This window comes from Rhea pennata, chromosome 17, assembly GCF_028389875.1.
Source record: "Rhea pennata isolate bPtePen1 chromosome 17, bPtePen1.pri, whole genome shotgun sequence".
NCBI lineage: Eukaryota > Metazoa > Chordata > Aves > Rheiformes > Rheidae > Rhea > Rhea pennata.
In genome coordinates, this window is record NC_084679.1 from 7,718,343 (window position 1) to 8,693,517 (window position 975,175).

Below are 975,175 nucleotides of genomic sequence, written 5' to 3' on the forward strand. Positions count from 1 at the left end.
CTATAACTAAGGAACATTTAGTCATTAATTCATCTTCATATCATTTTTTTTGACTGCACTATACAGTCAGATGGATTCTCTCAATTACCATCTGTGAAGTACTTAATGTATTACCAGGCATGCATCACCTTTAGAACTCTACACATGTTACAGACCAGGTGAGCATACGTTCTCTTGTCTTGCAAGTGAGGAACTTGAAGCACACACATTGCTTGCTGTCAAAGTAATCTCCAAGCCCCACTTTGCCTTGCAGAGGAATGGAACCAGGTCATCCTGACACAGCGGATGAAGATGCTTGTGCTGAACTACAGGCAAATCCTATGAAGTCAAGCTGCACAGCATGAAGTTAAACACACTTAGTCTTTCTGCATAGCAAACTCATACCTGATATACACACCAACATAGGGTAAAGAAACATACGCTGCAATGCAATGCTGCCGCATCAGCAAACAGGTATTTTCAGCTCTAGGTATTTGTGCACTTCTGCCTGTCCTAGGTAAGAGAAGATGGATAAAAACAGGAGACACTTGAATTGCCTTGCATTAAGTACGATAGTTCTAGTAGAGCCCTGACTCTAAAATGTGGATATAAACCTCCCAAATCTGATCTGAATTTCAGAAATAACTGCTCTGAGGAATCAGCTAAAGCATGATACAATTACAAGGGTAGTGACAGCTTTAACCACAGCAGTTCTTCACATCGCTTGATGGAAGCAGTGCTTTAATCCTAGCTGTGTCAGTACTGATGAGATGATTCTATTTCCACCTCCATAAAGTACATGGCTAAAGCTCCAGCGCGTGCTCAAGCATCGGGGGGATGGAATTGCAGCAGGAGGAACTGTCGTTTGCAAGTTCACTTGCAACTTAACCTGGCTCAGGGCAGGCAGAGCTCTCTCTCTCTCTCTTTTTTTTTTTTTTTTTTTTTTTTTTTTTTTTTAATTTAGCCACCCTAAACATTGATATGCCCAAGTAGCTGCTCATGGCAGCACACATCAGTAGACCTGATTATTTTGACCTACTTGGACATATGAAAGTCTGACAAGGAACTGTGCCTTCAGAGAAATAACCCATGATGCAGCTTCTTCTCTATGCTCTGGGTAAGATGACAGTTTGAACAGGAGAAGCTTTGTTGAGAAAAAAAATATTTCCAAGTGACCTATAATGAAAACATGATCACTTCTCAGATCAAGGCACTGTCAGAGCATACAGGGCACTTTGCAGCATAGCTGCAGCCTTCCAGCTAGATAGATCTAAAGCTCCTGGGGTGGTAAGCTTTACATATCCTAACTAAAAGGTCTGCCTAGCAGAATTTGATTGGAAATGTGCTCAGACATGGCTCTTCTTCTGAATCAAAAATGCATATAACACTGATAAATTTTATCCTATTAGGAAAGGATTATGGAGAACCAGAAGCAAGGTTTCTGTTTATATATGTATACACAGACATACAAGCACACACTGTGTATGCTCACATACACACTACTGTAGAACAGTCTCTCCCAGAGCCCAAATTGGAAGATTAGTGCAGGCTTTCTTTGATATAGCACTGACTCCTGACACCTCCTTTGTAAGCGATTACCATACACTCAGGATTTGGGGCTAGCAGGAGCCGCCAAAACCTTTATTTACAAACCGACTGCATTATCCCTTTTGCAGTTGCTGACAATCCCTCTTTCACACTAGGGCATCCCCCTAGACCTACCCACCGAACCTCTTCAGCCAATTACTCAACCATCAAGCAAAGAGCCAAGAGGAAAGGGTCTTGCAGGAAAGGTAATGGATCTAACAGAGCGGATGAACAAACTCCACATATAAGTTACCTTCATAGGGAATATTCTGCTACCAGCCAGCTCCCACTTCTATTAAGAAACATCATCTTGCTTGTATCAGCTTGGAAAGAGATGATCAGCCTAGACTATATGCTGTGCTGAACTTTCTGGATGCCTAGCTTTCTAAAAGTCTCTGTTTCAGAGCAGACTTGATTTATGGCTTCACTGATATTGCATTACAGCATTACAACAGCATGTGACATCAAGGCAGAACACTGCTCCGTCCCTGCCGGCAGGATAAATCACGTGCAGAGTGCAACAGCAAGAAAGCGCTCCCACGTACAATCGTGCGTGAGCATGCAGGGCGCAGGAAGATGCTGCAAACTAGCATCAGCATTGCCAGTGGCACCTGCATTCTCGTGTTCAAGGAAGTGTCCAGCTGCACCTCAGTGGTGCAGGAACTGACATCAGTGTGATACTCCTTTCTGAGATTTCACGGTAATTTTGTCAATGAACCAGCGACACTCTGCAGAGATATCAGTGGCCTGAGTGGAAAACCAAGGACAACAAACAAAAAGATCAAATTACATAGCTATCAGATATATGAAGGCAAACGCCCAATCTATGGAAACATTTTGTATAAATAACCAGGGTAACTCCCACTCAACTCGTCCCACTAACGTTCCTAAGGTTACACAAATATTCCAAAGTTCAGTACCTGCCTAAGTTGTTTGCTGAAGTGGTACCAGAACTAACAGCTACTCACATATAAATGATAATTCCAACTATAACTATCAAACTACATCCTGCCTCACTAGATTTGATGTGTACCAGCAATAACATATATTTGAAATCAGCTTGACTTAACCTTTAGCATAATTTGGAGCCCTCAAAAAATTGTATAGCAAAACTTCTGCTCTTTTGGCCTAAAGTCTGCAAACTTATAACTTTCTCGCTCCAACAGACATATCAGCATTATTTCCCCTAACACTCTTTCTTCCTATCAAGTGTAGTTGGCCAACAAGAACTATGAATTGATCTGTATTTATCTTCTTCTGGTTATTGCAAATACCAGGTCCTTCTGAAACAATGTCATCTTCACTCTGCAATATGAAATTAAACTTAAATCACTAAGCCTAATCATATTAGTTTGAATGGATTATTGATTGCAGTTAATTTTATCATATGTTTCGAGAGGCTGGCTTGCTTGCTGGCTGGCTGTCATTTTGATAAATGGGAGCCTGTGGATATCTGAAGGGGCACCGATAATTCTATTTAAGAAAGTACCACCAGTAAATTCACACAGAGAAACAGTCCATCCTCTTTGCTAAATAAGCACAGGTGTCATTAGGATGGTCACAATCATGTCACACCCTAAAGCAGACAATCAGTTCAGAGACTCTAGCTACTGCAGATTGAATTTGCCAACAACTGCTGAAGCTCATGAAGGCTTGGCTTTTACGCAAGTAGCAGCTGCCATTCTGAGTTTGAGACATACTTCACTGCAAAATCCCTAGGGACAGTCATGCTGGGAGCATCAGGATGGTGATCATCCAAGTACTCAGATATGGACACTGGGTAAAGACAGTCCTGAGAAGCAACCAACAAGCTGGATTTCAATATCAGGGGGATGCTGAGGCCACCTGCCTCCCTCACTATAACGTTGGCAGCAACCTGCCGCAGCTGGACCATGCTTAATTTCAGATTTTGCCACACTGGCAGCACAGTCGTCCTGCTTCTATATCTGGTTCCTATCAAATCACCTGAGGTCAGCTCGTCATGATGGTTTTATTTTAATGGCAGAAGATAAGCACTCAATAAGACTCAATACTGTTTATCTTGAATTTAATGCAAATTAACACTTGACAATATTTAAGGTCAGAATTGCAAGGACTTTGCTTACTCAAACTTGCCCTGTTACGAATTCATTGTCCAAACAGTTCTCTCTATTCCGTTTGCTATTATTTAAGAATAGATATTAAAGGATTGAACAGCAAATATTTTAGGCAGCTGCCTAAAATCAAGATATCTTAAAACAAAGTTAAGGACAAAAGCTTATTATGGATTTTTAAACAAAGTCCAGTCTCATCCAGAATCTGTCACTCCGGGTTGTAGAAATAGTCCATTGTCTACTTGTTTAGTGTTTCAGAGTCAGTTACCCAATTCAGATTCTTCTTCAGATGGAAATGAGAGCCAGAAAATCTACATGTATAGATATAAAACTGCTATCTGTATTTTGGAATATGCAGCAGATTACAGTATACCTAGATGCAAAAATCTGTTTGCAAAATATATGACCTTGATTATTCCTTGGATACTTCTCAGATGTGCTGTCCCTGATAATACTATCTGGTATTATAGTATATTTTTCAATCCCAGTTACAGGGCTGTGTTTTCTTTCTGAAATATGTATCTCATTTCTCATTAAAGCATGTTCTTACCTTCAAAAGTTCAAAGGAACAAATCCTTTACTTTTTTTTTTCTTCTCTCACTCTGTTCTTCCTACCTCCTAATGCACAGCAGAAATTCTAAGATCTTACTTAGCTTTTGAAAACAAAATCGAAAGAATATAATCCTTTTTGGTTGAATGACATCAGCCCACAGACAATAGTTCACTCTGTGAGGCTGTTAAGCTTAGAGCTATTTCACATGCATTCTTTCACTTGATGTCCATTACCAGGGTTGCTTATATGTCCACACTCGTAATTCCTGTATAAGGCAAATATAGAAGATCAAATATGCCTGGTGCCTGGGACAGATTTGCATTGTCCTGACTTCTGTATTTACTATCATGAAAAAATACCAGTATGAAAAGCAGATGAGTCTTCATTATTAACCAGAATTCATCTGTCTTACAGTTCAAGTCACTGAGCAGCTTATCATAGTGTACAACTAATTACATTTCATCCACAGTAATAACTGGGCTTTTGCTATACTTCTCTTTCTTTAGAGAAGAGAAGGCACTGACAAAGTCCATTATTTTATCTGTATAAAATTTTCTTATCTTTACAACAATCAGCTTGATTCATCAGAATCCTGACTTCACTAAGCAGGACTTTAAAAATGAGGCAATGAGCTTTTATTTTCTCTATTTCAGAGACAAGCAAAAAGATTCACTGAGGCCTAATTCAGGAGGAATCTGAAGCACAAATTTAGAAGATAAGATGTCCTTAAGCCTCATGAAAGAAATCTAAAAACACTTAAACGACCACTACAGCCAGAAGGTCCACTCCAATCTTGCACTCTGCAAAAATCCCAAAGTTTGGGTCTTAACCCTGTTCTCCCTTATCTGGCTCTACTTTTTCTTGCCTTCATCCTAAATGATACTCTTGATGGTCAAAATTCATCTTGAGCAATACAATATTGATATATTGCAATGAGGGTAACAAATAGCACCAGTTTTAAAGGCAGAAAGAATGACAGATGTAACTTACTATATAATATAGGCCAAATAACACTACCTCTCATTCTGCCACAGAAATAAAAGTATTATTGGAAAGAAACAAATGCCACTTCCTCACTTCCTGAGTTTTATATGAGATGAAAATAAGATAGTACATAAGAATGGATTTTGTCTACCATCATAGTAACAAATGCCTTCTTTCGTTTATTGCCTGACTCTGCAGTGTCACAGCTTATCCAATGTTGTGAATTATTGCTATTTTTTACATTTTTACACCTGGAAGTGATGTTTCTATGACTATGAAAGATCACTACCATGAAAAGCATTTGCTAAGGCATTTTACTCCATTATACAAAGCCAGTAAAAGCATTCCAATCATAAGAAACATTTTCAGGCACTACATTCATTTAGGGTCACAAAATCCTCACTGACACAAAACTGTCCTAAATTTGTTCCAATTCTGTTATTTCTACTCCAGTAGACTCAGTTCATTTCTACTCATGAAGTCCACTTAATAGCAGCTGACAGCTGATTCTGTCAACAGTGAAAATGTTCTCCCTCTCTGGTTGATAAAATACTCAGACTTCACTGCTTCAAGTTTCTTACCTGGCTTTTATACAGGCCACCAGCATCATCTTGGGAAATGCCTTTCAGTCTCTCAGTCTGGTTCAACATTCACAAAAAACCATGAAAAGATTTGCACTGGCCTTGACTGGTGTTAGATCAAATCAACCATCTGCCTTGTCTACTTTAACTACCATGACAGGCACTATCCCAAAGTGCTTGTATATGTACTATAGGTAGCTCAGCACACAGGCAGTGGCATAATTATCTTAGAAAAAAAGTAAACAACCAAAAAAAAAAAGTAAACAACAAAAGTAACAACATGATTAGTAGCAAAAACCTAGCTTTGAAAAGTTTACTGATATGTGCCATTGCACATATCACAAGAATGACACCTCTGTTCTAGAGTTTCTTTTAGTTTGGAGAGAGAAGGTTGAAGATACATAGCATCAAAGGAACCCGATTTTGACAGCCTTCTCTGATGTTCTTGATTCCAATGAGCAGGCTGAGTAACCTCTTTTTCTACAACTGCCATTACAGCAGCTTTTTAACTCATAAGCAACATCAATAATAAACTGTAACTGCAAACAGTTACTTCCAAACTAAAAGGAGAGCTCTGCAACTAGTTAAAAGAGCAAAAATACTAGCCAGCTATGTACATATGCATTCCCAAATTACTTAGTAACTGGAACATTTCTTGACTGCACAGCTGTCTGGGAGTGAGGTGGGTGGCCAGCGTGTTGGATAATCCCAGGCAGCTGCAGCGGTCCCCCCTTCTTGGCAGGCAGCCCTCAGACAAAGGGAAGCAGCAGCTCCACAACCCCACCACAGATTTCCCTCCACAGCCACCATGGTCAGAGATGGAGATGATGGCAAAAGGCGCCGAGACTTAAAAGAATAAGGGAGAAGTGAGGAAAAAGTTCACTAAATGCAGAGAGTTGAAGTGCAAGAAAGAAAAGATGAAAATAGAGGAAAACAGAATAGGGAAATGGATACGAAAGCAAAAGAAAAATAGAGGAGAAGAAATAAGTAAAAGAAAGACTTAAGGGGCTTAGTGTGACAGCTTTATTATGCTCTGAGAGCCCCTTCAGCACTAGTAACAGCAGAGATTAAAGAGATTTCTTTCAGCCATCAAATTTTTAGAGATATATTTCCTCCTACTGTATCTCATTCAGAATGCAATTTCTGCTAACATTAAATCAGAACCAGGGGAGACTTTCACATGGGACTAAAACTGGGATAAGGTCTGGAATAGGCATCAAACAGCCACACGCTGAACAAGGCATCGTGGTATGTCAGAAAGTTTGGTTCTCTTACTTGCTTTTTAATATCGAACAGACTTTGAGTCAAGAAAAGTGTGGTATATCCCACCTCTATAGCATTTCTCTGCTTTCCAAAAATACTGCCTAAATGCTGGCTTCTATGACGTGCAAAACTCTGACATGGAAATATTTTTTTAAAAAAAATGTAAAACGGATTTTCAGAATAACAATGGAAAAAAAGATTACTATGCATCAAAATACAGTTACTGCTTAAACATTTGTGAAGGAAACAGAGCCTCAAGAGCCCTGGACATGAACTGCTGAAAGTTCCTCGGACTTTAGGGTACTTTGCGAGCTTGAAAAGGATCTTGAGAAGTAAAACTGAAAATCCCAATACAAGTCTTGGAGATGATTGTCAGGTTTTCTAGTACCTCACAGTGCCTCCAAGAGCCAGGGCATGGCCAAGACACCAGAATCCTTCCAAGTTTTGGCCAGCGCGCTGTAACAGAACCAAAATCTAGATCTGCAGCTTGTGCCTTTCAAAACAGCATTTTTCATTATAGCCTCCTCATTCACATCCTTACCTCTCTGGGTCACTGCCCAAGTCAAACAGAGTTCATTATGTAATGTTAAAAAGTGATTACAGCTCTGCCAGAAAAAAAAAACACTCACACAAAAAAAGTGTTCAGTGCCCCATTTCCACTCAACGTACAGGCTGGCCCGCTGTCAGTTCATACGGGCTTTGCACCCATTTCTCTCCTCTGTCAGCCACTTTAATCTTGCTTGCCTTAAACAAAAACCTAGGAGTTGAAAGGGTCACCAGTCCAGGTATTTGTTTTAAAACTTCTCTCTTGCCTGTACAGTAAGTTAGTAAACCTCTTGGCTATGTTACAAGCCTCTGATCTGCAACTGCTGTGTCTCAGGCAGCCTCCCAAAAAGTAGCAGTAACATAGTAACAGGAAGGAGGATTTGGGTGGTGGAGAGGAGGCTGAACTGGAAGATCACAGAGGAAAATTATAACTCTTTGTTACCACAAGGGGAACCCAAGTTAAGCTATAAAGCACGGCAGGCAGTGAAGTTCCTCCCAGGCGGGTTCTTGGTGGTTATGGGGCTGAGCAGCCTCAGTCATTCATCAAGCAAAGCACTCCGCAGGAAGCAGTCAACCGTTTGCCAAAGGGACCAGAACTGGTGACTCGGAAGGGATGGAGGGAGGTGAGATAGCCATGATAAAACTCCACTGAAAGCCCCAGAGGTAACCGCAAAAGCTATTAAAGACACACATACAAACTGCCCCTTTCTCTAATGTACATTGTACACTTGTAAAAGGAGAACAAAGCTGTCACTGTGGACTAAGTCCTCCTAAGACTTGCTTTCTTTATCTTTCTGAAGTTTTCAAGAACATCATTTATGGTGTTTATTAAAAAAAAATTTTTGTTCTGAACTGCCAATAGTGTGTCTTAATCCTTATTAGAAGATGAACCACTCTTCCAGGCTCTAGGGCAACAACACGGATCACTAACTGGCCAATACCGGCAACACCGTTTGCAGAAGACTTCCACGTCAAAATGGTCATTGCATACCATGCAATACTGTGCTTACACACAGCCTGAAGACTTCAGAGGGTAAAAGCCACGAGCGCTAGTTACGTACCACTGAAACGCACAGTAATTTGACTCTTGCTCATTTTCTAAGATTGCTACACTAGAGAGAATCATTTTAGAACACAAATTCCTTTGAAGCAATATAAAGCATTTCTACAGCTGAAGAAGGCTGCTCAGTAAAACCATTTGTTTATTAAAACAAACACCAGACTCTCACGTGCTTATTATGTGACCACGCTCTAATTCATGAATAGAAACTAGTCGATTCCCTAAAATACACGCTGAGGTAGCAGAACAAATGCGCTTGCACTCACGGTCATTAGTAAATGGGTAATCAATAATGCCTCAGTGCTCCTTAGTTAGCGGCTACAGGAGACCCTTTTAATTGGCATCTGATATTTGATCTGAACAGACAAATAAACTGGCATTCAGTCTTTGATTAGCAATCAACCTTTTTTCCTATTAACTCCACTGTGGCTCCTGAAGAACTTTCCTGGAGACTGGACTAAATTACCAGCTCCCTGCCAAAGCCTAGCTTGACACCCTGAAGTATTTTATCATGATTTCAGTGCTGACGTTGCATTGAAACACTGCATATGCTCTACTGATTGCTCAATATGGTTTATATTAATACAAGTTGTAGGCTGTCACTGTTCAGAGAGTAGGTAGCTACAAGGAATGCTCTGGTTACTTTATAACTGGAATAATTTATTATTGAACAAGCAAGTTCAACAAGCACTATAAAATCAATTTATAATTTTTATGCACTTCATCTGGGCTGAAAAATGGTTTTGTTCTCCACTATTTTCTGACTAGACCTCTGACAGAAAAAGGAGGAATAAAGCTTTTAAATTTGCATTTTGGTCAGCAAGGCACTCTGGAAATCAAGATTAAAGATGACAGTTTTTAGATGCATAAGTTATGCTTACTTTGCTTTATGGACCTAAGGCCACCATGGTGTCAGGCATTCTATTGTGGAAAAAAACCATCCAAAGGTTAAAGAAAGAAATATACTTTGACAAAGTGTGCCAAAAACTTAGCTTATTTGCATTAGCTGAAAAGCTAGTCCAGTTTTGTTTACTCCTTCAGATCACTGATTCACAAAGGCATGTAGCTGCTAGTTATTAAAAGTTTTAAGAGGAATGGCAGTTACAGAGGAAGCAAAGTAAAACAAGCAGTGCTAAAATTTTCAGTGGTTGTGCCTGTAATTACTATGCAAGACAAAATGCACACCTTCCCAGTAGCATGCAATTCAATTAGTACAGTTCTGGGAAGACTCAGTGCTCTAATGAAGATTTAAAGGTGCAATGACAGATCATGCGAGTTAGGTTGGTCTAACACCCCTAAAAGCCTTGTTAATACCAGCAAGATTTACCTAACATGTGTCCTACAAGACACAGTTCGTCATCCCTACTGGCAGCAGCGTCTGGGCTTTGCATCATATTACCAGATCAATAGGAAGAAGGCAGGCCCCCAGGGATCGGGCAAGATAGCCCATTCCAGGAAGGTTTAACATGCTAGTGCTGTATCCTGAATCATCTCAGAAAGCACCCCACCATCACACCTTGGTGAGTCATTAGGGCATTAGCAGTGTCACCAGCCGGCCTTTTACTAACGGGAATCAAGAGAACTGCAGGGTATTGAACGGCGTTTACAAAGTTGGGGCTTAAAGACAGAGCTGTGCTAGAAAAAGGGCAGCAACACAAGTTTTTAGAGAAAAACCCACACAAGTTACTGCATCTCAAGTTTCAAGTGAAAATTTCTGCTTCCTATAAAAAAGTTTGGAAGCTGAAGCAGTGTAGCTGGAAGCAGACAAGTTATCTTTTGGAAGTGCTGCTGTCATGCCCAGGGAGCCTGTGGTTTGGGTGCTGTATGTTTTCACTTCCTTTTGCCAACTAGAACCCAGGTGGACACCACCATCTATCACACCTTACACTTCTCTACGGGCACAGTTGGGAGGTACGATCAGAAACAGCACTTCTTCCAAATTCAAGTACAAAAGTAATATCCTCTGCCTGGCTTTCCCCAGCATCATGCTGATGAAACTTCCCAGCTCCTGAGGGAGAGGCTCCACTGCTACTGGGAGGTGCCACTGGATGACGTAGCACACATGCCTGGTAGTTTTCACCTACCTGAGAGTGGTGAAGCTTCAGTAGAGCACACGGCAAAGCAAAACATTGGAGCCCACTTTCAACCATGGATACACGTTCAGCACCTGGAGACTCGAGAGCCAAGCTATTTCTAATAGAGCCAGCGGCAGGGATACTGCACATCTTCAGTCTCACCAGAAGAGTGACAGCAGGCCAGCATCACTCAGACACCAAGACATTCCCACTTTCCAATATGCTACTTTTTCCTGGCAGTTTTATCCTGGAAAGTGTGCAGAAAGGGGAAATATAGGACTTGGGAGAGTAATACTGCATAAGAAAGCGGGGTTGTCTGTCATGGAATTAGGGTATGTATAATTTAAACTCATGCATACTTAGTGTCTAGCATTTGTTGTTATGTTTTCAAAAAGGGCTTTTTAAATTACTCAGAGGAACATTTATAGGGTGAAAAATGGCCCAAGACCTGAACTTCAAGGTATTTCAGAATTAATGGATAGCAGAATTACCAAGGGAGAGCTAGAAAACATTCTTTAAGTAGTGTCAAAAGTAACTAAAATAAAACCCATTGAAAGACAAACAGGAATACCAAGGCCTAAATATTGCTATTTTCTACTTTAATCAGGTTCCAGAGAGACCTACAGCCATTAATGCTAATTAACAATAAATAATAATAGCACTTACATGGATCTATGCAGTTCTGCAGTGTTACAGGCACTAATTTACGAGTGCATCGGAAACCAAATGAGATAGGCGCTATTCTTCAGCATCACCAATGCTGGCAAAAACTGTAATTTGTGTTCCATAAGAATGCTCATGAATGGAGTTTCTGTTACAAATTATAATCATTCTTTTACAGAAATTTCATTTCAAAAGTCGTTTTTAAAAACAAATTTGCTTCATTTTAACTGACAGATCAAGAAAACAATTGATTTCAATATCAGGTCTGTTCCTTGGCTTTGCTAGCTTTAAAAGTTATTTTTTCAAATATCTCAGCTCCGTTGCTCTTCAAAACCTCGTTTAATTTTACTAACATGCACTGCAAAGTTATATCAAAATTTAACTACTTTTCTAGAGGAAAAAATTTGTTCGTCTGAAAACAGCCTCTACAACAGCAAGGACTAGAACCACGGAAAGCTATGCCTGTAGCTCCTGCTAATTAAATAAATTGCTCTTCATGTTCTTAATGTTAAAATACTTCAAAGTAAAGTACATTGAAATATTATTCAGCTGCATTCATACCAAAACTAGAAAATTCAGACAGGCTGCAGTAATTCACAAGCATGGAAAAAAGCCTTAGCAACGTAGGAACACAGGCAGTAGAGTGACATGGTAATTATCAATAAACACAGCTGCCACAGGAATAAGTTTAATTTCAGCCATCCAGCTAAGCTAAAGGGCACTTCCATGCAATCCATATCATGGGGAATTCCTTTTCTCCAAGCACCTCTCTGAGGTAGGATTGTTTTGCAGTGATTAGCAATAGGAACTATTCAGTTCTCAGATGCAGAATTAAAAGTTACCGGACACACATACAAGCCTGTCTTAATTACGTCTTCCTCAAAGTCAGTCACAAAGGCTCAGCCACCTTGTGCATCGAAGTAAATGTAACCTTTCAGGCAAAATGTTTACCAAGTCGAATAAGCCTGATCAGTAGGAAACCAGCGTCACATGAAAAATTAAGAGCCTTGATGCTTCTACAACATTCCAAACAGTGGGGGAAAAGCAATCAAAATGCATTAGCAGAGACGGGTACTCTCACCTCCCCTCTCCCATTTTTTGCACTATAAAAGCAAACGCCACATGAGCAAAGTAGATAAAGCTGGAATGGACAGGATTAATTAAAAAACAAAATAATAATGGGAATAGCTGCTGTGCCTTCTCCCCCCACCCCTGCAATTTCCAGTTCAGTAAGAGCCCAGTTATAAAACCCAAACAAAATACACACAAAATCCCAGCACGGGATGACACCTTCTTGTCTCTCTTTGAGTAATGAACCTATTTTCTTGTTCCTTGAAGATAAGGCAACTTCTGACTATGAGAAATATAGGAGAAATTTTCTATTATAGGTATAGGTCAGCTAGAGAACAGAGGCAGAAAATTGCTGTACAGCAGTGGTACAAAGTTGTGAAAGATAAGAAGAAGAAAGAAAAAAGAGGAGATAACATCTGGAAAGCTTCCCCCTCCCCCCTTTTTCTCCAATTTCTTGGATTTCAAGGACAGGTACTGCGAGATAGAGTAGTCTCTGATGGTAGTTCATTCATTTCACAGATACAGGGAATGGACTCCTGAAAAGAAAAAACATGGTACTGAATCTTTTTTGTTGCAGCCCAGGGAAGGTGAAGATGGATGGGAGCAGTCTGGCTGGGAGCTGTATGTCCAGCTTGGTTAGTGTTAGGGCCTGAAACTTCCTCTCATGAAACTTCCTCGTTCTTATGAAATCAATGTATCCAGAGCAAATTTCTAGGCTTTTTCTGAATGGCTGTGATCCCAAAGCCAAAGAGGAACTCTTCGGTTAACAGGAATTAACCCAACGCATCGCCATTTTTCCCAGGAAGAAACAAGGCAACATAGATCCTCAGTCTTTGGAAGGCTACTGGCTTCACTCTCAGCTTCCTACTTCACCTCTTTTCTTTGATGTAATTAGCTGGTTGCAGGAGATGCTTGGATTTAGGAGACTAGTTTAAGGGCATCTCCCACCTTGAGTAGGTTACAACATGCCCTGACATAAAAATCTGCTTACACAGAGCTGCATCTCCTGTGGCACATTTAAAGTAAACCAGACCTCCCTCTCCAGTTCGTATCCATCTGCACGGGTACAGAATGTTTACAGTAAAGCACAGTAAACTTCAAAATATACATGTTTGTATAGATTTTGTTCCTACTGACATACAGCCCTTTACATATGTAGATAAACTAAATTACTTGAATGAACTACACACTGGTAAAAGGCTACTCCTCATGTAATAAAGCTGTCAATTGGAAAAGCTCTTACAGACAAATCCCTCCTGCATTCTTACAGTTGCTCTGAAAAAATCAGAATGTTCAAAGAGTGATATTAAAAAAAAAACAATTCTTGACATCTGAAATGTTAAATAAAAACTCACAAAAATTTTTAAGACATTTTATGTGCTTAAAAAAACCTTTAGAACCATGTGCCTGAGACAACAATACGCAAAAAGAAAATAAAACCTTTGAAATATTTGCAGCTTCCTCCTGTTTCAGATGGTTCAGATCACAGGTTGGGTTTTTGTTTGCTTTTTAAAACAGATGGTTGAGATGCTATTTAGACACATTCTGCTGTCAATAATCCTCCTCAAACACATGCTATTGACACAAGGACAGATAAACTTTCTGAAGTCAAACAACTTTAATAATGACAGTTGGTGTTTTGCTTCTTCCTATTCAGTTACTCTTACATTTGATAACGATATTACAACATCAGATAACTGACTTCTTGTCATCTAAAGCATCATACTAAGAAAATTCACCCAGTTCAAGTTAGGCAGTACTTCCAGATATGATGCATGCTTAAACTGCTCCCTCCTCTCTTTTCTTCTGATGCAAATTAAACACTATTAGTTCTTAAGAAACCATTTGTAAATCAAAAAGTTGATTTTCAGTACTGTTACTAGTACTTTGGGTGCTGATGTTTTCATAAGGCCTGTAAGGTTAAATCCTTTTTTCCTCCTCTGAAACAAGGGAGTAATCTCTGTTAGGGTCAGTGCTGCCACCTTACTCATGCTTAGTATGTTACTTCATGAGTTGCTCCACTCAAGTCAATATTACGCACTGAGAAATGAGACCCTACTAACTAAACAGTTGGGTTAGGAGAGGCAGAATCTCACCCTTCCATAGATACGGCCTCTATTTCCTCCAGTCTTGTGCCTGCGTTCTTGACTTTGCTAGGAGGATTAAAACATGTATCAAATCACTAAGCTGTTCAAGCAACAAATAAATCAAGGATTTTATAGCACAGAAAGTAAGATTGTGTGACACCAAACCAGAATGATAATAAGAGAAGGCTTATTAGAGGAGTTGTGCTATAGTGTCTCCACGGCACAAACATCATTCCAACGTGATGGGGTGACAGAAGAGATGAGAAAAGATTCTTCAAAGGTGGCAAGGAGAGGAAGAAAATTCAATTCTCTGTCACTCAGCTGTAAGTGGTCTAACGAAGTGACAAGCGGATTTCCCAAAAATGAAGGAAGAAATGCATGCCTCTGTCTAAATAAAGGCCATTAGACTGAAACCTGGAAAAAGATCGTGAGCACAAACACCAAACTGGAATAATCTAACAAAAGAGCATTGCCTGCTCAGCAGCAGGACTCCTCTAGCCAGAGGGCAAGCGCAGGCAACATGGGTTTAGCAAAGGCACATCTCGCAGCCCGTGGTGCGCTGGGTGGCTCAGCTCTGCTGGAGCACCTCTGGGTAAAGAGCAAAGCCTCCTGAAGGGCAATGTCAAACTGCAGCTATAAGCTCTCTCTCATCTTGGAATGAGCTCCTCTTTTTCCCAATAGAGAGCTTTTTCCTGGTGGAGAAACTTCAGTAGAGGTCTTCTGAATTAATTCCTGAGTAAGAGCAGTCAGCACACAAGTCCAGGACTTTGACAGCATTGGCTCACTTCCAGCATTCTCCAGTCAAGCAAATCCAGCCCTCTAAACTTAAGTTACAAGTAAAAAGCTAATAGAGTGTTTCATCACCAAAGTCCCTAGCAGCCCATAGTTTTGCTTCAAAGGGACCTAGCCAAAATTCACAGGCATTCAAGTGATCTCCTCTTATTAGAAGTATTTATCACTAGCCAGATCTTAAAGGCACTGAGTCACAGAACTCCGTAGGATGGGACAATGAAAAGTAAAGCAATCTGCCAGAGGTTTGAGAGCTCTTCAAAGTCATCTCCTGGCACAGGCTGGGCAAAGAACACTGGCACCAAGAGGTTACCCCGGCCCCAGAGCATCCCATAGGACCACTGTGCTTCCATATTCTGCCCCAGAAGATACTTCTGGAGATGAAAGCAGGCAGAAAACAAAGGAAAATGAAGAAACACTGCCAGTAGCAGGCTGTGAGAACCCACCAGGCTGTGAGCAGCAAAGTCATCATGCAACTAGGCTGTTTTTCCATTACCTAGAAGAACTGACCACTCAATGCAGTGTTTTGGGGGTAGACAGTTCTTTGCCATCCTGTCCTAGCTATGGCAACAGATGTGTCTGCAGGCAGCACCAAAGCTCTCCTCTCTTTCCCAACACTGCTCGCCCATCTACACATGCAGCAGTGATGGAAAGGACACTCTCCACGAAGCTATGCTTCATGGCTCACTTACTCCTTTCTCTCCCAGATGATGTCATATATGCCTTACTTTTAGCTCCCCATGATTACCAGAAAAAGCACTTATAGTCTCCTTGATATGTAATTTATCCCTCCCTCCTCCCCTGATCAAAATTGAGGATCACATACAAAGATGTAATTAGCACGTCTCTTTAGTTCTTATATCCTAGAGCATGTAGCTAAGTAGAAACCGCATTACCTGACATGTCTGCAATGTTCTTTTCCCTCAAGAGTGAATGATCTATATAAACAATGCTTATGAGTATGTTCACTGACCACATTCATAGAGAGGGTCCTGAGCTCAGAGATCGCATACGGACATTTTAATTCCTCTAGTTTATCTTGCTCCCTTTCACTCAGGTACACACTTGAATTTGCTCAAGAAGTGATGCGTGATTCTGGGAAGAGGCATGAAACAAAAGGGGTTGGGGGAATTAACTTTAACATCAAGTAAGAATGTCTTTTTATTACTTACCTGCATGAAACTCTGGTCATACATCAGAAGTTCATGCTCTGCACAAATGAAAACGAGCTGACAGTTCCCACCCTGAACACTTCAGTTTCATTTTACTTAAGCAATGAACACCAGGAGTTTATTTACAATGGCAGATATTTCAAATGTTTATGTTTTCCCAGGTACTTTGAATGGCAATTGCCCTTTTATTAAAAAGCACAATAAATAAATAAATAAATAAATAAAGCTAACAAATAAGTATCACTCTGGGCCACTTCTAATGTAGTGAATCACTGAAGTCTGAATTAAGCTAGAACATACCCCATAAGAATGCATTAATCCTTTGCTCTCCAAAACCAGCAGCACTCAATAAATTTATCAGGAATAGATAAATTCAGTCTGGTGCACTATCCTAAATCACCTTGCATTACAAAGGGGCACAGATGCTGAGCCTCTCCTTAGTTGGCCTTTCCCTCCATCCCAATCTAAGCTGTCATTTACTTTGCCATATTTCTTTATTGTGGAAACCCTGCTTGAAAACATAGTGTCAAAGGAGAATGTCCTTTCCTGTGTTTCTGCCAAAAAGAAAGAAAAAAAAAGAAAAAAAACACTTTTAGAGTTTTCCTTACAGCACAAGCTAATTTCAAGTACTACTTTTTAAGTAGGTCCCATCCCCCCTACCTTGATACTCACAGAAAGGAAGAAACATGTTCTTTGAAGTTCAAGGTTAGTAAGAGGCAAGAGGCACCTTCAAGAACTCAGGGACCATTTCCCTAAGAGTTAACAATCATCTTGATCTTTCAGTGCTTAGGTAACACCCAAAAGGCCTGGCCTCCAACAAATCCAGAAGCTTTTAGAAAAATCTGTTTCTGGATGTCATCTATGTAGATAGCTCCACAGCAACATTGTCAGCAAGGCTAACTGACTCTCAGTCATCTTCACCACAAGCCCTTATATATGGACAGTTTTATCACACCTATCATCAGGCTATTGTTTACATTTAACCTTAGTATTTGCCCTTTCTTGTAACTGAGAAAGGTTGCAAAGGAGAGATTTTACCTACTGTTCACAGCATTTATCAGTCTGAAGAGGTTATTATAATAGCTTGCAGGTCTGCAGAGGTCACTTGCACTCTGGCTCTAATTTCTATAAAGCTATGAATTTTGTGATTACAGATGTTCTGGGTAGCTGCATCTAGCCATCAGCTTCAACAAGCTATGCAGCTCAGTCCAGCTGAAAAAGCAGTCCTAGTAAGAAATCTCAGTGCATTGTCCACTCTGAACTATTACACAGCATTTTGCCTTTGTGCAAACATGGAGCTTTTGACTATATGTAGAGAGATGAGTTGATTTCATGTCAAAGAGCTACTCAGGTAGAGTCTCAGCTGAATGAAATGTCTACACAGCATCATCCAGCACCAATGCTGTGTCTAGACTTTGACGTACAAACGTAGCCCAAGTGTTATACCTTTCATTTCCGGCTCGTGGAGCTCCCAAGAGGTCCTAGAGAGCCTCTCTTTGCAGCTGATGCTGCTGTTCCTCCTCCAATCTAGACCAGATTGGCAACTTCTTGCAAAACGAGCTTGTGCTATTCTCACACATTGCTGCTATCATCTGGGGAGAACCCAGCCCTGCTGATGCATACCACTCCTATAATCAGAGCAAAGAGAAAGCCTCTTTTTCCTGCTTCCCATGAAGAAAGCTAGATATGCAAGCCCAGGCATAAAAACCAGGCCTTATGACTAAAATCCAATTTATTTCCACCCACGGAGCTCTATCTGCAGAACACCAAAGCACACCTGGCATTCAAATGCCCAGCACAGTATCCACCAGGCCTGCCTCTGGGACCAGCCAGCCTTCCTTTTGCCACACTTCCTTCAGCCTGGTTAGTAAGAAAAGATCCTTGGCACCAGGCAGGAAGGCAACTCTGACATTCAGTTTTTCCTGAATGCCTGCAGTGCTTAGTGGTGTTCAAGCCATTTTCATTAGTGCAACTTCAAAGCAAGAAAACGTTAATCCAGACAATGCTGCAGCAAAGAAAGTGCTGAAAAGTTTCTTGGTGTGTCATGCTTATGGTCATCTTCCTTTAAACAGGGGTATCTACCAGTACTGTAACAGCCTGAGCTAACAAAGAAAGAAGGTTATGACCCAATTCTCACTCCAGATAAGGCTGTAGCTATGTCAGTGACTGAAACTGCCCACTTTTAACATCTTTACCTCTATTAACCAGTTAAAAATATAGCCTTGTACTCATGAGAGCGTTCACTGTCCCATTTCTATTCATGTGATAACTCTTTGCTCCAGAAGTGGCTTACATTTCAGAACCAAGGAAGGGCTTGCATATCCAAAAACATAATTTTCCTTCTCTATTTTAATGATAGCTGTGGATCTAGTAGGAGATATTATCCCCACTTAACAACATTGCCCAGATTTTCTTACATATAGTTACTTGGATAAATCTCCATCCCAAAAGACTGAAGCTCTCACAGGCTGAAATACTAATCTATACCATGAGTGCTCTTCGCAGTATTATAACTTGCACCTTACATGGTATTTTTATTAGCTTGTACAGAATACTGTAAAACTAGACCGAGTTTTCCTGAAAACCATGCAGACCAGAGTTTTGCTGTGGAGTACTTTTCCTGTAATGATCAACCTGTACTGAAGATTTTAAGGTTTCTAGTCACAATACTTTTTAAAAACCATGAACTAGCCTCAGAGGAAAGACACTAATCTTCACTTTTATTTGCTAACTTGATTGGTGTTTTATTTTTCTTCCAAGATCCTGCTGACTCTGCTTGGCTCACAGCCGAGGGATGCATTTTGCCTCTCTGTATCAAGTAAGAATGACCATATTCAAGTTGATGGGGAATACATTGGTGCAGAAACTGACTATCAAATTAGCCCATTTCTTTAGCAACAATCCCTTTTCCTCCAGCACTTTTAAAACTGATTTGCGGTATCACTCCATGCTGACACAAACATTCTGTCTCTTGACCTTAAGCAGACCACAGCTGTGTCAACAGTAAGTCTCAAATTCAAATGGCTTAAATTGCTCTGAACTTCACAGTTCTTATTGGCTGCCTCTAAGTTGCTAATGTTCTGTATTGCAGGAAAGATCACTGCACACAGGGACCTGTGGCATTTAATGCGCATGAACCTTGCCGCAAAGGGCATCTGGTCATCCTATCACCCTAGTATCGTATCTGTTATTCAATTAAAAACATCCATAATAAAGGCCAAGTGAAAGCTTAGTCCTGAAGAGGTCTGCTTTTCAGAAAAAGACAATTATCTCCAAGCAGATAAGCACAGAAGCTTTTCTGTCCTAATACAAAAATCTTCGGTAGAAATTAAGACAGTATCTCCTCCTTCCTTGGGCAACTATTTAGTGCTGAGAGTTGTATTCAAGTATCTTTGCCTAGTGCCACGAAATTGAGCTATTGCTTCATACTGAACTTCCGATAAACCTATAATCTGCAATTGCTGTTCTGTAATTTAACGGGGCAAAAGCTAAATCCTTTCTTGGAGAGGAAATAAAATGGCCACAGCACAATGGGATTTAATTAAGAAACAACTCCTCATTTACCAGTATTGCCAGGAACACACTAACCCCACAAGGATTCCGAGTGGACAAGTATCTTAGGGACAAGAGGACCTAGCTCCTGTAGGTTCATTGCGGCTGTTCTGCTCTAAACAAACAGCGTGCAGTCACATCTGTGAAGACAGAAAGAAATCCGTGTGATCATTAGCGATTAGACGTGGCATTAAAGGGAATAACTCATATGCATGTCTCTTGATTTAATGCTATTTGGGATCAGATTCAGTTTGTGACCTGAAGCATACAAGCATTTATCTTGAGAACCAGAGCTGCAGTTAGCCAATTTACACAAGTGTGAGCAACTGCCTTAATGACTCCAGTCCAAAGAATCGAGACTAACACCTTCCAAACCCACAGTCAGAATCTCCACAGCTGCGAGGCTAATACCAGCATCGTCATCCTAGCAGGAGCTCATACTTGCACACACATACATACAAATGGTTGCAGGACTAGGCAGACTTACGCAACATAAGTAGAAAAATAAACAGCACTGCCAGCAAACAGCAACTCTCTCATTTGCATCCAGAATCCACCTTAAAACAGGAGTTCTGCTGGGCTTCCCTACTGGATATGCACCTCACTAATTACCAGATTTGTCTCAGGACTGCTGGCACTAATTAACACTGCAGTCTAATTAATCAGAAATTCAAATTCCACTGAACAGCTTTTGTTCAGCTATTTCCACTATGCACAATGGAGGGATTTCTGTTGTTGGGTTTAGCTTTCCTGTTAGTTTGTTTTGCTTCAAATTAGCAACAAGATTAATAGTTTTGATTCAGGTAGAATTGATGGCTTTCTATTAAGCAGCCGTTTGTCCTTTTGTATTTATTTTTTAAACAAACATTGCTCTTAAACTCAAACCCATACCTTTCCCCTTGCCATCTATTAATTCTCAAAACATACTGGGATTTTTTATTATTTTTTATTTATTTATTTATTTTACACATGACAGCAACCAATTTCTTAACTGTTGCTTTCTGCAGATCTTGCCATTATCCTGTAAGGGCCTTGGACTTAGCCAAAGGGTCACGCTGACACAAACCTTAAAACCTGAGATATCTACAATTTCCCCAGTGCTAGGACTAAATCCAGCCTGCCCACTAATTCACATTAAACACAGATCACAACCACGTTCTCCAGTTTAGCTCAGCAGTCATTTCTTCAGGGATATGTATGCTTCTTTCATTATGTCGATGGTGTTTCAAGAAGGAATCATGAAGTTTGATTGGGCCTTTCCAGAGGCCCAGGGCAAGCGTAGCAGATTGTTAAGGTCTGGGATACCGACACCAAAGTGCAGATTCTCAGCTACTTGGACACCAGCTGTGTACTACTGTTACTAAACTCCTGCTAACACTTCACTTAAAATCCAAGCCTTGAAACTCTGGTCACCCTGACAGGGATCAAGAGGAAGTCGGGGATAGTACATAGCCACTTGCCTCTCCCAGAAGCTCCATGAAAATAATTAAGCAGAAGAGAAACTTTCTGCCCCCCCCCCCCCCCCCCACCAAATGTTCTCAAATCCATCTCTGGACAATATTAATTTCAGCCATGTGCAAAAACAACAAGCAATTTTATTTTTACTAACACAAAGATTTTTTGGTAGATATGAACAAACATGACTACTGGCTGCTTTAACCAAAAACAAAAAAAGAAAAAAAAAACAACGAAAGAAAAGGCTCTGAAATGCCTGGCAGACCATAAACACTACCTACCTTTAAATAATCTTCCTTCCAGACTGATACTCCCCTACATGTCTATGCAGTTTTGCCATAATCCATAGCCCTGCAATCTATTATTAAGGTGCTTTTGTTAGCTATTTGTGCTCTGCACTGCTTAAATTATTCAAATCCAAGCAAGTAGGGCGTTATACAACCCTACACAACAGAGGTTTGCAGCAAACATCTCTTTAAACAGTTTCAGCATAATTCAATCAGACAATACTTCACCACCTCAAGGCATCTCTTCAAGTCCTATCCAGTAGGACTTCAAGCCACTGGAACGTAGTACCCTACCTGATTTTATGAAATAGCAGTAGTAGGAGATCATACCTGCAGTGGCTGGTGTTGGAAAAGCACATTACATCAGATCAGCTAAAATCTGAGTAAATTCCAAGGTGAAAAAGCAGTGAAAGAAACCTTCCCATTCTGTGCATGTGCTACTCTGGAAGATCTGGTCCCCCTGAATGATTTAGCAGCTGAAGGCAATGGAGGCTACAGGTGCTCAGCATGTCTGAAAAATCAGACCTAACGAGGCAGCCCTGGAAGGGAGAGCAGAACTGCAAACTAGCAGGAGCAGGGTTTAATCCTGCTGCTGTTACTGATTCAACTACCCTCTAGATAAGCTAAAGTTAACTCTTGCCTTTCTGGCAGCACAACAAGATAAACCATTGATACACTCAACAAAACTTTCTCTAACCTAACAGATTATAATCTAAATGCATCTAAATAGGTAAAACCGCAAGGAAGGAAACTCTTCACACCTCAATTATCACCTGGAAAGGCCAGTTTGCTTGCGATGGGGTAGCATTAAAGCCATGGCAGATAGGGATAAAGCCCAGCTCTCTCTTGGCCGTGTAGCAGGGTCCCCGGCGAAGCACAGTAAAGCTCCGTGCCTGAACTGTCTCTCACTGGCAGGTAGAGCAAATGGTCAGATATTAATCAGACTACAAGTCCTCCAGGCTACAAGTCCTCCATTAAGATCCCAACAGCCCTTAAAGACAACCTATCTCTGATTTTAACTGTTATCAGTAAAAATAATCCCTTTCTGCCTTCTACCATACCCGCCCGTAAAACACGCTTGCCATGACGAGAGCCAGCCGCCAAGAGGCGAGGTGCGGGAGGGGGCTGCAGGCAGGCACTGCCCGCCACGGCCACAGGCCGAGCGCCTCCGCCCGCGCGCATCCCCGCCGCTTCCCCTGCACGACCGCCCCAAGAAACGCCACCTCCAGCCACGCTGCAGCGGTCGAACCTCAGCCGTTTGCTCACCATGTGCACATTAACCCAGGTGCTTTTAAATCTGTACCAGACTAATCTAATGTAGGTCTGGTATCTCTTTGAAAGCCATGGCATGTTTGCAATCTCCCCTTACACATCCATGCCTCACTGCATTTGTTTTCCAAAGTCCTTAAATGGAAGGAAGAGGAACTTTGCAATCATCCTGCTGATTACACCTACATCTGGTGAAAATTAGGAAACACCAGATGGTGCCTCACCAAGGCCGCAGGGGGAGGCAAACACTCCCACCACACACATTGTGCAGACTCACAGAAAAAGTACACTTCTTCCCAGTAAAACTCTAATTTATTTAGAAAAGAGTAACTAGTAAAATTGTTTCATACAACTGCCAGAAAAAACAAACAAAAGTACCCTGGAAGTTCAGTTGCATCATAAGTGCAACAAAACCTAGACTAACGAGGGAAGTCCAAAAACATGAGCCTGGCATGTCTTTTGAATGCACATGTGGTAGCCACATGTGCTTACGGGGGAGCGCTTCTTTGTGGTATTTACACCTGCAAGCTTGATTTCCTATCATTCTCTGAAACGCTAAGATTTTCACCCTCTCCAGGCAACACTCAGATGCAGCTCTAAGGCTCAGAAGCTAAACTCTTTATCTTTTTAAGCAAGCACACGATGTCTGGCAAAGGAAGTCATTAACACAAAACAGGAGATGATATCATAGGCTAAAATGGAGCATTGCTCTACTAAAATGCTCATATGAAGGGCTGGCCTTCGATTTCTTTTTACCTGAAACATGCGTATTTGCCTTTGAATGTTGTGGACATCATGAGGTTCAGCCAGCCATTTGCCTGCCTGAATTAACCAGAAGAGGAATTTGTATCTGAAGCCTTCCGTAATTCTTAAGTGCCAGCAGAATACAAGGTGGGAACTGTCATTTTGATTATTTCACAGATGATCTGGAAAAGCAATTCCTTACAGGGTCACTGACTTGTTTATTTAGGGCTGTGGGACAGCATCTCTAGGCTTTGAATCTATTTTTCCAGAGCTATGATGGTGGTAAGCACTCTAAAAATGTCTACCGGGGTTGTGTAGACGTTTTTCACCATTCATTTTCTTTTCTTTTCTTCTTCTTTTTTTTTTTTCCTCACATCTCTTAAAGTAAGAGATTCTCTTAAACTTCTCATAAACACTCAAGAGCATTTACTGGACTTTCTCTGTGCTCACTGTCTCAAAACATTGGGTGGGATACATCACAGAAAAGAGGAAAAAAATGCTAATTTCAGTCTGCAGCAGGCTAAAAGCTACTAATATTCTTTCAGCATGACAATACAATGCTGAACAACACCCCTTGTCTTTGTCAGAAACGAAGACTGCAAATGAAGCCGAAATGCTCATTTTCTTGAAAAGGAAAAAGAGAAAAAGATCTGCAGAGATGTGGTGACAAACTGTGACAGTTTGCCCATCACTCTACAAGATCAGGCTTTTGTTCTCCTCAGATGCTCCATCTTTTCAATGTGCTGATTTTTGCAGCCAAGTACCATGCAGTGCTGCTCCGGAGCATTAATACAGCTTGTGCATTTCATTCCAGAGGTTTCACCAGTTAAATGAGAAGGAGAGGGATTCTCACGCATGTAGATTAGCCTGCTTTACCCTGCACCACTAGCCAGCATGAGATCTAGGATATCGTGACGACCAGTGACACACTGACTTCCTGAGCTGGGGCAATCCCATTGCTTGTACATCTGACCCAAGAAAGAAACAACATACACTATTTATTCAGGAAAGGCCAGTGTGTTCTTTGACACTTAGCTACACAAGAAGCTTTTTAATCCATAGCTTTTACAATACTACTTCCCATGTTAGCCTTGCTAGATGGTAAAAACATATGTCCTGGACAGGTAGGTAGGTACCTAATAAAAATAGTACTTTGCCACCAAATAGTATATAAGGAGAAGGATTGTATTCCAACAACAGAGAAATAATTAGTTCCCCTTGTGCCTGTGCACTATTAGATGCATCTGCTTTGAAGACAGCAAGATTCCTTCTGTATTTTAGCACAATAAAAACCCATACGTTAGTCTCTGTTTAATGAGTTCAAACTAGTAATTTGCTGAGTGTTTTCCCTGAATGAGCATCAAGTTTATACTGTTGTGGACTGAGCTGGACAAAAAGGATGAGAAATAAGTCAAATATTTTTGTGCTTTCAGAACATTGTGTTATAGGTTTGCTTTTTTAATTAATATTGCCAAACTATAGACCTCTGTAACAAATCAGCTAGAAGGAAAATATTGACCCACAAACTCTTCTCTCTGAGCTTACCAGTTCCTGAATGTTAGTATCAGCTACAGCAAGACAGAAAAATTGAGAGATCTAAATAAAGAGATTTCATGCAGGAAACCTAAAACATTGTTAACCCGTGTCTTTTGGATAAATACTTCTGTAGACTCAGATGACCATTCATTCATCCAATTCAGAAACATTTTCAGACACTGAAAGTGGAGTAATGTATCTGTGCAGACATGGGGTAACTTGAGGACAAAAGTGATTAAGAAGTTGAAATGTTAAGATACTGTATTAAAAATGTGTACATCAATGACCAGAGCTGAAAAGAGCTCCAAAGTTTCAAAAAAAATTGATTGGTATGTTTTGGCTGTATATTTTCTTATGAAGGCAATGTTTATTAGGCAGAAAGGGGAATAAACCTATTTCCTAACCAGCTCTCTTTAGGACCTACGTACAGGGCAGATCCCACACTCACTCCCTCCAAGGCGATCACCCTGAGGCAGGCAGCACATCTGTGGGCAACTGATAGTTTAAGCACATTCTCCTGGTTCTTGCAGGCTTTAGCTAATTCTTTTTATAAACTGGAAATGCACATACATATAACAAGAGACTACACCTTTCTGTGTAGAAAAATACAGTACAGAAAAGAACATCCAAGTCACACCGTTACTGGCTCTGCATCACTGCTGCTTTGAGCTCTGCTTTCAGCACACAGCAACCCCATTCCCAGGGCACTCTCCCAGTCCACGTGGCAGTAGGCCATGTCAACCAACTCCACACAGGCCAGCTCCTCACCTGCTGCAAATTGGCACTTTTCCATCAACTTAATCAGAATTTTGCTAATTAGTAGCAGCAAAGAACTGATGGCTTTCTGCCTGAGATGTGAACATTCTTCCTGCATGCTGGCCTGTGAAAATCTTTTGTTAGCATGGGATGGTCTTTTCTGATGTGGTAGGAAAATAGTTCTGTGGTGTTTGCATTTTTGGAAAAGAACTTTTCAGTGATGGCTTGCTGCACCACCGAGATAAACTGTGTGTGGCCTTGTAAGATGTAGCAACATCAAATGGGACATGGTGACCCCTCAAGTCAACTGGAAAAGCGTGCCTCTGACATGCTGCCAGATGAGATGAGCTCTCCCAATCCATGGTGCAGAGCTGTGCTGAGCCAAGCAGTTTCCCCATTGCAGAGAAAACCCAGTACATGTGCAAAGTAATTAACAGCTACCGTTTAATTCTGGAAATTAAGTGAACAAGGACAGAGCTGGAGCACACAAGTGCCAAGAAACAACGAACCTGTTCTAATGGGCAACAAAGCGCAGCACTTCCCCCTTCGGTCTGCACTCAGACCTCCATAGACCCAGATCCCTGAGGAAGAGAATACAATTCCCCCCTACCATCCTAACAATATTTGTTATTGATTTTCGTGATAAATAGAATCTTTATGGTCCAGAGATGGACTCACATAGTGCTACAGCATCACCCTCAAAAGGCAGAACACAAAAACTTTATAATGATAGAAGAAATATTTCTTTATATAGCCATATTAAGTGATGTGACCAGGGTTACACAGACAGCCAAAGGCTAGAAAGGACACTGAAAATCTCTGCTGTAGTCATCTTTTTCTCCTACAAGGGTACATTGCAAATGCACTCCCAACTGTAGACAGAGAAAAAAAATCAAAGTGGTATGGCGGCCATATAAAATAACAGACTGTTTTGTCTCTACTGAAAGATGACATTCAGAGAATGGTAAAGGCATTTCCACCGATTCCAGGTGTTTCATCCCATCTCCCCTTGCAGACAGACTTAAATTTGTACTTGTGACAATACTGACATTAAGAATTGAGACAGTGGAAAACACACACCGCAACTCTTTTGGCTGACCTGAAAGTGCAGTGTTCCTATTCTCATCCTCAGTTGCAGCTGCTTTCAGTGCTATTGAATGTTAAAGAGAGACCCTAGAAGCAAAGACCTCAGCAGTTAGTATGGTATAATTTATAGTAGGAGCTTCACCTCTTTCTTACAGAAGATGCAGAGGCTCTGCTGGCTTCCAGTGTTGGAGTCAAAACTCAGTGGGAGAGCTGGAGCAACAAGCATATTTTATTATTAGAGACTGCAGACTTATTTATTTATCCAGTTAGACTGTACATTGGACTGGGAATCAGGCACAAGTTAGAAAGAATATGCAACCTTTCCCCCAGGCAATTATGTGTCTGAACACTTCCTTCCCAGAAAGAGCATGGAGGTTGGCTCTGAAGAATGGCAATTCAACACTGTAGGCAGCCAGCACAAGCCAAGTAAGGATGCTGCCTGGATATACGATGGTACCACAATTCTCAACCTTTTCCATATTCCATTCTTTATCTCATTCAGCTAAGACCCAGTAGTATTCCAGAATCACATTCAATAATGTGATAAGGCTGGCAGCAAGAAGCACTGAGCTAACAGGAAATTAGTCTTTCTTCATCCAAAGAGCAAGGACAAAGTGAGAGAGCAAATGTGACCCAAAGGGACATATAAAGGACATTGATTTTTTTGTATTTGCTTTATGTGAAATTCCCTCAGGGTTTTTGATCCAGACAGAAATCATTAGAGTCAGCAGGGGATGCCAAGGTATCTGTTAGTTACTATTGCACGCATACCTGTCTTAAATTGTTCAGGCAGTGGGGGTGGTCCCTGGCACAAATCACAGCATCCACTTGAATGCACACTGATTGCTGTTATCGTTAAGGGACCATTCTCAAATCCAGGAGTGACTTAGTGTTCAAGGACGTCAGGATGGACAAGTATCAGGAGCTGCTAGTAGCTGAAGGCCAACCTAGCATTCCCTTGTAGAGAACAAAAGCTCCTACCATCATGCAAGTTGGTTTTATGGCAGCTCTGCAGAACAACTGCCTTTATGGAAGACAACTTAGGTGCTTCCTTTTTGGAGCAGTTGGTGGAGCTGCAGCAGGACTGTACAGAAATAATGAAAGAGATGGGCTGGAGCAGGTTGCCTTTCAAAATTCAAGCCATGCTCTGGTCACCTCTTCAACACTAATTGAAGTATTGCCTGCAGTATGCTCTTCCTTGTTGCATGGCCATTTCCAAACTCATTAGCATGCATCATGACAACATGACTTTGGCAGGGAAAAGGGCTGCTGATTAATGTGTCTTTACAGCAGCCCTCTCACCTCGCTAGGACATTTTGCTTGCAGAGTTAACTGCCTGCTTCTAGTTTCCCAACAAAAGTTGTCAGTTGTATAAACGCTGCTGGCACCATGGGGATGGTGTCTCCAGCTCTTGTGCTAAATGGCACCGAGGTTGGGAAATCAGACAAACTGAATTCTTTGCAGGATTCTTCTGAAGTGTTTCTGCAGCTTAGAGTCCACAGCATCTTTCCAGGCTTTAGATTTTCCTTTCCTCCTGCATTTGCACCCAGCACATGCTCAGCAGCTGTGCGCCTATCTTTCTTCTAGTGCCAGCTGCTGGCATTAGTAAATGACAGCCCCCCAAAATACAGATCTTTGGAATCTATTAAATTTACCATGGCATCCAAAAACCTGACTGCTCAGTTCTTAGTCTGGCATGTGAGCTGCTAGATCACCCGAGGGGTTCTTAAAACTCGTCAGGTACAGGTGGGAAAAAGGTTTGTTTAGTTTCTGGCAGTTTCTCATGGATAGCCGGGTAACATCTGTGAAAGGCAGCCGTTTGGTTTTGATTAATGCAAAAGGTTTGCTGAGCACAGATGGAATAAAACCAAAAACATTGTGAACACAACTGCTCATATCCACATCCACCTATCCAACACACAGGATACAAGGACAGGCAACTGGCCTCAAAGCCAGACACGGACACGTTTAGGTACTGACTCGTGCTCAGTTTTCTGTCTGGCAGCCATAACCATTTTGAGTCCATAAGGCTGACAAGCCTAACTTCTAGAAGAACACAGTCACCATTCATACAGGCAGTCTCTGTCTAAAGCCCTTTTTAACCAGGCTGGCGATCTGCCTGATTGGGCATTTGACCATACTAAGCACTTTCTTTCTTCCACCTATGACAGAGGTCTTACACAGGCAATAGCTAGACATATGTTGACACCAGAGTGTTCCTGAGGCTCTAACGGGCATCGTGTCAATGCTGCTTCCTTGCTCTCCCCACTTCCCCAGTTCTCCCACTTTTTTGTTCTTTTGTCTGTTTGAATATTGTCAGACAAAGAAATAGCCGTTTGCCCTTCCTTTTAGAAGCTCACTTGATGCATCCATTTTTCCATTTGCCTCCATCTCTGGTTTCTCCATCCTTTCTCAGTCTCAGTACATTCTGGTTTCTAACCTGCTCCTACGCAGCTCCCGTTCCCCCACCTTCCCTCTACTGTTCAGAATTTTACATCTCAATCATGTCCTCAATCTCCTATCTCCTAATGAATTCAAGTCTAATTTTCTTAACCTCTCCACACAGCTCTAAACCTCCGAGACCTTTTATCCTACTAGTTACTCTCTTCTGCCCCTTTCCTAATTCATCAATATGCTTTCAGTAATAAGAACAAACCGCTAGAGGCAAAAGCCTCTTTTCTGGCAAGTGGAAAGAGATTTATTAGAAAGAACAGAAGAATGCTAATACTGGCCCCATTTTCTCTCTCTCTCTGTGACAGATACACAGACATCCATTTGCACCCCGGAAAGCTCCCGGAGAATCAGTTCTGTACTGGTGGCACTGCTCACTGCAAAATGGGAACAGGTGATCTGCCGGGGATTCGGCCTATTTCCTGATCTACTCACAGTGCACGCAAGGTCTGTGCCTGCTTCCTTACACATACAGTAATAGCAGAAATTTGATGCCTATTTCAATAAGCATTTAATTTAAAGGAATCTCAGTGCTTCTGCACAGTACAAGTACCTTACAGGCTGGGGCAGAACAAGTTTCCTTAAACTTTATCAGTCTGTTTCCATCTTGACATAGGGGGTCAAGCATTTGATTCCAAGAGTGGATTTTTCAGACTCCACATCCATTTCTCAGCAGCACAATACCACTGCAAATTCACAAGAGAGCTTGATTGCAAGACAGAAAGGATAAGCATCTTTTCATTTGGGATGCTACCTGTAGAAGAGTGTAGAGGTTTACTCATCCATAAAATAACTTCCCCCAAGTAAAACCCCAGCAGACTCTGCTAATGTAGTTACTGCATCGTTAGCAATGATGGGTCAAAACAGTTTGCAAAATATTTTACACTCATCCAGACATCTTTGATCCACCAAGCTAAACGGATAGGAAGGTGATCTGGTTCATTTTCCTCCTAATCTTCACTAACTCATGGGTAACATACTGCTGAAGTAACACACTGCCAAATCCCATCATACTGTCTGCTAATCAGTAAGACAAGTAGCTTCTCAGGAGTGTCAGCAACTTTGAAGGCAGCATGTTACTCACAAGCCACAGGCTGGCGACCACTGCTCTAGTGGGTAGAGCACTGACTAGAAACTTAGAAGACCCTGGCTGAATTGTTTCCTCTGTCACAGATTATTTGTGTGACATTGGATGACCACGTCACACCTTATAGCAAATCTGGGCCTCGCTTCAGCATCTGCAGAATGGGAGGGTGCATCCTGTACCAATGAGGCTCACCTACAAAACAATCTCTGTTTCTCAGCAAAGCAGAAGAAACTTTAGAATTTCTCAGCTTGTTCACTAGAGCACAAACCAGTCTCTCTTTAGCTTTAATAAATTTCATAAACAAAGCATACTATAAAACTGCTGTTTTCACATCCTCCAATAAAATCCTATATCATCTCTAATCTGGGTTCTTTATTTTTTATCACCAGAATTCTGTTTACGATTGCACAACATTCTTCCAATAGTACCTTCATGCATCCATTAGACCACTGCAGGTAGCCACAAGGAGATGCAAAACCTTCACTCCCTTCCCTCCAAGCCATCTGCACCCCCAATAGTACCGCTAAATGCCTTCAGAAAGATAACTACCTCTAACATCCAGAAATAAGTCCAAAACAAAGCCCTGGATGACAGACTCTTCTGAATTACTAGAGCGCTTAGGTTCAGCTCCTATTTCCCCATCTGTATATACCCATCTGCATTCCCCATCTATAACTTGCAAAGGTCTAAAGTATATCCAACAATACTCAACTGTGATCAAACTTAGTATCTGGATCTGAGCTTTGCCACTTCCATCCATCTCTTTGTGAAAAGGTTTGGGGCAGTCTGAACTCAACGCAAAAACAGAAATGCTGCTTTCAGTATCTTCCCCATTTCTGCTCAGGAAAGGAATGGCCTCAAAGGCAGAGAAAGCAAAATGATGAGGCCAAGAAGTCCTGTGCACATCCTAGAGGAGAATTAACTTCAAAAATACAACTCAGCAGGAGTTTGTTTCATTTCATCCATCCTGTTAAAAATCTTGGCCTTTTTTCTACCAAGCAATGAGCAGTCCCAACTGTGTTTTCAGCAGCATCATTTGCTGAAGTTCGTTCCCTGGTAGAACACAAGGAGATGAAATGCAGCATTAAGGAATCCTCCCAAAGTAATCGATCCCGTTACAATTCATGAGATTTCTACATTTCATTTCATCTGAAATAAAACAAAGATTCTCTCTCTTTCCTGAGTCTACGAAGTGAAAAAACAAATGTGCCTTTAACAAAGCTGCAAAAATTTGTCTCTTCTTATTAAATCATACTTAACAAATTATAGCAGCGACACAAGTTAATTGCAGAGGTATCTGGAGGACGGTAGAGTTATCATGAGTCACACTGTAATTAGGAACAGAGCACAATTTCTAGCAGTTACCAAAGCTATCAAATTGGAAGAGATTCTCACTGTGAACAGATGAACAGCCCTCTGCTCGTAACACTCTATCCAAGAGTTACGTCCAGGTTATACTGTCATTAATACCAGGTACAACAACGCTGAGAAGCACCAGTCGCAGAAAAGCTTCACTGTGCTACAAAGACGAGCCCTGTTCAAAAACTTTATGGTATCCTGCTTGTATTCAGGCTGAATTGTTAACCAGAGATTACATCACTAAGTGACCAAATCCCATTGCCAGCTATGTCCTTCATGCACATCCTGATAGGACAGGAAACGCGGCATGCCACATCTCTGCTGTCGAGATGCCCATAGTCAAATATAGGAGGAAAATGAGAGGGAAAAAAAAAAAGCAGAGATTTAAGAGAAAGAGACCATCAGCAGCAATTCACTAGCTATAGGTTAGCAGAGACCTGGCAAAGCTTCATTCAGAAAGAATGGGAAAACTGTGGGTGGAAGATGACAAATGCAAAACAAAAACCTCTGATATCTTGAAAGTAAGAGCTGAAACACAGAGTAAGCAGGAGGCAGACGCTGTGAAGTGTTTAGAGACTGGACAGGGAAAGAAAACAGAAATAAAAGCTGAAATTTTCTTATAGTTAAAGGATTCAGACTCTCTGGAGGCTTCTCCGAACTTTCTTCCAGAGGAGGATCAGAAATGCACTGAAGCACCCACACACTGAGAAGGGTTTGGATGATCATGGTTACTTCATAAGAGGAGGAATACATATTGCCCAAGAACATCAAGGAATTTACATTTCCTTCTCAGGGACCTCAAGTGCAGGGCTGCAACCATTAGTGTACTAACATGAAGAAAAAAGAAAATATTTAATTACGTTTAACTAGGTAAAGTTCTACTCTCATCAGAAATACCAGGGTAGGGTATATAAAATCTGCTCAGCAAAGCATTACAATTTCTTTAGAACCTCACAGTGCTTTCTGTTCGCAGTTTCTCTTGGTTAAGAGAGTTTTACTGCTGACAAGGAGCCTGCATCAATGTGGGGGTGCTAACAGTACCTAAAAGATTTAAGGCTGCTTTTCGGTAGCAGCCCACAAAGCATTCTGTGCAACTTCCTCGTTAAGATGCTTTACGGTAAATCACTGCTAAACTGTAATTGCAATTTGCTTTTCAAAAACATCCATTTCTCAGAAGTCCATATAAGTTCAGGATGAACACAAGCTAAGCCAAATTTTGTACTTCAGCCTCTTTGTTTTTTTGGATTTGAACTATCCCCAATTACCTTCTCATATACCTTTGACATTTATGAGATCTATAGCCAATGTGTTCTGTGCCTGTCGGCAGGAGCACACCATTATTCACAGCACCAGATACCGCTTTCTGTAATAACTCATAGTGAGGGGAAGGTGCAGCAAGGCAGCCCGACCTACCTGCAAAGAAAAATAATGCATTCTCCTTTTCTGTACTACAAAATACATTTTTTTTTCCATGAACATCTAAAAGGGAGCTATTACCTGCTTTGGGGGACAAAGGTCTCATTCTAAGATTTACACTCAAAGGTACGCAGAGCAGTCTCAAAGACATGAACAGGAGGTTGAAAAAAAGAGAAAGAAAAAAAGGAGAGAGAGAGAGAGAGAGAATAATGATAATTGGCTCTTTCTGCTTGATCTTACCATTTGCTATTTCAGCCAGGCATGCTTTCCCCCATCCGCTCCCGCTGCCTTTTTGGGATCACGTCTCATTAACCTGGGTTTGTGCATGTCTGAGGTGATCAGTGTGTTGCTGAGTGCCCACAGAGTGCCCAACACAGTCTTTTTTCTGAGAAGGAAGGAGGCATCTGGAAGCTTATTTCTAGAATAGAACGAAGGCTCATGGTGGGAAGACATACTCGCTTCTTTTCCATCAGGCAGATACCCCCATGAACAGTCTCCCAGTGGAACTGACCACACAGCAGACCTGGCCAGAAGCATCACTGATTTCAGCCACGGCCAACAGGGTCATGCAGATTTCCTGGTAGAAATTAGGAATCCTTGGCCCTTGGGACTACTTTCAGCACTGTCTATTAATGACCAAATCTTGATATAGCTGCACCAGTGCAAATCCCTAGTACAGACATCTGGGCCACTTACCCAGCATGAAAACAGGGAATGCTACCCTGGTGGAAAATTGCAGCTCACAAAAGATAAATGCAGCTACACGAGTGGTTGAAAAATGAGAGCTGGATGGTAGATTCCCATTTTAGAAAGGACTCTCTTGGGAACACTTCAGTGGAAAAAAACATCTGCCTTTCTTTTCTATCAAATTCTTGCCATTCTCGAGTGTCAGAGAAGGAAGCTGCACAGGTTAGTACAACATATAACTCTTGTACCAGCAATACAGTATTTTAGAGATCTGAATACAGCTGCAGTGCATGCAAGGACAACAGGTTTGAAAAAGTGACACTGAAAAAGGGACAGTTAATTGGATCTGGATGGCATTTGTAGAGAACAGCTAGATAATCAACACAAGGTGAATTTCAGCACTCTCATTACAACATTCATTAATGGTGGCAATTTTCTCACTTTGCTCAATTTGGACAAGAAAACCTACTTTTGCCACTGTCACTTTCCAATTTTCTTCCACTTAGAAACCAGTGCTGTGATCTTTTTGTTTCCAAAATACTACAACATGGTATGCTTCACACTTTTTTATCTATTTTTTCCCTTCGCAATTATTTGTAAATTTGTATCTTAAAAAAAAATTTCCTTTAGGAAAAGGGTCTACTGATACTTTAAGCTTATTCTCAGTATACATCCACTCAGTCTTTTCTGCAGATATTTGTTATTTTAAAATGCATTTCTCATTTTCAAAATTTAATTGTAAACACTTTGCAGCGGTAACAATTTTCAGGAGCCTAGGTCTTCAAAGAAAACAGACTGCTGCTACACTGCAAATAAATTATTTGCAGACTTGATTTCTCTCTTTAACTCCACTGCTTTGTGCTTATAAAGGAACAAACCAATGAATTCTACTTAGAAAAACCACCGACTTTCTCTTTTGGCACCGACTTTCTGATTGCTATAGAAATAAGTGCTGTAGAAATGATCCATGCCTTACTGAGTATTTTAATGTAATGAGCATCCTCTAATTTGTAGTGCGGACAATTTCATGTCTCTAAAATGTTAAAAGCTAAATTGCCTAGTAAAATAGCAGAAGCTAGGAGATCACAGAGGAGTTTAAGATCTGTTTAGGTTTTGCCTCCCACAATGGAGCAGCATTTCTCACTCCTGTTCGATGTTTGTTAACTATTTTATCTGCTTAGGAGGCCAGTCCAGCAGTTCACACACACTCTACCTGGTTTTGTGGTATGCCACATCCCTTGGTGATCGGTAAAGCCAAGGAAATCGAAGCAAATGAACTGCATTGACTCAAACACCACAAAAATACAAGCAACGGTAAGTAACAGCTATTTAAGTTTGCCCTCTGCACTGCAATCTAAAATAGGAGCGAGTGGCTCATGATGCAAGAATTGAAAAGACACGGTTGATGTTCTCCTGTAAGAGCTCACGGACTCTTTTACCTTTCAAGAGGAATTACAATGCCCTGCTCACAGAGAATTCCCCTCGGCGCTCGGCCCCGCATTCAGCAGGATCACGTAAGCCAGGCAGCGGGGAACGGGCTGCCAAAGGCGGGGAATGAGCGAGCCACCCTGTATTCTGATTATGGAGAGGAGGAGAAGAGGTTCTGACAGAGGATGGCAGGCTGCGCTGATGGCTCCTTTGATGGAAGCCTATCTTGGTGAATGAAGTGTCTTTCTGCACAGCAAAAATAATGAGGTCCCTAGTGTAGGCATAGCTATTTTTAAGAAACCATTTTCTTTCTACTCTATAGTTATCAACCAAACCACACCAACGCTTTCAAATACGGCTCAGAGTAAAAAAGGAATAGCTAGAAATGCATGGCAGTCCAGCCTATCATTACGGATAACAAAACAAGTTGTGCCAAGGAGCATTTAATTCTGATTTACAAATAGCACAATTTGATCAACAAGGCCCTTTACTGCCAGGGCCCAGTGCTTGGTCCCAGGCTGCGCAGATATTGAACACAAACAGGATTCACCTCCCTCCCTGGCCTCACCTTCATCAGCAGCCAGATTCACCCAATGCTCCCCCACGAACATCGCCGCAGGATCTAGCTTCCTTGGGGTGTCTTCAGCCGAGCCTTCACGTTTTAGATCTTTCTCCAGGACTGCCAAATCCTGTGGCCGCAGCCGTCCTCCCCAGCTCCGGTCTCCGCTGCACCAAGTATTTACGTGACACCCAGCCTCAGGTAACACAGCCCCACTTCCCACAGACTCCAGGGTTAAGGAGACATCACATCTGGTCACCGTTACGCAGCAGAGTTGAGCGTTAAGGGGAGATTTCACCACTACCAGCCCCAGCACAACGGGCAGTGAAGGCAATGCCGCCAGCGTGGGGGGAACAAAGCCGATGGCAGGGCACGTGCTCCTAAACCAGCGTGAATTCAGGAGCAGACAAGGAGGAGAAATAATTTAACATTCAAATGAATGTTGACCATAATAAAACAGGCTTAATAAGAGAAGCATCAATTCTAATTATGAGAAGGAAATAACTCTGAGTAATAGCACATTCTTAATTAACCACCACAAAAAAAGGGGGGGGGGGGAGAAAGAAAAAGAAAGAAAGAAAAAGAAAAACGCAGTAAATTAAAATGCAAACAAAAACTAGACACTGAAAGTTAAGTAGTATTTTCCTGGAGAATTATAGAGAGGCTTTGTCCCATATTCCACACCGTTAAATATCATACGCTCCCCTAATATTATTCTGGGCCTAATTCTCTTCTGAAGTGAATCCACATTGCTACAGGGACTTCAAGGAAGAGAAGTATGAACTGAAGACCTGATACTGAAATTTAAGGGAGGAAAAAATAGGCCATCTTTTCCATCATTAATCTTTCATGAGCCATTCTTTATTCCTGTAAATGTATTCATTATTTGAAAAGATTTGCCAAATAGTCTGCATGACTCATTTCTAGACTTTGGGCAGTTCATTTAAACGTCTGTTTCGGCTGCCTGCTATTCAGGACATACAGTTCTGCAACACATTTCTATTGCTGTTCCACACTAGAAACATTTCAGCAGGGGCAGGATGACAAGAAAACAGGCAGTGCACACCCAGCACAAACTGCTGTATTTCAGAAACTGGAGAATGTTCTTCAAGGAAATTGGACACAAAGATAAGTTTCTAATATCCTGCAAGCATTTCAAATATCACGAGCAAATTATTCACGAACATAATTGAGGAGGATGTGGTGAATTCAGTTGCGTCTTCCAGTCAAAGCTAGAACCCATTTTAAAAGCTCTGTTCTTCTACAGCCAGAAGTCATGGACTTACTAAATGAATGACTGAGTAAAGCATGTTAGTCTGAATTGTAAAAAAGGTAAGATTATATTATCCAAATACTTCTTGTTTTATTGACTATTACTTAGTTGTTTTATTAACCAATTTTTTCTCTTTCTCTCCACAATCTGACTCTTCCTTTAGGCCCCCAAAAAAGGTCCCAAGAGACTCTTGCCTTCTGTTGTTTTTAGGGGGCAACCCTCATTTCCTACCACACTTGAAGTTCGTGCACAGATTAGCTATTTACATTTGATGCCTCAAACCTGTGCAAAATGCTCCTGACGCCAATCACTACATTTTTGTTGGTCTTTCTCTTGCTAATAATCCCAAAATCAAGCAAAACCAAATAGGCAGAAATCAAATATTCATGTCTTCCCCGATACCATTTTCACTTTCTGTTAGACTGTAGCACATTTCACAGATTGTGCTGGAGGTCATTGTGTGATGTCAGGGTATTTTAAGCACAATTCTCTACTTAAACACGCACATTAGTCGTAAAAGAGATGGTCAAATAGTAGAGTAATTGCCTAAAAATAACAGTTATTCTTGGACTACCAGGGTCCAGATACAAGATAGGAATTCTGCATCCCTCTGGCAAAGTAACTTGTGTGCCTGAATCTTTCCAGCAAAGTCAGCATGGGGCATACTACAGTGAAAGTAACTAAAATTTGGAGAAAGCAATAAATAGCTCTAATACAGATCTAAGAAATTATCAGGCAACCTCTCATCCATGTACTAGCATTGATAATTACTAAAACTTCAAGAGGAACATTATTTCTTAAACCATTGCTAGTACACCTTAGGAATCAAAAGTTCAAACACCACTTTGATGCAAGATGTTTCCCAAACACTAGAGAGGTCATTAGGATTTCTTTGCTGGTCAACAACTGGTCCAATCTTAATTTGGATGGAAAGAAATAGGCATTTTACTGGGCAAATCTCTGAGAATAGACTGGTTTACATTTACTGGGAGATCACTCACAGGGTCTTGTATTTCTTTTAAATACACCTTGCAAACGAACTTTCCACACCTTCTCACTCATTTTGCACAAGAGAAGGATTTCATAGTATAAAACAGAGACCCAAGGCCACGTGCAACCTTAGCATTCACCCATTTTTTTTTTTAATTTGGTTAAGAATGTTCACCTTCCAGACTATCCAATTTACCAGAATTTGATGGATCACAATCCAGGGGGCAGAATGGGATTTACCAAAAGTACAACAGTAACTCAAGCATGTCAAAGAATAGCCATAGGACGCTAAACAGCACTGACAGTTGAAGGTCTTTGTGCCTGTCATTTCAGACACTTTGCACAGATATTGCTTGGAATTTGAGAACTTGACAGATAGAGAATAACAACTGGCTGCAAATGTCCCAGTGCTGCAGATGAGAGGTTTTGACAAATCAGTCTGAACTGTCTTGAATTAGACTGGACTGCCTCTTTTCTATGATCTTAAGGACAACATAAGTTTGGGCTGTACATCTGAAACAGAATCAGAAATATGTATGAAATGGGTTCCCAGGAGACTGACTAGTTTAGGCATTGGGACTTATCACTTTTCTCCAACTGACTGGAATGTCCAAACAATGCCTAGGGCTGAGCGTAGATAAAAATTGCTTCTTCAGTACCCAAAGAACTCGATTGCTATTCAAGAGACTGATCAAAAACCCACTCCCAGAAAAAGTCAGCAACTGCCATCCATTTCAGCTCTTCACATCACTTTCACAGTAGCTGGCTGCAGGAGATTACAGGCTTGTTTCAGGATTTGTGGAAATGACTTAATAGAAAAGGACCTGCTTTTGTGGGCACCCATGTCAGCTGGCACTAGTAAATAAACTCCCTTATAAGTATTCACAAGGCAGATCCTCCCATCTCAGTGTGAACTACTTGTTCGCCTTGATGCTGAGCTGTCAGACCCACACTGAATTGTACTGTGGACAATTCTGGAAGAATGCCATCCCCTTTCCAATTCTCTGCTTTTTCTATTCACTGTCTGCAAGGATTCACTAGTTTCACTAGCATCACATTCACAGAGAAGCTCATCTTCTTTAAAAAGAACTGCAATGATTAGTACGCTCAAAGGAAAAAACTCACACACTAATTAATCAGATCAATGCAAAATAAGCCTATAGAATATAGCAAAAATGCACTGCTGATTGTTATTTATTGCAAAGGGGACTTCAGAAGATGAGGCTTTCTAAAATTGGAAATAATAAAAGAGACAATAGTAAAGTGCATTTGAGTGTTTTCCATCTTGAGATCTCAGTATGTTTTACAAATACCAAGGACTGTACCATACCTAGCTTTGTGTGGGTCCTCAAGGCAAAGAGGATAGCAAAATAACAGCATCCAGTCACATTCACAAAGTATGTAGTTCTACCACTGCTAATGGCAGGACCTGAGGATTGTGAAAAATAAAATTTAACGCGCCTAGTTTCTCTTTTACAGACTTTCAGTGGCAGAATATGGTCCTATCTTCCAATTTAGGACCAGGCTTCCCTAGTATCTGGCTGTCAGGAAGTACAGTTAAAAACACCTGTGTGGAGCCAAGGCACTCTCAGTTTCAGTCTTCAGAAGTGTTTCCAAATTTCCACTTTGTTAGAGCAAACTAGTTCTGCATGCCACTGGAAAGCTTCAGTGTTATAAAATGTAAGATAAAGAGAACAAAAATAAAAGCCACGCCATAAACCATATTAAACACAGAAAGCTGTGCTTTGTGAATAGGAAGTGGTTTTGATGATAATATTTTAGAGGTGAAGAGCTACATTAATCTTACATAGGATGCATGATTAATGGCAGAGATGATGCTACAGCTGGCCAACTGGAAGAGCAGAAGGACAACAGTGTCGTTAGGCAACAATGTTATCTCCTGATATATGTACATTTTAGGTCCTGGCCAATGAATCTTAATGTTCCATAGGGCTGGAGTGCATGGATATAGAAAGTGCACGGGCTGGAGGTGTGCGAAGAGCAGGGAATTACACTAGCTACACCAAGCCAAGTGACAACGGAGGCATGAAAGAAGCACAGATGTCACTGGGCTAGAGGAAACAGCCTTGTAAAGGCAAACTGAAGTTTGGAGTAAACTTCTGGCTGCTGAAAATAAACTGTGGCTAGCACAGCTGTTGCTCAGTGCACACATTGGCACAACTGCCACCCAATACAGTATCATTTATAATGCAACAGTGTCAATTTAAATGGAGAATCTGCCGAAATCAAATTAAGAGGCTAAACCCTGAAGAGCTCCACAGTGCAAGACTGAACCAGATAAGGAAAAAACAGCTGCCAAGTGACCCTCCCTACATCATGCTGAGAGTGAGGGGCATTGCTGCTGACTGTGAATGGGGGAAGGCGGGGAGAATCACTCCAATCACTACCCCAGGCTCTGCCTGGGGACGTTCCGGTTTGTTGTGCAGGATCCCATCCTTACTTTGATTTCATCAGCCCTTGGCTGGACTGAGAGATCTGCAACGTGCAAGGCAGACAGGAGCACAAGGCCTTCAGAGTGCAGCTTCCACCTGGCTCTGCAAGAATGAGGTGTATCTGTTCAGGGTGACCAGGGCTTCTCAGAAATATTTTTCTTTCATTTATAAAAAGAAAATTTTGCTTTTTAACTAACATGTTTTCAGTTTCCTCTGTGGAGGAGAGAAGCAGCCATGCACAGACCTCTACCTGTCATTAGCCACGGACTCCTATGACCCAGAGCTGCACAATCAAGGAAGCTCTCAGAAAGCTTAAGGTAATGCTGTACTTCTTCAGCCTTGCAACATGCTGAGGAAGGAGCAGGCCTCCTTCCATACGTCCATCACCAGTGACTATGTTCCCTCTAAGGGAGGCAATCCCACTGTGGCAACTGGACTCCTACATCCAAGAATCTATTGCTAAGGCAGCTACAATGCAGATGGCAAAATGATATCTGTTTGGAGCAGTTATCTTAATACAAGATTTTCTTTCTTTGATAGAAAAGCAATTCTCAACCCGGTTGCAGTTGATTTAACTTAAAGACTTTCCCCATGTCATTGCTGGCACCTGCATGCTGTTTGTCACCCCTCACATGATGGAGACTGCTGACAGTGCTCACTTCTACTGCCGTACAAGTCTCAAGGCAGAAGAGACCTGAGCCAATTGACTTGATTTTTTCTAACTTTACTTTCACCAACCCAATCCTTGCTTCCACCGTATCTACGGCACCCCTCCCTTCAAGTTCAGATCCTCAGGTATAATTTCTATGGTGCTTTATCAATAGCTGTTAACTTGCTTTATAAATTTCCAAGCCTCCAACTGGCTTTTGAGCAACAAGATTCATCTGTTTCTTGCCCTAATACAAAAACACTGCCTTTGCCACTTTGCAAACGCTACACCAGGCCCCAGCTCCGCTCCCTCACTCTTCCTGAGCTGAGCCCTTTAAGAACTGTTGATTGTGCCTATAGATCTCCTGGCACATGACCAAATTTCTTCTCTACAGTGTTAAAGTCTGTCCAGCTGCCAACTCTCCTTTCCACATACACATAAATAAATGAGTTGCTGAGAGCATTTTCAGCCTGTTACCACTGTATTGGGTGTTCCACATAGAGAAAACTAGAGCAGCTACGACTCACACTCCCTTATTTAACGTGTCTCAGTGCCAACCAGTATCTAATGGACATAATGATTGAATACTGACATGCATATTTTTCCAACACAGTTCTCCTTTGGCAATAATGCCTGATCAAGATTGATGAGTCTAATATCAAAGCAGGCGGTTTGTTTGTTTCTTCCATAGGATTCATTTTTCAAAATAGCCTCAGATTCTCCCATCCTCCCCCTAAGGAAAACGGAATGGAAAATTGTGATGACTGTAGAGATACCTATATGAGTTCAGTTGCTATTTCCCCAGGCCACCAAACACAAAGATCACATTCAATAGCTAATGCACCAGCTTGGTTTACTCTAGCATAATGCAAATGGTTTTACATCGGCATAGGACTGGTCCATCACAGCGACATGTGCAGCTCCCCTAGCGAGGGATTCAGTTACTCGTGCGGAACAAGACCAGGGCAGATCTAGTCCAATCCCAACAGCCAGATTTCACACTTACTTGTAAAGAGCCCACCAAGATCCAAGGCAGTTCTCAAGAAAAAGAGAGAGTCAGCATGATGAAACAAAAACACCAAAGCAGACTCCATGTGCAACACATGGTTTCGCTTTTTACATTGTCTGTAGGAGTCGGCAGCAGATCTCAAGGACATCTGAGAACAGCAAGGAAACGATGACACGCAAAGCAGAGCGAGGAACCATTCTACAGCAGGGAGCAAGACCACAGTGTACGCGAGTCAAAAATAAGACACAATCTCTCTTGCCTACGGAGAATCCACCGGGAGGCAAAGTACACCGCTGTATGCTACACATAGCAATTACCTAGAAAAAGCACAGAGGAAGCAGGAGTAAGCTCTAAAATAGGAACTTGATGACACATTTTGCTCTCTAAGGAGAAACCTAGCGATGCTGTATTTGTAGATCTACTCTCCTATATTTTATCAAGAATAGGCTGAAGTTGGTCTACTGCTTAGTCTTTTATCCCTTACATTTTTATACGCTTTTTACAAGAGAGTCATTTATGTCTTGGAGTTCATTTCAAAAATGAAAAAACAGGTCTTGTTTCCTTATTGGCATAATAAGTGAGATGCTCAAGGGTTCAGCGCAGGCATGGTTCTGCTTTTCCTGAACTCTAGCTGTGGCAGAAGCTGCTTTCATGTCCCACTGATGTGACAATTGGCTTGCTGTGGTCAGCAAACTGAAAGGACACAAAGCAGGGATCCATCTCCATGAGCCTCTGAATGCTGTGCCGTAAAAGCACATCGGCTCAGAAACCAGATGCCTCTTTTTCAGCTCCAGTCATGAGCACCAATGGTGCCAACAGCACATGTGGAGGCAATTTCTTTTGAGCTATAAGCAGAAATAGCTTCTCTTTAAAACTGCCTGAGTCCCATTTATATGAGATCTTATGATGCTGTAACACTTGTACTTCAGAGCCAAAGACAAAAAGCAATTGTAGAGATGAGTCCCCAGAGGGATCTTTGTTCTTCCTTAGGCTAGAGGACTTCTTGCTAGTCTATTATATTGTTCCTAATTTGAAATGACGTTTGATGTATAGGAAAGGTTAAGCAGGACTGATCAGCAGTGCATTTTACACTGAATTAGGTAGGGGTAAACAGAAGCCAGTAACTGCATTATTTGGTAGATTTCTATTACACAGATCACATATCCTTCTTGCAAATTCTCACCTGAATGAATTATCTCTACACTTGCACACCCGACAAAGCTCACAAAATACCACTATGGAACACATCTCCAAATTAAGATGAATTTTAGAAACAAGCAAGAAATCTCAGACATTTCTGATCACCTTGAGCCATGATTCTCAGCCAAGCGCCCTGATGACATTCAGATACCTTCCATTCAATCCACTGACTCTCTTTCCCTTTCTTTGCTTCAGTTTCCCCTGGAGCGCCCCCCTCCCCCCCCCCCCCCAGTACTTGCTGGAAAGTCTTTGAACAGATCCTAATCCTGTAATCAAAGATTGCATATTAGACAAAGGCAAATTATAAAGTCTAGATCGAGTAACAAGGACTTTTGGTGAATGTCATGTAGAAGAATTGAGGGCCACAAAAGAAACTCCAGGCATTTATAGTTATGACATAACCTTTGCTCTCAGTAATATCTAAATCTAACTCATCTGCTTCTTACTCACTTCCTACTTTATTGGAAGGTTTCTCTCAGAGCAAGGTGTCTGACTGAAGGTGAGTCAACCAAGAACAAATGGTCTGAGTTGAGCAGAAGCTGAGAGAAGTTAAATGCTTGGGAAAGGGGACAGCACAGTAAGATGCACCTTTAAATTTTAAACAGAGCTCTTCACACAAACTCCAGCTGGAGCATTTCTTTTGCATTGTGATAAAAGACACAGCCACAAAACACCACAGTTTGAGAGCTTCATATACCATCAACTTCAGCTAGTTCTTAATTAGTCACTTTAATAGCTCTAATTTTTAATTTGTAACCTGAATCAGACAGAAATTTGCCTGGAAATGCTCCTTCTTCTAGTCCTGAGTGGGACTAGAAATTTTTTGCTATCAAAGCATTACTGCCCACCCTGTAAATGGCCCGGTCCCGTAAGAATACAGATAATTAGTATCCATGCTATTTGATAAAAATGTAATTGTGGTACATGGACAGACAGGGACTCCTAAGTCACTGGAGAGAGTGACTTGGGTACAGCTCTGTAGTGCTCCAGCCAAGAGTAAATGCACAAAAAGAGACTGGAGAAAGAATTTATTCTTGTCATGTTAGGTAGAAGTAGGGAAGCGAAACAACTAGACAGGAGCACAATGTTTTGAGGGAGTAAACTGAAAACATATATTTCTTATTTAAGTTCCTGGAGCGTTTTGTTGCCTCTCCAGCTTAATCTCTCCTTTCCATAAACTTATTTTATGAGCCTCCCCATCTGTTTCTGTGAGGTACATGTGCACGTTCTATATATGTATCTCTCTATATAGCTATTACAGAGACAAGGTGAATGTTTGTCTACTGCACAGCCTTGCATATGTCAGGAGCTGCTGTGACAATGGTGTAAAATACGATTCCAAACCTGCTTCACTGCTGAACCTGCTCCATATTTAACATTTGTGACCATGATAAACAATATTGGACATCCTGGCTTCTTTTTACTGAACCATCGCCTACAACATACATCTCTCCCTGGTGTTGCACATACTGCTTTGGGATTACGAGCTCTTTGTGTACATTAATATTCCATCTCTGGCCAACTACTATTCCGGAATTTTATGCTGATAGTAAAGCAGACAATTAGCATCACATTCCTCTTTGTCTGTGTGCCAACAACACATAACATCAAAATGTGTCTGAATAAGGAGTCCTATTGCACTGCTCAACCCTCTTGGTTCAATTTTAGTACCTCGAGGAGATGCATATTGCACAATTAAATAAAGGTCAGTCCAAATTGACTTTGTACAGCACAAAACAGATCCTCCTACCCCTTCAAGATATCATTAATGTCTGTAACCCTAAGAGAGCTTCATGCTGACATGCCCTTCCACTTGGCTATGCCCTAGTCATCAGACTCCAAAATTAGCCCTACCATATCCTGCTGTGAAAACCATGACACAAATGGGCAAGGGAGAGAAGACCAAGGAACTGAAAGGGCTGCTTTGTTGTTTTATTTTAACAAATTAAATAGAAAGTCTAAAGACTACAGATTGCATAATTTAACATGTGTGTAAACATGGAACATGCATAATTAATGTTAAACAACATGCTAATCACCTCATAATGTGAACAGAGGGGCAACCTACCCTCAGTTTATGTATAAGTAACAAGATGGAAACCCACTGAGCTCCGTATAATAGCTTTTTTTCCTCTTACATTTGTGTCTCAGCATGATGGTAAGCCACAGCTCAAGCAGGAAACCTAATGTATTATTTATGCTACACTTTGAACAAAAATGCTTTTCTCTATTTTATATAAATATATATATTACTCCTTCAAATATCTTGACTGATTCTGTCAGGTCACTTTTAAACTAAGTTCTTTACTACCAGTTAAAAAAAGGGACAGAGTACCTGTAGTGAAGGTTAGTACTGGAGTGAGGTGCTTGTTTGCCTGAGCAGGGTGACTAAGACACTAGTCCCAATCCTCTCCGCACTCACATAGCTGCTCTGCAGACTTCAAAGGTCTGAAGGGTTATACAAACCTCTCAGCCAGGGAACATGGCAAGAGATGCCTGCACTGATGACCTGTAATCTTTTACTTCTGCCAACTTTAAGACATCATTGCATCCACTAGGGAGTAAATACTGCCAAGACAATAAATGTCCAGTGCTATCACTGCTCCTAACACCAAAATCCTCCTTTCCAGTAACTAAAATTGGAACCTGCATGAGGTGTGCCAAAGCAAGCTGTTTGTAGCTCAAATTATCCTTTGGTGGTGCCCTAGATGTTGATATGATAGCCAAAAACCTGACCCAGAGTCAATTTTGTTATAAATATAAATGCCATCACCAGTGGCATTTACAGAGCTGGAGAAAAACAGAAAAGGCTCCAGGTATTTTATATGGAAGAAACGAGGGAGCAGACGACCCTTTTCTGACATACAACAGAAACTCTTCTCTCATGGTGTCAGTGTCATGTCACCAAAGTAATATAGAGACACACTGATAGGGAAATAAGGGAAAGCATCAAGGAAAGCAAACAAAAATAGAGGGAGCAGGGATGGCAAAGGCAGAGCAACAGGCAAGCCCTGTTCCTGCCAGCAAACACAAAAGCAGACATTACAGGGGAAGCCAGAAAGCCATGAGCACACGGTGTTGAAATCAGGGGCACAACTCCTGTCAACTTCAGAAAGAATGTGACTGAGCTTAGAAGAAAATTTAACTTGAATTTTATCGTGTTGCCTCCTCCCAAGACAATGCAGATGGGCTGAGTTGGACTAACAGGTATGACAGAAAACCACAACATTGTATCTGTAAGTAGCTTCCATATAGCTAACATACTAGGTCTGACTTCTGTCTCAGAGATCTAGCTTTAATTAAAATCAATTTTAAATAATTTACTTGGTATTTCATCAAATGCATGCTGAGTTAGACCAGGGCATTACCAGTTAATGTATCCAGGACGTGTGCTGAGAAGCTAAGGTCATAACAGCACATTTGTGTTTCTTTCCCCTTTTTTGGAATCTGCCATTTAAAGATAAAGCACCAAATATTTTTTAACCTTGCTGCAGGCAGGCCAGCTCTCTCCCATGGAATACGTTAACCAGAACACTAAGAGACTACAAATAGCCACAAACAGATGCGAGTCATTCTATTTTAATGCTAGAGCTGCTTCACCAACAGCACTTTAAAAGTTTGACATGAGCTTCTGCATGCTCACATTCACATTCTGAGCTGAATGAGGGGGTAAATATGTAACGATGGAGGGAAAGGGGAAGAAAAAGAGAAAGAGAGAGAGAAAGGCTGAATGAGAAACAAAGAACTGTATGATATCAGAGAACTGATTAAAATCCCTAAAGGGGGCAGGCACCAAAGCTAGACCATCTGTACTGAAGAAAAGGGAGCTTTTCTGTCTCTGAAGGTATAACCGCTCCCCTGGGGTGATGGCTGTACTAGCTAGAAAAGTTAATCCTACAAAATCTACCTCCAGCCTCATTCTCACTGCCCACCCCATCCATACCCGCTCTTGCAAATCTTCTTTAATTCTTATATAACTGTGTATAAAATGTCTCTTCAAGAGACACGGGATAGAGGCAGCAGCTTTAAATCAGCTAGGGAAAGAGACTTGTCACCGAATGCCGCGAGTTTCCGGCTTCATGAATCGGCCCTTTCTAGAAGCAGAGACACACCGAGAGAGTCCCAGCTGCAAAGCTACCTTCACATTCCCTTCCTATCTCCTACTGAGGGCAGCCTTGGAAGATCAGCAGCATCTCCAGCATGGATAGCCTAAGAAGAGGTTTTGCTTAGTTCAAGTTAATCCCTCTGTGGCCAAACATTAAATGGTACAGGAGAAAATAAATGAGATGTGCAAAGTCCAGCTATCATTAGAGAAATCAACAAAAGGCTTTGAACGGCTGAGAATTCGGCTTGGCCTCTCCTTTATCCCTCCGAGTCTGCGCTGTAAAGTAGGAAATGCTCCATTTGAGCACAAAAAACTCTGCCTCTGCTTGCAGCCCACAGGCAAGCAGTGACGCAGTGATCAAGAAGAGCAAGAAAAGCCTGATGTAATCAAGCTACATAGCAAGCCTTCTCCGTTTACAAGTCAATGAAAGAAACGAGAGTGTGTGCGCACATATGAGGGAAACATGGATTATGTAGATGGAAATTGGTGAGAGAATTACATTGCTGGGAATGAAATTCATCTCTAAGCCAGATGGAGTCGAGTTTGTTTATGAGTCTGAACTGCGATATCCACTCAGTCCATCTGGCCGATGCTAAAGGGAAGTCCTCTCAGCAGCTACTCTGGAAATACCGTTCTGCTTGAGCTTGTGCTTCATCATTCCACTTTAATCAACATTTTATCTAGACTAGTAGTGAGAAGACCATGTAGAGAAAACATCAAGCTGTGAAACTCTGCACTCTCTTCCTAATCAGTATTAAAATCTCAAAAAAAAATCTCTTGAGCAAAGCCTGCCAAATTTCTGTGCAGGGATCTTTGCAAAGTAAAGCCCTGAATCCAGTATTTTCCAGCCTGCTTACAACTTACTGGTGCCTTACAGTGGCTGGAAATTGCATTAACATTTGCACCAAAAAGCCCTTTACCACTGGGGTTTTAAGAGATCTTAAAAATCAACAGGAATGTTTTTCCCTGCACAGTTGAGGCATCCTGATTATAACTACAGTTATGTTCAAGAGGGAACACATGAAGCTGGACATTATGTCACAAAATATCAATAGTCTTTTTAGCCTGCTGATAGCCAGGACACCATCCTCCTGGACACGGTCAACAAGCGGGCAAATAGAAAACACCTCTTCGTTGCTGTTGCAATTAGTTGCTGACATACGATAATGACCAGGAGCGATGGTAATACCTTGGCTTACATGCGCCAGTCAGAATGGGATGATGGAGGGCTCACAACCACCATAAAAGAGCTATGTACTAAAATCCACCCATCCTAGTATTTGGTAAAAACCTGCTGCGATACAAAGCATAGAGCTGAGCAAAGACTTGCAAGTTCTTTGCAACTGACATTCAACTCAGTTTGGCCACAATGATTTTTAAGTGGATTTAGTAATTGGAAGGAAACACATTAAAGCATGGTCAAACTCCTCAGACTGCTTACAGAGTTTTGCCACTGGAACAGGATTTTACCTCATGTAAGCACACACACTACAGAAGCTTGCTGAGACTCTACAAATGCTTCTGGGATAGCCAAATCTTTGCTGATAAATGGGGAATTGAACCAAGATTTAACAGAGCTAAAGAAGACCACCACCGACCTTGTCAGGGTGTACACCATCTCATGCCCTCTGCAGATTAGCTGTTGAGGGGCTGGCTATGTTTTATCACACACAACAGATAGGCTACACTTCTGCTTGTTTTCCATCAGGAAATAACATATTCACAACTCTGCACTACTGAATAGGACTCTTGCCAGAGGATCTAAAAATCACAGTAGAATTCCACAGAGATGCTTTAGAAATTCAAAAGACTTTGATGGAATTCAGCAGGGAGTGATAAGGAAACTCAAAGACGACAGCGTTATGGTTGGTAGGCCCAACATCTTGGGCTTCTGGGAAGTTCTGTTCACTTGCAAGCTTTCAGAAGAGCACAGTCCTTTGAATGCAAATCTCCCTCCCACAAAAAGTAACAAAGCTCTGCTGCTATCCTGGACAACCATGTAAAGAATTAAGCTTTTTATCTAAAAGGAACCTAGAAGATTACAAAAATTAGATTTCAAGCTAATGGCCTCCACAAACAGAAAAAAATAAGGCCTTCCACAGTCACCTTTCTGAAAATGAAGACTAAAACATGTGTAAAGCAGTCTCTCCACTGACTTCAAACAAGCAGCACAGAGGGAGGAGATGGCCCTTTGAATGTCTGCAAAAGAGCATCTTGGGGTTTTTCTTCAGAATAGGAGGGAAAAAACCATCACAAGCACATCCAGATTCCTCCTTCAGTCACCACCAGAACTAGCAGATTTTGACCTCACATACCCTGACTTACATCAGAGACTTTAAAAAAGGTACAGTAGCTTCAAACCCACAAATCCACAGCTTATACCTGTAATTACCTGTAATAATAAAGTGAACGCACCCAAAATATAACCTCAACACTAGTACTACAATTTCATTACCCTCGAGTCACTTCAGAAATTACGAAGGGTTGAGGTACCAAATTAAACATAGAATGAATAAACTGAAAACAAGTATCCTACAGTCTGATACTTGCTGTGAAAATTGCCTCCCATTTCAGACAGAAAATAGTAATAAAAAAAAAAAAGATAAGACTCTGAAGTGGGGTAAAAGCAATGATTGTTACTTTTTAAATTAAAAGTGCTTGCTCTTTCCCACTGTGAGTACAGCCAAATTACTCCAGAAAATACCTAGCTTCAAGCACACTAGAGTCAATCTGTGTTTGCAGGACAGCACCGTCATCTAGTGGGCATTTGTAACTGTAACACATTTCTCTCCACCACCACCCTTCACAAGCTCCTTGTTTTGGTCTGCAACAACAGAGTACTCTTCTGCTTTCATTTCACCCCATTCTACTGGGAAAGCTAGCTCAGATACCTTTACTGAGCAGATGCAAAGGTATGCCCCACTAATGAGGGTCACTTGAAAGCACTTCTAGCTCATATCGATTACTGTGCCATGACATGAACACCTTCTTTCTCCTGGTAGAAACCATCACATAAAGCTTGTTGAGGAGCAGCCATCCAGTGGAGCTGGTTTAGCTCCACAGGAGAGAAATGCTTTTCTGGAACTCCCTCAGCCCCTCCACCATTACAAAGCATGTTTTGCCCTGGGCTTCCAGATACCACCACTCAGCCAGTCAGGGACAGAACTGCTGCCATCATACCTTCCCTCCACTAAGTCTCACATATTTCTTTTTGACAACCACTACAGGGACTGCTGTTCAGTAAAAAGTGAAGAGTTCAAGCTGGGAAATCACAGACACTCATACCTGGAGATACTCGTCCAATTACAGCTTGTCCAATACAGAAACATTATAGATCTCAAGTTAGTACCACTGTCCTACTCAAAAGAAAGCTTCTTAATAAAGACAAAGGAGGACATTTTTCTTAATGGTGACATTAATCCATCATTAAATTCTCTCCGAGGAGAAAAGAGTAAAATCCCCAAGCCTAGAAGGGGCGCAATCAAGTCAACTATTACTGAATAGAGGTCTGAGTCTGTATCTTATTCCACATGCTCAACACTAAGTCCATTAGCTGTTCACCAACTTTAACTCCTCTCACTGAATCCTCCTGTTCCTCTCCAAATCCCTCTGCTCCTAAGAGAATATGTACATAGCTATAGTGCAGTATACACTGCAGTAAACAGTTGCTGGTATAAGTACTCTGGTTCCCTTAATTAAGAGAGCTCTCCAAGTTAAAAGCTAAAATAAAGTAAGCTAAAATCCATTTTTGCAGGAGCAAACAGCCAACATTAACTGCTTCCATTAGTCACATTAGGATCATCAAATTTGGTAGGACAAGATAGATCATATCACTCTCATCAGATCTTACTGGCTTTCAAGAGACCGAAAGGTAAAACATTGTGTCATCGTCCTCTAAGATCAGAGTACTCACAAACATTGTCCTGAATTGCTTTTACGAACATCTCCTTTAGAAGACTCCAACCACTTTTAAATTTTTAAAATACCTTCAGGTCTGAATCAGCCAGATTCATTAGCTGATTCTGTCACGTGCACTTTCAGAAGACCCTGCATGTCAAATAGAGAGAAACTGTCCCATCCTTCATCATGAATATCAATTCTCATTTTAACTAGCCGTTCATCTGAGTTCCACCTTTTGCCAAACAACTAACTCTCCTTAACCAGAAGAGGCATAGATTTCTGATGTCCTGCAACCTAGCTGCAACCTACAATTTTGCATAGTTGTAAAAAAAAAAAAAAAAAAAAAAAAAAAAAAAAAAAAAAAAGTCACCTTTTTGAGCTTCAAGTGACCACACACGGCCAGAAGATCTTCACGTTATAGACAGTATTCCTTAATCCACAGTCCAGAAATTGTTTCTAAACTTATATGAGAGCTACGGAAACAAAAACAAAGTTATCACTGAAACTAATAAATAGCACTTTATTATCGGTAGCTTGGAAAGATCCAAATTTAGGAGGTGGATCCCTGGTATAATGCATCACAACAAAGGCAAACAAAAACCCTGATACTTCGTTTTAAAACATTCTCACACAGAATTATCCCAAAAGTCTCACATAAGGCCACTAGATGTCACACTTGGACTTTCTGTTGAATCAATTCTGGGGTTCTTTCGTTGTTTTTTGCCCCCAGCTGTTATGTCCACTGCCACGGAGAATGAAAGCCTTCATTTTACATCTTAATACGATGGTTCCACATGACTGTTTTGGGCATGTTTACAGGAGAACATGTCTGCCAAATTCCCCCTATATTAAATGGAAACTGGTCTGCTCGCAATTTAAATCACTACATGATCTTCTTAAAAGGAACATCAGCTTCAAGAACTTCAGATTAACTACTTATCCTCTGTATTGTTTAATTCTTCTAGAAGTATGAGAAAATGGTAATACCTTATTGCGTGATTTATTTATTTATTTATTGTCTTCTTCTGTTTGCGAAAGCTAAAGGAGTAAAATGAGACAGTGGTTCTGGAGGTTTTGTTACCTAAGGAAATTCACTGATGAGGGTAGAGTATGCCACTAACATTCATCACAAAATCCTTCGCAGAAAGGTTTTTCCAAATCTCTCAGTACAATGCAGACACAGCCTAAAATCTCGATGTACAGAGCTTGACATAAGTTTGTCACCAGAACCTCTGCCCCAAAGTATCAGCAAATCTGGATCAAACATTGGTAGGCAGTTGCCAAGGTCAAATGCAAAGCTGCTATCTAGCCAGCATCAGGACTCAAAAATTGAGCTCTCAAACAGTAGCATCATGAAAGAAACATTCTTTTATATTAAAAGTATCTCTAACAGCAAGAAGGCAGCCTGGGTTTGGTTCCCCAGCTCTGCTGCAGTATAACTTGGGGCAAATCCTTTGATCTCTCCTATAGGATTGGCTAAAGGACCAATGTTAGACATCATTTGCTGCAGTAGAGGAAGTCTTACAGAAAGACAGGTACAAGCTTCAGAGCAAAAGTCCCTGGTCTGCTTTTCCTGGAGTTACGTCAGTCTCAAGCCAGAGGGCCAAGCCTTGGCTGAAAGGCAAGTATTTTGTAGTTCCCATGCTCCTCAGTGGTGTTTTCAAGTAAATAAATTATTTTCATACCCTGGGACTGATGTACATCTTCTGTGCTCCTACCTAAAAAATCATCAGGTTCAGTTTCCACAAGGATGGACTGCGGCAGAAAAGACTTCTGAGATCTCTTGAATGCTAATACACAGTAAGCTTTTAAGAGAGGAAAATCAGGCTTTGTCAGTTATTCTCTATGTTCATACTAAGCAGATAGACAGCAGGAAGCCTTCTTTGGTGAGCAAAGGCACAAAAGATTCAAGCTGGGTATTGGATGCACTGGGGACATAAGGGAAAGAGTAGAAGGACAATAACAAAAAAAAGAAAAAAAGACAAAAAGAAGAGAAGAGTTTTTCCCTTGGAAGGAGGGAGAAGCAAGCTGGGTGGGATCATGAGGCATAAAGCAGCAGGGTATAAGAGAAGCAGCAACAAAGTTGGTAACACAGCAGACAGATCAGGGTAGGAGAGCAGAATCAAAGGGAATTTGAGAGAAAATCTTTCAGAGGGCCAGCTCCAGGATATGATTCCTCGAGGAACACATCTTTATATGGCCATGATAAACAAGATAACAGAACTAAGGTGTCTACAGAAAAAAAATCTGTCAAATCCTGACCAATTCCAGGACCATAAACAGCACTTAAAAAAAAACAAAACAAAAAAACACCCAACACACATATACGTATGCATACACACATATACACACACACACACAGGTTTATCTATTTTGCCAAGAAGGTTGCTTAAATGCCTAAGTAGATCCAGCTGACTCCTTTTCAAGGTTGATTAATCCAAGCACTAGATAAACATTCCCTTGCCAAGGCATTTGGAGGGTGCAGCGATGCATCGCCTAAGCTGACTTAAAGCAGGAAGGGTCACTGCTTCACAAGGCAAAGCTCATCTTGGTCCAAGCAGCAGCTTTGACAAGACTAGGTCTCCAAATACAGATTTCAATCCTGACAGGATGAACACAGCCTCTCATCTCACAGTTTACTTGTACTTGGTTCTGTCAGGCAGGGAGCCGCGTAGGAGGGCCCTTAAAACAGCACAGGTATCTGCCAGCTCTTCAAGTTAGAGTAAGTTTCTCTGGACTTCTGTCTCCTGATCTAAACAGCCCTCAGGGTTTCTCCTTGCATAACTCTGGAGGAGCAAGGACAGTCAACATGGTTAAGGCACGCTGCCTTCCTCTCACAGCGGCATGGAAGGACCAGGAGTCACTGCCGAGAGCGCTCAACCAAGTGTGCTGTCAGGAAGGCAGTGGACATTCCCCAGTCACCTGACACTCCTTTCCTGTCCCACCTCCCATGAGGTCACTAATGTCTGAAAGAGTCAAAGTGATGATTTTACAGACCAATGTCCATACCAAAAAAAAAAAAAAAAAGAAAGAAAGAAAGAAAGAAAAACACAAAAATCTAATCTAATCAGGAAACAGAAAAATACCACCTCACACAACTGATCAAAACAACTCGGTCACAACTGACTCACAGGAGAATACTGGACAGACTCATTACACAAGCGAACAACAGAAAGAAAGAGATGTACATCACTGAATTGGAAATAATTCATTCAGCAACGGTGAAAGTTCCCATTCTAGAAGCACCTTTTTTTCCAAAGCAGCCTTAAAAGCATGAAAAGTTTCCTCATGAAGGAGCTGCCTCATTTGCTGCAAGCTTCATCCCTCAGCTATGGAGGGCCTGGTGACCCCTAACCAGCAGCACTGCACAGGAATTCAGTAGGCAACTGAAGGTATTTTTCCTGGACAGGAAAGCAATGACTTCAAAACAGAACATCCTTTAGCTGAAAAAGCTTCACTGGTCCTTAAAATGAACATAGAGCTATAATTATAGCTAAGCAGTTGCTCCCAACCTTGACTCAGTCTTTTTTTATTACATGAAGCAGCTTTCCATATAAGCATTCAACTTGACAAACAGTTCAGAAGACATTTCTCCATCTTCCATCATAGCAGCTACACAAACCAGGAAGTCCTTTAGCTTCAGCACCCTTTCTTTCCATAACCAGAGCACAGTGTTTTAAAAAAAGCATTTAAATACTTAGCATCTTAACCAAAACAGGCCAGAAATCTTGGCCCCTGACTTTGTTCATACTTCCCTGAAGACATCCTGTTTTGAGCATTGTCCAGAGGAGAGAAGTGCCATCCATCATGGCATTGCCAGCTTGCATGCTCTGCAGTGTGCCCTGACTGAGGCAGGCCACAGGGTCACTCAAGGTTTCCCACACTGGGCCTTTCAAGGTTACTGCTACAACTCCAGTGCTACAGCTGCACAGAAACAAACAGCAGTGACCTGCTGAGCTCAAATTCATTAGTACCAAAAATCTTAAATGAAGTCTGACCACTTTATTCTGTCCAAGAAATAGGACTTCCGCAGCTGGTATTGGAGACACTGTGCTACATAGGTTTCAGAGAGGTGGTTAATGCATCCCAATTTCCTGTCCTTGCTTTGGTGCTGTGGATGCAAGGGGCACAGCAGCCTCCCCAGCTGATTAAAGCCACCTCCTTTGATGTGGGCAGTAAACTGTAGCTACAGTAACAGGAGTTGTAACACACAACAGCACCATGTCACAAGAGGTAGCTGGGGATGAATTTTGGGCAGGCGTTCTGCAGGATTTATAATCCACAGTTGTATCGCGAAGCACCAGGCAGCTCATTTAAGAGGAGAGTAAGGCTATGAACAGTCTGAATAGTGAATCTATTCTCTCTTTTCTTTTTTTTTTTTTTTTCAATGAGGAAAAAAAAAATCCAGACAGCATTTGCATCAAGCCAGTGGTCCCACTGTACTTCTAACATGCTTAACATAGGGGAAAAACATCTTAAGGGAGTTTGAAGTGGTAATGGGCCATGAAGCATATGGTAGTGTTGTGGCATCTCAAGAGCCATATGTACAGGCCTACAGACTGTCGGGATGTGATACACTACAGATAATATCCATGATAAATTATTCACTTAACCAAAAATTGTACATCAACCCTCAACAGCTGGTAAAAGCTGGATCCTTGCCCAGTACATTAAGGAAGTTTGCTTCCTCAAAGCTCTACTGTTCTTTGGGGGATTTGAATTATGCATGTTACCATGAAAGCTAATGCTGTACATATGCATTCAAAGTTATTATTAACCTCATCAGGCAGAGGAGGAGTAAAGGCAGCTGTTTTTCTAGCTCATATACTTAGGATGTGGTGATGTTTTAAAGGACTTGTTGAGAGCAAGGGTATAGGGGATTTTATTTTTCCTCAGAGTAGTTCACCCTGAAGACTCTCCCTTGGAGTGGTCACTGACAGTGTTGTCTCATCTTCATTATTGTCATGCTAGAAAAAAAATTTTTAAAAAGATTATTTTGTGATCTGTTAAAGCTGCACTGTGTATTCCATTTAAGGACTTCAAAATGCTTCCCAAATATTTGCAAGTCAAGCCTGGCCCAGCTCCCTCAGGAACAAAGTTGCTACAGTTAGTGACAACATCTAACTCCGCTCCAACTATTGGAGACTTTCTTGGAGGATGCATTACTGCAGAATTTGGTCTTGTATAAATTCACCACAATGTCTTTGCTGACAATCATGTCAGCAAGCAGGGAACTGAACTACTTATCTTCAGTATGCAAAAACTGAGATGAACTGTTATAAAATTTCTGGTGCATCTAAAAACAGGAATGACTTTTGGGCAGATTTCTCACACGACTGGAGGGCTCAGTAAGTCTAAGAAATGATCAGAAGGTTATCCCACACGGTTCTAAATCATTTCTAAATTAACTCCAGCAAAAAACCCAACTGCTTGCCTCCTAGTCACGATACTGCCAATATGGTCAGTGTTACAGCTCCTATATCAGAAGATGAGTACTGCATTAATGGCAGGAGCCAGGAAAAAAAGAGCAGAAATTACAGCCCCTTAGCCCCTTCCTCCATCCCAACATCCCAGCAGAGCTGGCCCTACTTTTCTTTCTTTTTTCCTCCTCTAAAACAGAATGAAAGTCAAAGCAGAGCTGTTTTCTCTTCAGCTTCATCTACAACCACCATTCAATCCTCCATGCCAGGTGGGGTCCAGAATACAGAGAAATACAGAGCAGCTTTTTCTCCCCACTGCAATATCCAGAATTTTTCCCAGCCACCAGTTCGCCAAGTCTTCCCGTTCTCAACTCTTATTATCTTCCAGTCTTTGTGAATGTTTTCCCCCATGTGCTTTAGGGTATTGTCACATCACGATAATAACCAAAGAATTGCTCTCAAAATTTCAGATCTATCAGGCTCCTACTTCTGGTGTTCACACCTGATTATACCAACTCTGAGCTGTATTTACTATTACAGACACAAAAACAATTTAAGCAACTTCAAAATCACTCCTTGTCTACACCCTGAGGTTTTTGTTTTTTTTTTTTTTTTTTGGAGGGGGAGAGGTTTGTTTTGTTTTTTTAACATGAGTACATACTAAGAAGTGTAATTTCCCATTAAAAGGGGAAAATTCGATTTTCTCTAGGCAACTTTAAGACTGTATCTTCAAATACTGCCTGTGGGATTGACATTATTCTCTTGATCCTGAACAGCAGCAGTGTTGCTGCAGAACAAACTGCAGATGGAGTGCCAGGGACAGCAAAGGTAGTATTGTTATCTCCTGCTTGGCATACGTGTTCTTGGCATTTATTTTCTGTAGCACCCTGAGTTCCCCTTTTCTCTCCCCTTAAAATGTTTTGCTCTGCCAACAGATTCAGAGCTAGGCTATCTCGATAAATGATCAGCTGGTGGTATAGCTCGGGGTTAATGCAGAGAATCACTAGCTAGAAATGGGCTTGAAGAACAGTTTGGGGGCAGTTTAGATCCCTTGGCCAAATTAGACAGGGAGGCAGACCAGGCATCCTGTTGGGGCCTGAAATACAATTTTACAGCATTAACTGGTCTATTACAACAGCTGCTAGATAGAACAACAATCTTCAAACATGACTTCTTGGTCTCTTCTTCCAGAAAAACAAGCTAATTAAAAAGGGGTTAAGGAGAGATCACGCAGACTAAGGGGAGATTTCCGAAAGGCAGAAAGAGCAACTCAGCAGCCAGATCTCCCTAAAAGTCAATGGCAACTGGGTTACCAACTCCTGCTTATCCTCTGAAAAGCTCTGCTTGCAGCTATTAAAGCTTCTCATCTAGTTAAAAAATGAAAGAAGCATCTAAGGAGAAGTGTGGGGATCCATACTGCAGACCCGCTCCCAATTTCTTCCAGCAAAGCTATGTCTCTCCTTATACAAATTCCCGATCCTTTAAAAGATCAGCCTGCAATCCTCACACAGCACCTTCTAGTAATGCGTTTCCTTACCCCATCCCCCAAGTGATCAGCTTTAAACACTACCAGCCAACCCTCACCCCAACTTCAGTGGAAGATACGTACTAAGCAAGGCCAGCACGTGCTTCGTCCTTTGCTGCACACCCAAGCAGCATTCACTGTCACCAACTGCAGAAACTCTAGTATTAAATCAATGCTGCAGGTGTCCACAAGCTTTCCTGCAGACACGAAGGAAGCAGAAAGTGCTGAAGTGAGACCAAGGCTCCAGTTCTTTGCCCTCCTGCCTGACCGGTAGAGTGGCTGGGGAGGGCAAAGCTGCACCTGTTGCAAAAGCAGCAGCTATTTGCCAGGGGCTCTTCTCTGGGGAGACTCTAGAAAGAATCAGTAAGCCAATGCAAAAGCCAACATCTCAGCTTGAATGTCAGTGTCATTTACACAGTAAATGTCGCTTAAAGCTAACACCAGAAGGAGCTTGTTGGTACAATTCAGCAAGAAGCGGCAACAGCAGCTTAGATGCTATTTTCCCCATGTATGTGTGTGTATATATGTGTGTATATATATATATATATATATAAAATTAGACTTAGTCTCTGAAAGGTTTTTCTAGTGAAGGCATCAGAGTGCCAAGCTCAAGCTTGCAGCAGTAAAATTTCCTACATTGTACAATCATATACTATAACCCAGACTTTTTTTGACACTACTTCTAAAGATGCAGGCGGTTTACAGTTACATCAGCTAAATCCGTGGCAGCTCTGCTTGGATAAGGGGACCAGCACTGCCTGTGGTTTTCAGACGAGATAAACCTGTCCATCCATAACTGGACTGTGAATGGTCTGTTCATTCTACACTAATCACTGAATGAATCATTTAACTCAAATGACTACTAGTCACTGCTAGTCTGGATTTCAGCTGGGACCTGGAAACAAGAGAACAGCTTCTTCCTAACAGCCCTTTTTGTGGTCCAGGCCAAGCGTCAGAGCTGCACCTCAGTATCTTAAATCAGCCAATAGATTGATCTCAACACAACAAATGTAGCTGATCTTCTTGCTGGCAGACACTTGTACTAGTCTTTCCGATAAAGGAGAGAAGCAGAAGGAAATCTTCCAGAATTAGGATGTGCTACAAGATGCCAGTCTCCTCCAAAAATCTCTCATGCAAGCTACCCAGGTCTGTGGAGGGCAAGCAAAAGGGCAGGCATGGGTAGCAAATTTACAAAGGGCCTTTCATAACACAGTATGTTTTTGTCACCGCATGTACCTTTCACTGCTCAACCAGAGCACTGACATATGCAAACAAAATGTCCACCTGTTGAACAGCATTAGCTACAGTGACGTGCAGGATATTGTAATAACGTAAAACACAGACTGGAGTCTTCAGCTTTTCCTTTCCCGAGATAATGCAGCTGCACAGAATTGAGTCATAATGCGAGAGCCTCATGAATCCAGAGCTAAGCTGTGGGAGACCAGAAGCAAATAAATATTTCACAAAGTGTTAGCACAAGACACGACAGCATAAATAAAACAGAAGTGTGAGGATAACGGCTCCAAACGCAATTTGGCTCATGTCATCTGTGCCTTCAGAAATAGAAAGATGAGATTTATTTTAAACCTGAACAATCTGAGAGGAAGGCAGTGGTGGGCTTTTTTCTTTCTTTCTTTTTTCCTTTAATCACTATCTTTGACCTTCATGCAGGCAGGAAAGGGAGCAGAAGTGTGGGTCACTGCAACCAACACATAGGTTAGCACTGGAAGCATTTCTCCATAGTCTGGAAGATGCCTTCTGATGGTTAGCTGAGATGATCCCAGATGTCACAGAAAGCCCCACTGCTTCAGTTCGGTGGCTCCCTGGAGGAACGGGCCCACGTGCAGCCAGTGCTGATCAAAGTGCTTGTTCTGTTGGGCTGCATAGCCACTGCTCAGCCTCCCTCAACCACCCACCCAATTAACTCAACACATCTAATTTTGCCAGGGGAGTCCATCGGAGTCCCCAATCTCTTGAAACAAGAGCAATAAAAGAACTGGAAATTCATTTTCCTAGTATTACATAAGGCAGGTGTTTAAAATTGATTTTAGATTTTTAGATCAGATAATTCTTACTCATGGGCCTATAAGGAAGAAAAAAAAAAATCATAACATAGCAGCAGATGACGAAATGATACACCAGTCAGTACAGCAGCATAGAAGTAGAGTAAGAAAAGGGACGCAGGCCAGGACAGGCGGATAAGAACTGATGTGCTGGCCAGACTGAAGAACTCCCATCGGCCAGCACCACTCCTCCTCTCAACAGCCAGCACTGCCTCACCACACTCCCTGTTGCCAATGACTTCTTTCTCCCAAGCCAACAGCTTTTGCATTTAATAGCCCTCAACGGACACTTCTTCCCTGCATTCACCCAAGTGCTTTTTGAGCAATTTGTAAGAATTCAGTATCTGCAACCTTGCGTGGCAAGGTGGGCCACAGCTCGGTGGTGCACTGTGTGGGGAAGGACAGCCTATTCGACTCAGAACTGCCATCTGCCCTTGGATCACATCCTGGGAGAGACAACGGACTGTTGTTCCCTGTTCGCTTTCCCCGTTTCACTCAAGATTTTACAGACCGCAGTCACTTCCTCTTTAGTTACCTCTTTCCAAGGAAGAGAGCCCTGATCCTAGCCGGGTCTGGCAGGAGCCATTCTGCTGCTTTCACTGCTCTCATAGCCTCTATCTGCTCCTTTCTAAAATGACTACTCCCTCTTTGAGGCAGGGGAGCACCCAAAGCGTACACCCTTCTCCCATAGCAGCAATCCCATGGATTCAGAACAAGGCAGCATGTATCGTGGACTTAAAATAACTGAACTGCTGCTGCAAGGAATGTGCTGCTTCGTGCAAAAGCTTGCTAAAACAGTCCTAGACTTGACTTGCTCCAAAATCCAACCCCAGGCCAGAAGGGAGGCTGGCAGTAATGGAATAAACGTCTTTACTGTGTCTCTTACCTCAGGGCTTAATCTGTCTCCTGATATTGCACCAGTTCATCCTCCTCTCTCGCCTCTGAACGTAATCACAGCTGTTAGCCAAGCACACTCACGCTGCTCAGCTTGCAGAGAAACATGTGGCTGCCCAGAACATCGCTCTGTTTATCTACATTAACCTTCCACCTTTGTTAACTTTTCTTTTCCACTGTCTTAATTACTAAGACCTTTCAAAAAAATCACTCAGTTGAATCAACACCCCTTCCCTTCACCTTGCTTTAAAAGTTATACTAAATTAAACAGTTTTAAAACAAGGGTAAATCTTGTGCAATTATAAAGCCTTCATCAACTATTCATCCTTAATCTGAAGCACTGGAAAATAATAGCCAAACAGACAATATGAAACTCTGGAGTTAGCAAAATTAAATTAGTATGAATGTAGACCTGCAAAGCACTACAGAGTCAGTTCATGAAGCAGAGCAGCTAAGGGTTTATTCACAGATGAATGTGCTGGGATTCCCAGTTATATACAAATCCCCATGTATCAGAAGAGTGAGTGTGTACTATATATAGCCTCCTGCTAAATTTTCCACTAATTATTTGCAGCTTGATTCTACTTCCAGGCACCAGCAGCCCTCCCCTGGCTGCAGAGGTACCACTCCCATTTTCTCCTGAAGTAATTGGAATTTACCCATTCTGATTTCACATCCCAAGAGGCGTGACAGAGGCTGGCAACTTGCCACCCACTTTTAAATACAAATCTCATGGCACTGAGCCAAAAGCAAAGCTGCATTGGCACCTCCAGCTCTCCAAACAACAGAAGATAAGAGCATTATGGGGGAAAGGTAAAAGTCACGTAATATTTTAGCTGCAGTGGTGGAGGAAAACAAGGGTCACATACAGACTGGCAAGTGAGTCATTTCCATTTTGCCAGCTAGAATAGTGGCAAGCCAGTCAACAAAAGCATCTTACCCCTGGCCTAGGTTCGTATCATCAGCTCAAGCCGCTCTAGGAGGAAGACCCCTCTGGGGAATGAGGTCTAGCTCTAAGTTGGAAGTATAGCTGCTCTGCCAATTACTTTTAGATGCTCTCTAATGTTAGACTAGAAGACAGATTTGAGGAAGAAGTGCACACAGTGCTTTCCCTGCTATGAAATCCCTGCTTGAATTGGCAATCCTGCAGCAAACGCCCCAGTGCGAGCCAACTAGAAGGGCTTCCCTTCTTCTTCCAGCTTCCTGCCTTGACTGAGTGACTGTAACGTGTCCAAATCCTAAATATCTCTGCAGAGGGGAAAAAAAAAGAAAAAGAAAAGATGAACCAGTAACTGCAGTCACAAAAGAGCAGTGTTTGGATTTAGAGAGGGGCTTATCACACATTGAACACATCCTCTCTCAGCTACTGAGGCAGTCTGTACAGTTTTCTCTTGTACAAACACAAAAAAAAACAGTGGGCAGTTGACTATCTGCAGTAAGGCTGAAATACTACTTAAAGGCAAACAAAAGGCCAAATGGCTGCTGTGCAGCACAGATCAGTTCGTGCATACCCAGTAGCTCCAACGACAACTGGCAAGGACGGGCTAAAACCTGCCAGGTCATGGGAAATCAGCCAGGTGGCAACACTTTACTCTGTCAGCACCGCACTGCTTTTCAAGAACCATCCTAACAGCAACCCAACCGGGACCCCATCATTTCCAGCTAGGGGAGGAAATGCGCTGTTGTGGTAAAGAAGGTTTTTTTCCTTTCGTTTTGCAACCTTCTTTTGTTATCACAACACGCAGACTCAAGGCCTGAACCTCAGGTAGCTGTACACCAGCCCAGCCCTGCTGACTCCAGTGGCAGAAAGTGATTTACTTCCGCAGAGGAATAGATCCTCAGGATGACTGCAGCAACCTAATTGAATCCAACTCCCTTGACTCTGGGGCTGGATGCAGTAACACTGTAAGCATCTCTTGACTGCACAGAGAACAGTTAGACCACGGCTGGCTGCTTCTGAAAATCCTACCCTGGAGCTATAGCAATCACTGGCTTCAGCTCAGGAATCTAAAAGTGCAGCAACGGTTAGAAATGTAACTCACTAAAAATGATGGTCACATTCTCAGCTGGTAAAATCTGGCCTAAGTCCACTGACTTCAAGAGGAGCAACAGAAATTTAGACCAGCTGAGGATCTAATCCAATTACCCTGATCTGGACTGAGAAAAGATACATAGTTCTTAGACACAGATCACAGCCACATATACATCTATGCCTGTAGGAAAAACTTTGTTTTGAAACACTATCTAAAAGAAATAATAATTTTACAATCATATCATCTTACTTAATTATAGGAAAAAAGGTACAATACTCATGGTAAAAGGGATTCATACCTGGCAAGGATCGCACTTCAAACACTTCATTTTCTATCTCTGCTCTTGTCCAAGTAGCAGACTTTAACTGCCCTCTCGAGGCACAGGACAAATCTGCATAATGAACTTTGTCTTCCCTTGTTTTCTTCCAAACTACCAGTTATCTAGCAGCAGCAGCATTTTGTTGGCCATACACTACTTCCATCTCTGAAGCTAAGCAATAAACATACATCAAAGGCAGAATTACATCATTAAAAGCTGATCCTATAATTTTACTCATGCTCGTCATCTTGGCTGCTTCTTTGGGCCCACGATCTAAAGAGATGAGAAAGTTTCTTGGGGAAAGGACCGTGTTTTGTTCAGTATCTGTAAGTGCCTGTGATTGAAACCATCACAACACAAGAGAATACTTCATTGCCATTGAAAGCTGGTTCTGCTGCAAGCACGGCTTGAACCAGGTACCCTCCAAGGACCCCTTCCAAACTAAATTACTCTATGATTTATTTAAACCAGGCCAAACTCAATTCACTGTAGTAAGAGCACATGACTGCATATATGTAAAACTTAAGTGGTAAAGCCTACCAATCTGGTTAACACGACAATTAAAAAAAAAAAAAAAAAAAAAAAAAAAAAAAAAAAAAACCAAGACCAAGCAATGTTCAATACCTAAGATTAGCTGTATTACAAATATTGTTTTATTCAGTGTCATGATTTATTGGTCTCCTCTCTCTGGAGAGCTTCTATCGACCTCAGATTCACCTCAATGAATCTTGATTTTTGAATGAAAACAGCAGTCAATAATATTTACTTCCTATTGGCTTCATCCTTAACAGCACAAGAAAAAGACTGAACTATTCTTGACCTCCCTGTCTCAGTTCTAATCACAGCAGCAAGAGAGCTGGAGTACCATATCTGTAGGTCAGCAACGGAAGTAACACCCAACAGTGACCCCGATACAAGGTGATGAACAAGCCACATGTCCAGCAAGTTTATTTATGGATGGAAGCAATGATTATCCTGAAATCTTACAGCCAATTCAGTGAGAACTTCACTTTAAAAGTTACTGCTAGTCATCTCTTTGCTAAATCTATCAATAGGCGGTAGTGAGTCCAAATCATGATCCGAATACTTGCTATGAGTACCTGGGCAGTCTAGTTAAATTGTTTGAGTGATTCAATTACATTCCAAGGGTACAACTGTTCATTTACACTCTTCCTAGTGATCCAGTGATTTTAAACAGAAAAGTCTCTAATTGCTACTCCTGATCCACTGATCCTTCCATTATCAGTTTGACAGTAAGATATCTTTCAATTTAGCTATGAAGGACAGTGGAGAACTCTTGCCTGGAGATACTGATGACCCAGAGTACCTAATAGAAGGACAAAAAGAGCTTTTCAGGAGATGAGTTTATTTTCCATCAGCAGGATCATTTGTAAACAGATTTGTTAGCGCTAATTTAGACTTGACAACTACCAAGGAGTGTCTTTCAAACTTACTCTTGCATTTACTAGCAATTCTTTTACTGTAGTGTTAGGATTGAAGCTACTCTTCCCTACCACTATTGGTACAGCTACCAGTCATGTTTTGATTCTTAAGTTCACTAGACTCTCTCCTTCAAATTTACATTCTTTCCCTGACAAAGATTTTTGAAGCAATCATTGCTTTAGGCTAGCAATACTGTGTTCAATACGCTCCTATGTTTCCAAAACATCCATACTTACCCTCCAAAGGTGTTTCAAGAGAAGCTCTAGTCCAGGTGCATCCATACCCAATCCCAAAATCACAGCCTCCTCTCTCACCAAGAATTTACCTCTCCAATTCAGTAGCCCTTTTGTAGGCCACAGCTCCCAGACCACAGATCTTTGCTCAGCTTGCCTCTAACCACTGCTTGGGTTTCCTCTTTTGTCTTATCTTCCTTTACAGAGCTTATTGTCTAGATAAATTCTTGTATTTTCTTACAACCACTTGCTAAACTACACTTGTTTCTCTCATTCTCAGCTGAAATCCCTACACTGCCCAGTCATGGCTTCCAATGTGCCACAGGCAAAGTAGACTGCCACCCTATTAGCGAACTTGGAAGAAGTCCCGCTGAGTCCAGTAAGGCGTATTTGTGACAACAAAAAAAAAAAGAAGAGCTCACATCCAGCAGACACTAGCTAAAATAGTCTCAAGTTTTCTCCCTGGTATACTCAGGCTTAGAGAAGCAGTTCCAGGCTACCCCTCATTAGGCAGATGTTCTTTAAATGATTTATGCTTCTATCAAGCTTGATATCCCCACAGAAGATTGTTAGTGAAAAGCCCTGTGTAATCATTTATAGAGGGATTTATTATGTTTAACTTAGTAACTCTCTGCAGGCACTCTAACAGGATGGAGGTGGGCTGTGGGCAGTAAAAGGTCAGTCCCAAAGGAAGCCAAATACTATGCTAAGAGGAAACTAGAATAGGGCTCTAAAGGCTTTGTTCACATTAGAGGGGAAGCAGCAAAGACTTTAATCATCCCTGTCAAAGCCATGCACATGCAAGAGAAAAAGAAACCAAGCAAGATTTTGCCTGAGACTGTCAAGGGCTTCTGTCAGTGAATGTCCTTTTAGATTGGTTTTGGCTTAGTCTCGTCCTCATTTCTTTCTCTATCCATCTTACTTACATTGCCTCATTAGAGTCCTGTATTAAGCAAGTAACCAGTCACGCAAATAGTTTAAAATAAAAATTACTCTGTTAATTTATTTTCAGGCCAAAAACCAAAGATGGAAGAACACCAAATAGCAGAGTAAATGTTCAGTAAACAGTTGCACCAGACTTTGCATCTGTCAGGACCAGAATACTCAGATGTAATAGTTGCTATAGTCATTTCTGGACACCTGCAAACCACAAAGACACACTGGAAATTTCAAATTTTAAGTCATCTTTGTGCTTTCCTGTTTCATCCAGGATTGGGAAGTAAAATGCTAAAATACACCCAAAAGGCCAGAAAGACCATAAGAAAAGCTCAGTAACTCAAGAAGCAGGAATTACTGATGGGCTCCAGAGAATCACCTCTCTTATGAGTTTTCCTGCTTAACTGTGCAGGCCCACCAGCACTCACATAATCCAGAGGTTTGGATTTTACCTAAGCCAAGCTAAACAGAAGTGCCTGGAACTGCCTGCTCTTGCTAATCAAGCAATCTCACATCTGTTACTCTAAGGTGTTTAAATTGACTCTTCTCTAATTTATTTTACCAGATGACTATCTTGTGCTGGCCTCACCATGCATTGGACCAGAAGCTTACCTTCACATAAAGCATCATTGGATGGGCTTAGAATATGTTCAAATAAAACAGAATTATAACTCACTTAAGGAAACAACATTATCCAGGAGTATCACAGGGAGAAACAAGCAGTCCGGTACTATTCCCTCTCCAACGCAGCTCTTTAAACTCACCAGAGCACTGCAGAGTGTTAACTACCTGCTTTTTGTCTCAGTTTCTTCACCTGTAAGATAAGGCTTTGTTTAAAAACTGTTTTCAAAGCATGCAGCAAATGTTACGTGTGCAGTTGTTCTCACAAGGATAAGCAGGTTATAAATTCCCCCCCTTTTTCTTTTTACACAAAGGATCCAAGAGATGTGGAGCTTGGTGCTCATCATGCAGTCACTGATGGTTTCAGCCCTAAAGAGCTTGCTAACCTCACGGCCCAGACAGTCCTGTGATGGCAGGAAGAAGCAGTGCAAGAGCGATGGCTTTCGATGACGCGCACACTGCTCGGGGCATTCTGCAGCAGCACGCAGCATCAGTGAGGGCCATCTGCCCACATCACTAACGCTCCTGCAATCCAGAAAGCCAGCTCTTGCACGGAGTGTGGCAAATATCCTAAAAAAAGCCTTGCTATTTCCTCCTCAGCCTCCTCCCCCACGCCAGTTCCTCTGGAAAATCCCACCCTCTCTCCTACGCAGCACAGACCAGGGTTTTGACAGCTCCTGGAAGAAAATGTTTTAACCACACGCTTGCACCTGCAGCACCCAAGCCCTGTGTGTCACCAAATTCAGAATTAAGTAGCACAGCTACTGTAGAAATGATCTATAGCAAAAGCTCCTTCATCTCAAGGACTATATTCTGCTGCTGTTTTGGTACCAGATGGCTTAAGGTCTATTTTTCAACAAGTGCTGTCCTGTACTTGCTGACACAAAGCCCTTTGAGTTACAAGCCAAATCTCTTCCCTTAATACCTTTTTCATCCTTCCCCCCCCCCCGCCTTTTTGAGCTCACAAGTGTGTCTTTTCTTAAAAAAGAAAAAAAAATCTATTATTCTTCAAAAGCCCAGTTGTATCCTTCATTTACTGAAGTAGTCAAAGAATATTATGGGTCATTTTGTCACCATGGAAACCACAAATAGACCTTCAGGGTTTTGGAGAGGTGATATTATTTTGGAGAGGCCATGTAGGGTTCTCTGACAGAAAATAATAGGGATGGCAAATCAAGGAGACCTTTTATACGGACTGTGTGAAATGCAAAGGGTATCAAACATCATTTCTCTGCCATCAAAGACTACTCCAGGCAGCAGTTTAATATGGTATCCTCTGACAGCTGAGCCCAAATGGAAAATTAATGAGGCAGCATGATATATGGGTCTTTTTAAATCTCATAACCAGCCTCCTTTATAGAATAAAAACAGCCAAATCAGTTTAATAATAGTGGAGAGGTTCTTTGTGTATCTTTCTTCACAATCCTGGCAGTGCAGTGGTGAAAAGACAGCTTTGCCTTACTGACCGTGCAAGTCTAGCTGTTTTGAAGTTTTGCATTACCTAAATCAAAATAATTCCGAGTTTTATTTGTTCATTGGAATTCAGTACCGATACGAAGGTCTAACGAACACCTGGGCTCTGAAGGCAGCGTCGTGCCACTCAGGATTAGCAGCTAGAGAATCAACTGCAGAGAAGTCCTGACTGCAGCATGCTGGTGGTCTGCAGCAACAGCTACTTCTTCCTTCCAGTACAGCCTGCCAAATCCCAGCTGCCAGCATACCAATCTTTGTCATTTCTGGCATTTTAAGGCATGCAAGGAAAAAGCAACTTCTCCACAGTGCCCTTCTTTCATAGCAGCTAGCATATTACCAGTGTGGTCCAGGGAAAAGTGCAGGGCTGAACAGAAGGGAGGCAGATCCTCCACTTGGTTGAGTCACTGCCTGTGTATCTCTCCTCTCCGAGATCCCAGAGCAGAAAAGAGCCGACCTCAGCCATGCAGGATGCAAACTCTCTCGTTTCCTGCACACAGTGTCTAGCCCCACAGCTCCATCCGAAATGGACTTCTCCACCATACAGAAATCAAATAACTCTCTTTCTCCCACTCTTCCACTTCACACAGTTCTGCCAGTTTCCACCTGCACTGAATCTGCACTGCAGGTCCAAAGTCTCTGTAAACTTATTTGTTAAGAAACAAAACAAAGAGTCGTTCAGAAGATCCATTTTAGAAGCCTGGCACAGCACTAGCCTATCAAATTTACTGAGTATTGCACTTGATAAGAGCTCTGCTTAAAAAGAACAAGTCTCAATTGCGCAAAATAAATAAAATGCAATTCTCAAATCAGAAGTCCTTTTCTACAGGCACTCTGGCAAATACATTCTTACAAAACAAAGACTGAGCTAGAGACCTAAAGAGGTGAAAGTAGAAGTAACTTCAAATTTATCTTACAAAATAGATCATGTGCTACCTGAAGTTGGACAGGAAAAGAAATTCTGAACTTACAGGGAATTCTGATTATTTCACAGATTGCTGCTACCTCAACTAGAACAAAAAGTCAAAACCTCAAGGTATTCTGCAGAACAGAAATTTCAAAACGCTTCTGTGTACAAACAAGCAATCACTTTACTGAAGCACTGAGTGGAGGGGGGAAGCTTACACGAAACAAGGACATCAAGACAGACATTCAGTTGCAAATCTTTCTGCCAAAATATCTTAGAAATGGACTCCTTCCTGCAAGACATTTCAGCTTCTGCAGAAAAGTAGCTTCCAGGGAAAAACTACTTTACCAAAGCAGCTAACATCACTGTCTTCCTCTGTGGAATGGTTATAGGTAAGTCTGTAATACACAGTCACCCGCAGTGGTTCAAAGGTGCTGCTTCACCATCATCCTTTAGCTGAAGCAGTATAAATTACCTGGGTACTTTCAGTATCCCAAGCCTCCAACAAAGCACAGTGCCTTAAAGACTGTAACTTCATGCCATTCAAGTAGATGGAAAGACAGAAATTTGACAGCCAACACTTTGCTAAAATTAAACTCACAGTAATAAAAAATAAGAATTGGATATGCAACAACAGAAGGAAATTGCTGTAGACTGTTTAAGCACTCCATCTTGTTATTTACCCAGCCCCCCCCTTTAATAATAAAGTAATTAAATAATTAAAGTTATGCAGTTCAAAAGGGGCCAACAGCACATTGCTTATTATGTTCCAACTTACCCACCCTCTGGTTGCGTTGCGAGTCTCTCACGAGGAACCACATGCCAAACGGACTTAGAAAAACGAGGGATTTGGGCTCTTGCAACCTATACCTGCATCCCTTCACCTCATTCCACCATCAGCTCAGACTTCTCGCTGTTTTTCTGATTTCTACCACACCGAGCTCCATAGTCAGAAGGGCCCAGGTAACTGTGTGTTGAATCAGCAATGCAAAGCAACAGAACTGAGCTGGAGAGAAAAGCAAAAGTCTCCTAACTAGCCATCAGGCCACTGCCAGAGGAATTTGATGAAGCTGTATGAAAAGGGGTGGGGAACAGAAGATCAGTCAAGCCTGAGTGATTTCAAAGATGCCTCAGTTGATACGCTTAAGAGGGCAGAGGAGGGGGGAAACAAGAATCAGGAATTAAAAAGAAAACACTCATCAGGGTTTCCCTCATTCCTCAGTCCTGTTTGGATGCTGAATATTTTTCTCTCTCTCAATTACGCAAAAAGCTTATACCAAAATTAGTGTTTGATACAAAGCAGACTGAATCTTGCTCTGAGAGTGCTTTGTGGAGCCTCATGCATCTATGCAAAACAGAGGTGATTTCTACCCTTGCATATGCAGTTTTCTTTCTGTGTTAAGGATGTGGTTATGTGGCTTGGTGCTGTATGGTTGCCAAAGTAGAGTATAGAAACAGAAACACCCAGCAATGCAGCAATGGAAAAATGCTTGTGAAAAGGTAGAAATGCTGCTGCAACAACACACCAGGTACCATAAACATCAGGGTGCTGGGGCTTGAATTCCTGCATTTTATCTGTGAGTTTAAATGAAGACTCTGATTGGTTTCATTTTTCTAAATAGCAGCATGATGCTACTCATAAATGTATTTATTGGCTTAATAACATCTCCATCTACATTCCTATTTCATTAAGCAGACTTCACTTAGTGGGTGGGAAAGAAGACAGGAGGTCATTTAATGTTTCAGGTGAAAATGAAGTTCATTGCCCAAAGCAAACAGTAAAGGTGGAATGACGTATGCTTGTTGATCACTTGCTTCCTGTAGCATTCAGTTGTGTGCTGGTTTTACTAAAGCTGTAAATTTCAAGTACTAGTTTGAGTCCTTCAGCTCCCTGCAATGTTGGCTGCTCTATCTGTATATGAACTGCACGGAGTTTTAGAGTTGCAGAACCCCCTAAGCTTCACAGGAGCCACTTTCAGCATGACCGCATGGTCAGATGCTTCATAGCTTGGTTCTCTAGTTCAACTTCACTGCTTCTTAGCAATACTTTTAAACAAACCTGGATCATTTTAAAAGGATTGAAGATATTACACCAGCAGATCTGAGGAACAACCATGACCACCAGGGGAACAGAAGTTCTGTGCTGAAACACCTGAACCCTGAAAGTGTCTTGCATTGAGTTCAGTGACATGAGACGAGCACACCAAGATAGGGCACTACAATCTTGCCTGCTCTAACCATCCCCACTCAAGGAGAACCATCCTCCTGGGGCAGGGCTTTGTATTGCATAAAATGCTACCCAGTGTCAACAAGAATAGAGCTGTCTGGTATTAAAGATTTTCCTGCACGAAGTACTTAGAGACCTTTTTTTTCCCCCTCCCTCTAGGCTCCCTAAATGCTTTATAAACATTTATAAACAGGCAGAGTGAAAAATCAATGCCGAGATACTGTGTGGAGGAAAAGAGAGCAAGGAAAGAAAAGACAAATCTAATGAAAAATGAAATAGTGGTCATACATTAGCTAGAATCAGCCTTGTTATTCCAGAGCTTTTTCCTTTCTCTTCTCTATTCCAAGCTTTCTGTGGAGGAAGAAACAAACAGATTTGTCTTGCACTCAATTGTAAGCAGCAATGTGATTTTCATAATGTGACCACCACCACCCCTGCTGCAACCTAAAGTTAGATTAGGTTTGGAAATTCAAAGAGAGTTTGAGTTCTGCAAAAAACTTCATTCTGGAGTCCTGATCATTCTTAATTGCAGTAATTAGTGCCTATGACCTGGCTGGAACCCCAAGTCTATCACTTGGGACCACCACGACACTTCAGTACATCCTTGGAGATTAATTTGAAGGTACATTTGTAAGAAACTGTGCATGAACATTGGCCACACAAAGAAAATCTCAGCAGCTCTCTGGGCAATGGTGCACAGAGCGAGAGCTCAGCTCTGCCTGGCCTGCGGGCAGGCTCCGTTTTGGCGCTTTTGCCACACAGCGACGGAGGGGGGCACTGCGCCCCTGCACATCACCTCCGGCCAGGCTCTCTAGCTGGCAAAATGAAAGCACAAATAAATGGAAAAAGAATCGTTTGGTACAATTTGGCACAAACTGTTTGCCCTCTCTGTGACCACACCTGTATTTGTGAATCAGTATGTGTGTCCTTCATAGGGCTTCAATTAAGGGGAGGAAATCCGCCACCACGTTACTGAAGACTTTGGTTTCCTTGGTCGATCTCAAGTAGCAACAATTAGAGATCAAGCAGAGAAACTTCATTCTGTTGCTCTAGAAAGCCTTCCATATCTTTAGGGTGTTGGGGTACTTTCCCTGACCTCCAGCACGGTGCTCTGCTTAGCAGTATTTGTGACTCTCGATCACACATTCGCTTTATCTGTTCTGTTTCCTAGGAAAGGGAACCTGCACTGGGCAACCTTTTGGCTAAGCAGCAAGTTTCTGGGAAGACAATTCTTTATTCAGCACAGTATTCTCCAGTGTAAGTTCAGATTGCTGTTCTGATCCTGCAGGCTGAAAGCAGAAAGAGGCAAAACGACCTCTCAAGCTCACGCTGTGGGTCAGCGATAGCCTGTGAATAGGCTCTAAAAGGGTCATATCCTTATAAGGCACTGGAAGTCAGGAGCAAGCTTCAGTGAAATCAGGAGGATTATACAGTCATACAACTGAGGTGAGACCAGTTAGATCCCACTGTAGCTCCAATCTGCTGGCTGCGTTTTTCAGGTAAAGCTATAGTCTTTAAAAATACCTTTATTATCTCAGCTGCATTAAGATCAACACCTTGGCACAAACTGGACAAGACACATGCTTGCCCTGATTTAAGCCAATGGGAGTTTTGCTTTTGGCTTCAACGGGACCAGAAGCAGGCCCTGAAACAACAACAACATATGCTAGTAACATGCTCCATGCACCTTGCCCAGGTGATGTATTTTGTGAAGCCTAGTGCAAACACTGTTATCTCCCTTACTCTAGCAGACTACTAATAACAAGTTTATACAGTTCATCTTAAACAAATATTGGGAAAGCCAGTCCATACAAGGCCTGCTAAATTACAAAGACGTCTGTGCAATTGCAATTAATGACACAGCATTGAATTACATAAAGGAAGAGGTCAATGCCAGTGAGGCTATTTCTCAGAGCAGATTGCATGGAGGTCTCATTTAACACTGCCAACTCTGAACATGTGCACTGTATAAAGCAGAGCTTTTATTGTTCTATCACAGGTCCCTAATTTGGTTCTAGGAGCCATCTGCTGATTTAATAGGGGATCTGGGTTGTAAGGGATTTGATTTTCTTTCTTATAAACACCTAGAGCTTAGGCATTTAATAGAGAAAAATATTACAGTAGGATAATCCTCTGTGCAGTAAAAAGCAGGAGAAATTAATGCAATGGGTTTTGTTTAATTTTGTCTCCTAAGCAACCAATATATTGGATATTGTTGGAACCAAATCTTAGGTGTGTGAAAATCATTAAAGCAGCCCTTCCAAGAGTGCTCTAACTGTATTATTAGGAAATTTCAGATAAATTACACTGACAAGACTGTTAAATATCAACTGCGCTTGTATCAGTCACTAATTAAAGACTGAAAAAGAATGTTAACACCCATCTTACTCCCACTAAACAATATACATTATTACAACATATGCAACACTACCTATACACACATTCTACCCGTATTTTTTTTTCAATTATCTATATGATCACTAAAACACAAGTGTTTCCAGAAGCAGGAACCTTGAAAGGGCTTTTTCCCCCTCTGTTAAGTACCACAACTAAGACCAGTGACATTCTCCTTCAACTTCCAAGCCAACTATTTTAAGATTTTATTTCCAAATCAGCAGTATGGGAGGACAGTTCAGTCATTCACCAGACTATCACTGCTGAATCTCTCCATGTAGATGATCCAACAGCATGAGATTTATTTAAAAACCTTAGCTGACCCAAAGAGACACTGGAACCAATTTAAATAGGAAAGGCACAGCAAAAAAAGGACTGCACACAACCAAAAGCTCAAGCTTTGCAAATGCCAGTGATAAGCCCCCTTAATCCTATAGGAAACGTTCTCCCAAAATCTGTCCTCCCTTACTTGCTCAGGTGTAGGGGCACACACATGGACAACATGGTCTAGAGCTCCAGCAGTTCTTCTCTGCATTATTAAATGCAAGTGCTTCTGAAATGACGAACGTCTATGGTGCACACAGCATAGCAACTGTTCTCCTTGTGAACAGAGGCAGTAATTCGGGAGACAGAAGGTCTGCTCCTGCAGCTAGTTTCGTGGAGTCGAGCTGGGCCCACAAGAGAAGTCAGCCAAGCAGCCCTTACCAAGAGGTCTGAAGCAAAAGGCTTTCTTACTCCTTGTGAACATCTACACGTTATCACAGTGTAATCATATGAGAGTAGGACACCCCTACTCCACTAAATAATACTGGTTACCCCACGCTCAGATGGGTTGTCTTTGTTGGCAACAGTTTGCTTCTTTCACAGTAGCCATCTGCTTTTACTTAAAAAATTGGGTTGTGCTTGTGTGCTGTCAGTCTAGACGACATGCCCAGCCCTTCACAGCCAGACTTGCATTATTAATGCTTCAGCATGCAGTCAGTACTCTGCAGGTCTTCATCACTGTCATACCAACTCACTAGGAAACAGGAGTAAAACCTATGTGAGCAATGCAGGAGTCAAGCCTACCTTATCTGTGCCTCCCATGCAGAAATAATGTCTTCAGTTACCACTGTCCCTCCTCCTTTCCCACATATCATCTTTACAGAAATGGCTAAGAGCCACAAGTCAGTTCCTAACAGCTGAAGCCGCAACTGAGTCACTCAATGCGTATCTATACTGTAGGTAGACGCGAGATTTCCAGAAGCAGTGCACAGTGAGTACTTCAGCTGATGCAAAATTAACACAGGCCCCCTGAAATCATTCCATCACCAACAGGGCATCAATTCCGTCACATTAGTCTTAAACATTTTATGAAAAAAAAACTCAGATTTCTCATTTCAACAGCTGTGAATCCCACAAGTAGTTCAGAAAGTACTGAAAAGCATGAGAGGTAGCTAACTACCTCTAACTGGGTGGCCTCTAATTTGCTTCTGAATTCAGGACAAGAAAGGAGCTGACACCTGATCGCTTCCCTAAGACATGTGCCTAAACAAAGGGCAGTTTCAGTAGTCACACATGTTGATGTGTTGAAGCAAGACAGCATGAATGACCACCAGACCTGACAGTTCACCTGGCTACCAGAATCACTCCGAGATCTAACTCGGTAAACAAGATTTACCCTTTATTCATGCAGAAACCTGCAGGTCAAAACATGTTTCTCTGAGTTATTTCCTCGATTCAAGCTAATGGGTAGGATGCAAATAAGCAAAGACAAAAAAAAATAGAGACCTAAAGTAAACATGTTTCTGTTAGAGCAATAAAGATGAGAAAGAAAAACAGTTTACCAACCAATTTACTGAAAAGCTATGGTACATCTCCTGCTACTTGCGTAACAGAAAGTGCTCTGAAAATGACTTTCCAGATTTCTCGTTTAAGGTGTGTTATGAGCACGCATGAGTTTAATATTATGGGTAAAATTGTTAGTTAGACAAGAAGTGTGCCTTGAGTGTGTAGTATCTTGTGAGCCAGTGTATTTCCTTCACATTCTCACTCCATGGGTTCAGAGTCCTGAAACATTTCTGCAATCTAGGGGGGAGAGGATCTATTTTATCCAGCATCTGAGAACATCCCCGTTCAAAGAAAAGGGGTTAAATTAGTGAGGAATTAAACACCAAACAATATATGTGGCCCATATAACTGCCTCAGCAGCTGTTTCACAAACACTGGAGCTACCCCAGCAGCAAAGGAGGGAAGCTTGGGGAGATGGGTGAAACAGAGCAGACATCTAAAACAAACCGTCTCACTTTTCAGCATCCGCATTAGTGTCGTCTCTGCTCTTTAGCTGGGTCAGATTTTCAGGGGAGTGCAGCCCTTCAGACGATGGATTCAAAAGACAGTCAGGAGGCCTACTGCCTTTGCACCCGGCCAGGAACTCTGAGAACGCAGGCCCTCTGTTGCAGTAATCTTGGGCCAGCCACGGGCTTGATAATCCGCAGTTATCTTATATGCTATCATTCAATGGGACCAACGTACCTGCCCTGTCAGAAAACCACTGAAATTTTGAGGCCACAGACTCACTGCTGATTCATTGTACGAAAGGAAAACTCACTTCCTTTGCTCTCAGATAGACACAATGTTGAGACGATCTGTGCAGAAAATCCCAGAGTGTTTGATGTGAATTGCAAAGAGCACGATCTGGACCCCAAAATAAAAAAGGTGGGAGCCAGAGGAAAACACTTTATAGTGGTTTCACTGCTGCAATGAGCAGACTCCTTAAAAAAGTAGAAGTGAGAAACTAGAAGATTATCAAACCCTAGCCTGGGACTTGGCTCTGTAGGTATAGAAGGATAGACCAGAGAAAGACTGATGCAAAACCTGCCGCTGCATTCCAGCACTCTGATTGACCTTATACAGGAGATAACTTAAGAGTCTCTGTGTTTTTGTACTTTTAAATACATGTACAGTCTGCTCCAGCTGCTTGGCTCCAGTGCTAGTTTGTGGTGCCAAGTGAGACATATTTGGCTTTGAAATAAAGCTGGCTCAGCCTTCAAACAAACCACTGCTGTATTGTCATTACAAAACAGGAGCTCTTGAGTGATTTCACTAGAGATGTCCCAGAGCCACAATACCCGGCAGTGCTGGGACGCAGCCATGCTCTCAAACCGAACACTGTTGAGGAACAGCAGACCACCAGTTGGAGGCAACAGATTGTTGAAGAAAAATCCTTTGTTTTCAACATCTGTCCTTTATTCCTCAGTCTTGCATGATTTGCAGCACACTGAAAGCAAGCAGTGTTTGGACAATCTGTAGATCAAATGTGACAACCCACTCAAGTTTGGGTTCATTTTAATTTATTTTAAGATTTTCAGGATAAAACTGCCCAAATTTAAGACTAGTAACACTAAAACTGACGTCTTCATAGTGTAAGCAGACACTATATGGGTTTTATTCAAATTCACGTCATCCTTCAAGGCCAGGACTAGCAGTCAGGCACAGTAGATTGATGGTACAGAGGTCTGTCCCATTGCTACAGTTGAAGTGTAGCACAATAGGATGGCCTAAGACCTGGACTTGCACATTTAAACTGTATTCCCATTCTCCCCCACTCTTGGTAGGATCATACCTTACACATCTGTAGCAGAGCATATTGCTCCTGCTTGGCACACACAGAATGTGAAGCACACTGTAGTCAGCTGAAGAAACAATTGGGGTTGGGCTCAGGAGAAAGTAAAGTCCCTACCAGCATCCTACTGCAGTAGTCACTACCCTCTGCTGCACAGTTCGGCTCAGCGGATCGATGTGTTGGGGGACAGGACCCGTGAGCGCTGGGTGCAGGAGTGCTGCCAGGGCAGCGTATCAGCAAAGGAGAAACAGAACAGGATCAGCATATAAACATTTGCCAGGAGCCAACAGAGTGGTCTTGCTTTCTTCTGCAGGCAGGAACTCTGACAACCGCATATAATCTCCCTTATTTTCTGCGGTCCAAATAGTATTAAAAATAGAAGCAGTTTAGCTTTTACAGAAGCTGGCCCCAGAAAACAGAAAGCTTGCTAGACAAAACAGTGACCATGTAGGACAAATCCCCATTTCCATTCTTCCCGTCTCTTTAGCATAACAGATCCAGAAAAACAAGTACATCCATCAGGCTGCTCCCCTAAAGACAGGAAATGCAGGGAGGGAGGGAAGGAGACATAGTTCTATTTTTAAACAGTTGAGAATAGCTCCAGAACTACTGAGACAGGCACAGAAAGCCTGACAAAAATACCCAAATACACATCCAAATGCCAGCGGACTCCACCACGGGCTTTGCACTCCACCAGAACAGGTAAGGACGTTTTCCTTCCTTCTCCTTGGGCCTGGCTCACATGTCCTGCTAGCGACACAACTGAAAACTGAACTTAGACCAGAGCAGACCCCACTGCAAAACTGACCCTTTGCTCCTGGCCTGCCACTTCACTGCTCTGTGGACTCCAAACCACAATGTGCCTCCATTTGCCTCATGCACTTTCCCCTTCTCCTTCATTTGGGCTCCAAGCTCTACAAAAGCAGGCAGACAAACTAGAGCAGGTTCCTAGCAAACTGCAGGCTCAGAGCAGAAGACGACAAGGTAAGGGAAAAGAGGTATGCGACTAACAGAAGCCTAAAAAGGATGGAGTCACCTTGTTCTTCTGAATAGAAAAGGACTTGGTTGCTAGAAGTCAAAGGTAAAATCCTGGCTTCACTGATGTCAGAGGTCTCAGGATTTTTACTTGCTTCCCTATACTCCCACCATTAACAGTCTGGCAAAATTCAGGACAGACTTACTTAGAATCTCAAAGTAGACTCTTTGAATCATATTTTGGGATTTATGCAGGGTTAGAAGCTAAAAATTACAATTGAGTTACAGATTTCATCAAAGAATATTCTATTAAAATTAAAAATGACATAGCTATCCTGATGATAATACAAAACAGGTGTTAAGCTTTAAGCATGATAGCATTTACTGTTTTAACCACATTAATAGTATGGTTAAGACATACTGTACTGATTACAGCTTTAACTTAATAAATGTCAATGGGGCAGAGCATCATATCCATTATTTACATACAGCATCCTCCTTCTTCTGCAGAAGGAAAACTAGAACAAAAGGACTTTTACCAAGTGAAATTCATGTCAGATTAAAGAAAGTTCTGCAAGACTTAAGGTTTTTAACAAACAACACAATATACTACTGAACTAATGGCAACACAGTATTGTTTTTGATCATTTATAGAAACACCAACCCTAGTAACAGGTGCATCTGCCAAATTACCAGATTAAATATGTCTTGTTTATTTTGCCTGACAAGAAAACTAGGAGTATGGTGCAACATCAGATATCAAAGGAAGCATTAACGTGAGTGTTTTAGCTTGGATCAGGACTTGGATTTGCTTTTGCAGCAGATCTCCCAGCCATCCTCACTTACTGTTCTTTGGCCTGCATTAGGGGATAGATAGTCTTGGAGAACACAAACTGGCTTCATTTTGGATGAAACTGAACCAGAAGGTGAGCCCCAGGAAACATCTAGAGCGTCCTAGCCACAGGTAAGCATTCAGTACACGACTTAGGCAGGAGGCAATCTGGAAATAAATTCCCCAAAACATGTGCAGAGTGGATGCTGGGCCTTCAGTACCAGCTGTTTTGCTGCATAGATAGATTCCTGTTCCTGGTGCAAGGACAACCCATAAGATCCAGCAAGAAACCCCAGCTACGAAAAATCTGACCATCTCCACAACCACACTTCAGTTAACACTTTAAGCCAAAACAGGATAGCCCGGTCTCTGAAATGAATATTGCTGCCTTGCCCCTTCTACACTGTAGCTACTTATTTATTTTCTACTTTTCCTCCCAGAATTATGATATAGTTTAGGTTGGAAGGAACTCTGGACTTTTTAGTGCTGCTCAAATCAAGGCTGACTTCCAAGTAGCTCAGCTATGCAGGACAAGGTTTCTTTGCTTTGGAAAAGTGACTTAGCTTATGGGTTTACAGTTCTGCAGAAGTGCAATGGGACGGGGGTCTGCAATGACTGCCAGAAGCTGGCTTGCTGCATTCCCCTTCTCCATTAAAGAAAAAAATGCTTAAATTGAGTAGATGAAAATAATATTCTTTTGCAAAATGGTGGTGGTGTGGGGAAATGTCATGAAACCCTGATGTAATAGATAAGAAAGCTTCAAGAATCCTCAGAGGCTCTGGCAAACCTTAGAAGAGAAAAATTAAAAAACAAAGGGAAAAATAGAACACACAAATACTGAGAAAAGAAAAGAAGCCAAATATTGTCAATATACAAGTTTAATCTTTTTTCTTACTGAGCTTCTCTGTACACATGAACCCCTCAAATAAAAGCATTACTTGCTAGCAGGTAGCAGATCCCAACAACAGACCACAACAGTGAAATCAAGCATGTTCACTCTGAAGCTGCTCTGCAGGGTCAGCCAGCCAGCTACATTAGGAAGAAAGGAAAGGTTGATAGCCGTTCCTAACAGCATTTTGAAAGTAATGTTTGCACAAACCATAACAACAATAGCAATAACGTGCCATTGTCTCTAGGCTTTAGAGCCACTAAGACTAATGAGTTCATTTATAGCCCTGATGGAAGTAATTAAATCTGAAAATCAAAGCACAACATTCTTGTTTAGTGCTCTTTGAAACCAATATTCTAATGGAATGCTATCAACAGCTAATTGAAGCACTAATCTTGCCCAGGGTTGGGCCCATTGCCCAGATGGCTAATACATCATTTTTCTAGTCTGGCAAGTAACGTATTGTACTGACTGGATAGAACATTAGATGCATCTATATGATACAGTGGAAGCATAAGACCTTTTTCAATCAATATTTTGATAAAACTGGCATTTAATGTCAATCACTCAACAAACTTCTTGCTGACGTACAAGGACATGCATATCCTTAGTTTTATAAATGAAAAACCTGCTGCCTTATGCAAATAAATGCTCCTACCAACTGGATAGGAACACTGATAAGGCATCATTAGCAAGATAAACATCCGCTGACTGCAACATGGGACAACTAGGAGACTGAACAGCTTAACTTTCCTTTTATATATGAATCACTTAATGAATAAACGTTACAATTTTCTGTAGTAGAATTATCCTTTCTGTAAGACTGTGTATTACACACAGTCACTGAGAAGGGTGCAGGAGAGAGCAGCCATATGGAAGACACATCTGACAGGGATTTATGATCACTTGCACAGGTAGGAGGTTTCCATCCTCTTGTGTCTATTATAAGGCAGCTTACCTCTCTGCACTTGGAATGCAATATTCTGCAATTCTCAGAACCAGAGGTTAAAAGTATCAGGGACCTAAAGTACTAAATTCTACATGGAAGCAACATGATTAATTAGATTCCAAATTGATGTACTGAACTGTAATGTTTTTCCCCCAGTAGGTTAGTTTTCTTAGCTTAATAACATGAGAGATGTTGGCATCTGTCGTAGATGCTTAGAAACTTTGGTCTCCATTATTCCTTTTCCCATTTCTTATACTTTTGGATATTTTCACTCAATTATACTTTTTATTCAGCCAATCCCTCAGCTGGTAGAAATCAGTACAATTTTGTTAACACCAGTGGAGCAGTGCCAACTTGAAATAGGTCTCTGAGCATTTGCTGCACTTGACAACCCCACGGAAGCAGGAAGTCAATGAAGCAAGACAACTAGAAGAACATCCTTAAAGTGTCCAGTGATCTGTGGCTGCACTCTCTGAAAATGTGGGTTGAACTTCACCCTTGAACCATGAATTAAGAACTACTTGCAGCACGTAGTTTCCTTGTCAAACACTGCATAAATCACAGAGTTTGGGGACAGCACAGAAGCCGTTATGTTCCTGTATTTGAGTATGTGCTGTTCACAGTAGCTTTCAAGAACTGAACAAGTACCTGTGCGAGGACTAGTCCTCTTTAGAAGGCACAAATAACCTCAAAAATATCCCGTTTTATTGATTTTTTCCAGAAGGCTACTTAGACTGAGTACATTCACAAATATTTTGATATACAGATGGGATGTGGCTTAATGTCAGTAAGAGTCCAAATGCAGTATTATTTAGAGCTTTAGCAGGAGACAGCAAACGCTGCCTATTATGATACAATGCTATCTTACCTGAGAAGCCAAGAATCTGTCTTGAGGAGCAGTACCAGTGAAAGAACTAAGTATCTATGTTCACCTATAGCTTATATGTGTGTATGCGCACGTATGGGAAAATATATATGTATATACATACACTCTCCCCAAATCTTTGTTATTTCTTGCCCTCTACCTTTAATGAACATTTTATACCTTTGCTTTCTACAATTTTAGCTTACCACTTTACACATTAAGCATTATTAAGCATTTCCTGAGGTGTACAAATTAAAATTATAACTATACAAGATCCCCTCCAAGACAGGGGAGGAGAGAGGCAGCTTTCAAAGACTGTGCAGCCTAATTAAGACCTGAATTGCCTCTCCCTTTCTCCACTGAGTAACGGGAACCTAGGACTAGAGCTTCCCAACTTATGCACCACTGTGTAATTGTCCAAATTCCCAGTGAATTAGAAAAAGGTTGAATGAGATTCCTGACCCTTAAAAAAACTCAAGAGTGCAGAGGTAAAAAGCAAAAGACTACTCGGTGTGCCAAAAGGAAGCATTTTGCTTCAGCACATAAGTAGTAACACGAAATCAAGCTAACATACAGAAGCAGCAGCATATTGCAACTTTGGCATTTTGCAATACCTCAGGCCAGAAGTCCTCTAAATCTGGCATAACTGATCCAAAACAGCATGGTCTGATGACCCAAAGCAGTATTTACTCTGCTTGTTCAGTTTGCACCAAGGGACTATCTACCAAACGAGAGATCACCCAAATCAGAACTGCCAAAGACCAGTCTGAAAGTTGGTGTTTAATCTCTGTCATGAACTCCACTTCTTAAATGGAAATGAAATCACATGCCCACACTTGACCTGTACAAGACGATCTAGTAGTTTACAGATCAGGTATTAAAGACTGTGGAACCACGTTTTCAGCATAAAGGAAACATGAGAACCATGGTACAGGTTTAGTAATCACAGATGTGAGCCCTACTAAAAAGCAATAGCGAGATTAACATCTGACAGAGTCGAGCTGCTCTGTAACATTCTTCAGCAGGCATAAAACCAGCTTAAAAAACGACCCTGTAAAGGCAGGTTTAAATGCTTGGTTTACAGTCCATTTCATTCCATAGATTTAAGAGAGTGGATACAGATACCACAGCTAACCAGCACTGGCAATTTTTCCCCCAGAAACCTTTGGAAGATGTCACAGATTCTCTGGCTTATAAGGGCAAAGAATATAACAGTTTCCACTATATTCTGAAAGGCCACACTACCAGGATACATTTTCTATTACTTTCTTGTTGTCATCTCCATTTTAGTTCTTAATTAGGCAGCAGCATTTCTTTCAACCGCAGAAAAGGAAACCCCAGACACACATCAGTTTTTTAAACCAAGAATTAACAGGTATGGTAAGCAAATCTTCACCACAAGCCCAAGTAATAAGAAATAAAATAAAATTAAAAACAACCTTCAAGTATGTCTGGAAATCTACCCAACAGATCCAGTTGCCAACTGTGGTGGCAGCAGCTCCCATGTTCTGGCCCTGCTCACATGCACAAGTGAACGGGGAGGTTCAGCTCTACGGGGAAAGCTCCACAGTGGAGGGGGAGATGGGATAAGGGCCTTCGCGCTGCCTGTTAAGAATAATGAAGCTGACCTTGTCAAAGGCTGTCGTTATTGATAATAACAAAGTTCAACAGCATTATTATAGCATTTCACAACTGTTAACCTTTATTGCTGGAGGGCTAATTGTGACCTTCCTTGCGTCTCCTTCACACTTAATTAGGTTTCCCTTGTAAAGAGATAAAAGAGTGTTTGTATCAGTGGGGCATCTTTTTCTGCAGCTGAATGAATTCATGAAAGAGTGAGATTGTTAAGAGAGACACACAGAGAGAGGGGGAAAAATACAAAAAAAGGCAGGAGGCATTAATAGACTTTAGAATAAAATCTTGACAGATTCAAATTGATTCTGCTGCCTGAGAAAATTGAGTGCAGAGGGAATTAGATTTATGCACTGTTAAATGTAAGTGTCTGGCGGTATCCATACAGAAAGTTGTTAAAATGGTAATCTTTAGAGATGTATGAAAATTGCGTGCGAATAGACCAATGAACCATCACTCGGAGCATGCCTCTTCTAGCCGAATAATACAAGACAGTATTATTATTATTAATAATGTATTATGAACACTATGCATTATGTATGTAATTTAATCACAGTATCTAAATGTATAAACAACAGCATAGGCACACAGTAACTTTTTTGCACTTGCAGTTATACATCAACTTTCTCTCTTTTTCAGACCGTCTAAGGAAATGGAGAATGTTGCCACCTCCAACCCAACACTGCACACAGGCACGAAGTAGTACAGTGTAAACACACCAAAGCAGAGCGTTTGAAACATCGGTGTGGACCAGCTAGGGGCATTATACCTGCCCTGAGTTCCCAGGGTGTGCACCACCAACTGCACAGTGAAGCCATACAGACACCACCTCCTACTTTTGAAAAGCAGTCACGCGGACAAAGTTTCCGTTAAAATCATATCGTTTTCCCTCTCTCTCTCTCTCTCTCTCTCTCTGTTGATTTCATTTTCCCCAGTTTTTATCTAGGTTCAAGGCAGTATTGAAAATAACTTGCTCAACTTGTAACCAAGACACTTAAAGCAGTTTTCTCCTGTGTCTTTGAAAAATAGGCGTAGCTCTGTGCATTTAGCCGGCAACAGGACTCACGGATATCTTTCCAGCTGAGCTAGAATATGATTAATCTGTATCCGAGTTCACACAAACTAGTAAAGGATTTAACCTCCAGCAAACAGGTTTTCATTCTATTGTATTTTAGGACACTCCTCTCGAGTTACAGAGCAGTTGTGATATTGGGAATTCCATTTGCAAGAGCTTTTGGAAGCTCTGAAAATAAAAAGAAAAAAAAAATCCCTAGAGCTATTGGATGTGAACTGAAACATATTAATTGCAAAAGGAGATTCCGTATTTTAAACTAAATAAAGAGCTAGAATGTTATGTCCTGATTATCAGGGAAAGCAGAGCATAGAAATGCAATAACTTTCTTTTCTTAGAGTGTTCAGAGTGTTCTTAGTTCTTAAACTGGCCCATCTCCTCACGGGGGAATTTAAAACAGAGGAAAAGCCCTTGATCTGCCCGTATTTGACTCCCATACGTAACAGAAGATTAAGGAAATCTGATCACATTGGCACATTCACCTGTGCTTCTGAATTCTTTGAACAGATACTTAAGTCCCCATAAAGTTAGCAGGATTAATATGTATGATCGCTGTAAGAAAGATCAGATTTTAAATGCTTTTAAATCTCAGCCACGAGAGGAACCACTGAATAACAATTCTGGAATATCAGCATTGCCAAAAATTGATAAGAGGGGCCCTGTGTAAATTCACATCTCATCTCTGGAGAACAGTGGCACAAGGAACTTGAGACAGAAGCAAAAAGCAATCTAAAACAAGCAACCTGTAGAGAAAAGACATTCCTTCCCAGCTCTCCCCCCAAGTCAGTGGTTGGAGCATGCCCTGAAGTAAGACTGTTTATGTCCTCCTCCAGGAGATAAGATAGGTTATCTAATGTATCTGGTTCCATTCCAGTAACTAAACAGTCAACATATTCTATCACGCTTCCTGAAGCTGGTAAGCAAGAGAAATAAGAGAAGACCATCCACACTTCGTGAGATAAGGAAAGAGCTTAATAAGCAAATAAAGAGCTTTGTTTTCAAACAACCTGGAGAGCACTACAAATGCATACTGTAAACATGGAAAAAATATCAAAATCTCTTTTGGTTTCTTACTTCAAAAGTATCTTGCTATAAAAAGCTGTATGAGCTGATAAAAGACTGCCTTTTATGGGCTATAGGCTTGAAGTAAAGATGTACTTGCATGAATAGATGCAGAAAAACTTTCAGAAGAGTACAGAAAATTGGAGTCACAAGTAATCACAATTACTGGTGCAGAGAGATCATTCTACTCTCGATGCAGACAGCTATGAGACATTCCCCATAATCACCTAGCTACTCCTAGTGGGAATGCTAACCAGCTGTAGTGCATGTTTGCTAGGCCTCTCCCTCACAGACAAAAAGGAGAGTCCCAAAACTGCATTAACACGAAGGTATGCTGACACCAGCTTTCACACCATCAACAGCAGTAATATTTTATATGCATTTTAGACCATCTAGCAGAAGCAATAGAGTAAGCCACTCCACCCAGGCTAACAGAGAAGCAGGACTTTCAAAGGTAAACATACAGTTTAAAGTTGATAAAGATCACACCAAACACAGCATAATTCAGTTCCGAAACCTAAATGCTCACAGGCTGAAAAAAAATGGAAGAAACTCAGACACAGAAAAGGTAAAGTGAGAGCAAAGTGGCAGCACAACAAAAAGAGAGGTTAAGTCTACTGCATCCACAAAGAAAAACTACCTCTGCAAGCAAGGGTGCAAAGGCACGCAGGAGGAGATTCACCTCTCTCAGAGCAGCGTGTCTCATTTTCTGGTTAAAATTCCCTTTTTTAGAATGGCCTGGAAGAGGGAAAAGGGATCAAAAAATCAAGCTCAAAACACATGTCTATGAGGTCAGACTGCAATCAAACCTACCTCATCACTGCCTTAGGCCCTGCTACTCAGGGCTAGGCACATGCTAGCTCCAGATACCAGCTTCAGACTGGGAATGGGCAGCTACAGAGGGCCCCTCCTGCAGGCAGGTGCAGCAGGGGGCAAACAAGCTGCAGAGGGGGAGGCATTTTGTTCCATGTTTTACTTTTGCTGAGTAGATGTCTTCTAGGCACCACAGACTCTTGCTTTAATTTCTCTTGTTAATAATATGGAGATATAAACGTTAATAAAATAATTAAGGAGCATCTGAAGACTTCTCTTTTTGGTAGCACATTTCATTGTAGCAGATACTGTAGGTCAAATCTCTGAATTGGAGGAAAAACTAGTGTATGGCTGAAGCAATAACCTTTCTTGCTCAGCAAAGCTGGTGAAGGATAGAACTAACCTTAAACCAGGAGGAAACTCCAAATCATACTTTGAGTTATGTCTGCATGACCCACACACCCAGAAGGACCACCAAGGACCTTCTCACCCCGCTGTCCCCAGCAAAGCTCACAGCAGAGCTACCTGCTGCCACCATCCCCACCCAAACCCAACAGCAAAGGCAAGTGCTCCAGGAATATGTTCATATTGGTTTACTGCTTAAACAGGCATATGCAATAATGTGTTGACACAAATGTATGGCAAAAATATTATTCAGTATATTGCTCTGTGGAGATAAGTATGCTAACAAAAGCAAGCATGTTTTATTTACCTGGTCTGTTCATTTTCAGACTAGCTTTCTATAACAAAAGAGTTTAATATCATTGAAAGCAAGAAAGATACCTATAAATAGGAGCAAGAGGCTGTCTCTAGAACTTTTACATGAAACTTTAATGGCAAGAGAAATAGCCTTTATCTATTATAGTTGACAAATTCTTTATTGCGTTCCTACCTACACAAATTTTGCGTGGAAGTAGGTTTATAGGATCAAAGGAAGAATCAAGGAAAGATTTGTTGCGACACTTAAGATTTCTTAAAGCTTCTCTACCCCAGAGTCTAGATACTAGCTCCTGCATTATCTCTTTTGCTGCACTCCTGAAAGCAGGAACTGGAGAGTAAAAGCACTGCTCACCAATAGTAGCAGTTACCTGTTGCCTCAGTTCCTATCTTCATCTCAGCACCTCCTCCTACCCCTAGATCAGGGAGAGTTGGGTCTTCTAACCAAGCATGAGGCATTTGATTTTTAAGGGGAGAAAAAAAAAAACAAAAAAAAACCAAAAAATCCCACAGCTCACAGCTTGCTCTACAAACCTTCACTCACACTGCAGTAATCCACTCTAGGGTTCACCAAAGGTCCACTTAGGGGTCTATGTGCCTTTGCAACATCTCCTCCAAGTAGCATGGCCTGAGGGCTCAGTACTGGGTGCTGCTTTCCCTTCCCATGCAATGTGTTGCTTTAGTTTGATTTCATTATGTTTTTTATTTACTAGATCTCCCAAGTTAGAGAAACTCTGAAAGAGATTCCCAGTAAACAGGTGCTGGAGGGACCCCAGTAGTCCCTCTAGGCACAGAATACAAAAGTTTCATGCTAGAGCCAGCCAATATTTCTATATTTAGCCAAACCTTGGCCGCACACAGTGTCTCTTAAAATGGATGACCCATTCATTTCCCTTCATCTGTTCAGATGGCCTTTTCTGTATCTAATAACTACCAAGTCTCCAGTCTATCGAAAATGCAATCCATCTTCCTAGACTACTTTAAAGATTTTATCTACCTGCCCTCTACATATATATTGCTACATGAAAAAACAAAGGAATTGCTTGTGTGCAGTTCCATTATTACATAGAGCCCATTAAGAATTTCAGATGAAAAATTATTTTTTAATAAGCAATGGTAATTTATACTGCTGATTTCCATTCTAATAATTTTATTTATGAGCATTGCATATCAATTTCCAAAAATTTTTAACTGCTACAGCAAACCTCTCTAAATCCCCTCTTTAATCATTTTCTGCCCATTGTTTTAATTACTTTTAATTAATAATTATTTTAAATATGATACTGTAGATTGCAAAACCCATTGTCTCTCCTTCTCCCCATTCTTGAACCCCTCTCCCTTTAAATCTATGCAGAGCATATAATAAAAAACCAGCATGCCTAGCCTGAGATTGCTTAGAGAGAATTCAGAACTGCATTTCTATTACCGGCTACTGCGCATGTTTACATGGAGGCCTGAGAATGATTATAAATATATCTACCTTCTAGTCATTTGACTTCCTAGAACTATACATGAGTATTTCTGGTTGGTGTCACAGCACATCTGTCAAGCACCTAGGTGTCTTCATGGTGTGCCTGTCTGTAGTCCCACATTTCTCCTCAGAGGTTTTATTTTTCTTAAGATTCTCACCTAGAGAAGGCAGTAAGAAATGTCACATATCCCAAACTGCTTTCACTACTTCACAATCCTGTAAGAGACTGGAATTTGCAGAGGAGGCCTAAGGTAATTTGGTACCTCAATCCTATTGATTTCAAAGGGGTTTAGCACACCAAAACTCTCAGCCTAAAGGAATGGAGTGTAGAACTGCTGAATTCTCAAATATTTCAGAGTACAGTTATTAACTGACACTATAATTTTAGTGGGTAATGAGGGGAAGGGCAGGTAAAGCCACATGTTTTCTGCTGGAATTTAAGATACACTGGTAAGCCATTTGCAGAGCGGACATTTAAGACTGTTCCAGAGTAGCAGCAAAGCGGGTTATGCTACCAGAGATTTGCATATGAACAGAGGAATGGGAAAAGGACAGAGTCTGAGTATATCCATAGAGAACTACAGAGAGCAGAGAAGTAACAGCAAATGTAAATCTTGATGAGAATTTCACCTACCTTTCCCTCATTCACGATCTTTTTTCAAGATCAGAATTATAGACTGTCACTACACCCACAGTGTTTAAAAAACAGCTCATGCTTCAAGGAAAGTCATTTCCACAGCAAGTACACAAACAGATGCTTCTAATTTCATGTAGCCAGAGATCAGGCAGCCAATGCTAATGACTGACTTGGTTCAATAGGTGTTTGAACCTTTGGGCCAGAGGGACAAAGCCTCCAGGAACCTGCCAGTGGCACCTTCCGTTCACTAAACCCCATCCTGCTCTCAAAGATAACTTCACTTTGCAAGAGGTGTACGAACACTCAACAGAGCGGCCCGCTGGGCAGGGAGGAGGCCTCCTCTAGGGCACATTTCACCAGGGGTCTCGGCCAGAGTTTGAAGCCTGATCTGCAATGCTGCACCAGTCTTTCCAAAGACAGGCTGCAAAATCACCTTGTAGTTTAATAGCATGTTTCGACATCCTCTGTGGGAGGGTGTCTAGGAGATGAGGGACTCTGACTGAGGAAGGTGACTACAGTTACAAACACCTGTTCCCTTCTACAAGAAAAGTCAGCCCGCCCTCTAGCTTAGCAAAACAGACGATGTTAGCATCCGTCCAAATTTGTTTTCCGACCCTTACTGTGTAGCTAGGGCCAAGACCTCATTTGCAACTCTGCCACTCAAACACTATCATTTTCTGAGCTGCCAGCTCTGTCGCTTCTTGTTGTCCTAGTCAGGGGGTGTCTTCTAAACAAGGGCTTGTAGCTGAAACAGCCCTAAACCTGAAAGCATCTGCAGCCAGCCACAGTAATCCCGCTGGCTGCCTGTCTCTTACCCTGACACCCTCCTGCTTTTGCAGCTTCACAGAAATGTCTGGCTGGAGATCATCAGCCACCTCTATACACCCGGGCTAGGCAGTGTTTACCTAATCTGCAGACCAGGCACATCCACTCGAGAGAGAAAAGAAGAAAATCACAGGCAATTTGTCAGAGCATTAGCAGATAATTCAGACAGAAACGTTAGATCTTGAGGCCCAGCTCTGGGCTGCAGGAGAAACGTTATTGACTCTGACAGATCCCTGATGACATATCCACTCCCTCTCCCAGGGGCAAGGCTACATTTAGATACACTTAAGTTTTCATTCAAATTCAAGATTAACACAGCAAGTGGACAGCAGCAAAAGAATGCGAGAGCAGGTTAATGGAGGAAGAGGGAGCTTTCATTGTTGGACTTTGGCTTTTCTTCCCACCTCTGTAATTCTGGCCTAATTATTTCCTTTAACACTCACTGAATTCACCATGGTAATTATTAGTCAAGTTTAGAAATAAATATTCCTTTTGCTTAGAGACTGTCATTCCTGCCTACTTATGCTACTTATCCTCTGTAATAGCTCAGAGTCCAGATTTAGACAACACTGAATTCTTTTGAGACTTGATGTGTTTCACAGCTATCTTCCCATCTCCTTTTGCTTCCCAGTCAGTTGCATTTATTCATCATCTCTGAGGCAAGAATTTTACGCTCCTTCAAGGTTATTTTTTTCTTGTTATGTCTGTTTGCAGCATCCAGCACAAAGCTGTCCTGAGCCCTCAATTGCAGCTGTTAAGTAGCAAATACTAATAATAACTGGAGCATATCTAATTAGGCTGCATTTTTCAAATTTGGGTGTCTAAAGAGGTACATTATCAGTCAGCATCACTCTGCTCCTAATTCACTTCAGTTGTCTTGAAAATGCCACACTTGCAGTCGCATTTAAGTGGCTAAGGATACGTCTTCATTTTTTTCAGACACTGAATATAGACTTCAGTAAAGCTTGAGTTTGACACTTCTGAGCATCAGGATAACTTCTACCTATCTTAAAACATGTATCCTCAACTAGATGGCTTTCTTGAGAGATCTGCATACAAAAAATTTGACCATTTCTACCTAGAAACAATGTATAAAAGTGTTTCATTTCCCTTTCTTTGTGTTTCCACACCATTCACAGAATGGCAGAGGTTGAAAGGAACCTCTGGAGATCGTCTAGTCCAACCCCCCTGCTCAAGTAGGGTCACCTAGAGCAGCACAGGATCATCTCCAGGCAGGTTTTGAGTATCTCCAGAGAAGGAGACTCCACAACCTCTCTGGGCAACCTGTTCCAGTGCTCTGTCACTCTCGCAGTAAAAAAGTTTTTCCTCATATTCAGGTGGAACTGCCTGTGTTTCAGTCTGCGCCCCTTGCTTCTTGTCCTGTCACCGGGCACCACTGAAGAGTCCGGCCGCGTTCTCTTGACACCCTCCCTTACGGTATTTGCAGACATTGATAAGTTCCCCTCTCAGTCTTCTCTTCCCCAGGCTGAACAGGCCTCGCTCTTGCAGCCTTTCCTCATGAGAGAGATGCTCCAGCCCTCTGATCATCTTTGTAGCCCTATGCTGGGCTCTCTCTAGTTGTCCATGTCTCTCTTGTACCGGAAAGCCCAGAACTGGACAGAGTACTCCAGATGCGGCCTCAGCAGGGCTGAGCAGAGGGGGAGGATCACCTCCCTTGACCTGCTGGCAACACCCTTCCTAATGCACCCCAGCATCCCATTAGCCTTCTTGGTTGCAAGGGCACATTGCTGGCTCATGGTCAACTTGTTGTCCACCAGAACTCTCTATCCTTGTTCACAGAGTTGTTTCTCAACAGGTCAATTCAATAATTGACTTCCATTTTTCCAATTTCCAACAATTCAATAATACATCACAAGTTCTGCAGATGCATTTCCTGTTTTCCACATCTTTTACTTAATGATTTACTTCAGCCAACAATTCTGCTGCAAGTTGCAACATGTTATCCAAGATTCAGTTGCTCATGTGTCCAGAAATACTCATCTAGGAGAGTGAAACGGTCCATTCAGGAATGGTATGGGACATGCAATCAGTGACTCATCTTTAAGGTGCTGGCAGCAGCAGCTACACTCTAGAGATTCGTCTAAGGGTTGAGTTCAACAGCACATCTCTAGGGAAGGCTTCTTCTCCTTGCTTTCTCTCAAAATACTCAAGAGACTGTATGGTTTCTCTCCTTTACTTCTCAACTTTTCCAGATTGCACTGAGACTGTTAGCTACTAAGTTACTACGTTAACAGAGAATATGGTTGGATTCCTCATTCTAAAAATGGCTATTGTGGCGTCTTACTCACAACTTCAAAACACAGGTAAGTTTTTATTCTACCCTAGTAGAAAGCTCCTTAGCCTTTTTTTCCCCAGAGTTTTCCTCTCCTGACTTATCATGGGTTTTGGGCTCGCAAAAAAATCCAAAATCTTAGCTGAAACAAGGCAAGTTTCATTTGATTCTTCATTAAAACTGAGCAAAAATTTTCATAAGGTTTGTTTTTTTCACATGGTTTGCCTCAATTTATCAAAATTGAACCCAGATAATTGGTAATACTTTGCAAACTATAGCATAACCTTAACTAGATCCATCTCACATCGGTTCTGGTCTCACCAAAAATACCTTATCATATCAAACATTTCATCTCATTAATTAGACTCTACTGTCTAAGATTGCTTACTCCTTTCACTTCTGCCAGCTACTTCCACTGACTTGGGAACACAGGGGACTGAATCAGTCAAGAGTTGCTTGACTTTTTGGCACGTGAACAGACTCAGTTGCTCCAATGGCTTTAAGTGGGCTTAAAATGGCATAAAGACTTTGCTGAAGCAAGCACCAGTGCTCCCAAAGCATCATGTACCAGATGAATCAGGGCCACAATGCACAAGAAAAACAGGATCCCATTTAATCCTGGACACGTGTGATAATTTAAAGAGGACCCTCTCACATCTGAACTAGCAAGCAGGCTGCAGCTGTTAACTTTCAACACACTAAAGGCCAAAGACAATCAAAGACCCAGACACCAAAGAGGTTAAATCAGTGCATCATTTGACAGGGAACGGTGAGCCATTAACCTTTCCACTGGCACTCCGAACGATGAGCTGAAAGATAAACACATTGGGTAGGAAACAAATTGGATCATTCGAACGCTATTAACGTGTGTGCCCTTGGAGGCCACATTTGTGCTTTCGGAAAATTACACATTCATGCATAATGAAGTGAGATATAGCTCACCGATTACCAACAGGGTGCTGAGCCCACGATAAGGATTTATAGCAGGTGCCTAATTCTCTAAACATTTGCAAATTAAGTATTTACAAGTGTAATGCTAGCTATTTTATTGCCAGTTTAGGTTACTGTCATTTAAGCTTTTTATTTTGCACTGAAACTGAGCTGAGCATGTATTATCCACAATGCATGATTTATTGAAGCATAATTTGCTGATGTTATAATGGGAATTAAAGCAATACCCAGAGACCCTAATTACAACACAACTACACACCAACACAGGAAGAAAGCCTCTCTCCTAACAAACTTACCTCAACTGACAAAAGCAGATAAAGACTGTAGTACATATCACAGAGGGGGAACAGGCCATAAAGAGAAATTAAATTACTTGTCCAATACCACATGAAATGTTTGTGTTATAACTAAAAAAAAAAAAAAAAAAAAAAAATCCAAGCCTACTACCCTACACATCTGCCAAATCCAGGACCTAGAACTAGATCGTTTTACCTGCTTGCTAATAACGAATGACACACTTATCCAAAGGAATCTGGTCCTCAGTACCACTGAATGACTACGAAGTGCAGCTGTGCAACTGAAAACCTGTTTGCTTGGGAACCTGCCACAGCTCAAAAGTGAGCAACTACAAAAATTTCCAAGAATGACAGACAGAAGTAGTACGTATAAGAGGTAAAAACAGAGCTAAAAAGGTATCTGCCAAGTAAATATTCCTATTGTAGGTATTTCCCATTGCACAGTGAAGGAAAATACAGGGATTCACTCCAGGGTGAGTTTGCAAAAGAGATTATATAATGAGATCGTGCACAGCAGCAAGGCACCAGGCTTGATGATTCAAGAGATCCCTCTTAGGCATCTATCACCGTGGAAATGGATTTCACAGTCCACATAAACAAATATATGAATTTAAACATGTAGAAATGCCTAAGCAATTTACACAAAACTTTCTCCACAGAAAAAGGCTTTTTCAAGCAGCACCATTCTGCTAAGCTATCTCAACGAGGAAAAGTTCCTATGACTTTTACTGAAGAACCACCTTTATATGTTAGGTGAAGGATCAACCCCAGACAAATCTGAGCCCTGGCAGATAGTACCAGGAGACAGTCAGGAGTAGCCCAAATGCCACAGAGCTGTTGGGGCCACCCAGTGACCCAGTCTCAATGATGTTCAGTGATACTTGTACTCAGCATGCTCATTCACACCTCACTAATGAGTGGGGTTTATATTGACAATTTCCTATGTGTGTCGCCACACACAAATCACTGCTTCTACCTGGAAAAATAGCAGCTTGTTCCCAACAAGGAGCAGCCAGCACACAACCAGACCCTGGGCCTTTCACGTTCCCCCTCTCCCGCCTGCAGCTGCTGCAGCCTGGCAGGCTGACAGGCAGGGGCTGTTGGTTTTGGAAAGCACTCAATACTCTCAGCACCTAAGACTACAACCAGAGGACAACAGATAGGAGCAATGGAGTTTCATTCACAAAATGGCTTTAAAACTCAACATAAATGGCTCCCCAGAGAAGAAATGAATGAAATGATTTACAGTACTATTCTCCCCTCAGTTGGGGAGCGTGTGTCTGCTTTCCTTGGAGAGGGGCAAGCTCTTCCTCTCCTTGCCCAAGCAGCCAGCCTGGGACACACTCAACCTGTCAAACTCATGCTCTGGATCTACTGGTTGCCCCTCAGACCCAGAAGCGAATCATTTCCCTTTCCTTCCCTCTGCATTTTGAGGAGCTAACAATTCACAATGGAAAAAAGGAAGATTACTCATTCATTAAAAATGTGCCTTTGAACCAGACCTAAAATGTTATTCCAAGACTCTCATAATGAAACACATAAAGGTCACCTTTTTTTAAGCTCAGATGAGCAGCCCCTGCGCAAGGGAGCTATTACTCTACAGGAGATGTCTGTCACGTGTGACAGACGTTACAGTACCGCCAGAAAAATCTCCCCTGTGGAATCCAATTCAACCCTCTGTGTATGGGTCCTAGTAGCAACTATGGACTATTAGGTACTTAGAGAATGATACTGCAGTTATTTATTGGATATGGGTCAAATTTTGGAGCACGAATTGTTTTGTATTGCTTCTCTGCTTTTTGCCACCAGAATCTCACACCAATTTCTCTTCACTAATACAGCAAAAAGATTTTTCTGGCCAAAGCTTCTCTAGGTAGCTAGCCCTACTGGGACATACAGCAAGGGCAGAAAGCTCTTACAGCCAAGAAACTTAATTCCCTAGTTAGGTTTCTCTCTTTAGTCAAGTCCCCACATGCCCACAGGAGTTTTCCTGAAAATGAATAAGGGTAGTGGGCTGAAGCAGGCTGTGCAAACCTATCTCCTCAGGCCACATTCAGAGTACTTTACCTGATGTTAGCACCCCACACATGGGATGAGCAGGGATTAGCCTAAAACAGTGGGCAAAGATGAGAGAGACTGGCAGGCCATGAGCAAAGAGCTAAGTTCATCTCCCAGCCTGTGGAAGGGAAAGCAGCATTTGTGGGGAGAAAGAAACAGGTCTCGTTCTTCCCCTTCTTCCTACCACCAACTCCCATGCTAGAACGTACTGCTGCTGGATGACAGAAATACCCGAAGCAAAATGATTTAAGGATCATCTAACTTGAAGCAGCTGATCCTCAGACATAAAACTTCTCTTGACCAAGTCACCTGCTCAACCAAAACTGATAAGCCTCTTTCAATGTTGCTCCGACCTGTACAAAAGGAGCCAGCTGGTCTTTGCTAAACAAATACAGTTCCCATGGAAGAAAACAAAAATCCGACACTGTACCTACTATTAGATTTTGAAGATAAAACTCAACTAATCCAGGTGACTAATCTCAGAGTCACTAAACATACTAAGTAGTTTTGGTCTGCTGGAAAGCAGATAAAATGATATCATTATGGAGAAAACTGTTAAAGCACACCAGTTCAAGAAAAAGGAGGGGAGGGGAAAAACACAGATAGGACTGGGACAACTACCAAGTACTTGAGCTGTTTTCCAGCCAACACTTACTGAGAACACATTTTCAAGTGTAGCAAGGGATGCTGTAGTAACTGGTGAATAAACCTTGATGCTAATTGCTGCAGGTTTAAAACAATTGACATTTGTAAAGGTTAAAACGGAGATTCTTCATCCATAAGATCCTACTTCTGGAGATGCTGAATGAAACTCACATTATTACAATAACAGATTTAGAAGAGCTGTTAACACCAGAACAGCATTTGAAAGCACGTATTTCCTTGCAGCAAGCTAAGTGGGGGAAGTATGCACAGGTCTCTAATTGTTTTTCTTAAACCAGTAGTGCTGTCATTACTTTCATTCTCGTGAATTTCCCTCTCCTAGGAAAGATGGAAATAAAGAGAAGCAGACTTTTCAAAAGCTGAGGTGAGTTTGTGACAAATTGAACAGGTCGAGGTTGTAAGAGTCTGAAAATCCCATTCTTTAGTGGGGGCTAAAGCAGGGACAGGCAAAAAAAAAAGTGGAGAGATGAAAGACAAAGTGCTGTTCCACTTCTCTAAGACCAAAACATCTCTGTCCCTTCGCAGAAAGCTAGTGGACTGTTAGGGTGACTCACCCACCTCCCCTGTTGCCTCAGTATAGAGCATTTCACTCCCTCTCTTTAAATCATTCTGAGTTCAAAATTGTTCTTGCCTTACTACTACTGACAACTCATTTTTCTTCCAAGCGCGTTACTCTTACGTTCCTGTTGCTTTACATATGTATTAATTGGGGCGGTAAAGAGCTTGAGTTTTTAACTGCAAAGGTGCTATAAGAGACACAGAAAACACTTCCCCTCAGCAAGGAGCTGTTTAAAGGCACCACTCACTAATTGTGGTAGAGTGTGGAGGCTGCTTGCTACTTTTCTGCTTGGGCAATAACAAGGTAGGGTAAGAGTGAGCAGTAGAATGAAGCCACCTTGTTTTACCTCCCTCACTCATCCAGGTAACGTGTCAGTCCACAAATGTGTGAGCAGAACATAATGCCAGGCGAAGTAGGCCTTTTTTGGTAAGCAGCAAAACTGACTGCTGAGCATTACCAGACGCGAGCACAACATTTTCCCCACAACTGACATAAAGCCCCACCATGAGCACCTCCAGAGCTATTCACAGGAGCAGATGCTTTTTTTAGGGTAAGAATCCCCAAATCCAAGACTTCAAGTTCATCCTATGTGCCATTCTGGGCCATTCAAAGGAAGATCCATACTTAACGCCATTCTCCTGTACCCTGCATCTCTCCGCTCTGGGACACAGGGGGTTGCTTGCTTCAACTCTCCAGAGCTGGTGTTTCATTTAACAAGCAACGGGCACCCTGAACAGCAACCTGATGTTAACACTCAAAACAGAAGAGGTTTAAGCAATAATTTTTATTTGAAGCTAGCTCCATTACTTTTGTGGCAACAAATACAAATTGAGATTTAGAGCTTGGCTCAACCTTGCTTGTAAAGGAATTACTATTCGTAGTACTTTTATAACGTGAAAAGGAATAAGCCTGTTCTCAATTCCATGGGCAGCAAGTGAACATTTAGTACACTCAAGCAATCCATTCCCCCGCCCCCACGAAGGGATACAAGGTTTCTGCCTAAACAGTCACGTGAAATAATGCTCAGCAAAGCTGTATGTGGGAGAAGCAGAACAGAGAGGCCAAAACTGCCTTGAAAATGAACCTCCATTAAGAATGAGATGGAAACAACAAATTCAATTTCTAGAACCATGAGAAGTAACATACACATTTCAGAATCATTCAACTTTTCCAGCCTTCCTATATCCTTTTCATTGAAAGGGATCAATGGATCATCTATGCCCCAGAAACCAAAAAATACATGCCAGCAAAGCAGAAAGATAGTGAGTTTAAGTAGTCTGTCACATTATATCTCAGCTTCTACATGTTTTTTCTTCTCACAAAGCATTGAAACCTCCCTACGGAAAGGGGGGATGGTTCCCACTAGGAATTCAGTAATCTTATGGAGCTTCTATAGGAATTCCTGAAATCATCCCATTACACAACAAAACATTGGTCTTGTTTTGTCTTTGCCCCAAAGGCAAAGCGTTAAAGTGAAGTATGGCCCATACATCAATAGAGTCATTCTCACTAGCCTGTCCAGGTCAAATCTGACTAAAATGAAGGATTATGATGCCTATCAGAAGTGCTAGTAACCTTGTCACCTCAAGTTTCAAGTTCTCTCTTTCATTCTTGTGAGTCAGGCTTGGTGTCTGAGGACGTTCACAGCTGAGAACACACGGAATTTAAAGACTTAGCTTTGGCAGTATTTCAAGTCACTTATATTTGTTTCAGCAAATCAACCCATCTTGCTCTCAGGATAAATCCAAGCCAAAATATCCAGGAGCAGCTAACAATTTTGGCTATTTTCAGTTCTAGAAAGGATTGTCAGAGAGAGTGCTCAGCAATGTGACATCCAACCCAGAGGATATGATCGAGCTGGGCAACTGAAATCATTGCTCACTAGTCATTTCTGAAAAGGGAAAGCAGATCTTACAATCAAGCAGCATGGCAGTAAGTGGAGGAGGAAACTTCCATCACATACAGAGCAAATATTTGAAACTGTGCAGCATATTGATGGTCACAATTAGACTTTTTATTAAATCCCTCCTTCCTTCAAGTACATGAGTGTGAAGTCATGGCTTATCACTTGTACAAATATTATTTCTAAATTTAGTTATGTCTGTGCTGAACCTCTCGAGAAATAAACCTTTGGTTAGAGTAGCCATTGATTTGTCACACAGGTACTGGATGTGTTTATAGTGAGTCTAAATGTTAAGTCACGAAAGAGCCTATGATTTTAGATGCAGGCATGACAGGATGTGGCCAGATATCCATATGAATTACACAAGAGAGGAAAAGACAAGCCCTATAAAACTTCTGAACAATTAAAAAAAAAAAAAAAAAAAACACACACACACACAAGGAGATGTGATCTAGGAAAGACTGAACACAACGTGTGTTGTGTTAAGAACCCTTTCTCCTAATATATTTGAGACTTGAGACTTCCAGATTAAAAAAAAAAAAGTGCTTGGTGGCTAGCAAAAAAAAATTGTCTAACCTGTACTGTATTTTTGTTCTTTGCAATACAAACTTTTGACCAATCAGAACTTTTCAGTACCAGAATAGACTCATTTATTTCCCATCCTCATGTATACTTTGACCTTTTGTGTTAATTTGTCAAAGAAACCTGCTCATATTTGAAATTTTAAAAGCAGCCTGAACACAGGAGGGACATTTCCAATCCAAGTGGCTGAGAATTTGACTAATCAGATTGAAAACACTCCAAGCTGAAGATAAAACAAAGAGCATCTACTGATCCACCCCTATGCAGGACAAAGATGACTTACAACAACCAGCCTGTGGGCAATCACCATGCAGACAGGAAAGCCTACTCCTGTCACAGTCTCATAGGATCTCTGTTAGGGAATGATGCTGCTCAGGTTCAGACTTGCTTATGGGATCACGTTGCTAAATCAAACACAGATCTGTCCATGCGACCAGAAAGCACCAGGACTCAATGGAGCACAAGTGCCTCCTGCCCATCAGCATATCCGAGATGATGGACTCACTCTAGCTCAAAAGATGCTGTCACCCACCAGGGATCCCCATCAGGACCTACTCCTGAGGTCCTCTTAGCCTAATTATAATCAGAGAAAATCATTTGCTGAGATTTGTGGTCAAACTGTCTAAATTTGAAATTTTAAAGGATTGGTTTACCTATCATTTACTATCATTTGGCACTCCCTCTTTGGCTGCTTTGTGTTTGCCTGCAGATTGCAGCTCAGGATAGGGGTGTTGTTGTTTCTATTGCTTTTTTTTTTCTGAAGTTTAAAAGCAGCTGAAACAGGAAATAAAGTGCTGATGCGTGCTTCCTTCCGCATTTGCAGGTAAATGAGCTAACCCTGCCTGAGCATACCCATGGCAACTCATTTGAAATGCTTCCACTGTACTGTCTGAAGCAACATGCAGCATTCAAACACATACCAGGCAGGAAACAAAACAGCACTTAGGAATGGCAGAAGGCACTCCTGAGGAGCGGGTCCCCTCCCTTCGCTTCCCCCCCTCCGCCTTCCACACTCCCTTCCCTTCAGCTGAAAAACAATGGAGGGAACCTGTACAAGCCCACGCACAAAACCACCCCGCAGCTCCGAAACAACGCCGGATGTGTTTGTGTGAAACAGACAGCTGTCAGCCCAAGCAGGGCTCAGGATGGCAGAATTACATCTCTTAATTATTACCAGCCTGGCTCCCTGAATGTTCACATTTTTTCCACAGTTACTAAATAAGTTAATCACTTCATGAACAAGGAAATCTGCAGATGCCTTTGAGGCTTTGTTAACATAGTGCCTAAGCCAGCTTTACACTCTCTTCTAATCCTCTTTAAGACAGTATGAGGCAGTGAAGTAGCCTGTAATCAGTTTTTAAGGTTATAGACAATATCCCCACTCAAGCTGGTTGCCTAGAGCAACAGTGCAGGAACTGAACACTAGCAACGAGATTGGATTACTTGCCTTGTTTATTCATCCATATATATTTATCCTCTGCTCTGCCTACAGCAGAAGCAGGGATTTTGTAGACTGTGCCATACCCATCCAGATGCAGAGTAGAATTTATGTAAAAAAATGCAGACAGGCTTCAAGAATTAATCTCTTTCAATTTCTGAGTCTTTTTCTTCATTCACTTCTCTCTCCACTTCAATACCTGAAAGTTCAAAATGCCACCAGAACTGAGATTGCTCATGCTATCTCAGCAGCACCTTAAGCTGAGGTAAGGACCTTCCATGTTCTGTGCCTGTGCAAAGGCAAAAAACACCAGAGTTACCAGCAACAGCTACATGCACTGAACCACATCCTCAGGTGGCATATGATTGCCAGTAGCCAGAAGGATGTTATTTCACCTTCATTAAGGATCCATCCCATGTTAACCTAGAGAAAACCCCAGTCACTATCTGCATAAGGCAAATTGTTCTACATTTCAAACGTAGAACAAAGAACTCAATCACTTTCCCCGTTTCTCTCAGTTACAGGTGTGGTAACTTCACCTTCTTTACTTGAAAAGCTGAATTTTATCTACAGCCAAAAACACTTCCCTTTTGTATTGTAAGCCTAGGTATAGTTACAGAGAGTCAGAACTTTCCTATCCTTGCTTGCTCAAAACAGCTTCTCATTTTGCCCTGCCATAACCAGTCTGATCCAGGCACAAGCTCATACAGGAAACCTACTAACAGACGGAAAAGCTACTCCTGGTGGTGACTCACATAGGGCAGTCAGTGTTTGCCATAATGTCACTGAAACTTCAGATTTAGCAAACGGCCAAAGAGCAATTTTAAAAGCATCTTAACCACAAATAGGTCTGCATACTTCCTTAAATCCTCAAAAGGTGCAATGCAGAGAGGTACAAATCAATCTGCAAGATAGTCAGTTCAGGCTGCTATGCAGCCTCTTCCAGGAAGACCTACTCTACAGCAAGAATGAACTACAGGGTTTCGGTATCCCTATCCCATGAGTTCCTTCGAAAATCCCAAAAAGCAAAGAAAAAGCATATCCTGAGGCTGGAATTCTGCTTCAAAGTGCATGAGTCTGCCTGGAGTTCACAATTTCCGTATCAAATTTCAGAAGCCCATCCCATGCAGAGGATATAACACATATTCTTCAAGCTTTCTCTAATATCAGCCACCATTGAAACATCAAAATCAGTCACTAACAACAAATCCATAAATCTGAAAAGAATTTCTTGATCTTTTATATCCTCAAAACTTACCCAGAGCTGAGATGTGTTCAGTGACCAAACTCATCCACAGAGCTTCTCTCTACTGTCTAGTGGACATCATTTATCAGAGTAGACTTTAAATGAAAATATTTTTGTCTAAATCTTTTACAGCCAGACTATCACTTCCTTGTACAGTACCTTTACATTATAGCTATGGGTTTTTTTTAGGTATCAGTCTGCTGAAGTACTGGAGCTCGGAACTATTAAGGAAAGAAGGGTTGTGGCTAAGGTTCAAGTCTCAGGGGTCAGCCGCACATTCTTAATGTCTTCTGGGATATGTCACTTTAACTCAGTTCTTTACTGGTAAAGCGGTACATTCACTCACACTAAGAGATTAGGGGTTTGACAGATAATAAATTTGTGAAGAAACTGAGATTTAAAAGAGATCTAACTGAATAGTAGATGAACTTGGTGAATAGTTGTCACTGATAAATAGCATGAGGAAGAGGAAGGCTGTTGTTCATAGTTTAAGATGAATCTTCAAGAAAAGTTCAAGATACTGTATTTCACAGCATTGTCAAAATGAAAAGCCTCATTTTGGGAATGCTGACTTATTTCCCTTCGCTATTTTCAAGCTGTAGCTTTTCAGCTTGATGTGGTTTTTCTCAGATTAAAAGCCACCTAAATTAAGAGAAAAGAGGAAAAGAGGAGTAAAATAACCCCAAATCAAAACAGAATGTTTCACTTGGGTCTAACAGGACATTTCAAGTTGACCCAGAACGAAAGTTTTGTGGTTTCATTTCACTGAAAAAAAAAGAAACTGAAAAACAACAACAAAAAAAAAATCTGTTTCAAACCAACATAACCGTTGCCTTCCCTCCACCTTGAAACCTGCCTGTAGTTTCTCCACTAACAGAAAAGACCACTAATTCTCACATACTGCTACTTTACTTCCTACACTGCTTATCCAGCTAGTCTGCTTACAGAGCGAGCCGTGTGTCCATCGAGTACGTCCCGTGGGGAGGGCTGTGCCAGCGGGGCCTCCAGGCTTTGCCCGCATCCTCGGAGGCTGACTACCGCAGGACCCCCCCGCGGAGCCCCGCGGCGTGCCGGCCGCGGGCTGCCCTGCAGATGGCACTGCGGTAACGCGCTCCGCGGCTCGCACGCTCCCGGGCGCAGCACCAAGACGCAGCGCCGGAGTCCTGCGCCTCCTGCGTTATCCCCGGCGCTACAATCAGTTCCTTGGCCTACTTTCTCTCCACCCCCCGCCTCTCTCAGAGAAATTATTTATCATAGGGATTGCCAGCACTTAATAAACATCCCTCCAAGAATAAATTTGTTTATCTAAGGTATTTTATTATGCTGCCTCAGATAAAAGGAAAAAAAAAAATCCTCCCCAGAATATTTTTGCCTGAGCAAACAGTGAAAGAGCAGTGTCCTTGAGCACAATTTTCAAAGGGGAGGCTTGTCGGAAGCCATTTCAGCTGTTAAGGAACGAGTTATCTTCCAAAGGAGCAGGAAGAGGTAGAACACAGGCCCTGGCAATTGATCCATTGCGACAGAGACAGATTTAGGCACCTCAAAGCGTTTTGTTCCAGGGACTGAGCCGGTTGTCCTACTGTTTCACCTTCTGTTGTCATCCATACTGGGTGTGGGGGGAGGAAGACAGGAGCATTTCAGGTTGCACAGGTTCAAGTGGCAACACAAGACAGCAGGTCATGGAAAATCAAGACTTCTGTCATTCAATCCCATGGCGGTTTTCCCCTATGGCTTATCCTGCTCCTTTCACCAGTGGAGGAGCCTGCCCCTGTGCTGATAAGCAACGCACGAGCTAGCAGATTCACTGTACCAGTCGGGCTCCCCATGCCACAGTCATCAAGTAACACCAGCTGGGTCCCTGGCAAGAGCAGCCCTGGGCTGCATAAGGACATAATTTAGTGAAAGGAATGCTTATTAGAAGCAGGAAGCTTGGCAGTAGAATTTCTCATTCCAAATACAAGGTTTGCAGCAGCATAAATAATGTATATCAATTGCCAGCATCCTGAAAATTAGTTAAAGTAGGTTAGAGGAGTAAAACAAACAAATAAATAAATCACGCTCCAATCCTTCCCCATTTAGAAGGGGTTAGCTGCTCGTAACAGGACAATACAGAAAGAGGGGAGACAGTAATTAAAACCTGGTCTCTTGTTGCATGAGTCAGTCAGTGCTAATGAGACACAAATTTTCCAAGTTATGGACTCAACCCTTCACCTTCTGCAAGCCACACAGGGTTGCCATCCCTGTCACATGTACAGCAAACCTCGTGCCTTGAGTCAATGCAGGTCACCCGAACATGCTGCTGGCTCTAACTCTAACCACTAATCTGGTATTTCACTCCAAAAAGTGGCTGAGACACACAGAGCAGTACACATGGTAGCATGACCATTTCCACCTGTGCACCACACTTGCAGAGGGCTACCAGCTCCACTGCAGAGGGGAACCATTCATTGCAAAGCACAGTGTCGACTTTTGCCTTGAACACTGAGATTGACCTTTTCAGAAGCCTCCTGACAACCGACTGTTCCGCAACTCAGCCTGCCTAAGGATGCGACTGGTGACAGTCTGTGGTAAGCTTAGCTTTTATAAGGTCAAAGATATGTTGCCTCACGCCACTCCTTCCTCTCCACCAGAAGCTTCAGCTCCTGCAACCACTGGCATGGAGGTGAAGCCCAGGTCTGAATGGTGTCAGAACAAGGCGTGCACATTTCTTAAACTCTAGACATAGATGCTACACAAAGATTTGTGATGGCCTTTGTACAGAGACAGATACCAGGCATTACACAGATCACAGCCAAATTAACAAAAAGAGCAAGCCTAGCAGCTTCTTTCAGGATCCTTTGGAGACATGGACCATTCAACTACATGGCTAAAGAAAGCCTCTGCTGGCCGATAATGCAACCACCTGAGCTGCGTACTGAAAAACAGGTAGTTGAGTGCTACAAGACACTTGGTTTCACCCTTCTTCTGCTCTGAGAAGGATGTGCCCCAGGACTGTTTCAGAGGTGAAAGAAAGCTGCCGGCCACAGCTCCCAATCCGTCCAGCAACGCGGCAGCACTGGTTGGCAGGCCCATCTCCTCACACACCTGCAGATTTACCCTACTTAGTAAATCCCAGCAGGTGAAGTCCTGCTTCTGATGCTCAAACCACTCAAAAGTCACAGGGCTACGGACATCTCAAGGAGAAGAATAGTCTTCGAAAGTTCTGGAGAGTCTTAAGTAAATTTGCACTTCCAGCTCCCAGAGCTTTGAAGTTTTGCCAGAACTGGCCAGTCTCCGCTCTCTGTGGCTGCAAGGGTGGAAGATCGCCCTAGGTCACCCCTGCTCTCGCCTGCAGGAGCCCATCTAGGGCTACCAAGCCCAATCCAGCATTGCACACTGAAGCTATACAAAGCAAAATCCAAGGTGTCAGCAGGCACACAGGGACACTGCCCTTCCTCAGCTGGGGGGCCCAGCTGAAGCAAGCCCTAGGAGGAGCAGCTGGGCCGAGGAATCATGCCTGGCATAATGCCCCCACCATGGAAGCACAACAGACAGGCATGAAACGCACCAGATTCACCAGCTTCAGTGTTTTCAGTTTCATCTTTGTTTCACTAGCAAATCCTCTCATTCAGAGTGTTAAATGCCCTGAATAAACTTTGCTTTCTGGATGTTGCTGCTTGGATATAACCAACCTCTATAGCCTGAGCAAAAACAATTAAGATGTAGCCTTTTGAAATCCCTGTCTTCATTCAACAGAAACTTGAGCACTGCAGGTCAGTGGCTCTGACTAGTCAAAAACAATTTCATTACCAGCAGCAACTGAAGCAATGAGTCGTCCCCTTCAAATCTTTCCAAATTCCAGCTCCTATTGAACCTGCCCCTCCCTCCACTGCAATCTTCTCTCTAATCTGATAACAATTCCACCAGCAATCAACCACAGCCACACCAGTAGAACGCTGCTTTGCTAAAATGCCTTTGTGCACATCAGCAACAACCTCTGTAAAACTGTTACAATAAGAATCTCAAAAAAAAAAATTTTTTTAAAGCCTTCTGTCTTTTTCTATTTAATTTTGATCACTATGGCTGACTTCTAACTCCTCTAAGCACGTAGGCCTTTACAAAACACCAGATATCATGAAAAATGGCCCCCAAGGAAAACTAAGCACTAAGCCAGCAATTGTCTCAAATGATCACTGTATGCCTGAAAGCATATGTCTTTCTGCATATGGCACCAAACCTTTCACTCCTGCTGGACCACGCGTATGTCTTAGCATAACTTTTCAAGGAATGAACGCCCATCCAAACATGCAGAATTCCACTCTGTCTGCTCCACCAGACAAGAACGTTTCTTCAGCATAGCGGCTGGTACATCTGTCAGCATTAAAGGAATTAAAAGTTCTGAGTTCCATCACAGCTGGGTTCTCCAGAGAATAAAAATCCTCATAGTATGTGAGGCAATGTGACTCAAAATACTGAAACATCCCTGTCTGGCTTCCTGTCTATCCTGACCCAAATTTTGGATGCCATTCAAAAACACATCAGGGATCCAAAAAAACTGTTGGAGCTGCCTCTTTCACACAGAAACAAAGCATCCATTTAGAACATGGCATTTCCAGTGCAGATCTTAGAAAGAAAAACATTTCCCATATTATTTCTAAAGGATAAAATTGCACAAAAAACAAATGGGACCCAGGGAACATTTTATTTAAATGAGAACCCTATCATTTTCCTCTTCAAAAAATAAATGATTCTGCATCAGAAGAGAGAGAAGATATGCCATGTCTTGTAGTAAAGGCAGAGTATTTTTCCTCCCAAACTAAGAATTACAGCCACTTTGGGTTTTTCTCTGGGATGGGCTGAAGAAGTCACAGGTGAGAACACAGTTCTCTCTTGCAGATATATCTGAAATATTTTGGTTAGAAAGGTCTTTTCACTAGGTCAGATTCTCCATGGAGCTAACCCATTCAGGCTGTACTCTGCCTACACACTAAGGAACTCTTAATGACGACTACATTAAAAAAAATAAAAGGGGGGCAAGGGGAGAAAAAAGCCCCTTTAGGTTTTGTTCTACAGTTCCTGCCAAAACAGAGCAAATAATTCATGGAGTCAGAAGGTGCACTCAATGCCACAATCAGGCAAGGATGTACAAACCATCTCTTACACACTTCTGACAGCTAGCCAGACCCTGGCAATTAATGCATATCTGAATATGATCAACAGCATCACCCCGCACATCCTTACCAGAACAGAAGACATCACATGGATTGGTATAAACCAGCAGCAAAAAAAACTAGCTAAAATACCAAGAAAACTAAGCATGTGACTGAAGACAAGCACTGGCTTTTGCTTTTAGAGTGGATCATGCCCTATAAGGCTAGCAAGCTGAAGGCATGTTACAGGATGTATTTACTAACTTCCCTAGATAGTTAGTCTAACACACTGCACTTCATAGCCTTCCAGAGAGGCCACACTAGATCTCATGTGGCTTGCATTCCAAGGCAGAGCTCTGAATTAACAGAGCAAATCCACAGAGCACTTTGCAATCTTCTGTCCCACAGGCCTTAATGACGACTACCTAAAAAATAAAATTAAATTAAAAAAAAAAAAAAAAAAAAAAAAAGCCCCTTCAGGTCTTGCTCCATATTTCCCGCCAGAACAAACTGAATAATTCTTGGCGTCAGAAGGTACACTCAATGCCACAGCCAGGCGAAGGCTTACAAACCACCTCCTACACGCTTCTGACAGCTAGCCAGACCCTGGCATTAATACACACCTGAACACGGTCAGTAGCATCACCTAGAATGTCTTTGCCTGTGTCGGATTTTTGGATGCACTCAACACATAATGGAGCCTTCATCCAAACTGGAGCTTTTCATGGGGAGCAAAGCACCTGGGACTGCATCTCAGTAGAGTGCATTTAGTTCTTGATTATGTCAAACCTCTCAGGTGGCTGTGGGTAACTGTATATCTATGTTACTTCTCTGTAAAATAGCCACAGTAATTCCTGCCTTATCCTTTGCACGTTTCATCTGTTGCAACTGAGCTGTACATGGCAAAAACTCTCCCATTTGAAATAATTCACCTTGTACCTCATTTCTCTGTTGAGATGCTTTTAAGATCAAACTGAATCACAATAGCATTACTGGGATCATTTTCCATTTAAGAGAAATCTCTCAACACAATATAGTAAAGTTTTTTAACCAATCTGCTTCCTATGCCATTTTATAAAAACAACATTCAGGAAAATCTGTATCATAATACGTGTGTTACAGTGTCATTTATACACTACTTTGTGACAACTTCACAAGTAGAGATCCTATCACCAGAATAAGATACATTTCACAGCATAGACTATATTTAATGGTGTGGTAATCAGAAGATGAGTTCACACAATTTTGTGGGATTTGGAACAGAAAGAGGCTTATCTTCCACAGGTAAAGAAGAAATAAAACTGTTTTAAGCTGCTGTGTTCACCAGTCATTGCAAGTATGTTTTTCCTCCTATTTACTTAGGGAGGCTGGTTTGAATTTTTAATTTACAGTGGTCAACAATTTTTTTTGCTTAAGCAGAACAAATAAAACACTAATACGAAAATTGGTCAGGTAGTAGAGTCTCACACTCGGTGGAGGTGTAGAATTGCTCCTCGTTCATTACCGACTGGTTGCCTTACATGCCCCTACAGTGCTCTGTATTGAGTACAGTAATTACACCACTTCCTTCCCATCTGGGATCCAGTCCAAAGACATTTTACAAAGTAACAATGCATTCTCTATTCTCTCTCTTCAGAACAGAATAGTATTGTTTAGTTTCAGCAGGCTTCTAGCCAGAAGAAGGTCAGTCACAACAAAGCACTGACATTAAGATACAGGCTAAAACTATGGTTTATGAAAAGTATCCAACTCCTGACAGTTGGCACTTGAGTGACAAGTTTGTACTGGGGGAATTTCATGTACTTAACTTTTGTAATTTGGATAGTGTTTGATTTCACATTTGTGTTTATTTATTGTAACCACAGAATCACCCTCCAGGTTTTCTCAATTTTCTGTTAAGGAAAATACAATGTTCTGTTGCAATTAAGTAAACAAAGTTGGTTTTAACATACACTTTTATAAAAACATTGGTTTTTAAGACTGCCAGTGGCTCAGCTTGTTTACAGTTTGCGGTCTCAAACATTTTCCCTGTGGTTCTCTATATGGTAATTTTGCTGTAGAAAATAGTTGGCATTGTTTAGTCTCCTTTTTTGGTGATGTTTGCAAAGAAAGCTATCTTTACTAAAGCTGTAAGTGTGAGAATCTTTCCAGCTATCAGACGCATGGATTAACACCGCTGCTTTTATTTCTACCTTCCTCCCTAAAACAGCCCCCTTCAGGCGTCCCCTCCATGCTTCGATACGCACTCCCTCTCCTATCAGTTCTCCAACAACTCGCTGATATCTAAGCCTATTTGAAGCTCTGGTGTCTCATCTTTCAATACAACCCTCTCTCCATAACTCTGAGCATTTTATACTCTTTCACTGTAGGATTAGATAACTCTTTTTGTCTAATTTCCCATCCACTTTAATATAATGGGTTTCAAATTGAGATCCAAGGGAGGAAGAGAGTTATGTGCTTAAGACCCTAGACTAGAGCTGGGGAGATTCACACTGTCTACTTTCCTATTTAACCTTTGGGTGTGCCACACTTGATGGCGTAACACTTCCATTCCCATCTATAAAGAGGACAATCCTTTGTTTTTTTTTCCCCACATATGTTATTTCTTTCCCTTGGCTATTTAGAAAATAGGGAGTTACACACAGCCCAGCACAACAGAGCCCCACGGTGATCCAGGGTTTCTAGCTGCTGGTGTAATAAAATTAACACACACTACTTGCAGAGCATCCTTCCACTGATGTTATGTAGCAGTTACGCTTTTCGATAAATATTCTTGCAGACAGACGGAGCCTATGTCAAGTTAGAATGTTCACAAAGAACGCCTTCGCTGGCTACCACACTGCCGCTACCCGCCTTTTGCCAAGAGCCTATATGAAAAATGAGAATGTATTTTTGAAAAGTGAGACTGAGAGTTTAGGATACACAACGCATCAGCCAAATATTTAGCATTTGCTTCAGTCAAAAATTCCACCATTGCCTCCACATTTAAATGCTCTCTAAGCACTACATTGCCTAACATTTTTCCCCTCGACAGTCAGTAAACTTAACATCACGGCCAAACACACACTAAGACCTAGATTGTTAAAAAGTTCAGGGGACAAACTCCCATGGACATCAAGTTTCTAGCCCAAGAGCTACAGCTAAGCAAGAAATTTTTAACAACTCCCCCACATCCCCTGGACGTAGTAGTAGCATCTGTCACTTCTGAACCGTCTCTCCTGTCTCTCAGTAGATCTCCCCTAAAATACTTCAGGTCTAGTACTGGTACCAAGGGTATTAAAGAGAGAAGGTACTACTTCTCATTATGACAAGATAGGGGAAAATGAACTGACTTTCAGCTTCAGAATCTACTCAGACCTGTCAGATGAAGAGATTTTTGTGAGGATGTCAGAGTTTTGTACCTGCTGTCAGTTGATTTAATGCAGGATAGCATGTTTCCCCAATCTTGCTCCTTTTACATCCCTAGACCACTGTACAAGTAATTCATTTTTAGTAATTTAATTCTCTCCTCCTCTGGAAATCTAGAAATACACTAAAATATTTAAAGCGTGCATGTTGAGGGTAAAAAGAAGAGAGCACCATGAGCATGTATGCACTTGGGATATCAGACAACTCCAGGAAATATAGAAAAACTGCACTTCTCTGTCTTACATCCAACTCTTATCAGCCACATCATTATCATCAATAGCCATTACACAGCCTGCTGTGCTATCACTGTTCAGTAGTCTCTGCTCACTTTGAAGCAAACACTCGTCACAGAAGTCACCTCTGTACTAACCGAAAGCCCTACCGACAGGGCGTGGAATGCGTGTGCTGGAGAAATTAAATCATTCCTCATCTATGTATATGGATCCTTCCAGACTCTACCTGGGAGCGCATTAACAACATTGTACGTGGTGCCTTGGAAAACTGCAGTTTGTGGCGCGCAGCGTTTGTCTGCTGCCTTTAGTATCTAAGGTAGTTAAAGAGGTTTCATTTGTCAGAACTAAAATTAACTCTCATACAGTCTCAACATTATCTTAATTTGCTAAATTCTACAGTTCAGCCTAGATTATCCAAACTTCAATTAACCAAATACTCCCTAGTATTCAAAACAGGGTCAAGTCTCTTGACATCCATTAAGTACATTGAAAATTCCCTCAGTTATCAAAGACCTCATTTATTTGAGCATATTCCAAATCCCCAATGGCTTTTAAATAATTGGGGCTGAATGTCAGTAAGGTTTTGATTTCAGGATATTGTGACTGATAATTGAAATTTCCAGAGATAGTTTTTTGTTTTGTTTTTTGTCATTCTTTTTGTCCTAAGGAACTTGACTTTTTAGCCAGCATTCGAACGCTTGAAAAATAGACCTTTTATCACTGCACCACGCACTTCCAGCCCTTTGACACCACCTGAATGCAGCACCCTACAGGAGCTCCTAGAGGCCTTAAGTGATCTTAGAGTCACATATGGAGGAAGATGGTGCTTGGGCAAGGGGGGAGGGTGCTGAAGCACATCTGAACTGAGGAGATGAGACAACGCATAGAAAAGGCAGGACTGTTGCAAAGGAATTGAGCCACAGAGGTACTAAAGAGGCCAAATCTGAAACTCTGCAACCTACCACATATCTCAGTTGCATCAAGCTGATTCAGGGCAGTGATATTAGCATTAGAGGCAGACTCAGACAAATCACAATATTTATAGTCATACTCAAGCTTACTCTGGCTCCTTGATTGCAAAGTCCTTGAAGTATAGGTAGCAACTAAGTAACAGGGATGTACTTAAGGTCTCACTCCGTACTGAAGATCAAGCTGCTGCTGATGCAGTGTTATGGTATCCAAGTAAGCCTTCTGAAAGCTTTTCAAGAGGGTCTTCATTTAATGCAGTCACACCCTCAAGCCTTCCTCTTTCACAAAGCTATACAAGAAGCCTGTGGCATGCTGAACAGCTGAACCTCAACCTCCTGAATATTAATCTAATGCCTTGTCAAAGACCATCCTTCTTGATGCTTAACTGAGATGCGCCCCAGTGTAAGCAGAGGAACATCCAACTCCTATGTCACCCATTCTGCAAGAAGAGATTCCACGAGCACCAAAATGAATTTGGTGCCACTGTGAAAAAGTCCACCTCTGACAGGTGAGATTAATTTGCACTGGATATTTATCAAAATTAATCACAACTGAAAACCAATAGGAAAATAGGAAAAAACAAAAAACAAAAACATTGAATGAATATGAAATTGAAGTACTTTCATGAAATACAAGGCTTACATAAATATTGCAAGTAAACTACTTTGGATTACAACTATTAAAATTTACATCTCATACTTGATTAAAATATGTTACAATCAGAACAAACAATACAAACCATATATTTTGCTCAAAATTCTATTTTCACCTGTTTAAGCATTTTACTATTGCAAGCATTTTGAATAGTGTAAGAACTGGAGATTTTGATGCGGAGAACATGTTGATGGCAGGGCATAGCCATGAATTGAAGTTTCAGAGATGTCTGCAGAAAGCAGAGCATACATGATTCATTGAACTACCCATGTTCCTCACATGCGATACTGTCAGGCCTGAATCAGATCTGCAAAGCAAATGAATGGACATGAAGACAATGCTGCGGGTAGGGTTATTTGCAGGTTTGAGGAACATTAGTGAAGAGCTCTTCACCAGTTCCTCACCTACTCCTTTAGGAAGAGATAGGTGCTATTATGGACCTATCAGAATTAGAACTAGTGCTTTCTCTCAAACTAATTACACATGAAGATGGAAAACTGTCTTTCTTCATATCATGAAATCTTTTTATGTTTCTGAAGCTCTAAACATGCTAGAAGTACATCTCTGAGCAAAAAGAGAGGCAATTTGACTTATATAACACACAATTTCAAAACCTCATATATGGTAATACACTGTCCTGTAGCCACGCAAAGGACGAGGTGATATCTACTGTCATCATGCATAGAGTTTGAGCAAGCCTTCCAGGTACACAGCACATGTGAAGAGGACAAGAACCACAACATTGTGCAGAGACCAGAATGAAACACTTTATAAACTATTTATACAAGGAAGCATAATCCAAAGTGCTAATAGATAATTAGTAGCTACTCTAATATGTTCTTTGTCCAAGCTCCTAGATAGGTTACAAGTAGAAGGTTTGAGAGATTGTTCAAATATTACTTTTCTTCCTCCGCTTGTAATACTTCTTCCTGATGCTTTACCTGTAAATGTCAGTCTTGTTTGTTAAATGGTTATTATTCCTTCCTCACTGGAACCTAGGAGTGACTTTGAGTTCACTCTGGAAGAGTAAGCCTTTAAGCTGACCCAATAACATTTGGTGAGTGAAAGACTGCCATAATTATCAGGATGGAATTGTGCTCTGGAAACAGGATACATTCTTATTGCATGCTGTGTGCATGAAAAAAATTCCACAGAAAAATGAACTATGTCTCAAAATACTAAGTCATATGCTTAAGTGTACAGATCTGTGCAGATATAACTAACTGCTACCTTCAGCAGAACCAATACAGTATTAAGATACAAGAGCTTGTAGCAGAGGTAATGGGATCTGCGTGAAACAATTTGATCTGCATAGCACAAACTGAAAGTCGGTGCACCACATAACATGTCATCATCCCTCTCATTTTGATGTTTGTTATTTGTCCTGTCTCTGTCCAGATCAAGAACAGATGCAAAGGGCAGAAAAGGAATGCTGTGCTATCCACAGTCTGAAGCATCTTTCAGCTCAGTATAGCAATTCCAGTTGACATGAAGTTAGTATGCAATGGCCACATCAGAAATGTCTTCAGTATCAGTGTCCCTAACAATTTATGTTGCCTTACAAAAATCTTTGGATAAAAATAGCTGCCTCTCCAAAGCAAAGAGCCTTAAGATAATAAGCTTGCTTGCACCATGAGAAGACAGCTCAGCATCCAGTATGAAGAAAGGAGTAGAGGAACAAAAAGCATATTACCAGCAACAACAAAAAACAGGTAGAAGTCAAAAAGGAAAGCTGAAAAAGGTCTCATGAGGCAGAGACCCAGGAAGTTTTTGGGGAGGAGAAAAAGGCAGAATGAGTTCTTGAGCCAGTCAGACTCCATTTGTACATAGAACTAGTCAGCATCAGAATAGACTAATTAATGTGTCCTCTTGCTTCCTGAGCTTAAGGTAGAGAGCTGCTTCTAGGAGTCTTCTGTAGATTTATCTAATTTATATTTCTTACAGTTTAAATAAAAACAATATATACAGAAATTCTGGGAAGGTCCGTTACAAGTCTTTCAGACTTAGATTTCCAAATTCATTTCTTCAGAAGTATTTCAGGAAAAGGAATGTATTATGGTGGGATTTTGAGGGAGGTCAAACTTCATAGGAAGAAACACCAAAAATCAAGTTTTAATGAAGTTCTAGCAGCTGAGTATCTAGACATCTGCCTTTACCAAGTATCCAAAGACACACACTTCTAAAAAGCTAACGATACGTACAATAGAGTTTTCCTAAATATCCAGTTACACATTTTAGACAACACAGGATGCTCATTATTCACAGGGAAAAAGTGACTTCTGGAAAATGGCAAGATACGGTGTCAGTAGAGGGATCCCAATCTGTCCATTTGAACTGGAAAACGTCTTTACTTTTAATAATACTTGACTGAAGAAAGAGAAGCTGGAAGACACCACATCTAGTTTGGACACAAATTATAGAGCAGGTGACCAGAAGAGGAAAGGATACTTTCCACTACCTCAGGTCAATGTTCAAAATGTTACCCTGATAAAGCAAAAAGACATCTCGAATTGCCTGTTTTCATAGGGTTTATCAGGCAAAGTTATTTTCCACCGATCCACAGCTGCACCAGCAGGAAGTGAGCAGCTCTACTCTGGCCCCATGTGCATGCCTACAGTAACCACATTAACCGCAAAGCATGTTTTTATCTTGTTAAGCTGCTAAGCTCTGAAGTGTTCCGTTTAGTATGGTAATAACAAGGCTGAGTGATAAAGCTTTTAGTGGGTAGAGAAATAGCAGCCAAGATCTCCTGTGAAGGGGACATGCAGTTTGTTTTCTTTACACAGATTCTTCTGGACATGCCAACGCAGAAACAAATCAAATTCCATAAGCTAGATAATATCCAGGCTATGAGGCAGACCAACAAAGGCAGAGAATTCAGTGTTAAGGAGACTCTAAAGTGATTTAGGCCAAGCAGCTGACCTGTCAAACTTGATAAGGAATATATTCTAGATATTAAGCAACCAATAAAATAAACCATTAAAATAAACCACACTATGTAGCCACTCAGATGTTTTTAAATGAAGTTAATATATTATCATCAGTATCTGCAGAAAGAACAAAAGGGTTTTTTTCCTGTTTTGGTTCTGCATGAGTAGCCCCCTAATGAAAATAGGGGCAGTAAAGGCACCCAACCAGCCTCCTATCCCCACCCTGTGGTCTCCCACATACACACAAAAACAGCTCTGATTCAAAGTCATTCTGTCTACCCAAAATACTCTCATTCAAATTAAGAAACTAGTCAAGACCTTCTCATTAACACTTTAGAGCTAAAATGAAGATCATGTGAAAGAGGTCAGGGCTTGACTAACCTTAGTGGTATCACAGGTTTTCCCTGCCCTTGGGCAGACCACTTCGGTTTTCAGAATATCCACTTTTCTTCCTTCTCCAGCAAAGCTAGAGCACCTTGCATGCTTCAGGATTCAGACCTTTGCTGTAGTTCAAAGGCAAAGTTCATTTGCAACACAGTTTAAACTATGGAAAAGTTACCCAGATATCCACAGAATACATTGCTATTGCATCCTCCTTCTTCAACTAGTCTGCTTCATTCCAAGGTAACTATTCTCAAGATGGTCAGTGCTTCTTCCCCCGACCCCATCACCACACACATGCGCTGTCTCCCAAAAAGCAGTTTCAAGTCTAACAGTCCGTCTACGTTCATGACCTGTGCTCACAGTGCAGTTTCAAACAAAGCAAAAAGGGACAATCTTCACAGCATTACCATTAACATCACTTTCTATTAAAAGTGATCAAAAAGTGGAAAAAAACCTCACAGAAAAAAATAGAGCTGAGGTTGCCATCTCCCAATTCTTTGTGCAATCAGTTTTTTTTCCAGCACGTAGAACAACAGGATCCAAATCAGCTACGTGCATGAAAAGACTGAGCCTGCTGTTACCCTGCTATCAATGATGGAGTAGTGAGCATAGTGCCCCTGCTATGCAGTAAAGCTCTTAATCTGTCCTCCTTTGAATATCCCACTAGGTAAAGCAGCCTTTTACTTTGCATAATGGAGAGCTGAGAACCATGACGTTCCCAAGAGGTGCACAAGCTTCCTTCACATCTCTGCTGCTGATTGTATAAGAAATAAGATCTGTAAGACTGGGGTTCAACACTTACGATCACCTCTAGATAGGCTTCATTTTGGTTCATTATTTTTACATCTTGTTATCTTGTCACAAACAGCAGCATCAGTAGCTAATCTGCAGGTAACAGCTCTAGTCAGAGTCCAATGCCTTCCATCTCCAGTATCATTGGCCTCTTTAAAGGCAGAGAAGAGAAACTTTTTTTTAATCACTGTGAAACAGTCTCTTGAATGCATAAATCATACCATTTCTGACTTGCCAACTTTGTTTAATGTGCAGTCTTGCAGCAATACATATTTCTTCTATATCCCTACTGCTGCAGAACAGCTGAAATCACAAAATGGTGGAAACATCTTCAGATATAAATTAACAGAGGTCTGCAGACAGAAGAGCCCTCATTAGGTATACAGCCTATGGCTTACACGAACTTGTTTCGTAAAAACTGAAGCTCTAAAATACCAGAGATTGGAGCTAATGAAGTTCAGCATTTTGCGTTCTTAGAGGCAAAAAACTGACTGAGATCTGAAGTGAATAACTGCACTTACCCCTATGGATAGCACAGACATAACTGTAGAATACTATTCATGCAAACTGTGAAGTACGTGGCAGGAAACTGGAGGTCAGGCTGTAGGAGATTTAAGTGAAGACAGTCAGCTTTGGCTTAATTATATAACTGTTTCTACCTAATTCTTCTTCAGATCTCTACAAAAAAAAATATTGCAGCAAACTGATTTGATACATTTGATTCATGCTGATGCACAATTTCACAAGTCATACACTACACACTGGTTTAGTTCTTAAACTATTTCCTTTGATTCATGAAATCCTAATTTTCAAATATTTTAGACTTTTTAGACCTCTTTTGGAAACCCGGGTGTCCTATGCAGGCAACTGCTTTTCTTTCCCTCTTTAAATTTCAAAAGAAAAAGACAGTGTTTAACAAACAAACATTGGTTAGATTACAAAACATACCATTAGAATCAAACACTGGATTCTCTGAAGTCTTTCCTAATTCCTATTTCTGTTCCATTATGCTGTTTCAAATCTTCTCCATTTGAAGGTGAGGCTAAAACTGTCACAAAGATTCAAAGTCAATCACGCTGGAAGTTTTCATTTGCTCCCCAAACCTAGTGAAGATACACATTTCCAAAGAATCCACTATGTCAAAGTACACATCCATCAGCCATGTTTGGTTGAAGTTCTGAGAAATCTGATTGAACAGTCACGATTTACAGTGGTCATTAATACTGAGTAGAAAGATTGATCAAAGCATCTAAGCCAGGGCAGGGTGACCCCAGCACCCTGTACAGATAACACAGAAGGAGAGGCATTGCTCCCACCTGTGAAAAGAGCTGGACCATGAAAGAGAGGTAATTTGGATTCCCACAGGAGGGACTAACCCACAAATCTAATAGTCACATTGCCTACCCAACCCCAGCACTGTCTTCAGCCAGAGCAGTGAGATTTGTCAGCCTGGCTTTCCTGGGCTGAGCAAAGACAAAGCAAGCAGCAGAACCAAAAACATGGCTGGAGGTTTTGCAGCCTCTAGCAATCTGCCTACTTAGGCAACTGCCTATTCTGCCTGTGCCTGCAACTGCCTCTGAATGACAGAGGCAGTCCACAAGGAACAAAAAGGGACAAGAGAAAAACATCAGAGATAACCAAGCCCAGTTTCCTACTGCAGGCATGCCTTGAAATTGTCATGGCCCTATACAGGCTGTTCTGGGCAACAGATCTAGGGCGCACTCCAAATAACAATAGAGCAAGAGCTCAGAGACGTTGTCATGCTCCACCGTGCCAGAACAAGGATTTGGCTACTTCACAAATCAACAGGATAAAAACACTCAGCAGGGTCAAGTACCTTCCCCTTGTTTGTCAAGTGTCGTAAGATCTTTGGCTGAAAGCAAAGGGCAAGACACAAAGAACAGATACCAGAGAATACTCCAATATTTTTGCTGAGGGAGTTGGGGACCATGGTTCCCTTCAGAAACCCATCTATACCTGGAAGCGCCACACATTTGTCTAGGAGAGCAGCAGCTGGTGTCAAACTTTTTAAGCTTGAATTATCAAGGTCTGATCAGCAGATTAGGCTGGATAACAGCTCAAAGCCATATTTGACTATTAGTGCTCACAAGGGGATGCATCCCTCTGAACAGCTCCGTATGGCATGGCTGGTACCTTAGCTACAGGCAGCCACAGATTAAATCTTGCAGAGTCCACTCAGCTACCTAGGAGACACTTTAATTTTTAAGAAAACTGACTAAGCACTTGGAGTGACCACAAGAGAAGCCTGCAAGCTTGAGGGACGTACAGGGAACTTTCAAGCCATTATCCAGACACATATATGGGTTTCCAAAAAGAGAAGCAGGCAGGCTCCAGCCTGTTGCAAGCCAGCTGGGTGCAGAAATGATTCTCCTACACACATACACAAAGTTAAAGTGATTTCCACATCCCCTTCCAAAATTGGAACAAGACAAATAATGAAAACCTCAGACCAAAACACCAGCAATCCCCTGCTGCAGCAGCACTATGTCACTTTTGTACTCCGGGGATTAACTATGAACAAGACAGCCCAGCCCACCAACCCACTGCAAAACACACCAGACCAACTTGTTCCACTGCACCAAAAAGTGAGTTTGCAAGTCTCTTCCCCTTCTTCACACTCACTAGTGCTGTTCAGACATCATTTAGCAAACTTTTCCAGTCTCCATCTGCTCATTCAGACTTTCCAGCACCATCTGACTCCACAGTTGTTACTGAGGTTGGTGCAAAGGTAAACAAGTGGTCACCAAGTTACGGACCACAGTTTGCTGCCCAATGCCTAACATTTCTTGTACCTTTGTCATCCGGATCTCCCATGCTCTCCTCATATTCTTTCTTCTTGGCATTTTTCAAAGCGTATGCTGCTCTTCCCAAAGCCATATGTCTTCATGTCAGCCAAATCTCTATCCTTACTCACCCTATCACTTTCTTTGTTCAGTACAGCAGCTACATCCTCTACATCTCTGCTGTCCCTTCTCTCAGTCACTGTAGTCTGTTTCTCACTTTCCACAGTAATTCCCTTCTTACTACTGGAAAGCCAACAAGTAGTCTTTGAAGGGCTCCAGTACCATTCCACTGCAACCCAAGACTACTACCTTCACGGGGCTTAGATAAGGACTGCCTTGAAATAATAACCAAAGAGTAGCAGTAAAATCCCTAGATATAAGTTCTCATGCTTAGACTAGTAATGAAGCTGCTGTTCACCTATTTCACTGCCCAGACTTTACGAGGTAGATATTCCAATATTATCTTTTCTGTAACATTCTAACTCTCATATAAGCTTACTAGGCTGCCTATCCCACCAGCACAAAGTACAGGAACCAAGGAAATAAGCAGTTAAGTCAGTCAAGTCCAAATCCCATACAGTCCCCAGTTCCCTGTCCTAACCTCAATTACCTTCCTTTCACCACTACAGCGCACATCTCTCCACCCACACCCCGAGGAGCTGGAACAGGCACTTCATTCCCCCTCACAATCACTGTTATTAAGCGGCATAGGTGGCTAGGGGGCTGCAGAAATTTGGGGTTACTTAATGCAACAGGTGCAACACTGAACCACACCACTCCTCAGCTTTCCAGGGCAAAGGTGTCACGAAGATTAAGACACAGATCACTCGAAGAACCCAAGCATAACCTCCAGGTTAATTATTTGAATAGTCCCTACAGAACATTAGCCTGAAAACAATTTTCAGCACATGATTTTGGCCTGGTCTTGTCAAAATGGCTGGGCTGGTGCAATCCAGTGAAATTCTACAGGAGTTCAGCTGCTAACTCTTAAAAATACAAGCCTCTGGTAGGCACTGCTCTCATGGTTAAAGCTTTGCACAAATCAAGCACTCTGCTCAACCTCAAGGGAACTGCACACTGCAGGGGACTATGAATTCAAGAGTGAAGACAACACAGGGGAGAGAAGGAAAGAGAAGGGGAAATGAAGATCTTAGGCATTAAGGTTTGACTAACTGAATGAGACAGTGTTATTAAAAAAGAGGGGGGGGGGGGAGAGAGAATGAGAATATTCTTTAACCCACTCCATCCTGCCATTAACATTTAAATTAAAATGATGAATTACTGAAATAGCCATGGTCAAGGCCTCCATATCCTCCCCCGTTTTAAGTACCATGATGCATTGTCATGTGCAAACAGCTCCTTCATGAGACACCAAAGGACTCTTAATAATGGATATTGCACTTCTGCAATGATCGCAGTGGAAAGCACCCAAAATTACCAGCTTTCTTTGCAGAGTAATTTGTTATTTTAATGCTGTCAACCTGCAGAAATAGATTTATTGTTATTAATAATAGTGATTTGCCACATTTTGCTAGTTAAATTACAGTGCTGTATAGTTAGTTCCACAATAAAGGACTGGAAGTGTGCCAGGAGATGGCTCATAGCTCAGTGTAACAGCAGTTGGCACCATTCCCATTAAGGCATTAAAATTTGAGTCAGAAACATAACAGATGCAAAACAAAACATGAGGTCGCTCGCGGGGATTATATAAAAACAATTAAAACAAATTAATTACCAGTTATGTTAGTGTTACTCCGTGTACATGTAGAATGATTACAAATCCATGCAGAGGTCTTTTAAAGACCATAAAAATCAATAAGGATCCCTGAGGGACTACAAGGCAACTTTTTGTTTCCAGTATACCAGTGTGTTTACGGAGACGAAAGATGGGGAAGCACATATCGTGGGGCAAGCTGAACTTCCCACAAACAGCAGCAGTGTCTAGAGGCTCCCAAGAAAACCCAGGTACCAGGCAATGAGTATAGAGAGGTGGGAAACCAGTTCACAGTCCCTGGCTAGGAAGGCATTACAAACAGGCCTATAACACACTGAACTCACTGGTGTAGCCCTGCTGAAACACCTTGTTCCCCAGCTCAGAAAAGCTGAGCTGAAGCCAGTGATCTAAACTGAAGTCAAGGATACACTCAAGAGCTTGCAAAAGGATAGGCTTCCTATAAGGACACAGTTTGTTGGAAGAGGCTGTGTGGATTTTCTCTATGTCTTCCTCTAAGCAAATCTGAGTATTTCAGTCCTTCCAGAAAACTCACTAGAAAGCCTCTGGTGGCAGATTCCTACTAGGAACCCACCACTATACCACTACACTTAGTTTTCTATCCATGCAGGTCTCTCTTTGCAAAAAAGAGATTATACGTAAAGTATTATTTCTAATACAGTAAAAGCCCTTTTCACTACCCTGCACTCAGAAGCAGAAGTTGTGGTTTTCAACAGAAGCTGGGATCAGACGCTATCAAATACTGAAGGCCTTCTCCAAAGCTTTCCCAGTCCACCTGCTGCTTCAGAAATAAGACAATAAGGGAAGTCTCTGAGGGCCTGAGTCTCTTTTTAAACCTGTGTAGCCCCACTGACTTCAGTATTATTGCTCCTAGAAGTCACTGTTGTGGATTTACTCCCCCAGTACTGTCTCTTGAAATACCATCTTACGAACAGAACCTTGCAGCCCAACAGAGAACAAGTATCACAGCTGGTTAGCTGTCCTTTATATCCTAAACCTGTAACTGTTATTATAGTTTTTTTTCCCTTGAAATCAATGGTAAAACACTGCCTTTCAAGTTTTCCACTAATACTTATATCCCTGGACAACATGATCCAAATTGTGCTAGCACTCCCCTAGATCAGTGGCACAGGAAGAAGTACACTTTGAGAAGTTTGCACTTCCTCAAAATGAACAATTCATCTGGCATAATAGATTTATTTGATGCACTCTCACCAGCACTGCGATAATCATTTTGCCAAATTCTAGTAGTTGGATTTGAATAGACTGTCTCTTAAAACGAAGAGAAGTATTAAACATAGTGTATACTTCTTATTTCTCAATGGGATTCACAAACCATTTATCCATCCGTATGGATGCATATCGTGGTTTACAGCTATGGGGTATTTTCTGCTCCTCTTCGTTTCAATACATACAGACTTAAACTTTTTCTTGAGAATATTTATTGGTATATTGTAGAGACATAAAACACAGTAGCACATGAGAAATTTTAAACACAGGAGCCAGAAAAAAAGTATTACAGAGATAGAGATTTCTCTAAAAAACCCACTTTTTGGAAGCAAATATACCTCAGCTGCATCTTTTCAATTATACAGAGGTTTCAAGAATCAAAAGAAAATTCCTTGAGCAGCATATAAAAGTGTTACCATCTGATTGTTGTTTCTAGCTTCATATCGCCAAGGAAAAGAAAGTGTGTATTGGCATCTGACTAATGGTGTGAAAACATTATCCTACTATTGTTCTCCAAGGGGTGATTTACTTCATATTTTATCCTTTGGAAAGAAGTATGGAATAATCACACTGACTCTGCTTATTGGGCACGTATAATACCTAATATAAAAGAAATTGAGTTCAGCTTCACTACAGGCCTCTCCTCCTCCATCCCTCACATAAGCACACTCAAACCATCATTTTTCCTATTAGTTCTTTGTTAAGCATCATTTCTATGCTTGATGCAGTGTAAGACAGAACCCAGCCCCTGCCCTCAGGAGCACAGCTATCTTTTCTGAAGAGACATAACAGCAGGTATCAAGTGTTCATCTAAGCATTGATCCTGGAAGGTGGTCTAGATGTACTGCCAAGATTTAGGCCTAAAGCAATGCATAGTCCCTTGAAGGGGGAGGAATTACCCAATTTCTTTCAGAACACTGCATGTATTTGAATTAACCCATGGAAACCTTTTTCTGAATTGCTTAAATTTGCTTATTTGCTTGAGTACTGAGAAGGGGTGGGGGGAGGGGGAGGGACAAAAAAGCAGCCCTCATACAGCTCTACCACACACACGCAGATCTCCCAGAGACAGGTCAGGAAACACCCAGGAGGATTGTTTGGTAGGTGACGTGTCCTTTTCCTCCCAAGATCGCACAGGCACCGGTGCGAACCAGGCAAAGTAGAGACAAACACTAAGGGTAAAGAGAAAGGAAAGGTGCACTGTCACCTTCTGCAGGACATTCAGCACAGGAGAATGGACAACAGAACTGGTTCACCCTTACGCGTGATATCCTCTTCCCGTGGACAGGGAAGTTTCATTTTCAGTAGGGAACTTGGATTGCGTCTCCATCAGCAGACATGATTAGCTTACCCTCAAAAAAGCAAATAACCTACCTGTACCAGCTCCACTGATAACGGAAGGACCCACACATAACAAACTGTAGCTTTAAACATAGGCCTTCTGCTAACATTTGGTTATTTGACTTGGGAGCACTGACAAGAGCACATTTCACAACTTTGCCCTAATTATTAAAGGCACTGAAACACTTTGGATAAAAGTAACATCTAACCAAGTGAGTTAAGGTCTACAGCGAGGATAATGCCCTTCACACAGGGACTGCAGTCCCTATAGCTCAGACTACATTAACAGAAGACATGAGAGGGGGCTTAAGAGGCACCACAGAGATTTAGGTCCCTTATTCTCATGCGAGTAGCACAGAGCAGCATGTCTCCATCCCGCACGTGGCACAGCACCCTCTCCCTACAAGGGAGATCAGGTCTGATCAGGTACCCACGTACCCAAACCAAACGCACCCAAACCAAATGCAGCAGGAAACATCCTGGAAAGTCTGTCTTGGATCTAGTCCAAGTGCTTGCTCTAACTTACTTCAAGTAATAAGTAATCTGCACATTTTAACTCCCCCCTCTTAAAAAAAGCAGATGGAGACAGTAAATATTGATGGGTATCACCAGATGTCACTGTTGTACAAAGTCTTCCAAGTTGCTTTTCCTGGAGTACACAGTGTAGACTTAAAAAGACACCTTACAGTTCTCCCTCTCCTGCCCACATGGCCCCTTGGTGCCCTTAGCAGTCAAACTGAAGATTCTACAAGAGGAGCAGCAGCAAAACCTGCTCTCTGACATGGTCTGATTTTAAAGCCCCCCCCCCCACGCTAAAAAAAAAAAAAAAAAAAAAAAGCAGAGGCATGCTAGGCTGTGGGATTGGAGAAAAGAACCACAATGCACCATGACAGCTTTTGTTTTGGGTCTGATATATTTATAACAAGCTTCATTTTCTAATTTTGTTCCAGTACTTTTCTTTCTACTGGAAAGCTAAATTGCAGTGCTACAACAATCGCTATCAGCTGACAAAGAGATAACAATAATTAATACTTGGTAATATTGAGCCTAGAATATCTTTTGCATGATGTTGCTTTATTAGCTTCAGCAGGGACTGAGGTAATCAGAAACAGGGTTTTAGAGTTCATTTGCTTAAAGTCTGTTTCATACAGATTTTGATGTACTTCTAAAATGGCTTCGATATGAGTGTTTGCTTTCCAGTAATAAAGCATCGTTCCCTGTTTGAATGGGTGCCTATCAGAAGAGCAAAGCAGTAGCTGGTTGAGCTTCGGTTTGAACCAGATACGTACAGAGCAGCGTCCTTTTGAAAGGAAATCTGTTGGGGAAATAATTTCAGCTAAGAAAATAAACATAACTGGCAGAAGAGTCGCAAAATAATGTTGATCTGCTAGAGGAACACACTTAGTGTTTTAAAACAAAACAGATACGCAGAAGGAAGTGCTTTGCTTGAAACGCGTGTATTTTTGTCCTTCAGGAGCCATTTAAAAAAAGACAAAACATACATGCACACACAAAGCCCGTCAGCCTAAGCATTCTGACACTGGTTTGTTATATGTTGTTAGCTATTCCCAAGGTGACAAGCGTTATCAGAATGTGGTTTGTGCAGTAATCCAGAACCAATTATATGTAATAGTTCTCCAGCAAAGTACACTGGAAAATAAAGAAGACATGCTGATCGACAAATACAGTCCTCCCCGTTCAAGTCTTGTGGTCACATACGCTCCATGGTTTCCTGCTCTCCCCTCTGGTCATGAACAAATCCAGTCTCAGTCAGCTATCAGGTTGCACTAACAGCAGCAAGGAGAAGCTCCCAGCCGGCCATTCACACAAACGCGAGCAAGCCTCCAAGGAGCAGCAACAGCAAAGAGCCACCTGGCACCACGGTGGCAATTCACCCTGAGCACACAGAGGAATCCATGGGCTAACAAGAAGGGAAAACTGAGAGAGAAGGGGCCAAAGTCAAAGACTAGTCAAGTTGCTTCTAGGGCAAGAACTAATGGCTATTATCCAGACCTCTGCTTTTCACCAGGTATTTAAGGAGGTTTTCTCCTACAAGTCCTGCAGGGAAACAGTCTGCGAAGTCAGACCTTGACACTGTTTATACCGTAAGAACATTTGTGGCTAGAGGCAACTAATAACAAACTTCCAAATATTGTCAGCTCCCAGTCCAATACTTAGGCACTTAGGCATATATATATGCTCCACTCTTTTCTCAATGACAACAATATTCATCTGTTTAAGACTTGTCCTCCTTCCTGTAGCTAGGTGATAAGAGACAAACACGCAAAGTGCAAGTTTGCAGAGAAGAGCCTACTTTCTGCTCTCACCCACAGTAGTGAGGTATTTCCAGCATTGCTCAGAAGCCATCTGGGAAGGCAGACACAGAGCAGCAGCCACCCCAGCCGTGAGAGTGAGCACGCCATCCCTGTATGATGGGTTGGCACCCCCGCGGTGCAAGGGCAGACATTGAGAAAGTAATTTGCTGAGGCCATATGGCAAATACCACAGCCAAGCGGGCCGCAACCAGCAGCGAGCACCACGGCAGCAGCCTTGCTTTGGCATGGGTACAGCATCTGGTATACGACTGCTTTCTGCTGCAGACTCTGCAAGGCTATACTGACATTTAGTCTATGATCAAGAGGCAGGATTCATTTAATCAAAGGATCACAGCATCTGAGCTGTCTTGGACCAAACTGAGTATCTTCAGCAGTCCATCAGCAATATCACAAGCCACACCCTTTCCTCATAGCTGTGTTTTCACATTAGGGCATTTTATTCCACTCCTCAATTAACAAATATAGAACAATATTTTTAATTACTTATCAGTTTCCAGTTTGCCTTGGCTACACACATCTTATTTAATGCAGGCTTAAGCATAATGAACAAAGGAACAATTAACGACCAGAAATGCATCAACTCGAAAGGGGGCATTCATAGGACACTACAAGGACTGCCTGTAGCATGATATAACTGAAGGGGAAAAAAACAGTAAGAAAAACAACTTTTAATGTGCTGGAAGGAGAGCACAGAACAAACAGTATGTGAATTAAGTTCGGATCATTCCAAGATGAAAGGCAGGACAAAGAGAAATTAAAGCATAACAACAAACATAAGGAAGTCTGTAAAATATGGACATGAAGTAGCAAAACAATATTCCAGCCAGAAAAATGCAAAGCTAATGTATACTGTGGATGCTGGAGAAATAAATCTCAAATGCAACAATCTGGGGAGAAAGAAAATACTCATAAGATCAAGAGGAACACTCTGGATTGACTGCAAGTCAATTTTCTCTAAGGGTCCAGTACAATACAGTGGCTAAACTCTATTTCCACTATCCTCCATTTTCCAAGGGTTATATTGAGAGACATGAAGGCAATTTGGGCTTCCACTTAAAAAGATGGGACATAAGAGTTTTGGGAGAGAGATTCCTCCTTGTTTCAGGATATAATCCAAAGAAAACCTAACAGAGTTCAGGTGGTAAACAGCCTGCTATTGGACCATAATTGCCTACTACAGGATTTCTGACATTTTCTTCTTATACAGCTGGTAGCACAGTCGGGAACAAAATACTGTACTCTGATCCAAGCCATGAGTAGACGTAATCTCTCTTGCTCTCTCTGCCTGTCATCCCTTCAGTAGTATTTTCAAATAAAACTGAAGCACTTTTCTGTCATATAAAAGAAGCTTAGTTTTGAAAGTCTCAAGCCAAAGTTCAGTAACGCAAGTAGCCAAGCTCACTATTGCAAGGTCACCCAGGTAAGCCTGGGGTCAAGCCAGTAGATTAACTCAGATGCAAGTCCCAGCCCCATCCATCCAAAGCTTTCAAAATCTTGCCTCAGTCTGACTTTTTAACGCTCACCAAGAGCTTGAGATGCAGGGCAAGCTTTGCTGGTTGAAAGTGCTTCAGGAATCTGTCCTTTCCTAGCCACTGGTACCCAAAGACACCTGAAATGTGGAACCTCCAGGGCTCACACTCTGGCTGGCTGCTCTCTTTCTCCAGATCCGTCTGTCATGCTCTCCCTCTGATTCCTTCCACCTGATTCCTCTTTGCACATCCTACCTCAGGAAACCCATACAGAACCTTTTCAGCTCTTGTCCAGAGGAATTATGATTAGTGCCATTACTCACCACAGCAGTGGCACTGGCAGATTCAGTCTTCAGGAAGAATCTACCAAGCCTGTCTCAACCCAGCTGCCTCCCACTCCTACTGACTCACTGCTGTCTCAGCTGCCAGCTCTCAGCAGGAATGACACCAATGAGGCAGGAATGGGGAAGAAAAAAAAAAGAAAAAAAAAATCACAGCAGAGGAAGAGTCCAAGCCTGAAGAGGAACAGGCTTTTGCATTTGGTTTTGTGCATGTTGCAGTCCACCACACTGCAAAGGACCAGGCTCACAAAAGCCTCTGGACAATGGGGAAAGACTGATGAGGTATCACACCAATTAACAGGCACATTCTGGCTGCTCTTCTGACTAGAGAAGCATGACAGTGTCTTAATCTTTGAGGTCCCCAAATGCAGTAAATATAGCCAGGGCTCTTTAAAAGAGGAGTAAAGTTAACTGCAGAGCTCTGAAGAGAGAGGACAGCGTTTACTCCCTCATATCTACATGTTCTGCTCCAGAACTGTTCTATAACACTGAGCATACATGGAGGATATCATATGTGAGCCTCAGATATAACATGAAAACTATAGAAATCTACAGGTTCTACAGCACTTAAGAGAAAATCCCACTGGTTTTGAAAGGATGAGAATCTACTCTAGATTTCAAAAGAACTACCACTGTCAGCCACTACCAGTTTACAAGCAGGGACAGGACTGACAGGATGAAGACACACCATCTAAAAAGCATGACACATTTTGCAAAGACTTTGAATCATTTCACAGAATCGGTAAGGTTGGAAGAGACCTCTGGAGATCACCAACCTCCCTGCTCAGGCAGGGTCACCCAGAGCATGTCAGACAGGGTTGCATGGATAATTAACCTAGAGCGTGTTAGACAGGATTCCATGCATAATCATGGAGAAGATACAGAGGCATCTCTCCTGCCAAAATGTCGGCTAAAGTATACCATTTCAATTCTCAATGGGTTACAGTAGAAGCCTGAAAAAAAACTAGACTCAGCTCAAGTTCCTCTTCAGGGTAACCAGTCACACATAGGTGCCTGGCAGTGCTGCCCCCCTCCCACCACAGGCTCCGCAGCACTGCATCTGGGCACATACAGCATTCAGGACAGGTCTGGCTCTGCAAGAATACAGGCCACTTCTAGTCTGCAGGGTTCAGGCAGACAACTATGTGCCTGTTAGTCTCAGAGATACAGCAGCATAAATGAGAATTTAGGACAGATAGGAAGGAGAAGAGAGGAGAAAGAAATGTCTTTCTTAAATGCTTCCATGCACAAGAACGCTGCTCATCTGAAGCTTTGGAGGATGGGTCACCTCTAGTAAAGCACAATTTCACACAACAGTAGGTTAAAAGTACTGCAGCACCACTATCTGCTGAGAACTTCGATTTTACACTCAGGCCCATATTTTGTCCAGTTCTCCTTTTCCAAATCCCTGCTGCCCTTATACACAAAGCTGGTTGCATGCTTGCTCACATACCTTCCCCCTCCCTCCCTCCCTCTTATAGCTCTAATTCTAAGGGGTCACAAGCCTGGGCTTCATGTTTGTGTTAAAGCTAGTCTTTTAGGCAACTCCCCCACCCACAACCTGCAACTGTGTAGATTTTTTCTTCCTCACAAAAGCTGCCAAAGCCAGGACAGATAGGTAGCAGAAGTTAGAAAAGCACTAAACCAAGAAGCACAACAGCAACACTGCAGACACCAACTCACAGAAGGTCTCTAGTAACTAAGGAGTATTGGAGAGCTGGAACAGCTGCTTGGTTTTGGTCCTCTAACCTTAACCCCTGCATAAGGTCAGGAGAGTAATTACAGCCTTCTAGAGCTGGTATGCTGGGCATCGCTAGCTTCCTGCTCCTCATATCCCCTGCCCAATTCTGCCCCACAACGTTGTGCCTGAAACAGCCCCTCCAAAAGAAACCCTAACTTCCATATTCCAACAAGGCACCTTGGGAGAGTTTGGCCTCAGAAAGAATAGATAAGTGCTGTTGAACTGCTTGAACACCAACACTGGATAAACACTGTCACCAAGCCAAAAGCAGAGTCATCAGGGGCTAAAGAAAAGAGCAAACGTTTGTAATCAGAGCTACCGCAAACTTAGTGGTTCCTTGCTAAGCCCTAACAAAAACAAGGAGATGAAAAGTTGGCTTCTGCTCTTTTTAGTAGGCACTGGAAATGCCTTGGCTCCTTGCAAAACCAATCATGTTTACATAGCCTCCCCATTGCCTCCTGTCTGCATTCATTCTGTAAGCGGCTTCTGTTTACAAGCAGCAGGGAATGTGATCTCTGTCCATGAAAATGTATGATGTCAGGGTTAATTAATCCGACCTGAGGTGACACGGCCAGGAGCAGCTGCTACATCTCCCTGTAGGGAAAAGCTATGTATAGTACCACGACATAATGAAACATATCAATCATGGAGCAAAGCAAATAAAAAGGCACTTCGATTTAACAGCAAAATCTACTTTGAGATCCTAAAGAAGGCTGGTCAGCTGAAATGGTGCATGAAAGTTGACTACTGTGCAAAATGTATTTTCAGATGTGGCATTTACTGGTAGCAATTTCAACCTTGAAAGAAAGGACTGTTAGAAGATCTGTGCATCTTTAACAGGGAAACTTCCTTATTAGTCTGGAGGTCACAGCTGTGCAAGAAGCCCAGCAGCCTTGCTTCCCAGGGGCATGTGAACACCATGCTCAGTTCAAGCTACAGATTTTGCCTCCCCCTAATTTCTCTTGCAAAGCTGTCTGAGCCCAGAATGCAAAGCAAAATTTAGTCAAATACCCAAACAAAGCCCCACAAAGCTGTGAATTTCACATGGTTCTTGATGGAAACCTATAAATCCACTGAGGGTCGCCCCCAAATGTATCACAAACCTTCAGGAGACTTTTCAGTTATTCATTTGTGGCATTTCAAAGAGTTCACAGCTGAACTAAGATACCCCTCTCAGGGTTCTTGGCGTGCTCTTGAGCAATGCTCAGAGATCTTTCCTGTTAGAAAATAGTAGAAATCCTTCCCACTCTTCCTTCCTTCTCCCTAGTTACCTGACCATAAGCCTAACCCTCTGATCAGTGCCTTCTGGGAGAAATTCCAGGAGCCAGTTAATGTTGTGGGACAGAACAGCAACTAGAACAGGTTGAAGCTTTCCTTTAACACTATACAATTATGTATGTTGTGGAGATACCTAGCAGACCCAGTATGCACTGTCAGCAAAGGAGATGCCTTGAAAGGCTACAGTCCAGCATAAAAGTATCACATACAAAAAAACAAACAAAACAAAACAAAAAAAAAAACAACAACAAAAAAAAAAAAACGAGGAAGGACCAGTGGCAACAGCAAGATGAGGACTGAAACAGCAGTGACCACAATGTAACCCATGCTAAGTAAGTGTTAGCTTACCTTGCATCCAGATTCACTACCGCATCAGTTGGACTGTGTTGGCAGTTTGCTTGGTTCAGGTCTTGCTGCACTAGACAAGCAGGGGCTCAAACACATCCTTCAGAGAGCATCTAGATATGCAGTTGAAACCTCTTAAAAATGGAAGTGGAAAGGGTGAAGCCCAGTATCACCAGGGACGACAAGAACCCTAAAGTAGAGCAGAAAACTAATGCATCTCCTGAGAACAGATCAGGGAAAGAACTAGAAGTCAAAACTGAGGGAGTCCTTACACAGAAGCAACCTTGCTTTGGCTGGAGGTTGTCCTGAGCCTCTGGAGAGGCACAGAGTAGCTCAGAGCAGCATTTTTATGGTAAACTAGTTGTTTTAGTGTGGGATGCTCCTGTAAAGAAGTAGCTCACCAGCATTGTTTTCAAGGGCTAGTGGTCATTTTAAAAACACAGACAAATCCCACCAACGAAACACCTGCACTCACTGCTGATTTCTGCCCCAATTAAGACACCCTGCTCCACACCCCTGAATTACAGCCAGAATTAACACCACACTATTGTGTGTAACCTGCCTCAAGGCACTGGCCCCAATCAGCCCCCAGCTACTGGGCCTGCTGTGGTAGGGTCAATGTAATTCTGTGGCCTAGGGAGGCCAGAGTAGATAACCATAAATGCTCTCCCGAGGTCTTCAAACAGATTAACCTACAAATATTGATAGCCTTGAAGATTTAAGTGCTCTGTTTGTCCAGAAGACAGGTGAAATCTTGGCAACAGCCAAGCCTCCTCTCCTGCCCAAGCTGGGGGAGGCACACAACCCAGCCATTTCCAGGAAATCTGAAGCACAGAGCATTACAGGCCTATCCAGAAATTGCCATCTAATGCTAACACTGCTGCTGATTATTACCAGGAAAATCAAAATGAACAGTCAATTCATGTTAGTGCAGCAGAGGCAAAAAGCAGAGCTGTGGAATCTGGGATTTTCCTGCCTCCGCTGAGGGACAAGAAAGAAAATTATTTTTAAAGAAACCCTCTCTGAAGTAAGGCTGAAGTGACTGTACGCAGTAATGACACACTGCAGGTGCAGCAGGTATTTGCCAGTAATAAAAACATGTGAAAAGATTGTATGTTTATCCTACACATACCCTGTGAAAAATATAGACCCCCATTGGTACCATGCTTGGCTGCAGTCATGCTCAACACAACCCATGTATCAGTACAGTTTGGCAGCTGCATATTATTTATGGCAGCTTTTCCAACTAGGTAGGCATTTACAAATCAAAATAACTGTCATCTGTGTTGTCTGAATGCAATTTTCAGTGTGTTTTATCCTGTGCTTTCCCCCACCTACTGTATTATTAACAGCCCTCGGCCTCTCCCTGTCAATCTCACTTTTCTCCAAGGATGTTTTTCCAGCACATTGCAGTCTACCGAGCAAAGACCATTGCCCAGCAGATGGCACTTTTACCAAGCTGTTAGTGGTTCACAGGAAACCCACACGTTTCCATAAATCCCAGACATCAAAGCAAACAATGGGGTAACTGGGATTTTGTTCCGGCTATCACCATCTTGAGGACACAAAATCCAAGCGTTCCCAAGCGCCAGCTGTAAGGAGGGCTCTTTGGGGAGATCCTGTGGCTGCAGTCTGCTGCTGAAAGCTGATGAAGTGCCTGTGGAAGTGGGCAGTGCCTGCAGGTTCCAACCACAGGCCTGCTCAGAGAAGGCAAGTGGGACTGGGGATTTCTTGCATTTTATTTGCATGCTAGCCAAGCCTCATCCAGCCCATGGCCTCCTCGTTGTCTCACTGCAGCTTAGAGGCAACTATGTTTTGTTGCTCTAATCTGTAAAGAGCCTAGCCACCTCCACTGAAGCACTCCCCCGTGCTGTTTGAGGGCCATCACTGCTCTGCACCAGCTATAACCGCAGATCCTCCCAGAGAGCTATTCGGAGGAGACCAAGCTCAGCGCCTGCCAAACAGAAGGGCTGGTGAGTCCATGGGCCAAGGATGTGCAGCCCTGCTCCAAGCCCCACTCCTGGGGCTACAGCATGGCCACAAAATGCACTTTCCAGAGCCAGAGAGGAAGCAGGGGGAGAGTCCTGTATTGCCCTCCAAAAGCTTCTACCAGCACAGCCAAGGAGGCGTTACTGCTGCTAAGCTGCAAGGAAGGTTCCCGTCCCCTCAAAAACGCTGCCTGAGAAAGAGCATCAGACCCAGAGGGACTGCGCACTGCCTAAGAGCTGGCAGGGCACCAAGACACACCATGCTATTGTCTGTTCCCGTAACAGGATGAAAACCAGCAGTGCTAAACTAGACAACCACTAGTTCTCCCATCTGTGATTTTCCTTGCAAAACTCTGCACGAGGCAGTTTGTGTTGCAAATGGAAAGTGGGTGCAGGGAACTTGGGCCTGAGAGCAGAATCTGGCTCAAAGTTTTAAAAGGGAAGATTGCTTTCAGCCTGCTACAGCCAAGAGTAGGAATTTGCTCATGTTCTCCTCCAGATTTTTCTGGGCAGCTAAAAAAGAAGTAAAATCCAGTGATAACAAAGCAAACTGCCTGGAGTTCTATTTCCCCCCATGGCAATTTCATTAGAGAAATAATAATAGTAATAATAATAAATAATAAAGTAGCACTCCACTCTCACCTTCACTTTCTAGAATAAAAATTACCAAAAGACTAGACAAAAATTTATTTTTCCCCTTCACTGCAACTGGAAGATGCATTTGTTTCCTAAAAGCTGCATCTCTTGCAGTAAATACTACTGTAGGTAGAGACGCATCCTAGACCGTGACCTGCCTGTAAGTGGTATCTATATCAAACCACACACGGTGCATCAGTACATACCAGCTGAGGAGTTGGTGGGGGGTTGGATTAACGAGGGTTTAAGGAGGCTGCAGCCCTCCCCATTAGCTCTATATCATGTGCAATAAGAGCAGCCATCCCACTGTGCAGCCCTTCCCATTCCCATGGAAACCACTGGCACATCCAGCCAGGAGTATAAATAAACCTCTCATGTGAGCTTCATCCTGTGTATTATTTTACAACCACAATGTCTACCATTCTTATTTGGGAACAAGGACTCCTCTGTGTTTGTGGTACTCTTGTATCTAAATATAAGACAACGGAGAAGACATGGACAGAGGCAGGGGAGCCCCCAAAATTAAGGGACCAGGTCAGCAAATAAACAAGACATGGTCAAACACTACATCTCACAACCTAGCAGAAAACCTAATCCTACCACCAATTTCATTTTTTCTAAAGGTTACAACAGAACAGCCCTAAAGAGACACCCAAAATGCATATAATGTAATCTTAATGAGCTGTGCAAAAAGACAGCTATGTATCTTAATTACTACTACACTTTCTGAATTTTTGATAGGGAAGTAGACTCACCTCTAACTTCAGGACACCCATTTGGTGCTCCAGATGACTGGGGGTATCTGTTCTGAACCCATCCAGAATGTAAGCTAAAAACCTCTGGACAGTGAGTCCAGTATTATTCCACAAAGTCCTAGAGTTCAACTAACAGGCTTTACTTTAAGGATAACTGCAAGTTATTCTAAATGATTTAAAACTATCAAGCTCTGTAAGGCATGGTCCATCTTTCATGAACACACGTTATCTGTCATCTACATGCATCTTTTCCTGTCTTTCCACATTTTTTTTTTCAGGGAAAGGGGATCCATCCAAACAATGTCCATGTTTGCTTTACAGAAAGCATTAGATACTGCGCAGTGTAAGATCAACTGCTGCTGCATCTCTCAGGTAAAAATTATAAGTACTATAAGTTGCCATACAGTATTTCTCTGGACCCTATTCCTTATACATAGGCAGAATTAAACATCAGAAGAAATAGCAAGAATAGCAAGAAAGAAAACATCAAACCTTTCCAGCGTTGCAGTCAGTTCCCCAAAGCCTGCTCCCACTTCCACTTTGTCAGTTATTATTATTACTGTTAATAATTATCAGATTAAGCTCCATGCAGAGGAACTTCTCAAATTAACTATGGCCAGAAATAGTAACAATAAAAACATTGCTAGATCTCCATCAAACTGTTCAGCGACTCTGAACCTGTGTTACAGTGGTGTGCCTGACAGAAAGGCAAAAACCTTACTCGACTTTGTTGGAGCAATTTTATTAACTCTGGCTGGTTCTGTTAGTTGATGAAGTGACAGGATCCTGGAGAAAATTCCTGTGTGTGTTTAGTACATCTTTGGCAGGTGCCAAGGTATATTCTCTGGCTTGTCACTCATCGTGCTGCCCTTTAGATAGTTATTATTTCATGTAATTATGATTATTACATGCTGAGACGCTGCTCTTATGAATAGCCTCTGGTTGCTGTCACTCACTGGAACGTGATGTGCGAGGATGAGTTGTCAAGAAGGAACTGGAGGGTATAAAATTGCCATATTTCTCTATTTTAAAATAAATAACCCCTGCCCTTCTGCCGGTCATCCTTATCTGCTCACTGAGACAGAAACACTCAGGCAGCACAGACCAAAAATCACTTGCTATGAAACATCCATGCTGGAGCTGCACAGTAACAGCAGCTATAGCCCGCCTAAAATAAATAGCGACACAAAGTCACCAAGAGAAGGAGAAAGGATACTAACCATGCCTGTCCTGTATACAAATTCTCTCGTATGACTCTGACATTTCTTTTCCAGAGATACCATCTCCTTGGCTGCTCAATTCAAAATAACTTCTACAACTGCCCTGGGATCAATGTTCAGCATAGCTGTTGATGGTGATATGCATTAGCACCCAAGTTCATCCACCCCAACTTCCAGTACTTAACTAAAAACTGAACAGCCCTCTGGAGGTGCCTGACTCTCCTTGTGCTATAGGAAGCTGAAGGCAGCTGTGCTCTTTACCTATAGCATGTTTTCACAAGACCCACTGAGCTGACATTCAGTACACACTGGTGAAAGGCAGAACCTCCCATTTCCACCCCTCATCGCCCAAGCTCAGTTTCCATCTACATGTCTCCTCTCCTCACACTGTGAAAGTTCTGTCACTTAAACCTCTCCACGAGCCGGTTTAACTCGCTAAACAGCAGAAAATTACCACAGAGCAAAGACAAATAGGCAATAGGGTCTGTCAAGTGCCAGACAGACCCTATCAGAAAGTAGCAGGTAGAAGAGCACAGTGGAGTGTGAGGTAGTGGGGAGGGAAAACAGGAGAGTATTCCTCTTCCTGCCAGTCAAGAGTGACCTAGAGTACCTCCAAAAAGCACTTAGTGGCACAAATCCAGGCCTAAGTGACCAGAAGGTGGCACAAGGGAAATAAGAAATTTCAAGTACAAACACTCCTTCAACATTCTGCAGTGCAAATTACACAGGATTTTGCCACTTCCTCAAAACTGGAGTGTTCAGATAAAACCTTCAGTTTTGCAAAGATGAGGTTTCTATAGCACACAAATAGAATGTTTGCATTAACTGCCAATAATTCCTGTTCTGGGACTATGTCACACAAACTAAAGCATTTGACTCGGACTAAGTTGACTTTGTTTCCTTTCCAAAATCCGCTCTCTTTGCTCTTTTCCAAAAATCAGACTCTCTTTGACCATGGGCAAGGCATTTAATACTTCTACAGCCTGGCTGCAAAATGGAGATCGAGATATTTTCTGCTCTTTGGCTCAAGTGTTCTTCATATTGTGTGTGTGAAACATGAGGCAAGCTTATTCATTTGATTTCAGATACCTAACACTTCATATGGCACCCAATTTCCACAGGGAGATATTCACAATTACAAATAGATCAATATTGATAAATCATCTCCCTACAACAGCTGAACAAATCATTTGTAATGATTTATTTCCTTGATGAATTTCACCTCTTCTTCTGTTTGCAAATTATGAGTGAACAAACTGGGATCTTCCAAATTGATTTTTCAAGCATTTTTCCACCCCACGTAATTTCTGAGAGCAGCTTTCAAGCTGTGAGCCTCAGAAGAGCACAGAGCCTGGTGTCCTTGACTGCCTCTAGCTCACAGCAGATCACAGCCATCAGCAGCAGCACCCCACTCATTGTAGTCACAATTACCATACCTGCAAAATTTCACTAGTTTTGATGGGGTCCATGGCTCATTCAACTGTTTGTGTTTCTTGACAGGATAAGTACAGCAGTCAGCATCAAGGTTCTAGTGTAAATACTCATATTCTAAGTCTGCAGTCCTCCAGGAGATTAATTTTCAACAAATGTTTTCCTTCCCCATGAACACTGCTGCCTGTAATGTCCTTGCTAAAATATTCACAAAATGCTAACACAAAAAGGACAAAGCAAAGTTAATATTGAAGCAAGGCCTGCTGAAGTGTTTGCTCAACTTAACACCTGGCCCAAATCAGACAAAATTCTCTCTCTTCAGCTTTTTTCTTCTCTGTTGCAAAGACTGGGCCACTGAACAGGAAAACACATTGTTTACAGCCATATACCAAGGTGTTTTTTTGTGACCTGAGTGTCATAAGGCCTGTAAAAGCATCAAAGAAAACATACTGCTGCTCTTGAGGTAGCCAATGCACTCAGAGGAGCATGCCTCTCATGCTGTTGTGCACTGCTGCTGGACAGCTGGGTTATTTCAATAATATAATGCAGAGACAGGGGAAACGAGGAGGCATGAAGCTACCAGCTTGGAAAAGTTTGAAGAAATATCATCTAAACTGCAATACAGCCAACAGATAGGACATAAGGGAGGACCCACAGACTTTGGAGTTAGAGGCTCCATTTTACAGAAGAGCATTAGCTCGCTCCCCACGGCCCAGGCTCTTTTGCAGGGCAGCCTGTACCTACCAGCAGCCAAGTGATAAAGACCAGGAATAAGAGGAAGAAGGCAACTAAAAAGTGCTGTGATGGGGGCTTCACCAGCAATGCATCAATATTGCTAACAAGTACAACAACTTCTTTAGAGTGATGAGAGTTGGCTAGCAAAATACTGATACATTTGTGATAAACTGCGTAAACCTGACTTTGCACATAAAAAAAAGGACGCAGCTGAGATTCCAGAGGGCTGTTTTCTGAGCTGACAACCACAAGACCAACAAGTCCGAGACAGTCTGCAGTTAAGTACACATCTACAGCTGCTCTTTAGCAAGCACAGCAGATAAACACAGGAAAAAAAAAACAAAAAAAAAAAACAAAAACAAAAAAAAAAACAAAAAAAAACCAGGATCTTAGTCTTGTCCATAGGCTAGAAATCCACCTTAGGAGGTATCCATTCACCTCCATTACACACACAAGAGCACTTCATCCCTCCCTCTTACCAGGGGTCAGAGCTACCGCTAGCCATAGCGAGCTCTGAAGGGACAAAAAGGAATCTGCTGATGCTGCAGTTAAAAACTGGCATTCAGTCTAGATTTGTTGCTTAAGCAAAGCCTGCAACCTAAGAGTAAAGGAAAAACTGACTAAAAATAACAGGAAAATGACATCAGCTAAAATACCAGACCAAAAGTAGCACAACCCTATCTGTAAATGCGGGGAAGGGCGAGCAGTATATTTTGCCCTAAGCCCATGCTGCTTGCATGAATACTTAGCAGAGCCTTTTTGACACTGTCTGCACAGGTGCAACTGCAACACAAGGCATATCTCCTAAACTACCTTCATCCAGCCAACATGAGGTCAGATCCCTGCAACAAGGCACCAGCAGGGACAAACGTGCCTCTGCTGCTGCTAGGGGGCAGATGCGTGCTGTCCTCCGAGTGCCTCTGCTACCTCTACCACTGCTAGCTCGCTAGAAGCCATTTGCGCACGCTGACATCACACATCTACCTCGTCTGTCCCCATTTTATTCAGATCACAGGCTGTGAGCCTATGTAATCCCCAGTCGTACCTCTCTGACTGCAGCCCCTCTGAATCCTGCCTAGGTGATAAAAACACTCCTATCTTCTCTCTACTGCTAAGCTTCATTTCCCTTCCTCTGCTCAGTAAGCCTGTCTCCTTCCCTCCTGAGCATCTTCAAGTTTAAGTCTTTCCCACTCCAGCTGGGCTGCTGGGGTTACCTAGTTTCCTCCAAGACACAGCCCCTGCCAGCTCCCCAGCCTCCTCTAAGGCCGGCTTCATACCTCCGCGTTCATCTCCCGCAGCCACCGGAGGATTGCGGTTCCACTTCGCTGGCAGTAAAATCAGCTCTACTCCATGGGGGCAAGACAGATTGATAATTAAATCTACTATTGAGATATTCACATTCTGTTCCCTTGCCATTTAAGCAGACATAAAACATTTTATTATTCTGCTGATTTAGGAACCTGAATTTAAATATTAGAGTATTAAAGCGATACTTAATTAGTTGACTGAATGTTCTCCCTTTTATCAGTGTTGACAGATCTTAATTATAGCATGGGCTGTGAAAGCTGATAGAACAGCTGATGGCAGCAGTACCGCCAGGAATACTAAAGTGTGTCAGAATTACTTGTCTGTTCTCCCTCTTCTCTCTTGCTCTGTTCCTTAGGCATATTCTGAAGTCCTTGGCAAGTAAAGACAATGCCTCAGCCAAGCCTGAACAGTTTGGCATTTACTCTCAAGGACATGAGAAACTGATAACCCTCGAGAAAGCCAGGATAATCCATAGGCCTAGACTTTCAAAAACACTGAATGACAGGAAATTATGTGCCAGTTAATTATTTTCCTATCTATTAATCAAACAGACATGGATTACAATGGAACAAGAGTACTGAAGCTCTTTATTCACTTAACTCCCATTTTCAAATGTTATTTAAGCACATAGGAATGGACATCCTAATAAAACTTTATCAAGGACTTATCCAAAGGTTTTCAGCTGCCAACATCCATGACAACTCCCCACTCCGGGGACAGCAGGGGTGGCTCTTAGGATCAGCTATTCCAGTTAGGTAGGATATGCTCCTGGCTCATACCACCTGAACCAAGACCAAAGTTTCCCATTTGCCAACACAGAGCCAATGCGTTAGCACTAAGCCAATATCACCCAGAAGAGGTTAACAGTTCCTTCTACTTATTCCCAGCCAGAGCTGTGTTCCTTCCTCCACAGTGATGCAGAGATGGATGACTCTGGCTGGAGGCCTCTACCAAGGTGAATTATATCTCACAGTTGCATACCCCTCACCTTCCCGTGATAATAATAGATGTTCCACCTTCAGGAGAACAAGACTGGCAGCAAGTGTGCATTGAAGAATATATTTTACCTACCCCCTGTAGAGGCTGAGCCATTCCCTCTCTAGTAGTAGTACTTAACACTGCTCTGAAGCAGCAGCAGTGAGAAAACAGACCACAAGCAAGAGGTATGAAGAAGCAATACTTTGATTTGGGGCTGTGAGCCCATGGGCCAGTCACTTGTCCTTGTATTCCTGACTTACTAGTCTGCTTGCTCTAAATGCACAATGAAGTCTGGCCTAGAAGAACATGAGAAAGTAACTTTGATTTTTCTCTTCCTTTCTTCTCTTTTTAACATGAGTTCGGAAAGTTATGGCTTTGTCTAGACCCTGATGCTCCACAAGGCACCAGCAGGGAAAAACCACATCAGCCAGGGTGCTTTCAAGTGAAGGGTGAAGGCCAGCATTTTCCTTAGGAGAGCACTTTTTCTATTCTCTACTTAGGACAGTACATGGTTGTCTTGAAAGATCCTCTCCATTTCACGTGCTGTGCTGTCAGCCTCCTCACGCAACTTCCACTTACCCATCGCACACCAGGCTGACTCCTCTCCTTCCCTCAACATGAACAATTGTCACCACTAAGATGCACGCTCCATTAACCCTTCTGATGCATGCAGGAGGAGATCCTGCAAGGGATCCAGTAACCATCTATGCTATAGCTTTTCATGGAAGAAATGACTGTCTGTAATAGCTACAGACTTTAGGAGCATAGAGGTCCTTTTGCAAAGCCCAAACATAAGAATCAAAGAGGATCTAATGGATTCATATACTACCAGGGTTCCCCCTCAGCCTAGGGTGCTGAAGAAAAGCATTGTACAGGAAGAAACATTTTTTGCACTTGCCAGGAGAAGAGGGAAACTAGATCAGCGCCATCTAGTCCTAACACAGTGCGAGTACAGCAAATACTGTCTCTTGACCGCACAGAGACAGGAAAGCAGCAGCTTACTTTAATGTTTCATTTCTGTTCACATCTGCTCATTAGTAACTAGCATAATAGAGTCTGCTTATGTTGCCTTGTTTGCAGAAAAAAATTGTCATAAAAATGTGAAGTAAACAATGTAGGAGCAAAGTGTTGGAGCCTTTTTTTTTTTTTTTTTTTTTTTAATCAACTGCAGTTGCAATCCTAAAACAGTCCCTAGACACCAGAAATACAGCATGGCTCTCAAAAGTGCTGAATATTGACTCCATTGCCTCTTGTTTCAAGAGAATATTGAAAATGGATGCCTACATTTCAGCTTGTGCATCCTTGCCCAAGATACTTACAGATTATTAAGTTATCTATATCCAATTAAAATATGGTAAAAATAGTGAATGTTAAAAAAACTGCAGTTTTCATCAGTTTGTGTACCCTGCCTGCAGCTCCTTCCTTTTAAGGTTGCAGAAGAAGACGAGTTTAAATCCCTATGGCAAAATGATGCTTTATAAGTTATTCCAGCATGAATGATCTCAACCTCAGGAATGATATGTGCAAACGCTGCCAAAGAGAAGACAGGCATGGATGAAGAAACCTTTTGTTGTCACAATTCAGGCATGTTATGGGTTGCGACACCTTTTCTGAGTACCATCCATCACTAGCAGATGTTCAAAGAGCCATGCTAACTCCTTGCCAAAGCAGCATTTGATTTCCAGTAGAAATCACAGCTGGAAATAAGCCTTTTCTTTCCTGTTACTGAATGAGGTAAGAAATCACTTTGCACTCAGTATGCACACCACATTGGAAAGGCAGAGGCTCTCCATATTTACTAATTTCTCCTTTCTGCTGTCCTGTGGTCACACTGACTGCTCCCATAAGTGCTCTGGCAACAGTGTCCCCACTGGGAAAGTGATAGCAGTGGTTGCCCCTCTCTGACAATAGACAACGTTCTCCACGTACCAGAAGCTCAGAGGAAAGTGCTGTTTGTACTCTGGGCTCCAGCAGATGCACCACTCAGTGGGTTCCCATGAACACCCATGTCCTTTACCAAGTGACAGGGTATTATTTCACTTAAGCTGGCAAAGAGCCTAGGCAATTATTTTAAACAGTTACAACAATCTAGCCATTCCTAACCCAACCACTCAGACAATCCAGGAAAGCAGAGACTAGGAAATCTGGAAGTTATCATTAGAAGGAAAAAATGGGTGTACAGTTCTTTGGGGGGGGGGGGGGACGACAAATTATATTTAGTGACCTGTTCTAATAGAAACACCAGGTCCTTCCATCAATCATGCCAGAAGTCCCAAAAGGCAAAAGTATTGCTCTTTAATAATGGTTTTACAACAGCCTGATCAGGCTGTTGGTTTTTACAACAGCAGATTTTATTTAAATAAAGTTTCTTAATGCCTTTTTGCCTCTCACAGTGCTGGATATTCAACCTTTTAACCTGTAGTATTTTCAGTATTTCTACTGCTGGCTGCTATCTGATAAGCTAGAAAATAATGGATTAGAGTGAAAGGAGACATTTACTCAGCTTCTACTAATAGATCCTGAAAGTTCAAGTGGTAGGCTTGACTTGAAGCCAAATGATTTTTCCAGACTGGAGAAAGTGACTTCCTCTGTCAAGCAGCCAAAGCTGGCATTTAGTGTTTTTCTCCCATGTGCCCACAGCTAATTCAAACCTAAGATGGAGTTGACTTTGATAACACCATATAGTAAAATATCATGTACAGTGACTACTGAGGGCATAGGTTTTTTGCATTTAAAGGTCCCTTCCCACCCTCCCCCAAATCCTTGCCACTAGGTTCCTTTATAAGGAACCGGGTGGAAGGATGCTGAGAAAAGGTCTTGTTCTTGCTGAGGTTGTCTTTTTTTTTCCAGTATTGTTGCATCTAATGGCTCTGGCCTTGGTCTGGGCTCCAGGAATACTGAAACTGAAGCAAGTTCATGAACTTCTGAAAGCAGGTGTTGGCTCCCTTTAGAGCTTTTCCACCCAGATGAACTTCACTGAGAGTCTATTGTGAAGCAGGCAGCATTACTGCTCAGCACATCGTTAGCATCAGCAATAGCAGATGTCAATAGCAGCATGACAACAGCCGGCAAACTGACTGCTGTGCCTGTTTCCAGCTTCACAGAGCACTTGGGCAGAACACAGGCACATTCAGCTCCTCCCAGAGTACTGCCTGCCACTGCCGACTGTCCATGAAAGGGCCCAGATCCACACCCCAATGGAGCCACCTCAGTCTCTAGCATCTTGCAGCAAAGAGATAAGAGGCCCTTATGCTGAGATTTGTAAAAGTCCACTTTCATAAAAATTCAGAGGCTGCACCATCCTGCAGCTAGAGGAAGGATTAGTCTGCAACAGCTGCTTGTGTCAAAAACTCCCTCCTTCCCTTCACGCTGCCCGCTGGGGCAGTCAGTTCCAAATGCACGCAGCAGTGGCACCAGCACAGCCCCATTCTTATCCCCAGTCAGCCAGAGGGCAGGTGGGCAGCCCTTGGGGTGAAGCCCCAGGTACTAGGCAGCAGGGAAAGCCTGCAAGAGATGGGGAATCTCCCACACGCCCACTCACCGAATACAGTGCTCAGATCATCCCCACCATGTACTTGGCAAGGCAAAAAGCCGAGCCTTAGACCTGACTTGCATCGGGGTTTTTTAGTTTAGAAGTTAATCTAGCTGGGAGCAGAATTACTGACACTGCCCCCTGCCCCCACCACCACTGGCTCAGCTACAACAGCAGGACTGGATCAGTGGGGCCTTCCTGGCTCCAAGCCTTGCCTTTATAAACACAGTTAATGATCAGCAATGATGTCTTGGCGGCCTCATCCGCTTACACTAATGCCCATGTGTTAGGAGGGCATTTTGCCTGCTCGCAAACAAGCCAATCCTGTTTAACAGGGCAGAGATTTAAGAGAGGCAGCCTGCCCTGGCTCTGCTACACACCAGGAAATCCTCTCCCCAGCAGCAGCCCCATTGCCCCTGTGCCAGGAAGCTGCTTTGCTTAATGAACCTGCCTCCCACACAGGAGGAAAAGGCATCAAAAGAAGTGAGCATTTCTGGGTTCCTCAGTTCACAGGAGTGTAGTATGGTCATGGGGACCTGAGGTACCATTTCTCAGACTAATATGCTGTCAGCAGGGATGCTCTTCAAAGCCTCGTTTTGGAAAAGGAGTCCCACACTCTCGTCTCTGCTCCTGAATATGACATTAAATAGTTACTTAGTAAATCAGCTGACCTGCAAAGTAGGGAGGGAAGCAAGAACCTGCTCTCAGATCAGCACCTATCGTTTGGCTATAGACTTGCATTCAGCCTTGCTCCACCACTTTGTTCCAGCTCCTCTAGCAAAGCCCTTTTCAACAGGAGTGGAGATGTCCTCTGCACCTCCTGCCCCCAGTGCAGTCCCACGCAGCAAGTGGACAACAACCAGGAGCAACAGGGAACTAGTTAATTTATCCAGCTGGACTTTGCAGGGCTAAAGGCAATGAGGTCTCAATTTCTTCCCACCCAGCCTGTAAATCCACCCACACATGGGCACAATGCACTGCACAGAGCATCCAAGGAAAGAGGTAACAGGCAGGCTGCAAAGAAAGAGCTCTACCTGCCCACTAACTCCTCTCTTGACTGAGGCCTTGTCAGTATTTAAGCACTGTTCTCCATCAGTTCCTCCATGACTCCCAGCATGGGACCATTAAGAAGGCAGAAGACTGCAGTTGCACCTGGGCTGAGTTTGTCAAGACTGAGCTGCCAGCAGTCTGTACTGCCTGTGCCGAATGAGCAATTCCTCTGCTCAGCCTCAAGGTTTCATTCACATCAGAACAGCCTCTCCCCACCTGCCTGCAGTTTCCAGGATGAACAGCTAACACAGCTGTTACTCAAGGACTTCCCTTGAGCAATAAAGTCTTGTGCAGTTCAAAGATTAATGTCATTTTTCTCTGAGGTATCCCATTATATAATCATCCAAAGCAAATCATGCATCCAAAGCATTTTACATGAGAACATGTTGCAAAGGCTCACATACCTGGAGAGCTTCCCACAGAGGGAGGGACAGAAGGAATTGTTTCAAAATTGGAATAACTGTGTTTGACAAGCCATCTCTCATCACTGACCTCCAAAAGCTTTTCTCACACCATCAACATTTTTTCTGCTGCTATGGATTGTATTGAATGAGTTGTAGCTTCTTCCTGGTGTATACTGCCTTTCTTTGGCCACCATCCAGCATTTGCCCCACGAGTTCCCTTTCCATCTCCAAGAAGCTGTCATAAATGGAGCCACAATAAATGTAATACACAGACCACAGCTTTCCAAAGAGTTGGCAGGAGCAGCTAGCAATGATAAAAGATCATCAAGAATTTCAAGCGTTGTTTTAAATGCCTGTTAAACTCTGAGCTCCCTACCTCTGATCACCAGCCACACAAAGAAATTCTTTTTTCCTTATTTACATGCCCGCGGTGGCCAAAAGGTTTACGTTACCACAGCATTTGAGGCACTAGGAACAAAAAACGGCCTGTACATCCATTGGGGAAGGGCTCTGAGGGCAGCAAACAGAAAATACAGAGTAGGCAGGTCAGACAGAGAGTCTGTCATCAGGAAAGGCCCAAAGATGAGCATATAGTACTGGGAGCCAGAGAGTGAACAGATCCCCTCCATGAACCCTAACAGAATCTAGGCTGAACAAAACCCTCCATACTACTGCACAAAATAAATGGGAACACCTCTTTCTCCACACCTTTTTGCATCCAGGACAACATTTTTCTTCAGTCAACAAAAAAGAGCTGTACCCAATTTTCTAAGCATACAGCCTGCAAGAATATTGAGTTAGTGAAGAGGACTTCTCATCACATACCTGGCAGGCCAGATCCCTCCACAAGAGCAGATGAGGACCTAACCAAACACTGACTTGTGCGGAGCTACCCTGGCTGACACCAGCTGAGGCTGTGACCCATTATTTTCAATTGCAGCTGGCATTTTGCAGACTACTGCTGGCATTGCTCTGAGTGAGCAGTGGTATCTTCTGTGACACTGACGTTATGGGAGCTTAGTATCAGAGAATGTAAACCAGTTTATAGCCTACTGTAATATCATTCGCGCAAACAGCACAATAAATCAATGGCTGCAAATTAAGCATTTTGCTTGCGCTCTACACAGCAAGGCTCTTGACTGGACGCAAAGCCAGCTCAGAACATTGCTCTCGGATTTTATCATATCCGGCCTCAACTGCACCTGTTGGAGCAGCCCAGAGCACCGAGCCAGTAAGCTGTGCCACCGTGCAAGGTACGATGGCATGGAGACACCTGTCCAACGGACTGCTCCCGTCCTGCCTTGCGGCCACTCCAGGCAATCAGCAGTTTGCTGATGACTTACATGAGCAGCTGTTTCCAGCACTGTCTGCGCTGGCTGGAGCGCTCCTAGGGACAGAAAGAGGTCCTGCCATTTCCCGCCCCCTCTCCAGCTGTTCTTGGGAGGTGGTAGGAATGCACACAGCATTCCTGTGCCTGCAGAAGGGCAGGTAGAAAGAGAGCAGAGGAAGAGTATGTCATTGAGTCAAAACCTTATTTGCTGTCACTGCTAGGGCTGCATCAGAAGAGATTTTCTCATCACAATTCCTAATCCAGTCAGAAGCAGCAATTATCCTCCAAGGATGAAAAGAAGGGAAAAAACAGGAAACAGAGCCCCTGTCTCACACAGAATGGGCACCCCCCACATTTAACAAATATGAAAACCTAGCTTACTTTTATCAAGTAGATATCCTTGCCAGATAAAAGGCACCAGATAAAAGGAAAAGACTAAGAACTATTCAGTATTGTTGCAGCCACAGCAACTTGGCCAGTGTGGGGACAGGTTTTTCCTGAATGAGATTTTTCAATCCAAATTCAGCTTCTTTTTCAGTGCCAACTAGCATAAGGAGCTTCTAGCTGTCCAACATCTAGCAGCACCCCTACCACTAACACTGATGAGCCTAAACCTTCAGCTGTCTGAGCTTTGTATGCAGAGCTCCCAGGGCCTGGCTGACCAGGGCTTCCCAAGGCCGATCTCTACCCAAGGAGGAGGATCACACACTGCTCCTGCTATTCTAGTACAGTTGCTGCGACTGAACGCCCCTCTGCCTTTGTTCAATCCCTGCAGAAACAGGTTTAGCCCAGGTTCACCCCACAGTGTAATGGTGAACTCTTTACCCTTCTCCTCCCAACATGTGAATAACAAGCACTTTAACAGCACTTTTTACAATTTCCTGCTGATGTGTGTATATCCCCCTTTAGCACTTCACTGCTGAGGTGGGACTTCAAGTCCTATAAACCACAAACACCAAAACACTGAACAAGTGCCTCTCCCTATGTAATCCGTGCAGGATAAACATGGCATGTCAGCAATTCATCCACACTTTCAGGCATTTTTTTTCTTTTCTTTGGTTTGAGCTGTCACTTTCCTAGCCCTGTGCTCCCACCCATGTCTCCTCTCCCTTGCCAGTGCCACTTGTGAAATCTGTGGCCTTCACAGACAGATGTTGGATTAAGGAAAAGCACGTCAGGAGCTTTGTTAACACTGTCCGTCTTGACGTGAGTTCAGCCATTAAAATCTCCACTCCCGAGGCTTCCAATTCAGATGTGGATCCAAATGCACAGTAGATATTTGCAAGGTCTTACGTAACTGCTTTAAACTGTGCCCAGAGTTTTAACAGCACTTTGATATCTAGCTCTGCAATCCAGTACCAAAGATCTCTTGTACAAGATGCTGCATTGATACAGTCATAACCCCAAAGACCAGCTGCACAGGCACATGCAGAGCAAGCCTAGGAGAAGAAACTCAGGCACAAAAAAGGAGAAGCAATTCACACAGGAAGACAGCAGAGAATAAAATCCCATATACAAGCCTTGCTGCCTAGCAAAAATCTGTGGGCCTCAGTCCCAGCGAGGCAACACAACATGCTGCTCTTTCAACACCTCTAGAGGGACCAGCCGGACATCAGCTGCCCATCCCCAGAGAACACACGCTGCAGAGTCTGCCCAAGTACAGCAGCCAGGAGCACGGATTCGGCCCCAAGACTGCATGCCCTTAACTGGAAGCCAGCAGCAGGGTTTGGTAGGAAGGTTCACAGGTCTTATTTGATTAAGGAAAAAAACATGCCAAGCCAAAAAGCATCAGAGCTCCCTGCAGTCAGCACTACAAACAGCAGATAAAACAGATGCGCATGCATTCAAGGTTGTACCTTATCACCAGAACAGGTTCTTGCCTGGGGCAAGAAATCACTCGTGCAAGTGATGGAAGGACTACTGGAAGCAGACACTTCCCATCTTGCCAGAGGCAACAAAGGCTTATATCACACACAAGTGCACCTAGTGAGACCCAGCAGCAGTGAAGACAAGCTCCAAGTAGGTCCATTTAGGCAGATCTTGTGCTTGGTAAACAGGGAGCCGTGCTCCAACCCTGACCTCGATTCAGCCACCGACAACAGTGAAGTCGGTTGGAATTTGAGAAGTCCAAAGGGATTGTGGCTTTCTTTGGCAGCAGCAGGACAATAGAAAGGGTTGAGTGCATTGCAGGATGCAAAAGAAAAAAAAAACTCATTATTCCAGCTCTATGGCATTTTCTTCCCTTAGAGAGGGGCTACAGTCATGCAAGGAGCTGCTGGTGAGAAGTTCAGTAAGCTACATCCGAAAGTAAATCCAGATTTCTTCAGTCATCAGGTAACTTTGCTCTGGTCCCATGAATATACCTCTCCTACCTCCGGCAACTTTGATTCACTAAAAAAATCCTTAGCAGTTAAATGTAAGAACTTTAAGGAGAACTAGAAACTCCCCAAGGAGTTATCCACAAAGACTAATTTTAGCCAAGGGCAGCTAGAGTCAGGCTGGAGAGAGCCAGGCACCTCCAACCTGAAGTTCAGAGCCCCTCAAAGGCAGCCCCTGCTCCAAATCACTCCCAGGAAAGACCTCTCTCCCCTCTTACCCTGGCTGCAGAGAGCCCAGGGAGCCCAACTGTTGCCAGCTTACATTATGACATTTTGTGAGTCCTTAAGTAGATAGCGGCCCTTGGGCTCAGATCTTCAAGTTAAGCCACATAATTACTTTTTAAAGGGCTTCAATCCTGTTGAGTTTAATGAGAATTAAGCGCATAACTAAATACTTCTATCTAGATGGGTGTTAAAACCTGGTCTACAAGGTCTAATTCCACAAGTGTCTTGAGTAGTTTTGAAGAGTGTTAAGGCAAATAAACATCCAGTAAGATTTTCAAAATCATTTGCCTCTGTTCCTTCTATTGTGCAGTAGGGACTCAACTCACCCATGCCTTAACAGCTTCACAAATCTAGCCCCCTACATCAGTGCATCCTAAGCTCCTAAACTACCCAGACACTCTCAAAAACATTCACTCCACGGAGTTTCTGTCCAAAGGGAGAGGCTTTCAGATACTCACAGCTTGAGTGCTCTTCAAAATGCAATGCATGCCTGACAGAAGTTTGAAAACAAAATATTTTAGGTAAACTAAAAGCTCAAAGGTATTCTCTCTGCCACGCAAAACAGCAGCACTCTCTGCTCCAAGCTATTGGCTTCTATTCCTCGGCTCTGTCAAGGCTTCATAGTTTCCTAACAGGATGTTGCAGACAGTTGAAGCTAGCACAGTAAGGGACTAAGTAGTAATACTGGAAGCAGTAATACTGGAAGCTTTCTCCTCCCTCCCACCTTATCACTCGTCCTACTACCTCCTTCTCCTCCTTCCTACCTTGTCACTTGTCCTACTGCCTCTTTTTCCTTCCGCAAAAGGCCAAGTCTTTTGGAACTAGGTCTTACAGGCAGAAGCCTTTCTGTTTCACAATTAACATGAAAACCAGCCCACTGGAGTTCTCTCACTGAACTGTGGGCTTCAGGCACTTATCTCTGGATAACCAACTCCAAAAATATTGAGGTATACAGTTTGCTTTTCTTTGCACAATGATCTAATGTACACTACTTATAGCCTCCCCCAGATGTAGCTTGAAGATCACTCAGGCTGAGATAAATATTATACCCTAAACCCCAGGTTGTGAGATCATGAGACTACACATAATGCACAACCACACTAGGTTGAGCCAGTCATTTAGAGGATCTATGTCTTACACTACATTGCCCCAGGGACAAACCCCTTGCTACTAAACACCAAACAATGCACAAAAGACACTGCTGTCTCTACTGCCTACTCTGCGGATATGTTCCATCAACATGTGCTCCATCGGCTACCTAGATTATACAAGTTTTCTCAATTTGAGACATAGACTCTCATACTCTTGCTTCATCTAGCTATTCCCTCATCTGCTTCACAAACAATTGGTTTCTTTAGCATATTCTGACTTTCATTTACTTGTCTTTAGTGTTCTTGAGTGGAATATTTATCAGACTTTTCTTTCTAATCATAGGTAATGGCTCCACGTCCATCAGATCTCAAAAGGAATTGGTGGCTGGTCAGCCATAAATTGAACAATTTTTTCCAGTTAGCAGGAAATTGTTTGCCTTATTTAGTCAAAAAACAACAGATCAGTTACAAATGATGGTTCTTCCCACACAAGCCAATGAAATAAACATGCCACATCTGGAGGCACCTGAACCTCACCTTCAGCAGCAAATGACCCAGCGCAGAGCCACTGCTCCAAAACCCTCAGAAGCCCTCCTTCAGCAAGGCCACTCAGGGACACATTGATGGACCCTGGTGACATTCTCCCCAGGAAAGTGAAAGGTGATCTCTCCATTGCTAGGACAGGACAGAGAACTAAGAATGAGAAAAAGGTTTAGCTCAGCTGGTTAGAGCGTGATGCTAATAACACCAAGGTCACGGGTTCAATCCCTGACTGAGGGTTGGACTAGATGATCTGCAGAGGTCCTTTCCAACTTTACCAATTCTATGATTTAAGTCTATGAAAAGGAAAAGGATGCTTAAGAGAGTCTACACATAACCTTTTATTTCTTCTAAATATCCCTGCACAAAAAGCACTTTAGAAAGGAAAGTCCGTTAAAAAAAGAAAGAGTTTCTCTCTCTGTCTTCGACCAAAAGCTTGTCATCTCTCACAATAAACAGACAAAACACTGTTGCTGATAACTTGGCCATGCAACTACTTTTCTTTACTTAGGAGACAGCTGCAGTTTAGCAGCAAAGCAATCGCTTTGTTTATTTATAGTTAGCACACTGGTTGTAGATCCTTTGGGAACTGAGGACATTACATATGTGAATGACAGCAATATTTCAGAGAATGACAGCAACAGCCAATACAGACTGAGCTCCCTGTGAGGAAGTATTATGAAGCCCATAAAAGCTGCAGAGGACTCCGCAATTGCCATCAACTTAACGGATAAGATACTGTGGTAATGGGCAACAGGCAAAAAAACCTGAAAAGAGATTAGCCAGCTGAGACGGAGAAATGGTGCATCTCAACTGAAGACCACAAGAAGGAGGAAACTGAGCTCAGATTTGAACAGATACCTGCATATGAAATCACGATCATAAGTAATAATATGACAAGATTTCTAAGGGAATTCATTCTGAGTTTTGCTTCCCCCCCCCCCCAAGACTGATGAAAATTGACTACTGTATAATTATTTATGAACATATCTTTTCCCCACTTTATGCCAGCTTCAGCTCTGAGGAAGTGAGAAACCTATATTTACTCTGCTTCAAGAGCTTTGACTTTCACCAAAATGAGTGTGGAACACGTCCCTAAGCCTCCCAAAGGGAGTGCGTGGACCACACTGAACTCTTCAACCCCTCTGCAGTATTAGCTGTCGACTGCTACTCACATCCCAGCGACAGGGATACAGCTCTGACACTTCATGCTAGCTGAGAATAGGGCTGGGAGCCTCTAAGCCTTTCCTGATATCCTGGATAATGCTTTCATTTCAGAGTGAGGTGAGTACAGGCACCTTGGGATGAATTCAACTGTAAATATTCAGAGTGATTCATTGTTTGGCTTTTCTCTCCAATCTAAATAGTTGGAGCTGTCAGAATTGATCTGAGTTTTTATGGTACAATACTTTAGAGAGAACAAACCATGGATTAAATTTGCTGTTGTGGCCCAAAATAGCTTTCAAATATCAACACAGGCAAGATACACATAAAAGAGACCATTTCCTCTGTGAAGCAAGGCAAGTCCTCATATCTCCATTTAACTCTCCTTTTCCCTAGAGGGGCACAATGGAAAACTAAACCTCTGAGCTGCCTCCCTTTCCTTATCCTATTTGCTGGATGAACTGGGAGCCACAGAAAAATCTTTTGCTCATGGAAAGCCTCTGCTTGGGCCAAACAAACTGTCCAAGATGGGAGCAGAGCGGTAAATAATAGAGAATGTCCCCTGCTTTATTAATACACTGTTTATCAGAATAAAAGGTTATTTTTATTCAGTGTGCATAAAGACTTTGACTATTTCTGTAAGCTACACCTGCCCTGCCCCCTCCCATAAAAATGAGTATGGCCCACCCAGCTGTAGCACCCAGGACTGGCGGAGGCAGTGGTCTCCTTTCTGCCCTTCTAATAGGAAAGCCCAACCCTCCTTCCCTCTCCATTGCAGGAAAGCTGCAGACACAAGAAACTGAGCACAGATCTGAGCTGAGCATCTGTAACAAGGAAAAAAAAAATGCAGTTCATGAAAATAAAGCATAGGTAAGATCTCATTGGGTAACTCCCAGGCCCCCTAGGGATTTGAAGCAACAAGCAGTCTCCAGATGATCTTTTCTTGAGGTTGCCACAGTTCCAATAGGTATATGAGGATACATGTACATTGGGTTATACATGTCATTCTCTGATGGCAATGACATGTTACTCGTCCTGGGGTTTAATCTGGAGATACTACACACGACAAAATGCTACCCCGATGAGCATCTCCAGACAGCAAAACTACACTTCTGTCATCTTTCTTCACAGTAACCCCCTCCTCCAATAGCCACTTCCAACAGATTCCCCTCCACAGCTGCAATTTCACTACAGGTGGCAGGTAGACAGCCTATGTTTTGCCATTCTGGGACAAAAAAAAAAAAAAAAAAAAAAAAAAAAAAAAAGGATAACAACACTGCAAGAAAAGTCAGATTCAGCAGCAAAATGCTCTCAAGTTAAGAGAAAAGAACAAAATATTTTTTCCCAGCTGAAAAAAATCCACAAATGTTTGTCACTACAGCTTCCTAAACCTGAGCTACCACCTAGATGAGAGGCAGTGAAAAACACAGGTAGGTAATTATTGTAATTCAAGGCTTTCCACATCCCCCTACGAGCACAGAAGTGTTATGAATTACACTAAGTGTTAGTGGAAAAGACAACATTCTCCTTTGTTGGTTTCACTTTAGAAAACAAAACAAGGCAGGTTTCTTGAAAAAAGGCCAGCTTGCCCAGAAGGTACATTCCAGTGCTCAGAGCAAGAGTTACCAAGCAAGCCACTGTGAGGCAATACTGCGTGAAAACAGCAGTTACAGGTGGAATTCTGTGGAAGGGAAATTAAGAATTCTTCACGCAAGTATACCAGCATCATTAGCTTAGACATTACGGGAAAGCAAAAAAAAAAAAAAAAATCTCCACTGTGTGGCTTGCATATTTGGTCAAACCAGCTGAGGCTTTAAACAGGCTGTCCTTAGTGTTCTTGCAAAGGTGACACACAGAGGACACTTCATACTCCTGTAGGTCAGGCTATGATCAGAAGAAAGCAATTTTTCTTTCAAGATAGACACAAAGCAATTAAGACTGGAAATTTGAAATACTGGCCTTCACCCAAGGCTCAACCATACTGCTTGTTGGACCATAAATTATCTGTGTAGCCTAAGGAGGGCTCCTTTGTGATCTAATAAGCATTGGGCATAGGAACTAGAGATAGAGCAAATAAATCCAGGAGACGACCAGAAAGCAGAAGCCAAAAAAAAAAAAAGAAAAAAAAAAGAAAAAGAAAAAAAGAGCTCTTTGGGCCAACTGTTGGCTGCAAAAGGCCTGGAACCATGAGCAGGAAAATACTTTCCTGTTTGAAACTGCCTGTGGTTAAAGAAATGAGAGACTGAACATTCTTTGGTAAAGAACAAGCTTTGAAAACCACCTATCTCCATCTCCAGACTCCATCCCAGTGATCAGAAGTTCTGAGCAAAAGAAATGTTGCAGGAAGATGCCTGTTACACTTCTGTGGTCTTCATATCTGTATGACAGTAATTCTGTGCCTCAATTTCCCCTGCACAGGATAAAGCTACAGCATCTATCCCGTCTCACAGCTCTCTGAAGTACTGTGGGTTTGCAGAGCAAAAGGCATGACAGGTGCTACAGTGACACAATAAATCCAGAACCACGACCAAACTCTCAACCTTAACGCTACACTGCTTCCGTCTGATACCCATGTGGGTATCATGCAACAAAAAGGAATAGCCAAGGGAAAGAGATGCATTTATAAAGGAGAAACATCAAGGCAGAGGGAAAGGGCTGCTTCCCAAAGCACCAGGCTACTTGCCGGAAGCCATGTTCTGTCCTACTGACTCTACAGTCACTCTCCAGTAGCAGACAATTAATAATTTAGCGACTGTCTGCTCATATGAGAGACCCAGGGGAGGCAGGCCAACAGCTGCTTACTGTTCCATTATTGAACAGATTTGAGAGCAAATGTAATCTGTTTTTCCATTTAGTTTCCAGGGATTTGTGCATGCTGTCTTTGTTTAAAAATTGCTTCCCCTTTGCAAGCCCTCTTCCATTCACTTGCCCATTCCTGCTCAACCTCTGCCTTTGGATTTCATGATACACCTCTAGTGCTCAGACCTTTCAACCAAACTGTGCTGAAAGATTAAACCATGAATGCCCATGAACTGACAGAAGAGGACCCAGTTCCACTGGGTTCCTCTGGAGAGTGAAAGGGAAGACTTGTAGGTGTAATGACCATACGCTATCAGGAAAAGCTTGAAGATATAGTCTTGCATTCTCTAAATTAAAACAAAACAAACAGACGAAAAACATACCACACAACAACACAGAAGAACCACACGTGGATTTATTATGGAACTTCAGACACCTCTTCTCACTATCAGTGCTGACTGCTGGGACATCCACTCCCACTCTACAGGACAGAGGCCCGGCTCCAGTCAGACAGCAGGTCTGCTCCTCTGCTTGCTGCCACATGCAACCGTGATGCTTTTTGTAGAGCACAGTGAGAGGCAAAGACAGAGAGGAAAAAAGCTCTTAAAAATAAATAAATAAGCAAGCCACTTTATCCCCTACTGCTTTGCTACTGGCCTATCTGCGAATTTGTCTCTGCACAATAGCTTTGAGTCACCAAGAAAAACATTTATCTTTCCATTTATCCAAGATAACATGCTATAACATAGATCATCTACTGACCCTCAGATAATAATTGTAAAGTAAGCCCCATCTTGGCATGTATCCAAGGTAGGTGGGTGGAAGTCAGAATCCAAAAGGATTCCTCTGAAGTAGCTCAGAATTTCTTGCACCAAGAACAAACATCATTCAGGCAGATCATCTTCAGCTGGATTCCGATGGCTGTCCCACCAGCAGATCTGCTGAGTAGTGCCACGCCTACAGTTTAGAAACAAGGTTGGTTAGAGCAGGACTGAGCTCCTCTTAGATTTGTTATTGCACTAGAGAGAGATGGATGATAAAGATGACTGATTCCTGATCCCCCTCCAAGAGGCTTTTCTGCAAGAGCTGGAGCAGAAACAACAAATTATCATTTCTCAGGCTACAGTAGTTCCCATTTGCATCTATCAGCAAGGCAACCCAGGAAAGAGAAACTCATCTCCGCTTGGTGAGCAGAAAATGGGCAACTCACACAGATACAAGATTTACTGAAAACAACTTGTAATTTTTAGGATTAAGGGTTTTTGCACCTCAGCCTCCCCCATATGCTTCTCAGTATACTGTTTCTACATGAAGAAACCATGAAGGGGTTTGCCACCACTGCTTAACATGCAGGGATTGACCCCCTGCATCAGAGCAGGGCTATCTGAGGAACAGACTGCATTAGAGTATCAGCTGGCACTTCCAGCACCAAATAACACCCTCCCTGCCAGATAACCAGATCACAATTTCACCAGATAATAGTTTCCTTAAGAGGAAAGCTTCAGAGGAAAGGAAGACAGAAAACAAGACTAGCAGAAAGAAAAAGAAATTGAACTAGATGGAGTCTGCCAGTATTACAAGATGTGCTAACAAGTACTTTACAATAAGTGGGAAGTAATATCTCTCTGATCAAGAATGTGCTTACACAGGTTCTGGTCTCAAGAACTTGTCTGTAAGTATTTGCAGTAGGCCAGTAAGTGCAGATTCACTTTCAAAAGCTAACCTCTAATTTACTGCTGTCTGCCGGTCTCTCATTGTGGAGTTCAGTCATCTCCTCAGAACGGGCTGCCCACTAAGAGGACCCCAGGGTTAAGCCAAGGTGTTGTTATTCAGGCCTAACCTCAGGAGCCAGAAGGAAGCTTGTTTGTCAATGACACACCAGAGACCAGCTTTAAGAGTTGCTCAAAAAAAAGCCGTGTAAAGGTCAGGGCCAAGAACAAAAGCCTTTTTGGTACAAATCTGTGACAACACTAATGTATTTTAACCCACAGCACGCACACTTAAACTGCATGAAGAAGCTATTAAGCAGAAACAATCAAAAAACACATTAAAACCCTACTAGCAGAGGAGGAAAGGAAGGAATAGGGGGAGAAACGAACACTGCTTTGTGACTGTCTGGGTGAGGAAGAAATGCTTAAGTGAAGAAACAAAACTCCCAAGGAAATCATTAAACTCAACATTACCTCAACACACTGCTAGGGCAGAAGGCCTAATCACACTCTAATCATAGTCTATAACCCAAAACGCAGACTTGCTTCACTGAGGTTGATGCCTAGAGAGGACATACAGTTCTTTTCAGATAAATTTTGCCTGCTACAATCTCTTGCTGAAACAGGGTATTTGATGCCCATCTGCAGAGAACTCAACCAGAATGCATTCAGATCTCAGCATCTTGAAGTAATTGAGAGTCCTGGGAACCAACATAGAGGTGCCTTAGCAGCTGTAAGGCAGTAGAGCCTTGCTCCCATGCTACATGATCATCTGAAGATCTCAAAACACTTTTAAAAAAAAAAAAACACACACACAAAGAGTCACAAGGACCTCACTGAAGGCATTATTAAACTCATTTACCTGGTGGGTAGATTGAGCCCCAGACAAAATAAGCAATCCTGTTCAAGATTGATCATCTCTGTAATAGCAGATGTGAAGAAGGAACTCAAAACTATCAACTCTTACTTTTCTTCCCTATTCCAGAAGGTCTTCCCTTCAATTGGTAAGGCAAAGGGGCATTATTGCAAACTTTTCCCTCCTTATGCTAATTCCCTCTTCATCCACTTGTCTGCTTTGAGGCAGCAGTAACAGGACCGTTACCACAGCCATTTTATACCTCTGTACTACTCAGACAAATCCAGACACAACTGGAAAACTCAACAGTTAATCTATAATTATCACAGGCAGAGGACCAGCTTACAACATAACACATTTTGGTAAGAAAGCAAGCTTGTCACACAGCAAGGTGCTTGGGTAGTAAGGCCAGATATGTAGAAGTAATGAAAAATTTGAGTCAACTTTCTGCCAGATTAAGGACATTGATCAATAAAAATGATATACTGAGTAGTGTAATAGTTGTTAAATATCACTGCTGCTTCTGTAAGAACAGTTTTACATAGAATCTAAGATACATAAACATTGGTCTAGATCACCAGCAGGTATGAATTGATGTAGCTCCATGTAACCAGCTTAGCAAAGTTGCTGACTTAGCTTAGGATCTGAACATGTAGTATTATGCAGAGGTAAACAACAACTATAAAAATTAGGCATCGGTAGGGGAGGAGCTATTTTCTGTCTTTATTCAATATTGCCAAGATACTCTGGGTCACTTTCCAGATCCTACTGGTACTGATCTGAGATCGTATCTCATATGAATCAGGCTGTTTTCTTCAGATTGAAAAATAGCAAAGACAATGCACTTATCAGCTCAGAAAGGATCACCCACTCCTGCCCTGCTGAGCCAACCCTTCTCACCTGTCACTGATACCATACATTCACTCCAACCCATCACACCATGCAGCTACAGAAGAGATGGACAAAGATGGATGTGCTCTGGAGTACTTTATGACTTATACCAATAGACAAGATTTTGGTGGGGGGGAGTGCAAGTAGGGTTAAAAAAAAAAGAAAAAGAAAAAAGACACACTAAAAAGAAATCTCCAGGTATCCAAAGCAAGCTAAGGTCTCAACCCAGTAAAACATGCATAGAAGGAAAGGGCCTGAAAAAGCTCTTTCACTTGCTTATGTTTTCATTATGAAAAGTACTGGTAGCCTACACACAGTTTCAGCTTTTACTCAGAGCAGCTCAGCCCCAAGGTTTAGAAGAATATCAGCTTGTGGGCCATGATGCAAGGTTGACCATTTATGTCAGCATTTCTAGTTTCTGCTTGCTCTACTGGCAGCTAGCATGTGATAAGAGGATCTCATCTGATCTCAAAAGCTAAGCAGAGTCAGATGCAGACAATACATCCACAGGAGGCTGCTTGGGAACACCGGGAGCTGCAGGAGACTCAGTCCTTGCAGATACTCAAAATGCAACTGGAGAAGACCCTGAGCAACCTGCTCTAGTTGACTGTTCTAAGCAGAGGGGTTGGATTAGATGATCTCCAAAGGTGCCTTCCTACCTCAGCAATTCTGTGATCTAGTACATCAGAGGAAGCAGGGGAGAAAGCCTGAGGAATAGGATTCACGTGACATGACACAACAGGCTTGGTCCAGATCCCTGCCAGAAGTATCAGCAGAACTAAGAGCCCTTTAAACATCCCAGTGCATATTCATTTCTCATATTTTCTCTCCCTGTGACAGCCTCCCAGAAACAATGGGAAGAAAAGGAGGAAGAGGCAGGCTTCCTGGTCTTGCCAGAACTACAGGTATAATCTAAAACTGATATGGATCGGAAGTCCTGCTCTAAAGAGTACTCTATTTAAACAGAAATGACCTCTGGTAGGAGAGAGAAATAGGGTCTGGTTTCACGACTCTTGGCTTCCAAAGCTCTCCACAGTGATCCCATGAAGAGTCCCTGAAGGAAGAAGATTGTAGACCCTTCACGGACTAAGTACAGTGGTGTGCATGGGCACACATTCAAAAAGCAGAGGTAGTTGGAGGATGAAAAAAAACAAACAAAAAAAACCCAAACATCTGCTACACATACAGCATCTGAGAAATCTGCCCTAATCTGATCAACTCAGATCACTCCCAATAAGATCATTTAAATTAGCAGGATCCCAATATCAAGCTGACTTCCATGGGAATTAGATAACTCAGCCCGAGACTAAAGAGAAGATAGAAAGACAATGTTTCAGCCTCTGCAAGCAAATAAAGCCAGAGAATAAAATCAACAGAACAATTTGGAAAATGGAATGATTTCCTGCAGAAGTTCCCCACATACTTTCCCTAGAAATGGATTCCGAGGACACAAGTAACACAAATCCCAAAAGAAAAAAGGAATAGGAAACAAAAGTTTCTCTGGCCACAGCAGGTATCTCCGGACTCCTCTGGCTGCTGCCACTGAGTGCAGCAGAGCAGACAAGATGCATGCAGCCCTCTACTGGCATCATCTGCACTGCTGCCTTCCAGATGCTTGACCATCGGTGAACTTTCACAGCCCATAAATTGCACAGGACTCAAAACGATGCCCCCTGCCTCCACTCCTGTTTAAAAGCCTCATGAGGCCCTAAGGATCTTTTAGGACCAGAATGACAAATAAAGGGAAAACTAATAAAAGCAGAAGTTCCTTGTAAGCAAATAAGCTTCACTCCCCAGCTCCTTGCACAAAGGTACTTCTGGTCGTATCTTTGAAACGTTTATCCCAGCTACCACTCTTGCTGCCTGTATGCTTCACATCTTCACCAGGTCTGCAGGAGAAATGTACTGTTACCAGCAGCTGATAATATTCTAGGGACTACAGCATAGCTGTAAGGAAGCAGTAGGAACACACCACGTTGTCTTCAACAAGACACAAGCATTTGTGCCTTGCCAAGAAGATTTGGCTCAGGTCTCTCTTTAAACCAACGCCTTTGAACACCTCACTAGGTGGTGTTGGGCTGTCGGAAAACACCCTCTCCCTATGCTTAGCAAAAAAATTTCTAACAACTTCAAAGGTGGCAACATTCCCGCATTATGCGAGCAACTGCTGCCTAGGTGCAAAACAAAGATGCTAGTATCAGCTAGGTCACTCAGCTAGGGATAGCACACAGGAGAAACTACTGTCATTTATGTCCCCTTCCTGCTACAGTCCCCAAGCACCACAACCCCGAGGGCCAATCCACCTCCTTACCCTCCTAGGCTAGTTGGCATGACAATAACAAGGAATGTTACAGTGATCTGTACTGATAGTAAGCTGCAAGGTCTCTGCATTTTCTCACCTACCTGTCCCCATCTAGTGAGCAGCATTGCACTGATCTGCTTATTTCACCCAGTCTCTACCTGAAGTTTCCTGCCAATAACAACAAAACAAGTTTTGTGTAGCAGGCACGCCCCGATCACAATCACCGAAACCTGTGTTACATCCTGCTCCCTGGAGACCATGCCTGCATTCAGAGAAGACAGACTGCTGTGGCTTCCAATTCCATGCCCCAATCTCTTTAGACAGATTTCACAGTAGTTGTAAAGCTGAGCGGCCTGGATTGTGCTCAGTGCCTTCATTTCAATGTTTATCCAAGGTGATGCATATGTCCAGCTGTGATCTGTCAGCGATTATTTCCATACCCTTCACTTCATCCTTGTACACATGCATGTACCAAGGAGCGAGCAGTAATTAAAAGAATTGGGGTCTATTTAATTACCTTCTGACATGATAGCACAACAGCTGCCTTCAAAACAGTGTGACTCCCCAGCAAATCGAATCTAATAGCAGTCAAACAGCAGCTTGGGACCTGCATCATATTAGCACAGGTTGTCTCTATTTGTGGGGGAGGTGGGGAGGGCAGGGAGCAGCAAGTTTCTCATTTCCAATTAGGAAGGGAACATGCCAGTTTCAGCTCAAAAGCCCTAGAAAAGGGGCTTCTTTAGAAGCCAAAGAAATTTGAAAAGGAAAGCTTTTAGTGTGGCCTTTAAGGCTGTGGAAGCTTTTAGTCCTGAAAGATTCAGCTATGAACATGCTTTAGTTACTACAAAAAGGAGGTGTAGGGCGCCTAAAACCCACTGGAATAAACTAGAAGGATTGGGTTTCATGAAGATTCACTGGTAACTCATTCCTCAAGCAGAGGAAATTTATGATCTCTCTAGTTGTCCCTTCAGTCCTTTGCAATAGGGCTGCTAAGAAGTTAGCAAAGTCTACGCAGGCAATGGAAATAGGAGCCTGCACCTGCTGCAGCCCAGTACTTCCAAAACCCCCACTACCAAGAGCTTGCTCTTCTAGGGGCAGGGATCCAGGCTGTTCACCCAGAGCCCTTGCAGTATTAAGGTAAGAAAGCTGAACTGTGAATGCTTGCCATCATACAACATTAGATGTCAGGACATCTCAGCCAAGGTCCCCCACTGCATCACAGTGCATGAGTAGTCCATAAAAGATACTCCAGGACCAAGTTTATACACTGGGGATACTGGGACTAAACAATTCCCTCTCTGCCTGCTCTGTACTTGCCTTGGTGTTAGGATTTAATCGCTTCTAATTGCCACTCTCTCACACTGGATCCCTTGGGTTGGTTCTATTTTTGATGTGTGTTTGTACTTGTGAAGGTCATGGTCCTTCCAGTGCCAAACCCAAAAGGCATTTTATTTTTATCTCTAGTTCAGGTAGAGAGCACAGAGCCACAGCAGAGACTGCCCCTGTCTCCTCTCTGCCTAACAGCAGACAACCTCCATCCCCTTCCTGAAGGAACTGTCTTCTGGCAACCCATCTTCAGCAACAGGTCTTCCCCCGTAATCCTTTCACACACCATCTGCCTCAGAGGAAAGGCATAATTGTATTCAGAGACGTTTGGAAATCATTATGGCTCAAACACTTGCATCAGGAGAACGATGGTAGTTTCAGGCTCTTTCCTTCTTACCTTTGGGGGTGCTGGCTCCCCACACAAATCTGTTACAAATTTGCGGTAAAAAGACAGGATGCAGAACCCACAAACTGTTCCTTTGTAGAAAGGAAATGAAAACCAAGTAGAAAAATCTAACCACACGTCAACTCATCAGGAGGGAAAAACCTCTGAGACTACAGTATTACAGTTAGCATAGTCAGCCTGATTCTCACCTAATCCAGAAGAACCTGCACATGCATAGCACCTCTGAAGATAACATCCTTTTAGTTTTGTAAGTCACTTAGAAACTCACAAATATAGCCAGATGTTCCTCAGAAAAGATGTGCTCCTTTTTCTCTCTAAAAGTGGGAAGAACTTCAGAAATTGCTCATATGTTAAGAGATTTTTAATGAGGAAAATTGTGTTCAAATTGTCTTCAAAATAACTCTCATGCTCAAGTGTTGACAGGTTTATTAAACAATCAATTATTAGATAAAATACTACAACCTTAACTCATTTTCCAGGTCTCTCTATGCATAGGCAGTTGAGAGATTTTGCCCCCTTTTCAGCAACTTTTAAGTCTTTTTCCTTCTCCTTATCTCTTTCTCACTTTTTGCTCTAGAAAATGTCCAAAAAAAATTAGCAGACGAGAGAACAGATACAATTAAAAACCTGTATACGTGACACCTGACCTCTTCCAAAAACCATTAAATAAAAAAAAATCCTGTTCCTGAAGCTTCAGTGAATTGGACTTTATTTATTTATTTATTTACTTCAATGGAAGTGACAGCTTTAATCCTTTCTTCCCACTTTTTTTACTTCAATGGAAGTGACAGCTTTAATCCTTTCTTCCCACTTTTCAGCCCACCTTTCTAGCATCACCACTCCTTCATCCACTGAAGTTTGAGGGAGACATGCAGGATTCCCTGCAGCCTGACTGCAGCATCAGCCATCATCTTAACCAGGAGCACCAAGCAGAATCTGAGTCACTTCAGCTGTCGGCACTCAACTGCTCAGAGTTTCCAAAGGACTCGGACAGTCAGAACCGTGTTTGCATGGACAAAAGGAAAGGACACCTAAGTAGTTTCATTATTTTCTACAAATCTTCAGTTCCCTGCTAAGGCAGCAGCCCTTTTTGTCTTGTTTTTAAACAGGCTGCCATACAGTTTTTGTTTCTGCTTGGCATACTACTCCCAACAGCTAACCTCAAGCCCAGGAGGGAAAAAAAAATACAAAACAAAAACAAAACAAGCAAACAGAAAAAAGCAGTGCCAGAAGGTTCAGCTAAGAGAGCATAAAAGGAATGAGCTGGCAAAAAAAATAAAAATAAAATCACCCCAAATACGTGCATAGTGGCAGCTGAGCAAAGGCAGGTTGCACAGCAGTCAACACCATGGAGCGCACACACTGCAAGCCTAACAGATCTCACTTTCACAAATTAGGCCAACTGCATCCCACAGATAAGCTTACATTGTCCTCTCCATACAGAGCTGGGCTCCAAGTCGTTTAACTTGAAAGCTTAGCTTCAATTTGAACTGCACGCACAAACGTGAAAGCTTTATGGGTTATGCCTTGCTCCCCTTTCCTCTATACTTTCAAAGCATCACTTCCCCAATACACTTGTGCCTTGTGCTGGGTTAGGTGAAAACGTGTAGCCTCCCAACTATTCAATGAATTCTGCGTCTTCTTTTTTCTTTTAAATGAGTGCAAAACAGCAGCAAGATTATGTCCATCTCCTTAGCCAGGATGTTCTAGTCGATTTTGACTGCATGTGGAGAACAGTGTCATGTGTCTGTTCTGCGAACAGCAGTCTCACTCTCAGAATATTCACATTTATGACTTGAAATTCATTCTCTGAAAAAAGACGTTCACACGTTGTTTAAAATTCATTGTTTCTTGTAAGCTCATTCGCTAGAATATTAATATGAGGAAAACATATACGAGGAAGAAATACAGCTGACACAATTTGGTTAAAAATTCAAACCAACGTTCACAGGACTTTTCAATTTCCCAGCTCTGGATTGCTTAATTTTCAATGCACAAACCCTGAAACAGGTCTGAATTCTAATGTTATTTTGAAAAGAAAAGGCATGATAAATGTTTTGGCAGATTCTGGATTTTCATTTTAGCTCACTGACGTAATAATTGAAAATTCAAGAGACTTTAAGAAAAAAAGAAATGAGTTAAAGGACAGAACATTGTGCAGGAAAGAAGTTTTAGTCCACCTATGCAGAGAGGCCAAGATTATATTTCTTTTAATATAAATGTGTATCCAAAAGCAACCACAGTCAAGACCTAACGATACTCAAAGAAGCATTTGATTTGGTAGCACTCCATAGGAGTTGAGACTGCAAAAAAAAAAAAAAAAAAAAAAAAAAGAGAGAGAGAGAGAGAGAGAGACACTTGATAAATCACAGAATAATAAGGTTGGAAGAGACATCTAGTCCAACCGTCAGCACAGCCCATTCAGGGACTGAACCCACAACCTTGGCATTAGCAGCACCATGCTCTAACCACCTGAGCTAAACCTGCCCCAAATAAAGTTAATTTCTTGAAGAGAAAAGGTCTGAAATGTCTCCTCCCCTCCAACTGCAATTATCATTTGACTCCATACTTCGGAGGTGAATAATTGTTCGGTGACCAACCCATTAAAGCATTCAAATCATGTAAATAAATTTGCATACTACTGTGTATAAATTCCCTTAGACAGTATCAGTATTTATCATCAGTGGGAAGCTGGAGGAAGAAATGGCTAAACAGTTACTGACATGCTGTCAAAAGCAGCAAAGATGCACTGAATTAGCACCCAAACAACTCCAATAAGCACTGACAGTATTTTATAGCTAGATCTCTCTCCTTAGCCCAAACTATGCACACAGGGACTCTGTAAGTAGCAGAAAACTTGGACTCACAGATGGCATCTGCACTCTATCCACCCCGTTTCTCTCCAGCCATAACTGAGAAAATCACCAGCAATCAGAGGAAGTCAGCTGTTCTGAGCCTGTAATGAAACAGGGCTGGAACAGCTGTGCCACATCTTTTTACAATTATCCTTCCTCCACCTCTCTAATATCAGTTCCAAGAAAAATAAACCTTTCTACACCTGAAATATCTTAAAAAAAAGGGGGGGGAGGGGGATGCTCTGCTTCTGTTTTATTTGTAGAAATGAGAGAATAGCACTGAACTGCCTTACTTGATCCATTCAGTCACTGCTACGGGTGTCAAAATACCATCATCTGCAAGAGGAGCCAAGAGGTGAGCTTACAGCACTTAGTGCAGAGGAAAATCTGACACACCTAGAGAAGGCTGTCCCCACTGGGAAAACGCCAGAAAGAAGAAACTATCGAGCACTGATTTGAAGGGGGAAGAATGGGGCCAAATCCCACATCGTCCTCCGCGGAGGACACACCTGAACCAGAGAAGCAGCTCAGGTGCACTCACTTCTCAATTTCAGAGCCTTTTGCTGAGCCAGTCCAGCAGCACTGAACCCCACTGCAGAACTTAGAGCCAAACTGAGAGCCACTGCAGCCCTATTCCTCTGCACCTACAGCCCCTCCTCGTACACAGAGGAAGGCACTTCAGTCTGTACATGCAGTAAGTGTCCTGGGATACCGCTCCTGCTTTAAAACGTCCAGTAAAGCACAGATGAAAAGCAAGAAGGGGCTAGCCCAGAGAGCTCCCAGCCACTAATACCTGGTCACAGCCCCTAGCAACTGGGGCATGAGCCCCAGTTACTCACAGGGCAGATGCAGCTGGCACAGCAGTGCCTAATCCCAGATGTCTACAAGCAGTAACTCAAAATGAGGCCCAGCATCACACCACACTAGCAACATACTGGTCACAGCTCCAAAATGCAGTCACAGCAGTGTCAAATACCACCCAGGGCAATGTTCAGTGTTGTTGCTAAATTAGCCTTTCAGCACCATCACCATAGCACATGCCTGCTGTACCCAGAAGTCCTCCCTGCTGGGTTAACAGCATCATTGCACGGATGCCAGTGAAATCCTGCCACTAGAAATGGAACATGAATCAGATCCAACTCACACACTCCCCCACCCCCAGCCACACACACACACTCCTTTCTGCAGAAGGCAAAATCTTTAAGGAAAACCCTCAAATTGTTGTTTTGTTATGTGCATAGAGAGAATCCTTCTCTAGTGAGAAACACTTGCAGAGGATCTACCCAGGATTAAAAAATAAATAAATAAATAAATAAAAATTACCAGCAGAAATTGCACAATTCCTTACAGCAAAAAAATCCCAAGTTGCCAAGTGTGGTGCACCTCTGAGCAGAGCACAGACAGGAGGAAGGCCCCTTAGGTACGTGTCTGCATCAGCACAGTGAAGCCTGTATAAATCACAGAGCCATTATCAGGGGTAAAATTAGCTCTTGTTACTGACAGCATCTATCACTCATTCCTACTCTAATCTCTACCAGGGGAAGGATTTACAACCAACAATGATGAAAGAGAAGAGAGGGGAGAGAGAGAAAAAAAAAAGAAATCAAAGCAATACAGAGGGGAGGGGAAAAAAAAATCAAAGTAAAGATAACAAAAGCATTTGTGAGGCTAGAAGAAACAAACTACATTATATTACAGGGACCAAGGGATCCTTATCATGCCTAGATAAGATTTTCATTCAACGTGTTGAGAATTTTTAACTGCTTAAGAAGATTCAAATACATTGCCAGGTATTTCTAAGCTCTACACAGGTTTTCTTTTAGCCACTCATCATCGCAGCAGCTTGTCTCAATAAAAATCTTATGGAATACATACATGGAAAATACAAAGACACACAGATGCAAGAATCTTAATGAACAGGGACAAAAACTAACAGCAGAAAATAGAAAGAGCTCAGATTTTATGTTGAGGTTACTCCTTTAAAGCTTTCCTTGCCCTTTAAGAAGGAAAAAAAAAAAACCTATTAATTACAGAATAATTACTCAGGATGACCCTAACCCATAGGTAAGTGGATAGTACACTACTATATAGCACATATTAGTAATTTCTACATCATATAGTCATTTACTGAGCCATTACAGAAAGTATGCTTAATATGAAATATGACCAGGAGAGGAAATCAAAGTACCAACAATGCTGTTTGTTAGCTCTAGGAATCATTGCTTTGTTTGCCCTTAAAAAACCTTTTCAACTTCTTGGCAGAACTAATTACCTCAAATGAATGGAACTTCTGGATGCACCATTCACTAAGCAGCCTAGGAGAGAGACTCCTTCCCTTTCTGAAGGTATACAGTTAAGGCTGAGCTCCACTGCAGTCACACAGAGGTGCCTCAGTCACCTGTATTAACATCATCCAGAATAACAGTATGATTAAAAAGTACCTTCTATTCAAAAGTCAGAGCTGCTGATCAATAATTAATGAAGCCGTACAGCAATCCATTCACACAGCCACTGCTGAAATTATGCTACTCATTTTACAATCACTGAGCTGGGGTGGCAGTGGCAGAGGGAGTTAGTCCCAAACTTCCAACCTGACTTCATTTCACATATGCAGCTAGAGATATTAGGGACCTAGTTGGAATTAAATTATAAAGGAAAATAAAAAATAGACTGAGGAGCCTTCCTTATCTTCACAGCTTTACCACAGGCAAATCTCACACAAAGGTTTCTCCTCTCCATTATTACAATGGGTAGCACCTTCTGCTCCTAAGCACCCATTTTGATGGGAATGCCTGTAGGATACAGGCTAATGGGAAGTGGAAGGTAGAAAGCCAAATGCTCACAAAACATACCACTGGAGAGGCTGCCGTGCAATTTCTCCAGCTAGGAGAAAACAGAAAACACCAGGCTGTCTAGTCAGAGTTTCACATACCACTGACCACTAACTAATTAAATACTCAATTTATCTCAGCCTTCCAGTCAGTACCATTCCCTACACTCCTCTCCCTCCCACAGGCAAAGGGAGGGCATCAACATCTCTTGGAACATTAAAATGAATGTCAGGAAATTATCCATTCGTTGAGAGGCTATATGCATGCATGTGTGTTTTGGGGAGCCTAATTTGCATTTCTGGCTCTCAGAATGCCACTAATACAATTTAGGGTGGGTTGTGAAGATTGTCATCCCAGTTTATCAAATATAACAAATAGCTCTGACTGAGCAGATGACTCTCCTACAGAACTGCAGTTATCAGAGGGATCAGTCTTAATTTGAGACTCCATTCATCAGCCCTGCTAACAGGATTGTGCAGAGTGATATTTGACAGAAGTGTTTTGGAAATTCCCAAATGGAGCATGTGCATTGAGGGAGACAAGATGGATGTTTCCAGATAATAAGTGACTGATGGACAAATGCCATTATTGTGAGTATCATGGTCACAGGTGAAAATTCCTTCTTGTGTAAAGGGAAAAAAAAAAAAGGAGAGAATTTAATGAGCAAGGGATGAAGTGTATAAGGGATCTGATAGCAGCTTCTGCAGTTCACCTCAGTCAGTGCTGGAGGAAGGACACAGGCTGTATTCATGCCTGTACATCACATTGATGCACAACACTGGAAGTTCTACCTGGAGAGGGTAGCGAGGGTTCAGCTGCTGAAGTATGTGTATACACCTCTGCAGGCAGGCAGTCACAAACTGCTACAGCATGTTCTCACAGCCCCAGGCAAAGGAGTTGAGGACTGAAGGCCAGAAAGGCTTTCCCAGTTCACTGATCCACGTACTCTGCCAGCAGAATCATCATATAACCCTTTTCACCAGCTTGTCAAATACCACCTTAAAATCTGTTTGGTTTTTTGACACCACCACTCTTGCACCCCAAGCAAGATGGAAAAAACAGAGGGAGGAAGCAACAAGAACAAATAGGTGCTGTTAAAGCCATCCATCCAGTCAGAAGCCAGCATCATTTTGAACCGTATTTTGTAAAAGTAACACAGTAGAAAGTGGTAAGTCATAAAAGCAAGAACCCAAAGTAAAGTAATGCCCTGTATCCTTCCCAACTCCCTCATTCATCTTTTCCTCTGGAGCAGGCTCTCCTTCAGCAGAAACAGAAGGAACAGCCACATAACTGGAAAAGGGCTCTCAGCTGATGCCTGGATGTTCCAGAGACTTTGAAAACCATAGGACCGAGTTGCTGTCCCAGTGTGGAAAATAAATATTACTGAAAGCAGCCTCTATGCTCATGGGACAGAGGGGAGCGGAAGCAAGTCAGCAAGGAATAGGGACAGGAAGAGAAAGAAAAGAGAAAGCTTATTCTGCAAGTCAACAACAGTTTGGCATTTAAGTTAAATACAAGTAAAGCCTCTCCCCCATGCTTCATTGTAACATTGTTGCTCTAAATCCCCTTTTATCCCTTTAATTATGCATGAAAAAAAAAAGCGACCTCCCTGCTCCTATACTCAGCCAAGCAGTGGCTCACAGTGCAGAAGGCTCATTATACAGCTTTAGCAGGGCTGAGTGCTCTGAATTATTTAAATCTCCATTAAGCCTCCACTATGGCATATCTATGTGATAAATGGATCAGGTGCTGCTGGATTTCTCCCCTGACCAACCAGCTCTCCTTTCTTCCCCCTCTCTCTCCCTCCTCCTGCAAAACTCAGTAGGTAGGGAGATAATTGCCAAGAGAGGAGTTTGCACTCATGCTATCAAGTGTTTCGTTGTCATTTAAAAAAAGCCAACTGAGCCAAGTAATAAAAGACACTTAATCAAGATTAGCGCTAGAGGGCATGGTAAGGTGGTCAATGCATAACTTGGTTAATGGCCATTTTATTGTTTAAATTAAATAAAACTTAAATCATTATGTTTTACTTAAGCAGTGCGAATGCCCCTGAATGTTCATCAGTACAGTGTATTCAGTAAAGAGTGTGGATACAAACAGTCCAATGAGAATTTTGCTCACTTTTTTGGGGGGGGGGGCACATTCCTGGAAAATATGTCCAGGGGTAACAGCCCTTCCTTACTTACTGCTTAACACACATTCCCACTTAGTTCAGCCATACCTTGTTCTCCTTCTTCATGATAGCATCTGGTTTTGCTGAACAGAACAGTTACGTAGGCTGGTCCTCTCTTAGCCTGTCCAGCTTAAGTGGACAAAGCCAGCAGACACTGCTGCATCAAGATGAAGTCACTCAGGGAGATACAGTGGTAGACTTCCCAGCCAGCTGCAAGTTCTGAACCACCCTGTAACCACAGGGCCCCTTACCCAAACACATTATACAGTGTCCCAAGACCTCACTTCAGCAGTTACAGCATCAGGCAAATCATAAATTGCTCCCGAGGATTTGGAGGAAGGTCCCAGCTTCACTCTCCTCTTCTATGCTTGGTTTCACCTCAGGAAGCCTGAGAACACAGTGCCCAGCAGCTGCAGCCAGCTGGGACCACAAAAACCATTCCTTGCCACCCAGGAACACTGCACTGCTGCTGAGTGGCATGGATGTTAGATGGGGCCACGAGAGCCTCACTGCTGAGAATGAGCCAAAAATGCTTTCAGATGCATTCTACAGAGGCAGCTCAGGACATGACCAGAGAAACAGGCATGTCAGCATCTGTCTTCAGCTGCCATAATGCTCATCTCAAAGGGCTAAGCAGTGCTCTCTCACCTTCACAAGCAACAGGTCACCTGAAGTACAAACAGGCACATAAAACCACATCAGTAAAACAGCCCTTCAGACCCAAGCCAATCCACAACGGTGAGGCTGGAAGGGGGAAGCAACAACCCAAAAAATACAACTGTTACCTCACACTCACAAAACTCAGAGCAAACAGGATCTATCTCCTGTCTAATAGTAAGTTTCCTGAGTGAACATGTCCCAGGTCTCCACTGGCTTTGGATCCTTGCCTGCAAAATGGCGATAGGCGTACCTCTGTAACCGCTCGTGGCTGTGGGGAGGCATGCGTATCACAAGCAGCTTAGGGAGATCAATAGCGCTCTCTCCCAGTGCCATCTTGGGAAGTGCTTGCTGAACAGGACAGGAAACAGGTTGAGATGAGTAAAAGCACTAATTTATTTGTGAAAGCTATTGGAAAATACGCTGAGGAGAAAAAAAAAGCCTCTGGTGTTAAAAACCACCTCTGCCAGAAAAAAAAAATAAAAAGGCCTCTTATTTTAAAGTTTATCTCAAGTAAATTTGGAGAGAAATGGAGACAGCTCAGTGGCAGCATTTTCTTAAGACTTGAGAAATAGATGGGAGGACTCTAGAGACGGGTTTCTCCCATACATCATTCCCTTCTCCTCCCAGTCTCTGGAGCACACGTGTTGCAGCGACATCTTTTACTAAGATTTACAGAGCAGTCATACTGTCAGGGATGTGAAGGCAGTCTTGCCACCAAAAAGCTGCTGTCAAGTCTGCAGCACGCTCAGGAGGCAGCTGTTAACCTTGTTTTTTAAACCACAGGTTCTAGCTAGAGAAAAAATACACACACACACACACAAAAAAATAGCAAGATCTGTCCCACTCACCAAGCTGCTACTGTAGTGAGGGGACTATTAACTAATACCACTACCAACTTTAAGCTCTGCATCAATTTTGCTGCTCCAATAATGCTTATTTCTTCAAGATGCAGGAAAGCAATTAGACCTCAGCATCCTGCTCCCAACTTTGCCCCAGCTCCCTCCACATTACCTAGGGAGCAACACTGGGGAGGGAGGGCAGCAGAAAGGACAAGCCCGCCCTCACCTGCATCCAGCTCCAGCAGCACTGGGATTGCCTTCACGCTCCCTCTGTGCCTCAGTTTCTCACTTGTGCCAATTCGTATTTGTATTTTTAAAAACAGCATGAATCAGGCATAAGCCAAATTCCTGAAGTGTTAAAGACTTTAAATTCAGGCTTCATTTTAAAGAGGAAGGTACCAGTTTTTCCGAATGTGAGAACTCCAGCAATTACTCAACTCCAGAGTGCTGAGATTCTTTAAAAAGTATCAGACTGATAGTAAAGTTGGGAGGAGGAGTGGAGGAGGGGACACATTAGTTTTTACTTTAGTTTCCACATGAAGCTTCACGATCTCTTGAGCTGCTCCCAGCTTAAGTGACCAAATCACTGCAACCTGGGACATTCCGAACCAAAGTGACCTAGGATGCCTGTGAGATAGCAAACAAAGTCCTGAGGCCTGAGCTTTGCTCCTGGCTATCTCCCAGCTCCAGCAGCTGCCCTGACCCAAGCTCGGGTGCTCTTTAGAGAAGAGAAGCTGCCTCCACAGCCTCCCACCAGCCTGTTATCATCCTGCCTGTTGGGAAGCCAGCATTGCAGATTTGTTGCTCTAGAAGTTCTAGTGGCTGATCGAATGCAAGTGCCTTGAGAAGAAAAACCAGAGAAACTTCAGTATTAAGAGAAAACCACTATCAGTTTCTAATGCAATTAACAAACCCCTGCCAAGCGAGCCAGTAAGAGCACTTCATCAGACCATTACAACCCTGGAGGGTACAGAGAGGCTGCCACGGTAACGCCTCTAATTGCTCTTAATGTTTCATTAAACACAATTACGTTTAAACCTAAACTGTGCCATTTGTTGTGGGTTTAATTAGACAAAGGGCAAGATGAAAGGATTGTATTAACCCTTCTTTCCCCTCCCTCCCATCTACTGAGGGCTGGCCGCAATTTGAAACTGGATCTGCTCGAAATTGCAAGAAAACAGAAGAGTAGCAAAGCATGTCCACAGACCCACACACACATGGAAGACTGCCCTCTGACAGACGGCTCCAATGAGAAGAGGAGAGATGGGAATGGAAGTCTTCAGCCTCTCCCTGGCTGGAAAAAAGAAAGCAGTACGTTTACCTCCCCTCCCGCATGCTACACCGGGAGCTTCTCAGCCCGTTTCAATCCACTATAGCCATCACAATGAAGCTGAAAAACCAGCGTCACTATCAACCTAGCTTTAATGGTGCAAACTCCTTCTGGAACCTGAGATCCTTTCCAGCTCTGCCAAGTTTGTGCTGGGATTATAAATTAACAGTTAACTCATTTATTTCAGTTAATGCATTTCAGGCCAGGGAGCTTATTCTTACACCTAAACCTATATGTTATTTGTATATTAGACTGGAGGCAAAGCTCAGCCCCAGAATAGGGGGGGAGCTCCAGATGGGCATTAGCTGGGGGGAGTCAGGGAGACGGAGGTTGGGAGGAGACATTCCCCTATTTCTATAATCACTTCATTGATTTTAGTCCTTCCATGGTAGCCTTTGGGGAAGGCGGGGCAGGTCAATAGCAGTCCTCTGTTCTGAACCTTTCCTTCCCATTTCCATGTTCTTTGCTTCATAGGAGCTTGTTTATGACAGTTGCAGTTTCTTCCACACAACCAGAAGTTTCCATGGCCATGATCTTATAGCCACTTTTTGTATTGGTATTATCCCTCTTTTAGATAGGTGTCAGCCCACCACTTCCAAAGAGAGGATACTATGCTAGAAGGACCCTTAACCTTGTACAGCCATTCTTGAAACATATACAAAAAAAGCATGTTCACACACTTATTTCAGACTAATAAGAATTCAAGTTTCCTTTTAAAGAATCAATTCCATACTTTAAATAGTGCTTCTAAATTAGTTCCAAGGCTTAACTGCTGAAACCGTATGCCTGTTCGATATTACCTTCAGCTATGGCAAACAATCCCTGACTTGAGAGAACAGCAAATTTAGCTGCAGTGTTGATCAGAATCAAAAATGCTGTTTTGTTTGGAGATTTATGATACAGTTAACATTTTGTTGGTTTCTAATGACTTCTTTCTTCCCTTTGGAAGCTGACAGGGGTAGAAATAGCCATGGGTTATAATCAGACTGTCTGCGAGGTGGAAAGGAAACAAAGCAGAGCAGAAAGGGATCCTCTGAAGTAGGTAGGTATCACTGTCATCTCTTTCCGGGAATATTAGCACCATTGGAGGGCACTCAGGCACCAGCGGAACAGGAGCAGCACAAGAACTTGAATAGAACAGAGAAGCGATAAAAAGAATGAAACACTCAGTGACAGGTCTGAACAGCCTCCTTTACACCACAAGGCTTACTGAGTTTGCTATCACTTGAAAAGTGCCAAAACTCTACCAGTCTGATCCAAAGATTACATGGGCAACAGGAAGTCTCACATTAACTTAGCTTAAGTGAAACTTAGGCTAAGTCAAGGTATAACAGACCTTGTATTGCCATTACAGGAAAATGAGCAAAATCCATCCTCAAGTTCTCATTAATTTGCAAGGATTTTTCACAATATATCTTCACAGTGTCTACTCACACAATAAATCAATTATTCTGCGAAGCTGAAAGTAAAGTAAAGAGATGGGGCAGATGAGAAACATGACATGAATGTGCCCCACTGCTGAAAAAGACACAGAATGCAGCAAAAACAAGCTCCTCTTTGGTCCTTTAGCACGACTGACTACATTGCTACACTGTGTGGTGGCATCCCCAAAGGTAGTGAGAAAGCACTACCACCTCTACCTGACAGGTAACTGAGGCACAGACTAGGAGGTTCATCAAGGTTACAGTACAGCAAGAGATGTGTACACAAACTAAGTCAACCCATAGACCAAGTGGTAGAGAAGAGGTCAGAGGATTTGGGAGAAGGCAAGCAGAGAGAGAAAGAGAAACATGTAATTCTGGATGAATTATTCTTATCCTTCCACTTCAGGTGAGCAACCTGAAACAGAGCTGTCCTTATTTCACACACAGTCAGCAGAATAAAGCAATGGAAGTGGAACGAAGAATTACTGACAAACAACAGGGGAAGCAGGATAGTAACAGAAAGGTGGTTTTCATCTATGGGGAGAGAAGACAAATGTTCAAGTCTTCCTCTTACCTCAGAGGATTTGATCCAACGTTTCTCAAGAGGAAAAAAAAAAAAAAAAAAAAAAAGCAGCTACAGGTCAGAGACTGAAATAGTTTCTAGAGTTACTATTCTGACATGTATAAACATGATGGCACAAGACTGAATCTGCAATCTCTCAACAACCCTAACCACTGCACTAGCATCATTCTTGGCATCTCCCATTCCCCAACTCAATACATCAAACAGCATGAACAGGAGAAACAGAATGACACGTCAGAACATGGGCACCCCAGTGGGAAATACATATTCGCATCTTCTCACACAGAGCTGTTGAAGTAGGAACTGCCCCTTCATAAAAACATTAAGGCAAACTGGTTTCAGCCCCTTTCCTACCATTTCTTTTTCCTTGTATGGTATGTCTGGAACAAAAGTGGAAGTTAAACCCATTTTTCCCCCTAAGGGTCCACCACAGAGTTTTAGCCATCAATGCTGTGATGGAGTACATTTGATAAGTACATCATCTGCGTATCATCTATCCTTTGGAGGATGATCTCTTCTCTCCATTTACCCTAAGCAGAAATATTTATCATTGGATTTATCATTGGTAATTGTAACAGACAACTTTGGTAACAAGAAAAGTACAGTTAAACAATTCCACAAAGTAAGGAGAATAGAGTAGGAAACAAGAATGTGGAAGGGTTAAGCGTCTGGTTATTACCACTAGGCCCACCTCTGGTAAGTGTAAACAGCAGAGGAAGGCTTACAGGGAGAGGCTGGAAAGTGGATTTGATACTGTTATTCTGACCCACTTCTATGCTCCTTCCCCAACCAAGCTGCAAGCTTTTGAATACTTTAGAGAACTACGGATAGCACCAACACAAGGAACTCCAGCACACACTAACTGAAAGGATGGAAAGAGAGGAATCTGTTTTAAGAGAAACAGCCAGTGCAGGTAGCCCTAAATCAGGGCAACTGCATTGAACTCTAAGGGATTGTGGTGACATATTGTAGGTGAAGATTAACACCATGTGTTTACTTTCTAAGTGCTCTACACCAATTGCTAGGACTGATACAATTGTACATAGTGTAGAGGTTTTGGAGTATTTTATCTAAAGAAACATCTCAACTTCACATGAGTTTTGCTGCTGCATTCTCAGAGCTGTTATGCCCATAGATTTCTTGCCTCTTTTCCCTTGGGGAACCTTTCACTGCAACAGGCCAGCACAGACCACGCAAGACACCTCAGTACAATGCCTCCTACAGGAGATACCCCACTGCAGCTTCTAATCCCATTTTCAGGGTGTGATTCCAGTCTTATGCAGCTGCCTTTGCAGAAAAAGCTACCAGCCTAGCTACATGCTAGCAGAGGAGAGTATCATACCTCAGCATGAGGGAAAAATACACCATTAGAAGGAAAAGAGATGAGATTAGCCCAGGGAGGGGAAAAAAAAATTGTACTTCCACTCTAAGGTTGCAGACCCTGTAGCACATGGCCAAGGGACCAGGGAGTCCAGGCGCTACAGTTCCCTTTGCCATTTTTGACTGCTTTGAAGTCCTGAGTTTGTGCTGTACCAAAGTGGCTTACAGGCTGGTAACTATTACTAGATGTGCACTTCAGCTGTTCACAAGGGAAAGGTATCTTAATTTGTCTCTTTCCTAATTATTCTGCCATTCTTTTAATTTTCTATTTGCCCGGAGATAAAGCTGCAAACAATCTAACTGAAGCAATCCAGCCTCCCCACCCCTTCTCCTCTCTATAACCCCCATGGCAGCTTCTTTCCTCCTCTCTGCTGAGGTAAAGGAACATTTCTTCCAACCATGGCCGGGACAGCAAGACACTGGCAGGATACTGCTGTTTAATAGGCAAACCAGTAGGAGCAGGAGACTCCACTTTTGGAGGCTGCCTACAGATGGTAAAAGCTCCACCCATCAACAGGCAAGCATGCGCATAGCATTTCTTCTACCTCCAGGATTAAAAGGTCAGCCTTCGGTCTGAGCTTTGGGGAGAGGGAGGGAGCAAGGGGCATGGGTACAAGGGAACGGGGAGAACAGCTGTTAAGCTCTTAGAGATAATAAATTGAATAACTCTGAAATTGGACCCACAAGGATAAAAGTGTTTTTAGTGCCTATAAGGCTGACTATAAACTCAATCTGTCAGACAGCAGCAGCTGTTAAAGATAATGGTCCTGGTAAATTTAACTTCTGAACTGCCACAGAGGGACCAGTACGATGTTAAAGTTTCCTCTTCTGTGAAGGCGGGGGGGGGGGGGGGGATCAAAAAACCCAAGATCTTAAACGTGCATCTCCAGTCAGCTAATCAAAAACCTGCTTTGAAGAGCAAGGATGGGCCATGCACCAGGGGGGAGAAGAGATCCTCCACAGGCTTTTAGGCAGATGAATGCCTCTGGGCTGCTTTGATAGAATTCCATAAACGGTACCAAACATTTGCTGATCAGCCAAGGTCAGCAGGGAAAGAAGTGACTCGCCACTCTGAAGCCAGGCATCTCCTAATTATTTAGATCCATGTTGTGACTTTGTCATAAGCTCTAGGCAGAGAAAAGCATATAGCTGACTACCTCTGAGCAGATGTGACTCAGAAGCAGTCCATTTCCCTTGTTCATCCCTCGCTCTGGAAGGGAATAATCCTTCAGCTGAATCAGGGGCATTTGGGACTCATAATCCTTACACTGCCTGCGACACAAGTAGGTACCGCACACTGGTTAATCTGTGCCACAGACACACTTACCAGCTCAGGGAGCAGCCTAGTCAGTGATAAGTGGTATCCATGGCAAAACACTGCTTCTACCAACTGTTCCACCAAAAGCCTGGGGAATTTTGCCATTGAATCCTGCAGAGTCAGTGTCTAGCCCAGAGAGATCAGACAAATCTCTAGATTGAGAATATAATTAGCTGTAATCGTTCAAAACCTCTCTCTCTGTGAATCACGTAACACTGCTGTGATTTTTGAGATCAAGCCTTATACAGATCACTCTTCACAGAAAGTATTTTTAATATGATAATCAAGACTAATTATGTAATTTTGCAAAGGCTGCAGGATTTGGCTACAAGAACGAAGGCAATCTAGTAACTTCACCTACAAGCAACTGCTGCAACCCCATAACCATCATTGTCTTTTTTACAGGATAAAGCCAAAAAACAAAAGCCCATGAACACACACACGATATGAACGGTCCTGGCTTGAAGCAAGAAGGAAGGCTAGGCTAGTCTCCCTTCACTTCCTCCTCACTCTACCTCCTACACTCAGCTCAAGAGAAGAAAAAAAGAAAAGAAAAAATAGGAAAGAAAACCCCCTCTCCATTGTGATTGGCAGGATCACTGCTTTTCCACCTCAGTCCTCCCCAGGGTACATTGCAGGGACATGAATCTTTCCTTACCCAGTATTCCCAATATCTTGCTTGTTTCAGGAGCAAAACGAGGGTTTCATCCCTAGATGATTTCTCCACAGCTCATTTTTCAGTAGCCCATGCAGTATTCTTGAATTGTAGGTTTCCCTCAGGGTAGCAACAGATAACCTTTACTGAAGGGAAAGGGAAAGTTTAGTTCATTTGGAAACACTTTTACTCCAATGAGGATGAGATTTCTCTGATGCTTAGTATAAATGTGCCTTGATAAATTAGTTTTCACTGGAGTGAAGGATATGGTGTTAAACACCAGTAAAGCTTCCAGTCAAGTCTTTGGGAGAGGATCATGCAACTACTCTGGAACAACATCCTAGAATTGCTTCAAGACAGGGATGTTTTTTCAGGGCTGGGAGAGCTTTCTCCTTTTGGATGCATTTCAGCAGTACTTGCCTATTTTAACCAGCAGGTAAAGAGTGGCGAAGGCCTCAAGCCAGAAGGAAAGCAAACTAGCTTTAAGCTACTTCGGGATCAAAACTCCTAGCTTTATTCAGTACTGTAGATAACTTCTCACTGTCACTCTTACCAAGGAAGCAGGAGTCCCAAACTTAAGTATATAGGGTTATTTGGGAGAAGATTACAGATACACCAGTGAAAGACAGCAGCCTGGAACCCCTTTGTTCATACATCCCTCACTGCTCCTGGAAAGTCCAGATTCAAAAGCAGCTCCTCCAGCCTCTCTGATCTGTGGTATACAACAACAGCATAGAAAGGATGCAGGATTACCCCCTGTGACTTATCACTGTAATAGTGTCTTGCAAGACTGTCTATTGCTTTCCAAGAAATGAATCCATGTACTTTATTGCCAGGAAAAAATCCAAGTTTGCAACCAGAGATCCCCTAAAGCAATTCCTCGGAAAGCAGCCCCGTGTATATGGCACACAGGGGCAGCCTCCTCCCTCCCTCCTCATTCCTTTGTGCTCTCAGTACAGGGTGAGGGGGCAAGGGGAGGAAAGAACAACTTCTCCAAGCCTCCAGGTTAAACTGTGACCTACTTCAATACAACCTGTCTGCAATAATTGGTAATAATGGACAGAAGTATAACTCAGCTCTAAATTTATGTCAATCCAGTTACTTTTTAAAAAAAAAAAAAAAAAAAAAAAAAAGGAGTAAAAAAGATGATTTCATGTTTTGAATCATTTAACCAATGCTGGGTCAGTATCCTAGAGAAAGAACTTGGAAAGCTCAAGGTCAAGACTGACCTCTTACAGGAAATCCCTTCCACAGTATGTGGAGGGAGCTTTACACACCTCTTTTCCTCTCCTCCACTCCTTTTAATTTTTCCTTTGCATTTTAATTGGATCTGTTGCACAAGGGTCTATGGCCTCCAGGACTTTGCAGTGAAAGCAAATGGCATTCTGACTGCAAGTCTATTTCAGCAGAAGTAAGGAATACTCACACAGATCTCCTCGTCTGCTGCAGCAGAACAGGAGAGCCGAGCACAGGCAATCCAAGCTGGAGATTTTCGAAGACCCAAAGGGGAGTTAGGTATCTAATTCCCACAGACTTGCACTTAACTCTTTTGTCAGCCTTCTCCAGAAATAAATAGCGTGGATGTTTTAAATGCAAGCTCAGTTTCTACCTCCAGCCCTTCAGCACTATCTTCTGTCACTTGCAAGGTTCTGGCAAGCTTCCACAAGCAATCAACTGGTTTCTATTAGGATGTTGTTAGGAGGAGCCAAACACACTTGCAGCTCTTTCAGATGGGTGCAAAGCCCATGGCCTGACTCAGTGTCTCTGCCTGCCCTCGATGACCGTCAGTGCCAGGACTGAGTTCTAAGGCTGGGCCATCCAACTCATGACACAATCTGCTTTCACACACCCTTCCGAGCCAGAAACATTCCAGCTTCCTCTGAACAAGGACTCCAGACAACTTATTTCAGCTCCCACTTCTGCCGCTAACCTACTCCACAACTTCGACAAAGTCATTTCAACTTACGCACTCTGGTGTCTTCTGCCACGAAACCACCCATCCCCTTGGCTTCCTGCCAACACGCATCTCTGGTCAGCCACTACAGCCCCCTGACAGTGGGCAAATGAATCTGAGACCAAACCACCTTTCCAATCAGTATCTCCCTCAGTTAGAAGTCTTGAAAGTGCATAATTCAACTATTTTCCCCCAGTGTTTCTAATTAGCACCAAAGTTTAGGCTTCATGTTTTTCAATCCAGTTAAACCTTCCAGTCAATCTCAGCTGCCATACTGGCAGTCGGCTCTGCAGAGAACTTGGAACAGTTGAAGTCAGTATGGTACAGCTTCCCAGAGCCCAGTGCCAGCAGACAGGAAGGCACGCTGTGTGTGGGAGCACTTTCAAGCGAATCCTTGGGCAGAGCCCTGTGGAGGAAGGTCAAAGGCACGCTAAGTCAGACAGAAAAGGATGTAAAACCTAACCACATGCAGATGGGAAAAGAAAGGGAAGAGAGATTTCAGAGATCAACACTCAAGTCGCTTAAAAAAAATAAGACGCATCGACACACCACACACACAAAACAAAAATCCCTGTCAGAAGGCAGCAAGAGACAAACCTCTTATATCAAGAACAAAATTTTACAGTCTCCTCAAAATGCTTCCTTATCCCCCTTAGCAATACAGTCAAATAAACCAGGGATTACCTGTGCCTCTATCTTTGCCAGACAGTTGGAAAACAGGGCTATCAAAAGCTATCTCTGTCAAGGACAATGCAATAAATCCTCTGCTTGAAACAGTGTCCAGACATCTAAGTACTGAGTCATTTCAGTACCCAAGCCAATATATCCTTAAGGCAGAGAGGCCAGGCATTCAGCTAGGATACCTTGCAATGCCAGTCACCATCCTCAGAGCAGTCACTTCAGCACACTATACTATTCTGAGTCAGCATAGGGTGACACAAGGTGAGCCGCTGCCTCACCTTTCTGCAGACTTTCACTCGTGTCTTCATCCTCACACTACCCACTAGCTCCAAAAGACTTGTGACATCTCTTCCTCATCCACCCTGTATTATCTTGGGAATCATAGAATGGTAAGGTTGAAAGGGACCTCTGGAGATCATCTAGTCCAACCATCAGTGTAGCCCATACAGGGATTGAACATGCAACCTTGGCATTACCAGCACCACGCTCTAACCAACTGAGCTAAACCTGCCCCCCATAGTCCTTCTTTTCCTCTTCCCCACAAAACAGCATTTTATCTGATGTCCTACAAATAATTATCAAGTGTGTACATGTGGTACTTACCACTGCCTATACATACACACACACACATATACACACATATATATTATATACACATATAGCCATCCAACCTGAATTTTAGGTGGGGATACAAGAACAGGTCACCAGGCTACTAACACAGATTTACAGATCTAGAATCCTGACACTAACCAGTCTCAGCCAGATATCTTACACTTTGCAATATACCACATGCTGAAGTTCAGCCCAGCACCATCTGCAACTGTAGACATGAACATCCTTTAGCCACCTGCTTCAGCTCAGTCTTTCATTGTATTTGCCAGCAATGCTCAACGGCACTACATTAGAACTTCCTTAATACAGTTTTTTAATACTTAAAGTTGAGAGTGACTTAAATACTGGATAGGGAAAGCACCAACATGCACAAGCCAATTAGACTGAGGATTAAGAAATGCTCATGTATGTCTTTAAGCACCTGAGAAATCAGAACAACCATTTGCTGTAGGACTAGAAGAGGTGTCCTTAAGCATTTCTGAGGGCTTTTTGGATGCTGCTCTGTGGAATGCACAGCCCAGATTCATTATTCAGAGGCAGTTGAGTTGTCTGAAAACAGACAAATAAAAACACCAACCAAAAATAGCAGCTTTCTGAGAAGGATTTTAAGATTCAGGAATTGCATTATTAAAACCATGGAATTTAAAGGTTTTCCTTTTACATGCCAAAGGGATGAGGATTAGCTCCCTTCAAAATAACTAAACACACCAAGCAGCTTTGAAATTCCCATCCCGAACACCAAGACCACCCCTCGGGCCAGGACAGCATTGTTTCCATTTCTGCTGCACTGCCCAGCCCACTTTATAAGGGATAAAATCAGCCAATACTCCCAAAGGGCCACCAGGCTCTTCTCCCTGTTGTTTTAGGCTCAACACACAGAGAGCAAACAAAGTGACAAACACAAGAGAAGCAGCTGCTTTCACTTTCCCTACAGCTATTTCTGCCAAGTCTTTAAATAATACTGAGATCCTTCACCCCCTCCTTCCCCTGTACTTAAAATCACAGATACCAGGTTTTTCTTAAGTTGTTTGTGACCTGGCACAGTATCTCCTAAATGGGACCTCTCCTATCAAAAGGATAAGGTCTGATAAGCACAGAAGAGGAGAAAAAAAAAAAAAAAAAAAAAAAAATAGCTCCTGCTGTGACAAAGCTGTCTAAGTGAATACTGGGGAGGGTTTGCTCTCTGCAAACAAAGACTGGAAATACTTTCAGTGCCAGTTCAAATATGTGCTGAGGGGAAGAGTCCTTCAGTATCTGTTCTCTGCCCTTGATTTGGAGATCAGCCACTGATCAGCCTCCAACTCAGCATGTATTTTTATTCCACTCGCGACATATGCCACTTGGTTTTTTTCCCCCATGCAAAGCAAAAGAAGGGACAGGGGAGGGGTAAAGGAGGAAAGAGGCACAGCAAAAAAATGACAGCACTGAAGAAATGGCACTTTAGGCAGTCTCCACTACATTAGTGATGACAGTCAATAGGGCCTCCAAGGACTTGCTTTCTTCAAGTCAATACTGCATTCTGACAGTCAGTTTATTCCTGGGATGCATGAGCCTCTCTTGCAGATTCAATCTAGCTCAGACAATCATTCCTCTGAGGCTTCTATCCAGCTTACAGATAGTATGATGATGTAAGGAAGTCTTACAGCTGCTCTGCAAAAATGCACTTTTCTAAGTGGCTTTTCTTACCTGTTAGAGTTACCTGCAGAACAAAGGAAGTCAGAAGTTATTAGAAATAAAGTAGAGACGCTTAAACAAGTACTTCATCCTAGATCCTGCGCAATTCAGTAGAAAAGGCTTCAGGTGATCCTCTAAGAAACCTACCTTGCTACGGTGACATGTGTATGCATGTAAGGGAAAAGCAAGGCAGAGACCTACGTTCCGAGACGAACCCCTGATTACAGAAACCACACCCCACATAACTGCAAAGCTAGTTGCATTGACTTGGCTGCCTGAAGCAGTGCTGGCCTGGTGCACATTGTCTCCTGTCAGTTTTAGCATCTAGGGAAAGAAAGCTCCATCTTGGTGAGATATTTGCCCACTTGCATCCTTAAAACTTCTTTAGTGGCCATTCTTTTTCCTCTGGCACCAAGAAATAAAACCACTATCAGTTCCATAGACCTAGTGAAAACAAAGCGTATACTAAAAGAAAAAAAGAGTTAGGTGCAGAGCAGCAAGCTGCTAGGCTTCACCTGCAAAGACACTAGCATAATTACAGCATTAAACAAACAAGCACAAGGCCTCTAGGACAAAAACTAGTTTTGCCGAGTTCTACAGCCAGGTGTTTACACTGATGACAGCAGTCTTATCAGCTTCCACATCAACAGGCAGATGTTCTGTATTCATCCCCATTGCTCTCCCAGTTTTACTGATATCCTTGTATTTCAAGGAAACCCACCTCCACTGTATACCTGGAATGGAACCTAGATATTCTGAGAGAATTTGTTCCTGCTAATGCAAAAATATGCTCTGAATATGCCTTTCCCACTTGCAAGGTGGGGCAGAGGGATTCCTTGCCAGCTGGTGAGCAGCATTGGCAAAGAAAGGGAGTCACAGTAAGTTACCCAGCTAATTCTAGTTTTGGAAGACTGCAGTATGGATGTCAGGCCACAGAGCTGCAGCGAAGTCCTTCAGGTACTCTTTTCTTCCTTCCGTGCTAAGTCTTTGACGTAACAAAAAGCTATCTATTTAAGTGCATCTCTGTCCTCAGATGAACTTCACTCTATGAGCCACCACAGCCTCTGTCCTCCTCCCGCACATCCAACAATTGGAATGAAAGAGTTAACATGCAGCCCACTCACACAACAGCCAAGCTAAACAGTAGTGCTGTTGTTCAGTGACCAGGTGAGGGCAAGCCTGGAAACTAAAAACCATTTCCCCACTCCATCTCCCAAACAAACTAGGCTTCACACCATAACACCAGTAATGGTGCACTGCCACACTACATGCCTGAGGGCAAAACTTTTCTTTGGAAATAGAAGTGTCACAGAAAGTTCACCATTTCAACTTGACAATTTTAGACATAGTTGGTGACTAATGAGGTCCAGGGAGCTATGGATTACTTTTGTTTATGCAGCTTTATAGAGGAAGCTGTAGAAGTACTTTGTAGATGAAGTCAGTACATATTTGCACATTAGTGTAATTTAATTATTTTATCATTTAATCCTCTGGAGGGGCACAGAAGACCCAAGAGCAAACAAGAAAAGAACATCTTTATTTTAGAAAGACTAAGGTGACACTTCACAACGTGTCAGGCACCTGAAGTCAGCAGGAGGCTGTAGACACAAATGAGAACAAGGAGGACTCTGGCAGAGAAATGCCTTGAAGAGGTTCTCTACTATAGAAATAGAAACGGAGAATTCTGCCTGACCTCACTTAACCGGTTCCTAAGACCTGCCTGTTTCTTTGGAGAGTGTTTTTCAATATAAAAGCCTTTGGGCAGGTGATAGAAAGAATGCTAACTTCCATGTGTCATACCCAGCTTTCAAGCCTCTCTAGCAGACTTTCATCCCCACTTGGTGCTCCCTCACCCCCCTTGTCCATGTCTTGAATCAGACTACAGGGTACTGGTCCATACTCCCACAAGAGAGGGGTTGGTGCTTCTTTCCACTACAAAACATTCTCAAAGGCCATTATAACTTGTAGCTTCCTGACCAGAGATAACTATGTGAACACAACTGCAAGGTGAGCGAGGGCACAGGATTACAGCACGTTTAGTTTCCTCGCGCTAACTAACCATGTACATTGACACCAGCTGCAGACAGGCTAGTTGTCACCGCAATGCAGTAAAAGCACTGTAAACCTAGCACTTCCAAATAACTTATTCACATGGCTTTACTCCTAGAAGAAGCTGCTTTACCAAAAGCAGATGTTTGTACAAAGTCCTCAGAGGCTTCTGAAAATCCCCTGCAGTTAAAAGCTATTATGATCAGTATTTTGTATAAAAATAGTGTCAAGGACCGCTCCATTCCCCACCAGGCAAAATAATTCTGTTAGATTTTATTACCACACTTCCTCTTCTGCTTGCTCTGCTGATCCAGTACAAACTCACCTTGCCGGCTCAAAACAATGACAAGTAAACTGTACTGCTTGACTCTATACCACATCAAGTACCGCCTGTCCTTCTGCAGCTGGTACAGAAGTGGAAAAAGTCACATTCAGTGCTCCAGCCAATTCAACAAGTATATACAAGGTGAGCCTGTAGCACACAGAGCTTCAAATGCCAATTATGGACCATGACTTCTCCCTCAGAGCCTCCAAGGAGCTGGCTATTAGTGTGGTACCTCTCTAGGTAGGTCTATACCTCCTGCCCTGCCAGGACCACAGTATGGCATAGATGCATCCTGAACTGGCTCACAACAGCCACACAGCTACAGTAACATAGAGTTCAGTAAGTGCCATCCATGCAACCTAATCAGATGTATTTAAGCTTCTTGCTGACCCTTGGCCCAGCACAGGTAGGTCTCCACCCCTTTGTAGTCATAGCCATGACAGCACGACTTCAAGCCTGAAGCTCCCAACTTTGCTTTGCTCATTTGAAGTTAAGGAAGCCTCCTCAATAGTAATAATAAATATAGTAGTCCCAGCAAGTAACTGAATCAGAACTCAGTAGTGAGTAGACCTGAGCAGCATTGAACAAATTCATAGTATAATTCACTTAAAAGCAAGTTGCCTCCTAAGCACATCTTCCTCAGCAAGAGGAAAGGAAAACAGCATCCTGGAAAGCAATAAAGGACATTGCTAAGCACAGTGTGAAAACTGAACCTACAACACCAACCTGTCACAAGTTGCAGAATTTCCCTTCACACCTCCAGGGATAAACTGCAATAAGCAGGATGCAGGACTCTCTCCTACACAACCCTTTTATTATGCACTGCACTCTGAATGCAAGGGAAGTACTCCTCCAGCTCTCACAAGCACTGGGACTTCTACTACTGGAAATCAGGGAGTTCAGAAACTGTCTGGATTGCAAGTGCATTTTGCCTGGACCTCAGACTCCCAGATGTACAGTACATCCTGTACTATTGTGATCCTGTATCACAGGATCACCTTGTATCACCTTGTCTCAGCCACAGTTCCCACCAACTGAAGTATAAGACAGTGGCGAGCTGATCCAAAGTGAGAAAAGCACACTGCTTCCTGCTGAGTCAACTGCAATAAAGTTACGCAAGGAGCTTCAGTGAAAATAGGCAGCCTCTGATAAATATCACACAGGTTTGTTTAGCCTGTAGCTCTTTACTTGCACCCACCATGTTCTTTATATATCCCAATACACTGTTTCTTGTTGAGCATACCATTATGCAAGGCTGAGCAATGAAAGCAGAGATTGTTACCAGCTTTAACAGGCTTCACATCATGCCAAGAACAAGTCCCACTCCATTTTAGTTGCCACAGTATAATATCCCCACATCTTTCCTATAATAATCAAATGCTCCTACACTACAATCAGCAGCAGAAGACAAATAACTGGTAAATAGACAGACAGTACTCTCTTTAAAGAGCCAAGTGTTGCCAAGAATATCTGCAACCTGATTTCACTGCCACCTCTTGGCCTTCCCTAAAACGTCACTAGACCTCACCTTTATCTACTTAGGGGTTTTTAACCTGCAGTATACAGGTAACTTCTGGAGTGGACCAAGAAACAAACTGTTAGATTGAGATTCATTAAAGAAGGATTCATAAAGCTGAAAATCACTGTCCTACACAATCAAGCCAACTCACTAGCTCATTTAGGGAACAGTTTCATTTTGCTGCAGGTCACTGCATTAGTCTAGCCAGGTGATATGCTTATTTTAGGAAACAAATCCACTTAGTGGACTACAACCCGAACATAAGTTCCCCACCACCTACAAGGCCAAAGATTTACTTGAGAAAAAATAAATAAATAAATCCCTTCTTACCATGCCTTCATATTGATGAGATTTTTGCTGAGCAGCGTATTGGTGGCATGTTTCCTCTTGGGCAAAAGCTGTTTATTTACCATTTGTTGTCTGCCACAGCAGACATTAATAGATCAGAACAGAGTGCATAGTGCTCTGTGTGGGTGCATGAAGAACTGCAGCACTTGTCCACTAAGCAAATGTCTCCTCTTCCCCCGCTAGGTGCTGTTCCAAATGCAGCATATTTTTTTAGACAGGTAATATAACACAAGTCCTCTTACAAAAGAAAAAGCAAGCAGTTTAAACAGTACCTCTGTTAGGCAAGAGGGAAACCACGGGATATTAACCTTGGGGAACCATAACTGCTAGCCACTAAGACTGACATATACAATCCAAGAGATTTCATGCTGTTGTCCTACACATCTGTGAATGACCATCCAGGAACCCAGCTGTTATCTTCACTCCTCCACTACATCTAGTTTCATGGGTTACCATCTGGACTTAAAGGTGTCCAACTCTAGGGGATGTACGCTTCCAGAAGCATTTCTGCTACTCTTACAGAAATCATTCAGGTTCTACAGCTAAATAAAGATGCTCTCCCATCCCCAGCTTAGTGTTCCAGGCTGCTGCTTTTGGCAAGGTCTGCAGCTCAACTCCTGCAAATTCTGCCTGTGATTCTGAACTTCCTCTGTTACCTTTAAGATAAGTGTTAGATCAGCTGGTAGAAAATGTAAAGGAGACAAATACGTTGCCCTTGGCCTAGAAGGGCCAATTTATGAAGCCACACTTTTACAGTGAATAAGACTTAGTTTGCTTGGCCACATAGCGTTTAAAGCATAAAGGGACAGGAAAAGATTCACTCAGGCAGATTGCCATGACAACACAAAACATAGATAGTTTCAGTGAGACTCAGCACTAAGCCAGCTACATATACTTCCCAGATGACTGAACAGGTAAATACCAAAATAGCAAAAAGCCCCAAACTTTGGGTTCTCCCACTTTTCTGTCAGAGACAAAACATTAACAGCTATCATACCTTAGTTATTTAGCCATTATTCAATATTCTCTAAAGTTTTCCTGTTATTTCTTGAAGGTCACGCTTTCCAGTGTATTACATAGCAGAAATCCTAGCTGGGCAGTTCAGCCAGTTGGCAGGCCTCACATCTGCAACTAGTTCAGTTTCTCTACCTGATCCTCAAGTAGCTGGAGTAAACATATCCACAGGCCTGGAGAGACACTGCTCTTTTATTTAAGAATCTCCTCTTTGAATATGGCAGTGAGCAGGGAACTTTCTAGTTCCCAGTGAGGTAAACCCAAAAAACATTAAGTTAAATTTAAAAAAAAAATATACCACAATGTGCTCAGTTTTGGTCCTGCAAAGGTTCTACCTACAGTTTCTGGAGGGATAAAACCCACAAAAGATGTTTAAAATTAAAAATAGAGCTTGCATCTGACTTATCCCTGAGAAATAAACATTTGTGTTCCTATGAAACACTTGATGTTTTTGTCCCTTCTCTTTGCAGAAATAGGCAATCATCCCATCCCTTCGGCACACATATATCACTTAAGAGGAGACAGAAAAGGGTATAATCTCCAGAGATGCAAGGGAGTTGCCATGTTCAAAGGGATACAACCATCCCAAGATAAACAGAGAACCTTCACAACAGGAGAGGGCTGGATATCCTGCAGCCCACGCATTTCATAGGAAATCCCAGTCTTCAAAGCCTCATGGAGCCCTGTGACTAAGCACAGCCCTATGAGCACATTCCAGCAATTGCCCCTCCAGGATGCTTCAAATACAGAGCAAACACAAGAGATCAACACCACTAGTTGTTTCTCAAACTTCCAACCTGGAACTCTCAAAGCCCTATTTCTTTGAGTTTCTGTTCCTCTGCTCTCTTCTGGGAGTTGGCAGCAGCCCCCTGGGAGACGGGCATTCACGGCAGAGTGCCCTCAAATGCCATCCCATGCAGTGCAGCTCTCCTTCACATATAGGAGGCAAATGGACAAAACCTAAACACTACCAGAGGGAACGTCCCTCCTCCCCAAACCCAGTAAAACTCCCTGATCTTTTGTGGTAGTTTCTTCAATTTTGCACAAACTCTGTCCAACACTTTGAAGAGGGTTTTTTTTTAAAAAATAAAAAAAATAAAAAAAGCAGTCACACTGCATCATTCTGTTCTTTGCCTAGATTTATGACTGTAAGCCTAACCTATATCGGATGTTGGTATTTGCTGTTTACTTTAATCTACTGGTAAGGAAGCAAGAGGCTAAACAAGGCTGAACAGCTTTGAAGTATTAGGAAACAGTAAGCAAAATACATAATGCACTCATATGGCAATGCATGGTTCCAAGCTAGCTATCACAGCATTTTACATTTAAATTGATATTTGGCAAAGAAATTCTCTCTTAGTCAACGCAGTCTAATTCAATCAGGCACAAAATGCTCCATAAAAATTAGCAGTTTGCCTTCCCAGGAGCACAAAGAAAGAAAAAAAAAAAAGAAAAAAAAAAATCACAACACACAAAAGCAGACATTTCAAAAAGATCAGTTCTATCAGTAAAACATGTCTCCCAGAAACGCACAAAGCCACATGCACATTTGCAACTGATTCCTCATTAAAATCAACATGCATGACTTGGATACAAGGGCACATGGCATCCCTGACTTCCCTTTCCACCTGTGAACAGGCCCATTTCACTGACAGGAACACTCGGCAGCTCTGCCGAAGAGTCCCTCCAGTGTCCAGAGTCTACTCCAGAACAAAATATTGCTTCTAGCTCCACAACCCTCATGCGGGGCACCCAGCAGGCCAGCCATACACACACGCCATATACAGTATTTGCATCTAAATACATGTGAAAGATGGGCCATCCAGCCTTCAGCTTTCCACATGCCTCCACTACACAACCACTCTCTGTGTAATCGAGTATTTCAGGTCAGCCAGCCACAGCTTTACACAGGAAGAAAGGAACAGCTAGGATCACTTCCAAGTACCCAGCCTCTCTCTCCTACTAGCCCTTCTCTCTCTCTCTCTCTCTAAACCAAAGTGCACATTCCCAGTTCAGTACTGTAGCTTTTCTCAGGCTCCTGAAACAAGAAGCTGCTGCACTGAGAACAGGAGGGGGAACATACCACTCCAGGAGAACGCAGTCTAACAGCAAAGAGCCCATTTCCAGCTGTTCACTTCTGCATGAAATCAGATGGTACAGAATGGGAGCCTTTCTCACCCTTTTCCCCTTTACACTGAAGTAGTGCCTGCCCCACATGCTGGACCATGCTTTTGATTAACACTTCCTACACCTAAGATGCATGAAAATATTTCCTGCCTTACTCCTAGTTATATTCCTGAGGAAAAGGACTGCATATCAACCTCAGACCTTTTCAGAACCTTGCTATCATTCCAGTGTTTTTCAGACTAGAGTCCATGATCTTGTCACTATGACCTACTACGTTCTGGAGACTCAGGAAGTCATTTTGGAGCCAGGAATGTCTAGGGAAAAGCAACTGCCTTCCTAAAGGATCCACCTCTTTAGGATTTGGGACAACACTTCATTGTATTATCTAGGACTAGAATAAGAAAGGCCACGTAAGTTTTAGGGGAAAGACGCTCTAATGAAATACAGAGAATAGACTTTGTTCTTTGGTCAACAGCATTGACGCCGGAGTAAGTGCATACAACTTAGAGAAGGCTTTCAATGACTTTACCAATCTGACCAACATACCAAGCTTCAGTGGACGTTAAGGCTTACGTAGGCCTATAGGTCTTCTTGGTCCTGTAAGCATAGATTTCGTCTACTGAAAACACACCATGAAATCAGTCGAAATATTGCAACTCTTCTCTGAACAGGATTCCTCTTGCTCAACCAAGGACCTTCTCCACAGGTTGCTCAGTAAAACAGCTGCAACTAGGGCCTTGATACCTTCTGAGGAAGAATATTCCGGACAGTAAGAAATATGAAACCAGCACAGTAATGCATCCTGATTTACAAACAAGACACTACACTAACTTATGCTCATCTACATACAATAATTATAAAGCATTTACTGTACACTGCTGTTGATCAGAACAGCTCTGGAGCTGCTGCTCAGTGGCCATGACACAATACATTCAAACACACTTCATTATTCACTTCAGCAAGAGCACCCACAGTCGCAAGGCAAAGGCTGAAACAAATGACAGGAGTATTACGTAAGTGTTATTGATTTTGTTTCTCCAAACATTCATGAAGTAAGCCAGACAAACACACCAACAGTTTTGCTCAATAATATAATGCATCATTCAACCTTTCAGCAGAACCTATCAAACACCCAGTGTGCATAGTGTGCAGACTTGATGCTGCCACAGAGGGCTAAGGAGGAAGCGAGGATCAGATAAAGGGCAGACATCCACTCCCCCAGCAACGTAGCTGCAGCTACACTTTTTGAGACAGCAAGAACATGAGGGTATTTTTCCATATAGATTTTAAAATATCCTTAAAAAAAATAATCTATTTCATAGCAACATCAAGAATGACAAAGGTCCTGCAGAGCTAGACCAAGTTCATCAACAAAGCAAATCTTTGGGCAGAGATGTTTTTAATCAAAAGTAGATATTACAAATGGTGAAGGAACAGATATCTTGTCCCTCCTGCTTTGTGGATGGAGAACTAAAGATCCAAATGATTAAGTCTATGGTCTCATACACACGCGCTACACACTATACCCTTTGCCTATAACAAAACTGCCTCTAACAAATGCTAACAATAGTGGGGAGGAAACATCAGAGAGCAAGAGATGCTTATGGGCAGATCACATGCAAGAGAGGGTACTCAAAAAGTAAAATAACCCATGTGGCCAAGAACAGGAATAATGTTCTCCTTTCACATACACCTTCTTTCCCAATATGTCTTTCTTCATCAGTAAGATATGATTTATTTTAAATAAAGTGTTGCGACTCAGTGCCCATCACCCTACAAATTGGAAAAAAAAAAAAAAAAAAAAAAAAAAAAAAGTTTTACAGGCATATTGAGGGGTGGAAGGACATGGGGGAAAAAAAGCAACCACAAAGCCTAGTTTTGTGCACAGACTCTTTGAGACGAATTCTGTTCCTCAGGCATGTAACCAGCTTTTAAAGTTTACTGTGTACTTTTCTTTGGAGGAGCAGGAAGAGACAGGGGGTAAGAGGAGACAGGAGGAGAGGAGAGGAAGAAAGTGCAGGAAGAAATGAAACACTAGTCACTTTAATCTTTTAAGGGGTTGGAAACAGTTTGCTCTTTGATGCATCTAATTCCATAAATCTCAAAACACAAGAACAGAAAAAAAATAAATAAATAAAAGAAAACCAGTGGTTAAGAGATGGATCACTCACCAGAACCAAGAAAAGATATGTTGACTTTTATCATCAGATTTGCCAATGAGGCCTAAGCAATCTGTCAAACTTTTTTGGGGTGGGGGGGATAATCTTTTTAATGAGGGAGGAGGAGAGAGGGAGAGCCACAAGCCATACAGGAATGTAAGAATTCTTTCAGACATTGTAGAGAGAAAAATCACCTACTTCTAAAGCAATTTTATCTCAATTCTTTCACACCATTCAAAAAGGAAAGGGCAGCACAGAAATGTTCCAACCTCACTGCTGAGTTAACATAGACCAAACAAACCCCTTATGACTAGATACACGCACAGAACAAAAAGCCTACATTCTAGTTGTTACAAAACACAAGCCTCCATAAATTGCTTCCTAAAATTAAAGGGGCAGAATCAGCACCAAGGTTTCAGATCTTAAGCACCAGAGCTTCCCATCCAAGCCTTACCGTGGGGGCATTCACAGGCATTTTGTCCAGTCCCCTGCGAGTCAGATGCAGTTCCATTCCATTCATGTATTCAGTGTTAAACAGCAAGGTTGAAGCCTTATCCTGCTCTGTGCACGTTCATCAGTTTTCAAAACACCACACGTAAAGACCCACCAGTTTCCTTGGCTCAAACTAAGTGAGCCAGCAAGGGGCAGGGGGAAGCCCCCCCACACACCCCAATACACACGCTGCCCAGCTCTCCTCAATACCCATCTCTGCAGGCAAGGTCAGGATAGCAAATCTTACGGCACCACCAGCCAACTAAACAATCATAGCTGTTACCAGCCTGTAGAGAAATGGAACACCAAAAGCAAATCTGACTCAAATCATTTAGATTTCAGTCTCTTTCATGGACCACTTGCAGCTTAATTTTCCCCTTCAGGGACTCAACCTCACTCTCGTAGGTTAGGACGTTCAGCTAAAATGTTTCTGCTAGTATTTCCCTATACCAGAACCTCACCTGTTGCACCTTGTAAATGAATCTGTATTTTTGGTCAACGCATTTTTGGGCAAGTAGTTCCATGTCAGACAAGGGGCCACGTGGAAGGGGGAAAAGCAGGTGGTAAAGAACATTGGAGATTCCCCCCCACACACTATTTCTTCTGCATTGGTGACAGTTCCTGGGTTCACCAAAGCCACCCTCTTAAAACTCAGCAGGTACTAATGCAACAGCCCATCTGCTTAGCAGCACACAGTACCAGCAAAAGTGATTTCCAGGGCTCAGAGGTTTGCAGATACGGTGAAGTCACATTTAGTTCCTAACAGCAAGGACAGGCATCTCAATGGGGGACAGGGCAAGAGCGGCCTTCCCAGAACAGGCAAGCACAGTCAGCAAGACACACCTATCTTTCTCCTTTTGGCAGAGGGCAGTGTTACATATCCATACAATCTGCTTCAAGATCTTTTACAGTAATGTTAGTATGCATCATCTTCCTCTGTTCCTTCAGTACAAGGATCCTCTGTGCAGTATGCCCTTCCTGGAGCACAGAAGGAAGATCTCTAATCAGACACTAGCTTCTCCCTCTTCCTTCCTCTTCTCCTCATTGGTCATCCAGAACAACATGGCCTATTGCTTAAGGCTCTACTAACCATGATTTTACACCCAATCTGCTACACACACCCCTCTTCCCCCCCCCCCCCCCCCCGAAAAAAAAAAAAAAAAAAAAAAAAAGCACTAGCATAAGCAGCAGTTCCTTGAAGTGACCTGTTACTGGAGCCCTATCCGATCTTCTTCCCGTATCCCAGTGAGCCTCATGACCTTCTTAGTGTCAGGCTTTCCACAAGTGTTCATCTCACAGCTGCCTTGTGATGAGCAAGCTAAAAAGCTTACTTGCTTGGGCCCACACCAATACCTTGATCTTACACTCAGAAGGGAGTCCTGATTGATCACATAAAAGATGATCACAGGTTTATCATGTCAGACAGCAGGGTGCAATCATGGAGTCTGAGCAAGGGAGATGCATCACAGGCTAATGGCACTGTAGAGCAGGAGGTGCCCAGGGGCTTTGTGGGACCTGACTGTATGATTTCTGGTAAGTGTCACTGGTGCCAAGAAGCTGTGAAAATTCACACTAACAAAACAATGAAAGCTGCTCTATGGGTCACCCTGTAGCTCTGGGTATCACAGCTGTCTTGTACAGCACTAGTCAAAACACACCAAAAAAAACTGAGTAAGGTTAGCTTTGTGTGAAGACATGCCTTATCTAAAAATCCCACTCTAGGAACACTGTCTGACGACCACTCAAAAATCCTCCCTATGATACATTTCCTAGGCATAGCCAAAAAACCCACCACCACACACCCCCCAAAACCCTATTTTGACCTGGAACACCAGAAGCTCTTGCTCAAGAAAATCCTACCTTGATACTTTTGAACTGAAACAATTGAATTTAAACAATTCACAATATTCCAATGATCAGGTGCATTTGAAGTCAAAGGTGCTACGGTTGTTCATGCCAGTCCCAGATACGGTTTGAATGGTGGCAGTCTCGACACTTGAAATTCTTCACGGGTCAAGCGGAACTTAGAGACTAAGAAAGAAAAGGGAGATATTTGGTAAAAAGTCAACTGAAAACCTATGCCAGTGATTAGAAATTAGTATGAAAGGCAAAAGAAAGTCAAGAACCGAAAAAAAAAAAAAAAAAGACAAAAGAGGCAGTTAGAAATGCTAGAGTGATCATAAGAAAATGATGTTTTGTTGTATGATCCAAAGCCCTCTGCCATGGGTGCCATATAAATAATTATTAATTATGTTGTTGATTAGCTGTGTGAGCAGAGTTAATGAGCTGGTTCTTACAGGAAATACAGCTTCTAAAGAGCAGGGTAGCCATTCTGCCAAAGGCAAGTAATTAGGAGAATTTCTTCTCTGCTGAAAGTTTGCTTTTTTTCTTTTTTTTTCTTTTAACCAATATACACTGTAGATATTTGCTATTAAAAACTCACTCCCTTTGCAGTCCCAGTGGACAAACTGAATTTCCCCTAATGATAAAGCCCAATTAACTGCAACCTGGAGCTCCACTTTGTAAGCAGCAGGGTTCCTCTTTGGAGACTTGGCCCAATGTGCAGGAGAAATCCAAAGGTTGAGGATTAAAACTGCTTTGTTTCACTGAGCATGTACACCATATTGCAGGATGGTTGGCATGGGAACACAGCTATGGAAAAGCCTGTAGTGCACAATAAACAGTCTCCATAAAACATGGAAGCAAATAACTAGGGAGATGAAGGGCAAACCCTTCACCTGTCATCTGGGAGAGCTCAGCAGATGGAAGAAGGAGCAGCCCTTCAAATGCACTGTTCTTCCTTGCCTGAGAAACAGCTGCTTCCAGCTGCTTTGCTTCAGCATTACTGCTTTACATCCTCAGTGCCAATTTATGCTCAGTCCATTTTATTATCTGGTGGCTGAAGCATGGACATCCTAAAAGATGATCCACTTTATCTGCTGTTGTGGTTTACAGCCCTGAATTTCAATGTCTCTCAAGGTGCTGGTTAATCCCAGGACAGAAACTAAGACAGCTGAACTGAAGGGACAGAATTAGACAGCCAATGTTACATGGGTTTCTTCGCAAGAGCTGTCAGCAAACTCCTAAAGCTACTTTCTGGCACAGGAAAGCAGAGCAGTAGTCAGGCCCCAATCCAGCAAGCTAATTAATCACAAGTAGTCCTATTCTAGTCAACAGCAGTGCTGGTGCACTTCAAGCTAAGGAGGGATATAAATACCTGTTTGGCTCAAGTTTTGAGCAAGCAAAGCAAGAAACAGTAAAGCTGCCTGATCAGTGAATGCCACCTGTCTGGTACATTACCACAGGCTCAAGTGTGTTGTCACATCTACTATAGTGTTTTATCCAGCTGTGCAAACACCACCAAGTATAGCACCTCACGCATCACTCCCTAGGCATATGTTCACAAGGCAATGTGAGACAGTCCATCCAGAGATGACTAGCAGGACAATCACCATCACCAAATCTGCACTGGATCTACAAGCAGAGAAAGCAGAGTGCACTAACCCACTGATCCCACCCCAGAAGCCCCCTAAGCAGCTGAGATGCTTCAGACAACAAATATTCACTGCAGTTATCTTTGGGCAGCCAGAGAGGTATCAATCACTTCCCCAAGGACTGCCTCTTAGTCATCCCTTGATACTTCATACCAAGCAGCACTGGTGTGAACACAAAACACATTACCAAGAAAGCCAGTGGCTTAGCCCAAGTTGCAACCTCACTGGAGGCAACTACCAAAAAATAGGAATATGTCTATGTTAAGAGATGGAATTTAGCTCTGGAAACACAGAGCTCTGGGAATGATCTACAAACACGTCTGGCTGCACAGACAGCTGCCACCTCCTCCCACAGGCCGCACAGAGCCTCCTGGAACACAGTTCTGTTTGTGCAGCAGGAGAGAAAGCAGAGCTCTTGGGAGTCAGCATACCACAGATCTGTAGCACCAGACTCACACTGGTTTAAATTTCCAGCTGAATTTCTGTCCAAGCCTGCACATAATCCTAAAAGAGAATTTGCCTTAGAGTTAAGGATTAGCACCTTAGCACTTAGGGCTAAGGAACAAAGATTTAGTGCCTCTCCCCAAATGCAAGCCTCACTGAAAAGCAGCATTAACTTCCTTCAGTTCAAACCAGGCCACGACTCTTTCTCCTACACACTCAAAAACCTGATGTTCATCTAGCCACTCCCTATTACATCTTTAATATAGTTGCATAATGATTTAACATAACTCATTTCACTTGGCAACGGATTCAACTCTTAGTGCTCAATGATCATTTAAAATATGTAAAGTATTTAAAATTGCATTGTTCAAGTAATTAGGAAAATCATCCAGGTATTGTTTTGTTGGTGCAGCACCAATTCTCCACACCATCAAGGTACCCAGCACAAAGCTAGAGGTTTCCTTTACTTCCCATACATTTCTGAACATCTACTAAAGGAGAGCAACACCTACCAATGTAAGAGCAATTGTAAGAGCCCTTTGGAACCATCTCCTCTTTTCTTAAGGTCTTAGAAAGAAATTAAGAGCAGCTGACCACCAACTGAACCCACCAAAATGATCACTGCCAGTAAGTGGCAGCATTTTATGGAATTAAACTTATAACTCTGCTTCTGAATAACTGGGGGGGGGGGGGGAGGGAAGAGAAGGAAGTTAAACTTTGGAAATACATAGACTCTGCTAATCCTTTACTTTGCCTCTTCTTTTACAGCAAGAAAAACTGCAAATGAACACAAGCGCTCTCTGGAAGCTTTGGGGATTTTTCTGATCTCATCCAGGGCTGCTGTTCCAATATGCCAATCTTCAACCTGTTCAAGTTTCCTGATCCCACCTGAATTTACAAAACACAAGCCCTGGGGATTTGCTCAGGAGACAGGAATGTAAAGATTCAAATAGGCAAAGACAGAGTTTATGAACTTGCTGGCAGTCTGGCTAAAGGATGGTATTCTGCGAAGGTTGGAAATAGTCGTTCTTCATTACAAGCAAGGTAGACTAGAATTGACAGAACTACCTGTAGACCCAGAACTATGAAGTCTACATACCATTAGCTTCCTTTCCTAGCAAAAGGCAGGGACACCTTACACTAATGCAGCCTAAAGGCCTTCTGATGTAGCTTTTGCTCATGATATTGAGGTGTACAGTGGGAAACTGGTATATTTTTAGGCCCTGAGGGAACATTCTTTTTTAAAGAAAAACTTGTAATGCATTAACATAGAAACTCTGCAGCTTAAGAAGTTATCACTGGCTAGTTTAAAAATGGGCAGTGATCTCCTCAAGCTGCTTTACTCAACCAGGCAGCCATTTGTTTTATTAAACAGGACTCAGCATTTCCCTATGTTGTAAAGGGGTCAAACAAGCTTCCAAAGAGGTTTAGAGCTGTCAAGAGATTTGCCTTCCCCCTCCCCTTTATTGTTCTTCAGTAGTCATGTGTAGAGAGCAAGGCTCTGCATCTTGATATTTTCACATAGATCTCTAAAGGATCCCAATACATGATAAATTTGCTTATTCATAAACTGATTTGAAGAACGAATTCACCAAACGGGCCAGGAACCCAAAGACACTTCTGTGACTGAACAAATAAGTTACTTCTGTAATAATCTCTGTCCTGTTGTTGAAGGTCCCATTAAGATTACCTTCCACTTTCGTTGCTTGCTCTCTATCCTGACCATTACTAAAGATATGTGAAAGACACTTTTCCCTCAACAGCTTGCTTATTTATAGAAGCCTGGTCTTGTGCCTTATAGACCTGGGCCATTTGAGACTGTTGCATTTATTGATCATGTTAAGGGAGTTCAGCATTCCAACTCTGATTTTTGCACTATTTGAATTATTTGCACTACAATTTGTTTGAAACACAGCTAGAAATTGCAAGTCCACCTCAAGTGTTGTTACCAGTCTGTATAACCTCAGAACTATGGTATTTGCTTGTTAGTGTTGTCCACAAAGAGAAGGGACTCTAATCTGGAAATGGCCACACAGAGCTACTAACTGAATAGTTCCAGATAAACTCAGAAACTTATACCCATGTTCCAGCACCAAGCACTACCTTGTAAACAGAATTCCTTATATAGGTCTGTGTGGGCAAAGTTAATTATCTCCAAATAGCTTCCAGAAGCCTCAAATCAATTTATGAAAACAAAAATTAACTTTGCATATAAACATAATTACAGTGAGACAAGGGTAGATCCAGTCTGGTGCTAGTCTTGTTTTTCAAAGCCGGGCAGAAAGCCAAATGAGTTCATTAGGCAGTGTAATTAATAATAGTTTTCCCTTGCTTTCAGAAAGCATTTATGGTCCTAAGAGGAAAAGGTCCTGGGGGGAAAATCCCACAGCTGACAAGTTTTAAAAGGTGCTTCAGCAAGCGATTTATTTTAGTACCTCCATGTGAACAGATAGCATTTAACGAAAATAAAAAGCAGACAGCAACAACACTGGGCAAGATGAGCTCTCTCCTTTCAGAGAGATGCCCAAGAGAGCTTTTCCTGAGAAGGAAGCATCAAGCTTCTCCTCAAGTGAAGAAGATCACTTACTTCACAACTCAGAACAAACACTGGGAAAGATCAAGTTAGTACTGTGTAACCAACAAGGAAATCAATTCCACCTCAAAGGTCCCCCACCTCCATTGTGCCATGAATCTAGAACAGCTTTAGACCCACTGGATGAGAGGGGAACGCATGAGCAAACACTATCTCATAGTTCCTTTCCTAGCAACAGCAGTGAGAAGTAGGGTTTTTTCTTAAAAAAGATTATTGCCTATCAACTCTGAACCTCATTTTTTTTCCCTCTCTTCAGCTGCAGAGGGACTTTCACTTTGCAGTTAGAGTTCATTTCAGCCCCTCAAAGTGCAGCATGCTACCTGAAGTGGTCTTCAGTACACAAGAAGCTACATCTATCATTCTCTGTCCCACAAAGAGAAACTTGTGCTGATGTTACCAAGAAAGTGCCAGTCAATGCTGATAAATAGTGCACTAGATGGCAAAGATACTAAGAGTACCATAGCTTGGCTATGTTGCGCTATGCAGTCACCTGTGTAGAAGCAGAAGGTCAGTACAGTACAAGTCACTAAAGTTTTAGTCAGCAGCATAAATATAAAGCAGAGAAAGACAGCACCCATCCCATGGTCAGTGTCTAGCGCCTTCTAACAACACAGCCTAAATGCAGTTACTTTTTGAAGGAACATTTTAGACTCCTCATGACATGAGCTACACTGGAGCCTTGCATGGCTTGCAAATAAATGTTATGCAGACCAAAAGAAAAAAAAAGAAAAGATGCTGGCTCAGGCCTGTCAGGTCATCCAGTCATCCTGCTGTCACTGGCTCATCAGCAGCAAGGCACACTTACCTAGTCATAGAGCAGTGGGATCTCTGAGCAACCATTATCATTTCCCACTTGTAAAGTATTCTTGGCACTCTCTCCTCCCAACTTTTGACTGGTGTAAGATGTGTTATGTGGCTCTTAGCCCACAGAAATATTTGGGTATGCATCTCCTGAAGCCAAGAAGGCTGGCAGACCCAACCATCCTGCACCCTGACTTATCTTCTTGCTTGGTCTCTCCAGTTTCCCATAAAAGAGAAGAAAAAAGAAAACTTATTTTTATTGCCTGGTGGAATTGGAATACACAAACCCACCATTCAATCAAGCAGCATGCCTAGCAGTACACCACAATAGAGCAATGTAATCTATTTATGAATGGCAACGGAACCCCTAGATTGAATTACAAGGCAGGTATTCAACCAGGCAGGATGTGTAGCTGCTTTCTAACAGACTAGAGGATTAAGAGAGCAATAGGATACATGCTTTCCTTCCACATGACAGCATCTCCCTCCTCCCCCACTCCAACCAAGAAAGAGCAGAGTATGAACTTAAACAGGAGAGGATTTACAGTGCTCAGAACCCACAAGAAGGATTAGAGAAAGGTTACAGAGAACATGCAAAGACATCTCCCCTGTATCATCCCCAGCAAAAGGATTATAAGATAGCAGTCTGTGCAAAACAGGGCAAACACCTGAGCTAGCAGGAGGAGAACAGGGTGCAGTTGGAAGAGCTGGCAGCTGCTTAACACTACATAGCCAACAATTTGCAGTGTCTCATGTAAGAAAACTGCAGCACCTGTTTTCAGCACTGCTCAGTGATATATAAGATACACATCAGAGATATCTGTAAGAGTAGTGCAGTGTACAGAAGCTAGGCACTGTGCAGAATTACAAGCAAGAGACCCTGTAGTCAGCTTTTTTTTTTCCACTAAGTACTCCAACAACAATTTTCTTATCTCTAAACCATACCAAGTCCTGCACAAGCAGAAGACTGAAAAAAGCCCCCCACTCCAAAGAGCATACATAAGATGGGGAGATACTTGCTATACCTATTGCTAACATTTCTAGGGATGTAAGTTGCAGCAGAGCATGACAAAGAAACAAGTGAGTTCATTGCCTTAAGCCTAGGGAAGAACCACATTGCACGGACTTGAAAGTTGCCTGAAAGACAGACTGCCAGGTACTACTTGTCAGAGGACAGTTTCATACAATGTACGGAAGAAATTCTCTGATACTGCAGGATTACATCATGTCTGATGGCACAGGCTCATTGTGCTCACACTTGTAAAGGAGGATTACTGTATATCTGATCTGCAAGAAGGATTATTGTACTTGAAGTGGGAAGAGTAGAGTCAGGATGAACTGAAAGGCTGTAATACACTGGTAGAAGGTTTCACTGGATTTGTGACAGGGTAGATTGAGAGCAGTATATCACAGGCATTAGCAAAGATCCATCCATACACTGGGAGAGTGCTCCAGATCTTCTAGATATTATTTCAGCATGTGACACAGATCCAATCCACTGCCAGCCTGCAACTCACTTGACAAAGTTATCACTGAACAAGCACATTTTTGAATTTATTACATAGGCCCACACAATTCCTGCAATAAAACCCTAAACTCCCTGAACTCTCTCCACTCTGGCCCTTCCAACCTCCTTTCTACCTCAGCTCCAAGTTTCAGCTCTTCCCTTACATACTTTCCTGTGCTTGAATGCCCACTTCCTGTGCTCAAATGCCTACTTTATTTATAATTAAAATCTTAATTGAATATGACAGTGATAAACATGCAATGTATGCTCTAATGTCTTCCAATATATTAGCTCTGGGACGCGTATCTATTACATTCTCCATTATCAATATTACAATAGACTTCCCATTAAACCTTTCACAAGAAAATTGAGTTTTCATTGAAATCTACAGGACTGGTATATTAGTTTAGAAGTCTTATTGGAGAAGACATCAAAGCCATCCTAACACAAGCCAGACAGTAGCTAACACATCAGACAGCATTTATCAAGATATCAACTACACTGCAGTTTGAACTGCAAGAGAAAGGGAAGCATAACTATTTCTATCATGCAGGCCTTATTTCACTTTATGCTGGGTGATCTCTAGATTTGTCTTCCCAAGATCTTTTAAATTCTTCCAATACCCCACAGCAAATTGAGGCAGCTAACAGACATAGCAGTTGTCAGTAATTCTTCTTCAGAAAACTTCAGAAGCTTCTGGATGCTTTCACTTCTAGCAGTTTTTGCTGGCTGTTTCAGTTTCCAGCAGGAAGTACCTATTCATTTCCTTATCAGTTGACTGCTGATCAGGAAAGTGAATCAGCTTGGGGAACAGCAACATTCACAGCAGCTATGTACTAGACACTGCTGGTTGCTGCAGCAGTTTCCAGGCTTCTTCTTGGCAAATGCAAATTCAAAGGACAAGAAGATGGAAACCAATTCAATCAAGTCAGGCTCAGAACATTATTGTACTAGGCAACATATAGAAACACATCAACATCAGAGTTCTTCCCTACCAGGCTCTAAGTCTGAGGAATCTCAGCACCCAATCTAGAGGTTTTGCATTAGACACCACCTTCATTTGAGGAGTGCAGATTGTGGGGACTCAGTGAGACTCATGCCATTTACTGAGTATCCAGCCTGTAGACTGCAGACAACCCTCTCAGCTCTCCCTTTGAGCTACCATAAGGTTCACACTCAGGCTTAGCACACAAAGGCATCTCTCGAGTATTTCCCTCCCCTCCTCTTTCCCATCAAAATCTCCTGCTAAAATCTACCCTTTGGAAAAAGGAAAATTTTCTGCAGCAAAGGAAGCAGATTTGCTGTACTTTGAATATCTGACAGAAGGGAAAACAGATTGGGACTCCACAAAGAGTGACTCATTATCAGCAAATAGTTTTAAGTGATGACTGTTTCATCACCACTCACCCAGCTCTTCCCTGTCTGTAGGCTAGCACAAAAACTCACTGTAAGATAATGGCAAAAGAAAAATAAGGCAGCCAGCCTTACCCATCTTGCTTCCTCTTCCAGAACAGAGGAGGACAGAAGTGTAAGAAAGGGAACAAGCAGGCTCTGAAAAACTTGGGTTACTGACTGAGTAGTTATCTTGGGGGGGGGGGGGGGGGAAACAAGAGTGTTTTCTCTTCCAAAAGCAGCATGTAACATCTTCCCAAGTTAAAAGAAGTGTTGAAAAATGCTCTCAGATACATGCCTCAGCACTATGCAAACATATGCTGAGCCCACATCCAGGGACACTAGCTCCCTTGCAGTCATTCAGTTCATAAACCCTTGCTGTAGGACCAAAGCACAGTTGCAGTGTGCCAGCTGACTTCCTGTAAATGATCATTAATGCATTTGGGATCTAGAAGGACTGGTGCCTCAAGGTGAAGGACCCCATAGCTCTAATCAAACACAAGTCTATCTTCTTTATCATGCTATTGATAGACAGCAGAAGCAAAACCTTTGCCATATCACACTGCTCTCAGCAACTGCTTCCTGCTATGAGCTATGTTTAGGGGAGCAGTTGCAGATCAAGTCAAGAGATAGAAAAAATGAGAATACCCACTACTACAGAGTACCTAGGGAGTATTTCTGAATGGAACTGGCTCAAGCGCAATCACAAGAGAAGGGAGAAAAGGCACAGGACTAGGCATCTCATGGCACCATCAATCCACCCACATAGCTGCTTCTTTGATCAGAAAGAGCAGATTCACAGGCCATGCTTTCCAGGGCTGAGACACCCTCCCCTTCCATTTTGCCACCCAGTGATCTGCTACTGGAAGCAGCTGCTTGCTTTCGCTATGCTTAAAGGCAGCCCTATTCTAGGGCCACAGAGCAGGCTTAATCCACCTAGCAGGCAATATCTGGTCCCCTTTAGTAAACCAGCACACGCCTCAGGATTCCTAAAGAACTGTTATGATAATGTCATTGTTTGCCAAATCTCCCGGGCACCATCTGATTCACTATACAGCAAAAAGCTGCTTCAAGTTCCCAAATACTCAAAAGGTTCCTCTTCAGGGGAATTCACTCACTGAAGAGCTATTTCCACTGCATTCAACATTTGTTGGGCAATGAGGCACATGAGGAGTTCTGTTATCAAGAGACAATCACATCCCTGGGGCATTACCAAGCACAAAATGCAGCTCTGCTTCTTATCCTCCAGGTGTAATCATCTCCTCACAGACCATGCGCCCACCCTTCCTAAAGCTAGCTCTCCTGCTCTTAGGAAATTGCCTGTACTTTTACACTGCCACAAATGACTGAGCATTAAACAGAGCCCTGAAAGCTATTACTTTGCACATCCAAAATAATAAATACACTTTCCATCAGAACATCCTTTTGGACCTGAACATTCCAAGCCTACTTAAAAAAAAAAAAACAAAAAAAAAAAAAAAACCTTAATTTCTTTGCAACATTAAACAAATCCACACCAAGGAAAACAGCTCACAACTCATATCATTTGAGCATCCAGATGAGCCTGCAGGGATTTTGTATCTCAGGCTCCTCAGCCACCAGTGAAAGCTGTATTCCGTTTTAGACTTTGTTTTTACAAATGGTTTAGATTATTCACTGATTCCTCTTTTCATCATTACCCTAAGGGAAACCCAAAAGCCTCACTAGCCATTTGAGATAACTCTCACAGCAAGGGATTTTGTAGCAACATCTACAGACACTCACTAGGTCCCTTAACTGCACAGCTACCACAGCCTGAGGCATCCATCATTGACTAGTTTGCTAAGCAATGATACAAAGTACTTTTCTGCTTTCCTGTTTTGCAGGTTACCTGTCTCATTTGGTTTCTGATAAGTGAGACATGTCTTTTCCTCAGTTTAGACTATCAAGAGAGATAAAGCCAGGTACAGTAAGAAGGATTTTTCCATACAGTTTCTCCTTCCAAATTTACTGCTAGGAAGCATTTAAAGCCAGACTGGTTTTTGTAATCTCTAGTCTTTTTCCAGAGGGTCCCTATTCCCTGCTGTTAGATCAGGTGCCAACTTGGGGGGGGGGGGAGATGGGAAAGCCCTTACCCAACTGGCTTCTTCAGAATTTGGCGGGGGGGAGGGGGGAGGGGGGAGGGAAACAACCCACAAAAAACAAAACCACCCGCACAGTGCCATGTTGGCACTTGCCACCACTTTGTTCAAAGAGACTGAGATACAGAGAAAAACTGAAGATTTAATGACTTTGTTATTAGTGCTCTGCTGCTGTGCCTTAAAAACATCACTTTATCAATGTGGAAGTGGAAAGTAAGGTGAGAAATCTGCAGTCAAAGTGAAGCAGTTGACCTCTGTCAGACAGAGCTAGAGTTTGAAAGTCTTCATTATCAAGCTGTACAAGGTCATGCAAATCACCATACAGGCTAAGGTCACCTTTAATATCCATTACCATTAGTCCTTGTTTATTTTTCAACTCCTACTCCCAGGAAGCAGAAAGCCCAAAGTAGAGCAGAAGATACAATTTCTCTTCTTGGAGAATTGCTGCTTTATTACACACAGATTTAAACAAGGTTTTCTATTTGTATGCTAAAATGCTTTCTTCCCCTCCTCCCTCCATTTTTTTTTTTTTTTTTTGAGACAGCTTTGCCCAAGGGAAACCACTCTTTGTTTTAGCTGAACTGAACACCCATTAATTTTATAAGAATGGAGAAGAGAGAAGGGCTTGCATCTCCACAGATTTATAGCCTTTTCATGCCAACTGGGAAGGAAACTCACATGCTCGTGTAGCATCAGACTTCTCCCACAAAGCTCATATTTACAGAAAAATGCAAAGTTCCCCAAGGGAGTCTACAAGTTGATGAGACTATGAGGATCTGTTATTTCTATTACAACAGTGCCTAAGACTTTTGGACATTGCACACATTCAGGGGAAGACATAGCCCCTCCCTGACAGGGTTCATGCTCATAGCAAACTATTCACTTCCACAGAAATGAGCATGAGTTTCACATGTTTTTCTGGAACAGAACTATTAGTTCACACACCCCAGAGACAAACCAATGCCTATGTCTGACTACTCCTGCAAACAAAGAGCCTACTCATTCAGATGATATTTGCTGTGCCCAAGCTTGCCAAACAGGATTGCTGTTAAGCAACAGAAAAGCCATACTGTGCCAGATACAGTGCTATACACTGGAAGTAACTCCACTGAAGCAGATTTTGAAAGAAGTTTGTGTGTAATTTGATTGATTAAAAAAAAAAAAAGGAAAAAAAAAGAAAGAAAAAAAAAACACACTAGTTGAGTATCTCCAGAGCACAACAACAAATCAACCAGCTGCCAGAGCTGGTGTCATCACTTCGTTAAGATGTCTCAATGACATCTCAATGACTCAAAGTAGTTAATGATGTGAGCAGTTTTTCACCTACACATGATGAGGGGGCACAGAGCAAAGGAAAGACTGTAGATGGCTCACACAGGAGCAAGAAAACACCTTGTTTCACTTCAGTAAGATGTTTCCTGTGAAAAAGGTATTCACAAAGAGAAATACTCTGGGGAGTTCAAAAGAAGCATATAAAAGGATGTGCTATCAGAACCTGAATCAAGTGAAACGAGTATCATGTGGGAGTCAGGGGAGACTGTGGCAAGAACCTCCCAAACCAAGAAACCAGGTGGGATCCGAGACCCCTGAAGGCACCCATATATCCTACTGAGCCTTCTAGAATGAAGGTGGCTTATACAAACATTGTTTCCTTTAATTCACTTTTGACTTACCCAAAAGCATCTGGTGCATAGCAGATACCGTGGAGACAGTTCTAAAATAGCCACCTACAAAACAGAAGAAAAAAATAGGAGGACAAGCACGCAGACTATTCAGTCTCAGGAAAGGGCTGGGATGGGTAGAGGAAGGTCCAGTAAGTGTAAAGTGCAAAGGGGCCTACCGTAGGCTGGAAAAGAGCCTTTATTCTATCTGCAGTGCCTGTGTAGAACAAAAAACAAAAAACAAACAAAAAAAAAAATCAACCTGCTTAAAATTGCAGAAAGGGAAATTTGAAAAAAAAAAAAAAAAAAAAACTTCCTTTCTAACTGAAAGTTTACAAATATGAGAGGCTGCAGCATCTCAGGTTTGGAGATCTGTAAGAACAGACTTGACAAGCTAATTCAAGTGGACATGATCCTAATGCAGGCTGGGAGGCAGGACCAGACTGCAGGCCTGGCAGAGACCTGGAGAAGCTATAAACAGGGAACTCCTGAAAGAAGCTAAGAAACTTCTCCTGACAATAGAGCCTTGAGCTAATCTCGCTTGGGTGTGTCACTACTACATCTAAATCCTTCAAGCTGATATCAGACAAGCCACATTGAAATGCCAGAGCTTGAGGCTGCAGTGGGCAGCCTGCTCAGGGGAGCAGCAGAGCCCTCCCATCCTCTCACTGGATTCAGACACATCTGTGTCATGAACACAGACCACAGAGAGCACAAGAAGAAACAACTATTTCTGAGGGCCCAGATCTTGCCCAGGTCATCTCTATGCACAAAATTTAGCCAGAAGCACTCTTCTAGCACACAGCTCAGTTCTTCCTACAGGTGATATGAGCATCCCTGCTCAGAGGGCAGCAGATGAGTGCCTAACCAGCTTCCCTCCTATATTAGTCTCAACTTTTTCTTATTACTTTCAACTTTTGATAGGAAATAAAGCCTGTTATACAGAGGTTTAAGTGATGAACATTTGTCTTTGTGTACAGAAAGCTGTCAAATCTTAAAGCTCCATCCTGCTTGCAAAGCAAGCCCTGGGGTATTATTTTGCCTGAAGTCAGTGATGTCAGAAATACAACTTGAAAAGAGAATCTAAAATTACACTCTGGAGTGCAACACATTCTGGAGTTTTTGTTGGCCCTGCTAAAATTGTTCTGGTGTGGTTTTTTGGCACAGGCCATAGTTGGATAATTGCTCGGAGCTAATCTTGAAAAGGCAAAAATATATGCCACTAGCACAATTCCACTTCTGCTTCATGTTCTATTAAGAAACAAATATTCTCCACAGCATGAAGTGAGTATCTTTGCCAATACTCTTCTAAATGGAACCAAGTGAATTTGGGGAATGAGGGCGGAGAGCCCAACTTCAGTAGTTCCAAAAGCTTTTTTAATTACTGTTTGTGTAGACAAATGGTTGCTCACAAAAAAAAAAAAAAAAAAAAAAAAAAAAAAAAAAAAAAAAAGTAGTAGTGGGAGGAGAGATGGGTGCTAAATCAAGAAGTTTTGTTTAGTCTGAAAGAATTCTAACTTTTCACCCCAGAGATACAAGTAAAGGAGCAGAGGGGACACCTAAGCTGTTTACCTTGCTCTAGCTCCAAGCAGAGTTTCATAACTGTTCTAGTCAAGTTCAATCAGCTATTTAAAGGCTTTATCTCCTAAATTTATTAGGTTGTAAAAGATCTGCAGGCCAACATCATTCCACCTTATTTGCAATAGTAGAAACTCAGTGCCAAGAGCGAGAGCACATGAAGCCAGTGTGGTGCAGGGGTAGAAAGCAGGGCCAAATTCTGCTTTCAGAAACATGCTTCCAACACCACTAGTGTAGCTGGGCCAGATATTCACATAGTTCAACCAGATACATCACCACATCTCATAAAATAACCATCCTGCCAAGACAACCAGTAGTCTCTCCCAGACTCGACTGCTGAGTGAGCTATAGCAACTTACTGTACCTCCTGTGTCCAGATATAAGATGCTTCACATAAGCATCTTATGATACAAAAGTGAACAGCCCTGCTTGAGCTAAGCAGTGCATGCAATTTGTTAAATGTGTTGTCTTCAAAGGGCTTATACATTTTAATAAAATTCCTTAATTAGTCTATGTCTACAAAGGGATATTGTATGTACAACATCCCTTGGTACTGAGTACCAAACCAACATATTGCAAGGCTTAGATTTGAAAACCAGAGCCCCTAACTTAAGCCACAAGAAATCATAGTATTAATCCAGCAAAATGACGGAAGCTGAGACTGCTATAGAAAGGCCAAGGTCCCGTACCTGGAGTGAGAAAAGTGAAGAACTTGGCAAAACCTGTCTGCTTACTATTGAATCTGTATTTCTAGTTCTGCGTGACAAAGTTCACATTCCTTACTAAATAGAAAATAAGAAGTCTGCTAAAGAGGGGAGTTTAGAAGAAATACAGTGGTTCCTACATCCCATTGTGCTCAATGTCACGTTTCTAAATCAGTGTATTTAGTATCAATAGTAATATCAAACCTAAGATACTTACTTGCCTCAAGTCTGAACAGCCTGTTTTACAGACAGGGGGAAAAAGTTCTTTAGCATAAACCCCACTTCCTACCTCTAAAACTGCAGCAAGACACTATTCTTCTGTTCCCTATATACCAACACAATGGCTAACACAAACTTCTGTAGGGAAAAAATAGCAGGATATAAAGTCTGCAAATTTAGTTTCACTGCAAGGGACTTGCAGTGAAATTATCTCATCTTCCACTTAGCTAGTTCATTAAATTAAACCACAAGGAATATCAGCTTCAGCTCATGACAGAGTTTGAGGTACCCACAAGACACAATGATTTTTGATTCTGATTGTCTTCTCTGGCAAAGCTGACGCTATAGAATGTAATTTTTGCAAAGGAGAAAGAGTTAAGTTCATTCAAGATAAGCCTTGACAGCTTGCTTGCAAGTTTCATGCACTCTTTAGGTAGCTCTAGAAGATATCAGAACACAATTCTATGATGGACTTCAATGATTCAGTGCAAAGAATCTACACACAAACCCACCTTCTCAAAACACTCTGGATAACACTGCTAAAGGCACTGCCAGTGGAAATTCAGTCTGCTTACAACCCAGGAGAAAGCCAATGAAAAAGCTGAAAAGTTCTTTTTATTCTTAAATCATGGGCTTTTTATATATATATATATATATATAAAAATATGCGCTTTCTATCTAATAAGGGAATACTATTATGATTTAGAGAAATGGTACTTCTCTTTTGAGGTTTTTAAGGTATTCTGTTTCCTTAAAAAGCCATGACAAATTTTTCAGCAGTGCAGAAATACATATTTCTCAAACCACAATAATTAGTAATTAGGTTTCTCCTGAGCAACATCTCCAAGAACAAGAACCTTTCTTTGGGAGCCAAAGGGTAACCTCTTGCAAAAGCAGATCTAGTCATCAGGCTACTTCAGTTTCTCATCAGGAGGAAAAAAATAAATAAATAAAAATAATAAAAAAAACCCAACCACTTAATGGGTGCCTTCTTCAGCAATTTATCCAAAGGGCCCAATGCCTCCAAGACAGAGATAAGTATTTCAAATAAAGCCCACTGATTATCCTCACAAAGCTTCCCAAAAGGGCTGGAAAGAAAAAGATTCTTAGTACTGATCTTGACCGCTGTACTCTTTCAAGGCAGATTGCTGCACCATGAGGTAAGAAAACATTCAAGTTAGCAACAGGCTCTCTTCCTTTCTCATTCTCTTTCCATCAGGCTTGGAAAAGCCCCAAAACAGCCACTCCAGCTTTATTCTGGCACCTTCACTATTGATCCCAGCTGCAACTAGCTAGCAGAGAGCTGCAGAAACTTCAAAGAGAACTGAACCGCACTTCAAATCTCAGAATCGAAGAACTTGAGTTTGGGCAAGCATTCGTCAGTTCTGTTTCGGCTGAACACTGATTCTCATTAGGATGAGCAGATGCGTAAGAATATATACGCATATATCTTCTGATACTGAGAGAACCCAAAGGTCAGGCTTTAATCAACATACTCTCAGTCACTTTTATTTTTACCCATCTTTGCTTCTGATCTCAGGCTCAAATAGGAACACAGTACTAAAACAAAAGCAAATAACCCTGAGATCAAACTAAGCATAGAAGTAGAAGTTTCAGAAGCCTCCCAGGAAAGCCAGTGCTCACATGTTTTTGATTTCCATTCCCCAGGTTCAGATAAGCCTCTGAATTTGTTGCCAATCTAAACTGAACCAAAATTCCAGGCCTCTGGGTCTTAAAGAGCTATATTATAGTAGGAATATAGCAGCTAAGTCTAACATAAGTGTTGTGATCTAAGAGTTGTTCTGGTGAAATGTGGTCAATAGCACTCAACAGAAAGTTGAAATTTTACGTATGCATGGATATTTACTTATATTATCTGAGTAGTAAATGGCATCCAGCCAAAGGAAAAAAGTGCATCTATGAGTGCGGAGTGCACGCCTCCTTATCCCAGCCTGTTTAACAGCAAGACTTGTCTTTGTCTAGTGTATGTTACTGTCACTCCCTTAAAATTAGCGATGAAGTACTTCATTCACTGCTTAGAACATAGTTCTATAACAGCATAAACTGATAAAATCTGGAATGTTACAGTTCTCACTGGACCTCACTTCCCAGTCACGTGCTCCCACACACTGTTAACAAATGGTTTTCAAGCAGTGGGCTGCAAATCCCTAAAGCCCCCGCACTCCTTCTAGCGGGTCTTGCAGGACACACACACAATCAAAGCACACAGCAATTTCACACGTGAAACACCTGAAGGGCTCCCTGTCCTACCTGGGAGGGCGGCAGATGTCTAAGACAGACAAAAGGGAGAAGGGAAGGCTGTAGTGTGGAATACCCACCTAATCCCCAAATACAGAAAATCTAAGAATATGAGTAGAAAGTCCCTACATCAGCAGCTTCCTAGTACCTAGAAAGGACAAGATCATTGAAAGTCCTCAATTTCCTTAGGCCAAAACTCATTATACAAAAAACACAGAACAGTTTTTCCATCATCTCAGATGGAGGAAGGAAAACAGCAAAACATTCTTCCTCCATGAGTTACACTGGTAAGAGAGCTGTGTCTTGCAAGGTAAAGAACCTGCCTGGAGGTCCACACTTGCTAGAGACAGGTACTACAGGTTTACCCTGAGGGAACTGGAAAGACTCCATACCCCAGCCTGGGAGTAACCTGAGCGCTGGGTGACACCATCTCCAACTGCATTTACTGCCAAAAAAATCACCTACACTACTCACCAGGGTAAAACACACAGTTTTGAAGCAGTACTGAGAGCCCTTCATCTTCCTTCTCTTCACCTTCTCCCCTCCCAACATGTGTCGCCAGTGTGGGTGTCATTTCCAGTTGCACTGTGCCTGTTTTAGAGAAGAGGGGGGGAGTGCAAAGAACCTACGAGGGCCCTCTTAAGAGTAGGAAATCAGAATTAGGTTGGCCTAATAGCAAGGCTGGCATGTAAAATCCTAACTTCAAAGCCAGGAAAACTGGAGGCAGAAATTCTCAGTGTTTCAGCCTTTCACAGGGGAGCTCCCATTATCCGCATACCATCGTGTTGCAGTCTTTTCCTCCACTGTTCATAGGAATTTCACTGCAGACGAGTGATGTTTTCAGAAAGACAGATGTGCGGGAAGGCTGCACAAACAACAGCACAGCTCTATTGGCAAAGTCACTTCTGTTCCAGGGGCACAAACTGAAGTGGCTCATAGTCTTTATTCATCTCTCACTCCCACAGGTAGCCAGAAGACAGACAACTGAAGTTTAGCATTTTGTCTTGCAGTTTGGGGCACCGGCCTGTCTGTAAGAAGCAAGTCATCTTATCCTATAAGGCAAGTAAAAGCAAAAACCTACATGCCTGGCTACAACAGGTCAGGTAGTCTGGCAACATGCATTTGTTGTTGTTGTTGTTGTTGCAAACTGTCATTTTATGGCAGTCAATTTCTTGCAGAAAAATCTGGTCAGGTTCTAGAACTGTTAAAACCAGAAATGTCCCGTTACCTTCACATAAAAGAGCCTACATGTCACAGTTCTGCCAAAATAAGGACCTGAATCCAGTTCCCCTAAATTATTGAGAAGTGCTGTACATACTGTGCTCAGGGTAATTTAAAGTTCAGTCCAATTTAACATTGAAGTGGCTTACTCCACTATCCTTATTTTGCAGACGAGAAAACAGTAAGAAAACAAATGAATTGTGAAGACATGACAGGAAATGAAAACAGGAGAACCTCAGCTCTTTGGTAAGAAGCACCCTATCCCCTTGACTCCATTGAGTCTTAGACAGTTTCTTCAACTCAAATGCTGCATTACAGCTACTGAAACCTACCTGAAAAAGTAAGGTAGGAATCAGCGGCCTCCAGAGCCACAGCTTGCTCCACAACTGGAGCAAGAGTGCTAGAAATCATCATGCATTTGACAGCATAGCTGCAACAGCAGCCACCATCCCCTACTGATTAACGAGGGTTACAGTCACTTAGCACAGTTCTCACCTCTCTCCCAAGGGAGTTTGGTCACAGTCAAGTGACAGCCCTATTTACATTGCAAGCTTGTAGTCCACAGTGAAGGCGAGGCAAACATGAGTATTTGAATCCAACAGCTGCGCTAGCACTGCCCTGAGGCCCCATGCATAGATAACACTCCTGTTAAGCCTTAGGCTGTACAAACATGAGACAGACAGGTGGCTCCAGGCCCAGGACAGGTTACTTCAGTTAAAGATGAGACAACAGGAAAAAGTAAGAAAAAAAATGACAGAAACAGTCCTAGGATACCAGCCACTTACTTACAGATTGCATCAGCTTGAAGATAGACTTAAATCTAAACTTTCACTGCTGTCAGAGGTGCTGGCCTTGCTACATATCTATTGAAACAAGCAGCTCTAGGGCTTGTGTAGCCATTCACCAAGCAAAAATAAACTCAGCCAAAACACTCACTCCCTGTTCTAGCACCAAAGTAGCTGCCAGAAGGAGACCAGGAGTTTTATTTCCAGCTTTTGGAAACAGAAACAGAGCCAGACAGGAGGGTGGGAGATCTTCTCTTCTGGTTTTGGCATTAAATTATACTATGGACAAGAGACATGATCCTGAAGGGACTTACTGGACAACTTCTCTCAGTGTCTGAAGGCAAACTGTGAAGGTGTTCCACTGAAATGCAGCAAAGAGGCAGTGAAAGCTGCAACTCTGACCAACAGATAACAACAGCAAGTAGAAAAGAGCAAGAAGGCAAGCAGTTTATGACAAAGGGCTGGAAAAAGGTAAGGCAACCAAAGTGACTAACAACTTTTTGCAACTGCATCTGAACACACATTTGCTGAATGCACTACTGTGTGAATTCCCAGGGAGATGAATACAGCTGAAACAATGATGAAGCCATTACATCTAGATTGAGGTGGTATCTGCTTTTGGCTAGATTGTAAGATTCTTTTTGTCGCTGGTGGAAAGAAGGTTGCTGTAGTCCAGAACAGAGTTGCTCAGGGTGAGGGGTGGGGGTAATAGCATGAAGAGAAAGTAGTCAGGAAACTCAGCATTGAGACAAAACTAGACATGGCCTGAAGAAACAGTAAAGAAAATGCTAAGCTATGATCCTGGTGGGTTATACACAGTGACTAAGAAAGGAGGGGACAAAGTTTGCAGAGAAAGGCCAAACACCTGTTTACCATACTGATCTTCAGGTGGTGGTAAGAACCATTTGAAACAGACATGCCTGTAGTGGGAAGATGCAGCAACAAGACCACCACTTCCAGTATCACAACCAGCAAGGTGCTAGATCAAGAGTGAAGGAGAATAGAAAGCACAGAAAAAGCCAGAGGAAAAAGTCAGACAGATCAGTTATGCCTTAAAAGAAGAGACAACCTAAGCAAGTCAAAATGAAACATTTCTGTTTATTGGTATAGCTGAGACTGAGCAAAATTTAATATCAAAAACACTTGAAAATGAAACATTCTTTAGCCACGTGGTTATCTGTACAGCTTTGGTTAACACCCTTCCTGGCAGTGAAAGGTGTTTTAATGTGGTCAAGGCACTGCTAGAATATTGCTGTGTTCTTCTCAACATGCCTTGACCAGGTTCATCTCTGGATTTCTGCCCTGTGCCTCTTCACACACACATTCCATAATCTGAGAAGCCTACACGAGTGCTGGACAATCTGGACAGCCGCACTACACTACACCCAACTGCCACTTGTGAGCAATCAATACAGCCTGCAAAGTACATACACAATCTCCCAACTCCCTTAGCATCAGCTAAGTCTGAAAAAAGGGGATGCCACTTGCCAATAAATCCCAAGTCTGTCACTGCAGAGGGTCAAGACAGACTCCTGAGGGAAACACAGGCTTCATGTTGTCACTCATATTAATGATGCAATGCTTTATTAATTGGAGTTTTCCTGAACAGCATGTGTAGTATCAGTGACACTCATAATTGAATAGGCAGGCAGCACTTTTCTAAATGAGTAGAGAGTTAATTGAATTCTGGAGTCCCTGTGATCAGCTGTGAAATTTATACCTGCAATTTGTGCAGGCAGCAAGAACTAGAGCCTTTGGGGCCTTGTTATTCATCAAAAATAGGCTGATTTATTTGTGCCAAGTACCTCTGTAGGAGGCTCTTGGGCCCAATGTACAGTCACTTTCCTCCAATTAACCTCCCTGGCCTAGAGGGAAAAAGAGAATTAGACATCTATTAAAAGCACAAACCTATTCTCAAGAAAGTAGGTACATTTCAATGGAAGCTAGCTCTCATCCAGGTTAACCTCTGGCCACCAGGAGTTGAGGAGTATGAAATATGTCAAAAACAGCAGACAAACTATGAAACTGAAGTTTAACAATCACAGATGATAGGTGGTGGAAAGGAACCTGGCATAAGCCAGCTAGACCCGTGTGCTTCAAAAAAAGCAGGTTTCACACCGATCTTTTTCTGCAGAAATCTCTAACGTCCATTTTACGGCTTCTACTGCTGTTGCTGTTAGCACCTTAACCACTGCTACCCTTCCAAGTATTTGATTTTCCTTTCTTTTGGCTATTTCAGCCCCATATACAGCCTCTACAGCCATGGCTGTAGAGCCATGCTTTTCAACTGGTTTGCAAAACTGAGTTAGTTCTTCTTTACCATCCAGTTTATGTTGCTTCTCATTTTATTCTTAGCACAAGCAGCAGTTTTGTTTACTGCTCTCCCCTGTGACACAGAGCTTTTACAGCCCATAGACCTGTGTGCTGCTATCTGGAAAGTTCATTTTATTTCCCAAGTTCCAAATTCCTGATTGAACTGATGGGTCATATTTGGATCCCAATGGACTCAAAAAAATATATATAATAAAATAAAAATGCTCTGTGAAAATAGAATCAAAGGCCCTAAACTGACTGAAGTAATTCTGCTTCTTAGTCCCACCTCCTTGTACCACTGAGACCTCTCTTCTCAACAAGCTGCATCACCAACCTCACACCAGAAGGATGGGAGAAACAGATTCAGAGTCAAGAGTCTCTGGGAAGCACAGCTCCAAGACAGCTGAGCTCAGGCTGCTAGAGGAAAACATTATCCTGACTGCACCAAGGAATACCAAGGGATCATGAGCTGGCAAAAAGGTCTAGTACCCTAAATCTGACAGGGGCTGTAGGGGGATTCCTGGCTTACAGACTGGATTCTGAAAGCTCTCCTCTGGTTAAGGAGCATTCACTGCAAAAAGTGAATACTCTCCTTCCATTTCCCCTTTCACTCTCTGCAAAATTCAATTCCCATAGGACAGTGCTTTGGTCAGCTACTTTTCATGCCACATTTCTTTCAATTATTGATAGGTTTGGACAAGTCTTTGTTTATACAGGCACTGGGTTTCACTTTTTTTTTTTCCCCCCCCACAAGCTTTCTTAGGTTTGGGCTGAGCACAGAGCTTGTGAAAGCTGGACATTTCTGGCCAGCTGTAAAGAACTTGCACATACATTTACAGCCACATATAGCTTGAAGTCAGCATCTCCACAACCAGACAGAAGTCAAGCAGGACCCTTGAGAACTAGAACTGCAGTGCTCTATACTGCCCAAGGCCCTTTTGACCCTCACTATGCATTGCCCAAGAAACCAGTGAAACCTTTTGGTAAAGCCAGGAACTAAAAACTATCCTTGCTCTATTTATTTTCCATGTCTAAAGCTAATTCTGCCAACAGTATGACAACATTGTTCTTCATAACTAAAGCATTGCACCAACACACATTAACTAATCCCTTTTAAGCGTGTGGAAAACAGTTTGGAGTTCTATAGTTGGCATTTACAAAACTTTTAATCAGAAAGGGTTCCAAAGCCCTTGACAAGGCAGATCTGCCATGAGGACACTCTGGAAACACACAACATTACAAAACAAATCATGGCCTTAACTAGTTTTTTTGCATGGCAGAAGTAATGTTCCCTCTTACAGCAAAAGAGAAGGACAAAACAGCACATGCTAGCCATAAAAATAAACTGAAGAGATGCAGCCAAATTTTCAGTTAGGCTCCTGTCTAGAGCAATTGTGGCTTCCCCACCCCACCGACCTTTTTTTTCTTTTTTTTTTTTTCAGAGAAGTCTTTCAGAAAAAAAAGAAGAAAGAAAGAAAAAAGAGTAATATACACACACACCCCATATTGACAGCCCAATTAGCTGTTAAAAATCCATCTTTCCTCATGGCTAAATACAGCCATTTAGAATGAGCAGTCAAGACTCATTAATGATTCTTGTAAAGATCTTTAGTGATGCCCTATGACATCTACATGACAAGAATCAACAACAACAACAAAAAAAGCTGTTTGCATAGAAACTGGTTTTTACAAGCAAACTTTTATAAACAGTTAGAGATTCCTTTATTTCAACTGGTATTTCTTGATAAACAAGTTCAAAGTCAAATACAACTCTGGCACCAAGCAACTTTCGTGGTTACTTACAAAAGCAAGCAATATTAACCATTACTGGCTTGGTAACTTGTCAGTAAGGACATTTGTTTCCCCTAAGAAACTAATCCGTTTGCAGAGATACAGTTTCAAACCCAAGCATTCTAGCCTGCCTTCATTAGACATGACCTCCAGTAGATAAAGAATTGCTTCAGCGATTCTGGAGGTCTGCAACAATTTCATGACAGGAGTTTCTCACAGGAGCACTCCAGAAAAGATAAAACATGTTTCAAGTTAAGCTGCTTTTAGGAGCGATCTGAACAGGTACCTTGCTCAAATAAGGCAGCAGAGCAGGTCATTTTTGCTGACCCAGAAAGCTTCCTGCTTGGTCTAGTGCTAGATACTGCATAACCTTAGGATGAACTGCTGCCCACAACACATAACATCACCAGATAGTAGAAGAGCCACAGCGTATTCTCAGAGAAGGGTAAAACACAAATATAACAGCATATAAATGCATGACAAGAACCAGCTGCCTACAGGTCTAAGATTAACAAGTCTGCAGTTAAGTAAGAGGCAACCTAGGAAACAACCTGCTACTGCCTAGACAGCGTTGCTAATTGTGGAAGCTGCAACTACTGCTTCTGTATGTGCAGCACACAGAGCTGCACCTTCAAATTTACATATTTAAACACAATGTTTGTATGTACTTGCCTCAGGCAAGCTTCACTAGCACAACATAAAATAACAAAAATATATGTTGTAAATAACAAAACTTATTTACACCAGTAAGATGAATACTAGTTATCAGCCTTTGCCAACCAAGGTAAGAAACAGGCCATAGCTGGCACCCTCCAACCCAGCCAGCCAGGACAGCAGGCACTGCCACTCTGCACAGGTGCTCAGAGCCAGCTTTCAGGAAGCTTCAGACTGCTCACAGACCAGAGGAGTTAGGCTAAATTCATACATTAATTATTTACAGCATTACAAAGAAGAAGACAAAGTGATATAGATGTAAAAAGGAGAAGGATTTTCAAAGCAGCATGTAGCACAGGATCCTCAGGAAGATTTTTACAACAATCAAAAAAAAAAAAAGAAAAGTGCATGTGTCCACTTACATATATATAAGCTTGCTATAGAACTAGAACATTTACTATAAAGTTATATAGGCAACCCCAGTAAGTTTGGTCATAGACAGTAACACTGCATCCATCTGTCATGCTAGATTACACACACAATCAGATCGAATAACTGATCCATCAAACCTAATAGCTACTTCTGGAAAACAGAAGGAAAAATCTCACTTGCTTAATTGCAACCTTTAAAGATACAGCCTTGCTTTTCCACTAAGGCAGAGAAGAAAGATGTAGGGAGAAGGAAAAAAAAAAAAAAAAAAAAAAAGAAAAGAAAAAAGAAGAAGAAGAAGAAGCCTGTAAGACATTAAAGATTCCTTTCATACCTCTGAAAGTTGTCAAGCAGCAAAAACTACAGAAGGATGAAACTCCAAGAGAGCCTCCTGAGGGGCTGCCCAAAAGCCATTGGAGAAGCTCTCGGCACCACTCCCCCAGGCCACAGCTGCCCACAGAGCTCCTGCTCCCTTCCCAGGTAGCCTCCCCCCTCTTAAACGGCCGTTGGGGCCGTTGGGGCGGGGCCGTTGGGGCCGTTGGGGCGGGGGCGCAGGCCCAGGTGCCGGGAGGGGCTGGCTGCGCACCCCAGACGGCCACAGCGGCAGCTCCCCGCCTCGTGCTCCCGCGAGGCCCCCCGGCACCTCGCCCTCCCCGAGCGCCTCTCTGGCAGCCCTGCGGAGCAAGCGAAGCAAAACCTTAACTCTGATTTCTTCAGTGTTTCCCACGCGTGGGCGGGTGGACACGGGCAGGCCAGAAACGCAAACGTTCACGCGTTCGCAGGCCTTAAACCTGCAGCCTGGGCAGGCATTGAGACTACCAAAACTGGTTCCTAGAGGCAAAGGTGTTTCAAATTTTCTCCTTTGCTTGTTAACTCATACTAACAAATAACAGGAGGCCAGCAATAGGCTGATTGGGGGTTAATTACCAGGGCCTGCAGTTTGGAGGTGGGGAGCAGGAGTGTTTTAGAGAGGCCTCAGCGTCCAGTCATTTCACGTGTACGACAGGGCTGCTTGGCACGAGCAGCCCCGGGGCTGCTCTCGTGTGGGGTGCCGTGCTGAGGAACATGCCGCGTGTGCTGCCCAGGGCAGGGAGGGCAAGAACCTGGGCAAAGACACCAAATCCTGCCTGCAGGGAAGCCCCTGGGGAAGAGGAGGACTGCGGCTGCAAGGGCCCCGCAGCTCCGGAGAGGCACCGCCAGCATGCTGGCCAGCACGTAACACCTCGGCGCTGGAGCCCGGAGTCCGGCCCCGCCCGGTGCCGGCAGCAAACCCTGCCCTGCTTGATACCTATAGCAGCGCCCAGCCCCTCTTGGTACCTTGGTAGCTCTTGGTACCCCACTTGCTCGCTGTCGCTTCAGCCCTCCGTCTCTGGCTTGCTTACCACAAGAGGGGGACAGAGCACTGCACTGAGAGAATTAAACTTGTGCACATCAGCAAGCCCACCCCAGCGCGAGCATCGCCTCTGCCCCTCACTCACTGGGGTTACCAACGCTAGTTGTGATGCTCCCAGGCTCCCACGTTAATTCACTAACTCCCCTTCCCGCCTTGGCTAGTCCCTCCATTATACAACACAAAGCCCGGGCGAAGATGGCATGAAATGTGCCGAACTGTGGAGAGGAGGTTCCCCTTGCTCCAAGCCATTCCCCAGATGCTAGAGGTTGTGGGGTGCAGGACTGCTCCCTTTTGCTGTTGACAAGTTGATGAGTCTGACTCCTAGCTGCGTGGGCTGTAACAAGGTGGAAAACCATAGCACAATCCCAGATACCACCCATAGCTGCCCTGAATACCAGATTCTGGCTGCTACACCATGGCACGCTGCTGTGCTGCATCACCATTTGATCAAATACCACAAACAAAGTTGTTTATTTAAAAGATACTTGAGCAGCTTTTTACCAAAAGTGACAAATCATTATTTAATTCCTTTGGTACTCATGGAAATAACATCAATCAAAATGAATGCATCTGTTAGCTAAATATGAATGTAATCATCCATTAAAATGTTAACATTTATGAAAACTGTTTATTAAAATAAAGTGATAGGAATATCATTGTGATTTAACAATCAGCTAATGTCCCCTTAAGGCAGAAATGGAACATTTGATGTTTGGAACTAGATAACATTTTAAATGCCCCATCAGTTTATAATTCCAGTTATTCTAAAACATGATTAAGCTTTTGCATCACAGCCTGGGAAATGGATATCTTTTTCTTATCCTTGTGCACATACACTGCAACACAAGCCTTCCCCTTGAGCCACAAGAGCAGAACCCAAATTCAGAGAAACTGCCAGAAGTGAGCACATAAAGATAAACTGAAATCAAAACTAAGTAGTGAGCAGGGAGGTTGGACTAGATGATCTCCAGAGGTCCCTTCCAACCTTATTGATTCTACGATTCTATCCTGCCTGAGCTTGTAGGGCTTACATGGCTGCCAGAAAGACTAGAGCTAAGACAGCAACTTTCTTTCAGATGTGGTGATGCTAAAAGAGGCTGACAAACAAGCATCCTTGTGACTCAGTGAGCTGCGCCTAAGGAGACAATGATGGAACCAGCAAGCCATCCATCTGCTCAAGTGTGTGTACAGTATACGGGCACATACAATATACAAGCCCTACAGACCACACTCTTTCTTGTACATTGCAGCTGGTACACCCATTTGGACATGCATGTTGGAGTCCTCTACCTCAAACCCAACCACTTCTTCATTTTCTAAGAAGGGAGAACTTATATGTGTCATTAGATCACATTTTGCTGCAAGACAGACTGACCACTCTAGACAAGTTTCTTCTTGAGTCACACTTTCGCTTAAATACGTATCAGGTCTTCTTCCTTGTGCATGAGCCTTAGATCCTCAAGAAGCTTGCTCTGTGCTGCGACTGTCATGTAGGAACCAAACAATTCATTCACGTGCACAAAAACTTTTGGCTGTCCCTATTCCACTAACTCTTCAATTTAGATTCAAATATGACTGTGACAAATCTAGTTGGCACCCGTTTGCTGCATCTAGTATTTCACCAGACAGCTCTGAGGGGATCCAGTCACTGAGTTCCGACTATGCTTTTATCTCCAGACTCAAGCTAGTTCAGGCACATCTCTGTAGAAATCTCACATGCAATTGTACTTTGACAGGTGCAGTTTTATCCCAAAGGGCTGTTTCCACTGCAATTAATAATTAACCATAATGCATATATCTTGCAACAATTTATAAAGAAACTAGACTTTTTCAGATACCCACAAAATTGATAGGCTTAGTCATAAAGTCCTATGGTGAAATACTAAACTCTTCCAATACTGAGCAGGAAGAAAGGAATTTTGTATTCTAATTCATTTTTAGTATTTACTCTTCAAAAATCTTAAGGATTCTTAACACACAAATATATAAGGACCTTCTCTATAGATTTCTACATTTCAGTTATTTGAGTTGAATTAGTAAACAATTGCCTCCTACTTCTCAATCAAGCAAGCTATAAAACCTCAGTCACCAGCATTCATTACATTTAACAGGATAGATCCAAATTCTTTTGATAATCACAAGGAAATTGTGAGAGCTGTCTTTTTCCTGTAGAATTTCCACTATCACTTAGCATTCATCAAGCGCTAATGGACATTAAAAAATAAAGAATTGCTGCAGACTGTAAAAAATACGTCATTTCAAGTTTCCGATGTGACTGAGGCCTTGAGAAATTGACTGGTATAGCTGTAACAAAATAATTACGCTGTTATAGCTATGCCTGCATAACTTTTCCACATGTACACTATATTCTAAAATTTAAGTGACTTTATTACAGAATAATTACGCAGGGACTTCAGTCCTGAATGAGGTTCTGCACAAGAGAGTTTTACCGGTGTTGCTCTAGTGATTTAAATGAAATAACTGTGCAGGTGATTTTTCCCACGCAGACTCTCAGGAGAGTCTGCCAGCAGTATTAGATAAGATATCCCAATTCTGTATTATGTGAAAACTGAACTTCCCTGCCGCACAGAGAGCGGCATGCTATTCTGCACGCACTCTCAGGCAGGCAGGACATTTGCCTCCCACAGGAAAGTCTTCTTGTAGATTGTAAGGAAGGAAAAAGAGATATCATGCAGTTGTAGGAAAATAATTGGAATTTGGTAAACACAGGGTCATATTTTTCAAGTGCACTTAACTTCCATTTTCAAATGTGAACACTGGACTTACAACCTCCCCACCCACTTGGCTAGACTTTAGGCTACAACATTATACCTCTAATGCCAAATTAATTTTCTTCACTGGTGTTCCACTAATGGTCTTTCAGAAGTATGCAGACCTTACATCAGTTAGGTCTGGCCTTTTAAAAATGCTACGCTCTTAACACATGATATCTATACAGCAGCCAAAGCCTATTTCTTTCAGCAGGCTTCCTTTGACCAGCTGCTGGATATGAGCCTGATTTGGCTGAGTCATCAAGGCCACAAATGATTCATTAAAGCCACTGAAGATCTTCACAAGCTACATTCTTTTAACAAGACTTCACACACCTCCATTAACAAATATTGTTGTGATTTGGGACATGGAGACAAGGAGAACCTCAAACCTCCTGAAATGCCCGAAGGAATCATAGCTCCCTCTTCCTCACATTGATTATCTCTGTGATGATACAGCAGGCTGTAACCGTGCCAGAATGTGCAAGCCCCATCTCGCCTGATCTCAGAAGTAAAGCACTCTTGGTCTGTGCTCCGGGACCACCCGGGAATCTTGGGTGCTTCAGGCACAGAGTCATTTACCATGTGTTTGAAATTGAACTAGTGGAAAGATCTTGTTCAGTCCCAAAACACAGCTGAGCTAACACTAGGAATCAAAGGAAACAAGCAATCCTATTAACAGCAGAATCAGTGAAGCCTGGTTTGTCGTGTGCATTTGTCTTTCAAAGTTGAGCTCCTCTGTGGACTCTCTGATGCCTAAAAGACTGAGTTCATGCCTTTTGTTTAAGGGACAAGAGTTTAATAGGATTTCTTTTGCCTACACAATGTCATATATTTTCTTAATCTGCAAAACTTCATCCCCCGCCCCCCCCCCCCCATCAAATTTGCCTGAAAATAAACAACACACTGTATCTCCCTTGGAAACATGAAACATTGCCTGTTGATGAAGGCAACCTACCAAACCTGGAGGACAAGGAGAATACAAGAATGGGCTTATTTATAGAAGTCCAGGAACTTTAGTATCGTAGTATCATAGAATGGTAAGGTGGAAGGAACCTCTAGACAGTTCGTTCAATTCCCAGATCAAAGACTTTTGGGGTACAAGTGAATTATTATAAACTGTTCCAGCACTTCCCCACCAGTAAAATGAGGATAGCATCTCCCTATTCCACACTGCTATTTTGAAAATTTTAATACAATAAAAGACATTTGCAGACCACAATAGATAATTTTTGTTCAAATCAATTTCAATGGCAGTAAATCTTCTCATTTTTGCTCTAACTGAGAGTGAAAAAAATGCTCAGGGAAATGTCTGTCTCTCTAATAAATGAAAGTAAATAATTCCACCTGTTTAGTGAGTGTGAATTAGCAAACACCCAATTGCCCCAGTTTGGAGCACATGACCACTGTTTCTTTGCTTGCCTTTTAGTAACACACTAACAGCTGTATTGTTCTACAAAACAATTTCAGGTGCAAATGTTCTTCTTGAAGCTTTCTGGGCCAAATCATTGCCACATTCTCTTTCTCCTCTAAAAGCAGCACTCCTGGTACTCCAGATCAAGTCCAATTGGTAGGAAAAGCATAGCAGTATGCTTTCCTAGACATCTCTTACGAGAGGGAAGGCCTTTCAGTAAGCTATGAATCAATCTGCAGAATAGTTGGGGAGAGGGGGAAGGAACCTATTATTTTTCTGTGCAATTTCTTTCTTAGGCCCAAAATCAGGGGGAGAAGCTATACCCGGAGATTCCTGTTTCTAATGAGCTTTCTTGAAATTATTCCTATTTTCAGCAGAAGTTTCAACAATTCCCAAACTGAATTTCTATTCAGACTATAGCTAGGTCTTATTGTCATGGAAAAAGAGTTTTGCAGCATTAGAAAGAAAAGAAATATTGAACTGCGCATGCCTTGCTGCTAATTTCATGTGATCCAGGTTCCATTACAGTCAAAGCCAAGAGTCCCACTGACGTCAGTGGGGCTGAGATTTCAATCCTGAATTTGTTGATTGCTTTTTTGTGTTAAAGCATCTGGGAATCCATTGCTTGATAAGGTTAAGCAGATCTAGAGGGGGTGAACCAGTGCTCTTCTCCCCTTTCAAATCTAGGGTACAGGCCAGAACACTATGCATCTGTGTGAATTATTTAACTGCCCAGCTGGTTAAAAATAGCACACCAGCACACCCTTAGTCTTTGCAGCCTCTGCCTGTTAAACTGGCCATCGTAGCCCAGCCAAGTGCTGAGGTCATGGCCTGGGCTACACATGTGGGCAGGGCCAGCTGGATGCCAAAGGGAAAGAGAACCATGTCACCACAAAATCTAGTTCCAGCATGATGATATCAGCCTGTGAAAGAAAAGCGAGGCAAACTCAGAACATTATAAAGCTGCCAAAGAAAACACTGTCTTCACAATGAACAAAAGTCTGATTAATTATTAATTGCCTGCCAGCTAATTAGCATTCCCTTGGGCAGCTGACTACAGAATGCCTTATATTTCCAACCCACCCCAGGCCAACATCATCTATGCAAATGGCTTTGGATCAGAGTTAGCAACTGATTTGTTGCCTGAAACAAGTTGTTCCCCTCCCCTCCCCTCATCTGCTCCTGTCACCCCTTTTTTCTCCACCCAGGGGCTTGAGCTCATTACAATGTCAGCTGAGCAGAAAACATCCTTTGCCAATGAATCTCTTCCCTGTTCTTGTGCAGCCCATGCATTTCTGAGGAAGCCTCACCACAGCTGTCCCCACGCACAGCCCTCAGCCTGCATAATCTGAGGATGACTGTAGTGACCCAGTACTGACAAAAGCCTTGTTAGGCTGCTGGCTGCCTGGAGAGGAGGAGGAACCATTGCAGGCTGTGAGAAGCTGATTAGCTGCAGAGGCAGGGACCAAATCTTGGCTTTGGAGCTGAAGGCAGCATTTAGGGAATTCTTCGTCAGCTAATGCATGTGTTCAGCTCGTATTAACGTTAATGGGACTTACGCACATGCATCAAGGGCACGCAGACCCCTTACAAGAGCATAAATAACAGCTAAGTACAGGCAGAGCAAGCAAGCCTTCAGCTTACTGTTTTACCATGCAAAGAAAAATGCACTTTCCATTTTAAGAACTTAGCAGCTTTTATGGAAAGAGCCAATGCAGTTGGTGAAATACTATAACAGAACATAAAAGTATCTCCATTTACCACCACGCTGCCAAAGGCTACCTGCAAGCCTATCCAAATTAGACTGGCATTACGTCTCCAAGATGCATATCTCCACACATAAGTATGTGGCATGCTGTCCTTGCATCCTTGCAGTGCAGACTGAAGTGGAGGCCCATTTTCCCTGAACCCTTTACCCAGCAACTATGCATCTATTTTAACACCTGACACCTGGCTATATATGTCATTCACATTCATTAAATGAAAATGTGCTTGAGAGCTTCACAGGACAGCAAAAAAAGTTCATAAGGAAAGATGACAAAGGAAACAACGATCAACTACAGAGCTGTCTCGGGTGTCAAGGCTGACCAACAAAAACAACCAAGTATAGCAGAGAAGATGAGCTGACCTGAAATGTACTGGAAGTAACAGACATCTCTTCAACATCTCTACCAGAGCTGAGATTAACCCTCCCACTCCAGAGGGTCATTTCCCTTGCAGAGAGGCCAGCTGACAAAAGGCTGCCACAGCAGTCAGAGAAGCCCTTATTAACTGGAGGACAGGATCTTTGGAGCAGACAGCAGCTTCCTGCTGTTTGTACATTCTCTAGCACAAGTAGTCCTGTATCTAAGACTGTGTTTCCTGGGTGTTACTGCAATATAAATATCAAAAGGATTGCTTTCCTACCCCAAAACTAGAAGATACATGCTGATGCAGCAAACCAATTGAAATAAGAAGCAGTTGTGTTCAGAAGAAAGGGTCATAAAAATCTGTGTGAAGCTCATATGTTTTAGACAAGGAGCTTAATCTGCTGTAATTACTGCAGCCAAATCCTTATTCTTATCCTATGTTTGATATACCTACTGCCTAGCTCCAACACTCCATCATGCCAAAAGGGCAGCACACTGACTAGGAGACCATTAAGTTACATCTTTATACACATGGGATACAACCCCCTAGAATATATAGGCACTGCAAAGGAGTAGAGTGTGTTTTTGTATCCTCTTTTTAGAATTTCTTAACAGTTCTACAAAGAACTTGCAGCAATGATGCAGAGAGATTTTATTAGCTTACATTTCCTCACGTACTTGAGTCATATAAAGTACAAAAACTCATGAAGTCTAACTAAGATAACTGTAAATCATGGGTAACACCACTGAAGCCAATAGAGTTGCGCTAGAATAAAAGTGGCATAAATCAGAGGCTGACCAGGTACATATTTTCTTTAAGGCAGACAGACTATTAAGTGGCTTACATAGAATCCTTATCACATTATCATTCTGTAAGGTAAATAACAGTCACTATGCACTGTATGTAATGAATTGCAGTCTGTAACACACAGCAAATGGCCATTTTTCTCAAGGAATCTCTCAGCTCGGAGCTCTGGGACCAAAAATAATGGGCAATATTCTCCAGCATTCATGTGTGACATTCCCATTAGTATTAACAGGAGGTACGCGCCCAAAGTCAGGATGTATTCATCAACAACCTGAACTGGATATTACTGAGGCTCCGATGAATATTCCAGTTTCATCTCCAGCAATGATCCTCCTTGTGGAACAACCACAGTTCTTTACTCAGCTTTGCATAGCACTTGCACAAGAAAATATTTATTCCATGGCAGGTAGTACTGGAACTAGAAAAAAGTAGGGCAGTCTTGCATCAGTTACCTCTGAATGTAAACCCCCTAAATCAGCCTCACACTGATGGCACAGCTCAAGCCCAGGACTTTGCTGCTGCATGCACTGAACACACACCACAGGAGACAGCACCAGAACTTGGAAACTGGATGAGCAGCTGGTAAGTGAAGGCTGAAGAAGGTGAGAGGAAGAAAGTTAAGTGACAGACTCGCAGGGAAGATGAGCAATGGAGTTGGAATAGCCTAGTCTCTCACATCTTCTAATCAAATATTCTTTCTGTCACATGCTACTACCTTCATAAATTTACTGTGAAAGGCTGGAAAATCCAATCTCCAAAGTACAAGAGAACCAACCAGTGAAATAATATAATTTAGTTAATTTACCAATGAACTTCAGAACATAAATAGCCAGCCTCTGTTTTCCTCCCAAGAAAGTCTGCTTTCTGCCTATACACGCACATTTTACTATTCTCTGCCTGGTTTTTGAATTATGCAAAAAGACAACTTGAACACAGAGCTAAAGCAGGTTCAACAGGCAGCCAGACTGTAGGTAACAAGGGCAGAGTGTGCATGTGTACACAGCTTCATTAATAAGAATGAATTGCTTCCTGCCATAAGCTCACTGAAAACAAAATCCATGCTACAGCATATATGCCTGCTAAGAAGATCATACAACCTGGGAAGAGTGAAGAGGCATGAGAAAATACAAAAATAACATGCAGGGAAATCTCTGCAAAAGTAAAGGAGTGAAAGACATGGGAAACCAGAGAGCACAGGAACTTATTAGAAATAATTCTTTAGAAAATAATTGGTACATTTGCATGCCTTATCCTAAGCCCCTGCCTCTGAAAGGTATGAACCTTGCCAATACTATTCCCGGCACTGTAGAGCACACTAGAGAGAGACAAAGGTAAGCCTGACAAAGGACTGCACACTCTCTCCATCAGACCAATAACTGCACCAAAGCAAGCCAGCGCTCTGCCCAGCACAGGCTGCTAGACCATTTTCCTGTTGGGCTTCTGGCTGAGTAGGGTTTTTTTAATTTATTTATTTTTATTTAAAATTTTTTTTTTTTTTTTTTTTTTTTTTTACAAAGGGGATCAGCTCATGTATGGTTTCCATCTTTTGCAGCTGTTTTGGAAGTTGTTAATCCCAGCACTGGGCAGCCCAAGCCATCAGTTCTCAAGTTTTTAGGGGTTCTAGCTGTGCAACCTAAAAAGCTACTTTTAGCCAAGACTTTCTTCACTACAGTAATGCAGAGTATGTACAGCTCTAAATGCAAAGGCTTAATCCCAGTTATTGCTGTGGTAGATAAAAATGTCCTAGTATTCTGTCCATACCTTTGACAAGCTGTAATTAGTTTAGAAGAACAATGTAAATATGACTCTAAATAAAAGATGACTGACAGTGATACAACAGAGGGGTCGAGGGAGGCTAATCCAGAAATTCAGCGTACACCCCCTTTAGCAAGGAATTTGAGTGTAACTAAAAATAGAAGGGTGAGACTATCTGACAGCTAAATTGCCAGTGGTAGCTTAGCACGGATTCAGTTACATTGCTCAGCGACCCTCAGTGAATTAAACAGATTGAAATGCTAATGATAGAGTGAATTCCCAATGCAGACGTAGAATAAAGTAGTCAGATTAGGTTTCAAACAAGGTGAGTTCAACGGCATCAGAGAGATCAGGGTTTGTTTAGATCAAGGTACAAAGGTAATTTTTCTAGAGCAGAGAGATGATTCTTTGAAGTTTATGAGCTCCCTCCTGTAAAGTAATGTTCTGAAAACAATGTAGACCCAACAAGCTACTTTAATGACTGTTACTTTATGTGATTTCAGTCAACACCAGAACATTTTTCACTGGTCTCAGTATACTCTTAATAGCATTGTGGGTTATCTCCTAATTACTTAAATGCTATTAAATGCTACTCTGATGACAGATATCTGTCAGTTCACCTGGGCTGTCATTCAGACTATACCTATTTCTTCTAATCTGCAGTGAGGTTTGTTGCAAAATGGTGCAAAATGAGACAATCAATCAGGCTTTCTAATGGCACATTAAGCAATGCATAGCTTAGATGAAAACATAAATGTGGTTTTTATTCCCTTTGGTATTTATAGGATCACTTATATCATAGTATCACAGCTCCAGAAGCATGCAGGGGTTCATCCTTACTGCTCTTCCTAAAGATCAGGAAGCAATATTGCTATTCTGCCAAAGCAGAAAGGAGACACAAGTCAGATCAAATGTCTTACCTACCATTATTGGCATAGACTGAGCCTAAGCCACAAACTTGGGCCAGGGATAATACAAGGTGATAGCCACAAAGTACATGCAATAAGAAAAAGAACCAAGCCTGAAACATCATCCAGGGTTGGCCCATTTAAGACAACCCTGGAGGATCTCCAGTGTAGGTGTATTACTACATAAATTTCAAGATCAATTTAGCCTTGACTGATTCATTCCTTTAGATCCAAGGTCACACAAGTCAAAGCCATTAGATTAAATAAAATAAAAAAAATAATAAAAAAGCACAATCCTAGCAGTAAGGGCAACTAAAGATCTTACTTTACAAGTTAGGGCCTCGCCATCACTTGGAGCTTTAAAAATCAGATTAGGCATCTTTCTAAAGGATGTGTTTCAATTCACTACTCTTGTAATATGGGATAGTTATTCTCATAAGGAAGTGACATTGTAACATGTCATTCTACTATCAATCAGTACTGTCATAATACTTCTGAATTGGTTTTCTTTTTTGATTACAATCAATAAGAATTAGGTATTCTAGAGTAGAGAAAGCAGCGTAAACCTAAAAAATATTGGGAGAGATGTAACATATCATGCCAAAGGGAGTTACTTTATTTGTAGAGCTTATGAATCTGTGAACAGGAAACAGTAGCTCTTCTATCACTCATGCTTTTGATCTAAGCAACAGATCTCACTACCTGGTTTTTGGATTGATTGCTATAAAACAAAAATGGGAAAAACATGAAAACAAAAAATTCCAGAGTGATTATTTGATTTAGGTTTCTCTGTTTCAGTGTGCAAATTCAAAAAGGATCGGTTTTCAGATGACAGCTGAATCTGCAGGAATCAATCCCCCAAGCTAGACACCCCAAAATGGCTGTATTTTGAATAGCCACTTCTCAGACACGATGTATAGGCTGCCTTGCTTCTGCCTTCCTCTTCAGTGAGTTTGGTTCTTGGTTCATCTCAGTATTACTGCAGGTAAAGGACCTTGTGGCCACTATTTGAGAACCACATGAGACAGCTTTGATAACTGCTCACAAACCATCATCTTCAGTGTTGAAGGCTAATAAGAGTCTGAGACCAGTTCTCCCTGTTATGCAAATGAAAAATCCAAGTAACTTTAATCCCTCAGGCACACTAAAGTTAACAGCACAGTCTAACCCCTTGTGGTTCCAGGCCTAAACGAGATCCAGCTAGTGGAAATAATTCTTGAGTAGCAGAGCACTGATACGCTCTCTCCATTCATAATAACCATCCACTTTATGCCAAGTGACTCATTACTATGAGTGGAAGGAACATGATTCAACGAGAAGAGTACATGTAATTTACATAGATTGTTTTCCCTGTTGGTTTTCATGCTGTAGAGTAGTAAGGACTGTCTTCAATACAAAAAATGTAGTCCCTGTAAGTGATTCTTTGCTTACAAATAATGAGAGATAACAGATTGAAAAGACAGGAGAATATGGCAGCCTAGAGAAAAACAAATGCTGCTAAGAAAGAAGCCTAGTGTTCCCATTATTTCTAGTGTTGTAGAAATAAAGTGAAATTAGTGTTTGCAGGATGTTTCAAACTTTCAAGAAAAGAAGAAATGCTTCTTTGCATCCCATGTAAGTCAGTGCTAGAAGTGAAGAAAATGTCTCAGATATGACTTGGTTAGATTTCAAGATTTAGCTCCAGCTGGGTATGATTTGTGTTTCTGTTCAGTAGCAACACCACCCTCATCATCTATTTTGGGAAGAGGTACCACTGCAGCATCAGTGGCTCACTTCTTAAAAGGATGTGATCTGCTTCATGCTTGCTCCTTGCTCTGGATACTGCAACGTTTCACAAGATGAAATTTAAAGAGAGCTTTCAGCATTCACATATCAGACCATTAACCTAAGATGAGGATATGATTTCCCTTATAACTCTTATAACTCTGCAGTGATGTATAGTAACTGCAGTGGGTAGCTTATCTTTTTTTTTTTTTTTTTTTTTTTTTTTTTTTGCTAAAGAACTTGCTGGCAGAATCAAGGAATAAGCAACTGGTTTCAGTAATGTCATAAGGACAAACCCAGTCTGCTTACTGCATGCATAAATGGTATAATGCAATAAGGCACAGAGGGAGCAGAAGATCTGCCAGTAAAAATAAACAGGAAAGAAAATATTACTTTAGAATACTCATTGCAAGTAAGTTGAGCTTTGTGAAGAAGCAGCATGCAAACTATTGGGTTTCAGGACCTTCATCCTGGCTCCAGGCAATGCATGATGCTTCACTTGACAAACAAGCCAAGCTCAAGAAAAACAACCTCACTAGATTAGCAGAACAAGGAGCAATCAAGGAGAACTAAACTGACACACAGAGCCCACCAGATACAGGGTTTATTTTACTGCAAGAGAATGGTCAGATTTTGGACAAAGTAGATAAACACATAGACTGAAACTTTTTCCCACTCTTTGAACCAACTGCAAATTCAAAAATACTTTACTTCAAGAGGCATAGTGGTCGCTATGCACATAGCTGGTTGACATCTCTCAAAGAAGTGAATGATGACACCTATTCTTTCCTGAGACAAGCAGGGGAGCAGAGCTGCACCACAAGGCAATATACTCCAGGCATGACTTAGAAATGCACAAGTAGAAATTTCACCTCAAGAAGAAAAGAAACAGGACATCTGGAACAGAATACACTCAAAAGCAGGAATGACGGTACTGTTAGTTCTTTAGCCAAGACAGAACCCTACTCCTCTAATCTGGGGACTGATAGAGATACTTCTGTGTTGCTTCCCCTATTCCCCCACTCCTATAAGAAAGTATATAGCCTACTTATCCAGGACTTTAAAAGCTGAACAAAAGGCTATTTTATTTACTTTGATTTTTTTTTCTGAGTAACTCAGAAATCAAATCAGATAGTTCAAGGGGACATTTTCAACAAAAACAGAAATTCATTACAAGGAGTTCCAAAAAATGTGCATAAGTATAGTTACACCTCTTCACAGCAGCATAGAATAGACACACAATTCAGCATTGCACTACAGACTCATGGCTTTAGAGAAGAATCATAGAATCGATAAGGTTGGAAGGGACCTCTGGAGATCATCTAGTCCAAATTCTCTGCTCAGCAGGGTCACCTAGAACATGGTAGACAGGGTTGCATCCAGGCAGGCCTTGAAGATCTCCAGAGAAGGAGACTCCACAACCTCTCTGGGCAACTTGTGCCAGTGCTCTGTCACTCTCACAGTAAAGAAATTCCTCCTCATATTCAGGCAGAACTTCCTGTGCTTCAATTTCTGCCCATTGCCTCTAGTCCTTTTGCACGAGACAACTGAACAGAGTTTGTCCCCATTGCTGGCCAACTTGTCAACAGCCAGCATCCCTAGGTCCTTCTCTGCAGAGCTGCTCTCCAGAAGGTCAGCCCCCAGCCTGTACTGGTGCCTAGGGTTATTTTCCCTAGGTGCAGGACTCTACACTTGCTCTTATTGAACCTCACGAGGTTCCTCTCCAACTAGCTCTCCAGGTCTCTCTAGTGAGCTTTCTGGCCAGCAAGAGGCTTGTGTCTCATGAAGTCTGTTCTTTTCCTTGTGTTTCTCATCCTGTTGACGCAGTGCCTCAGAAGTGGTTTCATGAGTGTCTGCAGCCTACCTAAAATCACGGTGCTACTGCTGCTTGAAAGAGGAGTTCACTTCAGCTCTCCTAAAGGAATGGGACATGTAATCAAAAGTAAAGAGCTACCATTTTACTGAAGACAAAATGACACCCTCTCCCTTAATCAAGTCATTCTTCCTGAACTGTCTGTAAGAAACCAGGTGGAAAGTACTGAGAGAACAGGCAATAGGAGAGCACTGCAAAAATAAACAGGATTCAGCATTCACAGAGAGGAAAGGAAATCTCAGTAAGGTGCCTTCAAATCAGCTTTGCATTTTGAACTGGTTCAATATAGGAAGCACTAATGAAGCTCCATTGTAGAAGAATGAGGCTCATCTTGCCTTTTTTCTATGTCTGCTGCTTCAAAAAAGCACTCCTTCAGCTAACTCGCACTTCTTAACCTAGGAAATGGCACCACTTTGCCCCAAGACTGCAGCAGGGAGCAAAGCAGCTGGGCAGGAGAAAACACTATTAGTGCCAGGCAGTAGTGGAAAAGGACTCAGCACATGGTGTTGCAAGCTTGCATAGTTAGAGGTGAAATAGGCAGGAAAGTTTGTGGAAATCTGCTACACAGCCACCATTTTGAACAGCAGCGAGATGTAAAGCCTTGAAAATGGAGAAGCTACAGCAGGCCTAACAGTGTGGTCATTCCCTGTGCTCAGCACCCACAGTACACCCTGCACTGCATTCCATTGCATGCATGAATCAGCCAATACAACCCTCCCTTTGCAAGGAGGCTGCATGTCTGAGTGTCTGTCTTGGCATTAAATGAGATAATGAAACTAAGAGGAGCAGGATTAACCAGACAGCATGACCAGTAGCAGATATATAGACATTTAATTGTGCCTTACAACATTGTTTTTCAGCAGCAAAGTTGTGACATACCTTATAAACCTATGCACACAGTCCACACTGAAGAATTCAACTGGAGTGAGCTATGGCTTCCTTCCAGGTGGCTGCATCTTTTCCATATATAAACAAGGCTCAGGAAAGGAATGGCAAATACCAAAGCCTTCTCTTAGCACAGGAGTACTACTGCTTCCCAAACAGCCCCAGAAATCCCATTATTACCCTTCACATTCTTACCAGGCTGTCCAAATGCCTTTCCTTCCCCACAGCACTCTGGCTGTGCTCCCAGCTACACTGGCTGTATTTGTTTGCACACAAGGCCCCATGAGTCTTCATTCAGCAAGAAACATCATCCAGGACCCAAGCACAAAACAAGGTTGCAGAAAGGGCCACAGCTGTTTGAGAACTACTTTTTATATGGAAAAGGAATGCCAATTCTGGGAGACCTTGCAGCAGGAGATACCACACAGGTGAAGAGATCAGTGGTTCCAGCTGACAAGTAGAAAGGTATGGGCAGTCCAAAGAAGCTGGCAGAGGTTCTACAGTTGTTTTGAGATCTACTTCACTTTTGCTGCCAGTAGATTTCAGCAAACCCCTTCTAGCATGAGTTTAGTATAAACGTCAAATAATCCACATGAAACAAAATAAACTGATGGACATGTATTATTTTAATATGCATGTTATTTTCATGTGCTAACCTGAAAGTATAGATAATTGAAAGTATAGATAATCCCTACCACAATGACCTCTAGACTTTCAGAGCCAGGATGTTCATTCCTAGTATACTCTCTTCATGTCTTGACCTCCTTCAGCTCATTCCCCGCTCCCATCCCAGCAAGATGCCTCATGCTCAGGGCCCACATGGATGTTTCCTACCCTTGGGGGTCCTTTGGCAGGAGGGAGAGGAGTTAGTTCTGTCCCCATCTCTCTACTGCAGAGGAGCACTACAGGGCATTATCAAACAGGGACATGGTATTTCTCACACTGTCAGCTGCCTGGCTTTCCCTAAGGAGAAGGTTTGCTAGCTAATTTTTTGTCCTTTTCAGAAAGGGGGCGGGGGGAACCAGCAACAAGCCCTGGTAAGAAATGATACGGCCCTAAGAGCTTCTCCACATTAAAACTGATACAATAGTGTAACTCCTACAGGCTGCTATTGTGGTTTGTGTTTGCACTCTCTACTCTTTAATTACAACTGTTGTCGACAACTGTTTACAAGACCACTTGCAGCTCTGCCTTGGAAATCAATTCAGATGTCAACAGTTATGCTGTGAATGGGCTTAAAGCAAATGGGTAAAGGCCATAAACTTGACACCAGAAAGCATAAATCTCCTAAAAAGGAAGAGTCAGACTTTTCAAGAAGTGTGACATGACCAGGGAGGACACCAGCCTCTGGTCCTCCAAGGGATGCGTGCACAGTAGCGCATTTGCACCCAGCTGGTTAGCCAAGTCAGAGAGAAGGGGGACTGCATGCTCACCCTCATGAGACACCCACTGTCTCAGGGCAGTGTCACCACCTCGCTCCTGCTGAGTCCTAGCAGTGAAGGCCTCGGATGAGCACAGAGCTCCCTCTCCTAGTGGCACCGGCATCAGGTCACCCCAAGCTGTGGGAAAGCTTGCCATGAAGGAGGGCAGGGCAGACAGCCGTGGGCAGCAGACGGTGAGCATCGTGACACCACTTCTGCTTTGCCCTCTCTGCACATGAGCGATAGCTTTGTTTTCTTCCGCAATGGCAACATTAGCACAGAACATTAATAATATTCTTAAATCCACTTCACAAATAGGATTAAAACCTCCCAAACAGCAAAACCTTGGATTCTCAGCATTTCCCAGGGTCGCTTTCCCAAGCAGTTTCACCTTACAAGCAGCAGCGGTGGGAAGAGCAGGCACATCTGTGGCCAAGGCCTCCTTGGGCAGGGCTCTGTGCGGAAACAGGAGCCTCTTCTGCTCTTGAGTCAGTGTGTACTAGGTGGGAGTTTAGAAATGGGGAACCAAGGCACAGGAAGATTAATAATAATGATACTTTTTTAATGCTTTAAATGGCCTATACCCTCTAAAGACATTGACTGATCGACCCTCACAATACCCTGGGGAGAGGTGAGTGACTATTATTATCCTGTTTTTCACAGATGGGGAAAAGGAGGCTGAAAAGTGGCACTCGCGAGGCCAAATACTTGACAACTAGTCAGCGTAATTTTTTGCCTCAAGTGCTCCTCATTCTTCCCCCCAAGAAATATCTTTTATTAATCCCCCTTCTTACCAGCTTTGTCCTACTGCTCCTTATACTCACTGCAGAGATATAGGGCACCCTCAGCCCTCTTGCCAGAAAGGTTGGCTAGGGGGCTAAGCATGAGGTAGCTTCACCTGGCAGGGGCAGCTGGAGTCCCCGGAGAGCTGACCCCTTTCCTTTGGACAGCCCTCTCACCCAGCACAGCCCGCCACAACCATTCCAAGCATTTGTCCTTGCTGGGCTTGCTCCTCACGTCCTTCTTACCACACTGCCAATTTTATTGCCCATAATAATCCTCTCCCCTTTCCCTGCTTTTCCACCTGAAGGAGGACCACACAGGGCTGGAATGAGGCTGAGGGATGGTTTTTACGAGGATAAACAAAAAGGAGGGAAAGGGCTACCACACAATGTTGACATAAGAATGAATAAAGTCAGAATGGAAATTAAACAGTTTCTCACCAGCAGAGTTAGCTTCTGGAACAGACGTGAAATAGCAATGGTGGCGGGCTAAAAAAAAAAGCAAGGAGGAAAAAACCCTCAGCCAACCTACATCGTTTTAAGATGGAGCGTGATAAATGGGATGCATGGGATCAGACCTGCTGACCAAGGAGGTCTCTCCAGACTGGTTCTCCCTCTGGCTTTCTGGAAAGCAATGAGCTGTTCAACTTACAGCTACCAAGGTTCCTTTCTTTAAAACCTTGGCTGCCAAGCAAACAAAGCCGGACTCCAAAGTGGCAATCAAGAAAACTGCATTGCAACTGTCAGCTCCAGCTGTGTTCCATGGCATCTCAGGAAATTATGTCTTTATTTCCCCCCCCCCTTCTACCTGAAGGAATACTCCTGTCCTTCCCTTGGCAGGGGCTGCATTAGGACAGTCCCACCTTAACGAGGCACTGGGATACTTTGCCATAGCATGTTGGCAGTCTCTCGCTCCAGTGGCACTCAGCCTGTCTCCCTCTGTCACACCCAACTGCTCCAATTCATTTGGCTCTGCTACTGAAATAAATTAATAGCAAGGATTTCCTGTGGCCAGCATGCTCTGCAGACACAGATCGTAGGTTTTGTCAAGTTTGGGAAGAAGGTTGTGATGACAGCAATGGGGGATGGTGTGATTAAGTAAAATGCAGTGACCTTACGTTCAAGAAGGCAGACTCTCTGCTACCCTCCCCGCTTTCCCTGAGTGCAACTACCCCTGGTTTCCCCCCAGACTGGTGAGGAGGTGGGCACACTTCCAGCTGGAGGGAATGAAAGGGACGGGTCGAAGGCCATGTCCTCCCTTCCAACCCATGGGGTGTGAAAGGCAGCTAGAACCCATCCATCAAATGTAAGTGCTTGGCTAGCACAGAGAGAGTGCTTGGGGCTTTGTCTCCATGGGAAAATTGCATTGATATCGTTCAGAGTATGAACAGAAATTGCTGCAATCCCTTGAGGCCCTTCTTCACTAGAAAAATGTGAGTCTTTAATGCCCATTAATTAACTCAAAGTAGACTATACGGGAAATGTGTAGTTTTCACATGAATCAGCAAGTTATATTAAAGACTAGCTCTGCATATTTTATTTACTGTATGATTCAGCAAATCTCAAAAATGTGCTTAGCTTTAAGCATACTTTTAAAATGCAGCGAAGCCAATGGAAGAGACTGCTAAAATGCTTCAATGACTTGGAGCTTATTTACGTTGTGAGCAACTTAGGGCTAGGCATTTTTGCAAATCTTCCAATACTTTACCTCTTACTGTAGTATGTGAACATCTCTTCCTTTCTCTTCAGCCTGGAAAATTGCTAGCACTATGTGAATAAGTAAGACTCAAGACTGTATAAGGTTCAGGTTCGGCTTGCTTAAAGTTCAACAGAGCTTTGTGGTCACCATGTGGAGATGTGTGTTGTTTTCTGCAGGACTAATACAGCCACCCTGCAGTAAGGAGCAATACCACAGTTTTCTGCTTTCCTAAAAGCTGTTGCACTAGCAGATTGCACTGCTTTGTGCCAAGAGGCTACAAGGCATTGCCCAGATATGTTGGAGAGCTTGTGAAATTGCTGTGTGCATTTGGAAAGTACTTGCAGCCTTGGAATGACAAGTTACTGCTATAAAGTTGAGAAGAGCATCTCACAATCATCTGTGCTTTTCTGCCTAGATGTAGCAGGCATAAAGCAGAACAACAAAAAGGCAATTTCCCATATCTCTTTTCTCCTGCCATAAGGAGATGATATAAGAGGGTCCCAGAAGCAGTAAACATACTGTCCTTCAAGCTGGGCCCACATTGTGGATGGTGGGCTGGAGGAGTAAATGCAAAACACAAGCTGTTCCGCATTTTCTCCTGCCCCACAGCCCATGTAGCCTTTGAAAGGCCGCCCCTTACCCACTGTATAAGGCAATCAATGCCTAATGATTGCCGTTTAACCTTAAAATATGACAGCACAGTGCTGCACTTATATGATCCTGTAATCATATCTTCCTACGGATGCCCTTTTCATGCAGCTTAAATATTTTACAAATACATGTCTAAGTACAAATCTACTGCATTAACTCCTGTATAGAAGGTACTTATGTTCAGCCAGGTGGCTGGGATTCCTGTAAGTATAATTTAGCATGCAGTATGACAGAACTGGGCTAGAATGTGCAGCTTTTACTACCTAAAATACAATAAAATATGCTACACTGTGTTTCACAGATTAATCACTTCTAAACTGTACCTTTAAGTATTGTCTGTCACTGTAGTTCTTTATAGTAACATTTTGTGAGAGCTGGAGAGAGAGATAAATTGCCCTTTAAATCTCCACAAAGCCTACCGTCCAGGAGAAATTAGGGATGTTTGCTCTTGGATTCTGAGGGGTTATCTAAGAGAAAGCTATACACAACAGGTTTTATTGGGGTGGAGGGGGGAGGAATGTGTTTTGCACTTATTTATTTGTATCCTATTCTATTATAATAATATCCAAGCACAAGCTCATTTAAAAATAAAAAAAAAGCACTCAAACTCTGCAAAGAGCAGTTGTGGCCCAAAAGGTACAGGCAATCTTTTCATCTCACCCCACACAGCCAGGCTGCCTGGGTAGAGAACCCAATAGAGCAGAGCTTCTTGAAACCCGCTTTGAATTAGCTCCCATGAGGAGAGCCAACAGCATGTGGAGGAGTGGCCCAGACAAATCATGAACAGGTAAGTTTTTCCCATAATCAGTAGGTGCACAGTGCTCTATGCCATTGTCACTCCGAAGAATAGGACTGGGAAGAACCACCTAGAGGACAAGTACACAGCAGTCATTGACAACCTGAGGAGCAGACAGTTATTTTGGAAATGCCCATACAAGATCCATTCAAAAGCCTTTGAAACTCCCCAGTATCTAAAAATCAAGCTTAGGTATGAAAGACCCAAAGTTACAAAAAGAGAACGTAAATGATCTCCAAAGAGAAGTTTAGAATCTGGGTAGAGATTTTGTATAACTTACGTGACTACAAGACACACACGCTTCACGTTTACTATTAAATGTACCTTCATTTGCCAGATCCCCAGATTTTACAGCATTCCCTGGCTGACCTGTGAAGGTCTGAGTGCCAAGTGTCAAGTTATCCCCTTGGGTGCTAAGCTGTTAAATCAGGCCTGCTGAAGTCCTTCACAGACCCGATAGTTTTTATGTACGTTGCAACAGGTTGTTTCTAAGCCACACTCCCTATGGGCTCTTCCGTCTGTCTTCGTTAAAGCTATCACTGCAACAGTGTAGTAAGGGCAAAGTTGGAATGATGGGGATGTCACAGCTGGTATCTACAGCTGTGGATTTGGGCCAGAACACATTGTTCCTTCTTTCTGCAGATATTTTCCGTTAATAAGACACTTACTACTGAGATATTTCCTTTCTTTTCTCAGTCTTTGGGGACCTTCAAAACAAACCAAAACCAAGACTGAAAAAAAAGTCTGTTTTTTTCAGTTTACTGTTTTGGCAGGATAAACAGAAAACTAGGAATGTTTCAGTCCTACCTGACATGAATAAATAATGCCCCTGTTATTCGTTGCCTGTCAAAAGTTTCCTCGAAATACAAAGTTGAGTTTAGAAAGGTATCCAAAGGCCAATTAAAATGTGGCATAATAGAGTGAAAGTTGATCTTCTGGGCACTAGTGCAGGAGTTATGCCCACAAGGTGTAAGGGTGTATATACATGAACAGCCTGAAGCAGGCCTGATCCCTGCAAGTACCATCACTAGCAATGCAAGAAGCGGTTTGCATTTAGTCCTGCACATTCCTTTCTCCCTTAAAAATATGATCCAACCTTAATGCGACTCCAATAAGTTTCTCCCCCCCCCAAAAAAAACACTGCAGAAAAACTTCCTCTCCTAATTATCTGAAAGCAAGCATTGTAACTATTTTGTCCTGAACCATAGCATTCAGCTGAGCTGAAAAAGAATGGGATTGTATCTCATTGCCTTCTGTTCACATATACCTGAAAATAACGTAATCAGAGGAGAAAACCTAGTAACAGCTCAGTGCCAGTTTTTTCTGCCACCTTCAAGGAAAAGCTTGATCCAGGAATCACTGGAGATCTTTCTTAAGACCAGCACCGGTCTCAGGTTTGCATACAGTTCTGCATCACTTTATGCAGCTTCCCAGTCAGCTCCACCCACAGAGTTTTGGTTTTGTGTCTTTGGCTGCACAGCTGAGTGTGTCTCAGTATCAAAAAACATTATTAGCTTAATTGGACTAATGCCTTCCTGCATATTTTGTAAACAGCTTGAAACCACGGAGTTTCACTATGTCTCATGACTTCTCCAGAGAGAGGATGAGTCAGAAATGGGCAATGAAGAAAGCAGTTGCATCTAGGACCCCCCACTTCATTTGTTTCAGAAGCTGGAATGCATAACTACACTTTGCACTTCACATGTATTTTTACTTTACTTTTTTTGTTAGAGCTTCCCTTGGCAATTGGGAAGGGGAGACTTGAGGAGGTGAAAATTTTTTTCTCTTTTTGATAAATCCAGCAAAAAACCCCTCAAATGTACCAAGTATCAATTTTATGCAAAAACCTTCACAAAGCTCCCCTGAGCACTCGCATCCAAAATAAGTCTGTCTTCAGGAGGCTCTAACACCCACTCACACCAGTTCCCATTAAGCATCACCCAGTACATTTCAGTACTTCAGCGTGCTCCCTGCAGTCACCCATCACCTCCTAACACCTGGTGCTCACGCACCAGGCAGGACCAGCCAACTCATTCCCTTACTGGCTCTGTGTCTGCTGTAAGAAAGCATAGGAAAGCTGCGTGCATTTGGAGGTATGCAAATCTCAGAAGCATAAACCTGCCTCTGCCTGGCCTCTCTTTTAGCCCTAGAGATTTATGTATCCCCTCAGTTTTAAGTAAACTCTTATCCAAGAGCATGACTGTAAAGGTAAGTTCAGGCATAAGCCTGTGTAAATTATATAGTTTGAGTTCCCTGGGGTTTATCATGGTTTCTGCAGTCTCTCTGCCACTCAAGCTCCCCCATAAGCTCTGTAATTATTTCCAGCTTCCTTCATGCTCCCTGACTTGCAGATATAACTCAGATGATTGTCACCTCGTGTGCTTGAGAGGCCTTTAGTGGCTCCTCAGCTTGTCCTCTCCCAGGGCCTGTGGCAGCGGAAGCGCAGTCTCTCCCCGATGGCAGCACGGGACCAGCCTTTGTCAAGAGCTGGGTCTCTGGAGGGACGGGAGGGACACAGTGCCAGTGCCCCGCAGGGTGGCTCTGCACAGCCAGCTGGAGCTGCTTGTGGCAACTGCAGCAGCCTCTGCTACCAGCTGGACAGGAGAGCGCTGCAGCTGGCAAACAGCTGGGCCTCCTGCGCCCCGCGAAGGCTCTGCTGGCCAAACCACAGTGGGCGTGTATCAGCATGCCAGGGCGAGTGCTCTGCACGCAAGACCCTGGAGATCAGAAAGCAGGAGATGGGGATGTCATTAAATCACCCTACAGCCTCCTTATTTCTGAACAGCTCCAAGGGCTGGTGCCTTTCACAGTTCAGCAGCTAGAGATGGCCTGCCAAGACCTGCCTGAGCTCTGCTTTGGAGCTGGGCATTGCAAAAAATTTTCCCAGGCCTCTGAGCACTCTAGGGATCCCTACGATAGCCCTAATGAGTTCCTGCTTGCAGCAGGACCAGTGTAGCACTCTACAAAAAACTTCCCCTGCCTGTGGATGGCATAATGGGTATAATGGGGGGGGGGGAAGAGATAACCCTGGGCTTTCGTATACCTTGTACTAGAAAAAAAATGCATTGGTTTATTTGGGGGCAATAGGCTTTGGGCTCAGGAGACTTGCTTTTTAACACCATCTATTTTGCATCTACTTTGTGAAACTGAATAAAATTTGCACTTGCAGCAAAGGACTTCTTCTAAAAACATCAGAAATGGACATTACTTATTGTCTATTGATTTCATGAATGAAGTATGCGCACATGGCGTGAGAACTGAGCGTTTGCACTACAAACACCAGTATAATTATAGGAGAAGCACACATTAATGCGGGACCAACTATATTTTTCTTAAGTGAAAAGCGTATTTAAAAGTAGAAGAAGGCTTCTAGAGCTTTTGAAGTTAGAAGTTGTTAAACAGCCAGCGGCCGCAGATTTAAAATTCCTTCACATCAGGGCTCTTGGATCCATGATCAATAGGGATTAAGTCAGACAGGACTTTTCAAAGCCTCTAGCTTTATTAACAAATAGGAAACTGAGCTACTGGGGTACTACTGGAGACACCTGTGAGATCTTAGTACCAGGACAGAGGAGAGGTAAGAGCATTTTCCAGTGTTCAGGCAACAACAGAAAGCATTATACTAGGCTGACTCAACTGCAGCAAAAAGAAACATGGATGCCAGTATCCCTTTCCTTGGTGCTTGCCTATCTTCTAATTGCCAGATTCCTAGATACCTTCCTCCTCCACATGCAACTGTGGTACATGCTTCCCATTAGGAAGACTCCATTGCAACAGTGTGGCATTCAGTGTATAGGGCTTTTCTTCCTTGTTCATAAAAGTATCTTGCTCCAGTAAGAGGAAAGCATTCAGGTAGATACCTGGGAGAAAGATGAGATCTGTGCTTCCCTGAAAAAAAGGTTACTGTGAGACACCAAGGTGCACCAAGCAAGGGAGGCAGAGATTGCCAAGCACAGGCAGCCAGGCCATGCTGGTGATGGAGGGAAGTCCTGGGGCAAAGGGAATGAGGCAGGGTTTGCTGCAACTCAGGTAGTCACTGAGCTAAAAACAAAGACACATCTGCAGAGGGGAGAGATAGCCCCTTTGCATTTTCTCTGTTTGCAAAGTTAATTGTCCTCATTTTTCTTTTCACAATCTGATCCTATCTGATCCACTGGCACTGTGTTTTTCCTCTTAAGATTAAAGCCTTTCAATCTTCTCAACTGAAGATGCAGATCCTTTTCAAAGCTGTCACAGAAGAATTCTTCAGGCCCTTCCATAGCCTTTTGCAGAGCTTGTTCCCACTACTTAAAACTCCAAGGTCCTTATGTTATAAATGAAGCTGTATTCCCTCTGCTACATACTTAAACAAAGTGAGCAGGTTGACATTAGATATGTAAAGAGCTCTGCATGTTCCGTGAAGGTCAGCTGCTTGGTTTTCTGAACATCCAGACACACCTGAGTGATTGCAGATTTTTTTAAAAAAATACGTTGTCTTTAAACCACAATGCAAAATGGTTCATGAGATTGCACAAGTCATGGGCTTGCTTACACACATCAGCTCAGTGTGGGGGCACACCATCTGCACTCAGTATGCTGCATCATCCGTAGCTGCACTGCTTAACTTCATTGCTATTGGTGAGGCTCTGCAGAGTGGCCTTGAGATTAAATTTGCGGTTCATATGGTGAACCTCATACATCTGACACATATACATGCTTGTAATATCTAGGCAAGCTGTCAAACTAGCAATCGTTTTTCCAAGTGAGCTTGAAAAGTTAGGTGTATCACAAAGCAGGCCAAGGACTGAAACCACTGGGATAGCATTGTAGGATGGAGAAGCGTGTATATCACCAAGAGCTTCTAGGACTAGTTTTAACCATTTCTACATCCTTTGGTGTATCTTGTTCGAATCTGCTCATTCTGGCTAGAATTCACCTGATGACAGTCTGCCTAAAAAGCCCAGGCACATACAAGAGCGATCAGAGTTCTGCTATTTGTGTCCACTAGCAATAATCTCTTAAAAGATTAGCTAACATCTGGAGCCTGTTCAGTATCAATGCACCTCTTCTCCATCTGTGTAATCTCATACTGCATCTTTCCTTGCTCTGCAGCGGGGACATGATTGGAGATCCCATCTCTGTGCTCTGTAAGGAATGCTGTTATGAAATTCCCAGTTAAGAGGTTACTTATTGCCAGTTAAGAGATCACTTGATGAGCACAAAAAAACCAAACAGGTGTAATTGACCCATTTTTTTTTCTTTTTTAAAATCAAGAGGAGAGAGGAAAAAAAACAAATTTGAAGATACTTTTCCTTTCCTAGCAGTTTTCCTTTGGAGTATGGATGGAATAAAGTGATAGGTCCTGGGTCCAGAGACCCAGACTGCAAACAGCAATTCTGTAAAAGAGGAGCAAAGATTAAGAGCTTTGCTCTAATCAGATCCAGAAATCAATTTCTTCTTCTTGTAAGATTCTTTATATTTTCAGGTTTTTTGCACTTTTACTAGAGTTATAAATATGTTGCCTTTGGAGAAAAAAAAAAAAAAAAGACTCCTGCAAAATTAAGAAATCCAGTCCCTTTTATTTCTGTTTATATCTAGCAGGTGCAAGCTACCAAAAGAGTTCCTCCTCAGCAGACACCGAATCTAAACACTGTGGTTTCATTTACAATATTTTCTGCATGAACAAGCTAAACCCTGTTGTTGCCACGTCTTTGGATTTACGATGTGGTCAACAGTTTGTTATTTTCTTCTCTGCCTTCCAGTTGCCTTTGTCTCACTCGGGCGACGAGAGAGGCTGAGGTGAGTCATCTGGCCAGTGGAAACTGCTATGCATCTTAACCAAGTGGCAGCTTGAACCTCTGGGAACCTCAGTTGCACGTCTCAGCAAGAGATGCATTTTAATGACAAATCACTGAGACGAACACAGCTCAGAGCCCGAGTCTGTTGTCCTCAGCACAACATCATCGCATTGACTAGCGGAGCAAAATGTTTTATGTTGCTGTGAAAGGAACCGACACGGCTGGAGATTTAATCATTTCGAATTCATCTTGGCATGATACCACTAGTGCGTATAAATGGAGCGTTTAATGTTTAATGTGCTGTTCTGACTGAGCTGTGACCTTCCCAAGCAATTGCATGTTGGGGATTTCTGATGCCATGTCACTACAAGCAGCATTGCCAGTTACACTATTTAGAGTGGGTGAAAACCATGCAGCATGACATAGCAACCTGCTGATCGGCAGGCCTGGCATTTAGTGAGGGCCTGGGACAAGCTGTGGACTGGCAGGTTAGAGAGAGTGCTCCGCTGGTGGTTTCTTGACTCAGCAGTACATAGTTGTGGTGCACAACATGATGTTATTACACTTACCATGGATGTTATTACACCCTTACCAGGATGTTATTTCACTTACATGTTGGTCTTAAATAGTTTCTTAAATAACTGCAGATGCTCAGAAAGGACATCCCAGTGATAACATGCCACTTAGTTTGGGGAAATACAACTTTGAAAATAAGGTAGCATCAATTGTAGGACTCTTCTCTGACCTGTAGTGACAGGTCAACTTTCTGTGGCTGGAGAACATCAGGACTAGGGAGCTCCTACTTCCTTCTGAATTGGTCCAGGTTAGCGTGACTTTGTGGTGGCCCAAAGCACACACAGTTTTAGGTACAATTACTTCTGGTCCTTCTTCGTATAAACCAGAGATGCCTGTATTCCAAACTGAAAAAAAGAATCAATAAATGAGGACACTAAATAAAATAGACAAAGGCAGAGGCATAGTTTGAAAGGTTGAGCAGACACAAAGTAGGACAGTTATCGTTTACAAGCAGGTCAGCATTGATAAAGGTGCCAGTAAATTTGGGGATATAGTGTCTCCAGTTCCTTGCCCACAGTAGCTGTTAATCAGTCATTGCCACATATTCCAGAGTTTGTATTTCTAGGGGAAGTGAATACAGGCATAATAAGACTTTTTTACCTCACTTATATGTGAAAACAGAATAGGTGCTAAATACTGTGGAAAACAAGCTGAAGGTAGAAATGCTCTATCTTATGCATAGATTTCTCTTCCATTCCTCTTGCCAGCCCAGGAAAATGGCAGACTCCTACAACATGCAAGCTTCCTGAGAATGCCTTTATCAGCCAAAACAGTGATCGTTTGTAACGTTCTTCTCTTTCCCTCTGTCATATCATTTTTATTGGTTTGCTTGGTTTCTGTTGCACGTGCTTCTCACTTCTCCACCAGAGGAAGCGAGCAACTTACAGGCTAGGCATGAAAATGGTAAGGAGAGAGAATTGAAATGCACTTAATTAACCTAGGACCAGATTGCACCTAGTGACTGCTTCCTATATAAAATTGTTTATTTAGAAGTCTCTAAATGCTAAGGAGAAAATTCCAACCGTTGTTCATTGTGTATTTCACCAATATGGGTCAAACAGAAAACAAAGCAAAACCCCACATATTCTGCCCCAGAGGCAGAGGCTATGCTGATTTATGGTTATACTGACAACGAGACATAATTGCAGAGATAATTGATTGGCTGAGCATTTCAGATGCCTAACCCAATAGGATTTGCTCTAGTCAAACTCTGCACTCTGCACTACTGAAAAAGCAGTTCTGAACTTGAAATATATTCTTTTCCTTAAACAGTTTCTGCCCCAATGATAAAACCTGCACCCCTTTCAGTATCTGTTGACTTTCTCAACCAGGTTTCCTAGGGCTGGCATGAACCCCAAGAGACCACATAATTTATCTTCCATTCATAAGAAGGTCATTGGGTAATTAGATCATCCCTGACAAATGGCCACCAATCTTTTCTTAAAGATGTTCTTAAAGTGAAGGTCTCATAACCTTCTCAGACGAGCTATTACAGTTCTTCATAGCTATGGAAAATACAAGCCTTCCTCTGCACTTTGGGAAAGTCTCCATATTATTGTTTGAATCCCACTTCTTCAGTGTTATTAAGGACATTTCTTAGTATCAGTGAAGATCTCTCAGTATTTGCAGGACGATAGAGCACACACAAGTATCATTGCAGTGAGAATGCTTCCAGGAACAGGGAGATTTCAAGAGGTTTGCTGAGCTTTAGTTGTAAGGTTAACTATGGATATAAGAAAAGAAAGAGGGTCAGGAACTTATCAGAAGAAGAGCTGGATTAGACAAGGAGGAGTGGAATGGTGTAAGAGCAGAGAAGATAAGTCCTGACAAGCACCCTTATGCACTGGGAAGCGTCATCCCCTATGCTGGGCAGCTAATTCAGTCAACATCAGCCTATCTGATCAGTGTTGTAACTGGTCTTTCTACAAAGTAGAAAGCCTGCTAAGAACTGGACAGGAATTGCCAACTCATTTCATATGAAGAGTGCACTAAACACTACCAGATGGATGGTGTTCACTCATTAGTAACATGGGCTGATTTTGACCATACAGAAGGGAAGCGTATAGAACAGAAGGAAAAACACCTCTGAGTCATCCCATCTCTCTGTTGACTGCTAGTAAAGAGCACTGAGAAGGGAGCAGTCTCCTGCAGTGTCTCCTGCTACAGAGTTGCTCTTGCACCCCCACATACCAATGGATGGTGCTTTGCAGAGCAAACAGAAAGGCAGGCTGCTGTGGCAAGGAGTTTCCTATTGGGAAATGATTCAGAGCAGAGCAAAGCTCGCTGTGGTTTCAGTTTGCATGTTCCATCAGCTTTCATCTCAAGCAAGTGCTGGTACACGCCCAGTTCTCAGGAATATATGTATTATAATACATAATTTAACTTCTCTGCTGGGGAGTTCTGCTGGGATTCTCACTCAAGCACTCTGCTGAACTGCTCCGAAAGATTGTTGCACCAAATTCAACAGCTTCCAGTCCCAGATGTTTCCCACGCTGAGAAAAGCGGTTGCTGCCCAGCAACCTTTCTTGTTGTTCAAGTCTCCAGGGGGAAAGGACCGTTTCTCTCTTTCTCAAGCTGCTCACACAGCCCTTGTTTTGGTCACACATCTCTCAACCCCAGTAAGCTCTTGGTGCAAGGACCTGAGTCTCACAAAGGTCAGCCTGAACAGGCTGGTCCAAGGGTTAATCTAACCAACTAAAATCTCGGTGCCACTGAGGGAGAGATTCAAACTGAAAGACTGTAGGCACATCCATGGCCTATCTGCACTCACACCAGGAAGCAGCTTACCAGCATTTGAAAGTATTCCCCAGTTCTAATAAGGCAATGAAAAAAAAATGATTTTTTTTTAATTAAATACTATTTAAGAAAAGAATAAATCTGAATTTTTTCTGGGGCCAGTGGGTCTAAATAAGACTACTGAGAAATAAAACAGTGTTCAACTAACCTGACTAATGGGCTTATCTGGATGTTCTGCAGGTTTTCCTTTATCTCCTAGCCAAAACTTGAAAAAACACCTGCAGCAAAAATCTTATCTGCACTCTTCAGTTTTCTTTTCTTCTTTCCTTCATCTCCTGCACCGTGTTATGAACAGTTTCTTTCCCTTCTCCCACCACCCCATTTACCAGCATAGTGCTGGTTTTGTTGAAATAATGCTGCATTTCTAGGACTAGGCTTCAAGCCTACATGGAAGGATCTGGGTCAGTTGAAAGTCAAATACATTTTTTCATTCAATCAGCAAGAAGGTTCAGGAGAATATACCTACTTAACCTCCCAGCTGACACAGTCTTATATATTGGTTATGACAGTTCATCAGAGTAGCAGTAACACTAAGCTACTGTGCATCCATCTCAGCCAGCTGGGTGCCACTGTCCACCCTAGTAGACACAAAGAGATGGGAAAAGGCAGTAACCAAAGCCCTAGTGGAGACTGTTTGCTTACCAGTGGCTTAAAGATATTCTGAGCAATTTGGAGGAGTATGTGTTGGCCTAGGGAACAGAAGTACCCTTGAAACATTTGTGGACATCTCATATGAAAGGAGAAAGCAATCCATGCAACCAGCTGCAGGAAAAGCAGGTCTCTTGCAGTGTTTCACAAAAGAGGGAAAGGCAGAGATGCAAAACAGCACTAAGAAAAGGCCCAGGCCCAGGGGTAGATTTGGAATAAGTTAAGAAGTTGAGTCCAGTCTGATGGTACTAAGAGAGAAGAGACAGGTAACATGGGACTCATCCTTTATAGAACTGCAATGAAAGCTAAAGGGACAAAATGGCATCTCAGCCCCAGATTAATTTACAATGGGAAAAGCAAGAGCATAGGGACAACGAATGTCAGAACAATATGCAAACATAACAGCAGCTAACTTCACCTATTCAGAAACAAGCTATCTGACTTGGGATTCATCTTACCATATTTTACAGGTATCTGTTTCCTCCCAGCCTAGTGACTTTGGACTCCCTTTATAGTCACAGAAGAGAGAGAGGCACATTTAGAGAATGATTCATCTGACCTATTTTAGACATTTACTCTAGCATACGATGACTCATGTCCTAGGGGTGCCCATTTCTTTCCTACAAACAAGAGTCTAGACAACTAACTCAAATGTAGACATCCACAATTAGGTGTCCACATTTGGACAGATGAATTTTGCCTCTAATGCTCAGCCAGAAATCAACCTACTAGCTATGCCAGGAACAGGTCTGGTTGATAGCCATGATAGGGAAGAGAAATAGGGCCATTTGTTGTTCTTGGTGGTGCTTACTTCCCTGCACAAAACATTGGCTAAAAGATTAACCATTCTTTGAATGGATGCTATAGTACTGAAACAGCAGCAGGCACTGGTAAAAGGAAATTCATTATTGTAACTATTTTTCTAATCTGCACCTGTGTCTAATTAACTAGTGTCAGATCCCTTTCCATTCAAAGGCATCTGGCAAAAAGAAACACAAATCAAATGAGTTTCTCATGCGTGCTCCTCTCAGGGGGTGGGTTGGTTGGTAATGGCATGGATGTGCTTCCACCCATGGATGGGCTTCCAGCCACAGACATCCACTTTCAGACTTGAGGGGCCAGAAGAAAAGCCAGTGCCAAATCTTTTGCTAATCTCAAGTGTCCCTTGTGTTGTCAACACAGCTGGTGCTATGCTTTGCAATGTGGGGCTCTTGAGAGCCCCACGAGGCTGGGGCAGCCAGCAGAATCTCAGGAGCGACTAGGAACCAATAATTGGACAAAAAGTCGGGGCAGGTCACTGGGAAGCTTTCTGTTTTGACAATTTTAAAGTGTTTCTCATTTCGACCTGGCAGTCTGGTTTCCTATGGCTCATGCATTCACACCAGCTATGTCTGTCTGCATCTCCCTCAACAACGTTGAACTCATTGAGCAACTTCAGCCAAATTTGACAGAGAGATAACAGCCTCAGAGACAATTCAGTTCCTCAAAGGTTCATAAAAATAGACATCCACATAAAGAGACACTATGAGTAACCTCAACTGAACAAAAGGCTGCAGTGCATACTCAATCTTGATTAGACACTAGAGAATCTATGGGAGAAAGAGCTGTTACAGATCACTTAAACCTCAGCCCTGGGGACAGTTTTACTGAACTCACCATCACCAAGACACGCACAGCCAGAGTAAACTAGGCTCAATTCATTCCAGACATTGTGGAACTGGGTTATTTTCTACGTGTTTTTGGTATCAATTAACTGAAATTTCAATACGGAAAGTCATTTCAAATATAACGAAACATAGCAAGTTCAGTAGTATTTTTTAAATGTTTAAATTCACAATATTTATCCCACTGATTTGGATTTTGAAGGGAAAGGTAAGCATTTTCTTATTAAAGTCTTTGATAGAAAAATACCCAAGCAGCTCCCACTACTGCACTCCTTGGGGCAGCAGCTGCTTCTGCTGCGTTTGCTGAGGAATGCATTCCCAGGCTTGGGCAGGGAGGGCACCACGTCCCTCGGTGGTTGGCACTGGTGAGAGAATGCCCTGTCCCAGCCAGGGATCCAGGAGCTGCTGGATCTCCCTCCTGCATCCCATGTAGCAAAGGAATCCAGTAGGCTGCAGTTGTGGTTGCAAAAAGCACAGGCAACCCCAAGGCAAGGGTTGAAGGTAACAAAAAGCACAGTTCTGTTTCTTCATCTCCCTGCTCAAGTGCAGGGTCTGCACTGAGTCTCTCAGGCTAGTGGCAGAATTTATTTATGGGGAAATATGATTTTATCAGCCCATAAAAAAAAAAGAAAAAAAAAGAAAAAAAAAAAGAAAGAAAGAAAGAAAGAAAAAAGCTTCTTGGCCTAGGACTGGCAAGAGTTGTGAGAACGTGGGCTGAAAGAGGTAGGAAGGCTGCAGCATCATCTGATTTATGTTGTCACCTCTCACCCTTTGCCTTCTATTCCTGCACAGTCATAGCATCCGCAGGAATCCCTCCAACGCAGCAGTTCTGCTGTCTTGGAGGAAGCAGTTGCTCTCCAACGGCAATCACAGGGCTCCAGCTTCCTACAGAGCTGCCCTTGCCTGAGCATGGCCAGCCAGCCCTGCACGACTGCTGCCTGTGAAATCCCTTCAGCCTGCCCCTCTGCTGACCAAGTGACACGCTTTTATTTCCTATTTGATCTTATCACTCATAGAGGTGGCAAAAGCCGGAAAAGGCCAGAAACACACGTTTGTGGTGGGCTGCTACAGTAGTAGCAAAAAACAAAACGACATCAGAAGTGGGGGGCTGGCTCTGACGGAAGCAGCACATAAAAAGCACCAGACATCCTGAAGAGCTGAGACTGTGTAAAGGGAGGCTGAAAAAACAGATAAGCCAGAAACCCACATCTTTCCCTTGCCAGAGCTTTGTGAGCTGGAGAAGAGCTTAATAGCTCTGCAGCCAAAGCTGCCTGGTGACCAGATACTTAACCAGTGGCCTGGGGAACAGTAGGCCAAGGGGAGATGTTCTTTCTGGGCACCACTTATGTCCTTTAAACACATTCCAACCACATGAGCACACAGACATCAACTTATTTCCGGTGCCTGCATTGTCCCCACAGCACCACTTCAACTTGAACAACTACTTGTTGTTCAAGTAGCTTGAACAACACATCTAAATGATGTGAGCACATCATTTTAAATAAGACCAGTCTTGGAATTATAAAAAGCAGTCTTCCCCTCACATTCCCCTCAAAGTTCAAAGAATACCAAGATCTCACATCCTCCATCCAAACAGGGCTACCAAAGCTCAAACCTCATTCAGCCCAGGCCACAGACAACCAGCTAGCTGTGCAAAGTGATTATACATTTTAATGTTACACTGCAGTCCAGCTAGCTCCTGATGAAGAGAGGTTCAGATTATTACAGAGTACAGATCAGAAAAAAAAAATCCATATATATATACATATATATATACACACTAACTGAGAACCTGAGCCTGTTACCAATCTGTACTGATTGCAATGCAAAGAACTGGCAGGGGTCTTGAATTTCATCCAGTGATGAACTATTCATTTGTAACATCTGTCATTCCTTGTTTGTTCAGTAATTTTTAATGCAGAAAGATCACCATGCCAGTTTAGCCTACTAGTTCCCAAACCATTTTCTGTATCTGGTCCATCAAAAGTTCAAAACTGGAATATGAAAGTCAGAGAACATGGAGGATCAGCAACAATCCATTGGCCAAAAACTTTGAATTATTTGGAGAGAATCAGTAATTCAATTGCATTTGTACACAACTGAGGATACTGCTAAACTCAAATGGCAGAATACTTATTTTTGGTGACGGCTACACCCCAGAGTAGAGAGGAGTGGAGAGCCTCAACTAGTGTAAGTCTGCGTCACACCACTGCCTTCAGGGGAACGAAGCACAGACTAGCTAGGAGCCTGCAAACCTGTGGAAACCTGACCAAAATCCAAAAACCTCTAGGTCCAAATATCCTTTGTATTGTTTCCCTCATATTCCCAGACGTACTTCACACAGCCCTCTGAAAACCATACAGAAGCGTGCTTTTCCTCAACATGGCTATGGGAGCAATGATGAAAGGCTGCGGTTTGCTGCACTGTCAGGATGGGTGCAGAGCTCGCAGTGTCTGAGTGAGTGGGTGCATGCGTGTGCGTGACTGCCTTTACAACAGTGACTTTTAATGCTTTCTTACATACTGCTCTGCTGATTGATAGCTTACCATGGAGTTGTTAACACAGCAATATCCCAGTCCTATTTACAGACTTCTCTGCACATTTACTTTGTCACAAGTAAACTCTGCACACAGTAATAAAGCTTAAGGTAATGACTTCTTCAGCACGAAGCCAGCAATTTCCTGTCAGCTTGGTTTACAAATGGCTAACTCCTGGGTTAATTTTCAACTGTGGCTCCAAAGAAGCTATGCAAAGTGGGGGTGAGGGGAGAGGAACTCCATGCTCTGTCACCCTGAGCTGCTGCATTCCTGCTCCAAGGGATGAACATGATGGGACACAATCCACCTCATATTCCTGTACTCTCGTCCACAGGCACACAATTTTGTATTCTTGCCACCAGCAGGAAAGTAAGCAAATGAATGTCAGCCCTCAGATTAACTCCCTTGTGTTAGTATTTTTGTGCATCCTTCTCAAAAACCATCTTTGCTACTACATGGTCTGATGCTGAGGATGGTGCCTTGACACAAGTGTGGCTATCTCCTTCAGAATACTTTCAGTGCAAAAGGCATGGAGCCAGGAATCTCGACTAACTTCCTCTGGCATTTCACAGAAATATCAATGTGCTATGGGAAGGCATTTTAACTTGCATTCCTAAAACACTTAGTATGTCCACACTACAACTGGAGGTACTCCAGATAGCAGTAACTCGGCCAGCCCCAACAGCCATGCGTTGGAGATGCAGCTGTGCAAGCTTCAGAACAAACTGACAACCTGAACAAGCCTGCAAGTAACTGTGTGGCCTTAAATTCCCTTTCTTGAAGCTTGTGATAACAGTGCAGTGAAGATGCAAGCCAAATGACTTGTGTTATAGACAGCTTGTCATCATCCAGTCATCTCACTTCTAGTTTGAGGGAAAACAAAGAGGGTATTAATGTTCTCTACTGCAGGCAACCATCGTGCTGAAACTAGGATCTTAATATCTCCAGCCTTCTATAATTAGTGTAGAGAGAGGATGTCTGAGAATAGGAGTCTATTTTAGGTGTTGTGAGTCACCTTCCAGAGATGTGCATCCTTTTCACACTGACCACACAGAAAGATCTGAAAGTAGATACCTAGAATAAGTGGTATAAACATGCATTGAAGTCTTGAAGTACACTGCCCTTGAACTGGGTTAAGATGTTCTTGCTTAAGAAGGGTGTGAAAACACTCTGTCACACTGAAATCTTAACTACAGCATCTAGGAGGTCCATTAGCAGCCAATGCAGGCACTGGAGGGACAGGACTATGGTACTGGAATTCTTGAAAACCATTTTAAGACCATTTGTGGTCTAATATCCTAATGCCACTGGAAAATAGCAAACTACTTTGTCCTTGCATTCGTACAGGCATACATTATTTCCTGCAATGACATTGAACTGTTAAAAAAAACTACTTTGGAGTATTTGAAAAGGGAAGAGTAAATATAATCCTATCTGTGAAAAGGGCCAAAAGATCAAGAATACATCTTGGCTCAGCCTCCAAAAGTATCTATAACGTTTTCATTTTGGGCCTTCTTGCATATTTATGGAAGATACACCATTAGAAAAGGGAGAAGGGCTACAGTGAAGCTTTGGTGTTTTCCCACACTACAGACCAAGGTTTTGTTTCTTGTCCTTTTCTCCTATTTTTTTTTCTCTTTTTTCTTACTTGCTTCCACCATTTTTTCCATCTACTCTTTCACAGCCTCAGAACCAAAAGTTGCTTCTTTCAGGGGAGCACTTTTTTTTTTTGTTTTGTTTTTTTGTAAGAGCCCAATCCTTAACCCTTTATGGTTATTCTTATTTAGATCTTGCTTCTTGTTGTTACTACTCTGTCTAGAAAATACTCAGTCTCATGTTTTCATTATGAGCTGTTGTATGTGTTCTCTTTTTCCCCCCTTCCTCTTTTATCCTACAATAAGAATGCCCATTATTCTCCCCAGCTTCAGAGAAGCTTTCTTCAATCTCTTGTGCAAACACTTCAAAGCTTTGGAGAATGAACTGTACTTCGGCTCTGTGTCCCCTTAAACAGCTTGCTGAATATGCTTCTTGTTATTTTTAAGAATCTGTTAGAATAAAACCTCTGTAAGGAATCTGCCACCATCGGGAGGGATAGCACATTAATCAAAGACACAAGACTCTCCCCAGCCGCCTGGGTAGGGCCAAGCCTGGAATTGATAAATTGCACCTTGAGGTAACTAATAAATCTGAGAAGTCATTTGCTTTTTATGAACAGGAGCAGTGGGGGATCCAGCTGTTGAAGGAATTTGATTTGAAGGAAAGCAGTGCCTGGAGCTCTTGACACATTTCCCTTCCTATTCCCTTACTCCCTGTTGCACCTGATGTTCGCTTGCAGATACACTGCCTCATAGAGCAGGTCCCAGGATGCTCTGATGGGAAATACTTAAATTAGCCGCTGGGGCTTTCTCCTAAGCGCATGGCAGGAGTGCAGCCAGAGCCTCCTCCCAGCAAGTACAGGGCCTCATATGGCAGCTGCCAGCTACAGGTTTCACCCTCTAGCAATGTTGGGGGCCAGCAATGTGGGTGGTGCACGCATGGAGGACACGCAGGGATAGGAGTCCTTGGGACACAGCAATGCTGGAGTCCTGCCAGAGGCTTTCTGAGCTGGAGCCACTTTCTCTGTCTACATCTGCCTGTGCTGGGGGAAGACTTGCTGTATCAGGGACTCCCTCACTCCTCTCACCCAGCTGTCCCTGCCTTCTCTATCTGGGGCCCTGAGCAACCATCCTGGCTGACCCTGCCAAGCACTCACTCTGAAAGACAGGGTGTCTCTTGTACTACAGGTTCAATGCCCAGCACAGGCGATTCTGGTTTCTGTCACCATTACTGTGATACATGTGTCCAATAATCATCCCATGGAAAGCTTTTTCTAACTGCTATCAAACAAAGCACCTGGTTATTACTTCAGAAGTTTGGGAGGCATAATCCTTATTCTCTTTGGCTGGAAACATTTTTACTATGCCCATGTCATAAAAATCTGCAAAAAAAAGAATAAATTATTAACTCTACATCTGGTGCTAGATGATACTACAACCTATTCCGTTCAAAAGCATGAGGTCAAGAAAAAACATCTGCTGTAGTACTGATACCCAAAATATCATTTCCTGTTTTCTCCAGATCATAAGCTCCTCACAGTAAGCACTCTTTTATACCTATGCTTTTTACCAAGCTGAACACATGGTTGCTAGCAAAAAGACACTAACAGTCTAAATTTCAGCATTAAAGATATTCAGGATAGGATAAGAGATAGTATCTGATCACAGGAGAGGAGAGATCAGGCAAGACACAGGCTCAAGCATTTCCTCTCTCCTCCTTCCTTGTCTTTTCAGAGGCATGTGACCATCCTTAGGGTAGCCTGAAGAAGCTTTCTGGTACAAGTAGTGGTTTCTCAGGACAACCAGGAACTTGCATGGGCAGCACTATTTAGCTCTTCGGCACAAAAGCAGCAGTCAGCTGGCTTGACCCATCATGAAATGGAAATGTTTTTTTCCCAATATAGAGGCATTGGGACACAATTTAGATGCATAATCTCAGATCACAAGGCTTCATTAGCATCTCTATTTCTCCACTACCCCTTCTGCAACAGCAGGTAGGAAATTCACTTGGAAATTCAGAAATATTTGGGGCTAAGTGCTCCATGCTGCAAAAGATGCAACCATTATTTTGCTCTCAGCTTTACTGGTTTCTCCCAAGGCTCTTTTTCATTGGATACCAAAAGGATCCGATATATAAATGTCCCCTTTTCAAAGCCAATCTCTCTCTGGGCAAGGAGTATGAGAGAAGAATTCGCTCTGAGCCTCAGTGCCACACCTGGAGGATAATTCTGTCCCTTCCCTTGGGGCACAGTGTACAGCTCAGTTCAGATGACGTGACTGAGCAGTGCCTACCGCTAGGTGCAGAGCTTCCGGGCTAAAACACCCACAAGGGACAAAATCTTACCGTAATGATTACACTAATAGACAAGCAGACAAGGCATTTTGATTCCACTATGACACAGCTAAGGCAGCATTAGCAAAAAGAGTCCCAGGAGAGCTGTCAAAGCAGGGCTCCTCGCTCTTACTGATGCGAGAATCCACTCCTCACCCCGAGGGAAGAAGCACAAAACCCTCCCTCTACCCTCCATGAAATGGCTGAAGAAATGCAGTGCTGCAGACCCCATGGCCTTGACGGCTAGAGACACCGAGGCATGGAGTGACACGCACCTCACCAGCACCAAGTTATCTCCGAGTCACAGAGACGCAACAAGTCCAGATGCTGCGTTCAGTGAGCAATCTGACAACGAACGCTCACCTCATCTGACGTCCACAGCAAGTTCAGCATGGTGGAACGTCAGCCCAAGTGCCATCCTGTTGGCCAGAAACAGCAGCTTTGACATTTTTGTCTTTCATAAACAAGGCTGCTCTGATATTTGTTCACAACACAGGCTGTGGATAGAATCAGAGTGGGATTACTTACTGCAAATTACTACATTAAAGTTCAAGTGGAATGATGTTCTAATTGCCTTGTTATAGCTATTAAAGCTATGTTATGCAAGCAAGGCATTTTTAACAGTATCTCTATGCCGTATGATGATACATGAGGTATAAAGCAAGTTGCTAAGAAATGATTGCTGATACAGTCATAGCCTCTTTAATAACATATAAATTATATAGAGAGAAAAAGAATAAAATCTTACAAGCTCAAGGTTCGCTTGCAGTGGAACCTGCAAGCTACTGCAAGCAACAAGTCACTCACTACCTGTCCTCCAAAGCAAAAGCCCTTACACTTTTTCACCTAACCTCACGTTATGGTTGACTGGAAATACCTGACAGCAGGGGCTTGTGGTAAGAAAGCACCAAAGCTGGAATAAATGGTCACCAGCTGTTCAGATGCCCCAGAAAGATTTCTCCATGTCCACTAGGGAAACAGGAGTGGAAATCTCTCTCTCAGACATGTTTTTTTTTTTCAGATATTTGTGATTCACACAAATTGACTGTAACTGGTAACTGTTGAGAAGATGATTCTTCTAAAACAGTATTTTGGATAACAAAAGTTAGGAAAAAAAATCTGTATCTATGTTCATGAAATAATACCTAGAAGAAAGATTAACCTGGAGAGGAAAAAAAAAAATCTAATACTAAGTAAATCTGGAATTTTAAAAAGCATCAAATATAGCAAGAAATATAATTGCTGCAAAAAAATGAAAGAGGAGACATCTCATTCTCTTTCTGACAACATTACAACTAAGGGTCTTCTCACTGGCTGGCAAGAGGCCAGACTAGGCATTTCAGTGATTCCTGCCTTCCAAGCCATTTATTCAACATCTAAAGTAGAAGAATCCCTAACCAAAGTCTTTCAAACATACATGTGTAAGGGAAGCCCACAGCAGAGCTTCTGAGGAATTTCATGCAGCTCTAAGCTGTTGCTTGCATCTTTGCAAAGAGCAAATTCATTGCCCTCTTAGCAGACTTACAGTCAAACTTGTGCTGGCGGAATTTCCAGCCGTGGAGAGTGATGTGATGTAAACGGCATCATAGCTTTTTGCAGCTGGGGAAGGGAAACAGCCATGTCTCTCCCCAGGGCTTGTCAGAAGTTCCTTCTCACCATCATGACCAAAGCAGCCTCCCGGATCGTGTTCAAATATTGAGTTGAACTCATCTCTGCCAGTCAGACGTTGCACAAAGATGTCAAAATGTTAATGCTTCACTTGCAAGCTCTCTTATAACTACTTATAATGTTTTTCTGCAGCACCAGCTACACTCCTTGCACGATTCTTGTAGAACATCTCTGCAATAAGGCTACTCCCTGGCTGAAGTATTTTACAGCAGAAACACAAATGTAGCTTCCAAAACTCCAGTTCAAATCAGAACTGGGGCTAAGTTTAGAAATTGCCTCACTAAGCTGGAAGCCATTTTGACACAGAAGCCTAAAAACTCAGAGAAAGATGGTGACAAGAGGGGGGGAGGGAAAACATGAAATTCCCAACTGAAAGGAGCAGCTACCTCAGGCTCCTGCACACTACTTCTGTGTCCCACACACATCCCAGCTGACACTAAGCAGCTCTGGCTCTCCTAGTCTTTCTGTGGGGTGCAGATAAGCTAAAAATCACAACTTCAGTGCACCGCTGCCCCGATTTTCTCCCAGTGACACCATATGGCAGGGCCATAGATGCCCCCCTCAACATTGGAGGCATTCCCCAAACACTTGACTGAGATTTCAGCCCTCACCACCATACCAGCAGGCGTTTCACTCGCTGTTACAGGACCAGAGCACGGATAAAGTCTCGGTCTCTCCGCACTGTTTTGTGAGAGGCTCCTTTCCTGGTTCAGGTTGAGGACACCAGCAGAGCAAATGCTGCAGCCAGCGCTTTTCATTATGCTTGGCTGAGACATTTTACAGATTAAGGGGAATAACGCAGAGAAAGAATCCCCTTTCAGTGCCAAAACAGCACACGGCCTAAAGCTTTTACTGCACAGGAGAGGATGTAAAGTCAGGTGAAATGTTTATGGTTATTTCAGTGGGCCTAACTGAGCAAAGACTAATACTTAAAGACTAATTTAACTGTCTAATTTAACTGTAAACTCAGAGCTGATATGGTCAGGTTTCTAATTCTGCTCCCCCCTCCCTGCCCCAGGGGGGTTGTTTGGGAAGGTGAGAGCAGGAAATTGAGAGAACTCTCTTTCTCCCCAATTATTTGCTTTCTGACTATTTGAAATTGTAACTTAAGTCCATCAGTAACTCAGCCCTGTACAACAGTGGTTCCAGCTAGTGCCACGCAGGCTGGGTGGTCTCATCACTGTCTGCGGAAGTTAGTGCAACCTATTAATTCTAGTTTTTATAACAGTACACCAAAAGAGCAGAGCAACAAACTCACTTTGGCATAAGGTTTGTTTGATTGTTTGTTTTTTTTTAATGGGACATCTGAGAAAAGAAGAGTGAGAAGAAAGCAGCATTTTACTGAGATAGTAATGAGATTCAATGGTATTTAGGTTTAAATACAAGTTCCCCGTAGCTATTCAGATTAGGTTCAACTCTGTACATTTTACAGACAGTGTATCATGCTTGATACAAATCACAACCATAAATAGGCAACTTTTAATAAGGAAGTATCAGTGCACACTAAATAAACCAATGGCTTCCCCACAGCTCAGCTCCAGCTTTGCCTTTCTTGTTAGCCAGGGCCCAACCTTTGCCTGGACCTTCCTGTAGCACACAGGGACCTCTAAAGGCAGCACAACATAGCACACGAAAGCCCATCACTGGGGGGCCTTTCTTGTGGTCTGAACCCAACACCCTCCACACACACATCCCCACTAAAGCGGAGCTGATCTGGAACAGGTGTCTCGGGGAGCTATCAAAACGAGAAGCAGCCGTGCCCAGATTCTGAAGGATTCATCCCGATAGCTCTGCAGAGGTACCGAGAGATTAAAGCAATACGCCAGCAGGCCTTTTGCAATGCATCAGCGTGCACTTTAGAGCCCCGCGGGGGCACGCTAACTCAATTACCACACGATGCGGACTCCTCACCAACCCATCCCGAATAATAAACAAACTTGCAGGGTCCAAATCTTTAAGGGGAAGGAAAACCTCACCAAATAGATTAGCTCCGCAGCTGTGCTGTTAATTATGGGTCATTTAGTTCAGTTAATCAATAGGCAGACTTCTTTAACTGGCTAATTATGCCAAACAGCTTCCACAATGAGCAGGTTCACTGCTAGTTGTTAACCATGAAGGGATAATATTTCACAGTGAAAAGATAAGCATGGTCACAGTGCTCAAACAAATGCTTTGCAGCACCATGAGTTTGCATCATCCCTGGCTGCCAGCTAAATTCGGGTAGTAGCCCTGGAAAAACCGACCAGCCCTAGTTGCCTTTCAAGTCAGGGATATAGTTCTCCCCTTTTGCTTGGTCAGGCAGTTACATGAGACATGTCCTCACCAAGCAGGGAGTCTGGCAAGCCAAGCCACAGCCTACCTTCAGACCTTCAAACAGCAGATCAGCAGGCAGAGCAGGGGGGCCAGGCCCTCAGTTTGTAAAAACTCACAAAAGGTCAAGACAACCTCTTGCTACGCAAAGTTGTTTGTTTAGGGAAAAAAACCTAAGTTTTGTTGCGCACTTGAAGAATTAAATACTGGATTCAAGGATCCTATTGAGGTCATCAAATAGCTATTGCAATGGAGCAAGATAAGAGCTAAGTGATAGGAAAAATTCATAGCTGAAATTCCTGAGTATTTGCTTTAACAGAACAAAACAATTGGTGCTTGGGCTGTAGCTAGCAAATTGCTCTAGCTGAATAGCTGAAAAGTAACTGCTTGCTGAGTGAGCATGCTCAGAGATACTTCCTCCAGCAAGTGCAGGTCTCTGCTTGCTCTGGTGGGGATTTCTCATGCCTGAAGCACTTCTCTCCATCTCACAGGGTGCCAACCATGGTGGCACAAGGACGGGGTTGCATGTGCCACTGACAGTCCATCATGCTTCCACCAATTTCTGAATGCCTGTAACATAGGTCTTACCTTCCTTGTATCCCTGATGTTTCTTTCCCTATTTTATTTCCCCTTTTTCACCCTCAACTACTGACAAGCCAGACTTTGGCTTTTGCTGCTAGAGAAAGTCTGTTATTGGAACATTATTGTAATAAAAAAAAAGCAAATGCAAACCCAGGTGGTAAACATCTGCTAAAAGTTTTTCTCCATAGAAAAGGTTGTACTGATACAACTATATCAGTGTGACTAAAACAGTTTGATGCTATTGTAAAAATATTTTTTTCCAGTGTAGTAGTATTTTGGTGCTACAAATGACAAAATCTACACCAGTAACACGAGGCATCTTTAACCAGTACAAAGTTCACATCAGCAATGTGTTGAAGTGACCATAAAGAACAAATTAAACCACTGCATATCTAATTGAGCCCACACACCAGCACAAAACCTGCGTGTTGCCCAAATCTTAGCAACAGAGGAAGCTTGTAACACACTGCCCCAGGTGGCCTGCCAGAAGATGGCCCACTAGCTGCCTCTGCCATTTTGCCTCAGAAGAGGCAAGAAACGGCTGTTAAGGCAGACCTCAGCCCCACAGCAGAACTCTTCCTCCATCCCTAAGGTGCTTCATCCACAGCCACTGCCCCATGTGCCAGCCCAGTGGCAGATATTTGGTCTATCTGAAGGAAAAGATGAGGCTGCAGCTCAACAGCTTGCCAGGTGGCAGCTGAGACATGGGAACTGATCCTGTCAGCCCGTCACAGTCATTGGGCAAGATAGGTTAGCTTCAGATAACGTGCTGTACGTCACATTTGCTGTGGGTAAAACCAGCTATGGTGAATACAACTGTGAGACACTACCATGGATCAAACTCTGGTAATGATCACGTCTCTGCTCATCTCTGATATGCATTTTTGTTACCAATTTACTGTGTTCTCCAACCACAGTGGCTTTCAATAGCTACAAGCAAGAAGTTTGTTGCAAGTAAAAGTTTAATCTCTGCTCCCTATTGCCTTCTTTTTGGCACAAGGGAGATGTATTTTTTTTTAAATAAACAAACTAAATTTCAATAACATTTTTCTGCAATCAGCTCTTTCTAAAATATACTGTGGAGCAAAAGCTTTATGTAAGCCTTTCAGTTTTAGATGCTCTTTTCTAATCTCCTCACATGTTTACCAAAACATTAAAAAGATTGCAATGTTGATTGGTAAAATGGAGCACAGGCTGACAGGAAAAAGCTTTACTGAATCACAAAGCCTCAAAGAAGTGATGAGGTTTGTATTCTGAGGTGACTTGTTAACCAGCTGCAGCAATTTCGTGGTGGAAAACAAGGCGTTATTAAAAAGGGCTGCAGTCAGATTTCGGGGGCCTTTGGGCAAAACTGCAGGATCAAATTCCAGGTTAATACCAGGTTGACTCTAGAAAGAGCGCTATTGAGATTTAAAACCACTCCTTGATAGTACTATAAAACATAGTACATTCCCACATGCAACCGATTTACTAAACTTCAATGTATCTGCCAGGAGCTGAAATTTCTGCCTAGAAATTGAGAAACAGAAGCTTAATAGTTCATGATAGAAAGGATTGTTTTTTACTCAGATCACTAGAAAACAATGGGATAAAGAGTATTCCTCTGGGACACATGGAGCTAGATTGCAAATGTGATTCATGGAGACATTCAATCTGACGGTACATCAAAAGCAATGGCAAATTACATGTCTTCAATAAAAAGCACATTAAGCCATAGATACTTGGCCATAGAGTAAGGCAATTAGACTACAGCATTATTTGTTAAACAACAGGCCTAAGATCATACACAGTGATTTTTTTGCAATAATAGCCATTCCTGGTCATTCATTCTGAAGAAAATAAATCTGTCACTTGAGTGAAAACAATTGACAGCACCATTTATTACCTGGCATGCTTCAGAAAAACAGCACAATTTACATGCCGCCCTTTGGCACCAAGACTTTCAGCTCACTTAGAAACAAAGCAAAAATATCTACAGACCTGGTAGTAAGGATTTAAGCAGCAGCTGACCTTATGTGGTTTATTTAAACTTCTGTAACAGCGCACTCTCATTCAGCCTCTGGTTATAGAAGAAATAGGTTCTTCTGGCAAATCCACAGCCAGGCTGGCTAGACTCTAAGATGCAAAGGGTCACGTAGAGGTCTCTGTATCTGATGATTCGCAGAGTAACATTTTAGTTCTGATCCTCTGAGATGCCTCCTGGGAATTAAAGATATTTGGTTTCCTTTCAGAGGCTTTAAAGGGCTGGGCCCATCACAAAGAAGGAAAATTACCCCTAGCTCATGAAGATAAATCTTTCCTCTAAATCTTAGCTTTCCATTTTGTATGAAGGCAGCCAAATACTTAGCACATCTAAGCCATTTAGGCCACTGAAAGATAGAGCCATGAAAAGCTGGGGAAATACTATAAGTAGAAAATACGCATCCAAAAAATTAGTCTATACGTCCTAACATGCTGTCATTTTTAGTAACATCTTTGCAGTCCCTAGTATTTCTCTGGTATGTCTTTTTTAAGAAGGTTTAGAGTTTCCTAAAGTACATGTTACAATTGCGTGAGACTATCAAATCTGAGGCCAGTTATAATTGGAGGATAAATCTGCAGAAGATTTTGGAAAGTCATTTTAAAGAGATATTTGCTTCTCAATTCCCATAGAAATATTTAGGTTGAGCTCTACTGTAAGCATCTACCAAGTACTTCTGCATACTTCAGAGGAAAAGAGTAGTCCAGAAAGAACCAGTCAGAAAAAATCCTACTCTCACCTCTACTGCTTCTGAAACAGAATAGACTTTTAGCACCAAAGAAACATACAGCTCCCTGCCAGGATACCTGTATGCTACTGAGTGCCAGGGCTACCAAGTACAGCAGAAGCTTCTCTAACTCGCATCAGGAGAAAAAGCAACAGACATCCATTCATTCATCCCAAACTCAGTAAAGCATCTGAAATAATCATTTCAAGCAGGGCAGGCTAGTCAAAGTTTGGAAGGTAGAAATTTGTGAAGGCACTGTAATAGGGGTTAAGAGCCTGTTAAAAGGCTCTCACCAAACTGGAAGGAAATGAATAGATTTCCTGAAGGATTATTCATGGGACTAATCAAGTTAAGTATCTTCATTAAGAACTTGACCACAAACAGTGATAGTGATATGATGGAGATACGAAGTTGGAAGACATGTTCGGTCCAGAAGGAGATGAGAGTAGTAAGCAGAAAGCAGCAAGGCATACCTAACTGCTTTAAACTGAAAATTCATGTTTATAAATATCCATTTATAAAGACTGAGATATGGTCCATTTATATGATCCAGATGCTAGACGAATTTTCTCCCTGTTCTGGGTGGTCTCCATAGCTCCAGCACACTGGTACCAGAGTCAAAACTCGCACCTTTATCACAAAACTGCTCTATTTAGCAATGTTCATTACAGTGTCCAGACATTTACGCTGCTCTTCCTTTTGGCAATTGCACCCTAAGCCTGCTGAAAGGGCAGGCCAACCCCTTGCAATTCTCTTTCATTATGCTTAAGATTTAGAATGGGCTGTTATGTTTATTTTAATTTTCCCCACTGTTTGATAGCATACAGCAAGGTCAAGAGACTGGCCATTTATTAAGAAGCTCTGTTATTCCTGAGTGCTATTCTGCACATTGTAAAACCCTAGAGAGATTAATACAGTTGGTAGTAGCACTTACATTCTTCTTTAACACACACCCTGTGCCTTTGTGCCTCTTCCCATAGCCTCAGTCTTTATAGAGCCATGAAGAAACTGTCACTCTGAAATGTCCTATTCTCAGCACTGGGATAGTTATAAAAAAGAAAATGAGAGCCTGACTTTCAGGTATATTAACAGAAGATTTTAGTCCTTTGCTGCTACAGAACATTTGCAAAAATCTAGGCTATATCTGCTTTCTTAGCCTTTCTCTGCCCCTCCCAATACCTGTAGATGCTAACATATAATCAAAATGTCTTTTTTCCTTTTTTCATTCTTTTTTTTCCATAGTTGTCACCAATCTGCAGTTATGTTGTCAAATAAACTGCTAATACAGGTATATCATTTACTGTAATTTCTAGCAGTGCTGAAAGTAGAATTTCACCTTTTTTTTTCTTTAATCATTGTAGTATAAAATTCCACCTCATTCACATGTCAGTTCAGAGCTCCAAAAATAGCCTGGTTCTAAAGTCTTCATTGAAATGAATTGAATAACAAAGAAACACATCAGATGAACCTGGACAGCCCAGAACCATGAACCTCCCTGTCTGCAGCAGCACTCCAGAAACCTCTGATGAACCTCAACTACTTATTAAAAACAACAAGCATCTAGAGGTCGAAACTACTCCTTTCTAGTGAAGAGGAGAAAGACAAAATCGAGGTACTCCTAATCCTTGCTCCAATATTCATGGGGTGCAGCTTACCCCAAAAAAAGCTGGTGCAAGATACTGTTGATGGTTCTTATTTTTGCCATTGTTTTTCTCTGAATTAGTTTTGGAGATCCAGGTAGCATATTTTATATACGTATATATGGATATGTTTTTATATATATTCTGTCTGTGCATATATATAAATAAATTATAATCTGCCTCTTTTTGCATTTTGGCAGACTGTTGACTCTTGGTCACAGCATACACTGTCCTACTATGTTTACCTCCATGTCATGCATCTGTCAAATGTAACTACTGTCCTGCTCCATGGCCCCGGTGCCAGATGCAACCGATGAGGAGCTCTTTGGTAGGCAGCAGGATCTGCGCTTGGCACCCTGCTGCTGGAGAGATACAGCAACACTGCACTACCCTACAGGCACAAAATGGGCAAACGCAGCCAGTCCGCGTTGTCCCAGGACTCCCCATGACTACGCTGCTTCCACATGACCCAGTACGCCAACAGATATCACATGGATGGATGTCCTGACCATGACACATGAATCAAATGAAATAAAATTCTAGCTACTTTTAAAAATGTGGAAGTTCACCACTTTCTGGCATCCCTTCTCTTGCTTTCAAAATGCAACTATTCTAGTAATCTCAAGACTCCTTTAACACTTTCAGCAACCAAACATTTCAGTGTTTGGAAATTCTGTGTGAGAGGATTTTTGTTTCACTTTGTCTTCCTTGGACCAAACGTGTTGTTTTCTCTCATGTCTGAGCGCAGGAATCCTAAAGAGGGAGCCCTAGCCTGGGCATAACTTTATGAGGTGGATTATCAAGCTGGAGGCTAGATTTTCTCACCTTTGGAATTCTCTCAATCAGGCCTTAAATTCTCTATCCTCTTCCTTTCCTTGTCTCTTGTTCTCCACACATCTACCACCGTCTTAAGAGAAAAAAAAAAAATAAAGTATGGCAAAGGATGAAGCAGTGCAGTACAAAGCCTTTACCAGGCTTCTAGGTCAATCAGAGGTCACCTGCCATATCTTTGTCTGTGCCTATAGAGTCTAAAAGCAAAGTACTTAGTGTTATTAGCTTTTCTGCATGAGTGACCAATCCCAAATTGGGCATATGGGTACTATGGACACACTGATAAAAGTAGCATTTATTTTTTCTGAATGGGCTATTTACTTCTTGTTTGTGACTGCATTAGCAGTCTGCAAGCTATACTTCAATGATATGCTGCTATCACACTTTGTGATAAAGCTGAAACCATTAGGCAGGCAATAAATTAAAAAAAAAGTCCTCATATAAATGCTAGAGGAAATATATTAAGGCAGGCTGGACATCTACTTAGAGAGATGATACCTCTGAATTATGTCCTTGTTTCCTGAGCTACTCCTGCTACCTCTCTGCAGAGATATCCAAAGAGACAAAATAGGGTCCTATCTGTTTTAGATAGGTATGGTAAGATCCAGCTCTACTCACAAAGATTCAGTCAAAGGACTTTACAATATTGCTTTTCTTAAACACATGCTGAAATAACAGAACACTCAGTTTTATGCAGTTTTCCTTCACAGACCCTAGCATCACAGTGAAGACAGTGCCCTTCTCACTGTTATTTTATAAATGAGAAAGCCAAGTCACAGACACGATCTGCCCAACAGCACAACCTGAGTTTCCCTACATCCACTGTGAGTCTTTGGTTCACTAGCAAAGAAAGAGAAGGGGAAAAGAAAAAGAAAAAAAAAAGACAAACCACAAAACACAGATGAATCATTATAGTTCAGATGACCTTCACAAACTCTAAGAGACTAATCTAACAGTAACACCCACACAACCTGCAAGACTATGGGAAATTATAGCCTGGCTTTGACATACACTCTTCTCAGTCTTTTGCTAATTAGATTACCTTTCTTTGAATTTGAAATGTTTCTACTTCCTGTCTTCCTGTAGAGCAATGAAGGTACATACAATAGGATAACTAGTTTCTGGTTTAGGGCCTAACTATTGCTCTTGAAGGTGAATGAGGCTTGGTGCAGCCGTTGTTCTGGCTTCCCTATTCTTGAATGTCTAGCAGGAACTGAAAGAAGTCATGTCCTGGAATCAGGGAAATCAGAGCAGGCCACTGGCTGAGTGGCCCGCTCATAGTCTCTTGCAGCATGAGGGAAACACCCATTTCTTTAAAATACTCCCTCAGCTTCTTTTTTCTTGTTTCACTTCCTGTCTCTGCTCTACTTTTTGTCACTACAGACCTCATGTCAAAGCCTTAAGAATCACTTCCCACACTATGTCCTAACAAGACAAACTTTGTAGACTGGATGCCACCTACTGCTGCTGGATTTCTCCTGCTTCCTGCCAACCCTGTGTATTTCATACCTGGGATTCAGCTTTCAGCTACTGCCTGCCTAGACTAGGCTACTCAAGCCCTCTTCAGAGGGCAAGAGAAGTAAAAGCTTAATTCTCACTGCCAGCGGCCCATGCAGAAGGTCATCAGCCAGCTCAGGAGCTAGTTGCAAGACAAGTTTGGGTCACTTCTCTTCCTCTTAACAGATCCAGCTGCACCAGCACACTCAGTCAACAGCCTGGCTCAAAGCACTTCTGTTGAGCATGTGTGGTAGTACAGCACCTGCTTCACAACAGCAGGTAAAGCAGAGAATGCGTTAAGTGGTTCGAAATTCACTGTTTTGTTTTGCTACTGCTTAGAAAATTTCCTTTGAATGCAGTAGTATTTTCATGTGGCAACTACGCCAAGATACATACTCTAACATGCCCACATTATTTTGCTTCAGAAAGGTCTTTTCTCCTCCCTCATTAGGAAACCTGGAGCCTGAGAATCAATGTCTCATCTGAGTAGAGCATTCAGAGAGGCAGCACAAGTGCTAGACCCTGTACAAAACGGAGGACACAGAGTTTCCTTTCACAAGGAGCATCCACTTGAATCATCTTAAGCCCACTGTGAAATCACAACCCAAGCCAAATATATTCCCTTTTAACACTAGGAGATTTTTTCATTTACTGATGAACTTGAAAAATCACAGTTTAAAATGAGAAAAATATTTCTATTTCAAGTCTGCTAGTTGCTCTGAGTAGTTTGCAGTCCAGCAATTTGAAATGTCTGCTCTTGCAAAGCTGTCTACATTTTTTGGCACAGATTAGTTTTCCACTGCAAATCCCATGTGATTAATCTGTTCCTCAGGCAGTGAAAGGCAAACTAAGAAGTCCAGTTACAACAGAAATCTATAGGAATCGTTTCACAAGTTTTAATAGGAACTGAATGAAACTTCAGATTAACTCGAGAGGTTGGAACAATCCCCAGTTTGAGACAGAAGTGGCAGGTGCTTGGGAAGTCAAATATCAGGAATGGACCATAATGATCCACACCCTTCACATCCCCAGAAACCCACATTCCTGGCTCTGGGTGACGAGAACAGTCACTTGTAGCCAGCCTTGGCTGAGGGCACATAAAAACAAGAACTGTATCTGATGGACCTGAGTCTCCTACAGATTTGTTATGGTTAATTATTGTGGTTGCCCCTCAAAGCTGATCAATAAATGAATACAAATAGGGTAAGCATGCACTGACCATATGTGCAACGCATCTTTTATAGGAGCCACAACTAACAGTATGCCGGTATCTGTCAGTTTGCTTAAAACGCACACACATGCAGACCACCCACGCTCTGCAGCCTATTAAACTCATGCATTCCAATGAGTAAAAGGCTCTGCATCAGGAGAGATTAGGAAATCTCCTCATAGCTTCATCCCTCGCTGCAGAGACATTATAAACTATGGGAGACAATGTCAAGGGAGAAAGTCTACCTGGATCTCAGCATAAATCACAGGAACCAGACATCTCAGAGGTCACCTTGCTCAGCTCCCTTGACAGCTGCAGCCTACACTTCTGCAAGGCTTTTGCCTCTCCAGTGGGAATGCACGCAAGCCAGTGGGTGTCTTCAGCAGACATGCTACATAAGCTTTTTAACCAAATAAGCACAAGAGCACTCCCATTCTCCAAGCCAGACATTTGAGTCATGAGATCGTAAACGGGGCTGACAGAATCATAACTAATGTGCATGAGAGCTACTTCACTACTCTCTCCCCTCCTTTGTCTCACATGGAGGGGAGAGAAAGAGACTCCGAGCTGTAACAGGCAGCCCCTGACACTTTACAGCATCCTCAGAAGCATTACTGGGTTTTACTGGGCAGCAAATATGCTTTTTTTAGTGCAATGTAAAACAAGCTGAAAAGCTTTGGCTCTCCATTTTCTTCAATCATGCATTAGATGGCGGCATCGCTTACTGCCTTCCTAGGTGCTGCAGTGAGAGCAGACACGGTGCAAGCAACCTGCTGATGCTATGGGCACGGGACCATCACCAGAGTGCCATGGGTGAAGCAATGGAGCAGGGAGAAGAGCACGATGCAGTGCAGCCTGGGCTGAGCTGGTCAACTGGGATTCCCAAAACTCACAGTGAATACGCTTTTTGGCCGTAACCAGAAATTGAGAACCATAATAATTCATAAAAGTGAAGGTAAACTCTAAAATCACCTAAAAGCAGGGATATATGCTTCCTTCCTCCATGAATAAAACAAATAAACAAAAAAACCCCCAACCAAACAGTATTTCCTTACCTTACAAATAAGCCCCAACGCATTTCTGTGGGTCTTCAGTTATCAGGGTCACAAGCATCATTATCTTCTGAGACTTAAGCATTAAGTCAAAAGTCAGAGAAATAAAGGTCGTGGCACTGAGGAAGGACATCTGATGTTGGATTCTGCATCTCTGAGGTGCAACCTTGCAAAATAATAGGGCTCCATAGCCTTGCCTTCCTGAACATCTTGCTTTCTCACACATCAGAGGAGCTCTAGAGAGGCATTTTTCCTACCCCAAGGCTCATCATCAGTCTGGGAGCCAGCCCAGTTAGCCTCCAGCACTGAGGTTTTAATGTGGAGTCATTCACCCACAGCAAACAAGTCTTTCCTCAGATCATCCTCTCAGTTTTCATGCTCCTGCATATCTCACCTTCTCCACACTCACTACATCCCTGACTGTCATATGTTTACATGCCCTGACTATCAGGGCACTGTGTGGTCCAGGGGTTCCCCATAGCAGCAGGGCAAAGCCCCACAGGGGAGCAGGGCAGCTCCAACCATAGGTTAGGGAGCCCATGGCTGGGCAAGACGCAGGCTCTAGTAGAGCTAGAGATCAGGACTGCTACAACAGAGCTCAGGAAGGGACCAACTCCCTGAGGCTGGGTTGAAGTGGGCTCTGGGCCTGAGCAGAGTTGGGGTCCCAGGTGAGGCTGGTCAGGGCATTAAGACCTATTAACATTCTCAAGTCCCTGACACAGAACATCCTTCTACTCAGCCTTGCTGTCACATATACACTAAGTTATTTCTACAGTTACCCGAAAGTAATTACAAAGAAGCCAACTCAGTCTCAGAAGGCTCCACCCAGCCCTCAGCAGTTACCGCATGCAAGACCTAAGTGAGTGTGCAGGTGCAGCCACTTCTCACAGCTACCATGTTCCTGAAGCACCTGGACAGGTGCTTCAGAGTTTAGAGGCACCTGGACTTCTGGTTGAAGGTGCAATTTTAAGGCACTACTGGACTTGTAATCACATAGGCTCAAGACTGCCATTGAGGTTATTTTTTATGAATAGCAAATTAATGATAGGTTTGGGGAACAAAAGTTGGTATGGGAAAAAATGAATTATCTAAAATGTCAGAACACTTAATTTCAACATTTTTCAAAATGAAAATGTTGACATTTTGCAAGCAAAATTGAGTTCAGAATGTAGGTTAATGTTAAATGTGGATTTATCAACAGGAAAACTCATCAAAATAATCCGTTTTATGTCAAGAAGAAGGCTTCTTTTTGACTCAAAATTAATTTGAATTTGGTATTTATTTAATTAATTGAACCCTCCTGGAAAACACTGTTTTCAGTTGGTCTGAAATAATATATTCCAATTCACACATTCAGCTATTCAGATTCAGAAATTCTACACTCAAATTCAAAGGAAGGTGGGAGCAAGTAAGTTAGCTTAAAAGGGTGAATCTTGCTGAGACAGAAGGAAGAGGATGGGGGGAACTGTACAGCACAGGTCACAGGAGAGAATATTCTAAGCAAAGAAAATAGTATAGGAGAAGCACATAGACCACACCAGAAGGGGGTAGGGGATTTGGCATGAAAGTATAAGGAAAAAAGTGGGGTGCAGAAGACAAGGGGTTTTGCAAAAATATCTTAAGACCCATGTATCCACAGGTTTAGCCCAGTCTCAGAAGATATAAATGCTTAAATAAACATGAGTCAATTTATTATTCCTCTGTGTTTCAGATCTTCCTCACCTTCTGCCTGGCTCATTTACTGCAATTAAATGCTTGTAAACAGATTACACCCTGAAAGCTACATTTTCCTGCTAAGTGGTCACCTCAACCTCCTCTGCTTTGGCTATGGCTAATATTCCCCAGATCACACTATACTCACTGAGTAATTGGACCAAAGTGAATTGCTAGGTCACTTAGTTCAAAAAACTATCTCCGGCATCCAAAGCACACGTGTGACTGTGCTTTGCTGATGACTGTGACAACCACTGCTTACATAGTCGGAAAAAGAGCTAATATTGTCATCGTTCTTAAAAATCTTAGCCAAACTTGCCCTGAATACAGGACATATATATGCTACCGTGTTAAATTAGTAAGTGTAATAATGAACTCTAAACTCATCAGGTTTTGCTTTCTTGCTGGTTATGTCTTAAAAATCTTAGCCAAAATTGCCCTGAATACAGGACATATATATGCTACCATGTTAAATTAGTAAGTGTAATAATGAACTCTAAACTCATCAGGTTTTGCTTTCTTGCTGGTTATGCCACGTATACATTGTGAAACTAGCAAAGAGAAGTCTACTGTGAAACCATCTAATTTTCTGGAAAGGAAGATAAGTTTCTCCAAGCCATTCTAAGAACTGAGGTTCCATTGCCTTGTTTTTAACTCAGTCCAAAATGAGCTTCAGCATAACCTATACGGCGAGGAGAGGATTCCAAGAGCAGCCAGAGAAACCATTAACAAGACTGACTTTTTTAATGCTTTGTTTGTTTTTAATGGCAAGATCTGAGCTGAAATACTACTGACACGGCAAAGTTTATTGTGGCTTCTCAAATGGGAAATAGGGTTTTGAGATGGTATAGATTGGTGTAACTCCACTGAATCAAGCAGGGTTACCAATTTGCAGTCTTAGCCTGTATTTTCTGTCGTCTTTGGCACTGACTGTGTCAAGCTGCATTGATTGTCTATGTACTAGCAAAAAATAATAGACGAGAATAAACTTTACTTCCACCTTTAGATTAAAAGACCTTGTTCTCTCCTGAACTGGATTAAGCAGTTCATTTCTTTCCTATTTTTGAATGCCCCTCTTCCCTCCCCCCAAAAACCAACCCTGAACAAACCAAATTCTGGAAAAACAAGATGCTAAGTTGGCGTGTAAAAGAAATATGTTGCCTAAACTGAGATTGTAGTGCAAGTGTCACTGCTGGTGTGCCCTCACAGGTTCATCTCTCTACACCTCTTTGGAGAAGCAATCAGAAAATGAGGAAGTGTAATCTTCTAGGCCAACACACCACATTTTCCTTCAGTGTCTAAGCTCTAGCAGCAGAGAGGAGAGAGGCATGCAAGTTGCTACATGAAGCCAACTCTTTATTTTTACGTGACAATCTATTCTGAGCTTTATGAAAAGTGCATGAGAGGGAAGGAAGATAATGTTTGGTTGCAGTGACAATGCACCTAGAAATCAAAGATGCAATGCAGTACTTAGCAGTGTTTACCTGCTCCAATAATTCTGATCCCAGGGTAGAGTGCTGAAGATTAGCTCCAGACCTCATTAGGCAGGATGGAATTATGTGGGTTAACAAAGTAATACACTTGGTTTTCTTTTGCATTTTAAAAGTGGCTTGAGACCTATAAAATCCCTTTGAATTTTATTAAAAGTCCTCTGCAATCATTTTTCATCCTGCAGCCCAGTTGAGCCGAACTAATAAATTAATATGTTATCTGTGTGGATATCCATTAGAGCTTCAAATGAACATTATTAGAGCCAAAAAACTAACAATGCTAGTTCCAAATGGGGAAAAAGCAAGCTGTTTCTTAGAGCAGTGGGTACCAAGGATAATGAATGAGGGACATGTCTACCCTATGAGCCTACAAGAGAGGCAACGTGAAGAAGAGTCACTCCAGCTGCCAAAAGCATAGGTTTAGGACAACAAAATAGACAGAGACAAGCAGGGAAAGCCAGGCAGTAACCAGCTAGAATTGAGTATACATCAAAACTTCAGGGAAAGCTCATCAGGCTTATCCTTACTGCACAGTCCATGCAAGTTTTTGCTCATATCCATTGCCCACATAGAAGTCTTGGCCACAGGCAAACTGGGCTGTTCAGATGAGTTGTCTGCTTCAGCTCAAACTCTGTTAAATGTGAGAATGCCACAACATGAACACCAGTCTCACAACTTTCAAGCTGCTACAGCTCCAGGCAGCTTAGTGGCAGATATAGTCTGAAGCTGGAATGATATATTAGTATTTGTGATCAGCTCCCCACAGATCTTTTCCTATTCTTCTTTACACTAATACTGAAACTGCAGAATGAGATTTGTGACCAAAATATGACTGAAGTAGTCAAAGACTTACTGTGCTCATTGGAGATGGACACCACTATGGATGCCTGGAAAACTGTATCAGTGTTAAAAATGTTACACCCCTCTTCATGCTCCTAACTTAGTAAGCAGGTGTCCAGTGGAAATGACAACCACCAGGGCACAAGCAATGCAAATAGATAAAGGGTTTGGGGAAGTTTCACCCAGGAAACAAAAATCTCATATCCAGAGGCAAATCCAAATTTTTTTTCCTGTCTTGTGAAACTCAAACAGATAGGCAAACTTAAAAAACAAAGCCAGAGTGCAAAAAATAGGTGTTACATGGAAAGTAAATACTGGTAGATTGTCTTTTCAATAAGCTTCATCAGCAGTGCTCGGAGCGAGCCTTATTTGCTCAGTGAAAGGTGGCAGGATGCCAGCTACACCTCTTGCTGTCTTGAGCAGTGAGCGGAGGAGGGCAGCCAGTGACTGGATCTGTAGTCCTGAGCTCCTCATGCTGATCCCGAACAGTGAAAGAGCCAGAAACTGCAAATCCAGCTAGAAGGGTCTTGCAGCTGGGGAAATGCATGCTGGTTCCCATTCCCCCAGAGGTTTCTGCAACAAAACAAAGGAACTGTAGATCCTCAATGAAAAGAGAGTTTAAAAGGTCTTGGCACAAACACATACCAAGGCTTCAACTGCCCTAGCCACACTGAAAAGATGGAACATGTCCTTCAAAGGGAGAGTCACCATGCAAACATACGCTTCTCTCTTCGTACCCATGCTCCTCTAATCTATCCTGTCACTACGGGACACATCTGCCTTCTACCTCCTCTTCAAGGAGACTTTGAGCAGCTGCTTGCCCACACCAGCAAGAGCTTCACAGCTAAGCACAATAACTCTCCCTCAAAGCAGAATTTTTCCTCCCTGAGTAGCTGCAGGAGCAGGAATGGAGAGGTAAGTTCATTTACTCTCCCTAGAAGGTATTTTTCTGCTATTGTTTTTCACATCTCAATTGCTCTGATTCCCATGACCCTGTCTCCAAAAGGGCAGACATCTGGGCTCTCCAGGTGCATCCCAGGAGGGATGTTGTGCAGCCAGCCAGTGCTTCGGTGTGAGCCACTGACGTTTAGGCTTCCCTCAGAGCAAACTAATCACCAGGTAGGGATTTAAGGAAAATGTCATCATGCATGGCCTGGTTCACTGAACCATGGCAGCTTGTTCGTGCTTCCCTGGACTCTTTCTCTCTCTGCGCTGAATCCTAGCTCCCTCTTCCAGGACTCCAGCCAAGCACTTGCTCCTACAGCCCCTGCCTGCATAAACACCACCCTTATGTGTTCTTATTTGCCCACAGAAACAGATTCTTTTTCCCTCAAATAAAAAAACTTCTGTCTGAGCTGAGCCTCAAGATGTGCTACCCAAAGTGAATTTCAAGACACATCTCCTAGCTGCTGCTCTTCCCCTGGGGTCATACAGACACCATTTTAGTATGTCTTTATTTCCAGCCTCCCTCCTCTTCATCTAATTCCCTTTCACCTCCCACTCCTATCCTTTATTACTCTTCCTCTATTCTGTTCTGAGAGGAAAATGTTTCTTTTTACTCTCAATCTCTGTTCCTTTCCTCCTGTCATTCCCTTCATGTCTCATCCACGATGATTTTTCTGTTCACGCAATAACCAGTTTGCTCTTTCTCCTCTTCCTGCTGAGCTACTTTGATCTACTGCTCCTATGTCTGTTTTACACATTCCTTTTCCTCCCTCCAAAGATACATCAATCTATTTCCCATCCCCTCCTCCTTACTCATTTCTCTTTTCCTACTCTGATCTATTCTTGCTACACCAAATTTGTTTCATGTGTAGATGGTTTAAAAATCTGTTCTGCTACCCCAATAAGTATTGCAGTAAGTATGAGAGGATATAGTCTGTCAATCCAGTAGCCTTAAACTAACTCAGGATGCCATTTTAACACTCTTCCTTATCCATGCTTTATTAAGAAGAACACCTGACTCCTGAAGGAAAAACTACCCCGGGGAATACTTAGAACGATAATCCCTAGGTCACTTCAAGTTCAGCAGCAGATCACATTGCAGCACAGACGTGGAAAAGCCCCTGGGGACTCATCCCAGTCACTGCCTGGACAACATCAGGAAGAGTGCCAGCTGAAAGGTATGGTCTTTTCATTCTCCATGATCAAGAAAATCCCCTGAAAATGAATAAACTCTCTTGCAGCCTTATAGGACTATAAGAGGAGGAACTCTCAGAGCTGCATATTCTTTGCTGCAATAAATCACAGCAAGATTCAGTGTCAAGCAGTAGGGAGCCTGCTGGCCTCACGCAGCAGGAAATCTGAGGGTGAAGATTACTCTTCCCCTCCACATGATAGCCATTTACAAACCTGCCCATTGCCCTGAGAATATCTAAGCAAACAGAAACATGAAAAGGAGTCTAAAAATCATCCCTTTAAACGTTGTGCCAAATAAGACAACAGTGCTTTCTGCACTGTCTGCTCTAGATGAAAACTTACTTCTACTTCACTTGACTACTTTTAGGGAGAAGCAGAAAAACAGCTGGAACAAATGACAGAGGAACTGCTGCAATGTCCCCTCCAGTGATGGAAAAATAATTCCTCAGGGCAGATAGAGTAGGCAGGAGCATGCCTTGAGAAACAGGGACTTCTTCAGCTGGAGAGTTTGGACTCAGAGCACAACTGCTGTCTGGTGCCCAGTAAATGCCCACAGTGAATTTGAGCTGGCTTACAGACTATGCCCAGCTGTCTTACCTTGGACATTTTATGAGCAGCACTTAATCCAAAGGTTGCAACAGAGAGTTTTGGCCACTTCAATTCATAGAGCATCATAGATGTTTTCCATTAATGTAGCAGAACCACAGGACTAATAGAACTGATGGCATTGTGGCCTGGAAAGGAGAAGACAAAAAAAAAAAAAAAAAAAAAACTTACTTTATATTTGATTATTACAAAGTAGAGAATATAGTATGAAGTGATGTGCATACTGTGAAAGGACTGGTTTAACTGCAAAGTATTCGGAGTTAAAAGACTCAGTAGATAATAAATTTACCAGAGCATTTCTGATATCAGTCCTGGAAATCCATCATTTCTTTCTTTTACTTTGCCCAGCCATGGGAATCAGTCATTCCCAAGATGCTAACGTCATTGAGGGCCAAACTAAGGCCAAATTTTCCATCCTGATCTCCAGCTCTGAATCCTCCAGGCCTGCAACCGACAGCAACATGCAAGTGAGCTCTGTGTGCACTCAAGCACCCATGAAATAAGTGAAGTGGCCACAGCTGTCTTTCTGTCATTTCAAAGGTTGTGTTAACACTGCCCTCTGCATGCCCCAAGTCCAAACTTAATTTGTGTCTGAGTGAGAAAAATTGAGATGAAGCAAGTCTCACCAATTCCATTGCACCTGCACACAAATACTGTGCATTGTTCAACAGTAATGGTCTGAAACATCATATTTCTACAGTGCTGTAACAGCATCACTTAGAGTCATTACACAGGGATAATGCAGTTCAGTTTGGCAGTATGAAGTTCGATTTTTTTTTTTTTAATACAGAAAGGCAGAACTAGAAGCCTTGTGAGCTTTTGTAAGTCCTCCTAAATAATTGCACTGAAAGATAAATTACCATACCTAAAGTCATCTTAATCTCCCAGAAATTAAATTAGCCCGTTTATTGAATAAGTAGAGTTATTACTATATACAAGGGAACAGTTAGAGTACCCGACAAGCATCTATTGCCATTTTGACATCTTAGCGCACCCACTGCAAGAGGGCATTGGTCTCCTGTGTCCTAGATGCCAACCCAATCAACATGTCTCAAATACTCTAGGGCATCTAAAATGTCACCAGACACCTACGTTTGGGCACCTGATTCACTCCCACACAGCCTTGCAATAGCAAGTGATGTAACATGATAAATATCAGTGTGGAAACTCTCCTCTACATGTTTCTCTGGCCGCCTCTGACTGTGAACTCGTCAAGACCTCAAAACATTTCTTCTTAGTATCATACCAGATGATATAAGTAGAAAGGCATAATAAATATTAAACTAGTGTGTGTGTATGTATATATATGTATATGGCATAGATATAGTATATACTTCTGTCTCCCCTTTGAGGTTCTACATAATGATAGGGACCAAATTCTGTCCTCAGAAATATAGTGACAACCTGTTGACTCAAATCAGACTTCAGTCAAGGGTAGCATTTTTCTATAAATTGAAATAACACAGATTGATTGAGAAGAAAGATAATTTCATTTTCTGAATCTGGAAGGATCTCTTCATACAAGAAGCAACGTTAGTGCGGTGCTGATGGCAAATATAAGTAGATATCTTAATAGATATCATTGAGGAATGAACCATAGGAATAACCAACACATTTACAACGCTAAAAACAGCTTTTGACCTATTTGTAGCAATTCATTTTGAACTCAGCAACGGGCACAAAACCTAAGTTTTTTGAACTTGGAAAGATATATACACTGCATACAAAGTGAACTCCTAGCCTTGAGGCTGAATGTTGCCTTATTTGGTGAAAATTGATTGGATCTGTCAGGTGAATAAAACTCTTCATTAAATTTGCCTGGTTGAAAGTATGCCCATTTATTTTAGTTTTTCATTAGAGAGCTGCTGAATTTGTCTGAAGTAGTTAAGAATATCATAAGTGATACATCAGTAAAAACTGGACCAAGCCGCAGAAGAACCCCCAGAGGGGAATATGCTTTGCCTATGAAACTGAAGTCTAAATGCTACTGGTTTCAATTTCTCCCCACCAGAGGGGAGCAGAAGAGAAATTAGACTAGAAAAATGCATTAAAAAAAAGGGGGGGGGGGGAGGAAGGAAAGGAAAACGAAGAAAAAAACTCCAGACCACCTCTTCCCAGTCACACACACATATGTGAACACTGCCAAGAGGGGCAGCACAAATATTTCAGAATTTGCTGCAAAGTTCAGAAACAAATGTTGTATCCTCGTATTTTAATCAGTACATTTAGCAGAGCTGCCTGTTTTTCCTCCCCTCTCCCCGTCTCCTCCCCCTGCTCTCCACCACCCTCTCATCACAGAATGCATCTGACGTCCTACGCCTAGGGAATTCATTTCAGTTGCCCGGGTCTGATTTCTAATTATGATGCAGGATGCACGGTTATAAATTTCCTATGGGATACTCATTATATAGAGCATATGAATGTGCTGTAATCAGGCGTATTTGTTGCTATGGAAAAACACAGCAAGCATGCAGAGCCTTCTGTGTGGCATCTTTAGTGTCCCTGCACTCCGAGTACTTAGATTCCTTGGCAGCGTGTGGCATAGCAACATGTTATCTGGCACAAAACCCAAGGACGTTACAAGTTTCAGCTGAAAAACATGTGGGGCTCTTTAGTTCATTGCATTTTCAAGGGGTGGGTAAAACTTAATGATTTTGCATTATTCCCTTTTAAAGCAAAGCAAAGTATCACAGGCAGCATGAGGTTGGAAGTGTGACCTTACCCTGCTCCTTCCTAAAGCCTGTTGTCTTACTTATCTATACTGATGACCACATCCATTTTAGGGGGCAAACAGAATTGTTTGACCATTTACTCAAACTTTTATATGCTGTGGTTAAATAAGGCTCAGCTTGGCTTTCCATGGGCCCAGGCGAGGAGGTCTAAGCCTGAATGCCGCACAGGACAATGCCCAGGTAGCACGTGCTGTGCTGAAAAATAAACAAAACAAACAAAAAATGCTTGTTAATTAAATCTCCTGCTAACCCTTTCTGCGAGCGGCTAGCAGAGGTGGGAGGATGCTGAAGCGCAGTTCCCTCTACGCTACCAAATTAATGGCCCTCAGTGGCACACTGAAACACTCAGACCATTTGTTTTATGCCTCCCTTATTTTAAAACACTTAACCCAAGGCCCAGGCCTGCAGAGCCGAGGCGCGTTCCTGACGGCTCGTGCACAGTTTCCATAGAGAGGGGGAGACAGCGGCGAAGCCATCTTGCTCCATAACGCGCTCTGCCTGCTAATCCAAAGGGTTGTGTTGACACTGGGTTCAGGCACAGACACAGCTTTCCCCACACGATTGCCTGGGGAGTGGCACAGGTAATAAAATTGGAAGAAAGAAAAAAAACACATATATAACAGCTTCTTAATGTCACAAGCCTAGATTCAAAGTCCACTAAAAAAATGGAGAGATAACACTCACTTCCATGATCTTTAGGTAGCATTTATTTCTGCAGGCTTTGACCCAGGGACAGTTTTTATCCTATACTGTGTTTGAAGTGAAAAATGAGACAGTATAGTTGCAAAGAACTGCCAGTCGTATATTGATGACTGCTCTATCTGCTATTCAAAAAATTTTCGGAACTAACTCAGCTTCACAGCTGCATGAGTCTCGGTGGTGAACCAAGGATTGTCAGTGTGCTCCTTATTCCTATGAGAAATTAGCTGCAACTCTTAGACATTCCTATGCCTCCATTTGTGGCAGGCAAATTAGAATATATTGTTTGGAAATAAAGAGGGCCAAGCAGGCTTAAGCTGCTGTAATAACCCTCTTTGCTTAAACACTTAAATACTAAATGCAAACATAATGAAGAGTACAGTGTTTTTTCTCCAAAACATGGGTTAATATAATATATTATAAAGCAGCACTCAGACTTCTGTTCACCTCAGACTGGAGAAGAGATCTAATTTATGCATGTTGGCTTAACTCTACTATCCCTATGTAATGAATAAAGACAGAACAAATTAATCTTTATTTTCTTTTTTAAAGTGGACGCAAGTCCATTGGATAAAGTGGCACTAAACAGGGCTGACACTATTTTTGTGATTTCTATAGAGACTAACAACTCCTACTTCTGTAGAAGGATTTTGGAAAAACAGAAGCGTATGTGTGCACGAGAGGAGAGGTGTTGAAGTTGTCAAGCTCGGAGATATGTTCTGCCTTCCCTGTCTTCCTCTGTCCCCATTTCCTTGCCTGAACTCTCTGATGGTAACATCATGCTATGGGAACTGAGGACATGGCACCTGGAGCCAGCAATAGCCGCTTTTGCAGGACCTCACTGGCTGAAGCAAGACCCCACTGGCCTGTCACTAATTTCCAATCCCTCCACCTTGAAAAGAATCAGTTTTTACACAGTTCCTATGGGGCTGTCAGAAGCTTGTATCTTTTCAGCTGAATTAGACATGTAAAATCGGCCTTCCACTCCACAGTTCGCACAATGAGCTAAAGCAATCCAGAAGACAAATGCAATCTATTTCTACACCCACGTTAGAGACATGCTAGCCACCAAATCTGGCAGACAGAGCTGAGAAATCCTGCAAAGTAGGAAATACGAGCAAGTGAAGTATTAACAAATGGAGACCTCCACATCTGCACGGCTCACACACCAATTAACCAAAAGGGACAGTCTTAGCAATCCCCTGCCAGGACAGCCAACAGGCCACAAGAGGGTTACTAATCCTCTCAGATCCAGCCAGCTTTGGTCCAACTACCGCTTCTGGGTGGCTTTTGCTAGCCTGTGTGCAGCAAGACAAGAGAATGCCAGTTCTTATGGCTAATGCCATAGAAACAAGCTTCCTCTCAGTGCAAACCTCTTGTAATGGCCTCGGAGAGCGGCTTAGCTTTGCAGCAAGAACGGCTGCCCAGAGAAGAACACACATGCCGATGAGAGGGACGGCAGTCCGGGGAGGCTGGTAGGATCGCAGCCTTTGTAGCATTGTTTATTTATTATCTTTTAACTCCAAGGATCTCAGGGTACTTCATAAAATCAGATTAGTACCACAAATCCTATTGCTTTTGAAGACTGGCAGCTGAGGATGCCTTTCAAGGCACAGGATGAGGTAGTGAAAAAGACAGGTAGTGCAAAAGACTCAGCAGTCAGGCTTGTGCCCTGGTGGGAGAGGTAGCACCTCCTCTGGCCCATGCAGTCCCAGTTACATCCTTCAAATCGAAATCCATTTTTTCCAAAACACTTGCAGAAATGCTACAATACAGTACACGAAGAGAGCTAGCTAAAGGTAAACAGTAACTTGTGCTTAATTGTCTGGGAAAGCACGTTCCATTAATTCTCAAGAAATTTTCACTCACACAGACAAATTTTATCTCATTTAGCTGCTAGATCCTCTAGACTACAACGTATTCGGGGCAGGCACTGTTGCTACCCATATATTTGTACAGCACCTCGCACAGTGGCATCCCAACCTCCTAGATGGTATTAAAAAGCAAACCTAATAGCTTCATAAAAAATTGCCAGTATCTCAAGTTCATAACTCTCTTCAGAACAGCTACATCGCTGAAAACTAATGTCTCTGCAAGAAGCTTATGATATAAAACAACAGACTAGCGACTGCCACACTACCAAGCCCCTAACGTGCAGCCAGGTTAATGGTGAAGGGTGTTATTCACCTAGTTTGAAGGAAAACAGTTCGAAACATTCCTGGTTTTGTTATTATAGCTTTTCACAATGCTTATAAATGAGAAACTTGACAAGAAATGCTAATATACAATTTCTCAAACAAAACACACACAAAAGAGTGAAATTCCCCCTCCTACTTCAAGGGAAAAGTGTCTCATTCGCTGATGCCAGATACTGATTTAAAACACTGACAGATACAGACCACTAAAACTTCCCGTAATGAACTGTGGTTTTCAGTGTTGGTAAGAAACCTCAAAACACAACAGGAAATGAGGCAAAGGTTTTGTTTTGGTTTTTTTCTCCCTACTGTTGCTTATACAAAGGGGAAATTGCTATCATTTATTGCTATAGCTATAACTCAGAAAAAAGATCTGATCTTCCCGTTCCTGCCCGAGTGCAAGTTCCTCATCTCCCCTTCACATTCCTGGAGTGACAGTCCTGAGAGTACTGCAGGTCTACATTCACCCAGGTGTCAACGAAAGCAGACACTCAACTGCTGATTGTAGGTTTTCAACTGCTGCTTTTTTGGAAAAATGCAAAAACATTTTTCCGCTGTGTCAATTGCATCTTTCCAGCATTGCTGCCATGGTTACCATTTGGGGTCTTTGTTTTAACATCTTTTTCTTTTTGGTTTTTAACTCTACGCTGAATTTTTTTAACTCTTTTCCAAAATAAGGCTATCAGGCTTCTATCTCCTCAGAGAAAGCTCTTGCCTAAAAAGTTTTTGAGGAGTGATTTTTGTCTTGCAGCCTGCTCATGTTTCTCATCACCCTCCTTCCCGTTCCAACACCTTGATAATAAAAATTGCAGCATAAAACAAATGCTATAAAACATGAAGAGGTAAGAGCTTCTTCGAACCATGCAGTCCTGGGAGGAAGCGCTGGATAGTGCGTCAGGCTGTTGTACTAATGCACTAATTTCACATGCTGCATAACTGAGAGCCAAATCATAGAAGAAGTGAAAAGAGCTATTGTGAGTTCTGTTACTTGTTGTCTAACCATGTCCATGGTGCAAAAATGATGAGAGGCAGCTATTGGGATAGTACCAGTAAATAAATACTGAAAAATTACCCCAGAAGATGACCTTCATTTCTATTTTTAAGCTCTTGAACATGCACCAAAAATTCCCTGACCTCAGTGCTTCAAATCAGTGGCAATTTCATGATTCTTACAGATTTTTTCTTCTTGGAACCAGTGGTGAATACAAATATTTGAGGTTGCACTCTCCATCTCAAGGAGTGATCAGACTTCCTGGCTAGCTAATTTCAAAGAACTTCAGATGAAGTTTAAAATCTACTTTCCACAACTATTAATGCCTAGAAACTGCAGGCAAATCCATTTTAAAATCTATGGAAATACTTACTGACAATGTTTTCCCAGCTGCATTCAAATTAGCTATGAACATGATCTATTAACTAAAGCAATATTAGCATACATGTAGCAGAGCATCTATTGGCATTATTAATCTCTGTCTCTGTCACATTGCATATAGTCTCTAAGGACTGTAAATACACAGGACCAGCTCTTTGAAGAGAGTGGGAGTGATGCTATCCCATGAACAGGATTAACCATATGCTGATGTAGACAGGAAAAAAATTGACCATGTTTTTTAGGACAGAGTCCAAAGAAAGAGCTCTGTCAGTTTGGTAAATCAGCCAGAAGGTGCCATGAACAAGGTCCACAGGCTAGGATACATTAAGAAGGCATGAAGACAGTTTTCCCAGGGATAGAGATGGTAATCTCTGCTCAGCTGTAAAGGGCTGTGGTTGCTGAATAATTGCTTCAATATCAGTGGTTTCAGAGAGCGCTTATCATCCTGCCCTGTTCGGCCTTTGCAGTGGGAGGTTATGGTCCAGGAACTAGGAGAATTTTAGAGGGTCAAAGAGATGATGACTAGAAGGAAGAGGAAGGCCCATTTACTTCCCGTTATACTTCTAGTCTAGAGAGATAAGGATTCTTTTCTTCTTCTCAGTGTTAAAAGGGAAGTAGATTAGCCACATCGGCCAGAATTTTCGTCATGGACCCTGAGGCAAGAGGAAACAATGAACTCAGGTCGTCTGACTCTCTCCTTAAGTCTGGCCCTCATTTTGCTACCAGTGTCTGGCTACCACTGTAGCACTAACAACACCAACTTTACTAGAGGCGAGTAAATCCCCTTTCCAAAATTGTGATCCCCCCTAATGCAGCTACCCCTAATTCCAGGTGAAAAATCATTGGTTTATATCTTTTTTGCCTAACTAGAAGGGAATTTTGGCAGCAAGAAATAACCAAGATTTTCTAGCTGGGGCATTGAACTGATGCCACTCTGCAACATCCGGATAGTAAAAAAGTAATGCCCACCAACTGAGGACACATGAGTTCAAGTTTGTCTGCTCAGGCCTGAAAGAAGACATCTTGAGAGCATTAAAAATGAAAAATAAAAATACAGCTTTTGAACTTGCACCTAGCAGCTGCTGTTCAAAGGGCAGGTAAGTGGAGGGATGGAACCCAGTAGCTCTAATGAAGAAGCTGAACCTCTTTTTGCCTTCAAGAGTAAAAAAATATATAGCAGTATAATGTGCTAATACAGCGGTATACTGTGCTTAGAAAATACCTTCCCAGTTAATTCTCCTCTCTTGGCAGCAGGTCTGTATTCTGCTCCTGGGCTAACAAGTTTAGGAGTGACTTGGAGCCTCTTGTCTGCAGGGCATGAGAATGCTGCCAGTAATTCAGGAAGCAGGAATCCCCTATGGTCTTTGCCCAGGGACCTTCTGCCCAACTTCACCCTCAAGAAAAGCCCCACGGTAGGGCACGGGTAGTGGATGCAGCAGATGTCCTAGAACAACATGTTATAGTGGTTATCCACAGTTGCACTTCACTTTGTCAGACAGCACAGCATGGTGATGATGTCACTTCTTAAACCACAATTTAGCATAATTCTGAGGTGCCTTGATAAGTCTCATTGAACTCACAGGAAATTAAGCAGATGATTGTCTAATCAAGAGCACAAACAGCAATTATTTTCCCTTATCGCCCCATCAGCCTACGATCTCAAAGCAATTTACAGAATAAGTAAGTCAAGACTTGTAGCTGCTCTGCAAGAGGTGGTGTCATACCCATTTTACAGGTGGGTAAACTGAGGCACGTAGCTTTGAGACAAAGGCCTCTGTGTCTTCCCTTTACACTGCAAATGGTCTCATCAAAAACAATGGAATGAGTCCTGAAATGTGAGGATTTGTCTCATGAATGAAGGGAATACAGCCAGCCCCAAAGGTCTGCATGAAGTTATACATAAAAGCAGGGACAAGACAGGAACAGATCGAAAGAGCGCCAGCACCGTGGTGTAGTGGCAGATCTACCTCTCCATGCACGCACAATATCTCTTGCACCCCCTTTGTGAATAGGTACATATATACTTTTCTCTGTAGGATTCACTCTTACAATGCACTGTTGACTTACTGGCCCTCTGCGGCAAGGGAGGGGTGATGGATTCGCATTAATGTGCATCCCGGGAAGCAAGCACATCCCCAGGGGAGCAGCATGATTCATTTTTAATGATACTTCCCTGAGTCTGTGGGCCCCATAAGCCAAGAATTACAAGCCTTGAAAGTCATCATAACTGCCTGAGCTGTTGTTGGTGAAGGAGGGTTTCCAGCCAAGTGGGAGTCGTTACAGCAGAGGGATCATTTTAAACTAAGTGACAAGAATATATTAGAGGAAGGAAAATTACACTTTTCAACAACTGAAGAAAAGAAGAAAAAAACACTTCCTGCCAGAAATTCTGATTCAGAAACACGACATGAAGGCAAATTGCTTCCCCCTGTCTACGCTGCATGGAGCAAACCTACACACATAGGTCAGAGGCCTAGTAAAAGCCTGAGGCTAAACTAATTATTGTGATTTGCTCGTCTTTTGTAATTAATCTAGGAAAGGCTTAAGGCTGTTAGCAGCTTTAAAGAAGTAAATCTGAAGGACCAATTAATTAAAAACAGCAGTGCTTAATGAGGACCTTTTGGTTCTCTCATGTTGATTGTTATATTTGTTGAAAGTTAAGTTTCCACTGTCTGTCAGATCTTGTCTGGTCTTGCAAAATAGATCTTCTTACTTGGTGCTTAACCACTTGACACTGGAACAAAAGCTTTCCATTACAAAGCAATTTGTGTGGATTATAATGGAATGAGCTACACCCATGCTCTCTGATTTAACAATCAATTTGAGGCAATGTTCAATTCAACCAAGAAACCTTTAGGATCATATGAAACTACTATTTGGATCTTCTGGTTCTTCGCCTGCAGTCTGGACCCTAGAGAGGTTTCATGGAAGTAGACTGAAGCATACATCTCAAATTTTCTTCCAAAAATAAAAATATCATAACAGCTTTCCTTTACTCTTGGCATTGTCTTAATCTGACAGTTAAGCACCCACCTGTCTCCGTACTTTCTGTGAAAGCATAATCTAGGTGCAGATCAGAAGAACCATGAATTCTCCAAGCCAGAGGTGAAATTCAGCTGAACAGTCCAGAGACATAGTCATGGTTTTCCTTTCTTACACTCAATGCTGTGTAGAAAACAGTCAAACTGTGTCCTGGGCAAGAGTTTGTACCTCTGGGTCTACTGCTACTAAGGGAATCCTTCTTGCCTTGGAAATACAGGCAGGTGCCAGAGAAACAGGGGAGATGTGATGGAGGCAACTGTCAGCAGCTTATATCTGAGAGAGAAACAGTCAGTTATGTTTAGGACCTGTTATACCCTTGTGTTATACATGTAAAAAAAAAAAAAAAAAAAAATCCGTTGATGATTGAGTTTACTTCGCTGGAGGAACTAGTAAATCATCCAGAGAATATCAGGTTTTTGTTTCTTTTAAGCTGGACCTACATAACTAAGTCCTAATACCATAGCTCTGCCACAAGGGGAGAAACTTGGACCAACATGTTACCTAAAGATCTTGAACATCCTACAGAGAACAACAAAATTATCTGCCCAGAAATTGAGGCACCCATCATTGGCAAAGACTAGGTCCCTCCATCTATTTGCTACCCTTATAGAAGAAGTGTTTTGTGCTGGAAGAGAGCAACTGAGAAAGGAGAAAACAACTATGAAAGGAATGAAGAGTAGACTACCAACTTAGTAGAAACAGCCCTTTGTGAACAAAAATGGACCATTTTGCCTAGGAAGACAGAGGAAACATATCCATGCTATTCTCTTTCTAATACCTTCTCTATCATCTGTCCTAACAGCTAGCATTTTCACATGCAGTAAATTAATTTTATGTTCTCAGCAGGCATCCCTTTTAAAGACCAGCCAACTTCCCGATATTTTGTGTTCAGTTTTTATATCAGCAGATCTATTTTAAATAAAAAGCTATGTGTTTAACAAAACACAAGTGCCAGTAACACAGAGGAAGAATGTGACATTTTTCTCCCCAGGATATTTTGACTGACACATGAAAAAGTCTATAATCTTACATAGGCTCAAGCTGCTCATGTTGACATCCAAATGTTTGGTGAAAAAGAATTTGACTGCTTTCCATGGAAGGTGTAGGCTTCCGATTTAGTCTCTTCATCCAGAAAAGATTGACCTCAAGCTCTTTCTCAAGGTGTTTTATTTTGTTCACCCATCAAAAATACAGCAGGTGAATTGTGGGTAAATCACCTTCCCACTGCTTAACCAGGTCTCCAAACAACATCCTATTTATTTTTGTCACATTCTCACTCTACCATCTGAGCCAGCTGAGCCTGTCCCAAAAGCCATCTCAACTCATTGCTCAGCCTGCTGGAAACACTCACTAGCTTTTAGAATCAGTCAATCCTTAGCTCAATAGTCTCTGTAAAAGCCTCCACAACTGTGATCCCTTACCATCCGCAAAGAGCTATCATCCTCCTGAAGAATCAGTCACCCTCTGAAGAAAGAAAACATCTGACCCATCTGTGGAAATGAGAAAACTTTCCCCATCCCACACAACCACTGTGCTGCCTCATCTGAACATTATTTAATTTCAAAATGCTCCCAGACAGAAGCATGCAGATGCAATTTCTTTGGAGCTTTGCTGTAAAAATTGTAAAAATAGTCAAGCTATACGGCTCCGAACTAAACCCAGAGCAAAGATTTATTCATTTCTGGTATCATTATGGTTCTATACTTAAGTGAAAGCACTCAAACGCTAGGACAAAAAATATCCCCTTTCTAGGGGTTTTTCCCAAGCAACACAGCGGAAACTCCATAAGCTTTGACTCATTGTTTCGTACTGGTTGTTTCAGTGGTGGCTAGGAGAAATGGAGGCTGAACAGGAATTTACCCCCAGCACCTGCAAGGCTTAGATGGCCTGCTGGAACCGGGTCTAACAGGGCAGAGACCCCAGAATTGATTCAACCTCCCAACAATATTTGAGTCACAACGTCACCAGTGTGAACGAGTAGCTGACGTCTTCAGTACTATGAATGAACACAGCCAGATTTCACACTGACCTTTGTGTATGTGCGGATAGCATTTATGAGTTAAGTTTACGGCCAAGTCGTATGGTCACAATGTAAGGCAGGACTTCGTATACGAAAGCAAAAGGGTTTATTTTTCAGTGCAGAGAAAGGTCATCTGTCTACAGTTTAGACAAGTTTAATGTGAATCTAAGTTTAAGGGGTGGGAAGACCACTAGTTCACTGCTGCAATCACAGCCCGGAAATGTAGGATGCCTGCTGGTGTCATCAGATGTTAACAGTCTTATACTTCACTTTGGAGTAGGATAGAAAGTTGGGAAGAAAAGGTGGAAAGGGGAGATTTACTTCTGATTCTTCCAGATCCTTAGAAGTCTACAGTGCGAGCTGACATGGGGAAAAGACATCTCTTTGGATTCATTTTGACATGAGTACCAGTCACGAGACAGAACTTAGACCTAGGGTTTGGATAAGGGTACAGCAACTTTGGAAAAGGAAAACTGAAGAGCTAGAAGATAGAGAGCTACAGAACTAAAGAGTTATAACAGGGGATAGTACCTGAAAGGATCAGAGCCTGTCATGGTCACTTAGCTGTGGTTAGCTCTGGATTTTGACTTAATATGTTGTATGAAAAAAAAGGAGAGTTCACTGCCAAGCTGTCCAGGAATGGACAGCTAGCTTGAAGGATGAGGTTGGTAGAAATATACTGTTTATGTTTAAAGTTGATACAAGTACGGATGAGGGAGTTTAGTGTATTGCTTGAACTGAACAGCCTCAGAGCTCCAAAGGCTGGTGTTTGGAAGGGCTGGTTATTTATTTAGGGACAGAACGTTTCTCCTGGCTGTGGCGTGGAGTTGGGTTTGGGAGAGGAGGGTCGATGACAGCTCCTGGCTCCCCCAGCGCCACAGGGCTCTGTGGGATTGGTGCCCGCACAGTCCCGTGCATTGCCTCTGGGTAGCACGCTGGTCACCCAGTCTTGCTAAGTTCCTGGTTAGGGAAAGGACATTTATGCACGCATTTTCCCCTCCCTGGATCAACTTCATGGCTGTACCCACTTCGACACAGCCCTAACCTCCTCTAGCTGCACTCTCACCATCACTGCTGGGGCTCAGCTCTGACCTGCTTGCAAAGGATTCTGGCGCCCTGAGAGCCCTTTCCCCGTACTGTGGCCCATCATCATCCTTGGCTCCATCAGGGCTCATCGGCCCCCTAGCACACCAGCTCCCCAATCCTGGTTCTCTCATCCTGCCTGGCTCCAAATGGAGAACAAATACCAATGCTGTTTTCCCAGCCCTTCCAGACAAGAAGAACAAACACAAACTGCCACAGAGCAGATAAACACACAGAGGTGGAGCCAACAATTTTCATCTGTTATTATTAAATAATAAAGCAAACTGAATGCCTCTGCCACAAAACAAATAGGAGACTTGCCCTTAATTTTAGCTTTACTTTCCACGGGAGACCTGGATTTTTTCAGCTCAGAGGGGTGAGAGGGAGTATAATCTATTTAACTCAACACTAAAAATTAAAGTCACTTTAAGATATTTTTGCCCTCAGCATAAGGTTTCCCAGATTCCTGTTTCCAGCAGATCTCAGCTTGATGCTGTCAGCAAGCTTTGCGCGCTCGCGCACACACACACACCCCAGCCTTAAAAGCCCAGGGAGAAGCATTTTAGTGCTTCATGCCTGCCAAAGCCTTTGAGGCTACAGCGGGCTGTTGGTTGCATGGAGTGCCAGTCTTGCATTATATCCCTCGCCACTGCCATCCATTACCCACTTGTGTCAGCCACCCGCCGGTCCAGACGCTGCTGCGGCCCTTCTTGAGGAGTGTTTGAAGGGGAATTAGCTGAAACACAAATGGAGCAGCCTCCCCTCTTCTCTCTGGCTTCTCCTCATTGGGAAAACAAGACCAGTAAAATCTCCAAAGCCATCCAATGATTAACCCATTTTGCCTCTTTCAGTTGGTCAAGCTGAAAGTCCCCAAACAGGGAGATTCAACCACAGCAGCATTACAGTGATTCCCCCACTGCTTCCATTTCCTTATAGCCTTGGGCAAAAGGACATTTCCAGGCACTCCCAGGCCTACAAAGCTGTTTAAATACCTTGACCCCATTCATTTCACCTCCCCAGCCTTCTGACAGCCTGACAGATCTGACAGCCTTCACCAAAGGCATTTAGGACTAAAGTCCCATCAAGTTTGGATGATGCCTGTAAGTGGCCCAGTCATGTCCTGAGTTGGTCCTACACGGAAAGCCCAGGAAACCTCCTGGCCAGCTGGCTTGGGCCTATATTTGCTGTTCCAGATTCTGCCTTAATTACTTCTCTGTAATCCCACTGGACATTACCAAGTAAAGGAATAAGATGAGGTTTTTCCTTAAGATATCAGAAGCCTGTTGCTCAGGTCATTAATTAATAACAACCAAGGGAGGAGAGGCCTCTTGAGAAATCCTCTCCTCTCCTCAAAACCCAGCCTGGCCAACCCATTTCCTGCCCCGACAGCTGTATGCCAGTGTTTTGTGGGACTGATGGATCCATACGGTGAACTGAGTTAGGAGACTGACCTGCCTCCAAATGTGCAAGCAGGGAGCAGACTACCATATCAAGATCAGGAGGGGAACCTCAGTGCTGCTGAGGCAGTTGCTGAGCAATTTCTGGGGCAGAAATTGCTTGAGCTGACTTCACTATAAAGTCAATGTATCATTAAGTCAAGCGTGGGCTGCAGCATGTGGGAAATCAGTCAGTCAGCCCCTCATACCTGTCCCTGCACTCAACCACACACCGAAACGCTGCGGCTGGCCTGGACACGCAGCACTGTGGCTCTCACAACCCCTGCACTGATCACAGGCTGCAGTCAGAAAGGTGACAGTGGATTTTGTCTGCTTCAGCAATAATTCAAAAAAATCATTATAAACAGTGTGCAGACAAATTTTCAACTTCCCAGATAAGAATCCAAGAAAGGTAGAGCTGTCACTCTGGCTGGATGGCTTAACAGCATCTGGCTACAGGGACTGGGAAGGGGGTGACAGGTCCTGGTCTACCAACATTAATTTCTTGTTTGTTTAGTTCAGCTTGATAAGGGCCATGGTAGCATCTGACTGCTTCTAAACAGAGGGGTTAGAAATGCATGACTATCTGATCAGCTGGGCATTATGTCCTTGGATTTGGACCTCAGCATCTCTCTAGGCCTGGGATTTTTGCATGTTCACTTTACAAGAGGACCCTGCTAGAAGTGAGGGAATCCAGTGGTCAGTGGTAACGTTGATCTCACACTCTGCAAGGCACAAAGCAAAGAAAACTTTGTGTTTAATGTTTACTCTCCCCATAATTCAAAGCAAATGAAAATACAGTAAAATATTCAGGAAGAGGAACATCTAAATATTGTCTGTCTCACACAGGAAAAGAACACTTGCCTGAAAGCATTCATGTCACTAGTGACCTATCAGTCTGCATACATATAAAGATAGATAGATGTCAAGGCTGAGCCATTGTGCATTCTTGAGCTACAAAGGAGACTAGTTTGAAAAGTTGTCCCAGAGCACTCTAGTCATTACCAGGAGACGAGGCACAATAAGACATCTGAAAAGCTGTGGCAGTTATTTTATGTCTCATGTGTTTTTGTGAATCAGAGCATCAGTAAATTATGTTTCTGGTTGAAAAGCTTTTTGTAACCTTAATACGTGTGGCGGTCAACCCTTCTACTCGTCAGCTCAAAAATCTGTACAAGTCACTGGAGACAAATGGTGCTATCCTTGGCTCCAGCTCTAGCACCCTTTTCATTTCTATGCACTCATTTTCCATGCATCTAGACCAAATGCATCCCTGAAGCACAGAAGATATCCCAAAAGAAGCATCAGAAAGCATCAACAGCTGTCTTTCTCTACCCTTCTATTGCTCCTCCCTCAGCATCGCCCATTTTGTTCATTCAGGTTTCTCCCCCCTGTCTCCTGCCTGATCAATCTACCCTTTACTAACACTGTACTAACACTTCCTGTACTAACACTGTCATCCAACCCTGCCTGCAAACTTTTACAAGGGATCAGTTTTATAAACATTAATTCAACATAATTGTCAATCTCTCTTGGAAAAATATAGTTTTTGAAGAAGGATCCCAATGAATCATTCCCAAGTATGAAGAAATCTAAGTTGGACTAAGGCTTTTTAGCTGTTGGGGATCTCTACCAAAAACCTGTAGTAGTTTTATGTGCGCACATGCATATGTGTGCCCGCACATGCAAACATAAAATGCAAGAGACAATGAAGAGAACAATATCGTACAAATGAAGAACAGAGTGGATAAATCATTATCAGGATGAGCATATTTAATGTTATATGCTGAAAACCAGGAAAAAAAGCCCTTGCCTTGCAAGAGAATCCTGTTGCTTTTGCCTACACGCCCTTCTTCACATTCAGCTATTAAGACAGAGTGGCAAAGAATGACAGAAATATTAGGGAGGGCTATAAAACTGGTGGGAATGCCCCACTAACCCCAAGTAAGAGCTGCACCCTGTTTACCTTAGTCAGCCGGGTTCTGCTAACACAAGCACAGGGTTAAAGATCTTGTTGTTTGAGGCCCCATTATCATTTGGGCTAAGCTGAAAGCAACAACAGAATAAAGCCAGGTGTCTGGAAGAGAAAAAAGGTAGAAAAATAGATATAAGAAGAAGGAGAAGACTAAAAGATGCCAGAGGGAAGGGCAAATAGCCATGGTTAAAGAAGATCACTTGCAAGCAGAGTTAAGACTAATTCACTATCTTTGCCAGTCTCTACCAGCAACAAGAATCTTCTGAATTTCATAACAATAGAATAAAATTTATTTCACTATGAACAAGAAACTTGATCTACTCAAAAGTAACAGGAGTTATGCAGGGGCCAGTACTTGTTACACCTTAGTGGTGTGTCCACGAACTGTCAGAAAAATACCTCTGTCAACAATATTGCACTAGCACAACCTAAAAAAAGACCATCAGACTCAAGCCTTGCTACTCCCTCCCCTCCGCAGCCACAGGAGACCCTTTGCACAAGAACAGGTCCTAGACCATTGTATGGTTGGCCTTTTGTGTTGTTCTCATTTCTAGTTCATGGGATCTGGGAGACTCATTTGCGATTAAACAAAGGGCTAAAGATTAGGTGTTCTGTAATTTAGTACTTCCTTTGCCTGCTTTACATTTAGCAGTGTTTGGCAGTGAAAAGGAACAGCATCAGCCAAGATGGGCTCTTTCAGCGACTCCACGCAGCCTAAGCAGAAACAAGAGCGTGTCACTTGACTCGAGTTAGGAAGCCGAACTCTTATCCAGGGTCCCCTTCCAGACACTACATTTGCATTCATTTTGCCATCAAACCATGCGGCTGTTTAAATAGACTCATGGAAAACACATTAAAAAATAAACTGTAGAGCAGATCCAGATGTTTTGAAATGCTAAACTTAGTGCTTTACACTTTTCCATCCACATCCAGCCTTTAAAAAAATCCTGGGGAAAAAAAAAAAAAAAAAAAAAAAAACTCAAAAGCATTCCTGAGCTGGTTTGTAATGAGCCATTACTTCATCCTAAAATCTGTACTCTAACACAGACTCTAATAATCAATCTTTTATTAATAAACACAATTACCAAAACACTTTGAAGGTTTGGATCAACTTCATGAAAGGATAAAAATTCATTGCTCTTTTTTCTTTTAAGTAGGGACTCCTGCATCCAATAAAAATTAGTTTTCACGTAGAAAATACACACAAAAAGGCAAGATGATATCCCTGAGTACCAGTCTAGAGGTGATGTAGTACACAAGACTTTTGCAAAGGCTTGCAAAAAAAATGAGGCAAAGGCACCTTGCACCTGATTCTCAAAGTATCAGGCACAAGCCAGATATAACCAAGGTTTTAGGACAGATCTGCAACCAGCAAAGCATTGACCAGCACTATATCATCATCTGGAACACTGAAAGCACAGGCAAACCCTTCCTCCTCTGCCAGCTCTGGGAGTAGTGGTCCAGCATACAAAAAAGAAGGCATCATAGCATAGGCACGTCAGGAGCAACAGCCTTGTTGCGTTCAGCTGGTATCGTGGAAAGGCTGGTCAGCACTGCCTGCACTCAGCCCGTGCAGTAGCGAGCACACTTGTCTCTCATCACCAGTTTAGCACTTAGCATTGTCACTCTCACTTAAAAACACAGTTTGGACCTGGAGTGCCAGAGGGTGTTGGTACCACTGCCCTTTTCTCTTATCTGATCTCTTAAAGACCTTTTCCTCACAAGTAAAGCTGCATCTTTTACCCGTGTTTTTGAGAAACCTCATAGTTTCAAAAAGTTGGTACTCTATTGCTAGACAAGTATCCACTACATCAGCAAGCCCTTGCTCACCTTAAGTCAGACAAAAAAGTCCATGCCCAAAAAAGGAGAACCAAGAAGTTGCTGATACAGCAGACTGCCCAGTCAAGCTGCCCGGGAACTCACACTCACCATCGATGTGCACAGCTTCCTCGTGACTTTTGCAGAACTGTTTACATGCTTCAGTTTCCTGAGGACTCAACAGCCTGTTGGATCAAACTCTACTGTAATATCATGAAAATGGGCAGAAAGGAAGAGAACTTCTGTGAGTTCTGCTTAATTCTGGAATCACCTGTTATTTGCACATTATTCCTTACCTCCACCTCTATGTTTTATTCCCAGTGCAAAGCTTTTTTACCCGGTCTTGTTCCTTGGGCTAGCCAGGAACCTTCTCAGCAACCTCTCCACAACTCAAATCAGACTCCTTGTTAAATAACCACCAGCCCAGAATCAGTTGCATCATTTTTACCTCCTTCTTTTCCAGGTGCTCTATAATAGCTGCCAGACCATTCCCCTATAGTTTCCTATAGCTTTCAGGCTGCGTAAGAAACACTGAGATCGTGGATTTTTTTATAATCCTAGACAGAGTCATTGAAGCCTCACATCCCTGAAATGTAGTTGAAGGTTATTCAGTGGGTGAATATGGCAAGTTTATGAATATATCCAACAATGTGGTCAGCAATGAAATGCTATACTGAGAGAAACATTAGTTCTGAGACCAGGTCAGTAGGATGAACTACCTGGAATGAGAGCCATTCTGTGCGTGTCCTCCTGGGCCCATTTTTAGGTGCATTTAGGCACAGATGCCTTAGGCCACAAATGCCAAGGATGAGCTAATGAGACGGCCTGCTTAGGTGCTTTTGAGACTCCAGTCAAGGTACTCATCTCCATTTTTAAGCACTTCACTACTTTTGAAAATCTGACCCACAATCTCTCTTTTACATGTGGAGAGCAGAAGCATCATAAGCCATCTAAATTTCCTGAGGAGGAAGATGTTTCTAATTAGTGAAATGGTCTCTCTTCAAAAATCATCTGAGGTACATTAAGATCTACTAGAGCTACTGGTAGTTATTATGCTTTAAAAAAAGGAAGAAAACTTTGGAATTTTTCTATTAAAACCTGTATCAAAGCAGTCATAAAAATGTTTCTAGTGACAACAGTTTGGTAATGGTTGTCTATCATTTATACCTTTTTGTGCTCTGCTTTGTTTGGAGGTGCCATTTTATCCAGATCAGTATGCTTCCCTGATCTGTCAGGGAAGGTTTCCCTGGCAGGCTTTACCCTCACAGGAGCACAAGTTTCCCAGCCTACCTGCAAAAGTACTTTTCTCAGGATCTAGGCCTTTGAGACTTACCAGAATTAAATGTTGTAGATCAGCTTAAATATATCAGTCCCAAAATATTTGAAAGTTATTACAGTCCACTATCTCTGTAATTATAAAAATTTGAAATTGCAGTCTAATGCTGCAATTACTCTACTTGCAATCTGGTTATCGACAAGTGTCAAGTGTTTATATTTGCGCATAAATGTGAACCATTGAAGGGCAGCACACTACTAACTGTATACCTCCAGGCATCTCTTGTTAATATGCTGCCCAATAAAACAATCTCCCATAAACTAAGAAAATAGTACATTACATGCTGGTTTAATTGTTAGTTATGGTTTTCTTGTAAAATAGCATATATAAGAGGGCACTGTGAAAAGGTAGTATGTTTTACAGAGGAGGCCAGAAAATTATGGCTCAAGAGTATGGAAATGATTAGCACCTGCGTATCAGTAGAAAAGCAACAAAGTTTAGAAACCATGATCTCAGCTTTTGGCAAAATGAAGAGCCCGAAAGGTCTTAGTTTTCTTGGGCAATAAATCCAGTGATTACTAAGATTATATTAATTTAAATTAATTTTCATCATTTCTCAGCAGCAGCATAAATAATATTACTCAGATCTTGCCTAGTCAGGCAAGACTCAAGATATTGCTTCTCTGGGTTAGGAAAATGAGTCACGTAGTAAGACCTGCTTTTGTGACCCGTACTCACACGAGTGGTCTTTAAGTCTGCAATGCATACTGAGTAATCAAAAACTATCAAATTATAGAAGTGTGTGTGATGAAAAGAGGTAAAAATCTACTGGTAAAATCTTTAATAAAAATCTATTTTCATTAAAAATTGGAAACTTCTTCTCTCCAAGTGTATATGTAACAAAAATAAGTGCACCCTGCCAGTAGAGAAAAAAGAATTAGCAATTTACTGAAAAGCAAGTATTTTCTGTGGGATATTCTAGCAAAAATTAAAGTGTAGTTCAAAATAACTCCTATGAAAAAGCAGCAGTTTTTGACTATGTTGGACTCATTTTGATTATTACTGTTGCACGATCAAATGTAAAAATCTAACCATCAAAGCAAAGATTGCAGAATCAAAATATTTGGGTGATTCAGCCTCAATCAATGGGGTGTTTTTTCCCCGAGAGAAAGGAAAGGTGCCAGGGCCCACGGAGAGCCCTGGTCCCCAGGACCGGCGTGCTGCCCTCGGCCTCGCGCCCAGCTGGGACATCCACCTGGCCCACGGGACTGCAGCAGAGCCATTCACCAGGAAATCTGCTAGATCACAGTGTTCATTTATCTTCCACCATAATCTGGAAAATCAGCGGTCACTGTGGTAAAAAAAATGTTGGTAAGGAGCAGGCGAAACCACGAGCTATAAAAATAAGCAGAACTAAGGGCCTTCTCCCACAGCGAGGAAGAGGAAGGTGACTTCCCTGCTGGCAGGCACTTCCCTGCTCGCCGCCGCACCGGTCGGCGCGGTTCCAGTTCTTCTTACGGACGTGCAGCCCCTTCCCGTCAGCGCGGCTGCACATCCAGGCAGCGAAGTCCTAAACTCTCGTGCGCTGCTGGTTCTGCTCAGCCGGCAAGGAGGATGGTTGGGGCCGGGAGAAGGCTGCTCCTCTGCCTACCAGGGCCGGGGGCCGACAGGCCGAACAGCGAAGCGGAGGCGAGAACGCCAGCGGAGCAGAGCTCTTCGGCCGCGTCCCGCGCGGCGCCGGGCCGGGAGCTGGCCCTGACCCCTCCGCCCGGCGGGGCTGCCGGAGCGAGGCCGGCCGCCCCCACCCGGGGCGCCTCGGGCTCAGCATTCAGCCAGCAGCCCCCAGCACCTCAGTTCCCGCTGCAGCATTAGGCCACGCAGCACAGCGCCAGGCTGCCGCGAGCATCCCTCGGCTACCGGCACCTAGAAATCCCTTCGGCGCAGAGGAAAGGGCATCCAGGCGGGGCGTTGCTGCGTGCCTTTGACTAGACACCACTTAAGGAAGAATAAAAGACAGCGCTTTCTCTCTGGATAATACTGCCGCTTTGACTTAATTAAAATCTTTTAATAGGCGTCTCCCTCCCTCACGCCTCCCTGCTAGCAGACGGCTTATTCAGAGTAGAAAGATTAACAGCATTTTAGTTACTTTGATGTTACCCAGAACAAATTAAAAATTAAATGAATCTAGTTAGTCACTTCTAGAGTACAATGCCTTTTGTGTCACATTACTAGTCATTATTTTTTCTTGTAGCTTGTCATCCAAGCTGGAAAGCAACCACATATTTGTATGTTTTAAGGCAGTCTGATCTCCTGAGTTAGTTTTTTCCTGTCTTAAAGCTTTGATTCAAAAATCATAATGTTACAGGTATTTGAGGAGGGGGAATAACGTCTCTCCAGTCTACATTGTTATGCAAAATTGTTGAGATTACTGGTTTACAGCTCTGTTTATCCCAGAGGCTTATTTCAAAGCCGTGTCCTGTTGTTTGATAGCTCGACTTTGAACCAAAATTGATACGGCATCACAGCAAACACAAACTAAGCCTGTCAGCATTAGGCAAACCACTCAGATATGTCACTAAAACAGAATGTCAGATTAATAGATGCTTGAAAAATTAACATTTTGTAGAAGGTCTTGGGGGTGGAAAGTACAGAAAAGCATGGGAGGGAGAGAGGCTAGGAAAATAAGCCAAAAACAAACACACAAACCAACCCTGTTTGCCTTGGCTTACTTGCTGTTTTTTTTTTTTTTTTTTTCCTCTCTCTTTTCATAGTTTTTTTTTTCCTCCAGTCTTTGGAAATGTTCCTGATTTTACCCCACCTTTCTACATTGTCTGAGCACTTCTCTGTCACAGTTACAAAGCAAATGCACACTAAAACAGTTCTTTTCACCTCATTTTGTGCTTAGAAAAAACAACTTCATGGGCCTGATCCATTTCAAGACTCTTCATCAAAAGATTAGTGCCTGTAGCTAGACCTTACTGACTTGCCCTGGGTAAGAGGAACATATTTACTGTCAGATTAAATCAGATCCCTGTGTCCATCTAATCTCAGATCTTGTTTCCAACCCTGGCTTGGAGCACGTGCCTTGCAGGAAGGGCCAACAGTTCCAGCAGGGCTGAGAGATGCAATCTGCCCTTGCTCAAACTCATCCTCTGACAGCAAGATTGCAGGGCTAAAGTCATCCTGTCTGCTCTGAATCTCAGCAATTTCCTGCAGCAGTAAATTGTCCCTGTGCAGAGTCAGATCGTGACACAGGTTGGAAGGAAGCATTGGAGGTCTCTGGTGTGAACCCCACTCAGAGCAGGACCAATTAGATCAGGCTGCTTAGGACCGTGTCCAGGTGAGTTCTGGATAACTCAAAGAGTGGAGATGTCATAACATCTCTGAACCCCCTGCTTCCAACATTTGACCATCCTCATGGGGAAAGCTTAATAACATAGTAGCAACTCTAATACCAGGCTAGGAAAGAAATTCATTGTTATTTTTTATCAAATGTGCAATATGGAGAAGTGATGGTGTAACTTACATTACTGTTCAAACTCCATGACCTTTGCTCAGCAGGGTCTCCAAGAGCATGTGTATGAGAGAGGAAGAGAAACTATTTGGAGAACATCTTTACTTGTTGTCCATTTGGTTGCTGAGGGGTAGGTTGTTCCTCTCCCTTCTTCTAGAGGCAAGCTGTTGTTTCACTCCTTCAATAAAGCTGTTGGTATCGTAAATCCAGTATCAAGATACAGAGAGTTCAACAGTGCAACAGTTCACAGAGTGAGCTGTGAAGTGCACCCGTCAGCGGAGACAACTCCACTGCAGAAGTGACTGCTCAACCTGTTTCTATTAAAAATACTCACAAGAGTTGCTCCCTCTCCACGCATTTATTTAGATACTGCTTTTCTCATGAGGTGGAAGTGTTTTCTTCCCTGTAGCTCAGAGCAAAGGACAAAACTTCTTAGAACTGAAATGTAGCTATTCCTGCTAAAGGCTTCTTACTGTAAATTGAACCACTCAGTTCCTCTCAAAATGTTTCATCTTGTCCTAGTGGTGGTTGAAGTTGGCTCCTTCCTTTTGTCCTCGCATTCTGAATAGAAAAATGAAGTAATTTCCCTCAAAAACACCAAAGAAACCCTGTTCTAATGTTAAGCTGTATAAACAACATTAAGGTCATCTCTACCCTTGCAGATAGTAAATGTGCGCTTTCAGGCTGGCTTAGGCCAAGACCCACATGTTGCCTCTGGCTCCAGGCCATGTTTCCCCATGGATCGCACTGTGTTAGCAATAGTTCTTTGCAGCTCTGTGGTGAAATCTAACAATCATCTTTGATAGTTCAAATCTCAGCTCACCGATCTCAGGAGCGCCAGGGATAAGCAAGGGGAAGGCTGGAAACATGCAGAAGCAGGAGGTCGGCAGTGCCTTTCAGCAGCTGCGTGGTCAGACGGGCTTAAAACAAGCCCCAGATCCTCCAGGTTTAAGCCTGGCTTCTGAAGAAATTAGATTTATGGGCTCAAACTGTGTGTGCATGCACGTCTGCATCTCTGCCCATCCTAGCATCCTTCCTGACCTTATTTGAACTCCAGAGCAATCCAAAATTTCTCCTTTTAATGAATAGATGCTTAGAGATGCATTAGATGCCAGTGGTGGTGACAAACATCTTTCCTTTTTCCAATCGTTGTCAGTCCCAACAAAATATGCTGTGAGAATGCCCTGAGAGCTCAGCCTAGCCCACCATGCTAGGCACCATCAGACACACAGCAGAATAATAATAATAAAAAAAAGAGTTTCTTGCTCTGCAGTGCTTGCAGCCAGCACAGAGAGGGAGGGGGTTTCCTGCTTGTTTGCCTCCCAGTGTACAACAGAGGTCCAGAGACATGGAGGTTATGTTTTCATTGTGTAACTCAGACTTAGAAAGGCTCAAGAACTGAGCTCTCAGACTCCTTCCTCAAAACTTGATTTAAAATAAAGAGGGGACCCAACAAACAGAGTTCAACATTTCTATAAGGCATAAAATAACTGTTAGCAGCAGTCCTTCTGCTGACTCCTCCACCTGTGAGTAAACCCTACATTAAGTTAGTATGAGTTACTTCTCATCTATCTTGACCAAGAACTACAAGCATCTGCACTCTTGCCCAGACTTCCCCAGCTCCTTCCTCCATTCCTGTGCTTCAAGGGGAATAAGAATTTTGCCTGAATTTGAATAAGTTTGTAATCATCATTTTGAGAGAAAGATGCTGCTTCACTGTAGTGTCCCTTTGATTGACAGCTGTAATGAAGGAGTCTTTTAAAGAGGTTTGTGGTGCAAAGAAGGGCTTGCTCAATCTGGCCACCTTCTCAGGAGGCACATCCCAGTGCATTTATTACTTTGCTTTCTTAAGAGAGGAAAAAAAAAAAAAAACCAAAGAAAAAAAGAAATGGTTCACCAAAATTAAAATGCCTAGAAAAAGAATAAAGCTTGGTACTGTATCAGTTATACAAATAACCTTGAAACCTTTATGCAACTACTATAAAAAATTTTCTATACCTGACTGGGCCAGCTTAACCTGGGCAACGATACCACAGTCTTGACTCTGTGTCTGCAGGAGAGGGAAAGACTCTGCAAAGAAGAGAGGGAAAAAGAGAGCATGGCTTTAGGACACAGGAACAAGCTGATGAGGAAGGAAACAAAAAGCTTTCTTCAAACTCCTTATTTCCCAGTGCTGCTAGGAAAGGCACCAACACTGCGCAGACATGGGAATTCAGGGCAGCAGGACAGGGTGATTGAACAACAGCCACCAGCAAGCACCAACTTCCATCAGACACATGCACCCATGAGGCCTCAGCAATTTTGACAGGGTCATAGAAGACATTCAAAGCACAGCAGAAGCAGGGGCCCATCTCCAGCAGGTTGCAGGTCATCTTCCATCCTTCCTTGAGTCCTTGGGTCTTCCTTGCAGAGAGGCTGCACAGGGGACCTGGAGCTGCCACCTCTCACCCAGCTCCACATAGCTGTGGCCATTGAGGTGTGGAGCTGCATACCAGTACAAAGCCTTCCGTCTGTATAAATGCATGATGGTTTTTATTCCTCCCAAGGTAATGGTGAGACCACAATAATGCTTGAAAATGGAAAACCCTGTGAAAGGTACCATAGCTAAAATTCCATCTTAATTCTTCTGCACTGGTGAGCAAAGGTCTCCAGCACATGTTTTCCCACTACCACAACAGTTTGTGCATTGTGTTATAAAATTTTTCAGTGCCATTTATTTTTATTTGGCCTGTGAAAAACTTTGAGGAAGGCCTCCTTGTAAATGGCCCATAAAGTTTGACAGGAACTAAACCTCCCACTGTTTTTGTGATGGATATAAAAAAAGAACCAACTTATTTGGCACCCTTAATGCATGTTTTATGAGAAAAGGAAGACTGTCCCTCTGTAGAAGAGGCTGATTCCTGAATAGACCGAGTTTAGTCCTGTAAGCATCTTTTGTGGCCTTTTATGAGATAAAGCTTTCCTTATAAAGTTCTGGCCTCACCACAAATCCACTTCCCTCTAGGCTCATCCATTAATAAGCACTTTCATTAAAATTCCACCTTTCATAGAGAAACAGCCAAGCTAATTTAACAGGAAATTGACTTTCGCCATCACCTTCATGTCTTTGACTGTAGTGGCACAGGCCAGGATCGGGAAGAGATATCCTGTCAACAGGTTAGCATTTCTCCTTCACGTATCTGTCTGTAAAAGCCGTGTGCTTCCTTGAGCTGGCTGGAGAACAAGCGAAGGGAAAGGTCTCTGCACAGTCATGCCAAAGATGGAGCTGCTTTAAGAAACAACTGCCATCATGCACAATTTCTGTGCTGAAAAAATCTCTCTGCAAAGGGGTGCACTAACAAATTCCTGTGCAGAGCAGGGCGGTCAGGCCCGTGTGCTCTTCCATTATGCATCTCCTCCGAGAGGAGTGTGAGCACCTGAAAGGCCTGAGAGCCAAATCGTAAGAGCCAAGGACCCCCAAAAAGGATTCCCCAAGCAGGAAAACCTGTTATGACTTTTTTAAATCACAGGCTTAAAGAGAGAATGACGTGGGCAGCCGAAAGCATAGGAATGATAACAGTGGTGAGGCAACTCATGGCCCGGAACCCACCTCGGGGGCCACTGGTCCGCTCCACCTTGCAGTGAGTTTGCAGTCAAAGCAGACACAACAGAGATGGCAAGAAGGGATCAGCTTCAGAGGGACTGAGTGAGTGACAAAGTCACACAGAGAGCTGTGGCAAAGATCTCCTGGCTCTCAGTCCTTCACGTTCAATCAGGGCATCATCCTCCTGGAGCTGCTAATCTATCACTAGCAAAAGATCGATCCCATAGAAATAAAATAAAAAAAAATAAATAAAAAAGCCAACCTCATGACACAGAATATATTCTAGAAAATAAATTTCATCAGCATGCCAATATTTTATGAGCAGAGAAAGGAGCTGAGTTCATCAAATACATTATCTGCATCCTGAATATTGGCAAACTTGTAAGAATTAAGAACTTTTTTGGCCTTATTGTAAAAATCCTTCCCCTCCCACTTTTGGCTTCCAAAACAAGCTTTCAGGTGGAAGGCTGTACATAACACCACTGCATTTAAAAATTAGAAACCAGAAATGACAGTGACTCCATCTGTCCATAAAAAAAGAAGGGAAAAAAACATCAAAAAATCCATATGAATTTATTTTGCATTCTAGTGACGTACCTCTCCGCATTTCACAAGAAAACGTCCAGGGAAAAGTGACAGGTTTATTTTTAGCCTTTCTTTAATCTTTGCAAAGTATGGCAGCAGATTGCAACCCATCATGAGTGTCCCAAACTAGGCTGAGATAAGCTACTGAAAAAAAATGGGTTTGGATTGACTGTCATACTGCAAAGATATGGAGATGTTCTTAACAACCAGCCCCACTCCAGCTATAAGAAATTTGATCATATGCATTTCATTCTCAGTGTCACATATAAGTGGGAGATACATTTGTCACTGGATAATACATTCAGAATTAACAAGAAGAACTTGTCAGGTTTTGGCTGCAACCACTGAAGCTAAAGCCTAGAGCGAAATAAACTGTCAGATCAGAGCTTTGTTAAAAGGATTAAACCCATTCTTAAGGGTGGAGCTGTGGAAAAGCTTTTAAGCTTTATACTTACACCTGAAAGGTTTTAAACTGGGATTCTAACAGAAGTTGACATGAAATAAATATTTTAAAAAACAACAGCTAATCTGACCTCATAATTGGGACCCTCTCCAGAAACAAATGCCACTGCAAAACCCTAGATCTGTAAGGCAGTCACAACTGGCCACATTTTTTTGGCATCCACTCAAGTTGCTGTAGAATCAGTAACTGTTTTGCAAGTTACTTGTCATTACAGACCTACTACAGTAATTGGTTTGCACAGTGGCCATGTGTTAACTCATAAAACTTTGCAAAGGGGTCTCAATTCTGCAAGTTTTTCTTCCTGCACTTATAGGGAACAAAGCACCCTCTGCAAGCCAAGGAGTGAGTCACATTCCCAGACTATAAGCAAGCATTAGGAGGAGCAGACCATTGCATTGCACTCTTTACACCATAGAAAATATTTTCCTACATTCAATTAATTACAAAATTGCACTACATAATACCCTTGTGAATGAAGTAGGTGTTACTGCAACACTCATTTCCTAGTTAGGGAAGCAGAGCTATGACTCAGAGGTGAAGTGAGTTGGTCAAGGTCACACAGTAGCACAGTCATAAATAGCACCCAGATGCCCCACTCTAGCCAAAGCCTGAGCTTTCTCACACTGCTTTAGTGGTGTATTGGAAGCTTGACTTCATCTTCAAAGAGGTTTTGAACCCACTCAGTGTCTGGTCTGCCCTGCCCTGCATCTGTTTCACCCACTTCTTCGCCCAGCTTGCTCTGGGCATCCCCGCACCGAGTTAAGAAGTGCACCATGGTTCACCTCCGTCTTTCCATCTGTCTGTCAGTCTGTCAGTCCTCAGCTGGCCGAGCCAGCCAGCAGACATCTCCTAACTAACAATGGGGTAATGAGTCACATAGTAATGGGTACTGTATGAGATTCATCAAGCAGCATAGATATGAAAATAAGGAAATGCACAGTAAACCCCACAAACATTGCAACAGTAAGGCTGACAGACACCAAAGAAGAACACGCTCATTGGTGGCTGCTGCTCTCTGAGAAGAGGCAACCACAATACCCACTAGATCTCAGCTGGATGGGTCCGAGAAAGGTCCAAAGAGGGGCTTCCATACACAAAGGACATGAGGAGGCACCTAGAATCCAAAGCATCCTGCTACAGCTCTGGCAAAAAGCTCCTACCAAAGGCCACTTACCACTTCATTGTCATGCCTAACCTGGAGGCAAAAGCTTCAGAGCACATTACCAAGCTGAAAGCCTTTTACATCTCTACTGCTCCTCAATAAATATGAACTTGAGTCATTCAAGTGTCTTGTGAAACTCAGGCACTCAGATAAAGGGTTTCAGCTAGCTGAGGGTCAGTGTTTCCTCATTTATTTGGGCCCAAGGCAATATTTCTGAACTCTCTGCGATCTTTGGAGCACATGGGAGTTGAGCTTTACAGGATTGGAGCCTAGGGAAGAAGAGAGAACCAGCTGCAGACCCCTGGCTTTGCAGACGTTACAAATAGTCCCTTGCCAAAAGGCAAGGTAGACTACAACTTTGCATCACTCAAGTCAGACTTCTTGTTTGTTTTTTAAGTGCCATAAAATGAATCCTGATAAGATTAAATTTTTGTGAGTCAGATAGTACCACATCAGTGGCCTGGGAACATGAGACCTGAAGTTTCATCTCATTATGCTGTTACTATATTCCTAGATGATTATGAGCAAGCCTCTTAAGTTCTCCTTGTATCTCAGCCGCACAATAGAATACATCCCTATCTGCTTTAGCTGTCCAGGCTATCAAGTCTTTAGAGAGCAGCCTGTTCCTCAGCAGTACAACACCTAGCATACAGTAGATTACATAGCAAAGAGCCCAGAACAAGAATCTCATATTAGATGCCTGTCTAATACAGTGTACATACACTAAGACATCACTAAATCTTAAGAAGTAAGTCTTTTAAAGGAAGGAACCCATGTTTCATATTTGAAGCCAGTCTTGGCCCAAAGAGGCCCATTTGTTCCACATGGGAGGAAAGAGGGTGTCTCACAGCATCCTTTCTAATCATGAGAACAGGTTATAAAGAATCAGCGTTAACGTCTTTAATGGTGATGTGCAAACTATTTTGTAGTATCACTCCTTAGGTAAAGCTGTGCTGTTATCCCTCCTGCATTTTCCACCAAGCTATTTCAGGGTGCCTTTTTTTTTTTTTTTTAATGCTCTTTTAAATTTTTCAACTCAATTGTGAGAAGAACTGTACATTCACTAAAATATCAATATACCCCTGGTGACCACTCCTGCCAGGTAATTAGGTTAGTTGCTTTCACAAAAAAAAATGAAATAAAATAAAATAACATAACATATAATTATGGTTTGGAGAGCACTGGTCTCAATTTTTTCATTCTCAAAAGTCCTCTAGGGAAACAAAGAATGAGAGCTACTTATTGATTTCATCCTTCTGATGATCAGACACAAGACTTGCTGGAAAACAGGCCCACTTGCTAGAACTCACCACTGTCCTCAGCTCCCCCAGGGAAACAGGGAGGGGGAGCAGAAGCAAAGCCACTTGTCCTTAAAAAGGAAAAAAAAAAAAAAGAAAAAAAAGAAAAGAAAAAAAAAGAAAGAAAAAGGGCAACAGTTTCAGCTTTCATTATAAGCACTGTTATATCAACAATGGCTGGGGAACAAAGGAAGCCATTTCCACTAGTTCCTGCTTCAATTAGTTATTTGAACTAGTGAAGATTGTGCCACTTTATCTCCCCCTTGTAACATAATCATTGTATTTTACATCTCATGAGAAAAAAGGCCTGCCAGAGGACATTATCTGACTCTGGGTCATACATCACAGGAGATAACATCGTTATTCATGTCAAAAGGGATGATCAAGGTCTTCCTGTTTTATCAGCGATTAGCCAGGAAAGAAAAGCTGCTGCTGCTGCTGCTCTTGGCAGGTAGCCAGGCGCTGTCTGAGTATTACCATATCAGTGCAGTTAGGGGGAGAGCAGCAAGCATTACTCACGGTGCAACTGTGCTGCGCTTTAGAGGCACACATAAATGGCTCTTTCAAAACCATTAACATCCTGGCTGATAGGGAGGGCGCTGAGCTTTCATTAGCCACCAGCAGCAGGAGATGGCCTCGTGGAAGAGAGGATCTGGTCCTGCTCCCACTCGCAGTGCTCGTGCTCTGGCACGCACCACCTTCTCCTGTACTGGAGTTGAGGCCAATGCAAGCTGGCAGCAAAGTCAGGCTTTTAGCAAATTAGCATGGCCTGGGAGGCACCTCAGTCCCTTGGGCTCAAGCCAGGCTGCTCTCTTCATCCCCAAATGCCCTCTTTTTGGCTGACATTGCCTAACATTACTTCCACTTGCTTTTTGTACCATTCTTTGCCATTCCTCCCCAGATAGTGTTACGTTAAAGCTGGGGCAGAGTTCAGGCTCTGGCTTTACCACTTACTGAATTATTCAATTTCCCAAGCACCTTCCCTTGAGCTCAGAGCAATTCACTCCTGAATGTTTAGCATATTCCCAATTTACACATCTCGAGTGGTTTACCTACTACCTGAGAGTAACAGTAAAACTTACCCATCTTATCTCAGCTAAAAGCCTAATGGGAGTTAGACCTCTCTACCTTATGCCTGAAATGCTAGCAAAAAGAAAAAAAAAAGAAAAAGAAAAGAAAAAAATCTGTGATTTGAAAAATATACCATGTTCAACTACAGAGGTGCATTCCACAGTGTCTTCCAGAAGTGACTTAACTTTATGTCCCCGATACAAAGTTCACTGAACCAAGAAAGTCTTTCTACTCACTTCACTGAGCTCTGGCACCATATCCTCTGGCAGTAACACGACGACATGGAAAGTCAGTGTCCCAAATAACCGTGCAAGGCTCATCTGAGTAGGCTTTTACTGCCTTCTCCCACTCAGTTATTAACCGAAAAGTGTATTCACCATTAGTATTGTAAATCAAAGCACATAGAAGAGCATGTGTGTGAGCTGGGTAATGCACTTAAGATCAGACTTTTATAAGGTTTGAATGTTGCTAATATCCAAAAATCAGCAGAGTGAGTAATGAGCACGAGAGTGTATAAAGGATATAACCTCCTACTTTGGGAATAAACTTCCTTAGAGTGCACATTTTAGATGACTCCATTGTGTGGGTTTTATACCTCCCCACAGATCACATATCATTGGCCAGAGCTGGAGAAAGAAAGACAGGAACTGCTGTATCAAATCACTCCCATAGTTACTCTAACTCAGAGTCAAACGTGCAATTAGGCTATTGCAGCAGCCAGCCTGCAACTGTAAGTGTGTTAATAGCAAAAATAAAAAGTGTGAACCAAAACTTATTAAACGTTGTGATATGTTAAAAATAATAACAAAAGAAAACCAAGCCTAAGTGCCATTTCCCTTCAAAAGAGGACAAAATTAAAAATGACTCAGCAACTATGAGTCAGGACAGGAAACTTCTGTCACGGAGCCAGTAATTGTAACTTCACCGGAAACGGGCACGAGGCTCTGAACTGCTATCGCGGGCATTTCATCACCACCAGCACTGCCAAACCTGAGGCATGTGACCTGTCTGCAGGGCTGCGCCAGACAAATTCGCCATGAAGAACTTGGGAAAGTCAGATGTTCCTCCAGCTGAGTTACGAAAAAGAAACATAAGTGCTCAAACAGACCACAGAAACAAGCCACATTAAGCAAGCAATTCTGGGTTTCTTAAAGGTTACGCAGCTAAACGCAAAAGCAGCATGAAGAATGCATGTTGCCCAGAGGAGAGAGCTTGGGGGCAGCATTTTTTAGACATGGTTTCACTGACAGGCTGGGCAGCAGGATGACCTGGTCCTGCCTCAGTCACTAATCTCAGCCCACCACTTCCTGATGCACAGCTGCTCTCATTGCAGCCACCCATAAAGCTAAGGCGGGGATATAAAGCAGCAGTCCCCAAATGGTATGCGGAACGTACCTTGAACCTGCCAGTCCTCTTGAGACTAGGTACAAAAGGCCTTTTTGACTGCAGGACTTCTCGTCAGAACCAGACGGCTGAGTTAATGGGCTCTCTTTCAGCAGAGCCATTGCCTGAGACCTCCACATAAAGCACGTGGAAGCAGGGCCAGGAGCAGCCCCCCTGCAGCCATCAGAGCGTGGGCTACCCAGGCACAGCTCAGGCCCAGATGCCTCTCCACTGCCTCTCTTGAGCCCCTCATTGCCTGGCCCAGAGTCCTTACCAGGTCTGCACTCCAGGGGCGCTCTGTGGCTGGGATAAATCTCCACTTGAATTTTGTTATACAGTCCTCAGCCTAATGTCCAAGCTGCTCGTTAACTAAAAATGTGCAAAGCTGAGCTGCACAGTACAAAGCTCCCTCCAAAGTCTATCATCAAGACTAAGTCAAGCTGACGATTGGGTTTCTACCCACAGACATCCTAGGCAAAATATACAGTCCTCATCTTTTCCATTTACTAGAAATCATGGAATCCAAGCTGGGAAAGGCTGGCAAATAAACATGCACGAGCGGTGAGCAAACCCTGCACTGCTCTTTTGGAGAAAGAGCCAGGAGATCACTGTCTAGATAGACGAATTCGTAAGAGATCATGTAAGCCCTGCAACCTTTAACGAGGCAATTGTAATTGCAGGGGATTTTTTTTTAAGAAAATGTTTCAAGTGCCATACAAAAACACAGTTGCACAAGCTGCCAGAAAGGAATCAAGCAAAATATGTAACTCTCTCAGTAATTATCATTCATTAGGCGTTATTTGCATGTGATCCATCATCATATCTAGGATTGCCAACCCTGAAGAATTGCCCAGTTTGTCCTTTGGGCATACTAGCCTTGCTCATATCCTGTCAAACCTTATAACCAAAGACCTCAAAATACCAGTAGAAAGGCAAGAATCCTCATGTGGTGGCAAGTACCTTATCAAACACGTAGCAAACACCTTACATGACACAATGGCAGGAGCTACAAAGCAAAATCCATATCTGAGCTCCATACGTTAAAATATGAAGAGTTTATTCTAATATTTCTTTGCTCTTCAAAGGGGCCAGATCCTCCCCCTGGTAGAGTCCTCCCAGAAACCCAAGCCTTTTCTGCATGATCCCCGCCAACCCTGAGCTGTTTCCCACAGCCTTCAGCCCACACCTCCCATCAGGAGCGCCAGCACTTACAGAGCTCTGATCCTACAGATGAGGCCGCAGACTCGAGGTCATTGGTTTAATGTGACTGCTGGGGTCTCTGCCTGAACCAGGCAAGAGGCACAAAGCCAGATCCAACCTGCCAGGGCCAACCCAAACAAGGGCCAGCCCATGATCCAAGCTGGAAAGGTCCATCACAGATAACTTTTCTAGGGCTCTTGTAGCAATAGTTATCTGGGGTGGTGTAATGGAGAGCCAATACCAAGGAGATGAAATCCATCTGCAAGGCTTTCTTGTGGACTGGTCATGCACTACAGGAACCGTACATATTTTTCCTAGCCAAATGTGTTATTTTGCACGGGCCACACCACATGGATTTTTATTGCAACACTTCATAAAGTATTTCTGAAGTTTCCTGAAAGATATTGTTTCACATGCCACCAACAAACCCAAACATAAAGCCTGCGCCAAGCAGCTCCTGAAACACATACAGAAGAGCAGGGAGGGGGAAGTCACCTAGAGGCTTTTTAAATGCAGAATCTTCTATACGTTCCAAAGATAAGAGCCATGATTCCCTACGGACAGGCTGTCACTGGAGTCCCTCTCACTCAGAGCTTTCCCAAACAACTGCACACTCACTCCATCAAGGGCTTTTCTTGGATCTCACAAACTGCATAAGGCAGTTTCCCATATAAGCTTCCAGATATACTCTGCCAACAGCATGGTCCCCTCTGCTGTCCTCTAGGTCCCACTTATATCCAGTCTATATGAATATTGCTTACAACACGGTTTCATGTCCCAGATCTGCTCCGACTGCCAGACTCCGACCAACGGCATTTGCTGCCAGTCCGTCCCAGCTCACACCTGCAGCACTGCCTTTCTGCACTGCGCCAGCGCTGCGCAGGTCAGCAGCAATACAGTTAGACCATCAACCTCCCTGGGCAGCTGAGGAAATACACTTCAGATAGCCACGTCTTAAATAAAGGCAGAGGGGTGGCAAGGCTCAGAAGTGCTGCTATTAGGCAGCAGCTTGAAGAAAAGCAGTGTCTGCTGAAAAAGCATTTTAAGTGGTGACTGTTTATTTACTGATTTCTTAGTTGGTTATCAGCTTGGCATTGGTTAGCAAAGCATACTGGAGTTCTGAAAAATGACTTTTAAGTCCCATATTACAATAAAATAATAGCTGCTAATAAGTCAACGACATTTAAAGCCACACTGAACTGGGGATACTAATGAAGATATTCCCCAACTTCTAAATTACTGTTATTGATTATATCTACGTAATGAGGATGGATAGGATTTCAATTTGCAAGTTAACCTGACTGCTGAAATAATTGAATGCAGATGAAAACATTTCCCCAAGTCAGTTAAATTCTGGTTCTTTAGAAATGTTGCCTTTGAAATACTTTTCCAGTATATAAAAAACAAACAAACAAACCCCCATAAATATTGACATGTAAAGTCAATTCTTTAGTGTGTTATTAAATGATTATTTCACTTGAATCTGTATAATGCCATAGAACAAACTACTGCGAGGGGAGGTTCACTGTCCCGCTGCGGCTGGCTGGTGTTACCAGTTCAGCTGATAACTCCTCCATGGGTCTGAACGCAGATGCCAGAAGAGACTTACCTTTGCAGGTGTGCAGGTCGGGCGAACAGTGCTTATCCACGTCTCTGGAACAGAAGCACAGATTTATCAAGCTCTAAGAATGCATTTGCCAGGGAGCCATAATGCCTTGAGATCGGTTATTCCCGTTAAAAATTACGGAGGCTGACAACGAGGAGCATGGGTTCTCCCGGGCTTGCGGCGGCCTTCCCAGCCGTGGCTGCTGTTTGTGCCTCAGACGCCCTCACCTTTCCCCATCTCCTCCTTGCACCTGGAGGACAGAGAGGGTGAAGATTCATTCAGGGTTTTGTTGTCGTTGCTGAAAACTTTGCATACGTGATCAGTAGCCACCGGGATAATTTATTGACAGAAATTTGTGGCAGATCAGACAAGGTATTTATGAGATATGGGACTTTGAAAAATGAGGCACAATTCAGGCTTTGAAATATTCCTCTAACAATTTATTGTAGAGCCGTATCTCAAAAACCTACTTGGCCTAGAAACTTCAAGTTTGTTTTATTCAAGAGTCCTTGGCTAGATTCAGCACATCGGAATATTTCAGATAAGGTCAGAGTCTTATTTACTATGAGCTTTTCCCCCCCACCTGCCTCTCTTTAAACCATTAAGCATTCCTCCAGCTGGGAAGAGGACTGCAAGAAAGCCTTTGCCCAGAGTCTGGCAGGGGTTAGTCACTGCACGGGGACATGGACACGCCAGCAACATTTTTAAACTCAATTAACCGCAAGAGCGCCGCTTCCCAAAGATTAGCCCCACCTCCGCGAGCAGCGCTGGACTTTGCGGACCCGGTGGCCTGGTTCACCTTCGCTGACGGGTCGCAGGCGCCAGGCAGGCTGCATGGTGCGTCTCGGGCTTCGCTACTCCTCCTCAGCGGCGCTTGGAAGCGGGAGACGCTTCCGTTTAACGGGGCTGTTACCAAACTTCGACAGAGATTGGCTGTCCCTGGTGGCTTGCATGAAATACCGTGCGATTGCTAAACAAATCTCGTGACATTGTAAGGCTTATATGCTTATGCTCTTCCTTAAGGGCAACATTTGTTGTCATTGTTTTCTACGTGTATCATGGCATCAATATGTGGTTTTTTTTTTTTTTTTTTTTTTTTTTTTTTTTTAAGAGATTCCCCCCCCCCCCCCCCATAATTTGGGTCCCCTTTTTTGGAAGAATGAAAATACAGAACGAAAATACAGAGTGTGCAACTGTTGAGAGCATAATTTCACCCCAGATTTACGGAAGTTAAATGCATTCTTTTGGCAAACAGAACTTGGAGAAGCTCTGCACATTTTCCCCGTGAGGCGACATCTCCATTCAGCCTTTAAGCGTTTGGACAGGCGCGCTTTCTCAGCTCACCTTCCTGACAGCAGTTGTGACTTCTCCTGGCAGCAGGCGCCCAGGCTCTGGGAAGCGCAGGTGGCACAAGGCAGGGAACGACGCCAGCCCCTCGTCACCACGTCAGAGGACATCGTCCATCTTCCCCTCTGGGTCACCCATCCCTACGTGTGCTGCGGAGCGAGCGGTGCCACATGGCCCTGGAGGATCACAGCGACGTTTAAATGAGATTACTCCCACTCCCGGCCTCCTCGAGCAAAGGCGGCTCAGCCGCGCCAGGCGCTGGCCTCGCTCCAGCGCTGTGTCTTGCCCGGGCCCTGACCTGTTGTCCATCCCCTACCCCTGCCCGGAGCCATGGAGGGGCTGCACCGCAGCTGCTGCGCTTCCAAGGAAAACAGGAGGAATTCTCTTCATTAACCCATCGCTCACACATCATCAGCCCGATGACAGATGTGTAGCGCTGTCTCCTTGAGGACTAAATAAAAGCTCTCCCAGTGAAGCCTGTGAGTGAGAGCCAGACGCCGAGGTCCATGCACCTCACCCCAGCTCTATCACTCATGCAGGGGTGAGCGCGGGAGGCCCCTGACTCCAGCACTCTTGCCCATGACACTGCCTTTTTTACCACCCTCCACTTTATCATGCCTATGAAAGACTGACTTACCCATAAACAGTAGTTTACCAGCTTCACCTTCCCCTGATCTGTGTTTGCCCTGGAACAGCATTCACTGCAAATTGCTACCATGGCAGACGGATTAAATTTCTTTTGACCTTACAATTACAATAATCAGGTAGGCTTTTCACCTGTCATCCACCTTGAGAAGTAAATTGATGTTGCAAGCAGGCAAGGAGGGATGAAGAAAGTGGGGGGAGGAGGGGTGAGGAATGACAAGCCTTTTCCTATCTCGCCCCAGGTGAGCGTTGCAAATTGGCAGCAGCAGCAAGGGAGTCACCCAGGGTTACCATGTGATAATTTCAGTATTAACAAACATCCTAGCATTGTTTTCAGCCATAATGTATGATTAACCCCTTGGAGCCAACGAGTCTGGCACTGTTGCTAGGTCTGATGTAAAAGGCAGCGTGGCATATTGCACTGGGAATTCCTAACAGCCCACCATCAAAGGTTTAATCACATGCAGTTTATGCCTTCACAGTTTATTCTATATTGGAGCTTGCTGGAATCTCTCCTGTTATCATGCACCAACATGCAACAAATCTGTGTAATCTCCAGTTGAGCACATTGTCTCACAAGTGCCCTTTCCCCATAGAAAAAGGCAGTAACAAGATATTTTTAAACAGTCTAGACTGTAAATTGAATAGGAGGAGGTGGAGACTGAGAATGAAAGATATGAATGTAGCTCCTTTAATATAGGACAGCACATAAACATAACTTACTTTAACTCTTGCAGCTGTTTCAGAGCACCCAGAGGGAAACCTAAAAGCAGAGACTTAACTTCTGCAGGCTCTAGACTGCCCTTGTTAAATATGTGTATTGCTTTTCCCAGATGCCATTTGTTAGCACCCAGTATATGCATTGTGCCAACAAGTAAACAAATTAGGTAGCAAAAGAGAAACATTTATTAAGATATATACTCCAGAGAAGTAGGCTGTCTGAAGAAAACTGCTGGGACTCAGGTTTTTTTAGTAATAGTATTAGCTCCGAGGAAATCTGAGCCCTGGGTCACTTGGTGCTGAATCATAGAGTCAGTAAGGTTGGCAGGGACCTCTGGAGATCATCTAGTCCAACCTCCCTGCTCAGCAGGGTCACCTAGAGCATGTTAGACAGGGTTGCATCCAGGCAGGCCTTGAAGATCTCCAGAGGAGGAGATGCCACATCCTCTCTGGGCAACCTGTGCCAGTGCTTCATCACTCACAGTGAAGAAATTCCCCCTCACATTCAGGCAGAACTTCCTGTGCTTCAGTTTCTGCCCATTGCCTCTTGTCCTGTCACATGGGACAACTGGAAAGAGTTTGTCCCCGTCCCCCTGACACCCTCCCTTCAGGTACTTGTACACATTGATCAGATCCCCCCTCAGGCTTCTCTTCCCCAGGCTGAAGAGGCCCAGCTCTCGCAGCCGTTCCTCACAGGGCAGGTGCTCCAGCCCTCTGATCATCTTCGTAGCCCTGTGCTGGACTCCCTCCAGTAGCTCCATGTCTCTCTCGTACTGGGGAGCCCAGAACTGGACGCAGTGCTCGAGATGAGGCCTCACTAGGGCTGAGCAGAGGGGCAGGATCACCTCCCTCCACCTGCTGGCAACAGTCTTCCTAATGCTGAACATCTGCCCTGTGTACCTTCCTCCTAGACTTGAGGCACTTGGTGGGCCTTAGCTTTTGTTGGCTGATTTTTTATTTATTTTCTTTTCCTCTGTGCTGTGTCAAATGGGTACACACAAATTTCAGCTGGTTTCCAGCTGTCTGGGGACAAGGAGTCACCTTCTGGCTCTAAACACTTTCAGGGTCCTTTTGCATTGATGCTGGTGATATACCTTTAAAAAACAAAACAAAAACCCAAGCAAAATCCAGGAGACAGGATTCTTACATAATCAGTTATATCAAGAAGCTGGATTTCAATGTGGTAGATAAACTAATGAAAGTTTATCTTGGTTAGCAGAGAAACGGAGAAAACAAATACCACCAGTTCCAAATCCAAAAATTAACCACCCAAAGTATTCCATTGGCTTAAAATAATCTACTGAGACACCTGCATCAAAAGATAGCCTTTGCCTTGACAAGCACATGGTCTACAGAAAGCAGGTAGACAATGAGGAAAAATGCAGTATTATTACAGATGAGGAACAAGTCAATTAAGTGACTTGCTTTAAATCAAGAATTGCCTTAAATAAAGAATATAGAACAGAAAAAGGAACTTAATTTAGATCTCCTAAACATTCGTTCAGGACTACTGGCATAAAGCTACCTTCCTTCTACTCACAGTGCCAGAGGAAAGCAAAAGAAAGTCACCTAGATTAAAAAAAAAAAAAGAAAAAAAAAAAAGAAAAACCTGCAGAGGATGAAATTTCAGATTAGACCTTTAAAGGGTAATATGTGGAGAAACCACCTACACGTCATGGCCTACCTCTTATCAAGTGCTTGTCCTGGAGCTTCAGAGAAAGAAAAAAAGGGTATAAATTAGCCTGTGCTGGGCTTTAGGGTGTCACCAGAGTGTGAGCTAGTTAGGTTAAAGCGTGTCTCTGAAGTAGTTTTCAGTCAGTATCTGCAGTATTGATAGATGTGGGCAAGGTACCCTGGGCAGGTGAAGAATTCTCCATTCGGATGCTCTTCAGTGTAGGTTATACAAATGTCCATCAGGAAAGGTCTGAGTATAAAACTAATCCTGTCTCAGGATAGGGGGATAAGCTAAATCACCTTGTAAGGTTTTCTCCAACCTCGTTGTTCTACAAACAGATTAATATGGACTTTAATATAGAGATGACAGAAATAAATCTGTCACAACGCTTATAACAGAGCATGCCAAAAAAGGGAGAGATTGGCTAACAGGAAGAGACTGCCCTGAGCACTCACGGCTTTGAGAAGAATTTAGCCCAGAGAGACTGACCAACACAGGCCCACTTGGGATGGTTCATTTAGGGTTGACGCTTTTTTCTTTATGTCTGTTCTTACTTAAAAATAGGAAAAAAAAAAAACAAAAACAAAAAAAAAACAGCTGGGCTAAACATGAGCATCCCAAAGGGAAAGATTTGCAAGTATCTCTCCAACTTCTGTCCCATCCGCAGGTCTGAACAAGTCTATGACACGCCAGAAAGATGTCACCTCATTTAAATCCTAAAGAAAGATAGCTAGTGTGATAGATTTTTTTGACAACTAGAGTAGAGGTATTTTGAAATTACCAAAAACTATCAATGGTGTTGAATGTTTGTGGTTAAAAAAAATAGAATCCAACCAAACAGGCATATTTCTTAGCTCCCACTTGAATCCCTCCTATAGGACTGGGTATAATGTCTTTGAATCTTGTATAACCAGCTCCTTTTCTGCTGCGTTGCTGTGCTGTGGATGTATGCTCGGTGCTACCACAGCATTCTCCCTGGTGGGTGGGAATGAATTTTGTATTCATTAATATACAATCCAGACTCACACAGAGGAGGAAACAGAGGTCACAGAGAAATCATTTGCTGCTGCTAACCCTCAACGGCGCTTTCACTTTGCGCCCTCACTGCTGGAGTTACATCAAAAAGCAAATGCAAGGGGCTAAACCACTTGGTGTAATTAGACAACAGCTGTAAAAGGAGAAGTAGTGGTGGGCTGCTGGTTAAAGCTGGAATGCCATTCATCTCAGCTGGGGCTATAAATGAAGCCAGCTGTTGCTTAGAGGTGGTCTGGAGGGTTTTGTGGGGACCAGCCCACCTCTCCAGGATTTTATCCACCACAAGTTGGATTCCAACCTCAGCTCTCATCTTCTGCTCAACAGCAGAGTGTAAAGCCTTCAATCTCCTCCCAGCCTGGTTGGAAAACAGGGGAAGCTGCTGAGAGACTGTGATCACTACACTGCTGGATGCTTAGCTCCTCAGACATCCCCACTCACTGGGCATCATTACCCCACTTTCAGCAGAAAGTCTTCCACTGGCCCCACCAAGACCACAGCAGGCTTTGTTCCCAGTAGGGCTGGTCAAAAGCAGCTGGAGCAGTGGGGCTATTCCACAGGGAACTGCCTGGCCAGACCTTTCTGACACTACCCAAGATGGGCCAAGAACTCAGGAGCTGGAGCTGACCTGTGAAACTAGGAAACGCTGGTTTAGTACAGAAAGGATCATACGACATGGAATTTTTCCAATTATAGATGAGTTTTCACCACAGCATTGTTAGTATGAATAAAGACAATTAGTGGAAAATGGCAACTGCTTTATGCAATAAGTAGTTATTTTTCAGGGAGGTATTTTCTTGCCTTTTTTCACCCAAGGATGGTTCAAACACAGCATTCAAGGCTTATCCTTTGTATTTCAAATCTCTTTCTAAACCTTGCAATTTAGGTTATTCCAGCAAGAGATCCAAAAAAGAGAGCTCAGCTCTTCCCCATCCTAGGTCTAGTTAATTGTCTTGGGGAAGAGACCTCTCCGCCAACAAGAGAAAGACAGACTATGAGCTGAAAGCCCTTATTCTGACTGCTCAGACTTTTCAAGCTTTTACATATACTTTTCTTCCCCTCCTTTGAACAGTTACTGTCACACCAAAGTTCATAACATCAAAGTTCATAACAGAGCTACCCACCCAGGAGCTAATAATTCACATATCTCACAACCAGGAAGTAATTGGGGTTTAAACCTCTCAGTTCTGGGATCTATGTTAACAAATCACTTATCCCAGATTATTCCTTGCATTTCCAAGCTGTCTCCCTTCACTGCGAGAGAGGCCATAGTTGCTCAAAGTTGTGCCAAGAGGAAATAAGTCATTAAACTTGTAACATTCCAAAAAAACATATTCAGCTTAGAAAAAAGCAAAGTTGTTCTAATCTTGATTGCTTTGGTTTCTGTTGCCAACCTTGAAGATACACACACCCAGAAATCAAACATTCCTCTGCACTTCAGAAAAGTGATTGTGACAGAGCAGAAGTGGGTTTTGTGGGTGTATTTCACTTTCTCCCCCTAAAGACTATTTTATTAGCATCTCTTAAGAAATCACTGAACATTATTAAGATATCTTTTGATTAGTATAAGCTACATCATACTCTATTTTTTTTATAAGCAAAACAGATTTCTTTACAGTTGCACAATGCCAATAAACACTGTATGAGATGAACCTCAACCTCACATATGTTCATTTTAGAAAGCAGTGTAGCTTCAATTTGAAGTATCTATCATGCAGAAGAAGATCTGATACAGAGATTGTACTTTTCCATCATATTCTAGCTGCTTCCTAAATGTGAGTGCAATGTACAGAGCTTCAGCTGAAATGGTATGGAAGTGATTAAAGTTTAAAATGCAATCATAGGTATGAGAGAGAGGTTATTCCTTTATACAGCTTTGAGCTCAAGCAAAAGAAGAAAAAGAGAAAGTAACTTGATAAATTAGAACAGGTCAATGGACAAAGAAAACAAAAAATGAAAAAAATGGAGGTAAGATCACTTGGAGACAGTGCCTAGGGTACGGAGCCAGGGGAATCTGCCAACTCCATGAGCCCGTACATGGTGACCACTGGCACGTCTCCCATCCACTTTGGGCTTCAGCTCACCCAGGAAAACTGGATAAGGATAGGGCAGGGTTACAAACCAACTCTGCACAGCAGTAAGATATTTTTCATTTCTGTTAGCCTTCCAAGGTTAAAAATGCAAGACAGAGTAGCCCACGTATAAATACGCACCATTCGGGAGCTCATCTCTATCCTGCCATCAGTGCCAAACTCCTTGCATGGGGCAGGGGTGCAAAGGGAATGAGACCCTCCTCCTAGAAAGAGATCTGCCCTACTTGCATATGTCCACCTCTACACTGCCTTGTCCTCCTATGCACTGAAGTTACAGGTTACTCCTCCCTTCTCCCTTGCAACCACTTCTCACTGCAGAGGGAAGCCAGGAGCATTTCCAATGGGAGAGGTTACATAGGAAATGCCTCTCCCTACCTCACGCATGAGCAAGGCAAGATTAAAGACCAGGAGGTGGAAGGGACAGGGGTGATGTCTGGGGGATTTTTTTTTTTTTTAATTCTGCCATGGACTCAGTTGCATTTTGCATGTCCCCCACTAAAGCTGATGAAAGACAGGGAGAACAAATGAAAGCAAACAGCTGGTTATTGCACATTTGCAAATCACATGAAGCAGGCAAGTATAAGCAACTTGGTACTGAAGTATGCTAAAATAATATACTAATATAAGCAAGACAAATAGTGATAGAATTGTGGCATAGCTTACCCTTACCCGGCATCCCAACTCACAGCCTGTAACAACGACCACCCTCCCAAATGCAACAGTGGTTTATTGATGATCAGACTCCAAGAAATTAATTGCCTGCCCTGTTCCCTGCCCTGCTTCCAGCACTACAACCTCCCAAAAGGCTCCAGGGAGTTCCATGGCAATGGTGTTTATATTTCTTAAATTCCTGGCTGGTGAAGTACATAAATCTCAGCCAGCATTATCAGCAATACATCTCTAGCCCTCCATGGCTATGCCAAACTCCTTGACAAGGAAACTAGGCCAGAAGCTAGAATCTAGATTCTCTCTACATACTTTACTCTCATGACATTTAAATCTAGCTCTGGTTGTGGGAGGACAGAGATGTGCATACCTGATACCAGCAGAACAGGAGTTCTGGTCCCCTTAGTCCAGTCCACGTGGAAAGGAGACATGGTCCAGACAGAGATTGCCATTTGGAGTATATCCTCCTGAAAATGATTTCTCAGCCAGTGTGAACCTAGTAGCCCAGACTGCTTCATTGGCATCTCTCACCATGACATCTCTCCCTCTCCACCACCAGGGCTTCAAACAGTGCTGCAGAGAATTACTAAATGGTTTCCAGGCCAGTAAACAAACCTTAAGAGCCTGCAGCCCTGTCATGAAACACTACAGCAGCTTCAAGTGAAAGATGATCTCTGCAGGGAGGTGCCCACTCTGCCAAGCACTGCACTCGTGGCTCTGCTTGCACCCTGTGCCTCCACCACTCTTGTCCCTTGATGATGATCTTCCACCTTGATGGTGGTTACAGCAGCAACGCCTGACCCATCCTGTGCTGGGGTGAGCACAGGAAGAAGAGTTCAACTGTCTGACAGCATTTGCTGTTCAAACAGTACTCCCCTAAGAAAGTGGCAGTGCACAGATCAAAATGGAAGTCCCGTCCATGCAGCCTTCCTCCTTGCATTTGTGTATGTTTTCCAGACTTGCTCTGACTTGGTCTGATCAGTTTCCTGAACAGCTCTCCTTAAATCTCTCCTGCACAGGGTATCTCTAGGATAGATCGTGGCAGCCTATATCACACAAGGTCATCACACAATCAGTAAGGTTGGAAAGGACCTCTGGAGATCATCTAGTCCAGTCTCCCAAATATTTCCCAGTGTTGGTTCTACTGGGGCTTGAACCCAGGACCTTCTGTGTGTAAAGCAGATGTGATAACCCCTACAAATACATCCATCCTTTTAACTGGTGTAAGACACGGCAATGCCAAATGAGTTGGTGTCAGCAGCCTCATAAAGCTCTGAAGTGTTTGCTAGTATGCCTGCTGTTAAATTAAAAACTCACACAAAATCCTGAGTCAGGACACCTAGTATCCTTATGCCATCAGTAAAACCGGAGGACCCAGACTTTCCACAGAGTTTGACATTTCATTCTTAAATGACAAAATTCCAGAGAAACAGGGGAGAAATAGTGAGTTGTGATTCTCTAGCAGCATAAAGATCTAGAAGTCTTTTTCACAAAATATGTCATTTGTAACCTGGGTCTATGTCAAGCTCCAATGTTGGTTGAAACTTGTAGAAGCAATAATTTATAAGTTATGAATAGCACTGGACCAATCAAGTTTTCAGAATTTGCCATTGCTTTTAAATGAAATATATGCAAAGCCCCAGGAACCCAGAGGTGTCAACCAAATAAACTTGCTAGTATGAGTTTCCCCATCAATCTGAGTGACCAGCTTGTCTAACCACAGCTCAGCACAGCTCAGAGTATCAGAAAACAAACGATTCTAACAAGCTGCTCTGTGTGTGCTCTTGTGACTAACAGCTCGGGGGGGGGGGGAAGTTTGCAAGCAATTTATGAGTGGAAAGAGAAGTTAACACTCGAATATTATTCATTGCAAATTATTCATACTCTTTTTCATGCAATTGGTCTGCCCATTCATCAAAATTTTTGCTCCATCCAAGGCTAGGAAACAAGCTGTTACTCATTTTTTATTTTCTTGTATTGCACCCGGAGTATGATATATAACAAAAGTCATACTCTGCTGCTGCACGAGTAAAGGACAGAATTAGAGAAACAATACACCAGCCAACAGAGCCATGGGGCTGCAAATAGTTATTGTGAGGAGAAAGATTATGCTTATTGTGGGGTTTAATTCAGTAAGTAACAAATGCTGTGAAGAGGAACATAATGGAGAAGAGCGCAGCATCAGATTTCAGCCCTGGTTCAAACGCCGCCTCTGCTGAAATTTGGTCAGCGGAAAGCAGGGTGCAGCAGCGGCTAGTGAGAAAAATCACAGTGCCTGCATCACGCGACACAGTGTCTCCCTCCCGCATTTAAACACACCTGTTCTTTCTGGCACCCCTCTCTCAGGATACACGTGTAGCAGGCTGTCTGGAGAGCTTCCTCCAGGCACGAGGAAGAAAGGCAGTGGGGAGCTGGTGGTGGGCAGGAGGAAAGCCCATGTTGGAGACCACTTGGGACAGCATTGCCTCACCAGTGTCAGGGTGCCAGCAGTCCTGGCTCTGGGCACTCTAGGTCTGCTGTCATCCCATGCACGACGCTGAGGGCAACCAACAAACTGGAGGTTACGGCCATGAAGCAAACCCTCTGCAACAGCCTCATGGTGCAATAGGTCTTGCAGCTTGCTAGAGAGAGCCAAATTTTTCAATTGCTGGTCAAAGGAATCTTGGACTCACTTTCTAAGAAGAGTTCACTGTGGGGTACCTAGAATGTAAATATATGCACCTGCACACAAATTGAGTCATCGCGTGTGGCAGGTACCAGACTGGTCTTCACATGTATAATTACTCAATTTGCATTTGTGATAATTGCCTGTGTGAATCCAGCACAAAGCTGGGTTGTTATCACAGGCTTGTTATAGACTGATAATAAAATTAAAAAAAAAAAAAAAAAGTCAGACTTGCTTATGCATTCCTGTTTTGTTTTTCCATTTCATTGATTAAAACGTGAGAATGAATTTAGCCTTAATGAATGTCAAGGACTCTCTCGCTGGAAGTAAAACTAGTTCAGGCAGTGCTCTGCAAACTTTCCACAGTTGGTTCTGCCAAGGCAGGTTGCCCCGACTTGCCGAACTCCCAGCTCCTGCAGCCCTGCCTCAGCGGGCGCTGCTGATGGCCTGGAGCCGCTGCGGCAGGCCAGTCGCCTGCTGCGCACGCCACGGGAAGGACTTCTGCAGCCCCCGGGGCCGCCTTCAGCCGTATGCCCTTGGGCTGGTCTCCTGGCAGCTAGAAGATGATCACCCAGTTGCAAAACGTTAACTCGGGTTTGCGTTCGAATGCCGCGCACCAGTCTGCTCACTACCGCTCTCCGAGCGCCGGCCTCGCGCTGCCCCTGCCCGGCAAAAGCCAGCCAGCTCCTGCTCTGCTCTCGCAGAGCAAAACATTTACCTATAGCCCTGCCTCTTTGCAGCAGCTGGAAAGGCTGAAATACAGGAAACATGACATCATTTGCCTTCTCCTAGAAACAGATAGATTAGGTCCTTTGTAAGGGGAAGCAGTGGTGAGAAACACACCCCTAGCAGTAAATTCCACTATTATGGAGACACATTTATAGGGAGATAACAGAAGAAAGCTGCTTCTGCAGTGACTTTTTGGGTAAAAAAACAGGAGATGTCTATTTTATTCTTTTGAAATAGATACTGTGTAGGAAATGGCTAGCTTTTTACAGCTAGCTGTGTTTTCAGCCATACTTTTCCCCAAACCTGCTCCTGAAGCTATGTGCTATATGAGTCACTCCATCAAATAAAGAGCAATAATAAGGTATTGTGAACACCAGGCTTTTAGATTTCTCAGTCTCCTCATCAGAGGAATAAAAATTACCCCCCTCCTGACTTCTTAACTTTGTTGGCTAAACTTTAAAGCTGTGACTGAAAACTAAGCAAAAGTACTGAGCATACTACTGTAGTGCAACTGGTTTCATGTAGTTCAAAGTCAACATTCCTGGGTTCATTTCCTAACTCTACCATGGACTTTATTTTCCTTTTTTATATATGTATTATTAAACCCTAAACAAGCCATTAGATGAGTTTCCCCTCTGCAAAACAATCCTATCTTTCAGGATGCCAAAAAGTGCAGAAATTCATATACGCAAAACACTTTAAATCTTTTTTGTTTGCATATAAAGAGAAATAAATGAATAATGAAATGAGTTACTTCTTCCTAAAGTGATTATTATCTCAAGGTAAGCTGCGCCATTTAGAAAATCTTCTCACAATAGTTAACTTAGGTCATCAACAAATGAATTACTCACCGCTAGCTCAGCTTGAGCAAGAGCAGCCAAATTGCAGAACAATATTCAAAATCACAGTGTCCTCTTGCCAGAAGACTCACTTCTGTGCAGTCCCAAGGCATCTGGCAGCACAACCCATGGCATTTAGCTGAGTGCTAACATATCCATGCCTGCCTTCTCCAGGCAGATGGCAGCTCCTGGAAGCCTTTGGAGGACTTCTGACCTTGGAGAAGCACAAGCCTTCATCCAGAAGACAGCAGAATGGTTGTGCTGGTGCTCCACCCTTGCAGCAGCCTGCACCCACCACCCCTCCCTGCACCAGCCAGTCTGACCAACAGAGGAAGAAAACAGCTCCTTCCACCAGCCACTCAGCCTGGCCAGGCTTTAGTTGACAGCCAGAAGGGAGGTGATGCTCCCTTCCCCCAGGCAAGGCAGGCATAGGCTATTCAGGGGCCTCAGGTGGAGACATCAGTGGAAGAGATGAATGACTGCAGCTGCAGAGGTGAGGAGAGAAGGGATGTGGCTGCAGATTACAGCTCCCCTCATTAGCCAAACTATGACCTCCCCAGCCAGTGGGGAGCACTCCTGGGGTCAGAAGGGAGCTACAGCTGCTGTCAGACATCTCTGGAAAGGAAAGGTCAGTCCAGCATCAAGCTGGTACACATACTGGTTTGACTATACGCTATTGGTCCTTGCCACCCAACTTGTCCTCTCAGGCACTGGAGCCAAGTCTTAAGAGTTCATCCTCATCCCTTTTGGCCTGGACACGTTTTGTCACTCAGCCCTGCAGCCCAGAGACCATGACAAAGCAATCAGTGAGCAAACAGCACAGCCAAGCTCTGGCATCTCTGAAAGACTCATTCACTCCTCGCATCACATATTTTAAGACTACTGTTCCCTTATTCCTGACCCAAGGTCAGGACAACCTTTCCAATCCACCTCTCTTTTCTCCGCTTTGGATGCATGTATTTCCTCACATCTCACACCTCCTTCTCTTACATATTGTATTGTACACAGCAGTAAAGTGCCATATGGCCCTCACATGCATAGGTAGCTTGGGACACTGGTCAGCCTTCTGAAGGTCAGACTAGCTGTGAGAGGAGGTGTTCCTAGTCAGCCTAGATTAGTTGGGTTAAATGCACCAGAAGAAGAGTTATCAGACTTCCTTTGTACAGGCTCTCACTGCTTTGTTTCTATAATGTGTTCCAGTTTCTCATACCAAAAATCTCCTTTGCATCATCCAGCTCCATTTCTGTGCATCAGCTCCTTACTGGCTTGGATAGTTGGGGACAGGACAAAACATCCACTCAGTGTCTTCACGGAAAGGATGGGCAATTCTGATGCTACTTTTGGGCAGTGACAGCAAGGTTTTTTTTTCTTTTTTCTTTACAGCAGCAGCTGATCTAGCTTCAAGCCTTCTGCTTCACACCCACAAAGAGGAAGGAAACCACATTTCTTGGTGCCTCTGCACACACCACAAATTCACACAGACCCAGGAGGCTGCCAGGAAGAAGCTTTTTCAAGAGAGAAGATCCTAGCAAGGTCTGATTTCTAGCTGGGAAATGCATTATGCATCCAATACCTTAGGGAATCTGTTGAGAAGGCTGAGAGAGGCTGGCAGTGGGTAGCGATTAAATATATTGCAGCTATTATTATTATTACTGTTGAGAAGGCAAGCACTAGGATATCATTGAGGGAGGTTGAGGAGAAGAAATATAAGCAAAATACAAGCAGATCATAGGAAATAAAACCATCTTCAGAACTAACCCAGGGAAATACAAAATCAAAGTATAGGTGGCTGGAATTTTTTCTTCAAGTATTTCCACATTCCTCCCATCACCCTCTCCTCAGCCAGTCAGAGTCACATTTTGTTTAGAATAAATAAAACCTAGCAGAAATCCAGCAAAAGCAAAGGTTACATATTCAGTGTGCAATTTTGCAGCCAGAAGAGCTCACTGGGTCAGCGATATCCTTGTACAGATTAGGACAAAGTTACCCCAGAAAGGATCTCAGTTTGCTCTCGATGGCTGCGACTGTGCAGCCGTGTGTGTTTGGGGATATGCTGGACCACGATATCCTGAACCGTGACTGTTAGTTCACAGAGGTCAAAGTTGTCAAATCCCTATGGGGCTGCAGTTTGGCAGAGGGAGGAGGTGAGCAGGGACAAGCAGGTTGCCGAAAAGGCATTGGTTCTGAGTTTTTGGCAGCTGTACTTCCTTAAACACAAGTCAGTCTTGATCTGTAGAAATAAGAATTATGGCTATTCTAATAATACCCGTTTTCGAGTCAAAGGCTCCATCCAAAGCCCACTGAGGAGAACAGAGAGATTCCCAGAGTGCCTGAGACACAGCCCAAAATGCACATTGCTTTCCTGATTTATTGGAGACTGACTTTCATAATCCCAGAACATCCCCAACAAAGAACAAACCAAATTAAGCTGCTATCTTTTGAAATTGGAATTCAAGACAATTAACTACTGCAAAAAGATTGTTGTTTGTATCACAGCCCCTAGTGCTGCAAAATTCTGCCTGTTACTATTTTTTAGAGATACTGCAATAGTGCACATTTTTGTAAATACAAATAACAGGATCCTTTCCACCCATAAATACTCTTCCAGTTTTTAGATACCTCCAGATATCTGTCTGTTAGTGTCCTAGATCTGCTACTGATCTAAGTAAAACACATGCCAGAAAAGCATCCTTATTATTCCCACCTGTAAAGATTGTCACAGGAAAGTAGACACTTGACACATGACCTAAAAGCTGTACTTGATGGAAGTAAATCACTATGCGTTCACTTGAAACATGACGGCGTTCAGGGGCTCGCGGCAGAAGCTGGCTCTCTCTGCGCACAGTGCTGGGTAGACTTCCAGCAGATAACCCCTCTACAAAAGGTGTAAGGCAACGGAATAAAGGTGTGTTGAAAGAGAAGAAGAACGTTAGTCATGTTTCCACTCCTTTCTTCTAAAGAAATCAATGGGACTATTGTCATCGTTTTCAAAGGAAGCAAGATCAGGCCTTTCACTGAACACAGCAAAACAGAAAGGGATATGCTTTCCCTTTCCTGGAATACTGCACGCAGCAATTCCTGCCTAACACTCTGCAAAAGGCAAGCAAAATATTTCCCATCTGCGTTACATTAGGACCCCACCACAAAGACCAATTACACTAAGAAAATTCAGTGGTCACAAAATAGCACGCCTGGCTTTCCACCAGCCAGGTCCCAGCGCAGGCGGGCAGCACGTTCCGGGTTTGTTGACAGAGCCCTTCCCCATCCTGCCGCTGCTTGTGTTCCTCCCCTCCGCAGAAGCAGAGCTCAGGACAGATGTTTCCGATTTGCCTCTCTCCTGCATTCCTAGGGATAAGCAGGTATGCGGAGGCAACAGCCCTTTCCAGGCTCCCCCCCCCCCTTTTTTTAACTCCATTTCCCAGGGAGTTCCAAAACAAAACTGCTTTTATTCCAAGTGAGAAGGGAAGTGCAGCCTCCAAATGGAAATGGCATTTATCCGGAAGCAGAAATGGCAGTCTCCAGCGCAGCCCAGCCCTCGACAGCTCGAAACACGGCCCTGCCGTTACGGCAGAGCGCAGGGGCGTCTTTTCTTTCACAAAGGACATCACATTGGTAATCCTATACCTGCCACCTGCTATTATTTTTATGTGCTTTTGAGGACTGAATCATGGTCTACTTTATCAGGCACTTGCTTCCACAGGACGTGTAATACACACTTCTGCTGAAACCACCCAAGGAGGTTAACGTGCAACATCCTCGCTGCGGAGAGAGCAAAATCCCGACGCACCCCAGGCGCAGCGCGTGGGAGGCCCAGGAGGTCTCCCATAAGCTGCAAATACTCCCCGGCAAGGAAGTATGCAGTTAAAAGGTGGCTTTAGTTTCTCCCCCAAAGGTGGCACTGCTGAGTAGGTGTCCACAGCTGGAGGGTCCCCGTGGGAGCCCCAGCACCACACTGTCTCACGCCACCCCACACAATACCCAACATACAGCTAATACCTACATGACCTAACCGGGGGCAGACTATCTGGTGCTACTGTGCGGCTTTTTGAACTGGGCTGGGGTTTCATTTTCCTCCAGGTTCCTTTGAAAAGCCTGTCCCTCAGGTTTCTCTTTCCTCACTTCGCATAAGGGTGAATTTGAGAGAGGATCTGAGGCAGACAGATTTGCCTGCATGGGGTTTTATAGATCTACTAATCTGCACAGCATCCTTCTCTCTATGGCATGAGGTGGAGTGATGTTCCACATGGTCAACTGCTATCTCCCTTTTATATTTTAATTTCTAGCCCTGCAAACAAGTACATTTGCCAGACTGTATGTAAATAGAATAATGGGTTCTCTGGCCAGAAGGAAGGTATGACTCATTAATTGCTTTACACCACAGTATAGAAAGCCATCAGTGTCAGCTATAGCCAATCTCCTTGTAGAAACCTTGTATTTGGATTGCATTTTTCAATAGAAGCTTCTGTGTGCTCTGCCACTGTTTGCTATGCAAATTTTGGTGTTAATTGCACCAAAATGAGAAGCATATTACTTAAATCAGTGCAATCTTCAGATGGGCATCAGTGCATGTGTGTGATATTCTGCCAGATGTTATTTTATTACTGCAGTTTAATACCTAACCATCTGCTTCCTTCTTATTTTGTCATGGTTTTTATTCTCCCTGGGACCTCTTTACTGTTACACTGGCTTTTATCATCTGCATTATGTATTAGTATGGTCAAGGCTAAAGGTTGACAGCATCCCAAGCACAATACTTGACCAGGGAAGCAAACGAGCAGCAGAACATTAAAGTAAGAGCATGGAATTGATAATCCAATTGGAGCAAAGAATAAAGTTAGTAAAAAAAAGGGGAAAAAAAAAACAGAGTTGATCATTTGGGGATTAGCTATAAAGATCCAGCTGAGACAGAGTATGCTATGCTCTTGATGGATACAGAGGCAGAAACCAAACACCTTGCAGCGCGCAGTACCATGCAGCTTACAAAAGCCTAAGAGATCTTTAAAAACCTGTGGGGGGTAGGTTGGACAAAATGAATTTTATTCATTTATCTGAAATTAATTCTCTCCCCTCCCCAGACTGCTGAGTGTTGCAAATGCCTGAACGCAGAAAACAAGAAGAGACAAGAGCAGAGATTCCAGCTCGACTTCCCCATTGCTCAGCAACGTGTTAAAGATCCGAGCCCAGGCAACTCGAGGGCTCTGCGGACGTATCGCACCAGCAGCAGGGCCGCTAACACTGCTGTTGCATAAGCGCGAATGAGAATACAAGGCAGGGAGTGGAAAATGGAAGAGAATCTATGGTGATTAAAGAGGCCACATTTCAGCAGGAGTAATTCTGCTGACAACAGCTAGGAAAACACAAAATCCCTTCAGACTTAAATTTCCATGTCTTTGCCCAAACCACAATGGACTTCAATTAGAATTAAAGGATATTTGCCTTGGAGCTACTCACTAATATCCCACTATTTTGATTCCACCACCTTCCACCTTACAATCTAAATTCACCGTAGATTGAAAATGATGCAGAGACTGTCACTTAAGCACTCTGCAGAGAACTTTATCAAATCTCATTTTACACTATATAGCCATATTCCACTGTTTATGATCTCAGTTCTGAGTATCTTCTTGAGATATTTTAGAAAGAGCCTTCAGTGATTCTCCCACATTATAGCCAGGGAAGGAAAAACATTGAGCTTCGAAGTCATAGGGATGTAAAAGTGAAAGCAGCAGTCAGGAGGAAGGAAGGAGAATCTCTCTTATATTTCTTTTTTTTTTTTTTTCCTTCCTTTTTATTTTAAGACAACTAGAGAATATTTTTAAGTTTTTCAGATCGATTTCATGGGGCCATTTGCAAGGTCTTAATGGCCTACCAAAAGCCAGGTGCCCTAATTAGCACTGTGTAGGCTGGCCGTCCCTAGCGAGCCTCAGATTAGGTCTCGGAGGCATTTTAACTTTCTTGCTCTCACGAGGCAGTGAGATCGTTCAGATAATTCATTTTACCAACACATGAAGCAATATTTTCAATAATTCTGTCTAGTCTGTTGCAATTTTATCGTCTAGTAGGAAATAATGGATAAAAATGACCTGACCTTTTGTTAGTAAACTTCCACTAGGCTACACATAATATTACTTAGCACTTCACATCCTCGAAGCATTGTACAAATACTAAGTAACAGGTCCACATGGTAACTGTCAGGTATAATAAAGAGCAAAGAGCATGGCATTTGCAGCAAGCATAGGGAGTCTCGGGCCCAACCACAGCATAAATCTCACTGGTTTGGGAGATCTTGTTACAACAGATTTGTGTCCCTGCCATGCTATGCCGGTTTGCCCCACCGGTGTTATAACTTTGCTATGAACACAGCCCTAAAGTAAAGGCCATAAAACAGAAACAGTTGCATAACAGTAACCGGTTTCTGGCTCCCTTTTGGTTAAGAATGAAATTAACTTTCAATTGATTAGGAATTAAAAGCATGACAGGGAATATAACCCAAATGTACTGCAGAACGGACAACGGCTCTGAACAGCAGAAGCTCTTGCCTTCAACCTTTAAAGCTATTAACCCTGGCATGAATTTTTATTTAGTGTTAATTAGGGTACTGGCAGCAAAAATCAATTAATTAATTACATCTCAGATTCACTGGAAAGCATAATGGAAATCAAAGAGAGCTAGATCGTTCTGCATCCGTGGAGGAGAAGCTGTTACAACTCTGGAGGATGGCAAGCCATTTCTTTTTAAGTCTGAAGAAATCAGTGTTGAGAGAAAAAAAAAAAAGACAAAAAGACTCATCTGAGCAGAAATGCTGACTTTTTCCCTGACTTGGCCCAGCCTACAGGGCAATATTTACCTTTAGTTCCCACTTTCATTTTTGCTCCTGGAACTCTCCAGCCGTGGGGATTTCTTGCACCAGCTCTTCCGCAAAGTCCACTCTCCTCCTGCTTGCAGCAAAGCGACGCCTAGCCTCACTCACAAACCATTCCACCAGCCCAGCTTCTGCGACCTCCAGAACAGGTCGAGCAGGTCCCCCGGGGCGGTGTTCCCGCACCGCTCGGAAGAGGAGGACAGCACACTTGGACATCTCCCTGGTCAGAGCTCTCTGGAGAACACGCACATTTTGCTATTGCATCTATTTGGATAAAACCCATCTATTTGGGTTTGGGTTTGCTTTATTTTTGCATGCCTAAGGTACAATTAGCTAAATAACATTACAGACAGTGATTAGCGGGTGCTAATTACAGTGGAATTCCTGTCAAATTGCAGGTGGCACAAATACAGCCTGACAAACTCGTTCAATTTTTAAAAAAGCGGGGGCACGCGCGAGGCCCGGTCGGTACGTGTGCCGACGGCTCGCGCCCGCAGCAGCGCGGCGCTCCATGGCGCATCTCCTAGCAGCACCGGAGCACACGAGAAAGGGGCTGCTCTGCACCGGCCTCTGCAAAGAGCCCTGCCCCGCACCGCTTGCAAGTCTGCTGCTCTTCCAGCGCTTGTGCCGTAGAAAACATCGACTCGCATTGCTCAGGAAGAGCTGCAAGAGTCGGTTAACAAGGTCTTGCGTGTCCTAAATTGAAGTATTTCAATAGAGTTAATCAACAGATACTGCCGCCCTAATTTTGTTTCCAGCCGCCCAGGAGCTGGCCAGTATCAGGCGCGTGCTGGGGAGGACGGGGCGAACGGGAGCATCGCGCCTGCCTCCACCAGCCGCCCTATATGCTCCGCCAATTTATCAGTGCCACCAAGGAGAATAAATATTTATAAATGGTCTGTCAGCTCTAATGTGATAAATTATCTCCAGTCATCGCATAGATTGTTCAGGATGTGTTAAGCGAGTTCTAAACATTCGGTTAGGAAAACGTCTGAGACGGGCCAAAGGGGGAGAGAGACAAAAAAAAAAAAAAAATGTGCGTGCCAAAAAGCCCTCCCAGGAAAGGACAAAATATTTACCACTCTGACTTTGCACCACACTCCTTGCCCCTGGTTTGTGAAGTGTAAGTAACCTGCTGAAGTACATTAAAACTCTCTTGACTAACCCCAGTTTATTGTAAATATTACAGCAAATCCATTGTAAACAGCAGCAAGAGGCTTTTGGGAACCCATTAATCAAAATAAACTGCTCTGGAAAATGCCTCTGCTCAGCTTGTTTAACTAGTGCTGCAGCTCCATACTGCATAGCTGATTTCAAAATATACAATTTATTGCCTTGGATGTCTTTGCTCAGAGCAAGATCTAAATTCCTCTGGGTACTTTAACATACAGTTAATCAAAGCACAATGCCACCCCTATCATATTTACAATCTGGCAGGCAATTAGTCAATAATAAATAAAATGCATTGGAAAGACAAATGATATTACTGTGTATGTATCAATGGGCTTATAGGCTCAAAAGATTTATCAGTACCACTGGAGAGAATAAATATTTATAAATGGATGTGTCACTCATAAAGTGATAAACTATCTCCAGTCGTCACATGAAGAATGCTTATTTTCAAGTTGACATACTTTATTATCTACCTAATCATTTTTCAAAAGGTGTTTTTCAACTTTATTAGCCATACTTAGCAACTGGAGGAACTTATTATCATCATCATCTCTGAATTGAGGTGGCACAGTAAAGGCCCAATTAGGATTTGGACTATAGGCTGTACAAAGAGAATAAATGATTTTCTTTCTTCTTTTTTCCCCCCTTTGGCCTCACATGAGTACTTTAGCAGTCCTGCAAACTCTATTTCAGTGACCTCTCAAAGAAAAAAAATTATATAACCTTCCCCTCCAATAAAAATTGCAGCATCAGAATGTTTAAATTTCAAATGTCATTCACATGCAGATGTTCGAAACCCATCGGGATCTAAACCATTTTGGTCAGTTCTGCCGCAGTTGGACACCGGGAGGGAGCAGGACAGCTTTTGAAACAGTTGTGCAGAAACTTTTGCAATGATTCTTTTCTTATCTGTTTCACAAATAGGAACCTAGTCCTGCTGATTTAAACGAGTGACTTACAGTATCAAAATTAAGCATGTGTTTTAAGACCTACCATGTTTTATTATGAATATTTAAATAGGAGTGCTTTTTAGCAAAGTAGTTTGTATTAGCAAAAGTGTAAGTGAAATTACTTCTGTGTAAAATGTTTACACTACAGCGAAGAAGCTTTAAAGCAGCATAACTGCACACACACTTAGAAATGTTCACAGCAATAGGACAGAAGAGAGTAATTCTTTTCCACTCACATCCTCGCAAACAGATCATTAGCTACTAATTCAACCATATATATTTCCAGAACTTTGATTTTACTTTTATTCTATTTTATTTTATTGACTGAAAAGCTGAAACTGTCTACTCTACAATATATGTGACTGTTTTAAGATCATTAATAACCCAATAACTAAGCCTAAACTTAAAAGAAAAAAACCCTAGGAGCCCCGTAAGGCCCCCAGTGCTGCGAGGGCAGATGTTTCTGCGCCTGCACATGGGTTTTTCCTGCCTCGAGGGACGAAGCTGCACTAGACTTGCATATTGAAGCTTGTGAGTATGTAATGGAAACTGGATATTCTCCACATCTGCAAAGCTACCATGCCAGTTAGACCTGATAAAATTTTAAATGCTCCCTTGAACGAAGTTTTTTAAATGCTGCTGTCTTTATCCCACTCATTTTACATTTGCGTTTGGCAGCGGATGCCATTAGTGAACACTGAGTGTCAACAGTGTCATGATGTTGCTCTTAGAGATGTGTCAAGTACCGTGGCATGATCTTGTTGCATTTAAAATTAACCACAGTAGCAAGACTCTGCCAATTTCTTGCATTAGATACAGAATCGAGCCAGCAAATGTGTCAGGTGCATAGAGAGTGTTTCAAGAATAAACAAGCAACAAATGAAACCTTCTTTTTTGGTGCTTTTTTCTTTGTGCCACATCTTGTCATGCAAATTAATTGTTACAGAAAAAGTCTTTCTTTTCTCCTGTTGTACAGAAAATTTTGCCTTAGCAAGGAGAAACCAGAAAGGGTAGCTAACTAAACGGCCCTAGCCTACTGGGAATCCTGCAAGACAGGCACTTACAACCTGATTTTTAACTTGGTTCTTAGTCATTATCCTTGAAAGAAATTAACTTTGGAGGAAGGACGGGAATTTAGATTAAAACCCAGATTTGTTTCCCTAGGAAAAAAAAAAAAATGTGCATTTTTAAGGTGTGCTGCCCAGGCTATGAGAATTAACAAATCTAAGTTTAAATGCATCTTTTTTTTCCTGATGCAGTCACAGAGTTTTTCTCTGCAAATCATTTCTCGGTGTAAATCTTCAGTTTCTTGGAAACCACATGACTGATGGTCCTCAGCGTTCTCGCTCGAGATAATCTATTGCACTTTAGCTGCAGAGTTGCCCACTCAGCATTATGCATGGCTCTAGTTTGCACCACTTGTTTTACGAGGTGTAATACCAGCTTTACATCCTTCTTAGCGGAAGCTCTGACGGTTTTTTTCCTCCGAGATTCAGACCAGGGGAAAGAAATGCATTTTTTGAATTGAGAAACGCTCATGTTAAACTATTTTCATCTTGGTTATTCACATAAAGACTGAGAAGATTCAGGAGAGAAACCCTGAGATGTGTGTGCAGAACCAGAGCTGCGACGGGGACCTGATACATCTGAAAGCACAAGCAGTTTACCCGGGGCCGGGCAGCTGGCCAGCAGCAAGACCGCTACAGCAGCTGGTGCCACACAGGCGCTTGCTCGCAGTGCCACCCTGGCTGCTGATGGAGCACTAATTAGCTATAATTTGCTATCGTACTAATTAAAAGGTCCCAAGCAAGCGCAAAGTTTATCGCGTACTTTTTTTTCAGCTTGCCCTGCATATTTCTGTGCAAATCTCTTTATCTAAATTTGGGCCATGTGAATATTCCCGCCTGCAGCCCGCTCCGCAGCGAGCACGTTACCTCCACGAGCGCCGCGCGGCCGCTGTGCCCTCCCCGCGTCGCTCACCTCTCGCACGGGGCGAAGCGCCCGGCCCCGCGGCGGCTCTCGAGCAGCGCGCTCGCCGGACACCACCACCTCTGGCTTGGGTTTCCCTCCTGGAGCGCAGGGAGCAAAGCTGGACGCAAAGCCGACAGCAGAGAGCTCGGAGGGGTCGGACACCCAGCCCCGGCGTCACCCTAAAGCCTCCCCGGGCCCAAGCGCGTCCCCGCTGTCCCGCCGAGCAGACGGGGCTGTTTGGGATCAGACTTGCGCTCTTAACGCGCGTCGCTTCGAAAAGACGGGAGCCGGGTGCCGGCCGGGCGCGCGCAGGGAGCGCCCGCGAGCAGCGCCGTGTTCGGAGCGGCTCGGCCGGAGGCCGGCTGCCGCCTAACCCGACCTACGTGTCTCCTACTCGGGAGATTATTTTTTCGGAGAGGGTTTGAACGGTGCAATAAAACAAACTGCTAGAGGCAGAACAACGAGGCCAGGAGCCTGGGATCTTCCCGGGGGTTACCTGGAGCTAATTCTTGGGAAATGGCAACCTTTCATCCAACTTCGTCTCACCAAAAGGCTTTCAAGACAGATACCAAGTGATCTGCAACAAATCACCCAAGAATTTATATTAGAGCTGAAGTACCGGGAAATTCTGAGTGTCAGAAGTAGCGCCGGACTCGCACTTGGGAAAGGAGACTACTTACATTGCAAAAAGTTATTAAGGTGCTTAGTAACAGACGGGGGCCCAGATGTAGGACTGATAGTTCAGTCAAAGACGTCTCAGCAGAAGATGGCTGTTGAATAAACCAATGTCAAGATTTAGAAGGACATTTGAAGGACCTAATTCCTTATGGCAGCATACCATACAACTATCATTTTATTTCTAGTAGTTGAACAAAATTGCAAACAGCTGGTGGGTTGTTGGAAGATTTTAGAACATTTCATTCAAAAGTACTTTATTGCTTTCTTAAAAATAAATACACATGCCGCACATTCCACCTCTTGCATACGGAGTGAACTTTCATCCCAAGCACCGATTTTTGTTTGGTAAATTTCTTCTTCACTGAAGCAAAATCTCAGCTGATTTCCCAGCAGCAATGGCTCTCGGATCTATTTCTTTTTTCCTGCAGCCTGGTATTCCCTCTTCACCAGGTGAGTAAGTGCCCTTCTGTATCCATAAAGACTAAGAGGGTGATCACAGAGCAGCTAGGTTATCTCGGTGTTCACACTCCCACCCGGGTCACAGCCCCTCGGCAGAGCGTCCTGGCTCAGTGGGGAATTGGCAGAGATTTTCTGAAAGGTGAGTGGAGAGTAAAAACGATTACTTTACATATATGGGTTTTGTTTCAAATACTGCTGTGAGGACTCCCCAGAGATCCTAAAAGCTAAGGGCAGATCTTGAAACAGTGTTCGTACCTGCGTAGGGATGGAGTGATGACTGCACAGTTCAGCTCCCTATAGCAAAGGTCAGGAACAGAAAGGCAGAATTAAATTCTCAGCTTACGAGTTATCTCTGTAACTGCAAGTGAATATCTTGCCATCAGTTAACTCTTAATATAGCCAGAATTTCTGTCTGCCCCCAAATCCTTACTGTCCCCCTCCTTGCTTGTCATTACACAGAGTATAACCATCCTGCCCGTCACACGAGGCCACGTCCGTCCTCCCAGCGGATCCACGCTCCCCTCGTCCTCCCGCTAGCTCTGCATCGGTGCTAGGTGGCAACTTTTACCTGCCAATCTGCAACCCCTTAGCAGAAGTAAACCAGCAGAGATAGAGAAAAGCAAAGACGAGGCGAAGTGATGCTCCAAGGCCGAGGTCACGCAGTCAAAGGCAGGCGGCTGCAGGGAACACTGCACATCATGCATTTTAACACACAATTTAATTGAATTCGTTATGGGAACCGCATCCCCACGTTATGAATACCAGGCGGTATTTTGCGGTAGAGTCGTAACTCAGCTTCATCAAAGCTCTGTAGCGGCTGAGAATGAGCAATAGCAATGGAAGATAACTTTTTCAAAGAACAGAGCACAGTATATAGCTACAGGCAAGTACATGCAAAGTCAAGAATAAAATAGGGTGCTTCCGTTTTCTTAATTTTAATGGCACTTTTTACCTACCTGTCAGAAACAATGACTCTTTCATTCTAGGGCTAAAATAGCATATATATGTATGTATGTACATATACATATATATGTGTACGTGTGTGTGTGTATATATATATAAATTAGCAAACACAACCACTGAAAGTACAAGGTCAATCCTACTAATGCATCTATGAGTGTGTGTTGAATGAGTGACAGGTCCCAAATGAAGAGTTCAGGGATTTATGTCGCTGTACAAGCATACCCCACTCAGTTCCCCTTCTCTTCTCACTTCTCCACCCTTTCCTACTGTTCTCAGAAAACAACTGTAATGCGAGATCAGGGACCAGCTGCAAACAAAGAGTGAATCCATCCTCCCATCCAAGGCTTTAGCACCAGCTCGGTCGATCCTTTACAAAGCAAACCTTAGAAACCGCTCTAAAATCTCTCCTTGTCGTTTCTTCTGAAGTGACATGAGCAGGCATCACGATAAACTTCATGCACACTTGTTACAGCACGTAACATATTTCCACAGACGTGTTTTTTTTTTTTTTTTTTTTTGTTAGCGAACGCTGAAATGCCTCACCAAGTCGTCACGCGTTCGTGCGCCCGGGCAGCAGCCGTCCGGCCGTGCCGCAGCTCGCGGAGACGCGCACACGGGGCTCCGCTGAGCGCGGGAAGGGGCAGGCGGGACTGCGTGACTCCTCCTTTACAAGGTGATGGCAACGTTGCTCTTTGCCAACATAGAGCAACTAAATATTCTTGTCTTATTTATATTACCCAGGTAATTAATATTGTATATTAGCCCTGTTTTGTATGACGTGAGCCTCTTAAAACTTTGTTGTTATTATGCACATGCGCACACAGATACATAAACCTACAAAAAAATTTGTTTGATCCCCACTAGTTAAAACGCACTAGAGAACCAGAAGCGATTTCTCTCACTTTGCCCTACAATAAAACTTTGTTCAGCCAATCAAAGGAAAAAATCATGAAACTTCAATTCTCCCTCTTTCTCTACATCTTTTTTCTTTCCCCTGTTTCAGACGTGCAATTGCTTCAAGCAGCTAATTGTGCTGCCTCCCATTAGCTGACAGTCTCTTTAGGATGGAATTGCAGTTCCTTCAAATTGAGATGGGCCAGAGCTGAAAAAAATCAGAGATTTAGAAGTGCTTAGATCTGAGGCTTTAGTCTGACACTCTCTGAAGACTGAAAAAAAGGAAATTTCACAGAATGTATGCTCAAAAAAAAAAAATCTGTAATCAGTCTAATTTGATAACCAATTTGCTTCAGCCATGCTCTTGCCCTTGGTTTTGAAATGAATGTTCATTGGAGACAAATGTCAGAGCGCTAGGCTGGAGTGTGAAATCCATCACAGGCACAACCGCCAGATGTGTTTGCTTTATAAACTTCGGATTTCCTGAGCCTCCTGGTTAAAAACACATGTCTCTATTACTTGAGATCAGGAGCAGCTAATTCAATAGCTATCTACTCACAGCTATTTCTTGAGAAGTTTCATCAAACAAAGTTATTTGTAGTGGATTATATGCTCAATTCAAGCAGCTTGAAGTCTTCCAACAGTTACTTGTTTCACAAACTCACTCCCTGAATGTAAAATAATCTAATATAGTTACCTCTCTTTAGGAATAAATGTTCAACAATGAACTAAGACTATCATCTATTAAGGTCTCGCAGATGAGCCTATGAAACACATTAAGCTCTAGAAACACAGATTTCTAGCATAGAAGAACTATCAAATTATCTGTTTGAGGCAAATCCTCAATGCCTAGAACACATATGTCCACTGAAAAAGCTTGATTTGTATGATTGTAAAAATCTTGCAAAAAAGCAGAAATTCTTTGACTCATAAAGAAAGCTTTGAAGAGGAAGCCTGCTTTGTTTGCAACTCAGCATGCAAGAGAGCAAGTCACTCCTGTCTTCTGACTTCCTTGTGGAATCATTTTTAACATTATCACACCAAGCAATGTTCTATATATGCCCTTATTTATAGAACTTGACAGTATTTCTGCTACAGCAAGGATAAAGCTAGTATTTTAACTCATGCCAACTCTTCGTTGGCACCACGCACATGTTGGAGATGCACCCTGTCCTGAGAGCTCACAGTCCCAATTACCACATCTAGCACAGGCGAGAAGACGACTTGGAGACATTTTATGGGCTAACAAAAAAAATCTAGGAATGGAATTGGCCATGCAAAGAACCATGCAAAACATGACAAAGTTGAGGTTACAAAGTTAGAAGCCCCCAAACCAAGTCCAGTTATTTGCAAACTTTATCTTTCCACTTACTTGTTACAAGCACCCATTTTTACTTCCAGTACTTCCTATAATCTGGTATTTTCCTCACCACCCAAAAGCTAATTGGATCCTTACAGGATAGGAATCTATCGCTAACATTTAGAGATTTCACATTTTAAAATATTTCTGATGGCGTCCAGACAAATGAGCTGAACCACTCGTCTGTGGCTACCTCATTTAGCTCCTTACGCCTGGAAGCCAGGCTCATCCAGTGCATTCCGTTCACGTCGCTGCCTCTCGCGCTAGGTGCATTTCTCGCGGCGGAGCGGAGGCGGCAGGGCAGGGGAGGAGAGCGACCTGTGCAGCAGCACAAATACAGCTGCACCCTGCCAGCCACGACCTGGGCTGGGCACTGCGAGTGCAGCCAGGGTCCCCCCAGCTTGCTCCCCCCCAGTAAAACCCTCACTTCCTCCCCATATCTCTTATCTTCTTTACCCTTTTTGATAACCATTCGCTCTCCAAAAAGCAAGAAAAGCCCTGGTGATGCTGCCACTTTTACTGCTTATCTGAGCACACAGCGCAAAGGCAGGCCACAAATTTCTGAAGCAACCTCAGTTTAAATTGATGACCAGGCAATAAACCTGTCTTTAGATAAGTGGAACAGTTTGCATATGCTTTTGTGCATGCACCTGCCTGTTCAGCGAGTCATCACTCATTTCACAGCTCATTTCGCTGACTGTGGTCTTCAGGTTTTATCTTTTTAATTGGGCAAACAATACGCACCTTGTCTTTGCACATAAAGTCCAGTGCTAACGTGCATGACTCCTACAGGATTTTTTTTTTAATGTCAGCTCTTAGCAATGAGTTACACACTGCACATTTAAAGTGGACGTGTTTTCTTTTTTGCAAGTTCCTGATCTGCAATGCAAATGCAGAAATCTCTGTGAAGACTTTGATTCTGTCTGAAGCTAATCTCCAAGCACCCACTTCAGCGTCCCTTACAACCAAGGCGAAGATTCCCATTGATTTCAAACGGCTTTGGAACAGACCCAAAACTACTAAAAATACTAAAAGACATGTAAGTCTACCCTTCCTCACAAAGACGGAGTCTAAAAACCAGTTAGGAGCAATTTAGCTGTTACCCTAGCTCATGTGGTTTCCCTGGAATTTTTGTTTTGGTTTGGTTTGTTTTTTTACATTTCCAAACAGCACCTTGCGTGGAGACACAGTGTTACCTCCCCTAGGGACCAGTAGATTTAATCTAGTTTACACCCACCTCAGTATTGACCCTCATACAAAGAAGAGAAGAAACAGGGCAAGCAGAGCGTGGGCCTTCACAGTTATATTCTCCCATCTTCTCCTCTTGGCATTGCTCACTGCTCCCCACATTTTGAATCCCACAGCTGGTGGCTGCTGCAGCCAAGGCTGCCCTGGACTTCACAGCTCGACCCTGCACCTTGCGCGAAGGGACCGGTACCACCGTGGTACGACCTCAGGGACTCTAGCATCAGAGCGGGAGCAACCCACCGGAGCCGTTCGCCCTCGGAGGGGAAACGCGGCCAAAGCTGTGCCGGGTCCTCGCAGCCGGAGGCCGTGGCGAGGAGCGCGGGCACCAGCCTCCCTTGCACCCACACCCGAGGCAGCATCTCAATAAAACAAACATCCACGTGCGCACACACACGCACACACTTTGCAGCATGTTCAGTTTTTGGCTAAGACACGCTGAATTAAGGGGAGGAAAGTGTCGTCTTTGTTCTAGGATGCAAATGAGCATCTTTTTTAGAAGCTGCGAAAGAGCCCCGGCTCACAAAAATTGTGCTCTGACTGAAATAAGGCAGGCTGCCTTTCAGATGTAGACTTCAGACAGAAAATGAAACATATCAAAGTGTCTGATTTGACGTGGCTTGCAGCTGCAAGGCAAAGTGACTGTCCCATTTTTTTCCCCCGAGGCGAACACTCAAGATTTTCTTGATCTTATCTTTGTCTTTCTATAAGTCTTTGAAAACCATCTGTAGAGATTCATAAAGGGTATTTGTGTTTTAAGTAAACTGCAGAAGTGATCTATACCGAACAGATGGAAACAAATCAAAAAGCTTAACGGGATGCAGAAAAACAGCAACACTTGGAAAAATCCTAGGATCGAATGAGTAGGCAGGTTGCCTACCATTTTTATCACACAGAACGCGTCATCTATCTCCCCTGCTTCGCTCCACGGCGGGCCGGGCCGCTCTCACCGCCGCCCCTGTCCCCCCCCGGGCTGCAGAGCGCCAGCCTCCCTGCGGCGCGCCGCTTCGGCGGGAGTCCCTCGGCTCGGCCGCAGAGCCTGGGCACCCCTCCCGAGCAGGCAGCGAGCGCAGCTCCTCCTCAAGTACACCGCCTTTGGCAGCGGAGGCCTCCGACGTTTCGTGGCTTGCCAAAACATTTCTGAACAGATAAGGTGGGGGAGAAAAGTGCTACAAATCAATCTCACCCGCGCTCCCGGCTTGTGGGCTTGTTTGTTTGTTTGGGGTGATGTTTTCTGACAGGCGATTTCAGAGAAGCGCAGAGCGTTTCTTCAGTAACGGCTTTTCATAGAAGGCGCAATAAGGTGCGCGGTGGTGTGCGTTCCTGGAGCGCGTGGGCGTTAATGGGACTTCCTGAGTGTGCTAACAAAACCAAAGAGAAAAGAGAAAAAACTTCACAAATTTTCCCTGGTGTTTCAGCTGTTTACCCTGTTGTCTGGGGCTGGCCTGCCTGTTCTCTGCTAGTCAGGGTGCTACGGGCACATTTTAAGGAGGCTCCTGCAGGACTGCCAGACCGCTTCTGCCCCATTTTTGGTCAGACCTCGTAACCCTGAGAAAAAGATTGCTCTGCTGCATCTTCCCCGCGAAGACCGCTCGCGCTGTAGCTCGCTCGTTGTAAAATCCTAAGGGGACGCAACAGCAGATGGGGCCTCCAGGCCCACACGCAGATCCAGTCACGTAATCCCCTCCGCGAATGCATCAGCCTCCACCGCTCAAGCGCCTCGGCTCCACACGCACGCACGGGCACACCCTGCTACTGGTCAGCTTTTTCAAAACCTCACCCCTCCCACGGCTAGCATCGCCTTCCTTAGTCCCAACTCACATCTATTAACAGACCGTCTGTACTCCTTCCCCCCCCGCCCCCACCAGTCCCTACCAGGCACAAGGCAAAGGTGAAGGTGAATCCCTGACAGAAGACCCAGGGATGGAGAAGATGGCCAGAGCTATGTCAGAGTGCTCTTCCTGCTTAGCTTCTCTAGGATGTTACATGACAGAAGAACTTCAAAGGTAAATCTGTGTTTCTATTGAGCTACTTTTTTTATTATGAACTGAATGCCTTCAGCATTTTAGGAGGAAGTAGATTTCATTCTGCAATTCCATCTCTCTTCCCCCTCCATCTGTTTTGCCCAGAAAGGACAGTCTTGTCTGTTTAGACACTGGAACCACACTTTGGTTGGGGTCCCCAAACACTCTCGCAGCACCAAGGACACAATAAAGGACCTCTCAGCTGAAGAACAGGGTATGCCCAGACCCCACATTGCTCTTCCCCCACAGACAAGAAGCTCCATCATTTATAAACTAAACACCCCTATGGATTTTTCTTCTCCCTCCTGGTGGGTCCACTGCCTACCACTCCTCAGCACTGTCCTTTTGTAGAAGAGGATAAACAAGGACAGACTTCCATTACTGCCATCTGGCCACAGACACTCATGAGACTGTGTGTGAATGATGCTTTTGGCTGGTATTAGGCTAAATATCTTCTTTTCCCCTGACCTGGGACTTAGCTACCTCCAACCTCTACCTTCTGAGCAAAGCACAACCCTTATATACTATGCCGTGCCCCTCTGAGGCTCTAATGGCATAGCATTCAGGCATCCAGATAACTGAAGCTTCCCAGTTCTAGACACCTAGTAGACTAGAGAGCCTTTTACTCAAAAATAGAGGCAATACTGTGGTGGATATTTTTAGAAAGGGAATGCATATGTAAATTATTCCCCTGAAAATGTTTCTGTGCGTCAGTCTCTCCACGGACTCAGAGAACATCCCTTGTATCTTTTCTTCAAGTACACACTGCATACAGTGAAACTTAACATCTTGGGAATCTGCTCGAAGAAAAGGTTGCTGCAAAAGTGATTCATCTACCACATCTTTCACAGCTTTGGTAAACTGGAATGGTGCAAATTTCTCTGCCCCCCCACCTTGGCTGCTCCAAAGCTCACCGGTTTTTCCCTCTCATTCATATCTTCATGCACACGCAGTGAAATGTAAAGAGCGTTGCTGGTTTCCTCACCTACGTCGTCCCAAGCCTCCACCGTATGCTTCCTGCCGAGGAAACAGGCAGAATCCAGACAGGCCCATCTGGTGGAAACACTTCACCGTTCAGACACTCATCTGACGGGAGTCTGTAAAATGATTTTGTTATTCATTTGTGTCATGGCACGGAAGTAACGAGTGCTAACTCGTCTCCTGCACAACGCGAGCCAGAGTGGTTTGCTGGGCGATTCCTGCATCGAGACCATCCAACTTACATGAACTGAGCTTGCAGCAGGTCTGCTGAGCTCCAGGCAGACCAGAAATCCCTTCTGTGCTCTGCATAGCGTGAAAGTGCTGTGAAATCGGAGCCTCCTAAGAGGAGGAGGCAGTCACAGCCGCAGCAACATGCAGCCTTGTTCCTCCACCCCCTCACATTCACACCCTCTAATGATATAACCTGCTTAAAACTCCTCCGGTCCTGGAGGCCACTCAACAGATAAAACAAGGCAGTAATACACACACCAGCAGGCATCTCACTAATGCCCTCCGCTTTTGGAAATAAACAGTACAGTCCCCGACATAATGTTCGATCACTGTCCAGAAGCTATTAGGAAGCTAATTAAAATGAATAGATCACTTAAGTATTCAGAGTTCATATCACAGTAATTCAACAGCATAAGATATGGAGAGGAAGACAAAGGCTGAAGAAAAGGCCAAGGACAGTACAGTAATGTTCCTTTGGTGTGGAATTTTTTTTCCTCTTTTCGTGTAATACAAAAGATAAGTCTGTCTCCTGGCTTATCTAGATACATTTGTAAAGATTAAAAACACACTTCTTTTTCTTTGCATTCCACTGTAAATGATTAGCCCATGGTATCATTAAACATGACACTCTACCAGCCTTAAGGGTCTAATTTAAGCCATAAAGACAAGGAAACAGAGAGCAAGCACTGCTGCTGTCTGTTGCTGGACCATCCAGGCAGATGAGACTTTGCAGTTCCTCTCCCCTCCTAGGTGCCGTCAGAGATGATATCGCACACAAGCAGGAGGCACAGTCTCAATTCTGCCAAAAATTCCTGTATCAATGGGTTAGGAAGGGGAAAAGCATTTCCAGCTTGCGACACTATCAGGGAATAAGGACAACAGCAGCCATGCAAGGAGTTAACTCCAAGCTAGAGCCAGTTCAATGATGTCACCTCTGCAAGAAGCTCCCAGCACCAGAACTCATCAGGACTTGGGGACGGGGAGTGCTAACTCCACTTGCAGGGTCTCCATCCTTTCCAGCAGACATTAGACAGTGAAGCCCCTCAGGATCCAAAGTGAGGGCAGCTATGGGGACAGAGGGTTCCCCTCAGCCTGCATGTAATATGGCCCACGAGCCTCTGGAGTTCCACTGAGATCCGCTAGTGCAAGGTCAGCTGCAAGACAGGAATCAAGGAGGTGCCTTTACCCAGCAACATCCCGTCCCAACACACCTTCTGAAAAACCCCATTCAGCAGAAACAAACAGGCTACAAATGAGAAAGCTCAAGGATAGGAAATGGGATCACAACACTTAAAACAAACAAACAAACAAACAAACAAAAAAAAACCCACACTGCAAAATACCAGTTAGGCATCTTCAGTCTACTCTGGTCATCCACCTAAGGCTCAGATGCTTCTCCACTGCAAAGATCTGTTTGCAATGGTACAACATCAGGCTGGAAAGAGAAAAATTCAAATGCAGCTATGTACCAGATTCCTACCTGTCGCTGAAGGGTTTGTGTTACTGTATCACACTAAAATCTACGCATCATCCACTTAAAACCATTCTTAAATCTCTTGTGAAAGCCTCATGCTTCTTCTCTCTTTTTAAAAATGACATTGCAGGAACTTCTAAATTCTCTGTCTCTCCCTAAAAATATTCCTGGGTCATAGAGCTCAGCCACAGCTACTCTGCTGAAAAAACACGTACTTGTACCCTGAAAGCCTGTAGTCACTGTCTTATATTTTGAGGTTCTTTATCTTAAGAAAGCCTAGACTAAGGATCTGTGTTTCTTTGTCATATTCTGGTCCAATGCAAATTAAAGTATTGGCATTAAAAGACCATGAGAAATGGGGTTAATTATGAAAACGATGACCCTTATATGCAATAGCTCAACCATGTGCTGCTATCATACATCATAACATTAAGGAGACCCACTTACTGACATAAAACAGTAAATAATAAATAATAAATAATAAATCTATCAACCTAAATTGAACCTTGTGTAATGTACTCCTGACATAATGTAGATTAATTTGCCTAATCCGTCATTTGCTAATCCTTCATCCCCAAGAAATGTATTTATGTGCTGCAACTATGATATCAGAGTCTGCTCATAGATTAACAGGGACTCAGGTATATTTATCCCCAAGATCACTGACCCAGTTTCCTACTTTATACAAATACTGCCAAGATACAATCAGCATTGCACGACTCCAGTGTCGAAGGATAGACTAAATAGAGAGAGGATAAGCATTCTTCAGCTCCCAAATTAACCAGGTGTAATGGTCACCTGAGGGAATCTGATGTATTGTATAGGACTGACATAGTCACGATAGAGTCAAACTCTGATAATTGGAACATAAGTAGTTCTGGATTTATGAAGCCACAAAAATAACGACTGGGATTTATCTCATCACAAACTAAGGCAATTATACTAAGCATACTGTTTGCACTATATAAATGATAAATACTAATATCCGGAGTTAAAGGAAACTGGACCAGTAATCAATGCTGCTAGATTTGCACAAAGAAGCTCATGGTACACAGGTTTGCACAATATAGTGAAGTCTTTTGTAACAGGAGTAAATTAAAAGGATTTTTAGGTTTTAAATATATTTTTCTCTAGGCCTGTTTGGAGTTTTACAGCTATACTCCCATCCACTCAGGATAGGGGGGAAATTTTGCAAAGGATTTTCAAATATTAAAGAAACCTGATAAGTCTGCCCCAGTTCATACTGAGTGACAAGTTCTACAGCACCGTGCCTAAAATACTCGCTTATTAAAACCATTATAAGACACAAGAAGTATGTCTACTCCCACACACGAGCTGGAAATCTATGTCTAATTTTAAAGAGAAAGCAGAAAAGCAAACAATGGGAATAATATTTTCCCTCTCAAAACAGATTACTCTCAAGTTAGGTTGTTTCAATGCTATTGTCAAATCTAATTACTGTTTTCTTCGTAACACTGCTTGCATTTGCTTTGTCAAGTGGCACCACAAAGCCGCAGCTCCAAAGCTGTCCGAACGCCGCAGCCTATCCCCATAGCCCTTTTCCATTCAAGATCACCCCTCTCCCATCTAAAGCCACCCAACCCAGTGCATCGCTGCTAGTCGGCCACTCTGCCAGCACGTCGCCCTGCAGATACACGCAGGTTTGCACAGCTGCAGCAGCTTGTGCATCTTTTCCAGACACACTGACAAGGTTTTTTTCATTGCAGGGAAGCGTTCTGGCATCAGGCCAACAAAAACTTGAAAAATGGTGCAGAGACAGTAGGAGCAGCAAAGATAGCAGGAGGGTGGTGTTTTGCTGGGGTACTTGACAGCCAAGAACAGCAGACATCCATCGTTCCTGCCCTGTTGCAGAAGTGTCCATTCCTAAGCACTAAACATACTTTGAATGAAAAAGCTTTCAAATAAGCAGGGCAGGAGAACTGCCTTTAACTTGTTTTCCTGAGTGGAAAATTGACACCATAGATGATGTAAATCCAGCCAAGACAGGACCTTTGCTACATCTCAGAGAGAAGGCGGTGCGTTCCTAACAAAGCCTCTAGTGTAAAATAAACAACATTAAAAAGCATTAACGTGTTTGTGCATAATACTGGTAGTAATGGATAAAAGCTGGAAACCATGGGTTAATGTAACAAAACCATCAGAGTCACCTGAGTTAAATGCATATTTAATGCTCTCGGAGGACAACTACGCCAACTACTCAGCAGCCAGGAACTACCTCTTAAGAGCTACTGTCATAAGCTTGTGATCTAGTTCATAAATAATCATTGAATGAAATGATTTATGGATTTGCTGAATTAAACCTTTACTATCTCTATTCTTTCTCCAACTCCTCCCAAATGACTCAGAGAGGAGGGCAGCGGGGAAGGAAACACATGGGTGCCGGGAAGGCTGTCTGAAGGTGCCGTGTGTCCTTTCAAACACACATTTTGCTTTCCAAAGGTGAAGGACCCAAAGAGGCTTGCACACGACCAGACACATTACATGCTGGGGACATGCTGCTGCAAGCTGCTGCTGGTCTACACACCGTCAGCCCCAGAGGTCACCACTGAGGCCACCAGGAGCCCCATCGTTGCTGCCCCCAGCCATACCCTATATCCAACCCCAGGAGAGGGACTGGGCTGATCCCTTCCACAGCTTTCTCCAGGTCAAGGTTTGGGCCAGTCCAGGAAAACACAGCTCAAGGCAGTGATGCTTAAGTTATTATCTAGATACTTATCTCAAAAATTCCTGTCCATTTTCTCCCGTTATCTCTTCACTCAAAGAGCCAAACTGAATAATATACTGACACCCTCAAGTGTTATATGATTATCACTATATAAAAAAAAAGTCATCACATTTAAATCATAATCTCATCTAACTTTGAGGTCAGCCCTGCTTTGAGCAGGAGGTTGGACTTCATGACCTCCAGAGGTTCCTTGCAACCTAAATTATTCTGTGATTTGATGGTTTTGCTTGACAGAAATTTTCAACCAGCAGCCACACTCCTTTAACAGAAGTAGCCTCACACTGCAAATCACAAGAAAAGTAGTTTAATAGCAGGTACCTCCTGCTTTGAAGCTGCTTTGGGTTTAAAGCTTTAGGGGAGGTAAATACATTTAAAAGGGATTGCAGCCTTTTAAAGGAAAGTAGATGATACAATACGATAGCATTCTACAGAACTGCAGCCACGCAGGTCCAATGCGGGAGATGATGGCTGTCATAGGCATTGCTATTTGATTTTATAATGGCATCCAATTACCTTTCAAAGTGTGGAAGACACAGACTTAAAAAGTGTACCATTATGTATTTATCTTTTGCCACTAACACCTGAATTTGCCTGCAATTATTTGTGCATTGCCCTCCTCTCCCTGATAGCACCCAATCAACTTCCAGTGTCACTCCAAGAGGCAGAAGAGAGCTCATATTGCACAATTTTATTTGTCACATTATTATTTCATATTTATAAATACAGAGCCAGAAAAACTGCCTCGTGAAGTGACAATTCAGGCTCACGAGTGAGGTTCAGGGGGCCGGAGGGACACGGTCGTGGGGCCAGCAAGGCCTGGGCGGCGCAGGGCAGTACTGCAGGAGGGGCAGGGCTGCAGCCGTCCGCGGATGAGCAGCGCGGATGTGCAGCAGCTCTCACACCCCGTCTCACCTTTCGTAAGCATTAGTCAGGCAATCAGTGCTGACTCACGCCACTTTTTGACTATGGGGCGCTGGGAAGAACTTGGGGATGCCAGGGAGTAACGGGCCCCACGCCCCCAACGCCCGCAGCGGACGACGCGCGCCCGCGCAGGACGGCTCTCTGCAAGTACAACGCGGTCCGGAAACCAAGGACTGCAAAGGGAACCGCGCGGAGCTGGCGGCAGTCGCGGTGCACGAGTGCCTCGCCAGGACAGCCCGCGACCCGCTCTCCCTCGCCAAAGCCAGCAGGAGCGAGCAGCGCTGCTCGCTCCCAGCCCGGCCCCGAATCGGACCCGCGCGGCCCGTCAGCGCCGCGGCGCAGAGCCACCCCGACTGCTCGGGAGATCAAGCTCTGCTTGTGCTGCACTTTGATGTTCCCAGGTGGAAGGAGCTCGAGCGGTGCGGCGGAGTGTTGTTTTTACGCAAGATTTATCAGTACGGTTAACATGCCGCCACCGAGCTGCCATCTGAGCATGCCCTGAATGCTAATGCGCACGCACAAAAAAGCTGCTGCTGCAGGTACACGCTGACGTTCACCTTCAGAGCGCTTCATAAACATTAGCTCCGAGGCTCTCACCGCCGTCTCCCGAAGGAGAGGTCGGCTCCGTTTCGCAAGCGAGGGACGGAGGCACGCAGGTCGCGGACGGGTTTGCTTGCCAGAGCGAGGGCTCCGGAGAGATGCGAGTGTCTCGTTTTCACACGCACATTTGTACGGGACGCACACGCTGTGCTGCCTGGGAGGAGCTCGTGCTCAAGCATTTGAGACTTCTGGTGGAGCCGGATATATTTTACCTAGCACTGTGTAATTTCTTAATAGTTGACTACAACTACTCAATTTTCTCCAACAGAAGCTTTGCCAAATTTTAGCAGTGACACCTCCATAACTCCACACAGACACCCTTGGAAGACCAAACAGGAGGCTAGGAAAAACACAGGAGAAAGCAGCTGGGACCCTTTGGGGGAAATCTACTGAGGTATCACAGGAAAAACCAAAGCTTGACGGGGTATCAAGAGGTCATCCAGTCCAGAGTTTCTCAACCTTTAAAAATCTAAAAATCTTCTAAACTCTTTTTTCTTTTTAAATCCCTTTTTTTTCTTTTTAAATCTTTAAAAATATTTTTAAAGACTATCTTAGGCATTGCTGGCATAACTATCTTACTTGCAAATCTAACCAGTACTTAGATCAATGCTGAAATGTTTTTTTCTTCTCCCATTTTCTTTGTTTACTTCCCTTCAAAGTGATTTATTTTTTCCCAGTCACCTCATGAGCTACTCTGGGTTGTCCTGTGGACACTTGTGGACCAGAAGCAGTGAAACATTGGACTAATTCACGTCCCTGGCTCCACAGCAGGGCCTCACATTCCAAAATCATGGGTTATCTCAAACGTTTCCATAGCAGTCCAGAGACCAAATGCTGTTCCCTTTAGCACTCTGTATTGCCTTCCTCTCCTCTATCTGATAGCTCACCAGGCCAGCTGATTACAACGCTCCTGTGGTTTGCCAACCTCACCTGTGGTTGTCGCACACAGACATCCTCTAATGTTGTCTAGTTACATGCTTTTAAAATAGGGCAACTCTTAACACATCCCTTGTCAACCTATTCCCCATTTCTTCCATGCATAGCTAGGATGAATATGTTTAACAAAAGTAAATAAGTCTTACTAGATCTGCACAGAAAGATTGTTCTGAGACACCAGAATCCTTCACAAACCTCTGGATACAGCATGTTTTACAGATTCAACCACACTGTCAAGCAGAAGAGTCCGACAATTCAAATAAATACTATACCCCTAATCCTTGCAGTTTGCTAGCCTTCCCCAGTACGACTGTCTCCTGAGCTACCCTTTGCGCTAGGAAAGCATTATCGCTAGCAGACACAGAGATAAGAGAATTTGCTCAGCCTCAGAGCAAGACCGTTCTGGCCTTGCCCAGAAGCAACCCCACCTGTCCTTAGTCCTAATCCAGGCCTACCAGCACCAAGTTGTCCACCCGTCAGGATGCAAGTCCCTTGGGATTACTCGGGAGGGGGGGGGGATTTTTTGTGTTCAGGCACATGTAAGAGAACATTTCCTACACCTCTTCCACACCTTCTCCCCAGAGCAAACCCAGCCCATCAAACGTCTTTCTTAACCACAGGAACAGCGATTCTGTGTGGCTTGTGTATGTAACTAATGCACTGAGGTCTGTTTTTTGTTTAAATAGCTGTGAAAAGCACTGTGTGTGTTTTACCCAGAGATATATTACACTTGATTAGGCGGTGCGCTGGAGCGCGAATGGTACAACAGGAGACGGACGTGCTTAACTAGCGGTTTCAGCCTGCACTCCAGTATCAGGAGGTCAAGGGAAAGATTAACTATATCTGACTGCCGTGTCAAAACACTCAATTGGAGCATTTATAAACCCACAGAACTAGTTGCCTCCGTCGACAGAGCAGATTTATTTCCCTCTGTGTAGCTCCCTCAAAACAAAATAGGGCAGTTGCCAGGGCCGTGTTTGCTTTAGGCTCCTTCCAAAGGGCAGAAAGATCTGAAACATTCAGATGGATTCGTGCAGGTTTCAAAGTCTAGCTGTTATCTTCAGCCAAAAACTCAATCTGAGGGGAAAACAAGCAGTTCTCAATTGCATGCACTTATAGGCAATGCACAGCTAGGTAGTTTTCAGATCTAAAAGTAGCTTGTCTGAATGCTATTTTAATAGAAAAAAAACAATTTCTATTTCCTCCTGCTTGACATGTGTGATATATGCTTAGTAACTTTGGCTTTACTCAAAACTCTTGCGAAAAAAAAAAGTCTCTAAGTTCGGGGGATCTTTGATTTTTATTATTCTATAGAATCTTAGAAACATCCTTCTAGCACTCTGTATGAAAGAGCTTCAAGGAAATTGCTTCTAAAAGATCCCTCCCATTACCAAAACCAGTCATTCTTCAGGGTACAATGTCTTAAATTTACTATTGGACTTTTAGTTGTATACAGAGCTCTTGAGGTACCAGAATAGTCCTTTTCCCCTCAGAATAAAGGTCCACTGAAATAAATCGAGCGATGCTTGGTGTGAGTGTACACGACTGCAGTATGTGCCACTGAGAACCAGAACTGGGACCACCTTTATTTGTCACCATAGCCTCAGCATAAAGAGGTACACATAAGTACCTTTTCTTACATAAGTAAGAAAAGGGTTTCCCTTCCCTTTTGTTCTCAAATTCAAGAACATGTTTCAGAACTCAGACTAGACCTTACCCAGTTTTAGTCACTTTGAAGTGCACCCTAGTTTCCTGCAAACTCTGTTGCCACCACATGATGTGCAACAGCAGCTTATCCCTCACAATTTTCTTTATGGCTTCAGCATTGGGTACAAGCCCTGAGATGTTACTAACACATTGCAAGTATTTTAAGTAACTGCTTCCCATACTTTGCAACAGCAGCAGCTTCAGAATATTTTGAGCCTGCACAGGGCAGCTTTGGGTCCAGAGGTAGAACAGTCACATCCAAGCGACACCACACCCAAACAAGCACACTCTGCAAACATTCCTATGTGTTTCTGGACCCACTCTGGGCCACATGGACTACTCAGCTCGGCCTGGTGATACCTGCATTATATCCTGGTACACAGTACAGACATGCCCATGTTACACCAGCATAAGACAGCAGACAGGACTTCCCCACTCAAGTCACAGGAATGTTTCTTGGTTGAGACTGTCTGGATAAACCAGCTGCTTCATCACCCTGAGCTGTGCTGCAGGGGTGCAATTTTGTTTTTAAACTGCACTTAGCAGCGTTCTGACTTGCAGGTTTCACTTTTTAATAGTAAACACATTTTGTAGATGCCAGAGCACATTTCAAAGCATTTCAGTGGAGTCCTTTTACCTTCACTGCCTGGGGGCACATACGCTGAAACAACAGCTGAAATCCAATTACTGAGGAATATTCTCAAGTGCATTTCCATAGGTAATTTGTTAGTCTGTTGGAACATGCAAAGTGATTTTTCTCTACTTCTTGATGCTGTACCTCCGGCTCCTTGGTCGAAGATTTCTATCCAAATTGCATAGTAACTACCATTGGAAAGGAATCCACATGAGCCCCCTCCTCTCTAGGAGAGGACTTGCCATTCAAAGCCCAGCCAGGGTCTCCCAGGATTCAGCTCTTCTCTGTATTCACAACTTGACAAAAATCAGCAGCTAGCCACACTGCGATGCTGGTTACCATTCAAGCTTCTTTTTGTCCAATCAGCTTGATGCGTAAAGACATAAGAAGCCTAAAAGTATTTTTTCCTTCAACATCCTGTTTATTGATTTAGCAAAGAGCTGACACAGACATAGAGTTCTAGAGACAAGCAGTAATGCAATTCTCTGATCTGCTGTCACTCAAACTCACACAAGCTGACTGCTGCCATAAGGGGAGGAGTGGCAGCCTTGCTCATCTGGGGACTGCCAAACAACCCAGCGACTCAGTTTGCCCTCATTCGGGAGGACACCCCAGTTTCCCCCAATCCACATCCATGCCGTCCATATATGCTGTCAGGGCACGTCTAACGTTGTGACCGGGAACCCCTCGACCCGCACAGTATGCGCACAGAGAGCTGGTGTCAAACCTTCCCCTCCTCCTTCCAGGCAGCAAGGAGGCAGGGCAGCAGAAAGCGCCCTGCAAGCCATCGCCACGTCCGGCCGGCACTGCAGCTGGACTTTGCACACTGCTCTGCTCAGGTTTGCCACTGGTGTGGATGGATGCCTCTTTTAACCTAAAGGGACTTAAGAAAAGGAAAAAGAAGAATTCCTGGTAACTTTTCTTTTCACTGTGCTTTGGAATTCAGAATAGTGGGAATTCGTAATTAAAGAAAAAATTCCCATTTTTAATTCCAAATAAAAAAGAAATCTAGCTCCCAGCCAGCTCTAAAAATGCAGAGAGAGAAGTGAGATAGTTAAATGTTGCCATCAGGTAAACATCTGTGTGTCTCCCACCTGTATATGCAAGTATCTATTTCACATCATTCTTCCCAAGATTAGAAACACAAACACAAAAGCTCCCAAGACTTAAGACAATAAAATAGTACAGATTTAAAGCACAGGCCAACCTCTAAACAAAATAGCTTGAAAGCATGTCATCTACTATATTCACAAGCCAGAATCATTGCCATTGTGGAGGTATCACTGAAAATGAATGTATTTTCAGGAAAAAAAAAAAAGAAAATAAAAGAAATAGAAAAGAAACTAAACAGACAAAGTTTGGGTCAGAGTGGCAGGGAGTATAATCAAAAAGAGCATACATGAAACTATCTGTGAGTTCTGCAGATAATTCCGGGCAAATTAAAGCATGTGAAATCCTACTGAGAGCCACTGATTTGGAATTATGAAGTTAACTTACAGCAATCATTTTCTATATGAAAGCAATTATGGATGGGTTAAAAGCTTCTGTTATTATGGAATGTGTATGGCTGCCACAGAGGGTTCAGTCTCTCAGGATGAAATTCTAGCCTTCATGAAAAGCTACTACATCCTGTATGCCAAATCTTGCTCACCCATCAGAAAGTCATTGAACATTACCCATTTTATTAACCAACGCAAATGCACACAGCCAGGGAGAGGTAGATACAGAACATCCTGCTCGCCAATAAAACACATACACACAAATCACCATGGTTCACTTCCCAAAATAATCACACAGGCTTAAATGCGCAGCTGTGATGAATGGCAAATTTCCAAGTCTTAATGCATCAGAAAGCAGAACTGTTGTTTGAAGTGGTCATTTCTTGAAAGGAAGGGAGAAGTCGAGGGAAAGCATGCAAGAAACCTGCAACCGCTCCCAGGGCTAGCCTGGCGGTACCTGCAGAAAGGCCACCAGCCAGCACGACGCGGCCACAGGGCACGATAGAGCTCAGCTCACTGCTCATCCACAGCTAAACAAGGGGAAGCACAAGGCTGGTCGCAGACTGTGTCTGGGAGGTGACAACTTATCTTTTGCATGATGCTCTGGGAACAGGCATCCAGGAGGCCTGGTTCCATTTGTGGTCTTGCTCCTGATCCCCTGCACTCCCGGCACCTTTCCAGCTCAACAGCTGTGCAGTGCACACAGCTACCTCCCCTGTCTCTGGTCCTGCTGCTACCGTGGGGCAGAGCCAGGAGCAAGAACTTCCGAAAGTAAATCTCGCAGCTCGCAACGCGGCTATGGGTAAGGCAGCTTGAAGGGGTGGTGGCTGCTGCAAGGCAAGGCTGCCCTGCGAGCGATAGCCTCTCGTGTAGACTGCTCTTGCCCGCAGCAGCGGGAGGAAAAAGGTTGCTGGGGGCAGAGCCTTCCTGGACAGACAATTCACATCTTCTCCATCTCCTCCAAAGCTGGGAGTCGCCACCCTCAGCAACCTGCCATCCTTGCTGCCCTCCTGCCTGCGCTGGCAATGGGCTGGTTCTGCGGCAGGTTTACACAGCAACAGCTTGCAAATGGAGCCGACGAAACCACTTACCAAAACAATCTATTAGACTGAGCTTCTTCCCCCTCTTTGTTCTTAATTGGGCTTTATTTCTTGCTTGATGTTTTCTGTGCAGTTAAACGAGTTGACAGACCTTTTGTTTCCTGAATGAAAATGAGATTTTGACTGAGACATGCATGGCAATGACTAGAGTGTGTGAGAATATGGCTGTTGTTCATCTTTCGGAGAGTGAGCATCAAAAAACAGAAGAGGCAAAAATCTACCAGAGACCTGGAAGAAATCAAACACTACACACTGATAATCTCTTGGTGAGTGTTATAATGAGGATACTCAGTTTCTCAAGGTGCAAAAGGCTGTAAAAGCAGGATGGGTATAAAGTGACATCTTGCCTTGCCTTTTTGCGCTGGCCCATTAGGAAGCACTGGTCAGCTGCTGGGCACCAAACCCCAGGGGCCATGAGACCCACTAAGGCATTGCCAGGCCCAAGGAGGCACTTGCTCCACGCTGGCCAGGAGGCCAGATTGCAAGGAAATCAATACAAAGCTCTAATGGCTAGTAGGGATCCATAATTAATGCTAGCTGTTATAATAAATAAAATTTAACAGCTAAACTCAGATGGTTATAACAGGGCACTGAACTAAGTAAGCAGCGTTGGAATGGCAACGAGAAAGTAAGACGCACTGCATAATGCATGAGAAGGAAACCCAGTGTATTGACAGTAAGCGCTAAATCCTGGTTACAGAGACATTGAAGGCAAAAATCTTCATTGGATTCAACAGCGCCTGGACTGAGTCCTAATGAGGAATAGGGCAGCTCATTCTCATTATGGCAATTCTCCTTCTCCTCTTTCCTGACAGAAACCCCGAAGCCTGCTCCTCTCACTCACATATTAAGTGCAAGTATAAAGATCTGACAAGAAGGCTAGAAGCCTACACAGATGGATCTGTCAAAGGTATTTCTATGCCCCAATCATAATTCTGTTACTGCAACAAAAATCTCTAAACGTGCCACACAGAGCAAGAAGTACTGCTGGATAAACGAGGATGAGAGCCCTTGTAATTTCCCCGAGGCCATACAGAAAGTCTGTCACAAAGCACAGCTCCAGTTTCCCAAGTCAGCGGCAAGTGTCCAAACGGTCTTACCATCTTCTGAAGCCTTCAGATGACTCTGAGTTCTGGTTCCATGCAGGGGTTCTCAGCTCAAATAAAAAGAGTAAATAAGTAAAACAGAAAAATTCACAATCCTAAAAATCCTAAGTTAAGAAAGATTTGGATTCAAGATTTCTTTATTCCCATCTCTTCTAATAATTACACTAGGTGGGCTAAAAAGCTTGATTCAAAGAGATGACATTTGGGAAAAATCCCAAAGGCTGGCACAAGAATGATAGAGGAACACAAGGAAGCAACAGGAGAACAAGTTAAATCCTTTTCCATTTGTGCACATCTCTTTTCTATGAAAGTTTTCCATGGCATAGTCAACACAAGAAATTGCACCTATTTAGCACTATTGATTCAGCTTACTTCAGTAACAAACCACATTAAGTTAAAATCAATACCAGCCACTCTTAAACTGATTTAGGAGTGTTCACACAAAGGGGCTTGCACCAATTTACACAGATCTGTTTTGTAACCAGTTCAGTTAAAATATGCAGTTTAGGGGCTGAGCTGGGCTCTGAATGGCCCACAGACCTTGTTCAAGGCATTAATTCTTGGGTTTCATCAATAGCTCACAAGGGAAGGGACGTGAAAGGTTATTGTCACTGACCAACATCCGTCTCTCCTGGCCAAACAAACAGGTCTCTGACTCCAAATGCCAAAGAGCTGGGGAGACATCCAAAGCCCTTGGTGCTAGTTTATTCTGTAGCTCAAACTTTGCATCCAAAATGATCAAACTGAAGATGTTTGAGACAAACTGCTCAGAAAACTACATTTTATTTCTCCCCCTGGAATATTTACACTGCAAGATATGTACATTGCAGATCACTTTTCCCACCATAAATCTGCCGGTGCTTTGCTTCGCAGTTCATTTTGTCACAGCATCCAAGTGACCAAGGTTAAGAAACATAACACAAGAAAGAATTTCCAAGCCCTGTATATCACTGTTGTTCAAATGTGTTTTGACACCTTTTGTGGGTTTAATATATAAGGGTCTGCATGTGTGCAGAGGAGGCTTGAGGTGAGCATGGAGGAATGAAGCACAAATTTCATCACATAGCATGACATCGTGGTGTCACAGACTGTCCTTTGAGCCAGGCTATCAATCTCCTCAGCAAGAAGAGGGGAAAAGGGGATTCTTACTGCAAACAAGATGAAGTTTTAATGTTTAATCAAGTGAAAGCTCTCAGGTCTCTGTAAGATGCAAGCAGTGGCTGCCAAGACACAGAGGAAAGGCCACCAGTAACTCAGGGGGTTGGTACTACCCCCTCCAGACAAGCAGCTGGAGCTCAGGCCCTGCAGCCCACGAGGTCCTCCCTCTTGTGGAGAGGTGTTCAGCTGGCCTCATGAAAGGTAACATGCCAAGATAGAAATAAATAAACTTTACAGTTGGGCTTTGGAGAACCTTTTTTAAACATGTGCTGAACAGATCATAACTTCTGGATTTTTGGAGCAAACAATCCTGGGCTGAAGCATGATGGCTTATCTGTAGCAAAGGAGAGATGAGGAAAACAGATTTCTCCCCTCTATTCTTATTTGCCTGGACATGAGGGGAGAAGGGGGGAAAAAAAGGCCATTTGGAAGGATCCAATGCTGATTAGAAAGTTAATGATTTTAAAAGATTGGGAGGGAAAACACATTTGAAAAGAGACTTCCCTAAAGTTTTACTGAAGATGGCACAGTCTGCATAGTCCAAGAAGTAGCAGGTAAAATTAAGAACTAGGCTCCATTAAAGCCTTGGAGAGGAGCTAGTCTTAATGCAGGTGCTGTGACAAGGGCTTTAGCTATCAAAACACCTCAGCAGCCAGGCCAGCTTGTGCATCTTCTTCTACAGCTCCTGTTTCTGCAGCTCCACAGCCACTAGCTTCTGAAAGGGCTGGATGAACAAGCCTGTGCTCCCTGCAATTACGCTCCCCATTTCAGCACAGACAGGGCCTGAAGTGAGCAATTGTTTAAAAATGTGCTTCTCTTCCCACTCCAGCTAATAGCTTAACGCCTTTATATCTCCAAAGAGAGGAGACGGATCAGCAGAGAGTGAGAGCTCCCAGTATGCAGGGACTTCAAGAAATCCTTCAGGAAAGAGATCAAGTCACAACTTTATCCTCTTGCAATAAAGATGAGAGAGAGAAAAAAAAAATCTAGTATAAAAGCATGAAACCCAAATATATTCCCTTCGGGGCTCATTTTATGCCTCAGAGAAAATGTTGAATGGTACAGGGCCAATTTTGTTCATTCTTTTTTTAAAAACAGACCTTTAAATTCCTCTTGTCAGTGGGTTCACGGCAGTAACAGGACATGGGACAGTCTCCAGGACCCCTGCCCAGCGCTGTAAAGCCAACAGAGCTAATGTCCTGCCCAGTCCTTCGGCCCAGGGAGCCGCAAGGCTCTCGTCCCCAGTCCCCACAAAAGCTAGCTGTTAATTTATTTCTGCTCTTGCTTCCTTTTTCCCAACTCCTTCCTTGGAGCTGAGGGCATCATTTCCCCATCCTTAGTCATTACTTTGGGAGATCAGAATCAGCCAACTCACTAAAAACTCTCTGAAAGGCAGCTAATGTTACACTTCTTCGAGTGAACCTTGCTGCTCATCTATCTACAAAATATACATGTTCAGGCATCTTTTCTCCTAAACCATTTTTAAAACCTGCCGGTTCGAGGTTTAAGTTTCAAGCTGTAATTCTGCAGGCCTTTGTGATATTCCAGATACCTGGAAAAGGTTTTGAAATCATTTTCACTGCTGTTATCAGGTGACAATTTGTTTCAAAGAAGACAGAGATAGAAGAGTCCTACTTTGGTTGTTGAATTAAACACAACACTGTTTTGGAAACAGAATTAACCCTTACCATTTTAAAATGCCTCAGGCACTTAGATTTAGCCTCTACTGTTTTTTAAAAATAGAAGAAAGGGGTCTTTCCCCAGAGTAAATAAATAAAGCAAAAGAACTTTACTGCTGGGGAGGGAGGTGCAGAAGGATGAATCCTGTTTCGATATCCCTCCCCAAGACCTCAAGGGCAAAAGGCACTCAAGTCCCCGGGAAGGGTAGGGTAGGATTTGGGTACTTTCTTGGCAAACTCCATGACAAATGAGTTTCCACACACACCCACTATGGCACCACTGCTAACTCACTATTTTTATCATTAAATTTCCACATTAACTGCTTCCACCACCAAGTGCCTAACTTCTGTTTCATACTGGAAGCAAATTCAAGAGGACTTTCCCTAACACTCTGCCAAAAGGTTTTATTAGTAGGCAAAATGCTCACATTCCCACTCACTCCCGAGACCACGAGAGCGCTGAAAGAGCTGGCATCTGTCATCAGCTTTAATGCTCCAGCTGAAAGACAGAGCCATCGTTTCGCGAACTGTAACGCGCTATGACAAATTTCAGATCAAGGACACTGACCACATGACTGCAATCACCATCAGCCTCTGATTTTATGGGCAAGGAGAGCCAGCGCGCTTTCCCCATGGCCTTCTGAGGCCCCCGCTGCACCAGAGGGGGAGGAAAGGAAATCCCACACGGTAGGTGCTCCGAGGCAGGAAAACACGGATTCAGAGCCTTCCTCTGGTAAGTGCTCGCAAGGCAAATGTTTCTGCAAAGCAATAGCCCCCGAGGTAGTCCCTGGGCAGGAGTCCTCCCCGCAGGAGGGCAGCACGGACCCTCCTGCTGTCTCTCTCTCTGCCCCTTTGCTTTTCTTGGCCAGGTGAAGACAAAGACGGTTGGTACTTTGCTTTCTACTTACCCCCTCCCCCCCCTTTTTTTTTAATACTAAGTCTGCATAAAGCCCATATTTGTGGGCTTCTACAGCTGTGGAAATCTTCACTGCCAAATGCTAAAGCCATGCCATCATCAGTGCAGGAAATTAACTGATAGCGAGAGGGTGACACATAGTCTTGTCTGTGCCATTTGAGTACATTTTTGCAGTGCTAAACGCACTCTGCGGTGAGAAGAGTGCAAACCCCAATTGCGAAATATGCCATGTGCAGTGATAAGAAATTCATCTCTTTTCACTACCTAATCTAACATATCCAGCAAGGCTCCCGCTGTCCCACTGAACTCACTCTGGGCTAATCTAGAGCAACCCACCACGTGCCGCGCGAGTCGCTCCGCGCGTCGCGCAGCCGCAGCACCCGGCGCCCGCGGGAGGAGAGCGGCAGAGAGACCTGCAGCGCTCTGGAAGGGCTCCTCCGAGTCAGGAGCCTGCCAGCACCCTCTGGACTTCACGGCATTTACAGTCAGCTCTTAATTCAGCTCGATTCTTGGAAAATGCTGCAAACCAAGTCACTTTTGCATTATCCAAGCAGAAGTAAAGACCAAAAAAAAAAAAAAAAAAAAAAGACGAGATTGGGGTTTGTGGTTTCAAAAGAAGAGCTCAACTGCATACCGACCACATCCTCGCAATCCTGTCTGCCCTCCGTTTCTGACAGAGCCCAAATACGTTTAAACCTTCCCGCAGTGCCCTTACGCCCAGCTCTTACCCAGCCAGAGGCACTCCAGGCTCCCCGTCGGCAGGAAACTCCCACGCTTAGAGCCAGGGGCTGCGTTTCGGCGCAGCGGGAGAGGAGCGGCCGGGCCGCGCGCGGGCTCGGGTCCGGCGGAGGAGGGGGAAGTCCGGAGCCCAACGCCGGGTCCGAGCGGCGCCGTCGGAAGAAGGGCGGAACAGTCCCCGCCACGGCGCAGGGCGACGGGGCCGAAAGGCCTCCGGAAGGGAGAGGCCGAGGCCGCGTCCCGGGGCGCGCACCCCCGCGGGCGGACGGGACGGGACAGGAGGGCCCGGGGCAGCACCGTGGTTTCAGGGCCCCGAAAGGGCCCTTGAAGGCCACGAACCGGCTGCGTCTCCGCCACGAGGAGCAGCTGGGCGAGGAGCCGCCGTGGAGCGGAGCCGCGGCACGGAGGAGCTGCGCAGGGGAGCGACGAGGCGGAGGGCGCCCGGCTCTGCCGTCGATTTGGTAGGAGAGATTGAGAAAGTAGCTTTACCGCATCCTGGCACTACAGGAATTATAAAAAAGAAAAGAAAAAAAAAAGAGAAGAAAAAGACAAAAGGAAAAAAAAAGAAAAAAATAACCAACATTTGTTTAATCAGGATTTGCAAAGCACTGAGAGATCCGCAGGTGCCGTTAAGAGCTGACTAATACCATCTTACGCTAATCACCGGGTGTCAAGATGCGCGAAGCTGCCTATAGGCGTAAGAGGCACTTAGCCCTCGAACGCCCCCGGCCAGGCAGGGCCCTCCTTCCCACCCCCGAGGCGCTTCCTTGCTCCTGGACGTCCCTCCGAGGGGAGGATTTGCAACATCCGCTGCACTGAGACGGAAACCTCCACCGGACCGAACGGACCCCGGGCCAGGGCTCAGCTCCGGGGACGGCAGGCGGGACCCCGCGGGCCGGGGGCACCCTCAGCGCCCTCCGGGATCGAGCGCCTTCCTGCAGCCTTCCTTCCTCCGGACTGGATCGTGTCGTGTTTTTTTCCCCTTACCTTCCAAGCAGTGAGAGCGAGAGGCAGATTTATTACTTTTTAACAAGTGCCACAGAACATCCATTTAATTAATTTACAGGGGCGGCATGGGGAGGGGGGTTGTCAGTTCAATAAATTCTCCCAGACTATTTCTTTGAAACAAACAACTTTGTGTATTTGGGCTCTGGATGTCACAGCAGAGGCTTTTATCCAAATGAGCTATGCATTTTCACTGGAATGACTAAAATGCTTCAAAAAAAAAAAAAAAAAAAAAAAGAGAGAGAGAGAGAAAGAAAAAAGAAGGAAGGAGGGTGGAGAAAAAGAAGCCACTCTCTGCAAAAGACAACATATCTCTGACACATTGTTTGAACTCCCAGTGGCGTATTAAAAAAATAAAAATAAAACCCTCTGAACCACAGCTGCATCTTTAGCTTGCACTGCTGCGTTATTTTAGTTCTGAGGGGAAAATGACATTTTCTAATGTCTTCTTCTTCTCTCTACCCCCCTCTCCAAGAGGGAAAGTGTTTGTTTTTCTTACGCCGAGCATTTACCACGCAGATGATGCGACTCCACTCCTCTGGGACTGCGGAGAAAGGGGAGCTTGCGTGGTGAGGGGTGCCTTCGGAGCAGGATTATTAGCATCTGATTTATTGGCTAGGCTGGAACAAATAAAAGAAATAGTTTTTTCTGCCCTCCACCCCAAGCACAGCAGGGCCGCGCTTGTGAATAGCGAATACGAAATTCTGTCCTAGACCACAGCATTTCTATGACAATAGAAAATAAATAGCTCCATATTTGTTTATTTAGTTATTTAACTTTTGAGGGATTCATTTTGCGCTACCGAAAGAGGAAACAGGGAGGAGAGGAGGACAGCAGGGCAGCCCCAGAGCCCCGGTTCCTGCGCGACCCAAGGGTGCCGCCGTGCCCTGGGGTGGCCAGCTGGGATGCGGTGCCGACCGACCGGAGAGCGAGCCTCGAGGCGACCAAACGCGTCCCAGCTGCAGGATTTCACGGAGCCATGTGCCGCAAGCCTGCGCACAGGCGCGATCAAGGCACCCGGCGGGGGAACGGAGATCTGGGATCTGCTCGTGACTTTGGCCCAGCTCGTGGCCACAGGCGAGCGGCACGGCGGTGTTTGCGCTCGCTCCCCGCGCAGTCTGGCACATCTAGTAGTGTTGGTAAAGGAGTGTCCTCGCCCCAGGAATGAGCACGCTGGGGAGGAGACGGGGCTGGGGACACAGGATGTTGCCACGGCGGCTGGGAGAGCAGGGAGAAGGCAGCTGATGCCCATGGGTACCGGGAAGGGAAACCCTCTTCCTCTGCAAACAGCTGCACAGGGTCATGGGGAGAAACTGTGCCACAAACACACAGAAGAACCAGAGATAGAAGCATGGAGTGGGGAAATACCAATCAAGATCACTCAGTCAATCAGTAGCAAAACCAGGGCGAGAAGTTTTATCTACTGGCACCTACTGTAATGCTGCTTCCCAATAGATTATGGCATAGTGACTTGCACTTATAATTATGCAAGATTTTAGCTTCCCAGTATTCATTTTACCTTTCCATTTCACACCGAAAGCAAACCAGAGGCAGACAAACACTGAGATGTGCAAATACATCCTTAACCTTGCATCCAGAAGGATATATCAAATAAATCTAACATCAGTAGCTAAAACACATACTGTTCTCCCACCACACTATTCTCGCTGTATATTATCAGAAACAAACCTTTCATTTGCACATGCATCTCCAAGATCCAAATCAAAGACTGCATCTTTCCTTCCCCTAAAAACACTGATAGATGGTGACAGTAAATTAAGAAACCCCAGAAACCCACAAAGAGGGGACCTGTCCCTAAGATGAAGGCAAACAGATAGAGTCACCTGTGCTCCAGGCACATCTGGAGCTAGTTTCAGGATTAGGGCTCAAGCTGCAGAAAATCAGTGTCAGATTTACTGAAGGTATGAGAACAAGTTGGGTCCTGGTGGACTGTCTTGAATAACTTCTAGCAGGGAGATGCCTACCTGCTGGTGAGGAACATCTCTGCAAAAATTCACAAAGCAGCTATCTGCATTCTTAAACAGACTACAGAAACATGCCCTTCTCTCACTAAGTCTCTTGGAAATTATTTCTGTTTCCTTCAGCCCAATATACCCCATCTCATGATTTGGTATATCATTAAGAGAAAATGAACTACAATCTAGACCCATACACAAGGGCTTTTTCATTCTAGCTTAGGCCTTGTGCATCTGCCCGCGATGACTTGGCACGGGCAGCTCACTGTCCTCTGCAGCCTCTGAAGGCAAATATTGAAGGTAGAGCTAGCAGACATTTGTTTAAACATCTGCCAAATACCTGACTCTTTTATCAGAAAGTGTTCATTTTGATCTGTTTTGCTGACAGATAAGAGTAAAAGCAAAGTTCTTTGTTTAAAAAGTGTACAAAAATATCATTTTTTTCAATAACTACTTTTTAAATGTTCTAGTGTTAGCATTATTTGCCAAAAATCTAAACACAGAGAGAGAGAGAGAGAGAGAGAGAAATTCTTTTTATTTTTGAAGAAATATTTGCTGATGGTTTCCCAGGACATTTTTAAAACCTTCCCATGAATACTGACATTTTTGCTGCTTCTGATTTCTACTGTGCTCATCACTGCAGTATCTAAGCACCTCACAAATCTTAATTAACCTCAGTCATCCTGGGAGGTAAAGACATATTAATAATCCTGTCTTGGATATGAATAGACCAAAGTAGTGAGAGAAAAAAGCCAACATTTCATACTGAGCGCCTAGACGCAGACCCTTACTGCACATCCTGATTTCCAGAGCACAGAGGTAAGCGGGAGTTTCAGGTGTCCGCACCTCTTGCAACAGCGTGCCAGGAATTAAGATGCAGAAGTGACTCCAGGAGCTTGTGGCAAAGCTATTTGCACTGGGATACAGCTGGATTACAACTCATAATTCTCATTTAAATATTTCTACTCAACAACATGCAACACCCAAGCAACATCAGATCATTTTTTTTTCAAAAGTATTACAACCCAGAATAGCGGTATTTGAACCCAAAATAGTGGTCTTTAAAATTCCGAACTCTTACTGATTTCTCCTCCTCACCCTGACTGTTCCTAGGTTTGGATGAGGAACCCATTACCACTCCGTCATGGCATTTACTGGGCTGATTTACATGGGATATATAAGATAAAGAACTGCCATTATTCTAATTTCACAAGTGAGGACTGGAGAACAGACAAATCAATTTGGTTAACTGCTATCACACGCATCTATAGCACGGCAAGGAAAGGGACACCCCGAGTCAGTCTTGGCTTAACATCCGTTCAGTTGTTTTACAATTTCTGTGAGATATCAGCTAGGATTTGACCTTGTAGCTACTTGAGCAAAGATAGGGAGCTATAATACTGCCTTCAAAGAGAGAATATTACACAGCTGCTTACTGTATCATGCAAAGATAATACTAACATGTGTTTTAAATTATGCATTATAAAAGAAGGCAGTTAGAGATTAAGACTACTCCTATTTGCCCATACAAAAATTTTCACTCGTTTACAGCAGTTTTGTCACAGAGTTGAAGACACTCAGAATAACAGTTACTCTCTTCTATTTGCCCTCTGGCCATCTCAAAAGGCAACGTCCTCATGTACAAAGCCACCTCAAACGTAATGTATGTTACCGTGCTCCTTTCTTCTGAGGAACGTTAGCCAACGAAACGCACCACCAGGCTACCTCCAAAGCCTCGTCCACAGGCAGTAGGACCTGATCTGGGACTTCCTACAGAGAGGCAGGTGGCTAAGACATTACTACGCAGTAACACAGAAAATCCAGCTACTTCACTTCTACAGACTGGGCTGACGTCCACCTGTAAATAGGAGATCACCTGCTTCTTTTCCATTTCCTTCCCTTGTTCATTAGGAAAGAAATACATTTCAGCTAATTAGCTAATAATTAAGCCTCACTTCAAGGGCCTCTGAAACTTTTAGGGCACCCACTCCTAAGCTAAGACTAGATCTCCTTCCAACCAAGCAGCCGTACATTTAACCAGAGCAGCTACACTGATCTCAAAGAGCTACTGAGCCACTCAATAGCCAGCACACTTTTTCATAGTTCTTGCTGTCAGACTGATGTGTGAATAAATATAACATAAATGATATATTTCCCCAGCTCTGGTGCCTGCCTCAGTCACTGTTCTCCCTTTATCTCTCCTTGCTGCAACAGAAAAACATTAACGCTAGGAAACCAGGGTTCTTGGTCCTCTGCCAAAGTCCCTTCCTTTCTGCAAATTGCACCACATAAGAAAGTTTATGACACCAGCCTTTGCACTGTTTTTTTTTAATCCTGTCCTGACTCCCGGAGTCCTTCTCCCCTCCTCATCCCAGGCTATTTGCAGCACCCCAAGCCATACCCCCCTGCATCTGCTGCCTTCCTTTGCAGGCTCTCCTCTTGCAGGGTATGCGGTTTCCCTCACCTGCTCATTTGACACGCTACAAGCCTCTCTGTTTGCTAAGCTTAGAGATTATTCTGCCAGCCAGGAAACCATGTGAGACCAGTGGCGAGACCTGAACCGAAAACAAAACTCAAGACAATAGCATTCAAAGAGGCTGCAAAACTGCTCTGATTAGTAGCAGACTATAAAGAGTCTTTTACAGACAGGCCAGCAGCAAACACTGTGCCCTCCATCAGCCGTCAGCGCAAAAACGAATTTGCTAAAGTCGGGCACCAAGGGGAGAAGATCTTCACCCAAGGAAAAATCCCAACTGAAAGCAGCCCTCAGCGGGGAGGCAGGATGAGGCTGCCTGGGGAGCCCAGAGCTGGTCTTCCCGAAGCTGAGCCTCTGCCCGACGTGCTCCGGTTGAACTGCAGATGCCCATTTTTATTTCTGCCTCTAGAGCAACACACAGACACGCTGTGACTTAGATTAATTGCCTACGGAAGAAAATAAGTACTTCCCAGTTCCTCCTCCAGTACTCAGGTCTAACGGCAGCGAAGCCCGCAGGGCTGCTAACCCCTTCACGTCTCCACCCCAGCAGGTGTCTGGGGAGGAGGTGGGACCACAGCCCACCAAGCGCTGAGCTGGGAAAGCAAGGCAGGACTGGTAATGTGCTGGAGATGTTGGTCAGCAAGACGTGACTGCCTCCAGTTAAAAGCAGAAACATTTTAATAAGAAACGTGCCTCTGAGTCACAGTGCTCCAGGGACCAGTGGTGTGTTGTTGGGGCTTATCCACCAGCCTTGCTCAGGGACTTTCTTAAGGTCAGGATCAAGGCTTAAAATTGCTCAGCTGTGAATAGAATAAACACTTGGTCATGTTGGCTTGCTTGAGCTAAAGGTGATTCATTCATAATAACTTTCAGAGGGAAAATTATGTGAGTAATACTTTGAGAAAATAGGTATGAAAAATACTGAGAAAATTCATGATACATTTAATAATCATGATTTCTCACAGAAACTATGAGGCTTCCTCACAGAATCATGATCCTCTTATAAAATCCTTTCCAAGTAACATTCAGAATTATTTGACTGCGCTGCTCTGGAGCGTGCTAACCCTAAAATGTTCTGCAAATAAATTTATGTCACTCAGTCCTATCTATGTTTAGAGAGCGTCTTGGAGAACATGTTAAATACTTCTGCTACTAAAGCTACTGTCAGCATGGTCCCAGGAGTCTCTGGAGTTAATGATGTAGTTAACCACATCATGGGAATGCTCATATTAATCTCCCTGTTCTCAGCAAATCTTGTTCATGACTCCAGAGCCACAGGGTGTCCAAGTCGGTGTATTGGCACATTTTCAGTGGTTCACAACAGTCAGTGCTGGCAGCGCAGCGAGATCTGCACCTCTGCTCACGCGTGCTCCCAGCTCCTGCTGGGCTGCGAATGGAGAAGCAGCTGGGAGCCCCTGCCCAGGGCTTTCACCAGCAGCCACTTGCCTCCCCGACGGCCAGTGTCCCCTGTCCCTGCTGGGCTCCAACCGGCCACCACGCTCCCTGTCCGAGAGAGAAAATAACTCAAACTTAGGCAATACAAGACACAGAAATACATGTTATACGAGACACAGAAATACATGTTACTGGGTTATTTCCCTGAGGTTGTTGGGGGGGGGGAGCACATGGAAAATCTGGGGTTTTTTTTAAGGAGTCCCATGATCTCTCATCCCCCAAAATAGATTCCTTCTTCTGCAGCGAAAGCAATGTGTTCTCTGCTGGGGAAGGAAAGAGTGAAACATTTAGCACAGAGGTCAGAAGACCCGCGGGGGCAAGGGAGCTGACTCCACTGGCCGGCACTGGTATTTCCTGAGAGAGGTATACCTGAACGGGAGCGTTCAGGAACGACAGGGAAACGATGACACCCAGCATCAGCTAGGCCAGTACACCAGCAAAACGCGAGTGGGCCAGAGCGCTGACTGGGACACTGCACTTCTACACCGTGCAGCACAGTCCCTGGCCTCACTAACATCTAACTAAATTACAAAAATAAAGAGGATGGCTGGTGTCTGGAGCAGACTGCAAAGAATCCCGAGACAGCTGCAAACACCGCGTTAAGCAGCAAGCCGGAGCCTTGGCTGCTCACGCAGATCTCAAGCCAACTTAAATCGTGTCTCCATGTGAGCAAGCTTCCTTCCGGAGGCATCCTTTTCTGCCCATCGCCGCGGTATACCTGCTTGTGCGCAGCTCCCCCGCAGAATGATTGGCAAGTCTGACAAAGAAAGTAAGAGCACCCGAGGACGCAGGAGATGTGCTTCTGAGGTGGTGAAAACAGGGCTCCCTAATGCGCCCTCCCAGCCGGTTTCCCTTTGAATGGTTCCCACCTGAACACTTAGGGTGTTTATTGCAAACTAGAATTTGCCTTGTCCTTTATGACCAGTGTTTGCTGCTGTTCATCTGTATGAGGATCCAGGCAGAACACTTCACCCCAGAACATTACAGGCCGACACCTACCACCAGTGAGAAATGCCCTTCAGCCTGTATGCCCTGGGTACCACAGACCGACGCAGAAAACGGAGGTCCACCCTGTGGCGGTGCAGTGCCGGCCCCGCGGGCTGAGCCAGGCTGGCTCTCCATCAGCGGCAGCTGCACAGTTTGGCACAGGCTAAGTGGCTACATCCCCGCAACTATGCCTGGCAGCTTAGGTTCGTGTCCACACCATACAGCTCGCTGTGTTAAGCTTATCCATGTGGGAGGCAATGTTCCAGTGCTAACACAGCACTATACTAAGCCCAGTGAGGCAACACCGTCTCTGCCAAGCAGCAAAAAAAGCTTTCCATGGCTATTATATTCCATCAGCTCTCCTAACCTCTTCAAATATAATTACTTCTTAGGAGGTTTATTGTTATTATTAATGTATATAAAATGCATCCTTCTCTCCTGCTCCTTGTTTCATGTATCAGCCTGCTTTTTGTGTTCTTTTGTGCATAGATGCTGTGGCATGTGCTGTGTTTCCTGCAGGGAAACTCGACAAGGGCAGTAAGCTCTCTGGTTTCTCTGGCCACCATCATCAGATCAATGTGCTTGCAGGACAAAGTGTTGTCAGAAACCTTAGGGGCAGTCCCTACAAAGAGTGCTTTGGAAGTAAATACATTTACATATTCAGATTCTATTTTCCCTAGATGGGTGAAAAGGAAAGTTGAGCTATAGCTAATCAGACTCAAGAGAGTGAGTAGAGATCTGCAAAATCTCTAGGAGCAAAATTGGGAGATGGAGCCTACTGGGTGTAGGTGGAGTCCTTTGTCTACACAAACTGTGTACGTTAGGCCTCTGAGACCGACTCCGACCATAACACAGCGTCACTGGGAGTCCTGGTTACTTCCTCTGTTCATACTGCACTCTGCACAGTATGATGCCAAGATTTTGGTCTAGAGGACAGGCCAAATGCCTGGAGAGGCTCGGGGCTTGAGCTCTACAGATCAAGTTTTAAGCTAGATGGCACCTTCTAAGTGTGGATTTTTAGTACATTAAAGCATTTTGGGGGTCTGAGAGAAGTTAGAGTTGCTCCTGTATGCGTAACACGGTACCTTCCCAGTTCCTTAGACAGAGCTGCTCTGTGCTACCAGTTGCAGTGAAGACAGTTCTCCGCAAACAGCTCTGCTAGTGCACACGGTATACCCCACGGATATACATGCCGCTTGTAAACAGTCAGCCAGTGAGATGCTCTGCTCTGAGCCATTACTTTTTCCGTGCTGCCCCTTGTTATTTTGCACCAGGAGGCCTTGCTAACACTGCTTAGGAGTAGGACTCCTGACACAGCCGTAATATAATTTTGCATGTGTTAATTTCATTTCTTGGCTTTGCTTAATATCAGTTATTACTCTGCTGAGATCATAATTAGGAAGGGTGAAGCTGGTTCAGAGAAAATAGTCGAGCCCATGCCTTTCATTTCCCCTCTCCTCCCAGCTGCCGTGACCTTTGCCCATTATTAGAACCACAATCGAAATGAGCCTTTTCTTTCTGATGTTCTGAAATACTCAGCTCTGAGTCAAATTTATGAAACGAGGGAACTGATTCAGACAGCCACAAGCTATTGTTTCAGTTCCACCTTAAAGCAGCTCCAGCTCGCGTCAGCTCTTTTCTTCCCTCCTTTTAAAACGTAGCTGGTTATAGGCCAGGCTGACACAGGCCGGAGGCTGTGGAGAAGGCTCCATCTGATGCTGGATGCTGCACGGAGGCCCTGAGATCTCCCTGCCTGCTCCAAAAGCTGCCCTGGGGTGGCGGGCTCCTGAGGCATGAGATGGTTCTTAGGCACAGAGGGAGATCACGTCATGCACGGTTTTACTGGCTCACAGAAAAGTCATTGGCTGGTGATTTCTCCCCTAGAGAAGTAAAAATGTCCTGTCCTAGAAAGTGCACTGTACAGGCTTGCATCTCTGTAGCAGGCCTAATGTTAGCCACCACTGTGACAAACTCCACGTGGATATCGATGCAAGCTGCACTGTTTCTGGATGAGGACTACTTGCATCTGTGTAAGCATTTTTTCCAATCTGACCATGTTTCTGCCCCACAGGTTTGTACTGGTACAGCAACCTCGCTGTAGCTACACCCATGCAAAGTTCTCGGGAGTAGGCAAGGCAAGCCCCGCGGAAAAAGGCTATTATGAGTTCTCCGAGTCACTGTGTGCCTTCTCCAGTTATTCTTAAACCTGATACAGATCCATACTTTTGTTGAAAACAAAAATAGAACAGCTGAACAAGTAGCTGAGAAGGCATTTCAAAGGCTTCATCAAAGGTGATTCAAAACATTTTCTAACCCTACGTTCTTTACCATAAATACACCACCCAGGTTTCCAGAAGTCTTTGGGAGAGAAAGATCGGTGTTATAAGGAAGCACCTTCTCTGCCAAAGTTTGACATTTGAGGAGCTCCTACTTGCAAAATAACACAGGCACCTGTTGTTTGTTTTGGCAATTCTGAAATCACAGTGTTCCCATAGACTACACACACATGCACTGTTTCTGGGAGAGCTCTCACTCACACTACTACAAAAGATCATGTTATTTAAATAAAAAATCCTCAAGGTTTCTGAGTGGTTTAGCACAGATTGCATGAAAAAAATACTGTCAAATAGCTGAGATTCAGGCCTAAAGGCCAAGAAAGTTGTCTGCTCTTGTCTTTGTTGGAAAAAGAACATGCTAGCCATGACCATGGCCAAACACAGCTGCTAGGAACAGAAGTATTTCTTGACAGGGAAAAGTGGGATTTGTTTTCAGAGTACTCCTTGCTAGCCAGTTCCATGGAAAGCTCCCAAGTAACATGGGACCTACCCATCCCTTAGGTGTTTTTCAGTCACCTATGAATAGGATTTGACTCATCTCCAGGCAATGACAGGCTCAAATCAGAATGATGATCCAGATTTGGATAATCAAAACATTGAAGGGTGAGTTCAGAAAGCTGAACAGTCCTTCCTAGCCTTAACATGTCCATCTGCCTACTGGTAGTTACGCTTGCTGTCTCAGAAAAGATGGGCAGCCAAGGCTGCTGGGGCAGCAAGGCTCAACAGCTAGCTACGCAGAACAGAACAGCCTAAAGCAGACTAAGCTTACAGTGACTCTGGAGCAGAAGTGTGAATTTCCTCCAAGGCCACAAGCTGAAGTAAATAAGAGTTGCACCCACACAACCTGCGGGCAAAACAGATAAAATCCAGATAACACAGGCTAAGCTTCAAAACAGCCAACAGTTAGTGCTGCTTTGAGGCAGGCTCAAAGATGTATTGGTGTAGTAGCCCAGGTTAACACTGGGCAAAGGGACTCTCAGCACCACGCCAGGAAGAACAGAACAATCACTGAAACAAAATTTTCTTACACTCTTCTGGAAAAACAGAAGAGCCATGGATTTTAACTATAGCATTGTGTGTGAAATAACAACCTGTTACCTTAACACCAGTTTCTTGCCTGAAACATGTTTGTTTTGCATGGCTTTTACTTCAAAATTTCTTTCAGGCATCCAAGACACTTGTGATTACTCACCATAATGTTCAGCATTTATCCATATCTATCTCACAGTAGTTAACATACGTAAGTCAGCCAGGCTTAGCAAATCTTTGCCCTTTTCTACATTATTGATCTGACATTTCCTCTGGAGTATTTCAACTGAGAATTAAATTAACACTGTATCTATGGACATTACCTAGTTAAAACAGAACAGCTGTCTAGACTGGCATACCCTTTGTTTCATCAATCACAATCTTCCATTTATTAATTCATGAAATTTTGTTGTTATTTCTTAAAAGTGGAAGATGCTATTAGTAATCCTAATGAAAACTAGCAGATTCATTATGGCCAGCAATCTCCCGCTAACCCAGAAGGGAGCTCCTTCCATTCTACAGGGTCATCGCTTTGCAATTCACAGGCAATAATAACGTGTTGTTTGCTTTTTTCCAGACATTTTCTCAGGATAAGATATGCCTAGACATTAACTGTGTTGTGACCAGACATACTGGCCCAAAGCTAATTTGGGGACATCTCTGCAGGTCCCCAAGAATCACTCCATGTTAGCTGTGGTATCAGTGAGAAGGAAGCACAGGTGTAAAAGGCATTTTGTTAGCAATTTTCTTTACTTTCTGAGTTTGCTTTTGCAAGCTTAAACTATTAGGTTATCTCCACTGTTAAATATTTATTTTCCCTTTTGCTTTTATGTCACAGAAACACTATGGAAGGATCAGTAGGAAAAACAAATGACTTTGAAGAGAAAAGACTGTCTGGCCTGAGGAAGAGGTGTTCTTAGCATTGATTCAACTGCCTTCCTGGATTTATAGGGCTTTCTTTGGTATTTAATAAAGATCGCTGTTCTGACAATAAAGAGAAACATCTGCTGCTCTGTAAGTGTCTGGCCTGCTTTAATAGTCTTTATTTTTGTTTCTTAGAAGAACAGTTTGATTTGATTAAGACTCTAGCAAGTATTGCATACTACACACATCCACAGCTTGTTGAAATCTTACCTGTAATCTTTAAAAAAAAAGTCCCCAAAACAGAAAACAACCCCCTCTCCACTGCATTAAATGGAAGTCTGGAGGACATGTGAAGGCCTAAAGACTTCAAAGAAGCATATCCACTGACTAAGACTGTATCTAAAGACCTTTATATTGTTCCAGCCAGAAAAGAGGCCTTCAGATGGGGTCTGTGTGATCTGCTGTACACACACGCCTAGGCTGGGGGCTTGACTCAAAGCTTTTCTGCTGCTTCTGAGCGAGAGCGTCCTGTCTGGTACGAACACAAGCCCCACATGCGTGAAAGTGGGGGTAAAGATGTCCAGATTTTGACTCTGATCTTTCACCTAGCTGAAGAGCAAAAGCTGCATGCTGTCAGACAACTTTGAGAAGTCATGGGAAACTGAGGATGCTCTAACCCTCACAGAACTAGGCCTTCAGACTGGTCCAAGAGGAGTTCTCAGTTTATTTAGCAAATCCTGAGGAACAATAACAACTATAGAAGAAAGGAAACAAATCTAAGGTGATGCTTTTCAGTGTCTACAAGCTCTGTAAAGGAATCAGTGCCAATCTACTGGCTTCTGGCCCCAATTATGCATAAAATATCCATAGGTACTTAAAAATTCTTGTGACACATGTATTGCTGCAGGTTATCCCTCTACAGAATATCTACAAAGAGATTTTCAGTGTAAGGTTTCACTTGTTTCTTTTAAACTTTTCTACTTTCCATCTGCAAAAGGAAAGCTGCAATAGAAGAACCTGATAAATGTTAATGTTGGTAAAAGCCCTGTACTCAGTAAAGTCATATAGAGTTCAGGTAGGATTACTTTATGTAAAAATTGTTTTGGTAGTGCACACAAACCCCAGTAGGAGCATGCCTAGGGATCATTCAATGCTGGCATGTGCTCAGCTTTGCTGCTTGGGACTCAACTGGAATCAGGAAAACTAATCATGGCACACAGATTAAGCAAGTGTTTGTGGGTTCAGAGCCATGGCAGGAGACAGTCCCACCACAAAAAAACTCACCATCTAATTAGCCATGCTCAGGAAGAAAACAGGAGGTATCTTTTCCTCCATTTTAGAGATAGGGAAATAATGTGCTCTACTCCCTCACACAGCTTACTTTGCTGATCCAGTTCAGAAATACTCTGTCCTGCTTCTGCTATCAAATAATAATAATAATAAAGATCCGTGCCTTTACTCACCCAACGCTTCCAGTCGTGTCAAACCATATGGTACAATTTGTAATGTGGACAAAGTATGCGCTAGGGATTAGGCTGGGACCACTAAACTCTTTTCACTTGTAAGATAAGAGGTACTTAAACCTCAGGTCTCCAGAGGTATGATGCTAATGCATTTCCCCCTGTGCTGCCTAGCAACAGCCCTCCTCCTTCCCCCGGTGCAGCAGAAACTCCCAACCAGACCCACCGCCTGGCAAATCACCTTCCCAGCCACCAAGGTCGCTGATCAAGGTAACACCCTTTCCCAGGCCCTCTGTGTATTATTTCACTTGATGACCACCCTGTATTAACACAGACATTTAATTCATTCCCATCCTGTAGTTTATTTGCTGCAGTTGTGTCATAGGACCAGAGCAGAACACACAACATACAAACTGAGCCTGCAGAAGTGTCATGAAATCCAACCATGATCCACTTCTGTTTGCAAAGAGAAAATCAATCCAGGTCAGCTTCTGCAGAGCCAGTTTATTAAGCCAAGACAGGAGAGCTGTTGGAGCAAATAATTGAGGAATAATATGATAAAACACAATATAAGGGATAACTGCCTTTACAGATTGGCCTTTGAATGAGATTTGCTCAGTGTGCTGCATGTGTCAGTGTGCTGTCATTTTCCTGCTATGAACAGATTTGCTGAAGATTTGAGCCTTAGTCTGTGCAATATAACATTATCTACAACAGTTGTATTTGTATTCTGATCTTCTGTGGTTAGATGTAGACATTGGCTCCCTGCAGAGATTCCTTAACACACTTTGATTGTGCCCATTTCATATACGTGCAAACTATTTTTTTTTACATACAGAGGGGGCTTTGTTTTTCTTTTTAAATCAATAAAAGGCAACTGATACTTGGTGCCTGACCCAGATGCCTCACTCAGTATTTCAAAGTGCAACACAGCAAAGGCATTGACCGACTTTGCTAAAGCATCTCATGCTAAGTGCCTAAAGGCTGAAGTGCACAAGATCTCTGGTCATTCTTGCAAAAGCTGGTGAAGATGTCCTCCTGCAGCCTTCCCCTGTACACAGCCATATTCAAGGCTAGCGGAAGCTGGCATAGCTCCACGTGAACTCTGCAGAGCTGTGCCCTGTGACCTGGCATGCAATTTACTCACACAAGCTGACTTCATGATCAGGCCATCATTCACACATGATTATAGAGAAAGACAGTCAAATTATGCCGAGCATAGAGCAGACTCTCAGCCTATGTAAATTGGTGAGACTCCACACAGCTGATTCATAGACCAGCCAGGAATAAGGCCTGTCACAAGGCACCTCCAAATCACTTTGTACAGAAAACACAAAAAGCCAAATGCAGATCCTAAATAGCTATTTTTTTTAATATGCTCAAGGTGAAATAGTCAATGTCAGAACTGTGATCCTTAAAGGGAAGAGCACCTGCTACTCTTATGGTCACAATCCCTTTTTATCTTGGGCTTCTGACTCTTTAATCTGTTGTGGAATGTCATTTAATTAAGCATTTTCAGGGTTCACTCTAGGCCGTGGGATTATGCTGAAAAGCAGGCAAAATTGGCCTGAAGTTGTGATAATTAAGGCCGCGAAGGACAGCTTGGCACATTGTCTAATCAGGGAGCCAATATAAATATGCCAGAGCTGGTACTAAATATTTCCATGGTAGAAGCATTCAGCAGATGTACTGGATTGGGTTTCCCCTAATCACACAAGGAACAGAGGAATCCAAAAAGTACGTTTTTCATTAAAAAAAAAAGTCTTAAAAAGGAAATGAAAGAAAGATGTTAGAAACACTCTAGACATTACAGCACCTGCCTGGGTTTATAACCTTTTAATACACAATTACTGAACACCAGAAATAGGAAGCACTGGCCAGCATGCTGCACCACAGTGTTCTGCCCAGCTCCAGACCACACCTCAGCTCTAAGACCTGCGAGCAGCTCCACAAGGCCAAACCTTTCAGTGGGAATTAATGCAGTTGTGCTGACTTGAGTGAGCTGCTGTGATTCCCAGCAGTGGAGCAGCTGGCCTGTGGCCCGCCACCAGGGACAGCTGTGCCTGTCCCCACACACTCGGCAGTAGCTGACCTTGAAGTTCGCCCAGCTGAAGCCAACCATGGGCCAGGTCTCCAGCTGGTTGAGTGCTGGCATATTTCCATTGACTTCACAAAGCAGTCGCTTTCTTTCAGCACAAGGCAGAATGGTGAGAATGGCAGCAGGCAGCTGGGTCTTTAGCTATAAGATTTGGCACTGGGCAATTTGGGGAAAGTAAAAGAAGAAATGGCCTCCCAGGGTCCATATGTATTCACTCATGTATCTCTGTGCAATCCCTTACTGCCCATGTCTCTAGCAGTTAAAAGTGCACTCACAGTTCATACAAAGGAAAAGGATCTCCACCTCCTATGCTGCAGACTCAGAGACATTCCTGTATTCCTGTCTCCAGTTCTTAGCTTCAGCTTTGGTTAGATTTCCCATGCTGCTCCCTGAATATCACATCTTCTAATTGTTCTTCATTCTTTTTCCCGCCATGGCTCTATACTCCACATCATTCAACTGTGCAAATTCAGACAAACGCCTGCAGAAAAGGACAAAAAAAAAACAGCACATGAGATCACTGCCCAGCTGGCAGATTTCCACATTGGTGATATCCAGTGCCAAGCACACCAGCTGTATCCTCAAGTAGACTCCACAGCATACACTCAGGTAGTAGGAGTCAAGGACAACTCACATTCTTTGAGAATATCTTCCATTCAGATCAAGCAACCAACTTGAAGGGGTCAGTTTATTTGAGATTATGATACAAATTCTAACCATGATCTGGAGTTTCATCTGACTCTTGTTTTACAACTGACCCCATTTTGAAAGAAGCTAAACAGAGGGGAATAAAGGCAGTCAGTGATTTGGAAAGCCACAGCTCAGGCCACTGCAATCATGACCATCAAAATACATATGAGGCTTTTAGAGTGGACCTTCATGGCTGTACTACCATTCACTCCAAGCCTAGAGTTTAAATACAGGCAACAGTTTCAAGCATTTTCCTACACTGTCTGCTCTTCCATACAGTGGGAGTTCACACAACACGATGCTTCTCTTTTCAGTAAGATCATCCACTTTTCCAGTTTGCTTGGGCTTCTTACATATTGACAAAGCTTTGCTTTATCCTTTTACCATATTTTTAAAAGAGCGCATGGGTAGACTCAGCTCAGCTACCTGTCTGAGGTTCATATTAACAGTTATATTATGAATACTTACAGAATTTTTTTAAAAAAATTAACACCTGTGTGACATCACAGTTTTGGTTTCAAGGACATTGTTGTTACACAAACTTTTTATAGCTGGCAATGCTCCAAACAACAGGATTCAGGGCAGTAGAAAAGAAAAAAGGACAAGTGACGCAGTCCATTCAACCAATGTGAATAAAAAAGGACAATTTGCTGACAAAAAGAAGAGGTACAAATAGGAAAGAGCTGTATTTTCTCGGTAATATTCTCTCCTGCCTTTTAAACTGCAAGTTTTATGGGACAGGCAAAAACTTGTGTTCCCTGGTTGTACAGCACCTTGCAGAAATGGGGTTTTGGTCTCTTACACAGCTGCAATTCAAACGAATACTTGCAAGATCCAAGGTCACACTCCTCCTTTTATGTGCATCGGAGCAAAATGCAAAACAGACTTGAAATAAGGAATATTCCTCCTTTTTTTCTACTGAACAGGCCATGGAGCCGATAGCTGTGGTACTGAACAAGCAGTACTACTTCCCCCGGCACCTTCTCATTAGAAACATCTCATGAAACATGCTTAGTGTCATATCCATTTAGTGTCAGGTGACAGACATTTTCTTCCGTAACATTCACTTTAACAGTAGTATTATTACTTTTACTTAAGCACTTTGATTTAAGCCACAGGAGATGCCACAAATTAGTGTTTACAAAACTTAACACGAGGGGGCTGTCAGTACTTGCTTCAAGACAAGGATTTAGATGGTTGAGACCCCACTGTGGAGGTAGCAGACTAATCACACGAATGAGGGTACAGAAAGATTCCAGACTTAAGCGTCACCTCGAGCAGAGGTGAAATTAATGATACCCAGGCTACAGCTCAGAGAGACAGTGAATTCTTTTTTTCTCCCCTTTTTACACATAATGCAAAAAGAAATTAAAAGATTGAATGAAAGAGACTCCAGCTCAGCTTGCTAATTGTTAAACTTTGCACAGAGCTGCTTGAACTCTCACATCACCTGTTAGATTCATTAATACACTTAAATAGTAAGCATTTCAGAACTAACCTTACTCATAAAATGGTACTAGAGTTACTGAGTTAAATGCTACAAGAAAATTGATTCCAAGAGGACTTTAATAAACACATTTCCTGGTGATTCTAGGAGAAGATGCAAATGTTCAGCTTCTCCTATGATTCAATATTTCACCAATATCACCTGTCAGTTGGAGACTGTTTCCTACTGGTTACCAGTACAGGTGGAAGAAATTTATTTTGCATTTGGGAAAGCTTAAAAATATTGAATTGTTATAGCTAATAAACAGCCAAGAGAAATGCAATATTTGATAAAGATCTGGTATTCAAAATCCTTCAATCAAGGTAGAAATACAGAAAACATTAATATACAAGAGTACATAATGTATCCTCTAGAAATAAGACTGTCAGTGGATTTCCAGCAAGATATTCCTATATTCATCACTAATGATCAAAAACATGCCACTCTAGTTCTAAGGCCAGCTGGCATCAGTGATGAGAAGTTTCATACAAATGCAAACTTTTTGATATGAAAACACCAACTCAGAGTCACTGGCGTAGTTTACAGTCCCCATCAGAAATCTCCTCTTCAGCCTTTCATCATGATTCATTGTGCCATTCAGTGCAAATCATAAGCTACAAAATTGCATTATCAGTACAGCTCTTTTTAATCAATTCAAGGTACTGATGTTTAAATATCTCCTGCACTAGAAAGCAATTGCTGTTTAGACCCTTTTTTTAAAGAAATCATTATAACATTCTTATAATTACTTATCTTTCAGAGAAGATAAAATAGACACAGCTGCTATTTCAAAGGACATTTTGTACACATAGTTCGAACAGTCACATCTGAAGTGCAGCAGAGATTTTGTCTAATTCAGGAACCTATTTATTTCTGACTGCGTTATGTGACAGCACTGCAGCCTTAGCTACACTCACAGCAGAGGTATTTATACATTGTGATTTGCCTAAGGACTTCTTCCTCTGCTGGGCCCCAGTTCATCAAAACACTGGAATAGATCAAGATCATTCTTTAGTGATTTCCTGAAGAGGACTGAATGTCTCTATCCAGGCTTTGAGGATCTGTTTTCCCCCAAATGTTTTTCTCTTTATTCCTCCCAGCCAGCTACATGGGACGCCTCATATCTGCCCTATCAGCCACCTCTGCTCAGCGTAGGTGGGTTCAAACATCAGCATCACCTCCACACTCACTGTTCAAGTAGAAGGCTGGCTCTCTAATAGAAAATCTGAGGGAAGTATCTCTATGGTAGATAAGGTCACATAATGCTTCTGGGGTCAACTGCAATCTCTATCTATCTAGATTTTAAAGAGGAAGTATGACCTCGCCTTGCAGGGCATGAAATTGAGTATCTCTCTTCAATGTCCTTAGGTAAGTTGGTGCTTCCTTCTCCCTTCCTTAAAAACAAACAAACAAAAAAAAAAAAAACCACCAACAACAAAAAAAAAGGAGAATACAGCTTCCTCATCTGACAAAGCAGCACATTTGCATCTCATTATTTTCTGAGTTCCGTGTCCCCATTCTGCCTCACAAGCCCAGTGGGAGGGTATTCTTCTTCCAGGGTCTACAGGCCCATCACAGAGCAACATGCCAGAGAGGGTCCCCAGTGGATACTCTTTCCCACTTCCAGGGGAGCTGGATAACTCATCAGTCCCATCTGATGTAGCGTCTGATCTGGTGAATATATTCAAAGGCTATAGCTGCAATTCACATTTCAGTTGATTAAAGACCCCAGGCGCCCTCCAGGAGACAAGGTTACCCACCACTTTGTAAGAAATTTATTGCCCCTTAGTCAGGTATGACTTAAGATACAGATCTCCCACTCCGTGAATCACACTCCTCAAAGCAAGGCATGGACTTTGCCTTTGAGACCAGGTATTTCTACACATCCTTTTCTGCAAGCAGGAACAGAGCTAAGCATAATACCAAACCACCAGGTCTGAGAACTCCCAAGACAGGATGGACTACTGAGATCATCTAGTTTCATTGTCCACTGAATTGTGCATTATCCTGAATCAATGACTGAAAAAACAGAGACATCTCATAGGAAAATGAGGCTCTTGATATTACAATTGCTAGCAATGGAGAATCCACCAGTGCTCATGTTGTTACAATGGCTAATTATCTTCACTTTTAAAAATGCTTACTCTTTTTCCACGACTGAAATTTATGCCAACAAATTAGTCAAGCTAATCAGTGCACCGACTCACTAGCTAACATCTAAGAACAAGAGAAAGAGACGAGATAAAATGCATGGGTAATACTGGTTCTAGAAAGCTAGAGATAAAAAAAACCCTGAAAACTAGGTTAAATTACAAGAAAGATAAAGCATGTTTGAAACCAGGAGGATATGAATCAATAATTTACATTTCTACAACTGTTACTCAGACATTTACAAGAGCTTTCAAAACCTTGTCTCCCCTGCCCCTCTCCAAAATGCAGCCCTGATGGTGATACCCAGCACTTTCCTCCAAACTGAAGCCACTGCTGCAACAGTTTGGAATTTTGTCATATAAAAATAGAGTAAACAAATAGAAAGAAAGAGAAAAAGGCAGGGGGGAATGGGTGGTTCAAGAGCTCACCTGATTGCAATTTTTTCCCCCAAACACAGTGTACTGATCTCCTACCACCCATAATTTGAGTAAACTCCTAATGCAATTCCACTGCTAAACATCGCACTTAACACAAAGGCTCCCTGATGCCGTTAACACAGCTGGACTGCCAACTCAAACGTTAGCTTTTCTCCCCACATTGCAAAAGCTCTACTGTTAATTTTGACATCTGGTTTTCAGTGAGATGTATTTCTTACAGAGCAAATGCACACTGACAAATCTGGGGCCCTCTGTGTATTTTGGTAAATTGCAATCCATTATGAATATATATCTTCCTATAATGAAACATTAGCTTTGCAATTGTAATGCAAACCATCCAAGTATCTGGTGGGAACATTCAATAACAGTAATATTTTGCTGAGGTAACACAGCTACCTCATATGGGTATTCCTAATACAATCTCCTGGACGAATTTTTCCCCCGATATATCAACAGTTTAATTGTACACAGGTGAATGCAAAACTAGGTGATATTAAGATAAAGAACTGTCCTGGCAGCTTGGAGCCTCCTTGCAAAGGAAATAAAATACTGTTTGTGCAGCAGCTCCCACTGGGATCTTGCTGACAGCAAACATCACAGATCAAGACCATCCTAAGAGGACATACAGCTCAGTTGCGTCACATTGCTCACCTCCGAATGTGTACTGAGGACCTGGTCACGTCCCCTGAGGATCCAGGGGCTGTGACGGGTGCACTAAGCATATCCCTCCTGAGGGGAAGTGAGTAGGGCTGCTGCAAAGCATTCCCTGCACCTCCTCTCAAGCACAGCAAGGAAAAAGAAAAAGCCTCACTCTTAAATGATAAACTACTTCATATTTCATTTAGCCTAACATATTCTGAACAAATTTAGCTGCTCCCAGTGCAAAGGATCTGATCCATCCCAGAGGGAATTGGTCAGATGCAGGGATGCCACAGAATCACTGCACACACGATGCAGCATTAGCAAGCCTGGGAACTCAGGGTGTCTTAGGATCATGCCTTCAAATGATGTTTTCAGACAATTCTGCAGCAGTAGCTGGAGCAGTGCTTGCAGTAAAGGCAGGCAAAATACTCTGGGCCACATTCAGACCTGGCCTAAACTGAGAACCATTCGTAGCAGTGGCTCAGTTTGACTTGCAGCCAGCTAACACCGCATATGTATTTCAGTAAATCATCTCCTGTCAGCGGGACAATCTTCCAAAGGACTTAGTGGCAGTCTGGTGGCACATTCACTCCCTCCTGTTCTTTCAGTGGGGCCAGCTGTTTTGCTGACCTAGATGAATATCTAGTGACAGGAATGATTAGCAATGCTTTGTCTTACAAGATCACATTGCTAAAGCATGAGTCTCCAGAAAATGGCAAGTCAGCACAGAACAGCTCTCCCCTGCTGGAAATACTGCTCAGGCCCTTGCCTGAAAGCAGCACGCAAACGAAGCACCTCTGGGCAGCAAGGTCTGAAAGCACCGAGGTCAGAAAGTTGAAGGGAGCATATGACCTCCGACTACAGCCAACACACATGTAGGAGTTAATCAAGAACATTAGGCTGAAGTGGTGCCCAGAGAAAAGATGATTTAAAATAAAGGCCTGTATTGCGCACAGACCCAGGTATGCTGGATATTTAAAATACCACGCTCAGGAAAAGATGGTCTCAAACTCAAACACTCTCTCCAGCACAGCCCCACAGAAAGGTGACCACTCATGAGAGGACCCTGAAAAGTCTAGCTGACTAAGTTTATGAGCAAAGCTAGTCCCAAGTTTTCTAAACAAAAGCACATTTCAGCAAGAAATATTAGTTCTTTCAGTTCAAGGGGCTACACTTGAAGCATATCAGGTTCATACGCTTTTTGCTAAGCTCACAGCAGAACGTCAGGGACACGGGTGCTGGAGACAGCTGACATGCCTAGTGCAGGCCAGTCGGGTAGGGCTAATCCCAGGTGCTGGCATCAGCTCTCAGCAGCAGGCTGCAAACCTGACCACCCTCTTGTTTTGGCGTTGCATTTTTGGGCTGTATTGAACAGTCCTATTTAAATTTGCCCCAAAGCTTCAGGACTGCCTGACCCTAGCTGACATCAAGGGTTCTGCCAGAAACAAATGAGACCGAAAACCTGAGTGAATTGTAATAAATTGTGAAACACACAAAAGCACATACAAAAACCAAAAACACTCCCACACCAAATAAGCAGACCCAGGAGATACTTAGACGAGTGTGTAACTTGTAATCCCATTCATTTCTTAAGAATGGCTCCCTCTTTTAAAGTCAAACCTACAACATCTTGAGGGTTTCTTTTCTAGATGCTATTAAAATTTCAATGTTGTTTGAAAACAAGAAAAATAAATACATGTAGCAGCAAGTACACAACTCGGTAATACTGGCACTACAGTTACCTGGCATTTTCTAACTAGCTTGGTGTGGGTACAGAGAAGGATTTGCTCCATCTCTGTGCATATCATATATGGCAGTCACGCAAAGGAGTTTTACATAACCATCTCGAGACAAATAGCATTGCAGGTTCTCATTTCTTCCGAAATGCTTGCTGCATTTTGCTCTAGCTCAGAAAATCTGGAGTGCTATCCACAGCCTGTATCAAGGCTCCAGATATTTAAATCTAGAGGAGATTGTGGCCTAGCTTTATCATCCCAATATAAGTACTTTATCCAGCCACTGGCATAGTTTTGATCCTAGGTAGAAACCAGTTTATTAGTCTCAAATTCATTATTATACTACTTGGTTGTACACTGCTTAACCTAAAGGATACATCATTGGAGAGATCCAAAGCCCTCTGTGGAAAGATTTAACCAGCCCAGGGCTCCGGATCAGACCCCTCATGAGTGTAAGAGATTTAATATTAAAATTCTTAACTTGACTCTTTGAGCATGATATGCCCCAGGGTTTACTGCTTCTCTTAGCAGAAGCACTAGCTCCTCTTTAGCCATGACAATATTTGTCAAGCATAATGCTCATTCGTTCACTATGTGGTCAGACTACCGGTATATATACTCTGAAAGATCAGGTAGGGACTAAAGGTCTGCTCTTTGTGGTCAATTATAGCCATTAACATTAATGCCACCACCATGGAGAGCTATGTAGGGAGAAGAGAGAAGTGCTTTTCCAAGGTTAATCTTGATGATGTACCTGAGCTATACAGGGATGGCAATGAGAAATGTAGTGTGCACCTCCAGCCTTCATCTAACCCTCTCAGTGATTTATTTCAAGAAGAGTCTAGTGGGTTTTTTTTTTTCTAAATACCTGAATTGAAGACAAGCTTTTCTAACCTCAAGTGCATTCTCACGTATACTTCAGAATTCACATTGTTGATGATACTTAAACCTGATGTTTAATCAAAAAGAGAGAAAAGGCAGCACAGGAGCTGATGAAACTTTCCCACTTCTGCCTTCTCTTTCCTCCTTTGTACATTTTTTCCCAACCTTAGGATTTCCCAGGAAAGCTACAATTGTTGCTGTTTGCTTTGAGAGAATTCTTGTCCCAGTTCCCACATGAACTGGCAAAAAAAAAAAAAATCCCTGAAAATGGGGTTTTGCTTTTATTTAATAATTAACTGCTTTAAGTTTGCAAATATCACTTTAAAAAAGAGAAGTGAAAAAAACAGTGAAGAGTTTACCTCTTACAAAAGCATAACAGCTTGGCACTATTTAAAATATTTGAAATCAAAAAAAAAAAGTTACCATCACAAAATGAATTATATGGATGATCAGCTTTCACTGGCAGCATCCTACTTACCAGCCAGGAAAAAGGACCCTTCTTCAGCCTTCCACTGCCACCCTGTTGAAGGATAGAGCTTCAGTGAAAGCATCATTAATGAAAGCAGAACTAATATGAGCTTTTGAAACTCCAAGCCTTCTGAAGCACTATAAACAAGAGCATGAGATAGCAACAGCATGTCCCAAAATCCAATCAAAATCTGGCATATGCATAACCATCATGGTGAAGCCCATCCACACAAGTAGGTAAGCATGGATATTCCCAATTAAAGAAAACAATCTGAAAAAAAAAAAAAAAAAAAAAGTTTCTGCCCTTCCCTACACAGGAAATTATGTAAGAAAGTGCTCAGTTTTAGGTAGAACTGTTACAAACATGTATCTAAAGTTTAGGAAAGGTTTAATGCTTTACTAAAGTAGGATTGCTTTGATCAGTCATCTTTTGTTTAACCAATGACCACCAATTTCAGTTTAATTGACATACATCATCTTTGACAGTGCAGTGTAACAGGGCACTAATATCAGAGTCCTGGCCACATTCCATTCATTTAATTGCATTTTCCTGCAAAACAGAACCCTATATGTAATGTTATTTATGTAGTTGTCCAGGGAATAGATTGCACAGCAAACAGTAGCATTCAATATTTGATGCATTCTCTTACACAAAATTTGCTTTTCTTTTCTAAGTGAGGTGTAGCTCAGTCAGTAATTTAGCCTCTCAGCATCCATGAAATCCTGCAATCCATTTATGCCTGCTTTGTAGAACTGACGTTTGCCTGATAGTCTAAAGCCTTTTATTTTTCTCTCTTTCTTTCCAGCATGTGCTCTTGTACTTACCAGGGCACTTACAGTATTATTTAGGTTGCTGCCTGTGATATTTTCAAGCTACTAGAAGACAGTTTCTTAGACATTTTCATAATGTTTTGAAATGCTGATTAGGATTTAGCATTAAAATTAATGGCAGCTAGCTGTGGTCTTTCAGTTGTGAAAGACTGTGCAATACTTTCTGGGGGGAAAAAGTGTGTGTTGGGGGGGACACAGAGAATGGAGATATAAATAGTCTGCCTTGCTTTTCTCCAGGCAGGATCCTTTTAATCATGTAAAATAGATTTTAAAGATTAAAGACTCTAGGCTCTGTTCTGCGTTTGCTCATGTCTCGTATCACCAATTTTTTGTATGTAATTTGAATGAAAAAGGACACACAGGGCATTTTCCTTCACTTTACCCCCAGACTAGAATTTCCCCCTGAAGAAAATAGCCCCTAACTCCTCTGTGGAGTAGAGGAAACCACACACCTAGATGGAATAATATAGGGAAGAAGGGAGGGGGAGAAAAAAAAAAAAACACTCCAAAGCATTCCTCTGCTTCTCAGACCTAGAACCTCGTTTTCTGAGATCAGGAGCATTAACACTTCTCTAGAGAAAAAACTCAGGGGGATGAGATCTCTAGGACCTGGTTTGGAAGTTTAGTGATGTTCATGGGAGCTTTGCGAGAACTGTAGAAGGTAGAGAGCAGAGATGAAAGTCCCTGCTTCACCGAAAAAGGACAAATCAAAGTTCTCCTCTAGGACCAATGTGGTCTGAGAAAAGTCGGTGGAAACGGTAGGAAGACAGTAGGCCAAAGAATTTAAAAAGCTTGGGCAAAATAGTTTGTACATACCATCTGCAATCAGTCCTCTGCTTGAGAACTGGAAGTAAGCATGATAAACCCCATTTTGCCAACTCTTTTTGCCCTCTCAGAGAGGCAGATGACACTATGACTCACATCTTAGTACTGGTCTTTCTTCATTCTTAAGCTTTTTTCTAATGCATCAAACCACAAGGAGACTCCTCTTATGCACTGACAAAATGGTCCGTTCTCCACCTTATGCTCTTCAAGCTTGCAGCCGTAGTACCAGCTACTTTCTAGTTGTGATTCTCCTTTCAGAACAGAAAGTCCCTAATCCTGCACCATAAGTTCTTTGTGGAAAGAGAACCTCCTCCATAATTCTGAAGAAAAAAAATGCTGAGTGCACTGATATTATTTATACCTCTCATTTATTTGTACATCTCAAACAAGGTACAGGAAATCTGGATAAATCTTGTTATAAATAGCCAGAATACACAACCTGGTTCTATGTGCTAACACTGCAATGACCTCAAAGAACACTGAGGTCTTCCTTAAGAAAGGGACTACCAAAATTTGCCAGCTGTGAATGAGCATTCTTTCTACTATTCTATTCTTTCAAATTCTTCAGCCAAAGAACAGCTAGGAAACATAAAGGACATTGTTCAACTCCACATTCCAGCAAACAAACTGATAAAATCTTTCTAAAGACATTTGGAATTCACCTTGAAGTCATCCTGGTCAAACCTGAGATGGAGTTTTCTGGTAGGCTGCAGTTTCAAGGGTTGTCTGAATCCTGTATCCCACACATTTACTCCACAGTGCAAGCGACCTAAAGACACAAAGAAATAAGAAAGTGAAACAGCAGCATTTGGATGCAAGAAACCGTTCTGGTTTTAGCGATGACCTCTTGTCAGGGACAGTATGGACAGAATGAAAATAAATGCACACAAGTATTACAAGTAAATAAAACATGCCTGTAATCACAATGAAAGCCTTTGCCTTGACAGCCCTGGAAATGAAAGTTCACAAAACACACAGTGCAGGAAGTATCAGCACAAACCTCCCACACGTGCTTCCACCAGTGTAACAAGGGGATAAGGGCAGTTCATTCCCAGTGTTTCTGCCTGTTTTTGCCTCTCAGCTGAAAATGGCCACCAGTGTTTTCAATTAATTCCAGGTGGTTTTGTACTGCAGGCACTGATCCACTTGGAGCTGAACCAAAACCCCTCCCCTTGCTGCACAGAGAGCACACATACTCTGCTCCCTCACAGACTGCAGATCTGTTTCAAGGTCCCGACCCTAGTTTTTAAAGCCCTTAATAGGCTAGGGCCTAATGAACCTTGGAGACTGCTTCTTACTCCACAGTCCAAAGCAACAGCTGTGATTGCTCTGGGTGAACAGTGCTGACTGAGCTCAGGGTGAAATCCTCCTCACTTTCTGCATCCCAGGCTCTTGTTACCAAAGTCTCAGTCCGGTCTTTTAGCAACATTAACACATCCTCAGACTCTTGTCTACAGTCCTTTAGCAGCTTCCTTCACTGCTGCTGCAGAAGGTTCATTAAAAACCACGTCCCCCAGAGTGAGGAACACTTTCTTAAGTTGTAGAAAAGTAGGGTTGGGAGAGAATGTAAGAGCTGAGTTAGCTGATCCCTGTTTGCCAATAGCAAGCGGAGAGCAGGCATCAGAGCACTGACAGAGCAGCCCTGCAGTTAAAAGGAGCTGGTCCACTTGGAGTCCATGAGCAACAGAGCCCAAGTCCTCACAACAGCATCCTTTCCAGTAAATTTTGAGTGAGGTCCTGGCAGATGCAAGCATGAGAGCAAAGGCAGCACCATTTGCAGGGCATCTTTGTGCTTGGTTAGGACCAGCACAACATACAGCTGAAAGAAGAAATTCCCCATTACTGATGTAATAATTATCTCTTATTTCCTAATCAACCTCTTCTCACTTTTCTCAGCACACAGCCCATGTCTTTCTACCAAAGAACTATGAATCAAAATATAAAATTAGCCTGCATCTTAATACTTGTTTGAAGACTTAGCTCAATCTCTCCTTCCTCAATGTTACACACTATTTCATACTTTAATATCAGGTTTAAAATGGATTCAAAAGAACTCATTACTTTTCTACTGCACTAACATCACTCTTTCAATAGCCTTCCTTCTTCTTTGCATCTATCCACTCTCTTGACTCCCAGTCACTTGAACTGTCCCTTTGACATCAGTGTTAAGCACCTGTCCAGTTACTTTGCTGAGCGGGGACTTACGTCTTCCAGCAACCCACCAGGCACAACATGTGCTGAAGTATTTGCCTTGCCAAACAACTCTTCCCACTGTTCATACCCTCTGGACCTCTGCTGGTCACATTGGGTCCTTTTAGACAGTATGCTCATCTCCTTTTATATCTTGCTATGTTTTGTAAGTAGAGATTACTTCCAAAGAATAAGCAGTATTTACTGTAGCCACACCTATACTGGAAATGCCTGTGCAGTGATCTGTAGTTTATGTTCACAAAGAAAACAGACACTGTAAAGAAATAAGCATCCATTAACTTTGAACTTTGGTATCAGGTCCTTTTCTGCAGTAGGGACCTGATTCTTTGAAGTTGTAAGATGCCATAGCCCCTGAGGGACTTGAGTTTCTTCTCACACATGCAAATTTAAATCAGGAGTCACTCTACTGAAGCCAAGTGAATTACACAGGTGTAACCTCAATGTGACAAAGAAGGCTCATGGATGTCAGAAGCTGGAACAGGTGCCCTTTCATTTTTCACATGGTGATTTTTCATTTTCAGCCACTTGGTTTTGCACAGCTACAATAACATATATATAGCTGTGATACAAGAGGAAAGGATGGCTGATATTTAGGAGAAATCATACACTTGGATCAATGGACACTGCAGGTATTCAGCTGGAACTAAATGTGTTGGAAGCAATGTAAACCCCGGGGTGGGGGGGGCTTGTTCACTAATCAATAAACACAAGAAATGTATGCCACTGAGTTATTGCTGGAGTGTTAATTGTAGCTGTGTTGGTTTTTTTTTTTTTTTTTTTTTTTTTGCATGCACACATTGCTGGAAAAGCACACATCAAAAACTATAGCTTTCACAAAATAGACATGATATGAAAAACACATGTATACTCCCTATTCTGATACGGAAATGTATAACTTATTAGAGGCTCTCCATGCTGTCCCATGAAGGAAAAAAATTCTAGTGGTTCCACTCCCTTGGTTTACCGTAAGTGACATTTAAGCACTTACCTGGTGAAAAATCCCAATGGGAACACTGACAAAGCTTACTATTTGAAAAAGGTCAGACCATCTATTCTTGCTTTGAATAGATGGCACTGACCTTAAACCTTGCAGTCTCAATCCCTCTCCTCAAACATGTGATGAGGCAATCAGCTATGCCAATTCTATCCAACAAGAGATGCAGGGGATCATTGCTCTGCAGAATTTTCTTATTCCTTGTTTCTCTTGACAAATTACAGATAACTCAACTAAGCTGAGAGCAGGGGCACAACAGTACAGGCACCAGTGTAGGAGTACCAGACAGGGCACAGCCTGCAACAGAGAAGAGTTGCCTCTCTCCAAAATGACTGTCTTGAAAACAGATGGCAAAAATGTAATAGCATTCAAAGCCCTAGTGTGCAGAGCTCTCCATGTAAATAAAGATAGAGAGGGGGAAATCACAAGACTAACTTTAGCCAAGACAGTTCATAATAGGAATTGTCATTTAGCAGCTCTGACTTGAAGAGTCTGTTAATTACAGAGAGAAGCTACAAAGACTGGTTGTCTTCAGCTAAAGGTAGGTTTTTTGAGACTCCTGTTTCACTGAAGACCTCTCCTCACTCATTTACACTGATAAAGGGCAGGTATATGTAGAAATACCCACTCAGCTGATGGAAATCAAAGCTCTCGCATGACCTTGACCACAAGGTCAAGCAAAGATCTCATAGCAGATGTCAAACCCCAATCTGCTAGATTCTAGCTAATGACCTTAATCATGAGTTCACCCTTCTTCCTGACAACCTTACTCAGTCTTAATCTTGTAAGTGTTCAATTTTATGTGCACTAACTCTACCATCTGATTTAGGATTGTAATCCTGGCACTAGATTGTCAAAGCCAAACTAGCACTACATCAGGTAGCTGGAATGTTAATACAGCACACGCCCCCTCATCAGCACAACTATCAAAGAGCCTGATCCTCCACAGAGGCTTCAGAAGAGTAGCACTTCTGCCTGAGTCATCCTGTGGGATGAAATAGGACAGCCCACAACGGTAATCCCAAATACTGCAGTATGCTAGAAAAATCAGTGCCTAACTGCTGCAGTCACGGAAATACAATAAATATGCCCTATGATTCCATTTTTAGTTGCTTTTTAACGCAGCACTGCAGTTTGTCAGTCTTTCTTGTCCCAGCTGGAATAGATGAATTGCTGATGCTTTTTAGGACCATTGGCAGATGAGCACAATAGAAACATCACTCAGATATTGATGACTAATGCACACAGAACGTTTCCAAAAACTGTGTTGCCATCGCAGCTAAACAAAATGTACTAAATTAACATTCATATGGAAGGAAAGGAGCTCACTGCCACATATTCTGCATTTAAATGAACCTATGGCACCACTGCAAAACTCAGCTGAAACCAAAAACTAGTCATGCTTCTCTTGAAAGTTTCATGGACCTCCATAAACTTAATTCAGGTTTCAGGTTGGCAGCAAAGCCTGGAATAGTTCACAAAGTTTAGGATTTCATTATAGAAATTTCACACAGCTCTAGCAGCAAGGAGGAGAGTTTCTCTTGGGTCACAGTCCTAGAGAACTACAGTCCACCAGATACCATCCTCATTTTAAATTATTATTACCTAATATAAAAATGACAGATCATGTATTACTTGTAAGGTATAGTCCAGCACTTATTAAAGTTCACAGAAATCTTTTAGCAGCTAAAATGGATTAGATGAGCTTCTTCATGGGAAACCTCAGACAGTTTTCCTCTCAGAACTTGAAGTAATTTGCTTGAGCGAGGCACAAACCAGGGGTAACCTGCAGAGAGAGAGAAAATCCTTGCAATGGCTGAAAATGTCACTGCCACAAGAACTGAAAGTGCAGAAAAGGAAGAGAACCTTATTTAGATGGGGGGGGGGGGGGGGCTGGGAATAACAACAACCAGCACTTTATCAGCTAAACAACGGAGCTAAGAGACTGCTTAACAAAACAGAAGGAAGGACCCTCTGTCTGGAGCAGGATTAAGTGGACGACTCCTGAAGTCAATTCTTTCGCTGTCATCTCTACATGTTATACTGAAGTCCATACATAAAATGATCTGACTCAAGAGAGTGAAATAGCTATGAGGGAGTTAAAGCAATTTAAGGGAGCCAGCACTCCCAACTTCTGTTCCTGGCTTTCACAGTGATTTAAACACTCCTGCATAAACAACTGGAGATCTTTCCATCCACTTGTAAAATTATAAGCAAAAAAAAGTAATGTTTCCTGCCTTGGGTACTCTTAAACATCCTATATACTTATCTATATCCAGATTATGACATTATACAAAGCTTATAAATCCAGAAGCAGAATAGAGACCTTTTAGTCTTCTATTATTCTGAGATACAAAACTGCTCATTTTGTGGTGGAAATAACTGTCTAAATGTATTCTTACTAAATGTAATTGTTTCTTAGACACGTTATGAGGATTAATGTTTTAATGCACTTTGAAATTGTCTCAAATAGTTTTTCCAAATCAGGTTACAGTTTATTCTTCAGACACAAATAGAGTAGATTCCAGTATCTCTGGCTGCATATTTAACAGTATTAACATCAGCACTTTTTTTGTAAGGATTTCAATCATCTTTACTTAGGTAAAACTTAACAACTTGCTTTTTGCAATACCATCAAACAATATACCACTCCAGACACAGATTCTTTCTTCATAGATAAAGACCTATCATTCTTTTTCAAACGGGAAGATCACCTTCATGCTCCTGGTTACTGCAACTGCTGAAATCCAAGCAGAGCAGATATATTTTAACAACCTAGCCTGACACACACTTTTTGAGAGCTCCTTTACTAAAGGCTGACCACATTCAGGAAATGAGTGAAGGGGAGAAGGCAAGAAATTTCCTTGAAAATAGGGGAATCCGAGGATACTTTTTATACATCTCATGGATTTCTGTTTCTTTAGATTAGGAAGCAGTGCCTTTAATATAACTAACATGTGGCAACCACAGAGTAACCACAGTGAGTAAATCTGTCCTACAGAAGGAAGCTAAAACACAGAGTTTGCTTCAACTGCTAGGAAAGAATCAAGAAACCTTTGTAGCACTAGCTACAGCTGAGCATGGGGGAGAAGGAGAACTGAGAGTACACTGAGACTGACAGCTGAAAACAGAAATATCTCAGCATTGGGGGGTGGGGGAAACCAAACAGGTCCCAGCACCTTGTCACTGCTCTTGTTCCTGCTCCAAATCTTGTTCTTTTTTCAAAAAAGCAAGGCAGTAGTTCTGATGGGTTTGCTTTCTTCAGGAAAAGGCTTAAGGTGTTCTTAAGCTATATACAATTAACTGCTGCTTTTGTGTTGTAAATACACACATAGGCACACATTTATATTTATGTGCAAAAAAATGAAAGCTAGAGGAATTCCAGTAAAGCTGTGTGGTGCTCAGATTACCCTATTGTTGGGAGATCAGTCGGTTTCACTATTTTCCTTCAATATTCCCATCAAAAACCAGCTCCCTTGCTTTTTGTTCCCCGGGCAGCCCAGCACTTAACAGATGTCCAAAGCAAATCACAACCACTCTGTTGGTTTGGGAATAAAAGTTAGATGAAAAAATTCATGATCTAATGAAACATTGCAATCAAAAAAGTACCAACAAACTACTAGCCATTTCAAAATAAATTAGGATATCTTTTAAATCTCTCCACAACAGCTTTTATTTCAAATCAAAAGATTATGTCATTGACTTCCCCGAGTGATCTAAGCAACAGGGATCTCTGAGGTGCAGTAATAGGATGTAAGTGAAGAAGTGGGTATTATTTTACTCGTACTGTGATAATCTGAATGCACCACTGCCCAGCATCATAAACATTGAAGTGAGAAGTATTAATAGCACTTTCAAAACCCCCATGCATTCGGGGATTGTCTAAGTAGGGGGTGAGACCAGATCTCCAGTAGGAGGGAATATGAACATGTAAAGCCAGAGCAGAGACAAATGGAACAACGTATAAAACCCAAAGAGAAAAGAGCGAAACCACAAAAGCTTGCTTTTTATTTCTCCAAGGCGGCAAATGGCTAGGCAGAAGTAATGTCAGGAAATAACTTTGCAAGCAGAGAGTGCAATTCTCCTTAATATTCAGCAGTATTTTAAAGATCTTCTTGGAGTTTTGCCCTGAGATGTTTTAATTAAAGAAAGAAATCAAGGCTTACCAGTTATCATCTGGAGTAGGGAGGGAGGCTAAACTATCTGATCTCTTCCCTGGAGTAATACACATTGCAGAACAGTATCAGGAAGAAAGAAAGAAAGAAAAAGCTTGGACACACAGTAACAACGGGCTGTGAAATCACACAGAGCTGTCCTTCTCCGTTCCAGCCGACAGGACTGCCTTGGTCACCCTCTCCCCGGCTCTGAGCGAGTCCTGGGCGTAGCCTCTCGCCTGCGAGGTGCCCCAGAGGAACGCGCCCCACGCAATGGGGCCCCACCGGCTCTGCCCTGTGCCCCGCCACCCTGGGCCACCTGGATGCGGGAGAGAACTGCTGGCAAGACCAACTGCCAGAGGCTTCGTGTTTAAATTATATCAGGAAGGGGAGACCAAGCCTTTGAACTGCCACTCGCACACAGATTTAGGTGAACAATGTAACCAGCTGAAAGCAGGGTTATTTGAAAGACGACTCAGTTCAGTGTTGCATTGTGCCTGAACGAACAAGGACAAACAAATTATTATTAATGCAGGAAAAGAGAGAAAATGAATATTATATGTAATTATTTTTAAATACTGTTTTAATATCCTTTCCAATATGAACTGCACAGGGTAATGCTACACAAAGTCAGGAACTCAGAGGTTTCTCTTTCAGCATAACAGATTCTCACATAAAGATTTGTTTCCCAGGAGATAATTATATCTGCTCACCTATCTGAATCGTCCACAGCCCACCTAGAATTGTGGGATTACTTCTCTAGAAGGGCACAATGTTCTTCCTCTAGTTTGCAATGGCCATTGCGAGGGATTTCACAGGAAAAGACCCCTGTACCCGTTCACGGCCCCCTGGGATCGGTAGGGTGCTGCTCACAGGCATCACGCAGAGGTCAGTTAAGGGCACTCTGTGTTTGACACTACCTGACCTTTCTGGGCACCCTTGAGAATGGTACAAGATTTCTGCAACTCAGCCTGAGCCTTCCCCAGAAGAGTGAGCAGGTAATAAGGGGAGACACTCCCCCACACCACCAATTCTCCTTACAATTATTTGGTGTCACCCCATGCAGAGGTAAATCAGCAACTTTCATCCATATCATTTTTAGAGGGGAAAAAGTTTTTTTGTTAAAAAAATAGTAAAGTAACTTCTTGGTTTGCAAGAATACTGTATGTTGGCCAACAGCCCACTGGGATCACCTACCAGGAGAGTTACACAGGGAAGATAAAGCCGTTCTTCTGCACCAAATCCAGAAAACAAAAGGTGACAGTTGCCAATCACATGCAGCACAATTTTTGCATTTACAAGTTACCCACTATGACAATCGGAAGTTCTTTCACAAAAACTGCACTGGTACGTTCCTCTGCTCTAACCTCCTGCTTTTCTCCAGAAATCCTCTTCTCCTCTCCTCATTTTAATCACAGAACAATGACCCAGCACTGTAGGCTTACACTTACTTGAAGGTCTTTCACATTTATTTATTTTTTCTTATGCCTTCCCAGGAGAAGGTGGATAACAACATAAAGTCTATGTGCCAGTAGGATCCAAATACAAATCTAGGTGCAACTCCAGTGGGATTTATACCTACACTGGTCAGAGGGAACCCAGTAGACTGATCTGAGTTGCTCTCAAATTACTAAGGTTGATTGGATCTGAGAAACATAATAGCTTTGTACGCCAAGCCAGTCCTCCTTTGACTCCAGATGCAAAATTACCATTTTTCTGCTGAAAGGGTGATTTCATGCCATAACTTGCATGACTAAGGTTTTCAGAGAAGACTTTTGTTTAGATAAGGAGAAGAGATGCCCTGAGGCTTGTATTGTAATGTTATATGGTATGGATATATAGATAGAGAAAGCTTTTTTTTTTTTTTTTTTTTTTTAGTTGAGTTGAGTTGAGGGAGTGGCGTGATTTTTATCTGCATGATTACTTACTGACAGACGCTGAGAACAGCAAGGTTCTTTGTGACCTTTCTTCATCCCTGTCTGGTTAGAAACTTAACAGACAGCTTGCCTCTGCAGCACTTGGGTACCATAGGGAGTCTGGGCTGCAGCTAGCTTCTCTGGGTGCCCACTTTCATCGAAGCAGACACTCCACTGACTTTGAAATAGAGCTGGTTTACACTCAATATCTGATCTACAGCTCAACGGATTCCGGGGCCAACAATTCCAAAGGAAAACGATCAAAAACACTTTCTTCTGTGCTGGTATTTTTTTTAACAGCTCCTGGGATTTTCCATCCACTTACACTATTAAATAAACTTGCACTTCGGTCACTTTTGCTGTACTTTGAACCTCCAATTAGAGGAATCTGCATTACAAAGCAACGTGCACATCTCTGCCTCCAACAACGGCTGTGTGCTCACTGGGAAAGCACTGTGCATGCTGATGCTCTCCTCTGTTTACCTCTTCTACAGTGGGTGTAGTCCCTTCATTAACACATGACAAATAGTGGTTTGATGGCAAGCTGTCCCACAGGATACAGTTAACTCTCCCAAGGCTCTTCAGGACATTGCTCGAAACTTCACTGAGCATCTGAGGCTTTTCATTACTTTTCTTCTAGTCTTCTACTTGAGACGGAAGATAATCTTAGTTCAGGGTATTAGATAGGCTAAGATATGTAGAGTACCGTTTTTTAAAAAAAAAAAAAACTCAGCAATTTCTGAACTCAGGAGCAAGTAAGAGATAGTTTTGATTCAGTAATATCTAAAACAGATTCACTAAAAGGAAAGCTAAAACTATACAGCCTTTTCATCCACAAGTCTCAAAACAATTTAGAAAATGAAAAGTTATCCCTACTTTGCATGTAAGGAAGAACAGTTGAAGCAATTTGCTTTCCAAGGAGGAGGTATAACCTTCAGCTCAAGAAGCATTTCAACTTCTGGTTGAGGAAAGCGAGAATAATGCAACAGGGAAGGATACTGTTCAAAGGCTCTGATCTTCTCTTTACTCTACAAAAACCTAATCCTGTCACTGCTGGAGACTCCATACTGACCCAGTATAGCAATGATTCATTCATACAGCAATCAGCAACAGGTCTCCAAGTTTACAGGTCCACATGTTATTCTGCTTCTAACTGACACACCAAATCAGAAGCCTTTAAGCATGTGGTTATATCTACATGCTATCTTGAGTTCAGCTAACTATTTCTCTAGTAGGAGTATAAATAAAGACAACTGTCAGCTACTTCAGTGATTCTGAACCTAGAAAAAGTAATGACTTCAATGGTATATTTCATAATGTTGACTCTGACATATTTTATGATACATAATTTCATAGAATGCTTTCTATTTTTTCCATCCATCCAAGCTTCAGAAGACAATTTTAAGCCTTCTACTTGCTAGATAAACATCAATGAATGTATACCAGTTCAATGACTGTACTTTAAGTGGTGTAATTCACCAATATCACTAAAACACAAACACCTTAGAGCTGAAAAACGATACTCATTTGATCTAAAGTAGAAAAATAAATATTAAAATAAATACACACCTATAATGTACTCTAACTCTGGAAATTTCAAACAGCTAAAGAAATATTTTCCATCACTTTCATTGCTGACAACATCTAAAGAATCCTCTTTTCAGCAGAAGTTGACAGTTTGAAACATCTTTAAATGTTTTCCCCCTACTTTCGCTTTTAAGCTGTCCATGATAAAGTCATTGTAAATGTCTCCACATTAAAGGGACAGAATCCCCTGTTACTTCAGGATTAAAGATTCTTCCCAGTTTCAGCCTTATTGTTATTCAACTATAGAAAAGGAAATATTATCCATCCTGGATTTTATTTCATATTTCAAAACACCAAAACCATCCAAACATGAACTGTTTGCATACAGTGCAAAGTCTTTGTTTTGATTGGCACCCAGAAGAAATTATGACATACTGTCAAAGTGAACTTTGCAAATTATGGGGTAAGCAAAACAAGTTCTCAGTTTTCCAAGTTCTTATCATATAAATCCTTTTGTAATTAAATGGTAAATCACAGGTGTTTTAAACTTGGAAACAATGTAGTAAATTGGCTGAAAAAATTTAACTGTTATCCCCTATCCCCACAGATGTTTACTGGGAATGTGAAAAGCATACCCTTTTTGTGAATATGTATTTTAGTTTTAAATAAACTTTTATCTTTTGGGGGGCGGCATGTAGACAGATAATAGAAGTCCCTACAGTTACATCTATGTCACATCCACATGTATATGCACAAGTGCATTGCTCCATAGTGGGACAACGCATTTCTATTCCACAGATCTGTATAAGAAATATGAATCTCTTCTTAAGAAACAAGATGTTGTGGCTGCCTACTTATTAAGCACGGATATTAGAAGAATACCAATCTGAAATTGTCTTGTAAATTTCCTTAAAAAATACTAAAATTTGGAAGATGCAGTGATCCAATATGATCCAGATCCTGCAACATGAATAAATAGCTTACTATGAATGCATACTGGAACTGAGGTCTTCCTTGAAATTATCTTTTTGCTCTCTTTGCACAGCACATCAACTTGATGACATTACAAGGGCACTGTATCTACTGTCACTGCACCTCCAAATGAGTAACATAACAGGTAAGGACAAAGAATTAAGATTACTAGCCAAAAAGCAAACAGAAAATTCCATATTTTCAGAAGTCTGGTTTTCATCGACTTTGACCTCAGTTGGTTTCTTGCCTCTCAAACATTTGCTTTTCATAACCCCATTGTTCTAACCAAGCTCTTTTAAAGTCCTCTAATTGGTGTGTATTTGTAAAACCATACATCTCCTTTGTTGAAGCTTCTAATCTGGGAACTTTAATTCTCAGAGAAGCTGATTTCTTAGTGGGGCAGAAGCGTCGAGATGAAGGTTCAGTGAACTTGAGGTCAATAAGTCACGCATTTCTTTTGACTAGTATTTGTTCTTGACAAGCAAGCTGCTCACAAATCCCTTTTGCAAGTTTAAGGCTCCGTGTAGCCCGCAGAGACAAAATTAGAATATAAACATCTACTCGCTAGAGAAAACAAGGGAGTTATTGTCACTGTAAAGAAGGAGACATCTAAACCATATCCCATCTGCATTAATTCCATTACTGTGCATAGGCAAGCTGACAGTTATACCACTGAGTAAACTGCAGTTATCTAGTCAAATGATCATTTAATGTTCTTTATTTTACTTTTTCTAAAGAAAATTGATTTCTTGCTATTTATGCTCAGGGTATTTCATTGTGCTGTGATTATAAACTAGGCTGAATGCATTTCTACTGACTCCCTGCAAAGTGTGTTTTACCATCCTTCCTGTTTGTACAATGCAAAATGTCTTTTTTAATTGCCAGTCATTTTTCTTTCTTTTTTTTTTTTTTTTTTTAATAGGATGAATGCTTATTTGTTTACTCAGAAGCTCTGGAAGAGCTAGGATGGACTTCATTCTTTAGACAAGCCACTATGAGATATGGAAGGAAATATCTCCAGTAATGACGTCTGCTGTGTAAATGATAAGACTGTCTGCAGCCCATTAAACTTCATCAAGTATTTGCAGATATTTAAAGTTTAACTTGTAAGAACAACTCCTCAGGCAGGTCCTTGGTCGTAATTGTAACTCATGTCACATCAGGTATCTTTTCCACTATGCTATATTATACAGCACCTGGAGCCCAACAACCAAACAAGAACTAAAAAACCAGCCTGAAGAGCTTCCACATTAAGTGGACAGTGAAATGACGACATCACTGGAATCCACCAAGGTTGATCAGCAGGAGAGCTAGAACTAAAATTTGCATTTCCAGACCCTTTCTCCCACACATGAGATTATCCCATTAGCTTTTAGGAGCTAGTAACAAGATGTGAGAGGGAGAGCTACAGAAAACAGAATTTGAGTCAATGGGGAAAAAAATATTTTTTAAAAAAATCAAGGCATGGCAAAATTCAGCAACCATATAGCCATGACAGCCAGTGCGTGAGCAGATACACTGCACTAAGTGAAGCTCCTGGCCACTGCAGCCCTCAAGAGGAGTGCATGCCAATGTAAGGATGTGCAGGTCCTACTGCCATTAAATGGAGTCAAGAAATTTCCCTATTGTGGAAGGCTTGCAGTTTGGTAGGGGATTTTCATAGTCTCTGTACAAATTAATTCATGTTTTAGGGGCCTTAGAAAAAAAGGATCCTTTATTTTAAAAAGTGCAAGCTTTCCAGCTGTCCTAAAGTACTACAACTGTAATTAATTTAACCACCCCCAATATCACAGCCATTTAAAGACAGGCTTAAGCACAGGTTTTGAAACACATTCAACATCCTGTGATTTTTTTCCTTCCATCCCACCTCTCAGTACGCAAAATCTTATTGCTGTGGAAATAAATGTGTGAAAAAACAATCAGGAACCTCTGCAAGCTACTAAAAAAACCTAACATAACACTACAGGTCTACCACCAGCAGTTAAATAGCAGCTCTCTGAAACCGTGTGGGAAAAAGTTCTACATGACATGAGGATTTTTGACAGACATAAGGTGTTTTGAATAATCCAGCAACCATTTACATAGAAAACCACAATCACTTTCACAAATACATAATCGTATAAATATTATTTTACTCCTGATGTTTTACACTATCTTTCCTTGGTAAAACCATCTTATGTAGAAATACTTGGTTTAGGGGGAGGGGTTGGACCTTACTGTAAATATCAATTGTTAAAACAAAGAAAAATGTACGATTTCTGTTCCCACCCACTCTTAACAGCTTGTTTTCCTTGTCTGCGATACCATTCTTTGCTCCCCAGGCATGAATAAATACCTTTCTCCTCTTAGCTGTTTTACTCCACGCACGCACCCAGTGTGGGAGTGCTGCAGGGTTCCTCTCCCAGCATAGGAGCCCCGTGCTGCATCACACAGGCAGGAGAAGCCCTTGTCCTGACACCTTCGCCAGCCAACTGCTCATCAGAAGATTCAGTGAATGTGTCACACAGAAGGTAAGAACAAGGTGATCAAGCCTTCAGTAGTTCAGATTTCTACCTTCTCCTTAGGCACCTAAATACCTTGCATGGATGCAGTACCTGCTCTCTAAACACAGTCCTGAGAGCTCTACCTTGCTGCTCTCTCTTTTCCATGTTTTTTGCAAGATAGGTAGCTTGAGAATGCAGCAAAGCTTGAGCTTTCATGTTACTCTCCACCCTCGCGTGTGTGTTCACTGTCTCCTTCCTGAGATACGTATTTCAGGTTATGCTATTAAATGCTCAGGATCAACAGCACATTTCCTTCTGGTATCAAACCTCCCATTTGTATGGCTTGCCAGGCTGACATAACCCTTTTCTACTTGATGCTGTGGTACACATTTGGCTTGCTTATCCACATACAGTTTAAGACCATGGTGCTAGGCTTAAAAACTGATCTCTGGTTAGAATTCTTTTCTGAGGAGCTGTAAAACTAAGTATTCTGGTGATCATACTCCAGGATGGATTGCAGTATTCCCTTTGTAGCACTGTGAGGACAAACAGGCCCTTCCTTCTCGACTCTGCTGTGAAGAACTACAGTGGGCATCCTTTTCTCCATCTGGGAGCTGGATGTACAGGGGGTCCTGCATCTACGATGCTACTATCCTGATCACCTCTAGCATCCCCTACACAACACTAGGAGAAAAATCAGGAAAAGAGAGACCTTTGCAGCTGTAAACCTGACAGAGCTCCCTTGGGCACAAGTAGTTATTTTTTGGCTGCCCATACAACAAGTTATGAAATCTCTAGAAAACAGCACGGAAAGATAAGCAGAGGTCAGCAAAAATGAGAGACTTCCTTCAGTAGGAATATCAGGCCTTTGCCTACACTAAAAGGTAAATGTATCACAGCTTCATTCACAGGGATAAATCTACTTTTGAAAGAATGAAAGGAAACAAACTCGCATTAATTCAGTCTTGCAAAATCCTGCTCTCATGCATACCAGCTGCCCAGGCTGGAAAGTGTTGACACCTTTGCAGGACACATTTAATCAGCAGCATAACCTGACCTGTTCTACAGGGAAAACCCTTTATGTATACACTTTCCAGCTCTGACCTGTGCTGCAGCATTACAGGAGTCTATTATAGTTATGGCACACTTTTCCATCACAGGAGAGCTGCATCCTTTCTGGCATGGGCCATTTAACTGTTTTTGTGCTCACAACAGTACTAGCTAACTCCAACCACTTAAGCTATGTTCCTCTCTTGGATAGAAAGCATTGCTCCAGAGCTCTAACACCTTCTAAATTCCCAGGTAAGCTTTTTTAATGCTTCCTAGAACAATAGCTTCTTGGAACATGTTCTTTGCTGGTTGCATGTACTTCCCAAAATCCACAAAGGCAAATATCAGAAGAGGAGGTTGGCCAGATAAGCACATTAAGCTCTGCATATATCTCTACATGCACTTTATTTTGCAGATAAACCATCAGCACAGCTATTTTCCAGTTGGATTAAGAGGAAAAGCCTAGAGTTGTAAAGAAGAACTTGCAGGGGCCAGTTTCAGTGCTGCAGCTGCAACAGAACAGATCTCACCAAAACCAGTGGAATCTTTTCCACCAACTTCAAAAGGCCCGAAAGACATACCATAGCATCTCATTTATTGAGCGTGACATTAGAACTTTTCTCAGGAGAGGCTGAGTGTTTCACAACTATCAGGAGTTGTGGAAAAGTGATTCTCTTGACCTCTGGTTTGTTTTAAAGAGAAACTCGCATCTTTCTTGGCCATAGCTCCACTTTTCAGGCTTGCAAGGAAGCTCACACTGCTGATGGCACTGAGCTCATGTAAGTGTCAGTTATTCTGGAGTGCCCCCAGAAGGAAATATTTTGACACTCATGTTCTGTTCATTATTCTTTCAAGAGAGGAAAGATGTAGGTCTTTATCTAAAGGAACAGAGTCAGCCCACCATGCACTTGCCTGACGGGCTTATTCATCTTGATAAATGCCAGCTAAGATCAGGACTTACTGCCATTAGATGTGTCTAAAACATGAAGTTGTCATTACTGTGTCAGCACCAACGATTGTTTCCAACTGTGATAATGGTGGGGCCACATTTTGAACACACACAGATTTCAGTTTGAAATGAACTACCACACCAGCTGCTTCCCATTACAGCAGAGACCTTTCACTCGCACTTATGAGCTTCACCACCATTTTTTAATTGGAAAACAGAAATATCCCTCCCAGTCTGTGACTCATATGGGACCTAGCAAACACTTACCTCATGGCTGGGGGTTGGAGGAGCTAAGAGAAAGTCTGGGACAGTTCAAAGATCCTATTTGAACCAAAGCCTTGGTTGAGTAAGGAGACTGCAACCAGCTCTGTGGCATATACCCTGGTATCCTGATCCTCCTGCTCTGCCAAAGCTCCATCTACAGTAACACGTGAGCTAACGAAATACGATGCTGATGCAAGAACAGCAGAGGACTCTGCCTTATTTTCCACACTTGTCTTCAAAGCACAGATTAGCGCTAAGATAAAGTAATCTCATATTAATAGTGATAGAAGAACTCAAATTCATCTGACCTAACTCAGTACAACATTTTTGTTAAACCAACACTTAAGTGTGTGGTTTAATCTATAAAAGGTAAGCAGATGGATATGTGCTTTGGGCTATTGAACTGCGGACTGTTATACCAATTACTACATATATATGTATATATAGTTATATATAGGCAACTGTTAAAAATATATATAGCTGCTTTTAATCTCAGGTTTTGAGAATTCTCAATAGGTTTGCAGAAGTTATAGCTCTGCAAACAAGCCACATTGAGTAAAATATGATTCAAGCATATACGATTCAAGCATACTTACATGCATCATTCAAATTGCCTTCCATTTCTCCTAGCAGAGATCTATTCCTGCAAGGCAGCAACCTCTGCTTTACTCCCCTAAACCAGCACCTGACATTGTGCAGTATTTCTGTTCCCATCACAGTGCAAAAGATTTTGTATGAATATAGATTTATGACTTACTGCTTCAAAATAGACAATGTCAAGTGTCCCACTGAGTTTTATTGAGTTGACTGTGGTAGTATCCACTACTCAGTGCAGTATGATTATTTCAGACTTTAATCCTACCTAATCCTGTTCTACAGAAGGGTTTCATATTTTTCCCTTCCTCTCTGCCTGACTATTTTGGCATATAAGCCACATATTATGGTACTTATACTGAAAATTAAGGTTAAGTGTGTATTTTAAAGTTCGGACTTCTCATCACAGGATTTGTCCAAGACTCAACACAATCTGTGCAACTTTACCTGAGTTTTGTCCAGCCTTTTTTCCTTGCCTAAACCATTTTGCTTCAGTTGCACTGAAAGCTCCCCACATTTTGTTCAGTTTACACTTCAGCTGGCAGCATCACTTCTTTATGTTTCATTGTAATGCAAATTGTTTGCAGCTATTCAGCATAATACAAGAATTCCAGAAGTAGAAATCATATGCATTTTAATTTGATTTTTCTCCTTTAGTAAAGTGGCATGAGTTAGTCTAACTCACTCTAAAATAAATCCAGTTTTAAAAGAGCCTTGAAAAATCTAATAAATTACTTAGTAAACACATGCAGCAGTAGATCCAATTTGTTAAACTGTCTCACTGGCTCTACAGGGTTAACATCAGGTGGAAGCTGGCTTTCTGCTCAAATAGGAACTGCCAGCTTTGGAGCAGGAGCTGGGTGTTCTCCTCCCCCCGTGGAAGGGAAGTGCTTTCTGGGTGCCCAGCCACCACAAAGGCCACAGGTTGTTGCAATTCTCTAATTGCAGAATTTAATATTTGAAAGTGTTTCTCTTCCACAAAGGCAGCAATTATGCCTTTACTACTCTACAGATGGGGAGACAGAGGTGAACCCACAAAGAACACAGCAGTTAAAGGGGAGAAAGTGATACATTGTTATAATATATGTTATAATATATTATACATATATATTATACGTTGTTATAATATATGTTATAATATATTATACATATATATTATACGTTGTTATAATATATGTTATAAATAACTTCCAATGGAGACAAGTGTATTAACACTACTGTATACTCTGATTCCTGGAGAAGATGGGATTCCTAAAAAGAGTTATGGACAATGCAAGGTGATCATGAACTTCAGAGACTGTAAGCACATCTTTTGAAAGATTAGATACATGTCTTATTAAAGCTACCTTGAGAGCAAGTATAATTAAACAAACCAATACAAAAAAAAAAAAACAAATAAAAACCCAAGCTGCTCCAGAGCACTGTTCAAAATATGGCAGCCATACATTTTCAAGTGGACAGTAGTAAAAACAAAATAAGTTACTATTACCACAGTGCCTTACGGCCTTATGTTTAGGAAAAAAAGTTAGTTATCTTAAGGGCTAACCAGGAAGCTTCAAGTGGAAAGTACCTTTGTCTGCATTTGGTAAGAGCTTGCTAAGCCACAGCAGCAGCAGTCCAAGATTTTAGGCTAAATCCTTCAGGGAACCTAAGGACAGTTTGAAGCCAACCTCCTCAGTGAAGGTCAGTAAGATTTAAGTACTTATCTCTCTTTGGCTGTGAAAATTGTAATGTTTTAGAGTCTTCCCATTATGTTCAAAGGATTTGAGAGATTCATCCATGGTGGCTTGAAGCACCTAGATAAAAATCTATTCCCTTGGTAATGTAAAGCGGTTCTCACACCCTCCAAGACATATGTGGAGCGAACCACAGGGAGAAAGGAAGGATGGCCCAGTGCCTCCGCTGCTAGCTGGGACTAGGGAAGTCAGAGTTCATTTCCCCAGTGTGCTACTGGCTACTAGTCACACTTCCTCCTTCTGCTTTGATATCTCACCTGTGTGGTTAGAGCGAATGTGCTAACAGTAATCCTTTACCTTCCAGACCACTCATAATTAGTTACTACAAGCTTTCTAGTCCCATAGAGCCCTTAAACTAAAGTGATAAACTGAAGTGATATATGATGGATCAGAACAGAATGGACCGTTTTAGCAACGAAAGCATCTGTGAACAACCTAGGAGAGGGAGTTAGCATGGTTAACACATTGCAGAATCATTCTACTATCATGTGCTGTCACTGTTCAACAATCTCAAGATAGAACCACGTATTTATATGCCTTGAACTTTCTTCTTATGACAAAGCACTTTTCCCAGGAATCCGTGAAGGTTGCTGCACAACTCTTACTTTGTTCAAGTGTCCCTTGTGACAACCATATCCTGGAGTGTATTAGAGCTTAAAAAATATAGTAGCAAGATAAACAGTGGCAGCAGGATAGAGGAATTCAGAACCTTGAGACTTAGAAGAAAAGATATTTCTAATCTCTGCTGAAAATATAAGACAATGTGGATAAGGCAGACAAGCGTGAGGAGGTTGTTACAGGCAGGCTGGAAAGAAGGGAAAAAGGGGGGGGGGTCAGCAACTCACACCAGCAAATGAGCTTGATAGCAAGATGAGAAAGAGGTCAGAGCAAGACAAGTATAGCAAGCAGAGCACCAGAGAGATACGGTCTAGAAGACAGGTCAGGGCAAGTCTATGTCTATGCTTTGTTCTTATTTTTGGCTTTTCACATACCTTCAAAAGGAGAGATCATCAGATAAGAATTGATGGGACACCATTGAGACAGAAGGTTTTTCCAGTTCTATTGTGTGCATGACATTCCTTCCCCTCTGGTCTCCAGAGATCTCTCGTACATCTGGGGAAGTAATTTGCAAAGCACGCACACAGCAGAACTATGCAGCACTGCTGCCTTTGGTTAGGAATTTGATCAAAAGTACAATTTAAAGTGGGTGTTTAATAGCCTTGTAGTTTTTCTTTACCATGGCAGCATTATAGCCCAGCCTATAACATGCACTTCTGTGCTATCAACAGGTGCTGGGAAGCATGCCAATGTCCCTCATCTCACAAAAAGCTTCTGCATTTCCTGTTGGTGTCCATACATCCTGGGATAAAGGAATTTTAGACCAATACTATAAGGTAGGAGCCACCTCAGCTAAAGAACAGTAATTGATACCAGATGCTGGTTTACTAAGGGCTAATTCTACAAGATGGTAATATATTGGAAGCAAAAAGCCTATACCATAGCAATGCCCTGGGAATTGAGGAGAGATTGATTGGAAAGGCTGATTTTCACTGCAGCAGTCAGAAGAGCTATTCTTTTAAGGTCTGTAGCACCTGCATAACCAACATGGGAAAAGTATGTTTGTGTGTAATAGTTGGAAAAAGAATCAGCAACTGCAGAGCTGCATAAAATAGTATCGCAACTAGTGCTGCCAAGGTGAAAGACAACCTGGTGTAGTTAACTTGCTGTGTACATATTAAAAGACACTAACAGAAGAGATGAGGGTTGAAATGGAAGAGAGCTTATTGTTCTAAGACTTCAAGAGATAAAAAAAAAAAAAAAAAAACAGGAAAGTACTATTTTCTCCCTTTTCTTTCCTTCACCTCCTCACTGACTTAATCTAACAGTTGCATTCCCAAAGCATGTTCCAAGTTGTCCACCACATTCACTAAATTCTAGCCTTAAAGTTACTATAGACAGCACAGTTATTAAAAAAACCACACACACTCAAACCCTTATATTGCCATGCGTATCCCAGCAGACAAAAACTGCAGCATACCCACTTTTTTGCAGGGATCCTCTGACACATATATGACAGCCATTCAGCACACTGCTCTCAACAACCCACAACGTTGCTGCTTCTCTCCCAGACACAGGCCAAAAAAAGGTGAACCTAGGACAAGGAGAAAGCAGAAGCTATTACCTAGCTAAACCTAGGGGACACAGGAAGGAGCCAGGAATGTTGCAGAGGCTTAAAGGGGTTGGAGGTACCAGGGAAGGTCACAGCAGGGACATAAGGAAGACGGGAGAGCTCAGTATACTGCAGTGGATAATCATAGGGCACATGGAGGCTGCAGAGATTATTGCAGTGGAGGAATTCAGGAGAGATTGGACAAAACTCCATTGCTTGTGCAATAGCTCCTCTCTTATCCTTTAATATTCAGTACTATTTTACAGCAGCAGGATATCCCTGACTCTTCCTCTGCTTTGGAATGTAAATAGCAGCTGTCTCTATTTTGATGGTGCAAAAGCATGCTGTAGACATGCTCTGTCTGTGCTATTAGCAGAGCCTCTCTGGAGGCAGTCAGAAGAAAGCCTAGTTTGTTAATCTTGACAGGACTTAGCAGAAAGATCAGATTTGAAGAGTTCAGCATCAACAAGACTTCAATAATTCTAGACATACAGTGAAGGGGAGCTTTAAGTATCTAAGGAATCTTCTTGGTAGTGATACCCAGCCACCTATGGAAGTGGGCAGGAGCAATGAGGATTATCCTTTTTAATTTAGGTGCCCAAGTTCTTCCTCAAGTTCCTCCTTAGGCATCTATTCCCTTTTGTAAAACCAGCTTTGCTAAACTCACTACACCCCTTCTTTTACCAATCTGTGGAGCAATAGTTTACAATACCTGTCAGAACAAAAACAAGCATCCTGGAGCCTCATTTTCTCTGCATAATCTTGCAGCTGACTTACATATAGGAAGACCATATCCTATAGAAATGGATGGCAGGACAAGGAGTAGCCATCTGCAGCCTTGAGGAGAACAAGAAAACCAAGGGACTTAGTCCACTTCTGACCCACCGAAATAAATTATAGCTGCTGACCCCTGGACTACCTCTCTTTCCATCAAATGCGAGCTTGACCATGAGTATGCATTTTAAGTTTAGAGGGCTACTCACCATTTTTCCCCCTTGTGCTCTCATTCTGCCCAATAATTCCCCACAGACATTTTCTTAAAAAAAAAAAAAAAAAAAAAAACACTTTTCTCCTCAACTACATAAATGGATAGATATATCAAGATCCTCTTGCTAGAAGCCTGAGGATTCCTGCAGAATCTGTTTCAAAGCAAGTCTCCTTAGTAACAAAGAAAATGGAGAGAGAGAGAAGAGTCTCTGCACAGAATAGATAGTCTGCCTTTCTGGGGTGTTTGCTGCCATGCTGCTACTCCAAAGACTATACAACCTCTCCTGTGTCAGCACCTTCTCACAGCTCCTAACTTCTGGCAAGGATTATTTCCAAGAGGAATGTTTTTTTAAAGTCCTCAATGAGGTATCAGCTGTACTTTAAAGAGATTATGATGAGAGCATTCCTAGCACATTGACTCCGCTGTGCAGTAAGCCTTGCGATTAAATGGCTCAGCTAAGGCAGTTTCCAGGGATAAAGTGTGCCAGGGATGACATGTTTCCTCACCATAGACTGGGAGAATCTAATAAAAAATAAGGATGGAGGAAAACTGCTCCAGTTCTACAGCTATTACTTGTGTCTCAGAGCATTGTTGCTGCTTTGCTTGTGCTGTCAGATGTCACTTTGCATCAGTTCTGGACAGTGCTCAGAAAAAAAAAAAAAAAAAAAAGTGGAACTCATTTAATTCTGCAATGCATGACTGGGCACTGAAGCAGGGCCATGCAGAGGGTTAGATGACCTCTTAATGCTGGTACCGCTCAAAAAGTTCAAGTGGGCTCTCCAAAAATTCATGCAAACACCTTTGTGCATACACTAGTAATTTATACCTCCTATCCAGCTGTTCAAGTAAAGCATTAAAAAGTACTTATAAACAAATTCCAGCATTCTCTCCCTATCATCCCCCCTGGAGCAGCTCCCTACCTGAACTGGCCATCCAAAGAGAAAGAAAACTGAAGCAAGTAAATGGCTAGCATAGAATGGGTGCTCCAGTTTTGGGGCACAGACTGTAGTGGCTGGAATCCAAGTACGGGCTTGTGAGAACCCAGCAGCAGAGTGAAATAGCAGCAGTAAACCCAGCAAAAGCACAGCAAAATCCTTACATACACTTTTACCAATATTCTTTTCTATACTCTGTTTATTGTAGGATCTTTTTATAGGAGGTTCTTTTTCCAGCATGTCTTTCAAGGACAACTTCTTAGAAGGAGAGAGCTGAGCAAATTTGCCTCTTAATAAAGGATAGAGCACTCGGCAGTTGCCAATTATATCTTCCTGCCTTGAGTAAACATGGTAGAAATACCTTTTGCACATTCTCATAAGGAATCCAGATCACTACATGTTCTTTATTACCACTCAGTGACTGAATGGTAACATTGATTTTGCTGACCATGTGGCAGTTTACTTTGAACTATACATAAAAGCAGAGTTAATCAGTTGATGTGAGACCTACATTCATCCTATAAGCATTCTCACTACACACTTTTAGAGGCCAGTATTGGCTCTGAACTGAAAGCCACATGCACTCAAAAAAAGTAACTGTTTTTAATTCCCACTTCAGTTACCTGCCAGCACACTTTACATCTGCTACAGAAAACAGTATTTTTTTAATGATTAGCTAAATGCAAGTTAAAATGGCAGCTTCAGAGCAAAATCAAGTGTTAGTGTTTTATCACAGCGTTCTGAAATTACACCTTCACATCCAAGCTGTAGAGAGATTCTGTATTTTTAAGGTGAATTTGGGGAAGCCCATTTAATCCCCCCTCCCTTCTAAAACATCTGTTAGCTATTCAATACACTTGATGCAACTGGGAATAATGTCATGTTGACAGTTGCAAAACTTCAGCCAGATCTTTAGACTAGAATACCTGACAGATTGTACTTTTAAGCACCTCTATAACCATTTAGCTCCAAAGCCAAAAATCCACTTCATTCTTTGTCTTGCTAGATTGAAAACTTGGCTTTACTTAAAGCCTTTCATTGTTTTGACAACAGTGCAAGGATCTCAAAATAGAGAGTCCTTCATTAAGGGGACTTTTGCTATGATGACATATACAAATATACATACTACAAGCAAAGATATAACATCAGGGGAAACAGAAATAAACAAGTCATCTTTCATAGACACATCTGATTCACTGGGAGAAATTAATGCACTAGCAGGATTTTTTTTTTCCATCTTAGAGGGGGAAGCCAGCTGTGACAGAGCTGTGGGATCTCTCCCATGAGGCTACTCATTTCATCAAGGGCCCATCCTCTCCACCTGCTGGGCACTGCTCCATTGTAAACTACTTGCTGGCCTCCTCCTGCTATATTGAGGGTCAAAGGCACCACAAAGCATCCTTTCCCCCAGAGCAAGCCATGAATAACTCCAGAGCTACAGGAGGAAGAAGGAAAAGAAGTTCTCCAACGCAAATCTGAGCCGATAAGTACTACTGCGAAACTCTCAGCTATAAAAGCACAACTTTGTGACTGTCCAAAAACGTAAATGTGTAGAAGCCTCTGAGGTTCAGCATCAGGATGAAGTTCTTTGAAATTCAGGCTCTTTTGTATCATGATCTGAGGGGTTTGGCTTTTTTTTTTTTTTTTTTTTTTTTAAAGAGGCTGTGCCATTGGTAATGGTTTTGCCTTTCCTCCTGAAAAATAAAGTAGTAACCTCTTCTACTTGTTTTCTCTTAGCTATTTGCTTGCAGTTCTGTGTCTCTCTGAAAAGCTCAAAGTTTCACTGACTTAAGGTCCTCTTCCTTAAGTTTCATAATAGCCAAGAAAGCTTCAGCAATGAGCACCCAAAAGCTACCTCAATCCTAAGTGTAAAAAAAAAAAAAAAAAAAAAAAAAAAAAAAAAAAAAAAAAAAAGGAGGAAAGGAAAAGTGAGGAAGTACATCCAGTACCTCAGACTTCTGCCAGGCAGGAAGCAAATAGCTAAATTCATAGAGGTAGTTCCTAGTTACAGACTGGCTGCTGAGTCCCAGCTATCACATTAGTGCCATTCTAAAGAGTCCTAGGGACTTTCTTTTTGAGGAGTAGGCAATTCGGAGAGCTGAAAAATCGCTGTAATTTGGCCTGTGAAAATTGAGTAGGTGTTCACAGTTCATTTCCCAATAGAGAAAGTCATGCTCATCATGGAAACCATCGTCATCCACAGAACTAATAGCTGCCCTGCTCGCAGGCACACCCATGTACATTAAGGAAGCGCTTGCTGTGCACTGGCTTTTACCATGTAAAAACAGGAGACTTTGGTTAGCAGAGCTGTCAGTAAGGCACTTATTCCCAAAACTACATTCAGGTGAAAAATGTACTAGCAAGTAAACAAGCAACCCAAACTAGAAACCTGGAACCACAAAACAAGTGGAAGACAGTAAAATGTTCCTAAAGAAGCCTTCTGCTCCCAAACCCCAACCAGATGAAACAGAATAAAGCAAACTGGAAGGGTCATAAACACACCAAAAGAAAACTCAAGGAGATGGGAAGAGGAGACAAGCAGCTAACAAAATGTTGACTAAACAGAATAAAACATGCTCCTGCTTATCTGAATGAGTAAAATCAGCCACAATCAAAAGGCAATGGCTGGAAAGGACTCAGTATTTTCCCATTCCTGCTGGAAGCAAAGGAGAATACGAGACTTGGAACAGCAGACAGTACTAGCTCTTGGTATTTCAATTGTCATTTATGAGCCTATGTGGAAACTCTGCCTTAAACTTGTGCAGAGTCTTAGAAAACCTCAGGGCCCCTCTTGAATACCGTTTAGCATGACCTCTGCTTGGATATTGCCAAAATAAACTCAAGTCAAAATTAGACACAACTGAGTCCAGTTTCACCTTGATTAGTATTTACATAACACACAGAAACGTGAGAAGAGCACATAAATAATGTACTGTTTGCTGCAGACCTCTTCGGAGGAAAGCTCTGATATATTATTGATCCTCAAGCACCTACCAGCTTATTGTGCAGAAGGCCAAATCTTGTTCTCTTTATTTGTGCAAGTAATCTTCCATAAACCAAGCCATGTAGATTTGGCTATAGATTGTTACCTTATCACACCAATGGGTTCAGTAGTCAGCCACATTTTGGATATGAACCTCACAGAAGAAACTGTTTCCAGATCTAGCTAACTTAGAAGACATCCTCTGTTCCTTTTGTTTCTTTCCTTCTATTGGACCTGGCATTCCTACTACGCACTCCCAGGAAATGTAACCTTAGAAGAAGCCAGTTGTTGGATTTTTTTCCTCCTCTTCCTGTATCATATATCCTCCAGTCCTAACACAAGTGGTTGGGTGGAACCACAAAACAAAACTGTTGCCTAGGGACAACTCGGTATCATTCCCTTACTGATGAACAATCGCAACAATCACAACTCAATAGCCACAAGGAGTTTGGACCACCTGTGATAATAAAGTGAGAACAGTTTATCCTCATGATCCTCATTCTTTTCCTTTTTCCAAGAAAAGTTTAGTTTCATGTCAGTCTCTATGGGTAAAGGTGGAGGACATGGAAAATAATCCCAAGAGTGCCACTGATTTGGAAAGACATTTCCACTTCTACTTTGCTTACTCCAGCATTACTGGATTTAAGTACACTGCTCCTAAGACCACCTCAGTGGAGCAATGGCTTTATCTGATCCTAGTTTGCAACACATTAAACCCTGGTAAGCCACCTGCAAAACTTCAACCTACTTCATGGAAATAGGTTCAGTGGTAAAACTAACAGCTGTTTGCAACATACAGTTGTACCTCTCCACTGCTTTAAAGCCACAAAGCAAAGTAGCTGAGATTATTACAATTGGTAAAAGGCAAACTAAGCTTCAGATCTAAAGTGCCCAACACATCAAATATCCTCTGATAAAGGATTAGCACTGAGCCAGCAGGACAGTCAGCTCAAAGATGCAGCAATACTGTTTTCCTGACATTTCAACATCTAAGTTCACAGCAAATTAATGTCATTTTTAGAATACTGTTAGGAAAGACTGCTTAAAATTAATTATCTTAGTAACAATGGCCTGTCATTATGCTACTAAGTCACCAGCATGAGCACATAAGTTTCAGTGACAGCTCAGGGTATAAAATAAGTGCCATTGTATTGAAATTTGCAAAGTGCCTAGCAGTCAAATGCCAATCTATTCACTTCTGGTAATATTGCATAGTTTCTTCTTGATAGACTGTTCCAAACTCCCACACAGAGATATGACTTACTTTACTACAGAGAAGTCTTTCTACTTCATACACTGACCATGCCCAATTTTAGAAGCTCTTAAAAATGTGTTTATTTGTACAATGTTGATGCATTCAACTTGAAGTATAATGCAAGATTTGGAACATAAAATTAGAAAAAACACAGTTAGGTAATGGGAAAAAAAAGAAAGAATTCTCTCAGGTGCCTTAGCCAGAGATGCATGGTAACCCAAAGGGAAGGACCAAATTCTGAGGGGTAAGAACATCATCAGTTCCCACATTCAGCTCTTCACAGGATTTCCCCAGTAGAAAAGAAAATAACTATTGCTATAATTATTTCATAGTTCCAGTCAACTGCATTCAGTTGTACTGTTATATTCCAATGGCAGGGAAATGGAATACAGTAAACTATAAATATCTGTCAAAATTCCTTTGAAAGGACAACAGTTAATTGCATAGCTTGATCTCCTGCTGTGCAGAGCTTGCATTTCAGGTTAGAAAGGTACAGATTGTTATTGATTTAATTCTCTTGAAACATGTGTGGTATAAAACTGCTCAAAAGACTTATGGAAGAGGAATATATGCTTCCAAAGGAACTCCTATGGTATAGAACTGTGGCAGGTTTCTGTCTTGTAAAATGCTTTCTGAAATTCAATATAATTCATATATATAATATAATTTTTATATATATATATATATATATATATATATATATAATTCAAATAACCCTTCCAAATGCCCTTGGTCCCCTCAAATTGAGTCACATCCCTTGCAAAAATGAAATGAAATCAGTGAATGAGATGAGGAACACAGAAAATTAGGAATAATGTGTGGCATACGCAAAAAATAGTCCTCTGTGTTAAGAATAATTCAGTACTTATTACACACTTACTCTCAACTGTGAGTGATCCATCTGAATCTTTCCTGTTTACCCTTTATTTAGCTTCCAAATCTACCTCTGCCTTCGCAAAACGATTCCAGGCAAATGAGGCAACACTTCAGCTATTACATTCTCCTACATACCTTTAAGCTTCCCTTTGAAGCAGGTTTTGAAAGATTAATTTGGCCACCCAAAGACAGACTATACAACTACAGAGTAATTTGTTAGGCCTTGTCTCTCCTGGGAGTAAATTCCCTGTTGTAGCTGTCGAAAATAGGGCGAAGCCCTGGATTAACACTTGTCCAGCTCACCTACTTTCCATGAAGGGTAACTTGATCTTGTATAAATTATGCATCATTGTGATTTTGCCCATCTACATTTGGGGTTCAGTTTGCTGCTGTTACAGAGCACTCAAATCCCTAGTGCAGAGAAGCCTTTAGTGGCAAGTTACCTAGCTACTAGTAAATTCCTTGGTCCCAGATACCGTAATTAAGATGATATCCTCCTGACAGTTGCTTTAAAGAGACAAAACATTAGTGGAAAGAACACTACAGAAATGCTTTAGCACCTGTTTATCCTAAGCAGCTGATCACATGTCAATTTATGTTTGCACTCCTTGCCAACCTCTATTAGGAGAGCTCTGGAAGTTGTGGATATAACCTCTCCAAATTAATTTTTACTAGTTTTCTCCCATTTCTGGATGTACAGCAGGAAAACATACTTACAACCTACACTTTCAGATTTTCCAAGGCAGGCATTTAGGATTTTTAAGTAGCTTTTTCCTTAGACTAGTAACTGAGTGATAACATACACTGCGAAATTAAAAACTAAAATGCATTAACTTAACAAACTTAAGCAAAGAGCAAAATAAGCACAAAGTACAATGCCCTTGTAAACAGAGACAACTTCTATTAAAGGCAAGTTACCACGAATTGTAACAGCTGCACCTACTAATGCTAACTGGGAAGTTTATTGTTCTCTTTCACCCAGAAAAATCATGCATCACATTAAAATTTAAGTGCTGAAGAAGGTGGCTACACAGCAGCACTGTTTTAAAAGCAAGTAAAAGAATCATTAAATAGATTACTGAGCCCAACAGGATTCAGGCATATCAAGTCAAGCAAAACACACTGTTAACTACTGATCGTTGTGTTGCAGGCTTGACAATGTACCTGCCACTTTTTAGACTTTACGCATACGAAGCAAGATGCAGTGCATAGCCTGCAGAGTACAGTCTCCTGAAATCCAACCCCTATATATGCAAATCCCTAGGTAAAGAACAGTGAACTTCATAAGGCTCCAGGCAGGAGCTGGAGCCTGCCCACATGGAACAAGTTCTGCAGCTAAAACCTGAGGGAGATCAGGTAGGCAAAAATACAGGCAGTAACTCAGGTAGGAGAAGGGTGGGGAAAGCTTTACCGAGATGAAGTAGGCAAGAAAGAATCTTTGGAGGAGAAAAAAAGATTTATAAAGAGATTTAAGATAACAGAAGGTAACAGAAGACAGGATGCAAATGGAGAATTCTTCCAACAGATTTTTACCACACAGGATCTCAGGAAGAGTTTGCACTCACTATTGTATAGGTGAGAGAGAGCGCCTAATGAAAAAATTACTGTTTCTGTCTCTATGCCCTCCTTTTCCCAGTTTAAAGTAAGGACAAAGATACTAGCTTCCCCACCGCCTTGAAACAGCTCAGACCTGGAGCTAAACAGAGTATACATACTCAAACAAACTTGAGCTTCTGTTATTATCTATCATCCATCATAGATAAAAAAGATACTTTCTTAAAAAAAAAACAAAAAAAAACAAAACAAAACAAAAAAACACTCACTACTCACTATTTTTACCTGCAAGCAGGTAAGAAATAAATATCCAAGTTTGTATCACAGAAAGACTTGGAAGTTCTCATTTCTCATTAGAAGGCTTTCCTTACCATCTCCTCTCAGAGGCAGGACTCCTTTCTTATGCAGTAGCTGTATTGTAGTCCAGGCTGTTAGCTGAGACTGGCTAAAATCCTGAATGTGCTGTTCTCTAGACACCTGAGTGGCAGGAAAGATTAATTCATTAAAACTGCTACAGCTAGGCTAGGGTGGTCTTGCCACACACCTCCTTTCTGCTTTCTCAGGCCAACAAAACAAAATCACCCTAACGTCAGCATATGGAAGTGTTTAGTAAATTAGGGGAAAGGCTGATCTAGCTGTCTGTGCATTGACTGCAAGTGCATGCTTTCCCCCTAAGGCAAAAAAAAAAAAGCATATTTGAACCTGTAAAGTAGATAGGCTGAAGCTGATTTATTGGGGTGATTTAGATCTGTTAAAACAATTTTAATTTTGAATACAGTTTTGTATCAATTAACAGAGTCTCACAAGTACAGGCATCAAGGATTCCCTTTCCAAAAGGGAGGCCAAATATTTAAGATTTATGAGACTGATTTGCCATATTGGAAGTAACTAATTATTCAAAATGATTCTTTGTACTCTGACAGCGATTATGCATTTTCGGTGCAAATGACCATGATGGAGCAAGTGATAGAGGCAGTTCATGTTTGTGGAAGGGATAACAAACAGTTAAGGCCAGCTCATTTTGGCAAAATATTGAGGATGAGAAGTAGCAGCAACTTAAAACAGCTAAGCCTAGTGACACCAAACAGCTTAATCTTGAAGTGTGTTCTGGTGCATGTCAGAACTGCAATGAAAGTCTGTGGTCTTTCTTTATTGCCTTAAGCAATTTTGTATTCAGTTTGTTTATTCTGACCTTTCAGTCATCCTTCCACCTCGGGCATACTTTTTAAAACAGCAGTGCTACACAGACCCAGTTTGCAGTAGACTGTAATGTGTGTTTGAGGTGAGAAGGACAATACAGATTTGGGGCCTGACTCTCATTTGCACTGAAGTATATTCGCCTAACTCTGAAGGGAGGGAAAGTGTAATAGCAGTCCTGCTCCAAGCTCCACAGAGTGAAGGAAAAGACTCTGGATTACACTGCTCCGATTACAGTCCCTAAGAATCGGAAAATGATAGTTAACAGAGGCTGGACAGATCTTCACATAGCCTCAGGCTATAGTAAATACAAAAGCACCACCTTTCTTCACTCTTTTCACAAGTTCAAGTCCTGCCGTATACACAGGAACAGAGTAATTGAGAACAAAGTCCCTGTTCTAGTGAGGTGTTCCAGTGCAAGCAAGGTTAAAGTTCAGGGGCAGGCGCATGGCTCGAGCAACGCCATGTTTGCTGCTATAGTAGCTGCTGTTCTGATGTGGTACTCAATCTACAAGCAAGGTCTAACTTCTGGTTCTCAAAAAAAGAAAGGCATAGCAAGGTGGTCATTAAAAGTTGCAGCAGTGTGCATGTGATTAAAATGTTAATGTCAATATTGTAATCAAGGTCTGACTCACAGGACAGCTGGTAAGAGACTTGATCTGTATTGCTTAGCCCCTGTCACCTGACACAGACCAGGGTTACAAAAAGGTTGTGGCCCATCACATGGCAGGAATTGTCATCCACTTGCTCATGTGGCTAGCTGTAGAGTGATTACTGAAAATAGAAAATCAGACCAAATACAGGAGTGATATCAATAAGTTCAGCTACATCTGCACTCTACAAAGATAAAGAGCTTTCCTGTAGATCTCCCCAGCGTTACCTAAGCCACAGCTCTTTTTGCTGCAAAAGTACTTGGATGTCTGTGTCAGGGAGCAACACCAGACCTGCTCACTAAAGGACAACAAACTGGAAGCAACCAGGAAGGCCAGACAGGGACCTCACCAAAAAAAGCACAGTCCCACAACACCAGAGGCAGGCAGGCAAGCAGAGCAGGGTGGTAATAACAACACAGCCTACCAATGGTCCAGGGAGAATCAGGTAAGACAAGGTAACAGACCCGGTCCAAGATCCATCCAGGATTTCTAAGCAGCACTTTAGGAACAGGCCTAGGCCAGTCATACCTGAGAAAGTTCAAATAGAGAGTGAAACCCCAAGGTCGAGCTTAAATGGAGACCCTGGTCAGAGGGAGTGGGTGGAGGCCCCAGGTGAGGATGGTCAGGTGATTAATGCCTGTTAGTGCACTCAGGGCCTTGACAGCCTACTGCCCAACGGTGCCACTGCTAGGGCTGTCCTCCTCCCTGGTCTCCCTGAACCATCTTTCTTTGCTTAGAATCTTCTATGCCAGCTTCTATTTAGCTGAGTTTTATCCATTTAAAGCCTGTAGTAAGTTTTGCCTGGTGTTACCTGAGCACCAAAAGAACTATAGCCTGCAAAGCTTCTTTTCAGTAAATTTAGGATTAATGAAGAGGGCCTCTCTATTGTTGGAATGTCTAATACAATTATGAACTGAATGAACGGACTAGGCAGCAGCGGAGGGCTCCCAGGTTCATGGTAGGGAATTGTCTGTTTTAACATCCATCTGTTTTCATTCCCTCTGATCCATTATCATTCACCTAGAGTTATAACATGATGAATATCATTGTGCAGAAAGCCATTTGATGCTGGGAAAAAAAATCACTGTGGGGCTGCCTTCTATTGAAAAAGTGAAATTGACTCTGTGGAAGGAAAGGCACGATTGATTCAGAGACGCTATTTCAAATAGAGGCATCCTTTCACGTTTTGGCTGTTCAATTTTGTTAATTCCTTTGGACGATCCTGCTGTTGTGTCTTTAAACAAAAAACCTACATACGCACAAATTTGGGGGTTCCCATAGACAAATATTGATAACTATAGTGCTATCGATGATACGTATACTTATTTTTTCCCTCACACCATTGAATTTGTGTAGTTAATTTAAAAAATTGTTCTCACAGTTTTCCCAGGAAGGCACCTTCAGTTTTGATTCACAGTGACATTAAACGCCTGTACATAAACATGTAAGCAGGATGAGAATCTTGATGACCCTGCTGACAGGAAATAAAGAAAGGAACTTTACAGGCAATTTCCACTGTCCTTGTTGGTCAGCAAATTTGGAAGTGAACAAAAAAAAAAAAAAAAAGAGAGAGAGAGAACTAGAAATGCATATTAATGATAGAGGACCTAAAGCACAAAGTGATTGAAATGAGGGGTACCAAGAGAAATTGTTATAAATTTCCCAGTTTATCTCTTGTAAGGGTTTACCCTTATAAATTACTTATAAATGATATATAAATTTCTTTGTAAAATAAGGGACAGACTTGCACATATAAAAACAGCTTATTTAACCCAATTTAAATGCTCCTTTCTAGAATGTGAGTCTTAAAATATCTGCAAAGCAAATACAGTTGTTAAACTCAGCCCATTGTTTAACTGGGTGTATCTAAACTCCAGATCTTTCATTAACAGCTATCCCCCAAATCTTGTGTATGGCTGTAAAATATCATGTGTCTAAAATATTTTAGTACTGTCCCTTAAAGAAACAGGAGGAGAGAAAATAATTAGAAATCCACTGTCCAGCAAACCCAAATCAGGTAACTGTCTAACTTGTAGTAGCTTGTAATTACCAAGGGAAGTGGTTAGACTGAGCTATCTTCCTTATTTAATTGGCACGCTAAAGATTATAGGATTTTATTAGGACACAAATGACACCAACACAAGTGTGATTGAGGCATACAATGCATGAATGACTATTTGCATTAAGAAGCTTTGTACTACACATGGGATTCCTACCTTTGGTTTTACACTGCTTAAATTTAAATGACATTTCTATGCTACCTTTTAAAAGTGTGGTATTTATTTTAACCCTTGCTAAAGTAGGGTAGGGCAAAGCTGTGGCCAGACACCAGAAACCCTTCTAAAGGAGCCTATCATAGCAAGGTGAAAGGAAGTTTATTTTCTACTGTTCTGTTATTACAATTAGATCAGAAATTTGAGAAAACTAAGAAAAGGCGAGCATTACAGTCCCCAGATAAAGCCTTTAATGGATGTGCTAGAAACCCAATCAGCCAACCTCTCTTGGGTAGGCATTGGGGTACCTGTCTGGGTAAACTTGGCATCCCTTGAGATGACTAAATGGGAATGCAAGTAGGAGCAGATGGCAGGAGACTTTTGACTTCCATCGCTTGCACAGCTCCCATTAACACTGAATCTCCTTCATGGATTTTCCTTGCTTATATATGAAGCTCAGTGTACTTCTTTAGGTTTTATTTCACGACATCCTTCTGTTTCTCTTACAGACAGAAGTAGAAGCTACACCCCAGGGAAGGCAAAAGCAGCAGAACACGTAAGGAATGAAGCCAAGTCAGTCAAATGGAGCAAAGCCAGCCAAACACAGGGGAGGGAGTACCCAGGAGTGATGGTAACATGTGGTAATATCTAAATGCATGCAATAAAAAATGATAACAAAAGGATTAGGCCCTGCTACTACTGTGATAGGTGGGACAGTCAGTGTTTTGCGTCAGGGCCCTAATCAGTGCCCACCTCCTTCAACTCTGCCCCTGGGGTTGGGCCACACACAGCTTCTCTGTCAGCCCCCAAGGGGCAGGTCTCTTTTCTGGGCAAGTGCCCCAATGATCAAGCCTTGACTGAGGCTCCGAGGAAATCTGGAGGGAGGAGAGGGCCTGACACACCAGTGAAATGAGAGAAAATTACACCCTGCTTTTGTGCTGCAGAGGGTGGATGAAACCTTGACAAGCTGGGTGGCTGGGGAGTAGGCTGTAAACAGCATGGCCAGGTCTCCAGCCTCCACATCCCCATGAACTTGGCCTTCATCCCCAACTCCCTTTCATTGTTCCAGATCCCACCTACACCTCCATGCTGCCAAAGTCCCCTTTCCGTGCACCTTCAGCCTCTGGTTCATCCCTCACCCCTCCCTGCTTGTCCCTTGACTTGCAGCTCGTTCTTCAACCCTTGTCCCATGTCCTTCATCTCATTCTTTTATCAACATCTCATTCCTCAATATATCTTTCACCCTCAGCTTGTCCTGTGACCTCCAACTTGTCCCACTGCTCATCCCTGATCCACAGCTTGTTCCCATTGCTCAGCTCGGCCCTCGACCCCATCCTGTCCCTCAGCTCGGCCCTCGACCCCATCCTGTCCTTCAGCTCATCCTTGGATCCCATACAGTCCCTCAGCTTGGCCCCTGACCCCATCTTGTTGCTCAGTTTGGCCCTCGAAGCCATCTTGTCCCTTAGTTTGGCCCTCGACCGCATCTTGTCCCTCAGCTCGGCCCCTGACCCCATCTTGTCCCTCAGCTCAGCCCCTGACCCCATCTTGTTGCTCAGTTTGGCGCTTGACCTCATCTCGTCCCTCAGCTTGGCCCTGGATCCCATCTTGTCCCTCAGCTTGGCCCTGAATCCCATCTTGTTACTCAGCTTGGCCTGTGACCCCATCCTGTCCCTGAGCTCAGCCCTGAACCCCATCCTGTCCCTCAGCTCGGTCCTCGACCCCATCGTGTCCCTCAGCTTGGCCCCTGACCCCATCTTGTTGCTCAGTTTGGTGCTTGATCCCATCCTGTCCCTCAGCTCGGCCCTGGATCCCATCTTGTCACTCAGCTCGGCCCTCGACCCGATCTAGTCCCTCAGCTTGGCCCTGGATCCCATTTTGTCACTCAGCTTGGCCTGTGACCCCATCCTGTCCCTGAGCTCGGCCCTGGACCCCATCCTGTCCCTCAGCTCGGTCCTCGACCCCATCTTGTCCCCCAACTCGTCCCTGACGCCCCCAGCTCATCGCCGCCCGCGGCCGGTGCCTCCCGCGGGCTTCCCCTCCACTACGCGGGGGCTCGGCCGCCGCGGGGCGCGGGGTCCCCGGGCGAAGGCCGCGGGGCGGGCGGCGCAGGCCCCCCCCGGAGCCGGGCGGCGGGAGCGGCGCCGAGGGGAAACTTTTCCCGCGGGCGGCCGGGCCGGGCCGCCGCACCCCCTCCCCCGCTGCCGCCGAGCGCGGCGAGGCGGGGGGCGGCGCGCGCCGGCGGCGGGGCGGGAAGGAGGAGGAGGAGGAGTAGGAGGAGGAGGAGGAGGAAGGGGGGGGGCCGGGGGCACGGCCGGGCCTGCGCCGGGGAATGACGCGCAGCTGGCAGCCCTGCTCATGCGCGGCCGGCCGGGCGGTGCTAGCGCCGCGTCCCAGCTCGGGGAGAATGGGGCGGCATCCGGGCAGCGCCGACTGAGCCGCTTCTGGGGGCCGGGGCTGCGCCGCGCCGCGGGCGGCCGGGCTGGGGCGGGCGGGCGAGCGCCATCCGGCAGCGGGCGGCGGCGGGGGACGCCGCGCCGCGCCGGCGGGGGGCTGCGAGCCGCCGGCGGCGGCGCCCGGCGAGGAGGGGTCGGCGGCGGGCGGCGGCGGCGGCGGGCGGCGGCGGGGGCTGCCCAGGGATTGTCTGGCTCGCTCCGCGGCAAGAAAGTTGGGCGGCGAGCGCGGCGGCGGCGGCGGCCCCCCGCCGCGGTGCGCGGCGGCCGGAGCGCGGCCCCGGAGCGGCGCGCTGCCCCCGGGGAGGGGGCGCCGCGCCTGGATTATCCCGAGCTGGGTCGAGCCTCCTGGATCTGCCTCTCTCTTCCGCGCCGAGTGAATCCGAGGTGTCCTCGTCTCGATCCAGATAGATCTTCTCCCCCCCCCTCCTCTCTTTCTCCCCTCCTCTTCCCGTCTCGGCTTTTTTTTTTGGGGGGGGGGTGGGGGGGCGGGGGGTGGAAATTTGTCAAGGTCATTCCGTGGATTTAATATTTTTGTGTGTGTGTGCCGCTCGCCCCACCGCCACCGCCACCCAGCCTTGCTCTGTGGATTACCATCGCCCTGGATCCGAGGGTCTGAACAGCAGGATTTTTGTTGTTGTTGTTGCTGATTTTTTTAATTATTATTATTATATCATTTTTTAAGGGCTTCCGGGCTTGGAGAGGGGCAGCGGTGAGTTGGAGGGGGGCGACTATTCTCCCCCTCCCGCGCCCCCCCCTCTACCCCCCCCCGCCCGGCCTTCTCCTTTTTTTTTTCTTTTTTTTTTCTTTTTTTTTTTTCCTTCCTCCTCCTCCTCCTCCTCGATTTTTGACCCTTCTTCGGAAATGGATGGGAAAATCAGGCAGAGCCGGAGGTCGAGGTCGCAGCGGGACCGCGTGCGGCGGCGGGAGGCGGCGGCCCGCGACCCGCGCAACCAGAGCCCCTCGTCGGGCTCCGAGAAGGAGCCGAGCCCCGCGCAGGAGAACGGCGGCGCGAACTGCCCGGCGGCGCGCGGCCCCGCGCCCGCCGCCCGCGCCGCGCGGCCCCCGCGCCGCCGCCGCCGCGAGTCCAGCTCCCAGGAGGAGGACCTCATCGACGGCTTCGCCATCGCCAGCTTCAACACCCTGGAAGCGCTGGAGGTAAGAGCGGAGCGCGGCCGGGCGGCGCTCGCCGCGGCCGGGGCGGCTGGCTTGGGTGGGTGTTTTTTTTTTTTTTTTGGGGGGGGGGGGCGGAAAATTATTATCAAAAAATATATGTGTTTTAAAAGGCGCTCTGAGGCCGCTGGATCTTGCAAACACCAGTTAACGTGCATCGATGTTAGCCCGCAGGAATCGCGGGGCTGCGGTCGAGGGGGTGGCGGGGTGCTTGCAGCCCCGCTGGCAACTTAACTCCTTCCCCCTCCCCGCCTCGCCTTCCCCTCGCTCCCCCTAATGTTAACTATCACTTAGGGCATGTCAGATGTTTGTTTGGGGTTTTAATTGGCTGCGAAATATCCCCGGCGCTGCGGCGTGTTGGGATGGTCTGATACTGTTGTGAATGGTGGAGCTTCCCCTTCCTCCCCGCTTCATCCTTCTCCTCCTCCTCCTCCTCCCCCCGCGGCTCGTGGAGTTTGTGTTTGCATTGCCAAAATGTTACTTTATCTGTCTCCGGAGATTGTTAGCAAATGGCTAGTGTTTGACATTTTGTGGAAAAGAGATGTTTAAATGGATAATAATCCCTTGGTTGTAATTCCCATTTTTGAAGTAATTGAACAAATTCTTCATCTCGTGTTGACTGTACATATTTTTTTCTGGTGTTAATAGGCTGGCAAAAAATATTGCTTGTCTAACTTATTACAAACAATATTTGCTGAACAAATACTGCCTGCCTTGTCTGAGCTAAGTTAAGCAGAGCAGGAAATTTAATATTTTCAGAGGGGCATTGACAAACTAAGACTTTGGCTTTTGATTTTTGTTTTGTTTGTGTGTGAAGGGAAGAACTGAGTTGTCGAAAGCATGTTGCAAGTCACTTAGTAGGCATAATCGCTTGGATTCTGAGTAAATATGAGCAATCATGAGCAATCCTGGTACCCTCGCTCAACTTTCTTCAACGTGCTGCACTAGAAACGTGGCAAAGTTTTTGGGCTCTCCCACTGCTTCTAGACTTCCTGTCACTTGAGCGTATATTAACTGTGTTACAGTAATTAGGAATGAATAATCCCAAATTTGTCCTGGGATCTCCAACATCTTTCACTCTGACTTTGAGAATCCATTTTGTTTGTCTCACTTGTCTCGTTCTGTTTTTCCCCAGCCCAAACCTCTTGCCACACAGGCCTCTCCTTTCTGGTAGCCTCATGGCCACCATGAGTCTGCCACTCAGTTGTGTCCTCCTCGAGGTGACGTGTGCGGGGGATTTTTCTGAACCAACTTCTGCGAGTCCAGGCAATAGTCCGCGGAAGCCCGCAGTGGATCTGAGGTGGCCCCAAATAGCCCTGACTGCCCAGCTTCTCGCTGGGGAAATCACTGATGACTTGGCGATCCGCTGTAATATTTGGGTGATGAAATCCTGGCTTAGGGAGCCTGGAACTGGACACGTTCGAAAAGGGAAACTTAGTTGAGTATTCACTGAGCAGCACTAGATGTGTGATACTGGAACGGAAACGGGATTTATGTTAAGAGTGGAGACTGGTGTTCTTTGGCCTTTAGCAGAGTCATTTCTGGGGTGCGACCCTATTGGGAAAGCCAACTGCTTTGTCAACGCAGGACTGATAATGAGCAAGCTATCCACTTCTGTTTTCCTTTAAACAGGTGCCGCAGACTTGTCTGTATTTTTTTTTTTCATGGGCACATTCTTAGTCAAGTATGCATCAGCAGATAGGTCCAATTAAAGCACCAAGTCTCCACTCAGCTGTCAGTGAAGAAAGTAAAATTCATCTTCTAGCAGAAATTTTCTACCATGATGAGCACATTATCAGGAAATAGGATTCAAATGATAGTGCAGTCCCTCCAGGGCTGACGGGGAAAACTACACGCTTTTCAAAGAGTGTGTAGTATGTGCCTTGTTATCAAATCAACCAAACGTTAACCTTGGTAAGAGGGCACGTGGGGAGAGAAGGTGACCTTAAACTTCTGCCATCCCAAAGTATGTCTATGGAAGCTCTTGTGCTTCTCCTTAAACAAAAGACAGAGGAAAAAATGGATTGGGGGAGAGAAGAACCAACCCTCAATACTGAACCAGGAGGCATGTCGTATTTGAGGTGCTCTGAAAGCCCTGATAACCACGTGTGTTTCATAAATTCCAGTAACACTGAAAAGGCAGAACGCTCTGCATTGTGAGGATTTTTTTCAGAAGTGTAGCACTGCATTTGACAGTGGGTAATGCCTGGGAGATTTAATGTAGCTGCAAGCGGAGGGGATTATCAGGACAAAACTACTTTTAAAGTAACATATGCCCATGTAAATTAGTGAAACTGCAAGGTCATTTTGCATAGTATGGAGCTGTGTGCTGTATTGTACTTGACTGCAACAGGTGGCTTTCCTCTGGTTTGGAGGAGATTTGCCTTTCAGTGCTTTTCTTTTCTTTTTTTTTTTTTAGTGCTTAAAATCATCTGTGATGATATTTTGAAAATAAATAATAATTAAAGACTTCCATCTCCACGAGGGAGGAGAAAGTAAAAGTGGGTTCACAGCCTAGGAGCAGTACTGACTTAAGAAAGTCAGTTTTGTTTGATTTATGGTCCTAAAAAGGGCTTTTGTTGCATATGTGGCAGTTCATTATGATCTGTTCTTGTTCTAGCGTTGTTTTTCCCTTGATTTTTACAGCAATCTGTGATAATGTTTAAAAGGCTAGCCAAGCTTTGGGCTTCCCCTTGAAAATTAAATTTCTTTATGATTAGAGGGAATTTTATGGTAGAGACGTTTTGGAAGTTTTTTTCTTTTTATCTGAAAACACTGTGAATTCTTCCCCACTTCAGAAAATTCTTACCGCTAGTGTTCTTGTAAGTAAAGGGTGCTATATACATATTCTTCCTGCATGTTGAACTGTTGATAAGAGCAGTTAAGGTTAATGCTGGCGGACAGCTTTATGAAACTCCGTTTAGGTCTTTTGTGTATAATTTAAGAAACAGCATTCTGAATTTTGGTTTAACTAATGTGGCAATGCTTGCTTTGGAATTTGGTATCAGAAAATACTGCATCTTATTTCTGTGACATTTATGAGTTACAGATTTCCCAATCCTAACATCTTTCACATGAAGACATACTTGTTTTTTTTCTCATTGAAAGCAAAAAGCCCGTCCACTAGCAAATCAGCAGTCTTTCTCTGTGTATAAAACGTTAAGGCTTCTCCTTTCCCTTTCTTCCTCCAAATTCTGTCATATAAATTGGGCTCAAACTCAGGTTACATGTAGCTGAGTTGTGTGTATTTTCTTTTTTTCTTACCTGACCACTGAATACGATTTGGGAGTTAACAGCCTGGCAAGCGAGTTTGCCCTGGGCTGCCCGTGTGCGTGAGAGGCGGTCGGCGAGATGGGCAGCCCCTGGAAAATCATTAGATTATCGTGCTGCAGCGGAGGACCAGTTCCTGTCCTGCTGGTCAGAAAAGTTAGCAGGCCGAGGAATGGTGGGCTGAAAAATGGGGGATTTTTAGCTGTGTTCTGAAATGAGTGGTATGGATGTGAACATGTGTGTGTATTCATTACATTCAGATGAAGCTGCTAATTATTCTTGAAGGTGATTGGTGAATCAGAGTGAGAGCATCTAAATGAATGAGTTGGTATTTGAGGGCTCTCTCTGATCATAGATGTTTCTTTCAAGTATAAAAAACAGCCCTAAAAGGAAACTTCATCAGAATGTTAATGAATGCGATCTTTGAGAGCAATTGTTCTCTCAAAGTAGTTAAGACAAGGGGTTGTGTTTTCTTTTTGGCTTTTGTTTATCAATTTTACAGATTCCAGCAAAGCTCTGGAACACTGTATGGAAATTTTAACTTTCTTGGGGTGTGTGTGTGTGTGTTTTTTTGAATATTTAACCTATTTATAGACTCCCTTGGAGAATCCACTTGCAAATGTGCTTTGAGCGATGCAGAAGTAGATCCCAGAGCTGAAAAGGCAGACCTTGGCTTGGTGCATGTCTTGTTGAAGTTGGATGCTGCCCTTGCACGTGAGCAGGACTGGGGCCTGGCTGCAACTAGTCGCAGACCTGAAGGAGATCAGTTAACACTTCCCCCCCTGCCTCCTTACTTTTGTTCTTGTGAAACCTAGCAGTCCTAACCTGCAGTTACTCTTTTGCTGTGTACACTTCAGTGTAGCAAAATTCAGAAAGCATAATGGTGATGGTAAACTTCTGGACAGAATCCATGAGTTCTTCAGCTGTTATCTTGATAAGGCTGTTTTCACATGTGTGTTGTACACTGTGCTGTTACTGTTGCTCTGATCGCTCATTGATAAGAAAACCAGTGTATTTAACTGCAACTTCCTGTTCCAAAGGTTTTATGCTAGTTCCACTGACCTAGCTGTGTAACTTTTAAGTTATGATTATGTCACTCTATATGTTGTGCTGGCCTTTATTTTTTCCATGCTTATGTTTTAAAACAACTTCAAGATTTTAAATATTTTCCCCCTTTACTTAATTATCAAGTGATAGTGCCTTTGAAGGAGAGTTATTCCTTTTTTTTTTTTTTTTTTTTTAAGCTCAGGAAAGCTAATGATTTTTTTTGATAATGCTTTAAATGCTTTTTTTCCTTTTGATTTTCTTGAAGGCCTTTTAGTCTCAATTGATTTATTCTCCTAGCTGTTGATTTTGCATCTTGTCTGACTCGGGTACTCAAAGCATTTGTTGTTGAAGAAGAAGTAAGAGGGGGTTAATACAGAGCTAAAAGAGAAGGATTCTAAGGGGTGAGTTCTGGAAAGTCTGAAGTGTGTGACCAGTCTTGTATGCTGAACATGGCCAGGAGTAAGTGGAAACTGGATTCCCTGCAAACCACAGTTGGGTGGCACAGCTGTGAGTAAGGATCTGCCTCTTGTGTTGGAGCTGGGGCTATTCACCTCGTCAGTAAAACCTGCTGGGGCAGCGAAGGGCGAGTTGCACGGCCGGGGTGACTGCGTGCGTGATGCAGTACTGCCACCAGCACGGGCATTGCCTGCTTGCATTGGTGTTACTAGTGCTATTTAACATAGCTGTGGTTTCCGCAGAGAGAGGAAATGGCTTGCTCACCTGAGGCTGAGCTTTGAAATACCTGAGCTTTCTGAACTGTGGGTGAAAATCCCAGCTGAGCACAGCTGAAGGTCCCCCTCATGCTTACCGAAGAGACATACTGAGTTCTACTTAGTTTGGCCCATCTGAGCTCTTATATTTTTAGCCCAGATTACATTTGACCTATCTCTTTGGTTTTCTGAAGGAGCTCTTAAAATCTTACAGAAATTTTCTGAAAGAGTCTCCTTCAGCATAGATGCTCAGCCTTGCTTCTGTGGTTTACCTGGGGTAAAACATGAACTGAAGCTTGCTGACATGTGTCTCTACATAGAAATGGACCTGACCTGCATGAAAAAATTCAGATGTGAGATTATAATTTTTTTTAGAAAAAGAGAATAGAATACTTCATAATTAAAAATACAGGGTACTGTATATTGTGCAGGTAAGAATTTCTGATAAAAGGGATATAATAAAATTAATGTTTCACTTAATCCAAGTAATAATGTTGGATGCAATTAGTGTTTCTTTGTAGTAATGCATTTGACTTAAGGTATAGTAACAACTGAAAAGTTTTTTGTCTTCCCAATGTGTTAGAGAGACACTTTTTATTGTAAATCTCAGTTATTTCACAGAATGAGATTGCATATTACAACGATACTTTATAGGAAAATAACAGTGAAAAACTGAGCTCAGTGGGATAAGATAAGTCTGGCATACTTCACTTTGCTTCTTTGATAGATTCCTGCTTGCTCTGCAAAAGGTTGATGTATCACGCAACTGTACCTCTTTAAAAATTCATATAGTTAAGGAGATACAATACCCAGAACATAGACAGTGACATTGATGTAAAGGTACCTAGATTGATCTTGCTTCTTCTTGTAACTTTTTAAGTGTTTGTTGTGTTTTTTATTCTTTTTTTTCTTCATTTCCCCCCCCCCTTGGTATCCTTCTGTTCTCTTCCTTTCTATTTCTTGGTGTGAGCTGTTGAATTGTTTAGGCACAGCCACTGCAGGCTGCTTCCCTCCTCATCAGGCTTAGCTGCACTTGGTGGGTTTTCTGTGTATGTAGATCCTAAACTGCATGCGAACCTTGAGTGGAGAAAGTGCTATAGAGTGATGCTTATTGCTTCAGCTTCTGTAATGACCGATCTTTGTCATGGTGATATAAGTTGTGGGGGAGCCATCGTGTAGTTTGTCTTCAGTGCTGCAGCAGGTACTTCAGAGTAAATGGTATCAGCAAAGCTGAAACACTGTGTCCTGCTCAGTGCAATGCAATATTTTTTAAAAAATAAAGTTTTGAAATGCAGTATGGTGGACGAGCATTGTGGTATCTGTTGCATGAGAACATCCTGCTGTAAGTGAGAACAATTTCCAATTCACTGCACTTTAATGCTTTCAGTTTATCACAGTAAAGGTATAAAAGAGCTTTATGTAGGTGAAGTGGCTCTTGCTGTTCAGATATCTTTTGGCTTTGCTGTGTTCCAGCACAACAGGGGCTTTGACTGCTCCAGCAGTGCTCCTTGCATAGAGAAGAGAGCTTGAACACTACTTTACTGGTTCTGGTCCGTCTCTTTGAAAAATATTTTTTTTCCCAAAACTAATGAACTATTAATAATACTGTTCAAATGCTAAAAGGAGAATCAACCTTCCCGTTATTAATTCAAAATGTTTAAAATGAAGGAGGAGGTAAAATAATGTCCGAGGCTGCCTAGGACGAAACGAGACCTGTGTTTGGTTGCCAGTCGAGTTCCTCTTGTGCTAGCTGTTGTGAAAGCGGGGCCGGTACGACTTGAACAGGCTCCAGGGCTCTTCCGTCCCGCTCTGAGCGAGACTGGCGGCTGTTTCGGGACCTAGTGACAAGAGATGAGGAACACTTCAATTTTTATAGCTTAGTTATTTTGAACTGACTGACTGGATCCAGAATTCCAAAATACCTGGTAAAAATGAGCCGAGGCAGCTACGTGTGTAGCGCTGGCGTGATCCAAGATGAATGTAGAATGTTTCCTTTGTAGCTCTGCCTTGCATCAAGCCAAGAAGAGACTAACTTGAACAAAAGTTTCGTCTGCAAGGTCAGTGGTTGGCATGGATAAGGGGATTGAAGGGATCAAAATGATTTCCCAGTGCTACTGGCTGCAAAACATGGGCTTATGGCACCATTCCTGTCTCTCCCTTTGTGCTCGAAGCAAAGCTTTTTTAATCTTTTGCTAGCTATATATAGTTACAGCACACAAACGTGGCAATTTTGAAGTCAAACATTCTATTTTAGGGAACTGTTGGTCACTGTCAACAGGCTGAGGGAGCTGTATTTCGTCTTGTTCTCTTCTACCCAAAGCATGCTGTGCAGGGAAGACACGGTGGCTGTCTTCTCTGAATGCATTCTGATAGAGATACACTCAAAATATATATGGTGCCTTTGTGCCTGTAGTCTAAATGTGGAATTTATCATGTTTGTGACAGGATATTGTCACTTTATCTTCCTGTTTGGCAGAAGTTCTTCATAGATTTCTAAAATGATGACTGTAGTTGTGTGGTGGATTTTTTTCACTTTTAAATTTACAGTGATTTACTCTGATGCTAACATATCCCTGATCTAGCTCCTACTTAGTGAGGAGATGCTTAGGTTAGGAGTTGGAAAACAAATATTAATTTAGGGCCTCTGGCTATTCAATAGACTGTGCCACAATGAAGGACACCAAGGTCATTTCTTTAAGCATTCTTGATGGTTAATAAGATTGTAGGTTCTCCAATGATGGCTCTTATTTCTACCACAAAGATAATTAAAAAAAAAAAAAAAGTTGGAGCACAGAAGAGCTGATTTAGCCTTATGCATTAGCTAATAAATATACTATTGTTGTTGATTTCTTTGGACCCGTAAACATCTCTTGCAGTGCTGCGTAAGAGGATGTGCATCTTCTTTAATCTGTGTAGCCCGAGCACATACTTGCACACAGAGGGAGCAAGGCTCAAGATAGCATGTAGCTAAGAGATGTTTATGGAATCAGTCAAACTTGATATAAAATAATTATGGTGTTTTGACAGCTTGTTAATAACTTAAAGCCATTGGAAGAAATAGAATTACAGGATTCTTGGTCTTTGATGGAACCTTGGCATTTCTTTGAGATTGTAAAATTAAGGAAAGAATGTGAAAACTATTAAAATAGTTGCGTGGTGCCTGGGAAAACTGATGGGCCACTTAAATTAAAAAAAAAAATGTTTATTCTAATTGAAGTTCATTGCAGTTCACTTCTGTGTAGTTCACTGTGTTTGTAATGGCCAAGGAAGAGGAGGACATCCCCAATATCTATCTTGATGGAGGGTTTGGGTGTCACTCAATTTTTTTTTTTGTCCTCTCTGTGAATGAAGTGTAAAGAAATCCTTGTGAACGTTAGATGTGAGGAAAAAAGTTGTCACCTGTAGTGACTAAAATCCCCTGAAGTGTTGCCAGCATGTACTTTAGGAATCATATAATTATATGATTATTGAAAGAGGCATAAAAGACCTCATAGCAAAAACCTTAGAAAGAGGAGGGAGGGAATCTGTATGCAAATAAAGATGCACAGAATTTGCTGTCCTTTTTTTCTAGTTATTTTTCAGTCCGAAGCCCAATAATTGCTTTTATGGGGATTACTTAATAAAGCTGGGGCATGAAAAGGAGGGATAAATTGTTTACGCTGTGTCACAGGACTGACGTGCAATCTTACGGAGTTGGAGTATAAATAACTTTTAAAAGTAAAACTATAAAGTGGGTTTTCTACTAACAGAAAATAGCTATTTGTTGTAATGTTATCCTACAATAAAAGTGTTCTGTGGTCTGGTGGTTAGCAGAGGGGACCGGAAGTCGAGATAATGGGTTTTTTTTTCTGACTCTGCCACAGACTTCCTGTCTGAGCTTTGGGCAAGTTCTTTAATTGCTGCATGCTCCACCTTACCCATGCATCAACCGCGCACAGCGTTTCTTGGCTACCTTGCGGGAGGTGGCGAGCTCAGCCTGGGGAGCCTGGGGTAACCCTCTGACTTCAGTGCACCAAGGCTCACGTTTTGGCTCTGGCATGTTTTGAAGCTCGGGTTGTGTTTGAGTGAGGTGAAGAGAGATCCTTGGACAAAAGACCAGCTGGTGCTGTTGGTGCTTATGAGCCTGGGCAGTATTTCCCATCGTGTGGGGCAGGGGTGTGCTCTTCCTTGGTCATGCGCTTGCACAGGTAGGATTTGCTGCAACGCCAGGAGAGCATGCTGGAAGGCTGCTGCTGGCACCAGGGAACAAAAGGTGGGATGGAAGTTATAACCAGGAGCAAGTATGTGCTCTGGTGTCTTCTGGCCTCATTTGTCATTTCAGTAGGTTGTAGTTAAAGTCGAATATTCCTGTGTGAACCAGTAGAGGATTCCCCCCCCCCCTTCCCACTAATTGATGTTTTAATGTTGTCTTTTGTGCAGGATGTATTATCAGCGAAATAGTTCTAGTGTGTGCACCGCACTGTATACCAGTACGAGCGCAAGTTTAGCGTAAGATTTTGCTGAGCTTTGGTTCTCTGGTGTCATCTCCTACTCTTAAAATACAGATCTGTGTTTAGCTTGACTTAGGGATTTTTAAGTTCTCTTAAACTGCTTTCCTGTATTGATGCCCTTGATTTATAATCTTGCATCTCATTGAAGCACTCATTCATGCATTTACTGGGGAGCTCTCCTGATGTAGCATGGACCCATGTCTCAAGAGGGGTTTTGTTGCAAGATAGGCAAAAACCTCCCTCCTCCTTTCTCAGGCTTACTAAAGCATACAATGTATTAAAAGAGAGAAAAAAAAGTCATATTGTTATTCGCTGTAGTTACTGAATATTTTGTAAGATTCTCTCCAGAAAAAGAGAATACCACTTACTCTGATATTCTAGTTTGAAGCTAAATAGCACCAAGTTGTGATGTAAATTTGCTAATGTGATTTTTAGCTGAAAATGACAATAGTTTTCCAACCAGGTGGATTCTGTAACACATTCACTATCAGCTCATCCATCAAACCCTGCAGATATTGGTACATTCGTTTTAATGTGTGCATGGTAATCTTGTTGGTTACATCAAACAAATGATAAACCTATTCAAATGCTACTGACACTTTCCCAGCAGCCCCTGACACGTATTTGGTGGTGAGGAGAGTGGGTGGGGGGTTTCTGTTCTCGGGCTGGCCCTGCAGGTACTGGATGGGAATTTTGAGTTGAGCTGCTACTTCTTAGGTTTGTTTCATTGCCATGGAGATGGTTGCATCTGAAGGACTGATGTAACTCTTATAGAGAGCGCTGTTTTGAGGCTTTCTGATAGATACTGATGTTTCCTATGTTACTTGTATCAGGAAGACAGTTAATGAAACAGAAATGAGAGCCTCTGGGCTTATGTGGTCTGTAACTTCATGTCATACAGCTCATAACTTTTCTTTTACATCATTGGATAAAATTTCTTATTTACATCTGGCCAAAAGTGCTCAAAGGCCTTGGCTGGGAAAAGCTTCATATTTCTGTTATGAAGTTACCTTTCTGAGTTTAAGCCTCTTTGTAAGAAAGGATGATGTTTGTGGCAGCTGTTAGATAAGGCATTATCTAGAGCCTTGTGTTAACATCAAACCCTATTGCCTCAGTTACAAAATGAACTAGTATTTTGGCAGATGTATAACATGCCTTCTCCAAAAAGTAGGTTATGAATGAGTGTAAAGAGAGGCTGTGTCTAATTTAAAATTCTACATGATGACCTCAGATAAACAACTATAGGTAGTGTGCTTTCCTGATAGGATCCCTAGGATTTGTGAACTTGGTCTTTTTTTAAAAAGTAAATTGCTTACATGATATATTTCCAGATGGAAGGTTTTTGGCTTCTTAGCTTCACCCTTGTTCTGTGCTGAGAAATACATCAATGGGTTTTGAAGCTGTGGAGCATATTGGCTAGGTGGCCTTTATCCAGGAGGAGCTCAGTGTTGTTGTCTCTGTGCTTGTGAAGCTCCGGTTTTGTAGGCAGCTATTGCTTGTGATGCAGCTTGGAGGCAAGCTGTGCCTGCTCTCAAGTGGCTTCTGCCTTTGGGGACGGGGTGAGGAAAAGCAACAATTAAGTCCGCACTCGTCCCAAATGAGGAAGTTGGCACCAGTGCCAAATTCTCTCCGAGTGCTCTGCAGTTCCCATACTGGAGCAGTAACTGGAGCCTTGTCTTTAAGACGTGTGAAACATTAGGTATGTTACTCTATGGAGAAAGTGTCTCTGGGGAGCTTTCTCCACTATCCATTTGGTTAGTTGGTTGTTTTTCCCTAGATTCTGGGTGAAGAGAAATGTAGGGATTTTCTTTCTTGAGATTTTATTATTCCTCTTTCACAAAATGATTTGGCTGCTCCTGTTAAGTTCACCAGCTCCTAAGGTGTGCACCTGCATTTTAAAATTTTCCTCAAAATTATTTGTCTTCAGCAGTTGAAAGGTGCTGCGTTGCTCTGTATAAGCAGATATTTATGGATTTCCAGGGGAGGATGTTCTAGGCTCCCTGGTAAAAATGATTAAGCTCTTTGCTGGCTTCCTGGTCAAAATGTGCCAGTTGATTTTCTTTAGCTCTGCCAGAACGAATCCTGCAGGCAGTCCTGGGCCAGAAACATCATCCTCTGTAGGGTTAATGTTTGGTTTTTATAATTAGTTACTAGTTATTTGAGTGTAATGTGGGATTTGGGTGGTGTTCTTGTCTGTTTGATTTAAAGCTTCAGGGGGAACTTTGCAGGTTGGATCCCTGTTACGTCACCGAGCTTCTGCATGAAGGGCAGCTGGTTGTGACCACTGCAGTTTGTTACTGAGCAGAGGTTTTGCTGATATATTTGTGGCCTGTGCTTTAGTCAGTGCTTAGGTGCATCTCTTGTGGTACTATGATATGTGGCCCAAACAGTGTCATGTTTTACAATATTTCTCTGTATTTTGTTTGTGTAGTTGGTACAACCTGTAAGGGTTTTAATTAGGCCTCAGAATGGCCCTAATCTAAACTGCTGGTGTCTTTAAGTCTGTGTTAAGTATGATATGACTGGTCATCTAAAATCAGATTATTGGGTTTACTTAATAGTTCACACGAACTGCTGTATGAGAGCTATCCTTTCTAACGCTTACATAGCAGTCGGCAGATTTCACTGCCGTTGCTTACTGCAGTCCCTGGGAGAGAGAGGTTTGTAGACGGTACCAGCTGAGACCGAACGTGAACTGCTCGCGCACGGTGGTGCTTAGGGACAAACACGTGATGACAAATGCGGAGTGAAATACAAAGGGTAAGCCCACATGTCAACCCAGCTGAGTCCGGATTCTGGGAAGCGTTGGACTTCGGTTTAGTGAAAACAAGAAGGAAAAATATCAGGAGGTTGTTAGTGCCCTGCTTCCACCCAGGCAACCGCGGGAAACGCGGAGCTGAGCTTGGGAAGAGGTTGCCGCTGTCGCAGAGCGCGTCCCGAAACCGCCGGCGCTTGGTTGTCCTGGTGCGGCTGGCCCCAGCAGCCTGTCTTGTCCTGCAGAGCCGAGGACGTTCCGTAGCGTGGGACGTGTCCCGGTGCTAGCCCTGGTAAGCGAGCAACTACTCATGCTTTCTTCTGAGTAAACATAGCTTTTCCCTGTTCTGGATTTTTCTCAATTTGATTTTTCTTTAATTCTGATTTTCTGTTAGTTGCCAGAAAGGAATATTCATTGTTGCAGTGCATTTAACTGGGGGCGAAAACGGAGCGAGTACTGAGAGGAAAGAATAGATTTTTGTCTCAAATGATACACATATACGTTTGCTTTGTTCTTTTACATCTCTTCTTTTGTGTATGTGTGTATAAAAATTCCCATCCCATTTACAAGTGTTTAGCGGATGAAGTCGCTGGTGTTTTCCATACTATTACCTCTGCAAGGTTCAAAACACAAGCACAATGTAATTCTTCATTCAGTCTCTGCTGAGTATTATAGGAATAATGATCCTGTGCCTAAAGCATAAACCAAGACACAAAAAGCATGCCAATAAGAATACAGACCTGCGGGGGCGGGGGGAAGTGAAATGTAGCATGTCTTGCCAATTCTGCTGGAGCATACTTGTCTGTATTTTGGGGCCGGGAAGGGGTTAATCATTGTGCAAGACTGTCCTCTCTGATGGCAACAAGCAAAATGTCGCAGGAGTGTGGGCTTCTCCCCTCCCCGTTAGACAAACAGATTGACACGTCTTCGGAGAATGACAGCTCGCAGCAGTGCGATTTAACCAGTGTGAGTCTGGAAGCAGGAGCGTAAGCGGGAAGGCATGGAAAAAAACAACTGACTTTGTGTCTTCATGGCAGCCGAGCCTTTCCGAAAAGCGTAAATGCTTCTCTCTCGAAACACATTCCTGATCAGGAGGAAAGAACAGAAGTTGGGCTGAGATTTTCCAGTCTGGTGAATTGACATCTCGTAACTTCTGCTCCCAGTTAGCCCCCAAACTATGTGTGTTCAAAGGTCTCTTTTTGGTGGCTGCAGATACCTTTCAAGAAGGTCAAAATCGGGGTTGCAGCTGGATGATGAGGTAAAAGCTTTGCAGTGACATACGGAATTTTTCTAGAATTTTTAGTTCCTCTAATATCTTGTCAATCTTTAATGCTGAGTGAACTTTAAATATCATCTCTGTTTAACAGCATTTAAACTTTCTGTTTTCTATTTTGTTCAGCCTGAACAAAGAAATACTGTTTTGTTCTCTTCTAGATTATGGACATTCAAATGTTTTTTTGTCTCTCTTTATAAATAAAGAATGAGAGCTTGGGTGCCCAGTTACTTAATGCTATTCCCTTTCTAACGCTGAAAGTTCATCCTGTCCCCTGACTCTTATGTAGTTTTTTTAAAAAGTCTCTAAAAATGTGAATCTAAAGGACTTAATTAGTGTTGATATTTCAGTGATGTAGGGTTTTTTTTTTTTTTTTTTTAGCTTTTTTTAATGAGGCATCAGTGTATGAGCACTAAATAGGAAGAAAATTGAACCAATATCCACAGGGATACTTTTTTTTTTTTGTTTGAATCAAACTTGAAAAAAGGAAAAATATCTGACTAAAGTATTTGGTGCATCACTTACCCTGTGTCCAGTGTGTCCTATGGAGTGAAGAGAAAAAATGATGATGCCTAGATACTGCTTTAGTACTAACTTGCTCCCTTTGCTGTATACTCCTAGGAAAATCTGCATAGACAGACACATTTTGACCAGTGGGTGGTTATCTGTTTGACTGATATTATTTTAAGTCTGATAAAGCATTGTTCACACCTTCTTGGAACGGAGTATGGAATAAATGGGGAGCTCAGTCTCCTTAGTACCATATGTCATACAGACAGGCTGTGCTCTGCCGTGCTCTAATACAGGGGTTTATTTCATGCATGGTAGCCTAGACATGAAACAAATGTGTAGAGAAGGGAATTATGTAAAATTGAAAGTGACAATTATGCAAACATTCCAATTGAGGAAGAAGCAAATTCTTCTCTTTTTTTCCCCATGTGCTTGAGTTCAGAGTTAAGCAGCCTGCTGAGGTTTTTTGAATGTGTATTTTATCTGTTGTATCTCTCATATCTTGGCTGCTTCTTATTTCTTTTCTTGTTCTGTTCTGTTCTTTTTTCTTTTTTTTTTTGGTTGACCTTATTTTCCCTTTTGTTCCATGGAGTCATTCAGTCTTTGTACTGCGAGGTTTGTTTACCTTGCCAGAGAAAATGTTAGCACCCTTCCATTTAGGAACTGAAGCCTGCAGTCCTCGCTCCCTTGCAGCACGGTGGCCTGTCCTCCTTTGCTTTGCTTGGCAACTCTGCATCCAGTTATGGGAACGCTCTGACTGACGTGTTCCAAATCTTTTCGCTTGAATCATTTTTTTTTTTTTTAAGGGAGGGGAAGCTGGTGAGAGAAGAGGCAAGCTGTGAAAATAGCTCTCTATTTAGATAGATACCCTTTTGCAGAGCTGAACAACTTGATCTTCCATGCTGCTTGGTAATTCCCACGCTTGCCATAATCAAGACACTGAGGAGGGAGCTGGGGCTGGAGCTGCGTGGCTACTTCAGTCTGACTTAAGTATGGCCTTTTGCTGAAAGGAATGGTCCTTTCCTGCGCTGACTGCTTGTCCCTATTACTTCCTTTGTGCTAGCATGAGGATTTACACTGCCAGGAAAATCAATTCCCTGGTCTGGTTGGCTGTACAGCCATGCAAATGCCTGCTCTGGCCCAACAGAGGCAAGGATTGCCGAGAGAGGGACCTGCCGAGCAGATGCATATTGAGTAAAGAACCCCTGCAAATGTGGTGTGAGCTTTTGCAGCAGGATTATGACTAAATGTTCTCCAGATGTTTCAGGTCATCTTCTAAGTCGGGAACCCACTGAAGTGGATGGTGCTCTTCCTACACTGGTTTCAATTAAGGCTTCTGAAGTTAGGATGCTGTGGTTGATTATGGGGCAGTGGGAGTGACCGGGAGTAGAAGGCATTACTTGGGAGGATAAGATCTCGCTTGTGATTTAATTGCTCTGAAAACCAGTTTCTACCCTGTTTTCATTGATTAATTTCAAAGTGACAGGGAGAAAGACAAGACAACCTTTTGTTCGTATTTGGTTGGATTTCCAAGTGAGTGAGATATCTAACCCTATTGATGCAGAAAGTTAAAAGTAGCTCAGTTTGTGAATGGTCTTTACATAAAAACTTTTTTTGGTTACTCTTTTATTTTTTCTTCTCTTCCTTTCTGCCTTTCTAAAAGGTTTCCTGTGCCGGTGTATAAAGGAGAAGCAGTATTGGACTCCAATGTTGAATCCAAAGAGGAGGGGAAGAAGCAGTTTTCCACATCAGTGTAGTTTTTCCCTTGCTATAATCCCAAGGAAGAATTGAAGAAAGTGGTGGGGGAGGATAAAATCAGTGCTTGAGACCAGCTGAATGATGACTCTACCGCAGAGAATGGTTTTCATGGAGGCTGGTTGTGTGTGGGGAGACAGAAAAATGCATATAAATTGTGCAAATTTCTAAATAAAAAGCATTTAATTGCATTAAAGGAGGGGGAGGGAACCCTCATGTGTGCACATTGAAGACGTCAGTGAGCGTGAGTAACCTCTGTGGCATGGTAGTCATTGACCTTGTCAGTTCATGCCATTGGAGGTCATGTGTGGTGAAGTGGGTTGCCACAGGGGATTAGCACATCTGGGCAGAGGGTTTTTTTTAAGTGGGAACATGCATGGCATCTCCAGCAGCACATGTGGATTCATCAGAAACACAAGGAGAGATGAGATGAGAAAGTGTGTGCCAGAAATGCATGGGAGGTGTGTGTGGTTCTAGGTGCTTTCTTGACCGCAGTTGCAGGCATTGACACAGGTGGTTACCCTCTGGACTCCTAGCTCACTAAAAATGAGATGATGTGCTTGAAATTTAACTACAAGAAACTCCCAAGCTTACCTCAGTGATCTCATAGTTAGGCTATCTTTTTTGCTTTAGTTTCTCCTACAGTTTCATGTCTACAAATGTTCTTTCATATCCTGTCTACAGCTGTTACTGTTATTAATGCAAACAGATGTAACTTTAACCTTGTCCACATGGGAGGCCTATTTATTTATGAATTAAGGTCAAGAATTTGTATTTTGGACTGAAGTTGTAAATATAAAATGATATTTTCTTATAGATCTTTGAAGTTAAGAAATGAAATGACAATGATATATCTGACTCTTATGTAGCACTTAACATTTACTGTCTAGATTTATGGAGGTATTAGTCCCATTTTACAGATGGGAATGCCTGAAGCATAAAGAAAGCAAATGATTACTAACAAATGATCCATTTGGTCTGTGCCTAGAAAGGAAAATATTCAAGATTTTAAGTTTACAGCTTTTGTTAAAGCATTTAATAGAAAGTTTGTTGGCGTGGTGTCCTTGAAGTCCAAGAGGCTGAGCATGAGGTTTTACGTAAACCTGTTCTTCTTTGCTTTGCTATGGTAGGCAAGCCCATAATGTTGTGTTCTGTGTTTTTCAGCTGACGGGCAATAACTTGCAGCTCAGTCAGGAATGCAGGTGCTGTCTGTGTGCTACAGAGACCTTAAAAGAGTTTCTTTGCAAGATGGAAAATCATGTGCTCTATTATAGCTGTACTCGTAACTGTGCATAATCACAACTGTCTGAAGAGTGCTTCAGTCAATGTAAACCTCCGAAACAGGGTTACCTCTGCTCTGGAGCATTGATGTGTTGCAGCTTGTTTCTGTCCATGTAGGTAAGCGTTGTTGCCACAAGCTAGCCGATTTACTGGAGCTTGTTTCTGAGCCACTGACAAATATGGTAGGAAATGTGAAAACATGTCTTGTCCCAATCAATAGAGTTGCCTAGGGTGTTTTTTCTTTTATTTTTTAAAATGGAAATGTCTTAACTGCTTTCCCTCATCTTACTCCTACATTCTTCTAAATTTTTCCTTTAATTGATATAATCTCACATCCCATGAAGAAGGCACTAAAAGGAAATTATCAATACTTCCTGCAGAAAAGCACTTGGTATCTCAGTAGGTTAAAATGGCTTTAAAGTTGAAGCTAGCTAGTCTTTCTGTTTGCCAGTTGGGCAAACTACTTGTCAGTAATTTTCATTCCCTCCTGGAGGGGGAAAAAAATAAAAAATGACTGATGCTTTGCTTCTGCATTAGTTGTAACGACCTGGAATTAAACTGGTTGTAGCAACTAAAAGGCTAAATCAGAACGTCTGAAGAGTCCTTTTTTCTCTCTCTTTGTTTTGAGAACCGCAATTTGTAGCTCTTCTACTAGATTTTTGCTAGGCAGCAGAACCTGAGGCTCTGCAAAGCTATTACTTTTAGAAAAGACTGTGTATGTTAGAGTAACATCAATGAAAGCATGCAGAAGGCCAATTGTAGAAGGTACTCTCTAGTTATTCAAGAGAAAAATACTTATCCTGAAATACAGCCAGGCTTAGAAGTGAAAATAGTGGCACAGGCAAGAGAAATGAAACCTAAGCTGGGGTTTTCAGCCTTTGTAAGTTGGTGGCCTCTAAAGGTTCTTTAGAGGATGCATACTTCTCTATAAAGACGTGTTTAAGACTACTAGCAATGAGATTTTTTTTTTCTTAGTTAGTTTTGGAGGTTGTCCTTTGACTTCCCACTGAGGACTGCAGGCCACAAGCTGAAAACCTGATGTTGCAGCGGAGCTTTGAACAGGACCTGGGTTCTTCCAGTTCTCAGTTCACTGCAGTATTTATTGTACCATGTTGCATCTTTAATGTCAGGTTGGACTTGGAGAATTAAGTAGTGCAATTATGAAGCAGAGGAAAAAAACAGTGATGTAGCGTCTGCGATAAATTAGTCATTTTGTACCTTCAAATAGCAATTATTCCTCTGACTGGTTTTTATCTGACCGATTTGCATGTGCAGTCATGGTAACTGGGTTTGCAGATTAGGCATAGAATTTTATGAGGATCTGATGTTGAGTTTTGGTCTTCCATGGTTGGTGCTTACTGGAAACAGTAAGCAAGATATACAAATGAGGGATTTTGTGTAGCTGATTATGATTAGCTGCTTCATATTTTTATCTCCCAAAGCTTTTCTGCTTTTCTACACTCAAGGAAACAAGATGGCTTGCTTTTATTGTAGTGCGGTGGTTTCCTTGTTTCGTGTTTTTTTTTTTGTTTGTTTTTTTGTTTTTTTGTTGTTTTTTGTTAATCTGACAGGTCTGTGTAAAGTGGTCCCATCTCTGTAGAAGCCGTAACACAGATTTCATTTGTATTGGCATTCTCTGCTGCATAGTTTGAGAACACATTGTTCAAGGACTGGGAACTCACTGGAGCTTTAGTGTATTTCACAAGAGATATAAAAGAAGAGAGAGCTGGGGCAAAGAAGGGAAAATAAACTGAAGCAGTATGGAGTGACCGGGGTGAAATCCTGCCTCACTGAAGTCTGTGTCAAAGCTCTGTCTTCATTGATACCACATTTCCAGGTCCTCTTTCTGATTTTGATCTTAACTGCCCTGGCATGCTGAAAATTAACAAATGATAATGGATTTAATGTTGTACACCTAAAGAGCTAAGTGAAATCTTAATTTGAAGAATATTAATTATTCAGATAGCTGAATTTTGCTGGTGGGTCAAATGTAAGCTCTGTTTCTATCTGGGATTTGTGTCAATTTAGCGTGCTGTGGACTTTGTAGAATCTCTGATATGAACAGTCTTTGAAGTGGAGAAATGGTCTAAAATATCTGCCAACAGCCAGCTAGCTTTTTAAAGCTTCATTTGCTTCAAATAAGCAAGCTTTTTAAAAACAAACAAACAAACAAACAAAAAAAGTCTGCAAGTGCAAGAATAACAAGGTAGTTTTTCAAAACCATTTTCTTGTGTATATCAGCTCCAGCAACTCAGCTGTAGTTACCTTGGTCTCCAGTGCTGCTAAAGACAAATTAAGCTAATAAAACAGTATCTTGCAACATCATAGCAAATAAATTAGCTAATCTGTATGCAAGACTCTTGCTATGCTGAATTTAAACTGCTTAAGTATTTTCCCTTTTGATGAGGGGTAGAGGTTTTTAAAAATGTAACCTTAGGGGTCTGTGAAACAGTGCCTTGTCAAGCTTTTAGCAGTCTCCCGGTGTATTCATAGTTGAAAAGAGATTGTACTCTGAGAAGTATTTTAAGAAAATTATGTATTTATTTTCTCATAAGCGACTATGTAGTCTTAGACTGATAATAAATTTATACGTTAGAAGGCAGGTTCCAAGGAGGCAGTTGTATCCACCTGCCTCTGCCTGGCATTACCCGGCTTTCTTGGTAGCTGAAGGAGTTTCTTGTTTTGCATCACATGCTTGCTATACCAAAGTGCATGCATGAGCGTGTTCTCCTTCCTTCTTGTACTTAAAGTAATCAAAGTTGTTTGAGATTTCTGGTAACTCCTGTTTATTCCTTTGTTCTTTTGGGAACAACTTCTGATTGCACTGTAGTAGCATCTGTGAAGTCTCCTGGATTTGTGTAAAGCATACTGTTTTAAAATAATTACAGGTAAGTGAGCAGCTGATGTTAAGTTCTCTGAGCTGTTCAAGGCTTGTGAGGCTTTTCTGGGTCCTGATTATTGGACATTAGTGGGTAGGCTTTATTAACACTGAGTAGCAAGTTTCATTTTGCGAATACTCTTTCAAGCTCTGCAGTAGCTGCTCAAGAGACCCCCCAGAGCCGATACAGCATGGCTTGGGGGGCTGAAGAAATCAGAGTTAAACAGGGACCCCCCCCCCAATAAGTTATTTAATCTGTCTCTCCATTTCTTCTGTAAAACAAGGATAACTTATCTCCCAGTCCTTTCTACTGCTTAGCGGTTGTAAACTCTGCATGCAGGATCTTTTTGATAGGAAGTACATAAGATTAAAGTACATGGTGTTTTGTTCTGAAGAGTTTGAGGATGAAATTTATAGGCAACCGTAAGCTGTGTGTTTGTTTATGATAAAGTTGGGAGATGAAGTATAAAGGAACAGACACTGGTACTGGCCGTGTAACTTGCAGCTTTACATTACAAATAGGCTCTTGTTTGCAGTGATAAAGGCAAGAAATCCAGTGTATTCTGCTAGCTACAAATAGCTACATGGGGTAGAGCTTTTCACTCCTTAAAAATGTGCTCTTTCTCACTCTCGAATCAGTCTCTCAGCTGTTACTGTTAAAAGGGTCTTCTCTCCACCTGTTCGGTAGCTGTGATTTTCTTTGTTTTGCTTTGTTTTCTTACGATAAGAGAAAGAAGCATCTTTCCCTGCTGAACATAATTCAGCTGTCCCTGTTATCTCCTTCCCCACCTTATTTCCCACTCTCAGGATTTTGTTTACAAAACCCGCTCCCCATCCTTTGGTTTAATCAGTTGGAGGGTGCAGGCAACAGTATAACCAGGAGAAAGGTTGCTTGTGATTATTGCATTTTCCCCACTAACTGTCCCTTTCCCCTTCTGGGTCCTGTGAAGTGCTCCCAAACTTGTCCATCCCGCCTCTGCATGCACGGCTCTCGCCTTGCCCGCTGGCGTGTTCGGGGTGCCTGGGCACGCGAGGAGCTCTGCGGAGCTGCCCCATGGATTCCTTTGGTCCACACTGCCCTGGGATTTCTGTCTCGTCCCTGGGATCTGCCAAGTGCGGTGCAAATGCCGCAGTGCAGGTGCGGGAGTTCATTCCCTCCCCCGTCTTGTCTGGATAGTGTGTGAGATGAGGTCTGCATGGATGCTGAAGATTTTTAGAGGAGAAAATTACCTTGATGGTTAGTGTTTGGCGTTGTAGGATGATTTCATTACCATACTGGATATCATTACTGATAGCTGGAGATGTCTCTTCACTTCTCTCAAATGGATCCACTGTCTTAAAGCTTTTGGTAGTGGACTCAGGTTTGATTTTTATTCTTCTGTAAAAGGAAAGATTGAAAAAACTGACACCCACTTGGTCCTATGGACTGCTTGCTTGGATGTTTCTGTATGTTTGTCTATGGGTTGTTTTTCTTTTCTGGCCCCTTCTTCAAACAGTTTGTCATCTTTCTTGGGTCACGGCTTGTTTCCTCATGTTTGGAGTCAGTAAATCTCAAAGGCTTTTCAAACCTGCTACAAGAACTTCTTAACAAGACTGGGCTGCTGGGGGTTGGCGTCTTGTACCCCAGAGAAGTGGGAAGGGTGCTCTTAACCTCTGGGCACTCTCCTTCCTTGTGGGTCATCTCATCACTGGTGCTCATTCATCTCCATAGATTTTTAGGAGGTAATTAAGGAAGAGAGAGTCCTGAAACACTTTTTTAATAGTGTATAAAAATCAAAAAAGTCAAATTGTATAAGGCAAATATGGTTAAGATTTGCTTCCTGAGAGTTCAGACTGGTGGACCGTATTATCCATGATGTATACGTCTGTGCATAAGGGTGATGGTGCTAATACAACTTCTAGATCTTGTGACGCGAGCAACTTCCAATTTAAGTAGCCATGTGAGTGGCTGCTTTGAAAAGACCAGTGTGCCGTGCTACTGGGGTGTAGGTGAAATAGCCGGGAGAGTTATGAATGGAGATATGGAGTGGTTGCTGTTGGGGCGGGTTAAATGTTGCTCTGCATCCTTCAAAGGTCCTTGGTGTTTTTTCTGTTTTTTTTCTTTGTGGGGGGGTTATTTATTTTTAAATTACATGTATAGTGTAGTATTAACCTGATTAGATCAAACATCAAACTGGCATCTGGCTAGCACTTTCTCTGTAGACACTGCTAGAGCACTAGATCACTGCTTAAAGAGTGAATCTTGCCATGGCAGAGGAGCAGCAGGGGAAAATATTCCTTTTGTGACTTTATTGCTATTGTTTTGCTGACACCTTTTTAATAAAGCCCAACAACAGGCAACTGAATGCGTGGCTATAGAGACACCAGCAGTGATTCTTGGTACATGGGTCAGAGCCTGTGTCGTGTATGTGTGCGGTGTATTGTTACTGGTTGTTTTCTTCCTCTGTATTTTGTCAAATTCTTCATAGCTCTCTGCTTTCCCTGTACAGCATAGATGGGGGAAATTGCAGGCAGGGTTGCACAAAGCTGCCTTTCTTGTCATTTCTACTTAAAATCTCACGTGATGGTTGGACAGAAGCTGTTTTCACTGCTTGAAGTGAGGGGGAGGTGGAATGGGTGATGAATTTTTAAAGAAAATTATATATACTTTTCCCCCTCCCCTGAACGCAGGCAGCTTGTGTTTGTGGTAGTGTGGGCAAGGAAGCACCTCATTATGCAGTCTGTATCGGATCTGTCGCGGAGAGAAGTTGATTTCCTACCGCATACAGAGTTGTCCCCCTTGCCAAGAGAGTTTGGATGGCCCCATGAGTTATAAGCCTCTTCGGACAAAAGAGGTCGATTCCTGCCTTTCCTTCCTGATCCGGCTGCTGCTGAGGGAGCTGGCTGCAGAGGGAACTCTGGGTGTATTTTGCCATTTTCTTTCTGTCTGTTTTTCTCTTTTTCTCTTCCTGCTTTGGGTGGGGGTGTTGGGTGCTGGGTGGAGGGCCTTCCAGATTGTGTTACTGCTTGTGACACTGCTCCAGGTCCTCTCTGGAGCCAGCTGGCAGAGGCCCGCCATCACCTAGTAGCACGGCCTGATGGTCTGTGCTTGCTTTCCACCCCAATACATTCGCTCTATCGAGAACTGGAAAATCATGATTCAACTGTGATTGCTATTTCCTGGCTTAAAAGCCAGCACCGAACCCCTCGCCACGTGTGTGCCAGGATCTCCCGTGTGAACTGTGCTCTGCCTGCTCCCTTCTGGCCCCTCTCCTACAAGGAGGCCAGAGCCCAGCTGTTTCGATGGTCATTAACTCCATCAAGTTGCGGGTGCTGCTGAGTACTTGCAGCTGGTGAGACATTCGGGTGCTTGCTAGTGACGGGGCTGCCATGCAGGTGGGCTGAGTGTACTGGGATGTGTGCACGGCTGCCACAGCTGAAACTGAAGGGGAAAAGCTGATGTATGGTCAACATTGAAAGAATAGTGAGCTAGTTGTGGTTGTCCACCCACCACCTCCATGCTCCTGCAGCCTGAGCTTCCTTGCTCGTAACATGAGAGTTGGCTTGTGTCTGGTTTGCATTTTGTATTCCTCCTGCTGCCAGGGGTTGGGGAGTGGGCCGAAGGAGCCTGAGTAAATTGTTCAGGCTGTAGGCCAAAAAAGCAGAAGTGAAGCCAATCCACATGTGCCTGAACTTGGAGGAAGTTCCTCGCCAGCCCTCAGCACTTCTCAGCAGCAGTGAGACTCCTGCAGCACATTTCTGACATTGGGCGTTGCTGCCGTTGGGCATTGCAGAAGAAAGCTGGGCCAGAATCATGTGGGAGGAGGTCTGATGAAGCAAGGGCCTGAGCAGTCTCCTTGTGGTCCTTTGTCACTGGTCCTCAAGACAGCTGTAGTCTGCAACCTGTTTTCGGAGTGTTTTTTACTGCTGTGTTCAGGTTGGCCCTCTGGCCATATATGTGACCTGCTTGCTTTTGTTGTGACCACAGAGAAATTTGAATGGGAGAGATCTGGGACAGGCGGTTGCAGTGAAGATGAGCAAGAAGTAGGATTGTGCTGCTGCGCTTTGGGAATTGGGAGATGTTGAGGTTTGGCATTCATAGTTCTATTGCACCAGCTGTAAAGGAATCGGAGCTCAGGTTTGAGGTTCCATTTTTAAAATCACACAGATAGTGTCACTCTTTGGAACATGCAGTGAAGACCTGGATGTTATACCCATGTGGAGAAGTTGACATAGGTGTGTATCACATTGAGTTGTCTTCAGTGTAAGAGCCCTAGAGGTACATGGTCTCTATTAAAAAACCAAAAAAACAAACAAACAAACAAAAAAAAACTTCCTTCTTGAGGTTTGATGTAGATCACCATGTCACTGGACTATGGGCAAGCCAAATCTACAACTGAGGTTTTAGTATCAGTTCCTGTTTTTTTTTTTTTTTTTTCCTTAGTGGCATTTTGTGAAGGAGCTTCCTGCTTTTTTTTTTCCCCTATCTCTGCCTCTTGCCTTTTCCCCTTAGCAGTGCTTATAAAAGACAAGTAGGATAGTTGAGAACCCGCACATGCATGTAGTACTCTCTGCTAAACTTGTTTCACCACTTTGCTTCCCCCAAAGGGTGTGTGTATAGATCACGCAGTTGGCCAGATCGGGCTGAAGCTAGTTAATGGGCTTTAACTGAGCAGTGAGCCTGGCATTGTTTGAGGGCTGTGAGTGGGTAACGTTACACCAGGCTGGCATTTGTGTCAGCTTAGTTCAATAGGACACACAGTGTACTAATAGCTGTTTGGAACAGGCTGAGAGAATGAATGCCATTGTTTGAGAGGGCATAATGTGTATATAGTGTGAAAGTCAGCTGGAGACTCGACACAACAGAATTGCAGTGTGCACATGCACACAGTATGTAAACAGAAATATTCGCTGTTCCAATAGTTTTATGTGTAAGTGAAGAGTGTATACCTGTCTTCTAATGTAATGCTTTTCCTTCAGTTTTAGCAAATCTGGCTTTGTTCGGATGAATCAGCAAGCCTGACTATGTATGCAGGATCTAATGTGGTATTTAATGGGAAGGACGGAAGATCTAGTTTGGTTTGTATTTTAAGTTGCTCCTATGCATGCACAGGAGAAAAACTTGCAGGAGGAGAAGGAATAAGGGGATGAACAAAGGTCATGTTGCGAACGCACCTAAAGAAAGGTAAAGATGCATTGATACTGCACTGATTTTCTTTACTCTGGCTTTACCAAGTAGGAAACAGGAAACTGAGGGATGTACATTGGAGAGATGACCTTGTGGAGTTCAGAGGAAGAATAATTTGTCAAAAAGCTCAGAGTTGCTCATTAAAAGTTGTCACCTTCCTTTCCCTCTTTATTTCTTTCTCCTGGTGTTTTTGCATCAATCTCTTGGGGTTTTTTTTTTTCTGGATTATTTTTTGGCTAGAGGTGTGTAGCACTTTCTTGTCTATTCTCTCTCAGTCCCATTCTCTCCATTGGTCATCTAAAATCTGTTGCAGAAGCACTGAATAATACAGACATACGCAGGTGAACAGCAAAATGTAATTTATAAGTTGCATCTTTTGAGAAGTGGTGATTATTTATTGCCCAGAGAACTGAGCTCTCAAGCATGAAGCTGGCAATGCCCCTAAATTGGTCTTGGCTTTCTAGGAGAACTATAGAACTAGCAGATTTTCAAAATCTTTTGCTAATGCATTGCCAAGTGAAGATCAATAAAGGTGCAGAGAGGAGCCAAACCTGGAGAAAGAACATACAATGCAAGCTGCCTGATTCATTTGTTATAGAGAATAAAAGTCTTCAGAGAAGAGAATAGGGTATAAAAACAAGTAGTTATATAGACTTCCTATCTACTGAGTAGAAAATGGTAACTTACTGCATCTGGTGAAGTTTCCAGTATTAATTCTCTAATGAAATAGTACTTAGTGTAAGAGGGCATATCCCGAATTAGGACAAGACCCCTGCCTATCCATTTGCAAAGCAAAGCCACCTTTTAGATCTTTGCTGTGTCTTGGGCAAGTGCTGGAAAGGGGAAGTGTTGCCTTCAAAACTGAAGTATCTATCTGCTTTTAATATGCATTGGTATTACAGATAGTTGACCAAATACTGGATCACAAAGTGGCTGAAGATCTGGTCTCTTTTGTTTGTATACTAATAAATTGGACTAGGTGTCTAGAAAGTTTAATTTCTCCCAGACAGGTTGTTTTGTAAATCAGACTTATCAGAGTTTTCAATGTGATACTCATCTGTGATCAGTCTGTGGCTTGCCAGAGGGGGAAGAGATCAGTATTTTGCAATTAGTGGTTTGTTCATGTGAATTTGGGACTAGTACTTCTAATAGGCAGTTAACTGTCTTTGTACTTTATTCATAGTATTTCTGGTTTTGAGGATTTTCCTAGGAAAGATGTTTCCAGAGAGCCATCATCTATATCACGTTTAGGTTCACTGCAAGCCCCAGATTTGGGTTGAGTTCACTGAACTTTGTAATTTACAAAGTCAGTGTAGAATTGCAGTTTTGACTGTAAACAAAAATAGTAAGCTATCTTCTTCCCACTTTACTGGTTTCAGTCTGTCTCTAATATTATTTATTAGGAGAACTGAAGAAACAGTTCTGCTCCCTACACACATTTAACTATCCGTGTAGGGCAAGCATATCTAGGATGTAGCATGGCATGGGCTAATGGCTTGGTCCTGAAGTTGAAGGTGGGTGGTGAACAAAGTCAGAAACAGTTAAAGTGTATGATGTACTTTTCAAATGCTCTTAATTTAGAGTATTGTTCACTTCCAAAGCCAAGTGACTTGTGAAATCACTTCAATTTTGCTGCAAGTTTTACCTGATGGTTCAGGTTAGAGAAAAACAGCATCCCAGAAGAAAGGGGCTTTACAGAGTCTTGTTTTCTTACACGTTGTTCTTTAGTCATAGTGCCTGTGCTTGGACCACTGCAGGCAAAGAGAACTCTGGAATTTTCCCAAATGGAAATTGGCCAAGACACTGGTGTTAATGTCGTCTTCTACCTAAAAAGAAATGGAGTAAGTGAAAAGAAGCATTTTCTTAGTCCCAAGTGTCCAGAACTTCTGATTTGTCTTGGTTGTACTTCTTTAGCAGCAGAGGCTTGTATGGTAGGTCAGCAGATCTAGGAGTGATCACCTGCACTGCCTGCAGGCCCCGTGTTTCCACGGAGAAGAAAAATGTTATCCTAAAATCTTGTTTTCGTGTTTGTTCTCAAGCTATTTAACATGCATGGTTTATTTTTAGAGAAAACAATGTCAGCCAGATTTGTGCTAATTGTTGGCAACAGTATGTTAGCCCCTCAAATGCTGACAGGGAGACAATGTTTGGTGATTGCAGTCATGCAAAGCTAAAAATGACTTTAATTAAACAATCATGAACTATACTTTTCAATGTGGAAGTTGAACAGTGGGTTTTTCAGTGTGGAGTTTTATTTGTGGGGTTTTTCACTTTACTGATTGCAGGTGTTGTGCAACAAATTGGATCTAGTTGTGTTCTGCCTTTAATTATTATTGCTGAATATGTGAAAAAAAGAAAATGAAAACTGTCGTCTCATCCTCATGGAAATGAGTCTGTGACAAGGTCCTCTCCTTACTCTCCCCTTTGCTGGCATTGTAGCTACCCTGTGCTTTGTCATCACTGATTTGTATGTGTTTTCTTTGTTTTTTAATTTGCTCTAGTTCTTCTGTACTGTTTCCTTGGTCAGATTTTTCTTTCTTTCTTTTTTTTTCCTTCCTTTGAGAAATCCTTGAATACCCCTGTTCATTTCATAACGCTGAGAGTCAGCTGAATGACAGCTATAAAGTGGCTATTCTGCTTTTTGGTTTGTTTTTATTTATTTGGGGTTTTTTTTGTTTGTTTTGTTTCTTTCTTTGTATGTGAAAGCAAAATAGGTTGGTTTGCAGCTTTGCTGTTGGGTTGCTTGCAGGGTGCATCTCAAGGCACAGGCTACCTGGTGACATGGATGGAGATCCTTGCATTCAGCATGAGCTGCCTTGACTTCCCAGATGGTGGGAACGGGTCTGGGAGAGCTCTGCAGGTGTACGTGGTCTCCAGCTGCAGGTGTTTAAAGGAGTCCTGAGAGTGCACTTAGTTTTTCTGTTTCGTGTGTCGGAAGGAGGAAGCAAAATCCGTTGTTCAGAATTGCCATCTGCTTATGACGGAAACCTGAGGGATGAAGATGTAGTTGATGCCCATTGCTTTTTAAGTATGTGCAGCTAGTACCCTTTTGGAGCGCATGGATCACTTTTCAAGCTGTCAGTAACAGTTTCCTCAAAAAATCTCTGAATGAGGTGACAAGCCGACTGCCCAAAAGCCATGAGGCCGTTTCGAAGCTGTAACGGCTGAGTGGTAGCAGTATGAGTGGTAACTGCGCTGCGAACCAGGAAACCCATGAAATGAGGCTCTCTTCAGGCTGTGCTTGTAATGGCCCCAGGCTCCGGCTCCTTTCAAGATAGAAATCAGCCTCTTGTATCTTTTGCTACGGCTGCATAGATGTTAGTAGTATGTCAGACACGCTATGAAGAGGAAAAGATTTCTGGCTGCTGCCGGCTGTTCGTGGCTCTGCAGTGCCACCAGCTATTTGTTTTTTCGGTCCAGAATTGAGCAGCACTATTTCTTGGCAAAAGTATATATTTTTCTGACCAAGCTGCTTTAGAGGGGAAATGGAGGTACCGAGAGCAGAAGCGATTGATGGAGCAGGCTGGGAGCGGGTGCTGTTCCTGGCCGCTGCTCCCGTTTGCTGTGTTTGCTTGCTTTTGAACAAGTTGCATGTAATCCACTGCACCCTCACCAAACTTTGAATTCACTGTAGTGGTTTGTGGTCGTGGCTTTTCGGCTGCTGTGCTACTTCGTGTGTAGCCTGGGTCTGTTGCATTGCTGGTTCCTCCGCTCCTTTTCCAAGTGAGATGGCTGCTCAAGTGATAAGGACAGTATATAATTTGAGTAGCAGCAGGTAAAGAGCACAAACGAGGTTTTGGCCAAGAGAGGAGGTTAAAAATGCTGTTGGGTGCCTGGCTTCAGCAAAAGGACGGGGGTCTGTGGCCTTTCGACAGAGCCCGTGGCAGCAATCTGTCCTTTTTGGGCTGCAAAGCCAGGAGCAGGGCAGCTTTGCTCAGCCTCCCTTCAGGGATTTAGGGTTACGTTGTCACTCTGAGCTGCAAATCAGCCTTAATAAGTGATCGGATGTTCTGAAAGGGAAACTCGCATCAACAGATGGACTCTGTGGCCATGAAAACATGGTCGAAATGTGAGGGCTGACTTTGTTCTACAAAACTTGAAGGAGAATAAGCTGTTATTATTAGAGGCCAGCAAAGTGGAGGTCGATCATGATATTGCTAGTCACGTCCAGCTAGTCTTGTGCAATGCGCAGTGAAGTTACTCAGTTGTCTTCTTGGAATATATCTTTTGGGGTCCTCACTTCTTATTTTTTTCCTCTAATCAAAATACTTTCAGTGCTTCCCCCTTCAGGGTGAGCAGATGAGTATGTTTAATTTTGTTTCTCTATGTTACAAGGAATGTAGGAAACATCCCACTGAGTCTTGGGATACTGCAGCTGAGCTCTCTAGTGCCCTCAAATAGATTCAGTATTGGAGGTGGTGTGTAACTCCAGAGAACTTGAATTGGCCTGTCAAAGAAGGGGAATACTTGTTATCTCAGCACAGATGAATATTTGCTGTACAACTTGTAGAATTAAGAATGTACAAATTTGGAAGGGTACTTAGACACCATGTGGTGTATTGTCAAGTTTCATTATAATTTGGAAAATCTTAATAAGGAAGTTTGGAAAAGAGGAAAAAAAAACCTTCAAAAATTATAGATGTTCTCCAAAACAATATTAAATTTATTTTGATTTGATTTTTCTTTAAAACTGTATGTTCTTGTAGAAGTTCATGCTTCTGACTCCAGGGAAGATCTTGTTAATAGCCCTGCAGTCCTGTTGATGGCAATTGTAGTAAATAAATTATAGTAAATATGAAATTATGGTTCTGTTGCACTTCCTCTACCCTACTGAAATACAACTGTGATTTGCCCTGGAACACCTTTCTACCTCTGTTCTGTAGAATAACGAGGCTTGTGGGGCTGCTCTTTCTTTTCTATTTTTTTTCTCCCGAGAAATCAAACATATATTTTATATGATGCCAGGGTAAACTACACATTCCAAAACAATATAAAGAGCATAGCAGCTTGACTCAGATTCCAGCGTAATATCTTGTCTACCTTAAATCTCTAGCCATTTTAGAACCACTTAAAATTAATTAAGAGGGGCTTTAAATCTCCCCTTCTCTGGCTCTTGCCTGCAGTAGCCAGCCATAGAAAAGAGGACTTAGATATAAATAAATGGTGTTGCATTATGTTCTCTGTTTTGAAGGCTTTTTTTTTTCTTTCTCTTCCCCATTTGTAGTCTTTCCAGTGGAATTGCCTATTGAAATGTGACTGTTGGTGTTGAGTCAAGTGGCAGGAGTCCACAAGGCTTCAGAATACTGTGCAGTAACGGGACAGAGGAAATTAGGTGTTTCACAAAACTGAATGAATTAGAAAGCAAAGAGAACTTCTTATGACATATTAACATAGCCCAGTTTTAAAGAGCCTTTGAACTTATTTTTCAGTGGCTGGGTCAGAAATGTGCTGTTTTAGCTAGACAAAACTTCTCTTTTCCCCTTTTGCTTGCTTGCATTGCTGGATTGAGGGGAAGGAAGAAAGGAGATTTTGGGCCAGACAGCTTATATAAAACCTTAAATCATTTGAGTTTGTTTTTTCTTAAATACACTTTCAGCACCATTTGCATTAGTCATATAGTTCACAATTTGTGTTTTGCTGTGATGATTATTAAATCCTTTTGCCTGCTGTACCTCCAGACATTACTGTTCCCCTGTGTGCTGTGGCCACTGAAGTTTCTTCAAGAACTTAAATGTGTTTGTGTAATGTCTTTAGAATGTTTTTGTCACATTTGGCAGGTTGCAGCACAGTTCATCACTGATTAAAAAGTTGTTTTTCATATGAATGATGGCTTAGTTACCCAGCTCTGCACTCTTGCAGTGGTATCTATTCTTAATTTAAAGAAAAAAGTATAGAACAAGCTTTTCGTAATAATGTGGAATTAGTGCCCTGTTAGGCTTGTGTGTGAAAACGTGCTTGGAAGAAAGCAAGAGAATGGCTTGTCTGTAGTCAGAGAAGTAAAACGTCTTGGCTCCTCGCATCGTGCTGTGGTCCAGAGGATTACACAAGTCTCCTGGGGCCTGCCCAAAGGGAGAAGTAACCATCAAATGAACTGTAGCAAGGAGCAAGACGAGCCTCCCCACACCGTAGATGCTAGCTTGTGAGATGTTATGAGATGTTGTACCTAAAGCCACAAGATACAAGTTGCTGGCACAGGGAGCATGGCAGGAGGTGGTTTCTGCGGAGCATCCAGGCAATGAAAGGAGAGGAGGGTTAGGGTAATATCAGTGGAAATGTTGCCTGGGAGTCTGCAAAGGAAAGAGGGGGATATTCCTTAATTTGCAAGACCTGAGTCTCTTAAAACTAGGTGGTATAGTGCTTGTAGGCAAATCTCAAATCACCTCCAGCCCTTGCCTTGGGAGAGTTGTGTAAAAAGCAAGAGAGCAGAGGAAACAAAGTGCCTGATTAAAATAAGGGCAGCACAGATGATATTGCCCAAATTAAAAACGGCTGACACTAATATTGCTTGTAAATAGGTGAGTCTCTCTGAATTTGCCAGTAAAAGGGGAAGAGCACCAGTGGGAAAGTCACACCACCTGTGGTAGTGGGAACAGGTACAACATAAACGGGTGCACAGCAGCAGTGTTTATCCCTTTCCCTATGTTCCATACACAGGCCATTTTTGTTCAAATAGCTTTTATTTTGATTCTTCACTGTGAGAAGCTGCTCCAATTTTAATAAGGTAATGGACAGAAGCAAACCAACAAACTACTTGGTTGCAGGAAATGACATATTCCAAATAGCCAGGAGAGGCAAGAAGAAAAACACTGAGAGAGACCCGAAGCAAGCAGCCAGGAAAGGCGGCACTGTTTACTTTTGGCAGGAGCTGCTGAATGGAAGCTGCTTGTAGTTACTGTTGTCGGTGGCAAGATGCAGCCAGGGTCAGGTTACAGCTCTGATTCAGTGCAGTGACCAGTAAATGGCTTTCCTTTTCCTCCTCGTTTCCTCCCCTTTCCTCCTCTCTCAGCTGGGTGCTGTGTTCCCAAAAACCCACTTTGGAGGCTCGGAGGGAGAAGCTATGGTTGTGAAGTAGTTTTTTGCCAACCCAGCAGCTTATTAGCTGTCTCGTGTTGGAGAGGGGTTTTGGTGTGCTGGCTGTAGGGATCCTGACACTGGTGCCCCTCTCATAGAAATGGGATCTGGGTGGTGGGAGCAGAAGCCCGCTGAAATGGCCTGGATCTGCAGCTGGTGTGGTGGTGGGTGGCTTTTGAAATTCAGCTTCTGTATGTAGATCCCAGTGAGGCAGGTAGGAAATTAGCGTATCTGTAGCATGCTAAGTAGATCGTAATGCCAGAGGTCAATCATAACAGTGCATAGAAGAGAACACTTCTGATATGAATCAAATATTGTGTTGACAGATAAATAGAGGAATTTCTTAGGAAACAATTGGAAGACCTGCTTGGAGGTTGCAGATGCACTTGCAGGTGGGTGAAGAGCCCTTGCCCTTCCCTGTCCGTGTCTCCTGCTGTTGATAACCCCACACCCGCTGTTACCCGTGCAGGCAGCTTGGCGCTCCGGGTTTGCCGCTTTCCGTGCGGCAAAAGTAAAAAGGGAAAGATGGAGCTTTCATCTCGTGCAGACCTAGTGAGAGGCATCTGGGAAGCTCAAAGTTCCACCTTCACAACAAAAATCAAGGATTGGGAGACCTTTTCTACACTAGGGTATGATTTTTCCCCCACCTTGTGTAGCCAGCCTGAATGTACCATTTTCTGGCTACAGTATGAAGTTGTTTCCATCCGGGTTTACATTCATCTCCGTTTCTTAAGAGTGGCAGTGCAGAAAGAAGGGCAGCCTGGGGTGGCTGGGATAGCTAGACTAGGAAAGGATCCCGTTTTACTGCCTTGGCCACGTTTGGCCTCGTGTTGGATAGGCTTTTCAGAAAGGTGACCAGCTGTGAGTGCAAGTGTCAGTAATGCCTGAACATGTTTTGTTTTGTGACTTCATGGTGCTCGCAGTATTTCAGGGAGTTTTGATTGTTTGATACCTGTCTGACAGCGGTTCAGAAATTAATAGGTGTTCTTGGGGGATCCAGTGAAAGTTAGATACAGTATAATTGTATCTGTAGTGGTGGATCTCAAAGCACTTAATGAATAAAATACCACAACTGTAATATGGGGAAAAATGCTTTAGTTCTTCAGGAAACGTAGTCACAGAAGCAAGAGAAATGAGCAGAGCCAGGAATAGAAATCCGGTGTCCAGCACTTCACATCTCGGGGGAGGGTTGTGCTTGACAGGATAAAGTTGTTAATAGAAAACATTTATTTACTTTGTAGCGGTGCCAGAAAGCTCGCTTTCAAATAGATGGGGATACCTTTGCAGTACTTAAAATGTCAAGCAGTACAGAAGGAAAACGGAGTATTTTCCTGATAAAGGGACTGTATACCTAAAGTTCCAAATGATCCCTAATTTGCAGAACAGAGGAACTGAATTTTGATCCTTTTAGGCCTAAATCCTAAAATAAATGGTGAAGCTGTTGCACCTCTGCAGGAGGGGGAGAACAGCTTTTTCCCTGTGTAGCTGACTCCTGTACAGCCAAAGGGAGATGGCTTTACTCTCAGTGGAAAAACGTCACTTTCCAGGATGCCGAATCGGGGTTTGCGCGGGGGTCCAATAACCCTTAGTGCCACAGGGGCACGTACAGCTGGATACACGTGCGCGCATAAACCAGATGGAGGAACTTGTAATTCAGACCGAGGTGAGACTGGGTACTGTGCTGGCCTGACCAGACAAGGGCTTGACCATGCAGAATGTTGCTGTCACAGCAGCAGGACCTTTACTCCAGGAACGTTCTTTAAAATTGCTACAAGATGCAACAATTTTTAAGCTGCTTTCTCTTGTTTGCTTCTGTCTAGAATCTAAAAATTTAGATTCAACTTCTGGGATTCTTTCCCATATTTAGAGAGCTCAAAACCTTTGTTTGTTTTTAGATATTTCTTTTGTTATATTCAGCTCTCTGCTGGTGGAGCAAGGCAGATGCTTGTTGCTCTGTATTTCTTCTTTTTCCCAGTCTTAGAATAATTGCTACATAAGCTGACTTGAAAACATTGAAAGGGTTGCAGATTTAATCATACATTGCGTCTTGTTTTTGTTTAGAGACCAATGTAGGGACAAATCAACAAGACCTATGATGATGGCCCATTAATTATAGACAGCCTTTTTCTTTTTTTTTTTCATACACTGTATCTATAAAAGGGGAAAGAAGGAAGAGCTTCTCCTCCCCACCAACCTGAACCTCAGCCAACCAGCCAAAAAACCCCGCACCAACACTTGCCAGCATTGTAACTGGAGCTGTGCAATTTCTTGTTCTGCAGCCAGATACTGCTATGGTGACTGGTATAACCGTTTTTAAAGGCGTGATGAGCTACAGGTCATAGTTGGAAGCATATGGAATAGGAACAAAACCAATTTTAAAACCAAGTTTGTGTTCTCTCCCGGTTGCTCCATCACTAGTTTTTGTGCGAGGTGTGTGTGTGGGGGGGAACAAAACATACTTTGATTACATTTGTAGACTGCAAGAACCTTTTTCCTCTCAAAAGAGAATATGGAATTAAAATAAAACGTTGCAAGGTGCATAGTTTGTCTTTAGTCCTTCAGTGCAACCACTTTAAATACTTTAACCATCGGTCTGCTGTTTTTATTAATACCTTTTGCTGCTGTAATGTTACAGTTCATTAACACTAAGCTGGGAAGTTTTAAATCCAGGCAATAAATACTTGCTAATTAGAGTTAATGGATAGCTTGTTGCAGCTGTAATCTTCTGACTTGCTTTATGTCTTTAAAAGAAATTTCAAATCTTAAGAAGTTGCTTTTTGTGTAGCAGAACCATTGCAAAATTGGTCGTCATCTGGCAGGGAATTTCCCAAGTTGTGTGTGGGGTTTTTTTTAATTATTATTATTATTTTTTTGTTCTATTCCCTGCAAATCAATGACTATTACAGTTTTTTTTGCTAATAGTTCCCTTCTTGGAAACTACACAAGAGCTTAGATATGAAGGACAACATTTACATTTCTGTATGAAAGTGTAAAATTAAGATGCGCTGGCTGTAGTGCTAGAGAACCCTGCTTCATTTTTCATAATTCCATTTTAGTGAAAAGCAGAAGTTAGCTGCAGTTGGTCATTCTGCAACATTTTTGGAAGTAACTGAAAATCCATCTAACTGCTTAGCCAAAAACTAATAAAAAGCACATATGTGCAACTCTTGCAAAGCAGATAAAGATTGGAACACTATTGTAATTTTATCTCAGAGGGGAAAAAATTAAGGATTTATTTGGCTCAAGTTATTCTCTTTGTCTGCTTGGCTGTGTCTGATGAGAATCAATAATGACCATCTTTGTACAGAACTGACGTTTGATTAAATTCTTTCCTTTCTTCTTCAGGCACTCGCTTGAATTGCTGGGGACTGACTCAGTAGCCGGTGTGGGTATAGCAGCACTGCTGACATCCTTTAGCCCAAAGGGCTGGCCTAACAGTGGTATGCGTCGCTGAAGCTGAGATTTGGGAGACTGCAAGCACTGTTCTTGGGTTTTAGCAGTTTGAACTGAGCATGAGGGTGGTTCTGGCCTGGGTGGCTGTGCTCTCGCCACCCGCTGCGCGGCCAGGAGCGCTCCTGGGGCGACCGCAGGCTGCCACCAGCAGCCCACTTTGTTTTAGGGTTTCAATAATAATAAGCCTTGTTCCTTAGGTTAAGGAGCTCAGGCTTTTTCAGTGATAACATTTTACATGCAAGAGGCTTCTGCGTTCTGACGTCAGCCCGAATTGACTAGAATCATGTAGGTGTTTGTAGAGTTATACCCATTTAATACCTACACTGCTGACTTAAGCTGCTTTCGTTGTCAACTCGGGGAAGCAAGAGTAGAGAATAAATTAATATTTTAGTCTGCTGAGTGTCCTTCTCCTCCAGTGTATGTGTTGGAGTCAGAGATGAGTTCCCAGTCATAGCTGCTCACTTAGTTTATTCCGTTCATTGGAGCACATCGGTGGTGCCTCCAGTGGTGACAGGACTGGACAAAAACTTGGGAGTTTAAACTGCTACTGGAAAACTCTTGTATGATTCCCTTCTAAAGGAAACACAAGAAAGGCCTGGATGGAAATGGTTGGTGTCTGTTTCTGTTTGGAAAAAGCAATGAGCTGAATAGTAATCGGCAGTTACATTTGTTCCTCTCAAAGCATCTGTTGCAAGTGTTGACCGGAAAGAACTGTGTCGGCGATTCTCCCCTTGTGCGAGGGAATCTGATGCTCATGGTTGGGCACACAAATAGTCACACACTGAAGAACTGAGTTTACAGTCAAACAGGCAAATGTAACTGCTGATAAAAGCAGATACGACTAAGTTCAGTGTTGCAAAGAGTTCTCACGTGTTCATAGTTGAGGAAACATAGGGAGTTGTGTGAGGAGGCTGGTGGAAATACTTGGAACTGTGCTGTGACTCCACGGGATCAAAGCTGAAGTCTTAAACCCTTTCTCTTTTTTTTTCTTTAACCTTTTATTAGTATTTTGTTAGCTAAAACAGAAGGAGCATTGCGTGAAAACTGTATGGCAGCACTTCTAGTTGATTTCTTATTCAGAAAGTCCTGGAGCAATTCCTAGATTCTCTGGTAAGCTGTTGAAATGACTCTCATTTTGCTGCTGCTAACGTAAACCTTGTTAATGAGACAAAACACGAAGTGAGAATTTGCTTTACCCTGAGCTAGGGTGGACCACCGCAGTTTCCTAGCAACACCTAATTGTGAACCACTGCTGTGTCACCCAGTCGCCCCTTCTCCCCGCACATGTGTTGTACTGCATCTCGTCTCCTCTCCGTTTGTCTGCCGCCGTCTCAGCTGAGCCAGGACGGGGAAAACTCTCTCCTTCCTACTGCAAAAAAACCCCGTAGCCCAGGCCTGAGAAGATGCTGGTTTTCATCATCATTTCTCTAAAAACGTCGATTGTCCGTATGTTGTATTTATTGTATGAAGAGGAACAAAATGTAATACAATATTATGTCCTTGAAATGAGCCTATGTGGGTTTTTTCATTCCCTTTCGTAAGCTTCACCCGCTCTCTGGAGTGGATAGAAGATTGCCTAGCGGGCCTTGGAGGGGCTTATGCTGGCCACCGTTCAAAGCAGCGGGCTCTTTGAAAATGGAAGAAAGACTTTAAGGAAGAATATAGTTTGATGTTGACAGAAACCACAAAGATGCATTTCATTTCTGTTAGCACCTTGTTTCATTTCTTAGCAGAGATTCCAGTTTTAGAGCAGCAGTATCTTTTTGAACTTGCTTTCTCCTGTTTGTCAGTTTTAGGGTTACCTGTTGTAAATGTAGAAGCTGAGATGTCTGACAGCTAGTCTAGGAGCAAAACACTGTCTTGATCATCAGGCATTGAATTAAAAACAGCATATTGCAGACTGAAATAGTGCTTTGTCTAGGCACTGTGCTGAGTCAAAAGTGGATTGAAATTGAACTGTTAGAGCTGAAATAAGTAGGAGCAGTCATTTTTCACCTGCAGCAGGTAAAATGGAGCTTCAACGACTTTTACTTTATTGGTTTTTTTCCCTTGTTTTTTTGGTGGAGGTATCACATGCCTTCTGGAGAATGAAGAGGGAGCATTAATAATTGAGGAACTTCCCTAGCTTTGCTTTCAACAAGGCTGTTTATGAAAGGCATCATACTGCACAAAGATGATATAGTGTTTGGAAAAACAAAAGGATGTTGAACTTAAGCAGAAAAGTGCAGCTATTGTTTGAACTACTTGAGCAGTGCCTTGCAGCTGTGACCCAAGTTCAGAGCCTCATTGTGCTGGCTTTGCTCTTAAAGACAGGGCACAATTTCTCCTCCAAGAAGTTCAGTCTATGTGGATAAATTAGCATTAATATTCTCGCTTTCAGAAAGAGAATGGAGGCATGGACTCATTCAAGTAACTTATCTGTCCTTGGAAGTCGAACTTGATGTTGTCATTTCCCTGTCCACCCACTGTATTGGGGATTGTCCTTCTGCACAACTGGAGAAGACTAAGACTTTTGAGTGCCTTTTTCACTTAGTTTTCTTGCAGCAAAATATTATGGCAGTGGCTTAGTGAATGAAGGTTGTGATGTATGTGACTCTTTCAGACTTACTTCTGGAAGTTTGTCTGAGATGGAAGGCAGTAAAATGTGTTTTAAAGCAAAGTGACACATTTCTCTTGCCTGTCTTTGAACATGTTGATTTTGATGGCTGAGGAAATGACATTCTGACTTGTCTGTAAGGTCAATGGATTCCAAGCACTTTCTGCTAAATCTCTGTTTCTAATATTTTCTGAAGCACTTGAATTCATTCCAAAGCTCATTTCCTAGTTTGTCAGGAAATTGTTTTGCTTTATTGAATGAACTGCAAAATAATTCCAAGGAAAGGAAAATGTCTCAGAGTATCTCAGCAATGCCTTAGCGGCTGGTGCCAGGTAAAACTATAGATCAAAGGTATCAGTTCAGCTTTTTTATCCTTACTGCCTTCAGCAATGGTATTAAACTGATTCAAAGGCAACTGGAAAATATCTGGATTGAAGTCAATCAATAGATGCACAGCAATATCTTTCTGTCCATACCAGCAAGGCTCTCTTTGATAGACATGCTGCTTTAGTTCACTCAAACTCCGTGAGTGCAACAGAGGAAAACTGAAGTTTTCTCTGAAGTTCTTCCTCATATAATAGGTGGAAGATTTATGAGCCAAGTTGATCTGAAGTCTCTAGGGATGTATTTTTGATATTGGGTTATGGCTCACGTAGTTGTTTCTAGTTGTTGGTCTTCTACCTCTATGGCTGAAGAAAGAAAAGCCACCCATAAGGAGTCTCAAATTTTTTGACTTTGAGTTTACACTAGTATGAAAACAAGATCTCTTAATTATCCTGCCCTTTCATGGGCCATACCTGGTATTTACTTCATTGTGTGTTCTCTAATAGTGTTCCACCCTCTTGCTGCAAAACTTGTTTTCCTGGAGGCTGGATGTGCCTTTAGTTAAAAATATTGCCAAGCAAGAACTAAGTAGCTGTCTAAGATGAACTGCGAGAAAATGTTTCTGCTAATTCTGTGTAGGAGGACAGAAAGGGAGAGGCTGTATCCTGGCTGTAGAATAATGCAGAAATCATAGGATAAGTAGTTTCCAGTAAGTAGTAACCTTTTTCACTAAGTTCATGTTAAGAAGAAATATAAAAAAGTGACAAAACGTTAATACACTTTCAGTATTGATGACCTCCTCTCTGCTGGCCAAGCTTCGGTTGTGCCTGTCATACTGGAGTTTAATGTTAATAGATGCTTTCTTAAAATGAAGCTGTATTTAAAACCAGCAAGAGGCTTTGGTGATACTAAAGCCCCCACCCAGGTATTAAGTACTCCCAAATGGTTTTTTTTTTTTGTTTTTTTTCTTCTTGTGGTAAAACTGATAACATGATTTGGGGACTCAGGGAAGGGGTTGGAACTTAGATTTATTTTATTTTGTTTTTTAAGAAATTTCCGGACTTCTGCTACTTTATTATTTAGATGAAAGTGATACTTTTTCGGAAGTGCTGTTTAGAAGCTGCAGTCAGAGACCATGTCCGTGTCCTCCTGGTCTCTGTAGGAATCTAGAACACTAGGCAAGGACACTGCCAGCAAACTTTTGCCAATAGCCTTTTAAGGGAAAACTGGATGAGGACAGCCCAGGTGGCCTGCACCAAAGTTCTTCCTGAGGGCGAAGCTATTCTCCTTTGAGGTGCCAGTGTCTGATGTGAGGCACAGATGATGGTATTAAAAAAAAAAAAAAATCCTGATGTAGTGAGATTTTTGGTTTTAATGAATTTTGGTTTTGTTTTGTGATGCCTGGAAGAGGGGGTGAAGTTCCCTTTTGATACCAGTTTTGGAGCATGAGAAGAATTAACTTTAAATCAAGGTTCATGGCCCACACAGTGAAGCAAAATATTAGTTTCCTGGGGCCAAAGGCTGTGGAAGTAGTCCTGAAATTCTAGCCCTAGGTGATTAGACACATTAGACACAGTATATTAAGCTTTTTTTTTTTTTTTTTTTTTTTTTTTTTTGGTCAGTCCTTGGCAGCATTCTCTGTGCTCTCTGTACCTCACTATTCTCTTTTTTTTCAAAAAGACTTTTCTGACAGTCCTGGGTAGGAGCTAATACAGTTCAAGCAGCTCGGGTAGTCAGCAGAGCTGAACCTTGTCGTGCTGCCCTGTTCCACTGAGGGATGGTCAGAAGGAACATACATGTGACAGGATGAGAAGGCCACCAGTTTCAGCCTGCTGTCAGTCTGAAAGATGCAGATTTCTGTGGGTGAATACACCTGAAGCATGGTGCAGCTCAGCAGGAGAGTGCTTCTGGCTGGGGTGGAAGTTCCTGCTCTGCATCTGTGCCAGGTGGGCCCTACTTGTGTTAACCATGCCTGTCTCTAAACTGGTATGGCAAGCCAAAGAAGTGTGTGCATTAGGCTTTGTATATTGGTATTACTATAGGTAACAATTATCTCTTGGCTTATCTTTATCCCCTCTAAGCAGGGAAGCGTCAAACCTTAATTCCATTCGGTCCGTGTCATTGAACTGCAGCATTTCATTTTATCCCTTTATACAGAGACTTAAAGACATAGTCACTTGAGCGCTGCCAGGATGCCAGATGTGCCTGCGCTGGGCTAGACTGGTGCTCCCAGAAAGCCAGCCTGAGCTCCCCAACAGGGAATTTTGTCCTTGCCCTTAAGTCATTCTCTGAACGAGCCCTTGCTGGCATGAGCTGCGTTGCTCACTCTCTGTGAATAAAGAGCCACAGCAGCACTTCTGGGATGCCTAATGAGATGCTGGGAGCCATGTGATTCGTTTTTTTTTCTCTTCAAGTAATTCCTCAAACTTGAAGAACTTCAAGTGCAAATTTAATGAAAAACAAAACAAAACACATTATACGTTGCAAAGAGCTCAGATTGTTTTGCAGGAATAGTACACGCTGTAGCTTCTGCGAGATACCACAGAGCGGAGGAAGGAGGGTACTTGTTTCTGTGTATCTGGAAGAGAGCGGAGATTAGATAGCTTCTAGATGCCTTCAGGATGCCGAGGGATGTTGCAGAATTCACCACAATCTGATGCTGGAGAGGTTTCTTAATCTTCCTTTTTTTCATCAATGAATCTTCCTTGAATTTCTTCATCTACTGCCTGCTATTGAGGCAGTATCTAGAAGGTGGGTCTGGGGCATGGTCCAATGAGAACCATTTTCTTTTCCTGCCATTCTTTTATTTTAAGATGTGATGAGCGGAGTTTCAGAAAAAAGTCTGGATTTGGAGGCTTAGGCATCTATTTTAGCGTACAGTTTTTTTTAATATTCCTTTTGCAGCAAGGAGAAGGAAACCACCATTTAAAGGGTTAGTTGTTTCATAGGGTTAATAGCTTTAACTATCAGTTCCCTTGACCTAGTAGCTTTAGCTGCTGCCAGTTACTGTGTAAACGAACATCTCACCTGCGAAGAGTCATCACGTTCATTCTCACAGAAAATAAATGGATCCTACTTCATTATGCCTCAGATTCCGTGGTATTAGCTGACTGGAAAGTAATTGTGCCATTTCAACATCACAGCTTTTCATCGGCCCAGGCATCACAAATTTTAATTCAGTGTCCAAGGAATGCTGGAGGAATTTTGTGATCTTTGTTACTGATGCACAGTCCAGAAAAATTTCAGTGAGAAGGCATGCTGGATTGTCTTCCAAAAGCCAGACAAGCATTAGATCCTGCTGTTTTAATTCGCAGTCTGTGAACGTCTGTAGAGGCCAAGCTAAATTTTAACATGGTAAGCTAAGCAGATAAATTTTTCTAGGCATGCTCAAGAAATGTAAGATATAGTCTCTCTCTCTCTCTCTCTCTCTCTCTCTCTCTCTCTCTCTCTCTCTCTCCTTTTTTTTTTTTTTTTTTTTTTTCCTCTTTATTTGGTGACGTGGATATCCAGCTCAGGGTTACTTGATGAGAATAAGTATGCATCTTCTGAATAAATATACTAGATTTTTTTTCCCCCTCCCTGCATGAACTCTACAGTAGGAAAGACTCTGTGTATCCTATGAACCCTGGTTCATGAACCCTGAAAATCCAAAGTGTTAGCTGTACAGATGTCTCCTGCAGTATAAAGTGGCTGTCCAGGGACGCTTGTGATCCTTTTCCTTTTTCCTGGCTGTGGAAAGAGATGTCCTGACTTGTGAAAGGCAAAGACATTTTCACTCTCTGAGAAGCCAGATCCCTTGCAGCGGAAGGGCTGACACAGCCCGAGTTGTAGCTCAATTAGCAAAGAGCACTGCAGTGCGAGAGGTTTAAAGATCAAGTCCAGTTCAGGTGAGAGATTTACCGTTTGGGTCTCATCTGTTCTGCGGAACAGTTCAAAATGGCAGTTTCCTTCATCTGACTTGCCTGTGTGCTGCTACAGGACACTGCCCGATTGTAATTCCCATGGAATCGAAATAGGGCATCGGAGGAGTCTACACACAGGCGGGAATGAAGTACGATTACGGCTGTGACAGACCTGGGCTTCATGACTGACTTTTTTTAAACTGTTATCAGAAGGCTGAAAGAGAAAAGACCACTAATATCTCCAGAGGCAATGACCAAAACTCCAGGGAGAGACTAGACATGTGCACACATCATATTTAAACACTTAATAGGATTTGGGGAATTTGTTTTTCAGATTGAGTCTCTTAATTTTTCTGGGGTCTCTATAGAGCTGTGCCATTCTTCAGTGAAGTTAAAACCAATTAGAGAATTCTGTCTTATAGACCTTGAATTTTCAAGTTTAAGCTAAGTTACAGATAGCTTTCAAGGTCAATAGCTGCTTGCACACTATGAAATTTAATTGATATTTTTTCTTCCCTAAAGCATCGACATATTAGCAAGCAGCTCATCACTTGCACAGAATTCCCCTGGATATCATTAAATTTAACCTGGGATGCTTTATCTCTGAAGGACTTGTATTCAAATTTTAAAAGCTTTCTTTCTTCAGAAATAAGTGATAAACTTAGTGCTTCCCAAGTGAAGTATGCACAATGAGCAATAGGGAAAGAAGAGGGATTTAAGTGTGGGAGTGCACATTTGCAAAACTCTGCAGAAATATTTTAACAGGAAAAAGATCAATGAACTGAAATCAAACCTTTTAAGAGAAAAAACAGAGTTGAAATGAGAGTTAATATAAAAATGTTGTTAGTGTGCTCTATAGAAGGACAAAATTTTAAAAAGTCTTGAGAGTGTCCTCTAAACAAAGGATATAGAGAGCAAGCCTAAAAAAAATGCATTTTGGAGAATCATTTAAATTACATAAATGTTCAGAAAGTAAGTGCTTGCACTCTTTAGAGATTTGGATTCATATCAAGTTCCGTACTGAGTATCCAAACAAGGCATTCTGGATTACTAATCACCTTATATTTGAGTCCAAGTATTTTTTTATAGGAAATGAGATTTTTCCAGAATGGACAGTACCTGAACAGTGAATTTAGTATAATAACATACAATAACAGAAAAATTATATGTGAGCCAAATGCTATGCGATTTCTGTGCTGGACTGTGTCCTATTTATCCTTGGCAAAGGATCGTGTACCATAAGGGAACAGCGATGCTTCCAGAAATCTGTGGCACGTGATGTGTTTTTCTTCACCGAGGCACAAGACTAAGTGCCGTGAATTTGCCTCTTTGTAAGCAAATTCTCTCCCGTTCAAGGGAGACCAGCTGCAGTTGAAAGTAGGCAGGGGAAATGGTTATGAGGGGCATCCAGTGCCCCTTTAGAAATGCATGTAAGGGTTGTATGTGTGTAATCAAAGTCCATCATATTTATAGTGTAAGCTAGAGTAAGCAAAGCCAAATGCTGGCATGAGAGGCGCCGGAGATGGCGGAGGATTCTTACTTTCACAAATAGCCACGGAAAAGGAACAATATCTCGTTTATGTTGGTAGCAAGGGTTAAATTATTCTTGGACTCATTATTAAATGAAGCATATGATTAAATATTGAAATGAAGACTATTATCTTTCATATCTGCCTTGGAATGAAAAGAAGAAAAACCATATGGATGAGTCAGTCCCTGTATCCAAAACAGTGGGGGAGAGGGGAGCTGTTTTCATACAGACACTGAATCCTCAACTGGTGCCTGATGTCGAGGAGGTGTTTACAACTGGTGGGGAGGAGGGTGGTGTGCATTCGTTACTGTGCACCATAGCTACTGCAGGCAGAATGGTTTTTTGTTTTGTTTTGTTTTTTTTTGTAGGTAAATTGCAGAATGTTGGATGTGGTGGTTTTTTTTTTTTTTTTTTTTTTTTTTTGGTGGGGGGGGAGGTGCATGTGGCATGATGTTCTAGGAGCTGGTGCCTTTCTTAGAGGGACCTGTGTCCCTCTGGGCAATGAAAGAAAATGATCTCCCCAAAGACCTGATTTCCTATTCCTGAGATATATATAACTTAGAGAAGATGCTGGCTCAAAACGTATGTGTGGATAAATGGTGGATAAATGCAGTAATATTTTGTTGTTTCTACAGTAAGCTCTAGAGATCCAAGTGAGGTTAGTGCTGTCTTAAATCTGGTAGACAGGGTTGTGCTTTACCAAGCGGCCCCACAGAACTGTGTCCTAGTTCTTGATAAAGAAAGAGAGGCTGGCAAAAAGTGGAAGGAAGAGCACTAACCCCTTTCTGCAGGTAACTGTACCTCAAGTCTTTGCTTTGCAGGTTTAAGCTTCTAAAGCAATATGAAAGGCTTCAAAGAGAGTTAAGCCTTTTTCTGCAGTTTGACGTGACTGTGTATGTGCACATAATTCTTGCAGCATATTCCTGTTTTCTGGTGGCAGCAAGTGTGTTCATTTGCTCTCAGTCTATGGTGAGGAGACTAAATTGGTAGGAAAAGTGTGCGAGGGAGACATAATATCTTCTAGAGAGTTAAAAATATCTTGATCAAGTAAGAGAGATTGGAAAGGCAAGTGAAGTGTCAAGCCTGCTGCTCAGTCTGCTTAGAGTCTAGTGTATGTGATTTGGTTTGATGGACGAACGCTGGAACCTAATCTGCCGGCGTGAAGATCCTTGTGAACACAAAGCGATGTTTTGGCAATTTGTGTGCTACCAAACCTCTTTATGGAACTTGCTCATTTATGAGATAATAGTTGAACGACAAAATAAAATGCAGTGAGGAATGCCCTGGCTGGCCAGCTGTGTTATGTTAGCAGCGCTTCATAATGGCAGTGGTCTGTCTTGCCTAGTTCAGTTTAGTTTCTGTGCTGTTCACTACTGTGATACAGTGGTTAAAGCAGAATGACCTTTTCCCCTAAATGAAACGAGAATTTTTTAAGTTAATTTCCCTGACATGTTCACAGTTCTAAGGTAGTTTCTCCTGTGCAATTACTTATCTTTTTTAAGAGATAAGAACTTGAAACAGCAGAGGAAGTCTGCAGCTCAGGAGCTGACTGACTTGAAATCCACACCGTGTTATGTTATGCACAGTAACTCGCAGTCAGGTTAGTGTTTATAGCTTAATATTCTATTATTGCTTATTAGCAACCTCAATCTCAGAAATGTGAATTTATATATATATATATATATATATATATATATATATATATATATATATATATATATATGTGTGTGTGTGTGTGTGTATTTTTTCTTAAAGTCAATCTTTCTTGGCTGTAGCCATAGTAAAGCTCATCAAGTATAATTTTGCTGCTTGTGAATAACATCCTCTGTTTCTGTTTCCACCGGATCTCAGAGCTGTGATTTTGGCCACTGCTGCTGAAACTTCTTGATGGCCTTTCGACTTACAGCTTTTAATTTCATCCAACCCATCAAACAATATGTTCCTATCATTTCTTAGTTTATCAATTTTTTTTCTCTATTTCTACAGTCTTGATATTTGTACTTCTCCCTGAAACTTGTTGGAGGCGTGGAGCTTCTTAAATCATCACAAGGGTGATTTTAGTAATGATTGAAACTATTGATTACAAGAATAATGGCAGAGTTAGTAGCACAGCAGCATAAGAGTACTGTAAGACTACTTCTTTGTAAATATAATGTGCTAAAGTGTATTGCTGCTTTTGCTCAGTGAATTCTATTGCTGCATATTTGGTAAACTTTCTAGTACAGCTATTAAAAGTATTTGGTTTATTACCACATTGATGGTGCTATTAATAGTCTAATTCAGTAGGAATGACTGGAAGTTGATGCAGAAGTACAGATAGGGCTTACATGGGCCCCATTTTGTTGTTTTTATTAGTGACAGATGTATTTTGCTGGCATGCTGTCCCACACAGCTGAACTGCATCAAACTACTCATACTCTTGGAACTATAGAAAAAAAAAATGTTCAGACTATGGAGCTGAATTTTAGATTCAGACTGCTGGCTTGTGTAATTATTTAAAGGTTTATGATAAACTTGCTCAACTGTGCTTATAAATCTGATTTCAGTAAAGTTTGCTGTGTCAATAACTGTAGAGAATGGCTCTGGCCGCGGGCTCTTGGGCTGCTAGCGAGCAAAGAACAGATGCAGCGGTTCTTGCGTCATAGGAATCACTGAAACGTGCTGTCAGTCAAATGTGTAGAATTGGTATATTTCCTGGGTGTTTTTTTTTTTTTGTACCTGGGATTTTGGGGGTTTTTTTGTAGCCATCCTAAACCATCTGTTGCTGTGTTGATTCATGTCTTTAAATATCAAATCCTTTATGTACCGAAGGCACTGATTCCAAATTGGAAACTAATGAAACAGCCTAAATACACTGGCGTGCAGCAGTCTTCCAGAAATTAAAGCTTTTATGATATAAATGTGGAGATGGAGGTTATTAATTTTGTCCTCTTGACGTTGGTTATTAAACACTACTCGTTTCACGTGCCTTGATTTTTTTTTTTTCGAGGCATAGGAGAACCTTATGCAAAAGGCCAGTTCGAGAAGTCACTGACAACTCTGAAAGCTTTTTAAGGGGAAGACTTAGGTTCGTTTCTGATGTATCTCTAAAGATTGATGAGATAAGGAGGAAGAGTTACAGCTGAGTTTTAAGTAGATACTAAAATGTCCATAATGAAACTACCATTAAAGGTACTGGAATATGTACCTCTAGCTGTCGGCAGGTTTGGGCAGACGGCATTGTATTGTTTATTCCTGCACTTGCCTTTCTGAGGTTTTCATAGCTGTAAGTAGAAGCAGCATGGTTTTGCCTACGTGATAGCTTAATTTCTAAATGAAAGCAATGTGAAAAGCTGACCATAGGTACGGTTGCAATGGGGGAATCCTAAGCATGTGCAAGCCTGAGAGAGGAAACCATAAAGGGGAAGGTCTGGAAGATAAGACCCTTTTGCTCCTATTACTGTTTAGAGGAGGCTTCCCAAGATGCTTGCAGCAAAGAGCATTATGGATTTTATTTTAAAGCTATGTAGCATTTAGCTTCATTGCTCAACTGAAAATATCCCCATGCTAAATCAAACTCAGTTCATTTTTTTTCTGTTTCTGCATCGCTGGTTTGATCCCTAGATATAGAAGATCAGCAGAAATCCCCCACCATTTAAAAGGATTAGAATTGGCTGGTGAGGTTTTGGCTGTGGAATTAGCTAGTGGAAGCTGTTTTACAGTAATAATAATGTGCAGGTCAAATGCATGGATAAGTTGCATGTATCTGTATCTAGCAGAAAGTAAGATGCAGTGGTTCTTCAGCTCATTTCTTTAGTCTTGCCTGCTGTAAATATGCATTTTTGGGAGAGGGAGGCTTTGTATTTTTGCTTTTATTAAGCTTCTCTTGTCATGTGGCTTTTGTATTTCATCTACTCCTACCACCTTTTACCTCCTTCCTTGCTTTTTCAGTGTGAGCAGTCCCTTTCTTTCCAAGCTGAATTCCCCGTATGCTTTCCTGGTTGTCCCTCTAGCATGGAACCTGTCCAACCTTTGATAGTGATTAATGGCTTCACAACGCATAGTTGTCTAAACTTTTTATTTTGTCTGGCACACGTGCACAGAGTGAAAGGCTGAGGGGTCTGGCAGGCCTCACGACTGCAGGTTTTCACTTAACTACACTGCTGCCACCACTGTAATATTTACAAAACTTCCTTGCAATTCTTGGAGCGATACGATGGTGCTTATCTAAAATGGTATGGTAAATGGCAGGGAAGAGTTTCAGCTGTTGGAGATGAGGATGACTCCTGTTAGCGAGGAACGCAGATGTGCTCGGCACAGGAAGAAGGATCTCTGCAGCTTATTTGCTCTCACAAAGCTCCGCTTCCCTTGTGGTGTTGCAGCCTTCCCCATTTGTGGGCCCTGGCAGGGGGCTGGTTCCAGCTTTTGCACTGCTAGATCCTGTTTTCAAAACTGTCTGGATCTAACTAATCCTTTAATCTTCACTCACACCAGGAGCTTTGAGAAGTAAAATGGGACTTTACCTGCGTACTGCTTGTTCCGTTAAGTACGAGCCTTGAATTGTCTCGTTAGAAATGCAGACGAACCTTCTGGTATTGATTTGTTTTCTTGAATTTTGTCTTTTTGTTCTCAGTTAGTGTTCTCCGGTAATTTTTTTTGGTGCCATTAGTAAACCTGACTAAACAGCTCCATTACAATATTTTTGACATCAGTATTAAGCCATGATTTTTAAGAACGTCAGTCAAACTGACTTTGGACAACCTTTGTCCTCCTATGACTGCCTCTAATCTTTGCTCTGCAGAAGGCAGTGACAGCTTCAGTGCGTGCCCTGCATCGGCACTATCCAGATCAGTGTGTTGGCTGCCCACAAGGGTAATGAACGTGTATGTAACATCCTTAATTTTGAAGGGCTGCTAAGGTAATTTTTCTGTAATAGGATTCTCTGGATGTCACGAAGTGTTGGAGGCTGTCTGATGGAAGCTAGAGGAAACTGGTGTAGAATGAATTTACCAAATTAAATGTAGGTTTGTATATCTTGGAAGAAGTTAGAGATCTCTTAGAAGAGAAAAGGGAGACGGTACGTGTTTTGCTGTTTCTGAAATTAGCATGTGATCTCTGAAAAACTTCACATTAGAGACTCTTCCAAATTTCTGCCTTTCAGAAAGTGCCTTCCACAATGGCTTGAGTTACTGTGTCCTGGTGGGGTCTTTTTTGGTTGTGTGCTTTGCTCTCCCTCAATCCCCCCCCCCCCAAAAAAAAATAAAAAAGAAAAAGAAAAGAAAAAGAAAAAAAAGAAAAAGCTGTGCAGTCATCTGAAATACAAGTCCAAGCCTTTTCTGGCCAGCATTGAAAAATGCCCATCCTTGAAAGTGAATAATTTTTATACCTATACTTTACTGTACGTGACGCAGAAGGAGCTTTGTACTTCACAAAATGCAACAAGCCATCTGAAGAATGAAGTTTCTTGTACTTTGAGTTTCTGTGTCTTGATTTATATTGAACCAGATCTAGAAGTTCAGCTTCTGTGTGTAATGACAAATTGATATCTGCTAGTTTTGTCGTAGATGCTGCTGGATTTTTAGGGATTGGAGAGATGTAGATATTTCATATCCAATATAAAATACATCATCACTTCTGAAATAAGATTTAATGTAATTTGGGTTAATGTGCACAATTTGATAAGAATTAATTTCAGGGAGAAAATTCTTCTAAGAAAATGCTGTTTAACACTTCAAGAATTATCCTGAAGTGACTAGATCAGCAGGGATTTCTTCTATCCAAAAATACGAATACGTATTCATCCTATTACCTGACTACAGTGTTGTGTTTCCTCTTTATAAATGAAGTGTATTGGCTAAGACATGGAGCTTGGGAGCTCTGAATACAGTTTGTGTTATCAGCCAAATTTTACAGATATGAAATTGAGGCAAAAAGTAAACAATTTGCCTGAGGTTGAATAAGAAATCCGTGAGAGTTACTAGAGTCTCTGTGTTCTTCCCTGCCATGTCTATTTAGAATTTGTCTGAAGCTGTTTCTTACTACCTTTTTACAGCACCTAGCATTCTGAATTTGATTTAAGCCTTTTAGCCTTTGATTTAAGAGCACAAACTACTGTAACATGGTAATTCAGAGCCATTGGTTGCTCTCGGCATGTAATGATCCTCATTTGGACAGAAGTAGCAAAAGGATTGCAAGTACCCTAATTCTCTTTCTCATGCTGTCTGCTGTCTTGCTAATAAATTCACAAAGCTTTTATGATTAAAAACTCAAGAACCTGGTGCACTCTATGTGCTCTAATTAAAAATAGTTGGAAACTCAAAGCTTTCTTTGAAGGCCCGTGAAAACCTGAAGGTGGCTGCGGAAGCTGGTCCCTGGCAGAAGAGGAGAAGCATGTCACGTCATAATTGGTTTTGTTGCAAGGGCAGGATGTGGTTCTGTGCGTGCTGATTATATCTGGCATTCTTCTCTGCAAATATAACTGTCGTGTTCAGATTTCTCGGTACAGTGAATGTCTTACCGACTCAGAAGCATCTCATTTTAATCGTGTATTTTTATACGGTGCTGCAATGGGTCACTTACTATGATGTAACTGAGTTACTGGAGTGAACCAAAGTGTGAGTAAAAGAAAAGTGCTTTTTTGCTGGTGTCTGGTGCACAAAAGTGGTACATTTGTATAGTAAGAGCCCATGTTTGTTGGTGTCAGAACTAAAAATGCTTTGTACTTTGCCTCTTCCGCTTTCCTTCTGTAAACAGCCATGCTACAGGAATTGCACTACTCCCCTCTTTGCTCTAGCTGATAGCCAGCTTAGGGCTGTCAGTACTGCTCTGCCATTTCAGTACAAAAGTGCCACTGTAGGGATGGAGAAAAAACTGCATAGTAGGTTTTAGTGAAGTGAGAATAGTATTCAATTAGGAGCAATGGGTGGCTGAAATCTTTGCTGTGGCTGGGCAGCCTAAGCAAGCTCCCTCCAGAAGCAGGATAGCACCGTGGTGAGGGCTAAGGCTGAAGAACTGCTGAAGCTTTCCCAAGACCGGCCATCGCCACTCAGTCGTTCCCCTCCTGTTAGCTGTGCGAGAAACCTGCAACAGACCTGTCCCCAGCCCTCAAATTCCCCTGCATGGCCTTTAACCACAGTGCTCTTGTCCTTTTTATTTTAGTCTACCTTTGATTTCCTAAAAGAAATAAATACAGTATCAGCTTCCAGTTGGTGCACAGACTCCTAGCTGGGAAGAACCACGTTGAGCAAATCCCTGTATCTGATAAAACTCTGGCTTCTCAGCCATTAAACTGGGCTTAGTAGTGCTGAATGAATCCTCTCCATGCAAGAACAGCCTGGGGAAAGGCTCTCTTTTCAGGATTGATCCGTCAGTTTGTTAAGTAGCATGAAGTGTGGTAGCTGTGGCAGATACATAGCTCTGGGTACAGTAATGCAAATTTCCACTGGAAAACAGCACACTGTATTTCAAGGAACACAAGAGTCAAACTGTGAATGCTCATGCCTAGTCCTGTCCTGGAACACAGGGGACCAGAAGACAAGTATCCCAGTCTGCTGGTAGCTTGCTTTTAATAAAGAGTAATTAGTGGCAGATTCAGGAGCGTAATTTACTGTGTGTCAGAAGGTCTCTTTAAATATTTTACTGAATTAAAAAAGAAAAACTGCCATGCAGTCCTATTGTTCCTTTATGCAATACAGCTGTTGGATTTGTATTATTTTCTCTTATTATATTCACTGTCCCCCAGCCATTTATCATTACAGCTCTCTGGAGTCATGATTGCTCTCCAGTCTGTAGTATTAAAAGCCCATCAGAAGAGGCCAGTTAGAATTTTCCAAGCACGCATGGTATCTCAGCATCATGGTTCTCATTAATTTTAGTGACATCAAGGGTTCGGATCCCACAGGCAGTCTTTTGGAAATCTTTAGTTTCCAGGAAGGAAAAATGGGTGAGGGATTTTTTTGCCTCCAAATGTTTTTATGAATAGAATTAAGCACCTCTGTTAGTCCAACGTACCCTGGCTGGAAGCTCCTCTCTCCAGCAAGATGCAGTGCTTTTCTGCTCACTGTGTGTGAGAAAGGAGGAGTAAATGGGAACTGGTGTTGTGGTTGGGAGCCTCTAACTGGCATGCTGAAAGCTAGAATTAAAGCAGCATCTCTGCAGGTACATATTTAAAACTAAAATATTACAGCAAGTTAAAACAACTTTGGCAGCATGTGCAAATTACTTGGCAAAAGTGATAATTTCCTTGTTAAACGTCGTAGCAGAAAGGGCCTTTGATCCTGACAGCCTGTTGGGAGTCCTTCCTAATTGTTATCAAACTATCCTGTAGTTTTAAACAGATAAGACCTAATTAGCTAAAGTGGTGTTGCATTTTTCAAAATAAAAAGTGCCCTCTCAATGTTAGGCACCTGTGTTTCTGCTCTTTCAGCTAGAAATACATAGTTGGCACTCTGCCCGACGCCTGACTGGAAGTGAGGACTGGTATCCCTGTAGCAGCCAGCAGCTTCCTGCTGCGGAGGAGAAGGGGCTGGGACTTTCCTGCCCCGTTGGCTAGAGCATCATGCACAAATGACTCTCTTTAGATGGGAGGCTGCATTTTAAGCACTTCTAATGACAGGAATATGTACAAGTGCTATGTGAAAAGCTCTTATTCTTTGCAGCATGAAAAGGAAGAGGGAAAATTACACTGCTAGAGTAAGTTTGACTTCCTCACCTTGCTATAGAGGGACTTCTCCACATCAAAAGGCTACTTTAATGATTAATCTGGAGTCTCCTTTACTACTTCTAACCTGAGGCTATTAGTGGGGCCACCACAGAGGAGGAGGAAGGAGAAAGAGATTGGAAATGCAATATTCTTCTGTCTCCTTCACCCATCTGCTTCCAATGGGAAAACTGAAAGCATTATGGATTTGATTCAACACCTGTTAGGTTACTCAAGGAAATACAAAGACTTTACCAGATGTTTAAGAAGAAACATATGGTAGGCAGGGCAGTGGAGACTGTGCCAATTTGTTTCATCAGTCAGGCTTGTAATAATCAATGCTGTTGTCCATGCTCTTGATAGATAATTGTTCCCATGAAATACTGGTTAGTAACTTCACTAATTGACCACTGCAGTGGGTAGGATGAGAGAGGCAATGGTTTCCCCTTTCCTCGCTTGCTGATGGTACGGAACTTTTGGAATAGTTTTTGTTTCTTTTTGAGCAGCAAACAAAAAAATCAATTCTGGGAATAGATAGAAATTGGATTCATAACTGTTTGCACAGTTTTTAGAGGTCACTTGGAATTTAGTTAAGGTGAGTCTCAAGGTATGTACAGAAGTATGGCTTTAGTTTTGTGAGGTATTTTTGAAAGTTGGAAGTTGACTCTCTGAAGATCTGAAGCTTATGTTCTTTCTTGGTTACTTGGTTACATACATAATTTTTAATGACGCTTTTGTTTTGACCATAGACTACCACCGTTTGGGGTGAATTTGTAAAAATACTATTGTTGCTGTAAATCCAGAGGAGCTCCTCTAGTGGTATGATTTTGGGTATAAAAAAAGGATAGATTTAGGTAGCTTCCCCAGGAAACACTGTCAGCAATGTTTTACTGGTGCCTGAAGGTTCAAGCACCTTTACAGTTTGAACCCCAAGTGTTTCTTCTACCCCTGCCTGTGTCCCCCTGAACTCCTACTGCATCTTTGAGTTCAGTCCTTAGTCAGGAAGCAAACAAGCAAGTTGAGTTGCTTTCTGTTAGTCATACAAATGTGGAGCAAGTCAGGATAAGCAACTTGTCATTAGAGGCAGGGCACAGTTCGGCTTCTGACGTTATCTCACAGTAGTACGCCTTCTGTCCCGTCCTGATGATTAATCATAGCCTTGTACCGTGTGTTACCAGGCAGTATGCATTTGCTTAACAGTCAGTAACTACTATACATACTCTCCTGGCTTAATCCCTAGTGACCGTTTTCTAATGCTAACAGTGCTGAACAATGGGATATCATGACTGATTCTTCTCCCCCCACCTCCTTTTGCAAAGAATTGGGATTTTCCTTGTTTGAGATGCTTACTTGGCTAGCCCTTGCTATCAGTGGATAAGCATGGAACTGTTTGCTGCTATTATCTAATAGCTTTTAATTCCTCTCTAGTTCTGTAGTTGGCCAGGTTCAAAATAAAGTGAATATACAGAAAGAAAATATCCTTATGTTTGTGAATTGGTTGGTAATAAGTACTAGGAAAAATAGCTGTATTCAGATTTTAGGCTGCAAAGATATGCTTTAGTTTCCCAGTGTAGTTCCTCACTGTTTAGAGAAGATGTGAGAGATTGAAGGATCTTGTATCTTAAAGTCTCCATTAACATGTGACAGGGTATTTGGATAACAGCTCTGCAGTCTTCCTCTTCATTAGAATGCGGATGGAACTAGTTTTCCTCTGTTTAGAAAACAAAAAAGCAGTTGTCACAGTGAATGTACAGTTTATAAAAGGGGAGTCAGGGTCTGTCTTGGTTTCCATTGTATGAGCTGGATAGGAGAACCTTCCTCCAAAGAACAAGGGAGCAAAAGGATTTTAAAAAAAGTATCCAAGTCAGCTAAAGACAGTGTTTTTCTTAATTCATACCTTTTTGCCTATGTCATACCAAGTATAATAGAAAAACTTGTTTAGACCTGGATCAGTGTATACTTTAGCTGTCAAGCTCTTTGTCAACACAATGATTATCGTTAACTGAAGCATATGCTGATCCAGGTCTAAATATGTTTTTCCTCTATTGCCTGACACCGTGTTAATTAAAACATTCTTTTACCATCAGAGCTGATAGTGGCAAGTGTCATCTTGCTTCCGCAGTGCAGCTTTGCTCAGGTTGGGCAGGACGCTGCAGGTACTTCTGCGGTTGAAATGGGAACAGGCACGTGGAGCCTCGGTCTCCATTGCACTGGGTTATCTTAATTCATACCTTCAGCCAAAACTGTGGACTGTTGGAGAATTGGTCAAAAAGGAGCTTTCTTTTTAGCAACTGCATAAAAGAGATGGCCAGTTTGAGAGCTCCCTGTGAAATCTTGGCTTCCCCTGCCATCGTGGGCCCGCAGCCAGGAGCTAGCCCTCCAGAGCACCGGTTTTGCGTCCACCAGATTTAATCTCTTCCTGCTCGGGTGAGGTGTTGGTCATGTTGGGGAGCATTCTTGCTACTTGGAGCTGAATGGCTCCTGAGAGATGGTCAGTAGGTGCGTTTTCATTTTCAAGGAGAAGCACAGCCCCAGATGAGCTCCAGGAGAGGACTGAGGGTGAGATGTCAGGGAGCGGAGCGAGAAGAGCGGAAGCTTTTGGTCTGAATGGCTGAATGATTTGGGGCTATGCCTTCCCTACTGTCTGCACGGCTGTGGCTTGGTTTCCTTTGGAATTGCTGAACGCAGTTGCAACGGATGGAAGGAGCAAGGGCTCCTCTACAGCCTCTCCTTTCTGCCAGCTTCTTCCCTCCCTTCATCACCTTCGTTGTCTTTGGATAAACTGATTTTTTTCCTTCTTCTGATATTTCTTGACACCTCTTCTCAAACTGCTTAACACATTATCACCACTGGAATAAAAGTGAAACTTTAAATTTGATATTCAGCACTGTGGCCTAAATTATGGCCTTGTGGGCTTTCAGTTGTGTTTTTTGTTTTGTTTTGTTTTCCCTGGACTTTCTTGGTGACTGGAATAGGGTTTTCTGCTTTAATCCAGATCACTGGGATTTGCTTATATATCAAATGCAAATCTCTTTGCATCCATAATCCCTCCTCCTAAACTGTTGTTGACTTTTCTGAGTTTTTTTTTTATGCTTTATCTCAATGGGTATGTGTTTTTAAGATGGAAACTTCTTGAAAGTGCATCTTAAGTTTTGAGGTAGGTATCTGTTAATATGGTTTCAGTGTCTGCTGCAGTGGTTGGAGGAGCTTTGTACACACAGCAACTATCCTATCTAAGCTCTGGTAATTCTCCTAAGGTACAAGAATTAAAAAGTTGTTCCAGCTCTATTTTTTCCTTTTTGTTTACCAGGCATTATCTGAGAATTTCAGAAAGTGCAGTGTTCTGAGATCATAACTCCTTTCCTCTGTATTCAGTTGTTGAAGAAAGTGTAAGGTGTCTGCAGTGCATGAGAAGGTTGGGGGTGGCTGGGAGGGAAGGGCTCAGTGCCGGAGCTGACAACTGGTGGGTGAGTCATCGTTCTTTGAGCAGCTTCTTCCTTGCTTCTTTGCAAGGCCTGCTAATGATCCTGGAGAGGAAACAAAGTTGAAATGGTGGCTCATCCATCATAAAACCAAGTTTAGGGTGTTACATCTCTGTATTTTCAAGAACAGTACAACATATTTCCTCAGATCTGTGTATCAGCAGAAAGAAAAGGAATTCTGTAATTCAACCTTTCTAGAATGAGCTGTCTTCAGAAAAATTGTGCTAAGTGATTGCAAGACATTGGAAAACAGGATTTTCAGAGTTGAATGGTGGAAAGCCAAGATAACAAAGATATTTTGGAGTCCAGTTAGCTTGTGATTTGATGCTGTACTGCCCTTTGCTATGGAGGGAAAATATCCCAACTTTTTATTAAAGGATTATTTTTTTCTCTGTGTAGTGGCCTTATTGCAGTATAATAATAAGTAAGTTTGTTGATATTGCTATTTGAAAAATACAGTATGATTGGGGGAGAATGGAAGAAGGAAAACAGAAATAGGGTAAATTTTAATAGTACTACGTGCCATAAGAGACTGAAAACAGAAAAAAACTCGTGTGATAGAGATGCAGAAAAAAATATTAGAATACTGCCAGACAATACCTCCACTTATCCAGTGAGATCTGTGCTTGTCTTTAGTCATACATGTCAAAAAAATGAATGCAGGTAGGAATAGGCCCACTGAAGGATGTGGAAGTAATAGGTGGTGGCAGCTTAATGCAGTAATTTCAGAGAAACGAAGACTGAACTAATAGTGGGGGCTAGAGGAGGAGACACTATTGAGTGAGAGGTTTGCTGGAGCCAAGATTGGTGTTTGTCTGAAAAACAGACAGGAATTATGATCTGAATTATGTTACAGGTGGAAATCAGATGCTTTCATCTGGAGAGTAAGGTTATGAAACAGCATTTTTATAGAGTAATGGAAGCAAGAAGCAGCTGACTTAGTTGTGGAGCTGGATGCATTTATAGGTAAGGTAGTGTTTGGAGCCAACTGGACCTGCTGATAAGTGCAGTTTGAATCGTGTTTCAGGGGTAGATGGCTGCTCTCCCTGGTTCCCCAGAGCAAGGGAACGCAGCTGCCTTCTCTCTGCCTCCTGTCTCACTGGGGTGCGAGGTGGCAAGAGGAGAGCTCTCCAAGTTCTTTGAAATTCGGTGTACTGCAGCTTGCTTTCAAGTGCCTTCTAGTGCTACCTCCAGTCTTTCCTTTAAAGGTTTTGTTTTGTTTATTAAAGCCTTTTTCCCTCTGTTTTCATTTGAGTAGGTAAAAATCTCAGATCACTGGTAGAAATCCTGGCTGTGACGGGAGTTTTCCTTCAGTGCATTTCCACCATTTGCTGGCCGTTGCCTTGTGTTCCGGTGTAAATACCGTAGTTCATCTTGGACCCTTAGAAAGGGGGCCTCAATACCTTTGATCTGAGAAAGCAGATCAGTTTTAGCATCTTCTGTACTTAACTTGTTTTAAAGACCGGTATGTGATGACGAAGTAGGGACATTGCTAGCATTTGTCACAAATGTGCGGGTAGGGGTGGCTTGGAGCAGTTGTTCTTGACGTGGTATCTTACTGTAGTTGTGCAGACGTGACGGCACTAAATAATCCGTAGACTGGGGAGACTGAGGAGTCCTAGTTTCCCTAGAAATTGATTTGGAAAAGGTGATGGAAAGTGTTTGTGCCTCTGAATCCCTGTAGTTCGCTGTCAGTCCGGAGTCGAGGAGTAAGGCATGTAGCCTGACAGAGTGGTGCTGGGCCATTGGGGCTGGGCTCGTTTCCAGCTCGTGCTGCTGGAGCCGTGCTGCAGCCTGGCCAGGGCTGTGGGAGGACTCAAGAAGGCGAGAGGCCTCTGTGCTTTCTCCGTGGCTGGTTGCCTCTGAGTTGGGGTTTGGGCTGTTCCCATGGCCTTCCACTAAGGCAGCAGGAACTGTGAGGAGAGGATCGTTTTGCATCTATGGCAGGTTTCTGCAAAATTCATTTCTATTAATTAAGCAGCTTGCTGCTGCTAACTAGCTTTAATTCATATGTGAAATGAATGCTTGGAATAGAGGATTGTGTTCAACGTGGGACTACCTTTCTGTTCATCTCTGTTCTTATATAGGTACAGTTTTAGTTTGTCTAATAACCTGCATTGAGTTAGCATGAGTAAAAATGTTTCGAAGCCCAAATATCAGCGATTCTCACGGCTGACTTTATCTCTCAAAGTAGGAATAGCAATATAGAACATATCTATCAACGATGACATTTAATACCGTCGATTCAATGTTTGGTGCTATAATAAAAAGAAAGAAAAAAGGGTCAACGTTTTTATCTCAGTTGGAATATGTCTAATTAAAAAGAGAGGCATCCAGATTGTAGTAGCAAAATGCTTTAATCAATGTGAGTCTTTATAATGGTTTCCCTGTTGTAAGTGTAGTTACTGATTCTTTGATATTTCCACCACTTACGAAAACGGTGACATTAATATAAAAAGGACATACAAAGTTTTGTAGGTTTCAAAATACCAAAACAAGTCTTCAACATTTATTTTGTTCATCTGTATATTCCTGCGTATATACAAAAAGCAGGAAGTGACTAATAGATTGTAAATATAAACAAGAGTGGTTTGGGGTTAGTAAGGGATGAAAACATTAAGCAGCTACCCCAAAATGTATTAGATATTTACGTGCAGCTGCTTACCTCTGACAGCAGCCATTGTAATACTTCAAAGCTGAGTTTTCTGGGTGTCATGTTGCTATAGAGCAATTCCCTTGTGTTGTGACAACAGCAGAAACACTGAGGCTTTGTCAGTGGGTTTTAATTGCTTGGGATTTTCAAATGGCATTATAGACTTCAGTGTAGTTTTCCTTGGACATGTGATTTTAAATTCTCGTATGAGAGTGCCAGCCTTGATTCCTCTGCACACATCCTGGAAGATGCTGTGCTCTGATTGAAGGAGCTTTGGTTGTAACATACCTGCCAAGATCTTTTTTTTTTCTTTTCTTTTCTTTTTTTTTTTTTTTTTGACTTGGACAACTTGGACAGCAGAAATTTGTCATAAATGGAATGAAAACCTTTTCCTTGATGATCATGATCCAAAAGTAACCTGAAACATGAAGGTCTCTAGCCTAGCAAAGTGCTTGGGGCAAGCCTGCGGCAGCTTGTTCCATCTCCTCGGGAAAGAGCTTAAATGACATCGTTACTAATTCCTTTTCCAAAAAGTATGACTCGTCCTGCGTATTTATCCGTGTTTGTGTGAGGGAACAGCTTTGCGCCATCGGGGAGCTGCAGCGAGCACACTGTCAGTTTGAGAGGCAGGCAGTTGAATCAAGGCACTAAGACATGCCACTCCAAAGCTGTTTAAATCATCATAATGCGAATTATGAATTTATTACAATACCCGTTACCTCAGGGGCCGGAGAGGGAAGGGAGATCTGAAGGGGCTGTTCGTAAACATGTAAAACAATAAGCGTTTCCCGTGCTGCGACGGGGCTCTCGCCCGCCTCGAGGAGACCGGCGGCGGCGGTGAGAGGCTCCTCACCTGAGACCCCAGGCCCGGTGTCTCGCGGCAGGTCAGGTAACGGCGCGGGGGAACCTGCGCAGTAGCACGTTTTCTATAGATCTGAATGTCATTTCATCATCATCTGTGTCTTTTTATCCTCCCTCCCAGCCATGACTCTTCTTAAAACTGGCTGGCTTTGCCTTCCTCCCCCTCCCATCCACTTTTTTTCTTCTTCATGAGAGGTCCCGGGGCTGTTCTTAGCCCTCTGTGTGCTTTAGTTGTCAGGTAGCTTTTGAAGGCAGGAATTAGGAAGTGTGTAGCAGGAGCATGTTCAATAAAATGCTGAAACAGGGTCCCACAGCAGCCACGAGGCTGTGGGATACGCCTGAAGCGCTCGTCCACTTGCTGCCCCCAAATCTGCGCGAGCAGCACTGACTTCAGCCTTGACTCACTTTCTGTACGTGTAGACTGGCTAACCTTGCTGCAGAGCTGTCAGCCCTGACACCGTACATTGATTTCTGTTCTATGAGCTGACGTACCACCGATTTAGTGCTGGTTAGAGTGAGTTTTGTAAAACGCATAGCGTGCTCAACCCCCGCACTGTGCCTCAAGCTTAGCTGTAAGCATGCAAGTGGAAGCTTGCGCTGAAGGTCTTTCTGCAAGTGCCCGCTTAGCCTAACAGTGGATCTTTCTTCTGTGTTCTGGCTCTCCTCCGACTGAGTGTGGTGTGTAATGTAGCCCATGTCGCAGTGGTCATATAAAATAGAGTAAGTTTTGCTAAGAGATTACATTAAAAACATTGATGGGACTTTCATTGGCCTAAATTACTTTCCAATAAAAAGGACTTTTGGTGCAAGGAGAGATAATTATGACCATATACTCTGATGTTCTCTGTAACATGGATGGTAGCGCTCAAGTCATAGCTCCTGCACTGAGCCCTGTGTCTTGCCAATGCAGGCCAGATCTCTGAATGTCACAGTTTGAATGTCACTGTTTTTGAAGCAGAAGTGCTGCGGTGTTGGAAGGCATATCGTGTCCTGTGCTTATAGCTGCCACAAACAGGAGAGGCTAGCTGATGTTGGAAAAGCCCAAATTCACCCGTGCCTCATAAGGGAAAGAAATGAAGAGCAAACCTTTCAGAAGGCATCATAAAAGCACTCTGCTGTGTGTTTACAGATGCTCAGCACTTCCCTAAATGAACCTTGTGCATGTGGGGGGGTGTGTGTGTGTTTGTTTTTTTTTGGGGGGGGGATGTTTGTTTTTCTTTTCCTCCAGTTCTTAAGCAGTGCTGATCCTTGCTGTCTCATGGTTACAGCCTTAGCCCTGACCTCACAGATGCTTTTAAGGATAAGAGGGAAGCAGCTCCCTTCCCTGTCTGCTGTTCTTCGTTAGTCCATGGGCTATCGACTCCAATCATTAGCAAAGTTAAGATGATTTTCAAAACATAGGCATCCCCTAATAGCTTAGATTCCTGTTGGCAGTGCCACGTAATTTACTGAACAGCAGTCATGGGATAACGACTTCTAGTGGTTGCTGATCGGGCGAACGCGAGGAAGGAACTAGTGGCTTGTAGGCGGATGGTCCATACCGCGTTTCATCGAATGCGGAGCTGTTCAATCCCACGAGCGAGTAGTCCCGCGTGAAACGTGAGAGCAGAGTGCTCCGTGGCACCTGCTCAGGGCTCTCTGTTCTTCAGTGTTTTTCAGCATGGAGCGAGACCGTGCTTACAGTTTGGGAATAAGCACGCTTCAGAGAGCTCGTAAAGGGATGGCATTGACGGATGGGCAGGCAATGATTTATAAAGTGGAGAACCTAAACCTGGTGCAGGGAACACTGGCAGCATGTTAACTGTCCTTAAAGGACTCCTGAATATGCTGCGTTGCAAGGCTGCAGTGATTTGGCTGCAAGCTATATTTAGCCTATTTATTCTTTGTTGGTGTATAATGTGCAGTTCAGTGGAAAACTTGGTCTCTCCAAAAAGGAGATTTGAACTGGAGTCAAGACAGAGAAAACACCATCTGTCTAGAAAACAGTTTTCTTAAGTGATTTCAAGGGGAAGGCTGGATATGTGAGATGTATGTTCATGTTGCTTGTTTTACTACTTGAGTTTTTTTTTTTTTTTTTTTTTGTGCTTGAAGTTTAATTCTCTTCCTTTCTTTAGTTTTGTATTGTTAAATTCTTTTACAAACACAGACAGAAAAATGCAGTTTGTAGTTCAGCTTTTTACACCAACTCTTTTAGTAAGAAACTGTAATTATTTCTACTTAAATGGTGATTAACTCCAATATGAGGGGAAAAATCATTTGTATTTTAAGAAGGAAATTATTCGTGTTGGAAGCACCCTTAAATGTTGAACGAGAATTAAGCCTATTGTGTTAAGGAACAGAAAAGAGCAGCAAATACTGTCTCTGTCTTAAAGTGCTTACAGTCTGGATTAGAGGTTTGCAAACTTAATTGGTCGTCATGAGCAGTAGCAGCCTCTGCGGTGGCTACTGGCAGTTCATGCATGCAAGAAGTATTTGTGCTCTGCTCTGCCAGGGAATGTGTGCCATTGCTTTGGAGTTAGCTCAGGAATTTACCTCTGGGAAGTGTCTGTAGCCTAAGATACATTCCCAGAGGGATTTCCTCCTTTTAAAAAGAGATGAGCTGGCCAAATTCATGAGCCCTTAGCTGTGGGCTTTTCCCTCTTTTTCTCTGTGCCGGTCCCTGTGCTGACCTTTAGGACACAATGCAAGGCTTTGTCACGGAACTTTTTTTTCCAGAAAGGGACAACTGCATGGAGTTTTTCAGATGAAAAAATGTTGCAGGGAGGGAAGCTTTTTGAAGGCTCTTGGTTGATTAACTGTTGGTATAAATTGAGGAAAACGTATCGAGAAAAATAATGCTGTGTGATTGAGGTGGGGATAGAGAGAAGGTGGCATCTTTTCATGCATTAGGTCTAGAAATAAAAAGTTTTTAAATGCCATCCAATCTTGAAAACCGAATCTTGAGTATCATAAGATTCATGAGGGTTATTTCAGTAATTAAAAGACACAGTTTTGTTTAATGTGGGTGACTGGTCACATTGACCTACCTGGACATGATCCTGAGCAATGTGCTCTGACTGACCCTTCTTGGAGCGTGGGGTGGGACCGGATGGTCTCCTGAGGTGCCTTTCAGCCTCAGTCCATAAAACAGATATTCAACGTGGGAAATTAGAGCCAGATTACCTTTTCAAGTAGCTTTTATGGAAGACATTCCAATGCTGGCTAACAGAGGGGAAAGATAAATTTGGATAGGCTTATTATGTGTTATATTTTCAAAGGTTGTGCTGTATGTCTCCATAATGATACAGGTATCTTAAAATGTTGTTGTCAAATGATTGTATATATAAATTCTGGGTAAACCATACATAGAACAAAATTCCATCTCTTTTTTATGAATTTCAACAGGCAAAGAGTCTTTATGCAGATACCATTTTCTTAGATAACATTTTTTTTAGTTTTAATAATGTTATATTTGAAATATTGCTTTTTATGGCTATGCAGTATCCTTTTATTCTGTTTCTCGTGTGTCTGTTCATCTGTCTCCATAATTATATTTTACTTCCTGGAATTATGCACTCCATCAATGTCAAGAAGGGCAGGGTGGTTAAGGGTTGCTCTGAGACTCATCAGACAAATGCAGTGCATTTCTGGCTGTTGAAATTTTATCTTTATTAAAATTGAGAAATTTCTTCTCCCTTCCCGCCTAGCTTAAAAGATTAAAAAAAAAAAAAAAAAAAACCTCACAAAATGGAAATTTCAATTTCTTACCGTGGTTTATAAATCTAAAATTTAATTTAAAATAGCTGATGGTGAATATTTTTTAATGATTGTGCCTTGGCTTTGACGGAGCGTGCAGATATCGAGGAGCCTGGGCATACCACAGTGATATTTGATCGCTGCCTGGCTTGTCTTACTCTGGAGACTTTCTGTCGGAGAACTTGCATGGCAACTGAAAAAGTTACAGCAGTACCCATGGGAAAATGCTTATGAAATAATTGGCCCCTGAAATGCATAGGGGTGAAGTGCTGTAGTGAAATCCTCTGTGCTTGAAGAGCTGAAAAGCAGAACCCTGAATACAGCGTATTTTTTAAACAATGTATGTAGTTTGGGACTAGTAAAATGCTCGCACGCACACCACATCTACCCCCCACACACATACACACGCTCCTTGATATCTATTTATATATCTATTTTCAGAAAGCGTTCTTAAATGAAAGGCCTATGGAAAGCTGAAATAGAGTATGTACTAAACTATATGCCACGAAAGACTGAGGTAAACTTTTCCAGGATTTAAAATGGAGAATGCAAGGGGCAGGAGTTTTGGGAAGCACTTGGAAATTTCATGATGTGCAGCCTCCTCCATTTACTGTGGAAGTAAATCCGTATCTGTAATAACTTGACAGCTGTCAGGCAAATACTACATTGTTCAGTTGTGATGCGAAGGAAGCTTTCTGGAAACCAGTCTCTCTAATACTGCTGTAGAACCAAAATTCATTTAGACCGTCTTAAGAAGGTATTATTGTAACTGTCTAGTTTATCTTGAATCAGGCTACTAGTTAAGGAAAAGTAATTTCTGAATAGCTTAAGAAAAAAGTTGTCTGGAAAAAACAGGTCCTTGACATTATTTGATACGTCTAGAAAGTGTTAGTGATAGGTGAGCAGTAGGACTGCAGAAATGCTGGGTTTGTGTGTAAATTTGTTCCGATTAAGTTCTAGTGCTTTTGAAGCCTATGCCAAAAACACTCTGTGATCTAGAGAAGGTAGTGTTTCATTCCAGAGAGTTCAGTGTTTTAAGGCTTCTGCTTATTTCATTCTACTGTTTAAAAAAAAAAAAAGGGGGGGGGGAAAGAAGAAAAAAGAAGAAAGTTGAAGTGTATTCAAATTTTTCATTTGTGACGACTTTTTTTCCATCTATTTTTGGTGCAGTGGTGAATATTGGACAAGGAGATCTGCTCCGTGTTAGGTCTTTGCCACATACAGGTGTTCACACATCAGACTGAGTATCAGCATGAAGTGTAAATCTACAAATTACAGAGGTGCAGTGATAAATTGGAGAGACTGCAGGTACACTTCACGGCCAAAGTCTATTAAATCCTTGTAGCTGTGGGTTTTTTTTCCTCTTTCCTTTTCTTCCCTGACAGCTAAGCGTAAAAGGCCTTTGGCTTAGCTTCCACCTCCTTGAATTCTTCAGAGTGTACATCACAGTGTTTTTAAGCAGTTTGAGATGTGTGGGGGAACTGAAGGCATTAGCAGAGCTCTGGGATTTATTGGCAGATTGACAATCTGATAGACACCTTCTCTTTCTTCTCTGTTTGTCACTGTCTGATTCTTTGCTTTTCATCCTCCAAGGGGAGGAAGTCCCATTGTAACATTAAATGTCTTCAGCATTTCCACTGTGCAAAACATTTTATGTTGGCTTATCTTCTCTAAGATTTTTTTTTAAAGCCTAAAGTTCACCTTATCCTAAAAAGGTGCATAATTTATCAAGCCTCTTCTGATAGCTTTGTGTCTTGCAGAGAACCTGAAATGGGAACGGAGCTCATTAAAACTAAATTAGTTCTTTTTAAAAAAGTGTCTCCTTCATGGAAATGCATGCAACTAACTTGAAAGCCTAAGATGATGCTATGTTGTTGGTGTGAAGATGGAAAATGAAGTGATATCTCAGGGAAACTAAAGGTTTGTGATCATCTGTTCAGCATGGTGCTTACATTTTCAGGCCTAATAGACTAGAGGAAGACTGATTATACACCTAAGATGTCGGACTGGGATTTAGTTTCATCCTTTTAGCCATGTTTTACAGGTTATCTTAATTTTCTGTGCCTCAGTTCCCAGGGTTTTCAATGGGAGTAACAAAACTGTCTCTTTCAGTTAAAGATATTGAGATCCAGGAGTGCTGCTTTCTATACATACGTATACATACATATATAAATTATATATTTGTGTGTGTATACACACACATATATAGCCTCTACCTGCTACTTCTGTGTGGGTACCCTTGTAGCTGACTCAAAAATTTTTGCCCTTAAAATTGGGGCACAAAGCAAATCAGAGAGGTCTATTTTAAGCGTCGTGAGATGGCACGCGGTATTGGACCTCAGCGTGACAGCTCACTCTTTGTCCAGCTGTTGTCAGATGTGACCTGCCTCATTCTGCAATACAAAGTTGAGCAGCACCAGCTAATATCGCTTAGCCTGTATCCTCTGTGTGCAGTAGATAATGCCTCAAAGCTCCTTCCTCCTGTGCGTTTTAAAGTACACAGCTGTATTAGAAGATTAAGTTACTTTGAACACAAATAGCTCCCGTATTGTAACTCGGGCTGTTTTTCACTTTGTTCCAGTTAAGATACTGCCAAGACTTGTGTGACTTTTTTCCCCCTGTGAAGTAGTTTAGGAGCATGAAATTGTAGTGTACTGGGTAATACAGTAACCACAGGGCTCTTGCTGTTATCTTTAAATATTAGGCAGATGTAATTTTTCTTGACATTTTGGAATTCAGGCGAGTTGGTTACTATTCGCTTTTCAGGTTTTATTTCTGCTACTTGCTGCTTGTTTTGTGGAGCTTTTTTTTTCTGCCTGGCTTCTTACCTCACTAAACTGTGTCAAATGAGGAATGAATACATTTGGTAGAGAAATTAGACCATTAATTCTGCAAGATGTTTTTAGAGATGCTTCGAGATCTCAATTTGATGGGAAGGACTGGTTAGAGAAGGAAACCATCTGATCACTTTACATAGAGCAATTAGCTACTTAACAGCTGGAAAAAAGGGTTCACAAGTGATGTGATTCTTCAAACCGGTAGTATTTAGCTATTCCATCCACAGATTTTAAAATGCTTTCACAGAAGATTAGTATCTTGCTCATTTTGCAGATGAGCAAACAGAAGTACAGAGTGAATGAGCAGAATGAACCACTCAACAAGGGCGCGAGAAGAAACGGTCGTCTTCTAAATCCTGTTTTGCGGACTATAGGCAATAATGTTTCTCCTCAAGATTATTTCATCTACCTGTCTACCTGACAGGGCCAAGATTTTAAAGTCTACTTGATTTTGATATATAATTTTTTCTTTCAGAGTGTAGTGCCTGCGAATGAGATGCTTGAGGGGAGAGAGCATATGTGCAGCACTCTAAAAATTTAAAACTCTGAATCAGGCTGGCTAGAAAGCAGCCTGCCTGTATTCTTTGCCATATCCATTGCATTTTTCACAATAGTGAAAAGTAAAACCAAAATGTCTCTTGCACATTTATTTTAAAAGAAACGATTCCTTGATCCTTGGACCATTACTGAACTAAACTTGATGTGAAGATTACTTTGTCCATACTCCTGGTGATGTTTTGCAGTAGGCCCTTAGAGAAAGAGGAGCAGTCGGAGTGGGGCCGTATTTCTCCCTGAATTACCGGGGCGGTTAGTTGCGCATCTTGTGCAACCGTCGGAGCGTGGAGATGAGAGCCAGGAAACTTCACATGCTGCTCCCGACTCTGAATTTTCCTTCCCTCCCTCTGCATTTCTGAGGGCCTGTGATCTGATGTAGCTATTCCCTGGCACTGACCGATCATTAATCATGAACCTGCACCAAATTTTGCGTTTGAGTTTTGTTACGGGAGTTCATCCAAGTTCTGCTTCTCACTCAAGAATTCTTGCTATTCCCCCTGCTCTGTTGTTCTTTAGCTAGGTTTAAAATATATATTGTTACTGGCATTTGAATCCCTATCTGCTCCCAACATATGCTATTGGCTCAATACCAACAGATGCTGTTAAGCAGTATCAAATCTTAAAGTGCAGATATATTCTGAAGTGCGACTCTGTGAAAATGGCACTGTAGGGTTCCATGTCTGTGTCTCAGTGATTTGCACATTGGTTCTCTATAAAAGATGTTGATTGTTTGTTTTTAAACAGTCATCTTGACAAACTAAACCTGGAATTGGATTTCATTTTATGGGAAATCTCCACAGGGCTGCAGAGGGGCTGATGTGCGTTTCTTGCTCCTCTCCCAGTTCTTGCCTCCTTTCCTCCCACCCTGTATCTGTCTCATCTATTTGATATGTAAGCTTTTGGAGGCCGGAAAAGGGTGCGTTTGGTAAAGTGCCATAGGATTTGGTCCTCTGCTGTGTGTTATAAATAGTTCCGTTTGCTGTTTAATAACTAGGTGGCCATGCTCAATTTGAAACTTTCTCTTGAAAATGCAAAATATATTTGGGGAGAATAGAAATGTCAGAAATGTCAGCAGTGAGTATTGTGAAGAGTTTTTTTTAAATTATTTTAAAAATATATAGTGAATGAACATTGTGTTCATACTCTTCTGTCCCTCTTTCCATCCTTATTCTCCTTTTTGTTTGTTTGAGATTAAATGGTTATAAGCAAACTTACTGCACCACTGACTCTGCTTATTGTTCCTCTTTCTATGAAGTGCAGTGCCATCTGGCAAATGGACAAGTGGTGAAGATTGATGGTTAACAAAGAGCACCATTCATTTTCTCCTACTAGATTTGGACAGCAAGCAAATGTTTTTAATCAAATCTATATGTTTCTAAGGAATATTGGCTGCTGAAAATGTGCCAACAGTTGATTTCCTCCCTCTTCCTCCACCTTAGAGAAAGAGAATTATATGGGAAGGGACAGTATGGATACTTCCCTTTTGTTAATGATTTTTCTTTCGTTTTACTGAGAGAGCAGGAACGTGAAAGGTTGTTGGTGCTTGGGAGAAGAGAAGGTGGGAATGATTATGTGTTGTCATGAAAATTATTTTAAAGTACAACGGTATAGTCCTTTTAATGGCCTTGCAATGAATCTTGCAAGATAACTGTCCGAGCAAAACACACAGTTGCTTTCAATGAAGCAGCCAAAACATCAGTGCCTGCAGTGGTTTTCTGTTTCTCAGAGAAAAATGAGCATCTTACTGGTCCCCTCTACCATCCCATTTTTTTCTGAGTAATTTTGCAGTCACGGGACAATAGAGGAATTTAGGATACATTGTTTGGAGGGCATTCAACAGCATTCATCAGTTATGAAAGGGAGAGTCAGCTTTTCCTGGAAGGAAAGTGAGGAAGGAATGACTGGTGGGAATGGAGCAAGCTGGATATGTTGTGCCATGAAAATCTGGACCCCTTGGAGGCTAGGGAGCTTTGTGGGAAATCCTGGGAAAGGATTTACCTTCACTGGAAGGGAAGATCATGAACCTCAAGACTCAAGCGAGGAGCTGAAGAGAAGACTAGAGCTCCTAGGGTATGAAAAATACTGTTTCTGGACTTTAAATATTATTGCAGGTGCTGGATGGATACAGGACTTGCTTAAATGTGTTTTTTCACTAGTCACAGAGAATGAGAGGAGGTTTTGCTTTATGCTTAAAAAAAAAAAAAACTTGGCCATTTGAATATTAAATTCAGATGCTTTTTATAATACCTATAAATTAATAGGATTTCATGCACAATATTCAAAAGTATTGTAAAGAGGATATGGGATATGTAAAGATAATTTTCTTTCTACAGCTATAAAGAGCTACAAAATCCACTTTATTTTCACTTTTTATTTTTTCTCTCCCCTTTGAAGTCTAATAATGGAGTTAATTAGCTCTCAGCACCTGGATTTGAAGCTTTGAAAATGATCCTTTCATCACAGAGCTACTGAATTTTCTGGAAAGTTGCATGCACACGTACACAGCCTTTCCATGGCATATGCTGCCCTGTGAAATACGTAGGGGCGCGTGTGCAGGAATTGAGTGGAGCTCAGACATCAGGAATTGAAGAAGGACCACTCTTTAATATTGGCAAGTTCTCACTGTAATTAAATATAACATCTCTCTGATAAGCCTCTGATGTCCTAGTTTCCCGGCTGGGAAGTTTTGGCAGTGCTTACCCTGCTAGTTTTTGTTTACAAGATGATGATGATGATGAAATGAGGAAGTCACTGTTTTCATCCTTGCGCTGCTGGCTCTGGAGCTGCTGAATCACTGATGGGATCTGTCGGGCAGCCGAAGCGTTTTTCTGGCGTTTCCCTGCCGTGGAAGAGCCCTGCTGCCCCTCGTCTAGACGACAGGGCTGATCTAACCCTGATTTGCATGGTGCTGATCTAAATAATAGTTGAATCCACTTCGCATGCTTGTATTTTTCTTTGATATTGCTACTCTTTGCTCTTTTGGGTGGAAGACAGAGTTCTGGATACTTGGCAGTAGCATGCTTACGTGTTAATCTTTGCTTTTTTTTTTTTTTTTTTTTTTTTTTTTTTCCTGAGATGCCCTGACGTAGCCTAAGGGAGCGTTTCTGCCCCCTTCCTCCCAGTTCTGCTGTCTTCTGTGCAACGCCCTGTCCCTTCGCCCAGCCCTTGAGGGCACTTTCGCCATGCCCAGGCTCGGGCTCAGAGGGCTGCGTGGCGGGAGGGATGCACAACGGGGCCTTGCAAGGAGAAATAAAACTTGGAGAAAGGAGTGACTGTGACACAAAGTTTCCAACTGTTACATTTATGTAACAGTTCAGAGCCTAAACTGCTCTCCGGGCAGGCAGATTTATATCCCTTCCTGCATGCTTTCTGCATGCTGTTCCCTCTTTCTCTGTTTTTTCCCCCCTCCTGCCGATATAAACCTGGATTAAAATATTCTGTCTTTTTAAGAATCTTACTAAAGTGTGGGCACTGAAGCAAGTCCACCTGGGCTTGCTTTGTATTGAGCGATTAAGCTTTTGCATTATCAGTGTTTAGTTTGTTGCCTTTTAAATATTTCCTTGCTCCTTTCTAAATAATATGACAATGTCCATAGAAAATCCTTGAGATATAGAGGCATCTGGAATTTGTGTTTGAAAGAGAAAGCTTGTGCTTCCCTGACTGGGAGATAGGTGGGCGCACAGCAGGACAAAAGTGCCTCTGCGGACAGCCTGACATCCCCACCAGAAAAGGGCAAGGAGTGAAAATGTGCATATTCCCCAGCTTCTAAAATGTGCTGATGTGGCCCGTTAACAGGACAAAAGCAAGACGCCACAGAGAAACTTGGCACGTTTTGTTTTTGCTCTCCTGTGAATCTCCACAAAGGTTTTAATAAAGGCATCGAGCGCTGCCGCTGAATGCTGGCGCGGCTGTTCGGAGAAAGCCCGGAGCCGCCGGGCGCCCTGCGAGCGCGCGACAGCCCTCGCTCTCCAGGTGTGACTGCTCTCGACAGTGCTGCAGTGTTGTCAGGCTGGGAACAGCCCTGTCAAGTGCTCCTTGTGGTAAACCACAGGACTTTAGTTTGTTGAGGGGCTTAACAGCCAGGTTTGATGTGCGAGAACTGAAAATGTTCAAGCTTTAGTGCTGCAAAGACAGAGCTCGTGTAATCCTTGTGTCCGACAGCCGTCTCGCTAGGCTGGAAGACGAATGCAAACCCTCGCTTGGGGCTGGGGCAGCGCTGGGTCATGTGTGTGTCTGCTCCTGCTTTTCCTCTGGACTGATATTCGTCATAGTCTTCCTGTTACAGGCGTATACTTAAATGGCGGGGTTGCTAAGCGAGCGTGGAAGTGGATGGGAGCCTTTGCATTGTCTTCAGTGGGCTGTGGATTAAGTCTCAGGAGAATAATAACATCATGGTTTACTTGGCACTAACAATGCTAGCAATGCCGTCTGACTGCAGACGATAACGCAAGCAAGTTATGGAAAACATGATAGCCTGCTTCTGAACAGGAGGAGAGTCACTCAGATGTGAAAGCAATCATTTTGCATACTACTTCTGTGGGAAGCTTCAACAGGGTGTCTTGACATAGGGATTCTATGTAAATGAAGTGCCAGATCTTAAGTAGGTAGAGGTGTAATAAAATTTTCAGTGAAACTGCTCAGAGTGAAGCTTTTGTGAAAATTCCCGGATAGGTACCTGTCTGCCACCTTCGTGGTGCGGGACTCTGGGACTGAGAGGCATGCTATGCATGAAATGCTTTAGGCAGGACTCATGAAGTTGCAGGAGGTATATGGGGCTTGGTGCCATGAACCCTGGTGTAAGATTCCCCCTTAACAGGATGGCCTAGTACAGGGATGCATTTCTTCAAATCTCAGGTTGTTGACAGAAGTCAAGTCATTGCTAATAATGAGTGATGAGGCAGAGACAGTGCAGCTTGCCAGGCTGTTCAGCAGTTCCCTCGGGTACAGATGGTTGCTTGACTCTGGTGTGGTCCCATCCCCAAGTTACCCAGGGACTCTGTCTTCCACAATGCAAAGGAAATGGCCTTGTCCCTTACAGATACAATGTTTCTATAATAAACTCTTAAAAAGACATTAAAGAATTGCAATAACCAACCTGTATGCTGTTGTCCTCTCATGCACCTTAACAGGCTTTTATGCGCTGGGAAAGGGTGCTTGCCTCCAGGTTCTTGCAGGTTGCATCTGCTGTTGTGCTTAGCTTTTCCCAGAAAACGTGCTGCTCAGAATGATCAGGGTCCGTTACTGTTCTGCAAGTGTTGCCTGGTGCTGACTGGTTGTGCGTTTCCTTATGGCAGTCATGCTTGGCCAGACACCAAGTTGCCGTGTCCTCTGGTGGTTAACTCTGGTTTGCCTCATCTGTTTGTCCTTGGACTTCGCTGCCTCTCTTTCAGCGTGCTTTCATAGCACGCTTGCTCTGGCGGTGCTGGTGGTGTGGTTTGTCAAGTCAGTCCTGCGGAGGCATGTTCTTTGGGATATTTTAAGTTGCTTTGTATAAAAGTATGGCACCTTTTCACCATTGTGGATGTGCTCTGGCTGATTAGAGCTGCTGTTGTTGGGAGTCTCTGAGGATCAGCTGAGGAAATGCAGTGTTTGACGCTGAATTAAAGAAGTGACCCCTCAAGCAACAACACACTTCCTGTAGAAGGATTGAAGCAAAGTAGTAACTGAATATTCATGCAGTTTTAGTTACTACCCTAACCTCTTTTTCCCTATATGATGGAGGTAGCTTCCTCCCCCTTTGGTGTGTCTGCTTTTTCTTTATTAACTATGGGTGTAGTTTCTAGGGGAAGGCAGAAAAATATGGGACATGGGGGAAAGAAGAAACAAATAATACAAATCTTGGTTAACTAGGCAACTATATGTGAACTGTACAGACAAAAACTAGTTTTATTACTCACTGCAACATAGTCTCTCTGGCATCTTATTTTAATATCGCCAATCAAAGCTAATTCCTGCCGGAGAGGTCAGATTTCTGATCGCTGACCTTCTCAGCATAGACCAGCTGTCAGTGGAAGCCTCAGGCTCCAGCATAGGTATGCAAGCGTTGTTCAAGGGATAGTGTGCCGTGGAGAGGTTGGGGAGGCATGGAGGAGAATATGGAGAGTCAACGCTTGTTTGCTTCCTATCCTTTGGCAGAGTTGCACATTGACTCTCTTTTTAAAACGAGAGAGAATGAGAGATGGGGTGGTACCAGGAGAGAAGTATTATTATTTACTGAAGTGGTTTGCAGCTAACCTGTGTTTTCCTATATATGCATGCAGCTTCCAATACTAATGACTCAGAAATAAGAAGGGCTGAGCAGAGCACTGTTTCTGTGCCATAAATGCAGTACTTACGTGACTTCTCATTCACTGTCATTTAACGTTAGTTAAACAGTTTGTAGCAGGAGTAGAAATTCCCGAGGTGTCTGTCTTCTAATGGTCCATTAAAAACTAGCCTTTGGAGTCCCCCAAGAGGAGGGTCTATATTTGTCATGAAACACGTGAAATTTGTGATTACATGGAGCAGATGCGTACAATATTCATATGGGAACTGGCTGAACAGGCATTTTGTAGAACTTAGGAGGTAACTGGGAGCAGCAAGATAAATGCAAATTCTATAGTCACCTTAAAGGCCTTTGATCGCATACTCTTCCTTCATGAGAGAAAGCCTGTTATCCTGTAACGTGAAATATTCCAGGGAGCTCAAAACAGAGGTGGAATCTGGCTAAACCTGTAAAACTGTAGAAAAAGGATTTATTTTTGTTGTTTGAGCAGAACTTCTTGGCATTCAGTAAGAAAAGTTCTTGTGAGGTAGCTATCTTGTGACTTTGAGGTAACTTAAAGTAGGTGGCTGACATGAGAGTATTTACTGGCGTGCAGGTGGTTGTTACTGACTTTGTGTTTATCCAGCTATCAGGAATATTTGTGGTCCTTCCATTTTTATTTCCTTTTGCGTGTGGTTATCTGAATATGGCTGCTTAAAAAATGTGTTACATGCTTATTTAAAATAAGGTGAGGAAGAATGAACAGAGATTAAGTCAATGTTTTAAAACTGGAGGAGTGCAAATCCTCAAGGTACTCAGTGGTCTGATCCTCAGAGGTAATTAGTAGGTAGCCCTATTAATTTTAATGGCAGCTCTGAGCCGTTAAAGCCTGGCTATTGCCTTTATATTTAAAATATTATTAAATACTAAATGCTTTAAGTACTTTATTGCTCTCATTTAAGAAAAACCCAGCTTGTTCATTGTGTGCCTCATTTTGGATTGATTATATTCTAGTGCCTGTTGGAAAATAGGAATGTTCTTCCTGAATGAGAAGGTGCTATTAGGATAACTGTACTCTTGCTCTGTTTACAGCTTCAGTGAAATCCCTTCAGTCTGTGCTTTATAAGAGGCACCTGATGATGAAGCCTTACATTCATAATCCTTGGCTTTGAATGTCTCCTTTCTCCAAAAATAAAGCTGTACCACAACACAGTGTTTGAGTGACACTGGAAGTGTCATGTGGCACCACAAGAAGTCATTTGACACTGGAGCAGGGATAAGTGGTCCTGCCAAGTTTTAACAACCTTTTATTTCTCTGGCATTGGGTACAGTTCTCCAGTAGTGAAAGCTGATTTACAAGGATCCCATTCTGCATTTGCAAAAGCTCTCAGATGCTTATGTGTCTTTTCTCCTCTTTCTCCCTTGATTCCCCCAAGTAGGAGCCTGGAATCTAAATCAAGCTCATGACACACACTTTTACCTTTTTTTTTTTTTTTTAAAAAAAACATTTTAAAGCTTTTTTTCTTTTTTTTTTAATTGTTTTGAATATCTAGTTCTGCATGGGATTATGTTAGCAGTAGAAGAGGTTTAAATTTGGGGCGATGACCTGTTGTGAGCAGGAGGCATAGGCTGGAAGTTCTCCGTGGAGCTCAGCTGTGGGGCACTGTCCGGTGTGGAAACACATTATGGCTGACCCAGTTTGCCATTGCCTGGCTCTCCAGCCTCAGCAGAAGGCTGGGTTGTGCTTTGGAGGTGTTGCTTATGTAACTTTGAGGAGCTAGAGATTCAATGCCATCCTTGTGTGCTTGCAGTAGCCCTAAATCTGACCTCTCTGCACTTGGGAAGGGAAGCCACAGGCATTAACCTTTCCATGTTGCTCTGCTGCTTGTGAGATGAGATTATTTGGGAACCCCAAATCATTGCATAGTGATTTCCTTGAGGAGGCACTGGCAGCCTGTTGATCCCAAGGTTATTTGACATCCACAGCGCAACATGAATTGCTTTTTCAAGTGGAAGAGATGAGAAAATTTCCTATTTTATGCCTTTATTTTACTCCTAGTTTATCATGGGCCTATGTTGGGAATAGGGCTATCAGGACCTTACTCCCACAAATGCGGAACATCCATCCCATTTGATTTGGAGCCCCCTCTGTACGGGGGAGTTAGAGTTGTGCCACGTTGCCCTGTATGTGTCTGCATGTGGAGGTGGTCAGTGTTCGCAGACGTGCTTTGAAGTAGCAATCTAGAGTGCTCCACTGGTGTGACATGGGTGCAAGATGTGCAAGAGCATTGCCGTAGTACAGGCAGGAGGGCAAGGAGTGGGTGAACGTAGTCATGGAGAGGGGGGAGAGTGAATGGCGACGGCAGCTTCTGTGGCGCCTGTGCGGTGTCGAAGTGGATGGAAAAATCACTTGCTGAGGGAAGCTTCTCAAATGTTCATTCATTCTTTTGTATCTGCTCTGGATGTAATATATGTTGTACAACTACTTCTCCACCTAATCCCTATATGCTCTGCAATCTCCCTTTTACTTGAACGTGTCTAAGTGTTTCAGAGCTTGAGTTTTGCTCATTTCTTCTATATTGAAGAGTTGGGAGGCAGGGTACTGGAAGCATGCCACAACCGTTTCTCAAGCAACCTTAGTCATCTGCTGCTGAACCAAAGATTGCTTGTAGTTGCTGCTTTTACAAATGGCTATTAAAGCAAAAAGGAAAAAAAAAAAAAAAAACCACCTAGCTATCCCGTACTCAGTTCTGCATTTATTTCTTCCTTTGCCTCTCTACCAGTATGAAGTAGTCTTTCAATGTCATTTACATGTATTGTGCCAGATCAGTTTGTATCATTAACTCCCTCTTCCCTCCCTCTTCCCCCTTTTCCCCAATGCTGTTATCTTCCAAGAGATGCATTTTGAAGGTAGCAAATGCTGGAACATCTTCCCAGGCGCACGGGGGGTGCTGAGTTACGCCGCCAGATGCTGCGCTTGGTGGTTAGCTGGCACTCCACCGAACCCACTGATTTTCAGTCGAGCAGATGTCTGTTAATCTTTGCGAGAAGCTACCTTGCCATCCTATCAAGCATATCGTTGAGGACAGATGTTTGAAAGCACTGAAATATTTAACTAGGATATTTCTCCCCCTGCAGCTGAGATTACTTGTTGTGCCTATTAATCTTTTACAAGACTCGCATCTGCTCGGAGGTGGGCCATTTCAGGCTTCAGATGAACTTTACGTGTTTGTGCGTGGTTTGAAAGAGTTGAATAATGAACGAACATGATGAGTGTATGAATAAATCAAATGCATAAAGCAGACAAATTAATCCTTCAGTCACTGAAAGTGCCTGACAATAAAAATAATAATAATAAAAAGACCGTAATGCTCTTTCTGGTATTGGTAAAGGCCTGTCTTTCAGGGGTTTCTTTCTCCTTCCAGTTTGTATGTAATTGAGATTCCGATTAGTATGTCCTCAAATGGAAATTTTTTCCCTCCACAAGTGCTGTCTTGTAAAGCATGGCTGCAGTATTGCTAGGTGATGCTGAGCTGACGTGTCCTGCTGTCCCTCTCTGTCCCATTTGTATCACCCTTGATAGACCTTCTGGGTGAGGCCCTTGCAGGAAGGCAAGGGAGAAGAGCTCCCAGGCAGTTAACCGCTCAGCCCCAGTTAGCAGCTCTTTTGTTCGTGGAGAGTTTATTTTTGACTAAGACATTACCTTTCTGTAACGCTTAATTCCTTTGCAAAGTTTTTAATCATAGCTATTTCTGTTTTCTTTTCCTCTTATTTTAACATTTACACTTTCACCATAGCTGGTGTTGCTTATCCCTGACTTCTATGGGGTTTCAACATCAGATTGAAAAAGTAAAGAAACCACACACGGGCAAAATGTCTTATTATTTTTGTTTGTTTGTTTGCTTTTTCCTGAAGAGTAGCCTTGTTGGGGAGTGTTTTATACACTGTGTTCCACTTTGGAAAAAAGCCTCCCTAATTAATACTTAATAAGGATTAATACTTGTAAAAGTAATTAAAAAGGGCTCTGAAGCACATGTGTTCTTTACTCCCACTGCCTTAAAAGCATGTAGTTTTTATTCAGTGTGTTCATGCCCACTTTTCTTTGAATGTTACAATTGTGAGCTTCAAGTCTAATATTGTCTTCTAAATATTTTATAGATATAATCCTGTTTCTTTTCTTTAAAGTTAGTTGCCTTATGAATTCCTCTTTTCTCCATGTGGTAGCTGGATCAAAGGAAAATGAGAAATTGTCATATAAAGCCATCTAACTTCTCCCTTCTCCAAATAGATGATAAAGTTATTCAATCTGTGTTTTTAGAAACGAGAGTAAGGTTAGTTTAAAAAAAAAAAAAAAAAAAAAAAACTTAGCCGTGATTTTACTAACCACTTTGAGAACACTTCAGTCAATCCCATGAGATGGTGGTGTATAATGATAATTACGCGTTTAGCAGAATAGGCCTATTCGAAGAGCAGCGCAAGCTCATACGGTTAAATCCAGTGTGCAGTTAAGGTCTGGAATTAATTCAACTTTGAGAATTTAATTTTCTTTTTTTTGAGTGTTCATGCTTATAGTGAAAGATTAGTTCTAACGTGTTTGTTCTCCAAAATTTGCTAAATGTTTTCTGTTTGTATGAACATGCCTAGTTGAATGAGCTTGCTTTCACACAAAGTGAACACAAAGTATCACTAATGTCCTTTCTGAGTAAATGTTCTCAAATATTCTCACCTAATTGTAAGGAAAATTAATTGTTCAGTTGTCTATTGTCTTTTTTTCATGCCTCGGGTTTTCTGCCCAGTAGCATTCTTGCATGTAGTTCATTAGTCTTTAGATTGCTTAAAAATATCATGGACAAGGAAGACATATTAGCAAAGTTGTAACTATACTGGCAGATGAAAATAATCCCTTCTCAACGTGCCAAAATCACATCATGCATACAGAGAATAAATGAGTGGGATTGTGAATGAACAGGCTTCTGAAGGGCTTCTTTTGTTAATCATTAGCAAAAGTGGTCAAAAAGCTTATAGATTTTAATGAAAAATTCAATAGGGATTTTTCAGAATTTTTTCCACCTTTTAGTCGTTGTCACTGTGCTTTGTTAATACTGCAGATCTCTTGCCATCCATCTGTTATTCCTGTGAATCCTCTCTTTTTCTAGGCCTTAAATCACCTGTCCCAATGCGCAAAAGAGCTAGATAGTCTTGAAATCTTGAGGACTGTTCTAATTAAATGTAATATAGTGTATTCTCTGGGCATATTTTTAGAATTGCTACATGAATCTCCCCAGATGATTACAAATTTATTGCAACCTGTTTACCTGAAATACTCATTTCCCTGATGGCAGTATGGTGGGGCAGCCACTGCAAAATGTGAACACTTGAATGCTTGTTTGTAAATGATAAAATTTTAAAAATGACTAGTCTTGCTTGGAAGAAGAAATCCATAATAGGATTTTTTTTTTTTTTGGTGTGTGTGTGTGTGTGTGGGGGGGGGGGTGATATGCTATGATGATGATCTCTTGCAGATTAGGCCCAGTTAAGGGAAACTGTACTGTGGAAGAGGGACTGAGGACATGAGTTGCAGCAGAGAGCAATGACCACTGTGGTTAGCAGAGCTCCTGTGGTGCCAAAAGCTGGAATGCTTCAAGTCTGAGTTAACCGCTCTTGTGTGTCTGCTTGGGAATGGCTTCTCTGCCGACAGCATTTAGCTTTTGTCATTATGAAGGAGCAAAACCTGGGGTCCTGAGTTCGGCTTAGCGCTGGAAGAATTGACAAACTTTAGTCATGAATGGCACGTGTGATTACTTGTGTACTGTTTATGCAGAATATCACACTGCTTTGCACTGGGTATGGTTTTGCTGCATAACAGGAGAGGAAGAGATGGGGAAAAAATTGGGTACGTGATGTATGTCCTCAAACCCGTTTGTGTGCCGTAGGCGTCCGTCTGTTCTACCGACGTTTCCAAGCGAGGGTGAGTCTGAGCATGCGTTGGTTTGGGCAGCAGGACTGTCTGTGCCGCAGGTGTGCCTGCGTTTTTGCAGGATCAGAGTCTTGCTGCCCCTGGTCGATGATCTTGTGTTGCCACAGTAACTGTCGGCTGTGTTCCCCTTTGGGTTACCTTTGTAGATTATTATGTAGGACATCCCAACTATTCTTCTGTGTGTGGTGAGACTTAGTGCAAGGAGTACAAGGAAATTAAGATGAAAAGCCGAAGTAAGGCAGGCATTTATAAATGACTGAACTAAATTATACTCACTAGAACGAGCTGCAGTTGTGACAGCGATGTTTCTTTCTTCAGGTAAATAACATTACCCATCATTGTTGGTAATGTTAAAAGGCAATAATTCCAGGTTAATATGCCTTATTGCAGTCTGATAAGTCATAGCCTGATTTCCATTACCAGACTGCTTATAAATTTTAGAGGTATGTGGTACTGAGATGGTAAGGAATGAAATCTGGTTTTGATGCAACAGTATCAGTCTTGGATGGCCTCTGTTATGACAGAGCTGAGTCATTTTAAATTAGGCAATTCCTTTAATGCATATGATTTTCTATTATTCTTTAAGTATATAGCTGTATTTTCACCTATTCACTGTTTTTAAAAAATGTTTGTTTTCAAAAAGCCTCGATGACTTTTGCGCATGAGGAAACACAAATAAGTTTCAGCTTTTAGCTCGTGAGTATATTGTGGTGTTATACCACAAACGCAATACCGCTGTTGTTTTCACTTCAGTAAGTTACTGCCTTTTGTGGACAATAAAACCACAGGCCGTTGAAATTATACGGTATAATAATGGAGTCAAATCCTCGTGGGCAAGCAATCCGGTATGTTTTTGACATTTTATTAAATTGATGAGTAGGTAAAAGATCTGTGTTTTCTTTTGTTTTTGTTTCCCCCTTCTTCCTCCCCATTGCTAATGATTCAAAGAACATTGAGGAAAAACAAAACTTTATAGTTAGCTATTCATAGAAAATATATTTAGAATTTTGGGTTCTACGTGCCAAAGTAGTTGAGAACAACTTCTTCTTGGAAGGTGTGAACGCAAATTACCTTGTGGTCTGTTCACTTTGAATTTCCTAATTCTTGAAATCATGGTGAGTTTCAAACACAGTTATTTTTCACAGAAACATTCAGGCTCAAGTTGGAATCAGTGGATTAGCTTTTCTGTGACCCTTTCAGAAACATTGCATGCCAAATCCTCTGAAACAATTTCCATTGAAAAACTCAATGTGTTTTTTTCCTCCCAGTTCTAAATGACTGAATGTGCAAAAGCAACATTTTTAATGTTTTAAAGCAACAGGAGTAGCAGAGAGCAGTTTGATACTTTTATGTGACTAAACTTCATGCAGCTGTTTTCTAAACTCTGCTGCCTGTTCCTTCAAATTAAAATGGGAAGAGCAGCAAATAGATACCTGTCTGGGACGATCCCATCTCTGCAGGATGGGAAGAAAAAGAGAGAGCTCTACGATATATCTGAAAAGTAAGCAGTTTGGGGCCCTGGTAGAGCAAAGGCTGGCGAGTGATCAGAAACGTCCTTCAGGCTGTGAGAAGAAGAAATTTTAAGACACAGGTGTGTGGGTAAGTCACTGTGGAACAAGATAGGCATGAACTGAGAAGATACCAGAGGTAACCACCAATGGATATGCTCTTGTCATGCAGTGGACGTGGGAATGCATATCCATCCTCCCCGACTTGTGAAAATTGATCTGTCTAGGTTTGAGGAGGACACTCGCAGCAATATATCATCTGTGGTATTTTTTGTGAGAAAACAGAAGTGTGCATGGCATCATTCTGAAGACAACAAAGTTCTTGCAGAGATTTAAGTAAAAATTATTTCTTATCATTCTGTCATGTTTTTTCCTCTGATTCAGACTGGAATTTTGCTGTTTTTCATCATTCTCTGCTACTGTTCTGTGCTTTGAAAGCTTGGTTTCAGTGCCTTAGATTTATTGTGGTAACATGAGGGAAAATGAAATGAAGCAATATATTTTCTTTGTCGTCGTCTTGCTGTCAGTTGAGTCTTAGCGGTACCATTAGTCATTTTATGACACACTGCCTTACCTGAGTGAGTTTTACTCACCTCTCAGTGTGTTTGACTGAATTTTAAAGCACTTTTTTTAGGTTGCTATGCATTCTGAGGTGAGAAGGTGTGCTTTTTAGAAGCGCTACTAGTTTTTGAGCTTCCAAAGCCTTCCTGCCCTCCTCCCCTCTTATCAGCGCGTATTTGCGAGAGCTCTCCCGGGTGAAAGTGAGCCGTATCTTTGTTGACACAGCTAGTTGGTTCGTGGTGTGGGCATGACGGCTACTGTGTGCAGGTCTGATGGAATGCAGTTACAGAGCAGTAACAGATCCCAAAAGAAAATTGTAGTAGTGAAAATGACCAAAGCATCTTTATTTCTGCAGAGTGTTCAGCACTGTAGAGATAGGTGTGACAATCCCAAAGCTTTTGAACATGAATGTTCAAAGCTGTTGGCTTTGTTATATTATCTTACTAACATCCAATTCTGTTCCTAAACAAGATGATCATTGTCATAAGCGCTCAATAAAGCTGCCGGTGGGAAAGTCCAGGAGACTTCCGTGAAGATGGTTCCTCAGCTCAGAGGCGGCAGCTGCTGGGATCACAGTGCGCTGGTTGTGTGCTGTCCGTATTCCTTCCTTGCAAACTTCATGTACAACTGAAATTTCCCATTAACTTATATAGCATCTTAAGAGAGACTGGGCTTTGTTTCCCGTGTTCTGCACATGTGGAATCTGTGTGTGTATGCATGCTCACAGCTTATGATTCCTGTAAATAACTCCATTGTTTACAAAATGTCGTTACTGGAATCTGTAAACATGTATTGGCAACATGGCAATACAATGTTCAAGGAGCCAAGTGCAAGCAATGAGCTGTTCTTGCGCCCTTATAGTATCCGTGTTCGTGCACTTCAAATGCCTGTATTTGGACTATTAGCAAACTGATCCTAAAAAGTTGTTATGCTGGATCAGGGATGTTAAATAGGTTTCTAGCCACAGTAGTTCGTTTTTGAACATTTCCTATAGTGACTATTCGCCTATAGTTAAAAACTAAAAGTTGTAGATGGAAAGCCTTAGAAATGTCACAACTAAAGAGTAGGCGGTGGAGAATCCAAGAGAGAGGAAGAGAGGTTGCTCGTAAAAGGAATTACTTGTTATCTTTTTGCCCAAAGTAAAGTCACAGGCCAGATTTTTTTCATAGGGCTTCTCTAGTTCCTACCTTTCTTGAAAGTAAAACTTACATATTCCTTTTCTTTTCCCCGCAGCCTTAAGCTTGTGAATCATATTTCAGTCTATCTTGGCCTGAGCCCACGGTCTGTGTCTCTAAAGCACAAGCTCAGGCCAGTCCTGAGACTCATGCTGTCAGGTTCAATTTAAAGACAGAGGATTTTGATTTAGTTTGGTTTCTTCAAATGCAAACATCAGGAAGGCAAACCAATGGCAGCATACCACATTATTACTGTGTTGTGTTTAGGGTTGTAAAGCTTATTTTTAATATTAACACAGACTGGCATCTGCTTTATTTCAGCTTTAGTGACTGAGAATTATCAGAAAGCATCGTACTTTTGAGAGCAAGTCGGAGCATGGTGGGGGGAAGGGCTAGCCAAGAAGCCCACTCTTAATGCAAGACCATTTCCCCATGTTAAACGTCTCCAAGGATGACTTGAGTGTTTGTAAGGAGCTTAAATTTGGGTTTGGAATAAAATTCTTTTGAACGTAGACTGTAATTTCATAATTAGCCCTTAAAATTACATGGTAGTGAAAGCTTGGAAAACATTAAAGATCACAAATGTTTAAGCATCTGTTTTATATTTTAGCTATTCTCATCTAGTTCCCTCTTGCTGCCCTCAAAAAAGGTAGTGAAAAAGATAGTGTGCTTTGAGTCAGTGTGAGGATTTTTATTTAGGAGAGTAAAATAAAGATGATTAAAAGCAGCTACTGAACTGGCCATAAGCATAGGCCGTGGTAATGCCCTGATAGGAGAATTTTTGCGGAGAGCCAAGGAGTGTGTGTGCTGTAGTCATCACAAAGATGAAATCTGCCACTGCCTTTAATGTTCATGGATGGAAAGTTTAGTCTAGATTAACCTCATCTTCAAATATCCCTTAACAGATAGTGATGCTTAGGCAGAGTACAGGCCTTTCTATCTGTGTGATCTCCTTCACTTCAGGTAAGGTTTCTGGTGAACATGTGATCTCCCAGAATTCACAAACAAGCAAGCAAAAAAGCATCTGAAGGGATTACACCCCCTTGCTAAAAGGGAGATAAAATTGTTCCTGCTGTTGTTTTCCACTTGAGATATTCTCCTCTACAACTTGCAGTGAAAACCTATTGATCAAAAAGAGGTGGAAGATGACAACACTGTTGTACCTAATTGCTAACTTAATCTTGTTCCCCCTGCCCCTTCTTGTTTACCTTACTTACGAACTTCCAATTTTTTAAAGGTAAATCCATCTTTTTCAGCACTTAAATTGCCAAAGTGAACAAACTATTTAGATACGCACTGTTAATTTAGAAATCTGCAGGAATTCTTCCTTTCAAAACATGAGCGTTCTGTATCAGTTCTGCGTAATTCATAATTATAAGTCAACTTGAGCTCAACCAATTTAAAATGTTTTTGAAGCTTGTCCACACAAGATTGCACCTATTTACTGTGTTATTTCAAAATCACACCTTTTTGTTTAAGTAGATGGAACCATGTGATTAGATCAAGCCTTATACTTATCTTCCACCTACCAGAATGCCTGTGTCAAAACTGAGTTATGGCATAAAGCTCTGCAGAATAGAGTTATTTGGGTCTTAAAGTTTTCTGTCTGATACTTTAGAAAAGGCTGCTTTTCATACAGAAATATGAAGCATTTTCAGCATCCCCATTGAAAATTGACTACACTGATGAGCATCACAGATCAACAAAACTCAGGAAAATCAAGTTGGAAGTCTTTAACTTTGTAGTCATAGGAAAGGAGAATACAACTTAATTGATTTTCTTTTAATGGTAGAGGTTTTTGTTAATATGAAAAATTTATATTAATGTTTAGTCTAAATTGTGTTTAAGATGATATTTATTTTCTCTGTAACTTTTTCTGACTGCATACACTTTTATTTTTAAATATCAGTTTGCTCTTCCATTCGGTTAGATGCAGAGTAATGACTAGCATCACAGCTTTACTCGATGACTTACGTATCTGCATATTCCTTAGGACCCCCTCCACTCCCCCCCCCCCCCCCAAAAAAAAAAAAAGGAAAGAAAAGGAAAGAGGGGAAAAGAAAAAACAAACTAAATGACAAGGCAGAAAAGAGTCCTTTTGGGGGAATGGGTTAGTGGAAGACTTGTAAGATCAGCAAGTGCCTTGTCTTCGGAATTGTAATTTTCTCATCAAATCCGTGTGGGTTTCTTGCTTTGTTTGGCTTTTGTCTCTCGGGAATATCTGCACAAGACCTTAGAGTTGTGGCAGATCTGGCCTTCAAAGGGAAGCATCGGGTTGTTTCTTGCTTCCTTGCTTCCCTCCCCAGCAGCTGTTACTTCAGAAGATCCCGGGGCTGTTAAGTGCTCGCTCTCGAATCCCTAATGGGGCGGCTCTGGCACTGCAGAGGGAGATGCGAAACGGTGTTGTTCCTTGAGTCTGTAACCACGCGCACACGGAGGTTAGTAACGGAGGAGACGGAGGTGTTGGAAGTTAGCCGTGGAAGCAGAACCTCTGGAGCGCGGGTTCGGTCTGCGTCCCGTGGTGCTGTAGACAGGCGTGCTCCGAGCCTAAGAACGAGGCAGGAGGCCGTCTGGTTTGCCCCGAATCCCTTTTCTTTTTGGCTTAGACTCAGGCCTGTCCAGTTTGCAGAATGGGCCCTCAAATACTCTGGGTTTACCCTTTTGCCCCGAAGCTAGTCGGTGCTGAGGTACAACCGTGACAACAGAAACTTGGCATAGAGTAGGTCACGGTGATGAGGCTTGACCGTGGTTAGCACCTTGTACAAATAGCAGCGAGCTCCTTAAGTTATTGATCTTGTTATCATGGTGCTTTCATGCCTCTTGTCACCTTTGTGCTTGTTCTGCTTGCAGGCAGCATTTTAAAGCTCTGCACATAACGCAGTTAAGTATCACTTGAAAACTTATAGCAGCAAAACCATGCGTTTGTGTATGGCAGTTGAGCAAAGGTATGTTAATGATCTCTCCTACCTTAGTTTTTGTTTTTATGAACTTTTACTGTATTCTGATTCAAAGAGCAGGGAAACCTCCCCACGCTTTGCAGCGATCCGTCTCCGAGTTGCTGGACTCTGCACCACGCTATCTGCTGAACCTGTCTGTGGCCGCTGGGCCGTTACCCACGGACATTATGAAAGCAGGGTGTTCTCTGCAGACCGCTGACGCTGTTAAAACCTCACAAATTCTCCTCTAAAGCTGCCTTCATGGAAGAGACTGTAACAGATGTACCTCATCTTTTGCGGGGTGGTCTAGACTGTCATGGTGATTTAGATATAAAATGTATTAATAATTAATGTTCATACCACCACCATTATTAACATTATTTATTCACAGCTGCTTTGATCCTCCTTCCTTCAGTCTCAGCTGCAGCGCGAGAGGCACTATAAAACTTGTGATTTGAAACCCTGGTGGGGAGGGGTGAGCGGGGCAAAGGGAAGTTCTTCCATGCGGAACAAACACAGCATGTGGGGGTGATTTCTGCTGGGAAAAGGGCAAGAAAAGCGAATGGGAAGAAAATTTTAAAAAGTTATCTCTGAGGCCAAGAGTGGTTCTTTGCTTAAGCAAACTTTTGTAATTAAAAAAAAAAAAAAAAGTCTTTCAACTTAGGCTGAAAGAGGGGAGAGGAAGAGAGATGGCAGGGGAAAGTGTGAATTCAGTGAACACAGACTGCCTGTGATCTGGCAGTCTAAGGTGGGATGGAATTACTGTGTATCCAGCACAAGTGTTGAGCTGGAGGCTTCAAACCTAGCCAGAGCTGTCTGGTTACTGCAGCTGTGCCTGGAGCCTGCCTGGGAGAAACTCTGGGGTTGTAGTGCATCCCCTGCCTGCTGGGGGCTGGAAGGATCCCAGCCCGTACCATCCCAGGGGAGGCAAGCTCTTAACTGAGCTTGCAGACAGAGACTGCACCTCAGTTTCTAAAGAACAGTAAGTGGGAAAAACCCTGCCTGTCTGAATTGGTTATATGTGAGCGAGCTTTATTCAGGTGAGGCTCCTTTTTTTTTTTTTTTTTTTTTTAAATACATATTTTCAACATATAGTCCCAGGGTTTATCAGAGAGCCTTCCCAGAGCCAAGTTACAACACTGCTCAAGTTTTTATTCCTACGGCCAAACTACGCTCAATGTTCACTAGCAAATAAAAGCACTGTATGACCCACACACTTGGCTGGTAGTACCACAGCCATGTTGTTAGCATTTGAAGTAATAGTACAACTTTCACAGCTTTCCCAAGCAGGCTCAGTAATTTATGTTTGGATAGCTTAAGCCAATTGGTCCTACTTCCAAGAGAAACACTGCATGTTCACCCACTTCACTCTTAAAACAAAAGAGAGGAAAAGCATTCATACAGCTCACATCTTATAGGTTCTCCCATAGGTCTAAATAACTGCCCTTCTGAAACTTTTTACTATACGATAATGACTTTGAATCTTTTTTTCCTCTTGTGTTCCTGTTTTCTTAAAAAAAAAAAGAAAAAAGAAAGAAAGAAAGAAAACAAAGTTGCTGGTCCCAATGAAATGAATTTAACCTTACTTGTTGATTGGCTTATATTGTTTGTAGTTACCTTTTACAGACTCTTTGAAATATTTGGCATACTACAAACAGAAAACCACTGCTGTAGAAACTTAGGTGACTACTGCAGTCACGTGCTTTTCGTATCCTTAGAAAGGAGTAGGTTATGTCTCTATCATCTTTTGATTCGTCTCATCTTTGAATTTATGGAGAGGTAGAGAGGAATTACAGGCTTGCTGGTAGATTTTCCTGGTTTGAAAAGGCTAAGGGGGGAACTGAATGTGCTTGAAGTATACCTCTGGGGACATCGATGAGTGAACATCTGGTAGGAATTAAGTATTACTTACTGCAATAAAAAAGCAAAATGCAAGGCAACTAACAGCCAGGAGATGGACAACGATAGAGTGGATTACCTTCTGCAAACTGCATGGAGGTCTCCCTCTCCTTCCTCTGCCTTGAGCTTTAGAAGCCTCTATTGCATGTGTAGAACTGAGTTACCTATTGCATTTCTCTGGCCTTCCCTAACTCCATTTAAATGGTATTTCTTCAAAACTCCTAGCCAGTATCATAAAATAGCTAGTGACTGAGTGATGTGTGATATGCGATGAGTGATACATAAACATATGTATTTTATTTAGCTGGTCAAATTGTGATGCATTTTAGAAGGTGACCTTTGTAGGAGGCGTTTTCAGAGAAGTGGTCCCTGATTCTAAAAAGGGCCAAAGATTGGTTGTAAAACTTGTGAAAATACCCATTTTATGTTAAAATGCCTTTCTTCTTAAAAAATTGTCCTTATTTGGTTTCTGACCTTTGGTATGTGTGCATGAACTTTCTTGACACTTTTTTTTGTATCTTGGCCATTTTTTTTTTCCAAATTGTGATGATTCTATCTCTGTTTTACTTACGGGATTGAGATAACTACTTCGCAATCCAGTAAAGTCAATTGTTAAGAAACCAGAAGGTCTGTGTTTCTAAGGAACTTCAGAGTTTCCTTAAGAGCTTAATAAAATAATTTTGGTAAATTGACAATATTCTCTATGAAAACAAATTAGAGACAAACCATGCGTTCACTGCTGTCAAGTGTCTGCAGTGGCTTGATTAATGCAAAGTAATGTTTTCTGGCTGATTCTTTGTAGCTGTCCATAAAATCTTGAATCTAAATATGGGGTTGTACATTAATGAGCTAGGGAGCATTTCTCCCTCTTGACTGTGGTCCAGCTCCCGATTTTGATTGCTATTCAGGATCTGGAAAAGCAAGGACTAAAGGTTTTGATCTGCAACTGCTGCCTTTGCAAGGGAGAACAGTGTGTTCTTGCAAGCCCTTTTCAGTAAGGGGTTGTCATTTGCCTGCTTTCTTTAGACAGGCCGTGTTGTACTTCAGCACAGGGCTGGTACGCCTCTAGTGCCTCGTGCCTGGGCAATCTCCACGCTTCCAGCTCCCCTCCTGTTCCTTTCTCTAGTAAGTGTCGCAAGCATTGCACCTGCCTTTAAGCAGGTGTAGGGTGCCATGGAAAGTAATGAAATGTCCTCTTTCCCCATAGTTATGCAGTTGCGTAAGTGTAGTCAGGTTTTGCGTGTATATATGTAATTTCTGCAGTTGATAAGGATTATTTTGCTGCAGGTTATTGCTGCTGAGAATGGTAGCCTTGGTTATTTGGTAGCTCCTTCTGTGTTTACTTGAAGGACAATCTGGTTCCTATACAAGACTAGAATTAGTTTTTGTTTCAGGTGAGCAATTTTGTACACTATCGCACAGCAAGGTTCATTTGCAGTAGCTGACAAATCTGAGCTGACTTTTAGAAACCTATCTAGGTAATTATTTGAAAGAGTATTTAGAGCCCCAAATGTACAATATGCTTGCCAAAAACATAAAAAGTTTCTTCTCTGAAAAGTCTGTCAGGTGTATTGTGTGTCAATCTCTATTTATTTCTAGTCTTTCTCACTCTCCAACAAATCTTTGACCAATTTAAATAAATTGACCTTTGGGGTTTTTCAGATAGAGAGGAATAAAGATGCGACTAAAATGTCATGAAAACTGTTGGGTTGACTCTAGGGATCTTTGCACCATGTTATCTTTCCTTTTATCTCAAACTCTGTTCTGGTGTGCTTTGATTTGTGAGGATTTTTAAAACATGCCTTTTTTTTTTTTTTTTTTTTATGTGCAAATGGCCACTAAAAAAGTTTACAGATTCACAGCATGTGTTCTGTGTAAGGTTCTTTCAAAATCGCTTTTGATACATGACCATGTCCACCAAAAAATCACTGAGCTCTTAGACAAGTTTGCTTTTTATGATAATACCTAAGTCTTGCACAATGTTTTGTCCATGGATTTTTGAGACTTTTTAAGAAGTCTGTTTCATTTTCCGCATTTCATGCATAGGGAGAGGGAATGAGAACTAGGAAATAGTTGTTTAGACATGGGAGAGGTGGGAGGAAAAGAAGGAATCATTTTGCTTTCCGGAAGGGTTCGGTAGCAAATGCACAAACAGCAATGGCCTTTCTTGAAAACTGTCTTGTGCATATGTTTTTTTTTTTTTTTTTTTTTTCCTGGGCATGCAGGCTTACAGCTGAACAGGTATGTGTTGTCTGGTGTTCAGTTTACACAAACATTCATTTTTATTTTGCAGAAGTTTTTAATATCTCCTAAAAACATATTTATTGTCCCTTAAAATCCATTTTTTCTTTGCATGATTTTTTTAGCCTCTGGAGGACTTTTAATATCTTAGTCAAAACCAAAGCCTGGCCTTTCTGTTTGGCTCTGGCAGACATTACAGAAGCTAAACAAACAAAAAAGTCTGTGGAGCTTTTCTATTTATTTGTACCGCAGCTTTATTTGGGTTCTGGTGAAGGAGGAGTCTGGTGCAAGACTGCAGAGAATGCAGTGCACGTGGTGTTAGAAGAAAATAGCAGGAAGGGTATTATCTCCTTCATTTAGGCTGTGCTTCCTAGTAGCTGAACATTTTTATGTGCTTAAAGTAGTTTGTTGTAATAGAAGGCTAGCTGACATCAATATTCTAAGGAATCTTAACTGCAAATGGATGTGCAAGGTACTTGACACCTTTCAGTGACCACCAACGCTATTAGTTTCCTTGGAGAATATTGAGAGGAGCGTTAATTAAATCAACAACAATGGACAGGGAAGCGAGTGGTAGATAAGCAACTGCTCAAGGAAAAGTATTATATGTTCATCAAGCAGGTTGCATAATTTGGAGGAAGAAGAGGAAGTCTTTAAAGTACTTAGTGGCATGCAGTAGCCAGACCCCCCTCCTAAACTGTTCCTTGTTGTTTCAAAATCTCCTTTTGCTGTCTTTGGGAGGGGAAAAAAAAACTGAGATCAAGGCAGCAAGAACTAATCTTGGTGACCCTTCTCGGCTAATACCTTCCCTTTCTGCCACCTCATGAGAGCTGGCACAGCTTTCGTGCACCAGCAGGCACGTCTATCCTGCCATCTGTACCGCATGCAAGGAGACAAAGGTGCCAAATTTCAGCCAGGGTCTGGCAAGAGACTTGTACTGTTTGAGGTGGGAGACTGAACAGAAACGGAGGAAGATTTTCCCACCTTCCCACTCACCTTCTAGCCTGCTTTTCCATTCATGGTGTTATCTACCCTCCTGGAGGATGTTCGGGTGACATGGAGAGAGGGTGAGGGCTTGCATGTAGGCTGGAGTCCTCCCATGGTTAGCGCATGGGTCCCCTAATTTTATTAAGTCAGGCAGAGCAAGGAAGAAAACAGCAAGAGGACATGGAAAAAAAGAGGGACTGATGATACAGCTGAGCAGAGAGATGAGTCCTGATATGCTTGATATGTTTGCTGTTCCTCATCTGCTAGCATTTGGCTTTGTTTTTTTGAATAACTTCAAAACACAATGTTTAGAGCTGCTATAAACTGCAGTCAAATTTTTTCTTGCCAAATGCAAGTCAAATGTCAGAAGGTTTCTTAAAATCTTTTTTTTTTATAGCTCCAAGTTTCTAAGACACTCTTTCCGCAATATTTTCTCTTCTTTGTTCTTATGTCTCCTGTGATTCATGCAGTGACATTGCTCTTGTGTGTGGAAAAAATTCAAGCATTTTACTCATTATGAGTGAGATTACACAGAGTTACTTTTTGCTGGCACATTTTTCCAAGCTCCTGTTCTGCATATTGGAATACTTTCACACTGGCTTCCAGAATTCGTGCGCAAGCTAGGTTTTCGGGTTGGATAGAAATCAAAGAATCTGGAAACATAGCCAGGGACAGTAGAATAAAAGCAATTGTCATGTGCAGCGGTATGTAAATGTGTTCATCAGGAATGTCTGCGTCCCTTGTTAGTGGATTATCCGAGTGTTACAGTGTCTTTGATTGGGACAATCACTTTGTGAAACAAAATAGCACTGTTCCCCGTTTTGCAGCTTCATCCTGAATAACTTCCCCTTCCGATTAATTCTCCTGCCGCCTCTTCAGATATGTTGTTATTTTCATTTCTTACTAGCCATCTAGTGATACGGTTAACCTTGGTTTTTATACCCTGCAGGCCAGATCTGCTGCTTCCTGAAAAACATCTGACAAAGTGCAAGCGTAAGGCAGGACGGAGATTCCTGACGTGCAGTGGTGGGGATTGCCTGGGAAGTCGCCTCTGGAAATCTTTCAGTGCTTGCTCTACATTTAGAAAAAGAAGGAAAAGAAAAAACATGGTGGGAGTAGGGGAGGGAAGGGTTGCTTATGCCTGAGTAAGAAACTAACCCTAACTGACAGTGGGTTAAAGACAGAAGTAGTGGTAATTTGTGCACTTTGTAAGCACGTTTTCTGAAGCAGCAGGGAGACTGTTGTTGTCTTTACCTTGAACCTCCTTGATGTAACATCTATTCCTTTAAAAGCACATACGAGTCACTAATTACATATAATTAAACTTAATTTGAAGTTCTACTTAATATTTTTCTAATGACTAGACAGGCTGATTTTCTCTCTTTGATGGGGAAACTTTTAGATGGGGTACGCTCGCAGCAAGAGCGTCTGTTCTGAAACACGGTATTAGCAACGCTTTTGCTCTTGAAAAGAGGGCGAGGATTTCTGAAGGAAGAGGTTACTCCCGCGTGCCGCCCCGAGCCGGCAGCGCGGACGTGCGCGGCGCTGCTGACTTTATCCGCTTTCCAGTTATCTCCTTGTGAAAGCTGGAAACAGGAGAGCGGCGAGCGTGGGCCGGGACGGCTTTGGGAGGAAGGGGAAAGCAGCTCGGGATGGCGAAGTGCCTTCCCTCCCCGGGAGCTGCGCGGTGGCCGGTTTGCGCTCGCCGGTGACTTTCCCAGCAGCTGTCATAATGTTGTTCTTCTTGGCGGCCTCCTTTGTTTTTGTTAAAGAATTATTTTAAACACTTCAGCCCAGGTCCTGCGAGAAGGAATTACGGTTCTGGCAGCCGGGCCTCCCTCCCCTCCCCGCCGCTGGGCGAGGGGAAGCGGCGATGCCCGGCGACAGGCCGCTGTCACAGACCCTCCTGGTGCGACCGAGGGGGCCCTTAGTTGGAGCTGAAGGCTGTTCCTGCCGCGGGATGCGGTTCGGAAGGCAGCGCAGCTGGTCTCGAGGTCGTGTTGCGCCGTGGAGGGGGGAGGAAGGACCCTCAGTCGCCCGTTACTGCCTCCGTGTCTGTTGCGGGGAGGAAAGAGCGAGCGGGAAGGCCTCGAAGACGGGGCCGCTGCGCCCGTCTGTCTGCGGTTCCCCCGGGAGCCGGCTGGAGGGAGCCGGCGGCCGCCGGGCCGGGGCCAGCGGAGCCCGTTCAGCGCGGCCGGGCGAAGCCTGCCGCGGCCGAGTCCTCTCGCCGCCGGAGGACGCCTGCCCTGGGCAGCCCCGCGGCGCGGGAGCCTCGCCGGCTGCGTCCCGTATGGCCCTGGGCCCGCAGCGGAGGCCTGTTCCCCTCCTTCGGCACAGCCGGTTGTGCTGGCCTCGTACCGGGGTGCAAAGGGGCCTCTCGGGCTGGCAGCCGGGGCCGGCCGAGCCCCGGCATGGGGACGGCGCTGGGCACCGCGGCACCAGGACTTAACAGCTTTCCCCGAGCTGGTTCGTGTAATGGGGCAGTCGCGAACGTACCGCTGAAGCAGAGCGGAGGGAGAAGCACGAAGCGTTCAGCTGATGCCTGGTAATTGCTTCATTTCTGGAGGATTCGCTTCCTGGAGCCCGCTGATAGCGGGGCGAAGCCTGGCTAAGCGCGAAGAGGAAAGAGCGTCACAGCGTGCTAGAGGCTTTCCCTTCTCCGGGAAACGGGGCTCCTCCGCTTGCGCGGCGCTCGCTCCGGCTGCAGGGCCCGGTTCGCCGGGACGCTTCGTCCTGGAAGGGCACGCGTTTGCGGTGGGACGCGTGTGCTGCGTGGCGGCGCCGGGCCCGACCCGACGGCGTGGGTGCCTGTAGCGGACCGGCAGCTGGACCTCGGTGGGGTTGTTTATCTTGGAGTTTGCTTGGGTCCTTGCGGATTTTGTGACTTGCGCTGCTGCAGGTATGCTGCAGGATTTTATAAAATCCAGCAGAGCCAAGGTATCTTTGTTGTATCTGCGGCAGTGGTGTGCTGTCAGCAGCAGAACGAGGGCACCATCTAAGAATTTGGCACCAAATCCGAAAGCACAGTGAGGATTTTCAAGTCAGCAGGTACAAACCAGGAAAAAGAAGCAAGGAGAGAGATGTTGCGTCTTTGTGGAAAGAGCGCCGCTTTCGTGGCGCGCACTGGGAATGCACACGCTTCTCTTGGACTTTGGGATCCACAGTCCTGACACCTGTGGTTTTCCTCCTCCTCTTTTTATTTTATCTTTTTCCTCCAGTTAATTCACATGAAAGGTCATGGCCTGGTGTGGCTATGGATAATTTGCAAATCTTTGCCCTGCTTTTCTTGGTCAGGAGACTTCTGCGGTAGTTCAGTCTGTGGCTCGTTCTGCCTTTGGGACTGTTCGCTCCGGGCTTCTGTTTGACTCCATTCCACCTATTTATTATTCATATTAGCAAAAACCATTCTCTGCACTTCTGCCTGAAGTCAGACTGTGATTTTTCTCATTTTCAGAATGATTTGCTTCTTTCCTGATATAATTTAGACAGGGAAATGTAATCAATCCATCAGCATAGTAATTGCCTGTTTAGCATTGAGGACAGTTGGGAGATTGGCTTGCAATGAGTCCTCACTGGCAGAGATCAGAGGCCAGCACCTTCTGACTCCAGGGATTCAACCCCTGGGCGAAATTTGGCTTTTTTTTTTTTTTTTTTTTTTAACTTGTATTGCTTGCTGCACTGGTGTGGTTATCCTTGAGAAATCTGTGTGCAGCAGCAGTGGGATTTCATGCGATCATAGCTTGACTAACAGATCATGAGAGGATGCATTTCCAGGAAAAACTGTAGTGGGGTTATGGTCAACTGATCTCTCTACATGGTTACTCAGAGGAGATTTAAAGGTGGTGTTTGCTGATCTTTGGCCAATATAGCATGGTGAATGTCAGCCAGAACTTTAAATCAATAGGGAATGTATCTTGTAAACTCTGAGGAGACGGTGGCTTTCTGAGGAGGTGTACCGTTGCATTGAAGCAAGTGAAAAGAACAACTTGTCTGTAGGACACCCAGAAGTCGAGCAGTAATGTCCATGGGTAAGTAGACTATGCAGGTGAAGAACATTTCAGCTACAATTACACTTCTTAATGCTATCTTTAGAGTCATTGGCTTTACTTTGTCAGGTAGCGAGACCCTGGAAGGTTTTGGACAGTTTATTTCTCTTGCACATGTGCATAACATCTGGTTGTCTGGCAGATGTTCATAGCACTGTCCCAAAGTCCCCCTTCAGAAAGCAGTAATCCAGATAAATGGCAGTTCCTGCAGAGAAGCCATTTCAAATCATTGGTCAGTGAACCGCATAGTTCTGCTTCTGTAAGAGCTATTGCTTCTGCTAGTTGCAACTCTAGAAACACATGGAAAAAGAAACGTAAGGCTTTTGTCCCTTCCCCCCCTTTGCCCTTGGCAGCTGCTATGTGATGATCCTGGACAATTAACTTAGGCTGCCGTTATTGGCAGGAGCTCGCTGGTTGTGTTCAGCAGTCACCAAAAAATCATGCTTTTTTTTTCCCCCAACAGTTTGATTTCAGAAATGCTCCGAACAACAAGGTAGTAATAAAATATGAAATCAGCAAACGCTGCTTGAGATCATCACAGAAAAATAAAATAACAAGAAGGTCAGTAAGTGGCATTAAAATGTAAAATCTGAGAGCATATAAAAACAAACAAGTTTTTGGACAGAGAACATGAGTGGATCTGAGCACACCAGAAACCCGAGCTCCAGTCCAGATGCCTGCAGTTGGCTGTGTCCAATTAAACCAGGGGCATGCCTTGCTGGTGAGCACTTCTCAGCACTACCGGTATGAGCAGTTTCGTGTTTCTCGTTCCCACACACGTGACGTGCTGTGCAGTGTAAGGTTTCTAAGATGGCTGAGGTCCTTCACCCTGGTGGAAGTTGTCTGGCTCCCCTCCCACTCACCAGTTCAGGCAACTGCCTGATACTTTGGTGGTCGCCTGGCTCGGTCTTATGAAACTGCAGTGCCGGCTGTGCCAGCACAGCAATCCCCCCTGCCCCCCGAGTGTGGGGATTTTTTTTGTTTTTTGTTTTGGGGGGTTTTTTGGTTGTAAAATGGGAGTGTTGATTCCTTTTTCCGATCTCTGTTTCCTGCTCTGAATGGGTGTTGAAATAGCTGTGCTGCCTCAGCCCGCAGCAGGGAGCGTGCGGTGGCATGGTGCTGGGCACGGGGTGCTGGGCATTGGAGGAAAGGGAGAGAGCGTGGCAGGAGCTGCTACTGCCAAACACATCGCATCGCTGAACCGCAGCCTGGGTACTACTGAAAGATTCAATAAATATTCAGCAGGAGAAATACGTCCATTGTGAATTAGATTGAAAAGAGAATAGTTAATGCAGACTTGGACATCTAGTAGGTGGGTATCTGTGTAGCTGTTTAAAGGCAGTCTTTTAACTATTTAACACTTCAGAAAAATGAGATTTCTATTGTATTCAAAATAGTGGTTATGAGCAAATCTTAAACTATTGAGTGTCAGGAAAAAACAACTGCTGAGAATTTTACTGAAAATCTTTGCACGTTGCTGTGGTCATTGTGCAGCCTGCTGTTGCTGGGGTCTATGTCATTATGTACTGTACAGAAACTGAGGAAGAAAAGGCTCCAGGAGTCAGGCATCTAAAATGTTGCATCTAAACCAGCCAAGACAATAAGGATAAACTGTATCAGGTTTCTTTTTTGAGGAGTCCTTCCAGCCCGTGGTTACATAAGAGACCAGTTGCCAGGTTTCCCTGCTTGCTGGCTCCTGGTCTGATCGAACCACTTGCTCTCCCCTAACAGTCTCCTCCAAAGGCAGCTCCATGAACAGCAGATTGCAGAGCAGGTGCTAGTAAGCCCGGCTCCTGCTCTGCAGGGGACGTAGCGTGCATTTGCTCTTGCATTTTGCTGCAGTAGTTTCTGTGTTATAAGAGGGCTGCTTGGTCTCTAAGAAGCCTAAAAAAAAAAAAAAAAAAAAAAAAAAAAAAAAAAAAAAAGAATCTTTATCCATGCAAGTTTCACTGCTGTGAAATATTTGGCACCACGGTCCGTGGCAGTGTGAAACCACGCATTGCCAGAAGGCTGGCAGGTATTTTTAGTGTAGCCTGTTTGGCAAGGAAAAAGAAAAGTGTCCCCTTTTCTCTCTTGAAAGGAACAAGTATTGCAGGCCATAATGTGTTTGGATGGTGCTCAACAGTCGCTATTTAAACTCTTATTGGGGTAACTGGTTGCCTTCACCCATTGTTTGTAAAGAAATGTTTAATGCATGGGTGCTCCGATTGCCACAGCTGCCTTAGCTTTTGCCTTTCCCTGTCTGTCTATCCCTATTTTTTTCTTCTCTTTGTCTCAAATTAGAGCCACAATTAAAGTGTGAAGCCTGCTGGCAGCTAACTGGTAATTACTGTACAATGAAAGAGAGGAACATCTGTCAAAGCTAGGACAAGATAACAGCTGTAATTGATTGCCACATCATGGAGCTTGACCACCAGCAGATGGCTAGGGCCCGTTTTTAATAACCGATGGCAGCAGTGGTCCTAGGGGTTCAGTATGACTCTTCAGAGGTGACTCTGGGCGAGTTACACCTCTTTCTAAACAGCCGTGCAAGGCTCCATCGCTCTGCTTCCTTTATTTTATTTTTTTTTTTTAATTTATTTTAAATCTTCTCACCTCTGAAGTCATACTACAGTGCAGCAGCACACGCTATTGCTCTCGCTAGGCAGCGAATAGCAAGGGAAGGGGAAAGAGCCGTCGTCGCTGCGAGTGCAGCCCCAGAGCTGTAAGTGGTGACTGTATGGGAATTGGTAGCACTTAGCGCTTTGCGGCACAGGAGGCGCCTCCAGTCACTGAAGCACTTGTGAAGAAGCACAGAAGCAAGTTCAAATTTGCTGCAAAACAGAAGGATCCTCAGAGGCATGCCTTTAAAAAGCAAATTGAGGGAGCCATTTACTGCAGAAAATGGGGCTCCTGCATCAGAATTAAATCACTCTGAGCATTTGTCTTGTGATTGAATTATTCCCCCCCCCCCAAATTTCACAGCTCCTTCTCTCAACTCCTGCTTTGTGTCTCAATGGCAGAGCTGACAGGAGAAGGTCTGAGTTTATTACAGCATCTCAATTCATAAAACCTACAGATCAAGACTACCCAAGGAACTGTCATTGTTTCCACTCTAATGTTGGCCCTCTGTTTTACTGTATTATTTGAGCACGTTTGTGGCCCATTCTGTACTACACCAGAAATGTTATTGAAGAGGTGGAGAATGAATAATCTGGAGAGGAGGTTATAACTTTTATTACTCGTAATGGCATTTGCTTTGTGGTAGCAATGATATAAGGCCTGAGGAATCTAAGTATTCTGCAGTTTTCCTCTTCTACATATATACAGAATGTGCATTGGATTTTTTTTCCCGTGCTTTCAATCCAAGGGAATAAGTGCTGGTGGGGGGGGATCTTCCGTTGTTTTCCAGGGGAAAGCAGAATGCCTCCACGTGAATGAATTACACAGAGGCTGGTCGTGAATCCCAAACTCTGCAGAGGCTGAATAGCTGCTGCCATTCAGCTCTCCTGGTGTTCAGCCATAGGGTTAATTGTTAAACAATTAGTGCTGCGTTTCAAAGGCAATATGACAAATTAGCTCAGGTATCTGGAGCAGTTTCACCTTGCGCACTCCCCTCCTCCCTTCCTTGCAGTGACTCAGTTGGACAGAGCTTCCTGGGTTATTGTGTAAAACAGCAGCTTGTTTTAAACAGTGCAATCTGTCATTAATTCAGCTAATAAATCACAGCGTAAGAACAAGAGTCTTGCAAGATTAACATCTACAATCAATTGGGAATTACAACATTGGCTTTCATAGGCAAAGCTGATCGTTAAGTCATGGAAAATTTATTACCTTACAAATCTGCTTATAAAAAGAGTTGACTTGAAGCCTTTAAAGATTGTACTTATTATTATCAGATATTCACAGTTTTTTGATGAAAGGTTAAATAACTGCAGTATTATGCTCTGCATTTTCCTTGAATTACAAAACATGATGGGCAATTTTCTAAGCTAGACTGAAATTTTTATGGAATGATCTTATTCAGGTATGCAATTCTTCCTGTGAATTGCCATTGTCTCAGCATGACAATACCTGTGGTGAGTGTCAGAGGAGGCCAAAACTGGCTCCTTTTCAAGTGTTCGAACAAATCAAACGAACCAATTTTGCTGGTGCAGACCAAAGTGAGGTGCGATATTTTTGCTTTTTGTCTGCAATGAGAACATTGTGTTGGAGCTATAAAACAAAGGTTATAGTATCTTCTAATAAGTAAGTAAAGCCCGTGGAAGTTTAACAAAAACATAAACCCATATGCCTTAATATACAGTTCAAAGAGCATGTGATAACATGAGTCATAGACATGTTACGATACCTTGGGGCTTTCTTTCTCCCTAAAGTTAAGCACCTGCTTAAGTGAGAACAGTAATTCTGTGTGTTAGTGTCAGTGTAATTTCTATTTTTTAAAAAAATAAAAAATAAAAATAACAGGTCAGTTTGTATGTGCTATTCAATTTTTATGATGTAGAGATCATGTAGTCTTAAATTTAACTGCGAATGTAATTGGAAGTCCTGTGCTCCATTGCAGTGAGTAGCAGCTCACCATAAGTGAAACCAAACAGCTGAATTCTAAAGATAACTAATGAAGAGACTGGAGGTTTAGTTTAGTTTTGTTTTTTATCTGAATTTTTAATAGATGCAGCATTTAAAAGAAATGTGCTGATGTGCAGCTATGGTCCTGGTAGCTGCAGCGCCTGATCGCTTGACACCTGTTCAGCTGTGCAGGAATTACTTGTAGCCTGTAGACGGGGTAGTTGTCTGGGCTGGAGAGCAGATGTCTACAGGATAGGGTGTGTGGTTGTGCCTCATTTTATATGATCTAGAAAAACACTTTTTTTTTCTTTTAATACATGCCGTCTCCTGCTGTATTACCATCCGAAAAGTAATTACCGTGGCTTTTTAAGAGAGGAAGAGCTACGGATGAAGTTGGACGCGCGTGCGAGGGCAGCAGTCGGGGAGGTAGAGGAGCAGGGCTTCGGGCGCAGGTTTGGAGCCCGGCGCGGAGGAGGCCGCGGCCGGAGAGGAGGTGATGTCAGCATCTGGGGAGCGTGCCAGCCCGGTGCCATTCAGCCTGCGCCGCGGCCTCGCTGGCAGCAGCCTCCAGGCAGAGCGCAGGGAAGTGAAGAAATGGAGGGGGGGGCAGGGGATGCGGGAAAATAGCTTAAAGAAAAGAGCAAGCGCGGGGATCGATAAATGAGGAAAAGCCTTTAAGTTGCGTGGAGTACGGTACCAGCGAGGACTACCCGGAGCCCTCCTGCAGCTTCCGAAATCAGTTCCCCATCCGCGCAGCCCGTGCCTTGTTGGTGGCACCTCGGGGTTCGTGTCCTTCGCGTTTGTATGCGTTCCACGGTGGCGGAGACGGCGGCAGCCGCGCACTCGACATGGAGAGCCCCTTTGTGCGCCGGCTCCCGCGTGAGCAGCAGGTCAGCGAGCGAGCAGGGTTTGAATAAGCAGCCCTTGTGTCTTCGTACGTCTCTCTGATCCCTTGAACAAAACCAGCATACGAAAGGCGGCAAGGCAATGTGAAGGCCTCCTAAATGTCACCATAATGTCAGCAGCACTGGGAGCAGAGCGGCCTCCGAAGAGCAGAAAGCTTTGTAATATTTATAGAAACAGAATTTGTTAAAAATACATTTGCCTGTCACAGTTCAACCTTTTGGAGTCCTCACTCCTTTCAGCTCTGGGAGTGGGTGCTGAGCTGAGAGTCTCTGCGTGTGTTTCAGGTTGGGTTGAAGTTGCTCGGTCAGTCTGGGATCCTAGCAAGTGCTGGAAATCTGACGGTTTGGTGATTTTGTACAGCAGCAACAGGCCCAGTCCTTCTCGGCGAAGAGTGCTAAGCGTTTCAAGGGCGCTGATGAAATAACCCTTCCCTCCCTCTCTCTGGGTGAGCGCGGAGGAGCTCAGCACCAGCTCTGCATCTGCAAAGTGAGGATAACGGCGGCACAGAGTAGCTGGTGACTCGCTTCCTATCGTAAGGCGAGCCAGTGGCCATGCAGGTGGGATCCGCACCGCCCAGGGCGCTCTTTTCCCTGGAAAGCCCCGTTTTCCTTCGTTCGGGTCGCGCGGGCCCCGGCGGCGCCTGTCAAACAACGCCGGCCTGTCTGCACGGGGCCGGCCGCGCCGCGCTGTCCTCGCGGTGCGGCTTGTCACCATGATCACAGGCACGTAGTGCTTCTGCCGCAGAGCAGAGTGGACCTGGAAACACCCAGCAAACGTGGAGAGAGAGAGAGGGAATGTTGTCACATGCTGTAAAATGACCTGTCTCCGTCCCATGCTGTGCAGAAACGCCATCGGCTGCTGCGCTCCTCCCCGCGCCGTCCCTCAGCGGTCGTGCCGACGGCGGGTGGCAGGCAGCGTCCCCAGCCCAAACGGGCCTGCAGCGTTTCCTGGCACGGGCCCAGCCTGTTTGAGCGGCCGGGGGGTCTGGTCCCCGTGCTGCTCGCAGCGACCTTTGCTGGCAGCGCTGTTTAAAGTGCTGCTGTTCAAGAGCATCAAACTGGGTGGAACTGCCTGACTCACCCAGACCAGTTCCCTGAAGTCATGGGCTACTATGTAATGAACAAATTATTTCCTTTAATGAGGAAAAACTGTGCTCTCTCCTGTAGGTAGCAACCTAGAATCATAGCCTTTTTGGTTGCTTCTTTTTCCTCTGCTCCTGATTTTCTGTCCTGAGGATCAGTGCTCCTCCAGTTTAGAGGAGCACCCTCTTTCACGGTCGTTCAGTGCTACCTCCTACCTACTACCTCAGGGCTGCTAATCCTGGACAAGTTACTGCCTAACAAATGCTGTGCATCACTCTCCCTCGCCTCTCTCCTTTCCCTTCCTCCTTTCCCCATTCCAGCTCTTGCTTGTTTAAATTCCTGCTGCTTCTGGTGAGCAGGAGGCCGGAAGACACGCTGATTTCTTATTTCCAGCCGGGTGCTGCAGAAACCCGGGCTGGCTGTTCCAATTTAGTTGAACTTTGTTTCCCTGAGATGGAAAAATACCTTTGATTCTACCAAGCCGATGTTGCTCGGGTTGAGCAGGCAGCAGCTGTGTTTTAGAGAGCAATGTAAGGCAAGATATGACATATTTCCATTGGGGGAGTAGGAAATCATTCTTTTGTTCTGTGTGTTTGACATTATACAACACTTCCTGGTACCAGATTTGCTACTGTGCTGCCCGCCTCTCACTGATGTCTACTTGTGTGTAGCAGCAGCCTGGAAGAGCAAGGCACTTATTGCCCTGAGTTGCTCAAGCCATATGTTTTGCAAAGGCATTTTCTTCCTCCCTCCCTCCCTCCTTCCCCACTGTTCTGAGCTGGGAAGACCAAACAGGACACGGAACAGCTCGTATTTGTTCATCTTTCTTACATATTAAGGTCACGGGTGGTTTTCAGTCCCATATACCATAGGGTGTCTTTTTCAGACAGGTGCAGACACATGCCCTCTTTGTGCATCCCTGTCCCAGGAGGCAAATGCAAAAGCTGGGAGGAGGCAGCTGGCGAAGGCAGTCACCACATGAGCCTTCCTGGCTTGATCTGCTGTTGGGCATGGGTTAATACAAAATGTCTTTACTGATGTTCCTTGCCCCCTCTCTCCATCGCTGCTCACACGGGTTGAAAATCCCATCCAGTATGTATTGCGCTGGTTCATCTGCTTGGGATGGCTGTAGAGTGAATGGATGGAGCAGTGCTGCTTGGTGGATTAATAGTGTTTCCTGGCAGTTAGTGGATGCTTTGATTACAGTGCTTTTTTTAATGACCACTTGACTGTGGGTGGTAAAGGATGGCTTTAAAATGTCCTTTCCTAAAATTACTTTCAGACTCCACAGAGAAATATAAAATTGTACTTTTCCTTTCCAATAGAGAGCTCTGGCAATGCTGTGTTACTCGGTTGGGGCAAATAGAAATACGTGAACCTTTTTGGCATGTCTTGTTTTTATCAGTGTCTTCTTGTATGTTTTTCCCTGTGGGCAACTAAATTACTTGGAAGAGAGAAGGAGGAGGAGGATTAGCGAAACAAGTGTTTATCTATCTTAATTAGTGCTCTGTTGACAGAAATTATTTTGAGTATTTGCTGCACTGTAGATACTGTTCACGTAAATCTTTTCTGTTTTAAATTTGAATTGACATGTTTATTTCTAGCACTAAGTTATTGGTGTGGCATAGCACAGCTGGCTACTGATTTCTCCTTGCAGCAAGGCGCTCTGTGATTTCTTTGGTCAGTCACTTGCCTTTGGTTTGCCAGCAGCGTTCTCTTAAACAGCATTTAAGGTACAACGAGTGGTGGTGCCGAGCAGGGAAGATGATCCCAGGCAGCTCCGGGAAGGAGCTGGGGTTGTCCCTCTTGGAGTACTGTGGACTGGTTTGTAGCTGTGCAGGGAGTCATGATGCCGTCTTTGAGCATGAACATGGTGTAACCAGGGCTGGGGCAGGAGACCTCAAAGGAAGGAGGAGGCAGGGTGCGTGTCATCTGCAGAGCTGAAGGAGGACCTGCTTAGCATCAGGGCCACAGCCGAACGTGTTACTACTGGGGAGGAGGAAACTGGGCAGAACAGCTTGAATGCTGAGGCAAAGGCATTCCTTGTCTTTGCTGTTGTTTTCTTTGGAAGATTGTGCTAGTTTGGTTTATTAATTCTCTGATGCACATGAGAGGTTTTGTAGCAAAAGCTCAGCTATTCTATAACCTAGGGGGAAAAAAAAAAGAACTCATGGGGTTTGAAGGGATTTTGGGTTTCCTTTAGGTCCTGTACTGCACAGAGACAAGCCAGCTCTTCCAGCAATAGCTTTCTGGAGTAGGTGCTCACACACTGCAGTGGAGTTTGGCAGGGGGTGGGCAGCATGCTTGCCCAAGGGCAGCGGGCATGAGGGTGTGGTGTTTAGTGATGTCTTGTGCTGAGTGTGTTGGTGCTCGTAAATAATCTCGCCTTGAAAAGGCTGTCACGAGCTGGAGAGTGTGTTCAGGTAGATGTGTCTGCAAAAGTCCTTTTGTACCATGCTTGAGTTGTAAAGCTGCAAATTGAAGAAAGTGGAAGAATAACACAATCTAGTTTTAATGTGTGAAGAGGTAATTTTCCTCACTCACCTAGGAGGAAAGGTGCCTGTATAGTTAAAGCAGCATCATGGGTTTACGTTTTGTCCTGATCACTAGTGGCTGACTTGATCTCAGTGCTTGATATATATATACATATATAGTTTTCTTTCCCCTAGCTGTAAAGTAAGAATAACACCAGTCTACTTGGCTGTGGAGATGGGAAGTTGCAAGGGCTAATGCTCACAGAGTGCTTTGAAATCCTTAAATGGGAGATGCTCTGTTAGATGCTTGTTCAGGCCTTGTTTGCCTCCTTTGCACCAACAGCTGTTGGGGACCGCAAGGCCTGTCCTGCCCCCCTTCCCTTTGCCCTTCTCTCTGCGCCTGAAATGCCCGCAGCCGCTCCAGTCGTGAGCAGACCTTTCCAAGCCTAGCGTGAAAAAGCCTGCCTCTGTGGTTCGCTGACTCCTTGGGTGACGGCCCTTCAACGCGGCAGCTGCTGCCAAGGCCTGGACGCCGCGGTCGCTAAATCGTTCGGAGCCGTGCCGGAGCCGAGGGCTTCCAGTTGGCCTTTTGTTACCGTCGCGCGGCGGGCGCTGGAGGGGCGCCAGGGCTGCGGGCGCCCGTTGTGCGGCGCGGCCCCACGTCTGCAGCGCAAGGCGAAAACTGCGTGTCACCTGCCGGCGTAAAACTTCTCAAAAGTGGTGTCGCAAGGCCCTGAAAAGGGCGCTGTCAGTCATTTCTTTTCCTGGTGCGGCCAGGCTCTTTGGGCCGTGTGCTGAATCTTGATCTACATCTGTGTTTTAAGCTCTACCTTTCTTTTCGGCGGAAGGGATGGTGATGGTAAGAGAAGCGTGGCCAGAATCTTTATAACTGTAATGGACTGCAACAAAAGATCTATTCATGGCTTGATGAACCAGGGATTTAAGTGCATTAGTCGTCCCCCCTGCCCTGTACTGAGAGGGGAAAATTGCCTGATGAATGGAGAAAATTCCTCCGTTCTGGGTCCCCCTGCCCATCCCTCCCCGACCCAGCCAGTGCCTGGTGCCTGGCACGGCTGTTTAGCGATTGGGAATCCGTAAACTCTGCGCTGAGGTTATGGGGGAATTAAATGCTTCTGCTCGTTGCTTTCTTGAACGTTCACACAGACCAGCAGGAGTTCTTTTATTTATTATAGCTTTCTATTAATTTTAATTTTCAGTCCAAATATGTGCAAACAAATTAAGTCGGGATGGGTTTACGTCACGGCCAAGATACTTGTTAAATGAAATTTGTGTTGTGTATATATAGTACAGAAACAGCATGCCCGTCTCATTAGTGCAGTTGGAAGTAATTGCTCTCAGTCTGAACATTTATGTTGCAGCAATGCCCACAAGGTTTTTAAAAAGGTCCGTGCTGCTGGATGCTATACGAACACGTGCAGCCTGTCTCAAGGACAACATTTGCAATGGGAAAACAGAATTCTCCGTGACAGGGTGGAGTAAGCAAAAGTGGAGAAGATTTTAAGGGTTTGCTCATAATTTCCAAACAAAGCTGGATTTTTCCTTGAGTCAGGAGAATAACTATTTCCTACGATGAATTTCTACCCTTCCCACCTCCCGGGGCTTCCTCCAAGCCACTTTTCCCAAGAGGTCCTGAGATCAGACTCGACCCCGGGAGTCGCCGTCTCCGAACAGCGCGTGGCTGAGCCTGCGCGACGCTCTGCGTCCCGGGGAGGGGGGGATTGGGCTGGCGCTTCCTCGGGCTCTCGCTTGCCCGCGGCCGTCGCGGGGAGAGCCCGGGCTGGCCCGTCGCTGACCTGCTGCCGGCCTGTGCGCCTTGCGTTCGTCGGTCAGCTTCTGAAACGGGCTGAAGCTGTTGAGGCACGTGGCTGTCGTGGAGCCCGAACCTGCTGCGTTGCAGGTCTTTTCCGAGGGCATGTGTTAAACGAGTGGGATTATTCAAAACAGCAGAGAGAAGCTGTATTACACGGTGTAATAGAGAGGAAAACACTGACTCCCGTGGCATCCAGCCCCTTCCCGTCAGCTAGTGCTGAAGAGGTCTGCCCCTTGGCGTGTGCTGCGGTCCTTTTGTACTTGCAGAAAGCTGGGGTGGGGGGAGGATGGGAAGGAGAAGAGCAGCTTTCCTTTAAAAACAAAGTGGAGAGCAGGAAGGAACAGCTGGTCTGTAAGCAGCCTTCTCTTGATGTAAATATATTTTCCATTAAAACACTGTTGGGAACTGTGTCCCCACGCTCGGGGAAGAACTGATTACTGTAGTGTATATGCTTTGGGGCTGGAAAAATGTGTTTGTCCTATTTGCGTAGCACTTTCTGCAGTGGGAGCTGCTCCACTTCGGGAGGTCCTTGATTGAGGCTCCTAAATGCTGCCAACATACAAATACATTTCTAGGGATGTGGAAAAAAATGAAGTTCTTCCTTCCTACCAAAATCAAGCTCTGAGCACTCTCCTTGGGAAGGCATAGGAAGAACCACATTTTTGTTTCTTGATGTTAACATTTAAGAGTAACTCCATGCTGCAGCTCAGGAAGTCATGGGTCCCACTGTGGATCCCCTTTCCCCTAAGATTTCATACTAGCTGTCTTCATCTCTGGGGTAATATATCAGGAGAATTTGCTGGATTTATGAAGACACAGCCTGTCTGGATTATGCTAGCAGTACATTTGGAAATGCAATTGGTCTCTTGAAATTAAAAATAACAGTGAACTACCTTTCATATGGTTCTCGTATTGCTGATACAGCTAATAATTAGGGAAAATTTGAAAGTTGTAGCAAATTTTAAAAATAAATCTGAACTAAGGTCATAATTTGAGAGAAACCTTTGGTATGTGTAAGCATGTGATGTTTTCTTGATAAGGTGTCACTTGCTTTCATACTTCCTTGCTGTAGTCAGTGCTGCTTGTAAGTGTCCTGCTTCTAGTCTAACCTAATTGAAGCCTTATTTTTGCGTGGATTGTATTTTGCAACACTTTCTCATAGTCCTCTTTTATTGTCAGTCAAGTCAGTTAAAGTACTGACTGCTGCAGCTGAATTTTGGTCCTGGAAGTCAGATTTGTCCTCTTTCTTTCTTCGTCTCTGGCTTGGTGTAGCCCACCTGCAGCGCAGGCTAGTGCAGTTGCTTCTGCTCTGCAGGGCTCACTGATGCCTTTGCCATGTCGTGTCTCTGCTGGTGCCCAGCAAGCTGATCAGCTCCATGGGAGTATTCCGGTGGGGGAAAGTACTCCAGTGAGTAGGATTAACTTCCTTGGGTTTCAACCTTCTCTAATCTTGCAGGTTTTAAAATAATAGATTTGTGGCCCATGCAGTCTGTCCTAAAATCTGTTGCTGTAACTTACCTCTTTGACTTTTTAGTGTTTTTCTGCAAGGGAGATCCTGGCTTTGGAAACCTTCTAGGCAGCTGGCAAAAAAAAAATCATGTCTTAAGTTTAGATTACTGAGGTTGGTGAGACCTGAATGAAGGTGATACACTGCCGTGCTGTGTAAAGAGGACTGATGTGAAAATTGGAATTGTCTAGGGTGGGATTTGATTTCTGAAAGTAAAAAACTTAAGTTTTGATCATAAGGATCACTCTACGACTAACAGTGTTTAAATAGATCTTAAGAGTTGGGAACATATTTAACCAAAAATAAAAAAACACCTCTATGAATTTCTCGTGGGCTGCTCTTAGTGACGGCTGGCCATGGGAGTGGTTGGGGACGTGTGTGGTGGTGGTTAGTACAGCAGTGCTCTACAGCTAACGCCGCTCGCTGGGATCTTTACGTTATGCAAATGAACAGCGCGTTACTAGTGAGGCAGTGTTCAATTTTTAACGTAGTATAGGGAAGTGCAGTGATATTACTACCATTATTTAATTAGAAAGCTGTCTCTGCAACCATTGCAATCCCACTCTAAATTTTTTGCATGTTAATAGCTGCTTTACACAAAGTTGGGAGTGCCCGTTTTTAATAACATCACATGTGTAAATACTGTTGTCTTCAGATTGCTAAGACCTTTTAGTGATACTGAGTGCAATGAAACAGTCTGTATACAAATGTTTAAAGTTTGTTCTGACCTTGTAAATCCTGTTTTTCCCCCAAGTGCAAATCTGGTGCAATGCAAAAACAGCAGTGCTTCAAAAATAGTCCTAATTAGCAATTAGCTGCAATAAATCAGGCTTGGGTGGTGTGCTCAGTGCTGTTGAATTTGATAGTGTATTATGGCACAAGTTGTGTAATAGGCATTTAACTTTCTTAGCGTGTAGTGCTGGTGTTAACACATTAAGTAAAATATCTAAATGTCATGTGCATTTCAGGAGCAGTTTATTTTATAGTGTGTGCACTTCTCATTTAGTGGAAACAGGAATTACACATAAAAGTAACAGATAACCTGAGAAAACTTCGTGTTCCTGAGATATGGATGTCTTTAGTATATATTTATAAATACAGAAATTCAGTGCTTCTGATTTCCTACTGAAACGTATCAAGTTAAAATATATAGGTTTTCTGTACGAACCAGAAAATACAAGCCTCATTAGAGGGATCTAGAGGCTAATTGAGCTTATAAAAAGGCAAATGGTATTTTGATGATGTTTTAACCAGAATGAGAAGAGCATTTTCGTGGCCCTGGGTACGAGTTTTCTAGAGTCACTTAGAAATAATTAAAAAGCTACTCAGCTTTTTTTTATAATATGTCCCATATTGTTCATAATTATTGGAAATTCTCTTATTTGTGAATACAATAAATGATGTTTTTTGGAGCAAACCTCCAGGGGCTCTGGGTCTGCTGGTATTCGAATGTGGGAAAAGTGCCTAGTCACTAGAGCAGCAACCATGAGATGCCTCCTTAGCATGAGATTTAAAATTCTTTTAAAACTTAGTTTTCACAAATTGCTTTTAATTTTCTATAGCAATAAAGTTTTGAAACACTTCTTTCTGCATCTGTCATGGCCTGGCTTGGTGACTTCAGTGGTGTCTAGGGTGAGAAAGAAGCTGCAAAACAATTCCTGCTTCCCCGGCCCCCTTTGCAGGGATTGCCCTGAAAATCCTGACTTCAGGAGGCTTTGAACCACTCCTCAGTGGTACGTGGAAAGTTAGGTGACTAATGGGTATTAAAAAACCTGACTTTCATTCCTGCAATAGTACTTTAAGGGTGGAGTTCTTTGCTTTCAGTGTTTTTCCTTCTGGCAAGCGTGGGCATTTATTACACAAATCAGTTCTTATTTACCCACCTCAAATATGTCTTTGAAACTTTTCACCACTGTTACATCAATGTTTTGATAATGCAGATTTGGAGTTTTGGGGAGTTTCTTGTAGTTTTTGGCATTAAATTGTCAGTGTAATATTTAAAAAGTAAATACTGATGAAGCGATCTCTTGAGAAGCACTGACATTAGTGGAACTTTATCTTTTATGTACACATGCCATGTTAGATAATGTTTTTCTTCTTTTGTTCAGCACTTCTGTAAACTGGATAAATACTGCTGTTAGGCACAAGGCTCAGGTGCTGAGACTAAAGCCCTCGCCTGTTGATTCCCAATCTCATACCTCAGCTGGAAGATTACATTGACTCAGTTTATCTTTATTTGAATTTTCCACTATGTGAGCGGTGTGGCCCAGTGTTATATTCACCGAACGCTGTTTTCAGGGCCTCTAAAATGTCCATAATCCTTCTTTCTGATGTGGGTCAGAAAATAGGCTTTCTTTGTTTAAAAAGTCGATGTTATATTATTGTGCAGGAAAAGATGATGCTAGCGTCTTTTCACACCTCAGTTCCCTGAAGACGAATGTAATTATTGTTACTACTAAAGAAGTACTCCAGTGTACTTTAAGTCCTCCTTTGATTTTTATCTATACAACCTGAATATTAAGGCTGTATTTTTAGGTTGCTCTTGAATTTCGGGGTGGATCGTGTCGCTGAGGCTGTATCCGGGCGCAGATTGCGCTGCTGCGTAACGAGTGGCAGGAGAAGGACGGGCGACCTGAGGTCTCGTGCTGTGCTTCGTCACAAGACGTTTTGGCGACGCAGCGCGCTAGTGAGTAAGGAGAAGCGCTGCACGTTGCGTGACTAAGCAGCAAAACTGGCAGTTTATTTTTATGGCTTAATGAGCTTGGGGAAGTAGGAGAAAAAATCAAGGTGCAGTGGACTGGAGAGGAAGTCCAGCAGAAGTTGTAACTATCGATTTACAACAGCGTAAGCACTTTGAGCCGGACGAAATCCTGAAATGGAAAAGGAGAGCAGCTGATGGGTGGCTGTTTAATGTGGGTGCCAAGGGGAGGGTGCATAGCTCTCGATTTGGAAGTGCTTCCCATGGGACCATTTTGTTATTTGCTCTTATCATTCCTTAAGATTGCCCCCGAGCCTTCCTGACCATCAGCATCTGCTGGGTCCTGAGGCCACGCTGAGCACGGGCCAGCCGCTGTCAGGACACACTGCTGTTGTCTTGGGTCGAGGAGGTGCTCACGGTAGCGGTTTTAACAGGACTGGTCACTTTGCAGGTAACAAGTGACTATGTGGACTTCTATTGTGTTGTATTCTTCCATATAGTAAAAGGTAGAGTTGGCTGAATTCGTTAGTCAAATTATAGCCTCTGCAATAACTGGGTGCCAGAATTTATGCGGAATGGCGAGGTGTGTTTTCTTTCCCAGCTGCTTATTTTAGGTGTTCTGTTAGCATGCTCTGATAAATTTATATGCAGAGAACTATTTAGTGTATTTTGAAGACAAGTAGTTTCATTTTGAGCACTATTTTAAAGCATGCTGGCACTTATTCAAATAATAAGTGAAACCCCTTAACAACTCCAAGCTTAACCTGGAATTTGTGTCGTCTTCTCCATAGTCTTACTCCACTCGTAACCGACTGTATGTCATGTAGTAGCAAAGATGCTGATAGTGTTGTCAGCACCAGCTGTCCCGTTTTGCAGCCATTTCTTGTATTGAATTATTTACTACTGGGATTTATGCTATGTATATAGTATAAAAGTTTTATCGCATCAATTGTTCATGTAAACTAGCTACTGGATACTGAAGCAGTCTCCAAAGTGTTGGAAGAATGCTGAAGGGAAGGACTTTCATTTAATTGGCTTTATCTGTGGCTCCAGATTTATTCATTTTCCCTTTATCTGTAGTTTAACAAATAATCATTCTCCATAATTTGACACATTATATGGCTGAGTAATTATGTTCTAATTATGGAATCCCTTAACTGCAAGGTGTCGTTTTGTGAAAGGTTTGGGTCTCTTATTAACTGTAGGCACGTTTCCATGGGATCTTTTTTTCAGATGAATTTCAAGGCTTCCAATACTGGAAAATTTTAGAATCGTAATGTGTTTCTTATTGTTGGGACAATGAAACAGGAATGAGTAACAAAGAGAAGAATGAAAGGATTGAAAGGCAGCTGTTAGCCAAAAATCTTGGGTTAGTGTTTTCTCAGTGCAGCCAGCAAGGATCACAGTATTGAAACGGCAGCTGAAATGAAAGGTTGGCGGGGGGAGTAGGGTCTCTAACTTGTAAACCCCACAGTATCTTGCAGCTTGATATACTGAAACATAAGTAGGAGCTTTAAGTAGGTTTATGTGCTATGACTAGCTACTTTTTTCTTGATGGCTCTTTCCTGGATATCTTTCAAAAAAAAACCCGACGTGCAGCCATTAGGTGACTGCTATACTAGTTCTGTACCTTTTCAAAGTGAAATTCAACAGACGATGATTTAGAAATAAAGAAACAATTTATTAAAGGCGAGAGAGACCAACCCTCGTAAACAGTGTGACTGAGAGCGTGATCACCATGTCCTTTTGGTGGATTATCTGAAATGTTTTGTTGCAGATGGAGAGCCGATAGTTAACTGATGCTTTCATAGGTAAAGGCTTTGTATTGTTTTACTTAATAAACTCAGTTACAGTTTCCTTTTTTTTGTGTTTGTACTGATTATTTCCAGTAGTCATAGTGTATTAATGTTCATTTAGATGACAACCTCATTGTCGTTCTATGGGACAGTTAATTGGCAAGACTAAGAAGGCCTTGAAGAAAATACAGATACGCTACTAAAGCCAAAGGTGCTTGGTGCATTAGGTCATTTTAGAAGAGCTTGAGAATATTAGCAAATGCACAAACCAGCGGCGTTGCTCGCTGTGCCAAAGGAAGCATTTGTTAGCTGCCAGCCATTTCCTGCTAGATCAGAAATCTTCAGGGGAGAAAAGCTTGCTTTTACATCCTGCTCAAAAAGGCTAGTGTAAGGGCTGTGTTATCTGATACTACCAAAGAGAATATATTGCCGAGCTTAGTATTCTTCTAAAATCTTATTTTCTAAAGATGATGTGCCCCAATTTTATTGTAATGTTAACATCTTGCATCTATTGAGACCTGGACTTGTTAGGAGCTGCTGGACTCGTTCCAGGGTGCGTAATGTGATGCTGTTGTGCTTGACAAATGAGGGTACGCGGCTCGCAGTTGCCACAGCACGAATGGCAAGTGATAAATCACAGGTGTGGTGCTTAGCTGGGAGACCGACTTGTTTCCAGTAATCTTCAGAAGATGTGGAGGTGGCCGTGGAAAGCAGGCTTTCAAATGTGGCTTGCAGGGGGACAGCAGAAGAAAACCCCTTCGTGATGTTTCTGTGCGTGTGGATAAAGTGTGTGAAGCCAGCAACATATTTTTACCTTTATGGGAGTTGAGTTTTTTTTCTTACATAGGAAAATTTCGTGTCTCGTTTAGCTGTCTGGGTAGATGCCCAAGAATTACACTGCCTTTGGTTTTAGAGAGGAATGAATATTTATTTTCCTGCACTTGAGTCATACTGTAACTGGACATCCATAACTAAAGGTTCTGCTGGTGCTCGGGACAAGGTGAGGGGCAGATGTGTACGCAGCCTTGATGTATGCCTATATAAATTCAACTCCCCTCCTGGCCCCCAGATTTTTCTTAGCCTGGATACCCTTTTGAAAAGGGATAAGTGTTTGCAAATTAATTTATCCAGTAGTGTTCAGAGGGAGGTACTCAGCCTGGTGTCATATTCTCTTACAGGGAATAATTTGTTAGAGTCCGTAAAGAGGTAGCAGCTTTTGGGCGCGAAGTGTTGTCTTCTGCCCGAGGAATTCCGAGAGGGAAATGCGTGATCTGATCTGGGGGTGGGCTGTGCTTTCGTTATCAAAATAGCCGTAGAGAGCCCTCTGCAGCAAGGTGATCTGGTCGTTCATGTTTAAAGCTCTGGGAGAAGGATATCCTGAGAAGAGTCCGTTGCTGCTTTGCTTTTAATGGCAATTGTGCGTGAGCACCAACGGGTAGAATTTGGCTCTGCAAAGATGTCCTATTAAGTGCTTTAGGGAATAGGTCTTGCACAATGTGCTCATTTCTGTAGTATAATTCCTATCACCAGTGCTGTTAAATGCACCATTACTAGCCATCTTATGTAAATGAGTTTTCCAGTCTTCTCTCTTAGTTCAAAATACCCTTTTGGAGGGCTCTTGATTAGTTGAACTCAATTTGCTCAAAGGTTAGCATGTTAAATTGGTATTTGGTTTTCATTAACCTGTGCAGTAATATCTTGTCATTAGGAGAGGCCTTTTACAGAGTTTCCATCATCATTCATTTCTTGTAGCTAGGTGCTTTGCATTTTCTTTTTTATCTGGTACCTGCTGTCATGGATGTTGCCTTAAACAAGTTGTTTTCTGTACCACGTAAGAAGACACTACAGCAGCATCTTAGAGCAGCATCTTTGCTCAGAAGTGCTGTATGGTGGATGCGTGAGCATCTGCCTTATTTTGGAGTTTTTTAATTAGTGCTAGGTTGTTGACAAGGTGTTATCATCATTATAATTACTTAGGATAAGAATATTTCTTTCTTTGTTGAAAGAGGCACAGTTGAATGATCAAAAATACCACCTCAAAGAAAGAAATCTGGGGAAGCTGGGGTCAGTTTTTCTGCAGTGGCTTAGAAGGCACCTTGCCTTTTCTTCACTGAATGTTTGCCTGCAAGCGTTTTCCAAAGTGATTGCTGCCATCGTGTTTATCTTAAGTCGTACTCTGAGCTTCAGTCCTTCCCTCACTATTTTACTCAGTGTCTTAACACCAGGTAATCTTTTACGTGTTCCTCCTCTCTGTACTTTTGGGGGAGGCGAGGAGAGGAGAGGAGGGGCAGCGAGGCCGTTCCGCAGGCGGGAACCTCCGGCACAGATTCTGCCCGAGATCCTGTGCACAGGACGTTTGTGGCTGGACAGAGATGAGAGTCGCAGTCCTCTCGATCGCCAAACCTTCCTTCCTGCCTGGAGCTGCTTTTTAATTTGAGCGTAGCTTCCCAGAGGCCTTGAGGCAGGAAAAGAGAGAGGAAGAAGTCAGGGCAGAGGCAAGTTCTATATACCACTATTTTGTGTTGATTTAGAAGTCTAAAAATCAAGCTAATTAACTGTAAACTTCATTGTTCAATCAGCCATAACTGCAACAGATAAAAAGACTAAATTTTTGCAGGCTGTAATGAATAATTATTCTTCATATTAGAGTTTTATCTCCTGATATTAATAAAATCGTATGCAAAAACAAAAGAAAATCATATGCAAACAAAAATGAAAAGGTTTCTGTTTTTAATAGCCCCAAGTGTTTGTAAATACAGTAAACTGTGTATACATTTGTTGTCCTAATGGCCTCTGCCCAGCTGCCTGAGCATCCAGCTATTTCTGCTCTACAACAAGAAAAAGACAATCTTTTTGGTGAAAGATGTAGATGCACTGAGTGACAAACAGCATAGTGAAAAGGTTGGAGGTAGGAAGTTTGGACAGGATGCTCTGAATGTCTGATGTATGCTGGGTGCAGAGGACTCTCGAGAAATGGGATAGAAAATGCAACACATTAGTAAGAAAGGGATTTTCTCTCCCTTCCCCCCTTAAGTAATGGCAGCTTGCACGTGTGCCAGCAGCATGAGAGGTGAAGGCTCTAAACCTATGGTTGCAGTAGCCTTCTGATTAATGTTTACACTATCTATTCCTCTGTAATTGCTACCTATCGAACCGGCATTGTATTAATATGACCGTTCATTTTAGATGGTTCAGACATCGCCTGCTCCTGTGCTGCCCAGTGCCTCATTTTGAAGTACGAGCATGTTTCTTCCTCTTGATTTTTCTCTCTCTCTTTCATACCAAATTGATAAAAGCAACATCTTTGAACATAAATAAAATTAATGGAGCAGTAAAACAAAAGAAATTGTATTCTACTAAATCCTCTGTTTGCTTTGCTTAAAAAAAAATACATTACTCCAGGGATAAAGAAAAGCGGTACAAGAAGAGCTTTGAGTTAAGCAAGTTTGTGCTTTACATTTCAAGAGAGAAGCGTTCATTGAAACGGTTGCTGTAAGAAAGCAAAACCAGCAAGTTAATTTTTCGTGCCTGAGACTGACAATGGGATATGGAATGAGACTTTCCACATGCCTAACAAAGGTCAGAATTGTTGGAGAGGAAAATGGCAAATGCTTGTCCTAATGGAAAATGTGAATGTCATAACTTTCCCTCTGGTAGCCTGGAAATACACCCTGTTCGTGATTTATTAATACTATCAACTCACTAGTTCTGGCTGCAAAAAATACATTCTTCAGTTTTGCAACAACACAGCTATATAATACTTAATGACTCCTTTTTAAAATACTGCTTGCGGAAAGGTGTGTGATGGTGAGCTTTGGTTGTTTCCTCTTACTAGTAACTTCACAGTTGCGGCATGTGCCCCGCTAGACTGCGGCAGGAATCATGTTTTGTCTGAAGTGCTACAGGTTGGAGTCATCTCTTAACTAAAACCGGTGACCAAGCCAATTTCGCAAGCGGCCATATGGCGTTCTCTGATGTCTTTAGCTATGAGACTGTTCTTCCCTCCTCCGGAATTGCTCTGATCTGCTTGACGTCTTCCGATATCTCTATTCTCGTGATTTGTCTGCAAAAGTATTAATTGAAGGAATATATTGAGGCAGAGGGAGGGAATAAAGTTAAGATTTTCAGGGCGTTTTTTTTCAAAGAAAAGATATCAGTGATCAAGAGGTGAGACCTGTTAAAGGCTGGTGTACAAGTCTGGCAAAGGCTTTAGGCTCAAAAAAAAAGAGAAAAAGTGAGAGCCGCAGCGAAGCAAATGAAGTCAAATCTTGCTTTAGCTCAGCAGGCTGCTACTGACTCCTCGTTTCCTTCCGTCACATCCTTGCTCGAGGGGTCTGGTTTGCGTGTCCGTCCTTCAGATCTGCTGGGATCAAGGAGCGAAATTAAGCGTTTGAGGGAACTGTTCGCAGGTGTAATTACACGGCGAGAGGGCTCTGAGGATACGTTAGCCAGGAGCCTGGAGGCTTTGTGCCGCGGACGCGGTGACCTCGGTGGGCTCCGCCGTCTCGCCTGCCCCGTCGCCCCCTCCTCGGCGCTCTGTGCAGCGTCCCGGCTCAGCCAGCGCCTCCCGCTCGCGGGCGGCCGAAACGCCGCGGGGGCCTGGGAGGGACGCGGCTGGCGGCGGCCGGGGCCCGCGCTGGCTCCGCGTCCTGCCGTCTGTCCGGCCGCCGTCGGGGCGAGGAGGCGTTTGAACGCGGCGGGAGGCCGAAACTCCTGGGTGAAAACTGTAGAAACAATGCAAAACCGATAAAACCAAGCCCCTTACCTTAAGAAAAGAGAACAGGAACATAAAACAGCCCAATCTATTATGCTTCATTAAACAGGGATTTAGAAATCCTCTTAATGATTTTTGGGGGGTTCATTTACTGAATTTTTGTTGTCTTTTTTTTAGGTTAAATTACACAACTTTATTTTTACCCTTTAATGGTAGCAGGAAAAAAGAGAAGAGAACCTGATTCGAATGTGAATTTCTTGAGGAATGTCACTTTTTCAAAAAAGAAAATGAAACAATCTCTTGTATATTTTTATGTAGTGAAGCTATAGGTGCACATTTCTTAGTGCACGGAATAAGAAGCATAAATACTAAACTTGTTCTTGAATAAGATTAGGCTGGTTTGTAATAGCAAAAATATTACTGGAAGCTTGTGACCTAACATGGGCAAAGATTAAAAAAGAGTAATAGGAAAACAGAAGTAGACACCTTAACCTCATTTATAATTGTTCTGTAGTTGCCCTTTCACTCCTTAAAAGAAAAGAAAAGGAGTAGTTTCACTTTTTTTCATTGGTTAAAATGCAGAATTCGTCGTCTGTATTGCCGAGGCCTTGTGCTGTTGTCATTCAGCAGTCCTGTGCTTGCTCCTCGGGCTAAGTAAGGAGGTTGTTCCTGAACCACCAGCAGAAGCACTGGCGATGATGAGGGTCACCCCTCTCGTCCTCCTCCCCATCGCGTGCTAAGAAAGCTAAGCCCGGAAACATACTGTCCTAGAAAACTGGCTGTTCTTCCCGGGAAGAAGCCCTAAGCGAAGCTCGTGGTTTTTCAGCCTTCGTCTGTGGGAGCCGTGAGAGCTGCTCGGGATTGTTTGAGGCCGGGCTGTCAAGTGCGAGGAGTGGAGCAGTAGCTTATTGAATGCAAAACCTGAGCTCACCTTCGGTATGCTGCCGTTCCAGTCTAAAGAGCCCTCGGAATAGCTTTCTTGCGTGCCTCTCGAGTGCGTTTTGTGCGTGTGAGTATTTTCTTTTGAAGAGTTTGCTTAAGGAGGTAAATGCATGCTTTTTTCTCAAATGAAGACTTTCCCCAAGCCCTGCCGCCGAGCCTGCGTGTCGGAGGGCTGGTGGTGGAAGCCGAGGCCCTGGGTCACACTGGGCGTACGTGGAGAGCACAGTGGGGACCAGGTCCTTGAGCCGGGGTCCCAGCTTTTCCGGACCCCACGTAGCAGCCGACGGACCGGGAGGCTTTTGGGAAGGGCAGGGGAGTGTCGTGTGGAAAAACAACGCTCGGGGCAGGCACCGTGCACCAGCTTTTCCCGTCTCTGCACTCCGCATTCAGAGTCTGTGGGTGGGAGGGGGGTTGTTTTGTTTTGTGTTGTTTTTCTGTTAATGTTGTATTTTGAGAATGCGACACTTCCTTTGGCTGAAGAGTTAAGCTGGGTCAACTTCAAAAACTAGTAGTAATGAAAAGGCTGTACGTTAGGCCAAATTACGTTACTATGTAGCTTAGGCGAGCAGGCCTTCAAACCCCCTCTGCTAGCGGCCGCGAGGACGGCGTTTGCTCTTCTACAGTCAAAACGCAATAAAAACAGTTTAGAGCTGGGATTTTCAGGACAGCGCGTGCAGGTGGGATGTATGAACGTTCCCGAAGAGGAGACTCGTCTCTGGTTCGTTCAGGCTTTCGCCGTGGGTTAGCGTGTGGCTTTACGCGCGCCGGTGTAGCCGGCGGTGCGCAGCCTGCGGCGCCTGCGGCGCGCGGGGCATCCGGCCGCTGGTCGCGCGGGAGCCCTGCGAGGCGCCTTATTGCCGAGCGCTCGCTCGAGGGGGTTTTACCGGTAAATTCTAGCGTACTGCAGTGCGACTTGGCCGCACCGAAACTGTGCGCCCTGAAACGCAGGCTTCGTTGAACATCAGAGTTACAGTTGTAAAACCTGATCACGCGTGCTTAAGATCTGCTCGTTTTTCGTATTTCAGACTCCTAGAGCTAGTGCCTTCAGCCGGCCCCTTGCCAAGCCCTCCTCCTCGAAGCTCGTTTCCTCTGATGCGCTGGTGCGTGTTTTTACCAGTTGGTAATGGGGATTTTGTTCTGAGGACTGGAATAAAGGTTTTCAGCCTTTTTGGTCTAGCATCTGTGGATGTGACTAGTGTCCACTGAAAAATTGGTAAAGGTTTCGGAAGGGTACTGTAAATCCATTAGTTTATTAATCCATTAGGTACTTTACTTTTTGCAAGATTTCTGGACAATAGTGAAGGAATACAGAATAGACGGTGTTAGGAATTAAATAATCCCCTTCCCTCATGCATACACTCTTTTATGAGTTTAAACTGAACCTCATAATACTGTTTGTATTTTACTGTTCATTTCTTTTATTCCTTTAATGTCGACAAAAAGAGCCTTTCATGGGAGTTCAGAGAGTTTATTTTAAGTGATGTATTATTTACACAGTGGTAATGGCTCCTCTGTAAAGATGTCTTTTGAAACTTTTTAACATGCATATTATCATTTAAATTCACACACTGAAACTATTTAAAATGTGTATTACAGTGTACATATGTATTTAGGGGCTTGTGTATATTATTTTATCCTAATGGGTAATCCATCTTTTCGCTGTGTATTTAGGGACACTTAAACCCATGGATTATTCAACAGTTGAGTGTGCAGGTTAGCTTTGCGAGCTGAAAGTGAGATGAAATGTTACTGTATTAGAAAAGAAAAAAATATATACACAGTAAATTATTTGCATGCCCTGGTCTTTTGCAGGTGAATCCTCTAAGAATCAGTCCACACACACGTGTGTGTGTGTGTGTGTATGTATGTGTAAATATATATATATATGTTGTGCCTGGAGCTATTTGCTTTATGTCAGGGGAAAAAAAATCCCTTCCAGGCAAATGCAGCGTTCTTAGTCCTCAGCCACCTTCTGTTTGCATTCCCTTCGGGTTCCAGAGACACAGTGAGGAACCTTGAGAGTTTTAACCTAAAGGAGGTTTCTCTTAATTCTTGGCAAGAGCTATGCCCACTAGGAAAGCGTAGGAGCATTTTCATTGTCAAAGCTGCCGTCATTTGAGAAGTAGTGGAAATTGGCAGCACTGGAAAATACTTCTTTATAAAGACTTAATTTTCAAGCTTCTCTCTGGTCAGCCTTTTGGATGGAGGAATAGCAATGTCAAGTTTAGCTTTGATCACGTTTTGCCTGTGTGTGTTCACCAAGACCCAAAAGGAAACATGCTAAGGCTTTGCCCCACACCTACCTTTTCTTTTTTTCTTTTTGGACAACCTGCAAAAAAACCCAGAACTGCTGATACTTCACAGGAGACTTTGCTGTCTAGAAATAATACAAATTCTGCATTTCTTTTCATTCACTCGTTTACTTCCCAGAACACTAACGTGAAAACGGGATCTTTCTGTTTGGAGAATTTGCCTGCTTCTGGGGCAGTCTTGAAATGCAGATACTGATCAACACTGCTTGCTCTTTAAGAAACACAAAGCAGCAGCAGCTTCTGGGTAGTCACAGGTTGGTATCTTGTTCGTATTTAACAAGGCGTATCTTTGTGTTTGAGCTAGGCAGGGTTACGGTCGGGGAAGCAGGCTGCCGGCAGCATGCGAGACAGCCCCCCTCCACTAAATCTAACTCATGCTGCGTGCAGAGGAGCAGCGGGCTGTCCCCGGGACTCTGCCTCCCACCTGAGTAGCTGCTCATGCAGCACTTCTTAGTGTCTTTCTACGAGATGCAGAGCCACAACAGCAGTTGGAGCTGTAGTGGGAACTGATTTTTCTTAAAAGAAATGTGACTATTTTTGTTCTGAGGTCCCTTCAGATACTGATTGAACGTGGGAATGGTACAAAAGCTGGTCAGCAGATAAAATCTGGAATATTGAAATAATTTGTTTAGCTTTGCTAGCAAAATCGAACTTTGTGAGCTCCGTGTAGGCACAAAGGAGCGACTTAAAACCGTTGGGCAGCAGCCGTCCTCCTAAAATCAGCCCTTTGAGATGCAAAAAGGGAACGGGTTGGATTCAGCCACCGAGAGAGGACAGCTCAGGCTGTGAACGCTCAAGCGGAGGAAGCGGGCCCGTCCTGAAGGTGAGCTGCTTGTGCAGCTGCACCTCCTGGAGTGAAGCGAGCCGGCGTGTTTCTGCGCGCGTGTGCTCAGGTACGCGCTGTGCTCCTGCACGGGCAGCTATCCACACCAGTTTCTGGAGTGTTTTATCATCAAATGGCACAACCCTGTTAGTCAGCACTGACCTTTTCAAGGAGGAGGAGGACATGCTGGTAACAAAAAGCAAAGCAGTAGGTTTTCCCAGGTCTTCTGGCTTGGGGCACGGCCTCAGATACTAGTTATGAATCAGTCAAAGTGTGTGCTGTCCCTGTCTGGGCAGAACTGCAGTTGCTCTCCTTTGCAGTGCGCTGCAGTCTTGCATTTCTGCCCTTTCTTTGTTTATGGTTGGTGGCTTTTTCTTTTCTTTTCCTTTTTTTTTTTTTTTTTTTTTGTGTGTGTGTGTGCTTGTAGAATTTCTTTTGGTGGTAATAGAGACTGCTATCCCACAGCAATATTTTTCAGCTCTAGTCTTGTGCTATTATCTCCTGTGTTATAAACAGCAGATAGAACAGTATATAGAAAATCAGTTCTCCTTTGAGAGAAAATCTAATTTCTTTGGTTCTCTGTTGCCGGAAGAAGCTAACCTTAGTGACAAGGACATTCTTCTCTTTTGATTTTTGACATAAACGCTGTAATTAACTTGTGATCGCAGTCAATTTTCATATGCCTAATCCTAGGAAAAGTTGATATCGGGCAGCAAAAACACAGAAATTTCTCAGCTCTTAACCAACTCATTTATGGATGTATTTTCTCCAAAGCAGATTAGGCTTTTGACATCAGCGCATTATTTACCATTTTCCCAAACATCTGAAGAGGTGATGAGTGAAGAGACAATACTATCAAAGCACAAAATATTACCAAATTTCTGACCGTCTTTAATGGGTCATTTTGACTGCTTTGTCAAAACCCCAGCTGCTCTGAATTAAATGCTGTTAGGTCGATGTTACAGAATTCGCTTTCTGCGTGAGCACAGGGGATTTTTCCACCCCCACTTTTCAGCCTACTATTACCACTACAAGAGGCTTGTCATCCTACACTTCTTAAGGAAGCCAGATTTTTGGCTTGAGTTCAAACATATGTTTCTCTGCTGCTGCCTGTGCTGTGCTCTGCCGTTGGAAACCAGTTTCAACTGATGTTCCCTCCCCTGAATTTTCTTCCCTCACTCCTGAAATGCTGCAAGTACCGTATCAGGGGTGACGGCTGGATTGACAAGAAGATCGGTGCCTCCTCAGACCACTGAACTTCTGCATCTTATGGCCAGTTAACAGAAAAGAAGAAAGAGAGGAAAGAAACTGTAGCAAAGTTATCCTATGTATCAGAAACTTGCACTAAAAAAGAACCGCACTCTAGTTATTAATAGCAATATTATTTAAAGATTTAATGAGAAATGATAGACTGTCCATTGGCTGCAGTGCATGAGTTTCAAGGACCTGAATTCCCGCGTTAGCAATTTGTACAGGTTTGTGATGCTTTCTGGTCTGTGCGAATGTGACCGGCATCTAAATGAATGCAGCTGCCGGAGACGTGAAGTGGGAAATACGGTGTTTAAACACCTAACGGCTGGCTGCTCCAGTGAGCAGACAGTGACCTGGGACCTTGTCTTCTCTGCAGCTGGAAGTTCTGATAACCAGTCTGGGGCAGAAGTTCAAGCAGCAGGCGCTGTGCGGCGAGCCGGTGACGGCACTGTGCGCGGGTGGCTTCAGCCTGCAACGAGGTGTTGGCGAGAGGATGCTCAGCGGGGCTGTTGGAGACGCCTTCTGAGAAGTGCTTCTGACTGGAGCGTGGCGGGGAAAAGAAGTGAAAAACGAAAAAATTCTCCACGGCTATGTGAGAACAGGCTTGAACCTGGCGTGCTCTCAGATCAGCCTCTGCTAGCCGAGCCGCGAGGAGCAGAGCATAGTTAGTGCTTTGTATTTACTCGGTTAGGAAATATTGGAGGATTTAGCAGCTGCTTAATTGTGTGAGACCATGGAGTATTATAAGGTTTGGATAGACCTCCTTTTTTTTTTTTTTTTTTTTTTTTTGCTTTTGAAGTTGCATGTTGTTTTAAATATTAACCCAAAAAATCCCAGGTAGACTGCTCTATGGGTATTTTTCTTTCTCAAATTACAAACTGCTAGAATCTCTCTCCGCGTAGGTCCTGTCTCTATAAACAAACCTGCTGCTTGCACCCGGCTCATCGGTAATCGCAGCTGCAGTCGGTGGCGCTGGGCATCGCGCCGGGCGTCGAGGCCGGGCTTTGCCGGGCTCCGTGCCGCAGCCCGCGGGCTGCGTGCTGCCGGCCGCTGCCGGGCACGTCGTGGCTCCTCTTCCGTGGTGGCTGATGAACTGCTGTGCCGCGGAGGCTGCCTCTCGGCAGCTGCAGAGGGCTTGATCCGCTGGCTAAGCTCACGCTGACTTTACCGAGCCCTTTCGCACCCTAATTACTCTAGTCCTGAGTGTGTAGGTTTAAGCAAGAAGCAACTATCACATGAGCAACCAAAAAATAAATTTGGGAGAGGACAAGTTGAACGTTAGCAGTTCTAAGCTAGATCTAGGTCGTCCCCCAAATTTGGGGAATACGGAGCTGTGCTTGGGTCTGCTCCAGTAGTTCTCAGTGGATTTGTTCGAGCGCTAGTGAAGAACGTGCCTCCTTCTGCAGCACGTATGTGACGGGCCGTGGGGTCCCCGGAGCCGTCGCCCTACCCGCCCCACGCATCGCCTCCCCGGCCCACCCGGCGCGCTGCTAGCACGGCCCTCGCGGCTTAGTCTTCCTCTCCAGGCTGGAACAGCAGGAAGCATTTATGCCAAAATGAGGCATTTTCAAGCATTTATTTGTTCAGGGCTAAAGTTTCCAAGGAGGCACGTAAGTATACAATAGTGGACGTAGGTATATTGATACATTTTTCAGGAAGCTTTAAAAAGACTTTTGTGAGTAGGGCACCAAACAAGAGTTACGTGATTTGTTGAAAGTATTTGAGAAATATTGAAAGAAAACAGAACTAGATCAGTTTTAGTTTTCTGCTTTTTGTTTTGATTAAGATATGTACTTTATATGCCTTGCTTAGCAAGGCTTGTTCATAGGCAGATATGCTGCCGTTCTCTTTGAAATTTTTGACCAAAAAACAGCTTCAGTTAGCTCTTTAGCCTTTCATTCAAGTAAACAATAGTGTGCATAGCCAAAAATTTTGTCAGCAGACAAAAGCCTGTTTTTACTGATGCTGAGACAAACAATGTTAATTATATTAAAGAATGAGCAGTGGACGTTTATTCCAGATCTCTCTTTGGAAGCTCTCAGATTGGCTGAGAGGCACTGTTGCAAATACAGCAGTGTTGTCCTTCCAGATACGTTATTTGGTAGGAGGTGCTCATAGGGTTTAAGGGGTTTCACTTGCTCTCCTTTGACCACTGTTTTTTTCTCTTTTTTTTCTTGTTTTTATTACTGTTCATGTTCTCCATGCCCCCCCTCTCCCCCCCCAAAAGGGAGGATTTTTGAAAGGAGTAACGACAAATATTTTCCAGATTATGTCAAATCAGATACATTTTTCGGCAATCTGACACTTTGGGATGGAAGCAGGGTGGAAACCTTGTGCTTGAACAGACTAATCAGTGATTTATGTAATGTTATCCTTGCAGTTAAATGTCTGATCTGCAGTTGCATGCTTAGATACAGTTTCCAAAACCTTTTTCTATTCTGAAGAACGAGTAATAACAAAAGTTAATTGGAAAGAACAGAAAGAAACACCCTTTAAAAAAAATCTGCGCGGCTGCAGTCCCGGGCGGGAGTGCGGGCAGGGCTCTGGCAGCCCCGTTTTTGGCAGTAGCATGCCACCGAGCTGCTTTGGGCAGTGCTCTGTCCGATTTCCAGGCAGCAGCAGCTCTAGCTGGCAGACATCACAGCTCGCGAGTTGCTTAATCAGAGAATCACAGAATGGCTGAGGTTGGAAGGGACCTCTGGAGATCTTCTAGTCCAACCTCTCTGCTCAAGCAGAGTCACCTAAGACATGTTGCACAGGATCGCATCCAGGTGGGGTTTGAGTATCTCCGGAGAAGGAGACTCCACAACCTCCCTGGACAACCTGTGCCAGTGCTCCGTCACAGGAAATAAGTTTTTCCTCCTATTCAGGTGGAACTGCCTGTGTTTCAGTTTGTGCCCATTACCTCTTGTCCTTTTGCTGGACACCACTGAAAAGAGTTTGGCCCCATCCTTTTGACACCCTCCCTTAAATAAGATCCCTAAAGTCTTCTCTTCTCCTGGCTAAACAGGCCCAGTTCTCACAGCTCTCCCTTAAGAAGCAAAGGATTTTTTTGGGGGGCCGGGGGGAGAAGAAGGTAGATAGACTTGAAATCCTCAGTAGCAGAGAAATGAGAGAAGAAATTGAGGACTAATTTAAGTGTAGCTTCAAAAAAGTGTAGGGCTTTGTGGTTGCAAGTGCTGGGTGGGAGGAAAATGGGAAGGACTTGCTCAGGGCCCTAAAGCTCTCGACTCCAGCAGGCTCTCATCTCTTTGCTCTACTGACCCTCTCCAAGCCTCAGGACTAATGTTTCTTTCCTCCTCGAACTCCTGCTGACTTCACCTTTCTGCCTGCACTGATAAAATTCTGTCCAGGTCCTTCTTGTCTCTTGATGACTTTAAACCTCTCGTGGCTGACCTCTTTGGAATTGATGCTATACCTTTTCTTTCTCTGGCAAGTGTATTCAAGATGCAGCTTAGAAATAATCTTTCTGGCTCATCTCTCTGTCATCCCTGGAATTGCTACATTTATTTGATTAGAAAGAGGAAGGGGAGTACCGTCAGAACTAGTGAATATGAATAACAGGCAAGAGGTTTGTCCTAGAAAAGTCAGTGTACTTGCTGACTAGGGAGATCTCAGCCGAGTCGCGTGCTCATTCGTTCTTCCGTTACCCAGCCTGCCTTGGCTGCAGGTGTTCTGGTGTCGGAAAGCCTGGTTACTCTACTGGTGGCAGTACATGTTTGCTTTATCTTTAACCTGACAAGCCATTTGTGCTCCAGGGCATGTGTAAGAAGAATTAAATGCAAACAGTCAGAGTACTCTGCAGGTTAGAGACAAGAAAGATAGTGCAAAGGGATTAAGGATTAAAGGGAGAACAGCCATAAGCGGGATGGAAGGTTCATTTATGCACTTGGCTCCAACCAGATAAATATTTATGAGCAAAGGGAATGGATGATTGTAAGAATGTCTGGGACTTGTACAAGCAGAACAAATACAAAGTTCTTTAAGGTTTTGCCATTATTGGCTTTCAGAGAGGGTGGTGGATTTTTTTTTTCTTTTTTAAGTGATTTGAAGACATTAGCATGGATCCCCTTAAAGCCTAGGCATTTGTGGCTGCACCAATTCTCTGTCTTCTAAAATTTGGAAAGATTGTATTTCTTGGTTGAGCTTTGAGATGCTTTTGATACTCTTCTCATTTGCTTTTCTCCAGAGTAATTTTTTTGCCTATAGATTTTATCTATAGCATGTATATAATGATATTGCCCGTACTGCACAATGTTTTTAGATTTATTGCTTAGATACTAATAGAATAAGAAGTACAACATGAGAAGGGTTTTTGACTCAGGACTTGAAAAAAAAATTCTTAATGGGCAGGGGAGGGCTGGGAAAATAAGTGATTGGTGGATCACAATTGGTTTACAATAAATTGGTGATGCACATGAAAGGAAGATTCTTTGGATATGAGATGGCAAAGCTAGTCCAAATTCCAGCAAAGTTTCAGGGGAAGATTTGGGCAAAGTATGTATGGAAGTGAAGCACTTTTGTTGTTCAACTCAAAGTACTAAATGAATATGTTGCTTTTTCTTCTTGACTGGCAGTAATCATTTCCACAGTCTCAAGTGTCTAGGTTGCATTTAACCTGCCAACTTCTGCTAGACAAGATAAAGGCTTTACACTGACTTAGCTAAAAACATTGGCAAGCATTAAGAAAGCTCATTTATATCATTTCATGTTATAGTCTTTTTATTAGGTGATTTAAAAACACATCTTGCAGAGCTGAGTCAAATCATGATTGCAGGAGTTCTTGAACAAAAATTTTTCATGGGGCAGACATGCAGCTACAGCACTTTGAGAACTATTAGTGGAGCTAAAAGCAACCGTTGCCTCGTCCTTGCTGCCGGCTCGCTTCAAGAGGTCTCTGTGACCGTTGCTGTCCAGCAGAATAACTTGCTTGTCGGGTCCCATGGCGCAAAAGCCACTGGGGAGTGCCACGACCAAATCGTGGACACTTTCTGCCAAGCAGTTTCCTTGGTGTTCATAGGCAGTAGTGGCAGAGAAAAGGTAAGGAAGAAAAATATGTTTTCCCCAGTAAGAACCCAGACTCCTTGCGGAGTAGCCCCAGGCTGACAGGAGAGGGCTGGTCAGCTTGCCGTTGGCTGAAAGTCGCAGCCCCTTCTGCCGGGCCCTGGCAGCCCTGGCGGGCTTGTTTGTTCCAGGCGATCCTTGCCAAATGCAAGGAAGAGCAAACCCTCCCTTCGACCTCGGAAGGTGCTCAGCTGTGGGGATAAACCACTGTCTGGGCTCTCAGTACTGTGTAATACACAATGTTGCCCGTGAAACTGCCATATTGCATTGATTTCATAGACTCCTACGTGAATTTTCCCACTGCTTTATTATGCTGCGCTCATGCGAAATTCTGAATTGCTGCCCCTCGGAAGGCTAGGGCTATCTCTGTGAGGCTGGTGGAAGTGGGGAGGAGAATCTGAGTAGGGATTTAATTTTTCTAGGTGTGGGGGCATTACAGAGTGGTTCTTCAGCTAATCTTATATTTTCTTTCTGCTTGAAGTTACTTGCATGCCTTTTTACTTTTTTACTTGTATGCCTTCATGCCTTAGTGCTACAGAGTCTCTGCTCTGAGAAAGGCCAATCAGTCCCAGCCTCACTGTTTCATAGGTGAAGTTGTTTTTGGTTTTGTTGGTGCCTTTGAGCCATTATTGTTGTTCTAATATCTAGTGGATGCTGCAATACTTGGCAGACCTCAAAGGCACAACCTTTCTTTAGCTGAATTCTGTACCTGATGGGTTTTTATATTGCAGTATAAACTTCCTACAGAATTAGATCGTTAGCCACAAGCATTCAGGGACCCAAGTTTAGGTCATCAGCCATCATAAAGGAGAGCAAACCTCCCTAAGACAAAGAAGGATGCGCCTCGCTCTTGAGCCATCCGCGTCTTTACATGGAGGTGAGACTTCGCAGCAGACCAGAAATCCTCTTTAAAATGTCTTACTAGTGCAGAAAAGCATCTTTTTTAGTAGTAGACAGAGATGACAAAAACATATTTCATTTAAATTTTTCCTTGCATTAGCTGCTTGGGCCTCCGACTATATTGAAGTGCTAGATGTGGTTTCCAGATCCTAGGCTTGGAGTGGCTCAGAATCAAAGTTATTTTAAAGGTTAAGCTGCATACACTTTTATGTCATGATGAGCATTTTTTAAAGAATAAAATCTGCTTTGAGTGGAAACTAGCAGCAGTCTAAAAGGCAAATGTATTTGTAGGCCTCGAATTTTCATCGAGTTTTGAGTTGATGGTCCCCCCTGACTCTGATAGTCACTCAACGGAGCCTGAGGGAAGAGCGTTATGATGGCAGGCACGGATGTCATGGGGACAAACATCGAGTTTAAGGCCCAAAGGTTTCAGCTGCATATGTTTAGATATTGTGCCATTTCTTCAAAGCAGTCCCCACATCCCTCCTCTTATGTCAGCTTGTCCATCAGGGACCTCTCTCTGGCAGGGCTTGCGGAAACATGATGTTGGCTGCGATTGTGGCTTCTGTAAGAGGCTGTGGATCAGCAGAAAGGATGGAAATTATGGTATTTTGATATAGAGAAATGTAATTTAAGCCTGGAGAGATGAGTGTGAGGTCTAGTTGGTGGGAAACGGAGGTACTGGTTGGTTTCCTGGTCCATCATTTTGTGGAAATGTAGAGAAGGGGAGGCAGCTTGTCAGTGTGCCTTACTGTATTGCGTGGGATGACTTCCTGCCCCTTCTCCACCAGAGGAGTGAGCCCCCGGTTACCGTGTGCAAACCTGCTGCTTAGATTTAGAAGAAACTATGTAATAACCCAAGAAAATGACTTGAAATACTGCTGATCAGTAAGCATTCTCTTAAAACATTCTGATTTCTTCAGGTCGTGCTGCAAAGAGAGCTTGTTCTTGGTGGCTGCCTGCCATGGGTGAGGCTTCGAGCTGCGCGGTGCAGCTGGATGAGTTCACATGGGGCGGATGGCTGCAGTGTAAGCACTGGGGCCTGTCTTCTTCAGTGTTGTAACTCTGCTGTCGTACTCATTTGGAGTGTGGTGTCCTCATCGCACTTGGATCTCTTTACAGCGAAGATAATCGAATTTTATCATGTTAGGATTAGGGACCCCACTGGGAAGAGTTTAGAGGACCAGCTGCTATGGTCCTCAGTGCTCCTGGAGCATATCCCTGGCTTTGAGTTTGTCTGATCTGGAGGTGGCCACCCTATATAACCCCAAGGAGCTTCCCATTGGAACAAGAGCTCTCCCCTCCTCAGAGAGGCTGTGTTGTCTCCAGACATGCTAGTGCAGCAGCTCTGCCACCACCTCCAGCAGCTGCTGCCAAACATGCAGCCTTGTCCTCTAGAGGAGGAGGTGGCAAACCAAGTAGCTGGATATGGACCCTTACTAGACACTTTAAGCTATCAACTGCCATGCCACAAGTAGTATTTTGCTCTGAGACCTCTGTTGCATTCAGATGTGGAAGCCAGAGCTATTTGATTTAATATACTTTAAAGTCAAGTGATTCAACTTTGTTATTTTGTTAATGCAGATGTTTAAGCAAAACAGCACAAGAACTGGATTCAAAATTAGCTAAATAGTAGATTTCAAAATGGAGCAGGCAAAAAAAACCAAAAAGCTTTAAGATGGTATGTTTGTACTAGGTCCTTAGCATAGTACTATTTAACTTCTTTTAATCAGTGACCCGGAGGAAAAAAAAATAAAACTATTACTCATAAAGTTCTCAGATAACACAGATTAGGTGAAGTGCGAGGTAAGGAACAGGACAGAGTGGCTGGGATTGCTTCGCGAACAATACGTTCTGAGGCAATAAAATGCTGTACTCGGGAAACAAAATGAGAGCCCTTATACAGCAAGGAGGTGGAAGAGGGACAGGTCTCTCCTGAGAAATGGTTATCCTGAAAGAGACTTTAGTGTCAAGACATAATCATCTGAGTCTGAGTTTTCACAGCCTAGCTGTGCCCAAAATTGATAATGTAATCCTTGAACCGATAGGTAGGGAAATACTGAGTCGAGCTAGGTCTAAGGAGGTCACTGGCAAGAGTGTAACTTGAATGCTGTATCCCGTTCTGGTACTTGCAATTCAAGAAGGATGTTTTAAAAATTGGAGAGGCTTCAGAAAGGTGTCATGAGAATTGTTAAAGAATTGGAAAAATCTGTCTTACAGTGAAAGACTCTAGGAGCTCTGTTTATTTTATTGTAGAGGGCTAGGGGGTGACACAATTACAATTTATAACCGCTTGTATAGGGAAGAGAAATTTGATCATAGAGGACTTTTCCATCTGGCAGTCAAAATTGTAACACGATCCAGCGGCTGGAAAGCTCTAACACTGATACATTTAGACTAGAGATAAGCTGCAAAATTTTACCCAGATGAATAATTAACCGCTGTGGCAGTTTATCAAGTATTGTGATGACTCCTTCATCTCTGGGTATCTCTGGATTGAGCCTTTTTAAACAAAAGGCTGTCTTTGAGTCAGGCAGTAGTTCAGACAGGTCCGATGGCCTGTGTTGTTAAGGTAACACTCCCACGAAAAGGAGGCCGGAAGATTTTTCTGATACAAGAAAGTGGAGAGGAATTCTGTCCTTATTTCCACCTGAGGAATTGCTGCTCATGCATTTCTTTTTACTTAAGTGTTGAGCAGTCGCAACTTGCTGCTACAGCTTTGCTAGGAAAAGTGCATCTTTGTATACCCAGGGGAAACACATCTCTTTTTTATTTTTTTTTCTCCTCCCCCGAAAGGCTACTTTTCAAGATTGAGACCTGGTGGAGAAGCAGTGTTTACTCCGTTTTCCTGGATGTGGGAGCTATATTTTTTTTAGGAAGCTATTGAGAGATGGGGACACGCAACAGCTTTGATGCATTAGCCCCTTTTGCTTGCAGTGAAGAAGGTTTATTTTAAATGACGTTGATGTGTGTTTGTACTGAAGAATTATCTAAGCCTTTGCATCTTACATAGGTACGTAGGATCCCGTCTGCCTACCTCCCTATGTAGCATTTCATATATTACCAACCAACACTAATGTTGTCAAGAAAACATTTTAATATAGATTCATGAAAATTGCTAGGGCCCTAGGCGGTTAGATCTCTCAACTTCTTTATGAGGTTTGTGCTTGTTTTGCCTGTGTGTCACCAAGTGGGTCATGACTCAAATTTACCCAGCGCTGTTATTTATGCCGGAGCAAGTCTTCGGCAGGCTATTTTTAGCAACCAGGGCTGTTGTTGAGAGGTTGCTATTGCTAAAAATGCCTTGGAATGATTTCACAGCGATACTGTCTGCGGTGGAATTTGCGCGCCAGCTGTCTGCCTGCAGGCCGGTTGATGGCGTTGACACGTACTCGCCGCGATTTGCCGTCCCCGAGCGCAGCTTCGCGGCGGGCGCGCGGTCGAGCGGCGGCAGCCTCGTTGCTGGCGGCTCGGGAAGCGCGGCGATCGCGGGGGGGCGTCGGGCTGCCCCCGTGTTCGGTTCGGCCTTTAGCACCGGCGCCTGTGAAACGCTCCCGTTGCTGCCGTGCCGCGAGGGAAATACCTGCGCCGCGGCTGAGGCCTCTGTTCGGGTCCTCTGAGCAGTGTGTTGAACCTTTCCCCGATTTAAGTGGTTTCCTCCAGGCAGAGCAGTGGCCGAGTTTTATTTCAGTGCAGGCAGCGGTCCCCTATCCTAAGGAAGCAGCACTCTCTCGAGCCAAATCTTTTTTTTTTTTTAAAAAAAGATTATGCCCCAAGGAGCAAGACTCGAAGAAGGGATCGCTGGAAACTGCAGTCCTGTGTCCGAGTGCGCCACGCGCTCTCTGCGTAATCTGACCGTGTTTGGTTTCAGTTTTCCCGTCACAAATGAAAGGTTAAATGAGAGCTTTGAAATATGTATGTAAAGTAATTGAATTATTAGAGTTGATTACCAACAGTTTACTTGTAACCTGCAAAATAAAAAAAAAAACTTACTGAAATTGGTAAGTTCTTTCACTCCCTTAAACATAACATATAGAGGTGTGAATTCACATTGGTGATTCCTTTATTAGTGAAATTACTATTTGAGTTAGTGATAGAAATAAAAGGGTGTTAACTGTTAAGCAGAGCTTTCAAGATGTTTTAGTGTTAAGTCCTGGAAATACAGAGGCATTGCATACCTCTGTGTTGGGCAGCCAGGGCGTAAATCAAGGCAGCTGTGATTAAATGAATTTGTTGTAGTCTTTTATTTTATAACAAATTCACTGATGAACAGTGCAGAAGATTCAGTTCAGACCTTCAAAGCAGCCCTTTACTAATACTCCTCGAGTTATAATCTGAACTACCACACCAGTTTTTTTTTCTTTTTGTTACACATATGTGGATTTCAAGTAAGTGTAAAAATATGCATGTGAGACAAATAGGCAGCCAGTAATGATTTATAATTCTGTAGTCCTTTGGCTTCTGAGACCTTGATTCAAATCTTGGCCCAAGCCCAAAGAGGAAGTGAGTTTGGTTTTAGACTAATTCTTAGTGGATTTTTGTCCACGTTACAAACGATGTGTGGCTTATCTGGCAGTCAGAAACCTTCCTTGAGTAAAGGCTGAATTAGGGAATGTTTTAATAAGGCTTAATGGGGAAATTTGTCTGTCTGGATGAAGCTCTGACCAATTCTGCATTGCTTGTCTTTATAAGCACTGAATTTGCCAGGGAAAAAGAAAATAAATAAAAGAGGAGGGGGGAAAGGAAAGAAAAAGTTGAACTAAATCATTAGTGGAGAATATATTTATAGTTTGCTATGGAAGGAAGCACAGTCTCTCATCACGAGTCTGTAGTGTTTGTGCACTCTCGGTTTTATATATAGTATTGTATTTCTGTTCTTTAGCTCATGAGTTTTGCTACATGAGAGAGCCTCTGTTCTAGCACAAAGGGATCTTTTTTCTTTCTAAATCAATCTGAGCCAGACACTGAGCTGCCTGTGCCGAAGGTGAAGGGACTGTACCAGCAGCAGTAAGTAATGCTTGCGGGTCCCATGCACATTGCGTCTAAATAACGCTGTTGGCAGGTAGCTTGCACTTCTGTACGCTCTTTAAAACGAGTGGGTTATCCAAGAGACTGCTTGGGGCTTTTTGCTTCTGAATGCTTGGAAGCGATTTCAGAGGAAGGTATTTGAATTGTGCCTAAAATAATTTATGCCACAGAGTGCTTTGGGGGCAAGAAATGCTTGAGCCCGTAGGTGGTGGCGAAGCTGCTGCCCCCGTGGCAAAGAGGGGGTGGAGGGTGCCGTGCCCCGGTGCCGTGCCCCAGTGCCTGCGCAGGGCCACCGGAGACCTGCCCGGGGCATTGGGCTCCTCCTGAGTGCTGGGTTTCTTTCTGGACAAAGTGGTTGGAGAGAGCCCAGAGCCCTGTTTTCTTTCCTGTGCATGAAAACTGAAAAAACACATCAAATTCCTGAAGTACCCTCAAAACAGAGACATGCCTTCTCAGCCCAGTTATTTGAGGAATGACCTTTTATTTTCTTTACCGTGTGCTTCCCACTACCTGTTTTCTCTTCTCAGCTCTTTCCTTCCAGTGACTTACCTGTTCTCACCCTGGTTGAAGACTGCGATTAACTTCACGTGTTTACGGACTGTGCAGGCAGCCTCAAATTCTGTATTCTATTTTCAGTATTAGTGAAAATCCCTATCTGAAATATTCTGGGTAGCAAGTGGCAAGGGGAGGGGAAGCAGGCAAGGAAGTTATGTTGGCCTGAGCGGCTGAGCAACTCATCAAACGTTTGCTGTGATACAACCACCTCCTGCTGCCAGGGGAGATGGTTCTAGTGCTATTTTCAGATAGTCCCCTGGCTCTTTTTGTCACCTGGTGAATTAAACCTGTGATATGAATCCAGATGCTCAGTGCAGGGGAATGAAGAGGAAAAGCAGATCTAGGAAGTTTGCTGCTGAGGGAGCAGGTCTTTCTTGGGGAGGGACCCCCAGAACCAACCTCCCAAGAAAATGCAGTGGAGTTGCTTGTTAGCAGCTTTGAGCTGCAGCTTTGGCAGTTGGCCGCGTCTGCGCTGGGACCAGAGTAGTCAGAAGCTGTTCGGATGGTTGGTCATGTTTAATTTTTACCCTGTTAATACGACTAATTTTGGAACTAGTCATTTATTTTTGCATGCTGCCTTTCATTTTGGCAAATCTTTGTGACCTAGAGGTCTGCTTTGGTTGTGTTTGGGTTTTTTGTAGGAGCTGGCCTACCTGGATTTTAAAGACCTTCCCCTTCAAGGAACTTTTCCAGACCAAGTGGGTATCTGCATTACTTGTGTGGATAATACCTGCTTACATCCTTGTAGCTGGTGGACAGAACAAATCTGAGTCCTCTGTTCGTTGAGATTGGATATACGCTTGTGCATTTGCTTTTTATTTGACAGCTCATTTGTACTTTGTTGGCTTGTCTGTACTGGGAATGGTGTCTGTGGTTAAAAAAGAAAAATGCAGTAGTATGTCTTAACTGATTAATGTGAAAGCAAGTGCATCAGGTTTTCTTGCTTCTAAAAATGTTTGCTCTTTAGCAAACACATCTTTGTTAATTTATTAATCAATCTGCTTAATCTGGTGTAAAAAGTTTTTGACCTGGAGTTTTGTGTGTTGTTCTTTTATCCATGTCCTTGCCCCCATTAACACGTTTACACTCACTTAGTTCGTAAGTCATTGTGGCATATCCAGAGCATCATGCATTTTTGGTTCCATCTGCTTACAGGACCTTAAAGAGGTGCATTGATAGGAGTTGCTTATTCAGATTTCTAGTCACTTAAAAGTTTTCTCTGACAGGAGTGACTAAAAGTAAGCATATACTGCAGTGTCCTGAAATATCCTCAGCATTAAAACAAAGGCCTATGAGCTTATTTAAGGAATATGATAAAATTTGGATTTAGTGACCTTTTTCAGTCAAGCTCTGGTAGAGCTTCATCATCTCCTCTCAATGAGATGCCTTGACCTTTAACAGGAATTAAAAACCTCTAGACCCAAAACAGAGTCCAAAAAAATCTACTTCTTTCAGAGTAATTATAAGTATGTTGAGAGATATGGCAGTACTATTTCTTTTTTAATTGGAATAATTCGTTTTAACCAAATATGTGCAAATTCTTAGCATTATTAAAGTGGGCCTGAGCATAAGAAAATTCCTAGGGTTCTTACTGCAAAAAAAATGTAGTAGGTTTTGTCTTTATTTTCTTCACAGTTAAAAAGCTTCCCTGTGGAAGCCAGATGGGGGTAACGGACGTGGTTATTTACACAAATAACTTAAAAGCAACATGCATCAGAAGAAAAGACTCTCTCAGTGGCACAGCCATTACTATACAGAATCAAGCTTTCCAGGCAAAGATCCATTTTTTTCCCCATGAGGAGGTTACAGAGGTCTTAAACAACGCACAGAAACCCTGTATCCTCCCTGTTCACTAGACCCGAGAGCAAAGTAAATCGGCTACTTCTGCAAAAGCGTCCTTTTGGGAGGAGAATGAAGTGCATGCTGCTGAGCGAGTAAATGCAGCCCAAGTAGATGATTTCCTTTTCTGCTCACAATTTTTTTCACTTGTTTTGTTAAGACTACTGCCTTTAATAAAACCCTTAATTTTTGTGTGGTTAGTTTTAATTCACAGTTCTCTCTTTTTTTCATTTTTCTTTTTTTTCCTCCTTCCCTTAATCTCTATAACCAACAAGCTGCATTAATCCCTTCTGTATACAGAGATTCATAATCTGTTGCTGAAAGTATTACGCTTTGCTTCTAGGGACCAGATGTCAAAAGCATACAGCAGAGTTTGGGATTCTGCCTTTTTGGCAGAATTGCTTTAGGTTCAGTACTGGCTGATACTGGGTGTTTTTCTTCCTTTGGATATAGGCTAAGTCACTCTTGCTTATGTACTTACATAGCTTGAAAACTCTGTAGTCCAGCATAATGGTTTTAACTGTGTAATGAAGGGTTGCTCTTTTTTTACAGATAGGAAACAAGGGCACAGAGGCTAGGGATGCAGATTCATGACCCGTGTGGGATTGGCTGTGGCAGCTGAAGGTGATTTAACTCCGATCAATTGATAGTTTACAGTAATCCACCAGGTTAAGAAATGCAGGGGCTGCAGGCTGGCTAAGCTCCCTCCTCTGCCAGCTCCGCTTGCAGAGAGCTGAAGTCCAGCCGGAGCGTGGTGGTGGGTCTCCGTCCCGCGTAATGAAATCCAGCAGTGACTGCGGGTGCAGAGCGCTGCGGACCCGGCGCCCCGTGTGTCGGTGAGGGCTGGAGCCCCCACAGCCGAGCGGGAACCCCACGACGAGCTGGGCGCAGGGGCGAGCTGCTCACTTGCAGGATGAGCACGAAGCCCAGGGTGTCTGCGTTTCTGCCACGAGACCTCAAGAGCACGTACTTCATTTCTGGTGTAAATTTTGCACCTTGCGCTCCTAGGGCTGCTGAAGCAACACGCCATCCTCGTCCTGCAACGCTCGCTAGTGCAACCAGCATTGCTGGTTGTTCGTGAAACTGTCCCGGTCGCGGGCGCCGTATTGCCATTTCCTTCAAGCCTTTCAAATGTTGGTACGCTGGAATTACTGTAGCTGTTTTCTCGCTAGTTGCTTGTTCCGCCTGGAGCCTTCGGAGGAGCACAGATAATATTTTTCTTGTGATGGATCCTGAAATTTCAATCTCAATTACTTTCAGCTACGCTTTTCTGAGACCTGTGCTTCCACAGCACATGCTAAATTGTTTGGAAGGGCTGCATATGCCTCGGGATCAAAATGCTGCGGGAAACGTCAGCAGCATGTCTAAGTAAACATCGCTCGTCTCCTGTACAAGAGTGTTTAGCAGCTCTGTTGGCAGATGTTTCTATAAAATGTTAAATACTGTGCATTCCAAACCTCCAAAATGCTTGTAATCCAGTAAATAGAAAAAGACAGGGAAAGCAAGGGGAAGGTGTGTCAAAGAACAGAAGTGCCCTAAAGAATTAGCGGTTCTTCAGAAATAAAAAGCGAAATTAGGTTCTTCGAGAAATTAGTATTTCTCTGATAAATCTGGTTTTTTATATGATTTATTACAAAAGTACTTTTGTTTTAGCTGCATAAAAGCACAGTGCGCTGTAAGGGTTGGCTTAAGCAAGGACATGGCTTTGTGATGGTAGCACGTGTCCCTCATCAGGAGTTTATAAATGCATTTCTGCATTGTAGCGTGAGTGGTGTTCAGCAAATATATTTATCTGCCAACTTTCAGAAGTGCAAAATTTGAATAGGGCTTAGTTCCTTTTTGCAACCCTGTCTAACATGTTCTAGGTGACCCTGCTGAACAGGGGGTTGGAGTAGATGATCTCCAGAGGTCCCTTCCAACTTTACTGACTCTATGATTCTTATGGATCCCTTGCACTCTTTTATAATGTTAATTTATTTTTGAAATTATTTTTATTTTGGCACGATAAGGGGAAAAGGGGGCTTAATTTTTCTTTTACAGCTCCCCTTTGTGTTTTCTCTTTTCTCATTCTTCACTCCATGGCGTGTTTGAAATGGAGTTCAAGGTACCATTTGTTGAAAAACTTTTCGGTGGCTTTGCTGACTTGGCAGTCACCATCGCTTTGTCGTTGGCAGCTGATTTCTGCTGTCTGCTGCTGTGCGCGATACTGCTGTTTCCGCAGCTGCCTGGATCAGCAAACGTGTCCAGCTCAGTGTGCTGCCGCCTGAGGTCCGTGCTGGTCGTGCATCGGTGACCGCTGAAGCCCCTCCGCGCAGGGTCACCGTAGGGTTGGTGCCTCCGTTGAGGTGGGCCCAGCTGAGGACGGGGTCTGTCCTGCTGGGTGATGCGCTGCACCAGGAGCACTGATGCAGCCTTTTCCTCTGAGATTTTATAACCTTTCCTGGACACAAGGAAGGAAAGCGAGATTGCCCGTGGCCTCTGTCCGCAGGGAGGTGCGGGCTGGGGTTGCTGCGTCCGCTGGAGCTGCTGCCCTCCCCGGGCTGAGACGATTAGCGCCTTAACTCTAATCTCTCTCTCTGCTTGTGCAGCCTGTTTTTTTTTTTTTTTTCTTCAAATGTTTTAAATGCCAACCCTGCGATACTGTGAAGTACCATAAAGTGAGATTAGATAAGGGGAAGTTGCAAGTGCATGCTGAGGGCAAAGCTAGTGGACCTTGCCTAAAAGAGCTCTCCAGGGGGGCTCCTGCCCGGAGCAGCAGGACCCGTTCTGGCCTGGCCCGTCCAGGTGGTCCTCGGCGCTGGAGGGAGGCACCGCTGGGTGCTGTGGTGACAGTCGTGCTGTCGGGCTCAAGGCCGGCGCTGTGGAGCAGGGAGAGCAGAGATCAGGCGTGAGGGGACGGGGCTGGGAGAAGGTGCTCCGTTTGGCGTTTCGTTGCGTGTAAAACTGAGGAGAGGATGGTTTGCTCGTTTTGTAAAGCAAGTTGATCTCAGCGAATGAAAAATGGGTCAGGCATAGGACCGAGTTTGACTAGTTTGTCTAAAATCTTAATTTTTTAAATGTATTTAAATATTTCTATCCCCATTTGTTTTACAGTTGCCAAACGGATTTGTTAATAGTTTAAAAGGTTAAAACCAGAACATGGTTTAATGCTAAAACTCTAGATTTTTCTGTTAAAATTGGCCTGAACTGTAAAGTCCTCCTTATAAGAAGTAGGATTGGTTTGTTGACCATATATATATTTCTTTGTACATCTGAATTGTTGGAGGGGAAAAAAAAGACTAATTCTTTTTTTGTTTGTTTTAGTAATGTTTCCGTTGTAATTATTCCATGCTTAAAAAAAAAAAAAAAAAGTCAATTTTACCCTTTAGGTATAATTTGGATTGGAAGCTAATGAGCTTCCAGTGTTTTAACACATACATGAAACTTTCATGATGGGTTCATGAGGGAATTTAGAGCAAGGATAAAAGATTTTTCCCAGTGGCATCTTTGGGGAAGGCATAATAACTGTGTGATCTTTTGGGATGGTGGAGGATAGTTAACACTAAATGAAAATGACATTTTAATCTTTGGAGTTCCCAGAGTCTCTGTTCTTCAAAGACTCTCGTTCACTTGATTCTTCTTTTTGAAATGCCGTCTTTATGCAAAGGAAGTGTCTTTCTGTTTTGCTTGCTTAGATACTTAAGAATTTAAAAATACATGTGGTTTATCAGCAATGTCTTCCTTTTAATATATTGTAAAGCCAGACAGGAAGCAGTAAGAAAGACTTGCATGATGCTGTCAAGTATCTCAGCGAAGAGGAAGGACACAAAAACAACTGTTAGATGCCCTTACTCTTCAAGTAACTGCATTGTATCAAATAGTACCAAGTGCATAAGTACCAAATAAGAATGGTAAGTGGAAACCTTGTGGACTTCAGCTTTCAAAGTGGCCACGTTGCTTTGGGCCATCACTCTGAGTCAGCCCTCCTTGGCTTGTTCATAATTGTTAAGAGGGATTTTCTAGTTATTGTGGCATTTAAACTTTAGATAACCAGCAAGGAGGAATCATCTCTCTTGCATTCACGTGACAGTGCTTTGTGTTTCCCTGGGCTTTCTGATGCAGCCTTTTAATGTGCTCCACTATGTGGAGAAGATATGGCTGTCAGGCCCAAATCAATGATAGGACCCAGGAACATGGACAGTTAAGAAATCCCTTTAGACTCTTAATGAGGAAATTGTTTAGATTTCAAGCTTGGCATCTCTAAAACTTGAAACAGGATGATTTGGGAGCCTTTGATCATGTTCTTAGGGATAGTTTCCTTCTCTCTCTCTCTCTCTCTCTCAATATATATATATATATATATATATATATATTTAAATGCTCTTTTATCCCCACAATCTTGACACAGTTGAGTTACTGATGTTTCAATCGAATGATTGCTCATTTGAATGGCTCTCCCGTTGAATCTGTAGTATGATCATATCAAGCTAGCATATGTGCGCTTGTGTCTTCTGTTTTGGGGATGGTGACCTTCAGAAAAAGGACGAGGTGGATAGGTGGAATCATACGATCTTAAACTGTAGTATAGCTGTAGTAGCTATTTTGCTAGATGCCTTGGTGGTTCCTATTTTTCTCAGTTGGCATAAACTGAGTTAATGATTGTTCTTTCTTTTCCACCAATGTGATTCTCCTTATCTCACTGGAGTTAACAGCTGAATAAAAACATGTAGGTGAATGCAGAATTGGATGTTAGATGTGATATGAGACATCCCACTTGTTCTCTTGGACAGATTGCTACTCACGCTGTTACCTAACTATCCTCATTTCCTTACTGCCAAATCATCAGTTTAGTGCTAGAAACAGAGTTTAGAAAAATCTGTGCATTGTGTCCTGGCAGCTGGAGAGGATGAGGGACTGGTCTGCGCCATAGAGGGAGGCCAAGCTTTAAGAAGCTCTAAGCCGTGGAATAACATGTTGGTTTTGACTGCCCTGTGATGCCAGGAGAGCGTCATGCAAGACTGAATGCCAAAACAGGGGTGGAAAAATCAGACTTTTGAATTTGAGGATTAGCTTTTGGGCAGGGAAGGAAATGTGATACCCTCTGCTTTGAGTTTACACTAGGAAAAGCGTTTTGCGTTATTTTTGTAGTATTGGTAGTGGTTTCTACAAACAAAGCAAATGTTTACCCACATTTCATATGTACAGGAAGTTCTCAGCGCTCATTACCTCGAAGTTGCTTAACTGGCCTCATGTTTCCAGAGTGCTTAGTTGTCTTTGCAAACTCTGAAGAGATTTAAAGTCCATGTTGCTGCAGTGATATGTCATTTATCTGTCAGCCAGGAGTGTTGTCTTGGTATACATATGCACATGCTGGCCAGATGGTGCTGGCTTTGGGTGCCATCCAAAGTAGCACGTTAGAAAGGCCAGGTTGTGTGTCATATTTCAGAAGCCATGAGAAGCTGCCAGTTCTGCTTTTTCAGTAGCAAAGAGCTTGACTTAATAGATTGGTCATGTTGTCTTCACTGTCCTCAAGCTGATTTTGTCTAAGACGCTTAAAAGTGTGTAAGGTTGAAGCTGAACAAACCCCACCTGTTGCCTCTTTTGTAACCAATATTTATGTTTGCATTTACCACGTGTCCTAGAAAGATCCTGTGTCTACTACAAACATTGGATTTTACTTTATAGTGCCAGAAGGAGATTTCTGTGTCATTTGGCTCTCAGTTCTTCTGGAGCCCAGTATAATCTAGGAAATGCAGATTATCTTCCTAGATTTGCTAAAGGGTTGGTTGTTTGGGGACAAGTTGTTTGGTTTTTGTTAATTTTACATTCTGTAAAATAGAGCTCACAATGTTGATTCCCTTTGTATTGCACTTTTAAGAACTGTTGATGAAAAAGGCATGAAAAAGCCATATGGTGGTGATATTTATAAATAATGAAAGAACTCCCTTCTCAAAGTGCTTTTTTTTTTTTTTTTTTTTTTTTTTTTTTTGCTAGAGGAAGGCTTTCTCTAATGGGATTTAAAAGCCACAAACCTCATCTGTATGAACAAGTTAATGTGAAGATGGGAAGTCTACTACATGTGGAGAGAAAGATGGGGGAAGAAATACCGTTAAGCACATGTTAATTAATATGGCCTTACCTTCTCCAAATTGCCACCTCCTGTGGAATGGGTTGGTGTTTAAGTGGTCGTCTTGGTTTTCAAAGCCTTTACATTGTCAGCCCAATCTGCAAGAGTCTGAGTTTTTTTGTTTTTGTTTTTTGGCTCTGTTTCAGTAAGAGTGGTGGTGTCTCAGATCACCTACTTTTACGGATCTTGCTGAAATCTGAGAACTTACAGTTATAATTTTGCTTGGTCATGGTGGGAAGCTTGGCAAATCCATATCCTTCCCTTAAAACAAAGACCTGGAAACTGCTGTGTTTTAAAATCCTTTTTGCTTTACTGACTACTTCTGATCTGATGTGTGAAATTTCCTTCCCTTGCCCTTTTATCTGCTCTTTGAAATCTGATATTCTCCATATTATCTTTTTATCTGCCGTTCTTGCTATCAGAGGGCTCCCTGAATTCCTTGACAGGAGCTGCTTTACACATAAAAGCAAGATTACCAGAGGCTACAAGACAGAAGCTGTACCCCGTTGGGCAGCAGCGTTTGGGAATCCCTCCAAGCCGGCGCTCGGAGCAGCTCCGAAGGGTTTTGCAGCTATTGGAGACGCTTTGTTGCTTGGTAACGGTCTCCCGAGATGAAGGTCGGAAGGGAGCAGCTCTTTCCGGAGAAGTTGCCCGCCAGTGATGCTTTGGACACGCACGTGGTGTCACGCCGCTTAGACGTGAAATGCCGCTGGAAGGGGTGGCCACCAAGAGCTTCAAGGGCAACCACCCCAATGAGAGTGAGAGCCTTATTAATAAACAGCAGCTGTGGAGCACTTTTATAGCTCTTCTCGTGTTGAAAGTGCTTTATATCATGACACCTTTGAGAGCTGTACTGCAACTGTTACCTGATTTTACAGTAACTTTTTTTTCACAGGGTATCTTGCATCTGGTCACCTTGGGAGCGGGTGTCAGAGCCAGGAGGAGAACTCGGGATGTGCCCGTTCTCGTTTGCTCACGCAGCGGCAGCCCTGAGAGGTGTTAGGTGGTGCACGCCTGCACGTGTGCATGTGTAATGTAACTGCCCTGTCAGCTGCTCTGGTCTGGGTTATCTACATAAGGCAGCAGATAGCTAGTGGAGATTGTGGCTTATTAGGGGCCAGAGAAGTAATCACAAAAACCCTGCTCCCACGTGGGCTGTGACTCTGGTTGAAGCCATTCTGTCTTAACCCTTCTCACGTTGACTGTTTTTTTTATTTCTTATCGAAGTGTTATGCCCTCTTGAAAAAATAAATACTGTGCGTGCTGCACCAGTACTTCTCACTCTGATGTATACCATCAAAAAGGTGCTGCGAATGGTGAATGAGAAACCGAGTCAGGCCCTCGGAGCCACGCGCCTGAGTGGGCTGACGGTGATGGAGGTTGCTGCTCTGTGCCATGTGTGAAATCCTCACTGCGTTTGGAAGCTGAGGGCTGGCCGTGAACGGAGAGCTTGGCACAAATGTGCCTTTCTCTGGTGTGACTGGTGAGGCACTGTTTCAGGAAGGGTGAGAACAGGTTCTGCAAGCTTCCCAGCCTTTGGTTTCTGGTTTTGGTTAAAGTGCAGAGAGCAGAGTTTTTGGATCTGAAAACCGAGCATAAAGAGAACCATGGTTTAGCATGGTTTGAGGAAGTAGAGGCCCTGGATAGCTCCAGCCCCCCCAAAAGTATAGTGGAGTAGGAGAAGGCTTGCAGTGTTCCTCTGGACATGGTGAGGCTGCGAGGAGGAGTGATTGATGGCACCTGCTCTGCTGATGTCTTTCTCTGCGCTCGGTTATTGTCCTATCAGCTCTGCCTGCCCGAGGCCTTACTTTACATGCTTGGATAAGTGAATCGCATCATTTTGATTCTGCACATGTTCTCCTCTCTTCAGCTTGTTGTTTTTGTTCTCTCTTGAGCTTTAATTGTCTACCGTCCTAGTGGAGCGTTTGCTTGGTTACTCTTTCCTTAGTGGAAATGAGACTAACCAGTCAAAAGTGCCAATCCTCAGTTTTGTCAGGAAATCTGGGTTTCTTTTCTGAAAACAAAATAAAGTAAACCTTAAGGGCTTCCTATTGAAATGTGATGGGGTTGGATTCCTATCTCTTATCCTTTGAAAACCCCAGCTGGAATTATTTAATGTCAAAGCATGGAATTTCCCAGTGTGAAATTCATTGCTGGCTAGGGATGCTCTGGGGATTAGAGAGACATCATTTTGCGAGGAGAGCGGTGCTGTCACTGCAGGAGCCCTCGCTCACACAAAGGGACGTCGCTGGCCTGTCTTGCTTCAAAGCTGCATCTTGGGCATGAGAGTCTTCAATTCCCACTGAAGTTGCATGCTGCGTGACTGACAGCTGCGGTCGGGCAGACTGAACCAGGGTGGGTAGCGCTTTGCACTGCCTGGGAACGGAGAGGGGAAAAAGAGGCAAGAGTAAAACATGGTTTTTATTTTTTGGTAATGGGATACTCCGCTTGTAGGGTTTCCAAAATTTCTGTAAGAGCACTCCATATTTCGATAATGTTGTTCCTTAGCTTATGTGATACAGGGAGTGAGATTAGGTGATTAAACTAGAAAAGCCTGATGTGCTACAAAGATTTAGCTGAGAACTACATCCTTCTTGGGAGAAATCCATAGGTTTTAGTGGATGTCTTTTCAATTTCAAAATACTTGTATAAGGAGAAAACAGGAGTACATTCAGGCAGCATACTAGGTAACCACCAGACGCGTTCGTTCTTTGATCAAAGACAATTATTTTAAGTAGACGTTAATATCTGTATGTTAGTTCAAATCCTGCATTTGAGCAAAATATGGACTGATAGCTTTATATGCACCAAGGTGCAGCTGTGTTTCTGAGACTATTGTAAATCAGTAGCCCTTTAGGTGACAGAGAGAGAGAGAGCAACTCTCTTTTGTCATATGAAAAATAGCCTTTATGGCCTCTTTTTCTAAACTGTTGATCTCTTTATAAAAAGAGGATTTGCCCTGCTGTTCTAATAAGAGTTGTAAAATAATATATATGTAATTAGAATTTAATAATGATTTGTGTGCCTGGATCTACAGTGTAAGCTGGTTCAAGTGATTGTGTAACCTTTGCATTGTGTTCATTATCTAATGCTGAAATAACAGCTGGAAGTTGAGAGACTGACATGCAGTTTTAAAATTACCAAGCTTGAAATTGCTGCTGTCTGTAAACATATGAAAATCTATTAATGACCTTTGAGCTCTCCAAGTGAAGATGTTTTATTACGTAGAATACATCAAAATTGCCTGCTACTGTACTGTGTGTTTCCCCCTTTATCAGTGATTGCCTTGGATATAAATGAATGTCTCATTCCTGACACATATCAGAATATTTGAACTACTCTATGAAGCCCTAAGGATATATGGAAACATTTGGCTGCTTATTGTTTATTCTAGCAAACTAGTTATAGATTAGTTGCTCACAAGCACGTGGTGTGCTAAGCCACTCTGCGCGGAAGAACATAGCTGCTGGCAAGACTGGCAGCTGTAGACCTCTGTTGTGAAACACATTTCTCTAACAGCACATTTAAGGAAGAGCAAGGATAGCACAGATGCGCACTGTCTTGGGCTTTTCATTAGTGTATGTGACACTTGGAAAGGCGTTTCTATCATGTTAGAAGTCATTTCACTCAGAGTTTTCCTATTAGGTTGAGTTAATATGCTCTAGGCTGCTGTTTTTGTAAGTGGATGTCTTCTACTTATTTCTTGTTGCTGGATCTCTTTATTTTTTCTTGTTCATTTTCTAACCAAAAGAAACTACCAGAGGACTAATTATTTAATGCATATTCTAGACCTCATCACAGCTGAGCTGGAAATTGTTGTCTGCCGCTGAGGGCAACTGCGGAGTTGGTAAAAATGCCTCTAGTGTCATAGTATGTAAGCATGAATTAATTTATCATGTAGCACCAGGGATTCGGGATATGGCTGACTTTTCTCCTGGAGATTCCCACCCGTACAGCAGAGTTGGAGAAGTGAGTGTGTGAGCATTCACCTCTTTCGATGCCTTGTCCTTTGGCTGCATGCAGACTGTGCGGAACTGCGGTTCAAGCTAAGCTCTGGACTTTGCTCTTAAGCAGCTGAAGAGCCCTCATCTGTCTGCTCTGCTGCATCTTGGTTGGGAGCGGCACTCTTCCAAGTGGGCTGGCAGTAAAGAGCGTAAGTAGGTAGCAGAATCCCAGCATCCACAGCTAGTCACAAAGCAAATGGGTGTTGGAGGCCTTGCTTTGTGCGGCAGCTGACTGCCACCACGTGAGGGCTTTCTCTGAAGTATTCATTCCTTAGGTGGTATTGCCTTAAGAGCAGTACATTTTTTCATGGCTATGCTTTAAAAGTATGCATCTAAAAATAAGTGGAGACAACACATGTGATTACAGCAGGAATCTTAGAAAATTAATTAAAATTTTGCGTTTGTGCTTTGTGGGTGGAAGCTTTGAATCACTTGAGAAAATAGGCCTGAGATTCCTGGCTACGTAAAGGTATGGCCGTGTGGTTAGGTATGAAGCTCCTTACATGGTAGTCAATGCAGTCATGTTGTTTCTTGATACTTAACCCTGTGAGGATCAAAACTTTAAATGCTAAAGTATAGATTGAGGAGACCAGTTTAGGCACCTGCTTTTGATAAATGAGCCATGTACCTCATCCATCTGCCCAGCCTCAGGACTCAGCTCAGTTTTCGGAGTCCAACTCGTGAAACCTTGATATCTCTGTCTCAGCAGAAGTTGAGGTGGTTGTAGTTTCCCATTTTGTTACTAATTTTAAAGAGTTAGCTATTATTTACAAGCGTTTTGGCACATAGTGACAAATGTGCTACAGGCATCTGTCATTCAGCATCAGCTTCCTGTTTTCTCTTCTCTGACCAGCTTAGCTGAAAACTGGTAATGGTAAAAGCATCAGTTTGTGCATATGGGACTTTGGTGGCCCTTCCTTTGGCGGCGTGAGGCCGACTGGTAGAGCCGGAGGCTCAGGGTTGTGCTACCTTCACTGCAAGGGAGGATTGAAACTGGGCCATGACAGGGCCTCTTCTGGCTTCAGGCAAGGAGCTGCTTTTCCAGATCCTGTTCCATCTGAATGAGAACCTGAATGTGGTTTAAATAGTCCATTTGAGGGGGAGGAGGGAGAGAAGTTTAATTAATTTTTTAAGTGCAGCTTTGTAGAGACTCTTGGAATTGCTGGCTGTCGGCTGAGGACTCTTTATTTGCGCTCTTGAGTAGTACGTTCCCCAAAACACTGGGCCTGGGGCTCATATCTGGCCTTGCTGCTCACTTTGGGAAATTAACTGATACTGATACCCCCCAATCCTCTTTAAAAAGAGGATGTTATGCATAGTCTTTCCCATGTAAAATGTTGGACACTGGAAGGGTGGCACGCAGAGTTGCTGCCATCCTCATTCTGCTGTCTTTGGAAACTGCTCACTACCATGAGCGGGGAGTTTGCAGCAGTGCTGGATCCTTGCGTGCCCGTTGAGCCTGCAGGAGGTCCGCTCTCCGTTCGTGCTTTTGCTCATCAGTGGGATGATGCAGCTGAAAGAAGCTGAAGTAGGTGCTGTCAGATAAGCATATCCAAATCCTTCCAAATCCTTCATGGTGCGTAAACCGGGCAGGCTGAGCTCCCAGTCTTGGCTGAAAGTGGCTTCAGCCTAAGCATGGTTTTATCTCCTGTGAAAGCTGGGCAGGTTGGCCTTGCGATGAGCGTACAGCGGTCCCTTCCTGCGCTCCCACCGACTGCAAAAGCCAGGCAGGCTGGGCTTGCGCTACGGCTCATTGCATCCACCTGAAAATGGTGCCCCCGCTTCCCTTCAATCATTTCAGCTCCCTTGCTCTCCGACACACTTTCCACTGACAGTAATTCTGCAAGCGCTCGCTGGGCATTTACTGCCATCACTGGAGGAAATACTGATGGCTTAAAATGGGATCATTTCCTTTCTGATGGACAGCAAGCACCTGTGGGAGTTTTAATAGCTGTGCAGCGTGTCTGGAGTCGGCGGCGAGGAAGACGTGTGCAGCTCTCTGCAGCGAGGCCTCGCAGGCTCTGGAGAGCAGACTGGAGGTCGGGGAGGGAAGGGAAAGCCGCTTCCTGGCGGAGCTGCGGAGGGGGCAGAGGCGACAGGCTGTGCTGGCCCTGCTCCGCGACGGGTGGCAGCGGCTTTATTGACACCAAAAACGTGGGCAATTTCTTTGTAAAGATAAGGTGTTTGCTGCACACACTCGTGTTTTTATTGTCCCTAAGTTATCATTAAATATTCTATATCCAGGTACTTGGTAATACTGTGGAGGGAGAGGGGTTGTTTCCCCACCACCACCTAAATGAGAAGGAAGAAAACGGTGCCAACCTCTTTCTCCCTGGGTTTTTAGCACAGTTACTGCTCAATGCTTTCTCAGTGTTGTTTATTCAGTTCTTGTGCATTCAAAAAGAGTGGTTAAAACCTTGTGCAGATACTGTGGGTTGAAATGCATTAACAAGTACAGTGATACTGAACTTTGCTTTTTTAATTTTCAGCTATGTTGCCTTGCAGCGTTTGTTGAAGGGTACCTCTACTTGGTACAGTGTCTTCAAAGTGCTAGCAGCAAAGATCTTAGTTCCTGGGAGATGTAAGTGGTCATTTAGCAGCTTGTGTTTCAGCTTTTCATAGGTGACAGGAGTGCAGTGTCTGATAGTAAATTTGAGTGTTTCGATTACACTGAGTTTCTTGGTTCATCTGCTTTTATTTTTTTTTTTTTAAGTTAAATCATATATCATAAACCTGCAACACAGTGGCAGCTTCAAATGTCTTAACATTTCCAAAACTGTCTTGTCAAAAAGTCATCTTATTCCTGAGCTGAACGTTTGACAAGGTCAGAGCAAATGCGATGCATTTTAAAAAGCAAGGCCCAAACTCATCTGGAACGTGTCAGCCGGGAAAGGGGAATTGCAGTCTAAGGTTAAACAAGCAAGGATTTCATTTGCAATCCTTTTAATTGATATTGATTGCGTTGCTTGAATATAGGGTCAAAGTGAGAAAAGTCATTCCAAATCTGGACACTTTTTTTCCTCCTCCTCTTTAAAAAGAGAAGAGGCTTTAATGGCTTTGGCTGAAAGGCGAAGGGTTTAAGTTACATTTTTAGTGAAGTTTGCAGTAGGGGAGAAGAGAGGGCAGAAAAGTAAAACAAATGAGCATGTGTTATATTGCAGGAAAAGCGAGAACTTCCCCCTCGGTGAAAATAGCAGCCTCCCGGCTGGAGGTGCCTCCACAGGGCCGCGAGCCGTGGGGAGAGCGGAGCCTCGCCGCTCGGGCCGGGCTGCCGGCCCTGCCTCGGCCGCGCTCCGCTCCGCTGCCCGCTCTGCAGGCTCCTTCTCCCCAGCCTGTCTGAAGCAGAGCCCTCTCGCTTCTCGTCCTCTCCCACCAGTTCTGTGTTCCTTGTGTTTTGGGACTTTTTTTTTTCTTTTTTCATTTTTTTTTTTTAAATCTCTGCTTACATTTTCTATCTTTTAACCACATTGAGTTCAAATTCAATTGCCATGATGATCCCACCTGATATCTCAATGACTTCTTCTCCCCTCCCATGTTTCTCCTCGTTTTCTCCTTGTTTCCTCATTTCTCCTTGTTTGCCTCTTAGCTGCTCATCTTTTCCTGCACTGCTCCTATTGTCGGAATGTTTTTTTTCTCTCTGCAGAGCCATCTTCAAATCCAGGCCTTAAGGTTCCTTTCTTTTGTGCATCTTTCTAATGTATATATCTCCAGTATTTTCTTTTCCATTTGGATGATCATCTCCTTTATCACCTTTGGTGCAGCTAGACAATAGCTTGTGCTTAGCAGATATCCTGTCTCTGCATTTGTAAAGTACTTTGACTACTTACAAAGTACAAGAAAATTAAGTCAACGTATGTTTCTATGTTCTCCTGTAAATTGGGTATCAGGTCAGTAGGAATATTTTTAAAATAACTGCTTCAAAGCAAGTCTGTTTCAGTTAATCTCTGAGCCAAGATCTCTCCCTGAACTCTTAAAAAAAAAAAAAATCAAAAAAACATTTAAGAGCCATACTGCTAACTGCATGGTAAGGCTGATACGAGGAGAGTTGGTGCTCAGATCAGAAGGGGCTTTTCCACGGCGATTTTGTTGAGAACAGTGGGAGAGAGAAGAGCAGAGTGAGTTTTCGGAGAGAGCATGTTTTGTGTTTTCCTGGGGTGGATCCTTTGTTGTTCCCTGGGATATTTCATATTCCTCAGCTTAAGGAATAAGTGCTGTAACGAAGAGGTAGTTGTGGAGAGAGAAGTTAGAGGCCGTTTCCCTTCTGGGAAATGAGCCCATGAAATCCTTTAAAGTCAGCGGAGGCAGCCTGGCAGTGGTGGCATGTAACCAGTCTTTGGCTTGACGTCTGAGCCCGGCGGTTCCCCGCCTGCCATTGAGACGGAGGGATTGTAATGGACTTGAATTTGCATCAGGGCTGCTATTCTAACTGGTGCTTGAGGGTTGAAGGTAGTTATTTTATTAATGGTAATGTTATTTTTGTCCTCAGCACCCCAGCAGCACACTTGAGGTGTTTTTTTTTCTTTTACCTTTGTGGTTTTGCACTTTTTTTCAGGTTCTTTAAGCATTCCCTGTGTATGAAAGGTATTTATAACCCTAACCTCCCCCTACATGCTCTCTGAATCTGAAAGAGCTGTGTAAACTCAGAGGATTAAGGCAGACTTTGAGCTGGACTGAGCAAATACGCAGTGATAACTCAGCTAGCGGATAGCAGTGGATGTGGGCTTGCACCAGGATCCTCTAGGGCTGACTGTTATTTCCTGATCACACAGACAGCGCGGAGTCCGTTCTGCAGAAATTGCTTGGTGTGGCGTTTTAGGCATTAAAGGGGGTAAGAACGACTTCATTTCAAGCTTGAGGCCATGGATTTGCATTATTCATAGCATTACTTGTGAACAGTAGTGTGCGTCTTGAGCATCTTGGGAGATTGCAGCTGTGGTGCTGGTGCCAGGAAGAAAAGCAGGTAATAATATGTAGCTAGCTATGCTGCAAGCGGAGGTGCAGTTGCATGGCTTCAAGTAGCTTGGGCAAAAGCAGCAATGAAAAAGCATTCACCAAGATTTTATCACAGACTCTAAAAATCTGCTGTGGAATATAAGTTACGTGCTTGGGTTGCCAGCCCAGTCTGAATCTTTGTCAGTGCGTCTTCACAGCTGTTGATGTGCAAGTTATTTCAGATACAGTTGGAGTAGGTATATCTACCTGTGCAGCAATTATGTTTTCAACTGAAGTATATATGGTCTTTGATACTTGTACATCCAAAAATGCAAATGAGGTGATAGAATCTGAATATTTCATTTAGTAACTTCCACGAAAGAGACTCTAAAGGAAAGCCTGATTCTTCTTTATCTGTAACCAAGCAGCCAGTGAGAACCATCTGTGCTCAGTCTGCAGCCCAGCCAGACTAGGGACTGCAGATGGAGAGACTGGAGCCTGCTCTGGAAGGTGTGAGAGGGATTTCAAAGTGAGGACAAGTAGGAGACACATCTGGAAGCAGTAAGGAGCAATAGTTTTGATTGTATTTTCTGGAACAAGATTTGGCAATCTATGTCCTGGAACTGAGAGGAGAGAATAGGTGTGGATCCACTAACAGACAGGTCTCTCGACTCCTGGATTGGGCAGAAACCCCAAGGCTGGATACAGAGTGCTTCAGGCTTTGTGGCCGGACTTCAGATGTTGTCACTGCATGAACTCCTAGGTTTTACCTGATGGACGAGGGCAAAAATAACTTCTGGTCTGGACCTGCCTGGGGAGGGAGGCTCTAATGGAGGTGTTTGCCAGAAAGGCAGCATCCCCCGCAGGGGGGAGTTTCGGCTCTGGAGTCGGGGAGCGTTGGTAAGCGCTCTGCGCTGCCGTGATGCACCGGGTGTTCTGTACGCGCTTCAGTTTCCCAGCAGTTGTCTGCACGCGAGCACAGATGCACATCCCAAAATAGTAAGCTGTTGGGCTAAGTGAGGTCCCCAACTCAGAGGTCATAAACTTTAGTGAAAGAGCGATTGCTGGAAGGCTGTTTTTGTAGAGTAAATAAAAAGGGAGCAAAGGAGGCGAGAGCAGCAGCCCCACCAGCCCCCTCCTGCTCTCTGCCTGAGGCCGCAGAGAGGTCCGCGTTTAGGAGCGGGGAGAGCAGCCGGGCTCTCACCCGCTGTCAGCAAGCAGAAGCCGAGGTCAGTGTCCTGCGGTCCCAGCGAGGGTGAAGTCCTGTGAGCCGCTGCCTCCGCTGAAGCAGAGGGAGCGGGGCCAAGCGGGAGCCTTTCCCGGGCCGGGGCTGAGAAGGTGGGTGTCTCGAAGTAGAGAACTTTGTACGATGCAGTAAGGGGAGGAGTACACCTTCCTTGGCCGCCTGCGCGGGACAGCGGACCCTGACGTGCTGTGGGTACTGAGGGGAGACTTTCCCCAAGCACTAACGGAGGCCTAATTCCCCGCGAAGGCGGTTGGGTTAGAACCCAAACTGCCGTTTTCTGCCTTTAAAAGCGAGTGGCAGGTGGTGGTATTGCCGTGCCACTGCCTCCTGCCTCCGTCGCCAGCGGTCCGTGGTAGAAGCGGCGTCTTCCATGCGTCTTCCCTCATGTTGCAGCTGCATCCGTTTTTAGGAAGAAATGCGTGTTTTTGGTGACTTGTTTCTGATGTTTTGCTGAGTATCAGTTAACGGATGTCGCTTCCATAGCATTACTTTCTGATTAGTTACTAGAGCTTCATATTTTGATGCTATCTATCTCAGCAACTTCACCATAAATAGGACAGTGTGACCTTTGTTTTTTTTTTTTTTTAAGTGGCATCTCAAACTGCTGCTTTAGAGTGTTATCTGAAAACTAAAAACCAAAGTAAGCAACTAGACACTAATTGGTGCTCCTCGTTTTATCATTCACAGAGAATAACGCCAGACAATCATTTTCTTTGCTCTTTCACTAATTATGAATTTGGCAAGCTGCGCTGTATTCTGTTTTCCTCTGTGCCTCTGAGACACTGCTACTTATTTTAATTTGGGGCCGGGGGAAGGTTGTTGCATCTTTGGGGGTTTTTTGCAATCTGCTGTATGTGTGTGTGTGTTAACAGGAGGTTACCAGCCCCAGATAACCCTGTGCAAGTTGTTTGGGGATCATCTGTGTGCTGGATAATTGTCTTTTGCCCTAGGATGGGATAGGAAACGATTGTATTTCTTTTATCGCCGTATTTTGACTTCCAAGGTCTGTGCCGCCCTGAAGCGTCGGTGCAGCGTCTTGCTTTCCAAGGAAAGGTAACACTAAGCAGTGAGCGGTAGGAAGGGGAATCAGCGTGCTGCACACCCAGGCAGTCAATTCGCTAATTAGAAGAGTGGGGGAGGAAGTAATCCAGAGCAATCAGCAGGGCATTTCATCTCAATTCCCAGTCTTCTATTTCTGTTGGGCTTTAGGTTGTGAGATACGAGAGGGCTGATGGTTTCATGCGTTCTTCTGCCATGGTGAAGGTGTGTTAACATGGCTGAGCAGTGCTGGGAGCTGTGGTCCCCTAGGGTAGGAATAACACTGATCTAATGGTTCAGGTCAGAAGGGGTGGATTAGGCATGTAAAAACATTTCTGTGCCTGAGGCTGACAGGTTTAGTCATGATTAGCAGTGGTTTTAAGGTATCTCCTAATCAGATTCAGGTACTTCACATGAAAAAGTAGTAAGGATAGAGAGCCTGCAAATCAGTCCAGAAAAAATTCAATTTTGACCCTTGAGCAGTTAATAAAATTTATGGGAAAGGATCTAACTAGCTGCAGTGAACTAGTATCTAGTGGTCTGGTATATTATTCCTTGTCTGAATAGCATGTGTAGGGGGAGAGGCTGGTTTATTTGCACTATTTTTTGAGCCTTCAGTTCTCTAAGATGCCAGGGATGGTGGTAGTAGCAGTAATTCCCTCCTCTGATCTCATGACCATATGTTAACAATTATTACGTGACATACCAGCTTTTTTAATCGTGTTTAGATCGTATGTTTCAGGGAAGACATTTGTCGTGCAGAAGTATTCACCCTCAGTTAGGTGTTTAGGTACCACTGAGACGAGCTAGCTTATCGAATGCGTACTAGTCTTTAAAAGCATATTTCTCAATATGAATGTGACTGTGAATCAGACTGTCAGGCACAAGGAGAGGGGGGCTGACATGTTACTTAGTAAGATGGAAACAAAAGAAAATAAACACTTCTGTTTTGGGTGAGCAGGGTTAAAGGCTTTCCTTCAGGATGTTTTTTTTTTTTTTTTTTTTTTTTTTGTGCTGTTGATGTGTGGGTCCGGAATTAATCTGAGGGAAACTCATTTCCATAACCAGTTCCAGCATCTCTGGAATTAATCGAACACGTAGCCTGGAGAGTGTTCGTCGTAATCTAATCTAAAATTACAGTTTGCGTTGTGTGCGCCTCATTATTCATCTTGGGTTCTCTCTGGAAGGAACATGCTGTTTTTGTTTGTGTTTTTACTCAACACTTATATTGCTTAATGCTTAACAGTAGTCTCAAATAACTTAAAGAATTTACAATTTTCTTCCTCCTTTTCAGAAGGACATGTCATTAAAGCCTCAGGAGCGGAAGGAGAAGTGGGAGAGGCATCCAGGAAAGAAACCTCGAGAATCTGAAAACTGTGTGTCTGCTGAGCCAAGCGAAAATGGCCATAATAACGATGCTGGGAGCTCCGAGAGAGAGGCAGATCGAGGCAAAGAACGGGTGAAGAAGAAACTCCCTTTGAAGCTCTCCAAACAGGTAGGACAATTATTTCTCGTCGAAAGTGACTGCGTTGTAGCGTTGGCCACTGTAAAATGTCCTGCTGGTAGATTGGGATTGTTAATGTAACTGGCTTCTCTGGTAATTTGTGCTGGAGAAGACAATGTCTTTTACATGAATTCTAGCCAAATGGGGAAGGTCTTTATTGCAGACAAGTGTTTTAAGTTACAATGAAAGAGGAGCTGTGTTGAGTAAAGTAGAAAGCAAGCATTTAGGAAGGATCAGAGTTCCTTTGTATTCTGTAAATTTGAGTGTGCAGTAATTCATACAACATACTTATGGCTCCTACTGTCTTAGACCCAAATAAAATCAATCAGATCATAGCTTTTTTTAGGGAAACCCTGGTTGTTAGTGTGCGCTTGGAAGTTGCAGATGCGAGTGTGTCCATCTCATGAATCAAGTCCAGGGGCCCTCCCAAAGCAGTATATTGGGAAGGAGGAGAATGCTCAAGAATTCTGTAAGTGGAAAGTCAGTTTGGAGGAAGTTGCAGTTTAAGGGGGGGGTTATGTGGTAGAGCATTAATAAACGAGGAGTTTTGATGCTGTGGGGGACAGTTCCAGAGGCTCCTTCCTGAAGCGCGATGTGTGTGCAGAGCCAGAGAGGTGACAGAGGAGAGGCACTCGGGGCTGGCAGGCTGTTTATCACTTACTGCTGCTCAGCAGGGAGATTTGTTGGTGACTCAGTGCTCATTCATCACTTTGAAGTCCACATGGCGCAGCAAGCATATATCTATGAACAAACACTTCCCCAGTTGTCTGTTAACGTGGTGCCAAATGGCAGCCACTAGGAACGCTGGGCTACTTGATCCCTTTGCGTTTGTACTGACATTAAAAAAAAAAAAAAAGGGGGGGGGGGAAAGAAAGAAAGAAAAGTATATCTCAATGAAAAAGTATTTTTAATTCATCACGGTGCAGGAAAAAGAAAAGAACTGATTTAACCAAAGCACATCTCCTGGTCTGTGGAAATGGTTCTGTATGTGTGCCAAACAAGAAAAGACTAAAATTGCCAGGTTATAAAAAGTGTTTTTTCATTGATTTGCAATATTCTAGGATTTGAAAGAATTGTTAAGATAATCTGCTGGGACCCCCCTGCATAACTTGTCCACTGTGTGCAACCTTTAGTGATTGAATTGTAGAATTCTTGTTCAAAAGGGCTCATCATATTGTATGTTAGCAACTCATGAATGAGTTAGCTAACTTTTGTTCCCTTCATTTTGATTAAAAAAATACTGTGAGAATAATTCACTCCAAGTAACTTATGCAAGGATGTTACTACTTTACCACTTGCAGACATTGAGGCAGCCCATCATATAATTGTATGCTTCTAGTAAAAAGCTCTGCCATGTTTCTCTTTTTCTGACTCCCAAAGTGATACCAAGTGGTTTGTTTTCAGAACTGTCAGTATGTATACTTGAAATGTATCAAGTTTCTTGTTTGTTTTTGCTAGTAGTCAAGTGATAGGGCTTCACTTCCCCCTTTGGATACAGGTGCAATGGATTTGTGCACAAATACTCAGTTTGTGCAAAATGAAATGACTTTTTTTACTATGGGTGAATAAATGCACATTGTGTATTTGAATTTTGATTTCAGTGAAAGCTTGGCTTCAAAAAACATAAATTGCTAAGTATCTATTTTACCACAAGGCCCTGGCTTTGATCAAAGATGTTTAGGAGCAGTAGTGGCTTATGATATATATTTTTTAATTATTATTCGTGTGGAAAAAACCCAAAACACCAACCTAAGAACACTTGCAAAGTACATGTGAAACTGGCTCGGTTTCCAGCTCTGGTTCGCAGAGTGACCCTGCAGGCTCGTGCCGAAGCAGCGGAGGGGATGGCAGGAAAGCCTCCCTGGAGCTCCTGGAGCGCTGGTTCCTCAGCCTGCTCAGGAGGAGGAAAGTGCTGCTAACGTTGGCATCTTCTACATGAAATATAAAACTTAAACTTCAAATATTTGTGGCCAGTAAGGAATTCACGACACTTGTTTACAAACCATTGGGGTAAGAGATTTTGCTACGCTGGCCAAATTCCAGTTTCTGTGCTTATATTCTGCTGCCTCAGTTTACCAAATGCTTAGATTCTTTGTATGTCATTTCTGAAAAATGAAGCTGTTACCACCTGTTTCTTCCAGCTTGTGTTTGGCTGCAATCATTAACAGATTAAACCGAGTATTTGCAGATTCCCCAAATCCTGATTTCATCTTTCTTTCATCCACTGTTTTATCTTCTTTTTTACCCTGAAAAAGTAGTAACAACTTCCAAAAAGTAAGGTATATTAAAAAAAAAAAAAAAAAAAAAGTATAAAAAGAGCAAGAAATTGCCCAGAGAGTATACAATAAAGTCAGTAATGAGCGATTCATTAAAAACACTGTGCCTCTTCAAAGAACTCACACTTAGAATTCATTTTTTTATTGAAAAGGTAGATTTTCTGGAAATACCTTGTATTATCCTAGCTGATATCGTTGTAAAAACCAGACAAGTTTCAAGCTTGCAAGGTGATGAAGTTACAGAAAAATCCAGGGTACATAAAACAGATTATTCTTAGTTGAAACTGATTTTTGCTAATGATACAGATAACTTTAAGGGAGGTTTTTTGGATTTTTTTTTTTGGTTTGTTTTGTTTGTTTTGTTTTTTAATAACCACAAAGTTCACACCTAGAATCTTGGCATTTCCTGCCAACTTGTCTAGAAAAATTGGCCATGATATTAAGTTTTCTGGCATTTTGGAAGTGTTTTTTTTCATCTGAGTGTTGTTAAACATAGGTTTATGCCAAATTTGGAAAGGTTATTATAATTAATGCTAATTATATTGAGAAGTCTTACCTAGAATTTCCTGATCAATTTGAAAACCTTTCTTATACTCTCACTGCTTCACTTCACTATGCTTCTGAATTGTCATCTTTTCTGTGCAACTTCCTCTAATAAATCAAATGGGGCATTATAATTATGGCATTCTGCTAATCCTTGAAGAGAGGTGCAAAGTGGTAAGCTGATGCGAGTGCCAGGTTGTCTGCTTTGTTTAGAAGATTAGATTAATGCTTCACTCCATTTGACAAAACTTGAAGATTCCTGTTCGCTCTTGATTATTTGGTTCTTCTGTACCTCAGGGCATGGCGAGAGAGTTGCTGGAGCTAATCTGGCCTTTTCAGCCTATTACTCCAACTGTGTACAAAAATAATTTAAAGGAACTTGTTTCCTGCTGTAGCCAAGCAGAGAGACCAAAGGACTTTTGGAATAGTTATAGGTTCGTTGGCCAAAGGCTGTTGGGGACTTGGGTCCGTCCTGGATGCAGGTGCTCAGGAAAGGGTGCTGACTTGAAACTGCTGCTGTCTGATGGGAAGCAACAAAACTGTTAACAGCCATCATGTGTATGTCAAGGAATGAGAAAGTGTTTAAAAATGTGACATGTTTTAGTATCACCTGAGTTGCTACGGTAGTGCTTGCTTCTTTGAGAGCATGCAACGGCATCCATCCCAGGCACGTTTGATGGGAAGTGAGTCATGGCCAACTCAACCCTACAGGGTGGCCGGGAATCCCCATGACGCTACGCTTGCAGGCAGCACCTGCTGAGAAGGATGTGTTAAGCCATGGAGATCATCAGCCCTTCCAAGATTTCCTGTATGGTCAGATATATAATCCATCTGGACAAGAAAGAGGTAGATGTTAAAATGGGGACTTCTCAGTTCCAATTATACTTCCTTGTGTTGCCCTGGCTAATTCTTTGCTAGACTTTAGGAAAGTCTAGGAGCTAGGAAAGTGCCCCTCTGAACTTTGAGCTTGTCTTTTGTTAATTGCCCCTTAGCTGAGCTGCCTGGTGATTTTCATTTTTGAGTTCATTTTCCAAGTTACTAATTGCGCTCTGATCATCTGTGGTGACCGCGCTCGATTTAGATGTGGACTGTTTTTTTGAGGTTCAGAAAGTGTTGCCATTTTTGTGTGTAGCCTGTAGTGGGCTGACCTCCTTGTGGAAAGAGCTGGTGCCGATAGAAAAAGAGTTGCTGACGCTTCAAGCTGACTTAACCACAAGCTCCGTAGTTAGTCAACTCAGGAGCATCATAGTGTGTTGAATATGTTTAGATGTTAAATGTGGCTGTAATAACACTCTGTTCTGCAAATAGTCATTTGTCATGAAGATGACTGTCTTACACCTCCTCCTTCCTTTTCTCACCCACTGTTTAAATCACCAAAGAGGAGGAAGAATCTCATGGAAGCTGCTGTGAAACAGGGTGGTGTGGCTTGTATTTAGTGCTCAGAAGTGGTGTGCTGGCTTTGGAGGATGGGAAGAAAGGGTAAGAAAGGTAACGCTGTCCTGTTGCTCTGGAGATGTGACATCTCCATGACTTCAAGAGAGCTCCTATAAGGAGGGGAAGCAGAGTTATTTCCTGCATTTCATTCCCTCCTTCGCCTTCATCAGACTGCTAAGCATTATCCATGATTAATGTTTGTTGTTATTGTGGCTCTTGCTGGACTGGAACTACTAAATTAAATTAATGTTTGATTACCTATTTATATTATTTTTCTGTGATGCTTATCAGCTCGTTATCCAACACTGTTGATGAATATGCCACCCCCAGAGAACGCTGCGTTGATCTGAGCCAAAGGTGGCAGGTTCTAAACCATTTTCCATCCAGGACACACGTTCTCCCAATGTCCGGGCGAAAATAAGCTGGTATTGGAAATTTCTATCCCCTTCGGTGTGTGGTGCTGAAATGCCGTGTCCAAGGTGCAGAGGAACGTTCTAGAAACTCGTCTGGCTAACGAAATATATCGTGTGGAATAATCCCTTTGGCAGCAGGCTGCTAGTGCTTGTAACGATGGGTCTGTTGGGCAATAAGAGCACGTAGCTGCTTGATTTCTACTTGTATTTTTCTAGATAATGATAAGTGGTAAATCCATTACTTGGATGTGCTTTTGAAGCCACTGGAAGGCTGGAGGCAGAGAGTTTGTTTTGTGACACGGGGGTTCAGAGAGTGAATTACACAGTTCTCAGTTGAGATTCAGCTGCTGTCTAGGGGAATAAGTCCAAAAGATAACCTTTGAAGGCTTTGTCTGAGGGCCAGAGGAGAGGTGTGGATATCCTGTCCTTCTGCCTCTTAATAATACAACATTTGTAAGCTAAACTACTTTTAAGAGGGTCTAAAGATACATGTGAATATCTTTATTCTGTTACCTTCCGTATCTCAAGCTATTAAAAGCAAGTGAATTCTAGGCAGCTAAGTTTTCTTTTTAAAGAATTGATGCCTTTAATGTGGGTTTAGGGGATTGGTTTGGTTCGGTTTACTGTTTGCATTTCATTGCATTTGAACACTGAAATTATACAAACCAGTTTCTTTTCGTTTCTAATTGATGTTATTCTTTTTTGTTAGCAGATATTGTTATTTAAATGTTCTTTGAAACTAAACAACAAAGCAAAAGGGTAGAAAAGCTGTCTTTTAATCAGGAAAATGTTTCTTCATGTACTGCTTAGAAACGAGATCCATTTTCCACCTTTGTAAGTATGAGAAGCTACAATTTGGACATAAAAACTCTGCGCCAATTAGTTTGAAGTTTGCGTTTCTGATTGCTCGGGGGGTCGGGTGTTAACACGCTGCCTGCGCGGCGCCCGCAGTCCGGCCGCGCGCGGGCGCCCGGCCGGTAAGGCGCGGTGCGCTGCTTCAGCCCCGCGTTCCCACGCACGTGCTCGCTCTTACCCACGTGAACGGGCTTCAAAGCTCTTAACGAGGGGGTAGCGCCGGGGGGCCTCCCCGTGCGCGCTCGCAGCGGTCGGCAAGTGCCGAGCGTTTGCAGCGGCCTGCAAAACCTCCGGGGAGCGGCGGCGCAAAGCACCGAAATGGGCAATACGGTATTTAGTCATTAGGTTTGCTAATCCAAGGCCTAAAATCAGGCTCATTTCAATCGATAGCAATCTGTTTGCGCTGTCAGGAACTAATTTAAAAATTCGCTTTAAGTCCTGGTTAGGCACTTAGTATTCTGTTCTCTGCATCAAAATACAGGGGAAGGCAGTGGGCATAGCGCAGCAGTGGCAGGAGGAGGAGAAATCCTGTGTAAATATGTACTGGATTAAACTTTGTCATTATAAAGAAGGGATATTGTTTTTTTGCTGAATTTATCCCAAAATTCTTATTAGAGGTTCTTGGAGTTGCTGCATAGTGTACCTTGCAGGAGAAAGAACTCGATCACGGGCTTGTTTTGTTCAGTATTTCTTTTAAAGCCCCTTAGACAGTTAAGGTTTGCCTTATTGCTGTGATCCAGGTAATTTGATTAATCACTGGAGTACAGTCATATTTGAGAGGGACAGTGTAGCTATTTCTGACAGATCTCTAATACATGGCACTTCAGGATGAGTAGAGCAAAAAGTGCCAGAAATCCCCTGGAAACTGCAGCAGAAGGCCTTCATTTGAGTAGGAAAATATGTATTGAGACCCTATGCAATTCTGTTACAGAAACATGAATTGAGGAGACAACGGTTATTAAAATTGGGGAGAAAATCCAACTGCTTTTTAAAATAAAATTGAAGCTTGAAACAGAAGCATATGCTGGATTTTACCACACTTCAAGCGTTATTTTCTGGGCAGAATGATGTGAAGTGAGTTTTGACTGCTGTGGAAGTGGCTGCTTCGTTGGGCGGGAGCCGCTGCCCTAACGAGTGGAGGTCGGGCGTCCTTGGGACGGCGGCGGTGTCTTGACGTACGGGTTCTGCTCCGCGCCTTGAGCTCAAGGGTCGCGTGCTGTTAGGACGGTATCGGCTTCGCTGCGTTCAGACGGGTCGCTGCGGCTCGGCCTGCAGCCCTGGGTTCCCGTTCTGTGTCCCGGCTTTTACTGCGCTCCGAAATTGCCGCTGTGTGTCCCGGTTCAGCTCTCCCACTTAACGGCATTTGGGCAGCAGCGGTGTGTTCAGGCCTCCAGATGGCTGCTGGCGTTTTAACATGTGTTAGAGCAGGTCCGGAGAGGAAAACCCTGGCGGCTACCAGCGCGCTCTCCGTGTCAGCACTGCGTCTGCTACCTGCAGTGGAGCTGAACCGCAGCGTCTTAGGGGACATCTCTGTCTCAGTTCCCCATCCGAAAAACTGTGATAACTAGAGAACCGGTAAAGTATGGCCTAACGAACTTCAGGAACTGGGGACACGCACAGGCATGAGCAAATGAGACAGTCTGGAGGAAGCTCCTCGGACCAGTTCTCATCTCTCAGGACTCCTCCCTAGCAAACAGGGGAGACTTGATGTGACATTCCTGGTGTTTTTAAAGTTAAGAAAGCACAGAAAATTCAAATGATGGAAGGAAAAATAGTTAAGCAGACTGCTGCTGTGCAAGACTGTTGTTACGTTGTATATATGAAGAATTACACTGGTCATAAGCGCCAAGTTTTAAAACTCTTCCAGGGTCACCTTTAACTTCTCTATCTATGATTAGATGACTGATAAGGACCTCAGGTCACATTTGGTTAAATATAGCCATGGACTTGGAGCAGTATAAGGGGAAACAAAGCAATCCTCTTTTCTCAGTGATGTCCTCTAAGTAGCTGTGAATGAATCTCATTACAATGGCTTCTTTTGAAATGAAGAAATAAAAAGGAAATTTCATTGCTAACAACTTATGTGGCAGCAGACGCTGTTTAAAAAAAAAGGTGGTTGGTGGTCATTGGTTACATTGTTATAAAAGAAGAGCTAAATGGCTTGTAATTTAGAGAAGTGGATTTAATTACATGAAGTAATTTAAGGAAAACTATAACTGCTTGTATCTTTTTCTCTGAATTTAATTGATTGACACAATGCACAAAGTCCTCTTTCTCTTCCTTCTCCCCCCCCCTCATTTTTTTTTTTAATTTGTGTATTTGCTTTTGGAGAAGATAGAAACCAAGACAGAGCACTTCTGTTGTATCTCATGATTTCAGTAAATTGAAAAGAGTGGGGAAATGCGGTATGGTCTGAACGGTTCCCGTTCTCTACCTACTTCTGGTGCTGTTAGCTGCTTAAAGAGCTCCAGAGCCTTGGATGGAGACCAGAGTTGTTTCTCCGGGGTGTGTCTCTTCATGTCTGAGATGGGACACGGTCCAGGGTCCCTGCAAGTGTGTAGAGCCTTTTGTCCTGGCCGTAATGCAGATGCCCCCGAAGAGGCTAGACCCTGAAAGCAGCCACTTTGGGTAAGAAATGTCTAAGAGGTTATGCTATCTTGATTTAACCACTAGCTGCCTAACGCTTCTTCTTTTTAGCTGGCTTTGCATAAGGATCTGCACTCTGTTACTTAGCTGTAGCTTCCGTTCTTCTTGGGCTCGCGGTAAACCCTCAGAAGGGCAGCAGGCGGGATATGGCTCTTGGTGTGCGTGTCCCTGTGCTGCGGGATGATCTCAGAGGCTTTTCTCATGGGAAGCAGACAGGACTCTCTAGCATGCTTGTCAGGATAGTGATTAAACCGTCTGCTCTGCTCTGATTTGAACCTGAGGAGCAACCGGAAAGATGGCATCCTGGTGTCAGTTACTGCTGAGGCAGAATTAAATATCTTTCAGTGTTACTTAGAACATGCAGGGCTTGTCCCCACTTACTGCTGGCCATAGATCTCCATTTCCTCAAGGCTGGCTGAAAACAGGGCGTCAAAGCTGCAGCGGGAGAGAGCTCTGGCAATCGCCAGTTTTTGCCTGAAGCCTTTCGTGGTGCTGGGCCAGCTCCCTCGGCTTTCGGTGCGGGGGCACGTCAGAGGTGCTGCTCTTTTCCGTCCCGTGGTTGCTGCAGCCTCCCGAGCTGCAGCCCCGGGCGGTCTTACCGACGTCCCCCTCTGTGTGGATTCCCAACAGAGCTAATTTCCATGCTTCTGGCTGATTGATGGCTCACATGAACTGTTGAGAATATATACAGCCTGAGTAAGCGCGTCTTTGGTTTGAAGACATCTCCTAGGTAAAATAAGCACTCATTTTTTTTTTCCTTTTAGTCCTTCAAACAAGGTTACTAGGAGCTATTTGGGTGAATGCCATTGCACTATTGATCTGGTGAAGTCAGTATATGAAACCCTTGCTATTTCCTTTAGAATAGGGGGTTAGAATAGATTTAAAGCTCTTCCAAGCTTGCTGGTTGAAAGAGTCCTAGAGGGTAGTCAGGTATGCGTGTGCTTTTAACTCAGAGCTGAAGTATGCCTTGTGTGTATGTAGGTGGTTTTTTTTTTTTTTTTAATAATATTGTAAATTGATGCTCAAATTTTTCTGGAGTCGAACCTTACAGTTGATTCCCACCACCACAATCCCACCAAGGAGAATATTTCAAGTGTTTAAATTTAGGATGTTGGCATATAAACTCTATTACCTTTATATGCAAATATTCTCCACCCTACCTGCCATAGCATGCAGGCTTGTGTGCTTTTTTCTTTTTTTTTTTTCTTTTTTCTTTTTTTTCCTCTCTTTCTGGTTGGGATTGTTCAGATGACATAGCAGAGTATTATGTGATTAGCTGCTAGATTCTGAAAGTTAGTGTCTGAAGTGAATTACTTAGTTAAATATATGTGGTTTATTTAGTCTAAAAACAAATCTTTCAGCTTCACCCTTCCTTCTACATTCCTTCTGATTTGAGACTTTGATTTCAGCACTAGGGAAGGGAGCACTGGTGAGATTCTTCCTTCAGCTGCTGCAGACCCAGAGCAAGTTAAAGTTGAAGGATAGTAATGGGCCCCATTTTGCAGTCTGTAATGTTTCCTCTTACAGCACTTCTTGACTCATTGACACTGAATAATAATAAGAACAAGGAAAAACCTTTTCCAGGGGAAACCTCAGCCACTGGAATAATATTGCTAAAAGAATCCAAGGGCTAAGTAATGGATCAAGCAGTGGAAGCGGTCCAGAGCAGCTAGAATAACAGCTCGGTGATGAATAGCCTTCTGATGCTGTAATATTGCATCTGCCTGGGAGGTGGTGCTGGACCTTGCAAAATTGTCTTTCTGTTAGTTCTCAAAAGTTTCGAGTGGTTATTGGGCAATAATTTATAATTTAATGTGACATTTATTTGCTGTAGTATCAGTCGTAGGTGTCTATTTGGAGCTGAAGTCTTTCAGTCCTTTCGGCTGGAAGATGGGGATAGTTCAGCTGGTCAGAGAGGTCTGCTGTGCAGTACATGAGCAAATTTAATTTTGAAAGTGCTTTTTGGTTACTTTTCAGCTCACATGGAGCGCTTTCAGCATATCAAGGTAAATGGGGATGACGTGAAGGAAAACAGCTATGTCACTAGTGCTGCCTCTGAACTAAAGGTTTTTGACTTGCTCCTGGTTTTGTAGGTGTGTTTTTTTCCTTCCAGGTATAAACTGCCAAAAACATTAATATAAAAATAAAAAAACTTATCCTTTGCTTACCACATAAGATAAAACCTCTCTTACCGCTCCTCTGCCACGGGGCGGAACAAGGTGTAGATGCAGCAAGCCTGAACCGCATTCGGTAAGGCCGGTCTCGGGGCTTTCCCAGCACGCGTCCAGGCTCCCTGTGCTCGGTGGTCCGCAGCGTGGTCCCCCGCGCGTACCGGCGTGCCGTGGCCTGACAGCTGCATGCCGTTCTGTGCTTCTTCCCCATTTTCGTCTCTTGCTTTCCTTGCGACTGACTCATTTTCTTCATAAAGCAGCTTGTAATTGCGTGTTTGACGATGCGGCGTTTACAAGCAGTGCTGCTTGCGCATAACTGCCTAGCTGAGGGGAATAACAATTTGGGGCTGGATTTCACCCTCCTTTGTCACTGTCCTATCGTCCTCGGTGGTTGTGCTGTCTATGCTTAAAGGGAAAGATGGATTAAAATTGTTCCAGGGCACGTCGTAGCAGTGGGGAACGCCTGCCCTGTTAAGCAGCTTGTGACTGTTTCCGGTGGCCCACGCTCGTTCCTTGTTTACGTGCTGGTTTTGAACAGCACCAAGGTGCGCGCTAATTACAGTGTGCAGCGAGCCCTGGTTTTTAGAGCTGGAGTCTGTTAATTTATATAGAGTCTTATTCCAGCCTTTTAGAGCTTGAAGATTTGAGTTTTGCCAGGTGTTAAGCCTAGCCATCATTTGGGCTAAGATGGTGTAGACTGTAGTTGCCCTAATCTGGGAACGTGGTTGGAGCCCAGTCCTTGTGGGCTGAAACCTGCAGCGCAGGCAAGGCCTGTGTTATCAAAGTAAGAGTCTTATTTAGCTATCGCTCAGGAGGAGAAGGACTCTAGGATCAAGCTTTTTAGTTCAGGCAGCATGTGGGTGTTTCAATTGTTCGTGCCAAAACCCTTCTGCAAGTTATGCCAACTGGGCAGGGTGTGGAGGGAACAGAAGCAATGAAGTTATGCATGAACAAGGAACAGCTCAGTCTTTATTTAGACCCATTATAGGTCATTTGCAAAGAGTAGTCTGTCTTTTTTTAGGGGGGGAGGGGAGTCTTTTAAAGGGGCTGCTCATCCTCTGTTTTCAGGAATTGTATTTTAGTCAGAAGCGATGGGAATCAGTGCATAGCAAATAAGCAAAGACAGTCCCCCGAGTGCTGTGTCTTCTGCTAATAGCTGGAGGCACACTCGCGGTCCAGCTCCCAGGCGCAGGGCTTCATAGGGCAGCTCCCATTAACGTCAGTTGAGTGCGTTACTAAAACCCACACGTAGAGCTGAAAATAAATCACAGCATATGAAACAAAAGTCATGCATTCAGGCATGAGTAAGACTGGTACTCAGCCGTTGTGGCCTGTGAGATTAACTCCTTTCCTGCTGTTTGGATGCAAAACGGAAGCAATTTCTGTAGCAAGCCTGCTAGTATCAAGTGCAGTGCACTTTTCTTGGTTAGGCGTTGCTTATTGGTAGATAGTGATCTGTTGAGCAAAAATAGATCAACCGTCAGAGTTAATCAAACCGACAAGCTAAGAGTAGGTTGACATGGTTGAACTGCTAGGAACATCTATGAGTTAGTGTTGTTGCTAGTCAGAGTACATTGACTGTAGTGATGTACTGAATTGTTTAAGCGTTGCATAAGTATGACCGCACGACAGCCAGAGTATCTTGTATTTGTCATCACGCAAAATAGCCTTGCAGGTGGTTTGCTAAGACATCTTGCCTATCTCCTTAGTCTTATTCTGAATCATCCTCATGCAATAAGTAGTTTGGTAAATACACAGTATGTTTTTTTTTTTTATATGCCTGTACAAATGCTGGTCTGTTACAGTTTTTTTAGCTAGATATTCCCTCTCTGTTTACCTGAACTGTCAAAAGCAGAGGCAGAAGAAAAATGTCTTTGTGAGAGGGAGTTGGGTTTTTTTTTTTTCCTCCTTCGTGTGAAGCAAAGGAATAAAGGGATGGAGATATATATATATATTTCCCTCTCTTCCCAGACAGTCTACCCACAGCAACAGCACCAGGGACCTTTAGTAAATTGATCAAGGGACACATTTGACCCTAAGGCTGCTTGTTAGAGAACGTTGTTATGGGCACATTGTAATAGCAGATGTAATAAAGAGTCTACATTGTTCCAGAGAAAAAGCAGCATGTTATATGGGGTTTTGTGTGTGTACATTTGTTATGTACTGGGAACTGAGATGTTGTCTTGCAGCCTTGGGTCACCTCAAATAGGTTTAAGCCTAAGGCAAAGCCAAAGGCAGAAGAGTTATGGAATTGATTGTATGGGAATTTTACAAATACCTGGTTGTTTTTGTTTATTGAAACTGAGAGCAGAGGGAAAACTGGGTGTATGGAAGGCTATTTCAATTGCAAAACAAAAAGAAAGTGTGACTTGTCAGGAAACTAGTAGTGATGTAGACCTTAAGAGACTTGTATTTTGGTAGCTCTGCCTTTGACTGGAAGGTGAGCATTTGTGCATATGAGGCTTTTGGGTCCTAATGGACCAAATGTACTGAAGTTAGCTGAGAGGCTAAATCCCAGTGACTTCTTGGTAGGATGTGCTCCTCATTCGTTCAAGCATTTACATAAATCCCACTTACCAATTTTGAAGATCTATTCCCTTATTTCTGTTGCTGCATTCTGATGCCTTTTCACTAGAGTAAGTGTGTTCCTTGTATTTGGATAGATCCAGGCAAGTAAAATGTGCAAGCTGTTGCAAGATGTATGTTATGCTCTGTTAATGGGACTCAAAATAGGATTTTTGATCATTTGAGAGGCTTCCTTCTGTGGCATCATGTGCTTATTTTCCTAATGGTTATTATTTATTTATTTTGGCAGACTGACTTGAACTCACACTGGTGATGACATAAATTTCCACTGCTTTAGTTGTATGCCCTAGCAGAATGTAGAAAAATTTGTGAGACTTATTTTGCAGTACAGCAACTCCAGTGACTTGCATTGATCAGGTGTTTCCTGCAGTGCAGAGATCTATGGAGATGTGCTGTAATTGCTTAAGGGGTATCTGCTAAAACATCTTAGTCTGAAGAGGGTTTTTAGTCCTTTTATGAAACAAGGCTGGCTGTTAATACAAATACACAAAAGAGAGGGCTTAGTTAATTGCCAGTAAGTATTGACAGTAGCTTGGTTTAATACAATTAGGGTGTAATCAATAAAAGTCAATCTTTTCTTCTACCTACCAAAAAATCAGATGTTTCCAATGTTAAACTACATCTGTTAAAAGAAAAATCTAAACATGTGATACGATCGTCTTCGCTATCAAATACCAGCTTTCACCTGATAGTCGCTCCATAAGGAATCAATTTTTATGTGGTATGTTTATTTCTAAATTGAATAGGAATCTTGATCTCTGGCACGGTGACAGTTAGTGTCTAAGCCTCCCCCTCTTTCCCCCTTTTCTTCCCTGCCCCCCCCCCCGATACTGCAGACATGTAATTTTAAAACACTCATGCTTCCCTTCTCCTCCTCCTCAAAAAATAATTCAGTTTGGGAGAGGAGGAGAAGCTGTATTCTTGCCAGCAGTGCTAATTGGCAGAGCTGCTGAGGTTAAAGGATGTACGCTACCACGTTCTGCTTCTAGATTGTGGGGCGACTGGGTAAATCACTTAGCCATCCTTTGTCTGTTTGCTTATCTGTAACATAGAGATAATAATATTCACTTCCTTTGTTAAGTGCTTTGGATACACAGAAGAAAAGTACTAGGGGATTTCTTGATTATTTTATTACTATACAGGAAAATACAAGGCAATTTTTTCAGCCTAGAGAAGGAAGGGAGGAGTTCATTGCTGCTGAAGTCTCAGTCTTGCTAGAAGGATTTAAGGGGTTGGTCTTACCACGTCGTGGAACATCCCACAGAGACTTAGGTTTGGAAACAGCCCTGCCACGTCAGCCTTTTGCTGACCCAAAGCAAAACAAACTAGTTCAGATGGAGGCCATCAGTGAAGTCTGTACGGCCAAGCTAGTGTTCCTGCATCATGTTGTGTTAATGTGTCACATCAGGTGTCCAGGGCGGGTGCCAGGTGCTGTTTCCAAGAGCTTGCTCAGAGGTGCTGAGCCACCCTTCAATAATTCAAGCTACTAAGAACATTGCAGAAAGCTGCAGCAATTGCTTGGAGTGATCTAATGCTAGTATTAATCATCATCTCATGATTGGGAACTAGGTATGAATACTGAGGGTGTTTCTGCACTACAAACCCCGGGAAGGATCTTGATAGGGAACTCACTGGGCCAGTTTTTCAGGCTAAGCATTTTTTTTTACTTAATTATAAACCCTCCAAAGGTCTTCTAGGGTAAAGAGCTGGTTAGAAATACTCTGACTGTATAATTTTGTGGTTTTCTGTCTTTAGTAACTGGCTTCTCAGGAAGCTTTAGGAAGGAGTAGATTCACTTATGCATGCTTGAGAAAGGGCTCAGGTATCTATTACTCTGAAATTGCCCCACTTGGTTATGCAGCCGAGAATATGAGATGTATATAAAGCTGATTGCAGTGGACTAAAAACGGCTGTCAAAGGCCTGGCTTGCCAAGAAAAACACTTTCTGCAATTCAGTATGAATACATTCCTTTTATACTTCCCAGCAGTGGGATTTGTTTATGTACTGCCCTTCACTCAGAGACCTAGACCTTCACCTTCAATGTTGTCTTCTGATCCTCCCTCAAGTGACTGCCTAGGAGACCTTCACTTTTCTCTCACCAACCTCAAATGGAGAAAGGCAAAGGGAGTTGTTAGGGTCTAACTAGTTGTGAGAGTGGTGGGTCTGTGTTTAAGGGGATTTGCCATCCAAAAAGACTTTCCCTAGCAGAAGAAGGGAAGGGAATAGCAGCTGTCAGTGAGTTGTGTTGGCACATCCAATGTTGGCTGGGTTCTGCTGTTTTCTAAAGCTAACTGGAGGATACTCCAAATTCTAAAATTCTGTCTATCCAGCAAAATAAGGTGGGAGTGTGGCATTAATAGCCATACAAATGATTGCTTAATTTAGCAATGGGATATGAATATTCAGCAGCATAGGCTGCAGCACAGAGGAGGAGCAGGAATGCAAGCCCACTGGGACCCCAGCTTGTTAAAGTCTGCTGCCTCCCTCTCTGCTCCCCTGCCTATGTGCTACCTGGAAGAAAACTATTGCAGATGCATTCATCCGTGCTACAACTGAGCCTTCATTTTGCTTTACAGATGTTCCCTGGGAGTTGCTCATGTGGAAGTGGGACAGTTAGACTGTGTGTGAATGTGTATGCATGCGCATACCTGTCAAGTTTACTCTCATGGCTTAACCGTAATTCATTATATAAAGCCTGTTTGTCACACATGACTTTAAATATCCACAGGCCAGTCTCATTTAATAATTCAAATACCTGTTTCAAGTACAAGGAGATAGGGGTTGTGGCTTACCTAAGATCTAATCTCAGAGGGAGAATACAGCTTATGATGGGATCTTCCTCCTTGCCCAGTGCTGTAGCTGCCTTGATTGAAGCACCAGGAGGTCAAGTGACTTGTCAAAGGTTGCACAGTGAGGGAGCAACTCCACTGACATTTGAAACCAGAAGCCTTCTGTTTCCCAGTCTGCTGCTGATTTACACTTTCATCCTCTGGTACACATAACTGCTGCTTGAATTAAGCTGTGACATATCTTCCCATCAGTGAAGAATTATTTCGAGTTAGACCTTGCAAAGTGAATGTCATTCCTTCCCCAAACATTGCTTAGGTTAAGTCCGTTTCCACCTGGTTCATACGCTAGTTCAGCACCACTGACTAATAAATTTCAATTATTGAGGTATCAATTCATCATGTCGCTGCAATAGTGTCGCCTGTTTCACTGCACTGACTGAAGCCCTATGCTAACTGGCTGATGTACTGCAGTTCTACTCTTTCTCGTCCCATAATGATGGGATCCCTTGTACCAATTTGAATCCTATTAGATTGCAATTAATTCCTCCCTACTCCAAACTGAGGCAGTTGAGTGCTGTTCAGTGTTGAGCTTACAATATGCGTATATCAAAAGGGTAAAGTGCCAAGAAAACCTAGCTTGTGAAACTTTTTTTTTTTTTAATATCTGCCTCATGTTTCTTATCTCTCCTGATTTACAGTAATTGGCAATCCAAATTCCTTGCTTTGCAAGCACCAATGTGAGCAAGTGAAGAGAAGAATGTAACTTTGGGATGCCTAAGGAACAAATATCACAAATAGAAATAGTAGTTGCAGAAAGTTAGACTTGGGGAGGGTTGTCTGCTTTTAAATCTCAGAGATTATCTATGTTGCAGCGGGACATTCTACCATAAAATTAGATGAGCTAGCTTTGTTTCACACTGAGTAATTTAAGGCATACAAAATCACTTTGCAGGGGAATGGAAGAGCCTGTTCAAGCTTGGCTCTGGTACCACAGTGAGTAGGCAAGACTTAGCACCTTGTTGTGCTGTGATTGTTCCTTCTCCTGGGTTGAAAATACTGCTCAGATGAGTTAAGTCCATGAGCGAGTCTGTCTCCACTAGCATTACATGTTTTGTGAACCTGCATGAAGACTGGAATTAATCTTCAAAGTTTAATAGCTGCTTGCTCCGTCTGCAGAATCAATGCCTATAAAATGTCCTTCCTCAGCTCTAGCTGTAAACAGCCTAAGAGATGCAAACATACAGCGTAGTCATCTAGAGTATAGTAAAAAGTAACCTTACTCCCTTGAGGAAAACTATGGAAAAACAGCTTGGGGGAAAGCCTGCATTGCTCTGCCTGCTTGTCAGTGCAGTATTTGATCTCTGATTTCAGTGCTAGAGAAATATTTAAATGTCAGTGTGCAAACATAAAACAATAGTTTTGTTTTATGATTTAAGCTCAGATTTCAGAGAAGAAAGTACTTGACTGTACCATCACGATACAGTTTCTACTGGATAAATTGATCCTTGGAGGCAAACAAGATTAATACTAGGAGACAGATTTAGAATTTGCCCTTCTCTGTGGTTTCTATAAACTGAGGAATACTTCAGGGCTCTTTGCTCTAGCATTTTTCTCTCTTTTGGATGATGACCATTCCAATAAATGGTCATCCATTTGGATTTTTCTGACTCAAAGCTTAAACAGGATTTTTTATTGAGTATAGAATTCCCATGCTGTAGCTTGACCTCACCGTCTGCTTTCTTTGGAGGCTATACAGAGATTGCAGCTAATGCCAAAAGAAGCCATTCACCCTTTAAGCTTGCTTTTCCCTGACTTGTAATCTACATTTGAGTGCAATACACAGTATTGCTTGTCTCGTACCTGCAAAGCTCCGGTGAGCTCTGGGCTGGGTGTGCTCTTCCCAGGAGCCCCAGCCGCTGCTGCCTGCCGAGCGCTGGGGAGCGGCTGCCCGGCGACCCTACGGGAGGCGCTTCTGGAGTTGGGCAGTTCTTAAGATGAAGTATTGCTTTATTTTTTCTTCTAGCATATTATTGTTCATAGGAATCTATTCCTTTGAGTAGGTAGTACCAGAGACTTCACCAGATTTGCTTGTCGTTATGCATTTGGATACAGCAGCTGGGGCTATTTTAAGGCCAAAGTGATATTAACTAGACATGCATAGCGTATGCATATGTTTAGAACTTGTATTTTGTAGGAGAGAGAAATGTGTGTTTGAAATAAGACTGTTTATAGGGCGTTTGGTGTGTTTATGTTGATTGGTTACCTTTTGTATTGCTTCTTATGAGCTAGTTGAGCATTAAAATGAATTTAAGCCACTAAAACCAATGTATGATATGTTCTTGAGAGTTTAAGTGAGGGCATACCTTCAGAGGTATGAAAAGAGGTATGAAAGAGCCTGCCTTGAGGAGAGAGGTCCACGTTCATTATATTTCAAGAATATTCTGTATTTGCATGCATGCTTTAAAAAGTTACAGTCTTTCATTAACTTATGCTTGCTGCACGTACTGCATTATGAGCCTCTCTGGTGTAGTTAAACCTTCAGAAAAGAGAAAGGGTAGAGGCTCAGTGTAAATCCAAACAAGAAGTGCTGTGTATTATCATGGATTCGTATTTGAAACCTCATGCCACATTTGAGCTGATTTTATTTTGGGGGGGGGGGGGGGATTTCATTGAGAATTTACAGCTCTCTGGGATATTAGCACAGACCACTTATTTGAGGTTGCATATAAAGGAGAAAGAGTGAAGGAGGGAAGAAATTTGGAAGAAATCTGGTAACCTTCTATAATCCTGGTGTTTACTTTGCCAAATTGAAATGATGTTATCTCTGATTTTGAGGCAGGCATTTTGTGAACACCATGTGTTGTTTTTCTCCGTAAAGTCATTTGGCTGTAATGCATAGATTTAGTGCGTGTCTTATTACTGTAAGTAAATGACTAAAATAATGCCTGTAAAGAAGACTTTTGAAAGAGACTAGAAGCCCGTGTTTGTACGTAGTTGTATTTGTGGATCTCAAGAAAGAAAGGTTTTGTCTGATTTATGCAGCAGAAAAATCCCCTGTAGGGTATTTTCACGATCATACAAGGAAGAAAGATGGTTTCTTGATTGCAGTGCACAACTAGGGTAAAAAGGCAAGGGTCATCTTTAGATCTGCATATGACCATTGGCGAGTTATTTAAGATACTTTGCTCCTTACTACTTTGTGTCTAAAGGTAGATGTGTTATCTTCCTATTGCTAAGCTGGAAGAACGACACTTTGTGACCATTGATGAGCAACTTGGGTAGCGTACTTTGTACTGTGCCTGTAGCAGGAGTTTGACTTGCAAAGACTCAGTCAGGAAAGACCTAAAACACAGCTTTTAAACCTTTCAGATTTAAAAATATACATGCATGTTCTTGATTGCAAGCCAAGGTCCGGATACCAAATGGGACCAGCTACAGCAGGAGCGGCAGTGTCCGTGGACCCCGTCAACATTATACAGTCTAGCTTCAACAAACCAAGGTCTCCGGAGCATCTGGCTGTGTTTGGGGGTTTTGCACTTGTCTTTCACTTTGAGTCACTCAGTGCAGGGCCAGTGGTGGTTCGCCCGGGAGGGCTGGGGATTTCACAGCTCTGTAAAAGGGCTGAGTTCAGACCGCAAGGAGTGCGAGCTTTGGTCTGTCCTGGCTGCCGCTGTCCCACGTCCGGACTTCGAACAACTCGTCTGCGCTCCTCTGCTCCGTGCGCACTGCCCTTAGCCCGAGGGTGCCCGGCCGCGCCGGCTGCGCCCGGTCACCCTGAGCATCTCGTTGCCGCGAGCGTTTGCATTGGATGAGCTGGCTCGCCGTCGGAGTACGGTTCACACTGCTGCAGCATCTCGCCTGTGTTCCTCTCCTCTGCTCTGCCTTGTGCTGTGCTGCCCGTGGTGTCAGGACGCGAAGTGCAGAGCATCCCCTAACAGGCGTTGGACGGTTGTGGCCCGTGTCTTTCTGTGGTTTGGTAGGACGTGGGGGGCTGCGTATATCGATTGCTGATCCTTTTGAACATTTAGCTCTTCCAGTCTTCGGGAAAAAAATTTACATATATATATATATATATATATATAAAAGATTTTGTACAAGTTTTATGAAGTGTAGAAGACAAGAGGTTAAATCGAAAAGAGAGTATATTGGACTTTTGAGCCCGAAGATAAATACCTATTTAACTGAAGACTTAAATGAATAGTTCCTGTGGATATGTACTAGCGGGTACAGAGGGTAATTTCCCCTGCACACTCCCCCATAGCGTATTCCATTTTAGCTGTGCAGATCTAATTAGTTCTGGTGGCCCTGAAGGGGCTGTGGCTGTGTCGGAGGGTTTAGGCCAACTGCAGAAGGGAGAAGGGAAGCAGGTTCAGTGGCGCTCTCTTCGTTTTCCCAGTTTGCCATTAAGCTTCGTTCATTTATGTCTGGTCAACTTGATGATGTTTTCCTTCATTCCCCTGGCAAACGCGGCTATTCTGGATGCTCTATGACAGTGGAACATCAGGGTGGGCTTTCCAAATGCAAGTATGCTAACAGGAAGTAAAACTTTCATTTATTTCTTTGATTTTTCTTTATGTTCTCTGCAGACCTACTGCTTCCTTGGATAAGTGATGCATGAGGAAAATAAACGATAGCTAAATCTGTCTTGTCTTTCTGTTTTGCTGATGCATCTTCAAAGGATGCAACCTTCTCCTTTTGTTCCTGTGCAACTTGACGTGTCCAATTTTGTCTCTCACAGAAGTAACGGACTTTGTGGAGATCCATTCATCTGTGCTCTTTTAAGGGGCCCTGTTTGGAAAATATATCCCCTGGAAAGGAAAATTTTCAAGGATGCTCCCGGGTTCTTTCACAGTTAAACAGTGCTGTGCTGAAAACCTCAAAGTATAGAGATATTTCCAAGTCAAAGACAGTTTGAGAAATAAAAAGAATCAATTGATTATGATTGTTACGTTATTCTAATGTTATGACATAACTGTATGAAAGCCGGCACAGTTACGTAGCTATAACGTGGAACTGGGAGTTAGACCCATAGCTTGTGAGAATTCCAGTGTGTTTATTTTGTAAGCAACAGCAAATTGTCTTAAAAAGATAAACTGAAGCCTAATTTAGGTTTTGATATAGAGATAAGAAACAGAAGTCATGTACATTGATTTATTTAGAGTTTTCAGACTTAATGTTCAGAATTGTAATAGTGCCTTAAAAATAGAAGATACTTCAAAATTAAGTTTTGAAATCTTTATGCTTTCCCACTAGGTAACTATTTTTCAAGCTCTGCAATTATGAGGGCTGCTGAAAAAAAGCTTATTTAACTGAATAAAATTTAGATTTTTCATATCACATGACTCCAGGGGTTGGGATTTGAGAATCTACTAGATACCAGAAGACTGCCAACTGTCTTGAGATAATGAATGTGTTCTCCCATCACAACGGCTGTGCTTCATTTTGCATTATAATGTTGTCTAACAGCAAGTGGCACTTCTGATTCTTTTGTAATTTTCAGCAAAATGCTGTTTGCAAAATAAACATGCTGAGTTTCCTAAAGCTAATGTCATCAGCAAAAGTGAACTGCCTAGCTAGGTCAGTTTTTGGTGGAGTGGAGACAGATAGGTTTTCTTAATAGTTGCTGCACAGATGGGAGCCCCAAGTTGTTTTCTTCCTTTCCTAAGCTTGAGCACACTGCAGCTGTGCTATCTCAGTTTATTGCTGTAAGGTGGGGAATGAAGCAAAACCTCTTCCTAGTTCTGCTACTTTTCAATGCTGTTGATGGTAAGACAAAGCTGAAGAGCTGTGCTGGAGTGGCCTAAGGACTGCTGCCACGCGATGTGTTTTGAGCACCAGCTCAGGGCAGATCATGTAGATGGGACTGAACATTTCTCCTTTGTATCTGCCCTCCTCAAAAGGTTTACTTGAGTCCTATTGCTGAGATTGCTTTGCGTGTACTTTTTTTTAAAATGTGGGCACAGATAGAGTGAGTTGACGCTTGTTTTTCCCCATGTCTTTTAAAGCTAGACCGATTCAGGCCAGAAATATGATATATGACTTTAGTAGGGAAGCTTAGGTAACAAAGGGCTGGCTTAACTGGGGGTGTGATGACAGGTTTTAAACCAAGACTTGAGTTTTCTTGTTCAGAGCAACTTTCAAAATTTAAGGGAAAGTTTCCTTAATAACTATGCTTGCTGTCACCTCTTCACACATGCTGTGAAGTTTATCAACTTCGTGCTCGTGAAATACTTCCATGCACTAGATGGAAAGTGTGGAGTTTGAGTGTAGCACACAATTGTTGATAATAGTGAACTCACTACAGAAAAATAGATTTTGTCATTAGTTTCTTAGTCTTCAGCAGAGAAGTTCAGAATTATTGTTGCTGTTTTACAAATGGGAACATTGATGGTGGGCTCTGTGATGAGTAATGACTTAACTGTGGGCATCCAGCAAATCACCGGGAGGACCAGAAACAGAGCCCAGGGCTCCTGAGCTCCATTACTCTAACCGGCGGGCTGCATTTCCTCACTATTGTTGCAGCCTGCATTACAATTTGGAGATAACTTTCAAGAGAGAAACCACAGGAGAGCAGTCAGCCACATAGTGGTATTTGAGTTTGTTCCTACACATAGACGATAACTGCTGGTAGTTAGATAGCACTGTAGGAAAACTGCGGGTAAACGTTGATTCATGTTTTTAAGGGCATCCGCTGTGTAAGCGGAGGAGGTAGTGAAGTTGTCTGTGTGCATGTGTGTAGGAGGGATATTAAAGATCCAACTTGTCAAGGGTGTAAACTCATGCCAGAATTAAGAAAAGAAAACACCCAGAGATTCACTTTATTGGTTAAATTCCCATGGCGCATCAGAGAGACGGTGATGAAGATGGTGCAAACCTAATATTGGGGTTGTGTGATGCAGAGGAACTAGAAAGGAAACCACAAAACCCTGCTCTCTTTGAAAAATGAGAGCAGTCGTGGCAGTGAAGGTTCATGTCTTTTGAGACGACTTCAGTTATAGGTAGTGTAGAGGGAGTCTCCTCTATGGGCTGGGATCTAGCATGAGGTTGGTGAAGTTTCAGATGAAACACAGTAATGAACTGTATTAAAAATTTGTGTGCAATCTGCTGAACTTTCTTGCAACATATGTTTTGGGAACTCATGTAAAAGACTGGAGTTAGCAGATGTCAGCAAACCCTGACAGAACAGTGCTTATATTTTAGGACTCTGTTGTTTTCGCAGAGCACATGCCCGTACCCATCACCAACACATCCCACTTGGAAAAAGCAAATGGCCCAGGCACTCTTGTGCAGTGCCTGCCGTTGGCATGCAATCACATCGTGGTATCTTTTGGTGACTTAACTAAATATTTATGGTACGAACCACAAGCTGTCCGAGCCAGTCAGACTCTGTCTGGAAGAGTTGAAAATACAGCAGCATGAGTAAGTGCCATTTGAGAATATCAAAGAGCTATAATAACGTGGATAGCATTACAGTAGAAAACCAAGGTGGGAGGATTACATGAAAGCAAAACACACAGACAGGCCCCAAGGGGAGACCATCCACCACAAAGGATAATTTCCTACGGGATTCAGACCCAAGAGCACATTCCTCTGAGGCTGCTTTAAAGCATCCAGGCAAGACATCTAAAGGGAGAGAAAAATTCAGAATGCTTTTTTAAAACAACTGTATGTAGCTGGAGCAGATGCGGAGGTGCCTAGTCTACAGCTCTAGCCTTTTGTCTGGACTCCTGCATGTTTTCCTGCCTGTGATCTCTTTCTCAGACTAAAAAGTTTTGAGGATTTTTTTTTTCCTCTTCCCTTTTACTTCAGGGAGAGAGGAGGAGAAATGTCTTTTATCTGTGTTTTGGTTTTGCTTTTGCTATACAGGCAATGCTGCGGTCGTATTTATTCAGCGTGTTCCCTGGGAATCGCTCTGACTTGGCCGGACAGCATAGCGGTGCTACGCTTTGTGGGCCTTTTCTTCAGGACTGAAGGTCTTCTGCAGCGTTTGCCGCTTAATCCCGATGGCTGACAGACCCAAACCCAGTTACTGTTTTCTTGGGTAGATACCGTTCACAGGTTTTTGTCCCAGGTGTCCTTTGGAGTAGCTGGATCGCACACAAACCGTGTATGTGTCTGTGCACGCAGGGCATGTATGCATTAACACGAAGGACATGTAGGAAATGGCAGGTTTAGACTCTTTGCAAAGCTGCTGTGCTGTTCAGCCCTTTAGTAGCTGCGTACAGGGCTCGTAGGGGGAAGCCAGCTGGATTTTTTTCTCCCTTTTTCTGCCCCAGTCTGTGTTTGAAATGCACGGGGCAGCGGGAGTTCGGAGGCGCCGCTGGTGCAGAACGAGGGGTGCGGGCGGGTCTGGGCACGCGTGGCGCGGGCCCCCGTCTCGCCCGAGGACAGCCAGCCGGAGCTGCGGGAGGTTCTGCGCAGAGCAGAAGCCGTAGCGTGGTTTGTCGTTTCAGCTTCAGGCCTCTGGGAGCATAAAGAGACTTTTATTACGGGGAATGTGCTGTGGAAGGAGCAACTGCAACTTAAGAAAGAGAGAGAGGAAAAAGCAAAAGGCAAGCAGTCCCTCCGCGTGACAGTAAAATATTCAGAGAAATATGTGCTCTTTATGCAGAAGGCATCCTGAAACAAGGCACTGGCACCTTTATAATACAGAGACTGAAGCAAGATGTTTAGAAAAGATGGATAGACAGCTGGTTTGTGCCTAACTTGTGGTTGTACGTAATCCATCACTGCCAGTCCTGAAAACAAGCAGGAGCTCACAGGCGCTGACTTGCTGGCACTGTCTGTGCGGCAGAGGCTCTGCAGTGGCACGGGGTGTTTCGGGATATAGAGAGACACGACCGTGTCCCTTCGTCCTCCCTCTGCTGTGGAAGCCATCGCTGGGCGAGACCTGCTAAAGGCTTTGGCCTTCTGCGAGGAGTGGAGATCGGATGCGTCTTCCCTTGTGCTGAAGTGCCACTGGCACGCTGAAAACCAACCGACGAGGTGCCGGCGGGTTGGATGAGCACCCGGAAAAGGGAGAAGGAAGCAGGGAGATGGGATCTGGGGCAGGAGGTTGTGTTAAAAGGTCTGCTCCAGACTCTCCCCATGCCTGCACGAAGCTTACTCGGGAGCTTTCCTTGTTCCAGCGGTCTGTAGCATGGCCAGGCTGTGATGAACGTTTCTTTTGGCAGCGGTACCAGTATTGACAGCTCCTGCTGCCCGCTCGGTTGTGACGACACAGCAGTTTGTGGGACCACACAGTGGGGAGCTACATCTGTATGAAAAATAATTTCCTCTTTTCTTCTCTCTTCTCCTCTTTTCTTTCCTCTCCCTTTTTTGGACCAGTTTGGTCTCTCATTTTTCTGAATTACAGATTTCAGGTAGTGCCACTAAGCTTGCTTGTAATTTATGAGGACCGTAGATGAAAAAATAATACTTAGATATTCATAGTAATTGTGTTACAGTAAATGTGTCTGAATTGAGGGCTGTGAAGGATTTTCTGGGTGGTTTTTCTTTTCATAAGGGCCATAACTCGGTGCATAGCACAGTGTGAGTCAAGGCACACTGAAATGAGTAGAAAGGTGCCTCTTGATTTCAGCAGACCTGGAATCAGGCCAAATGTTGTTTCATTGCAAATCTCATGTATTTTTCTTAAAGTCACAGCTATCACAATGTATTTTCAGGCCTGCTAGTGGTTAACAACCAACATGGAAATATCCCCTTTTCCTGGTATGCTTTAATGGTTCGCAGTCTGGTACTGATCTCTGTGGAGGCATTTCAGTTCGGGGGTTTATGCAAAATAGGACTGGTTATGTAGCACTATCTTCTGGTATTGAAAGTTTCAACCTATGTAAAGTATTAGCAAAGACATTACAAAATTATGTAGTTAAAAATCCTATTGCAAACACTGAAGGCAAAGTGTAGAGCCGTAGCAGGCCAGGGACCCAACTCCACCTCATTTGGCCTTGAGGCCAAACTTCAGCCGTAACCCTGTTGCCTCATGCAGTTGCTCACTATTCAGCGCAGGCTGAATAATGTTCCCCCCTCTAACAGATGAATAAAATACTTGGGGAAATATTGTGAGAATTAGCTGTGCTCTGTTGACTTCGGTATAATAATTTTGAAGTATTATTGGTGCCAGTGAAGGGGCGCTCTCTTTGTTTCAAAGCAGCAGTTTCTGGGATTGAGGCCGGTTTCTCCACAAGCCTTCTCCCACTACGTACTGTTACGTGAGTGGCTTTGTTGCACAAAATTCCACAGAATTTCGCAAAAATTCCCATGAGTATCAGTGGTTTTCTTGCATTGTATTAAAGCACGTTTTGGCAGCGTCTCCTGCTTTGGTAAGGTGGCTGGTAATAACACAGTTCCAGTAAAATTCAACACAAACAAACAGGCGATTCTGCAAGACGTCCTGCTCGGTAGACTCGGTGGGAGTATGCAGCCTGCGATACAGTAGCTTTCCTTTGTCGGTAATTGTTTTGCTCTTTGCATTCTCTTACACAACGTGACCACACCACCCGCTGCTATGACTTTTGAAAAAAAACAAAACTGTTCATCCATGAGCCAAGAGGAACCAGAGTGGTTCTAAGTTACATTAATGTAAAAGAAATGGCTGCTTCTTGCCAAAAGAGGTTCTGTTCATCTGCAGCATGACGTTGTTCAACCTCAAGGAAATTTGTTACCAGCAGGTGCCCACAGACCTTGTGGTGGAAGTCCTAACAGCAGACATGGACAAGGGTCAGTGCAAATGCAGGCTGGTTGACTCTTCTGAGCTGTCCGTTTCCAGGGTGGTGTCCTGGTAGGCACAGGTGTAGGATTTTATGGAAAGGAAACTTGAGACAGGACTTCTGATGACTTTACCTCCCTGAAATAGGCTGCCTGGCCTTCAGTCACTTGCATGGTGCTGCCAACCTAAAAACCACATCCTAGTTGTATGCAAAATGCATCAGAATTATGGCAAAAACTGAAGCGCATGGTCTTCTACTGTTTTGCCTTAGGTAAAAGGTTCATTAGTTGCTGCATGATTAAGACTTTTTTTCTTTTCTATTTTTCTTTTTTTTTTCAGTAAAACATCTAAATTCCCGTGTCTTTTGCTGGAAAATTCTCCTTCACATCCTGTCTTATCTTGCTTCCGCCCTTGTTCTCACTTTGCACCTACTGTGAAACAGGTCTCCCAAAGGGGACTTCACCCTAACAGTTGCTAAGTTGTTTATTTTACTAGGTCCCTAACACCCTGCAATTTTCCTGCAGACAATGTGTGGGCTTAATTTGTGGTATGTCTCTGGTGGGCTATGTGCTGCCTTCGTAGCGGACGGGACTGTGTAATCTAATAGGTGATTTGTTTTCTTTGCTCTCAAAGTGCTGTAGTCATGTTTCTGTTGGAATAGGTTTTCAGTGTTTGAGGATAATGAATGCTAACAAATCACCAAAAGTGAAAATAAAAATAGAGAAGGAAAGTAGGTGAGATACCACTGCAAGCTTGGCTTGTGCTTTGTGGATCTTTTTTTAATAGCAGGAAAAGTGACATCAGCTCTGCTGCAGGCATGAATTAAAGATAAGAACTTAATAAAACTTGTTGGAGGGGAGAGGGAAGAATCCAAGTAGAGCTAAAGCAACGATGTCTTTATTTTTAAGTAGACAGCACCACCTCTGCTTCAGCTTTCTGAGATGGTGTTGGAGAATAACAAAAGATGCAGCCAAAGAAGTCTGCGAATCAAAAGTGCCCTCTGCTGGGAAGATCCTGCATGAAGGAGCATTTCCAGGCATCGGTTCCAGTTGATACCCAAAGCTTAATTACCCCCTTTTGCTGGGGAAGAGCCTGGATATAATCCAGGATGCTCTCAGCAGTTGCCTTTGTCATTACATGCCCAGTAAGGATTGCAGTTTGAACATGTCGCTGAGTATTGGTGGAGTTCAGGATTTCTTAGGGTTTGCCATTATGTGTGCGTGATTGCTAAGTCACTGGTCTATAAGAAAATACAAATTTGCATTTGTAATATTGCCACATTAAAGATAGGAATCTGGGTGCAAATAGTGTACAGATATCATCATTCTTGGCAGAGAAACACCTGAGAAAAAGGGGATGGAGCCAAGAAGAAGCTACCTACAGTAGCCCTGGTTCAACTCCATTTGTTTAATCTGAGTAATGCAGATATGATAAAAACAAGCACCGTTAATGCCAAGTCATATACTTTTCCAGTGAGGCCTCATTCTTCCAAGGCTCCCAGCCCAAAACACGGGCACCACCTGAGTTTAAATCTGGAGGCGATTTGTTGTCAGCAGCTGGGATATTGACCTGGTAACAGCATGATCCCAGTTGGCTGGTCTGGGGCTTTTTGTTTCTACATCTTCCTTTAGATTTTTATCTTGTAGGAGAGGGTACAGAGCTGGCTTGTGGAAGATATTAAGGTGAGTGACAGTAAAGCATGTCAAGAGATGTGCAGTATTGGTTTCTGTAGGTGCCTGGCCATCCTGCCACCAGCGCTCATGCAAGGTGCACAGGAGGTTGCTCACAGCTGAGCTCTCCACCACGTTCGGGAGGAGCTCAGCGTCCATCTCGACGGATGACGAGCCGTTGCTCCTGTTGCCTGAGGAATAAACTATTTGTGTGTAAAATACAGCTTGCTCTCAACAGATGAATCCTGTTGGTAATTTCTACTGCTAGCCTTGCTCCCAGGTCTTAGGGAGTGGACACCACGACCACTGTGGCAGTGTGCTCGTTTGTCCTCTGTGCCCAGTGCAGGCTAATTGCGGCTTTTGAGCCGTGCTCAGATGTGAGTTTTTGGAGCCCTGTGGGCAGCTTATTCTGTGGCAACATATAGGCTCTACCTGCTGTGCTGGTGAATGCTGCATGTTGCTCTTCTCATCTGTCAGTCTAGTGCCCCTGAGGAGCACTAGGTTAAAAAAAAAAAAAAAAGGAAATAAAATATAGCTAGATGAAAACTTAAATATTTAAGTTTCCAGCTATTTCTTTATCTGTTATGCACAGCTCTAACAATTTCTTTAACAATTGCAATGCCATAGACTCTTTCTTACCAAACTAAAGTAGTAGTTTATCTCTGGAGCAAAAAGGAATCAACCTGATTGTTTGTTTGTTCGTTTGTCATCACAGAAGAGTATTTTGAAAGATTAATGGTGGGAGATTAAAAATAGTGTAAATCAGAGCAACTTCTTAGACTGATGTTGAAAATACAGTTAATGCCAGCATGGTATCCATGCCCCTAGGAAGCCGCAGTGTGATGCACCACCGTGTTGATACTATCTAGCAGTAAGGAGCAAACTTAACAGATTCTGAAAGAAGAGATGGGCAGGAACAGAGGGAAATAATCCTTGTGGTTATGAAACAAGGTTCAAATCCCCAGGGATGTTTAATGGAAGCCTCTTTCCTCAAAGGAGCAGTAGAGCTAGTGTCGCAGGTTTTATTGTGCTGGCGCCGGCTGCCTTTGGCAGGCAGAGGCTTTCCTCCCATTGTCCTGGCCAGGGCTTTGATTGCACCCGAGGGTGGTGGGAAGGAGCTTCCCTTGGGGTGGAGCGAGCGTTTGTTCTCTAAAAGCGCTTGCCGCAACTGCTGCTTTGCAGAAAGATGGCGGTTTCGGTTAGAAGCAAGTTATGCAAACTTGGTGCTAATATGAATTTGTACCTGCTGAGCTGTGGTTTGGGTTTGAATGAAGCTACAATTTCAGAGGTAAAATTCACTGAAAGTGGCAAGTTTTGACTATCTGAAACGAGCATATTATTCATTCCTTTCTCCCAATACCATGAATTCTTCACAAATTCAATTCTACCTAAAAATTCTGCCTGCACTGGGTGGATTTCTTAGTAAATCTGACTGACGTTTCAGTATGTAACAATCATTTGACTTATTTTCAGGTTTGATTTCAAAAGAATTGCACAGCTCAGTCATGTCATCAGTAATATCCGTGAATTTAGTCACAAGTGTTTCTGGTGCCTAATTCAAATAATATATTGAACTGACAGGTTGATTTCTGCCTATTTCTTGTTTGCAGCTTGAAACAATAGTTTTGAAATGTGTGAAATGTCTGTTCACTGCAGAGAACTGTTTTCTCTGAAACCTACTGACAGTTAAATGTCAGGTTGACTGTTACAGTGCACAGCATGGTTGGTAAGATGGTGTATGCGAGTAAGACAGCTGTGCAGGAAGCGTTTCCACCATACCCTTGGTGGCATCTCGATTTGTTGGTTACTGGACGTTTGTTCTTCTGGTTGTGATTGCTGCCCGTATTTACACTTAATGCTGTCAACAGTTTTTGGATCCAGAAGTTCACGTCCTTTAGGAGCTGTAGGAATAGAGGAGCATACTACAGACAAAACACTAGAACCAACTGCCACGAATGCAACATTTTTATAGTTGGCTTCTGAAGAAAGTATGGAATTTGTGTGATTTAAGTGATGTTTTTCGTAGCTGCTTTTTAATTCCACTCGAGTTTCCTTGCTGCCTCCCCAGCCATGCATGCTTCCCTGAGGGGTTTTTGCTCCCGACATAGAGTGTACGGCTTCAAGTCAAGCCGGGATAGTTCAGCCCCTTCCAGGGAGTCGGAGAAGCGTGAGCTTGGGGCCGAGGGGAGAATACCGCAGTAGTGTAAGGCTTATTTCTAAGTACTACGTATTGGGGCATTGGGGAGGAGGAGCGTTACAGAGCGCCAGGAATGTTTCCAAAGGGTTTTGGTGCTTATTTGGAGCCAGGATACTGTACTCTGGTTGGTAATGGACGGGCTTAGGGTGGGCTGCTGAAGAAGGCAGCTGCTCGGGAAAGCCTTTTTGGCATGGCCTCCTGGGACCCCGCGTGCTCATCAGCAACAGCCCCGCAGTGCCCGGGGGCGATCCCGGCCCCGCATCCCCGCTGCCGCCCGGCCGCGGGCCGGAGCAGGAGGCCGGTGCAGCGGCGCTCCCAGGCAAGCGTCCGAGAGCCGAGGGGCAGGCGGCAGAGGAGCAGCTCTGCGCCAGCCGCGTCGGAGGCTGGTGCCCTCTCTACGCGCTCAGTTGGAAGTTGGTTTCTTAATGGGTGCTGGAGCTTTCTGGAAAAGCTACAGGAGTATTTTTCATCCCAGTCTGGGCATCAGAGCTGAGGTGTGCACCCAGCGGTGGGATCGCGCGGTGCCCGTGTTCAGCTGTGGCACTGCCCGCTCCTCCTGGCCCTCTCCCTGCCACAGCTCTGCATGGAGAAGCCGCATCATGTCTTCTGCATCTGTGTCGCTAACTACCGCTTCACTGGCCTTTCATCAGGGTTCGGTACGGGGCTCCTCCATGCGGCATTTTCCGTGTTCTGTATAATTACTTAAAATTCTATCGCCTGTCAGCGCTGGTCACAAAAAATAAACTTGAAGAGGAAGCTAAATTTTAAGAATTTCCTCTCTCAGTGAAAATAACAGCTTTTGCTTGCAATAGAGCTTTACAAATAACAGAACCTTCCAGCTCCTCCTCGGGATTTGTCGCCCCCGTACATGTATGCTGGTCTGGAGCATGACGTGCAGCTGTGTGGGCAGAAGGAAGGGAGACTGAAGGGATGGACTGCTTTTTTTCATAGTGAGATTGGTAAAAGCAAGAGCACTCTGAAGTCTATGATGAAGATCTTTTTTGGACATTCGGAAAGGGGCAAACAGAGCTCCTGCAGGACATGCTGTAGGTCTCCCACTGAGCTCCAGTTCTTCTATTTGCAGACAAACGTTCTGCTTCAGCACTCCTGACCCTGCCTCGCTCCTCCTGGCCTCCCAGTGCCCTAGCTCCGTGAGTAGTTAAGCCCTCTGCTCCTCAGGCTTCTCCTTTCTCAAGCACGCCATGCCTCTGAGAAATGGAGCATCTGATGAACATCAGATGCAGCCAATGGGACATCAAGCAGACCCTTAACCACAGCAAGTATCGGTGGAAGTAGGAGGCTGTGTGTATGAGAGCACTCTAAATTCGTAGTGTGTGTAGGAAGCCCAATGCTTGGGAGGATTGGTGATTGTTTAACCAAAAGAATCCTGGAAAGTGTGATGAAGAAAGCAGCAAATATTTGGGAGAAGTGTTTTTGTTTGTTTTGCTTGTTTTTAATCATTTCAAGTTGGTGTTCTATTTCACACACAAATCGGGTAGAAAATGCATTGTTTCTTCAAAACAATTTTTGTGGCAAAACTAAGCATTGAATTTTAACATGTTTGTCTGTGAAACCAGTTAAGAAATCTACCACATGTTTGCTTCGAAGGGTAAGCTGAGCCACAAAGTTGATGTATTGCTGGAATTCTGTTATATCCGTAGACATCTGTATTTCATGAGTGTCTCTTCCTTAGTGAACTTGTGTAGCTGTTTGCTATTGAATGCTGCTGAGAACCAGTCCGGTAGGCGATTTGGCCTCCTGCAGGTTGAACTAGTATTTACAAATGTTCAAAGATTAGCAGAATGCTGATTAGCAATGTTGTGCTTTGCAGGGTAGAGCTCCTTCCCCTGGACCTGAAGCACATCAGTGCAGTACTAAAGCACATCTTCAGGGGCAGGGTCCTCACTGCGAGGACTACTCTTGGCCAGTTAAAACCAGTTGCTTAAACCCTTCTAAAGCTGCTGTTTATTGAACAGAAGCATGAACTCCAGATGGCTATTAATATGCTAGACTAGACTTGTTCTCTCTCTTAATTTTAATGCAGATAACTTTATTTTAAGTCAGTGCTAGTAAGAACCAGAAGAAGCTTTCTAAGGGAGGTTTTTCCCGGCTTTTAGAGTAACTTCGTTTCAGTCTCAGCTCTGAGACTTCATGTGGCAGCTCCTCTTCCCTGGAAGGTGCCCCAGGTGACTTGCGGTTTGTGCATGCTTGTAAGCCCTGGTACCTTCTGTGGTTTCAGTGAGACAAGCTGCTTACTGGGGCTCTAAGGAGGTTATGAGGTCAAGAGAGAGGGGAGCACGGGATATTCCCACTTGGCGTTTGTACGCTTGCAAGTTTTGTGAAGACCTTATCATAAAAGCAAAGATGCTGTAAAATAGTCATTTTACTGAGGTGATTTGGAATCCTTGTCCAAACCTGGAAGCAAACCTTGTTGTTTATGCTGAGCACCATGCTGGTATTGAGATCACTGCTGTCATGCTGAAATGTAAATTTGCGCTTGTTTTGGGTGAGTTTGTACTGCATTGGAATAAAGAAACAACTAAAATGCTGATCTTTTTCTCTGAAATATTCTAAAAAATAAATTGCACCAGCAACAAGGTGAAGTAGCATCATGTAATAACACTCCTTAGACTGTTTTATAAAGCAGATGATGAAGCATAAGAGGGCAAAATGTAAAGGAAATAGTGCTGTCACATATTCAGTTGTTGGGAAACCTCAAGCACTATAGCTGGAGTAGTTTGCAAGCAATTGTCTCCTATATTTTACCCTAGCTAGCTCCCTGACTTTTATCTTAGAATAATTTTCAAACCATAATTGTATCGTAGAGGTCCTCAATTACACAAGGAATTTTTTATCATTTCTGGGATTTGGTATATCCGTTATATTCACTCTGGAGGTTTCAAATGCAGTCACTCAACGTATGTAAGAGGGAAGATAGTGGTGCCTATCTCATGAGAGGCCCTCTCTTTGCATCTTGATATGGGTGCATGTCAACTCTTCAGAGTTGACAGGAGAGGCGTCTTCAGTAGATGTTAAGTCAAACTAAGAGTTTAAGTAAGGAAAGTCCCTTTATTTCTGGCAGTGCACAAATGCTCCTGTTGATTGATGCTTTTTACGTAGTGCCAAGTTCCTGCAGAACCTACTCTGCTGTTTAACTTTCAGGCGGTAATTTCAGTGGAACTACTGATAGCGTATAAAGTTAAGCACAAATGTAGGATCAAGATAAACTTTCAATCTGCTCCCTTTTGGTCCTGTGGAAGGGAAGTGGTGGCCCTTGCTCTGCTCTGCAGGCAGCTGGTCATTCACAGATGCATCAGAAGTTACTGGAAGGAACTAGGTTTTGTTAGACTCTCTTTATTTCTGCAAGCGTGATATGGGTTTTTTTAACAGCTATCCTATTGACCCAAGCAAGTAAGCTTTCTGTCCTTCCTTTTTAAGAGACTGGTGAGAACATGCCTATTCAGTAATATTGCAGATGGTAAGTGTTACTCTGTTAAACAAAGTCTGTTGGGCGAAGGTGGCTGTGGTTGTAGACGTAAGACAGTTTCTGTAATAGCATGCCATGGTTTCACAATATGGTTTTGCACTCTCCTGGCATTTATTTTTTCACAGTGCATAGGGTTTCATTAACATTGTAATGAAATCCTAGGTTGGGTTTAATTTGCACGTAACATACTTGCTTAAAAGGGGTATGTGACTGAATCTTTTGTTGCTTTTTGGCTAATGGATCTTTCCTTCTTAGTTGCACAGAGCACTACTCTAAACTGCAGCTCAATGAACAGCAGAAAAACTTAGCTTTGCACTATTACACTTCCCATTAACTTTTTTTCAGAGGGAGGAATTTGCATTGTGGCAATCTCCTGTTCTGTAACTGCAAACATGTGCAGAATAAAATGGATAAGATTGTGACTGTGGGTTTTGCCTGAGAAATATGCTAGATAATAGTGTGTTAGCTTGGACAGATGATATACCTTGGTTACAATTGGAAGATTTGCCTTCTAAGCTATTTAGGTTAGCTAAAGAAGCAGAAGGCGGCCCAATGTGTGCTTGTGGCTGTACTGCGTCTCCACCGTGGGGCAGAAATGTCACCGACTCATTTTTAATCTTAGCATAGACCATTTTTTGGGTGTAACTCTGTCCTTAGTAGAACTTCTTTTATAACTGTATCAGGAAAAAGTCAACATCTTACTCACACAGTTGCATGCTGATAAAATGTTGAAAAGCAGACAGCTCATAATTTTCTCCATACTGGAGCCCCACCTGTGACCTGAAGTTAGTATGTTACTGTTTTATAAGACTACTTGAAGGGCTATTGCATCAATCAGAAAGAACAGCGGGATGGTATCATATTCCTATTCCAACCAACACCAGCCTGTATGATTTGGTCTCTGACAGCTGTACAAAGAGGCCAGGGAAACGGTCCCTCTGCCCCATGAGGAAGTCCTACTATCCGGCAAAGTCTTGTGGCCTGATGTGTTGATATTTTCACGGTTACTTTAAAGTTTGGCAACAAAAGGCCAAAACTGTACTTTGAAGATAAGCGGTCTTAAATACAGACTTTGTTAAAGAACAAACTTACCCCTTTAATGAGAGAGAGAGGGGACTTTTTGGTTAGGGAATTCTTGTTTTTCTATTGTGTATTAAGTTTTGTGTGTATGTTGGTGAAAGCAGCTTTGCATGCGTAGGCTTGAGTCAGCCGTTAAAATTCACCAGGAAGAAATCTCTTGTTTAAATATTGAATGTAGCCTGCCTTTCTTTATTACGTACTTTTGCTGTTGTCCCTGATTATGGACAAGGATGTAGCTGTGCAAAGCGCTTTAGAAAGAGAGCAGAGAGGTGTCTCCAACCCCGAGGAGCTCATAACGTGACGGTAACAGGAGTCTGGAAGCAGGTAGGAGTACAGCATAGAGCAGTGCTGGGCAGAGGACACGGCGCGCCAGCTGCTGAGCCTGCGTTTATGAAGCACCTGAGAAGAGAGGTGAATTTTGAAGGAAGATGGTTATTTCTACGGGACTTGGGAGGTTTCAAGTTTGCAGATGACAGCAAATGTGAAAGTGTGTATTGAAAACTTGAACAAGTACGTTCTGGGAGGCAGGGTCGTGGCAGCCAGTGTGTCTATGTGTGAGGAGAGATGAGTAGAGTCTAACAAGGCTATGGGAGGCTGGGAGGTGAGGAGAAGCTGCTTTGGTGCGGGGGGCTAAGGCAGGTGATTATTGGAGAGGTGGAAGGCAGAGAAGCTGCACTGACTGTGGAGGGCTAGGAGGGAGCTTGGCAGCTCAGGAGGTAAGGGGGAGTAAATGGCGTTAATGTGGCTAAGGATAAGGATGTCGACATGACTACAGCTTGCAGTGTGGTCCCAGGCGAGTGCTTCGGCTGTGTGGAAAGAGGAGAGAGAGAAATGTGAAAACTGTGAAGCAGAAAATCTGCTAAAACCCCCCGGGTGTGGAGGCATAATGCAGATCTCGCCTTGAAAACCATTTCCAGCTCGTGGACAGGCCGATGCTGGCGTTCCTAGTGACAAGGAAGGATTTAGAACAAGAAAAGTCGTCGTTTTAGCCATGGTGAGCTTGAGACAGTCGCAAAGGACATAAGTTGCACTGACATAGACTGGAGAAACACCTGCGCGTGGTGCGTGCTGAAGTGCCAGCTGAGTATTTACTTAGAGGTGACATTATCCAGGGACTGAAGTGAGGAAGAAAGCTGAAGAGGTAGATAGGGCTTTGCGGTACGGAGTGCCGCAGGTTGGTTGCAGCGTGGTGTGCCCCGAGCTAGCTTTGGAGCCATCCTTCTTGCTTTGCGGAGCTGCCGAGGCACGTTCTGCTTGCAGCTTGCTTGCCTGGCCAAGGCTCACGTTTGTCTCTTCCTCCACGAGCGATGCTTCGGGTGTGTCGCTGGGCTCGGCGAGCAGCGCAGCTCCTGCCTCTTCACCGGCTCTGGAAGGAACTAGGCGAGCAGCTGATTGCATGAACTAGTTACTCCTGTAAGCCCATCCTTCCTCTGGGCAGCTGGGCATGTAACAAAGTTTGCACTCTGGCTAAGAATCTCTACAAATAGAGGAGGAAATAGTGTGTGTGGAGGGGGGAGATTCAGACATGCTGCAAAACCCTTTATTGTTGGAATTACTTATAGGTAGCATAACAATCTCCAAAACCCTCCATGGGAGGTGGGACCTGACTGCACCAAGCAGGTAGTAAAATTGTAGCCTATTGCAATTTTTTTTCTTGTTTACATTGATCTACTGGTGCCTAGGAAGTAGAGGAGGAAATTTAGTTCTCACCTCAATTTAAAATGCATGTTTGTATCAGTTTTTAGATATTAAAACATCTGTCACCAAAGTAAAAATGTGGAAACCTTATTCTGACTCATTTACTGACTGTTGCCACATGTTAGTCATAGTTTTCTACAGTCATAAATTCAGGAAATATTTCCTTCTCTCTGAAAGTTAAAAACTTTCTACGGTCTTCATAAATTTTAATTAAAAAGAACATGTAATCATTTTAGGATTGAATCCAGTTTAATATGGTGTTTAAATTGAGAAATAAAATTATTTCCATCAGGCTTTTGGTTCAAGGTTTGTAACCGCTGGATCATTTCCCTTTTCATCAATTTCTGAGCTTTAAAATGCTTTATGAACTTTAGTGTAATCATTTAGAAATAGATTTCATGCAGAATAACTAATAAATGAATAGCACAGCCATGTAGTGAAATCAGTCTTGTTTGCATCTCAGGCAGCACAAATTTAAATGAAATGCAGGGCTTTTACATAACAGCATTTGTCTTTAATGTCAGCAGTGTTTTTCAAGCCACCTCCACTATCCTTCATTTTTCACAGCGATATCTTTGGCAGCAAGGAGGATTTTCAGGGACTGATTTGAGGTACATAATTGGAGCACTAAGACTACACACACAAAGTGTCACTTAATGGATGAGGTTCATTTAATTGTAGGCTGCTCAGAAATAACCCAAGAAACACTTCACTGGGAGCTAATGCAGAGGTGTAATTAGACTTCCACATAAGTGTAATTAGGCTGATTGCATAGAAAAAAAGAGAGTTCATAAGGTTTTTTAATGTGTGCAGAGTCATTTTGTCTTAACTGTCTTGTCCTTAAGCTTTTCCCATACTAGTGTTGGATTTAAAAATAAATACAGTGCTCTTCAGCTCTCAGTTACTGGTGGGTGGTGGTTTTTTTAAGTAAAGCCATGCTGAAGCTGGGACGAGGCTGTGTGCTATATTGAACTTCGGTTCGGGGCCTTTACAAATAGGGTGGGTTCAGAGCATCCTAAGGAAAAAGCTGCCTGTCTTTTAAGCAACGTCCTAACGAGGCAGTGTTGAAGAGGGTCTTTTAGCGAGTAGATTGCACCCTGCTTTTTATAGCTGGGGTTTTCTATGGGGATTAGCCTGGTGCAATCACGTGTACGTGATCTTCCCTCTGCTGTTCGGCCTCCGAGTGAAGGCTGCATTCATTTTCTGTAAGCGACCTGGGAGCAGGAAAGAGTCTGCACTATAATTTCAGATCCTTTAAACCCCAGAGCATTCACAGGGAGGGACAGAGAGCTCTTAGAGCACCCGACTTTCCCGGGAAGAAAAGCTTCAGCCGGAGCTCGTGCCACCTGGCCAAGTCCTTCTGCAGCAAATGCAGTGCAATTATGGTCAAGCCTACGGGCAAGGTGGGGCGAATTCCTGAAACGCGGGCGAGGGTCCGCGTGCCGCTGCCCAGCTCCCGGGCGCCTCGCGGAGGGGACCGCAATAGCCTCAGCAGATCGTCACCAGCCTTCAGGGGGTTTGCTTTTCAGGTGGGGCATTTGGCTTTGAATAACATTGAAAAAATCAGTATTTGTATCAGTATTTCTGAAAATGTTTCATAGTAATATTTTGCCTAGCTTTGGCATTTAGTGAGGAATATACATTCCAGCTGACTAGACGTCAAGCGTGGTTCTTTACCGGTTGTTTATCTGATACGTATTATTGAAGTCTAAACTAATACATTTCTTAGCTGGATCATAGTATGAATTCAGAGACTGCAAATTAGTTCCTTGTTTTCTCCTAGCAACATTTAAAACATGTATTTTTAAAATAATATTTTATGCTAAGGTCTTGCAAATGGCACATAAGGGATGTAGAAAAAAAATAGCTACTTCCTTATCTTGTTTTTCTTTTCAATTTGTTAAAATAACCCTAAGGATTGCTGTCTAGTATATGAGAGGGTATTTTTTTAAGTCTCTGTTGAAAAGTTCTTAGAATTTTCCATGTATTTTTATCTTGCGCAGTACCGGTATAAAAATGCATCAGAACAGGGACAAAAATGTAAAATACCAGCTTGTTACCCCTGAAATGCTGACAGTTCGTTCTTTGCTGTCAGAAAATCACCTTTCAAGAAGTTGCACAATGAGAAAGAAGTTGTATTTAAAAGACTAATGCTTGGATGAAAACCTCTGTATTTGCTTCGAAAAACAGTTTAGCTTCTTGCATTAATAATTTTTTGGCAGGTATCCTCTTTAGATGGTGTTGCTCACCAGGAGGAGATTGTTGCACATTTTCCATACAGCACTGAGATAAGATAGTTTCTGGTTTTACGAGTTTTTTACTTGTGTGGTATTTTGGGGTTTGTCTGTTTGTTTTTGAGAAATGCTGTCTAGCAGTTCTCTGTATTTGTTTAAGTAGTGTCAAAGAAAAGGAAAATGTTTGCAGTAATCCACAGTTGCTGCCAGTTGCCAGAATAACCCAGAGGAAACATTGCACAGAATTAGGAGCATAAACTACAGCAGCAGGACTATTTCAAGTAGCATCTAACAAGGGAAAAGATTTCTACTATAACAAGAAAATGTGTTGCACAAGCAAAACACTCCTGGTCTGCTATGGACTTTTTTACATCGGTGTGAATGCAAAGGTGAAAAGCCCCTCAACTCTTGCATGTGCTCTGTACTCAGCATAACTGGTGGCTGGCGATAACGGGGAAACCAGAGTGCTAACAAACGACTGTTTTGATGCAAGAAATCCCCATTTTAATCAAACACGTAGGTTATGTACCTGCCTCTGCTCCTTGTTCCCCCCTGCCACACACACACATGGCCAGTCAGTGCCAGCTCGTTGGACTAAGCAGCAGAACCTTTCTTATTCCTGGCTTAGAGAGGAGGAATTGGAAAGAGATGAATTAGTAGTTTTCCAAGTAAATTGTAGATAAACGATTGTTCAATATATTCAAATTATTTACTTACCTATTGTGAATAAAGCTAGGGAACAGTCTAGCATCTTTTTGCTGGATGTATTCTTATGTAGGTAAATAATGTATGGATAAAACTAGTCTTGCAGAGAAATACCCTAAGTTTGTGAATTAATTTTTCCATAGCAGAACAACCCTGAGTGTTTTTGTGGAGTAAAGGCCTAAGGAATGCCCCCGAGGGTTGGTTATATTGCACAGCCACGTTTGTGTAGGTATCTGGCTCCGTTCCTCTCCCAGCTCGGCGACGGCCGTGGCTGACAGCTGTGCAGGGGCTGCGCAGAGCGAGCCGGGGAGCCCGGCCAGCACCCGCAGTGCCAGCATCTGCGCTCGCTGGCTCCCTTCTCTTTTGGCAATGATAACTGAGAAACCAGTGATTAATTCAGAGAGGGGAGCCGAAATCTGACTCTTAAGAGAGCTACTGCTGGGTCAGTGGTGAAGCCTGCTGCTGTATTAGGGCAGCTTACGCCTTCAGGTCTTGTGCTCGGTTTTCTGAGTATAAATTTGACTTTGGCCTCCTAGAAGTGCTGTGCAAGGGCAGTGTCCACTCCTCTGGGTACTGCTGTGTAGCTTCATTCTGCTCTGCCACCTCTAACACATGCTTCATCTTGGCTGCAAAACCAGAAAAAGGCGGAAGGGTGCTCATAGCTCAAGCGAGAGCTCCAGAGAAAACCAGCCTGGTGGACACCAGGGCAGCTGCAGGAGGGATCTGAAGAAGCTACGGGGTTGGCAGAGAGGTGGGAGGTGGGAATAGGGGGCACATGGTGTGGAATGGCAGGGTTAGGAGAAAGGAATTCCCAAGTCCTGCTTGCTCCAACACAACTCTTAATTCCCATCTTCTGTCCCTTTTCCCTTCTGTTTTTGTCTCCTCTTGGGTTCCATCCAAGCTGGCTGGGTGATGAGGAAAAGCAGAACATCATAACATGCTTCGATATTAGTTAATGTTTATACTATGTATGTTTTAAAAAAAAATCAAGACTCCTTGTGCTAGGGATTTTAGTAAATTGGGTAAATATTTATGTCCTGTCCTGAAATGGTTGCATTTCTTAAGCAGAAGACTCTTTGCCAAATCCTTATCTTTGGTGTGTTTTAGAGGACTTCCGGCCCCAGATTGATTCCTCATGAAAGATAATGGGAAAGAGAATATGAAAATATCTTGTCCTGCCCTGCTGGTGTAGGTACCACCAGTTGCAAGTACCAGTGCTTGCAACTGTTCAGTTATTGTTAGCTGAGGTTCTGCAGCCAAATGGAGCTTATGCTGTACGTTTATTAAGTGGTAGCATTTATTATCTGCCAGGTGCTAGTAAGTTGTGTGATTACAACTGCCTGTTTGGCTTCACCCTCTAGCTCAGATGACTCTTGTAGGCCTTCGTAAGTGCAGAAACACCATCTGGCTGCTTCTGCTGAACGCTGGGAGATTTCCATCTTTCAAATCTTTGAAGCTAGAGTCTTTTTACATTTGAGAAAAGCCTAGGGATTCTTCCAGCTCTTTTTTTCCCCCTCTTCTGTTTCTGAGCCGGAGAAGGTGTCTTACTCTTATTTGCAGCCCTTGGCTCTCTGCCGCATTAAGCGCGTTTAGAGGGGCCGAAGCTTCACCGGTCTGTTGCCTGCCCAGGCTCCTGGTGATTCTGAGCAGAGGGTTGTGGTGACAGCTCATTGAAACCCATTACAGAGAATTGTTTTTTCTGAAACAGATGCAAATGTTAAGCGGCTGATGGAAGGTGTGGGCGTTCTGTATTTTCCCCAGCACACGGTGTGGTGCGCGACTGTCTGTTTTGGGGAGGAGAAAATGCTCTTCAGAGGGATGTGTGCATCAAATGAAAAATTATGTAATAACTCAAATCTGACTGGGTTTGGGGGTTCAAGTTAATATTTATACAAACAGAGAGAGAGATAACTGCACAGAGTTAGCAGTCGCAGTGAGTCAGCTAGAGGACAAGGAGCAATGTTTGAGGAGGTCAAAATTCTCATCTTTTTACATGCTCTGCAGCTGTAGTTAAGACACAAGTTTTTATACTATATTTATTCTTAATCTAACAAGATAATGCATCCACCCCGCCGTGTAACTGCAGCCGCATTAATGAGCAGCAATGTAATTTTGCCAAGCAAAATACGCTAAGATAAATTGGAGAATTGCTCGGGACGTGGGGGTTAAGGGTGAGCGCTGTGGGTGGGAAATGTTTGTGCTCTTCCCTGTTCCTTTGTGTCATACAAAGGCAGCTTCAAACGCCTTCTCAGGTTGTTTTTCCTCATCTTCCCTCCAGTGGGGAAAACAGTGGGTTTTTTTTTTTTTTTTTTTTTTTTTTTTTTTTTTTTTTCCCCTTTGAGAAATATCAAGCATTTCAAGCCTCAGTCATCTCCCAGTACCAGTCAGAGACTGCTGGTGGCACAGGCTGGGGAGGAACAGGCCCATGAGCTTCCAAGATGTCTGAAATACAGGGAAATCTCTCTGGCTGTGCTTGCAGGCTCCTGTGGTGTAAGGATTAAAGCTGGCGTGGAGAGTGACAAATCTGTTTTGTTGCAGCTTCTGAGGTTTCAAAGTTTGTTTTCATTCAATGTTGCAACAAGAGGAAAAGCTTTTGAATGTTGTTTGCAACATAAGCATGTGTTGAAACACCTCCTTTTGGACTGTACCAGTGAGGATCAGCCAAATAGTTGTCAGTACTTAAAATGGCTGAAAACCACTTTGTGTTAGAGAGGAAGCAGAGAGTGTGCAAGTGCAAATTTTACTTTATTTACTTTGCAATTTCCTTTAACGCAACTTTTGCCATCATGTAGAACGATGCTCTCACCTTGGTGGCCAAAACCAGCTATCTAATAGCCACCTCCAAAAGGTTTGCTCCTCAGTGCTATGTGGGAGCATTTATTGCGTAAACTCCTTGAGCATGGTTTTATATAAGCTCTGAGCTGGCGCTGCTGCACAGAAGGCCTCCTGCCCATTTCCAGCTGGCTTTCTTCCTAATCCTGCAGCTCCCTTGTGGCAAGACAAGTGTTTGTTAGGGTCATAGGGAACTGGATTTTTTTTTTTTTTTTTTTTTTTGCCAGATTATTTTTTTAGCCACATCCCAGTTTCCTGATGTGCACAATCCCTCTTGCTCAGGGGCAAAAGTAATAGTGACCTGAGGGAAGAAGATGCCCACTTCCAGCAGTTGGCTGTATTGGCTTGTATTTGTTTAATGAATATATGAAATTACATCCCGAAGCTTATAGCACACACCTACGCTTTATACTCAGAAATAGCTTGTTGAAATTAGTGGGATTATTGATCTGAATGAATCTCTGCAGGATAGAGTCTTTAGAGGAGCAGAGAGTAAGTTATATAAAAACAATCATGAAATCCAACCAAAAATCCCCTGTGTCCTACTTGGAGCCTTCTTATCCAACGGCAACAGTTCACAAGAGCTAAAGCAATCACAGGCTGAGGTGTGTGATTGCAGGTGTATGACCTCAGGATTTAATTAAGCAATAGATTTCCACTGTGGACAAAACTGCCTGTGATGTTAATAGCATGAGCTGTTAAAAATATTTAGTTTTTAAGACAGCACGAACTATGAAAATTCCTGATTTTTCAGTTAGAATCAGTAATGATGGGAGTTAAAGAAATAAGAAGATCTAACAGTGGGTGAGTAGTCCAGCTGGTAAATTGATTTTCTTTTGGATACTGGTGAATGTGCCTGCCAGTAGCTCCATCATGGGATAATCTGTGTGATGAGAGAGGTGCAATTGGCTGCATTAACATGACTGTTCTTGTAGACTTCTAACATAAATCAATGCTTGACGGAAAATGTCCAATAATTGGTTGGGAAGATGTCAAAGCAATATATTAAAAGCAGTTAACTAATCTACACCAACTGGACTAAAGAGCGCGTTGGCTGTAGTGGAGCAGTAAGAGTTCAGAGTCTTCATTTCAGAGTAAAATCAACCTCAAGCCTAACAAGTTCAACAGCAGCAACAGAACCAAAGCTACAGGACTGACATCTTCCTTGTACTGGTGCTACTGGAGCTGAATGCGTGATCAAAAACAGGATTGTATTGCTTTAGTGGCACAACTGAACAAAGTTCTGGATACTTCACATTTGCTAATCGTTTTCAACTGTGGAAAGATCACAAAATGACTGGGATATTGTGAATCAAGCGTGTTAATATTCTACCAGAGGCGATAAGATAGGAGTCTGAAAAGTCCCTGAGTCTTTACCTTCCTTATCTCTTATCACTCTTCTTAATAGTTATAGTTTTAAATTAAATAACCTCCTGTATCATAAAATAATTTACAGCTTATTGGTGCATGATACAGTTTTGCTTCTTATTTATTATCATTTGTTGAGCTTTCAAAAATGTCAAAGGTCAGTGCCCTCCCCATGGCGATAGTGTTTTTCAGTTCACAAGTAAGAACTAGAAGATACTGGTTTCCACTTTCCTGGTCAAAAATTTATAAAAGGACAAACTAGAAGGGAGGACTTGAAAACTGACAGGTGGGATTAGAAACTGGGAGTAACTTATTCCTGCTACGCTGCCTTTCTCTCTGCTGCTGTAGGGTCATTGCTTCCCACGGTTTCTTCCTCTGCCCAGTGGAAGGAAGACTCAACCTTTCCTTGCAGCAGTTTGAACTACTAGTTAAACATTTTTAAAGATTTAGGGGATGGTAAGTTCTAAGTGTTAATAATTAACCTCTCTCAACAGCTGTCCAGCACTGTAGCTTTCACTTCTGTAATGCCTACCTTTTTCTTTTTGGGGTAATCTTCATGGCTTTGATGCATTTTTTTTTCTTCTCGTTGTACCAAAGAACTGAAATTCTTCCACTGTTTGTTAGAAAATACAGGGGTGCCTGCTGGGTTGCCTGGGTTAGGCCAGGGAAAGCATAGGGTCTGCTGTAGTGGGAACTTCACCCAGGGTGTGCTCAGGAAAGAAGGGCTTTCCTTGGAAGTTGATTTAAAAAAGCAAGTTGTGTTTGCATGTAGCTCAAGATGAAGATGTCATGCGAATGCTTCTGGTCCTGATTTTCTCTTAAGCTTCTTTGTTGTATATGTGTCGCCATCATGTTTTGTCAGCTTGGTTTTGGTTTGGTGGAAGTGCTTTGGGTTTTTTTGATCCCCCTCCATCTTCCCTCCCCATTAATCTATTTTTTTTCCCTCCATCCTTCTTTTCCAACTTTTTTTGGTGAGTGTTTTCAGGGTGGTTATTCTTCTGTTGTTGTTGGTAACACTTCTGTACTTTACTGGAAAGAGATCCCAGTTCCTTTTACTCTGTTTTAAATCCTTGTGTTCCTGAGAAGGCACCTTCTAGATATCATATTGAAAAATGAAAATATTCTGCAAACTCCTCATCTTGCTTACTGTCATTCTCCATTAAGGAGGGAAGCATGAGGGTCTTTGTCACAGAGACTTGTCGACCAACTGCAGGGAGTAGTTTGGGGCTGATCAAACTCTGGACTGTAATGTTACTTAGTAAAGGCTGCTTTATTTATGATGTTAATTATGTCCATGTTTCTCATCCGGCCATATTATGGTCTGTGACATCAGTCCTGCTTTTGCTTTGCAAGCGTCCCATCTGTTGCTGAACACCAGTCTCATGTTTTCTTTGACATCTTTTGAATGCATAGAGAAGCTTTTCTGCAAAAATATAAACAGGTGCCACTTTTTCTTTTGTAGTCTTTCCTAACTTCTTCTCTGCCTACGAAAGCCATGACACCAGCGAAGTTGTGATTACTCTGCCAGCCCTTTTCCCCTCTCTTGTTGTACATTCAACTAGAAAACAAGAGAACTTGAGTCCAGTAAAGTTAACAAAATGATGTAAATCTTTACTGTATGTGATTGCTGTTTTGTTGAACCTTTGAACTGTAAGTTTAGGTCTTTCAAGGAAGGATGTTCTCTTCTGATTTGCATAGTATAGGTAAGCCTCTGTCCTGATAACAGTTTCATTATACTGTCTGCTGCAACTGCTAATTAATAATGGTGACGAACGCCCAGCTTCCTCCCTGCCTATGTGCGGGCTCTGTCTGTGCTTGACCTCGGGATGCCACTGCCCGGCAGCGCCGATGACAGTGGCAGGTTTGAGGACGCTGGACATCTCTGCTGCAGACTGGAGAGAACCTCATTTCACATAAACCGCTCCCCAGCTGGGCGTGCGAGGGCTGTAGGTTGCATTAGCTCTAGCTCGTGTTGAGCTACTTGATTTGTATTCCAGCCTCTTACTAAGGTGTAGTAAACCTGCATTACTGAAATATCAATTATATTCCATTGACCAATGAATAGAAATGAATAGCTAACATCCTCCTCTTTGAAAAAAAGATTAGCTTCCCTGTAATGAAGATCTCAGTGTCTTCCAAAGGAGTAAAATACAAACTGTATTTCTAAATCTTCCACCAATTTGTGAATCATATTAGTATTGATCAAGAAGTGTGGTATGGTACAAAAGTTGAAGGGGGATTTAGGATGATGATTCTGGTGTGATGCTCTGAATACGAAATTTATGTTGATGGAAATATTGCAGGCTCTAGAAATGTGAGATTATGAATAGGAACAAGAGACCTGAGTCTAGGCTGATGTAACACAGAGCAGATGGTTAACTTTCCTTCTACATCTTTGCGCAAATTGGGTAAATTCTCAGGACTGCTCGTAATCTTTCATCCTGTACCCAATTTTTTTTGAAATGTTTGTGATCTAGTGAAAGAAAAATTTGTAAATGAGTTCCAGGCCGTGGAAAGGGAAGCGTTTTGCAATAATGAGAAACTGAGAGTCAAACAGGACCACGGACTGTGACTCGCAGCGTTTAAACATTTTGCCTACTGCAGTTCTGTTTTCTAGAAACTGGAATTGTGTCTTTGGGAAGGTTGTGAAGTGAACGATTGAATGTTTATAAAATTCTTTGATAGTGTTGGATGAAGTGCGGTATAGAAATGCTGTTCCTGACTTTCTTCAAGTTATCACAGCATCACGATGAAAAACGTTATTCCAAGCTATCCCTTCCTGCAATATCTCTATGAATCTCCATTCCTCTGAAATTTGTTCTTCTGTAGTCTCTCACTTAAACAATCTGAGTTTGCTTCAACATTTTTCAAGCATTTTCTTTTATTTCCTTCACGAGGAATTCAATTTGCTGCAGTGAAATAGTCTTAGTACAGAAATAATAGATATATTAAAGTATGAATTACCTCAGTGGCCATAAAGGACAGGTTTTTATTGCTTGCTTATCATAGAGGGTTTGTGTTTATGAGTTCACTGAGTTACAAGTGCATTTCAATAGAGCTAAATTTAATGTGGCTAGCAAACACAGATAATCCATTTTCATGAAGACAGTACAGATTTATATGCCAATGATTAAAAAAAAAAAAAAAAGTTTGAAAGTGCTTTCATAGCTCTCCTCAACAGAAAAGGAAGCTGTCAACATTATTGTAAGAAAGGAAGAATAGCTATTTTTAGACTTCCATTAAAAAAAAAAGTTGACAGTTGATCAATAGGAAAGTTCTTCCAGGTGGAGACTATTTGTGGTCATGTGAGCAGGAGCTCACGATGCAGCACAGGAAAAAATATGGAAACAGCAGCTTAAATGTAAGGCTGCTCTGCAGGACAGAGCTCACATCACATGCAACATTTCCAGCAGTCTCCACGTTTTTAGGCCTTATTTTCAAGTAGAAACTGCCTGGAGAAGAGCTCGACGTGTCAAAGTTTTAGCAGTTTACCTTAATTCAGTGCATTAAACTGAAATGGGAAAGGCTCTTTGTCTGAAAAGAATATTGCTCTTTAAATTCACATCCTGCCTCAATACAGAGTCATTTCCCTATGTAGTAGAACTGTAAAAATTGTAAACAGGAGTGGCCAAGTTGCAGTTAGACTTAGTAAAACTCTGAAGGAGAATGTTTGCTTGCCCGTGGGGTGACAGACTAGTAGGGAAAATGTCTTTTCAACTTGTAAGAAAGATGATATGCTAGTCACATTTGGTGATGGCAGAAAAAGAAATGAGAGTTTTATCCTCTTAGAACTCAGCAAGTACTGAGGCAGCAATTTTGATAATACTGATTTAAAATTGGTTGCTCTCTGCAAAGACAAATGAATATTTCTTGTTCCAGATGATATACCTCAACAAAATGAGGTGTTGTCAGCAACAGATTATAGACCTGAAAATGTTTATTCTTAAATCATAGAAAAAGAGTAGAGAAATAACAGACCACTTTACAGGTTAATTTATATCATCTGTTTGAGTGAGATGTGTTAAAAGGAACTGTTTCACGTGTTGAGATTAGGAGTATGGATTGACTGGGGCTGTGTAGTGTAGGGTGCTGAGAGAGTACTTTGGCTGCTTTTATGGAGGTTTTAGGAAGTCCGTATTCCTCTAGTCCTGCAGTAGTACTAACAGCTGCTTTGTAATCTGAATAAAAAATGAAGAAGCAAGAGCATGATCTCTTACTCAAGCTGAGGAGCCCGCTGCGCACGTCCGCTGCGGGCAAGGGACCGCGGCCAGCCAAGGGGACTGCTCGCCCCCGGCTCAGCGCTCCCGCAGCTCCTGCTCTTTTCCTTTCCCTCGCTTTTCTTCCTTGCAATTCTCCTTCCGGTTCTCTTTTAACATAGGAATTTACTTGTATGAATACAGTTACTCTAATAGTAGAGCTTTCAGAAAACAATGTGTAAAATCATGCAAGAAACCTGCTTCTGGTATCCATCAGATCTGCCACTTGCGTGGTCATTTTCCAGTATAGGTGTTATAAACTTATGGATGTCAGTGACTGTAATAATGGTATCAACTCTGAGGTATTTAGCTATTTTTCAAACAGTGAAGGGAGAAATTGCTGAATACATAAATTATAATAGTTAATTATGGCAGTGATCCAACCTCCGTAGCCTTGGCCTGGAAGTCGGTTTAATTCCTCCTCCTAGTTTTTCCATTCATACTTGCCTGATACCATAAGAATTAACTTTTACTCTTGTTGCTCTATTTCCACTTCTTATTTTTGTCCAGTTATGGATTTAAGAAGTGAACAACTGCTTCTTGCTGTGTGTTTCAGTAATGCTACCCTGATCATAGGCACAATGTTTAAGACAGTTAATTAAACTATTGTTAATTAAGTTCATTTAAGTCACAGAGATTGGGCACATCCCACCTACTCTTTGCAGGGGCTTTTGTTAGTTTGTCAGACAGCGAACAAGAGCCCGTGAAATGGTGCCTCAGAAGAAGTAACAACTGCTTACGTGCAGGCAAGCAATGTGCCTTTTGATGGAAGCTTTAATACCTTTACTAGTCAAACAGAAATACCTGCTTCTGCGTGCTTCAGAAATGCCATGTTCATGAGGAAGGTGGAAATTGTTACAAGCCATATAAGCTAATGTTTTGAGGTGACTCTTATCTCTTGATAACAGGAGGATATAAGGGAATTTGAACTCTTTTCTGATGTATTATTCTTATTTTCAGTTCTTAATTTGGTTAATTAAATTATCATCTGGCGCTAATGGTGAAAATGGTCTCTGTTGATGGAATTTAAATGCAATTCTAAGAACCATTCAAATCTTGAGGCAAAAAGCGTGCCGTGCTGGGTCGTGACTCCCTTGACCTTGGTTTGGTTCCCGAAAGGCAGGAAGCGACGCGGGAGCGGATGCGGCGGGACCAACGATAGCCCTGCGCTGCCCGGCTGCCCTGGCTCTCGATCTGTGCAGGTGGGCGCGTGCGAGGCCTCGGAGGGCCAAAGCTGGCTCCACGGATATTTGTCATGTTCTGCATGTTTTTGTGGGGGAGTGTTTAAATGCGCCTTGTCCTAAAGCTGGGATTTTGCTTTCAAGGGCAGACAGGAGGAAGCAGGTCTGCAAAGTTGGAGCAATATAGCTTTAATTGAAGTCATACATCTTGATAGAGCAGAGGTAAAGAGGAGGAGGCCATATGGTGTAACCTTTATTTTTGTTAGGTTCACTGATAAGCAGTTAATTTGATAAGAAACGCTGCTCCATTGGTTGAGCATCCAGGGTGCAGTTGTTCTGCGATAAGCATGTGTTTATTGTCTGCCATAAATGCCTAGAGTGACAGTTTATGGTGGGTTCGATTGGGTGCTTTAAATACTGAATGGCTGTATCATAACTGTGCTTTCAAAGGGCTATTTTGGTGTGCATTCGGTTGGTGGTTGAAGAAACGAGTTGAACTGTGATACTCATTTTTTCCCTGAGAGGAGACCACTGTAGGTGTACTTCAGGATCCAGGGGAAATACGTAGTCCTTGCCAATAGTTACACAACAGAGACCCATCTGAATAGAGCATCAAGCCCTAATAATCCTAAAAAGCCATGGAGGAGGAACACAAGGTGCATATTTTGGGACAAACTGAATGTGTTTTAAGCACTAGGTGATAGTTTTGTTCATTTGTTTTAGAAACTCAGACCAGCTGGATATTTATCTTAGCCCCCTTCAGAGCAATACCCAAATATGTCAACATTTCCAAGCCCAATGGATTGATTACTCCTTCCATTTTGCAAGCAGGAAATAAAGACAGAAAAATAGAGTGGTGGTTTTAACTGTGGGCTTGCTGGAAATCTGTAGGGGAACATGAAATCTAACTCTGATAATCGAACTCCCAGTGTAGTGCCCTAATCTATTTGCTGACCTGTGTCTATAGCAACTGCTGGTGGAGTCATTGATATAAGGTCATTGATACATATGAAACCCATTGCAGTGCTTTCACTGCTTGTGGGATGTTTGGTTGTGTAATTGCTGTTTTGCAGAAGGATATATAGTTTGTGTTGATTCCTATTCATTTCCAGTGGTGGTTTAACTTTTCGGTCAAACTGCCAAAAGAACCCTCCAGTACTTATTTCTTGTAGCCTTTATAACAAGGGAGGACTCCTAGTAGGAAGCAGCAAATGTGTTTGTACAATAAGAGTGGAGTCTCCAAAGCTGGGCAAGATGGTTTTTTTCTACCTCACATGAGAAATAGGGAGCATATAGTTTGGGATTATGTGAAAATAAGAAAAGTGAGAAGCAGGAGGAGATTCCATAGACTAGCTGTATAACTGGCTGTTATCACAGACATCTTCTTTTGATAAGCAGAGCACGTTCAATTTTTACAATACTGCATTCTGGTATTCATTACTTCTGGTGGATTTCCGTGATGCCAGAACCTCAGTGTTGTCCCAGTCTGAGAGATTCAGGAATGAAAAAGCTATTAGTCTTTGCACTGCAGTGGGAAGGAAATAACTCATGTGCTCTTTGGGCTAGTGGAGAGTGTGATGATTATGTTTATAGATGTTCTGTTCCTAGTTGAGCTGAGTAATTTTTTCTGAAATTCAAGATATATTCTTTCTGATTAAAATATTAAGGCATTCTATTATTTCTATAACCGCATTTAAGTCTGGTAATTTAAACAAATTAGTCTGCATTTCACATGTCAGGCACACAATGATTTAAGGAAGTAAATGTTTTTTCACATCTGGTTTGTCTCTTGATTCATTTAAGTTTGATTGAAGGAAGTTTCTGCAATAGAGTCTAAGAGAATTTTTCCTTCCCCGGTGAAGTGATTGTTTGCTTCTTTTTTGCAGTGTCTGGCTGCCTTTTCCTTTTTTTTTTCCTGTGTGCATATGCCAAGAAATCTTGAATTCTCTGTCCCAATTTTGAAAATTCAACCTGAGGGAATTGAGCAATTTCTCTTGTTTACACTGCTTATTTTCTCTTTGCATGAAGAGAACCAAGACTTGAGTCAGTTAGGATGCACAGCAGGTTGGACCCCATCTTGCATTGCTCCAAGCCCCCTCTCGGCAGGAGCGGGTCAGCTCCTGCACGTGGCGTCCTGTGGGCCAGCAGAGATGTGACATCACCTTCTTTGCCTGGGCGTGATTGCAGTTTCCCGCTGGGTGTGCCCAGAGCTCGTTGCACAAGAGCTGTCGGCTTGCTGGGGCTCACCGGGAGCCCTGCAAACCAGCGCCAGCTCGAGTAGGCCTAAAGCTGCTCTGTTATGTGCACACATGTTATACGATACGGGCAAGTTGTGGCTTTGCTTTGGAAAACCGGGAGTGTGTCAGCAGCTTAATGCCTCTTTTCTGCTCCAGCATAAAGTGAAATAATGAGAAATCGTGTCAAGGCAGTGCCAGAAAGAAATTGCTACAGATCAACTGATGCTTCTGTCCAGCTGGGAGGTTGCTTCCTTTTTTTTCTGGATGTCACCTGCCAGCTACATTCGGGTTGAATAAGTGTTTTCAGATGTGCCATAAATCAAAGCCTGACTTGATGTACAAATTTGGGGACAAGCACAAACTGAGAAAAAGATGCCGCACCTTAGCAGAAGAAAATGCTCCTTCAGCTTTTCTGGCAGGTGGATGGTATTGGAAGAGGAGCATCAAAGCTCCCGAGCAAATCCTGCCCTGCAGAGCGTGGGAGAAAGGAGTTTCTCCCGTGCTGCGCCCCGTTGCTCCGGGGCTGGGGCAGATCCCACCTAGCGCTGCGTGCCGGGGATTGCCCTCTCCTTTTCCACCCCGCGCTTCGGCACACGTGGTGCCGCCGATTCTAGCGGTGAACGTCTGGCGAGACAGGAAGAGCTGCCTGCCGAGTCCGGAGGGAAGCACCGATGCCTTTGGTGAGGCCCAGCGGCGCTGGCAGGCGAGCTGCACTCCCCGGCCGCAGAGCTCGGAGGGCACCCGCCTGCAGCGCCAGCGCGGTGGGACGCGCGCGCGCTGCCGGGCCGGAGGAAACGTGGCCCCGAGTTTGGAAAGAGCAGGGGAAGAGAGATTAGAGGTTAAACTGGAAAGAGTGTTAAAATATTCTCAGCGTATGGTGGCTGTAGCTGTGGATTTTAATTGCTGAAATTACCTTGTCAGGCTGCCTTATCAGCTGCTGTTCTAGTGATTGTTTGGGTTAGATAAGAGCTGGAGAGCGATAAAGCCTCGATAAGGTTTTAGAGATTACAGCTCTTTTGAAACTGCAGGCGCCGGCTCAGCGAGCTGCCGGGGAACTGCGGGCGCGTTTCTCCCACTGCAGTTTTGCCCTCCGCCCCCTTCCCTCTCTCCTGCTTCACGCTTTTAAGGGCCGAAGCTCCTCTTCTGGAGCGCAGTCATTTTGAGAAACAAAGCCTCTTCTGAGCACTTTCTGGGAACGGGGCGCCCACGAGACAAGGTCACCTGCGCTCAAGAGTGGAAGCGGATGTTGGTGGGAAGAAGGAAAACAAGGTACTTGTGCGCCTCTTGCAATCCGATACGGTTTAGGTGCACCGAGCTGGGTGCGAGGGTGCGCGAGGCTGAGTGCCTTGGCACGCTTTAGAGGGCTCTCTCTGCACTTCTGAAAATACAGACTTCTATAAAAATCTTAGTCTGTGACAGTTCGTTTGCTGCAGGAGGAAAATACCACTCTTCAAGAATCTCTCCGATATTTGTGGCAGCAGTTTTGTGCTGTTTATGCTTGTTTTTGAGAACTTTTTTTTTCCATGAACCTAGAAACAAGCTTTTAGTTGACCTCCTCCAATACATCTATTTTGGATGGGACAGAAGAAAAAGTTTGGAATCTTACAATGTAAATAGTTCCATCTGATTCCTGTTGCAGATTTAAATGGTGTGGCAGTATGGCCTTAACGTTGCGTTTGCCTTTCTTCTGGTAAATTATGCACTTAGGAGCTCTTGCACATATGAAAGTATACGCTGCTTAGTTTATTTTAAATAATTAAAATTAGTTTATTGTTCATGTCAATGTAATTTAACGTGAAAAAGCAGATGAACGACAGAACTTGGATGAGCAATGGTGAAAATACTGAAATTGTAAGGACCATGGTTAGAAAACGGAAATTCGGGAGTTTGAAAAAATAAGCTTTCACCGTGAAAAAAACTTGCAGTGTTCCTTGCATTTGGATTTCTGTTCCTCCTCAGTAGGCATAATAGTAAAGCAGTTCATTGTCTGCAGATTTTTTTTCAGCATGTCCAGTCAAAGAGTAAACTTGAAATATTATGAAGCAAGCGCAGGGAGGAAGTACCTGCGGAGATAATTACATGCCATCGACATGAATTTTATTTACAAAACCCTGGACTAACCTGAAACCGTTCGCAGTTAAAGCTTTCCTCGGTTTGGTAGGCAGCACAGCTGTTTGCGTGTGCTGGCTGGGGTCTCCTACCCCAAATCACCCGCTTATTACAGAGCACGCGGGTGGCTGCGTGGCGTTGCTGGCGCGCCAGGACGCCTGCAGCTCTCCTGCTGCACCGCCTTCCCGCACGCCGGTGCGTGACGGCTACGGCCGTAGCTCGGGAGCACGGGGAAGGGCGCTGTGCTGGTGAGGCTCGGGCTGCTTCTCGCCCTTTTTAACGGTGTGCTGCCACTGCCACGGTTCCCGGACGCCGTGTTCTCGTCCCGCCGCGCGAGGAGCTGCGGTAGGCAGGCGTCAGGACCGTCAGCACTGCGCCTCCCGGGGGGGCGACTGCTGCGTGGCCACGCACCGGGCGGTCGGGGGGTTCTGGGTCTTTTTTTTTTGTTTGTTTGTTTTTAATCTTATGTCTGTGAGGGTGTAAGAAGAGAGAAAAACTTACTTGGGGCAATATGTAAGGAAGCCCTAGTTGCAGCCTCACAAGCATATTCCTTTACCTTCTTAGCTAAAATATGTGATAATTTATTTACTGGCATTGAAGTTGTTGAGAAGCTGGATGGTGCAAAGCTGGAAGACGTCGGTTATTAATTCTGTTTGTCAAACTGAAGACTTAAGATATCAAAGTGGTTGCAACTCAGACCTACTTCCGGTAGTGTACTTTAAGTTGTTCTTGCATTTGTTTGTGGTTTCTTGATTTGGTGTTTGTGAAGAGCTGATTTCACATAGCTGACTGATTTTTTTTCTTTTTTCTTTTTTCTCCAGTAGCAAATTCAATGTAATCCCTGTTACACTTTTCAGTCTAAAAACATGCTGAGTGTATTCCACTTGGTTCAGATACGGTATGTTCTACGAAGTCCACAACAAAACTTTGGACCACATCAGTTTGACTATCTGGGATATGTAAATAATTGCAACACAGAGTACTAGGAGAAACTGTACTCTGGAATAACCAGACTTTGCTTTATTGTTGGTTTTTTTTTCCTTGTTTTAACATGAAATGTTTTCTTTCGTGTGTGTGTGTGTGTGTGTAACATGGGAGGAACCTTTTTGGGAACTGACTTACTGAACTTATACAGCCACCCAGGTATGCTTGCAACTGCTGAAAGATGGTGTCTAAAAGCCTCAGCAGGAAGAATTAGCAGCTAAGAGGCTGATAGTTCTGTGTATTGCTTATGTTTCAAAATGTCCATTTTATAAGACCATTGTGAGCCAAAATTTTATTGTTTGTATGTGGATGATAGGATATGCAAGGCAAGTTTTTTCTGAGGCAATGTTTGTGTTGGCTCTCTTGTTCCTGTCCAGGAACAGATTAGTTTTGAGGTTTTGAAGATTAGATTTCTGATGTGAAGATGTATTGTTGGGTTTTTGGTGGTTTTTGTATTACTCAGGTGCTCATGTAGGAGTCATTCTCAGATGGTGTAAGCTCTCTCTTCTGCTAGAAGAGACGACTGTGGTTAAAACAGGACAGCCAAATTTGGAAGGAAAGGATTATCAGGCTCCATTTTTATGGATGTTGGACTGAGGGATAGGGTGGCTAGGTGATAGCCTTAAGATCATGCAGGAGGTGTGTGAAAGAGCCATTAAGCAAAAGACCAACATAGGAGAAATACAACTGCAAGCTATTCAAGTTTTCAAGTATAATGAAATAATAAGAATGGACAACTAAGTTACCAGCATTTGAGTTATTTAATGAGTACTGTGTTAGACTTCTTAATTGTGTTCAGATGTTCATGAGCCCTATTTTTAAGGCTATGTTTACAATGTCAGACCATAGACTTTTTTCCTCCTCTTAATGAAAGCTTGACATTTCTTTTGTTCCACCAAATTTCAGAACTTTAGAGGATAATGCCAAATTATCACATGCCTCACAGCAAAACAAAGAGCTGGCAGCATTGCTGTTCCCGGGAAACAGTGGAAATATCTCAGACTTGCTCCAGCCATATTTAATTTGGGGCTTAATACTCTGTTAATATCAGCCTACCCTTGCATCACACAAGTAGAAGTGGACTGGGACTAGTGAGACAGAGAGGAGTAGGTGACCATTGGGTCATTTGGGAGTGGTGAGTGCCCGGAGTGCCTGGGATAGCAGAGCTGTGTTGCTTTTACTGCCAGGGCCCAAATGTAGGAGAGGGAGGCAAACGAAGCCTCGGGAAAGCTGCTCCTGCTATAACGGCTGGTTATTTTTCCATCAGACTGCAGTGGGTGGCTTGGGTGAGAGTTATCCTTGTCTACGTCCTCCTTTAAGGAGACAGAGTTTTACAAAACTCCTGTGGATGCAGTCTCACCAATTTCGAGGGGAGAAGAAGTTACCAAAGTTCTGGCAGCGTGTTTCAGAGAAGTTCTTTGCAAAACTCAGAGGTTTCAGTGTTGACCCCGAAGTTTCATTTTGAATCTCAGCTCCCTTTAGGGTGATGCTAAAAGTGAAACTCAGCTAGCTTTTCTGGGCTTTGAACGGTTACCAAAAGGAAATCTCTCAAATTCCAGATAGCTTCCATGCAGACCATTAGGCTCAGGAAGACGGATTAAGTATTCTTCTAGTTCTTGAGAGCATCATTCAGAGAGTTACAGTTCTGCAATAGCAAGGGCTAAACATCCTCATTTTATTCCACTGTTGCTATCTGGATGTTTCAACTCAAGACTCTTATTCATACTTACAGAAGGTGATATCTACTTACAGTTTTCTTTGTAAAATTCTGCTCTGGCAACTAGGAAGTAAAAAAGAATACACTCTGTGTTAGCAATTAGGCTTTGGTGCTAATAGTGACAGGGTAGAACCATCCCTTCTGCTAGAACCTAACTGCATTGCTATTGTATTTAAAATATTTACATCTTCTACTTGCAAATAATTCAGTTACTGTACTCTGTCACCAGAAATGCTGCAGTAGTTTAAATTGCACAAAGGAAGCTAACATAAGAGTTTTAGTGCCAATCTCCATCATGTAACTGTGGACACTTAACACCACATCTTTCTGAAAGTCTGGGTGGTGCGATCAACTGTGCCCCTTTGGTTTGCTCCTCCTCTTTTGTATGCATATGAAACCAGAGCAGGCAGGCAAACAAGCGTAGCAGGTTCACACACCACTAAAACCATGATGTTCTTCCTGAGCACATACAGGCTCAGACAGTTACGACTCTGCAGATCTTTTTTTGTGACCTGCCAGTCACCTTTCTCATAACTCAAAGCTCAAGCCATCAAAAGTTTTCCAGTAAAAATTAAATGTGACTATAGAATGGTTTTATAAGTTGCTTGGCTAATTTTGGTTTTGAGTTTGACCTCTGAAGGAGTTGCTTGTGGTTCCAGGCTCACACACCAATTTATTTAGCTATAGTGAAGAATATGAATTCTTCTGGGCTTTTTTCTCCGTATAACCTCTCAGCAAAGGCAAACTTTAAGTTACCACACACAGCTGGTGTTTCTAATAAGACACAGATGTGCATTGGGATCTCTCCCATCTCCTGCAACATTTACATGTAGATAAATAGAACTTAATCAACTATAAATAACAGCGTGTCATGCCTGTGGATCACAAGCCTTCTGTGGGACTCCCACAGGACTAGGGTTAAGCTTAATTACTTCAGCCTACTACAAACAACAGAATAATCAGCGGCTGGATATTATATAGGTGAAGGTGGAGGGAGCAGAGGGAAGTAGTCTGGGCCATGCTGAGTAGGCATTCGATGCAAGGTGTGCGTTGTGTTTCAAGAGCATGGGATTTTTTTTTTTTTTTTATTTGGATTGAGGACACTGGAGGCTTAATGTCGCTTCTAGATCTGAGAGTGCTGTTAAAACAAACAAAATATCCATATGAATGGAAAAAAAATCTCAGAAGGCATCTGTGAACATTCTTTTTCCTCCCCGTAGGAATAACTGCTCAGATCTGCTGGAATAAAAAGTTGGTGATTGTGGCCATTTGACTCTGTTGTAGCTGAAGGAAAGTTGGTTCTCTGTGGTTACTGCATGTTGTGAATATAAGAAGGCAAAATGTTGCATCTGAGCCAGAGTATGGTGACTGTCGCCCCTAGGCAGATCCCCTTAGCTAGGGAGCAGACGTCTTTCTGCTCCTGGCACCGGGGTTTGGATGACTGACGGAGCTGGGCTGCAGAGGAACAGTGTGACGGGCTGCTCTCCTCTAGCTATTTTCTGCTGAAGCAAACTTGAGCCAGACGTTGCTGAAGCCGCTGAGACTCCACCTGCCAGCCGGGCCATGATCTGCTCCTCATGTCCTGCTGGTATTCAGTACAGGTCTTTCATTGTACGTGTTCATAAATGCTGTACGTTACCATGAATCAATCGTGAAAGCAGCTGCTGTGGTGGCAGTTCTACATATTAAGCTGCAGAGTTGGTTTTCCTCCTCCGGGACTCGCTGCAGACTGCCATCATCTTTCGGTCTCCTGTCTGCCTGCGTAGGCAGTCGCAGCCCTGGTGCTCCTGGGCCTTTCGTGGGATGCACGTGGGCTGAACTGGGGCAGCTGCAAGGTGCGATCACTACTAAATTGTATTTCGTACGTTCACACTGAGATGACGTGCCAGTTTGAACAAGCGCAAAGACGTCCCCAGATCTTCTCTCAGCAGGTGGTGACCACCGCCGTCTCTTTTCCGAATGGCAAGCCGAGAGGCGGTAAACTGGGCTATCCCGAAGTACTCGGTCGCTCCCATTCATATTACTAGTAATACAATTTTGTAATTTATTTGCTAATACCTTCTTTTGGTAAATTTTCACTTCTCAAAGAGTGCTAGTGGAAAGATATTTCCTAGATATTTCCCCCCAGAGCTTCTGCTCTTGCCCCTGTTAACGATGGTAAACACAAATGGATTTTATGATCTGCCTAAGTTTTTCCCAGCTACTGCAATACGGATTTGTCTCCTTACGGCGGGGCTGAGCGTCAGGGCTTTGCCCTCATGTCCCACACCGCGTTGGAAACGCCGTGCGCGATGCCGCGAGCATCTGGCGGGCGATGCAGCCGCGGGCTCGGCTGAACGCCCCGGGGCTGCGGGTGGGCGGCTCTGCTGTCCCCTCCTGAAAAAAAATAATGATAATAATAAGAGCTGATATTGGGGTGCGCTGCGAGGGGCAGAGCGCGGCGGCGCGGGCGGCCGCAGGGCCCCGCGCGCTCGCCCCCGCTCCCCGCCGCCTGCGGAGGGCAGGGGGATATTTATTTGTCAGCTGCCCGTGCAGATGTTTTCGTTGTGGTTTGCGGTGCATTGGTGCCACTTAGCGGGGGGAGAACTGAACTGACGGATTTGACGGCGCAGGGGAAGAAGAGGAGAGGCGAGCGCCAGCCTCGCGCCCCTTCTCCCCTCCAACTACCACTGTTTCTGCTAGCTAATTAAATACAAATTGAAACCCGCCGTTAGCCGCGGAGCTGTTAACAGTGGGCGACGCAGCTTTCGGCACAACGGTGCTGGCTGGGCAGGCGCTGGCTGGTCCCAGCAGAAACAAATCTGCATTAAGAGAACAGCATTATGCAGAACATTATGCAGAACAGCGGGCTGAATAGTCCGGCCGCGCTGGCGGGAAGATGAGTCCAGCCATGCCTTGCGTTAAGCACGGTTTGGGGGGGAAGGTAACAGTGATTCGCCGTCTGGGCTCCGATTTCAGCTCTTCTAGGTGTAATGGGAGCGGGATCGTGAAGTGAAATGGCTTTAGCTTAGATTCCGGTTTGGGAGAAGCCAGTCTGTACAAAACATTAGCAGAATTGATTCAGCCTCTCTTATCTATATTTTCTATTGATTTCTTATTAAGAAAAGACCGTGGGAGAAAGAAAACCCTCTGCTGTGCTACTTGCACGCGGTCTGTCCACGTTCCCCTCCCCCAGGCAAACGCCTGCGTTAGCCTGGAGGTGGGTGGAAGGAGGCTGCCCTTGACCTAGGGGCTGGATCTCGCGGGCCAGCGACGCTTGCTGTCCGCAGAGCGCGGTAATTGCTCTAAAGGACATAAGCTAAACGTGCTGTTTGCTTAAAAAAATAAAGAAATGAAATTGGAGGTGTGCCTAAGGAGAAGGTGGCTGCGCGGGCGCTAGGGGAAGGGCAGCGAGCCGGCGGGGCAGGTCCGGGCGAGCGGGCGCTTCGCCGTGGCGCTGCCCCGGCTCTGCGGCGTCCCCCGTTTGCAGGGGGGTTGTGTGACGGCAGGATGAAATTTCTGCTTCGTCAAGATACTCGAGAAGATCTTGTGGTTGATTCGTATCTGGGTATTTTCCTCTCGCGCAGGAAGGGGCGTTTCGGGATGGTTTTGCGTAAGCTGCTGGAGTCCTTTCCGCGCCGGGCGTCGTCGCCTCGTCGAGCTGCGGCTGTGGCGTCCTCGGCGGGACGCGCCGCACGCGGCGGCCGGGGCGCCCCGAGCCCGCTCCCGGCCCCGGGGAGCGGCCCCTCGTTCCCGTGCCATTTCTGGGCCCGCCGCCGCGACGCCCTCGCTCCTGGGCGAGAGGCGAGAGGCGGGCGAGGACGGCGCTCGCCGGGCTCCCCCTCGGCGCGCGCGAGGCCTGGCTGCGCCGCCGCAGCCGGGGCTCCGGCCTGGCTCTCCGGTGAGCGGCAGCGCGGCGCTCCCCGCCGGGCCGGGCCGGGCCAGGCCGGGCCGCGCCGCCGGCTGCGCGGGGCAGGCGCGTGTCCGCAGCGCGGGTCCCCTGCCGCCTCTCCCTGGACCCCTCCGTGTCTCGCGCGCCCTCACCAGAGGGCACTGCACAACTTGTTGCCGCCTAATAAATAACCTCTTAACCTGCTTAGCTGCTTTATGCTCGGTGGCGTGTTTTACAACGTTACCTGGAGTCCTTGAATGCTGGTTCCCATGGCAACCCGATATAGCGTTTTTATTCTTTATTACTATCACTGTTTTATTGCTGCCTTGTTCAAATGTGCTGTCATCTTTATTTTGCCTTGGTGCGTGTGCGTGAGCCGCAAATCTGTTTCCAAAAATTGTATTATTAAACAATTTAGTGGATTTGGGAAAAGGATGATGATCTGTCACTGTCAATTTAATTTTAAATGGAGAAGCACACCATAAATGGAAACAAACTAGAAAGCAAAAATAAACTAGCAACCCAAATACAAATTAATACAGCCAGCTTGAGATGTTTTGTGGAGTTGCAAATAGTCAGATAAAAGCAAATTAATGGGAGCAAAGCTTCTTCTATGGAGGAAAATTACAATTTTAATTGCCTTTAGAGGACATACTAACAGTGCCCAGATGTTCTGGAGACCAGATTTTGGCTAGAAACTGTAATGGAGCAAGGACCTCAGCAGTTCTAAGGTGAAGCTTGACACATTTACAGAAGGAGCTGTATGGCCCAGTAGGGAAAACCTTGAAGCCAGGAAGTTAAGCTGGTGATACGGATCCATAGGTTTCTCCAAGGGGACTTTGAATCAGGTTGTGGATTAAGCGTCTGCACCATATTTGTGTTACGTTAATCCTATGCCTCAGGTGTTCTGCTGCTGCTCTGCCATGGCCAGGAAAGATTTGTGCTTCGCCCTGATGATGACAAGGCTTGAGGAGTGGGGCAGGAGAAGCCCCACTGACGGGCTGGAGATGGCTACAGCCAAGGGCGGCTCTGCTGGTGCTCCCAGGGCTTCCTCACACCTAGCTGCAAAGGTGCCGTGGATCAAACGTTGACCAGATCTGGGGTTGGGAAAAAATATTCCTGCAGGTGGGATTAGCAGGGACCCTCGGGAGATGGTTCGTTTTCCTTCCTACTCCAGGGCACAGTCGGTCTCCTGCGGTCGCTTGGGGGTTTTACCTGAACATGTCTTTTTGCTGCTGCTGGAGGCTGATGAAGGGGGGTTGGAGGAGAAGCGTGTTTCCTGCAGCCTGCTGGGGAGGCTGGCCAGGGCGCCGGCAGGGCAGGCAGCAGCCGGCCGCCGCGGGGGAGCCCGGGGCCGCGGGGATGCTCGGGGCTGGCTAATCAAAGCCGACGACAGCGGGATGGGATTTTGTCTTCAGGGCAAAGACCGTGTTTCTGGGAACGGCGAAGCAAGCAGAGTTAAGGGCGCTGTGATCTTGTGCGTACAGGAGCCAGCTGGCAAAGCCCAGATAACGGATATCTTTCTAAGCACATGTTAGGAGCAGCGCTTTCTCAATGGTTCCCTTGTACACTCGCTCGTCTTCCTTCCCCGTTCTAAGTATTAGGGACTTCTATAAAAATATTTGTTTTTTTCTTAGCGCCTCTAAGTCACTCTGCTATCGACTGCTACTGTGCAGCTAAGTATGGTGAGAGGATATAAGTATCCCCTGTGCAGACGGAGGATGTTGAAAGGCCTGGGGTCAGGGCTGCCTCCTCGAGGGTGATCTCTTGTGCTTAAGGAATGGAGAGGCATCATTTGGAAAGGTATAAATTATCTAGGACAGCACACAGAATTTTACAACCTGCACTTAAATCCTTCATTATATGTTGTGCCAGCAGCAACGAGGATTCTGCAGGCTTGTCTGAGGACGCTAACCTAGTGATTCAGAAGCTTTGGAAGATGTGTGTGTCCTTCCAGACGAGTCTGAGAGATTTTTTTTTTCCTTCATTTTTTGAAAATTCCTCTGGTTTTTTTTTTTTTTTTTTTTGGTAATGTTTTGCAGCAGGACAGCTTTGTCTGAGATACTTTGTCAGGGAAATTTTTTCAACGTGCTCAAAGTCCAAGCATCTTCGTTCAACCTCAGAACCCAAAGAAAGTGCAAAATGATCAGTAATTGGAATTCAGTCCTTAATCGGAAGTCTAGGCAATGATGCTAGCTAGGCAGAATAGCTTTTCTAGAAGCAAAACAGTATTTATAGATTGCCACAACACTGTTTATTAGGGAAAAAAGGGTAGGGAGAGCCGCATGGTCTAGATAATGGGCTTCAAAGAAGCAGATTTAAGTCAATTAAGAGGTATGATCTTATGGCAAGCTAATCTAGGTGAAAAGCAAGTTCAGGAGGGTTGAGAGCTTCTTAGAGAAGCAAATTCAAGGGCGCAAGTATGAACTCTCTTAATGGAAGGGACAGATGGGAAATGTCATAGGAGATCACCTTAACTAAATCATGGGCTCCTTAATGACCTGAAACTTAAAAGAAACATAAAGAAAATGGAGAGTAGGTTGAACTATTGAGGACAATTTTATTGTGAACATGCAGAGAAAAATGAGAGGGCCAAAGTCCAAAATGAGATACAATTGGCAAAAGACATAAAGGGCAGCCAGGGAGATTTCTATAAATATATTAGTAGCAAGAGCTGGGCCAGGGAAGAGGTACTCCACTGCTCAGTGGAAAAAAAAATAGCTTTCAAAAAATGCAAGTGAGAAAGCAAAAGTGCTTAACGACTTTTTTATCCTTTCTGTTCTTCCTGAAAGGGTCAGCTGCAGTCATGCAGCCAACACACTATCAGGGAATAGGAAAAGAAAAAGTTTTGACTACTTAGGTTAGCAGAACTTTGTGGAATTCAGTTCTGGGTAGTTAGAAAACTAGCTCAAGTGATTTTGGTGCCATTAGTGATAATCTTTGAGAATTTGCAGAGGACAAATGAGGCTTGAGAAGACTGGAGAAAGGAAAATTTAATGGGATATCTTTAAAAGGGGGAGAAAGGGAGGAGCTGCAGGTGAGGAAGCCTGCGGTACCCACATTTCTTTTTTTTTTTTGGTAAAATATGACAAAGATGATCAAATTATTTATAAGCACCTAAGAAGAAAGCAGCCGGTGTGGAAGAATTGGAGATGTGTGGACTCCCGTACTAGTCATGCTTTCCATTAATGTTGAGCACACACAGTAGAGAGCACAGTTACTAACGTTGCAGATGATGCTAAACTGGGAGAGGTGCAAGCACAGCAGTGTTGGGATTTAGGGTTATCTGGGAAAATAGAAATGGTCTGAAAAATAGGTTACAGCTGAGCGGGGCTAATCCAGGTAGGAGTGAGCATCTGTAAAAGACCAGATTTAGTCAGGTAACAGTCTACCAGAAATAATAGGGCAAAACAGTGTGTGCAGGGGGTTTAGGCATTACAGTAACTCACTAACGACCCCTGAATCCACAATATCATCTTGGTTTTGGGGGAAGAAATCCAGATATCATGAGGACATATGGTTTACTATAAAATATGCAAGGCATTTTAGTCTTTTATTCAGTTCTGGTGATGGTTGCAGTGTGTTTTGTTCTGAATTTCACAATTCAAGAAGGATATTGGCCACCCAAAGAGACATTTGGGAAAAAATTGCGACGGTAAAGCTAGTTAAGCACAGGGACCAGTTTCCCTGGGGAGCCTGTGGGAAGTGAAGTATTGGAAATGTTAGTCAGTTACCTGTTTGAGTTCATTAACCTGTTTCAAGGGTCAGAAATCAGCTGTAGTAGATGGTCCCCCAGGTTCCTTCCAGCCTTGTTTCCTGTGGTTTTGGATAGAGTTAAATACTGTCTGGGCAAGGCTGCCAGGTGCAGAGGAGATGACTGCTGAAATCCATGGGCTGTTTGCTAGCCCTGCTGGGTTTTTGTGGCTTGTTTCTCCACCTCTCGCTCCCCTGGTCTTTTCCTTCCTCTGGCTCTCCATTCCTCCTGATTGCTTTGAGGGTGGCTGTAGAGGGTATGTGTTCGTTGTTAAGTGGGCGAAGGCCTCGCTGTCAACCTGTTCTGCTCTCGAGTGCTTTATCCTGCTCCGCTCTGAGGGGCTGCTGCGCTGCGGCTGAAACGATGAAGTGGGAATATCCTCAGATAGCTGATTTTTTCAGCCCAAGAGAAGATTTTTAACCCATCATTTTACCAAGTAGCAGAGAGGCTGAGAGATTTATTCATGCCCAAAGGTAGTAGTAATACATAAATGAAAATGCAAAAATCCATCTGAATTGGAAAAAAGAGAAATGTTTCTGGGCATGGAGATCACCAGGTGCCACTTAAGGTATTGGGCATCTTCTGAAGACCCTATGTACCTGAAAGCGGATAGCCCAGCTGGATGAGCTGCTACTTTACTCTATATATTTCATTTGTCTTTTACCCTTAGACCACTATGATTAAAACATCAGCAAAACTAAAATTTTTATGTCTTATACCTGTGTCCTTAAAGGTTAATTTGTCTAATTTTATACTGTGGTTTGAATATTCAGTGAGACACATCCCTAATGCTGTTTAGTGTGAAATGGTGAAGTTCGAGGTCTTGAAATTCTTTGGTCCGTTGTTGGCGTTTCTTATGTCCGGTGTAGCTGTAAGGGAGCCTGCAGACCTATTGAGGAGGGGAAAAAAAAAAAAAAAAAAAAGCAAAGAAAAAGGAAAAAAAAATAATAGCAAGCCCTTCAAAAAGGAAGTGGAGAATATAAGTGGTGTCTGGGGTGACATCAACATTTGGATCCTCCTCTTTCAGTCTGAAATCAGACTTACGATGGAGATGAAATAGCGTCCAAGAGTTTTCATGACAGGAAGAGTCTTCAGACATCAGAAGACTCTTTAATTATGGGCAGAGTGATTCATTCAGTGGTCGCCATCTGTATCTTATTAAAATATGAAATCCTTCACTGTTTCTCCTTTAAATATGAAGGTATCCCTGTTTTATCTTTTTTGGCGTAGCAGAGCCATATTTTATGTCAGCTCATTGCAGCCTACCTTTCGAGTGAGCCTGAGTTATGTGCAGATTATTTAATGCTGAAAATGTTGAGCAAATGTAATTCACCTGTGTCGCTTTCACAAGAGTCTTTTCTCCTTAAGCAATCAAGCACAACAGAAAAACAGCTTGAAATGAAATTGAAGGATTAATTTGAAATTATTTGGGGAATGGATGTAATCAATAAAAGTAAGGTATGCTTTCTGTCTTTTCTTGCTGAGCCCTAATCAACAACGAGGCTTTTCCTGAAGAAACCACCTCAACAGGCCCAGCACAACCCCTGGTAAAACTGACGGGAGAAAAAATCTCCTGTTGACTTCAATGGGAGCAGCCTCCTTTGAACTGACTTTTACTGTGGTGGGGAAATACACACTTTGTCTGCAAGAGCTTGACCATAAATACGTGTGCAGGTGAATGCATGTGCAGCTCGGAACAGCAATATGAGGCTTCGTGGGATTCGGGCAAGATAATCATAGGCAGAAGCAGGGACCTATCCTTTGTTATGCCTTTATTTCCTCCCACCAAAAATTAACTGTTAGGTATGTTTTGGAACAACGAGGAGGATTTTCAGATTTTCTCAAAGGCTCATTGTAGCTTGCTGGAATCAGTCACCCCATTTTTGTGTCGTCTTGCTGAGCCTCTTTGGTTTTTTGGAGAGAGAGAGTCGTCTTGCTGTTACTTTTTGGTTTTAGACAGGGAGAGTGTGCACACAAGCAAAATTTTACAACAGATTAGAAGCAATTAAGTGTTTTCAATTTTCATACATCAATTATGATTACTGCAGGGGCTTCTTACTATACCGGCCGTTTCCAAGATGCATTAAGGCTGTCAGATGTAAACTAGGGGCATCAAAGCCCCCTTTTGCAAAGGATTGCTAGCGGATCTGTATGTAGTGCAGATTGCTCTGAATTCTCTCAGTGCGTTCAATGCCAAACACAAATTACATTTTAAAAGCAATGTTTTATTTGGCCAGTGTGTATTGATCTAACTGTATTCAGCAGCTGTGAGGTTAAATTCTGGTTTGCCAGTTGGCTTTAGGGTTTGAAAGAGAAACAGCAGCAACAGGTTTTTCAGCTTTGCCAGAGCTTTCAGCAAAGTGATGTTGGAAAGAGTGGGAGAGGAAGGGGGGGGAGGTGCCTTAATTTATCAAGCCATTAGCTCGCCATGCAGCAATTTGTCGTTCTTTGGTGGGAGTTATGATCTACCCAGCAATATTGAAAAGGAGGAGAACTAGATGGAAAGTTGAGACAAAAATATATAAGGAGCTGGAAAGAGGGCTGGCTGCCAAAAGCCGTGGTGTTACAGTTGGCCCCCAGCTTTGCTCCTTGCTTGTCTTGGCGCTCTCGTTGCAAGACAAATATATTTGTTTTATTGTTGTTCGTGAAATCTGGCCGACTGCGTCGGGAATGGTGCGAAGTGGTAGGGCGACTTCATCGCGTGAGTCACGAGCGCGCGGGGAGCCGGACGGGAGGTAACGCAGCAGGTCAGGCAGGCTGGCCGCGGGGCGTGCAGCGGGCTGCTGCAGCGCTCGCTTTCCCGAGCACCTCAGTAGTAAGGAACGGCCACGGGATGCAGCCTTCTCCCTGCACGTTTGCCGGTCTGAGGCTGGCTGGTAGAGCTGGCAACGCAGAGAGAGTTCGGGATGGAGCATGAGTGGTTTGCTGCCCTCCCAGGGGGAAGCAGGTGTGGGAGAGAGGAGGACGTGTTCTCTGTAGTTCACATCCTGATTCAGGAGGTGAAGTCTCCTTGAAGGAGCAAAGATCTGAGTTCAGGCTCTGAGCCTTGTTCTCTCTGTGTAACAGCAGTAACGGCGGTGCCCAACATGCCAGAGTGCTGTGAGGATAAATCCACCAAGAGCACTGAAGTGCTCAGATAAATACCTGCGAGAGTGCAGGGAGGCATTTGTGCTTGTATGAGGGATAAGTGCTTTATTAGTAGTGACCCGGAAAGGACAGAGCTACTTGGAGCTGTAGTAGGCATAAGCAAGTACCTCCTGTAGCTGACAGGCTCTTGGTATAAATCATTTGTGGAATAAATGACACAAGAGAATTCATGCTTCCTAGAGGAGAAGGAACGAAGTCTCTGCTGAGCTTAATAAAAACGAAAATTTGGTAATGGATAATACAACTCTAGAAGGGGTTGCAGACTGCTTGACAGGAGCTGTAAGGTCACAGATTAAGTAGGTGCCCGGGTTGGTTCTGGCACTGCATGGGAGATTGCTGAAGGGAAACGCTCCCTGCGAGTCTCCCCAGCAGAACTGCAAGATCTGGGCTAGCTGTTAGCGTGTTTTTGCACGGCAGAATTGATGGGAATTACAGTAGCAAAACCCTAACTCTGTATTTGACGTTTTATCTTTAAAGCAGCCAGAGATGGCTTCCAGGGTCCTCCTTTTTTGAACTTTGGACAGGCTCTGCAAGACAGGGCATAAGGTGCTGACCCTATGCTGTGCCGCCTCCCGAATCCCATGAAACGGAGGCTGCGGCTCCGGGAGGGCCCTGGTTATAGAGCAAGGGTCCGTCTCCCTCCCTCACACTTCCAGCTTCCCAGTGCATGTGGTCGTAACTGCTGCACAGAGCTCAGCCAGCCAAAAACTAACACAATAAAAAACAATATTTTCTTTTGAGCTAATTTCCTGAGCTGTCTCCCCACTTAGTTATAAAGGTGAAAGGGAGAAGGTGGGAACATATGGCTAGGGGCAAAAGGAAGAGCGGGAATTGGTGCAGCGTAAAACTTGCTGCAGTGGGACTGTCACGTCTGGGCTGTTACAGCTCTACCTCCCTCAAATGGAAGAAATGCCTCAAGTCGAGGTCGAGAGTGTGGCAGCGCACAGCTCCGCTCCCGCTACGAGGTGCCGGTCTGTCTCATCTTTCCTTTCGCTTCCCTGCTGTCAGCATGCTTTTTGTGCGACATGTGTCAGTAAAGAAGCATTGGAGGCAGCATCCGTCCCGTGTTACCCCGAAAGGGGGTCAGCTGGAGCATGACGAGCAGCTGCCCCTGGATCGCAGTGGCTCCCACCTACAAGTGACACAGCGAAGTGCTTGGGCAAATTCGGTTTGTGAAACAGCAGGAATTACTTGCTGTTGGACCCCTTAGTTGGACCCCTAAGCCTCCAAATGTTGTGAAGTTAAAGCGATCAGGAAGCAACTGTAAAGTCAATGTCCAGAAATGCAGCCTAGGTAGCCGCTTGCCTTTCCTCAGAGTACCTGCCCGGGAGTCCTGAAGATGATGCTCCTAACAAAAGGCCTGCAGCTTGGTCCAGTGCATCTCAGTCGATACAGGCTTGTTTGTCCCAGGTTCACTCTCCTGCAGTGAGGATCCCTGGCACTTGCCTTAAACTGGGGAAGAAAATTGTTTGAAAAAAGCTTGTTTTTATCTAGCTGTCCCCCCGCCCCCAGCTTCCTCCCCCACACGCACAGTAATAGTTCAGCCACCTTCTGCTACTGTAGTTCTTCTGCTCCCTGGAATTTACATTTTTCAGACATATGACTGCTAGTGGTTGCTGGTTATTTCCCTGACCTTGGTCACTGCTGAGCCAAGTTACTAGATACCTCATTTTATTTCTTTTTTAAATAAGTTTCTTCAACTCCAGAAATAAGTTTTTCTCTTCTAATGACTTAGTTAGTATCTAAATGACAGCGCAGTGTACAGGATTTACATATACGCTCATGCCAACGAGGTACTGTTCTCTCCCTTCTCTGCACAATGATGGCTTGTCTGCATTCAGCCAAAATTTTGCTTGGCGAGGCATTGCGCTTTATCATGCTGCCTCCTCCGTCTAGTTTGCTGCTTCTTGTCACCACCCCAGAGGACTGTATTTACAAGATGTGTCCATCACTTTTGAAACACAAAGTCATGACCAGTCACCTTTTGCATTACTTTGTTGTGTTATTCTGTTGATAAGATGCTTGCTGGCCTGGTAATCTTTCAGCTAAACCCAGGAAAAGGAACCTTTCACTATTACCCTGAAAACAGAAGTACGGAAGGAATTAATTTGGAAAGAGCTTCATGTGAAATTTTTATATGCCATCCTGCTGCCAAGATAGCTTGCCAGCTGGGTGGTGGCAGTATGATTTTTAACTCCTCTGTCTGTATGCAAACAGGATGACTTAACCTCTTCCTCTTTATCCCCGAACAAAAGGAAAAGCTGATGACTGGAACAGATGTTTTGCAAATTGGTATCTGGCCTGTGGTGCAATAGAAGAGCAGTGGGGTCTTTGAGCAGAGCCTTTATATCATTTGCTCTTAGTTCTTCCTTTCTGTGTATTACCTTGGCTTCTGGCAGTGGGAGAAGAGGGCAGGGTAGTAAAGCGAGAAGACAGCGACTGAGAGGCAGAAAGGATGGAGTTGCAGGGACCGCGAAGTGCAATGGCCACATGGCGTTGCCTGGACAGCGAGGGGACCTGGGACGGCTTTGGAATATGCAACGGTGAGTGAGAGCTGAAGTCTCTTCTAAGCTGGTTATGGGGTCTTGAAGAGTTTGTTCCTCCTGCGCAGAGGAAGCCTGGGCACTCCTAGGGCCACCAAATCCAAAGAAATTGCAGCAATTTAGCTGTGTCATTTTCTGAATACACATAGTCACATGGGTGTAGTCCATTAGCGTGAACTACAGATTGCTTTAAGAGTGGCTGATGCAGGTCAAATGTGTTGGAAACATCTAATTTAAGAGTGTCCGTGCGAGGGGGTTATGCCAATTTAACATCATGAATTAGGATGCCAGGGTAGTTGTGTTAGTGCAATGTTTGAATGTGAACTAACAGGGAGAGCAAGTAGGAAACTACTTCAAGAGACATTTTTCACTGAAACAATGTGTTAAGCTACTAAAAATAATAAAATGTTTGATCAGTTTTTTAATTATAGCAAAAAAAATAGAGATAACACCTAGCAGTGATTTGTTAAATCAGGCAGGGGGAGAAGGGCCTTTTTATTATTTATTTGTTTAAAGAAAGAATGGAGGAAGTGTATTTTGGCATGTAATTTATGTATTTTATGTTTACCATCTCCTAAAATCTTCAAGAAACATTCTCCCAAAAATGTAAATCTTGCTCTCTGAGAGGTAGAGTTGGATTTGGATGGCAGTCAGGCTTCCCAGCATGCGAGATTATTGCATAAAATGAAAAATTAAGTATAATGCTTCCACATGCGAGTGTTTGACATCCCTCAAGGCTGCTATCATGCCTAACTGAAGTTGTTTTCCTATGCAATATTTTCTCCTGCTTCCTACACTTGAGATACTTCTTCCCTTCCTCCTCCTGCTCGGTGGTGTTACTGCGCTTCCCTGACTACAATTAAAATGTTGACACCTGGCTTGGCTCTGCAGATTAGGATTTGATTTTCTCTAATTATATGTTATCGCTCACATTCAGTAGCAATTTTACCTTCTGTACAGTATGATAACACGTATTAATTCAATAAAAGAAATCAATTCACAGGCAATTTCAAAATGTAACACCTTGGTAACTGAGTACTAACCAATCAGATTATGCATCCGACATTGTCCCTTGTCATTTAATCAGTAATGGGTGATTGCAAAAGCAGATATATGTCAGATGTTAATTAAGAATAACACAGTTTGGGACCATAATGTTAACAGTGCCTGTTTTGTTATGATGCTGTGCTGAATATAGCTAATATTTGACTTGCACTTAAGTATTATTTACAGTAAATGGAATGATAAGGATATTTATTCCGTCTCTGTGTTCCGACAGATGTATTAAATTTTCTTTTTAATCAGTGGAACATATTGACTGTTAATGGACTACAGCACAGTATGTGTTTGTGTATGCGGGATGTGGAGGTGGTTTTGTTTATAGTGAACGTGTTCAGTCTTATCTTCTAGAAAGTTACACAGTGTTGCATTTACAGGACCTTTTTTCCTTGGTGAAGTGTTTTACTTGGCATCTGTCAATCAACTTTTTCCTCAGACGGTTGTTACAATGTTGAAAAAGAAATGCAAAAGCCTGTGTATTCACCACCTTTGAGTCTTCTGAACTCCTCGCCTGTGTCACCTCGTCCATGTTGGAACCTGCAGCTTTGACCATCCCCAGTACAAAATCAGCCGTCACCACCGTGACCTCCCTTTTGTGCCGTATCACAGGCCAGGTTGAGCTGGCGTCTGCAGAATTGTCCCCTGTAGAGCAGCAGTTCTGGACACCAGCGTGTTGTGCTGCTCAAGGTCAGGCAGCTTGGCTTTCTCAACATCTAGCCATCTAGCCATGTAGATCTTCAGTAACCCGTTGTAAATTGGCACCTTAGGCTAAAGTATTTGGTGCTGGTGCCAGCTCTTCCAGGTTTGCAGTGTCACTTTCCAAGGTCATCCAACAGCTGGAGCGAATTTGGCTGCGCAAAAACTGGCAGCACGGTTGCTCTTTGGGCAGTTTAAGGGAGAGGCCTTTTTTATGCAGAGCAACGAAATACCCTTCGCCTCTTCTTGGAGTGTGGTCAGCATCTCTTACGGAGTCCGATGGTTCCTATCTGAATTGTGGTGTTTCCCTGTCTTTCCTTCAGGATGTCTTAAGGATCTATCCTCGTAGTTGTTCACAAGGCTTAAACTGTTGCTTGTTTTATTCTCGTTTCTGGCCAAACTGGTTGCTGCTTGATTTTGGAGGAGCTGCTGGTTTTGAGATAGAGCTCAAAGTTTATATTCTTTGGAAGAGATCCTCACACAGGCTTGTTCCCTCTGCTGCCTTTTCTGTTGCGCTTTCCACAAGGTGTGATCGTTATTGACCATATTGTAAATTCTGATCTTGATCAGCTGTTCAGCACTGCTTGGTGTGTGCTAAATGCCATTGACTCCCAACGGTTTTGCTGTGAATGAAGGACATGCAGGACCTAGCTCTTAATTTTATATATTCACTTTAAAGACCCATTTGTTCTGTGTGATTAGAACCTATTAGTCCAGTCAAATTAAAGTGAGAACAGGTGAAGTACGCCTGAAACAGACATTTAAGCTTAGCTGAATCTTATCGTGCTCACACAACCTTCATTTCTAATCCATAATTAAGTTAGAACCAAGGCCATCAGCTATTAAACTGTGCAATGCAAATGCATAAGATGCAAAGAATCGCCAATAAAGTTGTAAACTTCAATTAGCCGGCACCAGCCCAGAGTTCTGAGCTTCTGTGGGACGCTTAACTGATTTTATTATAACAGCAGCATCCTAAATGAACAGCTTGGAGGCATAGTCTATTCATTTAACAGTCCAAATATTCATTAAATCTTACAAATTGGCATCAGTTTTATGTTTTTAGCAACATATTCATTGAAAGAGATATGCAAGGTTCAGCTTTAGATCATTTATATTTTCTGTTTGTTAAACCGTTTTCATTTATAGCCTGCCTAAAATGTGGCAATTTTTACAAGCTGGGCTAAATTTTCCAGTTAAAGTGATTTACTAATGGCTGATAAAGCAACACTGAGCTTGTAAAACCATTTGCTGTGAAATTTCAGCAAGGAGAGAGTATACTCTTGCCCCAAGATATTACTGATTTCAGGAAAGTTGAAGGATTGTAGGTTGAGATAGGTAACAGATGAGGCTTCCTCCTCCTTTTTAACAGTAGTCTCTTTTTTTCCCTCTCTCTTTGTAATGTACAAATCTAACACTTTTTCTCTCTCTCACTTGCTCTCTCTTTTTTTTCTTTAATTCATAATTAAAGATACTATCATCTTCTTCTACTGTGATTTCCCAAAAGTAATAGGTGCTTCAAAAGAATATTCTTCTGTATAGTTCTTTGTGTCACAGTTGCTGTAAGTTGCAGAGCGGCTACTTGTTCGGGGTTCTTTTTTTTTGTTGTCTCTCTATATAACCCAAACCAGTTAAGGGTTTTGTGATTTAAGCAGAGCTCTGACAACTTCCCTATATCTGAATCGTGGCTTATTACTTGAATTTTAAGGGAAACTTTAGGATTATTAGTAAACAGTTCCCAAATTGTCTCTCAACGGAATGGTAAAGTGATGCTTACAAAATTTTGATGGATCAATCCATTTATCGAAATACCTGCAGCTTCCACCCCCAGAGTGGTGAAGTGATAATAAATATTGGGGATAGAACTCAGGTTGTGAAACTATCCCCATTAAATGTATTTTAATAAGTTACTGTATCTTAAGAGCTTTGAATTTTTTTTCTGTGTTCTTTTAAGGGGAAGAAAAATATTACAAAATATTGAATTGGTTCAGGCTGGATTCTTTGACAAAGAATGAAATCTATACTGCTTAAGCTCCTTATTTTGACAAGTTAAAGACAAAATACCCGTTTTCTGGCCCATAACATGGCTACTTATAACAGGGCTTGGTTTGAGGGTCTGCTACTTGTGCTCAGCTTCACATAATCTGTGCTTTCTTCAGAGGCATCTGATAAAAAGGATGGACCTGCTACAGAATGGGAAGGAAACATATTCTTAAGCCATTCTGCAGTGCTGAATTACCTGTTCTACTGAACAGACGAATGATCAGCTACTTCAGGGTCCTGGCAGAGCGCCCAGTAAGTATCTGCGTAAAGTAAAGCAGCCTTCTAATTTAGGGGGTAGAGGCAGAGTAGATGACTGAACTAGCACCTGCACTGGCTGTGCACCAGAAACAACACGGCCATGCTTCCCTTTTCTTCCTTTGAAACAGGACCTGGGAGCAAAGCACGATCCCGGTGTTTTCGTGGCAGAGGTGGGGCTGATCCTTGAAATAATGTGCAGCTATTGAAACTGGGGCAAGCTGCCAGTCTGTTCGGTGATATGGTAGACTAATATTTGTTCTTTTTAAAGGATTGTGCATATCGAAGCAGCAAGTCGTGGGCTGCAGGATTTGATCATGTCGGGACAGGACCACAGTTCTTAAAAGGCAGTCAGTACTGGCAGAAGCAGTGAAAATTTTATGAATGCAGTAACCACGTGTCACAGAGGGATTATTCCTTTAATGTGTTTATGCCTTCATCAAGGATGGAATAGTTTTGTTGCTGAGCTATATAGCATAAACTTGCTACTATCTGAGAACTAATACCCGTTAGTAAGTTCTGACTTATGTATTTATTTCCCATATTCCTTATCTGGTGCAAGTTAATATAAATCCTTTCCCGCCAAATCAGAACATGGATGAGTTTCCTCTGGCAAAAACTGATACTGCATTTCATCCTTCAGCTCTCAGGCCTCACAGGTTTAACATCTGTGGTTTGACCTCTTCCTATTCACAGGATGTGTGGGCTTTTCTATCTGTAGAGATGTATGATGGCAGAGCAATCATACTTTGTACTGAAGATTACCATGCTTTTGGCAGTTGCAGATAAATTCAGCCTCACAAACTGATCACAGTGACATTATGTATAACTGGTTTGTAGGGAAGGATGGGAGGAGAGAATACAACAGTAGTGATAATAAATAATTTGTCTAAGGTCAGAGGTAGAGGTAGAACGTGATGCCCTATACGCTAGGGACAATGCCGTCCTTTCTGCTGGAAGGCTATCTTGTATTATGTCGGATAAGCAGATGTCCTGGAGAATCCGGGATCGCTGTCATGGGCTTTATTGCAAGAGCCCAGTCTGTGCCCTTTAACTCAGAGGCTTGTCTTGATTATGTGTCCATACATGTATTTTCCTGCCCGTGGATTTCATGGAAAGGACTGCTAAACTTTGAAATGACCAAACTCACTCAAGGTCATTTTCTTCTGTGCATGGATAGCATTGCATCAACACAATTGGAACCAGTCACTAATTAAGTGTTAATAAAGCCATATGGTGAAAAATGTACGGGTTGCAGAACTAAGACCCTTTTTGCCCAGCAGGACCCATACTTGCCAATGAAATCAGAACTAGATATGCAGATATATTTTAAAAGTACAATTAAGTATGTATATTCTTTTCCTATACTTAATTTTGACTACCATATATCTCTACATTTTTCTCGTTGTCATGGCTGCTAAGAAGTTTCGCTGTATTGGGGAGCTCCTCTGCCGGTAGTACTGACTTAAGTAACATATACAATAATTTCAAAGGCAAATAAAATTTTCACCTGTAATAAGCTCTGCACTTCAACAAATAACATTTCAGGACTTCAGCATTCTCAAATGGATTTGGAAGGATACAATATAGATCTTAAAATGCATGGCTGATTTAGTTTAAGCTGTGATATTAAAGATGGATAAAACCAGAAATAAGCTCTCACTTTCAAGGTCATTATTTCTCAGTTCTAGGTTATTTGATGTATTTGCCAGCATACTGCAGATTCAAAAAGCTGAGTAGATGTTTATCTATGGTAACAGTTTTATGTTAGCCTGCCCAATATTACTGCTGATTGGTAGGGTAGAGTAAAACCTGGCTTTCAACCATGTTCTAGGGCACATAGACACTTAATGCCAAAAGTAGGAACTCTGCTTTGTGTTGAACACTGAGGTTCATCAAAGAGTACTGCAGTTTTTTACCACACTAGTTCAGACTGACTTTTTATTACCTAATTTCTCTATAGAAATCATTTATCTCTGTGGAATCACCAAAGCCTCACGATTCCTGGGCCAAGAGGGAAGCAAACAGGGCTGTGGTGTGGGATAGTAACCACCAAGCTAGATCACTTTAGCAATGCTTAGGGCTTTAGCTAAGAAACTCAGAGATCTGAAGTTCATATGACCCATCCAAGTGATTTCCCTGCCAAATTATATGATATCAGCCAGAGCAGCAGATGTCAAGGGTCTCATAAACAGCCCCTGCACATGGTGATATGTGTCCCCTGCAAACACCATGGCCCTTTGGTTGACTCTAAGGAATTAAAGAGCCTTTGCAGTGGCTGAGCAAGAGCATGCATCTGCCCGAGTGCCACGAGATGCTTATGTGGTTTGTGTTTCCATGGCATATCAGGAACAAAGAAGGCTGGGTACAAAGCCTGTTTGAAGGTTGATCCTCAGTGAAATGGGAATTTACAAATGTGGCATGTTCTTCTCAAAAATAAAAGTGGGTTTTACCCATACTACTATTAAAGTATAAAGCTTTAATTATGCCCTAAATCCACTCCTTTAGCTGTGAGGCTCACATGATTAGCAGCAAAAAAAGCATCTGGAGAGGCTGTGTGGTGCCGTGTTTTCCCATATGTGAAATTTTATACAGTACAAATTATTAAACACCAAACCTCTGGAGAAAGATCATAATGAAAAATTTAGCACTCCCCCATCAGGCTGCTACTAATTTGCCTTCTGACTAGATGTGAAAGAAGAGAGGGCTGTGCTGGTGGTAGTCCTTGGTGAGAACCTGGCAAGAGGAAATGGGTATTGTTTTAAGGCAATGCAAAGGAGAACCAGGGCGACACTTTTGGGAGTAGCCTCACTGAGAGACAGTAAAGGTGAAAAATTGCGTTTTCAGTCAAGGCATGCGAGAGTTTATCCCTTTCTGTCTTGCTCTTAGCCTCAAGCTCCCAAATTTAATCTTGCAGCGCTTATGCAATGCTGCATTTTAAATATCTGTGCAGGGAGGGTGCTCTTTTAAATTATGCCGTCAAAGAGTGACCAAGAGGCATATCAGATCCATCCTGCTGCTTGACTTGCTCACAAGTGCTGGTGGCCTGTTCCTAGTGGCAGTGTCCATTCCCCGGGAAATACACAGCAAATGGAGAGGTGTGCCTCTGTGTTTTACAAGGTTTTTTTTTTTTTTTGGGGGGGGGGGGGGAAGAGAGCATTCGTTTGCATTTTTTTTTTAATCTTTTGCAAAATTTCCCCGTTAGTTTTGCAGACGCTGATTTGGAAGTTTGGCCCTGCAGAGTTCCACAGAAGCGTATCAGCATGATAGATCAAGTAAAATGATACTAAAACCAGCCTGATGCGACTGGAGGCGCCCGTTGTGCGGTTATCTGTGATTAACCGTTGTTACGTTGTGCTGGGGGCTCGTTGCAGTTACATTCTTCCTTTGCTGGAAAAGCCAGTGTCGTAGCGATGGTCGGTGTGGGAGACCTGATGCTGTTGCAGCGGTAGACTGGGTGCTGCAGAGCGTATTTTTAGACCTCTTTTTTTTCCCCGTGTTTCTCGCTAACAAAAGTGAAGCCCCATGACCCCGCATGCAGTTTATAACGTCTCGTCGTAGTCAGAACCCGCTTTTAACAGCGGAGAAGTAGCCTTGTCAGGTGCACCGCGTCCCTGGGCTCGGAGGGCAGAGTACAAACTCCCCGGTTTCCTGGAGGAGCAGCTTCCTCTGTTATCTCTCTTGGGGAGGCAGAACTAACCGGTGCCCATAAATTCATATTTGCTCTTACAATCCAGGGGCCCGTTTCACCTGGGTACTTAAGAAGCAAAGGGCCCTAGGCGCACAAAGCTCTCTCTCACCAAGCCAGTCTCAAATCCAGATTTTACAGTTTAAGTCCAAGTAAACCCGGCACCAGTGGATTGTTATTGGCCCCTGCCTGGCAGGGTGTTGATTAATAATTTGAACCTGCAAATCCTCTTTCAACTTATGTGAAAGCTAAATTGTCCATCTGAGGCCTGCTTCTTTCGAAACAATTCTACTGTGATTTTCCCTGCTAGCATAATTCGTTGTGAAATAGATAACCCTGTCAGCGGGAAAGCTGTGCGGCACACCTGGAAGGCAGCACAGCTGCCGGAGCGCTAGCGTGCAGATGTGGCGAGCAGGCTACGGCCAGAGCAGGTCAGAATTTAAAGCTCTCAGGTCAGTTCCGATGTAGCCAGGCATATTCCGTTTCTCTTGCCCTGTGCCATACGTAGTTGTCTGGTTTAGGTGAATATTTTGTCTAGGATGGAATTTTCGGGGTAGAGCGTGGGGGATGCAAACCTCAATGTCTTTAGGAAGCAGCGTACTGGAGGCACTTTGGAGAATCTCAAATTTGGGACTCACCAGAAAATAATTATGCAAACGTTTACTCGCTGAATACATGCAAGTTACTGTATAACTCTGGTTCCTCCTCTGGCCTTCTCCCAGGGGGTAGCAGGAGCTGCCTTGAGAGATAAAACAGTGGCTGTTTCTGAGCTATGAGCTGAGGGACTTCGTGCAGGTGGCCTCCAAGCTGGGAGTGGGACTGGTCCTGCTGTGCAGACAGTTTCTAAAAAAGACCTAATAAGAGGGACAAATACATCCCTCAAAATCATGCCCTGCTGATTTGAGTCAATCTTGGTAAAGATAACCTAGTTTGTTTTATGAGATGTTTTTATGTTTTACACCTAGTTATTTTATTTCCATTGTGGCTCTTTTCTTTTAATAGTTTCAGGAAAAAGGGTATACTTTTACTCTTGCACTAATGCAAATCCGTAGTTTGTCAGTTAATGAAAGTGAAAAAGGTTTCCAAAACCGTGAGAAAAAGAATCAGCTCTGACATTTTTAAAAAAGACCTTGCTCATCCAGTAATTCAATATTACTCTGTCATGTCAATAATGAAAGCTCAGCTCGCAATGGCAGCCCATTACAAGAAAGGCCATACAATTTAAACATGTTGTAAATTCAACTAATATGTAAAAATTGATTTAAGGAAAAAAAAATGTATAGAACTCTTCTTTCACCGTATGTTTCAAGTTCTCCAGAAACCTTACTTGAATGGTATTTCAATGTGCTTCACCTATTGTGCTGCAAACTTTTGCAGACTGTGTCAAGTAGTACTAAAGCTTTTAAAATACAGATGGTGGTAAAATCCCCAGTGGAAAACAGACTTCTATTTCAAACTTCAGTTCTGTTTTTTTCTCTTCTAGTTCATAGCAGATTTTGACAGATCAGAAGAAATATTCACAGCTTGATGCAGCTGGATTCTTCTTTGGCATGAGCAGAAACATCTGGCCCCAAAACAGTGCATTTTACCAAAGGGCCGAAATACATGCACATGCATCTGTTGTGCTAATATATTTTCCTGTGAACTCAGATGTTAATTGCTTTGTTTTGCCGAGACAACAGTGTTGGTTCAACGAATAAGATTGTTTCTCCTGCAGGCCTCTGCTAATGGTTTCCTTTAGCAGAAATACTGTTTTAAATAGGAAATTGTCAGGTACATTGTGAATAACGTGTATGTAAAGTGTTTTGAGCAAGTGCATTTATAGACTATATGAGTGATGGTGTATACATATGTACTATAATATGGAATTTACATAACAAATGAGATAGTTATTAGCACAAAAAGTTCCTTGAAAAGTTCCATTCCTGAACCAGGCACATTCACATTTTGCATCATAATTTTTGAGGCTTTTACCATTCCCACTTCCTCTTTGTAGTTTCTCTTGCTGCTCATCCACTGGCAACAAAAGGGAACGTTAAGAGGTCTGAGAAATGACTTCCCTATCTAGCCCTGCCGATAGTTGTGCCTTGGTGAGCTTTGTTATTTTGGGCTGTGTTCCTTCTCCCACACTCCATCTCATGGAAGGATGTACAGTTCACTTAAGTCAGAGAAGTCCTTTCATTGACTTTCAGTCTCTGGATCGAGCTTTCAGATATGTCCCCCTGTTTCTAATAGGTCTGCCCCCCATTGCTGCCTGCAAATACGTCCGTGGTGTGACAGACCTTGTTTGTTTCCAAAATCTGTGTCCTAGCTACTTTGAAGCCTCCTACCTTCTTTTTCTTGGCTGTGAAACCTCACAGTCTGCTGTCCCACGTTTCAAGACCAGTCTCGAGTCCCATCTTCCCAGTGGTTTGTGTGGGCTCCATTATTCCCCTTTCCACAAAACTTTCCTATCTGATGGCTTCATTTTGTCACACTGCCTCTCCATGCCTCCTTTAACTTAAATTCTTGCTGTAGAGTTACTAGGTTTCCATGCAGTATCCAGAGAAGAGGTCATTCCTTTTTTTCCATTCTCAGCAAGCTCTCCTCTGTTAACATTGTACTGTCTTTCTAAGAAACACTTAGTTACACATCATCAGGGAAGAATGATCTTGTGGTTAGATGCAAGATGTTTGCTATTGAAAGTTGCATGTGTACCGTGCTTTTAGCCATTCAGTCCTCTGCAGTTCTAGTCCTAGCCTTATCCCAGGTCCATTGCTTGACTTCAGGAAAGTCGTTTGACCTTTTCTCTCTCTCCTTTCCGAGAAACTAGGACAATAATATTATCCAATAATAATACCCATTGCACATTCTTACTGTTTACACTTGATGGGCATTTGCAAAGCACTTGAAGATGCTCTCAGGAAATATAATTAGGATCATTAATAAATGCATCTTGCTATTACTATATTATACTCCAAAGTGCTGTTTTTCACAACTTTAGCCTCCCACTGAAAAAAATGAGAAAACAAATACTTACTGCTGTTCAAAATGCCTTTCTGGCATTTTGCAAATGCAACAAGGAAGATGGACATTTCCTGCAGCTAAGACCATTCCTATGGGAAGGACTGCAGCAGTCTGATTTAACTGGGCTTTAACTTTTACTTTGCTTTAAAAGATGGTTATTTTAGTTCAAGTTACTGATTCATCGTGTATTTAACCTGAACAAAGGTTTGGCTTAAAGCTCTCAGAAAAACCATGCAAATGCAGTAGTTTGCATTTCTCTGGGCCCCTCTTAGGCAGTTTTCCCCTCTTCTGAACACAGCTTATTCCCCAAGCAGAGCCTGACTCATTTCTGAAGGGGACCAGCACTGTGTTTCTCTCTGAAATCAGTGGGAAGAGGATGTCTCACCTAGCAGGGGGTGATGCAGACCAGTGAGATAACCTTCAGTAGGTGGCATGAAACATGCCTTCAAGCTGCTTCTGCAGTTTGTTCTTTCAGCCATACCAGGATGCAGTATACGTATTCAGAAGGTCTTGGCGTACTGTCTACGGGGAGAGGAAAACACTTTGGTAACGCATATCAGTAGTGCATGTAACCCTCACAAGAAAAGATGACTGAACCAAATCGTTTGCATTTGGATTTTGGACGCGTAAAAGTTGGGAAGAGTGCTCAGGACAAGGTCAGTTGAGTTTTGTCAGGACAGAAGACATGGTATGAAATCCAGATCCTATTTTTGACTCTAAGCTGTAGTGTTTCAGCCAATTTTAATCTGCTGTTGCAGAGAAAATCTCATTAGTGCCAAACTAGTGTTGTGTTGTGCATTACGGGACCACAGTATATGACAGCAAGCATTTTCCTCCACCATAAGGTGATGGAGTCTAGGGTGTGTGGGAAGAAGGGGAGGGCAGGATCCTGGTCCATCTTCACCAAGTTTTGTCTACTTCATTGCATCTTCGGGTAATTCTGTGTGTCCCTTGACTATAGTAGGCGTCAAAGAGCTATTTTGCAGAGCTCTGTGCTTGGCCTAATCACAACGCTGAGTTCTGAAGAGCTGTTTCCCATTCCTCAGCTGTGAATGCTAATCTCAAAGCAAAGTTCAGTCATTATGAGCTGAAATAATTGTCACCCCCTTTAGTTATTCAGGGCTGAAAATTACCAAAGGGCTTCCACTTAGTTGCTTAGGCTGTAATTATTCGTAGATTTTTGTTTTCTTCAGGATGCTGAACAGTAAACAACATGTCCCAGGGGCATTTTGAGGAAATTGCTTCTGTGCTTCTCTGCAGAGCTGACTTTGCTCGCTGCTGCAGTTGTAATACAGTTTCTTCAAATTGCACAACTTGCAGTGGTGGTGTAGGACCTGGTAGCTTTGCTGAAAGTTTCCTTGACAACACAAATGTCTTGCCTGATCGCAGCAGCATTTCAGAGCACACCTGCTCTCAAATGCAGAGCCGCAGACACGCGTTTCAGACCTGCAAACACGTACAGTTTGCTCCAGTTTCTGGCAGAGTGGCATGGCTCATCTTTGCTGGAAGCCTGAAGAAATTGGTTCTGGTTGTTGCTGGGCTTTGCTGAAGTGGCTGCGGTTTGTCAGTTAGCTTCCACTATGGGCAGGTGATGGGGCACTGAGCTGGGGAGGACAACCCCTACTAGGGGAAGGATGTGCCTTCAGAAGCCTGGAGGGAGTGCAAGGAGGGGTTTGGGAGAGCTAGGATTAATATTAAAAGCAAATTGTAGGTCTGGCTGGAACAAGGTATGGCCAAATGCCAAAATGGCATTAAAAAGCAGTATTAGACCTGGTTCTGTGTCAGGGGAAGACCTACTGTCTACTGTAGTTTGAACTACTGCATTGTAGCCTAAGCCTATACCAGCGCTGGGCAAAAAATTGGTTGTGCCTCTGGTTGGCTTCCTTTCCTGTGGCACCAGAGCTGCCCACGCAGTGGAGGCTCCCGGAGTCCAGGCTGCGACCATGCTGCCTGTTTGGCGCCGTGATCTTTGACAACAATTTTGAAAGATTCATCAATCCCTGGGCAGCCTCTGTATTTATTTATTTACATTTTTTCTTTTCTTTTTCACTTTAGCTTATTAGTTGCATGTGCAGGTTTATCTGGAAAGAATTGTATGCAACTTATGCATGCCTACAGCAGCATGTGTTTTATATATTGGATATATAGGGATGGTAATGATTCCTGAATTAATTTGAACAGCAAATTGTTGTTTTATCTGTATACAGTATGTTTCTTTAAAAAAAAAAAAAAAAAAAAAAACATTTATTATGTGACACATCTGGTGGTGTTTTAGTTGTGTTATTGTGGTGCCTCGGAGCCCTAGTAATGAATCTGAAACCCTACTGTACTAAGCACAGGTTTTTCACATAGGACACTAGAAAGGTTTGAGTAAATTGTTGAAGGGATGTGAATGCTCCTCTCCCTTGAACTGCTGAAAAGAACCCAGTGTTTGTAGGCTACCAAAAAAAAAAATTACAAAAATATCATCATTCATCTTATATCAGCATCAGGACGGTAATTTTTGCCCCCACCTCTAAAGGGGGGGGGGAGAGTTTTGCGGTATATCACACTTGGATAATTGTTGGCAATTTTTGCTTTTTCTAATGGCAATTTGACTTCTCTCCGGTGGCCCATGTAAGAAGGGCTTAGAGCAGCGATCCAGATGAGTACCCTAGGTCTGACTCTAGCTGCCGTGTGTCTCTTCGTGAAGAGCTCTGCCTTGCTGTCCCGCTGGGCGAGCTGCTTGGCACCTTGCCGCGTGTGTGTATGCACACACGCATGCACACATGTGCACACACATGCATGTATGTATGTGACACCATTAACCAAGCTGGTTTTCCCTCTGGTCCTTACTACCAAGTGCGAACCTGGCAGAAATTATTAACTCTCTAGGATTTCTTCAAGGGAAAATGAATCCAAAACATGGATGACCATAAAGGGCAGGAAGGGGAGGAAAAACCCCAGAACGGCATGGTGCCACGTGGCAGTAGACAGTGGGCCAAGGCACTTGCAGGCTACGTAGTGCAGCAACAGAACGAGGAGCGTGGACTCCTCTGCTGCGACCGCGGCACAGCGACTGCTTTTGTGTCCAACCGCCGCACGCCTGGAAGAATGTTTTTTTCTGAGCTCTCTTTTATTTAGCAGTGCAAACCCTCAGGGTTTTTGAGAGGGCTGTTTTACAGTGGAGGATGGTTTAATGTAACATGCAAGCGTGGTGAACTTTACTTGCGTTGGTGCAAGGAAGGCCTCCAAAGATTTTGGAAGTGTGTAGATATTTAGAGAGAATTAATGCAGCGTGTTAGCACGAGAAAGGCATAACCAGAATGAACAAGTTAGAATATCCTCACAGTTACATTATTTTGTGCTGCTGAATCCTCTCCTGCATTTTCAATTAAGAAATACCCAATTTTGAATATTTTGGCCCTACTTCCAACCCTGATTGTTATGGCTTTCTCAACAAAGTTAAATTTTTATGAAAGTAAAATCAAGTGCCATGATCTTTGTTTCTGTTAAGCTAGCTGGAGTGGAGCTCTTTATCATCCTAATGTTTATTGCTGCTCTTCTGTGCTTCCATTCTGATTCTCAATATTCTCTTAAAAACATTAATTCAAAACCTGATGCAAGGTGTGCATCCACATGAATGTTATATAAGTGAATCTCCTTGTTGCTCTTGCTTACCCTGCTTTGGCTCATATGACGGAGCAGAGCAATGAGCTAGTTCCTTTTTGGATGAAAATAAACCAGGAGATGTGCCCCAGCCACAACTAGACGTTCAATCCACAGGATGAGGCTAGAACTAGGCTGTAGTAGATCTCGAGTTGCAGACAGAGAGGGTGCTGGGTCCTTAGCGCCGGCTGCTTTGGTCGGTAGATCTGCTTCAGCTGGGCTATAGTGTCTGCCAACGTAGACTTGGTCCGTCTTGCCAAATCATTCCTCTCCGTGCTGTATCCAAGACAAAGTGCGCTCCCGTCCCGTGCTCAGGGATTACTCTAGTTCCCTTTGGTTGCAATATTATGCTCAAAAACTGCATCAAGTTGCTGTCGGCTGTGACGCTTTTTCCGAGCCACTCTGCTCGGCGGTGTCTATTCTGTCTGCCTTGGTTCCTCGTGGTGCAGCTTTGGGTTTGGATATGTTCTTTTTAGTTTTTACATTTTTCAGGGAGTCCAAACTGCTGCCTCAAAACTGCCTTCCCCTCCCCATCCTATTTACTGCTTAACAAATATTGTTGGCGTACATCAATTTTATCAGCAGTGGGTTTAATAATATTTTTCCCTAATATTGATGAAACCATTGAATTACCACAAGCTTCATTTAAATCCTTTTACCTTCTGTAGCAAATATTAGGTGATTGCTTATTGACACTACTTTTTGAGAACATACCAATAAAGTGTATTGTAGATGGGGAACCTACTGGCTGTTTATATAGTTTTAAATGTTATCACAGTATCTGCTGGTGTGAATACATCAGGAATTCTAAACATATCACGTTTATCCAGTTCACTTTTCAACTAAACTTATCAAAGGAAATGAAACCAGGCTTATTTGACACGAGTCATTTTCCAAAAAACCTTGTTGACTCAAATTCTGTCAGTCGCATCCAGAATGTTTTTTTCTTCTTTTTCTTTTCTGCTCACAGTTGGTAATGTGCCAATAGCTACCCAGTGAGTCCTGGTGGCCCTCTGGAAATACTTCCCCAATACTTGCCCTTTTTCAGTTTCCTTAGTGGCTATTCCAAGATCTAATAACGTCCATGGGCACAAGGTCTCCCATTCGTTCGGGACTTGTGCCGGATGTCTGGATTTTGTTTTTGAAAACTTTATTCTTAGCAAACGTTGTCTAGCATCTGCCTTTGTTACCAGAAGACAGGGGAGTGAATCTGTGTTTCCTTCCCAAGTACCAAACAGAGCTGCATCCAATGTTTTGCCTATCTGACATCATTAGTACATGTTTTAAGATTATCATCACCTTTTGTCTTGAATTCAGGAAGAACTGCCTTACTTTCGAGGGGTAATATTAGTAGCAGAGAAATATCCTAGCTTATATAGAGAGTCTTCTTGGTTGAATTTCCTAAGGTATTTTGAACCATCCCTTGCAGCTTTGGACAATCTGATATTGTATTAAATTTGCTTTTGCCTTTAACATCACAGCTGTTGATATTAGCCTTTAATAGATGGTGTCTGTGTGTGTAGATGGCAGCAATGTTAAAGCTGTCAATTCTGATTGCCTCCTACATGGTGTTTAAAACCATTGTGTAAACTCAGCTAATTTAGTCCATTGGCTCCAGCTGAACAGCTTTCTCCTTGCTATACTGATGCTTAGTCAATCATACCTCAGTCCGGCCCGGAGTCCGGTGCTTCACAGTGAGCTTCTCAGCGTGGCCAGCAGCGCCGGTGTGGGTAACGCTCGATGCATCAGTTGCAGGGGGCTGAGCTGATCTTTACCGCAGCTGTTAATTGTACTTCACCGAAAACCGAACAAAAAGAGCTTCTCGGAGGATGCATATCGGGAGGCCTTTTATAACCGAGAATCACAGGTCTGAATCACCTTAATGCGAAACTTGAAGCTACAAATCTGGTTTAGTGACTTGCTCGGAGACTCTTGGCTCCCTCTCGGAGTATTTATTGGATGTTGTTCCTTTAGACTTGTAGCGAAATTAAAGTGTAGTTAGAGCATCCAGCTTCTGGCTGAGAGTTACAGCTGGTGCAGTAAGTATTAGACACTGTCTCTTCACTGATGGTTTTTATGAATCTCCCCTGTCCAGTGCTGGTTTTGCTGTCATCTGTCAGCTTTGCAGGCTGCTGCTCTTCAGTCAGCAAGTGCCGTGTGTCCTTTTGTGCCTACGGGCACCTTTGGAAGCACGGCCAAAGATGCCCCAGAAAGCCGATTTGATTGCTCAGCCCTCTTCACCAAGGGAGCGCAGAGCGTCCGGACCTTTTCGTCGTGCGGTTGCTTGGAGCTTGCCATGGCGGCAGCGCGTGGTGGGTTGTGGTGACGCCTGATGCCCGCGGTGGCCCGGGCCCGTTGAGTGCCCTGCCACGTTTGCAGCACGGCCCAGGCCGGCGCCTTCCCCCTGCCTCGCATTGCGGGCAGCCCGGGTGCTTGCCTGGACTTCGTCGCTGACGTATGTCAGACGTGGATTTTCCCAGCTGTCTGCTGCCATCTGCCAAGCGTGGTCAGGGGCACACAGCGCACGGCGCCGGCCTGCTGGCAGCTATAAAATTGAGCCGTTTTGCCTCCTTAAGCACCAGCTCTTTTTTGCAAAATAAGCTCTAGCTCTTGCCTTGCAGAAAGCCCCGCGATGCTGAGAGCAGGGCGGCGGCCGGCGGCGCGGGCTCTGCTCGACGCTGCGCAGAGCCGCGGCGCCCGTCCCAGCGCAGCGGGAGCGGCGGCCCCGGCGGGCAAGGCTTCGCAGGTGCCCCGGGGCAGTGGCGAGGCGCCCGTCTCCGCTGCTCGGGGCAGGGCAGCCGGGATGCTCCGGCTCCCGGGAGCGCTGCGCAGCGCCTCTTGCAAAGGCTGCAGCAAGCGGGGCCGGGATCTGCTTGTGAAAACAGACTGCGCCCCTCCTGGCTAGGAGCAAGCATTAAGATGCAACGTTATGTTGTTAGCAAGTAGTTAACGTTACCCCAGTAGCTGCAAAACTAATGCTAGCCTTTGAGTATTTTGATTTTTCAGGAATATGACTTTTTTTAGAGGAAGTAGTTATTGCCTCCTTCTAGCAGCTGGAGTGACAGTCTCTGAGCGTAGAAATCCTTCACTAATGTTGAGCCTCCGTGCATGCCAGAGAGGGAGGTGAAAGTTTACCAGTGTCCTGCAGACTGCTAAGCTGCAGTATGGGTTGGTTAAGTAATTTATCCCGAGGAAACAGGATTAGAAACCAGTCAAGTGCTAAAACGCTGTGCTTCTAAAAGTCATTTAATTTTCTGAAGGAACATTAAAGAAACAAAAGAAATTTTTCTGTATCATAACACTTCTGTTGTTCTTCTCTTCATCATAGGAAGCAAAAATTGATGTGTCGTATTTAAAATGAGTTACAGCTAAGGTAGCTGGTCACAGCATCCACAGCAGTACCACCCAATTAGAAAAACTAGTCTAATCTAACTTGATTTTACTGTCATTTTTTAAAATGAGTCCTACTTCAATCATAAAATCCTCGGACCATAACATTGCTTTCTACGCCATATGTCCTTATTTAGAGGAAAAAAATGATTGCACCCTTAATTCAAAGGGAACGTTTCCCTCTGAGCCAGAACTCAATAAAATGTATCAAAAAAATTGTGGAATAGGGCAAGCAAAGAAAATCAAATTGCAGCGTGTGAAACGATTTAAGGAGGGACCTGGGGAATACATAATCTCCAAACTGCCAAGTTAGAGCAAGTATAAAATATACAAACAAGCCTGATATTTTTCCCAGTTGATCTCATTATGAGGTATGCTTGGGATAGATAAATTTTGTTAGAATGCATTAAGGCTGGATTTTCAAGGAAACAAGTCAGAAGTAATGTGTTTAGCTGATTCCACCTTGTTTTGATACATGGGTCTTTTCAGGTTTAAAGAAGTACATTTTTAAAGCCGAATGGTTTGTTTTGTTTCAAGCATTAAAACCAGAGGCAGCTCAGTGACTTTACTTTTTTTTTTCCTTCTGGAAAACAGACGTTTATAATTTCAGCATGGTCTTTAATCATTAGGGTAGAGCTCTGTGCAGTATGTGTCACTGCCACTTACTGTTGCCTGCTTAAAATACACTGAACTAGCCTTGAGTGCAATCCCCTAACAGACTGCTTCGTCCACAAATAGTACTTTTTCCAAGTCTCCAATATATTTTAATTAAATTGTCCATTTATATTTATTAAGGTAGTTTACTGTCTCCTATTGCAAAAAGCTGCTACTGCTGCTCATCTACCAAGAGAAACGCTAGCTTATCTGGGAGCTGGTAATATAATGCAAGCGTATGCTACCCACAAAATCTTCCCAAAATATAGTTTGAGCATCATTTCTTTGTGGGGAAGAGAACAGGCTTTACGTTTAGCTTCAGTAAGTTTTGGGAATAGCTGCTCTTAGTAGGACCTTGCTTAGTGCTGTTTATTAGTAGCAAATGCTATCTGCAAAAAAGAAAAAAAGAAATTCTTTGACGTGGCCCTACTGCAGCGGTAGGAGAAGGCTCCGCTGGCGGGGCGACGAAGGCGTCACCTCCGGAGTGATCGGGCGGTGGCGTTCGGCAGGCTCGCTGCAGCCGGGTGAGCCCGGCGGGTGGGCTTGTCCCGTCGCCGGTGGGCCGAGAGCTCGGGCCGCGGCGTCGCGCCTCGGATGCCTCTCGGCTCTACCCGCCTCTCTCCGAGCGGCGTGTCCAAAATTAATAGACCTGTCTGAGCCACCGGGAGAGGCGTCCCGGAGACGAACAGTTTAATTATGCCTCTCCCCGGTGGGAGCTGCTTTCCGCGTTGCCCTCGGAGCAGCCCAGAAGCACGTCGCTGATGATTTTTACCTTTTCCTCCCCCCGCCACCGCGCGTGTCTGCGAGGCCGTCTGGTGAAAAGCAGCCGTAACCCGCGGAAGCGGCCGGAGGGTCCGAACCCGACGGCTGCGGCTTTAAGAGGGAGGCAGGAGCTGCGAAGGAAGGAAAACAAAAATCCCGCAGCCCGGTGTGGCAGCTGCAGCTTCAGACCGCGTGGAAGACGGAGGCAGACGATTCAATCTGGCCTGTGCCCCGAGTGCGTTTCCGAACGCTTCTGTGTGCGCGCGAGGTAATGAGCAAACGTGCCGAGATGGCAGGAGATCAGTGCGCGGCCGCCGCGGGAGCCGCCCCGCGCCGCGGGGTTAATGGGGGTGAGGGCCGGCCAGCCCAGCACCTTTCACAGCGACTTAAGAAAAGAATTTGTCTCCTTCTGCCCCGGGCTCCCCGCGGCGCTCCACCGGCGCTTTTGATAAATGGAAGCGTATTTGTTAAGAGCGAGCGGGGGCAGCGCGGCCGCGGCCCGGCGCGCCGAGACGCTCGCGGGGAGCGGGCCCGTCTGCTGGGGCTGGAAGAGAGCCAGCACCCTGGCGAGAAAAATCAAAAGACGCAAGTAAAGCCCGTGCGGAGAGGCAGGACCCCATCCCGCCCGCGGATCGACCCCCCCGGCCCTGCAAGAGAAGACGGGGGCAGCGCGAGGCGGCGGAGCGGGGCGGCGGCGCGGGCCGCGGCGTTTCGGGCGTTGCCGGTGCTTCCTTGCGCCTTGTTGTTTCGTTCCCGTTGAGCCGCCCTGAGGCGAGGCCGCCGCCGCTCCTTTGAGAGAAGACCCTGCCGCGGTCCCCCCTCAAAACGCAACGCCGAGAAGCACCTTCACGGGGGTCTCTCCCGAGGAGTTTGGGGCGGTGGGCATCGCTTTCCCAAATGAGACCTTCCGCTTCCGAGACGGCTCCTAAACAAGCTCGGAGCAGACCGAAAGGCTGCGCTCCGGGACGCGCTCGGATGTGGCCGGCGTGCGCCGCTACCTGCTGCTTCCCCGGGGCCTGCTTCGGCTCGGTGGCGCTGGCGGGAAGGCGCCGGCCGGGCCGGCCTGGGAAGGGCGCCTGCTGCCACGGGGCAGAGCGGGGCGGTAGGTGCCTCGGCGCTCCTGCGCCGGCGGAGGCAGCGCGCCCGAGAGGGGACTCGTCCTACGTGCTGCTTGTTAGCAGTTCTAAGGCGTTTCCGTAACTGCGGCACGGCAGCTTTATCCAGGCGGAAACGGAGCTTTCCGCAGCCGCCGCCCCCTCCCTCCCTCCCCGCTGCACCTTCGGATCGAGCGTTTGGCTCCTGTACGGGAAACGGTCAGTAACCGCGGCTGGCGGCGACGTCTGCCTAAGCCGCTGGCAGCGCGTTGGCGCCTTGCGTGCGTGTTGATGGAGCCGCTCGCGGGGCCCCGGGGGCCCCCGGGCCGCCGGGCACCGACATCGCAGTGCCGGGAGCTGAGCAAGCAATAGCCTTCCCGGGGTGGGGGGGAGCGAAGCTCCATCGGGAACACGGTCGGGAGCAATTTCTGCAAGTCGAGCGAAAACACCCAGAGAAAACTACTAGAAATCACGCAGGGAAGCCACAAGCAACTCCACGAAACAAGCTTTTGACCGGTTTGCTACTACCCCGGGCTGCGGAGAGTGCCCAGGAAACCACTGCATCCATTTAGCAAAACAACTTGTCCTCCTCGTTGGGTCCTGCATGTGGCTCATTAGGGTAATTACTGATGAATTAAGGCAGCTTGGCTCAGCGCTCTGGCAGTGGGTGTGCGGGCTCCCCTGCTGGCAGGCAGCAGGTGTAAATGAACAAGATCTGTCAAAAAGGCTGATGACCCTCTTAATTCACAGCAGCAAACTGGGGACAGAGGTAGTGCAGCAAGTTTAATAATTGATATTTACTTGGAAAGGTTAATGGCAGCAGTGATGCTTCTAATTTGCTTGCCCGTGCAAGACCTTGTCAGGTCAAATTGTCTCAATTTGTTACCGTGTGAGTAGGTGTAGTTTCCCTTTAATGAAATTTGGAGAAAAGAAACAGGTGGTGTCGGGAGCATTCTGTAACTCGGGAAAAAGAGCAAGAGCTTGGAATCTGCTAGCAGGTTGGTAAGTCTGCTAACTTTAAACAGCTGGCAGTTCAGCCCTGGTGAACAGCTTGGGTGAGCATTTGAGCTTGGGAAGGTTAAAGGATTTGGAATGGTGTAATTTATTTTCCCTTTAATTTGTTTCTGTTTGAGAGTTGTTTAGGTCAAAAGTGTAAGTTTTGACAAGCTTTCGTCCAGCGCTGGCTGGAAGCAATAGCATTACGGATCAGAAATCTGATAGGCAGAGAGTTCAACAGGTATTTATGTACTAGGGAAATAGTAGTTGTGTCCTGTAATGATTAAATAGTTCCATCTTCAGTGAAAACCAAAGATAGTGGTAACAGTAGCTACTATATCTGGATGCTAATTTAAAATTAGCAGGTTGGAATGCCTGCATGCAGGAGTTTCCAAAGAACTCGCTAATGACTTTACACCAGCAAAATGAATTTTCAAGTGAGTATAGGAAGATCCTGATGGCTGAAGGAAGCTCATGTGCCTAAATATATGTATTTATATAGATGTGTATCTATATTTTTTTATATGTAATATGTAAATTGAGTAAAACCCTATTGGTTTGGCATGAATCCTAGGCAAGAGCTGAAAACAAAATCGGTTAATACAAAACAAAAGGAGGATAAAATAAGTGATTGTCAGTCATGTTAGGTATTTAAAAAAAGAGCTTTTCAAAATGGCTTATTGATGCATCGATTTCAAAACTTAGTGATGGTCACGGTATTGATGTAATACGGTTAGATTTCTGTGCTTGACGTTGTTGGCCTTTCATTAAGGAAACTGAAGGATGCAGGTGCAACACGATGCATCGCGAGTGGATTGTAACCTGCCTTAATGATTGGCGCTGCTGCTGCAAATGCAGAGTTGCCGCTGGTTGGGAGGGTTTCAGGCAGATCCCAGCAGGGATTACCTCTCGTCATTATGTTATTGTAACCTTTTGCTACGGAGCAAAGATGAAAAATCACTCGTGATAAAAGTTTGCAGGTGGCCCAGTATATTGAACAAGTGGCTTACAACGAGTGAGACAGGCCACCGATGCCAAGAAGAGGTCCTTGTGTGAATAGGTGGCTACAAGCAAGTATATAATTCAGGTGCTTCAGTGTCTTTTCCTTTGGAAAAAAGTTGTATTGATGAGGTGTCAGGTGGCTGGAAGACATGCAGAGTAAGGACTTTAAGGATAAATGTATTATTGCTTGAACATGGGCATAATGCTGTCCATCAGTATGTGTGCCTATGCAAGGCTGTACGTGCCAGACTAGACTGGGTTCCTCGAAAACCGTTCCTCGTGGCGCCAAGCGCCAGAGCTGTCTGAGTGTGCCAGGGTTGTGTCCGAGCACGATGAGCAAATCCTTCCATCTCCCGAGCTGGAGACTGCCTTGAAGTAGGACAGCAAGAAACAAGGGGATTTTATTGCTATTAGAAGTACCAATTTGTACAAGCCGACATTTTAAATAGCGTAATTTAAATGGAACCAAACTGATATGAATAGAACCTATTAATAAATTAAACGTTTCTTTCCACCCAATATTTCACTAGGGAATTAACAGAATAATTTGTTAGTAAATGAGCCTGTGAATGAAGCTGTGAATGACAGATCTATCCTGTTCTCCTCCTCCCCCTGCAACACTCTGCGGATGTGAGCTGAAAGTTGCTGTGATTTCCCACAGTGTCACCTCGGACGTAGTGTCCTGTGTGCCAATACAAGCCAACCTTCGTGCAGAGGAATAAGGGGGATTTAATGGTGAGGGAACCGGCCTTGGCTGTAAGAGTTGGTCATCGTGTTCTTCAAATTTGGCGCATAACCAAGCTTAAGCAAGCTTTTAGGCCTGTGAACCTGCCGTGTGTCGGCCGCTGGCCGTTGTGCAGATCTGGAGCTCTCGGGGCTGGTGCCGGGCTTGGCACCGAGGCACATCTCCAAACACCGACTTCGAACAAGCTCGTGCTGGAGCGGGAGCGATGAGTGCCGAGCGCCTGCGTTAGGTTTTCAGGGATGCCTCAGGCTTTCTGAGCCCGCAGCGGTGCCTCGGCTCCCCCGCGCAGCGCCTGCAGCCTGCCCGGAGCACGGGGGCCCCGGCCGCGGCACGGGCATCTGCGCCGAGGGGTAGCGGTGGCGCAGGGCGCTTCCCTCCGCGCATCAGGCGTGCCACGGCCCCCCGTTTGCTTGTGCGTTAGGGGCCGGGAGTAGGGAGGCGCGTGGTCGAGCACATCTTCAGTGCGCCCGCAAGCATCCTCTCCACGGCGCCGTGCACGCAGGAGTGAAACGCTCAGCGAGCTGCCGCCAGCGGCCTCGGGAACAGGTGCCAGAGCAGTGCTTGAAAACCCACTTTTTCCCCCCCCCCTTCTTCTCCCTCTAGATGAAGGTCCCCACAAGCAGAAGTGGCAGAAATAGCGAGGAGGACAGCATCAGGGAGGCCACAAGCTCGCAGCGGAGCAGCTCCAGGGACCGGCTCAGTGATGTAAGTACCACTCAGGAGAGAGCATCGCGTCGTCGCAGCAATTCCCGCTGCTGACATGGCTTTTCATAAATCTTGCTGAACAAACGTTGGCATCCAGAGGTCACTGTGTAATAACTTTTTTTTTTTTTTTTATGTCATGATTGAGTGTTACGGCATAAGTGGTTGAGCTGCCTTGCAAACACTATAATCATGGTGCAAATAATATGATAAGCAAAAGATCAGAGATGGGAAAACAAAATGGAATTGTTATTCCTCAGGGAGAAATGGCTTGGTGTTTTGTTTTGTTTTTTTAAGGAAGTTGTGTTAAAAAGCTTTTTACAGTGTTTTTGGTTTTAGCTAGTGCACATAATAACGTACTTTGGGTGCAAAGACAGTTCATCTTATTTTTTGCTTCCTGCCTCCAAGATATGAAAGATTTTGGGGGAGAGAGCTGTCTTTCTCTCAGGAAATGTGATAGTATGTTGAGTGAAATGTTATGATAAAACAAAAGCAAACGGTGCCTTAGTGTGTAAACACACAAATGGGCTTTTGAGTCACCAAGAAATCAATGGCAGTGCTGGGATAATTTTATATGAAGGCTTTTTGTGTTAGCAATTAGCATTTCGCCTTCATTAAAACATGATTTTTTACTAATTAGGACCTTTCCCGTTAGGAGAGATTTAAATGAAGAACAATAATCAAACGCTGGCACGAGCATGTCTGAAATATTAAATTTGCCATTTCAATGGCAAGCCACTGAAATCCCAGAGCGAGTGGTTTTCATGTTGAGTTCTATTAATGTAAAATATGCTTCATAACTAAAACCTGTCACAGAAAACGGCTCACACCAGCTAAATTCAATTGGACAGTTAATTTAGCTTTAAAATTGAAAACACTACCTCCGCTTCAGGATGCAAAAGGAAGAGGGGGGGAAGCCTTTGATAAGTGTAATGTATTTGCTATTAAGGCTTTCAGAGCCCATTCTACAGGAGGAGAAGGGAGAAAAAGGGGGAAAAATGGCTCCCACAAATGTGTTTAAAAGCTGAAAGTATTTATTAAAAATGTCAGCAGAAAAGTGCTTTTGGCAGATTAAAGCGGGATTCAGCTTGACAGCTCTGACAGGGAAATGTGACGGGGGAAAATTCTCTCTACATGTTTTGAGTGCGAATGGGGCGCTGTAAACAGCCTACACAGTGGGAGGAAGAGAAAAATAACATGTCCTGTGATCTGCTTCCAGGATTACGGATCCGCAGCCAGCCGCAGGGGGGTGGGAGTGGGGAAGATCCCTTTCGGACAAACCACCTTTCTGCGCGGGGTGTCCGTGGCTGCGCTGTTAGACAGCAGTGGTCTCAATTATTTATACGTGTATTTGTGAGGTTCTGTTTTCCTTCCCCTTGGCCACTTGCGACAGGTATGTGACAGGGGCCACTAGCAGAATTGCTGCACCATGATGTGGGGTCCAGGAGAGGAGTAACATTCAGACTTGATGATTAGCTTAGGTCAAAGCATTAAGTGGTCTTGGAGACTTTTCTCATTAAGCCAATGCACTTAAAGCTTTTTCTCATCCTTTGCTTTGACCACAAGTCACAGGCTGAGCCTGTAGGAATGGAGCTGGAGTGCCTAATACCCTCCAAATCTTCAAAGTGAGTTGTTCAGCCCTGCGTTCAGTGGGAAGTAGGCACTCTTCTCTTCCTGGTCAACAGGGACACAGAGGCACTGCCTGAAGGCCAGGGCACACTGTGGAGCTCTGCTGAGGTTGCTCTAATGACCTGGCAACCCACTGCAAATGAGAATTTTTCAAATTACTAATTAAACGGTTTGAAAAGTAAGGCTCATGAATCATGGAATGCACTTTGTTCATTATTTGATGAGTGCAATTTAGCTTTAATTACGTATAACGCTTCTTCACATACTAGTAAATGTTCTGTAGTCTATTTAGTGACTGTCAGAAAGTCTTAGAAAGTCCCCCTGGTGCAATCAGCTGGTTTTCCCAATTTGTGTGCGAAGAAGTAAAGCTTCAGACTTTTTGTAGCAAGGGAGCAGGAGAGGGGGAGAAAACGGCGGCATGCGCTTGCGTGTCAAGTCGCGCAGGATTTTACTGCCCAGCCTGTGACTCGTCCTTGCGTTGCTCTGTGGCTCTGTTTCCTCGCAAGCCACCTTGATAGACGGTGTGTGAGCGAACTGATTCAACCCCTTACGTGTGGCGCTCTGAGGATGTAAAAACCCATCAGGCAGTAAGGATGTGTAAAGGGAAGGCAGAAATGATTTTTCAGTGTGGCTAGTGATTACAAGTTGCAGTCCGACCACACGAGCGTCCTGGGGTGGCCACTTTTCTTGCAGATGGCTGGGCTGCCTCTGGAGGCACCTGAGCCCCTTCACGCACTTCCCAGGTGTGTGGGGAAATGTGTACAAAAGCGTCGGCTCTAACGTTCGATATTGCTACCGTAGGAACAGTGGAGTCCTCCCTCCGGCTTCATTGTAGGCCTCCCTTGAGAAGGCGCTATTCTGAACAGCTTAGTTCCTCTTGGTGATTTGTTTCTTGAGGTGACTTACTCAATGTGATGCCAGTAAGTTGTTCTTTATTTACATTAATGCATGTCATTAGTCTCTAATGGACCATGAAGGCAAGAGGTGGCCCGGTCTGTCGTGAAATAATTGCACTCTAAAGAAAACTGAAGCAAATGATTGATTGCGTCTTGCACATGCACGCACGCAAGTATGCGCGTAGCCATCAGCTCATCCGCAACAAAATACAGCGTGTTTTGCTTCGGTCCTTGGCATAATGGAAATTCTGTGGGGTAGGAGCGTCATAGCAAAACAGCAGTCATCTGTGTTGTATAGTACGTCTCTCCAGACATTACACTGAGGGCCATTTATTATGGGTCACTGGGAAAAAAGTGCTTATTACGATCTAGTGAAATCATCTCTGGCTGCAGAGGTTTGATTTGTTGAGGCTGGTCTTGTCCTTCAGCTGATGGACCTTACAAGCAGAAAACCAAAGAAGTTTTAACCCGGGTTTGCCCAAGGGATTGTGTAGTGAGGGCAAAAGGAAATGGGAATTTACTACTTGTTAATGTTCAATGTTGATGTGAAATTCTCTTAAAATTCATTATAAAGCTAAAGTCCCTGTTACGCCTGTACTCTCAGGGTCCTCTACAACCAATATCAAGTCAGCAGCCTTTTTCCAAAACACGATTTTCCTCTGTGGTCTTTCATAGTGAGGTAATTGGAAGTTACCAGAGAATTAAGAGGTAGATAAGCCGTTTTGCTGTTTTGTTGTATTGACCCAAGTAAAAGTGGAAGATTTGGGCATTTTGTTTTGTTTTTTCCCATGTTCCGTAATTGTCCTAATCTTTTCTGATGTCCTGAACAGTCCAAAAAATCCACACAGAGCCTTGTACAATGGCTTTTAAAAAAAGGGTTTTATCTTTTTCCTGACCCATCAGCTTAAGAACTGCCTGCTTTTTAATGGATTTTTTCCCTCACTAAATTGAATGGATCGTCCCTCATTATCATTTAAATAGAACCCTCACTCCCTGCGAACATGGAAAATTTGAATGTGGTAGTAGAGCTGTGATAATTTGAAATATTCGGAAGGTGGGGGCAAGGAGGGGGAGCAGGCGGCAGAGTGCAGAATTGCTGAATGTAATTGTCATGGATTCTCAATTTTGTTGCCACAAGATGGGAAAATAGACTAATAATTGTCTTCCAACCCTAGTAGAATAGTTGCCCTAGTTAGCTGAAGCTAACACTCTAATTGTCATGGGGGCACAGAGATGAATGAGGATGTATGCAGGGCACAGCCAGGGCTAAATTGAGTGATATACTAAGGCAAAGAGCAAATTGGCAATTATTGGCCCAGCTGAAAAGGTTGGCAGGTGTGCTGCTTTCTCATGAGCCCTTAGGGGGAAATTGGAAATATAAAATATCGACCATAAATACTCACTGATTAGGAAATATGGTGCAAGAGGTGCTGGCCACTTAAGAGTCAAAACTCTCCTTTTCAAGGAATTGTCTTCAGCTGTGGGAAAAAACCAGGGAGCGCTGCTGCTAAGTTGTTCAGCACTTTTTCTCTCATCTCCCAACCCCCAGGCTATCTTTTCTAATTTTCCATCATCCTATTCCTGTTTGTTTGTTTTTCTTTAAATGTAATAAACAGAAAGCAGCCTTTTAGGAAATGCGGAGATTTTCCTGTCTCTAAATGTTCTTTGATAAGTGTTTAGCATATTGTATAGCGTAGATATAAAATTCTCTCTCTGGTAGATGAATACAAAATAACTCCTGTGATTTCTAATTCAAACAGTTCACTGTGATCTGCTCTTCTTTGTGTGCCATCACAGTCACTGTCTCTTCTTCCCTCCTATTTTCTGTACTGTGCTTTTCCTGCTGGGACAAGGGGACTAAAGCAGCGGCTGGATACAAGACTGCAGACCCATGATGTGTGCCCAAGGCTGAAGTCGCTTTTCAGGTGCATGATCAAATGAGCCTTTGAAGTGAGAATAGGACCACAGTCATGCCACTGCTGCTTATTTATCCACTTTACAATCTTTGGCACACGTGAGACGCCTGATCTCTGCTCTGGGTTGGGCAACAGTGGAACAGAATAGCTTGGCATGTTTAAGGTCAGGAAAACCTCGGTGCAATAGCGAGTGATGTTACTGAGTAAAGGTGGCACACTGAAGGAGTTTTGGGGAAGCTTGTGATAGCTGCGTGTGGACTGCAAACACTCAGGGCACGTGCTGTCCTTTGCCAAGTGTAACGCACTCAAGTCTGATCTCCAGTTAGACTTCTGGAGGCTGCTGTGATAGCAGCGATGTTTTTTTTGGATAGCCAGGAGAATTGTAAATCAGCTCTGAGATACACTGCCAGCATTGTGGCAAGGTCAGAGCAGTCAGGAGCAGAGGGCACAGCATGGGTCAAGAGTGGACTCCATCAGCAAAGCTGCATGAAGCCTCTAAGCAGGATGGTGGAAGGGCTTTACCCGTTTAATCAGTATTTAGTAGAGCTCTGCTTTGGGAAGACTTCATAGCAGCTGGAAAAAACACGACCATCTACATTTGTGCGTTTCCTTACCTCTCTGAGTATATCAGGGAAGAGTGCAGAATGTGTGAGTGCACACACACACATAAAGATCTCTCTGCTTATGAACGTGTAGATGGTTGGTTTAGGGATTGCAAAACTCCTCAAGCTGGTCACTGGGTGTGAACACAAGGAGTGAAGAGAAAAGAATTGAATAAGAGCAATCTAGAACTTAGTGGTATAAAGCTAACAACAGGATAGTTTTAAGACTCCCCATCAAACCATGAGTCTTAGGAAACTGGTTTGAATAATAATACATATATAAGATCCTCGAAACCTTCAGGTCGCGTTGATCTGGGCAATGTGCTATGTACAGCTGTCTGGGTCCCTCAAAATACCGAATGCTTTCATGAAAACCTCTGCAACAGAAATTATGAGAAAAGTTGCCATGACTTGTATGAAGCTTTGGGTAGTGGAGCATAGCTGGCAAGACGGAGGAATCTGGAGGAGGCTTTGGGAAAGCTCGTGCAAAGAAAGATGGTTTGAATGGGAGCAGTACTTGTGCACATGCTGCAAATTTCGGAAATTCAGAGTCTTTTCACATTGTTACCCAGCTTACTGTATGTGAAAGATGGTTTGTTGACTGCTAGCCAGCAACTATTTCCTTCTGCTCTCCATGACTGTCTACTCTGGGAATCTAAATGTCCTCTTGTTTGGAAGCTGTTTCAGTTTCTTTAGCTTATAAAGCCACTTAGAGGTGGTTAGAACTTGCGTAGTCTTACAACTTACTGAACTGTTTTTTAAAAAATCTGTTCTGCAAGATCTCTAAGCATAACCCCCTTTGTTTATCCACCATAATAAAATAATTGAAGATGGGACATCATTCAAGTTTTGCATGACATCGAAATGTGTATTATGGTTATCTTGTTGGGTATTAGTTTCTAAGTGAAGATCAGATGCACTGTGTGACCTTTGGCAAGTCAGTTGAGCTCATTGTATTAACAGACAGGGATGTGACTGCAGAAATTAACTGCATTAAGATTCTCCTTGTTAAAGTCCGGGGTATTTTTTGCCCATGCCCGTTTTCTCCCTCCTTCCCACTGCCCTCTCATCTAAAGACAGACAAGTTTTGTAAAGGATATTCTTTGAGAAGGAAATACTAGATTTCTCTAGTAATCAAAACAAAGCTTGTATTATTCTATTGTTGAATGTTCTTTAAATGACCAGATAGACTGGTAAACATACTTGCTTCCTTGTGTCTCGATCTAATCTCTGTACAAGTGGAGACGGAAATAAGAATAGTACTAGGAGGTTCTTTTCTGGAGCAATAGCTGTTTGCCCAGAAAAGCTATTTCAACAACAGAATATTGTACAGCTAATCAGTATACTTTTGACTTTAGCCAACAAAAGTGGTACCTTTCAGAAAAGTTGCAATGAACTCTTGACGTTTCTGAAGTATCTCAGTTCGGGGCTTTTAATGAAGGGGGTGAATGTGAAAAATGAGCTGATTTTGTAGTCGTACTGCCATTAAATCGCTTTATGATTAAGGCAGGCCTCAAGGATGTAAGAGTTAAAACCTTGAAAGGGAGGATTTGACTCAAGGTGTCCTGTTATACAGATTATTCTTAGATTTTAAACCCCTCCTCATTCTGTCTTTCTATTTCAAAAAATCGCCAGTGGCTTTAAGAAACTGAGTGGACAGTGCCTTGGTTTCTTTTACTCCAGGAGAACTCAGTGGAGGGCCATACTTTTATTTATGAAAGGGAAATAACTCTCTCCGTCAATTTAACAGATGATCTTATAAAACCTGCTGAAGGTTATTGGCAAGATTTTTGTTGTGATTTTCTTTTCTAAATTACAATCATGGTGTTTATAAGGAATAAAGTAAGAAATCTTTTAAGTAAAATTGCGGTGTAGCTTAAGGTCTCAAGGACATTGGGAGGGGGATAGCATAGTTTTTCAACAATAAGATTTTGTATTTGTTGCCAGAGATGTGGGGATGTGTTTTTTTGTTTTGTTTTGTTTTGTTTTTTTTTTTCATCCAGCGTAATTAACACAAAAGCTATCCCAGGATAGAAATAATTCACTCCGTGATGTAACCGAAATGTCTTTTCTATGCTCTCTGGTTTTGTTTTTAACCTTGGGCTTAAAAGGAACCAAGAATCTTTAACTGTAAAACAGCACATCATCTGCAAAATATTATAACCCATTTATCTTTATGCATAAATGCCATCTAGCACTGTAGTTCCACTTCTGCGTCATTAAATGCACAGACCACACTTGTTTTGCCCCTAACGAGTAACAGACTCCCTGAGAAATTTGAGGTATTCCTGACAGTGCTGAGGAGGCGCCAAAGCTGGTGGTTGAGCGGGCAGGGCGCTCGCTGCAGCTGCCTCGCGGGAGGGCTCGCGGACCGTTTCCGCTGGCCGCCCATTCTGCACAGGCATCATCAGGGTTGCATGGGCATCTCTTGCTGCACACCCTCTTTCTTCAGCAGTGCTGTGTTGTGCAGGCCTGAGGGCAGGGCATGATAAGCCAGCGGCGTGCGTTTGTCTGGGGACGGTGGGCCAGGCAGGGTTGCGATCATCTGGTTTGGAGTTGTGTGTTTGGCCACATCTTTCCTGCCTGTGATGCTTTCTTCAGTCTAATCTATGGAGGCCAAACTGAACCTGCTTTGGTGCCCGAGTTAAAGCCTCGCTCTGTAAGAGCCACTTCGGATTGTAGGCTCAGGTGGACCAGAGCTACAAGGTGGGTGCCGTGCTGGTGAGGATGGCCCTGTGTCAGTGTACTGCTGCTAGGTGCCACCATACCTGGCCACTGAGATGCCTCCAGAGGAGAAAGTTGACTAAAATAGGAATGGCAAGTAAACTATTTTGAGACTAAGACTTTCCCAATAGCTCTCCATGTCAGCACTCCTGTCCCATAGGTAAAGGAGTCTGCAAAAGTTGTTCCAGCTGGAGACTTGCCCTTGTAAGTGCTCTTGCTAGACAAGCACTCATTCATAGTCAGAGAAGGTTTCTTCTAGCTTGGGTAGGTGCCAAGTTAAACTTCCACTAAGATTCCTTATGTTGCAGCCCCTATTGATTACTTTCCGTATTATTTGATCTTTATGTAAAGATATACGGATTGAGCTATGTCTGTATCAACCCCAGAAGATTTCCTTTTTAGGAACATCCATCACAGTTGCACACAAACTGTTTTGCTTTGGCACTCATAGCAGATACTTACTGCAGCCTTCAAAGTTGCTACATTTGGCAGTTTGGTATAGATTCTCTTAAAGAGCCCACAATGCATAGGAAGCCATGGAGGCTTGTGTTAGATGCACAGAAAAAGTGCATGCAAAGACCTGTGTAGAGCATAGGGCATTGTTTTTCATGAATCTAAGTCTTGGAAAGAATTTTAAGAGGTGAATCCAAAGTACTCACCAGTTACTAGCTTCATATGTGCAGTAAAAATATCGGGAAAAGGATTGTTTTCCCCCTGATTTCCAGAAATTTAGTGTTAAAATTGTAAGGGTGAGAGAAGTTCTTAAGCGTGAAAAATGCCAGAGTAAATTGCCATTTAATTGCAATTATTTCTTATATAACACGTTATTCAGCAATTGTTTCCATTCTTTTCTACTCAGTGGTTTTAAATTGGTGGTCTACAGACTCCTAGGATTCTTGGAGATCTTAGAACCCTGAAACTTAGATAAGAAAAGTGGATCTATTGTTAGCATGTTTGAATTTGTTGTCCAGGGTTCTGCTCTGTCTCTGGAAAATATTTTGGGGATCTGCAAGTCTCAAAAATGGAAAATAACAGCATTAAAGTGAAAACTCTTAAGAGGTCATTTCCCCCAAGGAGGAGCTTTTAATGAAACCTCCTGTTTTTGTTCTTGGTCATTATTTGCAATTTTTTAGTCTTTGTCAGTCTTTGTGTTAGAACTGAACGACTGGGAGGAAGAGGGGAAAATGCTGCCCTTTCTCCCTTCCTCCTCCTACTTCTCAGAGGAGATAATTTATCCTGTCCTCGTTTCTCTGTGTACTTTAGGTAAACTGCCTGATCAAGCTATCAAAAGTGTCAGAACAGATAATTGCATATATAGATAGCAGCTGTTCAACATACTTGACTAGATAGCGGAGTATTGTTGTTAATCTTTTTCCTATACAATGTGGTGAATTCTATGGAGTTTGGGTTTTTTTTTTTTTTTTTTAGCATTTAAGTGGAGGCAGGGATTTATCTTAATATCTCAAAGAAGAGATAAGTGCTACTGCCCTTCACTTCATTTATTTTGAGGTGGTTTACATTAAAAAGGTTTATAAATAACTCCCTACCTTTTTGTAGTGTTTGGAGGCAGAGGCCAAATCAGTGTGTAATATTCAAGAGGCTGAAGGTTAAGCACTATAAGTGATGTAATTTGTTATTACTGTTGCAGACTTCCCTGTGAAAGCTTTCTTTTCCCCACTGAACAGAGATCTCCCAAGCTTCTTTGAGACTGGGTAGGAGGTGTGGGCAGCACCATGTGGTGGGAACTGGCATCTGGTCACACATTAGCTGCAAGCCGATGTGTCTCAGCTTTCCTTCCTTCTGGCACGCTCTACCAGGCAGTGAGGGTTGATGGTCAGGCTGCTGGAGGGCCTTCTCTCCTCCAGCAACGTGCTTGCCCAGTTGCAGGACATTGCTGTTGTCTCTTCCTCATTTTGGAAACTTCTCCATGGGCGGTTGACTGGCAAGTTGCTTCTCTGGTGTTTAGGGCATTAACGAGGCAGTGGCACAGGGTGTGCATGGGATGAGGCAAAAGAATTGTGTTTCTTTGAGTGCAAGAGTTTCTGAGGAAAGGTTTCCAAATGTATCTAGGCATCTTCTGATCAGTATGTTTGAAAGTTGGTGATACAGAGGAACTGTTATCTTACTGGTGGGAAATTAAAAGTGCTTGCAGTAGCCTGCAATCAGTTTGCATCCACTGCTTTGGGGGAGCTGTGCTGTTGTAGTGATTTAGCAACTTTTGGCGCTGCTGCAGAAAGACAAACAATCCTCAAGATCAACCTGGAACAATTTGGCATTTGTGTTCAAGCTTTGGTGTTCATTAGAACACCAGTCTTGGAAACTGGATAGATAAGGCTCAATTCTTTTTCAATAAAATCATCTGGTGAGGGCATCATGATTTTAAATCACACTTGGAAATTGGCCTGCAGAATTTAGCTGCTTCTGAAAGAGCCAAAACTGGCAGCTCAGCAGTATTGGGTGTTAAACACAGGAAAAAGATCCAAGTCACTGGGAAAAATATAATGAAAGTGAAAATAATCAAATGATTTGGCAGCATCTGAAGTAGGTAAAGAAATTCTAGAGAGAGAAAGGAGCAGGAGGAGATTCAACAAGGAGCAAAAGTAAACAATGTAATTTAACTTGCTCAAAAGGGACAGACTACTTAGTAAAGCTCTGAGAGATGATAAATTAGTGCTTTGCTGCTATTGTTGTTTTGGATAGAGCTGTCAGAGAGAAATACTGCAGCAATGAAGGCTGGAGGTTCATGAATGCATAGAGGGGAATGGAAAGTGGGATATACGGCTACGTGACTGCAGGTTCGAGTCCATGAGGCAAAAAATGTCCAACCCTGATTGAGGAGAGCATCTTTGTATGTGTGTTATGTTCCTTGGAAGCTGCAGTTATGTACTGAAGAGGGATGGTTTAAAATGCATACTTAAATGCGTTCTTGAGTCTCTGTTTCTGTGAAGATGTATCCCACGTTGAAAGCTTTTACCTTAGTTGGAAGGTGCTGTTGAAACCCTGCTGTAGTTTATGAAACCTTGTCTGAAACCACCCTGGAGCCATCACCTGGAAATGCTCTTTTGCTGTTACTCCTGTGACAGCATGCAGAATGTCAGAAAATAATTTGAGGAGCTCTGGTTGTGAAGTTTTCCCCAGAGGACTATTGGGCTGGGGGAGGGAATCTCAAAATGATTCTTATCTTACATTACAGAGAATCTCTTGCATTACTTACTGTGGCATATTGTTTCCTCCCACAGAGTTCTGCTCAATCGCTTTCAGGAAGAGGCTACTCCGTAAGTCATTTTACAGCTAATTCTTTCACTTCTGTTGATGTTGATTGCAGAGGTTTATACTACCTGTTGCATATCCACTGACACAAAAGAAATACAAACATAAAAAAGGAAAAAAAAATAGGCTTAGAGTACAGAACTGCCTTGCACCTGGCCAGGGACAATGCTGGCATTACAGAGCATTAAGCAGTCTGTTTAGGGACTTCTTGGATTTAATTTTACCCTTAGAGAGAGAGGATTTTGGTGGTGTTTTGGGGAAGTGGCTTTCAGCTAGTAGATAGTCCTTTCCTGGGGATTAAAAGACACAAGTGGGGAGAGTTTTCAACATTGGTGGGAGATGCCTCCTTCCACCTCATCCAACCCCATACGTAGTTTTTTATTTGTGTTACATAAAATGATGAAAGACAAAATTATTGGATTTTAGAACGAACTGTGACCCTTTGCTAGTCTCAGCAAAAAGTCAATATCCTCCCGTTTGCAAACTCTGAGTTGTAAGACGTTGTTATAGGGAAAATTCACTCATTTTCAGAGGATGGTGATGTTGCTTGTCTTGTCTCTTCCAAACAAGAGCATCATAGGTATAAGAAGTGTTGTAGGGCTGATGTTAGAGTGCCAGGACACATTTGCACGTGTATGCTATGTCACGGTGATGTTTAATTGACCATTTCTATTCACATGTGCTTTATTCATATGTACAATGACATGTCTTCATATAGAGGCTATATAATTATCTGAACATTTGAGTACCTTTGTGCTGCTCAGCTGTCTGAGAAAGCAGGCACATAGATGATGCTGTACAGATTAATGTAAGAAATAAGAGAGGGTGTGAGTGGCTTAGTAGCGTCAATGTGAAAACTCCTGGAATCCCATTATGTCTGACTCTCATAACAAATGTACAGTGTGTAGATGTCTGTGATGATGCCCAGTCCGTTGAGCCAGTAAGTCACTATTCCCTGATTACTAGTGTAAAGGTTGTAGGTGACTCTGTGCACTTCTCTTGTATGCAAATCTGAATGAGACTGTCTAATCCATTTAACAATTCCTGCCTGTACTTATTGTCAATAGTCGCTGTTTTTGCAAGCTCCACCACGATAAAGCTTTGTCATCTAGGTGAATGATCAAAAAATACATTTCTTACCAAGAATTATAACTGCTCACTTCTGATAGTAGATTAGAACAAGGGTAGATTTTTATATACTACGTGAAGTTGATGTAGAGACCCAGCAATAACTGTAAGAATGATTTTCTTTCAATAATTTATGTTGTATGTTTGGAGTTGTGTGGTGGAACCTGAGAGCTCCTACCTAGTGCTGTTTGGCCACAGAGAAGAAATTGTTTGGCAGGTTATAGTTTGTCTGATTTCATACTGTCACATGATACTATCATACACATTGTTATCAGAAGTTCATAATGCAACACTGAGTGTATTTGAATCACAAAGCCATTACAAAATAACTTATTGCTGGAAAAGATCTGAAAGCTTTACAAAATGATGTCACAAAATTTTAGACAATAATGACATGCATCTCATAAGTATCCTGCTATCAAAACGTTTCCCACATCCCAGGTGAGTATCATTACTTAATTCCTCTCCTGATGAAAACCGTTTACTCCAGCACAGTTTCAAATGTATGCTTGCAAAGCAGTTGAGCACTGCTCCCCATACGCACAAACAGCTGGATTCACCTAAACTTCTAAAGGCAGATGCCATATCTTCTATTTGTCTGTAAAATCCCGTGCTTGCCCTTGGCGCCACATAAATAATAATGCAACATCTTCACAAATTTTATGACTTAGGGCGTGGTTTGGGAATTAAACAGTTTCCCACTGGCTATAGCATTTGTTTCAAAATCTTAATGGAAAAAGGCTGAAGAATTCTTTTTAGAGTCCCTAAGCTGATAAATCTTTGGACTGTTTTCCTCCCCTGCTGGCTACTAAGAAATTTACTTTTGTCTCTCAAATAAATAGTTCTAAGAAGTTAGCTCCTTTTCTGTGCATGTGTGGGGACAAGTTTCTTTTATTTCGCCAACCCGTGACTTTGTGCATGCCATAGCAGTATTTCGAGATCATGAGCAATGTAAGCTGGGGTTGCTTCTCCTTATGGGTTGTCATTTTCCCTATTAAGCTGCCTTCTGCCTCACCATGTGCCAGCTGTTGAGGCTGACCACTTCCCTTAAGACTCTGATGCTGCTCTAAATTGATTTAGCATAAGGCAGAGGCTATCACTTCGAGCACTGCCAGACCTCGCGGGCCCAAACCTGCATTGGAAGCTGATTCTCCCAGGTGGCAGAGGGACGTTCAGAACACCAGTGCAAGACGACTGGCCCCAAACCAAAGGTTGTCTGTAATACATGGTGAAGTTTTTCATTTTCTCACGAAAGCAGCTGTATATTAAACACTAAGTCAGTATTTTGGCACTGCCGTGTTTACATCGAGTAGATTGTTTGCCAGACATGGTAAAAACATGTTAAAGAACAGTGCTAGCTGGAGACACCGTGGAGGCATTGTCCCTCGTGCTGTGTGTGATCCCCTCGATCCTCTTGATATCTGTGTATGGTTGTGTTGTCGAAGACTGTCGCTTGCAAAATGAGGATATATATCATTCCTCTGTGAACTGCTTGTACTGGGTTTCATAAGCAGCTGTTTAAATACCACAAAATATTTTATGCATGTTCATTTTTTAATTAACTCACTTTGAATCTGCCGACTTTTCCACTCACTTGCTTCAGCTGTCCTTGCAGAGAAGTTTGTTTTCGGGAAACATTTGTTCAGAAACGACAAATTTTAAGGAAATGCAAATTTGTAGAAAGAGGGTTTACAATCTGTAGTAATGTTCTTTTATAAAAAATCTCAATCCAAGATTTCAGACCACTTTGGCCACAGAGAGAAGGCTGAGTAAGGTCTGTCTATGTGGTCAAAACAGGTTACCACTGAGTACTCCAGCAAGCTGCTTGTGTACAAGGCATGGACTCTGGAGCTGAAGAAGAAAACCAAATAGAAGTGCCTAAACAGTAACTCCTGAGTATAGGGTATTTCAACAATAAGTGCCTGAATAAGGACCGCACAGGAAGTATCTCTGTGAAATTTTGGTCTCATTGAAGTTAACAATAACCCCTCAGACTAACTTCAGCTCTATGTAGATTTAGTTTCTACGTGTACAAGTGGTAACAGTGGTAACAGCAGTGGCATGTAGTTTCACAGCCTATAAGATATCACAGGCAAAAATTCCTATAAATCTGTTTCCCAAATTAAAGGTTTGAGTGACATTTAGTTTATGTGGATAACAAAGTAATAAGACATATCTTTGTCTGTAGTGCTTTTGCAGACTCCTTATCTCATCAGTAGCATGTGTTTCATATCCTTATCTTACTAAGGTATACTTTCCGTTATGCTGAGAAGTAGAAAGCTCGTTTGTTTATGGAGGTTAATATCTTACTCCTTTTATGACTTGATAGTCACATGTATGTGATAAACTACTCTAGCCATTTGTCACACTTCCTGCACACATAAATGAGATCAGTGATTTTAGTCAGAAAAGTCTGTTTGTCCTCTGAACAGACAAAACAGATTTTGGTTTTGGTAGCAATATGAGAGAGATCTAGCTACTTGAGAATGTACTGATTTGTTTAGAAAAAAACCCAAAAACTTGTAGAATTATAAATTATTGGAATCTACTAGCTGTGTGTTGAGTGGTTTACATATCACTGAAGTTGCTCTGTGGAACGCTTTTCAAGTTTATTTCTGATAGCTATGCCATGCAATTTGGGACCTAACATACTTAGCAAGTAGTTAAAATTAACATAACAAGCTGGATGTATTGATTTTAATGGCTAAAAAGAGGCACTTGTTTATAATGTCCAGCACATCTATAGACGAATTCAAGCTGCAGTTGACTCGCTTTTGCAGAGAGTGCAGAAGAAGATAGAAGTGGGAATATGTGGTAGCTTAAAAATAAACAAAAAGCCTCTTCCAATAATTTATGTGTTTATAGAACATATGTGCAGCTGTTCCTCCTCTAAAATCGAAGGGGCTAAAATGCAGGAGTGAATAAATGAATAAACTTGAAAGCATATGGCAAATGGAGATTCGGTGAACCAACTCTTCTGAGTTTACCTTGGAACAAAAGTGCAGGAGGATGAGGAGTCTTTGTTTTGTTTTGTTTGCTCTTGAAAGTTTTTTTTTAATGAAAAAAACAGTAATGTACACTTGGCAAAAAAGGCAGCTGATTTTTAGTCTAAGCTTCTGTAAAATATCAAAGTCTTTGCAGCCTAGTCAAGTCCCTGGCAGCTCACCAAATTCTTTTGTTTTTACATCTTCCTGGTTGAACACTGGAAACCAGTGTATCAGATAACTTACGTGAAGCTCATGTATATCAAGAAATGTGCAAAGAAACATAAGGCTTGCAGAGACGCTTGGGTCACCGAGAGCCAGCTCAGTGCTCTCTGTGCCCTTTCTCCCCTCTCCCTTGTGACACTGCACAAGAACGAGTACCTCGTAACGCAGGTGAAGGCAGAGTCGAAGGTGGTACCAGCAAACACTGGGCGCTCCGAGCTCCTGAGCCCTGCTGCACGCCTGTGACACCAGCCTGGTCCTTCTGGCTGTTCTCTCCAGTTACATTGTTGGCTTTTGGAACTGGCTTTCCGCTTGCTGTTGACAATCTTTACAGGCTCTGAGACTCCTTTATTTAACCATATGTCTACGCTGTACGCTTGATGCTTGCTGTATGGTGTAGTCACCTAGTTCCAGCTGCCCACAACCTCCTTCTCATGGTCAGAGCTCCTGAGTTTGTGTCTGCGGGCATGCTTGCTGGGACAGCAAATACAGAGCTGTGATTCACCCTGGCTATGGTACGGGGAGGGTCTCCAGTGTAGCGAGCTTGGTGGGAAGTGAGGAGAGAAGAGGACAGATATGAATGACAGCAACGCTCTAGGTAATCAGCAGCCTAGGAACTGTGTTAACTATCTGCAGCTTTATATGCTCTTGTTAAGGCTGTAAAGCCCTCTCCTTGCGGCTTGTTTTAATTTGTGCCAGCCTGACGCAGTTCTCTGAAACCCTGGAACAGATGGACCCCACCAAGGATACTGCTCCCAGGCCAGAAATCTTTGATGCACGTGAAGGCAGGTGCACCACTTTAGTGTAAAGGTTAGACAAACTCTCTGCAGGTCTTGTGCTTTTCAGGCTGAGGACCAAATTTTCAAACCCGGAAAAGCACTTTCTGTAGCATCCTTTCAGAGCTCAGCTCAGTACTGCCTCCTGCACAGGAGATCGTTGTGCGTCCAAGATGCACCTTATTATATAATCTTTGTGATTTGCATGGGGAACATGGAGTCCTGAGAAGGACAGATTTCTCTGTTAGGATCAACAAAATCATTGCTATAAAGTATATAATATTTCTGGTGAGGAATTCTTGAGTGCACTTCAGCTGTGGTTATGTAAGCATACTCAGTGACCAGAGGCAAACTTCACTCGTAACTAATGGAGTTCCTCCACTTGCTGATCTGTCTTACACTAATGAAAAATCTCTCCTCTGTAGATAGGTAAAGTTTCTTAGCTGGCCTGGAATAATCAGTGTATTTTAGGATCTGTGATAAATTAGCATTTTTTCTTGATAAACATCAGTATTGAAAACAGGGCTCTTGTTATTAATCTAAAACTCCTTGAGCTGGAGCCAAAGTTAGATGATAAAAAAGTTAATTTAATATGTATTTCCTTCAATAGTGGGTCTGTGGGCTGGCAACATGAGCGAGACTTTCTGGACAAGATTTATGAATAAGAGAGTAACAATTCCAAAGTAATTATCAATCTCTTGCTTTGACATGATGCCAAATGTAAAAGAGGGTTGATAATTGTCTTTTCTGGACAAGAAGGAGGATGGCAGGTAGGTTCCCTTCAGATGGAGCAATAGTCAGTCTTGTTTGAAGACAGATGCTCAGTTAGAAAGAGAAAACAAAGAGAGGCTATAATAAAGTGATGTGGCCTGTAAGAGCTATTATGGCAGAGAGGAAAAAAGAATAGAAGAATAATATATAATGGAAATGAAAAATATTTTAAAGGGAGTCCTGCCTCTAAGGTGTAAGGAATTTCAGAGGGCCTGAGACATCGCTGTGAGTGTCCATCCAAAGTGTTTAACTTTCCTCACGTTCTCTTCTTGTGTTGCTAAGTATCCTTGCTTTACAAAAGCTGTGCGGATGTGTTAACTCACCCGGCATAGCTCAGTTGGGTGGATGGCACCTCCCGGTTGGGCCTGCTGTGAGCGCAGAGCCACGTCGGATGGGACTGGGTTGAAGTCGACGGGGCCGCGCTGCCGCCAGCCGGCCGACGAGCTCCCGAGCTCTTCCGTAACCCGTGAGCTGCAGCGTAGTCGGGTGATCAGTGCATTATATTTCCCAGATCTGAGGGACCTCTGAGGGTTTCTAAAACACCATATGAAAAGCAGGAGCAAAAGTACTGACATAACTAAACGACATACTTCAGCTTTGCAAATGCTGAAGTCTACAAACAGCCTTACGACACATTTTCCTTTAAAAGTTCCCTGCGCTGAAAATCTGTTTCTTCTTAGGTGACCTCTGCTTTTAATTATGATGAAAAGCCCCATAAATTTTCGCTCATCTCCGCAGCCATAAATAAGCACAAAAGGCCATCTCTGGCCGAATTTTGGTCTGCGTGCCGCCGTGGCGCTGGCGGAGGGGCTACGCCAGGGCGCCCCGCGCGTCGAAGGCGCCGGCGTATTTGGGTGGTCACCAGCCAGCTGGCTCCGCCAGCCCCCGGGCTCCCCTGGCGGGACGCGGCAGAGGGCTGATTTTTTCGCCCCGTTTTTAATCTGCCCCTCGCTTGCCCCCGACCACGGGCGGCGGGAGGATCGGCTCGCTGACCTGACTCCAAAGACGCTGTTGTCACACGGAGACATCCCGAAATTCCCGGTGCTCCGTGGCTCTCGGGCTAGGACAGCCTCGCTGCGAGCGGTCCTGTGCGCCAGAATGACGAGCTGTCCTCAAAGCGTCTTGAATTCACCAGCCTGGAAAGGATTACGCGCTGCTGAAGAGGAAAGGCACAGGATTTGGAGACTATCTGGTTTTGTTTCTGGGCCTTTTTCATTAAGGCTGTCCTGAGGCAGCTGTGTCGTGTACAGGCTGTAGCTTTCCTTGTCTCGTAGGTCAGAGAACTGGCCGGTCCGTCTCGGCCTTTGCTCACGGTGTTGTTTGTGCTCCTTGCTCTCTTTTCTGACAAGCTTTTGAGCTGTTTTAACTTCCTTTCTTTTCCCTTTACAAAAAACGACGACAAGGTAGCTAAAACGTACCACTGATAGGAGTCGAGGCTTCTCACCCGGTGGTAACGGAGCACAAGGGAGGGGGTTAAGTGTGGGGCGCTCGAGGGATTCCTCCCCATCTGCTCTGGTTCGCGACCGCCTTGTGCCGTGGGTGTTAGCACCTGCGGGAGGGGTTCATGCAGGCAATTTCCAGGCCTGAGCAGGCGCCCAGGTGGGCTGAGTGTTATGTTTTGTGCTGTGACGGGTTCGGCAGAGGAAATTAATGCAGGGGGTTGGGGGGGGGGAGTGATGCTCTTGTGTTTTATCTCACATCTCAATATGCCCTTAAAAAAGCTACGCCCAAAACCACTGAGTAAAGGGGAGCAGCAGAGGAAGTAGCAGTGCCATTAGCTCAGAATACTGTTGTCAGATTACAAGACAGTTAGTTGGTGTGTCTTGCTGGCCTGAGTAGCATGTGAGCAAGGGAGAACAAGGAAAGGGGCTTCAGCGAGTCAACGTTGTTGTGCATACCATTGGCATATGGAAATACTGTCTGTCTTGTTAATGCATTACAAGATTTAAAATATTTCATTGTTTAGTCAAGAGAAATACCCTTTTTTCCACATACTCAGGGACTGATGGCTAATGTGTCTGCAAATGGTCTTCCCTTTCCTATCAGCAACCAAATAAACTAGTCTAAAGAGGGAAGGCTATTTGGGTTGGTGATAAAAGTAGATACAGCATAACCTGCAGTATAAAGAGGGTCCCTGGGGGTTGGTGTGGTCCTTATTCAATTCCATCATGTGCATTTCTTTCTTTTCTCCTAGCTTTTAACTGAGGTTTGCTTTTTAAAGCTAAGGAGAGATCTTGATGAACTCTTTCATTGTCCGAAAAGAAAACAAAGATGCAGCTTCCGTTTAACAGAACAGCAGAGACAACCCTGAGCCAGACCTCTCACCTCTGAGAGGTTCTGGTAACATGCTGAAGCTGCGTGACTCTGCTGCAAAAATCGCAAATGGGGGAAACCTACTGTATGCTACAGGTCAAGATTTCTCTTTTCCACTTCATATTTCAGCCTGGCTTCAGTGTAGTAAGCTGCTAAAATGTAAATATACCTGGTGAATGTACTGGCATATTTAGCAGAAAGGCAATGCTCCTCCATGCGTGTGGGGTGAAACAAAGCCAAGAAATTGCATCATGCTGCATTTCACAAGAAGAATAACTGTGCAGGTCAGCCCAGGCAGTTCAGCGATGAGACTAGGGTTTGCGGACTGCCTTTTTTAAAACAGTTAAGCTTTTAACACAGGAGTAAAATAAAGACTGGATTTCTCATCTACAGTACTTGTTTTGCTAGAAAAAGAGCATCCAGACAGAAATCCCAGTCAACCATGTGAAATGCATCTTGCAGTGTCAGTGTTTTTGCTTCACACCACCTTAGCATTTCAGCTTTGCAATTCCTTATGGACACTTCCAGTCACTGTGACCTGCTGGTAACTTTTTAGAAAGTGAAATAACAGCCAGGTGCCCTCCTTCCAGTTTAGGGCAAATAAATAAATGAAACTGTAAAGGACTCCTACTTAAATAACATAATAGGACCAACTTCAATTGAAGAAAGCCCAAGAATGCAGGGCAAGGGCAAAAATGTAAATTGTTCCATTGTGTGTAACTTTTACATCAGATAGGAATCACACAGGGAGAGGAGACCTTTGCAACACTATTTGGCAACTTGTAAGGCCAAATATTCTCTGCTTTTTGCTGGGCTATTCACTTTAGTAAATGGCTTTAGGGAGTCAGTGCTATAATTCAGATGTTCAGTGATTGCTGTACTCAAAAGTTGGTCATTATAAGTCTTGTTTTAAAACTTGTTGATTGATGAGACTAATTTTTAAGAGAGTTTTTCAACTTCCAGTTCAAAATACCCTGTGTTCAGCTTAGTTTTCAACTGTAGCTGTTCTCTCTTTTTTTTCAGCTTATCACAGGTCAGGAACTCAAAGGCATTGAGGTTGAGTAAAACTCCTACTCATCTCTCTTAGCTCTGCTTTATCTTTGTGGGAATTGTCTGCTTCTATAGCACCTTCTGTTTCATTACTTTTTTAAAGTTTGGTTTACTAACCTGCTCCTGGAACAGATACACACACCAAAGCTATTTTTTAATTAGATCTGTGGTCCATCCGGTGTGTATGTGCTAACATCTTGGCTGTACAATGTGCTTCCAATGAAAAGGAACAGCCTGCCATAGAGTCTGGTAACCCTGAGGTCAGTTTTGAGCCCAAAATTGCTTTTGATTACAACTTTATGTGTCTCAAAAAATATATATATATAATTCAGCAAGCACTAGCAGGCCTCACGTGGTACTGCAGAGTTACACACTCAAGTGACATCTCTGCTAGATTTTAAGGGAATTAACTTCTATTTATAAATTCTTTCTGCATACATTTCTGAGTTATAATTACTCAATTTTGCAACCAGAATGATGGAAAATTCACATATTGTTACCTCACTGTGGATATGTCTGCAGTGGTTTCTGCAGGAATGTAGCCTGATCTGTACCTTTACTGCCTGCATTCCTTTTCTGTACTGTACAGTGGATAAGACTTACTCTTTGTATGTCTGAATACTTGCAGCCTAGATCTGTAGTATCCTGAGGAATGTTCTGGTCTGATTTATTGGCCACATGTGTTCTCCAGAAAGCCTCACAACATTGGCAGTTTTTAAGAAACATGTTAGGACTTTATAAATGCTAGGTGTTTGCAAACCTCAGTTTAAATTTTTCAGAGTTGTACTTCACTGACTGTAAGCGCAAAAAAGTTTGGGGATTGATTCAAAAATTGTTGGGTGTGGTTCTTCAGGTTTTCTGAACAAGATGTTGGGATGGTTCTTTCTACACTTAAAATCAGCTCATCAAAACAGGAAGCTTTTTGGCTGTACTGTAACAACTGGAGTGTTTTAAGATGAAGGATGATATAGATTGCGTACTGTGCAGTTTGTCATGCAGCATCATACACAGGCCTGACAGTAAATAGCAAGGGGAAGAAATTGTTAAATTCAGGAAGGTAAGGCATATATCTGTTTTAATAGATTGATGAACCACTGCCGCCTATTGCAGTGGTTAGCTCTACTCTGTTATGCCTCATACGACTTACAGTCTACTAATAGCCATAGCAGAGTCAATACTAACATAGCTACTGCCTATGGGATTTCTCCCTACCTACATTTGCAGAATATGGTTCAATATTATTTTTCTTCAAAATTATTCGTGGTGAATTGATATCCTTATTTCATTAGATCATTGTGACAACCCATTATTAGAACTCCAGAAGCGATGTCTTACTAAGCCACCAGTGCTGTGTCCCCTCATTTGTGTGCCCTAGGTAGGGACACCAGCATAAGTCGGTAGGGGAAACCTCTTGACTTCATTTGATGAGAACTGATCCTTCAGACTGTGAGTGGCAACATGAACAGCTGAAAAGCTGAATTTAATGGATTACTCGTATTACAACCAAGCCAAGATTCAAAACTTCTCAGAACCCATTGATGTTTAAAAGCACTCTTCTGTGAACTTTCTTCGTAACAAAATACAATCAAGTGTTGACAGAAGCATGATTGTCAAGCTCATGGTCAAAATTAGATCAAATCTCTTCTTCCAGTCCACAGAACACGTTTTCCCCACAGTGTTCAAACTGCTCTTCCGAAGCTGCTTAATAGCATCTAGGCCAAGTAGCAGCCTGGCTTTACAGAAAAGCCCTTGATGCATGAAGATTAGAGTATTGTAGTGAAGCTCCGCGAGGCCACCAAGCACTGCATAGCTGGCAGGCATTGAGCTGTAAGGCATGGAGGGTGGTCACAGATTTGTTCCAGTCATCCTGCCCTCCCACTAAGGACTTGGTGTCCTCTGAAGAGCCCTAATTCGGTTCATTTCTAGAGAACTGTGGAGCAGAGAAGGAGGGAGTAATACGTGATCCCTTGAAGACAACAGTCAGTAGTATGTGCCACGTGAGGACCTAGACAGCCTATTTAACTGAAGGCAGCCTCCAGCCAAAGATTCATTTGTAAGAGCTCGTGAGAGCACTCGAGCAGGAAGCTGCAGCTTCACCGACCGGTTTCACTATCAGTGTGATATCTGTGGTCATTCCCCCTACAGCTTGCGGCTAGCTTCTGGTTAGCAGAGAAAGACACTTTGAGCTGAGCTGGCATCAGTTCCCACCTACTTAATCAGTTAAGCTGTGAGTCGTGTGGTTAGCTCAAGTCCCCTGGTTGTCTTGTGGATTGCCAGTGACAGGAAGGTGGAGATGCATTGAGTGGTTCAGACAGGAATAGCTTGGTTATCTGATGGTCACCCCAGAGACTGATAAAATTGTGTGAGCTCTTTCTGAGAAGACATCAAAACAGCAGAAACTGCTTTCTGTAACCACCTAAAGAGTTTACAACGTCAGGGGAAATTTTGCTTATCTTAAAAGCCTCGAAACTGTTAGCCTATCTTCACCCCTGCAGACCACAGCACTATCTTAGACTTTCAGTGCACGGAATAAAGTTAACTGTGGGCCTGCAAAGCAGTAAAATCTTATCAAAGATGTTCGATCTTGAAAAATTACTTTAGTGCATCAAGTTAGGAGGTGAAATGTTGTTCAGAGGACCCTCTCTTTTCAGAGGAGGCATGCTTTACATTTTCAGAAAACTCTGCTCTCAGATTGAACAGTCAGGAGTTTAGGCGTGCAAAACGATGAGTCATTTTTCAAAGCATAGCTTGTCCGATGAACTTGGTCTAATCTGAAGCCAAAACAATGGTAGCTGCGACATGGGTTTGCAAAAGTTAAATTAGAGATTATGGTCACATCCTCAGGACCGTTTCGGGCACTTGATTTGTTTTCCTCATGTATATGCTGAGCAGACCTCTGGATCAGAGTGGACAAGTTTGAAAGAGTGACTTAGGGCGAGTGAGCTTTTAACCGAGAACTTTAAAGAGAAATCTTCAGCAAGTTGCTCTGAGTCTCAGTGCCTGAGTTCTCCATCTTTAAAAATGGGAACTGGTGCTTGTCTGCCTTTAAGTGCATTGAGATATGCTCATGGAAAGTGTTCTACTCAGTATTTACCAAAACGTGTGGTCATTTTGAACAGGTCTCCCTAATTTTTGCCTCTTTTAGGAAAAAGACGTTTGACTCAGAACAGGTAGCTCTGTGCTGCTTGTCCCTGTGTGACAGTCCCTCTCCTAAGCCAGGCCCCTCTGCCTCTCTATCCCCCCGGCGCATCCTGCAGGCCAACTTGCTACGCTCTGCTGCACAGGTCCTGACCCTGACCAGCCCTCGGGAGACATTCCCAGAAACCAGGGCTTGCCTTGTACCTGGGTCAGTCCCAACTATGCCATGGCTTCACGTGGTCAGATCTGAGAGGGGTGACTGTAATGACTGCAAAAATGAAATGTTGGCTGTCCATTGTTTTTTCAGCTTTTTAAATGAAGTGTACATGTTTGTAAGGGCACGTGTCTATATAAGAGGCACATAGGATGCTTTTGTCTGCTTCTGTTGCATGGCTCAGACTCTTTCAGTGACAACCATAGCAATCTGTGTGTTTTCTACTCAAAGCTATTTCCTTTCCTGGTGCAGATTATGTCTGGTATGCATAACGTGTTAATTTAACAAAGCAGTTCTTTTGATACAGCTTAAATTTTTTAACAACAGCTCGGAGGCAATGATGTACAGATTATATAGTGTCAGTTTTCCAATTGAAGTTTTACAGGAAAATACTCTGTTTTTTGCTTTAAGCCTGTGTTGAATACTTCCTTCCGGCACTTGTGCAAATGAAAACTGTGCTACTGCAAAGCATCCATTTGAAACGATGAAATATTTATTGCGGCTGCATTGAATACTGAAGCAGGAATCTTCCTGTAGGCTTGTTGATGTCTGTCATATGAATATATCTAGTAATTAAATGTTTGGAAGCTGTGTGCGTGTGTATGTGTGTGTGGTTGCTTTCTTGTGATTGGGGTTTTTGCAGGTTTTGTTATTGAGCTGTTTTTCTTGAGAAAAGTATTTAACACATTCCTGTTTAGAGTTCCTATGAACTCTTACCCAGGGATCCAAGGAGCTGGAACCACATGGATATTGCATGGTGACTGAGGATTGGAATATCAGATAGCAAATCTGGGTTCTGGAGCCTGTGGTAGGTGTGCTTCTGCCCCAGCTTTCCAAAGCAGCATGGTAGTATGAAGATCTTTTCATCTAAATTGGTCCATTAATGTGTTTCTGAAAAAGGGGGAAAGTACAGCTGCTTTTACTGGCTACTGAGCATAATCTCTGAAGCTGCAGTGACCCAGCAGCACGTGCATGGGCAGGTGGCTTCCTTGCCTTTCCCAGTGTGCTGAAATTCTGAAATACTCTCTCCTGCTGAAGTGCCAAGGAAGCCACCTGGTGAACTTTGAAACCAAGTGCTGCAGTCTCATGTGTTTATCACTTCTTCTTTTTGTCTTTCATTTTCTTTTTAATTTCCAACAACTCTCTTTAGATTAGTCCCATTGTTTGATAATTATGACTTTTTCTATTTACATTTGTTTCTCAAGCTTGGCTGCATTATTTTTGGGTAGCTATTTAAGACTTTTGTGTTTTTTTTAAGAATGTTTTGTCTTGATTTGCATATTTTTATTTTGGAACAAACAATGACATTTCTCACAGTACATGTTTCTTGAAATATTTTTCTCAAAAAATAGGACTTTTTCAGGCATGCCAGGATCAGCTTCATTATATCCAAATAGATCGTGTTTAGAGCGTGGGGGGAGGGGAGGATTAAAGGTGCTGTTTCCACAAAGACTTTATTTGATGTCATGTGAGAAGAAAAGGTGAGAATTGGTTAATATTTCAAAGAAAGTTGGGTTATCACAGCAGAGTGGCCTGTGTGTATTTGGTGAGAAGCTGGGCAGATGATCTGCAAACTTTGTAGACTGTCTACATTTCTTTTAAATTCTCTATATTATTTCCTTCAGTAAATGCTAGAGCAGAGGCCGGGGTCCTAGGCAGAAAGGCAGCACACCTGGGAAGATGTGGTAGGCCTGTAGGGTAAGGAACAGAGCTGAGAAACCCTTGGTAGACACTAACTGAGACAAACAGACGAAGCCCTCGTGGTGCAGTGCTGTAATGGGCTCTTGATAAATATGTGAAAAATGGGCATTTCTATGGGAAATAAAAAATGTTCATTATCAAAACCAAAAGAAATTGATTCAGCAGGAGTGGTCTCTTTTGGTGACTTTATTTGTCAAATGGCCAATGCTTGATGCCAAGTTAATCTCTGTATCTGAAGGATGCTAGCGCAGATTGGCAGAGAGTCTCTGCATCCCTGAGTGGCCTCATGGTACCTGGGTTCCGCAACAGAAGTGCAGTTTGGTGTGTGTAGTGGTCTGCTGGACCCAGCTTATCCAGGAACTTGGTAGATCTTAAGTATCTTGGGTGAGGGGAGGAACAGCAAATCTGGGAATTTGGGGCGGTGTTTCTGTGGGCATTTCCTCAGCTTAGGGATGGGGATGGCAGTGGTGGTGTGATAGCTGCCTTTCAGAATTGAATGCTGAAATCTCACCAGTCTTGCAACTGCCATGGAAATCAGTTCTGCAAAACGTTCCAGTAACTCTTGCCCTTCTGAATGAGAATTCAAACAGCAGAGCTTGTTTTAGGCAGCCTCATTTAGGTTCAGTATACATGTTCAAACATGTGTGAACAGCATGAAGAGTGATGCAAATGAATTTTAGATTAATCGGGTCTTTAGGAAGAAGGGATTTGGCATGTTTTTAACTGAAGTGTACACACTTCACTCATCCTGTTGGCCCCAAAGTACTATGACACATAGTGCATCGGCGCCCAATTCTTTACAGTTTCTATTCAGGCGGTTGGGTCAGCAATCAAAACAGGCTTGTTGGGAAGATCAAAGTGGAGGGCAGGTTCTCAAAAGAGAAAGAAAAATTAGAAGGGCAGTTTCACATTAATTTTCTTGGTTGCTGCACTGGACAACCCAGGAAAGCATGTAGCAGCTGAAGACTGCATGACAGAGCTGAGTAATGTTTAAATGAGCAGAAACAAAGTGGTTCCCCATTGCACCCGCCAGCTCTTTGTTATTGTGGACTGGGTGGCACAGATCCATGTCGCTCAGGCATGCTGCGAGGTGTGCAGTGGTTCAGCAGCTGAACAGTATCTTTGGCACCTAGCAGTTTTTTCTAGAGACTTTGGGGGGCAAGGAGGGACTTGAGTTTGTGTGATTTGGTGAGGTGTGAAAGAGCAAGCCCCAGTAAGACTAGTTTCTGCATCATGGTGTAGATGTTTTATGTTTGATCTGATCAAACCCTTATCTCTGACCCGTCTTTACCTTGGGCAAACATCCTTGTGCGTATTCTGTTCAGGAGGCTCTTCACCTCGTTGGCCTTGGACAATGAGTGGGAGAACAGTAGGGTTTTCTTCATCTCTATCACTGATAGCACTAGAAAGTTATATGAATCCCAAGAAAGCTCAATATGTGGAAGGAATGGACCTTCACAGACTAAGCAGGACCACAGTGTGGCAGATGCTTGCAGCTTTTCACTGAATCTGGTGTTTTTCACTCACCGTATCTTCTCAAATTGATTGATTTTTGTCAGAATTTGTTTAAAAAGAAATGAATTGTCATCAGTGGCTGTGAGACCTGTACATGTAATTGAAAATAAGCTAATGGTTGCCTGATGGGGACCTCATGACTTGGGCTTTTTAGACATCCAAATTTATTCAATCGCTGTAAAGCTGGAAGCACACAGAGGAAGGAAGCTGCCTGCTGAGAAGTCAGATTCAGAGCTACAGGGAGCCTTACTGTTGGCGTTTTCTGATTCCAGATTTGTGTAGTCACGTTCTTCTAATATTTTTATGTTTCAATTTGGTCAAAATTTGCTACCTTTACTTTACCCAAATCTTCCTCAAAATGGTAGGTTTGTCTCATACCTCACTTCAAAAGTCTACCTGGTGATTTTCAACCGTTTCCAATTTGTAAACACCATAGAAGAAACTTCACTAAGGTTGCAGAGCCCCGTATTTTGAGCTTAAGGCCAACTTGACCACAGGCTTGCTTTTTCAGTGACCTTTAAACAGCTTCGTTAGATGTACTCTGCAAGTCCATGCAGGTCTAACGTACAAAGGTTGAAAACCAATAGCCTGATGGTAGCAGGAGCCTGTTTCTGGTTTATGCCTCTGAGCACTGACACTAACAACACAAACAGTCTTACATTTTTTTCAGCCACAGTCTACTTTCTGTGTCTGTGCAAACTTTGCATGCGTATCTTTGAGAAGAACTGAGGTCAGAATTGCTTTGATGTTGTGTTGGTATCAATGCTTGTTGGATTTTGCAGGAAGTGGTTTTTTTGTGATGTCCCGGTGCTGCGGGAGTTGTAAATGATCCCGTTACTCACACAGACTTCCAACTTGATTGGAAAAATTGCTTTTGAGTGAAACTCAGCCTGAAAGTTCCCAGGTTCATTAGTCACTGAAGTGGCCAATAGTAGTACGAATTGTGGATTATTTTGCAATATGTACTTTTCTGGTTGCTTGCACAAATGTAATACGAAAGTTGCTTTTACGTTAATCTTTAAAGTTAGTCTTTGAATGCTTGTGATTTTGGCATCCTGAATGTTAACCAATAAAGGAAGCATGGTTTTGTGTTCAAAGCGCAGGACGAGGAGACGGGAGGTCTGTGTTATATTCCCAGCTCTGCGATAATCTAGCTCGGCGATCTCGGGCACGTTGTTTTCTGAGCCTCAGTTAACTCATGCATGGGGCGAGGAGACCTGCAGGCCTAATTATGTTAAGTTTTAATGGTCTATGTGATCTGCCCGCAAAACACTTAACAGTGTTCAGAGTGCAGGAATTTGTGGATTTAAGTTACCCCGGCAGTTGTAGCTGATATTGCCTGTGCTGTTACCCAGGGCTGGCATCTGCAGTAAGCATTTTCATCTTCATCATTATTTTTCCCTTGTCATCTTTTAATGCTGGTGGCATTAAAGGGACCTATTTTAATGCTGGTGGTGTTGGAGGTCGGTAGCATTTTAAGATCAGTAAAAGCGCAGATGGTGGTGTACGCTTAAATCCTGCCCGTTCTTCTTGGGTATCCTAATACATGGGATCGCCTATTGCCTGGACGTTTCTGCAGAACCCAGACATGTCGTGGTAAGGACGGCCTCTTGCTAACTCCGAATTTCCCTGGTTTCTTTGCTTTTTCAGGTTTGAGTTAGACTGCTTGATGTTATTTCAGAGCAGGCTTTTTGATGGTTAAAATGATAATAGCCTGTGTCATCTGCCCTTTCGACGGGAGGGTTATGCGTGGTCCTTTCTTCCTCGGCTCTCCGTCCACGGCTCGTCCCACGGTGCACCCGAGCCGCTCACAGGTGTTCCCGCCGGTCTGCCCTCTCGCATGCACCGCAAATTAGTAACAGAAGCTAATGGCCCAGCATGCGGCCATCAAAGGGCTGGCAATTCCAGCCTTTCCAAAGGGCCCTTTATGTCAACCCCCCCCCCCCCCCCCCCCCCCCCCATGAGACCTGTCCGGCTGAAAAGACTGTTTGTCCGTCCCTGTGTGCGGGCCCGCTGCAGCACCGCGGCCCGCTGCTGGCCTCACGCTGCGCCCCTGGCTGTTGCTGCTAGCAACAGATAAAAATCGCTGTTAACCGCGGCGGGGCCCACGACACATCAATCATGTGGCCCAGATAAAGGCCTTGGGCCTTTGGCCCCATCCTTCGGTTGTTTCTAAATAATTTCCAGTGGCTGAGCATGCTATGGTGTACGCTGGGTAATTCAGTCCAGAAAACTTCATTTCACTAAAAATGCTTTGATTTTTTTTTTCCGTCTTAAAGACTGTTTTTGTTCAAATAGATGTTTGTTTCGAAAGGGGGAATTTAACTGATGAAAGAGATGCTGTGAAAGTTCAGAGCAAGAATAATAAATAAAACTGCATGGTTAAATGTAAAGCACAACTAAACGGGCAGCAAAAAGAATTAGCATTTGCTAGGAGTAACAAAGCAACTTCAGACTTTATAGGGAACCTCTCTCTCCTTCAGCATCTTTCAGTCTCCTGAATTTATATATATTTAAATACAGATTAATCTTTATATATGGATAACATCATTTCCACCACACCTTTATTAGATTTATAGCTAGGTATCAAATTACACTTTTAATACAGCCTAGTTGATTTTTGGTAGCAGCGAATCTTATTTGTAACTCTGAATAACTAAACAAATTTGACAGTAGGAAATTTTCTCCCTGACACAGCTAATTCTTCATCCTGCTGTAATGTTCTGCAGTAAAGCCGTAAGAAACTGTGATGCTTAGCACTTGACAGGCACAGGTTTTGTTCTTACCACTTAGCAATCCTTCAGAAAAGAGACCATTACACATATAAATTGAGGGACATTACAGACCCAGGAACAGGGAAATGCTGTTTTGTTGCCTTGCTGACTTGTGCTGTGCATATAGGTAGGGTGTAGGGGAAGAATAATAAAGATAAAATCAAGTGCTAGGTCACAATTAAAACCTCTGTGGAAACCCTAAAAATGAAATCTCAGTCAGCTGGCCTTTTGCACAAGCATCTTTGCATACTAATTGCATGGGCCCTTTGTATTTATTGTAGATGCTAATTACCGTGGGTTCCCAGTGGGAACTGGACACCCAATTCTCTTATGTTGCTTTTATCCTCCCAGCTTACAAGCCTTACATTTCAAGGCCCCTTGGCCTGGCTGGTATCTTCTGAGGAGCACTTCCAAGTAGGCGCTTGGTCCACTACATTTGTGCTGCTGCCATTCATGTGATGAGGAATTTTGCGGAATTTTATAGTGAGAATGTAGCGAGAGGGCAGCTTGGTTTGGTGAGACAGTCAGCTTAATTGCTATGTGATGGGAAGGCAGGCTGAGCGGAGGGTTTCCTCTCTGCATGTGCTGGAGACGTAACAGAGAGACTGGTTTACTTCACCTTGAGCCTGTGTTACGTTGTTTAGATCAAACTAGATTTTAAAATATTTTTTGTCTCTGTTCTCAACTACAATTGGAAACTTGCAGTGCAGCTAAGGTTGTATCGCCAAAATCTGTTTTAAGGTGTGTGACTGTGTCATGTGTTGCCACATCTGATACTCTGATTTGTATTGCTCGTATTTCCAAGTATTTGAATCTTGTCTGAATACTAATTTTTACATATTTGGAGAAGATCTTGCTGCTTTACTCATTTGAAATGCTAAACTTAAATAAAGAATCTGGCCCTTTTTAATCCTAAAGAAAACCACGTAAAAATAATTTAAGCACTTAATAGTTTTCAGTAATTTAAAAGGAAGCTCTATGTATTTATTTGCTACACAGTTTACCATTAAAATGTGTTGTTGTTACCTGCAGACTGGAGGTCAGTGAGCTTTTAGCTGTCTTTATAAACAAAGAAGGGCTGATACTATGGGTTAAATTACTGAAATTACAACCAAGCACGGTTAAGAATGCTGTGGTAGCAGCAGACCGCTTTGGCTTATCTATACAAAAATACTGATTATCTGAATTAAGGGGTTTGAGCTAAGAGGTACAGTAATCAATAATGAGGAGCTAGCATTTGGACTCTAGAAAGGCCTTGAGTTAAGTTAAAAGATTAAAAGCTTTTAAGGGAAGTAATGATTTGTGAAATGAGATGAAGTTCTGCTGAAGTTCTCTGCAGTTTAGACACATAAGAAAATGTAGAATACATCCATACGTTGGATGACTTTGTAAAATTTTAACAAAGGAATTGGTATATTTTCCAGCAGAAAAGAATGTACAAAGGGCCTGTCCTAATCTGGAACACACATAAATAAAGCAAGACTAGACAGAATTTGAAACATATTCAGAAGAATTTTGCAAAGCTTCCTAACTGTGGCTCTAGTTAAGTTAAAAGGGGACGATCAAAAGTTAAATTCTGTCTTGATTTGTATTAATAGGAGCTTAGTCTTCCATTGCAGTAGGACAAGACTTCATCCAGAGTGCTCTGACAAAGCGCTGAGCTTCTGAAGTAATGTTTGTTATTTTATGGGACTTCATATTTCATACTTCAATGGATGCATATGGTACATATGATGAATACTTAGAAGCTTTCTGTTAAAATAAGAGAAACATTAACACGACAGAATATACCTGTGCTATATGTCCTTCAGTATCCTCTGAAAACAAAACAAATTTTAAGACTGATCCTGAACGGTTATGAAATACGTAGCAATAAAAAATTTTTCATCCAGTAAAGTCACTATAAATACTGGTGTCGGATCTTGATGACGTTCCATTACCCAGTCTCCCCTTCTACTTAAGTTTTTTTGGAATCTGCTGTATAATGCTGCCTAAGAAATAATGCAGCGAATGACAAAGAAGAGTAGGCTTAAATAACCCTGAGGGTGCTTGTCGTCTTTGGCATTAACCTCATATCCACATTCATTATGTGAATGGGCTAGGGAAACTGTTTCTGTGACAAATTGGAGTGCAGGGTAGGTTGAACAGACTCAGTTCAATTTTAGGTAATGGTATACAATCATCTGTATGACTATGTTCAGTGCATGGTGCAGTCCCTCATTTAGAGAAGTTTGAATGCATAAAACCATATAAGAAACGCTGTGATAACTCAGTTTCTTATTGTTAGGAGTTGTAGTGCATAAGATGAGCTCCTCCATTCCCTCCCCTCCCTTCCTTTAATAGCACTAGAAGAGCTTCCTTCCATATCTAAATATGGTGTTGCCAGGTTTGAACTTGCAACCTAACTGCAGTTGCAAGGAGGATGAGGGGAAGCAGGAGACAGGTGCTCAGGCAAGAGATGGACGGCACAGTGACATAGCCATTATTATTCTGTGGGAGACAGGACTGGTTACTCTTCCATTGCACTGCTACGTGCATATATCAGACAAAAGACAGTTTCAATTTGAATGGAAAGATGAGTGGAGTCGGTACTTTGCTGCAAGCTGCGTGGTACTTGAGCAGAGCAACCTCCAGAATACTAACTAATATGTTGTCTGATCCTTGCTATAAAGCATGGTTAGTATTTTACTGAAAAGTTGCTTGTGGAAAATGTGACATCGCTTGTTGCTAACTGTTCCTCTAGCTAATTGGCCACCGTGTTTGCAGGCAGATGCCCTGACCTAGAGCTTCCCATGTACTCGTGCAAATCCCTAAGATGGGCTAATTAACTTCTGCATCTTCATTTCCATGTTAAAATCCTCTAAACAGTTATGCAAAAAAGTGAAAGAAAATATTGGGCTGCAAGAAGCAGGAGACACAGGTTGCATATGATTTGTGTGTTAAGAAACAACCCAACCAATACTGGATATATTCCTTCAGGGAGAAGGCACAACATTTCCTTTTTAACGGGAGCTGAGTGCAATAAATACTGAGAAGTGATCAGGAAGTTGAGATGTTGTTTAGGCCTACCAGTTTTTAGATGAAGTCATTTTATAGAATTAAGATTCTCAACTCTTTAGTAATAATGGCATTGTTTCATTTGGCCTCAGAAAGCTGGTATCAATAGTTTTAATGTAGATTGAACTTTAGGTCTTGTTTGGGCCAAATGTTGTAGATGCTGCTCTTGAAAATAGTTCCTCAGAAGTTGAACATCACTCAAGCAAGCAAATGGAATAAGTGGTCATCACATCGGTGGAAGACATCATGGCTTGGTATCAAGAGGCATGCACCAGGTGCTCATGGGAGTCAACAGAGACTCTTTACCTCACAGGGTTTTGGATCACCTCTGGAGTCTGCCAGTGTAAACAAGTTGTGAGGGTTGAACAAATGGCATTTCCTCTTCAAATCAAAGATAATGTATAAGACAAATGCTCTGTGATACTGGAAGAAAAAAGTTTTCCCCTTGTGCCTCAATAGAACATCATTCCTTGCGATGGAGAAAACTCTTTTTGTAGAACTTGGAAGATATACAAGTTATTTTTGGTCTTGTATGCAAACTAGACTGTGACTTTTGAACAGCATTGTAAATTAGGAACTGCAACTAATATGTATTGTCATAGTCTATCACCCACAGACCTTTTACAGGTGTCAATCTAAAGTGTGTTCAACACCCATCTCGTATTAGTTTTGTTTTTCAGGAGGAGCTTTGGGGAAGTAGAAAAGACATCCAAATAGTTCATCATATGCAGTAGCAAGATGCTTCTGAAGAGCTCTCATCCCCAGTTATTTAGAAATAAGGTTTTCTTTTTGCATTTTTATGCCAAAATTATTTTCGGAAGCAGTCTCCCTTCCCTCCTAAGGAATCTTCTTGCAGAGCACAGTAGCGTTACTGGTAGCATTTGTAGAACTGAAGGCTAGTGAAGGCAGTGTAACATTTCCCCTTTTACTTTGGTGCTGGTTTGATAACTTATCAAGACTTCTTGCTCATAAACAATAAAATTTTGTTATGTCCCATTTGGGACAATCCAAACACAGATCTGAACGTTAGCTGGACTGATTTCTATTTACAGTGTGCCAGGACTGAGAACAGTTTCTCCATTCCTCCAGTGAAGGCAGTCATCAGAAATGGACTTTGGTGTCCTCTTGTTTCCAAAGGGAGTCTAGAGATGGTCTACCTTTGGGATCTCTCTGAAAACCGTTCCTAGATGTCAGCAAAAACATGAAGTTTCAGCCTGTTTTTTAGGCTGGATGTGATAGATACAGTGGAATCACTACTGGAGTAATTTTAATCAGTGACTGCCACTAGGCAGAGGGGGAGATTTGCTCATATATTTATATTTTTTAATTAGATACAGATCTGCTGGCAAGATTTTCTTCCATTTGTCAGATTGATGCCTGACTTGACCTAACTGGTTCATAACTGTCATAACTTTCCAGTGTTACTGCCTCAGTTTAATGAGGCCTGCTGGTTATTGTACACCATGCATTACCTTATTGATCGACATCCTACTCAGTATTTCTAATTATACAAGAGGATTAAACTATTTTGTTGTACCTGGCATCTTTCCAATATGGGTGTGCTAACTTTGCAGCCTCTCTTGCAGTTTCTTTGAACGCGGTGTTGATCCCACCACTTTGTATGCTTAAGTTATTGCTAAATTGCAGTGTTTTGAAGCCACAGTAATGTTGCTTAAAGAACTCTTCTCATAAAACAGCTCATTAATATGTGTGCTGTTCAGGGTTTGCCAAAAGTTTTGTGGTCTGTCTTGCCTCCTCCACTCTTCACTCCTCTCCACCATCAAAATGTCTGCAAGAAAGTGTGGGCAAAATTGATTCCCCTGTGGCTATTTCAAACTACACAGTTCGGGCTCATCCTTTGATCCCTCCTCATGACTTTATTTCATTATCCCTTAAGTATAAGGAGGAAAGTTAATGACATCATAAAAACTAGAACTCTATAAAAGATGTTTCTGCTGATTTACTGCCAATGTACTAGCAGCATGTCATATAACTGCCCATTAAAGATGGTGAGTTGCTCTCCTGCCTGCAGCTTTCCTTATCGCCAGCCCTTTTATTTATGAGGAGATTACAGGGATTGGGTGTGTACTGTAAAACATAAAGCTTATTTTTATCATACATATAATTAACCCTTTAATTATGGAATTAAGATGAGCCTATTCTCATTTTTATTTACAAAAGTATAATTAAATATTCCTGTTCGTCTTCAAAGGGCTTAATGTATTATCGAGAGAATACAGTTCATGATATCTGGTTATAATATGTCTCTTTGTCCCTCTTGAAGAATTACCTAAAGCATTGTAATCAGTGAAGAGTCTGAGAGAGTAGAAGCTTCCTTACTTAGATAAACAAAATCAAATTTTTCCTATGCAAGGAAGTTGAATTTGGCTTATAAAAGCTCTAATCATCTTGGTTGCCTTCTTCCTAAGCTCCCAGCTCTTAAAACCTTTCTCTATCTCCTTAAGATACTTAGTCAACTTGGTAAGTCATTATTTGAGCCCACGTTTCCTATCCATCACCACTGTCGCTGGGAGAAGCGATTTGTCTGATCATCCAAACAAAGGCTCTTGCGTTATACAACATAAGATGTATGCTTAAGTAGCGCTGTTTCCATTGACCTCAGCTGCTACAACTTTCAAAAAAAGCTTATCATTTTGGTTACCAGGAGTGATTTTGAATGCTTAACCCTCTCCTCCTTCCCCCTCCCCCACCCTCCCATCTACAAGGGCAGACAGTTTAGGCAAAGCCTTGCTTTTGCAGCAGGAAGAGTTCTGCTCCCCTCTTGGCAACCCGAACGTCTCTGTTTTCAAGAGGAGCTTGTAATTTTGGTTGCCGCTTCTTTTAGAGCTCATTTGATTTTTTCAGGGCTAGAGCAACACTCTTCGTGTTCTGCAAGCAAAGCTTCTCTGAAGGGATCGAGTTGTAGGTGGGGGTGGAGGAAAAGTTAGGCAAGCAAAATAATTAACTGCTTCTGTAAAACCCTGGCCAGTGAAACTGCTTGTTTAAGTTAGTTGTATTCCTCGTGCATCAGGCATCTTCTATTAATAAAATCATAATGATTTGTTTGCTAGATACTGTCACTGGCTCTTAGTCTTGGGAATGCACCATCATCAAGGTTATACATTATTAAACACTGTTTCTCTTCTTCTGGCTTTTACCCAGTCAAGTTCTTCTGATTGCATTTTGTTGGTTGTGAATTCCTGACAAAGAATTAGATCTTCCTCAAAAGAAAAGCAAGAACAAAGCTTTCCATTCTAACCATGGTCGGCTCTATTACCCAAGTTTATGTAAAATACCTGTGTAGTTCTTGAGGATGTCTAAGAACATTTAATAGCAGTTTTACTAGGGTTTTTCCTTAGGTGTGGTGTGAGTTTGGGATTTCTGTGTGCAGTCCTGGTAGGATGTCCTAGGGAGACAATAGCAAGAGCACACGATGCTGACTGCATGTTTGTTGCTCGTCTCAACCATGAAAATCTCTCTGATGTTTTCAGTGGTTTTGAGCTGGTTTCCACCCCCTCCTTCCAGGAAAGAGAGGCAAGTACATATGATTGCAAAAGCTTGTTTTTACTTGTTTGAGTGTTGGAATAGGAGAAGTTCCAAATGAGGAAGTCGTAAAGAAAAAATAATAAAGGAAGGAAGCCATGAATTAAACTCCCGGTGCTTTACTGTATGGCTATGATTTATAAAGAGATATTTATTTATTTCTTGCAGAAGGAATTCCATCTCTGCACAGAGTAACATGAATAAAAATGTTGAAATATAGGGTATTACTGTGTTCAGCCTGCACCCTTCCTGCCTGTGGTCAGCTCACTTTCACTTTATTTAAAATACAGTAGATATCTTTAGGCTTGTAATAGCACCGATGCTGAAAATACTGAAGTCTGTGCAATAGAAAATGGTTTTACTCTTGATTTATCTCTGTTTGATGAGGAATAAAGAATAGTTATGTACCACACTGTTCAGAGGAAAAGGTATTGAGTATGAAAGACATTCTTAATTACAAAACTGTTTTAATTGATCTGATGGGTTTAAATGATAGAGTGCAACCCTACTGCCTTCAAGGCAAACCTCAGCACTTGTATAACTTTATAATAGGTGGGTGTTCAAATTGAATGGAGACTTCCCAGATCCCTGGATGTCTAAGCCTGAGAGTTAGAACCTGTCGAACAGGCAAGGGAAGCCTGCTGCATGTGCCAGTTTTTATACTCTGTTTTTAAGGATGATGATATCTCAGTTCCCTGGTTTAATGAGAAAAAGCCTGCTAAATCATAAAAGTTAGACATTTAAGGTATGGTTTGGTCGAGATATTCCAAGAGCTCCCCTCCCGATTGTCTGGAGGTCCAAAGGTCCTCTTTTCACTGAAAACTTAACTAATTAATGAGTAATCAGTTCTCAGCTCCAGGGTATCAATTTGAAGGCAAAATCAATTTTCAAACCCAAATATGTTACACTTGGACTATTTATATTCTGAAACTACTGTGCATATGTCATAGTCCTGTTTGGAGAAGTGTCCAACTCCACTCAAGGGCAGGCAGCCTAAAGAATAAATTAATTCTTATCCATCAGAGAATGAGTATTACAGAAAAGCTTTGAATATCAGTGTGCTGGTGAGAAGGCAGCTTGTGGTTCCTGTACCTGAATCAAAATTGGCTAAGTATTTAAAATTCACATTTCGTTGCTGCCAGACATTTACCTAGCATGAACATTAATAGAATGAGAGAAGAAAAAATTAGAGGTTAAACAATAATACGAAGTTCTCTGTTTATAATGTGAGAAATCATCAATTAATTCCATACCTGGAATAAAACATGCCCTAAGGCCTACCATCTGCCCACATTTAAACTTGAAGATAATAGATTTGGAAGAGAAGTTTGTAATTATTTGCTAGGTGGTTCTGATTAATTTACAAGGAAAATTGCTAATACTGATAGTGTATTACCCTGGGGCCAAATAGAAATCACAGTATCGCAAAAAGGGATAACATGTAAATGATGGCTTGTGCATTATCTGTTAGGTTGATTGGACAGTCTGATTATTTTTCTTAAGCCACTAATGGATGTGTGTAAGATTAGAGTGTGCTTTGGACAACATGACTATAATTCTCACCTAACAGGCTGTAGGAAATACGAAGTAAATATACCCCAGTGGCATTCTTACAAATTAAAAATGCTAAAGGCTGCTAAAGGCTAGATTATGAAATTATAATAGATTTAGACCACCGTGACTGAGATCAGAATCTTGCATTGTAGCACTGAAATACGTTTATGGAATGTTCTGTACTAGAAACCTTGGAAATTATCGTATAGGAAATGTATGCAAGCAATCTCTTCTGGCAACTCTTTTTGTGCCTTAAAAAGAGAAAACTGAGAAAAGTATTGTATGAGTCTTGCTTTAAAATCAAGTTGAAATAGACCGTAGTGAACTACGGGAGCGGGTGTGGAAGAGGATAATTTATCTGTAACTCTAAAATATTTAGTTGTGGCTATTTACTTATGTTAGAGAACAACCTTCACAAGACTCTGCCCCATTGCAGTTATGGCTGCACAGCTGCACAATTAAAGACTGACCTTTATCTGTTGCCAAGATACAGCTGGTAGAGCAAAAAGAACTGGTGATTTACGTGGTCATATAGTAACAGAAGAAAATGGCAGGACTAGGTGGAAAATCCATGTCTCTTCACCTTCTGGCCAGAATCCTTCCCACTAGCCTTGCCTCTGCTCCCGTTCTTCTCTGCTTTTATATGGTTCATTCAGTGATCTCTAAAATGGCTTGGAAAATGCCCCCAGTTTCATATTTGAAGGGTCCCTAAAGAGTTACAGATCAGTCTTAACATACGGGCAAAACAACATCATCCATTTAAGAAACGAACAGCCACCAAAACAATATCTCCGTTCCTATAATCAAATTCTCCGACTGCATGAGTTTGCAAAGAACACGAGAGCATATCTCTGCAACTCTTCATCCCCTTGTTGTCTGTCAAAAAAAAATCTAATTTCAGCACAGTGCTCCATATGAAAACATGAGGAAACATAAACCATTTGTTTCTGGAAAGGTGTTTCTTGTTTAGTTTGCTTGGGTTTGGGGAGTGAGAGGGTTTTGGTGCTTTTTTTGGTCAGTAGTGGTCTTGCTATTTCTCTTCTCTGATCTTCCTGCTAGCTCACATTGAAATACTGTAGAGATCATTAGCCATGAAAGTTTTAAGCTGATTCCTAACAACAGTCTCATATATATTGTTTCAGAGACTGTAAATACTCACTTAATGGGAAAAAAATGTTGCTTGTATGTATAGCTCAAGGTTTGAGGCTTTGGTCAGATATCAAGTAAATAGATCTGAGGTTCACAGTCATGTAGTAGTTAAACCATTCACTTCTCTCCCTCTCTGTAAAATGATCTGGTTCGATCCAGCCAGTGAGACTTCTCCTTTCCGAGTGCAGGATGGTTGGACATCGGTCACTAAAATGGGTGCAAGAAGATTCTAATCTTCTCCAGGTTTCCCTTTCAGTGTAGTAATGAGTCCTCTGCATGGCAGGTGAAGTCGCGAATGCCAGACAGGGTATGCATTAGACTTGGAAATTCTCCTGTTGAGAACCTAATGGTTTTTGTTTTCATTTATACAGAATGTCCTTATATTCTGATATGCAGTGCCTTGGTTTTAGTAGATACCAGCCCTTGAGCAGCAGCTTTTGGCATATTCAATAGAAATAAAATTACTGTGAGCAGTATTTTTGCTGCATTTAGAAATTATCACCTTTGAAGGTACATAGTAAGAATTTAAGGCTTTGATGCTCAAACTGGCTTCTTGTCCTATGCCCTCAGGATCACATGGCATTTAAATAAAATTAAAAATAAACTCTCGCGGCATATTTATTTAACCTACCAACTAACGTGGTCTTCAGCCATGGAGCATCTTGCTCATTTTTTACTGTTTATTGTAAATGATCATTTAAATTCTCATGATTTCCTAGAAAAGTCAGGAGATCAGTGTCCTAACGTAAAGCCCAAGTCCTTACAGATTGCAATGAGACGATCTCAGCTGGTGCTAAGCCAGGAGGTGGAGGACGTTGGATCCTCATGTGCAGAAGCTCTTACGCATGCTCTTGTGGCTGACAACTTGCACAGCATCTCCCTCAGTTTCATCAGACCCGATAAGTTATGAATCTTATGCTCCTGACAGCCTGCTGCATTTCTACAGGGAGGGAGGTATCAGTCATAACAGGGGAAACAACAGATTGGAATAGGTTCTCGTTTTCCTTTTCTGTTTCCCCTTCTTATGTTTTCTCTCTTGCTATTGAACTTTCTCATACCTCATCCCTTCTGCTGTGATTACTTTTAGCTGCTGCTCTGCTTGAAATATTCTGGATAACTTGCAGCACCAATTTTGTGCCTGTGGATCATTGCCGTGCTCCTGTGGAAGCCGTTAGCCACCCTGTTTTCCCCAAGTGCCATGAGGCAGAAAGGCTCTGGGGCCCTTGCCTTCCTTGGCATGGGGCTTGGCCCCACCAGCCTGTCCCCTTGCTAAATACTAGTAGATCATGGCCAACAATGTTGGTAGTAATGCCAACAGTGACTTGGGGAGGAGTTTATCTCAGAGTTGAGTGCTTTAGAGAAAACTCAGAAGAGGCTTAGGTCATGGGGAGTGTGGCCAGGCGTTGGATGCCGTGCTGTGGCTGGGTCCTCCTACAGGTGGGTCCTCCCACGGTGCCTCAGCTCTGCCATGGCTCATCCACGCTCATCCTCACCGTGAGGTGAGGATTCCTTGCATCCACCTGGCAAGATGCTCTGAAGATGAGTGCGTGTCTCATGTTCTGTATAAACTTTGGCAGTGGGTTTGGGAACGATCTCCCATGATTTAATTGTTTAGACGACTGTCTATTTACTGCCAGTATTTACAGAGCTTTCTTTGAAGCTAAGCAGATGTATGCTCTTTGTCACTGTCGTAGTGTCAGTAAAGTTAAAGATACTTCATTTCCAACGCTTCCTTTGATTGTCCAAAAGCAGTTCTGGAACAACTCGAGAGGGCTACCTGCCAGCTGCTTTGTCTTGCCTAAATCCTTAGTTCCTCCTCAGCCCTTGATTTTCAGAAAGAGTTTTATGTGAGCATAAAATAGATTTCTTTTCCTCGGGTTACTTTTTAATTAATCTCCTGTAACTCCTCCAAACTTGTGAGAAAAGAGTTGTTCGATTTCTTTTTATCAGGTAATTTTAATTATTCATATCATTGACTTCATTAAGTTAAAATACCATAATATTATGTGTGAAATAGTGATCTTTACAACAAGAGAAAAATTACTGTAGTTCCTCTGAAAGCAAAATGGCTAAGATGCCATCCCAAAAGCCAAATGAACCTGGTGATGGCAGTCAGGTGCTAGGTTATCCATTCCCTGGCTGTCCAGGATCAGGTCATGCCCACTGTCTTTCCCTCCCACAGCTTTAATGCTCTTTCCATTGGACTTACTCAGAAAGCACCTCTAGCTTTGGTTATTTTTAAGTTCCCGTTGTTGATGGTAATTCTTTTTATTATGGTAATGTGTAAGGATCCAACTTGTATTAAATGCTGAGAGTCCCGTGTTGTTCAGGGCTGTGTTCCTCCACCTGCTCAGTACCGCTGAACTTCAGCCGCCCGTCACCCTGTCACTTTTCAAACTGGCTGCCAGAATCATTAACACCTTTTAACAGTTGTTTGTATAGGTGCTTATCGCTACCGAGGTACCAGCTTCTACTTTTCTCGTGCCAGCACACATGGAGCACAGACCTGAATGCTAAAATAGCGACGTCAGCCAGGGACCAAATAACTCTGGTCCAAGCCAAATGCAAGTCAGAAGTGATGGTCTACAGCAATTCTAGGGCGAGCTTCCTCCACTGGCAGCGGAGGCACCGGCAGCCCCGTGCACCCGTCTCGGATGGGCTTAGCTCCGCCACGGCGCTGCATCAGCAGGTTCTGGTTGTGCAGTGCAGCTGTACCCACTGCCAGTTATTTGTTTAGGCTAAGCAGATTAAAACGTTTTTTAAGAAGTGACGGTGACAATTCCTGTCTTCAGTAGATTGGCTTTGTCTTTTGAGCTAAAACAAACCAGGGAGAGTTGCAAATGACTCCTCGGGCACCGAAGAGGTCTGTTCTGAAGGGCCGCTGGGTGCTGCCGCTGAAATGCTGAATCAAGCACAACGAGAAAATTAGACTTCCTAGCCAATTTCACATTTAAAAATACCTATAAACAGGAGCGTAAGTGTGTCCAAATCATTTCTTGAAAAGTGTGTTTTGAACTACCGAACGTTTCTTTCCTCCCAGAATGACAGTTAAAACATTGCTGTTAAAGCAGTGAATGGAGGTTTCAGCTGGCTGTCAAAACAAGCAGCACTTTCCTTCTGAAGAGTGTAAGATGCCGAACAATAGGCAACACCTTTCAAAACTGCATCTTCATTATGCAGTCAGGTTTCTAATGTAATTTTTTCCTCCAAGAGTAGTGTATTATTTCTCCATAACGCTTTATAATAAGTGGACATTAAATTAATGCTACATGACAATGGGATTCCCGGGGAGTTATGTACTACCCCAAGATGAATGCCAGAAGAATTTGGTATGATTAAAAGGAGACAGTGAAAGTGGAAGGAGGGGTGAACTAATGGATTACTGCAGAGGCATGAGCTGAGCTGGGAATAAGTAGACTGTTGAAGGGCTGCAAGCCTGAGGGAGGGCTAAGAAAATCCACAAGCCAAAACCTGAGCTCAAACTGTAAATATTAGGACTTGTTTTCTGGCTCAAGTTACTGGAAAATTAATATTCTTTTTGTTGCATTCTTTAATCACTAAAACATCTTTGTCTTAATTGCGAGCAGGATGCTTGCATGAATTTGGCTGTATGGATCAGAGGCTTAGAAAGCTGTGGCTGAGGGACAAATTTGGTGCTGCATGTGTGTCAAGAGAGGGTCCCACAACTGTCCTCACTGACATGCATATCAGTTTGCTCCCAGGCTCTGGTCTGCAGTTAGCCAGCTGCTTCTCTTCCAGAGGAAATCTGGACCCAGTTGACTAGGCAGTGCCTTCTCGGGCAGATGGTGCTGTGAGAGATCCTACGGATTCCTTAGGAGATCTGTGGAAAGGGCTATGTGATGTGCATAAAACCTCCAATAGGAAGAGATCTGTATTCCTCCCCTTTCTCCTGCCAAGGGTACTGAGTTACAGGATCCTGATGAAATACACTTTTAAGAGGAAATAAGAACCAGGCAAGAAGAAAAAGCAGCAGCATTTACTATCTTCTTGAACATGATGGAGTTGCTTAGGCTCTATGGCTGGAGAGGACAGAGGTGCCATCTCTGAAGGTACCAGGTTTTAGCCAAGTGAAGATTCCAGAGCAGCGTATCCAGGAACAAAACATTAGATGTCTTTCTTGTTAGTATTATTAACAGTCAGTGGAGGTCAACAGACGTTTCTGTTTTCGGTATCGAGCAGTAGTGGATAGTTAACAGAGGAAACGTGCTGCTGTAGCATCATCCCCGCAGAACAGAGAAGTAGCAGGCAGTTTCCTTCCTTTGTGGCAGACAGCCAGTAAATGTTCTCTTGGGAGATGCAGCAGTGTCCAGGTGGGAAAGGAAACATAAGCCGGAGTGGAAGCACGCCATCCGGATGTCGACTTCATGGAAGGCAGCAGTCGGGCAAGGCTGTGGCCAGCTCTGCTGGTGATAGGCACTGATGAATAGCTGGGCAGAAGGAAGTGAGTGCTACTGTTTCCAACCCCAAGACGTATTTCAGTCTGAAGTAAGAGCCATGTTCATGTTGGTGAAGGAAGAGCAGTATATCCCAGGAAGCATCCTCCTCTCTTTGGTCCCGCTTATGGGCTGCGGTGCCTGCGAGGAAGCTGCGTGCCTCCTCCTTTCAGCTGAAGAAAGCAACACCTTTGCTTTCTTGACGTGAATCTTAACATGAATAACTCAGTGCAGGGAACTACGCCCTGCTTGTCGAAAGGGGTGGTGGTTTCTCTGCCAGGATCTGTCCCCAGCCCTTACGGGAAGAAACGTCCACCGTTCTTCCGGCGATAATGTCACAGGGCCGTAGCCCGAGGGGGAGGAAAGGAGGAATGGTAACAGGGCTGTGGAGATGTTTTCCTCGGGAATAAATGTGTGATGGAAAAATGTCGAGTGTTGTGCCAGTTTTCAGGAAGGAAGGAAGGAAGCTGAGCTGTGCTAGTCCAGAAGTAGCTGTAGTTGCCTGGATGTGAGTGCTCCTGGGAGGAATCTGCTCTCAGACGAGCACATCATACTGTCAGTTGCCTGCACTAGTACTTCTGCCCATAAAACAGTCTACAGCAAACCCTAAGAGCAATGAGGATATTTCCTTTCCTCCTCCTGAGTGGAATTTCTTCACATGTCATCTAGAAACCAGAAGGCACCGCTCTCTTCATGTCCTTAGGAAAAAAATGCAGACAAAACCGAGCCATATTTTTCAGCTGATTTGCACTGAAAACTCTCCCTGGCTTTTTAATTAATGTATGTTTGTCTGCCTGATTAGGAGACCTTGTTTGGGCTGTGGCTTCCCCTCCCCAGGTCCTGTCCTCTCCTGTAAATCGAAAAGTTAGGTTAGGCAAAAGTATATACTTCCTGGAGGTTGAAAGGGTCCCTGCAATTGTGCCGTACTTGGTAATAACTTGATGATAGCTCTTTGCCTCAAACAGAATCCCAAAATTTTGGTCTGGCTTGGAGTAAGCATAAAAATTAGTGTCTTTAAAAAAAAAAAAAAAAAAAAAGGAAGGAAAGAAAGAAAAAAAAGAAAAGTTCATCTGTGTTAGTAAGTGCCATCGGAGGCTGTCAAATCATTGCCTTGACAGCATTCTCTGTGTCCACAAACCCATCTGGATTCACTAACGTGCAAGACGCAGACGTGGCTGCTGCTTTCCACCTTTTCCTAGAAGAGCTGCAGTCTCTTTGTGAGCAGATGTTACTAAATCAATCTACCCTGAGCCCTTTATAAACTCTTTTCAGGTACCTCATTCTTTTCTCTTCTCCTGTTTAAAAAAGTGTATTTCAGAGCATTAAACATCCACACTGAGCCAATAAATACTACAGATAATTTAAGTAGCAGTGAATTCTTCCTTCCAGGTGCCTTACAGTTAATGATGCCTGCCAATGGTGTGCTAATGGCAAATAAATACAAAAAATGTGAAAGTCTAAAAAGTATGCCTCAGAAAGAAATCTAATATATAGAGAGATATAGGTACAAAGGTAGATAGGTAGATTCAAAGAAATGCTGGGAGCTAATTACACTTTGGAGATGAATCGCACGTGTCACGTGCAAGGTTGCCTTCCTGTGAACCATAAAATAGAGATTAGTAGCAGGCCTGTCTGGTGAGGCTTGAAGGTCCATTGGGTTCATCAATAACATCAAGTCCTAGGGTTTCTTTTCTCAGGATTAAAATAAAAACTAGCAGTGGCTGGCCGGCCCACAAGCTGGCGTGGCAGAAGGGGCGGCGTTCTGGACTAGGCTCCTCAGGATCTGTTAAACGCTTTCCGAGACAAGTTACCTAACTTCTCTAGCAAAGTATTAGTGGACAAACAGTAACAGCGGGAAACGTCGCTTGAAAGGATTTGGATCAGCAGGGTTTTTGTCTTTAACCACATAGTACTAAATGCAGCATATTGTGAAGGAAAAACTAGCAGTAGTTAATACATACCTGCTAGCAGATATTGGCCGTGTAATCCCATAAAAGGACAGTATGCTTCTGTGTAGGGCTGCAGGAGAGGAAAGTTCCTTCCTCCGGGTGTTTTCCTCAGGAAGTACCTTTGCCTTTCATGCTAAATCATGATATTTTTATTTCACGCTGAAGCACTGAGCCACATCTGTGGAATTTTCCAAGCCATCCTCCTTCGCACTGGCGTCCCAGCCATGGCCAGCGCGCTGAGCCATGCCTGTGGCTTGCCTCCGCCGCTTGCGGGCCCTGCCACCTTGCTCCGCTTGCATCCGCTTTTCCGTCAAAATACAGATGCTTCTCCTGCGGCTGGTTGATTTCCTTCTGTTGTGTGCCCCCTCTCTCTGTCCGGCGTCCTCATGTCCTCGCTTCCATCTTTCCGACTGAGGCTTTCTAGAAGGTTGTTTTTATAAATTAAGATGCTGAACTGGGATTGAGATATATGGGTTCCATTTCTGGCAATTCAGTGAAATCTTCTGTTTAATTACAGGCAAGACAATTAGCTTCTCTGGCCTCGACCCCCAAAATACTGAGCTGATGAAATCCCATATAGTATAGGTGGTTGTGTATTAGCATACAATAACATACAATATACTTGTTGTATGTTACCCTCCAGTAAAACAGGTCAAACTTCCCTACTTGAACAAGTGACATTGGGATAAATTCTTCGTAGATGCTTAGAGAGTCTTGAGAACGGGGACTGTGAAAGGGTGCCGAGAGGGAAGCTGGGCAGTAGCGTTGGGTGGGGAGCCTGGCGACGTGCATTGCGTTCGTTGGCTCTGCTGCTGCGTTTCTAAGGTGACTTGATGACCACATTTTGTAAAACTGAGATTCTGAACTCCTTTACAGAGATCTTTGTGTTAGGGTAGGTAATGAGCTTGGTATCAGTTGCCAATATTGTAGTTGATGCTAAAGTGATACAGGATGTCATACCTGTATGGCTCAATAATACTTTCAATGTGTTGCACGAACTCTGTTGCTACAAAGCAAATCTTACTCTGGTTTGATAATTCTCCCTTCATTGCTATTAGGAAACATAGGTAAAGTTAGTGAAGAGCAGCACAGTTTCTGCACGCCACACCATCTTCGGGGCTCAGCTCTCTGGTCTGTGACTTGGGAAGGGGAGGTCAGGATGGTTCGTTGCCTCTTTCAGCCTATTGGCTTGTAAAGTTATGCTTTCTTTCTCTGATTTTGTCTGAATTTGGAAAAGCAGTGGGCCAGTCCTTTAGCTGGAGTAGATGGGCATAGCTCCATTGAGTCAACCAAGTAGGTCAGCTTTCACCAGCAAAAAATCTGCCCCATAAGCTGAAACGATTAACCTACAAAAACATTTGGTTATCACATTTGTAGTTTTCCATTGTTTTAATGTACTGGGACAAAATCTTTAACAGAATGATAGCTGATGATTAAATTACCTTTTTATCCCTTTGATTTTTTTTTTGTTGTTGTTGTTCTCTTAAGGAGAGAGATCTGCTAATGTTTTTCTGTGCTTAGAATGTTTGTTTGTAGCGATAAATAAAGTCAAATAGGAGTTTTTTTTTTTGGTGGATAGAGACTGTGGTCTTTTTAAATGAGACTTCAAATCTCTATTTACCCATGAATAACTGGGTTGTGATTTGTGCTGCACCTGCCTATTACCTGAAAGTGTGGTTGCTATTAATGCACAGTGATGTGGGAGTGCTTGTGAATTTTGTGCTTTTGTACAGTGAACCAGGTCATCCGCTTGCATCAGTAGGCCACGTTGTCTTTATGTAACACCGATTATAAATCTGGACCAAACTATGAAAATGGATGTGGGAAAATTTCGATGGATGGCTTGAGCCCACCTTAGTGTCAAGAGAAGTTTGAACAGCTTGATAAAGCCTACTACAAAGCTAGGGAACATGCTGTAAAACTAGGCTGTGTCTGCTATCATCCTGTGCCATCTACAACTCCAGCCATTTCTCTCCAGAGATGAGTTAGAGTCAGGAGTGACAAAGACAGATTTGGTAATTTAACGCTGGGATTTCTTGTACACAAGAAAAAAAGGTTTACCTGTGCTTAGAGCTTGTAGGAAGTAATTATTCTGTTTTTATGCAATACCTTTCCTCATACTGAATGACACAGGGCATTTGTCATTGCCATTTGACCTGGTTTTTATAGTACATACTTAAATGCAGTTTAATTTCATCAAGATTTATTCACAGTAAATTTCCAATTATTACTCACGTCTTAACGGCTTCATCCAGGAAGCTTGAAGCTTTTCCCCAGCATATCATCAGATGTTCTTTAGCACTATAAAATTAGTTAGAAAGTAATTTTCTTAATTTGGTTTCTTGCAACCAAATAAATGAAAATCCATCTCCAGCTGAAGCTGCGGGATTTAGGGTTTTCCTTTATTAAAGAGAAATGATAATCTATAAAGTAGGGATGTGGCTGGGGACGAATATTAACTACTAAAAGGCTTATCTGCCATAATATCTTAGAGATGCTTCGGCAACTAGCAATTCCCTATCGACATTTTTATATATTTTGCTTGCAGCCGGAAATAGGACAGCTCTTTAGTATCCTAAGGAAAGAATGGAAGGCCTGGCTAAACGCCGTCTCTTCTGCGTGACTTGTGACATGCTGGAATAAAAGCAGTGAGGACTTTGATTTAAATACAAATTTGACACCAGTTCTGGAAAGCATTTTAAGCATTTGCTTAAGTACATTCTTGTTCAACAAAGCACTTAAAACATGCTTAGCTCCAGGCATTCTCTTTGTCCTGTTAATTTTAATGAAATTTAAGCATGTGCCGAACTTTAAATAGATGCTTAATAGCTTGACTGAGGAGAGTGCTGTGGTTCAAATATGCGACATCGGTGTTTCTCTTTCTCTGGTGAAAAGAGAAACAATAATTCCCCGTAGATACTAATACTAAAAGACATTGACACGTGCCATGATTGACTGCAGAGCGAGGGAACAAAATGACATCCCGCAGGTGTTGCTGACAGAAGTTGCAGTGAAATTAGACTCCACCTTTCAATCTGCTTATGAAGATTGCTTGCGGTTTCCATCCTAAGGCAGCTGAAACTGCAATAGAGAGGGAGATGGGGTACTAAACACGCACCAGACATGCATCTGTGCTGGCAGTGGTTTATCTAAAAATGGGCCCTGTAAATCCGGTCAGAGGTCCGTGCTTTGGCTAGTCCAGGGCAAGACCCTGAAAAGCCTTCAGCTGTGACAGTAAATGATGTAAGGGTCTAGGCAAGGAGCTAGAAAGAGCTTAAGAGTTCTTCCTCGTTTTCGACATGCGTGTGACTTCCGTGTTTGCTCTTTGACAGAGGATATTGCTGGTCACTAGTGTTACTGCAGCTGCGGAGGTGTGAGCTCGCTGGAGCTGGGCCCCAGGTCCGTGGTCCCCCGCAGCTTGGGCATCTGCTCCGGTCTGCTCAGGGCTCAGGTTTGGACTCGTGGGTTGGTGCCCAGCACTGTGCAGTGGGAGAGGATCCTTCTCTGGAGCTCAGGCCCTCTCCTAACATCTGCATTCATGGCGTTAACCCTCCTCCTATCTCATAGGGTCCCGTCACTCGGCTCTGTCATCTCCGTGTGTTAGATATTCCATGTTGGGCTGATTGACAACACTGTGTAGGATGACCTCAAGCTGTTTCCACAAGTGTGGACAATCATAGGGGCACCCAGCAGCCACCGCTAACCGTGCCTGCTCCTTGTCTTCTGCGAAGAAATACATAAAATGTGATAATGAGTAAATGAAGTGTGAAGGCTTTCCTTCCTCTGATTTATGTGCAGAAGTGTTTCTAATTTTCCTGATGTTATCTCCCTTTACAGGATATAATTACCTGATTTACTTGATTGCCTTCTGGGAATATTTTTTATAAATTGACTTAAAATTGTTTATACTGTTGCAAACTGATAATTTCATAAAGTGCCTGCTAATCTTCTTGAGTTGTTTGTTGTTTTTTATTTTGTATTTTTCCTCTTTCCCCTTCATTACTTCCATTCGTAGTTATTATGGGAAGTCCATATCATGCTTTGGACTAGGCTGAAACTGGAATACCTTGTCAAACCCTTTCATGTCTTTGTCTCAACATGTTGCTAAGAATAGACCCCCTTTCTTGGCTTTACCAGATAAAACTCAAGCTTTAACTTTTTAAAAATGTCGTAGTGCCTTAAGAGGCCTAAAGAAGAGGAAATGTGATGCAAATGCTGCCTTGTACTGTTAGTTTAATTAGTTGTACCCAAACAGACTTTTGATGAGAAGCCCTCTGGCTTCACTAGACCTTGAATCCTGAAATCTGAATGGGAGATTGAGTGAGAAAGCACATTTCCGCTGTTACTGAACACATTGGGAGTGAACTTCGGCAGCAGCTTTTGGACTGCATTGTATTTTGTAACTGGATGATAATCTTGTGCTTCTTAATTCCCAAGCAGTCATTATGTGGACATATGCTAGCCATCTTATACTTTGAGATACCAAAAAGCAGCATTTGGGGACAAATATAAGAAAACATATTGAAAAGCATCGTGTATTGGTTTTGTATTTCAAGTACTTAACGTCTCTAAATGACGCATAAGTAATCCTCGTGGATGCCTCAGAAAGATCTCTGCGTTTGCAGAGAGGAAGGCAATTCCCAGAGATAGTTTGGTGCGCTTTATTCCGCCGCTGAGAACTCTGCATTTCTCCTTAATATTAACGGCGTGTCCCTCTTGCCGCGGTAGACTTGGTCAATTGGCTCCGTGTTTATTCGCCTCCCCGCTGACATCTGTTCGGAGTAGTTTTGCCTCTTCCCCTCTCGAAGTGTGAACTCTTGCCCCGGTTCTCCCGCCGGCGGGCGCCGGGGTGCGGGCGCCGGCGGTGCTGTCGCCTCTCCCGGGCCAGGCTCTCTCCCGGGCCAGGCTCGCGTGGAGCCGCCGCGCGCTTCGCGGCGGGGAAAGGCCTGAGCGGGCACGCGGCAAGCCGAACGTAGCTGACTGCGGTCGCGTTTCAGCAGTTTTTAGGGCTTTCCGTTGGGGATTATGAGTTCAGATGTGGTGAGCGAAGAGCTCACAGAATTGTGCGGTGGCGTTAGAGGGATAATTTTAATTTTATCCGATAGCTCCTCAAACGTGCCGTTCCCTCTTACTGCCGTAAACCGGGTCGGAGGCTAAGCGCAGAAGCCTCTTTGCTAGTCCGCTCGCTGCGCGTGCCGCTGCCGAGCGCGTCCCGCTGCTGGAGAGGCCTCTCGCTTGGGAGCTCCTTGCTCAGTGGTACTTTACCTCCAGCTCCCGAAACGGCATCTGGCGCCGGGGGCCACCCGCTCCTCCCAGATAGGCAATTGCGCGATCTGTAAATAGCTATTAGGCTGGCGTGGGCTAAATTAACCGCAAATTGACGACTCAATTGTAAAACAAAAAATGACCTACTAATTAACAGGATATTTCCATAAAGGCATAATTACCATTTAGCACGGTGCTATTTGTACTTCCCTTACTACTTTTTTTTTCTTTTCTACCACTGAAAATATTATTGTTCCAATCTTTATCAGTTTTTCAAGCTGTCTGTAGAAAAATAGATGAGTAGTCAGTCTCTGTCCTCCCCTTCCCTCTCCTGTAGGGAAGAGAGGAGCGTGTTTGCGCTGAGCAGCCTTTCCTTAGCAGGGGTTTTGTTTCTTTGTTTTAACCCGGAGATAGCATCTTAACTCCGCTCGTCAAAGTGAAAGGCCTGCCTGGTTTTGTGCCTGCAATCAATGGCTGCGTTTGGTTCCCCAGCGGCTCTGGTCCCTCCTCCTCCTCCAGCCTAGTGAAATAATGGCCCTGATGAGCTCTTATCTTTTTGTCACACTCCTGCCAGCGGAGGAGACAAATTGATTTATGTATGTGGCATCCTCCTCCTGATAGTGCCATAATTTACCACTAAATATTGCTTTGACACAATAGTTTTGTAACAAATACATAATGCATATTGCTCTACTTTCCCTCCACCTCAATCGCTTTTTGAATTAATGGAGTGAGACTCCCTCAATTCGGAGGAGTCTCGTGGCCGTCGCCTGCGTGGCGTCTCGCAGCATACCAATCTGCTGCCGCCCCGCTCTTCCTCCGCTTAGTGTCACCTTGAAATGAAGCTGGCTCCCCCATTAGGGTTTTTTTTCCCCTTCCTTGCACTGTCAAATGAGGCGGTTCTTCACTCCTTCACAAGGAGCGATGCTTTACTCAAAAAGGCCTGACTTGATTTATTAGATAAAGAAATAACTTGTGTAAAAGGCTGGAAGGCTTTGCATGTCCTTGCACGGAGCTGAAGCGTTACATGGAGCTTGCAATCGTCATCAAACTGGAGCAACACACTTGGAAATGCAAAATCCTCCTTGAATAAAAAGGACAGGCTCGTTCTGTCGGGCTTGATTGATGCACTGTTTCTGTCTCCCGTCCTCACTGCCACCTAAGAACATACCCTAAGAGGGAGATTCTGCATCTTCAATAATTATTCAGGCACATGAACAGTCAGCACTATTTTTTTTTTTTTTTTTTTACAATCCCATCCATAATGATTTTACCACTAAAAGCATCCTCCTGTTTTCTCATCACTTGATTTAAGAGCAAAGCAACAGAAGCAAAGGTAAAATGGGAAAGCGGAGATGTTTGGAGCACTTCCAAGATCTACGGTGTGACCAACTGAACTTGTTTGAAAAGCTCGTTTACCCCCTTTTTGCTGGCGTGTATCACACTTAAATGTACTTCTCCTCAGTTAACTGTATACTTTAAAAATGAGGAGAAAGGGATTTTTTTTTCCTGTCTGTTTCTGTAAGTGCTTTGAAGTGCAGGGGAGACTGTCCCCCACGACAGCACTGAAACGCGGGAGGTTTGCGTTAGTGTAGTGAGCAGCGTGCTCAGCGTCGTGGAAACCCGGGCAGCTTTGCCCTCCGAAGCAGGCTGCGCGCTGCCGGGCTCCCCCGGGTCGGCAGGCGTGATCAAAGCCCTGGCGTTCCTGTGTTTGCCTTTTTGCTGTGTTGCCCCTTCTCTCTCTTTCCTACTTGCCTTTTCTTCTTTACCAGCTGGAGGTAGGCAACCCCGAGGCCTCTTTAGTTGCCTTCTCTAAGAACTAGCAGCAGAGGAGCAGTGTGAGAAGTGCGAGGAGCTCGCCAGGCCCGTGGGTAACGCTTGGCAAGCCTGGCCGAGGCTGAGGTACCAAGTTGAAAGCCAGACGTTTTGCTTCGGTCACTGAATTCAGGTGTCCTACCCACCTCCCTCATCCCTGCTTGCAGTTCAGAGGAGCCGTGCACCTGCTTTGTGGCAATTACCCTTAGCAGTACTTACGCGCTGCTAATAACGGACGCTTGCTCCCTGCAGGTCTCCTATTAATTTTCAGTCAAGCTGCCCTATTGAAAGAGGAACTTCGGAGATGATTATGGGTTGTACACTCTGTCTGGCAAATTGCTGCATATTTCTATCGCAGTTTTGGTTGTCAGAGTTGTTTCTCAGGCTGCGTGCTTCCAAACAGTCCCATCAATTATTTTGCTTTTGAAATTGGAGTGGAAGCACCATCAGTGTGCTTTGCAGTGGATTCTCTTCGCTTTCGCAGCTTTCCCGGGTAACCAAGTAGGAGAATCTCAGGGGAGTCTGAATCCTGGAAGAGGCATAAATGGAAGGTCCTGTTTTGTGTGATACTTTATTTTCTAACTGTAAGAGAGGTTATTCACAGGCAGGTCAGATTTAAATTTCAGATGATGGTGGAAAATAGAAATGGAAAAAATGATTTGTCTCAGTTCATCCCTTTTTAAGTATAGGATAGTGCCCATTGCATACCTGCGGCCTGGCTTCGGCTGGCCAGAGCAGCAGCGATCTGTTCTTTCCCTGGGAAGGTGCTGAAAGTCACTCTAAATTTTCTGTTATTTAATGAACCTGCTCATTCCTCCATTACACACAAGCCAAAATAATAGTCTTAACTTTTCTTCTTTTTTGCCATGTATGCTATTCGATATGTTGTTAGTTGTAGTTATTCTCAGCATTGTTTTAACGACAAAATGCTTTCAGCTCAATACAACATTCTTGCATAGTTATTGCTGTTAAGGCCTTCTTGTTCAGTCCATTATGCCATAAGTCATGGGAAGATTGCTTCAGTTCCCTAATTATTTTTGCTGTTTGGTTCTCTCCAGCTGAGTAACATCACTGTAATTCAGGAAGGTCCATTGCTAACCACGATCTTTATGTGTTGCCAAAGCTGTTGCACGCAAAGTGATGGATTCATCTCTGCTCTGTTGTGTAGTGCCTGGTCATGCGTCGCAGTGATACATCATTGCAGTAACTTTTCTTTTAATCAGTGTATTGAACAGAAAACTTATAACCTAACCACCTAGTCTTAACCTAAGACTGATATTAATGCTTGTGATTTGAAAATAGAACACAGCAATATTGAAGAATTGTATTTATATGTCAAACAAGTGTTTTGTTCCAGATGAGTGAATGAGCAGAATTTTGCAGGGCTACCGCAGGTGTATATTGAGAGCGTAATATTGAATACAAACTCTTCATCATTTTAACTAGCCTCTGCTGCTCTTCATCTCATGCTTTTATTTTTTTTCTCATTTGGGAAGTAGGCCTATGGTAATGTTTTTGTCTGGTCTGTGCCATTTAATGACTTGACCCCACAAAATGACATGTTGTCAGATGCTTGTGCGTTTCTGTGATGCAACTTGATAATGATTCCTTCAACAGATCCAAGAGTTACTTATTTCCATCATGAACCAAGCCATTATTGGCCAAGAAGGACTTGCTGTCTGAGCCCAATAGCATGTTTAGATGTGGGGTATTAACGCTTCTTTCTACTTCCTCGTTTGTAAAATGCAGAAAACACTGGTGATGAGAATTATGTGCCATATTTAACAAAGATAAGACTATCAAATACTAGATTACAGCAGTTTTCTTGAATCTCTTTTCGCTTTGAAAATTATTGCATCAATTTACTATAAACATTGTCTAAGTAACCAATATTGAGTCAACTCCTACCATTCCTCTCTTGTCTGAGAAAATCCTTCTTAAATTGCTCGCTAAAATTATAGCATTTAGGGAGAGGAAAATAGCTCATACTCATCAACATTATCTCTTCAATCTTAAGAATACCAGTGTCTTTTCACTCAGGCAGTTGTTGAGCAATTCATTTCTCTGCCTCTATACAAGAGGAAACAAAACAGCTGGGTGCCTATAAGAAACATTCATTATAATGCCAGAGTAATTAAGAGGTTCTCTTAAATGATAACTTTGCTGAGCTTTCAGATGTTCCTAAAGTAGAATGCCTGCTAAGGTTGCAATGCAGAGTACACATTATTGTCAGAAGTTGCTTAATTACTGTCCCACAACTCATTACACTTATTGCTACTGGTTTTGTGTGTGGTTAGAAGTACAACATCATGGACAAAAGCAACAACCATTCAGGACCCTGAAAAGTTGCAAGGCAGTAAGCATTTCTTAGGGTTTTTTTAAAAATTTGTTTTTGGTTTTGCTAGGAGCTGCACTAGTCACAAAAACAGTATAAACCGGTCTCTTTAAACCTTGTTTTTGGTTATATCATCTCCAGCAGTTTTGTTTTGCAGGTTTAATATCTGAGAAGTACGATTAAGATTTTGTTTTGCCACAAGGAAAGTTGTTTAGTAAACGCGTGGTTCCAAGCTGCAGGATTCCTGCATATGGCTGCAGCTAATCCCCAGTGAAGCTTTTAGTTGAGGTTGTCAGCTAGATCCTTAGTTGTCCCCAGAAGAGGAATATGGATGGCATTTACTTTTGTCGTTAGAGTTGAGGCTGTGTGCATATGCTACTTGCTCTACTTTTTCCAGTTTTATCATTTTTTTCTGGTGAGGGGAAGTCTAGAAGGTGTTTTCCTACCCACCTGGTTATGCTAATTTTGTGCAAAATAGTAATCCAGATTGCAAGAAACTGAATTCTCATCAGTATCTTTTAAAAGTACTATCTTTCGGTGAAACCAGCCTTTCCAATCTCGGGTAATCTCACAATGAATATCTCACTACTTTGGTATGGCTAAGGTAAAACAGCTTGTTCCTCACAAGACTGGCCAGAATTTGGCATGTGTCACGAAATACTGTGCCTTCAAAGTGTGGACAAACAACAGCTAAAGTATGTGTGCTCTGGTTCATGGCCACCTTAATATTTCCAATCAGGGGTACTGACAGTTCAAGTACAATACAGCCAAGTGCACTGTCTAATAAGGTTGTATAATTTTGATATAACAGCCTAGCTCTGTTGTACTATTAAAGCTTTAAAATATTAATGCTCGTTAATGGTGTCACTCAGCCATTTTATATGATTAGTTTTAAGTCTCTCTTGGGTAGGCAAGAAGGGGAATTTTTAATGAAATGTTCCCTGCTCATCTGACCTGCTGTATTACTGCATGAATGCCATTTTTATGAGGCAGGTTTATGACGTTCATTACTCTGCTCCTTGAGCCACTTCATGGCTGCTGTAATTTTTAAAGAAGAGATAAAAATAAGTCAGTTCTTTCTTTGCAGTCAAGAAGCTCTGTATTCTAGCTTTGACCTTTAAGCTGTCATGCATGGATTAATCACATTTCAGCTGGAGATTGTTTTAGACTGAATACTAGCTGTGAACTGATTAGCTTACTTGCCTTACTGGCTACTTCTTAAGGAGGTTTGTCAATGCTTTAGGAAAAGAAAGACATAGTCTAAATAGTTCTCCATTTCTAACCTGCTGGCTCTCTGTATGTATGAGCATTCACATATTGACATATTTGACATATTGACATGTCAGATCTCACTGCAATGCATGTATTTGGTGTATGGATATGCCTAATAGCACAGCCAGGTGGGTAAGAAAGTTGTAAGCTAGTACAGAAGGTGAGTGAGTTGACCAACCAGCATTGGAACAGGAACCAGAATTCCTGACGTTGTGTTTGGGTTTTTAGCTAAACAAATTTTCTCCTTAAAAAGAACATTGCAGCAAAACATCAGCACTTGCACAGCTGCTTCCGGGTGAAATGCTGTTGTGTAGATTATCGACCTAATAACAGGGGCAGAGCTGTAGCTGCAGCCAGCAGTTGCATACAGAATTTTAGCAGAACAATAGCATGGAGCTACTGCTGTTACTAGCAGCTGCATAAGGTTTGTGACCTTTGATGAACAAATCTAGTGGGAACACTACAGTGAAGTTACCCAAGACTGGCAAAGACAGGGTATTTCATGATTCAGTGATTTTTTAAAGAAAGTCCTTGAAGCAGAAAAAAAGAAAAAGTAATGCCTCCTCCAGAAGCTCTGGGTGGGAGAGGCAACACTGCCGTTGGAAGGCGCAAAGACATGAGGAAAGCCTTGAGCATGTTAAGTGAGAAGTTAAGAAATCGAGGGAGTCCTTAACTAAGCTAAATGCTTGTTTTCCTTTTGCTGTTGGAACATTCTTGTAAGCGCTGGAAAAGTACACTTGCTTCCCAAGTCAGATGTTTTGAGGATCTAGGGGAGAAATCATGTTATAAACTCTTCATTTACATAGTCACAGCTCAGATGTTGCACGGTAAGTACAGTTTTTAGCCAATATAAGGTTGTGTGTGTCATCTTGTTATAAAGATCCTGCACCTCAGTATAATGTAACTCTTTATTAGCTGACTGTAAAGACTGTAAATTGGGTCATCATCAGCTGTTGGGAAAAGACCAAAAGGGTAAAGACACTCGGTGACCCTCTGGCTGCCACTGTGCAAAGAGCAGGTAGCAGGAACCATGGCAAGTGTTCAGATGGAGAACTGTAGAAATGAGAATGACAGAAGAGACGAGGGAGTCGCAAGGCTCAGTCTGAGTTTCCTCCACGTGGGGGGCAACACAGCACACTTGCAATGTGCTGTAGTGCGAAATACAGCTATAGCTTGCCAAACTACAGATAAATGGCTCCCTTTTACTGGCAGTTTTTAGACGATAGAATAAATCATGACAGCAGAGTCGAAGTGGTTTGTGCATTCAGCTAGAGGAACCTTGTGATAAAAATAAAGCTGCATAATACATATTATGTAGATGTACTTTACTTTTTGATACTTGTATATCAACAAAAAGTAAAGATGGTTTATTCCAGCTTCTGAAACTTCTGTTTGTAATTGGCTGGACGTGCTTTCTTCCATGATGCCATTGCATTTGTGTGACCTTCTAGGAGGTCCTTTCGCTCTCCCAGGCCCCTGCTGCCTCCCTCGTGCTGCAGTGAAATGGGGTGCAGGGGTGAAGAAAAACTACCACATTGTAGCTGAAATTTTCTTGAATATCAAAGAACCCTAGTTTTCATTTGTGACAGTTTGAGTAATGTTACAGTGTATTATGGCAGTACCTAGTATTACTTAGTGAAATATAAAGCTCTAAAAAACACTATTTTAAAGTACTGGTTGAGAAACATATGTATTATGCACGCATACATCTGCTTTTACTGAAGTGACAGGTACTAACTGTGCTGCTCTCCTCTTCCATTCACCTTGTTAATATGATTATGACTGTTTCAACAGAGCGTAATGTGAAGAATGGATTATATAGTGAACATTCCTAATAAGACATGATGAAAGAGTAATTCATTTACTCCTCCCTGAAGTTTCACGTGAGCTGAGTGAAATTTCTGCTGATGCTTCTTTTGCAGCAAAAAAACCAAAACAAAACAGAAAACAAAACCCCAGAATCAGTGCTGGGCTGGGTCTCAAGAACCCTGTTGTCTTACTGACCTTTGCAGGTAATGAGACAAGCTGCTGCTTCAAAGCGTGTTACAGATGTTATCAAATCTATTAGGTTCGGAAGAGGGATGGTAGGATAAGTGGCATTAATCCTGACTGAGTTATTCATATATTTGGTCCATTATTATGAGAACCAAAGTTAAAATAGGAGACCTGAAATTCCCTTACTTTGGACCCTTTACCCTCAGGAAGATATTCAGTGCGACAGGGAGAGCCCTGGTGCAGCCATGGCTCGGGTCAGCAGCATGGTACTTCTCCACTCAGGGCACAGACCATCCTACCTGCGATGATCCTGTCCTGCGATGAGAATGTTTAGCACATCAGCTCTTGCATTCAAAGCCCTGTCAGCTTAGTCTTGACCTTTTCTTTGCTGAAAATGATGGTGCAATGATTTCCTCTAAAAGTTAGCAGCTGCAACTTTATCATTTTCTCACTTTACCTACCATTGAGATCTCAATAAAAAGCTCATTCAGGAAAGGTTACGGAAGAGGTGAAGCAGCCAGACAGTCTTTTATCGGACAAACTGACATAGCGGGAGAAAAGAGACGAGCCCTTCTTTAGGTCTGGAACAGAAGTGTCAAACTTCATGCTGAGTGTGGCTTGGAAGCAGGTAAATGGGATAAGCTAATTGTGTTCTTCCAACACCTCTGGTCTTTTCGTTTTTAAAAAAGTATAGGGAAGCAAAAGCAAATCCAGTTTAATCCATCAAGTGGAAACTCATGATATAGGATATTTTTTCTCTTGCTAGGTGGTTAAAAATTCTCACAAGCTGTTAGATATTTCATATAAACACACAAATGGATGCCACATTTTTCAAAGCTCTCCAAAAACTCAGCGTCAGTCTGTGAGGGATCAGCTCTCCACAAAAATAGAATAAATTTCTTTGCATAGACGGGGAAGTGATTTAGTGTTAAGAGACACAGAAAGTACTTGCTTTGCATTCTGAAAAACCTTCCCCCCCCCCCCACAAAATTTCTCTCCTACCCCACTTCTCCCTGGCCCTGATAGCTACGTCTTCGAGGCCCGTTGTTGTAGTGTGCAATGTGCGCTGCAGTACTACGCCTGGTGCAGGTAACGCTGCCTTACAGAGCACTTACAGAGAGAACTGTAGGCAGATACATAACAGAATACCAATGTAACCTAATTATGAGATGAATAAAGCTGTATGGGCTTCATACATAGGTAGTCTTTATCTGCCTGTTCAGTCCTGGTTTTTCCCAGTTCTGGCCACCGTAAGATCATCTCAGTGTGACCTTAGACGAGCTACTCACTACCTCCTCTACAAAATGCAAATACCATCAGTGTTTGCAAAATGCTTTTAGATTCTTATTGGAGCTATACAAGGGCAGCTTTCTGATTACTAATTACTTGATGTAGCCTCTATGCTTCTATTTGTGCTCTTATCCTTGTGTTACGGCTCCTAAATACCTTGCAGCACATCATATTCTCTCTGCAGGCACTGGAAATGTTGGTGATTTGGTTCTGCATGCAAGTAAGAGCCTCCTAACAGAGTTAGGCGGTGCAGTTTATTGCAATAGCATGGACAACAAAGGAAGAGAGTGGTAATCCTACAGTACGAAATATCTTTTTAGAAAGACAGACTGTATTCTACAGTCCCTCCCTTGTCTGGATCCTGAAGTCACATTTTGCCAAGGACCCTCCCTCCACAAATGAGTTGGCTGTTTGTGCAAGCTACATATACATAGATATGGAAAATGATTCCAAAGACAGGCTTTGTTCTCTGTCACTTCCCACTTTCTAAACACTGCCTATTATCCCCTTCCTTCCATAAAATAATCTTTGAACCAGCAAGAGAGTAGGCTAATTGTGGTGGCCTTCCCATTGAACTGTATATCATGCAGCTGTCATGAGGAAAGCTATAAATTCCAGCATTTATGTACCTTGAGCTTCCAACTATCTTTAACTTTTATTGAAAAAGACAACATTAAATTACAGAGTCTGAGTAGATCTCCTCCTCTCCTCCATCTGGCAAGAGCTACCCTGCATTTCCATGTTGTATGCTGGGGCTGAAACTTGCACAGACCTTTGATGAATTCACAGTTGGTCTCCCGCGGGTACATTTTCTTTCGTGATATTAAGCATTTATCACCTTGTAGGATCTTCATTTATATCTGCCCTATTGTTGCACTCTGATAAATAAATGCCCCATATCAGTATTTTCCTTTGATACGTGGGGAGGAAGTGCAGTGCTCTGTTGGAGTAGATGATCTGCTATGTTAAGGCACAAAATGCAGAACTGTTGTCTTTGTTGTACCGGCACCTATCAGCACACTGCTAATTATCTCTACTTTATTTATACCTCACTTCGTGAAGTTTGAAACACAACCCTTCCATTTTGATTTGAAGTCTAATCTTGAAGCTGAAAGATAAAACCAAAACATTACATTTGTATGGAGATACTTGTTAGGAAACAGTTTGGGGAACAATGAAGATACAATAGGAAGGGGCAGAAGTTCTTTGTGCAGGGTATCTCTAAGGAAATATCAGTATGTAATTTGTTTAATGTTTACAATAATTTTGGGGGCTCTCTGCAGCTTTAACAGGCAAAAGATGTGGCAACTAGTTAAGTCTTGGTTCATCAGTATTCCACTAAAGCCTGTACTGCTTTTGTCTTTCGTGGCTTTCCTGCTCTGGCCAAACATTGTATATTTTGAATTAAAAAGGGCTTCAATGTCTCTCTGCCAATGTCTAGAAAGAAATTACCCTCTGTGGACCAAATGGCTGGAAAATTGTGTTCCTGCTACTACCAGTTATCGTTCACTGAAGGCTTCTCATAGCCAGGGGCAAAGTGTACTGGAAATCTTTACGCCAGTTATTACCCAGGAGTAACTCTCTACTGTGTTAATGTCAAGAGAGACTTTGGAGCAGACAAACTCAAGTGCTCTGTAGGACCATGCCTATGACACAATGTTTAGGGTTTGCTTCTCTGTCTCTTGCCCGATGCCCTTCCTCGGCAGGCGACGTGCGGCCACTCTCCCCTGCCTCGCGCTGGCCTGGTGACGTTCTTCTACCTGGTGTTTTAATCTGTCGTTATTGGCATTTTGAAATATGGAAAGTACTGTAGAAGATAGACAGCTCTTCTTTTTATCTGTTTTTCTCAGGATTGGTTAAAGTGCCTTGGTTATAAGTAACAAAAATATACATCAGATTGTTTGTTATGCAAGGGGAGCTCTTCTAGTTGGAATATGCAGAGGCAGTTTGTGCATAAAGACAATTTAATAGAAGATGCACTTGAAAAAACAATGATGTTTTGGGGTAGACAAGTGGTTCAAGCTTCTTTCATTGTAAGACCTAAGAAAATATGTAGATATATAATGTAAAAAAGCAAAGGTGTTGCTCTGAGTGAGGTAATGAACTTCATCAGCATTCTGGGAATGTAAAGGTATTTGAATATACAGAAAAAAGCTTTGCTTGCACTGGTAGCAATGTGTACGACCTCTCAGCAGAAGGAAAAATGTTGAAACAAGAGGACATACATGCTTTGCATTAATGATACGATTTTTTAATAGTACAATGAGGAAAATGTTATTGAATGTTGTCCCCACAAAAGTAATTACCTGCCTGGGATTTCTGCCCTGTCAGCATCAGCTGAGACTGTCTGCCACCGCCGGCAGTGTCCAAGCTGCCTCTTGAAACACGTTTGCTTCCTAATTAGGTGCTGTTAGCTTTTCGGAGTTTGGGCAGCAGCAACCTTTGTGTGCTCCTTCTGCTCTCACGCGGACTCATCCGACTTCGTGCCGGGTGGAAAGCTATGTTCTTTACAGTATCACTGGCTCTCCTTTCAGCTACCAGTTTGAATTAGACTTGATTGTGCAAGTAACTGCTTTGCAGCGGGAGTAACAAATCTCAGTTTTGTCTGACAGGTGTAAAAAAATAGCAGTGTAAGTGAACACTGATTTAATACAGCCAAGAATGGATGCCCAGTGACTCTGATGCCCTTTTGGTGAGCTGTGGTCACTCTTTTATGAGCTCTGCTTCTTTCCACCCCTGCATACAAAGCCTTGCTCATGCTTGTGTCAGTTCACGGTGCTGCTTGCAAAGGCTCCTGGTTTGATTGCTGAGGTATTGACAGAAAGGGCAGCAAGAGAAGACTTTGACTTAAATGGAGGTGGACATCAGCCAGGCCTGGGGTGTGCAGCCTGCAGTGCTTGCCAGTAGAGTGACGTCTTTGATAGCTGTGGGCTCCATTGCTTCGGGAATGCTCTCCTGGAACCACCTAGTTCCCACAATATGACATTGTTTTGTATTTCAATTGTATTGTTAAATCAAGTAAATCCTAGTAATTGGCACCCTCATTGAGCTAGATGATTGTAGGGCAGCTGTGCAAATTAGTAAAGAGTACCGGTCGTATATGTGTCTTGTTTTATTTTATAATGTAAAATTTTGCACTCCATATGCAGGCGAAGAATTCACCGTAGCTGGTTATTAGTAACTATCTTCAGTATCCCCTGTTGTCCCTAGGCATTATACTGTTGCTTCATAAATTATATTCCACCACTCTGAAAAGTGGACGGGTATTGGAGTCAGAAAATCTTCATTATTTGCTTTCCCTAATGATGCTTTAAGTCTTGAAACCCTAAGTTACACTGCATCTTTAGCTGATGTTGCTGCTTTCCTGTCATATATGTCAAAGGCCTTTTATCACAGGGGATACCGACAGGTTAACTGACTTGTGTCGTAACAAAAAGGGTCTGTTTCTCTTGTGAGTCCTAGATTCTAAAACAGATTCAGTTGTGCTAAATTTGGATTAAGCTGTGGTCTGTTTTCCCTTTAGAACTCTCCCATATGCTAATGCTTATTTTACACCATAAATATGCAGCGACAGCATTCGTGGGTTTTCTTTTTCACACAATATGTTACATTAGATATTTTGGAGTAGAATTCACCATTTACATCCTAAGCAAGTGGCGTGGTGCTCACTTCCGTGCACGGGTGTTGTTCTGGGCGTCGCTGTCAGACACCGAGGGCAAACGCCGGTGCGGGCTGGAGGAAGAGGCTATCTGTAGGGGTCTTGGAGGAACAAAGTCGTTTCTAGTTTACATTTTCTGACTCCGTTTTAAGGATATGTCAGTGGTTGCACGTTGTCTATTTAAAAAAAGAAAAAAGAAGACAATAAACCTGGCAGTGTGAAATGAGAGCTTGATCTAGAAGGTCACACCAGGAGGCAGAGAGAAGGAGAAAAAGAAGTGGGAATGGCCAATCCAAGCAGTTTGCTGTAGCTTCCCTTTTATTTCCACTACAACAAGCTGTAGGTCTTCCTTCCAAAGTACTTGTTTAATTACAGCTTCAGGAACATAAAGCCTGTTATTATTTTAATGGAAGGAGCCTAGACTGAAAGAAAAGTGATCTGGGCCCACGTCTTTTCCTGGCAACTTGTAATTTCATGGATGGAAAAAACACCTGTTCAGTGGGGAATCCTTATCATTATGTTTTAGATTTCCCCATTAATTTATTTTACAGTCTTTAAGCACATATACAGATGGAAAGCAATCATGTTTAAGGCCTCACTCTCTCCCTAGAAATTATACGAGGGATGTAGCTTCTTCATTAATTTACAGCCGTCGGGTTGGGGATTTACCTGTGCGGCAAAGCGCTGGGGAGCAGGGGATGCAAGGCAAGCTCCAGAGCCACCTCCAGGCACAGGACGGGGCTCGGGCGTGCGCCTCGGCACGTTCAGACTTTTGTGCTGTAAAGCTGTAAAAGCAACTTAAGACCTGAAAATTAAACTGAAGTGACCAAAGACAGTATTTGGAGATGAAGGTTGAATGCAGACTGGTTTGGAGTCATTAGCTTGGATCACAAATCACAAAGTAAAAGGAGATGATCGTGGGGGTCTACCTGACTTAGGGGACTGCTAATGGGATACCAGCATCCACCCTTTAGTGGTCAGCTTCAGTCAGTGCCAGTTAAAAAATCGTAGCTACCTGAGGACCATGGAGCACCTGAAATGAAATACATTGAGTGATTTCATTGTGGTTTCGAGCTGTTGGGCGGCAGAAGAGCCAGCCCCTTGAGACTGGGGAGAGCATTGGCCAGGCGAAGCGTGGCCGCAAGGGCACGAGCAAGATGAAAGGTGCCGTGGGCACCATTGCTTGTGCTGCTCTTGCATCTGACCATGGCCTTCTCTAAGCCATGTTTGGTAAGGCAGAGTATGTGGCTTGTCATAGGCTAGACTGAAATGCTGCTGTTCCATCAATTTGCTCTTAAAAAAAATATGCATAAAAATTGAAACACAGAGAGTATCCATGCTACCTGATGATCTTTTGACTCTGCACAAAATCCCTGACAAGGAGGAAAGTATTATTTCGGGGTGGAGAGCAGAGAGGCTGCTCTTATTTCGCCTTCTCCTCCTTCATTCCTCTTTTAATAAAGAAAATCACTTTTCTTTGTCACCATTTTAATGATTCCCAGGGCGCTTCGCAGCACAGACATAAATCTGGAAATCGGCTCTCAGAAAGAATGAGAGATTTCTCTTCTCTAAATCACAAAAGTATGCTGTGCTCTTTGTAAATCCCCACAACAATGTAATTGCGGTTCTCCCATCATTATGTGGAATGTTTTTGGTGGCTTGTTTACAAGCTAAATAAATAGCTGCGCAAAACATCTGGTACCACAGTATATCTTAAAAGGCTGCTTTTAGTAGAGCTTAGGATCTCAATTATTACTGGTCTTGAGTCTTTCTGGTCTGATTGGAGTATATTAATAGACTACATGGAAATATTTGCCTGAAATATGATTAAAAGCTCATAATTACTCATGCAGAGAACTAGTCCTTTACAGAATAACTGTGTTATTTATCTTTCTGTACGTTAAAGAAACAGGAATAAGGCATAACTTGTTTGGGCCTGGATGGTTCTACTGTCCAACTGATGTAAGAGAATTGATTTTAGTACAAAATATAAAGCTATTTATTGAAGTTGATTTGGGGTACTCTTGATGTAGTGATTAATGGAAGAGATACACAGGTTATGGATTAAAAAAAATACCTGGTTTTAAGCTAGGTGGGAAAATATTTAGGTAGCTAAGTATTTTTCTTTGTTCAGGAGGGATGAAATGTTAATTTTTCTCAGCCTGTAATTCACTTGATTACGTTCATATGGATCTAAGTTTTACACACTCTGTGGACATTTTGAATAGGTAGGAGACAGGGTTGGAAGCATTGGCTTCTCCAGGAGTACCTGGGCTCCCAGTCACCTTGGAGACCTCGGTCCAGGCTTAGAGATCTACCTGTGTTGTAGCCTGCTTCGTAGATCAAAACAATTACTGTTTACGTTCTCCTGCAACATCAAATTTAAGTTACAGTCCCAGTTTTCATTGAAGAACTGGGAAATACGTGATAGTTACTGCAGCGGTAAATCATGTTGTCTGGGTCATTGCCCACACAGTAGCTCTTGTAATTTGTATTGGGTTTGTCAGCGTAGCACTGGGTCTAATACAGTCGGTGCATGGTTTTTGGCCCAAAATGAACTGTGAATAGGTTGTCCCAGAGCAAAAATTTTCTCCTGTGTTTTGGGAGTGGTCGTATGGATTTAAGGTAACTGTTCAAACCCAGCAGCAAACTGATATGAGGATAGGGTGAGCAACTTCCGAAAGATAAGGATAGGGAGGTGCTGGGATGGATCCCCCAGGGAACTACAAGGCAGCGCTTTGTGTCGGGAAGGAGCCGACTGTGGCTGATCCTGCCTTGAAGAAGGGGAGACGAGATCATCCCTTCCAGGGCTGTGGGGCTCTGACAAAGGGGTGGTGGTGAAGTTCTTCTGAAAAAATGCCAGTTTAACTAGTCACAGCCTGAAGCTAGATAGTAGTGATTGGAAACTGGTACTTCTCATTGAGTGTTTGCCTCATTTTACTAGTTTTCTGGATTTTCGGGAAGCGTCTGGGAGTCTCAGCTAGGATTTGACATCTCTCTATTGTACTCGCTCTCTCATTTTTTTTTTAATAAGCTTTTTGTCACTGGAAGTGTTTTGAGCTTTCTTTTTTCCCTTAATACACAAGGGGACGGCCTTTGAGAACTAGTGCTACACCAAGCAAGAACTTTTGAGAAGACAGACAAGTCTTCAGAAGACTTTGTGTGACTATGGGCCATTTGCTGGGTGTTACTAAAATGCTGAGAGGGGAAAAAAAATGGCACACTGCTGTTCTTTCACATGCAGGGGAGCAGGGTTGACCCAGACACCTTACGTGTTTTTCCCCATCAAGTACTTGGGAGCTGTTGTAGCCTGCTCGTGGTCCTGTGAAAAATTAATAAATTGAATAAAAACAAAACAACTGAGATTAATATATGATTAGAACAAGCTTTCGTAGGCTTAGCGCTTGTTATTGTGCTAGTTGTTGAATGCAGTCGAAACTACCCCGTAAATTTTACATGCAACATTGAGAAAATAATACTAACAGTATGTCTGGTGGGCTTTTACGCTGCAATTAACAGGGAAAGAATGCTTTGGGAAGGGTTTTCCCTTTTAAATGCAACATTTGAGGATGGGATAAGACTTTGTTTACCAGTCTGGTATTGAAATGATTACTTTTAAAGCATGACTTGAGCAATCACGGTTGCCGCCTGCTACGAAGGGGGAGAGGGAATGAAACTCCCCTTCCTCCTGGAGGAAATTCTCTTTCCCTGCGTTCCTTAAAGGATCTGCTGTGTTCCTCCCATTAATCGAGTCCTCCTCATTTGTGAAAGTTTTGCTTTTTCAGACCTGAGAAGAGCTGCACAAGTTATAAGTTTTATGAGGAAAAATCTGTTATAGAGTAGGGCTGAGAGGAAAAAGAAAACACGTCTGTACGTGCTGTCCAACTGGCACACTCATCCGCGGTAGTAAAATGTGTAATTTTCAGACACATGGGCCAGGGAAGATCTAGAGCCGGGCTTTATTTTATTTTATTTTTTTCTTTCTTTCCTTTTTTCCCCCCTCCTTCTTTCAGAAGACTTTGGAGACTTTTAAAATAAACCGTCGTCCAGGCCAAAAAAATAGCTGCTAGAAAATCATTTCCATCAGGTTCCAGGGGTACGCTGTGCTCGGGTTTACTGGAGCGCCGCGCGAAGCCTACGCGCTTGCTCCCCCCACCCCAAAAAAAAGGGGGCCGGGGAGGGGGTCTACGGCGCGCGCTCCTCCTTCGGCCCCGCCGTTCTCGGTGCGGCTCCCCGAATCGGTCGTAAAAGGTATCCCAAGGTGGCTGTTAGCGAGCTCCCCTCGTGAGAGATGATTAAAGCCAGATGAGCCGGAGCCCCGAAACACAGTCCCTTTGTTAGCGAAAACAAAGGCCGCGGTAATTGGATTCACGTTGAGCGAGGCACTTAGAACAGCGGAGTAACAAGAAAAATCTGCCGGGTTATGTCATAACTGCCAGGGTGGGTGTTTTGTTATTTTAAAAGAGCATGACCGTCTCATTTTTTTACTAGCTTAGTCTGGTATATTGAAGTGGAAGATTTTAAAAAAATATTAAAAAAAAAAAAAAATCCCCAGTTGTAGCGTATTTTATCCAGCCGACAGAGCTCGGGACATGGAAAACAATAGGATATGAAGCAGGTCACCGCATCTGTGCAATAGCTATAAAGCAAGGAGCTATTTTTATCCATTTGCCAGCGCTGCAGCTCACGAAGGGTGGGATAAGCCCTCTCCGTGGGGGCAGAGAGTCGGTCCCGGCGTATCAGTCATTCGTAAGCCTCGTTTGTTTGGCTCACGTATGAACTTTTCAGCTTCCAGTTGGCCCGTGGAGTCATTTTCCATAGCTCAGGAGCAGGCATGTACCGTTGGGAACTGGTTGTCACCATCTTCTGCTGTGTTTGGGGAAAACACCCTAATAAATACTAAATTTAAGGGAGACCTGAACTGACTTGAGAGTTTACTGCACAGTTATGCATCTTCCAGACCTTTTATCATTGATTTTTTTCTGAGCACTCACGGTGCAAGGAACAGCTGAATGTGCCAGGTTATCTGGTCTCCAAAAAAGCAGGTTGGTGTTAGTTATGGAGGTGCTAGTGAGATCTTGCAGGAAGGATGTGAAGTGGCTTTCAAGAATTGCTTTTCACTGTGTCATGGCAAACAATTTTAGATTTAATATGCAGATGGCTGCCAAGGAAAACTATCTGGTTTGGCAAGGACAGATTTATTCCATCATAGGCTCCAGAGTAAAAATAAAAACAACTACAAAAAAAAATTGCTCAGAAGATCCCAGCGCCTATAAAAAATTAGCCTTAAGAAGAGTTAGCAGAGTGTTGAAAAATGTCATGTCTTGTTTTCCATTGAAAGTTGGCTGGCGGTCTTGGACAGAAAGCCCAGAATCACGTAGCTTAACACTCGCAAAGCTCAGCACTTTTCTGCTCAGATTAAAAATTTGTAGTCATCTGCTTTCTTGTAGGCAAGGTGTAATACACACAGCTCCTGGGAAGAGTGCACATTTGACTACCAGCCTTTTGGTAAGGGGTGATACTCATTCCTCACTTTGGGTGTGGTACAGATCATTTTTTATTAAAATATTTAAAAGCCTTCTAGGGGATTAAGGCACCCCCATTTCTGTTAGGTTGAACGAAGCATCCAGATCTCACGGGTAGCTGTGTAGAAACACAGTATTCACGTCTCAGTGTGCGGGTGGCTCAGAGGAACAGGCTCGAACTATGCTGATGTCCCTGCAAGACTTGTAACTCCCGAGCCCCAAGGGAAGGCACCACGTCGAGCATGTAGCCAAGCTTGTTCCTCTTCTCTGAGGCGCTCCGGCTTTCCCTCCGCGGCAGCAGGGCCCCTTGTCTCCACTCTGGCTGCTTCGCCGTTGCTGTTGTTCAGATCCAGCTTCTTCTGAAGGTCGGTCAGCAGGAGCCTGTACCCATGCTGGGTTCTCTTGGTTCTCCTTCAACCTCTGGGTTTAAGCTCCCAGGAAAAAAGAGAGAAAATCTCTTTGTAAGGCTGAAGAGTTTCCCTTTCCTTCACTTAGATGGGAAAGGACCAAAGCAGTTTAGTTCTCTCCCTGCCGTTGCTGACTTCAGGGAACAGAGGAAGAAAGCTAGCAGATCTGTTTAGCAGAGTTGTTCCAGGATTTAGAGCCTAAAGCCATGTCTCATTTATGTAAGGCCCTCTTATGTGCTGTTGGTAATCCCTGGACTGTTCCTTCTGGGATGTACAAACCTAAGTCATGGAGCGTGAACTGAGGGGGAGGGAGGAAACCTAGATTGGCATCAGTTCTGCTGGGGTGTGAACTGGAGCTGCTGTACCCCACCGGGGCATGCAGGTATTTCCCACCTGCGCGCGTGATACCATCACGCCTCTGCTCTGGGTCCACACAAAGCTGTACATAGCACGATTTCCCAGGCCTGTTCTGAAGGGGACAGTTGTGAATACGAGCCAGAAGTCCAAACTGGGCCCGTGTATCCTACGCCTTAATAGGGTCAGCATGCTACAAATTAACCCTAAATTGTAAATCAATTTGGTAATTACTTTAAATGAACTGGGAACAGGAGTTGAAACCCACTTCTGCAAAGTCTGCAAGTGATGGGGTTGCACAAGTGTTGGCATTTGGGGAGCACGGAGAGCTTGGTGGGTTCCCGTCTCTGAGAGGTAGACGGAAGGGCAGGGACACGGGCCGAGCCTTCGGGCAGCCTTCACAGGCTTGTCCCTTGTGATTCAGGCAGGTCGGGTAACCCCTGGTATGCTGAAAGCATAGAAGGCATGACGCATTTCCATACCAGCACCAATTACAAACACCAGGATAATAGGTATTTCAGCATCTAGAGTTGTTATGGTGGGGGGAGCAGTGCTTTTTTATTGCTGCAAAACACATTCCACGTTTGTCTGCAGTCTGGCTTATTGCTCGCAGAAACCTGAACTGCCTGTAATGCACCAGATGTGCAAAAAGAGCAGCCGTTCCTCTTGCTATCATAGGCAGCCACACTTACAACAACAGCGACTTGTGCTTTGATTGCTTGTCTAAAACTAAAATTCAATTATGCAGTGCAGGCAGGCTTTGCTGTGACACAGAGGGTTAGAAATTAATGTTAACACTGTTTCTGGTTAAGACTTTTTGTGTTGATAAATAATTCATAAGGCAGTTAGCTCTTTGAGTCTGACAACACAAGAATATATTAATACAGTAGACTCAGCTAAAGGTCAGCCCTGAACAGTGAAGCATCTGAGCCATCTTTTATTCATTTTCTGACACAGACTCATTAATTATTACCGCATTTGAAGGTCTGCATGGGAAAAGTGCTAATGAGAAAAAGGATATTGGGTTTGATATCTGACGCTCACTCTTTGAAATGACTTTAGATTGAAAAAAAGAGAGAGGAGAGAACAATACAAAACAGGCCAGGTAAGACCTTTTCTTTAGTAAAAACTAAAATAAAAAAAAGAAATGCTAAGGATAGAAACAGATGCTGTTGGGTTGTGAGTTTGAGTGGCTGATGGTAAGTAAGGCTCAGTAGAGTTTCTAAGAATAGACATGATTAAAAGACTTCCCTTCTTAGGTGAGATGTAGTCACTTTGACTCTTGTTTGTTGCCTTTGGGTTTATTTTCCACATTTTTTGTCTTGCTGGACATTTATCTTTGTACACTCTGTTTACAAACTACGTGTGAGAATTACTGTGGCTTTGTGCTGTTGTCATCTGCTGTTTTTGATACCTTTTCCCTATTGTGCTGTTTCTAAGTGCCTTGCAAAAACTACCTTCATACGCTCATCTATGTGACCACCTGTCCTAGGAGATTACTTGCTTTTTTAGCCTGGCTTCCTAAGAAAACTAGATTTATGCAATCATGTGTCCACACGTATCTCTCTGAGCATCCCCCATTCTAATTACTTTTAAGCCCATTAGCAAGTTGGTTCATCAAATTTGATGGAACAATAAACATCTAAAAAACAGCAAATTGTTGCAGTATTTGTGTAGAAAAAGAAAACAGCTCATTTTCAATATTCCCACGAGGGAAAAGGCTGAAGCTTAAGCTTATGCCTTATTAGATACCGGGGAATCCGCACAAGAACAAGCTCAAAGCACAGACCAAAGGAAATGGGGCCTCATTAGCTCTTCTGCTTGTGGAAATACTCTTAAGCTATCGGGCGTGAATTGGTTATCCACAAGACAAATGAGATAGCATCTTTCTTTTGAATTCATTAACACAGGTGTGTCTTTATTAACAAATGCATAGGAGGCAGATCTTTAGTGATGGCTATAAATTGGTGTGGTTTGTGCAATTCAGTGGGACTGTGATGGTGCCAGCTCAAGGGTCTGATGTGTGTCCATATGCAGCTTGAAAAAATACACATTTCCAGTTCCTCAGCCTACAAATAATGGCTTTTTTTTAACACCAGATTAAAGTCTGGCCACCAACACACCTAACAACCTTTAGTGCTTACTGTATACTTCCGTGGAGATGCTCAGGAAGTACAGCATGCTTGCCGGACTCTACTGCTTTGCCTCATTTTGCCTCATGAAATACTTTGTATTTAAATACAAGTGTGCTCTGTATTTTGAAGTGATACCTACGCCTGTGAAAAGGTGATTTCAGGTTTTACGTGTGGTTACAGATAAAATGGAAGCTTGTCTCATCTCAGGCAGAAATAAATTATCTGATCATTATCAATTTCAATTAATCTTGCTGAGAAAAAATACATTTTATTTAACCAAGACTAAATGGATGCTTTAAAAATAAAATGTTTCTTCATGCAATTAAAATTAAACCAAAAGGTACACCCCCTATTGATGTGAAAATTGAACCACTGAAGTACAGTTGTAGTACCAAGGGTTTGGCCTAATCATTGAAGAGAAGATGGCACAGGAGTAAATAAACTCTGTTTTTAGCCTTGATCCTGTTGTGCCTTGGTATTACCTAAGTCCGCAGGAGAGGATAGCCGACCTCTAACGCTGGACACTAATCAGGGTTATCATGCTTAGTCAGAGTGATCTCATCCATCTGGAGGGGTTTCCAAAACAAATCTCTTCCCCCCCCCCCCCCCCAATAAAATGTCCTCACCTTCACGACCTGGTAGCAAACCTAAAGCTTGCAGCGCAACGTCAGCCGCTGCAGAGAGCGGAGGGGAGAGCTTGGGCATCCCCGGTGGCCAGGCTCCTGCACAAAAGACAGTTTGTAGGGTGGAAACGACTGGACTGTGATTTCTTTCTACTTGAAGGCAAAAATTCCAAGTGTCAAATTACATGTTGTCCATCTTGGTTATAGACCACCTGATTTCCCGGACGACTTTAGAATACAGTGTCCCACTTCTCCCCTGCTGTGGTGATAGCTGCCGCTAAAATGCAAGAGGACCTTCCCTTTGGCATAACTGAGTAACTAGCAAACTCCATTCACTAAAGCAGTGAGTGATGTTTCGAGGCTGTGAAAATATTAGCATGTAATGTAACATCTCTGAAAATGTAATGTTTGCTACAGCTGTGTATAAATTTGTTTAATGGGTCTCTAACTCACCATCAGACTCATAAAGGCAGCCACTGTACAGGCTATTAGGCTGCAGTAACTTAATTGCTCGTTAATTGGGTAATTAGTGCTTTGTTTTGCTTTAAAGCCTAAACACTCATAAAAAGTGAATTAGCTGAGTAAACAAGAATGGAATTTTCATGATACGCTGTCCCAGTTATTGCACATAATTAATCAACCTTTTATTATCATTCTTTTTTTTTCTTTTTTTTTCCCCTCCTGGTGACTGCCTCAGGTAGGTTGGGTGGATATACCCGTTCAAACCCCAGTGAAAGCACCCCAAATACATCTCGTTAAACCAAAGCTGGTGGCTGCAGTCCCCAGTAAAGACTGGTTTGTGTGACGCCCTAAATCTGTTGAGGTGATGTACCGATCCCAGCACCGTCTCGCACCCCGGGAGCGAGGAGGTTCGGCCCCGCGGCTCGTTCTCCCCGCTGAGACCATACGCAGCCGGGTGGCTGCCAGGTAGGAAGTTGTGCGAGAAAGGACTGATTTACCTCTTCCCCTTTCCCCGCATATATGATGTTCAGTTCCATAGCTCAAGCTAATCTACCAGAAATGTAAATGAAAACCTAGTAGTCTGGAAAACTGGTTTATTTAACCAAGATGTGCATTAACATGAAACTATAGCTGTACTACTTAGGTATTTGGGCAAGAGACGGGCCTACAAATGAATGCACTTAGCAGATAATGTTTCTCCTGGCTGTAACATAGGTAGTTAAACTAAATATTGGGAGAGGAAAAAGTAAATTGAAAGCCTGTTTGCGCCCAACAATTGGAGGCTTAATTTGTCCTTGCAGACGAGCTTGCAAAGCCCTCCCCGCCGCCGTGGCACGCGCGGCTGCTGAACGCCGGCAGGATCGCCACCGCGTGCTCTACTTAAACAGCGAGCATCCTTAATTGGGATTGTGGCCTTTTCTCTCCGGAGCCGGCGCGGTAGTGCTGTGGGTGCTCCGTTGCGCTCTTCCTTGCCTTGCTGGGTCTCGTTGTTTAACGATGTCTTAATTGGATTTGAGGCCTTCTGAAGAGGAGAAGAGAGGAGAGAAAGAAAACAATGTGTTTTTCTAGTATTTGCTCTTGCTTCGGAGGCAACTTTTGGTTCCCATCTGCAGCGATGGGAGCGAATGCTGGATTTCTGCGACGAAAGGAGGGATAGGTAGGTACGCGTGGAAACTAATGTCATAGCTGCCCGAGCAACTGCCCAGCAGGCAGCAGCTAGCAGTGGGGCTGGGGGATTTGGCTCACAGAGAGCAAGACGCAATTAGGTGAGACCTAATAAATTTTCTATTTGGCATTTGTGGTCAGACGTTGATACTAAATGTAAGCAGAACTTTACTGTAAAAATTAGACTTCCTTTATTGCAGAGCAGCTGGTTTTGCACAGAACGACACTGAATCAGCAGAGACTTTCCTAGCAAGCTGGTAAAGGAAACAACTGTGAACTTTGACTCAGAGAAAGTCTGAGTGGGAAATCTTTGATCTTTCTGAATGTACGATGTTAACCACTTCTCTCGTGCAATGCATTTTCCAGACTGAGCCCTATATACAGTTGCTTTCTGGGCTCTATTCTTTATGGTCATCAGTTAACCAGAAGGCTAAATGGTCGGTGAATGAGAGCGCTGGCTGGCTCGCTCCAGCATCACCAGCTCCTCATCCACGTCCTCCTGGGAACAGGGTTTCTTAGAGATAGGTCTTTATGTGCGCCGCCTTCTAAAACACAGCTGTAGATAACGTAGAAAAGTTTGCCACGTGGAGATTTCTGTATTTTAGGAGATGAGACCACGATAATGGTTAGCTAGTGGGGCAGCTGCTTTTCTAGCACGAGTACTAGCTGGAAGCGATGTGGTTGCCATCAGTGTGGCTGAGGCGACGGGAAGGACAGACTAGAATCAGCGGTTGGGCGCTTTGGACCAGCGTTAGCCAGAAAGATGCCGTGCTGGTCATCTGCTGCAAACCCGGTGTTGCCTGAAATAACTAATAAGAAAGACTACTGCTACCAAGCAGGTATTTTCCATATAAAAAAGAGGCACAACAAAGACTCAGTTGATGCTCCACGAGAGCACCACTTACTGCTTTCACCTTTTGAGACCTTCAACCATACAAAACCTATAAAAACTCAGGAAAGAGCCTGGCTACTGATATGAAAAGAATTAAAGGAAAATAGGGCAGGTGAACTTAATGAAAAGAATTGAGAATACTTGAAATGCCTTGTCTCTGTGCTGCACTTTTATTATGTACTCTGCAAAATTCTGTACAAAAATGCTGACTTTAAAAAACACATGTGAAAGGTGTGTAATTTTTTCCGTGTAATCTTATACCCTTACCATTTTTTTAAGTAGCATTCCAGATAAGTTTGGGAGAATTGCAGAAAAAGTATTCAATAATTTGTACTGTTCATGTACTTTGAGGGTTATTTTTTCCCTTTTGCAGACATTTTTCCAGTCAGCAATGAAATATTGGCTTCTCCAAAACTATACTGGAATTTTTGAAATTGGCTGAAGATATAAATACATAGGATTAACAAGTTTCAGCCTTTTTTATGAACTTCTATTAAGCAATGTGTAAAATATATATTTCTACCAAATAACAATTTATCATCCATTAATACGCAGGCTGCAGTGTTTGGCACATGGTGCCAAGAGTAGACTGCAGGTTTCCTGTTAAGTTAATCGCTGCCTGCCTCTGTGTCTCCTCTGCACTGCAAGGGAAAGACATACATCCACGTTTATCCGGAGCGTGGTGCGAATTTGCAAAGCAGGCTATTGCCAAAGTGAGGTAAACTTGATTTATTATTTCACAGTTGCATACGTTCTGCTTGTGTTTTGGAAGCTTCACTTAACTCCGCAGCTATGAAACAAGAGACAGGAAAAGAGGGAAAAAATATGGTAAGCACCAGTGCTCAGCAAGTTGTACACTTTCTGCCTCTCTTGATTTTATAGTCTATTAGTAGCAGTCAACATCCAGATTGGAACCACTACAGTGAAGAAAATGTTTGGAACTATGGAGCTAAAGCTTGTCAGATTTTCTGCCTTCAATAAAACACACAGCTACACACACGCACACGTAGACCTGTACAAGTTTAGTTTTCAGGCTTTACCTGTAATCCATTGGGCAAATGAAAAATCCACTCGCTTTTCCTCGGGAGCTTTGCTGCTGCTCGGTTTTCTCTGTTTGTCTGGTTTATCTTTTTCAGCGGTTTGTAGTGCAGACTGTTTCTAGCTGGATGCCACGTGTTCTTTACCAAAACTGAACTTTAGGAAAAAAGTACTCTTGGAAAAATTTTGTTTTCTGGAAACTTGTGCCAACTTTTCTTTGACTAAATGCTCGAACTGGGATTTGCAAAGCTCCTGGCAAGTCTGTTGTTAGATGTGGCCACCCGGTAATGAAATCCTAGAGGCCACAATGGGATGAGCGTTACTGGGGAAGATCTTTTGCCAGTGAATCACCAAGCGTCCTGAAAATTATGGGGTGGGATTCTTGTTTTTCAAGCATCCTCCCCTCAACCCCCTGGACCAAACTTTGAAGCCAAAAAAGACAGGCAAGCAGGCGTTTCGCCTCCTTCACAGTTCTCCTGGTGTAGTGGAACGGTTCAGCTTGATCTTATTGTCTTTATTATGACCCATATAATAATACAGGTGACAACCGTGGCATGTGGGGGCCGTAGCCCTCTCCAGGGGCTCCCACACCCTTCAGTGCCACGGCTGTGACGTTGTTTGGCAGCTGCATCAGTCCCTCTGCTTCAGTAAGCAAGGGATGATAAAGGCTGATGGAGAAGATCAAGCTGATAAATAGTTGGAAAAATTTCATGAGCAAAACCGGGCAAATCTGAAAACAGAGCCACGGCAACTGAGAGATTTATGTATTGAAAAATACAAGCATGGCATGCTTTGTAAAGCTGGATATCCAGCTCTCCTGAGCGTTGGTTTACAGCGTATTAAATTACTCTGGGCCACAATCTGTTATAATAAATTGTTTGCATAGCACCTTTGGAGCACGTTGCCAAGCAGGAAAAAGAGAAAGACCTACTTACTCTGAAAAACTCTCAACCAGACCAGTGCAAAGCCATGCATGGGACAGGGATTCAGGGGAGAGGTAGCAGAAAGATTATTATGAAGGGGCACTGCGAAAGAAGACTGTCTCATGTGTGTGTGGTTTTGAAAGTGGTTGTGGTAAAGGACAGGAGTTGCGGGGCCTGGGGTAAATCAAAGGAGATGGGAAGGGAAGATGATGTTGGAACCTATTAAAAAAATTGCAGCGAACAGGAGGAGATTTCCATCCTTTAGACTGTATAGGATCGAATGCATTACTACTCTGAATAATGCCCCCATTTAGCTCAGTTGTATGATGGTTTTGAAGCTTCAAAACGTAAAGGAAACTAAAGGCCTAGCTAGCCTAATGGTGTTATAAATTTTGAAGATCTAGTTTCAAATATGATTCAGGGGCCTTAGCGAAATGCGTTTAGGGATCCAGTTTGATCCCTATTGGGTAGTTGTGGACATCCCAGAAGCATCACAGCTTAGCATGGCTCTGGGGCTCTGCCCGAAGGAGGCTCCAAGGCTGGACTAGCAAGAGCAGCTGCAAGCTGTGATTGAGGATGGCTGACTGGGAAATGTGGAGGGAAAGGCCATAAAATTTCTACCTAGAAATTATTCAAAAAAGGAAGGAAATAAACCCACCAAATTCACTCTCTGCTATGGAAAAAAAAAAGCGTGCTAGAAAAGAGGCAAATGCTTTGTGAGATTGCTAACGCCTCCTTTTCCCTAGTAATAAAACTTCTGGCAAAGAGGTTGATTTCACTGTACTCCCACCCCTTTTAGAATACACAGAAGATGTTCGATAAGTTTTCTGTAACATTCTCCAAATCACATTAAAAAGGAGTAAAAAGTCTGAATAAAGCCTACTCCATCAGAGATGAACTTCTGGCCTAATGCAGCAAAAGTGGCTCCATCCATTAATGCTGCTGTTCTGAAACCCATGGGGACTCTCTGATTTAGCCAGTTGTGTCCAGCACTTGGGATTACTGATATTTTTCTCTGTCATCCAGAAATACAGGAAAACTTAGGCTGCATCCTCAACTCTGTTTGAGTAGCGCTAATTTACATGACTTAGGTAGGCGTAAGGATGAGAAATGACCTTTTCAACATGACTTCAGATATTAAAACGATCTTACAATCTTATTATCATGAGAACATTTCGCAGAGTATTAAGCTCAATAAATTACCTTTTCCCCAAGCTGCTAACCCTCGATCCCTCAGGGGCAGCTGCAGCAGCGATGTTGGTTCACGGCCTTCTTATTTTAGCTGAATTGCTTAATTGGTATGTGTTCTACATCCCCGATTGAGTATTTGGAGCACAAATGAAGGTTAGAACCTTTGCGCTAGTTATCGACTGGAAGAAAATTGATTCACGCTCAGGAGTGCAGTTGGGAGACGATTCACAATCCTCCCTAGGAAGGAAAGATCCTGCTCTTTTCTTTTCCCTAGATTTCTTGCAAAGGTCACTCCAGCTGAATATTTTGAGGGAGTTTCTTTTTGGTTTGATTTCCGCGCCCCCCCCCCCTTTTTTTTCTTTTTTTCCAACACTCGTCATTCAAGAACCTGAGTTTTAGTTTCTCAGGTGTTCTTGTAGTTGAACTTGAAATTACGATGCTCTAGATGCTGTCCTGTCTCGCTTTCCGTCCCCTGAGTCTTTATACATGCACTTGTCACTCTCTAGAAGACTGAGCTCTATGTGACATCCTATGGAAGAGCAAGTTATAATTCCCCAAATGCTCTCTGCCTTTATTGGGTCTAGGGCAGGAAAGGAAAGGGTTATGGAAAAAAATCAGTGTTTTAGCTGCTATCCTCAGGATGTATCACATAGAGTGGCTTTCCGAGGGTATGTTTCCGTTGTGTGTTTGAACATCTTTAGTTCAGTGACTGAAAATAAATCGTTAAGTAAAGGTCACTCAATAGGAAGTTCAGGAATGTAGGAACTGACAGTAAAATTGACCAAATTGTGATGCTGAAGAAATTTAAACTAAATGCACGTGCATCATAATGCATAATAATTGCTCTTTTCTTTGCAATATGATCAGTCCCTTCTGTGCCTGTTGTACATGCACTGATTGCTAGGAATGCCGTTGTTTTCCGTGGTCTTTGTAGCAAGAACCTGAGCTTTCTTGTGGCCTGTATTAATAGAAACATCAAAATGGCGTAGATTCTGCTTTCCTTGTAATGTTCATTAAAGGGCAAACATGTGACTTCACCAGCCTCAGCAAGATTCCCTCAGGCTTCCAGCGCATGCCAAAAAGAGAGACAAGGCAGCCAAAGCAGGAGGCATTCCTGGACCACAGTGCATGTTACTCATAATCCAGAAGGGAAATGGAAAGAAAAAGCTTAAAGTCAGACAGCCATGGAGGGGGCAGCAGGATGTCAGCTCAGCATGTTGACATGCCACAATCTGTTAGCTCAGTCTCATTAATACGTGGACCAATAAGAAGGTGGATAGATAGGATTGGAGGAGAAAACTTGGCAGCGTCGAATAAACCCAGATACAGACACTGAGGAATAGTGAGATGCTTCATCCGATGGATGTTGTAAAATTGGAAGAGCTCAACTATTGAATTCATCCAGTGATGAGTATGCAACCTTGAGCGTTTTGTTCAGTGGGTAATAACTAATCTTAGAATTGGTAGTTTTTCCCCATTGCACTGGAGGGAAAAAAATACAGTAGGAACTGTGATTTTTGGATAATACGTGAAGAGATACTGTGGGAGAGCACATTTGCTGTGACAGGTCTTGCCTCTGTAATTTGTTCAACCCGTGGGCTCTGCAGAGTTTGGAGAGACTTTTGGATACCATCCAGGAGTCAGTAGTTTTCCCAGCCATTGCGTAGGCTGAATGTTTGTAGAGGCTTGAGCGAGACAGACTGCTGGATACCTTAAAGATGATTTTAATGGTGGTCATTGTCTGAAGATATGTAAGTGCTGTAGTCTGAAGGGACTTACGGATAAGCTGGAAGGTTTCTGATTTGGCCATTCCTTCATCTTTATCTTCTTGTGTTTTTTTTCTGGAAAAGCACTTTGATTGAAACTGCTTTGATGTCATTGAGAATCTTAAAATTTGTGATAAGCGTCATGACAGTTTAAATAAATATGTATAGATTTCTTCTTTCGGTAGAAGAGTAGATGTTTTAGGTACTTCTATGTGAGGTACTCTGGAAATTTGATAGAAGATGATCCACCATATAGAATGTAATACAGGAAGATGTCACTGTCCTAGAAATCTATAAAGTAAAAATATGAAAAAGATTGCCATGAAATATAAATTTCTGTTGGCATTTTTAGGTGCCAAAAGTCTGTAGTTCTATTCAAGTCCTACAGACAACTCCGTTTGTCTGGGAATTTACCCTGCGCTAGTCATGTATTATCTTCATTTTAACACATCTAGAATTTCAGAGCCGTAGTCAAATATCAGCATGATCAGTGACTGACCATAAAAATAAGTAAATGGAGCACTCGTCCGATTTTTGGCACTTCTCAAATGTTTTTTATCGCTATTGTTTGGAGGAGTCTCTTGGGAGCTTAAAAATGAAAATGTTTCCTTATGTTTTCTCTTCCATTAAGTCTGGCACTGAACTGTAGGGTTACTCTTGACAGTCAAACTGTTAGCAATTTCGTTTTCTTTTTTCTTTTTTTTTTTTTTTTTTTTTTTTTTTGGTTAAGGAAAGGAAAAAATTTAAGCTGTTTGTTTTAAATTCTCCTGCATTCCCCCACACATACAGTTAAAACAAGATTGCAGGCAGATCATAGCTTAGGCTGAAAAAGCAGCATTTACTTCGTATGTTGCAATACTTATCCAGCCTTGGATTGTAGTGCTGTGCTGAGTTGATAGAAACAGCATGTAGTTAGACAAATGCTTTCTTTCTAAATTGACTGTATGTGGGGACATATAGTGTCCACATGTCGGTGGTGTAGGTCGATCCAGGCTCCTCACTATGTTTGTGGGAGGTATAAATGTCAACTTTTTGCGTGGAAGAGACACTCATTCCCAGGGAGCCATAGGCAAAAGGATTAGCAATGCTCCCCACTTCCTTCTCCACATTTCCCCAGGTTTTTCCCGAAGGAAATGCTTCAAAAGGGAGCACAGTAGTAAGTGAACGAGAGCTGCAGTTGTCTCAGGCTGGAAGCACGCCTGGGGAAGTGCCCTTCCCGATGGGAGCCCAGCATGAGACCCTCCTGATGGATGCATGCTCTCTCCCTCATTGGCCTAATAACAGAAAACCTTGGGCCTTGGGAACCTGCTGTCAGATTTCTCTCCTTCCGAAGGAGAAAATACACGCACATGCACTTCCTCTCTTCTAATAACCCTTAGAGTTATCCTGACTCGGGCTGTGGTAGGACATGGCTGCGGTTCATTTTCAGAATAGTCCACTTGAGATCTTTGTTCCCAGAAAAGAAATATGTTTTTTATTAGACTGTGTAGGGGAACATAAATAATTGTATTGGGAGTGAGATAGTATTTGTAGCCTTTATTTATATTATGAGCACTTGCAGAGAAAGGTCTAAGGAGCAAGAGAGCAAATACCTTCTTTTTGCAGTGTCTGTATCATGCACATTGTCTGTGTATACCAGACAGTTTCTGTAACCTGCAAGTTATAGAAAAGCTAACTGTAAATATGTCAACGTTTTCCTTGTCATCCCAGAACACTCAATAATCTCTTAGATAACTTGGATATAAGCCATGGAGTGCCGTAGCAACAAGGTCCAAGGCTTTGAACTTGATTCAAAATCATATGGAAACCTAGTGTCAAATGTGAAGATTTTGATGTGCTTAGAGTATAGAGAGATGCCAAAGGACAAACCGCAGGATTTTGTATTACTTAGGGGTTTTTGAGTGCTGTGGGTGTCTTGCCCGACTCCCATCCGTTCTGTGACCTATGCAGCGTTGTGACTAGAGTAAGCGTTACCTTCTCTTCTGGCTGTTTCCTTTAGGGGAAAAAATCCATGTCCCAGGATTTTTTTTTTTTTTTTTACCTTTTCTTTGTAGATTTTTCATAACAAGAGAAAATCATTCTTGTATAAAATGCTTCCAAGCATTCTGCGTCAGAGAAACATCAAAGTTCTATTGGTGGTGGTGGCAACTTGAAGATTGAGTGATGTGACATTGTAGGAACCCTTTCTTTATGTCCTCCTTCTCAAAACTTAACTCATTTGACAGTGATAAGTCTTAGATTTCCACTGCAAGACAAGGGCAGTTGTAAAATTAGCTTCTGGATAGGAACAAGAACCTTGTTCACTTATCGTGAACACTGTTTTTCCTTGTGTCTTGTTGTTTGTATGCTTCCAACACTGAAGGCAGTACCTAAACTCTTAAAAGACCAAAGCCTCAGTGGTTCACTGGAGGGGAAACTGGGGAGTCAGAGGTACCACGCTGACTCGGGCACCTTTACTTCGTTGGCCAGCACTGAGCTGAGCCCATGAGCTCTGCAGGTGGAGGGAAGCGGAAATTTCAAATTCACACCCAAGCAGCAATCTCCAGGCTGGCAAATCTCAGCGCTGGCAGCCAAGCTGCTGGGGCAGCCTCGGATTAAATTTCCCAGTCTGGAAAATCTTCTAAGAAAGGAAAAGAATTAAAACAAAAATTGTGAAAACGTGCCAAATGGCAGCCAGGAAGCACAGTGCAGATTGTCGGCCACCAGCCAGGCGAGTCTTAGCACAGCAGAGGCTGGCACGTGGTGAGGAGTTGTGGAGGGGAAGGAGTCGGCTCCCTTGCAGAGGAGCAGCCTGGGCCAGTGCAAGTGGCAGTGGGTTTAGAGGAGGAAAGAGCCCTCCGAGCTTCCTTTGGGGAAAGCACACTCGCGGCACTCTCTCACTGAAGGCAGAGGGGAGGACGTTTCTGGAAGAACCATGGCAAGAGGCTGAGCAGCAGGTGAGGGTTTCAAGGAGCAGCTTTGCAGAGCCTGTACCTTGCACTCAGGCTGCAGGTGATCCAGCTCTGATACAGGTGGCCAAAATCTTTAGTGGGTTTTAAGCTACAGTACAGAATATTATTGCAAAAGCAGTAGTTTTTGGGACAAGCAAGATCACTTCCTTCGGGCACACCTTCTGTATCAACAAGCCAGATGATTTTATTCTTGCACTCCTGTAGCAAGCCCAGTAACTTGTGTTTGACCAGCACATGTCATCTAGCAAGTCTTGATTGGAAGACTTTGGACAGTGATTTACCATAGCAGCTAAGGCCACCCTCTGGGGCAGTGAGGGCTCTGGGTGACGTTTTGGGGACATAGCTGGGAAGATACCTCTTCCTTGCTTTTCCCACACATACTGTATATCATACCTGCATCCGGCCTTGCTTCAGGACACTGCAGATCCCCTGCTTTTTTCTCTTTTTTCCTATTTCATCTGCAGCATTGACTCAGCCTCATCTTGTGCCAGATTTCAGAATTTGTCTGGCTTTACCATCCCGCCATTACTTTTTGTGAAGTTCTCTGTTTGTGACTAGGAATAAAAACAGATGTATTACCAATAAATCCCTTCAAACTCGGTGAAAGAAATTGTGAAGCAACAGACACTAGCTTATAATTGTTGTAGCACTAGTTATCGCTTAAAACAAAAAAGTGCTTGGGTCTAGCAAATGAAAAGGTCTGTGACTCTGTTTTTTATATTAAGCTCCTGAATCATCAGTCAGGATTTCACCCAAATGTGGAGGGCAAGTATGAATGCAAAGGTACAGCATTCTTGGATCTCTCTGTGTTTGGGAAGGCTGGGAGGAGAAAGAAGGTAGAGAGTGTCCTAGCACGTTCCTTAATCCTATATAAGTTTTCCCAGAGAAAATGATATAGTAGTATTGAGAAAATACAAATGCAAAAGGCTTGTATTCTTAAGATCAAGACACTAGAGAGGGAACTCTTGGATATGAGATACGTTCTCTAATGAATCCTCCTGTGGCGCACTCATACATGGGGAGAAAGGGGGCTAATCTGGGACAAGGCACACTTGGTGTCTTCTGTGCTCTACGGGCTCTCCTCATGGACCTCTGTGCCAGGATCCTCAGCTCAGACCTTCGCTCCAGCATTAGCCGGAGTGTCGTGCTTGGAAACTGCCTGGTTTGCATCATCGTCCAGGCTGCTGTGGGGTGGCTGTGCAAACATTTTTCTCATGAAGTTGCAGTTACGCAAAAGCCATTTATTTTCAATGGGCTGAGCAAGTTTCTTCCTTCTGTTTCTTAGAAGGATAACGAGAAGCAGACAAGCAGGTTGAAGTGGGAACTGAGAAATGTTTATTAACACTTGCTTTGAATATGTTTAACTGTTAAGTAAGAAGCTGAAGAATCAATATATATTTTAATTACTACTAAGGAGGAAAAGCTGACTCACTGACAAAACCCCACTCTCTCTCAGGTGGAGATTCGAGGGATGGATTTTGTTGACCTTAATATCTTTCAAATTGCCAGTTTTAATCAAACTGAATCTTATGCTAGTTAGAAATTTTGTTTCTTTAATGCGAAAGAAAAATCTGCATGAATGTCTCACCCACGAAGATCAGGATGCAAGCCTATTAGATTAAAAATCAAAAATCACTCTTTGCTTTGTTCTCAAATAAAGGGGGGGTGGTTCGGAGCACGTAGCCGTCCCGGTAGTTCAACCACAGAAAGCTGTTCAAAAGTATTTAAATTGGCAACATAGCATAATGCAAAGGGCCTGTGTCTGTTTTCAGACTACTTTTTCAAACTATTGTCTCTGTTTTCATGACAAAGAGTTACATTAAAAAGGTTATCAGGCTGAATCACTATGTTATCCTTAACTTCTGCTTAGAATAGAATAAATTACAGGCTCAGGTTGTGTGGTCATTGCTGGCTTTGGGGATTGTTTAACCAACTATGAAATTACAACCCAGATTTTAGCATCAACAGCTACAAATACAGCCTTGTTTGATGTGGGCCTTGTTTGTTATTGTAGTTTTTAAATGCACAACCAAGTTTTTGCTAAAAATCTGTGAGAGACGTGTGGATTAAGAACTAAAGTAGTTGCCTGTGAAAGGATGTTTGAGACCCAGATTTGTTGGCGTCCAGGAGATTTGGAGAGAAAAGAACACTTGGAGATAGCTTTTGTTTTTACAGTGTACACAGCCGAGCAGCAAAAGATGGCACATTCACGTAAGGCAAACTACAAGCATGCCGAGAGTGCACTGCTGGGCATTTCCATTACAGCTCTGGGCCTTTCTCAGATTCCGTGTTTTTGAAACAGTTGCCCAAATTTTGTGTGCTCGGAATGTTATTTGATAGCCAGACGATAAGAATTTTTGGGTGTGAGGGCTGTGTTTACTCAAAAGGAGCTTAAAGTAGCCAAGAAAGAGAAGAAGAGAGTAAACAGTTAATGCGTTCAGGAAGCAGACTTCAAAGTTTGTTGTGAGGGTAACATTCTTCCTCCCTGAAAGTTCAAGATGCCAGATTCTAAAAGCCACTCAGTACTTCAAAAGCAAACCTATCGTGGTAATGCATAACCTTCGAGATAAGGTGTCTCCTGCCAACAGGAAGAAAGACGGTAAGAGCGAGGGAGCGAGTGTGCGTAAGAGAGAGGGAGAGACGGGGAGAGATGCTGGCCAAGCTGGGCAGCATCTTGGCCACCAGCTGGGTAGATGGTTGTGGCAGGACATATGACAAAGCGGGAAGCTGTCACATCCCAGGATGTGGCTGTTCCTGGTCAGTCCAGCAGTGTGGAGGTTGTTCTCGGCTCCATCAGAGACTGGGTGTGCTCCCTGCTCTCCAAATTTCCCAGTATTTCCAGCCCTGTTGCACAAAGCCGTGTCTGCAGCAGTTTCAAGACGCTCTCCCCAGAGTGCACGAGGAGCATTTGGCAAGTGTACTGCTGCATGCAGATTTTTTTGGAAAGCATGTCATAGTAGGAGTAATGGCTTTCATGAATCATTGTGGTAATAGAGAAATTCTCTTCTTTATTGACCTGCGTAGCATGGCCCTGATATTAGTCAGTACTCAGCACAGCTATAGGAAGCTTTATGAACATCATTCATTTAAGCAGCAAACACCAAAAAAGCATCTTGGCTGCGTTTTGTTCTAGTTGCAGCCTTCTTGGCAAAGGACTGTCTAATTCATCATGACTTTTTAAAGTTTCATACATATATTCATTATTATTTTCCCCCAACCACTGCAAAGACATTTAACTACTCTTTTCCATATTAAAACTATTCTTCCCCTCCTACATAGAGAGCAAAACATGTTACCAACAACTGGCTGATGGTCGAACAGTAGCTGTGCGACAGCAAACGCTGTACAGCAGCCCTGTGATGGGAGAATAAATCCAAAGAGTTACCTTTGCTGTGAGGCAGAAAGCTGTTTTGCCCTCTGATGCTGCTGTTTGTCCAGATGCTTAATAAGCTGGGGGATTTAGCCTTCTTTTACCTCTCTGCAGTTGGTTGCCTTGTCCCATGGAGAATAAACAACTTTCTCCAAACGGCAGAGCAGGAGTCTTGGATACAAGGAGGCGGCGGCGGCAATCTGTTCGAAGAGCAGGTTTCTGCCTCCGGCTCCGCTTCCCAAACTGCTCCGCGGCCCTGGGCAAGTCACTTCCCTTCTGTTTGCTTAGCTCTGGAGCAGAAATGTCTTTTATGATATATTGGTATGGCACCTAGCCAAAGCTTGGGAAGGGCGAATGATTGAGATCTTTTTCTTCCTGCTGTAACACCATAAAGATGGATGGACGGACGGACGGATGGATGGATGACAAGGATGGAACTAAAAATATTTCTTCTCTGTTTCAAGCCATAACGATTAGACTGTGCTTCCACTCTGATACCTGTCAGATAGATGCATAAAAACATACATTTCCAGGAATCTACCCCAGCTCCTTTTTCTTCCTCACAGATTCATGAACACTTGAATGTTTTGTACTGTTTTCCATAGCAGTACAGCTGCATCAGGGCTAGCAAAAATCAAGTGCTCATGTAGACAAGGCCTATTTTATCACTGCACTAGAGCAGTTTTTTTTTCTGACATTGTAGCAAAAACACCTGAGCCCTGTCTATTTTCAGATACATGGCTGTTGAAAAATGAGTGTATTTTCTAGTGTAGCAGAGACCACAGAGATTGTGCTTCTTGCTCTATAACAAATACCACTGGAGAGCATTAAGCAACGATTCTCTGTTTCATTGGCAGGAAATAGGATGTTTCCGAGGTGTGACAACGTGTCTGTTTAAATTTTGATGAGACACAGGTTCACAACAGGTATTAAGGGTTTGTTAACCATCCTGGAGCATTTTCCCTGTGAAGATAGTCGTCTGTCTTCAACGTCGGCTGATAGAAACGGACATTTGTCAACCAGTGCCACGACACTTAGCTCATTCACTGGATTTGTTCTCCACGTACGACGTTGGGAGAGGCAGAAAGACGTAACCGGCCACTGAGCGTTTCTCAAGGCTGGCATTCCCTCCAAAAGGAGCTATTCGGACCTGCTGGGGGTATGCACTGGGAAGAGCCCTTAGTTAAAAGTCAGTTGGAAATAGAGCCTAATTGGAGCTGCATAACTGTACAGCACTGCAGGGCAGGGAGACCGCCGGTATTTTACGTGTTAATTTGTTCTGAACTCTGTAGGGCAAGCCCCATCCTTTCCCAGTTGTCGAGGCCGATCTCAATACCACTTCGATCTGCCCCGGCTCATCTGTGCCCTTATTTCTGCAAGGCAGAAGGCGATCTGATCAGGCAGCTCCATCTCAAAGCTTAGGTGCCGTTGTCCACTTCTTGTCTTCTGCCTGGAAGTGCGAGCGGTGCTCGCCACCTCCTTGCTCAGATGACTGAGGTGTACTTTGGACTCTTCCACATTTTTCTGTTTGTGTAAAGTACAGTAAAAACTGCAAACAGGAAGGATGTATGTGATTGCCTGCTGGTTATGAAAGCTCCTGTGAGCGCCAGCTTGGAACAAAGGAAGCACTGAGAAAGGCAACTGTAAAGAAGCAAAGGATTAATTTTAATGCAGTTTAGAAATTCCAGCAACTTTTTTTTTTTTTTTTTTTTTTTGAGTGTAGAATAAACATTTTAGTGAATCGAGTGAAACAATCTGGAGGAAACAGGGATTTGTGTTCTTCTTGGTGGAGTTGATCCAATTTTTAGTGGAAATTATCCTTTAAAGCTTTACTGAGGCCCAGATTGGAAAAAAGCAGTGCTTCGTATCAAGCCTGTTCAGATGAAACATTGTTCATTATTTATGCATTACACATTAATGCATAGTTGCTTCAATCGAGATAGTTGTTCTGCCATATGCAAGCACGCATTAAAGACAGCCTTTGCCAAGAGTCTTACAGACAGCTGAAGTGGGGAAGGAGCATGGGGGAGGAGGATGGGGAAGCAGGGTAATGAACCAAAGCGCTGAGGGAGAACGCGATTTGCTGGAGACACGCAGAAAGTCTGTGGCAGATCCTGGATAAAACTTATGTTGCTTGCCCCCCGCACACCTTCCTCGAATAGGCCGTCGTCAGCGGGCTCTGAAGACGTTTGATCGTACCTGCCCCTTCCTGCTAAGCATTTCCTTAGCTGAGAGAACTGTTGGCGATGCCTGTGATTTATTAAGGGTCAAAATGAAATGTCAGAAATGATGGGACCCTATTTGGTGGAGCTGTGCTGCTGCCCAAGGCATTAGTGTTAAGGGGTCACAGCACGCACAGAAGAGCATCACCTTCACCACTCAGTGTCTCGGCTCTTGTTTCTGGTCTTAGCAGCAGGTTTAGGAGGGCTAATGAAAACATCACAGCAGTAATGGATATATGGCAGCCCAAATGTGCCACATCTTCATTTGATTCAGCATCAGCTATGGTCTGCAATTTTTATCTTCATCTCCTCAAAGTAAAAATAAATAAATGAAACAGATTTTCCCACCTGTTTTGCATTACTGTAGTTATCTAGTGCAATTGAATCCAAAGGAGATGAAATGAAGACTAATTACCGTATGTCAGATTGCAGTGAGATACCGCAGATTCAGAGCAGGATGACAGTATTCAAGAACTGCTGAAGATTCAAAGATAAATATTTTGCTTCTCATCAACCAGAAGATTCACTGTCTGGAAAAGTCGTGTCCCTCCAGCACACGTGATCGTGAACTGAAGCAGTAGCTGCGCATTGCGCCCTCCTCGTCTGCAGTGGGAAAGGGCAGCGTCTGAGAGCAGAGTCGCTCCGTTGACATACTCCATTTTGCAGATTCAGTGGACCAAATTTGCCACTGAATGTTTTGTAGTTAAAGAATTAAAGACAATGGAGATACCAGCTCTTCTCTTTGAAGTGAGAAGCATTTATCAGGCCTCCATCAGGCCTCATAGTCTGAGTTTCATAGGGGGGATACACCTGCCACATCATCTACTTTTTACTTCTTTTTACTCATATTAGCCATTTAATTTATTCTTGTATTTCTGCAGATATTTGTCATTAAGTGTGTGGCTAGTCTCTCCATTGTCACTAGCTGTGATTAGATGTTATTGTGCTGTTATTTCATATTATTATGCCATTATTCCTTGTGCTTATAACTATACGAAGATTAATAATGCTGGAATCATAGACCTACGTTTCTGTACCCTTTTCATTCCAATTTCAGAAGACATAACAGTTATTAATGAATTGCAATTGCACAGCTGAACTAGGTGATTTGCCCAAGACCGGAGCAGCGTGTGGTTCAGTTAGGAGCAGAGTCCAGGGCTCTGGACCTCAGCATCTTTCAGGCAGACTGGGAAAAATGTTAGATACTGCGGGCCCCCTGAGAGTTTTTATCTTTCTTTCCTCTGAAGAAAGGTGTAAAATAGGGTTGCTTTCACGAGATGTGCATAAAGAAGGCAGGTGTTACCAAGCTCTGAATAGACCTGATTAATCACATGTATCCACACTGGGATGTTTGTGTGCCTTGTGTGTAATTTGGGGTTGTATGTTTTTAACTCTAGCACACCTTAAAAACCTCTCTGGATAATTCTCCGTAAGTCTTCTCCATCGATCATATGGAATTTTTCAGCTGAAATCTGCTTTCCATTTACTTTTCACCTTCAAATTGCGGTTCCCCAAGGTCCTTTATAGAGAACTATAAATCGTAGATAGACTTTTTGATTCTTTTTATTCAAGCTTAATATCTTGCTCAGTTAGTGAACCCTTAGGAATTGCCGTGTGGCCCCTTATAACCGGGGTGGTAATAAAGTGGCGGATTTGCAGAAACCCTATAAAAATGTGTGCAACGGTAAATTGTATTTAGGCTACTACTGGGGAGAGAGGCATGAATGTACAATTATGAGAAGGATGTCCCTGAAGAGAGATTTCAATCCGTTGCCATAGTCTAAATCCTCTATCTTGTGGTGCACAAGGTAATTCAGGCATAGAGCAGAGGATTTTTTTTTCTAAAGAGATTATATTACCCATCTCCTCTGTTGATGGATTTTATTGCACAGGTTCACTGAGAGTTTTATTATTGCATTACTTAATCTGTTTTTGAGGTTCCTGAAACATTTTAAATATAATAATGAGTTCAGCTGTATGCCTGTGCTCGGTTCCTTTCAATCTGTTATGAAGACAGAGCCTGTGACCTGCTTAAACCAACCACTGTAAAAAAACAGTCGGCTTGGAGCCCTAAGACAGCAGGGGAAAAAATCCAACTGGTTTGGCTGATTTTTTTTTTTTTTTTTTTTTTTTTTTTAGTGTTATTTCCCTGGAGGACGGCATGAATGTTAAACAGACTTGTAGGCTATAGTCTAAATAACAGATTCCAGTGCTTTGCCTTCTTCCAAAATAGGGCAAGGGCAAGTTATACACAGATAGAGATGGCTGCAGGATATAGCCCTTGATTGACATCCCCGCTCTGCCTCTGAAGTTTCTTGTGCCGCATCCAGTTTTAAAAGGCAGCTGTTCAGATGACTAAGTGTCATTAAGAGGTATGACACTTGTCATGCCATTTTAGAGAAGTGTTGTGGCGTTAGAAAAAAAATGCATTCCCATGTGGAAATCGTAACATAACATTCGCCTTAATAGTGTGATAAGATAGAGGACAATCTTATTTCTCTTTAAATAGATTAGTACTTTTTCATGATCTATCACAATTTTAATAGCATGTCGGTAGGCCAGGCCAGATTTTTAAATGGGATTTAACTCAGACCGTCTGTACCAAAACACTCTTTCTCATGACAGTTTTTTTCATAGAGAAAACATAGGATTTGCCTGCCCGAGAGCATAAATTTTTTTGTTGTTGCTCTCAGAAGCACAGGAGTAGCAGATATATCTGTTGTGGTAATTTAGCATTTATGTATTTTGTTTGCTAAACCAATCTGAAAGCAGAGTGGGAAGATAGATCACTATCACAGTGAATTCCCATATCACTAGTGTCACAGATGATATGATGTTTTAGTAGAAGAGCCACTTTACTAACTAGCAACTCCAGTTCTGTGAGGCCAATTATGAAACAAAAATGAAGGAAATAACCCTTTGTTTTGAGTTTCAGTTCATAGTTCAGGCATGGCTAGAAGTGCTTTTCCCAGTGAACTTTCCCTCCTCTTCACACGAGAGGAGCAGATTGCACTTGTCTCTCTCTCTCTCTTTTTTTTTTCTGAATAGAATCACAATAAATGGATTTTGGTTTTGCTATATGCCAGAACGGTTAAAAGTCACATACGTTCAGTGAGCTCCTGCAGCTACATCAGTGGCAGCGTTACGGGGAATTCTGCTGGAGGCAGAAACCCTAGGATGAGGCACCAAGCCCCAGGCCTTGGGCAGCTCCTTGTCACCGCGTGGCTCTGCTGTGCTTTGCATTTGCGCCGAGTGCATTGGGGGCTGGAGGTGACACCCAGCTCCGATGCCTTTTGCCATCCCCAACGGTGACTGTTCCCACAGGGAATGTCCCTCCAGCTGTGGTCTCTCACCTGCACCTCACTTGAGTGCTCTAGGTAGGCAAAATGCCTTTATTCTGATGAGGAGAGACATTCTGGTCTTCATCAGGTCTCTGGTTGTCACTGCTATCTTCTAATAACAACAAATACCTCAGTGTGAGAACGGCTGGAGACTCTTTCAGAAGCCACAGTATGAAGAGGAAGAGGAGGAGAAGGAAGGTGTCAGGGAGAAGGGGGCAAGTGTGCTGGTAGCTAGTGTCCACTGGTGAGAACCTTGTAAGGTGGTTTGAGACACTTGACTGAAATGCCTACAGAGAAGTCCAAGCAAGCATATATTTACTTTGAGCTTTAGAAGGCTTGCTTTCTCTTTTTAATCAAGCACTCATGAAAGTTCATAAATTATAGACCTGATGGCAAAAATCCACAAAATCTATATATGCAGAGCAGCCCCGGTCCTTTACCAACAGATTTCAGTTAATCTCTGTACTCAGAAAAGCGGGAATCAGTTCCTCAGGCTTTTAACCACCTCTTATTTTTCACCGAGCCTAATATTCAACGCAGCAGTCACAGAGATGTTTATTTACTCCTAACATCTGTGCATTAGGAAACAATTGATACCCTCAGTTCATCTCAGATGGAGAAGTTACCCCTCAGACAATACAGATTTCTCTCGATCACGTTGCACAAGGAGCCACTGGCCCATCCCAGCTGCACTCTCACAGGGTTTTCCTTGCGCCGTGGCAGAGGGCGGACTGCAGAACAGGTCCCGCGGCAGCTGGGGACACACATCCCCGCAATCATTTTTTGATTTTTTCCTTTGACTTAATTTTGTTTTCCCAAACAGATACATAGTTACCTGCAGCAGCACAAAGTCCTCCCAGGCAAGAAGAGTTTCCTGAGCGCTACAGTGCTTAATGAATCCAGTTTGCCATCTTCTTTTCATTAATGCAAACCTGCAGTAATAGAATGCATGCAAATACAGACTTCTAACAGCTTGCTTTATTTTAAAGTAAACCTTCAAAGAGTTGGCTTCGAAAGTTTGTATTCATGGCTTACAAAGTAATGCTTAGGACGAATAAGGTAGTAATACTGGATAGTCTCTCCAGTGTAATTCTTTCTTCCTGTCTTTTCCTGTGTTCTTAACCCACCAAGTGAACTAACCTCTGTCTAGAATCTAGACAGAACATGTGGCTGAACTGAAACCGTATCTTGCAAATAGATTTTAAATGAGATGTGTCTCTAAAGTTGTTTTACTTTACAGCACGCTGAAAATGAAGTCCATTTCATTCTTAATCATTTTTACTTTTCTCTTGTCATCAAGATATGACTTCCTTGTTGTGTTACCTCTGCCCTGCAATGTTTCTGATGCTGGTATAGAGAGAGAGAGACTTATATATTCAAAAATTCCTTGGGGATTGCCTTCAGTACAACCAAAAAAGCCTCCCTGTGTGTAGTAATCTCTGTGCTACAAGCCACCTTCATGAATGGGTAAGGAAAGGCAAAAGATTTTGGGGAAGAAAAATGGATAGCCAGCTGAAAACAAGGAGAATGTTCTGCTGTTGCATGGTTGAGGACAGCTAATCTGGCAGCCTCGGTCGATGCTTAGCTGATAATGATTCTCAGCTAATGGCCTGTATTCAATATAAACTTCTCTGTGTGTTTGAATGTTTCACCAGTCCACAATATAGTTTAAGCTTTATGCTTCTAATTCTGCTCGATGGAAACCAGATGAAATCAAAACAGAAAGAGTCAAAGGAAAACACAGTGTTTGAAATACAGGCCTGTGAGCAAGGAAAAACCCTGGATTTTTTCTAAACCCCGATGAGTCACTAACCCACTGTAAGACATGGTTAAATTACTTGAGTACTCCCTATCTTTTATTAAGCTCGGCAGGAAAAGAGTTTAAGTCATGATAAAACTGACTCTGCAACTGGGTTCTTGTCCTGGGTAAATAAGCAGAGGATGGAGACGCAGGGATTGCAAGATCAGCGTGGTGGAGATTTGCCACAGGGCTGTTACGCTCCGCAGGTTTGTAGCTGGTCTGCTGCCTTCGCCTGCTTGTATTCCCTTCCACCTAACCATCAGCCACGAGCAATTCTGCTGTATCTCTAGAGTTTCCTCTTTGAGGTGGATGTGTAGGAGGCCAAATTTTTGGTTCTCATGAAACTGAGAGAGCGAACGGTCGCCAGGCTCAGCGCACGCAGGTGCGGTGCAAGCCTCCCAGTCATAACGCCCTGGGCGCCTCACTTCGGACCCGAAACTCCCCCGTTATTTAAGGTCCACCTCATGCCTGAGTGGTACTGAGTCATGTCGGGTTTGGGGGGATATCGGCACCCTCCTGCAAAGAGACTGGTCTGTGATTATGAATCTTATTTGCATTATGAGTGGAGACAGATCGTTTTTTAAACCTTGATCTTTAAAATGTCACGATTCGATATTAGGGCAATTTAAACGTATTAGCAAGTAATAAACAGAAATAAACCTCCTAAATGAATGATTTCAAGAAACAGACATGCTTTAACTCTCTTCTCCGTTGGTGTAAGATTTTCCTTTCCTAGTTCTAACTCTTCATTCAGACTTTTTCTCATAAATTGGGCTCAAATCTGGAAAATAAGTACATTGTGTAATAATTTTAAAACATATGGGCAAAAAGAGGCTTCTCTAAGTACACGGCAAGAAGGAGGTTCTGCGATTTGGTACCATGTACCTTTTCCCCTTATATCTAAAGTAAACATTGCCTTTAAGCGGTGAACGTTGTAGCGGCTTTACCTGCAGGTTCTTGGCACAGTCCCCTGTTTACCTTTTTGAATACTGGGACATTTTAATTTCTTGCAAAGCAGTTTCCAGAACTATTTTAGCCCGAACTCTCCAATTCCCTTACTATCCATCTGGGAAAAGCAAGAGGGACACATGGCATGGAAATGTAAGTTATGCACAGTAATTAGGCCTATCCTTTCCCTTGGAGATTTTGCTAAGTGTTACGGGATTTCTGGTAAAGTAGAAGCAGAATTGGTCATGCTGGTAGTATCGGTGACTCACATGTAGCCACTTTTGTACTTGAAATGGAAGCTAAGTGATGCAATTTGCTGTGTCTGCATCTCCAGCTCAATAAAAGGTGGCATGCCAGGCGCGATGAATGGAAGGGTGCCCTGATTCACCCTACTCTGCTCTCCAAGAAGAGCGCCAGGGCGCAAACCAAGCTGCAATGTAGTTGAACCAAGGCACTGATATGAAAATCTGCAGGGTGCTTTTCCTTCAGTCAAACCTTCTCTTTTGCTAATGACGGCATCAGCCACTCTGTGGTCTAAGGGCTTTCAGCTGAGCCAAAAGGCAGTGCTCACCAGCATGACAGGAGCAAAACGGACTGCGTGGAAGAGCAGGCAGTTCTGTTTATTTTAAAATAAACAAAGAGGAAGGCACTTGGTAGGAGTCAAAAGGTTGAAAAATGGTTTGCAAAGGACTCGCAGTAGCTAATACTGAAAGTAGCTGGTGAAGCAGCAGACACTCATTTCAGCAGGAAGCTGGTCAGTATCTTGGTAACCCCAGGGTGAGCCTGTGCCGGAGGGAAGAAGCTCGATACTAGCATGAGGTCACCTCCTGACTTCTGCGCTTCAGGCCACCGCTGCGATTTGCAACTGGCCAGAAATACAGGCACTCTCCATTTGGCTCCGGCGCTCCCAAGCTCTCAGTAGGCAATTACTGCAGAGGTATATTTTGGCCCCACTGGATATTTTTGTGTTTTCCTGTTGAGGACCCTGCTGTGCTGCATGATGAAGAGGTGCAAGCTAAGGTCACGGGTGAAGCAAATGAATCTGTAATGCTTCTGTTTTTTTCATCAGGGCAGGTGTTTTTCAAAAGAATCACAAAGTATGATTTTGTAGAATGAAAACCTAAATGTGACAAGAGGAGGAGGAGGAGGCAGTGTAAAAGAGAGGAATATTTAGGGGGCAGTCCCTGGGGAACCAGTGAGGCCTGCAGAGAGTACCATTCAGCTTGGGTCCTGCTTGAATCAGGCTCAGATTGGGATAATTCCTTCAGCTCCCCAGATGCTCCAAACCCAGTGCTGAATGCTCAGATACATCCTCCAAGCACGTACCCTTGCTGTAGATAGGGTTCGCCAGTGTAGATCAGCCGAAAGGTGAGGCCAGCAAAACATTGTCCTTAGTAAAGTGAATGTAAGAATTTTATCTCGGTTACTTTTCCCCAGCACATCTAGAGCACAGCTGAGCGTCCTCACAGCTTCACCGTTGAGCCCTATCCCTGTAAGATACCTCCTGGGACACAAATGTGTCCCGAGTAGGGTAAAGCTGTTTGCTGAGAAGGAGCCGTGTCCAGGCTGGCTGCATGCTTAAGAGAAGCATGCTGAGGTTAAATGCGCTTCGTTTTACTTTATCGCTGGTGTAGGATATGGAGTTGAAGGAACTAGTATGCGTATTATCATTTGGCTTTTTGTCTCTCCCTTACTATGTTTCTACTCCACATAGCAGGTACCTTTTGAAGACCAGGATAATGTTCAGCAGCAGCTTGTAGAGGAGGAGAAAGAAGCTGCTAGCTTTCTTCGCCACTTTATTGTAAAAGAAGTCTTTTGTTTTAACATTCCTTTTTGCTTTTAGAGTACGAGTCGAATCCTGTTGTTCTTTTAAGCAGCGAGGTGGTGGCGTCCAGCGAGCAAAGGCAGCGAAATCGCAGGCAGTGTGAGGGAGAAAGCGTTTGGTTGGCGGGTTTGCTATCTGTAAGGGTTTGTGACTGTTGAGAACTTCTGCCTGATGATGGTGGCCGATATTTTGAGGAAAAAGAGCCCTGGTTAAAAATCTGTCTGCATCCTTCATCTGAGAGTGATGACAGAGTATCAAATTTTGCTTTCCAATTCCAGTGTCCTTGTTGGAAAATACCAGTAAATAGCTCTATGCCAGTCTCTTTAACGAAAATCAACTTTTTACATTTTTTATTCTTTTTTAGTCTTTGTGATTGAGGGGATAAAATCTTGAAAATAAACTAGATGATTGTTTAAATGCATAAACTCTAGGAGGAACAGGAAAGAGCATCAGATAATTTTATTTTTAATTCCTTTTTAAAATCTTTTGGGATTAATGATACAAAAACTAGCAAGATAAATATGTTTTTAAGGTTCTTGAGTCACAAACAGTAATATTGCATTATATGTGAAATTAAGCTATGTAAAATAAGCACAGGTATAAGAAACACCAACAGTCATTTCCACTGGGAAATTTTGTTTCTGAAGAAGAGTTTACACATGAAATAGTGCTTTAGAAGAGAATCAGCATACCTGTGTGAACCTTTGGCTCCACTGAGGTCTCCTAAACATTGACACAAGTATCAGAGGTTTTTTTCGTGTTTATTGATTATTATTTCTAGCTGAAGGTTCTTGCATACCTTCAGAGAATTAAGTGTATGTTAAATTTGCCCTTCTGCTAAAAAGGCTTTCTAACAGGGGAGGTTAATTAAAAAAATGCCTCAAAGGGCTTCTAATCTTGCAACATGGTCTGTACAATTGACATACTGTATTTATGTGAAGATTATTGCGGATGCCAAACCTGTATTAAGAGCAGAACACACACATTATATATGCAGTTTATTTATTATAGTGTCTTTATGTAATAGTCTATATACTAAATGAGATGGTATTCCTAGAGTTTTGATGCTGAGAAACTTTTGAAAGCTTAAGGCTAAGGATTAGGGACCCTTTGGTTTGAAGAATGATTCTTAGTGACCCACCTTGAGGAATTTTCCTTTCCTAACAAGGAAAGAAAGCGTAGGGCAGTTCAGACTTACCAAAGTGTGGCTTCTGCTATGGTGAATTTGATTAGGTAAGGGAAGGCATTTCAGATGACCCCAAAAGCTTTTGTGTTATCTTCTTGCTTGTTAGTCCACAAAATGACGTTATTCTCCTCACACTGGACTTACGCTGATCTCCATGTCAGCAAAGAGCAACTCGTTTTTGTAACCTTAAAAAAAAAACAAACAAAAAAGAGTTTTAAAGGTACTGCTGACTTGCAAAACATCTGCATGTCTAAAGCCAGTTACATGAAAAGAGATCTTAGGTCTTATTAGAAACTTATTAGAAACAAAGCAAAACTTAGCAAGATCTTTCTGCCCTGTTAAAGGGTGACATTTTGGCCTGGACCAAGTTGGACTCATAAAACTTCTGTGAGCTGTCAGAGTTTCCTATGTGCCCACTGACTGACTGTCAGCCCAGAGGTACTTTGGGGTGATTTTCAGTGATGTGCAAACATCAGCATTTCTTGCCATCAGACAAACCATTCAGGATCTTAGTTCCTACCCATGGACAAATTGGTGTTGAAAGTGCTTCGTAAACTAGGTGAATGATGTGGGAAGACTCTGTTGGCCAGTGAAAATAAGTTGACAAGGTCACATGTAGCCAATAAAATTCCTGTTGCTTTTAGATCTAGCTGACAGGCATCCTTTAGACTTGAATATTGCTGTGTAACCTTCCCAAGGACCTCCAGAGCTGAAATATTTGACAAGAAAACTGAAGCTCAACACCAAGGTCTTCCCTGCTCATGAATTTTTCATGCCTTTGTTTGAAAAATGCTAGGCAGTAAAACTCTCTCGTTATCTCTGCTGTAAAGCATCCTAATTAACATTCACACTGGGAAAAAAAAAACAAAACAAAACAAAAAAACTTGTTTCTGTAGAAGCTTAATTGATTTGTTGATTTTATCTTCTGGATTTGTGAGTGTTAGTGAGTTCCCCCCCTTGTGCTCTCTTCTCCTCGTTCTTCCTTGCGCACCCTTCCCATTACAGATCCCAACGTTGTCTCATGGAAGTAAGCAAACTGTACACCATTGACTATGGAGAGATCAGGATTCAGCCCTGAGACCTACACCTTCCTGTGAAACAGGATCAATTAACCAACTTTGCAGTTAGTTGGTATTCTTAATGCTTTCATTCTCATTCAGGTGCTGATTAGCTATTTTGTCATGATCACTTTAACAAAACCTCGGATACCTTACGCTTGGCAGCCAGGGCCGGAGCAGTTCTGTTCAGCAGCGAATCCGTCCTGCTATGCTCTTCCATTCTGCATTTGGATCAAATTGATATCCCCTGTCACAATTCTGTCAAAATCTTCCTGTTTGATGTTACAGTCAGAACAAATCTCATGTCAGAAAAGGGTAGAATAGATAGATGCACACTGGCATATATCCAGGCATGCCTGAATCTCACACCGGTGTCCCAGTAAAATACTGTCAACCTGAAAATATATCCTGGGGAATTGTTTAAAGTTTATCTACAAGTCCTTACAATATGGAAGACTATTCCCCTGTCCTCAAAGTGAAGTCAGCTTTATCTGACGCGAGCCGCGTTGCAGTGGCAGGGAGCGGGGAGGTTCTGAGCATCACCTTTCTCCAGAAAGGACATCTGCATCTTCCCTGCGCTGTGCTTTCTGGTTCTGAGGCTGGTCTGCACCGTGTCATTTCCACACAGTCTAAGGACCAATGTAGATGAGATGAACACCATGACCACTCATCAATAAATGTGACCAGAGAGACCAGATTTGTATTCCTCTGTCTTTCTGCCTGAGCTGAAATTAACTTCTCTTGTTAACACTCTGAATTCATCATGGCCTGTGATGGGGGAGTTGAGTCACTACTGGAAGTTTTAGTAGAGGCTTATAAAGATCGAAACTTCTATGCAGCTGCTGGCCACTGTCCCCAAGCATAATTACATCCTCCACGTGTGGAGAGATCAAACGCTGCAGGTTCAGTGCTTTATCCAGAACCGTTACCGGCTCACTCTGTTCCCCACGCTGGAGTTCAGTTTCCCCATGAATTGTTAATCTTGGTGCTGAGAGCTGCTTCTCAAATGCAGCAGTGGCCCAGGTGAATTAGGATCTGAGACAGCATCCCCCATCCCGTGAACCTGGGTGGCACAGGCCAGATAAATATGCTCCTGCTGATCCCCAGAAGTGCAGTGGTGGCACTTACGCACTACATGTAAATGTGCAATTGCAAGTGTAAATGGAAAGATAACTTGTATAGCTTGACTATTTTGTTACAAAAAGCTCTGTATTATGTACAAATGACAAGTTATTGCATGTCATAAAGTAATACAAGGGCTTTAATGCCCTCATCAATATGGTAGCAGTAATATATTAACCGCCATCCAGATCCCTGGCAAACTTTTCTAACCCATAATAATTAGCTGTTTTATCAATGAATATCAGAGCAGTCCTTTATATATATATATTCATATATATATAAAACCTCGATTCTCACCCTTATTGCTGTTGAAAGGGAATGAGTATGCTGATTACCTACATGCCAGTTGCTCCATCAATTCAATGTAGGGAAACAATTAGAGTTCGGAAAATTTGCAGTTCATTTGCATTCAGAGAAAAAATCTTTATTCAAAGATAATTATTGCTTAAGAATTTCCTACAAAAATACCAATGGATTTTCTCTCTTTAAATATTGCTTAATATTCATAGTATGTTATACTGAAGAAAAGTACGTATACCTATCTGCCAAAGGCAGTATTTGTGAACAACAGATACTGTTCTACATGGAAAGAGCAAGAAACTTTAGTTAGGATAAGGGTCATTATCATCATCAGAATTACCGTTTTATTCTTCTTCAAACTCTGAAACAAATTGAACTAAGACTTTTTTTAACAATTAAGATTCTGAGGGAGTTTAATTAACCCATTAAAGACAATTCTACTGCAGAATATAAGACTCATAAGGAAAGGTTGAGCTCAATGTATTTTTGTTGATCAAAGGACAATCCATGGAACAGAAGCTTCTGAGCATAATTTTTTAGCCTCCTTTAGATGTTGAAGAGCGTTAAGCCTTTAAAAATTACCATTAATGTGTGTCAGCTCCCCAGTTTCTTCTTCCTGCGACTTTGAGCAGATGTAGTTCACATTTATAACCAGCATGATCTTCACCATCTGAACATTCATGATTTTATGAAATAAGACCCTTGAGACATAGTGTTTTATTCCCTCAGGGTGACACATACCCATGAAGCGACTCGGATGGAAAGCTTGTATCTGTTACACTGACTAAACTTTCTCTCTGCGGTGGCACCGAGACTGTCAAATCAGTGGGCGGCTTGGTTTGATTGACAGTACCATTTTGAAGGTCGTTTTGCTCAATGTATTCAAAGTGAGACAGATGTGGCTTTTTTTTTCCAGTTCTTACTCTGATTAATTGCCTCATTCAATTTCAACTCTATTGCAGTTAAACATTAATTCAGTAGGACTTAATAATGTATTCATTTATGATCTTGCTTGTGCATTAATGACAATGATTTGCTGTTTTTTTAATTATAGGGATCCATGCAATGCGTATTTTACATCCACTTACAGGAAAATGCTGTACACTCTTGTTCTTTTATGTCAGATAAATTAAACACTCAAAGAAGTGCTGAAGTACTTTATGAAATATTTCATTCTAAATATTTGCTGCAAAATATGTATTGCTACAGATGCCGACTTTAAAAACACTTGGAAAAGATTTGTATATGCCTAGAGATTGCATCTTTTCATATATTGTGTGAGTAATAGTCCCAGACCTTTGCCAGACCTCTGCACAGAAAAATGTGCATCCTGGTTAATAAGAAAGTGTCTTTGTTTCATTTTAACATTAATTAGAAGGCTTGCTTTGTTTTAGCTTTCTTCTGTTTCAGTTCTTTACAGTAATTCAGGCATTCTGGGATGAGTGGTTTCATGTGGCTTCTGCTTCATGGCAATATGCCTTCTAATCAACACGCATCTCCAGTGGACCCCTGGTTTCCCCAAAATACCCCTTTGAAGTCAGCTCATGAAGAATTGGCTAAGCTTGAAATGCAACTTCGTTGAATATTTAGTGACTTTAACTCTACATGTTCTTTGTATTAAGAACATGACTTTCCTTGGTCATGTTTCTTATTGCATAAAACACACAGCAGTGCAAAACCAATTTTCATTCTCTAGGCATCCGCATGTATTTCTGCATCTTGATTGCGATGAGTATTTCGTTGCTTTGTGCCCACTCTCTTGGTGCATTCCATCTTTACTGTTATTTCAAACTGAAGGGTGAATAACCATTACACGTAGTTTCTGCTCCCACTGGTAGGGCTGTCCAATCTACTGGAGTTACACAGTGTTTATATAGAATTAAAGCCCCGTGTCTTCTATGGGTGGCAGTGGACACTGCTACATATGAGTATTTCTGTCTTGATTTAGACATGGTCAGAGATGAAACGGCTAGTTTGCCTGGTAATCTGTTAACTGATTACCTGATTCTGTGTTAATGGCGCTCCTGACTGCACGTATGTGGTTTCCTTGTGGTAGCATTAATACTACACATAGTTCCTGCTAGCATAATTGCTTAGTGTAGCTTGAAAGGTCTGATCACCTACAGCTGAAATGACACTTTAATGGGGATTACAGTTTTCCAGCTCAAGTATTCAGGAGCTTTAATTAAGCAGGAAAAGGCCAGATCAGTAGCAGAGTCAACATCTCTCTGTTGGATGGCATGCTGGTTTGATCCCAAGCTGTTTATTGGTCCCAGGCGAGTGATGCATGGAGACAGCCTTTTTGCTATAAATGGTTTTACGTATTCAGCTCTCTAATAAAATTTTAGACACTGTAAGCCACATAACTGTTCATCTTAAGTTTTCATTATTTTTAACTCCTTCTCTTGAGTCCAGTTTCAACTTTTCTGATGAAAACTGGAGTGGATTTTCTTCCTTTTCTCTTTTCCCCCTCCCCAGTCAAAGGCTACATCTGTTTTACTTATTCTCATCATTTCAGAACCACAACTGGGAAGATATTAGCTTATGTTCTACTGTGGCCACTAGATCTTAAGGTTTTGGTTCAGCACATACTTAAGTGCTGTCCTGAGCTGAGACATCTCTGCACCTTCTGTGTGTATCTCAATGCATGTTGAAGTTGATGGGAGTATTTCTGGTTGTGGTAGAGAGAGGTGAACCAGTATCTTTCAGATGGTTACCAACTATATCTGTCTGTCTGAAATTTCTTCGCTGTGGCCTTGAATTCATAGTGTCTCATGAGTTCTTCAGTCTTTGGGCAGTCAGTTTAAACTTCTCTATAGCATTTTATTTACTGATACAGATTGCATGGGGGGGGGCATCAACCAGCCTATTCCAGAAATTCTAATTAGCACTTTACACCTTTAAAGCATTGTACAAACATGAACTAATCATATATTAATCACTGTGAATTTTATACTGTCTTATGTATTCTCTTATGTGCCGGGCACTGCAACCTGTCATATTACAGCCAATAGTATTTGAGAAGTGAATCCAAGTTCTTTGACTTTGTATATATGTTTTCAGAAAGAAAGCAGTTGTCCAGAAATAGCTTCTACTCCTTTTCTTCATTGTCTTTTGCATTTGGCGTTGTTGTTACTCATTTTTGAAAAAACTATCCTTATTTCTATCTATGATGTTGCCCAGTGATGTTTGCTGTCTGTTTACTTTGATTTCTGCTTATTTTGATTGCTGATTGGCTTAACTGTTTTCTGTCACTCCATGCATTCTAGAGTTGCTAAATAGTGTACAGAATTGGTTTCATTTAAATTTACAAAAAAGGGGGGGAGGAGGAGAAACCTTGTAGTGTTTGTGCCAAAATTGATTCTTCTTCTCCTCTGCTAAGCCCATATAATTAATTTGGAATATCTCTCTTCTTCTTGCTATTTGTTTCCAAATAAAATAGTAAGAACTAGGTAGGATATCAACAGTAAGCCATTTAATGAAAGTATTAGTGCTGTGCTGAAGCTGTTATAAATGCAGTCCTGTTGCTGGTACAGTGGTTCTGATGGGTCACACCTGACAAGATGTGAAACTAGAGCAGGCTTATTTTTAAATAGTTATTCCTTGAAGAAAATAAGCAAATTTAATTGTGAGGAAAATCAGCAAGAGAGCATCTAATAAATATGCTGCAGGAAAAAACTCAGCCCCGGATCCTGTGGGATGTGAGTTCCATCCTTTTCCACCCATCTACAGCTCGTCGCAAGAGCTGTATTTGGGTGATTTCCAAACTTCAGCCAGAGGCAGCACGAAGGAAGGCTAAACACCCTTGGCCGGCAGCGAGCAGCGTAGCACCCGGGGAGCAGGGCGTTTCTTAGCTGCTCCAGGAGCCAGAAAGTTTTTGGATTGCCGAGGGTCGTAGAAACACGTAATTCACACTGGCTGTGTTCACAGGATTGTTGCTGATACTAACCTCTATCAGCTCTAGCATGATGTGATTTGCTTAGACATTACCATGCTGATTACATGTTAACTTTCCATACTTACCATGTATTACACCTCCCAAAGGAAACGACTGTATTTGGAACAAAAACAATTTAGGATTCAGGATTCAGACACGAAAAAATGCTGGAAACTAGTAGGAGTAGAATATTAAAGTGATACATCTTCTTAATAACTAAAATATACAATATTGTGCTGTTTCTGCTGGAACTTTTCACTCAGCATTGGTTAATTATTTGAAATATGTTGAGATGATAGTTCCCACTTAGATATTCCATTTGTTTGCAATTTTCTTTAGGATGAAAAATTTTTGAGAATGAATTGTACTGAAAACTTCTGGAGCTCATGTGTACCAGTTGCAAAAAGCACAAAACTGTCTATGAGGACTAAAACTGCAAATGTGCTTACATTTTAGAGCAAAATGTACTCTTGTTGGCATCTAATGCCTGGGTGCTGCATTTCTGACATTGCATTAAATGAGATAAGTACAGTAAATGAGGAAAAGTATCACCCTGGATGCATTTATAATGTATGTCATTGTCCTTAGAGATCATCAGATAAGAAAACAAGAAAGTGACCTCTCATTACTTTTTTTCAATGAATATTTACTAAGAATGTTGAACTATATTGTGCATCACTGCTTGCTCAGTGTCCTTTATTAAAAAAGGAGAAGTGTAGAGGTTTAATGAATGTTTTTTAGTTAACCAGAAAGTTGCTGAAATAAAACTCACTTCAGGCAAAGGTTTTCGAAAAGTAAATATTTTTACACGTTTTCATCACCAATTCTTAGCAGTGTATTCTCAAAACAGGACTGTCTGATGGACTACGTATCATTGCAGCCCTTTGATAGTCAAGAAAATTGAGGTACAAAATTACACAGCAAATTGTTGTCCAAGGCAGGAGATAAACTCAGTTTTTGCTTGCGGTCTTTGCTTCTAACCACTCAACTTCACTGCTTTGAAAATTTTTAGTGTATGAGCAATAGAGAGAAAGTGAATTTTACCATTGATGTTTGTAATAAGATAAACAGGAACTATTTTACTAACTTTGAGAGCAGTGCAAAAGTACCTTTATACCATCACAGATGGAGGATGTGCTGGGATAAAGAAGCAATATCTAGCAAAGATGGCTTATGTGCAGCGCAATGTCTCTTGTTCTGCTTCACTAATGGTAGCTATGGCAACCTCAGGACATTAACTTATGCAGTGATTGCAAGTATGAGCATCAAAGCAAGTAATTAGGGAGACAAATGGGAAGTCCTGATGGATTCTTCCATCAAGATCAAAGCTTTATATAAGTTTTTCATTAATTTGGAAATAAGCACTTAGATGGTTTGTATGTTATGTTAGGCTTTCAGTGAAAATTGGGACCAAAGCCAGATTATTTTGTAATTTTTCAAGGAAAGGCCACTCAACCCAGTCAAAAACCTTCTTAATAGCAATAATTGTAACTCAGGAGTGCACCACTTGAATCAGGCAAGGAAGTACTCAGCATTCTCCTAGATGTTTTCAGCAGAAGTATAATCGTGATAAACTTGGGTTATCCTCATCATTACGAGAAACATTAATTTTAACTCGGAAAACTTTAACAGTGCAGTATTTAATCCATGGCATGTGTTCGAAGCATTCACAGGATCATAGGATGAGGGGGATACTCTTGCAGTATCTGCAAGTCAAGAATGGAGTGTTGCTGGCTGAAATTTAATGACCTATGCTCTACACATGCTCTGAACAGACGATCCTGTTTTATCCTCTGTTAATCTAATCTACAAGATTAAAAGGAAAAAACAGAAAAACCCTTCAGTCTTAAATATGCTAACCTGTCTTCATTAATGAAAAAGACTGTGCAGTGTAAACTCTGTGGACAGAACAGAGACCTCAAATAATACAGGAAATGATAAATTGAGCCAAGCAACAAAGAGCAATTGTAATGTAAATCCTGATGCAACCTTTTGATAGGCAAGATCTCTTTGCGTAGTGTTTAGAGTGAATTTGAAAGTATCATACCATTTCATACTTTTCACCAACAACAAGCATTTCAACAACAGCAGAATATATTTTCTTAACACCAAAATAGGCTTTTCTGAAAAGTAAATTATCCAAATTGGGCAGAAGTTTTGAAATCAGTAGTACTTACAAAGCACTTTACTGTTTATAGAGCTCCATGTAGGATAGCGCAATGGTCCTTAGAGCATCAATAACTTCATCTTGTTGGGATTCTGAGGCGGGCATTAATATTGGGGTTGGGCTTTCATTTTTAATTGACGAGGGAAAAAGACTATCTGCCTTTCTTTGCTTTCTGATAACGCAAGCTTCTCTTTGGTAACTTCAAATGCCCCAATTCTTCAGTTAAAGGCGAATTAAGTTTTCCTGTATTTCAAATTAGCTCTCTGAGGGTGGTATCAGCTCTGTTTCTTTTATGTTTAAGTCCCAGTTCTTTAATCTGTTTCTAATACATTCTGTTCAGCAATTTTGCATTTCTGTTTTAGTGGAAGCAATGCTGATTAATTCCTTCTTATGACATCTGTGGCTGCATCCTAGATTAAACCTACTCTAATACAGAGCTTATCATTAAGTGTTAAATATTCTTGCAAGGCTACTTAAATTAGAATCAACATCAGTGGATCATTTAGTAGAGAGTCGTTAATTCTCCATCTTACGGCAAGGCCACATTCTGGTGATGCTTTTAATCACAAGATTATTGAGGTATGATTTGAAAGGGATATGTTGCCCATATTTTGCCTTTGGGCAAATTATGAAAGGTCAAGTTGCCAAGGAAACAAAACGAAGATAACATTACTAATTCCTGAGTCCAAGAGTTGTCTTTCCTGATCATATCATTTGCTCAACATATATGCTTAGAAAAGATACCAGTTAACGATATTTAGTTCCATTTAGTTCCACAAAAAATGGCTTTATGACTCTTTCTCTTCTAGATAGTGTTTATAACGATGATGAGACTCGCCAGAATACTTTGCCAAACTCACGTATTGGTTCTTGTCATGGTTTACAGATATGGTAAATGTTATTCTTAACTTACAGAAGGGAAAATAAGGAATGGAAAAGTTAGCGTTTACATTTTCAAGGGTAACTGCAGACTTAAGATTTTACCAGTTTGAATAGCATAATTTACAGCTCTGTAGAGAATCCTGATGTTCATAAAGTGAAGAGTACTTGATAGCATAACTTCATTAAGGCACCTCAAGTTAAACACTCAAAATCACAAAACCATGAAAATTTCCTTCTGGTCATAATTCAGGCCAGTGGCTGAGCCAGAAGGAGCTCTCCAGTGTCTGCTGCTTTCCAGACTCTCCTGCTTCCTCCTTTTCTGTTATTTTCTTGTTTCTTTTTTCCTGTTCCAGGTGGGAAGCAGTAGTGTAGGACTGAGTCCTTTGCAAGAAAACCTATATAGAGTAGAATTCTATAAAGAGTCTCTCCACGCCCCTCTTCCCCTTCCAGCCATATACGTGTGTATATATATGTGTGTGTGTCTTTGTGTCCAATTTCTTGTCATTCCTTTGGACAACACATAAAAAAAAGAATCATTATATTCCCTGAAGTATCGGCATCTGAGATTGTGGTAGCTTCTGTCCTTAAATTTCCATTCTGAACTGTGCTGTGTCGTAGGGCACTGCATAATGAATACGACCCTGCCAATCAAGACACTCTGTTTTATATCACTTATTACTAAATTGAAAATGGTGTTTTACTACAGCAATAAAGGGCTGGTACAGCATGAGGTACATTTTTATACAACTCTATGAACTTTGTCATTGAAAACATTATAGCCTTGAATTTGAGAGCACAGTGGAAGGCAATATAATTTGATTACCTATATTAATCAAGTAGAGTACAACATATAAAACCAGTAATGCATAAGTCTGACTGGAGCCAGATAACCCTCTTGTGCATCTTAGAAAGATTTATTTTCAGTAATATAATTCATTTGACATGAAAGTATCATAATTGCAGTTGCTAGGAAGGATTTCTTTCTTTCCTTTTTTAGGGAAAAAAACTATCATGCTTTCAAGAGCAGCTTGTTCTTTTAAAGCTCGGCTTACTGAAAATTGAAAACGAAGATTTGTTTTTGTAATTGTGGCAATTTTTCATTAACCAGCTGAGCTAACAAAGTGATTTGTTTTGAATGCTGTTTCTGCTTCATAAACAAAAGTGTGTTAGGTGTGAATTAAAAAGATTTTTTTTAAAAAAATCTACATTGGGAAGCATAGACCCTGCCGTTCTCAACATGTGCTTCTGAAAGCTGGCCAGAAACTCCGGAGCTTTTAGTTATCTGAACAAGTGCTTTCCATAAATGCTGAGGAAAAGCTTCACATACTCTAGCTCCATGAAAAGGCTTTACAGCAAATTTGAAGGCACCTAATTACTCTGTAGTCCATGAAAACCCTTCTTGTTGTTGTATGTAGTGGCGCACATTAATAATGTCATTATCATGAGTTGCTATTTATGCATTTTATTGCTGTATTTGGCTGCAAAACCATTATTTCAAGCATATGTGCTTGTTGGGATATCACTGCTTGATATGGCAAAAATCATGACAAGTAAAAAAAAAAATGACTATGGATTGTGCTGCACCTCCCATTGGAGCAGAAGCAGGAAGACCTGTGTCGTTGGTAGTGCCAAGAAACATAAACTGAGAGGCATGAAGAGAAGGTGGTCAAGGCGTTTTTTCAAAATTTCAAACAGATTTCACATTTGACTGTCTATAATAACCTCCCGAAACATGAAAAGTTTATATAATTGAATGTCCTTTGACTCTGTGAAAAAAATTACCAGTTCGTTCCATCTAATTACAAGCAGTTTTATCATTGAGCTAATGACATTGAGTACCGATTAAAGGCAACAGAGTTCATACCCAAACAGACGATGTTTTTAGTCCCCTCTCATTGTTGGTCCATGGTACAGGAAGTTTTTTTTCTGTTCTTACTCTTCAGTCTTCTATGCTTTTTCTGTTACTTCCCCTGTTGAGATGTTTCCGCCTTCTTTTATTCTCTAGTCATTCCATTATGGATTAGCCACACAGAGAGCTGTTGCTACTGAGGAAAGATGTTGAGGTGATGGAGTTTCTTTTTGGGAATGACATCTATCCACACAGCTAAGCGTTTCCATATTTGTCTTGGAAGAAACATATATATTAAAAAATTCTGTAGTGACAACAGAAAGAATAAATGGAGCCCCACTTGAAAGTTTCAGTGTTGTTCAGCTCAGGAGGATTTCCTACTAGCATTTGAGTTTTGGGAATTGTACCACCAGCCTTGTCCTGATCTTTGGGATTCGTGCAGATCAAACCACCTCTGCAGTCTGAAAGCAGAGTATTGAGGTAGCAGCTCCTTCTGTAAATCATTACATTTGCATCAGTCATTGACCATTGGAAGGCTGACAAGAACAAATGAGTAACCAGCAGGGTCATGGTAGGAGAGACAGGAGCAGATGTACTAGGGTAATGGGGAGCCTTTACAATTTCACCTGAAATAGCAAATGTTTTAAAAAAAAAAAGAGGGCACGGGGCAGGGAAGGATTAACATCTGAAGGTTTGTCATTCACTAGTTTAAAGAGTGATTTTCCATGTAACGGCATAGACCTTGAAACTTTTATATTTAGCTTTGTCGTGGCATAATTTTGATTCTGTGAAAGTGAATAACCCACTGGGTTATTCTCTAATCAAATTAGCTTGCAGCCTCTGCTATATTACTTGGATTATGTTGAAGACACCCAAATGTGTGCTCCAGGCGATGATTGTCCTTCACTCCTAAGACTCACCTACTTTAATATTTTTAAGATCTGAATGGAACAAAAGAAAAAAAAAAGATCTAGTTTTCATTGTATTCATGTTAACAGCTACTGCCAGAGATTTTCTGGGGTTTTTACATTTTGAATTTTATTTTTTTTTATTTCCATCTCAGTGAATCTCTTTTTTCTGGGGTAGCTTACCTCTTGGGTGCAGGCCATCCATCCTTCAAGGTGTAGTTTAAAAGCAATGGTTGAAGTCTTGAAGCACGTGCTCTGAGACCTGCCTTGGGGGAATAGGTCTTCTATAGATGTCTCACTTGCGCTGAATCATTTACCACATTTGAGTGTTAATGATCAATAATGTAAACAATAACGGTAGTTGTAGTAAGGTTTATAATTGTTAGTCACATCAACATAAACCCTGCTATGAGTTAAATAGCAGTGGAGTTAAATAATGTTGATTATTAGCTTAATTATATACAAGTATTGTAAATCTTGTCCCTGACAACAGCAGGGACCTCTCTTTTTAGGCTTCAGCAAAAGGCCTTCAGCAAAACAAAGCATCTGATTCCTATAAGCTTCCTATATTCTATATTCATTCAAATACAAATGAAATGTATTTCATTTTACTGGTTTAAAGTATACTGAGAACACTATAGATCCTTTAGATTTCCAGGTAAAAACTCCTAATTGAGTAGTGAGCTAACAAAAAGATTAGATGTAGCATCATAGCAGTGTGTTTTAAGACATGTAACTTGTAACCTTTACTTCATCACAGCTGAAATCAAATTGCCTTCAACCCACTCATCCTACTAGATCCAGAATAAACAGTTAGAAGACAAGGCAGAATTTTTTATTTGTACCTAGTGATGTCAGTTCCACTTCTGCAATTAGTCCCACCTCTGAGTGTTCCTGTTTGAAATTTTGGGTGGCCAGTTTGCATTGAATGGAAAAATCTGTGGTATATTTTCAGGGAAAACCTTAGAGTCATCAGGTGGAAGTCTTCGTGCGTAGCCTGTTCTTTTCTTGCTACACCACTTAGACTTACAGGGAGAAGTAATAACTTGCAAAAGAAGTAAGTTGACGGCATGAGGAAGGGAGAAGGGATATATATACACACATACATATATATGTGTGTGTGTGTATATGAAATGAAATAAACATTCATATGAATCAGCCATAACAAATCACAGCAAATTCCCTAATCAAAAATCTATCACACTCATTCTGGAAGGTCACTTTTATTAAGCACAATAGTAAGGTGTTAAGAACTGCTTTTTCTACCGAGTTCCATACTGAAATTTCCTCTAACAGCTTCCTGCCAGCTAATACTGGTTCTGCACTGAGGGAAGACAGCCATGAATGTTCTCCACTAAATAAATATGTAAATGAAATTTCCAGAGTTACATACCATGGAGCCAGAGATCCGAGAATAGCTAAATGTTTTCTAGTAGAGCAGTGGTTCTTCAGCAAGCCCTGCTATCTCATAGTGGCCGAGTACTTTTTGGTGACTCCATCATGACATGGACGTGGCATGTAAATGGACTAGATCTGCAGTCCAAACAGAAGGAGAAAATAGATGTTATTAGAAGTGGGAAATTACTAGATAGATCATTGTGATTAAAGTGGGTTTTGGCTGTATCCATATTAAGTTCTAAACTCCTCCTTAATTTTAAAGAAGGCTTATAACCCTCATCCGTAAACTGCAGCAGTCTCTCATAGTTGTAAATAATAGCTTTAAGCCACTTCTCTTCTGTCAGACATCTCAGCATCCTTGCATCAAACAGAAGTGGAGCTGCTTGGTAACTCCTCTGCCATCTCCATTCCTCGCTGGAGAGCACGAGGAGCTGAAGCCACCATGGCACCAGGTAGCTCCAGGCTGGGGGTTCCGGAACAGTGGGGCTGGGTATCTCCTGCAAGCAGCCGCAGCTCAACTCTGTAGGAAGGAAAGGATGCATCTCTAGTGCCTTAGAAAGACACTGTATACAGCCCTGAAAGTGTGATGCGTCCCAGAGTGTCTGCCTAACGAATGGAAAAGGAGCGATGGGCCACACAACGCCATCGCAAGTGGAGAAGGGAAAGGAGCTGTTAGCACTTTACAAGAGGGGCAGACTGCATCTCTTCCCTTGCTGGAGTTCCCTCCATTTTGCAAATGGGTGAAAGGCAGCGTCAGCCGTTGGACATTGCACGCACCCTCCTTTCAATTACTGAGCACGACTGCAGCATCGCGCGCCGGGGCCGCGTGGAGGTGAATCGAAACAGGAGCGAGATGAAAAAGCTTCAGTTCATTATTTGCTCGGGCCTTGCAAAGGCTGCGCTAAGCTCAGCCCTTAGTTCGCATTACCCCTCGGTGTAATCACAGGCATCACACGTGAAAATAGCCTCTTGCGTCATGCAAGCTCTCTCTTTCTTGGCCCATATAGGTGAAATTAGCCATAGGGTTGTGCGTATGCAACTGTCTGTCTTTGGGTTTCTTAAAGCATCCATTGCAAGGGTACAAAAATACTGTAACTGTGAATATAATGAGTATCATTATAGGATTGCACTAGCTATGAATTGACTTCAAGGCAGCCATATCAACCTACCATTAAATAGCTAGAATGAGTCCAAATAGAGAGATCTAGATTGCAAATAGAGATATAACACCAGATATTCCTACTTTTTTAACTATGGAATAGATTAGTGGAAAAGACATCATTAAACCTTGCAGTAGTTACGGAAAGTCTTTGTACTTGTGTATTAAGGCCTGAAGTGGGAGGTAAACATGGTAAAACAGCTAGAAAATCTCTCTTGAGTGTGATACGAGTATTGCCGTGTGGATGGCACTGGAAGCTGATTTTGTATGTTTAATCAATGCGTTAGGAAAAGGCGGCCCTGTCTTTTCCTCTAGGGGATGGAGTGGGGATCTTCATGGGAAAAATGGAGAAATCTGATGATTCTTACTTCCCCCCCTCCCCCCAAAATGGTGACTCTCTCCCATGAACTGAGCCTTTTTTAGACCTGGTTTGAAAGCAGGCAGCTGTAGATCTTACTTTGTAGATCTCAATAAATAATTTGTGATTATCCCTTTTTTTCCAAAAGTGCTTCTTGTATATAGGTGTAATAATAAAGGAGCCGTTTTCAGCATAAAAGATGTGCTTGTCAAACCACAGCAATGATTTTCCAGTTGCTGCCTTTTTTAGTTGTGCAGCCTTCTAATATTTCTGCTTGAATTCTTTCACGACAGAAGCAAATGAAAATTACACCGTGGTTTTTAGGTCTCTGTTCCCTGATTTTTGCTTGTCATGTCATGAACTTCTTCGAAGCAGTGAAATGGCAGCCCATCTCCCTGAGAGCTCCAGACAGATTTCTAAAGTTGTCTTGTTAACAGCTTGTCAGAAACCTACATTTCAGTCTCGCTGAGTTTATATCATGCAAAAAAAAAAAAAAAAAAAAAAAAAAAGTTGCTGGAAATTATGATTTTTACAGGTTCTGACATTTTTCTAAAGAACTGAAATGCTCAAGGCTGCTGTCTCCCTTAACAGGCTGTGCTGTTTTGGGTAATATTCTGCGTTGCATCAACTGAACATCAGAGCAACATTCAGTTTCTTCCCTTTAACATGTTCTTTGAATTATTTAAGGTGTTTTGATGTTGGCTAGAATTTGTAACAAAGTCCTCCAGCTTTTATCCTAAAAAATCAAAAAGGTTGAGATTTTTTCCTTTCCCCCCTCTCTCCTCTTCCTCTTCCCTAGTTCCCCCCCCCCCCATGCTTTTAATAGATCCTTGCGTGGATCATCAGGGGACTTTCTTTTATGTTGTACAGCTTGAAATGACTTAGTCAGGGTCTTCCTGATTAATTTATGAGTGCTAAGGAAAAGGGAAGGGGGGGGAAAAAAACCAGTCCTTGAGGGATTGACCCTAAGCTGCAGCAGATCAACTCAATTTTATGGAATGAAAAGAGACTTAAGCAGTATTTTTAGCGTGGTGCCTCGGCCGCGGAGGTGAGGAGGCTCCCGCTGCCCGGTGGGCTGCAGCCGGGCGAGGGCAGCGCGGGGCGGCCGCGGGAGTCGCGTTTGCCTCCCGGGGAGGCGCCGGGTGCTTTCGGAGCTAAAGCCGTGGCGGTTTGGTGCATGCGTGCGCTCTGTGTCTCCAAGGGACAAACGCTCCCTCTCTTTTCCATCTTCTCCTTTTATTTCCGTTGCCCTCCCTCCCGCCGCGCCTGCCGCCGGTTTGCAGGTGACAGCTGTGGGTCGCTTCACGAAACGGCCCCCCCGGCCGAGTGCCGCTTCGCGGCGGGGACCCCCGGGCCCAGCACAGCCCCTCCGACGCATCGCTGCCCCGCAAAATTAGTTATAGCGCCCGGGGCGGCCGCGCTCCCGCTCCGCGCGGAGCCTCCCCCTTCCTCCGCCAAATGCTGAGGGGAGAAGGGGAAAGAAAGGAGGAGGGAAAAAATACCGCTGCCCGGAGGCTCAGTCTCTCCCCGCGCCCCGGGAGGCCCGGGCTGGTGCGGCCGTGGGGAGGCCCTGCCTCATTTCATCAAGCTGTCGAGGAGGCAGCGGAGCTCAGAGGACGCGCCGCCGCCTGGGGCAAGTTCAAGTCAACACCGGGTTTCCGCGGTCCCCCCCGCCTCGCGCTCCGGCGCTCGGCTTCGCCCCGCGCCGCCGCGGCTCGCGGCGCCCCGCCGGCAGGAAGGCCTGGCGGGGCCTTATAAAGGACGCGGCGGCAAAATTGCTGCAATAAATCAGGGGCCCTCTGACGCTCGGCGGTAGCTTAGTGTCGCGGCGCTTTCTTCGCGGCGCGCGCCCCGAGGCCCACGAGCAGGCTCCCCCGTCGGGCTGCCTCCGGGGGACACTCTCCCTTCCTGTCGTCCCGAGCAAGCCCCGGCGGCGCGGGGCCGGCGGCGGACGCGCCCGGCGGCGGGGCTCCCGCGGGTACGCTTGGTTTTGCTTCTCCGTTCAAAGGAGACGGTGACAAACCGGGTTTGAAGCCTAACGCTTCTCTCTGAGCCTCGCTGTTGGAAGGAAATAAGGTAACTCAATATGGTCAGGAATAGTAGAAGAGCAGGAAGGCGGCCGTCCTCTGGGGCTGTCTGCGTGGGCGTGTAAGTTTTGAAGGTATCTCAACCCTTCATATACCTTACGCAACTTCTTGCATGAATATTCTGCCAGGCCAGCTTGCACTGTGATTATAGACCGTAGATTTAATATTTTGGGCTGCTCTTCCTTATGCCTTATACCTCCCCACGCAATTTTGTTTGCAGGTGGACTGGTTAGGTTATGAGCCCCTCAGGGCTGCAATCTGTTTTTTCACACAGGCAGCTTAGATGTTTATCACCCTCTTCTTAAGCATAATATAAATAATCCGTGTAGGTATGTGCATTTGTGTATAAAGGAAAACAACCCTTTCTGCAAGCTGTTTGGACAGGAGCTGGCAGCTTCCGTGATGTGCGGTGTCTGGCACGGTGGGGCCCTGGCCTCGAGGATCTGGAGGCACGACCTAAATAATAAACATTAGCGCCTGGATGGAGTAGGAGGTATTGAATTTACCTAAATAAGATGAGCTGAGTTCTAGGCAATTCTCAGATGCTTGGAGGATGTGACCCCGTTTCCGGTAAAGGAGGGTTTCTCTGTAACTGACTGATGACATAACATTTAAAGTGTTTCCCATCTTGTTGCAATCATTGCAAGACTTGGGTTGGTTTTGTTGGTTTTTCTTTTTCTTAGAGCTCTCGTTCCTGGTGTGAGGCAGTTATGTGAGAATGTGATATCATGTTAATAAGCGTAGCACTTTCATTACCTGAAGAAAAACTCGGTAATCTGGAAGTTAAAACACTTTGGGAGGCAAACAAAAAGGATCAAAGGATATTTTCATGGTTCATGAACTCTCCTGAGAACAATATTCAGGATCACGTACAAACACTTGAAATCCAGATTCTACCACTTCTTTAACTGAATGCATTTGCAAAGAGCGCTGTGCCAACAGAGGGGTCCCATAACACATAGCCTGAGTGCTTCTTCTGTGGATGCTGCTTATTTGGATAAAACTGTGCATCACTTATTCCAGGCCTCGTACCCTCCCACAGTCAAAAACATAGATGATGGAAACAGTCTAACTGTGCTAATTGTGTGGATTGTGGGGTAGAGCTAGTGATCACACTGCTGAACATGTCTGGCCATAGGTTGACCAGGAAACCTTTCTGGTGGAGATCTAGCTTTATCTGCTATGCTGCAAATAACTAAATATCTAAGCTGCTGTTAATTGAAGTGATTTGATTTATGCTTATGCATTATGTGAACCACGGCAGGTAAGTTCATGTTTCAGGATACATGTGTTTGGGAAGAGCAAGAGGTTAGGGAAGCACCGACTTTTCTTTCTGGTTGAATCACGGCAGCAGCCAGACTTTGCTCTCCTGCGCTGTCGAAGGAAGAGCTGGTTTCACAGAGTCATCTTGGCATAGGGCTTTCTCAGTGGAGTGCCCTGTGAGCCTGCTCCGCTCCCTCTTCTCCTCTGCACAGTTTACGTCCGCCTCTGTTGGGGCAGAAGGAGCGAGAGTGAGGGAGGGGAAGAGATAGCTGAGGGCCTGTTTGTGGTGGACAGAACCGATTCTGTCTGAACTCTGTATTGTTTTTGCTTAACTTTACCCCACAGGAGGGTTTTTCTGACTTGAATCTGTCACGGCAAGAATTGTTTCCAAAAGGCAGCACAATTAGGGGTCCCCATTGCAAACATTCTTGGGGGAATTGAGAGGCAATTGGCACAACTGGGTGAATAATCCTTTTACAAGCCTTTATGAACCCAGCACAATGGCTGTTTACAGTTTTGCTGATAGGCCAGGAGTGTTAACAGGCCTTTAGAAAAATCCAGGTAATTGAAGCTTTTGTCTTCCAATGAGCCCCTATAGCTGTCAACAGTTGCCATTCTCTGCGTTTTCTTTAAGTTTGTATTTTGACAAGGGCCTTTGTGCGCTGGACAAGGGCAGCAGCGTGGGAGGCGAAGCTGTGGGGCCGGGGCGACATTCCTGCGGGGAGGAGGCACCAGGCCGGCCCTCCGCCATGGCGCTCCTGCTCCTCAGCCCAAACCACCTTGCCTCGCTGGAAATCCTTGGGTTGAGCGAAAGTTTCTCCTATTACTTCGTTACTCGTTTAAACTTCCTCACTATAGAAAACATCAGCTTCAGGCCGTCTTGTTGACCCAAGGCCTTAGCCCTGGTGTCCCTCCATGGCTGAGGGAGGTGGAGAAGAGGAGGCTGCAGAAAGGAGGATGTAAAGACACTTCAGCCTGTTACCACAGAAACTGAGCTGGGCCATTGAAAGCTCCTTGTGCTTTTACCCCCCTGAAGAGCATGGGTCAGTGGTGGTTCTAGTTTTCACGTATCTCTCCCGGGTTTGGTTTTGCCGTAGCCGTTTCTGTGACGCTCGCACGTGTTCAGCAGCCTGAGAGTTCCTCTTTCTGTATGCATATGTGGGAGTGCATTTCTTTAAATCAAAAAAAAAAATAATTCTGAAGCTTGGTTTTCTTCACCAAAGCTGACCATTTGTTTTCTTTGGAAGCGGGTGGGAGATTAATGCAAGTGGTAATGATGAGTTTGAGTTTGCTTCAAAAATCTCCATTTTGCAGGACACTGCATGTTAAGCACAAATCCGCATCGAATAAATAGTGGCGTGTTACTTTTCCCCCTATGTTTCCTCATTGCATAGACCCCTCAGTAGCTCTGATTCAGTTTAGGACTTAATTCTCCCAAGGATTAAAATGTACTATTTTGCTGAACTAAAAGCCATGCCATACGAATGCAGGCATCATTTTTGTGTATATTTAAGTCTTTCCAGGTTGGAAGAGGTGGGAGAGGAAAGATATTTCATAATATGGTAAACAAGATATTATGCACCTCGCTGTCCAAAATAAAGTTTTTAAAGCTTATGTCTTGCAGTCACGGCTGCAGGGGTGGGCCCCTTGTCTGCACAGAGCCATTTTTGCGTGTGGAGCTGCATCCATAGGGCCCACTGGCTTCTTGAATTGCAAGATTGCAGCGGCGGTAATTAAACTAAGAAAGATGTAAGCTAAAATGAGACAAAATTCATTGCTGTCCTTTTCATTTTAAAAACAATTAATTATGGAGTATTTTCGGATCCTGAATGTGGAAAACGTATCCTCAGAGAGCAGATGTTTGCTTCATTTGTATGTCTGTTTATAAAATTTAGCATGTGCATTTGATGGTTCACTTGCTTTTTACAACTTTCACTTATCTACATGAGACAAAGTGGTATATTGGTACAAAGGGAAAATTAGGTATCTAAACAGGGCAATTCTGCACCTTTTAGTAATGCAAACCATCAGTAATGGATTTTTATACTCACTGCGGACATGATTTTTTGAGGCCAAATCTGTTTTAAAGAGTTTTCTCTTAAAAGCCAGACAAAGCCTATCCTTCTCTTTTTTAAGTATCATAATACAGTAACAAATATGGAGACAAGTTTTGGTACTAAAACATACCTACATATATATATATACATGTATATATACATGTATATATATATGCAGAGGGAAAGAGACTCTAATATTATGTTGTATTTAAATAATAATGATTACTAAGGTCCCACAAAATTTTTTTACATCTGCTCTCAAATGCTTTTAAATTAAATTTATTAAGGCCTACAGTGCTGCAGTTTTATTAAATAGATTGTCAGGGTTCACAGGCAAAAGCATGTGATTTTTAAAGATAATTTTAAAAGTTGTATAATCAATATATTTCTGAACCTAATTTATTTGATTTTTTCTTATTTGTATCATTTTTAACTCTCTGCATTTGTATTGATGTTGCCCAGGCACAGGATTTTATGCAACAGAGACTTGAAAGTACTTTTTATGCCTTTTTTGAGGTAGGTGTTATTCAGTTGTAACATTCTTACGTGGTAGCCTGAAAATTTTAATTTTGACATCTGAGAAGTTGTAGATCAGTGCAAACTTTCCCAGGCTCATTTTCAGATTTGTCTCAAACCTCTTTTAAGTGGGCTACTGCTTGGGCCCTATTTAAAGTAGGGAAATTTTCTATGAATTTCCACCGTTGCTGGCAGCAGCGTACATGCGTTATCAGCAAGTGACACAGCTGCCTGCTGCTGCCATGTCAGCCACAGAGTCACTTCACCATCCCTTTAAGCGCTTACACCAAGAGTAGTGTCTTTCTAGAAGCTAGCCTTAGCCAACTCATAAATCATTGAGCCAGATGCACATATCACCAGGTGAAACTCTTTAGTCTGAGCTGTGCAAGAGTTTGAATTATGTCATCAAAATATTCTGCTGCTAAATATGTGTGTACAGTGATTAAAATGGAAACTTAAGATATAGCCTAGACCAGATTTAAAGAGCAAAATAATCTGGTCTTCATGGCCCACTGAATTATGCTAGTAATTTAGGGGTATGGGCACGCCCCAGGAGCAGCCGGGGCAAACAGGAGTCGCATGATTCTGACTCGATCTCAGCCCTCCAGGGTGGAGGTGAAAGGCTCCTCGTGAGTCATCCTGCATTTCTCAAGAGTGTGTAAATAATAACAAGCATGCTGCTGTGACTGCATCTTCTTTCTCCTCCCACCCCTGTTTTTAATAAATATGTTGCTTTGTCAGCACTGTCTGGAGCAAGCACAAATGCAGCAGGTACTGGAGCAGCCCATGCCCAGCATAACCTGTTTCAGGCTGCCTTGGTTGTGATGGACAAGTAGTCCTCTTCCAGTCCCGGAAGAATCCCTTCCAAGTCCTCTTCAGAGCAGAGATGTTTAATTGTGCACAGTTGTGTCACAGGGGTTTGGAGGAATCAGCAGTTGGCTGCTAATGATGATTTATCAAGGCTGATGCTAATTTGGATCTGAATATCTGGTTTGATCTGAATATCTGGAATCATTTACCATGCTTCCTATAACGATTCTCCTGAAGTTCAGTGATGGAAATAATCTCCAAAAAAGACACATACAGCTTACAGGAAAATATTTGCTAAAGCCATGGCTCTCTGATGTTCTTGCCTTCCATGCACAAATTAGTTGGCTAGGATTTAGTGCGGTCTGCAGTCATTAACACTGGTTGCTTCAGTAGGTCTTGCCTGCCGGCAGCTGCCTAGCCCCTGCAGAGCAGTGTGCTGCCTTCCTGGGATTTCTTTCACTTTTGCTTCAGGTTCTTGTTTCTCCAAAATGGTTATAGATACAATTAGATCTGTGCACATCATTCTAAAACAGTTGAATTTTTCTATGAAAAAGAGATCTTATGGAACAGGAAGGGCAGTGTTAAACAAGATTTAACTTTGAAAGAGAAGAGAGTTCTGCTTAGTCAAGACTGTAGGAAACAAGATTCCTTACATGAAACCTTTCCACTGCAAACAGTTAAATGAAAATAAGGACTCATTTGGAGAATTGAGCAGTCTTAACTGCAGAACCATCATGACAGATCTTTCTGCTGCATCTTTGTTCTTGGTGTGTGTGGTGTGTTTTGGAGAATTGAAAAGATTCTTCAAGTGTTTGGGGTCAATCATTTCATGTGCCAAATAGAAGAGATTACATAGTGTCTCAAAAAACTGCAGAAAGCTAAGAACGTTATGACTGAACTTTCTACTTCGTAACTTTTGGATAAAAGGATATTACAAGAAAGAGTCCTGCCTCTCCTTCAGGACAAGGAGCTGGACAGAATGACCAGTATTCCTGCTTTTACATGTATTTGCCTTCTCGTGAACCATTTCCTCATTTGCAGCTTGTCACTGTCGGCAAGCCCACTGCTGTCTTATAGAAACAGGGAACCCAAATAAGAGCCACCAATTATGAAAACTCGCCTGGACCATCGCTGTCAAATGCAGGTTGCAATGCCAGCTGACGTAGAATGGTCCAGTCCGACACAAAAGCTGCAAAACGCGAGCCATTTTATGTCTGTTTAATGGACACCAACAGATTTATTTTTATTTCCACCTGTAAGTCTTTCTCAGCTCCAGCCAATGAAATTTGTATGTCCTGAAACATTCATTGCTCAAGTTATCTTTCTGTCACTTGTGCTGATAAAATAGAGCATTTCATTTTCAGAGTCTAAAACTCTTTAAGTAAACACTTTCTCCTGGGATCACGATCTCATTCAAACTAAAAAATGTATCAGAATTTATGATGTATTTTAATTACTATTCTTGATACTACTCATTAAATTAGAAATTGATTGCCAGTTTCACAGTTTCCTTGTTAGATGACAAAGTGCTTATCAAGGTGAAGCAATGCAAAACTGTTGCTATGTATTCCACAATTTGGGATGATAAAAAGGCATGCTTTTTGTTGTGGTATTCATGTTACAGTTGTTATTATAAAGCATAGCTGATTGTCATTTTTGTTTAAAGTTCATTTTCCCTCATTCAAGTAAGAGTATGCCATATTTTTGTATAAAAAGAGATAAATTGCCTTTGTCTGGCTTATGCTAGCAATTTAAAAGGCATTAATGCAAACATCAGAAGTGTATGTTTGATTGAACTGAGAACGTAATAAATAGCTATCCTAAGGATTTAAGCAGATGATGCAAAAGATCCATATACATAAAGGTGTTTCACAAAACCTTCTTTTTCTCTCTCTAATCCACAGTGTGACAGCGAGAGTGATATTGACGATAAGGTAAGACTGAATTTTCTTCTTTTATATGCTTTACCAGCTTGGAAATTCCCTCATAGACAAATTAAGGATGAATCTAAAAGTAATATTTTTCCTCCAGCCTTGATGTCAAATTTAAAAATATCTATAATTGAATGGAAGAATGTTGCATCAGGTAGTCTGTTTTTTAAGCTAGTCCACGTTCAGAGAAGAGAAACTTCCATGAACATGATAGTCTTCTTGATTAATATGTTAGCATTTGTTGGACCCAAGTCATAGTGTTAGTGTTAGTGCTGTCATTCTGTTTTGGGGGGAGTCTCCTCTGATAACTGCTTGAGAGTTCCTATTTTATTGATAGTAACCTTTGAAGGTGTCAATTTTGTAATCAGTTTAGAAGATGGGACAACCAGTGCCTGCCCTCAGAGGCAGTATCGTAACTGTCAAGGAGTGTTTTGTCACGTTACATACATATTTATCACAGAACAATGATTTTTCTGACCTTTTCTTTTGATACAGAGGTTGGTCATTGAAAGGTTGTAGTCGTGTGGTTTTGGATAAGGATTTCTTGTTTCACTTTTGCAAGGAAAACAGAGAAATCCCACTACATAGCAACAGGTGCACTATGCTTTTAAACATCGCATCTATAATAGACTTGAGTATTCCTCGCTGACTTCTGTTCTGGCAGATCAAACTTGGCAGTCTCAGGTTAGATCTTCATGAAACTTTTATTGTATTTTGGCTGTCCAGTCTCTTGAATTCATTCATGAGAAGCTGCAGCACACAGGTTTCTACTGGATCAGCATTACAAAAAAGAAGGCTGACTTCAGAAAGCCCCGTCTCTTTGGTGGCACACCTGGCTGCAGCCATGTATTGGAGGTTACCCTGAGTTCAAGAGTAAAAGCTTCTTCTGGTTAAGTCTATTTTTTTAGTATTATTAGACCTTGGGAAGCATTAAGGTGCTCTTCATTTTCTTCTAAAAAACCCATCAGCTACCTATTATCCCTGGAATATGGCAAAAGCTGTGTTTGGGATGAAGGCTTGATTGAAGAGAAACATTTAAATCTTAGCTGTTGAATGAAAGATACTCTGCATATTTAATTTTATATACATATATATATATATGTATGTATGTATGTATAGTCACTCCTTCCACCACCGCCATCACCCCAGAGTTCATATTTCTTACTCACAAAGTTGCAAAGCAACAGAGCTGATGGCAGGGGAAGTGAGGGTGAAAAACTATTCCCTAAAAGCTTAGATAGGATGGAGTTAAAACATTTCTTAGACTGCCCAATCAAAGAAAGTAAAAGCAATCACTTAGAAAATGGTTTAAAGATCTGCCAGTCAAACCTCAGATGAAGTTGTAAGTGACATGTAGTTTTATTATACAGCTATGCTATTAATGATTATCTAAATTACACTGGTAGACCCAGCTAGCAGCATTACATCTGAGACTGACGTTTGTTAGATTAGGTTTGACTTCACCTTGTAGAGAAGAAATTGAAATCTGAACAACATTGATTAGCTTTCAGAATGTGGGATCTGAGGTTACCTTCAGAGGAAGCTGCATTGTGTTTGGCTGGTAACTTACTGTCCTTTACAGCAAATGAAAGACTATTATAGTGTTCCTTACCATTAGGATGGCATTTCTTTACATATCTGTAACTGTAAGTTGACCTTCTAGGCTCATATATTTTCCAGCTACCTTATCCTTAAGACGACTCCACTTTAATAGTAACACTTCTTTTCTTCGTAAGGAGAGCAGCACAAGATTTTCATCTTTCTATCTCTTGCCTGATCTGTAAAGGCATGAGACAAGACATTGGTTCCATTAAATAGGTCTCTGGAAATAAGTAGAGTTGCTTTTCTGTCAGCAAAGACACATGCGCTTGTATATAAACTCATGGCGGTTGAAGTAGAGAGACTTCAAACCTTTCATGGGGATAATGTAAACGCGACATTGCCTTCAAGCTGGAGAATACACGGGGAACCTGCCTGTCTGTTAGTACCTGGCATGTTACTCTCCTGGAAACTCATTCAGTATTTGCCTTAAAGCCTAGTCTGATTGATGCAACAAGCAGTTATAAAAATACTGGCATGAATACCCTGAGGGATTACACTGAAGAGTGTGTTTTCCCTTTTCCATATGTTGGCCAAATGTGTCTTCTAATAATGCTTGCTGCCTTTTGCGGCCAGTATTGGAGTATTGGACGTATTGTCTAGCCCAACATCAGGCTTCCCACATGACACGATGGGTCAGCTGCTTTCCACAGTGCTGCAGAGCAGTCCTGCCCTGCTGCTCCGTCAGCAAGAAGCAGTTTTCTCTAGGTACACCTACGTGTGTTGGCACTAATGAATCACGGGGCAAGAATTAATAAGGTACTTTTGATTTGCATAACACTTTTCATTAGTGTTAAAACAGCACATCACCATTGTCTGCATATAACACATGAGAAAAATGGACAAAAAAAAAAGTTGTTCACATCAAAGTACAAACTAAGTCAGTGATAGAGCTAGGAGAAAAACTGAAATTTTCCACCTCCTACTTCTCCTTCTACTGTGCAGCTGATTATCCACTGTTTATTTAGTTCATAGGTATATGGATTATTGAGCTCCTAATGCTTTTAAAACATGGACATTAAAGCAAAATTAAGGCTTTACCCTCACTACATTGAAAATATAAACAGATTCTTGATGATTTTTTTTTCCTTTGCGCAGTGTTGGGCAGGGCTGCAGGGGAGAAAAGTAATTGAGCATCATCAGTCATACATAAGCTGTATCGGAATTGAGGAGTCATTACTTTTGCACGATGTGCAGTTTCATAGCATATTGTGAGAACGTTTCCAAACAGTGCTGCTATTTTTAATAATCAGAGAACAGGAGCTCAAGACTGGGGACTTGTCCATCGCTTCTACTTTCTGAGTACTGTCTCCGGCCGAGTATAGCCTTTCATTTCTGCATCACTGCTGAAATCTCAAAGGAAGTAAGTGGGATGATACTTTCTCACACCTATCATTCTGTCACCACACTCTTTTTGAGTAACTGTTCAAAATACCCAAACTAATAAACTGAGCTGTCTAGCCATTTAACCAAGCGAAAAACTTAGCAAATCATGCATTCCCTAAGATGAAATGCAAATCCCACTTCTTCTGCAGTATTTTCCTTGAAGGACATCATCAGTTTGGACACTGCAACCGTTAGAAGAATTGTCTGGTAGTTTGTTGAAACTGTGGAAATGATGCCGTGCTTTTTGTGAGGCGGGGGGGAGAGAAAGGGAGTTAGCGTGGTAATCGTATTACACTATCTCCATGCTCCGCAATAGCTGCAATGTGAGGCTCACGGTCCATAAACATTGTTACTGAAAATATATACTTCCTTTAATAGCAACAACAGCATTAACAGATAGCAATTACCCTTCATTTTCAGGAACTATAAAGTCTCCATTAATTCAAGATTTATGTAGTTATAGCATTTAGCACAGGAATAACACCACAGAGAATTGGTTTATACACACGTAATGAGAGAGCTTATGGCATACTTTAGTGAACATTAACATAATAGAGTAATATAAACCATCAACAGTTCCACTTATTGTCTCTTACCTGCTTTAGCATCACCATGAAAAGTGGCTAGCAGCTTGGTAATGTGCTCTGTTAAATGGCATTCTGCAGAAAGCCAAAAGTCAACTTGTGTAAAACAAGGGAATGAGTAATCTCTGCTCGTTACTCCAAAATGTTGTTCTCATTTTTTTAATAACAGTGTTCAAGATTGCATTAAAAAAAGCCTATTTCTTTCTTTTGAAGTAATTCAATGTTCATGTTCTTTCAGTCTTGGACTTCTGTCTGCTGTGTGCAAAATTGTGGGTTGTCAGCTTAATTGCACCACCCTGGCATGTAAGCAAGCTCTCCAAATCAAGGGTTAGATATCAGGCTTTCCTTCATTTAATGTGGTGCTGAGTAAGATATATAAAAAATGACACTGTATTTCTAAGTTGATTCAGTATTTACCATACATTTTTTCTGTAGTTTGTGTTTTAGCAACAGCAAGCATTCTTTAAGGCTAGTAAAGCCATATCCAAGGTGGAAGCAAAAGTCAATCTGCCAAAACAGTGCTTTTGCCGTGCTCTTTGCAACAGTACAGTAAGTCCATTAGGCCTTCCTTTCTGCAGCAATGTGGATTCAGCCTTGCCATGCTGTTGCTCACTGTGCTAATTTCTGAGTCCCAGTAGGTGCCTGGAACCCTATAGCAGCACACCAACAAGTGTGATTAGCACTCACAGTTGTGCCAGCCCTGATAGCTCAGCCATGGACCATGTCCCAGCTCTTCCAGGGCCAGACAGATGCAGAACAGCTCACAGCTTAAGTATGAGATGAGAGGCAGCCAAGGAACTCAGATAAATGGGGGGCCCAGTGCTAACAGTAGCATTGTTTCATATGTTTGCAGCCCTGTTGTTGTCTAGCTTTTGTTTTGTAAATAGGTTTAGGAGGCTTTGAAGAAGGGAAATCAAGTGGTTCTTTGGCTGCAAGTTGGAATTTTCTCTGTAGTGGAAGACGTGATGGAAAGTAGTAGGGAGGTGGTTATTTCAAAATTGAACAAGGAGGTGATCAAGTCTGGCCAGTGAGAGACAAGAATTGACATTGATATTGAGTGTAAATGTTGGGTAAAAGTAAGGAAGCACTTAAAATGTGAAGACTGATAGTTTACAGTATGAGAAGTGGGGAGGTATGAAGGGAACAAAGCTCCAGACTAGGAAAATAATTTTTGCTGCAGCTTTCTGCATGGTTGCAAGGACACAGTTACATCTGCCATAACTAGAGGAAAGGATGAGATGTGAGGTGGTGAGGACGTGGCCGAAAATTTTAGCTTTAGGGATGAGCAGAGGATGTTCACTATGGTATATAGAAAAAGAATATACAGGACTTAAGCACAGGTTGGATGTTAAAATCTAGATGGTGATCTGAGGTAAAGAGAGCACTAAGGGCTACAGATTTGAGTTAGGAGTGGAAGCAATGAAGAAAATAAACTATGTGGAAAATCTGAGGAGTTTCATTAAAAGTTCTGTTTTAGCTGTATTGACCTTGAAGAAGTGGCTACAAGCCCGCAACAAAAAAGCATAGTTCAGGCAGCAGGAGAAAGCGATGTGATCATGAAGAGAGATCTAAAAGCAGAAGTGGTTACTGTCTTTGCATGTGTGTATGTGGGTTTCTGTATGAGATTACCCAGAAATAAGATGAAGCCTCATGGCCCCAGATTAAAAACTTAGCGGAAGATGATCTGAAGACTACTCCAAATGACAGGAGTGGTTACGGCGGCAGCAGAGCAGCACAGCGAACTGCTGAAGGCCGGGGAGGGAAGAGCTGTGTCCAAGGTAGCTGGCAGTCAAGGAAGGCGAGATCCGGCAAAATGAGTTGGTGGGTGAGTAGAAGCCAGATGGCATACCAGGTCTTTCCAAATCTGGAAATTGGTCTCCTCCATCTGTCCAAATTTCTGTGGGTTTTATTACATCTTTCTGCTCTGTTGTTCTGTTCAGCTTCATTCATCAGTGCACCAGTGCACCTTCAGGGAATCGTCTCCTGGGGCTGAAATAAGCCACAGTCCTGGCATCCCTCAGAGCTACTCTTCTGCGGCCCACAGGGGCCGTTATTTGTTAGTACTTGCTGTAGGAGGCTCCTTCCCCCCAAAACTTGTCACATTTTTTCTAGCAGTAGAAGTGGGTTCCACCTGATAGATCTCTTACTTCTGTGAGACTGGAAGTTTAGTTCCCCCTTTGGATAATCAGTCATTTACTATTTTTGATGCTTACCTAAGCTAGGGCCTCCGAAAGTTTTGTCCATCATCAGGTTTTCCATTTCTCTGAGGAATGAATGCTTGGTACTTTTCCAGTAATCTCAATTCTTACTGGTTGGAGCAGCAGGAACGGAGCAACAGTGATTTGCTGAATGACATTCAACACGAACCTGAACCTAAGGCTTTTCACGTGGCAGTACTTGCACTTCTGTTAGTGTTACACTTCAATCTGTGACAGTTTTCAACTGTGACTAATAACTAAAACTCTTCACTTGCCAGTTACTTCCCAGCTGGGTTTTCAGACAAGGTCTGATTTATGTCATCCTTTTACCATAGCATGCTCTGCTTATGAAGAGCAATGGTGAGCACAATTTTAGAAGCATGTGCCTGGGCTCTGTTGGAGGCATAGTAACCTGCAGCAGTAAAGCCTGTCCACATGTGCGTATTTGTGTGTGCATGCATATATGTATACCCAGAATCTGTAATTCCTCTGAAGCTTAATTCTTACAGACTGAAAACCCAGCAATGGGAAGTGAACACCGGCTAGAAACCCGATTCCTGTAAATAATAACTGGATAAAGGTGGTTAGTTCTCTTAATTGAAGAAAGCCTCTGTTTGACAGATGAGCCACAAGTTGTTATTAAAAACAGATCTGCTTTTATAAATTATCAAAATAGTGCCTTTAGAATAACCTTGAAGCCCTTGAAAGCCTTGCGTTCTATAAACAGGCAAACATTATGTTGTTGCCATTACAGGAGACAAAAATTCACTGCTTAATTCATTTATTTTATAGTCAGTTCTCCATGAACAGATTTACCAGCAAAATAGCATCCTGAAAACCCACTGCATACCCAGTTCACTCAGTCACTCTGTGGGAAATTCCAGCCGGGGGAGAGAATTGGCCTGGGCTCCCATCGCCCACCCACGGGGTACGCAGAGCAGATAACAAGATTCCCACTGAGGCTTCGAGGAATTGGTTAGGCCCTATAAACCCTTGCAGAGGGAAAACAGCCCTCTTAGTTCTCCTTCCCAACAAGGGGGTCTGCAACTCCCAGTGAAAAGAAAAAATAATAATGGCCCATCTTGACCCTGATTTTCCCACAATTTAAATAAACCAAGAAAGCATTTGAAAAAATAAAACAGGCTCAAAGCTTCAGAACCAATGTTTTTCCCTCCTACTGGGATTTTGAATGTATTCTTTTCCCTTTATGCAGACAGTAACTCAAATTTTAAGTGCATAAGTCTGTATATAACCAGCTGAGTCATCACAGTCTGTGGTGTCCATATTCATTCTTGTACATGTAGAATTTTCTTTTTCAGTACGAACAATGAGAAGGACCTTGTAGTTTGCTGTCAAAAATCTGTCATTAACTCCCATTAAAAGACTTGAGAGATCTTACAGAGAGCTCTTGGGCAAGACAGGATAATGCTAGTTCTGCCGCTGACAGTCTGCAAATCCCTAGTTCTGTTTGTTTCTTTGTTTTTAATTGTTTAGTGCCTCCCTCCTCCAGTTCCCCACCCATGAGCATTTTCTTCCCCTGACACCAGGGACCTTGTGAAACACTTGTAAGAATTGAGGTAACAGAGGGAAGAGAGCGATCATGTACATCTCTCTGCCCACACTAGGAGACCCTGTTGTGACATAACCATAAATCCAAAGGGCTACCTGGGTAATGGTGGTTAAGTCTTTGAAAGATGTTCAGATACTCTGGTGATGGCATGAGAATGATTTAGTTGACCATAAAGATGCCAAGAAGATGAGAACATTTTGGATGATGCATACTCCAATATCTGCAGTGGCAGAACTGGGGCTTATTTTGCTTGTAAAGTTCCTAATAACTACATTTTAAAATTGTTTTACCAGATTAAGTAATGCAGAAGAGCACAGCATGCAGCACAGTGTGCCCTATGCATGCATAAGGAATAATATTCCAGGGTGGCCAAACTGTCAGCTTCAATGTGAGTTGTGTAGCTTTCCAAAAGTTCTCACTTCTGGGTCCAATCTGAAATAAAATCCAAACTGATTTTCATTACAAGACTCTCTTACATATGTAAGAGTTGAGGTTAACAGTGACACTTGGATCAGTAGTGAAGACTGGAGGTAATGTTTGCCTGATGTTCTTTGGGAATTCAGCCATAGCATCATGATTGCAGTGGGTATTCTTTTGCATAGGTGATTCTCCTAACACTTAGCAACTGCTGTTTTAACTTAGCAGCTGCTTATCAACTGCTACTTTTGTCTGTAAGATCAGTCAGGCACTTAGAGCGGCACTCTGAATTGGCTGAGCCTTTTTGAGCTGGTGCTGCACAGCCTTCGTTCCACATTCTCAGGGACTCTTAGGGACCAGAGTCTCCAAGAGCTAGAACTCAGGTTTTACATAAGCCCAGACTAGAAGAGTGAACTTCTGGTGCTGACCCCAGTACAGACGTACCAGCTTCTTGGCTTGCATTAGCTCCACACAGTCCTTTTCAGGCAGCAAGGAAAAGTCTTTCTTTTGTTCATCTGTGAGCCTCAGGCTCCAGGTCCAGGCGGGGGTGAGCAAGGCATTTTTCTTGGTATAGACTGACTATTTTCCAGCTCTCCTGCTCTCTCTGAATCTCAGGTGCTCCTCACAAGCCTGTGCTAGCAGAGTGGGCTCTGTGCCTCCCCATGCTGCATTGCATTACACCCAGGACAAGAAAATCAACCTTCCTCTGACCTGCCCACCCTTGCTCCTCACAGCAAAATGAAGCAAGCTTTAACTGCAACACAGTAGAATGTCACTCCTAATTCCATATTAGCGATTATTAATTTCTCTATATGTACTGTAAAGACTGTATAATTCCAGTTGTTAAGTTTTTATTCTTTTTAACATTTCTTGACAGTCTTTAATACCAAGTTCTGCCCAGATACATTTTTCATGAGGAGTAAGGTGTTCTCCTTAGCAAATGATTCACATTCAGCTTCGTAATGCCTGAAGATTCACTCTGAAAGCATCACTTGATTTCTTTCTTGGCTTTTAAATAGTCTTCTGTAGTTTCTACATTCAGATGGATTTCCTCTAATTTTATGTGATATTTGTATGATTATCTGAGGAACATGATTTTATGTTTTATTCAAAGCAGTGTGTACAAAACAGAGCATTGCTGAATGAAGCTTTTATGAGTTCTTGTCTGCGTAAGACAAAATGATGAGCCCTGGCAGGATGAATGAGGTTAAAGCAAAGGTAAACTCCATAGTGAGGGCTCTGCAGTGTATGCCACTGCTCAGGTCCAGCTGGCTGTGGAGCCACACAAGCATCAGCAGCTCTTCTTGATCGTATCTGCTGATGTCCGGTCCTGAACTCTTTGATAGGTTGCATTGAAATATATGTCAAAATGCATGAAAGGCTTGGTTTCCAGGGTGCACAGGCTGACTTGTGGCTTCTATTTCCATGGCCTTTCCCACACCTGTGACAAAATTAGTTGGAGATCTTTGGCTAAATCTTTGGCAGCAGCTGACTTAATTTGTAGTTTAGTACTCCTGACAGTTTATTGGGGAAGCAAAGCGCGCCTTCATCTCCAATAATAAACAGCCCACCCGCCGACACTTTGACAGACTTAATGGTTTTTTATACAAAAATGGACAGACTTAATGTTTCGACTGTAGCGATCATCTGTCCTGATCTCCTTAATGAAATTAGATTAAGTGCACCTGGGAAAATGCTGAGACGGCACATTGCCTTCATCACCTTCCTTAATTTAAAACCAATTTGCGGGGAAAATATCCTCTGAAACTGAGGGAGACAGAGAGAAGGGGGAGGGAAGGGGATTTTAAAATCTATCTGGATAGCTACTGGCAGTTTTAATTCCTTTCCCTGCTGGCAATGTGAAATATTAACAGCCTTAAGAACCGAGAGTTTAAAGACTTACTAACCTGTCTGCCTTTCTTATGGGGAAAGGAGACAAAACAAAATCTTTACCATCAAGATCACACGCAAGGATGAAGTCTGTTGCGTGTTGAGGCACTGAGGTTGGGCTGGGCAGGGAAGAGACCTGATAGAAATCTGAAAGTTTCTTCTTTCAGCTCCTAGACCGAGTTTCTCTGAAATGCACTGTAACTTCTATGTGTTGGTGTTACTTACCATCTGCTGTTACTTGGATAATGATTTAGTTGTGCAGGAAAACAGTAATTTGCCCACATGGCTATGAAATCAGCTGCAGTGTGTACAATATTATATAACCGTGAAAGACTTCAAAATGATTACAAATATTCCTTAGGCTTATTCTGAAGAGAGCCAGAAACATGTCTTTTTAATTAAAAATCAAATGTTGCAAAGAATAACTATATTTTTTTTTCTCCATGAAGAATGATTCCTATTCTTTGCTCTGACTCCCATGATTCTCCAGTGATTGAAAATGCTCTAACAGTTAGCTCGAGGTCTTCCACTGATGTGTTGGTCAGAGAGCAGAGTTAGGCTGTGATAGACTGGAAACTTTCTTTATAGCAGAGAACTAAATGTTTACAGCCTTTATCATTTGGACTGTTACAGTCCAAGCTCAGCTGTGCAGTTGATTTATCCATTTCCTGTCTCAGATTTCAGTGTTGCTTGAACAGTATTCATAGAAGAGATAGGCAGTTTGCTGCCACTTGAAGTTACTTTCTTCATTTGCTTTGATTCAGTTTTGTTCTTCGTGAAGGCTTTCATTGTTCAGGTTTTGCAAAGATGTCCATCTTGTGTCTATCCGTGGTCAGGAACACCCAAAACCCATACCGAAAAGGAAAGTCCCATGTAACTTAGTGGTCTAGAAATGTCTTGCAGCACACTTGGATTTTGTTAACGTAATCACAACACAATCACTCACATTTCCTCCAGTTAGTAACGGTTACACTCAGAGCCTTGGTGACGATAACCTTTGAAGAAAATGCCATTCAAAATAACTATACTGAAAGTCCCAATTAAGTGATATTTATTAGTGAAGATGGTCCTCAATTTTCAAAAGTTTTCCTCACTCTCAGTTAGCAGTGTCTGAGGACGCTTGGTGCATCCCAAAATTGGTTCAGCCATCTTCATCCACATAGTCCTATCTCTGGGACTCCTTATGTAAGTGGCAGTTTGCGTGAGTAGCCCAATTGCTGTCAATGAATAATTTAAACGATTTACACCTCAGACATGCTGCTTAATAATGAGAGAGATCAGCCCCATATGTCCTTGTCCATAAATACTAGAAGATGGGGACAAGTCACTTTTAAATGGGATTCATTTATTTTTAAATGAAATCGTGATAAGCGTTTTAAAGGTAATGAAGCATGTGTAGCTATCCTGAATATTATAAATATAAAAGAACATTAGTCTAAAGTTGAAAGGAATGCCATTCATATATAAATTGAGTTAAAAGAATCATTAGATGAGAGGATAAAAATGCAGAACAACCTCTGATACGCAACAAAGATCTTTTGATGTTTATTCTTTTTAATTGTGCCACAGAGGTGCCTTAAGTGACCAGTGTGTGTTATATGTGTCTTTGTATATTGTGAACACTCAAATGGTAGTTCCTGAGTAACTGCAGTTATCTCTTCCCCGTCTCTAAATCTTTTGATAATCCTTACCCTGCTCACAGAAGAAAGATGAAGAAAGTAGAATTTTTTGTACCTTGGGGTTATTGAGGCCCACAAAGTCATCATATAACCCACCAGAAAGGTCCCTTCACCCATTTATTTTTAGTCCCTCAGGTGCATCACCCCTTTTTTGTGAAATGTCTTGTTCTCTTTTTCAAGATCCTGCCCCACTCTGCTTCTGCGTGTCTCAGCTTTTGCCTGACATCATCCCTCAAACCTCTTCTGCTTTGACCGTGGTGCTGCTCTCTGGGCTGGACACCACCAGTCTCTTGGTGGTGTTTCTTTTGTCAGATAGGCAGCTTGTGAAGACCGATTCATTGATCCATGGTTCTTCCACAGCATTTGCTACAAAGCCTACCAAATATCATGCCTAGGATGGAGTATGTTTAGTGGTAGATTGCATTTACTTGCAAACATTACATTTTAAGCTCTCCAGGACAGACATTGTGTCCTGCTGAGCATTTCGTGGTCACTCCTAGAATGCAAATAACACATAGTAATAACTTGTTAGCATGTTTTTCCAAGATCTCAAAATCTGTTAGGACATTGAGTAAGCATCATTGTTAACATTTTCCAGTGAAGGAACTGAGGCTCAGAGAAAATGCAACTTACATGTGGTCATGCAGTGAAGCAGTGAGAAATGTCATGAGACAAAGGTTTCGGGTCTTCTGGTTCAGCTCCATGCTTTAACACCTTTCCGTATGAGCCTGGATGGCAAGCTGTGCTGTCTCAGCCAAAGCTAACCTTGGACGTCTGCCTTCTGTACTCTTACTGTCTTTGTTGGGGATAGACTGTTCCTGAAAAAATAATTAACTTTAGCTGAACTGGCGTATGTTTTGGTTTTGCTTTGTTAAAAAGTCATAAAGCTTTTCGTATTACATTCAAAGTCTTATTCTTCGTGAGACATAGACCCTGGTTCATAACTTCATCAGAGAAATGTCTTTTGAGGTAGTATAGTATCAAGATTTTTTTGGATAGCTGTTTCCTTTGAACTCTTAACACACAGAGATCATTTGTGCAACTGCTACAAATTAAAAGGTGGCTCTGGAAAGAGGGAGAGCAAGGTTGGAAGAAGTGACAGCTTCTTGGTGCGTATGTCTGTGTTTAGTCAAAACAATGTTCTTAGTTATCCTCAGCTTTTTGAAGTCTTTGGAGCTCTGGCTTTGTTTCTACTTCATACATCGTTGCCAGCAGCCATCAACAGCTTAAATGTTCAGAAATTGGCTCATGGCTGGACAATAGGTGATGATGTACAGTATAAAGCAGATGGAAAGGAGAGTTGCCTTAAACAGATGAGTAAAACCTTGTTTTTGCTTGAAAATCCAAATAAACCCAACATACAGAAAAATTGGGAAAGAGGTGGGAACTGTAGTGCATATGAAAGTAGAATATGTAAGTCAGCTAGGAAGTGCCCTTCATGGCACCTCTCCCCAGAGCAGGGCCTGCTACGCTGGAGACCGCGGAGGAGACAAGGTGCCCTGCACCTCTGTGGTGGCACGCGGGCTGCACCTGCAGATCATGGGGCTTTCCTTACGACAGCATCTTCGCTTCTCAAATGCACGTAGGAACAGTGGCAGAGGCTACAACAAGGTAAATTTGTGTGGGTGGATTTTACCCCCAGTGAATGACTTAAAGGGGGAGGCAGATCCCAGTGATGAGTGGTCGTGCTGCCCGTGGTGATGGGTGTTTGCTGTTGGTCCTCTGCAGAAGAAGTGGGATGGGGAACAGAAACCTGCTCTGGGTGAGGAAACAGCTGATGCCACGCACACCAAGGTACTCGTAGTGTGCTGTCTCTGTACCGAGACACGTGGAAGGGGAGAAGCATGCCTGCCAGCTAGTTTTTAGTAGCATTTTAAAGTCAATTAGAACTAAAGCAGATCTGTATTAAAAGCTAATTTCTATTAAGAATAGCACTGCACTAGCTACCATTTTTGTCTGGACACAACTGTCACATCCATCTGCATGGCTTGCTTTTAGTATGGTCCCATGCAAAACCTCAGACTAACTTCAATACCTACTGTACCCCATCGTTGTAATGAGTTGGGAGCATGACTGGCAACGACGGATGTGTCAGTGCTGCCAGCTTGCGTTGTGGTGGAGGTGAAGGATGCAGAAGTGAGCGTGGTGCTCTCCTGGACAGTCTGACACTTTCCAATGACGGTTCTCAGCTGTCATGCTGAGCAGGCACCTCAGTGTTGCTTAGCCTCCTTAGAGATGTTCATTTCCGACTTCTCTCCTCCCATCCTGGCCCATCTCCTTTTCCCTTCCCTCTGCCCTGTGATTGCCTTTTAAATCAATGCTGTTCAGTGCAGAGAAACACTGCAAAATGGATCAAAGGGAGGCCCAAAAGGTGATGTTTTTACTTACCTCTTGACACAGCACTCTTCTCTCTGGTCAGCAAAACAGCTGAGCAGTGTTGAAGTCGAATCATGTACCTAAATCTCCTTTGCCTACATTTAAATACATGCTGAAGTGCTGTGGGACGGCGGATTAAAGAACGTGCCCCAGTGCCCTACCAAAGTGAGACCTCTGTTTTCACTCGTCCCCAAGCAGACGAAAGCTGCCTGCATTGGGAGAGTGCATAGTCGCGTGTGTTGCAGGTACCCAACCGTTCCCTGGGCTCCACTCTGAAATTCCCTCTTCCGTCACCTTCAGCTGTGGCCATGCATCACGCTTGTCCTGTAGGCAAAACTCAGGTTCATATTGCTTCTGTAAGGAGCAAACGTTTGGGGGCAAAATAACACTACAGTAAGAATCGGATGGTGTGGTTCAGGGTTGTGGCCTAGCTCATCTGATGGTGTTGTTTAAAACGTTATTTTCTCATTACCCTTTGTGAGCTGAGCTTCAGAGGGTGCCTTTAAAAATAACAGCAGTGACTTGAATGTAATTGGTTAGAAAGCAATTTCTTCTCCAAGCCATGTTCCACAACAAAACCTGGGGAAGCCAAGAAAAATGCTGGCCCAAATTTGGAATGAGTTTTGTTTAGAGGCTTGAAGCCTACATACTGCTCTGCAGACAAATACACACATACGTGGGTCTGTTGTAACTGCCTTGGTTTTACAGGAAAGTAAGCCAGCCAGGCTGCAGGGCTCCGAAACAGTTGCTCGCCAGATTCTGATTTATTTGACAGCCTCAGTAATAAAGTAACTATTTGTCTAACTCTTCCTGATTAGTCTGAAGAGGTCGGCCAATCTTAAGAGGATTGACTGGTCAGGAAACCACTGGTATTTTGGCTTTTATTTTTCCATAAGGATTGTGATATTATTTGCAATAATTTCTCCTTTATTGAGTTTGGCATTTCAAAATAATTCGCTGCTGCGATGTGAACATTTTCCACATCAACAATAAGTCTGTTACGGAGAAATTTACAAAAAACAGAATGACTTCATATTGCTTGCAGATGTATTCTGTAAAAATAATTGTTTTTCACTAGATTTTAATGTTTCTAGGCCTTTGTAAACATAATGCCTAAATACTTTTATTCAATAAACGAGATCCATTCAGTAATTGCTTGCATATTTGAAGTCCAGTAAATAAGGAGCAGATTTCGACCAAAATCTGTGTATCATTTAAGCTGCTTAGGTCACAGCCATAGGGCGGAAAAGAACTGGTGAGAAACTTGTGTTTTCAGAAGTAGAGAACTGTGACTTCAGAAACCAAGACAAATAAGCCCCATTTTTCTTTAATTAGTGGATTCCTGCTTATGGGCCAGACTTTCTTTATTCTTGGTACAGTAAGGCTGGGAATTCAGAGGATACTGGAGATGTTAAGCTTTCTGGCCTCTGGACTTGCTTTATAGTCTCAGGATACCAAAGTCTTTTAGGCTCCATTGGAAATCCCATCACACAAGATCATATTTGTTCCTTGAATGCATTGTTTTCAGGCTGGAAACACCATTGTGTTTAAGAAAATGTATGCGCATGTGTTGAGGGAAATGGTGGCTGATCTTACTAATTGTATGTCTTGTTTTCATATGTACTAGGTTATGTATGTCCTAACTCTTATATGCTAGCAGTACAGAAGACTTTGTTGGGGCTAGAAGGACTGCTCTAGTAAGCGTATTGTGGTCTTAAGCTTGGGCAAAATGTCAACTTAAAACAAAAAAGGCAGTGCATGAATAATTGGATATTGCTTGTCATGCAAGAAAAATAACTTACAAAGCAAAGTGACTCCAGAAATAAAATTGAAATAAAAACAAAAACAAACAAGTACCACATGTATTGTAGTTCCTGTGTGAGGCATGTTTGGTATTCATTTTAAATCAACCGGTTTACTGACTGTATTGATGAGCTCTCATCATGCTATACGAAAGTGAATGCAAAGGCAAGTATTCTCTGCAGGGTTTTTCTTTCCTCAGATGACATTTTGCATGGCACAGAGTGCAGAACATCTCAGATGAGCTAGTTTGAAAGATAACATGGAGTTTTCCCTTGGACTTTGCTACATCCTTTTCCCTGGATGCTATATTCTCATGGGTGAAATTCTGGCCTCTTTGAAAGTAGTAATAAAATTCTCTTGAGTTTGAACAAGATCAAGATTTCAAGTAGTATTAGCAAGAATACACCCTGTGCCCCCTTGAAACCACAGAACCGTGTTACGTCTTAGCATGGAAGTAATGGTAAATGGTGGTAAAGTAGCCTTTTCACCTGATAAACAGGATAGGTGCAGGAAGTGAATGGTCATCTCTTGTAACACAAAGAGGGTGGGAGAAGCATAGGGAGAAGTGTCCTTAATCAGTCCTTAATCTTTCGCTCATGTGTGTGACAGTGTACTTCCCTGTCATCCCAGGTCACCCCAACCAGCTCGCTCTGTCTCCAGTTCCTTCTCCTCCACGTATCCCAAGAACAACCACCCTAAAACCCATAAAGCTTTGCAGCTGTTTTTGCGTATAAATCATCCTAAGTGATCCTTGCTCACTTAGCAAGTGATCCTTGCCTTTAGTACCCTGGTGGGGAAATAGCGTTGCAGCTACTGATCTGAATTGATCACTGCAATGCCTGTGCAGATCAGCTGCTTCAAATGGGCAACTGTGGTGTCTCCATGGCTCAGTGAAGCTTCTCACGGAGAAAAGCCATTCCTCCTAGCAGCTGCCTCTTTCTGGACGGAGTGAAGGAGACTGGCAAGACGGAAAATAGCTTAGGACTCTGCGCTTGGCCTGCTGGAGCCTGTGGGATAGTTGACGTCCTGCTTGTAGCAGGCCCTATATCCAGTGGCACCACTAGGCATAGAGATGGTAGAGAATAGTCTCTGCTTCTACAGAACCAGCTGGGACTGGCTTTTTCATGATCTGAGTTTTATATGGGTCTTTCAGCTGGGCAAAGGTTGGAAGTGAGACAGTAAGACGCAGCGAGGTGAAAGGTGTAAAGTTATACAACTAGGAAAAATTGCAGACCAGTTGTGTAATCTTATTTCTGTTGAATTAGAAGAAAAGAGTGTGAAACAGGACGGATGTGGTCAGAAGCATGACCAAAACTCTATGCAAGTATCACAAGCACTATGGTGTTTCCTCTTGCCGTTGCTGATCAAAAGCTTTAGCTAATGAAACTAGGCTCTTAGATTTTGCTCAGCACTATATTTTGCACAGGGAATTGTGTCCATTTGAAATAAACCCTGACGTGGATACATACTCCTCTATGATACAATGCAATTGCCCAGTTTGCAAACTGCACTGAGGTAACGTGCAGGTAGTGATTCCTGTTTGAATTACTTATATTGCACTAGAAATGCCCAAAGTGTTTTGGGAAGCAGAGGCTGACAAAGTGCCTGTCCTCTAAGATTTTGCATCCAACCCAAATGCCATGGGCTGTGTCACACAACAGTGCCAAAAAATTGAGAAAAGCCAGTTGTCTTAATACAAAAAGTCTGGCCTGTTAGATGAAATGCAAGGTAGGCTACTGCGACCCTTTGCATTTAGAAACTGCCTTCCTGGTTTTGGCTTGATTTTTAATTTTCATGTGGCCATAAAAATGCCTGCTCTTATACCTGCATGCAGGTAAGTCCGCCGTCTTGTCTGTGCTCTAGCTTTTGGATCTTGCTCTTATCAGACAACTTTGTGTGAAAGCACAATGTGAAAAGCATCGAAGCAAAGAAAATAAAGGGTGTTTAGAAGTGACCCTTGAGCGTCAGGATCTGCGGAGGTTGTGGCATTTTCTGAGGAGGAGAGAAATGGAGACTCTTCTTTGCTTGCGCTGAGTGGTGGGATGTGCTTGATGGGTGAATTGCCCTGTGATAGCTAACCAGTAAGTCAGTAAAATCAGTGTAAAAGCAGGGATGTATGACAAACTTTCTCTCACTGGATAATCTCTCCAGGGAATTTTATATGCTGAGTATTGCCATGATACTTGCTCTTTATTGTATCTCTCAGCACACAATAGCACTGTTGAAAGCATTTCCATTCGCTTGTTATCTAATCTCTGTCATCAGAGGTCAATGAATACAGGCCAAGGCCCGGCCGTGGCTCCGTTCCAAGTGAAAGCTGTGTGCCCTGTGAAGGAGCCTGTTTCAACGGGAAGCGTAAGCTGGGATTTGCCTCACGCATTGACAGGGCATCCACAGACTTCCAGCTTTCCTTTGCAGACATATTTGCAAATGCGATTTCGGAACTCCTGTAGAAGAGGCTGTGGCTTAGATGTTTTGGCAGTTGGCCTCACACGCTTGGTGCTAGTTACCAGAGAAAGCTGTGTGGGTGATGCTGGAAACTGTGCACATATTATTTGCTGTGTTAAAGCTCTCAGGAGGTCTGGCCAAATACCAAATTTGCACTAAGCTGTACACTTCATGAAAAGGCTGTCCCCATTCTCAGGAGCTCACAGTCCAGGGAAAAAATGAGAGGCATAAGCATCAAAGAGGTCTCTTCGGTCAACGTGGTAGGCAGTGATGCCAGCACACACGAATGGTGTAACTGCTGGCAGCAGCATCTCAAGTGTCACCATACGGGGATCTCTGGGAGGAGAGAGGGAGCTTTGCAGCCATTCATGGTGTGAACGGAGGCCGGGGAGAAAGCTCAGGGCAGTAAGTGGGTGTGGGAGACGGGTCTCATGTAAATGTTCTCCTTTGCGGCTGGGTATGTAATTACTCTCCAAGCAGGTGAAGAGCAATGAGAGAAGGGTATATGCAAAGGAGTGCAGTAGCTGTGTTTTGTAATAACCTCTGTTATTAGAAGGACAAAGGTTTACATCGAGGAATTTCTGTAGGAAAACACCCTAGTTGTTAGGTGACCCCTGTAGCAGACATAAATGCATGGAATAAGGTCACATCGGAATAATTGGATAATCTAATGAATAGCTGGATGGGGCCTTATGCAGAGAGAGGAGGCTTGCAAAGTACTCCCACTTTCTTAATTGCTGCTTTAGCCTGCTGGCAGGACTGTGGAGGTGTTGGGGACTGACATTCACAGCAGCAGTTCAGAGCTCGTGAGCCAGTGTTGCAGTGCAGCCTCTACTCCAAGCCTGTGGCAGGCAGCGAGGGTTTTTTTATGAACATTTTGTTTGTTCCTATGATTTATTCCTAGCGTTCTTCTGAAGCTGCCAAGGCAAGGTAAAAGATGCTTGTCTCTCAGTGAGTTTTTATAAGTGTAAAGTTCAGGGTTATTTTCTAAAGGCGAGATGGATATGGATAATCCTGTCCAATCTCTGTGCAATTTTTTCCCGTGAAACGGTATTTGTCTCTGTCATGTGCAGCTGACTTCATTCGCAGCTAGAAGCTTCTCACTGACAAGCTTTACTGTCATCCTAGATATACAAATTATCCGTGTTTATTTTGGGGGAATCTGAGAGGCAGGTTCTTTTCATTCCTCTCAAAGTCACAAAACACAGGTTTTCTATGCACAGAGCAGGTAGCAAAGCCAGATGTTAAGGTCACCTTGCAATTTATGCTGTGACGCTCTGCTTTCATGTGCTTACAAGTTGGCCAAACTTTATCATTTTAGATGTCTTTGTTCAACATCTTCCCAAGACTGAATTATCTTGGAGAGCTTCGTCTGAAACACTTCAGCGTTTTTCTCTGAGCTTGTTTAGAGAAAGTCATGTTATTTTGCATCCTGAAAAATTCTTATAATGCAAAATGTCTATCACCCACCCCGTTTTGGAAACAGATAGGTTGATTGCTATCTTCATATATTTCTGTCCAAATATGGCCAATATAATGCAGGCTTATGAAAATAGTGAGTTGCGGGGGGTCAGCAGAAGCTTACTAGGTTTCGGCAGCCAAAGGGGGCAGGTTGGCGTCCTGCACGCCCACCGGGACCGAGCCAGCCGCCTTTTCTCTTATTTCTGCTCCTTGCTGCCAGCAACGCTGTATAGCAAAGAAAACGGCAAAAGCGCATTTCCTTTACATCATAGCTTTTTCTGTTGGCATCCAGCAGCATGGAAGAGGAGCAAGATGGAGGATGCTGCAGGTTGGAGATGAGGCCTAACATGGTGATAGGGACTAGAGCTGAACTGTGACGGGGTGGACCTAGGGGACAGAGAAAACTGGGGAATCAAATTTGGAAAAAAAAAAAAAAAGGATATTACTGCACAGCTGAGACATGCATGCAAAGAAGAACTGAATTAAGACAACTCTAAGTCTTCTTTTCCCTCAATTTTTAAATGCTTTACTTTGTCTTTTTATTTTTTCATGCCTGCTGGTATGGCACTTGAAATGGGTGAGACTGTGTAAAAGGTAGTGTTGAGATTTGTATGAGCCACAGAGACATCCCAAACTGAGAAGGAAGAAAGTGTTTATCAAATGTCTGTGCCTGTGTATGTTTTAGGGTACAAACAGATGTTCTCTGTGTGAAACTTGGATAGAAACGCAGTTTAGCAAAGCTTTCCCTCCCCTTTTGCTGCTGCTTTTAGAGACGTATCAGCCTCTTAGAGAGCAGGTCCTGCAGATCTTATAAACCATTGTTTTTTGTTAGCAAGGTTTGCCAAGCTTGTCCGTGGTTGTAAACCTTTATTTCCTGTAATTTAAACAAATGATGCATTTCAGAAGTGACTCAGTTCCTTGAAACAAGATGTATGTCTAGCTGACTAAATGGACGCCTGGTCTCTCTATGCTTCTGCCTTTCCCGAAGCCGGAGGGGATGGCTTGTAGCGCTGCAGTCAGTCCTTCTTTAGAGATTTCTCTGAATGCTTCTGCAATCCCTTTTAAGCTGAATTTGCATCTGATGAAGTGTTGAGGTAAGCTTTCAAACTGCTGATACTTGAATGAGCTGGTAAAACAGAAAGCTATTTTATCTAGGTGTGATGCTGCTCTCCAGAAGAGCAAGCCTGATCCCTAGGTTTGTGTGTATACCCAGGCACATAGAAAAATGAAGGAAAATCAGGAGAAGGGATAAAGCCAAAAGGCAAGCATCCACATATCCACATGGGGTTGCTTTTTGAGGGTAAGTGGCTTTCCATTGCTGACTTAACTGTAGAGAGCTGCTTTACATCGTATGCTTTACACAAGTCATCTGCATTGGGTTTGAACCTTTACTTGCCTTCTCTTCACTTCCCTTACCTCCCAGTGTAGGGAGTTCGTTTGGGGGAATATTTTGACTGTCATAAATCCAGTAAGAAGCTCAGAAAGCTCTGACCATTCCCTAAGGTTAACGTCAATTCTTCAGTCTAACCTGTCTAACTTGCTCTCTGATGACCCATTACAATTGATTGTTTTTAATTAGCAAGCTAACTACTAGTTTGCAATGCAAGGATTAAAAAAACAAAGCACTTTGTTCAGCTTTTGGAAAGTATAAGTTAAATTATTTACAACACTGCTGATAAACTTCCTCAGTATATTTATTAAAAGTAGTGAAGTTTTGTAACTGGAAGCCTCCTTGCCTCATGCTGTAATATTGGTAAACACTGAGAAAGAAGGTGATGTTTGCTTTGTTTGAAAAATCCCAGCTTGGGCAGCTTATTGGCTCGCGTGGAGTTCATCAGATACTTGCGGTCAGCCGGAGAGATTTGCACAGGCCTCAGACACCTGCGTAAGACACGTTGCAAAACCTGTCGTTGGAATGAGTGACATGTGAGGCTCTACCAAAACTCTCCTCAGATTTCAGCCTAAGTGAAAACAAATGTCCTGCTGTAAATATCCCCCAGGTGAATATGTTTATTCTCTTCACAGCTTTGAAACACGCTTCAGGCTAGAGAGGCTCCCCGGAGAGGGAATTTAGTGCTGGGAGCCAGAGGTCAGGGTCAGGTCACTCTGCTCCATTTGAAATTTGGCACCTAGGTACATATGGCAACTGCATCATCCCAGGGGCTAATTTGCCAAATCAGATTGCATCCTCTTTCATTGCCGTGTGCCAAGCACTTATGTCGGTCTTCTCACGGCAAGGCTGAACACACAACACCCGGGACCTGCCTCTGACGCCAGCCCCGTGGAGCAGCTGAGCTCTCCTGGAGGAAGCCCAGAGCACACCTACAGGATAATAAGAACAACATTTACTTTTGATTTCAAAACTTTATGAAGCCTCAGAGGTGAAGTTGTGCTTGACCCTTGGAGGCGCGTAGGGGGAACTGTCTTCTGCGCTCGGCCACGGCGGGACGGGCCCTTGCGCTCCCTCCGCGGGGGTGGAAACCTGCCTGGTTTCCATCGTGTAGGTCCTGCCGTTTGGCCTCCCCTGTCACGCCAGCACTTCCCAGAGCGTGGGCAACCAAACCAAAGCGGAGAGGCGGGAGGGAGGAGGGAGCAGAGGTGCTGCAGCAGGTAAATGGCAGGAAAAGTGGCGCTGCAGGTACTCTGGGTTAGCTGAGTGCAGGAGCCCTGGTGCGCTCGGTGCTACCGCGCGTGAGTCAGAGTTGGGTTATTACACAGCTTGGTTATCTTCACGCTCGAGCTTCTAGCAGCTTAATTAGGCTGGTCTGAGGGTGGAGGAGATGGGCAAAAGCCCCTGCTGCCTATACAGTTATGCTGAGAAACAACTTTTTCCCAGTACAGCTTTGCTTGCATAGGTTTTTACTGGGATGAGTTGTGTGCAGTGTTTTGCTGATACTGGTATTGATGTATCAATGTTGGTAACAGCTCCTAAACATTGATCTCCTTTGATGTCCTTTCTTAAAAATGGAAAAAAATGAGGCATAAAAATGAGTAAACAACTGCAGAGAGTTACTGTCTGCATCGGTACGGAAATCTGGGATGTTTTGCTCTCTGAAGCCTCCCTCGTGTCTGGATAGATTCACTTTTCCAAGGACGGGGCAGGGGGCCACAGAGGACATGCGAGGTGGGAAGGAAGCTGTGGAGCATACCTGGAAGGTGCTGGAGGCTTCAGCTTGCTTCAGTTAGTTGTGGTCACGCGTACCTCCCCATCCCTCCCTGCCGTTGAGCGTTCTTAAAGGTGTGGTGCTAGAAACAGGTTTGATAACAGTACGAAGTACCTGGGAAACGTGGGCTGTAGCTTTTATGATCTTTTGCTGAAAAGGGCCTTGGAGATTTTAGTTTTCTTTTCCTCAGGCCTCGGAGACAGACGTGTTCACATAACCCTGCTGTTCTATCATTCGTATCGGTAACGCGCTTGCTGCCAAGATCTGGCATTTCCTGATTAACAACAACAAAAAAAATCATGCCTAAAAACTGCTAACTGTGAGGGGATTTTGATCGAGATGACTGTTCCCTCCGCAGACGCCTGACGTTGAGCGGTGGTTGTGGACCCTGGGCGCCCAGCCTTCGCCTGCCCCTTCTGCCCGGCCATCAGTTGGCCTCATTTGCAGAGCTCTTGTCTGCCTCTGCTCTTTCTCTTTCCCTCCTCTTTTTCTTGTTTTTTTAACATGAAAAAAGGTTCATGTATTTAACCTGCAGAAGCGTTGCTGCTGGACTCCATTCTCCTTGCCAACAGGATGGCACTGCCTCTGAGTAATCAGCTCCCGGAGCAAGGTGGGACTTCTCACCAGGAGGTTGGGTTTTTCTCCTCCACCATCCTCACCACAGTTCAGAGGGAGGATCATCTTGAATTTGGAGTGAATGGAGGCTCCTACAGCAGCAGATATGAGCACCTCTAAAGAATAGCCTCCTAAATACCTGCCAGTATTATCCTGTGTCCAAAAGTCAGCAAAGAATTTTTAGCTCATCAGGTTACTGAGAGCAAATGTAGGCTGTGTTTTATCCTAATTCAGTAAAATAAAAACGAAGCCAAAATGTTTTGTAAAAATTACTCTCTGATCTTTCCTAACGCGCCGCCTGTGTTAGTGGTTACAGCTGTCCAATTCCCTCAGCCCCTTTCTGCTCTCCCCGATGACATTTTTGCATTGGTGCAGTTTCAGTGACGTCAGTGGAGCGGTTCCAGATTTATACCAGCGGTTTAAACATTAGGCTAACTCCTAATGTTTAAAAATCATGAGTCAGGCTCCAGAAAATAATGCGATTTTTCTTAAAAATTTGTGATTTGAGGATTTTTTTAAAATTGTTCTGCTTTTACTCTTTACTGCTGATAGGTGCTTTTCAGATTTTTTTGACGTGTCCGCGAGGTCTGAAGGATTACTTTGCATTGGTCAAGGAAAGCCAAGAGTTTGGTTCAGACATGGGGCTCCAGGAAATAAAGCTGTTTAAGGTGAAACTTTATCAGAGATTGCGCTTGCTGTCAGTCAGGGTGTACCCAGAGGGAGTTCTCTTTCCTGGCAGAAGCCCTGAAGCTCTCCATGCATATAAAATGTAATAATTGTCAATATTGTGAGGTTCATATTAAAATCCTGAGTGTTGGCAGCATTGCACCTTGGTAAGAACAGAGTGCCATTGCTTCATCTCTTATTTTGATTTATTTTTACCAAGCCTGTAGGCAGAATACAAAAGTGCCTACCCTAAGTGAGTTTGATTTTAGCTTAAAACTGTGATACCAACAAGGAAGCCAAGTGTTCCAGCTCACAGTGAGCTAATATTTTATACTGATAGTTGGTTTAGTTAAACTGCTCAGCAGGAAGGCCTATGTATGCGTGCACTTGCACAAATCTAAACAATGCTTCCTCATATACATGTAGCAAGTCAGCCAGATACTCCAGCGATTACGGTTTTGTCTTTCTGTTGCCCATGCCTGTGCCTTTTATCATTTATTTGGAAAGTTAATGAAAACAAGCTTAGTACAAGGAAAAGCACCCAGCAGAGCAGCCATCAATGCTGCAGAAGTTTCTTCTTGCCTGCTTATAATTAATGTCTCTTCCAGCAGAGAAAGATTTCATGCGGCATCGCAAGCCAGCATATGCATCAGACTGCTGGAACAGCGATTATTGATAATGGCTGGGAGGGAAGGTTGCCTTAGGTGGAGAGAAGCCAGTGTGTCTTACCTGGTATCAAGGAAAGTGTGAAAGCCAGCTTTTTTTTAAAAAAAAAAAAAAAAAAAAAAAAAAAGAAAGAAAAAGAAAGAAAGAAAGAAAAAAAAAGGAAAAGAAAAGAAAGAAAAAATCATTTCAAAAAAAGAGTACTTTCACGTCACCTTCCTCTTCCACATCCATGCTGGTGTCGGTTACACTGTGTGGCTGTTTTTAAAGACTTTAGATGGATTAAAAGTCTGCTCTGATGTGCTGGTGCACAAAGGCCACCTGTGTTGCATTAGAATAGTGAGTGTTTTGGCAGTGAAAGATGAAATGAGTACATTGTTTGTGTTCAGTGTAAAACACACAGATTGTGTGAATTGGAGTTAAATCTGCCTTGAACTTAATCAGGAAAGTTGTATGCAAGATAGAAGAATGACAGGGATAGTGACCTCCACCAAAGTGGTCATGCAGGTATACTGGAGTATATGGTTCGTGTTGGTTCATATTTACGACAAAGAGTTGACCAAGTCTTAAAAGTTTCAGGCACCACCCAGTTTACTCATCTAACTTGAGATGTGTTGCAGTCTCTGAACTGTTGAGTCCCTCTGTTTAAACTGCTGCCGACTTCTGCAGGTCTTGGCCGCGGGCTTTGGAGAGGCACTGAGTCACCACATCAGTGCTTTCTGCCAAACTCAGACCAGGGTTTTTCCAGCACAGGATTTTAGAATTTCTGTGTAGATGGTGAGTTAATGACCCAGCAAGTGAATTGCTTCATGAGGCAGCATTAATAACAGTCATTTTCTTAACTCCATTCCATATTACATACAAAAACAGTATCTGCAACTAAAATGGTCAAAATCACAAATGTAAAATTGCAAGCATTCCTTCACTGAGGACACTGCTCTGACATTTTAAAACAAGTACTTGGCTATTATTTTTAGTGTTGTACTGAGGATATAAATTGTATCAACAGCAACTGGAGTTGCTGGAAAACTTTCTGCCTTAAGGATGAGAAAGCTGGGAGATAATAATGAAGCCAAGGGATAATGTTGCTCTTAAATGAGAGGTCACTTTTCCAGATTAGGGGGAGATACTTTTCATACAGAAACCCACGTTTTAGTTGATATCTGCCTGGTGTCTGGAGCAGATAGCATTGGAAGCTCTGACTTAAATGCACATCAGCAGGAAGAGAACACGTTTGACTGAGTGGCCTTATCTGCATGGAGTATTGCTGGCAGTGCAACTTTGCTTTTTCAATACACATTTCTTCCTCTTGCAGCTCTTGCGTTGGGACCTCCTGATAACAAATCACCATGTCAGTTAATTGTCCAGGCCTTTTTTTTTCTCTAGACTACTAAATGAGGTGGTTAAAACACTAATTACAGGATACCACTGATGGGCCTTTGTTAAGCTACTGCACTACTGGGAGAGATACCTATATATATCTCTATTTTCAAGGAAAACATTTCTAGGAGGAGTTATATTTAATACTGACTGGTGTTTATATCTTGCTGTGAGGTTAGACGGCAATCAAGGCTGCTGTAAGCTGCTGCTCCTGTGGGCCCTCGGTCCCAGCCGTGCGTTCCCCTTGGCACTGCTTTGTCTGTTCTTGTGCAGTGAGCTGGTCCAGTAAGCTGATCCAGCTGAAAACTAATTATTTTTTTGTGTGTGTATGGCTTTTCTTCAGCTGGGTCAGCTTTAGGGTTCTGTGTTATTTCACAAATACTAGTGCAGGTGCTGAGGAGATGGGAACAGCAGACCAGGAGCCCTCATTGTGTGAAGCTCCTGTGATAGAGCACCCTAGGTATCAAAGACAGAGTAAGTTTATTTCTAATCAACCTGTTCTACATTTCAATCAAAGGGTTTAAATTTATACACATAAATAATTCATGCACTTATTATGCTACACATTCAGCATGCTGAACACATTATCTTGTCCTTGTCCCACTCTGGCAGATCTATCAGTGCAATCATCCCAGTTTTACTATAGGAAAATAATGCCAATGGTTAGATCCTGATGCATTAAAATTGACAGCAAAATTCTTACAGACTCCAGTGCAACTAGGCTTTCACTCGGAGTAACTGAAAGCACTGACTGTGTCACCAAAAGGATCTTTAAGATAGGTAGGTCTCACAAACAAGCGAGTGTGGCATTGACTTGGCGCTCATGGGAATTAGTAACCAGACAAAGGTTTGAGTGCAGCATACCTGCAAAGCCATTTTTAATCCACAGGGCAATGCAGCCTCTCATCTGAAAAACAGAGATCAGTGTGATTGCTAATGTTTTATCCTAACAAATACATCCCTACCACTTACTGAAGGATTAAATTTAATAATAAGCTTGATTGTGTTCATTAAAAAGAATTGGCTAGCTCCCAAAAGAATATTTTATGCAATATCTGTGAGTAAAGCTTTGGCTCTGAGTGAAGTATTGTGCCTTTCTCAGCTTTCTGCTGTTCTAATTCATTTTCTTTGTTTGATTTTCCTTTTGTCTTGGTTGAGTCTTGAGTTGTTGTTTTCTAGTTTAAACGAGGCAATTTCTGATAGATGGGAAATTCCATTTTCTTTTAATTGAAGATATCATTTAACGTTGTATTGTAATAAGTGTTACCTGAAATACCCCCCTGAGCAGGGTCCAAATCTGTGCGTGTAATACGTCTTTCAAGCCTTACAGAGCAGGCATGGTTGATCTGTCTTCCCTCATTGCATGGCTATGCCTTCCTGCAGTCCAGCTGCCACGCTGGTAGCAGTCTGCTCATAATACGCACCACAAATCACTATAACACATAGGACTCCCGACTCCTTAAAAATAGCTGCGTGGGAGGGGCATGGCCCTGACGTGCCGGCACTTCGAGGTGGAGCTGGGAGCACTGCCTGAAGTTGGGATTTTCTGACACTTCCCATTATAAAGCTCTGCTGTCGGCCACTTGTAACACTGCCAAGCTTGCTTGCTGTTTGAGCTGAAATTTTCCATGTTATGTGTCTGCCTGCAGCTGATTTTCTTTTTTCTTTTGAAAGTTAAACTGAAAAGATTTGGCTCTCTTAAAAATGCATTGAGGGGAAAAAATATATTGTTTTGGTCATGTTATAAACACTTGCAAGTGATATGCTAAGAAACTCGAACGCCTCCATACTTTGGAGCAAGGATGTGAAATTTGGCTGAGGCTCAGCCTTGTGTAAGACAGATGCCTTTTGCTATCTCTATAAAAGTTGCATCAAATTCAGTCAAGTTGGAATACTCCTGAAGGTATCGTTTTTCACATTCTCAGTATTTCAGATGAACAAGTCCCCATGCTTACACAGGTAGGCTTTTGAAAGGAAAATGCTATTTGCCAAGTAATTTGCTGGATATTCCATATGAGGCATTTCCCAGAAGGTAACCCCATAAAGGCAAGTCTTCCATCAGGAGAAGAATGGACGCGCAAAATCGCTTAGCTGTCGAGATATCACGAGAAACCCCAAGAGTATTTAAAGGCCCTGATAAGATCCGTGAAAAAATACCCATTCCTGCCACTTGTCTCTGCAACATCATGTAAATCTGTCTGCACTTGTGATTCGTGCTTTTAATTGAAAACATAAAGGAGGGGAGCGGTTGAGCAGATTAGCTAATTGATTGATTGATTATTTACAAGGAGTCAAAATGAGAGAAACAACGCTGTCCTTTTAGAGAGGCATCGAGGCAAATTATATGATTATCAGGTTACCCGTACGCACTGTTTCTCACACACACAGCACAACTGCTGCTATTTGTACTCAAATTTTACATCAGCGCTCTTCTTAACACATTTTTAGAGGATTTAAAGTACCTTTCTCAAAAGCAAAGCAACAGCAAATTCAGAAAGAAATCTTCTTCTTCTTTTTTTTTTTTTTTTTGACTCCGGTAGCATGTGTGGATGCTAGGGAAGGTTTCTGTGCGCTGGGCTCAGTGGACTATCACTGTGGTTTTGCTGAGCGTAGGGGGGCCAAGTCTCTCTCCTGTCTGTCTCTGGGCCAGAGACAGGCCCATAAGGAATGCGTGTTAATGTGCACCATATTCTTGGCCATCTGTTGACCCATCTGACTTGCTCCTGCCTGGCCTGCGGGCTGCTCTCCCGGGAGAGCCCGCGGAGGTCGGGAGGGCACAAAAGCCTTGTTGTAAGCTGCCGAGTGGCAGGACCATCTGTAAGACTTTCCTCCTCTGCTTCTGTTCCAAATCTGCCTTATTTAAGGTGGTGGGCCAGTAGGCGTCTGTAATTGGTTTATTCCCCCAAAAAATCAATCCACCCTTCCCCCCACCCCGAGCAGGCGGCAGTCCCATCCCAACTGGAGCAGGGTCTGGGTGGGGGGAGACCTGCAAGTCCTCTCTGGTAGGGCTGTTTGCCAACAGCCTTCTAAGTCCATCGGGAAAGGCTGGCCAGAAGTGATTTCTTGCATTGAATTGTGTGATTTGTGCCAAGCGGTACAAAACCTTTTTTTTTCTTTTTTTTTTTTTTTTTTTTTTTTAGTTAATCTCCAAGTCCTATGATTTCCTGTACTTTTGTCTTGGGGTGCTGAGCACAGCTTTTTGAAATGTAAACGTCTTTCTGAGCAGCAGAGGCAAGTTCTCAAGCTCTTCCCACAGTACGTTCATGCGTGGATGACTCCTCCACTTTAGGTGGGTCTTTGCCCACCAATAAGGATCGAGCACTGCACCTGGCCTCCTCTCCAAATTGCCTTGATTTCTTTTCCCTGAAGCAGAGTGTTTTGCACAGATCTTGCTGTTTCATATGTTTTCCTTTGCTTTCATGATACCATTTAAATTAATGCCATCCCGGGGACACATGAGCTTGGAGTAAAACATCATTGTGATGTTTGAGAGTGGTTTTGAGAGTCTGTTATGTACATACAAAAAAAACTGTGTCAATACATAGTTTGGCTTTTAAAAGTGGTGTTTATAGCACCATAATGACCCTGTATCTAGGTCTTGAATCAGAACAGGATGTGGGTCCTTTACAATGCGAATTCAATCACGGGTATTAAATAACATGAAGAAATTAGTACCTGTGCACAGTAGCCAGGTTTCAAATGTTAATATCCGAGAACAGCAAACAGGGAGCGGGGCTGGCGGGTGCTGGTGGCCTCTGAAACAGGTCTCTGGAACCAGCCTTGCTCAAGGTGAGCCCCATGCTCGGTGGGGCTGAGCCTGCACAGCGGGAGCACCTGCTTCCTCCAGGGCTTCAAAGGCAGAAGCAGAGACTTGGTCCTCTCTGCAGCACGCATGGCTTTAGCTGGCTGGACAGGGAGCTGGAGGCCACAGTTTAGAGACCCCAGTCGATAAGCCTTGTTCTAGATCCAGGGGAAATCCTGTTAAGCAACAGCGAAAATGCCTGGGGCAGGGTAAAAATCTGTTTGCTCCAAGCTGTGGCCCTCTCATTTGCATGCAACATATGTCCTCTTCGTTTGCATGTCAAAATAACCCTGCCCCAGTTGCCTCAAGCAGAAAGATTAGATCTGGAGAGGAGACTTACACCAGGAAAACTCTGAGCACAACAAGGAAATTCTGAGTAAAGATAATTAAAGAAAGGAGATGAAAGCTAGCTCTGTCAGCTTGTTTGACACAGCCAAGTGTCTCCTAATAATTCAAGAAACCTCCCTCTGTGTCCAGAACTGTCCGTCATTCGTCCTGTTTTCCCCTGCCTGCATGATTTGGCATTTTAAAATTAAAATTGTGCTTGTCCTGCTGACTCATATGTTGTGCATCTCTCTTTGGTCCAGATATGGGATGAAATCTTGGCCTGGTGCTGTAAGCCTGCGTTATGCAGGAGGTCAGAGCAGTTAATCAAAATGGATCATTCTAGCTTTAGAGCACAGAATTCAGTTAAGTCATTGGCAAAATTCCTGCTGATGCCTATAAATGCAGAATTTGAACTATATAACCCCAAGACTTCCAAAAGGCTGAGTCCTGCTCTTCTCTTCATAAGTCCAGAGCTGCTCTGCTTATTTATTTCCCTTTTTATTCTGTCCAGTTCTGTGGATCTGAAGTGCTGGGCTTTTGTAATTACAAGAGCAAAGCCTTATTTCTTAAGAAGAAAGTATGATTTAAATATATTATTTGTTGGGATAAAAACGTATGACTTGAAAATAACCCTAAACCATTTGTCACCTTTTTCGTTGTGAATGTTCCTTTACCTGGGCTGTCGAGGGTATTGATTTTTAATAGGATCGAGGGGGGGAAAGTCTAGGATCAGGTTGCACTGTATTTTTTGCCTGCAGCTAAAATCTTAAATCTAAAGTGTAAACAGTTAAAAACATTGGGGAGGAAAGGCTCACTAACAAACTTAAAGGCCTAAAACTAGCAGGAGGAGTTTTGAGACTCCCTGTAACAAGGTTTTCTGCAAAGGCGACCTGTCAGCTGCAGTGCTGCTATCGGCAATAAAAATGAGACGCCGCGGGGCCGAAGCAGCCGCGAAACTCGGATCGGGGCTCTTTGGGGTGGCAGGAGGCTGCCGAGCGCGGGCCGCGGGCTGCGTGCGGACGCGCGCCCCGGCCCTGGCCTCGGACGGGGTGCCGGGTTATCCGCGCGTCTGCCCCGCAGCCGGGAACTCTCCTTGGGATAGAGCGAGTTATGCAGACGCTATCGTGTGAGGCTTGTGTAAGGGCTAAATCGTTTTAGCCTTTGGGCTAAATCTTCTGATTGGGTGGAAACCATTTAAGATGAAACCTTTCTTTTTTTTTTTTTTTTTTCTCGAAATAGCTTATTCCCTGACCACATTTAAGTAGCCAGAATGTTTTGCTTGGTGGAGTGTGTGACTGCGGGGGGTGGAGAGCGAGGGAAAGGGAATTGGGACTCATTTTTGTGGATATCCCAAAATAACCCAGATGAAGGCAGCCCAACCTGAAATGTAAGAATTCCCAGAGGCTGGCTGGTCACAGGATATATTTCCACAATGTATTAGAGCAATTCCCTGAACCGGAGAAGACAGAGGCAGTGCTGGCTGACTTGTAGTTTTACTGCCCGGTTGTTTATTAGCAATCCTGCTGTGCAAAAGCATTGAAGAAATGGAAGTTATTCAGAGGCAACTCTGAGCCAGACTTGATTGTTAGCAGCTTTAGGGATTTGGCTATTAGCTGGTGTGTTCTGTGGTAATGGAATATTGTAAAAATGTTTATATAAAAAAAAAAGGTGCAAATGTCAAGGCAGTGCGCGTATGTGTGAATACCTCTTCATACAGTAATAGTTCGTGGAAGCAAAATTTACCAGAAGTATAACGGGACAGAAAGTTCCTTTGACAGGTTTGTTTGTTTTTTAATTTACTTTGCTATAAAACAAGGTCTTTTATCCTGCACGACGCATTAGGCCCAAATTATACAGTTTGGAGCCCCAGGACTGTCTGACCTGACTACTGATGTTCAAGTCAATTCTTTTTATTATTGCCATGAGGTTTTCAGTGTGCTGCAGGATTGTGCATTCGAAGTACATCAATGCTTTTAGGGTGAACTGGCATTTCAGGTCGATCAGTAGGAGATAAATAGGAGCTTTCAGCACCCACTAAAGGGATGGAGGTAATGGGTTTTTTTTCCCCCCTTTTCCTCAGCAATTTGCTCAGCCATTTCCAGTAATGGGGATGGGATGCATCACAATTTGGGGGGCAAGGGTGACGTTAATACTGGAGTGTGACAGTGGGATCCCCCATCTCCCTTGCACCAGCTCGCAGCTTCACCTGACTGCCCTGCTGTTCCCACCCCCCAAAACAGCCACTGTTTTAGACAGTAATAGAAATATGCATTAATTAAAAGTATCAGTACAAGTGGAGCTGGTTGTACTTGTCTCCCGACTGTACTCTTTTGGAGTGAGCACCCACTGCAGCGAGCCATCCTGTCTCAGGGTTTTGCTTCTGGTTACTGTCAGGCTCGGAGAGCCGGGGTGGCATCAGCCTGCGCTCTGAAGGTTAGCTACCCAACCAGTAGGATTGCAAGGGCAATATATTTCTTAATGAAAATGTTGATTCTGGAGTACAGTTATAGGGTCATTTATATTATTGTGCACGTAATCTCCATGATAATGTCTTTCAGAGCAGGGGGTCTAGAATGACCTTTTAAGGTCCCTTTCCATACTGAATTTCTATGATTCTGTAAAGTCCTTGCTGAAAACAAATAAATGTTATCAACATTCCTATAAATTATTCATTTTTTAAATCCACTGGTCATTATAAGATGATTGGCGTAAGCAATAATCTGTGTTAGGGATGCGAAGGAAAGCAAATTGATAAAAAGCCTCCTTGATGTCCTGCTGCTGTTTGTCATCTTTTTGGAGAGAAAGAGGGGTCTGACAGACTTCTAGCTTTGCCCTCGGAGGCCCTGGGCTCCAGTCCCTGCACTTACACTGCTTCTCCTGTGGTCCTGAGAAGTCATCAGGGATAGACTGAAACAAGTTTTAGGAGCATCTTAACTGTCCTTCAGGTGCTACCCAGCTCTTCCCACCCCAGCCCGCTCCGACGTGGGGAGTACTGCACGTTAATCAAAACCGGCAGTCGACATTCACCCACTTGCCTTCAGCTCCAGCCTACCTTGCAGCTTTTTGGCCCATAAGGAGTTTTAAAATGTGCCTCTTAGCTATATTTTGATTTTGGGAGGGTTCTAAAGGACCTTTGCTTTGCATTTCTGGTTTCAAACTTTGGTTGAAAGAGCTAGTAATTCCGCACGCGAGGCAGAGTGGTGCCTTCTTGCCCCTGCAACTGCTCCTACCCCAGAGTCGCTTGTGTTCTCCCCACGCTCAGGATCCTCCTCTAGTCGGAAAGAGGCGAGCTGAGCTGCTTTCCAGTGGCTTTCCCCACAGCTCAAACATGTCTAACCATGTATTCGGGGCTGCAGCTCCTTTCCACGATTCTCAGTCAGCGGAGGAACCGCAAAGACGGTGCTCTGTTGCTCCTTGGCCAACTGAACTGCTGCATGGGGACAGCAGCAGAAATGAAGAATAAAAAATAAAGCAGCTCATATTCATTTGGATGCAATAAATGCATTTAAACCGTAATTCTTTGGTTTCCTCTGCAGACACTTCCGAATGCTATCTTCGTAATTGTTATTTTTAATCCCTGTGAACTCACAGTGTGGGCTGGTTGTTGGTGACCATGGTTGCGCTGGTGACATGGCTCCTTTAAATGATGATTTTGAGTCTCAGTTTAACTTAACCAAATGTTGCTGGTGGGCTCAGATACTTGCAATTAGCGCACTTAAATGATGCCTCCGGTGTGCTAAGACACTTAAAATTAGGACCAGAAGTTAGGCAGTTAATCTGTAAAGCTCAATAAAGCCCCCTGTTTCATCCAAGGGTTGTCAGAAAATTCGTTCCACATCTGTACAGAAAAAAGCGAGGTGTAAACTGCCAAGAACCATTTTAATGATGGCTGGAGAAAAAAGCAGCCAGATGGCAGGCTGTGCTGTGGCTGCGGTTGGTATTTAACTGCTTTTTTATTGGAAAAATATGGGGTGAAAAATTGTGTGGGACTCATTAGGCAGCCTGCTGCGATTCTGATCAGCTTGCCAATCTGTTCAGTGTGGCAAAGATCCAAACAGCCATAAATTTTTAGCAGCGGCTTATAATCTATGACTTGGAGCTTGTTAAACCTTCTCTACTCCCCCTACTTTTGTACACTGCTTGGTTTGGGGTTTTTTCTCCCTTTTTTTTTTTTTTTTTTTTTAATAAAAGCTTCAGGGCTCAAGCTGTGCTGAAAAAAAGAGGGGGGGTAAAGTCTCTCACAAAAGGCTCCAGTGAATAGCACGTCTCTTTGCTCCTTCTCAAAGTACGAGTCCATAACACAAGTTTGATTTTCCTGATCCTGCATATTAACTAAAAAATTGGGTGCGCAGTAACATCTAAAGCAAGACTGTGAGCAGTGTTATCTTTTCACTGGCGTAGGAGAGCAGTGGAAATCTTCCTCCTCCTCCTCCTCTGCCGCTTTCAGAGAGAGCAAGGTTGTCCGAGGAGACAGTTATTTTAATGGGCAGCCAGCTCCACAGTATTTACTTTTTTACTGAAACAATCCTGAAGTGAAGAACATGCAAATTTCAGAATTTCATAGCTTAGAGCAAAGTGTTACGATCACAGCACGGCTGGCGCTCAGGGGAGACGGTAAACTGCTGGCAGGGCTTTAATTTTCCGTCGTAGTGGTGTCTGGATTCTGAAGGATTCACAAAGGATCCTAAGAGGAAACTTAAAGCTTCCTTTTTCTTAATATTTGCATATTTCAGAAATCGATTGCAGACAAAGGAAAAAGAGGTTTTAGAGGCTGCTGTGACATGTTTCCAAGTAACATACACAGAACTATTGATCTGACCACTTTTACGGAGATGGAAAATAAGCAGCCAGGAGTCCTTCACAGGAGTATAAATATTGGTTTTGAAAGATTTATGGAAACCAGCGGCCAGCAGCAGTGTATATGGTCTCTCATATATGTGCTGTTAAAAATACTACAGTATTTCTCAGAAATCGCCCCACGTAGTGAAGTATAATTATACACTGTGGAGTTTTGATTCTTAGCTGAAGCATTACTATACTGTAATATTTTCACAATAGTAATGATGAACTTGCGCGTGCATATATGTGTATGTGCACAGTATGTATGCTGTAGGTTCAAGGTTATTTCAAGGATATGTTTTAAACAGAGCAACAACCAAGTTGCAAAAATGGGTATGCAAATAGATTTGTGTGCACAATTACTATAGATCTGTATGCAAATCAGATTACTGCTACAAATAGCTAAAGCAAATCCTTGTTTGGCCAAGGCAAAGGTGCTAACTCTCCTCCAGTGCGTGGGACTTTAGTCGGTCAGCTCTGATTTTACATACATTTTGAATCAAGCATGTGCATTGAAAAAATGTGCAGCAGCTGAGTAACTCAAATGCCTTAAGTTTCGGTGAGTTAGGTTTCTTTTTATTTAAACCAGCATTTCCAGTAGTGTGTCCCTTCTCTTGATATTTCAAGATAACAGTGCAACAGAAATAACGAGGAAAGAGATAACAGGCCTCTTTGCAAACGCCATGCAGCTTGTTTTAATGCCTCCTTTACCAGTGCGGGCCAAACCTTGCTTAGTTGGTGATCTGCAGCAAAACTGGGGTCCGTATTTGGATGCTCCTCTGGTGATGTCCAAGGCATCTCTCTGTGTGTGCACGTACTTCACCAAGCACTACGGTGTTTCCAGCTCCTAGCTGATTTCTTCTGGCTGTTATCTTTGTCTAGAGCATGCATGCAAATAGGGAAGATGAAAGGTGGCTTCTTTCCTTCCTCAGAATTTTTTGCAAAGAACAGAAAAGAACGGTATGAAAAAGCCTGAGGAGGTTGTCTCATATTTTCTATGAATACAATGCAATCAGGAAGTCTTTATGTTGTGAGACAAGGATAAATGAGCAGATAGGGGTAACAAAATCCAAGAGCTACAGTGATCTACTTGAAGTCTTCGCCCCCTTTTTTGTTCTATGGGAATATTTGTATATTACCTTTCAAAGAAAAACTGCCTATTTTCTTCCTAAAATAATAATTTATGACATATGAAGGACACCTTTTATTCTCATTGACACTTCTGTGTTTAGAGAAGGTTGGGTTTTGCTGCTTCTAGTACAGGACTTAGGGGAGTTGATTTATTTTTTATTTTTTGGATATTTCTGCCACTTGGAGTGCGTTTTCTTTAAACAAAAAGTTGAATCACGCCTCTGTCTTCCCAGCTGGCCTCAGACATTGCAAAGACAGCCAATTTTTCTTCACTTCCAGGAAACTGGTTTATTCCTTCCCTTCCCCACCTCCAAATATATACATTCAAAACACAGCTTCTCCCCATCTACAGCTCCTCTCGCCCTTTAGCACATGGTATCTCCTGAAAAGTGTTGAAAGGACTCTACACTTTCTGTTGCCTTCTTGTTTCTCTTTCTGGCTGTCTGTGGGGTGTACAGCCATGAAAACAGCCTTATCGCAGCCTGTCTAACGATCAGATGCACGAATCCTGGGGCTGTTGAGCAGGCGGGCGCTAGCGCAGCATGCCCATCGCTCGTAGCAGACGGGGAGCAGAACTGCAGGGTGGCAGCCGAGTCCTTCAATTTTTTTTTTTTTTTCGGATGTGAGAGGGGGAGGCTAAAGAGGGATGACTGTAGCATCATCCAATCTTGTAATTTTTCTGCAAAATGTTTCTTTTAAGGCTCATCTCCTGGAATTCTGCCGGAAGAGAAGAAATTTTGACTTTCATTACAAAGAAATATTAACTCACGTGGTTATTTAGGAGAACTTGGCAATCTGAGCCAGCCCACTGCTAAGTTAGCAAGCAAATTACAAGAACACACATTTTTTTTATTTAATTAGTTTTAATCTAATTATTTTGAAGTGATATTCTGATTGGGAGAAAGAGGGAGGGAGACAAGGGAGCAAAGGGTGACTGAGGGCCTTCTACCTGCTGGAGGTCAGTACGCGACACTTGTGAGTGCTTACGATCTGCTTCTGCTGGGTAGAGCTTGTCCTCTTTGTTTTGCAAGAGCAGAGAACGGGATGGGATGGGATCTTTCAAACACTGTTTATCTTGTCTCTGTCTCCAAAGGCTACAAAAAAATGCCAGCTCTGATTTTTTGAGGTAAATTGCTAGGTTCAGGGCTGAGATGCAGCCTGCTTTTCCCCTGACCATCAAATTAACAACAAGTAGGAACCAGAAGCTGAACTCATGATCGGTGACCTGGTACGGAAGGATCAAGTCCATTACTAGTTCTCTAAGCCGTTCTTCTCGTTGCCTTGTGTCGAGTGAGGCCTCCTCCTAGTCATCCTCTTCGATACCGGACGGCTCTGCAAGGCGATGCCCTTCAGAGCCGAGCCCCGTGAAGGGAAGGGGGGAACGCAGGGCTGGGCTCAGCACAGCTGCCGCCTGCTCCAGGAGCATGACGGCATCTTCGCCCAGTGCATGGGCTCTGGGCAAGCAGCACTGCTCCTGAGCAGCATCCCCATGACTGAGTCTTTGGGTTATCAGATGAAGGGGAAAATTTTGTCCTTAGAAGCTATTATTTAATACGGCATGGATACCAGCTGGCAGTATTTAGTTGGTGTCATTTTTCTCTGTGCATCCTCAACGTACAGAAAACGGTTGCAGTGCTGTAAATGCTTTGCTTCTATATACAGCAGCTTTCTACCAATTAAAAAAGAAAATAAACAGCAATGCTTTGTGTATTGTATATAGTTTGTGGGGGTTATGGTGCCCTGACCAGTGCTGGCCCCTTCCCCGCACCGCCCAAACAAGCAGGCTGCTGCACCAGCATCACTTTATAGGACACTCTTAAATAAATAAAGACAACTCCCCGCTGATACTAGCCTTCTACTTGCTCATAATGCTTGAGTCTTTTCGGCTCTCCAGAGCATCCCTTAAGAGAGGGGACTCTGCATTAAGCAACTTGTTCAGCCGTGAGCGCTGGGCTTGGGGCAGGCCTGGCCCGCGGAGGAGCAGGGTGTCCTCGGCGCATCCGTCGGGCAGGGAGGCAGAGCCGCGGTAAATGGAAGAGATTAGTCATCTATGGGAGGCCCAGGTCGTCTCTCTGCCCTGATCTCTGCGCTTCCAGTGGAAGATCTAATTTTTCAATAAAGATAATTCAAGTAGGAGGTTTTAATTAGGGAGTTGAAGCTGATTTTTTCCTCCTCCCCCTGTTTCTGTAGCTGTCAGTCCCTGTGCAAAAATATCATTGCCCCTTATTCCATCTCCTCTCTTCTCTCTCTCTCTTTTTTTTTTTTTTTTTTTATTCCTAATCATCCTGGTGGAAGAAAGCAGGAAAGGGGAAAGATGATGAAGGGAGAGCGGGGACATAAAAAATTATATATATATATATATATATATATATATATATATATATATATATATATATATATATAAATAAACCACAGCATGTTGTGTCATTAAAAAGTGCCTTGTATTACCCGGGAGCTTCTCCATCTGCTTTCGGTGTGCATCCCAGGAGAACCTGGCGATTATGAAGGAATTCTCGGAGGCCATTACTGGGAAGAGGAAAAAAGGCTCGCTGCAGACAGCTTAATGGACTAATTTGTAACTGCGAGAGCAGGAGAAATGAGTTGTTGGCCACGTTCTAATTTGACAGCGAGTGGCAGAACGAATGCGAAATGTGATGAGTGAGCAGGCGCGCTCATTTTCGCCGTGCACTTTGCAAGAGCCTCTCAGCTTTCCCGGGGGGGGCTGTCACTATTATTTTTGCCTTCCCCTCTCCCGCAGCAGCCGGCAGGGGCGAAGCTGCGGGGAGGTGCGGAGGGCAGGTTGGAGGAGGGGAAGCACCATCAGACCAGCGAGGCTCAGGATTCAATTTTATGCCAGCACTAGAAGACAGGAGGGGACCGGCTAAAGAAATGAGCTGTGTGTCTTAACTCCTTGCACGGGCAATGGGAAGAGGAGGCCCTGCAGCACAAAACCGTTCTGTGCACGGTGACTTTGTTGTTCTCTGACGTACAGCCCACCCTGCGGTGGTCTGCATGGCCAAGGGACGTGGGCTGTAAATCACCAGCCAAAGCAAAATTGGGCAGTGTTTTGCAGGAGAAACTGGAGCTTCTAAATAGGCTGGGAAAGCTGCTGTGTGGTGTTGACCATTACCCAAAGTCTGGGTCCTAGCTGCAAGCATCAGCAGCTGTTGCCCTCTGGTGCTGGTGTTTGCACTGTACCCAGCGCCCTTCCGGCTAAGTGAGCCAAGAGGTTAATTCAGGTGATATCTGCTATGGAACGAAGCAAGGTAGAAATCGCCGTGGCCAGTGACTGCCCCCACCTTCGCGCCGCGGGCGGTGGCGTGGGAAGCCTCACGGGCACGTCCTGGCCCTGCTGCCTGCCGGCACGGGGCGAGCACGTTGCGCTTCCCGTGGCTGAGGGCTCTCTTCCAAGCTGATGTTTTGTCAGATTGGTTATTCTTTAACTTGTCATGTTTAAAAATTGATGCTTTCCCACCCAGAGGCTATAATAGAGTAGCTTGTATGAACTGATAGATATATGTGTAGCTCTGTAGACACTACCTTCTTGCCAGCCAGCGTTCGCCATAGTTCCCAGTCACGCACTTTATTTTTTTTTCCATTGCACATTTTTTCCTGGTGCTCTCATAAGGTGAAGGAAATCCAACTGACTGTTACATTTTCCTGTGAGTTTTCTTGAGTGGCCTGTTGTTAAGTTGTGTGATTAAAAAGAGAAAAGAGTAATTCTGTCAGAAAACACAAATGGATTGATAATGTAATAAATTGATGCATCTGAGCTGGAATGATTATTTATGGCTTTCTTTCCAGGCTATGATCATGCCATAAATTGCATGGCAGTTTCTTACCCAGCAGCAGAGCAGATACGTCTCATACCCATGCTTCGTGAGCGGGGTGGACTCAGAGGGCCTCTATAAAAATCAGGCTCAATTCCAGGGCCCTCACCTGGACCGCTATTTCTTACGCTTTCTGGGGGCATACTCCAAACCCAGTCCAGACACCGTACGTTAGCAGGAAGAGTCTTGCTGGCCTTGGCTGGTTTTCCATAAGAGTTTTGTTGTATCGCGGACGCTGAAAGACTAGGCTATTTCAGTGAGGAGAAGCGCGGATAGGGAGCTGGGACGCAGAGGACTGATTCTCGCACTGTTGATTTGCATGGCAGCAAGCTTCTTCTCATGTTTTACTAAGCGTCTTTCTCGGATTCATGTGGGTTTTGTCCTTGTAGCGCTGAAGCTGTGCCGTTGGCGGGAGGGGTGAGGGATGGACATTGCCGTGTTGCTACCAGCGGATGAACTGAGCGTGGGAAAGGGGCAAGTGCCCTGAATTTCCATCTCCTTTCCTCCTGTGTGTAGTTTTAGAGAAATTACTCATATGCCCTTCTTATCTCTCTCAGCAGTAAAATCAGAGCAGGATTTGGCACGAGTGGGTCCTATGCACTAAGTGACCGGTAATGTTTGTTTGAAACACGAAGTATTTCGTTCATGCTGACTGCTAGCGCAGAGCTATCGGTGAGCACCAGCCCAGTGCCCAGGGCGCTGCGTTGGTCCCCAACTCTGCCGTGTGGGCTCTGGGCGCGCTGAAGGGGCTTCTCCGGGCTCTGAGGCATCTTGCTTTTATCAGTAGATCCACTGGGATACTGAAATAAGGTACCATGTGTGTTTTGTCTATATACTTCACAAACGAGGTACGTCTGAACATGCACGTGCAGAGAGCGAGTTCTGATCTCCCTGATGCTGCTGCGGTGGTGTGAGAGTTGGAGAGGAGAGCGAAGCTGAATGTTGTTGGGGTCGTGGTGTACCTCTTCTGGAAGTGAAGCAATTAACCCAGGGGCTTGTGACTGCAGCTAACTTTTTTTTCTTTCATTTTTAGCAATACACAAGATACATTGAAACTCTTCTCCTTAGGCTTTCCCTTTGATCTTTCTTACTACATGAAACATCTCTGATAAAGCTTTTTTCCGTTTTTGTACACAGTGTTGCATGGGACTTTCAGAAATGCATACCTACACTCTCAGGTGGTTCCTCGGCTTTCTTTGCCAGCTTTTTGTTGGTTTCTTTTAAAGGACATCTGCAAATGATGCATGTGGTCCATACGTGTAGAAAGCTTACCAGAATGTTTAATAGCATTGCCTTGTCCTGCAAGACACATAGGTTCATCATTCTCTGATTTAGGCATCTGCCGTGAGAGACACTTGAGTGAATTTGACCCTGCCCAAGTTGAATTACAAGAATGTATTTTTATTACTGCTGGTGACAGATGTACAACATCCAGCTCTCCTGGATTTTCTAAATAGTTCTTCAAAGCTAAGTTAACTGTGTTTGAAAATTTCACATTATTCACCTTAATTGTCTGTAGTGTTCGGCCTTTTAAGTTGGAGTGGGAGGTGCTAAGTGGGGTCTTTGTGCTCTGGGTACATGTCCCCAGCTTCTCCTGGGGATGCTGACATGGGTCCCCTGCATCTCGGCCCAGGACCTCTGTGGCCCACACGCACAGCCACGGCACGTGCCGTGAGATGTCCACATGTGTTTCAGCGGAAGCATTTTCCTTCCGTGCCCTAATCTTCATGCAGAGTCAGGAAAACTCTAAAGAGATGGGAGCTCTGCTGGGTTAAGCTTCCCTAACGTTTCATGCTCTTCCATGTGGCAGAGACATCTGGAGGGCCAGCTCTTCTTAATTTCCTGCTACTTGCCCATATGCATACCAATGATGCCTAACTCTGGTGGGCTTTAAATATTTCCTAAAGAACTAAAATCTGAGGCTCAGGGATTTTTTCAGGCTCTTCTCAGTTCATCTGAATAAATCTCGTGGCATGTTTACTGTGTTCATTCCCACGTATTTTACAAAGGAGAGAGCTGTCACTGCTATTTGTAAGCAAAGAAAAGTAAAGTTTTGAGAAGGATTTGCTCTGAATTGCAGAATGGTGCAGTGGTGGGACCAGAAGTAGTCCTAACTCCTGTTTGTGTGCGTTTGTGGTCACGAGAAGACAGGAGTGTTGATGACGGCCAAGAGAAAGTATGACACAGAGAAAGGAGACGATTCTCCACCTCATAACGAAAGATGGCCTTGTGTCTCCTGAACCCCTCCAGCCTCAGTTCCCACTCTGGGTTTGGTAGAGGGCAACGGGCGACAGCTCAGTTCAGTGCTGACACTCATCTCACTCACTTGCCCATTTTATCTCCATCTCTGAATGTGGATCTCCAGAAGAGAAAGCTTTGGGATTTCTCCAAGCTGTCATCTGGCCCCAGGATGTGATCAGTCCAAGGCAACAAGAAAATGAAATGTAAGGAAGGCAGAGTGTATATGGCAATATTTGTCAAGAAGACTAGGTGAATGAAATGCCTGCCGCTTTCAGGACTTCTGTTCATACCTCGACCCTTTTCCTTCGAATGTAAAAGCGCCGTCCTCTGGCTTCAGTCCCAAATGTGCTCACAAACACGAATGGAAACCAAAACTCCTGAACGGCCGTGGGCACAACCACTTATTTACTCAAAACATGATCTTACGTTGGGGAGTCCCACTCGCTCGGGTTTTGAAGACTACTGTAAGCAGGTTTGCGAGGCCGGAGAGCAGGAATTGGGTGATCTTCTGGCAGTTGGGTTCGTAGGTGAAAACTGCCTTCCAAGGCTCGCGAAGGCTTGGGGAGGCTCTCGCGCCACAGGCCTGCGGTGCTGGGAAGAGCAGAGGCGGCGGTGGGTGGCTGCCGAAATCCCTCCCGTCAGCGCAGCTCCCTTCCTCGAGATAGCACGGCCCCCGCGGCTGCCGCTCGCCCCCCCTTTTACCTTCCAGCTCGCTGCGTCTGTTCCTGGAGGCCCCGGGAGGCTTTAACAACCACTAGATTGTTAGTGACAGTCAGACACTTTAACACTTAAAGTAGAAGGTTTGATTTAATCGCAAGGCTGTCATTTATTATTTGTCTGCTGTGTTCCGCTGGGGCGCCCGCTGATCAACTGCCTGCTCCCAGGAGGGCTTTTTTTTTTTTTTTTTTTTTTTTTGTTATGTCTAAATCCTCAATACAAATTGCAGCGCTCCTAGATCTCCCAGCGGGACCCATTACCGCCTGTGGGGCATTAAGGATCATTAATAGTGCTGTCAGCAAGCTAGCCAGTTGGTTAGCTTCTCATAAATAGGAAATTAATCCATCTACTTCATTAATAATGCCGAGTGTAGCTATTTTGTTGCACTTGATGTAAGGGGCCTTGTGTTTGTCTGTAATGCGATAAGACAGGACTCCAAATTAGCATTGAATGTCTGATACAAGAATGCAGACTCAATTACTTAGCGGAAAGGTTTTTGTTTTGGTTGGGGGTTTTTTGTTGTTTTTTCCCAAATGTCTTTAAAGTTCTTGAGCAGCAAGAAAAAAAACCCAACAGTGATTTACTTTTTTTTTCCCCTCCCTATTTTGCAGGATCTGTTTCCAGATAGCTTGCTTCTACTTTTGAAGATTAAATTATGGGGGAGGGAAAGCAGTCAGTGAAAACAGGGACCACACCTGGCAGGAAAAGCAGAATGCTTTAATTAGAGACAGGGCTAACTAGCTGTGCTCATCTTGCCTTCTGGGGCTTGGGGGGGGTTGTTCGGGGGTTTTGCTTGCATCTCTAGCTAAGGAATCATTACAGCGTTGACGGGTGTTATATTTCACGTTGTAGGGGGAGGAGCAGTAATAGTATAGGTTAAAGGAGAAAACGAGGCATGATAAGAGCCATCCAGTTTTTACGAGAAACTCATTTGCCTACCCAGCAAACATAGGTTCCCTGATGGGTGGTATTGGGAGCGCTCAGAAGATGTGAGGAGTTCTGAGTACATTTATCTATTGCATTTCTAATTAGTTTTGCTCAATAATACCTAGGAACCAGAAACAAAATAGAGAGTTACATGGCAATTATCTATAAAAAACTCTTCATCCTATGCTTCTGTGCTGTTCAGAACTTCCTGTGTTTCCTTCCTTCCTATAACTTTCTCATCAGTGCATGGGAAAATACAAGTAATTTTTCAGCCTTAATTATTAAAGAAAGGCTTTTCAAGACAGGAATGGCTTACATCTTGCCCTTGAAACACTCTGCATTTGCTCTTTTGTACTTCAGCCTTGTAGGTTTGTTTTCAGTCAAACAAAAAATTCAGCTACAATGACCAGCTCTTGCTAGAGCTAGAGTTTGCGGTATTGACAACCTCTGAACTTGTTAGGATTTTTATCCAAAGCTTTGGGGAGACTTTCCTGGCAGTCTCCTTCATGATGCTTTAATAATTTGCTTTTGCTGGCCTTCAAGCAATATGCTCTTGAGTAGCATGTAGAGGAGGGATTATAAACATACAACCAAATCAGGTCTCAGCCTGTGTCTGGCGCTCCAAGGCACTGCCACAGTATAAATAACAGTCATAATAAATAATTACTGTTTGGACATTGGAGGGGGAGAACACTTGTATTTATTTTTATAATGGGAGGCAGATGAATTTATGAAATATCAAGAGGAGGGAGGAAAGAGCTTCTGCAAAGTGATGAGATAAGGAGCTTTGGAACCGTTCCAGTTCTCAGAAGCCATTAGCCTGGAATGGGTATTTTCTGTTGACAAACTCTTCAAACCGTATGAGCTATGTTGTATTTATGTACCTTGTTCTTACAATAGAAATGTATTTTTTGTGTGATGAAAGAAATCCAGTGCAGCAACAGGAATGATCCCAATATTCAGAGGAGTTGCATGGGAGGAATTTGGGGATTTCCATTGCAGGCAATGGAGATGCTTGCGTTGTTTCTTTTAGATGCACGTTCCACTACAGAGTCGTGCCAGAAATGTCTCTGAAGGGCAAAATATACAAAGAAACACGGGAGGCATAGACTCTATCTCTAAAAATCTCACTATGGGTGCCCTCAAACTTTGCCAATATTCCTTGTCCAATTTCTGATGATGATTCTGAATTTCACAATTGCCCTCTAGGATATGCAAGAACAAAAGGATAAAAATAAACAATTTTGAATGTAGAATTGTACAGAAGCGGGGAGGGAGGGTTCAGTGTTGGAAATTCATATATGAATTGTGCAGATTGGCTCTGTTTCCAGAGCTTTTCTTTTTTAACTGTTGCCTTTTCCTGTTTGGAACTGTTTGGCAGCATTCAATGAGCAGCAATCACAGCAAAGTGACTGGTCTCCCCACTTCCACGTCCCCTCACCTATGTATTATTAGAGACAACGGTGCCTAGGATGCAGTGGCCGTAAAAAGCCCAGCTGCAGCCAAAATCCTAATGCACTTCCAATTCCCAGTGCATTAAGGTTGGAGGAGTCTGCTGTGTATTATCCCAGCCTCTGTCCAGTTTCTCAAGAGGTTTGCTGGTGCTAAAATCTTTGTGAGCATTTTTTGTCAGATGCTTAATGCTTTCGAACTTAACCTCATTAGGCTCCAGTCTATTTCTGTATTCCAGGAGAAGGGAGCATGGGAAGGATCTTTTCCCTGAAAATAAAAAGTCCAGCCAACATAAGTTAGATGCTTTGGAGGTTCTTTTGTTGTAAACTACAGGAAAGGACTTTGGCAATGTGTTGAAATTGTTAGATTAAAGCTTTCCCCTCCATCACCCCCCATTCTTCCATTAAAGACCAATGCTGCTGTAAACAATTTATGGCTTTCTTAAAGGAAGTCAGATAATCCTGGCTGATTTGTTGCCATTCCTTTATTGCCTTGCCAAACTCTGCTTTGTCATTTCTGGTTGAGGAGAAAGCACACACAACCACATATGTTCAAGTTTCTGACCTCATTTTGACTGTTACAAGAGCCTGAGCACATGTGTCTTTGCAAATAATAATAATAATAATAATAAATCCTGGAGTAAAAGAATAATTTCTGTGGTAATGATATTTTTAAAGAAATATGGGGTGTAAAATATACCATTAATGATTTCACAATCAGTTGGCTAGTCAGGCAGGAGAGCTGGCTGACCCAAGCTAGTAGAGAGCACCACTCCGCATTAGTGTCAAAATGGATGTTTAGTTGTGTGTAGCCATGGTGAAATTGGAAGTGGAAAGGAGCCAATGCCTCTTTAAGAGAGAAGGAAATAAATAAAAAAAAAAAACTCTCTCTTGTTTTACAAATCTCTCCAGGGATGATGAAAATGGCGCTCTCCAGCATCCATCTCCTCCTTAGTTCTAGATCAACGCATGTGGTAGGAAAATGTGTTCTGTATAGATATTTCATGGCTTCAGAGAAATTATGAAAATGCAGGGGGCACATTTCCCCACTCTGCAGCCTTCCTCCTCCTAGCATTTCAAGTAATCATGTTACTGATTAGTGCGTATTTATTGTTATAAGCAGACCTTGCAGTTGTGCCTACAGTGACAGTGACCTGGCATGCTTCATGATTAGATCTGGTTTTCAGTAGTGTGTGTACACTGCCTGTCTCTATTTGGTCTGATGTATCGCTGCAGCCTAGTTGGGGATTAAACTATTTAAGTTTTAGGGTAGCATAGTTGTGTCAACAAAGAATGCAGGGAAGGGAAAGGATTTAAAGGGAAAATGAAAATGAGAGACCAAATGCCAGCATAGATAAAACAAGAAATCCTTTCATTGGTTCAACTTGTTTCTTTTTTAGGAAACTGGCATTTTCTTGTAAGCATAAGCTGGATCTCCGTCTTCAGTAAAAGCTTGGTAGACCTTTCTCAGTGTACGTAAGGTCCAAGCTACAGTATTCACAGAAATTAGAGTTGTAGTGCATGCATTAGGTTGCTTCATCCATCCTGCTGACATCCTGCTAATATTTTCTATTTAAATATGTTTTCTAGTTCTTGGCCAAATTCGACCTTAAATGTTCCAAATGATATCTTCTTCTACCTGCTATAGGAGACTCTACTAGAACCTTAAAGCTTTTATGGTCAAAATAATGACTCTCAGGCATGCAGAGCTAGTTCCCACTTAAACTAAAGGCTACTTCATGTCTTCTATGGCACTGTGAGATAATATATAAACAGAAGCTGTGTTTTAACTCATGTTACAGTTTCTTTTGCAGCCAGAGCAGCACTGGGTGTCCTGAACATAAGTAAGGCCAACAGAGCCTAAACTGTCCTGTTCTTAATTTCATTTCATCTCACTCCCATCCTGATACTGCTTTAAATAATTCTTTTCCAGCTCTGTCATCCATGCACTTCAACTGAACATCCCACCTTAGTTGTCACTCTGCCAAAATGTACTTATAGAGAGTAGGGGTAGGGTTAGGGATGTGTAATTACCTGTGGAGTAAATCATCTTCTGTGGGGAGGGTCTTGTATCTGCTGGAAGCAATGAAAGTGCTACAGTATTTGGTAGTTGAAGATTTGGCCCTGGACTGGAAAGCTTCTTCCACCTTGTAGGCCCAAAATATTCCACAGTTACTAATAGCGCAGTGAATCTCGTATCTCTGATGTGACCTATATGAGCAGTGTAATGCCATGAAAGAGCTGACACAAGTGAGGTACAGAGATGGATTTTCAAGAAACATCTTCTGAAATATCTAGTGGAAATGTTGTTGAGCATTCAATACTGCTGTGACTACAGAAGGGTTTGTAAATGATCAGCTCTTCTGAAAGTTGGGCTAGAGAGGTTTCAAGAAGCACAACCAGAAATTCAGGGAGACAAAATTACTGAGTTCTTTTTCTTGGAAATTATGATTCCAAAATCTGTGTCCAGAGCCAAATGGCAAGCCTTTGATGTAACAAGACTTTCCATTTCCAAGAATATGCATTCTTGGAACTTTCTAAGAAGTAAGAATACTCAGTTTTGTACCATAATGGCAAATTTCTTCATGAAAAGAAATTCAATTCCAAATGCAGAAGGATTCTGGAAAGCTGGTATTGAGGAGATTCTGATTTATTGTTCAAAAATGGCTATAGCAGCAAAGCAGTGAAGGCACAAACTGGCTTGAATGCCACTACACTCTTAAATACACCAGCTCCCTTTTTTCTCTTTCTCTCTGTCCAACCCAACAGTGCATAAAACAGCTGACTAGACTGGAGGTAACTTAGTTGTAAGATACCATTTGACGAACTCTGTTACAACCTCTCCTGAAAGGCGCATCATCCATGTTTGCGGTGGGACTGAGATGATTATGTTATGAAATGTCAGTCGATGCAGAACAAAGTGTTGCCGCAGCAATAATTCCCAACATCCAGCTCGAACAATAAGTCACCCCAGATCCTTACCGCAGAGGGCCAGGCTCTTTGTTTGCAGTCAAAATAGGAATTGTGAGACTGCAACCCCGCTTGGCTTAAGCAAAAGCTGTGGCACCTTGGCACAGCTGCGTCACGTGCTCAGATTAGACATCTTTCCTCTTTGGAGGAGAAGGGAAAGGCTTTTTCATCTCTTTTTGACAGTATTACATAATAAAGTGGCTATGTTGTTACAGATTATTAGTAATAAACATGTTACTCCTGGAAGTATATATATATATATACTTTATTAGCTTCTTCCTAGCATGGCCTATTTTTCAGGTAGTTATAATTTCCTCCACTTCTTATTTCTTTCATAAGTTATAGAAAATTTAATTTATGCATGCTTACAATGCTGAAAAGAGCCTTTGAAGATATGTGTGTACCATTTTCAGCCCATTTTTAGCCCATTTTTGAAAAATACTTCTTTATGTTTAGATCATGTAATTTTTTATTGTTAGTGAAGAGGACTTGGGGGGTTTAAAGCCGTAATCAATAACGTTTGCAGAAGAGCCCAGGGGACTGTCTAGTCCTTGAGCCCAGAGGCCTTCCTTTCTTTCTGTAACACAGCAGTGGTCCTAATCTTTGAAAATTTACCTGTGTGCTTGTGTGCTGGTTGCTTCCCTCTTTGCCCCGGGGGAATCCCGGCTTCCACTCCCGCTCCAGCCCGTCGCCGCTTTGCTCAAAGCAAACCCCATCTGGCTAATTTATGAGCGGCACTAACAGGTCCTCGAGGGAACCCCCTCCAGTTTTGTGATAGATATCCAGGACATGGTAGCCAGGACACGAAACCGCCGGAGGGGACAGGGCAGGGCTCTGGGCAGAGCTAGGAAACGATGGGGCAGGGTTCCTCGCAGGAAAGCACGGGGCAGAAAGATTATCAAGCCCCCAGCTACAGTTGTGCTCTTGAACTCAGAACAAAAGTCCCTGCGTTGTCAGGTCAGACATCTGCAGAAATAAATTTGTGTGGCATGTTTTTCCTCTTCCATGTTTAATGTCTACCCGGTCGATAAATAATTATTAAGCAATGATATAAGAGCTGCGCTCTCTGAAAATTCAGATTTTAGTCTGAGGAAAATGAATTCATCCAAGAAAAACACCTTTGTGCAATAAAGACTTGAGAAAGGAAAATGGCATTGTGGGCTTGCTTTCCCCCAGTTTGGATATTGCTTTATCAATACAGTTCTGTCAATAAGCGGTGAACAAACGCAGGCCTTGTCAGATTTACTAACTAATCACAGAAAAGTGTTGGCAGGGCTTAAAGGATTGAGTGACCAGACATAGTAACTCATTTTAAGTGTTCCTGCTTGCTGCACTTTTTTTGTCTTTTCTTTCCTTTTCCCACTCCTTGCTTCTCCTCTCTCAAGTGGATAGAACTGCAAATATCATCATCCGTTGTCTTCTGCCGTGGGGAAAGGGAAGAACGGCGAAATTCCAGAATTTTGCTGCATTGCTTGTCTTCAGCATACTTCTTGAGCCACAGCCGCAAAAATAGGTGTTCTCGTAAATAAGGTTGCCCACCTAACTACGCGTGCGTGGAGGTCTCTACAAACAGATATGCATGTGCGTACGGTCTGTACAAGTGCGCATGCGTGGTATATTTTTAATTGGAGGAGCTCTACTGACTCTGCTGCAACCGCAGTGATTTTTACCATGGGCTTTAGTGGAGCTGTTCATGTGGCTAGCATTTGCTAGCAGGCTTACTTTAACTGAGAAGAGGAAACGAGTACATGGGAAATGCTTTTCTCGCTTTCTCGCCATAATTTCTGTCATGAGTTCCTCTGTTTTCGCTGTTCGTTCCCTGCTGGCACGTGCCATCTGGAGCAATTTTCCTTCTGCCAGAAGGATTGGCAAGCGAGGCCCTGCCGTGCCCACGTCCGGGAGGCCCCGGCGGCAGCCCGGCGCCGCCACCCTCACTCCCGTGCACCGGCTCAGCGCAGCGCTTCTCAGCAAAGCCGGGGGCCGGAGACGCCGTCAGCCCGGCGCGGGTTTCCGGGAGCGGTGGGGACCGGCCATCCTCCGTGCGGCTCCAGGAGCACGTCCCTGAAGCGATGCCCGCTTGAAAGACGCTCCTTGGTCGAGACAGTGCCTAGCTGTAGCTCGAATTTGCTTTTCCCTGTGAGTTCAGACATAAAGTTCTAGTTAATTAAGATGACAGTCCTCTGAGAAATGCCCAAAGCAACGAGAGTGTGAGGAGGGTCTTCTCTCTGAAAAACTAAGTTTGGGGTTCTAGACGTTACGCTTTGTACGAGTGAGGGAAAGCGAGAAGGAAAAGATGGTTCGGATATGAGGAAGATACTTTAAGCAGCAAATAAAGGACGTCTGTCACGAGAGGAGGCAGATCCTCCGTTTTCTGAAAACTGCAGAACAAAAGGTTCCGTACTGCAAATTGAAAATGCTTCCGCATGTGAAGGGTGCGATGGTTGTTAACCCGCTGTTTTGTTGGCTCCATCCTTCAGGCCAGGCCGGCGCTGGTCAGAGGGCTGGGTGAGGCAAGCGCGCGTCCCCCTGCCGCGGCGGTGCGCGGACCTGCGCACGGGGCGCTCCCCCGGCGTAGACCTTTGCGTCGTTCAGGGCCTCCGCGCGCGTCGTTAGCGTCAGAGGCCGCATCGCCCTGAAGAAGTCGGTGCTACGGGAACTTGCGGTGCAGCGCGGCGGCCCGGCAGCGAAGAGGGCCCTTGGGGAGGCCTTCGCTTCGGCGGCGCGGGCCGCCTCTGCTCCCTCCGGAGCCCTCCGGAGCCCTCCGGACTCGGCTGCCCGGGAGCAGCTCGCCGGGAGCGGGCGGCCGGCGTTGCCCCCCGCGCTGCCGGGTGCCCTCCGCGGCACGGCTCGGCGCGGCGGCGTTCCCGCCGGCTCCGCCGCGGCTCCCGCGGAAAGCCGAGGAGCCTCCCGCCCCGCCAGCTGTCAAGGAAACGCGAGGAGGCATTCAAATGAGAGACACATGGATGTTTATAATTCACAGTTTTGCCATTGTTGTCACCAGAGATTTGTTCTTCCTGCTTGGTGAGGGGAAAAAAGGAAGGATAAAATTGGTACCATAACATGGCCAGACATAACTTGTTTGAAAGATGGGCCTCCAATTATTTACTTAAGGAAATAGTGGGAGATTTATTAATAACCTCTGGCGACTTAAATAGCTCTAGTGATTTCCATGTGTGACCCGAGGCCTCAGCCTTCCTGGCTGATTAGACACGAAACTCAGCTAAAGAGCTGACCTGGTGGGTTTGGAGCGCTCTGCCGGGCAGCTCCCAGATGTGGGGCCTCGGAAAAACGGCGTCTGCCAGAGCCATTACGCAGCGCTCGGCTACGACAGATTTAATCTCGCCTCTGATTTCAGAGGAAACGGTGCGGTAGGAGGGCTGAAGCCGTAATGAACTCGTAACACAAAAAAACTATTCTCTTCCCCGCGTCAGAAAGCGAGTAAGAGGGTTCATCTATCACTGCCTGCGACTGGCGGGCTCCGTCGCTGTTTGTGGAAATGTCACTTCTTTCACTTTTTTTCATCTTGACAAAAAAGCCTTTTTTTTTTTCAATAACGCCAGGAATACTGTGCTTTCCTCTGGCAGTTGCAGCACGTGTGCCAGTATTTCCTGACACTGGTGTCCATATTGCCGCTGGATGGTTTTGCCAGATGTTGCCTGTATAAGTTGGCTGGTGACCCTCAAATGCGTCTTAGGCTTTACGTCACCATAGCAGGATCCGCTGATTTTCTTTGGTTTTGCCTTAATAGAAGCTGCCGTAGGTTTGAAACAATAGCTTAAGTCACCAAGGAACCCTCTTCCTGCCTTCCTGTCCCCTCTAAATAAATAGGAGATAAGGATAATGTAAGGGGATAAGAAAAAAAGTAGACCTGAAGGCCAAGTTTGGAAGTGGGCGACGCTGTCATTGCTTGGATTTCTCTGGGGTCGCCGCTCTGATTTCTGCCGATTTTGAGCTCTGCGTGGGTAACTATCGTAGCTTGGCAGTATTCTGCCAGCTAACTGGGACAAGAAGAAAAGTTAATGCCATCATGCTTAGAATTTATGGAATTTTCATAGGCCTGAAAGACAAAAAAAGCCACTTAGGGAAGAAGAATAGAAAATAAAAGGCCAGAATTGCAGGCATTAGCGCAGCATAGCTCTGGTTGAAATTAAGGAGGTGTTCAAATACCGAGTGGCTGCTGGTGTCTGACCTGAAAACTAAGTCTGATGCCACAAATTGAGTAAAACAGCACTGAAAAATAATTTAGATTTGCTTAAAGAATATGCTGATGACATGCAACTTGATGCTTTGTTAGCATTAATCTCAATGTATTTAAAATGGCTTCAATACCCAGGTTCTGCTCAAGGCTTGCTTTCTTTCTTTCTTTCTTCTTTTTTTTCTCTTTTTTTCTTTTTCTTTTTTTTTTTTTTTTTTGTAAAATTTATGACTAGTAGAAACTGAAAGAAATAAATGTTCATGCTGTCCATAGGTGGTAGTTTTAAAAGGAATAAAAACAGTTTATGTGCTTTTGTGTGATTTGTAAAGAAAGCTGAAGCTAGGAGAGTTTCGTTGGTTTATGCATCTCTGAGATTTTCTGCTAGGCAGCTGCGTACATCGTGCTTTGCCCAGAAGGCTCTTAGGAGCTTAGAGAATCCATGAAACTACACATCTATAAAGGATCATCAGATGGAAAGCTTGAGCAGTTGAGAGGAGAAAATATTTTTACTCAAGCTGTTTATAGTTCTTTGGCTGCTTTTAATAGTGATAGTTTTATTAAGTTTCAAGAGCTCACAATACACATGCCCAAAACCTGTAACATATTTTCCAACAGGACCAAAGAGAAACCAGACTTGCTAAAACGGAAGTTTCTGGTGTTAGAAATGAAATGGATAAAAATCTCATCAGGTATATGTATATATTGCTCAAAAAGAATTTTGGAAGTCCTTTGTGCAGCATGAGGTAATGCAGAGGGTACAAATGCACATTCAAAAAAGATCTTCTCTAAGAATTGCTTCTAAAAATGCTGAGAAGTGAAAAACTTCCTGACCCAGGCTTTGTTTGTATTCACAGTTGTACTAGTTTAACTAAGGACATGATTTAAATCATTGAACTTAAACTATGCAAAGCCCAGCATGGACATTCTTCATTCGTTTTAAATCAAGGTTATATAGATTTATCTTGATCTTAATTTAAATTTGACCATGCGTGAATGAAGTAGAATATGAAACAACTGAAGTAAATTTTGCCATGTTTTGTTATGCTGTAGCAAAATTGTTTTTTAAACCAATGCAAGGTTAAATAGTGAAAATTGGTTCTTAGAATATTATTGTGAAGAAAAAAGAAGTAAGCTAAAAATCCTCTTCTTTTTGAATTATAGGCTATCTAATTAATTAGATGCCTGTGGCTTATAGTTAACCAAGAATTTTTGTTCATGATGTTTTTATTGCATCTTGTGACAAACTCACACAGTTTAATTCTAAAACTGTATCATATTCTGTCATTAAGATACAAGACTGAAGAGCATAATGAAGAACTTGTGCTATTTTCAGGCTCAGGGGATATGAAATATTAGCTACATCTGGGTGCTTGTGTTTTGAGATTCAGTTGTGCCTAATAGATTTGACTCACGTCATCAAATACCATGGGTATCAAAGTGTTTTGTTTCTCGGGGGGGAGGGGGGAGGGGGTATTGTTTTTTAAATTACTTCTTTTTCTCTGCATTACCCCAGCCTTTGGGGGATGAGGGAATGCATTTAGATCACATTTTGAAGCTTCGCAGTGCTAGAAATTTATCATTTTCTGTTTCATCGAACACCAAGATTCCCACAGAATTACACTTAGAGATAGGCTTCAAGAAAAGCACCAACAATCATAAGACTTAAGAATTGCACTGTAAATAAGTCTGAAAAAAAGCTTTAGACCTCAGAATTATGTCCATGTAAGTCTGCACTCTGTTGAAGCAAATGCCTCCTGCGTACGATGCCATAATAATTCTACTTTTGCAAGACATCTTGACACAGTGCCTTTTGAATTAATTAAAGGAATTTGAGTCAAAGTAATTCTGCTGAATATGTTCAGCTGCCTCACCAAAATTTGACTGAAATAATAAAACAATAACAATTTGACCAATAGGAAGAAACAATTTATTCAGTTATGCTCAATATCTTCTTTGGACTGCCTTTTTCAGTGGCTTGGCAAGGAGTGTGAGATATTTCTCTTGTCATTGAAATGACTGTTAAAGCTGTTTTTTAATGGAAAATCAGGGAAGCTTTTCAAGACAAGAAAAAAAATAGTGTTCTACATGTTACTAAATTCCCTGCTTTGCAACAATTTTTAGAGCTTTGCTTAGATCCAAATGTTGTTAAGACCATAAGAACTACCATATGGGCTCGGTTTGCCTAGCACAGAAATCTTTGCTCTAGCAGCGGTCAACAGGAGATGCTCAGGAGGGACTATAAGCAGCAGGACTCGCACAGGGTGAACCTTTCCCCGTTCTTGCCCTCCCAACGTCTGGCAATCGGCACTTGAGGAACTTCCTGAGCCAGAGGTCGTAGCCAGACCGTTGTGTTTAATTGCCACTGGTGGGCTTATCCCCCATGAATTTGTCTAATCTTTTCTTGAACTCATTTGTATTTTTGGCCTCGGCAACATCCTGTGGTAGTGAATTCCACAATTTAATGACATGTCATGTGGAAAAACCGCTTCCTTGTGTTTGCTGTAAAAAATTTACAGGTTTCATTCAGCAAAACTGATTTTGGTGCAAGCTAAGCGTCAAAATTATGTTCTTAGCTAAACTGAGGTCTCAATTTGAAGCTCGTGGAGGTCGAGAAGAAGCTCTGCATTATGTTTTTGCAGAATCAAAAGCATTTTCAGTCTCCAGACTTGTTTTATGCTAGGAACATATTTTTCTGTCACTCAGGCAAATTATGTGAAAGAATTTGGTCATACCACTCAAAGGATGGATTTCTGACTCTTACAGTTAATTCAGTTTGCTGTTATTGATGGTGTTAGTGGTAAAAACCCACTAATACTCAGCCTAGGAATAGAGTGATAGCTAACATATGGCACTGCATGAAGCCTCTTAGTTTCCTCAAAACTTCATTGATAGCAGAAGGCAATGGTACTGGGAGTCACCAAGCAGTATGACTGATGGGATATTTTTTTGCTTTGAGTTTTGATCACTTTGAACAAGTATGTTGGATAGGCTTGTTTCAAGTGTTGGTGACATTTCAAGATTTCAGTCAACCATGGAGTGGCCCAAGAAGTACTTGAGGGCTGGAGAGAGTGAGATTTGGAGTCTTTCGGAGAAAAAGGAAGACACTTCTGTTTCCTACTGTGTTGTCCCCAGGTTCAGCCTGTCTCCCCTCTTGGGAGCAGCAGAAAGGAAATGTGCCTGGGAATCCCCAGCAAGCCGGAGCCATTGGCTGCACTGGGAAGCCTGGGGCTACATACTTGCAAGGTGGTGGGTCTCTGGCAGCAGGTGTTCTTTCAAGCAGGGAAAAAGGGACAGCGAAATGCAACATATAACAAAAATAACACCTAAATCGTAAAATAGAAGGTCTGCCTCCTTCATTCATACAATTGTAGCAAAGTGGAGTTTGTAGGGAGGAGAGGGTGTCTGTTGTTTGCTCAATGGATGAAATTGGGGGAAAATGACCTTGAAGAAGGTCCTGAAGTCAGGGCTAAAAAGCTCACATCTTTTATCCAATTGTGCTGTTTAGTCTAATACAAATAAAAGACATCTCCCTATAAACCTTGCCCTGTTGTTCTGGTGGCCATCGGTGTTAACTGGACAAGTCTGGTAAAAGCATTGCGGAGTTGTAGGTTCATCGACTCTCCCTTCGTATTGACAGGTAGCTCATCTCTCCACATTGGGCTCTCTTTGCCTTTTCTAACGTAGGCATGTGAAAGAGCAAGCATTTCTCCGTAGTTATGGCTTGAATGTTTCGTCTCCTAGTCTATTCTCTCCTAACTGAGAAAGGATTTTTCCGCTTTGAGATGAGCGGAGTTGCTAAGGGCAAAGCTGTCCTGCCGCTCCCCACCTCACCGCCCGTACTGTATGTCCCAGGAAGAGAGCGGGCACCACCAGAGCAAGGATCTCATCTTAGGTGATAATATCAAGAGGTTTAGTTAAACCTTTGCCTTTCCTATATATTTGTTAGTATGGATATCAAAAGTTAAGCACCAAAATCCATTTTTTGAGTTTCAATTTGTCTTGATTTTCAGAGCTGCTTATATCCTATTGACTCAGGTAGCTAACGATCCAATTCATCAAGCAGTTTAAGCATGTCACTAATTTTAATCAAGTGCGTAATCCCACGTTTAGTTAGGCGCACAGGGAAGTATCTTGCCAAATGAAAAATGGGTGTAAAGCCTAATTTCAGGCAAATCCTTCCTGGAGTCTGTAGCCTTTGTTCTTTGTAAGGAAAAGTTTTTTTTTTTTTTTAAAAAAAAAAAAAAAAAAAGAACATTTTTGGCAGGGGGAAGTGTTGTTTCAGAGGGCCGCCAGCCGATCCTCAGCGCGGATGTGGAGCGGGCTCGGAGCGCGGTGGGCAGCGTGCGGCCGCCGGGGCCCTGCCGAGCTCCTCCCTGCTGGGTGACCCTCGCCTCCCCGACATCCCTTCCCCTCGCCTAACAATGACAAATGGAGTTATAATATTGGTTGTTGAACCATAAGCTGTAGATAAATGTGCTTCTGAGAACCACCATTAAGTCCCTAAATGGATTATATATATTTGGTTTAGAAACCTAATATTTAATATTAGTGTACTCTCCAGCGGTTGGCTTTATTTCTCTTGATAATCTATTCCCACTCCATTTCCTTTTAGATTTCTAACCTCATTAAACCTTTCATATCACAGTTATTTTCTGTTCTAAACAAAATTAAAGACACACCATCCCCAGGTTTTAAGAGTCTAATTTTACTCCTGAACTGGAGAAAACACAGAGATAAACATTCTTTTCGATGATGAATTTTAAAACCGCTTTACGAGTCAGCTGGAATTGCTAACCATATTGAGGACTGTAAAAGTCTGTGAAAGGCAGCATAATAAATGATGCTTGAAATGGCATTTGTTGTAGGGGAGTTCAGATGCTTGCATGGTATCTTTCCCGTCCTGGTTTTGTATAAAATGTGAGGACGTATCTCACCTCGTGCAGTACCTGAAGAATTTATAACATTTTCCTTCTGGTTTGATTGTCTGCGAAGAGTCTCCATTACCAGCAGGGGTTCCTTAAATTCACATGGCCAGTGGAAAGTGGTATCTGTGTGACACTCCACTCCCAGTGTGTGCATTAAGCGGGTTTTTGCTGATCGACGACACGTTGCTTCCTTATCATCAGGCACTTTGGCACATTGCTCATTCTGATACATAAAAGTATTGCACTCCGCCTTACTAGACACATTAAAATTGTGTTTGACTGTTCTTGTTACACACTCTGGCCCCTACAGTAGCTGCTTCAAGGGAAAAAAAAAGAAAAAAACAAACAAAAAAAAACCATGATATATGTGGTTTTGAAGGAGAATTTGCAGGCGGGAAAAAGCTTCGAGATACAGCCCATGTTTGTCCCAATCCATTTCTCTTCCCCATGCTTTCCTGTAAGGCCTACGTCACTTTGGCTACTTATCAGATACATCTGACATTAAATCAGGGTTACATACTTGATAGCCCATCTGCTGCTTCTCTTTGGCTGCATGATGACATCACGTCGGCACGTGGCATCTCCGCGGCAGCCCGTGCTGGTCTCGTAGGTAAGGAGGGCTCGTGACTTCACGGCGGGGTCGAGTGCCGCGGAGCCTGGCCTGCAGGAGGAATAGGTTTCGTACAAGGAGAAAAGTTGTCAGCAATAGCGCAGGGCTTTGTTTTTTGCATACAAAGTGAAATCTTTTGATGAAATAGTCCCTATTTCATAAAAAAAACCTACCTTCCCCTCCCCCCACACACACTTTTTTTTAACTGCCCAGACCCTGTTGCAGACCCCTTGTGTTTTGTGGCTGCACCAGTAGCTTGCATAGTTTTTGCTACTTCTGATTTCACTGCCAAGATCTGCTGCTGCAATAATAACAGTTAGCACTTTGTGTCTTAAAAAAAAAATCTTAGATTTTAGATTTTACGCCTTTGCCTCAGGGCAGGGGAGATACTGTTATTACCCATCCCTCTTCTGCGGGCCAGGAAGGATGAGATCTTGCTTACGTACAGATCAATAGCCTGAATTACACACTCCTGGCTCCCTGTCCTTTGCTCATCTGTTAGTCTATAAGGTGAGAACTAACATTTTCGAGATTTAATAGTTCAGATGGAGTCTCAGCAATTTGCAGGCGCTCTCAGCGTGCCACCGGAGCAGGCCCTGTGTCAATAGGCATTTGTTTGACATGGAAAAATGATAGCGAAAATTGGCTGCGTGGTTTCTGATCACTGAAGTGCCTGCTGATCGCTTTGTGCTGCTCATGTTCAGGCTCGCCGCGAGGAACAGCATGGGGCTAATCGCGCGGCGGTGCTGGGAGAGGGCCGGTCAGCAGGGTGCTCCTGTGAAGCGCGCTGTGATGAAATGATAGGGAAAGAGGTCTGTGTCCTGACCCGTTCCCTCTCCCTTCCCTTGTGCGGAGCAGTTAACGATGACCAGAAGCTTTACAGGCAAACTCTGACTAGCAGTTTTGCTCATTTACATTTGTTTTCCAGGGTTCAGCGTCGTTGTCTTTAATGGGACACTCTTGTTTGGGGCTCGGTTGTGGCTGTTTATAAGGTCCCTATATTTATGTTCTCCTATTTTCTTCCAATGTACATAACATCATTTTGATGAGGACAAAGTCCTTGAGTGCACAGTGTTGCAAGAGGATGCGTTATTACTACCAGGCTATTTTAAGCCGATTTCCATCAGGTTTATTACGCCCTGTGAATTCATTACAGTTCTGCTCACCTGTGTTGGAGGCATGTGACAGTATTATCAACCTCCTTTCCGAGGGCCGGAGCGGATGGCTGAGCGGCTCAGTTTTAAGTTCTAATGGCTGCTTATCTAACACCGTTTTATCTTCACCCACCTATAGCAATCATCACCTTAAAAATCACCTCCATTACATCCATTCCGTTCTCCACTACCGAACAAATCAATGCGCCTCTGACAGTCTGAGAAGGTTTAAGTGTGCGGGAATCCTGAGGAATCAATCGCACCCAGGTGCATCAGAAGGGATTAGTGGTTTTCCCTGGGGAGAAATGGCTGCTGATGTTGGCCCCTGTTCTCATGATTCAGCAGCTTCGTTCCAATTTCCCATTTCAAAAATATAGCAGCAAGCTCTAAATCTTCCGTGCCTGAGTGCAGAGTGGAGAGCCCAGTGCGAAGTTACATTTCACTTTGTACTGACAGATGGAAAGCCATAATAATGTCCCTTTCTTCATGGTGAGTGATGGGTTCCCGCAACACAGGCTAGGTTCAGAGCGCTGCTGTGGAGGAGCCAGCTGTGCCAGTTTTCAGATGCCTGTCCAGCTCTGTTGCCTCTTGCGAGAGCTGTTCTCCATTTGTGAAGCCACGTTTTAGGGAAAGTGCTGAAAGTTTAGTGCCGCCACGAGCATTTGGGAGAAAATGGGCAGTTTGTGTAGGCATGGTGTCTCTGATTAAATTGGCGCCAGGCTTTTCATTTTTAGGTTCCTTGTCTGAGTCTAGATTAGAGCAATTAAGGCTGGCGTTTGGTGTCTTGCACCAGGTAGGATAGTCCCAAGCTGTTCCGTCACGGTTTGTGTCTTGTGCTGTTCACAAATCCTCTCTGGTACCCCAGAAAGACTGGGGATTGAAGCTGGCAAGGGACGTGAAAGCCTGTAACATAATCAGTCTGGGATAGATTTCAGGATATTAGGAGATCAGGGTGAGAAAGAATGATTTTACTCTGTTGCACATGTAAGGTAAAGGGTTTCAGATGCAGGGTTGGTACTTCTCATCAATATTAAATTTACTCTTAGGAGTTAATATGATGCACCTGAATCAACTGACACTAAGCAGCCATCAGGATGAAAGAGACAAATCCTTATGACCGTGAAACAGTGATAATCCTATGTTGTGATGTTAATGAGTTTGAGTTTTTCAGGCTTGCCATACATAACCCCCTGTTCACTGTAGTAGCCACTGCCATATGTGTTAGAAATCCAGAATGTGGCATTTCTTCTGGTCCCCTCTTGGAAGAGACTCCTTTGTGCACAGAAAATCTGCAAGTTAGACTGTAGGTCAAAATGAAAAGTTTTCCGTCAAAGCAGCAAGCTTCCTTCCCTTTAAGCTCACTGCTGCTTTCAGAAGCTCTTCTCTTTTTTGTCCAACGTGCCAAGTCAACTCTTTGTGTTGCTGTGTTTGAGGGTGGAGGGAGGCTCAGTGTGCCTCACACTGACTCCTCAAGATGGAGCAGATGTTGGCTTGGTGACACGTCTGTGTCAGCAACATGTTCTCTTAAGAGTAGACCATCCTCAGTTGGTTTCTGATGAGTTTTTCTCTTTTCCTCTCCATTCCTTTTCTCTTTCTTTGAGCTTCACCAGTGTCGGAACACACATTCTGAAAAGACATGCCCAGCTCTTCCCTTGATGATGTTTCATTCTCTGCACCATTCATGTTTTGAGGCTTTTTTAAAACCTTGTCATTCATATGGCTGGGAATCCCCCCAAAATCAGCTTTTCCCTCACTAAAAGGCATTTCCCCTGGAAGAAAAGTAAGTCGGCATTTCTTTCAGTCTGGCAAGAGCATGGAGCTGTGCAGTTCCTGCCTAATGTAGCTCTGCCACCAGAAACCCAATAAAAATCCAAATTTAACACAGCTAGCTGTGTCCTGCTGGGAGCTCTCGCTCAGCAGCTCAGGGCTGAGGTTTGGTGTCGCTAATGTAAGCTGGTCTGAGGGATGAGCAGAGCTGAATCCAAGCACTGGCAGTGGTAGAAAATCACATCCAAGCAGGAATGACCAGCGGGGCTGTTAGCCAAATCATGAACTCGTGTCAATGTGTTGCTGGCCTCCAAATAAAGACTGGAAAGAGGAGGAGGCTTGGCATCTCTCTAGATTAAAAATGGGAACTTAAAGCTCAGCTACTGCTCTTCCTTACCTGTGATCGGATTCAGCATTGGATTAATGTTAGAGGACTGTTGAATTGGTTGGGATGATTTTTTTTATTCCACCTCCACCCTCGTATACCTGCTTACCTGGTTAGTTGTGGTCGAATAACTCTGCAATCCCTTCTTTTAAATACACCTGACGTTGCTGCTGGCCTGGCGGTGGGGCGGGAGCTCTCCGCAGGGCCCGTGCGCGTGGAGGATGCTTCAGAAGCGTTTCAATTCCGAGAACCACTAGCCTGCTTCCAGGCGAGCCATTGAAGCAGCGTGTGATTGCAAACTAGTTACTTGACCTCTTGATACTGTGAATCAACCCATCTATAAAACGGCGTAAAAAGCAGGCCCTCTCGGAGTTCCAGACAGCCCCCGTCTGCTCCGTTTTCCTGGCTTACTGTTAAACTGCAAAAGCCACTCTGATGCAAGCAAATAGCAGTCGTTCTTTGCCGGGAGCCTGCAGGTCGTCGGCATCGCTCCCCCCGGGTCCCCCCGGGTCCCCCCGGGTGCCGGAGCTCCCCGCAGCAGTCTGGAGGAGCGCAGCCGTGCTGGGGACTGGGCTGAGACGCGAAACCTCGCCTTGCCTTTCCGCCAGGGCTTGGACCCCGCGTGCGATCGGCCCGTCGCCGGCCGCGCGAGGCGCACGGTGTCTCATCGGGTTTCGCTCTTTTGTTGCACCTATTGATCCCCAGCGCGGCGAGATGCAAATTGCCATGCCTGACAGGATCCGGGGTGTTTTATCATCGATGGAGAGTAATTATCCTTGGCTGCACCAATATTGGATTGTTAAGCCCCAGGATAATGCACAAGGTAAAGACATTTAGAAGGCAGTCCACCTTGGGGATTTGTGTAAATGTGATGGATAGAGTGAGAGGAGGAGAGCTGAATTACAGCCCGCAGGGACTGACAGCTGCATGGGGCTGTAGCCTTGGTAATCCTTGCAGAAAAGATAGTGCTGCAGCGGGGAGCGAGACACAGTGTGTCTAAAGCTGTAAGTTTCCCTTTCTGTTTAATCCTTGTAACGTGTGTATGTCGAAGGAGGAAACACACGCAAGTTCGTGAATGGGTTCAGTGTACTTACAAGACTGGCCAAGTCGCTGCTTCTGTTTACTTATTTATCTGCTCGTAAGTCAGGCTTTTCACGAGAGCGTAGTTCAGAGGCACGAGGGCTTGGGGTGTTTCTTTCTTTGTTGGTGGATTCCAATTCCATTGAAAGCAGAATTATAAATGAATAAGTAGGAGATGCTTTTCCTTTTTGAAAGTATCTGGTTAGCCATTGCATATTCTGATGTATAAAGTAGTTAAGCTGTCTTAGCTGTGGGGAGAAAATGTATGTCAACAGAGATGCCATGTTAGCTGACTAATCCTCAGCTGATAGCAGCAAACCTGTAAGTAGACTCATGGAAGAAAATCTCTTTTTCCAGAGTTATCCGTATGAGCTGAGTCTTATACCTGTCACCTTTTTTTAAAACCAACCCATTTCTGTAAAATAAATAAAGGCAGAGATATAAAAAGGAAAAGGAGTGCTGGTGCACGAGAAGGCCTGCTGAGATTAATGTTGAAGGTAGTTCCCGAAGACCATCAGGCTTCAAATCCAACACTAAACTTGCAGACTGCAAGCTCTGTTAACATTTTTTAATGTTTTTAATTGCAGTACTTTCCTGTCAAGCAATTCCTTGTGTTTGACCATGGCTGTGACTAAGACCAGCCAACTTGCTTGGCATGCGGAGCATGCTTTAGTCTTGTTGAAGCTGCTAAGGACACTGAGGAGTAAATGCCAGAAACTTAAGTAAATAGTCCACGCTTACGAGAGCTGTGCCAGATTTTGCAGCTCTGTGCAGCTTTGTGTTAGCGGTGGGTGCTCTGTGCCACCGCAGAGGTTGCAGTACTCCAGCGGGGTTTCTCTGACGTCCCTCGAAGGTGCCCCTGGCTGGCTCCTTCCGCGTGGTACTGGCAGAGCGAGCAGCAAGTGCCGCGCGTGGCTCCGTACCTTCAAGGAAGCAGGGCAGGGTTTTGCTCTGCAGTCATTTATAGCTGCAGTTTTAAAACAGAAGAAAATTGAGACCGATTGAGAAAATTGCCTGCAGGATGCTGCCTCCCTCCGCCGCGGGTCGTGTTTTCGGAAGGCAGCGAGCCTGGCGGAGTCCCGCAGGTGCTCCGGGCCGGAGGCCCGGGGAGCCTCAGAGGCGGAGCAGAGCGGCCCGGCGGCCTCCTCCGCCTCCCACAGCCACCCCCGAACGGCTGGAGTCTCTGTGAAGGAAGAAGGAGGATGCAACAGGAGCTGACACCGGCTTTGCCTACCCGCAGCTCTTGGCCGCGGGGATAACGCTGGCTCCCGGAGCCGCTCCACCGTTGGCTCACGCTGCCCCATGGACGATCCTGCTGCCGCCAGCGCTGAAGCTCCTGGCCGCCGGGTTCGTCGCTGCCCTTTCCGGCAGCGGGAGCCCGGCGCAGACGTACGTTCTGCCGCCTGAGGGTGCTTGATGAGAGCAGTCTCGAGTGGATGCATCCGTAGACAGAGATCCAGTTGTGCCATTTTTCTGCCCGAGCTTCTCTCGCGCTGCGGGGGAGATGATGGAGTGGGGAGGGGCTGCCCAAAGCCGTCAAATCTGTGGCCAAATTCCGTAAATGCCAGTGCACGTAGCAGGTGATCTTAGGGGAAGTATTATTGCGTCCTCCCTCCTCCCTACTTGCTATTGTTTTTTCCTAGAAGAAACAACATTCAAAACTGAGAGGGTCTGCAGCTGAAATTTGCCTTTCCCTAGAGCTCCTGGAGACAGAGAGAGGCAGATCTTCTCCAGGTGACAGGCCTTTGCTCCTGGTGGGGGATACAGGGAGAGATCCATATTATAGTTTCTAAAAAGGACCAAAAGTCAGAATTCCAGGTGCAAATCTCCTCGAATGGGAGGAAATGAAGATCTAGATCCCCCTATTTTGTTTCAGGTCTCGAATCTGGACCAGACCAAGTTAAAGCCATCTGAGCTGAGAGTTATGCCTCTCAGATGAGGACGAAGTTCTAGTTCAGAAGCAGAGTTCACAATTCAGGCCCAGTTTTGATGATAAAATGCCTTCTACGGCATTGCACCATAACGTTAAAAATTGCATAGTTCTGTGCTTAGGAGATGTTTTAGGTGAAGTGTAAATGAGTGGAGGATCAATAGCGTATGCATGCATGCTAAAATAAAAACATGCCTGTACTCATAGTTTTATTTGCTGTATTCTACACGAAAGTAGTTATTTTTTTTATTGGGAAAATTGTTAGATTTGATGGCGGTATGTAATTAGTAGTTTGCCAGCAATAATTACAGGGCTGTGCTCCAGAATAAATGATGTAGCATTCCTGTGCATATAATATGGTATACCACAAAATAGGAGTTGGAAAATTGCAACATTGCTGGATCATCATATATCTGACATGTTGAAGGGGGTTTTTTTGCTCTGATAGTTTATGAAAAATAGTAAGTATGGTGCACTGTGAACCCAAAGGCTTTCTTTGTTAAATTAACCACAATTGCAACCACAAATTATGGCTTCACAAACTATAGATTTAAGACTGACTTTTCATAAATAGAGTTTCTTTGTGTTTTAAAAAAACATACATAGAAGAATGTAGCTGTACGGTGATGCCAAAGTAGCACTTTCAAAATCATCAACCCATTCAAACCTTCTGAATACAATCATAATATTTGTTTAAAGTTTAATATCCAGGAAGATAATTCATAGAAATCCCATAAGCTTAACACAGTTCTGATACAAATTTGGGGAGACATAGTAAAATAATGCTGAGATTGCTACTTAAAAAGATAGACCTGTATACATTTGAATTTTTTTTAATATGTTAGTCACCAGGTGACCAATATTTGAGGTTCTGCAAAATGAAACATGACAGAAAACCTCTTTCACGCATTTTTTATACATACTGTGTCCATATATGTGAAAGACCCAAATATTTCAAAGTAGAAGGAGTTACGCCAGCTTCCACCAAAGGTAAATTTGCCCCAGAAGAGGTTTCTCCCATACTGGAAGATTGCCATAGATCTCTCTCAGTTTTAAAATATCCTACAGATTATTGGCATGCGCGTTTTGATTTTGAAAGGCATACTTTTGGCAGCAGTAGAGTGAGGAGGGCCATGTGTTAACATCTTGGTTTAGCAATATGTATTCCCACATGCTAAGCTCTCATACAAATGCAGTTTTTATTGCTGTTGACTTCAAACAAAGATGCTTTGACATCTAAAGTTGTATATGTTACAGATGCAATGCCTAACCATGCTCGTGCTGTATATTTTAGGATGAGCTGGCTGCGGTCCCAATTATACAATCAAGTATAAACACTCCTAGGATACAGGGCCCCATACGGAGAGTCACTTATCTCTGCTGAGCTGTGTAGTGCAGCAGCGTTGCGTCTTGCCATGTCTGATATTTTCTACTCCAGCTCATTTGCACGTTGTTGCTTAACATCGTATATAAATAACACGTAGGAGCAGGCAACGTTGCTCGTCTTCTGACCTCGAACGTGGGACAAGCGTCATGACCGGGTTGCTCCGTCGCTCCCAGCTCCCCTGCCGGAGCGCTGCAGGTTCGGCTTAGCCCGCTGCCACCCGCTCTCCCGATCCGCGTCGTCTCCTCTCTGCGCTGACAGGGAGAAGGAAGGGAATAATCCAGTTAGGAGGCATTTCTAAGAAAAAGTGTACTTCTTCTCCAAAAACTTCTGCGCTCAGTAGAGAAACTGCAGCTTAGGTCTTGACATTTTGAAATAATGGGTGGTACTTGACTGTTCGCCTTTGTAGCAAAAGGTTGCTTTTCTGGGAAAAATCCTTAGAAAGCTCAGAAAACCATTCTTCTGCTTCCACCATTATCCTCAGAGGGAAACCAGAGTTCTGGTTTGCTTCTGCATCTGTCTTTACTTGAAAAACGAGGCCATAAGGGCAACCTGGGGCTATTTCCTTCTGCCTTTGTAAGAGCTTCGGGTTTCGTTCTGGCTGTTGTGAGAGCTGGTGCTTGGGGTGGGGGGAAATTGGGCACCCACTTTCCCTTGGATTCAGCCGCTGCCTCTTACACTTTAATCCTCGGTATAAAACCAAAAATGGACTCACGGACCTGCTGCTCCTTTCGTGCGCGTCGCAGAGGGAGCCGAGCGGGCAGTTTGGGGAGCGACGAGCTCGTGGCCCGGCTGTGCCCCGGTGGGTCCCGCTTGGAGAGCGGTCGCAGTTCCTCGGGGCGAGATGGGGCAGCGCCGGGGCTGCACCCAGCCGGGGCTCTCGCTGCTGCTCACCCCACGACCAGGTACACGACCGGGTGCAAATGAGCAACCACAACATCTCCTCCTGCCTTCCGGATTTGAAGATAAGTGGCTTTTGGATTAAGGTTTTCGCTCCAGTAGCTGGCAGTGTGTACCCGAGTTCTCGTAATAATAATTAGCTGTAAATATTTTGCATCTAATTCTGAAAGATTACTTCAAAGGAACGTTTCTCAGTATCATTTGGGGTCGTTTCTTCTGTTCACATACACTTTCATGAGTGAAGTGCCGCAATTACAAGGATGTTTAGAGAATCACAAAGGTACTTATTCTTGTCCTGGCTAGTTTACAGTAGCAAAAATTGCAAGTGGAAAGGCTAAGAAAACGTATTCCAAAAACAAATGTGTAATTGTTTTGTTGAGAGTTAGAGTCAACAGTGTTTATTCATGAGGCTTAGCTGCCCCAGGCGAGAGCAATCAGACTGGAGGTACCACCTCCTGCATCCTTGTTCTCTTTAATTGGAGCCATAGCCTTGGATGCCCCCGGGCGAAGGGCCCTCTCTAACTGTATTCTGCTCGGTTTATGAACGTTCGGAAGTGCAATGGGAAAAAACATTCTTTTGTTTAGACAGTTTCAGGCTTTCTCTCCCTTTTCTGTTTAGCAAGTGAAAATTGTATGTCAAAATTAAGCTCTTGAGCTGCTGTAGATTTTGCACGTAACGCGATACTCCGGTGGCTGAATAGTTTTGCAGCGTGGGTGTTTTGAGGCCGGGGAGGGGAACGGTGCGGCACCAGAAAGCGCGGGGCCGGCGGGCTGTCGCCGAGCCCCCGCCGCGCCGGGGGCAGCAGGGCCCCGGCTGCGCTTGCAGGTGGCGGCGCAGCAGCTTTGGGTGCGGGCGCAGCCCCCCGCGCCGCGCCATGCCGCGCGCCCCCTTCCCGCGCCCTCTCCCCGGGGGCCACCTTCTTTTAATGCAAATGGGAGCATATTTTGACGGTTTCGCTGCAAATCCCTGTGTCACTTGGTGTCTATTTTTAGGCCCTGCTGAGGGTACCCTAGCGCAGTTACCAGCCTAGAGACAGATTCAATAAAAGATTCAATAAAGCTTCTCGCCGGCTACCTCCCTGCAGAAGCCCAGGTGGGGCCCATGGTGCAGGAGGCGGATGGAGGCTCTTAATGAATCTCGCCCGGAGTTTATCCAAGCTCTGCCTGAGTGTTTTTCTACTCTCTCTGCTGTAAAATCCTGATTTCCTCCTGACATCTTTATGCAACGCTCTGGTTAAGTGCTTTCCCCTCCTATCGTCAGCGCTCTTAGTCTCAAACTGCTTGGAGCTTTCTCGCTCCCAAAGAAGAGGTGCGGCGTGGCTTTGTGTGCTGGGAAAGCCCCCCGCGCTATCGCTGAGGAACTATTTCGGTCTAATAGATTCCTGTCTCGGGGGAGGGCTTGCTGCTTGGCACAAGCGTCAGTTGGGCGGCGGGCGGCTCTGATGCCGCCGCCTCGATGCAGCTGCGAGCGCGGCGCGCCGTGCCATCCCTCGGGCGCTCCGTTCTCCGCGGAGCCGCGCGTGCGGCGATGTCACGCTCTGCAGAGCTGTCCTGGGCAATGGCCTTTAATCTGCTGCATTTTCATAAAATGAAGCGAGCACGTGGTTTACCAGCTTCCCTTTTCTGTGATTTGACTCTAGTTGTAGCTTTACTGCAGCAAATACCAAAGCTGTGAAATGCGTCTGTGTATTTGCTTATTTGATGAGACTGGCAAGGTTTAAGAGCCATCCCTGAGTGATATTGATTCTGCTGAGAAGTATCTCGTATTTCTGGAGACTTGATCTAAATGATCACATGCTTTTACACGTGCTTTTGTGCAGTGGCCTTTTCAGATTGGCGTTAGCAGAATTAAACTTCTGGTCTTCGGAAAACATCTCCCGTTCGGTTACGCTGGTCCTTACCCAAGGTTGGACCTTCTAGATGATGGCGTGGTATTTGCCTTTACGAAGGGATCGTTCCCGTGGGAGTCGGTAGGAGTCTGCTGCACACCAGGGACGTCAGGGTCCTCGGCTTTCTGCCCGCAAATATTTGTTTAAACGCAGAAAGTCCTTTCTCCAGTGTTGTCTCTGCAAAACCTGAGGGGCGAGCCCCTTGATGCGCGCGTTTACAGTGCTGCCACATCTGGATGTCATTTGTGACACCGGCTCTCCTCCCCTCTCCGTCCCCGCGTCTTCCTGCGAAGTTCGTTTGGGACGTGGGAGCTCACGTGGCTTTAACGTGCAGTAGCAGGGCCAGTCTGGTTAGCAGTGAAGAGGACCCGTGGGTCACGCTGCGCGCTCTTGCAGGGGTGTCCCGAGTTAACCCTGCCGGGCGCCCGCCTGCCCAGCTGTGCGCTCGCGCCAGCGCCCGCTCCTCCAGGAGGGGCAGGAGCGCGGCGCCGGGCTGGGCTCCGGGGATGCTCCTGCAGCCCGCCGTTTTCCCACCAGCAGCCCCCGGGGCCCTTCCGCGCGAGCAGCGGCCTCCGCCGAGACCCTTCTCGTGGCTCTGCAGCCGGTGGAAGTGGCGTGAACAGCCGCGCGCGGCAGGCTGCTGTGGGGCTGTGTGTTAATTTGTGTTTTAATTGGGTCGGCGGGCAGGGCCGAGCAGGCTCCTCGGGTGCCTTCGCTCGCAGGAGGGAGGGAGGGGAGGCTCAGCCGGGAAGCCGCAGCCCCGCAGCCAGCCAGCCGGGAGGTTAGAGGAAAAACAGACCCGTCAATTTCTAAATGTCAGCAGAGATCCCCTGGAAATTATTTATTGCATCTGCTGTCATATTTAATGATTTAACAATATACTAATAATCATAATATATTAACTTTGTGTAGTGATATACCAATCAATATAAAATAATGAACACATCTAATGGATTTAATAGTATACAGATGTTTACAGCCTTTCTCCCCAAAGATCTTCCGATCATTTCTCAAGGCCAGATGAAAGCTGCGCTGAGGCAGCTCCCTCCCCCTCGCCGCGAGGCAGCTCCCGCGCCGGGGCGCCGCGCGGGTACGCGGCGCGCTGCCGGCCCCGCTCTCCCGGCGGGACGGGCAGGGCCGGGGCTCGCGGCGGCCGGTGCCCCGGCAGCTCCCCGGCGCCCGCCGCCACGGATGGACCGTTTCCTGAAGCGCCTACGCGTCACTCCGATCGTAGCTGTATTTGAACTACACCTGCTGACAACGGTTTTGCAGCGCGAAGGTTAATGACGATTAGACGTTTCCTTTGCTTTTCTCTGCTCGCTCTGCCCTGCTGCCGGCTCCACGGGGGCCTGGACGCGTCCCAGGGACACGGACGGACGCAGACTAGCGTTGGAGATGGGCAGAGATCAGACCTCAGCCCCTCGAAGGCAGGAGGCGGGAGGGCGGCACGCCGGCGCAGGCTGCCCACGCACGCGCGCACGCCCCATGCACACCCCATGCGTACCGACGTCGCTGACAGCCGCACGCAGACCGCGTGTGCACACACAGACCACGCGTGCACACACAGGCTCGCACGCTCCCTGTGCACAGACGCAGACCGTGCACGGTACGGGCGGTGCACGCAGAGATCACACACACACGGTGCCCGTGTGCGGACTACGCACACACAGACACTGTGAACACCCAGACACCGACTGTGTGCGTGCATGCACTCAGGCCGTGCACTCACCAACCATGCACCCAGGTACCAACTGTTCACACACACACTGTGCACAGACCGTGCACACACGCCTGCACAGCTATGGACCACGTGCACACTCGTGTGCACACGGCTGTAAACCATGCACACACTGAGCACACGTATGCACACAGACTGTGCACACAGTGACCGTGTGCATGGATACAGACCCTGCACACGGATGCAGGCCGTGCACGCACAGGCCATGCACACCAGCGCACACACTCTGTGTACACACCCGCACGCACACTCTGTGCATACATGCACAGTGCGCACACACACACACTGCACATACACGCACTCCATGCACACACTCTGTGCATGCACACACACCCCATGCACACACTCTGTGCACATGCGCACGGACACACACACACCATGCACACACTCTGTGTGTGCACACACGCACACACACACTATGCACACACACTCCGTGCATACACTCTGTGTGCGCGTGCACGCACGCACACTCACGCACACACACACACCGTGCACACTCACACACACACACCCCGTGCACACACTCTGTGCACATGCGCACGGACACACACACCCCATGCACACACTCTGTGTGTGCACACACGCACACACGCTCACACACGCTCACACGCCGTGCACACTCACACACACTCTGTGCACACCAACACCGTGCGCGCGCGCACCCTCCCCCCGCGCGCGCCCGCACGCGCTCGGCGCACACGCAGCCCGCGCGCCGACCCCTCCCCCGCCGCGCGCACAGGCGGGGGCGCGCGCTGCCCCGGCGGCGGCGCGGGGCGGGGCGGGGCCGGGCGCGCGCGGGCGCGCGGGCGCGCGCGGCGCCTCGTGGCGGGATTGGTCCGGCCGGGCGGGGGCGCGCGCGCGGGCGCCGCGCGGGGCTGTAGGCGCTCGGCGCGGCGGCGCGGCGCAGTCGCGCCGCGGAGCGCCCGGGAGCCGGGAGCGCCGCCGCCTCCTCCTCCGCGCCGCTCCGCGCCCTGGAATAATGGCTACCGCGACGTGAATGCGGCGCCGCGCGCGCGCAGTCCGCCGCCGCCGCAGCTCGGAGCGCGGTGCCGGCGCCGCCCGGGCAGCCCTCGCCCGCGCCCCCGCCGATGCCGGCCGCGGCCGCCGGCGCGGCTCCTCCGGCCAGGCGGCCTCACCCGTGCCCGCGCGGCGGCCCGCGGCGATGCCGGCGCGGCGGCTCCGCGGCTGAGGCGGCGGCGGCGCCGCGCGAACTTTGAGCGGCGGCTCGGGGCGGCCCGCGGCGGGCGGGAAGCGGGAGGCGGCGGCGGCCCGCGGCGGCCCGCGGCGGCCAGCGAGACCCGCGGCGGCGCCGGGCTGCGCGGCGCGACATGCTGCGCGCGCCGCCGGCGCCCGGTAAGTGCCCGCGCGTGTCCGCGGCGGCGGCGTGCGGTTCTCCCGTCCGTGTGCTGCGCCCGCGTTTCGGAGCGATCGGCGCGGGGGTGAATTTTCCGGCCGCGCCGTTTTCTTCCCCCCCCACCCCGCAAAAGAGGAAAATCCCGCTTCGCTTGCGGGAGGGCGGCGGCGGCTCCCCGCGCCCGTCGGGGATACGCGGCCGCGGCGGGGCAGCGGGCGCGGGGCGCCCTTCTCCGCGGAGGGCGAGGGGAAAGCCCTCCCCGCTGCCTGGCCTTCTCCTTCTCGTCTTTTTTCCCTTCTTCCTTTCTCTTCTCTTTCTCCCGAGGCAGCCAGTGTTTCACCGTCTTTCGCACATTCCGCCAGTGCAGCCACACCGCGCTTTAATAATAACAACCCCCCCAAAGCAAGCCCGAATAGCGGGTGTCTGACAGCGTGGCGCGGGCGGGGCCGCTCCCCGGGCCGCGGCGGCCGGGCCGAGCCGGGCCGGGCCGGGCCGGGCTGCGGGCGGCGGCGGCGCCGGTCCCCGCTGCCCGGCGGGGGGAAACGCGAGCGAAGTTAGCGGGTGGTTAACCCCTGCGGCGCCAGGCCGAGCCCGCCCGGCCGCACGGAGCAACAAGTTCCAAGAGTTTCGGTTTTGTTTTCGTTTTTTCCTCTCGGTTTTGGGGTGTTTCGGGGGTTTTTCCGGGTCCCGGCGCCGGGCTGAGCCCGCAAGTCGCGGGGCCGCCCGGAGCGCGCGGCTGCCGCTGCGCCCGCGGCGAAATATTTAATCCAATTAAGAAATTAAACCTTGTGTGTTTAGAAGTGACAAATTTGAAAGCGGCGGGAGGGGGGGTGAGAGAAGATTTCCAGGTCACTGGTTAACTAAAGATGATTTGGAAAATAAAAGAGCTCGGAAATAAGGCGAGGGGAGAAGGAAGGGAGGAGAGACCTTTCTAAATGGCAAATGCTCGCACGTCTCTCTGGAATTCTGGAATTGAAAACGTTTTTTAGGCTTGTAAAATCTTCTTCGAGTTGCGTATTTATCTCATGAGGCTGCTTGCTAGCTAATCTTTTTCTGTGCATGTCCTGATTTTTTTTTTTTTTTTTTTTTTTTTTTGTAACATTACAGTATCTAAGGTCCTTTTAACCTAATTTTGTAGCAAAGATAATTTCTTGTTATGTAAGTTACTGTTCTGAATGATTGCTTTGAGTCTTGGAGATTGCCCTTAACCAGGCTGCTGCGTACGGTAGAAACTGGAATTATTTACTTCCATTATCAGTTCTTGAAAGGAAACCTAGCTCGGCTGGAAAAGGCTGCGGAGGTATTACAAGAAAACAGAATCTTCCTATTCTTATTTCTAGAGAGTAAAATCTCTGGTCATCCCTGATCAGAATTTACTTCAGAGGTTTATGTTTATGTATAAATCCGATTTTCCTCGCATGCAGACTTAAAAGGACGAGCAGCTTGATTTCTACACACAGCATTAACTTCCTCCAAGTGGCAGACTTGGAATGCTCTGTTGATTTTTTTTTTTCTTTAGTGACAACATTTTTCTAAAAACACCCTAAGTGAAAGTGGAAAGGTAGTAGCTTGTGCCGCCTGGCTTTCTTTTCCAGGAGTGAATAATGTTACAGGATAAAGAAGGCAGTATTTTATTTAGTGTGTCTCTCTCATTCTATTTTATTTTTTGGTTTTTTTTACAAGAATGGGATGATTTTTCATTTTATTTGGATTTATTCGGGTTATTCTGAGTGAAACCTTAAGCCTTGTTTATGGAATAGACTGATGCACTCTGATAAACAAGCAGCAGGATAGAGTAACACCAAGATACGTTTTGCTCGTTCACTATCGGGATATGCAGTCGTATATTGGAACTTGTGGCCTGTTTTAGGTAAATACAACGGCGTCAGAAGCGGCTCGCGTATTTTCAAGTTTAAAGAAGGATCGGAGCATGCTTTGAATTCCACGGATAGACTGTAGATATCTAGTAGCAGTTGGTATTTATTTTGCTCTGATTTTGCAGGAAAATTGAGATTTGAAGTATTAACTTTTGGTAAAGGTTGCTAGTTCTGTTGGTGCTTTTTAAACTAAGAACTGCAAGATGTTTAGTGGTGTGCATGTGTGTTGACAAAAGTGGCACCGAAAGGGCTGCGTTCTTCAGTGGGCTCGTCTGTGTTGTACGGTGCATTTGGAAAGCACTGCTGTGTACGTCATTTTATGCCTTAATTTTTTTTTTTTTTTTTGACTTCCAGTGTCCTTGTGTTGAATGATTCATGATAACCAAGGATTATAGCGTCCAGGTATATTTGAATAGGAAGCAGACTTTTAAAAAACGATCATAGGAGATTCAGTCAAGTAAAATCATTTGTATGGTCAGAATAGGAAATGCAGGCTGGTTAATTTTAATGACTGCCTGAATTTGCAAGATCTGAAGGCAGGCAGGTACAAGAATGCACTGCTCCTCACTTAATAGCGTGTTTGAGCCGGTGTTATGCATCGGAAATGGAAATTTTGGGGGTTTAGCAGTCTTTTATCCTTCTGAATAAAGATAGAAATTGTGAACTAGGTTTAGAAAAAAAATAAAAAACGTATGGTTTTACCAGAAACGATTTCCTAGACTGATCAATTACTAGGAGATGTAATGAGAAATATACTCCTTAGGGAGAGGAAGGTGGAATTTCCATTGCATGATATCCCTTGGGAGAATTTCTGTATCACATAATGAGGTTGGTGATGGAGCATTTTTGGGAAATGCCTATGGATAAGAATTTCAGACTTCCATAAACAAAATATCGTACTGAAAAATAGGCTTCTTAAAAGTAATACTGGTATATTAGGAGGTGGGTGCTTTGCGTGTGGACACATTTCCTTTGTTCTGATAATTACAGTGTGAGGAATTAGGTAACCGTGAGATTAAAACTTTCACAAAATAAGAGCTGGTAGTCATTAATTTCCTTACGTGTTTAATGCCAAAGACAAAACATTGAAGGCTTAGGCTCCTGTTGTTGGCTTCATTAAATTATTTCTGTTTATCTATTGAAAGATGGAACCAGTTCAAAAGAAAATCTCCAACCTCACTGGTGTAAACACAGATGATCTTACCCTTATGCCGGTGAATGTGAAATACGTAAAAATATTTATATGTGATCTTGTGAGTTTAATAACCGAAGGTAGCTGGATGTGTTTTTTAGAGTCCTTATAATCTCCTAAGGAGTTGTTGCATTTCAGCTGCAGAAGAGAGCATTTGCAAAAATTCACTTAAATATATCCTTGCAGTTTCAGTAGCGGTTGCTTTCAGCAGAAAAATAATTCGTTTCCACGCGTCTGCCCTCCCAACTTCAGCATTTTTACTGTTCAGAATCTAAAGAGCTTTTAACCTTCAGGAACTGAAAATCGAGCTACCTGGCAAAGCTGCCGTCAAATACAGGCTTAAAGGTGTTAAAACCAACAGAGGAAGGAGATGAAAAATCTTAACACCCCTGTCACTGGTGAGGAATTTGGTTGGTTTGAGTTGCTCATTTAAAACTTGTGTACTAGTGATTATAGTAATTTTTTGAGTGGTTTGTCCAGCTTCTGCCCCAACCCCCCCGAGTAACAAATGTGCTTCAGCTTTGCTTATTTTGCTGAAAATTATAGTCCCTGTTAGGTTGAACCTAGCAGTGGAGGTAGCGCAGTGACCCCTAATGGTGGCTTTGGTAATGGAGGCAGATTTGTCCAATTACAACTATTTTTAGTAAGTTAAAGGTGCAATGGCTGTTTTGAAGTCCAGGCTCCTATTAGAGCATTTCATTGATAATATTTTGTAGTATTTTGTGTGCCACCTCGTGGCTGTTCCGGTACACTACAGCTATTGAAGCATGGCTGGATTTCTTAGGGCACTCACAGTTTTACTTTCTTCCCAATTGTGTGGGAGTTTGTGGCTCAGTTTAGTGCCGATTGCCTGTTGTGATTCACCGCACGTTTACTAAGGTGGGAGATTCTTACTTACAGTTTTCAGTGCAAATCAGAATGGCAGGTGCCCAGGTGTTGTTTTCAAAGCTTGTGGAAGGCCTTGACTTTCCCAAAAGATGGGAACTGGTGCTGGATTTAAGCATTAGGAGCTTGCATAAAGGAACTGCTGAAGTTTTCATATCCTGGCGAGAAGGCCACTGTCAAAGATACTGAGAGTACGTGTGACCGACAGTGCTGCAAGAGCTCAGTTGCAGATGGTGGTGTTGAGGTGGTGGCCTTCATCGCTGGCCTGGGTGCAGATGGTGATGTTGAGGTGGTGGCCTTCATCGCTGCCCTGTGTCATCCCCCTGCTAGACTTTTTTTGACGCGTAGAGATCCGTGCGTTAACAGTCTCACACTTGCAGTTACAACACAGGAGCATATCGCGAGGTAGCTAATGTAATTTTACCTGGCAAAAATGTGACCCCGTGATTGTCAGTTCTTGTAAATCTGAACTGAGATTGTGCTATTGGCCTGGAAACAGAAAAAACAGGTTCTCCAGAGTGTCTGTTTTACTTATGTGGTTGCACTGAAAAGGCTAAGATAAATAAAAGGTGTCATCTTTAACGCTGTAGCGATAACCCCTGCTTTCTGGTGGGTGGTGAGGTAAGCGGGGAGTTAGAGCTCACATAAAGACAGCGTTGCAAGGCTGCAGTTCACGCTGTTGCCAAAGATAGAAATGTCTTGTATAGAAAATGAGGGAGGGTTTTTTTGTAAATTACTTTTAATTCTAAAAGTAAATTCTAAGCCTAGTTTATATTCTTGTGGGAAAAACGTTACAGTTAAATTGCCCTGGAAGATAGCTACAAGACTTTTAATCTTGAATTAAAGCAAGCTGGGTTACCGGAGTGCGTTTGTAGGGGGAGGAAAAAAGTGTGTGTGTGGATGCCGTTTCTGCAGTAACTGGGTTTACCAAAAGAAAAACAAACACTTGATAAGTGCAAATCCTTATTTTCTTCCCTAAATAATCAACAGTAAAAAATGTTTAGGCTGGTGAGATGCCTGCAGGTAGATCCTCCCTCCAGAGCTGTAGGCTGTGGAGTTAGAGCGTAGCCTGCCTCCAAAATGGTCGGAAATCCTGCATAAATCTCCCGAACACCCACGTCCTCTCGCAGCGGATGATTGGCTCGCCAGCGAAGCCCTCCGCGGCGGGCGTACCCTAATCCTTTTATGTTACTTCTTCAGTGCAGATTACGCAGCAAGAAATAATTAGGAGATTAATTTTCACCTGTCACTACCAATAATAGATAACCTTGGTACAGCGGCAGGGCTAGGAATTTGGGGAACGGGAGAGCGTTTAACCCTGCAGCGCTGGCTGCAGGGACCGGGCGGAAAATGGTTGCCAGGAGGTGACCTCCCTGCTGTGCCGCGGGCGCCTCGTGCTCGCCGGCCGGGAGCAGGCGTCGGAGACCTTCGCGGCCTCGGCTTTTAATTCAGATGCAGCTCGGTTGCTTCTCGTGGTTTCAATTCCCAATCCGGCTCGTATTCCTAGTCTGTGAGGGAAGGGAACAGACTAATGAAGATGGCTTCATTAGGCAGAGTGCAATTCAGCCCTTGCCTCTCTCCAACAAAAGCAGCTGGAAAAACATCCCAGAAGTAACTGTGCTTTTGGCCTTCAGAGAAGGCAGAACCAAGGTGTTTCTGCTCCCTTTCAAAATTAATTACTGGCTCCCATCAGGTGAGCTTAAAAATATAGCCGATGCTCTAAGGCAGTGAAGGTAAATGAAAGAGAAGAAAAAAAAGCTACTCTTTCCCCCTCCTTTTATTTTTTTTTCTTTTGTGGTGAAGTTTAAATCTACAATCTGTTGAAAATGTAATGGGAAACCAGCCTACAGAAAATGCCATTATTCATATCATCCTGAGCTCATTTATTTTATCTGCAATAGTAATGATAAGACAGGCTGCTTGGCAATGCTGATAAGCTGGGAAATATCTTAGAGCTATTTGTAAAAGTTAAAGCAGATCTTGGTACTGAGAGATAGGGAAACTGATGAGCCTTTGGGCAATCTGCAAAGCTGAAAGCTAATAAAGATTTTAATAGGACAGCCTCATTAGGATTAGGGGGAAGATCTATTATCTGGGATTTACACAACACAAATGGTGGGCAACTTTAATTTTTGCTTTTTTGTTCATAAAATGCTACTCCTGAACATGAAACCTCTTAAATCTGATCTGAATCTCTTCATGTGTGCAAGGAGCCGTCACCAGCTGTTGGTGAGGATGGCCAGCGTGGGAATGTGCTGGCCACACATGTGCATTGGCAGGAAGCCATCACATTCGGAGGCTAGCTGCTGCTTGTGGGTGCAAAAATAGGGTTGCTTTCAGGTACCTTTTCTATTGTGGACAATACTCTAGACTTTTGGCCTAGAAAGAGATCATCTCATTGCAGTTGTGCAGATTTTCTGCGTGGTGTGGCTGAAGTTGTGTTGCTGGAGTGGTTGACTTGTCTGCCCAGTTCAGCCCTAATGGGGCAGAAACTCCGAGTCCTGCAGTGATGACTGTTGTCATAACTCTGATCACCTTTCAGAAAAAGTTATTTTAGTAGAAGTGCCACCTCCAGTGCACCTGGAGATCATGCCATGGGTAATCTTATGGAGTGGGTCAGTAACCCAGTTATCCAGCAGAACTGAGTTTAACATCATTTGCAGCCTCATTGCAGAGGCATGGTTGGTGTACAAAACATTCACTTTCTGAGGACCCCCGACGTGCGTAAGCAGCCATCGTATGTGGATTCAGCTGTACTCTGCATGCTTAAAGCAGTATGTAAAGTGCATGTAAGCATCTGAAAGTATTAGTTTATCCAGGGTTTGCAGATGTATTTAATAACTTTTCCTTAAGGACCATCCAAACTTCTTTGTGGTTGAATGGGATTGTAAAGCAGTAGTAAAGCCATGATGGAACATTCTTCGGTTTGCTTTTGAGGTCCAAGCCATGTTGTAACGTGATTCTGCTAACCTCCATTTAAACCATTTTTACACAAAGCCAATTAAATATAGTTGAACCCTAGTGCAGATGAAGGTTTCTGCTAGGAGAGATCCATGCTGATTGTGAGAAGCACTTCTGTGACCGCAGCTGTGTTTGCAGGCAGCCAGGTTATGCTGTCGTGACTGGAGTTTGCCAGGTTCCTTCGTTGGGTGGGACACACACTTATTAAGTGTCTCAGCTTCTCTCCCACTTCCATGACATGGACTAGCTCCTCTCCTCCTGCTGGATCAAATAATCTTAGTGGTAACTACAGGGCAGTATTGCTTCCACGGAAGAGTAATCTTTAGAAAGTATGTTATTGTATTTTTAGTGATCTTTAATATGATGTAGCCACAAAAAGCCAAAAGGATAGCAGTGCCATGAGCCACAAAGAAGTCTATTCCAGGCCATAGTTTGGGATCTGTTGGTCTAAACCCATGGTTTGATAGGATCTGCAGTGGACACTGTAATGATGGATTGAAACTAAAGTATTCCATCTTTCGTTTGCTTGAGGAACTTGCTCAGAGCAGCTGCAGCTTTTAATCTCCTCCCTTGTGCCTTGGCCAGCACATGGGTACGTGGGCAGGCTGGGGGGACAGCACCCTGCACCTGCTGTTGAGCATAAGAGCAGGCTTACCACAGCAGGTTGGTGTGCATTTATTACAGCTTGTCTGTAACAAGCCGCGGTTTATGCCAGAAAACCGGCATGGCCTTCTAAAGAACTAGAGTTATTTGCACGTAACACACTGCTCCAGCAAGGTTGCCATTTGAGAAGCTTGTGATATTTACGTTTGATATGAATGAAACTTTTTGTTTTGTCTGTAGACCTCAACGGAACTGGAGCTGACTCGTATCAGGAGTGCCTTGATAACAAGCAAGGTATGAGCTCAAGTCTCTCCAACATGGGCACTTGGGACTGATTTAGCTTGATTTCTTGCAGCTGAATTGGTTGCTGTCTCTGTCTCTCTCACTCTCTCTGTCTCTCGCTCTTTTTTTTTCTCCTTTTTTTTTTTTCCTTTTACTGTCTCCAAGCCAATTCACTGTTAACAGCTCCACGTCAGCTAACCTGTTAGCTCAGGGTCTCGTTATACGCTTGCGGTAAGGCTTCCAGTTTCTAGCACCCCAAATCTTCTTATGAAGGAAGGAAGTGGGAAGATTCTAAAACAAAAGTAGCATGTACATTTGCTCGCAGTTATTTCTTCCTTGCAATTTAATAGCAGAGCTAAGCAGAAAAGTATTAAAGTAAGTGTGAAGGCTGTGTTAATGGAAGGCACATGCTAGACTGGGTGCCTTAGTGCCAGGTGTTCTGTGACAATTCTTATGGTGGCATCCTGGTCGGGGTTATCCAGCTGGCTGTCTTTTCCTGTGGCAAAGTAGGTAAGAGCTGGATGAGTCCACCTGTGACTTAAAAGGGAGTTGTGGAGGAGGAATCTGTTCTCCTTTTACTTTAAACTTCGAAAGAAGAGTCACATCAGTAGAAATGAGCATTTTAAAAGTATATCAGAAACAGGACCTAAAGCCTAGGGTATTGGTTCCGCATTTAGAGAAAGTGTTTGTGCATTATGGCCTCTTCAGATGTCCTCTCTGAGAACTACAGTCAGAAGAGCTACTCCATGATCATAATCATATAGTGAGTGTTGAACCTTGTATTAATCAGTACCCTTCAGTCCAGAATTTCGTTTATTATTAGCTACATACGTTATTAGCTAAAGAGAGAGGATTATCCTAACCCGGGTGTAGTCATGAGTAACAATGTCAGCTTTTCACCCTGCTGTTGATCCAGATCTGTGGCAATAACTAAGATATTTGCTGAAATTCTGTCTCTCCTTGCATAATTTTCAAGAGTAAGTGCCAAGAAACACACAAAAAAACCTGCCAATTTTGTCACTTTTGGGTTTAATTTTCCAACAGTGTCTTCACTACCAGTAACCATCAATGTTATATGTGCTTCACATGAAAGCTGTAGTGAAGTGTGTTTCTCTGCTGCTGTTGGTTTTGGGGTGGCCTCGTTTTGTTTGGGTGTTTTTTTGTTCCTTCATCAGTTGTGTCTCTGGTGGCATTTACATTCGTCTTTTTTTTCGCTGTTTTCTTTGCTGATTGTATTAAATACTTAATCTTTGCTAAGATTTACTTTCAGCAGTTACAGCTGGAAGACATAATATGGAAGTAATATAATCGATAATGGCTACTTGATTAAACTAGTTTTAAGTCTTCCAGACCAATGTAACTCAGGATGCTCCTTGGATAGACGGTTTCTTCTTTAAGATAATGCTTTATTCTAGTAATGTTTTTCCGGTTGGTGGGGGAAGGGAAGGGGAAAGAGTTGTTTATTTACATGGGGGGGGGAAGTAAGTTGCACTTCAAAAAAAAAAAAAATCTTTTTTTGGAAACCAGTTGCAGGCACTTTGATGTGCCGGTTACCTTGGCTTATCTGGCAAGTAGTATTAAACTGCATCGTATTCATCACTGTACTCTAGGTTTTTGTTTTGTTTCGGTTTTTTTTTACATTGGTGTTAACTTGTGAACAAGCTTTATCATTATAAGCACTTTAATTCCATTATGAATTGGATCTGTTCTGGATAATTTACTGTGTCAGTGCTACATTATTGTATTTCAAGCAGCAGATCTTTGAAGAGTGCAGAGGTTTTAAAGGTACAAGTATAAAACAGTAACTTGTAGCCAGTCTCCTAATGTCTGGTGCACATTACGTTTTGTCAGCACGCAGTAGAGTTGAATCCACAATTTGCAACGACTTACAGAATATAAAATATATAGCTGACGGTGGGCCTGTAGTTCTGGATGTTTCCTGCTATATTCAAAACAAAACAAAGCCAGTGGCTGAAAGTAGCAATGGCTTTTTAAAAGTGTTAAATCTTCAAGCCATGTGTAATGCAATTGCTATGGCATCTTTTTATAACAGCATGCTTGTCTCCCAGAAATTATACTATAATGAGGTTTGGTTTATATATTTTACCCCTTTCCTCATTAAAGTGCTATCTTTTGGAAGAAGCGCTTTGTGTCTTGAAATACTGCACGGTTAAAATGAAGGCAGGTTTATAAGGATTTAATGTACTCGGGAGCCAAGGTTTTGCAGCTTTATGGCAAAGATGTTTTAACAAAGGACTTTATGGAAAGGGTGTGCTGTATTTTAGTCAGGCAGCGGTTGCTCGGGAGAAAATCTTCAGTCTGTGCATGTCACGGGAAGCAAGACAAAATTCAGAGGGAAATGGACTTCTGAAATCCAATCTTGGTCTTGGCTGATACTAATTCTTAATTCTTAGCAATTCCAAGTCCTGAATTATTTTACCTCTTAGCTCCAAAAAGACAAAGTGTTACATTATATAATGTGACAACGCGGCCGGGTGATGCGGGTTTCTCATTCTAGTGCTCCAAGACCATGCTTGCCCCATGGCAGGTCCATGTCCCGGCAGCTGTGTGGAGGAACTTGGACGTCTGTACGCAGGGGATGTGCAAGACTCGCTTTTGTCAGCCTTTCTCTCTGTTAGTCAGTGTTAAAAGCATGCCTTGAAAGCAAGACTCTCTGAGCACAGTGGAGGTTTGGAAGTGAAAAGGGCAGCAGTGAGAGATCACTTAGTTGCCCTCCATGATGGAAAACAGGTCCTATGTCTGCCTGTGTCACTGGAAAATGCTTAATGTCCTGTGATTTCTTGATAAGCGGGGGTTTCTGTCACAGAAACCAGGTGTAAGAGTACAGTCAGCCACATCTGTTTCTGGAGCTTCTCCATAGGAACTCACTGTTGTAAATAAAACAATTCTGTTTGAAGGTTAGCAGCGAAAAGCTGCGGCGGGAGGCATAAGCTCACAGCTTTGAAGTAATGGGTGGTGAGACGAGTTTGATTTGGTTATGTCAGGCAGCTGGTTGGAAGTGTTTTGTAGCATCTTCTCTTACCGTAGCAAATTGTGCATTACACTGCTTTGGACGTCTTCCCTTCCACCCCTTGCTCCCAGGTGGAGTGGTCCTGGGTGTTCTGTCCTGCTCAGCTCTCCGGCCAAGCAGAGCTGCTGCCTCCCACCAAAGGAACCTCATGCCTTTCATTCCTCCAACTTTCTTCTTCCAGTGAAATATTGTGGTGCTGTCCTGTTTTCCCCCCAGATCGATTAGCTGCTATCTTTCCAAGATGCGTATGGTGTCATTTCCCTGATGACACCACAGACCTCCTGTTTATATTTCTTCTGTAGTATTTTGACCACTTAAGCGTAATACTGCGTACTGATTTTGTTGACTCACCCCTAGAGGGAGTACCAATGTAATCTGGAGCAATTTGGGGGAATGAGGATGGAGGGGAGCTCATTCTGCTGCTGGTCAGCACTCTCCTACAGCTGAGGCAGTAGCAACGCTTCTGTTCCATAGGAATTGATACCTGACTGCGAATTCACTGGGTTTATGGTATGGATGGATGTTGGGCAGGTTACTGAGTAGTCATTATAGGGATAGGATGTCTGTTGAATCCAGCCAGATTTTGAAACAGTGGCCATAAAGTGAAGACTCTTCATCCCATCCCCTGGGCCATCTAGTGCATGTCCCAGTGCATATCATTTCTTACTAGCCTTGATACAACCCATGACAGTGCTTGTGTGAGAGCTTTAAGCAGAGCAGTAATGTGTGCTTTGACTACTTTGAATTCAGCCAAGTTATAATCAGTCACTTGAATTCTTTTGACAGTGCGTATGCATGAACAGGATGGGGCGAATAGAGGTACTCTTCATACTTGGGCCAAAACTGAAGGAACTTGGAAAACTGAGCCTGTCCTATCAGTGTGGCTGGTGTGACTGTGTAGCTGTTGATGGAAACAGGTTCTTGTCTACTGGAAAGCAGGGACTACAAAAGCAAGACTTTTGGGTCATTGATGTTCTGTCCAGCCTTTGTCCTCAGTTTTCAAGGACACTGACCTCTACTGAGTACTGTCATGGAAAATGAGACTGCCAAGCTACAGAGGCACCTTTTAGGAGACATTATGTGGGCAATGTTATAAACAATTACTTTTTTTTGATCCCTTTTGAATCCCAGCAAGATTGTTTTCAGGATGGCAAAGATAAATTATGGGGCAGATAAATGAAAATGGCAGAATGGCATGGCTGGATTGAAAAGTGATCAAAACAGTTCTGCCACAGAAAATGCTATTTCCATTAAATGCTTTGAGATTCAATATTGATTTCAATGAAATTACCCTTGAAAACAGACTTCCTCCAAATCTTTCTTTTTATATGTTTGTGTTGGAATTACGTTAGGACATGGAAAAAATGAAACTTTTACTTCAAACAATTTTTCTGTTTCAAATTTTTTTTAACTGCATGAACAGTTTTTAAAATATTACTTATTATTTTTATTCCAGTCATGCCTACGCACTCCAGTTGTGGGCTAAACCTCATTTTGCTAACCACAGCACAGACTTGGGGGGGGGGGGAATCAGTTTCTGCTTGAAAAAGCTTTGGTTTTGTATTTCTGACTGGGACTGCATTGATTGCCAGCGCTTGTTTAAGAAGGGGGGGGGAGGGAAAAGAAAACCAACAAAAACTTCTCATTTTACAATATGTTGGCTGCCTTTTTGTTTAAAGAATTATAAATACATCAGCAGATTTTCCACAAAAACACATATGCTTTCTTCCTGATGAGCATGATGACGCACTGAGAATCCTTGCAAGAGGCCTTGAATCTCCTTCAGGCAGAGGATGGTGTTGAGGTTGAAATTGAAATTTTGAATAACTCTTCATTTAAAAAAGATGCTGGTGGGACCTTGTTAATGGAAGAATTGCCACTTTCTGACTTATTTTTTTTTTTAGACAGCATGGGAACAAAGAGAGAAAGGAGGAGACAGAATAAAAGCCTGTGTGAGTGTATGTACAGAGACTGCAGCTCTCTAAACTGGTAATGGTATCTGGAAGGAGTCCAGGCTGTTGTAAATATGAACTTTTGTCAATATTCCCCAAGCTTCTTTGGACTCTAGGGTGGGCTTTATTAGCTGAAGGTCACACCATTGTGCTGGCTGCCTCTCCTGAGACCTCTGATACCTTCCTGAAAGGACAGCCCATTATCCCCAGGCTTAGAAGCCAGCTTTCTCTTCAGTGGCGCTCAAGCTGATAAGCTTAAGAGGCATATTTCATCCCCCCATGGCTGCCTTCAGGAGACAGCGTTTATCGTTCCTGATTAATTCCAGTTGGACAAAAAAATAAAATAAGATGCATGCGTGTGCGCACACATGCACGCACACGCACAGAGTTGACGTGTTTTTAGCCCGGTCTCCTTGTGCGATGTCAGCGCGTTACATGGGCTGCAGGGAGCGGTGTGTGTTGCTGCCTCTTTGTTTTTTCTAGGCAATGAGTCCAAAAACGAATTTAGTAACCTGAGAGGATCCCAAGTTGTGATCAGTTTAAAGATGGAAAGGGGTAGCAGCAGCCTGAGCATTGAGGTTGGAATTGATTTGTGACAATTAAACATTAAGGTCGGTCTGCGAGAGCAGGACCACCTGTTGGGAGGATGGCTTTACATTACCTGGGAAAGATGGATGGCCCAAGGAGAAAGAAGGGCAAGGATTTTATATTCAGCTGCATGAAAAGAATCATAAAAACATGCTGTGTCTCACTTCTATATTTTCCAGCTTGCTTCATCACAGTTAAATCCCTTTGTGAGCAATAGTATGCAGGAGAAGTGGGAGATACAAATGCTAGCCAGCTCTTCTGCTTTGGTTTCTCCATTTCTCCTTTTGGTTCTGGCTTGAAGTTTGTCAGGGAATGTCTTACCAATTCTCTAGTTACGAGTATTTGACTAGCAGTGTCTCCTGTACCTGGCTCTGAGGTTCTTAGGGTTATCTCTTCCCTTGTACTGCAAGTCAGACTCTAGAAATGCAATGAATAATGTATTGTCCCACTTAACACTACTAAAGATCTGTAAAATGCACGGGGAGCCTGCCCTGGCACCTGGGGCATCCAGGCCAAGAGACTTGTGGGCCACGCTCGCTTTGCCTCCCTATGCGCTTAGTGCATGCTGCGTTGGATCCTTGTCCTGCTTGCTGCGTGGGCCATGTTCTCGTGGGGTTCTCATACTCAGGTTGCAGCTAACTTCATTTCCTTTGCTAGAACGGAGATGGAACAATATTACAAACTGTTTTATGAAGCTATGTTTACTCTTTGCCAGTGAAAACCTCATTTGAAGATGGATTTTGCTAATACAGCTACAGCACTAGTGTGAATGGGGTCTAAGGGGAAAGGTTGTAAAATAATAGAGCTATTGGTCGTTTTCAGGGAAAAGGGAATTTCCGTAAAGCATTTTAAACTGAAATAGTTCAGAAGCTTCAGCTAACCAAACAATTAGAATTTCCATTTTAAAAGGTATACAGTAGCATGAAATGGGAATGGTGGGCCTCTAATACTATTTTTTCAAAGGTTAGCTACACCTGCCTGTGTGAATACTTTTTTTGTTTTGTGAATTGGGTTAAACTTGTCATTCTTGATATAAAATAGAATACAGTTGTTTTATATGATAATCTCTTTAAATATACTGCAGATCCCTTTTTAAGGGCAAGCGAGAAAATGACTCACAAATTTCAGCAAAAGGTTCTGAAGCTAAATATATGCCTCTTGCTCCAGACCAGTTAAATTAGTGGCAAGTTTTTTTATTAATCCGGTGGTGCACCATATATTTAAATACTTGCTTGGACACCAGGATTGGTGATAAGTGAAATGTAATACGTGCTTTTTAGCACATTCTCTCACTTCACCTTAAAGCGGAGGAGGCAGAGATGATCTCATGTTCTCTAACCAGAAAAGATGCCTTTGGGTAACCACCTGCCATAGGGTATGTCCTAGAAAAGATTTATTTGCTCAGGGTGGAAAGGATTATTTCCCTTTTCCTCTGTGAATCTAGCCTGTAGTAGCTGCTAACAAAAGCTTTCCACCTCCTGTATCACAGGAAGCTCTTTAGCTCTTGCTGAAATATGAAGCTCCCTTCCTTTATTAAAATTAAGAGCCACTTTCTCATATGGCAAAGTGATAATAAAGACTGAAATTGGATCTATAACTTCATGAAAAGAAGGAGTATTTTTTTTAAGACAAATCATGCATGGTAATGCCTCCATTGTTCTCTTGCTGTGTTCTTTGTATTGCTTAACTCCCTGTGAACAAAGGACCCATAACTGCAGTTGTAAAAATAATCCAGGCATTTAAGTCAAAACTCAAAAGGCCCTTGGGAATCTCATGGAAAGGTGTGCCTTTGAAATGATGCTTTATGAATTGTCTGAACAGGTTTGAACATCCTGGCCCTGTGGAAATCTATGGGAATTTTACTGCTGACAGCAGTGGGGTCAGGATTTCACACTTGGTGCTTTGTACATACTACTATCCATTGAGCAGAGCTGTCTTTCAGTCTTTGGAAAAGTCTTAACTCCCTCCTCACAAACAGACGGGGGATTTTCTAGCTGATTGCACTTGTGAATTCTAGTTAAGAGAATTGCTTGTTGTTTCCCCCCACACACACCCCATCTTTCTCACTTACTTAAACAAACAAGCAAATTTGGAACATTCCCTTGTTTGAACTTCAGCAGCAAGTGCCTCCTAAAGACCTCTTGTTATTGGTCTAGAACTTAAAACTGGTTGGGAAGGTGGTTTTAAGCTATGGTTCAGCCCATACTAAACAAAATCAATGGACAAAGAGATCAGCTTTTATTTCTTGTGACCATTCAGATGTCTCAACCCAACTACTTTGAATCATAAGGGGCCTGTTCTCTGGTGACCTTGATCGCAGGTCAGAAAGTACAATGGTTGTATTGTAAATAAAAACTCTTAACTTGTGTACTTCTCCAACTTCTTGCAAAATGAGATATTTTAAAAAGTTCAATTATTTCTTGAACTGAAGTCACTAAAAGAAAAAGATATTTAAATGAACATTGATGGAATTAGCCCAAAATTTGAGTGCAGATTCAGCTAGAGAAAGCCCTCAGAACCCTGTCTGGATGTAGATGTTTGCTGTGCTTTGAGCAGGAGATTGAGCTAGGTGACCTCCAGGAGTCCCGTCCATTTAAATGACCTCCAGGAGTCCCTTCCACTTAAATGACTCTAGGGTTGTCTGATAGGAGTTTCAGGCCTGCCAACTTACTGGAGCAAACCACTGAATTGCTTGACCCTGATCATATTAAGATTAGGCATCATCTTCCTCTATCATGTCTCGGTCTAATGAGAATAGAGGACAGTCATCAGAGTGGCAGCAACTATGTCTCTGTGCTGTCTTCCAAAGTCATAGTGCAGTAGCCAAAATGTAGGTGGCTACTGGCATCTTCTGCTGACTAAGAAGTATTATTGTCAGTGGTCTCATGAAAACTGGAGCAAACTCTGTGTGTGCTAGGAACATATATATGCATGTATATACGTAAAATTTTTTAAAATCCACCAAAACATGACCCAAGACATGCACACTGTCCCCAGAACTGGAACACACAAGTTACCTAATCATAGTTCTTTGTCGAGAGAAAAAACTCATGAAAACTTGAGGAAAAGAAAGAAACCGTCTTGCTCTTAGCAACAGTGTACTGTAGACTGGTGTTGATACAAAGTAAGCCTGCAAAGATCAACAAACTGATTTCTTGTGGACTTACTTGTAATTAATATTAGTAGAATTTAGATCAAAAAGTGGGCTGTATAGCCCTGGTTAGAATCAGTAGCCAGAATTGGAACTCGGAAAGCTGCATGCTACGTCCAACATGAAAGTTTACTTTAGCTTCTCTGTTACTCAGGGGACTGCAAAAACTTTGCAGTGGCTGAGAGATTGGCTTTAACCTTTCTGTGTATAGCTGTAACGGAATGTGCAAAAACTTAAAAATTCCTGGAAGGTGCCTGGAGAGATCCAACAATCATGTCAATAGAAATGTGAATTAAGAGCTGTTGAATAGAGAGACGTTTCTCAGAATGCTTTGCAAAAAAGCAACAATCACAACTTCATATGGGTAATTAGAAAATGTCAGAAGTAAATGGTTAATTTTTATCTGGACTTTCTCTTGCCCAAACACAGCAAACAGACACTCAAAAAAAAAAAAAACTTGGGAGTTCCTCACTATAGGCCTGTCTTGAGGGCTTTCCTTAATGAGCCGTCTCCTTCTGTCCAGAATGGAAAGAAAAACAAAAGAGGTAGAGACCTTCCTTTGTCCCCACGTGATTTTAATCTGGTTCATTCATTCTTAATCATCTTGAAGGATTATAAAAACAAAACCTCTTAAATCTTGGCTCTTAGTTCTTTTCTTTCTCTCGCAAACATCATCATTTGTTCTTTTATCATGTTGCATTTCTTTGCCAATGAATCAGCTACCTTTTTTATTTTTTCTGTATAACAAAAGTCGGGCAGGACGGGAGGGGGGAGGAGGGAGACTGCTTTCTTTGATTTGTTCAGCAGCACAAGTGTTTCTTGGCCTTTCATGCTGAGGAGTGGATGCAGCTCTTGAACAAATTGGACCTACTTGTTTGCTGGCCTAGGCCATCTTGTTATCCAGCCAGCTGTGTTTTGATCTTGGAGGGCCGTTTGAAGATTAAATTGAGACATCTTTTGTTACTATTAAGTGCAGTAATTAAATCAGCTCAGTGTTATTTAAGTGTGGAAAATGTCGCTTCGCTGGCCCATGGGTGCCTGAAGTTGCCATTAGACAGCTGTGTTCCTTCCAGTACTAATGAAGAAGAGGTAGGCAGAAAAGAGCCCAAGTGCTCTCCAAATGATTTTCAACTCTTTGTGGGTTATACCGGTTTCCCTCCCCACCTTTTCATGTAGTGCTTCTCCCCATCTCCCCTCACTTCATGAGGAACAAGATTTTAAAAAGGAATCGAAGCTTTTGCAAGCGGAGAGCAGGAGGCGCGTACCGCGGCCGGCAGCGAGGAGCGCTGTGAAATGGCGTAGGTGAGGCGTGCGGCAAGGTGACCGAGTTTCCCCGAGCGGCAGCTGCTGCTCGGGCTCTGTGAATGCCAAAGGAGACCGAGCTGGCACGAAAGTTGCGATAAATGAGCAAAAGTTATTTTCTCCGCCCTCCTCCGTAGAGGGGGGTCTGCTAGTCGAGCCAAGCACGGCGAGTCCATTTGTTCCCATGAAGGTCGTTGCAGTACGATCCGCTGGAGAAGCAGCGACGCCTGGGAGATCCGAACCGCGGCCTGGGCCAGGGCTGGCGTCGTTCAGAGGTCACCTGGGGCCGTCGGGGTGAAAGTAAGTCGCCCTTGTCCGACCCCCTTCGCCTTCTGCTCGCGGCGCGGGTTGCTTTGCGAGCCGGCGCTGGAGGCGGCGGTTGGCAGAAGGTGAGAAGCTCGGTGGGAGAAGCAGCTCTTTGGAGGCCGGGTGTGTTTTAAGGCTGGGTTAAGCTGAGAAGCGGCGCTGGTTCGTTGCTGCTGGCAGCACTGATCACTTGAGCGTTGCTTTACTCCTTCCCGCCGTGCCCCGTAGAAACCCGCTTGTGCCCTCCCAGGCGCTTCTGAGCACGCGGCTACCGCTCCGGCGGTGACGGTCTGCAGCCCGTGCTGGACTGGGGCGCCGCGAGCCGGCTCGCCCGGGGCCCCGCGCCGCCTCGCCAGCCCCTCCGCCCCGCCGCGGCGGCTCCGTCGCCCGCTTCCGCCCCCAGCGCTCGCCCCGCGCCGCTTCCCGCGCCCCCGCGGAGGAGGCAGGAGCGCGATCGCGCTCGGCTGGCGCCGGTCGGGCGGCGAGCGCAGGAGCGCGGCAGATGGGCGGGGACGGCAGAGCGGGGAGCGTCACGGATCTGTTGTTCTTACCTTGTTTCGGATGGCGTGTTAAAATTCGGCAGCTCCGCCTAACGGGGCCTGCGCGTTGCGGAGACGCTGGCGGCGCGGAGGGGGCGAGGGCGGCGGGCGCGGGGGGCCGAGGAAGGAGGGGGGCGCCGGTACCGCGGCCGCAACGCGACATACGGCCGTCGCGCTGGAAAACTTTCTCCTTCATTAGCAGGGATCTGTTGAGTTTCTGCTCACATTAGGGTAATTAACACAAGTACAGATTGTTGAACATCTGTGCAGTTTAACTATATGGCCGGTTCCCAGGCTTTAAACAGGGCTGTGAGGAGCCAAATGCAAAGCAGTATGAAAAGCCCACACACTATTCATTTTACTGAAATTAGCATTTCTGGATGAAAGCTGATGTTGCACGTTGGCTATAAATTTTCTCTGGTCTGCTGCCAGGTTGGCTAATGATCTGAGGTTAGTGTTTGTTAATAATTTTTTTTAATTTATTACTTCTAATATTCTGGAGGGGAAATTTCTAGCTCGCTTTTCTTTTTCTGAAAAACAAAACAAAGCGAACAAAACAAAGCATGTGGATATATTATAGCTAATGTACTTCTAATCTTTTTCCAATGAAAACCGGGGAAGGAATTGCTGTTTCAGCCTCCATTGGGGGCCATTGGCTTCATAGAATCACGAAGGCTTTTTAGTATTTTTGACCAAGCTGCAGTTTTAATTTTCTAGCTTTGTAAATGCCTGGGAGGCTCCACTTATGGTGCACTGTGGATATAACTTGCGTAAATAAAAAGCAGGTTTTTTGTCTGATGGTGGTTATATAAGTACTGTTCTTCTGTATGTTGCTCTCCCTTAACTCCCCATGTGCGTATGTATTTATGTGCACAAATGGGTGCACATGCATCAGGTGATCGGCGTAGGAGTATGGCTGTCGTTATGGATGTCCTTCTGTGTTGATCGTCCCAGACTGCTGGTTCCCTGTGGCATCTTGGAGCTTCCTCTTTACTCGTTTTTGCCTTGCCAGCTGAGAGCATCAGGGACACTAGACCTGATGGGCTCTTCGTCTTGGAGGTTAGCACAGTGGAGTCTCCGCAGAGGGCCCTTCACTCTAAAAGTCTCTCGTACACCTTGGTCCGTCAGAGCCAATGCTTGTTGGCCTTCAGGCTCCGTAACAAGACTACTGAACGCTTTGGGTTTTTCATTCTTTTTCTCTGTGTGGATGAGGACAGGACAATTTTTTTCTTTCTTCTATTGCGTGATTTGTGATAATTTCTTTACATGAGTTTCCTGACACTGATAGTTCATGGTTGTATTTTTGCCTGTGGTTTTTCAGCATCTCTTCACTTTGTACCTAGAGAAGTTCTTTGAGAAGTTGTGGTACCCACAGTTTTCTCCTCTTGATATGATTCCCCTTGTGACTTTTTTCTAACTATCTTTTGGTGTTTTGCAGTGGGCTCTGATTGTCCGTGGAGGTAGATACTCCATGTGTGCATTCACACAAGTCTATAAAAACACAAATTTGTCCTTGCCTGCACACGCATGTGTTTTTATACTGTTACATTAAACAAATTCACACCATCCCAGTTAACTTCTTGTGGAAGTAGCTGTGCACTCAGACCAAAGTGTGAAGAGCAGGCCAATAATCTGAAAAACCTTACAATTTAAGTGCAGTGTACAGGCATCCTTCATCATGAAGACTTTTTTTTTCTTCTTTTCTTTTTTTTTTTTTACTAAGCTCTTTCAGATACACTTTCTCTTCTTCACAGCACAGCTTAACAGATTTTTTTTTTCTTGAGTGGAATTGACATAAGGTGGATTACCCCTAAGGTCAGAGCAACAATTTGTGCACTATGTGGGTCAGGGAATTCTATTTTTAATGGAGATGGAAAAATCACTGTTGGACATTTATTTAAAAAAAAAAAATCCACATTAGCACTATTTTGTCCCTATCATTTTTGCTAAAGCAAAAAAATTTCGTGGCTGATTTTTTAAATTATTATTTTATCTAATACCTATGGCTTGATGTGGACGGAACTGACCTTTGAAGCCCTAGAATTTGTATGTATTTTTAGTTTAATTGGGAAAGGAAGGGACTTGGCATTTTGGAGGAACTGTAATTCTTGCTGGGAGTTTGATGATTTGGTCTTTTTGTTCACCTTCAACACATGCTCTGTTATAGTTCACCCTTCAGCCCAGAATTTAGCTTGGCATCACTTGAAAGCCTTGATGAAGGCGTTGCCATCACACCCACCAGCTCCACCACAGAGAGCTCACCAACATCTGAGCCCACAGATCTTCGTGTTCTTCATGACCAAATGTACCTCCTGTGATCAAAGTGCAGTCTTGCAGCTTGGTCCTGTAAATGCTTTGGCTTCAGGAGTAACATCAGCCACATGCCTTCAAGGTGGTTTGTTAAGTACTGCGCTCAGTATTTCATCATTGCAGGAACATGTTTTAGGGTGAAGATTTCCCCACAAGATACATATGCTGAATCATGTATATAAGAAGCTGTACATGTTTAGCTAAATATGTGATTTAATTTTGAAACATCAGATTGGTTAGTCCACTCCAAAGGGAAATATGGGCTGGCTTATTTATTCTTATAACAGATTTGCAGATAATTATTTGAGTGTGCACATGTGTACACCCTCTAAGTTGGAAAAAGGAAAAAAAAAGTAGGAATGAAGTGCAAAGGATGTTTGGTGGCAGGTAACATGGTAACCTGGCACGGAGAGCATGTGCTTCAAGAAGGTGGCAGAGGACATTCGCCCTTTAAAAGGCAGTGCAGAGTGCGGAGCGTTGAGACTTCCTCTGCTTTAGTCTTTCCAAAAGAGTTGTGACCCCTTGGTTAAGAAATACTTGTTTAAGCTTATCTTGAAATAAATTCATTTCAACAGAAACTAAGGGATTTTACCTTGCTATATAGAAATAAATCAATGAATTAGCCTCATATAGTCAAGTATGAGGACACACTAATAGAATGAAAGAATTGGGAAGATTTGCTGGAAAGACTGGATTTGAGGAGGATGAGAGAAAATTTCTTAGATAGTGACACTTGTCTCTTCTTGGGCACATGCTATTATATTCTGAAGGCTGGGAGACCAAAACATACAATATGTTTTTTCCCTCTGACATGTCCTGGAAAGATAATTCCTCTAGCAATTTAAGTATTTGATGTATATAAAATGAGACTATCAAAATATTCTCACACATTGTTTGTCATTCTCTGCTGAGGGCAAGAGAATGGAAGAGGGCCATATTTGGAGAGTTTTCATGAGAGGCATTAGCACTGTATAGTACAGGCAAGGGCAACATCAGAAATTGTTCAAATCAATCACTGTTACTGTATTGAGAACCATATTTTTTTTTTCTGGACTTGATGGTAGTCAGTGTTACTTTGAGTCATGGCAAAACTGTGTCACTTAAGCTGATGAGGATGTTCAGTCTTACTGAGGTTAACATCCGTGCTCCCTAGATTTGTACCACATATATCACTTCTTGGATTTCTTCAGCTGTTTTTCCTTTTTGGAAGACCCAGATTTTTTCAGGAAAGAGCCCTACTCGAAGGGAGTGGTAGGGTGGGAAGGAATCCCTATTTAAAACAAATGAACAAACAAACTCAAATTTTATTTTCATTAACTACCAGGCCTATTTGGGTATGTAGAACTGACTATGAAAGTAAAGAACTGCTATATGTGCAGATATATTACTAAAATGAAACAATTTTTTCCTTTATTACTCCCCCCAAGCCTCTTTCCAGAAACTGGAGATGTTGCAGCACAACCCCCTTATGAATATTTCCCACAGAGTGGACTTAAATGCTTATTCCATTCCTGAAGAGCAGAAAATGGCAATGTGTCCAGAAAATTGCTTTCAGACCCTTGTGAGATAGCAAATCTCTGCAACTAGTGACACAGAACTATGAGCTTGGAGTTACCTTGTTGTGTATGAGGCTGCCCATACTAAGCTCAGTTACACTGAGACTACTTGTAATGATTTTTTTTTTTCCAGTGGGTCTTTCAAGCTTGTACAGCGTGCATCCCTGGCTTAAACACAGAGGGCGGGCTGTAAGGCGTGCCCTGAGAAACTTTGAGGGTATCATTTGGAAGCATTCCCAAAGTTTCCATTATGGTTTCATTTCATTCATCATTAAACCAATTTCTGCTAAGTAGCAAACGTTCTTGTTCCCCTACATGATTACCTTGAACAGGTAATTTCATGTATTAATTTAAATTCAAATACCTAAAATAAGCTCACAGAACTTCAGGTTGTTTTTTCAGCTAAGCTGTGTGCCCTCAGCTGCCTCTCAGAGCTCTCTCAGAGCCCAGGTGGAGAGCTTCTTACTAACCTTAGCTCATCTTTGCAATTGCATGGTTGGAATCATCTCTATTGTATAGATGTGAACGCTGAGACAGATTCAGAATTACTTGCCCCAGGCCACCTAGTGCTGCCAGTAGACCATACAGTCCCTGACCCCTCTTTCTGTGCTGAAGCTATTCTCTCTTGTCTGCATATGAAAAAATGGAATAGAGCAAGGAGAGTAGAGTGTGGTGTTTGTTGTGATAACAATGTGCTTTCGGTCCCAGAAGGCATTTGGACAGTGATGGATACATTGCTGTGAAATTATAATTACCGAGAGATGCACAGAAGAAAAGGCGGAAATGGTATTTGCTGCACATGTAGATGGACACCAGGAAAGGCAAGATGTAAAATGAAGCCAGCAGCGTTAGTGGCGTCTGTCAGCCTCCGTGCTGGGCAGCCTATTTGCATTCTTCTGCCAGGGAGCTGGAAGCTGCCGTGGAGCAGTTCATACTCCAGCCTGCTCTGGCTTTGAATTATGCATGACCAATTTATCATGCCCCCAGCTGAAAAACTAATTGTGTCCCTGGGATATATTTACTAGAAATTGTAGTTTGCTGTGCTGGGGTCCCCTGAGTGTCCGGCAGAGCAAATGACTGGGAAGTTGCAGTGTGTTTAGAGCAGGACTCTTGGCTCTCACTAAGCCAGAGGACCACTGATAGATTTTTCACTTCGATTGCCTTTCTGAGAGTTCCCCCCTCCTTCCAGTTTTCTTACACTGCATTACATTTAATCAGGTTGCAGAAGTGTTTCCTGCAGTCTCCAGTATTAAAAAGCACACCAATGTGCTTGAAAAAAAGGCAATTTACTCTGGAAATGCCGGCCTGGTTTTAGGGGAGTGGGTTAAGCGCAGTGTGGCTCCATGTAATGTCTCCAATTACAGAGAGCGTCTCCTCCCTCTCTATTCCAGCTCTAGAGTGATGAGTTTCTCTAATTGCCATCATTTGAATGAGAGCTTGTGGAGGAGAGGATTTCTTTCTCATACAGAGCTTGAGGTGGGCTTAAACTTGCAAATGTTATTACCACAGGGTCTGCCAAAGGAGTGTGGAAGTGCCCCAAATGTAATTTCTCAGAGATAAAATGTCAGCTGTCAAATCTGTATCTGGCTGTAAACCTTGCAATATAGAACTGAGCCATAAAGATCATCAATGGGGATGAGATTCAAAAGGGAAGGAGGTAATTCACCGATAAATTAATCACCAAGTTCAGTCTGTCCTCCTCCACTCGTCACGGGAGGAGGATGTCAAGGAGTTAATCACAGTGAAGGAGTCGACCTAACGTGGCCTCAGTAGCAGAAGAGCCCTCTGGATCTCTCGTTTCCTTTCCATTATCTGCCTTTTCCAATCTCGCGGGACTCCCATAACGTGGTTTGCAGCAGAGGGCTTGCCCACCTGTCTCTGAGGATGGCAGGACCCACACCAGCTTCTGTCTGCACCGCTTGATTTCTAACAGAGAAGATAAACTTGTAGACCTGCCTTAGAGAGGCTGGGAGAGTGCAATCCTGCGACTTTTGAGAAGGGGATCCCCTGTTCGCTGTTCAGAGACGTGCTGTGTGCTGTGTAGAAAGGCTGGGCTGTCGGGCCGTTGCAGTGGGATTTAGTGTGCGTCCTCATGCGGGGAGAGCTGCAGGACGCTAATAGGGCTGGAAGAAAGATGCTGGCAGAGGTGCTATCTTTAGTAAATTCAAGATATATGAAGTAGTTTGCGGAAACTGTTTGCAGCAAGTATGCACATGGAAAGCAGAAAGAAGTGAAAGTGATTTTAATTTCCCTTGTTTCTAAATGTTTTAAACATTTATAAGCTTGCTACAGCATCCTTCCTTATAGTTCTCCATATTTGTGTTCAGCATCAGCTTCCCAAAAAGGTCTGGTGAAATGATATTGTTTAGGTAAGCATGCATCTTGCTGCAGGAAGAGGAGAGCAGATATGTTGAATGATGAAACCATGCCGCTTTGTGCTGAAATATAAAACGACCATACTAAAAGCAGATGTGAAGTTTGTAAAATCCTGTTGGAGACAGGGCATAAACAGGTTTTTCCCTGAATGTAGCTAGTGAAAGTAAAGCCAGGACTTACAGAGTTGAAGGTTGATGTAGACTACCAAATCAGGACTACCCATACATACTCTGTCTCCCAGGGATTTTTCATGATCAGGGCTAGCTTGAGTTAACTGTCTGTATAAAAGCATATGTGATGACATAGCCTTGGGCAGGGGGAGAAGAAAGAAGCATTAGCACAGTGAAGTTACTGCATAATAATGGGTTGACTACTCGTTTCTATCACAGTTGACAAATATTACAAGAATAGAAGAAGAAGAAGAGGCAGACAAGCTTCTGGGAAGTGCTGCCTCCCACTGAGCTGGCATGCTCAAAAAAATAATCTGCTCTGGGCTTTTAACTTAAGTCTTTTCCTCTGCAAAACCGAATGGCATGGCAAGTTGGGCAAGGACATTGGCATAAGGAACCTGGATAACAAGGTGAATTGGAAATAGGTGGATGTCTCCAGAGATAATTTTGCGCTTGTAGGATCCAACCCTGTAAGGTTACTTGACTCCTTTTAAGCTATTGGTATACTGGTTTGCAAAGGGCGTTGGTCTGGTTCTGCAATCCAGCAGTTCTGTGGCTCTCTCTGCACAGTGCAAGGTTTGAAGCTGAGAAGATGCGTAGAGTTTGTCATAAACCTGCTTTTTTTGTAGTGTTTGGGATAATACTGTGCTTTTGAGCAGTGGAGAAGAGTGCAAGAAAGGCAGAGTGGGAAGCAGGATGGAGAACGCCCTCACGTAGCTGCAGTGGTACCGTTAAAGGCTGGGATAGGAGACAGAATACAGATTGCAGCATCTTCTGTGATAGCGTGTTTAGTTGCAGTCTGCTCAGTGTCCGGATGCTTTTGCCCCTTCGTTATTCAGAATGAAACACATTAGCGAGTCCAGGTTATGCTCCTTTTGCTGGTGGTTCTTACTAGCTTGTTAATGATCTTCCTAGATTTTAAGTGTCTGTAAATGTGAGTTCTCAAATAGCTTGAGTTGAGGGCAGCTGTCCTTGGCAGGGTGCCCTGATTCCTCCTAGGGATATCTTCCATGTTTTGTTCTCTTCCAGGCCCTGTTAACTTGCCACTATAAACTGGGGAGTGGGAGGAACCGCTGGGATTTTGTTGCCTGATGGATATTCCTCTTCCCTTAACCTGCCTCCTGTGCCCTTTCCAAAGGGAGCTTGTCTGCCTGGCGATTGACAGCTTCGGAGCGGCTCTGCTGGCTTTTCTTTCTCCTTTTCATTATTCAAGTGCTTTTGGCCGTGCTGCTTTTCTCAGTCGGTTGCTCTGCTGTTCTCGAGTCGCCTGAGCTGTTTGATTCCCTCCCCTCCCCGCCCCGGCTCGCTGTGCTGCCGCTGTGGCTGGGGAGCCCCCGCGCTGCTCGGAGGGCTCGGCCGTGCCGGCGCTGCGGTGGGGGCCTGCCCCGGAGCCGGGAGAGTGGAGAGGGCAGCTGCTGCTCTGCGAGAGGCTGGAGCTGGCTGTCCTCTCGCTCTCTCTTAGTGTTTTTTCTTCCCCAAATATGCTGTCCTCCATCGTCTCTCTTTTTTTTTTCCCTCCTCCTACTCTGTTTGTCCAGTAGCTGAGATGCACTTGAGTGTCAATTTTCTTTTACACATGTGCTTAAAAATATCTAAATTGTTAGGAGAAAAGCAAGTTCTGATGAGCAAAGAGAGAAGGGTTTTACATGTGTTTTTAGAAAGGGGATTTTTTTTGTTCATGCTTCAGAGTTAGGGGAAATTACGCTAACATCAGCTACAACTTAAATATAGCTGTTGTTGCCACCACCCTTTCAAATAGGTGTGAATGCAGTCAGCTAGGTCAGCATTCGGGCTTGGGATTTTTTTTCTAGGGGTTTGAGCCTCGTTTCCTTAGCATTACGTATTTCTAAGCGGCAAGATATTCCTGCTAGTCATAAATGAGAGCTAATAAAATGGATGAGGGAGAGGGGACAACACACTTTCTCTCACAATGAAGCCCTGGGAACCTCGCTGCGGATGTGTGTCTGTACGGTGGATGCGTCCATATCCCTTGCTTACGGAGCTGTGAAGGAATTTAGAGAGAAGTGCAAGAGAATAAACCTTGCTGCTCAAAGAAATCCTTAAAATGTCCATCAGAAATGCTGCAAGTGCTGGGAGGCTGCTGGCAGCGTTCCAGCGCTGGAGTCTTTGTCTCTATCCATCACAGGCGCTGCAATCTCTGTGCCCCCAGCTTCAAACAAGGGCTTCACGCTGTCCTTGCAATCTGCCTTTATGCAGCGGAGTGTGGAGGCTTCTAATTACGAGGCCGAGCTGCGCGGCGGGTGGGGAGGCGTGCTGTGCCCCACAGCCGCGTACCTGATTATCCGTTGCTGAGGTCGTTAGAAGGGTTACTCCTGAGTTTAAGCCTGCTCCGCAAGACCCCTAATTATTTGCTGCTCTGCAAGTTGCATTAAAAAGAAATTGTTGAAAAGACAAAGGACAGAATAACATTTCCTCCTTCGTCTTCCCCTCTCTCCCCCCTGCAACACACACAGACCCGCGCTCCCCCAGCTCTCCCCGCTGGGCCCAGAGCTACTTTTCACGCTTGAGTTGGTGCAAGCTCTGATAAAGCCATTGAAAGATGCAGCGGGGAGACAGAGCGCTCCCAGGGACAGAGGGAAGCAGAAGAGGAAGCCGGAGGAAAATGACCCCCTCCCAGGTAGATACGGCCAGGCACTGCTTGCTGAAGGAGTTGTCCCACAGAGCAGAATTAGAGAAGAGATTAACCGTCCTTTATTGTTTTGTTTCACTTCCTAGGGAGCAATGTAATGTAGTTTCTTCCATCGTGAAAAACCCGCTTCAGCTGGAGCTCCGGGAAGCCTGAATCACTATAGATAACGCATTCAAAGTGCAGTATCCCTTGCACATGCTGCCAGTTCTCATTTTAATCTCCCCAGACATCAAAAAAATTAAAATGTAAAATTCTAAGCAATGCAGTTGAGTGACATGAAGGCTGCACTCGCTGCAGTGCAAATTCCAAATCTGGGACGTGCACACGTGTGTGCATCCTCGGCAGAGATAAGTTTCGTGTGCGCTTTGCATGAAGCGTACCACTGACGCAGACAGCAAATTGAATGGCGTTCTTCATTACCGCATGTCCAGACTACTGATGAAACCAAACCCACGTTGATAACAATAGTGCTAAATATTTCCAGTGCTTCTTGGTGTGATGGTAACATTTTCAGTTTACAGTGTAGATTATTACAGGGGATGTTTGTGGTACTGAGGGTTTTTTCAACGTCTTTTTCACGATTGCCGTTCCAAGGGCTTTTTTTTTATTTGCATTATGGAAGTACCTGAAGGCCTTGAGTAACAGACCAGGATTTCACTGCACTAGGTGCTGTACAAACATGGGAGAACGTTCTGTACTCTAGATTGGTTTTGGGCGTGGGAGGAATGTGGATATGGATATTTTTCTTTGCTTTTGTAGCTGTAGAGCAGGCCACATTTGAGCAGGAATTTCAGCATCAAAATGTTAGAATTTGAGTCACTTCTGTACTGGAGGTTTGCAGACTCTGACATATTGTGTTTTCCTGTAATCCATGAGCCTTAAATCTTGTTCCATCTCGAGAATCTCAGTTGCAGTACTCCATTGTGTGCTCCTTGTTTCCTGCTAGTTTGCTTCACTCTAGCATGTTCCATTGGATTCGCTGCCCATCCAGGGCACCAGCAGTAGGGAAGCTTCTCCTGGCCAATGCGATCCTTTTCCTCATGCTTCCATTAGTTGGGTTTGTGCCTCTGTGTAGCGAGGAAGGTCCCTGCAGCGATCTTGGTAAAGGTTAGAGTGGCTGAAGGGAGGCGGTGCTGCAGCCACGCGCCTGCCACGTGCTGTTCCTGCGCGGTCGTTGGTGCTCGCTGCAAAGCACAGGGTCAGGCACCAGGAGTCAGCTTGAATGCTCTTCCTCACTGGTCACCTTGCAGCTCGCCCATGTTGCTCCATCCAAGGTGTGCGCCAGTCCCACAGATCACCCTTTCCCCGTTCTATTTATTTAGGGTGAACTCATAAGCCTCTCTCTGTGTATAAGGTGAGATAACGCCAAGTCTTGAACTTAAAACCCAGAACCTTCTCTGCACATCAACTTGATATATCCGCTTTACTTTCTCATTTCCTGATCTTAGCTGCCAGTTAAAAATACATGCTTGATGAATTATTATGGGGTATTGTTCATGATTACTTATAAGAAGAGCAAGCTGAAAATGGCTGTTATCTCGCTCAAGATTTTGTGTGGCCTTTATGTTTTTATATTAAATGACAAAGATAATAGTTGCCTTGAAACTACTCCAGAGAGCAAAATCTTTGTGTCAATTGGTATTTGGGGATCTTGCAATCACACCCATATTTTCATGGCATCTGCATCTAAGCTCAAAATCTCTTGATTCTGAAATGTCATTTCATTTGAGTTGAGACTGTAATCTTGTCTTTGACGCAGGTGCAGTAGGGGTGGTTGGTGCTTAGTGATGGTACTTTTTCCTCATCTTGCATGCTTTAAGTCTGCAAGGGTCTCTCGTTGACTTTGTTTTTTGTTCTGTGACATCTCCCTGCATAAGAAAGTGCAAAGAGTAATCACAGTTTTTTGCATACATAGTTTTGCTGGTGTTTAACCCTATAGTCCCCAGAGTCTGCAAGTTGAGTCATTTTTCAGTTGACACACTTGTGCGGGAGGCATTACTCAGAGATTACAGATAGTCTTGAGGCTTCAGCTACATGTTGCCAAACAGTCTCCAGAACGAGTGTCTTGCTCATTTTATCAGTTTGGAAATAAAAGATCTTGAAATCTAAAAGTAGTGAAGATAAAAGTGGACTTCATTATAGCACTTTTCAAACCCCTGGGCGTGTGCAAGATAATGAAGCAGCCAGCATGGTTAGACTTAGCAAGAGCTTTGACACTCTAACCCTGTTAAGGAGTGAATAAATTTGGGGCATGATCAACTGCTTCTTTTGAAAGGTAGGAAGAATAATTTCTGCCTGGACACATGCAAAGGAGAGTTGGAAGGGACAGGATGCTAACATCTCAGTTGAACAGTGACACCTTTAATGTGGCATTTTCCCTGTCTCCAAATCAAAATTGGCTAAATTCTTACCCTTCTTCTTAGAAGTCTGGTGCTCTGGTTCAGAGGCCAAATAGACACCAACTCAGCCAAACTAGACGCAGCTCACAAACCTTTAAACTGTGAAAGGATGGCTTAGTATTCATTATTTTTTACCATGAATATCTCTTCCACTATGTGTCAGAAGAGATTCTAAACAAATACGCACTGGTTGAAATCAGATGCACAGTCTGCACTAATGCAAGTGAACCAAAAGTCACCATCAACCATCATCAACCGAAAGATGGAGCTTTCATACTAATTACTTCAGAGTTGTAAAGGCAAGATCTACTACAAGACATTGCACCAGCAATACAAAAAAAGAAAAAAAAAACCTTTTCATTTGATGTTGTGGTGATGAAATGTGCCAGGTAAAATGGTAAAATGTGTGTGCTGAGCTGATGCAAGCCCTAGTCCTGCAGCTGGTGTTGATGCATGGTGACCTCGTGCACTGGAAGGATGTGCTGCCAAGCATCAGGACACTGATTCCCCCTGGACTGCTTCATCTCAGTTCAAATTAACTTAATACTTCATAATGGCTGCTGTAGATTTATGTTATGATGTGTTTGTGGCAGTGGTCCATAGCCACTTCAGTGTGTGGTGCACTGAAGCTTTTGAGGTTTGTTGAAGTGTATTGAAACAGCCAGAGATACAGAACAGAAGAGATCAGAGAGAAGAGGGGAGGATACAGGAAAGATGGCAAACACTGGTAGTTATCTGAATTTAATCGGAGCCTCTTAGCTGCCATTTCCTGAGAAGCTGTGAATTTTTCTGTATGAAAAACTCAGGGCAAGTTTTTCTAATGCTAAAGAAAATCTTTGCATTTTTATTGTGTTGTTGTGTTTCTACTTTAAAAAAGGGATTAGTGTATTTAAGATTGTGACTTCTTTAAATTAGGCCTGATGCAAGTATAAGGGTACAAAGTCATGAAGTCAGCAGTCATGACTCAGACCTGAAAGGTTATGGGATAAAGAAAGAAGGAGAAAATTGAGTTCTTTCGTATGGGGCATTACACAAGTACATTTTAATCAGGTTGCTGGTTGCCACTGCTGCGTGTCTTGTCTTACCAGCACTCCTGCCAAGGCTGTGACTGGTGGATCAAGACCAGGAGAAAGCCACTATAGATTGATTCAGCACAGATTAACACCTAGTGCACTCATTTGCCACTAGCGTGCTGCAAGAACCCCCTACTAATGGAGCAGTATTAAATCTGACCCTTGCAAAGATGTTTGAAAACCAGCAGAGCGGGTGGCTCGAAGATTAACTCTGCACGGGGACGCTTTAGAGAGCAGAGAGCCACAATAGCAATTTCTGTGCCAGCTTTGTCCCTGCTGCCAGAAGGGACCGTGTTAGGGGTCCTTCGCCGTGGTCCTGGTCCCCCAGCTGCTGGAACAATTGCTTGAGACCACTGGCAGTCAGCGTGATTGAAGAAGCCTTCAGGCTGCTTTATTTGACATGGGCACTTATCCAGGTCCAAGGATTGGCTCAAACTGGAAAAGTATAAAAGGAAGTTTGCCATATTATACCCTTCCGTACTTACCCCCTCCCCTGCATCCAAGGCTCAGGCCGGGTTTGAGGTTGATCTGTCACCCAGGTTGCAGTCCTGGAAAAACACTCTCATGTCTCTGGGAATTGATTGATACCACAGGATCACAAGATAGATCTTTTTTCCCTTCATACATAAAGCAGACACTTAATTGAACTAATTATATAATTTACTGCCTGCTTAAATGAGATTTTAGCTCTATAAATTAATACTACGAACCAAAAAAGCTCTTAAAACTTTAACCCCCTTTCCTTTCTTTCAAACTGTGTTGCGGCTGTGAGATCGCATAAACAAACCCAAAGGAGTAACGTTGGTGCTGATAATGGAGTTACTCATTTCATGTCGGCATGCAGCTGCGGGAGCCAAACAAGGTCGCTTTGCTCGTACTTTAGTGCGTTCTTTAGGCCAGGTAGAGCCTTCCGTTCACCTTTGTATTTTTAAAAAGGAGAGTTAGAAGGGATGTGTACCAAAAGGGATTTTTGTCCCAGTGGGAATGGCCCTCTTTTGCTTCTCTCTGCTTTCTTTATATGAGTATGTAAATATATGTAAATGTATACAGCGGCTTGGATCTGCCCTCTGCATCTCCCCCTTCCAAGTATAATGTATGTGTTAAACATGTAATCATTAATCAGCTTTGTGGGGAGTGGAGAAAGAAGGGCTCTTTGATAGATGTATACTTGTGACTGTGCTTATGTGTCTGTTTATTAGGCAGCATGGTGCTATCAAAAGAAATTCCAGGTCCCTGAGGATAAGAAACAGTGTAGGGAGCAAAAGAAGGCGGGGGAAGGGAGGAGGGAGGGAAATGCAACCTCTCTTACTGTAAAACACTTTTTTTTCCTATCACCTACCTCCTTTTTTCGACTGAAGTTGGGGAGAGTTTTCTGAATGAGGTGTTTGCTTAAAAAGCACAAAAATGTTAACCTAGAGCAAAAGCAAAGTTATGGTTAGCATTGCCTCTGATGGGTGGGAGTGTTGGAGGCAGGATGATGACATTATTGCTTTTGTCCATGCATACGGGAAGTGGTTTAGACCAAAAAATCATTTGACTTATCAAGCACAAGCAGAATGATTTCTTACACTTTGGCAATATTTGATGTTATGGAAGGCACAGATGAAAAGAGGTCACTGTCCTAAGAAAACCAACACTCGTTTGTGAGTACCCATCTCAGAGCATCTCTCAATCTGCTCAGTGTTGCTAGAGGTCCTGGGGCGCTGGAATTTCTTGTCTGGAGATGAAGGTAGAGGTGGAGAGATTCAAGACTTTGCACTTCTGTTCCCACGAGATACAGCAGTAAGGTCTTATGACCCGAAAGCCTGTATTGGACCTTTCCCAGACATTTCCCCAGTTTTAAGGACAGCTCAGTCAGTCTTGTGAAGTTGTGCATATGCTCTTGCATGAAATTGTGTTACCCGGAATGACAAAGTTGAAATAGGCATGTTTGGGAAAAAAAGGATGAAAAATCCAAATTATTTAAGCAGCTTAGATAATTTTTCTCTCTTCTTACTTAGCTTGTGCACTTGTAAGTGCCCATTTTGAGGAATAGCTAATAAAAAATGTATTTTAAATGAGTCTAAAAAGTGGCTTTGGCTCATTGGGTACGGAATTTCTGCACCTTTTACTTAGTGTTCTTTCAAAGCTAGTCAGGAGATGCCGAGGTCTGATTGGAACCGCTGAAGTGCATAAGAAACAGCAGTCCCGATCCCATCAGCCATCTGCTCCGAGTCCAGCAATCAGTCACTGGCCAGGGGAGCAGGGGAAGGAGCTGCATGCAGGCTAGTGGGGAGCAGCAGCAATGAGACTGGGAGGCAAATGGGAAAAGAAAAATTCCATTTTCTGCAGTCTGCCCAATGCAGAGAAACAGATGGATTGGCTGCAGCCTGCCAGATTCATCAAGGTGTATCTGGTATTGTTTTAGGAAAGCAAAAATGGATTTTGATTTTCAGTTGATGCTATCTAGGACTCTAGAAGGAGCTGATGAGTGATGGAGGGTATTACTTTGGAAACAAGCCACTTTACGGTATTTATTGTAAGCTATTGTCCTTTTTGGTTAAGATCTATGAATCTGCCAAGATGCTATGCTAGGCCTCTTGAGTAGGCCGTTTTCAGGTCCAATAGAATTAAAAAAAAAAAAAAAAAAAAAAAACTCAGGGCATACCGAACAAAGGATATACACATTTACTTTGGACTAATATAGGCTGTGATTATGATAAGACAACAGATTCATCTATTGTGATTATTTCTCTGTATTTCAGATTTCTTTCCTCCCCTCTCCTGCCAAAATCAGCACTTCTGGTTTGTTTTACGGTTGAATTGAAAACCACAAAAATTCAGAACCTGATCAGAATTTTCTTAAATTGTTGGCTATTCAATTCTGTGTTCTTTGCTTTGGAGGCCTTTCCATCGTTTTATTTTTCACAGAAGCAGTAAGCAAGGTGTTGGCTTAGGAAAGTGCTTAAGTACCTCAGCTACAGTGAGATTAAGCACATGTATAGAGTTAAGCATTTGATCAAGTGCTTTTCTGAATGCACTTTCTAGAAAATTGATGTCCCTTTTACTGCTCTTGCTAAGCTAATCGGGAGATGCTCGGGTCTGATCAGAGCCTTTTGTGCGTTTTCAAGATAGTGTCTCTGGAGGATCATTACACACATCCCTTTGCAGCAAGTACAAGGAGATTGTCACCAGGAAGGTGATAGTCGCTGGGTATTAACATGCAGGATTATGATGCCTTTTTTTTTTTTTTTTTTTTTTCCGCTATAGTCTTTTCATCCCCTTACTAAGCAGACACAGTCATTTTTGTGCTAAAATCACAAAGGCTTCTTACAACACTACATTTGTGCCTTCAGTCCACGAAATAAACTCCAGTGAAATGAGCTGTTAGCTATTGTGTGGCTTAGCTATTGTGAAGAGAGATACGGAAAGGATGCTGCCTTTAGCCCTTATCCTAACAGAGGCTAAGGAGGGATCAGCCAGGACCAAACCACAGGAGCTCAGCACTCGGCTCTAGAAGATAGTTGTCTGGGGGAGGGAGTTAATGACCTGACTGCTGAATAGAGCTGCTGCGGCGTTGGCAATGAGCACATAGGCAGCCAAGGAGAGGCCAAGCGCACCTTGCTCTCCTGTTCCTTGCAAAGACATCTCCTGTGCAAACCTGGTTGTGTTCACCACAATATTTCTCCTCCTGCAACTGGACCAACTTTCCTCTGCCCAGAGCTGGCTTGGCATTTGGAAAAGCCACACGTGTGAGTGGCCTGCAAGCTCTCCAGATAGTGGCTGAGCACAGCAATCATTAGCCACTGACTCAAGGATGTCCCCTCAGACATCATTACGAAAAGAGAAGAGAAGAGCAAAACCAGGTCAGTGGCGCTCTACTTTATTCACAGGCAAGAACAGTAGAAGGTTTTGGACTACACAACCACTGGTAGACATCTGCTGTTCACCAGAGACAAGTAAAACTTCATCAGCAAAACTGTATCAGCAGGTGTAAAGGGGAAAGCTAATAATTGCAGTTATGCCATAACAATTGCTGTTAGATTGCACTAGTAGAGTGCAACATCTTCCCAGCGCAAGGCATGCAACAAGAATTCAGTCCTTTCATCCTTCCTGAGACTCATCAGACCTCAAATCTAGTAGTTTTTAGCAGACAGAACCATGTTTTTGTTGAAAAATGCTGGTTACTGATACAAGCCAATAACTGGGAGAAGTTCCTTATGGCATGAGGAAATGGCCTGTTTTTGTGGTCAGCAGCTGGCATGGTATGTGTTTGGCTGCTTTAATGTGTTTTGCAACCCCATCCAGATAGCTGCTGTGAGCGTAGTACATAAGAATTAAATTTGGAAGAGCTGGATGGGTGTAGCTGATCCCATGTTTGCCTCTTAGCTTCAGCTGGTTTGTAGAATTCCTGTACCCCCAAACGTGGAAAACACAGAGCTTTTAAAAATAAAACTAACTGTTCTCTGTGTCAGATCAGTTCATGTCTGCACAGACTGTTTCTCAAGTTGAATTGCGAGTAGCATCATCAGTGAAGGCTTTGAACGATGTTTTTTGTTCATTTGGGTTTTGGGGACTTTTTTGTTTTGTCTGTCTGATAGTGTTTATAAAGGAAAGATTGCAAAGAAAAGAGCCAAAGGAAAGGCAAAAGGCATTGTACAGGAAGAAAAAGATTATAACAGGGATGCATAATGTATTGGAAATGAAAGACCATTCCATTCTGTTGAGGATTTTCTCAAGAGTGGGAATGTACACATATACCAGAAGAATGGGAAAAGAAGGGCTGGGCAGTTGGTGGGGTTCTCACAAAGGAGGGACCTATCCTTTTCCCTTGGCATCAAGTGGTCCATGGAAATTAAACTGTCCTCTCAATGCCGGGAGGAGTTCCTGTCCAAAATGGATCACAGCATGTTGGACATTGTGAAGAAGTTTCTCTGCTGCTGCTTCATGCTCCATGGAGCATGCTCCGCGGGGCATTTGCTTGAAGAGCGTAATTAGGATATGCATCTGGAAAAACACACCACCAGGCACAGACACAGCAAAATACTAGAACCCAGGTGTATTTTAGTCTACTGTGGATGATGGAAAAGAAACTGAGACAAGTAGATCAAAAGTTACTTCCCGCAGACTTATTTTCTCCATTTCTTCATGTACTTTGGCTTACACACACAGAAACTTTCTTCTGTAAAGGAGAAAGTTATACCATTTAAATCTCATGAAAGAACTGTGAATTAAGAGGAAACTTTAAAAAGAGAGAATGAAGACCTGGCAAGAAAAGTGATGAAAGGTTTCTGTGCTTTGGATGTAGGGCACGAAGAGGCTAGGCAAATCTGTTGGCCCAAGGTTTGTAATGTGTTTGTTACTGTCATACCTGATTTCTCATGCAGCTGATGAGGTGGTCAAGGGAGTTTGCTGGCTGTGTTAGCCTTCCACTAGGGAGGGCAGCAAGATGTGGGAACTGAGAATCTTTCAGATTCTTGAAGACAAGGATGAGGAGATTGTTTGTGAAAGCAACTGGAATGGGGCATGGAAAAATCCAGGAAGCCTGTTTTTACCCACGGGGTGAAACTCTCTCTTTGGTTTGGCCCATAGCCAGTGGCACGGAGTAACAGAAACTTTTGAATTTGTGCATCTGCTGCTTGGCCAGTCCTCACTGGAGCCTGTCAGAGCAAATGGAGCTGCCTGTTCTGGAACCATTTTAGCTGGAATCAGCTCCCAGCAGACCGTTGCTAATAACTCATGTCTCACCAGCTCTCTCCTCCCTTGCTCCACTCCCTGGAAACGGGGCTGAGAAACTGCTCGGGAGTTGCGGGCTCTCTCGGGCAGGCCAGCAGCACGGCAGCAGGCTCTCGCTGAAGTCATCTGCTAAAGCTATTGCCATGCTGCAAGGCAGCCGCAATTCAAAGCACAGCCGTGTTTGAACACTGGGCTGCCTTTCCTGGGTTTTTTAATGCTTTAAACAGGGTTAGGCATTGAGCAGTTATTTCTGTAAGCGTTCTCCAGGCATTTGAGAAAGACTTCTGTTTTCCAGAAAAGAGGAGGAAAGAGGCAGGAGCAGACCACGTGGGGTGGAGTAGGGGCAAGCGATGCAGGAGCAGCCAAGTGGAGGATTTCAGTTGAGCTGGTGTGTGGGTAGCTGTGGGGAGACGCTGCTGTACATACGCTTGCCAGGGTTTCCTCGCACCTGGTATTAAATCAGAAAAAAGCCTTCTACCTTCTGTTGCTGGGAGTTATGCTCTTTAGAGCCGAGTTCGACAGTTGTTATTGCAATTTTGTGGTGCTCTTTTGATTTACAGCTGTTTTTACGACCATTGAGACAGCCACAAATCGAGGAAATCTCATAAAACAGAGAGTAAACGTCTCCTTCACAACCCAGGCAGAGTTTTGGCATCCGTGCTTATTCCATAGAGCAGGATGTGTAAACAATATTGTGTCCCTTGAGTGGCTGATATCAGTACAGTTAAGTGGTAACAGCTTGAAAAATGCATTTCTCGTATATTAGCGGTAAAACTCAAAATGGGCCCCCAGGCTAAAGTAAATTGGTGACATTTTGCAGCAGAAAGGGGAGAAAGAAAAAAGCAGGAATTGGAAATGCAGAGCCCCAGCTTTGAAAGCAGTGGGACTGGAGCCAAAGTTGGATTTATCTGCATTATTGCAGTATGGAAATAAATGGATCCACCACACTTGTTGCAAAGCATATCTAATTGGAGAGGACGGATTATATGTCTGCTGCAAAAAGTGGACTGCCCCCTTTGCTGCCTGCTTACATGAAAGATGAGGTCAGTTGTTGCCACGTTTAATCAAAGCGTAAGGACGAGAGCTTCTTTGACGATTTGGTGAATAGCACCAGGGAGAAACACGCAGTGCCTCCTCTCTTTAAAAAGTAGGTGAGCACGCAGCCCAAGCCGCGGGAGCCCGGGCGGCAGCTCGACTGGGCTCGTGGAGCAGCCGCCGTCAGCGCCAGCTCTGCGGCCGGGGGCTTGCTCGCTTTCGGTCCGCCGCGGAGCCCGCGGGAGCGTGCGCGCTCGTGCACCAGCCCCGCCGCTCGGAGGCACTTAGGCACTTGACTCTCCTTGAGTGAATGAGGGGTACGGAGCCAAACGCTTTTCAGCTGTGAGCCGTGTTGCTTCCCTCGCAGGGCCCGTTTGTGGGGGAATGTCCGTGCTGTCCTGGTCCCATCCTTTGAGGTGCTCCTGATGCTGTCTCCTGGTTCTAGCGGTTTTCCATACTACCGCACCTTGCAGCGTGCTGTCTCCTGCGTGCAGGAACTGAGCCGGGAAGAACGGGTAGTACAACAAAGACGTTCTTTCCTAAAAGGCAGAAACACAGGACGTTCACAGAGATAAGGGGGGTTACTGCTGTTGACTGGCAGAGTTGATAATGAACTTCTATAGGAGTCAGCCTGATAAACACCTGAGAGACTGGTTCTAATATTTCACTGCATTTCAGAATTACCACATTGGTATTGTTTCCCTGCTGAATATTTGATGTTTCCGTCACGTATAGCGTTGCTGTTATCTGATGGGAGTGATGGGAGTTTTCATTGCCTTGTAGCTTGTTAGTTTGATTACGTAATCCACGTGTGAGCTGATCTGGCCTGGACCACCATGTTTTAATTTTGTTTCCTGTTCGTGAAGGAGAGCTATGAGAAGTCTTTCCACAGTTGTTGTCTTTCTAGTGTCTGTCAGAGAAAGTTTTCAAATAAAAAAGCTGTCATTCCTTTCCCGGTCTAACATTCAGGCTCTCCCATTCCTAATTAACCTAATGGATTGTGTTAAAATCTGGGCAGCTGCAATGGTTCATAGACCCATAATCCAGATGGTTCAGAAAATACTTTCCTCTTTGGATCAAGAGAGAAAGAGAATATAGATACTTACTCATTTTATTTGTATTGTGTTCACTGTGATAGGCAGCTCCCTATGTGTCTAGTTTTGCTTTCAGATGCTGTTGGAAACATGTTGGCCTAAAGATGCCTAGTAAGACCGTGGTATATATTCCTACAATTTCTGGAAGCAAAATAAGAACAGACATCTGCCAGGATCTTTCATGCTTTCATTTACTGCTGCTATTAAAGCTGCAGTAAATGACATTTTTATCCAGAGGTTATTTGCTGAGATGTTTACTGGTATGTGTAGTTAATAGAAAAGATTGGGAAGGAGGTGATTGCAGTGTTTGCTCATGAATACCTTCATACTGGTAGTGTGTTTCCTAAAGTTTCACCTCCTGGAGTCATGTTTCTGCACAAGAATCTCAGTTGACACATAATATATAGGGAATGCCTTTTTAAAGACGACTTAAAAAGCACAAAATGATTGTTGACTTATGTAGAGGAATGCCCAAATTGTTTTCTTTTAAAGGTGTATTATTTGTTGACTGTGTCTTTTGTGCGAGTCTCGTGCTTTTTTATAATTGTTTTGCAATGTCTGGCACAGACATACGAGGCTGGAGGTGGGAGGGCTGCAGCGAGTATCACCATGAGCACTGATGGAAAAGGAGGAGAAGCCAGGTGGCCATAATTTGCCAGAACAGGTGAATCTCCCCTAAACCACTGCACAGGTACCACAGGTGGGGTGCTTAGAGTGAGTAGGGCTGGTGCTGCTCCAATACGATTCACACCACTGTAATATTCATGTCGTAATAAGAATCTCTCCTGCACACAAATTTGGTGGGATTGACAATTTCCCATTAAACCTCTTAGCGAGGCTGCTGAATTCAAATGGGGGCATTGCTTAAGCGGAGAAGCCTGGCTGAATGGCACTGCCTGCCGTTGCAGCAGCGGCTGCTCCCCGCCGTCACAGCGCCCGGGCGCGTCCGTGCGAGGATACACCGGCCGTGGTCCCCAGGAGGCCACGTGCCGGGCAAGGCCGAGGCATCTTACCTGCCTCGCTCCCAGCCTCAACCTGCAGCTGGAGCGTTTTGTTTCAAGATACCCGTGCTTGAAAACAGAGCCCCTAGGTGTCATCACAGAGATGAATTTGGGCTCCATCAATGCACTGAACCTGAATAATTCCAGGTTTGGGAGAATTTAGCCTTGGGAAGAGTCCCAAACTTAGAGAACAGTTTTCAGTTCAAGTGAGTGTTTGACCCAGGGGAAAGGCGTGTAGGCCAGCAGACCTTTCAAGAGCTCTTGGTCCCGTGTGCCTTGGTCTCCCTCTCTCTAGGGTTTGGTAGGACCCTACCAAGCAAGCTACATCTCCAGGTGAGATTGCAGATGCACTTTGTGACTTTGCACTTCTGATAACTTTGCAAGCTGTTTTGTGTGTAAAGGGGAATCCATGTAGGAAGCCCCTCCATGAGGTCCTCCTCCTGATTGCACAGCTGTGGGAGGAGTGGACCTGCGAAAGAACGAAAGAACCGTGCTTTTGTGCAGCACAGTTATGTATTTAACATAATAAATGTTTATTGTCCTCTGGAGCAGAGGAGCAATAGGCTAAATTATAGCCTGGGGAGGGAAAGCTAGAATCATGAGGTATAGGCTGTTAATTATCTTTTTTTTTCATTTCTTTTTTTTCATTTCTCTCTTTTTTTTTTTTTTTTTAGCTGTCATAACGTACTGGCGTTTGCCTGCAGCTCGCCCCCTCCCACCGATCCATTACCTCCACCACCACTATCTCTAAAATATCTGCTTCCCGAGCCGCTGCCGCCTCCTCCTCTCTGTCCTCCTGCTCTTTCATTTGTAAGGCATCTCAGGCCCCTGGAGAGATTTGTGACTTCTCTCCCAGCAGCCGCTTACGGTGATAAAGGCCCTCAGCCTGCCTCTCTCTGATTAATCAGCCCTCGTGCAGCCTCGATAGGGTGTTAATTTGTAAACCCAGTGGACAGGCCGCCGCGATAAGCCTCGGCAGCTGCCGCGTGTCTGCCGGGGGGATGGGCAGATAAGGCTGCAGCCTTGGGATCCAGCCAAGAAATATTTTGGAGCAGTGAATTAGAAACAACAACAACAAAAGAGCCTTCTGCAGAGGCACTCCTCGGAGGCTGCTGTAGGTAATGCAGCAAGTTTCAATAGCCGTGGACAAGAGCCCCATTCCCAATAAGCTCCCTGACCTCCCAGCCCCGGAGGGGCCACGTGTCTGGGAACTTGTGTCGGGGATGTGCATGTCCAAGGGATGGCTGCCTGCATATGTCACGATGCGGGGAGGACGATGCGGTCGTCCATGCGTTGCATGCATTTATTGCGGTTAGTCTGATCTTTTGCAGAGTTTGCTGGTTTGTCAGAGGGCAGTCTGGCAGGACACATCACCTGCGCAAACGGGCAGGACAAAAGGGGCTTCCAAAATAGCATAAAGAACATTACCAAATAATTTTCAGTGTTTCCAAATGTTTTTGTTGTGCAGTTTCCCCCAAAATACTATGTAAGGTCCTCTGCACATCCAGCATATGGGTGGATAATGGGAAGATAGTGTTTCCCCTAAAGAGCAGACCGTTCTGAATTGCACGCCACTGCAGCAATCCAAGGGAACGGCAAAGCATGCTCTTGTGCTCTACGATACCTCAGCAAATTGGAGCGAGTTACTGTGATGACAAGCATTTACTCTGCTTACCTGTCCAAGGTGGTCCATCAAACGTTTTTTTGTGCAATTTTCCCTTTTCTGTTTGAATCAGTGTTTTATTTAAAAACTGAAGGAGGGGATATTTCACCGAATTTGTATCAGGTCCTTGGTTCAACTGAATCCTAATGATTCTGCCATCGTTGGCCTCCCTAATTGTTCTAATGTTATCTGACAACATGCAACAGACCATGGAAGCTGTTCCCTCCCTGCCTGCCAATGCAGGTTGTTATTTGGTACATTCTCTAACTGCAGCAATTCTCAGAGAGACAGTGACCTTTATATGAAATCAAATGTCTTGCAAAACCCTCTTGGTCTCTGAACTGTGATTTATAGCTGTTTGTGTTGGAGGAGGCTCCAGGTGGGATTTGGGTGACACATAATTGGTTAAAAGATAAAATAAAATGAAGGTTGCCCTGCTGGTACGGCGATGGCAGGAGCTACGGGAATGAATTGCTTGGCAGTGCAGAGCCTGGCCCTCCTCCTCCCGCCCTCCTCCCTCGGTTGCCAAGTCCTGTCTGGCAGGCCATTACAATGATAAATGCAGGTAGCTGGCAAAGCCCACAGTTGAGAGCTTGTTCTAGCGTGCCAAGCCCTGCTTGGCATTCCCGGTCAGCGCCAGCATTTGCACTCTTACTCAGTTTGACGGAAACCGGGACATGAGGTGTGAATTTATGTCCGCATCCTTCCAGGAGAGAGTTGGGATAATGAAAAGCCAAGCCAGCCCTGGGAGCAGCAGAGTAATTTGGTAGGTACCGAAGTGCCGTCTGCCACCTGTCACTCGCAGGACGTGCCCTGCTCCCCCGTCGCTCTTCCCTCCAGTGCAGCCTCTGAATTATAAGAAGTTTTGGGTAGCTCTGCAAAGAGCACTTTCCATTCTGTTTGATTTAGTACAAATAAAATCTGTATCTCAGCCAAATAGATAGTCTGGCTGGATAGTTTCAAGCTGTAATGACAATAATACAAACTGCTGTAGTATATATATGACATTCCCAACCTTTCCTACTTATAGAGAAGTTTTTAGCAAAAAGCTAAATCAGTGATCAAGTCGGTGGTTGCCTAAGTCAGGGTAATGGAAAAATGTTATATGTGAAAGTATAGGCTGGAATATCTACCTGTTAAGGAGTGGAATCATCCCTCAGGAAAAGGCATGAGATCTCTGTTGTTTGAGTTGTTGAAAACAGATTGCACAAAGGCCTTTAAGTGTATCGTAGGGGAATAGTTTTTCACTGACTAGGGGATATATTAGTTGCCCCTAACACAGAGATTTTACTGCCTCTGTGGTGATAGATGCAGCCTGATGCAGTGATAAAGGGAGAGGACTATGCCTTGGATGTCATTCATGGGCCAGGCTACCCAGAAGTAAAGCTGGTGGCGTTCCCCATGAATACGGAAATAAAAACAACCCAGTGTCATCTTGCCATTTTAAATAATGGCAGGATTAAAGGTCACAGAAGGGAACAGAAACATCTATTTCACATATTTCACATTCTGGTTTTTTTCTTTACTTTTTTTTTCTTTTTTAACTGCTAACTGTAGCTGGCCTGCATTTGGTGGAGAGGAAAAACCAAGACATCAAATATACGAACATATAATATGGAGGAAAACAGTGCTGATGAGAATGCAAAATAGCCAGAAGTGTAAAATCAAGGTAGGGTTTGGTAGCGCTTTAAGAGTTGAGATTTGAGGGAAGAGGCTGCTGAGATAAGGACAAAATGCACCTTGATTTAAGCTAGGCCATGCAAGCATAATAACATTAAGCAAGTTTTTTGGCTGGGTTTAATGAGGGACAGCTGGAAACTTGCTTTTCTGGTCAGTGTCTGAGAACAGCTGAGGGACCTTTCGCAGCTGCATGACCAGCCTCAGTGAGGACCAGGAATTCCCCAGCTTCCTCCCTTCTGCTCCTTTTTAAATTTTTCTTTTTCAGTGCGTGCATTTATTTATTTATTGGAGCTGAGCTGGGAAGGAGAGGGAGTTTGATCTTTTCCTCTGGGAGACAGCAACTGCTCAGAGGAAGATGAATCATAAAGCATGGCTAATGGAGGGAATGGAAAGGGGAAAACTCTGGGCTGTAGCCATTCTCCAGAGGCTGGAGGGATGAATTGAGAAGAGAGGGAAGAGGAGTTAGCGAGCCCGTGCCCTGGGGCTCTGATAACAGACACGTTGTAGGTCAGGCATCCTGCTGCTTTCAGAGCATTAGGTCACCCCTCCGTCATGGGGACGGGGGCACATCTGTGCAATAAGCTGACAGACCGCAGCAGCATATGTTTAAGAATTACGGTCACTGCTTAATCTAAACTAGTTTGATCTATCCCCAAATGGTTGTAAAATGATGAGGAACACGCTTTGGATGCAAAATAGTGTTATTTTAAACCTATCACATTGTTGCCAAAAGAGAAAGGTCCAAGACAAAACCGTAATGTGGAAATTGCAGAAAAACAGAGAGCTTGGCCCCTCCGTGTTGCCCTGCGCTTGCTGAATCAAACTGTGCAGCATTTCCTTACAGATACCTTCCAGGCAGCAAATGTTTTACATCACTGTGCTTTCACTTTGCCATCATGTAAATTCAGTGCAATTCAACAGTGAATTGGGACCAGTGATCTCTGCTTCTAGGCTCTCTGTGGCCTGATTTAATTCTGTGCTCCGAGACTCGTGCTAGCTTCTCGAAGGGGCTGTTGCAAAAAATAGTCATGATTATATAAACTGCCGAGAGAAATAAGCACTTTCAGAAGAAAAAATGTGATGAAGAGAGATACGAGAGCATTGTTAAAGGCCTTTTACAGGACTGCAGCAGTACTGAATATGCATACGTTAAATGAACTTGAGGTAAGAACCTAATCAAGCATGTTGCAGTGTGAAACTGCCGTCCAAGAAGTGTTTTGTTCCTAGTGGACCCTTTGTTGAGTGAACTTCCATGAAAGCTGTGCATCAGTACCTTCAGAAATGGCCTTGAATCAAAATCAATATAGAAGAATTTAGGATACTTCAAGGCCACGCCATTTCAATAAGCAGTTGCCTGCTGAGGATATTTATATTGCATATTTCAATGTGATGTAGCTAAAGCAGAGTAGCTAAAGGCATAGCTGAAGTTTTAGGATTGTTGCTAGAACGCTTGAGAGCCACTTGGGATTATTCTCATTTGGGCAGTATTATTTATTATTAGTGCTTATTTGCTTTGGAGATAATTGCTGGGATTCTTAAGTGTTCCTGACCATTAGCTGGAATTAGATTTTTCAGTACGATTTGGTTGCCGTACAGTTATCTAAATGGGTTTTCCCAAATGCTCTGTCCCCAGGAGCTCCCATCAGGTTGGTGTCTCACTGGCAGCTGTTGAGTGTCGATCCCTTTTGAAAGCCCATAAATTCTGCATAAAGGTCTCAGGAGGGAAGGGGACAGGTGAACTATGTCTTTGCCTGGCCAGGGATGATCACAAAAGGAAATGTAGATTTGTAGAAATGTAGTGTGTATCCTGTTCTCTCTTGTTTAATCCCTTAGCACAGCTGGGTGGTTTTGTGTTTTGGACAGCTTTGTGCCCCCCACCCCGTGCTGAATTTTCCTAGACAATTTCACAAAAAAAGTAGTTCATGTGCTTTTCAAACTTCAGCTTGTTTTTTCCTGTGACCATGTGTGAAGTGACTGGCTTACAGCTCAAACTTTTATCTTGTCATCTTAATCAAACCAGAATTTTCATCCAGAGTTAATAATTGTTTTTGAAAGGACCCTAGATTCCCAGATGGCTTGAAACATCCCTGCACAATGCAGGCAGTGTTATTCATAGGTTGCTGGGTTGCTTCTGTATCCTGGAATGTGCTGGGCACTTCTTTTTGATTTTTCAGGGTGAATTTTAGGGAAGTGTGTGTGTGTGATTTCTAGACTTCTCTTGCACCTCTCCATCTATATTTCCCTTTCCTATAAATAATCACAAACTAAAAAATACCTTTCTGTTTTAGTTATTGTTCTCGTATTACTGAATGAAGGGATCTGGTATTAATAACTTCACAGAATCAACTGGAAAATCGGAAAGCAATACTGACATATGCTGAAATTTCCACTAGGCCAGTGATCAAGTGGTGTCAGAGAGTGGTAGGTAAAAGTAGGGGAAACAATAAAGATAGAATGAAAATTGAGCCAAAGCTTCCAGATAATAGCTGTGTTTTATTTTGAAATTTTATCTAAGCATATCCAATGCTTAGGGAAACCTCCTGAAAAAAGGTTTTCTTGCAAACTTTCTAGTGCTTGTTAAGTTCAGCAACAGTGTGAAAATAATGTCTTTGAGACTGGCTCTTGGTTTTCTAGAAGATAAATAAAGTATAAAATGTTTTATATAATATATATGAAAAATATAAAACTATATTTTACTGCTTCATTTTTCTTTTGCCTGCCATACTGGCCTCAACTTCAGAGGGAACAGTTTGCTTTTGCCCTAAACAAAACATATATACCAGCATCCTTAACACCATGTTCTTTAGCTCTGTGTGAACCAAGACTACAGCCTTACTAGCAACTTAACATCATGCAGTCAGACACCTAAAGTCTCAGACCTGGACCTGGTGGTCGAGGAGACAGAGTGAGGATGTGTATAGCTTGTGTGTGCAGTGGTAAGGACCTGCTTATTTCCTGTTAGCAGTTTTATAGGCTACAGAGAAAAAAGAACAGTAATTATGGAGAGGCCTGACAGTTGACAATGCTGTCTTTTTCAGATGGCATTTTTGTGTTACACACAATCATTAAATTACTAATGTGTAAGAGCTCTTACACCTTTTAGCTGCCCTAGGTTAGTAGGAATCAGGACTTTCTGTGCCTCACTGTTCACCTTTGGGGAAGAGGGTGTGCTACCTCCTTTGTGGTTACCACCTTATATTTTGAAGGAAACCCTGCTTTTGCTAAGCTTTTAGCGCTGCAGATGGAATCAGTGTTTGTATTTGGCGAGTTCAGGGGGAGGACTGGTAAGGAAACGGAGTACTGCTCTTCTGCTTTCGCTTCCCGAAGCTGAAGGGAGTAGCAATGTTGTTTTTCTCTGTAAGGTGTTCAGCCTAGTTTCAAATTGTCACAGAACTGGTTAGAGATGTTTTCCGCTTTAGATCTGGATGTACGACACAGAGAAGAAATAAAATCAAAAAGGAGCAGAGAACAAGTATCTTTGAATATACTGTGAAGCAGGAGGTGGGGGGGGGACAAGGCTTGGTGCAGATCTCGGCGTGCCTTCAAAAAGGTGCCAGGCCTGAAAAGTTTCGGGGGTGTGAGACTGCCTGTGAAACTGCCTCGCTCTGAACTCATTTGTGGGTGCTTCTCTTCTGTGCGATGGTAGGACAAATGTTAGAGCCTTCATGCTTAAAATATAAAGCTCTATGGGGGGAGAGGGAGAGACTTTGCAGGCAGCAGCTTTTATAAAACTGTAGCTTTCACAGGCTCCGCAGTGATGCAGACATAGGGGGTGAGCACCAAATGTGCAAGTAAGACTAGAGATGTCTTTTCTGCAAGCTTCAGGCCAATAATGTCTCTGTGCTGTTCAGCAACAAATTGCATCTGGAGAGCAGGGAAAGGCTTGAGGGGTACCCAGAGCTTGCTGCTGCGGGACTGCTCTGCTCCCCAGTGCTTTGCGGGGAGACAAGGAGGAAGGAGGCAGTGACAGAGAGAAAGGAAATCTCTAGTTTCATTTTCTCATCAAAAAAAAAAAAGTGTGATTTCCTGAGATGGCTTGAAACCATATACATAAAGGACTCCAAATGGCTGGTTTGCTCACAAGGGAGAATTCCACTTTTTTTTTTTAATCACTTCTTAAATGCAAATGGTTTACTTGAAGCAGGAGAAAATGTGGGAGGGGACTTCTTTTAGCAGATGCATTGGTTTGGTGGATTTTTTCTCTCATTAGTGGGCTCGCCCAGACACATAGGTTTTATTGTACACTTTTTTTAAAGGGTGACTGATGAAACTGAATGATGTATTCAGGCTCTTCCTCCCCCAGCTTCCCTCCTGCCTTTACAGCAACTCACAGAATATGCTATAGCACAGGCATTTACTGTTTCAGAAAGGGCACTTATGCCAAAAGCTGTTCGGATCTGCAGTTAGAAATCACCAGAAATGAGAGCAAAAGTTACTGTAAACTCTAGGTATTAAGGTATCTGTATATTATGGCTGGCTGTTTACTGCTCTATAAATGTTGGCTTTGATTGTTAAAGGCAGTGGCATACGTGTGGGTTTTTATATCAGAAGATTGAGCAATAACCCATGAATTTTATTTTCTCTTAAGAGTGATTTTTTCCTGCTTGACTTAGGTAAACATTCTTTTTGTATAATTCAGACCTGCAGTGATGAGGTCTTCTGCTCATGATTAGACAGTGGCAGTCTACATTAAATACTCGCTACTAAATTAAGCAGAAAGGAGTGCCCCGTCGGCTGGCGTAGAGCAGCGGTGCCCAACCTTTCAGGCCAGGCCAAGCATGAAGCTCGTGCCGGCGGCGGGGCTGCCGCGTGCCACAGCCCGCCGTGCCGGAGCCGGCGTGCGGCCCGCAGCTCCGGTGGCAGCGGCTGCCAGGGCAGTTCGCGCTCCTGGCCGGACCCCGGGGCTGGGCAGCTTTGCCGAGCAGGCTGGAGCTCACCTGGTGCGCTGCGCATCCGGCGCCAGCAGCCAGGTCTCAGGGTTTCTGGCTCAGCCCCCAGTTTGCTGCTTGGTCCTTAGTGCACACCATTAGCCTCCACGTGCCAAAGCTTTGTGGCCTGTGAAATGGGGGGAGTCTTGTGTCCTGGTGCTTAGGAAGTGCTTTGAGGATAGATCCTGGCTGTGCATGAGTGGTTGGTTTCAACATGCATCTTCACCCTTATTCCTGGAATCTGCTGATTTGTTCTGGATCTGTTGCGAGTTTGTGTTGATGATAAGCAACAAAAATCTTAACAGTGGATTGTAAATTCAGGGTTGACTGAAAATACTTCAGGCACCGCTGTTGCTGTTCTGTGACACTGTTACGCTGTCTGTGCAAGCCAACCTAGGCAAAAGCAGCTGTAAATTTTTCCTCTGTTTAATCTATGTGGTGAAGGGGATCATGCAGATAACCTATGGAAGAATTCGACTTAGTGTTTTTCTAAGATTTTAGGATCCTCTGGGTGCTGAGCTGTGTAGGGATAATAGATACAACAGCTATGCTTGCAGCTTTGTGGTGGACATGGTTTGGAATTTTTCTTACGTGTCTTATCCTCAACCTTTCTTTCATGTTGTTTCCTCTCTCTTTTTTTTTATACGTTTGCATTCAGTAAGGCAATCAGCGCTTAAAGTATCAAGTTGCTTAGAAATAACATTAGTAGATCACTCTTATTTGCTTCTTACTGTATCTTGTGCAGATGTTGCATTTTACTATTTGTTTTTTCCTCAAGTCGTTATTTAAAATACATAACAATGTAATAAAATTCATAGTGCTCTTTATCATGCAAATCTCCCAAGGCACCTTAGAATAAAATCAATAAGATCAGAATCAAAATCAGTTTAGTTCATCCATGGGTTGAATCAATTCTTTTTTTTCTTAAAAAAAAAAAAAAAAAAAAAAAAAAAGCAGAGCCAGGTGAAAAAGGCTTTTTATTATTTTTAATATCTTCTGCTATCTTCTGCTATTCAGCTTTGTACTTTGCTCCTTTCTTATTAATGCAGCAGTCAGTGTCAAAATGTCGATGATATTTTCAGTTACCTTGTGGATATTAGTAATGTTGATAACGCTTCCTGCTCCCAGACCAGCACTGATTCTGTAGAGGCTATTTGCTATTTCATCAGATAGTGGGGAGGAAAAGCTTATGCTGAAGTAGGTTGACTATTTGATATCAGTGGGAAGAGATGGGGGTGGGGAAAAGCATCAAATTAACTCATAAAAGCTTTATTTACAATGAATGGACGTTTTTTTCCTGTCTGTCATTATCATCCTGTCTGTAACCCAGTGACCCTGATTATCATGAAGCTGTTTACAAGGTTTAGGTTAATTGGATTTCTTTAACTATTTCCCAGAGCTGTGAGGAGCACAAATCCACTGCAGTGGAGTTCGAGCAGTGTAATACAACCAGGTTTACAAGGAGACAGGCTTCTTCCAAAATAAAGTCCTTTTATTTCATAGCGCAGCAGCATGTGCCTATCATTTGGCATTATATTATAAAAGATTGTCTTTCATATGTGTGTGTTTAGTTGCAGCTTCTTTGTCAGTACACAAATTACCTTTTTCATAATCAGCAAGAAATCAGGCTTATTTTCAATGAGAGAGGCTTTGAAATGTTTTTTCTTCAGGTCAGTAGCAGTTTCATGTGTTTTTGTGTGAAGAGTCATGGATAGAATAGCTGTGCATTGCATGGCTGCCTAAATAAACGAGACAGGAGGATGTAGTTGGGTGAGATCAGGACAGTAGTTCTCTATGCTTTTCTTTCATCTTCTCAGGATACACACTTATTCTTTAATGGCACAACATTGCACCCTCCAGGTGCAATGTGTAACTGCAGGTCTAAAGATAACTGACTCGTTCTATGAGAACTGTGTTTTTGTGAGCAAACCTTCCTAAATTCTACGTTAGCATTTCTCACCTTCTTTTTCTCTTCCATTTCCAGGCTTCTGTAGGCTCTGAGAAGCTGTTCTCCCCTGCAGCAAATAAAGGTAAGCGATTTGGAGAAATGCTTTCCTTATCTTACAGCAAGAGATGGGAGCGCGTGAAACTGTCGACAACGTTGTGCAGACAACAGGGCATCAGTTTTGCCAGTGCCTTTAATTTTGCTGCACAGATTGTCGTGAAGATGGGCTTTGCGGGCTTGTGGCGGTCAAGTTAAAGCACAGAGCAGCATTGTCTCGGGGTGGGGCGGGACTTCTTCCCTGCAAGCCAGATTCATAACGAATGTCTTGAGGAGGGATTACTAACAAAGGCAGAATCAGCCTTTACCGTAGGGGGATGTGCTGTTTCCCTCTAATACGATCAAATCCTCATTTCTTTCAAACCAAGCAGTATTTGAGTGTTCTCTGTATTATTCTGGACTTGCACATCTATCTCCTGCCAGCATGCACAGAGCATTTGTGTCTGTACGTCTCGGTTCTCCACAGTGAGGTGGAAGGTGCTCAGCATGTTACAGGATTTCAGCTCCTAGCTCCCACTATTACTTTTTAATTGAGAGTTACCTGTGATACTCATTGGGTGTTGCTAAGAGACCGGGCCTGTTAAGATTCCCTTTGGGAGTTACAGTGACATATTTCTAAATACGCCAAGCCCCACTTTGAGGGCTCAGTATGTTTGAGGCTGCTCTCTGGTTTGAAAGACAAAATGTGGTGTATGATTGAAAGCATTATACTAGGAATGGCTCCACTTTATCATGCAAGGAGGTTGATGTTATGGCTCTGAATGAATTGCCAGGCAGTATAGCTGTTCTGCAGCGTTCCCAGTACAGAGCTACAGAATAAATCAGTTCAGAGCAATAATGAATACTAGGGGCATACAAATGCCTTGAAGAGGGGAGATGAGGCCCATTAATAAGAAGTGATGAAATAACCTTCTCGCATTATTTCAAGAAGGCCAAGAAAGGAATAAATTGCAGTTATGTAGGATTAGGTGCTAGCTATGGAAAGGCATTTTGGTTGTTGTGTGCTCCTTCGCCCTGACTCAGGCCCAGTTTATAGCTGTGCTCGTTACCAGTGGTAAGTACTAGGAATTCTCTGTCTTTCTAAGCCTTGCAAATTTTCAGTGCCAAATGTGGAAACTGATGATATGCCCATTATGTTATCACATTTGCAGATATTTCTACAGAAGTGTGCAGCTTTATCTGGGGGAAGGAGGGAAATTTGAACAAATGGTGGGGAAGAGCATTTATCTTCCTCTGGCCTTGGCTCACTGATAAAGCAGACCGTATTGCCCACAGAGCCACTGCCTCAGCAAAACAAAAATCCTGCCATCCTGAATAAATGTGTGGTACAAAGATCTGGTATGAAGGCTTATGCTAAAGGGTTAGCAGCTTTGTTGGCTCCTCCTCTTACTGAAGCCCGAGATCCCCTACCCCTTCATATACCCCTTCAGAGCAGCTCTGCAACATGGGTTTTCAAAATACTTCTCCATCATAAAGTTAAATGTGTGAACGGCTGTGAATTTGCTGTCTTGACGTCTCTGTACACTGCTGTTTGTATCCCTATAACTTGGCTGTTCTTGTTCAGTTTACTGTGGGTAGAGATATTGGCCAGCTTTGGGAAGGTTTGGGTTCAGATTATAATTTTTGTTTTGGACTTCTCTTTTCCTCCCCTACCTGTACTGGTGGAGCCTTGCTGATCATGCTGATTGGCATGGGCTGTGATTGTGGGCCAGCTCTGCTGGGGGCCACCTCAGTTTTTGGCACAGTGCTTGTGTTGAGAGGTGAGATTGATTTGCCTCAGCAAGATTTTGTGCAGGAACCCAAACAGTGCTAAATCCTAACCCTAGCCCTGTTATCACGCCTGCAATGTAAGAGCCAGAATTTCTCTCTCACACATGCAAATGAAAGCTGCTCTGACACGACCAGTCTTGGAGATGCCATATGGCAGGGAGAAAGTGACTTTCAAAGTGTTCTGCTTAAATTCCTTTCCTAAGATAAGAGCGTTGATTTAAGGCCCCTGTTCTTGAGGACTGGAGCCATGGTGACTGTGCAGGGAAAGGATTAGTTAAACACAGTTTCCTGATGTGCACACATACGGGGCGGCACGTGCGGGTTGTCTCCTGTGGGCATTTGCACTGTGCCCCTCTTTTGTAAACACTTATGGCCTTTTTGGAGAGATATTAACTGGCAAATCTGCACCATCTATGCTACAGCTTTTATTGGAGGTAACTGGTCTTTTAAAATACAATAAAGTGTATTCATTGTCTGGTGCAACACCCCCTATTTTCCGTGAAGTTTCCCTGGGGATGTGTTTGGCCCAGTGTGTTTGTTTTATGCTGTCCTTGTGTATCAGCAGCTTAGCAATGCAATTAAGTATTAAGACAGACGGTTTTCACTTATTTGAGTCTGTAACAGCTGTAAAACGTAACCTTTGACCATATTTCACAGCTCTACAAAAGGCCTTAGGAGTAGGGTCTTTTGTCTGATGCTCTCCGTGTAGCATTTGTCTTCACCTCCTTACGACTGAGGGCTGTCACTGTGGTGCTCCTCCTCCTGACACAAGCTAATGTGCAAAGCCAGATGCACGTTGTAGATGTCCCCAAGTCCCCGTCTGGGCATGGTCACTATTATGTAGGGAGAGAGATGGCGTGACCCAGCGCGACCTCAGCAGCTGCAGCTGCGAGATGGGCTGAATAGGGCATTCTGAGCTTCCTGGAGAAAGAGAGTAAATCCTCCACATAAGGAAATAACAATTAAAAGTAAAAGCGGAGGACCACAATCTGCTGTGCTCACAGGTCTTTGTTTTCTGACGTAAGAAAGCATTTGTTTAGCAAACTTGTGGCTGCGGTACAGGGTTACAAGGACATTCCTTGTCGAGGGCCGGGTGCTATATGAATAAATCAATACACAAATAATAAAGGTCTGTTTGTTCTTTCATGCCATTCCCCTCTCGTGGGGATCTCCCAGCCAGCCCTTTGTTTTCTCCTGAAGGGCAAGTGTGCTGCAGGGCCCCTGAGATCCAGCCAAAAACTGTAGCTCTGTCCCCCTCCCAGCAGCAGAGTGAGGGAGACGATAGTGATTAAGATCAGGGCAGATGTGTTTGCGGTCTGTGGAGGTGAGAGGCACGTCCACCCTTGGATCCCTGGAAGGACTGCTGCTTACAGGTTGTAATAATGTTTTTGAGTGTTGGAGGTCGTGTTTTAAGGAGTTCGTGGTTGTGTCCCAGCTGCTGCTCACTTACTTCCACAGTGGAGTTCTCCCAGTGAGGTTTTCTGGTGAAGAGGTATTTACACCATCTTCCACCTCAGCTTGCTGTTGACCTTCTGTGCTCAGGCCAGGCCTCGTTCGGTGAAACTGGGAGAATAACCAGAATAACCTAGAAACAGGGTTCATGAGGCTCAGGAGACCAGTGGAATTATGATCATTTGGGGCACTGCTGGGATGAGAATGAAACAGGCTTCTTAAAATAGATGTCTCCTGCATGGGTTTAGCATGTTAGCAAAGAGCACCAACAAGGGAAATCACCATTGCAGAGTGAGTGGAGGCTGGGCAGCCTCCACAGAGGCAGATGTGCCATGGGGCTGCATGACATGATCACCTCTGCCACACGGCGCTCGCTGGAGGCACTGGGCAGCAGCGAGGGGCTTTGCAGACAGCTGAAGCTGAGCACATTGCTTGGGATCCCAGTCAGATGCAGCATGGGGGGAGCAGTGTAATCCAGCTGTCTGGTGGCAGAGAACAACTGGCTGGGAAGCTGTACTGGAAAAGACCCAGAGCTGCCCCCAGGCTGGCTGGATGTTCGCTTAACTCTGCCTCAATTTCCCCCTCCTCCAAATGAAGACTAATGCTTGTCAGCTGAGTATGCTGAGAGACTTAATTAATGAATGTTTATCAAGCGATTTATCAAGAGATCCTTTTAATGAGAGATTCCATAAACAGTGCAAGGCTTCATTTTCATGGCAATAATAAATGACGGTGAAAATAAGTCTTATCCTTCCCCCGCATATGCACCCCACCCCCAAGGAAAAAAAGATTGCTTACCCTCCCCTCTTGCTTCTCCACGGGTTTCCAGGCAGAGAGCTTTGAAGTGCTATCTTTCATCAGGAGCTGTACACGTCCTCAAAGCTCTGAAGCTCACAGCCTGCGTCTTATCCCTCTGACAAGAGGGAGGCGAGCTCTGTCGGCGCACAGGTCGTAATTGTCAGCCGTGGGACGTGCCACCGCCACCCGCCCCAGCGGGCGAGTGCAGCTTAGGGTCCTTTGAAGTTGCCTGCCTTTATTTTTTGTCCTCTTGACCACAAAACTGCGCCTTGGGCCAGCAAGAGAGATAGCTTGCTCAGAGACGCGCTGAGCCCTGACAAGCACATCTGAACCAGAGGAGAACACTCATTCCTCCGAGATCAGTGCGCCTTAATTTTGTTGCCTTAAGGGGACTGTCTCTCCTTTTGCTCTCTTCTTCTTCCCTTCTTTTTTTTTCTTTTTTTCTTTTTTTTTAAATTCAGCACTAAACTGTCACACTAAATCATTTTAAAAGCTGGAAATATAAAACCTCCAGTGTAGGACATGCTGTTAAAACTAATGCTTATTACTGCGAGATGCTGTGAGAGGGAAAAGGAGGAGCAGGAGGGTTGGGGTTGGCTGATGGAGGAAGCCAGGCGAAGCAGAAAACCATCTCAGCACAACTGAGGTTCACAGAACGTCAAGCTTCTTCTATGATCAAGCCCACCTTCAGAGCCTTGATGTTACTGTGCTGTAATGAAAAGCCCTACATTGGAAAAAGGTCTGTATAGACACAGAGCAAACAAACAAGTCTCACTGTGCCCAGTCAGGAAATTAGCTATATTTTGCGTGAACAGAGATTAGGAGCACTACCATATATTTCTCCAGTTTTCTGTTTGGAGTCTGAAATGCAGAAAATCCAAGGATGCCTCCAATTTATTGATCTCAGCTCTACCTCCAGGTTTTGGTTACGTTTTGGTGAGGTAGCCATCCTTTCTTTGACTGCTTGGCCTATCAGAACTTGATGAAGATGATAATTTACAGCTGAACGTTTGGGCAAGAGTCTAGCGTAATTACAGACATGCAAAAACTTCCACAGCAGCATGTGTAGTAATAAAAAAAAAAGTGCTACATTTATTTAGATAGCAACCACGTTGCTGTGATTTATACAGCACTCAGGATGCTCTGCAACTGCTCTACTCCCTGTGTTGCATTTCTTGTGGTTTTATCACGGTTTTAGGATATTCTATGTTTTTTGTGAGGCACTGTGCCTCAGAGGATTGTGTGAGAATCTAAGCTTTAATTTCATGTATTTTTTAAGCAAGATTTAAGCAAGCCACAGTGAAGAGCCTGAAACTCTGACTCTTCTGGGCTTAAAAACCAACAGTTTTTCTCAGTTTGAAAGAACCTCAAATACCTTGTTTTTAAACCTCATTTTAAAGATGGTTTGTGACTTGTTTGTCACAAGTTCTATCTGATTTTGTCACTGCCTGGATTAGTACATCAGCTTTCTGGCTTTTATACATATGCATATATATTATTATACAGTGGCCTGGGAAGCAGGAGGACTTTGATTTTCAGACAGTGTGGGTAACTAAGATAATCATGCAAGTCTCAGCCAGATAGCCTCATTTCAGAACAACACCAAACACAGAAAATGTGCAGCAAGTGCAGCCTTTTAGTCTTCTTGTAGTTTTCTTGTTTTGCAAGCTCTGGAAAGCTCTCAGTCTTCCCTTTGGGAAAGGGAGTATATTCTGGCATAAATACCTCACCTGTTTATTGCTTTAACTGTGTCATATGGTTCAACTACTATTAAATACATAACCATCCCTATCTGTATTGGCTCTCTGTGAGAATACGATGGACAAGTAGGGGAGCATATTTACCCTGAAACACACTCCACAGTTAACTCTGTAAAACTCAGACGATGTTAGTTAGTATGCAAGGCTTACTGACTTCAGTGCAGATTGCGTCTTATGCCTCGCAAAATCCGAGTTGCCGTGCCCGTGCATGGGGGGGGCAGGCTCTGCTTGCCCCCTTTGCCACGCAGCGAGCACGGCTATCTCCCAGGTCGTCTCCCCTGTGCGAGCCAGCACAGAGCTGGCTTTGTAGCTTCGGGCTGCAGCCAAGAGAGTTGAAAAGTTGAATTATAAACATTTCCAGGCCTTCGAGTTGGTGTCTTGTGTTTTGTTTTGTTATTTTAAGGATGTGAGGGTGTTGCTGCATTCCTGTCATTGGGATTAGGATGAATAGAGGCAATACTGTAGGAGATAAAATGTGTTTAATTATTTATTTGAGTATTACAGACTGAAATTGCTTTTTGATTTAAAGCATCCAAGTTATGGATATGTTGTTGGAGTAGAGAGGCACGCAGAAACATATATATGCACAATTACCTAGGGTAATGTAAGAAGTCTCTTTGTTCGGCTGCCCTTCCTCTGCAGAATTTGTTCATTTCCTTAAAGATTTAAAATTTCAAATGCAGCCTTGTTAAGTATCATGGAAAGCTAACTGCATGCTGTGCCTTGCCCACCAAAACATAAATAAAATAAATAAAGTCTTCATTGTATAAATGTTATGAAGTAGGTGGTTTATTTTCTTTAATTATACTTTTTATTTAAAATAAACTGTAAAAGCAAAATAATTTATATCTCAGATACGCCAGCACAAACTTATATTGATTTAATAGGCAAATTTTAAGTTTTTTTCAGTTTGTGCAAAAGTAGATAAAAGGATCATCAAATAGTAAATCGGGGAGGGTGGGGGGAAGATCCCTCCAAACGCTTGTGGTAGTTTACATTAGCCAAACTCTTAAAGGGTGTTTGAAAGATACCATGGTTTTTACCCCCCTGTTTATAAGTTTCCTATCTGCTTTCTGAGTAGCAGCAGCCACGCCGGGGGGTCTCAGCGCCATCTGGGGCTGCTGCTGCCCCTCATGGACATGCACTGGTGCGGTGGGGTGAGCTTGTGGCCGCCACAGGGCCGCCCGGACCCTCGGGCTGTGGGCTGTTGTCCTTAATTCTTCTTGTAAAATACCTTGGAGACTTTTTTTTTTCTTTATTCGTAGTGCGAGCCTCTCACCGCCTTCCCCTCTCCTCACCCGCCCTCGGGAGCGAGGCCGCAGCTGGCGGGATGCGGCTGGCGCGGGGCCTGGCTGTCCCGATCCTCCACGCGGCGAGCAGGAACCGACCCTGCTCCCCTGCAGCCCGGGGCTACCACAGCGTTTTTATCATTATTATAGATTTTTTTCTTCTTCTTCTTCTTCTTTTTTTTTTTTTTTTTTTTTTTTTTTTTTTTTTCTCTTTTCTCTTTTTTTTTTTAATTAGCTTTTTTGAAACACATACGTCTCAGGACCACGGGTAGCAGCCTGTCAGGACCTGTCGCCTTGGAGAGGAGGCGGGAGGCCATTTTGAGGATGTTCTCCCCCACACACACATGCTCCAAGCCTCCTGCCATTTTCTTTCTCCTTTAAATCCCCCGGCGGCCACGTGCCCTGGCCCAATCCCACCGCCCTATGAGTCTCGCTGCTGTCCTCCCTCCCGTCGCACGGGTCCCGGTGGCTGGCCAGGGCCTTCCCCTCCGCCGCCAGCGCCGGGCCGCGTCCCACCGGGCAGGGGAAGCCATGCTGACGCTGCTGAGGTCCCTGGGTTTGCGCGAGCATAGCCCAAGGTGTCAGGGAGCAGGCCCTGGCACCGTGCTTGTGTCTGTGTTTGTGAAAAGGAGACTTGTTCCAGAGTTTTTTTTCCCTCCCCCACCAACTAGTAAATATTTTCTTGTAAATCGCTGGGACAGACAAGTGGCTGCAGTGCTTTTAGTACGTTTATTTGCGTTAAATAGATGGCAAAGTCTTGCAGAGGTAATAGGAAATTAAAAGCTTTCTATATATTTTTTTTCTCCCTTTTTTTTTTTTTTTTAAACTGTCCTGCAAAATTTATTGCAGTGTTATATCCCTGCTATGGGAGTCTGTCGGACAGTTCAAAAAGCCTGTAGAAAGGTTCTCATTTGCCATTAAATTTTAAAAGTTATTGAAGTAATTTTTATGGAGCCCTATTAAGTTTCTGAAGAAACATATTGGTTTCATCGCTAATAAATTCTTCAAGGCTTGTCCATAAGGGAATAGTCAGACTTCCAGATCTCTCCAATGAAATGGACGTTAACTTTTTGCCCCATTGGAGATATATTCTTGCAAGGTATTAGCAAGGTAGCTGCAAAGCCAAGAAAGTCTGATTACACAGGGAGTACATCTACTAGTGCTGTGAAATGGCAGGTCCTTCACCAGTCAGCCTACGACATTTTGGCTGGATATTTTAGAAAGTAGAAGGGGTGGGGGTTGGTTGGGGGGGAAGGATTAAGTGGGGAAGAAGGAGGTTGCAGATGAATCTGGACAGTTAACTCTCAGCGGGTTTTTAAATATCGGCTGTAGCCTTTGGTTCTGAGAACTGTCACGTCTGGGAGAGGTAGAGCCTTGGAAAAAAGGGAAGGTGTACATCCTGGAAGTCCTTGTTTCCTCGGATAGCAAATAATGCTTTCAAGAGCCCCTAAAAATAATATAAAATAACATGTTTGCTGTGCTTCTCCACTCCATCCAAAAATGCAAAAACAAAGTTCTTCACAGTAAAAAGAAAGTATCAGGCTGGGTTTGTGCTTAACTTAGTGTTCACAAATGCCTTTCACATGCAAGCACAGAGCCACCTGATGGCAAGTGAATGGGCTAGGAGGGAAGTAATATTATGTAATTGCCAGTTCCTTCAATTTTGTTCCTTCTTCTGTTTTGCATAAAGAAGGCTATTTAAGTCTCAGCTGGTGTGGGGTTTGGTAATGAGCAGACATCTACGAACCTGCATCTGCTTCTTTGGTCTCTGCTTAGTTTGTTCTGTGTTTCTGTATTTATTGATGATCCAGTACGGAGAGAGATCTGTCTCATGCCATGCAGAAGAGTTTGTACCCCGGAGCGTTTGAGTGCTTTTACTTGTGACATCTTCATGGCTGTGGGTAGGAGTAGGCAGCCTTAAAAAAGGTCGCGTCAAGACCACCTCCAACAACACTGAATCTTGAATGTTAAACCGCAATTGAAAAGCCAGAGCCTGCTCCCTGGGAAGCTATCCGCAAATCAGGGTAGCAGAAAAGGGCCAGCCGTGTAGGGTGAAGCAGGCAACCTTTTAATTTTCTCACTGCTATGTGATTTGGCTCCCAAACAGCAGAGCTGTCCTTGGCTGGTTGCTCTCCAATGTAGCTGGTCTTCTTCAGACACAGTGATAGGCACTGTCTGTAGAGACAACTTGATTTAACACAGGCTTAACAGTGAGAGGAGGAAATTTACAGTGTGAGTATTGAAGATTTATGCAATAGTAAACATTGTCATTATTATTATTATTATTATTGAACCAGCCTTTAAAACTGAGCTAGAAACCTGAAACCAACTTCTAGCATGTCCATTACATTCTTTACGGATCGATTTAAGAGTAAAAGTAGAGCAGACTATAGCTTTTACTGGATCAGCAAACAAATTCTCTGAGCATAATACACCTTTTGGCCTGAAATCTTTTTGCATTATATGCCAGCCTCTGGTCCCTTTATGTCAACCCAGCAGTACATGCTGTAAAGCAGCCCTAAGTACACAACCGAGAACTCCCGCCAACATAATGCCAGTGTAATTAGCCAAGTGTAGTCCTGAGGCCAGGGCAGAAAAAGGCTCAACTCCAGTGATTCTGAGCAGCAGAGCACCCTTCTGCAAGTCATACAGGCAGAAGTGATGTAAAGAAACTCAACAGATACTCTAAACGATGGTGTAAGATGCACTAGGAGCTCAGATGCGTCTGAGGGTCTGTATCTATAATCTCAAGACTGGTCCAGTGAGAAATACTGGCCAGTCTGCACTGCTTGCTTTCTCTTCCAAGAACACTGTTGTTTTGAACAAGGAATAGGTCAGCAAGGCTAAATACAGACCCAGATTTGAAAACATTGCTGCAGAAGCTCTCCTCTCCTCCCACCCTTTCCCTTTTCTCCTGACAGTTCAAGAGAACTGAGTCCAGGTTTTTGGCTCTAACCCATGCCTGCTGAATACATTTCCTCAACCAAATGGACACAACTATAAACCTCTTTTTGCATCATTTCCTGTAGGCCTGTACTAAACATGCCACCTAGGTGTCCCTGTATAAAGCTACTTCTTGCTGAGTCCGCTTCTGTTACTGCTGGCGGGCTTGCCTTAGCGTGCTCACAGCAGGACTCCCATCACAGTGTGCTTAGTTTTAAACAAACAGAGAGTGTGTTGTGATTTGGGAGAGTTTTTCCCATCAGGTCATATCAGAGTTCTTCTTAGAGGAGGAGGTTTGGTTTTTGTTTTTTTTTTTTGTTTTTTTTTTTTTTTTTTTTTTTTTGTTTGTTTCGTTTTGTTTTGTTTCCCTCCCCCCATCTTTTAATATGATCCCTGCAATTTTGTTTTCACTGAAATATTGACTGGCAGCATTGCAAATTGCTTGCATGCAGGCAGGAGCTTGCCAGCACTGTCTTACTCAGCTAGCCGTCAAGGTTGTGGATTCCACCACAAGTAATGCCAGGAAAGCTGCTGATCAAAAATATTCCTAACATCTGTGAGTCCTCTGCATCCAAATGAGATGTAGTTACATTTTCTCCTTTTCCCTGCACTCCTTCCAGAGTGTTGCTTTAGACACCTAGAAAGCCCTGGTTGCAAATCATCAGATGATCTCTTTGATTTGCCACTCTGCTTCTAGCTCTGTTGAAATCCAGTATAAATGCAGGAGTGCCCTTCCTCCAGTCATAGCACATGAAAAATATTTGCCTCCTAATGGAGAAACGGCAGGGTGGGTTTCTTTGCCCTGTAACTCCTTTGCTCCAGATGCTGTCTTGCGCTGTATAAAACGGCTGTGGTCATAAGCCAGCAAGAAGGGTCTTGTTAGAGAAGTGGAGGGAGGATGCAGCTCTGAGCAGGCTTCAGGCATGTCTCAAAGCCTCATGCACATGTGTGCACATGCGCACAGACTTCTTTCTGCCAGCTCCAGAGCGGGCTGGGTGAACGGCAGCAGGGGAAGAGCCCGATTTCCCTTCCACCCTGTTCCTACCGCCACCACCAATGCACCAGCCAACTATTAAATAATTAACGTGCCCAGTGGGACCGGAGGAATCAAAAGCTGTTGTGTTCCCAAGTTTTCTCTGGCTCCGGCCAGCACGGCTCACTGTGTATTCTGGCACCTCGGAGCGGGTTTTCCTCCCTCCTTCACCTCCCCCTTATTATCCTGTATGTGTGCTGGACAGGGAAGTGGCGTTCCCAGCCCAGCGGGGGATGGCTGTTATTTCAGACTAGCAACAGGGGAAAAGGAACAGCCTGTTGCCTGATTGATGTTTGTTTTTTGTGGACAGACACCAAACGTTCATTAGAGATGGAAGGTCTGGGAGGGGGGCTGGCGGGAGGAGCCGCTCGCTCTTAAGGAACTATTGTACCCCTGTGCACTAAACTGGCTCTGCACTTTCTTTGACTTCTGTGAATGTCTCAGCTGTACTGTTTTGGCCCTGGTGACTTTAGGAAAATATACACACCACACAGACCTTTCAGTGAAAGCTATGTGATGAGGGGTCAGGAAAAAAAAGGAAGGGGAGGAGAGAACAATGCAGTAGGCTTTTACTGTAATTAATTTCAAATGTGCTGCTCATCTGTTCTCCTCTGGTTTCAAAGAGAACTGTGGAAGTTTGCAGGGCTTTTTTGACAGCATCTGCTGCTTTGCAGAGATGAGGATGGAAAGACGCCTTTCCTTCCATGTGTGGATTTGACCAAGCTGGCTGCATGGAGTGCTGAATGCAGCACAAAATGAAGCTGAAAGCAATATACACTCCAAAGGTGATGGAGAGGAGAGGAAAGGCGAGTAGAGAAGAACTTCTCTTCTTACCATGCGAGTAGATGAAGCCAGAGAGACTTTGGAGGTTGGTAGTGGGTACAGTAGATTACTCTGCAGAGAGTTAATGGGATGTATTCATTTAAATAACAAATACCTAGTGCTACTGCTATTGGTCCTGAAAAGCTTCTAGGTGATGGTGAAGGTGAACTGTGAGGTTGCAGTACTTTGAAAAGGTTTGGGGGAAACCCTCGCTTAGTCTCCCACTGACTTGTTGGCTTTGAAAATCTCCCTTTGTGTAGTTGTGTTAGGAACCAATAAGTTAATACTTAACCTGTGGTGTTACAGCATCTGTACAAACAGTTCCTTACATTTCCCATTTCTTAAATCTCATCTGCTGAATTGTGCTGCTTTTAGCTGTATGATATATAAAACAGTGGCTTTGCATCTATCAGAGAATATTGTCCTTATGTCCTTTTGCAGTCAGCTCTTAGTATCAATGAAGTCCTGCAATTGTGGCAGTAAAGAGAGGTGCAGTGGTTGCCTATTTATGACTGATTTTTTTCTCCTCAATAAGACATTCAGATGTTGTAAGTCTATAGGTCTTAGCCATAAGAATCAGTAAAACAAAAACTTAAGCTACTCTAAACTAGTGTTAGTGCTTTTGTAGCTACATTTTCAAATTGCTGTTTGCTTAGAAGCTTTCACTGAAACTTGGAGCTGGTGGATAATGACCTCCTATTTAAACATGTGGCTACTTTATGTGCTTAGCTCTTAGAAAAACCAACCTCAGTATCGGGTAGTGAATGTTTCTGAAGTTTGGCCATAAGGAAAACATTTCTATAGGGTGATTGAAGAGAGTGTTCTCTTTCCTGGTCAGAAGTTAATTTGGTGCAGCCACAACATGTTGAATACCCCAAAAGCACTTGAAGTGAGTGCTTGTTTGTGATGAAGGCCTTCTCTAGGACACCAGTGTTGGTATGTGATGAGGAAAGCTTGAGCATACAACGACAAACGTTTTTGTGGTTCTTTGGAAGGGATATAAATACTGCAGTGACGTTTCAGAATATGTAACAGCAAATGCTGTTTTTTGCAGCCTTGCAAACTAAATAGACTTTGTGGTGCTGCTGTGGGACTGGGTTCTGAAAAAATGTTCAGTGATAGCACATCAGCAAAGAGACATGCAGACATCACCAGCTATTGTGTGTGGAGAGGGGAGGGCATGTGTACCTTGAAATGACTTAAATGCAGGTTGTCAACAGCCTGAACTGATACAGAAAAACAAAGAAATAGATAGAAGTGCAGAGCTCCAGAATGTGGCATATTTCTAGAAGGCTGCAGGCACTGGTTACTTTCAAACCTTCCTCTGTATAAATTATCTCTACAGGAAAGGGAAGTCACATTTGGAAAAGGTTCAAGACCCTCACCCCCACCCCGGCTTTGTGGAGAGAAACCCATCTGAGAAAGGAGGGAGATCTGAGTCTAGTCCAGGTTTAATTTCCTGGTCCTCCTCCATAGGAAGAAATATCACTTCCTTTTAGCTCTTGAACAAACAACTGCACTGGCCACATTATAGCGAAGCATCCCTTAGATCCCGTTCAGATAAGCCTGGATTCCAGCATTTGCTCTTAGCCACGGATGTTTTTGTACCTTATACATGCCAGCTAATACAGAAAAGGAGCAATACCTGTGGTCTTTGCAGAAAGAACATCTATTCCTCTGGCTCCTCTGCTCTTAACTGGAATGGGGATTGTATCCTAATTCCTTGCACACAGGGAGTAGCCATAACAGCACTTTGGAGCTCAGCAGGAGTTCTTTAAATTCTTGCTCTCAAATCTTGGCCATGCCCCTCCATCTTGTCACCTCTCTCTCCTTCTGTTTTGACAGTAAGGAAAGGAGAAAAGCAGATAGCAAGGCTTGAGAATGGAGGTGGAGAGTGAGCTGCTATCTCAGTACTGCAGTTCTTTCCCTTCCTTCTAGGAAATTTTGTGTGTCCAAGTGCCACACAGCAAACCCAGCTTTTTTTAACCATGCCCTGGGGGTTATTTCCTAATTAGACTTCTCTACATGTCAATTATAATGCAGCAGATCATGTTACATTGTTAGCCTCAGTATATTGTGATGTTTCTCTCCTAGGATGAGGGTCATAAAGTTATTGTAGGGGAGGGTTTAGTTAATAAAATCAAAGCCCTGAGGAAGGTTTTGCAGGCCAAGCTTTTTGACCTTGCACAAAACTTGGTTCAAACATTGTATAGTTTCTGTGGGGGTTGGAAAAGACGGAGGCTTTGCTGGTTTTATGAAGCCGTATCTCAAGATCGAGAGGAGAAGATGGGCTCAGCCCCACCATAAGTCTAGCCCTTCTAGCTCTGGGTCTGATGCAGAGCTCATAAAATTCCCCATAAAGCAGGCTGAGACACCTCGCCCTTGACACCCCGAGAGGCTGATAACGCAGCTGCGTGGGGCCGCTGGTCCTCTCGGCCCTGCAGCGTGGCGCTTGGGTGCCAAGGGATCTCCCGAAGCACACAGGAGCAGCAGATGTGCCTACCGTCCGAATTACTCCCTTGAGTGCTTAATAAAACCACAGGAATCAGAATTTTCTTCTGCTTTTATTAGTTACAAACGATTTTTCTCTCCTTTAAAGGACTCCCAACACCTGTTCCAGTCAGCCAGTGAGGTTTGTTTTAAAAGCCCATTGTGCTCTTAAAAAGAAGGAGGGGAGGGCAGGGGGATGGCAAGAACATTATACCACTAAGAGTTTGCGTCTGGAGATGCACAAGGGAAGAGCAAGAACAAGGAATCCTGCAGGGAGGTATTAAATGAGGCCCTTTTGTTTCTTTCCTTGTAGAGCGTAAAATGCCCAAGGCATGAATGCTCTGTTCAGATTACTTTTGAACATTTTAAATGTCTGTTCTGGTAATTTATAAAATGAAGGGGTGAGCAACTCCTTATACTAGGAAGAAAAGGGAGACTTTCACTGGCATGCTGAGTATCCGGCCGTGGTAATAAGGGAGTTATTCTGTGCCTTGTGCACTATATCTTGCAGATACAGTGAGATTTAGTCCCTGAAAAAAGGAGTTTGCTTCTGTGGTGTGGCATCCAAGAGACTGATTGCTGTCTTGGTACCTTTTTCCTCCCTTTCGGTTGGGGAATATAGTTGCTTCCTTCCTGCCACTATGTGCCTTGTTTAGACTTAGCAGAGGCCTGCATTTTGCAGAAGTGTACAGCACCTAGCATAAAGGAAATCTGGATTTTGCTTTAATGAAGTAAATGAAGAAATGTATTCCATGCACAGCAGCTGCTCTGGGCTGAACCTCCAGCAAGCCAGCAGATCTCAGATGCGAGGTCGTTGTGGGACTATCCCTGCTAGACTGCCTGGGAAACAGAGGGGTGGGAGAAAAGTTGGAAAAAAAATACCTACTGTCTGCAAGGATTATTCTTTACTTTTTCTTGTTTCCTGTATCTACGTATAAAATAATGGATGCTCTGCCCCTCCTGGCCTAATTTCTATTTGTGGAGTAACTATAAGGTAGAGTCTGACATTCCAGTAACGTCTATTAACCAGGAGTGTAACCTGTAGCAAAAACACTCTTGCTTGCGTTTTTCATGCAACAGTCACCTCAATGTGAGGTCCACACAAACCACAGCCATGGCACGGAGCAGTGCTACTGTTACCCATCTTCTGGGGACAAGAACGTTCCTCTAAGATGAAGAGATTTTGTTGCAGTTTGGTTGGATAACCGAGAAAACCAAAATGGTTATGGTGTGGAGGGTGAGAAGGCAGGGGACAGGGCGCAGGAGGCAGACACTGTGGGAGCTGTGCAGGGTTACGTGAACGCAGCCCAGCAGGTTCACTCTCTTTTGCAGTCGTGCCCTAGTCTGGCACTGCTGTGCTGTAACGGCCCCTGCTTCGTATATGGTACTTGTTACCTTAGCATCTGAGAGCTCAAGTCAGGCTTACCATTTCCCTTGTTGTTACAGCAGTAAATTAGCAGAAATGCAAAATGCTAGATTCAGAATTAGTATCCTTACTGCAGGTCGAAGGAGGAGAAAGCTAAAAGTAAGATATGTTAGAAAGTGATGCCCCCTCTGTTTTATCCTTAACTGTGTTTGCGTATCTGTGTGGATTCATTGCTACTGAGAGCATTCTAGTGCTAAGCAAATACAGCTCCATTTACTGTTAGCGTGAAGAATTAGGAAAATGGTGTGGATTTTATTAGTTACAGAAATTTGGGCTAGATGCTTTCATGCTGTCAGAGCTGAGTCAGACTGCCTGCCAGTTGGAGCTCAACATATGTGATCCATTTTGCACGTGAATATGTTAATGTGGGATGAGATGGTTCTCTGGAACAAACCACTGCAGTTTGGGGTGTCGTCTTCAAAAATAAAATGATAGTTCCCAGTGGCACCAGAACTTGGATTCTGTGCATGGAGAGAGGAGGCACATAATTTATAATCATTGGATTGATTAGTCTTTTTAGATAGATTAGGACAAATGCATTTCACAAGAAGAAATCCCCTCTCTGCAAGGTTCTAGTATTTAATTTCCAGTTAGTTTAATAGGGATAAAGGCTCCTCAAAGCACTGTTGAAAGGTTGAGTTGAGGACCTGCAGCATTGCTGCCATTCAGTTTCCGAGCCTTTTAGGTTTGGAAGCTATAAGTTTTTCCTAATTGCGTTGAGATTTCCTATCAGTCACAAATACTATTTATGAGCCTTTCCTCATGTAGAGGGCAGCACTCCTCCAGTCTGTGATCTAGAGTTGATGGGGAGCAGGTGGTTTCAGGCAGAGATGTGAATGCTCCATTCTGGCTTCACAAAAAGTGCTTGCAGGGAAATACAGATAGATTGAGTGTAGAGTGTTGGCTGGTATGCTAATGTGAAGTGGAAACTCAAGAATTAACATGGGCCCCTCTTTCCCCTCCTAATGCGAGAGTCTAGGATTACATGAATTTACCAAACCAGAGTTACTACTGGGCTTTTGTTTGTTTGTGCTTTTGCTCTTTGGAAAAACTGTGACATGGAGAGGACTTAAAGGAAAAACTTACAGTGAATTCAGTAGAATTGTTGGTACACATAGCGAGCATGTGAAAACAGGAATATGAATTATGCAGCAATTACTGTCTTGGAAAAGTATCTGCAGGCTAAGCCCAGAAACTTGTCTCTTTCTTTCACCTTAAACTGAAATAAAAACGTGCAGCAATTTTGTCTGAAATAATTCCAGTGATTATACTTACAGATGTCTGAGTCTATACTTGTTTGCTGCCCAAGAATGAGGTTAATAATGTAGCCGTGCCCACCCAATTACAGCTCAGAGTATAATGTGGGCAGTGTTAGGGAGTTGTGGCTCTGCTTGGAGAAGTGGGGAGGGTATAATTCTGAGCAGTGCAGCAGCTTACATCAAACCTGCTTCACTAAGAAGATCCAATACATCAGCTGCTAGGTCAGTGAATACCCTACTGAAAGACCCCCATGCATTATTGAGGTGAATAGTCTTTATACATGTCAGAATCACAGGTATCTCCTGTGTCTTCAATGACCTGCAGTTGAAAATACTGCTTCCATCCAGCAGTCTTGTAGAAATTGGTGCTTAAGGGCAATCGTTATTACAGGGCCCACTTCAGTGGATGTAACAGGACTCCAAGGAGTCAGCAAGAAGAGTGGCGAGCAGGCATTCGAGTTCACAAGTGTTGAATTATTGTTTCAGGCTAGTATTGCAGCAGCCTGTGCAGCCTTGTACCCTTCAGCCTCGTGATACTTCTTTCCACGGTCATAAATCTTAATGCAAGAAGAGATTGAAGAGTACCTTTTCATAGCAGGGTACGACTTCACTGCAGTGCAGAACAGAGGGTTCCACTGTTAGATCTTATCAGATGTGAGATCTTACATTATCCTCAAGCATTTCCAGCACCAAAGTATTTCCAAAATTTCTACTGCCCATTGAGGAATTTGTATTTCCATCAAAGGAGAAGGATGGAAGGACTTTTGCAACTCTATTTCACACAATCCAAGATCATGGTGAAGGAGTTTGCTTTCTGCAGTACAAGTAGCGAATGAAGTACAGTCTTTTCCTTGTCACATACCAAAATACTCTTCTTGTTTTGAAGGAAAAGACGATGTTTCCTCACATTTTCTTGAGCTTGCTGAGAAGCTGTCCTTCAAATGTTGTTGCATTGTCCTTGTACGTGGCCTTGAAGGGCCATGTGAGATTTTTCTGAAGATCTTGAGCCAACATCTTCAGACGGAGCAGAAACACATAGTCACAGTCCCTCAAGGACTGAACTGAGATGCTAGAAACTGAAGAACAGCTCCTGTGTCACAAAGCATTTATTATCAGTAACTAATACCTGTGGCTTAACACCTCACATGCAATGCAGTCACTTTTTGTTGATCTTTGTAAAGGATGTATTTGAAGAAAAAATGGACCTATTTCAGTCTTAAAAAGCAAAAGGCTGACTGTGGCTTCCTAATGCTGTTTACAAACCTTTTTTGCCTGTGCTATGTTTGTCAGTAGTTGTATTTATTCGTTGCTCACACTGTGAATTAAAAGACTGAGGCAGCTCCTGACATGCTTCTTCCAGTGCATCCTTTTGGATTGAATATTTGGTTGCCATGGGGACCAAATGCAAAGGGCACACACCATTCAAGTAAATGTTCCCTGATTAACAACTTGCAGCTTGTCCCTTAAATAATTTAATTATCAGTGATGCAACTTGAAATGATGTTGAATGTATTCAGAGCCTTAATTTCAGTATCTTAGTTTTTCTTGAAGATGCCATTACAGCAGGTCTAGAGCTGGATTTTGACTGTGCAAATGGGAATGAGCAAATAGGACCTTACTGCTTCTGAGCCTACAGGAAAGTCTGATCTTCCAATTTCTCTTTCTCTTGGCCTTAGAACTTTGATAAAACTAATGGACAGAGGTGCTGCTGTGTAATTGCCAGTGAAATGGAGGCCAGAGCATTTGAGTGTTGGCACTTTGGTAACAGCTGAAGACGTGTTGTTTGGCTGCTGGTGCCATGAATAGAGAAGCGATGTGCTCCTACTGTGCCTGCGCCTGTCTCTGTGCCTGGGAATGTGCAGGGAGGGGAGTAGGACGCTATAGGCAAGCATCAGTCCCACACAAGAAGCACCAACTCTCGTGTGCTGTTTTCCCAAATTACAAGCATATTAGCACTAACCAGGCAGCAGGTACTGAACAGTGAGAGCTGAACTTAAACAAATGAGGCAGAATTTTGCTAATTTGTGCATGGTCAGTCATTCCTGTCAGTTCCTGTTCGGCAAAAACTAAGTCACTTTGCAGCAGAATTTTCCATACAACTCCAGCCATAACATTGGGTATGGAAGTTAGTCAAGTTACTGAGACGGTTTCAAAACCCTTCTGTTTTCTGCTCTTTTGTATCTTTCAGCTCTGACTTTCCTTAGCTGGAAAAGCAGCTTTGGCACTTGAAGTAACGATTGCACACAAGCACAGTAGATCTTTTTCTGCAGTGCTCTGACACCCGGTAAAAAACACTGCAGGCTTATACCTATTAGAAATGATTGCTTTTGTCTTTTTTCCTTGAAAACTTAAACAGCAGAGTTTAGCACAGGGTCTCCTAAACACAGTACAGTGTGGTTCTGCCAGGCACAAGGCATGAGGGCAACCAGGAGGGGTAGCTTATTAGCTTTATCATAGTTCTGTATTTAAGCTTCCTTCCATAGTGTCTTCAGTCCTCTGTGCCAGAGCCACAACTTCACTTTGTAGTCATCCTTCCTAAGCATCCCTCCCACTTGTTCGTCTAGGTGAAGCAATGAACTCCCTGGATTTGCAGTCACAGACCAGCTTGATGCCACTGTTACTTGCAGGAAGCAGGATCTGCCTCTAACAGAACCTGTAGTAGGCTTCAGCCAAAACACACTTAGCTTTTGCTGATTTTAGTTGAGGTTCAATGTCCTTTGCTGCTTTGCACTTAGAACTGAGGAAGCCAGTTCTATCACATCTGTCTTCAAGCAAAACTGATCCCGTTGCTGTTTCACATTGAAGCTTGGTGGTTTTGAATGGTGTCAGTTAAGAACCTAACAGAACATGTGAAGATTAACCTTTGAGTGCTGGGAAAAGAGGGTCACATATACAGTTACAAGCAATTCTCTGCTTCAACTAATGCTCACTCATTGATTCAAGTGGAGAGATGTGACAGTACCCCGTATTTCATATCGTTATCAGTGAACTCAAGAGGTGTGAAAATGAAAGAAGATTCTTTCCCTTTTGTATTTTGGTTTATATAGGACTTTCTTCTTCCCTATAAGGCTTTTTTGAAACCACAGGAGTCTATACAGGAGCTGAATTTGGATGCGTATGTTAATAGGTCTGTTGTGTGCCTATGTCTTTCCAGTAGAAATGACTGGAAAACCAACCTGGAAGACAGAATTTGATAATGCAGGAATGGATAATCTTTGGTCATCTAGAGAACAGAGGGGAGCTCTCTTTGAGGAGATGTGTGTTGGATGTTGAGTTTTGAGCTGATGCATGGCACATTCCAGAAAAAAAGGTCACAACATGATTTGATCTTTCTAACTTAGTGATAGTCACTGACATTCTGATAGGAAGAATTCTTCTGTTCTTTAGGTTCTCTCCGCCTCTAGTGTAACGAGGAATAGCTAATCTCCCTCCCTTTCTTTTGTGGAAGTGACTTAGGTTTCGGGCAATTCAAATGCAAGGTGGGAGCTGGGCTGGAAGATTCTTAACCATGCTGCTGCCCCTCTGCCTCCTTGTTGCTTTAAATTGCCTGATTTGATGCAGTTTCTGCTTTCTCCGTGGGTATGTTGATTCTTGTCCAAGGCTCTTTCAGCATCCTACAGGGAGGTGGCAAGGGGAAACAGCAGTAACGTGGCCCTCCTCCCTCTTTGGAGACTCTTCAGAGGCAGTGCCTGCAGCCTAAAGGTTGATCTATGAACTTACCTTGATTAGTTTTGTGGGATGGGTCCATCACCACTTAATTGGCTGCCAGTAGCTCCCCTAATGAAGGGTGATAGATGGCACTCAGGGCCTGCTTGAAGAGATGAGCCAGTGAGATGCAAAGACTATGCAGAAATACAGCTTTCCTCCAGAAAGGACACCAGATCTAAGTGACGAGGCGGCAGTCGGAGAGCCTAAATGCGAATGGTTCCTCTTTTCATTGCATCAAGACAAGCATCAGTTACCTTGCTAGGCAAAGATGGGAATTTCTTTGACCCTGTGTACGCTTGGCTGGCTAGGGTAATCATCTCCTGTTCCCAGCAGAGATGATCTGGTGTTTGAGAATGTTCTTTCTTGCCTTTTTCTGGCTTTGGTTAGTGAATGTGCTTTCTCAGCCAGCCATTGATTTAGGTTCTCTGGGCTAGGAAGTCTGAAAGGTCATTCTCCCTCCTTTGGAACAATCTCACTTTCAGATTTTACTTTTAATGATTCTTTGGGTGTTTCAAGTTCTCTGATGTCATTTTAAAAAAAATCAAAACTTTCATAAGATTGTGCAGATGAAACAAAATTGTTGTCTTAGCCCACACAGGGTATTATACAGCCTGGCAGATCCCTTCCTTGTAGCAATAAGAAAAGGATTTGGCATTTAACCTCTTGAAATTAAACCAGAGTGTGAACTTCAATAGTTCAATCTTATCAGGGCTTTGCTGGAATAACAAATTGTGAAAAAATGTAATCATGTCTCCAATGTGACCTTGGCAGATCCGCCTCTGTGATGTGAGAGATTAGGTAACTCTAAGCAGATGTCTGTTTATTTTGAAAATAATAGTTTTAAATTCTTTTTTCCCCGTTTTGTTTGCACTGCTTTTGGAAGATAGGGCAGAGTGAATTGTGGACGGCACGGAGCTCTGTGTAACAAGCTGCTCTTGTGCTGAACAGTAATTGCTCTTGGAGATTTGAGTTATTGATTTATCGATGGGTATTCAATTTCAGCGTAAAGACCTGTGTTTGTGATTTAATTGGAGTGATTAATAACTCGCAGGCTAGAGGGGAATCAATATGGATTTCAAACAGCAAAAGTAGTACATTTTCTCCTGTAATGTAGTAGTTGATAGTTTATTATTTGCACTTGCTTGGCTAATTAAAATCATAAGATTACTTGATACATAAAGTTTTGTCTGTTTAAAAGCTTAAATCTCAAGTTGAATATTTGTGCTTGCTTGCTTTCGTATGTTTGAGGGGCTCTTTGTCTTCCTAATAGCGTATTTACCTTGTTGCTTGTCTGTCACTGAGATTAGATGTACAATATGCTGCACATAGCAAAAACAGCACAAAGCAAAACAAAAACACCTTTACTAAGTAAATAGAAGAAGCTTTAGTAACGTTTTATGGCCTGTTATGTCACTGGTTTTCAGGCAGCTGACATATTCTTAGGAGCAGTATTGAAGAGATTTAACCCTGCAGTGTTTGATCCACTATTTTAGCCCTAGATTAAAAGCCTGTATGAAACTTTCAATCTCATTACAACACTAGCATCCACAGTAGGTGCTTTAGCTTCAAATCCAGTTTCAGCTTGCATTGAAATGGTGCCAGAAGCAGCATGGCTATGAAAATGCAGTGTGACTGACTTCGGAGGGATTTGCATGGTGAGCTGCCTTCTTCATGCTCTGGCCCCAGTCCTTGTGTTTGGCACCCGTTTTCATTCAGCTCCTGCAGCTTTAGAGTGTCGTCATGCATGCTTACAGCTAACATGCCTGGATAGAGCATGGAAAGCCCCCAAATCTCCAGGAATAAAGTATCCCATTAAAGAACCATAAAGCAGCAAATAGGCATGAAGTCCAGAGATCTTAATGCTGTTGCTCTTGATTTCTTGGGGAGGGAGTGAAATCTTCTGTGCTGCAAGATTTACAGTGGGTCCTATCCTCACAGCTGGCTGGGGAAAGCACTGAGCGTAGTATTTTTCAACTTTCTTTTGATTTGCAGAGTCCAGTATACTTTCTTCCATTGAAGTACAGATTCCTAAATGGCAAATGAAAATCTAACAATAGACCTTTTTTTTTAGTTTTACATTCACAGACATCTTGATTTATACATATGCCACAAAAGGAGACCACTGATATCGATGGAAGTGGTTTGATTTTAAATAAATATTTCTCTCCTACCAGTTCCTAGAAGTACCAGAGTGAATTTAAATTCCCCATGCTCAAGTGCTTAGTTGTGCAAGCATCGGCAAGCGAGCCAAGTCCGTGAGGATCCTCGGCAGGAGCGGTGGATGCAGCACTCTCGGAGGGGCCGCAGCACCCAAACCCCCGCTGCTGAGTCAGCGTGGCTGGGCACCGTGGCAGGCAGCTATGGGATCACTCTACCCTGGCGGGTGCCGAGCACGGGCAAGCGTCCACCCTTCGCCCTCGTTGGCATCGGCTTTGCGCTAAAAACGTGCAACGCTTTCCTCGTCGCGACAGCATGAAAATGACTTGAAGATATTTTACTTCTAAACGTGGGTGCTTCAGAAGCTGAGGGAGGGAGCCACACTTGGAAGTTAATTCTGAGGACTAAGCTGACAGCTTTTTGCCACTGTTGCTTTCTTCTGGTTTGAAGAGCTGAAGGCTTGTTACAGCCCTGGCATACAGCAATCTAGCAGGTTAAATGACTTGGGCAACACAGTTTATTAAAACTGGCAAGTGCTCGCTCCAGTTCTCTGCCTGATAGTCGAGGCTGTCTGCGAGCGTAATTGATAGTGGCAGCTGTTCGGAGGGTGTTTGAGATTGTTGCAAGACGATTTGACTTGACAGACAGCTCCGTACAAATGAGCTGAGTGACAGGGGCTGCATCCAGCCCGGGCTGCGGCAGGAGCTCCCCGCTGCAAGGCAGCAGCCGAGCTCCGTCGCCGCTGCCGAGCTTGGGGAGCCGCTGACATTAACAATAAAAGATCTTTCCCCGCGCACACGCTGCTTCGTTCAGCAGTGCAAGTTCAAAGCCAAGCACGAGGATTTGTGCTTACTTTCCTCTGCGAGAAAACACTGTAATTATTTGTGGAAAACTCACCAGAGGCCCATTATGTTCTGAAGAGCCTGCATTTCAGAAGAACATTTTTTGACACAACCTAACATATGCAGTACACTACTGTCACAGTAAAAATTTGGCCTTTGCTTCATAATAATGCTAAAAATATTTCACATTATACACCTTGGAGCCTTCCAGCCAGTGTTTTTGTATGTGAATCCCAATCTGCCTGTGTTATCTTCTACTGTTTTGCATTAAAATAGGTGGAAGAAGTTGGTGCCCTGTAGGTTGGGTAGCTTCTGTGGTTTAGTTATGTTTGCTGTACCTTTACAGACCAGTTGTCTAATGTTTTAAGTAGTGCTACCTGCCTAAATCCCAATGAAAAAGCCATCCATATAAAAGCAAAAGGCAGCTGAGGATGAAGAACTAGCACTTAAATATTAATTTTCACTCGTAAGCACTCTGCCACCATCAGCATTATGATTGCCAATGCAAAATGCTTTATTCTTGCTTGTGCTTATATATGTTGCATGTCCACAGTACATTATGCAGCACTCTAAAAGCTCAGTTTAAAAAGGTTTGCTGAAATCCATTATGTAAGTTCTTTTAGTTATTTATTTGTTTGGCCCTACTGCTGCAAAATCATATTGTTCTGTATGTGATGGTTCAAAACTCTTCTCTGGGACTCATCAACCAAGTCTGAAATATTCAGCTTCTTGCCACATATGTCCCAGTAATTTCTGTGGTGAGTCTTTTGCAGCATTTCTTGCTGGAATTGTAATATGGAGCAGGGTTCGTAATAGCTAGCCTGGCTTATGTCTGTGTGCAAGGATGTATGGGGTGGGTGGATAGGCTGCAGATGGTGGTGGTTGTGTTTCTTGGTAAGCTGCCATTGGTAGAGATTTCATTGATGGATGTAGGAGAGGCATTTCTTTCTCACCCCATCACCCCATCACCCTTGCTGTTTGACTACACCAAGGGAGACTACAGATAGACTGAATGACTCCAGTTTCTTTTTTCCAAGAGACAAAGGAAAGGCGTGCAAGCAAGATTAGATTATTTCCAATCACATTGTATGTGTGTTGACAGTCTGCTTTCAGCAACAACCAGCAGCTTGCAAAGAGCAAGAGGCAGGGCTGGAAATGTATGTTATTGCCCTAAGAGTTGTTTGTATAACACAGTAACTGCTTAGTGGAGTCCTCGAAGCAGCCTTTACATGTTTAATCCCTTGCACTTGAGCTACTCTTAATCAGCTTGAAAGCAAATTCCTGTAACAAAAGGTTGAATTTGTGTCTGGGACTTTCTGTATTGTATTTAACCTGCAATACTGTGTTCCTACATGCTGGCAAGCATATCACCCTGTCCAGCCATGAGGTTGGGCCGTGCGTGTTTATTCCAGTCACGGATTTTAAATACAGTGACATTTCATACTGGGTGCATGCTGATGGTCTTTGGGGTTCAGATAACGCTGTCTGAAATGTACCTTTTGCATCAGATTCATTGGTAGTGGACCGTGGGTTTTCCTTTGAACTTTGTGTGCTGTTTGACATTATTGTATGTTGGAGACTATTGTATGCAAAGTTCCAAGAGCAAAAGCTGAAGTTCTCTGTGCTTTTTAAAGTTGTTTAAATCTTCATCTTCACCAGGTTAAACTGGAATGGCATTGTAGCACAAGACACAGGAAGGCTGATGTTCTGCAGTACTGCAAATGTCAAATTAGTTGATCACAAAGGCAAGAATTACTAATCTTAAATCGGTTTTACTTTTCTTATGGGGGCAGTTTTAGTCCTTTCTTCTGTCTCTCTCACATTCAGTCGTCATTCATCCCCATGAAATCAAGACATGTTCCTCTGTCTGTTCATTTAAGAAAACAGCTCAATGGAAGAAGTCCAAAGTGTTTGGTTAGAAAATAAACAAAGTTGGCATGCTGAAAAGGGGTAGCGCTCTGCGTGGTGGAGAATGGCAGGTGTGATCCAGCCTTCCCATAGCATGGCTGAAACATGAATCATTGTAAATGTCAGATTTCCTGTGAAGGAAAGAGCTGAACTGACATGCGTTCAGCTTTAATTAAGGTTGAATTATTGGAGCTGACTGTCAAGTCTTAGGCAAATTGGCTCAGGCTGTTATCATTAAGCATGAAAATTACTCTAGGACTTCGTAAAAACAAACACATTTTTGCCTCTAGAACGCTGTGGTGTAGTCTGGTGAATTCAGTCCTTTTATCGGGGTGGTTGCGCTTAGCTCTGCAGGTCTGTCTTCTCAGAAAAGACTGGCTATGAGGCTGAAGTGCAGCAATTCCTGAAAGAACCTATACGAGACCTGATCCAGCTTCCACAAAGGGGAATATTCAGTTTCTTTCCTTGGGATAATTCCATGCATGACCAGCAGTCATTCTGGTTGATTGGTGCAAACCTGGGCAGAAGAGAACACCATTCCCTTAGCAGGAACGTACAAGTATCCTGTGGAGAAACTGCAGACTTTTGAATCTAGTCTGAATTGGCTGCACCACTCGTTAGAATCATGAAAATTAACTTTCTGATGCAGTTCAGTGAAGTAAGAAGGTGCCCAAGAGACTTCTGTACGAATGGAGGGGAAAGTGTTGGACTGGAGATTTTTGGAAGAAGTATCATGGTAATAATCTTGTTACGTACCTAAGAAAGAAGGTGATTATTCCCTTCAAAAGCAGCTTTGTTCTGCTGTACTCATCACAGCCACCAGGAGTGGAAATGACAAAGTCACCGAAACAACAGGATTTGCATGAGATGTCGAGCGTGCTTGGGTTTCCTGCTCTTTCTCACGCTTCTGTACGCTTGTCCATCAGTTCTCACCATGTCTTTCCTTTCTGAATGCTCCTGATTTTACTAAACATAGTTACAGAAAGAGAGGGAATGTTCTTTGTCATGCCCATAGCTCTTCTGCAGAAAAAGCATCTGGCTCTTTTCAGTCTTGAATTGTTGCTGAAGAAGGAAACAAAGAAAAACATTATAGTACTGCAACCTGAGAGGCACAAATTGGCAGCCGAAATCAGTCATGTACCCCTAATACTAATGAATACAACCAGGCTGGCTGGTCAGTTCAGCCAGCAAGGGACCATGAGCTTTTGCTTTGAGAAAATTGCAAATAAGAACTAATGCTGAAGCCACAGGGAATCAATAGTTGTACATAAAGCTGGTCAAAACAGCTGCTTTTAATGTGAGACTTTATTGATTTGTTTTGGATCTAATTGACTTTTTACTCAACTAACTTTTGTGGTACCAGTGTGTTTTGAATATACACCATTAGATTACATTGCCTATAATTACACGGTATGAAGTTTATCTCTGTTGGAGGAGGCTTGTTGGATAGAAAGAGCTAATAGGCTCTCAGGAAACCTGTGGTCAGGAATGAAACCCAATTGCTTTTAATGGGTAACTCCTAAAAAAAGCAGAATCTACAACTGTGAGTACACTTCTGAAAAACAGACTGTGCAGACCGCTGACCTGACTGAAGTCAATGGCAGTTTTTCTATTGTTAATGAATTTGTTAATTTAACAATTAACAATTAAATTTGTTGATTTTGTTTAATTAACAAAAATTAACAGTATTGTTAATGAAATCTGAGGTAAATTTATGAACATAGGTGACCTTATAAAAGTAGACTAGTGCACAAGATAGATGAGAATTTGATTTTAGATGTAAAACCTTTGTCAGCCTAAATAAAACTGGAACCAAGTCTAGCTGCATCTTCAAAACCAGGGTACTCGTGATAGATGAACTCATATTTCAAAAGGGGATTCAGTGAAACCAGTTAGCCTTGTACGAACAAGAGTTAGCCTTGTACTTGACGTAGTGAATAATTTAGGAGTTCCAGATGTTGTGTTAAACTTGTAACCCATGTAAGGTGCTTGAAAGTGCAGGGCCAGTTGTGCCTGCTTCCAGCCAAAGTGCTGGTGCTTGGAAATCTGTTTGTTTCTGTTATCTGTGGGCATGGACCACAAACCTCTTGATTTCTTCAGCTGTTGAATATAGCCCATATATTCCCATTCTTTCTCCTTCTGCATTCTGAATATATGTATACAGGCATATATGTGCCTTATAAGGGAAACGATGCCATAGTACATGCAGAGCCCAGAGCAGTATATGAAAATGACTTTTATCTGAAGGCAGGAGATGCCATCTCCAGGTGTGTGTTTTTCTGAACAGAAAGTGAGCTGATATGTTACCAGGTTTGGCTCATCACTGTCTTCCTCTGGTTCAATGGCAGCTGAAGCCATTGAAACCCTGGCGGTGACAAATCTGGCCTCACATAGACTGCACAAGCAATGCCGGGGCGGTCTGTCTGCATCACCAGAATTAGCTCACGCTGGGTGCTCTCTGCTATTTCCACACCTCCTACTTCAGGAACTGTCTCAGTCCTTTGATGGGGCAGGAAAATTTCCAAGGTGGAATTTGTTCACGCGGGTGTTGTGAACATGCTAATGTGTGTAGGTAGCATCTCCCGCGTGTCTGTAAAAAACAACTTAAAATGAACAAACCCCCAACGCATCCTGGTGGTTGATAAAAGGCTATATAGAAAATGTCATGGAGAACCTCAGCGTGCACAGTGGAGGGTGTGCACATGAAACGAGTGAACACTAATTCTCATAACCCACGAACAGCTTTTCTTGTGACTAATTTTTGGTATGCATGCACTCAGGGATACATAGATAATGTTGAAAGGGAGTTACACTGTGAATTGAATCATGTTCATATAGGTCCTTTCATTTGTCTTTGGCCTTTTGGATAATCTCTCTTTTCCTCCCTTTTCTTATTTCCTTTCCAGCCATTTAACCCCTTCCACTGCTTTGTTTAGCTTAATTTGAAGAAAAGAAATACTTGGCACTGTAGAAGGAATAATTCTATGTGGAATTGTCACCTCAGGTATATTTTGATATGGTCACATCATCCTTTATAGTTCTGGTGCACCTAACATTAGGTACATAGGATACTTGGGATGAGCAGGTTTCTCTTCCATGCTCGCTGCGCTTGGGACTGGATTTTTCCAGCCTTCTTTTGTTCCATTCTTACACACAAGTGTATGGTCGTGGAAAGACAGTGTTACATCGTCACAGCAGAGCTGTCCCCTCCTCTGCTGCAAGAAGAGCCCAGGTAGCCTCCTTCCTAGAAACCATGTGGGGTTGTTACTACTAGTGGTTAGTTGGTGGGTCATGGCATGTTGTAGCTTGCAGCAGAGCATAAACGTAATGTACGTTACTGTGAGAGATTGCTGAGAAAATGAAGTGTCTTAGTGACCTCGCTTATGTTCACAAATTTATTATTGAGCCTTAAAACTTAAATTGAGCAGGAAATACTGCCACAGTAACTCGAGACATGTTCACACTCCTACTGTAGGTAACCTTGGGACTCTGTAGAAGTCATGGAGCTATATGTTCTTTGTAGTATGCATTCATTCGGTGACAACTGAGTCTTTTACGTGCATGCTAACAAAGTATCGTGGATTGACCAGTCAAGGACAGTGGAAGGACAGACACACAAACACACATCCATCTTGCAGCAGGAGTGCTCCCACGATGCTCCCACGAGCTGAAACATGACTTGTTTTTTTCAGGCATATGTTCTATCATGCATGGAGACAAACCCAGACCTTTCAGCATATGCTTTGTGTTTTTTGTTGTCCTCTGTAAGGTCCCACCTTGAATGACAAGCCAGAAGCGAAAGCAGCCAACGTCCCAAAAGTGTCTGGGCTAGAGCGGAGCCGGGAACTGAGCACTGACGTGCCCTTTGCCCTGCCTATCCCCAGCCCACAGCCAGTAGCTGCCGTTGTGACTTCTACTTCCTCAGCGCCCACGTCAAGCGCCAGAGCAAGCCCACTGTTGAAGAAGGAGCCAGTGATTTCAGCACCAGCACCACCAAGGCTCACACCTCAGCCGCAGCCTCGGCCACAGTCACAACCTCAACCTCGGCCACAGTCTCAGCCTCAGTTAATACCTGAGCTTCGGACCCAGCCTCAGAGTCACATCCCTCCACCCCTCAACTACCAAGTGCATCACCAGGTGGCCCACAACGGACTCAATAATATCAGGTAGGCAACAGGGACACCTGTGTAGAGTATTTTATATTACTGCTGGGATAAAGCTTGTTTCAAAAGGCATACAAATAGCTGGGAAGCAAGCCAAGAGCACTCTCGCTTTCTAGGTAAGATGCTCCATGTTTTGGATATTGCACTTCTTGGGCCATCTCCACATCCTGGGTTTCCCAGCACTGGTGGATAGTTGCATTTGAAACACAGGGATAACCTTTCTGGGAGTTAGGCATGCGTAACTGTGCAATAATGTTCTTTAGGTCCAGTGTCTAGTGGAGTTGTGCACTGTCTTGTCAGAACCAGCCAGTTCTAGCCTTTAGAAATTCAAGATAGTTTAAGTTTGAAGACTTTAATTGTGTTCATATTTATATAGACTTCCACTGAAAATCTACAGATGATTTGTTCATGGTTATCACAATTTCATTGGTTAACGAGCATCAAAAGAGGGATAACTATGTTAGAAAATGCTTTGCCCATTACAATGGGACTCCCGTGTAGACTGAAAATCTACTTCAATCTGAAATGTTGATTAAATGTGTAAGTCTAGCAGGAGGCTTAGCTTTGCCCTTTAAACTGTCTTTGTTCAGTAAGTAGGATAGGTGAAAATGATATGGAGAAAGAGCTTCTAAAAAGAAGAGTGTATCCAGTCAGCAGGAACCTATGTAGTGTTTTTGCTGGTAGAGAAAACATGTCCTGTCTTCCAAACCAGAACTAGATTAGTTGAACAAGATTAGAAAACTGTATTAAACATCTTATTTGGCTGCTCAGGGGTCAAAATACGCATACACAGAGCTACCAGTAAATGTGTATTTTAATGTATCAAGCATAGTTAAGCTCTTTCTTGATGGTACCTTGTAAACACCACCACGGTATAAATGACTAATAATATTTCAAACTATTCAAGATATCTCTGAAGTTTAGATTGCAACAAATACTAGTATTGTGGGAATTACAATAAATAATAATAAATGCAGTGATAATATCCTTCACCCCACAAAACTTAGATCATTTCCAGTAGAGCAATAATAATAAAAAAATCAAAATACAGGTTTATTATGAAAATAATGTATTAAAATGGTGTGTACTTGTATGCTTTCATGAATATAACTACACAGTGTGCATAGTAGAGGTAACTTGGTCCCAAAGTCACTCATACTACGCAGCTCAGTACACCCAGAGTAACAGAAAAGGAATTACAGTAATTGCATCTTGCGTTCGCAAGGGCACACATGGCCACTGCAAGGTCATCAGAGGCTAAATAAAGGTGCAAAATCCAGCTGCCTCTGCAGCCTTCCTCGGTAGCTCACAGACAGCTCTGAGGATTGCAGCCTGCTCAGGCATCAAAGGAAATGTCATTCACATCCTGCCTCTTCCAGCTGAGGAAGTTCATTAAGATCTGTTGCTCTCTTCACCCCCCCCCAAAAAAAAAATTTTTGTAAGCTTGGGGAGATCAATATTGGATAGTTGTGTTGTTTCTATTAGTGTAGTTCTTCCATGGTGTTGACTTGTATTGTAACAGACTCTTTTATTTTTTTTTCTCTCTCTCTCTCTTCCCCTTCTTCCCCGCCATGTTTTTCTTTTTACAGCCGGAGCAGCAGTGCTAGCAGTGCAACAAGCATCAGCCTCCCGAAGCACCTTCCCCTCTCTCCCCAGATTCCTCCACACCATTCCTCCGGCCCGGCCCTGCCCCTCTCCATCTCTAATCTTGCTACCTCGCACTTCTCTCTCAGATCGCAGACCCAACACCAGCACCATCCGGCCATGTTCGCCACCCCACCCACGCTGCCACCTCCACCAGCGTTACCTACCAACAGCCTCGTGATACCAGGTCACCCTGCGGGTAGGTTACCCTCTTTCTTCCATGCATGCACTGGAGGATGTTGAGAGATGGGTTGACTGACAGGCAGGTAAAACAAAGTGGTGCAGACATCTCCTGGGGCAATGTGTGCTAGAACTGTGAGAGTATTAGTAAAAGAGGTAGGAGACCTGGGCATACTTCACCAGAGGAAAGACTCAGTTCTAGAGGCAGCACTGTAGCTTCCTAGAGGAAGCCTTCAAAATGATGTCTAAAACAAAAATTCTCCTTTTTGGGGTGTGAGTTGTTCAGTGTTGCATTCTACAGTCCTCAGACTTGTTTAGATTAACTCAGGACTGATGTCCCATTTGCCATTCTCACCTTCTTTCTTCCCCCTCTAATGAAAGCTGCTGTTATTAGAACTGAGCTGAAGCTGCTTCTGATGGGCTCAGAGAGCTGCTCTAACTGAGGGACAAGTAAGAAGCCTCCCACGCTTATCTGCTGAGCTGATCCTTCAACAAGCAGCACATCCCGCCAGCAGGGCAGGATCTTCAGCGCCTGCAGGAGCACATGCTCGCTGTATGTCCGCGGCTGCTTGGCCTTTCTATAGGAGGCAGGGACAGCTCAGCTGACAAGCTCTGCTGTTCAGCTCTTACTATCTTTGCATCCTTTTAGAAAGTTTCCTTTGTTCACCCTGGCCCCATTCTATTGTCACTTCTGCCCTAAATGCTGTGTTTATGGCTTATCCATTAGCCTACAGCTGTTCCTGGAAGAGACCCTGGCAGCTGGAGACTTCCCTGCTACTTTCTCTTGCTGGGGCCTCCTTTTGATCTGGCATTTGACTCTACAACTAACTCAGCAGGGATTAAACAGGACAAGCATTCTGCAAAAAATGTACCCTTCTGTTTCCTCCAAAGCCAGTTAAAGGAGAGGGCAGATTTGCTGCTGAAAATTCTGATGACCTTACGTCCCCCTTTTTTCTTCAGGGAGCTAAATGATGTTCTATTGTTTAGAACTGCTGCTTTAAAAGAAAGAGAAACGTGAATTGGTCAAAAGTGAGCTTTGAGAATGATGTTAGACAAAATATATACACACACATATAAAAATATATATATATATATAGGTTCCTAGCTAAATGTGGGACCACATACGCCAAAGCTGCTGGCTTTCACAGGCCCTGGCACTATCTAGAATTTCAACCACATAGCTGGGAAGATGTTGGCAGCACTGTGGGGGACCTATTCACTGCTTCCCCTGTTTAAGGCAAAGAACTACTGTGATGGAGACGTTGAAAGTAGCGCAAAAGGAAATAGCAGTGTGGTCCCTGAAAACCTGATATTGCAGTCACTGAAAGCAAGTGTGTTTTTACCATTAGCTTCAGGAGGTGCAAGATCAAGTGACCTATTCACATTCAGCAGCTTGCCAGGAAACGGTAAAAGTCTTGCTGCTACTAAAAGGATTTCTCCTGCCGTTGAAGCAGGAGAGGCCTGAGTTAGTGGAGCAAAAGGTCTGGGCGTCTAATCCTGCAGACAGTGAAATGCCTCTTGTCTGCATTATATGAAATGCCTGCAAACTGACACATCATAAAATCAATTCAGAGCATGCTGCATAGCCAGGAGCTTCTGTTGTCATTCACGTAAATTTTTGAAAGCAAACAATATTGCTGAGGAGCCCTGGAGAGCTAGGATCCAACTGCTGCTAGCAGCATAATCCTGGCTGTGCTGTTTGTGTGCACATGGGCTCTCAACAAAAGCACCAGCTTAGAAGAGCCACTCAGAGAGGGTATGGCCTTTTGGGTCTCCTTTTATTCATCTTCTTTTTCTCTTCCTTCTTTGGAAGAGAAAGTATTCTTCCTTTCAATTCCCTTTGGCATGCTTGGCCGTGTTCCCAAGAGCAGAAGCAGAGCTCTGAGCTACTGCATTTGCTGATGCTAGTAACTGAGGTCTCTGAATGTACAGGAATGTACTTTTGGTGGCATCTCTTCCTTTGGAAACCTGAAGTTTGCAACCCTCCTATGGCCTGCTGCGTTCTACTCAGGGGCACCAAGGCTGACTTGTATGTATGACACACAGGCAATACACCAATCTGTGCGTCTCCTCTTCTGAATATACCTGGCAACATCAGCAAAAATATTTTTTTTTCCCTGCTCACCACATGTGTGCACACAGAGTAGTGGTGTTCAAGTACATATACTTGAGTATATGGCCTGACCCGCTGGACAAGGCATCATTGGGTATGAGAACTGGGGTCTGATGCTAACGTCACCCACAGCTTCTCATTTCTTGGATCAGCAATCCCATCCTTCCTATGATTCAACCACTCTTCCAGGTGCTACACTGCTCCTCCAAACATCTATAGGCCTTTTGCTTTACCTTACAAAGGCCAAATTTGTGGTACAGGGTTAAGTGCTAGAAACAGCTGCCAATCTACCAGCTTGACTTCAAGTCTCTTAAAGAAATGGGGTATCAGAACACTTAGAATTGCCAGTTCACTTTATCTCTCCCTCAAAAAAAAAAAAGGGAGAGGGATTATCTTGATGTTAACAGAAGGCTTCAGTTTCCTTAAGTCGTGCCAGATCTAAACGTGTAAACACATGCACAGGCACATGCATATATGAAACCGTGCTCGTATTCTATATAGATACTAGGTTTTGGAACTAAGTAATTTCAGTCTATTTTTCGAGGGTTTGCTTACTCCAAGAAAAATTCATTATAGACCTTTTTGGTTCAGTGCCTTAGGCTTTCGTGCCTAAGATGTATTTCTACTTACATATCTATGTAAGTAGATGTATTTTTTGCTCACCATTTCTGTCCATGTGTAAGTACAAATTATTATATGAATTGTGGCAGTCCACAATACCTGTTCTTAGCAACATACTGTAACTCAGAAGCAAATGACTAAGGCACCCCAAATTTGTTTTCAGAAGTGACTTTCAGTGTGATGAAGACTTCTTAGTTCTTGTAGAGACAATGAAATTTCAGATCAGGGTGCTTATTTTTAAAGATCGTAACCATTTCACTTCTAAAAAGGAGTCATTTCAACACCTCTAATATTACTCTAAAAATGTTAGGGAAAGAAGTGCTTGTGCAATATGAAATAAAACTTGGAAGTTCAAGCATTCTTTTGTCTTTATATTTGTTGTTGCAGTTTAAAAGGGGCATTACACTGAAAAAGCTAGAACTTCAAGATTTGCATAAGTTAGTAGCGAATAGGGCAGTCAGGTATGGATGTATGTCATCAACATCTCGTGATCCAGGTTGTTCTCAGTTTACAAAGCATCTGATGTGTTGGATGTTGATTCCTATTGGGAATTGTTAGGCAGAATCACAGGAGTATTTATTGGATACTGGCAGGCATTTCTGGGGAAGTGGACATTTGTTCCTATTCTCCTCAGCCAGATCATTTCTGAAATGCTTCTGTCTTGCACCATCCCAAATGATATTTAAATTTGACCTAATCTGGTTCTACCAGAGGAAGATGCGGAGGAGAAGCCCTGTGTCATACGCTAGAACATTTTGTTTCTGAATGGTGGCAACCTGCATGAAATCTTGAACCCGTTCAGTGTTTCTCCCCACTGCTGCCTCCTCCTTATTTTCTCATGGGAGGAAATGGCCCCTGGAGGAGGACAAAAAATGACAACTACAGCCTGTTAGAAAGTGAGGAAAGGATTGCGTAGTATTTAAACTCAAAATCTCAAAAAATGCTATTTGTAAAAAAGGTCTTCAGAATTTGTAGGACAGATATTCCTGGTCTCTGTGTGTGCATGTCCCAGTGACTTTTGGAAAGGGGGAGGATGTGTACGTGGCGTGTGAGTACACTGAAAAGCGCTGGCGGGCTGAGCAGGTAGCTTCCAGCCACCCAAGTCCGTTGTTACCTCATTGCGTTGTAGATCTGGTTGAAATTTTGTCTCCTAAGCATATAAATGTTTGAAGCGTAACATACGTGCTGGGTTCACAATACATTTTCAGCACACGTACGCTTCTGAATTTCAAAACCTCGACGGAAGCAGGTCAGTATCGCTTGTTTTGAAGTGAGCCGCTAGTCCTCTGGAGCGCGCCCGGCCGTGTGCTAGCGCGGGGAAAAAATCCGGCTCCCCGGCGCGCGAGGCCGGAAAGAGGCAAAGTCGCGGCGATGCCGATGACGCCGCCCCGGCCGGCGGCAGCGAGGGTGGCCGGCCGGGGCGGAGGAGACGGCCGGGAGCGGGTCGGCGCGGGGGAGCGGCGGCGGAGGCGGCGGGGCGATGTTTTCTGCTGTGATGACTCATGGTGTTCTCTCTTGCCTTTAGATACCAGCCTGTTGATATCATTCAACCAACCAATCATGTATTGCCAGCCTCATTCGGGGATTCTGATTGGTACTTTGTCACAGGCATCTCTCTTACCTCCACCAATGAGTCCTCACGTAGAAAACCACCACAGCATGACCTGCCGAAACAGGGAATGCCAGGTGAATATTGACTCTCTCTCCTCCGTCTTTGTGGAACTCACGGGCCCACGGGCCTCTGTGTCTTTTTTTTTTCTCTCTCTCTCTCCTCTAGATCACGAACTGCTCAGGCAAGAGCTGAACAACCGGTTTTTGGTTCAGAGTTCGGACCGGGCCGCTGCCTCACTTGGCCCGGTGCCGCTGCTGAGAGCGGAGTTTCACCAGCACCAACACACGCATCAGCACCAACACACCCACCAGCACACATTCACTCCTTTTCCATCCAGCTTGCCCCAGACGCCGCTCATGCCGCCCTCTGCACCTCCCATGGTGCGTACCCCAGCCCAAAATGTGAGGATAAGTAGAGCATCTCTGGTCAAAAAGCCTAACCCACTCTGTCAAAAAGCAGTCCTCTTCATTTCAGACAGGCGTTCGGTCCTTGTCCTTCGACAAGGCCCTGGAGAGACAGGCCCTGCACTCCTGAGGGACCCCCTTTCCTTCCAGGGCCACCACAGCGAGCCTCCGAGTTCCTCTGCGCTGCTACCGAGCAGCGGATGCCATCTCCCCGAGACCCCTGAGCCCCTCTACTTCCCCTTTTTGTGTGTCCTTCGGCGTATTTCAGTCACCCCATCCTCAGAGCCACACCAGCTCAATGCCACGACACACCAAATCACACAAACAAGGGCACCACAAAACTGGTGGCCTCCAATACCAAACGCAGTCCCCACGTGGGTTCTGGACCATCACTCGTCTGTTCTGGGGCATATAATACTTGCTTCCTTGGAGCTCTCACCATAGTGCAGCATCTGTTCTGTTTGATTAGTGTTTTGTCCCTCTTCCTCCAAATTCCCCAGTCTGTATTGATTTTGGCACTTATTATTTGATTACGTCAACAAGCACTAATTTGCGTGTGGCTGGTTCTTCTTGAGGGAGACATCCTCCCGGCCGTGCAATAAGCTGTAGCGTTTTTTCATTTAAGTTGCTTGTAACACAATGGGGTTTTGCTGCAGCTGTTAGAAAATTGTTTGAGATCTGGCGCAAATGGATTTTCTCAGTACTTTAAAATGCGCTCTCTTCCCGTTTCTGGCAATTACTTTGTTAGGTTGAAAGAACAAGGTTCAGCTTTTTTCCTTCTCAGTTTCACACTGTATGTAAAATGTAAAAACAGTCCTTTTCTTCTAGCAAAAGCAGGGAGTAACAGTAAAAGCAGCATTTGGGAAGAACTACCAAGAACTCAAGGAAAACAGTATTTCAACACGTTTCTTTCCCACTGATGACTGCCTGATGACATTGTTGGGTCGTAATCTGCTTAGCAGAAAAACAATTAAAGTAATGCCATCTACCCAAAATTCAGCCCCAGGTGTTTGCTCAATGTACTTACGTGTAAACACCTTCTTGGTCTGTGTAAAACAACCTTGAAACTCTTCTCAGAAACCTCGTGTGTTATTTAAGAATCCTGATACCTGATCCAGCTAAGAGCTTCCTCCCCTCCCACCCACGCCCTGTTGATGGCTGCGGTCATAGGGAAAACAGCTTGCAAGGCTCTTTTGTTGTAGTCCACTCACGTCGTCTTATATTCCACTAGATCAGGCCTGTTAATCCCAGCACCAGAGAAGAGCGTTGAAATTTACAGCTGCATGTGTTTTGTAATTTATGGTATTTACACTGGAGGGGACATGGCTCCAATAATAACTGTAATTAATGAAATTACAAATCCACTCTCCTGCACATAGAGTAGTGTGCAACAACAGCTGACTTGCCAAACAAGCAGCTTTTGGTGGGGTCCTAGAACTGCCTTTCCCTGCCCACTTCCCCTCTCCTTCCTGCCCAGCAGAATGTACATATTGTTCTAAAATGCAACATATACGTGCTTTGGTTTTGCTTTCAAGGTGGTACAGGGCAAAGGGTGATAAAAACAAGTAGGGCTCTCAGACTGCATGTGTGGAGGTGTTAAAACCCCATGCATGAAAGGAAAAGCTTGACGGTCATCTTTTCTCTAGAGAGCACTCCTTTGGAAGAGAGATTTGTGCATCTGAAGCTGTTAAGCCCCTTCCAAAACAGATTCTGCCTCTTCCAGGATCCCAGGAAACAGGGAACAATTACTGATTGCCCCGTGGTGGAAACTGTGGTCTTGCAGAAGGTATTCCCCACCTTCTAGTCTGTGATCTAGCTGAGTGCTTTAGAGGCAGATCCCAGATCTCGCTCTGGAGCTGAACTGGGTTTCCCGGTGCTGCAGTTCCCATACAGTTGTCTGGGTAATGAGGGACCTGCTTTATGTGGAGTCCACGAGGAGCCTGTGGCAAGGCTCTGTAGCACCCAGAACAAGCTGGGGCCCTTGAACTTTCCACCTCTGACAGGGCTGGGAAGTCAGTTAGCTCCCTCGTGAGCAAGGACGTGAGCAAGTCAGTTCTGCTGTGTTAAATGTTGTACAGATGAGCCATGATTATTTGTCTGTGTTGAAAGCCTGCTATGTCCTGTACTACGGAAAACAAACTCACCTGTTTCCTTTTTTTTCTCTCTTTTCTTTCCAGTTTGACAAGTACGCTCCCAAATTAGACAACCCTTACTTTCGACATTCCAACGTGAGTGCTTACGTTTTTAGGTGGTGTCTTTGTTACTAGTTCTGCTTGCACTTCTTTTGCTTGTTTTGAATTGTTGGGTAGTGTTTTGATTCGTTCATTCCTACAGCTCTTTTTCAGTCTCAATTTATTTATTTATTTTTAAGATAGAAAATTTTCTTTGGGCTTTTTTTTTTAATCTTCTGCATTTTTGCTGCGGCTGCGGCTCTGTATCGCTGTGCCTGGGATGGCAGAGAATGCGCAGGAATTGCTAAGTCAGTGGTCACTGCAGTATCTTTGCAGCTTCTCACAGTGCAGCAGCCCGGAGTGCCTGGCTCTTTCACAAGATTTTGCTCAGGTCACAGGAGTAAGTCAGACTGGTGGTTTCTTCCTGGTGCTCCCCACTGCTCCAAAGCACAAAAACTCGATATGTTTTGGGACTTGTAAAACTGCTGTATGTGCTCAGGAGAGGCCTAAGCAAAACTTAACCCAGCCCACACGACTACAAGGTGGTGCATGTTGCCTGTAGTTAGTGTGTAATACAGCATCTTGTGGTTCTTTTTTTGCTTTGAAAGTGAAAGCAGGTCACATTTCAAAATAGGACTGATCTGTTTACTACGGCAGAAAAATGCTCAGTTAACCAAAAAATGAACACAAAACCAAATTATTCCAATTCTTCTAAGAATGGTGAATGCTCTGTGCTTCCCACAATAGTTTCACAAATTCTAAAGGCACACTTCGTTATTTTTTTCAAGAAAAAATGCATTATCGACAAAATTCATCAGATGAGCACATTTTCCAAGTTTTGACTTTGCTCTTAAAATTTTTGAAAGTAAATTTAGTACACATTTTCACTGTGGCACTCATTTGACACAGTACTATTTTTGTACGTGCCAGGCTTGGCACCTAGCTCCATTATTGTTCAAGTTGTCCTGTGACATAAGCATCTCTTTTTCTTTTGTAGTTCTTTCCAACCTATCCTCCAGCAATGCCTGGAATGCCACCCATGCTTCCACATTCAGGTCCCTTTGGGTCACTTCAGGGAGCATTTCAACCGAAGGTACAAACTTCTTCTTCTGCAGGCTTTGTTCTTTTGCTGGGAGAGAAACTGTATTCAGAGTTGTGTCTCTGGTGATTTTATAGCACATGATTTAACTAGCAGAAGTGGAACATAGGGTTGGATCACAGATCTGTGAGCATCCTCTGCACAAAGCAGCCAACCCTCTAGTGCACATTTTCTCTTGGCACTAGAGATTGTTCCTTGGAAAAGGACGTAGTGGTTTACTTGTGAGGTCAGCTGAAACTGGAGGAGAAGCATACAGTTAAATGCATTGTTTGATTGAAACATTTACAGCTAATATAGACCAATGAGTCCCAAATCATGTTACAAATTAATAGACTGAGATTGCAAAAGATACACCATGTTTACTCCCAGTAAAATGAGAAATTGACTGTAAAAGTGTGGGAACAATAGGGAGAGACTGCTTTATGTGGGTACATCAATTTGAAGGAGCTGAATTTTTATTCCCAGCTCCAACACTGTCTGACCTTGGGCAAGTCGCTTAAATCTTCCGTTCCTCAGCTTCCTCATCTATAAAATTATTCTGCAGTGGGTTTTATAAGGGTTGATTAATGCCTGCAAGCTTCTTTGAAATAGTATGTTTGAAAGGTACCCTGCAACTATAACATATCATTATAGCTAGCACTGATTGGCATTTGGAAATGTTGCCATGATAACCACCATTTTAAGTCAGTTTTGCAGTGTGCACTTTTTTTTTCTCCCAAACATGTTCATTTTATTAAATAGTTTAAAATGTGTGAAAAACAGTAATTCTGTCCAAACACAATAGAAACATTATTTAGCATTAGTTTTAAAATGCAGCATTTACTGTATTTGTAAGGTGACTTATTTGGCTTCCTTACCGTGATTTTGAAGTTTCCTTATTTCAAAGTGCATCTCCGTAAAACTCTGCTACTGTGTTAGAAGTCTTTAAAAAACAGCACTGTATCCAATTCTTTTCGGTTTGCCTTTGGAAGGTCATTTCTGTAACCACACCATATAGCACTACTTACCTAACAATCCCACTGACATCAGTGGAAGTCGGTAATTAGCGACTACTGCAAATAAGGCCTCATACAACCTTTCCACTTAATTTCGTTTTTTTAAGTCGAACCTGGAGTATTTCCTCAGTGCCCATCAAATGCCTTAGACTTTTATTTTCTAGACACATGGCAAAGATCAAAGTCTTTAGAAGAGCTTTTTTCAACAAGAATTCTGCGTGTAATGGGTACAGGCATGCAAGAGTAACAGTTAACATCTAAGCAGAGGGAGCAAAAGGGACAGAGTGTAGATGTTCCTTGATGGAGTCTGTTTGCCAATGTTAATTGTTGCTATTCTTGCAAAGAATGCCAGGAGGTCCCTGTGGACCCCAAGTTGTCAAGATCTCAGCTCTACTTCTCAAGAAAAGGAGCTGGAACTGGCAAAATTTTGCTTGCATGGAAATAAGGGCTCAGTTTTGATATAATGGTCCTGTTAATGAGGAACATCTGATATACTGTGATAGCATGCTGTTCTGGTTTCTATCTTCATTACAGAGCTTTATAGATACCATCTTACTGTGAAAAAAACCATTAGACCAAAGAGAAACAGTTACACTGCAAGAAAGAAAAAGTGATCACAGACTCCTTACATTTTTAAACAGTTCTAAGTGCTGTAATAGAACTAGCTTTTAATTTATTTTTAATGATACATATATAGAACAGTTGCTAGTTTGAGGTTAAACATCACAAGGTCACACTCTGGTACCATGGTTAGTCAGTAACATCACTTGAGCTCTAGGCAGTGCTGTATTTACATGGAATCTAACATTAGGGGGGAAAAAAAGGAGTAGGTTGAAAAACGGATCTGCCACTTTGGCACATTATTTTGCAGTTTCTTAGAGGAGACAGAGCTGAACTGCTGGGCAAAGCTGCTCAAGTCATTGTTACTGCACCATTTTTCCATTCTCTCCCTTCCAAGCTGTTTGAGTAAAGCCTTCATAATCGCTACAGACTCGATGATTTGATTTTGGCACGCTGAATCCTGCACTACTTGCCTTCCAAAGCAGAGGTCTTGGTTTTGTTTTTCCCCTTCCCGTGTCAGTTGCCTACAGCTGTGTGTGTAAATCCACCGCACATAAATCCAGGCTGACGGTAAACTGCTCAGTGAGTTTCCCAAAGGCCATTTCTCACAAGCAAGGAACTTGAAAAGGTCAGAAGTATTCAGTTTACTTTGCCGGAGGAAGCATTTACATCTTTCTCCAGGGAATAAGCGGACAGGATGACACCATGCCGTTAACATGTTGTGATCTTAAAAGTCTTGTCTGTATGATAGCTGTAACTTATTTGCCACCTTATATATACCTCAGCTGTCAGGCCCTGAGAACACCGATCTGCCTGAGGAGGTTGTTGACTTACCCACATACATGAGAATGCTCCTTTTAATGAATCTGGAAGTTATGTAGCCTTAGACAAACTAAAACCAATCTTTCCCCCTACACCTACGGTTTTACTCATTCCTTGTCCAGTGTGACTGTTTGCAATCTATTGCAATTTGGCCTAAAATATAAGTGAAATAATCAATTGGGGAATTAGGTTTAACCCCTTTGCACTCAGCTGTTCAGAGATACCAGGTGCAATTGCACAGGGAGTGGGAGGCTGATAGATTCCAGAATGAGAAAATGAATGAGTTCTTGGGGATCAGCTAGAACAGGGCAACAGGTGGGATCCGGAGGACAATCTGTTCAATGAGGTGTTTAATTCTTGCTGGAAAATGATGGGATAAACAATGCAAAGCTATAAAAGACCCACAAGCACCTTCTAAGGTTTCTCATTGTGCCTTGTCAAACCAAGTAGATGGACTGTTGCTGTTTTAACTATTTTATTACCTAGCCCCAGTTGGAGAGGGGCTATGGTCCAATCGTTGGAATATTGGACAGGGTCACCTGAGTTGTTCTGTTCCTGACTCTGATACCAGCTGCTGCCTGAAACACTGGGAGAATCAGTCCACTTCTCTTGTTTCCTCTCCTACTCTCTGCCTGTTTTGTCTGAAGAATAAGCTTTGGGAGACTGGGACTGTCTCTTCCCATCCATTTACACACTGCCTAGCACAATGGGATTGTGATTTCAACTGGGGCTTAGAGGTGCTGCTGTAATACTATTACCGCTACTAAATAATAGTAGATGACACAGTGGTTAAATGCTGTTGGCTGTCAGTAAGAGATAACATTTAGCACTAATGTAGCAATATGCGTGTTCAAAGCACAGTACAAACATGGACTAATTAATGCCATTAACATCAGATAGAGATGTAAATGTACCACTGGTATCAGACAATATTACTCACACTCTGTTCTTGTCTTTCAGACGTCAAACCCTATTGATGTAGCAGGTAGACCAGGCACAGTCCACCACACCCTTCTGCAGAAGACTCCAGGGGTAGGCAACAATATATAACCTTTCTTTGAGCTTATCTGGAGTTACAGTGAGCACAGTGATAGCTTATAATAAAAAGAGAGGCCAGCTGATGAGAAAACTGGCCTTCTAGATTCTGAATGTACAGTGAGGACACAAGTTTCTTTTTCTGGTGAGATGACAGTAGCCTTCGCTGGTTTTTGAATGCAAGGGATTTGATTGACTTGTTTAAACAAAGTCAAAGGGAAATGGGGCAGGAAACCCTTTCAGGGTCTTTCCCCTAAGCACTGCTTGGAAGGTGGTAGGTTTTATACACTCCATTTCAGAATGAGTATGAGGTTCAGAAAAACACTGGCACTGTTCAGTTTCTGGCATGAAACCGCTTTGCTTATCATAAAATTCTGCAGAGTTTAATGCAAGGAATGAAAGAGAAGTTTTAAGCCTCCTTAAAGCCTTTTGGGTTTCCTGTGTCACAGGGGACTTCTCTGGAAAATTGCTTTATAAATGCTTTTACTTGTTCAGAGGAAGGAAGTTTCCCACCTTTCTATATATTGGCTAGATTTAGAAAGACTGATTGTTTTATTTCTCCTTTTTCCGTAGGTGTCAGACCCTTACAGGCCTCCAGTAAGAGTAAGTAAGGTTTGTGGGGGATTTTTTTATATATATACATATATATATATATCAAATTCTGTTCATGTGTTTTTGAAATTTAACATGTCTAGTAGAAAATTTCAGGCTCATCTTTTATTTAAAGCAAAATGTCATAGTTAGCTCTTAGCTGCTTCTGATTAATAACATTCAGGTTAGATCTCAACCTTGTTTTGCATCCATTTATGTGCATTAATAGTTCACAGTATGAAGCAAAGGTCACAGAAATAAATGACTATGAGCATGGACAGACATTCACAAGTGATCAAATTCACAGTGGCTTAGGTCAGTGTGTTTTATTTGTGCTTCTAATGTGCCATGAAAACATCTCAGAGTCAGTGCCACAACTCAGCCAAGAACAGTAACTCACACAGTTTTGGCACTGCTTATGTTGGTGATTGTTTGTCCATACCCTTCCCCAAATGCAGATGGTCGTAACAACCACTGCAGCCTGCAGACCCAGTGCAGCAGAGGTGGATGAACAGGGTTCTTTTCATAAATAATTGTTAACCATAAGTTGCTTTGTCTTAAGCACGTCATACTTTGCTGCCTTTTAGTTTGGTTTATGTACGAGGATGCCCGCGTAAGAAAGAACAAGGCAGGGATCTCAGTTCTCCATAAGATGAGGAAGATATCATGCATCTCAGATTCTTCCTGTTTGTTTCTTTTTTAATATAAAAATCATCAGTTGCAGTACAGAAAAAAGAAAAACATTGATCACATACTGTGCTATTTTAGTAGTCAGCTGTTCTCATTGCTTAACTGTCTTTTCAATAGTAAGGGAAATAGTCTATCTGATGTAGATTGTTAACATATCAATTAATCTGAATTACCTATCAATCTGAATTCCTGTGTTTTCCGTTACAGAAACCCGGGAAGTGGTGTGCAGTTCATGTACAGATTGCCTGGCAGATCTACCATCACCAGCAAAAGATAAAGGTAGGTTTATGGAACAAAGCCATGTCTTTTGGCTTGAAAGTTACGTTTTAGTGACTAATGAGCAGAAAGCAGTTACTAGTGGTGATTCTCAAGCTTGCCTATATTAACTAACACTTTCAATCTTCAGCATTTATTGTAGCAACTGTAAAGTTTATCTGAGGGCTAAGGGTAGTAAAATGAGCAGTAGATATTAAGAATACAGCCAGAGGAAGAGAAGAAGAAAGGGAGGGGGAGGGTAATTTTGCCCAAAATCCAGCTTTTTTACAAAGCATACATGTTTAACATCGTTTCCCTTCTGTACTAGTACCTCCTGTGGAATATGGAGTATTATCCTATTCAGAGAGAAATGACCGATACGGTGAAGAACATTTTACAAAACATAGAGCAGGCGAGTAGAATGATAGTTACTGTGTCAGAGGTTGCTGGGTTTGCTGCATCGCAATGGTGATTGGGGGGGGGCAGAGGGAGGGGATTTAAAACTCAGGAAATAACAAGGTGTAGGGACACTGGGTGTTAGTACAGGCTCGAGGCTCCCTGTGCTAGACAGAATAGCAGATAGCATGACTTCTTAGTGATTGTTTTTTCAAAGCTCCTGCTGTAATTTTTTTTGTCTGATTAATAAAGAATATTTATTGTTTAAGTAGGTGTACTATGTAAATCCCTTTTTTTAGTAAGCAAATGTATCTAATCTTTAAGCTGTATACTTAGTGAGAGACTTTTATGTCTTCAACTTAGGCACAATTTCTCAGTCTGACTGTGCTGGCTTCTTTAGGGGCAGAGTAAAAATAGCCTCTGGAGGAGTCTCATAGTCAGTTTTCTTCATTCTTCTCCCCTTGTCTTCATACTGAACTACACTAGCTGTAGGAAAGACATAGCCTAGGAAAATCTCTTTCCATACGGGAACAGCAAAACAGACGGGTCCGTCATCCAACTCTCCAGGCTTCTGTCAGCAGCTTTAAGCCTGCAGAATATTTTTGTCAGGCTGAGGCTGCTGACTGATGCCGGGGTGCAGTGCACGCAGTGTATCATGTTGCACGCTCCGCTGTGTGTGCTGAGGGGCCATGAGCTCACTTCAGGCCTTATTCATGTGGATGAGGCAGCTGAGAGATACTGTGGAGTGAAATAGCCTTATAGATGCTGTCAGAGCATGACGGTGGTACGTGAGCAGAGACACTGCTGTCACTCTCACTAACTCTCCCTGGCAGTACTAAGCAGGAGTGAGCCTGAATTCCCTCTCTTTTTCTCTCATAAAGAAAGGAAATGTATAATGAGATTGCTTTTGTATCATTTGACAGCAAATGCAGCTGGATCCCCACAAGCTAGAAATAGGTGGTAAACTCGACCTGTTCAGCAGACCTCCTGCCCCCGGGGTGTTTCCAGGCTTCCATTACCCACAGGATCTTGCCAGGCCTCTGTTTTCAACCACAGGTAAGGGAGGATCGTCATTTGTCACAGAAAAGAAAACAGTCAGTGTATTTAATGTGTGTCTCTACAGCTATGTAATTGAAGCAGGCAAGATTGCTACACAGGGATGTGGAAACACTAGGGACTAATCAGAACTGGGCTGCTAGAAGAGATGAGCCACTGGGCTATGCTCTGTCTGCCGCCTCTAATGCTGATTCCTCTGAGTGTCACTGATCCTCAACAGTGTGTCTGTACAGCTGGTTTTTATGTGCCTGGCTAATAGGCTACAGAGTGATTTTATAAAGCAATTTTGGACAAAAAGCCTCAAAATGTTTCCATTGCACAGGATTGGAAATGGCAACAGCTTCTTTCCTTCCGTTATATTTGCCATGTTGTTTTTCTCAGCTCCTGCACTCAACCACATTTCTGTCTGTCTTCTGAAAATGTGGGTTTTTTTGTAAAATAACAATGTTGATAAATATCACAGAAAATGAATGTGTGAAAGCTGTGTTTTCTAAATGTAAAATCCCCCTGTGATCCATATCTCTAAGACTTAAAATGGCATATTGAATTAAAAAAAAAAAAAAAAAATATCTACTGTTCCTACTACTGTTGTGGGTGGCTCTGCAACTCTGACATTCTTGTTTTGGAGGTCACTGCTTCTATTCCTGTTGGTGTTGATCTACCGAGCGTTCTTTTTGTTCTGTTCCTGGGGCTTAACTTTCCTCCTAGACTTTTCAGGATTTTCCTTCTGTGTTTAAGCTAAAGCAGCCTTCTGAATGAGCTCTTATCAACTGATATGATAGAATTTAGCTCTTCATGTCTCTAATCAATTGGCAGCTAACGTAATTTTCTTTTCTAACCTTACTCTGCTTTTATGATGCATTATTGCTTTCTCATTCTAACTCAGGCGGTAGACATGGTCATGTTCCGCCTTGATTCAACCTTGCTGAAATGACTGAGGTTAGACAGAAATATTACAAATTTTGTCTGAAACCTGACAGAAAACTGACAAATTAGACAGTGAGGTCTGAGACTCAAGTGCAGGTATCAGATAGCCTTCAGGAACCTCCACTATTGATCCAGTCTGTGTTTCAGCCCTTATCTCTGGATGGAAATTCGTGAATATCAGATAGAAGTTTCACCACAGATAACTGGTACTGATAATACTTGTGCATTGTAGGATGCTGCCCTATATTTTTGTATCTGTGAAGGCACTTTGATAGTAGGGGCCAACATACTGCAGCTATTTGCGTCCACTGTCTTTGATCTGTCCTGTGTTCTCATTACAAGAGTCTTGTTTCTTGTGAGGTTTTACTGTTGAAGACTGTATTGGACAGAGTTTGACCATTAGAGGTAGAAACAGTCTGTTGAATCAAGCACCAGTCCAGTTGGTATGTTGAACATTTTCTTTTTTAAAGATACAAGCATGGTCTGCTTCTCCATTCATAAAAGCGGGAGAGGAAATAGTATGGAAAACATTTGTTAAAGAAGGCAAATTAATAGAAAACTTTGCCTTCACCAGAGATAGATATCCTTATAGCAACTAGTCTGTGAGTATATTAATCACAAGAGCCATCGCACAGTAAATCTAGGGAAAGAGTGCTATCAAAGTGAACAAACATTGCAGCGGTAACATACAGATGAATAAATCTTCTACTCTGCAATATCTGAGGCATTCTTTTCACCTTATCGAACAAGCATGTAGTTGATGTGAATCATTGGTTCTGCTGCATTGCCTGGTTACTGTGGGAGACATAAGTTATCTTAGGGCCACCTGTCTTCAGGACGGATGTTGAGCTGCCTGGCAGACGCTATATTTAATAACTACCTGACAGCCTGCAATGCTGCTCCTGGCTTTCTCCAGAGGATTTTTTATTATCAGCCTGTGTAGTTGAGTTTGTAAGCCGTCTCCTTTGAAGAAATCTCCCATCCATTATACACCTTCTGAAATCTTAAAGGATTAGAAAGATGACAGTCTCCATCCGTCTTGGAGCATTGGAGCAGTCAGAATGTTTATAGATAACTTGAGGTTTTGTTGCTGCAGTTGCTCTTAAGTTTCCTTAGCTCATTTTCTGGCTGCTTAGGTTTGTGGTGCCCGAGTTGGAGATGGACGCACAGCTTGCTGTCTCTTGGGCTTTATGGTCTGTTCATGTTCTGGACACATCAGGACATTTTACAGTGACCTTCTGTTACTGGGCCCTGTCTCTAAGGCAGGGCCAGGCTGAGGCTGACCAGCACCAGCCCCAGCTTGGGCAAAATCCCGTTCATTGCATAGAGGGAATTAGCTGTGTTTGGGCTGTAGTTCCTCCTGTGTACGATGTTTTTTTCCCCTCTGTTTCCTCTGTTTTCGCTGTGACCTTTCATAATGCTACATCCCTCAGGTGTCCTACTTGTACTGGGGCTGATGATTTTGCCTTGCAGACAGAGCCAGGTGTGGGTTTGAAGGGGGAAACATTTCCTTCCCCCACAAATCATGAATACAAAAGCATCTGTCTCCACAACAAACTCAGCTGGGGGGCCAGAAGCTCCCACAGGATGAGCAGGAACAGCGAGTGGGACTGGAGCCGAGGGCAGGGACTCACCACTGGTGGGAGGCGTTCAAGTGGGCCACAAACTGGAAGAGGCAGAAATCCTTGTGGGGAAGGCAACAGGAGAGCTTGATCACTAGGTGGGGAGAAAAAGAACGATAATCCTCTTATCGTAGAAGAAAAAGTTATCACTTAGAAAAGCAGGGATTGGTTAAGCCAGTCCTTGTTCTTGCCCAGCATGGCTGTTGCTTTTTGCCAGAGCCTACCTCATATTCTTCCCAGTCATAAGGAAGGTTAACTTTTTACCAACAAAATAGATTTTCAAAGTACGTGAGCAGAAAAGCACTGAAAAGTGACATCCAATAGCTTTATATACTTGTTGGTCTGTTTTGCACATCACTTAGCCTGTCCTCAGGAAAGTGCTGCCTCTGTCATTGCCTAGTATTACCAGTTTCTAACACAATGGAACAGTTTGTTTAATGCATATGGGTGACAAGCCTTGCTTTCTGCAAGAAGTTGCAGAAACATTAGCATGGAGAAGGCCCCAAAAGGACATTTACATTGCAGACATTTGCAGTCTGTCTAGTCAGTGTAATACTGGAGCCAGAGGAATATTTTGGTGCATACATCCAAAACATAGATCTTCAAACTCAACTTCAGGTGCATCCTGAAAATGTTTGGACTGATCTTAGTGTGTTGTGCTAGACCCTACCACAGCCAGATTCCTCAGCCACAGTCTCTTTTGCAAGATCTGTGTGAGTCAGTCCTCCTCTGAATCCCATGTATCCCTGTGTAGGTGACACTAGTGCTTTTCCTATAATGTGGTTGCACGCTCATTCAGTTCAGTGTGCATCTGCCCTCAGGGGGAACAAGACTGCCATCTTCTGCACTGGTTTTCCTTTCTGAAGCCCATCTGAGCATGAATTTGGTCAGCCCTGAAATACAGGACAAAGTAGCTTGTTTCAGCACATTCTTTCCCCTTGTCTCAAGCTAAAACAATTCAGTGTGCTAAGCAGTAATGTTCCTTCCCTGCAAGGTAGCGTGGTACCATGGCAATGAGCAGTGTCTAGGAAAGAAGTAAAAAAAAAACATGAGGGAGTCTGCGAATGCAGAGACAGATGTGAGAGTGTAGCTGGATATCTCATGGGAGAGGTGTAATTGATGCTCCCTGTGTGTCTGTCATCAACTGCTTTTTCATATAGACTCTAATCAGTCGCTTCAGAGCACCTTCTGTCTAGGCCCATAATCTACAGTGACCCTTTTTCATGTAAACACAGAGTAATAAATGCTAATGCCAAACAAAGAGATTAGCTTCCCCATTATTACAGGTGAGTGGCAACATTTGGTACAAGGTCTCCTGCCTCCTAGCCCTGACAAGCTCTTTTAAAGAGCACTTAGCAAAATTCTACCTGTGGCTCACTGAGCTGGTGTTCAATGTTTTCCCCCGTCTGTGTTATGCTTAAATCTGTTCTGTGCCTTTGTGTCCAGTTCTTGAATTTGCTACTCAGGACCTTTGTGTATGCAACCAGTTACCTGCTACGGAACTAATGAAGGACCTTGTTCTCACAGGTGCAACACATCCAGCCACCACCCCCTTCGGTCCTTCACCTCATCACAGCAGTTTCCTGCCTACTAACCACTTGGCAGGTAAGTGCAAGTAAACCCTGCCTTCACCTTTTTACCTGTGATCCCTTCCTGGCTTTCCAGCTCAGTTCTGCCTGAGGCACTCTAGGTCTCGCAGAGGGAAGTCTTAAACTGTCTCAGGAGCCGGAAGCTAACTAGGAAGTCCTCACCCACACCACCTTCCCCAGCACGCTCGCTGATCTAGACTTCCCAAGGGGAGGCAGCAGGATTAGGAAACTCATCTGCTGCCGAGGAAGAGAGCGGTGCAGAACGGGCAAGTCCATCACCAGTGGGAGACTGCACACGGGAGGAAATCTTAGCTGTAGAGCCCTTCTGTGCTGTGGAATGTGCTCAGGGAAATAGTGGGAATTTTATTTCAAAGGTACAGTGGTTTAAGATGGGCCTCTCTCATACCCTTTCCACCTATGTAAGTTTTTTGGCTAGGTTCTTTATCTAACTTCAGTAACCGTTTCTGGCAAATAGCTATTCTGCACATTTTGCCTGTCTTTCTTTTTCCTAATTGGCTGTAAGTAGAGCCTGATTTTCTCGAATTTCCTCATTCTCAAAGCTCACAAACAGTTCATTGCCAATTAAAGTTCAAGCTCTGTTGATTAATGTTTTAGTAACACTCATCCGGTCAGTAAAAGGAACATGCCACATAACCTAGTAGACTTTTTTCTGTTACAAATACCCACATTTACATCGATTCCTGAACGTTCAGTCAAAATTAACTGTATCGCTACAGAGTCACTCAACTACCTAATATCCAAATGGAGAGGCAAGATCAGCTGTTTAAAAATAAATAAATAAAAAATAGCTGTTTACTTAAAAATCCAAGGTATTAGTACTATTTACCTTGATATTTTCAATATAAGGCTATCTGTGAGGAAGCAGAGAGTGCCCCTCTTCCTGTTGCTTATATGGCAAGTTAAAGATTTGAAAGGGACAGTCAAAAAGTCAGCAGAATGGGAAGTTGCTTATTGATCACCAGTAGGAAAAAGACTGCATATACCCGTATATTTTAACCCATAACCATCTCTGGAGTACAGAGACTTGAGTCAGACTGTATCTATTTAGAGTGGAATCTCTTTTGACAACAGGTGTTTTTAAGGGAAAAAAAATGACAGGACTTTTTATAAGACAGGTGTCAGTAGCCAAGTATTTGGTTGCTTGACTAGGAAGGCTAAGATTCATCTTCTGCCTCAAAGAATACAAACCTCCTGTCTCCGTGTCACAGTACCTAAAACTACACTATCATTTCCTCCACCTAAATGATACACTATCATTTTCTCCACCGTAAGCTATTATGGGAGAAGATTTCAGCACAAACAGGCCCACAGGTCTAGTTGGTGTCAGGATGGATGTCCATAGCAATTACCTTAGGACTGTCTTGACCCACCGTTATGTAGAATAGAAAGTTGTATACAAAACAACAGTGGAATGATGCATTCAATGCTCCATACACTGACCAAGGACCCTGCAATGGTGGTTCTTTCAAGGCAATTGCAATGTTTCTACTATTGCTACTACTGATAAGGAAAGAGAGTTGTATTTCAGCAGCAGCCACCCTAATTTCATTTTACAGACCTTAATTTCTAGCTACCCTCTGACTGACATACAAAAGTTTATTATAACACCTGTTTGCAGAGTGAGCACTGAATCCCTTCTCCCTTTTAACATGCTGGGAATTTTCTGTGCAAAGAACCTTGCAATGAGAAGGATCAGCTTAAAGTTTGGCCTAATCCTACTTGGATTCAGACCACTAAGAAGGGGAGGGGTGCGTTTCATTCTCCAACATTCTTGGCTAAATGCCTGCTAAATCCCTGTTTGCCTTTCCAGATCCATTTAGCAGGTCAAGCACCTTCAGCGGCCTTGGGAACTTAGGCAGCAATGCCTTTGGAGGATTAGGCAGTCATGCTCTGAGTAAGTACTGGCTGGGTTACTGCAGACAAACATCCCTTCCAGAAAGCCACATGCTAATATTTACAGCAGCTGGTGGTAGTTTTTAAAGAAGTTTGTTTCCTAACCTCCATTCTCCTATCTGAAAATACTGCACCTAAGATTTCCAGGTCTCTGCAGTGGGAGCTTTTCTGCATGTCACATATATCAATAGTCATGCTTTGTGTCTCTTTGCTGCTGAAGATTGTTACCTTGTGTGTTCCTAGAGGTGCTAGTGCTGCAAGACTCGCTGCGCTCTGCTACCCTATGGGCATGTAAAGTAACACCCTTCAACAGCAAAGATGCACAGTGGTACAGCTATTGATACTTCTCCTAAATCACTGTGTAGACTTTCTTTGTACAGCTATTGATACTTCTCCTAAATCACTGTGTAGACTTTCTTTGTAACCATTGTCTGAAGTTAAATTACCTGTCTGAAATGATTTTACTTTAAAAACATGTTACTTGTAGGCAAGGCATGCTTGAGAGCCACAAGTAAGAGAGCATGCTTTTGCATCTCATGGTGCAACAGGAATCAGTTGAAGATTGATGGAGGAAAATCAAGTGATTGTTCTAAAAAAGCCTACAGCCGAGCTCTTTTTTTTATACACACACACATACATACCACCAAATAGTCTGGTTTCTTTAACAAAAACGTCACTGAACGTTCAGCTGCAGGCAGCTGATTGTTTCAGCTTCAACACACAACTGCTGAAGTTTCTGCCAGTGAGGGGAGCTGAGGAAGAGTATTACTTTTGCAGTGGAACCCTTGCTGGGGCGGGGGGGAAAGAGAAGCTGGGTGTTTTTAGTCATCTCTCAGTTATTCAGATGTTTCGTTAAAGCTTCCTCCACGAGTAGTCTTAAAGAGCTGGTGGATCTTTCAACCAGTGTTGGAGTTATCTCTGTCCATCTGCTAATAGCTCCCCTATGCCATTAGCTCCAAATTAAAGTCTTGAGAGGACAGTTCTGGTTGTAATTAGCATTGTGCAAAATTTAAATGGAATTATTTGGTTTGAATTATTTTTAATGTTTCCTCCTCCCCCCATTATTCTAGCTCACAACAACATTTTTACTCACAAAGATGGCCCAAACCTGCAGAATTTTAATAATCCCCATGAGCCATGGAATAGACTCCATCGGACCCCACCATCGTTCCCAACACCACCACAGTGGCCCAAGCCAACAGATTCGGAGCGAAGCTCCTCAGTGACAAACCACGACAGAGACAGAGAACGAGAGCGCGAGCCTGAGAAGAGAGATCTTTCTCTGAGTAAAGATGACAGAGACAAAGAGCGGTAAGTGACATGTGCTTTGAGCAGTTTCTTCTAGCCATCTTTTTCTTCTGTATATTTTCAAACTTTTTCTTCACTCTCAGTTTTGTCATCTTCAAAGAAAATCACTTTCTCTTTGAAGTAGCAGGTAAGCATATCCTCAAGTAAGCACAAGTATTAGTGACAAAAACAAGCCTCTTTGTCTCTTAGAATTTGTCCTCTCTAGAAATAGCATAAGACAGTTCTTCAGTCCCTGCTAATAACCTGATAAAATGCACCAGGCCAAGGAAATGAGCATGTCACTAAGTTTTAAGAGTGTGCTTGGATGTTCTCAGCAGCCTCCTCCAGGAGTGCTGTATATTCAGAAATTGTGAAGGTGATATTGTGATGAGTCCTTTGCAGACAGTCACCATTCTGACTGACATACAGATACGCTGATGAATTCAAATGTTACCTGGACAATAATGAGGTAAAAATGCAAATACCCCTGTCTGAATTGATGTGCATGAATCCACTGATGAGTTTGATTTCAAGAATTTTAGTGCTGACAAGCCCTTATTAATGATGGCAGAACTGTATCACCTGAGCTATAGGTACTTCACTAGCTTCCAGCTATATGATTTTGAAGCTGTAAAGCCTTTCGTATTTCAGAGGCTGGTTGTCTCCAGCAGGGTACTTCTTTGTAGGCAATAACAGCCTGCAAGACTTAGATGTGGTGTTTGACTAGTGATGGGGGTTTCATAATTTGCCTAGAGTGTTTTTAATGAGCTATTTAGGCAGTGCCTGTGAACCGTAATACATAGAAGCAATAGGCTGAAAATGATCTTCCTTTAAATGTTAAATCGTATGACACTTTTGTGTGGATAATCATTTGGATAGGAAGTTCCCTTATTGGGTTTAGCTTAATTTGTTTGCAAACTTAGGTTACTTTTCTCTCAGGAGTGTTCACACAGGGGTTAACATCTCTATTACATCTATTTAAATCTATTTAATCTATTTAAATCTATCAATTTAAATCTATTAATTTAATTTAAACTGTCCCCAGCATTCTTATTTGACCTTGTTTTAACAAACTACGTCCTTGACCAATTATCAAAACTCCCACCGTGAGAGAATTCTGGGTTATTAAATGTAATAGTAAGGGATAAATACTCACAAAACTCCCCAAAACACTTCTGATTTTCAGCACTGTGGTGCTTTTGCTCCCAGAAGGAAACCTAGCATAAAACTCGAGCATCAGTGGATTTCTCAGCTGCATAACGCAGTTCTCTCAATCACGCCATCATACTTTGCATTTAAAATATCTCTAACGTAAGAGCTTGCAAAGTGCTCTTAAAGGATGAATATTATTTATTCCCCTCTGAAAGAGGTGGGAGTAGCTGAGACTAATTTACTTGCCCACAAAATAGAGGTGCAGTTAGAAACCTAGACCCCCTTTTCATGCCTCTCATTTTAAACAATGGACATTGTCATCAGACCCCTTCTTCCTCCTAACAGGCCCTCTTGAAACAAAGGGTAATGGGTCAGCTTCATGGCCTGTTCAGGGATTTTCTTCCTTAAGCATCTAGCTTAACTGCCAAAACAGACCATAGCAAACTCTCCTGCAGCTCCATAGGAAAATAGGCATTATGTTGTGACTGCTTACAGGCGATGAGGCTGTCTCGTAAGACCTGCATACATTTCCATCAGCTTCCAGAATCATTCTGATTTGCGTGCCTAGATCAATGTCGCACACAGGCAGCGGTAACTGAAGTCTGTTTTAAGAAAGGAGCCTGAGTTGAGAGTGTTATAGCCGAGATAATCATTGCCAGCAGGATACATATATATTAAGTATCCAAAAAACATCCTTTCTAAACTCTCCTCCTTGCCCTACATTTCTCAGTGAGAGGGTCTGTCTTCAGAGGTGAATGTACTGTTCTTTCACGTGCATTCCCAATTTATTCTCCGTCCTGTGGACATTCAACATTCTTTTCAGAACCTTAAAGGCGGGTAGGGTATTTCTTTGGTGCCCTACCACAGCTATAGCTGATGCTAGGAGACCTGTTCAAATAATTTTTAGAGCAGTCTTTGTTCTGCATATCCAGCATTGCATGCGTGTTTATTCACACTGAACAAGAAAGTATTTTCTGTCTTTATACAGAGACCTCATGGATAAAAGCAGACATTCAAACAGATCCTCACCTGCATCAGCTCCAGTGACGCATCAGATAAGCAATCTCATCCGCAGCAACAGCCAAACTTCCAGTGATCCCATCAGGCAGGTTAGCCTTGGTGAAAGAGAAAGGTCCAAAGAACCAGAGAGAGAGCACGCTGACCGACTGAGAGAGCCACCCATATCAGAACACAAGATTAAAGAGAGCCGTTCCCCAGTGAAGGAAACTCCAAGCCATGATAAGAGACCCTCTGAGGACAACACAAAGCCAGTAATCCAGTCTGTATCTCCGTACAGCAAACCTGCACTAAGTGAGAGCTTGAAGCTTACCAATCTAATGAGCAAGGAAATGGAGAGAAAGACAGAGCTTCCCAGTGACCTCCAGAAGATTAAGAATGATATCAAAGTCAAAGAGGAGAGGAAGGAAGACAGTGATGTACTGGTGGTAGGATCTGAACCATCCCAGCACTCACGATCAGTGGAGCATCCCCCACCACCTACTTTGCATGGATTATCATTGCCTCACTCAATGGCTGCCTCTATGCCCATCTCCATGGGCAGCGTTCACCAGATGAACAACATGAATGTGCTGGACCGCAGCAGAATGATGACCCCGCTCATAGGCATGAATCCTTTGTCAGGGAGAGAGAGGCTGCCACACCCTGGATTTTCTTGGGACCCCATAAGGGACCCATTGCGAGATGCCTACCTGCACCGTCGAATGGACTTCCAGCTCCGGACGGATCCTATCCATAGGTTCCCTACCACCTCTGGATTTTATGACCATGAGCGTTCTTATAGAGACAGGGAGCCACACGACTATAACCATGAAAACCTTCTTGAAGCCCGCCGAGAGCAGGAGCGGTTGCGGCAAGTGGAGGAAAGAGAGCGCTTGCACTTACGAGAAGAACTTGAGCGTGCCAGAATGCACCACTTGCACTCATCCCCTATCGAAAGTCACCTGGCACACGTGCCATCCTTCATGCCTCATTTAAGCGGGATGCATTACCCCAGACTGAGTCCATCCACTGCCATGCACAATGGGATTTTAAATAGGAACCCACCAACCGCAGCGCTGAGCGCCCCACCACCTCTTGTACCAGCGAGCAGCACCAGACCTGCCTCCCCACGCAGGACTACTCCACTCACAAACTCAGAGTCCAGGGACTATTCCCCCTCTAGGAACCCCAAAGAAGTAGAGGCACGATAGTCCCCAACATTGAATTTTAAACTTGCCTGTACATAAAACAAACAAACAAAAAAAAAAAACAAACAGAAAAAAAAAACAAAAAACAAACCTTTTACAAAATGCACTGCTGTAAACTTTTTTTTTTTAATGTAAAATTTGTAGAAGTTAAGCACATTTCCATAAATAATGGGGTCGGGGATGCAGACTTTCCAACAGGAAGGTTGCTGAAAATGGGAATTTAATATATAGGTATTGATTTTTGGTTTTGTTTTTTGTTTCTGTGCTAAAAAAAAATGAGTTAAAAATATCAAGTTTGTACATTTTTTCCCAAATGTGAGAAACATTTTTAATGGATTTGTATTTTTTTTAATTTTGTGCTCTTTATTCACTTAAAAAAGAAGAAATTTTGCTTTTGTTTTTAGTTAAATTTGCATTTAAAAGGCCTCAGATCCTTAAGAAAAAATACCCAGGGTTTCTTAAAAGTATTATTTATGGAAATACTGTAGTTTTACAGTCCACTGTGAGGTTCCCTTCTGAGGCCAATTGATCACTTACCTTGGTACTTTGGAACCGAAGTTACAGATATATATTAAAATATTAATAATAATAATAATGTACAAAACTGTTTGTTTTTTGCCTTATTATATTATGCAGAAATTTAAGAGGAATTTTTTTTGACTTCTTGTTTTAAACAAAAAAAAAACAAAGAAAACAAACTGTAAATATTCTGTTAATATAAATGTACACCAATATTAAATTCTTAACATAGGTAGACTTTATAAAAATGGTTTCTAGAACCACTCTGGTTATTTGTTAACATGGTTACAACTCATACTCTTGTCACAGTCAGAAATTCACACTCAGAAAGCTAAGTACGGCATATATACTTCAACTATGCAAGAACTTGGAGGCAGGTCTTAGTGGATGTTGGGGGGAGGAAGGTTTAAAAAAAAAAACAACCCAAAACAACCAACTGGCAACGATGGAAACAGAATGGAAGTGGCATGTGAACAGGAAGAAGGATGCTTGTGTTTAACAAAAAAAAAAAGAGAGACTGAATTTTTTTGTACAACACAAGGGACAGTTCGTCAAGGAAAGAGAGACACGCTCCTGGAAGGGAGTTTTGGTTTCCTACTTTTCAAGCTGGCAAAAGCAGATGGAACTGGCACAGTACCATGCGGCAGACCCTTTCCTTATTTTTTTTTTCCTTTTTTTTTTTCTCTTTTTTTGTGTTGTGGGCAGGATCGCTGGCAAGCAAGGACAATTTTCCGTGGACCCCTTGTGCTAATTGTGCAGTGTTCTTATTGGAATCTGTATACAAGACAAAGTAGAATTTTAGGAGTGCAAAAAAAAAGTCTAATGGTTGATTAAAAAAAAAAAGAAATTCTGATATATTATCTATAGTACATGAAGACCATAAGCAAATGTTTGTTTCAGTGTGGTTCTGCCTTGAACTGCTTTTTGGCATGATTTATTTTTTATTTCCAATTTTACTTTTCATCCATATGTAAATTTTGCCATGTTTTACTTGCTGTACCACCCCCCCTCCCTTATTTTATTTTTCAGTGTCCATGTTTTATATATCCTGGGCTTTTTCTCTAGTTAATTCAGCCATCCGCTACTATTTTCTTGGCTCTGTAACTCTTGTTTCCCCCCCCTTCCCCGTCCTCCCCCCTGCACCCCCTGTAATTTTAAACATTCAGTTTCCTTGTAGATCAATGAAGATAAATACAACATTGATTTTGGATGAAAAAGGTGGTCGAGTGTTTGTGTGTGGCAGCAGCCCGGCGGACTCGGAGCTGGCGGCACCGTTCCCTTTGCTCCCGCAGCGGCTGCGGGCGGCGGCGGCAGCTCGCCGGGGCGGCCGCCGCCTTTCGGCAGCGAGTCGCCGCTTCTGGTTTTAAGCTCTCGTGTGACTAAATTACCGCGCGTAAAAAAAAAAAAAAAAAAACGAAATAAAATAGCAGGGTCCTTCGTCTGATGCGAGGAGGCT

The 975,175-nt window shown here is 43.2% G+C and overlaps 1 protein-coding gene across 16 annotated transcripts; it reads left to right on the top strand.

Moving 5' to 3' along the window:
* The first annotated feature begins 426,648 nt into the window (after positions 1-426,648).
* Positions 426,649-974,936, top strand: FBRSL1 (fibrosin like 1). 16 transcript variants are annotated; one of them, XM_062590519.1, is made up of 21 exons: positions 426,650-427,052; positions 580,345-580,545; positions 673,688-673,789; positions 684,793-684,828; positions 794,645-794,674; positions 873,875-873,928; positions 916,420-916,465; positions 945,864-946,260; positions 947,847-948,100; positions 952,593-952,828; positions 955,009-955,059; positions 956,000-956,095; positions 959,440-959,511; positions 960,088-960,126; positions 961,003-961,074; positions 961,379-961,462; positions 962,370-962,502; positions 966,579-966,656; positions 968,472-968,555; positions 969,625-969,865; positions 971,982-974,936. In XM_062590519.1, exons 1-21 carry the CDS (start codon positions 426,759-426,761, stop codon positions 973,201-973,203), a joined length of 3,822 nt encoding a protein of 1,273 aa, XP_062446503.1. In that variant the 5' UTR covers positions 426,650-426,758; the 3' UTR covers positions 973,204-974,936. The 16 variants fall into 16 exon arrangements, with proteins under 16 accessions (XP_062446510.1, XP_062446503.1, XP_062446504.1 ...); XM_062590520.1 differs by having other exon boundaries at positions 960,088-960,117; XM_062590521.1 differs by having other exon boundaries at positions 952,593-952,807.
* Positions 974,937-975,175: the final 239 nt, after the last annotated feature.

What these genes read in the sequence shown, in the direction of transcription:
- FBRSL1 (XM_062590518.1), top strand. Translation starts at nt 426,759, where the DNA reads ATGGATGGGAAAATCAGGCAGAGCCGGAGGTCGAGGTCGCAGCGGGAC. An exon ending in CCAGGGACCGGCTCAGTGAT is followed by an intron (nt 673,790 to 684,792) that starts GTAAGTACCACT and finishes TTCCTCCCACAG; the next exon opens with AGTTCTGCTCAATCGCTTTC. An exon ending in TTCTGCAGAAGACTCCAGGG is followed by an intron (nt 959,512 to 960,087) that starts GTAGGCAACAAT and finishes CTTTTTCCGTAG; the next exon opens with GTGTCAGACCCTTACAGGCC.